Source organism: Molossus molossus, unplaced genomic scaffold (assembly GCF_014108415.1).
Source record: "Molossus molossus isolate mMolMol1 unplaced genomic scaffold, mMolMol1.p scaffold_m16_p_15, whole genome shotgun sequence".
Lineage (NCBI taxonomy): Eukaryota > Metazoa > Chordata > Mammalia > Chiroptera > Molossidae > Molossus > Molossus molossus.
In genome coordinates, this window is record NW_023425350.1 from 30,917,977 (window position 1) to 32,071,409 (window position 1,153,433).

Consider the following 1,153,433-nt stretch of genomic DNA (forward strand, 5'->3'; position numbering starts at 1 on the left):
TGTGTGTGCGCCTGTGTGTGTGCCTGTGTGTGCGCGCCTGTGTGTGGGTGCGCACGTGGTGGGAGACTTATGTGATGTAGACCTGTCCCTTTGCCACTCTGGGTTGCCTGGGTTCTGTCCTCCCCAATGTTCTAAATTGCAGGAGAAATGGCCCTGACAGAACCTCCCGCTGACAGACAGTGTCTTTTGTTACAGGCGGAGGTGTTGATCCTTGTCTAATCAACAGCTTCATTAGGTCTACCGGGATGAAAGAGTCGTTTTGACTTCGGGAGCTAATATTTATAGACAGCCCTCTCCCAGCCCCTGCACTGGAGGTATTAACAACTTGAGGGCTAAATCAAATAAAAATTATAAAACTCATTTCTCCGCTCTACAAAACTCACTGGCAAACTCCGACGGAACTCTCCAGACTGTGAGGTGCCTCATGGGGCAGCCGTGTTCGTGGCCATATTGCCCAGCGTGGATTTTGGCACAGTGGGCACTCGGAAAACATTTGCTGAATTTTGAGAGTGGAAAGTTTGTTTGTTGGCTTTCTTCTCTAGCAGGAATCACTATGGCATTGTGGTTAGGAGCTTGGCGAATGAGTCAGACAGATCTGTAATTAAATCCCAGCGGTCTCACCACTCAGCAGTCCAACCTTGGGCACGTCGTTTACCGTCTCTAGGCCTCAGTTTCCATGACTGTAAAATGGGACAGTAATACCTAACTTACAGAGCTATTACCCTGAGAGCCTGTAGCATAGTCTCTGCACCTAGAAGCACCTTTAGCATTGGCTACTAGTAAAGGTGGAGGTGACAAATATCCCTCGGAGCCTGTATTGCTACAAGGAGGTCTCCTAGGAAGCTTGTAAACTGTCTTGTCCCATAGACTGTTCAGTTTCATTAAGAATGCATTAGGGCCCTGGCTGATTTGGCTCAGCGGCTAGAGCATTGGTCTGTAGACCAGAGAGTCCTCTGTTAGGTTCCCACTAAGGGCACGTACCTCGTTTGCAGTTTGTCCCCTGTCCCAGTTGGGGTCGTGTGGGTGGCAACCACTCGATGTGTCTCTCTCACATCTCTCACATCTCTCTCTTTCTCCCTCTCTCCCTCCCGCTCTATCTGAAGATAAATACAAAAATGTCCTCAGGTCAAGATAAAAAAAAAAAAGAATGCATTAGGGAAATGAAAATCACAACCACAATGAGATACCACTATACCTATTAGGGCAGCTATAAGAAGAAAGAAAAGAAAAAAGAAAAGAAAAGAAAAGAAAAGAAAAGAAAAGAAAAGAAAAGAAAAGAAAAGAAAAGAAAGAGGGAGGGAAGAAAGAAAGAAAGAAAGAAAGAAAGAAAGAAAGAAAGAAAGAAAGAAAGAAAGGAAGAAAGAAGGAAGGAAGGAAGGAGGAAAAAAAAAGGAAGGAAGGAAGGAAGGGAGAGAGAGAAAGAGAAAGAAAAGAAAAGAAAGCAAGTTCTGGCAAAGATGTAGAGAAATCAGGCCCTCAGACACTGCTGAGAGGTATGTTCAGTGCTGTAGCCACCGTGGAAACAGTTTGGTGGCCCTTAAAAAGTCAAACATAGCCCTGGCCAGTTTTGCTCAGTGGTTGCCTGTCAGCCTGTGGACCTAAAGGTTTTGGGTTCAATTCCAGTTAAGGGCATGTACCTGGGTTGCAGGTTCGATCCCCAGCCCCAGTTGGGGTCATGTGGGAGGCAACCAATCAATGTGTCTCTCTCACATTGATGCTTCTCTCCCTCCCTCCCTCCCTCCCTCAAAAAAAAAAAAAAAAAAAAAAAAATTAATGGAAAAGTATCCCCAGGTGAGGATTAAAAAAAAGTTAAACATAAGTTACCATATGATCCAGCAATTCCACTCTTAGATATATACCCCAAAAGAATTGAAAATAGGGACTCAAACAGATACTGTACACCAATGCTCATAACAGCATTATTCACAACAGTCAAAAAGTGGAAACCACCTATATGTCTATCACCTAATAAATGAAAAAACAATATAAGGTAATAGCCACACAGGGGAATAGTATTCAGCCATTAAAAAAATAATTTTTACAACCAACTACGACATAGATGGACCCTAAAAATGTTATGCTGAGTGAAAGACGCCAGACACAAGGCCATAGATTGTATGATTCCATTTACATGAACTCTTCAGATCAGGGAACTCCATAGAGACAGAAAGTACATTGGTGGTTGCTATGGCTTCCCACTTTCCCACACATGGCTGTGGGGTATAGGGAGAGAGAGCTGTGGGTACAGGTTTCTTCTTGGGGTGATGGGAGTGTTTTGGAATGAGACGGTGATGTTGGTTGCACATCACAGTATGTACTAAAGGTCACCGAATGTACTAAAGGTTTCACTTCAGTGAGTATCATATGGTGTGAACATATCTCAGCAACAACAGCGGCACTGGGCCCAGGGTCTCTGCGGACCACTCCCTCCCATGCACCCATGTGTCCGTGCCCTGCAGGAGGCCTTGGCACCAGCACCTTGTCGTCTGAGACCAGGACTGTTTTCAAGGGAAGCTTCTTTAGATGGCACTTTTTCTAACACTTTACAATTTATAGGTTACATTTTAATGTGATCTTTACATCTTACAGCCATGAAGACAGGCATTATCACGGCTGTTACACAGATGTGGACACTGAGATTCAGAAACATGAAGCAACTTGGCAAAGGTCACCCAGCTAATCAGTGGAAGCGTTGGAACTGAACTCAAGCCCTTGAATGCCAACACCCTGTATTGTCCCTGCCGACGATACACGACTTGGCCAACAACACTTGTGGATCTTCACCATGGCGTGCCATTTGGGACAGTCCTGACCTGCCTGTGACTCCCGCCCTCTGCCTCATCCATGTGGGCTGCATTCCCGAGCCCGTCAAGTTCCGGTTCTCCACACTGCAAATCCCGCAGGTCAGAGAGACAGAGCCTCCAAGGGGACCCGAGAAACAGGTCAGTCACCAGTTCCTGTTCCTCCAAGACGAGGCGTTGACCCCTGCACCCGTCACTTACCCACCTGCCCCCTGGGGAGAAGATGCTCCTCACTCTTGCTGCTACCCAAGGGCAGACTGCAAGGATCCCGCTGCTTTGGGCATGAGCTAAGCGTCTCAGACCGCCAGCGGGCAGCAAGGGAGTCCCCGTTTTCAGTTGTTTCTGTTTCCTCTCTGCCCCGTGGAAGTCCCACACCATCTGGAGGAAGGCTTCTCGCACAGCTCAGAGGCTGTTACACACAGAGATGAATCGGGCGTTGGGAGCATACAGTCAGTGGGCCAAGAAGAAAAGGCGGAGGGAGAGTGAGAAGATAGAGAAGGGCTTTCCATTCTAGATTGCGGGGATGGGGAATGAGCAAAGGAGAAAGGGGAAGCCGAGGAGCAGGGTGGAGAACATGCAGGGCGTGTGGAGGGAGTCCTGCGGAGCCCAGCCTGCCTGGAGCGAAGAGATCAGAGATGTGGCCAGACAAGCAGGTGGGAACCAGATTTCAAAGGCTGAGGCCACCAGGCTAAGGCGGGAGGTCACCCGGCAGGCAGGAGGGAGCCATCGGAACTTCGGGACCGGAGACCTGATAGGAGAGTTCACAGAAGTCTCCACAGTATAAATCGTCCATATGGAAAAGCCATTAGGAAGAAAAACACCTGCTCGTGGGCTCAGATGTAGTTCTGTGGGTGGCCACGAGAGGTTGAAATAACCAAGTTAGAGGTTGCCTTGTGGGGACCGGCAACAACGGAGCGTCAAACTTCTGAACAGAAACTAAGGCTGAGGAAAGGTCAGGAAGTCCCAACGCTCTTGTCTTCACTGGCTGCCCCACCACCTCCAGCACAGGTGGATTCAACAGGTGCGAGGGTAACGGCCTCATCACGTCTTCCTGTAGCCACGCCACATCGTTTTGTCTAAGGCTGAAAGTGACCTTGAAGTCGTTGACACTGCCAAGCGCAGCGAAGTTCTGAAGTGACGTCCTTCAGAACTGGTGACAAGCCTCTAAAGACTGGGAAACCCCCTCTATCTCTAGAAACCTCTGGTTTTTTAGAAACTGTTTCTTAGATGAAGTCAAAGGTGACTTCCTGGAGCCCCCACTCATTGACCTCATCCCTGCCCAGGGCCATTCAGAAACACGCCTGCCCACTCTCCCTGGCGCCAGCCCTTCAGCGTCGCAGGGCACCTAGTGTGTACTGAGCACTCGGCGATTCTTCTCATACGACACTGACCTGAAGCTCTGAATTGTCCTGGTCGCTTTGCTCTTTTCTCATTGCTCACATTTCAGAGAAGGAAAAGTTGATGTTCTGTATTTATTCTGAGATACTTCCGAAGTCCCCTTCCATGGACTAGCATTGCATAGAAAACTGTAACATGGGCATGGCTTCATCTCCTCCTCATCCCCGAAGTGCTCCATCTCTCGGCGCAGCTGTGCGTGGACGACAGCGGCAGTGGGGACCTGGCTGCACCCATCAGCTGGGTAGAGCAGGTTCTGGGAGTGAGCCAAGTGTAAGAGCAGAACGTGACATCCGAAGGGCATGGAAACAGTGACCAGTGGCCACCTAGCAGTCATTCCAACAGTGAAGGCCAAGGGGGAGCCCCCTCAGCACAGAGATCACAGGCAGGAATGAGCAACACCCGAGAGCCAGCAAACAGCACTAGGGAAGCTTTGCAGCGAGTAGCCAGCCTCAGGCCCAGGGCCCTGGAGTTAAGGAGGCTGGTGTTCCGGGAAGGCCATCAGTACAAGACACAGGCACAGAGCGCTGAGCTCCAGAGCAGGGCCTGGGTGAGGGGCGTGGTCCTGGCCGGCTCTGACCGCTCGGGAGTGACTCCAAGGGCACTATGTTGAACAAGGTTCTGGCTCCCATCTGTTTGTCCAGCCACATCTCTGCCCTTTTTGCTCCAGGCAGGCTGGGCTCCTCAGGATCCCTCCACACATCTATTCCTTAGTTTCCCATTCCTCCTTTTCTCTCACTCCCTGTCCCAACCATCTGGAATGGAGAATCTCCCTTCTCTCCTCAGCTTCTTCACGACTGGCCTTTTCTTCTTGACCCAGCTGGCTGGATGCCCCGACACCTGGTTCATCTAGATTCGAAGATTCGAAGACTTTGCAGGACAGAGTGTCATGACTGATTACCAAGGTCTCTCCAGGGGTAGGAGGGAAGCGTAGGGGCATGCATGCAGAGTATGTCCTAACTAGTCACAAGGCCAGTTGCTAGAACTGGGGTCAGAATGGGAAGAGCATCAAATGGTACTTGAAGCTGTTGGGCCAGAGCTGCTTCAGCGCCTCCCACAGGAGCACAAGACCTGCAGAGCAGACCGCAGTGTAGCCGAGCCTCTACAGGCGCCAAGGCTGGGAGATAGGAGGGCCTGGACAGCCTTTTAAAAAATTTTTTCTTTATTGTTTTTAGAGAGAGAGGAAAGGAGAGGGAGAGAGAGAGAGAGAGAAACATTGATGAGAAAGAACATCGATTGGCCACCTCCTGCATGCCCCCCACGGCGGATCAGGCCCACAACCTGGGCATGTGCCCTGACCGGAAAATGAACCAGCAACCTCTTGGCGCATGGGTTGATGCTCAACCACTGAGCCACACTAGCCAGGTGGGACAGCCAGTGTTCAGGCCCCAAACAGGAGGCTCTAGCCACGTAAGTCCTCCAAATCCTGCTGATGCTCGACGTTGCTGTTTAGGTGGTAATATTATGCGTTCAGGAAGCATTCTGCAGAAGCAATTTTTACAGTGAACAAAAAGAGGTTTCCATCTGTTTCAGGTAAAAAAAAAAATGGGGACGGGATGGGGAAGGGAGATGAAATGAGGGTGGAAATAGTAACAGAGAGATGGACTTCTGTAATAGTAACTGGCAAAATATTTGAACTTCTTTATGTAAATTTCAAAGTCTCCTATCACTACTTGGAAGGTAGCCCTGCATGTGGAACCTGTAACAGAGACTGGCTGCTTTCCTCTGAATGCCTTTATTGTCAAAAATCCACATTCTTAATGAGGCACAGGAAAGTCAGTGAGGCCACCAGGACGGGCCACTGCGAAGGAGGAGGGTGGAGTGTCCTGAGGTCTTGGGAGCTTGTCAAGATACTTGAGTAGAATTTTATGCAAATCTTATCAGCTCCAAAATCAAATCACAATTATTTAACCCATTATCACTGATCCAGAGTAATACCAGGCACATTATTCTTACCAGCCCTTCCCCTGTCAAAACCAAACCAAACCAAACAAAAAACACAAGTGTTTACTTTTATTATTATGCATCCTGTTATGAACCCACTGTCACTGAACGCACACAGCACCTTTAACTAAAGAAACTAATTGCAAGCCACTTTCAATATCTCTTGTTTTTTAATTTAATGCCCTCGGAGAGATATAATTGGGCTGGAGGGAAGAATTTTCACTGAAGTCATGAATTTGCTATATAAATACAAACAAGAAAGAAAGCTAATACAGTGAGGGAATATGGGATTAATTTTGAAATTGTCTGATTAGTGGATTGCTGCCCATCAATAATTGCCTTATATTTTCCCAAGGCCCTCTCTTTATTAGAGTCTGGCACCGCATCTGCCCACAGTCTGTCAATCAGCCCGTGCAGCTGGGAGGGTCTGCAGAGAGACCACAATTGGAAGCCTGCTGGGGCGCCTTGTTAGACAAAGCAATATATCCCAGACGTGGAAACACTGCCATTGCAACGCGGAGCTCACGTCCCCGCACTCCGTCCTCCCGCGCTGGAGCAGGGCCTCGCTACCACCAGCTCTGATTTTTTTTTTAAGGAAAAGAAAAAAGTTGCAATCGTCTCTTCACGTGTGTTTTGCAGGCCTGGGATCTGCTGGTGTTCCAGGTCACAAACCCTCCCCCCTCCCAGTGGCGGGGTTGCCCAGGAATGTCATTAAGAAGAGCTTTGCAACAGCTGGAATTTCTAAAGCAACATCAGTGTCATAGGGGACAACTACACACGCTTCATACATTTAAAAATTAAGAAAGATAATCAGAAGGGTTACGAGCAAGTGTGCAGATGGTGGGTTTCTAACTTAATTAACGTTTAAAATCTGGAATGTTCCTCTAGCGCCCAGAAACTTCCGTCTACTCTCTCCAGGTCTGATGCTTCCAAGTCCTCAAAGACTTGATAAGAGCGAGATGAGGAGGGTCTGTTGACCAAACTCACCATAAACATCTTTTCAAACCACACACACACACACACACACACACACACACACGGAGTTGCAGCCCCGCTAATGATTTGTTTATGCCATGTCCATTTCCAGAAATATTTATGTCTCTCTATCTTGCCAGCAATCAGTCAAAATATACAAAAATGGATTTGCATGTAAAGATGCTTCTTTTGGAATCAAAATATGATAATAAAACAAAGATGGCTCAGAGCATGTTTTCTGTTTTGTTTTCTTGTCATCTACTATTTTCCTCCTCTGTTTGGTAAACTGAGCGTTTGTTTTCAGTTGGGATTTTGTTCCTGTGAGGTAGGAAACCAGAGGATCGGGAGCCGAGGCCGCGATGGCACCCGGATGGGTGTACGAACCACTGAAGGCAATTTTCTCTGTGTCCAGGTCCCTGCTCTGCCCTGTGGCCAAGAACAGCCTTGGCGCCATCCTCATTCTGCACCGTGGACATCTGTGTCTGCCCCTCGGTGGCAGCCCACTAGGCACTGGGTTCGAGGTCAGAGGACAGAGCTTGGCACCATCTAGTCTTACGTGACAGGCTCCCTCTCTGCTAACCATGGAAACCTCCACATCCATTCCCCTTCCCTCTTTCCACCTGGGTCCCAGTCCTCCCTCCCTCTCTGTTGTGCCTTTCACTCTGAAAGGTTAACAAGAGCAGGGGTCACCCAGCGCTTGGACTGCCCCTGTCACCCCAGGTGAATGCATCAGCCCAGGGCACTGCTGTGGCCTTGCCAATCAGCGGTCCTGGGGCCACTCTGAAAATGTCCGTTTTCTTCTGTTGGGTGGGAATTCAAGTGCTTAGGCACAGCCATGAGGAGAGAGAGAGAGAGAGAGAGTCTGAGTGGAAGCGTTTTTTAAGCTGTTGTCTGGAGCGTTCTGCCAAAGCAAGGGCATTTCACTGTTAATGATGCCAGCGAGCCTTCTACCAGCCGCTGGCGACAGTGGTGCGGATGCAGCTGCCTCGTCTGCTTGCTTCGCCCTGGACACGGGCGCTGCGCACACCAGCGAGCTTCCAGGGACTGGATGCCGCCCCGGGGTGGCAGGGTGTCTTCCCACACCTCTGTTTCTCTTTCCAATCTGACGTTGAACCTCTTCTCACTCCAGCTTGAAGGACATCACAATTTCTCCTCCTTCTGAATGACAAGCCCCAGCAGAGCAAAGCAGCCAGCACAGTCCTCCGCCCGCAGGCCCTATGCTGGCTGTAAGGAGCACCAACCAGTGTTACCTGCGACTCCCTAATGCACCACCCTTCCTCGCTGATCGCATCACCCCCTGAGGAGGGCTCAGTCTCCCACGTGTTTACCTTCTTCCCTCGTCTGCCATCCTCCCCTCCTGCCGGTTAGAAAAGCAATGTTGCCTGTCTCCTAGATGGCCTGCCCGTATCCCCAAACCACAGCACGGCAGATAAGATAAAATAACTGCAACATATTCTCCCCTCTCCCTAAAATAAAATAACCAACTCGGCTCAGACACAAGATGGGAATGGGTACAAGTGGGGCTGAAGCTACTTCTGGGTCCAGAGGCAGATGCCTGCTTGTGAAGGGGCTGAGACAGCCGCTTGCAAACTGGAAACCAGGACCTGGACCACGACGAGACAGATAAGAGCCCAAAGTCACCCTGGGACAGAAGCCTTTGCCACCACTGCAGGACGTGGTTCTGGCCTGGGAGGCCCAGGGGACCAGGTGGAGATGTCCACAGAGCGGTTGGAGCAGAACGGGGGAGTTGAGGGGTGGCGTTCCCCCTCTAAGTGTGGGGGCGCCCCGCGGCTCAGTCCTTGGACTTCTGTCTCCTTCATCTACGCGCACTCCCTAATCCCACCCAGGCCCAGGGCCCCCATGTTATCGAGGTGCTGATGATGCTCATATGTACAGCACAACCTCCTCCTGAGCTCCAGATTCTTGGCTGTCTGATCTGCACCCCGAAGTTCACATGTGCAACACCCCTGGATTCCTGTCCCGGATCAGCTCCGCCCTCCTTTCTCCTCTTCAGCACGTAGCGTGACCTTTCGCCCCACAGCTCAGGCCCCAAACCTGGGAGTCGTTCTGAGTCCCCACTTTCCCTCACATCCCACATGCCACCCCACAGCAAACTCTGGTGTCTGTAGTCAAAAGACGCCCTGAATTGGATGAGTCCTCACCGCCTCCCCAGCCACCAGCTGTGTCCTGAACGGCCACAGTTACTCAGCCCACCTCGCTCCCCCACCCCCCCCCCGCCTGCTCCCCCCCCCCCGCCTGCTCCCCACCCCCGTCTGGCTCCGCCCCCTACCGCCTCCACCCCGCAGCCTCCGCCCCACGGCCTCCGCCCCACGGCCTCCGCCCCACGGCCTCCGCCCCACGGCCTCCGCCCTGCCCCCACCCGCGGCCCCGCCCCGCGGCCCCGCCCCGCGGCCCCCCGCCCCGCGGCCCCCCGCCCCGCGGCCCCCCGCCCCGCGGCCCCCCGCCCCGCGGCCTCCGCCCCGCTCCCACCCGCGGGCTCTGCCCCGCAGCCTCCACCCCGCTCCCACCGGCTGCCTCCGCCCCGTTCCCACCCGTGGCCTCCACACAGCCCCAGATGCTCCGAAGCATGAACCGAAGCCAGTCACGCCCCTCCTCCAGGCCCTCGCCTGGCTCTCCCTGCGCCTAAAACGCTCTCCAAAATCCCCACCGCGGTCCACAACACCCCTTCCTCCGAGCCCTCCTTGGGCTCCACGCGAGGCTTCCTGCTTCCTCTCCTCATCCTTGGAGTTCTCCTGGCTCTTCGCAGGGTTCCCTGCCTCGTTCTCGCTAGCCTCCCCAAACGTCAGCTTCCAGAGAACATCTCCTGCCTCAGTCCCTTCCCCACCGCACCCTTGTCCTCTTCAGCCCTCACCGCCGAGGCCCTGTGCGCTGTGGCTGCTGCCACCGCGGACGTGAGGGCCACGGGAGGGGCTGTCTCCTAGTGCCTGACTGCGCTCGGCACATTGAAGGCACTCGGCAGACATTTGTTAAGTGAGTAAATTAGTGAATGGATAAATAAGTAAACTATACACTACTGCAACATTATTATCCTCATTATGTACACAGTAACTGGCATGAAGTAAATTTTTAAAAACTGGGTTTCTTTGTGGGGAAAATGGTCCCTAAAAGAAAGAAAAATACTAGGGTTGGTGACAGAGCAGCACAGACCTAAAGAGAGCCTCTAGCTCCCTTACGAAAGGACAGCCCAGACGGGAGAGGCCGGAGGGTGTCGCAGGGAGGGGTGGCCCGACCTCCCTCTCCTCTGAACCATGACTACGTCCAGCCCAGCTCGAATTTCTCGAATTTCTCGAAGCAGAGCTGAGACCAGCCTGGATTATTCGAACAAGGCTTCACCCAAGGCCCGGGAAGCTGGAGAAACGACGGTAAATACAATGAGAGGCCCGCAGGAAAGAAGGAAGACAGCGCTTCTGTGGATAGGTCCCCAAGGGCCAGTCTTGCTAACAGGACAGGATGAGCCACTTGGAAAAGACAACGTGAGATGTGGGCAGAAAGAGGTCTGAGAAATGGAGATGGGACTGGGCTCATAGGTTCACTCAATCCCTTCAGCCCTCCTCACCTCTCGTGCGAGAGAGAAGTAGAATCCCAGTGTTGGCAAGCGACCCTCTGAGCGGAGGTGGGAGTTGAAACCAAGGCTTCGCGACTGGAAAGCTGGTGCTTTGGAAACACCTCGTATCTCCAGTCCACCGGCACCCGCTGGACCAACCCCCTACCCCGACTCCAGCTGGGAACGAAAGAACATCACAGGAGCCCACGGACGTCCATGGTCTTAAAAAGTCTGCAAACATGTGCGTCGGCTTGTTTTAAAACAAATGGTATCACCTTGATCCCCCAATGATTCTCACACCAAAATGGGGGACAGGCAGTAAGGGGGTAGGGACCCAGGGGAAGGAGAGCTCTGAGGCAAAGCTGCTCCCTAATGATCAGGCCGAAACCTTGCTGCAAACATGACTGATGATGTGATAAGAGGGAGCCCGTGCAACACTGAATGCAAACCAGGAATTGCGAGGTAACTGATTGCATGCACAGGACCGGGGAATGGACTGCTATGAAGAACACAGTTTCCATTTGCTCGCTTGGAACAGAACAATCTGTAGCATAAAAGGAAAGTCAGATCTGGCAGAGCTCGCTGTGAGCCGCGAGGAGGCCCGAGTGGAGAGAATTCCTAAAGGAGATCCTAACTTAATCAATCACTTGGTTCAGGAGGTAAAAAGCCTCCTTCAGAAATAGATCAAAAGAGTTGTATCAGGCCAGGCGTGCACACACCGTATCAATCTCTGGCCCGAGCGTGCAAGGCTGCAGGCATCACCTCAGAAGCGTGCCCAGAGCCGCCTGGTTCTATTTGTAAGCGCACGGGACGGCCTGAAACCCAGTCCCAGAGCAAGGCGGATGGGGCCGGGCAGTGCGGAGCAGTAGTCAGCACCAAATGAAAATGCTTGCAGATTTATTTTCCTACTCATACCATTCCTGTGGAACATACACTAAATCCATCCTCAAACTGACCAATTAGAGGGGCTCCATCTAAGAGATGGAAAAGGGTCCGAGGCAAGAAAGAAGGCCGGAGCCAGCTTGTGCCAAGGACAGAGGACCTGCCGCTGTGCCTGGCATCTGCTGAACCGAGGCCACTCTCGGTGCCCATCCAGCGCTCCAGATGGGGCCCAGCAGCCAGCCGTTGCTCACCGAACTGTTTGCACATCAAGCAACCAGGTAGATACCTTTTTATTTACAGAAAAGGGAAAAGGGATAAACTGCATCATGTTGTCCATCTTTGTTTTCTCACTTTATATCTGCTCCCTACATCTTGCAGGTATGTCCATATTAATTTCGTTCCCATGAAAGAATTAAACCCTAATGCCCTGAAAAGCCACAGTGTATGTCGGAAATTCGCTTTCCTCCTAAGCACCCAGAAGGGTACTAGTCGGGTACAATCCTTAGAACCTGAAACAGCCACTCAGATCACTTCCTGTTTTCTGGAGTTTGGATGAGGACGCTGGTGAAGAAAGGCTGATGGAGTGTTACGTGGACATTAGGTTGCCCCCTCCCCCATTACAAGCAGCACTGCGATGAATATCCTTGTAACATAACCTGGTGACCTTTGTGAGCAGATCTGCAGGGAAAAACTGGGTTTCTTTCTGGTGCCTTTGCCTAGCACAGTCCAAAAATCTGTATATAGTAGGGACTCAGTAAGTATTTGTTGACATGAATCAATGAAAAAGAATTAGTCCATATCCTGAAATGACAGAGCCACCCGCACCAAAGACCACAACGCAAAATGGTTTCTAATAAAGCGACCAGTGAGACAGCACAAACTGGAAAGACTGCTCTGGGAATCCACACGGAGAGTTGAACCTTGGATGTTTCCCCTTTTCCTACACCTGAACTTCATACAGCATCGCCAAGTTAGAATCGTGTTCTAAGAAGGCAGCGATGGGTAGGTGTGCTCTGCCTTCTGACTGCTAGAGATCAATGGAGGGGAAGAGATACTGCTCAGAACATGCCCCCTCTGCTGGGATTTTTGGGAGATACCTAGGATAACATTTCTTTTTCTTTTTTTTATTCTCACCCGAGGGCATTTTTCCATTTTTTGTTCAGATAGAGTGGGAGGGGGAGAGAGAGAGAGAAACATCGATGTGAAAGGAACACATTGACTGGTTGCCACCCACAATGACCCCAACCAGGGCTGGGGACAAACCGCAACCAAGGTACGTGCTCTTAGCAGGAACTGAACCTGGGTCTCTCTGGACTGTAGGCTAATGCTCTAACTGCTGAGCCAAATCGGCCAGGGCTGTCTCCACATTTCTAAATAATACCCTAATACATTAACTTTTTAATTAAAAATTTTGTGGACATATAAACTTTCCTCACCTAAATTATTTAAAAGTGATTTGGTTTTGTATAGGCGAATATCTAAATTTGGTTTTATATATTATAAATATTAAATATTGTAATTAAGTGTTTCATAATATACTCTTTTCATTTATCCATATTACATGTTATATACTAATTTATTCTGTTACTAGACAAAACTACAGCTCTCTTAAACCTATCCACTTCCTCTCTCCCACTTTTTTTTTATAATTATGTTTTAATTTTTGGTTAAATCAATAGAGTCTACATTTTGTATGACAAGGATAATATTTTTGCAAATATTAAATTACCATATTTTCCCCCTCAAATAATTATTCCCAACATAAAAGCAGGCATATGTTCAACAAAAAGACAAGTACAAGAAATGTTCACAGCAAAATTATTTATAATAGCCTACTAAAACCCATCCAAATGCCCATCAGCAGTACAGTGAATAAATAAATTGTGATATGCTCATATAACTGAGTCCTTTATAACAATGAATGAACTATTGTTACCTGCAACAACATGAATGAATCTCAAAAGCACAATATTGAGCAAAAGAAACCAGACACATTATAGTATATGCGTCCAATTACATAACATACAACAACAGACAAAATAAATATATTCAGTTAGAAATTAGTATAGTGGACACCCTTGAGTGATTCTAAGGAGGCAGGAGGAGGCTCTGAGTGTTGATAATATTCTTCTAGTTCTTAATATGGGCCCTTTTAATATGGGTATATTCATGTTACTTTGTGACATTCAACAGTATGTACACTTAGAATTTTTGTATTTTTCTATGTTTTACTTACATTTAAACTTATTTTTAAAATATCATCATAGAAAAGATATGTATACTTCTTTTATTAAGTGATAAATTTTGACCTGCTAGCTTTTAAAGATTTTGTTATACTTACCACTTCTCCCCACATCTTTTATTCATTTACTTTTTCATAATATCTTGGTTTTGAATATTTACATTCTCTTCCATTTAAAAAAATTGTTTTAGTTTTGGTTCCAATGTTAAATAGATTCAATGCTTACCATCAGATTATTTCACTGTAGTTTTCCCTGTCTTCTTTTAGGTAACTAAAGTGCATGTCTTATTCATCAAAAAGGACAATGAAACAGTACCCCCTCCATGTTCTTGCATGTTTAAAACTACTTGGTGATTGCTATAATATGGTATTAGGGTGATAGTTTGGCTGGGAATAAAATTCTTTCCTGAGCCCTGGCCAGTTTGGCTCAGTGGTTGGAGCGTTGGCCTGTGGACCAGAGAGTTCCGGGTTCGGTTCCCGCTAGGGGCATATACCAAAAAAAAAAAAAAAAAAAAAAATTCTTTCCTGAGAAAATAAAAGAAATATGTTTTATTGTCTTTTAGTCACTCTCAGGTTTGTTTGATTTAACTCCCATTAGATATTCTTTTTGTTTTGTTTTATTTTCTCTGCTTTCCCAAAGAATTCTTCAAGGTTCATTAATTTTATAATTTATTTCTTGATTTATCATTCTGGCTCAATTTTACCTGGCTGTGCTATTTCCATATACAGATTCATACTTTTCTTTTAGTTCAGGGAAAAAATTTTGAAGCATACCTTTAAATATATCTTCTGTCCATCATCCCTTTCACAACCACTCCACATCACTGGTGAAACTCTAATCAAGGCACCCTGACCCCTCAGTAGGGCTTCATGTCTTTTCTTTTTAATACATTTATGTTAAGCTTGAAGTAAGGCATTGGACACAGAGCATTTCGCCTGTGTTGGCATGTTCTGAATTTATTGTAGAGTGAGGCAGCAAAAGAAATGACAAATTTTGTTTATTAACTTTATCCCTTCCCATCCATTACTATTGTCAAGATTGCCTTGCCCTTAAGGGGAGTCTCATGAGAGTATGCAAGTGACAAATTTATGACAAGCTCTGTCTCTTATCTACCTTATCTACACATCCATTAATCTAAAAATTTTAGTATTAATGTGTTTTAAAATGATATATCAATCTGCCACAATTCTCTCTTTCTGAATTCACACTGTTCTTGGTGATAAAGTTTGGAGAATATTCTCATTTAAGACATGGACCATGCTCTGGCCCATCTATCTACATCACTGATTTTCAACTGGTGTGCCACAAAAAAATTTAAAACATGTAATACCTGACTGTTTAGTCAGGGGCTTTGACCTTTTTTCCCTTAGATTGTCAAATAAAAAAATGACAACAGTCAACAATAGCTGTCTGGTGTGAATGCTATATCTTGAACCATAAATATATAGATCGTATAGTAGAATTGCATCTTATTGGTCACATCGCATAATAAGGTTGCATCTAATTAATTAATTCTTGGTATCAGAAATTTTTTTACATAAGTATAGGCACCTGGTTTTTTACAAAGTCACTTTGGAGGAAAAAGGGTAGGTAATTACTATTCTTATTATTTTTTTTTGTAAATCAAACAAAATTATACCTATTTTTTGCCACAGAATTTCAGTAATTCGTTTATGTGACATGAAGTGAGAAAGGTTGAAAACCGCTGATCTATATGATATTGAGGACAAGGAAGTGAAGATTCCCCTCTACTTTCCAATGCTTCCAGCAGATTAACGTTATATCTAGAAATGAAACATACACCTAAATTAGAGTTTTACATTTTCTTGAACATTTATTCAGATTGGCGGGGGAAACATTTTCATTAACTCTTGCCAAATGGTAAAGGGGTGCTATAAGCTAATATTTATTTCTTATTTGTGTATATGTATACTCTATGTAGTTTTTAGATTTATATTATTATATGAAATGTATTTATGCATATTTATTTTTATTTACAGTCGGCCCTCGTTTATCACGGTTAATCAGTTCCATACTCTACCGTGATAAATGAATTTCCACGAAGTAGGATTCTTTATTTATACACAGTCGTCCCTCGCCACGGCGATAGAGTGAAGCCGCGAATGTCCACGCGGGAAGTGGTGAGGGATGACTGTATGTATTTATACAACTTATGTTTTAACAGGAATATTTTATAGGTCCTATTGCAAAGAACACACGAGCAACTATCACTGATAAATTTTTTAGGTGCCCCACTTACTTACGGTCTAATTTAACTTTCCTTTTGCTATTACTTTCCACAAAGTAGTTTAAATCACATTCTTAAAAATAGAACATCTATCAAGAGAATAAAAAGACAAGTCACAGACAGGGAGAAAACATTTGTAGAACATATATCTGATAAAATACTATTATCCAAAATAAACAAAGAACACTGAAAACTCAACAACAAGAAAACAAACAACCCAGTTAAAAAATGGGTCAAAGACCTTAACAGACACCTCACCAAAGATACAGATGATGCCTGGCCGGTGTGGCTCAGTGGATTGAGCATTGTCCCATGCAACTGAGAAGTCAGTCATAAGTTCGATTTCTGGTCAGGGCATGTGCCCAGTTTGTGGGCTCGATCCCCAGTATGGCATGCAGGAGGCAGCTAATCGATGTTTCTCTCTCTCCCTCTCCCTTCCTGTCTAAAGAATCAATTAAAACATATTTAAAAAGAAAACAGATACAGAAGACAAGTAAGCATATGAAAAGATGCCCATTATTTCCATCAGGAACTGCAAATTAAGATGAGATACCACTACACACCCATTCGAATGGCTGAAGTCCAGAGCACCGACTACATGAAATGTGGCCGGGACGTGGAACGGGAACCCTCATTCACTGCTGGTGCAAATAAGAAATGGTACCGCACTTTGGGAGGTAGTTTGGCAGTTTCTTACAAAACTAAGCATGCTCTTACCATGGGATACAACAGTCCTGCTGTTTAGTGTTTACCTAAAGAAATTGAAATCTCATGTCCCCACAAAAACCTGCACAGAGATGTTTATAACGGGTTTACTCATAATTGCCCAAACTTGGAAGCAAGTAAGATGTCTTTCAGTGGGTGAATGGATAAACTGACATATCCAGACAATGGAATATTATCCAGCACCAAAAAGAAATGAACTATTAAGCCATGAATAGTGTGGGGGAACTTATTTGCATATTACTACTTGAAAGAAGCCAGTCTGAAAGGGCTGCACATTGTGTGATTCCAACTCTGTCATATTCTGGGAAAGGTAAAACTCGGGGGACAGTAAAACCATCAGTGGCTGCAGGGATTAGAGGGGAGGAAGAGGTGAACTGGCAGAACACAGAGGCTTTTTTTTCATCCTTACCTGAGGATATTTCCCCATTTTTCTTCAGACAGAGTGGAAGGAAGGGAGGGAGGAAGAGAGAGAGAAACATCAATGTGTCTCTCACATTGATTGGCTGCCTCTGGCACGACCCCGACTAGGGCCGGGAACCAAACCACAACCGCGGTACATGCCCTTGGCCGGAATTGAACCCGCGACTCTTTGGTCCGTGGGTTGATGCTCCAAATGCTGAGCCAAACCAGCCAGGGCAGCACAGAGGCTTTTTAGGTCAGGAAAACGACTCCATGGATCCAGGCTGTAACTTATTTGTCCAAGCCCAAAGAAGGTACAACACCAACAACTATGGACTTCGGGTAATGGTGATGTGTCAGTGTAGGTCCTTCAATGGTGACAAATGTACCCCTCTGGTGGGGGATGTTGATGATGCAGGGAGGGGAGGCATGTGTTGGGGCAGGAGGTGTATAGAAAATCTCTGTACCTTCTGCTCAATTTTGTTGTGAACTTAAAACTGCTCTGGCAAATAAAGTCTATTAAAAAGATGGAACATCTACCTCTGTACAGGTGTGTAGGATAAAATGTTCCCAAAACATAACCTAGAACATAATATCCTGAACTTTACAAAACCAACTTATTCAATTAGGGATAATTCCTCCCCCTCAGATTTTGATGTGCCTTAAGAATAATATCAAACGTATAATTATAAACATGCTCCTTTTCAATCATTAAATTACTAACTTATCTCTATGTAACAAGTATCACGTCAGCTCTGTCCACCAGTCTTGCCTGCCCTAGGAAACTGAAATTCAGCACAATTATTTTGCTCACAAAGGCTGTAGTTTCCAATTTTATGTTGTTCTCTTTGCAAATCTCAGTTTAACTATAGCTATAAAAATGAGATTTCTCTAAAATAATAAGATAATTAATAGTAATTTGGTAAATCTTAGGCTTTTTTTGGGCAAAATTATCATAATTGAGAATGTGGTTGGCTTTAGAGACTAGAAAACAAATTTCTTTGCAAATTGGATGGCTTCTAATTCCTAGGTTTCAACAAAACTGAGGGGAAATATCATCAAGTTATCAGTGCTAGAGCGTTAAAAATATTTTTTGATGATTACTACATGATTTTGGCACATATCTTGAAAGGATTTCCAAGACTCAAGTGACATTTTAAAAAATAAAACTCTTTTGCCCTGGCTGGTTTGGCTCAGTGGTTAGAGTGTCAGCCTGAGGACCAAAGAGTTATAGGTTCGATTCTGGTCAAGGGCACGTACCTTGGTTGCAGTATGGTCCCCAGCCCTGGTTGAGGTCGTGTGGGAGGCAGCCAATTGATGTGTCTCTCTCACACTGATGTCTCTCTCTCTCTCTCTCTCTCTCTCAAGATAAAATGGAAAACTATCCTCAGGTGAGGATTAAAAAATATATATGTATATATACATATATATTTTTTTATATTTAAATATATATTATATATATAAAATAAAACTCCTTGTACCTCCATGTAGCTATTAACACCTATAAAAACTAAAAGTAGGAATAAAATTGATGCTAAGCCTGTCTCATTCTGAAAATAAATTATACTTAAATAGTTACCTGTGGTTACACACGCTACTTGAAAAATGCCTCATCCAATATCATTAAGTGATAATTTTCTAACAAATTTTAAATTTAATCATTATTTATCACAATTTATAAGATCTATTTTAATTGTACACTTCTAATAATTGCAGTAACTCCATCAGAGTAAAAAAAAATGAATATTTATAAGCCTTATGAACATAAGAAATTAAAACTAATTAAATTTTAATTTGTATACTTTTTGCAGAGAAATACGATAGGGTAATCAATAAAAAAATGCTTAAGCATAATGACAATTTATTGGGATATGGAAGAAGTAAAAAGAAAATAGAAGTAAAAAGAAAAAAAGAAATGATGTATAATATTTGACTATTAAAAAGCATAGTCATGTATTTGGTGCACATCAAAGCATCGTGATATTTAGTTGTTGAATTGATTTGCAGAATGTCGTTGTTTTATTTTATTTTTTTAATGTGAATAGGCTCTGTGGTTAAGTTATCTCTCTCATTCCTGATAATGGTAACTTGTTTTCTTCCTGATCATTTTGGGTAGTGGTTTACCCCCCTCAAAGAATCAGTTTTGGTTTCATTGACTTTGTTTTTCTTTTTTTCTATTTAATTGATATTGGCTCTTGTGTATTCTTTTCTTCTGCTTACTTTGGGTTTCATTTGCTCTTTTTTTAGTTTCTTAAGGTGGAAGCTGCAATCATGGACAGGATTGAGGTGAAAGAATCCCAAAGAGAAGGGTGGCACATTTCATACATTTTTGTTTTTAGTAAATTTGCTGATCTTAAATGACCCTGGTGTAAGAAATAAAGCACCAAAGCAGAGCATAGCAGATAAGAACCTGGGAAGCCAATGAGATCTTTCAGCCATCTCTGAGGCTAGGTGACAAAATCAGAGATCAGTAGCTACTAATGAGGAGGAGCCCTTATATACACCTCAGACGATCAAGACTGTGGAAGAGTAACATCATAGCTACATGGCTAAGTTGGAAATAGAACAGTATGCAAAAAAGACTGACATTTAACTTCAAATAAACTCATCCAAGATTGTATTAGAGTGATCTGTCTCTATTCTAACTGCCTGCCAAGTGGCAGGTAAACCTTCTCTGGAAGAAGAAAACATTAGATAGAGCCTCAATTTACATCTACAATTTTCACAAATAATGTCTAGCATTCAATCAAAGAATTACAAGACATGCCAAGAGATAGGACCACCTGACTAAAATAAAAGAATAAAACAGACTTTAGAATAGGCCCACAGATGATACAGATAATACAGACATTGGTGTTATCAGGCATGACTTTAAAATCAATAATAATGAAAAGAGGGAACCAAACTAAAAACCATAAATTGCTGAAATTAAAAATTCAATAGAAATTAAAAACTGAATAGACAGAGAAGAAAAAAGAATTATTAGTTTCATTGAAAGATGGGTTAATAGAAGATATCCAGAGTGAAGCAGAGAGGAAAACAGGAATGCTTCTTGGGTGTGTACGAATGTTAAAACTTATCAAACTGTCCACAAATATGTGCAATTCACTACATGTCAATTATTCCTCAATAAAGGTATATCACTTATAATGGAACAAAAACCAAAGTGGTATCAGATTTATTTTCAGTAAAATCATTTTATAATCTACAATAGAGCAATACTTTCAAAGTTCTCCAAAAAAAGAAAATTACGTTGATTATGGAATTCTATGCACAGCTAAACTAGCAATCAAGGTAGAGAATAGATTAATGCCATTTCAGACATGTAAGTCTCAAAGTATTTACATCCATATACATTTTCTTTAAAAAAAAAAAAACTTAATGTATTCTAGCTAAACAAACAAACAAACAAAACAGTATAAGAAAGGAGACTGAGGCTTCAAGAAAGGGAAACCTGTCTATGAGAGTCACAGTCACACAAAGTCACATAGTGACCCAGGTTGACAGGTAAGTAGCAGACCTAGAAAGCAACAAGCCCCATCTGAACCCCAGAAAGGCTGCTTTCAAGAAGACAGGAGATTTTATCAAAAGGTAGTATGGTGAAGAAGATGGACTTTTTCATGTTATGGTGAATGTAATATTGCATATAACATAATGTATATATAGCATAGATTGGGGGAAAAAAAAGGTAATGAAAGCCTGGAGGGGGCAGTGTGCCGGAACTGTGAAGCAACTAAAACATAGTACGATCTTCTCAGAGTGTAAGAAAGATAATTCATTTGACACGAAACTTGGAACATTCTCCAAGAGTTAGTGACATAGCATTATGTTTCCTTCTCCGAGGCTCCAATAATACTATTTTACTCCACAGTCCACAGTACTTCTACAGTCTGTAATAATTTAACCAATTGTTATTTTTCCAATTATTAGTCAGCTTACAGACCAATTAATTAATCATAACAATGATAATAATGATAAAGCACAGACACTTAATTACAGTTACAGAGAATACAATGCCGTAAATCTCAATGTTGTGAAAAGAATGGACTACTAGCAGATATATTTCTTTCCTTACAAAGTGGTGAATCAAACTATAAATAGTCTAAAGTTGATGAGCAAGAAAGAGATTTAAATATATTAAAGTGAAAACCAACAGAAGAACTAGGTTAATAATACAAGTATTCGTCTTTCATTTTAAGATGAGGAATAAAGAATCGCTGATCCTGTTATGGACTAAATATATGTGTCCCCACCCCCACCACTAATTCATAAGTTGAAACTCCCTGCCCCCAAATGTGAGAAGGTAATTGGGATTAGATGAGGTCATAAGAGTGGGACCTCATGAATCAGAAAGCTTGCTTCCTCTCTGCTCCCCACCATGTGTGGATACAATGAGAAGCTGGCCATCTGCAGCCCAGAAGAAGGCTCTCTCCAGAACCCAACCATACTGGCACCCTGGTCTCACACTTCCAACCTCCAGGACTGTGAGCATACATTTCTGCTGTTTATAAGCCCCTCGGTTTATGATATTTTATTATAACAGCTGGAGCTAAAACAGATCCCATCTGCTTTCTAAAATCAATCAGAAACAACAAGAATAAAAATGGAATAAAACTCCATCTAGGAGGAAGTCAGGCAATACTTATGATCTGAACCTTAGTATTTATAAAAAAAAAAAAAGGGGGGGCTGCCAAGTACAGTGAAAATTAAAACAGAGAAATGAAGCCAAGAGACTATATCCGTGGCTGCAGATTAAGCAGAGACAACAAGGCGCAGTTTTTCACGTTAGTAATATATCCTGAGGAGCAAATGCAACAATTCCTTCTTTGAAAAAGGCTGAGGTTTGCAAACATCCTCAAGAATTCTCCATGACAATTTTCTGAAACTGCAGACACGATATTCCTGCAAGAAAAAATCTGAGAGTAGAGAAACTTAATGGGTGGCATCAAAGCTACCAATTCTAGGCAATAAAAATTTTGTCAAGTCTGAATCCACACTCACTGACAATATGCTCCACTAGACCTTATATATGTGCGGCTTTGTTGTTAGAAGAACCTATTAGTGCAGAGGTTATTCAAAGCCTCTGACATCTCTCGCATTTTCTTTCTCCGCAAACTGGTCCAGAAAGGACTTTGTATTAAAAAATGAGAAAAACCAAAACAGAAACCAGGAATGGTTTCAAAACCCTATACATATATGGAAAATATTGAATTCTGTACTTTGAGTGGGCAAATTATATGTGAATTATATTTCAATGAAGCTTTTAAAAAAGGAACCAAGAGACAAAAGGAAGAAAAGGCAAGAGATAAGAATACAAATTCAGCATATGTACAAAATAAAATTACTGTAGAATAGTTGAAAGTTGTGACAAAATAACTTCTTACAGATTCTAAGAACTTAGTGAAAAAGTGGCTTCCATGAATCAAGAGTTCAAATCGCAGATGCAGGAGTGAAGGGAGAAATGATGAGACAACACAGGTTAACACAAAAGACCTGAGCGAGCCCGGGAAAGATGTAGCAGAGAAAAGTAACGACATATAGAAATGGAAAATGCAGAATAAAATAGATATTGTTCAAAACAAACTTAAGAAATGGAGCACAGGCTTAAGAAAATTGAGCAAAATAAGATAAATGAAAAATCAAATAGAAAAAAAAAAGGAATTTTACAGAATTATAAAAATATATACACGTGGAAGACAGAGAAGGTTGAGTGCATTCAGAAAACACAGAACAATCAAGTACACACAAAAATGTCCCAAGTAAAATTGAGAAAACTCTTCTGAAATAAAATACCAGAATCTACAAATTTCAAAAGGCACACTGTCTTCAAGAAGGGAGAACATGGACTAATCAGCACTAGAACATATCCTAATAGTTACTGAACTTCTCAGATGTGATCACTCAGACAGAAAATCAAATGGCGACTTCATACTGCTTTAAAGCAATATTCAATATTGTAAAATTCCACTGTCTTCAAAATGTTCCGGCATACTATGAACCAAGAATTTTATTTCCAGCCAAAGTACAGTTCAAGCACAGAGGCAATATGTAGATAATTTCAAACATACAAATACCCAAAAAACACAGTTCCTAGGATTCTTTCTTGAAAAAAACTACTAAAAAAAATAGCTTCTTTTAATTGAAAGACAAATAGAGAATGAAAATAATTAAGTGACCAATTCAATAAATTAGAAAAAGAACACAATTATCCTAAGAATGAAAGAAAGGAGATACCATGAAGATAAAAACAGCAAGTAGCCCTGGCTGGTTTGCTCAGTGGTTAGAGAGTTGGCCTGTGAATCAATGAGTTGTGGGTTTGATTCCGGTCAAGGGCATATTCCTTGGTTGTAGTTCATCCCCAGCCCTGGTTGGGGTCATGCAGGAGGCAATCAATTGATGTGTCTCTCTCACATCAATGTTTCTCTCTCTTTCCCCCACTCTATCTGAAGATAAATGGAAAAATATCTTTAGGTGAGGATTAAAAAAAAAAAAAATACTGACCTCCAAAAAGGAAGAAAATACAAATAGGTCAAGAAATTTTCAGAAAATTGTACAAGTGAATTCTATCAACTCTTTAGGGAACACCCTGGCGATGTGGCTCAGGTGGTTGCGTGTTGTCCATGCACTGGGAGTTTGCCACTGGATTCCCGGGGGAGGGCATGCAGGAGACAGCCAATTGATGTTTCTTTCTCATCAGTGTTTTTCTCCCTCTTTCTCCCTCTTCCTTCCTCCATCTCTCTGAAAAAAAAAAAAAATCAATAAAAACACATATTTTAAAAAATTGAAATGAAATGTTTAAGGAACATGTAACTCATATTACTAAAATAGTTGCAGAGTATTAAAAGAAAAGTTTCCAAAATATTTTTATCAATTCAGCATAACATTGACAACAGTCCAATCCCTGAACATTGTAAATAAAATATTGGCCAATAGACTCTAGTAGCACATTAATCAAATATGTGTCATGATTAAGCAAGACTCACACCAAGAATGCAAAGATGGCTCAATATTAAGAAATTTATAATTATTATTTATTTATTATTATTATATTATTTTAGAGAAAGAGGAAGGGAGAGACAGATGGATGCATCAATGTGAGAGAGAAACATTGATCAGCTTCCTCCTGCATGTCCCCTACTAGGGATCGAGCCCCAAACCAGGTCATGTGCCCTGACCATGAATCCAACCAGGACCTCTCAGTCCATGGGATGATGCTCAATCCACTGAGCCACGCTAGCCAGGCAAGAAATCTATTATTATAGTACAACTTAAACATATCAAAAGAGAAATACTACACGAATATTTCTGTTGATTCTAGAAAGGCATCTATTAATAATTCAATAAACCTTTTGATTTAAAAAAAACCCTATAAACAAAATAACAATAGATGAATAGTTTCTTAACATGAAAAGTATACACAAATAATTTCAAAGGCCAGAAACTATAAGGGGAAACACTGAGTCCCATTAAAATCAGAAACACAACAAGAACATACATATTACCAGTATTACTTAATTTTGTATATACTAGCCACTGTCAATGGAGAAGAAAAAGGAAAAATATATAAAATCAGGAAGGGAAGGGAAGAAAATATTACAATTTGTAGAGGCAATGATTTTATGGAAGAAAACACAGGAAAAATCAACTTTAAAAATCCTTATTACCAAGAGTAAGATAAGTTAGTAAGGTGGCTGGTAGATGAGCAGCAACCATGTAGAAAATATGACAGAAATGTCCAATTTGGAAAACCAAGAAATATGATAGAACACCAGAAATACATTTGGGAATGCGTGAGGCTCACATGGAGAAAACGTGGAAATACCATGAAAGGCCATTACAAAATACTTGAATAAATAGTAAGACATTCTTAGTGAAAGAGATAAAATATGATGGTAATCCTCTGCAAATAAATAGATAAATCTAACTTCTCAAGAAAAATACCAATACCATTACTTTGGGAATGAAGCAAGAAAAGAGTAATGATGAGGACGCGCCTACCAGATACTGAAGAGCATTATACACATTAGAGTAATTAAAACTGTTTAGTATCAGCACATGAACAGAAGGATCTGTGGAACAGAATAGATACCCCAGAAAAAAAACACAAATATATATGGGGATTAGTTTCTGATAAAGCTGGCATTTAAGCCAGCAGGGTAAAATGATATATTTAATAAATAGTATTAGGATAAGAGGGTGGCCATCTGGAAAAGATAAAATTGGATTTTCTCTTTCACTTACACTAAATTAAATTCTAGGTAAAATACTTAAAAGAAAAAAATAAACATAAAGGTAACAGAAATAATGTATTTGACTTTACAATAATGTTGATGTTCTTTGTGGCAAAACACTCCAATTATACTATTTTGCATTTCCAAATACTCATTTAGTTTCTTATATCAGACTTACTCGACCATTTAAAAATATTCTCTTTCTTCTTATTCAAATGATTCATATGTCCAATCCCTTCTTTAATTTAAACATATCAAATATATTAAATATACTTATTTTGTAATCTGTATCTAATAATTCCAATATAGAAAGGCTCTGTGGGTCTCATTCAGCTTTGTTTTTCTCCTACTGTCTCTTAGAGTGGCTTGCTATTTCGGTTTCATTTTGGTGATTTGCTTTTAAATTTTTGCCGGTGATATCACATTCCTTGAACTTTTCTGAGAAAATTCTCCTTCAGAGTAGACTTGCATTCCCTTCAGCAGCTGTCAAGGGGGCAGTCATTTTAAACAAAATATTCCTGACCTGAAGATTTGGGGATCATGCCATTAGTATGAAATTAGCAGTGGTAGGCACCATTTTTATTTTTGATAGGTGGTAATTTTTTTCTTCTTTTGTTCTAAGTATGTTCTAACTTTTACTTCTCCTTTGATTCATGGGTTATTTAGAAATATTTTTAAACTTCCAAACACTTGTCATTCTTGTTTCTTGCTACCCCTGATTATGTTGACAGGCATTCTGCACGCGAACCTTTATCATTGCTCCCTGCAGGTCTCTGGCTTCTACTGGCATAACCACTACACACTAGCAATAGCACCGATGTCATCTCTACGCTCAGGAGAGCATGCTTTGTCGGCTTTTTCTTTTCTTTTCTTTTTTTAAAACAGTATGTAGAGACATGTCTAATCCACATCTTACAAAATTATTCCAGAGGAAAATTCATAGACAAAACCTCTTAGCGAGGATATCAGTGATGAATGGAATCACCTGGCTTCACCTGAAACAATAGAGCCCATTGAGTTAGGGCAGTCAAACACGCTTCCTCGGAGGACACAGGATTGATTTGTTTAATTTCTGAAAGGCCATCTGCCCTGGGAAAGGGAAGAAGAATTTTGCATTCTCTTCCATGGTGTGTAACCTCATCCCTGACAGCTGCAGGGACACGTGCACGGGGAAGAATCTCTCCTTCTGCTGCCTCCCCCTCTGCCCTTGCATTCACACACAGCTATGGGATGGCCCGGGATGGCTTTGCTGGCGAGGCCTCAGGCTTTCAAGAGGCTTGCCTTGGGAAAGGCTCTCCTTCCGAGCCCGCTCAAATAACCAGACGAGGCATTTTTCCCATGTAGTCTTCATCCTCGGATTGACCTCAGTTCATCAACAAGTCCTGATGAATGTACCTATCCATGGCTGACTCAGTCAGTGCCTAGTCACACTGACTTAGACATTCCCAGCTCCAGAAGGCAAAATGCAAGACAATAGAGCCAAAATCAAGCCAAATCCAGGCTCTCATGACCTTGTACCTTGATTGCATCTTATCTCCTTGATTTCGATCCCTCTCGCCACCCCAATGCATTTACATGTGTCTGACAGAGCAATTATCCTCAAATATCACTGTACATATTTAAAAGCTGGCCATTCCCTTTTCTCCACCCAAAGTCTTCAGTGGATCTTCTTTCCTTAGAAAATAAGGCACAAACGAAGAGAACAAGGAATGGCGAACAAAGAGGTGAACATGAATTCTATATGTATATGTTTGCTTTAATTTCTTTTGTCAGCTTTTTTAATAGAGATAAAATTATATAAAGTAGTACTTATACCAATGCATTGTTGGGTTTGTGACATGTATAGATGTAAGAATACTATAATTTGATATATGATATAACATAACTCATACATAGAGGGCAAGAGGGAATAGAGTTATATAGGAATAACGTTTCCAAATCTCACTGGGAAAAGTTACTATAAGTCTGAGGTAGGTTCTGGTTAAGATGTATCTGGCAAGCCTAAAGAAACACTAAGAAAATAACTCCAAAGATAAGAAAACTGCAGACCAACATTTGTTATGAATACAGATGCAACAACTCTCAGCAAAATACTATCAAACCAAATCCAATAGCATATAAAAAGAATCATACATTGTACATGTTTGCTTGGACTGCTGTAACAAAGTATCAGTGGGTGGCTTAACAAAAATTTATTGTCTCACACAGTTCTGGATGCTAGAAGTTTGAGGTCAATGTGTTGGCAGGTTGATTCCTTCTGAGGGTACTAAGAAAGAATCTGTTCCAGGCCTCCCTCCCACCTCCGGTAGTTCCTTGGTTTATGGCAGCATAACTCCAATTTTCAGATAACATTCTCCCTGTGTGAGTGTGTATCCAAGTGTCTCCTTTATCACACATATTGGATTAGGGTCCACCTTAATTCATTATGACCTTTCTTTAAGTACTTATATCTGCAATAACCCTACTTGCAAATAAGGTCCCATTCTGAGGTACTGGGGGTTAGAACTTCAACATATAAATTTTTCAAACACACAATTCAACCCATAACATACTAAGTAGAAATTATCCCAGGAATGCAAAGTTGGTTTAACATCTGAAAGTTAATTAATGTAATATACCATATTAATAGAATAAAGGGCAAAACCCACATGATCATCAATATATGCAGAAAAATAATTTGGCAGAATTCAATACCCCTTCATAATAAAACACATTTTTTAAAAAGTAGGAGTAGAAGAAAACTTTCTCAACCTGATAAAGGGCATGTACAAACCCCCACAGCTAAATCATACTTAATGATGAAAGACTGAATACTTTCCCCTTAAGATCGGAAGCAAGATAAGAATATCCACAACTCATCACTTCTATTCAACATTGCACTGAAGGTTCTAGCCAGCAATTAAGCAAGAAAATTAAGGTAAAGGAATTCAGATTGGAAAAAAAAAAAAGTAAAATTGTTTCCATTCCCAGATGGCATAACTTTATACATAAAAAACCTTAAGGAATGCCTGGCCAGTGTAGCTCAGTTGGCCCAGCACCCTCCAATGCACCAACAGGTCACCGGTTTGATTCTCAGTAAGGGCACATGCCAGGGTTTTGGATCAATCCCAGTAGGAGGCGTGCAGTAGGCAGCCAATCAATGATGTTTCTCTCTCATTGATGTTTCTATCTCTCTCTCCCCCTCTCCCTTTCTCTCTTTAAAATCAATGAAGAAAAAATATTTTTTAAAAAAAGTGAATATAAGAAAACAATTCCATTTATAATCACATCAAAAATAATAAAATATTTAGGAATAAATTTAACAAAATAAGTGTAAAACTTAAACTCTGTAAACAACCAAACATTGCTGAAAGATACTAAAGAAGATCTAAATAAATGGAAAGAAATCCCATGTTTATGGACTGGAACACTGCATATTGCTTAGATGGTAACGCTCCCCAAATTGATCTACAGATTCAAGGCAATCCCTATCAAAATCTCATCTGGCTGCTCTGCAGAAATTGAGAAGCTGATCCTAAAACTCACATGCAAGTGCAAGGGATCCAGAACAGCCAAAACAATCTTGAAAAAGAAGAACTGAGTTGGAAGACTCACACAGTTTCAAAAACACTACAAAGCCACAGTACTCAAGACTATGGTACTGGCGTAAATATAGAAATAAAGATCAATGGAATAAAATTTATCTATATATCTATAGAATAGAACACGTAAGTCTACTATCAACTGATTATCGATAAGGGTGCCAGGATACTTAAATGTGGAAAGAATTGTCTTTTGAACAAATAGTTCTGGGCTAACTAGATATCCACATTGAAAAGAATTATTTGGAGCTCTTCCTCACTCCATATACAAATTTACTCAAAATGGATCAAAGACCTAAATGTAAGAGCTAAGATTATTAAACTCATAGAAAAAAAAATATAGATGTAAATCTTCATGACCTGGGATTAGGCAATGGGTTCTTAAATATGACACCAAAATCATAAGCAATAAAGTAAGAAAATAGATAAATTGGATATTATAACAATTAAAAATGTTGTGCTTCAAAGAACATATCGAGAAAGTGAAAAGACAGCCCAAAGAATGGGAGACTAAGTCACATATCTAGAATAAAGAACAACTACAATTTAGAAAAATTACCTAATTAAAAAGTGGTCAGATTCTGAATAGACATTTCTTCAAAGAAGATATACAAATGGCAAATAAGCACACGAAATGATGCTCAGCACTACCATCCATGAGGGAAATGCAAACTAAAACCACACTGTGAAACCACTTGACACCCATGAGGATGGCTATAATAAAAAATACAGATAATAATAAGAGTCGACAAGGATGTGGAAAAATTGTTACCTTCATACATTGCTAGTGAGAATGTAAAATGGTGCAGCCACTTTGGAAAACATTCTGGCATTTTCTCAAAAGGTTAAGCACACAATATCATTTGACCCATCAATTCCACTCCTAACTATATATGCAAGAGAAATGAAAACATATGTCTAGCCATGGCTGGTGTGGCTCAGTTGGTTGAGCATCATGCTGTGCACCGAGGGGTTGCGGTTCAGTTCCCTGTCAGGGCACATGCCTGGATTGTGGGTTTGATCCCTGGTCAGGGTGCATGTGGGAGGAAACCAATTGATGTTCCTCTCTCGTGTCGATGTGTCTCTCTCTCTTTCTCTAAAAAATCAATAAAACATATTTTAAAATACATGTCTACACAAAAACCTGTACATGAATGTTCACAGCAGGATAATTCATAACAGTCAAAAAAAATGGAAGACAGTGCAAATGTCCATCAACTGATAAATGGTTAAAGAAAATGTAGTATACATATAGTAGGTTATTCAGTAACAAGAAGAAATGAAGTATTGATACATGCTACAAATGGATGATCTTTTTGTTGGGGTAATAAAAATGTTCTAAAATTTATTGTGGTGATGGCTGTAGAACTCAATGTACTCAAAACCAATGATTTGTAGCCTTTAAATAGTAAGTTACATTTCAATAAAGCTGTTACCCAAACTAAAACCCAAACAAGAGCAAGGTAAAGTTTCTGGAGGCAAAATTTTTGATTGCAGACTGTTTTCTTTGGTCCTGGCTCCATTCACTGGGGCCAGCAGAATACACTAGTGAAGACTTGGCCGAAGCCCAAAGGAACTCTCATCTGTGCTCTGCCTTGAGCAGTTTAAACAACCCTTTGTCAAATTAGACATACACAGTCTGGTTTGCCTATCCTTTCCTAGGGTTTTTGATGTTTTTATCTTGGGGATAGGGTGGAGCATGGAGGCTATGTTTTCCTCTTTGAAAGACGTGATGGGTTAAGGGCCAATTAATTGTCAGTTTTAGTTTTCTTGGCCCTTGACTCATGTCCATTTTCAACTCCAACAGCTTCCAGTATCAATCACGCAGGAGCCAGACTCTCCGCGAGGCAGGAAGATTGCCCCCCTGCTCTGAATGTCCAACGCTCTTTCTTTCATGGCTATGAGCCTCTGCTCATGTGCTCAGAGGTCTAGGTGGGGGAAGTGTCTAAGGAAACCTTGGGAACAACGAAGAGCTAGAGGGTCTTTAGCACGTAGGTTGCCCAGCGCCGTTACACATGGTGAGGCCAGGGATGCAGAGGGCTGGGGCTGGTTTCCCTGACAGCTGGTGGGGTAGCCTGGGCTAGGGTGGAGTTCCACTGGTACAGAATGAAAGTAGGGGTAACTGGGGTGGGGGAAAGGGAGGGATGGTGGATAAGGTAACCTGTTGAGTTTAGAAGACCCTCAATTCTAATGCTGCAGAGGCTGTACTGGACCTATGAGGCTTCCAGATTCACCCAGCCTCGCTGTGTCGCCCCCACCTCCATCCCCAGCCGGAAGCTCCATAGGAAGCCTGGCTGCCAATCAGGCACTGCTGTTGCAGGAGTTGGGGGGGCGGGGTAAGGTCCAGAATTCAGCATGGCCTCTATCACACCTGTGCAGTGAGTCCAAAGTAGCTCCAGCATGAGGGTCTGACCCAAATGGACCCACACCCTTAGCAGCTGTCCACAGAAGTAATTAAACCTACAAGTATAGGAAATCAATGGCTGGTAGGATGGACTTGGACTAGTAAGAAGCCGGAGGCAGCAGATCAACTTTTCTTCTCTACTTCCCTTCCACTGTCTGAGTCACCACCACTCCGTCTAGTTTCTTGAAGGACAACCTGGTGACTAAAACACTGGCAGTGTTTTCTTAAGAGGCTGCACACACTTTGCTTTCCCACCTTCCTGGGTTCTCTGCCCTTTCCCCTTGCTCTTCTCCCTCTGGGATTATAAACCCAAGAAAACCTGAGTACAGCCTAGGAGGAGGTGGAAAGTCTGTCACAACTGAGAAGCTTTCAGTAGCAGGATTTCATCCATCTGTTACTTTTGCAAAATACTGCAATAAATTGGGAGACATATCTGTCTTAATCACTAGGCTAAAACAGGACTCTCAAAACGCGGTGCTCCGATGACACTGGGCTCGTCCGTTGCTCCCCCTGCTCCCCACTGTGTCTATTAGATTTTTCTGCGAGGATTGAGCTACATAATAACTTCAGACATGTCACATTAGATGAGCTACATAGTGGCGACAAACTCTCTGGTATCTGAGAGGTTTCCCTGTAGTGTTTAGATTTATAGTTCATTTCCTTTCTGTAGGGTTAGAATTTTCTCCTTAAAAATAGTTGGGGGGCATATTATAATTCTTATTTAGATTTTTGATATGAGGTAAAAGGGTAGCAAATGTTTTCTGGGGATAGTTTTTAAATAAATTTCTAAAAAGGTAATTTTTAGTGCTGACAGGATGAGAGTCTGCTTGTCCCGCTCTCCCCCTAAATAATAGCCCAGCCTTCGTGCACAGAATCATCCTCACCATATAAAGTGAGAGGGAAGAAATCTATATCTTTCTTCCTGTGGAACAGACAGCTTTGGCAATGAGCCCAGTCATTCAGGAGTTCTCCATGATCTGTTATTTAAATCCAACTCATTATGACTGATTTTAGGCAGGCAGCCAAAATGAAAAGATTGACTAAATATATCTTTGGTTTTTCCATCCTGTCCCTTCTTTCCATCTCCAATTTTAACACAAGTGCTAATTCTGAGGTCAGGGTTAGATGTATAGACGCCTCGGCAGGAGCATTCCATCAATCCCAGACCAAGCATTCCAGGGGGTCTGGTGGCATCAGAGGAGATGGATGGGATGACACTGTGTTGTGAAGTAGATAGCAGCCAGGTTTAACCCCCAAATGCCCATGATTTTGAACTTCAAATATCCTTTGCTGCAGCTTAAATTCCAACTCCTCTAGGCTACAGACATCCTCGGAAGATTCATATTCATCTTTCATTCCCAGCAGCTGGAATAGGGTCTCAGCGTAGGTGTCGAATAAATGGCTTCTAAATGGAAATTAAGGTCTATGGGCCCGTTTCCTCTATTTTTTCTTGCATTCCAGAACCATGCCCTGTCAATCGCTTCTCAAAGCCCCTTTATGTTTGCTTGTCATTCTTTTAAAATTTTATGTGTATTTAATCCATTTGGAATTTATTTTTGTGCATAGTGTAGCAATATAATTTTACCACTTTTTTTTTTTTTTTTTTTTTTTATCTTCAGATAGAGTGGGAGGGAGAGAGGAAGGAAGAGAGAGAGAGAAACATCGATGTGAGAGAGACACATTGACTGGTTGACCCCAACCGGGGCCAGGGACAGACCGCAACCAAGATACATGTCCTTAGCGGGACCCGAACTCGGGACTCTCTGGTCCGAGGGCCGATGCTCTAACCGCTGAGCCAAACCTGCTAAGGCTAATTTTACCACTTTTAACATACATTAAATTCCTATTGATTTTCAATAGTTTATTCCACTCTTCTGTTAGTCTATTCCTATTAACCAGACTGTTTAAATAATGGCAGCTTTTGGGTATAAGTTAATATTTAGTAGGACAAGTTCCCCTGTACCATCCAAGTAAATTATTCTTTTAAGGTATTGATTTGACTTTTTTCACGTACTATTTTATTCTAAATAATTTTTTTAAAACTTAGTTAAATAAATAAACACACAAAAGCAAAGTCAATTCGAATGATTGGAATTTTGACAAAACTAGGCAATACATAATAATTTTTGGAGAACTGATCTTTCCACAATACCATGTCTTCCAGTCCAGGAACATGGAATACATTAATGCATCCTGCAATTATTTTAACATGATAGTAAAGTTTTATAATGCTTCTTCATATGGATCTTGTACACTGCTTGTTAGGTTATTTCTAGATATTTCTAGTATACTGTAATAAATAGGAACCTTATTCTATTACATTGTCTAACATGATTAAGAAAAACTGTGGATTTTTTTGAACACCTATTTTATATTCAACCATTTTATTGAACTCTTTTACTGGATATTTATTCATCGAATCAATCTACACTTATCGAGTGCCTATCACGTGTAGGCATTTTGCTATGTGGTGGGATACAGTCGGGCACCACACAAATGTCATTAGGAAATACCCTTTGCTGTAGCACCCTCCTCCCCCCATAGCTTTTAGGCGAATGAAGCTTTTGCTTTTCACACATAATGTGAAGTCCAGAGCAGGCAGTTCGGGACTGTTTCAGCGACTCCACAACGCCAGGACGGACTCCGGAACTTTGAACCTGTCCCGCAGGCACTACTGAGAGCTTGTCACTCTCTGAACTCCAGTGCCACAGCGTTCTGTCTGCATTCCAAGGAGGTCAAGGGTCAGGGCAAGAGGAGCATGACAGCCGAGCCTGACCTCCCCTCCCTCTCCAGCTTTCCTGCCCCCATCCCATGCCTCCTGCTCATACTCACTGGCCAGAACTATATCACATAGCCACACCCATGCCCATTAGCGACATTATTGCTCTCCTCAAATCAGAATTCTCTTAGTGAGGAAGAAGGGGAATTCGGAACAGGCATCTAGCAGGACCTATCACAGCAAAATGCCTGCCCTTGAGGAGATGTTCAAAGAATTTCTAGCTCAGTGTCTTGGATTTTCACAATTCAGTCCTTGAGTCCCGTGTCTACTTTGTTTCCTACTCATTTCATGGGTGATCTTCTACAGTCTCAGGTCTGCAAGTATAGTCACATGATGGTGACTACCAACTTACATTTCCAGCCCAGTCCTCTCTCCTGAACTTCAGACAGAAATAGCCAACTGTCTACTTGGCATTTCCACTTGGATGCCTCATGAGAATCTCGATTTAACCTCTTCATAATAAATCCCTTCCCCCAGATTGTCCTCCCACAGCCTTCCTTCCCCATGTCAGCATATACGTTTCACCCTCCTGGTTGTTTAGGCTGAAATCCATCCTAGACTCCTGTCTGTCTCCCACCTTACATCCGATACACCAGGAAATTCGGTTTGGCTCTACCTCCACCTTCCAACTCTATCCCTAATCCCACCACTTCTCACCATTTTCATCATCAACACTCTGGTCCAAGCCACCATTACTGTGTGCCTGCACTTCTGCCGCAATCTCTTCAAATCATCATCCACGCAGATAACCCTCAAACTCAGTTCCCGGACTTCCTTCTCTGCTACTTAGTCCCATGATCAATCATTCCCTACCCTTTGTAATGACTCAAAACTGCAATCCCCAAAAACTGTCATTTCAAAGGCATCCTTTTGACAACTACTCTTTCCCATCCATCATGTCCTCTATTAATCCCCCTCTAACATTCCTCCAAGTCCGTGAGGACCTACAATTTATTAATCGTATACTTTTCACTGCTCCCACACTCCCCGTACACTGTTGCTTTTCTTCTTACTGAGCTAAATTTCCATGGTCAATACTTTCTTTGTCCACATGCCCTCACCTCCCCTGCCCTTCTATATTGTACTCACTTGGCAAACTCCCAAACTCCATCTACCTCTGCACATAACTGGGACTTGTGCCCACACAGCTGAAGTGGCAGAATCTGTAACCACGCTGGACTGGCCCTACATGCCACCGACCACTAACCTGGGGCGAACGGTTAACACTGCCTGGAAATCATACTCTATTTGTCTAAGCTTTTCACTCGCTTCATTTTCTTACCTTTTCCTTTCCTCTCAAACCGCCAACTCTTTCCCCCCTGATCTTTAGTCTCATTTGATGACGCCCCTTTATATTTCAATGAGAAAAATAGAAGCACTCCAAAGAGACCTTTCATGAGCTCCCAACACCACATCTCCCCACCTACATCTGTGCCCTTATATTCGGTATTCTCTCTTGTTGATATGAAGTCTTTATATTCCTATCTTAGACCAATCACCTGTGCACGAGATTCCATCTGATCTCATCCATTCCAGGGTATCACCTCAGCAATTCTTACCTCCTGTATCAAAATGTCCTGTTTTACTGGATCATTTCCATTTGTGTATACCACTTCTTCGGTCTCAAAAAAACAAACTAACAAAAAATTGTCTCTGGATTCCTTTTCCTCCCCCAGCCTCTGTGATATTTCCCTTCCATTACAAACGCCCTAAAAACTGCCTATATTCACCACCTCCAATCTAGCTCCTCCAGCTTCCCTTAACGCCACTCCAACACGCCTCTCTTCCCCACCACTTATCGGAAACAACTCGTATGGTCAGCAAAACATTGATCCTAGTTAGCTTCTGATCACTTTTCACATCTCAATCAAAACCCATTAAAACATTTTCTGACTAGGTCAATCCATCTATTAAATGTTGTCACTATTACATCATTTATCATGGTTGTAATTTTACATTTTATGTGATTCTTTGATTAATGATACTTCTTTCCTCAATAGACTCTAAGCTCCATAAGGGTAGGAATAATGCTGATTTTTCTAAACTTGGGTAAAGAAGGTCCAGAAGAGTGTAAAGATACCAGCTCAAAGGCACATAGTCGATTACTGGTAGAACAGGGACTAGGATTTGTTGAGTATACTGACCTCCGAGCACCATGGTACATCCTGGGGGTTACAAGAATAAGGCGACATGCCCCTCTTCCCCTAGCCTGGGTCTTACAGCATCTCCACCATGTGAGGCCTTTTGCAAGATATATAAATATCAAAACATTATGCTGTACACCTGAAACTAATAAGGTGTCAATTATACCAGAATTTTAAAAAACATTTATTTGAGCCCTGGCCAGTTTGGCTCAGTGGTTAGAGTGTTGGCTCACGGACAGAAGGGTTGAGTGTTCGATTCCAGTCAAGGGCATGTACCTGGGTTGTGGGTTTGATCCCCGGCCCTGGTCGGGGTGGTGCAGAAGGCAGCCAATTGATGTGTCTCTCTCACATTGATGTTTCTCTCTCTGCCTCTCTCTCCCTCTCCCTCCCTTCCACACTCTCTAAAAGTCAATGGAAAAATATCCTCAGGTGAGGATTAAAAAACAAACACAACAACAAATTTAAAAGTGTTTATTTGAAATTACATTGCAGGCTTCAAAAAAACTCTTTAGATGCATATCACTCACTGATGAGAAACCTACAAATCATGAACCAGGAAACACACTGGGAAGAGTGAGTAGGACGATCAACTTGAGGTCGAAACACTAAGATCCACTGTCAGCTGAGGACTAGCAAGAGAAAAAGAGCTTTTCAGAAACAAGTAACCAGACTTGAGTAGTACACCTTTTAAAGAACCTACTGCTTTATCAAGATCTATGTACAGCCGCTGGAAGCTGCATATTTCAAGGATAGCGAACCATCAGGCAGAACCGTCAATAAACACAGCCCAATTTGCCGTTTTGTAAGGGACCACTAAGGTGGTCATATGATTTACTATGCAAAATGGAGCACTTTAGAGATGAAAAGAGGCACTATTAAAAAGTATGCTAGGACAATAAGTGTTTACCAGGACTGTCCAGGCAAAAGAACAGGATCCATCACTGTCTTTAGTGACCATCCTCCACTCATTACACATGGAGAAAACCAGCAACTCATTCAGTCGTGCAAATGACTCCACTGGGCAGACCAACCACAGCAGCCCGAATGGACAAGACCCCAATCCAGAGTGGGCTCCGCTGACATCATTTTTACCCCGGGTGGGCATGCTTATATTTCCCATCACCACTGAATAACAATAAAGTTACTTGCTTTATCTACTTGTTTCTCTTGCCCTTTCCCACATGATCTATATTCAATCTTCCGGAAGGCCATTTCTGTTCCAACCTGGTTTAATTCTCATGCTTGAGAGAATGTTCCCTTCTGTGCTAAGTGAAGTCAAACAGAAAGTCCTCCTTCAAATTTCCAGAGGCTTCCCTCTTCCCCAAAGCAGCTTACATGAAATTTACAGAAGTGTGAGCCACCCCTCCTGCCATCAAATGACGCCCAGGTCGCCCACGGAAACAGCACTGCAGACACCAGATCACTGGCCACAAACTTTATTGAAGTCAGCAATACACATATCCTTCTGAGAAATGTTTTCAGCCATCCACCTGATGGTCACAGACACATCAGAATCGTTTTTATTGATATATTTTTGGTGTGTTTGGCAAGAAAAAAATCACGAATCAATCCAAAAGGCCTGATTTTTAAAAATCTATAAAACAGGAGAGTTAAAACTGCACAATTCAAATAAAAAAGACAATTCCATACAAGTCCAGCAAGGCAAGTTGGCAGTAGAAGTGAAATAATCTCTTATACAAAATGCAAAAGGAGTTAAATGTGAATTACAAAAAATAAAATTTGGTCAGAAAATCATTACTACATAAAGCCACATAAGGATGCCTACTAGTTGTTTTCCTTAAGAGGAAAAGAAATCAAACTATTGGTTTTTTATTTATTCAGAAAAAAATAAAAAGGAAAATACTTCTGATAATAAGTGAATTCTTTCTCACCGGCTATCTAGACGTCACGAACACCTGCCTTATTCTAGCCATTCTGCAGAGGGGAGGAAAGAAAGTGGCCGGCTGTCAGCGGGCCACTCACAGCACCCGAATGAGGTCCAGAGTAATCCTAGATCGGGGGACGTCAATGTTGAGCACCTGGACTTCCACCCTTTCTCCAGGGCCCAGTCCAAGACTCCTTCTCCTCTTCGTTTTAGAAAGTTTTGCTTCCGTTACATTTCGTATGGGAATCAGCCCTACTTTCCCCACTCCGATATCCACAAAAACTCCAAACAAAGTGGCATTCTCAACTTTGCCTGTAAGAATGGTCCCAACCTGCAGATCTTGCAAGCAGACTATGCTTCTCTTGAAATCAGGTTGATCAAAATCTGCAAGGAAACAGGAACAGAGACATTCAGTGTAAACAAGAAGGTACCGTAATCCTAGACACAACACAGATGAGCAAGTGTTTACTACATCTCACTCGTATACCCAGACCCGTACTAAGCATTCAGGGGGACGCGGAAGGAGTTGCAGACACAGGCCTGTCTTGGGAGAAAATGGATCTTAGTGGAGGAATAACATTCACACAGTAGAAACAATTCAAGAAGATTTACTCAAACACTTTCTTCTCCTCAAACACTGTCTTGCTGCTTGTGAACATCAGGACTACACTTAAGAACTGACCCTTACTTTCCTCTTTATGAGGAGGTGATTAGAAATACTTTTGCCCCGTGAATACACAAGGCTAAACCACAAACACTGGGAAAGTGAGACCCTACGAGACAGGAGGTTGGGAGATTTTAACCGGTGCCTGAATCCTTAACCTTTTAAAGGTGGTAGAAAGCACAGTACACCCTCGATTTTGTGGAGCTCAATTTAACAGACTTCGGATTTAATGGACAAAATTTCCAGTCTGTATCTCATATGTGAAAATTAACACCCTGTTAATTTTAAAATGGTTTAAACCAAGATTAGCATATAATTAAATTAAGAGGTTATTTTTTTGTTATTGATTCACTGTTAACAACTTTTAGTGAATAGGCCATATGTTGGGGGAAAAACACTGTAATTTCACTGACATAGACATTACCCATCTACAACTATAGTCTGCATATTTAAATCTAAGAGTCACAAGAGCACACTGCATCGTTCGCGGTAACTGGTTCTGCTGTTGAGTGGTGTGACTTTCTGCAGCAATTTGAATGTGTGCTGATGTTCCCACAGGTGCTGAGCCACGCCCCAGCCATGTGCATTTGTTTACAGGCAGTGACTGGTGAATGCACACATTTACTAGACCTATTCAGTATAAATTTTTTTTTTTAATCCTCACCTGAGGATATTTTTCTATTTATCTTCAGATACAGTGGGAGGGAGAGAGAGGGAGAGAAAGGGAGTGAGAGAGAAACATCCATGTGAGAGTGACACATCTACTGGCTGCCTCCTGTGTGACCTGGATCAGGGCCGGGGACGAACTGCAATCAAGGTACGTGCCCTTGACTGGAATTGAACCTGCGACTCTTTGGTCCATGGGCCAATGCTCTCCCACTGAGCCAAACCGGCCAGGGCTATTCAGTATAAATTTAAAACTACTGTAATACATATGAAAACTTTTCTGTGAAATTGAAGTTTTCATTAATTACACAAACATGTCTACATAAATAAAAACAGGTAAACTAACTAATTTGTCGATTTTTTAACACAGGCATTCAGAAAACCTACTTTATTATGTAACGGACTTTTGGCTTTAACGGACAACCCCTGACCCAAATTAGTCTGTTATAGTGAGGTTTTGCTGTAATTACTGTATATCAACATTTGGTCAAATGTGGAGGAAATTCAAATGTTCTCCTGTTTCACTTCCCTCCACAAATCTGGACCTCAGGAATCCATTTCTACCCATTCTGAATATATTTACCCAATGAGAATTTATGGATTCTTAATGACCTCTGGCTCGGAAACCCAGGTCAGCTAGTACCTAATCTCAATTCATCAAACATGTATTAACTCTTGTTACCCTCCCGGCCAGGCACTGCTGGGTTCCAGGGACAGAGGTGAAGACCGTGGACCTCTCTGCCCAGGTCCCTCCCAGCACTTTCTTGCTCACCCCATGTGCATTTCCCCGTTCACTAACACTGTCCCCAAACGGTGGGCATACAGCATGCCCAGGAATCATTATGGCTCCAGTTAAAACAAAACAACAGCAAAGGTTCTGTGAGGGAGGAGGTTAGAACTAACAGTGTAAATGGGGCTTTTGGATTATCTCTGGATTCCATTTATCCACGCTCTTCTTGGCCCCCTTTCCTGGGATTACTGAATGTTGATTCTAGTAACAAAGAACACATTCTGTGCTTGGATCTCCTTTTCCTAAGACCTCATTTTCCCTCCACCCATTCCATTTCCTTTTCCTCCACAGCTGTTGGCTTTATCCTGATTACTTGTTGAAGCTATCCTTTACATTTGTATTAACAACTGGTCACCTCTCTGTTCCCTTCCCCAGCCCAACCACACTGAAATCAAGATTTTTTACAAATTCACCTTTTTCCTGTAAAACAAAACAAAAGCCCTCTTTAAACCTCAAATCTCATTTTCCCCATAAAATAGGAATATGCTAACACTGGAGCTGATTCTGTAGAATTTCACCTGACGCCGAAGCAGAAACCTACTGAAATGTAATATTACACTGGTCAACGACTGAGTCAAAGTGAAACTAAGTCATTGATCAGGGTCAGAGGCACGATGGTCTCGGAGGCCCCATAGGCATGGTTTTTATGCTTGAAAACTACCCACCCCCCTTTCTTGTAGAGGTGCAGCTGGCAGATTCCCAGGGGATCCTGATCAGCTGCTTAGTCTAGTTTCCATGAAAAAACCCTCAGGAACTACCTGCCATTTCCTGAAGACAGCCTGGGCCACTGGGAAATGAGAAAATACACCATGTACCAGGTACTTTGATCGACAAGGTACCTATTCAGTCCCATCACCAGGCTGCTTATGATGAACCCAATTATGGAAACTAACTAGCAACCAGAGTGTTAACAAAATAGAACTCTCACTGAGAAAACAGAAGACAGGATGAGTATCTGAGAAAAATGAGGCATAAAGAAGGGAAATACTGCTGAGAAAATGAAGAAAAGAGATATAACATAAATACTGTAGTGCAGAAACACCCAAAATACTTTCTGCCTCTTCAAAAATATGACTGTCTGCCTTCCCTGTGGGGGATGGGGATGTTTCAAGAATTAAAATGAAAAGGTCTCAAACATCTTGGAAACTGTGACTTACACTAGGGCATAGGTCAGCTGCAAAGTGTGTTTAAAGAGCCTTATTTGAAATTTCACTTGTCACAATGGTAAAAACTGCAGCAACTGACCAGCTCAGTCCAGAGCCCACGTACACCTGGTTCTGGCTCAACGAGGGGCATCACCAGGGCAGAACCTCTACTTAGCTGTTGGCCATTTAACTGAGCCATATAATGTGGGAGTTGATCTTTGCCCTGAGTCTACAGTGTAACTGTAATAACAGACCAGTCAATACCAAGACCGAAAAACAAAGATGGACAGTGAAGCCCAGTGCGGGTGATTCCTGCAGCCAGAGCCCTCCGCCGACCTTCTAGCGCAATGTTCTAGACACGCCACCCTCCAGTCCCCGTGTGAGAACCACTGCTCTACTTACTATTCCTGCAAAACAACACTTTAGGTGGACCACCCAAAGACTTCTACATTTTTGGCACAGGTCTTAGGGTATGTTTTATTTTACTTTTCTCCAACTTTTAAAAAAAACATGTAATTTCAAACTTACTGAAAAGTTGAGGTAAAAGTACAATGAGTTTGCTGGCTGGGTGTGATTTTAAATTCCCTTAACCCTTTTCAAAGAATCATGTCCAATCACCTCAATACAGCTTAACCCGGAATGAAAAGAGCCAACCCCTAAACATGGTATCATACAACTGGTTATGAGACAAGTGCAGACTCATTCAAATCTCAGGGCTTCCTCTTCAGATCTGCTTGGGAAATTGACACCTCAATTCTTTCTCCTGGGGTCGATGCTCTCAACATCGACGGCGGTCATACTCCCCTCTCCATCTATCTACCCAGGCTGAAAGCAGAGGGCACTTTTAATTAGAAGAAAAAATCAACAGAGATAGCATCTTATTTGTTCGATGCATTCGCTGACACAGAATCCAGGAATTGGAAGGCTGAAACTTAGAAAGAAGATTCACTTTCTAGTTTGTGGACTGAAAACCTGACCTTGGACTTCTGGTTCCTATGAGAGAAGACAGTTTACAAAAGGATGATGGAAGATGCGTGCCTCCATGCATACAGCAGCACACGCATGATGCATGTAGAAAGCAGGCAGGAGACGAGGGATCTGGAGACCGGGCTTCTAGCTTTGGCTTTGGCTACTAACTGCAGTGACTGTGAAGGAAGGTCACCATGCTTTAGTTTTCCCGTGTGTAGAATGGGGAAATGATGTTTTGCCTATGGCACAGGATTGAGGGCCACGGGAGGTAAGGTGAGTAGGCAAATGAAAGGTGCTAGATTATTCAAGTTCAACTGTTTACCTGTTCGAAAGTCAAAGCTTTCAGGCTGGCTGAGACCATCTATGATGACCTGTAAGGTGTGTACTGTTGTTTGTAACCTTTCTGCAATTTTCTCTATTCCTTCCTTTTCAAGGAAAGACTTTATTTTTTGTTGCATTTCAGGCTTCCCAATTTCACACAGTGTTCCTCCAATGAATGATAAAAACCTGCAGGGAAGGAAAAGACCAACACATTAATAATATTAGTTATTTTCCAATTTCCTTATGCAGATCACCCTAAAATTCAGTAATCTCAAATCCATATATTAATCTGTCAGTCTTTATTGAAAATCTACGATGTGTCCCATGATGTAACACATGACCTGTCTTGAAAAAAAAGGGGAAGGGATGGAGATTTAGGTTCTTGTGCTATTTTCCAATGAAGCACCTGCTCAGATCAGCATCGGGAACATTTACAGTGTAATGTCCATCAGAGCTTAGTGTCATATGTATTTCCTACATAAGGATACCTATATTTACCCCATGTTTCCTAACATTTCAGCTAGGAAAACTTATTTGAGTTTGTTATTTTATATCAACACTGAATCGATGATATAAAAACCCAGCACAATACCCAACAAGTACCGGCAGCTTTTGACAAATGAATTACTCTATTCATGTACCAGAGCATTGCTTTTCACTTGGACACCCAACAGTGTGGCTGGTGCAAGCATACGACCAGCTTGATAATTCCCAAGTTCCTCCAACAGTCAAGCCTCACTCACATCGACTAACTGAAATCAAGTACATTAAGTATATTCAGCATCAACAGAAAAGATGGAAGCAAGTAAGACTGCAATTATATAATCTTAAGATGAACAGTATCTTTATAAACTTTATACATTATATAGCTGCAATATTTACAAAATAAAAGTATCTGTCTTTCTCAATTTCCCTTTGATATGGTTACCATTTCCCTTGCTTGGACAGCTACTTCTCAGTTACTTTGATCTTGGAGTTCAGTAATAAGTTAATTAAGAAAAAAAACAATTACAAAGCTAAGATGAATTTCCCTTTGATTTCACCTGAATATTGGGCTGTAACTCACTTTCTTAATATTCCTGGGCTGGGTATTTGTCTACATCAGCAATTTTCAACCTTTTACATCTCATGGCACACATAAACTAATTACTAAAATTCTGCGGTACACCAAAAATACATTATATTTTTTGCCGACCTGACAAAAAAAAGTAGGTATAAATTTCATTCATTCACATCAGACAGCTATTATTATGTTAGCTGTTGTCATTTTGTTTTTTATGGTTTTTTTTTTTGTTAATCCTCACCCAAGGATATTTTTCCATTAATTTCTAGCCAGAGTGGAAGGGGGGGGGGGTGAGAGAGAGAGAGAGAGAGAAACATTGACGTGAGAGACACACTGACTAGTTGCCTCCCACATGACCCCGACGAGGGCCGGGATAGAACCTGCAACCCAGGTATGTGCCCTTGACTGGGAATCGAACCCGAGGCCCTTCTGTCCTCAGGCTGATGCTCTAACCTCTGAGCCAAACTGGTCAGGGGGCTGTTGTCATTTTTAATTTGACAATCTAAAGGAAAAAAGGTCAGTGCCACTGACTAAATAGTCAGGTATTGCCTGTCTTAAAAATTCTTGTGGCACACCAGTTGAAAATTACTGTTCTACATCATTGAGCTTCATTTCCTATGATTAATGGCACTTTGAAAATGTCAACACAGTAATCAGACAGTGACCCTAATGCCCTCAAAGCTCCTCCTCTGAGGATCTCTGGAATACAAGAAGGGAAAAGGGAAGGTTGGATGCTTGTTTAGGATCAGACTGGGATCCATCCCATTTTGCAGGTTGCTGCAAAAGGAATGCTTGTGATTCCCAGTCTTTCTTCGCATTGTTGTGTTGAACCAGAAAAGGCCTCCTCAGTGATAGTCTGGTACTGAGAATCTGATGTTGGGCAGAGTAAGTTCTCTCGTCTCTCATTTAGTTAGTGTGTCTCTTTGGGTTAAATGTGTAACCCTCCTACATTTGCATAGCCATCTTTATTGTTTGTTTCTTTATCGATTTTAGAGAGAGAGAGGAAGAGAGAAGAAGAGAGAGATGGAAACATCCATGAGAGAGAACATTGATGGGCTGTCTCCTGCACGCCCCCTACTGGGGATCAGGCCCACAACCTGGGCATGTGCCCTGACCAGGAATCGAACCAGCAGCCTCTTGGTACATAGGTCGACGCCCAACCACTCAGCCACACTGGCCGGGCTCCATAGCCATATTTTTTTATTGAAAACAGATTATCCAAAATCTAGTTAATTCCCTTGATGATATATTTTGGTTAATGGTCTAGTGAAAGACAAAGGAGTCGGTGCCTGGTCTCTTTTTTCAAAAATGATCTTCCATCCAAACTGGTGGCTAGTGAGATACCCACTATCCGTCTGCGTGTTCATGGCGTCCCCAGCTCACCAGAGAGGCCGCCAGTATCTGCTAGTGCTGATGGATGGGCAGTAGCACATAGGGCCCTGGTGACAGGGAACAGCTGCTGGAGCTTTGACTGATGGGGCAGATGATACATGACAACCTCTGCCCACAGCCAACTTCCTTGCTCAACTTTCTAAATAATACATGTCCTGCTGAGCAGGCTTCCCTGGTATTTACCAGAACATCTTTCAAATCCCCAAGACTTTGGCCTACAGTCAACTGTTAAAGTGCCAAAAAAGTGTATTCATGAGCTGTAAATCTATAACCTTGAGTAGCATTTTATAATTAGTAAAAGTAACTAAATGGCAGAAACTTCCCCAAACACTGTACACGTGTTGGTCTCAATAACAAAAACACTGGCTCAGAAGGCTTAAGGTTGTGTGTGTGTGTAACTAACTGCTACCAAAGTCACTTCCGTATAAAGAATTCCATTTATAGTGGTTGCAGATGTAGAAAAGAAGATTGGTCTGTTTAACCTGAATGCATATTTCATATATTATTTTCATTCTCACACACATAAGCCTGAGGGCACTGGTAATTGAAATCAATAAAAAAAAACGACCAAATTGTGCTCCTGGCTAATGCTTCATATTGATCAAACCTATTTTTAAATGACTATGGAACAAAGTAAAATGCTTTTTAATTGTGAAAACCTTATTAAAGTTACAACAAGGCTGCAGACACAGGAAAAGAGCAAACACAAGGGGAGAGTGACTATAAAGCGAACCAGGAATAGCATTCTGATTGACCTCTAACTGGATTTCAAATACATCTGACTAATAGGACACAATGTTTTGTGTTCAGGAGCCATTCAAACATGTGTTCTTTAAATATTCTAAAAAATTTTATTCTACATATTCTGAATTTTCACCCTACAACTGATTGTGATAAGCAACATTCAATACAAAGTTTCATTTAGAATTAAGCATGTAATTCTCAATACAAAGTACTTTCTGGCTCAAAAGTACACTGTATTTGTCCTGGCCAGTTTGGCTCAGCAGTTAGAGCATCGGTCCTCGGACCAGAGAGTCCCGGGTTTGGTTCCTGCTAAGGGCACGTACCTCGGTTGCAGTTCGTGCCCGTGTGGGTGGCAACCACTTCATGTGTCTCTCTCACGTCGATGTTTTTCTCTCTCTCTTCATCCCTCTCTCCCTCTCTCTCTGTCTGAAGATAAATGCAAAGGTGTCCTCAGGTGAAGATTAAAAAATAAAAATACACTGTGCTTTATGATGCTTGGATACAGAATGTAAGTGGACACATACTGATAAGCATTATGCTAGTGCTTGATAGGTGTTCTCATTTAATCCTGACAACAATCCTAAAAGACAGGTATCACTTCATACCGAAAAGGAAACCTGAGGTTCAGGGAGGTTAAATAATTTGCCCAAGGACACATGGCTATTTTCACTAACTGGAGCAGTGGTTCTCAACCTTCCTAATGCCGTGACCCTTTAATACAGTTCCTCATGTCGTGGTGACCCCCAACCATAAAATTATTTTTGTTCCTACTTCATAACTGCAATTTTGCTACTGTTATGTCTTAGGCGACCCCTGAGAACTGCTGAACTGGAGTTTCATGCCATATCCATCAGTGTGTGTCTGCTGATAACTACAGTTATGTCAAAGATTAAATTGCAATATTTGGTTAAGATATAAAACAAATACGTTTGGTAACATTTCACCAACACAATTTAATGGCAGATTACTTTTAAACATTAGATAATTAACACTGATAAATCCCACAAAGAAATTATTATATAAATGTATTTATGTGGATAATTCTCTCAAAAGTCAGTGAGTTATTAGAGTCACAGTCTCATTTTCTCTACTGTCTCTGGAAGACTTTTCCAGTTTGCTACGGACTGCTGTCTGAGCTGCTGTTTTTATTTAATATGTAATTTTACCCATCTTATTTAAAGTAAGACAGTAGCATAAATGCAACAAATAAGCACATCATGTTCTTTTAGTGTACATCTGCTCAAAGTTAAAGTACAGACTTTGCTACAGAGATCATGGTTGTTTTTCAAACAGAATGCGATAGAACCTAAAATTGCTGACATTTTCAACAGAAACTTGTTACAAATGCCCCCCCAAAACAGAAGTGTTTGTAAGATTTTTCCTGAAGAATAAGAAATTTCCCAAATTCATAATAGTTCAGATAAAGCCATTCAGTTTTATATAATCATTTCCAGCATGGAGAAAAAAATTTAGGAGGCCAGGACTTGGTTCATTACATTAAAGCAACGTGATACCCCACAGAGCACAGAAGAACCATGGTGATGCAACACCATCACTTTATTTTTTTATACTTACCCAAGGACATTTTTTTTGCATTTATCTTCAGACAGAATGGGAGGGAGAGAGGGGGGAAGAGAGAGAGAGAGAGACATTGATGTGAGAGAGATATATCAACTGGCTGCCACCCACACGACCCCAACCAGGGTCGGGGACAAACTGCAACCAAGGTACAAACCCTTAGTGGGAACCGAACCCAGGTCTCTCTGGACTGTGGGGGCCAACGCTCTAACCGCTGAGCCAAACTGGCTAGGACACAACACCATCACTTTAAAAACTACTATTAGCCCATATGTATGGGCCAAACACACAGGATTTATAACTCCACAAAGAACCATGCTGCAAGGGCAAAGATCTTCTACCTATCCATCTACAATTTTCTGTACTTCTTTATTTTTATCCATTAGTTTCACTCAGCTTTAAGGTAATTACGTCAATAAACAAAACATTACATTGCAAGAGCCGTCAGTTAAAAAAAAATAGGTACAGATAAAGCAGGTCATAATATCAAATATGGGTAGTCATTCAATGATATAAAAAAGAGAGCTTATTCTAGGAAAAAATTTGCCATTCTTACCTGTGATTGCAGATTAAGCAGTGGGATGCAAATGAAAATTCAATGAACAGTTTGTTATATTAAAAACCACAGGCACAATATACTTTAAAATCTGCTGCACTTAATATTAAAGACTGACGATAAATTCTAACGTGCTACTTCTTTTACACCATCCACAGGCAGCGGAATTTACACAAGTGAGCAGGTAGCAGTGCACATTTAATTAAAGAGCAAGCTGGTTTGGCCGACCTTTCACCAGTCAAATAGAAGGGGCAGCAATGTGAATTGCACTGTAACCATCATCAATGGACTCTTTCCAAACTTCTAACCTCTTTGTTAAACTGAGACCCTGAACTGGGCCACAATCCTTAAAAATCTTTGCTGGTGTAAAATCCACGAGTAATGGTAAATTCAAATAGAGTGCATTTATGGAGAGGCCCCCCGAACCACCTACTGTGCTGTAGAAGCTGGTAGGTAAGTGAGGATAATATTAAATGGCTTTTCTTAGCACATAAGCAACCACAGAAAGTTACAACAAGTCATTTTTCTCAAGAACTGACAGCTGAGTGGCTTTTGAAAACTTACTGAAGATAAACTTTCAAAAAGTGTAATCCCTTCAGCTCGGCTGGTGTGGCTCAGCAGTTGAGCAACAAACCATGCACCAGGAGGTCACCGGTTTGATTCCCGGTGAGGGCACATACCCAGGTTGTGGGCCAAATCCCCAGTGGGGGGCATGCAGGAGGCGGCCAATCGATGTTCTCTCTCATCGATGTTTCTGTCTCTCTTTCCCTATCCCTTCTTCTCTCTCTAAAATCAACAAAAAAAATTTTTTTAAGTGTAATCCCTTCAAACAGGAGGGTATTCTAAAAGCCCTTACAGCCCTGGCCAGTTTGGCTCAGCGGTTAGAGCATCGGCCCCCACGGTCCAGAGAGACCCGGGTTCGGTTCCCGCTAAGGGCATGTACCTCGGTTGCAGTTTGTCCCCGGCCCTGGTTGGTCGTGTGGGTGGCAGCCACTTGATGTGTCCCTTTCATGTCAATGTTTCTCTCGCTCTCTCTCTTCCTCTCTCTCCCTGCCACTCTATCTGAACAAAAAACGAAAAAGAATCCTCAGGTGAGGATTAAAATTACAGATTAAAATTACAGATTCTTCTCTGAGAGTATAGTTTAAAATGGAATGCAGCTATGTGGGCGGCAGTGGGCATTTTTAGTGTCACTGGCTTGGCACCATTTGAAGACTTTGGGGGCACCTCCTGCATGTAAGAATACAGGAAAAAAACACACAAAAACATGAGAAACTGAAAAGGATAAACTACTGCAGATTAACAAATGCAGTCTGTCTTCCAAAACACTCAGTTTATAAGTATCAGACTGTTACCTGTTTCTAACTTTGGAAGAACTTACTAAATGTTTCCTTGGTTTTGAAAGGTCTGTTATATGTGCATAGAGACTGGACACGTGATACAGTTACATTAGTTGTATGCAGGAGAACATATCCTTAGAAAGCTATTTTATTTTAGCAATTTAGAACGGGGAATTATGTCAATTAAAAGATTTAGGATGATCTCTTTAGAAATAGTTGAAGACACCGCTCATATAGTTACATCAAAGAAAATATCTAAGACTGATGAAATAATAACCAATGTCATGAAGAATAAAAGCACTCATTTTTATGTAGCTTTTCCTATTTCAACTTGCTAGGTATGATAACGGTGTGATTAGAATACAGTAAACCCTCGATTTTGCAGACCTCGATTTAATGGACTTCAAATTTAATGGACAAAATTTCTGGTCCAAATGTCACATGTGAAAATTAACACCCTGTTAATTTTAAAATACTTATAACCAAGATTTGCTTATAATTAAATTACCATTGTTTGTTATTAATTCACTGTAATTTTAAACAAATTTCAGTGAATAGGCCATATGTTGGAAAAAACATTATAGGAATTTCATGGACATAAATAAATATTATATATCCACAACTATAGTCTACATATTTAACTCCAAGAGTCACCGCTGGCTCAGCAAAAGATTAGCACATGATTAGCTAATCACACCATTCGGTAGCAGGGTAACACCTGCTGGCTGAGGTTCCACGTGTGCTAAGCTGAGTGCATTTGTTGACTCGCGGTCACTGGTGAATGCACGCATTTACTAGACCTATTCAGTATAAATTTAAAATTACAGTAATATATACAGAAAACGTTTCTGTGAAATTAAAGTTTTCACACATACTTAATTTTAATTACACAAACATGTCTACATAAGCAAAAATGGGTAAACTAATTTGTCAATTTTTTAACAGTTTTCCGAAAAGCTACTTCATTATATAACGAACTTTCAGCTTTAACGAACACCCCTCACCCGAATTAGTCCATTATATCAAGGGTTTACTGTATAATTAAAATTATCATTAAAAAAATCAAATGTATATACATATATATCCAAATGAGTATGAGTATAAAAATGAGAAGACATCCTGTATTGAAATGCTGTGACTGCTCTAAGGATGTCTAAAATCCTGTTTTAGAAATTGTTGTAAAATAAATTTACATGGAAAATCAGTTTTTTCATATTTTAAAACATCCCCCCCCAAAAAAAGAAACAAAAATACCCCAACCATCCAATATTACTCAGCTTGATCATCCTCTTGACTCATTGAGTCTGGCTGTTTTAAACACACACAACACACATCCTTGAATGATAAAGATTTGCTAAAATCAAGGCTCTTCAAAGGAACGTGACAAAATGCTGAAGCCATTGAGAATAATTTAGAGAAGCAATCCAGCTTTCCTACTTACGTATTTATTTACTTTGAAGAAGACTGTGAACGTTATAACAGAGCCTTTGCCCGGAATGAGCGTACAGTCTAACTGTACACAATGACAGCAGACTGGAATAAATCATCTCTCACTTACATCTGCTCTTTTAGAGGTAGGACTGATTGTACATGGCGGTAAACAGGTATTTGGAAAGTGCTCATAAAGATGATTCCCTTTCATTCTCTCAAAACTGTATTATGGCTGTAGAACTGCAGATAAGGGAATGGAAACTCCAATGAAGTGATCTGTCCAGTTACTCAACTGAGACCACAAAGTCGCAGCTAGGGTGAAGTTGTCACAGATCACATCTTCATTAGCACTCCTTATCCCTTTACTCTGGGGGATTTTCAATGCAGACAAAAGCTTTAGATCCCAAATAAAAAGTTGGCACCCAGGCCCACTGCCTGGGAGCAATTTATTATTTTTAAAACCAAATTCAAAAGGAAAAGATTTGGCTCTGTTTGCGTTACTGAGTAAGAGTTGGACAAAATTAAGTTAGTGGTTTCAAAGGCTGCAGATTCTTCTAACAGTTCAAAAACACTGTTTAGAATTTATATAATTTAATTTACTGGATATAAAGCCATAACGTGTATTAGTGCTTGTGAATATTTGAAAGAAAAGGGCAAATTAAAAGGTACTACTCAAAACATATAGGCCAGTGATGGCGGAGCTAAAATTAAACAGCTCCGACTCTACTAGGGGATAAAGCCCATGTATTAGGGTAAAGGATTTTCTTCCTCAGGAAGCAGCCCTTTTACTATGGATTCTATCCTGTCAAGGAATCCTTCTTTCACAAAGTTGGAAAGTGCTTAACATTTGCCATTTCCATAAATCCCCTGGTTGTTCTCTGAATGGGCAGAGCCATTTTTATTCCATTTAAAGTGAGGTCGAAGTAATTTGCTTATGGTCACAAAGAGAGTAAGAAGACAGGCTAAGATTAAAATCCATAGCCAGACTGGGGACAGGCAGGAAGCAGGGAGGAGGGTGAAATTGGGAGACCAAATCAATGTCCTACTGAGTTTCAGCTCCTGAGCTAAGCCTGGAGGAGAGGAGAGGAGGGGAGGGGACGGGTGGGGAGGGGAGGGGAGGGGAGGGGAAGAAGGCAGACACCTCCAGGACAGAAGAGACTAAGGCAAGCACAGCACTATGGATGGTCTGCAGCTCCCTCCCTCTCTGCTGGGCACTGACAGGCTGGTCCAGACATGGAGGAAAGACACCAGTATTCTCTCCAGGTCCAAGGCCCAGTGCTAATGTTCATTAACAATGTTAAATGACCCAAATTATAGCCAGAACTCATGGCAAACCTCCCCTCCCCCATCCCCAGGAGACCACCAGTCATAAGCCACCCCACCCTCCTTTTCTTTTATGGCTCAGCTTGACTGCCCCTTCTCAATCACAACGAGAATAAGAACAATAATAATTATAGCAACCGCAACAAGCTTACTGTCCCAGGTGTTAACAATTCTATTGATATTAACTCATGTACTCCCATGAGATATGTACTATTATTATCCTTATTTAACAGACAAGGAAACTGAGGTACAGGGAGGTTAAATAACTTTCCCAAATCAAATAGGCATGATTTGAATCCAGGCAGGCTGGCACTATACTGACTCAGGATTCTTAAACTTCCCAGTGCCCTCTATCAGCCTTGCCCGAAACTTCGTGTGGGGTGTGTGTTGGAATGGTGTGACATTTGATATAACAATCAGTTCCTAAAAACCCTGCAGCCTGATAATCTGATTCTCAAGTGGGTAGATTCTTTCATCATTTTTCTGTTTTGTGAAAGAACTTTGGAAAATATGATGAATGGCACTTCCTGGGAATTATAGTAATGTCTGAGTTTCAACTACTAACAACAATAAAAATCCCTTTCAGTAATTTGTCTATTTATCATCTGTAGATTATAGATTTGACCTCTCTTTTATGATGTTTCTTTATGAAAAGGCAATCTAGCCCTGGCTGGTTTGGCGCTGTGGTTGGAGCGTCAGCCCTTAGACCGAAGGGTCCCAGGTTCTATTCCCGATCTAGGGCACGCATATCTGGTTCGATTCCCCAGACCCAGTCAGGGTTGTGTGGGAGGCAGCCAATGGATGTGTCTCTCTCACATTGATGTCTCTCTCTCCTTTCCACTCTTTCAAAAAATCGAGAAAATATCCCCGGGTGAGGATTAACAACAACAACAAAAAGGCAATCTAATATTATAATCATAGCTCCACAGAAGTTAATGTAGATAACTATTGATACCCATTCTAAGACATCACTTATCAAAAGCCAGCAATGATTCTGCCTTAATTCTCATGTCTAAATGCTGCCAACTTTTGTGAGGCAAGTCCAGAAAAATTTAAGATCTTTCAAATTTGCAAATAATTTCTTAGGTCTGTTAACCTAATCTTCATTTATTTCACAGCATTTGTAGTCGGTTTCTTTTCAGGCAAGACTCCCACAAAGAAACATGTTTTTACCATTGCAGAAGTTAGTTGGCATGAAAATGCAGAATAAAGCTGCAGTGAATTTTCAATGCGAGGAGGAGGTGTGCCAGACATACTCAGTAGATTAAATGACTTACCCCTCAGAAAAATTACATGGTCATGGGCCTTCCGGGTCACAGTCGAAACTGTGAATATTAAATCTGTGAATGCCACTGCTCTACTGCGAATGTTTTGTTTTAAAATAAAAACAATCTAAACTTCTTGCATTATAGCTGCTTATTAGCTAGAAAATGTCTTTCCTTGCTGGGCAGAAAGCTAAGGTTGGAAAGAATGTGATTAAAACCTCTGAAAGCAATTCTAAGAGTTCAGTGACTAAATCCCTGAACAGGAATGGGAAAGAAACAGACTGAAATGTGCTCACTCCTCACCCGAGGACATTTTTCTATTTTTTGTTCAGATAGAGTGGGAGGGAGAGAGAGGAAGAGAGAGAAACATCGATGTGAAAGGGACACATCGAGTGGCTGCCACCCACACGACCAACCACGGGGACAAACTGCAACCGAGGTACGTGCCCTTAGCGGGAACCGAACCCGGGTCTCTCTGGACCGCAGGCCGATGCTCTAACCGCTGAGCCAAACCGGCCAGGGCATGCTCACTCCTTAAAGGCCTTCAAAATGGCCCACTAGTCCTATCTGGCTTGACTTCAAGCTGTGTGGCAGAGGGCAAGGGGAGACCTGTAAAGGGCCTCCCTCCCCTGTTGCCCCCAACTGCGCTGAGCCCAAGAGCACCAGTTGGGTCCTTCTATCTCATCACAGAACCCTGTTGGGTTAATTCTACTTTTGTTTTTTGGTGTGTGTGTGTTTTCCCCCTAGTCTTATTGAGATATAATTGACATATAATTTGAGTATAATTCCAAGGTGTACAACATATTGATTTAATACACTAAGGTGATTGCAAAATGATTACCATCATAGCGGTAGCAAACACTGCCATCAGGTCAACTTAATTACCATTTCTGTGCTGAGAACATTTAAGAGCTGCTCACTAACTTTCAAGAGTAGAACAGTATGATCAGCTATAGTCACCATGCTGTACATCAGATCCTCAGAATGTACTCATCTTACAACTCGAAGTCTGTACCCTCTGACCAACTTTTGGTCTTAAAAATCTGACACAAGTTTTTTTGTAAATTAAGAATAAACATTGCTTGGTTTTTGCACAGAAGATCCTTACCTCTCCAAGTAAATATTTTGTTGGGTTATGTGATTACTTCTGTCCCAGACCTGTATTTTAAATGAATAGTTGTTTACTCTCTGAAAACATACTTTCAACATTGATTGTACGGGTCAGTAACAGGTATATCATCAGTAATAAAGGGAGTACCATTAGAATGCAGACACTGACACAAATCATTCCTTGGTATATTTTTACCTAGTCTACGGGAAGGGATTGCATGGCACATTCCTGCTACACAGGATGCTAACCAATTCTAGAAACTAGTCTTTTAAAATTTCTCCCTAAAGGCTGAAATGGAAATAACAATTAAATACTAGCTAATGCTTCATCAAAATGAGTGCCGAGTGACAGTCTTGACATTAAATTTCCTGGCATTTTTCAAGTTGAATCAAGAACATAACAACTTTCAAGCTTAACTATCTGGAGTGAATCAAATTCTTAATGCAGCAGATTCTTTGGGAGCGCGCCAGGCCTCACTGTGACACGTACAAATCAGCATAATCTGCAGCACAAAGCACTACCTCCTGGCACCTTACTCAAGGAAAAGGGGAAACCGGATACTTGCCTTTGGCTCCCTTGATCAACCAGAATGGGAGGACAAAAACAGAAGAGGCATGGGGGAATAGCAACCCTAAATAGTGTCTGGGCTTCATTTGACTCATAATATAACAGTGATTTTACTCCTGGCCCATATTACCCAACACAATGAAACCACTCACTCATGGGGACACCGTGACAATTTCTGGATGATGACAGCAAACGGTAAGTGATCCTCTTTCACAGTCTGTCTCTGTTTTTTAGTCTGTAAAAACTAGGCAGGCTGGGCTCTAAACACAACACTCTGTGGAGGCATGCGTTTCGATGTGGGGAGGTCCCCAAATCCTTTCGATCCACGAGGGATTCCGGAGGAATTACTCACACAGCATGGACAGGCACCAGCGAAAGAATCATCTAGATGTTCTGTCCAGAGTTCAGCTTAGACAATTGCACTGACCTCAGCCAGTTTAGACTACAGAAAAATAGTTAAGCTGAAGTAAAGCTAGGCATTTCATTTTGCTCCTCAACAATTAAAATGGTCAATTCCTGAGTAGTTCCCTTTCCCCAGTGCTCCTCTATGTAGCCATCTTCCCACTTTCTATTTGTTGTTTATTCTTTCATTAAACAAATGTTGCCATCCCAGGCTGTGTTGGGTGCGGGGATAGACTGAACCAGATTCGTAAGGTCCCTGCTTTCTTGGAGCTTACAGCCTACAATTGTAACGAACGTTGAATTGAACTGCCACTAGCCTAGTAAGCCTGGTATGAACATTTCAGGGACAAGGACAACTGGAGAGGCTCACAGCGTTATCTTAACCACAGTAGGCTACTGTGGCATACTTCTTTTTGATCATCCAAGTCTACTATGAATAGGTGGGGTAAAGTGGAGTACTGTGGCCCACAGCAAAATAAGCTTTTTAATTACAAAAATTTAAATCTATCATTCTTTTTCTTGCTTTTATGTAAGATTAGTTGTCTTTTAAGATCTTTGGTCTCTAAGGTCAATTCAATGTTCCCCATATTTTCTTATATTCTTTACGGTTTCATTTTTACTCAATGAATTTTATTGTTGCAATTTTATCCATTATTTAGAATGTGCAAATCACTGTGGTAGGGCCTGAGGAATATAAAAATGAATAGAGCCCTGGCTGGTTTGGCTCAGCAGCAGAGCGTCAGCCCATGGACCAAAGAGTCTCAGGTTTGATTCTGGTCAGGTACATGTACCTCGGTTGTGGTTCGTCCCCGGCCCTGGGTGGGGTTGTGTGGGAGGCAACCAGTCAATGTGTCCCTCTCACATCGATGTTTCTCTCTCTCACCCTTTCTCTTCCTCTCTTTCCCTCCCACTCTATCTGAAGATAAACAGAAAAATATCCTCGGGTGAGGATTAAAAATAAATAAATAGAGGTGATTTATGTCCTCAAGGAACCCTCCAAAACAGGGAGGACAAAACTGAAAAAAATAACCATAATAGAAGGCAATAATTAATAATTAGTAAGTGCCTCTACAAAACACCAAGTTGTTCACAGGAGAAAGCAGTCATTTCCAGACAGGAATATCTCAAAGGTCAAGAGTGACTTCAAGGCTTTTGGAATAAAGAACAGAGAAAAGAGTTGTCATCATCTGAGACAAGGAAAGCCATAGTTGGAGCAAGATTATGGGGAAGACCTGGAGTTCAGTTTAAGGTATGTTAGGTTTGATATGTCAGTTGGATGCACTAATCCACAGTTTAGAAGAGTGGACTGGGCTGAGGATATAAATTTAAGAGTCATGTGCTTATGAAAGTCTTTAAAACCGTGAGACTAGAAGAGGTCATGAGGGGAGTGATCAAAGTTTAGTTCTTTAACTTATTTCATCTCCATTTCCCTCTATTACAATGAGTTTCCACTTCATCCTCCAGTGTCTCTAGCATTCATATTATTTTGCCATTCACACCCACAGTTACTGTCTTTCATGCCTCCCATCCAATCTGTCAGCAAACCGCATTGGCTCTACTTTTAAAATACACCCAGAATCTGACCACTTCTCATCAACTCTTCTGCTGCCATCTTAGTCTCAGTCATCATCATCTTTCACCTAATTACTGCCATTAGTCTAACTGGTCTCCCTGCTACTACTATTGCCCCTTATCACCTATTCTTAACACAGCAGACAACAGAATCCTTTTAATATGTGAATCACAGCACGTCACTCTTCAGCATAAAATCCTGCCATGGCTCCCGAATCACTCAGCATTAAGGTCAAGTCCCTATAACAACCCCCCAATGTCCTTTTGACCTATTTTCCTATTTTTCACTTCCTTGCTCATTCTGCTCTGGCCACACTGGCTTCCTTCCTGTTCCCTGAACATGGCAGCCTGCTCTCACACTGCAGCCTTACACTGTCTGATCCATTTGCCTGGAATGCTCTTCCCCAGATATCTGCCCAGCTAACTCCTTTACTTCCATCAGGACTCTGATGTCGCCTGGTCAATGAGGCCCACCCTGACTGCCCTACTTAAGTTTGCAAGCCCTTATGCACAGCCCTGGTAAATTCTGATACCCCTTCATCTGTTCTTTCTCCTTTTCCCACAGCGCTTATCACCTTTACTACACTATACAACTGATTTACTATGCTGGTTGTGTACTATCTCTGTCCTCGAGAGCAGGGACTTTTTAATGTATCCTGACTGAGGAACAGCATCTGGAACACAGCATGCACCCAGAAGGTAAATGGTCAATAAATAAACGAGTGATTCTGTCAATTCTCGCCCCAGTTAATGCAAAGACAGCAGTGCTATAACCATTCATAATGGGATGAGAGAAAAAGTTCTTGTTTATTTGTCGCCTTGTTTTTGTGTGGAGCTGGTAAGGGGGACTGATGGGAGGAGAAGAAGAGGAAGTTACAAAGAAAGGGATGAAGGGAGGATATGAGTTTTACTTTGAGATATATTGAGTTTGAGTTGCTAAGGTATCCGTGAGAAAGGCCTGGACTACAGATGTTGAAATGTAGGTGGGACTGCCAGGGAAGAGGTGCATGATAATGATGTCATGTGAGTGGGGACAACCACCCACGGGAGCTGCAGTACAAGAGAGGAGACAGCAAAGGTGAAAAGCTTGAGGAATGTCTACAGTTACAGGGCTGGAGAAGAGGGCGCAGAGAAAAGCTGCTGGTGTCAGCTGTGGCAGAGCGAGTGGTTTAGGGGCTGCCACTGGCTCTGACCATCAGGAGACTAGTTGAAAGAGCCCTTTCAGAGGCACAGAAAGGGCAGCAGCCAATCTAAGGGGCTGGTAGAAAGCAAGCAGTGAGAGTTAGAGGCAGGTTACCCTTCTGAGAAGTTTGCTAAGGAAAAGAAGTAGCAATGAGATAGAGGCTCTGGGGAAGTGAAAGGTGGTGCTGCTTTCGGCTTTTAGGGAGTGGAGGAGAGAACACCCCAATGTCTGCAGGACAGAATGCAAGCAGTAAGTGGTGGAGACAGTAAAGACACAAGAGTCACAGGACTTTATAAAGCTAAAAGACTGTACTCATGTAGCGGCCACCACCTTCTCCCCAACTCCCCAAACATTTAGAGGTGAGGCTACCACACAGAGAGACCAAGACAATGCCCAGGCTGAGTGCTCAGCAGCGACCTGTGGGAAGTGAAGGTGGGAAAACAGAATTACGAAATGGAAGGGTCGTTTAGGGAGTATGGGATACAGTGAACAGAGATAAGAAGACCATCTAAGGTAGCTTTGAACTTTCTTAGCAAAGTACTCAGGTAAATGTGAGAAGAAATAAGTAAACAAGATTCAGAACAAAATAGCTTCAAAGGACTATTGAAGGAAAATCTATCTGTAGTAATAGTAGGTTTCTTAATCCCATGTTTCCTTTATACCTTCTATAATATGGATTCTTCAATTACGTTTTGTAAATTGGCATTTCCTAAAGGCCGCGCAGCAGTCTTACGTAGATACAGCTTCTGGCAGAGGGGCACATCTCTGGGATGAGTGTGCCATTCCTGCTCTGTGCCCTACTCCTCCCCTAACATGCCCACTATCAAGCTGCTTATTTTGAAATGAGCACACATCATTCTAAAACACAAAATGAAAGGGAATTCTTTTTAGTGCAAAATTCAGGAAATATAACAGCAGCAGCAAAACAGCATAAAATTGTACACACTCTGTGTGAAGAACCCATTTCCTACAGATCCTTTAATAAAATACATAGGCAACGTTTCCTTTACTGGAGGAGAGAATGTTTTCTCCAGAGGAAGGGCAGAGTCTAATTTCAGCCACGTGATGAGAGAGAAGAATACTCAAAGCTAGCATATTCCAGATACTTGTTTCTTTCTTCTTCTCACTCCTTTTTTCCCCTCAGGAGGCACATGCAAGACAAGTCACAATCCTCTTGTTTTCCTGTGCTGAGCACATACCGTCTTTAAGGGCACAATAGCCTGAATCTGAAGGATCATTAGGATTACATATAAACCAGCTCCAGAACAGCTTTTCAATTGTGACCTAGTTAAAAGCTCAGGTTTTGGAGTGTCATAGATGTGGTTCAAATCTTGGTTCCATCAGCTGAGTTACCTTAGACAACTTACTTTACCCAGATGAGATTCTGCACTATACCTAAAGAAGTGGGACTACCCTGGCTGGTGTGGCTCAGTGGATTGAGCGATTCGATTTGCGGTCAGGGCACATGCCCGGGTTTCTGGCTCCATCCCCAGTAGGGGGCATGCAGGAGACAACCGACAGATGTTTCTCTCTCACATGGATGTTTCTGTATCTGTCTCCCTTCCTCTCTAAAAAAAAAAATCAATAAAAACAAATATATATTTTTAAAAGATGTGGGAATAATAATAGTACCAACCTTACAAGACTGCTATGAGGTTAAAGATGATGCTTCTAAAGTCATTGGTAATTAGGAAGTACTCAATGAATGTTTGCTTTTATTTAACTATTAATTACTCCCCAAACCTGACCTGGGCTGTTTTCCTCTTTCTAACCCTTTAAACATCTCTTTTCCAGTTTCTACTGGTTGACATCCTTAAAGACCTACCCAAATGTCACCTCCTGCATGAAACCTTTTAACACCCTGATCTGGAAATTACCTCTTTCTCCTCTGAACAAACTTTGTGCTTCACCTAAAGAGCACTTACTAATTACTAACCTCTCTTATGATTATTGGTGAGTAAGTTTTACCCTAGTTGGAAACCTCCTTAAGGATATAAATCACCTCCATTCATTTTAATATTCTTCAGGCCCTACCACAGCGCTTCATATATTCTAAGTGATGAATAAAATCATAAACAGTAAAACTCATAGAGTAAAAATAAAACCATAAAGATATGAAAAAAAAAAGGGGATCATTTAATTGATGTTAAGAGGTCAGGGATCTTAAGAGAAGGTCAATTTGCATAAAAGCAATTAAAAGAATAAGTTTACGGCATAAAAATTAAACATTTATATCTCAAAAACATGATAGCATTACAAGCAGATACAAAAACAAACTAGAAAAAAAAAGTTCAGCCCATACAACAAACTGCTTTAACATTTAATAGAAAATCCCCACAGGTAAAAAAAAAAAGTCTCTATAAACAATAAAAATAGTAAAATAAATAAAAGAAAAAAAGAAGAGTTTTTAAAAACGACGTAGGTTACAAAATATCATGATCTCAATTTTCTATAATACGAATGGGAGAGAGAACACCATAAATGAAAAAGTGAAAAGACTTAATGGCTTTAGATTGGGTGTATTTCTGAGAGTGACGTTATGGTTGGGGTGGCATTAAAGTCATTTATGTTCCCACTAGTTTTCTGCTATAACTAAAATTGAAATTTACTGAAATAGAACTGACTTTCACAAGACTGAAGGCAAACCAGTGACGACCTAATATCTTGAACAGCCTTTTCTTCCCTAGGAAGACACTTCTGTAACACTAAAGGAAGTGTGAACTACCTATGTGAGAGATGTCTACACTAAGTATACCTGACAGCCAGAAATAACTTTCAGTTCCAAAGTGGATAATGAGGATGGTAAGCTTAATTAAATAAATTGCCACTTTTGTCTCCAGATTTTAAAGGTCAAGAGTCGAACTCCACGTCGAAGAAATGTCTCATGAAATGGGGCACAAGCACCCTGCTTCTGAGGGACAAGGCTACTCGCAAAGGAAGCAGAGAGAAGTGAAGTCCCTGGTCGGGCTGTGTGCCCCATGTGCAGAGACTGGCTCATGTGAAAACTGGCAGAACAGTCCTGTCCAACAGGAGAAGTGAAAGATTTCCTAGGTTTGAACATTGCTGGTGGCATTGTAAATCAGTATGTTACTTGGCAATGTATAAAGAGTCGCATAAACTTTCAAACCCTTGGCGGAGTGATTTCACTTCTAGGAATCCACCATCGGGATCACTACTACTAGTATACTATTACTATGTTACAGCTCAACCACATGATTAAGCCTTTAAAAAAAAGGAATCTTCAGAAATAAAAAACTGTGCTTATATCAGAAAGCAAATTAAAACATGCATCTTCTCAAACATGTACAAACACTAGAAATACAATCACTATAATAAGAGACCACAATTTTGGTTTTTTAATATTAAAAAACGAGAACCATGCGCTAGAAGACTGAGAACATGACCAGGGTGCCCCCTTCCCCCACTCCTACTCATAGAGCACCGAAGGTCCTGACCATTGCAACAGGCAGGAAAAAGAAATGAAAAGCATGGAGATTTAAAAAAAAAAATGAAGTAAAGATTTTATCTGTTTGCTGACAACTTAACTATTTATATAGGAACACTTAAAAAATCTACAAACATCTATTAGAACTAGTGAGTGAACTGAGCAAGGGTGTAGGATACAAAGACTACAAAGATAAACTGTCTTTTTTTTTTTTGGTTAATCCTCACCTGAGGATATTTTCCCATTGATTTTTAGAGAGAGTAGAAAGGAGGGAGGAAGGGGGACCGAAAGAGACACATTGATTAGATGCCTCCCACACGCACCCCAACCAGGGCTGGGGATCTAACCTGCAACCTGGCCAGGACAAGATCATTGATCTTTTTACTATTAGCACCAAATTTTTAAAATTCCATTTACAATAGTGTTGAAAACCATAAAATACATTTAATAAATTACATGCAAGACCTGCATACTGGAAACTAAAAAACATTGTGGAGAGAAATAAGAACTAAATAATTAGAAAGACATAATGAACTCATAATCAAAAGACTTAATAAATATTAGGAAGACATCAACTGTCCCTAAATTCACCTACAGACTCAATGTAATCCCCATCATAATCCTACCAGATTTTTTTGTTTTGTTTTTTAATGAAAATTGACAATCTTGTTCTAAAATTTATAGAAAAATACAAATCATCTAGAATATTCAGAGTAATATTTAAAAAGAACAAAGTTAAATCATTTATACTATCTGACTTCAAAACTTATCATAAAGACAGTGTGGCACTGACAATGAAACAGCCAATGAAACAGAACAGGGCCAGAAACAGACCCACCCTTAGACAGTCATTTAATTTTCTTTTTTTCCCCCAATTTTCTTTTTCTTTATTGATTTTAGAGAGAGAGGAGGGGAGAGGGAGAGAGAGATAGAAACATCGATGAGAGAGAACATCGATTAGCCAACTCCTGCATGCCCCCCACTGGGGTCGGTCCCACAACCTGGGCATGTGCCCTGACTGGGAATCGAACCAGCGACCTCTTGGTGCATGGATCAATGATCAACCAATAAGCCACACCAGCTGGGCAGTCATTTAATTTTAAACAAAGCAACAGGCAAGTTTTGTTTTGGTTGTTTTTCAAACATGGTGCTGTAATAACAATGTTCCTAATGAAGAATGAAAATGAGCCTTGACCCTACCTCAAATCATACATAAAATGTAATTTCAGATGCATCCCAGACCTAAGTGTAAAAGCTAAACCAATCAGGTTTTTAGATGAAAATACTAAATATATTCATGACTTGAGGTAGGCAACGGTTTCTTACAGAGGACTTAGAAAGCAATAACTACAAAACAATTGCTAAACATCATCAAAATTAAAAACTTCTGCTCATACAAAGACACTGACAAGAAATTAGACAGCCAAGCCCCAAAATAGGACAAAATATTTGTGAAACATAGTCAACAAAGGATTAGCATCTAGAAATATTTTAAAAACTCCCACAACTCAATAATAAAAAGCAAAATGACTCAATTCGAAAATGGCTAAATGATATGAACAGATAGTTCACAAAAGAAGATACACAAATGACTAACAAGCACATGAGAAAGTGCTCATGTCATCAGGGAAGTGCAAATCAAACCCACAAAGAAATACTGCTTATTCTGGTTTTTCTCAGTGGTTAGAGCATTGGCCCACGGACCAAAGAGTCTCGGGTTCAGTTCGGTCAAGGGCATGCACCTCGGTTGCAGTTCGTCCCCAGCCCTGGTCAGGGTCGTGCGGGAGGCAACCAGTCGATGAGTCTCTCTCACATTGATGTTTCCTTCTCTCTCTCTCCCCGTCCCTCACACTCTATCTGAAGATAAATAGAAAAATGTCCTTGAGGAGGGAGTGAGGGAGGGAGGAAGAAAGAAAGAAATACAGTGATACCTCGGTTCTCGAACATAATTCGTTCCAGGAGGACGGTCGAGAACCAAATTGTTCGAGAACCGAAACAATGAAACCCAATAGGAAATAATGGAAACTGGATTAATTCGTTCCAAGCCCCAGAAAATGCCTATTTACTGGCCTAATTTGTATATAATATGTAGAAAAACCTAAGTCTCAACAAGAAATAAAAGTGTACAGTATGTCTAAGGGTTAAATTCAGTGTAAAGCGTGACTCTCTCCACATAGCGTGACTCTCTCTCTGCACTCACACTGATGACGCAAGCAAGGCGCGCTGGGCCGAATGAACGCCATTCGGCTCAACTCGGCTCATCTCGGAAGTTCGAGTTCCAAATAGTTGTTCGGATTCCAAGACAAAAGTTTCTCGAATCTCCTGGTCGAATACCGATTTGGTCGAAAGTCAAGGCGTTCGAGAACCGAGGTATCACTGTACTGCTTACTACACACACACTAGGATGGCTAAATTAAAAAGGCTAACATCAAGTGATACAAAGATACGAAGTAACCAGAACTCTTTTAGCATTATTGGTGGAAGTGTAAAATGGTACAACTACATTGCAGTAAAGTCTAGAAGTTTCTAAGAAAACTAAACATTCTTCTACCTTATGATCCAGCAAATCTTGTCCTAAGTATTTTTCCAAGATAAATGGAAACAAATGTCAATAACAACAGTGGAAGTGGACAAATTTCCTAAGGGGAATACACTGTGGCAGATTCGTGGTATTGTTTACATGAAGTTCTAGATGAGGCAAACTAATCTTTGGCAGGGAAAAATGAGAACATGTGCTTAGCTCTTGGAGGCTGGGGCAGAGATTGTCTGGGAAGAGGTATAAGGGAATGTTTTAGGATGATGGCAATTTTTTTGTTTTTTTTTTAATCTTTTAGCAGTTGGGGTTACATGGATACAAGTATTTATTTGCTAAATCTCAGATAATGTACATTTACAATTTAAGTGTATGTGAATTTTACCTCAAAAGAAAAAAACTGCTGGGGGGAGGGCAGGAGTGGGGAGGGGGATGTCAACGGCGGAATAGGGGAGGGACATCTGTAATACTTTCAACAATAAAGACATATTAAAAAAACTTTACGAATAATAGAATTCTAGTTAATATGCATGCTGAAGTATTAGTTGAAAGTGTATTGATGTCTGAAACTTTCTTTTAAAATACATAAATGAATAAGATAGATTGATGGTCAAATAGATGGACAGTTGAGTAGAAAAACAATATTGGTAATATATTAATGATAAAATCTAGGTGTGGGTATATAGAAATTCTTTGTAAAAAATTTTTTTCAACTTCTCTATATGTTTAAAATTCATAATAAAATGAGAGAAAATCAAGTAGCACTGTTTTCATGTTCATAAAATATTTTTTACTTCTTTTGTTCTATTTTCTAAGTTCTCTATAATGTGCTATTTGGCCTATAATTTTAAACATTTTTAAAAGAAAGGAAACCAATTACATTTTTCAAATATCAGTTACGCAAAAACAAGTTTAAAATCTCATTTAGAGTCAAAGTTAAAATATTCACTATTTTTAGGTCCATAGTCACTTGACTCACTAAATCCTTAAACTATTATTATGTATCAAGTTATTTTTTTGAACTAATAAAAATGTGTTGAACTAATCAAATGTGGTATTAAAAGTTTTTTCTTATAATGCATTACATGAAATGTTCCCTTGTACTCAACTCCAGTCCCCGCCCCCATATCATTCTGTGTTAATGTATGCTCTTTAAAAGCACATCATTTCTTAGACTCTGTAATAACCGAGCAGGGCAATATTTTTTAAGAAATCCGAGAGTTGGCTATTTACTTTCAAAAGGGCTTTATCTTTAGATAAGCATGAGCTTCAAGCCAGGTGCTAGTCATTTGTGTCTTGTTAATTTCCAAAACAAACAGAGGAGAGTGCCATGCAATTTCCATTACACACACTTCACCATTAGTACCAGGGTTTATTGGCTTGACACTGCTCCAGGAATAATGGTTTCATTCCTCACTGAAATAAAATAATGTGCCACATAATTCAGCAATGCGGAACTTCTGAAAAATGTTGTCATGTTAAACATGGTCATATATTTTAAGTCTCCCTATACCAAAACAAAGGCCGTTTGCTGTAAAGAACGTACACTGGGCAAGGAGAATGCTCACATGGGCCTCAGACTTACCGCGCGGCTATGTCATACGACTCCGGGTGAATACAAGTTTGGTCCAGAGGATCTGGCTTCGGTATAACATTCACTGTGGTTTTGCTCTTCTTCTTGCCCTGCTTCTCACTTGTGACCTCAGCACCTGCTGGAGATGTCATGGCAACTCTCTGACTTGAGCCTGCAGATCCAGATTGCTGACTATTGTAAGCATGTGAAACAAGGGGTAGAGGAGATGGTGAGATTGGGTAGAAAAGAAAGAATCTTTCATTAAAAATGTGCTTATTTCTCTGCCATATACAAATAGCAACCAGATCCTGACCATTCACTTCACAGAAATTACCACTTATTTATTTAAACACTGTTAATAGAATTTTTTGTTATTAAAGCCAAAAACATTATTAACTGTATAATTGGCATTCTAGAAGAAAAAAAAAGAAAAATGGAGAGAAATAAATGAGGAAATGGAGAAACAAAAGATGATTTCCCAGAGCAGAAGAAAATTACAAGTTCTCATATTAAAAGAACCTACTGAGTACAAAATAGGATGAATTGCAAAAGACTCATATTTGACCTAGTGTGGAGAAATGTTAGAATATGATTTTATAAATCAAGAGAGGAAAATAAAACAGATTTCTTCAAAAGGAACTAAAATCTGACTGGCATCAATTTTTCATTGACAAAACAGCAGATGCCAGAACACAGTGGTGCAATATCTTAAAAGTTTTTTAAGAGAAAATGATTTGGAATCTAGAATCATATACCTAGCCAAACTAACATTCAAACTAAAATAATTTTCAGACATGTAAGGAATACAGTGCAACCCATATACTATACCCTCTCTGAAAAGAATTTCAGCAAAAACAATGAGTTAAAAAAAATGATAATGTGGGCTACATGAAACAATGTGTACAGAAAGCATAAAAATATATTATGTTAAATATTTTCTCATGAATAATGTCAAAAAGATATAAAAAAGGGCAGTCTGAAACTAAAATCCCAGGTTGTCGCATCATGGGATGCAGAGGACAGGTAGAAGGCTGAGAAGGGACTTGAGGGTCTAGTCTTCTTCAGGACGAGGTTGGAGACTCCAGAGGTCAGTCTAATTAACTTTAAATATAGTCACAAGAAGAATAAAAGATATACAACATGAGATCACTAAGGAGATGGAAAAACAAGAAGAAAACTTGTTAACTGAAAAATCTGATAAACAGCATGCAAGGAAAAGAATAAGAAAGCATGATGAAGAGAAAATATGTAAGATGGAAGATTAAATCCAAACATATCGATAAATATAATAAATCTAAACATATTAATAAATGATTGAGCAAAACCATGAAGTCTATTGGTTTATAAGAGTCAGAAATTAATTGCCATGGAAAGTTTAAAAATAAAAATATACCAATTATATTCTGAAAGGCAAATAGAGCAACATTGATAGCAAATAAAATACATTTCAAAGCAAAACATATTCAATGACATAGCAATAGTCCATTCTGAATAAAGGTATGATCTATGAAGAAGATATAACAGTCATAAATATTCAAGTACTTCATAATCAGTTGAAAAAAATGGAAGGTTTTAAAACAAATGCTCACCAATCAGACAGTAATTAAATTACAGTCTATCCATAAATTAAATACTATGCAGACATTATAAAAAATGAAATAAATCTATATGTAATATTTGGAAAGAGACCCGAAATATATTACTGAGACAAAGCTAGTTTCAAGTGGTTGTATAGAATGATCTCTTCTGTATGCATTTAAAAATAATAAATACATATATACACGCTGATAGAAGTAAACCTTTATTTTTTGAAAGCAATATATAAGAAACTATTTTAAAGTCAGAGGTTGAGGTGCCCTTTACTTTTTATTTCTTTTTTTACTCTGAATTTTCTAACCAACTGTTCAAAAAACAAACTAAAAAACGTGATTATGTTAGCCTCATTTTTTTTTTTTTTCCATTTCTGGTTTCTGGGTTTTGTGGTCAACTTAGAAAGAACGTCCACCACTCCAATGTTTTGCATAACTTACTCATGTTTTCTTCTTGTACTTCTACAGTTTTATTTTTTCTCCACTTAAGTCTATGATCCATCTGGAATTTATCTGAACATAAGGTATGAGGTGGAACTATGGCTTCCCCCATACCTACCAAATTCCTGCCAGTTGTCATAGAAGCACTTACTTGATAATTAATCATTTTACCTACTATTTAAAACATCACTTTTATTATAAAGTAAATTCCATGTATGTGTTGGTGGATTTTGGACTCTATTCTGTTCTATTTCTACATCAAAAACAAACTGTTTAATTAGTATAGCTTTATATTGTATTATACTATCCATTGGGGCTGGTTTTCCCTTAGTCTTTTCCAAAATAAAGATTATTTGTCCATATTACTTTTATTATAATTGTGCCAAAAGAACACACACACACACACACACACACACACACACACATATATATATGAAGGAGGTAGTCCCAAAGTAGCAAATACCTAAAAGCTATTATTTCATAAATGATGTTGAGAAGTTTAACCAATTTCTTTGTTTTTGTTCTAACAGAATTAGAAAGCAAAAATGAGCTCTGAATCAACAGAACTGATAATCAAGGCCTTGCTCAGGTTTCAGTGCCGAGGGCATGGAGAAGCCCAGCCATGTCTAGCACAGCAGCGGGCAATAGGAACTGGCGCCTGCAGTTCTCTGTCTCTTCACCTGTACAATCCCTCCCACTTAGGATGCTCCGATCACACTGCCCTGAGTTTCCTTTTCTGAATACACCAACGCTGGGCCTGCCTTGCACACATGCTGTTTACTTTCCCTTGTGTGCTGGCTCCTTAATTTCATTCAAAATTTGGCTCAAATAACTTTTCAACAAATAACTCATATAAAGCAGTTGTACTGCTCCCCAAGATAGTGTCACATCTCTGTTTTAATTTCTATAACACTTACTACAGCTGAAACTATTTATTTTACTAGTTTATTTACTGTCTGTCTCACACATTAAAATTTAACTCCAAAAAAAGGGGGAATCTGTTCATAGCTGTATTCTCAGAGCCTAGCAAATATTAGACAGTAGACACATGTTACATCTGAAGAAATGAACACATAGACACTCAGGATTTATGCCAGTGAGTAGGATGGGTAACGGTAAGAAAGGAGGTTGATAACAGAACCAAAAGCACACACATCAATAATCACCTGCAGAATTTTCGAATGAAGTCCTGGTTAATTCTGATGAAGCCAGCACACTGCTGGAAAGATTTTGGACCCAGTCCTTTCACTTTCTTCAGCTGTTCTCGGTTGATGAAGGGCCCATTTTTTTCTCGCCATTCAATGATATTTTTGGCTCGGTTGGCGTTGAGTCCTGCAATATGCCTAAAAAAATAAACAAAATGAGAAACAATAGATCCAAGAGTACTGAAAGAAAAGCTCTCGCCCGAAAAGACAATGATACAGAACAGTTGTATCATAAAAAACTGTGATTAATTATATATTGTCATATGTCTCTAAGTTAAATTAACAAAAAAGGGAATTAAATTGAAAGACCAAGGGAAAAATACTTGTCCAAGAGGAGAGAAAGACAACAGAAGGCAAAAAAATGATAAACCAGTAGAACCATCAAGAAGCTGGTATACTGGTTAACACTCGTGCAAGAAAAAAAGACTGTCCCCTGCAATATTTTCACACGATTCATTTTCCTTATATTTCTGAATCAAGTTGTTAATTCTGCCTATTCCTGCTGAGCTTACAAGATGAGTTAACAGCAAAAGTTATAATAGCTACACTTGCATTTACTACCTTATTTTTTCATCAGCCTGTTATTAACGAAAAAGACTATTTTTTTGTCCTCACCCAAGGACATTTTTCCATTTTTTGTTCAGATAGAGTGGGAGGGAGAGAGAGGAAGAGAGAGAGAGAGAAAAATTGACGTGAAAGGGACACATCGAGTGGTTGCCACCGCATGACCCATCCAGGGCCGGGGACAAACTGCAACCGAGGTATGCGCCCCTAGCTGGAACCGAACCCAGGCCTCTCTGGACCGCAGGCTGATGCTCTATCCGCTGAGCCAAACTGGCCAGGGCTGAAAGAGACTAACTATAGAAAGGTACTTATCTATGAATGTCATGATTAGTATAAAAATATGAAAACCATATAACTAGGTAGTTTGCTTGATGTTAATGAAAAGATTACTATTAAGAGAATGTATAGAATTTCATACATAGAATTATGAATGTTTGTAGCTATGGTAGAGAAGCAACACCTTAAATTGTAAGGTATATCTTCTGCTCTGCCCGTTGCAAAGGAAAAAGGTATAGATCTTGTCCAGCATTTTATGCTGTGTCAGCAGACTTAGGTAGCAAATGCAAACTATGAACAAAAAAGCAGCCCTTCCATAACCCCAGAAACAAAAAAGTCAGAATATGTAAGATGTGATTACAGTACCATGAAGATTTTGATATGTGACTTGTGGAATCAAGGTAAAAATGTGGTAACCATATCTTGAACCCTTAGAATTCATCCTTTGGTTACTGCCAATTTTGACAGATACATGCAAGAAACTAAACTAATGAAAAATATCTACTCTCATGTTGTGAGAAACACCTCTTTTCCATGTTAACCTTATTTAAATTCTATTAGTGACACAAATGCACTCACTGTAACCATACGCTCTTTGCTTTAGATTTGCAGTATTAAAAATGATAATGTGAATTCTTACAATTCTTTTCTTAAATGATGTCTTCCCTTCTGACTGATTACCTAAAGCAATGTATGAACTCACAGATTTTCTATACTTGACAACTCTACACACGTGTCCCCTTGTTCTAACTGGATAGCCGGTTAAACTCAAGATTCTGTGATCTTCAACCACAGATTTCTTGTCTCACCTTAGTAAAACTTCTGAACAGATGTTAATATCCACTCCCACAAAGCTGACACATTCTTCTACAACACTGTCCAGTGTTGCCTTCAGCAAAGTCTGGGATACATCGTGCTTAAAAGACAAAAATCAAATATCAATCACAAATAAAGAACATGAACTTCTTGGACTGTTCCATTACTTTGCCTGTATAGCTGGCTGGGACACAGCATAATAAACTTCTTCATTTCTTTTAATCACACTGATAGCAGATGTAATTAAGCTGAACTTAAGGAACCTGTGTTTTTTTTCTCTCTAATTTACTCATACACTTCACTCAAATATACCACCACAGCATTTTTCCCTTTTCCAAAATTCTGTCTACAGCACTGGTTCTCAAACTTTAGCATGCTATCAAAATCACCTGCAGGGCTTGTTCAAACACAGGTTGCTAGGCCCCACATCTAGAGTTTTTGATTCAATAGGTCTAGGGTGTGGCTTGAGAATCTGCATTCTAACAAGCTCCCCAGTAATGCTGTCGCTGCTGGTTCCAGGAACATACTTGGAGACATACCCTCTCATTCACTCACTGCCTTGTAGTGCTATCTTCACTTGCATATGTATTCCCTTAGTTCTTGGTAAGAGAAGAATGCTTACATTATAATAGGAAGCATGTTATCTTCACTTGCATATGTATTCCCTTAGTTCTTCTTAAGAGAAGAATGCTTACATTATAATAGGAAGCAGTACACTAATATTCAGTGAATTTGACAGTACATCAAACTCTCATGTTTCATCAAATTGATGATACTATTGCTTATAAGAAGCACCATTATTTTGTGTATCACTAAGTAAATACACTGCTAATTAACAATGCTACAATGCTTTCCTATTAATTCAATTTTTTATTTTTTAAGTATTAAAAGAGCTCTTTTAGACTTAGACTCTTAGGAAGACAATACAGTAAACAGGGTGCCCAGGTATTGTGATTACATTATTATCACTTAGTAACAGCAGAAGTTTTTGTTTTGAAGACTGAAGGGTACAGGAGTACTATTCAGGCTACAGCTAAAATATTTAAACATAATTTAAAAAATCTAATAAGCAAATATAATCATGAGAAATATAAAGAAGAACTTAAGACTTCACTAAGAATCTGATCACTCTTGAGCTGGATAGTCTTTTCTTTATCTAAATAGATTTGAAGCAACAAAATAAAAAAGGGACATTAAAAAACAACAACAACAACTATCTGAGGAAAGAGAAAATTCTAAGCAAACAGGAAAAACTAAGAGTAATGGTTGGGAGCCATTAGATGAACGACAAACAACTCCACATACTTCAAAGCACGGGAGATGCTTGAGATATCTAAATGAGCAGCAGTCCCCTTAGCAGACAATCTTGGTTGTCTATTCCACCTCTAGCCTCTAACCCGCTTTTCTCCTCCCAAGCAGAAGCCTGACTGTGTTTCACACATTTACCCTACCTCTGTGAGGCCATATGCTTTGAGAAAGTTGGCCCCATCTCCAGCAGATGATAATGACTGGTTAAAATCAGTGGTTTTCAAATTGAAGGTTATGACCAATTAGCGGGTCATAAAGTTAATTTGGTGGCTTGCCACCAGCATAAAAAATATCAAGAAAGAAACAGAATACACCACATAGAGCCATGTTGTATATATCCTTAACAGGCAATGAACAGTGCAATAAATAATGCAGCCAATTAAGATTATCATCCGAAAGGAATACATAAATGGGCCAGAAACGTGTTTTGTTCGCTGATATCTCATTTTATTTTCTGATAGATGATGGTTATTTTGGCCACTGATTGATGGAAAGGTTAAAGAGCAATTTTTCAGAGTTATGAAGCAAAGTATCAAAAAAAAGTATGAGAAATGCATCATCTTTTGGCAAAATGCCGATTCTTTGAACCAAGTTTAGTTACAAACTTTCAGTGTCCTTTTCAGAAAGAATGTTATTGAGCATAACATTTTTCAAATTATTAGCAATTACAACATTTTTTGTTTGTTTTTTGTTAATCCTCATCCAAGAATATTTTCCCATTAATTTTCAGATAGAGAGGGAGGGAGAGAAGGAGGAGGGCGGGGAGAGAGAGAAAGAGAGAGAAACATTGATTGTTTGCCTCAAGCAGGGCTGAAGATTGAATTGCAACCAAGGTACAATCCTTGACCAGAATTAAATCCACGACTCTTTGGTCTGAGGGCTGACACTTAAATCGCTGAGCCAAACTGGCCATGCGTGTTTGTTTGTTTTATAAATCCTCACCCAAAGATGTTTTTTTCCATTGACTTTTTAAATTATTTTTTCTTTATTGATTTTTAGAGAGAGAAGAAAGGAGAGGAAGAGAGAGAAACATCGATGAGAGCGAACATCAACTGGCTGCCTACTTCATGCCTCCCACAGGGGATTGGGCCCACAACCTGGGCATGTGCCCTGACCAAGAATCAAACCAGTGACCTCTTGGTGCATGGGTCAATGCTCAACCACTGAGCCACACCAGCTGAGCCAATTATAACATTTTAAAATGAGGTAGTACAAGATGTCCTTAAAGTAAATCAATTTAAACTTTGAAGAAAAATAATGAGGCAAACTCAACTACCAGATTTGGAAATGTCATTAATGACAGACAAAATTGAGGTAAAATGTTGACTCCAAGCAGCAATCTTTCACTTGTCTTGAGCCACATTTTATTTATTTAAAAAAAATTTTTTTTTTTCCTTTATTGATTTTAAAGAGAGAAAGTGAGAGGGAGAGAGAGATAGAAACACTGATGAGAACATCAATTGGCCTCCTCCTGCATGCCCCCCACTGGGGATGGGGCCCACAGCCTGGGTATGTATCCTGACCAGGAATCGAACCAGTGACCCTTGGTGCATGGGTCGATGCTCAACCACTGAGCCACATCAGCCAGACTTGAGCCACATTTTAAATAGAAAAAAAACATCTATCTATAAGTCTTTAAAATAAGTGTGACATAAAAGTGATTTTACAAGTACAGAAGACAATAAAAATGACAGACTCCAGATGTATTGCTGGTAATAATGTTCTTTTAGGTGTCAGTCTAAAACCTTCAAAATTAAAAACCAAACAAAAACACTTAAAACATCCATACCAGAATGGCTAAAATGAAAAAGATGAAGAAAACCAAGTATTGGTAAGAATGTGAAGAAACTGGACTGCTCAAAATATCAACATGATAAATGAATTTTAGGTCAGATTTGCAAGGCAGTTAGATGGAGGGTTGATTTTGTATGGTAAAAGATAACAACGTAAGACCGAATCAGATATATTTACACAACCTAAAAATGCATTGTTATTCAATATAAATTCAATTAGATAAACTTCAGAGAAATTTTTAAAATGGACAAATTCCTAGAAATGTAGAAAGTGTCAAAACCGACTCAAGAAGAAATAAGAAAATCTGAACAGACCTATACTAAGTAAAGAGATTCAATTACTAATCAAAAATCTCCCAACAAAGTCAAGTCTACAATGAGAGACCTTCAATGAACTCTACCACACATTTAAAGAGGAATTAACACTAGTTCTTCTCAAACTCTTCCAGAAAATAATAGAGAAAGAAACACTTCCTAACTCACTCTATAATGCCAATATAACCCTGATATGAAAGCCAAAGATACCACCAGAAACACACAAACACATACACACACACACACACACACACACACGCACGCACACACACACACTACAGACCAACATTCCTTATGAATATGGATGCAAAAATACTCAACAAAATACTAGTAAACCAAAATCCAGCAGCATATTAAAAGGATTAAACACCATAACATACGTATTGTGCATTCAGTGTATGTGAACTCAAGAACCAGATACACAATTTTTTCTATTGAAAACAATCTCGGCATTTTTAAACTTTTAACTTTGTAATAACCTCAAATGAAGGGAAAAAACTTCTTTTTTTGGTTAATTCTCATCTGAAGATGTTTTCCCATCGATAGATGAAGTGGAAGGGAAGGAGGGAGAAAGAAACATCAACGTGAGAGAGACACATCAATCAGCTCTCCCAGAGCACAACCTCCTGTCTTGACTGGGGGATGAACCTGCAACCCTTTGGTCTGAGGGCCAATGCTCTCCACTGAGCCAAACAAGCCAGGGCTAGGAAAAAAAAACAGACTTAAGAACAGTAAAAGAGCACTGGCTGGTTTGGTTCAGCAGTCAGAGCATCCGCCTGTGGTCCCGAGAGACCAGGGTTCGGCTCCCGCTAAGGGCATGTACCTCAGTTGCAGTTTGTCCCCGGCCCTGGTTGGGTCGTGTGGGTGGCAGCCCCTCGATGTATCCCTTTCACGTCGATGTTTCTCTCTCCCTCCCACTCTATTTGAACAAAACAAAACAAAAGAAAAAGAACAGTAAAAGAATTTCCTTATAGCCTCATTCAAATAAATACTTCAGTGTGTATTTCCAAATACCAAGGACACTGTCTTACATACCACTATATAATAATTAAAATCAGAAAAGTTATCATTAATGTAATATTACCTAATGCACAGCTCATACTCAAATTTCATCAATTGTCCCAATTCTACTTTATAGCATTTCCTTCCCAGTCCAGAATTCAGTCCGTGATCGTACACTGCATTTACTTGTCTTTTCATACTGTGCTAAGGCAGCCTTCAAGATGGTCCCCAATGATCTCCAACTCCTGGTACTTCGGCACTTGTATAATCATCCTGTCTCCTTGAGTCCAGAATTCACTGATGATTCTTGTCCATATCAATTACCACTAAGATTATTTACCACTCAAATGACCAAGTTGTGTGAAAAAGTATTTTCAATCTTGACTCAATGAAAATGTAAAAGAACAGGCTTGATAGTGTACTGCATGTGCTCAGTGTCCTCACGTGTTCCAGACTGGCACAAACTCATAAACAACTTGTACCTACACATTAAATTAAATCTTTCCGAATTCTTGTATTTGAGAGTTAAAATACCTTGTATTTAAATATAAATAAAATAGTGTTTAGCTTTACCACCGATAGTAAGGATGTTTTCAGAAGTTTTATTTTGAATTATGTTTAATTATATAAAGAGTTATATACATATACATATTTATGTGATGGGTATAGCCATGGTATGAAATGTACTTCCTACTGTGTGTCATGATCACAAGTTATGAAAAATAATAATCTAAGCCAATCATGGTGGTCCCATTCCATTTATTCAATTATGGCAAATGAAAAGTATAAATCTGCTGGGGACTTCAGAAAGACTTCACTGCTCTTAAATACAAACCTTTATGAAGAGCTGGTCTTTTCTTCCTTTTAGTCAAGTATGACTCGTGGAATAGGTGAGCACTGCAACCACGTGACTGGGACTACCTTGAGGGTAAGGCTGACTCACTGAGGATGACAAGCGGCACACGTGGAAGACTCTAGTTCTTCATGTACTCTTGAGATTCCGTATTAACCCATTCTGGAGTCACCCTTCCTCTGACCTTCTTGAAATCTTTCCTTAATATTTAATAAATAATAATAAATTTCCTTATTGTTCAAGCTGTTTGGACTTGATGTTTTATGTAATTGAAGTAATCATTTTATCTAGGGGCTCAAAGTCCAGCAGAAAGATGACAATAAGAAGAACTGACAATGATTGTACTATCAAAAAAACCCTTGAGATTTCATTACCAGGCATTGTTATAAGGCTTTAGAGTATCTCATTTAATGCTCACAATTGTACAAAATATGTATATGATTTCATGTAGCATCTTCATATATAAGAATTTATTCTACGGAAACAATAAGACATATATTTAAAAGGTTTGTGTATGTACTGAATCTAAAAATTTACCCAGAGGGGAAAGAGGCAAGTAAATTATAAAACAGACATAACGTGAACTACTATGAATAAGTATAAGTAGGACAAATATTTTACCAAAATACCTTGCAAGTAAAAAAAGGTCCAAGATAACACACTGAGTTGAAATATTTTTTAATTCCTCTAACAGCTACATTCAAGTGAGAAAAAATTTCTGCAAATATTATTGTCATCGATAATCCTGAATTTTGCCTACATTCTTTCCCAACTTTTGCTTAGAAAAGTATTAAGGAGTAACACTATTTTCTAAAAGTAAAAATAGTATATGGTTAGGGGAGAAAATACTGAACCAAAGTTCAGTATTGTCCCCATAATAATGTCTTTGAGATGAAAGCAGATGTACTAATTTTGTCATTCTAAAAACATTTTCTAAGCAACTATTACGTACCAGACACTGTGCTCGTCGTGCCAGATGTTGCAAGTACAGGAAAAGGCATGTGAACTACATGTCTTCAAGAAGCTCAGTTTACACCTGCTGAAAGCTGACATGTGGCACGTCACCCTACTGGCAGTCATAGCATAAGAGATAAGAGGTCTGCATAACCAATGGACATAGACAATGCTGGGGACGGGGAAGCAGGGATGGGGGGGGGGGTGTAGGGAGGAGGGTGTCAATGGGGAAAAAAGGAGTAAGAGAGGAAAAAAAAGAGATAAGAGGACCCCAAGACTGATTCTGCTAATTGTCAAGGACTTGATGGCAGGGAAAATGAATTGTTCTGGTTTTTAAAAGTTACCTAAATGAATTTTTGGGCAAATTATTTGAATTATATAAACAGTCTGTTTTGAATTCAAAGAAATATTGTTTGGGCCATTACATTTTTACCTAAAATTTATGAGATTTTTAAAAAGGAATATAAACAGTAATTTATGCTAGCTTTTGAGGTCAGAAGCCACATTTTATTGTTACTCACCACAGACTTCTGAAGAATTGCTGATCCAAACTGCTCTTCTCTTTTTTTCCCCTAAGCACTAAAATTATCTCACAATTATTATTATTATTATTATTTTTAATCCTCACTGGAGGATGCTTTTTCCATTTTATCCTCAGATACAGTGGGAGGGAAAAGGAGGGGAGAGAGAGAGAGAGAAAGAGAGAGAAACATTGATGTGAGAGAGACACATCAACTGGTTGCCTCCCACACAACCCCGACCAGGGCCAGAGAACAAACTGCAACTGAGGTACGTGCCCTTGGCTGAAATCAAACCTGCGAATCTTTCATCTGCAGGCTGGTGCTCTAATCATTGAGCAAATCTGGCTAGGGGGTCACACTTATTTTTAAAAAGTCCTTCTAACATGAAACATTGTCTATGGACTATAGCTACAGCAACAAAATTTCACAGTGCATATTCCATATTAAACTTTAAATTTATTCCCAAGTGGTTTTCTGATGCACAATTCTTGAGTATTTTCTTTAGCAATTATCATTCACTCATGTCTCTTCCTATTGCCCAAATACAAACTGCAGTTAGAAACTAAAGATATAGCCCTGGCCGGTTTGGCTCAGCGGTTAGAGCGTCGGCCTGCGGTCCAGAGAGACTCGGGTTCGGTTCCCGCTAAGGGCATGTACCTCGGTTGCAGTTTGTCCCCGGCCCTGGTTGGTCGTGCAGGTGGCAGCCACTTGATGTGTTCCTTTCACGTCGATGTTTCTCTTTCTGTCTCTCCCTCCTACTCTATCTGAACAAAAAATGGAAAAATGTCCTTGGGTGAGGATTAAAAAAAGAATAATAAAAAAAAAAAAAAATTAATTAAAAAAAGAAGAAGAAAAGAAACTAAAGATACAAAAAAGATTTACAGGGAAAGCTGATTTCAAATAAAGCAAGTTTATTTCCTCATCCTGCACCTACTTTTCTTTGACGGATACGTGACCATTTAAAAGAGTCATTCAGGACAGTATGTGTTGAATGACCCATGGAAGACAGAACTCAGAAGAACAGGAAACATTTGGGAAAACAGAATATGTGGCTTAATTGTAGTTCCTCCTCCAATTCTTCAAATCCAGTACACAAGAGGTCTTTATAATACTCCCTTTAAAGACCAAGGCAATGTTCAGCACCATAGAAGTACTACTGTATTTAACTGAAAAAAAAAAAAAAGACTTTTGTGTTCTAGCTTAATGGATCACAGGTATTTACATGTAATACCCTGAACAAATATTCTTGAGAAAGATTTTAAAAATATGCCTTCCCAAGCACATTCTTTTTAAAAACAAACATATTTTATACTAGCAGAATGTTTTTATTTTTTTAATATATAAACTATACATTAAATACAATGAGCAACTCATTGTATTATGGGGCTCTGGGATTAAGATTGTAAAGAGCATTAGTCTTTCAACACTGGAGGGGTTTTTCCAGATCTGGAAACAGCCAGTGGTCACAAGATGAAACAAACAAACAAACAAAAAAACCACACACACACACACACACACACCACACACACAACAAAGGAAGAAATTCTCTTGGTAAATTCTCCTCCTCTGATAAAGCATATGAAGGTGTGCCAAAGACTTCTTTATTGCTAATTCAATATTTGAGTACCCAGTTTGCACTAACTTATACTATTTTATGTCAATCAACTTATTCAAGCCAACATGACAAAGATCCCTGGGTATAATGACTGTTTTCTTTGTTCTGCACAAGAAAAATAGAAACTAATTAAAAAAAACCCAACTCCACCCTGACTGCAAGGCTAGAGTCGCCCCCAATTCTCAGAAATGGATCTTCTGGGGGTCTCAAAGAAGTGCCCACAGTTGTTCGGTGAGGTCTCCCTGCCCTGGACGGAGGCCCCATGTTCCCAGGGCACCGTATAGCCTCTGGAATCTGCACGCAGCTCACAAAGCTCCAGCAGCTCTCCTGTGCTCGGACTATTTTGTGCACCTTACCATCTGGTGAGAAACATTTCTGTAAGAAACAAGACTTCTACCATTAGCTCTGACCGAGTAATTGGTACCAGAGTACTTTCCCTACCATAAACAACTATAAAACTGGCAAAATATTTGGCAACTAAGTCTAGATGTTAGACAACAGGTAGTGCAAGACTGTGATTCCAGAGGGAGAGGAAGTACAACTGCCCACAGTCTGTCTGAGGACACTTTGTGGACGGGGGCACAGGGAGGTGGCACAAGCAGAGTACAGCAGTCCTACCGAGCTGGGGGCGCAGGTATGAGTTAGCACTGCTGAAGTGACTGGAATTTTAAGAGTAAGAAGATACCAGAGGGAATGGAGCTTTGAAGAGTGGAACTACAGACATTTGTATGAAACTCAAGTATTTGGTGAAATACTAAGCTGCGGATACCGAGGGCACTAAAACAAGGCTATGTAAGACAAGGCAGAAAACAGCTGTCTGGAAGTTGTGGGTTATATAGAGATACCTGAGATTGCACAGAGCTGGGGTACACAGGATGTTCTACCAGTCACAGTGAGGAGACCTCACTGAACACTCAGATACTCTGTTGATACTCTAGAAAGGCCAGGCCTTAGAAGTGGGGCTATTCTAGTCCTAGAGTAAGGGCGACATCAAGGTTCACTCTTCATGTCGTACATTTTTATGGACTTCGGCATGTATCTGCTCAGTCCCAACAAAGTTCATAAACAGTCTTTGTCCTGATGGGCTCACTGGTATATTTCATCAAACATTTAAGTAGGAAATTACACCAATCTCTTCCAGAAGATAGAACCAGCTTCATTCATAACAGCCAAAACTTAGAAGCAACCAAGATGTTCTCAGTAGGTGAGTGGATAAATAAACTGTGGCACATTAACAGAATATTCTTCAGTGTTAAAAAGAAATGTGCCTTCAAACCATGAAAATATAGGGTGTCATAAAAAATGTATATACAACTTTGAATAATAAAGCCAGTGTTTACTAAAGTACATTTCATTTTCAAAATGTAGTAGAATCTACAGACACTCTGTATACTTTTTTGGGGGATACCCTGTATATGGAGGAACCATAAATACATATTACTATGTGAAATCAGTCAATCTATAAAGGCTGCATATTATATGATTCCAGCTCTATCACATTCTGGGAAAGGCAAAATTATGTAGACAATAAGAAGATCAGTGTTTGCCAGGGGTTAGAGGGGAAGGAGGGAGAAATCAGTGAAGAGAATTTTTAGGGTATTAACTATTCTATATGATACTCTAATGGTAGATATATGCCAAAACCCATAAAAATGACATCAAGAGTGAACCTTAATATAATCTATGGACTTTGGGTGATAATGATGTGTCAATATAGGTTCACTGATTGTAATATTCTGGTGGGAGATGTTGATAGTGGTGGAGATTGTGCTTATGTGGGAGAAAGGGTGGTATGGAGTTCTCTGTCTTTCCACTCAGTATTGTTGTGAATCTAAAAACTGTTCTAAAAGTAAAGGTTTGTAAAAGTTTAAAGTTTATTTTTTAAAAGACAATAATCCTTACAAGATTCAATCTGATCTAATAGTAAACTAACTAACTGCCAGAACAAAATTTAACACTCTTGAAAAGAAGACAACAGAATTTGCACTCTCAGTAACCTAACATCCACAATGTCCACCATACAATAAAAAATAACTGGACATACAAAGAAGCATGCAAATCTGATCCATAACAAAGTGGTAGTTGAGAAGAGTCAGTCAACAGAAATCAACCTAGGATAACCTAGATATTGAAAATAGCAGATAAGACCTTTATTATTTTTTTACTTTTTTAAATCCTGATTCGAAATTTTTTTCATTTATCTTCAGAGTGGGAGGGAAGGAGAGAGAAACATCAATGTAAGAGAGGCACATCAACTGGTTGCCTTCTGCATGACTCCGACCAGGGCCGGGGACCGAACCACAACCGAGGTACGTGCCCTTGACTGGAGCCGAGCCCGCGACTCTGGTTCACAGCCCTACACTCCAGCCACTGAGCCAAACGGGCCCATAGCGCAGGTAAGAACTTTAAAGCAGCTCCGAAATGTCAAGGAAAATCCAGTCATAAATGAAGAGAAGGGAAAGAGCAGCAAAGAAATGAAAGATATAATTTTTTAAAAAAAGGAAATTCTGGACCTGAGAACTGAGTGAAAATTTTACTGGACAGCTTTAACAACAGACTGGAGGTGAGCAGAAGAAAGGGTAGATGAACATGAATAAAGTTCAACAGAAATTATCCTATCTAGACAATAAAGCAGATAGCAGGAAAAAGCAGAGCCGTAGTGACCCAGAGGACAATACTGAAATATCTAAATATGTATAACTGGAGAAGAGAGAATAAGGTAGATAAATAGCTAAAGAAGTACTGTCCCAAATTTCCCAAATATTTTGAAAAATGTAATCTATAGATACAAGAAGCTCAGTAAACTCTAAGAAAGATAAATACAACAACAAAAAAAAAATCCACATGTAGAAATATTATATTCAAGCTACTAGAAAACAAAGATAAAGAGAAAATCGTGAAAGTAGCACAGAGAAAGGCCATATTACATATAGATGAAGAACCATATGAAAAATGGCTAACTTCTTATCAGAAACAACACAGGCCAGGAGACAATTAAATTACATCTTTACAATGCCGCATTATAAAGCAAAAATAAAACTAAAATATACATGTCAATCCAAAATTCTCTTTCAGAGATGAAGAAAAATAAAGGCATTTTCAGGTAAATGAGAAATCATTGCCAGCAGACCTGCACTACAAAAAATGTAGTTAAGGGGAATTCTTCAAGCCAAAGAAAATTGACACCAGATGGTAAATGTGTGTGTGTGTGTTAATTTTACTTAAAAGACATATGACCATTTAAAGGAAAAATTATATACATGAAAACAATCACACAAAGAATGGAGGGTAGTGAGGTGGTAGACTAAAAAGGTAAAAATATAAATTGCAATCTCTAGAATAACCACTAAAAATAATGCAAAGAAGTACAGGTAAAATGTAAAAACTCAAAATTATTTTATTTTCTGCCCAAATAAGGCAGAAAAGGAAGCATAGAGGATCAAAAGGCAGATATGATAGATGGGAAACAAACAGTAAAACAGTAGACCTTAATTCAACCACATTAATGCACTAAGTATTAATGAAATGCTTCAAATTAAAAGGTAAAGATTATAAATCAAGACATAACTATATGCTGTCTACAAGACACACATAGTGACTATAAAAGAAACAAACAGATGGGAAGTAACAAGATGGAAAACATACCATGCGAACATTAAGACTACAAACACTAGAATGGCTATATTAATATCAGACAAGCAAGACTTCAGCACAATGAAGTATCAATGTGTATAGCCTAATTACAGAGCTTTGAAACCCTTGCGCAATTCAACTGCTAAGTGTTTACCTAAGGGAAAATGTTATAGTATGCCCTCCCAAACCTTGTATTAAGACTATTACAGCAGTTTTATTCATTAAAAGTCAGCCTAGGAAGAGTCAGGTGTACATCAATAAGAGAACAAGTTAAAAACGTGGTGTGTTTACATCATGTAATACTATTCTACAAAAAAAAACAAAAAAGAACTACAGATACCTGCAAAAACATGAATGAATCCCACAGACATTAGGCTGAATAACTTGGGTGCAATGAAATACACCTTGTATGGTTTCATTTATGTAAATTTCTAGAATAGACAAAACAAGTGTGAGGTGAAAAAATCGGGACAGTGCTCCCGTGTGTAACCAGGGGCAGGAGTGAACTTCTGGGATGACAGAATCGTTCTACATCTTAAGAGATGTGGGTTATGCATTTGTCAAAACTCATTGTACTGTATCAGTGCCCTTCTATGTATGTAGATTCCACCTAAAAAATTGTAAATAAACAGAAATTCAATTTTGGTTTATTAACTGTTAAGGCAGATAATCATTTTATGAGGGAACAGTGAGGTCCCTAACTACGGCTCACTCACTCTTCATAGCTCTAGAGCAGGTGGCTGGGGTTCAAAAGAGAGACCACTCCTGATTTTTGTTCTTTAGAATCTGATAATAGATGTCTCACATGCTGAACCTAAAAGCTAATTCTTTTCTCCTCAGTCTACAGTCATTGTCAAGTCCAGAATCATTCTCAGCATAACATCAGTAGATTACCTGGGAACTTAGTTATACTAATGCTGCCTTTAAAAGTTTCCCATGATGATTAAAACTTAAAGTATATAACTTCTTTATGAATCGTGAAGCTACAAAATGAGTCTTCTCATATACTATCTTAAGAGACCAGTGTTTAAATTTTAATCTAATCTGCCTTTCATTCTGTCTTCTAGTAGGTGCTCTTATGTCCCCTAGTGGATACAGGTTGATATGCTGGAGGAAGATAGAGGCAATACTGGCTAAGTGAAGGTCCATAAATCTTAAATGCCTGCCTTGCTCACATACTTTTCCAAACTAATGCCTAATTTACCATAAATAAAGAAAAACATTAACACATCTGAACTAGACCACACCAATATACCCTGTGTGTGGTCATGTATAGGGCCTGTGCTAAAACATAATTCCAGACTTATGACATATACATGAACAAATGCATACCAATTAGCTAGGCATTTTGACCCAACATAACACAAAGAAGTTGACATTTCCATTGTAAGTCTCTATCTTTAGAGATTTATAGCTTAGTCATAAAAGTGGACTTTAGAAAAACATAGGGTGCAAAGATTTAGCCACGGGAGAAATTTCCCTTCTAATAAATTAAAAGTAAAACTGTGTGAAGAAATCTGATCTGAAACGGTTCTGTGCATGCATGTGTATATATGAGACAGAGAGAATCTTGTGCACAGAAATTTTGAGTCTTGTGTTTAAATTACTTGGGGGTAGGGGGCAGGGGTTAGGGATAAAAGAGGGTACTAATGCAAATTAAAAAAAAAAAAAGTTTTCCCTCTCCAAATTGTAGAAACAAGGTTCCTTGATAACATTTCTAGTAGTTAAGTTCTAAAGATCCATTGTCACTCCCCAAATTCACATACATATACTCGTATGTGGCCACGCACGCAGCCACATATGAATTGGCAAACAGTCCAATAATATCACAGACAGTCAAATTCTCCCAATTGGAGCTGAGGCTGACACTCCGAGCACGGATCCACATAAGGTGTTTCCACGGATCTGATGCTGTAATAGGGAAGGGGAGGTTCCCTTCTGTTTTCGTGTCCCCCGTCTCCACACGACTATGGCAACAGAAAGCCCAGGAGCAGCTCCACAGGATGTGAAATAATCACTCCACACTTAGCCTCCTGCACTGGTGGGAGTGATGACAGGGCTCTGAAACTGTCCCCCAAACCACTCTTATCCCCATTTCCTATTTTATGTTTATCTGTAGTACTTGCTATCATCTGCTGCACAGGTCTGTTGTGTGTGAGTCAGAAGTCAGGTTGGCGAGTGGGTACATGGGCTTTGGAGGTCAGGAAGGAGACCTGTGGTGAAGCTTCTCAGTGGGAACTGTCTGGTTGAGAACGGGGAACACAGTAAACATCTGAAACCTCGGGAGGGAGGGAGAGCGCAGGCAAAGGATCCAGCAGCACCAAGAAACAGAGGCAGAAATGTGCATCTTACAAGCAGCTACATACATGAAAAACTGAGTATAATTCTTTTGCAGTTGCTATATGCAATTAATTCTGCAATTCATCTTATAAAGGGGCAGGAGGTGGTACCTACCTACTCTTTTTATAAGAAGTGTTGCCTTCAGAATCCTTTTATGTACATTTAGCAATGTTCATTGGATGAGGTGCTTAATCTTTAATGACAGGTAATTTGTAATTAAAATGTCTGTGACAGGGCTGAATTTTCAAGAGAGAATTCATTTGGTGCAGTTGTTATTACCACAGAGGAGCAAAATATAAAGTGTTACAAAGAAGCGATACTAAGCTATCAAAGTTCTTCAAAATTCCTGTACAAGAAAATCCATTTTACAGTAATAACACCAGAAAAGTATTATATTGGATGCTAATAGGTATCTGGAATTTTATAATGCTAACTGAATTCATCCTCACATCTCTGTGGTTGCTATTATTCTCATATTATTAGCATCTCCATTTTTCAGAAGAGGAAACTGAGGCACAGAGAGTTTAAGTTGCCCAAGGTCATACTGCTGCAGTGTAACTGAATACAAAGGGTCAATTTCTTGGGCCCAAGCTTTAAGAAACCATCCTCCCCACCCCCGTTTCTCATAAGTAAAACAGTATCACTTGATCTAGCAATGCAAATTCCAGCCCTCTTGCTTGGGTTGCAAAGAAAAACCATTTACTTTGCCTATTTTCTTTTTTAAAGAAAAGTTTTTGTAACAATCAGGAACACATTTTTTGTTTGCAAGATAGTATTTTCCTTTTTTTTATTTAATCCTCACCTGAGGACATTTTTTTCCATTTTTTGTTCAGATAGAGTGGTAGGGAGGAAGGGAGGGAGGGGAGAGAGGGAGGGGGAGAGAGAGAGAGAGAAAGAGAGAGAGAAAGGGGGAGAGAGAGAAAAAGAGAGAGAGAGAGAAAGAAACATCGACGTGAAAGGGACACATCGAGTGGCTGCCACCCGCACGACCAACCAGGGCCGGGGACAAACTGCAACCGAGGTACATGCCCTTAGCAGGAACCGAACCCGGGTCTCTCTGGACCACAGGCTGACGCTCTAACCACTGAGCAACCGGCCAGGGCCAAGATAGTATTTTCTATTCATTCATAGGGCTTACCAAGACTAAAAGTGTTCTGACAAACTAGATAAGGTTTTTATATTCTGTATCACATTGTTTTTATTACAAATCTTACATAAATGGTAAAGTGTCTATGCAATATCAACAACAACAAAAGACAGGACATTTCTGAAGTAACTACATGGCAACTTGCTTTGACAGGGCACTAGTCTTCTATTGTGAAACTATAATTTACTTTCTCCTGTTCCCGTCACCTCTCATTTTTTCTATCCTGCTGTCACTAAGAAGAATCAATTACAGCACATTATTTGATTTCTGAAAATAATTATATTTTGCACCTGCCCAGCGCAGCCATGAACGGCGTGCCTTTCCTTCTCACAGGAAACATGACTGATGTGGAACGTTTCCACTCCGGGTGGCTCCTCGCGGTGGCAGAAGAGTCAGCGTGGAGGACAGGGCCTAAGTGTACACGTGTCCAAACCAGAGGGAAGGAGCACATCCCTCCCACGGCCAGCGCGCCCTCCTCCTCTGGGTGACTACTAGTTCTGATGAGGTTCCAAATTCAAATTTAAACAAATAATTTTAAAATAACGTAAACAGAAAGATTTTATTATTACTACCCCCTTTGCTGGCAAATGATACAGAAGAAGTAAATGATGCCCGAAGGTCTTCCACTGAAATCTCAAAATTTTAGGACTGAAAACATCTTTCAAGAGAGCATACGGAGTATTACCCTTTAATTCATAGATAAGACAATCTAAATCCAGAGACACTGAATCGAGTGAGTTAGGTCAGTCTTCACGTATTACTGTATCTTCCATCACAAGTAAGAACTATAATTTGAGCTTCCTCAGCTTGGTTTTTCTATAGCCGCATTTCAAAAGAAACACATTTTCCTCTATCTAGCAAACACCTGAAGGCACAAAAGAAGGCGAAGGTGAAAATGACTAACTGAAATGTAGTAGATGAAGTACAATGGTTCCCAAATGTCAGTTTATGACAAAGTTTTCAGTGGTCAATAGCAAAATGAGAAAAAGAACAATGTGAAAGTTTTCCAACAAGATAAATATATGCAATTTAAACAACTGTACTTTATAATTATGATATTCCTATTTCAGTACTAAATAGTCCTTTCCTTTTTCTTTGTGTGGGAAGGAAAAAAATGGGAAATACATCAGTTCTCCATAACCCTACATTAGTTCTCTATGCAGTGTAACCCCAAGGCTAGCAGCTTGAACAACAAACCATTATAAAAAAAAAAATCTCACATAGCTTCTGAGGACCAGGAATCTAGCAGCCGCTTAGCTGGATGGTTCTGGTCCTCATGAGTAGCTCTCATGAGGTCGCATTCAAGCCGTCAGCTGGGGCTGACATCATCCAAACACCTGAATGGGTTGAAGGAACTTTCAAAGATGGCTCACTCATGTCACCATTGCCCAGAGGCCTATTCCTCTCCATATGGGTTTCTCCTAGGCTTGCCACGGCATGAAAGATGGCTTCCCCCTGGTGAGTGATCCAGGAGAAGAAAAACATCCAAGACAGAATCACAATGTCTTTTGCAACTTAATCCCAGAAGTGACATATCATTACTTCTGCCATACTCTTGTCACAAAGACCTATACAATGTGGGAAGGGTCTACACCAGAGTGTTTATACCAAAAAGCAAGAGTTATTGAGGACCATCTTGGAGACTGGCCTCCAGGACCACAGATTTTTCAAAAAATTATTTTACTAGTCCATGACATTAAAAGTCTAGAAACTGTTGTAGCAGAAAGGACATAAAAGATCACTGTTCTAGTTGTAACTAAAATACTAACTAGTGGCAGAGAGGTCACTTATTTGCTAAGATTCAGTTCCTTTAGAAAATAAGGGATTAGGTTTGATGGTCTCTTAAGTATCTTTCACTGCGAATGTACTACAAGTCTGGACCAGTAATGATAGTGATGATGATGGAAAACAGTATGGAGGTTCCTCAAAAAATTAAAGACATATGACCTAGAAATCCCATTTCTGAGTATTTATCCGAAGAAAACAAAAACTCTACTTCAAAAAGATATATGTACCCCTGTGCTCATTAAAGCATTATTTGCAATAGCCAGGATTTGAAAGCAACCTAGGTCTTCATCACACACACACACACACACACACACACGCTCTCTTTCTCTCTCTCTCTCTCTCTCTCTGCCCCTTCTCTCCCTCTCACGCTCCCTTCTTCCCTCCCTCTCCTTCTCCCTCTCATTACTCAGCCATAAAGGAATGAAATCTTGCCATTTGTGACACCATGGATGGACCTAGAAGGTATTATGCTAAGTGAAATAAGTCAGAAGGAAAAAGACAAATACCATATGATTTGACGCAGATGTGGAATCAAAAAACAAAACAAAATAGAGATAGATTCATGGATACAGAAAACACTGATGGTTGCCTGAGAGAAGTTGCGTGGGGGGAAGGGTGAAAAAGATGAAGGGATTAAGAGGTACATACTTCCAGTTACAAAATAAATCACAGGAATGTAATGTGCAGCACAGGGAATATAGTCAATAATAGCATAGTAACTTTGTACGGTGACGAATGGCTACTGGACATCGTTGTAATCACTTTGCAAGGTCTATAAATGTTGAATCACTACAATGTACACCTGAAATTAATGTACTATTGTATGTCAACTATACTTTAATAAAAATAATGTTAAATTAAATTAAACTTATAAAAGAAAGAATGATGCAAAATTTCTCAAAAACTTTGTCAGAGCATGAACACGAAGAACAGAGGGCAAAATAACATTGGCAAATCTGCTCTTCATTTTAGGAACTCAAGGCGAGACAAAAGTCACCTTGGGAATGGTAGACAAAGTTTCCAGTACTTTTCACTAGTACAGAGAAAAAAAGCATTTAAGGTTTCAGGCATTCAAGAGTGACAATCGTCTTTCAGACAGTTGGAAGGGGCTTGAGAAAAACATTTGTTGGAACAAATGGAATGTGCCTTGGCTTCTGTGGTCAAAATTTCTGGGGCTCAGCTGAAACAAGATTCTGGCTTAAGACTTATATGGTTTTCATCACCCTATAAACATTAACATTATTGATGCAGATCTGTCGCTTGAAATATTTTACCCATATCCTCCACTGCTAGGAATTTTCTTCTTACCCATTCATCTCTAGTGACAAATTTGTGGCACTTACAAATTTAAAAGGCTGTCAAAATCTAATAATGAAATCTTGGGGGGAGTCATGTGGGGGCACAGATCAGAAAGAACCAAAATTAATTTCAGAGGATTTACTACATAGGTTAGGGGTCACAATGGGGTGAGTTTCTCTCTACAATGTGAAACTTACAGAAGCAATACCTTCCCAGAAATAAAGAAAAAGTAGAAAAGGAGTCAGTGCTAGCCAGGCCATAGAATGAAGTTAGAACCACATTACAGAAACCAGTGCATAGACAGCAAAAACACCACATTGTCGGTGACTTCCATCCATGCCAGGGCCCATACTTGTTTTAATAATGGCTATTACTAAAAGTCAGACATACTTTTAAACTACTGATAACTCACTAGAAAAAGTTTCCATCTTAACAAGGATTAAATTTAAAGACTTGAGTCCTACAGTTTTTCTCCAGAAAGTGTAACCAAAATGGATAGTTTTAAAAGAAAAAAGGCCAGAGCTGTTTGCCTTGCCTAAGCCTCTGTGATGTGCCTGCTGCTAGAACGTTCAATGGCTAGGGGCACATTTTCCGCAAGGCCTTAGAATTAGGAAGGCAAGTCAGGGGAGGAGGCTGCCTGCTGGTGCATACATGGGGGTGGGGGGGACATGGCTGAGGAGGGACGCGGGAGTCAGGCGTACCCTCTAGAGGCTGTAGCCTGGGAAATGCAGAGACCACATTAGACAAGACTTGGGGCATTAATTCAAAGTCAGACTATACAAGAGCTGCCTCAGAGAGAGGTAAGAGTTAATGCATGAAAGATGAATCCCAGCAGTTTGACATCACACCGAAGGAGGTGGCCTTCAGCACAGGGTGCCATGGAAATAGCCTAGTGCTTAAGACAATCCGAAGAAAGCTGAGCTGGTGAAACCGGGGCACTTCATGACGTGCCCCATGCTGGCACTGCCAGTCCCGAGACTGCAGTCCTCCTTATCATGCCAGGGTGGGCTGGTGGTCCCCCAACCACAAATGCTGAGGTGGCAGAGCAGAAGGGAGACCAAAAGCTCTACCACACCCCTATCTTGAATGCATCTTTCCAGCCCCTACTTATGCCAGGGGAAGGGCTCATCCTTCCTGAAATCTTTAAACCTAAAACCGCATGGCCCACGGATTGGAAATGTGCCTCTCAAGTCTGAGGTCTGGCCCTCTGAAATTCGTGTGTACAGTCCCCAAGTGCACAAGACTAGGAGGCAAAGGGCCCGTGAGTGTGCTGGTCAGGCCATCGTGGCTTGTTCGTTGCACACCACTGTTTGAGCTTCCTAGGGCTGCCGTGACAAATTGCCACAAATTGGGTAGCTTAAAACAGCAGTGATTTATTCTCGCACAGCTGTGGACCGTATAAGTCCCAAACCAGGATGTCTGAAGGTGCTGAGGGAGAATGTGCCCCAAGCCCCTCCTGGCTTCCGGTGCTGCCAGCAAGCCGGTGTTCCTTGGCTTGCGGCTACATCACTCCAATCTCTCATCTTCAACGGTGTTCTTTCTCTGTGTGTCAGTTTTCTCTTCGTAAAGGACACCAGTCATTGGATCAGGGCCCCCTTTATCCAGTGTGACCTCATTTTAACTAACTATATCTACGAAGACCCTATTTCCAAATAAGGCCACATTCTGAGATTCTGGGTTGACATGAATTTGGAGTGGGGGAGACACTCCTCAACCCAGTACACCTCCAAACTCACTACAAGCAGCATCTTAAATGTTTATTCTGCCTCCTTCACCATAAAAAAGATTTCTAGAGCTCTTCACTAAGGAAACTGAGAAGGCCCAGGGGAAAGTCTTCTGAAATGTGGCATGTAGGAATTCCTCCGTTTCAAAATAGCCTTCTCTCCTTGAGACATCACAAGAAAGCAAAGGCTGCTAGGGAAACAAACTCTACCTGCACAGAGCAAAGCTCCATTCGGCTTTGTCATGGTCATTTTCTTGAATAGGAAGAGATCACCATCCTAAGAGATACCAAGACAACAAACAGAAAAACAAATGAACAAATAAAGGAGAAACACAGATAGAGGGAAAATCCCTCTGCTTAGTACTTTTGGAAAATTAAAGAAAGTGCCGCAGCTAAAAACACAAACTAAAAAAGAACATATAGCCCTGGCCAGTTTGGCTCAGCGGTTAGAGCGTCGGCCTGCGGTCCGGAGAGGCCCGGGTTCGGTTCCCGCTAAGGGCATGTACTTCGGTTGCAGTTTGTCCCCGGCCCTGGTTGGTCGTGCGGGTGGCAGCCACTCGATGTGTCCCTTCACATCGATGTTTCTCTCTCTCTCCTTCCTCTCTCTCCCTCCCACTCTATCTGTACAAAAAATGGAAAAAAAAAAAAAAAAAAAAAAAAAAAGAACATATAACATAAAAAGGGAATTAGAGACGGAGAACAATTTTTAGACATTAAAATGATAATAAAAGATTCAAAATAAAATGATTAGAAGATAAAGTTGAGGGCTCCCCTAGAATAACAGCGGCAACAAAAATCAAGACTTCAAAGTTTCAGAAAAGAAAGACAAAGAGGCCATGGCCGGTTTGGCTCAGAAGTTACAGTGTCAGCCGAACCTGTAACCTCTGAGCCTGTAATCTGTAACCTCTATTACAAACTTGGACTGAAGAGTTTAGAGTTTGATTCCCAGTCAAGGGCACATACCTAGGTTGTAGGTTCCTTCCCCGGCCCCGTTTGGCTCTCACATAAATGTTTCTCTCCCTCTCTCTCTCTCTCTCTCTCTCTCTCCCTCCCCCCCTCCCTCCCTTCCTTCCTTCCTCCCTCCCTCCCCTTCCCTCCCTTCTACTCTATCTAAAAAAAATCAATGGAAAAATATCCTCAGGTGAGAATTAACAACAACAAAAAACAAAGAGGTTCCATCTAAGAGGTCCCATGTCTACCTTGGTGGAATTACAAATACACTGCACAGGATATTTTCCCAGAGCAGAAGGACATCTTCAGATGATAAAGAAAACAAGAAGTACCCAGCCCTATGAATGGAAAAAGACAAGCACCTATAACTTCCACAGATGTAAAAAACAGGTCACTCTCAAAGGAATGAAAATAGATCACCATCAACAGCATTGGATGAAAGAAGACAAGAGAATAGATGCAATAAAATCTCTGAGAAAGTGCGGCTCAGTGGTTGGGCATTGACCCATGCACCAAGACGTCGCTGGTTTGATTCCTGGTCAGGGCACATGCCCAGGTTGTGGACCAAATCCCCAGTGGGGGACATGCAGGAGGCGGCCAATAGATATTCTCTCTCTCCCTCTCCCTTCTTCTCTCTCTAAAATCAATAAAGGAAATATTTTTTTTAAATCTGTGAGAAAAAATCATTTTCAACCTAACACTTTAACCCAGAAAAAATTATTATTCATGTGTAAGAGTAAAATGCCTTTTCAACACAAATGTATCTCTCACATACCTCCAAACAGTTATCCTTAGTAAGAGAATTTTAATGCCTTTTCTTTGTTTCTGACTTTCCATATACTACTAGTGTAATCCGTGGTTTGAATTTGCTTAGTGAACACCCTCTCCCTAAAGAGTTTAAAGCAGAAATTACTTCTGTGATTGTCTTCCTTTTCCCATCACTTGTAAATAATTTAAAAATGACACATTACATTTTCTAAATGGGATTCAGATATGAATTAAGAGACTTAACCCTTAGTACAGAGCAAAACATTTATTCCAAGTTCCCAAGGTAAACACCAGTATTTCCTCTCTATATCTTAACACACAATGTATACTTGTAAATTAAAAATAAAATAACATAGTTTATTGTTTAATAAAAGTATAAAGAATAATACCAAAAACCTTTTCTCCTTTCACTTGTGACATGTGTAAACAAAAATGGCAATTGTCACTGAGTTCTCTTCTTCAATAATATAAGCATCATGGTTAAAAACTTTTAGTGATGCTGCCCTGGCCAGTTTGGCTCAGCGGTTAGAGCGTCGGCCTGCGGTCTGGAAAGACCCGGGTTCGGTTCCCGCTAAGGGCACGTACTTCGGTTGCAGTTTGTCCCCGGCCCTGGTTGGTCGTGCGGGTGGCGGCCACTCGATGTGTCCCTTCACGTCGATGTTTCTATCTGTCTCTCCCTTCCTCTCTCTCCCTCCCACTCCATCTGTACAAAAAATGGAAAAATATCCTCGGGTGAGGATAAAAAAAAAAAAAAAACTTTTAGTGATGCTAAAGCATAAACATTACGCAGACAGCTTAACTAGTAAGAGCAAAGACTATGAATCCAAGTAGATTTAGTTTCAAAATCTTGGCTCTACTATTAACAGATTAACTTATTTGAGCTTCAGTTGTTTCACTGACCAAAGAGGGGAATAAAGAGCAACTAACTTGAGAGAATAGTGAAAATTAGATTATATGATTAAGTTTTACTATAAGTCTGGCGCATAAGGGCTCAACAAATGCTACCGGTTACGATCAACATCACCACCACCACCATTATCATCTGCTGGCTGAGGAAAACCCACAAAACAAAAACTGGACTAACCATTCTACTATTGAGAGAAATATTCAGCATTAGGCATAGACATGTACAAATAAAACATTTGCATCTCAGAGGCCAGGAATGAGAGAGAGAGATGGGTAGGGGCTGGAAGTACAACAAAGAGGGTTGTACCTCTCCTCTGGGCATTCAAACTTCAATTATTTAAAAAATTCCAGTGCTCGCCAAGCAAAATCCTGTCGAATATGGCCCGTAGGTAGTAACTGTTTTTCACCTCGTGAACTAGGACCATTTGCAAGGCCCCAAGCTGCCCTGAAATAAATGAGCAAACCAGGATTCCTAGACTCTAATGTGTCACTGATATTTTTCTAGGCTTCTCATTTAATACATCTGTTTCCCCCCCCCCAAAGAATAAAAGTTTCACGTTTTAATTATAGCAAATTAGGGAAGTACATAGATGCATAAAGGAGAGATACACAATCTTATCTCTCAGGGACAACTCCTCTCAACTTTTAGGACTTCTTCCTTTACTTTTCCTAGGCATATTTTTCTTCTGTAATACAATATAGTCTAGCTTTTTAGCTGAATATTTCAAATTCTTAGTTAAGATTCTTTTTCAACTTAATATTAAATGATTATAGACTATTCAAGTATATGGACACATTAGTTAACCCAGTCTTTCTTTTTATTGAACATGTTCCTTTGCTTTCTCGGTTTTTTAATTACTATAGGCAAAACTGTAAGAATGAGTTTATGCCTAAAATTTAAAAATTAACTTGCTTCCTTAGTACACCCCCCCCCAAAGAATTAATTGATTAAAATAAAAAAGGACACGTTAAGGTCCTTGATATATACCAATGATCACTGGGATAGTTCTATCAACTGACATTTCCCCAGCAGAACAGAGAAAGGGATGCCTTTTTGGCTATTTATTCAGCATCTATGGGTCTATAGGTATTTTTAATACATATTTGAAACTAAAATTCCAAAACTGCTGTTTACACATCATTAAAAGAGGGAAAAGAATTTAAACTTTTATGTAAGAAGTGATTCTGATTCTGATATTAATGCCAATATAACTTCAAAGTTATACTATTTTTACTAATAGTGGGTTGTACTGTATTGACTCTCTGAAATCTACATTAATACAAATAGATATGTACAATTTCATGTCAGTGATCAAAGTTATTGCAGAGCAAAACCAGGGTGAGATATTAAAATCCAGGAATATTAAAATGATCATTTCGGCCAGTTTTTCCAACCACCACCAACCCTAAATTCCTGTTTCAGGGCAATAAGAATAAAAAATTAAAATGGTATCTTACAGCAACATTCTCAGAAGGCATACTATACAGCACTAGTTCCCAGCCTACAGGTGCGCCACAGAATGCAAAGTCTATCTCCCTAGGAGTAAAGCAGCACTAACGTGCCGGTGACGTGGATATAAGCTCTATGACCACCCTCAGTCAGCCAGTTCAATTAAACTTGCAGGGGTGTGAGCTGAGGTGAAGACTAGGACTTCATAAAGGTAGTCAGAATCTATGGTGATGCTCTGACCCAGCCCTCTGTCTTCTGATAGGTGAAACCAAGCATCACATAAGATATTGGGGCGGGGGCGGGGGGGGAGGGCTTAAAACCAGAGCTTTACATTTCCCAACAGATAGCATGAGGCCAAAAGAAAAGAAAAACCACAGGCCTAGAATACTAAATTTTCTTCTTCATCTCATGAGACTATAATATAGAAATCAAATACAAGAACAGCTAGGCATTTGAAAAATAAAACATCATTACCACTAGATAATGTTATCAATTGGTGCATTTTTTGAAGCATTAATTATCAGTTAAGTGTAAAAAGAAGATAATGAATTCAAAGTTCCTTAAGGGCAAGATCGTGTATTTTGTGATTCCCATGATTTTTATCACATTGCCCTTGAAATTGGGGACATAATTATTTATTGAGTAAATAAATAAAATTAATAAGCTATATCTGTATTGTATCATATGTAAACGTTTTTCAAAATATTTTCAAACAATGAATGAATCTGTAAGTGTTAACAGCAACATGTTTCTAAACATTTTAGATCTTCTATACTGGAAGCAAACAATTACATTATTCTTAATTTTTTGTGCTCTATAATATATATTGCAAAATAAGTTCTCAATCAGCATCATCTCTTAAAAGGAAGCACTGTCCTAGTCCATTAGATATTCAAGGGAGGGAACAAGAGCATGACTATATATGTCTATTAAAGTAATTATAGAACAGAAAGACGTTGGGATGAATATCCATCAAGTTAGTTTTAGAACACATAAGAAGCATCAGAATTTTAGAGGGGAAAAAAAGGCAAAAGTGCCCTATCTTGGCTGAGTAGCACTATTAAATTCAGATGCAGGGTTCTATTTAGTTTGGACAGGTCCCAGCCACAGAACAAAGTCAGTCTGTCTTAGTACCATAACTGAATTCTACAAGTTAACAGCTTTTCATGAAAAGCTGCCATTTCAAAATGTCAATCAAATCTGAGCATAAGTGGGAACTCCTGCAGAAATAACCAGCTGCAGGTTTGAAAAACATTTTTCACTGAAAGTGGAAACACAAAAGATGTTTGAACGGGATCTCTTTTCATTCCTGTAACAGTAGACGGCCATTTTCACAACATCAAGGACAGAAAACAGAGGACAAAATTGCAAATAATGTCTTGAAAGAGCTATTTGCAGGGGTGATGACTGATTCAAGTTACAAATGACAGAATTATTGGCAAATGGGAACTCATTAATATGAAATTGTTTGTTTCTCATTAACTGATCACAGTCTTAGACTATTCTTTTAATTGCACTTGAATGATTATGCCATACAGAATGAAATGTAGCCTCAAGTTTTGACATTTATTTTCAACCTCTTTAAATAAACTGATGATGGTGTCACTTGATTTTAAAAGGGGGGCAATTCACCAACTATAGTTTATGAACAAATAAAAAAAAAACATCATTTCATTTTTAAGAATGTCAAAGATAATAAAAAATACTAGGCATCAATATTGCATCTTTCTTCCAAGAAAAAGTCCCTTGTAAGCAATGCTATAATAAAGTGAAACTGAATAATAAAGTAGTAAATATGATATACTATAAGCCTTTATATGGAAAGGAGACAAGACTTAAGGAGATGCACATGAAAAAATAACACTCTGCAGAAGGTCTACCACCATGTTACCACACATAAAAGAGCAAAAAGATTAATCAGAAAATAGCTTTTTAAAAATTGTTCACAACTTGAAGAAAGTGATACAACACAAATATTCTCCAAATATTTTCTTTGTGCACCGCACAATTCAACAAATCTATTTTTTTCATTTTTTGGCAGCTGATAGGAGAATTTAAGTTCATAAAAATGATGACTCCTCAACACCAGAATTGTCTGTGCTGAGGAGATGATATCAATGTTGATTTTCTTTTGCAGAAATAAGAGGTAAAATAAAAACTGTAGTTTAAAAGGCACTACCTATACCATAAGGTTCTATTAGAAATTATTTGGTCCCCACAGCTAACCAATTTTTATTTATTTGGAAGATTTAGAGAACCTGTTTGAACCTTGTTTATGTATTTATTATACCCCCAATTGTTGTCACTCAAATATGAAAACAAAAAGGTAGTATTTAGAAATTAGACTCCCCCGCTCACATAAATGCTACAAACTGTTCAAACCAAAAGGTGCTGTAATATGGTAAGGGATAATTCAGGGACACCAAAGTCTGTCTGCTTTTATTTTCCAAAAAAACGATCAATTTCTCTCATTTTCAGAATTTGGACTTTCTCTGTTTTATTGACACAAAACAAACAAATATGTGTCCCAAATGCAGATTCAATTAATTTTAGTAGTTATCTAATTAACATACTTATCGACCCCAAATTGTTATTCTCTGGTTTCACACACCTTTATCTACCTGTGAATTTTGCTTAGGTTCATAATTAACAACAGTAAAGCCTCCACATAAGAACCTAGTAATATTTGTATATAAAATAAAGTAAGCAGATATAATAAAGCTCACTAATCTCCCTTAACCTTTTCAAAAGAGCCACAACTCATGTTTAGCTAATACTAACACCAATCACATTCTCCATTATAAAGAAAAATACTCTTTATCTTAATTTGAGTAAAATAAATGTTTTAATATATATGTGTTTCCCAATACGAACTGGTTAAGCCTTGACACAAGGGTGTGTTTCATTTTATTTTAAGAACTTTTCACTTAGTACTGTAGCACGCATACATCTTCCTAAGAGAATATACGATATTTAGTTCCAAACGCTTTTAAAAATGCTTGTGTTCAAACAGCTGTATAAGGTTGTAGAGATTGTTTAAAAAAAATGGTGATGGGGAGGGTGGGCATGAGTTGGTTTCCAGTTGTCACCCAAAGATAACAGTTACTTTTATTGGGGTATTACAAATGCAAATGGTGAATGTGGTATAAACTGTATACTAGATTTTAGTTGGACTGTCTAAAGCTATCACACAAGGCATTCATCTGCATTCCCTGTTTATGGGAATGAAATATGTAGTCATTTGAAGTCCACAATATGTATACTGTGTTTGTAATAACTGCAGATTTTACAAGCACATTATTCTTTCCATTAGGATTAAAACCTCACCGAATAGCAATTTGTGAAAGAATTCTAGCAGGGCCCGGAGCCCAGAACTCTGACCTCTGATGAGATGCTTGGCAGCAACAAACTCTGGGTCTAGGCAAAACATCTGGTTTGAGTTAGACTTCCTGAAAAAATAGCCTCTGTACTGGGGAAACTGGTATTCACTCAGCTTTGTATATATACTTTGACTGACTTCAACACTGCTATAGAAAAAAAAGAGAAAAAGAAAAGAAAGACTCCACTAGAATGCTTGTCAATCATGATAGACTTCTTGGTGGCCTCTCTAGAATTAAGCTCTCTTATTAGCTAGAACAGTCTTTCTTTCCATATTCATTGAGTATTTTTTTCACGTTATAGTATATAAAATGTACAATAACTTCAACGTGAGTCCAAGTTTGTTATTAGCCAACACAACACATTTCTTCTAAAAATGATAGACTTATATGTAGTAACAATGTTTAATGGGAAGAGGTTCTTCTGAGTTTTTGGCAAATTTGATAAAAGTCACAATTCAAAAATGACTCCCCTGATATAGATATATATACTATAGGAAAATGCTCTGGGTTATTAGGCAGATATGAAACAACAATTTGGGGACATGACATTATTAAAGGTTCTCCTGCCCACTTTCATCTTCTGACTAGTAGGTTTAGTAGGACAAATGTAGAAATTCCTCTACTGCAATTAAATCAAATCAAATCTCTAGTTCATTTGAACCCATCAAAAGGGAACCATTAAATTATTTCACATTCTTATATACAGAAATGGGTAAAAGCAGGCTTACAGTTGTACTACAAATAAATAATACAATAATTAATAAACAATACAAGAATAAACTTTTGCATTCTCACAACTGTAAACCTACTTCTGCCACCCTTGTAAACACAGTCTTAAAGCAGTGTTCTTATACGTTGGACCAAAGATGGCCCACAACGTTGAATGGTGCTACAAAGGAAAAGGGCAACATCCAGGTGAGCTGTGTCTATCACCAGAGGTTAATGTGCGGACCTACCAGAAGCATAAAAGCAGGATAGTCCAATGCAGTATTCCCTACCTTGACTGTGATTTGATTTGAGTTTCTAGTAAAAGCAGAAATATAACCTAATTTATCCCATTGTCAATGTGTAAGATTGAAGTCGTATGGGATAATAACTGGGAGCATGATTCACTTTGAAGGACCTGGGAGAGTTTTGTCAATCTCGGGTGGTGGTAAATTGCCATTTTACCTTTCTATATATCACCTTAATTTAATTATTACCTTTGTGAATAGAAGTGCAAACTCATTTAAATTTAGTCTTTTGAAAGAACAGTGTGGAACGGAATGCAAATTAATAGTTGTACATTTCTTTAGGTAGAAATGTACTTCTCTACCCCAGTGGCACTGCTAATGACTCCACTGAATGCTAGCATGTTATAAAACATCAACATTGTTCTCCAACAGGTATCAGCAGTTCGCACACCCCGTCTTAACGTACTTGAGGGAGCTATTCAGGAATAACTGTGATAATTTATACTCTGCTTATGGATTAAAAGTAAACTCTTATTGACAAACCCAAGCCAGATTCTGCCTGAAGTTCCCAGAAATCCTCACGACACATGTGCACTTGTTTTGTCACACACAGCAGTTTTTAATGCACGTCACAACTATTAATCAGCACATTATAAACCTTGTACTACCTCCACATTATACAATTTTTTGAGAGAACATACATATTCTACAACAAAATCTTGTCATTTCTATTCTAATCAGACTCAAAAAATGTGGAAGAGTAAACATTTTTGCTTCTTCAAGTTCTGTTTCTTGAATCCATAATTTTGATATATTTTAATATAAAATGTTCATTTGCCAGATCTCCCTAAAATCCCATGTAGCTTAAATTCAGCACTTCTTTGCTCCACATCCTTGCAGCCTTATTCTGTACACACACCATGCACACAGCTCTCTACACTCAGCTCACTGTAACATTAAATGTTTCTCTGGAAGATTTTCATTTTGACGAAAAATAAGAGTTAATAAAAGACATGAGAAACGTCTCATTTAAATGTAATCTTATGAGAGAATATATTGCGAAGTAAAATGCAGACTGATACTATTACATTTCTATAGGCATACAGTTCCTTTCTGCCTCATACTGAGGAATACCAAACCTGTTATGGTCGTTTCAGAAAGAAGGCAGAGACATTTTTAAAGCTGTGGACAGACGCATGCAGAGTCATACACATTTATATGCAACCATACTGTAGGTATAGTATATGGTGACAGATTTAGGAATAAAGTTTTTAGAATAATCATTGCCTAGAATGCCTACACAAATTATTTTTGAAAGCCTCTATTCCCTTAAACCTAACTGTATAACAATCTATATTTAAGTCAGAGTATAAACATAAATGTACAGGACTCGACACCTGTAGTTTTTTCATTTTGTCTGATGCTGATAAGGAAGCAGGTCATGATACAGTTCTGAGGGACGCTGAGAAAAACTGTCTGAAGCAAAGGGAAGGGGACTCCTCTGTCATCCTCCTTATGAAAGAAGTAGCAAATAAAACACTGTATTCCTGATGAAACTTTAGAAAGTATGTCGTTCAACCCTGTGCATAGATATCCCAAAAAAAACAAAACAAAAAATGAGCGTAACAATGAATACCAACAAAAAATAACAGTAGTGATTTTGTATTCTAGTAGTACTTTTACACTGGAATTAAACGGCAAATTTTCTTTCCAAAAGGCATAAAGAGCATTTCATGGCTAACCCCCTGCATTTTTGAAAGCTATGGCCACAAAGGCACATTTATAAAATAAGCCCCCACTTGTTAAAACTGTAACATTGCCACCATCACTAGAGTTTCACCTTAGTGACTTAAATAAATATAAATAAAGTAATAAACACTATATGTTTTATAGAGTTCTATGAACCAGGGGGGAAAAATCACCTTACAAAATAACCTCCTGGCAAATGCAAAAGAAAAGCTAACTTTGGTTCGCTCATATTTTCTGAGTTCCCAGAATATAAGAAGCAGCTAGGGGAAATCTAGCTTATTTAACTGAAAGGCTTTTGCTTATTTCACTTTCCACATTAGTCTTTCTGTAAAGAAGGGGGGAAAGTATTTAACAGGAAAGGATGAAAGAATTAGAGAAGAGCAATCAATATAATAAAACATATTTAGACGTTTAAAGCAAAATATATTTCATATTCTATGTTTTATGGTGACCTTGCTAGAAATCTTTCTAAGGTTAGATGCTGAGAAAAGCTCTATGAGAATCCGACAGGATGACCTGCTATCCTAGGTGGTCAAAATGTCCAGCAAGCAAGTTACTCACTTTGCTTTCCTATTAATTAAGTGTTGGTAAAACTCTCCATGCTACTGCTGTCAGGTGGTTGTCATGTAAACGGTTTTATTCAGAACTAACGAATAAAAATTTTAATGGCGAATGTCGTATGAACAGCTTTTTAAAATATATTGTTTCAGACTTGTTAATATACTAATGAAGATTTTGTAAAGTTTGAATATAATTTTCGAGTCATCACCTGGATAATAGAAATAACAACAACACTTATTTTAAATAACTCCAAATTATATACAGTTGAGTAAATTTAATTTGTTTTCATTTAAGGTCTTCTAAAGTTGAGGCCAGCATGCTGAAGAAAAATATTAAACTATCTATAACCCTGTGTCAACATATGATGCTACTGGGAATGGTAAGTGAATTAATTTTCCAAGGAAAATTAATTACTTATGACTTACAGTTGTAAAAGCAAACAACGTAACTCTGGATTAGGGCACATTTAATTTCTGTTTGTAGTAGCGATTAAATTAATTTCATATAATTCATGGTATGTAATGGAAAGCAGAACAAAAATGAAATTCTAGACAATGACTGACACAGAAGAATGTACATATTTATGAAGCTGATCCAAAAATAAAGGTCATGGGCATTAATCACTGGATAATAAAACAATTCTTAATGATTCTATAATAATGAATTTTTAGCACTGTTTTTGAGAAAGCTTCACCAAATAGAAAAGTCGAACACAGATAAACAAAATAAAACTGTAATAATATCCTGTAACATCTCTTAAATTTCCCCCCACCCACCCCAAAAAGTGGCTGGAGTAAGGATTTGCACATCTTTTATTTATAACAATAATTTTTGCCCACATAGAGTTGGGGCAGCCAAAATTAAATATACCATTAAATAAGCTGGGGATGAAGTTCTTAAAATTGCAACTAAATTCTCTTCCCCTGACATCCAAATAATAAAGGGCTTCTAAAATGGATCATCTGTGATTCATTTGACTGAATTATACACCTGGGTACTACTAAGACAACAGATTTGGGCTAACTAATAAAGCCCTAAGAATATATGCACAGCTGGATATATGAAAATATTCATCTTTATACCCCATCACTTCCTACCTGTTCCAATTTAACTCAGTAATCTTTTAATCTTGGATTCCAACTTCACGGTATAGATCATTTGTTAGGATGAAGAATTAAATCTTGCTCTAATGCTCATTGTAATTAAATAGTTTAAAGTAGCTATGTGAAATGTCATTGTCCTGGCATATTAAATACACACACAAAAATCAAAACATTTCATGTTCTGGTAATAATCCTAAGTATACTGTCACTAGCCACCTGGTGAAATCATTGTTAGTCTAATTCCCACTGACATTTGGAATCATTTGGCTATGAGAAAGCAAGCATTTTGACACGTTCTTTCAAAGTAAAATAAAATATTTCTATGACTTATGCTTTTAGAAATAAGTAGATGTGGACTTCTGAAGAAAGATATAGTATGAACACAGGCAAATAATAGAAAAACTATATACATACAAAATATATTTTCCCCTAAAAATTATATTTTTACAAATTTTAAACTAAAGTATTCCCTTTACTAGTCACACCTTTTATTACAAAAAAGCACTTACTGTTCCCATATTACTTTCTCTCTTAAAATATATATTTATGGAGAGAAAAATTATTAATTTATGTAATGCATTTGAGATAAAATTTTAAAATTACTAAGAGTATTCTAAATTCCATTATAATTTTAAACCTATTAAAGGAAGGAGAAATTGTGACATGACTGGAGTTTATGAAAATAAAAATCATGGCACTATGGTCTTCAAACGGAGTTTTCTGAACTAACTATACACTGTGAAAGATTTACTACGGAGAAACTTTTCCACTCCTAGAGAAGCTGTGACTTAAGCATATTAGAAACCATTTTTTCTCTATTTTGAAGAGTAAAACTAAATGAAGCAGTAGGAACCTCCTCTTTCTGACTTGTTTTTCTAAAACACAGGGTTACCCTTATTTCGAAATGGTCCTCACTCAGCATAATCCAGATGGAAAAGGGGTTTGTTTATAAATGTCCTAGATAGGCTCTCTGTAGGATAGGAGGCACATTCAGCTTTTAAAAAGCTACCCAGGAGGCTGAAACATCACCTTGGACTCTCAGAGAACTTAAACTTTATTTTCTTTCATTCTTGGCTTTCACCTCAGCACAGGGTTTTAAGACAGGGAAAAAAGAAAGAAAGAAAGAACAAAAGAATGAAATCATGTCCTTCTGGATCAGCTCTATCCCGCTGCCCACATCAGTGCTGCCTAACTACACGGATGAGAAGAGAACACGGGAAGAAATGAAAGAAAGAAAAGAGATCACAGAACGCTGTTCTGATTGGCCAGAGTCCACAAGACAGGGAAGAGTTACCCTTACACTCCTCCTCAGAAAACACATACAAACAACTCTGCAGTCTCTTCATTTTGAAATGAATTTCAGAAGTCTCTTTAAGAATCTTTCTTTTCTTTCTTTCTTTTTTTTTTTGAGAAAGCGAATTTTAATATGTTTTTAGAGAGAAGAAGAAGGGAGAGAGAGAAACATCGATGCGAGGAAGCTACATCGATCAGCTGCCTCCTGCACGCCCTCCACTGGGGATCAAGCCCGCAACCGGAGTATGTGCCCTGACCAGGAATCAATCGGGACCTCTCAGTCCATGGGACTGCATTCAATCCACTGAGCCACACCGGCTGGGTGGCATCTTTCCTTTAATACAACCCACATTCATATTTCAGTAGAATGACTACAGGGGAATCACTAATTTTTTATCTAAACCATAACGTTTTGGCAAATGTTATACATAACCAACTATAAATCCACAACAAGCCTCAAATACTAGAGTCGGTAACATACGATTAGAAACAGCTTGATTACGGGCAAGGCAAGGCAGGCTGTCAACAAACAAGCAGCTGTTTCATATTGACAACCCATAACTCGACCGTGCATCCCAACAAGCCAAGGGGTGTCTGTTGTTGCCATTGCTTGTTTTTAACTCTTCTCCCCTCTTTACCCCCTATCTCCAAAACACTGGGGTAATTTAAACATCAGATCTGAACCACAACAGAAGAATCAGGTATACAAGGATTACAAGTAAAGCACTATCGACTTACAAAAAATCCTGTAGATAATAACTAACAGAAGTTCAAAGTGTACTTTCCGACACAACTTCCAATGCCTGTCTTTCCCTGTGCAATACGTCCTGTCATTACTGTGGATCCGAGGCAGCTCTGGCGATGGGCCTGTTTCCTCATTCCTGGACTATGACCACAGCAATGCCACCACGCAGATCCTTTTTCTGAAATTTCCCCACAGCTTCTTCCATTTAGAAGGCAATGAACATGCTTAGACCTGCCAGTGTGACCTAAATGACTTGTAAGGTCCCTTGTAACTTGAAAATAAATGATTCAGAAATGCTCATTAAGTTTGATATATGAATAAATAATAGGAATAAATAAAACCCCACCAAAGTAAACAGAATCTATTTGATGGTCCCAACATATGAAATACAATCACTTTCACATTTGTACCTTCAGGCATTTTCAAGTCTTTAAAAATATATATGTAAAAATATGTAAATTTCCTTTTATCACTCAGAAAGTATATAGGTAATATTTTATTTTCCAACAAGCCATGAGGAAGTAAAATTACTTTCCCAGGGTCTCACAGCACATGTAGCTAAACTAAGGTTAAGAACAAGAGCTCTCTCTGGTGCCCTGGGGCTCTGTATTCTTTTTCACTGAACCGCCCTGAAATGAGAAAGAGGCCAGTGAAAATGTCTATGTAATTTCAGTTTAAGACAGTTCCCTAACCATACAGGAGTTTCACCTCTCAGGAAATTTTTGATTAAACACACCCTTAATTGTAACTACCCAACTGCAAGGAAGGGCACATGTCAGTAAACACAGGAATGACTAACCAAGTATTTTAACCTTAAGGAACCCAAATTTACTTTGCAAGCTTAATGATAAACCCAGAGTTTCTTAAAAGAAGATATCTCTCTGTCTCACTCTCAACTACAGCGTTCGATTTTATTTATCTATCTACCTATCTATGTATCCTCACGCAAGGATATTTTTCCATTGATTTTTTTTTTTTTTAGATAGAATGGGAGGGAGGAAGGGAGAAAGAGAGACATCAATGTGAAAGAAACATATCAATTGGTTGCCTCCTGCACAACCCCAAATGGGGTGGGAATCAAATCTGCAACTGAGGTAGGTGCCCTTGACTGGGAATTGAACCCCCAACTCTTTGGTATGCAGGCCGAGGCTCCAACCACTGAACCAAACAGACCAGGGCTATTTATTTATCTTTAATCCTTGCCCTAGGATATGTTTATTGATTGTAGAGAGAGAGAGATTGGGGGCAGGGGGGAGAGGGAGAGGGAGGGAGAGGGAGAGAGAGAGAGAGAGAGAGAGAGAGAGAGAGAGAGCGAGCACCATCAATGTAAGAGAGAAACACTGATCAGTTGCCTCCCACATGCGGGCATCCAACCCACAATCTAGGTATGTGCCCTGATGAGAAATCAAACCCAAAACCTTTTGGTGTATGGAATGGTACTCCAACTAACTGAGCCACCCAGCCAGGACCTATTTTATTTACAAAAACACCCTTCCCATCTGGCAGATCGGACTGGATGTCTTCTGCATTTTGCTGCCACCACTGGGTCTGGGTTCAGTTAATGCTACTCTGGTAGCATGCCCATAAATTTGTTTACTGAAAAATTCATACTGTTGCTTAAATTTATCAACACATATCTGAGTAGGTTTCAAATCGTAAACGAGGGTAGAATCACTTTTTGAAAAGCCGGGTGTACTTCACCCCATATGAAGGGAGGGGCCCTGAGTAAGGGACTAGGGAACAAACTACCTCTTCAAAAAGTAGCTCACAGGAGGTTGGAAGGGAGATGATGAGTGGCACAGAGCAAAAAGGACAACCCAGCAGGAGAAAATGCTAAGGAAGCCGGAAAATGCAGGGCACAACTGGACTTAAGGCATCTCCATTATCCATGCTGTTAAAATAACTTTATGTTCTGCATTGGTGTAAGATGGGCATTTAGGAGGGGAAGAAAGCATAAGAGACTTGTTAAAGCCAATTCCCAATAATAATTTTAAAATCTCATTCTTTTAAAAAGTAAACAAACCATTATGAAGACAAATACACTTTCAACAAATGAAGTGCTAGTTTACATGGTGTCCGACATAATGTCCCTTGGAAATGTTCAAATCATAGTTTTGTTCTACTAGAGAGGATACCTCAAAGTTTGAAAGGCTCAACCAATGTCATTAAAATGAAGTTTTGCCTACAATCCAACTCCTTTTAACATTAAACTTTCACCACAATCTGGGACTGTGGATGATCATTACTAATCACCATCTCAAAGTGGACATTCTCACCAGGACTGACTGCTCACCATGACTGAGGAACAACTTCACCAGGAGTGCCAGAGCCCCCGCCCCATCCCCCTGTTTACATAAACCACAGGCCTCGACCTCCCTCCTCTACCCCATCTTTAAACTACACAAATAATGTTTCTCCTGGCCTTTGCCCACTCTCTGGGGAGGTGCTATGAGGGAATGACATAATTTTTAGAGCAAATTTAGGCTCTGAAGAGAAATGTGGTATGCTACTCCAAAGAAGTAGAGATAAAACATAAAACTGATTGTTATCCTTATTTTCACAGAACCCTAATATTCCAGATATAAAATGCTTTAAAGAATTCTTGTCAATCAAATGCCTGCCTGGTTTCTGAGTCTTTCTGTTTGTAAATGGTTGGTATTTGGGACATTTGGAAAATAAAAGGGGTCTTTCAAAACTATTGCCAGAAAGATGACCTATTTATTTTCCACTCTCTCTACGCAGGTTCACATCACCAGCTGATGCTGGATATGGTGCGACTCCAGAGAAAACCACCATTCTGGGGTCTTCAGGTGGCTGTTTATGAGTACATAACAAGTGCTTTGTACCCTGGTAACTCAGTAGATGGCCAGGTCTGTGATTCCATTCTACAGTGCGTAGATGTCTGTGGCATTACATCCTCACCTCCTCCCATAATCAACTCCCATTTCCAAGCAAACATTTATCAGGGACTATTTTGCATGATACTGATTTTCTTTTCCATTATAGCATCTGGTTATAAATGCATCGTACAAAAGGGAAGAAGAGGTGCCACACTTTTCCATAACTCATATCTGATACCAGGGACTTATCCTCATTGGTTAAGGGTTTGTATATTGATTTATTTTATAGAGTCCTCCTCTGAGGTATGTGTGGGCTGCTTGGAAACCATAAAGATGTTACCCACTTCCCTAATGCCCTAACACATGGATTCTCAGCCCCTCCCCCCTTTTTCCTTCCTTAACTTCCTGGCAAGGACTAAGATCATTCATATTCAGTAAATGACCAAACTAAAATAGATAAAAAAATTCCAAGTTTAAAATTGGACAAAAACATTAGTACAGAAAAAAAAAAAGGAATCATTTTGTAGATAAACTTCATACTCCAGTGTTGAAAGTTAAGGTCCACAAATCAAAAAGTAGTCATTCCTACAGAGCTGGGCTTTTCCACCGCTCTCTCAGTGAATCACGCTGTGGTTAGTTGAAAGTGCTGTTCACATAATAAATTAACCACCTCATTTCCTTCATCACCAAAATATACATAGCACCCTATACAGATTTGTTTTAATAAAAGTAATAAAGCAAGCCCAGAGGTTATGGCTGTTATGACATAATCACACCTCTGAGATTTAAAAACACTCACTTGCACATCATGCCTCAAAAAGTCTCTCCAAGCCCCCTCCAACGAAACCTAACTGCACTCATACCCTCTTGGCCCCATTTATTCCAAATAAATAATGAAACAAAAGCCTTGTATATGTCAGAAGAAAATTCTCCTTCAATTATATATTTGAAAAGAAAATACATCTTTTTTAATATTACACAATAAATAGCTTGGGTAGCCTGATCTTAATTATTAAAGGAAATATATCACCAGTGTTAATAGCGCACAAAGAAGGCAGCCAACTAGCTTACTGTCTCCTCCAAAACCAAAGACATCTCCTCCAGTTAGTTGTTCAAAATGACAACACATGTAGTTCTTTAGTTGGAACTGAGAAACAAACTTCCTTCCATACTAATACAGGCAAATTAACTTTTCTTATCTGTAATGACATTTAAATTTATTGGGAATAACCCAGAAAAGAAATCTCTCATCAATTTTTCCTCAAAACACTTTTCCCCTTAGAATTATTTTCCATGATCACCAGAAAGAAAGACACCGTAACACAACCATACATGGCATATGATAGATTTGGAGGAGGAATGTGTCATGGGTGACCCTACATCAAATTTAACGAGACCAGTCTTCCTGTCTCTGCACCACATTCTACTCGCTTTGCAGGCTGGGTTCATTTCTTACCTAAACTCTAAAAACCTCACAGTTCTTTCTACGGTAACATACATTTTATGCATACTTGTCACTATGATAATGATGATAACTTCCCTTGAACTTAAAATGTAACATTATCTTACAAATAATTAAATGTACCCATGCTATTCTTAAAGACCACAATCAACACCCACCCCAACACACACACAAAAGGGATGAGTTAATCAACAGTTACAAACAATATCAATATCAGATATTCGGAATATAGTTTTTAAATTCTCATAAATGGCCCTCCTAATATTTACGCATTTTATTTCTCTTCCCTAGTACTATAGTTATATAACACAATCTTAAATATTTGAGTTTTCAACATTTCTTTCCAATATTAACATTATTATATTACAATAGTTCACTGCACTGAGTAGAGAATCACACCCACGATTCTCTTTTAGTAAAGCCAAACAGTTACACACACACACACACACACACACACAGTCATCCAAAAATAAAGTTATATTTTTATGAATGCCAGACTTAAACACTTTTGGAATAATCTTATTCCACTATTTTTAGTCTAAAGACTATCCATCCATATACACCAATATCAGACCTAACCAGTACACTAAAAACTTCCTTAAGGCTTTGTGACAAAGATAAAATTATTAAGAACTTCCATAAACTTACATTTCAATAGATAATTTTACTTTAAAAGAAAGATTATATTCCAGTGAGTGCCATTGCAACAAAGATTTTTCTTTGATTAAGATAGTATCACACTCCCTGGATGGTTTTGCTCAGCGGTTAGAGCATCAGCCCATGGACCAATGAGTTGAGGGTTCAATTCCAGCCAAGGGCACATACCTCAGCTGCAGTTTGTCCCTGGCCCTGGTCAGGTTGGGCGGGAGGCAACCAGTTGATGTGGCTCTATCACATCGCTATTTCTGTCTCTCTCTCTAATGATAAACAGAAAAGTATCCTCGGGTGAGGAATAAAAAAAAGAAGGTATCACACTATATTAGTCATAGGTCCCTAGCAATACTGATTTAGTCACAAAGAACATTTCTATGGAAGTGCTCCCTCTGACTTGTCCCTGTAAGAGCTACTTCCATGGAGAACAGAATATGCATTGTGGGGGAGAAAGGAATAGAGAGAGTTGTGCTAAGTTAAAGAACTCAAGTTCTTCTATCAATAACAATCCTTTATTTTCCACAGTAATTTTCACTCCGACTAGATGGGTATTCTAATGCTCTCTGCTGCTAAATTCTCCAACACTTTTCCTGAAAAAAAGATTCATTTAAAAATATACAAATAACATTTCAGGTTTACCCAACAAAAATTGTAAGTGAAAGGTTACAAGATTTTATGGTGTGTTCATAATAGAGTTTAAAAATACAGTAAATAAACAACTATACTGATCATCTACCATTCATTCATTCATTCAGCAAATACCTATCGAGTACCTACTGTGTGCCAGGTCCTGGGAGCTGTGAACACAGAAGTGGAACCACCCTGTCCTCATATACATTCCATTAGAAGAGACAGTAAACAAAAGAATACTATGATTTCAAAAATGTGAAAACTAGCCACAGTTTTTGGGGGAGGGGAGCAGGCTATAAAACAGTTCGCTGTTACTTCACAGAGAAAACTACCCAGAGAGGGGGCAACCCTTCCCACCACTGCCCTCTTTCACCTCTTCCCAGCCACCCAAAACCCCAGGGACTTCTCTCTCTGAACTCTGTCCACTTCCTTCCTCAGGAATTCTGTAGGCAAGCTACAGGTGTCATCTCCAGCATCCAGCTTCTTCTCTCTCCAGCACCTTCAATCTCTCCCTCACTACTTATATCTCCTTCTGATCAACATTTAAATACATTCAAATCCTGACCTCCTTAAAAAACTCTCTTCTTTAAAGACCTGTATACACTTGTCTCTAAATGCTTACCTTTCATTCAGTCCTCAATCTACTTCTATCTGATGTCTGCCCCAACCACCCCAATGAATTATTCTTGTTATGGTCACCATTAACATTTTAAAACTTAAACATGAAAGACACATTTTCAGTTCTTATCCTACCCTTATCCTTGTAGTGTTTTACAATGTTGATTTTTATCTCTTGATTCTCCCATCTTCCTGAGATACTGGCAAATCCTGATTTTTCTCTTACATGACTTAGACTGTAATGTGCATTCAAAACACTTGTTAATATCCTTAAAATCAGATTCTGATTGGACAGGTCTAGGGTAGGGCCCAGGTTTTCAGTAGGGTCTCTGACTACTCCAAATGTAATCCTCAACCAACGGCATTGGTAACACCTGGGAGTTTATTAGACATGCGCGATCTCGTGCCTCGCCTGACTCCAACAGAATCAGAATTTGCACTGGAATAAACCCTGAAGAGTTTGATATGCACAATGAAGCTTGAGATGCATTAGAGACCAGTAGTTCTCAAATCTTAGCCATTAAAATACAGATTACAGTGCCCCACCCCCCAAATTTGTACTCCTCTGGGTCTGGGACGAAAATGCAAGAATGTGTAGTTCTAACAAGTTATCAGAAGATATTGATGCAGTTGGGCCAGCAACCATATTTTAAGAACCAGTGGTTCTCACCCCTGCCTGTACATTAGAATCACCTGCAAAAATTTTAAGTCCATTATGTCCTGGCCCACCCCCAGAACAATTGAACTATAAATCTCTGGGGATGAGGTGTAAGTTAGGATTTCTAAAAGCTCCCTTACTTAATCTTAAAGTTTCAAATTTAGATAATTTAGGAATGTGCTAACAGTGGTGGGGGGGAGCAGGTGAAAAGTATAGTAGGATACACAGGATGAATGCTAGTCATATGATGATACCATCGTTACAACACATACTAACATTCCTTAAGCATCTGTTCTACCCAACTCTGCCCTGTCAATAAGCACCAGAAATATAATCTACACGTTTGAACTATGCCATTTCTCTGAAATAACCATTTTAAATAATGGGAGCAAAACAAATAACATTTAATTCTTAAGATTCACAGAAGAAAAATCAGTATTTTTGAAATTAAAAAAATTTAAAGACAGGGTTAAAAGTATGCATTAAAGAGTATTTGATTTGGTATAAAATAAGGGTCTTCAAGATAAAAATTTGAAAGAATATTATGAAGAGAAGTAAATTTTTTTTTTCTCATTTCCACTGAAAAACGAAAGTGGCTTTATTTTTTTCTGATTATATAAATCCTCATTGTAAAACACACACACACACACACACACACACACACACACACAGAAATTAAATGCAACTAAAAGCCAAAGCTCCTGAGATAAAACACCTTTATCATTTGAGCTAGCATTCCTGCATCTTTTTATATAATTAAGACTTGTTTAACAAAAAGTTATAGAACATAAGGAACACCATGTACCCACCAAACAACTTAAGAAATAAAACATTATAAAAATAGTTGAAAATCCTGGTGTACCCCTTCCAGCTCCCATTCTCCTCCTATTCCATGCCCTACCCAAGGTAACCACTATCTTAAATTCCACTGCTGACTTCTATGTTCTTACCATATATATTAAAATTCATAAATAGTATGTAGTATTATTTTTCATATTTAAAATTTTTATACCATCATGTAATACTGTACAAACAACTTGTTTTCTCTATTAATAGTATATCTTATAAGGTTTATCCATATTAATGTAGGTAGCTCTAACTGGGTCATCTTCACTCCTATGTAATATTCCACTATCTGAGTATACTAGTTTATTTTTCTGTTTTCCATATGATGGACATACTATTTCTGGAGGGGGGTGGGAGTGGGAAGGAGGGGGTCAACGAAGAAAAAAGGGGGATATCTGTAATACGTTCAACAGTAAACAAATTGAAACATTCAGTCTTCTAAAAAAATACTTCAATTAATTTGTTTTACATGTCTTCTTGTGCACATGTGAGAGAATTTTCAAGGCTGTATATATCTGGCAACAGAACAGAATGATTGAGTTGAAGAGTATTCCCACCTCCAACTTGACTAATTGGCAATTGCTCTTTGAAGAGGCTGCACCAGTATAAACTATAAACTTGTGAGATACGGATTCTCAATGCTCTATATGTTGCTAACATCCAAATTGTCAGATTAAGTTTTAATAACCTAAAAGGTTTCCCATCATGGCTTTAATTTGCATTTCCACAATTACTAGTGAGAGTGATAATATTTTTCATATTATTTTTTTTTGTGTCTCCTCTTCTGTCAATTGCCTGTTCATATATATCCCTTGCCTATTTTTCTGTTGAACTGTTTGACTTTTTTTCTCTTGATTTGTTGGAGACCTTTATATATTCTGTATCTTTTATAGGTTCTATGTGTTCAAAATACCTTCTTCCTATCTGTGGATTTTCTATATATTGTTTTCTAACTCAGAGATGTTTTAGATTTTAAACCAGTATAATTTATTAATAATTTCCTTTATGGCAGTACTTTTAATGTCATGTTTTACAATCACCCATGATAACTACATTTTAAACACAGTGAAAATACCTTAAAATTTAAGAAATTCTAACAGTGATTTTTGTGATGTATGAAAGCTAAAAGGTGAACTTAAGTAGAAACTGAAATTGATCTACTTTCATTGTCCAAGTTCAATGACATGCAAAGAGTAATAAGCAAACAAGACAAAAGAAATTACATATTTCATTGTTAGTAATTTAAGGTATTATTGGTAAAAGTTTCTTCAAATCATACATTTTACATTTCTTTTAAAGATAAGTAATGGTGTTATGCTAGAACGTCTGTATACGTGGCTTATTACACTGTCAATGATTTCTAAGAACCTGAGAAAACTAAAGTCAATACTTCAATGTTGGAAGCATAATTCATCTGGAAGTGAAAAAAACACTCAGAATAGAAATGCTAAAACTTTAAGTTTAAGGAACAATTAGCAAATTCTAATACACACGTTTAGTTCATGCTCCTAGTAAAGGTCAATTACTTGTTTTTGTTCAGTTACGGAAATAGTTCAGTTATGGTCACGAATGAACTGCCTGAATTACAAGGCTAAGTTTTGAACTTCATTCATAATATCCAATATGCAAAACAGAGATTCAAGTACTGCCCATATCCTGGGACTTACAGTTAAGGGACAAGATTGTAAAAACATTTTGGCAAGGAACTCACCTATAAGCACAATGCCTGTTTTTTAGGACAATTCTATGTTTCACCTTTGTGTTTTATCTATTTAAAAATATTACTTTAGTATAGGAGCAAAATCCAGTCAAAAGTCATCTAAGTGGATATCCATGAAACAAACTCTTTTCTATATCCTACTGTACAATAACAAATGATTAAAGGATTAAAATGTTTGAAAGAATTTGGGCAAACAATGTAGGACAGATGAGGAACCTATTAACCTTCTACGATCCTAAACTAAAACTGCATTTAATAATTCCTACATGGTAACTACAGTTATAAAACAGATTTTAACAGAGTACTGTCACCACTGAAGAGTTGTTTTGGTTTCTACCCAAAACTGATCCCACACAAGAGGTGGAGGAATAAAACACAAATTGCCACCTTTAAGGTTTTACCATGAAAAATTTCAGTTGGGAAGATGATTTTCCTTTTACAGTGACTCCTCATTATCCAAAATAATGAGGAATAAAGATGGCCTGGATATAGAAAACCCACTAAGGGTTCCAAAACCTCATTTTGGAAAACCATTTAATTCTTTAACATCATCAAATGATTTAACAGAGACGCACAAAAGGAAGAAAGAGAACTGTCTGTCTTCCCTACTTTCCTGTGCGTGCTCATTAACAAATGGAGGTGTTAATGAGCATGAAAGTATCTAAAAATGGTCCAAAGAAGAAAAAAGCAGCAAGTAAATCCAACTTACTTAAGTTGTGCTTTCAGGCTATGACAAGGCCAAGCTAAACCACCATTCCCCATGTCCCAAAGAACTCAACAGAGCCAATCCTGCATCATCTTGCTCTCACCCTGGAGTGTTTTCTTGGGAGTAACACCAAGCCACTTTCCAGCAAAGTCTATAGGGGTCAGTTAGGGATATGTTGTCATTCGACCGCACTGGCTGCCTCTCTCTCCAGAAATAATGACAGGCATGTGTTTTTAAAATCAGCTCTCTCCATTTCTAAGACAAGGATTGGAGTACCGTCTTTAGCATTAGAGCTGTTATTGAACCAAAAGTATTTTAGTTTCTACTGAAATAATATTATAGCTTCTATTATTTCACCTAACTATTTAACATTCTTTCTTTGAACAGCTTTCATTTTTAAAATTAGCAATGTTTGTCCAGCTTCAAAATACATATAAGTATTAATTTTATACTATAAGCATTTAGAGGTCTCAACTGAAAAGAAATTCAGTCCCACTTTGGTTGTACTGAAAGTCTAGTCTATCAAGGCTTAAAATAAAGTGGCCCATTGGCTGGGATATGGAAATGGATATATATTTTATCACAAAGTTTATTCATACATATTCACTGTAGAAAGTATGAAAATAGAAGAAAATAAAAAGCCCTAATCACACCAACAAAGATATAAACATCAATCACTGGCCAGATATTTTTTTCTTCAGTGTAAATGCATATCTATGATTTTAAAACACAAAATGCTTTGATTCTATATCAATAACTCTATTGCAATTTAAAAATATTACATCAAGGATAACTTCTCATGTCATTAAATCCTCCCTAAGCCTTTTTAATGGCTGTATAATACTTCAACTGGTGGATAAAGCATAACTCATTTAACTATTCTTTTATTGCAGCTGCTTCCAGTATTTTGCTACGACAGCAAATTTGTATGTAAATCCTATCAGCAATTCTTATTACTGCCTTAGAAGAGATCCCCAAAGGGAGAACTACCAGGTCCGAGGGATGCATTTCTTAAAAGTGCATTTTGATAGGTATTGACTATTTGCTAAAAATAACCATTTGCACTTCCATTAGCAGTGTATGTGAATGCTCATTTCACTGTTCCCTTCTTACTTGCTCAAATGTTTATTATTTTATTACAATTTTATTCAACTGTTAGGTTGATATAATAATATCCCCTTGTTTAATCTGGTTTTCTTTGAGAAAAATTCATATTTCATCTATGGTACATGGTAATGTCAGGCTCTTTAAATACAGGGGTAGGCAAAAGTAGGTTTACAGTTGTTTATATGGAAAAAGACATGCAGTTATGATCATTGCAATTTTTTATACAATTATAAACTTACGTTTTCCCACCCCTGTATTTTATGTAAATGTTTTATATAAACCCACATATAAATGTGTATAAGTCAACAAGAAAACACCAAAACCTTACTAATAAAATATGTAGTTATCGTATGTACACATACATTTGTAGTAAATAGTTTCCCAATTCATTATCTGACTTCAAATTTATGTGTTAAATGACCTAGCAAATCCACTCTTAGGCATATATCCAAGAGAAATAAAAACATACCTCATAGAAACTTGTACACAGTTGTTCATAGCAGCATTATTCACAATAGCCAAAAAGTGAAAATAACCCAACTGATGAACAGATAAACAAAATGTGGTCTATCCATACAGTGGAATACTATTTGCTCATGAAAATGAATGACATGTTAACATATGCTATAGCATGGAGAAACCCTGAAAACACGCTAAAAAAAGATGCCAGTCGCCAAAGGCCACATACTCTATGATTCCATTTATATGAAATGTCCAGAAGGGATAAATTTGTAGAGACAGAAAGTAGATTAGTAGTTGCCTAGGGTTGGGGAAGGTAGGGTGATGGAGAGTGACTGCTAATGATTTCTTTTGGGGGTGACAAAAATGTTCAAAAATTAGTGCTAAGTTTCACTAACCTATGAATGTACTAAAATCACTAACTTATACACTTTAAGTGGGTGAATTTATGTATGTACATACATGTAGGAATGTAATTATATCTCAATAACGCTATTTTTAAAATGTATGTGGTCTATTAAGATGCCTACAGAGAAGCAAATTTGTCTCTTGCTCTAATTTTTAGGTTTTTAATACTGTGTATTTTTAAAAATTATATTAGATAACATAGAATGCTCAGGATAATTGTATCTTCTTCGAAGACTGTATCTATTAATCTGAATTATCCCTCTTTAACCTGTTTCATGCACTTTGCCTTAAATTCTATTTCATCTGATATTAAATTGCTATGACATTTTTTTTCATTCATGTAGAATATTTTTCTTCAAATTTCTAATATCAAGGTTGCTTTTTTCTCTTTTTAAGTATCTCATGCACATATGCAGCTTAGTGCTACATTTCATTTTTTTAAATCTGAGATTCTATTAATAGGGGAATTTAACCCATTTATACCTTACCTATTATTTGAACTTATTCCTGTCATCCTATATTTTATTTACAATACTTTGTTTTCTTTTCTCTGCCTTTGGTTAGAATAATAAACTTTTTATTTTTCACTCTCATGAGTTCACAATAATTTTTTTTCTCACGACTTCAAAACTACTGCATTTCTATCTTCTGTCACTTGTTCTTACCAACAATAGGACTGATATCAACCTGATTCTTTCCTTTGTAAATAAACTATGTTTGCTTTCAGGAAGCTTTTAGTTAGCTTGTCTTTATTACTAGCATTCTGAAATTTCATAGGTTAACATTTGAGATTTTTTTGTTGTTGTTAATCCTCACCCGAGGATATTTTTCCATTGATTTTTAGACAGAGTGGAAGGGAGGGAGGGGGACAGGGAAAGAGAGAGACAGACAAAAACATCAGTGTGAGAGAGACATGCTGATTGGTTGCCTCCCACACAACCCACAACCCAGGTACATGCCCTTGACCAGAATTGAACCTGTGACCCTTCAGTCCACAGGTGGATACTCTAATCACTGAACCAAACCGGCCGGGGCAGAGTTATTCTTTTATTCGGTACTCATTAGGACTTTGATTTAAAAGACTTGCCTATCTTCAGTTTAGAGAAATTTTCTATTATTTCTGTGATTATAATCCCCTCCATTTTCATTACTTATTTAATCTTCTATTAGATGAATGTTAAAGCTTTAGAATGTCCTCTACATTAAAAGACTTTTTCTCCATGCTTTCCACCTTTTCTTTCTTTCTCCTTCCTCCCTCCCTCCCCTTCTCCCTCTCTCCCTCCCTCCCTTCCTTTTTTAGATAGAGTGGGAGGGGGAGAGAGGTAGAGAGAAACATCGACGTGAAAGGGACACATCAAGTGGCTGCCTCCTGCACAACCCCAACCAGGGCCAGGAACAAACTGCAACCGAGGTACGTGCCCTTAGCAGGAACTGAACCCGGGTCTCTTTGGATCGTGGGCCAACACTCTAACCGCTGAGCCAAACCAGCCAGGGTGCTTTTCACCTTTTCAGTATAAAACTGCATTCTAAAGAATTTCTTAGTTCAGTCTTCCAATTCATTAATTTGCTTTTAGCTGTGTCCACTCTATCTATGTGGGTTTTTTATCTTGACAATCATATTTTTAAATTCTAAGATTGGTCTAATTTCATTCTATCCCATGTTTGTTTTACAAATGCAATATCCTCTCTTGTCCCTCTGTGAATACTAATTGTACTCATTTCAAAGTCTGTTGCCTGTTCATCGGTGCCTCATTTTTCCATCATAAGTTGTCCTCAAATGTTTAGTGATTCTGGGTAGCGAGATCACTGCAGAGATCCTATTTGGCTGTCTGTACATGCTGTACCATCTGCCTCAAGTGATAATGTGGGAACTGTGGGATATGATGCCAGGTAACAGTGTAGGTCAGGCGTTTGTCTTGCCAGGATGAGGCTTGCTGACAATCAAAGGCTTCTTAAGGATCACCCAGCCTCTCTGGCCCCTGTGTTACACTCAGTGCATTAGCTCAGATTCACAGTACACCGAGGAGGGGTTGCTACGAGCCCACTCACTCTATATGTACCTCCTTAGCTAATGCTACAGGCCTCTGCCCACTACTTAAATGTGACTCTGGTTTGAGAACACTATTAATCTATATATTCTGAAGTGTGGTCCACCAGGTTTTATTTTTCCATGGATTCTATTCCTCATGCTTAATATCTTTCAGGAATTCCTAGAATTTCCATCCACTGGTGGGACCCTTTCTTGTTTTCTCAGGCTATCAATTTATGCATATAAGTGTATGTTTAAATAGGTACATCTTTTCTTATGGGATTTGGAGTTGCGGATATGCCAGTGGTGGTGTAGTTAAAGAATATCATGAGCTCAGCCTACCATCTTGATCCCTGTCTCGGTGTCATCATTTGCTAAATAGTCTGTACTCCAATGTTAATGTGGCTATTTCTCTAAATCTCACACTTGCATTTCCAACTCCTATTTAACATCATTTCTTGGATTTCTTACAGGCATCTCAAATTTAACATGTCCAAAACAGAACTCCCGATCTTACCCTTACCCTATCTGCTCTACTCAGGCACCATCCACATACCGGACTCTTCGAGCCAATTCTTAGTGCCTCCTTTCCCTCACTTATTGCCAAGTAATGCCTAGAAAACAGATTTAACTTCTTTCCAATTCTACTGCCATTAACTCTGTCCAAGCCACCATCATCTCTCACCTGGGCTATGTAATAGCCTCCAAACTGGTCCTATTGCTTCTCTTCTTCCCCTCTAAATCATTTTCCCCAGATAGCCAAGGTCAGTGTTTGAAAAGACAAATCAGATCACGTCATTTCCCTGCTTAAAACTCTTCCCATTACTTATCACTGCTGTTGGAACAAAGTCCAAACCTTTTCATGTTAAAAGCTGTCTGTGAATCCAAATCTGGAGACTAGGTCTCTGCTATTTACTTAAAGACTTCTTTGGTGCCAATAGCTTATTAGCTATTAGCTAATGCTTGCCTAGGTTCTGCCTGGGTTCTGTGAGTGTGACTTTCCTTTTCTTTGTCCCACTACCTTGCTGAGGAATTCCATAACTTCATCTTGAATTAATAACTATAATTCCTCTTAACTACAATGCCTATATCATAAAAGTGCTACAGTTGTATTCTTTAGATATTGGGGATTTGTATCTTTAGCTAGATCAGACCCTTCAGTAACTATCGTTCCCAAACTAACAAGTCCAGGTAAAGGTCTGGATGCCTCTGAGTCTAACTTGCTATCAAACGGGACTACTCCCAGTTAAGTACCAAAGTATGACAGCTTACTGCAGGCTTGGCCAGTGTGGCCCTGGGCAGAAATGCTAACTACTCTAGAACACAGCTTCTTTTTCTGTCAAATGAGGGGTAGGGTTGTCTGATTTCCAAGGTCTCTTCCATTTCCAGTAGTCACAGATTCTATGACTTAATATAGTATTTTTTTAAGAAAGTGTAGTACCTATTATTCTAATTCCATGAAAATTATTCAGAGGGTAATATTCTACTTCATGTTTAAGAAGGACATTCATCAAAGGAAAAATATTTCAACTCAAGGTTTCCAGAAACAACTATGGATTCACTTTGCCAAGATTGAGTGCTGTCCTTAAGTGCCAATGATCACAATCTCAAGACCTGCAAACACACAAGCACTATGACTACTATGATTACTACACAGTAACAACAATTGAGAGCTTTCAGCTCATACCAGGTAATGACCAAAAATTAACTATAATAATCACATAGAAATGGAAAACAGAAGGGGAAAAATGTCACTGTAGGTACCACAGGCTTCTCCATGAAAGATCAATAAAGATCAACAGTTCATAATGATTTACATAAAGAGCCAACATACCCCAGCTTCCATAACTCCTCTAGCTTTATGGTGATGTTAAAAGGAGAGGCTCTCCAAATTAAGCTACTAGTCAGATTTAATGTTTTAATAGCTTTCAAATTTGACTACAGTCAATTCTAAGTCTGGATCATAATGATAAATACCAGGGAAGAAAATTCCTTCCTTCCCCATTAACTTATAACTCCTAACTACCTTTCCACAAACTTACAACCTTTGAAAACTGGAATCTATTCTAACTGACACCTAATTACTATGCCAAGTTTGAGTACTGCTCTTTATATTGATGTATTTCATGAATTAAATGATACACATTGCTTTACCTGATACATTCCAACTCCAATGTGTTTCGGCTCAATTTTCACCAGCTCAGCTAATGGATCTTGTACACGCCTTGCTATGGAAACTGAAAACACAGAATCAGAAAACAATTACTTGTGTTAGTTCCCCATGATGCAAGTACTTAATTCCATCCCTCCTTATCCCCTCCCAAACAGACCAACAATTTCACACCAAAAAATGAATGTATAAAGTTTCAGGGCTGATTATGCTTCCAGAACCCTTAGGCATATCTGAGCACAAAGAGTAAAAGGGTTGAACTTTAAATAAATAAAAACACTTAGTCGCTACACTTACACAATTACCTATTCATTCTTTAAACACAAATACAGAATAGTAGAGCATCTCATACTTTAAGGAACAAGTAGACATTTGTTTTACTTTTAAATAATCCTGCATTATTATAAACATGACATACATTTTTATGGCAAATATGCTTGTTAGAAGTGGATCCTGATAATAATGAATAAATGATGAAATCATATCTTATTGCAAACAGAGACCAAGTCTGTTGGCTAGTGAGTACACATGTATTGCCTTGAACATGACTGCAAGATTATCCTGGGAAGTAATCCGAGTCACAACTGCTTGTCTCCAAACACACACACACCTCTAATTACATCTGTTTCTTGATCATCACAATTAATGTTCGAGACTTGAAAGTTAACTTCAAACATTCCTTTACTTGTATCATTTCACTTGGTTATCATTTATTGCCTTTTTTTTTTTTTTTACCAAGATAACAAAATTTCATATTAAATTTAGCTAGAGAAATTTAATATTAATCTTAAGGATACGTCTAAAGGTATATTCCCCCCCCCCCCCACAAGTAGCATAGGTACATTGAGCCTTACATATGAAAAGCTTTTATTTTCTAAACACATAAAAACTAGTCAGTGCCACTTACTCATACAGAAGGCTGGATGAAAAATAAGTTCATTAAGTGAAAATATTATGGCCATCAAAGGAAATCCTTTGGCTGTTTTCAGGTGAAACTATTCAAGGTTGGCCAACAGAAGCCAACTCTTACAAGTGATTACCAGATTCTCCTGTCACTGATGTGTACATCTCGTCAGAAAGATCTACTGTGAACATCAAGTTCACTGCATGGTCATTCAAGACTTTTTCATATATTTTATTATTACTTTTAACATATCGTGACAACAGCAGCTTACAAAGCAAGTTTACAGAGCAATAATCTGCTATCGGACAAACTAGTTCTCCCACAGGAGATGGGGATTCTAAGGCCTACACATACACTTTTCCTATCCAAACTCACAAGTTTAATTAGTGTAAGCATTGCCGGTTAAGGAAAATGGATTCCGCTAATAACTACCATTTATAATTACACAGTGAAAAGAAATGCCACAAGAGAAACACCTGACATTCTCTAAAAGCAAGTATTAGTTCTTTATTCTAGTCTTTATCTATATACGATGCAATAAAAATAACTGAATTCCGACATATACATTTGTTACCAAAATACACTGTTGATTTTAAAACAACAGCAACAACCCACACAGCAAACCAAGTTAAGGACATAGTGGGCATCAGCACATTCACTGTGTAGGAAGGCAGTACTGGAAATTCAATAAAAGGATAGCAATAATAGGTAAATCTCTCAAATCAACCCCTTCAGGAAAACCCACATTATGAAAAAATAAATTTAGAAATTGGGTGGAGCAAATGCATAATTTGATAAAGGTGGTAGATTCCTATATTTCAAAATTTCTAAAATACCCAAAAGGATTTTAAACTATGTTCTAACTGGTTCCCTTCAAAATGGTTTGCTGCTAGTGTCTCCTTTGTTCATCCTAATATCACTAAAGGTAGCAACAATGGATTGGAAGTGATGGTTTCTAGATGACATATTAATTCTACAGTAAGTCCAAAGAGCCTCTGGAATTACAATGTCCCCAACCCTGACATCAATCCTAACATTTCCAGAACTGGTGTTTCCTTTTCAAATGCTGTTCCCTCTATATAGGATAACACCCGAGCCTGGAAGAGATGGGAGGCCAGGAGAGAGAGGGAGGAAGATGAACACAGTGTAAAAGTTTAATTCGGAGAGTAGTATTGTAAGGCTTTGGAGAGAAGATGATGCTGTTTCCCTGCTGCAGGATAACCAAGAAGAGAGTTACGTAATAGACTGTAATAACGAACAGCTGTAGGTTGAGAATTATCAGGCTGACAACAAATTCCTGAAAGTCAGAGATAGATTGGTAGTTCAGGCAAAGGGAGTTTAATAGATTATGGTTAAAATAAAGAGATAAAGAGAGAGTCATGACCCAAAACTTGGAACACGTTCACATTTTGAGACAGAAAAGAGAAGAAACTAATAGAAGAGGCAAAAATGAACGGTGAGGTGCACTGGCCAGTATGGCTTAGTGGTTCGAGTGTCAGCCCATGCACCCAAAGGTCTCAGGTTTGATTCCCAGTCAAGGTCACATACCTGGGCTGCAGGTTCCATCCTCCCCTGGTAGGGCAGGTGCAGAGGCAACCAATTGATGTGTGTCTCTCACATCGTTCTCTATCCTTCTCTCTCCCCCTCTCTTCCACTCTCTGAAATTCAATGGAAAAAATATCCTTGGGTGAGGAATAACAACAAAAGAATGGTGAGGAAAGCATAGCAATAGAAATAAACTGTGCTCTCTAAAAACTCTTATTTTTTAAAATTATCTAAGAATATCAAAGTGAAAAGTTTTATTTATTTTTTTATTATAATTTTTTAATCTTCACCCAAGGATGTTTGTCTATTGATTTCTCAGATAGAGTGGAAGGGAGGGAGAGAAAAACATCAACGTGAAAGACACATCAATTGGTTGCCTCCCGCACAACCCTGACCCGGGGTGGGGATCGAACCTGAGACCCTTCGTTCTTCGCGCTTGGCACTCTAACCTCTGAGCCAAACGGACCAGGGCAAATTTTCTATTTTTAAAGTCCAACACTCACCTCATTTATTCCTTCCCCCTGCCACCAGAGAGCATCAAATATAAGTGAAACCACTGTGCTGTCTTATTTCATTCAACATTCCAAATTAGAAACTTTTTTAGTATAAAGCTTATTAAATTATAGTTTTAATAGTCTTGATAAAAATCTATTATAACCTCTAATTAATAATTACATTTTTGAATTAAAAGCTGACAAATCTGTTGACCTGATATAAATATTCTACATTGTGACTGTGGTGGTGGTGGTGGTTGTGGCTACCCAGATGGTGTACCTATAAAAGAATGAATTTAACTTCATGTAAACTTACTTTTAAATGAAAGATAGCTTTTTTTCTCTGAGGATATCAAGCTTTTCCTTTATTTTTGCTTCTTTCTATAGTCTCCAACCTTCAGCCTTCAGAGTATTTTGGCGCCGGTCCTTAATAGCATAGGTTTCCTCACACAATAGGTGACATTTGTAAGTGCTTCCCTCAAAGGTGACATGTGTCAAGTGTGGGCTTCACTATAGGGTGATTTGGTCACTTCTTTGTGAATTGCCAATCTGGGTTTCTTTGGGTGTTTTCTCTTGTGTTGGTCAGAACCCCTTCGTCTCCTGCATGGAAGATTTAGCTCTCTCTAATGTCTGTACAACAGCATGTAACTATTTTATCCCTTTTTTCTGTAAGTATTCCCTCTCATTTATAACCCGTGTCCTACAGTGTAGAAACCTTTTGCTTAACCCTTTCCAAAGAATAAATCTCTAGTCTTCTGCAAAGGTAAAGGAAGACTATTCAAAATGTGTGGGAATGGGCCCTGGCTGGTTTGGCTCAGCAGTTAGATCCTTGGCGCAGGGACTGAGAGGTTGTGGGTTCATTTCCTGGTCAAAGGCACATTCCTGGGTTGCAGGTTTGATCCCCAGCTCTAGTTGGGGTCATGCAGGAGGCAACCAATAGATGTGTCTCTCCCACATCAATGTTTCTCTCTCTCTCTCTCTCTCTCTCTCTCTGTCTCTCTCCCTCCCTTCCACTCTATCCAAAAAAAATCAGTGGAAAAATATCCTCAAGTGAGGATTAACAACAACAAAAAGAGGGTGGGAATGGAAGGTCTGTTTTATCCTATTGATGTGAAATTCACATAACATAAAATTAATCTTTTTAGGTGTTAATTCAGTCATGTATACGTAAACTTGTGCAAACTACCATCTCTATCAAATTCGAAACCATTTGCATCACCTCAAAAGAACACCCTGTACCCTTGAAGCAGTCCCTCCTCATTCTCCCATCTCCTCAGTCCCTGGCAACCACCAAACAGTTTTCTGTCTCTACAGATTTGCCTATTCTGAACATTTCATATAAATGGAATCATACAATGTGTGACCTTTTGTGTTGGGTTTTTTTCACTTCATATTTTCGGGGCTTATCCATGTGATAGCAATTATCAGTACTTCATTCCTTTTTTATGGCTGAAAACAATATTCCATTACATGAATATACCACATTTTGTTTATCCATTCATTTGCTATGGACATTTGGGTTATTTCCAGCTTTTGGCTATTATGAATGCTGCTGTTGTGAGCATTTGTATACAAGTATTTGGTGAGTACCTGTTTTCAATTCTTTTTGAGTATATGCCTAGTAATAGAATTGCTGAGTTATATGGTATCCCATGTTTAACTTGGTCTAATTGCTTTTTGAACAGACTTTCAATCAATCCTTTTATTTTAGACCTACTCTGTCCTCCCAAAATACTTCTAAATGTGTTTGGTACATTTCCTGAACCTGTGGGGTTTCCATGATCTATTTCAGGTTAGTTCTCTGTGCTGTCTTCATCCTCAAATTTCTCAAGTTGGCTAAATCACTTATTACTCAGCCATCTGCTTTCCAGCTTCAAAAGTAATGTTGCTGTTATCTCCTCTCCCATTTTCTTTGTCCTAGTGAGTTTATGTCTTCATTCTATCAAGTTATTGCCATTTTAATGAGATTTTAGAAGGGAGTAAAGAAATAATAGGAATACTCAATCTTCTACTTTCAATCAGAAATACATAGTAAACATTTTAATACCATCTATCTACTATTCTATCCATCTGATTTAAATGCCTCTCATGTACACTGTATTTATAATGGGGGAATATAAGCACATGTAAGGATAACCTCTGTTTTCAATAAGCTGATAAACTGGTCAAGAAGATATCGTAATAATATGAAGGTCATTTGCTTACATATGTTTAACACTTGTATGGAATTTGAGGTTCTATTACATTCTGATATATTAAAGTTATGGAGAGTTGAAAGGTAAAACCCACACCCACAGGTAGGTCATGTCTCAAATGAAGTATAAAGTCATCCCTGGCATTAATCACTACCAAAGAGTGCTTCAGACTCTTGCTCAGAAAACAGGAATTGAAAAGGAGTGGGCCCTAGAACACCAAGAGTGGAGGCTCTCAGCTTCTTATAATATTTGCCTCCAGGACTAGACTTTGAAGACTAAAAATGTCTAGGTAGATGTTTTGAGTTGATATGGATCAAACACAGTCATTGCCATGTGGACAGAAGCTGAAACAAAGAAGGAAGGTATATCTTCAGTGAATCACAAACTGAAGACACTGCTAGATTTTAAAATCAGAGTAATTAGAACCAGAAACCAATTTCCCTTTCTGTTACTTCCTATTCCAGCGTCCAGTTGGACTGCAGCAATCCTGTCTCACCTGTAATACTATGATAGTATGTAGCCATGCAGGCCAGTGCTGAAGGACACAGAGGTGGGAGGTCTGAGGGACTGCCATCTCCCAAACAAGTTTTTTTCCCAATGCCCTGTTAGAAGATTGCCTTTCAGTGCCAACTAGGGGCTTTTGAAACTTATTTTTTATAAAGAAAAGTGTCATTTTATTACAGAAGTTTACAAACACTGGGCACACACTTACTACCTATACGGCCTCTTTAAGCCCTTTAAGCCTTGGTTTCCTCATCTATAAAGTGGAAATAATAAATGTCTCATAGGGCAATTGAGAGGATTAAATAATCATGGTAATGCATTTACCACAATGTTTCACATATATTAAGTGTTTAAAAAAGATTAGTATTGCCCGGCCTGTGTGGCTCAGTGGTTGAGCATTGACCCATGCACCTAGAGGTCACCAGTTTGATTCCTGGTCAGGGCACATATCCAAGATGTGGGCCAAACCCCCAGTGGGGGGCATGCAGGAGGCAGCCAACCAATGTTCTCTCTCATCGATGTTTCTCTCTCTCTCCCCCCCCTTCCTCGTGCTCTAAAAATCAATACAGAGAAAAAAATTTTAAAAAAAGATTAGTATTAGCTCTCACTATTCATTACTCTAGCTAATCCTCTTTATTATTATTTTTACCATTATTATTTCAAGGCAATTACCAAATAGTATGTGACAAGGAGCCAGAGACCACAATGAGCTGGTGTGATAGGAAAAAGCTTCATGGAGGAAGCAAGATTTTGAGCTGGGAATGAGTTTGAGAAGATGATCATTTTAGATGGGGGCTGTGGAATGAACAATGGAAGAAAAACTACAAGCTCTTTTGGAAATAAGAAAGAAGTTGTTAGCTTTAAATTAATGCAAAAAATGTCAAGTGTATAGATTTCAAGAACAGCCAATGAAATTTGATAAAAATATTTAAGGGGGAAATTCAATAAAAAGTCCATTTCTAACAAAGTATCTTAATTTCTTCATACACAGGATTTTAACTATTCCACATCGCAGAAATTAAAGCAAGATAAGAGAAATTGGTCATTTGGCAAATATTAAGCAATAAACTGAAAGTCTGCACATGTTCATACATTTGATTACACATTTTTTGTTACTACATTACTTTTTGCCAACGAAAAGCCATAATAAGCAATATTTTGTTATAATAATAACAGAGCTTAGAGTATTTTATTACTTTTATGAACTAACATTTAATTTTACTAGAGATGTTTTGAGCTGATTTTTCACTTGCTCTAGAATACTATGCAATGTTCTTTGGTATTCTTCCTCCTTTACCTAATTATAACTATTATTCCAACCACTTTCTAATATGCCTGCCTATTCTTATGCACATATATTCTAAATTCTCTTGGATATTTAAATATTTTGCTTGCTACAAATGTAAATCCAAAATGTCAAAATCACATGCTTTCATGATGGTGCGTAACTTCTTACCTGCACTTCTCAAATTAGGGTCCAGTCCTGGCATCTCTTTGTTAGCTTCAGGGCTGACACTGTAGATGGATGCTCCTGCTTCGCTGACAATACTAAGAAAAAGAGGGGGAATATCACTTTCCAAACTTTTTGTCTGGTCAAAGAAAATAAACAGGTGAGACTAGGTAAGAAAAACACGTTGCGGTGCCGTGGCACTGTGCAGCTCAGTGATTAGAGTGCTGTCCTGCACCCCAAAGGGCTGCAGATTCAATTCCCCACTGGAGCACATACCCAGGTTGTGGGTTCGATTCCTAGTCCAGGCCTATGTGTGAGGCAACCACTTGATGTTTCTCTCTCGCATTGATGTTTCTCTCTCTCTCCCCCCTTCCTCTCTTTCTGGAATCAATAAAAAAAATATGTCCTTGGATGAGGATTAAAAGAAAAAGTTGCAAGGAAAAGTGCTCTCTTTGTATTTCAATGAAACACATAGCATTTGATTTTTCATTACCATAAAGTGATTAAGCAATACTTGTTTTCTTCGCATAAAAAATACACAGATTTTAATCCATAATGAAGTCATTCAGTCATTTTCTGTCACTAGTAACGAGATAGATTATAGATGAACACAAGAGATACTCCCCCATGATGCCAACTAAAAAGTTTTCAGAATATACACAACTTCTCTTGTGTTTATAATCCACTACTGACTGACATTTACAACCGCCTTCTGAATCAGCCGTTCTAAAGCATCTTGGAAAGCACACAAACATGGGTGGAGATGTGCATACGTGAATAAACTGCCACTGCTATTACCGGACTGCACTTAGCCCCACAATGTGAAAAGCCAAAAGATCAAAAGACCACACTTGTTTTCAAGAGGGTTTGAAATCATCTTTTTAGAAATCTTTTGAAATTTTCACCCCATACAGATGTTAAATCATTTCATTTCATCATTTATTTAATTAAAGCATCATACATATTATCCTTTTACTTTTTTGGCTCCAAAAAACACTATTCAAACCACAATGGGAACACTGTCTGCCAGGTGACATTTGATTAGTTGACATTTGTACAGTTTCTCAAACATTTTAAAAATCAGGGGTATTCTTTACAACATGATAGGCAAAGAAACACCATCACCTACCCTAAGTATTCACCATACCTGTAGCTCTCTACCATGTGACCATCTAGGTATGAAGATTTGAAAGCAAACACATATTAGCCCTTAAGACTCTTAGTAACTCTCTCCCTTTCTCTGCACAATATTTACTTCAAGTATGACACACATTTAGTGGTAAACTTTTAATGTACGTATTGTCCCATTGTAACAATTCAACACTGATAAGTAAAACATGAACTAACTTTAGTTTGCTACCCCCTGCCTTTAAAGAGCTCTTGATTGTCCTGGCAGGTTTGGCTCAGCAGTTAGAGCATCAGCCCGTGGACCAAAGAGTCCCGGGTCTGACTCCAGCCAAGGGCACGTACCTCGGTTGCAGTTCGTCCCCGGCCCCGGTTGGGGTCGTGCAGGTGGCAACCAATAGATGTGTCTCTCTCACATCGATGTTTCTCTCTCTCCCTCCCTCCCTCTCTGTCTGAAGATAAATGTAAAAATATCCTCGGGTGAGGATTAAAAATAAATAAATTAAATTAAATTAAATAAATAAAAAAATAATAAAGAACTCTTGACTGAACTTTGACAGTAACTATAAGCCACCGAGACTTGAGAAGATTACTGTGGGGAAGAAGATTTATTAATTAATTTATTTTTTACAACCAAGATCTTCTATCCTAAATTTAATAATAGGAAAAATAAACACTCAGCAACTGCAAAGCAAGGCAACTCATCCTATTCCTCATCAACACTAACCTCATCATACAATAAGCGGTAATTGAGTATATATTATACACAAAGCACAAAGCCAAGCACTTTACAGACATCAACTAATTGTTCCTTTTGCTGGGATTTTTTTTTATTTAACAGATAATTAACGTGCCAAACATCATATAGCTGGTAAGCAACGGAGCTGGACTTGAAGCCCAACTTGCTTGATTCCCGGTCTGAGCCCTCAGCACAAGTAACTTCTGATTAGCTTCACAGCTTCTCATCTAAGATGAAAACCCACATTTCTGTTCTAAACAACACATGTAACATCATCTTAAGAACTACTTTCTTAAACAACAGATACGTAAGAACTAATTTCTCTCTTTTGTCGCCTTCACTTTTGATCAAAAGGTAAAGTCAGTTTTATTTTCTTATATATCTAAAGTAGAGCCTAAAGCATAAAGAAATTAGAATATGTTCTACAATTTCTGAGACTGACTTAAAAATTAAAAGTGATTTCTCTCCAATATAAGATTTAGATTATGCTTATCTTCTACTATATAATGATCAGGGAGGAAATGTAACGTCAAATAAACGGTGAAGTAAAGACAGTTCTCGGTGTGGCATACTGTATGTTAAAGCCAGCATCCGAGCAGTGAGTTTTCAGTTTCATTATAGCAGCATTTCCTAACCTGGGGCCCTGGTAATTCTGGACAGAGAGCGGTGGAATTAATCAAAACGGTATGCAAAATGTCTGTGCGTATGCATTTTTTTCTAGGAGAGGGAGGTATAGTTTTCACTGATTACTTAAAGAAATCCATTACCCCAAAAGGTTAAGAAACACCACCATTCGATAAGAATATTCAATCACCAGCCATAAAAAATTTGGTGTCAAACACAAAACAACAGTCTAACAAAGTTTACTTAAAAACAACAGAGTATCTCAAGTGCAAGTTGGACATATTATTAAGAGAAAAGAATATTTTTTAAAAGCTTCACTACAAATTTATTTTCTTTCCTTGCCAGAAGCCTCCAAAATTACCACTATTGAAGCAAAAGGAACTTAAATGGAAAATAGAAATTCCAATTAACTGTGGCCTTTAGCAGTTGGGTACCTGAGAATTTGCTGGGTGATTCACTGTCTCTTGGAAGTTATATTTCTCAGTAGACTAAGGGAAACTGTTGCGAAGAAAAACACTCAGATAATAAATATTCCTCCAAATACCATACTGCCAGTTCTCTTAAACAGAGGAATACAAAACAGATGTGACACACTGCACCCAAAGATTTTAGATTAACATTAATATTAAGTCAATACAAAATGCAGTAAATTTCATATGCTTTAGTTATTAGATAGCATGGATCCAATAAACAGTTCAGTACTAAGCAGAGATCAGAATGCTTAAATAATCTAAATGAACAGAAAAACCTCAACACTGATTACTTCAATATAAAACATATAACGATCTAAGGAGTGTATGTGGCAAGAATTAAATGAAACAAATCAAGCTGGGAGTGGCGAGGATTTTTTCCAGGAGAAGCCTCTGAGAACAAAAGTTACAATGTCCCCTCCCTTCCTTTTTTCATTTGTATTTAGAGTTCAAAGAGAGACATATTCAGTAGAAAATATGCTCGATTTTATAAGCCACTTTCTGCTTATTGAGAAACTATTTGAAAGTATTCCAATTATCTCTAATTTCCGAGGAAAGCAAAAATAAACTCTGTAAAAAAGTCAGGCATCTAATAATTTAATAAGTTTTATATTTCATAAAACAAATTTCTCTCAGTTGTAAACAAATTAGGCTCATAATCTCAGCAATTGGATTATTTTGTTTATTTTGCCATAAAGCAGGCAAGGCTCTGAGCAGAATTTATTATTTGAAGAGAATGTGACTGATATAGTTGTAACTGAACTAAGATTTTGAGATTATTACACTGCTCCAAAGCCCGTTCAAACTGCTAGTTCAGACAAACATCTAAATAGATACATATGGTATCCCAAATTTTAAATATATGAAAGCACATTTCAGAAGCTACCATTAGACTTACATTTTACTAGACCTATATATTAAGGTGCTAATTCTCTAGAATTAAATTGGTGCTTTTTAAAACATTTAATCGAATTCAGCACTACTGTAGGGTCTTTCTAGGATTTTTTATTTAAAAAAAACAAACTATATACTCATTACATGAAAAGCACGTAAAATATAGATGCATTTACTTTTAAAGTAAATAAACTTTTTTTACAAAAACTGTAGTTAAAAATACAAATTATCTTAAGTAAAATTCATAAATCTGTTCATTTATCAATAAATTTATTTTTAAAAAAGCACGTGTAAACTACAGAATTAATATTTCCACAGCTAGTAAGTCTCTTCTGTTAAGACAGATTGCATGTTGACGAATCTTAAAACCAGGTTTGCAAGTAGTTTTCTTACCATAACTATTCATTCTGACAGTAAGAGAATGGCAATTTCTTTTACCAAATTGAGATGGGGGGAATTCTTTTCATGAGACAGGAAAACTAGCTGTTTGTTTTTTTAAGTTATTGGGCTAATAGTTTTCACATTCATTTACAAGGTTACATGAAGCCTCTGTATGAGTCTCCTTGAAGCCCTCTCCCCACCCCCCAAATAGGAAAAGAGCTTTTCCCCCCCTTATTTTAGAATAAATTACATGCTTCCTTATGTTAACAGGGGAATTTAATTCAAAAGTAACCCACTTAAATAAAAACACACTTATTTAGTAAGATATCAAAAATAAGCGAGGATATATTGCTTAAACCAATAAAAACTGATGTTTTTAATTCTTCACAAAGTATACTAGAATTCCTTGAGCTTTATCCATATCTAGCAGCTTTCTTTTCTTCCTTCTCCCCACTAAAAAATATGTACTCAACATGCATAGAACTACTAAATGCATAGATCATTTCACTAAAGTTTTAAAAATTACTTATCTAAAAAGACCATTCTTCCTTGTTTTCAGATTGAGAACTACGTATTCATATGAAGAGTGGGTTAAATGGCCTACGTTTCTCAGTAAGTAGTAGAAAGTGCTAACAATCTTAACAGACACAGATCTAAATTCTTTACTCTACCTATGAGATAATCTATTCTGAAGTATGAAAGAGTAGCTATTTGTATTTTAGGAATAGTACCAAAAGCTGAACCACCATAAATAAAAGGGGCTCTAGAATTTAATGCTTAGTGAGGCTTGTTTCTAAGAAAATATCAAAACAATTTTAAAGTCTTTTATTTAGTCACAAATTATCATTTCAGGGAATCTCAAGTAAGCAATATTTAGTCACTTTATAAACTAAAGTAATCTGTCGATAAAAAGTATACAGGGAAACAAAACTGTTTACTGCTAAAGATGTTTAAACCAGAATTCTTTTGGATGGTAATTTGAAATCATGGACCAAAAGTCACATAAATATGCATTTTTTCTGAACCTGCTATTTTATTTTTAAGAATTTAAAAATAATTTTAAAATAACAAAAAAATTTAAAGCACTGTACATCATAGCACAGCTCTGAATGAAAGAAACTGAAAACAAAATGCCTATTTTTAAATGTTCGTCACTGTCATTAAAAATTGTCGCAAAACATTAAGAGAAAAAAAAAATGGTTTCAACTACAACTCCAACTTTGGTATTTTAAAAATACAGGTATATACAAAAGAAAAAAAAAAAGGTTATACAATATAATGTTAATAAAACTTAAATATGAGTCAGTCCTTTAATTGAATTCTTGTTTATTTAAATTTTTCTTCAATAACCATGTAATTGTAATCACATGCTTCTTTATGTTAACATAAATTGTAATTTATTTGTAAATAGAAAAAGGTTAAAATTTAAGTTTAAAATGACAACTGTTAATTGGCCAGGAAATCTGATTCACATATGGCCAACATTTTTTCTTTTAAAGTTATTATTTTGAACTTAAATGTGGCAAACACATCATTTGTTAGTAATAAATTCCAAGCATGGCTTCTTGGAGATCTCTAACAATAACATTTTATGATATTGTTATAAGATAAAAGAAAGATGATTAACCAGGAAAGTCAAGAGAAGGTCTCAATTTGTACACACAGGTCAGATAAGAAGCAAATGCATGATGAAAAGTCTTACAAGAAAGTACACATATGCCCGGCCAGTGTGGCTCAGTGGATTGAGCGTCGCCCCATGGACTGAGAGGTCCCGGTTCAATTCCCGGTTAGGGCACATGTCCAGGTTTCAGGCTTGATCCCCAGTAGGGGGCGTGCAGGGGGAAGCTGATGGATGTATCTCTTGCACAGTGATGTTTCTACCTCCCTCTCTCTATATAAAATCAATTTCAAAAATTTAAGAAGGACGTACATATTATGCATCCTTAAGCTGCACTTAGTTCTTGGCCTCTGAATCTACCCCCAAGTCATCCTTCATAATCACCAAGGCATAATCAGTTCACTATTCATAACAAAAAAGATGCGAGGTGATGCAGTAGTATACCAGAAAAGCAGTGTGTGTGAAAAACTCTAAAAGCAAAATATGGTGAAACAGAAAAAGAGAGAAAACATACCACCACAAGATCTCAATGGCATCAAGATCTGACTTCAGGTATGTAACACTAGCACCATCTGGTGGAAGACCGGTTAGAAGCAATTCTCCAATTACCAGTTTAAACAAAAAATTCTAAGCTATCTTTCAACACATGAGCATTTTCCAAAGAAAACAAGTCTAGCAATGGTACAATAATCACGCAAGCCCGGAAGAACTTAACATGTCTACCAAACAGAGGGTGAGTGTATACCCAGACGGACATCCTATCACATCTTAGACACAGAGCAGTATTTCACCAGGACAGAATTCCCTTGGCTGCTTTTCCCTTCAGCGCCTCATACCATATCAGATGAAAAAAATACTTTCCAGCCACAAACTGAAAAGGACAGACACAAATTTACAACTACCAAGAAGAACATTAATTTGGAGTTTGGGGTTCCTCAAAATACCAGCTACCTACTACCTATCATTCTGTGCCATAAACACAACAGTATTCAACGTGAGAATCTGATTCTGCTAATTAGCATCATAGATTTATGTTCAATGATGCTGAGCTGCCACAATGTACCCATAATGTGTCAAAACATTACATTTTAATCACTTTCAATGCTGTCAGTGATGACAGAAACGACGAAATCCCTAGCATTTCTCATGCCACCCCAGGGGAAAGCACATCGAACTGAAGGACAAGGAGGAAGAGCTTGTCTATGGGCAGGTTGAGTCCCTCCAAGGAGGTAGAAGCAACTTCTGACAAAGAATGGAGCCAGCAGCCCTGGCATGTTTGGCTCAGCAGTTAGAGTGTTGGCTCTCAGATTAAAGGGTTGCAGGTTCGATTAGGTCAGGGCACATACTTTGGTTGCAGGTTCGATACCCGGCCCTGGCCAGGGTCATGCAGGAGGCAACTAATCCATGTGTCTCTTTCATCTTGATGTTTTTGTCTCTCTCCCTCCCTCCTCCTTTCCCCTCTCTCTAAAAATCAATGGAAAAAATATCCTCAGGTGAGGATTAACCAAAAAAAAAAAGGAGCCAGCAGAAATTGTCAGTCTCCACTATCCTCCATAGTAAGCAGCCTTTTTATTATTTTTCTCCCTTACCTTCATCTTCTTCTGCTTTCCTTCACCGCCCCCGCCCCATGAAGTTGTTACAAGTACTACGCAATATCACCAAGGGAACTGAAGGAAAAAACGGCACTGGAGCTATCACAAGGCCTGATGCATAAGTGGTGTTCAACTGAGCAAAAGGACAAGCAAGGTCCCCGCTGACTGCGGGACAAGAAAAGTAGGCTTGCGGAGAGGAACCCTCACTAACGGTGCAAGAAGGTAGTGTTTACAGCTGCACTGTAAACATTCCATGCTCACTACGAACAAGACACAAAAGCTAAGAGGGCAGGGAACAAATACTAATCTAATTTTGTAATTAAAATTGTCCTCTAGTCAACATTTTGAAATGTATTGATTTAAAGAACATGATGTCAACCCACCTGCCATACACACACCCCCACACACATCAAAAAGTATGTTTCTCCTGATTCTTGAAGTTAACTCCAAAATTGTCAATTTTTTATGTACTCAATTTTTATTTACTCATATAACAGATTGTCTGTGTCCATTTATTCTATGCAATTCTATTCAAATATAAATCAAGAGTTGTAGAGAATTGTTTTCTTACAAAGGGAAAAGTTTGTTTCATTCACTTTTCTACTCCACCTTTGTTATTTATTTATGTATTTATTTATTTAATTTAGCTTACATATATCTATGGGATTTAACCACTAATAAATATGAAGTATTCATATTTTAGAATGAAACTTACTGCAAAATATTTTATTCCTTTATCCATCAAATAACAGAAATCAGAATTACCAATTTAGAGGACATAATCTTGCTAATAAGTACTCAATAATATAACACTAATTATTAATAGTGTTAAGAACAACAAAAAAAGAAAAGTAACAAAGGGAGACACTGAAAAATAAAACAGAGAGACAGAAACTAAGACATATTTTACCAGCAACTAATAGCCCAGCAATTTCTACCTACAGCTGAATGAAGTTTTTGAAATAACAGTGGTTTGTGCTATATTCCCTAATAGTCTTCTAAATATATTTTTTTATTTTTTTCGGTACATGCCCCTAGCAGGAACCGAACCCAGGACTCTCTGGTCTGCAGGCCGACGCTCCAACCTCTGAGCCAAACCGGCCAGGGCTCTTCTAAATATTTCTGTAGACAACCTCAGGGAACTCGACTACACCTCTACCCCCAGCCTTACCTACCCTCTGCTTTTCTCTGCAGTGAACTCACACCTCTGCAGTCATCACCCCACAGTGAAAGGAGAACCGTCTACACACTTCGTCTAACAGTCACCAAGCAGCAGCCTCCAGTTTGGATCGCCAAGCCCTTTCCTGGGGCAGCCTTAACCTTCAGAATTTCTCTTGGCTATCCAGATTACGCTGGGGTAGGGGGTGTGGGGTGTGGGGGGAAACCCTGAAGGCACATGCCATGCATTAGAGGACTACTCTAAATCAACCCCTTTCCTAATCATGGTTTTAAAGGACACTGAACAGATGGAGGAGAGACTGAGTTGTTCAGCTCAGCCGGCTGCTCCACTTACTTTGTTATCTACGGTCAGATCTTTACTTTTTGGGATCACTACACATTTCTGGCTCTGCTATATTACACTGTGTAAATATTTAGAAGAAATAATTCCTTTCAAGGATCTAAACTTCCACTGTCGTTATGGCAAATGAACCTGTTTATGCTATGTTCGTTAAGTAACAGCAAGCCTAAAAGAACCCAGGAATTTACTAACATGTGGTACACAAACATCACAATCGTGCAGCTTCTCATGGGGACATATCAAGAACATGAAAGGCCAGTTTATTTTTACTCCCACTGCCCTATAATTTTCTTTAACTCTACAACAACAGTCCTTAATTCAAACCTTTCCTACAGCTACAGGAACAGGGTCGACTGCATGTGCATAAACTGTACCAAAAACGATGCCCATCTCCACTTAACTTGCCTTGATTCTAGAGCAGTAGTTCTAAACTTGATTCTGAATCAGAATCTGCTGGAGGTTGTTGAGACAGACTGCTGGCCCCACCACCATTGTTTCTGGTTCACTAGGGCAGAGTTTGTATTTCTAACAAGCTCACTGGTGATGCTGATGCTGCCAGTTCAGGGACCACAGGTTTAATGTTCTGTTGAGGCATGATTTACACTTCATAATATCCACCCGTCTTAAGTGTATAATTCAATGATTTTTGGTAAATGCTGTACAACAATCACCCAAATCCAATTTCAGAACATTTCGTTCCCCAAAGATCCTTTGTGGCCCTCATTCCCACTGCCAGCCCCAGGTATCCACTCATCCACTTCCTGTCTCTATATATTTACCTTTTATTACCTCACATTTCATATAAATGGAATCATGAAATATGTGGTCTCTTCTGTCCAGCTTCTTCACTTAGCATGTTTTTAATATTCATCCATGCTGTAGCATCCGCACTTAATTTTTTACTGCTAAATAGTATTCCACTGTTCTAGATATACCACATTTGTTTATCCATTCACCGGTGAGGGACTTTGGGGTTGATTCCAATTCTCTGGTATTATGAATAATGTTGCTATTAATATTCATTTATAAGTCTTTATGTGGACATGTTTTATTTCTCTGTGTAGACATAATGAATAAGGGTTCTAGTTTGTTCATTTTTAGTTTGTTCATTTTCTTAACAATACTTGTTACTATCTTTTTGACTATAACTATTTGTGCTTGTAAAGTGGTATTGTAATTAATTTACATCTCTTTACTCACTGATGATGCTGAGCATAACTACAATGTATTTGTTGGCCTTTTCTAATCTTCTTTAGTGAAATATCTACTCATATCTTTTGTCCATGTTTCATTGATTTGTCTCCTTATTAATGAATTCTAAGTGTTCTTTATGTATTCTAAATACAAACACTTTACCAGATATAAGATTTGCAAATACTGTCTTCCAATTTTTGGCTTTCATTCTCTTAACGGTCTTTTGGAACACAAAATTTTAAATTTTAATGAAGTCTTTAAAATTTGTTCTAAAGCCTCAAAAATTCCACACACAAAAAATTAAACTCTGGAAAAATGTGACATCTGCATAAGCAATATGTAAATGTTACTCACAGCGTCTGCTTTTCTGCTTTAGCAAAGCCTATCATAACTATCATCCTAAACAAATTTCCTCTTTAGGAGGAAAAGAGAACTTGCCCAAACTGGCTTCAGGTTATGGAATGAAGGAATTCAGCTACAAGTAGGCCTGAGGTGGGAGCACCGGGCGGCACACTGGCACTACAGAGCATGGGCTGCCGAGCCAGCGTTTTCAGAATCATGGACACCATGCTGAAAGACATAAGAAATATGTCTACCTTACAAATTAATGGGAACAAAGATACATGGTTCACCACGGTAGAGATTATAGGAAAGAGCATACTACCTGAAAGATACATTTGATTTGATTATTCTTATCTAACTGTATTCTTCTTCTTCACCTCAGGACCTTTTAGAATCATTCATATACTGGTACAGCCCTTTCTTGGTTGAAATCTATTGTACCTGGAATTAAGAGGAGTCAAAGATGGCAGCTAAGATTCAAGTTTTATCCTGGACCATATTTGCAAATGTATGAAACATACTGTAAGAATATACAGGATAGCCTTAGCCGGTTTGGCTCAGTGGTTGGAGCATCAGCCCACAGACCAAAGAGTCACGGGTTCGGTTCTGGTCAAGGGCACGTACCTTGGTTGCAGTTCGGTCCCTGGCCCTGGTCAGGATCGAGCAGGAAGCAACCAATCAGTGTGTCTCTCCCCTCCCCCTTCCTTCCCTCCCTCTCTATCTGAAGATAAATAGAAAAATATCCTCAGGAGAGAATTAAAAAAAAACAAACCAAAAGACTATACAGGATAAAAGGGAAATCTGTAATACGATCAACAATAAAAAAAAACCAAAAGAATATACAGGATATGTATGATCAGGTAGAAGCACTATTAAGATTATTCATTTCCAAGGTGGAACGCAAAATACTACATGTTACTCTTTGATGATTATCAATATCAAAAAAGCAAATCATAAGATAAAGAAATGTGTATGAACACTAATTCTATAACCATAACCACAGACATGTTCTGTGACTCTATGGAAAAAACTATGATAGGATAGTTAAAAGATGAAGAAAATGATTTAAATTTTCAACAGAAATCCTTCTTTATATAATTCAAGTTGACCTAGAACCCAAAGCAAGAAGCTTTGTTTACTTAAGAACTACCAGGATTCCACTATAAAATGTTTTCAAATATTTATGTTCCAGTTCATGAATCCTGTTGATAACAGAAAAGCCATCAGTCCTCACTGCCTTCCAATTGCTGGAGGTGAATTTTATATTTCCATTAGTCTTGATAAATAACACTACAAGGAACAAGCCTGTTGGCCAATATTCATTCTCCCTTTTCCACTGAGCCACTTAAAGTCACTTAAGTAAGAAGAAGCTGTCCATATGCACGTGAGAGAAGCGGATCAAGTTTCACATGTGACCCAGTCTCAACACAGTCTGGCTCCCAATAAAGTAACGGACCAGGCATCTCACCTACCTTCTTTACATTTTTTTGCAATTAAAAATAATCAGTCACTGGAACATCTCTCCCAAATTATACCAAATTAAGCTATCACCATCTCTGTGATGTTACTCAACTTAGGATCCAAGGTAAAGATCATGATATGACAAACAGAGGAAAGAGTTTCCACAATAGCATCCAACAACTATAATTGATCTAAAAGATTGAAAGGAAAGAATAAGCAAAATAATAATAGTTTTTAGTCCTTCTTTTATACCAAACTTCAAGTCCCTTCCTCAATCAATTAGATAGTTACTAGGGGGAACAAACTCATCAGGTTACTATTTCTCCTGCCCGTTATTTACAAATCAGTCCTCTGGTCCTAGAATACTAAGATGGCTCAGTGGAAAAAGGGAAGCAGCAGCAAAGACCTCAAATAGGAGTTCTTACTCCTGACCATTTAAGATCTGACTGTCATCAGTGTGTGCAGCTACATGGCAAAATGTTCATAACAGAAGCCCATCCTCAAAAATGTGCAATTTCCTTCTGAGATTCTTAATAACAATGAGGAGTAAGAATTAATCCCCAGGCTTCACCATTTATCCAGTGAAATGCAAAAAAATACTCACTGAAACCTTTGCCTATACAAACAGCAAATTAGTATCACACCTAACGGGTACCAAGGACAGTAAGAACACATAAATACATCCAGATCTTCTGCACAAGGCTTGTGTGGCCCTCTCTAAACGAACAGAACTGTACCACTTTGGCAATTCATCCATCTATGAACAAGTGCCCTTAGCCTATTCCTGAGAAAGGGAGGAAGGATCAGTTATATCTGTCTGCAGCTTGTCGGAAAATCCTGACATTTTTCAGCCCGTAAAGGTTCCAAATGGCAGGTGTCGGAACGCCTTAGCCTCACACGTGGCGCTGGAAGGCGGAAGGGCAGCAGCAGCATGTGGTCGCATCAGAGGCACCAGGAGCTGCCCAGAGAGCGTGTTCTGAAAAGAGCAAACCTCAGACTTGCTTAAATCAATCTAGTGCCAAACGCCACAATCAGAACAAAGCTGTGGTGCGAAGATTAGCCGCCAGAAAGACATGCGACTCCAGGCTTTCACCAAGGGGAAAATAGCTGAGTGTGATGGCACCTGTCCATATCCTGTCTGTCCGATAATTTGCTCAAACTAGCTCCTTCAATGCAGAGGAGAAAACAGCCAGATGCTTTGCTTCATCTTAAAAGAGGGTATTATTTTCTCAAAGCCATTTTCAGGTATTCTAAAGGAAATAATATAAATCTCCTACATTTGCCTAATACTTACAGCTTTATGAAAGTGCTTTAAGGTCCGCTAAATCAAATGACCTTTTTATAATAAAGTCAGGGTCATAAGTACGAAAGAGTTAAATGAAATTAGACTGAGATCATCTGAAACCAAGGATTAAAACAAAACAAAAAACCTGGCCTCTAGACTGGTAGGCCAGACTTACTTCTATTTAAATGCCTACTCTCTGCCCACTCCTCTCCTGCCAAGCATCTTTTCACAGGTTTTCCCAATAATAAGAAAGCCTTGGAGCCTTTGAAAGTTGTTTATGAAGTATAAAGGTCAATCAATAAGAATTTTTGTCCCACAGGTTAACATAACATTATAGTTTACTTTTTTCTCCTGATACGAGTCCAAGAAACATGAATGATTTCTGAGGAATACTCAAAGCAGGAGATGCTGGAGAGGCATAAATACAAGTTATTTGTTAAAGGAGGAGCATTCACTATCATGTTATCTGGTTAGATACATCAGAAACTAAACAAACTAGGATTCAATCATATGAGCAGTCCATGATGAATGACATAATCCACCCATGGGAAAGAAAATACAGTAGCATTTAGGTTTTTATACTTTATTGAATATGCAAAGGGATCAGTGGGCCAAAGATGAATACTTCAAAACACTGTATTTCCTCCCATATCTCAAAAGACAAGGCACAAAAAACAGCTAGGACCTTGCTTAGACTCAAGTTAGTAGTATTTTAAAATAATATGCTATCAACGTGAGGACCTTTAGAACCATTTAGAACAAGAATGATGTTCTAATTCTCTCACAAAGAAATGTTTTTTTCTCCTCTACAACATTTTTACTCCCTATGGCAACCCCACTGAAATTTATTTGCCATATACCTGGGCCTATTTCCACACTAAAACAATTCACTGGCATCTACATTATCTTGTCTTGCCTTCTGGGCAACCAGGAAGTACTAGTCTTAACTCTGTGCAGTTGCTCAAGGAACTTCTCATCTTTATATTTTCAAATCTTATTTTAAGGCCAACTAACATATACAGAATAGAAAGGATAAAAGTAAATACCAATTAACACAGACCCACATTCACTTAAGGAGAGTACTCTCACATATAGTCTATATTTTTTAAATCAATGTGTTAAATAAAATTAAATACATTAAAATAAAATCAATATTAAATAAAAGTAAAATTTTAAAATGAATTTCACGTTCACCATTTAGTATGCAGGCTTCCATTTCCATGAAAAAGAGGTTATTTTGATATGATTATTTTCCATGTTTACTGTCTTTTTTCCTACACATTTTGCTAACTTGATTCCAGACTTCCCAGAATATCATTTTTTTCTGCTTCATCCACTGAGAAACTTGTTTTGTTTTTCATAAACATGGATAAAAAGCAATCTGTATTCAGGAGGTCTGAAGTGTTACTGAAAACAAAGCATTATGCTGGTCAAAGAACATCCATTGCTTAAAACCATGAAAATGGTAAGGAGACGCATGAAATGGACATGCTTTGCACTGGAACTGGATTTGCTACATCTTTCAAATGAAATATAAGCAGAAGTAGAATAAACCAGATGAGATATCTCATAATTCTCAACGTCACTGAAAAGAGCCACCAATTTTTCACTCCACAACAAAACAGAGGACAAATTAGGGCACTTAAATGTAAGTTGGCCAATGACACTCACCGAAACAACCTTTTTGATGAAGCCAAAGCACAAAAACCATGCTTTTTAAAATCACTGAACATTCTCCAAAACTTAAAAATAAATCCATATGCAGTCAAATCTCCCTTTAGACCTCTAAAATCTTTCAGTATCTTGCCCAGCCAGGGTGGCTCCAGTGGTTGAGTGTCAACCCATGCACCAAGAGGTTGTCCATTCCATTCCCAGTCAGGACACAGGCCCAGGTTGTGGGCCCAATTCCCAGTGTGGGGCATGTAGGAGGCGGCCAATCGATGTTCTCTCTCATTGATGTTTCTCTCTCTCCCTTCCTCTCTTTCACTCTAAGAAATCAATAAAGAAAAAAAATTAAATTTAAAATCTTTTAATATCTCTTTGGTATCCCTAGCAATTTTAAATCTTGACTGTTGGGCCTTATTTTTTGGTAAATGTATTTTATCTCAACGGTGCTTAATGCTAGGACAAAATCATGGGTGTGTGTGGGAGGATGGGTAGACCCTACAACTAACAAATGAGTAAACATAACCACCTTACCTAATCTTACCTAAAAGTCATGACATCTACCAATCCCTTCATAAAAAAAGTTTTGTGGCCCTGGCCGGTTTGGCTCAGCGGTTAGAGCGTCGGCCTGCGGTCCAGAGAGACCCAGGTTCGGTTCCCGCTAAGGGCACGTAACTCGGTTATAGTTTGTCCCCGGCCCTGGTTGGGTCGTGCGGGTGGCAACCACTCAGTGTGTCCCTTTCAAGTTGATGTTTCTCTCTCTCTCTCTCTCTCTCTCTCTCTCTCTCTCGATGTGACCCTTTCACATCGATGTTCCTCTCTCCCTCCCTCCCTCTCTATCTGAACAACAACAACAAAAAAACGGAAAATGTCCTCAGGTGAGGATGATAAAAAAAAGTTTTGTGACCCAAGTTCTTAATATCCTGTAGATATTTATGCAATTTTAAAAATACAATATACTAAAGAAAGTTAGAAGGTTGTTCAGAGATTTAGTCACAGTGTAACTTAAAGGTATATACCCTTGAAAATGAAAAACAAATATAAAAATAACACAAATTAGAAAAAAACTAAAGCTGTACTCTTGAGATTCCCTAAGGCAAGAAAGGAAAAGAAAGTTATAACTGTCACTTAATATGTACTTAACACCACATGTAAAGAAAATCTGTGATATAATCTGACCCTGAAGAATTTAAACTACAGACTTCCTGATTCCCCATTGCTGGCAATCACCTCCAAAAGTAACTCTGCACGATGGCTGAAAAAAACTTAGAATTATTTTATTTCCCCTAGGTTTGTTTTAAGTATGAAGTCTCCATTCCAAGGTAAATCTTAAATGACTTGAAACTGTTCTGAAAATATATTTTATATCAAAGAGCTCCAATGAATTTTTCCTGTTGATTTCAAGTTTTCTAATTCAAACAAAAGCTAATTATAAGTAAGATGACAATACCTATGGTAATAGCACATCACATGCTTGGAGTCATATTTCAACATCATTTTCATTTGAAAGTTAAAAAAAAAATAGATGTTAAAATACAAACCCAAGTATGTATGTATGTATGTGTGTGTGTGTGTGTGTGTGTATATATATATATGTATATATATATACATATATATTTATGTAACTGACATTTTTATTCTTGGAGGAAAATTGGAAAAATGGTATTTCTTCTTTATGAGCAATTGTAAACACTGAATGGCTAAATGAAATCCATGATTTTACTAAAAATAATATAAAAGTAATTAAAATCATAAGTCTTTAAGAAACAAATTATTTATGATCTCGGGCATTCATACACAATAATAAGAAAGATGTTAGCCTTTTCCCCACATTTAAATTGGAGGGAAGAAGAAAAAGAAAGAAGAGAGAAGGGAAGACAAGGGAAGCAGACAGACACGTTTTCAGGACAGCGAGCAAGTGAGCGCACACATACACATACACGACTGGAGAATTCATTCAAGTATTTTTTCACTAAATTATTTTTCACCAAAATATGTAGGACACACACTAACAATGGCTTGTAAAAAAAAAAGTAACAGAACATAATGAATCGACCCTAAGCAATTTGCTTCTCCAAACCTACCTACCCTAATCTCAGGGGGATATACTGGCAGTAAATGAATGTCTTTTCCTCACCCGGAATAAGTCACTATCATTAGGAGCAAGTTCAAGAGTATCCATTTCTAACCTTACCTAGCAGTGAAAAATCAAAACTTCACTTATTAGACACACACACCTACAGAGGGAGGGAGGGAGGGAGGGAGAGAGAGAGAGAGAGAAACTAAAAATCACTTTTCCTTTTCTTTCAATCTACTTCCCAGACTTAGAAATGACTCTTCTGTCAGCAGACGTTTTACAAACACCCATTTCAGTTCCGAGTTGGCCCTTTAAATATTCCCCAATGTACTTGCTGAAATGCAGGTTTCTAAAATAATTTGTTTTAGAAACAAATTAACATGTATAATTATGTGTACATACTCTATCTTTGCTTCAAGCTTTAATTTCATTTAAAAATGTAAAATTTTCATTATACAACAGCATAAAAAATAACGTATCTGAAAGTAGTATGTTTCACCATCTTCAATGCCAGGGGCACACTTTTTTTTTGGTACATGCCCCTAGTGGGAACTGAACCCGGGACTCTCTGGTCCGCAGGCCAATGCTCCAAGCGCTGAGCCAAACCGGCCAGGGCAGGGGCACACTTTTAAAGCAAATAATACTTCCAAGTTGGAAGATGCAGACTATAACATAATTAAAGAATAAAGAGACATAAAATTTACACATTTTACCTAAATCTGTTGTCCTTATGAAAAGCTGTGTTTTTGTCACAGAAATTAGAATTTACTGCATTAGTCCCCACATTGTTATATATAGGAAAAAGTCTTTCAACGCTATAAAAGTACTTTAGGTGAAACTCCTATGAAAACACCTGCCAAGGAGCTTGAACTATCACATTAAATGGATCACAGGGTGTACAAAGTGCAGCAGACATTCAAAGGCATTCCCTGTACTGAGTTATCACACTCATACAACAGAAGACTTCATTCCAGGAGCATGTCTAAGTCATTTCCCTGAATTGTTTCTTGTCAAATTAAAATGTCAAAAATTATTCTATCAAATGCCGTCCCTAAGGAATCTAGCTCAACCCAAAGAGCAGCTACCAATTAGTAAAGTCGGGTCTCTAAATGGGGGAAAGTTTTTCTTTTTCTATTGATATCTGAAATTAGCAGAGTCTAAAAATGAAAATTTCATCCCAGCAGTTAGTATAAGTGCTACTGATAGCTATAATCACATGCAGGCTACAATTGCTTTCGAAAGGCTTTTCAAGTGAACAAATACAAAGAAAAAAGAGAAACACAAGTATTTTCATGGTGAATGCCTCCCTAGGAGTAAGAGCTATAAAAGCCAAGGTCCGAGATCCAGATATGCATAAGTATGGTGAACCAACGAACCACAGGCACGTGAAATCCCTGCTCACTCTTTCGACAAGGTCAGTGCACCCATCCCTTGGCACAATAACTGATTGAATTTCAGGTTGTAGAAGGTGCTTCGGGAAAATAAAATCCACCACCAATCATTTAATGCTTCTCTACTGGCTTGGATGAGGAAATAAAGTCCTCTAAGAAAAACATTCCCTGTTCCCTTTGCTTTTTTCCAAAAGCTGCACATCACTCTGAGATTGCCTTGTAGGAGACCTGTGCCCTCATTAGCAGTGTTAAGTATCTAGATGTAACAGATGTTCTCTGGCAGCCAATCATACTATATCTTTTTCACCTGAAAGTCCAGATGGATTTATATAGTACAGCATCTGTAATTTGCCCACAGAAGTGACTGTCATGTTCATCTACTGGAAAAAACTACTGATTGTCCATGAACTTCCCCCAAAGTTCTACAACTTGATCTCAAAGAATAGAAATACAGGCAACAGGACAAACAAGCTCACAAAATAAGACTGTTTACATGAGTCGCATACTTAAATTACTTAGGCTTAGAGTTTGGCAAAAATCATTATATGACCTATGGCTACTAAAGTAATCAAATGGTTCATTTTTAACCGTGGCCAGGAGCAGTGTTAAAAACCAAAATCCAATGGTATATCGTCCCACGTACATAGTCCTTCTGCACGTTTCACAAAAAGCCTCTTTGATTTGAATTATCAAACATTTCCAGTGTTGCTGAATTTTAAAGTTTCCATTCCAGATACTAAGTTTCTTGGCTTTGTGGCTCAAGCGATGACAAACAGATGATTTCCTATTCACCCCACTTACCTCATCATCAGTAAGACCGCTAGAACCCAGTCATGTTAAGAATTATTTTCAACAGCCACCTTCAATTACAAATGTTTGACATGATCACAGACTTCCAATGCTAATCCCCGATTAGGTTGAAATACCCACACAAGGGCCCTTTGAGACACACAGCATGGCTATTTTCTTTGCGTTGCCTTATCCTGCAAATGGGCTGAAATACTACATTTGAATCCCTTCCTTCCTCCCTCTCACTGTCATCTATCTCATATGCAAAGCAGCACGGAGACCCACGTTTTCAATTAAAACATTGTTTGTCTAAGTATGCATCTAAACCTGAAGACTGTTTAAGAAGGAAAAGAAAATTTTCATGTAATTGACTCTTATTTCTACAAGTTTTCCACCTATAGAATATACTCCCTTAGTTTAACACATGTATTTGCATGATTGAGTATATTTAATTTCCAGATCCCTACTGTTAACCACAATTCTGGACTTAAAACTTCTAGTCTGGTCTACTCGGGAAAAATCCCCATCACTTAACCCAGTATAAAGAAAACCTGGATCTATAAAGACAGGATAATCCTACCAACATACTAAATTATACTTATCTGTTGAAGATACATTTTTAAACTTCAAAGAATAACACAATTTTCTGGCACACCAAATTCAGCCACTTATACCATGATCATATATCAAAGTCTCTACTATTTCCACGTGACAACCAACTTGTGCTTTGAACAAAAACATGATGATTCTGCTTTATGTGCAGATAAATTCATAAAAATCCACTCTTAACCAGAATTTTCATAAGTCAAATCCCATTTTAAGTGCATTTGAATGCAACAAGAGAGCTTAGTAGCTAAAGGAACTATAAAATAAAATGTTTATAGTGCAAAGAATTCACTGGTAAAGAGACTGACCACGCCTTCCATTAGGAGCTTTTAACTTGGAATTTTCTGTTCAGAATTTGCATAAGTGAACAACACTTTTCATTAAGCCTGTGCCACACCTATGTTAATTGTGGAAACTTGGACTTTCACATTCTACTATGAGAGGAAGGAAAGGTCTGTACCCTTAAACCACATCTAGTTTATATTCCCATGGGAAATGGAAAGTGGTAAAAAGCTCATGCTGAGAAGAACCAAGCAAAATACAATAACCACTTACAAATTACCCTTGCAGCACATCCCCTCAGCTAACAGGAAGCAAAATCAGCAAGGAAGAGGAATCAGGATATGCTACCCCAAAATTGCCACTTTGACAGAATAATTATTTTAAGGTGAAAGAATCTGAGAAACAGAAAGGACTCTCTGACCTCCCTCTTCTGCCCTGAAGGTCTTTTTTTGTTGTTGTTAATCCTCAATGGAGGATATTTTTCCACTGATTTTTAGAGACTGGAAGGGAGGGAGGGAAGGAGGGAGGGAGGGGGGGGGAGAGAGAGAGAGAGAGAGAGAGAGAGAGAGAGAGAGAGAGAGAGAGAGAGAGAGACACCGATGTAAGACACACATTGATTGGTTGGCTCCTGTGCAACCCCAACAAGGACTGGGAATCGTGGGAATCGGACTTGCAACCCAGATATGCGCCCTTGACCAGGAATTGACCTGGTGACCCTTCACTGTGCAGGCCGATGCTCTAACCACTTAACCACACTGGCCAAGCTAAAGCAGGTCTTGTCATTCATGTGAGAGGTATACTCCCTGTACTTGGAGGAAAGGAGCATCCTCAGCTCCGAGGACGGAGGGACGACACAGGCCTTTTCTAAAATTCCCATTTACGAGCTTAGCTCATACCCTTTCTACCCCCTATCACGTTTTGCCACAACTCCCCACTCTTCATCAAACCTAGTACAAAAATGCTCAGGCTTAATCATTTATTTGAGTTGTCACTTCAGTATGAAAGCCCTTGTGTCACGTAAAACCTATATAAAGTAAATCTGTAGCTCTTCTCTGTTTAATGTTCGTGCCCAGCCAAGGACCTTAAGAGAATCAAGGGTAAGTCTTTCCTCCCCTACAAAAGCAATACATTAAGCTCTATCTTCAAACTCTTTCCTTCCTGGTCATGTCACTATCATAACATTTAACCTATTGCTCCTGTAATAGTCATATCTACAGGTTGGCACACCAGAAGTGATAGGAGAGATCTCTTTCTTCCTCCACATTCTTCATCATATAAAACTATGTTAGGTCCTGGCCAGCGTGGCTCAGTTGGTTAGAACATAGTCCTGTATGCCAGAAGGTGGCAGGTTCCATTCCCAGTTGGGGATCACATGGGAGGCAACCAATCAATGTTTCTCTCTCACACTGATATTTCTCTCTCTCTCTCTCTCCCCCCCCTACACCCCTTCCTTTCTTTTAAATCAATTTTTAAAAAAAAACTATGGTAAGTTAAATGTAATCTCTCAGTGATTATTTCCTGTCATCTGCTGAGATTTGAGGCTCAAAAACAGTCTGGGTACTGATGAAAACATGTAAATAGTATGTACTTTAGTTATATAACAAGGGCTAGTTTACCCCCTGAAAGTTTTCTTCCTAGAAAATGCTCCCTTAAAAAAAACACTGAACACTCCTGGCCAGTGTGGCTCAATGGTCAGAGTGTCAGCCTGCAGACCAAGGGTCAAGGGTTCCATTCCCAACCAACCGCATGTACCTGGGTTGCAGGTTTGATCCCCAGCCCAGGTCGGGGTCAAGTGGGAGGCGAACAATCGATGTGTCTCTCTCACATCAATATTTCTCTCTCTTTCCTTCCCTCCCTTTATCCCTCTAAAAATCAATGAAAAAAAATATTCTCAGGTGAGGACTAACAAAAACAACAAAAAATAACAAACAGCTCTGGCTGGTGTGGCTCAGTTGTCAGGGCATCGGCCCATGCACTGAAGGGTAATGGGTTTGATTCCCGGTCAAGAGCACATACCTGGGTTGCTGGTTCTATCCCTGGCCCCAGTCAGGGATTGTGCAGGAGGCAACCAACAAATGTCTCAATGTCTCTCTCTCTCTCTCTCCTCCCTCCCTTTCACTCTCTCTAAAAATCAGTGGGGGGGGGGGATATCCTTGAGTGAAGATTAAAAACAAAACACTGAACAGTTAATAAAATAGTAAATTAGTTTCAACTTAGCACTGACACAAATTTAGTTCATGCCCAATTCTAAAACATTTAATAGCTGAAGAAGATGAAAAATGTTCAAAAGAGGTGTTGCATTGCACTACCTTAATAAGAAACTTGTTGAAAGAGTGTCAGGATCCACCAAGAACAAAATCTGGCTAGCATGATCACTGAGCCTCAGGTCCTTTCTGGAACATGAGGAGTTGGGCTAGATCTTTGAGAGCATTCTGCCTCCAATACTGTATTATGTATAATTCAGAGAAATGCCTTCATGCTAAAACATAGATGAACTAGATTAATCTAAATATAAACTCAGTCTTGTTCAGAAGATTTTTGCTCTTGCCTCCACCATCTCCTAATGAACAATCAAAGGTAAAAAGTAAATTTAATAGTGTTTAAAATAGGCATTTATTCCCTGAAGTTAAACTTTCTGGAAATACTTGCCATATTTAAAAACTAGACAGGTCTGCCCTGGCAGGTTTGGCTCAGCAGTTACAGCGTCAGCCCACGGACCAAAGAGTCTTGGGTTCATTTCCGGTCAAGGGCACATACCTTGGTTGTGGTTCGTCCCCGGCCGAGGTCCTGCAGGAGGCAACCAGTCAACGTGTCTCTTTCACGACGTCAATGTTTCCTTCTCTCTCTCTCACAAACTCTCTCGCTCCCCTTCCCACTCTATCTGAAGATAAATGGAAAAATCTCCTTGGGTGAGGATTAAAATAAATAAATAAATAAAAACTAGACAGGTTTTGAAAAAGCATGTGTGCTGGAAATAGCATGAGGTTTAAAATCAGATAACCTGGATTTGAGTCCCCATTCCACTATGTCTTTCGTCCATATCACCTGCAGTTCAGTTTCCTCACCTGTAAAGGCAAATAAAATGTCCAACAAGGGGTTACTGAAGGCACTCGAGAACCAGTAGTAAACCCATGGAATGTTATTACAAAAGCGTCTGAATTACAGGATTTACTAACATCTACTTTTATCAACCTGTAAGAAAAGTACATCATGATTTAAGTTAGAAATACTACATACTATAAAACAAACTGATTTACAATGTAATAAAAATACTTCCCAAGTAAAACTCCTACAGTTAGTATTTGAAGGCAAGGTTCTGAATTTTTACTGAAGTAACCTTTTTTCTATCCTCACCCGAGGACATTTTTGTATTTATCTTGAGATAGAGCAGGGAGGGAGAGAGAGGGAGAGAGAGAAACATTGATGTGAGAGAAACACATGGAGTGGCTGCCACCCACACAACCCCAACCGGGGCCGGGGAAGAACCCCAACCGGGGCCGGGGAAGAACCACACTGAGGTACATGCCCTTAGCGGGAACCGAACCTGGGCCTCTTAGGTCTGTGGGCTGACACTCCAATTGCTGAGCCAAACCGGCCAGGTTTTTTTTTTTTTTTTTTAAACAAAGGAACAAACTATTTGAAATTCTTACTACGAGTCATTCCCAGTTTATGAAATCACATTCTACAAAGCAGTGACCTACTGACACAGCATATAAGCAGGATAATTTGGTGTGGTGAGGTAACATGCTGGGTAACCAGAATTACTAAGTAATACAGATATAACTTCACAGCAATGGGTATGAATCTCAACAACAACAAAAAAATCAAATGTGAGAAGTAAAATTTATCAGGCAACTCACCTATGAAAGAAAAAGAAAATAGATTACTACTATACATCATTTCCTAAAGTGCAGAAACGTTATTCAGAAACACATCCCAACACAGATAATTTAACTATGACTTGACTTATCTACCTTTCAGGCTAAAATTAGGCAGAAAAAGAATTTTCTTACATGCTTACATAATCCATCACTGAAATAGAAACAAATACACGTCACACTTTGGATCCCTCTCAGCAAGAATAAAATGGAATAAGGGTGTTGGAACTGTCTGAGACCTCTGGCTCCATCATTATGGAAGTCAATAAATAGTCTGAGTCTAGGTTTCCAAAAGAAGTATCAATTTCATCACAGTCTCTCTGGAATAAATGCTTTTCAAAGTGTTCCAATTCTCATTGCAATCACTTTTAAAATTATTAACCACCTCTTTATATCTTCAAGTTTTATAGTTCTAACAATTTTCAAAGCATTTTCAACCTAAAACTCCAAGTCTTAGGTTATGAACAGCTATGACACATAATCTTTATCAAATGTCTTTATTCAGTCCTTGCATCACTGAATGTCACTCTTTAATTTTAAAAGGAATTTGTGCATCTCCTAAGAAAAGATATGCCTGAGCAATATGACTAAGGCACTTGGAGTCTAATAGTGCTTTAAACTCAAGAACAGCAAATTCGGGGAGACTCTGGGCACACGAGTAAGGGGATGAAATTACATCCTACAGGACATAAAGTGTGAAACCACTTCAGAATGAAGAGACTTATTATTAGCTACTGAGTGTTCTTATAGAGTCAGACACTGTTGTGCTACACATGTATTAATTTCTTTAATCTTCACCACAACCTTGTTATTATCTCATATCACAGTAGAGGAAACTGAGGTACAGTGAGATTAGGTAACTTGCTGAAGTTTATAGAATTAGTAAGTGGCAGAGTTATAATATGAACACGAATAGTCTGACTCAAGAGCCCATATTCTTAACCACTATTCTGAGCTATGGAGTAGATTCAGCATAGTACAAATACCTCATTAATCTTCATGCTCCTGAGAGGCAGGTATTATTAATCTCATTTTACTAATTAGAAAGCTGAAGCTCAAAGAAATTAAGAAACTTGCTCCAAGTCAGATGGCTAGCAAGCACAGCAGATGCTCAATCCCGGGGCTGTATGACTCTGAAATCTGTGCTCTTAGACAAGCACTAGACACACCACCTACTAGGGAGGCAGTGACTTCACCACCACAGCCCTCACCCATCTTTCTGATACCTATGACTCCGTGTCTGGTTCTTCTATGCAGCCTGATTCTTAAAAGAAATCTACTGGATATCACAGTAATTATCCATCCACGGCTCCTCCCAACTTTCTTGAGCACTGCTATATGCGATTATTTTGAGCAGAATGAACGGCAGAACAGTATTGTATGGTCATTTCCAAACGAGGCCGACAGCACTTGTCTACCCAGTGGTTTGAGTGGAGTAGGAGAGGGAAGAAAGAACTGAGGGAGGCGGAGGCCCCAGAGCCCCTGTCATGCCTCTCATTACCTTAATCCACAGCACCTTGTTTAGAAACCACAGCCAAGGATGAGGTAGGCAATAATCTTCCACTTTACATTTTTACTACACGCCTGGGGCTTTCTTCAAAATCAACCAAGGAAACATCATCTTTATGTTTTCCGCAGACTATAAAGGCATAGTTTAGAAAATGATAGATCACAGAATAATAACCTAAAATTTCTCTGTATAAAAGACACAGCTGTGTTCAGGCAACTAAATCTCTTTAAACACAAATATCTGATCTGATTAGTTTGTTTACATTAATGAGCTGATTTACAAACTGCCATAGCAGCATTTTTTTAGTTTGTACAACTAAAATGTTTATTTAAATCTCATTTTGCTCAGAGAAATGGGAGTTGTGCTTTCTCTGTGGCTTTCTCAATGTGAACTCCTGAAAATGAAGAAGGTGAAAAAATATGAGGTAAGGACTAGACAGATTTAAAGGAGAGCACTGAAAAAGGAAAGAAAATGTTTCATTTCCTCAGAGACATATAAAAATATCGCCCTGGCCAGTTTGGCTGGGCGATTGAGCATCGGCCTGTGGACCAGAGAGTCAGTCCCGGGTTCAGTTCCTGCTAGGGGCACGTACCACCAAAAAAACTAAACAAACAAACAAACAAACAAATAAAATCAGTTATTCCTGGAACAATAAAGGGAACAACTTTACAATCCTCACCACGCTCCCACACTCAAGGGCCCCCACCTCTACAACGGGGCATCCTTTTGCCCTTACCATCACCTCACCGTACACCCCACCCCTTTCTAACTGAACCTTGGCCTCACTGGGCCAGGAAAAGAAAAGCTTTACAAAGCAAACAAGAAACAAAAAACTCCTCTGGTCTGTTGCACTTCCAAGGGTCCAGAAAGTCGTTTAAGTTGACAAGGTTATCTTTGATTAAGTATACAACTCTCTTTTATTTCTTTAAATATATTCAACATATGTGCACTATATTCTTTATGTGATAATTCCAACAACTGCATGTTTGCTGGTTCAAAAGCAAATGTTGGCCCTGGCCGGTCTGGCTCAGCAGTTAAGAGCGTCGGCCTGCAGACCCGAGAGTCCTGGGTTTGTTCCCATTTAGGGCACGTACCTCAGTTGCAGTTTGTCCCCGGCCCTAGCTGGGGTCGTGTGGGTGGCAACCACTTGATGTGTCTCTCTCACATCAATGTTTCTCTTTCTCTCTTCCTCCCTCTCTCCCTCCTGTTCTATCTGAAGATAAAGGCAAAAACAACGACCTCAGGTGAGGATGAAAAAAAGCAAATTTTGTGATATCTGCTGACTCAGGTATATAGTATGTGATTATTTTTAAATTGCGTGTTCATTTTCCCTGGAATTTTAGCTCTAGAAAATTTTTGATACCTATGTTTAATGTGTTTTTTCTTCCAAGAGGCTAGAATTTGCCTTTGCTACATACCTCAGTGGAGCACTCTCCTAATACTTTCACATGTTAACTCATTTAATCCTTGCAACAAACTCATAAAGTTGCCCTACATGTTAAAAAAAGACATATCTAAAACATGAGACACAGAAAGGACAAAAGTAAAAGAATGGAAAATTACCTCCCAGGCAATTACTAGTGGAAAGAAGTGCTTCCAGTCACAGGGCCGACCCGGGCAGTGCCGGGCAGCGCCAAGCAGGCAGCAGCAGGCTGCGGGCCCGGCGGTCTTCCGCACTCCTGCTGGTGGAGTAGGGTCAGCAGGCTCATATCTGCCCCGCTAGAAATCTGCTTTTACTGAAGAGCATCTGGAAGTACAAACTACTGAAAATGACTCAGGAAGAGTCTGAATAGGCCCATAACAAATAAACATATTGAAGAAGTTAATAAAGAAACTACCCATAAAAAAACTAGGCCTAGATAGCTTTACCACTTAATTCTACCAAACACTTAAAAACAAAGGAACTAATAGCAGTTCCTCAAAAATTCTTCAAAACTTCACAACTCATTCTATAAAGCAAGTATTACCGATACTAAAAGCAGACCAAGACAACACAAGAAAACTACAGACCAAAATCTTTTATGAATATGAATGAAAAATTCTCAACAAAATATTAGCAAGTCAAATCTAGCAGCATATAGGGAATTATGCACTATGACCAAATAAGACATCCCAAGAATGCACGGCTGGTTGCTCATCCAAAAATCAATTAATGTAATATATCAAAACAACGGTATTAAAAAATAAACATTAATATAATCAATCATCTCCAGAGACCGAAAAAACAAAACAAAACAAAACAAAACAAAACTTTTGACAAAATCCAACATCCTTTCAGGATTAAAAAAAATATAAGGATTGGAAGGAAATTTCCTCAACCAGATAATGAGCATGTAAAAAAAACCTCACAGCTAACATCAGATTTAATGGTAAAAACAAACAAACAAACAAAAAAACTGGATATTTTCTCTATGATCAAGAACAAAATAAAGATTCTCTTCTTGTCACTTCTATTCAACATTGTATTACAGATTCTAGCCAATGCAGTAGAAAGTAAATAAATAAATAAGATATCCAGATTGGAAAGGGAGAAGTAAAATTATCTTTTATCTATCACAGATGACATGATCTTATATACAGAATATCCTAAAGCATATACGAAAAAACTGTTAGAACTAACATGTTCAGCAAGGTTGCAAGATAGAAAATAAACTACAAAAATCAGTTATATTTCTTTATAGTTGAAATGAACAATCCAAAAATAAAATAAGAAAATTCCATTTACAGTATAATAAAATACCTAGAAATGAATTTAACAAAGAGAGTGTAAAATTTTTACTTTGAAAACTATAAAACATGGTTGAAAGAAATTAAAAAAGATTTAAATAAATGAAAAGATGTCACATATTCATGGATTGGCAGACTTGATGCTGTTAAAATGGTGATAGCTCCCAAACTGGTCTACTCATTCAGTACAATTCCTATTAGAATCTCAGCTGACTTGTTTGTAGAAATTGACAACCTGTGTCTAAAATTCATATGGAATTGAAAGGGATTCTGAATAATCAAAACAACCTTGAAAAAGAACAAAGTTGAAGACTCATACTTCCTAACTTTAAAACTTACTATAAAGAAATGAAAATCAAGACAGTGTGGTAGTGGCACAAGTGTATACACATAGATCAATGAAATAGAAGTGAAAGTCCAGAGATGAACCCATACTTCTTTGATCAACTGATTTCTACAAGTGTGCCAAGATCATCCAACGAAGAAATAGTTTTTTCAACAAATGCTACTGGGACAACCGAATAGCCACATGCCAAATAATGAAATTGGACTCTTACCTTACACCATACATAAAAATTAACTCAAAATGGATCAAAGACTTGAATATTTTCTATGAGAAAACAAAAAAGTAAATCTTCAAGACCTTGAATTTGGCAAAGAATTTTTACATATGACCCCAAAAGCATGAGCAACAACAAAAAGAAAAATTAGACTTCATCAAAATTTAAAACTTTGTGCTTCAAATGTGATCATCAAGAAAGTAAAAAAAAGCCCTGGCCAGTGTTTCTCAGTGGTTAGAGAGATGGTCCACGCACCAAAGGGTTGCAGCAGGTTCTATTCCCAGTCAAGGGCATGTACCTGGGTTGCAGGTTCAATCCCCGACTTGGCCAGGGCACATTCGGGAGGCAACCAATCAATGTGTCTCTCTCACATAGATGTCTCTTTCCCTCTCTCCTTCCCTTCCTTCCACTCTCTCTAAATATCAACGGGGAAAAAATATCCTTGGGTGATAATTAACGAAAAAAAGAAAGTAAAAAGACAACCCACAGATGGGAGGCAACCAATTGATGTTTCTCATACTGTCATACTGATGTCTCTCTCTCTCTCTCTCTTTCTCCCTTTCTCTCTCTCAAATCAATGAAAACATATCCTCAGGTAAGGATTAAAAAAAAAAAAAAAAACACAACCCATAGAATAGGAAAAAATATTTGCAAACCATCTATCTGATAAGAGACCTTTACCCAGAATTTATGAAGAACTCCTGCAACTCAATAATAAACAGACAAATAATCTAAACACTGAGTAAGGAATCTGAATAGACATTTATCCAAAGAATATATACAGATGGCCAATAGGCATATGAAACGATGCTGGACAGACATCATTAGTTACCAAAGAAATACGACTTCATACCCACTAGGATATCTACAATCAAAAAGTAAAATAAGTGTGGCAAGGAAGTGGAGAGTCAGAACCCTCACATTCTGCTGGTAGGAAAATGATGCTGACACTTTGAAAAATAGTTTGCATTCCTCAACCAATTCAATATATAGTTAGCATAGGAATTTCACTTCTAAGTATATAGCCAAGAGAAATGAATACATATGTCTACATTAAAACTGGACATGAATGTTTATAGCAGCATTGTTCGTAATACACCAAGAGTGGAAATAACCCAAATGTCTATCAACTAATGAATGGATACACAAAATGTGGTATAGCCATACAATGGAATATTATTCAGCCATAAAAGAAATAAAGTTCTGACACACACTACAATATGAATGAGCTTTGAAGACAGTTACAGAAGACCAAGCATGGTATGATTCCATTCAGATGAAATGTTCAGAACAAGGATATCTATGGACAAAAAGGGGATTAGTGGTTGCTTAGGGCTAGGGGAGAGACGAAGGAGTGAGGAAGTAGGGGGCAATAGCTAAGGGATGTGGGGTTTCTTTCTTTTTTTATCCTCACCCGAGACATTTTTCCAATTTTGTTCAGACAAAGTGGGAGGGAGAGAGAGGAAGAGAGAGAGAGAGAGAGAGAAACATCGACGTGAAAGGGACACATCGAGTGGCCACCACCCGCACAACCAACCAGGGCCGGGGACAAACTGCAACTGAGGTACACGCCCTTAGCAGGAACCGAACCCGGGTCTCTCTGGACCGCAGGCCGATGCTCTAACCACTGAGCCAAACCGGCCAGGGCTTCTTTCTTTTTCTTTTTTTAAAAGATTTTTTTAAACTGATTTTTAGAGAGGAAGGGTAAGGGAGAGAAACACTGATGTGAAAGTGGAACATCGATCAGCCGCCTCCTGCATGCCTGCAACCCAGGCATGTGACCTGACCAGGAATCAAGCCAGCAACCTTTCAGTACATGGGACAATGACCCAACTGACCCAAACTGGCCAGGGTAGGTATGAGGTTTCTTTTCTGATGATGTAATGTTTTAAAATTGACATTGTGATTATTACACATATATGTGAGTATACTGAAATTCACTGAACTGTACATTTCAAGTGGATGAATTGTATGATGTGTGAACTATAACTCAATAAAGCTGTTATTTATACAAAAGAAATGAATTAAGACTTTCAAACACAACAAAACTGAAAACAACCCAAATGTCCATCACCTATAAAATAGAAAAATATTGTATAATTATACAATGTAACATTGAAAATTAATAAATCAATTATATATATGTATATGTATATATATATCAAAATGAATGAATCTGTAAAATAATCTCGAGTTTAAAAAAAAGCAACTCACAGAAGAATACATGCAAATAATTCTATTTACATAAAGGAGCCATCATGTAAAATAGCAATGGTAAGGGAATGATGAACACAGTTTACAATAGTGAATATTTCTGCAAGGGGAACGAGATGTGAAGAAGGAGAAACAGGAGACTTCAAAAGTACATTGTTACTACTGTTTTTTTTTTAATCCTCTCCCGAGGACATTTTCCCATTTTTTTTGTTCAGGTAGAGTGGGAGGGAGAGAGAGGAACAGAAAGAGAGAGAGAAACATCGATGTAAAAGGAACACATCGAGTGGCTGCCACCCGCACGACCGACCAGGGCCGGGGACAAACTGCAACCGAGGTACATGCCCCTAGCGGAAACCGAACCCAGGTCTCTCCGGACCGCAGGCTGACGCTCTAACCGCTGAGCCAAACCGGCCAGGGCCATTGTTACTACTGTTAATCACAGGTCAGTAACTATTATTTAAATTATATACTATTTTCTATTTGTATGGTATATTTTTTAATCTTTTTAAATGTATAGATAACATTAAGTTTTAATCTAGAAAGCATACCTTTTTATTTTTTTGTATCCTCCATAGTCCTTATAGAAGTGTTTTGAGCACAGAAGGGTCATATATGTATATAAATATACAAATATAAATATAAACATAAATATAAATACACACACACACACACTCTCACACACGTAATCTCCACATATACATGTGCATGTTGGGGAGAGCATAATTAGTTTTAAATCAATTCAAATTTTGAGTACCAACATAGGCAAAACAATGAACAAGGTACTCTTTTAAAGAGATGACTAACAATGCCCCTATAGTCATAAACAATTATTCAAATAACAGCTACATAAATGGATACAGTATAAAGGCAATATATATATATTTTTTTAATCCTCACCTGAGGACATTTTTCCATTTTTTGTACAGATAGAGTGGGAGGGAGAGAGAGAAAGAGAGAGAGAGGGAAACATCGATGTGAAAGGGACACATCGAGTGGCTGCCACCCACACGACCAACCAGGGCCGGGGACAAACTGCAACCGAGGTACATGCCCTTAGCGGGAACCGAACCAGGGTCTCTCCGGACCGCAGGCGGACGCTCTAACCGCTGAGCCAAACCGGCCAGGGCTAAAGGCAATATTATAAGTGTCATGGTAGAAATACATGGAAAGTTTCATAAGAACACAGAGGAAGACGAGATCAATTCCAACTGCATACCTATCAGAATTTCATGGACTGTGTGACACCTGAGACATACCCTGAAACAGAGATAAGATTGTGATAGGCAAAGGATGAGAAAGGTATTCCAAGGGGAAAAAACAGTATAAACAATAATTATTATCATACATTTAGTCATTATAATAAAAATAGTAGCTGCTAACATTTATTAATTGCATATTATGTGCCAAACACTATTCTAAAATATATGACCCCATTTAATCTTCACCAAAATTCTGTGGTAGATACTATTATTATCCTCACGTTAGTCTGTTTTCTTAACTACAAAAGAGATAGAAGAAAGAAACCCAACATGTTCAAAGAACAAATATTCCAATTTACCTGGCATAAGGAATTACTGATATCAGAAGATACTTCCTATGAGGGGAGGCATTTAAGTGGAATCCACTGAAAACAGGAACCAAAATTTCATTGTAAATAATAGAACACATCAGTGAGAGATTTAAATGAGGAAAACAAAGTACTGAAAATGGATTTATTTTGACTTAAATTTAATTAAAAATTCAGGCTTACATATTATAACTCTGTTAATTCTCACAATGAATACAGAATAAAGTTGATTATATGTATAATTTTTTAAATTGTATGATTCCTCAATCAATGGCATCAACAACATACCGTACAAATATGCAGACTTGCATTATGAAAGCTTGAATGATGAACACCGTATCTTAAGTTGAAATGGGAGTATCAAGAGATTATATTGGAAAAGCAGCTTGAGGTCAGTTCATTAAAAGCTTAAAATTTTAAAGGAAGAAACTGGCCAACAGGAGACATCAGAGGAAAGAAAGAGATAGGAGAAACATTCCAGAGGGAGAACCAACAGCACTTGATGGCAGTTTGAATGGAGTATGGAGGAGAATAAGAAATCAAACATTACCAATTTTGTGGCCAAGGGAATTAATAGCCCATCAACAAAGGAAGGCTTATACAAGAATAAAAACACACAAAAAGAATTAGATTGGGGAGTCAAAGCAGGGAGTTAAGTTCGGTTGAATCTGACAACAAGCCACTGAAATTTGAATCCAGATCTCTGGAGAGAACTTGAAATCAGAAATGTAGACTTAGAACCCACACGGATATAAATGATAAAGCCGCAAAAGTGAATGAAGAAATTACCAAGAAAAAGAAGATATACAGAGAAAACAAATGTAAAGAAGATGTATAGAGAAGACAAAGGAAATGAAGATAATATCTGGAGTATTGTCTAAGTTTAAAAGTAAAGAATAGTTGCAAGGGTACATAGAAAGAATGGTTACCAGAAGCAGAAGAAAGATTATTTAAAAGGGGTGGGAGATATATCAGTATATGACAAGGAATCCAGATGAGATAGAGTGTAGAGGAGGCTACTAAACTGGACATGAAAGGACACTGGATAAGGTTTTACGAATCTTTGACTCCACAGTGCTTAGCACAAACCAAAGTACTCAATAAGTATTTGCTGAATATGAATGAGTTAATGGATTTTGACAGTCAAGGAGAGAGATAATTATCCAATATTACCAGAAGATTCTTGAATATCTTGGTGAAGATTAACATAACTGTGATATTGTAGTAAGACCTCAGGCCTCTAATAGTGAAAGGAAATTTAAATGAAATATTTCACTTCCGTGTAACAACAAAAAAAGGATTCTGTATATACACTAGATTTTGAAGGCAAACTTTTTCCCGAACATATTAAATTCAACAAGACATATACATTTTTAATTTTCCACTACAACAAACCTGTCACTTCTAACTAAGAAAAGTAGCCAGAAGGAAGACAAAGAGAGAAAAAATAAAAAAGATAGCAGTAAGAAACTGAAGAAGAGTAGAAGCAAATTAAACTTGAAAGATCTAAGAATCGTCAAAAGCCCAACATGTTCCTGGCTTTCTTTATCTATGTCTCTTATTTCCTGGCCAAAAGCCATGAAGGACAAAACTGTCAAGTCCCCAAATTTGAAAATTTGAGCGGGGGATCCTAACATCTTTCCAGTCTTTCTTCATCTAAAAAAAATTTATTGAAATAGAAAAAAGATTATTTGGTAGAAATTTTAATTATTACTTTTATCACCAAAGTCTAAACTGCCTAAAAGTAGCATTTTATATTGACAATCAGATACAGAATCTCCCAAAGGGCTTGAGAGCCAGCACCCCACTCCACCCCCACCAATAAAGGACAGAGAGAAGAAAACAAGCTACTGAATTCCTCTTATATAACCTGTGAATTTTAATTCAAAATAAGCCTAGGACCTGGAAGACAAGTAAATCATTCAGTCCTAGAAATTAAAGCATGTGGTTGGAATAAAAGTGAACATCCTGAAAATATTACTTACTATACACTGAAGACGTTACATTGCTTCTTTGCATCTATATATATCCTTCTTCAAAGTCTTAGCATTTTGGCCACACAAACATCTGAATTTTGAACCAGTGACACCTCCAACATATTAGCGTGTAATTTGAAATAGGAAGTGGAATATGACAACAGTAATGATGGCAGCATCATGATTTAAACCATATTATCTGAATTCAAAAATATTGGGAGTTGGGAGGGTAGTCTATCCACTTCTCGTGGTCCCTTATATTCCTAGATACATGAAACATTTTATGTTAAAAGGAAAAATAAAAATGCTTTGAAAAATAGAATTTTTAGGTAAATGGAGTCCTTTGGGAGTTTCTGTATCTGATTGCCAATATAAAGTAACCAAAAGAATCAGTTGAAAAAACACTGATCAGCCCTGGTCGGTTTGGCTCAGCGGTTAGAGTGTTGGCCTGCGGTCCTGAGAGACCCGGGTTTGGTTCCCACTAAGGGTGCGTACCTCCGTTGCAGTTTGTCCCCGGCCCTGGTCGGTTGTGCGGGTGGCAGCCACTCGATGTGTTCCTTTCACATCGATGTTTCTCTCTCTTTCTCTGTTCCTCTCTCTCCCTCCCACTCTACCTGAACAAAAAAAAATGTCCTCGGGTGAGGATTAAAAAAAAAAGAAAAAACACTGATCAACTGCTAAGCTGGTGACTTATTTGCAAGTTTAAACTGCTTATCACTAAGTCACTGACAAACATCACTTATGATCCTTGGCTATGTTGACCCTTATTAATCAAACTTTAGACTAACTTACAGTAAATATGTTTGATTGATTATACAATATTGGGCCAATTCATGTGCTTTAACCATGGTCCTAATTAGGTAGGATACATGAAACCTCAGAACCTTAAAATAATAAAATCAAAGCATGAGTCACTCTGTCAACCAAAGGACTTCATAACTCTCTGCCTCAGGAAAGCTAAAATGGAAGGGTATACGTCTTCCAGCTCTCATTCTATGATGTATTTCCTAATATCCAACTACTCTCCCCACCAGGTCAATCTTCCTAATGTCGGGAGTGAGCCATATATGGTATGGCAATGGCAGCAAGAAGTACTGCGTTTCCTTTATCAACAAATGGGAAAGATGTACCCACCCCTTCCTTAATCACAGACTCAAATACCAAATGAATTGCCTACACAGCTCGTGGCCCACATATACTGGGCTATCTCCCTTCAGGAGACCTCTGTAGATCGTTCTATGTTGACAGCTAGTCTGTCCCAAATAGCTGCTTTCCTTGAAAAGAAAAGGCCATTACCAAACTCCTCTGAGTCCACTGTAGTGTTCATTTCTTATACTTTACAGGCCAGGATTTCAGTTCAATAAATCATCAAGACAAGGTCTAGGTTGAAATTTATTTTCCCGCCATATATGAATAAAAATTACTTAACCATGTAAGTGTAAACAAAATTCCAGAACATCAAGAGAATATGCTATTTTTAAAGCATTTTAATTCTACAAATGCATTTTAACAAATACTAATTATAAGAAAAGTTTTATTACAACAGACTTTAAGGTTATGTTAGTACGTTGAAAATAAAGTATAAACTTGAAAGCAAGTTAATTTCATTCTCTAAAACATTCTGTAATTTCTACTTTTCACAGCTCAGATTGAGAAAATTCTAATGGTAAAGATATTAGGAATAGATCCACAAACCTTGTAATTATCTAAAATGCAAAATGCTTTTAAACTGTATTTTCTTAAGAAGGGAAAAACAGCCAACAAATATTTATGAAACAAAGAAGGAAGCAGAGTTTCAAAACTGAGTTACAAGAAGTTCTAACCTGATACATTCAGCCTAGGAAACAGTCACCTCTAAAACATGTGTTTCCGGGAAAGTAAATATTCCACAATGCATATGGCAAGCCTTCTCTGAGTCCTGTTTCCTTTGTTCTTCTTAAGACTCAGTTTCCCATATGACTATGTTTAAAATTTTTTTCTTAGGTGGTTCAGTAAAGAATAATCAGGCTGTGAAGTTAAAGTGGTTAAACAATCTCCGAATAAGATATTGACATTGCCTTTTATTCTTTCTTTCAGAGATTTGGTGAATTATCTTTGGCAACCCTCTTCAATCTTCTTATAACCAAGAGGAATGTCTCCTCACTCTAACCATAAGCACTGCACTGGACTCAAAACTCCCCAACTCAAAGGAAAACACAAAACAAACATCTTGGGAAGAGCACAGCTGAAAAAACTATGTTCTTAAATTCTCATTTACTCTCTTCTCCGGCTAATTATTGCCTCCCAACCACCACCACCACCACCACCACCACCACCACCACCACCACCACCATAACCACCACCACCATAACCACCACCACCACCACCACCACCATAACCATGCCCCCCACCACCCGTGCCTTGAAACAACTGCTTTAAATTTCTTTTAGTGCAGCAAGCAATAGCTTGTAAAAGGATGCAAACCAGCTGAAACATCTGACAGAGAGTGTTAAATACCAGGGAATTCCTATCAACCATTTTACTTTAAAAGGTACTTTGATGTTGGCTATCTTTCATGTACCTCTTTCATGGCACATTAATAAAGAAAACGAAGCTGAAGTAAATCAAGTCCTAAGGTCACATCTAGAATTACAGCACTGTAGGTACCTGATGAAATACGGATTAATGCTGCATGAGTAGTGAATAAATAAAAGCACCTCTACCCACCAATCAGGCAAGTTTTACAAGTGCTTCTGAACTTTATTCTGCAACTAGACCTGAGACATCTTTAATCCCCCATGCCCCTAAAACCTAATTATCATAATGTGAACCCAAATGTTAGGGTCCCTTCAAAATGCAAGTGCTGTGAAGCGGAAAAGTAATGGGAATTAAGCTGGGTGTAACCTTAGAAATGTACGGATGTGGGGAACTTGAAAGTGCTATTTCAATAAGTTAGGAGAGCATAACACAAAGATTGAGCCACATATAATACACTGGAATCAAAAGATTTGCCCCTAAACACACATACACACACACACATATAAAACACAAATAAGATGTATTCAAAAACTCTTTTTGCAAATATCAAGTTCTGGCCAGAGAATTTTCAAGTCCTATATAACCAAATAAAAAGGATCTCAAAAACAACGGATTCTAGCAATTTTGCATTCTTCTAATGCAATTGAAATGAGAGAGGGAACCATAGTGATTCTGGACAACCCAAACTGTTCTAATATAAAAATACTTCAATGTTTCCCAATAAACAATTAAATACACTTTTAAAGGTTTTGGCCAAAGATGAGAAAAAACAGCAAACTATTTAATGCTAAAGAAAAGAGGAAAATATGAATAAGAAAAGGCCAAAGAGTTAACAATCTCAAAGTAAAACTCATTCCATTAGTAGTCTCTTAATAATGCAGTTTTATCCCTTGCACATCTAATTTATTCTAGGAACTATGATTTTTATAAAAAAGTTAAAATTACAGCTTATAAATACATGCATCCTGTATTCACTACACACCTGTGTTCACTACAACACACAATCAGCATAAATCAAGACTGCACTGGGCCCTAATCCGAGACAGTTAATGTCCCAAATGACCTAAACTACAACCGTAGAATATGGTTGCTAAATTCACCAACTACACCATTTATGAAAAAGTCTATGTATAATTATTTCACCTACCTATTTATAAGCATTAGAACATTTAAAAAGATTCTTTTGTACTCAACTGACATCTGTATGTTTATCTGATATATGCTTTAAGAAATAACAAAATTATGTATATATGAAATTGGTTAACTCCACTCTACTTTTAAGATCATATTAAAACGTTAGTTTGTAGGAGGGTCTAAGACTGCACATACACAAGCTGAGATAGACCAAAAAAATGTAAAATTGTTCAAAATAAGGCGTTGTTTCTTCCATTTCCAAAGGTTATCAAAAACATTCATAAAATCCCAAAGTTCATCAACTGTTACCTTAATGCTGAACATATTGTTTTTTAATTTATATTTTAAGTTCTTTTATAGCAAATACACTTGTCTAAATAGAACATCTGTTTTGGTTATAATACACTGTATCTTTGGCAAGAACTTGTAATAAAACTAACAAAAACAATCAAGAATCTTTATTGGATCTGGCAACAAAAGCAGATTTGTAACCAAAACCTTAAGACGAGAAATGACCATCACTGGGCTCTAGGCCAGTTCTAATCTAAGTCAATAAACAAAGATTTGCAAGAGGGGCAACAGTTAAAGGGGGCTGGAGGGTGGGTTAAGGGAACTCCTGCAGATACTTAAATTGGACTTACGGATACAGAAACACATGGTTTACGAAACTAGTAAAGCATATTTTATTTTGATCAGAAACTGTCAAACTGAATCCAAATCCAAATAATATTTTAAAACCAAACACATACCTATACGCACCATAATTATTCATTTCTTATACCTCCTTTCCAATATGCCTCATTATGGTCTATTTAAATATATATATTTTAAAATATTCTGACTGTTTCAACAAAATGAACATAAATTATATTTATTATAAAACAATTTTATTTTGAAATTTATTTAATGTCACAAACATCCCAGAAAAGAAGTCTTCTAAACAAAGTTCTAGCGTTTATAACAGTCACAGAAAGAGAGAATATCAATCAGTGAAAGGCAACAAAAGCCTAAATCATCACAACACAGTATCTCAAGCCATCACTGTAGACAGAAATGAGACAAAGACTGTATCACCTTAACTTGTTATTAAGCGTAATAATCAAACTGACATCCAAAAAATAATTTAGGCTGTCCCAAGTTCCAAGGCTAATTCATGACCTTCATCATTTCTAGAAACTGCAGATGGAGGAGACAGATGTTTAAACACAAAGAAACTAATTCTACATTCCACATGTAAAACAGAAATCATTGCACGTGTAAGTCAGAAATAAGTAACAGCAACCACAATTTTTCCTCCATATAAAATCATTTTAACTTCACAACATTATAAGCTTTTCATAGCTAGATATATCTTAAGTTGTATAGAAGCTTAATGATTGTTGGGAAGTACATTTCTTTAAACCCAAACAAAAGAAATTATGTCCAGGTGGTTCAGGACATGGGAAGTCTGCTGCCCGTTACTCTGAGAGAATCTTCCTTGGTCAGGTTTCAAGGAGGCCTCAGATATCATCCCATCAAAATCTCTACCAAAAATTCTTTCTAGCATCACAAAAGTTTTTGTTCCTGTTATAGTTCATTTTGTTAGATTAGGCCCAACAATTCAAGTATTCCAAAATATTTTCTAATCCTGATTTTAATAAACCTCAATGTCCAGAAACTTGAAAAGCATGCCTCCAAATCTTGACTAAATTATTGATTAAAATGTTAACTAATACAGTCTGTGGCATGCCCCTAAAACCTCACGCTAGACATCAATCTATTAGATAACTAACATCATTTTGGTAACAACCTAACCAAATCTCTAATTCTATAATTTCTCCATAAAGGTATCAAGAGACTATCAAAAGCTGTGCTAAAATCTAGATGTGTCTACCAGTCTAGTTTTACTAACAAAAATGAAATGGAATAAGACCAAAATGTTTTATTTATAAGAAATGCATGCTGATTTCCAGCGGTTATTTTTCTATTGTTCCTGCCTAACTTAAGTGTTCATAAACCATCCTTTTATAATTTAATAATAATCTTGCCTGATCAAGATTCAACAGTCATTTGCATAATCTATCTTATTTCCCCTTTGGAACATCAAAATAACATCTGCCCATATTTCACAATTTCTCAATTTTATGAACAGTGGTATCAAAATTTTATTCCCAAGTCCATCTAGAACTCCAGAAAATGTTTCATCTGAGCCAGAAGATAAAATAAGAAACAGAAGCTCTCTTATTGGCACCCTATTTTAGTTACATTCAGTTTTCTTTTATTGATACTACTCTATCTTTTTAGTCCCCAAATCATTCTATCTCACAAATCAAAAGAGGAGTTGAACAATTCTACTTTCTCTTAATCACTGTTAGGATGATGCCATTATCTACAAGTGCTGGAATCTCTTTTCTAACTCATTTTTCCCTAAGACAAGTCTTTTATGCTACATTTAGAACTTGGAAGCAGGCAGTTAAAAGAGGGTTGCAGGCCTTAAGCTTTGGTCTTCAGTATATTTTTGGCAAATCGGTGACTTTTCTCTTACACGTATCCGTGGTTACTTATACGTTTTCCAGCTTTGTATATATTCTTTTAAAATGCACACCTGATCAAAAGTTTGCAGCCAGTACATTCAAGCTGATTTACTTTTTACCTCCCAATTTTTTTCTGATTACAAAGACCCTGGAAAGTCAATGTGCTATATTCAAAATACAATGGACTATGTGCATTTAAAATAACATGATTAAATATACAAGGACTAAATCAAATACCAGGTACTAGCAGGCATTTAAAAATTAAGAAAAATGCATGAGTGTAAAATAAAAATTGATCCAAGCTTGGTTTGGCAAAGAATATTTCATGTGCAATGTAATTCACAGCCGTCTTCTAGAAAAAAAAAATAGCATTCATAACAGAATGCTTAAGCAATTTTCTGATATATTTGAATGGGTGTAGACTTAGCAAACCAGACACGCAAACCTTTTTGGTCTTTTTCCTAATGTGATTACCTTACATTACATTCTCTTTTTCTAAGAACTTTGTTACCAAGGGTGCATCTCTGTATTGACCTACTAGAAGCCTTTCCCTTTGTAACAAAATTACAATAAAATTTGGACGTGTATGCCCTGGCTGTTTTGGCTCAGAGGTTACTGTGTCGGTCCACGGATCAAAGGTCTCAGGTTCAATTCCCAGCCGAAGACTGGGAATTGCAGGTTCAATCCCCAGCTCCAGTAGGGGTCGTGTAGGAAGCAACCAATCAATGTCTCTCTCTCACATTGAATTCTTCCCCCTCCATTGGAAAAAAAAAAAAAAAAAACACAATGGAAAAATATCCTTGGGTGAGGATTAACAAAAATAAATAAATAAAAACATTGACATGTATTAATAAACTGTTTGGAAAGTTTTCTTTGACATGAGAAAATTTAATTGAGGAAAAGTCTATCCACTAACTTAACTTTTCCAGAAAAATTTGAAAGGATTGTAGTTTGTAATTAGGATATGTAGCTCACATATCCTAATATGTTCTGAGAACTGTTGCCCTATTCTCTTTCCTTAAAAGGATCTTTTGCAAGTCCAAATGATATTTCTAAGAGCCTCTCAACTTCCCATTAGGGACTCCTGTAATATTATCCCTTAAATTTGCATTTTTAAAGGTTCAAATATGAGATTTCATACAGCAATGTTTGTCAAACTTTTCTGATCATCATTACAATAAGAAATACACTTAATATCACAACCCAGTACACAGTACATGCAAGTAACCTACAAATATTCATTGAACAACATTTAGCCTTACTCTATTTTCTGTCTATTTAACTTTACAAAAAATACTGGTTGGGACCCACTACATTGATTTCACCTTCTACCAGTGAGTTGCAACCTACAATTTGAAAAACATGGCTGTACCGACACATATAAAATGGAAAAATGAGGATGTGGAGGACACGAATCTAGATGATACAGATAAAAAGGGGCATAAATTCATCACAGCTTACTTCAGCTTGGGTGGCTTGCTTAAAATACGTCTCATGTACCATACCACATGAACAGAACTCCAATCACTGAAAGATAAGAATATGTGTTGTGCCTATATTTACCTGAAAATTACACTTCTTGTCAGTCTATCCCTTACCTAGCTTTTAATTCTCTGCATAGAATTTATCATTAATTGACATGGTATCCATAAACACACATTTACCTTATCTGTTTTCCCACTAGATTAACCTTTCAAAAAAGAAGGTACTCTGTCTGCTCACTGCTCTTACTCCCAGCACACAGTGCTGTGCCCACCACAGTCAGGTGCTAACAATACTTGGCTAATTGTAAAGTTCCAAGAGTCTGTTTTGCCAGCATTAGAAATCAGCCAATTTCACTTATGAGGAGAGGGGCAGGAGGGATTCAAAGAGCTGAAAGAGAAATGTTCTTTAAGAGCATTGTCGGAATACTGTGGTATTTCTCCTGTTGTTCCAACATCTCTTGTGGAGGAGTGTGCCGCTCACTCATCCATGCCAAAAGAGGGCTCCCTGGATCAATGCATGAGTGTGACATAAGAAAGGGAATAGATGCATATGAGAGACAGAGACAGAGAGAGACAGAGAGAGACAGAGAGAGACAGAGAGACGGGTGAGAGCTGTACTGAAGATAAGATGCCAATTCCCCTTGGAGAGTAGGTAAGGATGTAAGAACCAAACAGGCTTGCAGGAAGAAGTGTGAGGTACCTTTAAAGGGATTCTGTCCAAGAGGACTGAGTAGCAAAGTGACCCAGACAAGAACAGCCTGCCTGAAGTCTGGCTGTGGGAAAGGAGAATCGTAACTGGTCTAGCCAGAGAAGATATCTGCCAAGTTTCAGGAACAGCAGTTCAAGGACCTGGCTGGGGAACATCTCAGAAAACAAAAACAAAAGTTCTTTAAAAAAAAACAAAAACTTGCCGTGGCCGGTTTGGCTCAGTGGTTGGAGCGTCGGCCTGCAGACCAGAGAGTCCCAGGTTTGGTTCCCACTAGGGGCACATACCAAAAAAATAAATAAATAAAAAATAAAAAACCTCCATGGAAGAATAAATCAGTAATTGCATTTGGGCCACCTAGAGGGCTGTAAACTCAGACTGAAACTAACAGACCTGACATGGGATTTAATTTACATCATGTTTGGAGCTTTGATAACTACACTGGAGAAGATATTTCAACTACTGAAATGAGACTGTTCTAATGACTAAGGTACTGAAAAGACTGAAACCCATTCATTATTTTATCCAGGAATGAAAACTATTCCAAACATGAATTGAATAAGGATCGGGATAGTAAATAAAAAAGTTATTTTCTTCTTACATCTTATTGACTCTACCCTCATTCGATTAAACATTTACACAAAATAAATATTTGTCAAATAAATGAACGCATAAGTAAACAAATACATAGGAATAAATTACATAAAAATATTAATACTATTCTCTGAATGGTAAGATTACAAATTATTTTTATTTTCCCCTTTGTACATTGCTGGATTTTCCAAAATCTCTTTTGAAGATGTTTTCAAATATAAATATATATATTAAATTGCCAGAGAATGACATCATGCACATGTTTCATAGGGATTCATATTCAGAGAAAAGTGAAAGAAACAAGTAATTCTAAATACCAAAGTATAAATTAAAATGATTAAAATTATCACCTTATAATTTTCCCTTATGATTTATGCCTTTGATGTCTGAAAACACCAAATTTTAAAGTAGATTAAAAATAGAAAATCATCATGGCCGGTTTGGCTCAGCGGTTGGAGCATCAGCCTGCAGACCAGAGAGTCCCGGGTTCAGTTCCCGCTTGGGGCGCATAAAAAAAAAATTAGGAAATGAAGTAATGACACTGTTTGCCTGTAATACAGAAGGTTAGCTACCTGGATCAATATTTTATTAAAAACATCTAAAAATTCTAGATATAATACATATGTTTTAAATTTATTTTAATTTTTTTTCTTCATTGATATTAGAGAGAGAGGAAGGGAAAGGGAGAGAGATAGAAACATCGATGAAAGAGAACATTGATTGCCTGCCTCCCGCATGCCCCCCACTGGGGATTGGGCCCACAACCTGGGCATGTGCTCTGACCAGGAATCAAACCGGCGACCTGTTGGTGCATGGGTCGACGCTTAACCACTGAGCAACACCAGCGAGGCTATACATCTTAAATGTATCAGTTAGCAAGAAAGATGCAAGCTAAATAAGGTAAATGTGGAAACCTTTTTATTTTTATTTTTTTATCATCCTCACCCGAGGACATTTTTCTATTTTTTGTTCAGGTAGAATGGGAGGGAGGGAGAGGAACAGAGAGAGAGAGAAACATCGACATGAAAGGGACACATTGAGTGGTCGCCACCCGCACAACCAACCAGGGCTGGGGACAAACTGCAACCGAGGTACATGCCCCCGGCAGGAACTGAACCCGGGTCTCTCCTGACCGCAGGCTGATGCTCCAACTGCTGAGCCAACCGGCCAGGGCTGGAAATCTTTTAAAAAAATTTTTATTTATTGATCTGAGAGAGAAACACTGATTTGTTGTTCCACCTATTTATGCATTTATTGGTTGATTCTTATATATGCCCTGACCAGGAATCAAACCTGCAACCCTGGTGTATTGGGACCATGCTCTAACCAACTGACCAGGGCGAGAACCTTGATTTCTGAAGTCTGGGTTTCACCTGAGGACATATGTTGACTGAGGTGAATTTTATGTTTTATCTTATGGCTCCACAGAGCTTCACAGAACTAGAGGGTGAAGAGAAAATCCAGAGTCCACCTAAGATGGGTATTCATAAAAGATTTCCCCAACTACCCTCACACATACAAAGCTGATATCCCAAAGGGTTAAACATCCAGAATAAGAGTCAAAGAGAAGTAAAGTCACTATCCCCTACCCCCAGGATATTGCAATGAAAATAGATCTTGTCACAGTGGAAATCACTGATGAAAATATGGAACCAGAAGCCATCTCTCTAGTTTGTAGCCTAAATTCACACTACCTTGGAGGTAAAAAAAAAAGCATGCAGAGAATTTAATTTAAGAGATCCCAAACTGGTATTTGTCTGCAAGAGCCTGGCAGAAGCAAATGCAAATCCTCTCTGAAGCAACACACAATCAATACAAGCCTCAATGAATTCTCACAGATAAGTTCCGGGGAAACAAGAAGTTTTCAATAAAAAGTAATTGAACAGAAAAGGAAACAAAACACCACAAAGCAGAACCAGCAGTAAGGACACTCTTGTAAAAATTTTAGATACTAGAGTTATCACATACACTATAAAATACAAAGCTTAGTATGGTTAAACAAATAAAAGATAGGTTTGAAAATATATTCAGGAACAGCAAAAATTATAAAAGTGATCAAGCAGCCCTGGCCAGTTGGTTGGAGCATTGTTCCATACACCAAGAAGTGGCAGGTTCAATTCCCAGTCAGGGCACATGCAGGAGGCAACCGATAGATGTTTGTGTTTCTCTCTCTCTCCCTTCGAAACCCCACACCCTCACTCTCTGAAATCAATATAAAATAATAAAAAAGAATAATCAAGCAGATTTAAAAATATAATCAAGTTTCTAGAAAAAAACTAAATAACTGAAATTAAAAATTAAATGGATGCTTTGTCTTCCTTTTGTGGAATTGTATGAGCACTCTATATGTATTGGAAATTAACCCCTTATCTGATCTATCATTGGCAATTATGCTCTCCCATACAGTGGGTAGCCTTTCCGTTTTGATGATTGTATCTTTTGCTGTGCAGAAGCTTTTGAGTATGATGTCCCATGTGTTCATTTTCTCCTTTGATTCTATTGCCTTAGGTGATGTGTCAGTAAAAATTCTGCTGCGTATGATGTCTGAGATTTTGTTGCCCACAGTCTCCTCTAGGATTTTTATGGATTCATGAGTTACATTTAAGTCTTTTATCCATTTTGAGTTTATTTTGGTGTAGGGTGTAAGTTGATGGTCTAGTTTCATTTTCTGCAAGTAGCTGTCCAATTTTCCCAGCACCATTTATTAAAGAGGCTGTCCTTACTCCACAGTATGCTCTTGCCACTTTGTCAAATATTAATTGAGCATATTGCCTTGGGTCCATTTCTGGGTTCTCTATTCTGTTCCACTGGTCTATATACCTGTTCTTGTGCCAGTACCAGGCTGTTTTGATTACAGTGGCTTTGTAGTATAACCTGAAATCTGGTATTGTGATCCCTCCAACTTTGTTCTTCCTTTTCAAGATTGCTGTGGCTATTCAAGGCCTTTTTTGGTTCCATATGAACTTTTGAAGTAATTGTTCTAATTCTGTGAAGTATGCCGTTGATATTTTGATGGGGATTGCGTTGAATCTATATATTGCTTTGGGTAATATGGACATTTTAATGATGTTAATTCTCCCAATCCATGAACAGGGTATGTGCTTCCACTTTTTTATATCTTGCTCTATTTCTTTTTTCAAAGACCTGTAGTTTTCTGCGAATAGGTCCTTTATTTCTTTGGTTAAGTTTATTCCTAGGTATCTTAATTTTTTTGCCTCAATGGTAAATGGGATTGTTTGCTTAGTTTCTCTTTCTGTGAGTTCATCATTGGTGTATAAGAATGCCATCGATTTCTTGACGTTAATTTTGTATCCTGCTACTTTGCCAAATTTATTTATTAAGTCTAGTAAACTTTTGGTGGAGTCTTTGGGATTTTCTATGTACAGTATCATGTCATCTGCAAATAATGACAATTTCACTTCCTCCTTTCCAATTTGGGTCCCTTTTATTTTTTCTTCCTGTCTGATTGCTGTGGCTAAGACTTCCAGTACTATGTTAAATAGGAGTGGTGAAAGTGGGCATCCTTGCCTTGTTCCAGTTCTTAAGGGAAATGCTTTTAGTTTTTGCTCATTGAGTATGATGTTGGCTGTAGGTCTTTCATATATGGCTTTTATTATGGGCAGAGGAACTAAATAGACACCTCTCCAAACAGGACATACAAATGGCTACGAAACATATGAAGAAATGCTCATCATCACTAATCATCAGAGAGATGCAAATCAAAACAACAATGAGGTATCACCTCACACCTGTCAGAATGGCCGCCATCAACAAATCATCAAACAACAAGTGTTGGCGAGGGTGTGGAGAAAAGGGGACTCTAGTACACTGCTGGTGGGAATGCAGACTGGTGCAGCCACTATGGAAAACAATATGGTGTCACCTCAAAAAATTAAAAATTGATCTTCCATTTGACCCAGTGATCCCACTTCTAGGAATATACCCTAAGAAGCATAAAACACCAATAAGAAAGAATATATGTACCCCCATCTTTGTAGCAGCACTATTTACAATCGCTAAGATCTGGAAACAGCCCAAGTGCCCATCAGTAGACGAATGGATCAAAAAGCTGTGGTACATATACACAATGGAGTACTACGCAGCGGTAAGAAAGAAAGATCTCTTATCCTTTGAGACTACATGGAGGGACCTGGAAAGTATCATCCTAAGTGAAACAAGCCAAACAGAGAAAGACAAATTTCATATGATCTCACTTATTTGTGGAGTATAATGAACATAACAGTTTGAGGAATGGGGTAGTCCCAGAGACACGGAAGTGGGGTACAGACTGACAATCCCCTAAGGAGTGGGGAGGTGGGGGAGGGATGAACCACAGAACTTATACGCATGTATGCATGAACAGTGGACATGGACAACAATCTGGGGAAGGGGCAGGGAGGGGAGAGGGAGGGGGGAATCAGTGGGGGGAAAAAAGGAGAATCATCTGTAACAAAAATTAATCAATAAAAAAAAAAAAAACTAAAAAAAAAAAAAAATTTAAATGGATGAAGCCCAGTCAGTATGGCTCAGTTGGCTGAGCATCATCTCATGTGCCAAGAGGTTGCTGGTTCAATTCTCAGTCAGGGCACGTGCCTAGGTTGCAGGCTCAATCCCAGGTAAGGGGCATGCAGGAGACAGTCAATCAATGTTTCTCTCTCATCAATGTTTCAATCTCTCTCTCCCTCTCCCTTCCTTTCTCTCTTAAGAAAAAAAAAAAAATCAATAAAAACATTTTTAAAATATGTATTTTTTAAAAATTTAAATGAATGGACATCAAATATTCACACTTTAAACTATAGAGTCAACTTAATTCCAATCAAAATCCCAGCTGGCTTATTTGTAGAAAGGCTAATTCTACACCGTATGTGTAAGTGCAAGGGACCTAGAATAGCCAAAACAATTTTGAAAAAAAATAAAATAAAATTGAAAGACTTATACAATCTCATTTCATAACTTGTTAAGCTCTACAAATCAGCACAGAGTGGTATTAAAGATACATAGATTAATATAAAGACATACAAACTAATTAAACAGAACAGACTCCAGAAAAAGATCTGATTGTATGCGGTCAGTTGATTTTCAACAAAGATGCCAAAGCAATTCAATGGGAAAAAGAAAATCATTCAATAAATGGCATTGGAATAATCCATACCCATATGCAAAAGAACGTCATATACTATATAAAAATTAGCTTTAAATGGATTACAGGCCTAAAGTAAAGAGTTAAAACTATAAATTGTCCAAAACAAAACATACAGTAAAATCATAATGACCTTAGTTTTTCCAAACATTACTTCAATAGGACATGAAAAACAAAAACTATATTTAAAAAATAGATCAACTGAACTTCAAAAAATGTTGCTTTTCAAAAGATGTTAAAAAATGGAAAGGCGAGTTACAGACTAGGAGAAATGTTTAAAAAACAGGTATGTGACATAGGACTTGTATTCAGAATAAACACAAAGTACTTATTCAATAACAGGAGGAAAAATAATGTAATTTTTAAGTGGGAAGCATATCTAAACAGATATTTTAATGGCATATAAATATAAGATATATAAATGGCAAAAAAGCAAATGAAGATGCTCAACAGCATTAATTGCTAGGAAATGTATTTAAATTATAATGAGCTATCACTGTACATCCACGAGGATAACTACATTTACATGACCAACCATACCAAGGAGATTGATGAGGATATGAAGAATCTGGAACTCGGATACACTGCAGGTGGGAAGGTAATATGGTACAACCACCTTAGAAAAAAGTTTGGCAGTATCTTAAGTTAAACATATACCTACCATACAACAACAGCCATTCCACTCCTACTTATTTACTCAAGAGAAATGAAAGCAAATGTCCAAGACTGGTACAAGAATGTTCATGCAGCCTTATTTGTCACAGTTCAGACTGGCAACAATCCAAATATCTATCAACAGATAAATGAACAGACTAATTGTAATTTAGCTATATGAAATACTACTCAGTAATAAAAAGAACAAACTACTGATATATGCATCATCATGATAAATCTCAAAATAATGATGCTGAATGAAAGAAGCTAACAAAAGCATACATACAAGTCTAGAAATGTACAGTAATCTATAGTCACAGAAAATAAATCAGAGATTGCCTGGGGGAGGGAGGGGCAGTGAGGGAAGGAAGGAACACAAGGAAATGTGGGGGGGGGATCTGTATGTTCATGATCTTGATTGTGGTGACAGTTTGTTAAAGTATACATATGCCAATCCTTACGAAACGGAAAACTTTAAATATGTGCAGTTTATGTCATCTATCTCTCAGAAACACTGAAAAATTAACAAATAAGGACTTCTAAAAGTGAAAAATTCAACTAAAATTAAAAATTCAATGAATGGGTCTGACAACTAAAGAAAAAGGTAGTGAAGTGGAGAAAAGACCTGAAGAAATCAACCACAAAGCAGCCCGGAGAGGCAAGAAATGAACAAGGAGAGGCTAAAAAGCATGAAGGGAAAAAAGCATGGAGGACAATGTGAAAAGTATGAATATATATGATTAGAATTTCAGAGGGAGATCAGAGAGGAAGAATGGGACAGAGGTAATATTTGAAAAGTAATGGCTGAGATTTTTGAAGATCTAAGATATCATCCTATAGATTCAAGAACACCAATTCAGATTGAATTGTCAGTGACAAATTGGGTGGGGGGGCTTTTCCCTCAGCTCATTACAAATACTATATTAAATATGTCTACAAATAAATATTAAAATGATGGTCAATAAATCTATATTAATAGATTTAAAACTAAAGATACATCAACGGTTGAAAATTACCCACTTTTCAAACAATAGATGATTTCAATATAGTATAATCAAACAAGAGAACTAAGGAAGATAGAGAAGGGAAGGGAGGAAAATAAAAAGGGCAGGAGGGAGGAGAAAAATGGGGAAGAAGAAAGGGAAAAGGGGGAGAAAGGGAGAAAAAGGAAGGGGAGAATTTGGTGACTCTGCTGTTTATAAAATACCACAGTTGGATAATAAAAGCCTTAAGAAAAAAATGGAAAAAATGCACAGTCATCGCTTTTTAAACCTACTCTCAGATTATTACAACTTTCTAATCTCTGTTTCTTTTGTCTAAGCTGATTAAGGCTCTTTGGTGAATTTCTGGTTTCTTAGAGAATAAAGCTTCAAAGCAATCATATAAAAAACTGAGAGGATAAAGAGCTTTTGTAACCTCACAAAGAAAAGTCAGAAGAAGACAAAGAAAATTAGGGAAATAAAAAGTTGAGAGAGGCTTGCACTTAAAAAAAAACAACTTGATATTCTTAAATATGAGAGGTTCATATTTTCTACAAAAACTGGAAATATCAGGAGGAACAATTTAAAGTATATGACTGACTAACCACTATGCTGTACACCTGAAACTAATACAAAATATTAAACGTAAACTGTAACTGACAAAAAATTTTTAATTTTAAAAATATATCTGCTTGATAGTATGTTACAGTTCCAACCATAAAAAAATTAAAAGTTTTAACAGTCTATATTCAAATAATAATACAAAGCCCAAAAGCCATACAAAAAAGTACAGATAAATCTGAGAAAATAAAATTTTAAATTCTATACAAAATAAAGCTTGAATTATAAACATAAAATAGAAAATATTATTTGCATAATTTGCAATAATTATACTAGGTCAATCATTAATATATAAAAATATTTACAAATCATTATGAACAAGATGAAAACCTCCAAAAGAAAACAAAGAATGAGCAAAGGACACAAACAATCCACTTACACATACACAAAGAAATCCAGACATGGCCAATGAACATATAAAAATATATCTGACATCATTAATAATATCAAGTATATGATACATGCTACATAAACACTTTATATATACATATTAACTCATTTTACCTTCAAGATAATTCAATAAGGTAGGTACTATTATTATACCATTTTATGGATGATAAAACTGAAATATACAGAGAGGTTAAGTAATTTGTCCAAGGTCACATAATAGCTAATAAGCAGTGCTGCTGAGATTTCAGCTATGCAATTAAAACAAAGAATGACAGAGCAAAGCAGCACAGTATTAGTACCCAATGCCCCAGGGAAACAAAGGAAGACACTGTAAATGAGAGTATAAATTGGCACAGTCATTTCGAAAGACAACATGGTAATATATTTCAAAAGCTCTAAAAATACGGAGCTTTAAAATTAATGATCAAACAAGCTATAATCCATACAATTCAAGACAGTGGTTATAGAAAAAAGCACACAAGGAGACTAAACGCTAGAAACAAGGCTGTTCATTTTACTCTTCTTCCAACTATATATAGGTTCTGTATGCTTTGGTACATTTTGATATATTTCACAATAAAAAATGCTTTATTTTCTTCCCTTTATCTGAACTTTCATATGTGCTAGTGATATAAATGTTTTTAAGCAACAGAATCCTGAATTAGCCAACATACTGAGAACGGGGGGAAATGTAGTGCGGAAATAATCTAAGTAATAGATCGGGTTTGGCTGTCAAGCAGTTTTCGGTGTAGGAGCAGTGCTAAGGTGCCTCTTCAAACCTGTACTCTACCTCTTCAAACGTATTATAAGAAATAAAAATACGCGCAAACCCTAAGCGCAAGGACATTCACTATACCTTTGTTGAGAATGGTGAAAATTTTAAAAATCCAGCTGTTGAACAACAAAAAATGACTAAAATATAAGAGTATACAACAGGCATACTTCATCTTCTTGTGCATCGCTGATATTACATCATTTACAAAGTGAAGGTTTGCGGTAACACTGACTCAAGGAAGTCTACTGGCCTCATTTTTTCAACAGCATTTCTCATTTTCTGTTTTTGTGTCATGCATTGGTAATTGTCCCAATATTTCAAACTTTTTCATTATTATTATATTTGTCATGGTAACCTGTGATGTTACTATTTCAATAGTTTAGGAATGCCACAAACTGTGCCCATGTAAGATGGCAAACTTAATCTATAAATAATGTGTGTTCTCACTGATCAACTGACTGGCCATTCCCCCATCTTTCTCCTTCTCTTTTGGCCTATTTCCCTCAGACACAATATTAAAATTAGGCTAATTAATAACCTGACAATGGTCTCTAAGTATTCAAGTGAAAGGAAGAGTCCTACATCTCTCACTTTAAATCCAAAGCTAGAAATGATTAAGCATAGTGATGACAGCATGTTGAAAGCTGAGACAGGCCAAAAGCTAGGCCTCTTGCTCAAAGAGTTAGCCAAGTTGTGAATACAAAAGAAGAGTTCTTGAAAGAAATTAAAGTTCTACTCCAGTGAGCATACAAATAATACAAAAGTGAAACAGCCTTATTCTGACATGAAGAAAGTTTTAGTGGTCTGAAGAGAAGATCAAACCAGCCACAACACTCCTTAAGCTAAAGCCTACGCCAGAGCATGGCGCTAACTCTATTCTATGAAGACCGAGAGAGGTAAGATAGCTGCAAAGAAACGTCTGAAGTTCGCAGAATTTGGTTCATGAGATTTATGGAAAGAAGCTGTCTTTATAATATAAACGTGCAAGGTGAAGCAGTAAGTGCTGATGCAGAAGCTGTAGTAAGTTTTCCAGAAGATCTTGCTAAGATAATTCATCAAGGTGGCATACACTTAACAGATTTTCAGTCTAGACAAGCGATTTTCAACCGATGTATCACGAGAATTTTTAAAACATATGATACCTACCTGACTATTTAGTCAGGAACGCTGACCTCTTTTATCTTAGGCCATCAAATTAAAAAATTACAACAGTAAACACAATAGCTGTCTGGTGGGAATGAATCAAAATTATACTTTTTTTGGTCAGCTCAGCAAAAAACATGAGACATTTTTTGGTGTTCCACAGAATTTTAGTAATTAGTTTATGTGTGCCATGAGATAAAAAAGGTTGAAAATTAATGTCTAGACAAAACAACCTTGTACTGTAAAAAGATGCCATCTAGGACTTTCATTGCTAGAGAGGAGAAGCCAAAACCTGGCTTCAAAGCTTCCAAGGACAGGCTGACTCTTTGGTTAGGGTGACTTTAAGTTGAAGCCAATGCTAATTAACCATTCTGAAAATTCTGGGGCCCTTAAGAATCATGTGAATCTACTTTGCCTGTGCTCTATAAATGGAACAAGTCCTGGATGACAGCACAACTGTTTACAACATGGCTTACTGAAAATGTTAAGCCCACTTTTATATGCACTAAGAAAAAAAATTTTGTGTGACTTGCTTTATTGCAGTATTTCCTTTATTGCGGTGGTCTGGAACCACACCTACAATATCTGCAAGGAGTGCCTGTACCTGTAGTAATTTTAAATGACTTTGTAAAGTTCATTTGATGTCATGGGAAGATGATAACAATAAAGGAAGGAAGCATGGGAAGGTTATAAAACAGGAACACTGTGAGCTCCTTTTCACAGTACACACATATGCATGAAAGAAAAAAAATCTAGAAATGTGCTCTAAAATATAAATAACATTTTAGGTATTAGTAAATCCTACCACACACACACACACAATTTTTTTTTTTTTTTTATCCTCACCTGAGGACATTTTTCCATTTTTTTGTTCAGGTAAAGTGGGAGGGAGAGAGAGGAAGAGAGAGAGAGAAACATTGACGTGAAAGGGACACATCAAGCGGCCACCACCCACTTGACCAACCAGGGCCAGGGACAAACCGAAACCAAGGTACATGCCCTTAGCGGGAACTGAACCCGGACAGCAGGCCGACCTTCTAACCGCTGAGCCAAACCGTCCAGGGCACTTATATATATTTTTTAATTGATCTACAATAATAAATAACATTAATATCTTTAAATAAATAATGTTTGTTTGTTTTCAGTTTTAAGGCAAAAGACTTTCGTTAACTTCACTATTAGGCAATTCTACAAATGAGTAAAACTTTTGATGTTCAAGTTATTCCCATTAATTTAGTTTGGAAAAGGTAGGCATGGCTATCTGAGGTCCAGAGGAAAAGTGAGAAAACAACGGCAAATGAAAGCAAAACTGCTCCAGATCTGGGGGCAAGAATGGAGAAATGGGTCATGCTAATCCAAAGCCAGGCAGAAGTTAACTGTATACCTAAAATGAAAGCTTGTGACAACGAGACAAATAAGAAAGAAACTTTGGAAATGCTTTTAATTTGTAACACTTACCTTGGCTCTCAGGTCTGAAGGCCAATGATTCATAGGCCTTAAAACTCTGGGAGAAGAAGGTTAAGTTATCCAGTCCTACTTAGTAGTCTTTAGGTAAACAGAGCCCTCACACAGTGTAAAGCCTGGAAAATCCCATGACACCAAGAAGGCCCTAACTTGCTGCTTCTGTGAGAGGTTTCAGGATACTAAAACTCAAATTTCTGCAAGAGACAGACACTCTACATGGTTCTGCAAAGCTCTTGTGAACAGCAAGAGGTACTTTGGGGGCAAACAAGATGTATATCTCTAAAAAAGAAGGGAGAAAACATCACAGAAGGATCCTAAGAAGTTCCTTTGCCTCACAGAGAAAACAAACATTCCTGACATCCTTACCAGTAAACAACATCCAGTGGTGCAAAGTAATTTTTCATTATCAGGTCAGCGAAGTAAGCTTCTGTTTCCCGGCAGGCAGTTCCATTTCCAATCACCACCGTGCTGCAGCTTCAAGGAAGAAACAGAAGGAGAAACTGGATGAGCTCAAGGTATGCTTCTAACTCAATCAGAAGATGTACAGAATGTACAAATACTACTGTACTCTCAAACATCCAAGCAACTTCTCCACTCTTTCAGAAGGAAGACAGGCATATGTAAAATAAAAATAAAAACACTGCCTCTTCACTTGGGATAGCAGGCAATGGAGAAATATTTTCCTGTCACACACCTCAAAAACAGTCAGCTTTCTTCCCATCTAGAAGGAACCAAATTCAGATGTGGTTAAGTGAATTCTAAGCCATGATAAAGACATTATGACTGAATTATGTGATATGTTGTCAAATAATTAATGAAGCTTCTGACTACTACCACATCTGTTCCTCAGATCCATGAAAAAGAAAAGAAAGAAAAAAGAAGGGAGGGAGGAACAAAATACAGGCCCAAACCGAAAAATTAAATGCTCACTTCGCTCACATTACCACCTTTGTTTGGCGAAGCTGGCAGAGGAAGGGAGGGGGATGTCTCTGGAGTCCCCAGATGTACAGTCTCCAGCAATCTGCCCAGCATTGTTTACATGGTTCCTTCCCTCTCACCAGAGCATTCCTCTTAATCCCTCCCTCCAAAGTAGGGGCTTCAAAGCTGTCTCTGATTGGCTAAGCCACTGAATACTCCCAAGGTTACTTATTTTCATACTTGAAATTCAGCAAAAGCCTCTTTATTTTCTCTGCCTCTTGGAAGCCTTGTCCACAATGCAAGTAAACCACATCAGTATGAAGTATCTGACCTTAGAAAAAAATAAAGAGAATAAGCTAATTTATAAGACATTACAAAACATAACATACCAATGATTTGATTAAGCCAGCTGAAACAGAAAAGGAAACTGGTCTGTCTTTTAAAATGAAGTCTGAATCATTCATATTCACTAAATCAGATTCTTCCCTAAGCACTATGAAGTTCTGGTACAAGGACTCTATTTGCTACACAAAACCATTACTAATGATTAATAATACTTAACATCAGTAATAGTAAAAGCTAACATTTACTAAACATTTACTATATATGACATGGGATATTTTTATTTCTTCTTTAGGTTGTAGATATGTGCATCTCTTTACCTTGTGGAATTTTTTTCAGCTGCATGTTTATGAATTGTGAGCTTTTATGTATGTTATATTTTAGCTGTACATCTATTTTAAAATGTTAGAGTAACTACCTAAAGAACAGAAATAATGATGAGCTAAGTGACCGATTTAGTAAAGTTAGAAAATTAACAATAGAATAATCTCAAAGAGAGTGAAAGATAAAAAATGACAAAGTTAAAAGCATAAATTAATAAAATAAAAATGTTAAACTATAACAGAGAAGATCAATGAAGTAAAATTAAAAATCACTTATCAAGAAAAACTTTTAGCAATACCAATCAAGAAAAAGAAAGAATAGACGATACAAATAATTATATTATAAATAAAAAGGAGATACAACTAGAGATTCAAAACAGATTTAAAAGATACAGAGAGACTATTATAAACAACTTAATGTTAATTTAGATCAAATAATGAAATGGATAAATTCTTGGAAAAGTTTTACTGAACATGTATATGTGTGCGTGTGTGTGTGCGTGCGTGCATGCATAAAATTTAAAAAAGAATCATCCTAGCCTGGCCAGTGTGGTTCAGTGGATTGAGCACTGTTCCACTGACTGAGAGATCCCTGTTCGATTCCCAATCAGGGCACATGCCCAGGTTGCGGGTTTGATCCCCAGTGGGGGGCATGCAGGAGGCAGCTGATCAATGTATCTCTCTCACATAGATGTTTCTATCTCTCTCCCTTCCTCTCTTTCTAAAAAAATCAATAAAAACATATTTTTTAAAAAAAGAATCATCCTATAAGCAACACAAACACAGGAAAAGATAAAAGCCATATGACAGTTCAATTGATGCAGAAAAAGCTGATAAAATATACTTTCTATTTATTGTAAATATGCATAGGATAAAAAGAGGAGGTCCAACAATAAATCTAAAAACCCATGACTCAATCCATAATAAAATAACCCCACAAAACCCAAAGGATGAGCAGGTGGGAACAATGCACTGACAACTACTAAGACCTACATGCATCAGTATTTCTGTGGAGCAAGCAGACAGTATCTCATAAATCTAAGATGGGAAGAATCCCAAAAATGTCAAAAGATACTTCCCTGGAAATTACAACAGGTCTGTTTTTTTGGAACAGGAGCTGAAACTTGTTTTGGGGGGGGGGGGGGGAGGGTTCTTTGCATACTCTAATTTATAGGTCAGTATAAAGGCTACCCAATAAGTTTAGAAAATATTGGAAACTGATCTCTATGAATTCTTCAAAGTATCCTTTTCGACACAAAACACCACACTTAGGAGAAACTGTTGTGAATCATATCCACATTGAGCAAAGTAAGGATATCATGGGGGGAAAAAATGTCTAGGTAAAAGGGAAGAAAGCAAGTAGGAAGCAGATACCAGTAAGTATAAGATTATCTCTATTTACATAGATAGAAGTTGTTTTCCCCGGTAATTTTAGAAAAATGTACAAGTGACATTTCTAGAGATGCATAGCTAGATCCATCCTAAAAGTTGAGGAACACTAATTTGATGTAACATTTATCAACAGAAACTCATATAGAATGATTATTTTTAAAACCAAGAAATAAGAAAGACTAGTATGATGTCCTCACCCACAAAACAGAAAAACTGTAACCAAATATATTAGAATAAAAAAAAGAATTACAGAAAATGAGAATAACATAAATCAGACTTAGAAAACCTCAGAAATGAGATAAGAGAACTCAGGAATGAATTAGATATTAAAGAAAACATTATTTCAGAACTGAAAATCTAAACCAAAAGAAGCACAAGCACAAATGAATGTAACAGTAAATGCCTTAAGAGATATAGAAGGTAAAAATAAAGAAAATTTAAAAGATCAAAAAAAGTTAAAAGGTAAAGAAGTTCAGCATAAAACTGTAACCTGTTTTTTAATAAGTATCAAATGGAAATCCCAAAATCTGAAAACATAGTAACTGAAATAAAAAACTCATGGAAGGATTAATAGCAGGTAAGACAGCAGAACAGAGGATTACCTAACTTAAACCTGATCAAGAGAAAATAAAACAAAAGAATGAAAAAGAGAAGAAAGAGGAAGTTGAAAGGTCTAATATACATGTAATTGGACTTCCAAAGGAGATGCAAGAATCTCTATAAACCCCAAGCAGAATTTATGCCAAAATTTAATATAATAATAATAACATAAGTAAACTTCTGACAACCATAAAGAGAAAATCTTTGCAACTAGAGGAAATAATAAGATTTTTGGCTGACTTTTCAAGAGAAACTGTAGCAGCAAAAATAAGTAAATAAATACAAAAAACAAAAACCCACATCAAATAATATATGGTAACAGATTTGACTATGGGTGGTGAGCACACAATGCAATATACAGATAATGTATCATAGAATTGTGCGCTTGAAACCTATATAATATTATTAATCAATATCACTCCCAACAAATTTAAGAAATTTAAAAATTTTAAATTATTTAACTGAAAAAACACCACGCAATAAAATGAAATGACGTCGTTCAAGTATGCCTATGTTAAGTTCTACACCCAGAAAAAATATCCTTCATAACTAAAGGGCAATCAGAAACTGTTTCAGACAAACAAACACTGAGATGATTTGTCACCAACTGACTCACACAGTGCTGCCTACGGTTTTAGGCAGAAAGACAATGATCTCAAATGAAAACAGAGAAACCTAGAATAAAGTGAAGAGTAATAGAAAGGGTAACTATATGAATAATAGAAAAAAATGTACTGGCCAGAACAATAAAATGTTTTGTGGTATTTAAAATGTATCTAGAATTAAAATGTATCACACAGGCGCCGCCATGGAGGAGTACTACGGCCACTGAGAAGAGGCTGACTTCCACGCGGATGAAGCCCACAACATTGTTAAAGAGTATACCGATGGGGTTTTGGGTAGTGAAGATTATAATCAGAACATCAACCAGTGGACCACAAGCATCATAAACAATCCTTAGCACCTCCGATTAAGTTGGGAAAAGCTTCTACATATACTGTGACCTGTGCAGTGGTCTAGAGGAGTGCGTGTGGCTTTCACACAGCCAACTCATGCTTTTGGGATGCCACATTTGATGGGACCTGTACTGCAAGAAGGGAGAACCAAACCATGAACTGTATCGTCAATGTTTTTGCCATAGCTATTGTCCTATGACAGATTAAAAATGTTTAGCTCAATCATTAACTTAAGAATTTGTCAGTGTATCCTTTTTAAAAAGAGTAAGTTACTTATTAACATGTCAGATGGTTAAGTGTGCAGTATGCTTCAAAGCTATCAACAAAAACTGAGTATTATAAGCAAGCAGTCTCGTAGTAAGTTGGCAAATTAGCTCATATTCTATATATACAGAATCTTTTTTTTTTTACAAAGTATGTTCTTTTTGCTATTGAAGTTATTACTAATACTTTTCTATTTTTAATTATGAGTCATATATAATCACACAAAAGAACATTTGGCGATAAAATATAAAAATCCCTAAACCCACCAGCTGTTATCTTGTGGTCTTACTTCCCTATTGTCTTTTCCTGTGTATCTAGTCTTACATTATTGTAATAATAATAATATATTTATAACTTTGTACTTTAAGAAGTTTTAATTCTACTCTTCATGGAATCATTTTAATAGGAAAAACTTAATGTCAACAAAAAATAAATACAGAAACATGGAATGACATGAAAATACAACCTTATATTTACACCAACTTTTCACTAATGTTATGTACCTGAGGAGACAGGGAAATCAATTCAGGTAATAAAATTCTCTTTCAACTTCAGAGAAGTTAACAGGGATGAATATATGAACAAAAAGCCTTGCAAGGATAAATCTGGAGAAAGTGATAATTAGCTAACACCTCTAACTCTGTATTTCTTCTTGATTGGACTTAGTAGAAAGGAACTGTTCTTTTTTTCTCTCAACTAATAGTGCAGTAGCAACTACTATTAACTTGTTTACATTTTCTGAGAATTGTTAAAACAGTTTTTAACATTTCAAAATCTTGGATTTACATTTGAGGGCAAGTTAAATCTGGTAACTGTGAGTTCCCCTGCTATACAAATGAGTTACAGTGTATGATGAAAACTATCTGACTAACAGCTGCCTTACAATTCACGCGGGCCGACACTCTAACCACTGAGCCAAACTGGCAAAGGCTCATAGTCATTACCTTTATATTACCTTACGCTGCTGGCTTTTGTGCCCTTGAAGCTTATAGTAGTGATCAAAATATCTGTGTAGTTAAGACTCATTTTGAATATTGTTATTGAAGCCTGATCTTAAATGAATAAAAATAAAAAATACCTCATGAACTTGCTTTCTGCTGTTTCTAGTTACAATATAATAAAGAGTATTTTCCTGTGCTGTAAAAATAAAACAAAATGTATCACACATAAATGTATCACAATGAACAGAAGAGATAGGGAGACAGAGTTGTTAAATTCTGAGCTGTTAATCTTCACTATCTCCATTGTGACATGGGGAAGAACATTAATGACAGTAATGTACTGAGGGTTCGGGTCAACAAATAAGATGAATATGAAGTTTGATTCTCTGGTCCCTATGTCCCTGAACATGAGAAAACCATTTTCTAAGACTTGGAAATTAACATTATTTTCAAGTCCTCATGAAATACATGAAGTGGAACGTATGACCAATCACATAACTCTTATATAGCAGCTGAAAAATATGCTTACTGGTAGGAGAAATTATAGCTAGTTTGCAGCCATGTTTGTAGCCAGGATCCACTCCCATCAAAGTGCGCCCTGGAACAGGGCTGGTTAAAAGGAGCTGACGAAGGTTCCGTCCAAACATCATTACTGATTCCTTCTCTGCATCTGATGTTAGTTTGGCTCTTTATATAGAAACAGAAAAAAAAAGAAAAGAGAATGTAATTTTTCATTCACCCAAATTTTCTTCCAGAAAGGAACAGGATTCATTTTATAGTTATTCCTCACAAGAGCAATTATTATAACAAAATTATTTGAGAGAAAACATCATTTACAAAATTAGTGAGTCTATTTTTGCTAACTGCAGTAATACAGTATCACAAATAACTTTGTGGTTATCAAACCTACCAAGTTCATCATACCTACACTCCTTCTCTTTCTGCTCTCCCTTGGGCACAATGTTTGTATGTAGAAATCTCTGTGTATATGAGAGACAGGGTGTATAAAAATTTGGACATATGAACACATAATCAGAATCATAAGTAGCCTCCTCCATCAATACTTAGTTTGACACCTTCTCCTATATATATCTCAGTATTATCTTCTCACTCTATTCCCTTCCCTACATCTACCCCTTTGTTATTCTCAGTGATTTGATATGACCACAGATACTACTACCAGTCTAGAACCATGGCTCATGTAAATAACTTCCCAATTTTATCCAAAGAAGTTATTAAAAATCTAATTTTAAAACTTGTTCTAGGATGGGGTAGGCAGAGAGTAACAAAAGAACTTATATGTATATATGCATAATTCTTGGACACACACCAATCCTTCGTGAAGTCCTTGGGTGGGGCGGCAACTGGATGAAGGAGACCAATGGGGAAAAATGGGGGACATCTGTTACACTCTCAACAACAAAGATAAATTTTAAAAAATAAAACAAATAATAAAATATTAAAAAAAACTTGTTCTAGGATAAAAAAAAAATATGTCTACAATGGACTTAAAGGCAACTGTAAACTAAGTTTTACACCATTCATCTACTTAATAAAACTTAATTTATTATCTCCTGAAATTCATGAGAATTTATAAAAAGTATGTCTTCTCTATTAGACCAGGTTTAAAAAATGCATGCTATTGGCCATAAGAAAATTGAGAGTTCAAAAGCAATTCAATCAATGGGAGGAAAAGAAGAAACATCTGTAACAAAAAAATTAAATTAAAAAACAAAAGCAATTCAAAGCACATTTCATATCAGTTTTGAGGTAGAATTATTTACATAACTGAAGGCACACAGCTAACTAATGTTTGCTTTTCTGGCTTAATTCAGTTCCCTAAGGCTTTTCTCTCATTTTCTCTAACTTTTCAGTCATTCTCCTGCATTGAGCCATGTAACATGAACAGTATCATTATAGATATTTCTAGATCTTCACTTTAACTTTATTTATCGAGCGTTTGTTGTCAGTCATATATAAGACACCATGATCAGCCTGAGAGATACAAGCTGGAAAGACAAGATCCTTATCCTGAGACCCTGTCTAGTGGAAGAAATGGAAAACTAAACATACAAGTATAAAACAATGATAAGTGCTACACTAATGGGAACACACAAAGGGACAGTAAAATTAGGAAGACTTTCTAAAAGAAAGTCTTCTCAGGTGGATCAGGAAGGATCAGCAGCAGAGTAAAACAAAGGTGGGGAGAGTAGACAGAAGACATGGAGAAAAGACCCCAGGCAATGGAAGCAGCTCTTGGCTCGTTACAGAACAGCAAGTAATTTCATGTGCTAAAGTAACAAGAAATACCAAGACATAGGCTGTAGAGGCACAAAGAAACCAGATCACAAAGGGTCTAGAACATTCATCTAAAGAGTTTGCTTATTTCCCTGGAGACAAAGAGGATCCACTAACAGCTTTTAAGTAGAAGAGTATGAAATAACTAGATGGGAATTCTAGGATGGCAATGTGGAATATGTATGGGAAAATATAAGACAGAGATGGACTGTGACCCTAGTATAACAATTCAGACAAAAGTGATGATGTCCTGAACTACCTATCCCCTAGTAACCATGGAGAGAAACAGGAGTCAAAATCCAAAATACAATAAAAGATGGTAAAATAGACAGCACTTGATAACTGATGCCTTGAAGAAAGAGGTAAGTGTGAAAAATGACACATGAATGAATGATCATGACTGTCACAGAAACAAGAAATGCAGAAGTGGACTCTGTATTATATGTAGGCAACTGAACAAAATGCCTGCAGAATAATACAATCTAAATGATCTCATCAAGTCTGGTTGACAACAGTTATGATTAGGTAGTAAAATTACGTTTTTCTCTTTGTTTTACTGATTCTTTCCATTTTTCTACATTAGAACAAATTTCCTTTTAACTAGAGAATTAAAGTAATTTTCTTTTTTTAAAAATCCATTGAGAGTTTTCCCCTTCTGCTGCTGTTCAGGTAATTACAAGTATTTCTATCAAGAGACATCTACAGACAATGTCTGAAAACCAACTCATAGAATGAAATAAGATATATATTTTTAACCACAGGCATTATAGTAAAAAAAGAAGCAAATTGCTCTTGCTTGCCACTAACGGAAGTCAGAGAAGAATTATACATTAAAGAATTCCACACCAAACTGCTTTCATTAACTCTCAATGAAATTATTCTATAAGCAGTAAAACTATACAAATTGAATATATACAAAAATGCCAAAAGTGCCATTAGACATTATATACAACAGGAGAAAACAAGATAAAGGAAATGAAATTTTAAATAAGTTTCTTTTTTTACTTCATTAAGAAGAGAATCCCTTATCTTTAAATTTAATGCCCCAGCACTAAAAAACAAGAGATGTTACTTCATACAGACTTGAAATGAAATAAGATTCCAAAAGAAACAATACGTTTAAGGGAAGTCTGGACTAAAAAGGATGAATCAAGAGAATGAATAACTCTGATGAAGAAGTTGGACAAAGGAACTATGTGTTACTTTTAATAGTACCTCCTCACTCCCTGCTCTAAACACCTCCAAATTCAATGTTCATGTCCAGTAAAAGAAAACCAAACATTAAAAAGGCTGATGTAAATTAGTGAAGTTGAAGAGATGACTAGAATCTGCAGTTCCCAGGTAACCCTTGCTAAAACCTATAAACAAGTGAGAATGAAGAAAACCTATAGCACATATGAAGAAATAAAGAAAACACTGTTTCTAAAGATCGCCTACCCAGACAAAGGCTAGACAGAAGGAAAGAAGGTTTTGCCTCCTGATATTACTTTTCTTTCCATCTCCTCCCCTTAAAACAATTCCACACCTCACCTCTTTTACAGTTATTCTTCTTTGTAACTCTTTGTCCATTGGCCCATCTATATGACCCCTTTAATAATGTTCTAATATTTGCTCATCATTGCTGATAATTATTCATCCAAACAAATCCCATTTAGAGTGAAAAACAGTAATAAATTCATCATGTGCTCCACTGATTCCCTTATGCTTTTTTTTTTTGGCCCTCTTTATCTCTAAAAACTGCTTTCAACTAACTTCTCTATTAACTTACTAGTTTGTTTCTCCCAAGTCAAATCTCTCATCAATAAAACCCTTTGTTTAGCTTCATCGTCAAATTGCAAGACTGGTACTGCAGAACTGGAAAAAGTACGCAGAAAGGAGTCAGGATTTGATAAGTACAACATAATTAAGAGCTGTCTGGGGATCTATGGACGTGAATACCTCTACAGACTGAAATCTAGGCTTAATTATAAGACTCTGTGATTGGGACTCAGTTTTTTGGATTGATTGATGCATCAACAAATATTTACTATATGCTTCAATGGGCCTATTATCACACATAATAACAGTACACAAAATTAAATTAGGCAAGATGCATACCTGAACTCTCTACAGAGGAGAGGATAAATTAGGCGTTTAAAAGAATCATCTATTGAATTGTATAGGATCTTCATTAACTCTGGCCTTGCAAAGCGACGTGGTCTCCACCTGAAAAAAGAAAGAAAAAGCCTGTACTAAAACTGATATACCAATAATAAGACCAGAAAAGGGCTCCTGGAAGAGAAGAGAGGAATGGAACAGAAAAGGGGGAAATAACTTTATTGAAGCCAAAGTAACAATCTGTGAGGAGAGACAATGATGCCTGGAAATTATTAACTATGGCATCTGGAGTTATTTTTTAAAACCTAGTAACCATGGTCACACATAAAACTTGAGAAAAAACCTTTCCCATTCTGGGAAGAGTCTCCAAAACATTAATAATAATGGTAAAAAACCCTTCAAATATAAGAAAGTTACAAACAAACAAACAAACTACTAGAGCACTGCTATGGACTGAATCAGGTTCCCTACAAATTTATATGTTGAAGCCCTAACACACCCCAATGGGATGATATTTGGGGCCTTTGAGTTTAGATGAGTTCATAAGAGCAGGGCCCTCATGATGAGATTAGTGCCCTTATACTGCAAAAAGAAATATCAGAGAGCTCTTTCTCTCCCCCTAACAAGTGAGAGCATAGTAAGAAGGCCACTGTCTGCAAGCCAAGGAGAAAGCCCTCACCAGGAACTGAAAAGCCTGCACCTTGATCTTGAATGTCACAGCCCTATCCTAAGACAAACACTATCCTTCTTTTCTCATTTCTTTATCCCCTCCTTAGAATTAAAGTAAATTGAGCAAAAGAGAAGCCATTTTAACCCTGGTCCCTTGTAACTCTTGAGCAGAACTTATACCATTACTTAAACTGTACTGCTCTCCGGGCAGGTATCTGCATACATGGTAATGAACACAAATGTACAGAACTGATTGTTAGTGGACACTGGAGATAAAGCAGTAGGAAAAATGCAAGCTAAAAGCAACAAAGAAATTCAACTCTACCTTTTCTGTGTTCTCACTCATTTACACGCTCAGGGGTGGGGAACCATTTTTCTGCCAAGGGCCATTTGGATATTTGTAACATCATTCGAGGGCCATATATATTATCAATTTAAAAATAAGCCTGCTAAATTTGGTCAGGCTAATTTGGTTAGGCGTGTGATGTTAGCTGGCATTGATTTCGTGGGCCTTATATGGTCCCGTCCCAGACGTTCCCCACCTGATTTACATCATCTCTGAGCTTGCCCTTCAGTGGTGAATGGTTTCCAATAAACCACTAATAGACCATAGGGATTCTCTCATCTCCCTTAGTTATCTCAGCAAGGAAATTAACTAACTCCCAGTGACAAACGTTTAAGCACTTATAATGCAATACATCAAAATTTATATAATTACAACTAATTGAATCCCTTCCATAAAAGAATATTATTTGAAGAGCATACAGTTTGTTTGTCTTTTAATCTGAATGAAAGTGTTTTCAGGCAGGACACACATCCTTCCTTCCACCCAAATCCCTGCTGCCCCCTACTGCCACTTCTACCTGAAGGCATACGAAATTAAGAGGAATAGGATATAAATTAGACACACATTATTATTATTATTAATTTGGGAAGCCCAATGTTAAAAAAGGCTTCCCAGAAGAAACATCTGAGATGAATTTTTAGCAGATGAGTGGATAAAAAAAGCTATGGCACATTGTGACAGCATAGACAGACCTGGAGAGTATTCCACTAAGTGAAATAAGCCAGTCAGAGAAAGAAAAATACCATTTCACTTATATGTGGAATCTAATGAACAAAATAAACTAACAAAATAGAAACAGACTCATAGATAGAGAAAACAGACTGACAGCTGTCGGGGGGGGGGGAGGTGAAGGAATTAAGGAAAAAGTAAAACAAAACAAAATACCTCATAAACAGCAGCATAAGGCATGGTGATTACCAGAGCGAAAGGAAAGTGGGGGGAGGTAGAGAAAGGTAAAGGGGGAATAAATGATGATGGAAGAAAACTTGACTTGGGGTGGTGAACACATAATATAATATACAGATGCTATATTACAGAATTGTGCCCCTGAAACCTATGTAATTTTATTAACTAATGTCACCCCAATAAATTCAATTTAAAAAATGAATTATGGTTTAGCAAGCAAGACAAAGGAATAAAAGCATTCTGGGAAGAAACCACAGCATATGTAAAAGTTTAGTGGCATGAAAGAGAATAATAAGTTCAAGGAGCTACAAATTGATTAGTACTGCTAGGGCACAAATATCAGGATTTGGGGAACAAGGATGGTTTAGACAGATAAGCTAGAAAATATGGCAGTGACCAGACCATTAAGAGTATTATACACCATGCTATAGAGCTTGGCCAGTTAGGAAAGAGACTATAGTCCTAGATCATGGGACAATATGCTAGGAAGAGAGTCTTTTGAGGCAAGAAGACCCCAATGGAGTGATTTTTTTTTTAAATGTATCTGAGGTCTCCTTGCCTTTTTAAGGCCAAACCAAGGTTTCCCCATTGCTTGTAGGAAAAAAACAGAAACCCTTAATATCGCCTCCCCAATCTCTCTGGAAGCCCCAATAGATTCCCTAAAACCTCAAGATCCAAGATCCTTCTTTGGTGTGACTGCTCTGTCCTTCTCCCACCCCCCACCCCCACCCCGGGAACAGTGCTCTGTGTCTATTTTATACTGGAGGATGCTTCACTTATACCCCTTCACAGTTGAGAAATGTTCAATTGTTACCTCCTAGTCCAAGCTACCACCATGGAACTCTTGGTTCCTTCCAAATAGTTCTCTATGCTGCAGCCAGAACAATCTTTTTAAAATTCAAACTGATCATGACATCCCTCTGTTTACACCCTTTACTGGCTTTCCATCGCCCTTAAGATAAAGAACAAAACCCTTAGCGTGACTAAGAAAGCTAGGTATGATTTGGCCCAACCCAAATCTCAATCCTCATTTCTTGTTGCTTCCTCTCCCTCCTGTCTGTGACCTACATAGGCACCCAGCCCAGACTACATCAAGGTTCCCTGGTACAAATTCTTATGACAGCCTACACCTCTCCTTTGAAACCTCAGCACACTCCTAACCATTTGCTCAATGTCTTCTTCATTCAAGTACATTGTCACCAAAGACAGTCAGTGTATTTATCGGCTCACAGGTGGATCCACATCTAGCACATACCTGAACGGATAAATGCATGGGAGGAGTGGAAGGTGGGAGAAGAGGCACCAAGAGTTAAAAAAAAAGAACAAGAAAATATTCAAGCAACCATCTTCAGTCATCCAAATGTGTTTAAAGGAAAAAATTTCTTGATAATGGCTCTTTAGTTCCAAGAAAAGTATTTTAACTAGCTCTTGTTTTAGTTTTTGAGTTCCCACATATGTATTTCTTCAATTTTCTATATGAAAAGAAACTTCTAGAACATAGCTGAAAATTCTATCACTATACCACAGTGATATATAGTTTTACAGTATAGGTTAAATATTATTACTAGTTATTCAATTAGAGAATAAAATAAAATAGAGATGAGACAAGGAAAATCTACTATATCATTACAGGGAAAACCATTCCTTGACATTTACTTAGTATGAAGATAATAGATTTAAAGCATTAACTAATAATCTCTTAACTATTGAAGACAGACTAACACTGAGTATTATAGTCACAGGAAAATAACCTAGAAGTTGTCCCCAATTTACTATGATCAATTTATTTAAAAAAAATTAGCACAATAAACCCACTACTTTGTAATAATAGATACCATCAAAGGTTACACATTTACATGAAATATAACTGAATACTCTCAAATCTGTGAGAACAGTATTACTCACCATTTTAAAAATAATTAAACTGAGAAAGAAGTTAAGTAACATGCTCATAGTCACAAGGGTAAGAAGCAACATAACTGGAATTCAAACCCAGATATATTCATGTAGAATTTTGCTCTTTCTATGAAACTATCTTTTTTTTTCCTATTTATCTTCAGATAGAGTGGGAGCGAGAGAGAGGTAGAGGGAGAGAGAGAAACATCAATGTGAGAGAGACACATTGACTGGTTGCCTCCCGCATGACCCCGACCAGGGCGGGGGATGAACTGCAACCAGGTATGTGCCCTTGACCAGAATCAAACCTGCAACCCTTTGGTCCGTAGGCTGGCATTCTAACCACTGAGCCAAATTGGCCAGGGCGCTATGAAACTATCGTAAAGTTTCATCATTATCTAAATTCTTAATACAATTTTTAAAATCTAGCATTTCATTTAGGTATTTATTTCTTATTATTTTTAATGGAATTTATTTATCTATAAAGGAAATAAGCATTCATTTAAGAAATGACAAATACACAAAAGAGTATACAATAGAACATTAAAATCTCACACAGAGTTAAGGAGTAGACCATTTATTTCTTTTCAGACATTTTCCTACAAATACATAGAAATATTTTCTTGCCATTAATGAGATCATACTAAAAATACCAATTATAAATTGTCTTTTTAACTTAATATGACATGTTTACATCTCAATTTCAGCTCTATCTCAACTTTTTCAAAATGGCTGCACAGAATTCCAGTGTATGAATATATCATAATTAGCTTAAGCAATTTACCTACTGATACACATTTGAATATTTGCTTTCCTTAATGGTCCTTGGTTTATTATTTGGCCATTCAGCAAGTTGATCACTTATGCAACTGGTTTTTGGCAAACTGGCTTCCAGTGACTTGATGCAAGAACTATGTTGGGTGAGAGAGCTCATTCCCAAAGTACACAGCACTTGTTCTTCTCAAAGAACAATTCATCCAGCTCTTCAAGTAGCATTCCCAGCAATCCCTCTAACCTAAGGTCACACACAACTGGCAAGTGAACATACCCAAAATCTACATCTTCTAACTTGCTGGGCAAGCTACTTTAACTCTTTACATCAGTTTCTCATTGGTCAGATGGCAGCTACAAATCTGTTCTACCAACCAACCTAACTGTTATGAGGATCAAATATATTCTAAAAAGTAAAACTAAAAATTAACTATGCTATACAACCATGTGGTGCTTATTTTATTTTGTAAATATGTTTTCACTGATTTCTTTAGAGAGAGAGGAAGGGAGAGATAGAAACATCGATGTAAGAGAGAAACATCGGCTGCCTCCTGCACTGGGGATCAAGCCCACAACATAGGTACGTGCCCTGAATCAAACTGGGACCCCTCAGTCCAGGAGACGACACTCAATCCCGAGCCACACAGGTCAGGAAAGTGGTGCTTATTTTAAAAGGTTCCCGTCACAAATGAAAAAGCATAATAAAAAGTAAACATTTATTTGGTAATCTCTGAAATACCCAATAAATTTAATGTTTCAATCATCCTTAATATGCAAAATATTTTAGGTAAATTATATACAATACGTGTAGAGATTTAGATTGTAATACCCAATAAATTAAATATATGTTTTAATTATCCCTAACAAAACATTTCAGACATGTTATACATGTTATAGTATGTATTCAATTAATTTTCTCACAAGCGTAAACATGCTCTTTGTAGAAAAAGTATTAAAGTAAAAGCCCCTCTCCCCAGAGACACCACTATTAGTAATTCTTATATACCCCCTCAGTTGTTTCCTATTTAAACAGACACAACATATATACATTTTTTTAATGTAAAGAAGATACTATATCCAATGTCTGTTACTGTTGATTTGTGTTTTTTTTTACATAATGGACATCTTTACGTATTAGTACATATAGATCTCAGTATGGTATTTTAGAAACAAAAGAAAGCAAATTCTATAAAATCTATAAACAGACCTGTTTTGGATGCACCACCTACAGAATTCATTCTTAACTCCATCAGGAATGTTGACCTTGGCTGTCAGTATCTTTAAATTTTCTCCACGGTTAATTGCCAGAATCTGAGTACAAACATATATGGCAAAGATGATGATCCACAAAATATATAAATGATCAGTTTAACCAGTCAACATTTATAAAACAAATCAGGTGGTTACCCAATCTAGAACTATATCAATTTGTTATTCATTTATTTATCAAAAATGTATTAAAAATAATCATTTATTTATACATTTTGTAAGATTTAAAAAAAGTTTGTTCTTTATTGATTTTAGAGAGAGAGAGAGGGAGAGGGAGAGATAGAAACATCGATGAGAGAGAACATCAACTGGCCACCTCCTGCATGACCACCACTGGGGATTGGGCCCACAACCTGGGCATGTGTTCTGACCGGCGACCTCTTGGTACATGGGTCAATGCTTAACTACTGGGTCATACCAGCCAGGCAAGATTTTTTAAAATAAAACAAAAGTACAAAGCCTATGACATTCACCAGAAGAGACTTTGGTTATCTAAAAATCTCATTTCAGATTCAACTAATTGAAAATTAATGATCATCTAGAGATAGAAGGATATACTTTTTATATTTGTGAAAAAAAAAATTGCTAAGATAAATACAGACAAATTCCTGAGTGAAGTATTTAATAACTACTATTAGTTACCATTTATTGAGCCCCTACTAACTGTCAGGCCCATTTAAGTACTTTAAATACATTACATCATTTAATCTTCAAAGCCACCAATGATATATATTATCATCTTCATTTTATATAATTTTCCAAGACGAACTTGTCCCAAATCACAAAGCTAATAAGCAGTGAAGGAGGAATATAAACTCAGATCAGCCTGCCCATGATCTTAAATTAATATATTAAAAGAGCAATTGTTTTAAGACATATTAAAAACTGGCCCTGGCCAGTTTTGCTCAATGGTTAGAACATCGGCCTGCTGACCAAAGAGTCATGGGTTCGATTCCAGTCAAGGGCACTTACCTCCGTTGTGGTTTGATCCCTGACCCTGGTTGGGGTCATGTGGGAGGCAACCAACTGATGTGTCTCTATCACATTGATGTTTTTTTCTCTCTCTCTCTCCCTTCCTTTTTCTCTCTCCCTCTCTCTCATTCTAACTGAAAAATCAATAGAAAAATATCCTCAGGTGAAGATTAGAAAAAAACATATTAAAAACTCTCCTTAAAGAGGAGCAACCAAGCCTGGCCAGTGTGGGTCAGTGGGAGTATTGACCTAAGCACCAAGAGGTCGCCAGTTCGATTCCCAGTCAGGGTTCATGCCCAGGTTGTGGACCCAATCCCCAGTGGGGGGCATGCAGGAGGCGGCCAGTTGATGTTCTCTCTCATCGATGTTTCTCTCTCCTTCTCCCTTCCTCTCTCTTTAAAAATCAATAAAGAAAATATATATATATATAAGAGTAACCAAAACTCAAACAAAAGAAAGGAAATAAAAACAGAAGGAAAAGTAACAAAGTAGAGAATAAAAAAAAACAATAGAAAATATCAACAAAACCAAAAGTTGGTTCTTTGAAATACGAACAAAATTGACAAACCATTCACTACATTGTCCAAGACAAAAAGAAGAAACATTCAATTAGCAAAATCAAGACTGAAAGAAGAGCTATGACTATGGATACTACAAAAATAAAAAGAATCTTAAAGAGTACTACGAACAACTGTATGCCAAATCAGAGCACTTCAAGTGGACACATTCCTAAAAAGATACAAACTGCCAGAACAGAATCAAATAGAAGTGGAAAATCTGAAACAATGCATAACACAACCTGATTTTTTTAAAATAAGGAGATAGTAAGACTTTCCAGATAAACAAAAACTGAGGGAGTCTGTCACCAGTAGACCTACCTACACACCCTACATGAAATGCTACTGAAAGTCCTTCAGACTAAATGACAGGACACTAGACAGAAACCAAAGCCAGACCAGAAAAACAGAACACTGGTAAAGATAGCTATATAGGTAAATATAAAAGCCAATATTGTATTGTATTGTATTTTTGGTTTGTAACATCTTTTTTCTTTTCCTATATGACTTAAAAGCCACATTCCACAATGTAGATAGATACATCCTATGACTACAATTAGGAAAAAATAAACCGAGAAATAAAATTAAAAGACTGAGATATAATAACAATGATTTATATAGCTAAGTGAGAGCTCTCTCACTTAATTCTGAATCAGATATCTCTCATTTGTACTTCACATGAAAAAGATCCAGAATTGAGCTCAAATACAAGCATACTTGCAAGCAGAGTCTGATAAGAAAAGTCACCGGTCAGAAAGTCAAGATACCCGAGGAGTTGTACTGTCAGCTATACTAATAATTCTTAGTGTCACCACTAACTTCTCTGGGTCTTGAGTTCCCCATTAATGAGATGGAAAGGATATAAAAATATTACAAGAATTTATATGAAGAAAAAAGAAAACAGTTGACTTAAAATTCTTTAATTCCTTAATAAGTAGGCAAATCCAAAGTAGTATCATTGTTACTGCTACCATCACCCACAGTTCCCTTATTTACCTGATGATGCTGGATGTTTCTTATGTTGCATGAAAAATTCTGGTAGAGATGAAACTTATCAACATCTTTCTCATTTACTTTCTTTGAGGACACTTTTGCCAGAGATGATTGAATAGAAATATACCTATTTTGGCACCTGTTCAAATACACAAATATTAAAATAAACAAGTAGTTATTAATATATGTTGAAAAGAAACATATTATATGGAATAGGTGAAGAAGAAAGTTAAGCCACTACTGCCCTGGCTGGTGTGGCTCGGTTGGTTGGAACGTTGTCCTGTGCACTGCTCGGGTTCAATTCCCAGTCAGGGCACATACACAGTCTGCAGATTCCATTTAGGTTGGGGCGCGTTACAGGAGGTAACCAATCACATCGATATTTCTCTCTCTCTCTCTCTCTCTCTCCCCCTCTCCCTTCCTTTCTCTATAAAATCAATAAAAACATATCCTCAAGTGAGGATTAAAAAAAGAAAAGTTAAGCCACTACCAAATGAGATATTTTTAAATGATGCCCAACTATAATAATGTTATTGATCCATTAAAAGAGGACTCTTTACCCTGGCCAGTTTTGCTCAGTGGTTAGAGCGTCAGCCCGCAGACTGGAGAGACCCGGGTTTGGTTCCCGCTAAAGGCACATATTCTGGTTGCAGTGTGTCCCTGGCCTTGGTTGGGGTCGTGTGGATGGCAACCAGTTGATGTGTCTCTCTCTCTCTTCCTCCCTTTTTCCCTCCCACTTTATCTGAAGATAGATGTAAAAATGTCCAGGTGAGGATAAAAAAAAAAAAAAAAGAGAGAGAGAGAGAACTCTTTGCCTATTCATGCTAGCATAGGTCCTAAGATCTATTTATGTATCAACCCAATCCTCCCATAAAATGCCTAAATAACTTCGGATACCATCTGCACTTATACAAGAGATCAAAACTATCTACAAGAAAACAGACCAATAACCCTGGTCTAGATATCATCCTTCTCTAACCGCCACCTATCAGAATCAATTACAACTAAAAAGAAAAAAAAGAAGAAAATGTGTCCAAATAGCTTCCAATGACAATGTATGAAATGGAACCAAATTTTTGCAGTAGAATCCCTGTAAAAACAAACTGAAAAACCTGGGCAATTCTACTTCAACTCATTCCTGCTAGAGTCACTGAGAAAACAGTAAAGTTCTCTCCCGGAATTGACATAACCCTGACAAGCTCCAGTAGCCAACTGGCCCATGTCCACCTTCCCTCTGCTCTGCACAGCTCACACAGCTAGAGATCTGGAGAGAGAGGAAGAGCAGACCTCTGGCAGAGCTCCGTCTTCTCGTCTGATACACGGCAGAAAAGGAAGGATAGGAAACATAATAATTAGGTTATACATTAATATCTTGAGGGGGGCTGGGGTGAAGGGATTAAGCGAAAAAGAAAAAGAACTCAGGGACAGGGACAACAGTGCGGTGATTATGGTGGGAAGGGGATGGGTGGAGGCGGAGGAGGATATGGGGGGAATAAATGGTGATGGAAAAAAATTAAATTAAATTAAAAATTAAAAAATAAGTAAAATATTATTTCTAAAAATTTTTCTTTAAAAATAAAAAAGTAAGCCCTGGTTGGTGTGACTCAGTTGGTTGGCACATCATTCTGTACACCAAAAGGTTGCAGGTTCGATTCCCAGTCAGGGCACATACCCAGGTTTCAGGTTTAATCCTCGTCAGGGCACATGTGGGAGGCAGCTGATCAATGTTTCTCTCTCACATTGATGCTTCTCTCTCTCTCTCAAAAAAAAAAAAAAAAATCAATTAAAAAATTAATATCTTTTTTAAAATGTATTTTTGTTAATCCTCACCTGAGGATATTTTTCCATTGATTTTTAGAGAGAATGGAAGGGCGGGAAGAGAGAAACATTGATGTAAGAGAGACACATCCATCGGCTGCCTCCCACACAACCCTGACACAGGCCAGGGATCGAACCTGCAACCCAGGTACATGCCCTTGACCAGTAATCGAACCCGAGATCCTTCAGTCCTTGGGCCGATGCTCTAACCGCTGAGCCAAATAAGACAGGGGTAATATCTTACTTTAATGAGGCATAAAATCCATAAGCCTGAGTAGGGTCTAGATCAAAGGGTTGTTTAAAAACCCTTACAAACTGGGACTATAATACCATGGATAAGCTACTCTCCATTAGCTATAACTCATTTTGAGGTCAGTACTTTTAGCCATAGCTGACATAAAATATTCTCATTAGCCTAATCACTGTTAAACACCAGAAATGAGATATTATAAAATTACGTTTGTGTGTCTCAGTATGTTTAAAAAGCAATGCCACCTACTATAAATGAATATGAATCTCACTCTAGCATATTTTGTGTAATCCAGGGTTTTTTTTGTTTTGTTTTGTTTTATGTTTTTCTTGATTATTGAGAGAGAGAGGAAGGGAGAGAGACAGAAACATGGATGTGAAAGAGAAACATAGATCAACTGCCTCCTGCACACCCCCTACCGGGGATCGAGCCCACAACCTGGGCATGTGCTCTGACCGGGAATTGAACAGAGATCTCTCAGTCCATGGGACGACACTCTATCCACTGAGCGACACCAGTCAGGCAATCCAGTGGTTTTTAAAGTGTTCCTCAAAGCCGTCCACTGAGGTGCTTCAGTGTAAGGAAGATGAGCAGGCAGAGTTTCAGGCTCCCTGCTAAGAATTCAATGAAAGCAACTTTACTTTGATCTGTTTTATATATTCGGGTTCTGCTGTTTGACGAGTTCTGCTACTTAAAAAAAAAATCAGAAAATAAAATTCTTAATGAAGATTGGTCTTAGCACTAACCATGCAGCAGCCCCTTAAGAGCATGAATCCACAAAGCAGAAAACTCTGTAAAAGAGTTACTCACAGTTTCCTTATGAAGTCAAGTGTCTCTCTGTCCTTAGCAATCATGTCTGCTAAAATATGCTGCACTCCTGTTTCAATGTCCTGGAGTGTCGAAAGCCCTTGAGACAAAAAGGGGAGAAAACAAAAGCAAGAACTAAAGATAGGTTTTTAAGTCTATTATTAAGTCACAAATTTATTCCAGTCAAAATAAAACCTTAAATGACAAACTTAAGACAGAAAAGTATCAGCAGTGACCAGCTTCCCTCTCCAACAAAAACAAGTCTCCAGAAGCAATGCTATGGGCTGTCGCATACCACACACCCTGGTGGTGAACCTGCAGCTCTGGCGCCAGTGGCCTGGCCTCATCTCGTCCCACCACTTCCCGGATGTGTGACTATGGGCAAGTTACTTGACCTCTCTGTGCCTCAGTTTCCTATAAAAATGGACCAATAATAGTACCTATCCATGAAGTATTTACAAAGATTAAGCATGGTGCCCTGGCCGGTTTGGCTCAGTGGTTGGAGCATTGGCCCTTGGACTGAAGGGTTGTGGATTCTATTCCAGTCAAGGGCACGGCACATACCTGGGTTGCAGATTTGATTCCTGTTCGGGAGGCAACCAACTGATGTGAGAGACATCGGTGTTTCTCTCTCTCTCCCTCCCTCCTTTCCACTCTCTCTAAAATTCAATGGAAAAAATATCCTTGGGTGAGGATTAACAACAAAAAAACAAACAAACAAAGATTAAGCATGTTATAAAATATATATATATTGAGTCATATCCCAAGGTATAGTATTTCATTCCAGTTACAAAAATTCTCCTTTATAAGTAATTTTATTAATATTCCTATTTTGGCTTATGAGGCATTTATTCATATTTTCAATGACTCATTTGAAAATCTTATAAACACAAAACAGAGTCATAGCTGACCTGACCACCAATGGTACATTACATTCTCCCAAGTGCTTTTGGTTTGCGGGTTTACAGCGGTGCGTCTTGTGCGCTATGGCCCTGAGATAGCTCATGCATACATTGAGCTGGATCATCTGCATTGTTTTCTTTCATTTCTTTTGTCTTTATTCTACTTCCTTTATAGCTTTTTTTTTTTCTTGCATTAAAGCTGGAATTACACAAGCACTGAGTATTACAAGTATGTTTTTCTTTTTTTTTTTTTAATCCTCACCCAAGAATATTTTTTTCCATTTTTTGTTCAGATAGAGTGGGAGGGAGAGAGAGAAAGAGAGAAACATCAGTGTGAAAGGGACACATCGAGTGGTTGTCACCCGCATGACCCAACCAGGGCTGGGGACAAACGCAACCGAGGTACATGCCCTTAGCGGTAACTGAACCAGGGTCTCTCTGGACTGTAGACGGCGCTCTAACCACTGAGCCAAACCGGCCAGGGCACAAGAATGTTTTTCTGAGAGTTCAGTTTTAACAAATAGTAGACAAAGACAAAGAGAAGATGAAGACAGACTTAGGGAGTACTTAACAAGGAAAAAATGTCATTTTGGGTTGTATTATGATAACTACTCTTAACTACTAAAGTAATTACATTTATTTCTTTAAAAAAATTTTTTTAAATTGTCCAGTGAATTCAACAAGAATTATGTTTACATTTTAAGAGAATATTCCTATGAGGGAATTTTCAGGAACAAATTACCTTTGAAAGGTGGAAGACTATACACGTAAAGGACTTAGAATGGCTGTATAGTAAGCAGTCAACAAATGTCTGTTCTCGTGTGCTCTCTCCCTAGATCAGTCTTCACCTAAGAACAAACCTTCACTATGCACTAACTCCTGCAGTTCCAAAGCATCTCACAGCATCGTTACACAAAGTTTAATGCGAACACGGTTAACATGGTGACAAGTCAGTAGTAAATATGGAACCCATACTGAGAAACATTAACAAGAGAACAGAAAGTGGATATTATAGATTTTGCTATTATAACAAAGGCCTCTGAAAAGCCCCCATCATCTGGAAAGAATACAGTTTGCAAACCTGCATAATTAAAGTTATTCAAGAGCTCTAGAGCAATGTGTTGTGAAGTATAGTCTAAGGACCCAAAAATAAATTTATACTAGGTACTTGTTAAAAACACAAATTCTTAGACTGTGGGATTTTTTTATTTTATAGACTATCACAGATGATTCTGATACTCATCAAAATTTAAAAACTACTGCAAGGGCCAGGTGGGTACTGGAAATATTAGGGGAACACTTTGTAAAGTATATGATTGTCTAACCACTGTGCTGTACACCTGAAACTAATACAAAAGAATACTGAATGTAAACTGTGACTGAAAAACAAACACACACTGCTAGGGAGGTGCCTGAGCTACCGCTAGAGCAGTGGTTCTCAACGGGAAGTAGAAATTATCAGTCATCTGGGAAGCTTGTCCTAATTACGTAACCCCTCTCAGTCCAACTAGGGAGAGAAAGGATTGAAAAAGAGTCTTGTATGTTTTGAAAAAGCACCTTCCCCCATAAAAGAGAATTGATCTTTGGGGCTTAATACAACCAAGGATAATAGGAGTGTTCCAAAAGTTTAGCACTTCAGTGAAATCAGGAGGAAGTCCCCAGAACCAGAAATCATATCCCTTTCCTTGAAGTGAAAACTTTCCAGCTGTGGATGCTTCAAACCTCCACAACTGTAACTAAAATTGAAGGGCCAACATTTCTTTTCATTTTATCTGCACTGGGACCACCTCTTCTTAAATACAACAGAACAATCAGATACTCCCCTTGTATACAACATAGGAATATTCTGCATCTTGTATAACATACTCCATTTGTGGCATAGTATATCTTTTTTATTCAGACCAAATTCTTGTTGGTTACTGAATAGTAAAGATGTGTCTCCTATTGGGGTTAAAAACAAACAAACACACACACACACACACACACACACACACACTGAAATATCTGGTTTCTTGAATATATCTTTGAGGAATGATGGAAATGACAAAAATGCTTCTTTAGACAAACAGTAATAAATTGAGGGTGATCATGAGTATGTGTGTAGCATACAGAATGAGGGGACATAAAAAGAGAAAAAACATTCCAGGCAAACTTTAAAAAGCTGTATCTAGCTTGTTTGGAATTAATTATAATTCTTCTACATTTGGGATCAGAAAGAGGGAGCAAAGCCAACAAAACGTCCTGATATATATGCTAGTACTACTGTAACTGCTGGGCCCTGAATAATTCCCATTATCAGAAGTACCACCAAGTATCCATCATCACAGGCAGTCTAGAAGCATCACCATATATGACAATCAAGAGAGATATGGTTATCAAACCTACCCAGTAAGAACTCTGTATGAGTGTGAACTAGGGAAAACTTGTAGCATGGGAGGTAAGAAATAGAAGGAAAGTAAATCAACCATAAGAGAACAATCAAAATAAATAATAAACCTTTATGAATCTAACATTCTGAAAGCTTCAGCATTTGATTTTACTGAAACATACCATGACTGGGCATAGATAGTTCCCACCGTGGCCAATCTTAATACATGGCTATACAGTTTCAGCTACTATTAAATTAATAAATGTTGCAACCAATTAAAAATCCAACTAAAAAATACACATTTATAAACTTAAATTTGAATTTTACTCATTTCAACCCATCTCTATACGCAAATAATACTAATTTGCTTTTTCTTTTGATGACTGTTCTTTTAAAACAGTTATTGAGATGTGTTATTTATATATGAACAGATATATGTATTTTTATTTTCATTGCAAGCTCACATTTGTTGGATTATTTTTTTTAAAAAACCAGGTCATGGTATGCTGTAACTCTATACAGTTTTGTATAAACTATAGATTTTGTTATCAGATACTGCCCCCTAAAGATACTTATGTCTCCTAGCCTAAAGAATCAACAGAAGGCCAAAAGAAAGTAGAATGTAGGAATCACCAGAACATCACTCTCCCCATTAAATCCTACCAGAGTTGAAAAGGCCACTCTTAGTCAACAAGCTTCACTCTGAGGCACTCATTTTGACAATAAAACCAATGTATCTTGACATGTATCAGCTGTCACTTTATTTGGGTTTTTCTTAGAAATAGCTCTGCCCTACTCTCTCCCTCTCTTTCTCTCTCTTGTGCACGCACACACACACAAAAGGATAGGCAAACACATTTCAGAAAAAGACGAAACACTTTCCTTCTGGAGAGCAGAAGTGTGAGAGCAGAACTTCACTTTATACTTCATGTTCGTTGGAACTGTTGAACTTCTTTCTAAGGAGCAGACGTGACTCTATATTTATATACATTTTTAGAAATAAAAGTTTTAAAGCCAATATAAGAGAATCTTTATAATGTGAAGAATCCTTATTATCCTTATAACCTTAGGATGTGGAGGGATTTCTTTAAAAAGAAATCAATTATCTTAAAAGATCAATAAATTGCAAATTTTATATTAACTATAATCTAAGACCTTTTTCTATTTATCAAGATACAGCATGAAGAAAGTGGAAAGGGAAATTACAAACTGGGAGAAAAGATTTGCAACCCAGATAACTAAAGAGTATCTTGAAATGCTTATAAATTAATAAGAAAAAGAGAACAAACACAATTTTAAAAAATGGGCAAAAGTCTAGAACAGGTATTTCATCAAAAGAGGAAAACTGAATGGCTAAACAAGAAGCATATTGGGATTTATTTTGTAAGAATTCCTTGTTCTTTATATGCTATCTTTTTTTTGTACAGTCATTACTTAATGGAAGAAAATTTTTAACATATGCTTTCAAATTTAAAAAGAAACAGGGCTGGGCGTGGTTGGTTTGGCTCAGGGGTTAGAGTGTTGGCCTGCGGACCAAAGAGTCCCAGGTTCGATTCCAGCCAAGGGCACATACCTCGTGCGGGAGGCAACCAGTCAATGTGTCTCTCTCACATCGATGTTTCTCTCTACCTCTCTCTTTCCCTCCCACTCTGTCTGCAGATAAATGTAAAGATAAATGTAAAGGTGAGGATTAGAAAAAAAAAAAAAAGAAAGAAAGAAACAGGGCTGATTTCTTTAAGTAAAGCAGGTACCTTTTACACTGGGTTGAATGTAAGACAGCAGATTGAGGTTCCCTGGATTCTCAAGCAGTGTCCTGGCTGCTTCCTCTAATCCCAACTGCCTTGCTCTCTGGGCTTTGGTGCCTTTGCTCCCAGTTTTATATGGAGCTGACTAGAAAAAAACATCAGAAAACATACCACATCATTCAGTTTTAAAAAGCAAAAGTTAAAATTAGTACACAAAATAGAGGGCATGGTGAGAATGCTAAAGACATCCTATATCTACCCTTCCATCTTCCTTCAGAGATGACGAATTAATACTAACTAGGTAATACCAGCTGCGTGAAGATGGTCGTTCCTTATCTGACTCTTGACATTTTTATATATGCTTAACTTAGTTTTTTATTTGGATTCACTCATCTTAAAACTCAACAAACTGCAAGAACTGTCAGGTCCTCTCAACTCAAGCAGCTCCTCTAAAAGCTCAACACTCAATGCTTCTACTTCTTAATCCACATTCACTCCTCAACCTCTCATTTGGCTTCTCTTTCCACACAGCTTGGAAAAGTGATATCAGAAAGATCCACAACGATCCCCTAGTTACCAAATATACCTTTTTGCTCCTTATCTTGCCAAACCTCTCTGCTACATTTATTTAACTATTAATTGTTACTTCCTTCTAAACCTTTTTCCTACTCTTCCATGGTATTATGATGGAAGATGATGATACTCCTCATACTTTGCTACTCTTTCCATTTCTCCTTCTTAGGCTCTCCCTTTCTCCACCCATGCTTCCAAGGTCTACCTTGACCTGCCTACCACACCAACTCCCCTTGAGTGAAATCTTCCAGTCTCATGGTTTCAAATACCAACTACATGCTGAAGACACTCACAACTCAGCTCAGGATTCTCCCTTAAGCTTCACACTGCTATACCCAAATCTCCTTTCCCCTTTTTGGCTGGGAACTCCTTGAAGACAAGGACTGTGTATTATTCATCTTTGTAAACCCAAGTGCTAAAGCACAAATATGCGTACGATAGTTATTAAATAAAGAATGAAATCTTTTGTTGAATTAAGTAATGATGGCTGATGATTTTAGCTTTTTATTTCCCAGTCTTCTTTAACTAAAAACAGCCCTATAATCAGGTTTACATTAAAGATAAAAAGGGCTCCTTACCACATGTTCTAGTTCTTCAAAAGTTTTACAGTTCAGCAAAGCTCTTAACAAGCATTCAGACATCTTCCCCTCCTTCTTAATTTTCTGAATTGTACTACGAACCTTCTTTGCAACAGCCCTGAAAATAAAAACTTTTGTAATACAAGACCTATATATCAAGACTTTATCTTTGAAGAGCTATCTCCAACTTACAGAAAAGTTGCAGGTAAAGTAAAAAGAACTTTTTTTCCCCTCAGAACCATTTGAGAATAAGTTGTCATCACATGCAAGTATTTTATGTGCATTTTCTAGAAACAAGAATCTTTCTTCTACATAACAATATAATTATCAAAATCAGTTAATTAATGTTAATGTTACTATCATCTAATCCTCAGATTTCAGACTTCAAGTTTCACCAATTGCTTCAGTAATGTCCTTCAGAGTGAATTCAGTTAGGAATCGTGGGTTGCATGGAATTGCCAAGTGTCTGTAGTGTCCTTCAAGCTGAAGCAGTATTTCAGTCTCTTCTTCAATTCAAAGCCTTGATTTAGAAGGCTTGATTTAGGCCACATATTTTGTAGAATGTCCCAAAGTTTGGGTTTTGCTAATGTTTACTCACAATTTGGTTCAGATGGTGTATCTTTAGCAAGAATATCACAGAAGTGATGCTGTGTTCTCACAGCATCTGACGTGACAAATAAGTGTCACAATGACTTTCATTTGTTCCATTACTAATTAACTTTCATCATTTGATTAAGGTAGTACCTCTAGGTGTCTCCGTAATACAGGTGTTCTTTATTTCCTTTGTAATTAAGTGTTTCGTGGTGAGGCACTTTGATGACCTAATTCCATAATAAACTTTCAATTTATTCACTGATTTACTTATATCACTATGGCCTCATGATTTTTTTTATTTTTATTTTTTTAAGTGGTTATAATCTATTGCTATCATTTATTTTAATACTCAAATTTCTCTATATTTGGCCAGAAGTAATCCCTTCAAGCTAGATTCTATGTCCTTTTAACATATCTCCATCATGTTTTGAAAACTTTCTTATTCTCTGGCAAAAGATACTTCAGGCTCATCTTTTACTTTCCCTACCCCAGCCCTGGAATCAGAAGAATGGTGGTACTTAGACACCAACTTATGGGTGACATGTGTACTCACTGCTATTGGGCATCACTGCATTCAACCAAACAGAAAGCGTACTTCTGAATATGCAAACCGAGGGCTTTCCAGATGTGGCCCATAGATGCTTTTGTTTGGCTCTGTCGTCTTCTACACAAAAACCCCTTTGACCAGGTTTTTCTCAGAAACAGGAAGACCCATCAAACTACATATACATAACACTACATATCAGAAATCTGCCGGAGAGGAGTAGAGGCTGGCTGCCCCTCTTAGCCAGGATTGTGATCTCCAGTTCTTATTCCTTATTCCTTACTGTTTGATTATTTAGCCCGGTCCTGGGAGATTTGAATCTGACACCCCTTGATTAGCTAGTCATTTATATTTCTGGGTTGGCTAACTGATTTTCCCTCTCAACGAAACGTAACTCTCCACATATCAGCATTTTAATCTTCCTGGCATTAAAAACTTCAAAAGGGGTGGAAAAGTTAGTGAGCTGCAAGCTCCCCCAAAATCACAGGAAGCTTATTAGGCTTGCTGTAAAAATAAATAAATAAAATCAATGGTAGTATTAGATCCAATTTTAATCAGATTCTTTGTGTAGACTTGAAGAACATATACGTTAACAACATGGCACATAGCATGTAGGAGACATGCAATAAATACATGAATGATGAAGAGTATTCATAAACTTTACTGAATAATACAGAGTCTTACAGTCTATAGTTTCTACATGTGTATTTCTGAGTTATTACAATAAGTACATAGGCATAATATTTCTAAAGGGTACTTTCCATTCTATAACCACACGAAACTTATAATCCCCTGATATAAAATTACCACCCCCTTTAAAAAAAAATAGAAAAAGAAAATATACATATTTCCTACCAAACTCTACACTGCCAAAGAACTTTCCATTTATGGTCTTTATAATATTAAGAGGGCAGTTTTAGCGAGCTGTTGAAGATTTAGACAACACTGTCTTTTTCTGCGTTTCCTGTTGGCAGTCCTAACTTTGCCATTATCACAATCATTTCTGTGAGAGAAGACAAGCTCGTAGGCACAGGATTGCACTGCACACCACCTTCTCGGACACGTGCCCAAGCTATGCATAAACACACCAGCAGAGGGACTCTGTCCACCCCTAAATAAGTAAAAGAGAACTAATTTCCTCTGTCAGAATAGGACTATATCCAGGGAACAATAATGCAAAACAAAACAAAACATGAAATTGTTACAAGATAGTTATTCACTTCCTCACTGTATCTCCTCATTGGTTCACATGCCCCCTTTCCCCTTACACTAGGCTCGTCTCTTCTCAGGTTTCTTACCGTAGCTCCTCCAGGGTTTGTTGAATTTCTCTCAAGTAATCAGCATCAAGGTTATTAATGAGCTCTTTTCGATAACGTACAATGAAGGGAATTGTGTTATCATCATTAAAGAGACGTATGATGTTGGCACAAACCCAAGGTTCGACATTAGTTCTCTCAGATAAAACCTGTAAATTAAGTATACTCAGTGATTTAAAATCATGAAAATTAAACACCTATAATATATAATTTAAAATATAGCATTAAATTATGTTCTCCAGACACTTAGGAACTACTTGCTGTGGTTTTTAAAAAGAAAGAAAGAGAACTACATTAAAAAAAAAAATCATAAAATAATCATTTCACTAATTCAATAAAATACCATTGAAACCATTCTGTAACATTTATATTCTACAGGGCATGAGATATGCACTTTTTATCTCTCAGACTGTCCACAAAGATCAAGGAGTTGGTAACTCGCTGTAATGGCATAAGTGACGAGAAAAGGCACTTTCAGTCATTGCTAATGAGAAAGTACAATGGTATATAACCTCTGAGGGAAGAGCAACCTGACAAAATCTATCAATGTTTACAATACATAAGGCTTCACCCTGGCTGATTCGGCTCAGGGTTAGAGTGTCGGCCCTCAGACCAAAGAATCGTGGGTTGGATTCAGGACAAGGGCACATACCTTGGTTTGCGGTTCATCCCTGACCCTGGTTGGGGTTGTATGGGAGGCAATCAATCAATGTGCCTCTCTCGGGTCGATGTTTCTCTCTCTCTCTCTCTCTCTCTCTCTCTCTCTCCCTCCCTCCCACCCTTTCTGAAGATAAATGGAAACATATCTTCAGATGAGGATTTAAAAAAATAATAATAATACATAAAGGCTTTGATACAGCAATCCTGCTCCTGGGAACTTATCCTGATAATATTTATTCCTCTGGAAGAGGATATTATTTATAGTGATTTCTTTGAAAGAATTATTTCCTGCAGAATAAAAGTTTAAAAAAAACCTAAGTCTACAATGGGGAACTGGTAAATAAATTATGATACGCCCACAGAGCAGAATACCATGCAAAGACTCGTATATGAACTGATAGGAAATGATTAACAAGAAGTGGAAAGATGTCTTACTTTCAGGGAAGATAAATGGTTGGATGAGAGTTAGTTTAGAAAGAGCTATATCTTTTGAATTTTGTATCACACACACACATATTCAAAATAATTAATTGTTTTTTTAAAGTCCACAAGTTTCAGCAAAATGTACATGTAAGCAGAAAAGTTTAGAGAAGTCAGCCTGGAGAAGAAAAAGAATGAAATGCAATTTCAGTAACTCTTCTCAAAACCTAAGCAGATTTTTCAAAGCACAAAAAGCATTAAGTTTTATTAGTATTCCAATCTTGATGTGCAAGATCTGCCAAAAATGGAAGAAAAAAATAATAATAATTACTAAAGAATTATCAACTAGTTAACAAAATCAACTCAATGTATAAAAAAGACTGAATTTCAACACTAGAGATGAAATAAATGGCTGAACTCCAGACACTATTAAGGATACTCTCATTACACTGGGCATCCTAAACCCTGAGGCCTTCATTTGATCACCCATTCTGATGGATTCAAACCAAAACTCTCTGCTAAGGATGCCAACTTCACATCTCCAGCCCTGGCTCTCTTCCACACAAGCTCTGGAATCATTTAGCCAACTACTTGACATAGTCTCTTGAAAATTTAATGGGCAGCTTTTTTGCATTTGCAAAGTGATCTTCCTCTCAAACTTTTCCCGTCTCCAGTTTAACCCTCACTATGTCCATTAAAAAACAACAGTTTAAGCCAAAAAACTAAGTCTTTAACTCTTTTGTCTCCTTCAACGCTTAAATCCACTACATCATAAGAAAGAACTAGGCAACTCTTAATTGTAAAATATTTCTTTAGTAATTACTGTCCTTCATTTCTTCTTCCCAGTATCACAGTCTAGCTCAAGCCTGGATTACAATAGCCTTTAACTGTTACTGTATCCATTCCAATTGCATCTATTCCAATCTCTATAAAGCAACAAGAGTGATCTTTCCGAAATGTATATAGGATCATGTCATTTGACTGGTCAAAACCTTTAAGTGATTTCCCATTACATTTAGAATCCAAACTTCTTACAATGACCCAGAAAACATGGACTTCTCTCTCCAATCTCATCTTATCCAGCCTGGCCCTCATTAAAGGCCAGCCCCAATGGCCATCTCTCAGTTCCTAGAATAAGCCCAACTGCCTCCCTCTTAACAGGCCTTCACGAGGCTGCTCCCTCATTCACAAATGCTTATTTTGCTTAATATCTACCCTGACTCCTCCTACAAATCAAACTCCTTAGTATTTTCTTCCTCAAACCTTGTACCTCTTCTAGTCAACACCATCATCTTCTACCACAGAAACTTCTGAGGATAGTGTGCTGATCTCCTCCAAAAGTACCTCCCCACATGTATGCAACTTGAGAACACTTGACCTCAGCTCCACCTCCACAGCACTTTGTTCAAGTAACCAGTTGTTTTGGAATTAACAACTGTCTAAGGGTGGCCAGAGAGGTTAATCCAGTAATCAAGAAGTTCAAGGTCTGGGCTAGAACTCTGGACCAAGATACAATTTCTTCCTCTGGAGAAAAACAATTTATACATATAGAACCTTGAAGCTGAGGATGGTAGTGCACAGAGAATCATGGAGTGTTTCAGTGTACTCTCCTGTTACATGGTCAATAAATCTCCTTTATTGCTTAAGCTAATTCAATTTGGGTTTTCACTTATTGCAACCAAAAGAACTCCAATCAATGTCCTCAGCATCACTGTGTGTTCTCTATCACAGTCACCTAATTTGTCACCCAAGAAGTAAACTAAACTTCTAAAATGTCTGTTCCTTCCCCTGGAACTCCCTTTCTGCTAATAATCATCTTTTTTCTGAGTCACAGATGAGTGGTTTTGTGTGTGTGTGTGTGTGTGTTCTCTAGACCTGCCATCTAACCTCTCTACATTACTACTGATTATATTTCTAAAACACACATATAATAAGTCCTTTATTTTTTTCTTTTTCTTCTGCTGAACATAAGTTCCAATGACTCTTATCTATCTACTGGTAAAAGTCCAACCACTATAGTATAGTTTTAAAATCCCCTCCCAAGCTTGGTCCCAAACTTCACTGTCATCAAGGAGTTAGCAATCTAGAAGTGAAGATGAAATGTTAATGCAGCCCTGGCCAGTGTGGCTCAGTTGGCTGGAGCATCATTCCATATACTGAAAGGTGCCATGTTCAATTCCCAGTCAGGACACATCTGCAGGTTTCGGGTTCAATCCCTGGTTGGGGTTGTACAGGAAGCAACCAATCAATGTTTCTGCTTCTTTCTCTCTCTCTCTGTTTTTCTCTTACATCGATGTTTCTGCTTCTCTCTCTCTCCCTCCCTCCCTCCATCTCTCTTAAATCAATAAAAAATAGCACTGGACGGTGTGATTCAGTGATAAGAGCGTCGACCTGAGCACCAATGGATCACCAATTTATTTCTTGTCAAGGGCACATACTTGGGTTGCAGGTCCGACTTCTGACCCCGGTTGGGGCATGTGCAGGAAGCAACCAATTGATGTGCCTCTCTCACACTGACATTTCTCTCCCTTAATCTCTCTCTCCCCCTCCCTTCCACTGGTTCTAAAAAACAATCAATGGAAAAAATATCTTCATCGGGTGGGGATTAACATACATACATACAAAAATAAATAAATAAAATCAATAAAAAATATTTCCTCCAGTGAGAATTTTAAAAAATCATTGCCCTGGCTGGTTTGGTTCAGCGGTTAGAGTATTAGCCTGTGGACCAAGGAGTCACAGGTTCAATTTCTAATCAAGGGCATATATCTGGGTTGCAGGTTCAATCCCCAGTTGGAGTTGTGCAAGAGGCAACCAATTGATGTCTGTCTCTCTCTCCCCCTCCCTCCCACTCTCTCTAAAAATCAATGGAAAAATATCCTCGAGTGAGGATTAACTAAAAAAAAAAATCATTAATGCAAATAAGTACAAATAAAATAGCATGGCAGTCAGAATCCAATGGGATAGACAAAAGAAAAGAAGTCACCCCCATATACCCTGAGGGGCAATGCTACTATTATGTGAAATGTTCTCAGACTGTGTTGGGGCAGACAAAAAGGTTGGGAATCACTGTTTAAGTTCAGTTCTTCTGTACCATCCCCAGAGCCAGCAAAAGAAACAGAGAAATCCGGTTTCCCCTGATATAATTATGGTACCTCAAATTGGAAATCAAACAGAATTTTCCTTTAAGAAACTGCCAGGTCTTGTTCATAGTATATTACAACATTGCACTAAGAGTTAAATTTGATGTACTACGGCCAATGACCTAATCACTTGCACTACTTTTATAGAGAAATATAGTCCAAATTCAAAGCAAAACTTAACAATGAACCTTGGAGGGCCCATTCTGCTCGTGTACTCTGTCTACATAGCAAGTGTTCACTAAAATACTTTGGCAGAAACATACCTTGCTTGAGGTCACAGCTCTCAGCTAAAGAGCTGATGACAATAAACTATGACACAAAACAGCAGACCCAGGAAAGGAGCCAGTGGCCAAAGCCTCCAGCAATCAATGACGGAACTGAAAAGAGATCAGAAAACTCTCAGCCCTTCCCTTAGCCAATGACACTCTTATCCTAGTCAAAAAGAAATGAATCAACTGAACTAAAGTACAGGGAAAGACTGCACATACCTGTACCATATCCCAGTTCATTTCCACCTCCTCAACAATATTGTTGGCATTTGCCAGGATAGGCTGGCCCTGAGGACATGATTCGGTCTTCATTTTCTTTAAAGGGGACTGACCAGATGTACAGTCATCTTCATTCTCTTCCTTCTTGCATGCCCCTTCCCACGGGGTGCTTGTGGATGGTGTCTCTGTATTGCTATTTTCACTCTTGAAGCAGCTGGCTTTGCTGGGTTCTCCATCAGTTTTCAGTTTTTTGGTCTTCGGAGCTGAAGGTGACTGAGCTGAATTTTTTCGTTTTGTCTTTGCTGTTTTCAGAGTCTGCGCAGTATCCAATTTATTTTTTCTATCTTCCAAATCAGCATCAGCCAGAGCCACAGCACTATTCTATCAAACCATAAAGAAAACACATGAGAATTAGAAGATAAAAACCAATTACCATGGAATATTACTAAGCAATGAAAAAGAACAAGTTATTCAAAAAATAACTTGGAAGAATCTCCAGATTATGTTGGGTGTGGCAGAAGGGGAATCTCAAAAAGTTACACACTATATTTACATTTATATTTATACTTACATTTATATAAGATTCCTGAACAAATTAGTGGTTGCCAGAGATCAGAAATTGGGGGAAGGGAGAGGATGGAGGAAAGGGAAGGTATGATACGGGGTGGGTGTCATTATAAAAGGGCAGCACTAGGTCCTTGTGGTGATGGAATCACAAGGAGCTGTGTGGTGGACACACAAACCTACACAAGTGATAAAACTTTATAGAACAAAATATACATATACACATACATAAATGAATACAAATAAATTGGGGAAATCTAAATAAGATCAGTGGATTTTATAAACATTAATATCCTATTTTAGTATAGTTTTGAAAGAGGAAATTGGATAAAGGGCACATAATATCTCATTATATTTTTTATAACTGCATGTGAAATTATCTAGAAATAAAAAGTTTCATTTCAAAAAATAACCTATGGATAGGTCTACACATGCCTGAAAAATCAAGATTTAAAACTTGCAATAAAAAAATCAACTCTTTAGAGAAAAGAGTAACACACACTGATAAAACTCAACAGGCTACCCCTGCCACCAATTTATGCAGGATACAGAACAGAAGAAAGTATAACAGCAGAGTAGTGTCAGGCATTTTCCTTAGTAGGATTTTGCAAAGCAGTCCACACATGTCCAGAGACCACCTGATGCACCCCCCTCACAGACATGCCCAAGTGACAGCTCAGGTGTGAAGGAATGAGACCTGGCACTCATCTGAGCACTAAATTATATCCAGACCCTGCCCATATGGAGTTTACAATGTCACAAGCTAGCCTGTTTTCATCTACCTAAGTGATGCAGATGGCACAAACTAGAACAAAAGGACAACTCCCAAACTAAATTCAGACAAAATTCAATTTTCTCTCATATCAAATATTTTCCCAAAATTACTATGGAAAATACTGGGAACTACTACAATAAAGAGCACCACCCCCATCCTAATGCCCACCCACTCCTACCCGAAACTGGAAATGATGTACACGAAATAGGCCTGAGCATTAATTTTCAGCTGAAATATAATGGATAAGAACAGAGAGATAAAAATAGAATGACTCGCAGGTCCACAAGAATTGATAATAACCTGATCAAATGAATTGACATAGTTAAAGAATGTGTGTAATCACATCGAAGTCTTTCAGCCATAGAGAAGCAGAAAAGGAATAACTGTAAAAGCAAATATAACCAGCATTCTTCTAAATAAGGTTCAAGGAAGAGGAAAGCAGAGCAAACAGATTCTGGGTATTTTGGTCCCAATGGGAAGACAACCCTCCAGTGAGATGGACACGTCAGACTACCTTAGATTCATACAATTAAAACATCTGACTATCACTGTGACAAGCATAGTGCCTAGACCACAGTAGGCATTCAATCAGCCCAAATGAATGGATTTATCAAATTCTCCTACTCTGAGTGGATGGTTATCAAGTCAATTTCTGATTACTATTTAATTTTCTATTTACTTCAGCCTCTAAGGACAGACAATGCTAGTTTTAAGAACTGCAAGTTTGCCCTGGCCGGTTTGGCTCAGCAGTTAGAGCGTCCGCCTGCGGTCCGGAAGGCCTGGGTTCGGTTCCCGCTAAGGGCATGTGCCTCGGTTGCAGTTTGTCCCTGTCCCTGGTTGGTCGTGCGGGTGGCAGCCACTCGATGTGTCCCTTTCACATCGATGTTTCCCTCTCTCTCTCTTCCTCTCTCTCCCTCCCACTCTGTCTGTACAAAAAATGGAAAAATGTCCTCGGATGAGGATTAAAAAAAAAGAGAGAGAACTGCAAGTTCTTGTGATGATTAGATCAAAGTATTATTAAACCAGCACTTTGGTTTTAAACATCACCCTTAAGAGCATGGCTGATGTAAAAACACCCATGAGAAATGTATCAGCTCCTGAATGCTAACAAAATCATGTTCCTGACTTAGAAACCCAATTCCATCACTGGCTACCTATGGACCATGAGCAAGCCATTTACTGTCTCCTGCCTTGGCTTTCTCTATAAAATCAAGGTAATAGCAGCACCGGCTCAAGGAGTGGTTATAAAGATTAAGTAAGACCAACCAAGTGCAGGGCTAAGCATGTTGCCTGGTTAATAGTAAGCTCAAGATATTTGCTAACACCGCTGTCATTACCACCACTGCCACCACTAGACCACCTCCTAAGAGAGGGAAAAGAAGTAGGTAAAGAAACTAAGAAAAAATAAATAAAATGACTAAAGGTGGGAGGTTTAAAATTGAGAGGAAAAAAGAAAAGCCAATAATGATAAATTAAGATATCTTCTCTGGAGTCTTCAGTCAAGATTTATCTACTGTTTCTCTCGTTCACAGACCCCTGGGGGACTCTGAGACCCCTCTTTTAGGGGTCTGTCAGGTCAAAGCTATATTCCTAGTAATGGTAAGTCATATGACTTTTTCACAAATGCTGAAACTTTCAAGGACTTGGCAAGAGCAGTGGTAGCAAGCATCAGGGCAGTGCACCAAGCTGTGCCAGCAATCACTGTTCCCTTCACTGCCACTTACCTGCAATAAGACAATGTCAGTTCACTTACGAAAAAAGCAGTAAAAAAAATATTAATTTAAAAATTTTCAATCCTTGAAAACATGCCTTTTTCGTAATGTGCTGAAATCAGTACACATAAAGTACGCCTGCTGTACACCAATGCGCACTGATGTCAACGGCTGTTTTGAGGAAAAGTCCTCGTGCAGCTGGTTGAGTTGTGAGCTGCCCTAGATTCTTTTTCCATAAAACACCACTTTTCCTTGAAAGAATGACTGACAAACTGACATGGGCATCTGTCAAGACTGCCACTTCAAAGAAATACCTGACATTTGGACCAGTAATAAAATTCAGGTTTTAAAATAAAAATTAGAAAATTTGCACCTGCTTCTGTGAGCTGGACAGCTTTCCAGCACTGATGAAATCAGTGGTTACATTAACAAATGTGAATCTTTCACACTGCATGATGAAAGGTACTGTTTAGAAGATATTCATAAATTAGTGAATCAGTATTTTCCAGATGACCAATATGTAATGTTACAAAACCATCCATGAGTAAAAGATCTATTCAAATTATAACACAGACCAATGGATTTTAATGTAACAGTATAAAAAGCTCATTAATATGATTCCAGATACCACAATGAAATAAGGCTTTAAGAAACTCCCAACTACTGAGTTTTGATATAGTATCAAATAAGAATATCCACGATTTTTTGAAAGTCTATTTTTAAATAGCCATATTCCACTTTCCAAATGCCTGGGAAGTATCTGTGTGGAGGCAGCATTTTCTTTATATAATTCATATATTTTCTCAGACATTAAAGAAATTTGCAAAAATGTAAAACAATGTCATTCTTTTCACTATTTTTTGTTGTTGAAAAAATGTATACTTATTTTTCATTAAAAATTATTTGCATTAATATGTAATAGGTTTATTATTTTTAAAATGATCAATATTTTTTAAATTTCTCATTAATTTCTAATACAATAAACATGGACAGATATAACCCACATAAATAATAGTCTCTTGAAGTTCTCAGTACATTTCAAGAATTTATTGAAGGGGCCCAGAGACCAAAAATTTTGAGAAACATGGATCTAAACCATCAAAAATACACGGAAACATCTCTCCATTTTTTGAAGCATCTAACATACTATAGCTTCTTCAGTGTTTAGTTTAATAAGACTCCATGACAATATTTTTCCTCCTTATATTTAACCTGAATCTTTGACGGACTGAATAATCAAAGTTTATCTTCTTTTGCCTTCATGGGTTTTTAAAACCACTCTTCACAAATGGTTATTATGTAGGCTACAACTCAATCCAAGACTTCAAGAAGAATTTGATCATTTTTCTTTTTGCTATCTCTGTAAGTAGGAAACTGTCTAAATCAAAAAGGGGGTCATTATATCTTTACCAGTCGAATCAGTCAGCAGGCCTCAGCCTCCACCCTGCTGTATGCAGTGTGAGCTTGACAGACAACTGCAGAGGAAATGGAGTCAAGGGGAGGCTTCTCAAAAATTAGATGTAAAAGAACATTTTATACTACATAGTAATTGAGCCAATGGAAGAAAAGCTGACAAGAGAAAAGAAGGGGGCGACTGGGGAAGCGGGAAGCTTGAGAAGGCAAGAGGGAAGGAATCCAAAGCCAAGCAATGGGACTGCTCCCTGATAGGAGTGACACGTCCCCCACTATAATAGGATGGTAGTGGGCGCGAAATACCTGCCTCGGCCGTGAACAATGAGAAACTTCCTATATTCTCGAATACACACAAGGCTATGCCATCAGCTGAGAGTGAGAGAAAAGAAATTTAGGAAGTTTGAGAAAAAAAAGTAAAAAAACAAACCTGCTGGAAAAAAATGAGTTTACCGGGTATTTTTGACACGATTTTGAGGTCTGAGATATGAATCTAAAAGAACAAATTAGGTCACTGGTAAGACTGTGCCCAGCCATTCGAGCTCATCAGGGTTTGATCAGCCACGGATCACTGAAGGAAAGAAGGGCAAAAATGGTAAAACCGTTTAATAAAAGTGATTTAAATGACAGATCACGGATCTAAGCTAGATAACGCAGGGCAGCAAAGGGCTGAATCCCAGTGACAGAGGGCTGGAATCAAAAGGTTAGGTTGTGGTTCTCAACCCTGCTGTCCAGAGAAGTCACCTGAGGAGCTTTAAGAAAATACACTATTGATGCCCAGCCCACTCCAGTGTTCTTTCCAGACTGAACTGGCCTGGAAACAGGGTCTAGGGACTGACACCCTTCAAGTTCTCCAAGTGAATCTCATGTGCAGCCAAACTGATGCGAAGTTGTCGCGAGGGTGCAAAACTGTGCAGTGAGGGTAGCTGAACAAGTGAGCAGGAAGAACAGAAGATGGTGGAACAAAAGCAGAATGGCTGACAAAGAAACGGTAGTACAGTTTCTGGTGTTGACCAGATTCAAGTTGAGATCATGAGATGGGATAAATGGAAAGAAAAGGTCACTGGAGATGAGATAAAAAAAACAAAGAACAACGTGGTATTAGAGGGTTCATCCAAGTGGTGGGGAGATCACCGAGAATGATGACGGAAGGGCAGAGCGGAAGACAAGGAGCAGGAGCGAAAGGCTCCAAGGAGTGAAGAGTGGCTAGTGGGCTCATGAATGCCAGCACCATGGAGAGAAAGAGACAGAATAATGATGAATTTTGTCTGTGGTGTTTGCTAAAAACTGACTTTTAAATTACTAGAAGGCACTCTGGCCAGTTTGGCTCAGCAGTTAGAGCATTGGCCTGCGAACCAGAGTCTCAGGTTCAATTCAGGTCAAGGGCATGTACCTGTTCCAGTTCAGACCCCATGGTTGGGGTCATGCGGGAGGTAACCAATCAATGTGTGTCTCTCACATGGATGTTTCTCTCCCCCTCTCCCCAACTCTATCTGAAGATAAATAGAAAAATATCCTTGGGTGAGGATTAAAAAAAAAATTAGCCCTGCCCAGTTTGGCTCAATGGTTAGAGCATTGGCCTGCAGTCCAGAGAGACCCAGGTTCAGTTCCCGCTAAGGGCATGTACCTCAGTTGCAGTTTGTCCCCGGCCCTGGTTGGGTTGTGCGGGTGGCAGCCACTCGATGTGTCCCTTTCACGTCGATGTTTCTCTCTCTCTCTCCCTCCCTCCCACTCTATCTGAGCAAAAAATGGAAAAATGTCCGCAGGTGAGGATAAAAAAAAAAAATTATTAGATGGCTACCAATTCTAGCTCTAACCAAAATAGGGTTTTCAATTATTTTGTTCAGTGGTGGCTACAGCAAAGCAAAATGCCAAACCTAATGAAATGAATCTTACAACATAATCCACGTGGTTTCACCGAGCTATAAAATGTGTGACTTCTGGCACTTTGGAAAGCAATTCTAACCTCCCCTTGACCCAAATGTCTCTTATGTGACTTTCCATTTGAATCCTCTTTCCCTTTAAAAAATATACATATACCAAGCATCACTGACAAAATTAAGACGTCACAAGGGTTGTTAAGATGTACCCCTCTTGAATTAGACTTTAAAACTTAGAGGACAGACATGTGTACATTTTACTCATTTCACTGAAGAGAGGGTTCTTAACTTTTATCAAATTCTCAAAGGGTCTGTAAGCTCTACACAAAGAACCAATGAGCATAATGAAAAACCTCCAAATTCTGCGAAAAAGATGATAAAAGTCAATCCTTTCCCAGCTATAGGTAAAACCTGCTCAACCATCAGAAGTGTGTTCAGGAAAAGCTTTCATCCAAAGATAAAGAAACACAGGTACTGGATAACAGGAGAAAAGACTGATTCAAAAGCCCTACTCAAGGGCACAGCAAGATCTAACAATGTCCCCTCCAACACAAAGTAAATTGTACCTGGAGAGTCAGGCATCCACTGTGTATTAAAAGAATATTATTTTAAATGTACTAGGGGAGCTGTTATTTAAAGGACTACCACAGTGAATAGTTTTGGAAATGCATAATTCTTTTTTACATCTAAGCTGGTGTAGATATAGTGTGCTTACAGCAAGATACACATACATGCCAGTTGATAAATATTTCTTCCCCTCCAACACAATGGATCTGATGGTAAATACTATTAAAACCTATGGCAGAGGACACCACTGCACTGGAGTCATCGTCACCTATCTGCTGTGTCCTAATACACACAAGGAGAAAGTAACCTCCCCAGTTAGGAAGGCACTGCAGTGTCCCTGTAGCCAGCTCAAGCACCTACCAGCACCTCCTTAGCAACCCCGCCTTCCGAGCCATCGCTCATCTGCAGGGTACTCTTCTTCGCCCGGGGCACCCTCTTCGGTTTGGATTCCTTGCAAACAGGTTGCTTAGGGTTTCTGGGGACTTTCTTTTGGGGCTCCCAGGCACAATCTTCCTTATCATCTTCTTCAGAGGCAGATGATCTAGAAATAAATTGACAGAAAAAATCCAGGAAAAATAAAGCCAAATATTAAAGGCAAAAAAACCCCACAACAACCCACAGACATATGCTTCTTGAAAAAGTAAGATAGGAAGTGTTTAATATAAAATAGAGTTATGTGATCACAAGCTGTGAACAGATGTTGCTAAAAACTAAACCAAGAGAGTTAATCAGAGACCAATGTAAAAGTACCCAGATACACTGTAAATCACAGGTCTCTCCATTCGTCTCATCTAACAGACAAATATACACACACATACGCTCAAGACATAGCAAGTCATTTATTACCTTCAGCAATGTCCTGGGGTCATGTCACACCATAGTCAGTAGGAGGTTTTCCATTTTAACAGTGAAAAGCACTTAAATAATTGCCTAAGTGCTAAGTGAATTAATTTAAATTGTATTAAGTTATTCAAACCAATATAAGGAGTGGGAAATGGCTCTAGGAAGCACACTCAATTACATAAAAAGCCAGTACCAAGACCCCTCCCACTGTTTTAATTAACCCCTTTTCCCTTTCACAGAATGGATTTGTTTCCTGATTAGACAGGATCAGGTGTAGCCACAATACTTTTCTAACAACCCAAGAATCAAACTCATAGCAACAGTAGCATATGAACTTGGGTAAAGGAACACCATGCTCCTGTCAACCAGTTATGTTTATTTCCACCCCTAATGTAAAAGGTCAATATTGGTGGAAAGGACAACTACTTCCATCCATCACTCCGTTAGTGAATAGAGGTGTCTGGCTTTTGGAATGGTTTAAGTTCTGACTAGAGGCAAGATCCTGACTGGATGACTGCTTAGCTAAATTATGCTCTAGGAGAGGTCAGATGACAGGTCAAGCCACTGACAGTGTTATCCAAGTGAGTTATCTTTAGAAGCAGATGCTAATTAAAGCCTGAGAGCAGACAAAAATAGATAAATAACACAGAAAATCAACTAACATAGCACAGTAACAGTGGAATTAAAAGGACTGAGATTTAGAAAACCAGGGCCCTGCTCTTCATGCTGTCACCAAACTGAGCTGAATGACTTCTTTCCACCTCAACCTCATCATCTGTCAAGCAGGAATTATTAACTTTATTTCATATAGGAATATTACATGACAGGCACAAAAGTGCTCTCAGACATTACGAAGAAAAAGTTAGTACAGGTATTACTTTATTATACAGGAGGTGGTTCTAAGACAGCTAGCCGACTCATTCCTCATTATTCTAGACCTCCCAGCAACACCTGGCATTCACTCCTCAGAACATACCTTTCACACCTAAGGAACACAGTTCCTCGTTTTCCTCCTACTTCCCCGGCAACTTCTCCTTAGACCCTTTAATTACCTGTCCTCCTCTCCCCTTTTGATGTTGGGAACCTCTGAGACTTAGTCCTCGGCCCTCTGCTCTCTACACTCTTATACCAGATGACCTTATCTCATCCTGTAGCTGAATATACAGGAATCTCAATTTTATGGCTCCAACTTGACCTGAGCTCAAGAGTATGTCCACATTCACGTGATATCTAGCAATCATCTCAGACTTACAAAGCTCAAAACAGATCTGATTTCACCACCCTCACACCTGATCCTCTTTCAGTCTCCCAAATTCCTGTCTTTCCTTCACACCCCAAATCTAATCCATCAACCTATCTCGTCTACTCTATCCTTAAAATACATCCCAAATTAAACCACTTCTCACTACTTTCACTTCTAGGACTCAAGGCTCCTAAAATCATCTCCTTAACTGATCGCTCTGCTTGCATTCTTGCTCGCCTACAGTCTGTTTGCCATCAAGAAACCAGAATGATCTTACGAATATGAACCAGATCACATCATATCCCCGCCCCAACCCTCCAGTGGCTTCCCATCCCACTTCGAATAAAACTCTAACAGCCTGTCACTATATTAGATCCTAATCACTGTCATCTCACTTGCAGTCCCTCTCCACCTTGGTGACTCTGGTCTGGCCACACTGGTCTTGCTATTCCCTGAACACTCCGAGCTCATTCCTGCCTCAGGATCTTCGCACTTGCTGTTCCCTCAACTTGAAACATCCATCCATTCCACAGATCTTCGCAAGCTGCACTCCCAAATCTCATTTAGATCTCTTGCTACTCTCCAAAACAACTTTCCCAGCTACTGTATCCAAAATGTCCTCCACTCCAACCACTCACCACACTCTATCTCTTGCCCTCCTCTATGCTTCTTTACAATATTATTATTGTCTAACATTGATCAGTCATGTTTTCAACAGACTTCTTCAGGGCACCTACTATGGGGCTCTTAAGCAGAAGTTCTCAACTGGGGACAATTTTACCCTCACAGGGAGCATCTGGCAAAGTCTGGAGACATTTTTGATTGTCACAAATGGAGGGCTGCAGTGGGGTGGGGGAATTGGGAAGATGCTAGTGGCATCTAGTAGGTACATACCACAGATGCTGCTCAATATCCTGCAATGCAAAGGACAGTCCCCCCACAGCAAAGAATTATCCAATCAATAGTGCTGAGGTTGAGAAACCTTGCTCCAAAGCAATACAGGGTGTAGCAAAAGTAGGTTTACAGTCGCTCGTATGGAAAATAATACATTAGATCTCACTTATTTGTGGAATATAATGAACATAACAGTCTGAGGAATGGGGAAGTCCCAGAGTCATGGAAGTGGGGTACAGACTGACAACCCCCAGAAGAGGGGGTGGGGGGTAGAGATAAATCACAGAACTTATATGCATGTATATGCATAAACAATGGACATGGACAACAGAGCTGGGGACAGGGCGGGGAGGGAGGGGAAGGGGGTATCAGTGGGGAAAAAAGGAGAAACATCTGTAACAAAAATAAATTAATTAATTAATTTAAAAAAGAAAATAATACAATAATTAATAAATAATATGAGAATAAACTCTTTGTTTCGTGTACTCACAACTATAAACCTACTTTTGCCCCACCCTGTATTAAAAAAACTTCCTGCTTTCATGGAGCTTACATTCTAGTGTAAATATGTTATATTTTTAGTTCATTACTTTCTCCTTGTTTAACAGTACCAATACCTAAACAGAACCTGGGACAAAGCACAAGTTCAATAAATATCTGTTGCATGAATGACTGAAAAAGGCACAGCTTTCTTCAACCCAAATGACTTAAGAAGTTGGTGAAAGAATGCGTTAATTCCCTAAAATGTATATTATTCTCTCACCCCCATAAAAAAAAATATGCTTACAACTCAGAGAAGGAATCAAATTCATCTTTGGACACTGCAGTCTGGACCTTTACTTTTGCTCTACGTGGCAATGATGACATCTGGAAGAAACAGAACATGAAATAAACATGATTTGAATCACTTGAATGACTGAGCACTCATATTTTCTACAAAATCATGTGCCATGCAAAACTAACACTCCCAATAGCTCTGCTGCTAGAAAATGCCATCAGGAAAGAAAATGAGGGTCATTCACAGCCCAAACACTGGTTTCCCCTCTATGTGGCTGCCAATCATAAGAGCAGCTAACACTCTTCCAATGGCTTCAAAAGCCTAATGAGTGTGAGCCATCTTTGGTAAAATGTAAGCTCCTAGTTTTTTTAGAATTATATGCTTGAGTACACTGCAAGTGTTTTGTTGTTTTTTTTAAATCCTCACCCAAGGACATTTTTGCATTTATCTTCAGATAGAGCAGGAGGGAGAGAAGGAGGAAAAAAGAGAGAGAAACATCAATGTGAGGGAGACACATTGACTGGTTGCCACCCACACGACCCCAACAGAGGCTGGGGACAAACTGCAACTGAGGTACGTGTCCTTAGTGGGAACTGAACCCGGGACTCTCTGGTCCGCGAGCCGACGCTCTAACCACTGAGCCAAACCAGCCATGTGTGCAAGTATTTTTGATGGTGTATCAGGGAGCAATTTATAAAGCCCTTTATTAAACTATACACTATATTAAACTATAAGAAATATTTTATCTCTTCTATATCTTCTTACAATATAAAGAAGTCTAACTACACAGTTGATAGTCAAACAACATTGACGGACTGAATAAGCAGCCATATTATTCCTAAAACAAGACAATCCATTCCCTTATAATAAAAGTTTCAATATTTAAATGACAGTCATAAAGCCACTAAATAATATTTACCAAATTCAAAGGCTCAGCCCTAAAAAAAAAAATAAGACAAATAACCAGAGACATCATATGATACAGGAAATAAGCAGATTTACTTTAGCTGATAAGTTACCTAAACAATGTATGTCAAAGCACAAAAACTATATTAGATTAAGACGTACTTAGAACCCTTTAAACAAGTTCTTTAAGCAGTCATGTTATAATACCTCTGTTTCTAACTTCCACTTGGAGGAGAAACAAGTACCTCATAGAAATACCAAACAGCTGTCACAAAAGGGAGCATGTTCTCCCAGCTGCTTTAGTTCAACTTAGCCCAGACACAGCCATAGGGCGGGGGTGCCCAGAAGGAACCAGGGCAGCAAAAGGGAAAGTCTCCGGGAAGCAGAGAGAATAAACTTCTGTCTTTCCCTTCACCCTCTCTTGGGCATTTTATGTTTGTGCAAGTCCTTCTTCCTGAAATGAGTGTTTCTAGATACTAAACATAAAGAAGTGAGTAATCTGTGATTTCTTTGTTATATATATTTTGCCACTATTAAACAAAAGCAGGGGAAGTTAGTGTATGATGGGGTGGCATTTCATACCAGGGCAGAAATGGGTGATTCAGTAAGTGGTATTAAGATAACCAGCTATCCCTCTGAAGGAAAACAAGTGTTTAATTCCTACTGCCACACCATGAACAAAAATATAATCCACACTGACTAGTAATTTTAAATGTACAAAATAAACTACAAAAATACTACATAAAAATAAAGAAGACTATTTTCATAATTTTGAGTGAAGGTGGAGAATAAAGGTTTTCTAAAGCATGACTCAAAATTCCCAAAGCCAAAAAGATTAACAGATTTTACTACATAAATATTAAAATCCCAAATCAGCATTGGGAGTAATTCAAAAATCAAACCATTACTCTGTGGTATCCTCAAAAAAACAAACAAAAAATATCACAGGTCCTGGCCTGTTTGCTCAGTGGTTAGGGCATCAGCCCAAAGACCAAAACGACATAGGTTCAATTCCAGTCAAGGACACGTACATTGGTCGGGGCCCTGGTCAGGGTTGTGTGGGAAGCAACCAATCAATGTTTCTCTCTTTCTCTCTCTCTCCCTCCCACTCTATCTGAAGATAAATGGAAAAATATCCTCAGGTGAGGATTAAAAAAAAAAAAAATCACAGGCAGCAGTACCTGATACCTTGGAACTAAGGGTAAATGTACTAAGGGCTGGACATAAGCTGTCTGAAGAAAAGGAGTATCTAAATGCCCCTCTTCTTCATGCCATTAAACAACTGTCCCAGGAAAAAGTCTGGAGGTGTAATCTCTGGAGAGGGTAAAATAGTCTCCAAACTAGAGGACACTAACGACAGTTGTGGGCATGGGAACCATACAGAATGGCCACTAACCTCAGAGAATCCCTCCTCCCACCCTCCCACACCCCTCCTATTCTTCCACTTAGCTCCCAAAAAAGCAGCCGGTCAGACACTTACCCTTAGGGAGGAGAATGGAAAGGCTCTTCCTGGAGAACCTTAGCATCCAAAGAGTAAAAACCTAAAGGTGTTCCTCAACAAACAGTCCAACCAGATCACCCACTCCCACCACCCCATTCTACATTATACCTGAACTCCGAACATTGCCACATAGATCACCATGCACCAACTCTAACTCCACACTTCAGCCTTAACAGAAATGTGTTTAAAACAAAGACAAACCCTTGGCAAGCTCACAACATTTTGTGAAGACTAAAGAAGACTTCCCTGAAAAAAATATTTCGAAGTGCCCCTTTTAGGATCTCTGGAGGCAATGCTACCATAGAAAGATGACTACAATGTAAACAAGTAAAAATAAAACACAAATTTGAAAAGGTAGGTGAGAAAGGCGAATATGTATGAACACATAGGCCGACTTCAGGAAGATCAGTTTTAGAAAGAGTATATTCAGAAGCTAAGGACCTCGAAATAATTTCTTAAAAACTACCCATGCCAGGTATACTCCCAGGGGTATGCAAACTACAGCTTAAAGACCAATGTTCTTAGGGACTGTTTCTCTACCTCCATTCTCTAACATTCCCTCACTGTGTGCCATAGGATTTGTTAGATTAACCAAAATTTCATCTACTTCCATGGTTTTAAATACCTACATCACCTACTTAACCCAATCCTACCCAAGCCTTTCCCAGCTCAGTAAATGGCACCACCATCCATCTACGCCAGAACCTTTGAAAAATTTTAACAGCTTCATTGAGCTATAGTATAGTTGACATGCAATATAAACTGCACATGCTTAAAGTGTACAAATTTGATGTTTTGACATACGCATACACATTTTCACAGCCAAGATAATGAAAATATCCATCATCCTCCAAAGTTTCATTTGCTAAGTGAAAGCCTTGTACATCCTTTTTCTTTCATCTCCCACATCCAGTCTATTAGTAAGTCACATAAAATTTTCCTCCAAAATAGATCTGAAATCTCTATAATTTCCAGTGAGTTTTTGCTCCCCAGCATGTCTCACCTGGACTAATTAAGAGCCTCTTAACCGGCCTCACTCCTCCCATTCTTGCCCCTACAACCCATTCTCCACATACCAGTCCAAATGATCATTTAGAAAATGCTTTTAAAAACCATTTGATGATTTCCCTTCCTCCCAAGTAGAATCAAATCATATTTTTTACTACTGCTTTCCAAAGTGCCCTGCAGGACTGACCCCCACCTACCTTTCTAACCATATTTACCATTTGCTGTAGCGTCATAGCCATAGTTACCATGTTCTTTCAGTTCCTGTAACAAGCATGGTTGTTTCCCACTTCAAGTTCTCTCTGCCTGGAGTACTCTTCCCCCTGTTCACCAACAGGCTGACTCCTTCTCATCTCTTAGAGCTCAATATTTTAGGCCTAAAATGGGTGTCCTGGAAATAATTTTATAGGACCCCATTTACTTCCTTTATATAGTACTATATAACATAACATAAAATTATCCTTCTTTACTGGCTGCATCTCCCATGCTTAGACGCCATGACGGAAGAAACCACAATAACTGTATTCATTTCTGTATCACACAGAGCTTGGCACTTAATAGTTGCTCTATAACTACTTATTAAATGAATATAAGAATATATTTTTTAAATGGTCTCTATAGAGGAATACTGTATACATTTGTTTTCCCAATCACTATTAGGCAAAATCACACGTGGCACTCGTTGCTTTCTTGAAAAAGTGATGATACAGAAGACCATTCCTATTCTTAGTGGCTTGAAATTTTCCAGTCTACCAAGTTATCTTATGTCTGTGGGCACATGAGCATATTTACCTCAATAACTTGGAAGTTTCTGTGATGTTACTAAGGAGAAAAGCACTAAGCTATAGCAAGTGAAAATGGGGAGAAGGGCACAGAGGAACCTGCATACACACAAATATAAAAATAGGAAAAACCACATCAAACAATTTAAGAAGCAGAGCAGAGGGGAACAACTTTTTCAAGTGGCACCCAAAGAAGTTTCCCTGAGGGTACCACAAGTGCTCTGAATGTCAGCATAGATGCCCAACTGTCTAATACAAAATACTAGCCCTGAGCCTCAGAAATCAGTCTTGCTATCTTCTTTTATGGATGAGATCCAGTGAGGTTAAATGGTTTATTCAAAAGAAAGAGCTATGTGTCAGAAGGACTAGAACCCAGAACACCTGACACCAAGAGGCGGCTTGTTTCCCACTCCACATACGTTATATTAATAACATGCTGTCACGGAGGAGGTTCCAGGAAAGTTGCAGAGTTTCCACTCCTTCCTGTCAACATTTATTCGGAGCCTCCTATATGCCAGGCACACTGCTGAGGACGCAGCTGATTCTGCCATGATCTGATAGTATAAAGGATGCTTCCTCCCCCATCTCCGAAAATCTGGGGCATAAAAACAATCTAGGTTTGCCCGGGCTTTTCTTTGTCTGCCTCGATGCGCTGAGAGCTGCATTTTTTACTAAGAATTACGAGGGATTTTCTGGATGTAAATTGGTAGATACAGACCTCAAACAGTAAAAACTTCTCACTTTTTAAAAAAGGAACGTTATTTCCCAAATGAGCGCTCAGAACTTTTTAAATGGCCCCAAGAATAGCGGAGGCCGGGCGCCGGGTTCACCCGAGCCCGCAGGTACACCGCCAAGGCGGACGCTCAGCTCACCTTCCCGAACCACGTATCCAAAGGCCCGGAATTCTGTGTGTGACCGCATCTTCCGGTTCCCGCCGGAAGTTTTTCAAACACCGGAAGTCCCGCCTCGCTTCTCCCTGACTGGCTGTAAAAACGCTGAGCCCTGAGTAGGGTGGAGCGAAGTTAGACCGAGGCGAGGCTAGAGCCAAGGGTGGGAGCGCTGCTGGCAGGCCTTAGGGACAGGTGCAGAGGTACAGCAATCGCGGACCCGCTTCCCTGGTTCTCTCTCTCTCTCTTAAACTGCTTTACCTTCTTGTCACTACATTATTTGAATTTGCAGTAGAACGATGAAAAACAATCAAGCGTTATTCTTTGTGAAATCAGTTTTTAAATGTCTTTATTTAACTTCCATAGGGTGTTTTTTTAGTGTAGTTCATTATTTCCTAAGCCTCAAGATAGGGTTTTGCTTTAGTGTTATGAAAATATCCAAATTTTCTTATAAGGACTTCTGCAGACTTTAGCCCTATAGTCATTATCTTACTTGGGTCTCTCAGGCAGCTTGGTACACTGTCAAGTAGACCGATTTGGAAACTTCTTTTTTTCAGGGATTTCCTAGTCCCTGTATCTTTAAACCTGTTTCTACTGCCTCCCGCTTCATACCCCATACCAGGTAAGGTACCCAATACAAATTAGGGGTAAATACTCACTAAATTAATTGAGGACAATGCAGATCCCAGTTACCTAAACTTTTTGGGCAAGAATGGAAAAGCCCTGCCCCACTTCATCGTCAGCTTCTTTGAAAGCGCTAATAACTTAGTATCCTGCATGATCCCTCCTCCAGATACCGTGTTCCCAGTTCTTCTCCCACAAAACACAAAAGTAGCTCTAGTTTTTTATTACAATGACTTCCATACCGTAAACCCCATTTTTTTTTTTTTTCACCAATCCAACTTAAAAGCTATAAAGGCCTTCCCAACAATTTTTTCCCTTTGCCTTGAATACGTTTTCTCAAAATCAGTTTTCAGTAGAAATGAAAAATGACTTTTTTTGGTGATGTAGTTTTACCAAACACACTAAACTCTAAACTCATAAAAACAGCCAAAAAAAAATTAGATTGTAAGATTAGGAAAATAAGGCTGTTGTTAGTTTATATTAGAATTTAGCATGCCAAACCCCCATGGATGTGTTTTAAAATGCAGCTTTCTAGGCTAGTGACTCATTTCCAAGGACCCTGAGAACTGAAGAGCTGAGCAAGCTATTAAAATGATCCCTGTGGGCCTTACTACATATAAATTTACCCAAATTAAATATAAATTTCACCAGATAATTTTTGCAATGTGTAGGAAAATAAGATTTATTACATTTCTATTCTTCTATAAGATTCTTGGTTGGTAAGGATCAATTTCTGAGATTGTTTATAGAGATTTTTTTTTTCCTTCTTAATTTGTAGTCTTATATTGCCTTTTGCAATGGTTCCAGGAGGTCTGGAACTGTCTGCTACAATCACTGTCTGCCCCACAATTTCTAGTTCTGAAATAATACTAGAGAACATGTTACAGTCCTGGACTATGGGAAGGGAAACCAGGTTATCATAATGAACAATAGTAATTTACTATTTACTATTCACCTACTTTTGATGTCAAATTGTGCTATACAGGTTTAAGGTAGGGAATAATAAGGGTCAAGGTGAATCAGTATTCTACGAACTCTTTTGAAATAATTCCTGCCCTAAGGAATTTACAAGCATGACGGGGGAATAGATACAATAACAAGAGACAAACTCATACAAGCCCTGGCCAGGTGGCTCAGTTGGTTGGAGCATCATCCTGTGCACCAAAAGATTTCTGGTTTGATTCCTGCTCAGGGCACATACCTAGGTTTTGGGTTTGATCTCCAGTTGGGACACATGAAGGAGACAGCCAATGGATGTTTCCCTCACATCAATGTTTCTCTCTCTCTCCCTTCCTCTTACTCTGAAATCAATAAAAACATATTTTTGGGTAAAGATTTAAAAAAAATAGAGAGAGACAGAGAGACCCATACAAGACAGTCTAGATTCAAAGTTTGGTAGTAGGCTCATTACACAGTGATGATGAGAGTAGGGATTGGCCAGCATAGTGATGGACCTTGACTCCCCTGTCTTCCACCAGTGATGTTTGCCTTTAAACTGGGGCAGAAAAAAAAATAAAGTAAATAATTTAGTAAGGTTTTAGATATCAGACATCTGTGAAAAATAAAGTTGGGACAGGGTCCTATAAAATTAATGTACGTGGTTACCTACTCCAAAGGCAAGTAAGACTATCTAGGAAACACTTTCCTTGGAATTTTACTAGACAGCCACTCCCACTAAAAGCTGTCAAGGGAAATTTGTAATCGCTAAGCATAAACCCAGGCCCCACCACAAAAACTACCTTTTCTCTCTAGGACCTTGTCCCAGCTATTGTTTACCTTTGGATCTTAAGGGGTTAATTCCAAGAAATTCAAGGGTATATCTTAGAATAATCCAGACATACACCTAAGACTATGCAGTAGGGTTTGGGAGTGATGAAAACATGGTTTAGATTTGCTTGGAAGTTATTTGTTTTATTTCTCCAAGCATACAGCTCCTCACATGATATTCATCTGTGTTATCATTTGTATGTTATTGTCCATGTTTTCAAGTCCTTTCCCTATGGGATCCATCTCCCCAGGGAGACTGTAATAATAGTAATGACATATTCATTGATTGTCTACCATGTGCTGGGCACTAACTTAATGCTTTTATAGGTTATTTGTGTATTCCATTCACATGTCAGCTCAATGAGATGTTTCTATTATCCTCTTTTTTCAAATATGTTTTTATTGATGTTTGGAGAGAGAGAGATAGACACATTGATGTGAGAGAGAAACATTGATTGGCTGCCTCCTGCATGCCCCCTACTGGGGTTCCAGCCCACAACCTGGGCATGTGCCATGGCCGGAAATTGAAACAGGACATCTTAGTTCATGAGACGATGCTCAATCCACTGAGCCACAGTGGCTGGGCCTATTATCCTCTTTTTATAAATAACTCCCCCAAAGTCACATCAGCTATGGAACTGCAGATCCAGGATTCAAACCAGTATTCTTAAAGACATTCATATACCACCAACCTGAAGCTAAGGTCTTTTCTTTCTCCATTATGGTGGTTAGTGCAAGACTCTGTATCACTGAGATGTTCAAGAACTGTTGAATCACTAAATACACTGCTTAAACTACTATCTACCCATCTAAAACATAACAAGACTATTTTCCCTAGTGGCTTTAAACTAATTGAACTTCCACAAGAACATAAATTATTATTATTATTTTTTTAATCCTCACCCAGGGATATTTTTCTATTTATCTTCAAATAGAGGGGAGGGAGAGAGCAAGAAACATCAATGTGAGAGGGACACATTGATTGGTTTCCTCCTGCATGACCCTGACCAGGGCCGGGGATGAACCACAACTGAGGTACATGCCCTTGACCAGAATCAAACCCATAACTCTTTGGTCCATGGGCTGAAGCTCTAACCAATGAGGCAAACCAGCCAGGGCAAAATTCTTAATATAGGTGTAACTGTCTGCCCTGAATTTTGCACCCATAAAATTGTAAGATCCTTGGATCTAAGTCTAGGAACTAAGTATTAGTCATTTTGGTCTCTCCTTTTCCAACTTCTTCCTTTACCCACACACTGCCTAATAATACTTGACAGTTATAAGTACTCAGTAAGCCCTGTCAGGGTAGGTCAGTTGGAGCATTGTCCCAACATGTCAAGGTTGCAAGTTCAATCCCCAGTCAGGGCACATACAAAAATCAACCAATGAATGTATAAATAAATGACACAAAATAGATTTCTCTCTCTCTCTCTCTCTCTCTCTCTCTCTCTCTCTCTCTCTCTCTCTCTCTCTCTCCCTCTCTCCCTCCCCTCTATCCCTCCCTTCCTCTCCCTCTAAAATCAATCAATCAATCAATAAACATTTTGTTTAATCAAAATAAAGTGAAATAGTAGACTAAATCCTGGATTGAAGAATGTACCTGGAATAAAGAAAAATCCTTCCTCACACTAGAAAAGTAAGCTAAAGCTCCTACCACACAGAAGGTGGGTTACCATTTTAAAAATCAAGTGCACGTCTGGAAAGTCAAACATTCTGGGGCTTAGAGTTAATCACCTTGCAAAGGCAGAGAGTCTGTTTCAGATCAGAGGGTGCACAAACTGTACTGAGCCCTATTTTATAAAATTCTCATATTAGCCTTGCCCATCCACTTTCCCACTGTCAAAAACTCTCATTCCTAAACACTAAACACTAAAACTCGTTGGCGTCAATGGGCTTATCTCAATAATTCAGCCAGGAACTTAGAGATTTCCTGCAAAATATAAGAGATTGGTAAGTGGAGAAGAGACTGCCTCTGTTTCCCAAATGAGAAAGGGGCTTCTTGTGACGTGAGGAAGAACAGGCCGGTGGATACGTTCCCAAACTTGGCCTGTCCTGTTACTTTTTCAATCTGGCTGGGAGGAGCAGCATCATTCCAAAGTGCTAGTCTAATGCTGAAGACATTGCTAAAGCCCAGAGTAAGTCTGTCTTACGTGTAAAATAAAAAAAGATTCGAGGGATTAAAATCCTGAGTTTTGAATAAATATTGAATGGATCTTGAGGAGGCACCACTGACGCCTGGGAAAATTAATTGTGCAGATTTTTCAAGGAAATGGATGTTCAGCCATCAAAAGAATTACATACATTTAAATGTATCTTATATGAAAATGATAGGACCTACATATTAAACTCGAATATAATTTCACTCTTTAGCTGAAAACTGGAACACAGTGTTTTTCCCACTTACTTTTTATAAATCCTCAAAGTACTTTGTAATGAATGCAATTAAAAGCAAGATGATGAAAAAAATTCAGAATCATAGACAAAATTTGTTTCTAATACATGGCTCACTATCCCACTCATCACTTGCATGGCAAGTTCATTGGCTAAAAGTCAATCAGTTGCATTCATGAGCAGAATTTTCTGCTGGTGAGTTTATCACCCTGGAGTAGTATCCAGGGACCACCTCAGAGACCTAAAATACTCATTAAATAGCCTGAAATCCAAGCACAGAAACCCCCGAGGGCTCATTAGGACCCTACCAGTGGCATGGCTGTTAGGTTGAAGGAAGGGATGAAAGGCAGCACAGTGGGGCCAGATGTATTGTGTTCATCATCACAGGAAGCCATGTCTAGAGACTCTACGCATCATAACTAATACTTTGTAGTACCTTTGGTCCATCTTCCCACTTAATGAGCTGGAACTGTCCTGCAAATGGCTGGCTTGAAACATTCATCCAGAATGCCTGTAGTCAGAATTTTAATACAAGAAGCTTCACATACTAACTGGAATCCAAATTCGGAAAAGCAATGTGTATCAGATTAGCCTATGTCTAAGTGTGTGTGTTGTTGCTTTTGCTTTATGTCTAATTTATTGCGTATAATTGACATAAAGTAAAACTTAACTTTTTTATTCTGACAAACACATACAGTCATGTAACCACCACCACAAGCAAGATATAAAACATTTCTATCACCTTTTAAAAATGTCCTTTGTAGTCAGTCTTCTCCCCCATGCTCAGCCCCTGATGATCACTCATCTCTTCTCTGTCCAGTAATTATACCTTTTCCACTGTCTTATACACAGAATCATACAGTATGTAGCCATTTGAGTCTGTTTCTTTTACTTAGTATAATGCATTTTAGATTAATCCATGTTGTTGCATGTATCACTAGTTTGTTTCTTTTCAGTTTGCATTCCATTGTGTGGACATAGCACAGTTGATCTATTAGCAGTTGATGGATATTTAGTTTTTTTCCCACTTTTTGGCCATCATTAATAATGCTGTTATAGCCCTGGCCGGTTTGGCTCAGCAGATAGAGTGTCGGCCTGCGGTCCTGAGAGACTAGGGTTTGGTTCCCGCTAAGGGCACATACCTCTGTTGCAGTTTGTCCCTGGCCCCGGTTGGGTCGTACGGGAGGCAGCCACTCAAGGTGTCCCTTTCATGTCGATGTCTCTCTCTCTCTCTCTCTCTCTCTCTCTCTCTCTCTCTCTTCTCTCTCCCTCCCACTCTATCTGAACAAAACTGGAAAAATGTCCTTGGGTGAGGATAAAAACAAAACAAAACAATAATGCTGCTATAAACATTTATGAACAAGTTTTTGTGTGAACATATGTTTTCATATCTCTTGGGTAAATAAATACCTATGAACAGGATTGCTGAGTCATATGTTGAGTATTTACTTTTATAAGAAACTACTAAATTGGTTTCCAAAGTGGTTGTACCATTTTGCATTCCCACCAGCAAGGCAGGAGAGATCCAGTTGTTCCATATCCTTGCCAGGGCTTGATTTTGTCACGTTTGTTTGTTTTTTCTTTTTGCCATTGAATTGGTATTTAGGAATATCTCATTAAGGATTTAACTTGCATTCCTTAATGACTAATGTAATGTCTATTTGTCACCCATATATCTCCTTAAGTGAAGTGTCTGTTCAAATATTTTGACACATTTTAACTGGATTTTTGATTGCTGAATTATGAGTGTCCTTCTTATGTTGTGGATACTAGTCCTTGATCAAATATGGCTTCAAGAGGAGTAAGTTATCACAGGCAGCTGCCAGCACAATTTCACACAGAAAAAGGATTCCGTCAAGAGGCTAGCTGACAGATGGTATCAGAACCACCCCTGTTTTTACATACGTGAATTTTCCTGAAACCAACATCACTGCAGACAGAAATCATTCTTTGTGAAAAAAATGACCAAATTTCACAATGAAAGGTGATAAAAGAATGAGCCTAAAGTACATGAATTTATCACCCTAGAGAAATGCGTTAAAATTGAGAAAGTGGCAGCTACAGCTTTAGCAAATACTGTGGACAGTTAGCGAAGACGTCAGGTTCACACAACCTAACTGGGTATTTTGTTTAGGCCGCACCATGATCTTAATGTAACAAAATCCAAATAGTTTACTAAGAAACTCCTGTTGGATCCTGCAAGTCAGAGTTTAACAGAAGGAAGTGTTGCATATGTAAAGGCCTTTAACAGCCTTCTGCCACGAGCTTTGTCAGTAAGGAGACCAGAACTGTAATTCCTGTAACTTTCAGGTCTGTTTCTAGAACTAGCATTAGCTAGTACGTCACAAATTTTAGTGTACAGAAGAACCACTTGCAGAGCTTTTTAAAATGATTATTCCTACCCCTAGCCCCCAAGATACCAATTTAATGAGTTTAAGGTAGTGTCTCCAGGTGTATGAGGACATTACTGAAAGGTCTAATTCTTACTGTGCACTTGATTTAGGAAACTTAGAGGACTGAGCTGTAGAAATATGGTTTCTAAATACAGTGTTTTATGGTGCTTAACCTTAGACTTGCCCTTCTAAAAGGTAGACCAGCTATTCATAGTTTCTGCTAGCCACACCAATTTAGCTTATACTTGTAGATTGTTTAGTATTTGTAAGAAACTTTTGTATGGGGGGGGGGTGTAAAATAACCCTTTGAGGCAGATAGGTGATATATTTATCCCCATTTTAAGATGATGAAAATGAAACTTAGAGAATTTAAGTAATTCACCTAAAATTACAGAATACACTTAAATAAATGTATGACAAATCTCAAGAACTAAAAAGAAGTTATATGAAAAATAGTTACATACCTACTTCAACTAAACCCTTATGCATTAGTTATCTATTGTTACCTAACAAACCACCCAAAAATATTTTTTAATGTTGTAAGTATTTTACATAATCTCCTGGTAAATAAACTGGATTAACTGGATTACAGAGAGACAGAATCTGCATAAGTAAGAGGATGTATTCAAAGGTATACTAAAAATAATGTCCCCAGACTCTTTTATAATATAATAAAAACTTTCAGTTATAAGATATGGAAGTTCTAGAAGTATAATGTACAACATAATGACTATACTTAACAATACTGTATAGAATATCTGGAAGTTACTAAGAGAATAGATCTTAGAAGTTCTCATCACAAGGAAATGTTTTGTTAGTTGCACATTAAATAATAAATTTTACTAAAAGTAAATTTATATAAAAGTAGACCTGTCCTTATTCTAGGAAGTATTGTGCTTATGCCCCCAAATAACAAACCGCTAAAACCTGTTCATTTTACTGCCAGGCCTTCAAGCTTGCTTCACCTTGCACCAGCCTGCCGATGAAAAGGAACCGCAAATGCCAACAGGAGCTGATGGTAGTCACCTTGGAACCTGCTCTTACCCACCCCCAACTGGCATTGGCTTGGATCTCATCTCTGTCAACTTGAAAAGCTCTGGCCCTGGAAATTTTACTTCTATTCTGCACTAAACTCTTTGAGCTGTTCTTGGAAAAGGCCTGATATCTCAGCTTTGCTTTGGTCATCAGTTCCTTGCCACCCAGGACAGCTAGGATTGATTTTGCTTACTTGAGATTTAATATTTGTTTTTTGTGCATATAAGACATTCAGAGTGGTCTGGGAAGTGGCTCTTTGCATTTCTAAATATCATCTTCAACGGGGATGAATTAGCAACACTGTCTTAATGACACGTGTAAGCTGCCAACATCTTACAAGCAGTCATTGCAGTTGGCCCCGGTTCATTTAGCAAACACTGTGTATGAGCGATTGTGGTAACCCAGTTGTTGCCAAGTACATTGGTGACAATTAAAGTGTTTTTCTTTCCAAGATATTCGCCCCCCTCACCTCTCTATATGCTGCTAGTAGGTTCTGCTGGAAAGACTAATAAAAGCAGAGCATCATATATTTGCACCTTGTCTTATAGAACAATCTCATAACTGTTCAGTAGAAATGTCTCATGACAATGAGAGAAGCAGCTATACTAAGCTTAACTTTAACCAACAGAAATCACATTGGTGATTTACAAGTAACAAAAACCTGGGGAGCAAGGGATGATGTCCCTCGGAGCCGGTGCAGGTCCAGGCCACGCTGGACTCTGGGTGAAGAGCGGTGCATGCGCTGACCCGGCCTGCCCTCACGGTGCTCACTGACCATCACGAGGAACAAAAGCAAATCTGAACAAAGTAGCGGTGTCAGAAGACTCATGTCCAGCTGCACTTTTAAAATTTTAATGTATTCTTTTTTTTTAAAATATTTTATCCTCATCTGAGGACACTTTTTTTTGCATTTATCTTCAGATAGAACAGGAGGGAGAGAAGGCAGAAGTGAGAGAGAGAAACATCGATGTGAGAGAGACACATCGACTGGTTGCCACCCACATGACCCCAACTGGGGTCGGGGACAAACTGCAACCAAGGTACATGCCCTTAGCGGGAACTGAACTCGGGACTCTCCGGTCTGTGGGCCGAAGCTCTAGCCACTGAGCAAAACCAGCCAGGGCTAAATTTTAATGTATTCTTCAAATGTGTTTTTTTTTAAATCCTCACCTGAGGATATTTTTCCTTCTATTTTCAGATAGAGTGGGAAGGGGAGAGAGAAAGAGAGACAGAAAGGGAGAGAATCATCCATGTGAGAGAGACACATCAATTGGTTGCCTCCCACATGATCCCAACCAGGGCCGGGAATGAACCACAACCAAGGTACGTGCCCTTGACCGGAATCGAACCTGTGAGTGACTCTTTGGTCCGCAGGCCGATGCTCTAACTGCTGACCCAAACTGGATAGGGCTCAAGTTTTTTTTGTTAACATAGTCATATAATTCCAAATATGAAAAATACAAAAGGGAATGCTGTAGAAATTCTGTTGCCTCTGTTCCCCAGCCATGTAGTACCCTGCCCTATGAGTATTTTACTAGTTTCTTGCATATCCTCCCAGAGAAAATTCTTTGCATATGCAATCAAATGAAACAATATATTTTATCAAACCTAAGATGTCACTGATTGCAAGATTCACCATTATTATATGTATATATTATTTATATATACTATTATAGTATATATAATTATATAGTATTATTATATACATATTATAATATAATTATATTGTTATACTACTACAAAAGAAAAATTTTAAAGCCCTGCCTATTAAACTATGATTTGATATCTATTTATTTTTTTAATCCTCACCCGAGGACATTTTTCCATTTTTTATTCAGACAGAGTGGGAGGAAGAAAGAGCAAGAGAGAGAGAAACATCGACGTGAAAGGGACACATCGAGTGGCTGCCACCCGCACAACCCAACCAGGGCCAGGGACAAAGTGCAACCAAGGTACATGCCCTTAGCAGGAACCGAACCCAGGTCTCTCTGGACCGCAGGCCAACGCTCTAACTGCTGAGCCAAACCGGCCAGGGCTGATTTTATATCTATTGTACAATGGATTCTAATTTGATAAACATCAAAAATAAAAATATCTGTGCATTTTAGAATCAATGAAATATGGTCTGTGTTCTTTTTTTTGAAAGTTTACACAAAAGACAGTAGCCTATGTTCACTTATTCAACAACACATCTTGGAGCTTATTTGATATCAGTACCTAAGGCATTTTCTTCCCCTTTTCAATGCAGGAGAACTGTGAAAAGAGACTTTAGTGAATGTGTGTTGTCAGAAAGTGAAAAGGCAAAGAATAGGACACTCTTTAGAAAAGACGGCGAATAAACGGCGATGACTGGAGAAAGAAACACGATAAACCTTACTTTGCTTTTTTCTTCTCCAAGGATAAAGATCTTCAAAGGAAAGGTTAGGACAAATATGATGAAAAAGGACTCAAGTTTGCCATAAAAAAGCAGTTCTCAACTTTCCTAATGCCACGACCCTTTAATACAGTTCCTCCTGTTGTGGTGACCCCCAACCATAAAATTATTTTCGTTGCTACTTCATAACTGTAATTTTGCTACAGTTATGAATCGCCATTGGAAATATGTGTTTTCCGATGGTCTTAGGTGATCCCTGTGAAAGGGTCATTTGACCCCCAAAGGGATTATGACCCACAGGTTGAGAACTGCTGCCATAAAAGAAAAAAGAAAAAGGAAGATGGTACCTAGACAGTTTACAGAAGTTAAAGTATCCGAGTCTGAACAAATACGAACCACAGCACTAAAACACAGAGTTGTGACAAAAGCCCTCTTGGGAGTGTTTGAGAAATGATGAAGGAAAGAAGAGCAACTGGAGATTGGGGTAAACAATTTTTACAAAAGTGGAACATGTAGATGTTAGGAAATACAGACAAGTCAAGTCTTCCATTTATAACAAGTTTTAAAACACATGATTAAAATGTGGTTTATTAGCACTTAAAAAGTAAAAATGTCATACTTTTTTTTTTTATTTGAAGAAAAAGAGGTGATTAGAAGGAATCAGAATAGGTTGGCCAGAAATGTTATGCCACAGCTAAGTTTTGGCTGGAAGAACTGAGGAGATGGCTGGTTGTTTGGCCAATAAACTAAGTGACTGTAGCTTGTTGACAATCAGTTGATTGTTCCCTTCACCTGTGCTCCAGGTGACACACCATGAAGAACAACAGACATAATGGGGTGCAATGTGGAACTGGATTTATGCCCTGTCTCTGTCACCATCTAATGACCTTGGGCACATCACTTCATTTTGCTTTTCCTTCTCTAAAATAAGGATATTTATTTATTCTTAAATTTGTCTCTATGAATTACATTTTAATTATAATCTGGTTATAACTATATCATATATAACTAACTATATATTATAAATATAATCTGTAGAATTTGGAAGATTTAGAGTTTGTTGATGTAAAAAAAATGTCTGATGTTTTTCTTTTTTTAAAGTAGGGACATTTTATTTTATTAAAAATTTTTTTTTTTTTTATTTTGGAGGGAGAAAGAGGAAGGGAGGAAGAGAGAGAGGAGAGAGAGGGGGAAACTTTGATTAGTTGTTCCACTTGTTCATGCATTCACGGGTTGCTTCTGTATGGCCCTGACCGGGGATCAAACCTGCAAACCTTGGCATATGGGGATGATGCTTGAACCAAAAGTTGTCTCTATGTAAATTTTATGGCATATGACTTATATCTTAATCCAAAAATTAATTTTGAAAGCATTTACAGAAATTTAGTATGAGAGACCAGATTTCATAGTTTAATAAGATGAAAACAAGAACACTGAAATTTTGAGTTGGCTACAAGCACATAATAAATCAACACACTGAAATAACTGCGTGAGAAAGTATGTCATCTTGATTTTTATCAACACTTGTTGAGAATGTACTGAAAATTAGACCAAAATTTTCCAGGATCAGGATCAGGATCATCACAACCCTGTAAGTGGTTACTATCTTCCTTTTATAGAAGAGAAACCTGAGGTTAGGTAAGTTGCCCAAGGGCACTCAACTAGGAAGCAGAGAGCCAGGCTTTGAACCCAGTTTATCCAACTCCAGGGCCTATGTACCAGACCACTGTTTCATACTTGCATCAAGAAAAGATGAAAAGCCAGATCAACAGAGGTGACAGCAAATTGCACTGATGATACTTCATCTTCACCATCATGGCCAGCTTTGAAAACCATACTGATGGTTTTAAATTATGTCCACAAGCTCTTTGATGCTGCTCCCTTCAAAAAGTGAGGCCGAATTTCCCCCGCTGAGTGTGGGCTGTGCCTGGTAGCTGGCTTCTACAGACTAGAACAAGGAGAAGGTGTGATTCTGACATTGAAACATAGTATGGCTTTCCTCTTGCACTCTCTTTTGGATCACTATCTCTTGAGGAGGCAAGCTGCCATGTTCTGAGGACACTCAGAAACCTACGGCAAGGTCTACATATTAGGGAACTAAGGCCTTCAGGAACTGAGGCCTCCTTCCAACAACCAGCAAGATCCCACCAGGCACGTGAATGCTCTTTCTTAGAAGCAGATCCTCCTGTTCCAGTCAAGCCTTCAAATGATCACAGCCTTCAAATGATTGACACTTGATTGTGACCTCATGAGAGACCTAAGCCGTTCTTGGATTCCTGACTCTCTTTCTTTTTGAAATGATGAAAATGTTTTGGAATTACATAGTAGTTATGGTTGCACAGCCTTGTGAGGCTCCTAAAACAATTCACGGCACTGTACATTCAGAAATGGTAAAAGATAATTCACACTTACAGCTTTAAGCAACTGTTTTGAGGTAATTTGTTGTACAGCAAAAGATGACTAATACACACAATTTAAGGGACATTGACAAACCGAAATGTGTCCCAAGAAGGACAGCCAGGAGGGCAGTGGGATCTGAAGCCCTGTCACACTCAGAACGCACTTGATGCAATTTTGTTTGGAGTAGGGAAGTCTGATGAGGATCTGGTTTTTGTGGGCAAGTATCTTCCAGCTGGCTGCATAAGACATCCCTTGTCATGTCCAACTCCTCACCAACAACAATTTGGCATCCATCCACGGACAAAATTGCCTTTGTAGGAGCTGGCACCATACACCGAGAGGCCTGGAAGGAGTCTCACACATCTGTGCACTGGGTAATGGGCATACAGACCTCGCTCCCAGTTGTGGACCCTACAGTGGCCTGTGAACTGGCTCTAGCCCTTCTCGTCCATGGCCTGGGAGCCCGTGGAAAACACTGTCGTAGGCAATCAGCCACAGACGAAAGCTTTTGTGGGTCCGAGTTTCCGGTAGAGACGTTCTAGCATACCCTTGGAAAAAAGAAAAGATTGGACGCATTGGAGAGGTGAGTAAAGACTGGAGGACGTGACTGTTACTTCAAAAGCAAAAACAGAAATGCAAAACTTTAAGGAACATGAAAATCAAGGAAACTTGACACCACCAAAGGATCACAATAATCTTTTAGTAATGATCTCAGCAACGTGGAGATCTTCAGCTTACCTGATAAAAAATTCAAAATAGCTATTTTAAGAAAAATAAACAAAACCAAGAGCTGTTTTTTTAAAGATAAACAAAATTGACAAATTTGCTAGACTAATTAAGATGAAAAGGGAAAAGATTCAAATAAATCAAATCAGAAATGAAAGACATTATTATTGACATCATAGAAATAGAAAGGATCATAAGAGACTACTATTAATAATTATATGCCAGCAAGTTGGACAACCTAGAAGAAATGGATAAATGCCTAGAAACATCAAGACTGAATCATGAAGAAATAGAACATTGGAACAGACCAATAATGAGCAAGGAGATAGAATCAGTAATGAAAAACTTTACAAAAGAGAAAAGCCCAGGAGCAGATGGTTTCCCTGGTGAATTCCAGCAAACATTTAAAGAAGAATTAATACCAATCCTTCTCAAACTTCCAAAAAGTTTAAGAGAAGGGAACACTCCCAAACTCATTTTACGAGCCCAGCATTACCCTCATACCAAAGCCGCATAAGGACCCTGCAAGAAAAGAAATCTACAGGTTTCTCAACAAGATATTAGCAAATCAAATTCAATAACACATTCAAAGGATCATATACCAAGATCAAGTGAGATTCATCTCCGGAATGCAAGAATGGTTCAACACACGAAAATCAATCAACGTGATGCACCACATTAATAGAACGAAAGATAACAAATCATCTGGTTATCTCAATGGATGCAGAAAAATATTTGACAAACCACAACCTCCTTTTATGATAAAAACTCTCTAAATGGATGTAGAAGGAATGTACATATGGGCATATATGACAATCCCACAGCCGGCATTTTACTCAGTGGGGAAAGGTTGAAAGCTTTCCCTCTAAGATCAGGAACAAGACAGAGGTGCCCACTGTCACTGGTCCTGCTCGACACAGTGCTGGCAGTCCTAGCCAGAGCAGAGAGGCAAGAAAAAGAAATAGGTGTCCAAATCAGAAAGGAAGAAGTAAAATTGTCCCTGCGTACATTATAACCTTTTATATAGAATATCCTAAGACTTCACCAAACATTTCTAGAACTAATCAGAGAATTCAGTGAAGTTGCAGGATATAAAACCAACATACAGAATTCAATTGCATTTGTATATGTTACAATAAAATATCTGGAAAAGAAGGAAAGAAAGGAAGGCCCTTCCAGCTTATGAAGGAATGGGCAGACCCTCTTTATGTGGCTCCAAAAGGCAAAGAAAAAAAAAAAAGGTGGAAGTAGGTTTGGATTCTCATTTATGGAGCATTTTTTAATGGTCAAAAGAGACCTACATGAGAAGGTGACCCTTAAGAAGAGTTAACAGAAGGGTCCGAGCTGATGTTTGATGGCACTGTCAGTTGTTGTTATATGTTCCTACATAGGAAAAAAGGATGTCGTCTTAGGGACAGCAAAGGCATTCTCTCTCCACCCCCACCCCAACTCTGTGGTATAGTATCCTGTTTTAGGATACTCATGCAGCTCAGAGTGAACCCCAGCTGTAATTATTGATGTAAATGCATATAGCCCTCCACCACCTCCTCACAGTGCCCTGGGACCATCCAAGGCCCCACTGCAGTTCCAGCCCCCTGCAGCCCACCACCATGCTAGACATGACAACTGTGTCTACCTCACAGGTGCATCAGGACTGCTCCTGGGACTCAGAGGCTGTCATCAACTGCCGGATCAACCTGGAACTGTATGCTTCCTACGTCTGCCTGTCTACGTCTTACTACTTTGACCATGATTATGTGGCTTTAAAGAACTTAGCCAAATACTTTCTTCACCAATCTCATGAGGAGAGGAAACATGATGAGAAATTGATGAAGCTGTAGAATCAAAGAGGTGACCGAATCTTCCTTCATGATATCAAGAAACCGGACCATGACAACAAGGAGCATGGGTTGAAGGCAATGAAGTGTGCATCACACTTGGAAAAAAGTGTGAATCAGTCACTGCTAGAATTGCACAAACTGGTCACTGACAAAAATGACCCCCATTTGTGTGACTTCATTGAGACGCATTTCTTGAACGAGCAGGTGAAATTCGTCAAAGCATTGGGTGACCATGCACAAGATGGGGGCCCCCAATCTGGCATGGCAGAGGATCTGTTTGACCAGCACACCCTGGGAGACAATGAAGAGAGTTAAACCTTGGGCTAGCCTCCCATAGTCACATGGGTGACTTCCCTGGTCACCAAAGCAGTACATACATGTTGAAGTTACCATTACCTTTTCTATAACTTGTAAAAATCATTCACATTTCATTTGTACCATTCCTTCAATCCCCACCTCCCCACAAAAGAGTTGTTCTCTCTGCATCAAACAATAAGCTGCTGGAGTGTAGGATTGCTGAGCAATGAGGTGACTGTGAAGGGACAGCTTCTGCCACCATGAAGCTGCTTTCTGGGATATTGGTTTTAAGCTGTTTATTAAGAAACAAAAGATTCAGAAAGAACCTTTAAACACCACTCCGCCTTGCCCCCACATCCCTTTCCTGCCCAAGAGATTCAGACCAGGAAAAACCTGCTTCAGGAGGGAGATCTTAGGATGCTGCCTTGGCCTAATTTGCAGTCAGTGGTAAACAAGAGGGCTCCAGGCAGGCACCTGTTAGCTGGTAGTGGCTGTGTCCCACCGTTGACCCAGCAAGGGCTTTCCTGCCCTGTGCGCTCCACTGTCAGCTCCCTGTGAACTGCCTATTCTCACTTTCTGAAACCTAATATTCCTCCCCTTCTCCTTTGTCCAAAACTGTCTTATATACCCAATGTTGCCACACTGTGTTTGGAATTTCCTTTCCTTTTTAAAAAAACATTAGGCTTTGAACAAGTGAGAAAGAATATTTTTAAAAATTTTATTTATTAATTTTAAATATTGCTTTGTTGTTCCACTTATTTATGCATTCATTGGTTGCTTCTTGTATGTGCCCTGACCAGAGACTGAACCCACAACCTTGATGTATTGGGACGACACTCAAACCAACTGAGCTACCCGGCCCGGATGTCTTTGGAATGTTCATGGAATGATCATCATGCCTATGTGAGTTCTCCGTGCACATATATGAAACCTTAATTTTCTCCTATTAATCTGTCTCTGTTCATTTGGTTAGTAGCCCAGCTAACATCCTGGTGGGGCAAGGATTTTCACAGTGATCTTATTTACATCTGCACTGGCTTCTAGAGTTTTCAATGTACTTTCGTATACCTTCTCTTCTTTGGCAGGAATGCCTCACCTCTTTTGGATGGATGAAGAGGACACTGAGGCTCAGTGACAATAAGTGATTCACTCTGAATCACACAGCTGGTAACCAGTCAGGCAGGGACCTAGAGCCTGGATCCAATCCATGTTCTAAGAAAAATGTCCCAAGGAAAGTTGAACTGCAGGTAAATAGATCCTGCTGGGCAGTGACCAGAGGTGTTCTGGGTAAACTTCAAAGCTAATCAGAGCAAACGAACCAGTGAAGGAAAGACTAGTTTTAATGCATTTTCCCAGAACAGTTTTCCGGAGAGAGCCTTGCACCTGCCTCTTCCGAACCAAGCTCATTAACCGAAGGAACACATGTGTGGTTGTTTGACTTGAAAACTGGACAATCGGACAGTATCCTGGAAAAGAAAAATTCTCTCCTAAGGGAGATAGGAGGCGGTGAGGAGGAAGCAAGATTTTACCAAACTATGGGTGCAAGAAAGAAGTTGGCGATGATAACCAAGACTATGGGGTGGGGAGTTAAAAGCTTATATTCCTTTTGGCAAGCTTAACCGTTTTCTCTTAAAACCTTAGCTGGTGCTCCTGGGACCTGTGTTATAAGGACTGGAGGAAAGGGCGACTCTGGCTCTGTTCTTTGTTGTGACACCCTGGAAGCTACTGGCCCAGTCAGACAGGGCAAGCCTATCTTTTCCAGGGTGGTGTATCCTGCCGGGGGGGTGGGGTGGTGGTGGACTGGAAGCATGGGAAAGTGGAATAGGGAAAGTCAACAGCACGGCCTCCTTTTACAAATAGACTTTCGGCTCACACCTGTATTGGTCACCAGACCTGGGTTGAAACATGCACCCCAAGCCTGCGGTAGGTAACTATTCTTACCTTTTCATTTCCAAGAGATCAGTGGTCCTTCAGGTCTGCAGTGGGCTATGTTAAAGCTCTGTGTCATTTCATATTCACAGTGGCATTTCTTCCTTAACAGTTAGCCCAGACTCATTTCATCGGAGGGTTGATTGCTTCTTTCCAGGGACGTGGGAGACATTCTGCTGCTGCCTGTGGGAAAGAGCAACAGAAAAGCATGAATCCAATGCTTCCCTCATAGTCTTGAGCCTTTTCTAACAGCCACAGGAGGTAGCAGTTTCTTTTGTAGAAAATATGGGCTTTGGAGCCAAAGAGACTACCTTGAGTCTCTTTTCTAGCACTTACAAACTGTGTGATCACAGGCACGTTATAGGCCCTCTGAGCTTCGGTTTCCCCATATAGAAAACGAGACAGTACTATTACCTACCTCGTGTGACGTTTGTGAAAATTGAAGGAGGTCGAGTATGTAAATACCTAACACAAGACCAGGCTCACGGTACTTGCACAGCAGTCCTTAGTTCCTTTGCCCCAGACCCCGATCTCTAACTCTTTCCCAGTCTCCACCTATTTCAGTCACCTGGCAGAGTTACCTGGGGGAGTGAATCTACCAAACGTGTCCTTTTTCTCGTGGAAACTCGCAGACTGTCAGAGAGAGAGCCTGCTGAGTTGTACTCCAGGAATGAGTAAAGTTTGTCCTGAACAATCTACCAGGCTATTTCAGCTGATTTCCTTGAAGGACAGATGGTCACAATAAGGGGCAACATCATAGCCAGGGCTGGGATGAAATGTGTGACTAGAAAGAGATAAATTCATCTTTGAGTAGGGAACAAGGCACAAGCTAACACCCACTTAGAAAGGCGTACCTTTGTAGAATTGATAAACTTGTCATGACCCGAAGACTTCCTTTTCTGGGTCTTTATTTCATTATAACCCTCAGCAAACTGAGTGTGGCGACTGCAACAAGCTACCATCAACCTGAGTTTTAAAGCACCAGAACTTTTAATCTCTCACAGTTCTGGAGCCCAAGTCTGAAATCAAGGTGTCAACGGGGCTTTCCTCCCCTCCTTGCCCCCTCCAGCTCCTGGAGGTTGTCAGCATTTTTTGGCTTTCTTGGCTTGTGGCCTCACTACTCTGTCTTCTGTCTTCACATCACCTTCTCCTCTGCGTCAGTAGAAAGTGTCAATTATAAAGATACTTGCCATTGAATTTAGGGCCCACCTGGATAATCCAGGATGGTCACCTTATTTCAACATCTTTAACTTAATTATATCTGCAAAGATCCTTTTTGCAATTTAGGTAACTGTCATAGTTCCAAGAATTAGGCTCCAGAGATTAGGATATGGCATATCTTTTAGGGGGACCACCTTGCAACCCACTATACCACCTAAAACCTTTTAGAGAGCTGAACAACTAACTTATGAAAATGTGAATCCAAGTATCACTCCTTCCAGGGGTATTTGCATCATAAATATCTTATAGACCAAAAAGAAAAGGGCAGTGATTGATTCAAAAGGAAAAATAATTACTAATAGTGATATTTCACAGACTACCACAGAACTGGTTCTTTTCAACATTTTCTTCCTGGAAAGCTTCTCTAAAAGAGCCCCCCCCCCCCCCATCACTTCTTACTGAATAGTTTTGTATCGTATGCTCATTCCTAAACTAATCACAGGCCAAGGCAGTGATTTTCAACCAGTGTGTGTGCCACAGAATTATTAAAACATGCAGTACCAGACTATTTAGTCAGGGGCACTGACCTCTTTTCCCTTAGATTGTCAAATAAGAAATGACAACAGCCAACATAATAGCCGTCTGGTGTGAATACATCAAAATTATACCTATTTTATTTTGTCCTATTGGCAAAAAATATATATTTTGGGTGTGCTGCAAAATTTTAGTCATTAGCGTATGTGTGCCATGAGATGACAAGGGTTGAAAATTGTTGGACTCAGGGGGTGCTTTATACTTCCCATAAATGGCCTAGGGCTCTTCCCATAAAAGAGTCTCAGACTGATCTGGCATTCACTCCTGGGGCTGGGGATGTTGGGGTGACCCAGCCTCTGAGGAACACATAACTTCTCCTCAATAGCAGAATACAACAGTGCCAGCAAGGAAGTAGGGGGTCAGTGGATGTTATTGGAAGGCAACCACTAGTGTCTACACTCCATTTGAGCTACCCCTACACCCCCAGCTGTAGGTCTGAGCCCTGCCATGCACACTGCTCCACCCCATGCAATATTCCTAGTTGGGGGCACTTGGCTAGAAGATGCAAAACACTTGATGCTCTGCACATGCTATCCTGATACTTCTGAAATTCAAGAAGGCATTTGAATGAATTGCAACTGGATCCTTCTTTCAATTTTCTTTCAAAAGACACCTACTTGTCATAAGGCAAATAGCCAAACATGTGCACTCATTGTTTATTTATTTATTTATTTTATTTATTTTTTATCCTCACCTGAGGACATTTTTCCTTTTTTTTTTTTTTTTTTGTTCAGATAGATTGGGAGGGAGAGAGGAAGAGAGAGAGAGGGAGAGAAACATCGATGTGAAAGGGACACATTGAGTGACTGCGTCCCACACACACGACCCAACCAGGGCCGGGGACAAACTGCAACCGAGGTACGTGCCCTTAGCGGGAACCAAACCCACGTCTCTCTGGACCACAGGCTGACGCTCTAACCCCTGAGCCAAACCAGCCAGGGCTGTCTGCTCATTATTTAAAAGACACTGAGATTTCAAAGCACCAGGAAGAAATCTTTTTCTTCTCAGAATTCAGAATGTCTTCTTAGAAAATTGTTTAACTATTTAGACATGGGTAATATGGGTTGGCAAGTAATTAGAGTAAGAAAGACTAAGATATCTGCATTTAAATCAGCTTGGAAACTGAAGGAAAATTAGCCAGGTCTGACTCAGCCTAATTTTGAACCTGTGACCTACAGGTAAAGGGTAAACCTTCTCCCTCCAGAGGAAGTGTCAAAAAAGCAGTTTTCATGGAGCAGCCCCAGCCCTTGAGTTAGCCAGGAACTCACCTCTCACTAGCTCTACACTCACGGGTTTATATTTGCATTTGATACTATGCAAGTAATACCCTATGAGATACTGCCTTGGATTGTTCTTGTCTTGTTATTACTCTTGCTTTTCAAGTCTACTTCAACTTCCATCAAAGCACAAAGTAAGCTCTGTGCATCTTACTCACTGAGCAGCAACGATGAGAGTCTGAGGTTAGGCAGTGGAGCACTGGTACTCCATTGGAGTAATGGTACTGCCCTTTGATGTAGCTTATCTTACTCATCCCATTATGCCAGAGACCTTAAACTGGCAGCCTACTGGCATGTCTGGCCTGCAATAATTTTTTTTTAACTTTTTAAATTAGTTGCCTATGTTTCAAACTTCAAAAATAAAAGAAGGAAGTGTTGGATTCAAATATTTATTCTGTCCCGACCACTTTTCCTTTCCTTCCTGGATATCAATTACATACACATCGGGCTGCTTCAAGTTGTTCTATAGCTCAATGATGACCTTTCATTAGAAAGACTTATATCTCTCTGTTTCATTTTGGATAGTTTCTATTGCTACATCTTCAAATTCACTCAGCCTTTTCTTCAACAATGTCAAATTGTCATTAATCTCATCTAATGTGTTTTTATTCTCAGATCTTGACGTTTATATCTCTAGATGTTTGATTTGGGTCTTTTTAATATTGGCTGTTCCTGCTTTACCTTTTGAACATATGGAATTCAGTTACAATAGTTGTTTTAATGCATTTGCCTCTAATTCTAACATCTGTGCCAGTTCTGGATCAGTTTCAACTGATTTTTCTCCTCATTATGGGACATATCATCTGGCTTCTTTGCATACCTGGTAATTTTTTATTGGATGTCAAACATTGTAAAATTTAAATCTTTGCACAATGGAGTTAAACTCTTTGCACAACATCCCTTAAATATTCTTAATCCCTGAGGCACAGTTAAGTTACTTGGAAATAGTTTGATCATCTGGGGTCTTACTTTTTGAAATTCTTAGGCAGAGCTAGAGCAGTGCTCAGTCTGGGGTTAATTATTCCTCGCTATTAAGGCAAGATCTTTCCACGTCCTCTCCCTGATACCCTGTGAATCATGAGGTTTCCCCTCTGGCCAGTGGGAAGATGCACTATTCCTGGCCCTGTAGGGGCACCAGGCACTATTCCCTCTGATCCTTTCCGGTGGTTCTTTGCCAGGCAGGTGGTTTCCCCACATACATGCACTAATCGGTACACAGATGAATACTTGAGGGGTCTTCTTCACATGTTTGGAGTAGCCCCTCCGTCTAGTTATCATTTCCTCGGTACTGTGTCATACAAGCTCTAGCCACGGGGATCTCCTCAGACTGTCAGCTCTACCTCTTGAGCCCAGAAGCCCACCAGGTTCTGTCTGTATCCCCCTCATTGCACCGTGGCCCGGAAATTCTCCCACAGCATCAAGCTGGCCCAATGATAGGGCTCACTTTGTTTTCCACCTCAAAGGACCCATTCTCATTGTTGCCTGACATCCAGCACCTCTTAATCCATCTGAGTTAAAAATGGCCTGGCCAGTGTGGCTCAGTGGATTGAACATCATCCCATAGCCTGAGAGGTCCCTGTTTGATTCCCAGGCAGGGCACATGCCTGGGTTGTGGGCTTGATCCCCAGTAGGGGGTGTGCCGGAGGAAGCCGATGATGGATGTGAGAGATGTTTCTCTCTCTCTCTCTGACATCAATAAAAACATATTTTAAAAAAATGGAAGTCTCTCTCATTCTTTTAAATTTTATTATTTATTTGCATAGCACATAATAAAATGGTACATGTTTAAAATCTATTAAAAATTAAATATATGTAGGTTGGTGCTCCCAGTTCTGGATAAATGGAGTAAGCAACTACAAACCTACACAGAATGCCTGGAGAAGCTATCTGAAGACTGAACATAAATGGTAGCAGACATATGAGGGAAGGAGACATGTGAGGGAATGACCTGGGGGTGAGTCCTCTCTTTCTTCTTTTCCGTACCTCCCAGTCTGGATTCAAACAAAGACCAAATCCCCAAAGTGTATACCAGGAAAGCCTTCTCTTCCTGGTTTGAGGAGCAGGGAGAGGGACCCCTATGGGATACAAAGATTTGAGAAAATCCCCCTGCCATTTTTTAAAACGTTCATTCTTGTCCTAGCCCAAGGGATGCACCAGACACAAACTGCAATTCTATGATCGGTTGATAGCAGCCTAGGTAGTGATGGCATTGGATGCCAGTAGGCACCTAAAACCCAGAGGGAGGGGACTGTTTCTCTTTAGTCATTGGGACATGATCCCCTAAAAATATAGAGAGAACCCCCATTGTTTTTCCCCTCTATATATCCCCTTGCCACTTGGCCCCAGAGGTAGACTTGGTTGCGGAAGTGAATGGCAGAGCAGGGACACTAATGCTCTGGATTTCTCCTCAGAATACCAGGAAGGGGGCCCTTAGAAACCAGAGAGGAGGCAGCTGAGGGAAGAAGTTCCATAGAGTATGTATCAACTCCTAGGCTCACGCCTGAGGTACACATGTATAGATATGGCCCTAAATTCATACCAGAGACGTAGAGAACTGAAATAAAGAGTAGATCCCTCACACACATCCAAGGCTAGTCATTGGGTGGCACTCATGTGGGACAGATCTGACTGAATAGCCCAGGCATTGAACAGGCATTGAAATCACAGCCCACAGAAGGCAAATTAGAGCTTACTCTCTGAACTTAACAGGCTAATTGCCTGTTAAAGCAAATAGACCCTTCCTTTCTCTCTCTAAAGTCAATAAACAAACAAACAAACTAGAGAAACAAAAAACTGATATTTTCCATAAGATTTAAATGAGACACAGAATCTCATAACATGCCAATTCAAATGTTTTGGATATAGTCTCTAAACATGTGAGTGTCTGTATGCTAAAAACTACAAAATGTTTGGGCTGGTGTGGCTCAGTTGGTTGGAGCTTTGTACCATATACCAAGAGGTGATGGGTTCAATTTCCAGTCAGGGCATATACTCAGGTTGGGGGAGTCAATCCCCAGTCGGGGTGCATATGGGAGAAACTAACAGATGGGTCTCTCTCTCTCAAATCTATAAAAAAAAAAAAAATGTGTCCTTGGGTGAAGATTAAAAAATATAAAAATAAAAACTATAAGATACTGATAAAGGAAATCAAAGAAGCCCTAAATAAAGAGAAATACTGTGTTCATAAATTGAAACATTCAAATAGTTAAGTGTTAATTCATTCTAAACTAAGTTTCCAGATTTAGAAAAAACATTACAGGATGTCAAGTTAAATTTGAATTTTAGATGAACAACGAATAATTTTAGTCTAGTTATATCCATACAATATTTGAGATTTTATATGCTAAAAATTTATTCATTTTTTTATCTTAAATTCAAATTTAACTGGGTGTCCTATATATTATCTGGCAATGCTACAGAGCCCACATTGATTTTATGGATTTAATATAATAACAGTCAAAATTCTAGCAAGATTTTTGGTAGATATAGGCAAGATGATTAAAATACACATATGGAAGCCTGGTCAGTTTGGCTCAACGGTTAGAGCATCAGCCCACGAACCGAAGGGGAACGGGTTTGATTCCCAGTCAAGGGCACGTACCCGAGTTGCAGGTTTGATCCCTGGCCCCAGTTGGGGTCATGGGGGAGGCAAGTAATTGATGTATCTCTCTCACATCAATGCTTCTCTCTCTCTCTCCCCCTCCCTCCCTTCCACTCCATCTAGAAATCAATGGAAAAATATCCTCCGGTGAGGATTAACAATACACACACACACACACACACACACACACACACCCCTATGGAAAGGCAAAGGACCTAGAATAACCAAAATAACTTTGAAAGAGAAAAACCAAGCTAGAGTACTCCCACTACTTGATGTTAAAATGCAGCCTTAAACGAGGTAATCAACAACGTGGCCCTGGAAAGCTCAGGCACCCAGAGCAATGGAACAAAGAGTCCGAAACAGGTGCTCACAACTGTCATCCATGGGCTTTTTAACACAGATTATATTTTATTAAGACAAAGTTCACGTAACATAAAATTCACCGTTGTAATCATTTCAAAGTGTATGATTCATGACCAATTGACTTTTGATAAAGGTATGAAGGAAAGTCAATGGAAAATGGATGATCCTTTCAATGAAACAGCTGGACATCTATATGCAAAAAAAAAAAAAAAGAACTTCAGTCTAAACATAAGAGTGTAATTTATAGAAAAATTAACCTCAAATAGGTCATAGATAATGTAAAACCAAAAGTATAGATCTTTTTTCAGTAAAAAATCATAGGAGAAAAAGATTGTGATCTTAAGTTAGGCAAAGAGTTTTTAGATGTGACATTAAACAAACAATCCATTAAAAAATGATAAATTGGACTTCATCAAAATTAAAACTTTTTTCCGCAAAATACATTGTTAAGAGAATTAAAAGACTAGCTATAATCTGGGTGCAAATATTAACAAATCACATATCCAATAAAGGACTTGTATTTAGAATATGTAAATAAATTTCAAAACTCAACAGTAGAAGGGCAACCCAGTTTAAAAAATAGGCAAGAGGTTTGAATAAGCACACCACCAAAGAAGATATAGGGATGGCTGACAAGCACGTGAAAAGATGCTCAGCATCATTAGTCATTATGAAAACACAGATTAACAATCATGATGAAATACCACTACACACCTATTAGAATGACTAAAGTTAAAACAACAAAAAACAAACCCGCCCTGGCCAGTTTGGCTCAGTGGTTGAGCGTCGGCCTGCAGACCAGAGAGTCCCGGGTTCGGTTCCTGCTAGGGTCACGTATCACCAAAAGAAAACAAAAAACAAACAAACAAAAAAACCAAACCCAACTGAAAATGCCAAGTGCTAGTGAGAATGCAGAGAAACTGGGGCTACCATACATTGCTGGTGGCAATGCAAAATGGTACAGACCTCTGAAAACAGTTTGGCAATTTCTTGTAAAGTTAAGTATATATTTACTATATAATTCAGTAATCCCACTCCTGGAGAACCCTTAAGAGGTGAAATCTTATGCTCACACAAAAACCTATACACGAGTGCTTATGGTAGCTTGATTCATAATCACCACAAACTGGGAACACCCGAAATGCCCTTCAGTGAGTGAATGGCTAAGTAAAACAGTACATCTACTCATAGTACAGCATAGTAATCTATGGATTACTACTCAGCAATAAAAGGGAACAAATTCATTATACACTCAACAACATGGATGAAGCTCAATGACATTTTGCTGAGTGAAAATGACAAAAGGTGACATATGGTATGGTTTCATGTATATGACATTCTGGAAAAGGCAACGCTAAGGGCTGGAGACTTGATCAATGATTGCCAGCAGTTAGGTATTGACAGACTGTCACTATCAATACTAAAACAAGAAAATTAGGGGGGGTGGGGGAGTGATGGAACTGTTTTGTATTCTGATTGGGGTGGTGGTAGCATAAATCTATACATGTATTAAAATTCATAGAACTGTACACACATATACACACAAGTACATTTTACATAAAATAAAAAGATGATACATGTGTGCTCAGATGTTTTAAATGTTAAGGATGCACCATCAAAAAAGTTTGGAACTGGCAGAGGCCTCTCATTTTACAGATAAAGAACCGGAGGCCAGAATGGAAAGTCATTTAATCAAGGCCAAAAGAAGTGTAAGCAGATTTTCTTTTAAGAAATCTCTGATGCCTGTCTCTCACCCAGCCCACCCAGCCAGGTTTAATTTGGACTCTGTTTTTCTTTAGGCAGTTTCTAAATTCAGTTTTCTGTGAGAGACAGAATAAAATTATGGTTACATGTGCAAGTCAAAACAAAAGCAGAATGAACGAAAAGATATATGTCCTATTTTACGGAATGTGTGGGTCAGCATGAGCCTGGCTCCTGATGGACTGATGGATGGCTATTAGGAGAAATTGTTTTAAGGATGCTTGAGATTGCAAAACAAACAAATAAATAAACAAACAAATGGTGGACTCTGGACCACTTGTGACTGAATCCGGGCTCTGCTATCTGCTACCAGTAAGACCCGGGGTACACTGCTTAATTTTTTTCCACCTCATTTGCTTCATTTAAAAAGCACCCTAATTGTATGTACTACTAAGAGATTTTAAAAAATCTTACCTACAATTACGGTACTTTCTTATTGTGCATTATAAGATGTTAAAATGTATCTTAGAATTGGAGAAGTATAGTAATATCTACTTCATTACATTGATTTGGTGTTTAAAAGAGTTGTTAAATGTTATTACCTGGCCCTGGCTGGGTAGCTCAGTTGGTTAGAGCATCATCCTGATACACCAAGATTGTGGGTTCAATCCCCAGTCAGGGTACATACAAGAATCAACTGGCAACTGCATGAATGAGTGGAACAACACATCGCTGTTTCTCTCTCTCTAAAAATAAATGAACAAAAATTTTTAAATAAATAAAAATGTTACTTCTTGGCACAGAGTTCTCGACCAATAATTATTAGTTAGCAATTATTATTGTTATTGCTACTACTATTACTACTACTACTATTACTATGTTAAGAAACAAATTGGAACTTGGATTGTGATAGATAGTAAGCGCGCCTCCCTGCACCCTGCCGTCTGCATGCCCTGCCCATTTTGCTGAGTTTCCATGCTCTGGCACAGGCAGACACAGAATGTGTGGATGTCACCAGAGGAGAATGTGGGAAACATTGACCACTTCTCAGTTTCTCTTGCTAGAGAGAAACCACAATGACACGCCACATGTTGTGTTGGCAAGGTCAGTTGTTGCACTGTTCCCATCTTGTGGGGACACTGGTTCCCACGAGCTGAGGGAGTCAGAGTGGGAACTTGAACTAATAGAGCAGTGTGTGTCAACCCTGTGCTGAAGGACAGGGGACAGAAGGCCGTGTCCGGGTTGCTAACTATGGAACGTCAGGCAAGTGGCTCAGTGCCATTTCTGTCTCAATTTCTTCTCTGAGACAGAAATAAATAATTACTACTTTATGGCCACTGAGGGGGTACACATCAATTAAGGTTCCAGTTGGGTTGAATGGCTGGAAAACCCAACCATGGCTGCAAAGGGAAGCTGGTTAGCCACATGATAGAGATAGAATGGATTAAAAAATACTCCTTGGGGATTGAGTACAGTCTATAAAGCAGCGGTTCTCAACCTGGGGGTCGTGATCCCTTTGGGGATCGAATGACCCTTTCACAGGGGTCGCCTAAGACCACCGGAAAACAAAATTACAGTTATGAAGTAGCAATAAAAATAATTTTATGGTTGGGGGTCACCACAACATGAACTGTATTAAAGGGTTGCGGCATTAGGAAGGTTGAGAATCACTGCAAAAGGAATTTCCTGAAAACTACTGTCAGGTACTGTACCTAACTGAAATACAATTTCCATTGTCATTCTATAAGGTAGTTGTTACAAATGCCTTGTTTTGTCAACTAAACCAGGGCCCATTGAGAGGCAGGTAATTTGCCCAAGATCCTACAACTAAGTCCCTGAGTTTCCAAGCTGGATTCCACCCCATAGTGCTCTGTGCCGAAGTGACAGGCAGTGATGCAGGTGATGGAGGAATGATGCTCATCCTTCCTCCCTAAGTGGTTGTTGGGTTTGATGGCAAAAAGTTGAGTGAAACCCAGCTGATGGCAGCTGGTTTGTTTTTTTTCCCCCCCAGGTAAGGAAGCCAAGTATCTGCTGGAATGAGAGGAGTGACCTCGAAGGGAGTCCCAATGTCTCCCACTTCTAATATCTCCCATTCTGGAGGTTTCTTGGCCATTTCTCAACTCTCACCTTGGTTTCAGGAACTCACCCACAGTCCGAATTCAGAGGGTCAGTTTCTGTGGTCCATGTGGAGGCCCCTGACATTCCTTTAACACCTGGACTGCATCTCTTTCAGCTCTGTTTTTCCCGAACCCAGCATGGATGTAACTGGCAAATGGATGGCCTGTTGCTCTAATGCAGTGCGAGGAACGGAATCCTTCACTTTGAGAAGCCTAGTTGTTTTAAAAAAAATGAGAGCAGTTTTTTCATACAGCTGGTATGCCTTTGGCTGCATTTGCTCCTGTTCATGATGGGCATGTGGAGAAAGCCAATGGTCCCATGCCATGTAGTCGGCCCCTTGACCTAGCCTTTGGAGCCAGAGCCTGTGGGGAGCAGAGGATGCCCATGCGTTCAAAGCCACGGATGAACAGGGCTGGGAGCGCTCATGTCCACCAGAGGGCGCTGTCGGCTCGTGGAGCCGGGCTCAGTGGTCATGGGCTTGGCGACGAGGTGCCTTGGCGAAGCTGCCCAGCCGCCCAGTGACTAAATCACTTACAGTACCTGCTTGGGGGGGACATAGTGAGCCAACCATCGTCAAGGAGCTCATCTGGACAAGGAAGGGAAACACTAACAAGATTGGTGACACTCTTATTTCAAAGTGACATCCTTGTGACAAATCTTTATAGAGCCCCAAATTGTAACTACTATGCCCAAGATACTGGAGAGTAAGTATTGAGATGAGTCATACCGTGTCTCCAAATTTAAAAAACTTTCAAAGAAGTGGCAGAGTCAAGACAGGTACCAAATAAGTAGATTTTGGTAAGGGCTGTAAGGAGAAGAGGGGAGGAAGGGGGGGGAGGGGAGCCAGGAAGGAAGACCCTTAGCTTTAGCTAAGGGAGTAAGGACCGGGCGGTGGAGGGTTCAGGCCTTAAAGGAGAGAAGGGTTTTCCACCCTGCATCTTATAATAGTTGCAGCAGATCCTGTGACTTTTAACCAGTTCTGGTTTTACATTGGTTGTAGCAAATAATTGTGATCCGTGACAAAAGATGCCATTCCCTGCCCTGGAGTCTCAGCTCCTTGATCTTAAACGGTAAATAAGAAGTAGCAATGGATTAACCAAATGCCCAGAATGTGTGAGAGATACATAACCTAATCTGAACAGTCAGATTAGTCATCTGCTAATTGATAAACTATCCACAGGGAGTGTGAAGAAACAACTGTCACACATGGTTTAGGTATCATACAACCATATACCAAAAATATATCTAATGGGTGTTAGGAGAGAAGATATAGAGAAATTGAGAAGCAACAAAATCCTTGTTTTAAAGACACATGCCACCAAAACAATTTCAGGAAGAACTCTTATCAATATCATGGTCCCCTGAGAATTGTTTTAACTCCACAATATTATACTGCACTAAGACCAGTTAAATTTGGAACCAACCAATTAAAACAAACCTGGACAATGGATTTACATAAATGTTGTTTCCAATGAATTATTATTATTTTTTGTTTCCAATGAATTAAAATGTACTTGGAGTTATTACCATTAAATGGCATTGCATTGGTTCCAGCATGATAACGTAGAAAAATCAGTAAAATTAAATCAGGAAGTGAGAGAGTTGATTTTAAATCTCTAATGAGTGTTTTGGTTGTTTAAAACCGAAGTGTTTTGGTTTTTCTTGCGTGGCAAGTCAGTTAACTTCTCTAGGTTTCAGTTTCCTCATTTAATGGAGGAATTTAATAATAACAAAGAATACAGACCAGGTGATGGCTCAAATCCTGCAGAGTGTAACAAACAGGTCTCACTTAGTTTTGTTGTATCCAAATGCTTCCTTAGTGCGGACTTGGTTCTGAAGTCACTTGAAGGACCCGTGGGTCCTGTGGGGTTGGACACATCGAGGGAAGGGGGAAGGGAGCACAGGTGGCTGCTAGTTCTGATAATGGGCAGAATTCTCCATGCCATCTGGAGTCGTCTGTATGCAGTGACCTAGGCCATAAACTGTGATCTCTGCAACCTCTAAATTACTGCAGAACTTTGTGACTGTGACATTTATTGGTCATTTGCCCTGTGCTACTTTGAGTTATCTTTCTGCAACAGACATTTGAGGACAGGGTCTATGGCAGTCTTCAGAGCTACTGGCTAAATAGTCCAGGCTCCTCACCCCTGCAGATGGGAGAACTCCCCAGCCCCTTTGTGGTCTTGGGGAGGGAGGCCACATGACCGATGCTAGCTAACAACTAGTGAACAGAAGTGATGGCTAGCACTTCCGGTGGACTACTTAATTGCCTAAGACCCTCAGGAGGTTCTTTTGCTCTCTGCCTGTGACCAGCTATATTCCAGACAGTGACTTTTCTGTTGGCCATTACGCAGGAGTGAGATTGAAGCTGATGTGGGGCAGAGCTCCCAGCTAACTCACCATGGACTTATAACAAGCTTGAGAATAATCTTTGTTATTTTAAGACCTTAGGATTCGGGGACTGTTATTATTACAGCATCATGTCCTGGCCCATCCCAACTAATAAAGGGTCATTTTGTGCCATCATCTTTGTTTCCCCTGTGCTGCAAATGACATGGTGCTCAATACCGAGTGCTAAATAAATGACTGAATTGCCCTTTCTATCACCTCCACTGGTGTAGGAATCTTCCATAGATCTATTTGTCTCCCTAGCACACCTGCCCCAGTGTCCTGGATATGACACGTACTTAGTAAAGACCCATGGATTGATTTATGTACTTAAATGTCCCAAGATGCAGCCCAACCTCCAACATCAGAACCAAGGAAGATGTGGTATGTGATGTCATTTTCTATATGGTGATTGAAAGAGTGGGGCTCAGGGTCAAGGGACATGAGGAAGGAAGGGCACCTGGTCATCTGCTGTCCTCATTCATCTTTAGCTCTATGGTGTTATGTATGATTCCTCCACCTCCTTGCAGGAGTAAGCGAGGCTTGAGTTCTGGGTCATTGTAACAGAGAAGACATGGAGCCAAAGTAAGAAGACATGGCAGGCCAGACAGGAGCCGGTAACAAGAGGGTGGGCCCGGGGTGGGGTTAGAAGCATGACTGGGACTCAGTTAGGAGGCTTAGGGTGGAGCAGGGCCACAAGGACAAATTCTTCAAGGTTTTGTGTCATTGTGCCACTATACTTTCCATCCTATGGCCCAGGTGCTCAATTCTGTTCCATGGAGCATGCATGGAATGCATAACAGATCCTGACCAGGCAGACCTTTGCAGAAGCCATTCACATTCTATAAATGGCAACAACCTGCACAGTAACAAGGACATGAATATTAACACGCTAGTCTAAGGTTCTGGCGCCCCCTCCCTGCTTCCTCTAGCCGATCTAAACAATATCCACAGAGTTTTCACTTTTGGTCAGATAGAGTATAAATCATCTTTAGACTGGATCTTCTGTCTAGCATCCTGTTTGGGGGTGAGACTTTGGCGGGGGCGGGGGGCAGATTACAGAAGAGAAATATATTCATCCCTGCAAAATGGCCTTTTTAAAGTATTAACTCCGGTTCTGCTTTTCCCCACTTTGGCATGATCCAAAAAAAGTTCAAACACATTTGCAGGCTCTACAAGGTCTTATGATCTGGTCCAACCTACCTTACCTCATCTTACTGCCTGCCACATGCCAGGTACACCTGGTCATCTGCTCATCCCAAACAGCCATGCTCTTACCTACCTGTGCTCTGCACACTCTGTTTCCGCTGTTGCCTCCAGTGCCCTTTTCTCCCCTTTTTGCCTCTGGAGGAACTCCTCTCGGAAAGCCTACACCTTCTGGGTGGTGGCTTCCCAGGTGCTCTCCCAGAGGCTGGTGCACCCCTGCATCTGTGGCAGCACGCATCCCACTGCCCTGAGGACTCCTGCTCCTTCAGCCCCTTTTCCCACGAGACTTAATTTTAAAAGGAGAGGAGCACCATCTTGATCATCTTTGCAAAATTTTCTTCCTTTTCTCTTCCCCCTCCCAAAGATCACCAGATGACTAAGCCATAGCTGGAACCCAAAGGGCGTTTTACTCAACGTCTATGCCAGTGGCTGCTCTGTCTTCCAGGGCTATATACAGGGCCGAGAGAAGAATGAAGTAAACAGTAATTATTGATCAGAATTTTACATTCAAAACCTTCCTCCTGCAACTGCTTCTATTTCTTTTCTTTCTTTTTTTTTTTTTATCCTCACCCGAGGACATTTTTCCATTTTTTGTTCAGGTAGAGTGGGAGGGAGAGAGAGGAACAGAGAGAGAGAGATAGAAACATCGATGTGAAAGGGACATATCGAGTGGTCGCCACCCGCACAGCCAGCCAGGGCCGGGGACAAACTGCAACCGAGGTACATGCCCTTAGTGGGAACCGAACCCGGGTCTCTCTGGACCGCAGGCCGATGCTCTAACCGCTGAGCCAAACCGGCCAGGGTTTTTCTTTCTTTTTTTAAAATGTTTTTCTTTATTGATTTTAGAGAGAAAGGAAGGGAGAAGGAGAGAGAGAGAGATAGAAAAACTGATGGGAGAGAACATCTATTGGCTGCCTCCTGCATGCTCCCCACTGGGGATTTAGCCCACAACCTGGGCACGTGCCCTGACCAGAAACTGAACGGGCAACCTCTTGGTGCATGGGTAGATGCTAAAACACTGAGCCACACTGGCCTGGCTTCTTTTTCTTTTCACATGAACTCTGGAGCAGAGAGTTATTTTAGATCCCCCTTCCCTGGTAAATGTAAGGGTTTTCCCCTAAACAGGCTTACACCTGGTATTTCCATGGTGCCCCTAGAGAATACATATTTTCATTCAACCAAGTTTGAGAGTAGGGAGGTGAGACATTTAGAAATAAGGGTGTAAAAAGGCATGAAATTACAATGTTTCATGTAGACTATCAGCATTCTCCCTTTTTATGTAAATATTCATTCAATACAAATCAGGCAGTTTGACCAAGACTTTTAGTTACCCCCCTCTCCCCACAGAAAGATTTATAATTGAAAGGAGAGGTCACGCTGGCATGGGTTGCACCTGAGAATTGCAGAGTGATTATTCACATGTATAACAAACAGTCTTGCTAAGAACTCACCAGGAAGAATAAAATCAATACCTCTATGAATACCTGCTCACTGAGATGGCAACATACCCTATTTATTGTATTTGGGGGTCTTGCCGGGGGGTGGAGTATGATATTATGCAAAAAGTTCATTTCAGCGTGTCTATAATTCTGAACTCATTTCCTGTTAAACATACTGGAGAGGAAGAATTTTGGCCATTGTTTTTCAGTCCCCCTGTTTGCGTGGTAAGAGAGAATTCACCCAGAGAAAGCGTAGGTAGGAAACACTATTTACTTGAAGATCCCTAACTTAATGGAATCCTTGCCTTGCTAGGCTTCCCAGCAGGGCCAGCGCTAAAGTGAGGCAAACGGAGCACTCAAAATTTCAGAGGTGCCAAAAAACTCAGTAATGTAAGTAATATTTTAATACAATATTTAAAATAATTTAAACTTTGGATATGTTCATGCTGGATTTTTATATAAATATTGATTTTTAAAAATATTGCGTTAAATTGTTTATTTTGGTTACTGAGTTTATGGGTACCCATTCAATGTCACCTCTTTGTCAAGTATCTCCCTCATCTCATTCCAGCACTGGCTCTGTTTTCCAAATGCATTTTCAGAAGATCCAGCCCTATTTGCCAGTTGTCTTCATTCACATGCCTCCTGAAGAGGGGTAAATTTTAAAGAATAATAGAATCATAGCAGTAAAAAGCAAGGAGTAAAAAGTTCTGATGTTCAAAGAAATAAAAATTAAACAGCAACGAGATATCACGCTTGTGCTTTGTCAAACTGACAGATTTTCAAATATAATCTCCAGCTGGTGGGAGTGGCCAAGTAAGGCATAACTTTTCATATGTGAACGCTCTCATTTGTCTAAGCCTGCATTTGAGCACCAGCTGCCTCATTCACCAGATTGAGAGTAGGTTTCTCGAACTGACTTGTGAGATCCTGGAGGCAGCGACTCCAAGCTGTAGGAGCAGAGGATCTGCCACAGTCACCCTGGGACTTTTCTGATCATTTTTTGCTACCTGTGTGCTGCACTTAGTATCCTGCTGTTCCAGGGGGCTGTCTCCTTCCCCGCCTTTAACCTTTTTAAGCCACAGGTATTGATAACTTTTTTCCACTGAGAAAAAGTGATCGAGAGGTGGGTTTTAAATTTTGGTCTCCACTATCCAGTCCCACCAGATAAACACTCAGTTTATGACGAATTCTACAAACTCCCTGACTTGACTGGTGAGGGCCGAGCTTTTCTTTTTCCATTTGCACAACCCTCTGCTCGCAGGTTTCGAGATGACCTCTTCCCAACCCAGCCCTTTGGGAGACTCCAGCCTGGGCCGCGCCCCGGGCCTCCGCGCTCTCGGCCCGCCCTCCCAGGTTCGCGTCCCACGGCGCCGGGCCATCCCTCGCGAGGCCGCCTTCCCCGTCCCCGGCTCCTGGCGGAGGAAATTCTTCCCCAGCAGCCCAGGGCTCGCCTCACGTGACCAGCCGCCGCCGCGGCTTCCAGCGAGAGTTTAAAGGTTACGGAGGAAATTAGCACCGACTAGTCACTGGTCCCCCGCAGGGCGCGCCCGGTTTTCCCGCAGCTCGGACCGCTGTTAGCGCGCTGATTAGAGCCATCTCCCCGCAAAGGGCAGACAAGGTCCGGAGTAAATATGAAGCCACTTCGTAGAAAATAAACACACAAACCGAGCCGGGGTTCTACTGAGCTTTCACTTGTCAACAAGTTCTCGAAGCCCGAGAAGTCCAGGGCAGGTCCCAAAGGGGAGAGAAAGCCCCAAAGAAAGGGAAGAGAGAATAAATGCATAAAAACTTAAAGGGAGCCTTGCACGACCCTCGCTGTGCCGCTTGCACCCCGTCACCGCGGGGCCCAGCGTCTGGAGACTGGGTGGCAGACAGGCCGGCCGCCCTCTCCCTCAGCAGCCCCAGGGAGGCAGGGCTGGGGGAGGGTCCCACGTCTTCTCCCACCCGCGGTTCCACAGCATTTGCTGGCCGCAGAGCCCGGAGAAGATGCGCGGCCCGCTCGTCTCCGGCGGGGAGCACAGACCAGTTATCCACAGCATGCAGCACCCGCACCCCGGGCCCCAATGCCGCCACTCCCCGGGGTCCCGCGCGGATCCCTGCATGGCTCCCCCGCCTGCCGCCACGACCCAGGCAGGCTCGCCCGCTCTTCCTCGTCCTCTCCTCGGCTCACTTTTCCCGAATTGCTCCCCCAACCGGCAAAACTTTCTATTTCCCTAAACACAGGAGCGCGCGCGCGCGCGTGCCCGCACACACACACACACACACACACACACACACACTCACTCATTCTGACGTCTTTTGCGCATTTCCTGCATTAGAGGGAGGGAGACGCGCTCGCACACCGACGGAGGGAGAAGGAACCCGGGGGAGAGCGCGCGGGCGGCGAGCGAGCGGCAGCCGAGAGCCGGGACGGGGAGAGCGCGGCGGGCGGGCTGGCGCCGGCGCCCAGGAGGTGGGGCCGCGCCGAGTCGCAGTCCCGGCCCCGCCGCCGCGCTGCGCACCGCCGGGTGCCGGCCTGCGCCCCGAGCCGGAGCAGCGGCCACCCCGACTCCGAGCCCGCGCGGATGTGAGATTCCGGGCTCCTGGCGCCTCCCGATCGCCGACTGCGGCGCGGCGCTGCTTCGCCCAAGAGGCGGCGGCCAGGCTGGCTGTGGGGCTTGTGGATTTTTAAAATTTGGCTCCGAGGAGGACCATTTCCTCTAGACATGCATCCCTCCGGATAGACTGAACATCCCTCGGTCCATCCCCCGCCCCGCGCGGTCAGAGGCGGGCGCTGGGTGTGTGAAGAGGATCCGGGTTGAAATCTGCGCCCCCGGTTCTCGTCTCCGCCCCACCGCCCCCTCGCTCTCCCGGAGTCAAAATTTCCCGGGGATTATGTTTCGGAAAGGTAGGTAAGCGCCGGGCGCGGCGCCCGCTTCCCGCAGCCCGGACCCAGAGAGCCAGCGAGGCGGCGAGACAGCCCCCGCGGCGGGCAGCGGAGCCACCCGCTCCTCTCTTCTGGAGGTGCTGCTGGTGGTAGGGGGGGAGAGACTTGCCTCAAGCGCGGACGTCCCCCAGCTCTCCCCCCCTCCCTGTTTTCCGTTAGGAACCCGGCGAGGAAATACATGCACTCACTGAGAATCGCCCGCGCCAGGGCGCAACGCTACAAGGTGTAGGCAGAGTGTGGGGTGGGGCGAAAGGGGACTCAGGAGTCCCTGTGGCTCGGAGCGCCGGGCGTCGGTTCTTCATCCTGCCCCCGGGGCGGACGGAGTGACCCCGGCCCCCATTCCCCGCCCCGACCATGGTAGTGTTCAATGGCCTTCTTAAGATTAAAATCTGCGAGGCTGTGAGCTTGAAGCCCACAGCCTGGTCGCTGCGCCATGCAGTGGGACTCCGGCCACAGACTTTCCTTCTGGACCCCTACATTGCCCTCAACGTGGACGATTCGCGCATCGGCCAAACGGCCACCAAGCAGAAGACCAACAGCCCGGCCTGGCACGACGAGTTCGTCACCGATGTGTGCAACGGGCGCAAGATCGAGCTGGCCGTCTTCCACGATGCCCCCATCGGCTACGACGACTTCGTGGCCAACTGCACCATCCAGTTTGAGGAGCTACTGCAGAACGGGAGCCGCCACTTCGAGGACTGGGTGAGTCGGGCGCCTCCCAGTCCAGGAGCCCAGCTGTGGAGTCCGGGGTTTCGGTGGTGGTGGAGGAGACTCGCGGCCTCGGCATTGGTAGTAGGGTGCGGGGACTTAACTGTCATCTGGAGTGTATGTGTATACCTAAGTCTCAGTTACCTTGGAGAAGCACACCTGACATTGTAGTTGGGGAGAGGTACGCATTGGGGTAAGGAAGATGAGACTTGGAAAGAGGGTCTGGCTCCCTGCCCCCTTCCTCCCCCCCCTCCCCCCCAGAACAGCGGGTACTACAGGGAACTCGCAGGCTGGGAGAGCCTTGAGTCTCCAGTGCTTGAAGGTTGGCGGAGAACCCCGCGCCTTCTACAGGCGCTGCGTGGTGGGCTGGCTGTGCGTGATTGTGTGTGTGTGGGTTCCTCTGTCCTTGGAGAGACACGTGGAGCCTTACACTGAAGGCTTCTGCAAATCCTGGCTTTGTCCTGCGTAGGGGAGTGAGGAGCTGTTTTATTTTCCCCTCAGGGAGGAAGCTAGCTTGTTTCTATTCTGTTGCCTGGTGGTTAGCTCATCTTCTGACATACATGGAGAAAAATGTGTTCTCCTCTAGGATGTCCCCTCTAGGGTCCAAGAAACATCAGCCCTGCTTGTTTTGCCCAATGCATTGTCCATCCATCCAGAATGAGTGTTGTGTTTTAAAAAATGGTTCTGCTTGTGAGTTATTAGAAATCAGTGCTTTGAAATCTACTTATAGTCTTTCTCTGTTTTGATTTTCAAAATACTGTGTGATGAGATACCATTTCTAAGTTTGAGATTGAGTTAATTGATTACATTGTCAAAATATTAGGGAGTTGGAAATAGGCCTTGTCCATGTACTATTAGCCAAATACATTCAACCTTGGCACCCAGAGAAGTAGGGAGAAGCAACCTTGTTTTAGCTGTTCTTGGAGGGATGGTGTTAAATGAGGAAATAGATTTCTATATTTTTAGACTTGTTACCTGTTTCCACCAAGGGCAGGTGTGGCTCTGGGTATGTATGTTTTCAGCATTCTTTGGTCTACATGAAAAGAAAGGTATCTGCTTCTGGTGAAGAGATGTAGAGAAATCACCTTCTAGTTGTTGAGAACAATTAACTCCATGATTATTCTAGGGTTAGAGGTTATATATGAATCATCTTGGCATACCACCTTACATAGTTTTTCAAGGTGGTGGAGTTTTAGGGGGAAATCAGCTCAGGGCTGGGATGAGGTCTGCCCAAAACCAAGGTTATGGGGCTTGCAAGGAAGCTCCAACACACCACACCAAGTACAACCCTGACTGATTTGTGACTTACACTTTGGGAAGCAGAATGCAGTGCCATTCCCTTCCACCAGTGTCCCTTATCTATGCCTCCCTCCCAACACCAGAGTTCCCACTCATTCCCCATGTCCTTTCCATACATGACTGTTAGTCCTTTTACTCATGAAAGTAGTATGTAGTCTGAGGGGAAGCTGAAGGGATAACTAACTTCAGAGCCCGACTTTAACACTAAAAATGATGGTTTTGAAGTTACTGTTGTTATTTTAGAATAGGAAGGAGAACAAACCTATGAGTATGCTCTGGAGGAGACAGAGCCTTTTGTTGTGTATGCAGACTGGGAGGTTGGACAGGAGGCAGAGAGCTGGAGGATGAACAGCAGGTCTGCTTTTACCCAGAAAACAGATCTTGGTTGGATGGAGAGGTGTCTGAGTGCCTCTGTTATTTTTTTCTGGGGCCCACCCAAACCCTGGGCACATGAGGGCACCGTTCCCACTTCTGAGCTCTTCCAGTGAAGCATGCAGTGGCCGCTAGTCTGCTTGGTTATCATTCTCTCAGCTTCTCAAATTCACGTTGGATTTGGCCCTAGACCAGATCACCTAGTACACAGGCAAGTTTTATCGACAAGGACATTGTGTCCCAGAGAAGCTAAGTAGGTATCCGAGGTAACATGACAGGCAAAGGGGGGGGGGGGGGTTCGGAGGTAAGGCCCATACCTCCTATTGCTCACTGCTTGCCTGGTGGAGAACTGAGCCCCCAGGCCTCCCAGTCTGTTCTCCCTGCAGATACATATGCTGTGCCCCTGAACATTTTTATTGTGCCTGATAATTTAAAGTGCTTTCAAAATCATTATCTCATTATCTCTTTTGCCTTATAGCAAGTGTGAATTAAGTATGACAGGTATTAGACAAATTAAAAATACTCGAGATACAGAAAGGCTAAAGTCATAGGATAATGAATCAAGAAGTGGAGCTGGTTCTTTTTGCTCATCTAGTCTTGTTTTCACTAGAGGAGGCCGTGGCCACTCTGGTTCCTCCAGCCTGAGGGTGGGTGTGCATCAGCAGAGGAGATTGGCCCTTGGAATCAGAGACAAGTTGCACGTGGGCTGGGTAAGGTCACCTTTTCCATTCCTGCCAGCCAGGGCACAACTACAGAATCACACTTTTGGGGAGAATTCCCAGGGCTCAGGCGACACCCTCTCTCAGGTGTGGCTAAGAACGCTGGCCTGAGGTAAGGAGCTGTGGAGGGCATGAAACTGCTTCTCTCACTGCTGGGGAACATTTCATTCAATGGCACAGTGAATTCACGTGTATTCGTAGAGTTCCGGTTTGGTGCTCAGATTCAACCAGGGAAGTTTAGCACTCTAACCCAGAGGTAAAAGAGACCATGAGTGACTTCAAGGGGCTGCCATTTCACTAGGGCAACAATAATAACTAGATACAGGTGGACACTTAAGTAGCAATTAGGTTCTAAAGCAATTAGGAATATTTGAAAGAGTTTGGAAAGGGAGTAGGCTAGGAGAGCTGGAAGATTCTGGAGAGTTCCTGGAAGGAGGCATGCACTGGGTGTGAAATGTGGGTAGCATTTAAAGATGTATTTACAAGGGGAGGCAGTGTTTCATGGGCATGGACACAGCTGGAGTAAAAGCAGAGGATGCCTGTGGTCAGGCTGGAGAAGCATGGCTGAAAGTGAGGGTGCCTTTCAGACAGGAGCAGGCAGGATCACATTTCCTAAATTTAAGACTTATCATCTGGGTACTGCTGGTGCTGTTATTTACTTAATAGTTTTCAAGATTGATTCTTTTACTTTCCACTTGAGCCCCAGTATTAGTGAAATCACAGGTTTGGATACTGTAGTTATCATTTTTCTTCATTCACATTAAAATAAACACATGGCCTCTAAAATAAAAAGAAAAGTTCATCTCAGGTGCCTCTTAAAATCATTCGTGATATGGGGGACACATTTTGGAAACACTAGAGTAGGAGAGAGTTTAGAAAACTGAGGTGGATTTCAAAATGTTTAAAAGCCAGGCTGAGATCATTATTCTCCAAATAATGAGAGACGTATCAGTTTTGATGACAAAGGGGGGTTTTTAAGGGAAAGCTTATTACAGAGACTGGGAAGACTTCACTTGTGCTTTAAGCAGAATCCAATTAAACACTGTTGCAATAGCTTGGTTTTCCAAGAACGAGATAATAACGCTATTCAGACTTAGATGTGCCTAAGAATCACTAAGGATAAGGTGTGAAAAATACAGATCCTCCTGCCCACCTTCAGAGCTTTTCATTCTGTGGTTTAGGATTTTAAGGTCCTCATTTTTAAAAAACTGTCCTCAAAGTTTGGACCAGACCATGCTTTGAGAAACACTGGGCCAGAATAGCTCCAGGTAATTAATGTATCAAGATTTTGTACAGAGATGCTCTGAAATTTTCTAATAGATCTTTGTGAGTCCTAAAGCAGTAATTATCAGCATAACTGTGTACACGAGAAATATGGGGATTCATGTTAGAACCAGAGGCTGGATGGAGGAGCTGTATTTGCATTCAGGACAGACCGTGGGGAGTGGAGTAGATGGCGGAGAGGGTAGATGGAGCACGCAGCTGCCAGCTGGCCGGTCCCCTTCACACTCAGGAGTTTGCTCTGTGGTTTTAGTAGTCTATAGACATCTATATACCGAGCTTTGTTTCCCATCCTCCCACACCCTGGTACCACCCCTGCCTCTGAAGACATCTTTGATTTGGGTCACTCCCTTGCTTCATCCTGTAGAAGAGGTACTCGGGTGCTCATGATACAGTGGTAATGCCAACGTCATCTTTGTTGTTGTTGTTGTTCATTCTCACCCGAGGATATTTTCCCATTGATTTTTAGATAGAGTGGAAGGCAGGGAGGGAGGGAGAGAGAGAGAGAAACATTGATGTGAGAGAGACCCATCTATTGGCTGCCTCCTGTAGGACCCCAACCAGGGCCAGGATGGAACCTGCAAACCAGGCACGTGCCCTTGACTGGGAATCGAACCCAAGACCCTTTGGTCCTCAGGCTGACGTTCTAACGGTTGAGCCAAACCGGCCAGGGCCAAAGTAATCTTTTGAGAGGTGGTTCAGCAGAACACTTAAGGGCAGAGCTCTGGAGCCAGGATGTGTAGGTTTGAATCCCATCAATCACTTTTGTGACCTTGAGTGAACTATTTAACCTGTGCTTCCATTTTTCCCTCTGTAAAAAGTGGATGATAGCAAAAGCACCTAGCTATAATAAAATGAAGTCATTGTGGGTAAAAGGAGTCAATACCTGTAAAGTGTATTGGCCAATGCTTGATCCGTAGTAAGGGCTCAATGAATGCTTTAATGCCTGCGCCTACTATTATGTCCCCTAAACCTCCCATGGGGCTGACCCTAGAGCCGATTCTTTACTGCGATGATTATTCTACAGAACCCCAAGAAGCCAGCTCTACATAGTCTCTGAAGTATTTCGCATCAGTAGGGTCATCTCATTTGACAAGGATTGAGACACTAAAATTTCTGTTTTCGTATTTCCAATCTAGCCCATTGTCAGGGCTCTCAAAATACCCGACCCTGCTCACCCTGGGAGATTGGCCTACACCCTGTTTGCTAAAGTTGGGCTCTGGGGCCGGTTACCCTTTGGCCCCAGAATTCCTTGGGGGAGACTCTTACAGTGCAAAGGCCAAGGAAAGGCCCTTCTTGTTTTAGATGCTAATGCCCTGGGGTGAAGCCTGAGGACACTGGTTGTGATTAAACAAGCCCCTGCTGAGTGTCATCCTGATGGTGACCTGAGCACACCTACTGCCCAGAGCTGCATCTCTATCTTCAGGATTTTTGTAGGGAAATCTTAGAGGATCTGTGAAAATCTCCATCATTATTTCAATAGACTGAGGCGGGCGGCGTCTGGGAAGGGGGTGTGGAAGGACTGAGAATGATCCCTGTGCCCTTGTTATGTACCCAAAGCCTGAATTTGTCCCCCAGCAGCCGAGGTCCCATGGATCTCTTGCTGTTCTACTCCCTCTCGACTCTTAAAACACAAATCTTCTAATGAAATACTGTTCCCTTTGGTACATAAGTGGTTGTTTAACTGTGACCCTAAGGGTTAGTTCTGGCCCCAGCGCTATCACTGCTGAAGGCGTTGGGGCCCCGAAGTGAAAGGGGCTCCTGGGCAGTCAGGCCTGTCTGTCTGCCCTGTTTCTCCTGTGTGTTTCTGACCAGCAGCCAATTTAGAGAGTACGTGAGGCCCTCAGTTCCCTGGCTCCTCCGTGGGCCCCTTCCCTGGAATCTGAGTTCAAACCACAGGATGCTTCTAACACTCACTGGTTGTGTGCCTTTGGGCATGTGACTTAACCTGTTTCTGTAATCTATGATAAACCTATTCATTCATCTCTAATGTGGGAATATAATAGGTCTTACCTCTTAGGGTAGTTGTGAGAAATAAGGGAATCTATGTAAAGCTCTCAGCAAAGGACCAGGCTGTAATGCATTCTAACAACGTTATTAACATTTGAAGAGTTGTGTGTATGTATTCATAATTTTAGAATCTTAAATCAACATAGATCCAGTGAAAGATATTCTTCTCGATTTGAGAATGTATTTACAAGCAAAGTCTCACATAGTCTACAAATAAATTTAATTTAGTTACACTTAACATTACAATTACTTGAAATGAGGTTGTTTTGGGAAGTCTAGGAGTTGTGGCCACTGTAGTCAAAGGTTAATTTATTTATTGAAGCATATGAGTAATTGGAAATAGGGGTATTCAGGAGCTGCTGTTTTGGTTTCACCATACTAATTTCATCTAGTTTCATGGATTTAAATATACTCTCAATGCTGTTGACTCTCAATTCCTAATTCCAGCCCATACCTGCCCTTGAACTTCTGAACTCATACATGTGATTGCCTTCTTGGCATTGCCATTTGATTTTGTAAAGGGCATTGACAACTTAGTTATGTCTGAAACTGTGCACCTGATTTCCCCCTTCCTGATCTAAGCCTCTCCTAGTTTTCCCGTCTGAAGAAATGACAACCCCGTCCTTCCAGTTGTCCGGGCTGGAAACTGTGGGAAGCCATTTTTGACACCTCATATTCAGTCCATCAGCAACATCTGTTGTCTCTACTTTCAAAATGTGTCTCAGATCTGATCATCTTTCTGACACCACTCTGGCCCAAGTCCCTATCGTCTCACATCTGGATTATTTCAACAGCCTCTCCTAACTGGTTCACCCAACTTAGTCAGGTCATGTCCCTCTGCCCGCAGATCCCTCAGGGTAAAAACCCAAGTCCTGGTAATCTACACGGCTCACACGGTCAGGCATCCTGTCAGGAACTCTCTGACCCCATTGCCTATTACTCCTTACCTTGTTCACTCCTCTCCCAAACACACTGACCCGCTGACACCCCTTAAAAATATTCACCACCTTCCTGCCTCAGTCTTTGCACTTGCTAAGTCATCTTTCTAATGTTCCTTTCCCAGATACCCTCATGGCTTAAGTCTTTACCAAATGTTACTTCCACAATGAAGCCTTTTCTGGCAGTCCTTTCTAAAATTTTACCCTCTCCTTGACACCTTACATGCTCCTTTCCTGCTTTATTTTGCTCTTTAGCTCTTATATCTTTTTCTTATTTATCTGTATTGTCTATATCTAACACCAGAATAGGGATTCCATGAATACAGAGGTGTTTGTCCACAGTTGTATTCCTGGCACCCAAAACAGTTTCTGGCACAAGGTTGAATGAACTAATGAATTTCATTACACGGACGTGAATTCCCTGGCACCTACTGTGCTGGATCTCAGGGGGCTTGGTAAAAACAGACGTTGTGTCTGGTATTCTCCTGCCGTCAAGGAGCTTACAGGCTGGTTGGAAACCCAGGAGGTAAGCAGTCTAGTGAATTCCATAAACAGTCTTTCTGTACAGTTGAAAGAAGGAAGAAGAAAAGGATATTTTACTTTATGAAAATCTGTGTGATCCGTGACGACGTTTTGATGAGGGAATGCTGTATTATTCCCCATGTGGCGGTTTCTAAGCTGAAACATCTCCCTCAAGCCTGAGGTTCTAAAAGTAGGAATCATATACCCTCCAGGGGCCCAGGGCCCACGCAGGATGCTGGGATGAGGGGAGAAGGAAAAGGTCCACTGTCCTTCTTTTGCAGAGTTTAAACTAAATTTTAAATTCTCATAAGGGCGTTAGATACAAAACCCCTTGAAGTTGGCAGCAGCAACAAATGAAATTTTAAATTCCAGTGCCTGAACTCTCAGCGTTCACCGAGGCACATGCAGACGAAGCTTCCGGGGGCTTCACTTAGATGAAAAGAACTCCAGAGCAGGCCTTCAGTATTTAACATAAATAAAAGCTACACTTGGCGCAACATTATATTTCTCTGCAAGTTCCTCTGGTTATATACGGGCTTGTTAAGTAATTACAATCTATTATAATGCTAATCAGCAGGACTGCACCTGTTTGAAATATAGTTTCTGGCAGAACCCATGTGAAGTGGCTAAAAGTCTACTGGGAGAACCAAGATGACAGGAACACACCATTGTCATTGCAGCTTCTAAACAGAGTGGAAAACTGCAGAGGGAATTTGATTGAGCTCCGTAATCTCACGTCTGGAAGGGAGAGAGCACAAGCCTAGTACCAAACCCAAGTGCAGAAGGCAGGGTCTCCCTTGCCTCCACCTCCTCCTGCCCCCTCTCTCTCACCTGGAAGTCTCAGAGAGCTAGTTTTTAAGATAGTGGAAAAGTCACCTTTATTTGCCACCAAGGAGTAAACGTGTTGAACTAATGATCTCAAGAAGCAGATCAGAGTAAAAATGTAATCAGGCTCAAGAGAGTTTAGAAAAATCATGGTGGGTGAATCTATAATTCCTTATTGAGGAAAAAAAAATCGTCTTTGATTTTGCATATGTTTTTCCTGAACAGAGTTGCTTGTTTTTCAGACTACAGCATCTTTTGGTGTTGGTTGCCTTTCCCCAGCCAGATGTAAGCATCTGTGAGCAGGAAATATGTCCCTCCCCGCCCCCAAGTGGCTTGCCAATCAGAGTATGAGCCACTCAGGAAATCTGTGTAACCTACTCACTTATCAGTTGGTTGAATAAAAGCCTGCCCCTTCGGGATCTATCTTTTAGAAGCTTAAATAGCCAGAATTCTTTAATCAGACGTGGATTCTGCTCTTCTTAGAAGTTCACCTGGTATAGTCTGAAAAAGAGGTGGTGGATGCCTTTAAAGATTCCAACCAGTGGACAAAGTGATGTATTCACTCATTGTCCCAGCCATGTTTTTATCCATTCAGCAAATATTTATTGAACACCTTATTTGCCAGGCACCATGCCAGGAGCTGATCCCTGCTATCATGGAGTATGTAATTTCATAGGAGACACAATATGAATCCAGGAATGACATAAATATACTGGTGTGCAAACTTACAGCTAAGAAGTAGAGCTCATCACAAGCCTTTCAGAGTTGGGCCCACCTAGACCTCACCTCTTCAGGGTTGGATAATATTTTTTTTCCCCATGAAAAATTTCGAATGGGGAGTCAGGTGACTTCTATTAATTGGTGGTGCTGGACCTTAGATTCCATATGAGTTAGCATAGTCTGATGCTCTCTAAGGACTCTCTTCATAGGGATCCTGACTTGGTTGTCTGCATTTTGGGTCTTGACTTTGCTCAGTCTAGCACTTGATAATATTTCATCTTTATTGTTCTCCATGAAACTAAGTCTTGTCTTCCCTGAGAAAGTGCCAGCTTCTGCTTTTGTTCCTTTCTTACCTTTCTGCATTGTTGTGATCAAAATCACAAAGCAATTTTTGATGCTTGCTTCTTGACCTAGTAGTGTTCAAGACCCACAAAAATACATTTATTTTAAAATGGAGTCCTCTCTCTGGATCACTGAGCCACTAAAAGGAGAGTCTGAAAACTGACAAACAAGCAAGCAGAATTTCTAGAATGCAGGGACTCCGAGTCTATATCTCTACTTTCTGGACTGATGATTATCTAAACCATTTTAGCAGCTCAGAGAATCATCAATCAGCCAGTGAAGCTGGAACATGTTACCGACTAGTGTTTGCCAGAGTATCTTCCCCTTGCTGTGATCAAAGAGGTTGGGAAATGTTACACTTAAATGCACATTAGTATATTAAAGTCTCCAAGATGGCCCGTAGCAAAGGGACTTGTACCTCCCTGTATGTAACCACACATTTCTATGATGAAGATATTATCACAGCCCGGCCTGCGTGGCTCAGTAGATTGAGCATCATCCTATGGATTGAGAGGTCCCGGTTTGATTCCCAGTCAGGGCATGTGTCCTGGTTTCAGGCTGCATCCCCGGTAGGGGGCGTGCAGGAGGCAGCCGATCAATGTTTGTCTCTCACATCGGCTTCTATCTCTCTCTCCCTAAACAATCAATTAAAAAAAGATATTATCACAGAATGCTCGTATTTGTGAAAAAATGATTAGCACCAAAGAACTGTGTTTTGTGGACATGTTTTGAAAAACATAATTACATAAAAGAAGGAATGGACCCTCCTCAAGTGGGCCACCTGGGGATTCAACAGTAACACCTATTTATGAAACAGTGAAGGTGAAGAACTGGGAATTCACAAGAGAGGGCATTCATAAGGGTTCTAACAGTTAGCAAAGGCTCTGGTAGGATTTTGAGCCAGGTCTTTCATAAAATGGAATCCGAATAGACAGGGAAGTGAGCCCCTCTAAATTGGAAGAAGAGCATACAAAATGTTGGACAAGCAGTTTTTTTTTCAGTTGGTTTTATTAACCCTCACCCAAGGACATGCTTATTGATTTTAGGGAGAGGGGAAGAAGGGGGTTGTAGAGAGAGAGAGAGAAACATCAACGTGAGAGAGAAACAGATTGGTTGCCTCTCCTACGTGCCCTGACTGGGGATCAAACCCACAACCTAGGTATGTGCCCTGACCGGGAATCAAATGCACACTTTCTCAGTGCGCAGGACAACGCTCCAACCAACTCAGCCACACAGGTCAGAGCTGGACAAGCAGTTTTAGCATTATGGGTTATGAGGGCAGTCAGCAAACCAATGAGATTAAATTAGGAATGCAATCCAAAAATAATTGCTTCATTGAAAACACACACAAAACAAAACAAAACAAAACAACACAAAAATAACAAGCTATCCAAAGAAAGGGAACTGTGGATAGAATGGATATTCATTTATTAATCTCTTCATCCATCTAGCCAGCCAGCCAGCCACTAGCCAGCCAACCATTCAACAAATATATGTTGAATACTTGCTGTGTTCTATGAATTTTGCTTGGGGCAAAGTGTTGAACACAATCCCTCATGATATACTAAACTTTTGGTTTTCAAGGAAATCTATCCTGAGGGCTAGCCTCAATGTCCCATGCTATATTTCCAGTTAATTTCCTTTTGTTTATTTTTGATAGGATTGATAGAGGGGAAGAATAGCTTTGTAGCATCCTTCATGTAATTGAGTGGTAGCTTGTCCAAATTCATGAATCTTAAAAAAATACTGTGGGTTTGGAGTCAGTCAGTCCTGGGTTGAATTCCAGTTTTATCAGTTTGGGCTGAATGATATTGGGCAAGTTATTTAACTTATCTGTGTCAGTCTCATCCTGATGCTATCTTGTAGAATTATTGTAATAATAGATGAAACATGTAAAAGTGCCTGGCTTCTAGCAAATTCTTAATAAATGGTCATTTATTATCAGCAAATACCTGAAATTAATATTCATTATTAGATACAGGTAAAATTGTGCTTCCATCTGAAGATTTTGTTTAGTAATCACCAGCTGAGGAATTTTGAGCAAAACCTTTACCCATCCCTACTTCCCTCTCTCTCTGAGATAAGCTAGCCACAGGAAACAGGAATTCAGGGTCTGCTGAGTTCCAAGTGTGCAGAACTAGAATGCTACACTTGGCCCTTCTTAGTTGGCCCCTGGGATGGGAGTTTAGATGCACATGAATTACCTGCCCTGGAGCTGGCTTTGGTGCTAGTGCGTTTTTATTTATTTTTAGGGAAAGAGAGAGGGAGAGATAGAACCCTTCCCCCTGCCACACTGGGAATTGAGCCTGCAACCTGGGCATGTGCCCTGACTAGGAATTGAACCAGCGACCTCCTGGTGCATGGGTCGATGCTCAACCACTGAGCCACACTAGTCGGGCCCCCTCTTGCGTGTTTAAAAGCAGAGGCAATGTTGCGTGTTGACCTGAACATCACCTGCATTACCTAATGAGTCTAATGTGGTAACTGAGCTTTGAGGCTTTTTTACACCCATTTTGCTGTGGTCCCCGGGACTTCTTTTTCCTTCCTTGTGTCTCTTACACAAGCCCAGTCCCTGATGTGCTGCTCATTGATTGCACTGTTGTTCCAGCCCAAGTGTCCGCAGCGCACAGAGGTGCTCCATTGAGAGAGCAGGACTTTGCTTTTGACCAGGGCATCAGAATTGCTAAGGAGTAGCAAGAATGGAAGACTAGCCCACCTCCTGAAAAAAAATGCTGTGTGCTCTTGGGATCATCTTTGTCCCTCCGTGGGAAGAGGAGGGAATTTTGCAGTCACTTTAAAATGGAAGGCTTAGCCTCATGTTAAAATAATTCCCCCATTAGCCAAAAGTAGGGAATATGCTTTTTGATCAGGGACCCCTTTTAAGAGCCCCTAGAATAAGGTTTGAAGTTCAGACCACCCATTGGCTTGTTATGTGCCACAGGACCCCGCAGCTCCTCCTGTTTTCCATGGTGACTGTCGGGGCTCTAGTCACGGATAGTGCACCTGGCTGGTTAAAACATGTATTTTTCACTTTGAAAAAGGCTTTCTCACTTAAGTCCAGGTGTCTGAGTACTAATTCATAATGACAGCTTTAGGATTGGCTTTCATTTCTTTATTAGTCTGGTTTCCTGGAATCCAGGAGTCTGTGCAAGAGTTGTGCAATGGCACCCCATACCCTCTGGGGTGCTCAGAGCCAACAGTTGTCTCCTCCCACCCCCAGTGGCTGATGGGACAGAGTCTAGCCTCATCATCCCACCAGACATTCAGGGCCCTGCATGCCCCTCCCTCATTTTCTGATAAGTGGATCCCACCTGGTATGTGCTAGGAGCCTCCTCCACAGGGCTTGTTTCTGTCCTCCACCTGCTTTTTCTCTGTGCTCTGATCCCACATGTTCATAATCCTGACAAACTCTCACTACCCAGTCAGGACCCCTCCTCCATGGGCCATCATTCCTAGAACTCACCTCAGCTCTTCTGGCTCTTGGAATCCTGGTAACATTTGTGATTTGTGTCCTTCATTTAAAATTATTGATGTCTAGTGTTGACGACTGGGTACTCTCTGTCTCTGTACTGCAGGGACAGGAGAGGTCCTGAGAGTGACAACGCATGTCGTTGTGTGCTTACTCCCAGCATGTTGCCTTGCATGCAATGGATGCTAGATTGCTTAAATAAATTTTAACATTAAATTATAGTATTTAATATAATATTTACCTAAATAATAGATGTTCTTTAGGTGTTTGTTCTGGGGTGTTCTCCTTTCTCCCCTTCTTCCCATGACAGAGAAGAATGTAATGTTTTAAATATCACACACCCACAGACATGCACACACATGCATCTGTACTTACTTTAAAAAAGAAAAAGGCAAGGGAGGGTGCGGACATATGGGGAGGACTTTCATCTCTTACTTCAGCATTATTTTTAAAAAGTAGTTAACTACTGTTCAAAGGAGTTTTACACTTATAGAAATGCTTAGCAGGAAGCACAGAGTTCACGTACACCCCCTCCCCAAACACATTTCCCCCTATTATTATATACATACATATTTGACTTTAAAAGTAAGGGTTGGGGGAGATGCAGCTTAGCCGCTGCACATTGAAACAGATGGCATCATGGCATCATGATTAAATGCAAAGCTTTAAGTTGGACGGAGGCGGGTTCTAATTCTAATTCACACCCGAACCAGCAGTGCACGCTTTTGACCAACTGTGTAACCTCTCTGAAGCCTTCATTTCTCCATCGGTAAAACAAGGTCAGTAATATCTGATTGTTTGGAACAAACAATAAAATGCATAGAACGTACTTATAAGAGTTCTTGTCACCGATAAGCACACAAAACATGTTAGCTATATTACTATAATTCTATTGAAAAAATAAACTGTAGATTGTGTGGTTTGGAAAATGATTATGTTTGTTACATTGTCAAAGTCCATTTGATTTGATTCTGTGTGTCTGAGGGTTGCTTGGGGCTGGGGGTTGCTTGTCGTCTGAGGGGCGTGCCTGGGATAGAAGGTAGTTCTCATGGCAATGAGTTACGCAGGAAATGACTGTGGTTTGCCCAGTTTGTATATGCTGTCTGCATTCAACATTTACATATAGGCCAGTATATATTCACAATGCCCTGCGTTCACAGTTTGCTGGTTTATTCTTTATCAATTCAGCTCCACCACTAATGAACGGTGTATGATCTGGGGGAAAAAATTTAACCTCTCTGAACTTCAGTTTCCTCAGTTGTAAAATGGGACTAGTTATATTGACTCTGCTTACCTCACTGCGTTGTGAGACTCATTTAGCATAGCCCTGAAAAATGAAACATGTCATGCAATGCAAGTAGTAATTATGAACCACTTTGGGATTTGGGGAGGAAGATGGCATTTTCATCCAAAGTTTACAGATGGGAAAATAGAGGATAGAAGTTGTCCCCTGGTAGGGACCAGATGGCACTCAGATCTTACTTCCTTAAGTCCCTAATAACACTGAGCAGCATTTGCGTGTCTTAGCCAAACAGTTGGCCCCCCTATCATGTTGTCGGGACTGAAGGTTTAAAATTGATCTTCGAGCTTTGTTTCTAGGAAACTGGAGTCTTAGAAGCCCACCCCCGTGTGCAAGAAAACACATCCCTCTCTGCTTCCTTATCCTTTCTTGGCTCTTAAAATTTTTTTCTTTATCACTGCTTATCATATGACTGTGCACAGACAACTGTAAAGCCAACTATTTTAGGGGGAAAAGGGAGGAAGACAGATAAGACAGTGATTCAGAAACAAGCAGGAAAATGGAGTCATGTGGCTGTTCCCCGTGGGTGGGATGTACAGTAGTTTCGTAGGCTGAGACAGCCTCCTGAGCGCCTGGAGAGTGAATGAGACCCATCTGGGGAATGTGTTTCAAAGCCTATTCCTGTGCTGGGAGAGAATCAGAGCCCAGACGGAGCCTCCTGCACAAGGTTCCCTGGGGCTGTGCTCCCGCCCTCGGGCTAGGGCCCTGCTCTGTGCCTGGGGCCATGCCAGGGCCAGTGGGGGCTCTAAAGGGGAGGTCATGGTACCTGCTCCCTGGAATATCAAAAGGGAGAAAATACCCACTTGAAAAGATTGATCACATCAGTCTCAGAGTGAGAGGTAACTGGGTCCTGTCCTAACCTATTGGTGGAAAAATATAAATTAGTGAAGGTTTTTTTTTTGGGAGACAACTTGGCAGGTAGTATGTGTAAAAAACAAAATATATAGAAACAGGATATAATCAAGATAATGTATATACTGTAATCAATTACATATTGTTATCTACCTACCTACCTACCCATCTACCTACCTCACTAGTACTGTTTAAGATCCAGACAGCAGCTTGATTCTGGTGGTTGACCAGGTGGCCCTGTAGATGCCCACACACTATAAGGCTGCTGTGTGCCTTTGGTAATGGGATTGGGATTTTAGGCAAGAGAGCATAATTTGACCCTTTCCAAATTTAAATTGCTAAAAACTTTTAGAATTCTTCTTGCCCTGGCCAGTGTGGCTCAGTTGGTTGGAGCGTCATCCCATACACCAAAATGTGGCGGGTTTAATTCCCCATCAGGGCACATGTCCAGGTTGCAGGATCAATCCCCAGTCGGGGTGAGTGTAGGAGGCAACTGATCAATGTTTCTCTCTCAGATCAATGTTTCTCTCTCTTCCTCCCTTACTTGCTCTGAAAAAACAAAATCAATAAAAAAAATAAAAAGAATTGTACTCTAGTTTTTGTAGACGATCTACAAAAAGAGGAGAAAGACATGAGAAAAGAGAATACAAGCACATCTTGACTAGTTTTTCAAACTATAGTCAGGATCCATCAGTTGAGGTGGTAAAATCAATTCATTGGATCTCAAACAGCAATTTAAAATATGGAAATAGAATGGAACAACATGAAAATGATCAGAATACATTGCATGCAGTAGGGGTAAATACAGGATGTGGCAAAAGTGAGTTTACAGTTGTGAGTATGCAAAACAGAGTCTATTCTTTTATTATTATTTATTAATTATTGAATTATTTTTCCATATGAACAACTGTAAGCCTACTTTTGCCCCACCCTGTATTGCTTTATAAAGCTTCTGCTTTAGTTTTATTTATACGACTATTACTTATATGATGGTCTTTATTCTTCCTGTGGGTTTCAGTAAAAATAAAAATGTTTGAGAAACATTGACTTAGAACACGAGTTCTAATTTCATGGACTTTTATTGAGTACCAGTAAAATAAATATAAGAAAGTCAAGAAGATACAGGCTTCTCTGCACTCAACAAGCTTCCCATTTGCCTACCCAAACAATTCCATAAAGGCAGATATGTTAAGATTGCCCAGGGAAAAGTTGTTAAAGGCTTTGTGGAGGAGGTGGCTTTTTTTTTTTTTTTTTTATCCTCACCCGAGGACATTTTTGCAGGGAGGGAGAGAGAGGAAGAGAGAGAGAGAGAAACATCGATGTGAAGGGACACATCGAGTGGTTGCCACCCGCACGACCAACCAGGGCCGGGGACAAACTGCAACCGAGGTACATGCCCTTAGCGGGAACCGAACCCGGGTCTCTCTGTACCGCAGGCCGACGCTCTAACTGCTGAGCCAAACTGGCCAGGGTGAGGAGGTGGCTTTTGAGGAATGAGTAGGATAGACTGGTTTCGGAAAACCTGCCCGACTGCTCCTCAGTGAACAAGTCCATAACAATGCAGGCTGCAGAAGTAACCTGATGAACCGAAATACTTAAGTTCTTCAAGAGCCCCCATGTCCAGAAACCCCTGCAAAGAGCGTTCAGTAGCAGAGAGTGGTACATCAGGATTCTTGGGTTGAACCGCCAGAAATTCAAGGTTAGAGACCTTTGATTCATGGTGGGTTTCTCCAGCACTGGCTACATTTCAGTCAGCTCAAGACGGTTTTGGACTTTTTGATCAGGAATGTGAGGCTTTGGAAAATAATGTGTTTTGACCTCATCCCTCATGGGATTGAACAATGTTAAATACATTTATTAAAAAATCTGTAGCTTTTCTCTTGATTCTCTCATTAAACTTATATGGTAGTGAATATATGTTTTACCTCTTAATTTGACATTTGAAAACAACAGACACAGGGAAGCTAAATGATGAGTTGGGAGCAGAGATGAACGAGCATCTGCATCTCTCGGTTTTTAGGACCGAGCTGGTACCTGCACATGTACAGGTATGTGGTCTTCCAAACAGAGTCCAGGAGCCCCAGGGTGTGTGGTCCAGAAGCTACTGATGTCAGTACTGTTATTACACGTAATACCATTATATATTTATATATTTAAACTCTATTCAAAAGGCATCAAATGAATTAAAATTTCTTCCTGCCTTACTCGTTCCCTCCCTTTTATTTTCTCTTTTGCTCTTAGGGATGATCAGGTGGGGAAAGGTCCATGAAACATTTTTCCTCCAGTTGAAAGAATAGAAAAATAGCTATCAACATATTCATTAAATTCTTATGTATAGATGGAAAAATGTAAGAGCTCAGAACTTAAGTGATTTGAACAAAGTAAAAAATTCAGTTCAGACAGAGGAACTATGAGAAAATGGTTTTTCTGATTCCTAGTAAGGTACTTGTATGGCTATACCACTGATCCAACCACCATCCACCTACCACACTGCCATCGTCTCTCGTCATTCATCCATCCTGTTGATTGGTCATAAGTTCATGCCAATACTTTGTGTCCAGAACTTTCACTAAGGCTGATTCTTTATGTTTATGTTTTCGGTCTTCTCTTTAGTTATTGACTGAGGTTGGGGCAGTTGATCAGACCACTTTTTGGGCTGACAGAAGTTGAAACTTGTCTGTTTGGTTAAGATAGCCATTTGTCTGCCTCTCAGGGGTTGGTCTTTACTTGTCAAAGGGATGGTAAAAACCATGATAAGGAATAATTCTTTTTTTTTTTTTTAAAGAAAATATTCCCCTTTTTGCTCCCCTTATTTCCAGAACTCTCTAGAGTGTCAGGATTCATATACTTTGTAATTCAGCTTACTGTAATAGTAAGATCCTTCCTTTTAAGTTGGAGTAGGGTTTCCCAAAATGTGTTTTGCAGAACAAAAGAAGTTAATAGGTCATATACACTCAAAAAAGGAATGCAATAATCATGTAGATTTGGGAACAGTGGATTAGATAAAGCTAAACATTTCTTGCAGGACTTCTCAGAGCCTTTAATATGCTAATTTCCATTAGTCTCCAGTATGGCAATTGAGTGAATAGAGTTCCTGAACACATTTGATTATGCAACACTGTTTTGGGGACAGTGCTTATATCTCTTAAACTGATTTGGGAAGTACTATCTGAGAATCTGGTGCCTACTATTTAAAGCAGATACTACATGTTTAGTTAGGGCTGTTGACCAAGGGAGACTAGTATGTGGCAGGAAAGGATCATTATTATTTTTCTTAATTTTTTTTAACATTAAGGCCAAACCTTGTTTTTAAAAGTAGGATCCCAAGTGTTGTGTATAGGCATTTGACTCTAAAGAAAGGAGAGAAGCTTAGCTGGGCAAATATTTTTATATGAGAATAGGAAGGCAAATCGGGCCCTCATTAGCAGGATTCTGTAAATGCTGTTCTAGTGGTTCCTCCTTGTCTTCAGCCAGTGACATTTATAAAGCAGTAGCAGTGCTAATGGTGTGGTTCATACAGAATACATGGGCTGTGGCCGTGGGCGCCTGGCTCTTCCTCCTTCCTGCGCCAGGTCAGGCTGAATATTAGCTAAGTGCAATTTAATTCTTGCTTCTTCTCGTCAGAAATCATGTGCTACTTGGTTGTTGCTACCAATCAACTCTATTGTAAATGTATACTTTAATATTTCATTCCCTGTGTTTATCAGAAAAGATGGTGAAAAGCTCCTTGCAGAGATCTGAGTGTGATCATTGGGGCTGATTTGCAGCAAAACAACATCACGGAGGTCTAGACTGATTTCAGGTTTTTGCGCCCTTGAGACCCCCCCCCCCCATTGAGCCTGGGGCCCAGTTAGGGTTCTCAGTTCCTCGTTTACAATGATGTATGTCTGTCTATCTATCTATCTATCTATCTATCTATCTATCTATCTATCTATCTATCTATTTATCTATCTATCTATCTATGATATAATATAGTGAGTTATTCAGGTTGCCATTTTAGAAGAGTGATGTAGAGGAAGCAGTCCTTCACCCAGAGGGTGACATCTCTACCTCTGGAATTTTCAGATGTCAGTGACAGGTTAAGATGAGTCTTTTGGTCAAGAGGAATCTTTCAGACCAGGTACTCACTTGTGACCAGGCTGTTACTGAGCCCATGCCCTTTGTCAAGGGCTAGAGGCTTCATGTAAACCTTCCACAGGAGGTCAGGTGGAAGGTTCAGCTCACCTACGTTGAATAAACATATTTCTTGATCACTTCCCATTTGAAAAGCTTGTCTCCCCCTCTGTGAAGGATGAGTGCTTTTCCACTTTAAAGGAAAAACAGGCTATAAATTACTGAGGCATTTTATGGCACTGTCTAAAGCATAGATTGGAAGCCAAGGAAAAATAAAACTCCAGCTTCTTTATGGAAAGTCAAATGCAAAAGAGAGATTACTTCCTGAGAAGAGGGGGCACTGCCCGAGGGCGTGTGGGGCGAGGAGGCTGCAGACACTCCTGGTGCCCTCGAGGAGTCTAGGAAAACTCTGGGCCTCATCCTGATGAACTTGACCTCAAAGTGAAGCGGGCAGCTGAAAGGTTTGTCTGGAAAGTGGTTGAGAGAAGTGATTATTTTTGGTAACAAGATTTTTATGTTTGAATTATGCCTTAATGCATTTCTTAATTTCCATTTGCCCCAGCAAGGCTAAGATTTCCTCATGTCATCCATATACCTGATGCCAATCTGATGCTGGTTAAATGTTGAGGGAAAGGAAGGGGCGAGGTGGGATTTTTCTGAGACTGGCTAGCCAGGGACAAATCCTGGGGACTGGACTTTATCATAAGTTACAAACAGAGCAGTCCAGAACGTTGTATGTTGCAAAACAAAATAGGACCAGCATGAGAAAACCCTTTGTAGACATGCGTGAAGCAGTCTCCTTTCCAGAATATGTTTACTCGGACCAGGAAGGCTCAGGGATCCCCATAGCATCTAACTCAAGCCTTCAGCTCCTCTCAGCTCCCTTTTTCCTACGGTGAATAAACACGATGCTGTTGTTAAGTCTTCGCTTTCATTCAGCCTTACTCAGGAGCACTGGGTTATTGTGACCAGTTTGGGTAAACACAGTCATTTCACTGTGTTATCATTTTAGAATTGGAGTGAATCTAGATGATTCATAACAGTTGCATATAATAAATTCTCCTGCTATTGGCTAATTTTAAACCAGTTGGACAAGTTTAAGGTCCATGTGGTTTGGGGGAAATTCAGTGGTGCGTGTCCTGGTTTGGTTGCTCCTTCTTTCCCTCCAGCCTTGCTCCTTTTCAGCGTGCTGGGCTACTTGGCACGGCGATCTTTCATCGTCTTAGGTGGGGAGGAGGGATGGATGGGGAGGGGCCGGGCCGACCATCATGCAAGAAGGGTTCAGGCCTCTGCTTGTCAGCAGGTACCCCTTAAAATTCCCAGGCATCTTGGGAAGTTGGCCTTCAGCGCAGAGGGCCCAGGCGGGAGGCTACCCTGCCCCAGGAAACCTCCAGCTGCCAGCATGGGGAGGAGAGGGGCAAACTCTAGCAGTGGGAATAAGAGTATCACAGAATTTTGCTTCTTTTGCTCAAAGTCTCTGCCTCCACTCCAGGCTCTGTCGTGAGAAGCTTTAGCCTCTCCGTGTTGATTTTCTGCCTTGGCTCTATAATCATGGTGGTTAATGGATGCTGGCTGTTGATTTTTGTTTTTTCTTTTTTTTGAGAGGTGATTAATTACCAGAGTTGGGAGATCTTCTGGGCCATGGGAAGTTCAGGGAGCCCCAAGATGGCTACACTGGAGGGGGACCATTCCTGGAGTTATTCCAGTCTGAGGAGTGGCCCCTCCTCCCCACTGGCTTCTTCTCCACTAGATGTTCAGCTCTGTTGACAGTTCATCGCTCACCAGGGCAGGTTCCCCCAGCAACCTGCTTTCTGATCATTGTTTGCCTCACAAGGCGGGTGTTAGTGATTGAAGTGTTGCTCTGCGAAAGAGATTTTTAGAAAACCAAAACAAGTGCAATAAAACCATTTAAATCTGTTCCGAAACATTTTAATAATGTCTTAAAAGACACAGAGCCTTTTCCTTACTAACACATGCAGTTCGGAATGCCGCCGATAAGGATCATCTTTTGACGTTAAGAGGCAAAACTAAGTTCAAGGCTGGAGTGTGGCTAGAGAAAAGGGTGTTTCTGTTTGGAATAAATTGTGACCCACACACCGAAGGAAGCCAGGAAGCGACACCCATGCGTGCGGATACCGTGCCTGCCTTTTCCATTCTCCCCCAGACACACACATCACCCTTGTGATGAAAGGTGGTAAGGAAGAGGCTAGTGAAAAGCTCACTGCAGGTTCTCAGGAGGCACGAGTCAAGGCAATACAAGCTCACTCTTCTGTGTCAGTCACTGCTGGTTGTCGAAGGAAGGTGGTATCAACCATCTCCATCCTTTCCTTTTTTCTGTCTAATTTCTAGAGCATTCATGCATTCATTCAACAAGTCTTTAGGGAGCCCCTGCCATGTGCCAGGCATCAAGCTAGGACCTGGGGATATAACAAGGAACATGGTAGATACATACCCTGACATCAGATTACTTATACCTAAATTGGGGGACAAATGAGCAAATGAATAATTTTTACATAGTATGAAAAGTCTGTGATGTATGTCATGGGTGCACTTAAAAGGGGCCCCAACCTAGACATGTGGGGTTAGGGGAGGCTTTGGGGAGAAGGTGACATTTAGCAGAGACCTGAAAGCAGAGACTGGAAATAGTTTAATATGACTGCATTGTGAAGTGGGGTGGTGGGTGGGAATGAGTTGGAGGCTTGGGAAAGAGTAGGATTATTTTTTTGTCAGCTGATGTCATCCTTCCTTCCTTTTTGCCCCTCCCCTCCCCCCATCACCCCTCCTTCCCTCCCTCCCTGTCCCCTCCTTCCCTTTCTGTCTTCCTTTCATCCTTAAGATGTAATCCTGGGGTGTGAGGGGCCACCTCGGGCATTTAGCGCTTTGTGAGTCAGGGCTCTATTCGGAGGTAACGGGAGCCAGTGAAAGCTTTTTAAACTGAGAAACAGCCTGATCAGATTTGAATTTTATCACCTGGGAGAATGGATTAGAGATAGATTTTAAAATTAGGGAACTGTTGTACTTAGCAGGTTAGAGATGCTGGTGACTTGAGGTGGGAAATCAGCAGGGCTGGTGGCGACGGGAGAAGTGAAGCAGGCAGTGGGCTGAATGTAGGGGTGAAGATGGGTTGAATGTTGGGGTGAGGATGGGTTGAATGTAGGGGTGAGGATGGCTAGAATCTAAGATCAATACCAGGTTTCTGACTTGAGCAATGAGGTGCTGTTTACTGACATGGGCAATACAGAGGAACAGGTGTCTTTATGGGTACTGGGGTCCTTGATGGCTGCTATAGATCTGCTTTGGGGAATTCTTTTTTGGAATAGAAAGAGCTGTTTAAGGTGGGGAGCAGTGAGCACAATTGAAAGGTGAATTATGGCCCTGGCCAGTTTGGCTCAGCGGTTAGAGCGTCCACCTGCGGTCCGGAGAGACCGGGTTCGGTTCCCGCTAAGGACATGTACCTCGGTTGCAGTTTGTCCCCGGCTCTGGTTGGTCGTGCGGGTGGCAGCCACTCGATGTGTCCCCTTTCACATCAATGTTTCCCTCTCTCTCTCTTCCTCTCTCTCCCTCCCACTCTGTCTGTACAAAAAATGGAAAAATGTCCTCGGGTGAGGATAAAAAATAAGAAAGGTGAATTATGTGAGGGAAGGTGTGAAGCGATAGTGAGAACCAGAATGAGCACATCAATAGCTTTTCCTGCCTTTTCTCTGCCCCTACAATGCAAATATTAACCTTTAGAAATCTTTGAGAACCTAAACAAGTTGGTGGTTCATCTACTAATCCAAAGGAGAAGCTGTGTTTCTTTGTTGTAACAAGGCAGTTTCTACCTACTTGGATTTCTGTCTTCCTCGTCTAGTTCTTTATGGTTTTCTTGGGTTGTGTGCGTATGTGAGTTCTTCATATTGAAACTTTGGACTTTTTTTTTCTTCACCTTTAATATTCTATCTGTGTTCAAATGTGTTCAGAATATACAACATACAATTGACTCCTAAACAACATGGGTGTTAGCGGCGCCACATTTAACATGTACTCCGTGTATAACAATTGATTCCCCAAAAACTTAACTGCTAATAGCCTATTGTTGACCAGAAGCCTACCGATACCATAGTCAATTAACTTATTTTTGTAAGTTGTATGTATTATTTACTATATTCTTACTATACAGTATGCTACAGAGAAGAAAATGTTATTCATAAAATTATTAGGAGAAAATATATTTACAGTACTGTATTTATTGAAACAAATCTGTGTTATAAGTGGACCCATGCAGTTCAAACCCATGATGTTCAAAGGTCAACTGTAGTTCCTTTGAATTATATAATGCAAAATGTTCTTAAAATGTCTTTCTTTTAAATTATAAAAAGAAACCAAAGTAAAGATTTTTAATTGTACTTTGACATTTGTTACTAGTATGATGTATAATTTCGGTAACGTTAGTGAGGGATCAGGTTTTAGGCATTTCTCCAACGTTGTTACATTCTGCAGGTTGCAAATGTTTGTAACAGCTATCACTAGGTAAAATACGCATGTGCTAGTCAAGGTGACCAGTTGTTTCTAAAGTTCTTTCTAATTTTAAAGGCACAGAATGAACTTGGGTAAATCAGAGTGTTGAAACAAGGTGGGGAAATTTTATAGATGACAAGTTACAAGGCAAAGAAGTCTATATTAATGGAAATTTAGAAGGAACTCTTCTTTCAAGATAATTAAATTATTTACTGGCCCGGCCCGTGTGGCTCAGTGGTTGAGCCATGGCCCATGCACCAAGAGGTCGCCAGTTCGATTCCTAGTCAGGGCACACGCCCAGGTTGTGGGCCCGATCCCTAGTGGGGGGCGTGCAGGAGGTGGAGGCAGCCAGTTGATGTTCTTTCTCATCAATGTTTTCATCTCTCTTTCCCTCTCCCTTCCTTTCTCTCTAAAATCAATAACAAAAAAAAAGTTAAAAAAAATATTTTTATTTATTTATTTTTTACCTTCACCCGAGGACATTTTTTTTGCATTTATCTTCAGATTGAGTGGGAGGGAGAGAGGGAGGAAGAGAGAGAGAAAAACATTGATGTGAGAGAGACACATCAAGTGGTTGCCACCCACATGACTCCAACCGGGGCCGGGGACAAACTGCAATTAAGGTACGTGCCCTTAGCGGGAACCGAAGCCGGAACTCTCTGGTCCATGGGCCTGGTCTGTGGGCCGATGCTCCAACAGCTGAGCCATATTGGCCAGAGCAAAAAATATAAAATGAAATAGAATTATTTACTGCCCAGAAATTTATCCTGGAATTTTCTCTGAGCTTAAGCTCAACCTCAGCAGACCCTGAGATTTCACAAATACATTATATTTTTTAAATTTCAGAAATCATGAGAAGAGGACTGTATCTGTGGGCATTTGTGAAAGTTAATAGAAGTGCAAAGAAAGAGATACATATTTCAATTGTTTTGGTTCTGTTCGCATTCCATTGTCTCATTATCAATGAGGTTCATCCTCGATGAGGCCTGGACAAGTGGAAAGTTTCTCATTTTGAAGTTGAGTTGTTTTTTGAATTGGTTACTCAAAAGAAAGCCTTACATTGGTTTTGAAAGACAAAACATGTCATTGTTCTTTTCACTAATGCCTAACTTCTACATGGCTGACTGGATATTGTTCAAATTTTCCAAAAGAAAAAAAAAAAGAGAGAGAGAGAGAAACACCCTTATTTTGGATCAGAAGCTAGTCATGGAAAATTTCATCCTGAAAGGATAATTTTTCATAAATATGCAAGCAGTAAATGGCAATGTGGCTACAATAGACTCTGCCCTTGGACAGTCTCTTGTTGTAAACACTGAGCTGCAGGCACACATATTAGGTCCAAAAACACAACATAATATTGGAAGCCTAATTATGCATTTCCACTGGGATGGAGACTTTCCCTTTAAGACCCACATTGCCACAGGCTCTTGCTTCGTCTTTATTCCACATTAATTCATACATTTTTACATCATGTCTACTATATGAAAGGTGGTGTTGCTAGAAAAATTCTGCCCTTAGCATTTGCAATCCATTCGGGAAAATAAAGTGCACATATATTACAATCTAAGTCTGTTTGTAATAAGTGCCAAGTATGTGATGCAGACAGGAAGTATTGTAGATCTAAGAAGGTCAAGCTCATGGGTATATGGGCTGTAATAGTCGTGAAGTCCTCTTGGGAGAAGTGGAACTTGAGTGATGGGTTGAGAGATGTGGAAAACTTACACAAAGAAGCGGTGTGGTGAGCTGGTGACACCAAAAGCAGGCAGCCTGGAGCCTGTGAGCTGACTGACTCTGTAGGTGCTCTGACCTTCCTCCATCTGGGCTCCCGCCGGCCAGGACAGAGGGCTGGCTTGGCTCAGCTTTTCCAGGTCTGACCAGAGGACTATGCAACATGAAAGTCAAGTCCGCTTTGAGCAAAGGGCATGAGAAGTCTATTTTCCAAATCTAGGTTGTATCTGTTTCTAGGCTTTTACTGCATACCATGAGACCTGAGAAGAAATTTAGCATCTCTTTGAGTTAATGGAGTTTGGCGATTGTAAACACTGAGAGAGAGGCAAAGAGAAAGAAATCAGAGATGCACAGGTTTGTGTTGGATTCAAGGGTGAGGCTATGGGTTTGAAACGCACCTTCGTAGACTCAACCCTGGCTGTTTTGGAAACAGTAAATCACTAGACAAATCATGAGGGGGTGGTTTGGTATTGGGGCTGTAAACCTGTAGAAGTCGCCAACTTTTTTTGGTTGAAATGGTGAGCACTAGCAATCTTAGGAGGCCTAGTAGTGAGATTTGTTCTTCCCAAGTTAGGAGATTCTAGTACAGTGGTTCTCAACCTTCCTAATGCTGTGACCCTTTAATATAGTTCCTCATGTTGTGGTGACCCCCAACCATAAAATTATTTTTGTTGCTGCTTCATAACTATAATCTTGCTACTGTTATGAATCGCCATCGGAAATATGTGTTTTCTGATGGTCTCAGGCGACCCCTGTGAAAGGGTCGTTCGACTCCCAAAGGGGTCGCGACCCACAGGTTGAGAACTGCTGTTCTAGTATGTGCAGGCTAATGGAATGGCCTCTGTGTGCCCCTCTCTCCCCTATCAGGAGGGAGAATGGAAAGAGAAGATCCTGCTCTTGATATCTCAAATTTAAACTAATATATGGTAGGGGTGCTTGCCCTGGCCCTGTAGGCTCATACCTGCTCCTTTGATAGTCGTATGGTGCCCACGGTTACACATGAAAGTTTACATGGGCTGTTTACATGCTCAGGACATGGAGAACCAAACTGGGAAAGTAAGATAAAAACAAGCTGATAAAGCTTAGCCCATTTCTGCCATTAGAACAGAACTTACACACTCTCAGGTAGATACGTACATACGTACCTGAGGCATCTTGATGTTGAATGATGGTAGAAAACCCTTTTAAAAATGTACATATTATAGAGACTTTCCAGCAGCTTGTACATCTCAGCTTGTGAAAATAAATAAGATGTGGTTGTCTCAAGGTGCTTATAATGAAAACCAGACTAATACACATAAAACAATTAGAGTGTTGTCTTAGACACTTAAAGTTCTTATTTGTTCTTCATTCAACAGTCATTTATTCACTATCTACTGTGTGTCCAGGCACTGTGTTAGAGATTTTAAAACTCTAGTATCTTAGGTATTACAACCTATAAATGTCATTTAAAGACTGTTTTCTTTTTATGTTCCCTGTAGCCATTCTTCATTTGTCTCAGAATAGGAAGTCATTGTGACTGAGTATCCGGGGGAATGTAGTTATCCTAAACTCTAGCCAGATGCTTTTTAAATTGCCCTTTGGAAATTGGTTCTGTTATATTTATCTATAAGCCAAGTCATGAACTTTTTAGAGTGAGTGCCAGGTAGGAATTCATGCAGCTAAATTGGGTTTTCGTGCTGATACCGGTGATCAATGCCCCATTTGACTCCTTGAGCAGTTTCATCGGGGTCAGTATGGACCAGAATTTACTAGATCTGTTGGTTTTCCCTTTCTTGGTCTGTGGGTGAGATGAGTTCCACCGCAACCTAGGCTCATGTCTTGGTGACACAATTGCCACGCCCACCTGAGTGGACATGGATAGGTAATGCCCGTGGGAATGAATGCAAACACCGAGGACCAGGGGAGGACCTGCATTTAAAGCAGCAAACTGGCTTGGTTCCCCTGAGCGAATACAGTCAGCAGTCACTAGTCCTGCAACGTGTACTGTCGTAGTCACTCACTGGCACGTGTTACCCCCGGTCTTGGGTTATTAATAAGCTTCACATGCTTTTTTGCCTCCCAGCTTCATGCTCCAGCAGTGTGGATTCAGGGGGTCCACCCCATTCAAATTCTTTACCAGTGCGCTCTATGGGGAGCACACTTGATTTTTGTTTTAATTCTGTAATGTGATGGGTGTTTGATTTATTAAAATATAAGTATTGTTTATTCAAACAATTATACGTTGACTAAGTGACCTTGCTTTTTAAAAACGGATTTATTGAGGCATCGTTGACATACGATGAACTACATGTGTTGCAGGCAGTTCGCTAAGTTTGGACTTGATAACTTGATTTCTTATTCTTTTTTTTTGTCTCAAATAAACAGTGAGCACTGATTTTGTGTCAGCTTGCCTCTCTGAGAGTGTGAGGCAGGGCTCTGGAAGTGGCACTGAGTGACAGCAAGGGCAGGGCTCCCAGATGCCTTCCAGGGGGGGTTCCCCGCCGTGCTGAGTGCAGCCCTCTTGGCACGCAGTAGGCACGTGATAAACTCTGGTCCCTGGAGGTCATGTGTGTGTACTTGTCAGTCTTCACTTCTGTGCCCTTTACAAAAGGAATATTTTACATCTTTTCTTTGTTTGTTAGCAGGATAGTTTTTAAATTTATTTTTTCTAGCATTATTGAGGTGTAATTGATGAATAAAAACGTATAGCGTTTTAAAGCGTACAACATGATGAATAGATACACGGAAACATTGTGAAATGATTATCACAAGTTAGTTAATTAACATATCTGTGACCTCGCATAGTTACCTTTTTTTTTTTTAATGGAGGCTAGGTTATCACAGCCTCAGCAATTTAGGGCATTTTATCTTCGTGACAAATCCAGCAATGACTTGACTTTCCCGAGTGAAGGGCTACGGGCTGGCCAAGGGTTGGTGGGAAGATTCAGTTAGCAAAGTAACTTGATATGCATGTCGCTGCAGAACCTTCTCTCTGGTCCCTCTTCGATTTTCATAAGGGCTGAGCACGTCCTGTGAGGTCGTTCCGTGCCAGGGCAGGCCAGCTGAATTTTAATTGACTTTAATTAGCACCTCCATGAACTGTAACAATCCCGCCTCCCCACCCCACCCCCAGTCAGCCCGCCATTAGGAAAGGTGAGACATCTTTCTTTGGCATCATCAAAGACGCAAAACTGTATCAGGCTCAGTCTCTGCAAGTCCTGCCTTTCTCAGGAATAGGGAGGAAGTGAGATGCGGGAAGGAACACCTGCAGGCAAGTTGATGGAAGTGTTCACTCTAAATCCAACTGTGGCTCAGTGCAGCAGGAAGCAGATGTGTAAGGTCTTGCTCGCAAGTACTTTCGACTGTAGTTGAAAAGAGTGAAAGATGGGGCGTAATCAAGTCTTACTGTTTCATGGGAGCTGGGCAAATGTTTCTGGGGAGCAATATTTATGGCCATTCTGGGAGGCATCTTGTTACCTTGAACAAGTTGTTAGAGCTGAAACTGGGTATGGACGCCAAAAAAATAAAGTTTAAAAAAAGCAAACAGTGCCCTGGCTGTTTGGCTCCGCGGTTAGAGCATCAGTCCATGGACCAAAGAGTCTTGGGTTTGATTCTGGTCAAGGGTCTGGTTGTGGCTTGGTCCCTGGTCCTGGTTGGGGTTTTATGGGAGGCAACCAGTTGATGTGTCTCTCTCACATTGATGTTTCTCTCTCTCTCTCCCTCCTCTCTCCCTCTCCTTCTCTCCTTCTCACTCTATCTGAAGGTAAATGGAAAAATATCCTCGGGTGAGAATTAAAAAACAAACAAAAACAAAACAGTTTACAGACAGCCTTGAGGGCTCCTCCCTTTCTCTGCCACACTCAACTGGGATCTAATGTCTGCTTTTCATAGTGGATGCCCCTGCGCTAGACATGTGTTTTCCATTGATGGGCAGCTAAATTTGCAGCCAATTATCAATCATTTGTGGTGTTAGGGGGACAGAAATAATGTGGGAAGCTACATGCACAAGTCAACCCAAGGCTTCATTAGTCAGAAGTTTCAGTCTTGCCATCGCAGACCACAGACAATTTCAGAGTACAGCTGGCTTGGTGTAGGGGGTCTGGGGGTGGGTGGGAGTCAGAAGTTAGGCAAGAGCTGGACAAAATTATAAAGTTAAGTGGGACTCTCTTCATTCCCCTCCTCTCCAGTCAGCAATGGGCTGGTCTTTTTCTAGCTCATTGAAGCTTGCCCTCTTCAATCAGCCATTTTAGACCCTTGTATGACCATGAGTCACTGGGGTCCCTTATTCAGGACATTTGCCTTTTGAGTCTGGGTCTCCTTGGTGAACTTAAAGGCCTTGGGTTCTGGTGACGGAATGAATCACATGGGGATGAGGAACAGGCAGGCGTGATTCTGAGATGACAGTAGGAAGAGAAGGCCTGCTCCTGGGTCCTCAGTAAAGCACCCCGGTGTACTTCTGCCTGGGTTTTCAAAGATCTGAGCTGGGCCCACAGCAGGAAATACATTCTGCCCCGCGACACAGGGCGAACACAGGAGGGGTAATGGAACAATAATTACTCTAACTGTGAGAAGCACCTGGTCCATTCTAATAAACTATTATTTAATCTTAAAAAGTGTTTATTGGACCTGCTAAATTGATTTCCCAACCCACAAGAGGCATGTGAGGTCCAGGGCCAGGCTGAGCTGCTGGCTTGGGTGTCCTGTATCAGGACACCTAGTCATGGGACTGGTGGGGGCTGAACCTCGACTTATTTCTCTCACCAAGTGGGCACCCAGACTTGCCCATGGTCATGGATGGTCCATGTGCCCAAGGCATGTATGAATGGGCTTGTGTGCCCCTACCTGGCACCATTTTATAATTTATAAATAAGATCTGTGTGGCTGGTAGTGTCCTGTCAATAGGCACCAACTGTGCAGGTAGAAAGTCACAGGTGAGGAGAGGCTAGATCCAGGGTGAGAAAGGATGCCCTCCATGGCTTTGGCACTGGTTAGAATCTGTTCCCAGCTTTTCCCTCATGTTCCCTATGCTTTGTAGGAAAGATGAGGAGGTGCTGAACCTAGACCAGGAGAAAAGGGCCTGTGGAATCTAAACACACCTGGATAACCAAGATTTGTCTGAAGGGCAGAGCTGAATCTGTCTCAGTGGAAAATTTAGGAAAGAGCACTAAGGAAAAAAAAGAAATGTAATAAAAAGTAAAAATAAATAATCAATTCAACAAATGTTTTTATAGTCACCATGGATTACACTAATATCTTTGTGAAAAAAAGGTGAGACTTGCCCATCTACATGAATGCCCTCATTTGAATTCTGAAATTTTTTCTTCACTTCTGGTTAGTCACTGAGCATACATCTCCTGAAAGAAAGAGAGTTGACTGCTGTTATTCAAATAATGACCATTGTACCAGGAGGGAGTATCAGGGAGTTAATTACAGTTAAAACAATTGCCAGGTTTCCTTGGGTAAGAAAAAGTTTTCCTTTCCCTATGTGCTTCTGATAACATCATGTAAAGCACAGAAGACTGACTGGCATTTTTTTGTGTGTGTGTCACTCAGAATTCCTCATTCAGCAACTATTTACTGAATGTCCACGGTGTCCCCTGATGCTGACCGAGTAGGTAGTAGGTGTGAAGTAGGCCTGACAGGTCTTTGCCCTCAGGGTAAAGTGTTGAGAGGAAGGGAAGGCTTGCTAATGTGCAAGCACCGGAAAGGGCCCTGAGACGCCCTTCATGGTGATCAGTATGGGTTCCAGTCAGTATGTAACAATTAGGATTAGGTGTGTCTACATAGGACAAAAACCCTAAATTAACAGTGGCTTTATTTTCTCAAGAGTAAGAAGTCTTGATCAGAGCTGATAGGGTGTTCCATCAAGCTGTCAGGCACCCGGGCTCCATCCAGCTTTCCTTTCCATCAACCTTAGAGCGTGGCCCTCATTCACATGGTCCAAGATGGCTGCCAGAGCTCCGGCTATCACATATTCATTCCTGGAGAAAGGGGAGAAGAAGGGCATACTTTCTTCCTTTTAAGGAAGGATTGGAAATATAGTCTTTATTCTTGATAGTCCTGTGCACAGCTAAAATTCAGGAGGTTTATTACTAAGGAATAAGGGGAGAATGGATATTGAGGTAGGCAACTAGCAGTATTTCCCTAAATATGGGGTGCAGTGGTGTGGGGGAGCTTTGTCAACGGGGTGAGATGTAACTCAGGCTTTCATGGACTTGGTAGTGTTTGGATGAGACCAGCTAATACCATGTACACTGTGGACTAGACTCCTCTGCTGTGGCAGATGTGCCTGTAATGGAGCTTGTGAAGTCCGCTGTAGCAGCTTATTTGCTACCTATGCATCGACAGAACCCTGACCACCCAGTTCTTCGAGGCAAATTATACAGATTAGCAAGTTTGGGTTATTATTGTTATTTCAAAGTTTAAGTAGGGGAGAGTTTGCAGGAAAAATATAGGGAATCACACAGAAGTTTTTAGAATGGGACCTCAGTCCCTTGCTTTGTATTTGTCACCCATGAAACACACACCTGGCCCTGTGGAGCAGAGCAGATAAAGGGGAGAAGGCAGAAGGCAGCAGAAACCCAGAGGGCCCTAGCGGGGGAGTGCTGTAGGAGGGCCCTAGAGAAAAGATTTTTCAGCTTCCTAATTCTCCTGCTTCTGTGTCACCTAGATCTCCCTCCAAGTAGAAATTGGCAGTTTGATTTTCTCCCCTTTTCTCTTCCTCTAAGGGTTTTCAGAATACAGAGCTAGCAGAATTACATGGGTTGTTAGGGGTCATGCTGCCAACAAAATAAGGCTGTCTCCTACCACTACCTTTATTAACTTATGTTCTGTAGGTACTAGCTGATGCACTGGGACCAGAGAAATAGAGAAAACTGAAGTACACACGTGGAAAGCAAGAGGCGGCTATCGTTATGTGCATTTGATTTGCTTACATCCTACATAATATGCTATTTATTACCAACAACAAGGGAGCACAGTAAGGTGGCTTGGCATGAAATAACAGATACATGTAGCTTTAGAGAAAAAACAACCAGGTAGAAAATAGAATGGAAGCAAAGTCTCCCTTATAGTAAGAATAAGTGAGAACAATGAAGATGAACTGGCTCTCCCAGATCACGTATATTGAAGTAGTATTGTGCGAATGCGTAAACAGACAGAAAGATCGATAGTGCAGAACAGAATCCAGAACTAGATGCCGATATGTACAGAAACTTTGTCTTTAGGTGAAGATGGCATTTTGTGTCTGTAAGGAAATGACAGATTATTCAAAAATAGCTTGGGACAACTGGGTTGCCATCTGGAAAAACAAAAATTGGATCCATACCTCATTTCTTATGCCAACATAAAAGACAGATGGATCAAAAATTTAAATATTAAAAGTAGTAGACGAAAACAGAGAAATTCTAAGTCTTGTTTTAGCACAGTCTTCCTAGGTATAACACAAAACCTGGAAATTATACATAAAAAAGATTCATATATTAAATTTTATAAAACTAAAAAAACCAGGCCTCATGGAGCCTAGGTCCCTGACATTTTTATGGACCATCAAAAAAAGTCCAAACAAGAAAGAATGAATTGAGATTCACAATAAGAACCAAAGGATGAATATCGTTAATTTATAAAGAGCTCTAATAAATTAATAAAAGAACAACAATATAATGGAAACATGGGGAAAGACAAGAACAGATTATTGACTAAAAAAATATAAATGACTCTTAAACATATACAAAGATATTCAACCAACAATAAGCTATTTTTAAAACTATCAGAATAGTAAATATAGAAAAAGTGATCATTGAGAGTAGTGGGAACCAGGCATTTATGCATAATGGAAGCCTGAATTGGAATGCAGATGGGGATTTTGATAATCTTTATTCTTATGAAAAATACATATACCCATTAACTCAAAAATTCCATTTCCAGAAATGTCCCTCAGAGGTGTGTAAAGACATGTAGGAGAATATTTGTGGCAGCATCTCAATGTCTTCGTTCCTCTGTTTCCTTTTGCTCAACTGGGAGGTGGAAATAATGATTCTAGTTTCCGGACACCTGAAATGGCTGGTGTAAGAGAGTATCTTAGAAACCAGCGAGGCTGCCTCAAAGAAGGAGAAAGGTCACCTCTAAATTTAGGACAGTGTTCTGGTGTTTTAGAAAATGAAGAGTCCTAATTATAAAGCAATTGTCCTGTGCTTTGAATGCAAGGGCAAGGGCAGCCCAGCTGTGCTGGGGTCTGTCTACTTCTCTGCTCTGGCACCAAGTTGGAGGCACTTGGAAAGACTTTGGAGGCACGTGTGATGGGGGTGGCTGGTGGCCTGTTTTGGCACGGATGGAGCACCTGGTTGATGCTCCCCTCACCACTTGGGTGCATCCAGCCTGGCATTCTGTCATGCGTCATGGGCGAAGCTCCCCTAGTACTATCTTCTTGGGTCCCAGCAGGTGGGACGTATCAGATTTGACATTACTTTCACACCAACATTATTTTGACTCAGACAATGATGCAACCTGCTACACCGCCCTGCAGTGTAATTATAGGTAAGAAAATTGCTAAGGGAGGTCCCTGAGCAGTTGGAGGCCAGAGGGAAATATTTTCAAGTAATTAATGGGTGGTCAGGTAAAAAAAAAAATTAACATAAAAAAAAAAAAGGAAAGCCCTAGAGTAAGATGTGTGAGACTAGTATTTGTCCAGAAAAGGGAATATACTAGAAGAAGGTAAGCTGAGATTCACAGATGTTCAAACTTTGGTTTTAAGCTCTTTTTATTTATTTATTTTTTATCCTCACTCGAAGATATTTTTTGCATTTATCTTCAGATAGAGCAGGAGGGAGAGAGGGGGCAAGAGAGAGAGAAACATCTATGTGAGTGAGACATATTGAGTGGTTGCCACCCACATGACCCCAACCAGGGCCAGAGACAAACTACAACCGAGGTACGGGCCCTTAGGGGGAACCGAACCCGGGACTCTCTGGTCCGTGGGCCGACGCTCTAACCACTGAGCAAAACTGGCTAGGGCTTAAGCTCTTTAAAAAAATCATTTCAAAAATACCATGTTAGATTTCCTTGTTTTTGTTTTTGTTTTAACCCCCTTAACCCAAAATAAGGCCTAAGAAAATAACCATTCTGGGAGTTTATAAACAGCCAAGGCTAGAATTTAGCAAAATGAAGGGAATTTAACTTGGATGAATACATTATGCATAAGAAATAGAGGATCGGTCTGGGCTTTGCTAATGGCAAATGCTTAAACCACCAAATGATTGTGGTAATTTTGTGGGTTACTTGAAACAGACCAAGCATTTAGAATCTCCCTCACTTATAAAACACTTCAGGTATTGCATTGGTTAAGTCAAGAAAAAATGAGGCATGGGGAACAGGATTTCAAATTAAGCTACCTATCTGAGTTGGAAGAATATATTCTGACTTGTTATGATAATTTTATAAATTGTACCTATAGCAAAAGCATCTTGGGCCTTGGGTTAAGGGCATTAGCTAAAGAGACTGGCATTTCAGAAGGCTTCTGAAATGCCTGTAGGAGCCACAATTAATTGGTTGAGCATCAGCAACATGAGAGGGTTGGTGCTGACCTTTTGGGAGCTCATGTTTCAAAGCAGATAGCACTGATGTGGCCAGAACGGAAGAACACGAGGAAAAATGAACAGAATGTTGCAGGCACGAACGAGCCATAAGCGTGCTCTGTTTAAAGCAAACCTCATCAAAGAAAAGCAGGGTTAAAGAAACCTAATAAGTTAGGGATCATTTCTTTGCTTTGCATGTGCTTTTCCTTTAAGCACAACTCTTGTAGCACATTGGGAATAGAATTTGATTTACAAAAACAAAAATCTAGATCATGAATTTCTTGTTTCAAGCATGTAACATAAATGAAATAAAGACTAGTGACGCCTCATTTAACTGGGGAGTGGATTTCAGGTAACCTTGGGCAACCAGAGCCTGACTGTGAATAAGGAAATACTGTAGGGGAGCAAAAGGAACGGAACTGAAGGGCCAGCCACCCTCAGGCCATTCTCCAGACCTGTTTCCTCCTTGGTATTCGACAGTTTTAAGGTATCTCTCCTTGTTAAAAATTAAACATGTAATCTATTCTTTATTTGTGCAAACATTTATACATCTTATAATGCTAAAAGAAGATTTAATAAACATGCATTGTAAGGAATTCAAACAGTAAAAAGGTAGATGGTGAAAAGCTAGCCTTCTTCTATGTCAGACTCCCAGTTCCGTCTCCAGAGGCAGCCACTAGCCAAGTTCCTTGTATATTCTTCCGGAAGTACGCTATATGCATATCATAAATACACCTTTCGAAAATGAGTGGGATAAATGTCATACACACTGTTTTTACTTAACACTTTTGGAAATTATCATCATTGGCTCATATTGATTTACCTTCTTCTGAACGATTACAGTGAAGTAATTCATGTTCAGTAATTAATTTAATGTTTGTCGATGCATAGTTTATTTTCATAGATCTTCTCTTCAGTTACCTACAGCTCTAAATTTCTCTGACTTTCACATGTTGGTTAAAAATATATCTGAGGAAGAAAAAAAATTGTTGTTACAAATCACACGTGCCGAGCCTCTTGGGAGACAAAAGCCCACACGTTACCAGCCCTTGACCACAGTCACGTGTGAAGTAAGGTGTCAGCAGAGGCAGGAGGTGGAGGAGGGACACCCCTGGCACTGGCTCAGGCTCCTTGCAATGTCCACTTCACAGACGTGAGAACTGTTGCTGCTGATGGCTGGGTTCCTGGTCAAAGGTTAAATCAGATTTGAGACAAAGATACACTGCCTTTCAAAACAATGTATACATGGTAGAGATTTTTTTCATTTAAGAATGTTAAATAGTTTGGAGTTGCAGAAGAACCCCTCAGAGACAGGGCTGAGCACATGAGGTGGGAGCTGGAAATAAGGGAGCTAATAGAATTAGGGAGGTCGAGGGTACAAGAGACTTTCCCTCTGTGCCTAATGATCAAGCCACGAGACTTGGAGCGGGGGACAGTGGAGTAAGGACTGCCTGGCTGCTCCTGGAGCCGAGGAGCAATTTGGAATAGTGACCTAGGCCCGAGGCAAGTGAAGCACATACGTTAGGGGGGCAACTATGGAGGGACCCATTCATTTTGGAAAGAATTTTATGTTTAATATCTACCAGAAAACTCCAAAGTAGTCATCACGGGTAAAACCTGAACTTGGTTCTCTTCATTCTCTGATGGCAAGTATTAGTGTTCTTTAACGTCACATACATGGCGAGCATCAAGTTCTAGGGCTGAGGATCTGAAGGCCGGAATCTGCCCGGGTGGGGCCTCTGGAACCAGGGAGCATGCGCGTCAGTGGCCGGGGGTGGGGGTGTGGGTGTCCTTCCCGACGTGCACGGGGAAGAATGGGCCACTTGCATGATTGTGGCAGGAATGGTAATTTTGCCACCCCGCCCTCCACGTCTTTTTCTCACAGGAACAGGGCTGGGTAACCTGCCGCTGCTCTGCTGGGTCTCTAGAGACTGTGGATTTTTTCTGTGACTCATGAGTATTATTGATGACCACCATGCTGGTGGAGACAGACAGACAGACAGAGTGACACAGGCTCAGAGCGTCTCCCCTCTTTCCATTCAGAGGTTTTTCTGGAATGCCCTTAACATGTTTGTTCAAGAAAGAGAAATGAGAAAAACTCACTCTTTGGCTAATTCAGCTGCCTTCTCTCCAGCCTGTTCATTCTGAAAGACATTTGGTTCAAGTGTCCACTTGGTTGAGTTGAAAGCATTTCGGGGTCAGCATTGACATCCTCATAATTGTGCCCTGCTTCTCTCTGGGTGTGAGGAGAAACACTGTCTATATCAGCCTCCTCTCCCCACACCCCTTTTGATGAATCTAGTTTCTGTTGGCTGGTCCTAGCTTCGTGTAACAGGGCTCTGTGCTAATGAGTACAAGGTCACAGCTTTGCACACGGGAAGCCCCGCTGTCCTTGGGAGGACACCTGCCGGCCTGGCCAGCTGCTTTGCCAATGTTCCCACGAGGTATTGGGAGGCCAGGTGAGGGGGTACAGGTGGCTTAAACTCAGCCCATCTCTTTCTCTATCTGAACACAAATCATAGATCTGAGGTTCTAGTGACTGTGGGTCAGTCTGCGTGTCTTAGGAAGTGATGGTTTAAGGATAATTATAATTCGAGTCTAAGGGATTAATTAAAAAAAAGTCTGCACTCATGGCAGAAGTTCCTTGACATGCATGGTTCATTTTTGTTCATGAATTCACCAAGAAGTTAATGAGTTTCAAGGACTCTGCGAGTCCACAAAGAGGAATTAAGACACAGTTTCCACCTGTCTTAGTTTCCTAGGGCTGTCATAACAAAATACCACAAACGGGTGGTTTACAACAACAGAAATGTATTCTCTCACAGTTATGGAAGCTATAAGTCTGAAGTCAAGGTGTTGGCCGGGCCATGCTCCCTCTGAAACTTCTAGGAGAACCCTTCCTTGTCTCTTTCAGCTTCTGGGAGTCCCAGGCGTTTCTTGGCTTGTGTCAGCAGAACTCCGGCTCTGGCTCTGTCTTTACATGGCTGCATTCCCTCTCTCTCTCCGTCTTCTCCTCTTCTTATAAGGACAAGCAGTCATTGGATAGAGGGCCCATCCTAATGACCTCATCTCAACATCATTATATATGCAATGGCCCTGTTTCCAAAAATGTTCACATTTGCAGGTGTCGGAGGTTAGGACTTCAACATATCTTTTTGGAGGACAAGGTTCAACTCATAATACCATGTGTCCTCAGGAAGCTTCCAATCAGTGGGGTAAACTAATGGAAAAGGATGGCAAAGTCAGTGCTGAAGACACACACACACACACACACACACACACACACACCTCAATCAGCACTAAACACACGTCTGTGATATGATGCAGAATTGATAAGTTTATAAAGGCTCTGTGGAGGAATTTGTCTTGGCAGGTAGCCTTGAAGGATGGGTGGATTTAACTTACAGAGAAGTGGGCAGTGGAGGGCGTTTCAAGCTGAGTATGAGCAAAGTTATGAAAGCACACTTGACCACACCTGGAAAGAAAGATACTTCTGGTAGAAATGTGAGGGAAGGATTGAGATCTGGAGACTGCCAGCCAGTTGAGTGATTCTGCAGGAGGCCAGGGCAGCTCAGGAAGGTCTCAACTTGGAAATGGTGGTGGGATGAGAAGTCAGGGACAGATCCTGAGGAATGGGGCAGGGATAGGGGAGGTGATGGGAGGTGGCAATGAATGGGGAGGGGGGAGGGTTCGAGGAGAGCTGACCCTCGGATTTCAGGTGTTGACTGGGAGGATGGTGATGCCTTTAGACAGGATGGAGGGCTCAGGCGGAAAGCAAATTTGAAGGAAGATAATGAGTTTTCTTGTAAATATGTTGAGTTTGAGAGCATAGGTGCCCAACAAAAAGAGGAGAGCTCGAGATTGGCAGTGTGGAGGAGAGGTCCGGGTTGGAGGCAAGAATGCCGGTGTGATAGCTGAAATCGTGGGAGTAGATGTGGTGGCCTAGAAAGAGAGTAGACAGAGGCAGAAGAGAAGCAAGGGAAGGCCCAAGCCTTGGGGAATGCCCAGGGCATGGACAAGGGGAGGAGGTAGCTCAGGTCATAAGGCAAGGGCGGAGAGTTGAGAGGAGACAGACAGCACCAGGGGGCCTGCATCCTTCCTTGAGTTGGGGAGAGAAGAATGAAAAGTAAGGAGACTGTCAGATATGACAGTTGATGTTCTTTCTGAGAAGCCGATTGCAAGAAAACTCTCTCTGAAATGATCGAAGCAGATCTCAAATTGCAAGAGGTCGAGATGAGTGGGTGACGGAAGGGAGACAGTGAGGGCAGACGCTCACTCTTGAAGAGTTTGGCAGGGAGAAGAGGGAAGGAATGGTAACCCGAGGAAGCAGAGTCGAGAAGGAATTTTTAGTTAATCAGGAGAGTGGAAAAGAGAGGAAGATGATTTAATGAACTGATTTCTAGGAAAGGTGGGAGGCTCTGAGATTGGTAGCAGGGACAGAGGGAGAAGTTTAATGGAGACTCGAGGGAATCTTGAGAATAGTATAAGGGAGTCATTGTGTGAATGACGTGGAGAGTTTTAATCCATTAGGGTCAGTTTGGTGGTGGGCTTCACATCCCTTCCTAAAGACTGGAGATGAACTAGGTGAGCTGTGTGGACACAGGGTTTTGTGATTATTAACCTCTGCTTTACCCTACTAACGTGGGGATTGAAGGCTCCCTCCCAGCGCCAATAGCTTCCCCGTAGATTGGCTGGATTTTTCATTTTATGGTGTTTCTAAAGCTCTAACATCCCAGATAGGCTTTTTGCCCCCAAACTAGAGCCAAGTGAACGTCTCATCTGGGAAACAAAAGTGCTATAGGAGCCTGACCTGGAAATGACTGTTTTCCTCTGTCACTACCCAGGAGGACAACTATGCTTTCCCCTCATCCCTACCTATTTCTAGATCAGAATGTGTGGGTTGGAATCTGGATCTAAGGAGCGGGGCTGGAGAGTAAGGAGGGGTCAGGAAGCCTGGCATGTGTAACCTCGACCGTTTGCCTTGCTTATTGGCCACCAGAGACAACAGTGTGTCCAGCCTCGTGCTAAGTGCTAACAGATAGAAGAGTGTTGGGTTTCCTGCCTTCAAGGAACTTACATGGGACTTGGAGCCTGAGCTACACCGATGGGGGAGACAAGAGTTCCCTGGGAAATACAGATGTGCTCGTTTTGTGGTTCAGAAAGGAGAGGCAAGTTTGGCAATGGCTAGAGTGGTTGAGAAAGGCTGTGTGGAAGACCAGAGTGGGACTTTGATGACAGGCAGGTTACATAGATAGGTAAGAAATGCAATATTATCTCGGGTCGATGGCCAATATGCAGGGACAAACACGGCGTATCTGTGAGAAACGAGGAGACCGCCAGGCCGGAAGGAGGTCATTGTATTTGGGAGTGACTTGTGACCAGGTGAACCTGGTTTGTGGAGGGCTTTGAATCCAAGGCTGAAGAGTGTGGACTTTTCCCTGAGTGACTGGGAGCTACTGGAAGTTATAGAAAAGGTCACACGAGGAAGTCGGTGTTTTGGAAAGATAATTGTTTCTTCTTTCGACTTTAGTTTGGCAGTGAGGAGCTAATGGCCTCATGCAAGATCTGTTGGCTGCGTTCCCTCCCCTGGTGGAGCTCACAAGAAGGCAGTTCTTCCTTCCTGTTTATCCTTGTTCTGTCAGGAAACTTCCCCCAGGAGCCTGGGTTTATTCCTCCAAACCATGCAGAACACAGGTTCCTATAGAGCTTGAGGGGAAACACCTGTTTTTCAGATTGTCTCTTCTTCTCTTTCCCCTCACATCGGTCACTTGGCCTTAGCCCCTGTGGATCTGGATACCACTCCTCTGCGCACCCTCCCAGTCCCCACAACGATTTCAGCGAAGCCATCACCACCACCCACGGAAGAGAACCCAGGCCCACACTGGAGGTGGAGCGGCCGACTTCACTCTAGCTTTTCTTTTCTTTGCTTCAGGGAAATGACATTCGTGTGAGATAAATACACTGCCACTTGACAAGATAACTGCCCATCACAGAGCTCCTGGGGAAACCCGAAAATAACCATAGAACATGTGCCATGCTGCTGGGCGCAAGGGCTTGTGGGGAAGGGGGTGGGGAGCAGAGAAAAGAAACAGATTTTCATGTCAGCCTGACAAGAGTTTATTAGACACATCAGTGGTTAAAATAATGACTTTTAAAAAAAAAATTATGAAAGAGGCGTTCTGGGGCTGTTAAATAACAGCTGCAATTCCTTGCAATGGATTTTCTGGGGCCCCAAAGAGACACCTTGTTTGTCCAGATCCCTGAGGGAATTTTGGCAGGAGGCAGGAAACGCACACATTCTTTCCTTGCCCTCGGACTTCGCATTTCAGTTGGGCTTTGTGGGTCTTTGCTCTCTCGTTGGCTTCCCCAGTTTCTCCGTTTCCTGTAATGGGTTTGCTGTTGTCCCCTGTCTTCTTACAGCCATTAGGGGAGAATCCTAGGGCCACATGGTGGATGAAGGTGCCACTTGGCATCATTTTTTCATTTCCTTTGAAAAATTTAGGCCCTTCTGAAATAAGCAAAAGGCACGGCAGGGAGCTGCCGAGACAGTGGGGTAAGTGGAGACGTGGGGACCTGGACCTCAGTTTTCCCACCCAGCTGGAATTCTCTCACAGGGAGCCCAGAATGCTGATTGTTCCACACCGTGTGGCCCCTTCTTCCAGCTTGAGGCTTTTCATTTTATTTCTGACTCATCACAGAGCCTAAAGAAGGGGAAACACCCTGACTGCAGGTGAGGACCAGGAAGTGATTGTTCAGGACACTGTTTGGTCACGAGCTGATCATGTGACCCCTTCCTCCTCCCACCCAATCACAGATCCCCTGTTCTCCCCCTGGGACCTTGAATCCTACTTCCTTTTTATTCTAGGCCTTCTTTCATCCTTGGCTTCCGTACCTACCAAAAGGACCATGTTTGGTCTGGAGCTAAAGGCAAATCCTTGTCTGATGGCTTTCCCGTTCGTGCCCATGGTGGAAGGAGGATTATCCTCTGAGATTAAAGGATTTGCTCCAGTACTCAGGAAGATGCCTCCAAATGAAATGAAATGGAAGTCTCTGGTGTGCTGGGGAGGGCCCGGGGGGTGGGGTGGGTGTGCTCCGCTCTGCTGGCTTTGCCCTGTTCTCTGGCCACCGAACATTCAGCTTGGCTCTGGTCCTGAGCGGTTTTGTTTTTTTGAACTCCGGAGAACTGTGGTCTGGCTGACACTGTTACCCTTCCTGCCAGCCAGTGTTGCTCTGATCTTCTATTGGTCTTGGCCAAACTTTGGGTGAAAATCCATTTTCTTCTTTATCTAGCCAAGGCAGATAAGGACGTTTGCTGTCAAAAACCAAACCAAACCGAGCTAGAGGGGAATCAGCAACCAGGACTCCCTGCCCCCTACAAACGAGGTTGGAGGGATGAGCAGAGAACAGGCTTCTGCTCTTTGTCCAGTGTGGACTGGTTGGCACCATGTGGGTGGCATCTCCAGCCCCCGTTTCCACACCAGCCCTGCCTACCTCACCCTTGGGTGGCTCCACACAGGTGCCACCCTCACCTGGATGCCGGCGATCCACCCGCCTCCGTTCCCGAGAGCTGAGTAGAAGTGGCGCCCTGTTTCAGAGCCCCGTCCTTCCCTCGAGGGCCCCACTCCTGGACCGAATGGTCCGACCAGCTCAGCTCACCGCCCCAGTTCCCAGCTAACTGTTTTTTCATGAATCAGCACCCATGTATTTCTGCAGGTACTCAGACTTTGTCCCCACGTTCGTTAATGGTGTGTGTATTTGATTTTTACAGTGAAAGAAATTGGGAACGTTGGAAAACTCTTGAGCTTGTTTTTCCCAGCCAGAGTAAATGAAGAGTAGCCTTTGGTCAGAAGACAGAGACCCGTTTCCAGTGAGCTTCCGGCCTGTGTCGTCTCCCTTGGACTTATTTTCAGTTTCCAGGCAGCTACAGTCGGAGTGGCCATCAGTCGGTGCTGGGTCCTTCTCCACAGACGCTCCGCCGGGTACCACGGACACGTGTGATACCTGGCTGCGCCGTGCAGCCCGCACCCCTGGTGTGGGCCAACTCCTGGCAAGTGGCTAACACAGGATTTTGTGTACTATTATTTTCTTTATAGATTTACATTCAAGTACCCAGATTACTGGTAGGTGAATTTGGTGAAATCTTTTCTTACCAGAATGCCAGATTGTATTTGGAGTCTTATTTTGCTCAAGGTCATGTAATCTGGCTTGATATCAGATATAACTGTGCAGTTGGGGGTGCGAGTGAAGGGAAGGGGCTGTTTGGAGGGAGTCCCCCTGTCCCCTCGGCGAGGGGCTATGGCTCCCTGGGGGTGGGGAGCGGTGAGGGGATTGATTTTACCTCACCTCTCTGCTCATGGTGTGGAGCTCCAATAAACAGCAAGGTGATGGCCGTCCCAGATATGTGCAATTCAGCAGCTGTTGCGAACTACCGTGAACGCAAATAACATTAGAAAGGAAGAGAGAAAGGAAGAGGCCAGAGAGGAAGAGAAGGGGAGGCAGGTCTGTAGTGTAAGCAGGAAGCAACAGGGATGAGATGCAGTTTTCAAATCCGAGTTCGTCTCTGGGCATGATGGCAAACACATGTGTCCTCGGCACTCATCTGGAAAAATAGCCAACCTGAGGAAGCCGAGGGTGACCAAGGGCATCCCTGTGGACGAGGCTTGTCGTTTCTTAGTGTGGTGGTGTGTGCCGAGGTGAGCAGAATAGGCAGCAGACAGAGATGTACGTGTGCTTACACCCCTTTTGAGAGAATGAACATCCATGAACTTAAAAATTTACCGTTAGTATTAGGTTATAATTTATGTGTTGTCGTGGGAGTGGCAACAAATGACTCCTTGTCAGCTAATTACAAGACCCATTATAAACCGGCCCCTGGTTTTATCTTTTTTCGCTCTATCTATTTCTGTTTTTACTGGACATCCAACACCGCAGGGAGTAGTGGTAGTTTGTTGTTCCCGTAACATATTTTTGTTTTCCTGCTCCGACAAGCTCTGCCTCACGCAGCCTCCCCCCCGGTCTCCCTGTCCTTTGCGGGCAGAGAGTACTTCCCGCAGTCCCCAGGGATGTGCTGCACCAGAGCCCTTCACACACCTCTGTTGGGGTGTTTACTCCAGTGCCTTCTCATTATTGGATTTTTTTGTCTGTGTCTTTCAGAGTTTAGATGCTAGAATACAGGAACAAGATGGGCTTTCTTCCCTCCCCACCTCTTGTCAACTCCAGCGGCTCAGATTGTCCCATTGGTACCCTAAGAACTCAGTCAGGGTTGTTTGAGTGCAGGGGTGAGTGGGTTGTACTGTGTTACAATGTGAGGAAGTGGAGGATGGCCAGATGGCCTTTTTTGGTGGTACCACAAGAACCCTGTGGTTGAGGAGCTGCTGGTGGGGGGTGGGGGGATCCCTGGGTCCCTGTGGGTGTGGCTCTACTGTCCTTATCTATACAGCTGTGGTGACTGTTGTTGATCCAAAGGAAGCCTGCCCTGTTTCTATGCGCTTCGAGGATTTCAGAAGCAGGCTGTGTGTGTGGTGTACAGGGTTGGGTAGGGTGTTAAAGGTACGAAATGACTCCTCAGAAGGTAGTGGCTTTGACAAGACTGTGTGGTTGTTGCCAGCTGACGAGGAAGGTGAGACGGAGAAGCCCCTCTTAGGGCCTTGGAAAGCTCTAGGCGGATGTCGCCTCTCCTGTCTGGTGGGAGAGGTCACCAGTGTCCCACACCGATGAGCGCTGGGTGCAGTGGGGGTGGGGCTGTGCAGTTGAGGGGGTAGCCCGCTGGTGAAATGAAATGTTCTGGTTCTCAGTGATTGCCAGGCCTAGGCTGGGCTGGGCAGGGGATGCAGCAGCTGGGCCCGGCCGTGGAAGGCGTGGGTCACAAGGTTAATGACTACACGTGACTAACGAGGCTGCTTGGGGCTGAGGATGAAATGATCACCTGAATTTTCCTGCTAAGTAGCAGAGGACTAACCTCTGAGTCAGGGGCTTTGCTAAGAGCAAAGTAGAGAGGCCCTCACCCTCCAGGGACTTGCAGTCGGATGGCGTAGAGGGACATCTACCCAGTAATCCCCAAACAGATGGACAATGGCAAAGGTGGTGAGAGCAACGAGGGGGAGATGGTGTGGTGAGACTCTGCAGTAGGGAGTTTTTGACCTGGTCTGAGAGGTCAGGGAAGGCTCCTTGGGGTCAGGATGCTTGAGCTGAGATGTCAAGGAGGGAGAGAAGAGATCTGAAGAGGGAACTGTAGGAGAAGCCTAGTACTGTCGTTTTTTGTTTTTTGTTATGTAATGGATTTCTTCAAGATATTCAAGTCTATGCTTCTGTTTGCCTGAGGATAATCTAGGAAATGAAATTGAACTTTGCTTTGACTAGGACTTTGTAGAAACTTGAGGTCATCACTGCCTCTCATAGGTGGGTGTTATGCATTGACTTATGTCCCCTAAAAAGATATGTTGAAGTCCTAACCCACAGTACCTCAGAATATGACCTTATTTGGAATAGGGTCTTTGCAGATGTAATACACTTACGATGAGGTCATTGGGGTAGACTCCAAACTGGTATGATTGGTATACTCATATCAAGAGGATACTTGGACTTAAAGACAGACCCAGGGAGAAGGTGGCCAGAGGAGGATGCAGGCAGGGCTTGGAATCCTGCTGCTACAAGACAGCGAGTGCCTGGGGCTGTCAGCGCTGGAAAGATCCTATCGTAGAGGCTTTGGAGGGGACGCGACCCTGCCAACACCTTTTCTCAGACTTCTAGCCTCTAGAACTGCGAGAACAAATTTGTTGTGATAAGCCACCCAATTTGTGGTTCTTCGTCATGGCAGACATAGGAAAGTAAAAGAGTGAGGAAGGGAAGACAATGAAGGGTTGTGTTGAAGATGAAAGATAATAGATGTCCAGTGAACAGTAACTAATGTTATCTTTCTGGATGGAAAACAGGGATAGGTTCCATTTTGTTTTTTGGGTTGTGCTAATGTGTGTGTGTGTGTGTGTGTGCGTGCGTGAGTGTGTTTAGACAGAATGGGAGGGAGGGAGGGAGAGAGAGAAACATCCATACGAGAGAGACACATTCATTGGTTGCCTTTCCTATGACCCTGACCTGGGGCCAGGGAGTGAACCCAGGTACTAACCTCTGAGCCAAACCAGCCAGGGCTGTTTTCTTGTTTTTGTTTTTGAAAAAAACTGGAAGTACTCAAAGGTTAAATTAGGTTGCCTTATATGTATACAACACTGGCAGCTGCTGTTCCCCACGTGAAAAGAAAATGCCCCTCTCAGTCCACGGATGGTGAGGTCTTCAGCCCTTTATCAGAGGACAGAGCTTTGAAACTCTGGTGCCCTGGAAGGTGGGTCACAGTGACCCACAGACACACGAATGGGTAAATAACTGATGCCCAGATCCCCTTGGGGGGCAGATTTGTGCAGAGCTTACCAGGGCAGTAAGGCCTGCCGTGTGGAAGAGGCGTTCCGGGAGGAATAACACAGTGCAGAAAGCAGGTTGGCCCACCGCATGCGTTAACCGAGGCGTGGCTTCAGGTGAAAGCAGAAGTTGGCTCGTTGGTCCAGGCTGCTCATCATTCCTATTTGAATTCTAGGCTGATAGATGCCTGTCTTTTACATTGGTGTTTTAGAAAACATCAGGGCTCTTAGAGATATTGACACATCTAGATTAATGTCTCCCTTCTTCCCTTAGTATCTAAAATTTAGGAATAGCCAGCACCAAGCAAATACAAGGATGAGTAAACGTAACTGGGGGGTCTGTGGAGTCACCCCTGAAGACGGATGCAGAGATCAAGCTGGTTTAGTTGCTGGTGAGGAGGCTTTGGTGTCAGGTGGCCGGGGGTACAGCTCTTGGGCATAGGATTTGCCTTTTCTCATGGTCAGTTACCACATCTGTAAGCTCGGAATGGTCATACCTGTCGCTACAAGCAGTTCTTGTAGTGAGAATCAGATGAGGAAGCGTCTGTAAGTTGTCTCGTTGCTTGTTAGATATGTTCATCCTGAACTATGGGCTTTATGCCTCCCGAAGGCTGATCTTAAGATCTAGATATTTTTCCTCTCTATTTTTTTCTAGCTTTATTGAGGTAGGATCGACAAAAATTGTACATATTTAGGTTGTACAATGTAATGATTTGATATCCATATGCATTATAAAATGATTACCATAATCAAGTTAATTAACACAGCCATCACCATTTTTATGGTGAGAACACTTAAGAGCTACTCTCTTAGCAAATATCAAGTTTACAATACAGTGTTACTGTCACCATGCTGTACATCAGATCCCCAGAACTTCCTCATCTTATAACTCAAAGTTTGTGCCCTTTGACCAACACCTCCAGCAACCACCTTTCTTCTCTCTGATTCTATGAGTGACTTTTTTAGATTCTGTATATGAGTGAGATCATATAGTATTTGTCTTCCTGTGTCTGATTTATTTCACTTAGCCTAATATCTTCCTGGTTCATCATGTTGTTACAAATGGAAGGATTTCCTTCTATTTTATGGTCAAATAGTATCCATTGTACGTATAGCACATTTAAAAAAATCCATTCGTCTGTTGGTGGACATTTAGGTTGTTTCCATACTCGGCTGTTTCAAGCATCTGGGTCTGTACTTGGTCCCGTAAAAACTTGTTGAATAACTGTTGAATGAGACTCAGCCCATGTTCTGCAACAGTAGTATCCAAATGATGACTTCTTTCAGTAGCAGGGATTCCCCTCCTCTTTTCTTTTTCAAGATAAAGCTCTAGGGGAACTCCAGCACATATAGTAAATTTTAGAGGAACTTGTCTTGGTGAAAGCAGGACAAAGCTTGCCTCTTTCTGTCCCCACTTTTCCCCTTGATCAGACAATAGCCCAGAAGGAGCATTTGAATACCCTACACCAAGAGTGAAAAGACTGAAAACTCTACTGGAATTGGAAGGAATTTCTGCTTTTTGGGGGTGGGGGGGAGTCAGTTCTTATTCTTAATTAAAAATCTCCAGCTTATCTGTCCTTCGTAAGGGTGGGACATGTGGGGCCTCAGCTTGTGTGTGATTCTTTGTTGCCCCCCTGGTGACTGTTCAGTGTCCCCGACCTGAGTTAGAGTCCCCGTGGCCATTTCCTTCCCTCTTACAGTTTACTCTGTAGCCCGTAAACAACTTGATCAGAAGCTCCTGGAGGGGAGAGGCACCTCGCTGGCAGTCGCCAGAGCACCTCCCGTTGGAAGGGCGAACGAAGGCCTTTTGTTTATGGAACTGATTCTTCTTTGGATTTGCTTTAGTTCTCCTAAATAGAAAGCTCCACTTGTTCCTGTAAAGATTCTTTCCTAGAACATTCATTTTGTTTAGTTTTATAAAAGACAATAATTGGGCTTCTGTCACATTCTTTGGAAAGCTGTCTTCAACGATGCAGCCTGTTCCCTCGCAACAAAACCTTCATATTCTTTCATCCATATGTTCACAGAAGATAAAGCTAAACTACCTTTATTTATAGTACAAGTATTAAAATGACAAATATGTCTCCAAATATCAAATGATTGGAATAGTGCAGATTTAAATCCCACCAAGGTTAGGAGGCACTATTACTGACAGCATTATTATTTCATCCATTCGTCCGTCCATCCATCCATCCATCCATCCATCCATCCATCCATCCATCCATCCATCCAGCATTTACTTGGTACAGGCCCAGAGACATATCTGCATAGAAAAGGGCCAAGGAAGTCATGGCAGGGATCAACCTACAGTATTTGAGACAATTAGCATTTAACTTCCATTAAATTTGTTCATTCTTTTTAGGGTTAAATACAGAAAATAAAAGCCCTATATTGCTTTTGTTAGCAAATCCAAAAGTGACTTCCCTGTGTAAAATGTGACTTGGGGTCTTTGATTTCTCCTCTGCCTGGCGTTCTGGTGCAGTGACGTGGCCTTTTTCAGAAGACCAACTTGGTTCCCAAACCAACCCTGCCAGTTACCATCCAGGTTTCTCCTCTACCTTTGCTGGAACATGGGCATCACAGTGCCAGTCCTGCAGAAGTGATGCGAGAATGTAATGCCCCCTGTGGTGTCAGGCATGTGTGGAAGCTCAGTAAATGTCAGCCTTTTCCTCCTCCCTGTAATTTGTGAAGATTACAAACGAAGTAACAACAGAGTATTAAGAAAACTTGAAAATCCAGGGCGGGACAAAAATACTTTTACAGTTGTGAGGACACGAAGCAGAGTTTGTTCTTGTATTACGTGTTCACTATTGTATTATTTTCCGTATGAACAACTATAGATCTAGTTTTGCCAAACCCTGTATAGTTCAGTGCCATATTTTAAGATTCTGTTGTATCTCCTATACTTACCATTATGGGGCTGTAAAATGTGACTTAGGAAGACTGGGGAGCAGTGACCTTATCCACTACTCAGCGATTTTCAACCCCTTTCATCCCATGGCACAGATGCACTAATTACTAAAATTCTGCGGCAGACCAAAAGATATAGTATATTTTTTTGCCAATCTGACAAAAAAAAAAAAAAAAGTATAATTTTGATTTATTCATACCGGATGGCTATTGTTGTGTTGGCTGCTGTCATTTTTTAATTTGACAGTCTAAGGGAAAAGAGGTCAGTGCCCCTGACCAAATAGTCAGGTATTGCATGTCTTAAAAATTCTTGTGGCACACCAGTTGAACATCACTGCACTAATGTATAGTGTACAGATACTAAGTTTGCACACCTGACGAGTTATTCTTGGCCCCTCTTAAGCTCCCATTTTGCCGTCTATTGGATGGGAGCTTAGAAGTTCCCGACTGTCCCCAGCGCAGCTGTGTGGTACGGATGAGCCAATGGAGTGAAGTCTTTTGAGAAGTATAAAGCTTACAAATACCGGGGACTCGCTATCATCACTCTTTGGGTACGTCCAAATTAAATGTCAGCTCCTCGCTCAGTATTGTTTTCGGAGGCGTATCTTTTTACTCCACGTTGATTGCAGACTTCGTCTCCAGCTCTGTGGGGCTTGGCTCTGTGCAGCTCTAGGGACCTGAACTATTGTTGCACTCTTAGGACATAATTTTATGTGGGGAGAAGCAGCAACCTTGATTTCACCTGCTTATAATTCTAGTTGCAGAAAAATTTGGCTCAGTCTTTCCAAAATAAACTCACCTTTGGGTTGAGTCCAGGAGTGGAAAATTTTAGCTGGAAACAATGGCTTGTCAGAAAACACCGGAGCGGCGACAAACTGGGACATGCGTACCCATCACAGAAGGCTGCATGTAACCACCACACTGTCCCCTGCCCTCCCCGAGTATAGGTTATGGGCTCAGTGGCAGGAGGGAGGCAGGAAAAATCTTAGGAATTGTCTGTTTTTTTCCACTGCCAGACAAACCTCAGGGCTTTGGCCTCTGGAGTGATGGGTGGGCTTTGCTTTCATTTTATGGGCTTGCTAGCATTTCACTGTGTAATTATTCTTCTTAGCTGAATGTCCTTTGACATGATGGTAGTATAGGTAGCTTTATCTGACATAATTCCTATAATCCATGAATGTTAAAAGAAGGTGCTTATTTTCAGATCAAATGCTGCTGATCTGATTAAGCTTCCTGTCTTACCTTGGAGCCGAGGATAATAGTTTGTCCAGGGCCGTGGCTGGTGGAATCCAGGGGCCTTTTGAAGCTGGTTCTGAGCCTGGGTACTGAGCTTTGATAACCATCAGATGCACCAGGGTAGACGAAAGCTTTGGAGTTTGTGTCTGGCTTTCTGTCCTATTCATCTGTTGCACAGGCCGTGCTAGCAAACAAAGAGCTCTCTGGCCTTCTTTGAATTTTCCATTGTTCGAGGACTAGAAACCATTTCTACCAGGGATTTCACCGGGCCGGAAGCATGTCCAGGTAAAAGCATGGGGGGTGGGTAGGATGAGAAGGGATGGACGCTCTGGGGGGAAGGATTGAGTTGATGCTGGCGTAGAAATGCCACAGGGCTCGTGGCGAGGATACTGCTTAACAGCTGCTGTCTTAGTTGGCGAGAGAAGGAGGCTATGAAGTGAAATATTACACAGAATAGCCCTAGACTCCCACTGGAAAACTTTTCCTTCCCGCTTCTAACAGAACCAGTAAATTTGCACCATGGTAGTGAGGACAGCAGGCTGTGAACATGCCCTGTTTTTCTTCATTCTCACCTTCCCCTTCTTTGTCCTGCGTTCTCCATGCCCTGGTTTCGGCCTCATCCTGCGGTTCTGCTGGGTCAGAGGGTGTGAAGCAGGATCTGGCAGCCAGACTGCAGTCAGGCACCCGGGAACCTGCACTCAGCCCCTGCCGGGCTGCACGGCATCCAGATTGATCTTTGCTCCTGCTTCTGCTTTGAGTTTCGTTTGCAGGTGACCCGTCTCTGCTGTCTCAGCCCCGCAGTGTCTTCTCTCCTGTTCATCCCGAGGTACAGTTTTGTACTGGCTGCAGGACAGGTTGGCCCTACCCCCAGCGAATTCAGTTTCAGCAGAAAGAAAATGGGAACCCCTGTCTTCCATGAGAGACTCTGAGAACACTGTAGGTGATTCATAGGTCGGAAATTTGATCATCGATAGCAAGAAGTACCCTTTATTTGCACTGTGTCTTTAGTTACTGAGTGATTTCCCATTCTGTACTCCTGTGAGAAGGACACTGGGGTGCAGGGTGGTTAAGTAATACACTGAAGATCCCAGACCGAAGACGCGATGATAGACACAAACCTGTTTTGCCTTTTACAGGTCAGTGGGAAATTGAATCGTTTTTGACTTCTACTTGGGAACTAGCTAATTCCGCCCCCCTAGGACTGGGGTCCAGGCCAATTGTATTCTGTGGTTTTGGACTGTGTACCCCTCCCAGGCCTACGGACACCACATCTGTGTCCAGTGGAGCCTCTGATGAGCAGTGGAAGTCCCTCGGATCCGTTTGTTATTTCACACGCACATATTCCTTGGTTAGAGTGTGTGTCCCAGAACACACCAGACTGGGTCTGGCACAGGCCTGGGCCCAGCGCCCATCCTTAAGTGTGGAGGCTGCTGCATGGCTTCCACGCGTCAAGACGGAGCCCCGCCGACTGCTATTGTTATCAAACGTCTGAATTTGCTGGAGAGGCAGGAAGGGTGAGTGGATAATAACACCTTATATTCCCGTACAAAGCATTCTACTTTCTAGAACCATTTAAACGTTGATTATCTCATTCTTACTTCAGAACAGCCTTTATTATCTCCATCTGACAGATGGGGAGAAAATGGAGACACAGAATGTGTCACTTGCTCAAGGTCACAGAGCAAATGAATAGCTGTCTTTGCTTCTTGCCCTTTCCCCCATGTTGGCCCCTTTGGGGGGAAGCCTTTCTCTGTCTCCTGAAGTCAAGGGTGTTTGTTCCCTTCCAGGACTTTCCCTGGGTCCCTGCTTTTGAAACGCTGCAGTGGGGAAGAGAAAATGTTTCTTCTGTGGCTTCTCATATCTGTGGGACACAGTTCGTGATGACTATGAAATAAAATGGAAACGGCTCCTGCTTCCTGTCCGCACAGATGACCTGAGAGTCTGCCTCTGATGTGAGAGCCGGGCCTGGAGCGGGGTGGCCCTGGCTGTCCCCTTCTTGGTTCCTCCTGCAGAGCTGAGAAGGGGTCCTGGGAATCCCAGGTGCAATGCTCCAATTCGTCAAGCTACGGTCTTCCTGCCATAAGCTTCATGCCTGGCACACCTGCAGGGCCCGTTCATCCCCTCCCCCTACTCAGTAAACGTGTGTGTGTGTGTGTGTGGGGGGGCTACTCTGTGACAGGCCATGTGCCAGGGAGGCTGGGGATGCCGCAGGGAGACACTGCACAGTTCTTGTCCTCAGTGAGTTCCCAGCCTGGTACAAGTCTGTCCCTGTCACTCCTCCCTGCATGTCATAGCTTGGACATCGAGGGCCATCAGATTCCCTTTCATGTCTGCCTGGGCAGAGCAAGTCATTGACTTAAGCTGGGGCTCCCGGCCAGGATCACCAAGTGCCACAGGGCACAGCTGTGAGGTCAGTACAGCAGAAAGGCCTCTGTGCCCACCAAAGCCTATTTCTTCTAATTCCGACTAACAGCCGGAGTACACCTCTCAGCCTCCCTTATGGCCAGGGCTGGCCATGCGCTGAACTCTGGCCAAAGGAAGGCAGATGGAAGGGATAAAAGTGCCCCTTCAGGAATAGCCCCCGACAAACCCCATGGGCAGATGCCATGCGCCCGCCCCTTCCACTGGTTTGACGCAGGCGGTTGTCATCTTGGGGCCCGTGGGTGGCAGATGGCAGAGTACAAGGGCTCTTCAAATCTCTGCTTAGAGGACAGCCACTCCTGTGTGGATGGGGGCACATAGTTTGAACTGCGATTGAACTGAGCTACTGAGATTTGGGAATTTACCTATTTTCTTAATTTGCTGGTTTCAGGGACAGAAACACTGGCTGGAGTCAGGAGCAAGGAGTCAGTCTGGATGTGACAAGTGACTGTGGAACTTCTTGGGCTGCTTTTTTTGGACTAGTGCCCAGACCTGGAGCCACTTCTGGGTGTGAAAATGTAAGGCGAGGTCCCCCCCAGTCCCCACTTCCGAAAGAGGGAATTGGGCCCGAGGCCTCTCAGGCCTGCCAGGGCTTGGCGGCAGGTGCTGGCCAGCAGCGGGCTGGGGCTAGCGCACCAGGAGGCCGAGCAGGCCGGGCGGCGGCCGCTTCAGCCAGCTGAGACCTGGACGCTGGGCGCTCCGCCTCCCTGGGCGCGACCAGAGGCCTGTGTGGTGTAAGGCGGCCCAGCTCCAGCAGCTCTTGGTTCTTGCTCCATCCTCTACACCAGCCAGCGACGCGACCATGCACAAGGCCGTCCTCTGTCCCCCAGCATGATTCTTTTCCTGCTCAGTGGGCTGGGTGTGGACTAGACGATTTCAGACATTTGAGTGTGAATTTTGAAAACTTTAGCATAGGCTCTGTCCCAGGAGTTTCTAGAGCTCCTGCCCCAGATTCTAAGGCCCTGGCCCTCCTCTGTACAGTTGTTGTGGCCTGTTGTGGAATAACACTCTCCTTTTACTGTGACACGAAATCAGTAACTTAAAAAAATCCAAACTCTTCTTTGAAAGAAATAGAAACCTCTCATCCCAGCCCCCACCTCTGTGAACATCGATTGTATGGTCTCCTCCACCATCAGACATCGCTGTCTCCTGTTTCCTCCAGCCCATTTTTCTTATTTAATAAACACATACACAGCCCTGTCCTTAGAGCTTTCTATATATTAACTCATGTAATCCCCACAACAACCTGATGCGGTGGGAACTGCCATTATCCCCATAAGACAAGCGAGACAACTGAGGCCTAGAGAGACGAAGGGACATACCCAGGCTCCCAGTAGGTGAGTGGGCAGGCTGGAATTTGAACCCAGGAAGTCTGGCTTTGAAGCCCACCCCTTGACCACTGTGATACACAGCCTCTCCTAAGTGTTCCTTCAAGGTCCATGCACCCTCCAGAGCCGCTAACACGTCCTCCTGGGGGTGTGCCCTCCTGCTTCAGAATCTCTGCCCTAGGTGGTCTGGGCTCAGCTGAACCTTGGTGAATTTATTTTTTAGCTCTCTTTTCTTCTGTAAAATGTCCTGCCTGCTTTCCTCCTTATGAAGTCTGTCCGTAGACTAAGGACTCCATGATCAGGCCCCAGGCCAGGGCTCTCAGTCCTGAGACCAGGCAGGAGAAGGCTCTGGACACTGTGGCTCCAGCATGGCCCAGAGTGTGCCCGGGGCCTGGGGAGCTGCTGTCACAGGGATTTACAGCTGTTACTCACTGACATCTAGTTTTGCCAGGACTCATCAGCGAAGACTGGGCCCGGCTGAGATACTGTTGTTCGCCATCGCCTGTTCTCAGGGCTGAGGCCTGCCGACCCTCACCCTCAAGGGATAGGAGTGTTTTATTGCTTGGCCAACAGGGCCTGATTGGTCTGCCAGACTGAGCCAGGGGTCCTGGGATAGAGGGGCACTTGCCTTCTCTCTTCTCTGCTTAACCTTGGGTGGGAAAATCCCACCTGCTCGTCTGCCCCTCTTTGTGTTCAGCCTTCCCTCCAGGCTGCTGCTCCCTCCTGCGCCCTCCCTCTGTTTTGCATGCTTTTAGGTTGAAGGGAGTATGGGAACAGTTAAGAGCACAATTTTTGTAGTCCTACAGACCAGGGTTCCATTGGCAACTCTGCTGCTTGGGCAAAGTAGCTGCCCTCTCCATGTCCCAGTTTCCATATCTGCAGAACAGGCACAAAGAGAGTGCCCAGCTCATAGAATTAGTGTGAGGACCGAAGTAATACGCGGCGGCTGTGAGGCACTTAGCACAGTGCTGGGATGTAACAAGTTAAGAGGCCATGGGCGTCATGACCAAGAACAGGGACTGGGGCCAAACTGCCTGGATGCAAATTACAGCTCCATTACTTAGCCCTTGTGTGACCTGGTGTAAGTTACTTAACCTTTCTGCGCCTCAATGTCTTCATCTGTAAAATGAGGATAATAAAAGTCCTTGTTTCACAGAATTGTTATAAGGATTAAATGGGTTCGTATTTGTAAAGCACTTAGAACAATGCCTGACACCTAGCAAACGCTGTCTAAGTATTTGTTAAATGATATACATATGTACTCAATATATGTTGGCCATTATTTTTATTAATTTTTGTCATTATTATTGATAACTTTCTCATAATCGTCCTAAAGAAGGCAGGACAAATACTGTTACTCACTCTGCTGGTAAAAGGTTAAGTGATAGGAGCAGACCCCCTGTCCAGCCCCCCTCTGTCACTTGCCTGAACGATTACACCTTCTCACTGGCCTCTGTGCCCCCAGGTTCTCCTGTTAACCTCTTTCCAGCCAACCTACTGGCTGATCCATCCTCCTGACACCTAAACCTGATCATGTCATTTGCCTGTTCAATGCCCTTGATGGAAGTGTGTCTCCTTGTTGGGAAGTCTCCCCTCCAAGGCAAGGCCCATGGGCTCTTTGGCCAGTGGGTCCTGGCTGATCCGACCCAACCTTTACAGCCCTTCATGCTCTGTCACACCTCCAGGCATGCTTTCCTATGCCTGGAATGGTCCTTCACTTTTCCTCTCTCCAGCCCTCCTGCAAGTTTCAGCTCAGATGCCCCTCTTCTTTCCTCTCACAGAATGGAGCTGGGCTGTCCTCTGGACTCCCAGCCGCATGGCTGTGGAATTCCACTGTGTGTGTACAGGCTTGTCTAAGAGACACTGAGCTCCCCCAGTGCACCTCCTTCTCCTTGAGGGACATCATTTGTCTTTGTATTTACCCCACATGCCGACCTCTGCCACGTGGTAAATGCTGGATAGTTTCGAATGGACGGATCATGAGGAGAACCGCACACCATTGCCTTGCATCTCCAGTGCATGTTACGACTGATCTTAAAGCCCCCACACCTTTGCACTTTCCTAGTCCTGGTCTGCGCTGACCTGCGTTCTTCAGTAAGCCGGCTCATCTCTCGGGCCTCAGTTTCTCTACCTGTGAGAGATTTGCAGTCACTCTCATCCCAAAGATCTCATAGAGGTGAGGTGGGTGCTTGTTGAAGAATGCGTTTGGAATGGTGTGTTGGACACACAGAAGGCATCATTCCCCCAAAGGGGAGGGCACCAACCTTAAGTTGTTCTCTTTTAATTGTACCAAGTAGGAATTTAAAAAATAATTTTACTATTATAATTATTTTATAAACAGAGTATTTTAATTCGGCGATTGAATGAGCACTTGTTGAGAGCTGGCATGACCCAAACACTGGGCTAAGTAGTGGCTGTTTAATGGCAGACGAGACAGGCATGGCCTCTGTTCTCATGAGACTTGGAGTTGGGTGGGGTATTACCACGAACCAAATCATCAAACAAGTGCTCGTTGTAAGAAGGGCTCTGAAGAAAAGCAAGGGGATGAGATTAAGGTGAGGAGAGGTGGCTTGCCTTTCATGGGCAAGGCCTCTCTTGGGAGTGTTGCAGGCAGAGGAAACTGTATGTGCAAAGGCCCTGAGGTTGGATAGGACTCAGGGTGCTCAAGATAGAAAAGAAAAGGTAGGACAGGCATATCTCAGTATAAAGGATGGCTCTTTAAATACAGTCAGTTTTATGCAGAGCTCACAACAAAGTCTGCCTTATGTCCTCCTCCCTCCCTCCCTGCCTCGTCTTACTGTGGCCTAGTAAAAGGTTTTCTTGGCTCAGCACTGTTAAGCCTGATAAAGAGGTCATGTCCTTTCCATGTGAGGAGTGGAGATCATGTGGGGAGAGCATGGGGAGGGGTCAAGGTTAGACTTGGTGGATGTCTTCACTGACTCCGGGGATGGGCCTCCAGCCTGTGGAGCCTGTCCTGGAAGCTCTTGGTGTTCTTGGAGTCTGATCTGCGTCCCTCAGAAGCCAGGCAGACCCGAGGCACTGGCCGCTGGCCCGAGAGTATGAATAACTGTCACGTCCTGAGTAGGCCGGCGCAGCCCCACGGTCTGGGTGTTTGGGCGAGTGGACAGCCGCAGGGCGGCTCACCTCTTGGCCTCAGGGTTTCCAGCATTTGCAGGTTCCTCCCAGGCTTTGTTGTTTTCCCTGAAACAGGCTGGAATTGTTCCCTGGCAGAAAACAAGACTGGCTTTTCCTCAGGCAAACCACTCAAAGCCTTGAATGGAATGAATAACTCGTTCACTCACTTAACAAATATTTTCAGTGCAGCTGTAGGTGGCACCATCAGATGTCCCTGCTCTGCACTTTGTCATCTTTTGCCAGAGACTGTCCCGGGGTATTGGTTTTGCCACCTGTGCCAGGCGGAAGCTCTTGGTGGGGGAGGCTTCTCTTCTTGTCTTCTTACCCCCTCAGCATCCAGTGCCCCTTGACCCGCCCGCCCAGGTGCTAGTGAATCTTAAATTATGTCGCTGACATTTGGAGCCTCGGGGAATCGGTTCAAGACATCGGCTGGGTTTCTCTCTGACCAATTTTGGCTCTCCCTCTCAGAGAAGTCTTTCCCCTCCCGCCTTCCTCCTCACTGTCCCCCATTGTCATGGGGCTGCTGAGGAATAAGGGACCCCTGCCATCTCTGCCACAGTCTTGGCTTCTGGAATTTTCTGTGTCAGTTTACGGTCTCCATAAGCACAGCCTACCGTATTCTGAGGAGTCGAATCCCTTTCAGAAAGAACGCCTGCAGGCGAAGGGATGAAGAAGGGTCACGGGAGGGGCGGGAGGAGTCTCTGTGAGTGGACTCAGAGCCTCGGCCTCACCTGCACCAGCTCGGGCCTCAGCCTGGGAGCAAGCTGTTGTCGCCATCCTGCAGAGCCGGAGCCCGGACCGTGGGACGGGACCCACCTTGCCCAAGGTCACCTGCTGCTCGGTGGTGGACCAGGGTGGGCCCAGGGCTGTGGACGCCACGCCGTGGGGCCTCAGTTCCTGTGCTGAGCTGAGCGCTCTCACTGGTTGTGGGGACGCCATGGCTTCGGGTGGGGGTTGCTCTTTCTTCTCAGCGTGGCCCAGGTCCCCTTGTGTCTCCTCGCTTCTATCTCTTGGCTGCTGGCTCAGTTTTTCTTCCTTCTTGCCATCTCGCCTCACCACATAAACGGCCTCTCTCTGGTGACTCGGTTATTTCTTCTTGCTTCTATTTCGGGGCAGGATGGGGTCTGGTGGTTTGGGGCAGGTTGGGCAGTGTTAGTGGATGGCACACCGGAGTCCACAAAGTCCTCGTTATTGCCGGTCCTCCCTTTCTGCACCCCGTCCCACACGCCTCTCACCTCCAAACGCCCCGGAGCCCCTCCCGCCTGCGCCAAGGCCCAGAGGTCTCTCCTCCCTGCGCTGTGCCCCACATTCTCAGCTCGGTCCGCCTGTTGAGATCCTGTTTTAGTGTGTAACCTAGAAAGTGCCTTTTTTTTTTAATCTTCACCCGAGGACATTGTTTTCCATTTTTTGTTCAGATAGAATGGGAGGGAGGGAGAGAGAGAGAGAAACATCGACGTGAAAGGGACACATCGAGTGGCTGCCTCCCACACCATCCAACCAGGGCCGGGGACAAACTGCAACCGAGGTACGTGCCCTTAGCAGGAACCGAACCCGGGTCTCTCTGGACCGCAGACCGACGCTCTAACCGCTGAGCAAACCAGCCAGGGCAGAAAGTGCCTTTTGAAGCCTGAAAACCCTTTCCCTCCCTTCTTTCTCTGGGCTCATGTCTTCTTCGCCTTCGGTTGCCACACAAGGGCCCACGCAGAAGGAGCATCCTTGGAGAGAGAGCTTTCTTCAGCTTTCAAAGGTCAAGGCTGACGCCTTGGTGATATTCTAGCTGCTCCAGTCCGTTCAAGGTCCCTGAGTGGAAGATGGAGCTCCCACTGTGACTGCCTCCAAGCAGGGGCCGCTGACAAGGATGATGTAACTGCTGAGAGGAAGGAGGAGCTTAATCCTCTCATTTGCCGCCTAGAGTGCAGCCTCCCTGGCTTCCAGGTTGTTGGTGTGTGTGTCTCACTGAACAGGAAGAAGAGCTGGGGGCCTGTGAGTTGAGGAAACCAGCCACTTTGGAATCTCTATCCTCTGTCCATCAATCAGTCAGCCCTCTACCTACCTTTTCATCATCCATCTTTTTCTATGTATTTATCTACACGTGGATCTGAGTGTAAACACAGACACATACATATTTTGGAGCATTTGCTTGCATAAGGAAACCTACTCTGTTTATACTTTTGGGTTCTCCCTGAAGCCTCATGCTCTGTGCATATCTGCAGGTCCCACAGAGCACACTGTCCCTTCCGTCAGGGCTCTTGTATCTTCCCGTCAGGAAGAGGGTCCCGAGGTTCTTTCCTAACAGCTTGTGTTTTTAACGGGGATGATGCCATTCAGCCCACTGACGTCGTCTCTGGCTGACATCCACACTTTTGCTTTGCCCCTGTGATGGGGACTCCTGGGGGTAAAGAGGCAGCTGAGGGGCCAGTACCACTGGCCTGGCTACCTCCATCAGCTGGTCATTACTTTTTGAGCAAATGAGGGTCATACTGTGCAAATGGCCTCATGTGGTGGTTAACTAAGTGGGCCGACATCTGGGCAGAGGATGCCCAGTGTCCCAGGTTCACTCTCTGGGTGACTGGACTTTGTGCCCTGCCCCAGGCTGTATCTCTGGTGGGCATTAAAGGAAGGGCTCCTTTTGTGAGCAGAGATGGGCACCCTGGGGAGGCTAATGGCTGGCTGGCAATATTCCTTCCAGGGTGGTATTCATTATTTTGGTCACTTTTCCAAGATTCTCAGGCTTGCAGACCAAGACCATGGGTTTATAAGGTTTCCACCCCCAGCTCCATTGGCATTTTGGGCCAGTTAATACGTTGTTGTAGGGGCTGTCCTGGCCTTGTAGGGTGATTAGAGCATCTTTGGATTTTACCCACTAGATGCCCATAGCACCTCCTCCATAGTTGTGAAGATTAACAATGTCTCCAGACATTACCAAGTGCTCCCTACAGGACAAAACAGCCCTCGTTGAGCACCACTAGGCTAGAACATGAGAGAGACTCCAGCCCTTTGGGGACAGCGAACAGTACCCAAGTGCTTGCAATTAATTCATAAAGTCAGCGTGCCGGTTCATCAAGTTACTAGGAGACTGGGTGTTATGCCAACCGGGATTCTAGGTTCAGCTCGCCATCCCGTTCGAGGTCTGGAGGCAGGTCTGCAGAAAGCCCACCTCTAGTGCTGCCATCAGAGACAGGAAAACGAGTTCATTGATTTCGTAGTTTACTCTGGGGTTCTAAGGAACTGAGGGCTGTTAATGGTTGTTCCATAAAGAAAGGGTCCTATGGTCAAAGGTGTTTGGGAAACATTGAATTAAAAGTTAAACAGGTTTTTTGTTTGTTTGTTTGTTTTAGAGTTTATCAGAGCCTTTAATATGCTAATGTGGGCTATAACTTTGCAGTCTAAAGTTTGGAAAACTTGTTTATTAGCAGCAGATGGAGAAGGCCTGAGGCATCCATCTCACCGTAGGGTACTGTCACCTGTGGGCAGTGCTGGGCTGGGGCACTGACTTTGGATGTTGGGACTTCCCTGTTCCTTGGGTCTCTTTGCTAGTTCTTCTCTCCTCCTAACCCCCTCCAGTCCCACCTCAGCCTCTGGCCGTTTTGAGATTATGTTAATGTGTATACTCTGATTGAGATCGAGTCTAAGGCCTTGGCTTATATTTGCACTGATTCATTATTGTGTTGATCTTAGCATTTTGTTGACAGAGAGGGCAAACTATATTTCTAATTTTAAAGTTTTTTTCTTAAGGAGGATATCATTGGAGAACCGAGTGCTGACATCCCTTTAGCTTATATCCTCAGGGAGTCCTGTGCACCATGGAAAACACTGGGCATCAGCCTATCTTCATTTCAGCCAGTTCATTCCCACTCCCGGGAAGGTAGTGGTAGGCAGTGGGCTCATGGACGATGTGTACTGAGTGGCTGGCTGGCCGGATGAACTGATGGTGGGTCACATTTGAAAGACAGCATCAGGGTTTTGTTTAACAAATATTTCAAGGTGTGGTACACCCCAAACGTATGTGCATGATACCTCACATGTAGCTGTTCAACACACATAGCGTGTGGACATGGGTGGGAAGAAATTTCTTGCCTTCTCCTTTGCAGTCTCGGTCAAACAAAACCCTGACTCCCCAGGAAGCAATGAAGACACTCAGACTGAGTTCACACAGGGCTTGTTTGCTGGAGTCCCTTTCGGAGCTCATAGTCCAAGGCAGTGGAATCTGAATTCACACGGAAATAGCCTTCCTTGGCTGCTTCCTGTCTCTCGCTGATGGATCTGTGGGCTGCCTGCCAGAGAGAGCAGGTGAGAGAGAGAGGCTGGAGGGGTCGGAGAAGTGAGGAAGTGTCCAGGTGAAGGAGACAGGCCCCCAGAGCCGGGAGCAGCCGCTTGCCCTCCGCTCTGGAGTTGAGATGAAGCGAAGTGGATGCGTTATCATTTCTGTCTATTGGTTGGTGAGAGAACGACCTGGAGGTTGGAGGAGCTGGCATTCCTCCCAGGGATCTGAGGAGACCATGGACACCCTCTGGGAACCACTTGGGGAGAAACACTGGGGATCCTCTTATATGAGTGAGTGAGAGGTACAATATGAGGTACCAAGATACTGAGGTAATAAAATTCATGTCTGGGATAGACACCTGTGGCGTTTGAGTGAATGGATTCTTAGTTATGTCCCTGCCCGCTAAATGCCAATAATTCCTGCTCACCAAAAGCCAGTAGCCCTCTTTTCCCAGACTCATTTCTGGATGTCCCCCTAAGAGGGCATATGTCCCCTGGTGAGACCCAAACTTTAGGAAATTGATTCCTACTTCATCCATCCATCCATCCATCCATCCATCCATCCATCCATCCATCCATCTAAGTGCAGGTGATAGTTAAGGTCATCTCTGCGTATCATGGCAACGTAGCTGTCTCCTGCACGCCAGCATCATGCTTTGTGCTCAAGATTATTATAGCGGTTTGGTCTCGGAAGAATCATGAACTAGGTGCTGTTAGAAGAGCAGGTTTCTGCCTACTCTGTGTTTTAGAAACGAGGAAACTGAGGCTCTGTAACTTGCCTCAGATCAGCTGGCTAGTTAAGAGGCAGAGCAGGGATTCATTTTTACAGCTCCATGTTGGCTTAGGGGAAACAAGACACACCCACAGGAAAAGTTAAATAACAACAGAAGTTACATAACTCAGGACACTAATGCAGTGGATGTCACAGGGCAGTGTCTGATGCAATGCTAGGTGGCATAGAAGAACTAATCGCCAGGGGAGGTCAGAGGATCCTGTTCTCAGAGGGCTGAGTCCTCAGAAAGACTTGGGGGAGGAGGCGGAGCTTGACCCAGATCCTGAGGGTAAGGTCTGATGGGCAGAAAGCTGCAGGGTTGCTCAGATGTAGTTTCTTAAGAAACACAGAGGGGCTGTGAGCATCTTTCCTTCCTACGAACTAGTAGTTCTCAAACTTTTGAGTCTCTAGAGCAAAATTTAATTTATTGAAAGTTACATATTTAAAAATGATTGAAGACTCCAGAAAGTTTTGGTGCATGTGGGCCATATCGCTCAATATTTACCACATTAGAATGAAAACCGATGCATTTTAAAATTAACAACAAAAAAATAAACCAATTACATGTTAACATAAGAGCATATTTTTGTGGAATGTGATTACATTTTCCAAAACAGAGATCTTAGAAGCATGGCATTGTTTTACAGTGCTGCAAATCTCTTTAATGTCTGGCTTAATAGAAGTCAGCTGGATTCTTCTATCTGCTTCTGCCTTCAGTCTGTTGCCATATCGCATGTCATACAGCCCCTGGAAACCTCACGGTACCCTCCTGAGAGTGTGAGAGTGACAGAGATCCCCCAAAAGTGTTTGCATTATTATGAAAATAATTTTGCCCTTGCAGACCAACGGAAAAGGTCTCAGGGACCCCAGGGGTCCCCGGACCACACTTTGGGAAACATTGCCGTTTCCCATGAGAGCTTAAACATGGACAGAAGAAGGTGCTGCGCTTGGGACGCCGGTGTTGGTGGGTCTCCCTTGGGAGCGGGAAGGAGGAGGAAAGCAGGTGAGACGCCATCCCTTCGCTTCCTCCAAGGGTCCTGTGGTCGGTCTGAGTCTGAGGGGACTAGCCAGGTGGGATTCAGTGGCGGTGCCGGTGTGGGCCCGTTTCCATATTGCGTGCTAACCTCACCGTGTGTGCGTGACGAAGGCGCCCCGTGGCTCTCCTCCGCAACGCAGGAGTGCATCGCTGGAGGTTAGAAGAGAAGGTCCTGAGTTTACTCTCCATTTCCTGCCGCGGGAACCCGGTGGAGTGGGAGAGGCCACTTCTGCCCTCTCTGCGCTTTCGGGCCACATGGTTTACACATGTGGTTCTTCAGCCCTGGAGATTCTTGGAAGAAAAGCTGAGAATCCTCCCTGTTAAAATATGCAATGGGGAAAGGGAGGCCCCGTGAGCCCAGAATCCAGTTCACATGTGTTTCCAAGGCCATAATTAGAGGTGCCTGGAATGAGCCCCAGGAATCTTCCAAAGCCTGAGGTTTAAGTGTTAATTTTCAACACAGATGTGCTTCTGGGCTTCTGGGCTCTGGGTTAAGTGCGTGCCGCTTGTTGCTGTTCGGTGGGAAGGTACTGTCCTCTTTCTAACCAGTTTGCCCTGCCGTCGGTCACCACGCACCATTCGCTCTGCCCACTGTGGACTTTCTGCTACTCAGGAGAGCTCACTGGTTTCGAGTTGAACATTCCAACATATGTTCTTTTAATTTCTTCATGCTGTGATGACATGGCGCTTGTTCTGATACTCTTTAGGAGAACCTGCTTTTAGTTCTTGTTTTTAAGCAGCTAAAACGGTTTCGAATGTCCAGTTAGCACTGTCTGGCTTCAGAATCTGAACAGGGTGCTGGGGTCTTCTCTGCACAGTTTTGATCGTCAGGATCTATTTTTCTTATACAAGACGTTGCTGGTTTCAGGAATCAGGTGTGTCCTGGGAGCTTGTGGCTTCTGACACTCTGGCCTTGTGCTTCCAGCCCCCCTGTTTACCCAGGTGACAGAGAGAGCCTGGTAGGGGGGCTGCAGGTAGCGAAAGGGGATTGGAACGGATCCAGGGCTGGCCTCGCCGGTTGTTAGCTGGGTGGCCTTGCCCAGGCCACTTCACCTCTCTGAGCCTCACTTTCCTCGTGGGAAACAAGAGTGAGTATGTATGTGAAGGCTTAGGATTGTCGAGCTCTATTCAGTTTGAGATTTGGCCTTGGTACTCTCATTAATAGACTAGCTGTTCAGTGAGCAAATTTTCTAGGTAAAGGTGTATAGTACTGTCCCTTATCTGCCCAAGGTGAAGTTCATTATATGTGACTGGCTGTAGTTAATCTTTATGAGGCCAGTGGTGTGGGCTTCTCCTGAAAAGAAAATTGTGTGGACACTAACCATGGTGTAATTACCTGGTGAGGCCCCAGGCATTTATTCAGTGGGAGCCAAGTGCCAGATGATACGGGAGACACAATAACACCCTTTGGAAGTCCTTTCATGAGAATGAAATGTGTATTGAGGACAGAAAGCAAGCAGTGGTAGAATGTTCTATATGTCCAGTGAGTGCAGAATACTGAATGTGAATGTGTCTCCCTAATGGGAGAGACGGGTGGGATGCAGTATTGTCATTATCCAGGAGAAGGGGGGGCTCAAACTCCACCTTAAAGGATAAGAGGATTTGGATCGGGAGGGCGGGCATTCCCAGAAGCTTAGAGGACTCGACCAGGCTTTTATGTAGCACCTGCCATTCTGCTCCGATGTGCTGGCTGTCATTTGAGCCCTGATGACACTGGTTTCTAACCACTGCAGTGGCTTTGCCTCTTGGTTCCACATTTGGGGCATGTATTTTCACATTGTGCAGAACTCTGGGGAGCCGAGAAGGACCCTGTCGAGGCTGAAGCCCTCACTTGGTTTAAACTAGGCTGTGGGTGGTGGTCTTGTGTAAGCACTACACGTCGCTCTGTGTTTCTGTATTTTTAAAAGAGTGACTTCAGTCCTTTCTGGAAGCCTTTTGTAGCTCATCAAGGGGTAAGACAACAGGTGAGAAATTATTTTATATAAATTAAAGGTACTATTGGTTTTGACCTGAAAGGGCGAAGAATCAAGGTGAGAGCAAGGAGAAATTTCTCCCTCCTGATTTTAGGGGAAACTTTTAAAATAAAGACCTGAATTGTCTGCCTGGTACCAAATGGCCAGAAAGTTTGCTGTAGTCTGGTCTAGCAAACCAAAGAATAACAACATGAGCAATGCCAGCTGTGGTTAACCACCCCTTTCCCCACCAGCACCCTGCCCCCAACACTCCCACACCCAACACGCTCTTCACAGGATCCTGTTGAACATGTAGCCTCCTTTGATGGTGTCGAATGTGCTACTGGGTGTCATTTTATATTACAGTTTTAATGCCCACATGGCATTTTAGTCTTTACCTCTTAGTCACAGACTTCTAGAACATCCAAGCTGGAAGGAATCTTAATTATAAGCCCTTTGTTTTATGAATGAGGAACTGAAAACCCAGTTTGTCCGATTCAAGTCCAAGTCTCTTTTCACCAGTTCATCTTTTTTTTTTTTTTTTAATATCTGAAAAAATAATAACAAAAACTGCCACTTACAGGAGCCCCATACGAAGTGCTTTTCACACATCATGTCATTTATTTCTTGTAGCGACTATCTGGGGAGGTATTATTATCATCTCTTCTTTAAGGCTAGAGAAGTTGAGGAATGGGGTTAGTCGGATGTTACTAGGTAATGGTACGGAGATTTGAACTCAGCATACAGTGACTCCAATGCACTCATGCTTAACCATTGGGTTATGCTGCACTGTGTTTCCCAAGTTAGGTTTTCTTTCTGCTCTCATTTTTTCCCCCACATTCACCCCCCACCCCCATTAGGGACCTCACTCTTCTACTATGGTACAAAGGTAGGATTTTGACCATGGCCACCATGATGACTCAGAAGCCTGGACTCCTTTCCTTGGAGCCTTTTCAGCGGTTCAGAACCTTCATCCTGAGGACGTAAAAGGGTTGATACCTGCTCACTGATACCGGGAGTCCTTGGCTGGTTGATGCAGGCATTTAGGGCAGTGGAGAGCATACTGTAGTCCCTTCTTGCACTGGCTTCTGAGAGTCTGCATAAGAGAGGGTAGAGAAAAAATAGATGGAAGACTCCATGAAACTCATCCCCAACTCAATCACATGTCCTCTCGGGAGGGGTCCATTGCATCATCTTCGTCGTCAGAAGGGTTGTGTTTGTGTGGTTGTGGTAGCTAGTTGAGGGCTTCTGTCTGCAGCCCCCACTGTCTGCACCTGCATCTCCTCCTTTCATTGTCGTTTCTTTCCCTTCTCCCCTTCCTGGATCAGTGGCCTGAAGGGTGGTACTCAGACCTTGTGAGACTGTGATCGCTGACCCCTGGTTATGTGAAGTCTCACACAGCACTGACGGGATCTGCATGCTCACACGTGCAGCTGCTTTTGAATCTGTAGTAGAGACTCTGGGCCAGAGGCTTCAGCCTCCTGGAGGCTTAGTTTCTAAGTGTGAGCAGAAAATATTCCAAAAGACGTGGTGCTCTCATTGATCGGCCTGCGAGCTGACTCTGCCGTAGGCCAGAGCGGGGGCTGGGTGCTCTCGTCATCCTTTGCAGGGGAAAGACTGGTACCTTCATCTTGCCCCAAGGGGAGCAGACTTGGCCATGGCTTCAGAACCCATCAAACTGGAGGCAGGGTTCTAGACCCATCTAGAGTCTTATGAGAGAAACAGAGAGCTGTGGAGCAGATCTTAGGGTCATGGGAATATTTTGCATTCTCGGGAATATTTTGCGTTCTTTAAAAGGATATAGGGTCATAATTGTATAATTCACCAACACTGACAAGAATGCAAGAATGGATGCTTTTGAGTGCCTTCGTTCGCCCTGGGTTAGAAAAGAGGAAGACAAGTGAAAACCACACATCAGAAGAACTGCGCTGGGTTACAGTCAGGTTGCCAAGGACGCTGAGCCTGAAGGGCCGTTGCGGGCTTAACAGGGCACAACATTTCTAACTGTCAAGAGCCTTCACTGCTGCCAGTTTGTTTTCTGTCTCTTCAGAGACACTTCTCTCCAGGAACCGTTTCCATCAGAAAAAAAGACGTTAACTCTGTGTGTCTGCCCAACAGATCATGGCAGACAGAGAGCTGTTATTGTAAAATGTTTTAACAATACATTCTTACATTCGTGGAGCATGAAAATGATATTCCCCAGCACTGCCTAAAAGAGGACCAAGTCCCACTGGTTTGAAATGACACAGGGGGGCCGTTAATGAACATTTTGAGGTGCAGGAAATAGGGCTGTGAGAAATATGGAAGCGGGGCGCTTTCAAACCAGGGAGAATTCTCAAGCAGAAAGCAACTGCAAGGGGCAGGCTAGGGGCTGGGAAGAAGGTGGGTTTCAGGGCCTGTTCACGACCGTGATGGGTTAGCACTCGCCTTTGCTTAATGACAGCCACTGTCCGCGGAGCAAGGGCTCGGGTTTCCTGTGGTTTGAGGATGGAGATAACGTGCTGAAGAGTTTGCTTGCCTTTCACAGCTCAGTTCCCTGGGGGCAGAGTGTTCGCTCTGGGCAGCCTCATTCCCTATGCTTCCTGGCAGTATTTTAGGACCACCAGTTCTTTGGCTTCTGGGGTCTGCTATATCAGTGTGTGGCCTGGGCAAGATGCTCGAGGGGATGGGGAGGTGGAGTATCCTTAGAGTCACGAACATCTATCTGGAGATGTTTCATTCACTGAATCTCTTCCCTTGATGTTTTTTTTCTTATTGCGGTGAGAACAGTTGACATGAGATCTACCCTCGTCACGAATTTTTCAGTGTACAATCAGTCTTGTGAACTCCAGGTTATGTGGTGCAGCAGGTCTCTAGAACTTTCTCAACTTGCACGATTGAAACTCTGTACCCACTGAACGGAAGTCCCCATCGCCCCTGGCAACCACCGTTCGGCTTTCTGTTTCTCTGGGTTTGGCTGTTTTAGAGACCTCCCCTAAGTGAAATCTACAGAGTTGTTCTTCCGTGACTGGCTTATTTCACTTCGCATACTGTCTTCCTGGGATATCATTGTCCCATATGGCAGGATTTCCTTCTTTGTATGTATGCAACACTTTCTTCATCCGTTCATCTGTTGATGGACGTTTGGGCTGCTTCCATACCTAGCTTTTGGGAGTAATTAAGTTTTCCTTCCTTAGTTCTCACATTCACTTCATAGATGAAAGAAATAGACTCAGACAGATAGTCTTGGTCATGACGATGGGGTAAATGAGAGCCCTAAGCCTACAGATCAAGGTCTTCTGAACTCCTGGATTTTTCTACCATCGCAGGTGCCATCTGTGATGCCGGTGAAACATTAGGGATGATCTTTCACTCCACGGAAGGCCTGTCCTGCCTTCCCCCACAGCCCCTGAAATCCCACCTTCAGAAAGTCTTTCTTGTAACTTAAACCTTTTTATGACTAGGTTAAAGTACACATGTTCTGGGGAAGGACCACACGGTCTTATAAGTCATTTGAACATCCTTGTAAACGAAATTTATAAGAGCTCTAGCTAGGGAAGACTCTCACGGGAGGGAAGGAGAGAAGATGGGGCCCTGGACCACCCAGGGTGGACAGAGGCCCCACGTGGGGAGGTGGAGGATGGACGTGTCTCAGGAATCCAGTTTTTCCATGGCTGAGCCCCAAATGTCTTTACAATTCTTTTTTTTTTTTTTGTATATGCCCCTAGCGGGAACCGAACCCGGGACTCTCTGGTCTGCAGGCCAACGCTCCAACTCCTGAGCCAAACCGGCCAGGGCCCAAATGTCTTTATAAGTACATTTCACCCAGGCTCTTATGTTAAAATCTTTGGCTGTTTTGAGGTTCTTTGTATGCTGGTATCAACTCAAAAGACAACTTTATGTTTCAGAGTACCTGTCATTCAGCCAATGCAATGTGTCACCCCCTGTGAATGTGGTCAGTGTTGGAAGTGAGCGAGTATCTGTGGAAGAGCCGGCTTCATGGAGCAGCTACGGAGTCAGGCAGAGGGGACATGGGTGCCCCGGCCTGCGCACTCCACCTTCCTGGGAGCACCAGGACTTTGGGCCTGGGTCTCTCGTGCACGTCAAATGATCCCTGATCCACAGTGTTGTGGTGGATGGTGCGGTGCGCAGACACCCAACAAACCTGAAGCGTCTTTCCCCCCAACTGCTGGCAGTGGAGACAGGCGACAGCTCAGTCACAGCAGTCCCTCTGCTCCAGGCTATTGCCCAAGGTCCTGCCCCTCCCTGGGAGGAGCCTGGACAGAGTGACTGACTGGCTTATGGGGAGTGAAAGGCCTCATCCCTGGGACATAGCTGCCCTTAGGACTGGCTGGGACCTTTGAGGCTGCATTACAGTCCAGCTTCTCCCTCCGCCCCATCCTGCTTCCTTCTCCCTCTGTGGGGCTTGGGGCCGAGAGTAGGACCCAGCGAACTCCTGCACACATCTTCATCTCAGAGCCCCGCTCCAGGAGCCCCGCCTGGGTTCCGAGGCGAGGCCCAGCGGGCCCTAGTGGAAGCCGTGGCCTGTGATATGGCAGGTCCCTCGGAGCCACAGGGACAGGCCTGAGTGCAACGCTGTGGTCCGTCACCCCTGTGGGATGCTTTGGGGTCAGGGTCCAGGCTGTCTGCCGTCTCTCTTACCACTAGAGGTTTACATCTTTGATTAAACCTTGTCCTCCTTCCTGTAGCCTGTCTGCATTCCTCAGAGACCGGCACCTCAATGCGCACAACGAGCGCAGAGCCGGCCGGTCCCTAAGAAGGGCGGGCCGACGAAGCTGTCAGACATGGAGACAGTGCGGTTTGGGCTGAAGGCATAGAATGCGGACTGGACTTTGCAGTCAGCTCCCCTCTCTGTGAAGTGAGTTAGAATGGTGCCCCTCTCAGAGGGCTGCTTGGCAGATTTAGTGAAATAGTAACTCGGAAGCAATTACAGGGTGCCTGGCCCGGACCTGTGTAAGCGTTGGTTCTTAGCATATGAATAGGAAGGACCAGGAGCTCAGGGCAGATGAGAAGTGGCAGAAAAGTAAAGTGTCAGAGCACTAGAGAGAAAATAACTCTTAACACCTGAACAGTGTGTGTGTGTTGTCCAGAGGAGGACATGGGAATGAGTGAGGAAGGCGGCGAGGATCCTGTCCTGGGAGGCGAGGCAAGAGATGCTACTCAGGGCCAGGGCTGGATTTTGGAGTGTGGGGGCGGGAGTGGAGAAGGGAACTAATGCTAATCACCTACTGGGTGCTAGGTGCTTGCTAAGCCCGTTCATATATTGTCCCATTTATTCCTTACCATGTTCGCTTTACACAGAGGTGCTTTTATTCCTGTTTCATTGGTGGGAAACTGAGGCGAGAGATTAGGTTGCTCTCCCAAGGTCAGAGAGCTGTTGCATGATAGGCAGAGTTGGAAGGCAGGTCTGTGTGACAACAGGAGCATGGGAAGAAATCAGTTGCTTATAGATAAACCAATCTGTTAGGCAAATAAGACAGAGAAGCTGCCTCCTCCAGGAAGCCTTCCCTGAGTCCCTGTGCCCTGGAGTCCGCCCCTTGCTCTGACTGCTCTGACACTGTCTGCATCTCCATCGGCTCTAAGGCTCCTCTCACTTTCTGACAGGTGTGTGGCTACCTGTGGGGCCATCGTCACTTCTGTTACACAACCAAGTTTCCAGAGAACGGAAAAGGCTGAGCCTCTTCCTCCACTGCCCTGTGCATTGCTTTTCCCCAGGTGTCTTCCAGCAGGTGTGCGGGAAGTTTTAAGGAAAGGACGAACGAGTAGGGACACGAGACTAGGGTGACACATGACTGGGTCCTGCAGCCACAGGTGCTTTAGAAATCCGATGGAGATAAGAATCATTTGGGGGAAGGGTGGTCAGGGGAGACTTCCCTGAGGAGGTGAGGCCCAAACCCAGATCTTGGAGAATGGGAACATCTGGGGGTCAGGTGAGGCAGAGGGAAGAGGGGCACAGTCATTCTGAAGGAGAGCTGACTTCTTCAGGGCGACAGACAGCCGCCAGTCATGTGTGTCTCCCCTCTTGTGTGCTGTCAGTGCCAAGCCTGGTGACCAGTGTCCTTCCAGAAGCACAGGGTGCTGGACGGTTCCTAAGGGAGTGCGGATATGCCAGCCTTGCCAACATGAGACCAAACGCTCCTCCTACGCAGCTGTCTTCAAAATGAAATCCTGATGGGAGGTGGGTGAGCAGGCAAGCATGAATTACCCCTGGCCCACGTCTTGGCTCACTTACAGGCTGCTGCTTGCTCGAGCTCTCTCTCCTCTCTGAGATAATTCAGGAACTCCCCAACACTCCTCATGGCATGGTCCCCGACCCGCCCTGCCTGAGCCTGGCAGAATCAAAGCCTGCCAGTCCTGGAACATTTCATGCCCTTCCTTGGAACACTCACACATGTGTAACTTGTCCAACCTTCACACGTGTGGGCCGGGAGGCAGGGCAGGAAGCAGTGTGTCCATCCACACGCTAGAGACCGAGGTCCAAAGTGGAGGGTGATTTGCCCAAGGCCCATGGCTCCTCGGCTGCCTGGAAGAGCTCCCTGGTTCTCTCTGACCTCTTGGCTTCTCTTCTGCCTCTTTCGTGATTGTCTCTTCTTTCATCCCTGACATGTAGGTGTTCCCAGTGTCTGCCATTACTGAGTCCTCTTTCCCCCTGAAGCCACAGGATACATAGAAAGTCAAGATTGGAAGAGTCATATCCAACCAGATGACCTCTGCTGATTCTTCCCACCATCCTCTCTGGGAGGTTCTCCATGCTCTGCTTGGAGACCCCATCTGCCCCTCGGTCTTCCTCTCTTGCTCTGGGTCCCAAGACTTACCCTGTCCGCCAAGTTGTTTGCCTTTCCAAATACTTCTTGGACAACTCAACCTGGACATTTCTCCAGCATCTCAAAGTCAGAAAATCCAGAATGAACTTAACATCCCTCCCCTCCCCTTAGCTTCCCATCCTGACCATAACAAACCTCCATTCTTTCTGTCTCCTTTCTGGCACCCTTTGCATCATGCGCTTCCCACTCAGTAACTTCTTGCATGTCCTGTGGAAGCCTCCTGTCTGCCACCCTGGTGTGGCGCCTGTCACTCTGCTGGACTGCTGTTTCCTCCCGCCTGGCCCCTTCGCTGCTAGTCTTGCTCACCTTCGCGTTCCGCCTACACGCCATTACCAGATTTATAGTTTTAATTATGTTCATTAAAATCATTAATAAATGCAGTTTTAATTATGTTATTTTCCTGCTCAAATCTTTGAGGGTTTTCTCTTTGCTTTGGAATTAAATAACAACTGCTTGCCTAGCAACTTAACTCTTCCACCGTATTTACTCAGTTTTTCTGACTCAATTCCTTCCTACCTGTTGATAAACTACACCTTAGCCAAAGGGCTGATTTACTGTTTTCCCAATAAGCTGAGCATTTCCTCCTTCTGTGCCATTCATGGCTTCTGCCCTGCCTCCCCCTAAATGCCCTTCCTTCTTCAGTGTTGGAAGTCCCACCTGTTCTCCAATAACATGTCTTCGGGGATTTCTGATTTTCCCAAGCAGATGTGTTTTGTCTTTCTTTTGAATTGCCTTTATGACAGAAACAATATTTTATTAACCCTTACATAACCCTAAGTCCTAGCCTTATACCTTGTTCTCCGTAAGTATTGGCTGAACTGTACTGGATTTGAGCACCTTGGGAAGAGCTAGCATGAGTCTCTAAGGAGGCCTAACTGATGCTGAGAAATTTTAGATGTTGGTTGTCATATGAGGCATAACAAATGCTTTGCCTCTGGCCTTAGGGCTACTGGAAAGTAAGATGTGAGAGCTCTTAAAGGTGCAGGGTTAGGAGTCATGTTTCTAGAGTCTGAAATAGATGAATTGTAGCATCATACATCTGTGTAATCTACATGGTCTTGTCATAGTTGTTATTTTATGAACTTCCCAACACCTCAGAGCAATGAGGTTGTCTCTGTATTGTTTTTTTTTGTTAAGCAAATGAAAAGACTGTATCTGTTCATGTACTGTCCTGGAGGAGACAGAAAAAAGGCGGTCAGGGTGCTGGTAGGGTGTCATCATGTTGCTGTCTTTGTCCCGCCAGGATGTTGTCTTCTGGCTGGCTCTGTGCATAGACCCGTTCTTCCCATGTGGTGGCAGAAATGACCACTAGCAGCTCCGGGCTTACATTCAACTATTAACCTTTTAGGAACCCACAGAATGATAAGCGAAGGTGTCTTTCCTAATAGCTTCTGCGGAAGTCACTGCAAGGGTCTATCTTTGCGTTCATCATTGCAGCCCAAGAGATGTGGTGCTCTGATTGGCTGGCTCTGGGCCTCGTTGGACAGTGAAGGAACTGACAAGCATCAGAAAGGCTAAGTGACTTACTCAAGATCACACAACACACTGGTACATGCCTTCTGACCAAGTTCATGTCCTTTGAATTACCCAAAGTTGTTTCTGGACAGTCAATGTCCTGTGTGTCTGTGTGCTGGCCCTTTGCAGTTTGGAAGCAGCCCTGGGCCCAGTTACGAACGTGGCGGATTGAATCTTTCGAGTTCCCCTTTTCCTTTTTCTGGACCCTTAGGGCCTCGGCTAATTCCCAGTTCCTTTTTCTGCCCATCCTCTTTAAAAACATCCAGTCATCGAGCTCAAAGTCTTATGATAAGTGAAAGAAGCCAGACTCAAAAGGCTACATACTGCACAATCCCTTGTATCGGATATTCTTGAAAAAGCAGGTTTGGAAAACTTGCCAGGAGTGGGGTAAGGCTAGGGGACTGACGGCAAGGGGCACGAGGCAATTTTTTTAACTAGTTTATGCTGGTATTTATACGACTGTATATATCTGTCCAAATTCGCAGAACTGTACACTAAAAAGGGTGAATTTTATGGCATGTAAATTATACCTTAATAAAAGCAACAACAAAACCCTCAGGTCGTAGACCCTGTTCCGGCCCGAGTGACCGTGGGATTTGCATTGTAAAGACCATCAAAACACTAGGTTGCGACAGGCTGAGTAGTTTTGAGAGACCACCATCGTCTAACATCAAGAATGAGAAGCCACAAGGGATTACAGTCATTCAAAAATAGTTACTCTCATCCCTGGGCAGTGGTTAGGTTGTCCCTGGGCTGAGCGAATCTTCCTCTCCTCTGACCTGGAGCCGTGCACCTGCTGCTCCCCTTCTGTGGGCCGAGTCAGGGGTGAGGGCCTCCTAGGGAATGGGGACTGGGATGGGTGCAGCTGGCTTAGGGTGGAGCATGAGGTGACAGGCTGACCGGTTGGGAAGAGAGTGGGAAAATAGGACCATTCACAGTATTTAACATCAACCTCCTTATCTCCCTACCCCAGCTCCTCCAGCCGGGCCCCATGCATTCTTTAGGACCCGTTGGGATGCCAGCCCCCCCCCTCCCCCATGTAGCTTTTCTGTCCTTGGCTCAGGATTCCCTCAGAGGGACTGTCTTTTTCATGCAGTCTCCACGCTCCCAATCCCCTGACACGCCTCCCCAGTCACTTCTCGCTCATCTCATCACCGTCTGGGCAGTTTTGCTTTTCCATTCCAGTCTGCTTACTCACTTCTGCATCCCCCAGGGTTGTGATTCTTCTTGCCCCATCCGAGGTCCACCTGGCTTCACCTCAGACCACAGTTGTTCAAAGGTGCAGCACGACAAGGAGACATTATATACCACACACAGTGCACAGCGGTTTCTGCAGTTGGAGTCGCCTTCTGCTCAGTGAAGTCCTCGACCGACAGGCAAATAATAAATACTTTCAGTTGTAGATACATATCACATTTTCTGATTTAAAACATTTGATAAATATATATATATATATGAGCTGCAGCTCTGTTGGTTGGAGTATTGTCCTGTACACTGAAAAGTCGAGGGTTCAATTCCTAATCTGGCGGGGTCCATATGGGAGGCAACTGATCGATGTCTCTCTCTCTCTCTGTCTCTCTCTCTGTCTCTCCCGTCTTCTCTCTCTAAAATCAATAAAAAATATCCTCAGGTGAGGATTAAGACACATATATGCTGCAAGCATTTTAATTTTTTTCTGAAATAAGTCTCTTGAAAAAAAAAATGTTGCTCGCCAGTTAGTAGGACTAAAATCTGGGGAGCTCTGTGGTGGAGTTAAGGCCTTAGGAAGCTGGTCTCCGCAATCCCAAGTGGAATTGCTTCTCTCCGTGCCTGTAGGAGGAGCCTTTGATTATGGGAGCTGGCTCGTGCTGAGCTGCAGGTAAGACCTGGGCTCAGGTAGACTGCGTGTGTTCAGCATGTAGAGGATATTTTCAATGAGTTGGAAAATCAGATTGAACCACATACCTCGCTGTAATAAAGCTCCTGGGAAACATTTCGTGGCGGTGGTTTATGGTTTGCTTTTAGCACACACAGGTCTGACTCTTTCTGCCTTTAAGCTGCACAGAAACACCTAATCAGTTGTACGGAGTGAGACAGGGTCTTGAGACCACTGGGGATGAATATCAGAGTCTGGCTGGGCAGATAGTGCCAGGAGAATAGTGCCTGGCTTTGGCAGAGAGAGGGCAAGGGGTCCTTTGGGGAAGTCAGCACTGGTTGAAGGAGGCAGATCTTGGCAGATCTTGGCAGCAGATGGGCATGTGCATGTTTTGGGGCCGTGCCTGGACTGGACGGCCTTGCTGACATGCTGTGGGCTGTGGTCTCGAAGGGCAGGTTCAGAGGGAGCTCAGAGCCAACGCAGCCTGTGCTGGATTACCCTGGGAAGGCTGCCAGTTCCGTAGCCACGGCTGCCAGAGAAATGCAACAGGGCTCCACTCCTGCACGGGCTCTCGGGGGGCCTCGGGGAGGGGCTGTGGGATGCAAGGTCTCCCTGTGTAGCCCCTGTAATGCTTGTCACCTGCCCAGCCTCTCTGGGCACTGCCATGTGTGCTGGGCTGTAGCGATGGTGGAAAGACAGGCTGTGGTCAGATGGCAGAGGACTTGTGTGTGCCTGCTTCCAGGTGCTCTCTCCCTCTTCCCAGGATAGAAGCAGTCTTTCTCACCAGCTATGCCCTAAGGCTGTGATAGATGCGGGCTAGTCTCCCGGACCTGCCTCCTTAAAAGAGGTGTAGACTCAGGTGCTGCAGGGGGGTCTGAGGCAGGGAGGTGACAGCCAGCTGGCATCTGGGAGCACAGACAAGGCTCTCCTGGTCTCGGAAAGGCATTCTTAGATTTGATTATCCAGGAAAGGGAGCAGGGGACAACAGCCTGTACATACGCTTTCCCCCTTATCCACACTGGCCAGGTTCATCCTCCAAGAGTCGGAATAAACAGTCAGCCAAGGACTGCATGGAAGTCTCTCTCCTCTCCTGCTTTTCCCACCCCTCACGGATAGAGGTCTAGCAGCCTTCCAGGCTACACTGATGCTTTTCTGCCTTTGAAGTTGCTCTGGGGAAAGGAACCCGGAGAAGCTGATGTCGGAAGTTAGCTCATCCCTTCCCACTGAGCCAGCTCTGGTTTATCTTTCAGATCCTGCCCTGCCTGGCTACATCTGTGTGTGTTTACTTACTCCTCACATCCGTATTGTGGGTGTGGGTATCCCCCCGCCCCCTGCTTCTTTTCAAAACCCCGCCCTGAGCATGAGGTTTCTTGGTTCTGTTTAGTCCAAATAGTTTGAGCCAATACACCCACATTAGCCAACTCTGCAGAGAGCTTGATTCGGCACTGGTCCCTACAGATGTTCTCTCAGCTTCTGAGCCATCAAAATAGGAAGCCGGCTTGGCCAGAGACGGCCCAAGTGCCAGAATGACCTCATTGCCGGGCCTTGGTGAAGGGTGCGGAGACCTGAATGTACAGGAAGGAGCCTGACTCTTGGGAGCTGAGTTGATTGTGGATATGGCTGTTGTTTTTTTAGATGATAGTGCATCTCATGGATGACGTATGGGAAAGAGGCAGATAGCCCTGGGTTCAAATACCGACCCATCACAAGCTGGAAAACCTTGGGTAACTTGCTTAATGTTTCTGAGCTTAGTTTTCTCATCTGTAAGATGGGAATAATAATAACAGCTGAGTTGTTTGATATGAGAGACAATTGAGACAATATGCATAAGGACACAGCTCAGGACTGGGAACGTAAGAGACTCTCAGTCAAGGGTCGTTAGCGAGTGTTATTAGTACTGTCTAGCAAGTGGGAAGCCTGCAGTTTTGCTTTCCAAAAAAATTCCTAGAGTAAGCACTGTTTTTCTCTCCATTCTGGCCACACGTTAGAATCGTATGAAGTGATTTTAAAAAATGCACTTGCCTGATGTTTCAGTTCCGGCGATGCTGGTTTGGGAGTCTCGTGTGGTGTCCTAGGATCTGTCTTTCGCCGTTCTCCAGGTGAGCCTGATGGGCTTCTGGTTGAACCCAGAGGAATGGATTGCCCTGAGTAGAACAGTAGACATGCTGTGGGGTGCCGTGTGGGGAGGGGTGCAGAGGAGAGGTTTGTAGGGTAAGGAGGGCCACTTTCTGGGGATTCTGAGATTAATCACATCTTGTCATTGTCCCTGACTTGCTACTGGGGGTCCTGGAGACCACTGCATTCTGCATGTTTACCCCCTTCCTGCAGCGGTGGATGGTGATGGGGGGTGGGGGTGGAGCTGGGACACAGCCCTGGTACACAGATGCCCCTTGTCTCCTTGTGCTCGGTTGGACGAGCCTGGGGCACCTCCCCCTGCAGTGACCCCAGAACTTGTTCCTGGAATCACAGTCTCCGAGGCTTCCTTTCGCCATCTGCTCGGGTGTGTTAGCTTTCTCATCCCGGCTCTAAACAACTTATCTGACCTCTGTACCTTGCTGTAATTTGAGGAAGATCTCTAATTTAAATGGAAAGATGTGGAAGTTTTGCTTTTCTGTGTGTATAGCCTGTACAGATAACAACTCCCAAATGGAAGTGGGTATGGCATTAAATTTTTAAAAATCTCACTTATAATCCTAGTCACTTTTGTTTCTGGTGGTTAAGGGGATGCCTGGGGGTTGGAGATTTGACTCTGACCAGCCTTTTCAGTTTGTCTCCTAGGGAGACCATGGATGTAGACCAGCCCCCTAGGGTGTCCCTGGTATCTGAACATTGGTGAGATGTGGACGCCAGAACAATATTAGGGTTCTTTCTGAGAATCAGAGTTCCAGTATCTGTATTCCAGTTTGTTTGGCATGTAATATGGTATTTTCCACTTTGTCTCAATTCTCTCTAGCCCTGTGTCACTGTGCTATTTTAAATGGGTGGCCCAAGAGGCCACTATAGACAAGTCACAAGCCTGTGGACTGTTACCATACTGAGCTGTCCATCATCATGTGCCCGCACTTGGTAGATAAAAGAAATCAGGCAGCAGAATTGAAGGAAATTAGGCAGCAATCCTATGCCTGTCTCCTTTCTGAGAATTTCTCTTTCCCTTCCCCGCCCTCTTTCTCTCTTTCAGCTTTTCTTTGTATGTTTAGGGAAAACTACCAGCTATATCCAGTTTCATGGCCTCCCATATACTGATGGTTGTTAAATTTTTACTTGTGTCCAAACCTCTCCTTTAAGACTTGTATATCCACCTGCCTGCATACCTAATAGTCTTCTCACACTTCATTTGACCAAACCTGAGCTCCCGGTTTTCCTCCCCAAATCTGCTCCTTCTGCAGTCTGTCCCGTCCTCAGTGCCAAGGAGAGTGAGTGCCTGGCACATAGTGTCAATAAATATTTATAGAATGAAGAATGAGGAAATAAAGAGTTCATACTTTTCTGCTTGGAGTCAGGAGTGGACCCATTCCCAGCTCTGCAGCTCGTGAGACGTGAGCCACCAGACGAGTTGCTCTCTCCCCACCTCAGTTTCTACCCCACGAAGATGTTATAAAGTTACTTGATCTTCATGGGCGGTACCGGGATACATTGGGAGAATGTGCTGTATGAGTACATTATATTGCAACCTTTCCAGAGCACCCAGGGTCCGCCTCGTCCTGCAGCATCACATGTGTATTTCACCCAGCTTTTATTTAAGTCTGCTCTCCACTCCTTCCTGTCTACAAAAATGATTTCTCAGCACGCTCCTTTTCTCTGAGGAGACAGACTTCCCCATTGTCCAGGAGCATGTCATCACATTCCTGCTCCACATCTCTCCCCGTCCCAGGCCTGGAATGCCCTCCTCCATCTCCCAAGCCCTTGCCGACTCTTCCTACCTTTCAGGGCCTCAGCTCCCACGGCCTCCCCCATGTCCCCCGACTTCGCAGCTGCACTGAGTACTCGCTTCTCTGATTTCTCCAGTCCCGACCCACACTGGGTCGTACCTGCCTCACCGTGCGTGCAGTGCGTCTACCTCGTTTCCTCCGAGACTGTAGCCTCTTGAGGCCTGGACATTTGTTTCTCTTTCTCTTTCCCCCCTGTAGTGTGTAGTATGAAATAACTGTGTACCTTTCTTTGTCAATTTTTAAAAAGATTATGGTATATACACATATTATAAAATGTATCGTTTTCACCATTTTTTGTATAAATATATATTTTTTATTTCAAGTACAGTTTACATTCAGTATTATTTTGTGTTAGTTTCAGGTGTAAATCATAGGGGTTAGACAGTCATATACTTTGCAAAGCGTTCTCCCCCGATATTTCCAGTACCCACCTGGCACCGTACACAGTTGTTAGAGTATTATTGACTGTATTCCCTATTCTGTACTTTACATCCCCATGACTATTTTGTAACAACTGATCTGTACTTTCCAATTTCTTCAGCTTTCCATCTGCACCACTTTTTTTTTTTTTTAATCCTTACCCGAAGACATTTTTCTATTTATCTTCAGATAGAGTGGGAGGAAAAGAGAGGGAGAGAAAGGGAGAGAGAAAAAAACATCAACGTGAGAGGGACACATCGATTGGATGCCTCCTGCATGACCCCGACCAGGGCCGGGGACAAACCGCAACCGAGGTGTGTGCCCTTGGCCAGAATCAAACCTGAGACTCATTGGTCCATGGCCGATGCTCTACCCCTGAGCCACACCGGCCAGAGCCATCTTCACCATTTTTAAGTGCACAGATAGTGGTGTTAAATGCATTCACATTGTTGAGCAACCATCACCACCATCTGTCTCCAGAACTTTCCATCTCATAAAACTGAAACTCCGTCTCCATTAAACGCTACCTCTCCATTCCCTGTATCCCCAGCCCCGGGTGACCACCATTCTATTTTTTGTTTCTGTGATTTTTGACTACCTAAGTATCTCTTGTAAGTGGAATCACACCGTATTTGTCTTTATGTCTGGCTTATTTCACTTAGCATGATATCCTCCAGGCTCACCCATGTTGGAGCATGTGTCAGAATTTCCTTCCTTTTTAAGGCTGAATAGTGTTCCACTGTCTGTATATATTACATTTAGTTCATCCATTCATCCATCAGAGGACACTTGGAATGCTTCTTTCTACCTTTTGGCTGTTGTGAATAATGCTGTTTTGAACATGGGTGAATACATGTCTCCTAGAGACCCGGCTTTTAATCCTTCTGTGTTTAAACCCAGACTCAGAGTTTCTGGAATATATGGTAATTCTGTTTGAACTTTTTGAGGAACCACCATACTGTTTTCCATAGTGACTGTACCGCTTTCCTTTCAGCATGCACAATGTTTCCATTTCTCCACATCCTTGCTAACACTTTATTTATTTATTTATTTATTTATTTATTTATTTATTTGCATTTTTCTAATGATTGTTAGGGATATTGAGCATCTTTTCATGTCCTCATTAGCCATTTGTATATCTTCTTTGGAGAAATGTCTGTTCAAGTAGCCCTTTGCCCATTTTTCTAATCAGGTGTTTTTTTAATTGTTGAGCTGTAAGAGTTCTTTATATATTCTGGCTACTAACCCCTTATCAGATATCTGATTTATATCAACAGGATACTTTTGGTAGGTTATTCACTGCTAACCACTGACTGTCATAGGAGTTTGCACCTAAAGGTCCTGGAAGGCCAGCCGGCAGGTACTTTGAAAGAAGTTTTTTAAATCTGGGGCTATAGGCCAGGCGTTTTCATACTCAACCTCATGCGAAACTCACAACAGCCCTGTAAGGTCTGCGGTATTACTTTCTTTTCTCAGATGAAGACACCGAGGCTCAGAGAAGTCAGATCATTTGTTCAGAGCCCTTGGCCTTGTAAATGGCAGAGCCAGGGTGTGACGCCAGCACCGCGTCCCCCGCGTCCCCTGTGCCTTGAGCTGCGAGTGAGAGCCAGCAGGCTTCACACATGTGTTGCTCATCACCCTCTTTCCCTGGATTTCATTAAAGAAACCCCAGTGCCTGGCAGGCAGGCCGCTGCCAGCACCCCTGACTCTGCAGAATGTGATCCCTCCCCGCGTTAGCGTCTCCGCGGTGTGACTCAGACACCTGGTGCTCCTCGACCAGCCTTCATCTGGAGGGCCCACACCCTGGCTTTTCCATCTGTCATCTGCATTGTCCTGTTTCTAGCTCGGGGCTTCTCAGAGATGCTCACATGCATGAATCAATTGGATTCAACAGGAAGTTCGGCAGGGCAGGCCAGGCATTGCGCCAGGCTGGGGGAGGGAGGACGGTTCTGCTCCGCAGAAGTAGATGCTCCAGGGCACATGCGTGTGGAGAGCAGGGGAGGTGCTGTGCCTTTGAAAGCTGAGTGATCGGTGCAGTGCAGACTGTCTGGGCTCCGAAACACGGAGGGAGCAGGGCACATGCGTGTGGAGAGCAGGGGATGTCCTGTGTCTTCGAAAGCTGAGTGATCGGTGCAGTGCAGACTGTCTGGGTTCTGAAACATGGAGGGAGCAGGGCACATGCATGTGGAGAGCAGGAGATGTCCTGTGCCTTCGAAAGCTGAGTGATCGGTGCAGTGCAGACTGTCTGGGTTCTGAAACACAGAGGGAGCAGGTGTTTTTTTTAATCCTCACCTGAGGATATTTTTCCATTTATCATTAGATAGAGTGGGAAGGAGGGAGAAAGAAGGAGAGAAAGAGACACATCGACTGGTTGCCTCCCACATGACCCAATCAAGACCAGGATCGAACGGCAACCGAGGTACGTGCTCTTGACTGGATCAAACCCGGGACTCAGTGGTCCACAGGCCACCACTCTAACTGCTGAGCCAAATGGGCCAGGGCGGGAACAGGTTTGTTTTTTTTTATCCTCACCCGAGGACATTTCTGCATTTATCTTCAGATAGAGCGGGAGGGAGAGAGGGAGAAAGAGAGAGAGAGAGAGAGAAGCATCGATGTGAGAGAGACACATCGAGCAGTTGCCACCCACACAACCCCAACTGGGGCCGGGGACAAATTGCCACTGAGGTACATGCCCTTAGCGGGAACCGAACCCAGGACTCTCTGGTGTGAGGGCCGACGCTCTAACCGCTGAGCCAAACCGGCCAGGGCGGGAACAGGTTTTTAATGTGATCTTGAACCATGTTCCCTGACCCACTGTGGGTGTGTGCTCAGAAAAGCAAACCTGTTCACATCAGGCTGAACCAACATACTCAGGAAGGAAATATGCTACAAACAAATGGTACAGAGTGGTCGAAAGCTAAGAGATGCCATCTTTGGAGCGTGCATTTTTTCTGTCTTACTAGGCCTCGGTTTCATTGGGATTAAATGTCTGTCACCGAGTATCGTTGACACGTGGCTTGCAGCTCACGGATGCGGTCCTGCTGAAGGACCCAGACCAACCCCTTGGAAGCACTCCCAGCATAAACTAAGGGAAGTCGTCATGAGAGGGCCTCACCAGCCTCAAAGAGGGACTCCACAGTTCTAGATATGGAACAACATTTATAAGATGTGAATTGCATATCTTAGCACTTATAAAATAATAACCCATGCCCTGGCCAGCTTGGCTCAGTGGTTACAGCGTCGGCCCACGAACCGAAGGCTGCAGGTTTGATTCCTGGTCAAGGGAATGTACCTGGGTTGCAGGTTCAATCCGGGTCCCAGTCAGGGTCGTTTGGGAGACAACCAATTGATGTGTCTCTCTCACATCCCTGTTTCTCTCTCTTTCCCCTCCTCCCTCCCTTCCACTGTATCTAAAATTTAATGGAAACATATCCTCGGGTGAGGATTAACAACAATAAAAAATACAAATAAAACAATAACCCACATAATGAGCATTTAACAAGTAAGTGTTTATGAACACGATTTCATTTCATTTTTGTAAAAGTCCTGTGAAGTATAGGTATTATAATTAGTGAGACTAAATGAATGGACTGACACAGTGGTAGATATGGAGCATGATTCTGCTTCGTTTCTAGAGTCTTTGCTTTCAGGCGTTGCACTAAACCACCTCTTTATCACATGTGCTACCGGGAGCTAGGACATTGGTTGAAAAAAAGAAAAAGTTAATATAAATGCCTTGTACCTTTGAGCACACTTAGCATTCTTTCTGAGATATTTGTAGGGGCCAAGGACCATGCGAAAAGGTGAGGACTATTTTGAGGAGAACACCTATTCTGTAGTAAAGAAGACCATACTGGTCTGAGGTCTGAGTTCTTTCAGTATGGCTGATTTTTCTAGGCTCCTAAGTCCAAGTACTGAATAATATATCAACTTCAACAATTCCCTTGTCCCCAAACCCTTGTTAGGGTTTTTAAGAATTGTGATAAAATACACACAACATAAAGTGTGCCTTTAGTGACGTTTAGGACATTCGCAGTTTTGTGCGACCATCACTGCATCTAGTTCCAGGATAATTTCATCACCCCGAAAGGAAGCCCTGTCTCCATTTAGCAGCCATTCCCCATTCCTCACTCCTCCAGCTCCTGGCACACATCACTGCTTTCTGATCCAATAGATGTGCCTACCCCGGATAGTTCGTATAATTGGAAACATGCAATACTTGTGTGTGTTCTGTTAATTATACCACGCATGGTTTCTGCTTTCCCTCCGAACATCTGTAGCCCTGCTGCCCTAGCGGGGAGCTGTGTCCCAGAGTGGGTACAGCCTTGGGATCAGAGAGACCAAGCTGGACAAGTGATGAGCCAGTTGAGGTTGTTGGAGGGTTAGGTGAAATGATGTAGAGCTTCTTATTCTTGACCTTGGGCAAGTTATCGAACACTTCTTTGCCTTAGTGTCCCTTCCCTGCATCATGGAGATTGGAAGTATGTGAACAGTGTTTGTCTATGGGAATCGCTCAGTATTAGTGTCACACAACCGGTTTGCTGGCATGAGTTTGACCAGGCCCTGTATCATTCACCGGCCTAGGAATGAAGGCCCCTCGGTAGCCCCTCTGCCCTCAGAGCCAGTCTGCATGTTGTCGCCGGAGGGGCGCTAATCACTCACTCTATCTCAGGAAACCTCTGCTACTCTGCTACCCAGAGGGGAGAGTGTTCCAGTTCCTTAACTTTGCATTGAATGCCCGCTGCATCTTGCTTCTTTTCTTTTTCTAGTTTGTCTTCCCATCCTATTCCCCATGAACCCGTCCCAGCCGCTGCTCTGGACCACCCTCAGTTCAACGGCCCCTGGGCGTTCCAGCCTCTGTGCCTGTGCTCCCGCTCTTCCACTCGTCATCATCTGACAAAGCTGTGCTCGTTTCTTTCCCACCGACCGTTGTGTTCATCCATCATAATAGTAGACACATCACAGGTTGTTCTGAGGATTATCTGACATGGTACATGACTGAGATGAGGCATGGTACATAATAATATTAATTGAGATAAAAGCACACCTGCGTGGAGATATCAGGTAATTGTTCAGGATGTGTTAGTTATCTCCCTAGCATATCATTATATCATTCTATTAAGGCTATTTGTCCACACCTGCTTTCCCAACTCCACGTGAATTTCTCGAGAATAGGGCCATGTCTTATCATGTTTACATCCCCGCTTGTGCCTAGAGAGGACCCTGCAGATAGGGTTCCCATAATCATTTATTACGTTAAATTAAAATGAGAGAGCTCCTTGGTTATTCCCTCCCCCTGTTTCTGTTAGGGGGAGAAGTCTGAGCCAGTTGGTGGAATAGGCCCAGTTTGTTTGCCTTGACCTGCCGGGATCCCCAAACCCCCTCGGAGCTCAGTGTGCCATGTTGCCAAACCATCTCCCGGCGACCCTGGCACAGGCCTGCCCCAGTCGGGCTGCCTTCTGTGCTTTAGGCCTTTCTCTCCTTCCTCCCACACTTCAAAACTTACCCATTCCGTGTCCTGTAATTGTCCACGACTGTGGTAGGTAAATGGCTGATTCGTCTGACACTGATTGATGCCAACTTGCTGCAGAGGGGCCGACAGTGCTGCAGACTAATCGTGAGACCCCCCGCAAATTCCTTCATCATTCTCACCCCAAACTGCTTTCAGATGCAGTTCCTGGAGATCGCTGCCCTTCCTGGGCCTCCTGGCTGTATCTGCTCCCCTGTCTATGCTGCCTTCCCGCCTCCCACACCCACCCAGGGGCCCGCCTCCCCTCGCCCACCTTTGCTGGACGGAGTCAGCACTGGGACTCCGGGAAGCTGGGTTTTTCTTTCCCGTTCGCACTCACTGGTTGTGAGACATTAGGACAATGCCATCCCCTCTAAGCCTAAGTTTCCTCCCCTATAAATCTGGGGATGGGTCTTGGGATCTCTGATATTCTGCTAGAATGATCTGTGATTTTATGAATTAAACATTGAAGCAGAGACTTGTTTTCCTGCTATGTCCCTCCCCCTGCCCCCAGCCCGCACCTCCTCTCTGCACCTGCAGGCATATTATCTTCTGTCCATGCAGGCAGACAGTCTGGTCACCCTGACCCAGGTGCCTCCCCCACCCCCTCAGTGTGCCTGGAGAAGCCGCCAGCCAGCCCGATGCTGTCGGTGGAGTTTGCCGGGTGGTTGGGATTTGGTGGGTTATGTAATCCATTTACGATCCGTTTTAATGGCTGCGCGTCCTTTGAAGTACAGATGGGGCGCCTGCTGTTTATGGGCTTTCTGGAGCATGGACGTCGGGGGAGGGTCCTCTGGGTTTATGGGGCTTCCCAGTGCCCATGAATTTAGTGGGGCTGTGTCATTTTGTTCTCTCCCCAACCAGCTTTCTGGGCAGGGCTGTGGGTGTAGAGTGGAGTTTGTCTGAGCACAGTGCACCCATGTTTACACCTCTGCTGTGTACAGCAGGCTCAGGGTGCTGCCGGGATCACCCAGCACCTCGGGTTAATGAGCCTCAGACTGACCGAAGGCTTGTTGCAGCACAGGTGGCTGGGCCCTACCTTAGAGTCTCTCACTGAAATAAGTCTGGAGTGAAGTCTGACATTTTGCATTTCTTCTTCTTCTTTTAAAAATATGTTTTTATTGATTTTTTAAAGAAAGAGGAAGGGAGAGAGAGGTAGTAACATTGATGTGGGAGAGAAACACCCATCGGCTGCCTCCTGCTCGCCCCCTACTGGGGATGGAGCCTGAAACCTGAGCATGTGCGCTGGCCGGGAATCGAGCCTGACCTCTCAGTCCAGGGGACGACCCTCAATCTACTGGCCACACCGGCTGGGGGAAACTTTACATCCCTTAAGTACTAAACCAAAGTGAGACTGAAACATTTCTGGCCATGTTTTTAGGTAAAAATTAGTCTTCTGTACTCCAGTCTGTTGAAAAAAAATAATTGTATATCTTAACACTGATAGTCATAATTATGACTATTGATTGATTGTGGTTGGCTGTCATTCGGGATCTCCGAGATCACCCAGGCTGCTTGAGTGTTTAGTTTGCATTTTACGTTTTCCGACTTCTCCTCTGAGGGCAGGCTGACTCCCGCACTGGCTGGTATGCCCGCCGCGTATTTCTCTGCCTAGAGCTTTAACGTTTTTTTCTTATTGAAATGTTCACACCTACAGAAGTAGAGCGAGTAGAACAATAAACTCCCATATACCCAACATGTAGATTTTTAACATTTTTGCTTCATTTTGCAGAAGTATTCTAAAGCCAATTCCAGACATCATGACATTCCCTTCCCAAATATTTCCGACCGCATCTCTAGAAACTAAAGCCAGTCCTTGCACAACCACCAGGCCATCATCACAACTCACAAATCCAACAGTAATGCCTAGTATCATGAGACACAAACCATATTCAGATCCCCCCAGCTGTCAAAAAAGTTTCCAGTTGAATCAGCAGGCAAACAAGGTCTATGGCTGCCTGACCTTTGACAGTGAGGTGCCTTTCCCTTTGAATCTGCTATTTTGGGAGCAGGAGATCTGCAGTGAGCTGGGGACAGGCGGTCGCTGCTGGTTACGCAGAGCCGATGGAGCGCCCCCATCAGAGGGAGAGCAGGGTCTGAGTGCTGGTCTGTGAGGAGAGCACCATTCTGGTGCGAGGTGAGACACATCTCTGTTGTCTGCACAGATACTTTCACTTGCTTCTCTTTGCTTTAATCTGCAGAGGTAAGGAGACCAGGTGTGTGGCTTCTAGATCAGAGGGTTGCTTTCATGTGGGAGTAGGTATCTGTTAGAGTATGTTCACAGAGCAGCGAAGTTGCCCCGGGTTGGAAAAGGAGTTCTGGGCCCCGAGGACTCGTGGCTGTGAGTGTTTGGGAGTGTCTGAGATGTGTTTTATTCTCCACGGGCTTTCGTGTCTCCCTCGGTTAGAGATCCAGCCTTCATCCAGGCTTTGCAGAGGGAAATCTTCCTTCAAGCTCCAGGCTCTGAGAACACACACACACCTAGTCCCCTTGGGTGGCCTGGTTTCCTGCCTGAAGTATGAGAAATAAATATTGATGCACTGTCCCTGGCCCCCTCACAGCCCTGCCTCCATGCTCATCCTTCACGTGGGTGTTTCAAACGTGTCACAGGCTTCTAATTTAACGTTCCCATCCCAATCAGAGGTCCCTTGCTGCCATTTAAATGCCACGGTGTACCCGTGGCTGGGGCTGACGTGGATTGGAAAGCAAAGCTGTCCCACGTCACGCACATCGGCTGCAAGGCCAGATGGCCCAAGACGCGGTGCTGAGAGGGGCTGCCAACGTGAAGCTGGGTGAGGGTGCAGTCACGAGGCTGCCGGGAGGGGAGGACTTTTCTGGACAGGGACCTGACTGTCAGGGGCTTCTGGGGGGTTTCGATCACTCGTTCAAGGTGGAGAGCATCAACAGTACGTATGGAGATGCCTTGAGTGACCCAGCCCGGAGGCCCTGGGGAGAGGGCAGAGTGCTGGGCTACCTGCCTGATTCCAGCCCGGCCGTTCCCTGTGCTGCCTCCCTGAGCCCTGGCAGCCCGCTCTGTGCACCGGTTGTGGTCCCCAGCGTGCTCCAGCAGGGCATGGACGATGGACTATTAAGGGCTATCACCTTGTCCTTATCTCTCTCTGGACGGGAAGGTCCTCACTGGTGATGTGGAACACCTTGCTGTTTGGCACACAATGGCACTTAGTAAATATGCAGCAAACACAGGGTGGGGCAAAAGTCAGCCTATAGCTGTGAGTACGTGACAGGGCTTATTCTTGTCTTATTATTTATTCATTATTGTTTTCCGTACAAACAACTGTGAGCCTACTTTTGCCCCACCCTGCATATTAGTGCAGCCCAGGAAATGGAGGGAAGGGAGGTGTCTTTGTGGTGAATTAGGTTACGCACCCCACGCCGAAGCAGATCTGAGCTGGTCCTGAATGTCACCGTCCACCTAACCTGCCCGAGAGCTGGGGCTTCCTTCCGAAGAGGCTGTGCACAGCTGCTGTTGTGCTGAGAAACCTCCTCAGCCTCCCGCACCTCCCCTTTGCCTGCCTGGCCAACCCCCACTATGCTTAGCTCAGATTTGTCATGGCAATTACCAGGCCATTTAGAGATCTTTTAGTTTTACCCATGTCTTATCCTTGCTCTAGACTTCATGGTGTATGAGGGCAGGGTTTACCTTTCTCTTTCCCTCCCTGTTGGCCCGGCACTGTGGTTTACACAGACCGGCAGGGACGAGAATCACCGCCCAGTGAGGTGCGCGCTGCTGGTTGTTAAGCGCCAAAGGAACGGCTCAGACAGTCATCAGGAGAACCTTCCTGAAGGAAGTTGGAACTATTTGGCATGCAGAGAAATGGGCAAGGTGGAGAGGAGGAGGAGAGGGCAAGGAAGAGGAAGGAAGGGGGCAGTTTTGGTGTTGGGAAGATCTGAAGAGACTTTGAACCTGCACTGCTGGGTGTAACGAAAGGAGTGGCTCATTAGTTTGGAACCTCTGGCTTCTGGGTGTTCACTAGACACACAGTGAACTTCCAAGAGCTATATAGACTGGCCACAGGGAGTGGTGGCCACAAAATTCTTAAAACATGATGCTCACTCCGGTTCCTGCTGAGGGGGTGAGTCTAGTTAAGGCAGAGACAAACATTTGCTTATCAGATGGAAATCCACCCTATTTTCTGAGTTCTTGGACTTCAAAAGAACATGTCCCCAAACACCAGATAATGGAGGAGGGGGGAAGAACAAGATTAAGGGGCTCCCTCCTGCAGGCTCTGGTGGCTTAGCTGGACAAGAAACACTGGGGTGGGTTGGAGAAGATGAAAAAGAGCAAAGTTTCAGAATTAGGAAAGTGGTTATTATACAGTTGCTTTGGAAAATAGTTTGGCAGTTCCTTGAAAAACTAAACATAAGCCTACCATGTGATCCAGCCATTCCACTCCTAGGTATTTACTGAAGATAAAGGAAAGCATATGTCCATGCCAAGTCTCAGACATGAATGTTCATAGCAGCTTTATCTGTAATAGCCAAAAACTGAAAGAACACAAATGTCCATCAAGAGATGAGTGGGTAAACATATTGTGGTATATCCATACAATGGAAAACTATTTAGCAATAAAGGAGAATGAATAGATGAATCTCAAAATAATTATGCTGAGTGAAAAAAAAACATACTATATCAAAAAATAAACACACTATATGACTCCATCTGGAGTGACTGGAAGTAAAACAGTGGTTGCCCTGGGATGGAGGTTGAGGGAAAGGGGCAGGAGGGGGAGAATACAAAGACGTTTGAGGAAACTTTTGGGGCTGAAGAATATGTTCATTCTCTTGATTATAGTGATGATTTTACAGGTGCATATGTATGTCCAAACTTATCAAAATTTATACTCATTAAATGTGTGCAGTTTATTGTCTGTTAATTATACCTCAATAAAGCTGTTAAAACAAATTAAAGTGGTGATTGAGTGATTCAAAGCAGTTCAGTTAAACAAGCCATTATTACACACTTACTACCTTTCCATCCCTGAACGACAATGAATACATTTCAACAGAAATGAAAGAAGAAGAAAATGGACAACCTCAAGGAGCTTAAGATGGCAAGGAAGAGCCACTGTTAAAACCGAACACGATCAAGGCACACCTTGATGAAAGGATCTGCTTTTGAGTATTGGTCAGAGAGAGCTCCAGCGGGTGTTGGATTGGCGATGGAATTCCCTGAGAGTAGAGAATGTAAGAGCAGGGAGGTGCCAAAGGAGCAGGCCTAGAAGATGGAATCTACAAGTTGGATCTTGATAAAAGGGGGAGTCCGGTGCAGGGAAGGCCGAGGGTGCGATGTGAGAAGGGCTAACATCAGAAGCTAAGGCTGAATGCGCTGGTGGTTGAGGGCATGGGGGATGGATTCAGACTGCCTGGCTGTGTCCTGGCTGTAGCACTTAGACATTGGGCAGTCTTTGGACAAATTACCTTACTTCTCTGTTCCTCACTGTTCTCACCTGTAAAATGGGAGTAGTAATAGTCCATACCTCCTAGGGTTGTAATGAACATTAAAAGAGTTAATACAGGGTGGGACAAAAGTAGGTTTACAGCTGTGAGTAGGCAAAACAGTTTATTCTTGTATTTATTTATTTATTTTTTATTTAATTAATTTATTTTTGTTACAGATGTTTCTCCTTATTATTATTATTACTTTTGTTAATCCTCACCAAGGATATTTTTTCCATTGACTTTTAGAGAAAGTGGAAGGGAGGGGGAGAGAGGAACATCGATGTGAGAGAGACACATTGGTTGCTTGTGGGCACGTGCCCCAACACTGGCCAGGGATCAAACCTGCAGCCCAGGTATGTGCCCTTGACTGGGAATCGAACCTGTGACCCTTTGGTGTTCAAGCCAATCCTCTAACCACTTAGCAATACCAGCAAGGGCTATCTCTTAATTATTATATTATTTTCCATGTGAACAACTGTAAACTTACTTTTGCCCCACCCTGTATATGAAAAGTATTTAGAACAATGCCTGGCATAAACTAAGTGCTCAATAAATGTTATTGCTGATGCCATTATTGTCATTATTATTATTTATCTACTACTGGGCAGAACCTGGAATGCCAGGATCGTCAGGTACAAGACACGGTACAGCAGTGAGGCTCTGTTACCAAGATCTGCTCCTAGATTGTCCTTCCTCAGGGCCTTTGCACTTGTCAGGACAACTCTGCTTGGAAAACTATTCCTTAAGATGTCCTCTGGTACTTTTTAGTACCTCCCATAAAAATCTAACCACAGCCTGGCCGGTGTGGCTCAGTGGTTGAGCATCGGACCCATGCACCAAGAGGTCGCCGGTTTGATTCCCGGTCAAGGCATGTGCCCAGGTTGTGGGCCAAATCCCCAGTGGGGGGCCTACAGGAGGCAGCCAGTCAATATTCTCTCTCATCAATGTTTCTATCTCCCTCTCCCTCTCCCTTACTTTCTCTTTAAAAAACAAACAAACAAAAAAATCTAACCACAGTCACACAGGATTAAAAGAATGTCAGGTGCTTGGTAGCTTCTGATGTCCCTGTCATCTCTCCCATGTAGCAGGTCTCTGCTCATATGTCACCCCATCAGAGAGGCCTCAGCTGACCACACCATACTGAAAGTAGCATAGATATGTATCTATTTATTTGCTTAATTTCCTCCGCCTACTAGCATGTAAACTCCATAGAGACTGTGTTTTGTCTACCACTGTATCCTCTGAGCCTGAGCACTTCCTGGAATGTAGTAGATGCTCAGTGAATGTTTGTTGACTGAAAGACTCATCAAGCTGTGTCCTGGGATGAATCACTTAGGGTCTTCAGGCCTCAGTCCCCTCACCTGTAAATTGTGGAGTTTGTGCACCGAGTAAGTCCTACAACCTGAAAGCGATGTGGTCCTCTGGGGAGCCTGGTGTGGTGTCTTGAACAGGGAGCACTGTGACAGAGGGACTGTGGAGAGCACGTTAGAGCTATAAGATAAGGAGGGGTAGGGCAAGAAAGCTTCCAGGGAAAGGAGGGGAGGGAGGACAGTGGCCATGGCCAGCAGGGCCACACTGACATGCAGAAATGTAAATCACCTCTTTCTGTTGTTGAGTTAGTGCCCTGATGGGCAAGGACTTGAACACCTGCTCGTACCGGGGCCTGTGCTCAGTATTAGAAATTATCGGAGGAGACACTCCTTCCTGCCCACAGGTACTCTGGTCTAGGCCAGTGTTGCTGAACCACCTCCCCACCTTTTTATAACCCCTTGTTTTGAAGATATCATCCACCCACCATGCAATTCACTCTTTTAAAATGTACAGTTTGGTGGTTCTTGCTATATCCGCAGAGGTGTGCAAACAACACCTCCATCAATTTTTAGAACATCTTTATCACTTCAAAAAGGACCCCCATACCTGTTAGCGATCACGCCCCATTTCCCTCTCTTCCATCCCCTGGCAATCACTGATCTGCTTTCTGTTTCTTTGGATTTGCCTGTTCTGGACATTTCACACACACGGAATCATACGTCGGTGGCCCTTTCCGTCTGGCTCACTGAGTATACTGTGTTCGAAGCTTATCCATGTGGTAACCTGTCTGGTTAAATAATCCTGCATTGTTTGGATATAACACATTCTGTTTGTCGGTTCAGCAGTTGGTGAACATCTGAGTTGTTTGCACTCTTGGGCCACTATGAACCACACTGCTAGGAGCATTTGTATACACGTTTTTGCTCCCCTCCTTTTTTTTTTTTTGAAGCTTATACTTTTTGAGACTTAAGCATGTCCTACCCCCCACACGCTCTTTGAAATTACAAAGGGAATTCTGCTATTTAAACGTAGTTTTGAATATGCCGTTCCAAACCCCCCTCTCCAGCCCATGCCCTGCATTTGAGAACCCCTGCTCTAGACACATGCAGGGAACGAGTATGCAGGAGCAAGGCAGTGCTGGGAAATGCTGAGTGAGTGGTATGCGGGGCCATCAGTTAGCACGTCCTTCGTTGTTCTGTTTGGAGCCGACTCCAGGCCCTGTGCACCAGGAGTGCATTAGGCTGAGGGGGCGTGGGGGCCGGGAGAGGAGCTGACACATGTGTCCGAAGAGGAGCCAGGCAGATGGCTCTGGTGTGTCCGTGTCTCTGCAGGGCCCGGAAGGAGCCCAGGTCAGCTGGTGCTGCTGCGGGTCCACGCTGCTCAGCCCCGGGGAGGCTGGGCCTCCGCCCTCACACCTGCACTCCTGCGGGAAGCAGGGGCGTCGGCGGCTGGGAGACGCCTGTTGTTCCTCAAGTTCAGTAATTAGCACCATCTCTTTAAGGGCAGACCTCCTCTCAGCTCTAATCTGAAATGTCAGTTATTACACTTGTTTAAGTATAGAAGCGCCTCGTGCGCTCTCGGAGTAAGACGGAAATAGCTAGGCAGTGTGGGTGAGTAATCTGCACGCACTCCCAGCCACCATCCTTGCAGGGCCGAGGAGTGCAGGCTGCAGGCGGGCCCTTGGAGCTGTGGGGAGGGCCGGCGGGAGTCTGGGGCAAGTCCTGGGCTAAGTTGCTTGCAGTTTCTCCACTGAGCGATCTGCCCAGCAGCCGATCTTCTTTCCCGAATGTGTGGCTGTGGTGAGGTTTTATGGGAAGTAGTAAAAAGCACAGGACGCAGCCCTTGAGTCTAACCTTAGGCTCAATGAGGGGAGCAACACTGTGCACAGGTGAGAGGATACATTCGGAAGCACTGCATGGAAGGGGCTGTCAGAGCTGTTACAGTTGGGGGAGGCAGGGTCACTGTGGGCTGGGGCAGTCAGGGAAGACTTCCGGGAGGAGGCAGCATGTGAAACAGTGAAGATATTAGAATGTTTTGCTTTTACTTGATTCTCAACCTGCCTTTGTCTTGTAAGGATGGAAGCACCTTCTACGAGAAGGTTAAGAAACATAAATAGAAAATTGAGGCCACACATGGAAAGAAATTGGCTAATCGAGTGGCTCTGACTGAGCACTGCGTTTGGTTTTGAACTTATTGGCATCCAGGACATGAAAACCAGGTTAATTACACAGCTCTCTTGATCAGAAAAGGAAAAAAAAACCCAAAAAACAATCTACCAGCTCTTGACAGGAGGCAAAATTCTTCCTGGCACATTTTTCTAAAATCATTTTCTCATGTAGGAGTTTGCACAAAGGACACAGGGGCATAATGGGCATTGGTTCATTGGCAGCAAAACCTTTGTAAAGGGGGAGGATCGAACACCAAGCTGTGACATGTTGAAGGTAATTGGGCCGGTGGCTAAACTGGCAAGATCCAGTTCTGTGGCTTATAGGGACTCGGACTGGATGCAAAATGAACTCAGAATCATTCGCTAGAAGAGTAGATGGAGGAGAAATCCCTGAAGGAGCCCTCCTGGGGGAAATGCAGAGGCACGCCTTCTTGGCCCGGATGAGATGATCCCCCGGAAGGATGCACCTGCTCCCGCTCTGGGTTCCCACCCTGCAACGTGTAATTACCCTGTCTGGGTATCAGATTGGGTGCTGAATGTTCTGGCGGCCAAGGGCACAAAAGGAAACCCACGTCTGGTTCCAGAGCCAGAGCTGGTCTCATCTTTATCCCCAGGACCCCTTAGTCAATTGAGGCCTTAATCACCTGCTCTTGTCCCTGGCAGATTCTCAAGCAGTTTGAAGTCTAGAAAGGGCAATTTCACGAATAAATAAATCCAAGATCTGAAAAGATGACGTGCTGGAAGGTGGCTTTGCAACTATTCCCACTATCAGTAACTGCCATCTGTTGAGTATATTCTTGCCCCAAGCACTTTACCTACATTGTATTTACGTCCTCCTCACACTTCCCGAAGTACCTGCTGTTATTATCTCCCCTTTGTCGGAGGGACTGGGGCTTGTGCACATTTGGGATCGCTCTTCAGCCTCCAGTCTGAGGACGATTCCCGCTGGCCTCACGACTGCGTCTTGGCTCCCCATGGAATCTGTGGCCATGGGCCTCTCCCTCCCCTCTCCCCGCCGTCTCTCTGGCTTGCCCTGGGCCCTCCTGCAAGTCCTCAGCCTTTTGTATGAGATCACTTTCCTATCTGATCTCAAAGGCTCTTCTGGGCCTCACGCTGCCATATTCTGTCTCCAGAGTCATACCCTTTGTCACCCTTTCTGCTTGAGCCAGGGCCGTCTGCATCCATCAGTCCTTTCCAAGACTCATAAAAGCAGAGTCCAGGTCTCTGTTTTTAAAGCCTGTGTTTCCTTCAGGACCTCCCAGCAAGTTCCTGCTACCCATCAGGGAGAAACTGCAGATCAGGGATCGATGCAGAGGGCTCAAGCCCGGCTCACGTTCCCATTCCACTCCCGCCGCTGGGTGGCCTGGTCGGCGCGCCACTCGGCCACTCTCCAGGGGACGGCTGCCACAGGCCACTGTCATTTTATCATATCAAAAATATTTTAAAAGTACAGTAAGATTTTCACTCTCACCAGTGGAGGAAGAGGAAAGCATGTGGTCGAGCTCTCTTACTTCTGAAGGAGTTGGGATGCTGGCTACCTTTGTACTAAGTGTGCATGTATTCCTTTGGGAAGTGATTGTGTATCTGGGGATACTGCCAAATTGGTCCCACTGTGTTGGGAAAGCGGGTGACCAGCTGAATAAGTCTTGGATTTATGCCGAAATTCCTGCCTTTGTCCCTGCTCAGTGTCTCTTTTGCTCCCATCTGAACTTTGTCACTGGGAATGGGATGACATGATCTGGGTGGCCTCCGACACATACTTCCAGAGTCTCAGGAGGCAGCTCCTCTCAGAACACCAGAGCTCTTCTGTACTCTTAGAAGCTTCTGAGGGACAGTATTTTCAATGGGATCAGCTTGGCCTCTTACATTCGGCTCTCTCTGGAGGCACTGGCCTGGGAAGGCAAAGAAGGTGGATGTCTAGTAGATACATGGTGAGGTCTCCCCTGCACCCATAAACCTGAGATTGTGCTGACACCCTCACTTCTTCCTTCAACAAAATAGCTACCATTCATGAGTGCTCATGAAGTGCTTTTGGTGTATGACCTGTTTAATCCACACAGCAACCTCACAAATACCTATTAGCCCATTTTACAGATGAGGAAGTAGCAGGACCAGGATGGGAACCCCCGGGACTGTGGGAAACCCTCAGGCTGTAAGGCCCAGAGAGGTGGAAGCTTGTCCTGGGAGAAAGCCCTGCCTCCCTGGGGTGGTCCTTCTTTGGCCCCTGTGGATCCGTGTGCTTTGGCTTGGGCCCGTGGATGGGAGAGATGTTTTCTCCTCCGATAAGGAACCCTTGCAGCACAAAAGAGCAGAGACCTGTCTGGTGGAAGATTGAGCCCGAGCTTATGCCAAAGGGCAGGGCTGAAAGGATTTCATGACATTCCTCATCTCTATTGTTGGAACCTAGACCTAGTGCTACAAAGCCAAGTGCAGGAAATGTCAAGGTTTTGGTCATATCTCCTTTTTCTCTCCTCAAGTCTTCTTAAGATGACCTCAGCCCTCATTGATTCTCCTCTTCTCTGAAAGTCTCAGCATTTGGATTCTGCAATATCCAATCTAGGGATGATTCTCCATCTCCCTTGGTAGCACCCTACTGCTTCAGCTGTCAGGGGCCTCTGGTCTATTTTTCTACCCACTTGCCCAGACTCGGTGAGCCCTACAGTGAGAAAAGACCTAAGAAATCATGTAGCTCAATCTCCTCATTTTAGTGGTGAGGAGAGGGGCCAGCAATAGGGTCTCTTTCATGGCGGAAGGAAAAGTTATACAACCTTGTTGAAAGAATTCCAAACTGTAGTAAACAGATTGAGAGCCTAGTGTATTGTTTGTTTTGGTGGATGCTTTGCTATGTGCGTGGTCTCCATTTAGATCTGAAATCCTCTTACTTAACTCCATTCTCTGCCTATACTTCCATGTTGCTTATGTTTTAGGCTGGTTCTGATTTTTAGTATCAGATCACAGAGTCTCAGAACTAGAAGGCAGCTTTGTGGTCATGAAGTGCCATCCCTTCAGAACAATTGCTTTAGATTATTGTTTAAATCATTCTCAAGAAATGCTTATGGGCACCCGCTATTGGGCTAAAGTCAGTGCTCAGTGATGAAATCACAGGAGTTCTTGTTCTTGGTGAATCTTTGGGGGACCCAAGAGTACACACCAAGAATAGTCATCTTTAATGTATCTGTTTTTTTAAATACTGATTTTCTTATTTTGAATTTCTTAAGGCAAAGCTCATTTGTATGAATGTCGGTAGGTAAAACTGTCGACCCACTTATGTTACGATTGTATAATACAAGCTGGGTGAAATTCTAATTGACTTGAGGAAATTCAAACATATGTTTTACTAAGAGCTTATAAACGAAGGCAGACGATTTTAGTTCAAAGAAAGAAATGATTATGGTTGACAAGTAAAGCCTATATAGGACCCATTTAAGGAATAATTAAGTAATTAATTTATCTGCAAACTGGTTTCTGTTGCAGCCAGGGTTCAGTCTTTAGGCATGACCAGATGTGTACGTGGGCATGACAGTTAATACTTGCAAATGTGTGTAGTATGACAGTCATGGCCAGGGACATTCAGATCTGAGGTTGAGTACAAGAGGTGGGTGACAGCAGATTTCAACTCTCCAAATGTCTCTTTATCCATTTCCTGTTTACTGTAAAAGTTGAGAAAAATTCAACCATTCATTTAAACACACCTAGAAATAAATTTAAATTATTACTTCCGTGCCTGAGGTTAAAGTTAAGGGGTTACTATTATCTTTGGAGTGGAAAGAAATTGCCATCTGTTCTGTTGGAGATGAATTAGACTATGTTAAAAAAATAAGCATTAAAATAATATATCAGAAATATTTATAATTCCTCCCTTTATTCTTTGTGCTCTTGCTTTTCTATCTTGCAAAACGCTTTGACTTGAATGTCTTAGAAACAGTGACCTTTGGCATCTCTTGGATCCCTCTTTGCCATGAGGAGCAAATGTACGGAAGAACCTAGATCCCCACTTGAGTTACAAGCCTTCCTCCCCATGGCCTTGGACTGGGGCAGGTCTAGAGGCCAGGCCCTCAAAACCCACCTGTCAACAAAGACTTTGTTCTCTGCAAATCTTCAAGACCAGATGAAGGAAATGCTTGTCGCTTAGTATGTTCTTAATCTATGTACGGCTTTCAGAGAAATTTAGCCATGTGCTTCTAATTAATTTTTACTTAATTCTTCAGTTTTTTCTTTTTTGTTTTTTAAGAAGATGAAGAAGTCACATGACAAGTAAGCCTGGAAATTAAACTTTCTGGAGAAGCTGTATTGACAACAAAAACAGTGTTTATTGAAAGGTGCAACTAATGGCCAAGCCTTATTGCATAGCCAGGTTGGGTTCTCAGATGTTACTTGTGGATGGAATTCGGAGGAGAGGCTTCATCTGAACTCCCAGTGCATCAAAGCTACAGGGTAACCAGCTCCAAAGTAGCCTCATTTTCAAACTCTACTCCTTCCCTACAGATTCACTATGATGTGTAACAGTACCTTTTGTGGTTTGTGTCCAAGGGTCTTCATTCAGCACCAAGTATTTCTCTGCACACTGCATTAATCCCTGTCTACTTTTTTTCTTGTTCCTCCCCTTCTCCCTTTCATTTGGGGGAAATGTCTTATGAAAAGAGGTCAAGTATCTTGGCTGAAGTTTTGATGGTGCTGGAAATAGAACTCTGGACCATTGACCCCCACACCCCAGGCCCAAAGATGAGACCACCCATGAGGATCCTGGCTGTCCCCAGAGCTGCTTCCCAGAACTGTGCTCTTGGCAGATTCTGCCTTTTAGAACACAGAACATTACTTCATGGAAGGGGATTTTCCCTTTTTCCCTGCCGCCTCCCCCTTTCTCCCACCTCCAGCCAGAAGAGCTAATCTTGATCAAGTTTGGGAAGATGGAATTACATTAGGTAAATGGCTAGCTGAGAGAACGAAGGACGTTGTTGCAATGAACTTGTAAGCCCAGAAGTCGGTTCCAACCTGAGTCCCCCTCAACCACTATCTCCAGGCAGCACATAGGAAACTTAGATACTGGAGACGGGAGAGATTCTTCCAGAACTCTGGCACGCATAGCAGTTCTTTGGGGTTTTGGCAGGTACCCAAGTTTATCTGTGCTCGTGGGGATTTGCAGTGTTGAGCTGCAGTGGGTGGAAGGGTGTAGGTCTGCGGGCTTCATAGTCAATGAAGTTTCCTGCTCATCTGAAAACTGCAGGTCAAGATAATCAACTGGAGAAAGAAAAGAAGAGGTTGGTTATTTATATGAAGAGCTTATACCAATGTCCTATTTACTTTTTGGTTTGTCTAGATCTCTATTGATTCTGAAGGAAGAATCACCTGAGAGGTCAATCTAGCACTTTCTCACTCGAGTAGAGAGAAAGCCCTGTGGTCACAAGCAGGTTGGTTCTACTCTCTTCTTCTTCTCCAGCCTGCAGACCTTCTATTTTACTTTGAGTAAGTTCTGAGATGTTTCTGGAGAATTAATGAAGACGCAGAGAAGAGGTAGTGAAAAAAGTTTGATAAACAAATCACAGTAAGATGCACACAAAAAAGCCTGAGGTATAATTGTTGAACCCACAGTAATAGATCTTAATGGTGGAATTTCAGCCCCTCAGAGGAGCTAATGGATGGGGCTGGTTTTTGGGTAGGGCCAGTAGCATTTCCTGAGCCTCCTGAATCACAGTGCTTAGGTGTCTCTTCCATTTACATCCAGGTTCCTAACGATGGGAACAAAGAAAAGGTTGACTTTCTGTGAGTAAATTTAAGAAAATGGCATGGCCCTGGCACAGGTTGGTCTTTACATTGGCCTCCCATGGCGATGGATGTTGTACTTTGAAGGGCTCTGTAAAAATAAGGTACAGGCAACTGTCTTCTCAAATGTTCTCCTTCTGGAAGGAAGGTAGAGAGGAGCTAGGCCCACCTCCTAACTCAATATATTGATACTCTTTGTGATTTTTTTTTTTAAAAGGAACCAGAAAGTAAAAAGTCTGCACAACAATTGTACTTTTCATCAACCCCTAACAGTCATTTTTAAGTACTTTCAGGATGTGGGACACTGTTGGTGTCTGAATTCTGTATGGTCTCAGCATCCTTGTTTTGTGCATCTGAAGGTCTTGATCTTCCTGCCTCTCCTTATTCTGAGGGCGTTTAAGTGAAGAGAGAGTATGTAACCCCCCAAGTTCATATTGCAGAGAGAGTTTATGCACGAAGACTCCGGGAGAGCCTTAGCAATACTGAAGGTTTTATGTGCAGAAGAATTTCATAATCCAGCACTCGATCTCCTGGGTAATACTTTTCCTCTAATCATTTCCTCAGGCTCTATTAAGGATCAAAGAAACAGCCTTACAAAAAATGTGCCTTCTCTCTCAGCGGAACTTCTGTTGACCTGCTGTCCATCTGGGATGGGTACCCACTGGGAAGGATCCATGAGTATATCCCTTTCCTGGATGGTTTTACTAGAGGAAAACTGAAGGCTTAATTTTAGAATTTAAGGACATCTCTGGTCCCTGTCTTGAAGGTGTCATGGGTGTTTGCCTCCCAGAGCAGGGTGAACTAGGAACACCAAGGGATAGAACACATTTTGTGGGAATAGTGCAGTCATGTGAAAAGAGAAAATTTTAGCTTGATACCAAGCAGAGGAGTTAAAACCTTGAGAGCTGAGTCTCCAGAAGCTTCCTAGAGAGCGGCTATGCCTTGGCAGTGGTCCCAGTGCCTGGTGAGAGGCAAAAATACCGTCCAGGCCTTGTGGATGGTCACTGAAACCCAGATGTCTCAGACCATGGAGAAGCAATTCTGAGATGGCCGAGCTTCTCACACCTTTTTCATGCACATGTTTTCTGGTCAGTAGACACGACCTCTGAGGAACTTTGACAGTTTTGTTAGTGGAAAGTCAAAACAATAAAGGCAGTTCCATTGCTAAATGTGCATATTGTGGGAGTACTTTTTCCTTGGCCCGGTCCTGGCCTGGCTCCAGTTATCTACAGAGCCGTCTGAGTCACTCCAAATGACACGAACTAGGTGTCAGTCCCAGGGGGATGGGTTTTGGAAAGGACAGTTTAGAACCATATCACATTTGGTTCCTTGGGTCCCTTTCATGGCACTTCCTAATGAGGTTGAGAAACGAAAAGCATTTTGGTGTTTCCTTCCACTAAAATGTTAAGTAGCAGGGAGGAGAGGGGAGAGTCAGAAGGGGGCAGTCAGGGCTGGGAGATAACATCAGAGAGTTCTTTTTCCTTCTTACCTGGGTCCCCATGGGAATAGCGGGCCAATGAAGTGGGTGGGAAAATGGATGTTGAGCAGCTGTGCCGTCTTCCCTCTGGGTCCTTCACATACCAGGTGAAGGAAAACCTACCTCTACCTCTAGTAATGTGTCCCTTCTTGGACTATCTACAGCAATATTTTGGAATATCTACCATGCAGTTTAACACACATTTTACCTCTTTTTATTGATTTCTGTTTCTTATATCCAAATGGTGTGTGTCCACTTAGCAATAGGTTCCTGGTGGCCTGGAGCTGATCGGACATCTTTCTGTGTCCACTCTGCCAGGACAGGACTTAGCCACAGATATGTATTGATCATCTGATTGTTCTGCTGCTGGCACATTCATCTCATCCAACCCTGGTTTCAGTGTTTGGCAGATTCTGGGCAATCTTGGCAGCAGAGCCAGGGGGCAAGGTTTCAGTGATTTGTTCCCATTTATCGGCGAACTGAGCAATCAATCCAAATTTAAAACTCTCTAATCAGATTAGCTCATTTTTAATCATCTGGAGTCTGGCTGCGTTTCTTCTGTGCAGGAGCCTGCAAGGCCCAACTGTTGCACTGACTTCCTTTGTACACTCTTGACGAAGGTCTTTTCATCCTCGCCCACCTTGTGCCTTAAAAACTGTGAGTCAAGCTGCGTTTCAAGGGGATTTTTTTTTCTCCTTCCTCCTCACGGGTACTTTTTAGTTGCCATTTTCTCTTCCACCCCTTTTGTGAGGTTTTATGGCCTCACAGTCAGGCTGCCTCCCCTTTGGCAGGACTGGGAGGAGTGTGCACATGTACATGTACGTCTGCATTTGTGTATGTGTGTGTACCAAAGCACTTGTACATGTGTGTATATGTGTGTACACATGTGTGGAGTCTGTGTGTGTATCTGTGTGTTGTACGTGTACACACAGCCATGCACAATTGCTGGTGAGGAGCCTTGAATGATGTATTTGAGTAGGATCTCAGGCCCCAACAAAAATATAACCTTTTTTTTCATCCAGAGACTAGTTTAAAATTTGTTCAGCCTGTGATACAGAATTGTGGCAGGATTCTGTTTCCTGAGTTTGGAACTTATTTTTCTCTTTTATGGGCTCTTTAGCCAGTTTGCTTTTAGCATGAAATCTGTACTCAGTGATCAGGCATTTTGGTGTGCTTTGCTACGTGGGGCCTCCCCTGGGGTCTGGGATCAATCCGATATAGATTAGCCTGTGGATGTTTAGCCTTTGCTAAATGTGTACTTGTCTCCGGATCCTCAAGCTCCAGCACCCAGAATAAAGCTGGAGGGGGAGGATAGGCAGACAGAGCATGTACAGTCCCAAGATCCATGGTTCCTTGCTCTTGCCAGGCTGCCTCAGGCACACGCACCGCACAAGCTCAGTCGCTCAGTCACGCACGCCCACGTTCCTGGGTGCCCAGGTAAATGCTCATGCACGACTTCCTCAGAGGGTTTGCAGTTCTGCAAGAGGTAGGTTTCCAAAATGCTCTCCCTCCCTTGTGCCTGCAGCTCTCCTATCCTCTCTCTGAGGTGGTTCTTGTAGAGGGGGGCAGGCATTGGCTTGGGAATGAGCTTCACCCCACTTTCAGGGACTGCTGCCTCGGTGGTGGGCAATGATCTTCTGTCACCCCCTCCAGGAATTGCTTCCCTTCCTCGGGGTCAAGTGCTGTGCAGTCAGGCGTGAGCTGGAATTACCATCCAGATGCATCGGGAGGGTGGAAATCCTGCTTCCTCTGGAAAACAACACTGGCTGTGGCTTCTTATTGTCAGACCTGTTGCTTTTCTGTTTCCAAAGTCTGAGTATTGCCCAAGTGTTTCACATTCACGTAGGCCGCGGTGTCTGAGTTACAGTCTCTTCCCCGTAGACCACGGTGTCTGAGTTACAGTCTCGTCCGCGTAGGCCGCGGTGTCTGAGTTACAGTCTCGTCCGCGTAGGCCGCGGTGTCTGAGTTACAGTCTCGTCCGCGTAGGCCGCGGTGTCTGAGTTACAGTCTCGTCCGCGTAGGCCGCGGTGTCTGAGTTACAGTCTCGTCCGTGTAGGCCGCGGTGTCTGAGTTACAGTCTCGTCCGCGTAGACCGCGGTGTCTGAGTTACAGTCTCGTCCGCGTAGGCCGCGGTGTCTGAGTTACAGTCATGTCCGCGTAGGCCGTGGTGTCTGAGTTACAGTCACGTCCGCGTAGGCCGCGGTGTCTAAGTTACAGTCACGTCTGCGTAGGCCGCAGTGTGAGTTACAGTCTTGTCCGCCTAGGCCGTGGTGTCTGAGTTACTGTCACGTAGACCGCGGCGTCTGAGCTGTAGTCACATTTCGGCGGAGTGCAGCAGTTGGGATGTATAATGAGACATCAGCTGAATGGCGTCCCTTCTGCAATGCTGCTGGGCTCGGCCCAGTAGGAGGTGCTGTTTTCCCAGCCAGCCGAGGATGGCTTTAGCTTCATACCTTCACAGGAGGACCAGGCTGGCACAGCCGTGGTCCCACCCCCACACCCACAAGCACACCCTGTGATTTAGGCAGGCCACAGTTATGGGTGTCTTCACTGCATAGGTGGATGATGAAATTGAGTCAGTGACAAGCTCAGGGGCCGAGATGCCAGCTCTCTGACCGCACCCTTGCTCTTGACCTGTAGGTCAGAGGACTGGCCCCATCCGCAGAAAATTATTTCTTCCTTCCTAAAAATCCAGGCTGCTTCTTGCTATGCGGAGACAATGAAATCCTTCACCAAAGGTGAAAAAGACCAACCAAATCAAAACAAACAAGGGCTTCTTTTTTTTACACTTTTCTTAGGAAGTCATTAAGGAATTATTGAGCTGATTAATGTGGGTGGAAAATATTTAAGTTTGGTCATTGTTTGGGCTGGCCAGTTTGAGGGCATTAGGGATGGATTCTTAGGAAGCTCTGTGCTGTTCTCTCCAGGGGTCCCCTTAGCTCTGAAGTGCTTCAGGCCTGAATCAGCTGCCCCCCAATTCAGTGAAGATGAGGCCTCAGTGTTTGGGTGGCCTGTTGGTGACTAGGGAGCAGGGTGCGGGAGAGGCTGGTCATTTCAGACTTACCCAGGCTGTGTTGGCAAAGGTGGAGGTGACTTAGGGGATTTGGAGGCTGAAGGGGAAACCCAGGGGAGGGCTCAGGAAGAGGCAGAGGGAGAGGAGCGCAGACCCCCCATCAGGGGTGGCTTGCGTTAAGCGGATCCCTTTTCTGGCAGATGCTGCCAGCAGAGGGCTGGGAAGAGCTTCAGACAGCTAATGAGAGGTTCCCTCTCTCTGGGCTGCCACCTCCCTCCCCAGGGAGATGGGGAACCTGGTGGCCGCAGGGTGACCTCTCCCTGCAGTGGCCGGCTCCTCCGAGGCCTAAGCACAGGGCAGCTTGTGCTCTGCAGCCCAGGTTTTTCCTCCTCCTGAGAGTCGCCCTCTGACATGCACTAAATCCTGGCCATCTTCCCCTTCCTCCTCTTTGTCTCTTCTCAGAACTTTTGTTCCGGTTTCACTGTTGCCTCAGACACAAGGGAAATGGAGTGGCTCTTGGGGTGATTCTGAAAGCGTGTGTTGTGGGGAGTTGCCCAGGACCAGTGTCAGGCAGGCTGTGCCCCTTCCTCCTCTGATGCTCTCAGTCCATTTCTGCATCCTCACCCTGGAAACCTTTCCCTGGGGTCCCAAGCATTGCACCAGCTGCTCAGCAGAGAGGAGGAGTGTGGAGCTAGGACCGTGGATGTAACTCCAGCTTCCTGGCTGGCATCTCAGTTGTCATGAGGACCAAACCACAGGCCCCTACCCTCTGAAAGCACATGGTAGATGGGCGGAGCGGTTGGAAGGACCCGGTGGCCTCTCCTCAAACTATTTCATTCTCCCAGTGGCTCTTGGAAATGTGATTGTCCCCATTTGACAGAAGGAGAAACTGAGGCTTGGAGAGATTGAATGACTTGTTCAGCAGGTTAAGCAGGTCGTTTGGGTAGTAGAGTCAGAATTAGCACCCACACATGCGGGAGCCTAGTTTAGTGCCTCTTCATAAAGCTGCCTGGTCTGGGCTCTCTGGGGCACCCCAGGCTTAGGAGAGAGAGGCTCTTCCCTCGGTGAGGTGCAGCCTGTGCTGGACCAACGTGCTTGGGAGGGTTAAGTACGTAGCACGAGGTTGTTGACTGATGAAATGCGAGCTGAGCATCTGCAGGATGCTTGGCACCATTTGGAATCAAGTCGTGGGTTCTGAGGACCAGACTCGAGTGGGGAAGGCGATCAAGGAGGGTGTTTCGGGAAGGGGGCGCGAGCCGAAGGAGGTGGCTCCCCCTCTTGCGTGGAAAGGCGCTGAGAAGCGAGACGTGAGCAGCGCCGCGCGGGCCGAGACTGGCTGCACTGGCACCCTGTTGCACGCCCGTGTGCTAGGCGTCGGGAACCAAGCCCACCTGATCGGAGTGGCTGGGTGAGGGGTCTGGGCTGGTATGACCGGCAAGGCCTCTGAAAGAGGGGGACACTGTCGTTCCAGAGAAGGAAAGAGCCCTGCCCAACCGTCTCCCTGGGCTCCTCTGTCCTTTCCCTTGGGGTTTCCTTGGGAACTGCCTGCATGGACTCTGTGAGGACTTTTCTGAGCAGGAACCCCTCAGGGGGGCTCTCTCAGGACCCCGAGTCCGAGAACATCCCCTTTGGCTCCTATGATCGCAGCCTCCGCTTCTGCCCTCGTGGACGAGCAGCCGAGGGGCCGTGTCCCTGCTGCCACAGTGCTCCCTGGAGACGGGCACCAGGCTGCAGGAGGGTGAGCGACGAGGGAGTGACGGCAGGGGACCCCCGGATCCAGGCTTGCTCCTGGCCAGCGGTGTGACTGAGGTGGAGATGACAGCAATAGGCACCCCTCGTGGGGCCTGGCCTGGTGCTCAGCACGTTCCAGACCCCAGCTCATCATCACAGCAGCTGTACGGAGGAGGCATTCGTTACCCTGCGTGTGCGAGGAGGAAACGGAAGCCCACGGAGCTCATGGGCACTGGGGGGTGGCAGAGTCGGGCTCCACGTCTTCCTGACTCAGACCCTGTGCTAGGACTCGGGCCCCCGCCTCTCCTTAGTGCTCCCAGGCCTTGCTTTTTCCCTGTAAGATTAAGCCTTGACTGGACTGACTGCTTGGGCCCCTGTTGGCACCAGCACTCTCGAATTTTACAGAGGGCGTGTGCCCAAGTGAGCAAAGGCTTTGGGGAATGATGGTGCTTCGGCAATGATGGGGAGGAAGAGACCCAAGTTGCTGAGCCCCCGCCAGCCCGCTGTAGCCTCGAGCTGGTTTCTCGGTTGCCTTCTCCCCTGGTGCCCTGGAGCTCGCTGGCCCTCGGGGAGCACCCTGGGGGAGCCTGGGCTGTTGTGCCCAGAGCCGCGGGTCCCTGGAGAGGAGAAGGTACCTGGGGCAGAATGCCCGAGGCGCCCCTTGCTGGCTGGCTGGGTCCGTAGCACCTCCTGCTGAGCGCTGCTCAGGGTCAGAGCTGGCTCCGCTGTCCCCACAGCAGCTGCTCGCAGCCACATCAGGTCACAGATGGAAACCGCCTGCTGGGCCCCAGAGCCCTTCCCTCGGCTCTGCTGCCGCCCACTGGGGGCCCGCCAGTGCTGCCTGACTTGGGGGCCTCTCTGGGAGGGGCAACGGGCTGGAGGAAGCCAGGGATGTGCCCTGGCTGGGCGCCTCGGGGTGTCCCCCTTTGCGGACAGGGCCTGTGACTGGCTCGCAGCATCAGGGTGTCCTCTCTCTCAGCAGGTGCTTCCAGAGCCACGGGGAGGTGACGGGCTCTGGCCTTGCGGGTGGCTCGCCCGGCCACCTGCAGAGTCCAGCCTGCCCTGTGGAGGGGCTCCCTGAGTGTGTGTTAAACCGAGCTGCAGACAGGACTGGCTGGGCCTCCGCGGGGCCGTAAAGACAGCCTTGGCGTGGCGTCGGGAGCTGAGTGCCACTTTTCTTTCTCTTCACTGATCCCCCATCTCTCCGGTCTTCTTTCCATTGTCTCACTGTACTGTACCCCACCTCCCTTCATGGTCATCTGCCTTGGGGAGAGCTGAAGGTTAGGAGTGAGGCATGGGTTTTGCGTGGCCCTACAGAGCAGGGCAAGATGAGGCGTGGCCTGCCACCAAGGGGTGTCCCGAAGCTGCAGGCCCCTGGAGACACACTGCCTTGGCCTCTGGGACCATCTGCCCTTTATCCCTGCCTCCTGGCAGATGAATCGGGTCAGGACGTCCAGTCCCCCTGACTCTGCCTCCCTTCCGGAGGGCCTGCCCAGCTGGGTACCCCGGAGCCTGTGCCCCCTCTCCGAGAGCCTGTGAGCTCTGGCCCTGCGCCCCCACTCCTGAGGCCGTCCTCAGTCCAGGGCATCAGGCTGGCACGGGCACAGCGACTGGGTCCCAGCAGGGTGTGGTGAAGGAAGTTGTTTTCATTAATGGTAAACAGGATAGTCAGACAACAATAACAGTGTGGACGCTTCTCAGTTATTTACAAGTGGATTCGTCCGCCTTCTGGATGATCCCCAGCTTTCTCCCAGGTGGGCTTGGCGACCAAGGCCGTTAGCAGTGAGACAGGAGCCAAGATTTACTGAGACTGCGCTGTGTGCCAGGCATAGTTATGGCAGGTGCGTCACTCACGTTTGTTCATGTCACTGTCCCCCAACCTCGTCTGTCCATCTTTTCCATCCTGTTTGCTCACGAGGAACTAAGCCTCATGGACTTTAAACAAGTCTCGCCTGACCACATGGTTAAAAAGTGACCCAGACAAGCTCCTGACGGCTCTGTCTTTCTCGAGGGGTTGCCGTCTTCCTGCTCTGTAAGCGTGTTGGTGTGTGTGTGCACATGCGTGTGTGTATGTGCGGGCAGACACGCAGACAGATGGCCTCCACGCAGAGCCCCACGCTCCCCTCACGCAGTGCATGTGGAACATGAGGCTCCTGAATCCCCCACCGGCAAGTGTCTTCATATTGCTGAGTTTCGGGGCATTTAAAATCAAAGTGGCCCCAGACATTTCCATAGAGTTGTTTTCCACTTATTTTCATATCTGCCTGGACTATGGAAAGGGGGTGCTGAAACTATTGGAACTATTACCGATTGGGAAATTAAGGGTCAAAGAAGGAAACAGATGCAGAGCCTGCCCCTTCTCTGCATTGGCACCGCCCTTTCTGAGCCTCCGCAGCCCTGTCTCCTGCCAGGTGATTGCTGTGGCCTCCTCTTTCTTTGTTTATGCTCACCCTGTGATATTTCCCATTGGTTTTTAGAAAGTGTGGAAGGGAGGGAGGAAGAGAGAGACAGACAGACAGGCAGACATCGATGCAAGAGAGACACATCAATTGGTTGCCTCCCTCATGACCCCAGGGCCGAGGATCAAACGTGTAACCCAGGAATGTTCCCTTGCCTGGAAATCCAACTCGTGACCCTTTGGTCCGCGGGCTGAGGCTCTAACCGCTGAGCCAAACGGGCAGTGGCCTCCTGATGGGCCTCTCTGCATCCATCCTTGCCGCCTCCTCGCTGTCCCCGCCAACGTGATCTTCAGCTGGTGTTATTCCTATGCCTGGAATCTCACGAGGAGTCCTCATCATGGGTGAAAACCGAAGTCCTTATAGCAGCCCACAAGAGCCTGCATGGTCTGCACCCAGTCCGCCTCTCTGAGTTCCTTTTGTGTTTCTCTCCCTACTCATTCCACTGGTCTTCTTGCTGCTCCCGGAACAGACAAGGCACTTGCCTGGCTTGGCACTGGCCATTCTCTATGCCTGGGTGACTTCTGACATGTGAACCTCTCCCTTTGAGTCTTTGCTCCAATGACCCCATAATGAGGCATGACTTGCATGTCACCTTCCCCCACCCCGATCCTCCTTACCCTGCTCCATCTGTTCTTTTTTTTTTTTACCCTCACCCGAGAACATTTTTTCATTTTTTTGTTCAGGTAGAGTGGAAGGGAGAGAGGGGAACACAGAGAGAGAGAGAGAGAGAAAGAAAGAGAGAGAGAGAGAGAGAGAGAGAGAGAGAGAGAGAAATCGATGTGAAAGGGACACATCGAGTAGCCGCCACCCGCACGACCAACCAGGGCTGGGGACAGACCGCAACCGAGGCACGTGTCCCTAGCGGGAACCGAACCCGGGTCTCCCTGGACCACAGGCCGATGCTCCAACCACTGAGCCACACCGGCCAGGGCTCCATCTGTTCTTTAGTCCAGAGTACTTATCACATTCTAAAATATAAAGTTTACTTTATGTACAGCTAGCATGTAGGCTGTACAAGGACAGTGATAGTTGCCCTCTCTTCTGTTCACCACACATCCCAAGAACCTGGAACAGTGCCTAGCACATAGTAGGCACTTCAGTAAATGTTTGATGAATGAATGAAATCACAGATCAGCTCAGCGAGGGACTCATGACTAGAACCTAGTGTTTTACTCCCAAGATAAGTATTCCCTCCAAGTGTGTTGTGTTAGAAGAAAACAGTTTTATTTTTGGCGATAAATCAAAACTTAACCTGAGCACAGAGAGCAGAAGGTGAGTACCAGGTGTACCGTGCATGAAATATGGGCCAGGTCCTGTGCATATATTATCTCATGCTGTCTGCATCTTTCCCAGGAGCAGAGTGAGACTCAAAGAAGATAAATGACGTGCCCATGGCCCCAGCCACTCAGATCGAGCTGGGTTGAGCCTCGGGTCTGTGTGGCCTTGGAGGAAACAACACTGATAACCTAGCTGTTCGCTCCTCCTGGGCCTGCCAGCTGTGTGGGGAACCAGGCTTGATGCTGAGCTCGCCTCCTCTGGGTGTTGTTCCTCTACCCAGTATCATGTGGGCTGGCCCTTCCTCCTTTCCTGTGAGGTTTTGGGTGGCATGACCACATCCCTATGAGCACTCACTAGCCAGGTTCTGGCGCTTGCCCGTGTTTCAGCCAGAGTAAGCCAGGAGGTTGTCAAAAGGCAACTTCTGGGGTTGGCCGCTCACTAACGGGCACTACTGTGGCCCACTGCTCTCCAGTCAAGCCTGGTTGTTGGTTCCCTGGAAGGAGCCTGCAGGGGGCATGATCAAGACCAACTTGCTATTCTCAGCCTCCTACACGCTCCTCCCAATCCTTCGAGCTGCTGGGAACCAACGTGAAACCAGTTGGGAAGACCCCCGAGTGAGCGTACACCCGTACATTCCAGAGGGGCTCATTGTCCAGATCGTGTTGGGGGCCAAGAAGAGTCAGTGAGAGGTGAATTCATTCTTTTTACTCCAGGAGTTTCTGTTCTGCTCCTGGAGATCAGAACACTGCATAGAATTACTAACATTTCAAATCCACACAGCGGGAACAAACATAGCCCGTGAGCTGTGTGCTATGGATGTTCCCTCAGTTGGTATTTTGGAAATGAATAGACTGTATACATATAATTAAGGTGTTCTTTAAAATCCAGAGAGAGAAGTGTGGACAGTATGGCAAACTGAAGGTTGGTCTTCATGTAGGGCGAGGGACACCGCCCGGCGACAGGGCTTGTCACAGGTGTAACATCATCTTTGAATATGAAGGACCAGGATACATCAAGTGAGGCCCTGGGTTAGGGTGGCTCATATCATTAGTGGTAGATGCCCATTCTGCCCACATTGGCCAGGAAAAACCCTCCCGTTGGCGACTAAGAGGGAAATGATTAGGAACAGTGAGCACACCTTTCAGAACATTGGGTTCCAATGAAGTGAAGGTTTTGGAAGTTTCCATGGAGACAGGAAGGCTTTACTTAAGCTTTGTGGGGTCATGTAGGGGCGTTTCTCATCCATGCCTGCTCTCAGATCCCAGGGGCCCCAAGCTGCTTCACTTCCCTCGGCCGTGGGCCCGCGTGGGCTAGAGGGAGAGTCAGCAGGGTTGTAGCAGAGCCCAGCAGGACTGACTGGTTCCTCCGCAGCCCTTGGATTTCATGTACTACTGGAGTGTACAGTTCTAATTCTGTCTTCCGAGATATGAATTAGACAACGAATCAGCGCCTGGCGTGTGGCTGAATGGAGCTTCTGAGAAGAGACCATCTGATGGAGACCCTACTCCTCCTACAGGCCTAGTTCAACCTCCCGACCCAGCGCCTTCTCTTAGGAGACATTCTTTCTTGACCGTCCAGCCCATCATACTCCTCACTTCCCGAGCCATGCCTTTGGCATTTTCCTCGAGGTCAGGGATCAGACGTCATCATCTCAGCCCGCTACACGCTTTGGCACTTGTTCTTGCACATGCTCAGTAAACCAGTGGGTTTGAGAGGAACGGAATCTGCTACTGCCCACCGAAGGGAATCAATAACCAGGGACTTGCAGATGGAGGGACCGTGATTTTTCTCAGGGCGTCCTGATATACTGACCACGCCTAGGTTCTGATCCACATAATCCTGGAGGCTTTTCCTCAGGAGACTTGACCCTTAGCTTCAGCACCCAGCTCGGTACTTTGCAGTAGGTGGTCCATTTGCAAACTTATTGCTTATCCTCCAGACCTGCCTGTGAGAACTGTTAATACAGATGATCTAATCAAAACCACACATGAGGCTTTAATGATGCTACTCTGCTGCTGCTCCCCCACTGCACTCGGATTCTGTTTAAAGAAGCCCGATTGTTTGCCCAGGGCCTCGGAGAGAGCTGCTGGAGGCCGGCCTCCCGCGGCTGGCTGTCCCCACTGGCCTTTTTTCATCGATGACGTCAGTTCTTTTCTGGACCAGAGCTCTCCAAGCAAACCCCTCCTGAGATTCTGATAGAGGATCTCGTGTATGCAAGATCCCAGCCTTAGTATGAACATTTTTATTTTATTGACAGACTCAGGAGCCCCTAGGAGCAGCGTGGACCAGTGAGAAGAACGCAGGGTCTCGAGACGGGAAGGGGCATCGGGGCTCCTGGGTGCTGCGTGTTTACTTGATCTGGGCATGGACAGACAGGTGCCATCACTGTGTGCAAATTCAGGGAGCACGTGGTCAGGGGCAGAGGAGGGCGGGGGAGGGCGGCGGAGGGAGGAGCACTGGCGGCTCAAGGCTCCATCCACTTTTTAGCGCAGATAATTAGGTTCATTAGAATTCGTCTTGAGATGCTTCAGAATCACATAATTTGTGTGCTATCAAAGTCCTTTTATACGTGTCAGGTATTAAATAATAAGCTACACGAGGGTATAGAAAAAAGATCCTTCAGGTTCTGTCGTCAAACGGACAAGGGTTTGAATCTTGTCTGCCACTTACCGGCTGTGTGGGTGCTGGATGAATAACACAAGCGCCCCAGATCTCGGTTTGTCCTTCTGCAAAATGGGGGCTGCAGTCCACAACGAATAATTCAGGTGACATGTGGGGTATTATTAAAAGCAAAGCCTAGTGTGTTATGAGAGCATAAAGAGGTGGGACCAAAGCCAGTGGAGAGGGGTGGGTGGGAGCGGGGCAGTCAGGGAGAAGCCTGGAGAAGGTAACGTCTGGGCTGTGCTGCTGGAAGGCTGGTTTTTAGCAAAGTCAGCGCCTGGATCCGTGTCTCCTCATCGTCCGGCACCGCAGCACATTGTACGACCCACCCTCTTCCACCTTCGGTCTTCCTAGATTTTGCCAATGAAAGAAATGGAGGCCAGGAGATACTGTGACTTGCTCAGGCCCCTCAGCCGATGAGCAGCAGCCCTGGGACTAGAGAACAGACACGTTTGCTCCTGTCGTGATAAGACCCTTCCAGAGCTTTGCGTGCTTGGTGCTCAGTCTCACTGACAGGTCTGTGCCACAAGTACGATGATTATTCCTTGTTTACAGACCAGGGAACTTCTGCCCGAGTGGTGAAGGAGTCCCCTCGAGAGCGTACAGTCCAGGGTAGAGGGGATTCAAACCCAGTCTCCCTGCAGAGCCCCCACACCTGGGCTTGCAGTGTTTCTGCCGAGCTGTGGCATTTTTCCTGCCCTCATGGAGCTGTGGTCTTTTTGGAGAGAAAAGATCATAATATGACACAGATGAGGAATCCCAGCTGAGTGCAGGGTCGGCGTTGGGAGTAAGCCAGTTCATCTCTTGGGCTTCATTTTTTTCACTGGCAACCGTGAGGGAGAGGAAGGTGTGTTATGTAATGTTTTCCGAAGTCCACTGGATGGTAGGTGGAGTTCAGACGGGTTGCCGATGACCCTGGCCCTGGGCAGAGGATCAGACTTTGGCCTGGGGCAGTGGGGAGGGAGTCAGTGTGAGGTTTTGGGCACCGGGACATGAAGAAGAAAGTATTGCTTTAGGCAGGTGGAACCTGGAAGGCTTTTATCTTCCAATTACATTTCTTGGAGACTGACCCCCCGAGAGGACATGCCTGGTGGCGTAGGTCCACAGAGTCTGCCTGTAGGAGCCCGTGATAGGGGACTCATTGCATTGGTCGCACTTACATCTCTTTCCAGATGAGGAAGGTTGAGACATAGTTTGGACTTCTAGCAAGTTCTCAGTCCTGACAGCGTCCTCTCTTTGAGATGTTATCTCCACTTCCACTCAACACCCCCTCTACCCACCCACCCCATTTATTCCCAACATTTCTTCCCATCCCCTACAGAGGGACCTAGGGATCCTGGACGGGATTTCATAATCGGTATCACTGGATGTTCTTCTAAGTCTGAGCATTATCTCAAGTTAACCTTTATTTCAGTATCATGGGGGAAATTCCTCTAGATGTTCTTTGTGTCAATCTCAGAAGAAAAATGGGAGAGAGGACATCTGTAATACTTTCAACAATAAAATAAATAAATAATAGAAAGAAAAATGTTTGTTTTCTCCTGCTAAGGGCCCTCCCCTCAATTTGCATAATGGCAAGAAAACAACACTGCCACCTAGTGGGAGTCCAGAGTGTGACCTTCAGAGCTCCTCCTCCTGACCCCACTACAGTATTTCTGTGATTAATATTTAAACTAACGAGCAGTTCTGAGTGCAGTGTTCTTCCCACTGTATGACTCTAACTGGATTTTCAGGTCCCTTTCCATTCTCTTAAAAGTTGCAGTTGCAAGTGTCTGCGGCTGTTTGGAGTACCCTACACAGAAGCTTTGAAACAGTGCAGGGCCCTCTACTTCCTTTCCCTTGACTAATTCTTACAGCAGTCTAATGGAGCAGGCGCCTGAATCTCCACTGACCCGAGGAAATCAGGGTCAGAACGGTTAAATGATTGGTCACTGTTTTGAGCGCCTAGCACATACCCAAACCATGCAGTAGCCGTGGGTAGTATGTGGATGATGGCCTCTTGCCTCCAGAAGAGTGCTATCCAGCCACGATGCACAGTGTGGCCAGGTCCTGGCCATCTTGCAGAGGCGGGAGACCTTTGTGCCCTGAAGCAGTGCAGCAGGATGGCCGGATGGAAGAGGTGTGTCTGGGGCTGGGATTGGAAGGTTGCGTGGGAGGGCAGCATTTGGGAGGTGAAGGCACAGAGGGCGCAGGAATGGGCAAGGGCAGGTTGCTGGTCCAGAGCTGGGCCTGGTGTCCCGGATGAAGGTCCAGGATACAAAGCCCTTGAGAGCCAAGTTGGGGCTCAGGGAGTCACCATATTTCCCCCATGGGACACTTGTTAATTGAGAAATAACACATGCTTGATGGAAGAATCTGGAATAGTGCAGAAGGGCACAGAGGTGTCTCCCTCCTGTCCTGCCCTCCACCAGAAAACGGGATTGGTGGTTAAAAGTTTGGTTTAGATGCTTCTAGAAGATTTCCTATGCCTGTACAATTAAATAGATAAGCATGTCCGTTCACAGATATATAAACCTATGTGCATGTATATATATATAAACAAATATATGTATAATCAGTTATTTTAAACAGGATTATTTTTAAAGTACTTTATAATTTTCTTGTCATAAAAAAACTAAAAAAATATTAACATCATCTTTTAGCTTTTAAAAAACCTCTCACTGTTGAAAATTTTAAACATATATAAAGAGAGACTAGTATAATAAATGCATTCTCCCAACTTCAACATGTGTCAATACATGTCCATTCTTGCTTCTTGCCACCCCTCTCTGTAGGGTCCCTCCAACTGGATTATTTTAAAGAAAGTTCAAGATATCATACAACTTATCTGTAAATATGTTTGCATTTCTCTCAAAAGATTAGAAAACTTGAACAAAATATATATAACCACGATACCATTATCACAGAAAAAAGCATGAATTCCATTATATTATCAAATATCTAGTCAGTGTTCACATTTTTCCAGTTGTCATATAAACGTTCTTTTAATAGCTAACGTGTTTGATTCATGATTCAGATCAGGTCCATATCACTGCATCTGGTTGATGTTTCTGAGTCTCTTTCCATTCCGAGACGTCTGCTCTTGCCCTTTCTTTTGTCTGTGTTTGTCCATTTGTTGGAGAAACTAGTCCTCTGTCCTGTAAAGTTTCCCACGTTCTGGATTCTGCTGATTGGATCCCGTGGTGTCTTTGAAGGTGTTCCCCTGTCCCTATATTTCTTGTCAGGGGGTGGTTAGTTCTAGGGACTTGAGCAGAATCAGATTTGATTTCTTAGCAAACAGGGTGGAGCTCCTAGGCAGAGGAACCAAGTGACCAAAGGCAGGAGTCGTGGCTTCTGGAAAGGGGACACTTCACTGGCCTCCCCAAGCAGTCCCTTGGATTTGCAGGTGGGAGACATAGAGGGTGCACCTCAAACCTCCTTGAGGTTGACTTCAGGGAAGCTTAGTTGCTGGGAGGTCTCATCTTATCTCACCTTCCGTGGGGGCCTCTGGGACTATCTGATCCCGCCATCTGGTCGGCTGGAGCTGGTGGGCTGGAGCTGGCCGGCAACTGGCTCTCACAGCAAGAGCTTAGTCCTCTTGTGGGTTTGCACTGGCTTTCTTCCCTTCTTCCCATAAGTCATATATCTTCATTTAAAAAAAAACCCATAAAAATGCCTTTCTTTCCTCTTCTCGGCCAGTTTATCCAGTTGACATGGCCGAGCCACTAACAGCTTAACTGTCTCAGTTCAGAGCTGGGAAAAATGTGCACAGTGTTTGCAGAAATCGCTGGTGCTATTGAAATGCTTTACACATTATATCACAAACTCCGGCAGAAGAATCACTTAATCTAGACATTAAATGACTAGTTCTGAGTCCTGCTTCTCACCCCATCCCCAGAAGCCCATCTTCAGACTCATTTTTCTTATATGGTCATTCCCAGTTTTTCAATACCTTTGATTCGCCTCCTTTCCCCCGATCGTGGGAATACTTTGCATTTTTTAAAGACATTTTGGTTGCTATTTTCTATGAATCAAAGACCTGGGAAACAAACTGCTAACACAGGGCTTCCATGCTGACATGACATCAGAGCAGCTGAAGTTGGTAATTTAATTTGCTGTGTACTCTTCTCTCAGTAAAATGTATGCTTCTCTTTCGGTCTCCTGAAATATTAAAAACGGTTTCTCGTTACTTTTCTGAGCTCCTAGGAGTCTGGGGTACCACAGGGTGGGGTTCCTTCTCATCAACCTCCTTGCTTAGGGGAACCACAGAAGATAACCTGGCCCAGGGTTCTGCCTAATCCATCCCCTCTGCATTTCCTTCACTTAAAAAAAAACTGCTAGTTAAATCCTAGACACATTACATTATTTCTCAGAATCAGTAGGTAATCAGTGGAGGTGAAGTTTGAGCCTGGTCTTTGGTTATGTCTGTTTGAGCTTTATCGAAATCCTTTTTATTTCTTAAGATTTCTGCACAGAAGTTAAGTCCATAATAAGTGGCATCCTTCATATATGCAGGCTGTGAATTGGGGATGATTCCTCCTTGATCTGCTGTAATAGACTCTTTTTAGCTGATTAGAAGGAGGAATACTTTCTTGACGGAGCTACCAATGTCTCACCAGGTCTCTTTCTGTCTTTCTGACTCGGCCCAACAAGGACTCACAGGCTCAGCCACCTCCTTCCTGGGAATCTGTGTTGATTTTGGAGACTGTATTATTTACGTTCTTTTGTGGAAGAAGTGTGTTATAAAGAAACCAACCCCAGACAGACTTGTGTTTAAATTCTGAGTCCCTACCTGGTACAAGGTGGTGTTTGAGTCACTTAGATTATGATTGAGTCACTTAGATATGATCCTCAGTTTCTTTGTCTTTAAAATGGCCTGACAGTCCCTTCCCCAAGACTGGGGTGGCCACTCCAGACGCACGGCTCCAGCCCTTGGCACATACCACATGCTTAATGAATGGTTGTCACTGGTACCTGGAGAGGCAGAGTGACTCTGGCCTATAGGAAAGGGGGGATGAGAGACCTAAGGTGGACGGCCAGTGTTTTCTGGGTAACGTATGCTTTTGTTTGACCCTTAGATTTGGGAAAGATGGTTGTTTTTTATGAACTACTCACTTTTCTTCCTCACAAGCTATAAACTGAGTTGAGATAATCAGCTCTTTGTCATAGAGTATCTGGAGTGTTTTTTTGGTTGATTGATTATATATACATATATATTTACGTGCACACGTGCGTGCACGCGTGTGCACACACACACGGGGTAAACTCAGCAAACCTCTGCCCTGGTTGGTATATGCTTTCTATCAAGTCATCAGTCATGGTTTCCTCGCGTTTGAACCCAAAAAGCAAACTGGGTCGGAAACAGTTCATAAAAACCATCCCCCCTATTGACCTACTCAGGTACTTCCTCTTTATCATTCTATTACTTTTTACTTCCTCTTTATTATTCTATTACTTTTTACTTCCTCTTTATCATTCTATTACTTTTTACTTCCTCTTTATTATTCTATTACTTTTGTCCTAGTGAGGTTTGCTCTTACAATTTCAAGATAATCAATGTCTTTTCCTGCGCCTTCCCAGTCCAAACTGGATCCCACATGTAAACAGCTGTGAGCTGGCCCCGCCGCCAGGTGCGCTCCCCGGCTGGCGCTGGGCAGCTGGGGCCTTGGGCAGGCTTGGGCTGTTTATTTTCAACTGCAGCTCCAAGTGCTGGAATGACTTCTCCCTCCTCTACCCAGGCCACCTCAAACCCCCTCTGTGCCGGGGTGTGGGGGACAAATCCTCGGGGTTTGCATTGGTTGTGAGAATGCCAGTTCTCTGGGCACCATCCTGCTGCTTTTACTGTCCTGTGTTAGCCTTTTTATTGAAAAAAATGTTTTACATCACCACCTACATGTGTGCACACATACACCCCTACCCACCCGAGGCTGCACCCCGAAGTTGAGCTTCCAGGAACAGAAAAACACCCCATGTGAAGTTATAAGGATAATAGGACAGGTCCCAGGTCAGGGGCTGTGGTTTCCCCTCCTGGGGGTTCAGCTGTTCCTTACTGGAAATTCTGTCTGCATTTTGCTTTAGTTCACATTCGCCTCTGGTTGTATCGAAGTGGTTCTCTTCCTGTTTAATCTCACCTCCAGTGAGAGAGATGGAATTAGCTAGAACACGAGGTGGGCTCCACATGCCGGCCAGGACACCCTTTCCCTCAGCCTCCTAGATGTGGGGGTGTTCAGTATCGCACCCTGTTTCCTGTTCAAGGCGGTGCTTCTGTTGCTGTGGCCCGTGAACCGGCAGCGTTAGAACCTTCCAGGAGCTGGGGAGTGTGCAAATCCTGGAGCCCCACTCCCGCCTTCAGTCTGAACCGCGAGCGGCGGGGCCCCGGATCTGTGACGGGCAAGTCCCAGAAACAGGGTTGGCCTGTAGATTAAATGTCATCACGGAAGATAATGCTGCTGCCTCCACTCATTTCTTTCTTTCCCTTCAAGGCTGTGACCTTGAACCTTGTCAGGCTCCACACTCCGGGAAGCCTTTGTTTCATTTCAGTCACACACGCTCATCTCACGTAGCTGTCTGTCCAGGGTCTTTCCACCGGTGCCGAGGTGACTCTGTGCCTGTCCTCCAGGAGCCTGGGGACTAGCTGAAGGGAGAAGGTGTGCTCATGTTGAAGGATAAGTGCCAACTGAAGGCCAGGCAGGCTCAGCGCACACGTGTAGCGTATACTCGATTGTGGGGGAAGGGAGAGGAATGGTCTCGCGTGAGTCCTGAGAAGGGTGGCGGAGGGTGGGAGGGAGCAGCCCCGTGGGCGAGGGGCACTGTGGGTGAGGGGGGCTCCTGGCTAACCAAGGGAGGAGGGGAAGCGGGCTGGCTGTGAAGGTCTGAGAGTCTTGGAGACCTTAAAAGCTAATCAGCTTAGTTGGGATTTAGGGGAGAAAACTTGGCAAATCGAGGCTATAAGCAGCATCCTGTCGGATTTACAGTCAAATACTGTTTCCTAATTTGGTGTCTTCTCCTTTCATTAGTCCGGGGTGGCCCAAAGTCTACAATTCTCATTCCATTGGGAGGGTCTGACGACGACTAGAGGTAAAGTCGGGCCCTCCATAAGTTAAAAAAACAAACAACTTTTATTATGAAAACTTTCAAACAGATACAAAAGGATAACATCATCATAACTTTTATGTAACAAGGGAGAAGCTATCCCCAGAGCCAATGTTATGAAGATCAAGAACAGAAAAACACTAATCTGTGGAGACAGAAATCAAAGTGGTGGTTGCTCTGGGTGGGGAGAGGCTGGCTGGGAAGGGCAGGAGACACGTTTCTGAGGTAATGAGAACGTTCTTTGTCACCGTGGAGGCGTTGGTGGCTTGGTGTATACATTTGTCAAACTTAGCAAACTGTGTACTGGAGATCTGGGTATTGCACTGTATATAATTCTACCTCCCAAAATAGTTCTTTCTCTTCCTTTCCCCCTAACTTTCTCTCAGTTCTTTGATCATATCAAGGAGAAACTCTCAAGTTGGAGCCAGAGTATCAACAGAGTCTCTTTAATACTTAGCTCCTTTTTTAAGAACAAAAGCAAAAGGGTCTGGCTGGTGTGGCTCAGTGGTTGAGTGTTGACCATGCACCAAGAGGTTGCCGGTTTGATTCCTGGTCAGGATACATGCCCAGGTTGTGGGCCAAGTCCCCAGTGGGGGGCATGCAGGAGGCAGCCAATCAGTGTTCTCGCTCATTGATGTTTTTGTCTCTCTCTTCTTCTCACTTCCTCTCTCTCTAAAATCAATAAAGGGAAAAAAAATTTTTTTAAATCCAAAAAGCAGAAGGTTTCAGAAGAATATTATTTTGTTTTTGATGCATTAAAAATAATAATATTTATGGCCACTAATACTAGCTTTCCTAAGTAGCATTATATCTTTTTCATCAAAAGTAAAACTGTTTGAGAAGAAGAGATGCAGGTGTAAGCAGACGGAGTCTAAGGTGTTGTGTGAGTGGTGGGCGTGAGAAGCCGTGGAGGGGGTGCTGCTTCGGGGCACCCCGTGGGACAGATGAGCAGGGTCGCGTTGAGAACTTCCTCACTCGGAGTCTCTCGCACAGGACTCGTCGAGCTCAGCTCTGTCTTCTGAACTCAGGGTGCAGTTCCCGTCCGTGTGGGCTAGGGGCGATCAGGCAGGCCCAGGAAGCAGAGCAGATGTGACCGGTTCCCCAGAAGCAAAACTCTGACCTTCACACGCAGCACAGGTGACTGGGAGGCCGGCCGTGCTGTTGGAACGACAGGAACAGGGTCACAGGTGGCCTTGGACCTTCCTTACTCAGCCGTTGCTGCAGCCCAGTACCTTCTAGGCTCCGCTGCAGGAACAGTGACAGCCAAGCTGCCTTGGTGCTGCCCAGAGCTGAGTCTCACAGCCCTGCCAGGTCATCCTGGGGCTGAGGATGCTCTTCTCTCCGGGGACTCGCGGCCTTGCGTAGACACATGATGGAGATGGTTCTGAAATAAATAATGTACAGGGAACATCAGTTGCAGTCCTCCAGTGGCTTATTTATGCCCTGTTTTGTTCCTTGCCCTCTGGTGTCCAGGGAGCCTATGCTGTCCAGGTCACCTGCCCAGGGTCTTCCTGGATCCATGGTCTGGCCAGACCGGAGAAGACACCCCTAGTCTCCAGGAGGAGTTCAGGTGACAGTTGCTGTTGAACCATCTCAACCACGGAATTCCTAGAAAACTGGATCATCTGTGAAGTTGGACTCCCTACCCTACTTTCCATTTCTGTCTGCCCTCCTCCGTGTCTTTCTGGTGGCTGCTAGTATCTTCTTTCGGCCATGTATCCTTAGGTTCTATCTCATGTGGCCTAATTCACTGTGACAAGGCACGGTAGACCCTAAGGGGCCAGGTCCCTCTCCCAGGGTCAGGACAGGCCTCCAGGGCACAAACAGGGTTATCTCAGGCACTGGGGGTTCAGGGGGGAAAGCAGAGTGTTTTGTGTGAGGTCAGAGGTGGAGGCCAGGTGGCAAGTGTCCAAGTTCATGATCAGATAACAAGTAAATGTTCCTAGGAGTTTCCCATGTGCTGAATGGGCTCCAGGTACTTTGTATGTACGATTTTCCAACAACCCCATAAGGCAGCCAGAGTCGTTACCCCTGCTTGACAGGCGTGGAAACTGAGGGCTCAGACAGCTTAAGTCACGTGCACAAAAATCTCCAGGTAAAAGTATAGCCAGGAGTCAGACCCAGACTGTCTGTCCCAGAGCCTCACAGGTGACCCTGAAGCCAGTTTCGCAAACTCATCCGGATTCCCCAGGTGCTTCCGTGAGGAACTAGGATCCCATGGGTCTGGGAATCAGCACATCAAATAGTGACCCTACGGGAATTCCCCCTGCTGGCAGGTCAGGGAAGCTCTGCCCCAGGCTGTGGAAGCGAGGTGCTCCCCCACCCCGGCTGGGAGGAGCCCGCTGTGGGTGTAGGCTTTGCTGGGAACATGCTGGCAGCAGCCTCCTGACCTCAGTTTATGTTAGCTCAACAGAACCGAGCCCTAGGGGCTGCAGCAAAACGGGGCCCAGCTACAGGAGGCCAGTTAGCAGACTTATATGGTTTGGGGGATGGATTTGGGGAACAAATAGAAACCCTATTAGAATAAAACATAATGGAGATGGAATAGCAGCAGGGGGCTCCACACTCGTCACCTACACTGGGCAAAGCTGGCCACAGAGCCTGCAAGTGGCTTGGGGGAGGGGACGTTCACTTGAAGGCCAAGTAGGTTCTTTCCCATGGCTTCCTGACCAGGTGTTTCATGGGACTTTGATGGGAGGGAGGGGTAACAAGAGTAGGAGCTACCAAGAGCCCTTTAACCAGGGTTGTCTCATTTTATCTTTGCAATGTATTTGGGTTTCATACAAGATTTCATCTGGAGAAGGAGAAACTTTGAAAACAATGGCTTTACTGTATAAACAAAGGAAACCTGACAAATTGCTTAAGTATTTGGGATTCAGGTTATTATTCATCCCAGAGTTTTCTGAGCAAGGAATCGCAGGCTTAGAGACCCCGTGCAGTGGAGATATAACTAGGGGGGGGCCCACCCAGAGCGATTGGATCCTACCTGCCAGGTAGGATTCCCATGGCCCTTAGCTGGGCCTGCTCTTAGGTTTTCAGTGAGAGCACAGAGTTGGTCCGTGCCCTGGTGCCAGAGACCCAGAGGGTCAGGATCGTCCACTATTTCTCAGACCTCTCTGTCTCCTGACTCTGACAGGGACAGGGATTTCTTCCGGGTCAGGCTGAGACTTTTCCTGCTAAAGTGTCTCGTACAGAAGCCTGTGGCTACCTGGGATCCTCAGGAAATGAGTCATTCAGGGCGGCTGCAATTGCCAAGTAGCTAAAGATTCACCCCTTTAATTGCACTTGCTTTTTCTTATTACTATTTTTGACTGAACTCATCATATATATTTCAGCTTCCGTAGGTAACATGATGAACCTCATTGAACTTGTTCTGAGAGACTCTGGACTATTCTTAGGATTATTGGTGAAATGGTACCTTGAGGTCCACATAGTGCCTTTATTGAAGATCCTTAACTTTAAGGTTGTTTTGTGCAGTCTCCACTTATTTCCCTTTTTCTGTCTCTTTCCTGTTAGCAGTCAGTTCTCACTGCAGTCAGGGGACCTGCTTCTAATAGTCTTTCTCCTCTTTTTTACCCGCCCCGCTATGACTTCTCATTTGCTTGACTCTGGCTTAGGAACCAGATAAATGATCTTGTTTGAACAGCATATGAACTGGAATGAAACAAGCTCTGCATGAGGACCCGGGGGACACTCAGCCCGAAAGGGATGCAGGTGGACATCGTGACATCAAGCTTAATTGCTCATCCAGATGCCTTTATTACTTACTTCCTATTTAAGTAGGCGAACTATTGCTGTCCTTTGGATTTTTAGATCTGAAAAAATAGATGAAGATACATTTTCCGCATTCTTCCTCTTCATAGGTTTAAAGATACGCTGATCAGAGAAGCACATTGACTTAGACCAGTGGTCCTCAACCCTGGCTGAATTTTGAAATAATATTCAGATGCCAAGATCAGCCCCATTTCAGGCCAAGTAAGTCAATCTTTGGGGGGAGTCCCAGGCATTGATATTTTTACAAGTCTCCTTGAGATTCTAATGTGACAAGGTTGAGAACCACTGATTTAGGCTCTTTCAAAACTGCTGTGGCGAAGACCTGTGTCCTTTAAGCCAGGGAGGGTTTGAAAACACCCTTCCAGGACTTTCCAAGGAGCAGCCAGGGTTGGGAACCCCTGTTTTAAGATATTTTGCCTACAAAATTATTGCCTGTAAGTCTGTATTTTCTGAGAGGCTCGAAAATCTTTTTTCATGTAGCCGTGTTTTCCTGGAGATGGTGACAACCTTTGTCTTTCGCGTCACAAGTGTATGCCCAGGTGGTAGCACTTGTCCGTTGTCCATGCTGGTGTGACATGAAGGAAAGAACTGTGATCCAGCACCTGGGACACCACATTGTCTTTGATCATGAGCGTGGACATCCTGAGAGCAGCCAAGAGCACCAGGGGCTCACTATGTGTTTGTGGAAGGATCCGTTTTTGTGCCGCTGCCTGGACGGACAGTGCTGTGTCACCAGCTCCGTTACGCACATTTGTATTTGCAGAAGTGCTCGTCCACACAAACGAGAGCATTGTCCTCCAGCCTTCAGACTACATGTGCAGCTGAACAAGGGACGCTGAAGAGCTGAATTAATGCAACAGAATTCTCCGGTGTTACATGAAAGTGGCGGTGTAGACGGAGATGCAGGAGCAAGGATCATGTGAATACGGGTCGAGGGGGCCAGAATGTGAGAAAACCTGCAGGATGCGCCGAGAAAACACACACACACACACATGTGTTCCAGTCTCACTGTTTTAGATTCTCAAATCCACGATTAGGGCCTGTGATATATTTAGCCTTGTTATCAGTGCATAGAGCAGGTTTTCAAGGCTTGTAGGATGTATCTATTAAAATAACCTATGTGACTGAGTAGCTGCTCACTATAACATTTTTGTTCCACTGAAATACAATGAGAGGAAATGGGGCTCCAGGAAATGGCCATTATATCAGGGGATCCAAAGCAGCCCTGGGCCACTCCAGTATTTACACACATTCTGGCCATTGTGCTTGCAACCTTGGGTAACCCTCCACTTTTTTGGCTCCTTTTTAATCTTCTGCCGACTTTGAAGGTTATCACACTTGAGGAGGGATGTACCGAGCTCTGGGCATTGTGGAAATTGATTTGTGAATGTTCTTTGTATCTCTTTCTGTGCCTTCCTTGGAAGTTTTCAAGGTTGTTGATTCTCTCGCGAAGCATCTGACAGCAGAACTCTGTGGTCGGATGGTGGTGGTGGTGGAGAGGGGGGGGGGGGACCTCTCTGGGAGACCCCAGGCCTATACTGGATTTAAGACCTCTATAAAGGCATCTCAGCCTCCTTTTGTGTATGCCCCCTCCCCCTTGTATCTTTTGTAGTCTACGGCTCACACTTGGATGAGAAAGGGGAGGTTTCTGAATTGGCTTACAGAGATTCCTCTGACTTATCGTGAGGCCGGGGGAGGGGAGTTGGTCCAGGGGCCTATGCTCTGCTGACCCTCCCCCCATTCCTACCGGATCAATTATGTCCATGTTAGATATTGAGCTTTCTGTGAAAGTGGATCCTAATACTCAAAGATTGAAATCCACTGCTTCGAAGAACAGCACACCGAGCTGGAGAAGACCCTGGGGATTGTAGTCCAGCTCTGGCTTTGGACGAGGGAAGGCCACAGCTGAGCAGGTGGAGCCCCAGTCCAGAGCCCTTGCCCCTCAGCCCCCTGTGCCCCCGAGATCTCACTGCCTTCTTTCAGGCACCCCTCGGGCGAATGGCATCCACACTACGCTGTATTTCTATAACCCCCCATTTTCTTTCCATAGCCTTCCTTTCTTGAAGAATGCAATCGATTAATTGATCTTGAGTAACCAAATAGAAGCCCAATTGCTACGTGCTGAATTAAATTCTGATAGCTTATTGGACTCCAGAATCTTCATGGGTAGCTATGCAAAGCAGTTGCACTTGCCTTAAAGACAGGCTTTGCTTGAAGTGGGTTAGTGAGCTCACACCTGCCCTTGCTGATGCTTCAGCAGCCCCGAGGCTCAGATGCTCACTGCCAACGGCAGAGCATGGTGGTTCAGAGCACAGACTCGGACCCCGGCTGTCTGGCTGGGTCTCAGCTTTCTCCTCCGTGAAATAAGGGTAATGAGGCCTGTGCCACCGGGTGTTGTAAATGACCTCATGCCTGCGGGTTCTTGGTGGACACCTATTAGGCACTCAGTAAATTTTAAGTGTTATGGTCAGTAGCTACTTCCCATCGCTATCGTTAACAACAGGCTAGGCAAACTATCCCTCCTGCCACCCCTTCAGTTCTCTTTCGCTTGTTCTGCCGGCTGTAAGACACCAAGAAGAGGGTGGCTGAGTGTGGTTGTGGTGCCTGACTCCCCAAGATCATGTCCCACCCCCACCACTCACCGATGCGTGACCTTGGGCAACTGACGTAACCTCTCGGTCCCTAGGTTTCCTCACTTGTAAAATGGAGTTAAGAACAGTTTCTTGCTCTAAGAACTGTTTCTAGGATAGAATGCAATTAAATATATGTAAGTATAAATATGTATATAAAACATTAATATACGCATTCCATCCTAAACACTGATAAATGGTAGGTGGTATGATGAATTTACTCTTCCTTGTTCCAGAAGAGATTTACACAGGCACAGAGAGGTGTTCACCACACAGCATGGGAGGCTCTGATGACTGTGAGAAAGTGGCGACGGATCCCTCCTATTTGTTGAATCCGGGCGAGTGGTGAAGACATCAGGCTCTGAATGCCGCTTGTTCTCAGTCTTTCCTGGGCTTCTCTTCCCTCCCACTTGTTCCCTTTCTCCCCCTGCTAACCTGTGTCTGTGTTTGGCTAGACCGTTCAGGGTGAGGGAGGCAAGCTGAGAGAGGAAGAGAGAAGAAATTATACCTGGACTCCTCCGAGTGCCCTGCTCGTGGGAGGCCCCGAGAGCTCACAGGCATTCTGTCCCTTGTTTCTCTGCAGTGGGAAATCCTGGTCGATCCAGGTTGTCTTCCAGCAGCAGTGAGGCTTGTGTCAGAAAGCAGCTCTAAGGGCAGCCTCTCCTGCTGATCTTCCCTCTGACGCTCCAGCTTTTACTTCTGCATAAGCTATGCGGGCAGTCAGCCAGCTCTGCACGTGGGGTTCTGTTTCCGAAGCCCTGCTCCACACCAGCCACTGTGCTCGATGGAGGCCACCAGGAACCATCAACAGCAGCAACAGTTGCTTAAATTGCTCCACAGATGTGTTTGGAACCAGCACCTGGGCTCCGCCGAAACCTGTGCAGTTGCCCGTGAAGGAGAAGGACAGGGTCTCACACTGACTCGTGAACAGTCTTGCTAAACAGGCCAAAAGGACACTGAATTGTGACTGTGCAAATTGTTGGGTTTGTTTGTTTTATTTTTGCTTGCCTCAGATTAGTTCTGGTTATTGGTACATTAACAGAAACTAATGGATTTAGATCAAGTCCACGCAGTCCCACATCCCCACGCACAAATCCCAGTGAGCAGAAGATTCTGATCGTCCCTGAAACATTACCTCATTCCTGTGGGCCACAGCCCAGGGACCCGGCTGGTGGCCCGGGGACCCCGCTGGCGACCCAGGAGACGCAGATGTCAGCTGGCTGCAAATGGGACTGTTGAGCAGTCAATGCGGACCGCTTTCCCAGGAGTGCGGCGTCATTGATTTATGAATTATGGCCCTTTTAAACTCTCTGCTTGCCTCCTCGGATATCGACGTTTTAAAAAGCGATTGCTCATGTGGATCCTTTACAAGAAACACATGCACACGGCCCCAGATTGGCTCTCATGTCAGAATAAATGGAGTGGCGCACTCTGGGCTGAGGCTTCCTCTGAATGATGAATTATTCAGGGAGAGGTTTTTGTTTTTGAAAATGGTAAATGCATTGGCAGGATAGACAGGAAGGAATTACACTCCGCGTTGGGTTCTTATCTTTTCTAGAGAGGAGTTGGCCGTCCTGAATGAAGCGAGCAGCTCTTTCTTCCCCACTCATGCCTTATTCTAGCACAGACCTACATGCAAACCTATCTGTGGTTCCGAGCGCCTGGGGAGGAACGAGGCATCGCTGTTGCTAGAGACCTGAGAGCACGAGACAGCCCAGCAGCACGGTCCCTGGTGGGGGGTGTGTGTGTGTGGCTGGCTTCCGCCCTTTTCCTCCTGAGGGTCTGACTTCCTGTGTTCCTCAGGCAGGACCAGTCGTGGATGCTCGAAGTGCTAACCTTCTCCAGTTTTAATTATTTGAAATCATAATCGTACCTGTATTCACAACGTATTGCTCACCTGCCCTGTGCTTGGTTACTGCTCAATAGTCCAGTGTCTCCCTCAGTTCTCATGGTGCCTGACGGGGGAGGGGCTGTGACTGCCCCATTTCTTTAAAAAAATATTTTCTTTCGTTTTTGATCGTAGAGAGAAAGGAGAGGGAGAGAGAAACATCGATGAGCAAGAACATCGATTGGCCGCCTCCTGCATGCCCCTCACTGGGGATCGGGCCCACAACCTGGACATGTGCCCTGACCGGGAACCGAACCAGTGACCTCTTGGTGCACGGGTCGACACTCAACCACTGAGCCACACCAGCTGGGCCCCCATTTCTTTTTTAACAGGGGAAGAAATGGAACCTCAAAGAAGTACATTTCCAGATCGCAGAGAGCAGAATGGTTCAGGCGCAGTTTTTATCGTTGGTTTGTTGTCATCGTTTTCCAAATTCTGTTCTTTACTCCCTATGCCCCCCACCCTTCCCTGTGTGGAGATCGCTACTGCCAGGTCCAGGGACCCATTCCGCCTTCCTGAAGAGTCCAGGCCAGCACCTCTTCCGCTCCTCCGCATGGCTGCTTTGTCCCCCTCAATCCCTAACACTCCACCACTTGCAGTTCGCTCAGCCTGTGGTCCGCTGCTGGGCCCTCGGGTTCCCTGCTCGGCCTGAAGCTCCCAGTCAGCTGCTTCGACACCACACACACTGGCTGCCCGGGCTCTGATCCCTCATCAGGGGCTTCCTGGGGATCCGCCACTCTGCTCCTGGCCCCTCCTTCAGTGCCTGCCAGCCCTACCCAGGTGGCCGGAGCAGAGCAGAGCTGGACAAGGCATCGCCCTCTGAGCTTTTGTGCACTGCAGGTTTCTGCCGCCTTTTTAGCCGGACCCCCACTGAGACATGACGGTGCCTTCAGAGTGCTCCTATTAGGAAGAAGTCCCAGCGTTCAGAAAAGTTGAAAAGGATAGAAAAGTAAACACAGCTTATTTTCTCTAAGGAATTCTCCCATCCTCCCTCTCCCTTCACTCTAGTCTTACTTGCATTTCTTTGAATAGTTATTCACACTTCTGTGCCTTTGCCTGTACTGTTCCTTCAGTGTGGAATGTCCTTCCCTGTTCTACTTGCCTAACTCTGCGAAATCTTTGACTTCTCCAGGATCCCCAATGCCTGTCCTGGGTTAGTCGTCCCTCTTTGATGTTCATAAAATGTCCAGGCATAGTTAGTGCCATGTGGTGGTGGATACCACAGCTCTGAAGCTAGATTCAAATCCTAGCTCTTCCTAGGTGAGACCTTGGGCAACTACTTAACTCTCTGTACCTCGATTTCCTTATGTGGAAACAGGCAATAACAATAATTTCTACTTCTTAGGGTGTAATGAGCATTAAGTGAATTAACATATGTTATGCACTGAGAACAATGCCTGGTACATAGTAAGCGCCACGTATCTAAAGGCTGGCTATTACTGATGTTTTCTGATAGCATTTAATATTTACCAAACTGAAATGATCAGTAAACTTGAACTTGAGAGGAGGCACTGTCTTAGCTAGACTTGGGCAGTTGAATCCCAAGCAAGTCGACTTAACCTTTCTGGCCTCAGCTTCTCCATCTGCTAAATGGGGTTACTACACTATCTACTTCATTGGGTAGCTAGGGAGATAAAATGAGTCAGTAGGCAAAAGTGCTGAGTATGTCATGGTCAATAAGGGTGGGCCATCGTTATTAGCTATTGCACATTTCTACCAGGGCTCTGGTCAAGGACTGTAGAGACAGGAAGAACTTAATAGGTCATGAGGCTTTTTAACTTGACAAAGATAGCAAAAAAAGTTTAAAAGTCATTCAAGGTCACACAGCTCTATTTGTGACTTATTTGATATACAACAATTCAAGAGAGTATGTGCCCAGTAGAGTCCAACATATTTCGGACAACGCAGACTTGAGAGGAGGTAGAGAATGATGCTTTCTGTGTAGTGGGTGATATTTTCAAAGACCTCTGTGTATCAGGTCAGTGGGTATTATTAGTCTTACTGTCCACGTGGAGAAACTGCACCCAAACCCATTTTAGCTGAATTCACACAACTGGTCACTTGCGGAGTTCAGGGTCTAGGTCACCTCACTCCATCTGCCACATGACGGTCTTCACTGAGCCAAAGACGGCTTTGGAATGGGGGAGGAGAGGAAGCCACAAATCCCCAAGTCTTACTCCACTTACTCAGCTCTCCCTGATTAAAGTGACTGCACATCCTGGTTTTCCTAGGACGGTCCCAGTTAACACCTGTGGACTCAGAGCACACCTGTTCGCTCTCTCAGTGCCCTTTCCGGAGCTTGGGGGCCACGCTTGATGCTTTAATTTGAAACCTTCCAGCAGGTGTCTTGTGGGCACAGAGCTGAGGTCATTGCTCACCTCAGTTTAATCACTGTGTACACCAGGGGAGCCACTCAGAGGGGTGGAGCCCCTCAGAAAGACGGCCAGCGGTTACCCAGGCCCTGCGCCCGGTCTGCGGAGAGGGTCTCACGTGCTGGGGCAGTGGTGCTTTGGAATGATGGCTGGAACTCCACACACTGGGAGGGACAGCATTGCACCTCAGCCCTGTGTTTTGTTCCAAGCCCCATCTTTCTGAGTTGGGACCACCTTGGCCTCTTTGGTGTTGCACTTTTAGTGTAAGTGCTGCTATACTCTACCTTAGTAGAGGGGAGGGGCCCAGGTCTCCTCCTGGGCTCTGGCATTCAGCTGATTCTAGCTGGAAGGAGAAGCGAACTGCCAAGACAGCAAAACCACGCGCTGGGCTTACTGAGCCCCTTGATTTGCCAGGAACCAGGAATGCGAGTTTGTTTCCATTTCCTCATTTTCTATTCCTGTGAAGAATTCTTGGGAATGCTCACTGTGATAAATCCAGGGGCTGGCTCCTTGGTGTCGTGGTTAAGGCTAAGTTTAATAAGGTTTCCAGGAGGCATAGCCTTGGAGATGTGGGCTCAGTTCCAGGCCACCGCAATAAAGTGAGTGTCACAGCAAAACGAGGTGTAATCTTTTTGCTCGTGGAGGGTCCTGTCTTCATATTGTAAAAAAGTGCAGTACCTGTGAAGCACAATAAATCAAAGGCGCAATAAAATGAGACAAGCCTGTTCTTTCTCCCAGCTTGATCTCAAGGAGCACAGCAAAGTCATTTGCGCAAATGAAGATAATAGCCGAAACCCCTTTTCCCTTGGATTAGGCTAAATGGGATTATAAAAGGCAGATAGGAAAAATGAAAAATAAAGAGTTATAGAATAAAAAAGAGGAATTTACACTCTGGAGCATATAATATGAGCTAGGTTTTATTATGTCCATTTTACAGATGTGGGTATCGAGGCTCCCAAAAGTATAGTCATTCAGCTAGTAAGTAGCAGAGCTGTGATTTGAACTTGGAAGTTCAAGTTTACCACTGAAACACACTGCTTCCTGCTTGGGCTCATACACGTGCTTGCCCCCAACATTTATAGGACCTGGTGTAGGGACTAATGGAGATCTGTGTACCATGTGTCTAAATATTGGAGTGTTATAAGTCAAACAAACTGACTGTTAAGTAAAATATGTTCTAGCCTTCCAGTCTGACAAATATACCTTTAGAATGACCACATTTAAAAATGTAAAAAGCTAGAGTTTTATGATTGAAAGTCAGCAAAATATCAAGTTCAGGTTACCCATTTCCAGGGAATATTTTTCTTGCTAAATTTCATTGTTTTGATCAATAATTAAGTCTTGAATCTTGATTAAATCAAGAGTTTGTAATATTCTGCTTTAAATTGTGTGTAGGCCACGTTCAACAGAAATCTCTTCTTCATTGTTTTCAGTTTTTAAAAATGTAAGCATTTTCCTTCATTACTGATTTTCATTTTCTTTGTCAATTTTTTTTCTGAGCTCCACTTTCTTTCCTGTTTCTATGGTGATATCAATTTATACTGATTCTCAGTGACCTAAAGAATAACACAATAAAATATAATTATTGACTGTATACAAAATCAATATATTTTATCAAATATGTAAATTGCAATTAAGTATCAAAATTGAAACAATGAATTGATGTTTTCAAAAAATTTGTTTTTCTTTGAAAACATTTAAAATTATCCTGTGAAATTGAAAGGCAAAACGTCAATATAATTAACGATATTAAATTTTTAAGTAAAAATTATGGAAAAAGTTTTAATTCAACTTTTGAAAAATTAATTAAATCTTATTAAAAGTTTTTAAAAAGTAAAACAATCCACAATTTCAGGATTCTAATCAGTGTAGTTGCTCATATACAGAGTCAGTATCACCTTCCATTTGCTATGTCTAACCTTGAGTTGATACACATGTCAGAGTAATATGAGTTGACATTGCAAAATGTCCCCAGCTGCCATGGGCCACCACTAATGCCACACAAACTCATGAGCATCTCTGGAACCACGATTTGGAGTATAAAGAGAAGGAAGAAAGGGATCCTTTGGCTCACTGAGAAATACACAAGGCTGTTGGCTATGCCAAGACTCAGTTGCATTCATTCATGCCATCTTTAAAGGAAGAATCGTGCAAGTTAATTAATTTGCTGCTTCTCTTACCTAAGCACTGAGATCACTCAAGCCTCCTTACACTTCAAAGCTGGGTCTGTCTCCACTGCCTGAAGCAGCACAACCCACGCATCTCCCTGGCACTTGGATGCAGTTGGCTTTGGCTTTGAGCACCTAGGCCACGAGATATGGGGCCCGAATGACATTCGTAGGAGAGTGCGTGTCTAGGGTAATGGGTCATGCTCGGTCTGTGCTGTGTACCAGCCCTTAGAAACAGAAATACCATATATTTTTAAATAAATGAAACTTCTGTGTGTGTGTTGTGATATGCAGGGCTCCTAAGGCCCAGGGCCCAGGGCCGGACTTCTCATGCTCAGATCTATAGATGGTATCGCTCACAATTTGCTTTGTCTAGGGGACAGACTCGGTTTCTCCTTGCTGAGGTGGTGGAGGGGGTATTTATCAGAATCTGGGCCCAGGCAGGACCAGGGCCGCCCCACACAGGCAGGATCAGGAGTTGGAGTCATGTCCCCAGGCTGCAGCCTCGTGGAGGAAGTCCTTAGCATCTGGATGTCTGGACTTCTCTCTCACAAGGTGCGGAGGGCCTCGATTGGAGACTGTTCCCATGCTATGTCCTGAGGCGAGGAGGGTCAGGGATGGGGTAGTGCCCTCCAGGCTGGCCAAGTGGGGAGGGATTTACCCCTAGTTCTCTGGGCTGTATAACACCGAGGAGATGGAAATCAGAGTTTCAGGAGTGGGCTGGGAGAGGGGGTGCAGGAGAGCCAAGACTGGGGGTGTGTTACAGTGAAGGTATGATGCTGTGCTGTAAACTCCGCGTAGTCCGGCCACAGCCTGCTGGGTAGGGTGCACATTTTCAAGAGCCAGGAAGGAACAGGATGGACAAGGCTCAGCAGGATAGGATATAAACTCTGAGAACGTGGGGATCTGCAGCCGGACTCACATCGCCCGGGCTGGAGCACTGCCCTAAATCACCACCTAGGCTGGCCACCCCAGACAGCAGTCAGGTCACCTGTGTCATTGGCTGTGTCCTCAGGCCAGACCTGCAGCACCAAGCAGGTGCCAAGGGAGGTTTTAATAAGCAGTTGGCCACTGAGTCTGGCAGTAGGCTGTGAGAACTCAGTTTTGGACTTGGGTTCAAGGGCAGCACCATTCCCCAGATGAACTAAGGACTGGAGAGAGGGAGAAAGGAGAGCCACAATCCTGGCAGAACTGGGTTGCTAGGCAGGGAATCAAGTCCATACCTTAAGCCTACGGGGGAGTTCAACTACGGAGTTGGAAGCAGAACAAAATAAAACTCCCATCATTAAAACTGAGGAAGTTGGAGCAGAACTAGCAGTAAAGCTGGCTTCTCTCTTTCTTGCTTGCTTTTACAAATATTCATGAATTATCTCCTATGTAGCATGTACTGTGCTAGGCACTTACACACAAGTATGAATGAGCCATAGTCCCAGATCCACTCTTACCAGGTGATTAAAACTCACCACAAGAAATAGTCAAAAGAGATTATTGCAATACACTGAGACCAGTGCAGCCTAAAGAAATGCCTCTCTGACCTGTATCAGGATAGGTTCCTTAGCGAGTCTCAGAAGACAGGTAAGAGTTAGCCAGTAAAGGGCGTTCCAGGCTGGGGAACGGTGCGGGCAAAGGCCGGGAGACAGACGAGTGGCAGACAGTTGGAGTGGTCTAGGCAGTAGACTAGATGAGGTTCGATGGGGGGCGGTGAGAAGTGAGTCTGGAGAAGGGTCAGCCACACTTGGGGTTTGCCAGGCTCAGGCGTCCCCCCTTGACTCACAGGCCATGATGGGAGCTCGGGGTGGCCATTGTTAGTGCCTCGTTAGAGACTGGATTTTAAAATGATTTCTCAGGGATGCGTTTAGGGAAGAGAAAACCAGAGGAGGGAAACCAGTCAATGGCTGTCTACGAATCCAAGTAAAAGGTGGCGAGGATGGGACCTGGGGCTGTGTTCACCGAAATAGGGAGGATGGAGAAGTATCTAAGAGGCAGAATCCACAGGACTTAGTGATTGATGAGTGTTGACGGTGAGAGAGAGAGAGGAGTTAAGAATACTTCCCAGGTTTCCGGCTCTGGCGAAATACAAGATAGTGGGGATGGGAGGAGGTGCAGTTTGGGAGCTGGAGGAGAGGGCTCCGTGGAAGGCCTGTGGGGGCACAGCGAGAGGATGGGTTCTGTGGGAAAGGAGATAGATGGAGGTCCCAGAGAGGATGTCCTTCCCTCGTGTCTGCCGGTGTCTGAGGGTGGTGACCAGAACTGGTGGGAAACTGAGTCAGAGTTACCGCTTGGCTGCTTGTGCTAGTCCTGTGCCTGGGGCCAGTATTACCTCTCCTTTCCCTTCCTGCAAACGGTGGGAAATAATACCTACCATCTATCGGGAGTGGGGTTTAAAGCAATACTGTATTTCTTCTTCTCTTTTTTTTTTTTTGTGGATTTATTTTTTTAATACTGTATTTCACTGGCCTTTTATGTGTTAACATCTATGAATTTCAGATACATATTACAAAGGTAGCCTATTATACTTTAATTAGAAGCATTTTTTCTTAATGAGAGATGAAATAATGGTCCATCTTAAAAGTGATAGTGTCTTAGATGAGATGAACTGCTGTAATTAATGTCTTTTGGAAATCTTAATAGAGTAAGACAATTACAAGGTTTTCGACAGCCTGCTTCCCCCTGAAGATGCGGCTGTCTTCTGGCTTACTCTTCACAGCAAACAAATTGAAATGTATGAAGGCATAATTCTAAACAAATGGAACAAACCCTCCAGGGAAGCTGGGACACGTTAGAATGCTCCGCTCAGCCCCTCGTCTCGCAGCAGACTCGACAGATCTCTAACAGAAAGGTCCGAACGCACGTGGGCCTTCCCGTGGTGCCGCCACAGGGATGCAGAGATCCTCAGCCTTCAGCGTGGATTCAGACCACTGGACAAGAGAAGCGTAAACACGCAGAACACATACTCTATCTAGATCTGGTAGGGGTGACAGTTCTTCTAGGATAATTTTCACTATTAACTTTTTAGCCCCTGTTTGAGAACATAACTAGACGGTGCCTTTGTTTCTCACCTGTTGATGGACGGCGGCTCAAGGGTCCTGTGGACTCCAACCAAACTGGACGGGGACCAGTTGACTCATTTTATGAAAGGTATTGCAAAGTGTGGTTGGGTGGACATAGGTGCATATTTTTTTAAGTAAAAGCAAAAATATGTCTAGAAAGTAGAACTTGAATTCTAAGCAATGTGCCAAGGTGATTTTAAAGAAATTCTGATTTTAAAATGTCGCAGATAGTGGTGGATTTTAGGGGAATTGTTTGACCACCACAGGCCTGGAGAAGAAGGACACTGTTTATTTGCAAGACAACAGGATCTGGTCTCTGTCCAGGTGTTTGAATGGTACCAGGTGATGTGGTCATTTAGCTGTGATCACTTTGCACCACAGAATGAGATATTTGGAATTAAATCCCAGGATAAGAAGGCTGGACAGTGCTTTGGGGTCTGGATGGGATTATAGGAGCTGAGACTAACCCGGAATAGTCAGACTTCCAGTGCCAACAGTCAAGTTCTCCCTGGGGTTTTACCACATGGGCAGTCACAGCTGCCTTTAGGCATGGGCTGCCACCTCATTAGAGATAGAGGGAAGGGCTTGCTTGAGTCCCTTTGTCCCCGCTTGTCACATTGGATTTAGGAGAGTGGTCATGGGAGGCTTTTAACTTGAGTGCTGGCTCGGCCACTGTGGGCTCTGCTCTATTTAGGCCAAAGGAATAAATGTTTAGTAAATTGTTTCTGAAATGTTTTAGAAACAGAGTGCTTTCCCCCAAAATATTGTATACACTGTAAATTTAGTTAATTTTAAACAATGTACTATGCTTTTTTTTTTTTGGTAGGGAGTAGTCCCTTCGAGTAGTCTGTCTAAACTTGCAGACTCTGTAGACAGAATATTGTTTAAATAGGCCAAGCTAGAAGTCAGGCTTCCTGGGTTCTCCTCCTCACCCACCCCGGCAGAGAGACTTTGGCCACACATCTGAGCCCAGCCTCAGAGCCACTGTCCCCCTCCCTGGACCAGGGCGCCTGGGCTGTGACCGATTCACTTCGGTCCCCACGCCACAGCGTTGTGTCTCGCCTGCTGTGAGTGCTCAGCGCACAAGCCCATGTGAGCTCTGTGAAGACGCCAGGGCCAGAAGCAAACTGCTGCAGAGTAGCCAAGGCGGAGAGCTGTCAGGAAAAGGCGCGGATGGCTCTCAGCCCAGCCAAGCGGCAGCAGTACCTGGAGCAGCTTTGAAAAATATGAATGCCTGTTTGGTACTTTCTGTTTTAGATTCTACATGTGAGTGAAATCATACGGTTTTTGCCCTTTTATGTCCTACTTTTTTCACTTAGCATGATGCTCTCAAGATCCATCCAGTGTTGTTGCCAATGACAAAATTTCATCTTTTCCCTGGCCGAGTAGTATTCCATTGTGTGTGTGCGTGTATGTATGTATATGTGTGTATATATCTATCACATTTTAAAATCCATTCATCTGTCAATGAACACTTAGGCTGCTTCCATATCTTGGCCATTGTAAATAATGCTGGGTGGACCTAGGGGTGCATATCTCTTCACGGATTAGTGTTTTTATATTTTTTCGAGGGAAATACCCAGGAATTGCTGGATCATATGGTACATCTAGTCTTAATTTTTAAAGGAACCTCCATGTGTTTTCCATAGTGACTGTACCAGTTTACATCCCTACCGTGCACGGAGGTTCCCTTTTCTCCACATCCTTGCAAACACTGTTGTTTTTCATCTTTTAGATGATAGCCATTCCAATATGTGAGAAGTGATATATTGTGGTTTTGATTTGTCTTTCCCTAATAGGTAATCATGCTTCAAGTGAACTAATATAGACAAACTCGGCTATAGAACAAAAGGGGGAGGGGAATTGGGTAACAGGGTTCAAATATATACGGTAAAGGAAGAAAACTAGACTTTTCTGAGCACTTACTGTATGTTCACAGTTCTACTGCTTAAATGCTTTGTAGAATTTGTTTAGATATGTGTTCACAAAGAAGAAGAAAATGCAAAGGGCAAGTCAGAGACCCAATAATTAGAATAGCTAAGTCATAAATCTCTTTCCCCTTCTCAGATATGTTCTGTGCATTAGTGTATCCAATCTTTATGGGAACCCAACGCGTTAGACACTATTTTTACAATCCCTGTTTTATAGGTGAGAAAACAGAGGCCCAGAGAGTGTAACCTGCCTAAAATCCAACAGCTGGGTTCAATCCCAGTCTAGCGTCATGGTTGTATGCTCTTAACCACTCCACATAGGGCCTCTTAAGGCCTTCAGAGCCTGGTGAGGGATAATCACACAATTGGAGATGAGTCCTCGCTTTCTTGGCTGGGTTTGGTGCCCTTTCTCGGTGCTCGTGCCCACTCAGACAGCGCGCCGTGGTGGTGTTTGCGTGCGTCTGCTCCGTCCTGGTCGGCCTCCGTGGGCCGCGACTTCCGGAGGTGAAGAGTGGCTCTTACAAGCGCCCACCCTGGCGGTGGAAGATCCTCTGAGAACCTGCGCTCACCGAGAGCTGTGCCAAGGAGTTGCCTGCATTCCCATCGATCCTATCACAGATCTCCTGTTTCATGCAGAGAGAAATGCCCTTTAGAGAGGCCAAGAAACATGCCCAAGGTCACACAGCCATCCAGCACGTCTGTGTCCATGCTGTTGAGCTCCCACGTCCAACTCAGTGAATGTTTGCCTCATTGAGCTCAAGGGCTACAGGTTGTGATGCAGGCTTTTAGCAGCCGGGAGATTGAAGGAGATGAGACTGGGGCCCTCATCCCAAACTTCAAGGGCCAAGTTCTTCACCCACAAGTACGTCATTGAGAAGGTAGAGTCTAGAAGGGTTTGCTCTGAGGATTCTGGCCAGTATATCAACTAAAGGAGCCCATGTGTGTGGGAAAGCTTGTGGACTGAAGGGTACCCTACAGGTGTGCAGCGTTGTCATTCCAGTTGATGTCAGCAGCACTGCCCCCCCCCCGCCACCCCTCCCGGCTCACGCTCACCTTCACGTCCTGCTCCCCCATGAGCAGTGGGTGCAGGAGGCACTGGCTTCCCCGAACAGGACTCAGGAAGCCCAGCTCTCGTCTTCCCAATTCACTCACTTATTCACTTACCAAAATTATGGTAAGATGCACGTGACGTCAAACTGGCCGTCTTCACCATTTCTGAGCACACAGTTCAGTGGCATGAAGTACATTGGTCACCAGCTATCTCCACGACTCTTTCTGTCATCCCCAACCGAAACTAGATAGCCAGGAAGCAAGTCTCCCTCCCGTTCCCCCTGGTCCCTGGCAGCGACCATTCTACCTCTGTGTCTGCGGGTTTGAATACTGTGGGTACCGTCTGTAAGTGGAATCATACAGTGTTTGTCCTTTTCAACTGGCTTATTCTACTGGGATCACTCGAGTCTTTCCCCTCAGTTGTTTTCAGCTCGCCTGCAGGCGTGGGAGGGCCTGGGGCGGGGGAGCCAGTGCCCGTGGCCGGCGCGGCCGTGCGTGGGACCTGAGAGAGGAGGGCTGGGAGAGCTGTCGCCCAGGGGCCCGTGAAGGAGCGCGGGGCTTGTCACTCAACTTTCGAGAGGGTTCCAAAGCTGGGTCCTGAAGGACGTTTTGTCCAGAGTGCCGCTGCAGACAGTCCTCCCTGAGACAGACAAGGCTGGGCTCCCAGCAGGTCTGGGAGAGAGAGGACCGGCTGCATGTCTGGCAGGAGCCAGGGAGCAGGTGGACCTGGGTTTCGAATGCTGGCTCTGTCTTCCACTAGATGTGATCTTGAGCAAGCCCCTCAACTGGTCTCTGCTTTTTCATCTGTAAAGTGGGGATGGCAGTCCCTACCTTGCATTGTCGTTCTGAAAGTGCAACATACATAAAGTCTTAGGCCCTGTGGCTTACACAACGTAGGCACAAATAGCGACAAGAGAACCATCAAAGATGGGTGTTCACGCTCAGCCTTTTCAGAGGTGAAATCTGCACAGAGGGTTTTCTCGTCTCTGCTGATGGCCCAGATTCATGGTGGCCAGTTTCTCTTAAAATCACAGCGTTTCACACAGAGATGAGAAGAGGAATATGAATAAAGGTGGTAGGTAGGGGTTGATGTCCACTGATCCTGTCTGCAGAAAACCAGGGGGACAGGAACGGCATCTTCTCATACAGAAAAGAACAGGGTGTAATTTAACCAGCCCCACTCCCGTATCATCTCTCCCTGGGGAAAGACCCTGGAGCTCCCAGCTGCTCGGCATCCATGGCCCTCTGTAGTCTAGCCCAGTGGTTCTCAAAGCTGGTCCCTGGACCAGCAGTATCAGCATCACCTGGGAACTTGCTAGAAATGCAGGTTCTAAGGCCCCCACTGTAGACCCACCGAATCAGAAACGCTGGGGGTGGAGCCCAGCAAGCCTCTGATTGCACACTCAATTTTGAGAATGATTGCTCCAGCGTGTCCCCCCACCCCAGTTCTGCTTTCTCCCCCCTGCTGCTTGACACAAACTCTGCTCCAGCCGGACTGGTTTCCCTCGGAAGACTACAAGGGCCATTTCTACCCTCACTCCCTTGCTGCGCCACTCCCTGCACGTGGAATGTTCCATCCCTTACCTCCCTGAGAACTTACCCATCCTCCAGGGCTGCCCGAAGAACTCAGCTCACCTGGACTCTCCGGACACGCCAGCCAGCCCATAGGAATCACTCCCTCTCTGATCCTCGGTAGCCCTTAGAGTCTGACCCACTCACTGCTCAGTTTAATTGCCAGTTAACTGCTCTGGAGCTTGGCCTGCTCCTGAAGCTAGAGCCGAAGGTGGCTGGCTGGCAAGGAACAGGCCTCCCAGTGCCCCCTTTTCCCTCCAACGCTCAGTGTGTGTTTTACCATTTTGAGCACCCATGGTAGACACTCAAAATATACCTACCCAATCACTTGACATCTGCAGGCTTGGGAGCTAGAGAAAACAAACTGTAGACAATCGTCAGGGGGACACTGTACCTGTCATCTTGTTGGTGCATCACGATCAACACTAACCTCCCCATGAAACTGTTACTCCCTGCATGCCGCCTTTTCGCATCACTAGGGGAAACGCAACAGGTGTTGCTGGAGTGCTGATTAAACAATTACCACCCCTCCCTGGCTTCCTGTTTGTGTGGAGTCTGGCGAACACCAAAGCCACCAGTCCTGCCAGCCCTTCCCTCTGCCACGAGCTGGTGGCCAGGACTGGAGCCCCGACGGCTAGGCGGTGGGGTGAGTGGGAGAGTTGTCTCTGCACCTGGCCCTGCTGAATGAAGATGCTCGGAGGCTGCAGAGACTGTGTTGTTCTCGGCAGAAAGAAGTATGTAGTTTTAAAGCTGGAAATCATCTGGCCCAGTCTAGGTGCTTGGCTCAGTCACACAGCTAATTAGGAGAGAGCTGAGGGGACCCTGGCTTCCCTGATTCCGAGCTTAGTGCTCATTCTCCAGCTGTACCTGGATTGGCGTGCACCGAACTACAGCTTGTCCCCTACCCACTGCCTGGCCAATTCTTCTAAATCACTGACTACTATACGCAGCCCAGTGCGTCCAGAATCTAGCACCTGGTAGTACTCATCTATCCGGTGACTTCTTTCCTGTGTGATCGATGTGGCTATGAGACTGTGAGGGGACTCCTCGAAGAGAGGAACTTGGCCTGGGGACGTGCTGGACTGATGGGACGGCTGAGAGCCCTTCTGGTCTGAAGCTCTGCGGGCCTTCACACAGGTCCCCGTAGCTTGCCCTGAATGAGCTGGGCTGGAACCTGGGCACTTGGAAACCTTGTACTGATTTGTCATCCCAGAGCTGGAATGGTGATTAAATGTCACTCATAACTATTTCTGATACTAATGAACACTGAGAATGTGACCTTGAGAAGTATTTTAAGTAAGGGCTCGAGGGCGGAGGTGGAAGCGGCATAATTGATTATGATTTCTGCCAGGAAGTCTAAAGGAGAGTTTGCAGCTGCGTAAAGATGAAATCACTGCATCTTCTATTAGTCAAACTTTCTCTTGAAACTGGTTTCAGCCTCAGGTTTAACTGGAACAGAAAACCCGAATCACAGCGACTTAACCAAGATAGGCATGTTTTCTTGCACCTGAAAGTCTGGGTGAGGTCAAGGTGGGCATGGCGCTCCAGTCTCAGGGACCCCAGCTCCTTTAGCTCGGTGGTCTCAGTCTCAGTGTCTAAGACACGGCGTCAGTGTTCCAGACAGCAGGGTAGAGAAAAGGATTATGAAAAGATAATTTTTTGAAAAGGTAAAATCATGACTGTCATAGAAATGTAAAATAAACACATCATAAAGATTTTATTTGCCTTCGTGAATGAGGGGACTAGTAAGATGCTAGAGCTGGCTCCAAGGCGGGCTCAAAGCAGACACGCACTTAGAGGCCACCAAGAATGTGGCAGGGAACCTATGACTAGACGGACAGCTGGTCACCTTGGCCTCCGCGGGCCAGCGCTCGCCCCTTTCCAAGGGGCCCTCATCCTGAGCAGTCCTTACCCCTCCCAGGGTTGTAAATAGCTCAGAGACAACCCCAGCCTGATGTAACACAGAAGTGTGCTCTAGACAGGACCCCGGTAATTTTTTTGTCCGTCTCACCGTTTTTTTCCTGACGAGATAAAGATGAAGCAAGTGAAGGGAGGACATCTGCTTTCTCTTAAGGAAAGTTCCAAAAAATGGCCACATCTGCATTTGCTTACATCCCATGGCCAGAGCCGAGTCACGTGGCCGCACCTAGCTGCAAGGGCGTTGGGAACTGGTCTTCCTGGAATTCTCTTGTGTTCGAGAAGGGGCACACGGACCGAGGGGAGCACCAGAGCCTCTGCCTTAGCCATCCTCTGTGGTTATTGCAACATTGTTCTTGATAGCAAACCATTAGAGGCGACCAGAATTCCCTCAGACAACTGTGGCACCTCCCTCGGACAGACTAGTATGTGGGCATTAAAAGACGGAGACCGCAGCGTGAGTACCGGCGTAAAAACCTCCAAGGTAGAGTGTTCGGTGGAAAAGCACGTGCAGAAGGCTGTGTGTAACAGACAGCTGTTGAGTTGAAAAAAGTATATGGACGTGCTTGTGAACACACAGATGCTCTGACAGGGAGAAGAGAAAGGAGTAGCAGTTTCTGGGTGACTGAGGGCCAGAGGAAAAAAGGAGACTGACTTTTCATTATCATTGTTTTGGGTACTATCTGAATTTATACTGTGTTCCTGTATAATCTATTGTTAATAAAATAAAAGTTACCATATGGCTCTATAGGAAATGGGAGCTGGTCTGAGGCTGGGGAGGAGGTAAGGTTCCTAGACTGTTACAACAGGTTGCCCAAGTGGAAGAAGTGGGAGGCTTGGAGAAGAAGAAGGATGAACCCCTAGAATAAAACACGCTTGATAGGGAATCATTTAGCTGCGTATCCTTTTGATTCTTGAATTTTGAACCACCTGGATTTAATCTTATTTAAAAATCTAAATACTATTTTTAAATACTAAGTGAAAATGTAAAAATATAGTAGCTACCACAGATGTTCACACTTCTGTATAGTCTCTCTTATATATTTATATATCTGTATCTATCATACCTATGTCTCTATGTATTCCTGTCTAGGGGATTCCACTGTAGGGAAATCTCCTGGCACTATTTGTAGCTATCTCTTCTCAGTGGGAAGAAGAGTGAACCAAGAGTTAAGAAGGCTGGGTTGTAGCCTTAGCCTCCGTCCTGGTGAGCTGTGTGACTTTGGGTGAGCCATTCCACCTCTCTGGAGAGATCCTGCCTCCGTAAAACAGGCTGACATACACTTGTTACACTTACCTTATAGGAACATTCTCAGGATTTGTATTGGGGGGGGAGGTGATCTGTCAGCACTTATGAAAAATGTAAAGCATAATTCAAATGCAAAGATTATTATTACCCACTGAGAGAGAGGAAGCCACAGCGCTCAGATCTCACGCTGGAAACTCTGTCTTAGGCAGCAGAAAGGCTGTTTGAAACAGGAAGCCTAAAGGGTGAACTATGGAGGCCGCAGCCAGGAAACCCCTACTTACGGAGCACGGAGCATGTCGAGCCCCACGCCGAGGACAGCGGTGTGGGGGTTGGGTGTGTAGGGCGGTGACAAGGGGAGGTGGGGGCAGTAGAGTGTGACGGCAGAGAGCATACACTCCATTAGTGCTGGCTCCTTTTCCCATCTGCTGGGTGACCTCGGGCTGGTGACTTGGCCTCCCTGTGCCTCAGTGTCCTCTTCTGTACAATGGGAGCAACATCAGTACCCACCTCATAGGCTTGTTGTGAGGATGGACGAATGAATAGATTTAAACACTTATAACAACAATGCCTGGCACATGGGAATCCTGTGAAGGGATGATAGTAAGTGTACTATTGACTGTAAAGCACCCAGCACAGGGCCAGGAGCCCAGAGAGGCGGTCTCGAGGTAGGAGAGGTGGTTTGAATAGAAGCACATGCGTGATCAGCATTGTTCTCTGCTCTTGCACAACTCACAAGGCTCAGGTGAAACCACACAGCACCAACAAAATAATGGTGTACAGGGTGAATAAGCGTCGGGCCGTGTTGGAGGGAGAAAGCCTTGGCAGGCTAACAAGTGCCTGAAGGAGAGTTTTTAGCTGGGTTGTGAGCAACACGAAGGGCAATTAGAAGAAAATGACTTAGAAATTCCATTTCTGGCGTTTCCTGGCCCCACTAGCAGCCCAGGAATGGGCCTTATTTGGGATGGAGTTAATAAGTTTTTGGCATCTGGTTCCAGGCCCCGAACTTCAGGGAATTTGGCATTATCTCATCCAGTGCACTGATCACCAGCCAGGAAGACATTACACCTTCCTGAGGCACTTACTAAGGCGACTCAGAAGCACGGCTGCCTCCGAGGGCCTGGGACGGGCTCGCAGGCGTCTCTCTGCCAGGCCTTGCTGGCTAGCCACCGGTCATTCTGTCAGAAGGCCTTGGAGTGACCCCTGGCTGCATGAGCAGGGCAGGGCTGCGGGGTCAATGGCCGGCGCAGATGACTCTTACTGCAGAGTCTTTCTGGGAAGCAGATGCAGGTGCTAATGACAGGGCTGTCCCCAAGCAGAGAGGTGAGGGAGGGGGCAGCTTTGTCTTCCCATTTCCTTACAGACGTGTGCCCAGCTCCCTGGCTTAACACCACGCAGGGCATGAAGGGACCTCAGGAGCCTTTTCACAGACCCAGGGAGGTGCAAGGGGTCACATGGAGACTGAGAGGCGGGCTAAGCCAGACCCAGATCTCGGGTCGCCAGAGTCCTGGTCTGGGAGGCCACACAGGATAGTGAGGGTGCAAAGCAGGCAGAGCTGGGTCCCAACTGTGGCTGTCACAAGTTTTCCCTTGTAAAACGGAAATGACCCTCCAGGGCAACGGTTCTAAACCTGTGGGTCGTGACCCCTTTGGGGTCGAACGACCCTTTCACAGGGGTCGCCTAAGACACAACAGTAGCAAAATTACAGTTATGAAGTAATAACGAAAATAATTTGATGGTTGGGGGTCACCACAACATGAGGAACTGTATCAGAGGGTCGCGGGTTAGGAAGGTTGAGAACCACTGCTCCAGGGTGTATGTCAGAGATGACTGACTGAGTGTGCCGTGCCTACCGTGGCCCAGGAGCGTGTGCTCCAGGGTGTCTGCGTCGGTTCCCGCCTGCTTGGGCATCGGTACAGCTGAGCTGAGCTGGGTATCTGTGAAGCCCAACCCTCCGAGAGCATGTGCGGTTAATTAAGAAATTAGCCTCGTTTATGTGTGTCCAACATGCGTCATATACCCGGACAATTCCCCCGGGAGCAGAGCCCCCAGAGTGGCAGGTGATCAGGAAAGGCTCCTCCTCAACCCCTCCCCAGAAATCTACTTTGAGGAAACACTGAGATTTGGGTAGCTGGATTTCATTTGGAGTGGCGAAGAAGGAAATCACCCCCACCCCCAGCGGTGGGGATGATGCCTGTGGTGACCAGGGACCTGAGCGTGACTTTGATGCCACGCTGAGAAGAATCATGAAGCCAGAGCTGGAAATGTCACCTTGATGGGTTCGATCCGATTCAGCTGGCCAGGAATGATGCAGAGCCCTTTCCCCACAGGACCTTAGATCTGAGTGACCGGTGGCTCGGTCCCTTGCCCTGCCGAGGCTGTCAGGGGACTCCACAGAAGTTGAAGCAAAGGGGGAGGCAGCCTTTTCCAGGCTGCAGCTGGAGGTCAGAGCCCTGCCTCTGTCCAGATCTCGTTTCATTCCTGGCACCACTGCTGGGGTCCGAGCTCCGCCCTCCTCCAGTGGGATTTGAGGAATCTTTCATGCTGAAAACCGGGAAGGGAAATAAAACTCATGGACCAAATATGTATGTGGACAAAGAGGGATGGATAAGCCCACATTACTGCCAGTTTGAAAGGAAATGAGCAGCCCCAATGCTCCAGGGATCCAAGCTCCGAGGTGAGAGCCAGGCATCATGATTCTTTCAAGGCCTCAGGCGCATTCAGGAGGTGGTTTAGGTGCCAAGAATATTCGGTGCAACAGAGTTGCTGAAATGTCCCAGCCCTGGATAACGTCTTGCAGGCGCTTTATACTCTCTGGGGGGAAGGGGGAGGGGGACCTTCCTAGCACCTCAGCCACCAGCTGAATTGTCCAGATGGGCCCTTAGGGGGAGAAGAGCGCCAAGAAGGGGCTTGGGATGCCATCCCACATCCTAGGCATCCCAGGCTTGGAGGCCCTGGCAGTGTGACTTCCCCCAAATTGAACTAACAAAGGCACTGGATTGGGTGCTAAGTTCCTTTTGGCTCTAAAGCTCCCTGCTCCCAGCTCCTGGTTTGAGCCGGTTCCAGTTGCACTCATTCGGAGCAGGGGAGCCAAACTCCCCGTTCCCTCCCTGTGTCATGTACTCGTGCCCCCAACCCCCCCAGGAGAATTACCCTGTGGCATAATTTAGTTCCCAAGCCAGAGCCTCATTACCATTTAAGAAGGCACTAATCTCATAAGAGGATTATACAGGAAATTTGATATAGCAGCTTTTCCCTTCTTTCTTTGCTCTCTCTTTGGTGGTTCAGGGTCAAGAATATGCTTTACAATTTTTTTTTACAGTGTTAGGTAAGAAATGCGTTTGGTAAAGTGTTGGTCTGGAGCCAAAAGAAAGCAGTGCTGTTTGAGCTGTGCCCATAGCAGGCCGGCTGTGGTTCTGGGCCTTCTGAATCCTTCTCCTGAGTTAGGCGGAGCCTTCTGAGACTGCCCAGCAGGTCCGTTCTCTCCCTTGACCTTATCTTACAGGCTCCTGTCCTTACTTGGCATTTCATTGTCTCCTCCCCACTCTCCAACCCTGGGTACTTTGCCTTTCCTTCCTGGGTTCCGTCCATCCCACACAGTGAAGGCTAGTGCCTGGAAGTCCCTCCTGGTCAGCGCTGGAGGGGGAGGAGGCCTAAGTGAACGTCTCCCAGGCCACTGGACATACCAGGTGTTTTCAGCCAGAGTCTCCACCCTCCATGCGGGGAGAGCATTTGAGTGATAGAATATTCCAGTAAGTGGGCTACTTTAGCTTCTTTATAAGGAAGAGCTAGGGCATGTTGTCGGGGAGTGACTCGGGGCTGGAGTGGACGGCCCCCACTGCGGGCAGCTCCGGCCATCAGAACCAGGGGCTCTGGCTGTGCTTCTGCCGCTGTCCAGCGAGATGATCTTGAGTACAGCAGCCTCAAGTGGCAGTTTTTTGCATCTGAAAAATTGGAGCGATGGTATCCGTCCCCCCTGTCCAGTGCCATCACTGGGGTGGTGGTCGTGAAGGCCAGCGGTGGAGCGTTCATGAACCTGATGTTTAAAGCAAGACGCCCCGTGTGGATGCGCTCTCATCGAACCACTTCTCTCGGTCTGTGAGCAGCACAGAAAGACCTGGTTTTATTTAGATTTTGCATTGATATGTTGTATCCATTCATCTGTTCACTTATCGCCACTACTAAAGGTCCTGCTACTGTGGTTGCTGGGCACTGCGGGTTGGAGGTTTGACCTGTGGCTTTCCCCAGGGAGCATGTGCTTTATCTTCTTTTCAATGAATCTTCCCCTTGTTCTCAGATTCCTGCCATTTTATTATTATAAATATTTTTAAGACTTTGTTTTCAGAACGCTCTTGCTTTTCTTTCTGCCCTATCTTCCACCTGCTCCTGCCCTGGTCCTCCCATGGTGCACTGCACCCCCTGCACCCCCACACGTCAGACTGCCCCTTCCCTGCCTTCCAGTTGCCCCCCTTACGTCTGGATCCACCCTTCTTGCCCTGTTAGAGGGGGCACTGGCCCAAGGCATGAATGAGGGGGGAGGTTTGATTGCTTTCAGAGGTGCTGCGCTTTTAAAGAGAATGTTTTAAGAACTAAATAATAATGCTGTGTGGTGTTGATGAAGATGTAAGCGTTTCTTCATGTGCTGCAAGTGGGAGTGACTGAGGAAATCTTTCTGCAGGACAAGAGGACAAAAAATCAACAACTTTCAAAATACGCATTTCTCTTGACCCAGCAATTCCAGTTCTAGGCAAGAATGATAATAGATGCGTATAAAATGTGTTCTTTTTAGTGTTGTTTAAAATAGCAAAAAACTGGCAAATATCCCCAATAGGCGTGTGTTGTGGGTACGAAAAAATCACCAAATAATTGATTAAAATTAATTGATTTTAAATAATTGATTAAAATTTGCTTCATCATGCCCTACCGGTGCGGCACAGCGGTTGAGCGTTGACCCATGCACCAAGAGGTCGCCAGTTTAATTCCTGGTCAGGGCACATGCCCAGGTTGTGGGCTTGATCCCCAGTGGGGGACATGCAGGAGGCAGCTGGTTGATGTTTTCTCTCATCTATGTTTCTATCTTTCTCTTTCTCTCTCCCTCTCCTTTCCTCTCTCTCTAAAAGCAATAAAGAAAATTAATTTTTTAAAAAAATTTGCTGCCCTGGCCAGTTTGGCTCAGCGGTTAGAGCGTCGGCCTGCGGTCCGGAGAGACCCGGGTTCGGTTCCCGCTAAGGGCATGTACCTCGGTTGCAGTTTGTCCCCGGCCCTGGTTGGTCGTGCGGGTGGCAGCCACTCGATGTGTCCCTTCACGTCGATGTTTCTCTCTCTCTCTTTCTCCCTTCCTTTCTCTTCCTCCCACTCTATCTGTACAAAAAATGGAAAAATATCCTCGGGTGAGGATAAAAAAAAAAAAAAAATTGCTTCATCACTGCTGTGGACAACTATGCAATCATGATAACAGAAAAACATAGTGAATAAAATGTTAAGACTTCAAAAATGTATCAAGTGACAAAATGTGCAGGTCATATTATTATGTTTGGTTTGATGTTGTAATGGTTAAGTGGACTCTGCCTGGGTTTGAACCCAGGCTCTGCCACTTACAAGCTGTGTGACCTTAGGTACGTTTCTCAAGTTCTCTGAGTTTCAGTTTCCTCATCTGTAAAATGAAGGATAACAATCTCAGGGATGATTGAGAGGATTAAATAATTAAAAACATGTAAAGTGCTTAGACTAGTACCGGGCACATAATAACTTTTAAATACCTGTTACCTACTGTTATCATTAGAAAATTATTTATACATACGTATGCACACACACACAAACATATGAAAGGCTGGAAGGAATGTATTGCAGATTATCTTAAGGAAGTGATGTTTTTCTAAATTGTTTCTCTTTTCCACAATTACTACTGTGAACTTTTATAATAACAGTATTACTAAAAATCCATAGGGGCCTAGAAAGTGGGGGGAAAAGATTGTTCTGTATGGAAATGACTCAAATGACAAAGTCAGCAGTGGGGGGGGGGGGAAGAGAGAGAGAGTGTGTGTGTTGGGGACCCCTCTATACCACTAGATGCAACCTTTTCCTTTTAAATAAAAGCAGTAGCTGATTTCTGAATGAATATTACAGTGTACATGTAACAGGGCTTTACAGTTTGCCAAGTACCAACTTTCAAATATCTTATCTTTTAAAAACCTCAAGCAACCCTCAATCTCTGTCAACATTGTTGCTCAACTGGGCTTAGTGCCCTGTGTGATGCCACCCTGTTAATAAAGGGGGAGCCAGGAATGGAGTGCTGTGTTTTACGGCCAGGGTGGTGCTCCCCACCGGCCTGGGGGAGCCCGGAGCAGGAGCAGCGAGGACTGCCTCCTGCTCTTAGGGTTCTGGGCAAGAAGAGGCGGGGTTCATCCTGCTGTGGTAGGAATCAGACGAGGCTCAGTCTCCCGGGAGTGTCTCCTTTAACCCTGGAGTCCTGCAAAGTTTAAAGAGGAGAAAAGAAGGTGACACAGTTAGAATTTGGTGACTTTCTCCCTTTCAGCGCAATAGGAAATTCAGAATCATTTTGCATTATCGGTCCATAAGGTAAAATTAATTATCTGTCACATAGAAACTTAAGTTCTGTTTTCGTTTTTTGGCATTCATAGGACGTGTTTTTGTTACATCAAAGTGTTCATTCCAAATATTTGGGATCGAAGGCATAAACAAAAAACAACCCCGAGACTCTCCATCCTCGATTTGAGAGTTGACTTTCATCTGAGCCATAAGGATAACATTTATGAGATCAATACCCCACAGGAAGTTTTAGCAGAGAAAGAATAAACTAGCCTGGGTCTCAGTCATCGTAACAGATGTTTGCTTAGGAAGAACAGGACTCTGGTGGGCAAGTCTCAGAAACTATGTTATTAAACGAGAACATCTAAAGAGTTCATCTGAAATTTTGGGATTCAACTGTTCATCCTCAGTTTTTTCCATCTGCTTATCTCCTTCCCCACCAGCTCTTTGAGCTGATGGTTTGAATTCAGAAGAACAGAAACCTCAAATGAGCCTGCAGCTTTGGCAGAGGGTGATCACCGCAGTTTTAATACCAGGAGGTGAAGACCTGTTTTTGATCTTTTAATGCCCTGCTTTCTCCTTTGCCCCGCTTCACCACTCACCACGCATGTTTCCAAAACATGGGTAATGATAAAAACCTGTGTAAACATTCTTGAGTTTGCCACCAAGTGTATCCAGTAGCTTGCAAGAATCTGGGGTGTTTGCTGAGGAGAGAGAGCAAGTAAGAACAGGTCAGTGTGACGATGGCTTGAATGCTTGAGTGGATGTTTCATGTTTGAAATGTGGGAGGCGGAAAAGGAGGTAGCAAGGCAAAAGGATTTGCAGTGTAGTCTCCTGAAACAGGAAGATCTGTGTTTCGGGTAAGACACTTGCTCTCCCGCCTGAACACAGGAGGTAATATGATAACCGTGGTGATGATGATGATAAATATTTACTGTCAGGCACAGTGTCTATGCATTTTATATTAATTAACAACAACAACCCTATGTTGTTACTCCCAGTTTTCAGGTTGAGAATGAGGCAGGAATGGAGTCACTGACTTGCCCAAAGCCACACTGCTATTAAGTGGAGCCAGAGCCCAGGACGTCGGGCTCCCCAGTCCACTTTCTGCACTCTGTGGTGTGGCTTTTCCTTGTCTAAGAACTCAGTGCTCAGAATACCGCCCCTCCTCTGGGGCGTTCAGGGGGAACACCACGCTTATGAGTCAAGGTCTGTAGTGTGGGTCCCAGAGGACACGTTACAGGCGTGGCGCTGAGTGGCCGTCCTGTTTCTCCAAGCCTGGTTTCAGGGCTGATTCTCTTCTTCCAGCTCGCTCTGTGCCGGGCTGGCTGGGTACTAGCATATGGTTTTTCATGTGACCGGGGATGAGCGTCCAGGTGATGGAAAGGTCGCACACACACAGTGCAGACGGGATGTGGGAGGTTGGAGGCCAGAGGCCAGAACAGATCTGGATGACACCGTACGGCAAGCTGGTTTGTGAAATTGTTCACCTCAGAGCCTTGAGAGGCACCGATAAAAGCTTTGAAGCCCATGGTGGCGCACTGGGAAGTGTGGAATGTATCTAGGGTCGTAATTCATTCTTCCTATAACGTCTCAGACACGGTTCTGTGAGTGAACGAAGAACAATGGTGAGACTGCAGGGCAGCAGCACAAGGAAATAATTGCATCAAGATGGGTTTGGGCTGACTGTCTCCATCGTCTAGGTGTCTGGGGTGGCCATCTCTTTGAAAAGTGCCGGGGAGTTGAACGGGGGTTGGAAGTGATGACGGGTCTAGGAATGCAGATGGAACTTGGGTGATGTCCTTTTACAGGACTGAAATGAGCTCAGCAGCAACATGAAGGAGGATGTTGGAAGGGGTTTGAACTGAAGGAGTGACTCGTCCATGGGCTTCTCCAGCTGAATGTAATGGGGACATCATGGAGCTTCAGTTTTTCTTGGTGTTACTAACACGCAAGAGAGAAGAGTCACTGAGCACGTTTCGAGTGCCGGCATCGTTCCCTGTGCTCTCGCTGGGGAGAGGGCACTCCCCGGGATGGGCACGAGTAAACGCTGCACACCTGCCTTGGAGGGGTCCCCGTATGAGAGGGGGAGCAGATTTCAGGTGGACGGAGGCCTGAATGTTTATGTACATTTTATTTGGACTTGGGGGGGGGGCGGTTGCAGGGGAAAACTGTGCCAAGGAAGGGAGGGTGGAAGGAGAGAGGCCTGGTGTAGTAGGAGGGCAATATGGCCGAAGCATAAGGGGGTGGGAGAAAAGTTGGAAATTCCAGTTGAGGCTGAGTTGAGGAGTGTTAAATGCCAGCAAGAGAAGCTGTGGCTTGTGGCAGTCGGGATGACAGACTTGGAGATTTTTACTGGGTATTTGGAAATGAGGTGCCTAGGGGGCCTTTTGTCCTTCAGTCTTGATTCAGGACCCAAATGCCCACAGCAAGCTGCTTTCTCTTCATTTGTTGTGTTCTTGGCTGTTCCGAGCACCCTGTTTTGTGCATGGTTATTGAGGTTTCCTGCCCTGTGGTGGTTTATAGTCGAGGAGTTGAGGCTCTGAGACGTGGCCCTGGATCATTTGGGCAGAGAGCCAAGGCAAGAAACTTGACCTTCATGCTCTTCCCCCCCGTGACTGGCAGCTGGGGCCCTGTGAGGGCCTAGCTCTCGGGCACTCACCTCCCGAGAGCTTGTTTAGGTCTGGTGACAGATCATCTTCTGCGAGATTGCATGGAGCCAGCACCTCTGAGCCTCAGGGCACGAAGCTGGGGGGTTGTGCTCTGTGTTCAAAACTCCCAAAGGTAGTTTGGGTTCGTGCACTGCTTTCAACCTCTCTTGCCTGATGGTACCTCACAGGCTGGAGGCACACTACCTTTGGTAATACTCAGAAACTGGTTGATTGATGGGAAGGTGATGGAGTACTGAAAAAATATCGTTTATGTCTAGAGTCACTTCCCTCGACATTGGACGCTTAGACGATGAAGGAATTACCGGTACTAACGGGAGAGAGGGAGCATCGGCCTGGACGGGAGCAGGCAGGAAGTGCTCATCGGACAGCTCCTACGTGCTGGGCCTTTGCAAAGTTCTGGGAACTGGGGGACAGGGGAGAAGAGGGAATGTCAGTTTGGTAATATCCCTGAAGAACTACCTGGGGACCAGTAATGTGAGAGAGAAGAGTGTTCCTGATCGCCTAAATGGTGCTCAAACAAGTGGCTCAGGTGGAGAAGGCCCGGGGAGATGCCAGAAGGCAGGGGCCCGGAAGGAGTGCGGTTGAGCCCAGTGACAGGTTGGCTTGGAGACTGGCACCTGTGGGAGTCCTTGGGCAGGAGGGTGGCTAGGTGAGCCTGGCTGCAGCGAGGGGCGTTTGCAGTGGAGGTAACATATGGGAGGGACACAGGACAGCGTAGAGGACGTGGGGCTGTGTTGAAGAACTGAATGGCACCCCGTGGACAGAGGGACGTTTTGGGGAAAGAGAGCTCGTGATGATGTTTGTATCGTACACCAGTCCGTTGGATTTCTGCATGTTGGGCGGATCAGTGCTGAGGAGGATAAGAATAAAGAAAGATGTAGGAGCTGTGAGGCCGATTCTATGAGGGCTGGCATCGGGTGGGGAAGGGACCAAGGGGTAGGCACAGCCGCTTATGAAGAAGGACCGAGGGGCTCAGTGACTGACCAGATGTGAGGGGCAGATGTGAGGGGCTCCTCGTGAAGGCCTGGGGGCACGGGCTGCAGAAGGTTCTGGCGCCTGTCCGGCACTCTCTCTTTTCCCAGGTTCTTTGTATACATCTCTCAGAGTTATTGCGCAAAGTCAGCCTCCATCAGCATTGTGTGTCAAATGTGTGCGTGTACAAAGGCGCCCAGAGACAGGGAAGCGCATGTTCCTGTCCCCTCCCGAGGGGAGAAAGGTAATTTTGTAGTTTGGGAAAGGCCTGTGGTGTTGTAAGAGCATTTGGTTTCCAGAGAATGAAACCTGAGCCGACCCCGAGGGAAGTGCGGTGGCTCCTGGGAATAATTAGAAAGCAGCCCAAATGGTGCACCTCCAGCAGCCCCATGAGCGAGGGGGGCCTGGGGGACACCCAGCCTGCCCCGCTGTGGGTGACTTTGTTGTAACTGGAAGTGAAGGGTAAGTGCCAGCGATGCCCACCTCTGCACGGTTACCTTCTTCCTTTGTTGCATGTTGGAATCCCTGTAAGGACTCCAGGCAATAGAGAGCTTTGCGCTTTCAGCCTGGTTAACCCAGAAGCCTTGGCAGTTGTGGTGGTAAGGGTGCATTCGGGGACGGGGCGCCGCGGGGCAGGAGGTGTGAAGCTGTCACTCACCGAATGAGTTGCATAATCCAGGTTAATTTGTTTCTCACAAGACTGACTTCTCTTTTCTCTTAGTTGGGAGTGTTTGCTTTTTAACCTTCTCTCTGCAAGGAGAGTTGCTTTTTAACTCTTTTATTTTGGCAGTGACTCCCTTATGCAGAACAGTCACTACTCTATCCTCCTCAAAGGTCCTGTGACCCATATGTAATGGCCCAAACAAAACATAACACGAGATAAGTGAAGTCTGTCTCTAGTCCTCCGATCAGGATAGTCTCTTCCCTCTGACACCTGTTACCCTCACCCCCACCCCAGTTGCCCAGGTGCCTTGCTAGGTCTGGGGAGACAAAGGTGAATGGGACCCTGTCCCGGAAGAGCCCAGCTTTCCCTAAGGTTTTTCCTTTTTCTTGTCAAGCCCTGTGCCCCAGAAGACTGGCAAGTAGTGAAGTGGCTCAGCTAGCACGCTGAGCACTGGCCAGGTGAATTCCCAGGGCTGTGGTTCTTAAGTCTTGAGAAGTTGGCACAGACAGCCACGTCCTTCCCACTGCCTCAGACTGTACACCCGGGGCTTCCCGGTTTATCAGAAGTAATTTGATTCTTTGCCCTTTCTGGACAAAAAGAAAGTGGAATTTCTTGGACACTGTTTCACACCAAGTGGCTGAGCTGTTGAATTCATTTTCTCAGACAGGCTATTGGAAGCTTTGGGTCCCACTCATTTGGGAAACCTGTGATTCACTGATTGGCTACTGAATCAAAGGATCAGAGTAACTTGACCTGTGAGAAGCAAGCGGCGGATTTTCTCATATTTGACTCGTTGGGTGCCAGGGTATGTGTTACTCTCCAGGGAGAATCACCCACGGGGATCAAGTCCGGGGGAAGAGCAGAGGGGGCGCCCTCAGTGGTCCAGGCAGCAGCCCTCCCACAGCTGCTCGGTTTGGGTGCCCTGTGCAGTCTTCTGAGGGTGGCATCTTTCCTCTGCCCGGGACAGGGGGTTTAGGTTTTCATACTTGACTCTGGCTGCATTTTGTTTACTTCCCAGGTTGTTCCCTGGGCCAGTTCCACCTCTGGGGGCACGCCCAGCTCCCGCCGGCAGCCACAGACGCATCGCGACGTGTGCGCTCTGGGCAGCTGCCTCCGCTCCTGGGCTGGTGATGCCATCTTAGGGGCCCCGGCTCCCAGGATGTGTGGGGCCAGGGGGTCTGGCTCAGGGGCGTGGCCGAGCTCTGCACTCACAGGGCATGCTCACTGGATGGCCGGCTTTCCTGGCACTGCTGGGAGGCGGACAGGCGGGGCTGCCACACCTCGGTCCCTGCAGAGTGCTGACTTCGCCCATCTGGCTTCCTCCAGGGGCACAGCTGCGCAAGGCCCTGGAAGTTTACTGGGCTTGGTGGCGGTGAGGTCACCTGAGGCAATCAAAGGGAATCAGGGGTAATTTGCAGGCTTCAGCAGGACAGTCATATTGTTAACACAATTAGTTCCATTAATTCTCTCTAATCCTCTAAGGTAAACAGATAGACTTTGAAGTCAGGGAAAACATCTTTATGAAGAAAGGAAAGGGTGAAGTGATCGACTCCCTTTCTCTCCAAGGCACTTATCACTGTGAATCTCGAACAAAACATGAAAAACGATCACCACCTACTGTGTGCAAGAGAGGGTCAGGAAAAGGCTGGGGAGTCTCTTCAGCGTCACTCCAAAGAGGCTCCAGGGGACAGCTGTGCCTTGGGTTATTTGTCCCTTTGTTCCCAGCAAGGTATCTGTTAGATGGGTTGGGCAGGAGGTGGGAAGGGTGGGGACTAAATGAAGACCCTGCTCCCCAGCTGAGGTCTGTAAGAAAAGCCTGGATTAGCCACGGACATCAATCCACTGGGAAACTGAAGCTGTCCACCTCTTCCCTCCCCCTCCCTTCTCCTCTTCCCCTTCTTTATGTCTTAGTGTGGGAAATCTCAAACATATAAAGAAGGAGAGTCAAATAATGACCCCCATGTATCTTCCACCCGGTTTTTTTTTGTTTTGTTTTTTTAATCCTCACCCGAGGACATTTTTCAGTATTTTTTGTTGAGATAGAGTGGGAAGGAGAGAGAGAGAGAGAGAGAGAGAGAGAGAGAGAGAGAGAGAGAGAGAGAGAGAAACATCGATGTGAAAGGGACACATCGAGTGGCTGCCACCCACACGACCCAACCAGGGCCGGGGACAAACTGCAACCAAGGTACATGCCCTTAGCGGGAACCGAACCCGGGTCTCTCCGGACCATAGGCCGACTCTCTAACCGCTGAGCCAAACCGGCCAGGGCTTCTACCCGGTTTTAACAGCTTTGACCAACACCCGATTTTCCAGTTGGTATTCATTGATCACCCCTTGCCTCTATGAGGATTTTCTTCTCTGTTGTGTTGTTGCTCATCTGTCTGTTAATGAAGGAGCTCCCAGGATTTCTGGTGGAGATTTCGTATCTCTTCTTTCTCTTCCTTAGAAATCAGTGGGCCAGCGATGTAGGCCGATGTGGGGGTTACTGAGCTGAGGGCGTGCATCCAGGGCAGGAGAACTGGACTGGGGAGGGGGGGGAGGGAGGCCTGGGAAGGCAGCAGGCCTGGGTCCATTGGTGGGCTGCTGCACGTCTGTGTTTTTAGTTTTAACTCCTTACATGGCTGCTTGTCTTCAGCACACCCGCCCCCCAGGAGCGTGTTCATCCACAGGAATGAGCACAGGGCTGATCACTTCTGTAACGGCAGCTAGTTAGCGTCCTCTCTGTCACTGGGCCTCTGTTCCGAGTCCTCTCACCCCTGTCCTGTGTCTGCCTTGGGACACATGAAGTTGCACCTGTGGGGACCCTGTGGTTCTGCAGCCCCAGGGGGCCCCTTGGTGGGGGCTCAGGCACCAGCCTCTCATTCCAGCATTTTCCTGCAACAGGTCTAGGTCTTGAGGTGCCCACTGCAGCCCCCCACCAATGCCCCCGACAGGATTTTTTAAATCCTTACCCGAGGGTATTTTCTATTTATCTTCAGATAGATTGGGAGGGAAGGAGGGAGGGATACAGAGAGAGAGAGAAAGAGAGAGAGAGAGAAACATCTATGTGAGAGAGACACATCAGTTGGTTGCCTCCTGCACGACCCCGACCAGGGCTGGGGCCCAAACCGCAACCGAGGTACATGCCCTTGACCAGAATTGAACCTGTGACTCTTTGGTCTATGGAACCAACACTCTGACCACTGAGCCAAACCGGCCAGGGCCTGGAAGAATTTTGGAGGTGAGGTATTAGTGATCAGGGAGGGACACTCAGTCTATTCGAGCAGCAGCAGCAGGCAAACAGGCTTCTCAGAAACAGGAAATGCCTTCATGCTAACTTTAAGCATTATTTCAGTTTTTCTACATATTTTTTCCTCATCACAATAAACCCCACCTTGTAACAAGTGCAATGAGTTAGTTCAGGTTTAATAAAACTACGTTTTGTGTGTGTGTGTGTGTGTGTGTGTGCGCGCGCGCGTGTGTGGCGGGGGCAGAGGGAGGGGTGTTTTTGTCATCTCTTTTGAACATATATAAAAAGCTAAAACAATGCATGGCTTTTATAAACCACACGTCTGTGCTGAGTGTGTGTGTTTGGTGGTGGTGGTTTGGAGGGAGGAAGGAGAGAAGTCAAGGTGGACCCCACACATGGGGTAGAGGTCAGGCCTCTGTGTCGAGGTCTTTTTGGATGTCTGGACAGGTCTCTCCTCACCTCCCCAATCTCTGTGTGTTCGAAGGGCCCCTGGGGTCATTTCTCAGCCTGTCAGTCTCATGGCTCAGACTATAGATCCCCAGCCCTTATCCAAAACACCTAGGGCCAGATTTGATCAATTCAGACTTTTTGATTCTAGAAGGTGAATATAATATATATTCTGTGCATTATATAACAGCCCCAGCAGATTCTGGGGCAAACCCTCATGATGAAACAAATCAATATTTCTAAAACCCAGTTGTATAAATATCCACACTAAATGGAAAAAGTATAGATAATAAAGAGCCTTTGTGTCAGACTGGGTCAGGGTTTGTTGCCAAATGATTTTGATCCAAACTTCAAAAAGAGATCCAGTTTTTGGAGTTTTTTTGGATGTCAGGGATTTTGGATGCGTACCATTTATTTGCTGACATATACCAACATCAGACCTTAAGCTTGGACCTTTCCCCTGAACTTCACGTTCATAGAGCCACGTGTCCTTGGCTGCCTCGAGCTGTCTCCAGAGGAGCCTGTCCACACGCTGCTCCTGGTGCCCACACCCCTCTGCTCCGCCCTGACTCCTGCTGGGCCAAGGGCAGCTTCTTTGTTTTGCTTGGGCCTCCAGCCTCCGCCAGCCTTGAGCCCTCTCTGTATCTCATGCTCTGCATCTAATCCATCAGCAAACCTTTTGGCTCTACCTTTGAAACATCTTCAGAATCTGACCCCTTCTCATCAGCTCTTCCACTCCTAACCCTTCCTAGCCACCAGCATCGCTCACCTGGGTTATTATGATAGCCGCTAACTTTCCTGGATCGCTGCGACAGCCTCCTCAGTGGCCTTCCTGCTTCCTCGTGTGTGCCTAAGGCTTATTCTCTGCGCAGCAGCCAGCGTGAGCCTTTCAAAGTGTCAGACACAGCATGTCACTGCCCCCTCTCCAACTCTCCTCTGGTTCCTCATCTCAGACAGAGCCCCAGCCAAGTATTGACCTGAGTGCACTCCACCTCTGACCTCACCTCCCACTGCTCCTCCCCTCCCTCTGCTCCGCTCAGCCACCACATCCCTACTCCTGGCTCAGGCCACGCCCTCTCCCACCTCCCAGCCCCTGCACTGCTCTTCCCTCTGTCTGTCAGTGCACCGTTTACCCTCCCAGGAACCCGCGAGGCTGGCTCCTTTGAGTATCAAATGAATAGATAAATTAATGCACAGTCACCAAACCCAAATTTTGAAATCCTGCCTTTTTGCAACTAAGGCATGAGATGCTCTAAATGAAAACCAGCGAAAGGTTCAACACATTAGAAACGATCCATTAACGAGAGCTAGCTTCTAGTTACATCTGCTCTGGGCAGTCAACAAAGCCTGGGCTCTTACAAGGATAGATTGGAAAGTTTTAAACTTTATTTTCCTTTGATGTCTTTGAAAGGCCAAGGACTTTCTTTGTGCTTGGGTAGTGGTTTCTTCTGTTTATGTTAAGCCCTGCCTCCCTTAATCAAGTAATGGTTGTAGACGGCCTTAAACTGTCGTTGAAAAGTAGATGTGAGTTCACAGGATCCCTTTTATTCCCTTTTAAACAGACAGTTTTCAGATGTCCTTTGCTCTGTGCTTCAGGAAGTATCTTCCCTCCTCGTTCAGATGCTAGGATGGGTTTCAGCACATGTATGTCTGACTTCTGAGTCCGGGGGCCTTAGCCTGCTCGTTTCGCAAGGCCTGGGCTTCAGCTGTGAGTCAGTCACTCAGATGCCTGAGCAGATTGCTTAATCTGTGTACTGTGCCTCAGATTCTTTACCTGGGAACCAGAGGATCGAGCTACGTAATGTTTTTCAAGCAATACCAAATCTATTGTTTGGTTTTTAAAATCACAAAGTATAGTAGAAAGTAGAAGTACAAAGTTTAGAAAACCATGGATATGCACAAAGAAAAAAATCTCACATTCTGCTCCCCAATTTGTGTATGTACCTACCTACCGCCCATTCACATTGTAGGTTTACAAAAGGGGGTTATTGACTACAGAGTCCTTTAGAAATGCCCTCCACTTAATGTCATAGTTTGAACATATTTCCAAGTCAATAAATATAATTGTACAAGATTTCTTCCCCCTCTGTGGCATGCTAGCTAATGATTTGAATGTGCCACAATTTATTGAAATAGTTGGGCAATTAGTTTCTAAGTTTATACTCTTTAAAAATGCTGTCATGATCATCCTTGTATTTAAATCATTTTTGCACATGTGTGAGTTGGGATCAACTCCCAGAAACAGAATTGGTAGGTCAAAGGATTTTTGCTGTATAATGTGAAACCACTCTCTACAAATCCTGTGCCAACTTACACTTCATCAACAGTGTGTTGGGGTGCCTGTCTCTCCCCCCGCTTACCAGCGCTGGATAATATCATCTCAGATGACATGTTTTTGGATTTTCCATTCAAGGTAGTCTTGGAGCAAATGTCTGTTTCTTTGTCTACTCAAGACCCAATCTAAGTAACAGCAAAGGAAAGAAGGGGGCGGGGGATGAACGCTGTAACAACCAAGTAAGCAGAAAGACGCCATCGTTCAGCTATTTCAGTGCGTTTCTGGGGACATAAGGAGAGGTCAGGGTGGCAACTGATGGAACAGAGTAGAGGTACTGAAGAGCCCAGCACGTGTGCAGAGGAACTGGAGCCTGGCCGAGAGCCTGCTGTCCTACAGAACCCTAGAGGAGCTCCGGGTTCAGAGACTAGAATTGTGAACCTCAAGGATCAGGAGCGAGATACACAGCTGAGAACATGTGACGATCTGAAGGCCTGCATGTGGAACTGTGTACTCCCCTTCCTCCGAAGGCCCTGGAGCCAGATCCTAGTTCCAGTGTGAAAAATTGGAAGGCTCTTTTAAAGAGAAATAGTCTAATGTTTTGGGGAGGACTAGCAAGGCTGGTGTGGGGGTGCTCTGCTATAATGACCGGCTCCTACTCTCTAACCCAGTGATTTTCAACCTTTTTTTAAATCTCAAGCAACATATAAACTAATTAGTAAAATTGTGCTTCACATCAAAAAAAAATTTTTTTTTGCCGATCTGACAAGAAAAATAGGTATAATTTTGATTCATTCACACTGGACAGCTATTGTTGTGTTGGCTGTTGTCATTTTTTAATTTGACAATCTATGGGGAAAGAAGTCAGTGCCCCTGACTAAATAGTCAGGTACTGTATGTTTTAAAAATTCTTGTGGTACACCGGTTGAAAATCGCTGCTCTAACCCTAAGACAGATGGGCTGGTATCTGCAGAAATATGTTGCATCCATAAACCAAAACTTTAAAAAAGAAAAAGATGCTATGAGAAAGGATGCATAGAAAGTATGAAGGCATTTCTGAAACTCAACCTATTGTCAGAAATAAAAGTTCAGTGAAAGGGTTGTAAAGGAAATCTCCTAGAATATGGACTAAAAAAATGAAAGAATGGAAATATATATAACAAATAGTAAGAGACCTAGAAATCACTTCTATCGATCCAACATCTGAGTAATAGAGTTTCACAGAGAAAATGGAGAGAGGCCAATAGCAAAGAACAAATAGAAGAGTATCCCTTACAAGTTGTTTTATTCAGCACAATGAATTAAAAAAACAAACAAACAACAAAACAAAATACCCAGAGACATATCATTGTGAAATATCAGAACACAGGATAAAAATTCCTAAAAGTTCCAGAGAGTCAAAACAAAACTAAGTCATCTACTAAGCAACAGAAGGCAGGCTGACATCAGAGTTTATTGACAATATTTATGTTAGAAGAAAGTTCTGATAATGACTTTTTTAAACCTAGACTTCTATATCCAGCCAAACTATCAATCATGTGTGAGAGGACAGGCATGCAAGGTCTTAGAAAGCTGCCTTTCTACCCACTTTTAATCAACATTTCAATCGGAATGGACTTTACTGACAAAAACAAGGGAGTAACCCAGAACAAGGAAGATGATGGATTCCAGCATCAGCAGCTGCACCTAGCAGAGAAGTGACAAGAAGTGACAATACTTCAGCGATGCAGCAGACCAGAGAGCAGTCAGTCAAGCTTAGGGAGCAGAGCATAGTGAGGTCTCCAGAAGGGCTAACCCTGAGCGAAAAGGACCCTGGGAAAGAGCGAAGATCTAAGGAAGGCAATTGGTAGAGTGAAAAAATTCCATTTGAATTTGATACTAGTTATTTTCTCCATTGTGTGGGTCTTGGGTTGTCACAATAGGCCCATGGAAAAGAAAGCATCTATAATACCATTTACAAAGTCATAATAATAAACACTGTTAATTAGTTTTCAGATTTTAGAACCAGTGTATATACAAAATGTGGAACTCAGCTATGGATAGAGTACAACACTGATACGCTGTCAGTTCATAGTCTAACTGGAAAGATGGGGGTGTTGCGGGAGAGGCAGGCAGAGGATGGGAGGACTGGAAGCACTAATGTCCTCTACTTAGAACATGGAGGGTCAGGGGATACTCTCTACCGTTCATGGAACAAGACATTGATATTTTGGATTGTTCTTTTGAAGTTGTAGAGAATAACAGAGAAGGAACTGAGAATTGTGATGTATGATTACTTTATGGAGGGGGAAAGTGGAGGGAGGTGGTGAATGAACTAAATCTTCATCTATCACATCAGCAAGGTGAGAGAGAATGTCTAAAATAAGAAATAAGGAAATTAAGCTGTGGACTTTTTATTTAGGGACATGGCAGTGGCCACCAGGAAAATCTAAATAGAAATGATTAAAATTGGCTCCCTCTGGGGAATCATGGGGCAGGGGACTGTTGCTTCTCATGTAAGTTCACATGTGGTCTTTTATTTTTTGAAACTGAACATATTATCATACTTAGTTTTGTTTGTATTTTAATAAGCAAATAGCACAGAAATACATAATATAAAAACAACTTTGGCTAATTTTATAGGCAAAATAAAAGAAAAAAATCAGAAAATCAGTCTTTAATTTTATTTCTTTGCTTTTTTGAAGTAAATGATTTTGAAATTGATTATGATTGTGATTTTGAAATTGATTATGATTCTGAAATTTCATGCTACTATGATTTTTATAAAAGTGTTCTTTTTCGCCCTGGCCGGTTTGGCTCAGGGGTTGGAGCGTCAGCCTGCGGACCAGAGAGTCCCAGGTTTGGTTCCCGCTAGGGGCACGTACCAAAAAAAAAAAAAAAGAAAGTGTTCTTTTTCTCATACAACATAGTCCCAAAAATATATGATAGAAGTAGTGGCACACAGGACTTGACATACATAAAAATCACCATGCAGCAGTCTCCCCCGCGGGGCATGTATTCCGCACAGTCGGATACCCTGCAGTCTGTTTGTGTCTCATTGTCTGAGCCTTCTAACTGTTCTGCTGTGATTTGGTGTGCCTTCAACCAAGAGCTTCAGGAGGACAGTGAAGGAGTTTTACTTTCTTCTTCTTCTTTTATTTCTTTATAAAAATTATTAAAATTTTTTTTTCTCTTTATTGATTTTAGAGAGAGAGGAAGGGAGAAGGAGAGAGAGATAAAAACATCGATGAGAAAGAACATCGATTGGCCATCTCTTGCATGCTCTGCACTGGGTGGGGATCGGGCCCACAACCTGGGCATGTGACCTGACTGGGAATCGAACCGGCGACCTCGTATGGGTCGATGCTCAACCAGTGAACCACACCAGCCGGGCTCTTCTTCATCTTTTAAAATAAGAGTTTATTTGAGCCAAACTGATGGCATATTCTGGGGAACAAGATCTCAAACCCTCCTGAGAATAACAGGTTTTAAATTTTTATTTTTAATTTTTTCAATTACAAGTGACATTAAGTATTATTTCGTATTAGTTTTTGGTGTATAGCATAGTGGTTAGACAGTAATATACTTTACAAAATGTTTGCCCTGATATTTCTAGTACCCACCTGGTAGCATACACGGTTTTACAATGTTATTGACTAGATGATTGTTCTTGTGTCCAAGAAGCAGCTTTGTCATAGTGCACACAGTGTGAGCTCCTTGAACAACTCACAACGTGTTCTTTCCACACCATGTCCTTGAGTTTATGCATTTGCTGGACAGCCTGCCAGGCCCCAAGGTAACAGGACTTTGGGTTCAGCATTGGGGAGCCCTGGTTTAATCCAGGCTCCTCTTCAAGCTACGGGAATGTGGGCAAGTTACTTAAATCCCAAAGCCTCAGTTTTCTCATCCCTAAAATGGTTAAGGATACTGCCTCCCTCACCCAGAGAACACATGTAAAGTGCTTGGTGAAGGGTGTTCATTGGGGTTGTGACTATTATTAAGAACAAAATAAGTCTCTCTTCTTGAGGAGCTCCAAGTGATGAATAACACTTACCATGTCTAGATTTTGAAGGGAGTCAGGAACTGAGTATCTTCGTGAGCAGCCATTAATGGAAGGTCCTGCAAGGCTGTAATAAATCAGAGACAGCAAAGTTCCTGGTCTGAAGATACTTTTTCTGGTTCACACCCCTGAGCTCCTCTGTTCCACGTGGGTCCATTCAGTTTCACTTGGCGTCTCTAGTGATTACCTGCTTTGTGCCCAGCCATCGATCGGGAACTGCAGAACTCCCAAAAGGAGCACATGGCTCTGCCCTGCAGGTGCGCACTGTCTGGACAGGAAATGACAATAATGACCAGACAGCTTACATCTATAGGAAGCTAGCTGTGTGCCAGGCATAGCTCCAAGTGCTTAAATTAAACCATCTCATTTTTTAAAAAAAATTCTTACCCGAGTATATTTTTCCATTAATTTTCAGATAGAGTGGATGGGAGAAAGTGAGGGAGGGAGAGGGGGAGAGAGAGAGAGAGAGAGAGAGAGAGCGAGGGGGAGAGAGAGAGAAACATTGATGTGAGAGAGACACATTGATTGGTTGCCTCCCACACAGCCCCAACCAGGGCCGGGATCGAACCACAACCGAGGTACATGCCCTTGACCGGGGATTGAACCCGCAACTCTGGTCTGAGGGCCGACGCTGTAACCACAGAGCCAAACCGGCCAGAGCTAAACCATCTCATGTAATCCTCCTAACACTGTGAGGCAGGTGCCACTGACATTCCCCATGTATAGATGAGGAAATCAAAGCAAGGGCCACCCACCTTGTCACAGGCGGAGCTGGGATTTGAACCTAAGTAGGCTAGCTTCAGAGCCCTGAACCTTAGTCACTGCAATGTATTGGCTTAAAGAAATAGGAAACGTAGAATAAAACATATACATACAAACACACCCAGTGAGCGAGACCACTGCAAAGCAAAGTGCCAAGAGCAGATTGGCAGTGGGTATTTCTCACTTCACAGCACTGGCGGCAAGTGGCTGCATTTCTGCAGTTTGCACTCGCCGCCTCCTCCTAGGTGGGATACACAGTCATGCACTCTCATTTCCCTGAAAGGAGATAGAAGAAGTATCCTGTGACCGGGCGATGCTTTGCAAACCATCACACACCCTCAGTCTGAGGTGTGGCACCTCTGGGTGTTTTCTCAGCTGGGAAAGCACTTGTACACAGTATGTGTTTCAGCCGCCCCTCATCACAGGCAGCCGGTCTCTGGGTCTGTTTCTGAGCCCGTTGAACAGAAGAAGCAGGTTTACTCCATTTGTGGCCTGCGGAGAGCTGAGATCTGTGACACAGGCCTCCTGCCAGCCAACTGGACTTTCCCATGGAGATGATGGCTCCGACTGGTTCCTGTGACCTGGCTTCGGGGGATGGGGAGGTTCTGTGTCAGCCAGTTTGGAGGATGTGTCTGCTAACTGAAGCAAGCTGCTCTCTGGGGGATTGGGAGTTAGAAATAGCTAGCAAAATAACAAAACAAAAAAACCAGGCATTGACTTACATTTTGTTACACGCTAACTCAAGAACATAACATTAAAAAAATCAAATGGTCTGAAAAAGTATAAAGAATAAGCCCCTTTTCTGATTTCTGGTTGCCCAATCCTGAGACAACCCCTGTTTCCTATTGACTAAGACCCCTAGAGATGATGTCTATGGAACAAGTATGCGAAAGAGAGAGTGTGTGTACACCCATGTACACACCCATTGTATTCACACGATGACCTCGTGTAGTAGATGCATTGCCTCTTACCTCCACCACTTACCCTATCCCAGAGACTGTCCATTGAGATATTTTCTTTCTCTTTGTAGGGCTTGCTTAGTGATCTACCAAATGTGCCATGATTTATTTACGCAGTGCCCTCTTCACGGATATTTAGGATCTTAAGGTCATTCAAAGCCATCCCAGAGCATTTGGTCTAATTAATTGTCTTGTTTTGTATACGAGGAAATTATGATCTACACACAATAAGACAGATTTAAATAATTCCGCAGGATCTCAAACCTACATATTGGATGTGTTTTTTTTTTTTGCTATTATTGTATTTTGATCACAGAAGCCAGGAGAAGGTAGCCGTGCCTGTGAGTGTGTTTTGCACATGGGGGTGGGTGTGTAAATGTGCGCCTACACAGGGAGGTGTACCTTCTGTTGTGTGACAGATGTATTCTTGAGAAACTCTGAATGAATCCTTTACTTTTAAAAAATGGAATATGAAATTTTAATTGCCCTGAGGGTGGGAAGATGATTTGTTATTTAAAGGAAAATTGTGGGGCAATCCTTATGTGAAATGATGGCAATTTTTTCCTTTTTCAAAAACGACTTCATTGAGGTATAATTTACATGCAGAAAAGTGCATCTATTTTAAGAGTGTGGCTTGATGTGGTTTGACAAAGGTATACATTCATGTAGCCACCATCCAGTCAACACATAGGACACTTCCATCTCCCCCCAAAGTTCCTCTGGACCTCTTTGTTGTTGTAGTTTCTTATTTTTCATAGGGCGCATACTTTAGTGTTGTAAAATACAATCCCGGCAGAATCATTCACTGATCCTCTGTGCCTCTTTGCTTTCAGTTCCCACCTCCACCTGCAGGAGGTCACCGATATGCTTTTTGTCATTATAGGTTTATTTTGCCTATTCCAGAACATCATAGACGTGGTATCTGTTTCTGTTGCGTGTATCAGCAGTTCATTCTTTATTGCTGTGTCATATGGATGCAGCTTGATTTGCATATTCAGTTACCTGTTGTTGGATGTTTGGGTTGTCTTCAGTATATAGCTGTTAAGAATGAAGCTGCTGCCCTGGCCGGTTTGGCTCAGCGGTTAGAGCGTCGGCCTGCGGTCTGGAGAGACCCGGGTTCGGTTCCCGCTAAGGGCATGTACCTTGGTTGCAGTTTGTCCCCGGCCCTGGTTGGTCGTGCGGGTGGCAGCCACTCGATGTGTCCCTTCACGTCGATGTTTCTCACTCTCTCTCCCTTCCTCTCTCTCCCTCCCATTCTATCTGTACCAAAAATGGAAAAAATATCCTCGGGTGAAGATAAAAAAAAAAAAAGAATGAAGCTGCTAAAAACATTTGTGTATAGGTGGATGGCTTCCCAAGTCAATCATCTTTATAATTCAGTTGTGGAGATTTAGTTTCAAATCAGGCTATCCATCCATTGAACCAATTTGTCTAAATATGTATTGAATTCTTCCCGGGTGCTGGACAGAAGCGCTGTACACTAAAGCCTGAATAATATTTTGGCACTGCCGTGAGAGAAAAAGAAACAATTTTTCCCTTATTTTATGAAAGTCAGTGCTATTGGAAGCCTGTTATAAGAGTGGAACCTTAAAAGATTTATTTACATGTGCCACCTCTGCTTTTCACCCAGTTACTGCACTCTACCAGTAGGGCTGGGAGCAAACTCCTCCTCCAAGGAAGAGTCTTGAATTTAACTTCAAAATCTGCACCCAGTAGCTGCCCATGTAGTGCCTTCACGTGTTTTGTTTTCCAAAAGCAGAAGCTGGCAGGATGCCTGCTGCATGGACTCCTGCTCTGTCCAGCCTGCCTCTCCATGCCAGGCACCTCTGGTGACTGTAGCGTGCCCAAGGAGCCTCCAGGGGAGAATGGCCAGCAGCAGAGGGGTGCAGGACTTGGGCGGCGGGGAAAGGAGCTCGGAGTCTTCTCTCCTCTTCTCCCTTGTACCTCCTCTTTCCTCACTCCCCACCCTTCCCCAAGTAAAAAAGAAATAGTCTGTTGTTTAAGACTTAACTGGAACAATGTGAGCAGTGTAAGTCTCTCTTCCTCCTCCTCCTCCTTTCTGGATCTATCTTTTTCTGACCCACTCCCTACTTTGGCTTCTTTCTAGGCCCGTGTGTCTGACAACAGATGGAAAAGGAAGTGAAACTCAGACTGGGCATGTGTGACCTCTGCGGGCTGTTGTGTTGCCTCGAGGTCCCAGTGAAAGCTGAGCGTATGGTTAAGAGGAAGCTTGACTGTGAATTTTTGACCTCCTTTGCCTCGAACTCGATCATACCCAAAACAGGCATGTAGATTCCCCACAGGGACACGCCACAGTAACACTTACGCCAGCTGCTCAGTGTTGCAACCTTGGGGGGTGCTGGCCCAGTGGTCGGGGTTCCCCTTGGGCAGTTGTGCTGTGGTTGCAGAAGTACTGGACTGAGTTAGGAGTTGAGAGTGCCTCTCACCTCCTAGCTGCCCCAGCTCAGGGGACTCATTCAGTTGAATGGTGCCCCCTGGAGCAGGGCCGTGGTGTGCTGTCAGTAGTCACGCTGTGTTGGCTGGTTATCTTCCTTAACCTCAGTGTTCTCATACATAGAGTGGTGCTAGTAATACTTGTTATCTTACAGGAATTCATAAAATAATGCGTGAAAGGCCTTGTGAATGGTCAGACACCACCCCCCAAAAAGTGCCTATGAGTCTGCTTTTCAGAGATTTCTTTTTCATGGGTCTGTAGATGGTCTGGGCTCTTTCCCCATTGCCTGTTCTTAACTCAGATGAGCGGAGCTCTGTGTATGCCCAGACCTTCCCCAGGGCTGGAGGGCAGGCTGGGGGAGGCATTGTTCGGCCCTAAACCGACCTGGTGGGAAGCCAGTCAGTCGCACCTGAGAAGGAGGAGGAGGAGGAGGAGGAGGAGGAGGAGGAGGAGGAGGAGGAGCCCGCAGAGGCTTAGAGGAAGGAGAACCACAGGGCTGGGTTGTCCCGAAGGCTTCGTGCACCAGGCAGGGCTGGAGTCAGGAGTTCCATCAAGGTCATCTCTCCTGCGTGCTCTGGGCCCTGGGTGGGAATCCAGCTTAAAGCGCTCAAAACCCTAGTGTTTCCACTGAAAAGCAGGGAATACTACTGGCTTCACAGGATAGTAAATGAACTAATGCTGGTAAAGCACCGGACACAGTGTCTGAGGCCTAGTAGGAGCTCAGTCCACACATGGTCACCCTCCCCTCCTCTTCTCAGGAGCAGCTCCTGGCCCTCTGATGGCCAGGGATAGAGCCTTTCCAGCCCCCGGGACTGCACACAAAACCTCCACCTGATTCTTTATTTGATATTCACGACAGCACTGTAAAGTCATTAGGTGTCCTGGAATAGCATGTAACAATATTAACTTTGGGCAAGAAAGAGCCTTTCTGTTGTTGTTGGGGGAAAGTTTGATAGAGTGGAAAGAACACTGGCCCAAGAGGCAGATTTGAAGACTGGATTTTTTTTATAACAACAGCACCAACAATTACTGAGTATTTCATGCCAGGTCTCATGCTAAACACGTTACCTAGTTATCTCAGTGAGCATCATGACAGCCCAAATGACACAAGACCTGTTATTAACTCCATTTCATGGAGGAGCATTCTGGGGCGCAGAGAGGGTGGTTGCTTGCTTCAGGCCCCAAAGCCAGGAAGTTCACGCTCCACGAGCCGAGGGTCTCTGGAGTGCCAAGTGCTTTGCATGTATGTCTCATGGAGTTTTCAGAGCAAAGCATTTCACAGATGAAGTGATTGAGGCCAAGGCTCAGGGAGAGTAAATAATTGCCCGAGTTGGTAAGTGACATAACTGGGATCAGCCCTGGTCTGACCCCAAAGACTGTGTCTCCCCCACTGTTCTACTGCCTTACTTCCGGCCTCAGCTGGAGTCTGAAAGAGAATCACAGTCAAGGGAACAGAGAGAGTAGCTGGGAAGACTCATCAAGTAAAGGTATGAGGTTCAAGGAGATTTGATAAATAGGGTTGCATCAGGGAGAATTGGGAGGGACCCGGAGGGCAGAAGAAGGTGCTTAGAACTAACCCTGGCATGGGTTGGGAGGAGGGAGGAGACCTTCTTTTATGTAGTGCCAGCTGCCTGGTGGCGATGCCCGCCGACAGCTTGCAGGGGCTGCTTGGGGCTGGGCACCTACATCGCTTCGTTGTCTGGGCCTCATAATTGTGAGCAGAATCTGTGGTTAAACCCGTTTGGCCACGAAGTTGCACCGCACTTCCACCACCTTGTGTGTCTGATAGGCCGCAGTCACCCACGGTGAGGTCGCCACAGCCCCGACGGAGTTCCAGGGCCCTGTCGGCCGCCTGGGGCCCGGCCAGCGCTCTGCGGCCATCTGCCCAGCCTGCAGAGCTCTCTGTTGCTCTTGGCATGTTTAATAGCTTAATTTCTATTTCTCCGTTTGGAAGTGCAGCTCCTCGGCTGCACGGACGCCGCCGTGGGTGCTAAAGCGGTTTCTGATTGCTATCTTGAATGTTAATATCCTAATACATTTTATCGTCAATGACCTGTCCCCCCTGTCACAAGTTCTCATTCCCCTTTTGCAAAGATAGGCACACTGCCTGCCTTCGGATCGGCCTCAAAGCCCATCCATTCCGCTTGCTGCTTCCTCCCTGCGTTTCACAGATAGCATTGTAGTTCGCCAGTGAAGTCCACAGTTGTGGGAAATCTCTGACTTAGAGGATATGAGAAAGCATTTCATTTTGCCGGAGGGGTTTAATAGGGATGATCTAATCTCTAAAAGGCATACATTATTTGAATTCCATGCTTTTGGACAAGGGGGCCCCTGGTATTTTTGAAATGGGGCAGGGACGGGATCCTGCTTTGGCTCTGATCCGCAGACCGCTGTTGGTTTTCCCGTTTGTAATTCAGTGCAGGGGCCGGGTGGGGAGGGTGGGGGCTGGGTAGGAGTGGTGAGGGTGCTGGAGAACCTCTTCTTTACTCAAGGCTGAAATCACAGACAGAAGGGGTGGGGACAGTCATCTCAGGGCGTCTCCAGTTTGTCATTCGGCTCCCATCTGGGTATCAGTCTCGAGGTCCCGGGTAAATGGCTCCTGTGGAGCGATCTGAGAGCCCCAGCACCCCTCGCCCCCGCCCCACCCCCCTGCCACACCCTTCCCTGACGGAGCACCTGAGCTGCCACCAAGCGCCTCTCCTAGGAGGCGTTGACGACCCTGTTGATGAAAGTGAATTTTGAGGGAAACCTTGAGCATTCTCAACCATGAGAGGCCACGAGTGGGAATGAAGTGGGGCTCGTGGACGGCTTGGGAACCTGGGCTGTGGGTGGACTGAGACTGGGGGCGGGAGCTGGGGCGTGTCAGTCCAAGCTGAGCGGTTTACCTCTCGGGGAACGTGTGCTGCTCGGGGCACGACGGCCTCATTTCCCTCTCACCTCATTTGAATGTCTCTCTGATAGCTACCGCCACCTGCCTGCCTTCCCACCAGGGCAGGACCCGTGGAGGCTCAGATGGTCCCAGAACAGGCCCTGGAAGTTCTGAGCCTAGAGCCTTTCCCCAGTCCCTCACAGGTGCATTGGGGATCTCCTGACAAGCAGACATTGACCTAAGCAGTAGGGATGCAAATGTGTTTCTCTGCCCTGTCTAGCAGAGGGGATAGGCATGGACCATGGAGGGCAGTTGAATAGGAACCGTGGTTAAGATGTGCATGTGTACTGTGGGAACGCACGTGAGCAATAACTACGCCTTATTGGGGCTATCTGGGAGGACTTCAGAGAGGAGGTGATAATCGACCTTGACCTTAAAGGAGGAGGACGCATTCACCAGAAGGACCTTTCCTAAGTCGCACGTGCTAAGTGTTAGCCTGCTCTTTGCAGGAGACAGTGAAAAAGAGAAGGAGGGGCGGTAGTTCCAGCCGGCAGGAAATTCACAGCTTGTCGGGGAGACAAGCCTGGCACATATAAGCCAATTAAAGACCTACGGAGAAAGATGGGATTATGGGGGCGGGGGTAGGCAACTGGGAGCCTTTGGTGACCCTGGGTTTCCAGAGTCAGTACTCTGTCACGGAGGACACAGTTTCTGTAAGGATAGCTCAGACCTTGCAAAGATATGTCAACTACCAAGAGGCCCTGCCCCTCTGACTTTTCTTCCCTCTTATGATCTCATCAGCCGGGCTCTGTATTGAGTATAGTTAGCTGGGTTTGGAGGTGGGGAGAGGAAGTGCGGGGGAGTGGAGAAGGTCAATGGTAAAGACTTGAGCAATAGTGCCTCTCTCTTTACAACGCGGGTAGCATCTGGAGTTTGCAAAAACGCCTGTGCCAACACACAGCCTGAGCTGGGGGCCCCTCAGTCTCGCACAGACACCGTGGGCGTTCCTAGCCTTTGCCTATGTGCGGACTTCCACTCTGAACGCCTTCCCTCTCTCACCTTCACGGAGTCTCCCAGACGCCCCTCCGCATTGATCTCAGGCTCGCCAGATCCTGGCGATTCTCTGTCCCTCATCAGTAAGCTGGGCTCAGCGGGTTCTCTGATTCTGAACTCCCCAGCGAGACTGCAAACGCTCTGCGAGCAGGAGCGGCGTCTCATGCTCCTTAGTCCCTCCGTGAGCGGTCTGTACAGTGTGAAGGACGTAGTCTCTACACAGTTCGGACAGAATCTCAGCACTGCCACCCCTTTGGAACGTGGAGTACAGTGTCCTTACCTGTACAGTGGGGTAGCACAGAGTTTCTCAACCCCGACACTGTTGGCTCTGTGGGCTGGGTCAGTCTTTGTTGTGAGGACTGTCCTGTGTGCTGTAGAAGTTTGGTCGCGTCCCTGGCCTCTGCCTCGTGCGTGCTGGTAGCAGGACTCCCTCCCCAGTCCTGGCCGTCAAAAATGTCTCCTGGTATTTTTATGTCCCCCAAATGGTCCCAGTGTCAAGTGTCCCTTGTACAGCGAATCCCTTCCAGGGAGAACCTCTGGGATGACCTACCTGTTGGGTATGCATCAGACCTAGAACGGCACCCAGACACCATGGGCAGTCTGTAACTGGCTTCTCCCGCCCTTGTTCCCAGTTTGCCGGGCACTCGACACTTTGCAGGTGGATGCACTGAATGGAGCTGTGACTCTAGGCTTTAGCAACTTGGGGTAGAACTACCATGGAACTCTTGGGTTGTCCCCACAATGTACTAACAGAGCCATTGTCATTTTCTTAATTGCAGATTGATCTGGAGCCAGAAGGCAGAGTGTATGTGATCATCGATCTTTCGGGGTCGTCGGGTGAAGGTAGGAGAGAGTGATCTCAGCCTTGTTCTCTTCCACTGGCCCTTCGTCTTCCGGGCTCTCCCTTCCCTCCTTGACTGGGACATTTACAGTGACATTTAATTAATTGGCACATTTTAAAGGAAGAGGTTATTTTGAAGATGATTATGCCTGTGTACCAAAAGAGACCAGCCATCTGTTAACTTTGATGGAGCAGAGGGAGGCTTTGCGACTTAGCAAGTGAGGCCAATAAAACAGGCGTATCTGTGCGCTGGTGCACCAGGCAGCTTGGGGGGTGCCCGAGGCTCCCAGGGGGTTTGTGTGTGTGGTGGGAAGGAAGTAAAACCAGTTGGTCTAACGGTATTCAGAAATAAAACAAATTAGGTGTCACATTTCAGAATCTTATTTCTGTAGAGTTTTTATAGAAGTGTGACTTTTTTTTTTAACCCGTTCCTTATGCTGGGGAAAGCCCTGCTCTTAGATAGTGGGGTGAGGGACCGTCTGCCCCCACTGGCTGATTACACAGGGTGGAGATGTTCTCAGATAGTTGGATTTTTCTTTCTTCTTTTTACACCCTCCTGTGGGTTCTGTCTGTGGCCCCTTCGTACCGTTCAGAGCTTGTAGGTTGGAGAGGACCGAGCAGTCAGGGTAAAAGGAAGACCAGACAGTAAAACCTTGGCCACACAGGAACGGGGAGCTGATGGCTGACTTGGGTTCTAGGCAGGTTGGGAATTAAGACTGAATTTAGTTATCGGGACCATCTTTCTTCTCGTCTCTGTGGGCAGGGGGATGGAATAGTTGGTTTTAGCATCGGAAAGATTGGAAGACCGAGGCTGGTTCCTCTTGGCACTGAGCACAAATGGGGTTTAGGGCCTGTGGCCCAAAGGGAAGGAAAAAGCTCGTTTAGGTCCTGACTGGTAGACTTGGGCCTTTTACAGCATCTCCCCTGAGAACTGGGGATTGCAAGCACAAAGTCACAACCCCACACGGCCTCCCCTACTTCAGGGAGACAGCTTTCGTCCAAGGTTCAGTAATGGGAGGAAAGATTCTGTGAGCAGATTCCGGAGCTGGTCAATGGTGCCTGTGGCGTGGCGCCTGACGACTTCCGCGGGCCGATCCAGTCACCCACTTTCAGCAGGCGTTCAGGATAGTTTGTAACTACGTGCATGGGGGCTCACCACAGACTTTGGTTCTCTTTTCACCACAGTTATTTGGCATGGGTTTGAAACTTTAAACATCCTTCGGAAGTTGGTCTCTCACATTTTCTGCCCTTTGTTACAGTTACATTTGGTGTTTCCCACTCTGCTTCTCCACAGTCGGCTCTCAACAGCCCAGCACAGAATCTGTTGTAGAAGATTTGGGGACTCAGCAATATTTAGTGTGACATGTTTAAGATGTACAAAGGGGCCTAAAGAATGATAAAGCGGGCACCAGTATGCCCACCACCCAGGTTAAGAAGTCAAGTACCCAATAAGGTGAAGCCTTGCATTGCTTTGAACAAAACGTGGTTCCCAAGCCCAGCAGACATAAAGATACATCTTTTCCATCCATGGCTGGGAATGTGCATATGCAGAGGGCTGACTTGAATTATATGGGAATTTTTATTTTAATTCTCACCCAAGGATACTTTTCCATTTATCTTCAGATAGAGTAGGAGGGAGAGAGGGACGGGGGAGGGGAAAGAGAGAGAGAGAGACAGAGACAGAGACAGAGACAGAGACAGAGAGACAGAGAGAGACCGGAATTGAACCTGCGACTCTTTGGTCCATGGGCCGTTGCCCTAACTGCTGAGCCAAACCGGCCAGGGCTATGTGGGGATTTTTTGACTACACAAGTGGTTGGTGCCCCTGACCCTTTTTGTTCAAGGGTCAACTATACAGATACACGTCGTTTTATTGCACGTTGCTTCATTGTGCTCCACAGATGTTGCCTTTTTTTTTTTTCTTTTTTAAACAAATTGAAGGAAGGACCCTCCACCAGCAAAAAGATTACAGCTCACTTTATTGAGATGGTCTGAAGCAAATTCAAGATACCTCCGAGGTATGCCTGTATAGAGTGGTCTCCTAATTCTAGACACTGGTGAAAAATTTGATGAACAAAATCCATCCACTTTCTTCCTTACACAATCAATATGGAATGAGATAATTAATTAAATATGTATTTCCTGTGCCAAGGTGCTGGGCAACCAATGAGAGGCTGGGATTTTATTTTTTCTTTAAAAAGATTAATGACTTGCAAAATGATAGAAGATGTCCTTTTTTTCTGCATTAGATGGAAAGAATATGAACAAATGAGTGAATCGATAAATTGCTTTTCTTCTTGCTTCTATGACTTTTTGTATGTGAATGGCCAACACAATTTTTATTGCGCTGAATTCTTAGTCTACTTTAAAAAAAATCTCTTTTGCTCTGGCTGGTTTGGCTCAGCGGTTAGAGCGTTGGCCTGTGGTCCAGAGAGACCCGGGTTCGGTTCCCGCTAAGGGCACTTACCTCAGTTGCAGTTTGTCCCCGGCCCTGGTTGGTCATGCAGGTGGCAGACACTCGATGTGTCCCTTTCACATCGATGTTTCTCTCTCTCTCTCTTCCTCTCGCTCCCTCCCACTCTATCTGAACAAAAAATGGAAAAATGTCCTCGGGTGAGGATAAAAATAAAAATCTCTTTTATCTAAAAAAAAAAAAAGGAGTTTATTTCAGAATGCTGACCCATGCCAGATTCTGTCAAGTGCTGGCTTGTGTTGCTCTGGAGAAAAGAGAAACCTTTCTGTCTTCTTTCCTTGCTGTTGGTGGATTTGGGATTCTTTCCGGTGGCAGGAAGGGCTTCCCGCAAGCTCTTCCCGGAAGCTGGTCTTGTGCTCTGTGTTCCACGTCGTTGTCCCAGACCTGCTGCTGGGACTCTGAGGACTCTGGTCCAGGGGCCGCTTGGTTTTCGGAAGGGTTGGGAGGGCGAGGAGAGGAGCGAAGGATGAGTCGCCGGCACATTGTTACCTACACTGCACGAGAAGGGTCCAGTGTGAACACGGCTGTCACAGCTGGTCCGTGGGCAGATTCTTGTCTAAGTCCCTTTCTTTAGTGAGAATTCCCGACTCTGTATTCCACAAAAGGAAGAAAAGAGTTGAAAGGAAGCAGAGCTGATGTTTTCACCACTCTGTTATTCTGCCATCAAGCATCCCTTCAGGGGCTCTGGTCCTGGTGCATCAAGGAAGAAACATATCTTCACAGAATTTGCAATGAACTTTACGACACGTGCCAGTACCGAAGAGCTGAGAGAAAGGTGTGGGGGTGAGGTGGTGTGAGTACACCCCCTTCTCTTAGGACGTGCCAAAGGGTCCTTCCTCTGGCTAACACACCGTGGAGAGCCTGGCTGCTGACGTCTGCTGGAGCTGGAGCTAATGTGATTTCGAACCGTCTAATAACATTGCACTGCTCGCATGTCCTGTGCAGTTCGCCATAATGGGATTTGACCCGTGTGTGCTTTGTCTAAACCAGGCAACCCAGCCCCAGATGGAAGGGGTCAGGCTGGATGACAGTTAAGGTCATTTCCGGTCATGTGATTTTGTCCTTCGGTGTAATTTGAATAGACGTCTATCCGAGCTCAAGGCCAAGGGCTGGCTAATATCTGTGGCAGGTAGAAGGGGTTGAAAGAAAGGGCCTCTGTTGGCAGCTACTGTGTGAGGCACTTTCTCTACATCGTCCCAAGTAGCAAACCCTCTTGGAATGCTCGTGTGTGACCCTCCAGTCTCGGGTGCCTCTTAGTGTTTTGCTTTTATCGTCAATAAGAACCATATGGCTCCTGGTAAACAAGGCAATAGAGGCTCACGAGAGACTTAAGTCGGAGCATGATCAGCCCAGGTACCAGAAGCATAAACAGCCAGGTAGTTCTCAAATGAGCCAACTCTTGCCTCCTGCTGTGCATTATGTTAGTATTTCTTCCCTTTTTGTGACATAACTTGTATATTATTTCCACCCTTTATAATAATAGGACAATGCACCCTGATAGGCAGGCTCCCAAAGGAGGGGCGATCAGTCTGACCTGGGGTTTTCTAGGTGTTTCTTTTTTTCTTTTATCCTCACCCGAGGATATTTTTCCATTTTTTGTACAGATAGAGTGGGAGGGAGAGAGAGGAAGGGAGAGAGAGAGAGAGAAACATCGACGTGAAGGGACACATCGAGTGGCTGCCACCCGCACGACCAACCAGGGCCGGGGACAAACCGCATCCGAAGTACATGCCCTTAGCGGGAACCGAACCTGGGTCTCTCCGGACCGCAGGCCGACGCTCTAACCACTGAGCCAAACTGGCCAGGGCTTCTAGGTGTTTCTTGACCTGCCTTCCACCTAGGTGTAGTGCTCACCTGGGAGAGTTCTTCAGAGTCTAAACCAACAGAAAACAAGAAGTAGGCCTTACTGGTATGTTCAGATCACCAAACTGTTTCTCCAATGAGATGAAGAAGATGCAAAATAATTTGAATGAATTTTACGACACACACATCACGAATAATGCCGTCAGTCAGGTTGGGGAGAGAGTGCACGTTGTGGAAGCAGAAGGCGAGGAGCAGGGGGCAGGATCCACCCCTCCCCCTCTTCTTGCAGCCACGGGCAAGAGAAAGCATCGGCCTCCTCTCTGGAACCGGCAGCAGGTAGAGTGGGAGAGCATCGGAGTCCACGAATCTGGATTTAAATCCTAGCTCCAGGGCTTACTGGTGCAGAGCTTCAGATTTCTCAGCCACGAATGGGGATAATAATACCTCGGAGAGGCATGGTGTACGATAGGGCCGCTATAAGAACAGTGCCTGGGCACAGTGCCCTCATATACAGGAGATGCTCAGTAAATGCCCAAAGGTCCTGGAGACCCGAGGGCAGGGAGGCAGGGATAGCTGTAACCCGGTGCCCATGAAGGAGTGGCAGGTTCAGAGAAGCAGAGAAATGGTTTGAGGGCAGCTTTCTGACTCTGGGTGTGCCTGCTAAGGGTCCAAGAGCAGAGCAAGGTGACAGAAGGGTGATACAGACCGATACATCGGCAGGGCTCTGATTGCTGTCTGCACTGTCTGAACATGCCACAGTACTGCCCCATTCTCTCTCCCTCTGGCTCTCCCCTCCTTCCATCCCTCGCTTTCTTCCCCATCCTTCCCCTTCCCCCAGCGAGGTATTTCCCAGAATACACTCTCTAGCTTGTTTGTGTCCTGTGGCCCATAATGTCAGAAACTTCTCCTTGTCAGAGCCTGGGCTTTGGCTTCTCTGCTGGGTGCAGACAGCACATGTGTTCCCCATACTCTCCCTGGCCCTGGGTAAAACCCTTCGTCTATGCGAAGACTGTTATTAAATTTCTCTTCTTCAGGCTGAATCAATCAAACCCCTTAACCTTTCTGAAGGGGTAGTTTAGAAATCTCAACTCATCTGTACGGCTCTCTTTTGAACCTTTCAAATGGCACAGACAGACATGATCAAACCAGCTTTGCTCCATTCTGAAATGATAATGTGTGTAGATCAAGTGCCTGACAGTGTGACCTCCGTGTGGGAGGCGGTGGCATTCAGAGGTCAAGTGATGTGCCTGAGGCCACAAGGTTGATTGCCTGGCTGTGTTGGGTCCAGTCCCCAGGCTGGGATCCAGTGCCCTGCTCTGCACCATGGCCCAATGATGAGTGTGCTAACATGGCAAAGACTTCCTGCTCCTTTTTTATTCTTTCATTTTTAAATGTTAGTTCTTTTCTCTAGCAAGCTTTTTACAGAACTATAAAGCTAAAGTTATTAGCTCTCAACCCAAAGGTGACTCAGAGAGTCTCATTCATAAATAAGCAGACCTCGTTTTCACTCTCTTGGCAATGAAAATGCTGTTGGTCCCAGTTCAGGGACGGCAGCTCCTTCTCAGGCTCTCTGTAAGGGGGATGCGTAAGGAAGTATTGGTCTGCAGCTAGACCTGCCCCAACTCCCTGCTGCTTAGTCATCTTTCTTACATGTGCCCATGGCAAGCGCTGGAGAGCTGCCTTCAGGATTAAACTGGATGGGGAGGACTTCTGGAGACTCCGCCTCAGCCAGTGGGCAGTTTCTATCTAGATAACATCTCCCAGATCCCAGGGTCCCACTGAAGCATCAGTTGATAATTTTACCTTTTCCTTTAGAATCTCCATTATTGAAGCCACTGCCTTCTGGTCATCCGCTTGTGAGAAAGAACCACTTATTGAAATGAACAAGAGTCGCCCATGCACTTTAATCAATGTGCCCAGCTTGGTGCTTGTCCTGGGAGTAGGAAATGGGAAATGGGAGGGAAGTGGAAAATGAGAGGTGGGATTCACGAGAAGGCGTGGCCTCGCCTTCAGAAGCTTGCCCTTGGATTAGGGATCCAGAATGTGCAGGACGAACGCACTAGAGAACAATGCAAGGCAGTGTCACGTTAAGTGCTCAGTTGGGTGTTACCAAGAGTTCTTTAAACGGGAATACATTGGGGCTGGAATAACTCAGGAAAACTTCAAGGAAGAAGCAGGGCTTGGGCTGAAAAGGAAGAGAGAGGTAGACTGGATTGACGGGGAAGACGTTGGGAGGCCATTCAGAGCAGAGGGGATCATGTCATCACTGTCGAAGACAGCTTTGACACTCTTATTTTTAGATAAGGCTGGATAGACATGATACACGAGAGAGATGCCATTTGTATTCTCTAGGAGCTTTCAAACAAAGCCAGTCCGCAGTGTTGCAGACAGAAATTGTCATGCTATGCTAACAAGAAAATGAAATGTCTTAAACGATTAAGCCGTGTTTGAAGGGAGAGCAGTTTCTCTGGGTGTGTTTTCATGGTCAAGGCCTCCCATCCACCTTGGCCCCAAAGAAGGAGGGATGTTCTAGGTCAAGTGTGGTCAAGTGTGGGACTTAGAGTAGAGCACGTGTTATAAGTATGGGACGTAGGTGATCAGAAGGTCATGCCCAGGTACAGACCATCCCTTGGTGGTCTTTTTCACAGTCTCTCTTTTCTCCCGTAGCAACCCCATGGAACCACTCTACCACCTCAGCATTCTCTCCATCCAGCCTTTCCAGCTAGGGCCCTGGCACGAAGCCCCGATACTCCCACTCTTTCTCTTTTCAAGTTCTGTTCAGTCTCTAATGAGAAACATTGCTTGTGAGGTCAGAGAGAGTCTTCACCTTCCCAAACAGCAGACTTCAAAGTCAGATGCCAGCCCCGAGATGCTGATAGGTCTCCCTCCGGTGTGGTGCCTTCGGCAATGACATCCTGGTCTGGCTCACCCCACAGGCTCCCCAGACATGAATGGACATGTGGGGTTCTCCAGGAGCATATGGAGAGAGACAGCCTTGGTGCTTGATAAGAGTGAAAATAACAAAATCCAGATGTTCAAAAACATTGATCTTGCAAAGTATACCCCACATTTCCACTCTCCCCCCGCCCCTCCAGCATGACTGGTTGCTGCTGATCCTCAGACTCAGGCTGTGGGTCCCTAGTCTCCAGATTTTTGGCTTCATCTTGTCCTGATGAGATAAATGTGTGTTCCTAGAAGTGACCATATGCACCAGATGTGACCGGAGGAGTCAGCTTAAAAGCAATGAGCACCAAACCCCATCAAGGGGTTTATAATGTCACAAAGAGACAATGCTAAAATGCTAGATGAGAAATAAGCCAAGAAATCCTCATTTCCTTCCAAACAGGCTCTAGATGTCCAGCAGTTCCTCTGAAATGAATCATCCATGGTTAACAACACCAAATGGCAACCATTAGCGGAGGAAAGACAATCAAATCCTGAGTGTTTGGAGAGCAGAGCTCTTTAGGATCACTCCTCAAGCCCCCGTCCCCTGCCATTACGGAAGAGTAAATGTGTATTTGCTGTTGTCTTGTGTGCCTGTTCTACTGATGAAGTAATTGAGGAAGGAATAGTCATGTTGCAGAAATAAACATATAGAAAGTGTGGGTTTATAATAGATCCTTAGTCAAGAAGTGAGCCCTGTTTCCTGGCATGGCTTCCAATTCAGTCTCAGTTGTCTTGCTATATATCATTTCTGTGTCTTTTCAAGAAGATCGTTTTGGGAAATTCATGTTTGCAGCTCAGATCATACTGGGTCAAAGTGGCCTGTAATTTAATCATTTACCGTTGTTGATATCCTCGTGATTTGGCTTAAAACAAAAGGGCATTTCCATTCATCTAACCTGATTTAGAGAGTTGTCTTTTAGGACCAATTACTTTATTCTTTTATCCAGTTGAAATTGGCCTGTGTTGACAGTCTTATTGATTTTCCTTATTACCCAGCTTTGTTGAAACATTCAATTTTCACAATCAAGTGCATTCACCATCGTATTCGTGCTGCCAACACGGGGGCTTTTATCTTCCTCCTTTGCTGTAAACCGTTGGTGTGAGGTTGAGGGGCCCGTGAAAGTGTGTGCATTTGCCTATGCACACACAATTGAGAATGAATGTCTCTGAATCACCTGTTCTGTCTCTTCTTCAGCCTCATTTTCTTCATTGGAAACATCGCTTATTTGCTTGTCTGAGATATACTGGAAGTATAGAGCTAATGAGCATGGTGTGTGCTGTCACGTAGCTGTGCCCTTACAGAACGCAGTAGACCAGTAAACACAACACAGTGATGGGTTTCAGCTGTTGGTAGAACAAGGTGCAGTGGGACCACCGAGGGGGCTCTCCCTGGAGTAGGGAGTCTATAACTGTCGTCCATCAACACGTCCCTGGGTCCTCGTCTGTTCCCCTCGGCAGCCCTGAAAGGCAGATAACAACAGGTAACCCCTTTCCTTCGGTGAGGAGACAGAGCCACTGTCCACTGCAGATACGTCCGACTAGAAGATAAAATAAAGGCAGACTAGAACTGAATTTACCAAATTTGAACTTTTCAGAAATACCCCTGATATGTATATTCATTTATTCAACATATAGCGATTGGGCATCTATGCCAGTTACTCTTTTCAGTGCCGAGGGCACAGAAGCAAACAATAGAAACAGAAATCTCTGCCCTGTGGGCCATCCGTTCTAGTGGACGTGCCGGGGTGTGTAGGGTTCCCGGCAGGCGTGCATAACACACCGTGGATGAGTGTTTTTCTGCGGAAGGGAAAGGGTGAATTTAGAAAGGAAGGAACCTCTATTGTCAATGCCTGTAGTCTTGTTTTTCTTTCCCATGTATGTGTGTGAGCTAGTAAAACAATTACTTAGAAATTTTGAAAAAAATTTAATTAGGTGGGAATGTGACCGTTCCCGTACACACAGTGACAGTGACTTGCTCGTGGCCAGAGGCTGTGGCAGACTCCAGAAGAGCTTGTCAGAGAGGAATAACCCATCAAATCCACAGAATCACACAGCTCATGACAGAGAACTCTAAGAATAACGCTCCACAGTGCTCCACAGACGCCTTGAATTTGTAATGGGACATGCAGAAATTAGGGACTGTGCCTGTCACTCAGGACTGAATGCTCCCATATGGAGAGGCAGGTAGCCAGGTAGCTGGACTCCCCCGAGTGGGTGCTGCGTGGATGGTGCATGAAGAGCATTTATTCCGGGGACCCGCTTGCCTCTGAGTGCCTAGGCCTGCCGCTGCGAGGGTCACATCTGTCCGGGTGGACCGTCCCACGGTGGTGTTCACTGGCACCGTTTGGGTCCCGCTGCGACTTGTCCCAAGCTTGGTCATCTCCACAGAACGAGTGGCTTCGCCAGCTGGGGTACCTTCTGCCCAGCTAAGCAGGGCAAACCAGCTGCCAGTGGGCTCTTCCTACTCTCCAGGTGCTCAGTGCCTGTTTCTGACATTGAATTTAATCGTGACTAGTTCAGTAGCCTCTATACTTTTAGTCCTTTTGGAGTTTTCAGGAAGAGTGAACTCAGGGGAAGTTAAGTTCACTTTCAGGTGTGTACCTATATGTTATTGGGACTAAGATTTTGTAGACACCTGCATTGTAGTTCCTGCTCCTCAATTAGCTAATTGCTTGGTTTACTGATTAATTGAGCAAATATATACTAAGAATCTGTTGTGCGCCAGGCACCATGCTAAGAGATGGAGGAACACAGATGAAAAAGACGAGGCCCTGCCCCCTAGGAGATCCCAAGCTAGGACATGTCAGCAACAAGTCATCTACGTCACTTGGGCCTCAGTGGCTTCCTCTGCACACGGAGAGGGTGTGGGACTAAGGAGCCCTTCTCGCTTTCTAATTGAGTCACACACAAGAGGAGTGTGCACACAGACACCTGGAAGGGGGAAATGGGAGAGAACAACATTTTTAAACAGAAGTCTCTGTTTAAGCGTAAATGAATCTGCCAGGCAGGTTTTAATGTCCTGTTCTACTGATGGGGAAAATGAGGCTTAAAGAGTTGAAGGCTGTGAACCACCTAGGATCCTGTGAAAATGCAGAATCTTACTCAGTGGGCTGGGCGGGGCCTGAGACTCTGCATTTCTCACCAGCCGCCGGGAGATGCCCTGCTGCTGGTCCCTGGCCAGCACTTTGAATAGCAAGAGCCTACAGAGCTGGTATTTCCCTCGAACCCGAACCGTGCTGAGCAGCACCAGTTTCTACTTGGTTGCAAATTGAGAGGGAAATCTAATGATTTCTCCCTTCCCCAAATTCCAGCCATTTAGTTCATCTCAAAGTCAGTACCTTTGGATCCTTTTCTGTTTAGTATCTTTTGCTTCCCCAGTCTCCTTGCTTCTGGGAAAGGGGTTGAGAAGGTACTCGGTCTTACGGAGGGCGGGCAAGGCCCAGGCCTCGGTTTTCCAGTCCCGACTTGAATTGTCCGCAGAAGGTCAGAATGGATAGCAGTAATAATGTTTTTCAGCGAGGAGAACAAGAACCTACTTAAACTAGGAAGACAGAAAAGCAACCAGTCAGGATATTGGATTTTTTGTTTTTGTGTTTATTTTTCTATAAATACCCTCAAGTATTGAGTGGTGCTTAAATTTGATCACACTGTGCTAATTTTCTCCTGGTTCCTAGGACTTTAATTAAAATAACTCACCCAGGGACCTTGCTAGAACTTACCTGTGTGTGATCCTCCTCTGAGTGGGCAAGTTGCACCTGCTTTTAGCGACTGGGGACATGCAGAGGGAGTTTAGGACGAGGTGCTGGGTACACAGGAGGGGCAGACTTTTTACTTGTTGGATACATGAATGCACGGCTAAATGAAATAACAGGGAAAAGTGTCGCTTTGAGAGGAAACTCTTAAGATGAACAAGGTGTTTGGCCTGACTTTGCTTTGCATAAGCAGGCGTCTCACGTTCCAGTGCACATACGGCCAGTTTCACGGGTGTGCGTGGGCCTGGATGTTTAAGCTTTATGTGTGCCTGGTACTCAGAGCCTCCCCACATGCCAAGTCTCCAGTTATAATGCCCTGTCCCTTCTCTGTTTATTCAGCTACTTCTTTACTCCTTCAGAATTTGATTGCAAGTTTGCCTCCTCCTGGGGCCTTCTCACATTGGCCCGCCCGCCCCCGCCTGCCGGCCATGACACTGTATCTGTTCCGTAATCTCCTGTCTTTTCGTGCAGTCACGTTCTCATATATTTATATTGTACCTATAGCTAGAGTCCTGGTTGTACCCTGCCCATCCCCCACAGGCCATTCAAGGGCAGAGGTTTCTGTAAAATGGGCGCAGAGCTGAGAGCTGGCCCAGCACCTGCGAGGCCGCTGGCTGGCTCACTACCTAGCACTGCTGAGCCGGGAGCACTGTCCTGCGGTTAAGGTTGCACAAAGCCGGACTGGGAACGAAGGCCGTCTCTGAACTTGGACCAAGCCCCTGGGAGCCTTGATTACTGCAGGGCCTCGCTAGTGCTGGGTACAAGGCTCCAGGTAGTAACACCGCATCCAGTATTAAATAGTTCATTGGTGAGGTGTAATGGAAGTAACCCCCCTTTTAAATCAGAAGCTTGGATTCTGTTCCTGGCCCTGCTACTAACCAGCCAATTGAAGGTGAACAAATCATTGGGTGCTTCTAGCCCTCATCTGGACTGTATTGACAGCCTCTGAAGATGCTTTGATTCGGTGAATGCTCAGCCTTTCAGATGCTCAGAGTGAAGACTGTCTGAACACAGCTGTAAGTCAATGAGGTTTCCTAGTCTCTGCTTATACGTACAACAGGGGGCCAGACTCAGCCATCCTCAGCACAGGATCCGCAGTACTGGGTGGGACATGGTAGGTATTTGAAGAGCTTAAAATGTGACCAAGTAAAAGAGGGAGAGGACGTATCCTGTGGCCCTTAGGGCGGTTCTAGGACCACAGGAGGAGCAGTTAATAGGGAGGCAGCTTTAAGCTTAGTTTAGTATATGGAACAAGCCTCTGATAGACAGAGCTCATTAGAAGTTTAATACATTTGAACAGTAGGTAGGGAGAGCTCCATCTCTGGGGGTAAACAAACAGAGACTGTTTTAAATTATTATAGAAAAGATTCTTCTAATGATCCGAAGATCTAAATATTTGTAACAGACAACTTCCATCAGTATACAAATGGAGGATAATAAGGCAAATGTTTATTTCATTTACAATGTTTTATTAAAAAAATCCAAGGCCCAGATTGTAAAAAAGGTAGAAAAGAGTGTATGAAATAATGGGAAGAAGGACTAAGTTGCATCTTAGCATGTAGTTACAGAATAGTTATATTTCTTGAAATTCAGGCAGAAATGGAAATGTTAAAACTTGCATCTGTGTCCAAAGAACGAGGGACGGTCTTGTTTGAATGGACCCTAAATGTGAGCCACTCTTGTGAAGACTGAGTGGTGACATCCTTTGTAATATCAGCGTTAAACCTCTCTCATGTGGGTATGCAGGTGGGTTCACTCGAAGAATGTCCATCAGTGTGTGTCTGCGAAGAGGCCCACGTTGGGGGGAAGAAGGCAGGCTCCCGATTTTAGGGGAGACAGTTTTGTCATGCTGTCCATGCCGGCATGAGGGGAGGGTTTTCTCCTCAAACTTAGGAAACTTTGCACAGGAGCTACAGAAATAGGAAGTAACAGGGTGAGGTAGGGCACCAGGAAGGTGGTCGACTCCTCCCCCTCACATTGACCTACCTTTTGTCTGATGCTTGAAATAGTATCTTCAGAGTTTTCACATTAATGGTGGTTGAAGCTCTTAATGCTTATCAAAGAGCTAACTGTTCCCTCAAAAACAAAAACAAAAAGGGACCAACCCTTTCAGAGAGATGGAAACCTAAGCCTGACTTGACTCTCCTGGTGCCCAAAGGGCCAGCAGCTAGGTTTGTAGGCAGGCCCCCCCTTCACCTGGTGCTTTCTGAAAGCTGTCTGAAGGTCAAAGGCATGGACTTCGAATGACTGAATTAAATGCTATAATGCAGGATTTGATTCCCAGAGATCTAAAATGTTATGAACTCACCAATTATGTCGGGCTGTTTAGACACTGTCTTTGGTGATAGTTCCAGCATCTTTCCCCCACGTTGTCCTCCGGGCAGCCTGTCCGTCTGCCGAAGTGCTGGGAGGGCTCAGCAGCCCCCTGAGCACCCCTCACAGATTTACTGCATTAGACTCTATTCTCAGAAGTGGAAACACAGCATCTTACCACAAGGGCCCATGTTTTCATCCCCCCCCTTACTCATCCTTTTTGTTTAGCAAAAAGGGGCAGGAGGCAATACAGTATTCAGACCCTTGCACAGACCCTTACTTGAGACTAACTCTGTAAAGTCAAGGGCGGTGTCTGCTTTGGTCTCTGCTGTGCCTTCATGGTCTAAGACAGTGCAGGATGCGCAGTGAGGAGGGCATGTTTGATCCATGAATTAATGAGCGGCTGCTGTCCAGGTAAGGGTGGCGAAGGTGTGTTGGTGGCTTGGCAAGCAGACAGCTCTGCTGTGGCATGTTATGGCCAGCTCATGGCTGAGCATCCATGTGTGTTGTTTAGAGGCTAAACATATGAAAGTCAGGAACCGCCTGTAATAGGTGGGTTTGAGGTCACCAGGGTTGTTAGCAGAGCAGCTGGAGCCTGGAAGACAGACTTCACCTGCTTAATTACAGATGTCCACTAGCGACTCGACCTCTCCCTGGCTGTAATTACAGCCCTGGTATCCACTACACTGCCAGGCCAACTACAAACACCTAGCTCTGCCTGCACAGGGAACATTTTGCTCTTATTTTTATTCTTTTCAAACATAAATCAAACCAGGGTCCTTTTGACTTAGCAGTTACTTCCTATATGGCATGAGGCCTTCCCTGGGTTTCCTTGTCTTAGAAAACAAACAAACGATCATTTCTTCGACTTCGGAAAGAAATATCCTCTGTGATTTGTTTCCCTTGAATCAACCTGTCCTTTGGGATTGATTTAAACCGGCCTTACTCTCCCTCCCTTCCACTGTTTTTAATGTGAAATTATATCATTATTTGTCATGAGTCATATGTACCTATGATCCTGATTCAGAACAACAACAAAAAAAACACATTTCTGGTGCCTTTGCAGCCCTCTGGGCCCCTCCGCTGGTCTTGTCTTCATCCTTTCTTCCCCAAAGGTAACTATACTATTCTGAATTTTATGTTATTTCCTTGAATTTCTTTGTGATTTTACCATCTATATGTATTTTTTTTAGTATATATCATTTTGCTTTCACCTACTTCTTAGCTTTATTTAAATAGTCTCATCAATTCATGCAACATTATACTTTTAAGATTCATCCATATTAATGTGTGGCTGTGGTTTCTTTCATTTTTATGGCTGTCTATTATTCCATTACATTACTATATCAAAATTTACTTACCTGTTCTCCTATTTATAAACATCCGGGTGGTTTTCAAGTTTTTACTGTTATAGACAATACTGTATCCTGGGACACACATCTATCGTTTCTTTAGGTTGTTGACTTAGTTGTGGAACTGATGGTCCAATATGTATGTGTATGTTCAACTTAACTAGGTAATGATAAACTGTTTCCCAAAGTGACTGTACCATCTGATGCTCCCTGTACAGACATACTTGCAATTTCCAAATGCTTTATACCTTCGTGCGTACTTGGTATTATAAGACTTTTAAGTTTCTACCAGTATGATGGGTGATATGTCAGTATAGTTCTAATTTGTATTTCTCTGGTTATTAATAATACTGATAATCTTTTCATGTATCTACAGGTGTTTGATCTTTCCTGAAAAAATATATGTTCATTCCTTTTATGCACTTTTCTATTATGCTTTTGTCTACAGAGGCAGTTAGGTTTGTTGCAAATAGCTTCCCCTAATTTGTGGCTAATATTTTCATTTTCTGTGTGGTCATCTAATAAACAGACATTGAAGGAATGAAACTTGTGGGCCTTGAACAGATCATTTCACCTGTTTGAGCTTCTGTTTCTGCTCAACTAAGTGCGCACACTGGTGCATCCCCTACAGACTCAGCGGCGCGGGATGGCAAGGTGGCCGGTGGGCACGAAGGACAGATATAAAGTCTAATTTTCTTCCTACGTTCTCATACTGCCTCCATTTTTACACTATAACATACTTTCTGGGGATATTTTGTTGTTGTTGAGCTGCCAATTTTATTATGCTGGGTACCTTTTGAAGTTATTTATTTGTTCACTTATTATCTGTTTGTCTCTCTAGGATGTAAGCGCCAGGAGGCAAGCATCCTTGCATAGAAAAATCATTTTACCATGGCATTCCTGGCAGCTTGGAATGGTTCCTGGTACAGAGCAGATGGTCAATAAATATTTGTTCAGTGAGTGACTGAACCAATGGTGTTAGTAGTAGTTATGATATCATTGCTATGTAAGCATCCAAATGCTGTATTTAGGATTTGCTTCCTGTTCAGAAAACTTTCAAACTTATGTAGTATATTGTTCAGTGTATCCCTGGCTTTTTCCTTTCCAGAAAGGGCGGGTGGGGCCAGAGGGAGGGAACTGTGCCCTTGGGATCTGAGAGTTGAGGTTTTAGACTTGTAGCCGGGGCCCCTGATGGGCTGGCACTCCTCGGAGGGCCGATTTCGAGGGTGAGACCAGAATTTCCCAGGCTATTTTCTTTGCCCTTCTGGATGGTTGTTTTCAAGTTCTGCTTTTTCAAACTTCCTTGGCTTTTGCTTTGTTGCTATAGACACCGGACCTTGTAGTTAGGGGGACATGTGTGTGCACGTGAGTGCAGGGGGAGGGGGTGTTGTGGAAGTGGGGAGAACCAGAGCTGGGTGGGGGCTATGGATTCAGAGCGAGTGAGGACAGCAGGAAGATGGTCACCACAGAAGTCTCCATGACGTCCCTGCCCACTTCGGAGGTCTCTCTCTTCAGAGAGCTTTTGATTGCGCTCGGTGCACACTTGGAGAACAGGCCTGCCTTTGTAGATCCGCGGGGCTTCCCTGGCGCCCATCCAGCCCTTCAGTGGAACATCTGGGAGGCCTCAGGCCCCTCCTCGTGGCAAAGCCTCTGAGCCCTAGAGACAGAGATCAATGACCTCTTCTTGGCTGCTCCTTAACCCGTGTCCCAGACAAGTGTTTTTCTGGGAACCAGTGAGGAACGCAGGCTTTTGATGCCAAGGCTCATGTGCTGTTGTAGTGAGACTTTCACTTTTGATAAAAGGGTGGGGCAGAGAAGGGTCTGGGGAGAGAGAGCAGTGGGAATTTGGCTTTTCAGGAAACCAGAGCCCAAGTGGAAAGCCCTGCCTCCTCCTCACAGCTCACGGGTTTTCCTGCTGCGGAGACAGCAGGCCCGAGCTGTGGCCTGATGTTAATGCTCCTTCCTGCAGGGGCTAATGGTAGCGCAGGGTGTAAGGCTAGAGACCAATTTCCTTCTGACCCCCACGGGCAATCCTCACAACCCCTGGGAGATCATTTTGAAAAAGGGCAAGGTGATTTTTTTATGCACATAATTTATCACACAATGGGTTGTGCTGAAGACAGCAAAAGAATTGATGATGCAAAATGGATTGGCCATGTAATTACCTGCTCTGCAGTAATGCTTTGTAACCCATGTGTTAGGTTCCACATTTAATATGTATCATAAAAATGCATGTACTTGCAATAGAGAAAATATAGAAAGAATAGAAATTCCCTTAACCCACTCATTACCTTCAATGTCATTGAAATAAAAGTTGTTTCCCTCTTACCTCTTTCTTGTACTGGTAGGTACTCGGTAAGTGCCAGCAGAGGGGTTGGTAGGAACATAACTGGAGTTTCCCTCGACCTAGACATTTTGCTGCGAGTTTATCCCACTGGCAAACCTGCAGAAGTCACGCACACAGCAATTGCCAGATGTGAAACAGAAAGTTCTGGAAACAAGCAAAATGCCTGTGACTAAGGGGCATTTTGTACCTCCCTCAAAGGAATAATAAGCAAGTATTACACATCTTTAGGCTTATTTTTATGTATTAATGAGGAAAGATGTTAAAAAAAGGTGTTTGCATAGGAAAAGTAAGTTGGAATAGTATATGGAGTATGATCCCATTCATGCAAAAGAAACACACACACACATCAGACACACACACACACACACACACACACACACACACACACACGTTTACCTCTGAAGAGTGGGGAGGGGGACCAAAGAACTTGAGCTTTCCCCCGTATCCTTTGAAGTCACTGACATTTTTGTCTTGAGCTTGTACTTAAAAGTTGTTCGTTGGAATTTCTCATTATGCGGCCTCCTCGCAGCCATACCCGCCTCCTCTCTCCTCCCCAATCTGATCCTTCCTCCCCCTGCCAGGTCTCACCGTCTCAGTAGCGCGCCTGGACCCTCTGCGGGGCAGCTCGGCCTCCTTTCTTTTTTTTTTTTTTTTTTTTATCCTCACCTGAGGACATTTTTCCATTTTTTGTACAGATAGAGTGGGAGGGAGAGAGAGAGGAAGAGAGAGAGAGAGAGAAACATCGATGTGAAAGGGACACATCGAGTGGCTGCCACCGCACGACCAACCAGGGCCGGGGACAAACTGCAACTGAAGTACGTGCCCTTAGCGGGAACCGAACCCGGGTCTCTCTGGACCGCAGGCCGACGCTCTAACCGCTGAGCCAAACCGGCCAGGGCTCGGCCTCCTTTCTGAAGCCCCACAGAACTCCCTGGTCAGACACCTTAGTATCTCAGGCCTGCCTTAGGTTCTCTGCCTGGGGGCACCTGTTCTTCAGCGACCGTCAGGAGGGAGCACAGTACTGTGTCAGGAAGGTAGCAAGGTGCAGCCTGCGGGCTGGGGTCTCCGCCTGGCCCTTCAGACTTGCAGCCCAGTCCTAAGGGCGGCAGTCCTGGGAAACCTGTTTCCTCCTCACTCTCCAGGTGGTATGAACAAGGGTGGATGCCCAGTGCTTTGGATACTGCCCGGACTCAGACAGGAAGCTTACTACTCAAGTCAGTTCTATTCTATTCTGGCCCCAAGGCTGTGTGAGTGGGCGCGTGTGCACTGATGCTCGCCAGCCCTCGCTTCCACACTCGTGTGCACTCACAATCCCCCGTGCAGCGTGCTCCTGGGCTGCACCGGCGCTGCACAGGGGACTGTGCAGGGACCCTCCTGCTCCGGATCCAGGCATCTGGCTGAGCACCACTGTGAAAAACAGAGCCTTCCTGGTTTTCTCTTCTCCTTGGCGCCTTCAGGCTCTGCAGCCCCTCCCCCCAGCGGACTGGGCCCTGCTGGAGGAGACAGGCAGCAGGGGGAATAGTGCTGTGATTGGAGGGGCTGTGGTCCTGAGGAAGAGGGCAGCCAGACTCTTTGTCCCCTGGATGTGTGGTTCCTGGAAGGTGGGTATACAGAACTTGGCTCTCTATTTCCTGGCATCTCATGTGCATTCAGCCGACTGGATGTTTTGTTTGTAGGAACTTACCTCTTTAGGAAAATGGAGGGTCTCAGGGTCACACACTGTATCTTCTATATAACGTGGCCCTTGGTAGTTCCCATATAAAGAAAGGAAACCTCGACTGCATCCTCACAGAGCTTCCGGTTTAGTGCTGCAGACAGGCTTGTCCGAAACACAACTACCAGGTAGACGAACTCCTGCAAAGAAAGGCCCCAAATCTGCTCCACCGTGAGCCTCTCAGGGCTGCAGGGGTGCCTGCCTGCCCTCCTTCCCTCTTGTTGAGTGAGCTCTGCCAACTCGAGGTGCACGGATGCCTCACGCAGCTCCCCTCTGAAGGAGTTCACGGTTTATAGCAGGAAAAGGCACACAGCAGAGTCGGTGCAGCACGGGGTCCCTGCCGGAAGCGCTCCTTGCTCAGGATGCGCCGAGGTTTACGGATGGGCTGGCCAGCTCTGCCCGGCCTGGAACAGGTGTGGAAGCAGAGACGGGTCCCCCTGAGTGGAAGGTGACAAGTGGCCGTGGATGCAGGCTTCCTCTGGATGTGTAGCAGATGGGCTCTAGAGGGGGAGCCATAAAGACGGGCCTGGTGTGTGGAAGGCCGTGTGGCATCCTGTTGGGCCAGAGCTGGGCCAGTAGGAAGACCATCAGGGTTTGAAGATTGACCCTGTCTCTGGCCTACCTAGACTAGCCCCTCACTTTTCCAGATGGCAATGTGCTCACTAGTGGAATGGCAACAATGAAACTGCCCTTGCTTTGGCCACCTTTTTAGAGGAATCCGAGTCTCTGGCATTTAGCTGGTGAAGAGCAAGCAGGGAGTTGGCATGGGGTGTGCTGCATTCGGCCCCCCGCCTGCTTTCGCACCTGCAGGGGAATCCTCAGCACCAGACCCCTTGGCCTAGAGGCCTTGAAGACTCCAACGTTGTGTGCAACATTTCCTGTATGTTCTGGGCACACATTTTAAGGGTACAAGGTCTATAGCCTTGTCCCAGTTCTCAGAGGAATGGAAGACCTCACAAAACCTAACAAAAACTGCTCTGGAGAATGGGCTTGGGTCCTACCAGCCACCCTGGCGGAATCTTTCTTCTTGTCCCCCCCCCCCCCCATTTTTAGGAATGAAAAGCATGACACAATAAACTCATCTAAACAATTACTTTTCACTTGAAAGCAATGTAAAATGTTGTAATAGAAATATTCCCAAAATGTAAACTGGTTGCCTTCTCAAGGAGAATGTGCTGAACACAGCCATGGGGTTTAATATCTTAAATATGTTTATAAACATCAGCTATTGGCCCGGCCTTTTCTAAGGACCCCAGGTTGCTTCTCTGTTTTTAGTGACTCCTCACTACTCCTAGTTGCTTTTCCTACGTCATGGATCATAAGGAAAGATCTTAATTTATGTACAGTTATTTGCAGGGAGCCTGAGGATAGCGTCAGCTCCTCCAGTGAAGGAAGGTGCAGTTCGGTCCGTCCGCGTGGGTCTCCGCTCGCTCTGCAGCTCAGGAGTCTTGAACTGCATCGGCATCACCAGGAGGGCTGGTTAAAGTGCGCATCCAGCTTGCTGGCCCCGCCCCCAGAGTTTCTGATCTGGTCTGGGGTGAGGCCCAAGAATTGGTATTTCTAACACATTTCCAGGTAATCTGATGCCACTGGTCAGTAGACCCCTTTTTGAGAACCACTGTTTTAAAGTATTTCTCAAACTTTAAAGTTCACGTAAGTCATTTGGGAACCTTGTTAAAATGCAAATTCTGATGTAGAAGTTCTCGGGGGAGCCCAGGAGTCTGCTTTTCTCGCCAGCTCCCAGGTGGTAGTGATGATGTTAGGCTGTGGAACATGCTTTAGAAAGACTTCAAAGCGGTGGTTCTTCATGCCGAGTACATGTTAGAATCACAGGAAGAACATGTAGAAGCATGGAGGAGGAGGAGGGAAAGGAAAAGTTCCTGTTCCTAAACAGATACGTCCAGATCTCTGGGGTTGGAGCCTGGGCACAGGTCTGGCTCCCCAGGTGATGGGCTGTGCACTCAGCATTGAGAATTTTGTTCTCAAGGTTGTGAACTTGCTGAAAGTCTATCTGTTCTCTAATTAAATGGAGTGTTGCAGTATCGAATAGTTGATTGATCATTGCTCTCCGACAGTGGTTTCACATCTGAATCATCTGCAAAGCTTTAAAAGATATTGATACCTGGATGAAGTACTATGCCTGGGATCTGCTTCAAAATAACATGGCTGGGGGAGAAATGGGTGAGGGTATTGATCTGTGCTGTCCAATATGTAGCCAGCCACCTGTGGCTATTTAAATTGAAATGAATTAAAAAAAAAACCAGTGCTCACTAATGACCTGTGGCTAGCAGCTACCATATTGGACAGCACATATATGGACTTTGGGGGTGAAGCCCAGGCATCAGTGTGGTTCTGGCAGCTCCCCACGTGATTCCAAGATTCAGCCTGGGCTGACACCCACTGGGCAGCTGAAATGGTGGGTTGAAGAATATTCCCAGCCAGCTGGGTTCCTGCCCCGTGAGGCCTTCGTCCCGTGTTTGGTGCCTGTTTTTCTTTTTTCTTCTCCTCTGGTCAATGAGGAGGGAGATACTTGTCCTGCTTTTCTCTCATGCCACGTAGTGAAATCCTGAGAGAAAAACAGTTGAAAAGTCTTTGAAAAATGTCAAGCACTGAATATACCTCAGAGGTTTGCTTTTCCTGGGACAGCAAGACCTTGGAGTAGGGTTACCAGATGTCACAAATAAAGACACAGGAGGCCCAGTTCAGTTTGGATTTTAGCGGAACTACACATATAAAGAAGCCTGTAGTAAAAGCATGTTCCAGGCACTATTTGGAAGATGCAGATACTGAACATTGCATTTCCCTGGCAGCCCTGTGTTGGAGTCTCTCTCCCCACCGTGGCTGTGGCTGCACACTCACTTGGCTACCTGGGCGCAGGGACTTTCTGTTAACTGTCATTGCGAAGGAAGGCATTTCCAGACCTCTGACTTGAGATCAGGACAACTAAAGAGTTGCAGAGTTTGTTTTTAAAATCTAATGGTGCCCGGCTGGTGTGGCTCAGTGGTTGAGCATTGACCCATGCACCAAGGGGTCACCAGTTCGATTTCCAGTCAGGGCACATGCCCAGGTTGTGGGCCCGATCCCCAGTAGGGGACATGCAGGAGGTGGTCAATCAGTGTTCTCTCTCATCGATGTTTCTATCTCTCTCACTCCCGCTCCTTTCCTCTCTCTCTGAAATCAATAAAGAAAAAATAAATTTAAAAAAATTAAGTAATTTATTAAAAATGCAAAAACAAAGTCTCTAGATCTTTGAGGATAACCTGGGTGGGGACCCACAGCGCTTAGGAGGAACAGGTTTCCCAGAAGATGGTAAGTGAATTCCCTGTCCCCAGAAACACCAGAGCAAACAGTGGGGCCTGGCTGTCAGCACTGTGGTGGAAGGGATTCTGGGAGGGTGGCATGCTCCAGGGACCCCTAAATGCTTCTTGTCTTTAAAGATTCTGGGTTATGGCACTGGCTGGTGTTGCTCAGTGATGAGAGCATCAACTCTTCAAACATGAAGGGTCACAGGTTTGATTCCTGGTCAAGGGCACATACCTGGGTTGCAGGTTTGATTTCTGGCCCCTGTCGGGGTGCATGCGGGAGGCATCCAGTCGATGTCTCTCTCACATCGATGTTTCTCTCTCCCCATCTCTTCCATTCTAAAGTTCAATGGAAAAAATATCCTTGGGCAAGGATTAACAGCAACAACAAAAAGACTTGGGGGTATTTTGTTCCTTTCAGAGGGACTGTGGTTGGATGTGGAATGGTAACTCAGGTACCTCAGTTATCCACAGAGATGGAAAATGACCCTCCCTCCCCCACCCCATTTGGCTGGCCTGTTGTCCCTGGTGAGGAAAATCTCATTTGTGTATGGCTCTGGCTTTGGGGACAGATGGAAAGTCCAGCGGGTTCACACACGCACCTGCAGCTGGGGCCCCGGATCTTTGTCTGAAGGTGCATTTAAATGGATGAAACCCTTGACCTGTTGGAGATTAAAATTCTCTATGAGACCTGTGGTTAGATAATCCAGCACCGAGGAAGAACTATAAATAATTGCTCAGTTGCTTTGTGCCTCTTCTTTTGATAGAAATGAAAACTTGTTTTCTCAGCAGCAAGAGCAATAAAAACATCTTCAGAGCAGGAGAGGTTTTTTTCCTGACTCCTTGAGAGCAGATGATTTAGAGGCGTCTCTATAGGAGCTTAAATGGAATTCAGGTAAACAGCTGAAGGGTTTACATGGGATTACGTTTTTTTAAAAGCCATCCTAGGAGGTATTTTTCTTTGCAGAGGTGAGTGTGCAAAGCAGCAGCTCTGGAAGCCGAGTGAGTGGTGAGGATCGAGGAAAGTCCAGCCCCGTGCCCTCCTGGGACAGTGCCCTAGAGATGGGAGAAGGGCCTCTTTCACACACACGGAGTCATCCCCTTAGATGCTGAGATGGTTGCTGTCTGGGTCTGGTGACCAGGTGCAGAAAAGGTAACCAGAGGACCTGGAACCAGCCAGGCCAGTGGTGTATGGAGCACCTACCTTGTGCCAGGCACTGGGGCTGTAATGTGGATGAAGCACAAAAATGTCTGCCTTCATGGCACTTACTTTCTGGTGGGGGACACAGACCACAGACAAGCTAAGTAATAGCTTGTGACATAATTATCATTGCTAAGAAGAAAAGAAATTAAGCAGGAAAGGGGGATATGAATTGTAAGGGTTGGGGACTCTGAGATGTTAGGGGGTCAGGGAGACCTTTGGGTAAAGTCCTGAGGGACACGAAGGAGGGAACCCTGCAGGAATACAGGATAAACATCGGGGACAGAGAAAACAGCAAGTGCAAAGGCCCAGCATGCAAGGACACCAGTGAGACCGGAGCAGAGACGATGAGGGAGAGGCAGCAGGAGCCAGCTCCTGCAGGGCTTTGCCCTGAAGGGAGGGTGGGGGCTGTGGGAGGGTCCTGGGCAGCAGAGGGGCTTGATGTGGGTTTGAACAGGATCATTCTGGCCACTGTGAGAGTGGACAGCAGAGGGGAAGGGCCACTGCCACATCCAGGATCAGGATGACGGCAGGTCAGACGTTAGATTGGGGATATATTTGAACAGATCAGTGGAGGCTTATATGGACCTGTTGGAAGTGAGTTATGAGGTAAAGAGAGAAAATAAATATGACTCAGATTTTGGTCTGAGCAACTGGTAGGATGGAGTTGCTGATACGAGAGAGACTGCAGGGCTTGGGCTATTGTGGAGCTGCCTTTTGGTCACGTTCAATTAGAGATGTCTGTGAGATACTGAGGGCAGATGTCAAGTAGGTAGCTGTTGTGGGTACCTGGGGTTAGAAGGGTCCTTAGGTTAGAAGGGTTGCCTGGTTCAAACTTGTCATCTTCTCAATGACATAGGAGTGAAGTGTTCTACCCAGAGTTATACCTTGAGTCAGATGCAAAATCTGGACTAGAGCCCAGGTCTGCCAAGGCCTACCCAGATCACCTTGGTGCAGTGTTTGACTAGAGCTGTGAAACTGGCCGCCGTTGCGGGGAGTCTGTCTGGACAGCAGGAGTGGGCTCACACACGTGTCCCCTGCCGTAATGTGGCACACTTTCGGCTCTCCCAACGAAACCCTTCGAGCCCAGGAACTGCTTGCTATGGGTGGTGAAGAGAGGAGATTACAAGTTGACAGGAAGCATTTGGAAACTCACGACAACTTGACTTTGCCACAGCATCCAAGAGCAACATCGGTGGCCTCCTCTTGTTGGACAGGGTATGGACAAGTGTGGATGTTGTTCATGTCACGTGGTGACTCGTTTGTGGTATGAGCTGCGTGTTAGTCATGTGTAATAGAACTGTGTGTTAGATTGCAAATAAAATAAATAAATAAAAACCACAAGTCCTTCTCTGCAGATAGTTTGAAAAGCACAGCCCCGGCACGACGCCTTCTGAGGAAAACACAGTAAATACGGAAAACACAGTAAATACGTAAGACGCAGAATCTTGTACTCCTTTTCCTGTTATCAGAGATTCAGGTCGCGCCTTTTGCCAGATGATGAAGTCAGCAGTTTCCTTTTCCCCCTGGAGCATCTTAACTTCCTTCTTCCTCTTCCTGGAGGTCTTGTGATTCCCCCGCCCCGTCTCCCTGGAGACAACATGTCTCTCAGCTCAGTGTCAATCTTCCCTGACAGCTGTTCTCCCACAACTCCCACCTGTCTTAGAGTGAGCCCAGATGTGTGTACTAGGGGGTGTCTGTAACACAAAAACTGAGTCTCATCTTGACATTTCAGGGAAGGAGGTATCTTTGGCTTTAGTCTTGAGGGAGGCAGTGAGCTATTGTAGAAAGAATAGTTTGGGAAGAAGATAGACCTTGGACAAATGCCATTGTTAAACCCTTCTGAGTCTTAACTCTTCCCTCCCTGTAAAGTGGAGCATCTCACAGCTGTGCTGGCGGGCTTCGATGAAACAGGGGTATAAGGTGTCTAGTAGTGGAACTGGCACTAAAGAGACTGCCAACAAGAATTCTATCAAGTCATACCATGTGGGGCACTCCCCACTTATGGATCCAGACATGCCCTAAGCTTTCATCTCTCAAACTCCTCATTCTGAGATCTTGGGGTGGTCCCTTCTCTCCCTGTCCCTCCCTTCCCTGTCTGTGGGCTTTTATGGTCAATGTGCTAGATCTCAAGTTGCTGGAAAGGCCACCCTGTGGAGTGTTCGCTGACAACTCCAATGGCTTCATTCCTGCTGGTGACGGAAGGAGAAGGCCCTGGGGGCTTCTGTGATTGCCTTGGCTTGCCCTGAACTTGTACCTGTCCTTCCCCTCCCCCCTGCTCTCTTGGAGGCTGAATGAGGGAGAGGGTTCCTCAGCCCGGAGTGGTTGCCCGCTCTCGAGTAGGCCCTTCTTATAGCCGGGCAAGGCCTTCTAGAGCTGTCTTTCCAACTCGTCACTTACCATGGAGCCGGTGGCCAGCCGCCACTCTTGGGAGGCTCCCTGCCTTCCTCCTTCTAACTCTGACTTGGCCTTTGGAAGAATCACATTGGGCGCCCCACTTGTTGTACATTAAAGTGCCATTTAAGTAACGCCTGTCTTCAGGTTCTAAATTCCTTGTGATTAATATGCAGCTGGTGGCTTATTGTTCCACGGTTCACAGAGAGAGGATTTCTGCTTTCTGCTGGCGCCAAGTCTCAGAGAGTTCAGAATATGCCACCGAACAGACCGCAACGGGGGATATTTGGGACTTAGGTGCCTCATTCTATTTTTCTATTTTAATTTGAGGGTATAACTTACATCTATTTGGTCTATGTTTCAAGCAGGTAAGAGTGGCCTGTTTGTCTTATTCCAGTAAGAGAAAACAGATACAAATATAAATATATGAATTATAAAATAGGTATAATGTGTGTATATATTCATATATACATGTATGTACACACATATATATTTATTTTATAATTGATTTAAAGGGACCCATGAAAACCAGGTGCACCTGTTTGGGGATTTTCAAAGAGGTGCCTCTGGTCTCCACGTGCCCCCGCAGATGCTGCTGCAAGATTGAGCATGTGGGTGGTGCGAGCACACGGGACTGAGGCACACAGGCGCTCAGGGAGCTCCTGGGGCGGCGGGGGGAGGGGGGGAGGGCAGAAATGGTACAGCAGAGTCTGGGAGGAAAGAATAGCGAAATAGAGATTTCCTTGTCCATTAATAAAGAAAGGTATACATTTGAGCCCAAGGTCCCACCAGCAGTATTGTGGTGAAATTCTCACAGCATAACTGATTTCCGTCTTGATTAGCATTTTCATCTACTTCCCCAATTCGCTGTGATTTAAAGCCTGCAGATTCAGTGTCCACAACTGCATCGAAGACTCTGCAGGTGGGGGACCATTTCTGGTGCTGCGTGCTGAGGAGGATGTTGACGCACCAGAGCTCAGCTCCGGAGGGATCAGGAGAAGGGGCTGGGGGCTCCGATGGGGAGAGCTGATGGAAGAGGCTCTCTGCACGTATCAGCCCCCAGGCAGTCGTCTCCATGGGAAGGGTGGTTATGCGCATGAGGGATTAATTTTGATCTGTATCCATCAGGGAAACAGAAAGGACCAGTGGCTCAAGATAAAGATTTCCCACTGTTTAACTGGCTGCTTTATGGACATGGTGAGCTCCGCTCCCTCTAAGTGTTCATAAAGATGTTGGTTGACCTTCGACCTAAAACCTGGGAGGTTGGACTAAATGAGTTTGTAAACTCATCACAGATGCTTTAGAAAATGAATGACCTCATATCTCTTCTTAGCTAAGGGTGCTGAGTCTTTTGTATTTACCACTGTGCTAGGCAGATACCCAGTCCTCAGGAAATGCTAAATAAATAACTGTTTATTATTTAATAGTATAGTGGACATATTTTAGAATTTCAAAATTAACCCAATTTCTGAAGAGTCTGGTAACAATGGTTGGAATAACTTTCTAGGGGTTCTGAAAATCTACTTCTGCTTCACAGATTCTGGGTTCTTCATCTGGAGAGTGAGGAATAAGAATCCATACTTCTCTGACATCACTGAATAGGTGGGGTAATGAAAAAAGTGATAGTGCACTGGCTGGTGTGGCTCAGTTGGTTGGAGTATCATCCCGTACACTGAAAGATTACGGGTTCAATTCCCAGTCAGGGCACATACCCAGGTTGTGGGTTTGATCTCCAGTTGAGGGGTGTATGGGAGACAACTGATTGGTGTTTCTCTTTCACATTGATGTTTATTTCTCTCCCTCCCTCTTAGTCCCTCTCTCTCTAACATCAATAAAAACATATCCTCCGGTGAGGATTAAATGAAAGAGAAGTGACAGCGGCTCTGAAATCCACAGTGGTCTAACAGGTGTCCTCACTTCCAATCCCCTTCTTGTTTCATCTTCTGCAGTCTTGCCTGAGTGGTTTCAAATTCACATCTCATCAAATCACTCTCCAGTTTAATATCCTTCAGCAGTTCCCCATTCTCTGCAAAATATAAATTCAAATTCCTTTCTCAGACTACACCTGGCCCCTGTGTTTCTTTCCAGGTCATCTCCAGCTTGTCCTCGCCTCAAAGTTCACACTAGAGGCACATTATTTCCCAAATGGACCGAGTTGCTCCTTATTATTTGTGCTTAGTCTATTGTATTACAACTTGATGTCATAGATGGTGTCTCTTGTACCTCTTCCAATATTTTTTGACCATTTGGGATAAATTCTGATTCCTTTTTTGTCTGCCCCTGAGTGGACTGGCCACACCGACCCCTTCATACTTGATTCAGGCTGTATTTCCTTTTACTCTCTATACCTCGCCACACCGACTTGCTATTTCTACTTTCCCACTCCTAAGCCTTTGCAGAGGTTATTCCTTCTTCATGGAAAGAAAGCTATTCTCGGCCAAGTTGACAGTTCATCATTTCAGTTTGGCAATCTTTGTATTTTAACTAGAGTATCTGGTCCACTTATATTTAATGAGATTACTGATATGTTTGGGCTTAAATGTAATGTTTTGCTTTATTCTTTCTATATGTGCCCATGTCTATTTTTCTCCCCTTACTTCTTTTGGACTGATTTGTTAAAAATCATTTGTTTTCCTTATTTACTAGTTTGGAAGATTGCATTCTCTTTTTGTTTTTAAACATATTTATGCTTACTGATCAAATTTTAAAGTTAATCAAATGATTACCCTCTTTCTGGATAATACAAGGAACTTAGAATAATTAATTATGTTTACTTTCCCCATGTTCATCTTATATGCTATTGTTGATGAAAATTTTATTTAAAGGAAACTCTGCCTTAAAAACATTATAATTATTGTGTTATGCAGCCAGTATTTATGTTGATATAGCCACATATTTACCACTTTGCTTGTCCCTCATTCTCTCTTACACTTCAGACTTACCATTTGGGATCATGTACTTCTGCCTAAAATACATTTTGGTGTGCTCATGGCAAACTCTTTTTCTGAAATATTTTTCAGTAAGCTTAATTCTTGATTTTATTTTCTGGTATAGAATTCTATGTAGGGATTTATTTTCTTTGAGCACATTAAACGTGTCTTTCTATTACCTTGCATTGTTGTCATTGAGAAGCCTCCTATCAGTTTGTCACTCTTTTGAAGGTAATATATTTTTGTTTTGTTTTTCAGGATCTCTAAGATTTTTTCTGCTTGTCTTTGATGGTGCACATTCTCATAGTAATGAGTCTATGAGGCTTTTCAATTTACATATTGTTATTTTTCAAAAGTTCTGGAAAATTAGCAGCCATTGTCTCTTCAGATACTATCTCTACCCCATCCTTTTTCCTGTGTCTGGAATCCTGATTAAACTTACTTGGTTTTCTCACTCTCCCTTCTGTACCTTCTGTCCTCTCTTATGTATTTTCCATCTTCTTGTCTTACCATGGAACAGTAGATAATTTCTTCCAACCTTTTAAGACTTTCTCCAGCTGTGTCTAATTTGATATTAAATTCTTCTTGAGTTTTTAAAATTTGCTATTGTATTTTTAATTTCTTTTTGGTTCTTTAAAAAATCTTCTAGGTCACTACGTTTTCTATGCCTAAAAGATATTTTCAAACTTGTTTTTTTTTTTTAATCTTTTGACATTTTAAGCATGGTTTATAGTTTGATAATTCCAATACTTGAAGTTTTTGTAGCTTTATTTTATGTATTTTCTGCTAGTTCTTGCTCATGGTGCCTTGTTTCCTTGTAGACTTAGTTATCATTGGTTCATTGTGCTGAAATTTTTGTTTGTAACCTATTATGAAGGTGGCTTCCTCCAGTGTTTGCTTCTGCTGGGTGCCTGGTATCCAGAACCACTGTAAGTCAAGTTTAGGGCTGGAGTCTCTTACCTAGTCTTTCCAGGATGTTATTCTGTCTTAGTCCCTTTGAGCTGCTATAACAGAACACCACAGACTGGGTGTCTATGTGTAAACAAGAGAAATTTACTTCTTCTAGTTCTGGAGGCTAGAAGTCCAAGATCAAGACAAGATTCCATGTCTGGCAATGACTCTCTTCCTGGTTCGCATTGTGTCCAAACATGATGGAAGGATAACGGGAACTCTCTGGGGTATCTTTTTAAAGAACTCGAATCCCATTCATGAGGGGTACACCTTCATGACCTAATCACTTTTCAAAGGCCCCACTTCCTAATACCATCACATTGGTTGTTAGGATTTAAAATGAATCCTGGGGGACACAAACATTCAGTCTATAGCAGTCTCTCAAGTTATAAATCTATACAAGAATTTATTTGTAGTTCACTCTTATGCCAAGTCTTGGGCCCTTTTGTGTCCTACTATACTGAGAGCAGGGTCTCTCATTTGGACCTCTTCTTTGGGCAGGACTTGATATTTAAAAATAAAAAAAAAAATTTAAATTAAAGTTTACATTCAATATTATGATGTATTAGTTTTAGATGTACAGCAAAGTGGTTAGAAAATTATACCTAACAGAGTGGTCCCCCTGATACTTTAAGTACCCACCTGGCCCCATACATAGTTATCATGATATTATTCGCCATATTCCCTATGCTGTAAACTATATCTCTGTGACTGTTCTATTACTGCCAATTTGTACTGCTTAATCCCTTCTCTGTTTGACTTATTTCACTTAGCAGAATACCCTCTAGGTCCATCCATTCTGTTGCAAAAGATAAGATTTCATCCCTCTTTTTTTTAATCCTCAGGCAAGGATATGTTTTTATTGATTTTAGAGGGAAAGGAAGGGAGAGGGAGGGTGGGGGGGGGGGAGAGAGAGAGAGAGAGAGAGAGAGAGAGAGAATATTGATCGGTTGTCTCCCATAGGCACCCCAGCTGGGGATTGAACCTGCAACCTAGGTATGTGCTCTGACTGGGAATCATACCCACAGTCTTTTGGTATAGGGGACAACGCTTCAACTAACTGACCCACTGGACCAAAGCAAAATTTCATTCTTTTTTATAGCCAAGTAGTATTCCATTGTGTATGTACCACAGATTTTTTTATCCACTCAACTATTGATAGGCATTTGGGTTGCTTCCATATCTTGGGTATTGTAAACAATATTGCAATGAATATAGGGGTGCATATATTTCAAATTACTATTTTGTGTTTATTTGGATATACTTTTCTAAGTGGAATTGCTGGGTCATAAGGCAGTTTCATTTTTTATTTTTTGAGCAACCTCCACACTGTTTTTCATAGTGGTTGTACCAATTTGCATTCCCATCCACAGTACAATAGGATTTCCTTTTCTCCACATCCTTGCAATACTTGTTGTGTCTTGATTTATATATGATAGCCCTTCTGACAGGTGTGAGGTGGTATCTCATTGTGGATTTGATTTGCATTTCCCTGATAATTATTGATGTTGAGCAACTTTTCGTGTCTATTGGTCATCTGTATATCTTCCTTGGAGAAATGTGTATTCAGGTCTTCTGCCCACTTTTTAATTGAGTTATTTGTTTTTCTGGTGTTAAGTCATCTAAGTCCTTTATACATTTTGGATACGAACCCCTTATCAGAGGTGTTATTGGTGAATGTCTTCTTTCATTCAGTAGGTTTCTTTGTTTTGTTGGTTTCCTTTGCTGTGCAAAACCTTTTTAGTTTCACATTGTCCCATTGTTTATTTTTATTTTTTTGGTTGTTAGTTTTAATGGTACAGTTGGCTTTAGTAATCTAGTGTACATTTACTAGAAACTGGAGGTCTCACTTTGAATGTCACTTCTTCAGAGACTTGGCTGAACCCAGTCTTAACTAGGTCTCCTTGTTATAAACTAGCATAACTCTATTTTTCCTTCATGACATTTATCTCAATTGAATTTTGTTTATTTTCATGATAGAAAAACCTGTTTGCTGTCTAGATAGCTATGTGAGAGCAGGGAGTGTATATAAAATAGGAGCTAGCACAGTGGCTAGTTCCTAGTACACACACAATAAATATCTGGTCTCTAGAAAAATGAATGTAGGTACTGGCTAGATGCAAAGGACTAGGGTGGTTTGAATTCAGTTCTGTGAAGGAGTACTATTTGTCACATTTTCACAGATTAATAAGTAAGAACCAGACATTAAGGGTTCAGAACAGTTCTCTCAAGATTTTAGGGTGCACTTACCTTCAGGAACTGCAGCTGGCATCTTACTGTGCCCACCTTCTCTGCCCTGTGCAGTATCTGTTGGAAGAAGTAGAACCACGATATTAAGGCGATCCATATATAGAACATGCTGTGTTTCAGTTTTGTCGTGTACATGCTGAAAAACAAAGGATGAGGCAAACGTGGCAATCTAGGCGTACACATTAAAAAATATCTAGCGGAACACATTTTAAATCTACAGACTTTCCAGGCCTCACTACTGTTTTTTGATAATACATATGTAACACCAATGACCTTTAACTACCCAAGTCAGAAATTTATGACTATAATCATTTTTACTGGAATTTAAAAGTCATTGTATTCACAGTGCTTTGTAGGTTCTCAGTGAATGTGCATTAAATAGTTATAATGAATAATAATAGCCAACTCTTATGTAGTGCTGCTGCATCCCAAGAATTATTTTAGCCATGTAATATATGTTAATTCATTTAATTATCTCAACAACGCCGTGTTGTGGACGCTGCCATTATACCTATTTTTACAGATGAAGAAACTGAGGCCCATTGTGAGAGAATAACCGGAGGACATACAGTAAGAGGCAGAGCCAAGACTTGAACACAGCCCTTCCGGCTCTGATGTCTGTGTTCTTCGTCTTACACTCTGCTATTGCATGACATGAGAATGAAGGAGAAGGGGCTTTTCTGAAGCTACCCAGGGCTGCATGCAATTGTGCAGGTTAACCAGAGACTGGAAGCTCAGAGGTAGCTCGAGGACCTGTGGACGTATGGAGCTCTGTGCATTGTTCTACCATAGCCTCAGTAGAGATGTTTCTCTGTCTTTATTGCACTGATGAGTTATTTCCAAAGAGCTGATGTGTCGTGTCTGACTGGCTAAGGGAAAAGGTGTTTCTATGAAAAGACAAGAAAAAAAATTAACCAAACATAAGCAAATATATTTTTTTAAGTTTAGAGCTGAAATTGCTCTATTATAGCTATTTCTCCTCTTTGGCGACTTGTCTCACTTCCTCACGCTTTGGTGGTGATGTAACTAGTGCTATCTGGAGGGCAGGTTCTGAATTTCAGGATAAAGCTGTCCTGTTGGAACACCTCCTCGTGGGAGCTGTGAAGAGACCCACGTGGGTCAGTGCAACACCCAGGCCCTAACGATCTCATCCGCTCAGTGGTCTGAGGCAGCGGCTTTGGGGGTTGCTCACTGGATTAGTTATTGTGTGGTGTTGAGTCCCCTTACAGTCAGTGGGATTGAAGAACACAAAGATGTCTTGGGGACTTGCATTCAGCAACTCCAGGGAAAATGATGTTAGAGGAACGATTATTGCAGAACAAATAGGTGTTGATTGGCTCTCTCCCAGATGCTTTTCCTTACTTGGATTTTGGGTGGGCATTTTTCTTTATTGATTTATCAAACAAATTGGCCTATTTCTCAGTGACTCCCTGACCCTGGGGACCTGTCCACAAATGGAGGAGAAGGATAAAGAGGTAAATGAAGGGGATGGGCATGCCCTGTGAGCTGGGATTTATGACTCCGCCTGCCCCTTTGCGCATGCACTGAACTTTCCTTTTTAAATCTTCATGTGGTATATCTAAGTCTGCTGACTCCAGGGTAGCTCTGGCTTCTGTCATTGTCTCTGGCTGGACGAACCTATGTGGAGGCAAGCGGGCTCCATGCGGGACTTGAAAGTTGTTGAGAAAGCTGGCCACCCCTTGGAAATGTCAAGGAAATTGCCGTTGCTTTACCTGGCAAAGCTGGACTGAAACCACGCTCCACAGCAGTGTGTGGTGATGACCAGTCACTGCCAAAATACTTCACTCTCTGGGCCTTCAATATTAGTGGGGGAAAGTCCTCACATGGGTTCAATGCCACGTTTTGGTACTGTGTTCAAGTCCCCAGCCAGCCACGTGGGTGCTCATTGCATGTGCTCGCTGCGTTTTAACCCTGCCATTTCGGGGGCCTCCTGAAACGGATTGCTCATGAAAAGAACCAAGTGTGGAGTGTGATTCTGCAGAGATGACCTGGTCATTGAGTCGGCATTGATCGAAAGCTGCAGCGCAACTGTGGAGCAGCCTAGAGAGAACGCTGGCCCTGCAGGGAGGACTCCGGCTGGCCCCGTGGTGCGGGGGAGTGTCAGAGCTCAGTAGCCACCAGGTGGCAAATGCCCTGAGGGAGCCGGGCCTGGTCTCTGGAAGGCACTGCCTCTGGTGAGCTCCCTGTGCCGTAGGGCAGCCGGCAGAGCAGAGCTGCCTCTCTCTGCCTTCGTCATCCTGATGGACTCCTCCTGGCTCACTTGTGTGGTGTGCAGCGGTGTGGGGTGGGAGGAGGTAAGTGCTGTGCTTCTCACGCTCACGTAGTTATCCCAGTGCAGCTCGGAGAGGGCGCTCTCGCGACTGCCACTCTACCATCTGGCAGGAAGGGTGTGGGTCCGCTCCTCAGGGAGGCACTGTGCTCCTTCCCTGTGGCATTGGAGGAAGGAAGGCAGGGCTGGCATGTCCATTTCTGCACAACCACTGTGGGAAGGGGCATGGCTTAGGCACAGGCAAGGGAGTAGGCGGGAGACAGCCCCCTCTCCCCAGCCCGGAGAGATGCTCTGGCTTTGGGGCAGGTCCTGGGAATCTTGCCTTGGAAGTTGCTTCCCTAATTGTCAATGCTCTGCAGGCTGAGGTTATTTGTTGTGGTTGTTTTGTTTCCTACAGAGCAGCTTGGGATTGATGAGACTGTTTTTTTGGTGAAGTCCTTGAGAGTGGGTGGCTCTGTGGACATGTCAGTGGCCTTCATCCCCAGCACAGTTTCTAGAATGCCGGTTTTGTGAATTGTCACGAACCAAGACTCTTGTGGACATCTCGGGGGCCTGCCACCAACACTGTATTGGGCGGAGGGGAACGTCTGGCGAGGCAGCCTGGAATAGCAGCCAGGAAGCAGAGGGAGCGGGTCCTGGGTCCAAGTCCCGTCTCTGTCACCGGGCAAGTTCCTTGACCTCGCTGAGTTCAGTTTCCTCTTTGGTAGAGAGGATACTATTTACTCATTTGTTAAAAGGATGCCTATGATTTTACTGATGAGTAAACCAAGACCCAGAAGTGACCTGCCCAAGGTTCACAGTATGAAGACAGGTTGGCAGTGAGGAAGGAGGCCTGGGTTCAAGATCAGGTCCCCCCTCTATGTCCCTGTGGCCCAAGCAGGACATTTGGCCTCCAGAGCCTCCGTTCCGGTCTAGGTGAAATGGGAGAAGCCACTGTCTCAGGAGTGTCTTGTCTGGATGCCTGTGGCAGTGTTACAGGAATAAGGGAGGCAGGCGCCGCCTTGTGAACTGGACGGAGCTTTAGAGCTGCAAAACATTCCCACCTTTACAGCTTCTTGGCCAAAGCTCCTTCACGTTCCTGGCCGGTGGGCTCCAGAAGTGATTTTTTAAAATGTTTTTATGGCTAGTGTTTCTAAGGATAAAAGTCATACTTACGGTAAAAATTCAACTAGGACCGAAGGGTGTAGAGTCAGCATGAAAGACGCCCCTCCCCCAATCGGTTCCATTCTCCAGAGATGACTTCTGTTCCCCTCTTGTGTAACCTTCCCGAAACTGTCTGCACACATGGGCACACGCAGACATAAACTCACAAAAGCAAATAAGCTGCATGGACTCTTTCATAAACGGGACATCATTTTTTTCACCAGGAGCCCCCACGACGCGGACTCAGGGAGTGTCCAGGATTGCGGTGGTTAGAAGCTGTGCCCTGGCCAGCGGCTGCGCTTCCCTCTCGGTGCCCCTGCCTGTGAAGCAAATGTCGAAAGCGGTGCCTAGCGGCGCGGCGCTGGCAGTATTATCTCTCTTGCACTTGGCAGAATCTCTCCTCAAAAAGAATTATGTTGTTAATACTGTGGTTTTCCACTGCTCCACCAGTTCCATTTAATCCCACCATGTGACTTCCAAATAAAATGATGTGTGTGTCTGGAGGGAGGGGACCTGATAAAGCTTCCCTTTCTGTTAGATCCCAGAGCATGCGGCCAAGCTCTCTTCCGAAGGCCCTGCTCAAAGCCCTTCTGCCGGGACTTTTGTATCTGCAGCTCACTCTCCTGTCCTTGGAGGAGGCTGTTGCCTGGAATCGGGGTGAGAGAGTGGTTCTGTGCATTTCTAAATGTGTCTCCCTCCACACAGACGAGCCCAGCCAACTTCATGCACAAAAGCACTTAGTCTATATGCATGCATCTACCCCTTTGACTGCACTTGGCCTGGCTGTTCAGGCAGTGCGTAGTCATACCATAACCCAATTTCTTTGCCTGTTGTTGACAACAAATGAGGTTTAGTTCTCTAGTTAAAGCAAACACGTCCAACAGCCTAGAGCGCATATTTTGGGGTTAGAGCAACTGCTATGATTTCATGTTGCAGTGTGAAAGGGTTTCTCTTATGGTTAAAGAAAAAAAAAAAATCCACAGATTTGTGGGTTTTGGTGCTTTGATATTTATGTTGATATTTTCCCAGAATGTGATGTGTAAGGCAATTTAAAGAGTTTAACCTTCTTTTAAATGCACTGGGGAGCCTTAAAGGAATCCTGTGGAGTTGTGTGTTTTGTTTTAATGAAGGTTTTTTTGGTCATGTAAAATCTGAAAATCAGGTATGGAGGGGATGAAGAGGGGCACACACCTCCTCAGGGCCTGGATGCTCCCCTTGGGACTCCTGATCAGTGGCCTCCCATTCCTGCTCCTTCTCCCCCTCCTCTACCTTCTTTTTCTCCTCCTCCTCCTTCTTCACCACCTTCTCCTCCTCCTCCTCTTCCTCCTCCTCCTCTTCCTCCTCCTCCTCTACCTTCTCTTCCTTCTCCTCCTCTTCCTCCTCCTCCTTCTTTTCCTCCTCCTCTTCCACCTTCTCTTCCTCCTCCTCCTTCTTCTTCACCACCTTCTCCTCCTCCTCTTCCTCCTCCTCCTCCACCTCCTCCTCCTCCTCCTCCACCTTCTCTTCCTCCACCTCCTCCTCCTCCTCCACCTTCTCTTCCACCTTCTCTTCCTCCTCCTCCTCTTCCTCCTCCTCCTCCACCTTCTCTTCCTCCTCCACCTTCTCTTCCTCCTCCACCTTCTCTTCCTCCTCCTTCTCTTCCTCCTCTACCTCCTCTTCCTCCTCCTCCTCCACCTTCTCTTCCTCCTCCACCTTCTCTTCCTCTTCCTTCTCTTCCTCCTCTTCCTCCTCCTCCTCTTCCTTCTCCTCCTCCACCTTCTCTTCCTCCTTCTTCTCTTCCTCCTCCTTCTCTTCCTCCTCCTTCTCTTCCTCCTCTTCCTCCTCCTTCTCTTCCTCCTCCTCCTCTTCCTCCTCCTCCTCCACCTTCTCTTCCTCCTCCACCTTCTCTTCCTCTTCCTTCTCTTCCTCCTCTTCCTCCTCCTCCTCTTCCTTCTCCTCCTCCACCTTCTCTTCCTCCACCTTCTCTTCTTCCTCCTTCTCTTCCTCCTCTTCCTTCTCCTCCTCCTCCTCTTCCTCCTCCTCCTCCACCTTCTCTTCCTCCTCCACCTTCTCTTCCTCCTCCACCTTCTCTTCCTCCTCCTCCTTTTCCTCCTCCTCCTTCACCTTCTCTTCCTCCTCCTCCTTTTCCTCCTCCTCCTCCACTTTCTCTTCCTCCTCCTCCTCTTCCACCTTCTTTTCCTCCTCCTCCTCCTCCTCCTCCTCCTCCTCCTCCACCACCACCACCACCTTCTTTTCCTCCTCTTCACCAAGAGGGCTGTCTGGGCCTCTTGCTACCAACAGAGCTCTTCCTGGCAGGTGTAACCCCTGCCTGCCTGGCCCGTGGGCTCTGGGCCCCACAAGCTTGGTGACTTCTCCTCTGGGCCCTGGAATGCATGGGGAGTTCACTGCAGCATTGTCCTCAGTCAAGGGAACTCTGGCTGCTGGTGACTCTCATTCCCCTCCTGTCACTTGTCCCGATTTCTAGCCGAGTCCCCCGCTGCAAGCTGAGAGCTCTGAGCTCCTTCCCCTTGGTCAGGTACTGCCTGCTTTCCTGTCTGTCAGACTGTTTCTTCCTGAGAACCCCGCCATGTGGCTGCCTGTTATCTTAGAGCAGCACTTTGAGATTGTGTCAAGAGGATTAGTTTCAAGGGGACATGGCGTTTTGAGGCTGGCAGTGAAACCAACCTGCCATACTGATTTCCTGCTGTGTCAAAACTGAAGAAGCAGGAGTGATGCTTCCTTAAAAACAAACAACAGCAGCAACAAAAACCCAGAACTATGTCTGTCCAGGAAATATTCCAGCCATCTTGTGGGATAGCACAGCAAAGACAAGTGACATGAAGACAATGACCTTGCAGTGAGTCTTGACTGTTGAAGTGAAATAATTTAAAAACAAACTTTGCGGTGCTCAGCTCTGATCTAAAGGAAGCATTGCACTTTGACTGCTCTGATTTTAGTTTTATTTTTGTTTATTTGTTTTTAAATTTATTTTTTATTGTTGAAAGTATTACAGAGTTCCCCTCCTTTCCCCCATTGACCCCCTCCTCCCTGCTCCCACCCTCCTCCTGCTTTTCCTAACCTAATGCCCCTGTCGATTGGTTGTGCATATAATTCATTATATCCATATAAGTTCTTTGGTTTATCTCTTCCCTCCCTTACTACCCCCATCTCTCTGAGGTTTGTCAGTCTGTTCTCTACTTCCATGGCTCTGGATCTCTTTTGATCGACAGCTTATTTTGTTCATAATGTTCCATAAATAAATGAGATAATATGGTACTAGTCTTTCTCTGACTGGCTTATTTCACTTAGCATAATACTCTACAGGTCCCTCCATGTCATCTCAAAGGAGAAGAAATCTTTCTTTCTTACAGCTGCATAGTACTCCATTGTGCACATGTACCACATCTTTTTTATCAACTCATCTACTAATGGACACTCGGGTTGTTTCCAGATCTTAGCTATTGTAAATAGTGCTGCTATGAACATAGAGGTGCATATATTCTTTCTGATTGGTACTTCAGGCTTCTTAGGATATATTCCTAGAAGTGGAATCACTGGGTCAAATGGCAGTTCCATTTTTAATTTTTTGAGGAATCACCATATAGTTTTCCATAGTGGCTGCACCACTCTGCATTCCAACCAGCAGTGCACTAGAGTCCCCTTTTCTCCACATCCTTGCCAGCACTTGTTTGATGATTTGTTGATGGCCACCATTCTGGCAGGTGTGAAGTGATATCTCATAGTCTTTTTAGTGTGCGTCTCTCTGATGATTGGAGATGTTGAGCATTTTTTCATATGTCTCCTGGCCATTTGTATGTCTCGTTTGGAGAGGTGTCTATTCAGGTCCTCTGCCCATTTTTAAATTGGATTGTTTGTCTTCTTTTTGTTGAGTTGTATGAGTACTCTATATGTTTTAGGTATTAACCCCTTATCTGATGTATTGTTGGCAAATATGTTCTCCCAGAGAGTGGGTTCCCTTTTCATTTTGATACTAGGTTTTCTTGTGGTGCAGAAGCGTTTTAGTTTGATGTACTCCCATTTATTAATTATTTTCTTTTGTTTCTCTTGCCCTAGGTGATGTATCAGTGAAAATTCCACTATGTAAGATGTCTGAGATTTTCCTGCCTACATTTTCTTCTAGGATTTTTATGGTTTCATGAGTTACATTTAAGACTTTTATCCATTTTGAGTTTATTTTTGTGTATGGTGTAAGTTGGTGGTCTAGTTTCTGTCCAATTTTCATGTAGCTGTCCAATTTTCCCAACACCATTTATTGAAGAGACTGTCTTTTCTTCATTGTATGCTCTTGCCTCCTTTGTCGAATATTAATTGCACACAATGTCTTGGGTTGATTTCTGGGTTCTCTGTTCTGTTCCATTGATCTATATACCTGTTCTTGTGCCAGTACCAGGCTGTTTTGATGACAATAACTTTGTAGTATAACTTGATATCTGGTATTGTGATCCCTCCCACTGTGTTCTTCTTTTTCAAAATTGCTGTGACTATTTCAGGTATTTTTTGGTTCTATGTAAACTTTTGGAGTATTTTTTCTAGATCTGTGAAATATGCCATCAGTACTTTAATAGAGATTGCATTGAATCTGTAGATTGCTTTGAGTAGTATAAACATTTTAATGATGTTTATTCTTACAATCCATGAACATGGTATATGTGTTCACTTTTTTTATATCTTCTTCTATATCTTTTTTCAATGTCCTGTAGTTTTCTGAGAACAGGTCTTTTACCTCCTTTCTTAAGTTTATTCCTAGGTATCTTATTTTTTTTGTTGCAATGGTAAATGGTTTCTTTTTTTTTTTTTTTAGTTTCCCTTTGTATGTGTGTGTTCATTAGAATGCTTTGATTTTATATTACTCTTGTAAAACTTTGTCTCTCAATGTCAATGTGCTGAAAAGTACAAGTGTTAAAATTTTGGAAAATATTTTTCTTGTCTTGGTTATGATTCCTGTATGCTAATAATATTAATTCATAGTATAAATGTCATTCTTTAATAGAATACTCTTTTCTTCCCCCAAAGGCCTTTCAAGTCTCCTGTCTTCTTTCCTGTCTTCCAGTGAGATGGATGATGTCACTCTCCCTACCTGAAAGAACAGTGACAAGGGCTGGAATTATAACTCGGGCATATTATTTCTTCCTATAAGCTCTGCTGATTGGGTTTTGCATGGTTTCTACCTCTAATTGCTTCTAACATGCAGTTGCATCGTTACTGTTTTGGCATCATCCCTGCTTGGGAGGCAGGCATCTATGTTGACTTAACCTGGGGTGCATGCTTGCTTGCAGAAAGTCAGCTTTGGAGGTTTCTAGCCTTTTGGATGCAGTCAGCCATATAGGAGGTTTCCTGCATGGATGGAACATAGACAGTGACTTTATTTGGAATTCCACAACCATCAAGGGGAGACTGAGAGGTTAGATCATCCTTTCTGGAACACAGCTTGCCTTGGAGTGTTGGCCAAGTTTCAGTCACAAAGGAGGGATTCACTATAGCAAACTTAGGGAGGAAGAGATTTGTTGTTGGGAATTCAATGGCTTGAAAAATTATGAAGAGTCCTGAAGACACAGGTCTCTAGGTGGAAGCTTCAGGAATGAGTGTCCCAAAGCCAAACTAAAGAACTGGACCAGAAATGAAGCTGCTACCTCTTTCACAACCATGAAGCAGCTCTCCAGAACCATACTGGGAGAGGCATAATCGAGGGGCTCCCATGATCAGAATGATGTCACACTGCTATGATCATACAAGCAAAAAGGTGTCCTGGTCTTGCTTCCTGACCCCGTGAAGCTGGCACCTAGAAACTAACACCTTGGCTAAAACTAGAAGAACCAGGTGCCTCCTGGACTTTGCTCTGAGCAAAAGGCAGCTAAAGTGTGCATGTATCTCCATATGGGGATACAACGGCAGAAGTGTGGTCTCTGCCTCACTTTTGCTTCCCAGATTTCACACAGGTATGTCTGATCAGCCAAATCTAACTCGTATCTGGAACTTTGGCTGGAAGAGATCTGGGAGATGTGGTTTTAGCTTTCCATCCTCTTCAGGGCAGGTGGCCACACCAGGAGGAAGGTAGAATGTATGTTGAAAACCAGTCTTCTTTGTGACTGTTAAGCTATAGCTACAACATCCTGGGGTGCGGGGCTTCTAGAGAGCTCTATTTTCACTGGATGTTATCAGAGGAAATGATATGTTAAAAAATTGTCTTAATTACGGTCTTTACTATGCTAAAGTGTGCGTGTATCTCCATATGGGGATACAGCAGGCAAAGGTTCCTCAAACTTATTTGGCCATAGGAAAACCCCATGTTAAAAGATGCAGAAGTCGAGTTTCCCAACATTCGTGAGAAATGCTATTTCAAAGAGGAAGCCAGGGATTACCTTGGAGAAAAGGTTTGTTTTATTTCCAGAGAATTGACTATTTTAAGAGCTTTGATCAGGAACTTTTACCATCACAATGATAGGATTTCTTCCGGCAAGGATGGCACTCTGTCCTTCAAGGAGAACCAAAAGGAGGAGATCCCCTCCTCACCACCAGAGAGATGAGCCTATGTGGACACCGGGGATTCTCTTAGGAGACCAGACAGCCGGAGAGTCTTCCTTAGGGTCCTCTAAGGAGAGAGCCTGGTAGTCACTGGTAGAAGTTACAACACTAATAAAGCTTTCATCAATGGTAGAACACATATCATGTGTGTTGATCTGTTATAGAAGCGCATGGTATTGCAGGAAAGGAACTGCATTAGGAATAGCTCAAGGAAAGTAAGGGAAGCTGGGTAGAGAGCTGAGTTGCTGGTGAGGGTGTCCTGGGCGGAGGAGGGAATGGTGGGGTGTGAGTGCAGGAGACCTCTGTGAGCGACAGCTGCAGCTGAGCACACTCGAACTGCACGAGGGCAGGGGAAGGCGGCCCCCGGCATAGAGGGATTTGCATCCAGGAGGGCAAAGCCCCAGAGATGGTGATGAGAATTGGACAGCAGTACATGTAGTCAATCAGTAAGCAACTTCCAAAAATCAGATGATGCAGAAGAGAGTGGAAGACACCCTCAGAGATGAATTTATATCTTACAGTGCATCTCTCATTGATTTGAATTTTCTGCCTTTAACATCCAACAAAGACTTTGTGGCATGTTTGTGGCATTTCAAGCACATCCTTTTGGAAGCATTGAAACAGGGCACTGGCTGTTTGAGAAAGCACTCAAATCTGAGTGTACACCTCTGCTTTTTATTTTTATTAAAGATTTTTTTTATTGATTTCCAGAGAGAGAAGAAGGGAGAAGGAGAGAGAGAAATATTGATGTGAGAGCAAAATTTCGATCAGCTGCCTCCTGCATGCCCCTGTTTGGGATCCAGCCCGAAACCCAGGCATGTGCCCTGACCAGGAATCAAACTGGCACCTCCTCGTGCACAGGATGACGCCGAGCCAACTGAGTCACACCCACCAAGGCACACCTCTGTTTCTTAACACAAGGATTCCTATAGGAAGTGAGTCAGACACGCTTCAGTAGGTGTATCTGCAGCCTGTCCAGGAACTGGGAAATGGGAATTATAAGATTAAATTAGTTTGCTGAAAGGGGAGTTATTTCTGCAGTGATGAACATGTTACTGACTCCCTTAAGTTTTTTTTTAATTTTTTTTATTTCTCACCCGAGGATATTTTTCCATTTATCATTAGATAGAGTGGGAGGGAGGGAGGGAGGGAGGGGGGGGGAGAGAGAGAGAGAGAGAGAGAGAGAAACATTGATGTGATAGAGACACACTGACTGGTTGCCTCCCAAACGACCCGACCAGGGCCGGGGATGAACTGCAACAGAGGTACGTGCCCTTGACCGGAATAGAACCCGCGACTCATTGCTCCGCGGGCCGGCGCTCTACCGCTGAGCCAAACCAGCCAGGGCTGACTCTCTTAAGTTTTCACATGTTCTGATTTACTGACCCCAAAGTTATGGGATAGACAAAGTTTGCCATGCATACAAATGTGTTTCATGGTGTCAGCCACTCTTCCACTTGCCTTCACGAGCAGAGTGGGTCGAATGTGGAAATGGCGTGAGCTGCATGGCAGAGAGCATCATCCCTTCCCCGTCTCTGCTCTTTGGGCTCAAACCCCTCAGTGGTGATTCCCTATTGAAGCACCTTTTCCCACTGTGAAAAGCACTTTAGTAAGTGGAGTTTTTGCATTATTACTAAATCTTGGCTTTTCCTAAAAACATGTAGCTCAGGGCTTACTAGGTCCAGAGTAATTGTTACCACACAGTTAGCAGAGATTTCAACCCCCTTTCCATTTATGCTTAGACTCTCAAGGATAGTCATTTAATTTGACATCATTTAATCTTTTTCTTTTAAATTATTCTCACTCGAGGACATTTTTCCATTTTTTGTTCAGACAGAGCGGGACGGGGGGAGAGAGAGAGAGAGAGAGAGAAACATCAATGTGGAAGGGACACATCGAGTGGCTGCCACCTGCACGACCAACCAGGGCTGGAGACAAACTGCAACCGAAGTACATGCCCTTAGCGGGAACCGAACCCAGGTCTCTCTGGACCACAGTCCAATGCTCTAACCGCTGAGCCAAACCGGCCAGGGCAACATTATTTAATCTTTAAAAGTATTTATTGCGGAATATTTTAATATCAAAAGTAAACAGTATACTAAATCCCCAGGTGTCAATTGCTAGCTTAAGCATTATCTACTTAGGCATGGCCAGTCTTGTTTCATCTATACTTGTAACCATTTCCTCTCCCCCCGAATATATAATGAAACAAAAATGATCATTAAAATATATTTTTAGTGTTACGCTATTCCTGTTCTTCCTCTACCGTATTTCTTAATGCTTTTACACAGTTTTCTAAATATTGCAGCAATAGGACTTTTAACTCGTGCGACGACGGGCTTTTCAGATGTTTGCCTAGAATAGCAGGTGACACTCAGAGCACACTGCAGGTACATACAGAGTGCCTGCCCTGCCCACGGTGCTGTGCTGGGTGTGGGATGGGTCAGGTGGTGTGAGGGGGTGGGGTGGGCAGGCGGAGGAGCTGTCAGCCTGTGTTCTCATGCCGCTTGCGGTCTAGTTAGTCCCCGGAACACTGGCCAACGAGGTGAAGACAGGTTAGGTGCCCGGTGAGCCTCTCTGTTTGAACATGCAGTGAGCCTCTCTGTTCAGCAGAGCAAGAGGCTGTGTGGTCTGGGCGTCTGGGGACAAAGGCTTTGAGGAGGGCACGGAGCATGGATTGGATTGGATATTTTTATCCCTGTGATTCTGCCTAAAGGAATTTGTTGGGGGCCCGTTGGGTAACTACGGAATCGCCAGCCTGGAGTGTGGCTGGAGGACCACCCTCGGCCAGACCACAGGAAGTGCAGCCCGAGTTGTGCCACAGAAGCTCACTGGCCCAATCACACCCCTGGGGCTGGCCATCCCCGCTGGCTGCCTTCTCCAGGATTGAATCCTAGACCGTCCCTCTGTCCTTAGCACCCTTGGAGTTTCCGAATCCCAGCGGGAGCCTCTGAGTGGTGGAGGTAGGTCACACACCTGAGCAGTGGCTGCCAGGAGGAGGAGAAGTGAGGTCTGGCTCCTTCGACTTCTCCAGAAGACATGGGGCCCTGCCTTTCCTCGAGAAGCATGGGCCGGGGGGTTCTCCTCGGGTAGGAAGCGGTGTAGATGCCAGGCACTCGAAAGGTAATAAGTATCTACTCTGAACATGATCGTCATCATCTGGGACTGCTTCCTCTCCGTTGTTCTCAGCACAGTCACCAGGCCTTCATTTTCCTTAAAAAAGCCACTTGCATCTTTGGGCTCCTGTTTTTCCATTCCCATGGCAACCGCGAGAGCCCAGGTGCCCCAGCGCGGCTCCTGAGCATTATTGCTGCTTGCAGTCGCTCCCGCTCCGGTCCTCCCCACACGGCGATGCTGCCCCACCACGACAGCATCTCCCATACCCTCCTGCTGCCTGGAAAATCAAGGCCAGCTCCTTACATCGGGGCTGCCTTCCGCAGTCGCCATCTGGTCTCCATATTTAGCCTGGTCTGTCATTCCAGAAACCCTCCTCTCTGGCTAAGCAGGTCCCCATACACACTGATACCTTCCAGCTCCGTGCTTTGCTCAGTGATAGCTCTGTCGCAGAAGGCCTTCCCCTCCGCTCCCTCCTGCCAAAATCCCTGTTCCCCTTGGGCTCTGCTGAACTCCCCAGAGACAGGTGACTACTTCCTTTCGGCTCCTACGGCACGCGTGTGCATTGCCCACCGGGCCTTTCACTGGGCCTTTCACTTAGACTGATGGACTCCGTGGCCTGCATGCTGCAGGCTCCGTGTTTCTCGGGTGCACCTTCGCAGTACTGGTGCAGGGGAGCTCCCTAGACGTTTGATGCTTGTGTGTGTGTAGAAGGAGCAATGGGGGCGTGGGGGATTAGACACAGGGAAGGCCCAATGAAAATGCAGAAGGAGAAATGCATTGTCCTCAGTTGAGGTCAGGTGAGCCCACGTGGGAGGGGAGTGTGGCAAGATGGGGTGGTTAAGTGTTTTCCGTATAAAGCAGATGGAGACACTTTGGTTGTATGCTCCTGAGTGTACTTTGAGTGCCCACCTGGTTTAAAGGGATGCTCTGGAGGTGGCCCACAGTTAAGCAGCAAGGTTTCCCAGAGACTCCAGTGTGTGTCTGTATAAATAGAAATAAGGGTGGCATGTCCTTGAGCAACATTGGCTGCTAATGGGATGTGGATTTATCCACACACACTGGGGCCGGTGGACTGTCCTCACAGCGTGCACTTGGATATAGAACTTCGATATGAATCCTTATGCTTTTTGCAGAAATGAGTAAGTCAGTGCCGTGTCTCTGGGGTTGCTGCTGACTGACGACTTCTCAAGGGAAACACCCCCAGTGGCTCAGGGAATCACTGTGAAAGTCAGCCCGGAACTCCTGCCCACTCTCTCATTACGCTCATTCGGCTGTTCAGGGACGAGTTGAAACGGGCCCCCAATTCGGGCTGACTCTCTGTGTCCCTCACTGAATCCTCAAGGCCATGTCCGCAGCGCAGTTCAAGTAGGGAGAGTGAGGGGAGAGAGTTGGGGAGGGTTGGGCACCTGGAGAGTGTTCAGCTGGGCAGTTTCGTGGAGACGAGAGAGGTGACTCACTTCTTTAGAGACCTTGTAGAGAGTTGGTTATAGAAGGGAATGACCCTTGAAAGTGACCGCTGTCCAGTGGGGTCCGTGTGCAGGGGACTCCCAGGAAAGGTCATCCATCAGGATCAGCCTCTCTCCCTCGTCACAGCCTGATGCATGTCCTTCTGCTCAAGGCCTCCCCGGTGCCCACCACAGGGGCCGCCCTTGTTCGGACACTCAGCAGCCCACTGCAGACACTCACTTAAGTTGCGGGTTCTTTTTCTATTAAGCACCAAGTTCCCCAGCTAGGCTGGAGACCCAAGCCTGGGGCTGGTTTGTTCTTTGCACCGCCAAGGACTCTTGGCTGGGTGCCAAGCAGCAGGTGGGAGGCCACTGGAGGGACGGGGGCTCTAGAGCTGTCATCCTGCCTCTCTTGCTTCCAGGGAAGGACTTCTAGCCTCTCCAAGTCTGCTCACTTGTAAAATAGATACAGATGCATCTCAGACTCGGGAGGGGAGTATGTGCTAAGCCCAGACGGGCGGCACGCAGCCAGCACTGTCTGGATGACCACCCCTCCGACACCCTGCAGCGCATACATGTTGTCACATGGGATTGGTACACAGCAGCTGTTCTGTACACTCATGTCTGCTGATTAACGGTGATGAGAATTGTGGTATCGGTTTCCGAAGGTCTGCTTTCGAGCTCTGACTTTAGCCTGCAGGCTCTCAGAACTGGAACCGCCTTGGGGGAGCCTAGAATGTGTCTTCTTCGGGCTGATTAAGGAAACAGGTTGTCCGAGCAACAAATATCTGGTTGATGCCAGGTAGATATCTTGAGAGGAAGCTGAGTGTCCAATAAAGGGGACAATAGAAATTGATAGAGTGAGTTTAGGATAAGGGGGAAATAGATTGAGTACTTGGGAGTTAACACTGAAGCATCTCCTAAGGTGAGGCAGCCTACAGGGTTGGGGAGGGCCGACTTCTGTGAGTTTCTCAGTGTCTGAGCCAGTGTTTCCTTAACCCTGGAATGGGGGTAAAAATGCCATTTCATGAGGCTGATGTGAAGATGGGATCTGAACAGTGTATGAGGAACACCCTCTGTGTTGTCTGGCTTACAACAGTTCCCTTCTACTTCCCCCTAAGATAGAAAAAAACGATCACTTTTAAAGTGTGGCTCAGTTGGTTGATCATCGTCCCATGCATCAAGAGGTTGCCAGTTCGATTCTTGGTCAGGGCCCAGGCCCAGGCTGTGGGCTCAATCCCCAATAGGGGACGTGCAGGAGGCAGCCAATGGATGTTTTGCTCTCACATCAATGTTTTTTTCTCTCCTCCATTCCTCTCTAAAAGCAAAATCAATAAAAAATATTTTAAAAACCAGCCCTGGCTGGTTTGGCTCAGCGGTTAAAGCATCGGCCCACAGACCAGAGTCTTGGGTTCAGTTCCGCTAAGGGCATGTACCTTGGTTGCGGTTTGTCTCCGGCCCTGGTTGGGGTTGTGTAGGTGGCAACCAGTCAGTGTGTCTCCTCTCTCTCTCTCTTCCGCCCTCTCTCCCTCCCGCTCTATCTGAAGATAAATGCAAAAATGCCCTTGGGTGAGGATTAAAAAAAAAAAGTGAGCTCATCAGTGTCATCAAGCTGGATAAACTCAGGACGTAGGCAGACGGAGATGCTCAGTGAGGGCGTTAGTGGTAAGGGTTTGGCCCCATGTTCAGGAGAATGTCTGCCGAGGAGTAAAATTCCTTTCCCCCAGGAGAAAGGGTACAGATTGGGTGCATCATCACCAGTCAGTGTCTGTCCTAGTCTGTGTCTTTCACTCATGATCACTACCAATGGCAGGTGAGCCCCTCTGGAACCTACCCAGCTGCAGTAAAAGCAGCTCTCCAGCCACTGGAGCCTGAGCCCTGTGATGCAGACTTTGAGGCGTTTCAGTGAAAAAAGGGAGACTTTCTCTGTCACCCAGGGAAGGTAGGCCTGGCTGTCCCTGTGTGCCCTCAGGTCACTGGACCCTGACTGCAGGGTCATGTGGTGCAGCGACCAAGGCAGGATCGCCATGTGGTGATTTTAAAAGGAAGGAGTGTAGGCCACCAGGAAAAGCCTGATTCATTCATTCATTTGCATTTCCGAGTTTATGCAAAGTGGTCATGTTTTATTCATCATCTGGTAGAAGTCACTCTATGCCTATGCAGGGTAGATGATAGCAGCTGAGTTAAATTTCACCAGGCCTTTGTGCTCAGGCAGGGGAGAGGCGTGGTTCCCACCCAGGGCCTGGGGAGAGCAAGAAGGTCTGGGCAGGGTGGGGAGGTGCTCTGGGGCCACGAGGGTGGGCCTCTGACACAGAAGGGAGGGGCACGGGCAGGGGCTGCCAGAGAGCTGTGTTGGGCTGCGCTGAGGCCCCCTTGTGAATGTGAAGCCCTGGGGTACAGAAGGGCACTGCCAGAAGAGTCCCAGAGCTTTATGATGGCTGTCCTGGAGGTGCCTGGGCCGGGGCAGTCATCCACAGAGGGGTGCTTGTGACCTTGATGTTGCCCCGGCCTGGGGTAAGGAGGTCCGGGTTCTGCTGCTCTCATGTTCAGTCTGGCTCTGATACCTCCTCCGAGTCACTCACCCTCTGTAAGGTACATGCCTCTGCAGGCTGGTGAAGCGTGGCAGCCATCCCAACCCCTCCTACAGGGGTTTGCACAGGCCCCGAGGGAAGGCATTTGAAAGTCATGGGCTTTACCTGACCCTGGCCGAGAAGAGTTCAAGAACGTCTTTGCTCCACTCTGTCTCCTGGAAGTCTCATCTCCCAGTCCTCCAAGGGTGCTATGACCACCTAAATGCCTGTGTTCTCCTGTCAGCTTTATTTTTTTGTATTTCCCTTCCCTGGCCTTTTATATATTGGATTTATACATTTGAATCAAGAAATTGGCCCTTTTTTAGTAACAGCATAATGTACATATTTTCCTCACAAGTCAAAAGGCAATTTTGACTTATACACTTATCAAAGTAGTGAAGTCCACAAGTGCTTTTATTTGAATGGGCTATAGAGCAAATATGCACAATTGGTAAATAATCCTGACATAAATATACACGTGTCCGTAAGTAACCAGAGGTGACCGCCTGTGGCCCAGAGCTTCACTGCAGCCTGTAAGTCAAGGATGTTTGGGAAAAGAAAGACCATTAGTAACTGGATTTGTGGTATCATTAAATGTAATATGTCCTGTGAAATAGCTAAAATTATATTAAACACTCAAATAATTTAGAGAACCTTTCACTCTTTAGTTCTGTAGAAGTATAGGCATTAATTTCTGTTTTGTCCATCTGCCCGTTCATCCATCCATCCGTCCATTCATCCATCCATCCATGCAAGCATATAACCTCGGCCAGCATTCCCCAGACTGCATCTCAGGGAAGCGACACGTACCTTTGGACTTCTGGTAGGACACTGGTGTTCCTCGGGTCACGGCTTGGTGGCAGCTCTTCAGGGCAGTGTGTTGGTGGGTCTGATGACTCAAGTCCCTTCTTTTTGGTCAGGCTGCCCATCTTGGTTCATGCTAACAGAAATAAGTCCTTTGATAGTTTTTATTTTACATTTTCACATTAAAAACTTGAGAAGAGTTTATATAGGTCAGAGGGATGAACGAATGGCTAGTGTTACAGAATATAATACAACTGAGGATCTCTAGGGGGAGAGGCGCTTTTGTTACACTAACTGCCAGTGTCTGGAGGTGCGCCAGATGATGATGCCAATGTCTGGAGGTGTGCCAGATGATGATGCCAATGTCCGGAGGTGCACCGGAACGGGGTGCCAGTGTCTGGAGGTGCGCAGGAAGGGGGTGCCAGTGTCCGGAGGTGCGCCGGAAGGGGGTGCCAGTGTCCGGAGGTGCTCTGGAAGGGGGTGCCAGTGTCCGGAGGTGCGCCGGAAGGGGGTGCCAGTGTCCGGAGGTGCGCCGGAAGGGGGTGCCAGTGTCCGGAGGTGCTTCGGAAGGGGGTGCCAGTGTCTGGAGGTGCGCCGGAAGGGGGTGCCATTGTCCGGAGGTGCGCCGGAAGGGGGTGCCAGTGTCCGGAGGTGCGCCGGAAGGGGGTACCATGTTTCCACAGCTGCATTTGGTGAATTGCATGGCAGAGATGATCTTTGCCTCTTTCCCTGGTCTGTCTGGCTGAAGTAAGAGGGATCAAGGCCAGTTTGATGGAGCCTTAGATGGAGGGACGTCACAATGTGGTGAATGATTTAAGAGAGACAGTTCTTGAGCCACCCAAATATATCTTTATTGGTCTGCCAGAAACTCTTATCACTAGAGATTTGATTCTTTGAGTTAAGAGTTGGCTTTTGCTATGGCCAGGTGGCTCAGTGGGTTGGAGTGTTGTCCTGTACACCAAAAGGTTGCAGGTTCGATTGCCAGTCAAGACACATACCTAGGTTGCAGGTTTGATCCCTGGTTGGGGCATGTACAGGAGGCATCCCGTCGATGTTTCTCTCTCACATCCATGTTTCTTGCTCTCTATCTCCCCTTTCTCTCTACAGTCAATTAAAAAACATGTCCTCAGGCAAGTATTACCAAAAAGAAAGAGAATTGGCTTTTAATACTAACCACTGCTGACCAGGTATGGTGAGAAGGACACCCTGATAAACTGCTGGGAGAAAATAGAAGTGCCCCGATCTTCGATATGATTGGGTAACATGTATGACAGTCATTTCAGAAGTATGTACCCAGCAGTCCCACCTCTTCCAGTTCGTGCTTATGACATGCTGGGCAAGCACAAGAAGGGCACCCGGCAGCCACTCACTGTGGCCTCATCAGCGAGAGAGACCACTCATAATGGCCTATATCTCTTTTTATTTTATTTTATTTCTCGTCCTCACCAGAGGACATTTTTGCATTTATCTTCAGATAGAGCGGGAGGGAGAGAGAGAGAGAAACACTGATGTGAGAGAGACACATTGAATGGTTGCCACCCACACGACCCCAACCAGGGCCAGGGACAAACTGCAACCAAGGTACGTGCCCTTAGCGGGAACCGAACCCGGGTCTCTCTGGTCCGCAGGCCGATGCTCTAACCACTGAGCCAAACCAGCCAGGGCTGGCCTACATCTCTTTTTAAAAAAGGATTGGTTAAATATAGTTTGGTATGCTTATGCAGTAAAATACTGTGAAACTATTCCAAATATTGCTGTCATATTTATCTTTAAGGACTTGAAATAATATCCAGTATTACTGAATGACAAAAAGCAGATTCCAAGTAATATGAGCTCATTTTTGTAAGAAAAATAAACACACGCAAATAGAAAACATGAAAATTTATACATTAAAATGATAAAATTAGTTATCTCTGAATGAGAATATGAGTAATTTTGCTTAAAATTTTAATAAAGGAAGCACACATTAATGGTATAAAAATAAATAAAATTTTTTAAAGTAACCTTTCTTAAAGTATAAAAACTCCCTAAGTGATAGAAAACTGTATTAGGTACTTATCACTGCATAATAAATTACCCCCAAACTTAGCTGCTTTACAATAAACATATATTAGCTCCCCATTTTTGTGGGTTAGGATTCAGGAGAAGCTTAGCCTTCTTGCTCTGGCTTGGGGACTCTCATGGGGCTGCAGTAAGTCTTCTGATTGGTACTGCAGTCATCTGAAGGCTTCGCTGGGACTGGAGGATCCTCTTCCAAAATGATGCTCTCACATGGCTGTTGGAAGTCGGCCTCAGCTCCCAGCCGCGTGAGTCTATCTAAAGAGCTGCTTGAGTGTCCTCACAACATGGCCGCTGGCTTCCTGCAGAGAGTGATCAAGAGCGAGCGGAGATGAAGCCACAGTGACTCTTAGGACCTAGTTTCTGAAATCACATATCACTTCTGTTTCATTAGAGGAAGTCACTAAGGCCATCCGACACATGAAGGGAAGGGAAATAAGCTCCATTTCTTGAAGAGAGGAGTATGAAAGAATTTTTGGACATACTTTTAAATAAGCACGCACACGTGAACTCATTTGCCATCATTGAATCCATCAGTGTGATTAGGATCTATCCCCGGAGAACAGTCTTTCCTCCAAGTGGGTAATTGGGAACAGTCCTAAAGGATGAGAGTTTGGATCTTGAGATTAACATATGCTTGGGTAATATTTAAAGAACAGGAAGCCACTGAAAGAGGACTGGGTTTTGGGAATCTGGAGACGTGGCTGTACAACATTCTGCTCTCATACCATTGGCTAAGTCAGGTTTCCCCTTGGTTTTCTCATCAGTAACGCTGGGGGTCAAATACACGAATGCCCTTGCAAGCCCTCCGTAAACTGTAAAGCAATATAGGAAGCTGGCTGTTGCTATCATTATTACCCCTGCTGTTGTTATTATCGGACGGGAACCAGTGTGGGAGACCGGGAGGAGTGGACATAGAGATGAACTAGGAAGCAGAGAGAGGGAATTGAGAACTATTCTGGTCAGATGAGTATCTCCTGGGGCTGGCTGTGCAGCAGGGAGGGAGAAGGCCCATCTCCCCATCAGCTCACCTGAGGCCATGGCAGTTACCGGGTTTCTGTGGAGGACTGCTGTCTTGGGTATTTAGAAAACACTACAGCCTAGTCCACGGAAAAAGGCAACAGCCAGCGTGGAATGTGCCAGGAAGGCAACATTCACTTCTGTCACCAGAGAGTTCCCAGTCTTTTCAGATGGGCCATCCATTCATGTATTGTTTCAGGAAATATATATTCATTCCCAGCTGGGTGTCAAGCGGGGGAGATCCAGTTAACTAGACCACACCTTTCCCCTGCAGCCTCCAAATCCAGCAGGAAATGCTCAGGTGCACACATCTTGAGTGGAAGGCTGAGCCTTGGCTGGTGGCCTTGTTCCCCAAGCCTGGGGTTGAGTTTCAGGAAATAGTTTTCTCAGATGGCCTTATTCTCTCAGAGGTCACATAGCTCTGAAAATTTTATGTCTTTGGAAATTAAACCTTTCCCCTCCACTGATGTTTATAGGCTCTTAGAGTGTTGGGCAAAGATAAAGCCAGGCAATTGCATTCAGATGGCTGTAATTTCCACTCCTCCCTCCTTCCAAGTCTTAAGGGCCAACACCACACTGTTTCCAAAGGGCCGTTCATGCCGGGCCTGTCGTCAGTGCTGCGGAGCAGCTCCCGCTGGGGTCCCACGGCAGGTCCCGCGGCTGTGGGCAGGGGCTCTTTGCAGAAAAGACTGACACGGGTGTGGGGGGAAAGCTACCCGCACTTGGTTCTCTTTTCTTTTACTTCTATTTCTAGTGTGAGGTGACTCTAACTCTATAGAAATCTCTTGTGCTGTTAGCCCAGGCTGGACTGTACAACATAAATTATTTTCAGTTAGCTGTTCTTGACCTCTGCCTGTGCTTTGGGTAGTAAACAAAGTCATGTTCAAAGTTTCTTCTCATCAGATCCATTAATCTGTAGCAGACACAAGTGAGAACTGTTGCTTCAGAGAAATTCAATTGGTAAAAAAAAAAGAAAGAAAGAAAGAAAAGAGCAAGTGTTGATGAAGATATGGAGAAATTAGGACCCTGTGTATTGCTGGTGGGTAGAGAAAATGATGTAGCCACTCTGGAAAGCAGTAAGGCAGGTGTTGCCTCAACAAATTAAGCATAGAATTACCATATGATTCAGAAACTCGTCTGCTGGGTATATACCCCAAAGAACTGAAGCGGGGACTAGAGCACATATTTGCACACCAGTGTTCAGAGCAGCATTATTTCTGACAGCCAAAAGGTGGAAACAACTCAACTGTCCGTTGATAGATGACCGAATTAACAAAATGTGGTATAGACTTAGAATGGGACTCTAGTTAGCCTTATAAAAGAATGAAATGCTGATATAACACGGATGAACCTTGAGGACATTATGCTAAGTGAAATAAGCCAGACACAAAGGCTCAAATCTTGTATGATTCCACTTATCTGAGGTCCTAGAGTAGTCAAGCTCATAGAGCCAGAGAGCAGAATGGTGGTTGCCAGGGGCTGGGGGGAGAAGGGACTGGGGAGTTCGTGTTTAGTGACTCCAAAGTTTCAGATTGGGAAGATTAACTGTGATGAAAATGTGACATGAACCTCTCACAGACACCAGAGAGGTGTTACTGGACAGCCCCCTGAATCAGAGAGAGTGGGCTGTCCCCAACCTCAATCCTTGTCTTCTCATATAAAAATTTATATAAGAGAATCTAGATAATATTTGCGTTCTGTTCAGTGAATGTGTTAAAACAGTAATGCGAGTGAATTTATTAAAACATTAAAGCACACACAGTTATTAATGAAACAAAGCACGCAAACCTATGCATCTGGCTTATGAAACACAGACGGGCTCTCGGCTAATCTGAAGAGCAAGTAGGGTGGACAGTTTCTGTCTTATATACCCTTCCGTCTATAAGTTGGTTTTTTTTTAAGTTTCTTTGCTGGCTATCCTGGTACAGGTTAACTCTGAAAGTCTCCCCTGTTCTTTGTTATAGCTTTCCCACAATGTATGGGAGGTACCTGGCAATTAAGCCCCGACTCCTGGCCTTTTTTTTGTTTATACTCTTCTTCCAGCCTCCTCCCTCCTGTCCTAACAACTTCAGGATGATTTGCACTAAGTGGTCTCTGATTCCTCCTCCCCTCCTCTCCTGCATTCTTCTGTGAGAAGGAGAGGTTTTAACCTTGTTCCCGCGATGAGGCCCTGCTACAAAGCCTTTTTGCTTTATTTAACTTTTCTGCCTCAGTTTCCCTAATTCTCTTGTTCCAGTATTTTCCTAGCATTTCATTGTCCTACAACAAAACACATTCTGGAGGTGGTGGTGACCGTTGCACGAGTATGCATGACTCAGTGCCATTGAACCGCACACTTAAAATGGTCCATTTATGCAATACGTGTGATCACAATCAGATTTAAAAATGTTGCATGTAATTAGTCTACAAATATATGCTGCCAGGCCCTGATCTAGCACGTGGGGATCCAGCATTGAGCCAGGCCGGGGCATGACCGCAAGGAGATCTTGAGATTATTTCCTGCTCATCGGGGATGGACAATAAATATTCAACAACGAGGAAGGCAATGCAGGTGCTAGAAGGACTTTGAGAAAGGTAAAGCCCGGTAGTTAATGTGACAGAGAAATGTCTGCATTTGGAGGGGGGGGTGTAGCTGGGATGGCCTGAAGGGACTCTGGAGCCTTGGCATCTGGGCTAAGCCCCGAACAATGAGAAATTATTTGATCCATCACACCTTACTGAATATCTCTGGGTTCCATTTTCTCTGAAATCTCATTGATTTCTGAGCTATAGAAATTGCTACAAAATCCAAAACACGAATTGGGCTTGCAAACCAACAGTGCCTGTGGGTTGATTGCTCGAGGATTGGAAGGGGGACAAGCAAGGCACCACAGTTTAGAATGTTAAAACCTCTCTTACCGAACCCCAGATGCTCAGACTGGCATGTTTTCACCCAGGAAATGTAGTAGCCAGTTTACATATTTTTCAGTTCAGTTTTTTAGGAACTGAATCCAATAAAGTTTGCTATGAGCCTTCTTAGAAAGACTGTTGTGCCTTTTAGAAAATAATAGATTTTTAAAAATCAGTTGATTACTGATACTTTTATCACTCGTCTGTTGTTCAGAGGAAGATCAGTCTAGTTCACCTTGGAAACCCAGGCTGTTGATTTAAAGCTTTGAGGGTGGAATTTGAAGATTTTTTTTAAATGATTGACCCGAGATGGAAAGAACTCTGCCTCTGGGCTGGTGAAGGTGGACACCGCTGATCTGTACAGCACGTTTAGGCTCCCTTTATGTATTTTAGAGACTTCCCTTTTGTTGCCCAGATTTCCCTTTTTCAGTCAGTGTCTCGGGGTAGAAGGTGAGCGCTCCCTGAAGACCTTGGAAAGGCAGTTGAATCGTTCAGGTGTGCATTACCTGGGCCTTGATTTGTGGTGGAGCACACAGCAAAATGTCTAAAAGCCCCAAACTCCATCCAGGCACATCAGGTAGAGGGGACAGTGACTTCCGAGTTTGGGAGTGGTCATTTTGCTGTCTGTTCTTTTTCATAGGAATACACAGCCATCTCTGCCTTAGGGTAGTGGAAGGGTATTTCCCAGGACAGAAGAATTGAAATCATGAATTTCTAGGCTGTCAATCCCATCATCGTTGGGAATTTTGATTTATAAACTAATTGGGGAGTTATTTCAGCTTCATGAAACCCTCTGGCCCTCTGGGGTCTTCCTCACTTCCACTGGGCAGGGGCAGAGTTGGGGTTTCTGCCAGGGGTGTAGTAACTGATGTAAGGGTACAGTGCATGGCCAAGAAGACAACTCCAAGATTAGTCTTTTGTCTTTTGTATACGTGAGAGATGTCAGCTCGTGGCTCTTGTAGAGAAACCATAGTTTCTGAAATTGGCAATAATTGGAACACAGGTACATGAACAGACGTCATTCTGTCATCAACATTGACCAAGGGCCTACGGGACGCCCAGCCCTCTTGCATTAGGTGGCTGTGGTTAAGCAGGAAAATTCTTATCTCTAAGTAGCTGCAAGTCTTGTTGAAGAGTCAAAATATATAGAAATGAAAGGGTTGAAAAACAATATCAAACAATGGTTGGGGATGAGGCGAAATCTTCCTCTTGACTCTTTAGTTTAATAAAATTGATACAAACTAGATTAATAAGAGAAAAACCAATTTAATACATGTGCGTGGGAGGATCACAATATGATGCTCAGATCATAAAATGAGGTTCAAAGAAATTATTCAATCAGCTACATTTTTATACTTTTTAGACAAGAAAACAGTAAAGTTGTGAGAAATTGACAGGAAAAAGAAAATTAGTGCTTATCAGAAAGGAATCTCTCAGTGGTTGACCATCGATCCACGCACCAAGAGGTCACTGGTTCCAATCCTGGTCAGGGCACATGCCCAGGCTGTGGGCCCAATTCCCAGTGGGGGGCATGCAGGAGGCGGCCAGTCGATGTTCTCTCTCATCGATGTTTCTATCTCTCTCTCCCTCCCTTCCTTTCTCTCTAAAATCAATAAAGAAAAAAAAGTTTAGAAGGGAATCTCATCACGGTTTCAGTATTCATTAATGAGGAGTCCAAACAAAGTAGTAAGTTAGAAAAGAGGAGTAAGATTTGATTAAACAAACTTTTCAGCTCTGAGTTAACTCTGGTGATAAGGGGTGTTGCCCAGGTGTGGGGAGGACACCTTTACCATGGGATTTTACTTTTTGCATTCAAGGAGGCGAGGGAGGACCAAGGTGCCCTTTTGGCACTGGCTATGGCCAGTAACTATAATTCAAAGCAATCAGCATGCCATTATGGGATATTTTGGGGCAGCCTGTCTTGGGCCCTGACAGAGTCTAATCAGGATATTTCGAGTAATGTCCTGAGGGCTCAGGATGTGTGAACCCGTGTGCTGGGAACCAGGCTGGGAATGGTGCCCTGGGAATAGTTGCTGAATGAAAGGTCAGAGACACACAGGAGGTGGTGAGTGTGGGCTGGAGAGGTCAGGAGGTCAGGAAGGCCTCAGGGAACAGGCAGAGCTTGGGTAAGACCTCGAAGGAAGATCATGACCAAACAGGTCTAGGAGTAGGGCTAGAAAGACTGTGATGAACCTAGAAGAACCCCAGACCTAAACCAGGGGTGGACAGAAATATTAACTCCAGGGTGAGTTGTGTTTGAGAAACATTTATCTGAAGTGTCCTCTGTAGGGTTAACAAGTATTAGATGGGCAAAGCGGAGGCCAGTGGGCTTTGTGGTCAAATAAGTTTGGAAAAGGCAACTAAGTGTTTCCTGCTGCGCGACCCCTCAGGCCTTGCATGTGCTGATGCTCGGGCGACTTTCCTAGATGGTGCATCCAGCGTGCAGTTTCCTGCCTGCTCAACCCCAGCACCGTGATTTGTTTTCCAGGAGGTTTCTGCAGGAGTAGAGTTCCAAAGAGCATAATTGAATTGAGGAAATGCTAGCCTAAATAATTTTATTTCGGTGTGTTTTAGTGCAAGTCACTAGCAATAGAGTCGTGTTTTCAGTGGCCCGAGAGCCCGGGGGATTGACTGGAAGGAAGTTAGAGGGACTTTATTTAAAGAAACCAGTGAATAAGCGGTCCTCCAAGGATGCCCAACCTGGAGCGAAATGCTCTGGGGCCATCTTAGTTCAGAGGTTATTTCTCAATAACAGACACATAATGTGTGCTTTCCACAAAATATTGTTTTTGCTAATGTCATTCCTTTTCTTCTCTTCAAATATTGGGAAGGGTTTTATATCAGCATCACGGTCTCACCACTGGGACAGAGCCTGGGTCGCTGGGGCCGGGGCTGGGAGTGAAGGTGACGTTCAAAGGGCTGGCAGGATTGGGGTTGTCAGATAAAATACAGGATGCCAGTTACATCTGAATTTCAGATCAGCTCTGAGTAACTGTTCTGTATATCTACGTCCCAAATGTTGTCTGGGACACACACAGGCACGTGCACGCACTCACACATGCGCAATACATTGTTTATCTGAAGTTGAAATTTAACTGGGCATCTTGTATTTTTATTTTCTAAATCTGGTATCCTCCCCCAGCATGCTTGGGGGAGCCTAGACACAAGGACCAGAAAATGACTTAAAATGTACTGGCAAGGCTAACACAGCTGTGTTCGAACTTCTCAGGAGCCCAGGCCCTTCCACCTGGGACATAGGTGACCGTACCCTCAAGCTCCCTCCCCCCTCCTGTGCTCCTCAGTTCTGGAGAGCTGGTAAGTGAGAGGCTGTAGCCTGGAAGGTATTTTATTTGATTCACACACTTTTACAAACAAAAGAGCCAAACCTTGCCCCCCTCCCCCCAGTGCCCTGAGATTTTCAACTTCTCGTGAAAATGCAGAAAGCTCAGCTTCGTAGAAAGAGGTCGGTTGTATCTGAACCTAGAAGTCCTGAAGCCAAAAGAAGTACAAATTCCCTGCGTGCAGTGGTTGGGGCAGGGGTGCATCCAGTGTCCGTCTAGGGTGAGCCTCAGTGGCGGGTGGCGGGTGGGGTGAAGATAAGGTTACTTAACATTCTCACTCCCTATTTTGGGGATTTTATTTATTTATTTATTTTTATCCTCACCCGAGGACATTTTTCTATTTTTTGTTCAGATAGAGCGGGAGGGAGAGAGAGAGAGAAACATCGACGTGAAGGGACACATCGAGTGGCTGCCACCCGCACGACCAACCAGGGCCGGGGACAAACTGCAACGGAGGTACGTGCCCTTAGCGGGAACCGAACCCGGGTCTCTCTGTACCGCAGGCCGACGCTCCAACCTCTGAGCCAAACCGGCCAGGGCTATTTTGGGGATTTTAAATGTGATTGAGGACCCTGGATTATCTCACATGTAAAGATGCAGTAGTGGTCTAATGTATCTTTATTCTGACCCTAGATGAGGTGGGAGTGGGGAAGGGAGACCAGCTTCATCGGGCTGCTGGGGACTCTGCGTGTCCCCTTCCCTGTCGAGGAGGGAAGCGTCTCAGCTCCACATCGGTGATGATCGGTGATGATCATCGGAGCTTGCCAGCTGGCTCTGCTCAGGGGCAGCATCAGGAGGAGAGAGACTCAAACTAATCTCTGGGAAAGGTCTCCTGGGACCTGCTGGGTGGCTGGACTACCCGTCCCAGCTACCCTCTTCTCGATCCTTGCCTCCTCTCTCTGCCCCAGAAGCCCACCTTTCCACAGCCCTTTGCGGGACATGCTTCTGACAGCAGGAACTTAGGAGTGGGGTGGGGACAGCCCCCGTGCTCAGGTTGACCCTGGGGGAGGAGTCAGGGGGACACTGGGGACCTGGGCAGTGGAGGCCGTGTTTGAGGGCGTGGAGCTTCTGCTGACCTTTGTAGAGACGTTCCAAGCTGCCTCCCAGGGTATTGTGACACACAGGATCACCGACTATCACCAACGTTAATCACACCACTGGTCTTGCTGTATCCTATGGCAACAGCAGCTCCTTGTTAATTCAGTGATGCTGGGGGCAAGCAATATTACAGGCGACTTCACAGTGGCTGGGGAAAATCTAAGGGCATGAGCATCCTTGATTTATGGCCAAGCCCCGGGCACCTCTTTGCTTGCTTTCCGACATCCCTGCCCCCAGTTTTGGAATTTGGTAGTGAGAGGAGAGGGACGCTCCATAAAATGTTATTCCAGAGGTGAAGCTGAACCCTGAATAATGAGTCCATTAGATTCCACAATCAATACCCAGCTTCTAAACATTATGTATATTGATGAGCTGATTGCTAGGAGACTAGCGCTGAGGGAATTGGAATCCATTTTGCTGGGGCCAAATTGGTTGTTGATGGGCCATAGTAGACTGTGACTTTAATAATCAGCTAAAAGCATCCTGCAGTCTAGTAAAACACAGCTTCCGCGTGTCAGAGCCCCGTGTGCTTTCCCCAAAGCCAGGCCGAGCAGGGCTGTCACTGGGCCCTGCAGCATGGCCCCGTGGCTCCTCCCATGGGACAGATGGACTGGCCAGGGCCCCAGCTGAAGCCCCTGCTGGTGCTGGGTGAACAGAGAGAGACAGGCAGGGAGGGGGGGCAAGGGGGTAAAACTGCACGTGTGCATCGAAGGGCCCCTGAGGCCTGGCTCTGGTCCCTTGCAGCCCAAGAACACACACATGACCTGAACTGCTTACCCAGCTCCGTTCTCATCTTCACAGAGTCATCAACAGGGTGAGACATGGTTCCCACAGTGGGAAATAGTTTCCTTTAGGGTCTTTAGTTCAAGAGGCTCAGTGGGAGGAGGGCTCTGTTGGTATGCAGTGTGTGTATATCTGTGTGTGCATGTGTGCAGGGATGGGGGTCAAGGGGAGGGCTGCTTTTGGTAGAGCACCTCGATCTTTCTGTCCCCCCACCCCCAGGCCAGGTATGGAGCAAACATGCTTTCTGGTAGCACGCTGGAATCCAGTATGAATTCTCCTGCTAATTAGCTGGGCCAAAGCCAGTCAGATGGTCTCATAGGGCGAGTGGCAGAGTCTCAAGCACCAGGTGTGCTGGGTACCTACGCTCACTTGGGCTGCTGCTGGGCATGCACGTGCCGGGTCCAAGAGTCTAGCGCTGCTCACAGGGCATGGGTGGCTCTGACTGGCCAGGACCCCAGGGCCAGATTGCTGCCAAGGTTCTGAGAACAGGTTTCGGGAGGCAGGAAGTTGAAGGTAATTAGGTTAATTAAACCCCTACAGATTCCCAGCTGCAGAATTGCTCTGACATACTTTGAGGATTAAAAATATGTGCATTTACTAAAACAAAGCTGAACTGCCTGCAATGAAACCAGGTGAGCCCTGTCTACCTGTGGTGCCCTGCACAGCACTGCGCTGTCATTTGGGCGGCAGAAAGGCAAAGGGGGTCCTTTGTTCTTGCTGAGCGAGCGCAGCCTGGCTGGTGCGATACTGGGTGTCCTGGGTCGTCCTTCCACTTTATCCTCCGCTGGCTCTGTGGCGGGCAGCTGCCTCTGCCTCTGCCTCGGCAGGGTGACACGCTCCTCCACGTGTTCCCTGGTCAGCGGGCAGCAGGAACGGAGGCCTTGGTCTGTTGCTGCTCCGCACCCTGTCAGATGGCAGCTCTGGGTGTCAGCGTCCCAGCAGCTTCTGAGATGCCTGGCTGTGTGCAGCCCGGCTGAGGCCGGGGGCCAGCACTGCCTGGAACTCCTGTTTGATTCTCAGAACCTCTCAGGCACTTGGTCCCACCCTCCCTGGGCTGGGGCCATGCTTTGCAGGGTGCCTGCCTGTGGTTCTTCTCTATGAGGGCCGGCGTCCCTGCGTTCCTGCTGCTTAGCCCCGGCCCAGAGAACCGGCCAGGGGCCCTGGGTGAGTGCAGGGGTCACAGACGGCACTCACCCCACTGCCGGCATCGGGCTGGGTGGTGCCCCGTCGCTCCAGAACCAGGCAGGGGAGGTGTACGTGGTGAAGCTGCAGGAAAGTCGGGTGGGGGTTAAACTGTTAAAGGTTGAAAGGCTCGAAGTGACTGGTCAGCAGTGGAGGAGAGAACCTGGGGAGAAAATCAAGCTTTCAGGCCACGGAGCCTCGAACTGCGTGAGCGGGTTTTAAGTGGACTGGTCCTTGGCAAAGGGAGAAGTAAATCAGCCCCCTGTTGGGCGACTTTCAGGAATTAGCCGCAGGCAGTTGGATATTGAGGAAACATTTGAATGGACCAGATTGTGTTTGGGTTCAGAGGCCAGGGGCGGTTTCGAGGCCCTTCTGTGTTTTCTGAAGAGCTCAGGGGGAACTCTCCTGTGGAATTAGGAAACCATCAGACCAGACTGGGCTTGTCCCTGACGGGGAGGTGACGCGCCGGAGCGTTTCCCGCAGTCTTCACCAGTCATCCTGTTAGGATGTCCATGCCGGAGGCAGCCGGGAGGGGTCGCTGGCCCCTGACAGGGGCGCTGTTTGCCCCCAGAGCCAGGCTCCGCGGCTTGGTGCTCCGTGGACTGTTCTGTCCCGGGGACGCGGCAGCAGTTGGGGGCATGGGGGAGGCCAAGGCCACCTGGGGCCTGGCCCTGGAGCTCTGCCCAGCTTCACAGCACCACTGCCACCTGGGCGACTGTGAGCACACTCGGACTCTCTGGGTCCCTGGCTTCCTCCGAAATGGCATCCTACTGGTACCTGCTTCCCAGCCTCGTGCCGGAGAGATGGCAACGTCTGCCAAGTGCTGAGAACAGCGCCTGCGCCTAAATAAATAAAACACCGTGTCCAGGTGACCTCTCAGGTCCTTCTCAGTTTTCACTGCCTCTGGTGCTGTTTCCTGTAGTCCTCTCCGGCCCTGCAAGGTGGGGAGGGCCATCGCTGCCCTGCTTTGGAGACAGGGAAGCACAAGAAAGGTGTGGAGATATTTTCAGGAGCAGGTGGCTGGCTGGTGGGTGAGTGGAGCCGGAGCCCCAGAGCGCTGAGCACCCGCCTCTGCCACCTCGGAGGGGGAAGGGAGCACATGCGTCCTGCGCCCGCCTGTCTCCCCGGGTTCCCTCTGCTTTTCTCCGTTTCCCAGTCGTGGCGTTGACCAAATGGGCCGCTCCCCAGGCGTGGGATGCAGACAAATAGGCAGATGATAACTCCGCGGCACTAGGAAGGAACAAGTGCCGAAGAGCACCAGGCCCTGGTCCGGGGAGGAGGAGGCACTGCAGCCCAGGCACTGCCCAGCCAGACAGGGTGGGGCAGGGCTCCAGGGACTGGGCTCCAGGGCCCGTGTGCAGCCTGCTCCCAAGTGCTAAGGAAATGTGACTGGAAGTGACCACTCCAGCCTCTCACGTTCTCCAGATAAAGGCCTAGTGGACTGGAAAGGTTCATTTCCCACAGCGCCAGAGGGGGCGAGGCCACAGGTTGACCTGGGTAGAGAGGAGGCGGACGCTGTCCTCTGAAGGGGCCAATCTAGCCTATTGGCTTCTTGCTGAAAACTGGCACACCCTGGGTGGCCATCCTGCTCCTTACACAGTGATCAGGATTCAGAGGCTGCCATAACCAATCAGGACCAGGGCAAGTGGGATACATTCACCAAATACCCCACCAAGGAGTCCTCACTCACCCCTAACTCTTGGGCACCAGAGCAGTGCTTCTCAGACTTGACCTGCACAGGAGTCGCCTGGGCATCATGATACAGTGCAGGTTCTCACTGAGCGGGTCAGCTGACGGCGGTAGATGCTGCACCCCTCCCCAGCGCCCAGTCTTGCTGATGTTGCTGTCCATGGACCCTGTCTGGGTAGTGAGGTCAGAGGGTATCCTGGCACGGCCTGCATGCCTTCCCATCAAGAGCCTCACTCCTTGTGCGCTGGCTTTATTTCCCTTCTCACGCCCACAGGTTTCTCAACACCATCCAGAGGGGAACGAGACCGTGTGAGGCTATTAAAGGTCCCACTGGGGCAAAGTGGAGGTCCTGTCTGAGGGCATTGCTGCCGTGTCCCTGTGAGAGAAGGGTTCTCCTCCAGGGTGGGCAGAACCCCGGAGAGAGGGGAGCAGGCGGGCTGTGTGACGGGCAAATTTGTACCTCCTTCCGCAGAGCCCTGCAGTCATGGGCTCAGGCAGCTTTCTACTTAGCACTCCGATTTCTGTGTCTAATCAATTGGCCACTCTTTGTGCAACATAAAAATGCATGACTGAGTTTTGACCTTGAAGCCAGCCAGCCACGCAGGCTTCCGTCTTTCACCGTCTCTTTGAACTTGGAAAAAGGTTAGGGAAGAAACACAGCAAGCCGTTTTGCTAAAATAAGGTTGTCATTAGTAGTGCGACTTCTTTGCATTAAACCGTGCATGTGTTAATACTATGACAACAGTGCCGCTTTCTTCCACTTGTGGATTATATTATGTTTTACAAGGTACTTTCACAATCATGATCTTATTTGATACTCAAACTGCCATTATGAGATGAAGGATTGCCGTCCCCAGGAAACAGGCTGAGAATCGTTTCCGAGCCTGCCCACGGTCACAGGGCAGTGGGTAACAGAACTGAGTGCACACACATTCTTAGTAGAGAGGATAGTGACAGTTCAGTAGACTTGCTGGTCCTACGGGTCATAATCGACCCCATCTGAGCATCGTGATTTCATACCAAGGAAGAGTCTGAAAGTATGGCCAGCCTATCACAGGGTGCTCGGCTGTTCCTGCACCGATACCGACTGTGTTGTTTCTAAAGCACGTAGCTGAGAATTCTCTAACGTTTAAAACAGTGTTAAAATAGCAGATAAAGCGAACAAAATAAGCACAGACAAGCAAATAAAACCATAGGGAAATAATCTAGAAAATGTGTTTTAAATCATTCAGTCTCTCTCTGCTTAATTTTCCTGGCTAGGTTAACATTCCACGGAGAACCTTGTAGAAAGCCATCCAGGCCGGAGTCAGTCACGCAGTGCTTGTTGGACTCGTTCCTGGCACGTCCCCTCCAAGTCCCCATACCTGTCTCCTGCCTTCCGGCAGAGATTCCAAGCCACTGCCCGTGACAAGGTGGGACAAACATGTGGCCAACCACAACTTAATTTCCCCCACATCTTCTTCAGGCTCTCATGCCACATGCCGCTTAGGGTTGCCATGGCAACGATCTACTGCCTTCTCCCTCAAATAGAACCAGAATCACACTTGTGCCTGTATGCAGGGAGAGGTGACGGAGCAGCACTTCTGTCCACAGCCCCTCCAGGAAACTCGCCCCCAGGTGAGTGGCCAGGAATGTGCGAGCAGGTCACCTAAACTTGCTTTATAAGGTGCTTTAACAAAGAACACAGCACAACGAAACACCTAGGAATAATCACGTGCAAGTTCCACTTGTAGTTAATGATTCTAGGAATGTCATGCCTACGTTGCCGTTTTAAAAAAAATGTCACAACTGGAGCCTCACCATAAGGTGGCGGTTCTGGAGTCCCGAGAGCTGTGTGCAGAGCTCCAGGCTGGGAGTCACTGGGGACGGGGAGGCGGCGGCGGCACGGAGTCGGGACAGGCACCCTGCCCGAAGCATCTGCCATCTGGGGAGACAGTCCTAGACCCCGTGTGCTTCCTCTCCTCTCACGCTGCCCTGGGTTCAAGCTCGTGGGAAGGGGAACCGGGAGAGCCTTCCACAGAGGCAGGCCGTGGTTCGGATTCTAACTCTCCCACTTGTGAGCTCGGGACCTTTGGGAGAGTTTCTTAATATCTCAGAGCCTCCACTTAGACTTTTTCAGGAAGGTGATTATGAGCAGGGAATGAAGTCATGTGGGTTGTCTGGCACACAGCAGGGGCTCAGCAAATACTAGTCCCCTTCCCCTTGCTCTTCCCACCTATGTGAGGAGGGCGGGGCAGTGGTGGATGGGATCCCGAGAAAAGAAGGTTCGGGGGGTGGGGGGGGCACCGCCAAGGCTGAGGGGCTGGAGCTGCAGTCCTGGGTGCTGGGAAGGGGCGCACTGCATTCTCTGCAGTGGGCCATGCGCAGGAAGGCCCGTGGAGGCGAGTGCACGCCCGGGGAGCCCAGTGAAGGTCACGGGTACACAGGAGAGGAGTGGGAGGTAGGAAGCAGGGCATGAAGGGATGCCGATTACAAACTGAACGTTTCCAGGGGTGGAGTTGTGGGTGACTGCCCCGAGCAGCCCCCTCTGTGTGCCGTTGTTCTAGCTTGAGCAGAGGTTTGGGCTTCCTGCCTCAGTATCCCAGGAGATCCTGACCACTGCTGTTCCAGCCTCAAGGGGTTTTCTGTGCACATTTCCTCCGACTGAAATGGAGGGAAAATGCAGATATGGGTTATTTAAAACAAACAGCTGGATCTTTTTCCTGTAAACACCCCTCCAGCCCCACCACTACGCAACCCCCCCACCATTCCTCAAAACACGGTCACCAAGGAGATGGGGGGGGAGGGCTGGTGAGCGCTTTGCCTTTTCAAAGAGGCGCAGGGTTCGGCGTATGGAACATGGCAGTGTCGGGTCAACAAGTCCCAAATGTGGCCCGAGACAGCTGTGACTTCATTTCCGGGGAGGCCCTGCCCCTGGGCTGAATGTGGACCCATTCCCCTAAACCCTGAGACCAGAGGAGAAGTCGGTTTTAAAGAATATTCTTCATAAACGCGGCCTGGAGGCCGCAGGATGGGTTGTCCATCTCTGTCCGCCCACTTTCTGAGTGTTAGGAGTCCTCCAGGCCAAAGGACAACGAGTCTGCTAACGTGGTGTGGCTTCGGGGCCTGGAGACACTGCCGTGGTCCGTGGTCGTGGGCAGGGGAGTTGGCAGAGAAACCAGAGAACAGTGGAGAATGTTCAGTTTGCCTTGGACTGGACAGTATCGCCCAAGGCTTTTAGTACGTGTTGAAGGGAGTGAGTGTGTTTGGGGGCTTTCTCCCTTCCCTCGAGTGGCCCTTCCCCCGGGGGGCATGTTGGTCAGAGCAATAAGAAAAATACCGGTAATAAAAGCAAGCATTTTCCAGTGTACTGTCACAATTTTATTGGCTCTTTATAACACTGAAAGATAGGTGGGGAAGGTGTGATCCTCTGTAATCCATGAGATGAGGGTAAGTGTCCTGCCTGAGGCCACACAGCTAGTCAGTGACAGCGGGAGGCCCTGTGGCTCTCGCCTCCCCAGCTGCAGGGCCGTGGCACTGCCCTCCGAGTGTGCCCGGTACAGGGAGGGGCGAGGAAAGAGAGAAGAAGCAAATCCCAGCCGGCACCTCCCATCACTCTGGGCCTGCTCTGCCTTCAGTTGGTGGAGGAGGGGCACTTTGTCTTGGGACTGCTGATTCCTTCATGTGGGCTGGATTCTGCCGCGTGCTGCAGGGCCCGACTGTGGAGGCTGGAGGCTCACAGCCCAGCCTTTGTCAGGGGAAGGCATCTGACAGCTCCCGACAGTGTTGATAACTCAGGAGGCGGCAGGAGTGTCCCGGGGGACAGTGACAGACGGGCTTTGCAGGTGGCATGGAGTGACCTCAGAGATGCACCTTAGAAGCATATCTCATCAGAAATCAGCACTGAATCAACCAGGACCTGTTCTTGGTTCAGCCAGGTGGAACTTGAAGTCTCCTAATACTGAGCAAATTCAAAAGACAACGCTTTGAAGAGAAGAGTCTGTGGGATGGAGGGTCTGGAACTGACGAATGGACTGACTTAGCTCAGCTATCTGGAAGGGGGCCCAAATATACATTTGCAGCCTTCTGTCTGGAAGCCTCGTGGGGGCACCAACCACACCAGAGCCCAGGATGAGTGTCCTGATGACATTCAAGCCCACACCTCATTTGGCCACTCTGGGGACACAGCAGTAACATGATGACATTATTGAAATGTATGGAGCCACTTACCATAATGAGGGAGCTGGACAAGTCTTCTCGGCATATGTGTCTTCTCTAATCCCCAGATTATAGAGATGACAGCTTGTGAACACTCTGTATAAGGAGAGGGCTCGGGCAGACACCAAGTGGAGCCCTGGACTCTGGGGTTCCTGGGATGAAGAGATTCTCATTTTAGGGTTGCTTGAAGTCTCTAAGGTCCGTCCTAATCTCTCCAGTCCCTACTTTCAGGCTGAAAGACCTACGTCAGCATCAACAGGCCATTTTTTTTTCTGTCCACCTGTCCATATACCCATAACTCAATTGGACACTCTAATATATTTAGCACAATCTGGGTTTCTGGGATATAACCTGCAGACGTTCCTGCCGTGCAGGTGTTTCATGTGTAGTCAGGGAGCGGGGCCAGATGTGCAAGCAGATGTGTTATAGTGAATTACAGTGTGTACCTCTCATCCTTGATAATTCCAGGATTGTCCTGATAATGCTGGCCTGCCATAACTTGCGTTCCTCGCCCTCAGATCTTAGAAAAGCAAGGACCCCCCCCACACCCACCTCTCCCTCTCTCCCTCTCTCTGAATTCTCTCTGTGGGGAAAAGCCACTAATAGTGCCAAGATCTGCGAGTGGATGCGGTTCCCTCTGCATGGGCAGCAAAGTGTAATTCACATTCTGGTCCCTGAAATAACTTATTGGTGACTTAAATTACAAATATGCCTATGGCATCATGTGAAGTGCTCTGAGGACATTAGGGAATTCACTGCATAATTGTTAGGGAGATGATAAATCCACAGGGGAAGTAAAAAAATAACGACACCAGCCAGGTTGAGGGTGAGTGTCATAAAGCCTTAAATAGCTAATAAGATGGGTGCATGGTAGGTCCAGGACTGAATACAGAACATAAGAGGAGGTGACAAGTTCTGCTTGGACATGTGAAGTTGGATATGTCTTGGGGACGTCGTGTCCAGAGAGCTGGTGGCTTTCTGGATCTGGAGCTTGGAGGTTTGTTCTGTGCTGTAGATCCGGCTTTGGGGATTGTCACCATTTGGAGAATCCTGGTGTTGGGATGGTCAAGGAAGTGTGTGTGGAGAGAACCTTTTGGAAAGCCCAGCCAAGGACAGAGCCCGAGGATGCCCCAGTTGCATGGAACCGGCAGAGGAAGAACCACAAAGCACATGGAGGACTGGCTAGAGGAGCAGGAGGAAGACCTCGGGGTGGAGGCTGGTCCCCAAACCAAAGGGCCTCTTAAGAGCCGAGGAGTAGTCAGCAGTGCCAGGTGCTCAAGAGCAAGGAAGCGAGAACTGAGCAGCAGCACCTGTGTTTCCTGGTGTCCTTGGGCAGAGGCCAGTGTGCACTGAATTGACTAGAAAGAAGGGCCAGTGAAGGAGTGGAAAAGGGTAGGGGGACCCCACTTTCAGGACTGTAAGGGGAGGAGAGAGCATGGGTGAGAGCTTCCAATATTGCCGCAGAAGGTGGGGGTTGTTATTTTGTTGACAGAGGAGACTGAGCTCAGAGAGGTGAAATAACCTGCCCTTTTCCACCTTACCATTATAAAAGAAACTCCCAGACCCACCCCAATAAAAGGTTATTAAAAATGTTTTCCAAAGGTATTGCAAATAGAAAATGGCAGAACACATGTTCAAGTCCCAATATACGTGGCTACAAAGTCTGGTAAATGGGCATCACCAGGGACCTCATTAGGAATGCAGATTCTCAGACCCTAGACCTACTGAGAATCTGCATATCAATAAGGTCCCGGCAATACACATGCACGTTCGAGTGTGAGAGGCACTGCTCTGTGCTTCCCTACACTGTTTATACTCATCTAGGTATCAGGTAAGGAGGAGCTGAATTAGCAGGTTGACAGAAAAGCAGAGAAATAAGTGGGAACGACATGCAACCTCCTTCTTTCTCTGAGAGGCTGGAGACATCGGCATGTCCTCGGCTGACCTTGAAGAGCTCACCTTCACAGGGAAGGTTATCCACTGGCCCCCCAGCCCTCCCACCACACTGGGGTCATAGTAGACTCCTTCACCATAGGATGATGGGGCACATTGGGCTCTGGACCAGTTTTGCTACATTTTTAATTAACAGCCATTTTCTTCAAATAATCATTCAGATGCAAAGGCTGGAAACACCTTTCAATCACTAGCATAATTAAGCTGCATGGATTAGTCTGATCTTCGCTGCCTCCCCTGAGCTCTCCAAGGGAAGATAACTAATGTGCGTGCAGGTTTGCTTCTAAAGGATTCGGCAGCTGCCTGCCCACCTGAGGTGTTTTTTAAAGTACAGCAACCTCCTCTTTGAACACTTTTTGAATAAATTCTGGCTTCAGGGTGCTGCTGGGTCCCTTCTCATCGGTACCTAAAACAACCAAACCACATATGTGCAGAATTGCCAAGAGAATCTAAACCATGGTCCCCCTTTTCCCTGTAGGAATGCTCTCTTTTCTCACCTTTACTTTCTGTTTCTTGGGTCCTTGGAGGTTGTGTAGTTCAGTATTTCCCAAAGTGATCCATCAATTGGTTGCAAAATGAATTTAGTGAGTCTCAACCAACTTTAAAAAAATATGTACAAGATGGGACAGAAAACATCCCAGGGTGCCATGCAGTAGGGGCAGCAGTAGCTTCGTGACACTCACATCAGTTATGTAACTATGTGTGTATCCTGAGTTTCCATGTAAAAATGTTTTCCATATTATGGGTTGTGGTAAAAAAGTATGAGCACAGCTAATCCTTGTATTGAGTCATGGAGTGTGTGTGTGTGTGTGTGTGTGTGTGTGTGTGTGTGTGTTTTAAATACCTGCTTCCAGGCCAGTGTCCACCCAGGGGTTCAGTCATCTGTATAGGACAGCATTCCCAGAGATTCCAACCATCCACCAAGTGTAAGATCTGCTGGTCTGGTTCGAACTCCTGCCCTAAAGAAGACGTTGTTTCTGGCAGATGAGGATCAAGCCTCTGGGTGCCAGCATTCTGTCCCTGCTCACACCAGGCATCGGCACGAGGAGCAGAACAGCACGCAGCCCGTGCCTGTGCGATGCTCCTTCTTATTAGAAACTTCTCCTGGGGGCTGATCCAAGCCCTGCTTGCTGGCAGCTCCCCTCTCGCGGGCTTTGGGCAGTCCCCTGGAGCTCTGTGGAGTAAATCTGTCATGTCCTCCACACTGATAGCCCTCCAGAAACTAAAAAGCAGCTTTTGTTTTCTCCTAAAGCTTCCCCCCCGCCCCCAAGCTAAGCAATTCCAGGGTCTTTAATCATCCTTCATCGGTTATAGTGGGACAGTCTTCCTCATCCGACTGTAGCATCTCTGAAGGACTCTTTTGTCAAAAGAGAACACAGTTCACTAAAGACAGTGGAAACAACACCGGGTGCAAGGGGTTCTGTCCGGCCAGTGCTGGCGATGTGACCCTGGACAAGCCACCCCATCTCTGACCTTGGCGTCCTCTTTGTGAAGGGAGGCTGCTTGGCTGCGTGACCCACTTTCCAGAGTCCTGGTTTTAGTATTAACTGGGAGGAGGAAGGTGTATGGCTCTCAACAGCAGATATTATTCCCGTTTTCATGTTAAAGTCAATGAGCCATAATCACATTAGGAATTTTTAAGAGTCCATAGGGTCTCTCATGGATGGCAAATTAATCAAGTGTTGCTTTTATGGGCTGGGCATACACGGGAAGGAATGAATACCATGCATAGCTGTCCAGGAGCACCCAGCTCTCGGTACTCCACGGGCAGACCTGATGGAGAACCCTTTCTTGGTCTTCCCCCCTCGAATTTCTATTTTCCCTTATAAGCAGCCACTGGGGAAAAAAAGTATCCTTTTGCTAGAATTTACTATAGTGTGTTTTAGATGAAAGGGATTTTTGTTCTTTCCCTCCACCTGAAGTTTTGTGCGAAATGTAAAATAATGGAGGAGCAGGGCATGCCGTTCTTTCAGCCCTATGACTTTTTGTGTTTCAATTTTTTTTTTTTTTTTTTTAGGATTTTTGAAAGTGTTTGGCCAGTACATCTGTTGTTAGCCTCCAAACACATCTTTAAGATCCATGGCATGGATCTGCAAGAAGAAAGCTTTTAACTATTAATAAGATTGGGAACTCACTGTTTTGTAGGAATGTTTAGAGTTCACAGAACCCCAAAGAGCGTGGCCCTTCATCATTTGAGAGTTAGGATCCCGGGAGCCTTTCTAGGAGCAAGTACTTAACCTGGAGTGAGCAAGGAGCACGTGAAAGGGGGCAGAGCCTCCTGGAGATGGATGTTGGGGTTCAGTTCTCCCCAACGTCTTTTCCAAAGCCACGCAGTCTTTCCACGTGAGCGGGTTAGCTCAGCAGAGGTCAGTGCCGGTGGGGCCACGTCAATGCCTGGTTTTGGTGTGACTCTGCCACGTGTGTCCTTGGTCTCAGCGAAGTGGCCAGGGATGTGGGGGACTAAAGACACCTGAGGGAACTCAGAAGGGCATGTCCCCCCTGTGGTGACTTCTATAGCATCTACCTACACCCTGTCTCTCAGACAGTGATGTCATCAGTCAGAAAAATTAGGACCATTTTCCGAATTTATCTGAATTTGCCACTTTCCTGTGAAAAGATGGCAGAGCCCGGAGAGTTTAGGGTGGTCCTGGGGCTCGTGGGAGAGAGGCTCATGCTGAGGAGGGACTCTGTGGACCCGGAGCAGGACTCCGCTGGTACCTGGTGGGTTTCGTGTTGGTCGTTGCTGTCACTGTTCATTTTTCTATTCAAGGTATCTAGGACGTGGTGTTCTTATGGCAGGAGAGAGCAATGGTTTGCTTCTCTCCACACTGAGGAAATCTATTGCTTGACAAAGGCAAGTCCACAGGAATAATGTTCTATTTGGAAATTTTTGCTTCCTCTCCCATTGAGTATTTCTTTGGCCATATATAGAATCTTCGGTGCTCTGATGTCTCTGGGCTGTAGTTCTGAAAGAGCATGCATCCCCAGGAAAACTTACCACTGCGGGGAACCTCACCTGCGGAAAGGGTGCATGTCCTCCCCACCACGGGTGGGGAGCTTGTAAGGTGGGCTTAAACTTTATCTCTTTGTTTTTTTTGTTTGTTTGTTTGTTTGTTTGTTTTTTATCCTCACCCGAGGACATTTTTCCAATTTTTGTACAGATAGAGTGGGAGGGAGAGAGAGGGAGAGAGAGAGAGGGAAACATCGACGTGAAAGGGACACATGGCTGCCACCCGCACGACCAACCGGGGCCGGGGACAAACTGCAACCGAGGTACGTGCCCTTAGCGGGAACCGAACCCGGGTCTCTCCGGACCGCAGGCCAACTCTCTAACCGCTGAGCCAAACTGGCCAGGACTATCTCTTTGTTTTTTAATGATGTTTTTATTGACTTTAGAGAGAGAAAGATCGATGTGAGAAAGATTGATCGGCTGCCTCCTGTACACGCCCTGACCAGGGATTGGACCCGGAACCTGAGTTTGAGCCCTGACTGTAATCGAACCGGGACGTTTCGGTGTGTGGGACGACGCTCCTGCTAACTGAGACACAGCCGCCAGGGTGGTAGCGTTCCCTCTTAACATCTAACAGTGCTTCACTCAACTTTTCAAAATTGTAACTCAGTCACTGATTTTTACTTTAGCTCTTGATCATTGTACCAAACAGTATTATCAACAATACACATTTGAAATTAAGCCTCTACCAGTCAACTCGCCGTAAGCAAGGACGGTGGGGAAGGGCAGGCCAGGGTCACCAAGCGCCGGACTCGATGAAGAGTCAAGGCAAAGGTAGCTGTTGCTCTTGGGGGTTGTGCATGCGAACACACACACTCAGATGACAACCACAAAAGAGCACGCAGCATTAAAGACCAGAAAGGTTTCAGACAATAAGTGCCGTGGGAGGAGAGAAAAATCACCATTTAAATCATTTTTAGGTTTCTATAGTTTCTTTAAAGCCAGATGATTCAAATTCAGCCCAAATCCCTGACGCTTTCATGGCTGTGTACAGTAAACCAATCTGCCCACCAGCTGGGAACTAAAGGCTCAGAGAGGACTTCTCTTTCATGGGCCAGATTTCCTGTGGCTTGCGTCCTCTGCGGTGGGGCTGGGAGGACTGGGCTGGGCGTAGGGGGCAGCGGGGGGGGGGGGGTGTGTGTGTGTGCAGGTCTCAGCCTGTCCCCCAGTTTGCTGTGCGGAAGCCCGGAGGACAGACTGTGCTACACAGGACACTGCAGCGGCTGGGCTCCCACAACTCCTCTCGGTGCCCGAGTTCTGTTCCCCTTTCTTGTCCGGCCGTCCTTGTCTTCAGGTGCTTCCTTTGTAAATAGAAATGCGGGAGGGGCAGAACTGAAAAGGAAACAGGCAAGATCTGTGGTGGAAAGGAACACACACACACACACACACACACACACACGTGCGTGCACACACACGCGCACGCACATACATACAGACATACATATACACATACACACATGCACACACACATACATATACACATACACACACACACACATACACACGTACACACACACGAAGGAAATAACTCATGATACTAAATGTTGTGTTTGGATAGCAGAGTTCTTTCCACATCTGTTTAATTTCCCAGGTGTTCTTTAATAATCTTTTTTTTTAATCCTCACCCGAGGACATTTTTGCATTTATCTTCAGATAGAGCAGGAGGGAGGGAGGAAGAGAGAGAGAGAAACATCGACGTGAGAGAGACACATTGACTGGCTGCCACCCACACGACCCCAACCGGGACCAGGGACAAACTGCAACTGAGGTACGTGCTCTTAGTGGGAACCGAACCCGGGACTCTCTGGTCTGCGGGCCCACGCTCGAACCGCTGAGCCAAACCGGCCAGGGCTAATAATCTTACATAGTATTTATGATGAAAGCAATATAAAAAGGTAGATTCAAGAGGTGTCAGAGGCAGATGAAAACAAACGTGTGAAACGGGGTCGCTGTGGGCTCGGCACGGGGGAGGCCTGTGTGGTCAGAAACGGGGGCCCGGCTGGAGGTGCAGGGAGAGACAAGCATGAGCGACTCCAGGGTCCCCCAGGCATGGATGCGGGAAGAGCTGGCAGGGTATGGCAGTGGCCAGGGTGTCACAGCCGGGACCCACAGCCACCCAGAGAGTGTGACAGAACAGTTAGGCCAGAAGCCAACCCATTTTGACTTGGTAGGAAGGTTTATGTAAATCAGGGTTGTTTTACGGAAACAGATGGTTTCATTTTAGTTTATTTGAAAACAAGAGAACCTTGCGGGTGGGAAGACAGAGGGGAGGTGGATGGAGAAGAGACAGAGACCTCGGCTCACGGGATGATGTAGTACAGACAACCTGTCAAGAGAAGGCGAGCAGCCAGCCAGTCCTTAGCATCAGTTAACCTTAGAAGACCAGGTGCGGGCAGGCTGAGCTGCATCCGCCAGCGCTGGCTTGGCCCCAGGGATCCTCTTCCTTTCCAAAGCATGTGGTCCCCACGCTGCTTGGCGGGGGAACCGCAGGAAAGCAGTGCACGTCAAGGTGTTTGTCTTCCACCCCAGTCCCACTCGATTTGCTGCCGTTCCACTGCGGTAGGTGTTCATGCCTTGTTTTGGCCTGAATTTGGGAGAGAGCCCGTGCCTCTCCTCCTGCACCTCTCTTCCCTGTGGTGAGCCAGCACCCATGGGTGCTCAGTGCCGTTTGGCCCATGCTTTGGAGAAGACCGAGAACACCATGATGGGGAAGGGGGCCAGGAGGCAGAGGCCATGGCACAGTGAGGAGGGCAGCCCAGGAGCACGCAGGTTGTTGCTGGGAATCACCTCTCCTCTTTTAAACCTGGGCTGCCTGTGGCTGGAGGTGGGGCTGGGGAAAAGCGCCGTGTGACCTGGGGACATTGGCCACCAGGTGCACGGGCTCTGTTCTGACAAAGGAAAGCAGAAGGAAAGTTAGGACCTCTCTAAAGAGGTAAACAAACGTGTGTGAGTCTTTGCTGCTCAGGCACGGGTGCCAGTGTCCATTAGGTGTGGAAGGAAGTGCGGACGCAAGAACCGGCTTCCCTCTTCCTGGCCCTGCTAATGGCCGAGTGACCTTGGGCGGCCATCAGACCTTCTCAGGCAGTTTCCACAGGAGTGCATGACGTGCCCAGTGGTGCAAACCCCACCCCCCATCATCTTACTCTCTGCAGCCCCGGGGCTAGTAGGGCACAGACTGGTACCCCACTGACGGGTAAGGACACAGCTTTACTCTCTGAGGTCCAGTCGAGGTCTGAACAACCTCACAGTCAAGTTCCCCTTTGACATGACAAAAGCACTGTTCCCAAGGTCGTGTGGAGAAAAGTAAGGTGACCCTGGGTGAGGGTAAACTTTCTAAGATGAAGGAGTGTACACGAACGCTGCAGCTCTAGGTTTTCTAATCTGTCCATTCGATAATGAACCAGATGTGGGGATGGATGGGGGCAGCTGCTTTGGAGAGCGGGCTGGCAGTTCCTCAAACAGTTAAATGTCGAGTTACCATATGACCCAGCAGTTCTACCCCTAGGTAGACTCCCAAGAGAAGTGAAGACAGATGTCCACACAGAAACTTGTACATGCGTGTTCACAGGAGAATTATTCACAATAGCCAAAAAGCAGAGACAACCCAAGTGTCCACCAGCTATTGAACAGATCAATAAAATGTGGGCTAGCTGTGCAAGGGAATATTACTGAGCCAGAAAAAGAAGTGAAGTATGGATAACATGCACCACCTGGATGAACCTTGGAAACATTGTAGTGAGTAAATGAAGCAGGCATTGAAGACCACGTGTTGCAGGTTTCCATTCACACGAAGTGTCTAGAATAGGGAAATCTGAAGTGACAGAGTAGATTGGTGGTTGCCTAGGACTGTGGGTGGGGAGTTAGAGGATTAGAGGGGCAATAGCAAAAGGATAGAGGTTTCCTTTTGAGGTGATGAAAGTATTCTAAAATTCACTGTGGTGCACATATCTGTGACTATACTAAAGAACACTGAATTGTACAGGTTAATGAGTGAATTTATAGTATGGGAATTAGGTCTCAATAAAATTGTTTTATTCGGTCAACCAATTGTCGCCCCCTCTCCTCTCCCTCCCCTCCTCCTCCCCCTTCACCCAGGCACAGGCCTGCGGTTCAGGTATTTCCAACAAGCAGCCAGGGCTCAGCTCATCCCTGCTGCAGTGAGCTGGGCTGACGAAGTGAGGGCCGCGAGCTCTGGGAGACACAATGGGGGACAAGGGTGTCTGTCTGGCAGTGGCCCTGCCCCCAAAATGTACCTGAAAATATTGTGACAAAACAGGAATACATTGATTGGGCAGAGGTCTTCCATGAACCCAAAGAGCTGAAAGAATATGGGCCAAATAAAGGTGTCGGGGAAGGCGGGGTATCTCACACGACGGTGCCCCCAGCACAACTCCTGGGGTTTGGAGGACACTTGGCCCAGGGCAAATGTGGCCTGAGACCTGCTGAAACTCCCACGGCCTCCGAGAGAAGCTGGCCAAGGAGTGTAGAAAATGGCAGTGAAGAAGGTACAGTGCACAAAGGGCGTCGACAAGGCCTTCTGGAAAGAAAAGGTGGCCTGGACGGAGCGCTTACTCTGGGCCACGCACTGCTTTGTAGGCGCTGCGTGTAATAGCCTGTTGGTCCCTCACATCAAGCCAGCCAGTCATTTGCTACCATTGTCCCTATTTTCCAGATCGAGAAACGCAGGCACACAGTTAGTTGGGTCGCGGGCCCAGGGCTACACAGCTAGTAAGTAGTGGTGCCAGGGTAAACGGACAGGGTGGTCCTGGCGGCCAGAACCGCTGGGCCCATCGTCTCGGGCTGGGAGCAGCTTCATGTAGTTGCTCTGTGTGCCGATCCAACATTCTCGTTGTGCACAGTAGCCAGCTGCGCGCAGGCGGAGTTAGATGATGCGGCTGGGCCACAGCGAGACCTGTGCGGAGGAGGACCCCGGGTTGTCTTCACTTGGTGTCTCCTCTTGCGGGGTGCCTGCTGGCTCCCGGGAGAGGCTCCGTACGTACTGCCTGGGACTGAATTGACTTGGATGTATAATAAAAGGAGGTGGTTAACTGATTTCTAGACCGCTTTTGATATTTGGTATTTCGACATTTGGTAGGGATAGAATTGTAATTATAAGTAATATGTATCCATGTGCTCTTTACGTCGGGAAAATGGACGAAGGTTTAGATGAGATTACAGGTGGGCAGGTGCTCTGAAATGTCAAAATCAAAACTTTTCTGCATGGGGCATTCTTTGTCCGTGGGACTTGATTTTCTTAAGTGTACCTCCTGGTGTGAACACGTGTGCTGATGGTGCCGTGTTCCTCTGGGAGACCAAGGTGAGAGATCTGGGGTGGAGAGGGCAGAGGGTCTGTTGACACCAATTTGAGATGGTCTCTGACTCTGGGGACTGCTGTAGCCTGGATGGTTGAAATCCATAGAATTGTTCCAGACACAGATGTTAAGCCTACAGCTCCTACAAAGGAGCTGTCTGTCCCCCAAGGACCGCTCTGGATTAATGGGATTGGTTTTCCTGTGCTTCCTATTGCCCAGCTTTCGGGGAGAGGTTTGTAAACCGAGCAGAAGGGGGAGAAGGACTCCCGTTTCAGTTCCTGTTTCCTGTGGCCTGGCCATGTCCCCATCTGCGGGTCACGTGGCCGCGTGCATTGGTCTCTGGCCGTCCAGTTTGGCGCTTTCTTGGGGCAGATACCTTGATGTGTCCTCGTATCGATACTGTAGCCCCACAGAGAGACAAAACTTCCTCCAGACACTCGTCTCCTCATCTGTTCTCCACTAGAACCCAGAGGTGAGCAGGGCCAGAACTCTCATCCCTCGTTTATAGATGAGGCCTGGGAAGGACTTTTTCACGGTTCCAGAGCTGGTTAGTGGGAGTCTGTTCTCCCGCCGGGGTCCGAGGTCCGGGATCATGACATGCTCTCTGATCCTATATTTTTGTTTCTATTCTTTCCAGCTATGGGAAAGCTTGAGTTCCGTGAACATCTGTCTAACAGTGGTTCCACAAACCCCCGTTCCCTGTCCTGTTGTGTTCAGTGGGAAAGAGCTGGACTAGAGTCCCCCAAAGTCTTTGTACTGGCTGAGCTCTAACTGATTGTGAGAACTTCCTAACGCCAAATCCCCTTGTACCCGCAAGGGGTGTAGAGTCTAGAGAGGGAGACAGAGGAGGATGACGGTAAGTGCTAGGAAGTGCTTCAAGCTCCCTGGAGGGGATTAATTCCTCTCTGGAATTATAGCCTATTTGAATTTCTCCTGTAACTTCTGAACAACCTGCCACCCACTCCCTTCCCACTGTTTGTCTTTATGAAACCCTTCCTCCTGGGCTGCCCTCACCCTAAGCCCATGTGGCTGGTCTCTGCCCACAGTGCCTCCAGCTCAGACCAGTGTTCACCAGCAGGTGAGAGCCGCCCTTTAATAGAGACACACAGCTTGTGTTGCTAAGCAGCTGGCTTTTGGTTGCCTGGAGATGATCGTGGAGTTGAGACCACACGGTGAAAACGTGTGTATCTCACCCAGCACCCGGATGTGCGTGAACACCTAAGAACACCAAACCTTTGTCTGGCAGCTCTGATTCTATGGTAATTCCCTGCAGCTGGAGAATATATCCTTCACATATTAGTCGTGGGGAATAATAGCTGCACAAAGATCATGTTCCGAGATCCCCAGGCTCACAGGGATTGGCAATTCTTTCTTTGGGATCTAAGGGGAGAGAATACCACATACCTTCCGTAAAGCAGGATAAAGGAAAGAAACAGAAACTGTGCCTTTGTGTTTGTAACGGAGGGGAGGGAAACGGTGCTTTAACGTTTCCCTCGGAGTGTTTGTTCCTATGGGGAGAAATACTGAGAGGATGGGCCTCGCTCAGCGGAGAGCATTTCAGACCATCCCTGGGGCACTGAAGGCCTTTAGGAAATGCAGAAATTAGAGGCTCCTGGACCCCCGAGCGGCTGCTGTGCCACCTTTACCTCTTCTTGAGGCTGACAGCTTTCAGGTCTGGCGTTAGGGGTGCTGGATACTTTGGGAGGATTTCATCAGTCATCCCACCACACGTGTGATTGTGTGCCCAGAACGGTGCCAGGGGGGCTTGCTGCCAGCCAGCTCCTTGAGGCTCACAGTGGGGGCTGGGGAAGAGATGTCGGGGGCCGTTGGTAGGATCCGTGACTCAGGCCCGTACGTTGTAATTTTGAGACCGGCCTTTGAGGCAGAGCAGAGCCCAGGGACATCTCCCATTTCCATCACCAGCCAAGTGTGTTTGTCTCCTTCGCTGTGCTCTCAGCCCTGTTTCAGACGCGGTGGCAGATACAGACGTCGACGACACGTGGTGTCTGCCCCCGGACCAGGTGCACACGTGGAATGATGTATGCTGGTGTATACTGAGGTGCTGACTTCTGTAGCACAGCTCGCAAGGCAGGAACGCAGAGCTGGCTCTCCCTGGGGCTTCAGGGGCTGGGAAGGCTCCAGGGGAGGTGGGCTGGAGCTGGCCTTGGAGGAAGGATTTCTGTGAGCGGAGGGTGGGGGCAAGAGGGAGAAAAGCCCAGGCCGGAAGAGCCTTTTTAGCAAAGGTGGAGTGGTTGGAGTGAGCTCGGAATGCAGCAGGAACGTGTGGGAACCACGCGCGCCAGAGCTCAGTGTTCTGGGCGCAGCAGGCAATGCTGGGAGAATGGTTTGCTGGAGGTTTTCAGAAGAGGGGCACGAATAAATCAACACTTAAACACGAGTTTGTATGTCCCAGGCTCCTTGATTCCCAGGAAACAAATGGACCCAACCCCCTGAGCCACATTCTCCCTTCTCCTGTGACTTATGTCTGCCACGACCATCCACAGGGGCTCTCCTTGTGGGAGGGAAATGCGCAGTAGCGTTGCCTCTTCATCCTTGGCCTGGCCCTTTCGTTGCTAAGTCACTCGTTTCTTGACCATTGTAACAAAGGGAAACAAACATACTTTTGCTTGGGGAGAGGTAAAACAAATACATCTACTGCCAGAAGAAAAGTCCCAATGCCAAATGGGAGGCTTTCTTTACCAGGCCAGCTGTTTTTGAAGAAAAGGAAGATGAAGGACAGAAAGCAAGGGGATACTAAGAAAACAGTGGTTGTTGCGGGGGTTGAAAGGGAGTGTTCCTCACGTTGCGGGTGTTCTGTGGAGACAGGAGAGCAGAGAGGGTGGGCGGCAGCCTCCCGCCCAGCCTGGATCCAGACTCTGCCACTTCCTAGAAGTGGGACCGTGGGCTAGTTATTTAACTCACCAGGGAAAATCCTAGTATCCACCTCCCTGCCCCCTCAGGTTGTTGCAGTGCTGAAAAGGCTGTATGCACGTAAAGTGTTTGGAACAGTACTTGGCCAATAATATGTATTCAGTAAATGGTACCTAGAGATACTATTATATTACTGGCGTCAGACACAGTGTGGCGAGAAATGAATGTTTTGATCTGTGCTGGTCGTCACAGTGCCACAGAAAGAGATTGATGGGAGAAGCGAGGCTGAATGCGGAACTTGGAACTTGGAACTTGGAACTTGGAACGAGGGCGGATACAGTGGAGGACGCAGGCCAGTTACTGAAGCCAGGCCTGGGCTGTGCAGAAACCAGCAGGGCCCTGGCTGCCGCAGGCTCGTGAGCCAGCTGGCTTGTGGCCAGCTCCGCCTACAGAGGACAAGACACCATGAGGGCCCATGGCAGCCCCGGCTGAGCTGCCAAGAGTTCTCGAGTAGGCTCAGTGAGGGGAAACTGAGGAACGCTGAAGGGGAGTAGGGCAGATGACGCTGGCTGGGCAGGGTGTTTTAAAGGTGTCCAACCCTGCCTCGAGGGTAAGCTTGCTCAAGTCTTAAAGTAGAGAACTATCTGGAGCCTCATATTGGGCAAGCCGAGCTTGAGGACTAGTTTTTAAGATGTCCAGTTTCTCACTTTTGAGACGCACGACTTGTATCCAAGGGGGAGGGTTTTCCCCCTTCCTTTCTTACAGGCCCTATGTGCTAGCAGATTGCCCTGGTACTCACTTCACCTGACCTCTCCCAGCATCCTGCATTTTTATTATTACTATTATGAGCAGGTATTTGCCTTGTACCGAAGACACGCCAGCTCAGCAGGGGGCCCACTGGAGGCGGGAAGCTGGGGGAGTGTCCAGGGTGGTCCGGCTTCGCTTAGACTGAGGATACACCGAGATCTGTGATGATGAGGGAAAACTTCGGCAGACTTCCAGGAGCAGGTGGGCCTGGCACAAGGCCTTCGAGATTTTCCATAAGCAGACCGAATGACGGGGTTGATAAGCCTGGCCCTGATGCAAGGGTTCCCCAGGGGTGGGGTTCAGTAGGGGAATCAAGACTAATATAGGTGGTTGGAACCCACTGAGAGAATTCAGTGGGGCAGAATATTAGAAGCCTCAATCCCACCCACTTTTGTTTGGGAGTTTCTAGAAGAAAATTGTGCCAGTTTCTCCTACATCTCAGGAAACTGGGGACTTGGATCTCACAGGCTTGTGCGGTATAAATAACTCAGAAATGTTGAGAAATGACAAGGTTGGCAGGCATGACTTTTCAGTCTGTTGCTCAGCAGCTGACTGAGTTTGCTGGGGCTCACAGTGATACGCGTGGAAACTTGGCTGGACAATTTTGAATTCTCCTTCCTCTTGGGCCCTGGCCAAGGGCATGTGGGGCAGAGGGGTTATCATGCCTTGTTTCAGGGCAACTGCCATACATAGCCACTTTCTTCAGAGAAAAGCCTGACACAAATCATGTCCATTACACAGCAGTCAGGAAGGAGCTGGTGGATTCAGTGAGTTACAGGAGTGTCCACGTCCTAAGGACCCTTTGTGTGTGACGATGATGGTGACGAAGGCGGGGGTGGTTGCTGCTGCAGTGATGTTGGTGACAGCAATGGTGGTGGCAGTGGCAATGAACGTGATGATGGTGGTGATGTGATGGTGATAGCGACCGTTATGATAACAGTTATGGAGGGGATAGTGATAGTATCACGATGATGAGTGGTAGTCATGATGGTGGTTATGATTATGGAGGTAGTTGCGGTGATGACAGTGGTGGTGGAGGAGATGGTGGTGAAGAAGAGGAAACCTTAAATTATTGGCAGATTACATAGCTCTTTTATACAGGTCATCTCATTTGACCATAGAGCAAAACCATGTGGTAGACAGAGCAGGTGTTGTTATGTCTAGTTGAGATGCTGAGATTGAGAGGATTTGTAAGCCAGCGTTTTTGTTTTTGTTTTTAAATTGTACCACTGTGTCTCCTGTTGTGAGGATCAAATGCGGGGCGTGGACAGTCATGGCCAGGCGTGCTCAGACAGACGGGGGCTCTGTGGCCAGGCACCAGCCAGGGCTTCCGGAAATAGAATTCTTTGAGTTCTTGATGTATTCTGGATACAAATAACTTATGAAATGTATGATTTATAAATATTTTCTCCCGATCTGTGGCTCACTTTGTTTTTTCTGTCAGAGCATGAGTTTTTAATTTTGATGAAATCAAGTTTATCAGTTTGGAGGGTTGTTGTTTTTTTTAATGGATCGTGTTTAGTTGTCCTAAGAACTCTGTGCCCACACCAAGATCTTAGAGTTTCTCTATGATTTCTGCTAAAAGTTCTGTAGCGTAGCTCTGGGATTTAGGTTTATAATCCGTTTTGGGATAATTGGTACGTATAACGTGAGGTGAGGTTCCAAGTCCAGCTCTGTGTACGTGGATGTTCAATGACTGCAGCACCGATTACTGAAGAGACTCCCCTCTCCCCTGGAAGGGTCTGGGCCCCTTTGCTGATCACTGATGAACTAGAAATACAGTGATGTTTTCTGGACTCTCACATCTATTTCGTTGTTCTATACGCCCACCTTTGCATCAGTACCACACGGTCGTGATAACTGTGGCTTTAGTAAGTTTTGAAATTTGGTATTATGAGTCTGCCAAATTTTTTCTATTTATTTTCAAAATTATTTGGACTATTCTAGGTCCTTTGTTGTCATATGCATCTCAGAATCTGCTTGTTAGTTTCTACAAAAATAAAGGCCTTTGTGGATTTTGGTAAGGACTGATTTCGGTTTAAAGATCAATTATTAAAATGTGCTATCTTGTTAATATTGAATCTTTCAGTCCATGAACATGGAATTTCTCTCCATTTATCTAGATCTCCCTTAATTCTTCTCAGCAGTGTTTTATAGTTTTGTGTTTTTTTGTTTTTTTTAATCCTTACCAGAGGATATTTTCCCCTTAGTCTTCAGATAGAGTGGGAGGGAGGGGAAGAGAGGGAAACATGAGAGGGACACATCGACTGGTTGCCTCCCACATGACCCCAACCAGGGCTGGGCGTGAACCGCAGCTGAGGTACATGCCCTTGACCGGAATCAAACCCAACTCTTTGGTTCATGGGCTGATGCTCTAACCACTGAGCAAACAAGCCAGGGCATTTTATAGTTTTTGATGTACATGTCTTGTGTACTATTTGTTAAATCTATTCTTAAGTATTTTATTCTTTTTGATGCTATTGTGAATTAAATTTTTTTGAATTTCATTTCCAAGGTTTTCTTTGCTAGTAAATAGAAATACTATTTCTATATATTTATAAATATATGACATTTCAATGATTCTAAATTATAGTATTTCTCTAAATATATTTCTATGGAATGTCTTTCAATTGATTTTTAAAAAATACGTTTATGTTGATTTTTAGATAGAGGGAGAGAGGAAGAGAGAGATAGAAACACCGACTGGCTGCTCCTGCAGGTCCCTCCTAGGGATCGATCGAGCCCACAACCTGGGCACATGCCATGCCCAGGAATTGCACCTGTGACCTCTTGCTGTATGAATGATGCTTAACCAACTGAGCCACACCAGCCGGGCTCACATGACTTTTATATATGAATCTTGTAGCCTGCAACCTTGCTAAAGTAGTTGATTAGTTGTAAAGTTTTTGAGACTTTCTACATGAAGGATAATGTGATCTGAAAATAAAGGCAATAAAACTTCTTCAGTAATCCAGAGGCCTGTCATTTCTTTTTCTCTCTTTTTCCCCCTCCCCTTATTGCATTGACTGAAATCTCTAAGACAGTGCTGAATAAAAGTGGCAAAAGCAGGCCCCTGATATTGGGAGGAAAGCATGCAGTCTCGCCACTAAGCATTATGTTAGATACGGGTGTTTCATGGATTCTGTTGGTAAGATGAATGAAAGTCACTCCTAGTCTTCATTTTTGAGTGTTTTTTCTTTTGTTTTAAATCACAAATGGATCTTGAGTTTGTCAAATGCTTTATCTACACCTACGGAGATGACTGTTGTTTCTGTCATTGAATCTATTATGAGATATTATTACATCCATTGCTTTGGGTATTAAGCCAGCCTTATATTACTGAGATAACACCCACTTGGTGATGGCATATAATTCTTTTTATTTATAGCTGATTTTGGTTTTTACACTTAATTTACTTAGACTAAAAAAAACAAAAACTGTTAGCCGCTGATCTCTCTGTATCTATGAGCTTTGTCTGTTTATTTAAAAAATTTTTTTTTAGATTCCATATATAAGAGAGGTCATATGGTATTTGTCTTTCTCTGTCTAACTTATTTCATTTGGCATAATGTCTTTAAGGTCCATCCATTTTGCTGCAAATGGCCAGATTTCATTATTTTTTATAGCTGAATAAATATTTCATTGTGTATATATATATACTACAATTTTTTTATCCACTCATTCGTCAATGAACACAGGTTGTTTTTATATCTAGGCTATAAATAATGCTGCAGTGAACATGGAGGTTCATATATCTTTTTGAGTTAGTGGGGTTTTTTTGTTTTTTTTTTCATATCCAAAAGTGGAATTGCTGGATCATATGGTAGTTTTATTTTAAATTTTTGAGGAACCTCCTTACTATTTTTCATAATGGCTGCACCAATTTACATCCCTGCTAACAGTACACAAGGGTTCTCTTTTCTTCATATCCTTGGTAACACTTGTTATTTTAGTTGTTTTTTTTATAATAACCATTCTAACCGGTGTGAGATGATATCTTATTATAGCTTTGCTGCATTTCCCTGATGATTAATGAAGTAGAGCACCTTTTCATGTACCTTTCGGCCGTCTGTATGTCCTCTTTGGAGAAATATCTATTTGGGGGGGGAGGGGGGGTTGTTTTACTGTTGAGTTGCATGAGTTTTAAAAATATATTTTGGATATTAGCCCTTTATTATGTATATGATTGCAACTATTTTCCCACTCAGTAGGTTGCCTTTTCATTTGGTCGATAGCTTCCCTTCCTGTGCAGAAGCCTTTTAGTTTGATGTAGTTCCATTTGTTTATTTTTGCTTTGGCTTTGGCTTTTGGTGTAAGATTTTTAAAAATTGCCAAAATGTATGTCAAGGAGTTTACCACCTATGTTTTCTTCTAGGAGTTCTATAGTTTCAGGTCTTACATTCAAATCTTTAATCCACTTTGAGTTGATTTTTGTGTAAGACAGTTGTTCAGATTCACTCTTTTGCATGTGGCTGTGCAAGTTTTTCAATACCACTTATTGAAGAGAATGTCTCTTTCTTCTAAACTCAAGAACAAAATAAGGACGCTCACTCTTACCACTTTTATTTAAGAGTATTAAAGGTCTTAGCTCAAGTAATTAGGCAAGAAAAAATAAATAAAAGACATCCAAATTGGAAAGAAAGAAGTATTTACATATGGATGTATATGTATATGTATATATGGATATATATATATATATATATCCATAAAGATTCAATGTAAAAAATAGTTAGATCCAATAAACAAATTCAGTAAAGTTGTAGGATACAAAATCAATACCAAAAAATCTGCTGTGTTTCTATACCCACAGACGATCAGAAAGAGAAATTAAGAAATGGAAATAGAAATTGAGCTTATAAATGTGGGCTGAAAGTAGACACAGGGATAGTCAAGGGTGTTAGAACGTGTGTGTGTGCCTGTGTGGAGGGGGATGTTATTAGAGAAAAGGCATATTGAAAGGTAAAGATATAATATGTGAACTAACAAATTTAGTAGGATGTTCCTGAGTTTGGAGCCCAGAGAAGGGAAGGAAATTAATATTTGTTTATCTCAACATGCCAGGCCCTGTGCTTTTAACACACATATATGTATATTTTAAATGTGTGTTCTTATATACATAATCTAATTTAATCATCACAACCTCCTAGAAGCAGGTTTTATTATCACAGTTGAAAACAGATGCATAAACAGAATATATACCTCCCTCAAGGTCACCTAGTGAAGTCACATGAACCGAGGCCTGCCTGACCCAAAGGCCATCACTTTCTACAGCACCCCTTTAGGGCCTAACCAGGACGCGGGCATGCTAGGCAGTGGTCCAAAGCCATGCAGCCTGGAGTATGTTACACAGTTCTGCAGCTCCGCCTGAGGAGCATTGGAGAAGGGGCTTCATCTCTAGAATTCAAATCAGCAGTAGGTCCTATTTGTCTCACAGAGGCTGGTACTCTCTACTGCAGTGGATTTGAATATTGGTCTTCCCATTAAATTGGTGAACAGCTAACTTCTGATGAGTGCTGAGGAAAAATTCAATTTTATTTTTCTTAGCTCGAGGAAGACTTTTCCATAGTGACTTTGGGTAGTCTTTGAAACATCCAAGGCTTCATTCGGTGTGCCTGCCGTGGGAACTGTTGCCTGCTGCGTGGAGGAGGAAGAGGATGAACGGACTGAAGGGTCCCAGGGTCCGTGGCTTTGCCTTCGATGAGCCCAGGGGAAGGGTGTCTTTGTTTTGGACTCCAAGGTAGTACCCCTCTTAGGTAGCATTACACTCCTCAACTTCTGGGGGTCCCTCTCCCCTCCCTGCATGCCCTGCTAGGCCCTGGTTCTGGAGGAACTTGTTGCACCTTGTGACCCCCGAGAGGAGGTGGCCTACGGTGCCCTCCACATCTTTTACTTGGGGAGTGTAATCATCAATCATGGTTCAGACTCATAACAATAATGCTTTACATTTGGATGCAATGTTATACGTTCCTGGACACATTCGCTATTCCATTTTAGTCTGTGCAAGCCTGTATATAGAAGTGATAATAGATATTTTAAACATAGGGTTGCTGACCCCGAGAGAGGTGAAGTGTCTTCCCTAGAACAGCAGGAGCTGATGACAGGGACGGGGCTAGGGTGCGAGTTCTCATTCCTAGTTCATGCTTTTTGCTGCCTCCCATTGACAGTGCTGATGAGCATTTCTTTTTTTCCCCCTAGAAAGGCTGCAATCTGTGTAGTAAAGGCACAAACCGGCATTAGACAGGGCTGCTCTGAAGGAGCCCCTGGAGCTTTTTGTGCCTGAGATCGGCCACCTCTGCAGCCTCAGCGGCGGCCGGGCCTCTCTGCACGCTTGGCTCCACCTGTCCGTCATGCTTCCTGCCTTCCCGAGCTCGTGGGTGGAGCAGCCCTTGCCTCGCGCTGTGCAGTTCAGTTTGGAATTGTGCGTTCTTTCTGCTTTCCCCTTTTAGAAGGGATAGATTTAGCTCTGGCATACCAAATACAAACCCTCACTTCATCTCGAGAGCTCTTTCCATCCACCCCTCCTCGGGCAGGCTATTTACAGACTTGTCATCCACCACGCGGGTCAATCTACCCCTGCAATGAAAGGAAGGAGCGGCCCCGAGCCAACAAATTCGGGCAGATGAGCCTTATATAACACGTGCTAAAAATATGCAGCTAATTGGAATGGAAAAGCGAGAAATGAGTTGTGCTTAAGCCTTAATCTGAGACACAAAGAATGACAGGGAAGCGATGTCTCCCGGCGGAAGATGTCCATGTATAAATAATATTATACTCGTGTGCACACTCTCCATTTTGTGGCTTTTTAACCATGTTGAATTCCCACCCACCCTCCCGTGGGACTGAGTTCGGGCAGCAGAAACCAAGACTAAAAGAGAATCAAGGAAAAGATGTAGAAAGCCGCTGTTCCTTACGGCGGAATGAGAGTGTCCAGGGCCCTGGCCAGATGTTGGGACGGCAAAGAAAGCTCCCACTTCCGACTCCTTCCACATCCAAACACCTGGAGGACTCCCATTATCAAAGGGTTCTTTCTGCCCGGGAAATTATTTAACTTTAAGGATTTTTCTAAAAACGGAAGGGAATACTGTCTTCTTCCGGCTCCATCGCTACCTGCCAACCCCAACCCCAGGACCTTACTCCATCAATCATGTCCTTTCCTTCTCTGCATCTTTCTTTGCTTTTTCTCCTGGCTTCTTCCTCTCTGCCCACACATGCCCAGTCCTCCCTTTGGAGTCACACTGTGTGTGGTTAATGTTGAGTGTCTGCATTTCCTGCAGCGCAGGGCCTGGCATAACCCAGTGCCCAGCTAATGCCTGGTCCAAGGTGAGCGCCAAGTGCCTGTTGAATAAATGAGTCATTCAGTGACTCTCTGAGTGAACACACTGAAGGGGGCATGGTATGGTTTCTGAAGAATACAGTGAGAGGTGAGCCCTGCTTAGTGTTCAGCTCGGATGCTGGTCTCCTTTGGCACATCCAGCTGGCTTATCAGTCACCCAATTACTGTTTGTGTGACACCCCCCAGTGAGGACACGAGGACTCTAAAGAAGCTGAACAGGATGTCATGGAGTGAATTAGAAATCAAGGAAGATTAGCTTCAGTGTTTGAAAAGCACATGGGTTGATAAGAGATTTGGAGATGACCTGGTACTACTGATCCGTTATTTAAAAAATTTTTTTTTCCCTTTATTGCTTTTTAGAGAGAGAGGAAGGGAGAGGGAGAGAGAGATAGAAACATCAATGAGAGAGAACATCGATTGGCCTGCACACCCTACACACCCCCCACTGGGGATCCGGCCGACAACTTGGGCATGTGCCTTGACCCGGAATCAAACTGACTTCTTGGTGCATGGGTCAACTCTAAACAACTGAGACACACCAGCTGGGCCTGATCAGTTATTTTTAAATGTTTTTTTTTTATTAATTTTAGGGAAAGAGGAAGGGAGATGGAGAGAGAGAGAAATATCTATGTGAGAGAGAAACATCGATTGGTTGCCTCCCAATGCGTACAACTGGGGATCAAACCTGCAACTTGGGTATGTGCCCTGACCAGGAATCAAACCAGTGACCTTTTGGTGCATGGGACAATGCTCAGCCAACTGAGCCACACCAGCCAGGGTTCTCCTGAGTAGTTTAATTTTATTATTATTTTGGGTGGTACGTGCCCCTAGCAGGAACCAAACCCGGGATTCTCTGGTCTGCAGGCCGACACTCAACCGCTGAGCCAAACTGGCCAGGGCTGCTTTGTTTTTGGTTCTCCTGATTAGTTTTAAAATGAGGAAGTGACGGCTTACAGGTGTTCAGAAAATCTGACCAACATGACGTGGTTAGTTAGTGGCAGATGCAGGACAATGCCTCCTAGCTCATGTTAGATGCTCAGTGACTCTCACAGATGTAGAGCACGTCTTCAGAACCCACGTTTAGAGCCCTTCCTAGACACCTCCCTGCACTTACAAGGGAGAAAGGGACCGTCCACTGATCCGCTGATCCATGATGCAGGGCAGCCCCACACAGGTAACTGCCCACCTTCCCGTTTGCATGGCTGTATTTCATCTGTGGGGGGCATGGCGGTTGCAGTCACTCCACACTGAACCGTTTTCTCACGGTTGGGAATATATGTATCACCATCACTCACATGGTTTAGTCCACCGAGAATCCACTTAATGCACCTGTTGTTTATATGTCTTTATCTGACTCAAAAATCTGTGGCTACCTACACCTGAGTCACAGGGATGAGAGGGCAGCCCCACAATTTTCCATTGCTGGGGTGTCCTCGGCAGCTCTGCTTCATTCTTCTTCTGGCTTGGGGTTCAGGTCTTCCTTAGAGTCTGGGAGACAGTCCAGTGTGCTCCCAATAAATGCCCCCTGTGTGCTGAGCCTGCTTCTTTTAGCCTCTGTACTTGCAGTCGAGAGAACTTGAACTGATCTAAAGCAGGAAGAAAGCAGAGCCCAGTTCTTCAGGTGGGAGAACAAAGCTTAGAGCGGGGAGGTCCGTGGCCCCGCGTCTCACAGGAAGAGCAGGGCAGAATTGACCTGGATCTCAGTCTTTGGACTCTCTGTCCAACACCCACTGTCACTTCCGAGGATCACAGCAGGGCTGAGAGCTCCCAGCGCCCACCCCCGCCTCCAGCAGGAGGAGGCTCGAAGTAGGTGTTGAGTTAGAGAAAGGAAGGGGACTTGATGGGAGGGAGACCTGGGGAAGAGGCTTGTAACAGTTAAGTGTGGCATCGAGTACATACGTGTGCTTAGAAATGTGTAATGCTTTTTATAACCAACTCCTGCCCAACTGGGGTATCAAGTTATTCATGAGTTATGGAGCTTAATCAAGGCCTGAGTTATAAAGTTAATAAAGAAGAGGCATCTGGCTTATGAAAAAAACCTGGTAGCTGTAAAAGGGATTCCTGGTGACAGATCATAAAGACATGAGGGGCAACGTCCCAGGATCCGGCTTCAGAAAGATGGGAGATGAAGCACGGAGGAGGACCCAGATTCCGCTTCCTGCCTTCCCTTCTCTTTGGGTCAGAAGTGTACACGGGGTTTAGGCTGTGTGCCACTGGCCACGTTATTGTGCCCTGATCCCCCATTTCCTCAACTTTATCTCATAGTTTATTTCATCCTCACACCAATCCTATGAGGTCACTGATATCCGGCCAGGGACATTAGATGCCTTGCCCAAGATGTGCCATGCTTCAAAACCCAAGCTCTGTGTTTATTATAAAATTTCCCCTGGACAGATATTTTAGTATTTCTAAGTCTCTGCATTAGGTGATAATGCATTTAATGTATGATAGCATTGTCGTATAATTCTAGTATTATGCTATATTGTGCATGTGTGCATGTGTGTATAATTTGAGTCTTACGACATGCTGGCCCTGTGCTAGGTTCTGATTTATACTTTAGGAGTTTCACCAGAGTACCTGCTTTCAGGGAGCTCAGAGTTTCGGGAAACACTCATCGAACAGTTAAATAACAAAACAAGGCACCATGTGATTAGATGCCAAGATGAATGACCAGGTGGTAAATGCTCTAACAATCCCTTCTGGTGCCATCAGCTTCTTGACCTAAATGTTCCCACTCTCGACGACTCCCTGATGGTGAATTACTCTCTAGATGAAGCTGCATCTATTATTTTGCTTCACCGATGTTCCATTATTGCTTCAGTTGTCCACAGTCTTGCGTCTTAAATATTCCATAATTGAATACGTCATTATATGCAGTGCTGCATATGACTGATTTTGTTCTTCTAGGTCCACTTTTTAAAATTAAAGTGCCATATGCACAGAATAACGCATAGTTCACAAGTGTACAAAGTGAATACACCATGTGCTCTGCAGTCAGGTGAAGAACTGGAACCTGACCACCCCCCCTCCGTGTTACTCTCTTGTCATTATCTCCCTCCTCCCGCCGTCTTCACCTCTAAGAGCAAAGAATAATTTTACTTGGTTTTGAACTTGGTTGGCCCATGTGTTTGCATGTGGATTGTGCGTCCTCATTGCTGCAGAACAGCCCATTGTGGGAATGCGTGTATCCCTTCTATCATGGACATGTAGTTGTCTCCGCGTAGGGCTGGTGCAAATAACGCCGCTGTGAACATTCTAGCACACGTCTGGTGAACAAATGCACACATGGATGTTGTGTGCGAGCCTGGGAATGGGGCTGCGGAGTCACGAGGGCGCAGCTGTTCAGCGTTCGTGGGTAGTGTTCCAGAACGGCGGGCAGACTCCCACTCCCACCAGCGGGGCGCCCGAGTTCCAGTTGCTCCTCAACCTGCCGACACTTGGTGTTGATCATCTCGTTTCCTCTTTCAGCTGTTCTGGTGGATGTGTTTCAGCATGATCTTTTTCTTATTGTGGTAACAGTCAAACTCACCATTTTTAAGTGTATAGTTCACTGGCATTAAGTACATTCACATTGTTGCATGATCATCACCTCCATCTATCTCTGGAATATTTTTTGTTTTTCAAGAATGTAGCTCTGTACCCATTAAACACAAACTGCCCATTTCCCTTCCCCTCACCCCTGGCAGCCACCATTCTACTTTCTGTCTCTATGAGTTTGACTACTCCAAATACCTCATAGAAGTAGACTGGTACAGTATTTGTCCTTTTGCAACTGGCTTGTTTCACTTAGGATAATATATTTGAGTCTCCCCATGTTATATCAGGTATCAGAATTTCCTTCCTTTTTAAGGCTGAATAGTATTCCAGTGTGTATGTGGTGTGTGTGTGTGTGTGTGTGTGTGTGTATCACATTCTGTCTGTCCATTCACCCTTTGATTTTATTCTGATTTTAATTCGCATTTGTTTGGTAACTTTGCATTTCTCTTGAGCACTTTTTATATGATTATTGGTTATTTAGATGTCTTTTTTATTTTAGAAGTGTCTGCTCAAGTCTTTTGTTCATTTTTCTATTGGGTTGTCTGCCTTTTTCTTATTGATTTGTAGGACATCTTTCTATATTCCAGGTATGAGTCTTTGTTGAATATATGAATTGCAAGTACCTTCTAATCTGTGCTTTGCCTTTCACGTCTTAAGAACATATTTGGATAAATGAGAGTTCTTAATGAGTGTAGTCAAATGTATTCATATTTTTTGTTTATGGTTAGCAGTTTTTGTGTTCTAATTAAGGGAAATGCTGCCTGCCCGAAGGTCATGAGGATATTCACCAATCTTTTCTTCCAAAAACTTGATTGTTTTACTCTTCACCTAATGTGACTGCCTTTTCAATTGGGAGTCATTTTTTTAAAAATGACTAAGTAAACTGGGTTGCTTGCATTGCACACCTAGGATTTGGGCAGCACTGTAGTGAAACCACATCAACTTGGGCCAGTTGTAACAGGGTCCGGTGATGTGGGTGCAGGCGCGCCTTGCTTGAGCTTCATATTTGTTTTTCTAAAGAATTGCATGTAAAGTATATCTAAATTTGGCCATGTTCTAAATGCCAACTCTGACTTTTCAGACATTTCCACCAAAGTGTAGGGGCGGTTCTCTTAACCTGTTTCTCTGCTTTACTGACTTTGTAAATGAACTCTGTCTCCGGTTCCCTCTGCCTGATGCCCAAGTGCGCCTGAAGGCTTTCGGTTACAGTGTAGCAACCAGCTCTCTGCACACCGTGCCCTTCTGTCCCGTAGCTGTGGTTGTGTGCTGATCAAAAGTCACTTGTGTTTACTGTTCTTATTTGTCATTACATAATTTTTATTTAATCTCATGAGCATGAAAATAAAAAGTTTCTATGAAAACTAAGTCGAATGTGTTGGAAAGAGTTAATGATGAGTTGCTAATAAAATTGCTGTTGAATTATATGTGAGAGAAAAAAAAATCCTGGGGGAGGGTTGGATAATAAAGCTCTAAGAAGATTCCAAATTTGGACTGTTTCATAAATATCTTTAGGTTTTTGCTCCACTATAGAGAAATGTCGATCAGAAACAACCGTAGGCGGTCTGGAAGAGAGAGTGCAGGAAGAAAAGGCCTCGGCCTTACGTTACGGGCCAGTGGGTATATATATTTGTGTTCAGATGGATGTTTTAAGTTGTAATATATGCTGTTAACAATTTTAAAGTATATTTGTCTTATTTTTGCATGATGCTCTGTTTTAATTGACTTTTTATTAAGTAAATAAAAAGTTTATTCATCACAAAGAAAAGAGTAGAGGGAAATGAACTCCCTTCCCCCAGCTGGCCTCATGCTAGAAACTTCTTTGTAGTACTATTTTGTCTTAAAAAAAAAAATATATATATATATATATATATATATGTGTGTGTGTGTGTGTGTGTGTGTGTTTGTATTACATATGTGTGTATTATTATATATGTATTATATATGTGTGTATGTATATATGCATTATATATGTGTGTATTATTATATATGCATTATATGTGTGTGTGTATATATATGTACTATATATATGTGTGTGAAGTAAATGTATTACATATACTTCAAATTTTGCATTCTGCTTCATGTTTAAAAGCAAAATAAAAATGTTTTTCATTTCTGAAATCTCCCCCCCCCCCCCCCAAAATAAATAGTTCACAGCCTACTGAATTCTGGGATAGAGTTTGGTGATTTAAATCACCCTCTAATTTATCTGCGGGATCAGTGCTGGAGGGAGCCCTCCCGATCGCTGAGGTGGGCCCACCCGTGCCCTGGAGCCAGAGCCCAGGCTTCCTGCGCCTTGCCGAGCGTGTCTGGAGATGACGGGAGTTGGGGCGGCTCGTCTGTCCCCTGTGTGCACGTGGTCTACGTGGCGGCGCAGGTGCAGCCTGTGGGTGTGGGAGACCGTCCGTCCCAGAAGCCAGCCTGCTCTGTTCCGGGGCCTGCTGCCCTGCATCTCGGGCTGGTTTCCTCACCCAAGCTGAGAGGCACTGGGAGTGAGATGCCTACGTGCCAAGGACACCAAGGTGACACGGGGAAGAACAGGCCGTAACACCCACCCCAGCCTGCTGTCCTCCAAGGCCTCCTTTGGGGGTATTCAGTTGCTCCCCTGGTGGCAGGTGAGGAGGCTGTTTTATTTGTAAATTGTGTTCATTCATTAAATTGGCCTCCACCCCTCCCTGTCCGCACCCCAACCCCCCAAACCCTATGTAATAAGAGTAACCAGTGCCCCAGGCCATGATGCTGGGAAAATGCTTGGAAAGTGAGGGGAAAACCTTTAGGGCTGGCACCCACGGAGTTCTGAAACACCCAAGGCAGATCAGCCTGAGTCACTGCCCTGGTGGCAGTGGGCCAAGCAGCGAATCGCCTCTCTGCCTACCGCGTCCTGCTCCAACGCCTTTTCCTACATTACTGGGAAGGCCTCACGGAGCCAGATCCAAGGCGTTGACTCGCGCGCCCCCGTGTGGCCCCGGTGGGGGACGCGTTTAGAAACTGCAACCAGGTTTTTCTTAAACCAAGCAAGGCTGGAGAATGAAGTTGACAGCCTGCAGTCCCTGCACCCACCCTTAAAAAAAGCAGATATTTTGCGTGATGTTTGATTTCTTACTGCTATTATTTCTTTATAAAATTCTGATTTTTATTGTTGTTATTACTTAACCATTAATCAACCTAAGGCCTCATTCAACTTCACTTGTGAAGCATGGTTTTGGGGGCCCACGGATTTTCTGTGGGTGTAGGGTATGCCCCCTGCCAGTTTTGGGAAAATTCTTCTAACCCACAGCCACTTACAGGTGTGTTTTATTAAAAGGGGCAGGGACACAAACTGTCGCTCTGCCTGTCCTGCTTATACTTTTAGGCTACAAGCAGCAGGCATTTGCCAAACACCTGCTGGGGCTGTGCGCTGAATCTCCAGCGTCTGGACCAGGGCCCGGTATGGATGCGAGGCTGCCCATGCTTGTATTTGAACTCCACAGGTGCTCAGACTTCTACTATAGGTCCTCGGGCCGTGATCGCCAGAGAGGAGGTATGCTCCCTAGAGGATGAGCAGGGTGACCTCCTTAGAGAAGAAAAGACTTGATTTCTATCCATATAGTTTTTAATCTACTCCTTTAAAAAATCTCCTTTGTCTGTAGTTTCATAATTGTGCATAAATAAGAATACCTGATCAGGGGTTGTAGCAGATGCTGTTGGGGCCCCAGCAATAGCTATATCCCCTGGTTCCTGCTGAGGTCCCCCACAGAACACCCCTGTGACTTCCTGTGTCTCTGCCTGAGTGTGACCCAAGCCACAGTGTTACGGGATGGAGGCTGAAATTGGATGGGCCTCATGTTTTAGGTGTTTTTTATTTTATTTTATTTTTGTTACAGATGTTTCTCCTCCCCCCCCCACGCCATTGACGCCCTCCTCCTGAACCCCCCCCCCCCCGCATTGTTGTCTATGCCCCTGGTAACACATACATGCATATAAGTTCTTTGGTTTATCGGATAACTCCTCTTAGGCATCTGTCATCATTCCATTAACAGCTACCATTATTAAGTACCTACTATGTGCCTGATGCTCTATCGTGATTACATTCTAGGTCACACTAACTCTGCAAGGCAGATGTTATTATCCCTTAGTTTTGAGATGAGGAAACGGAGGCTCAGCAAATGGCCACGGGGATCTGGGAGCAGAACACAGGTCTGTGTCCCCAGGTCCTCTCACCCACTCCCTGGTTGCTCCACAGTGAGAGCGAGCTCTACTTCATTCGCCGCTGATGGCGCTCAGAAGGCCAAACCCCCAAACCTCAGTTGTCCCTCTTCCCTACCACCTCTTCCCTCTGCCCTCCTCCCATTTCTCTTGCACCCCCAGGAGCCAGTGTGCCCCAGAAACAGAGCTGTAACTTCCCACATAGCAGTCTGCTGCTCAGAAGAGAACAGGAGCGCCCCCTCCTCGGGGCAGGCTGAGGGGTGACTTCTAGCCCCTTGGAGGTTTTACAAATGGAGGGGCCACTGTCCACGCCTGGGCTGAGGAGGTGCTTCTAGTGATTCAGTGCATCTGGTGGGCTGTTGAGACTAGGGGGCTGTCTGCTTTGCCCTCCAAGAGAGGACACAGTTGAGAGCGGAAGGGAGTACTATTCATAATCACTTTGGAAAAGTAGGTGAAACCTAGGACTCTCTTGGGCGAATCAGAACCGACACGCTCCCTACCTCCTCTGTAAATGTCCCCGGATTCCCACCATGCTTCCCTGAGTGACTTTGGGGCCCCTCCAACATTCACTGCCTGCCTTCTCACCCACCAGCCCCTTGTGGCAGCGGTTTATTCCGTCAGCGCACGTTTTCTGGCCTCCAACTTGCATTCTCTCCTAACTTTTGCCTAAATGTTGCCTTTTCCTGATGAATTGACTCTAACTAGTATCATGCCTGATTCAGCAACTTTCAGGACAAAAGGAACAAACGTACACATTTGCTGGAACCGAGAAAGCATATATTTACATCATTGGGCCCATTTTTGTTCTCTCTCATTTACAAGTCTCTTAAACATTGGCCGTATTTGTGATCTATCAGACTGTAAACCCCTGCGGGCAGAGGCTGGGTCCTCACCCAGTCAGGCGCGGTGGGCACCTCACGCTGACTCTCTGGCCCGGTTAGCTCTGCCCTTGTCAGTTCTGTGGCTGAGTCAGCACTCAGGAATCCAGTGCAGTGGGCCAGTTCCCCGCTGGCTCTGACCTCATCCAACCCCACTGTCCCAGTGAAGTCGAGTTCAGAGTGCACCGCCAGAGTGGAGGGGGTGTGGGACTGTCACTCTTTGAGTCATTTCTTCTCTTGGAAAATGTAAAAACACAAACACAGACCTCTGCACATTATACTCTAACGAGCCCCATCTATAGTCACTGCGAGTCTGCAGCAAAATCACAGGTATAGACGTGTTTGGGGAAAGAGAAATTTGATACGAGTGTGAAATGTTATTAATTAAACAGCTTAAGAGTTTATCTTGGTAGCACCCCAGTAGTGATAGACAAGAGACAGGCTGGTGCCCAGCTGGTGTGGCTCAGTGGATTGAGCGCAGTCCCATGGACTGAGGTCCTGGTCCGATTACCGATCAGGGCGCGTGCCCAGGTTGCAGGCTTGGTCCCTGGTTGGGGCGTGCAGGAGGCCGCTGATTGATGTTTCTCACTCACATGGATGTTTCTCTCTCTCTCTAAAAATTCAATAAAAACATATTAAGAAAAAACAAAACAAAAGAAGAGACAGGCTGGTATAAAACCAGCACCACCACCTTCCTCGGGGGTCACCGTTTCATCTCCTGGTCAGCCCTACTCATGTCAGGGGGTGGGGCCTGGGAGCTGACCTTTCTGCTGCCCTGTCATTGTATTGCCTTCTCCGGCAGAGCAGAGTCTGGGCACTCTCTCTCACTAGATCACCAGGGCTTTCAAAGACACGTTCCCAAGTCCATGCCAGGAACAGAAAATGCAACGAATTAAAAAATGTTTTACTTAAGTGATTCTAGCAGCAGTTAGCTAATGCACTTTGAAGGCACACTCGGAAATTGTTGCGGGAATCTGCTGTGGTTGCTGAGAGGTGGTGTGACCCAGCGGCTGGCCGTGAACTGCCAGCAGGTACATTCAGGAAGCCTGGGGACACACCCCACCCCAGATAATCTCCGGGCCTCCTGGCTCGGTTGAGCCTGTTTTAGAACTCACGTCTGCATCTTCCTGGTGCTTCCTGTGTCCCGCACTCATTGGCTCCTAGAAATTGGCATCAGCAATGCATATTGGAGGTTGTCCTCATGTGCAAGCAGGGTGTGTGTGTGTGTGTGTGTCTGTCTGTCTGGGAGGGGGTGAGAGCCCTGATGGGTGCCATTGTGGTTCAGGGGAGTGGTCTCCAAAGGGAACCTGCAGAGCCCACGCGAGGCGAGATGAGGATACGGGAAAGAAGCAATAGACCTTCCATTTGTTACTTATTTTCTCACCTGAGAAACAAGAGAGTGATTTCATTTTAATATGTAGTATATGGACTGGTAGTAGTTCATATTTATCGTTTATAAAAAATTAACCTGCACATCAAAACGTTTTTACTGGTATTTGCTGTCAAGGGTGTTCGAAGACCTCTGGCTTAGTTAGTCTGATTAGGTCCGTGTCGATCAGAGTGAGGGCGGCAGCGGTCACTGTGTCCCGGGCATGTCATGCACCTGGGCGTACACACTCATGCGCTCACTCCTGCTGTACACACAGCATGCATTCGTACACTGTCACGTGCTCACACACTCACTGGTACTGACTCCACATCACTCCACACAGGCTACACCCACCTTCACTCCCACCCTCTCTGTCCTCTCTCGTCACATGCTGCACCTTTTGCTGGATAATCTACAATGGCTGAAAAACATCTAGACGCCTATTCCTAGCTGAACAGAGGACTTGTGTGGTAACTCAAAGCAGGGACACACGCTCGCCCGCCAGAAGAGGAAGTAGTATGTCACCCCCTTGCGGAGCACGAGCAACCCCTTGCTGCCTGACTCGGCCCGTCCTATGGCTGCGGTCAGACCTGAGCCACAGGAAGTCAGCCGATGGTATGTGCATACCGCAGCTGAGGCACGTCCAACCAGCGTTGGGTGGCCCGTGTCGTCATCTGTAGACAGTTGACCTGGGGCCGTCATCTGTAGACCAGTTGACCTGGAAAGACGTGGTCTCCAGCCGTCAGACACTGATCGAGAGAGCATGCAGGTCTGGGTCAAACTAGGCACTGACAGTATTCATGCGGTGCTGGACTCTGCAGGGCCGAGGAGGGAGGGCCAGGAGGGAGTGGGGCTTTGGGCGGACTTGGAGGAAGGAGCAGGATTTCAGCAGGGCCATGAAGGATGGATAATTGAATTTAAAAAGAAGAGGAAAGGGAAGATTCAGCCATCACAGTTCTATCTGTCAAGGGACCGAGGACCCACCCAGCTAAAGTCACTGACTCTGAAGTGAGAAGCGGGTAGTGGCCTGCTCCTTAGATGGTTCGAGCACGCACTGGAGGAGCCTAGAGGGATGCTCCTGCTGGAAAGTTGTTGACCTGGATAAACCTTAAGGTACACTTGCACCCTGGGATTGTATGATGACATGACAGCCTTTCCCAGCTGGCTCTAGGAAGAAATCTATGCATTCCACTTTATGTAAGTTATTCCTCAATTAAAAATAATACCCTCAAGTGACCTCACTTATAAATCCTTGGACATTTAGGTTGGTGAGCTTACCATAAACCTGACTAGCACTGAACTTGGGGAGGTTGTTTGCTGGGATACAAACCCTTGTTTCTAGGGAGCTCTAGCTCGTTCACACTGCTCAACACCGGAGACCCAGGCGAGAGGCTGCGGGAAGTTCTGGGTGGGCTCCATCTTTCCAAATAGCTATCAAAGCAAACTCATGGAAAACTAACCTGGTCGCTATTCTGAAAGTGTTACTTCTTCTTAAGGCATGGTCCATGGAGTGAGCACTCTTGCTTAGAAAGAGATATGTAGGTGCCAGACATTAAAAACAAGTATTATTTTTACTTCTTGTGTTCATGTGAAGCAGGTCTGATAAGATACTGATTCTATTTCTACCTGTTAAGTGTGGACAGAATGAATCACTGTGCTAGTTAAGTTCCAAAGACACTAATTAAAGAAACATTTCTGGCCAAAGACAGTCCTTATCTGGATGCAGCTTGAGATGCCTGGGAAAAATGTACAGGTGGACCAGGACAATAACATCATTTGGTTGGTGACTTCGAAACTGTACAGGTGAGCAAAAGATAACAGTATAGGTGATAGTCCCATTCTAGAATCCATGTAGATGACATCAATGAGCAAGTCCCTTGTATTCTTTTGTATGTGTCACGTCCGAAGAAACACGCAGCCATTGTGATGTGCACGGTCCCCGTGGCTGGTGGGCGGGGGGCAGCGGGCACTGGCACAGGGTGTGTGCTTAGTACATTACACTGGTCTCATGATGAGGCCCTCATGACCTCCCAGGAAGGATAAGAACGTGAGTAGAATAGCAATTTCCCTTCTCCCTGTGTTTTGTTACATAAGCACCCTGTTTTTTTGATTCTGCAATTAACTCTCGGGCAAGTCATTTAACCTCTTTGAAATTCCGTTTTCTCTCCCAACAATCAAATGCATTATGAAACATTGTATGCATTACAGTGCACGCCTAATTGAATGAGCGTATCCGCATCTGCAGACATGAGTTTTAATTGAGCATGATTGGGAAGGTGAACGCGGACGGGCTCGCAGGGAGGCACCGGCAGCGGACGGGCTCACAGGGAGGCGCCGGCAGCGTCCGGAACGGCCAGGCTGCCCGGCCTCCTCTGCGGCGCCCGCCGCCCAGGCGGCTGCCCTGCGTTTCCTTTCTTCATAAAACTGCCCAAAGTGCCCCAAAGTGCCACGCGGAGACACCGGGCCGTTAGTTATCACTTCTTCCAGCTCTTCGACTGTTACAGTGTTTTCTAAATGGACGGCTCATTGTCACCAAAGACCAGGGTTTCGTCCTGTGGGCTGGGATGTGTCAGTGAAGATTCGGGAGGACCGAAGAGCTCATTTTAGGTAATTTTCAACTTTTGAATATTGTAGGAGGTAAATTCTTTTGTTAAAGGACATAATTCAGTTTACCAGAATCTGACTAACTCATTATTGCTCCATCTTCAAAAAGGATTTTGTACTCAACGTGCACAAAGCACTTGGCTGGCCTACGGAAGATTCAAAGGACCGTCAGCAGCTCGGCCTGGAGGCAGGAACTGAGTAACATCGTTACAGTACAGGGCACGTGTGCGCGAAGAGGGGTCAGGCCGAGGCCCACGGGAGTGCCCGTGAGCCCCCTCCCAGGGCTTGCGAGGGGCTTCCCAGGAGGACGGGCATTTGAACTGGGCCTTGCAGGTTAGTTAGAATTTGGACACAAGATGAGAACTAGTTTTTCTACAAAGTCTTCAGAATCACAGAGATGAGAATTTTGTCTTTCCAGATCCCTTTTATTTTTCTCCCTAAATGTTTTGCAGTCCCACTGTCCCAGATGCCTTTGAGGAGGACAGAGGGAAACGGAGCTTTCCCCAGACACCAGGACACGACGTGTCAGCTGAGTTGTGCTCTCTTGTCGTAAACCCAGCCTCCCTGCCTGCTTTCCGGTGTCTTTGTCCAGAGTCCCGGTTTGCAGAATGCACCAGACAGCTGCAGGGGAGGCTGTGTCTGTGCTAAGTAAACAAGGGAGACTTGGGAGTCACCATGTGGTGAAACTGCCCTGTCTAGACCATCCACGAGGATTGTTGACGTTGCAAGAGCCAGAAAAGACACAGAAAAGGCTTGGTCCACTCACAGTTTTATGGTTTGGAGACTGAGGCACTGAGCTGTGATGTCCTCAAAGACAGATCATGGGGTGATGAGGGAGTCGGGTGGGGAAGAGTCGAGGTGTGATGGTTCATGCCAGTGCTCGAGCCCCACGGGGCCACTCCATGCAGCATCTTGCTCAGATTCATTGATACCGCAGCTTTCAAGAACGGATCACTGACCTGGTGACTCAGTTTACCTCTCCATCCTGCTTCACTGCTCTATCCACTCCATTCCGACTTGGGACGCCGCTTTTGTTCCACACCCTGTGGATCGCCTGGGGTTCCAGCCTGCAGGGAGGGGTTCCTGTCTTCCCAGCGGGTGTTCCTATGTGTGAGTCTGCGCGGAAGTCTCTGAGCACATAAGAGACAGCCCGAGGTAGAGGGGTAGCTACACTGGTTTATACATTTGTCAAAACTCATCTATCTGTAGCTTGGCCAGTGTGGCTCAGTGGTTGAACGTCGACCCATGTACCAAGAGGTCACCGGTTCAATTCCCAGTCAGGGCACATGCCCAGGATGTGGGCCCGATCCCCAGTGGGGAGCATGCAGGAGATGGCCAATTGATGTTCTCTCTCATCAATGTTTCTTACCTTTTTCTCTCTCTTCCTTCCTCCCTAAAATCAATAACGAAAAAAAAAACTCCTCTACTTGTACACTTAAAATCTATGCATTTCACTTTACGTAAATTAATCCTCAACTGAAAAAATGTACCCTCTAGTGACCTCACTTATAAATCCTTGGGCATTTAGGTTGGTGCGTTCCACCCACGCCGCAAACCACTTTGTGATCGATGCAGAGGAGGCCCTCAGTCAAGTGGAGACACTTGTCGTCTTGGTCCCATGCCTTGTCGTACCCTTCTCTCCAGTCACGGTTCTTCCGTTTCCTGCTCCTCTTCCAGGCTCCCCTTCCCTGAGCCTTCCGCTGCCTCAGGTTCTTCCCATGAGGCCGGAAATGACCGACACACTCATGCACCAAGCTGAGGACATGTTCCGGGTAGATTTCAGTCTTTCGAGGAGGATCTGAGAGGGCCGCACGGCAACAGAAACCACAGCTGGCACATTCTGCATCTTTCCACACCTGCCCTGCAGCTGTGTGGTCATTCTGTCACGTACTGTGCGCCAGGCTCGGTGCTCAGCGCTTTCCAATACTACGTTTAATAGTACTGTTGTCCTTGCAGATCTCTTCAAGAGAGGTTGTGTGACTGTTCTGCTGGTAAGAGCCAGAGTTAGATCCAAGTGTGGGAACCCAAAGCCAGGGCTCTTTGCCTTTTCTATACAGCCTGTTGAGAGGCAAGAATGACTTGCTAATGGTGGAATGTTGGGTACCGGCGGGGGAGAACATTCGGTGAGGGGCTTCTCCATCTTCTGCAGTGAGACCAATAAAGGGCCACTTATGCCAGTGTGTGAGGCCAGCACTGGATGGCAGTGATGATAAACCAAAACATGGAGTGGATTCAGTAATCTGCGTGCATCAGTTGTCTCATGTTTATTCATGGCCGGGATGGATTATGAACCCTCCCCGGGTTTAAGATGTTGGCTGAATACCAAGCGGGGGCACTAGAGTTAGCAAGAGAGCTGGAGGAGCCCAGCTTCTTTTCAATCCCTGCCCAGCGCTGGGCTGCAGGCTCACAAACGCTCACTGAGACCCTTCGTGGCTGTGAGTCATGCTCGGCCAACTTTGACTAACCGTGCACCAAGGCCACTTGGTCTGTTTGCCTTTCCATTTGTTTTCTGGTTTACTTCACAGGAATCTATTTTTCATTTAAATTTTATGGAAATGAAATGAGCTATAAATGACCTGAGTCAGGACCTTGGAACATGCTGGCTCAGCTTTCCCCAGGATTTTCAGGGAAAAGTGGGTCTAGCTGAAACATCTGTCCAAAGGAGAGAGGAGAGGTCCTGGAACACAGCTGTCTAATCCCAAAGCCATCTGCCCTCTAGCTTTTGTTCAAAGGTCAGTAATGGTGAGTGGTGTGGGAAATCACCCTGCCAGCCCTCTGTCCCTTAATCTTCTTGAGATCTATGCTGGTGCCCTGGGAAATAGCCAGGGGGAAGTTCCTGTTGCAGTGCCGTGAGCAGATGAACTGAAGGTCAGTGGAGACACATTGTGCTAAAGGTACCGCATGATTTGCTGCGTTAATCTCCCCCTGCCTGACTGCCTGGGGTTTCCGGACAGTACGTCTGGATTAAGGTGTGTGTGACCTCACTTCTGATCAGTTCAGGATGCTACCTCAACGCAAACTTGAGCTATCACCACTCTCCAAAGGTCCCCACCCCTGCGCACCGTGGGGTGTAGGTTGCCTTGTCTTGGCCGCAGCCAGGAGCTGTCTGATGTGGGTGCAGCAAGCTGTCGCTGCCACCCTCGCAACTGCAGACGTTGGCTTGGGAGTCAGACTAGGGTTCAGAGCCTACTTGGTCACTTTCTGTTCTGTCATTGTTTGGCCTCTTTAAGTCCTAATTTTCTCGTCTGTAAACTTAGGGTGATAATGTTCCTTCCTTGTAAGTGGTTGTGAGGACTAATGAGATGATATGTTCAACCACCTATCACCATGCTTGGTGCACAGCAAAGAGTCCTCCGTACCTGTTGTTGCAATGATCATGGATTTTCTTCCTCCCTCTTAGCCCTGTGAGTAGCGTGGCTTTTGTAACCCTCAGCTCCTGTTAAGGTTCATTTTATAGGACTCAGAGGACAGCATGTCTCAGCCCTGCCAGCCCTGGACCTTCTCTGGCTTTAGGCCCCTGGTTGAGTAGCCTGGCTCTGCCTTGGGAGACACTGACCCCACAGTGAGGCCCATGCCCTGGTCTCCTGCTCAGGGTCCTAGGGCTTTCCGTGTGCCTGGGTCTGCTCTTGACCTCAGTCCTACACTTGGGCTTCACTTCCATGGCTGGATCTCCCTGGGCAGCTGGTCACCTATAGGTGACTTCTCTGTCCTGCACTCTCCTTCCCAACACCCACCTGTCCAGCTGCCTCCTGCTTGTGCTAGAAACCCTCCCATGCTTCCCTTTCTTCCTCCCAGACCGCACCAGTTGTCAGCTCTGCCCCCTAGAGACTTCTGGTCCCTGGATCCCAGCCTCTCCCATCTGGCCTATCCTACCTACCAGCCAAGTCCCAATTATGACCCAGTTGACTTCGACTCTATGAGACCTTTAGCTCCCCTAAGATCACCTTTCAACCACCCAAAGTAATTCTTGTCAGAATAGAGTAGAAGGAAAACTCTCCAAGCATCTTTCCACCACTATGTAAAAATAGTACCACATAACTAAAGTATGGTATATCCACTCAGTGGAATATTATTCAGCAATGAAAAAGAAACAAGGTACTGATACATGCTACAACATGGATGAACCTTGAAAACATTATGCTAAGTGAAAGAAGCCAGACACAAAAGGCTACGTATTGTATGGTTCCATTACATGACATGTACTGACTAGGAAAACCCATAGAGTCAGAAAGTGATTGCCAGGGGCTGGGAGGAAGGGAACTGGGGGATGCCTGCTGAAGGGTGCAGGGCTTTCTTTTCAGGGTAGGGGTGGGGTGGGGGGATGAAATGTTCTAAAATTGACTGTGGAAATGGTTGCACAATTCTGAATATACTAAAAACCATGATGTTACACTTTAAATGGACCAATTGTATGATATGTGGATGGTATCTCAAAAAAAGCTGTTACCAAAACTAAGGTAGTTAAGGAATAAATGTATGAAAATGCTAAAGAAACATTTAAAATACTATTTATAATAATACATGCCAACAAAGCTATTTTAATTGTTACATCCCTTCTGATTTTCAGCTGCCAGAAGGGATCTTTTTATGGGGTTTTAGTGCGCTATCACTTTTGGCCTACATTTGTGCGTTTTGTTACACATTCTTTATAACTATCGCTTGTAGTCTGTCAGTGTGATGTTTTGCCCAATTATTTTCTAATTGATAGGACTTCAGGTCTGCAGGTCTGTTGCAGTGTTGGCTATTACTACAGACAGCATTTCCACAGAACTAAAATATTTCTGTAGGGTTATTTCTATGGAGTGGGACTACCCAGTCACAATTTCTTACAGTGAAATTTATGTTGCTTTTCTAGCCTGCTTTACCCAGTAAGTTTGGAGATGTAAATACGGTTTAGAAGAAGGTGGAAGTCGGAGAACAATGCACGTGCGGGGTCAGCAGCGTCCTCTTTGCACGGTGATGAAACTCCCCCTCCCACCTCTTCCTAGACTGTGCTTGAGTGCTGCTCACATGTAAATGTCTACTGTCTACATGTTAGACACTAGCTGATAACTACGGCTGTGGGGAACAATTAATCGATATATTACATTTGTTTTAAAGTTGTGCTGTTCAAGACAACCGCGTAAGAGTGTTCACATGTCATGTCTCCAAATTCAGTGGATTGAGGTTAAGTCTTTGCTATACGCTAACGTGGCACATTCTAGCAAGTGTTCATTGGCACGTGGACACACAGAACCTTTAAAAAATGTTGAGAATATTTCAAAAACAGGTGAAAAAGCAAGAATAATCTAATTCACCCCAGTTAGGAAATCTAAGAATTTAATATTTGCTTTGGATCTTTTTCACTGTCTTTTGTTAAAGAAGTAAAACATCAGACACAGTGGCAGTCCCCCTGCGGGAGGGTTTCTGCTCGTGTTTGTTTTTGTTTTTAGTGTGTGTGTTTATAAGTCTTTGTTGTGTGAATTTGATTCTGAATAAATGGTATCCTACTGTACATATTTCTTTTATAACTTTTTAAGGGAACATTATCTTTTAAAGATTTGTCTCTGTTGATATAGAGCTGGTTCATTCAATTGAACTGCTAGATGATGTTACTTGTATGACAGTATCACACTTTTTATCCATTCATTGCTGGTGGACATAGAGGTTGTCTTCAGTTTTCACTACCACAGTGTTCCAGTGCACATCTCTCTGTGTCTTCTCCGGTGGATGTGTTCAAATCTCTCTAGGATATTTACATAGGAAGCAACTGCTAGGTTATAGGATATGCAATATCATCAGCTCAGTTCATTGATGCCAGATTCTTCTTCTCTTTTTTAATCCTCGCCTGAGGATATGTTTTTATTGATTTTATCTTTTTTTTTTAAATATGTTTTTATTGATTTTAGAGAGAGAGGAATGTAGAGGGAAAGAAAGAGAAAATAACATTGATGTGAGAGAGAAACATTGAGATTTAAATTGGAAATGCATCGATTTTTGAATTATTGATTTTTTAAAATAATTATAGATCGATTCAGGTTTTTAATTTCTTCCCAAGTTAAATATTTTTTAAAGCTAAATACTTGTCTAAAATAAATCCTTTGAAAATATGTCCCTAGTTGGTATCTTGGAGAATATAACAAAAGTGGTTTTTATGCAAACTACATTTTTGACCAAAGGCTGAAACTATCTTTAGCTTAGTTGTTTGTTTGTTTGCCATTAATAAAAATTAACATATTCACCAAAAATTACATACTTAAATAGTAGGCAGACAAACAGAGCATGCTTTATAGATCAGGTAATTGATCACCCTGTAATGGACATCAGCCTCTCTCTGCTCTTTAGATGAGTGCATTTGATTTTTACCTTTTCTTATCAGAAGCTCTTCCTTACAATTTGCTGGCAGAATTTCAGTTACACTCACTGCAAATTAATTTTTTTCTGCTTCTTCCTTTCTGATTTTGAGGGTAGCTGATAGTTGTCCCAGCACATTTGCATGGGGAACTCTGGGTGAGGGGAAAATAAATAGCTTTCAAGATCAATCACCAGGGTTTACTCTCGACTCTGCCCCAGTTTCCCCAGAGACCACCAGATGCCTGGCTGGATGATGCCCAGGCCAAGTGTCCAATAAGTAATGTGTTAAAGACATCACTGCAGGCACATGGAGGGCGGAGAGAGATGGATACTCCGGGGCGGGATGCAGATCAGCCTGGTGTCTGCGGTTTCCACTCCTGTTGGCTCAAGGTGAGAAGTGTTTAGGGCCGAGGCATAGCAGCTGGAGGACAAGTGGGAGGGTCGTTGTTCCTTGAGTACCTCTGAGAACCCAACACCTCAATGAAATGCCCTCAGCTACCAGGTTCATTTCTTTGACCTGTCATTGGCTAGTGGGTGGCCCCAGATTTTCTCTCTGGGACCACATTCGCTTGGCCATCACGACAGCAAACAGTGTCTTTGCATTTGTTCTGGCAGAGTCTAACCCTGGTCACGATTGTGAGTTGTTTGCTAATACTCTCCACATCTTAGTCCTCACCCAGCACCCGGGCGATGGCGCTAAACCAGGGTTCTTCACACACTGAGGCTGTCCGGTGCTGTGCGGGCGGCACCAGGTCCTGGGGACTGATCGAAACAACAGCTTTTGCAGCCTCAGCAGTGGCATGGAAGAGTGTTCAGGAGCCTGGGGGCACCAGCAGCCAGGTCACAACCTCTGCTCTACACAACTTCTCCCCAAGGCAGGGACAGTCAGTCCTCAGGAACAGCGTAGACTGTCCAGTAAGCAATTTTCTAGTCTAGCTGTCTCCCCAGGTCTGTCCTTCTACCTTGCAAGTCCTTGGGCTTCCACAAGTCCCCCTTAACCCTGACTTCCTCACTGAAATTGGGTGATATTTGTGAGTCCGTGATTGCCACACCTGTGCCGAGCCTCCTCTGGGCCCAGAAGACTAGATTTCTTGGGACCACACTTTGATGTTAGCCCCAAGATTTGTACTTTGCTGCCTTTAGGTGAAAAGGTCTTGCTGTCACCAGGGGCAGGCTAGACCAGGCAGCACCGAACACCGTGGGGGCCCTGAGCACACGCCGCCGTGGCCGAGCACTCTGGTTGCGGGGCGCAGGCTACACAACCACACACAGTGCACTTGGTCCGCTCACACCTTGCCCTCTGAGCTTGTGCTGAACTGGATGAAAGCACCATAGGGTGCTTTTAGGACTGTAGGACTTGACAACCTCACATGAGCTAGAGTCTCTCCAAAGAACCCTAAATCCTGGAACGCCAGAGCTGAAAAGGACATTAGAATCTTAGTTGGTTAGAGCATCGTCCCAATATGCTGTTGTGTGCGTTCGATCCCCGGTCAGGGCACATGCAAGAAACAACCAATGAGTCCATAAATATGTGGAACAGCAAATTGATCTCTCTCTCTCTCTCTCTCTCTCTCTCTCTGTCTCAAAAAAAATCAATGGTAATTTTGTAAAAGGACGTTAGAAACCACGTAGTCCAACATTTTCATCACACAGATAACTGAAGCCCAGGAAAGGAAAGGGACCCACCCAAGAGCACACACTCAGGTGAGCAGGAGAAGCTCAGCCCCCAGCTCACAGTGATTATGCTCATTTCGTGACACCACGCAGCTCCTGGGCCCTGTGAACATATACATGTCATTGCTGTTCGGTACAAGTGGCTCAGCACACAGAAGCACAGTAACATTTAAACCAATAAAACACCCTCCTTTGCTGAAAGTATTCAGCATGAACTACAGAATTTATTATAATTTGCCCCAGAACTCCTTGTTAAGAGTTCAAATTAAGAGAATATAAAACAACCTCTATTTTACATTGAAATTGCTGTGCTTAAATTTAGGCTTAACAAACAGTTGAATTAAGGTATAATTATTAGCATTTCCCCAAAATGTAGGCACTCTTCAAAAGTGCTCACCACACGGCTCTTTATATAGCACTTAATGTACCTTTAAAATTGGGTTTGATTGATGGCAGTTTCCATTGACGTGCCACTTTCTAAGAACATACCTTTTGTGGAAAGGGGAGACCCCTAAAGGATCTTTGTTTAAGCTGTGCTACATAACACCACTCTTCTGTTAAACAACCAGTCCCTGCTCTCAAGGAGTTTATAAACTAAGAAAACACAAAACACAGTAGCCAAAGAAAACTTTAGATTACAGTCTGAGAATTTGTTTTGCACAGTAGGCTGGGTTCACCCCCCAAAACCAATTGCATGGACAGGAAGGTCAAGCCAGCTGCCTTTTTGACGTTATACTAAGTGGTGTTTGTGATCATGAAATTTCAATAATTGATAGCTCCAATAAAAGTCCTTGACCAGTTCTCCACCTTTAGCATGTGCATTAGATCAGCTGGAGCCCAGCTCTGGAGCCTCTGCCTGTCCCTCATTGTCACAGGGCCGGACACATGCTCCTTTAGCACCCTGCTGATGCTGACAGGGCACACCTGGAAAATCTCAGCTCAGGACTTGAAAACACACAGCCACCCCTTAATTTTATTTGGGGACAGCTGAGACCAAGGCAAGAGAAATGGCTTACTCAAGGGTCACAGAGCTGATTAGTGTCAGAACCAAGATCTTATCTGGGAGTCTATTATCAGACTCCCAGTCGAGAGTACTTTTCATGTGTTTAAACATCCAGTCCGCTCTTTCTTGTTCTTCTCCTCTCCCTGAATACCAACTTATTTTCCTTCTCCGTCTTCTCTCCCCCTTGGAATACCTCCCCTGGCATACCTATTTCTGAGTCATGCCCCCAAAACACTGAACTCAAACACTTCAATGTCACTGGCAACTGCTGAGTCAGAAGCCTCGGCTCCGTCAGTGCCGCTGTCCCTCTGTGCCTCTCCTGATTTTTAATCGCGCCACCACCCACCTTTCCATCAGTGCTTCCCAATCCCGGCTGCACATTATTACCCCCCAGTGAACTTTAAAGCAATACCAGTGCCTGGGCCCCGCCCCCAGAGATCGTGATTCAGTTGTCTGTGGGGGCCAGGGCACTGGCATATTTCACTGTTCTCCAGGTGAGTCTAATTGAGAGCTAGTGTTTTTTGTTGTTGTTGGTTTTTATTCATTTGTTTTTGTTACAGAAGTTTCTCCTTTTTCACCCATTGACTCCCTCCTCCCCATCCCCCCTGCCTTATCCCCAGCTTTGTTGTCTATGTCCATGGGTTATTCATGTATGCATATAAATTCTGTGGTTTATCTCTCTCCCCCACCCCCCCTCCTCTGAGGTTTGTCAGTCTGTACCTCACCTCTATGTCTCTGGGTCAGTTTTATTCAGCACTTTGTTTAGTTCATTATATTCCACAAATAAATGAGATCATGTGATATTTGTCTTTCTCTGCTTGGCTTGTTTCACTTAGCATAATACTCTCCAGGTCCCTCCATGTCATCTCAAAGGATAAGAGATCTTTCTTTCTTACAGCTGTGTAGTACTCCATTGTGTGTATGTACCACTGCTTTTTTATCCATTCGTCTACTGATGGACACTTGGGTTGTTTCCAGGTCTTAGCTATTGGAAATAGTGTTGCTATGAACATAGGGGTACATATATTCTTTCTGATTGGTGTTTAGGCTTCTTAGGGTATATTTCTAGAAGGAGATCACTGGGTCAAATGGCAGTTCAATTTTTAACTTTTTGAGGTAACACCATAGTGTTTTCCATAGTGGCTGCACCAGTCTGCATTCCCACCAGCAGTGCACTAGAGTCCTCTTTTCTCCACACCCTCGCCAACACTTGTTGTTTGATGATTTGTTGATGGCAGCCATTCCGACAGGTGTGAGGTGATACCTCATAGTTGTTTTAATTTGCATCTCTCTGATAATTAGTGACACTGAGCATTTTTTCATATGTCTCTTGGCCATTTGAGAGCTAGTGTTTTCATGCAATATTCTAATTCTTCTATAATATTTTCTTTTCTTTATTGATTTTAGAGAGAGAGGAAGGGAGAGGGAGAGGGAGATAGAAACATCGATTAGAGAGAACATTGATTGGCTGCCTCCTGCATGCCCTCCACTAGGGACTGGGCCCATGACCTGGACATGTGCCCTGACCCAAAATCGAACCAGCGACCTCTTGGTGCATGGGTTGACACTCAACCACTGAGCCACACCGGCAGGGTAGTTCTAATTATTTTCATATATCTGCTGATCCTAACTTACTGGCTGATGTGGGCGAAGCACAGAGAGGGTCAAGTTTTCAGGGAGGTGAATGGATTCACCTAAGGCATACATGCGGCACCACCCCTCCCCCCAGGTCTTACCTCGTGCCTTTGCCTTTAAAAAAAAACAAGACACAGAGAAATGCCATTTTCTTTAGCTGCTGGTTTTTGGAGTACAGGACAACAAATCCCCTGGCTGTGAAAATGCCTCATTGCCAGGTGGGGGGCAGGGAAAGTAAGGACACAGACTTCTCTTGGGCCAAGTTTACCAGTGGTTCTCAATGTTGACTTTTGGCTAAAATCACCAGGGAAGCTAAAACTCCCCCAGGAGGGATGTTCCCTGACCATTGAAATGATGTCTCTGAGGATGAGGCCAAGGTTAAAGCTCTGTTGTGAAACAGGGAGAGAGGCTCAAGGTCTCCCCAGGAGAGCAGAGGAAGAAGGTAATCATACACATGGGCCTCTCCCCATTTCCCAGGTGGTGAAACCCCCAAATGACCATTTGAGCTGCTGAGAGGAGAGCAGGGTGTCCGGCCTGCAGCCCCCTCGCGGGGGGTGAACTGTGCCTCCCAGCTGGGCTGGGTCCCTGCACAGCAGGTGCTCTGGGTGGGGACCTGGATGCCAGCCTCCTGTTAAGTGCTGTGGTCCCCTTTGAACCCACATGTCCTCACACAGCCACTCCCTGTCCCTGTCCTCCGTTGCTGAGCTGCTTCCCAGCCCGTCACCTGTTCACAGGAGGTGCTTCCAGGCTGGCCCAGCCTTGCTCCTGGAAGCTCGTTTCAGAGACGCAGGAGATGCTGGGCGGCACGCTCCCCGGACACCTGGAGGCAGCTCTGAAGTTGCCTCGGGAGGCTGCCTTGGCGGATGGGCAGTTTAGAGGACGGAAGTCTCTGTTGCTCCTCTTTTCTCGGGGGCTCCTTGTCTCTCAGTAGATCATTCTCATGATCCGGAGGCCCCCCGGGTAGGTGGTTTAGAGCTGTCAGTGGTACTTAGCATCCTGTGCTTTAATGAGTCTGCAGGGGATTGATACCATCTGATGTTTGAGAACCACTAGACTAGTGGTTTCGTTTTTTAAAAAAAATTTTTTTCTTTATTGGTTTTTCAGAGAGAGGAAGGGAGAGGGAGAGAGAGATAGAAACATCGATGAGAGAGAACATCGACTGACCACCTCCTGCATGCCCCTCAATGAGGATTGGGCCCACAACCTGGGCATGTATCCTGGCTGGGAATCGAACTGGCAACCTCTTGGTGCATGGGTTGACGCTCAACCACTGAGCCACACCAGCCGGACAGTGGTTTTGTTTTAAACTCACAGGGATACTGGCATTTGCATGTCTATTTTATTTGTCTGCCAGAGGATAATATCTGAACTCACATCTTAAGCTATAACTAGAACATGAGTGGGCCTTGGCAAAATGGTCAGTTTGGACAATGCTCTCCTCCCCCTTTAAAGAGGGCCATAGGGGTGCGTAGGGTCTTCCAGTGATTCCGGGCAGGGAAGGAAACAGATCTCAAACTCATCCCCACATGCATCTCTGTGATCTTATCGGAGGGGTCTTTATATCCAAACCAAATGAAGACTGATGGTTTTCTTATTAAAACTTCAACAGAGTCAAAAGAGTTTAATAACAAAAAATTTCTAAAGAAAAATAATTTCTTTTGTGATCATATAATTCCTTATAAATACTTCATTTTCCATTTATACTTTACTGTAAAATAACAAATAATAAAATGTAACATGAGACTCAGAATACAATGGCAATAACCCAGAATGATGTTCTTGCATTGCTGTTCTGTGGGATTAAAAGGCGAATTCAATTGGCCTAATTTAAACACAAGCATGTATGAACACAGGACACATCATAGGGGGTGCATATTAACTCAAGATGCTTGGCCAAAGACATCTAGAAGAAGAAGAAATGTATAGAATTTGTTTGGTTATTGTTAAAAAATAAGAATAAAAAAATAACCCAACCTGCATTTCAGTCCAAACCTCATTTTAATGTACTATCATGAAAAGAGTCTCACACATAGAAACAATTACATATTATTTATGAAGAAATGCATGTCCTCCCTGACTAGTATGTGTCCTTTAGGGATTATTAAATTGTTTAGAACGGTGGATGAGTTTTATTTTGTGTAAAGACATTTTAATCACCTTGTATGTAAGGAAAAAATTCACAAAGATTTTTAGCTATAAGTGGATGCGTTTAATACCACATTGCTTCTTTTACCAACTATTGTCACTATTCAGTATTTCATTCAATTAATTATGGCAAGAACTAGGCAATGGGAGTATCGGGGTGAGGTTGGGGACAAGGACTCAAAAGAAATCTCAAGGGCTTCTTTTTTCCCTAAAGTAGATGAAAAAACAGTACGAACACCACGCTGAGCACTCAGAAAGTGTACATGACGTGTTTAATGAATGGACATCAAATTGAATAGTAAAAACTCCAAGTGCCGTGATTGTTCAAAGAAGAGGCAATCCCTGTGGACTGCTCTGGTTAGGAAAGGCTTCATGGAAGAAGTATATCTTAATTTTATTAAAGGATGGGAAATATTTAGATTTGGGGTTTGGAGAGAACTGTGTTGTAGGGAGGAGGACTGATGTCATTAGGAGCTTTGGGCCAGGAATGAAGGTGACTTCTGTGAGGGGTCATCAGGAGCTCAACCTGATTCGGGTGCTGAGAGGAAGAATGAAAAGCCTTTGGATTGAAGGTAGAGCCGGACAGCAGAGGGACCAGGTTTGTTCCAGATGCCCAGCTGTCTCTGGACTCACGTTCACAGTCTCCTCACTTGAGTTCTCCACTGTAGGCTGTTTGAATGCTTTACACAGATGTTCATTCTAAATTTCCCTCAAGGCGGTTCTTTGTAGCAGCTCAGGACACAGGACTGAGGATGTAGTAGGCCCTCCCTAATTCCTTTTTTCCCTTTCTAAAATAAAATGAAGGCAAAATTTAATACAGTAAAAGATCACCCTATTTAGCATACATTTCTGCCAGTTTCAACAAATGTGTGCAGTCATGTAACCCCCGCCATGATCAGAATATAGAATACTGTGGTTCCGTTGTGCCCCAGATTCTCTCGTTCTCTTTCCCTTCCAGAGCCAAACCTTTCCCTCTCCTCCGGAAACCACTGACCCCTTCTCGGTACCTATAGTTTAGCCTTTTTCAGAATGTCATTTGGATGGAGCTATACAGTATGTTGTGTTTGGCTTCTTTTCACTTAGCGTGGTACATTTGAGATTCATCATGTTATTGATTGTATCAGTCATTCATTCCTTCTTGACACTGAGTAGAATTTCACTGTATGGATGTACAACAATTTGTTTATCCGTTCCCCAGTTGAGGGACATTTGGGTTGTTTCTGGTTTTCGTTGATTATAAATAAAGCTCTTATAGATATTTACATATAGGTTTTTGTGTAATATAACTTTTTATTTCATTTGGGTAAATACCTGTGAATGGCATTGCTGGGATGTGTATGGTGAGTGTGTTTTTGATTTTTATGGAACTGCAAACTCTTTTCCAAGTGGTGAAACCATTTTCTTTTCCCACCAGCAAGGTATGAAAATTCCAGTTACTTTTCATCCTCATCAGCATTTCACATTTTTATGTTTTATTATAATTATTTTAAAGTTAGTCATCCTAACAGGTATGTAGTGCTTTCACTATGGGGCTTTAATTTTCATTTTCTTAACACTAATGTTTAGCATCTTTTCATGTGCTTAATTGACATCCATATATCTTTTTTGATGAGATGTCTTTCAGATCATTAGCTCATTTTTAAATTGGGTTGTTTCTTTATTATTGAGGTTTGAGAGTTCTTTATATATTCTAGACATAAATGCCTTACCAGATGTGTAATTTGCAAATATTTTTCTCACTTGGGGACTTGCCTTTTTATTCTCTTAACAATGTCTTTTGAACAGAAGTTATTAATTTTGATGAAGTTCAGTTTTTCAATCTTTTATTTTACAAATTATGCTTTTGATGTCATATCTAATAAATCTTTACCTAACTATAAGGTCACAAAGACTTTTGCTTATGTTTTCCTCCAGGTGTTTTGTTGTTTTAGGCTTTATATTTTTGTCTATCATCTATTTTGAGTCTTTGTTTTTTAATCTCCACTTATCCCTTCAAAATTTCTTTTGTGGTAATAGAGTCTATTTTTATACAAGGTGCAAGGTGCTTATTTTTTGCCTCTAGCTATCCAATTGTTGCAGCACTGTTTGTTGAAAAGACTATAATTCCTCCATTGAATTGTCTTTCCATCTTTGTTGAAAATCGTTTGAACATGTATGCGCAGACTAATCTCTGGGCTCTACTCTGGTCCCTTGATGCACTTGTCTCCCTGTATTTTGTTGTAATGGTGAAAGTGATGGTCTTTTTAGCTTTCTACATTCTGAGCAGGGCCCTGGTTAGTTCCTTTTGAATAAATAAGTGTATCACTTCTAGATGATTCAGGTAAGGTGGCTAATGTGGTCTAGACAATTCTCAAAACGTGGTCCCAGACCAGGAGCATTATCATCACCTGTAAACTTGTTAAAAGTGAAATTCCCAGCCACTTCCCGAATCTGCTCTGGGATGGGGTCCGGGGGTGTTTTAGTAAGTCCTCCCGGTAATTCCGATGCTTGTGAAGTTTGAGAATCACTATTATTTTAAGCAGGTAAAGACCTCAGAATTTAGGTCATTTAGAAGAAAATAGTGATGGGATTATGTTAATGGACTCGATCTAGGTTCCTCTGTGTTCTAATTCAGATTTGATAAGGCACTGTGTCCATTGTCTGTTTGAAAGAGAGAAGATGCTCCCCCTCCTCCGTACAGCCTTGAAAACATTTTTCTGAACTCTCTTAGCCATCACACCCCGACAGGAAATGAGATTTTCCCTTGAGAAATGAGAAGCCATTTCTGATATCCAGGGAGGTTTTCAAGCTAGACATCAACTTCGGAGAGAGCCAAGTCAGGGGTCTAATGGGTGTACATTTCAGGTTAATAGGTTGAGAATAGCCAGCAGTTCTTGTTAATGACTGGTCAAGTTTCAGGTCATCCTCACTCCGCAATCATCCGGAATTCTCTTGAGCTGAAAATCAGGGTATAAGCTTTTAAAAAGCTCCAAGCTTCCGCAGTGCCGGAGGGAAATCCTCGCCTGTTCTTCCCAAGGAGAGTGAGAACTCCTTTCGCAGATGGCTGGGGCCGGCTGCGGGCGCAGGCAGGGCAGCTGACGCGGAGGGAGCAGGCCTCCGCCAGCACTGCGCTCCTTCCTCAGGAAGATGGTTTAGAGAACGAAAGAGAGAGTGTCATATCTTTTCTTGTTGTTAACCCTCCCCCAAGGATATTTTCCCATTGATTTTTAGAGACAATGGAAAGGAGGGAGAGAGGGAAAGTGAGAGAGGGAGAGAGACATCAATGTGAGAGAGATACATTGATTGGTTGCCTCTCGAACAACCCGGACCTGGGACCCAAGGATGTGCCCTTAACTGGAATTGAACCCGTGACCCTTTGGTCTGTGGCCAACACTCTAACTGCTGAACCAAACCGGCCAGGGCTAGTGTTATATCTTTATTTTAGTTCTTATACCATACACACACACACATACACCCCCCCCACACACACACACTTAATTGTAATTTTCCAGTAATAGATTTGATTTGGGCCTTTGCTAACTGCTCTGTTTGGAGAAAAAGGATATGTGTTTTTAAAAACAAAACAAAACAGTGTCCGGCCTGTGTGGCTCAGTGGTTGAGCGTCAACCCATGCACCAAGAGGTCGCCGGTTTGAATCCCAGTCAGGTTGTGGGCCCGATCCCCAATGAGGGGCATGCAGGAGGCGGCCAATCGATGTTCTTTCTCATCGATGTTTTTGTCTCTCTTTCCCTCTCACTTCCTGTCTCTCTATAATCAGTAAAGGAAAAAAATATTAAAAAAACAAAAACAGTGTTATTAAACTTCCATCTTTGTCGCCTCAGGCTTGAGGAGGGGCCTGGCCGGGGAAGAGCCTAGACGTTTCCTTCATGGCGAGGTGTTCCTGCCAGACACACGGTGGCTCAGTCAGGTTTAGGGAAGGTTTTGATCTGAAACTTTCTTCCCTGCTCGGCTCAAGCAGACAAAAACTTTCTGTTCCGGAGACGGTTGTCTAGGTGACGATTGTATTTGCTCCTGTGCCCTCCCTCCCATCTCCCGCCTCAGAGTTCACAGGAAAAGGCCGGAATCAGAAGACGTGGTCTGAAAGTAGGGGCGCTGTCCCTCTGTCGCCCCTGTGTTCCCCGGCCCGTGGGTTGTGGTAGGAAAGTGAGTTGTCTCTGTGAGTGTGTGTTTTCTGTTCCTTTTCCAGCAGTCTGGTTTCCAGAACAACTTTGAGGACTCATCAAACCGCATGTTCACTTGAAAGAAATAGCCCTCTCCCCTTCCAGTCTGGCAATGATTTTTCTCCAAGTTTTTTCTTTGACACCATTTGAGAAGGAAATGTCATTTTTTAAAAGTCCATGAACCACCTGTGAGAGAAATACGAGCACCATGCTCAAATTGTCTCAAGTGTTTTTCCCAGGTTCTGGATGAGATGAAAAGGGAAAAATGATATCCTTTCCATACTCTTTAACATGTGCTGTTGGGTGGGGAGACCGTGAATTTTGGAGCCAGATACCTCGGTATGAAATCAGGTTTTTGCACTTAATATCCGCGTGCCCTTGGGCAAGTCACTCCGAGGTTCTCAGCCCAGTTTCCGGGTCTGCATGGTGGAGACATCAATGCCAATCTGGTAGGGTCCTTCAGAGAAGTAGAGAAAAGTATGTTCTAATCACATGTTATACAGTAAATGGTGATTATTATTTTTATTATTCGATTTTTTAAAAAAACCGATCTTGGTTTTGCTTGAGATAGCCAAGTACCCATTCGCTTTTGACTGTAACATTTCCAAAATGTGTCTCCTGCCACCGCTCTCCCTGCAGGTCCTGCACCCCTTCATGCCCCACAATGTTCCTGTTTTCCCAGCACAACCACTCCAGAAAGGATCTGCGATTCATCCACGCTAAACTCATAATGGCCCTCCCGGGGGATCTGGGTTTTAACAGGGTTGAAAGCCTCAAGCTTAAAGGCTAAAGCTAACACCATGGAACCGAAAGCGACAGGGATCAACCTGGTTTTTAGGACACTGGTGTCTTTGATGTCCCGGCTCTCACAAGCCAGGTCGGCCTAACTCACTTTTACATATCACAGGGATCCATGTGACTGCGATTCTGATATGACCCGTCCTGTCAATATTTATTCTTCCTTTCTCTCTCTCTACAGGCAGGATTAATGTGTAACACAGCAGAGGCGCAGTACCTAGCACCTAGGAGGCACTCAGTAAATATTTATTGAGGGAAAGAATTATTCTCACAGTTAAAAACCGCTCCTTCCAATGTCTACCCTACATCTCTCCTGTTTGGTTTATCTATTTTCTCTTGAATTAGATACCTATTGTTGGGTAACCAATCACTCCAAATTTAGCAGCTGAAGACAATAATGAGTATATATTATCTCATACAGTTTATGTTGGTCAGGAATTCAGCAGCTTTAGCTGGATGGTTCTGGCCCATGGTCCCTCGTGAGGTTGTAGTTGGGATGTTGGCCATGCTGTGTTCAGTGGAAGACTCGCCTGGGGCCAGAGGATCCATTTCCATCATGGCCAACACACACGGCTCACGAGTCAGTGTTGACTTGGCAGGAGGCCCAGTCTGCCGCCCGATGTAGCCCCCCACAGGGTTGCTTGAGCATCCTGGTGTCATGGCAGCTGGCTTTCTCCAGACTGAGTGATCCCAGAGAGAGCAAGGTGGAAGACGCAATGTCTCTTCTGACCCAGCCCCAGAAGTTACACTCTGTCATTTCTGCAAAATCCTTTTGGTTACACAAGTCAGCAGGTCATCTCTATGTCTTGTAAGCGTTTACACAAAAGTGTGACTACCAGGAGTCAGGGGTCACTGGGGATCATCTTGGAAATTGGATACCATACCCCTCATTCCACCCTTTCTTATTTCTCCCAGAAACTGAAATTCCTTTTTGTCTCTTTCCTTTAGATGGACTTCAGTTCTCTCTTCTTAGGCATCTCATGAGCTCTTGGGGATAGCCAGACTTGCTTGCACTTCAGAGACGTGGAGCGAGGTGCTTTGGCCAGGGGCAGTGCTAATCTGTCTCTGGATTCTTGAGACTGTTGGTAGACCTTGACTTCAGCTTAACCTTTGCTGCCTAATCTACTTACTGCTCTAGCCAAGACCTACTGAAAGAGCAGGCAGGTAACCTCACTGTATGATGGGTCCCGATTTCTGGGTTAGGAAAATGCTACCTTGTGTATGTAAAGTCACAACTCCTGGGCTGCCCTGAGGTTTTAAGGTACAGGATGGGAGTTGGGTAATGTTGAGTCATAACTACTTCTTCTCCAGGACCCTAGTGACTAAGAATGTATATCTTCAAGAAGTTGGCTGATATTTCTTCAGGGCAGGGCCTATGGCCAGCCATTTTTTTTCCCCTCTGGACAAAGATAACTTATTTGGGGAACTTGATCTCCACTTGTACTTTATTAGCACTAAGATCTGAGCTAACTGGATCTTCCTTAAGAATCTGTGGCCTCAGACTATTTTCTTAGGTTCATCAACATTGGGGAAAAAGGAGTTTTCTCCCTTCTGTTCCCCTTGGCAGTTTCGCCTTCACTGCCTGGGAGTTTATAGCTATGCAGTCCCAAGTGTGGCCACGTCTCTTGTTTTGCAGAGCTGTTGGAAACATATTTTTCTCCTCACATGGCGAGTGTTCTTTCCCCAGCATTCTCGTATCACCGTGGAAGACAGCTCGGGAGCAGATAGCAGTTTCTAAGCCCCAAGAAGCAGTGACTGGGAAGTCATGAGGTTTCCCACACTGCAGTGTCCCTGGCTGAGGAGAGGTGCCAGCATCCGGGGGGGTGGGGGGGAGTGGGACACACATTGGGGGCGGGGGGAGAGGTCAGAGCAGAGGTTGGATTATGGGATGTTTTCAGTTATTAATAAAAACATGCCCTGGCCAGTTTGGCTCAGCGGTTGGAGCGTTGGCCTGCGGTCTGGAGAGCTGGGTTCGGTTCCCGCTAATGGCTTGTGCCTCGGTTGCAGTTTGTCCCTGGCCCTGGTTGGGTCGTGTGGGTGGCGACCGCTCGATGTGTCCCTTTCACGTTGATGTTTTTCTCTCTGTCTCTCCCTCCCACTCTATCTGAACAAAAAAAATCAAAAAATGTCCTTTGGTGAGGATAAAAACAAAACAAAAAAACAAATAATAAAAACATTACTGCTTTTGACCTCCTTATCCCTGTCTTCACGTGCAGAGTTTTGGTCCCAGTCTCAATGGAACAGAATCTTATAAGAAAAGTTTAATTTAAGCGGGTTTTGATGACAAGAGAGTAGATATAAATTGCGCAAGAGCTCTGGCCAGTATAGGTGTTTGTGTAGAAAGCCTTGGGCTTGCTCACCTGTGCTAATCTTCCGAGGGAACGGCCATCCCCCAGCCCCTGCCCTGGAGACTAGTGGCCTGGTTACTGGGAGGGGGCTGGGAGGAGGGGAGCTCACCTCTTGGACACACAGACCAGAGCCCTGGGGAGTGTGTGTTATTTAAGGCAAGTCTACCTGCTTCCTGGGAAGGTGTGGAGTTCATTTAGCCAGCTGCCGGCATGGGCTTTGTGACTCAATAATCATCTTTCTTCATCTCCTTTGTCTTACCGTTCTTTCATTGTCTTGTATTTTCTTCTTTTATAACCTTCTGATTACCGGAAACTCTCCTTTCCCAGGGGTTCTTTTAAGAAAGACCCACCTGGTCAGCCTCATGGAACCCTGCTCAGGACTCCAGTGCTCTGGGATAGGCTAGGGTTTTTCTTTTAAAAATTTAACTTTGAAAACATTAGTGAGGGCTCAAAACTGCCTTCACAAAGAAGCTGGGGAAACCGAAAAGTTAGTTCATTGTGGTATTTGGGGACATCATGCAGGCACTTAGTTTTGAGAAGCTGAGTAGAGCTCGGGGCAGGTGGGTGGAGGCCACTTGGGCATTAGAGGGTATGAGCTTAGCTGCTCGGCTCGAATCTTCCTGACCTCTGCCTGCTGCTGGCTGGATAATGTGAGGTGGCTGATGTCTGCTGCGCTGGATAGGTGTGGGGTTTCCAATAGATACCCCTAACCCTAACCCCAACCCCAACCCCTACCCCCAATCCCTAACTCCTACCCTAACCCAACCCCAACCCCTACCCCCAACCCCTAACTCCTACCCTAACCCCAACCCCTAACTCCTACCCTAACCCAACCCCAACCCCTACCCCCAACCCCTAACTAACCCAATCCCAACCCCTACCCCCAACCCCTAACTCCTACCCTAACCTCAACCCCACCCTGCCCCCAACCCCTAACTCCTACCCCAACCCCAACCCCACCCCTTTTAGCTTAGAAACCTGTAGCATTGAAAGGCTTATTACATCCTGTGGCTTCTCTTTGATCCTGTAAATCTTTCACCTTTTACTAGAGATTTCCTTGGAGAGGAACAATTCTGAGTTTTTACCTAATTTTTTGAGGCCTTGCACTCATAGGGCTTATAAAAAAAATTTCTACAGAAAGGCTCGTTATGTATTTGAGTGGGATGTCGGCCCTCACTTGGCATTGACACTGGTCTCCCTCAGGCATTTTGTACCGCAGCGCAGCGTTCTAGAGGCACAAACAGGGGACAGAACCCGGCCTCATGGACACGAGCTCTACAGGGCCCAGGTGCCCAGGAATTCAGCAGCAGCTCAGTTTCCTGTGATATGGATCACAGGCCCATCACAGGCACCAGCAGGGACTCCGGCCCCGCCCCTGGCGGGTGCCCCACTTGGCTGGTTTCCTGGGCTGTGGATGCTCTTTGAGCTTTTAGCAGGCCTGCCTGGAGGGTTTCTGCTCTGTGGTTTCCTTCTGGCAAGTGGTGACTTTTCCCGGGTACCAGCGGCATGCAGGAACATTTCAGTGGCTCCCGCATGTCATTTTGAATGGATGGGGGAGGGAATGAGTGAATGAGTGCAGATGGGTGGGAGGCAAGCCGACTTCCTGCTTAAGTGAATCCCTGCTCTCCAGTGGTTTCCGTGTCCACATGTGCTTTGCACCAGAGCGTGGCGTGGTGCGGTTGGGGGTTGCCCTCCACTCTCCCCCTTGGACTCTTCCTCGTTGGTCATCCCCATGTCCAGCCATCACTGCATCTTCCCTCAGTTTACACTAGGGGTGCCCTCCCAACCTTATCCGTGCCTGATTTTTTCACGTCTTTTTTTTTTTTTCCTATAAAGCACAAAACTAGCTTAAGTGTTGCTTTAATAAGTGGACAGAGCACAAGCAACGCCATGAACACAGCACAGACCATTCAGAACTGAGGCAGAGGGAGAAGAGAGCAGCTCACGAGAAATCTGAGATGCCGCTCTGGATATGCCCCCAGTGCCTGCCATCGGGTCACACACTCGGAGTAACACACGCAGACAGCCCCAAGCCCCCCGGCAGCCATCGGATCCACCGAGGGCTCTCTGGGAAGATACAGATAGCGGGGATAATCTCGCTCGGGGAGTTCATCGCTGTTTCCTCTTTCCTGTTTTGAACCGAATTTCTCTTTAATGTATTGTGTGAGTACAGCATGTGGAACATATCCTTTGGCATCGCATAAATATTTACTCACTAGTTAAAGCTGTCATGAGGCATTTGTTTCTCTTGAACATATTATATAACCTGTTTTCCTCGTGGCAAAATAAAAGGCACTGTGTCTTTGGTTTTCTGCACCTAGTTTCATTATTTTTCTTTTATTTGATCTTGATTTTTTTCCCCTACCAATAAGGCCATAAAAATCAAACCAGAGAATCATTAGGGGGAATTGAACTCCTCGGAGACGGAGTGGAGAGGTCCCGGGTCGCCTGTCGGAGCCACCCCAGTCACTGTTGTCTGGACTGTGGAGGTGGTTCCCTGTCCTAGGGAAGCCTGTCTCTTAAGGACCAAATCTAGAATAGCTGAGAATAGTAACAGAGGACGGCCATGGTCCATCCTTTGTGGCCCAGCTCTGTGCCCAGGACAGTGCCTGGCCTCCAGTATCCACATAGTAAACATTTTTGCATGAACAGTTTAGTTTATACCCTATAGAAATCCTCAATGTATATTTTTGCTTATGTTGTTTGAGTATATCTATCCTTTTCTCTTTATTTTATGCAAATCCAAACTATACATGTTTCTTGGTTTTCTTTTTTTTTTTTTTATCCTCACCCGAGGATATTTTTCCATTTTTTGTACAGATAGAGTGGGAGGGAGAGAGAGGAAGGGAGAGAGAGAGAGAAACATTGACGTGAAGAGACACATCGAGTGGCTGCCACCCGCACGACCATCCAGGGCCGGGGACAAACTGCAACCGAAGTACGTGCCCTTAGCGGGAACCGAACCCGGGCCTCTCCGGACCACAGGCCGACGCTCTAACCGCTGAGCCAAACTGGCCAGGGCTGTTTCTTGGTTTTCTTTGTCCATTTATTGTTTCTTGGTTGATTTAGCATATCTGCTTTTTTAAGCCACTGAATTAAATTCCATGATGTGGGTGTACCATGAATCAGGAAGTCCCCTTTAGCCTTTCTTCTAAATCTTGAAGAGAGCCAGGGCTGACATGGGGAGACGCAGGCAAACAGCAGCGGAAGGTGACTCCCATACGTGGGACCCAGGCTGTTCTGCTGTCCTCGGGAGGCTTGAATGGGTGAGCCTGGGTGGGAACTCTGGAACTGACGTTTACTGTTTGTTAGCTGTGTGACCTTCAACAAATTCATTATTTAACTTCTTGGAACCTTGATTTCTTTGTCTGTAAGTTGAGAATAACACCACCTCATGGCTTTAGAGGATGTGTATAAGTTGCTTACAGATCTCATGTGTATGTAATAATACTTCATGGGTATATAATAGCACCTCATATATATCTAATAATATCTCATGAATATGCAGTAACACCTCATGGGTATGCAGTCATACATTTGCATATGTAATAATACCTCATGTATATGCAACAGAACCTCGTAAGTATGTACTAGTACCTCATGTATATGGAACAGTACCTTATGTGTATGGAACAGAGCCTCATGTGTATGGAATAGTACTTCATGGATGTAAGATGCTTATAATGGTGCTCACTGCATGGCAGGGGCCCCATAAATGCTAGCTGCTATTTTTCAGCTTCTGAAAAATATCCAAGGTTTGAGTGCTATTTAGACGAAAATACCAGGGTGATGGACTTGTTTTCTTTGTATTGTGAAATTACCTGCCTTGAGGACTGATTCATTATTTGCTTGGGTTAGCCTTCTGCGGAGGTCCCCAGCCTTTTCTCAACCCAGTCACGCTTCCTGCGGCGTTTGTCCTGGAGCTGTCGGAGTTCCTTGCCCGGCCCAGCCTTCTTGGCCGTGTTCCAGGTCTGAAGACGGAGTCTGTTTTTCCAAAACCCCTAATGGATGGGCTGGAGGGAGATAATGCTGACTCTCTTTTTCACTCCCAGCGGCAGGTGTGGAACATCTGGAGGCAGCTGGACCCCAGCAGGGTGGACACCAAGGGGTATCAGTAGGTTTTGCAGGGTGGGGGAGAGACTGTTTCGCTCTTCCTCGGTAATGAGGTGTCATGTTGCGTAGGGAGAGAGAAGGAAGCGAACCAGCTTGGGCTCTAGGCAGAACCATTATATTACCCCCTCTCGACAGATAAAAAACAGAGGCTCAAAGAGATCAAATGACTTGTTTGAGGATATAACACAAATCTGGGGCAAAGGCCGTCTCCTAACACCTAGTTCAACTATACTGGCAGAAAGAGGTCAAAAGAGGGAGGTCAGCAAAAATAAAGATCCCACAGCATACTTGCTGAAGGGAAGGGCCCTGTGTGCCCTGAACATTAAGGGCAGGTGACCAGCCTGCTGTGAGGCATGACAACGGTGCCCAGAGGTCATGCGTATTGGTCCGTCTCGTCCAGGGTGTTGGGCAAGGTTGATGCTTGGGTTTGGCAGTCTTGCTACACAGACCCTGGAAGGAAGTGCTGACATCCAGGAGTTCATAAGTCTGGGCCTACTAGAAACTCCCTGGTGGATATTCCTAACCCAAAAGAACCCCGAGAACACAGAGATTAAGGGTGCCGTTGACCTCATGTGTTCAGTCTGTCTCCTTGGCTCTCTCTGTGCAGGAGATGAGGCAGGGTGAGGGAGGTGACGGCAGAGTAGTGAGTCCTTCAGTAATTAGACTGGCCAGAAAAGGTGGTGTCAGGTTTGGGCCTGGGGCTGCCACTCCCTGAGCCTGTGAGTGCTCCCCGGTCTAGTCTGAGAAGTCTGCCCGGGGAAAAGGGCCCAGGAGAGGTTAGGTCCACAGAACACTAACTGCGAGGTGTGGCTTCTTTCTGCTGCCCCTGCCACCTGCATGCAGCCTGTCATGGATTCTTCTGAGCACTGGGGCTGTAAGATACTCGTGGGTGTAAAAGCTCCTAGGAGTTTGAAGTTTATAGATGAATCTGACCAAGAGGAACCTGTGCCTGGAAAGTTGTTGGAGACTGGGGTTACTGAGGACTTCGTAGCTGCTTCAGACCATGTCTCTGCATGGTATTTCCTCACCATTGTTAAATTACCCTCCATATAATGTAATTTATTAGCCCATTCTCCTAACGTTAGGCAATGAAGTTGCTTCTATTTGTTGGCCAGTATAGACACGCAATCGGGGAAACGTCAATAAGGTGTAAGTGTGCAGCTTTCTGTGTCTGTTTAATTATTGACTTCGGGTAAATTCCTAAGGAGTCGCCAAGTCAAAGGCGATGTCTGTCTTTGCTGCGTTTGCTTGAAGTGGAGCATTGCTGTCAGAAAATGTTCTCACGTGGCCTGTAGCCGTGAATGAATAGCCCAGTGTCACAGAGGCCTTCCCATTAGCGGATAATACATTTCAAAACAAATTTGTTTCTTTAGTAGGTATTAAATGGTAAGTTGTTGGTATATTAAAACTGCTCTGCTTTGCGTTTGAGAAATTTCCAATAGGTGAATATTTTATATTTTTCCTTCTATATATGGTATGTTCCTGTCATTTACAGTTATCTGTAGGGGTCTTGGTGTATTTACTTGAACTTGTTGATACATAGATCTCTCTGGTGTTCTTGCCATTTAACTGGGAACTAATTGGGAGAAAATTAACAAATCCAGATTGGGAAACATTCCTTAAGACAATCTCCTCGACGTTTCATAAATGTGTCATACAGAGGAAAAAAGTCAAGAAAACCATTCCAGATTAAGGCAACTAAAGAGACATAGCGACTAAATGTCAGCATGAGCTCTGATTAGCTCCTGGATTAAAAATGTTAAGACAACAACTATAAAGGATGTTCTGGGGACAATTGGAGCAATTTGAAAATGAACTATAAAATTTCTTGACTCTGATAGTGTGGTTGTGGAGGAGAATGTCTTTGTTCTTAGGAGATAAAGGCTGATGTGTTTAGGAGTAAATTATAACTATGTCTGAGACTTCCAAAAGGCTCAACAAAACTATATATGTTTATGTATTATCTATATTATTAATACAATTATAATATAATCATGTTGAAATATTAATTATAATTATAATATATAATACTGTGTTCATCATAAAACATTAATCTAATATTATACTGTTATATAATTTAATTTTTCATTATATATTAATTGATATCTTATACACACATACATTTATAAATCAATTGTATCACGTTCATACTACTGTGAATTCTGTCACACACACACACACATGCACGCACGCGCACACACACACCACACATGACCCCCCCCCCCCCGTGGGACCGCACTATAACAGAGACCCTGCACAGCAGTGGGGATTCCGAAGAGACCAGTTTCTATTGGTGATTCCAGGCCCCAGCAGTGTCCTTCTCTGGGGCTGAGGACCCCGTGGCTTCCCTCCTCCTGTGGTCCAGGCTGTTCGTTCTGTGCGTGTGGGCGATGGCCAGGCCCTTGGCTCCCCTGGGCAGAGGGGTGCGGTATTGGGGATATTTTCACAGCCAGGGGCCCTACCTCTCCTCTCCTGTTGCCTGTCCTGCTGCTTTGTCCATGGAGGGGGTGGGGGGCGTGGGACCCCCGTTTCCTCATTGGAAACATGAAGCTTACTTGTGTCTTTCTTTCCTGTAGCCTTCTGTTTTCCCACATCTTTGATGTAAAACCTGACTTAATAGGTAGTGTCGATGGGCAGGAGCAAACAGAACCCTTTGGGGAAGTTCAATCAGACCCTGACTTAGCAGGAGTTATCCTTGGCTGTCTGTCTCGCCTTCCCCAAGGACCCTTCCCCCCAGGTGTCAGTGCACTTCTCCAAGAGGTCTTTCAAAGTAAATAGAGTTAAAGTAATTGGTTGCAGTATTTACCTATTAAATCGATGTAAACTCGGTTTAGAACATTTGGTTGCTGATCACCTCTGTAAACATTGAGAAGTGAGGCTGCCAGGGATGACCGTACCTCCCCTACAGTGTGCTCCTTGGGGGAAACCAGCTTGCACACATCACCATTTTAACTGAAAATATAATTTTCCAGAATCAAAATAACTAATAAATATGAGGGATTTATAAATGAAATTGCATCTTAAATGTATTCAGGGGCTGGCTACTGTTTAGATATATTCCGTGGTGAATCCTTCTGTGAAAGAATGGAAGCATGCTCTTTTACAAAGAGGATTCCCGTCCCCTCGCCTGTGATGCCCAGGACAGGGTGTTTGGTTTGATCTGTATAGATCAGGTTCGTAGCAAGTAAGGGCTACTGCATAGATCTGTTTTTTGTTTTTTTTTAATCACCACGTTTATTTTCCAGCTTAAAAAATAGACTATTCTAAATATAGTGAAAAGTGGGAAGCTGAAATGAAAATCATCTATGACTGCACAATTGAGTGATGATTGCCATATTTCTGTATGTGCATGTGTGTGCATGCACACATGTGTGTTTCAATATCTCTGTGTTAAAACAGAGCTGGGTCTTCGTGTGAGAATTTGCTCAGCTGGCCTCGGCCCCTGGGCTGTGGCAGGACAGAAGGTGGTGGGTTTCCACACCCAGGAGGTAGTCAGTGTCAGAGGCTCTCTGAGCCCATAAGCACCAGTTGGAAGTGGACGTGGGCAGGCGGGGGGCCGGGAAGCAGGGGTGCAAGCAGACCCGCGCCTGGGTCATCCTAATCTGCTGAGGATGCAGCCTCCCGGTGCCCCGCCCTCCTGTGTGCGCCGAGGCTGCCTGCGCCTGGAACCCCACTGCCCACGCACTCCTGGCTCGCCTTTCTCCAGCTTCAGTGTTACCCCTCGCCGCCCGTCCTCCCTCGGGACTGGCAGACGCCTTTGGAGTGACGCCGTTTGGCTCCCGCATGTGATCTCCACTTCAGGGAATCTTAGTTTCCGAGAGGTCCGAGCAGGGCAATGCTTTCCCCCGGGATTCACTGTTATGGCGGGATGAGTGGGGTAGGGGGTCTCAGGGGACACGGAGCTTTCCCAGTGAGTCTTAAGCTGTGCCATGCAGGCAGCCTTCTGGGGCCTGCACTAGTGCTAGGAGCCTGGCAGGGCACCCAGAGCCTGCCGCCCTGCCCTCAGAGAAGCCACAGGCAGCTAGCCTCTTCCATAATGAGAGCCGTCAGAGGAGGGCTTGGGCCGTGCTGTAGGGAGAGCGGGCTGCCCCTGAGCAGCGAAACACTGGCTGCCCCCTGCTCTCTGGGTTGGAGTCTGGGCCCCGCCACGTCATAGCTGCACTAACAAGAACAGGTTACTTAAACTCTCCATTCCTCAGTTTACACACCTGCAAAATGGAGTTAACAGCAGTACCTTCAAGGAGGGTTATTGCGGAGATTCAGTGAGTTACTCCCTGTAATGCATGTAACGCACTGTACAGAGCAGGTTTGGATACGTGCTAGCTGCTAGCGTCACCGTCTTACTCAGCTCAGATGCTGTAACAAATACCACAGGCTGGGTGGCTTACGCAGCAGAAACGCCTCTCTCCCGGTTCCGGAGGCTGGAAGTCCGAGACCCAGATGCCAGCATGATTGGCTTCCGGTGAGGGCCCTCTTCCTGACTTGTAGACAGCTACCCTAGAAACTGGCTGCTTTCAGGGCTTCATACTTCCCTGTCCTTCTGACCCTCGGGAAAGGCTCTTTGTTGTTGTAGTCTGGCTTCTCTGAGCCAGATGGCAGGGTTCGGAGAGAAGTCACACCACTGACGACGCCGCGCCCCATGGGGTGGGCACCATCACCCCTGTTCACAGACGGTGATGCCCACCGAGGCTCAGGGCACACTGGCTGTGCGAGATCACACTGCTCAGAGGTCGCAGGGAGATTCGAACCTGAGCCTTCTGACCCCACACCCGCACTGTGGGCAGCTGCTGGGGGAGGATCGAGCAGCCACGCCTGGAGCAGACCTGGGAGAGGGTGGATACTGAGGGTGCAGCTGGTGTTGGGAATGGCACAGACGGGGCCTTCCCCCAGCCCGTCCCTGCAGCAGTAAAGGCTGCCCCCCAGGTCCCTTCCCACTTCCAGGCACCCAAGGATGGAGTAGTTGGCCCGCAGGAGGTCGCTTTCACGGTGCGCTAACTCAGACTGTTTTCTTTTCTGCTCTTGTCCTCCCCAGCCCCTAAGGACAATGAAGAGCGCGTGTTCAGGGAGCGCATGCGGCCCAGGAAGCGGCAGGGGGCCGTCAGGCGCAGGGTCCACCAGGTCAACGGCCACAAGTTCATGGCCACCTACCTGCGGCAGCCCACCTACTGCTCCCACTGCAGAGACTTCATCTGGTAAGGCCTCTCCAGAGCCTCCAGTGCTGCCTTCTCTGGGGCGAGAAGTGGGGGGCTGTGAACTGTGTGTAACAAGTGCTGATGTGCTTTGTTTCTTTGTTTAATTGCAGAAGACTTTCCTGGAAAGCTGAGTGAGTGTTTGGTGCTTGGGAGAATAAATGGTCCCTGGTGACTTTATACTTAGGATCATACCATATATCACATTTAAGGAGTTAAGATTTTATAACCAACAATTGTATTATGAGTGTGGTTTCTTTACAAAGAACCCTTATCCATAGACAAACTGAATTATTTACAAGTAAAATAATAAGAATCTGGGATTTGTTTTAAAAAATAAGGTGGAAGGAGGCAGGGAGGGGCTAGGGGTAGAGAAGAAACAGGACCAGCCATGTATTGATCATTGTTGGAGCTGGGTGATGGGTCCATAAGGGTCCATCTCCCTACTTTTGTATACATTTGAATTTTTCCATAATAAAGTTAATACTCGATTGCCAATATTGCTAATACAAAGCAGTTCTTAGTAACTGTTATAACACTAGTGCTGCTGGGATGCTGAGATTTCGGAGTGAAAGAGTAGTGTTGGCTGGAGTGCTCAGGGAAGACTTCTTGGAGGAGGTGGCATTTCTCCTTTCATGATCACTAGGATTTTGATAGATAAGAGATAGGTAGGTAGTAGGCCTGTTTGGGAGGTCAAGAAAGATACGGAGCACTGGCCTTGGGGATCAGAGGGGGATTTGTTGTTGTTGTTGTTGTTGTTGTTGTTGTTAATCCTCACCCAAGGATATATTTCCATTGATTTTTAAAGAGAGTGGAAGGGAGGGAGGGAGAGAGAAAGAGAGAGAGAAACATCAATGTGAGAGAGACACATCAATTGGTTGCCTCCTGCGTGAGCCTGACTAGGACTGGGGATCCAACCTGCAACCCAGGTATGTGCCCTTGACCAGAATTGAATCTGCGACCCTTCAGTCTGTTGGCCGATGCTCTAACTGCTGAGCCAAACTGGCCAGGGCTGGAGGGGGACTTTTAATGAATACCTACCACCTGCCGGATTCCTGGCATTGGAAACATTTAATTAAATCTTCCTGGTCTCCTATGAGCTAGGTATTATGAACCTCATTCCACTAACAACAGTGTTGAGGCTCAGAAATTAAAACAAAACTAGTCTGCAGTCCTCCAGCTGGGAAGTGTCAGAGGTCGGATTCCACCCCTGGTCAGCACAACTGAAAGCTCATGGTTTTCCTGAAATCAGACCAGCCTTTCTGGCAACCTCTCTGAGCTCTTTGAAGCCCCTGGGGTTTGCCAGCGCACTCGGATCCGGTGAGGAAGAGGGACTGAGGCCAAATTGCAGCATGAACCCAGCGGGAAACCTTTGAATTGCACTCGGGAGGATGCCGTGGATTCCCAGAGTGGCCAGGAGTGGCTCGTGTCCTCGTGGTGTTCCAGGATCTGTCACTGAGGCTGGCATGGAGTTCTGAGTGACACAGCTCAGAACACTCAACCCGACTGCAGCAGAAACAGCACCCACTCCCACCCACAGACGGGTCTCATTCCCAGGGCTGACTCAGCCCTCTGACTTCCATTTTCTGTCTTTTGTTCATGAATTGTGGGTTTGGAGGGACTAGGCTCTGAACGCAGAGTCTTACAGATTCAGGTCTCCTCTGAGCCACGGCGAACACCGCTGAGCCCTGGGCTTCCTGAGGTGTAGCCGAATGACTTCTGGCTCCTCCCGCCAGGCCGGGCGTTTTGGGGCGCTCCCTGACCAGTTGTTGTTGGGGTACTGAGGCCAGGGCTCAGGCCAGGTTGACTGACCCTAAACTGGCCCCAGGAGACTCTTTTTGGCCATGAAAGGAACTTCTAATGTTGGCCTTCACCCAAATGGTACATCGAACTCCCAGTCCTGGCCACAGACTAACCTATAATTGCCCGCTCTGGACGCCAGCGATGTGCCCACCAGCTGCAGCCAGACTGCCCACGAGGAGGGGCACGTGGGACTCCGGGCCTGCAGAGAGCACGCAGGCCACAGAACGGCTTTCCAGAGCACTGCTGGTCCCACCGGAGGGGCTGTTTGTGTAGGAACCAAGCCCGGACACTGACCAAACCTTGCAGTCCCTCCCGGCTCTGGGGCTGCCCTCTGTGGCCTTCGGAAGGAGTCGCATTAGGACAGCCCGTGCGTGGGGGTGAAATCACACTGCGAGGTAGACTCCAGTGTACGGGTTGCTTTGTGGGTGGACCAAAACGGGGTGGCTTTGTGCGGTTTATGACCTACTAAAATGACTTAAAGGGTGTATTCTTCTTTTCAGGGGTGTCATAGGAAAGCAGGGATACCAATGTCAAGGTAAGAGGGGCTGCGTGAACTAAGTCCCTGGGGCCCACGGGCCACCGATCACTAACGCTGCTGACGCTCACAGCGGGTGCGCTGGGTTGGATTCCGTTTAGCGGCTCCACAGAGCATCCGCTAATGCTCCCTCTTGGAGAAGCGGGACCCTGTCTTCTCCGTCACTGCCTGGCCATTACTTGCACATATGCAGATGGGAGTAGTTATTTGGGGTACCTTGTAGGTACCCCGATCTCCAGGTGTCCCAGGGTCTGGCCAGTTTGCTGGTAACACTCCCATCTCTCCTAGTGAGACGCATGCTTCAGTGAGAGGCCCCTTGGAGCCCACTGGGCGCTGTGCCCGGTTCTGTGTGTCCGTCAGCTCCCGTCCTCTCGCTCCCTGGGGAAGCTCCCTCGCCGCTTGTTTGACTCGGTACCACCCGTGGTCCTTGCCGCTTCTCTGTTTTGTCTCGACTGTGGAATCATTAGCTGTTCCACATTTAAAACTCACTGAAAGTTACTGAAGCTCCTGTTTGCAGTTAATTGACTGCAAATGCAAGGTTAAGTTGTCCAGAACTGGAGGGTAGATCAGTGATGTGGTTGAGTGGAGACTTCTCTGTGGTGTGACCTGGGAGATCATTCCATCTCCTCACGGAGCCACTGGTCCGCTGGGGTCTCAGCCCTGGGACTCGAGTGGGTTCCGTGGATGGTGCTGTGTGTGCAAACAGTTGCTGACCTCTCCATCCCCTCGCCGCCCACGCTGCTCCCCGACACTGAGGACAGAGCTCGGGCCACTTCTTGCGGAGTGAGTCAGTTAGATGGAAATGTTTAGGTTTGGCATGGACGGGCACAGTCAGATGGAAAGGTGCAGAACGTCTGTCCACAAAGCATGCCTTCCCCGCTGGGTCCTCCCTGCCACCCCGGCCAGCTCGGACACGGTCCCGAGTGGAGCACAGGTGGTTGGTTCCCACGCCCTTGGTAGTGCTTCGTGGAGGGGAAACTGTCCCTGACTTTAGCCTACAGAAGCAAGAAACCTGGTCAGTTCTGGAACCAGAGTGAACTGCGGTGCCTCTGGGTGGAGCCGGTTCACTCTTCTCCAGAGCACGGCTTGGCTCTGCGGGCAGAGGGCTTTGAAACGGCTGCACAGGGCTTCCCGTGGGAGCTGCGTGAAGACCCGGGCGGGGCACGGCTCCCCGGTCCCTTCGCCGTGGCCTGCCGGAGCCCCGTGGAGCCTCGTCCCCACTCATCCTCAGCCCCGTTCTTGCCGTTTGCAGTGTGCACGTGCGTGGTCCACAAGCGATGCCACGAGCTCATCATCACGAAGTGCGCTGGGTTGAAGAAACAGGAAACGCCCGACGAGGTAAATATTTCCACCGCGGAGCTCTGGGCTTTCTTTACTGCCGCGGCTGCCCTCACTACCTCCTCTGTGGTCCCGAGAAGGCATGCTTCTCTCTCTGAGATCCCATTGCGTTCTCCCTCGTGCTGGTCAGAACTCCAGGGAGCCGTCCACAGCCTTCCGGTGTGAGGCCGGTCCACAGGAGGAGCGTGGCTCGGAGTCCGGCTTACGTCTGCGGGCACTGTGCCGGGGCCGTGTGATCCCAGAGCTAGAGCCCACAAGGAAATGCGTAGCCTTCACGCCATTATCTCACCAGAACAGTGCAGCAGCTCGCTGACGTGTCAGTGCCTCCACACCGCTCATGGACAATGAGAGAGACACGACGTAGAAGCAGGAACCTTATCTTTATGAGGTGATGGGGGAATGGAGTGGGATTAGCAAACCCAAGACATTCTCAGGAGGTGGAAATCACCTCCGAGGTAACAATAGCCGACATTCACGGGGTACTTATATGCCCCGATGTAAGCACTTTATCACATCTCACTGAACCCCATAACAACCCTAATGTGACTGATGTTATTGTCATCGTCATTCCACAAGCAGAGGGAGGCCAAGTGGTCCATTCCAGAGCCTGAGCCCTCAACCGCTGCACTGTTGTCTCCTGATCTTACAAACTAGCGTCAGATTGACTACTGGGCCATTGCTAAGGGTAAAGAAGCAAGAAAAATTCCATGGCAAAGCTAGCTTTCTCCTGACTGGCTGTTGGAGAGAAGGGGGTGATGGTCAGTATCGGCATCATCTGCATTCACAGTGGTTGATGTCGAAGCCATGTTTAAATTCTCGGTGAAATAAATACTGCAGAATTATAGATTGTTAGAATTGCAGGGGGCGGGGGGTATCAGAGACAGCATCCCTGGATAGGCTTATAATCAGGTGGATTTGTGATTTGGCTTCCAAAAAGAGTGACTTTCAGAGACTGATCTGCTTCTTAAAATAATCCGACCAGATGACAGCTTGCCATCCAAAGCATTTTCCATGTTCACCTCCTTTTGCTTTCCCCCCGTCTCTGGAAGGCAGTAAGGAACAACCCTGAGACTGAGCCTTCCCTGTGGGCTCACAGCCCAGAACACCGAAGTTCTTTGCAGGGTTTCTGCTGTCAGGGGTGACATGACAGGTCACCACCATCTGAGTCTCCTCACTCCTGTCTAGGATCATGACCCAAAGTATGTTGTCACCCTTATTACTTTTCCAAATAAATGAAAGAAACAGATGGCTTGCTTGCTGTCCAGCTCTATTCCTTCCCCCGGACCTTCCGCTGAGCATGCAGTGAGCACTCCCGGTGTGCCCTGTGCCACGGAAATGAAGGAAGAGGATTCCTGCCCCTGACCGCTCAGGCTTCGTCAGCTGTGAGCCTCTGCGGGTTTCTCGGGCTCTTTCAGGCCCCCTTCACGGGAAGAGTCCTGCAGGCGCCCCCGACATGTAGGTTGGAGGGCTGAACTGCACAGAACACAGTTCTTTGGTCTTTCCTGGCATATTGAGCAGTGAAAAGAAGTTGCTAGTGAGCTGTGTTCGCACACATGGCGTGTGTCCCAAGGGAGAGAAATGGCCAGGGATTGGGGAAGGAGGCTTTGCGTTTCTGAGCTCGTCCGGTGCTCCCGAGGCCAGTCTCTTAGTGCCGGTGTCTCCCTGGGCCATCGGGGCGCTGGATGTGCTCTCTGCTGGGTGCACCACTGCTGGGGACCACCTTTGAGTTTATTCTTTCATGCATCCACCTGCAGTGTTATGTACGTGCACACACACCTCACAGATACATACACGCCCCAAACACGTCGCTCTAAGGACCAGTGTCTAATGTCTTCCTATGCAAGGCGCTGTGCCAACAGGCTCCTTGGGACTTCTGCTCCGTGAGCACTTGGCCAGTTCACTCACCCTGCCGTGTGTGTGTGTGTGTGTGTGTGTGTGTGTGTGTGCATGTGTGCGCTCGTGCACTTACGACTCATACCCTCCCTCTACTTTCCAGATGCCCTGACCATGGAGTGCTCTCTGTCACTTTCTGTCCTTTCTTTCCTTCTCTCTTGAATTGTTCAGTTCTGTCTTTCTGCCCTTTTGGTCCTCCCTGTGTCCTCTCTGTTGGTGTCAGTCGCCCCTCTGTTTCCGAGCCCCCTCAGGCGGAGTGGTGTGTGCACACGCGTGCGGCCTTGTGTCTGTTTCGCAGTCGCTCGGATTCTGCCGTGCTCCTGTGTGCTCCGTCCTCCTCCCCTCACCATTCCCTGGTGCCTTAGAGTCCTCAGTGGGCACAGCCGAGGGGCGCACAGCTCTCCCGCCCCACACTGAGCTCCCTCGTCACCTGGGACTCCCCCTTCGCCTTCGTCTGCCATCCACGTCCCCTGGAGGCCACTCTGGCGACACCACAAGTCTGTTCCCGGTGTAGGTCCACTGCATCGTGCGCATTTGCGGGAAGACGGTGGGCTCCGTGGGCTCCGTGGGCTCCATGGGCTCCGAGGGCCTGTGCCGAGCGGGCGGACGCAGAGTTGCAGTGACTGTATTCACCACCAGGCGCCCCTAAGCTGCGGGTCTGAGGAGGGCTAATCACTCTCGTTGTCAGTACATCTGGGAATCTCATCCTGGGGCGAGACCCTAGTTGGTAGCCCCTCCGTCTCAAGCAGGGGTCAGTAAAATTCTGGTCCAATGGATGGGTTGGCCATTCCTTGTCACTGGGTCACAGGGAACTCATTATGAAGTCGAGTGACCTCGAGTGTGTCACTCGAGGGTGCATGCAACCTGTCTTTGTGTTTGTGTTCAAGTCCCCATCGACACCCATGTCCATGTCGGCGTTCCGCTCTCACCCCCTCAGTCCCCCTCGGCCTTTCATGCCCAGCCAGCAGGGAGCCGAGGACAGCTTCTCTGCTGCTTTTCACTTCCCGGCTCCCAGAGCAGCAGGTCTGTGGGGGTCTCCAGTGATGGTCCCCTGCCCAGGTAGAGAGGGGCCGGGTTCCTGTGGCTGCTGCACTAGAGACCAAGTGAGAGCAGCTCGGGGGGGGGGGGGGCACGAAGATGCAGAGGCAGACCACGCTGATGACCCCCAGCTCTGTGGAACACATACCGGTCCCCACTTCTTCCACCCCGGGGTCTCCTCGACCCCACAACCTGTGCCATTAGGTGGGATAGGGGTACTGTCATCATTTGCCAGATAAGGAATCTGAAGCTGTAAGAAGTCAGAAAACTGACCTGAGACCTCATTGGTGGCTCGTGGCAGACCCAGGCCTACAGACGCCTGGACTCCTCTTCCCCGCCCCTCCCGTCACCCTGCCACCGTCTCTTCACTCCTTTTAAATAATCGGCTAGTGACAGCATAGTGGTTCAAGGGCCTGGGCTCTGAATTTAGATGCATGGGCCTCGAATCGTGGCTCTGCCCCTCATCAGCGTGTGGGCACATTTCTTAATCTCCCACATCCTGACTTCCTCACCGTGCACTCGGACTAACTGTGGTGCCTGCGCTGTAGCGTGGTGGTGAGGTTACTGAGCTGGTGGTGCTGGCCTGTGACACCTTAGCACCCTTAGTGTCCACCCTGTACTAGCCGTCTTCACCACAATTACTGTGTCCTAACCGACAGCCCGCAGGTTCCACAGCTGGACTGGGTTTTCAGGGTGTTTAGAGAATTCCATGTCCACCAAATGACTGCCTCAGCAAGGCTTCCATGCACAAGCAGTCCTGCAAACACACGAAACACCTCCTCGGGCCAAAGTGCGTGTGCTGTGTGCCCTGAGGGGTTGAGGCCCAGAGTCCTGGAGGGGACTGCATGGGGGAGCAGGCCAGACAGAGTGGCAGAAAAGGGGTTGAGGGCATCATGAGCAAAGGCCCTGGGGCAGGAGGGAGGCTTTCTTCATCTCCTTTCTCAGGGCAGCTTTCGGAGCCACGTTAGGGCCTTCCACCCGCAGTGACCGTGATTTCTGGAAAGAAGTTCTGTAGAAGGTCCAGCAATTAGCCCTCCGGGGTGCACAGGAGCTTGGCCCTGACCCTGTGTTTTGCCATCCCTGCAGGTGGGCTCCCAGCGGTTCAGCGTCAACATGCCCCACAAGTTCAGTATCCACAACTACAAGGTCCCCACCTTCTGCGACCACTGTGGGTCCCTGCTGTGGGGCCTCTTGCGGCAGGGTCTGCAGTGCAAAGGTAAGGAGCTCCATGCCCTATCTCTGTCCCCCCTGCACCTTGTTGTCTCTTCTTTTTAAAAATCTGTCTATTCTCAGAGCCTCAAAAGCAAGTCCCAGGTTTGGCGGGAGGACTGAGCTTCTGTTAAGCCCCCATTTGTTAAACAGTCTGTGCAGACGCCAGCCGAGGAAACTCCACGAGGGACTGTGGGAGGAAGGCATGACCTCCTCTTTTAAGATAGTTAACAAGCTGGGGAGACAAGACGAGTCGATAAAAGCACAGAGATAATTTAAGGAAAAGATTCTTTGGAGCAGAAGAGAACAAATGTTTTTTTCATTTAGGCACTGAAATAAGCAGTTACAATCTACGGTTCAGAGCCTTCTCTTTCTTGGAAGGAGCCGGGCTAGAACACTCACATAAGACATTTTATTGATGCCTCATAGACTCATGATGTGGGTGATAGTGTCCCCCTGCCCTGGTGAGGGAACTGAGGCTCAGAGACTAAGTGACTTGATCATGTCGCCCAGCTTGTTAGGCACAAGTAGGGTTTGTTTGACCTTTGCCTCTTGAGTCTGGGGCTCCTTCCTGTTTCCTGCTGACCCACCCTGAATTGTCTTCTGCTCAGATGGGTGTGCCAAGTGACGTGGGGAATAGTGTGTTATCTGGGACGGTGGGAACATACTCCAGGGGCCTGAATAGAGTGTCCAGTTTCACAAGCTGGTCCAGTCCACTCACAGAGTTGGACAACCATGAACTATTAGGAATATGGCATGGCCATTCTTTAAAAACAGTATTTTATTATTTGTATTGAATATAGTGTTAATACATTCCCATTGTGGAAAAGTTAGAAAAACAGGTAAAGTATAAGAAGGAAAACCCAGGCCATGAACAAATTGGTCGTTGAAAGAATCCCAGTGGAAAATTGTCGGGATTGGAAATAGGCAGTGGGAATACAGAGGAGGCGAATGACTAAGGATTCTGAGCAGGGATTGACGGGATGCGGTGGCCAGGTCTAGCTCGGAGGACGGGTACCATTTGCCGAGACCTGGAGTGCAGGAGAGGCCATGGGGCTGGAGGCAAGCATGGTGGAGTTGAATTGGGGACATGTTACCTAGACAGGCCTGTGGGAAGTTCACATGGAGCTGTCCAAGTTCTGGACATTCTCACTGAAATTCAGGGGAGAGGTGTGGACTGAGCATTTCGATTTGGGATTTATCGATGTCTGAGAAGCAGTTAAAGCTATAGAGTAGAGGCCATCCCCAGGAGAAGTCCCTTGGGTGTGAAAAGAGAAGCTAGCACCTTGGCAACCTTGGGTTGCCAGCATCTAAGGATGAGCCTGCAAAAGCAATAAGGAAAGACCTCAGAGGCGGAGGGAAGTATGGAGAAATGGCATTGTGGAGGCCAAGAGAGTAGAGAGAATTTTATTTTTTTTATTTTATTATTTTATTTTTTATTCTCACCCAAGGACATTTTTCCATTTTTTGTTCAGATAAAGTGGGAGGGAGAGAGAGAGAGAAAGAAACATCGACGTGAAAGGGACACATCGAGTGGCTGCCACCCACATGATCAACCAGGGCCGGGGACAAACTGCAACCGAGGCACGTGCCCTTAGCGGGAACCGAACCCGGGTCTCTCTGGACCACAGGCTGACGCTCTAACCGCTGAGCCAAACCGGCCAGGGCGAGTAGAGAGTATTTTAAAAATCAAGAAGGAAGCAATGGGCAGTGCCAAGGGCTTCCGAGCGGTTATTTAAGATAAAAAGTGAAACATGGGGTTGGATTTATCAACAAAGAGGTCACTAGTGACTTCAGTAGGATCTGTCTTGGTGGGAGGGTGGAGACAGAAGCCCAAATGCAGAGGCTGAATAGAGGCTGGATGGTGTAGTGTGTTCAGAATGTCATATGTAACTAGGAGAAAGACAATGGAAAGGGAGAGATTATGAGCCAGGAGGGAGAGGGGACTATTGATACTGCAGGGGTAAGGGGTGGGGGTTTGAGGGGAAGATGGGGGCCCTCCCCACAGATGGAGGGAAAGCCTCAGAGGCATCCTGGGTACAGATCCCTTTGCTGTGTCCGGGATAGGAGCCCAGGAGGAGGCGAGGGGCAAAGTGATCATTGACGTTCTTCCTCCGTTGAGGGCATTGTGATGAGAGGTCCCCTCTTTTCTGAAATAAATCCTTTTTGAAGTTGAGGTGAGAAGAAGGCGTGAGGAGGGGGGTGGAGGCTGGAGATGGCCACGGTGGGAACCGAGGGCGATCTGACCGAGGACAGGAGGAAGAGCCGACTGTTGGCCGTCGATGTCCTGTGCGGGCTCCCAGACACTCAGTCTCCCTTTCTAGTGTTCTAGCACCAACCCTGAAGGAAACAGAGCCTTCCAGAGTCCTGTTAGACATGAAATGGCATTAAAACAAAGGAAGAGTAAGAAAGTAACGGAGCAGGAATTGTGAATATTTTCAGCAGAGGCGTGCTGAATTTTTGGAGAGTTGAATAGAGTTGCTGGGGAGCACGGAGCCTGCTTTGGATGGAACTCAGATGAGGCCATGTCTGGGTTTTAGTAAATATATTAATTATTGATCTACCTAGGGAAATCAAATGATGATATCATCATCGCATAAATATTGATATTTTAAGAAAGCAACCCAGACACCCGGACATGGCTGCTCGGTTGTGGTCCCTCGATGACCCAGGAAGAAAACAGGGTTCCGAGACGGTGTCTTCAGCGGTTTGGCAGGAAATACTCTCAGCCTGCTCAAGGACAGAGTGGGAGACGGAGGCTGCCTAGACAGGGGCCTGTCGACCGAGCACAGGGGAGGGTGAGGACGTCCGGCCATGTGGGGACAGGAAGGCAAAAGCTATTCAGAGTTTAGGGCCCCAGCAAAAGTTCACAGATCTTCCCTCGTGTTCTGCTACCCTGATCTGGCTATTTCCCCTTGCTCTTTGCCTGCTCCTGTGACCCTCCCACTCTGCCCCTCGCCTCAGTACACTCTGGTCTTCACAGCAGTTTTAGGTTCACAGCAGAAGGTGCAGAGATTTTGCAGATTGTCCTGTCTTCACATACACTGACCTCCCCGTCGTCAACATCCCCCACCACAGTGCAACATCCGCACAGTGTAACATCCCCACCACAGTGCTACATCCCCACCACAGTGCTACATCCCCACCACAGTGCTACATCCCCACCACAGAGCTGCATCCCCACCACAGTGCTGCATCCCCACCACAGAGCTGCATCCCCACCACAGAGCTGCATCCCACCACAGAGCTGCATCCCCACCACAGAGCTGCATCCCCACCACAGGGCTGCATCCCCACCACAGGGCTGCATCCCCACCACAGGGCTGCATCCCCACCACAGAGCTGCATCCCCACCACAGGGCTGCATCCCCACCACAGAGCTGCATCCCCACCACAGTGCTGCATCCCCACCACAGAGCTGCATCCCCACCACAGTGCTACATCCCCACCACAGAGCTGCATCCCCACCACAGTGCTGCATCCCCACCACAGAGCTGCATCCCACCACAGAGCTGCATCCCCACCACAGAGCTGCATCCCCACCACAGGGCTGCATCCCCACCACAGGGCTGCATCCCCACCACAGAGCTGCATCCCACCACAGAGCTGCATCCCCACCACAGAGCTGCATCCCCACCACAGAGCTGCATCCCCACCACAGGGCTGCATCCCCACCACAGGGCTGCATCCCCACCACAGAGCTGCATCCCACCACAGAGCTGCATCCCCACCACAGAGCTGCATCCCACCACAGAGCTGCATCCCCACCACAGGGCTGCATCCCCACCACAGGGCTGCATCCCCACCACAGAGCTGCATCCCCACCACAGGGCTGCATCCCCACCACAGGGCTACATCCCCACCACAGAGCTGCATCCCCACCACAGTGCTGCATCCCCACCACAGAGCTGCATCCCCACCACAGAGCTGCATCCCACCACAGAGCTGCATCCCCACCACAGAGCTGCATCCCCACCACAGGGCTGCATCCCCACCACAGGGCTGCATCCCCACCACAGAGCTGCATCCCACCCCAGAGCTGCATCCCCACCACAGAGCTGCATCCCCACCACAGAGCTGCATCCCCACCACAGGGCTGCATCCCCACCACAGGGCTGCATCCCCACCACAGAGCTGCATCCCACCACAGAGCTGCATCCCCACCACAGAGCTGCATCCCACCACAGAGCTGCATCCCCACCACAGGGCTGCATCCCCACCACAGGGCTGCATCCCCACCACAGAGCTGCATCCCCACCACAGAGCTGCATCCCACCACAGAGCTGCATCCCCACCACAGGGCTGCATCCCCACCACAGAGCTGCATCCCCACCACAGGGCTGCATCCCCACCACAGGGCTGCATCCCCACCACAGGGCTGCATCCCCACCACAGAGCTGCATCCCCACCACAGAGCTGCATCCCACCACAGAGCTGCATCCCCACCACAGGGCTGCATCCCCACCACAGAGCTGCATCCCCACCACAGGGCTGCATCCCCACCACAGGGCTGCATCCCCACCACAGAGCTGCATCCCGACCACAGGGCTACATCCCCACCACAGTGCTGCATCCCCACCACAGAGCTGCATCCCCACCACAGGGCTGCATCCCCACCACAGGGCTACATCCCCACCACAGGGCTGCATCCCCACCACAGAGCTGCATCCCCCCCACAGGGCTACATCCCCACCACAGGGCTGCATCCCCACCACAGAGCTGCATCCCCACCACAGGGCTGCATCCCCACCACAGAGCTACATCCCGACCACAGAGCTACATCCCCACCACAGGGCTGCATCCCCACCACAGGGCTACATCCCCACCACAGGGCTGCATCCCCACCACAGAGCTGCATCCCCACCACAGGGCTGCATCCCCACCACAGAGCTACATCCCGACCACAGAGCTACATCCCCACCACAGGGCTGCATCCCCACCACAGAGCTGCATCCCCACCACAGGGCTGCATCCCGACCACAGGGCTGCATCCCGACCACAGGGCTGCATCCCCACCACAGGGCTGCATCCCCACCACAGGGCTGCATCCCCACCACAGGGCTGCTGCATCCCCACCACAGGGCTGCATCCCCCCACAGTGCTGCATCCCCCCCACAGGGCTGCATCCCCCCCACAGGGCTGCATCCCCCCCACAGGGCTGCATCCCCACCACAGGGCTGCATCCCCACCACAGTGCTGCATCCCCCCCACAGAGCTGCATCCCCACAGGGCAAGACCCCACCACAGGGCTACATCCCCATAGTGCTACATCCCCACAGTGCTACATCCCCACAGTGCTACATCTATGCCAATCCCTGAACCTACATTGACACGTTGTAACCATCCAATGTTCATAGTTTGCCTAGGGCTCACCATCCTTGCGCACTCAGTGTGTTTTGACAAATGTATAGCGGTGTGTTTCCACCTTTGTAACATCTCACACAGAGCAGTGTCACTGTCCCCAGGTCCCTTGCACTTACTCCTCTCTTTTAGTCCTTTCTCAACTTCAAGTCTTGTTGCCCCTATAGATGTCTCACCTGTGGAGGGTCATGAGCAGAAGAGCCCAGCGGGGCCCCTCTTGCCCGGGTCTAAGAAAAGTAAATCAAGACTCGGTGACCCCTCATGCACGGCAGGCCAGCGGCAGGTTTAGTCAGTGTTTTATCTGAGCAGTGCGTGCTGGGGAGCAGGCAGCTGGCCAGTCATCGTCTCTGGGACGCTTTGAAGGATATTTTCAGTGTGATCAGGACTCCGGATCCCTGTCTGGTGGCACTCAATGCCCAGTGTGACCCTGTGGAGCTGCCTCTCGACCCTCCCTTTCTCATCTTCTTCACTCAGTCCTTCTGCCAACTTCCCTTACACACGTACACACGTACACACTTTCCTGGCCACAACGGTCTGTCCTCTGTCTCCAAGAATGGCATGGCTGACTCTAACCTGTTGTGAAGTCAAACCCTTGCCCTGGCTCACCCTGAAGGGCCACCTCGCCCTAACCTAAGACATCTCTGCAGGCGCACGACTGCCCCTCTCCTCAGGCGTGGCCTGTCCTTCCCAGACCTTGTCTGCGTGCTGTGGAAGACTTCCCCGCAGCCCGACCCTCCTCATTGCAATCCTAGCTTTGATCTTAGCTGTGAGAAGGGTGGGAATGTGGAAACCAAGGTGCAGGCCGGTGTGCCCGAGCCCCTGACTGTCCTGCCCACCACCCAGCACACAGTGTGAGCTCAGCGAATGTGTGTTAACAAATTGGGTGGTGGTAGAACAGGGATCCTCCTTTCCAAAGAGCCGAGCCAGGTGGCTCTGTTTCTTGCCAGCGCAGTTCATCCCTGCAAAATCAGCTGAAAATGGACAGTAAGAGGCAGCCTGGAAAGAGACGCCTCCGGACAGCCTAGGGCTGTGCGTGGCAGCCCAGCAACAGTGATGGGTGAGAGGCTGGGAACCGAGATGGTCTGTTCCGCCCACATTGCTGTCAGTGAAGCTCAGGTTTCCTTCGGTTCCAGCGGCCCACCCACTTCTTCTACTGGTCTGCAGCCTCCGGGTGTCACCCTCCTGCTTCCAGAAGCCCCACTGTAGCTGCCTGGATTAGCTCCAGGTCCCCATCCCCAGACCACTGGCTCTCTTGTTTCTAGACTTTTAAAAAGCACTTTCAAAATCAGTTTCACGTCGTCCATTTTAACGGACATGTCATTGGGATTCTTTTTACATATTAAGACAATGACACAGCTCGTCCAGGGAAATGACAGTTTTTTTTTTTTGTTTGTTTGTTTTTTAATCCTCATCCGAGGACATTTTTCCATTTTTTGTACAGACAGAGTGGGAGAGAGAGGAAGAGAGAGAGAGAGGGAAACATTGATGTGAAAGGGACACATCGAGTGGCTGCCACCCGTACAACCAACCAGGGCCGGGGACAAACTGCAACCGAGGCACATGCCCTTAGCGGGAACCGAACCCAGGTCTCCCCGGACCGCAGGCGGATGCTCTAACCGCTGAGCAAAACCGGCCAGGGCGAAATGACAGTTTTTTTAAAATAAAAATCGAAGTCTTCAAAGACCATTTTTATTTTGCTGACCTGACAACCCAAGTTGTTTTGTTAGGATGGAAAGGTCCAGATTTTCAACACCAGAGGGCGCCAGTGGTTAAATTATGTACAGAAGCTGCCCTCTTAAGACAGCATCTCAATTCCCTCCTTTCTGTTGCTTAATGGAAAAAAAGAATAGGACATTCATGAGGTGAGCAGGTGCTGGCGAAGTGAACTGAGTGTCAGAGAGTAGCTGTTGCTAAGGGCAGTAGGACAGAGAAGTCGGGACAGTGCTGTTGCCCGCAGTGCATGATGGGCCTGGAGTTTCAGAATCATCAATAACACTCAGTAATGGAGTCGGCGCCTCCTTGTGCGTCTATATTCTCTGAGAGAGCCCCTTCCAGCGCACCCCCGCGCCCACACCTCCGCCTGTGGTCTGTAGGTGCCATGCTCCAGGGCTCAGTTGAAGTCTTCAGGCCTGGGTTGGGGGCCTGGAGGCGTATCTGAGCTGGGCCTCCCTCCAGGTCGGTGACCAGGCTGTGCACGCCAGCAGGTCTGGTTCATTCCAGAAGCGTGTGTGCGCGACGGACTAATTTTAGAGCCGTTTTAGATTCACAGCAAAATTGAAGGGAAGGCATAGAAATTTCCTATTATACTCCCAGCCCCCCACACACAGCCCCCCCATGCTCCCCACTAGAATGGTGCAGTTGTTACAGCTGGTGAACCTACACCGACACTTCATTGTCACTGAGTTTACATTAGGGGTCACTCCTGGTGGTGTACATTCTGTGGGTTTGGACAATGTATGACGACATGCATCCATCATCCCAGTATTACACAGAGTAGCTTCACTGCCCTGGAAATCTTCTGTGCTCTGCCTGTCTGTCCTCCAACCCCCAGCAATCACTGACCTGTTTATTGTCTCCATAGATGTACTTTTCCAGAATGTCATATGATTGGAATCATAGAATATATAATATACATTGGTTTCTTTCACTTAGTAATATGCATTTAAAGTTCTCTCGTCTTTTCATGGTTTAATGGCTGAGTTATATTTAGTGCGGAGTAATATTCCATTGTATAAATGTACCCTAGTTTATTTACCTATTCCCCTCCTGAAGGACATCGAGGTTGCTTACAAGTTTGGGCAATTACGAATAGAACTGCTGTAAACACCCATGCGCGGGTTTTTGTGTGGAAATACGTTTTCAGCTCATTTGGGTGAGTACCAGGAGTGTGACTGCTGGATTGTATGCTGAGAGTATATTAGTTTTATATGAAACTCCAAACTGTCTTCCAAAGTGGCTGCCCCATTTCCATCCCCCCGCACTGAAGGGAGTTCCTGCTGCTCCACATCTTCTCCAGCGTTGGAGGTGTCCGTTTGGGGATGCTGGCCATTCTAATGGGTGTGTAGTGGTATGTTGTTGTAATTTGCAATTTCCTAATGACACGTGATGTTGTACATCTTATATGCTTTGTGGCACCTGTATTTTCTTCGGTGAGGCTTCTGCTCAGGTCTTGAGCCTATTTTTTAATTGGCTTGTTTATTTTCTTATTGTTGACTTTTAAGAGTTCTTTGCCTATTGTGGATAAACACTTCCTTATCAGCATTAAGTATGATGTTAGTTGTAGGTTTTCGTAGATGTTCAAGTTGTAGAAGTTCCCCTCTATTTCTTGGCTGCTGAGAGTTTATTATAAACGGGTGTTGGATTTTATCAAATGCTTTTTTTCTGTATCTATTGATAGGATTATGTGATTTTCATCTTTTGCCTGTTGGTATGATGCAGTATGTTTAATTGATTTTTAAATGTTGAACTAGCCTTGTGTAACTAGGACAAATCCCATTTGGTCATGATGTCTATTTTTTTTATACATTGTTGGATTCAATTTGCTAAGACTTTGTTGAGGGTTTTTACATGTTAATTAATGAGAGATATTGGTCTATTGTTGTCTTTTCTTGTAATGTCTTTGTTGGTTTTGGTATGAAGGTAATGATGGCCTTATAAAAAATTAGGAAATATTCTCTCTGATTTCATCTTCTAGAATATATTGTGGAGAATTGGGACAATTTCTTTCTTAAATGTTTGGTAGAATTTACCAGTAAACCCATCTGTACCTGATGCTATCTGTTTTGGAAAGCTATTAATTATTGATTAAGTTTCTGTGATAGATATGGGCCTTTCACATTGTCTGTTTCTTGTGTGAGTTTTGGCAGATTCTGTCTTTCTTTTTTTTTTTTATCCTCACCCGAGGATATTTTTCCATTTTTTGTACAGATAGAGTGGGAGGGAGAGAGAGGAAGAGAGAGAGAGAGAGAAACATCGATGTGAAAGGACACATCGAGTGGCTGCCACCCGCACGATCAACCAGGGCCGGGGACAAACTGCAACCGAAGTACATGCCCTTAGCGGGAACCGAACCTGGGTCTCTCCGGACCGCAGGCCGACGCTCTAACCACTGAGCCAAACCGGCCAGGGCCAGAGTCTGTCTTTCAAAGATGCTTTTGCTATATCCTGCTAATAATGATAAGTTGTATTTTTATTTTCAATCAGTTCAAAATATTTAAAAATTTCTCTGGAGTTTTCCTCCTTGACCCATGTGTTATTCAGCAGTGTGTTATTTTTTTATATTGACTTCAGAGAGAGAATAAAGGAGAGAGAAATAAGAAACATCAAATTGTTGTTGCACTTATTTGAGCATTCGATGATTGATTCTTGTATGTGCCCTGTCTGGGGATTGAATCCGAAACTTGACATGTCAGGATGATGCGCCAACCAGGGCTAGCAGTATGTTATTTAATTTCCAGGTATTTGGGGGGGACTTTTCAAATATTTTTCTGTTACTGATTCCTAATTTAATTCCACTCTGATCTTAGAACAAACATTGTTTTATTTCTATTCTTTTAAATTTGTTAAGGTGTGTTTTATGGCTCAGAATATGATGTCATGGTAAATTTTCCATGTGAAGTTGAGATGAATGTGAATTCTGCTCTTGTTGGACGAAGTAGTCAGTAGATATAGTAATCAATTATATCTGATTGATTGATGGTGCTACTGACTTCAATGGTGTCTTTTCTGATTTTCTGCCTCTTGGATCTGTTTATTTCTAATAGAGGGGTGTTGAAGTCTCCAATAATAATAATAAATTCATATTTTTCTTGTCTAGTTTTTCTTCCTGTATTTTGGTGATCTCTTTTTAGGTGCATATACATTAAAAATTTAACATCTTGGAGAATTGGTCCCTTTATCATTATGTAATACCCTCTGTTATCCCTTATAACTTTCCTTGCTCTGAAGCCTCTGGTTCTGAAATTAATAGAACTGTGCCTGCTTGTTTTCAATTAGTGTTAGCATGGCAGGTCTTTCTTCATACCTTTAACTTTAATCTGTATATGTCTTATAATTCAGGTGCATTTCTTATAGATAACATACTTGAGTCTTTATAAAAAAAACATTTTTATTGATTTTTTTTTTTAGAGAGAAAGGGAGGGAGAGGGAGAGGGAGAGAGAGAGAGGGAGAGAGAGGGAGAGAGAGAGAAACGTCAATGTGAGAGTAGAACATCAATCAGCTGCCTCCCACGTGCCCCCCGCTGGGGATGGAGCAACCCTGAGATGTGCTCCGACCAGGAATCCAACCGGGACCTCTCAGTCCACGGGACAGCGCTCAGTTCACTAAGCCACAATGGCCAGGCAAGAAAAAAAATGATTTTATTTTAATGTCAATTATTCCTTCTTTGATACTCTTCCTTTCTTGATGTAGATCTGAATTTCTGACCTACATTGTTTTCCTTGTCTCTGAAGAACTTCTTCTAACATTTCTTGCAGAGCAGATCTACTGGCTACGAATTCCCTCCATTTCCATCTGGGAAAGTCTTTATTTCTCCTTCCCTTTTGAAAGATAATTTCACAGGGCACAAAATTCGATGTTGTTTTCTCTCTAAGTGCTTTACATATTTCACTGCACCCTCTTCTTGCTTGCATGGTTTCTCAGAAGTCAGGGGTCATTGTGATTGTGGCTCCTCTGTAGGTAGGGTGTTATTTCCTTCCTGCGTCTGGTGTGATTGTTTTTCTTTATTGTTGATTTTCTGCATCCTTATCTGATATGCCTGGGTGTTGTTTTTTGTTTTTGTTTTTGTCATTTTTCCTGTTTTGTGTTCTCTGAAATTCCTGGGTCTGTGGTTTGATGTCTGACATTAACTCAAGGACATTCTCAGTCATTTTTACTTCAGATATTTCTTCTGTTCCTTTGTCTCTTTCTTCTGTTCCTTTGTCCCCTTTCTTCTCCTTCTAGTATTCCCATAACATATATGTTAAACCTTTTGTAGTTGTCCACAGTTAGTAGGCACTCTGTTCCTTTTCTTCAGTCTTTTGTCTCTTTTCTGTTTGGAGGCTCCTACTGACATACCTCCAAGTCCAGACATTCTTCCCTCAGCTCTGTCCGTCCCACCACTGAGCTCACCAGTGACATTCTTCGTATCTGCTCCGGTGCCTTGCTCTCTAGCATTTCCTTTCGATTCATTCGTAGAATTTCAGTCTCTGCCTACATTGCCCGTCTGTTCTTACCTGCTGTGTACTTCATTGATCAGAGCCTTAGCGTATTAATTGTAGTTCTTTCAGTAAATTGCTAGTCTGATCATTCCAGCATCCCTGCCATGTCTGGTTCTGGTTTTGACACTTGATCTGTCTCTTCAAACCACATTTTTTGCTTTTTCAGTATGCTTTGTAATTTTTTCCTGATAGCTGGGCCTGGTGTGCTGGTTAGTAGGAACCACAGTAAACAGGCCTTTAGTGGTGTGGTGGTGGGTGTGGAGGGGAGGGCCTGCGGTCCTGTGATTAGATCTGTCTTTCAGTGAGCCTGCGCCTCTGGCTGTGAAGTTCGTAAGTTCGGGTTTTTCTGCCCTCTTACGTGGAACAGGATGCTAAAACAGGCTGGCGGTGGGTGTTTTTCTTCCCCAGGTCATTTAGGATCTGATAAAATGATAATAATTTAGGCTCTAGGGTGCCCTGGAGTATTTCAAATGGTTCCTTTTTCCCTCCTTCTGCCAGAAGCAGGGAAATATTTCCCCCCAATATTCACTATGAGAAGCTGGTCGAACTCCTAGAAGTACAACTCACACAAGTATGGGGCCCCTGTGACCAGGTCTGCCTAGAGTTTTGGACCCTCAGACTTGTCCTCTCTGCGACTACAGCAATTTGATCATTTCCATTCAGATTTTCCTACCCCGACACTGTGTGGTTCCCACGGAGGTGCTGGGGCATTTCCGTTCTGATTCACTACAGTCGCCCGGCTCTTCCATTTTGGGGGTGGCGCTTTGCCCTGGGACCTTACTTCTCTGATAAATCCAAGAAGAGTTGTTCCTTTTTCAGCTTGTTCAGCTTTTTACTTGTTGGGACAGAGTGACTGCTTGCAAGCCCCTTATACGCTGGACTGGACACCAGAGCAGTTTGTTTTCCCTTTGATGTCCCATCCCAAGGGGAACTGAGCCCTGTGGGCGAGGGAAGACGTCCCAGCATGGCCTTTGTTCCACTGACACTGCACCTCATTCAATCTCCGCATTTTCAGATGAGCATCTTTTTTTTATTTATCCTCACCCGAGGACATTTTTGCATTCATCTTCAGATAAAGTGGGAGGGAGAGAGGGAGGAAGAGAGAGAAACATCGATGTGAGACAGATACATCAAATGGTTGCCACCCACGCGACCCCAAATGGGGCTGGGGACAAAATGCAATCGAAGTGCCCTTAGCGGGAACTGAACCCGGGACGCTCTGGTCCACAGGCCAATGCTCTAACCTCTGAGCCAAACTGGCCAGGGCCAGATGAGCATCTTCATAGGCTCTATTTGGGTGCATTCCTCTGGGTAGTATTCCCACCTTTCAGCAGAGTGACAGAATGAACTACACATGTGACCCCTTTGGGTTCACAATCCAAATGAACGTTGCTTACGATAAACCAGGTGAGCTCTTCTACAGAGTGTTCTGTTCCCTGAAAGGAGATTGAAATGTGATGTTTATTTAATTGATAAACAGTAGTTGTCTGTGTATGGCAGCCTGATGGATGACTTTAGTTCTGCGTGATGGGGTGATGGGTGATTTTTATTGTTCTCCTTACACCTTTCCACATGTCCTAAATCCTAGCAAGTGAACACGTAGTCCTGGGGCAGCGGCAGAGCCCAGGCCGTGTCGGCCGTGCGCGCGGTGACCTCTCCTCTCTGTGTCTCCCGCAGTGTGCAAGATGAATGTCCACCGGCGCTGCGAGAGCAACGTGGCCCCCAACTGCGGGGTGGACGCCCGAGGGATCGCCAAAGTGCTGGCGGACCTTGGCGTCACACCCGACAAAATCACCAACAGCGGCCAGAGGAGGAAAAAGGTAACGGGCCCCTGGTGCTTCTGGAGTTCTTTGTGGACTGCTGGGTTTGAGACACGGCACTCAGAACAGCACATGCTTCGAAGGAAGGAAAGGGAGGCCAGGCAGGGAACATGGGCGTCTCCTCCCGTTCCAGGAGTGGGAGCCCAGGAGGGGGCCACGCCACCTCAAATGTCACGTTTCTCCGGGGGACGTGAACTTTGGGATGAGGACTTTGGAATGTGCTCGAGGAAGAGCAGGGCAGCTCTAGACAAGGAACTAGACTTACCTGCCCGCAGAACTGGTATGAAGGTGATGTCCGTGTGTTACCTTTGCCTCGCTATCACTGTGACGAGGATGGAGGGATGACGAGCGGGAACCACATTCCTTCCTAGGGAGCAAGCCAAGAAGGTCTGGGACGGTGCCGGCACAGCGCCCGGGGCATGTTGTTAATGCCCCATCACATGAAACATCTGGGCTTGTCTTCATAGACCCAAGCCCTGTCTCTAGCCATGTGACATTCTGAATGTCAGTAGGAAGAGGTCCGTTTGCTAAAATGTTGTTTCAGTAAATCAGAAGGAAAGGAAGATGAGAATAGAGCTAAAGGTATGCACAGCATTTTGCTTGAAGGCCCTTCTGATCCTTGGCCGCTGTCTTTGAAAAAGTAAGTTATGACAAAATCCGAACCAGTTAACTGGACAAGAAGTCCTGGTGGAGGTGGGCGGGCAGTGCCCTCGTGGCCGAGTGTCAGGCCTCTCGAGCTTTTACTGGAAAGGCAAGTCTAGCTCTGGGTGCCTCTACAGTCCCGACTCCTAAATGTTTCTCCTAAATTTTGCCGTAAAATACCTTCTGAAGGGCTGTGTGTTTCCCTTCTCATTTTAGAAGCTGCCCACGCCTTTTCTCTGGTGCCTCTCAGAAGAGCCTTCTCCCTTGAATGGGAAGGTGTGGATTGTTTTCATCTCCTTAAAGTGCCTCTTCTCTACCTTCCCAGTCAACAAAGCTGTTTGGCAAGGGTTGCAGAAATGAAGTCTCTTTTTCTGGTTCACTGTGAGATTCTGTGCTGCCGGTGGCTCTGTTCAGCTCTATACACCCCATTGGTCGGAACAGGACCTAAGTTATTGACCCAGGGCATCGAAATCGCAGGCAGAAGGCCAGCACCCATGAGTGCTAGGGCCCCCCGGCGAGGCGGGTTGTGCAAACACCTTGAGATAACAGTGCCGGCCACACACACACATCGATGAGCCCTAGAGAGCCCTTTTCAGAAGACGTGGTTATTTTTCCTCGCTTGAAGTAAACTGAGACAGATTCTTTACTGTCATGAAGCATTTAGAAGAGAACTCAGTACCTGCCCTCTCCCCCATATTTACATGGGCGTAATGTCAGTCGCCAGGCATCATCTGTCATCCTAGGTTTAGGGAACCTGGTGGTAAGAAGCCAACATGGAGAAATTCAGGAAGAAGAAGAATAAGAGACTAAGGGAGTTCAGTTCTGGATTTTTTTTTTTTTTAATCTTCACCCGAGGATATTTTTCTTCAGATAGAGTGGGAGGGAGGGAGAGAAAGGCAGGGAGGGAGAGAGAGAGATAAACATCAACTGGTTTCCTCCCGCACGACCCCAACCAGGGCCGGGGATGAACCACAACTGAGGTATGTGCGTGCCCTTGGCCGGAATCAAACCCAGGACTCGTTGGTCTGCAGGCCAATGCTCTAACCGCTGAGCAGAACCGGCCAGGGCCAGTCCTGGTATTCTTATTAGCACAATGCTTCTGATGCAAAAGCTGGAAAAAGCCAAGTGAACTAAGTAGAAACTCAAGTTTGTATGAGATGATGGGAGACAGGTGCCCATGGTCAGAGCTAAAAGGGCTTCTTTGCAGGAGTGTCAGGTTTGCTGGATGTGACAACAAAGATTCTGTCTCAGTTTACTTCTAGCAAGGAAAAAAAAAAAGAAAAAGAAACACCATGTCTCTGAAAATGGCTCTCTCCAGAGCTCATCGATGTGTGTGTCCAGCATCGCCCTCACAGGGGTTTGCATAACCCGCCTCTCCAGGGGGCCCTAGCGCTCTTGGGTGCTGCAGTTTTTGTTCCCTTCCTATTTCCCCTTGCAAGCAGTCAGTTCATCGTCCAGAAAGGACGTTGCGAACAGCTGGTAGACCGAGAGGAAAAAGGAACAGGAATACTTGTGGTCTCTTAGTCCACACATCTGATTTAATGGGAACTTAAAATGGATATGCCGACATTTGCGTAGAAGCTAGAGTTCATGGCGAGTGTTCTGTTCGACTTCGCCAACAAACACCGATACATCTGAAAGTATTTACTGAGCATCTATTAGGTGTATCATTTTGTGTAAGTCACCAGGGACAATACCAGCACCACACTGCAAAAAACCTGTATCTACCTGAGCGGAGAGCCCACACGATATACACATACAGGTATTATTAACTAACACTGAACATAATAACGGGTACATGCCAAACTGGTGTTGAGACCGTGCTTTGGAGGAGGTGACTTGGCGTTGCTTGGACTGGCGAGGGAGGGTTCATGGAGGAGGGTATGCTTGAGCTTTGCTTAAAAGGGTCAGTTGTGTTTGGACAGAATAGAAATTGAACAAACTGAAGTCTCTTGTTTTCTCCTCTTTAATTGGCAAATGAAACCTCGAGACTGTGCTTTCAGACAATCAATTCAGCAGGTGTCCCTTTGTGCTGGGTGTGGGGTCTTAAAGCTTTACCTCAGGGAAACTCGCCACCCTCCCTTCTGATGCCTCTCTCTCCTCTTCCCCCCTCCTAGCTCCTTGCTGGCGCCGAGTCCCCGCAGCCTGCATCTGGAAGCTCACCCTCCGAGGAAGATCGGTCCAAGTCAGCACCCACCTCCCCTTGTGACCAGGGTGAGACCCTCGGATTTGCTTCTGTGCCTCAGAGCTTGGTCATTGGAAGTTCTGAGGAGCTGAACGCCTACCCCAGAATGGCTTCGCGTTAGCCAAAGCAGCCAGTGGCTCTGGAAAGTCTTTCGACAGTTTCCCTGTCGACTCATCAGCTGCTCTTCCCCTCGACAAGGCGTTCCTGAGGGCAGGGCACTAAATGCCTGTCTGCCTTAAATCCCTTCCAGCCGGGGCAGGAGAGGGGGCGCTCGTGACGCTGTGGTTCTTTCTTCTCCCTGGTTCCGAGTGCCGGCCCTGGAGAGGGCGGGTGTTCAGCCCCTTCTCTCACCGTGTCTGCCCCTAGCCTGTAAGCGTCGCTCAGTTGAGTCTGGTTTCCTTCCTCCTGACTCTACCCATCCCACCCAAGACCTGAGATCAGGGCAAGGGCCCAGGGATGGGTGAGGGAGGACCTCTCCCGTCCTGGCCAGGGTGCGTGGGTGGGGCTAAGACGGAGCTGGGGAAGAGATTGCAAGAGTGGGCAGGAAGTCGGCTCTGGGCCTCAGTCCTCTGTCAACCTCAGCATAGGCTGTCTCCTTCACCACTGGGATAAGCCTAGAGTGATCGGAGGTTTCTAACTGTGCAGGCAGAGTGGTGAGGCTGAGGAGGGACTTAGACATTTCCAACCTACCCCTCTGGGGACCAGAGCCCGTGGTCTGGGAGGGAGTGTGAATCATCAGAGCAGGACTGGTCATTGCATCGCAGCGTCTAGACTGTCTAGCCCCTTTTGTACTCACTGTTCGAATGTTATGCTCACACCTGCTCTGTGCTGTGCTCCTTTGCTGTCCCCATGTTACAGGTGGGAGGTGGAAGGTCAGAGACTTGAGAAGCTTTGTCCAAAGATCAGGATCTAAGCCAGTGGTAAGGGTGAGACCAGGCCCCTCCTGGCTTAGGGACCCCAGTCTCAGAATCTGTGCCATCAGACCCCCTTGCAGCTCATCGCTGTGACCAGCTCTCCTGACCCAGGAGCCAATAGCACAGCCACGGGAGCAGCGTGCCCACCTGGGCCACATCGCTGTGCTGCTCTGGGTAACTTTCTGCACATTTGGACTGTGTATCATTGCGAAGAGGCTGGAACCATCTGTGAGTGGTCTGCGGAGGTGCTGGGACCTCCAGATGAGCAGGGTCCTGGACCAGTGTGGGCATTTTCATGTCTCCCTGTTTATGCCGAGGCCTCCTTTGAGAACTTCAGCAGATGGGGTCCTGCGGTCAAGAGACCCCATATAAGATAGGAGTGGTACAGTCAGGTTTCTAGGCTGGTCCCTGCCAGTGTGCTGTCCAGCCTCTCGGGGCCTCTGTCCACGGTCAGTGCAGATGCCAGTATCACCCAGCAGTGACATCAGCACAGATGAATGTGAACCCTCTTGGCCAGACGTGGCATTATTACAAAACAGAAACAACACACAGACTCTTTTTCCTCCATTGTGAAAACACAGAGACACCTTCTCCAAGCTTGTGTCCCTACACACCCAGGTTTTACCTTCCAGGATCCATTTAGTAACTTGCCTGGGAAACGGAGACTTGTTGCTCTCTGCTGAGACTAGAAATTATACTTAACAGTATGTGATAGGGAGCTGCTGATTTGGTGCGGGGTTACTGTAGGCTCAGAAGCTCTCCTCCCCCCTCCCATTCCCAGGGGAGCCAAACCCCAGATCTACAGAAGATCTCCAGGCCCCTTGAGTGAGCTCTCGTGGGCCTCTGTCTTCTGAAAAGACGCTGAAGACCTCTGCATGTCAAGCAGCATCTGAGCACTCGTGCCTGATTCTGCTCGCCAAGGGTGAAGGGTCTGCGTTCCCCTCATAATCCCAGCTTTATTCACGAGTGTCTTATAGTTGGATTATGCTCAAGGTGCCCATTTCTGCACAGAAGAATGTTTGTCTTGGTGAATTAATAGTGAATAGTAAAGCTTCCTCAAAGAGGAAAGGTCAAAGGATCATCCAGCGTTATCACCCCCAGGGAGCTCTCGTCACCCAGTCTGCGCCCCCCAGCCTCACCATTGTGAACTTGGATTGAGGAATCCCTGCCCCCTCGGATCTCCTTGGCATTTGCAGCATGCCGCTTTCGGGAAGCAGTGCTTTAGTTAACGATAAGCTCCTTGCACATGTTGTTAAATAAACTTCCATGAGATGGGTGTTTGGAGTAAATCCAGCAGCAAAGCCATGTAAAGTCCTTTAGAAGGTGAAATAATTTTATCACCGAGATGACTGTGATGACAATTCTCAATGTGTCTTACCCTAATCTTCAAAGGAGACTTGAAGGTTATCCGTTGCCTTTGGAACTCTGCGAAGTTACAGAGAAGGCGGGGCTTCCTGCACTAACCAAGAATAATTGGATAGGCTACTCGCCAAAGGGGCTTTCGGAGAGGTGGCCGGGGCCCAGTCCAAGCCGATGGAGTCGGTTGGCAGGCTGTGCCCTCCTCTTTGCCTGCCTCGGCCCAGCCGCATGTTAGGTGCCAATGAAAGTGTGTGGCACAAATGAAGGGACATAAAGGAATAGCACACTGGATCTGTTGCTATGAAGAGCCAACGGAGGGTGGCAAGCCCAGCGGGGGAGGGGGTTCTGAATCTGAGTCCTTGTAGGAAGGCTTGCAAGGTGTGCACTAATGCATTCTCTTGTCTCCCTTGGCACTAGAAATAAAAGAACTTGAAAACAACATCCGGAAGGCCTTGTCATTTGATATCCGAGGGGAGGAGCACAGAGCGGCGGCGGCCACAGACGGCCAGCTGGCGAGCCCCGGGGAGAACGGCGAAGTCCGGCAAGGCCAGGCCAAGCGCTTGGGCCTGGATGAGTTCAACTTCATCAAAGTGTTGGGCAAGGGCAGCTTTGGCAAGGTCTGTGGCCTGTGGGGGCAGAACTGCTGATTCCCTCCACCCTGCGGCCTCGGCCCCCTCATTCGTTTGATGTAAAGGTTAAGCAACTAAACCTTCAGCCTGGTCTTGTTATATTTCCCTCCTTATTGAGTAGAAGTGGCCTGAGGGCAAGCACAGGAGTCCAGCTTCTGCTGGTAACTGGCTCTGGGACGTGAGTGTGGGCATTTTACCTCTTTGGGGTTCAGAGTAGCCCACTTGTCAAGGGGGGACAGGAACCAAGTGGCCTGGTGGGTGGAAAGCACTCTGAGAAGTTTAGATTGCTTTACATGTGCTCTGCCTTCCCTTATTGTCATAATAATGACAATACACTTCTTCCCTCCTTCAGAGTCATCTGAGCTTCTGGTTTTCATTCATTGCAAAGACTTTGAAAATGGACTCCAGAACTCCACAGATCTTAGCCTGTGAAACTGTGGAAGTTAACTATTATGTGACCGACTTTTCTGGCACTTGCTAAATCTTTTGTTTAACCTCTGTTGTGGCAAAAGAGTGGGGATAATCACCTCCTATCTTGGATCGGGGTCCTCTGCCCTTGGTGCCAGCCTCCCTGTCCTCTCCCCGCAGAGACGGACACGCGTGTGGGACGTAGATGCAGAGGGTGCTCAAATAAAGCATCCGTGGCGATCAGCTGCCACTCTGAAGGTGGGGTGAGATGGAAACATAAGTCCTGTTCACTTCAGAAAACAGTAGGGAAGAGCAGGAGGCTAGGGAGCTGGTTAACATGTCGGCTGTGATCGCTGCTATTCGGCCCCTCAGCTATTGACAAAGCCGTGCCTGGGAGTGGATGGGCATGGTGTGTTGAGGACCTCCGGACCAGAGGCCCTGCCGTGGGACCCAGCACCTGCCTTTGGGAGCTCCTGGGGGTCACACACCCTCACGTGTCAGCCTGTGGGTCAGAAGGCTTGCTGAGCGACAGAGCCACTGTCCTCCAAGAGACGCCCCCAGGGTCCAGGGCCTGGTTCCTGGCCCTTCTCACCTGCCCCATCTCAGTCTGAGATCAACGCTGCAGGAAGCTGGATCTACTTACATGGCAAAGGCTGAGTAATCACATTCTTCAGAGATTGGCTAGAGGAGGAGCAGACCCCAGTCCTCCGGCAGGCTTCCCTGTGAGCAGGATTCCCGGGAAACCAGCAGCCTCCCCGTCTCCAGGTTACACGTGGTGCATATGGGCAGGCGGGGGGCTTTGATGACTCTGAAGCATTGAGGTTGCTCCTTAGGAAGAGTCACAGAGCGAGCCCGTTGGAAAGCGTTTGCAACCGAAGGTGTTCAAGTTCATATCTTGAATCCCCTCGCTGGGCTTCATTTCGTTCCAGTGACTTACTCTGGAGCTGTGCTGAGGGGTCAGTTACTGAATGGGAGATGGGCTTGTCACATTTGTAGGGAAATGAGTTCCAAACTATCAAATGATTTTAAAAAATTTAAGAAATAGAACTGTTAATTTGTTCTCTGGAGAAGGAATCACACTCCCAGCTTTACAGCAATAGGAGAAACCACAAAGGTAAACAAGGACAGACTCAACTACATACGGGTAAAGCAGCCTATTTATTAAGAAAAAAGCAACAGAAAATTATAAAACAAATTCGGAAAAACCTTTGCAGAAAGTAAAGTAATATAAAATGGTAGATGACTAGACAGAGGAAACAGATGAATAGTTCACACAAAAGAAATTTAATCAGAAAACAAATATTTAAGAAGTTTCATTGCAAGTTTAAAAAGCATTGAGGCAACATCTCACGCCCATCACATGAACAAAATCGCTTTTAAAGTGGAAGCACCCAGTGTCGGTGAATTGCCATGAAACTAAAGCACGCCTCCACCGCGAGTGGCAGATTATATTGTAGATCCTATTTGAAAATCCGTTAGGAATGTGCAAATGCTTAACCCCGTAATCCACTTCTAACACTTTCTATCTTGAGGATATTCAAAAGAAAGAAAAAAATTATATATACAAAAATATTCTTTGCAATTTTTTTTTTAATCCTCACCTGAGCATAGTTTTTGTCCCATTTATCTTTAGATAGAGTGGGAGGGAGAGAGAGAGAGAAACACTGACGTGAGAGGGACACACGACCCCAATCAGGGCCGGGGACAAACTGCAACTGAGGTCCATGCTCTTGACCGGAATTGAACCCATGGCTCTTTGATCTGCGGGCCAACCCTCTAACCCCTGAGCCAAACTGGCCAGAGCTTCTTGGCAATATTTATGTGGTACTTAATAATTACAAGTAACTCAAGTATCTAATAGGAGGTAAAAGTTTAAATAAATTGTAATATATTGAATTATCAGAAACCACAGTAATGATGAAGACTGTAGAAAATGCTTATGAAATACTGTTCGGTTAAACAAGTGCTGTGCTCTATCTGCTATACTCCCATTGCATGTATGACAAGTACATGTGGACGTATGAACAGTTACTGAGCAGACCTGCACTGAACTTTTCTTTGCCTGGACACTGTGTTAGAGATTAAAATGGCAGTAGCTGTACTGAGATGGGTAGATTTTCTAAACATTTTTTAAAAATGTTTACTATTTAAAATGATAGAAAAAAAGGAGTCCATTTTTAAGCACGCGATATTGGCTCGTGTTTCTCCTTTTGATTCCTCACCGGTGTGTACTGACGGGTGGTTTTGATCGCGTGCAGGTCATGTTGGCGGAGCTCAAAGGCAAAGATGAAGTATATGCTGTGAAGGTCTTAAAGAAGGACGTCATCCTGCAGGATGATGACGTGGACTGCACCATGACAGAGAAGAGGATTTTGGCTCTCGCGCGGAAACACCCGTACCTAACCCAACTCTATTGCTGCTTCCAAACCAAGGTATGTTTAGGAAGAAGCTGGTGGGTCGCCATCTCGAGCAGCACTGGGGGTCATATGGTATCATGGCCATCAGATGAAAAAAATCAATTCCAGACCCTCTACATTCTTTCTCGAAACCTTGTCAAGTGGAATGGATTTTACCCTTGAAAAGATCAGGGTGTGTTTGAACAGCATCCTCTTGTTTAAAGGCATGGCCTTTTCCATTCAAGGTTATACTTGTAAGGGGATGAGAGTGGCAGAACTCTGCAGACGTATGTGGACAAAGCCAAATGACAAACCCAGTGTTTGCTCCTTGGAGAAACCAACAGGCATGGTTAGTCCTTGCTCTGCTCATAACTTACTATCGCTAAATCACGAAAGCTCTGTGTTGTTTTCAGTCCAATGAAAAAGAGTAAGGCCACCCTGACTGCTCCTAACTTACACAATGTCATTTGAGGTAAAGGATGTAAACGAGTGCTTAAAATGCCATAGTGAAATACAAACCGTCCCGGCATCTTTACCATGTAGGAACCTGGTAACCAGCAGGTGGCAGTAAAGAAACAAAGATAATCTGTAACTACCTTACGGAGTCTGATCTCTGCTTGCGTCCTTACTTATTCTGAGTAAGGAAGAGAAATGCCAACATTCTTTATGAAGCTCTTATTACCTCTTTTTTGTTGTTGTTAGAAAAAAAATAGTTGAAGACTTTTAGGGTGTCTTACGCATTTATAGTCCTTGGCTTCTTGAAAACGTGAAGGTAACCTTACCTGAAACTCTTACCTGTGTCCGTTTGGAGCCCAGACAGTGAATGGTGCCATCATGGGCAGGCGATTCCTGCCCCTTGGTGCGCCGTCACCTCCATGTCATTGCGAATGCCAGTCTTTCCACTTAGAATTCGACAGTCACTCATTTGGTCATTTGGCAGATTTTCAGTTAATTATATTTTATCTGAATCATTCCCTCGTGCCAGCTGCTGGCGATACATTGGTGAGAGAGGCACCATCCCTGACACAGGGAATTTAGTCTGTTTGGCAGTTTCCCAAAGGGTATTTCTCCGAACACTCCTCACCTGGGAAACTCTAAGAATGAAAGCCTCTGTGGCCTGTAGTTTGGAGTGCTGCAATCTTGACCTCCCCTGGAGTATCTCAATATGCATTTGTTTATTAAAGTCCCTGAGGAGACCTGCAGTGGGGGTGGGGCTACTTTTATTTAATCTACTATTTCCCAATTATTCGATCCCGGACTCTGCCCCAGCATTCCACACTGAAAACCACATCTAATGGAGTTTTTCCTATCCCTCTGGCTCCTCAGGAGAATAAGAAATACCGTCAGAAAGTCTAGAAATCCCTTTTCTGGACAAGTACAGGACTTACATTTGCTCCCCTTGTTCTGGGTGTCTGCTCCGTAAGGCCTGAGGTCTGTGATCTGCGCACGTGTCTCTATTTCACATGCAGAGCCTGGCGTGATAATACAGGCTCCATCTCAAGTCAGCTTTCTTGTCTCCCCTTGAGCATAATTGATGAGAAATGTGTCCAATATTTCTTCATCTCCCATGGTGCTTATCACAGGGCCTCACACCTGGTAGGTGTTCACTGTCAGAATCAGGAGGTTGAAATATTTTCCAAAATAATTCATTCTACTGTTTGCACCAATATGAAAATCAGATTTCAGAGAAGGGGAAGTCTTTTGCCCATAGATGCACCGTGTTAGCCCAGTTGGACTAAACCATCTGGTGTGTGGGACTCCCAGTCCAGTGGGGCCTTTCTCCAGTATCACCTTGCTACTCTTCTGTGCCTGCAGCAGTGTCCCCTCTGTGGGAAACCCTCTTCCCCTGTCCCTAGCAGGTGGCCATCCTCTCCCTGTCGGAGGTGCTTTCCTGGGCAGGGATCCACACTAGCATTCTTTCTGTGGACACATTGCTGAGAGACTCAACATCCCAGGAGGGGTCCAGTCTAGATGTGGCCCCCGTGAGACCTTGGGGACTCCCTAGAGGCAGCCCCCCACTCCTCGGGGAGTGCGTGGGGAGTGAGAATGGATTCCTCAGCCAGCGGTGTTCTCCTCAGCATCGGAGAACATCCAAGCCGACCCTCCTCACTCGGTGGCAGCTTTCGGAGCACAGAATGGCGTTGAAGGACACCAGGGGTTTCCTCCCTGTTCCCCAAACCGACGTGGAGATCGGGGTCTGGGTGGCTGGACGGTGAGGCTGGGGAGAGACTTTTCTCTGTGGTTCAGAGATGTGCTAACTCTTCCTCAAGCCACTGTCTGGCAGCCACAGTCATGGGAGCAGCCCCGCCCTGTCTGCCCCACGCCACCGTCGGTCGGTGGAACACAGCTCACCTCACTTCTACACACAGGCGTATGCGGATCTGGTTTTCCCAAAGCAAATCGTATTTAACCTCACCAAAGAACCTTTACTTACTAATGAAAGGGATCTTGCGAAGAGTCATTTTATAATCCTCCAACTGAATTTTAGAAATGGTGACTTTTTTATTTTATGACCACCAATAGTCATGGTTTCAAAGAGTAGCTGTTACTCACCTGACTCTGAGGTAAGTGCTAGAGGTGGGGTTTCAGCAAAGAGGAAGACGATTCTCAAGGAAAGGGGTCTATTCAGGAAGGAAGGGGGAGGTGATACTAATTTCCCTAAGCAAACAGAGCAGCACACAGCATTGCAGAGTTGTGTTCTGGGTGGGGTGCTCAAAACTTGGGGGACTCGGAGGAGAGGGTGCTCGTCAGTGTCTGGAGAGGGGAAGGAACTCCAGCCAGGCTCTGGAGAGTGGGCAGGATTGGGGTGGGAATGGGAACTGGGTTAAATGGCCCCCGTTCAATCCTGCTTCAGTTTCCTTTTCCTGAAAAGAAAGGACCGTTCGTCTGAGCCACCATAAACCTGGTTTCCACCGAGACTTCGTGCATGATTAAGGAACACAGGACCTGATTGCCATCCTAGTAAGGTGTCTTGACTTCTTGTTGAATTTAGACACACAGAGCATCAACACATGTTAAGTCAGGTTTACTTACGTGTAGATGAGCCTTTGTTTGTCATTCTGTAGGACCAAAGCCGCCCCTATGGAAACATTCCTGACAGATTGCACACAGCGTCTGGTCACGACGCGTGCTGACCGCACTTGAGATGCGTGAGGTGCGGGTCCCGGGTCTGGTAGCGTGACTGATGGCAGTGATTGTGCAGACCCGTGACATCCATCCTGAAGTCAGGTCACGGGTTAGTTCTGGTCACTGCAGTCCACTGAATGACCAAGTTACAGCTAAAGAGTGGTTTGGCCTTTTCTGCACGGAGCTCACCTGCCCCTGGCTCGTTGTACTCCGATCGTTCCCTGTGGGATCTGGAAGGAAAGGGGCCAGTGACATGGTAGCTTCCCTCTAGTGAGGAAGGGCAGACAGGCCAGTAAATTAAGTGAATAATATTAATTTGAATCAAATTTAAGCCAGCGTGTGACTTGCATTTCCACTATGCTGTGTGCTCTTTGGGTGCCAGCGTAAGCTGGAACAACTAGGGAAAGCTACAAAATTGTATTTAATTAACTATCAAATGTGTGGGATGAAAGGGGATAAGGGACTTCTGACTCCAGCCATGACGGAGCAGTTTCATTTCCCTTGGGTTCCCTCTCTTACAACTAGAAAACCCTGGGCTTAATTCTCATTTCATAAAGGCATTGTGCTCATCAAGATTGACATAGCCATACAAATTACAGAAACTGTGCTACCTGTCGGTGTGCATGAGAAACTAAAATGTTCATATTTAACTCGGCCAAATGATTTAATGAATGGTGTTAAAGTAACAGTAGTGTTTACTATTTCCATAGACACAATAATCGTTTCTTGGTTTGGAAAAAAAGGTAGGGCCTGTAATTATTTCAATGAGTGTACACATATTTATTGAGCATCTATTATATGTCAGATACTGTTAGGTTCTGGGGCTACAAAGCCCCCAAGCTACCAACTCTAAACTTATGGAGGTTACTATCTAGTGGGGAGAAAGACACACAAAGAATGATATTCTGTAGCATGGTAGTCCTTCTAATGGGGCCATTTCGGTGATTCTTTTGAAGCTCTGCAAAAGGTGGTTTGGAAGTCTTCCTGGAAGAGGAGGAATCTAGCCTGAACCTTGAAGCATGGGTAGCATGTTAGCATATGGGAGAGGATAAAGGCAAAGAGATGGCTGATGAGGCCTAGAGCTTATCCCCAAATGTCATTTTCATTATTATTTTTCAAAAGCTAGAACCCCCAACTCATTCTGTGTCTTGCTTCTTCCAAGGAAATGACAGTGGCTGAACAATAAGGAAGGAGAGGAAGAAAGGGAGGGTATTTGCAAAGTAAGGAAATTCCTGCATCTGTAAGATCAGATGCTGACTGGTAGATAAGGGAGGGTAACTATGAGGCTGTTTCATCACTGGGCTGGACATTCAGCTCGACTCTGAACGTTGCGGGCTTGGTGAATCAGGCCTTCGGGGGGAGAGTGACCTCAGGAATTGCTCCTTCTGGGTTCCGTTCTCCTGGGGCTAGGAGAGCCACTGAGTTTGTGTTGTTTTTGTTCTTATAGTTACAGGAAATACAATTCTCAGGCGTTTTTAAGTTCTGTGTATGATCTCCATTGTAAAGTCATCTCTTCCAACTGGATCCCACAAAACCTGACTTGAATAAGTCCGTCTATGACTTTTCCTCTTGAATGTTAATCTCTCCCCAGTCGTGCTCACCCCCACACTCTGGCATTTCCCGCGGGCCTGGGAAGCACTGCTCGGAGGGCTCTGCTGAGTGAGCCGCTGCAGGAAGTGGAGGGCGAGCTCCTGGAGAACCTCCCTGGCCAGCCCCCCTCGCTGCCCTGGGGGAAAAGCAGGATGGAAAAATCCTTAAAAAGCAACTGGAGACATTTTTCAAATGAGTTTAGTAGTCGGTAGGAGCGTGGGGTAAGAACTGCTGAGAAGGACTGTTCTCAGCTCAGGAAAGCCTGCTGTTTCAAGGAACCCTGATGTGCATGTTGACCATTGACTCTGAAGAGCAGCAAACAGGAAAGAAACACACACACACACACAAAGTAAAAAATCTTTGGTAGATTTTTGTCTTAAAAAAAGAGTTGCTTGTGTCAAATTAAATCTAAAACAGCCAGGAAAGCAACTGAAGGAAGTGTGGGTCTCTTTCCTCTGCACACACCGCCTGAGGCAGCAATGTCCGAGGGGCTGGAGGGGTCTTGTTGGATTTGGTGACTGTCTCACAGGAGCAAATTGAGATGTTCGACACCAAGAGTTGTCTGTGGGCCCGGCAGCCACCTGGGAATCAATGTGATTGCCAATAATAGGTTTCGAATCAAGGTAGCCTCGGTGATTTTTAACAGACTTCAGAGAAATGAGCTCCGTGGTACAGGTGCACGCTTAGCGTTGGCAGAAGCAACCGTGAGAGGGGTCAGACCCCAGCAAACTCCATCTCCTTAGTCCCGAAGATCATTCTTGCCGGAGAGTGTGGGCTGGCCAACAATGCCATTTCTATTAATCAGCCAATGAAATGACATCCTCAGTGAGGGTCACAGTGTACAAATCACTGCAGGGCGTGACAGGACGTTTATGCTAGGGCCTCTGTCAAATTTGTGGGTTATAAAGTTGATTCACTTGAGGACAGATGGTCTGAGGGCTGCGAGGACTGGCGGGGAATGAGAGAGAGTGGAGGTGGAGAGTTGTCTATGTGCAGACAGGTCAGGGGTGCCCAAGTCAGTCAGAGAGAATAGATCATGGTTTTCATAATCAAGCAAAGCTTCATGGAGGAGGAGGCGGACCAGGTCAGGAAGCATTCTGTGTGATGAAAAACCGCTGTGGAGTTATTGAATGCTCTCATGCCCCCAGGGCAGAGGTCTACCTGTTGGCTCTTAATCTAGGGTCCGGCTGCCTTATATACTTTCTTTGCCTCTAAGGAAACCTTGAATTAGAACAGGACAGTTGCCTTTTAAAAGTGCCTTCACTTACTCAGCCATCCCCCCTTTTCCTAATGATGTCTCGGTGAGGCAAGGATGTGGCCCCCTTTCAGGATGAGACGACAGGCCCAGCTAAGTCTCCCAACCTGTTTGTGACAGCGCCAGGATCAAAATCCCGGCAGGACAGAATTTTGTCTCCAACCCCTCCCTCCTGTCCAGATTCTCTATTCACATGTCCTTACTTCCAAGGTCCACCCCCCAGTTCCCCTTCACTGTCACACATGGGTTTTACTCACACTCAGTAAGACTTGAACTAAACAAAGTGAATGCCCCGTACGCTGGTGAGAGAAGTAGGATCTGTCGGCCTGTTTCTGTGAGAGCAAGAGAGAAGGGAGGAGAGAGGGGCAGGGGCACAAGAATTAGATCCAAAATGGGCTGGCGCAGGACAAGGCCCTCACACTTGTCCTAAGTTATCATTTACTGAGCACCTACTATGTACTGCGCCACGGGCGTCATGGGACAACATGCTTCCTGCCGAGGGATGGAGTGAACTAGGTAGTATTTCCTGGTCTCACAGGAATGTGTTTATTGCTCCACATGTGTATTGCCGGCCTCTGTCTAGTGCCCAGAAATCATTGCTTTGTTCTCCTTCAGAAACTGTTGGCCTTGGCTTTTAAACAATAATAATATTTAATTTTTTATCACAAAGAGTACTTGTTAATTAATTGTAACAAAACTTAGCAAAATTCAGAAAGGACACTAAGAATGATTCTCTAATGACTATTGGCATTTTGATGTGTGTAATTCCAGTTCAGGAACCCATCTGTTCACACATATATATTTATAAAATTGGTAGCATACTCCTCCTCCATGAAGCTGTTTCACGAAGTGATACATATTGTAACTGCTCTTGTCACAGTATTCTTCGGCCAAATGATTTCTAGGTTTCTACAATACCCGAGGGCTTCGTGTAGCGAAGTCCTGCGTTTAGGGGCTGCAGGTCGCCCGTCAGCCCCTCGCTGCCCGGGCAGGAGGTGAACCACAGCGTGCTGTCCGGCGTGGCCCGATGATGGCATTGGCCTCTGTGCTACAGAACCACCTCATTCCCTTTGTGGTTCTCTTCCTATAACATAAACTTGAAGAATCTGACACTGACCTATTTCCTAGGTCAGTCATATGAACACAATTTAAATTCCTTTGACATTATGTCTGTTTGTCTTGTAGATGTGTTGTTCACCAGTAAGGTGTATAGTTACTCATTCTCCTAAACTACTCGCTGCTTCTTCTAAGCCGTAGCCTTTGAATGAGGCTCTGTGGACACGCCCCAGGAGTTCCCCTCTGCACTGTGCACACACACACTCCTGCACACACAGGCCCTGCGTGTGCCGTGCGAGAGGACGTCCACGCTCCTCCCGCTCCGCTCGGAGAAACGCCACTGCAGTGGCTTCACATATTAGTGTTCCAAGTAGAAAAGCGTTTGAAGAAGGGATTTCATTGTAGAAAACAAACAACAACAAAAGTTGAAAACCACCTGCAACTTCTGCTGAGAGGTTGGAGTAAGTCTGAAGGTTTCTGACCACCCGAGTGTGATCAGGCATCGTTTCCTGAGACTTGCCACTGCGCATGCCTGTCGTTAACGCGGGCATCTTCCTGAGACTCCAGTGGAGACGGAATTTCGGAAGCAGCGTTCTCGGAGAACGCTGTCTCTCATTTGCTTGGATCACTCATGGAAGTACCTGTAGGAAACAAAACCTAAAAGCATGTGCTTAATGAAACCACTCTGGCTCACTGAGGAAGGTTTTTCATCGTAGAAAGAGAGCTAGAGATAGAGAACATGCGACTGGGGTGTGACACTTCTCTGGTAATGAGCCTGAGAATCTGCCCTGTGCCAGAACCTCGTTAATGCCCTCGGGAGTTAACGGGACTGGGACTCGTGTGTTCAATGGAAGACGACGATATGTGTCAAACAGTAACTTAGAATAAAGGTAGTATGTGGTAAAGAGGGAGAGACTTAGTGAGCACTTAGTATGTGGCACGCCTTGTGCAAGAACTAATTTTGTAAATCGTACACAGTCCCGGAGGGTATCGGTATTGCCATTTCTCTGGCCAGGTGAAGAAACCGAGACTCCGGAGGGCTTAGCAAGTTGGCCAGGGTCACAAGTTTAGTTTAGTGGTAGAGCTGGGATCCTGCCCAACAATCCCTGCCCTTGCCTCCTGGGGGAGAGAAGGACCACTGTGGAGGAGCAGTGTGATCTGAGGGGAGTCACTGGGTGGAGGGTGAGGAGCAGGGCACAGCACGTTTCAGGGAGGGAGGAGTTTGCAGAAAGAAACCCCTAATTTAAGGAGAGTAATGACATGTCCTGCTGAAATAGGCGCCCATTGGGAGAGCGTGAGAAAGACAACCTCCTGAGATTCTGCCTAAGCTGCGGAGTTCTCACAATGCCAGGAAAGGAGTCTGGACTTACTCTGGAAGGAAAGGATCCCTTGAAGGTGCTGCAGGAAGTGATGACATAGACGATGTGGCGGCTCTGTGAGGTGTGGGTTAAAGGGGAAAACACAGAGCAGAGCTGGTGAGGAGGCCGTTTCAGTAACTCACAAGTCCAGAGGCAGCGGAAGGACATCTGAAGGCAGAATCGTCAGGGGCCATTCCGTTTCCCCTCTGCTTCTGGGAAGGCTGGCCCCGGAGAAGAATGTGGAGTGCTCCACTTAACGCTCCGGACAGTACTGATTGTGTAACCCTGGGCTGATGAGAAACAAGAACTTAGATTGTGCCAGTTGGGTTATATGACCTATATACTTCTAAGGTGTCATTGCCCACAGTTCAATGGGTACATAAAGGTCAAGTTTAAATAAAAAGTTTCATCTTGAAATCTAAAACCAGAGGTCCAAGTTATCTAACCCTTTCACCAAACAAAGCCAGGTTCCTCATTGGTTGGCGTCAGACCTCCCAGATCCCCACCCAATGCCATCTATTAGATTTCAGGATTTACCTTTTCTTTTTTTCAATGTGTTTATTTTTAGATTCATGCTGAATTTTGATAGTGGACTGATGTTGTTTTACACCTGGGCTCTTCTATCAGGTCTGTTGAGATCATTCAGCTTAAGCAGTGGGCTTTTTCATATAACCTGAACTTTTTCCCCAGTGGTCTCAGACAACCCTGCTGGCCCTCAGTTCTTTGACTTTGAAGATCTTGCCAGGTGGTGGGTATATCCCACTTGGCTACTCATGTTCCCGTGTGCCATATTGATTTGTAGTTAACACAGGATCCAGGACAGGGCACCAGGGGCCGAGGAACGGCCCTGATGTTCGCTCTGAGACAGTTCTCTGGGCATCGATTTCTTTGCTCCTAATTAAAGCAGGGGAGAACACAGAGCAGGGACCTAGATGACAGGGTCTATAAGATCCCTAAATCTGAGGCTGAAGACCTGTGAAAACGCAGCTCCTTGGGACCATCACAGACCTGTTTCCATGCACGAGTGAACAGCGTTTCTGTCTGGCGTTCCTTCTGCCAAGGTCAGCGCAGTGAATGTCCCACCGTGGTCAAAGCCTTCACGTCCACAAGGCTGTTGTTCTGCATCAGGGTTCCAAATGCAAACACACCTTCAGCGATCTACCAGGATCGTTTTATTAAAGTGTACTAGCTGGGCTACTCATCACCTCCCATTTCAGGGCCCTCCTTGGCTCAATGATAATAATAAGAGCAAATATTCATGTGTACTTATTATATGCCAGGTTTAATTGTAAGCATTTTACACGTATTAACTCATTTAATCTTCACATCAGACCTCAGAGGCAGAATCATTATCCCCAAAGAGAGGTCTCACGGCTAGAAGAGGCAGATCCTGGATTCAAACCCAGGTACAGTGCCCCCCCCCCCCCATCTTCAGGGACTACATCCCAACTCCCCAGCAGATACCTCAAACCACGGATAGTACAAACCCTGTATATACTATGTTTTTCCTATTCGTACATACCTATGAGAAAGTTTAATTTTTAAATTAGGCACAGTAAGAGAGTAACAACAATAATAATCAAATAGAACAATTATAACAATATACTGTAATAAGAGTTATACGAATGTGGTCTCTCCCTCTCTCAAAATATCTTACTGCACCATTCACCCTTCTTGTGATGAAGGAGGAGATAAATGACTACTTGATGAGGTGGAACGAGGTGAATGCCCTGGGCATGGTGACACAGTGTGAGGCCACTACAACGGTGCCACGAGCCCGGCAGAGGGATTCTGCACCCGGCGGTCTGATAACCCCAGCGGCTACTAAGTGACTAACAGGAGGGCAAAGTCTCCAGGGTGGATACTCTAGACAAAGGGATGATTCATGTCTTGCCCGAGATGGAGCAGGAAGGCATCGGGCTTTATCATGTTACTCAGAATGGTGCGCGATTTAAAACTTAGGAATTTTTTTATTTCTGGAATTTTCCTTTTAATATTTTCATCCCATGGTTGACAATGGGTAACTGAAACTCCTGATAGAGAAACCATGGATTGGGGGGGGGGGGGGGCTACCGTAGTCAGCTTCCAGGATCTTCGTTTTGTTTGAGAGTAGGCTCCTGAGGATGATGAGCTGGCGGGAGACCACGGTGTGTATAAAATGGCTGTTGGTTGACTTACGTATAGTGGGGGACCAGGCTACTATGTCTGTTACCCAGGGCACCCTGGGGTAACTCTTTGGGAGCAGTGTTTTTGGCAGTCTGAGTTGCATCGGGAAAGTAATAAAAGGAAAAACGGCCCCTCCTCTTCCTGTTAGGAGAACTTTTCTGGCAGAGGCCACAGGAAGTGGGAACAGCCACCTTTGACCCTGTCAGAGCATTTTATTTTTACTGTGACATTGCAGGGGCAGTCCGAGGAGGGAACATGGGCAAGACGAAGTCTCTTGCTGGAGCCCTGTGGTGTGGCAGGAGGTACAAATTGGCTCCTTTGTTGGGTCAGTCTGATGTTCACTGTCACTCATCAGCAGTATGTAATCCATTTTATCGGGGAACTGCACCCCCTTTCCCACCCTGGCTCTACGGCCTGGTTTGGGTCTGACCCACCAGCAGTTACACGGTGGCAGTGGAGTTGGTGGCCTTCCTCAGCCCTCCGACAGGAGTGTGGATGGGAGGTGCCGCGAGTGGGGGGGTGGGGAAAAGGATGTCTTTGTTCTCGGTGTTTCTTCATCGTGTATCTAACCCACACCTCGTTTTGTTTTGTTGTTCTGGTAACAGCTTAAACCCAACTTCCTTTATCAAGCCCTAATTTATGAAGATTTTCTAGATTCCCTAATGTTAACACTAAAACACACAGACAACCAAATGAAACAGTGCCATAGAGCTGAAACACGTCCATAGTCTAATGCACCCAGAGTTGGGTTCCTTTGGGAAGATTTATTAGAGATATGAGATGTGTTGCTTAATGTAATAACTTGGAAGTAAACGTCACAAAGAAGTATAAGTAGGTTCACTAGGAGAAAACTTAAAAGTAAAATCTGACCTTTAAAAATACATACATGTAGGTGTGATTGTTCGCCTTAGAAAAGCTAACTTCTTTTATGAAATATTTACAAAAGAATTCACTGGGAAACACCTTGGCTGGTAAGAGCCACGCGGACTGCAGGTGCAGTGGCTGAGGAGTGGAGGTACTGGGCAGAGGCATCACTCAGGGAAGTAGTACCAGGGGACGACGACGCGTGGGACCCGAACCGGCAGTCAGGGAGGACAGGTTCTGCTCAGTGTATATTAGACAGTCGGGATTTTTTCAAGACCTGATATGTCTTCAGCTCAGTACCAGATATGCCAGGGATAGAAAAAGGATACACTCTTTGTCCAAAGAATGTCTAATCTGTCTAGGGAGCTCAGACGGGCACAGGTGAACCAGAAAAAGAAGTATGATTTTGTGTAAAAATGAGTGGTACAGAAATTGTCTTAGGCAGTCAGAGTAAGACAAGATATGAGTGGGCTTGAGCAGCAGGCATACTGCTACAAATGGGAGGGACATTCTCCTCTCACACATGAAGGCCTTTGTCACAGGAGTGAGAACCGTGGGTGGCGAGCACAGTGGTAGAGCCCGTTTGAATCGCTGGGATGGGCTCTGCAGTCATGACATTATGTAAAAAGGAACAAACCCTTGAGACAGATGTAGATGTTCATGTAGTTCAGATCCTCCCATCCAGCTGCCTGCCCACTGTTGATCTGTAGCTTTAAAGCACATTAATCTTAGAGGGGAAAAATCAGCTCATCACCATGGGAACTGGAGAGAGCCTGTTGTCCCGGGCACTGGGTAAACACAGGAAGTCAATATCTGTGGATGCCACAGGCAGAAACAAACTGGGTCCTTCCCAAAACTTTAAGTGATAGTTTCTTCCAGCTCAAACACTGTGATTCCTGTACCTCTGTATCTCCAGAACAGTGGGTTTGTTTAGCGCTTTGAGCTGCTTGTCAGTTCCTGAACCTTGAAGACTCAAACTTGAGCATAAACTGTAGACGCTCGGATGTTCCTTCCTCTGCTGTAGAAGATGGTACTAACAGTTTGCAGGATTGTGAGAGTAAAAAGCCTATATGATACAAATAGGCATTTTTGTGGGAGGGAAAATACAAGTTTAGAGAGTTGTGTTTGTTTTGATACTATACAAGTTGTTCAAGGGTTAAGGTAAAGATGTGAGACTTAAAATCCCAGTGTTATGAAAAGGGATGTTTAGACAGCACAGGTAGAGAAGGACAAGAATAGGAAGGACTGTGAGCACCTGAACAAGCCGAGAAACATAGAAGACTGTGCACAACATTACGAATAACACGATGCTTGTGCCCTGGCCGGTGTGGCTCAGTTGAGTGGCATGTCATCCTGTGCACCCAAAGAAAGGTGACGGGTTCCATTCCCGGTCAGGGCACATTCCCAGGTTGCGGGTTCAGTCCCTGGTTGGGGCACATACAGGAAGAAACTGATCAATGTTTCTCTCTCTCCTTCCCTCCCTGTCTCTGGAATCAATTTTGAAAAATTAAAAAAGAAAAGAAAATGATGGTGAGTGGGAATGTCTCTTTTTGGAAGATGGTATAATTTGGAAGGGCTGACTATATTTCTTTGATCTTTAAATCCACCAACAATGTCACTTTGATGTAAGGAAGTGATATTTGAATTGAAAAGGCAAGAAACCGGCCACGGCTACCTAAATGTGGCCGTTCGCACCCAAGGGGACAGAATGAATCAGTGCAGTTGCTGTGTCGTGCTATTTTAAGGAGAATGCTTGAAGGACTTTTTAAAAGGACACTTTAAAAAGAAAAAGTGATACCCCCTTAAGTATTAAGACCTCAACCACAAGAACTGGTGATTAAAAAGGAGAGTACACAGATAGAAGATTAAGTCCCAGAAAGATACATGCAGCAATTTATTGTTTAGAGATAAACACGTTGGTGATTAAAAAGAAAAACAGGACAGTGTTCACCAGGAAGGTCTATATGATGATTATCCTCAGCCCAGGTGGGGAGGGGCCGGGGGAGGGGAGGGGGTGCCATCAGGATCAGAGTGGTTTAAGGAGCTTCGGAGGAACAGTGATTGTCTCCTATTTGTCAAGATGTGTCATGTCTGAAAGAGAGTTTGATTTATTGGATTATTCTTTAAAATATGTATGTAGGCTGCCCGGCCAGTGTGGTTCACTGGTTGAGCATCGACCCATGCACCAGGAGGTCACCGATTTGATTCCCAGTCAGGGCAATGCCCAGGTTGTGGGCCTGATCCCCAGTGGGGGCATGCAGGAGGTGGCCGATTGATGTTCTCTCTCATCGGTGTTTCTGTCGCTCTCTCTCTCCCCCTCTTCCTTCCTCTCTCTAGAAAATTAATAAAGAAAAAAAATTTTTTAAATAAAAATAAAATATGTATTTTATATACTCTCTTGTAGGTATACTTTATAATAAAAAAAGAGGGGAGGAGAATAAGACCATGAATGTATCCAAACTGCCACAGATGTGTATTAGTGTTTTAAATGATACCCTCATAGACAGTTCTCACTGTAGTAGACACTGGGCGTGGGGACGGTATCTGCATCTCATTACTGTGCCATGGAAGTCTTGATTTTCCTGTTGTCTTTGGCAGTGAGGTCTGTCTCAAGGACAGGAAGTGTGGCAATTGGTCACACGGTCTGTTTAGCTGGAGGATAAAGCAGAGCCCCCATCTCCTGACCTGAGACCAAGGCTGAAATCTAAGGGTTATCCACAGAAAAGCTGGCCCACCGTCAGCCCCCCGGTGTCTCCGCTTCAGGCTGAAGGTCCTTAGGGAGCCACCAGCCCAGCCTCACCCTTACAGTCTGCAGCTGCCCCTAGGGGGACATCTTCCCTGATTCCCACACCTTGGGTGCTTCTCACCATTGGTAAAGCCATGTTCTACAGCCCAGATGAGGTAGTCAATCATTTCATTTGGCAATTTATATGAAAACCATAGACATGTTTCCATTTTCCATCTTCAAAATTATGAATTAATTCTGCTTTTAAGCTGTCTAGGTACGAACATGTCCTTTTGAGATTCTGACACCTCTATCCTCTGCCGGGGACGTGTCCCCTGTGCTGCCCTCACCCATAACCGCCGTGGTTGAAGACAGCTTTCCTTGCCACCGTCACCAGCAGCAAAGGTGATGGCCTGTAGAATGTTTTCTAGAAGCCAAAAATCATAGCAGCTGACATTTTTACCGCACTTCACATACATTTTAAAACCTTTTTACATATGGCGATTAGTAAAACCCTTGCATGGCTCTGCGAGGTCGGCCTCCTGGGACAGGGGGAGGAGAATGCTTTCTGCATGTCACACAGCCAGTAAGGGGTGGGACTGAGAACCGAACCCAGGCAGCCTCTCCTGACTTGGTCCTAGTGCTCACTCCTCCGCTGTGCTGCCTCAGAATGTGCCAACGACGTGACAAGTGGGATTTACCACACCTCTGATAGTTTTCTTATCCCCCCATTTTAGCGATAAGCATACTGAGGTTCGAAATTTCATTCCACTGAGGGTTGAACAGAGGGAGGCCTGAAAGTGGCTTGGAGATGGGACCAGTGAAGGTCTCATGTGTCCCTGACTTCTTTATCCCCCTCTTCACACCACCCCCTCTGCATCTGACCCCCCAAGGAATGAAAAATCCTCCCAGGGTGTTTGGCTTCTGGGACGGGAGGAAGGAGCGGATCCCGGAGCGAGAGCATGAGCAAGCCTGTTCATGCATGCTAATTGCTTAAACATCGTGGAAAGGAGTTTGTCTTATTATGGGTTTTTTGTGGGAAAGCTTTTCATACAATGCTGGCTGACTCCTGAGCTTTAAAGTAAACAACTACATCATTTTGTACAGAGAGTCAGGAAAAAGGAAACTGTAAGAAAATATCAACCTCCTCCAGCTCTCTCTCTCTCTTTTTAATAGAAGGGAGGAAATGATGTTTAGCAGGATTTGCTGGGGTCCTTGTAACAGAAGGCTCCATGCATAATGGCCCCTTCTCAAGGTGCATATTTGATTAAATGTTTCCTATACTATTTTCTTCTCAGCATCCTCGCTGTGATAGAAGGAGGAAAGTCTACCCACAAAACATGCTAGAAGATTCTATAAACCCACTAGAAAGTTAAGGTACTTCTCACCAGGGAGTGATGGAAAGTCTTCACTTGCAAAACTGCTGGGTGGCTGGGTGGCACGACCAGGTTGACAGTTTCTGTGGTCCTCACATCCTGGGATGGAACATGTTCACTTCTGTCTCTGTTGTCTGAGAACACAGACATTGTGGTAGGCATCTCCCTTTCACTTGGAGAAGACAGCACCGGAGAACCTTCCAGATAAGGATACACTCAGAAACATAGCCGACTTGCTGAGAAAACACCAGCCCCCCAGCCATAAATCTTGTCTAACATCTGCATCTTTTCAACCCACACCAAGGACCCTCTGGAGGACCTTCTTGGTGGCCCCATCAGATGCATGCTTGTCCTGTCATCTCATCCCTCAGCACAGCAGCACTTAGCTGTGGGGTAGGAAGCAGGGGAGACAAGGAGGACAGAAGAAGCAGTCATCAGGATCACCTGCTGTCTTCTCTGACCACGCAGCTGCTCTGAGGATTCTAAGTGCTGTCCGTCTCCACCATCGGTGTTACTTCTGAAAAACGATGGCTTCTTTCAGAGGTGACTGGGGAGAGGTGTAAAATGTAAGGATGCTGCCTTTAGGATTGCTGAGATTAATGTCTCCTAGGGTTGCTGTTATAGTAACACTTTCCTATAGAAAATTGTAACTAAATTGTAACTAAATTGTAACAATTGCCAAAAAAAGGATTATCCACTCAAACGACTTTGCCCCTTCCCCCTCCCAACCCACCACCTGTTTCTCTAGTCCCAAATGAGGTGGGATAGCCCCATCTTCCTTATACAGCTCCTTGTGAGGGATGTAGCAAGCTCCTTGTGAGTAGGGATGAATATTGAATGGACTTCCCTTAAGTACTATTTTGGGTAGCAACAGGAGCAACAGATTGTAGTGGGCCAGCCATTCTGATGTTGATTTGGAGTGAGTCGCTCATGGAAGTTTTACAAATAGACCAAGAGGGCTTGCCCACTTTACCACCCTATTCGGGACTTTGGGCACTGCCCATGACCTATAAAATAAAATGTCCTTTGTCAGATCTCAGCCTGCTGTCTTCCGACTCCCTGCCCGAGTTCTAGATGTGCTGTGCTCGTCCTGCCTCTTCCCTTTGCCTGGGTGACGCAGCCACGTCCCTGATTACCCAGCTCTCCCACCACCCCTCACACCCCGCCTCTTCTGCGCACCCTTCGGTTCACCTGAACCCTTGAGTGGTTATTAGTTACTCTTCTCACTTGGCAACCAGCATATGCAACCCGACTCTCTGTTAGATTTATGTGCACAAATGACTTATCTCCCCAAACCAGCAATAATCACCCAAAGGCCAATGCAAACGTCTACCTTTTGTGCTGTGTGTGTGTGTGTGTGTGTGTGTGTAGGAAAAGCCCACTGACCCAGAGTAGGTGCTCAGTAAGTGTACCCAGTGGTGCAATGGTGGTGAAGACCGGTGTGATCACACCAGCAGGAATCACTTTGGGAATTGCTGTCAGCCGATCATCACTCTCCCTCTTTCGGCGGCTGTGGAATCCTGAACAGGACCCTGGACTGTTCTGTTCACGTGCGCCCCCCAGCCCGTGGGAATGGGTTGCGATTAGCATGGCAGAGACTCCCCGTAGACAAACTCATCTCACCGCTCCTGAGGATCAGGGTATCTCATTTTGAACAGGCATTTCATTTCAGAGACTGATTGCTTTGTCTGTTGTTTTTGTTTGTGTTTCTTTTTAACTACCGGCAAATATTAAGGGCACGAACCTTGGTTTCCTCCTGCACAGAGGAGAAGCGACCTGCTGGCTCAGGGCTGCCGTGAGAATTCAGGGAGAACTGAGCCCCGGCACAGTGCCCGGGGCGGCGCACGCGCACTCTGACTGCCTTCAGTCCCTGCGCAACATCGCCTCCCTCGGCCTTCACCGACCTGCGAGATAAGCGGACGGTAGTACATTGTCCTTAGTGGATGAGGAAACAGGCACAGGTCAGTGAGGGGACTTGCCCAGGAGCCCGTGATTCACGATCCATGCCCACTCCGGTGCCGCTGCTCCTGGCCACATTCATTTTAGGGGTGACGGGGAGAGAGGGCAGGCTGCTGCCCGAGAAACTCCTGTCCCTCTCTTAAAAAGGGCATGCGTTTGTTAGCCGAAATTGCCCTCATGGTGGTCAGGCCGCACCACCCCCCCTTCCAGAACCTTCTCCTCTGCTTGCCTCTAGTGGTAGGATTTATTAAAGGTTAACTTGTATTTTTCTTGCATCCCACTTACCCAGAAAGTTCTGGGATGACTTGAGAGTTTTTATTGGCTAGGCTGAAAAAACCCAGGCAGCGATGGTGTGCTGGTGCTGGGGGTCAGATGGGCGAAGCAAGCGGTAATTTAGACAAGTCTGGTAACCCTAGAAGCCCTGATCGCAGGCTGAGAGAAAGGGCTGGGGCGTTGTAATCCTCCCCATCATCCCCTCGCTAAGAGTGACTCTCTGATTAGTCATGGGTAAAGTCTCTCTTCCAAGGTGTGTGCTTGAGGGGACATTAATGACATTTCATGTTTCTCGGCTGAGATTTCCACATCTGTGGCCTGCCAGTGTTTTCGGCTGTGAGAAAGGAACCCTTTGCCAAGAATTCACCATGTACTGGAAACAGGAAAGTATGGAAAATGAAGTAGTTATCATCAGTGCCGCTTCTAAAGGTCAAGGTTTCATTTATAGAACTGGAGCCATCCAGCTGGAGGAGAGAGGCCCATTCTCGTCTGCGATCGGTGTGAAAGGTGCCGCAGCCTGGGTCAGATGGCCTCCACTCGTGTGCAGTGGCAAGAAATCAGGTAGTATTTACAAAGCCCAGTCACTTCTGGGAGGATGAGACAGGAGAAAAGGTGAACCAAACATTAGTTATGGACTTAGGCGTATCGTTTTATCTGCAGCAATGACAAGACATCGCTACATCAGCATTTGGGGAGCAAGAGAGGGGTCAGGCGCCATGGCTCCTCATTTTCACTAGGCATGGTGGTGGAAAGTCCTCCGGAAGTGGGAGGTTTCCTTGGTCCGCACAGCAGAGCCCCACACCTGTCTCCTGATCCCTGTCAGACATGGGTCCTGCTGAGTGGATGATTGCATTGTCCCTCGTGGCGGGGTTCACAGACACTAGTGTGCATTGCGACTCTCAGGGAGCTGGTTGAACAGCAGATATGGGTCCCACCCCTGGAGATTCTAGTTCAGTAGGACCCACGATTTGCATGTTTTCAGTGCAGGACAGTCCCCCTGTGAAGCACTGCCTGATAGTGGCAGCGCCACCTGCTGTGGGAGAGAGCTGGCTTCACGGCCAATCAGCAAGTGACGGCTCTGCGCACTCTCCACAGCCCACTGGGATTATGAAACCTCACGTGCCGTGAGCCTTATCCTCATGAAGCGTGTGTATGAAACGGAGTGGGCAGGGCAGGGTTGGACAGAATCAGGTGGTGGACTGCTGGGGGAGTTCCAGGAGGGCCCACTGGGCATGGGAGGTGGGCTCTAGCTAAGCCTGGAGGACTGCAGGATGTGCACTGATGACCCAGGGAGACAGAGGGCATTTCTGATGGGGGGCACCAGTATGAGGGCAGCCTCGAGCTTGCTGTTTCACCAGCCTGACAGCATAGATCTCAGTTTGGGGAAGGTCATAGGCCCCATAGGCACTGGCCAAGTCTCCCTGGAATCTGGTGTTTACTTTAATGACCCTGGACTGGGCACCAAGACTGGGCATGGCCCAGCCCAGCATCAGAAGGCGAGGCCTTAGCCCAGACCATGCTGCAGATGGCAAACTCCACTCGGGCTTTTAGAGAATTTGCTCTGAAATAAAGGGTGTCCTTGGAGCACCAACAACTGTGACCTGTGGGGGCTCAGAACCTCAGTATTTATACCTTGATGCTGCTTGTAAAGTGTGTTCCAACTTTTCGATGCACCCACTTTTATATGATCCTTAGGTGGAAGTTCAGGGACTACCACCTTATTTAATGGGTAAGAACACAGGTGGGGTGTTCTTGAAATCCCATGGTGATAGAGGTGGAAGTGAGTCTCCTGTGCTGGCCCGCTGACCCTCAGCTGATCTTTTTTTCCTGCCACCACATAGGAAGAAAAATTTGCAAGGATTTTAGAGTCCATTTTAGGGTTCTGTGTCTGGGGGAAAAAAAGCCCTGGCTGGGTAGCTCAGTTGGTTAGAGTGTCATCCCAATACACCAAGGTCGATCCCCGGTCAGAGCATATATAAGAATCAACCAACGAATGCATGAATATGTGGAAGAAGAAATTGATGTCTTTCTGTCTGTCTGTCTGTCTCTGTCTCTCTTTCTCTCTAACCCCTCTCTTCCTTCTTCTCTCTAAAATCAATTTTTAAAAAAAAAGAATGTCTTGTCGCCCGGTCAGTGTGGCTCACTGTTTGAGGGTTGACCCATGCACCAAGAGGTCACTGGTTCGATTCCTGGTCAGGGCACATGCCCAGGTTGTGGGCCTGATCCCCAGTAGGGGGCATGCAGGAGGCGGCCAGTCGATGTTCTCTCTCATCGATGTTTCTATCTCTCTCTCTCTCTCTGTAAAAATCAGTAAAGAAAAAAAAAGAATGTCCTCCCCTGTTGACCTTGAAGAGTCATCTAAAATATCTCTTTCTTTGCAGATAGCTGTGTGATCTGTGACCCACCCCCAAAACAAGTCTCATTTCTTCTTCCTTTAATCCTCCTAGGACTTTGCTACTCTGTGGTACCATACCCTTATGCTTCTTTAGATGGTAGTTACGTCTGTGACAGTGTTTCCCACAAACTAGACTCTAAAAGGAGGTGAGGAATCAGGTGGTACTCATTCATGCTTTTCTTTTTCATCCGCTTTGGCCCTTAGGCGGAGGGGCCTAGTAGGAGATAACGCTGAATGCAGAGGTAGACGCTGTTTTCAGAGGGTCCCGGATGGCGATGAGAAACCTGTGAAAAATCACTAGAAACTTGGCTGTCCCACGTCCCGTCCCACCAAACAGGCAGCTTGGCCCAGGCCAGTTCAGATGCCAGCTCTTGCAAGCTCCCCAGACCCTGCCAGGCCCAGGCCCAGCACCCTGCCTCGGGTTCACCCTGTCCATCGGTGACTCAGACTTTCCTGTATCCCTTCCAGTGATGACTATCGCTGTGCCGGGGGCTCAGACCGGGCCCCTCCCTGCCCAGGCACCCTCCCCGGATGTAACTCCCTGAGGTCTGCAGGAATTCTCCTGCCGTCTTGCTGGAACCGCTGGAAATCCACAGGCAGGGGGTGGGCAGCTGTTCTTACGAAAAGGATTGCTCAGATTCTGGACTAAAAAGGCGTGTGAGGGCCGAAGATAAGGATCCTCAACAACAAGTCGGGCGTCTGCGAGCCCTAAGACTTGCTCACCCCTTCCTTCCACGTGGGATTGCCCGGGTGTGAGGAATGCGGGGGCATGGCTGCCGCACACATGGCCAAAGGGATTACCTGCTGCTGCCGTTGGGTTTGGAGAGAGTTCCAATGTCCCGCAGGCTGATGCTTACACCTCCAGCTTGGTGACACTATAGCTGAGGATTGTTTTACTTGACATTTTTTAAAAGAGAGAGAAAACTACCCAAGCCATTATTCAGCCACGTAATAATACTTTTGAAAGAAATAACCACAGCTCTCAAACCTCACTCCTGTGGGCAGGATGTTGTAAAGCTATTGTTTCTTTGTAGACCACCCTTCAACCTACAGAACCTGGCCTGGGTTACGGCCAGGTTACGGGGAGTGTTAAAAGGCATTTGGGAGTTGGAGAGAAAGTCTTAGAGATGGCGTCTGAGCTCCAGCAAACAGGAAATGATCACTGACTTCAGAACCAGACACACGTGTTTCCTATATGTTGAGGGCTGGTTGACTTTGGGCAAATTATTGAAACTTTGTTTTCTCATCTTAAAAAATAAATGGGGCAGGTGTTAGCTAACTCTATGGTAGTAATCGCTTTGCATTATGTAAGTGTATCAAATCAACATATTGTACGCCTTAGACTTACACCGCGTTGTATGTCAGTCATAGCTCAGGAAAGCTGGGCGTTTGGGGACAGGGTGATGACAACTGTCTCTGGAGATATTGCAGGGTTTGGATATGATGCTGTATGTAAGGTGCCTCTCACTTGAGACCAGTTGGGTGTGGTACTGAATGGCTGGAGGCCCTTCCTCTATATTTACCTTCTTTATAAGCCAATTATACTCTTGGTATAATTTTGAGAAGGAAATTCAAGAGGCCACATAGCATCTAAAATTCTTTTTAGAAAACATACTGCCAGCAATTGCCAAATGACTGCAGTTCCCAGACAAGGGAGCAAATGTCAGGTCTTGGCAAAGTGGGCTGGGGAATTTCTGAGTATGATACTTGAATAAAGAAATCTAAACTAGGGAGAGAAACGTTTCGCCAGATCTTATCATTGTACAACGAAGACTCACATAAAAACTGTTTGTCCCGCCACATGTTTACTTACCAGTGGGCAGGATATCTCACGGGCCAAAAGTTCAAGCTCCTGTGAGCTCCCAAGTGATGTGTGAACTTAAAATGAACCAGCTTCAGAAGAGGCTCAAAAAACGCTTTGACCCACAAATTCTCCTGCCTCCCCAACATTTCCCCACGCTTGCCACGGTCCTTGGTGATGGGATGTTAACCATCCAGAAAGATGAAACGAAGGCTTAGTGATAACTTCCCTCCTGGGTGCGTACACTCTCACACACAGCACTTTTCCAGATATTTCCTTGTGAGTAACCTTCTTGTTCCATTACATCAAGCGTCCAGGCTCAGCCCACTTCGTAATGATAAACACAACTCCTCGACCAGCTCCAAACAGTGGAATGACAGGAATAGATTATTTATTTTGACTTTTTTTAAAATGCTGATTTACTTCAAATTTTTGTACTGTTTTCTGTAGCAACTATGAATATCTTCAAGTCAGGAACTAGATCTTACTAGTCAACATCTGAAGGGCCAGCACAGTTCCTGGCTTCTGGTTCATATTCAGAAAGTCTTTCAAGTGCAGTTTGTCTAGTTCCCGAAGCCTCTCAGATCTACTGTTTAGTGTGGTGGTGAGATCCTGGCCTTGGTTTATTTCCACTTCTTTGTTAACTGGCTGTGTGATTTTGCTCAAGCAACTTCTTCAGTTTCTTTCTCCGCAAAATGAACAGAAGAGTAATTAACAAGGAAAATGTTGAGAATCAAATGAGTGGTTATAACATAAAGTCTTTAGTAAGCCCTATGACATAGAATATGCTGTGACCGTTACTATATTCTCTTCCAGTTCACCATCTCTGGGTCTCCTGCCCCCTGCCCAGTGACAGTAGTTCCCAGGGGCTTGGAAACCAGCTCTCAGTGCCGACACCATTTTCTTTTCACAATGGCCTTTGACCTGTCAGAGCTTCAAGTCCCCACACTGATGCTCCAAAAAGCTGTTGCTAAATAAACCTCAGCCTAGGCTATCCTTTTATCTCTACTGACCAAGTTTTTCTGGCTGTATATTGGTTCGTATCATTAAAAACAAATCAACGAACACACACAAAAACTTTGCTCCCAAGGTATAAGTTGGATCTCTGGATCAACTTAGTCTTTCTTTTCCAGAAGCCTGCTGTAGCTAATATTCTTTAAAGTATCATTCATCTTATTTATTGTTTATTCAAGAAATAGTTAAGCCCGCCAGTGTGGCTCAGTGGTTGAGCATCTACCCATGCACCAAGAGGTCACCAGTTCAATTCCCGGTCAGGGCACATGCCGAGGTTGTGGGCCCGACCCCAGTGGGGGGTGTGCAGGAGGGGCCAATGGATGTTCTCTTTCATCAATGTTTCCCTCTCCCTCTCTCCCTCTCCCTTCCTCTCTCTCTAAAATAATTTTTTTTTAAAGTTAAAAAAAGAGAAAGAAATAGTTCAGGGTGACAATATTGGCATTCAGAATCAGGCTCCCTTGTTTAGGCCCAAGTCTGTGCTTGCAGTTTCCTCTATGGCTCACGTTCGCCACTGGTCTAGGAGGAAGCTGTCAGGGCCCCACCACCACCTGCGCTCGCTGGGTTCCTGGCGGGTCTCCGTGGCGTCCTAGATTATTCATCCTCTACTTGAGTCTACTGTGGCCGTGCCTCTGGGCTGCCGTGCCCACGACCCGTGCTGTTTCCAGAGCTGCCATCTGTCCCTACTGAGGGCAGACGTTTGATAGCTCAGAAGATTCTGACTTCTCAGCTATGTCTGGGAAGCTCCCTGAAGGCAGGTTCTATGTTTTGTGCGTTTTTTTGAATTCTCCGAGCCAAACACAGTGTCAGGCTCATGGTGGGAACCCGGGGAATAGGAACTGCATTGAACTGAACTGGGCCTCTAGGGGTGGCTGGATTGTAGCTGAAGCTCGGCAGAGCTCGGCATTCCAGGGGGAGGCCTCCGCACGAGGAGGACACAGGACGGCAGCGGAATTACGTGCACGCGTCCCTGGAGGACGGACGGCGGGCAGCGTGCTCGGGATAGAGCAGTGCTGTCTACTCTGGCTTCAGCTTAGATCACCGGGGCTACTTTAAAAACATGCCCCCTGTCCTGGCCGGGTCGGCTCAGCGCTTCGGGCCTCTGGACCGAAGGGTTGTGGGTTCGATTTCTGGTCAAGGGCTTGTACCTGGGTTGCAGGTTTGATTTCTGACCCTGGTGGTTGGGGTCCTGCAGAAGGCAACCAATTAACATTTCTCTCTCATATTTGATGTCTCTCTCTCTTTCCCTCCCTCCCTCCCACTATATCTAAAAGTCAATGGAAAAATATTCTTAGGTGAGGATTAATGAGAAAACATACCCACTCCTGGCCTCACCCTAGTTCAGTTGGAACTGGGGCCTGGGGAGGGTTCTGGGGATGGGCTGGGAACCACCGACTTAGGAGTTACAGGGTAACTTTACAGAATGTAGTGAGAGTCCCACATCAGGAGCCTAAGTCTTCCGAGCTGGAATTTAGAATTCTAGAGTGAACTTAGACAGAATGGGATAAAAATCTATGAAAGAAATCTGTTTGTGACACAGAATTAACGATGAAGACTAATAACAATGGGGGTGGGTGATGCTGAAGACTTACTAAGACTTCACTACCCGGACTTGTCTTTAATCGTAACCCCCGCACTCTGGAAACTGTTGATTTCTCGAATGCTTGCAAACTGACGAATCTCTATTTTACACATAGTTCACACTTCACCCTGTATCTAGGTCACAGCAAAAGCTGCCATATGTACCAGGAATGAGAAGGTAAGTTAATTAGGGCACTGTTTATATCTCCAGTGATCAAAATAAATCATTCAGTTTAACCATCGTATCCTGATGTTCTGGAAAATCATTTCTGTTCATGAATGACACAAGGTGTTCATTTCATAAGTAGGTTTGTGTTTCATGGGTCTAGGACACAGTCTTAAGTATTTCTCATATTGGTACCAGTAATTAAGCCACAGAACTTTGACAAATAATTACTCTTGATCATAGAATACAGGGTATGCCCATGTTCTGTGCCAGAATTTTAAAGCGGTATTCAAACAAAACAAAATGCTTCCCATGGAGGGATTGGTTCATTAGTCTTTCCTTATCTGATGCTTGGGCTTTCATCAAGGCATATACCCTTACAGAGCACACATATCCCCATGGGAACACATGGGGTTTTAAAGAAAGAAAATCACATGTGCATATTTCTCTCTACACCTGTCCAAACTCAGGTACACCCATGCAGCTTCTAGAAGAAAGGCAGAAATATTCACGTGCAGAAAGTTGTAGCCGTTGCAAGAACTCTGAGGGTCTTGGCACAGCCTTGAACAGGCTCCACCAGTATCAGCCTGAGTAACCACGAAGGCAGTGACTTTGGGTTTGTTTACCAAACTAACTGGCAAGTCACAAATAATAGCTTTGTGCTTACTGTGGAATGAGCAACATAGTACTGAAATGCTTCCTTGTGAAGACCTTTCCCTGAACATCATGACAAAGTATAGATCAGTTTACGTTACATTGTTTAGTGAAATTTAAAATTCTTTGAGCTGGAGGAATTAACCCTAAAACGCCACAGCACTGCTAACAGTTTGATATGAAAAAGCCAGGGTCCATTTTTGCATGTCAGCTTGAATTCTCTCATTTTCTATCCTAAGGACATTATATAAGCTTTCCTTTTCTGGGGTTGACTTTTAGCTGTCACAATATATGACTTCTGTATCACAGGTTATAATACCATTTGCTATGACAGTCCCTTTTCCAGGAAGCCCGTTTTTATTTTCTGTTGTATTTTTTTATATATGTGAGTTGTAGCTAGACTCCAAAAGCTGACTACTGGGAATACCAGCCAGTTAATGTTAACGTGATTGAATAGTACGCTAATGTGAAAAGGAAAAGCGAACATGTATGCAGTAGCAGTTTACTGCAGACCAGTACCCGTGTGGCTCTCAGCAAAGAGGTGGCTTCCACTGTGAACCCACATTCCAGCTCTGAGAGTTCCCCTTCCTATTCCGTTTTTCTTCCCCAACATCCTAGTCCCCCCCCCCCCCCAAATAATGTTGCCCTTTTTTATTCTTACTAAGGTGAGGGAAAAAGTTTTTCCCATTTGTTTACTGCCTGGATCAGTTGGAGTTTTTCTAAAGGAACATTGGTAAGAAGAGAAAATAAACAGAAGTAAACAGGAGAGGTCAGAGTGCAAGATTCTGTTCCAAATTTAAATAAGGTCTAACTGCGGAGAGTGGCCCGCCCAGCTGAAGACGCACGTGTGCCAACTGTGGTTCTCTCCCCGCTGCCTCTGGAGAACCAGGGCCGACTCCCGCCCGCTTTAAAGATTATGGTAGCTCCCTCTGGTCCTTCTATTTAATTACAACCAAGGGCGTGAGTCCTGGGCAATCTACTGTTAGCTAACTAATGGGAGAAAACTATCCCCCAGGCCTTCCCCACAGACGTCTTCTATCCATCTTATACCATACCAGAGGCGAGGGCCAGGGGCTCACTCCCCGACGCCCAGCTGTAGAGACACAGTTCTTCCAGGTTAACCAGTACTTTTACCCAGCCTGGCTCTGGGCTTCTCCACGGACATGCTTATTCACAGACCCCGTCCCGGTCAGCACTTTAACTTTCAGACATCACTATACTAACACGGTTGTTTTGTGTGTAGCATTTTTAATAGAAGAACATAGTCAAGTTTCACCAACACTATTGACCTCTGTAGCTCCTGCCTTTTCAAGCCGTTTTAGAGTCGTGGTGGTTTCCTGAGAGACCCTCTCTGTTTTATAACTTTATGCGAAACTCACCAGGTAGCTTCCCATCCAAATTAAACATGTGACGTGGGAAAACTTTGTGGGGCCTTCAGAAAAACAGTTTTTGAAAGGTGTTCTGTAAATATGGGATTATTACTGTGCTTTGTGCCAAAATCATGTTAAATAAAACAGTTTCCGATCTGTACTTTTACTGACCCAAAGCCCTCTTTCATCACAATTATATCCTTAATCTGTTCTAGGATCATTGCCATAATCTTATCACTCTAATTATAGCCCCCAAAAATGCAAAATATGTTATATAACTAAGAGCTTGTTTGGACTTCTTATAGACATGCTTATAAGGCAAGAAAAACAACGTTCAGTCCAACAGGGAAGGGTAAGAGTCATACGTGTGGTAATTATTCTAATTTGGCTTTTTGAAAAAGTAATATTAGAAACAACCAGTTGGTACCTTTTGTAATATATTACATTAATTTTTTTTACCTTTATTGTTGAACGTATTGCAGACTCCCCTCTTTTTACCCCCATTGACCCTCTCCTTCCCTCTCCCGCCCCCCTCCTGCCTTCCCCACACTATTGTCTGTGTCCATTCGTTCTGCATATATGCATATAAGTTCTTTGGTTTATCTCTTCCTGTCCCCCACCCTCGTTCCCTTTGAGGTTTGTCAGTCTAACAACCAATTTGTACTTCTTAATCCCTTCACCCTTTTTGACCCCCTCCCATCTGGCAACCAACCAGACATTCTCTGTATCTATGAGTCTGTTTATGTTCTGCTTGTTTCTTTTGTTTGTAGATTCAATTGTTGATAGATATGTATTTGTTGCCATTTTATTGTTCTTTTTTTTTTTTTTATCCTCACCTGAGGACATTTTTTTTATTTTTTGTTCAGATAGAGTGGGAGGAAGAGAGAAAGAGAGAAACATCGATGTGAAAGGGACACATCAAGTGGTTGCCACCCCCACAACCCAACCAGGGCCGGGGACAAACTGCAACTGAGGTACATGCCCTAAACAGGAACCAAACCTGGGTCTCTCTGGACCGCAGGCCAGTGCTCTAACCGCTGAGCCAAACTGGCCAGGGCTGTTCATATTTTTTGTTGTTCTTCTTCTTCAAGAAGACCCTTCAACATTTCATATAATACTGGTTTGGTGGTGATGAACTCCTTTAGCTTTTTCTTGTCTAGGAAACTCTTTATATGTCCATGGATTCTAAATTATAGCATTGCAGGATAGAGTAATCTTGGTTGTACATCCTTGCTTTTTATCACTTTGAGTATTTCTTGCCACTCCCTCTGGCCTGCAAAGTTTCTTTTGAGAAATCAGCTCACAGTCTTATGGGAGCTCCCTTGTAGGTAACTAACTGCTTTTTGCTTGCTGCTTTTAAGATTCTTTCTTTGTCTTTAACCTTTTGCATTTTGATGATGATGTGTCTTGGTGTGGGCCTCTTTGGGTTCATCTTGTTTGAGACTCTGTACGTTTCCTGGACTTATATGTCTGTTTCCTTCACCAAGTTATGGAAGTTTTCTGTCACTATTTTTCAAATATGTTTTCAATTTCTTGCTCTCTCTCTTCTTCTTCGGCACCTACATGATGCGAATGTTGGTACATTTGAAGTTGTCCCAGAGGCTCCTTATACTATCCTCATTTTTTTGGATTTTTCTTTCTGCTGTTCTGATTGGGTGTTTTTGCTTCCTTGTATTCCAAATTGATGATTGTTTCTTGGCTTTACCTACTCTACTATTGATTCCCTGTAAATTATTCTTGGTGCATGGGTCAACGCTCAACCAGTGAGCCACACCGGCCAGTCTGTAAATTATTCTTTATTTTGGTTAATGCATCCTTTATTTCTGACTGGTCCTTTATAATGCTCTTGAGGCCCTCACTAAGTTCATTGAGAATCCTTATAAGCAGTGTTTTGAACTCTGTATCTGTTAGATTGCTTATCTCCATTTTATTTAGTTATTTTCCTGGAGTTTTGTTATGTTCTTTCATTTGGGACATGTTTCTTTGTCTCCTCATTTTGACTGCCTTCTTTTGTTTGTTTCTATGTATTAGGTAGAGCTGCTATGTCTCCTAGGCTTGGTATGGAGGCCTATTGTAGTAGGTGTCCTGTCAGGTCCAGTGGCACAGCCTCCCTGATCACTCCAGCTGGGCACTTGAGGTGCATCCCCTTCTTGGACTGAACACCCTTCTGTTGTAATTGAGTCTTGATTGCTGCTGGCACATCAATGGGAGGGATGCATTCAGAATGATCAGCTGCAAAGACTGGCTGACCTCTGATTACCTTGGAGGATCAGTTATGCAGCACACAGAGCAAAACTTACTTCAGTAGGGCTCTGGTACCCACTGTGTCCACTCCCTGAGTGTGTTGCTTGTGGAGGTGGTTGGGTGGTGATGCTTCAGTGTGGTCTAATGCTGTCCACTAGGTGTGCTGGCTCTGGTGCAAGGTCAGCCACTGCCTGTGTTCTACCCAAGGCCACCAGGCATAAGCTACAGAGCAATCTACAGATGGCTGGTTCTTGTGCTGGGCTTTGGAGGTGCCCAGGCAAAACCAAGCTGTGAACCAAGGCTGGCTGCTTCTAGTGCCAGGCCTGGGGCCACTTAGAGAGAGGTGTGGGGCTTGCTGAGGCCAGATGCTGCTTGTTTGAGAGAATTTAGGAAAATCTGAAGCAGGAGCCAAGACAGGCCAATCCTATGGTAAAACCTTTGGAAACAGCTTGAGTGGGCCTGAAAGTTGGGTAGAGTAGGGCCTCAGGGAATCACCAGGGAGGGACAAACTGTGAGCCAGGTTACTGGTGTCCCAGATATGGCACCGGTCTGCTTGCCCTGTGCAGGGAAGGGCTCACCAAAGGAACAATGGCCTCCACCAGCTCTTCAGTCCCAGAGAAAGCTGCCTCTCCATCTCTCTCCCCAGTGCCAAATAACTCAGTTCTTCCCCATATGTCTCTGGTGCCTTTGAAGCTGCCTCCATCATGCTGGAACCTGGAAGGAGCAAGTCCAAGTAAGTTCATGTGCTGGCCCTTTAAGATGAACTGCCTGGGACTCAGCAGCCTCAGCCTCCCTCAGCCTTAGTTCCCTCTGGTTTTTACAAACAGAAGTTATGGGGACTTCTATTCCTGGCACTGGAACCCTGAGCTGGGGGCCTGATTTGGGACAGGGACACCTCACTCCTCAGGGAGGACCTTCACATCTGTGGTATCCTCCTGATTTTTATCCACCACATGTGGGTGTGAGACCAGCCGGTCTGTGCCTCTGCCTCTCCTACCAGTCTCAATGTGGCTTCTTTACTTCTGTAGTTGAAGGACTTCCATTCAGCTCGATTTCAGGCAGTTCTGAATGATGGTTGTTTTGTAGTTTAGTTGTAATTTTCATGTGGTTGTGGGAGAAGGCAAATACTATGTTTACCTACCCACCATTTTGACCAGAAGCCCCTACATTAAGAATTTTTTATTCAGATGGCAGTTACACAGAGTACACAGTTCTCAGTGTACTCCCAGAGAAGTATGGGTCTGAAGGCAATTGTTGTCCATAAGGTGTTATGGTAAGCAATGAAAAGATCCACCAAACTTCTTCATGATCAGTAAAAATCCAGTGAGTCACTGGTGGTGTGTATGGGTGGTGGGAATGTATTGGAGGTGGGGAGCATAAGGAAGAATTTTTGGCAACTGAGATGATCTCTCAGAGAAAGTAAGGTAAGAGAGGGCTTCTGTTACTTCTGATTATTCCCCTGCATCTCCATTATAAAACTTCAAGTGAAGGAATTGGAAAGGAATTTCTATTTCTGTGTACATGAATCATTGTAGCACTTCTCAGTATCAGTATGTCTGAAAATGTGGGTGTTTTTATGAGCAAAGTAGTAGCTTTTATGTAGGAGTCTCATTTATTGTCATGGCAACCATCTCTAAGCAGATGCAGAATTCTGAAGGAGGAAGACTTTTCTACATAGAGTGTGGGCCCATTGGCTAGAGTGTTGTGAACATAGCAGCAATGGGTGACATCTTGGACTCTGTCCTCATTAGGGTTTCAGACCAGCCACCTTGGATATGAGGACAAAGTACACTTCTAATCCTGGTCACCAATTATGCACATTAAATTTAATTCTATATAATAAATATAGACTGGAGGCTCTCCAAAACCTCTGTCTAGAGACTACAAATATAAGAGAAGAATAACTTGCTGCTTAGTGATACAAGTATTTGTTGAATGACTGACTGAATGAATGAATGAGAAAGGGGAAAAGTCTGGGCTTGGTTCTTAAGACACGTATATTCTTGCATAGCAAGGAAGATTTAACTATATGAAATAATTAAAGGGTACTTTAATTCCCAATTATATAACACCATTTGTTAGAAAAAAAGGGGTATCAATGGAACCTAGGATAGTTAGGGAAGGCATTCATTCATCAGGGAGGTAGAATGTCAACATTTGAATTCTTGCAGATGAGCAGTGGGGGAACACTACAGGCCAGGGATCAGTGTGAATAAGGTCTTGATAGCAGAGGTAAGCAGAGAGAGAGGGGCAGAATGGTGGGGTAGGGCCAGGGATAGGGAGGACAATGAGGACTTTCACCTAACCAGAGGAGGAGGCAGGAAGAAGCATTTGGGTAGGGAGGTTGGGACTAGTTGATGGAAGGATGAAGTTGCCACTTTGAGAAAAAGCTGCCTCATTGGATGGCATGGGGCAAAGCAGGAAAGTACTTGGTCCACGATTTTCCTCGAGCTGGAGGAGCAAGTGTGAATCTATCAGTGGGTCTAAAACTTCATCTCTGACTCAAAATATACTTTAAAACAAAGTCCATAACAAGAGACAAAGAAAGACTTTGCATAATACTAAAAGGATCAACTCAACAAGAGGATTTAAGACTTGTAAACATATATGCACCCAACATAGGAGCACCTAAATATATAAAGAAGATCTTAGTGGACATAAAGGGAAACATTTATAGCAATACAATCATAGTAGGGGATTTTAACACCACATTGACATCAATGAATAGATCTTCTGGACAAAAATTCAACAAGGCAATAGTGAGCTTAAGTGACACACTGGACCAGATGGATTTAATTGATATTTACAGAACATTTTATTCTAAAGCAGCAGGATGTACATTCTTTTCAAGTGCATGTGGAGCATTCTCTTAATAAATTTAGGATTGAAGTCATATCAAGCATCTTCTCTTACCATAATGGTATGAAACTAGAAATCAATTACAATGAAAAAATTGAAAAACATTCAAACACATGGAGGTTAAATAACATGTTACTAAGCAATGAATGGGTCAACAATGAGATAAAGGAAGAAATTAAAAGTTATCTTGACAAATGAAAATGAACACATGACAACCCAAAATCTGTGGAACACAACAAAAGCAGTCCTAAGAGGGAAATTCATAGTATTACAAGGTTGGCACAATATCTGCAAATCAATAAATGTGATACACCACATAAACAAAATGAAAGATAAAAATCACATGACCATATCAATTCATTCAGAAAAAGCATTTTATAAAATCCAGCACCCAATCCTTTGGCCGGTTAGCTCGGTTGGTCAGAGCTTGGTGCTAATAAAATCCAGCACCCAACCCTGACCGGTGTGGCTCAGTTGTTTGGGCATTGTCCCTTGCACCAAGAGGTTGCTGGTTCAATTCCAGATCAAGGGCAAATGCCCAGGTTGCAGACTCAATCCCTGGTGGGAAGCATGCTGCAGGCAGCCAGTTGATGTTGCACTCTCGCATTGATGTTTTTCTCTCCCTCTCCCTCTCCCTTTCTCTCTTTCTAAAAATCAATAACTATTAAAAAATAAAATCCAGCACCCATTTATTATAAAAAAAATCTCAGCAAAGTGGGTCTAAAGGGAACATATAATAAAATCCATGTATGACAGACCCACAGCCAACATCATATTCAATGGGCAAAAGTTACAAGTATTTTCCTTAAGATCAGGAACAAGAGATGTCTGCTTTCACCACTCTTATTCAACATTGTACTGAAAGTTCTAGCCACAGCAGTCAGAGAAGAAGAAGAAATAAAAGGCATCCAAATTGGAAAGGAAGAAGTAAAATTGTCATTATTTGTACATAACATAATACTATATATAGAAAACCCTAAAGACTTCATCAAAAAACTACTAAAACTAAAAAATGAATTGAGTAAATTAGCATGATACAAAGTTAATATTCAGAAATCAGTGGCATTTTTATACACCAATAATGAACTATCAGAAAGAGAAAATAAGTGGGAGGGGGGTTGGGGGAATGGGTGAAAAAGGTGAAGGGATTAAGAAGTACAAATTCATTGCTAGACTGACAAACCTCAAAGGGAAAGGGGTTGGGGGGGGGGGGAAATAAACCAAAGAATTTATATGCATAACCAATAGTCACAGAGTGGAGAGGAGGGCGTCAATGGGGGGGGAAATGGGGAACATCTGTAATACATTCTGCATTCAACAATAAGGAATTTTTTAAAAATGTAAAAAGAAAAGAAAAGAAAGAGAAAATAAGAAAACAATCCCATTTACCATTTCAACAACAATCAAAACAAGGTACCTAGGAATAAATTTAAGCAAGGAGATAAAATTATACTGAAGAAAGAAATTGAGGACAATGCTAATAAGTGGAAGCATATACCATGTTCATAGATAGGAATAATTAACATAATTAAAATTTCCATACTACCCAAAGCAATGTATATTCCTAAAGCAATGCAATTCCTATTAAAATACCGATAGCATATTCTGGGAATATATTCTAAGAAAACTGAAACACTGATTTGAAAGGATATATGCACCCCTACCTTCATTGCAGTGTTATGTACAATAGCCAAGATTTGGAAGCAGCCCAAGTGCCCATCAGTAGATGATTGGATAAAAAAGCTGTAGTACATCTCGGTTGCAGTTTTTCCCTGGCCCTGGTTGGTCGTGCGGGTGGCAGCCACTCGATGTGTCCCTTTCACATCAATGTTTCTCTCTCTCTCTCTTCCTCTCTCCCCCTCCCACTCTACCTGAACAAAAAATGGAAAAATGTCCTCGGGTGAGGATAAAGAAAAAAGCTGTGGTACATATACACAATAGAATACTACTCAACTGTAAAAAAGAAGAAAATCTTACATTTTGATAGCATGGATGGACCTGGAGAGTATAATGCTAAGTGAAATAAGCCAGTCAGAGAAAGACAAATATCATATGTGGAATCTAATGAACACAATAAACTAACAAACAAAATAGAAACAGATTCAAAGATACAGAGAACAGACTGAGAGCAGAGGGGAGGGGAGTTGGGGGAATGGGTGAAAATGGTGAATGAATTAAGAAAAAACAAAGACAACAGTAGGGTGATTGCCAGAGGGGAAGGGGGGGGTGTAAGAGAGCAAAAGGGAGGATACATGGTGGTGGAAAGAGACTGGACTTTGGGTGGTGAGTACACAGTGCAGTGTGCAAATGATGTGTTACCGAGTTGTACACTTGAAACCTGTATGGTTTTATTAACCAATGTCACCCCAATACATTCCATTAAAAATATAGTCCCCCCAAATAAATAAAACTATATTTCTGACTGAGTAGTGGCCCCACAGTTATGCATATTGGAGGGTATATGTCAACACAATGGCTGTGTCATTCCCACGCAGTAGTCCTAGTGTCTTTCCTTACGAAACGCTTGGGCCAGTGGTTATCAGTTTTCCATCTAGCATCACGGAAGGCCAGTAGTGGCCTTAGTTGAGCTCACAAGGTGGTTTGGGGCTTTCATTCAAGTGTGACAACCTAATTTTTGTCTAAAGACATCCCGTACAATCTGTACTGTTGTATTTAGCTGTGACGTGATCCCATTTCTGTGCCAATGCTCAGAATTTTCTCTTCATGCATTTACTCTTGAGTTGAGAGGGTTGCTGATTTAGCATGCTGTTGTTCAATCTAGGGTTTGCATCTTTTAACATTGTCAGCGCAAAGTCCTGTGGACACCTAGGATGCCCAAAGCTCCTGACAGTAGTTAGGATGTCGTAGGGTCACCACACAAAGCTTTTATTCATGCTAATTTAATTATAGGCGGTTGGCAAATATAAACTAGGGCAAGTGAGCTGTGGACCTGCTCGGTGCTCAAGGATTCTCAGCTCCTCCCTGCCTGTCCAATCTCCTCAGGAGCAGGGCACCACTGGGATGCTAATATATGTTAAATCATGAGCTTGTACCTTATTATTTTAGTGTTACTTTATTGTATGTGTTATGTATTTGTACATAACTCACAATTTATTTTACAGAGCAGTATACACAGAACCATGTATCCTGTACTCTGCAGGCGAGTTAAAGCAGCCTTTTTCAAACTCCAGGTTGTGTTTGACTAGAGGGTCATGAAATTCATTTAGTGTGTCTCCATGAACATTTTTATTTTATGAAATAGGGCAGGATAAAAAACATGAGTCCACCTATATTTTCTACATGTAACAGAGATAACAGTTATATTGGGAAACCTTGTATTCATACGTGTGAGTGTGTGTGTGTGTGTGTGTGTAGAAAATATTGGTGTAATGTCATATATTCTGTCCTTGGATATGTGAATAAGTTGGCCGTGTATGTGTCTGCACATATATACTTACTGATCATCAGCACTGTGTGGTGGTGTTGTTGTTGTTGTTGTTGTTATTTAAAAAGAAAAACTGATTTAAGTCTGGCTGGTGTGGCTCAGTGGTTGAGCATCGACCCATGCACCAAGAGGTCGCCGGTTCGATTTCCAGCCAGAACACATGCCCAGGTTGTGGGCCCAATACCCAGTGGGGGTAATGCAGGAGGCAGCCAATCGATGTTCTCTCTCATAGATGTTTCTGTCTCTCCCTCTCCCTTTCTCTCTCTCTGAAATCAATAAAGGAAAAAAATTAAAAAACAAAACTGATTTAAAGGATGTTCAAAGCAATGCTGGCCGTATTCTTTGCCATGTGATTTTGACTGACATGCTGACTTCTCCCACTCCTGTCCAAGATGGGCTATCGCTGCACTCACTGGTTTGCAGAGACGTTTAGGCTAGGAACAGGAGGGACTTACTTCTCAGGCTCTGACAAGCAGGGTCTGCATGTTGGTTTCATTCCTTCTCTCTTTTTCCTCTGGAGTGTCAAGGATGTCCACTCTACTCTAGAAAGTGGAATGTGAGACTAAAGGTCTTAAACTATATGTAGTATGGGGTTCTGACAGAGGGAACTAAGTCAGCAGGTGAGAGACCAAAATAGCATCTCTAGAGGGTAAGATGGTATCTGACGGTGAATGAAATGCCTCCCCATCTTCTGGAGATATCAGTGACCCCACTCACCCAGCAAGCTATGGCTGGGTTTCATCACCAGCGGAAGACCTGGGGTGAAAGCCATGGGGCAGACCCAGTTTCTAAAGGGTCAGCGTCCATCCCTTGTTCTGAGCAAACAGCTGCTCAAAGGTTGGCCAAGCAGCCAGTTTCTGTGCCTAGCCTGCACTGGTGTGGCTCTGCGGCTTGTTCCACTTCTGGGCTACCGTGGTCATTTTTCTAGCAACATTTGCTGACACATAGCTCCACGAGGCAGTCTTTTTCAGAAAATGGCCCAGAGAACATTTGCTTCACATCAAAATCACCTGATGAAGTGGAATCTCTGGGCTGATTCCCAGGTGATTTTAACTAGTCTTCCAAGGGGTTCTTCTGTACAGTAAAATTTGAGAATTTCAGCTTTAGGGTTTCTTTGATATACATATTACATTGAAAGATGGAAAAACTTAAGTATGTAGGGTGTATTATTTTAGAATGAAAAAAAAAGGCTTAATTTGGGTTTTCTTCTGGGTCAGGGTTTTTACATAGCTGGTTGAAAACGCAAAAGGTTTGGGGGGAGGGATTCAACTGTTTGTCTGTAGAAGCTACAGTGTAGCATTGCCCTTGGGGCCTCCACCTTGAGCAAGACTCCTTCAGGAATCCTCTTAGAAATACCATCTTGTAAACAAGGACTTGGACGGGATTCAAGAGGTGTTTAAGAAATCCTGTGGCTTTTTGTTTTCCTGGAGATCCAGCCTTTCTGGCCACATTCATCCCTAGTGAGAGACGTTTCATTGCATGAATCAGGCCAGTTGACAGCCAAGGGCTCTCACTGACCTATGCCACTTGTCTGATAACTCTTTGCTAAGCTGTTTCCTAAACACTCATTGGAAAGAGTACAATAATATATTTTTTTAATTTAAATCATTTTATTTTTTAATTACAGTTGACATGCAGTATTATATTAGTTTCAGGTAGACACCCCAGTGATTACATAACTTACTAAGTGATCATCCTGATAAATCTAGTACCCTTCTGACACCATATAGTTATTAGAATATTATTGACTGCATTCTCTGTGCTGTACTTTGCATCCCCATGACTATTCCATAAGAACCAGTTTGTACTTCTTAATCCCTTCGCCTATTTCACCCACTCCTCCATTCCCCCTCCCATCTGGCAACCATCAAAATGTTCTCTATATCTATGAATCTGTTTCTGTTCTGCTTGTGTGTTTATTCTGTGTCTTTTTAAGAGTCGTTTCTTGATAGATATGTATTTGTTGCCATTTTATTGTTTATATTTTTTTCTCTCCTCCTCCTCCTCTTCTTCCTCAAAGAAGACCCTTTAATATTTCATGTAATTCTGATTTGGTGGTGATGAACTCCTTTAACTTTCCTTGTCTGGGAAGCTCTTTATATGTCCTTCAATTCTAAATGATAGCTTTGCTGGATAGAGTAATTTTGATCATAGGTCCTTGCTTTTTATCACTTTTTTCTACCAATCCCTTCTGACCTGCAAAGTTTCTATTGAGAAATCAGCTCACAGTCTTATGGGAGCACCCTTGTAGGTAACTAATAGCTATTCTCTTGCTGCTTTTAAGATGCTCTCTTTGTCTTTAACATTTTGCATTTTAATTATGATGTTTCTTGGTGTGGGCCTCTTTGGGCTCATCTTGTTTGGAACTCTGTGCACTTCCTGGACTTGTATGTCTGTTTCCTTCACCAGGTTAGGAAACTTGTCATCATTTTTTCAAATAGGTTTTCAGTTGTTTTGCTCTCTCTCTTCTCATTTCACACCCCCATGATGTGAATGTTGGTATACTTGAAGTTGTTTCAGAGGCTCCTTATATTATCTTTCTGTTTTTGGATTATTATTATTATTTTTTTCTGTTCTAATTGGTGTTTTTTACTTCCTTATATTCCAAATCACTGATTTAATTTTTGGCTTCATCTACTCTACTGTTGATTCCTTGTAAATTATTCATTTTGGTTAGTGTATTCTTCATTTCTGACTGGTTCTTTTTTATGGTTTCCATGTCCTTTTTTATGCAGTTGGAGTTCTCTCTATGTTCAACTACTCTTTCCTAAGTTCATTGAGCATCCTTATAACCAGTGTTTTGAACTCTGCATCTAGTAGATCGCTTGTCTCTGTTTTATTTAGTGCTTTTCCTGGAATTTTGTTCTGTTCTTTCATTTTGGATATGTTTCCTTGTCTCCTGATTTTGGTAGCCTCCCTGTGTTTGCAGATCTGCAATTACAGTACTCCTTGGCTGGGTAGAGTAGCCTAATGTAGTAGGTGTCCTGTAGAGTCCAGTGGCCCAGCTTCCGCAATCATCCAAGCTAGGCACTCCATTTGTGCCAACCCGTCCCCATGTGGACTGTGTACACCCTCCTGCTGTAGTTGAGCCTTGACTATTGTTGGCACCTCAATGGGAGGGATTTACTCCTGGGTCAGTCCATTGCAAGGACTGGCTGCAACAACCGCCCTCTGTGGAGGATCAGCTTTGCAGGGACTGCACAAAGCAGGACTTGCTTCCGTGGGGCTCTGGTGCTGAGCTTGCCCCTTGAGTGTGTCGCTGTGCAGATGGTGGGTGGTGGGGTGGTGTTCCGACATGGTCAAAAACTGCCCTCCAGATGCTCTGACTCTGGGGCCTCCCAGGAGGTACACGCCAAGGTCTTCTGTCGCCTGTGTTCTACCCAGGGCCACCTGGCTTCAGCTACGAAGCTACCTGCAGCTAGTTGATACGGGTACTAGACTTGGAGGGGTCCAGGAGAGGCTAAGCTGCAGACCATGACAGGCTGCTGCTAGTGCTGGGCCTGGGGCCACTTAGTGAGAGGTACGGGGCATGCTAAGGGCAGATGCTTCTTGTTTGAGAGATTTTAGGGAAGTCTGAAGCATGAGCCAAGACAGGCCATTTGTGTGGAAAAGGCACTAAAACCAGTTTGGATGGGCTGGCAAGTTTGGTTGGGTGGGTGTCAGGGAAATGTGGGGCAAATAATGATAGTCAGGTTGATGGAGACCCAGATATAACACCCACCTGCTGGCTCTATGCGGGGAGGGCTCATCAAAGGAACAGTGGCCTCTACTAGAACTTTTGACTGGGAGAGAGCTGCCCGCCCAGCTCTTACCCTGATGCCAGTCACTTCAATTTCTCCTCGTATGTCCCTGGTGCCTTTCAAGGTGCTGTTCCAGCACTGGAGCTCAGAAAGTCAGAGTAAGCCCATGAGTGGGCCCTTTAAGAGGAACTGCCTGGGACTCCAACGGCCCTTCATCTCACTCAGACTCAATTCCCGCTGGTTTACAGCCAGAAGTTATGGGAACTTCTCTTCACAGCACTAGAACACTAGGCTTGGGGACCTGGTGTAGGTCTGGGACCCCTCACTCCTCCCCTCACTCCTCAGTGGGGACCCCCACAGCCAAGCTATCCCTCCTGATTTTCTCCACCACACATGAGTGTGAGACCAGCCCTTTCCTTGTCTCTGTCCCTTCTACCAGTCTCGATACAGCTTTTTCTTTAATTCCCTAGTCATAGGACTTTTATTCAGCTAGATTTCAGGCAGTTCTGAATCATGGCTATTCTGTAGTTGAGTTGTAATTTTGATACGACTGTGGGAGGAGGCGTATACCACATTTACCTACACTGCCATCTCGACCAGAAGTTCATAAGAATACAAAAATCTGATCTTTAGTTGATCGAGAAAACCCCAGGCACTTGAACTTGACAACATCTCATTAGGGGTTGATACATGCAGCTGATATCTGGTGTTGCAGGTGCTCTTTTACAGGGCAAGGAAGGCATGTGGCTGGAACAAGAAAAAGCAAGACACGTATCACGGAAAATGTTGTTCTGGGAGGTCAACATGCCCTTTGTCCGCCCAGCAGGCCACCAAGTTCGTAGTGCCATGTGTTTAACACAAGGAGGGAATTAGTTGGCGCATCCTGGGTGGCTTGCTGAGTTACAGATCACCATGAATTTTAAGCCATTATTCCTATTTTAGATGTTAAACATTTGAGACGCTGAGCATGTCAAAACACTGAAGCGGATCAGGACAGACTTGACAATGTCGGCTGTGTCACTTGTTCAGAGCTAATCGAAGAAGTTCCGTTTCTACCCTCCTCTTATTTGTTTACTTAATCAACTCGTTTATTTTTTTTTTATTTTTTTTTTTTTTATCCTCACCCGAGGACATTTTTCCATTTTTTGTACAGATAGAGCGGGAGCGGGAGGGAGAGAGAGGAAGGGAGAGAGAGAGAGAGAGAAACATCGATGTGAAGGGACACATCGAGTGGTTGCCACCCGCACGACCAACCAGGGCCGGGGACAAACTGCAACCGAAGTACGTGCCCTTAGCGGGAACCGAACCCGGGTCTCTGCGGATCGCAGGCCGACGCTCTAACCGCTGAGCCAAACCGGCCAGGGCCAACTCGTTTATTTTTTAGTGAGCTGGTTGAATGACTCAAAAGTGAAAAGTTGGGGAAAAGTTTTTTAAGAGAGAAGACATTTTGCCCTAAAAAAATCTTTTATCAAAGCATTTTTTTGATTACTGACCTTTGACCTGCATACAGGATATTTTCTGTCATGTACCAAGCAAATCCTGGACAACTGAACTTGATTTTGAAGTGCAGTTGCAGCAATACGAGGTGATACATATTATATGGGTAGATCATTTCCGTGTAAACAGTGCGTTAAAAATTATAACGCCGACATACATGTTAGCTGTTATCAACAGTCACAAAGTCAATGTCTTTTAATTTAATTCATATATTTCTGCTCAGTGGCAAGAACTCCGCAGATAAGCCCCCCTGTCCACCACTGTGAGGTTTAGTGACTTACATAAGGGCACCTGGGGAAACCGAGGGGGATTCAGTTCTATTGTCTGTTCTTCTGATGACTATAAGGCTGTAGGGCAACTACATGGTGATCCCTTTGAGCCTCAGTTCCCTCATCTGTGAAATGGGGACAACACTTCTTCTCTACTGTATTCACAGAACTGTCCTTGGACTTAAAGGGCAGCATTTTGAAAAGTCCTAAGAGTATTAGTAAAATGGAAAAGTCCACCATGTGTTCTTTATGTATTTTGTATTTTCTCATTGATTTCCGTCTTCCAGGAATTCCTCACCTTTAAGGGACCCATGTGGGGTTCACTGCACTCACTATCCCACCAGCACCCCTCTGCCGGCACCTCCCACCAAGCATGTGGCTTTCTGGGCAAGGGTCTGGGTCCCCACACACAGCGCTGGGGCAGGTTTGCCCAGGGTAGAGATCAGTCTACTTGTCTTGGTCCCATTTTTTCCTAACACTTGGCCTTTCTCCAGGGAGAGACAGGCAGCAGCTGGAAGTGATTTGCTCTGCATGGGGGTTTTGGTGGTGCTGAAGGAAACCTGTGTCTGATGGGCGAGCTATTCCTCTAGGTAGGAAACATTTTGGGCTTTTAATACAAAAAGGCCTGGTCAGCGAAGTCCGAGCCTTCTCCTCGTGGGGAAATTCTGCTCATCCTGCAAGACGCGTGACTCCTGCTATCGTCTCCTTCCCAGAGAGAATGCACTCTCCCCTTGCTCTTCCCCACAGCACAAATCACAGTGTAATAGTTGGGCCTGGGTCACATGACTCTACGTGGTCCTGATGCCTGACCTTTACAGGAGGAATTCAGTAGAGGCTCTTAAAGCAGTTTAATTGTCTCTTTCCTGCATCTAGTCCCAAGGCTTCCTCGAGTCCCCTCTGGAGATGCACTTGACCTTTATTGTCAGAGTTGGAAGGGCAGGAGTACAAGACATGGCCCTTCTTTCCCCTTTTGGACTGAGCTTAGGGTGGGACTTTCTGAACTTTGACTTACTGAGTGGTCTCTAGGGGCCTCAGGGTTTCTGCTTAGGAGCATCCCAACCCGTCACTAGTTGCAGAATGGGTCTGGAGTATGGTGGGAGCTCCCCACCCCTGGCTTTATGCGTCCCTGGTTTCTTTTGATCCTAAAAATCCTTTCAGCCTCTGCCGACTTAAGGTGGTTTGAGACAGGGAGAGATGGAACAGCATGCACCAGATTGGTGCAAAGCCCTGATACATGTTGCAATTGAATGTGAGCCCAGACCAGAGTCCAGATCTTGGGGAGCCAAGCTGGTTTAAGCCTGAATTATTCCTGAGAAGTACCCTGGTCAAGGCCAAGCATCAGCACGTTTTATACTCACTGCAGGGAGTGCCTTCTGGTTTCCTTGTAGCTACGAAAAACAACTCTCACTTGATTCCATGTGTCACCAAGGGTGGAGGGAACTCAGCTTTTCTGCTGTGAACTGTTGTTAAGTGCTACCTGCTCTAGAAAGCCTGGCTTGGTTTCCCCTGTTGGCTTCCCTCTGCCCAAGTCCTGCACTTAGCTCTTCGGGACATACCCCTTCATGTGCCATGATTGATCCCCTGTGGTTTATATTTCCCGTCATGACTTGGACCCTTGGGCAAAGACCGGGTCCTTCTGCTACTGCATGCTCTGAGAGGTGGCTACGGCACGCTCACCGCGGCCAGTGCTGAAGGCGGAGGGAAGACCCGAGCCCCTACCTGAGGAGGCAGCTTGCGGCCCTTGCCATCTTGGAGGCTTGGCGTTTCCTGCACTGACCTACTACTGCTCCCGCTGCCTGTTCACGGGGGTGGCTTCGGTGAGCTGTCGCCCGAGATGCACCTTCCCAAATCTGTCAAGTCACTTCCCTTACATCATGTTTACCTTTCACAAGGAGGCAAGCTTAACAAAGGCAGCCCTGCCACCAAGACTCTGCACTGGTCATTTCTCATAAGCCCTTGTGATTGGAGAGTTTGTGAAATGTAAGTCAACACTCTTCCTACTAATCCCCTAGGCAGCCGTGAGAAGCTGCCCGAGCTGCCCCTGCTTGCCCGCCCTGGGCACACCTAGGCACGGGTGTTCTGCACCTTAGACGGTGTCTGATTTCTCTGATCACCTCGGAGTTTAATGGCTTTCAACCACGTGGGTTGTAATGGAGAGGAAACATTACTTCTAGCCTTTTGGTTTCCTTTCCTGCCTCCCCTACCTCCCCTCTCCCCTTACCCCTCCCTAGTGAGCTGAATGGATTATAAAATGTTAGGTGTGACCTTGGGGATTGCGCAGGAACAAAGATTTGGTTTCCCCTCCTTCCTGCTCCCACAGCACTGGCCTTTTGATGAAGTTCCAGAGGTAATCAGGGGCAATTTCAGGACACTGTCACCATGGAACAAACATGACCTGCTAGAGCTTTGAGTGTTTTTATTTTTCAGTCATGTCCTGGGAGTGACTTGGGGGCAAGCTGGTACATTTTGAATGTGTCTTCTCCCATTTCTCTTCCCTTTTGTCAAAGCCTCACTGTTTCCCAGAATAGAACAATGACAAAAACCCCAGTGACCTGCTCCATGCCCACCATGGGCATGGGGAAAGAAGCATGCCCTATGCCATCTCTTGAGAAGCCCCACGAAGGCTCAACTCTCAGTGATTCTATTCTCCCCAACTTGGTCCACATATTCAACCAATTCCTATTAAAATCCCAGCAAGCTTCTTTGTAGACATCGACAACCTGATCTTAAAATATATACAGAAATCCCGAGGACTCAGAATAGCCAGAGGAATGTTGAAAAAGAACAAAGTCGGGGTGTGCATACTTCCCGATTTCAAAACTTTCTGTAAAGCTACAGTAATCAAAACAGTGTGGTACCAGCATAAGGGTGGACCTCTAGATCAATGGAACAGAGTCAGAGTCCAGGAATAAACCCTTTATGGTCCATTGATTTTCAGCAAGAGTGACGAGATCATTCAATGTGAGCAAGGATGGTTCTTTCAACAAACGGCAGACACTTAGATCCCTCTCCCACACCACATACTAAAATCAGCTCTGTGGATTACAGACCTGAATGTGAGCTCATCACACAACTGCCCTGAAGTTGCAGGGGTGAGCGTGTGAAGGCTGGGAGGGCTGGCAGGGGAGGGGGAGCGGGAGTGTAAGATTACCACCTTGTCAAGAACCTCAGTGATTTCAAAGAAATAACTGGATATGAGAGAGAAAAACAAAACAGAACAGCAGAAGCATGGTGAGAAACCCTGGTCTGAGGAGGGAACATCCTTCTTTCGCTGATTGGACTCCCCTAGTCATTTGCAGCCTAAGAAATTTAGACCTAATAAGGGACCCTACTGTGGTATAAGGGGGCTTACTTTTTAACATAAAACAGCTACTTCTTATTTTAAATTCCCCTTTGGGTAGCTCTCTCCACTCTCACAGCCTCCTGGTGAGCTGGGAAAAGAGTTCTATCACCTCCCGGTTAGCTAACACTTATTTCATGCTTGTTCTGCGCCCGGTTCTGCTCCCAGCACTTAACAAATGACTCACTCGCTAAATTATCGCAACAGCACCAGGAGGTGGGGACTGTGATCACTCCCATCGTACAGTTGAGGAGATTGAGGCACATGTAGTTGTGTGACTTGCAGCTAATAAGATGGAGAGTTGGGGTACAAATTCAGGCAGCCTGGCTGGAGAGAGCCCTGTGACTCCTCACCACACCCAGTACTGCCTCTTATCAAGTGAGCTGATCGCTGAGGAAGCTCCAGTGCAGGACACTGGGCGGTTGTTCAAGGTTGTACAGCAAGTTCCTTGTCACTTCATCTGGTGTTTCCGTACTCACCAGCGCCTGCCCACTAAGGACGCATGTCCGCATGTGTAAGATGGTAGGTAGAGAAGAATTGTAGGAAAACAAAATGTCTTCAGTCCTGAGAGCATCTCCTGCCCAAATTTTACAGTCTGCAATTTCAACCATGCACTGAATCCCAGGGTTCAAAGTCTTCCCTTAGAAGTTGCCTAGTTCGGTCTCTCCATCTGAGCTAAGGTTCATCCAGAGCTGTTATATAGCTTCTGCATGTGCATTTTCTGCAAGAGGAAGCTCACTCGCCACCTTGTGACTGCCAGTTATTTGATAGTCCTGCGAGGTAGAAAATGCTGTTTAGAGCCCTAGTTGGCATTGGTTTGCTGTGACTTCCATTCTCAAGCCTGGTTCTGCTCTCTGGAGCAGTGCTCAGGAAGTCTAATTTTTACAATCCAGTCTTTATAGTTAAAAGCAGGGCTCAGGCCCTGGTGGTTTTGCTCAGCGGTTAGAGCGTTGGCCTGCAGACCAGAGTCGCGAGTTCGATTCCAGCCGAGGGCACGTACCTCAGTTGCAGTTTGTCCCCAGCCCCGGTCGGGGTCCTACAGGAGGCAACCAGTTGATATGTCTCTCTCACATTGGTGTTTCTCTCTCTCTCTCTCTCTCCCCCTTCCTCCCACTCTATTTGAAAATAAATGGAAAAATACCCTTGGGTGAGGATTTTTTTAAAAAGCAGAACTCAGGAGCCTAATCTCCTGAGTCTGAACCCTGGCTCTGCCACAAACACACTCTGTCCCTGCGACCTCAGTTTCCTCGCCTGTGAAATGCAAACAAGCTGCTTGGAGGATGCATCAGCAGGCCACGTTGTAGGAGCTCAGTAGCTGGTCACTGTTTCCATATTTGGAAACAGTAATTATATTCTGTCTTAATCTTTTTGACATTGGTATTCCTGGTTCTTTATTGTTTTACTGGATCTAGTGACTTGCAGGCCCATCACTGTCAGGTCTTTCTCCTGGGTGTCCTTTAATCGTCAAATATCTGTATCAAAAGATAGAAGCCGGAGCTGAGCTGGTCCTCCCTTGACCGCCTGCCCACACCCATTGCGAGCTCCGCGCGGTAACTGTCAGCTGGGATCGGTGTGTCCTGGTGAGGCCTACTGCTAAAGCTGCCGATGCGGTTCCCGGGAGGGGCTGTGTGGCACTTGTCCCAAATCCTCTCGTCTTTCCTTCTCTAAAGATGTGTTGGCAAAGACAGAAACTGGTAGCCGTGAATGAATTTTGGTGTTTCCAGATTTTAGGTCTTTTCCTCTTAAATCATCATTGCTATTCATTAAGAGTTATGCTATGCATTATGAGTAACTATCTCTTTATCTAAAAATACATATTGGAAACCAGTCGCGTCTGGAGGTAGATGGTGCCCTCACCGCAATGCCCGTGCAGGGGGCAGAGGCAGGGCTGCCGTTGCCTTGTCCCCTTCTAAAAGATAGCTTTGACACTTTTTCATGGCGGAATGCGTGGCTTTAGTGACAGTGAGGCGTGGTTCTCGTACAATGAGAGACCCGAGGACGTGACACAGGCGAAAGCACTCCGGCTCGGACTGAAGCGGGGACTGGGGAGTGTTCTGATTCCTACGGCTCCACAAGAGGTCACCCCAGAACTGCCCGGCTCGGCTGCGGGCTCTGGCTCAGGCGTCGGGCAGTGGTCTGAACAGTGGGGGCTGAGCAGCTGGGAGCTGGCCGGGCCTCTCTTTCCCCAGGAGTCTCAGCGCCTGTCTGGGTGGTCTCCGCTTGGGCTGACTGGGGCTTCCTCATAGCAAGGTGACCTCGGGGCAGCCAGACCGCTCACGCGGTGACTGAGACTTCATGAGAATCTTCCCTGAGTGACTGCCTGCACTGTCCTCTGTGATTTAACCTCGAGAGCCCCAAGGCGTCTCTGCTGCCCCCAGGCCCTCCCAGGCTCAAGGGGCCGTGGAATGAGAAATGCTGTTGCAATGACCTGGAAAATAATCTTCCTGCCAATTCCTCATGATATAGGGCTATTTATTTTTTATTTATTTTTAATCCTCACCCGAGGATACTTTTCTCCTCCTCATCAGAGAGAGTGGGAGAGAGGGAGGGAGGGAGAAAGAGAGAGAGAGAAACATTGACATGAGAGAGACACACTGACTGGCTGCCTCCCACACTACCTGACCAGGACCAGGGACGAACAGCAACCGAGGTACATGCTTCTGACCAGAATCCTCAGGCCGATGCTCTAACCACTGAGCCAAACCGGCCAGGGCCCCATATAGGACTCTTTAAAACATAGTTGATAGCCCTGGCTGGTTTGGTTCAGCGGTCAGAGTGTCGGCTACAGACTGATGAGTAAAGGGTTTGATTCCAGTCAAGGGCACGTACCTCAGTTGCAGTTTGTCCCCGGCCCTGGTTGGGATCATGTGGGAGGCAACCAGTTGACGTGTCTCTCACACATCGATGTTTCCCTGTCTCTCCTTCCCACTCTGTCTGAATAAAAATGGAAAGACTATCCTCAAGTGAGGATTATAAATAAATAAAACATAGTTGATAAACTGATTGCTATAAAGTGTTAGAAAGAGAGTGAAATTTGGCATAAGAAAACAAAGATTCTCTCTTCAAACTCTTCTTTTGTTTGCTGAGTGGCTGAGCTCTGCAGCCTTGTGTTTTGTTGTTATGTTTGGGTTGGTGATTTTTACTCAAGCGTTCAGGAGTTCAGCTTGTTCCTCCACAAAAATGGAGATTTAGGTATAGCCACCTGGTCTCCCTGGTGGCCGTTGTGAGCATCCGAAGGGCAAGCACTGGTGGGAAGAGCCAAGTATGAACATGTCTGCAAGGATTGTTCACAGTGGTCCTTCTTACACCAGCAGACACAGAGGCAGGGGGCCCCTGGGTGGGCAGTTGACAGGTGAAAAGCCAAGGTTAGATTTAGACCTCAAGAGTTACCGTCTAACCCGGTTCCCTATCCTCTGCTCCCTGCTTGCCCTCACTTTTCAGTTTGCAACTGCCAAATAAGGGCGGAATTCATGCCACTCTTGGTGCTTTGCACTTCGTGTTGGAAGGAAGTGCAGAAACCATCTCGTCTAAGTCCTGTGAGGTGAGGCGCAGCTACTGGGGAGCAGGTGACTGTGGCTCTGTCGTCTGACAGGACACAAGCGCCCGGGGCTAAGTGGCAGGTCAGGACAAGCGGAGGTCAGCTGTCTCTGGCCGCTGGAAAGCTGAGACAGAACTGGCCGGGGGCCAGGTGCTCATTGTGTGGGGATGGAATGAAATGTTTCCAAAGGAACTGGCTCATTGTTCAAGATGCTAAATATTTATTTGATCAAACCAAACTTCAGCTGAAGAAGCCAAAGAGTCTGGATTTTAAATCCCACAAATCTGGCCTGGAGGGAGCAGGCAGTGGGGAAGGGGAGGTGAGTGGTGTTTCTAGTCAGAAGATTGTGGCAAAGATGTCACTGCAGAACACGCTGTGCGTGTCACCTGGGGAGAGGGGGGCTGGATTTGGGCTCCCTCCACAGCAGGACAGACCCAGGTGCTTCCAGTTTTCCAGATGTTCTGAAAGGTTCACCAAGTGCCATGGTTTTAGTCACATTGAATAACCCCTTGTACTATTGCTTAAAATGACACCTTTAAGTGGAATAAAATAGTATTAAAGCCCATTTGCCTGCATTATCATTGTTTTCCTTTGGCCAGTAAAGTTCTCTTCTGCAACTTCTTGAGTCCAGTGGCCTCAGCTCATATCTTGCTTCTGCAGGGATCAGTGATTTTGCTACTGTTTCCAAGCACATGTGGGAGACATTCCATCATTTTGGTTATTCCTTACATGCCTGTGCATCTTAAGGGTCTCCAAACCCATGTCTGGTTGGAGTCATCTGCTCATCACTTGTCATGTGCTAATTTAGACGATATCTGAATTATTTTTTAAATAAACAACAATTCAAGAAATGTTGAATATGTTAGAGATTAGCCAGCAAGAGTATTTTGTTATTACTAATTTGACATTTCCTTATTGCTGTGTGCTCAGGGTCATGTGTTTGCACTCTTACCACATATATGGCAAACGTGAAAATCAAACAAAATGAAAAACTTTAAAAGGACTAAAGAAAAAAGAGGCATCACATTAACTGAACACGAATTATTCTGTATTTCTATTCAAGAACAGCAGAGCACATTTTGGCTTTGAATTGTATGCTCCTAAGTGTTGGGAGAAGTAGTTTTGCTGTATATCTTTTCCCTAAAGATACAGTTTCAGTTTAGGAATGCAGTTTCAGGCCCCAAACCGAAGTTGAGAAGCATGACTGAGGAAGCAAGTTCATGTATAATCACCACACATAAGGTCAGGCAGCCTTTCTCGTCCACGGGCACTGCCTGGACAGTCCACGGACCTGCACCACTTGAGAGAAGACTCCAGGGTTTCATCACACCCGCCGTAAATGAGACTTCACGTAGGCAAAGCAGTGGAGGGTTACGGCTCAGAGCTGCATTGCCCAGGGCGGCCCACATACTTGCTGAGAAAGAGGCAACCTTCAGAGGGACATGAACCAGACCAGAGAAGGCAGACAGTACCCACTTGCACTTGCCTCTCTGGTGCTGCTGAGTCACAGTGGCCAGTGGGAACGGGGCTCGGGAAGAGCTAGCTCTGCGTGCCTCTGAGATGCTCGCCCTGTTCTCATGCAAGGCTCCTGCGTCTGCGTGTGCGGCCCAGTCAGTAAAGATCCTCTCTCTAATCTTGTCCATCTTAGAGTCAAATTTTATTTTTTAAATTGTGTCCTATTCATTCTTATTTTTTCCTTTAGTTTATTTAGCATCATTCTCTCTGGGTTGTTGTTATTCTACTGAGGCCAGTATCCTAAAGCAGTGGTTTGAGGCTGTTTATAGTAATGGAATCCTTCCTCAAAATGAACTTATTGAGCAGATCGCTCTGTGAAATTATAAAGGGGAATTCCCTTTCATTCAAGTGAGCTGGAGGACCTGGCTCCCTGGCGGCTGGCTCCCAGTGCACCTCGTGGCCATCTGTGATTCCTGGGGGAACATCAGGACCCCAATTGGCATTCCCCTTGCTTTCCCGAGCATGCTGTCCGCATCGGGCTTGTATTCGGGCATAAACTAGATAACTTCTGGCTCTTTTTACTCTGTATTAAGCACTATGTCAGATGCGGATGATGTCAAAATGAACCAGATGGGCATGGCCCCTATCTTCTTGCTGAGGAGAGGGTTTTAGAAGTTTAGGAGCAAAGTCGGCCCCAGTGCATGGGCTAATTTGTGTGTTCTGGTGACAGGTCACTTCTGCCCCTGCCAGGGTATTCCCTGGGTGGATGTGTCTTACCTGACCTAGTGTGTCTCTCATGTGAAGCATCCCCCTTAGGAAGCCATGCGCAGCCCAGAAAGTCCTGCTGAGATTCTAAAACTCTCTCTGGGAATTAGGGACTGGACACAGACTATGCAGACTAAGGTAAATGGGAAAGTTAGACAGGTGATGGCTGAGGTTCTTTGCAATGTAGTAACTTTTTTGTTCTATTTTGGGTTAACCACCCCTCATCTCTACTCATATTCTTTTAACTAGGAGTTGAAGGATAAAAACTCAGCCTATTAATGTAGATTTTCCTACATTTAAAACAATAGCACACACATCTTCAAGCATGTCTCTATTTTACTAAGTGTATTCTTGGAAAAAATCACATCAGAAAGCAGAATGGGGGAAAAGCTAGTCATTTCTTTCTCTACAATTCAGTTAAGTGGTTTGCAGTTAACTGCCTTTGCCACTAGAGGGTGATCATAGTTGGAAAGGTAGAGCTGAGAGGGTCAATATAGACCCAGTGGCTATCAATGAAACAACTGGTTATTATGTTTGATTGACCCAGGGCCAGAAACAGCAGGTGAAAACCTAAAATGCTTTAGGCTGAGATAAATGAGGAAATTTGTATATTTAAGGAAAAGAAATTTTGGAATTTCCCCCATTTCCAGCTTTGCAATATATTTTTTATAAGCAAGATCTTAAAGTTAAGCAGAAAAAAAGGGACAAAAAGTCAGGGGCAGAGCTGTTCTTCTCTTTTAAAAATAGATACATAGAAGCATGTGTTTGTTTCTACTGGGTGTTTTTGTTTTACTTCTAAACTGAGAACAGCTGAAATAATTTCTGAATTGTTCTGGACTTCTGAGCAGAGTCCCAGACAGTTCTTGTGGTCTGGGCCCTCAAAAACCCACCTGATGAGGGATGAAGCCCATCTTTGAATAAGCTATTTGAGGCCATGTGACGCAGCCCATTTGTTTGTTTTCCCCTGCATTTGAAATTGAAGTGGAGCTCGCTCCCAGGACCGAGTGCTGCCACTGTGACCATCTTGAAAGGGGCTGAAAGGAACTGCAGTGTATTCCCAACAAAGCCTCATCTCTGTTCTCTCTGCTGTAATAATCCTTGCTAGGGACTCCTCTCCTGCTAAATTAGAGTAGCATTCCCCTCAATTAGCAAACTAATTGAAGATGTGCACTATTAAATTTCCTGCGAAGAGGGTGGAGGATTCATTTCTGATGCCTTTACAGAATCCAGGTTCCTCTCTGAGCTCCAAGAGTTGTGACTATGATGAGGTTTGATTCTTCAGATCCTTCGTTTCCTCATTTTTGCTATATATAAGAATGTTTAACTGCCTTTTAAATATAGTCTTATTTCTTTGACACCTCAAAATCATGTGAATATATTTACAAACGAAGTTCACATGCATTTCATTTAATGATGTGTTTCTTACTACTGACTAATCAGGCAACTCCAAATTAATTAGATTTTCTTGCACTGATAGTTTCTTTAAAAAATGGCATTGAGTGACAATGGAAAGAACAGTCTTGGCAACAAAGGTTTAATCCATAGCCCAAGGGATTCAGATTATCATCAGCAGCCTACACCAGAAGCAGTTTACTGAATGCTATCTCTTTTCCAGATTAGATAGAAAGAAGAATTAGGGAGATGCAAGGAAACATTTTCTAAGGCTGGTTGTACTCTGATCAAGATGACAGTACAAACTGTGGGAATCGAAAGGTGCCTTGGTGGTGTAAAACAGGCAGCGTGACAATTTACTACAGGAGGCAGAGTTACAGTGACGGAGTTTTTTCTGATTCTCCTGGGCTCTCTCATTGGGCTCCTTTGTATGGTAGAATTTTGCTATTTTATGCTTACTCTTCTCTCTTTGCTTGTGGAAGTCCCGGTTCTGTGATCTGTGAATACATCTCCCTTTGCATGTGATTAAGGAGGAGGAAGGGGATGGGGGGGGGGGGGGCACCACTGTTACCAACAGTGAGCTTGAGTTTTACAGATGTTGCTCTTCATTTTTAACCAGAACATGAAGGAGAAAGTGTTGACTGACTTGCAAGACCACGCTCTCAAGTTATTTGACCCTTGCACATTCTTGACTTTTTGAAATATTTTATTTAAATTCCTAGAGTGCATGATGATAATTCTCCAAGCTTCTTCTATTCAGGCAGGTAAAGGAATGAAGATTGGTGTAATTCCTAGTTTATTTAATCTAAAAGCCTGTTTGCTACGGGAAGAGAAAAGGGGATGAAACTGTTCAAAACCTTGAAAGAATACTGCTTATCCAAAGGGCAGGAAATATGTCTGTGGGTGAACTCATTCCTCCAGAACTCTCATTGAGAAACAGTGTTTGGGGTTTGTTATAGTTTTTAATGTGCTCTTGAAACCGTGTATTTCCCAACAAGTGAAAGCAAAGACTTTATTTCATGCAAAGACTTTCCCTGACTCTACAGACCTTCTATCTCACTGATCCACTTAACCTTCGCAGGCAGAAAAAGAACACAGCTATTTTGGTAAATGATTTGTTTTTCCCATCAGAATAGCCAAATATGATTTGTGTGTAAGGACCACAGTTCAGAGAAGATCTGCTATAACTACTTTTCAGATTTTAGCAGAAACCTTGTTACTTCCCATTCTAGAACCAGATACTTCTGACAGGTCTTTGCTTTATATTAATGATCAAGATATGATGTCACTAGAGGTCAGAAATATATGCCAGAGAGAGAGAGAGAGAGAGAGAGAGAGAGAGAGAGAGAGAGAGAGAGAGGAAGAGAGGAAGAGAGAAGAAAGAAAGAAAGAAAGAAAGAAAGAAAGAAAGAAAGAAAGAAAGAAAGAAAGAAAGAAAGAAAGAAAGAAAGAAGAAAATTTAAATATTTCCCGATTGGAGGATTAGCCTAAAATATCTTGATTCGATTTTCAAGCCATAAATGATCACAGGTGCTTTGAGTCATGTTACCAATTCCGGGAAAGTGTTTGCGCAAGTTTAGAAAATAGAGCAGACCAGTTGGTTCTTGCTTAAACTGATGCATTGTCTCCTGGGAAGCGGAGGAACCTTTGCCTACCTCATAGGGCTTGTAAAATGCTGCTCTTTAATTCGTCTGAACTGTCTCTTCTGAGACTGGCTGCTGCCCTTCTCCCCCTGCCCACCCCGTGCCATTTGCAAAGACCCCACGGTGGCAGCCCTCCCGAGATGACTGTGTCTTAGACATTCCACGGGGCCGCATGCCCGGAGCTCCCCAGCCATGTTAACGGGTCATTTCCCCTGAGAGACTACAGGAGCAGCAGGCTGTGCCCTAGAAGGATGGGAAGGGGTGAGGGCTTCAGGGTCCTGCGTGGGGGAGTAAGACAGCCCTGTGCAGTCAATACTGGGCGAAGGGGACGCATTTATAAACTTCTTCCCTTGTGTCGTGTTGTTTCCCGTTTCCAGCAGCACACCCATGTGAGTGTGAAGCCACCCCAAAGGCAACGTTGAAGTCCCAAGAGTCACCCACCTTTATTTAAGTCTTGCCTTTCTTCCCACCTTTCTTTGCCCCCCAAGTTATGAGTGGAAATAGATACGCAGAATTTGAATTAGGGCTACAACTGTAGATTGCATCTCGATTTTTCCAGTCTCTGGGGAAGCGGGTAGGGAGCCATCGACTCCAATGAGAGATCCTAGACTTCTGTTCCTTTAACAAGTTTATATTACCTCGTACATTTCACCCAAGTAAATGGTGAAAATAAGTCATTTCTGGTGCTTGGGGCACAGCCTGTGGACTGATCTGTCGGTATCTTGTATATGTTCCGTGTGGATGAGCAGAGCGGGGGAGAAGCTTCTCACTGTGCTGTTAGGCTATAGGCAACTGTTGTCACTGGCTGACCCTGGGTTGTGAGTACGTGGGACTTGTCCAGGCTGCACACAGAGGAGGTGGAAACCAGTTGGTTCTGTGCTGAGGTCTGCCTTTGGGTTGGTGGGGAGCTCTTGCTAATTATTCTTTTGTCAAGCTTCTGTTTTAACCAAGTTGGCAGAGTTTTATCTTATCCAAACAGAGACACACAGCACGAGAAAACTCATTTGGGCAATTAGGATTGGTGGTAAATCTGAATTATATGGAAGACGTTCAAAAAGAAGACGTTGCGTTACTTCTGTGCGTGGACAGGCATTAGGAGGGCTGACAAGTTGTGGCCAGGAAAGTTCCTCAGAATCTCCCACTATAAAAAGAGAAAGGTAATTTTAATTAGCACATTTGCTAAATAGATGGGTGCCGTGCTGTCGATGTGCTTATACATTTGTGCTCTTTAATTAGTTACAGATGTTCATGTGTTTAAATTGGCTGTTAAGTGGCCAAGCAATGCATTTCTTTAAAAAATAAATTTTCAATGTGCTCCTCGTCAAGATATCACAGTATCCTATTTGAACCAATGCCAGATGGATTAAGTGCGCTGTATAGTGAGTCCTTGTCATCAAAATAACTGGGGCCAAACAGTTTGCTTCAAGAGGAAAGAGTGGTCCGAAGGCGGCGGCTCCGAGCCCTGAGAGACAAGCCTGAGGCGGCCTGGGCGAGGCAGGGGAGGGGGCGCCCATCGGCCAGGCCGTGAGTGTGGTCCTCTTGCCGACTGCTTATCTCTTCTGCGTGATCAGTGCATTTTCAGATTTAGGCCCAGACTACATGGTACAAAATGAAACACCAAGTATAATTTCAAGCCTAGACGCTTCTTGGAGTTCTGGGAGAAAGACAGAGAATGAGCAGTTCACGTGCTGGAGGCATCCCCGCCTCGCATCCTCAGGTGACTGCCACAGGCCTGTGGGCACGTACGGAATGGATGCACCAGCCTTCCAGTTAGTGCGGTCGAGTCAGGGAACCCGGGGTTGCGGGTTTGCCCATCTTATGAAACCGATTCCCTTCATAGTAGTTACTCAGTTCGCCTCCTACTTGGCAAACCAAGAATCTGACACAAAGTAGAAGAATAGTAAAAGTCATGTGAACCTGGGGATATATCCCTTTCCAGACATTTGTTTAGCATTTCCTGGCACTTGATTGTTTGTAGGTCAGTATTGCAAAAGAATACGCATTTTTAACATAATACTGTGGTTGAAATTAGAGTTTCCTCAGCAGCTCACTGGTTATTTTACGAATTAGGGGATTAGTCAGAAGACCATTGAAGCATCTTTTGTTTTCATTGTTCATGAGAGACTTTGGTGGTTTGCCTGTACTTTTACATAATTGGTGAGTAGATTCCCATTGTGAGATTTTTAAGAGAAGGGTCATGGATGGTATAAACCTTAGCTAATCTAGATCTAGGATGAAGAGAAGTAGTCCAGTTAAGTGAGCTGCATAAGTAATCAGCCTACTGATTTTATAAACCCTGAGTTTCTGAGCATGCCTGCTCTGTTGGGTTCAGTACAGGGATTTAGAGAGAGGCCTCGGGGCCTCTCTGGGAACCAAGCCCCTAAAGCAGTGTTGAATTGGGTTGTCTAAAGTAATGGCGCTCACCCACCTTGGCAATCCAAACAATCTTAGCTGAGCAAAACCAAAATGATATTAAATGTATTGACAGATAAGTGTAATTAGTTAATAATTATTGATTGATTGATATATATGCAAGGTGTAATTCCCGCTCTCAAGGACTGAGAAAAGCCCAGCTGAAGAAGTAGTTAAGTAACCTTCTGAGCCTTAACCATGGTATAAGGTTATAATGTATAGGATACGGTTAATCATCACATGGGTGGTTGAAGTGCTACTGTGACAAGAAGAGTTCTCTAAATGCTGTCTTCGTGGGAAAAGGCGTCACCGAAGAGGAGGACCTGGGAAGAGGAACAGGGGCTTGCAGCAGAGGTGCCGGGATGGTTCGGAAGGGACCAAGAGCAAGGGTGGCTGCGATCCGAAAAGAAATCCAACTCAAGCAGGAAGTAGTGAGAATGACTGCGGGAGGTTCTAAGCTGAACTACTCAAAGTCTAACCTTTCGCAGCATTGCACCACCTGACAGCTTGTTAGAAATGCTGAATCTCAGGTCCCATCCTCGTCCTCCAGACTCAGAATTTGGAGGGATGGGGTCCAGGATCTGTGTGGTTTTTTTAAGTCTCCAGTTGCTTCTTTATGCATAGTAACGGTTTGAAAAGCGTGACTACTGATAATTTGGTCTTTGTTCCAAATGACAAAGAAGATGCTTTGGAGGCTCTTGAGTGGAGATGTGCATGTTCTTTCGTGAGCTGACAACCCAGGGCATTCGGGAAAATGACTTTTACATGGAAGCCTCTTCAGTATTCTCACTTACTGTGTTTGCCATCTGCAAGAGGAGATCTATTCAGATGGCCAATCATCTAACTGTTGAAGCTAAAGTCATATAACTGTTCTTTGATGTGTTTTCTCAAGGCTGAGGCTAAGTGTTGTCTGGGTCATGGTGTGGTATTCATCTATGGTATATTTTTATAAGTAGGGATTTTTTTTAAGTGTGTGCTTTGCAAAAAGTATTTAAATCAGCAACAATAACAAATGCCTATATGATGCTTTATAGTTTAAAATATTCTCATTCATATGTTTTTTGACCATTTAAAAAATCATTTCCTACTATTTTTTAATCAGTTTATTTATCTGATATTTATCAGGAAATTCCAATTTCTATATTACATAGTTACTATGGACTCTTGTAAACTGGTATACCTTCTCAATGGGAAACATTTCCCAAACTATATCATTGTATAATTATTAATACCAATGGAATTACTATTATGATAAAATTAGTACATATTTTTAAGTCTTGGTAAAAAAGAATTTTAAGTATTATTTTAGTTTTACTTGGTGAGTTTGGTATAATAATGCCTTCAGGACTCTAAGAAGTTTGGACTGCTGTTCCCATTTTACATAGCCCCAGATTGGCTGCTGTTGGTCAGTTCTAGCAATCACTATACCTTTGTTTCCCACCTTACTGCTCCAATAAGCAAGAAAGAATGGCATTTTCTTCAGGTTAAAATCCTGACCCTAACTTTGTTTGCAGTATCACAAGTGTTGTCCTTGGCCATGGACTTGAGTGGTGTCACCTTCTCTTGTGGATCACAAAGTTCTTCACATCAGTGTGTCCCTCCCCAACTTAGAGGACTTTTTATTCCTTATAATCACAGACGTGGCCCAGATGTTGGAGTTTGCCAGAACGGGAACCATAGAAAAGAAATGACATTGTATTTACCTTGACTCTAGAGAAGGCAAGGATCCCAGAGAGAACAGATCCCTGTCATGCTCCTTCAAAAAACAGCAGTTTTTGTCGTAGAGATTCAAAACCATCTCCATAAATATAGCCTGAGCAAAGGCTTAATGTGCAGACCTGAACACATGGTCTTGAATCTTAGCCCCAAGCACCTTTATTTTTGGTGCATAAAATGTGAGCTCTGTTGTCAGCTTTATTGAACGATGCTGAAGGTGGATCTTGACATAATGGAAAGAGGCCTGGATTTGGGACAAACCAACCTGGGTTGGCTGTATTGTTCAGCCACTTCGTGGCCTTGGGCAAGTCAATTCCTTCTCTGAGCCTCTGTTTCTTTATGGAAAGTGCAGACATTAACACCTGCTTTCAAGATTCTTGCATCAGTGGGAAAGTAGCTCATAATTCACATGTAGTCGGTACTCAATAAATAATAGCCATTATTCATGTCCTCTTGTTAATTGTCTCACATGAGCCTTAGATGATAATTTCCCAAGAAAAACAAAAAGTCCAAGATGGGATGATTTGCTGCAGACGGCTAGGTGTCCTCTCTGTTCCTTAGGAATACCGAATGCTTCTCTATCCTTATGCTTCCGTGGTTTTCCTGCGCCTGGAACTCCCACCCTTACTCATTTTGATGCCCTCCTCCTTTAAGTCCCAGCTCTTCCATGGAGCTTTTCATTATTTTATCACAAATCCACAAATAATAAAATGCCATCCAGTCGTGTTAACTCTTATTTCAATGGAATGTCTCATTCCTCCAACTCGATGATAGCCGTTTTGGTTGTAGCCTCTATAAATACAGACTAACGGGCCGATCCGACAATTGTTCTTCATCAGCCCACCACATTCAGCACCAGATGGAGGCTGCGAATGACAAATTAGAATTAATATTTCCCCGAGCAGTTTTTTGTTGTTGTTTTGTTTTTGGCCAGATACCTACAATTAAGGATAATCTATTTTAATTCTCCATAAGTAGCTACTATTGAATCCAGTTTTACAGCTGGGGAAACCAACTCCTTTTTGGCCAAGTTCACATAGCCAGTAAGTAGGTGAGCCAGGAGTTGAACGCAGGCAGCCCAGGGGCAGTGGCTGAGTTTGGACTACGCAGGTGAGGACATGTATGGAGACAGCTATCAGAACATTCAAAAACACTTGTGACAGAGCACCACAGAGATTGAGTCAAGTCATGAACTGTTTCAGTTGAAGTTCTCAAGCTCCCAAGTCCTTTTTCATGGCGTTAACAGGTCTGTTTAGATCATGGGTTTCTACATTTCGAGAAACCAGCTGCCTGGCCGAGTTGTTGGCCCTGGGTTCATGTCAGAGAGGCAACTTTGTCTACATCACTACCTCCCCAGGTTGTTGAGAACAAAAGGTCTGTGGACAGATTAAACACAGGCTGTTTTTGTTCTGCCTCTGCAAGCGCCTATACCTGCTTAACTCAGACCGCAGGGCGTTGATTGGAGTCTGTGCTCATAGATTTTCATAAAACAACACGTGCTGGAATCTAACAGTGTCTTACAACAGCATGGTCGCGATTAAACAGTTCCTCAGAGAGGACCCTGTGCTGTTACCCCAAATATTTATAAGTTTATCTCACCACACTGCACGGCGTTCAGAGTAAACCTGGGCAGAAGTATGGAGATCAAAGCATTTAATAATCAAAAAATGTCCTTTCATGCTCTATCAGTCATCGAATGAAAGTGTTAGTGAAGTGGTATGGAAATCCTCTCGGCATGCAGCAGCCCCCAGCCAGGCCACTTAAGATTTAAAACAATGTGATCTGGTGTTCAGAATCCACAGGATTGGGTTGTATCCATACATTAGTGTATTACTTCCGAGTTGCCAATTTCCCCAGATTAGTACGTTTTCATGTTGGCTTTATGAAAGGAGTCAGAACATGAAAGGGGATTTAGCACAGTGGTGATGTCAACCACACTTTCTCGCCATCACCGAGTGGTTTATTTGGTTTGGGGCAGCCATGCATATGAATCCAATAACGTGTCTGTAGGAGTAAAAGTCAAGCCGAGTATGACTGATAGAAAGAAAAAGACAAGAAATACAGTGACGTGGCGAAAGCACAGCTCTCTAGCCATGGTGGTTGCAAAGGCATGGCGAGCGCAGTATCAGCGGCACAGGAAATGCTTCATCACGGCATCACCGGAATGGCTTGCATGAGCCCAGCATTGTGTTCAGCATTGTAGGGGCGCAGCCAGGCGCAGGAGACATGGCCCTGTCACTCTGGACAGACTTCCTGCCATGGAAAGCCATGGTTTCCCTGAGTGCTCACCTTGTCCGTCATAGTGCTGGGAGGAAGGAAGTCTAGAAACCACTGGCCCAGGAATTTACACTCTGGTTGGGTTTATCAACACACGGAATTTTCACAAAAGGGTGTAGAACAAACTGCAATGAAGTCACCACACCTTCATGTCAGGAGGCGCCTGAGTGGTTGCCTAGTGTAGTTGCTCCCAAACCTCAGTGCTCATTAGGAACTCCCTGAGAAATTTAAAACTAAATGAACATTCCCAGGGCCCATCCCAGAGACAAAAGTTCTGATAGAGGGGCCTGGAAATCTGTGGGCTTTAAATGCCCCCAAGGGATCGGCTCAGCCAGCTGACCTGGCTCGTTCCCTCGAAGAACAAAGAGGGTTTCTGTTAACCCCACCATGGGGTTATCCAGCCGAGGCCGGCGACCTGAACGGAAGGAACTCACTGCAGAAGAAAGCAGTGGAATCGAATGCTGGACTCAGGGCTGGAGTTCTTAGAAGTCTTTTCTAGACTGTAATAAGAGGGCCTCACTGTATCTTCCACCTGTTGGTTATCGTTGAGTCCTTTGTAGTAACAGATTGAATTTACCGTTGTGCTAATCCTTCAACTGATCCCAATTTGGCAATCTTCAGATGTTTCAAGAGAGCTCCTCTTTAGTTCGTTCTTTGTTTGGTAGTTCGTTCATTCATTCATTCATTCATTCATTCATTCATTCAGTTGGGACTGTCAGGTCCTTTAAGAGTGGATTTATTGAGCCTGATCATTGCCACTTCCTTCAGCTGCTCCTCATAGGTCTCAGCTTCTCCTCATCCCCCCCCCCCCCCCTTGCCTTCCTCTGGATGAACTCTAGTTTGTCAGTGTCAAATACGGTGCCCAGAATCCGACACCACACTGACCATGCGTTCGGACCAGTAGTCCAACAGACGCTGCAGGACGGTCACTACCCGTGTCCTGCTTCCACTATAACCAAGGGCCCAAACTGATGCAGACAGAAAGCTTCGTAGCCAGTCAGGAAGGGAAAAGGTCAGGTGAGCCAGGTCCTAGTGAATGAGCAAACTTTGGAATGAAAGAGAGTTGTCATCCTTCTAGTATTCCAGATAGAGAAATAAAGTTTCATTGACTACCGGGAAATTGCTGCACAGACCACAGTATGCGTGTATTACCTGATCTGCGGGCTAAACAAAGACTTTCACCGCATCATTGTTGCTTATGTGTAGGACCAGCTCTGACTGCTATATCGAGCCTTAGGGGTACAAGGAAGCAGCTTTCCTTCTTCTCTGTGTGGTGTGATCAGCATAAATATTTCCATCGAAAACAGGTTGTTTTCTTCCCACACTTGAAGGGAAATATTAATATGTGTTCTCCATTTAGGGTTAGCTACATGCTATTTGCTTACCTTTAAAACTGTCACTAGAACCTTTGCATATTCTTTGGAAAGAACCCAAAAGGTAAGAAAAGAACTATTGTGATGTTGACAGCTGGTTGTAAAGTGAACAGTTAACTAGTCAGTTGTCATGTGTACACAAGATGGAAAACGTTTTCCTTGATTGCTTTCCCTTGAAGAGATGCGTCATTTTAACATTAATGTGGGTACAGTCTAATGCCCTGTTTGGATAGCAGGATTTCTTTCTAAATAAGCAAGCAGACAAAGAAACAAAAAGCAAAGAGCAAACAATAGCAGCCGCAGTAACTTGGTTCAGGGGTTGACCTGACGCAAGACTGTAGGCTTTACTAAGAGTAGGCACATGAGCCCCTGCGAACCACACCTGGAGCATGGCCGCCGTGGGTACTGTTTTCTGTCTCAGGCACAGCAGATAATAAGGTGACGCCAGCTCCATGGGCTGCTGCAGTCCTAGGTGGAGTCCATCTCTAGCTTCTGAGCCGGAAACCAGAGAGACGCAGTTCTTTCTTGAGCAGCACATGCACTGAGCCCAGACAAAATGGGATACACAAGAAAGGGGTGTCCTGAGTCCCCGCTGTTTTCCTGCGGGGGACACAGGAAGGCACATGTGTGGGAAACAACCAGTTTGATGCAGTCACACGCTGGATTGGGAGGAACAGCCTGAGCTCGTGGGGAGAGTGTTGGGAAGGGAAAGGCTGTCATGTGGCCTGGGCTTGGTCGGGGAGATAGGATTAAAACAAGAGTACTTTATCCCTGTGCTCAAACACACAAGGAGCATGGAGGGGGTAGAAGACGGCAAAGGGGGATAAATAGTGATGGAAGGAGTCTTGACTTGGTGTAGTAAACACACAATACAATATACAGATGATGTCGAATTGTATAGCTGAAACCCGGATAATTTATTCATCACTGTCACCCCAGGAAATTCAATGAAAAAGAAAAACATGCCCTAGCTGGTTTGGCTCAGCGTCGGCCTGCGGTCCAGAGAGACCCGGGTTTGGTTCCCGCTAAGGGCACGTACCTCGGTTGTAGTTTGTTCCCGGCCCTGGTTGGTCATGCGGGTCCCTTCACGTCGATGTTTCTCTCTCTTTCTCGTCCTCTCTCTCCCTCCCACTCTATCTGAACAAAAAAAAAAAAATTGAAAAAAATGTCCTCGGGTGAGGATTAAAAAAAACACACACAAGGAATACTACGTAGGTCCTTAGCTTTGGCATCAAACAGCTGACTCCTGGTGACAGTGGGCTCTAGTGAGCAACCAGTGTTTTCTTTCTGTTTAAATTATCTCTTGGTGTCAGCAAGGACAGATTGGGCCTCTGTCACTATCTGGCCCAGAGTCTGCAGCCCAGATGCTAGGTGGGCCACAGGCACACCACAGAGCTTGGAACCTCTGCGAGAGAAGCAGGCTGGTAAGTCGCACAGATGAGGGAGCGGCCAGCAAGGTTCCTGACACCTTGCAGCCTTCCTGGAGTCCAGGTAGCAGCCAGGGGCAGCGGACAGTAGCCAGATGCCATGCGCCAGGAGTGGCACTTGACAGAGAAAGCAGCCAATGAGTGAAATCAAAGGAAGCAGGTACTATGAGGTGACCCTGAGGTAGCAGACATTGACGCCATGATGACGCAGTGTGTAACAAGGCATGCAGTGATGATGCAGAGAACCACTGTGCTTTTATTGGACACGTTCCCCATCTAAACCCTCTTGGTTCTGTCATTTTCAAAGTGGAAACCAAGGAGAAGTCATTATTCTTACTTAACTTTAGATGCTGCTCTTATTCACGGTAGGAGATCACTCTGGTGGTCAGCATTGTCGAGATGCAGCCTATTGGGGGCTATTCCACAGGTACTGTCACACCATGTGATGGAAACTTCGTAAAATGTTGGCCCCTAGAAGAAAGTTCCCTGTTGTACTGAACCAGAAGTCTTCCCTTTCCCCTTTGATGATGTCATGCCCGGACCAAAGTATGTGGGGCAGGTTGGCAGTATATTGTAATGAAGAGGAAGGGTTGCTTGTTCTTTTTCAAAGATAAGACATTTGGGACCGTGGAAACAGGGAAGAGACAGAATAACTTCAGGCTACCCTTTTCCAATCCATCTTGAACTCTGATTCTAGAGCAGTTTTTCTCAGCATCAGCTTTCGTGATGCCATTTTCAACTCAAATGGTTTCTAGAGTTGTTTACTTTCTACCTGTTTTCAGAATCACCCCCCCTACACACACACACACACACACACACTGCTACCCAGTCTGTCTCCTTCCTGCCTATATCCAGAGTTACCCACCCTGCTCTTCCCCACACAGTGTTCATGTTTGCTTCCTGCAGGGCTGTACTTCCAACCTGCCAGGCCTCCTCCCCCCTCCTTCCTCCTCGCAGTGTTCAAGACCTTATTCAAGTGTGATCTTTCCCCTCATTCAGACTTGTTTCACCCAATTGCTGCAGTAATGGCCAATTCCATCAATACCAATTGTATTATGAAAAATAAAATATAGAAAGGGTTTTTATATGACTGTTTCTTACAGTGATCATCTGTGAGTGGTAAGGCCCAATGACAGACCGTTATTCTTAGTGGGGCTAAGAAGCTATGACCCGGATACATAGGGGCCACAGTCCCATTTGACACCGGAGAGTTGAGCATTTTGTGATGTTTCTGTGGTTTCCTGTCTTCAATTCCTAGCTCCTGGAAACCAAAGCCATGGCTCACATCGTCTTCCATGTCCTTCAAGCGCCTACCCTGGGCTGGGTACCCAGGACAGACCTGGCGTGCTGATGGGTTAAATGGTGTACACACGCAGGGGAAGAGGCGATGTGACAGAGCGGAGGGTGAGGACCGCGGACGGCACGTGGGAGCAGCGGTTCAGCCCGTCACTGACACGTCAGAGGCGGACTGTGCCAAGCCCAGTGTTTTGTTGGGCACTCATGTGAAATGGACTCGAAAGCGATACAATCTTCACACGTATAAACAGCTAACAGTGATGGAGAGTGTGTCCAAACAAACCCACTTGGCAGGACGCGCAGTGCCGCGGAGAGGAAGCCTCTGCGGCCCGTGCACCTTGAAGGGTGAACAGGGCGCCCGCTGTTCCCTGCGGGCAGGAAAGGTTGGCGCTCTGGGAACACGAAGCCCAGCGGGAACCTCGGCCACGGCGCGGCCCTGCCGGCGTCTAGGTCATTATTAGCCATTCTCACCTTCAGTGGCCATGACATAAAATCTCTTATCTGATTTTATTATTTTACTTGGTATCACAAGACCGTAACTTTTTAGATATTCAGGTGAGATTAAGGGAGGAGGAGGTGGAATAAGCTTTTAAAATCTTTGAATAACTCAGAAAATATATTTGCTTACTTTACCAGGAAGCTGGTGTTTTCTTTTGTTTTCTTTTCCCCTGATGCCAAGGAGGGATTAACGAGTAGCCGCTGGGTTTGCCAGCTTTCTTTTGATTTCACTTTATGTAATTAGGCAGTTCCCAGAATGACTTGAGGTTCTCACCCTGCATCAAAACATGCTTCTCAGATGTGTTAGGCGTGGAGGTCAGAAACAACCCCGACTCGCTGAATGGAGGGAGGGGAAGTGAAACACGTACTTGCTTTAGGACATTCCTGACTATGTAAAAAGGGCTGATTATGCTTTGGGGCCATGCATATCGAGCTGTGTTGAGTAGAAAGTAGGTTAAAACTAAGTTTTAAATGGGCTCAAGTTAGCCCTGGCTGGTGTGGCTCGGTGGGTTGGAGCATCATCCCATACACCAAAATGTTGCGTGTTTGATTTCTGTTAGGGCACATACCCAGGTTGCAGGTTCGATCCCTGCCTTGGGGGGTGTAGGAGGTACCAACAGATGTTTCACTCTCACATGGATGTTTCTCTCTCTCTCTCTCTCTCTCTCTCGTTCTCTCTATCTCTCTCTCGTTCTCCTTTCTTCTCTCTCTAAAATCAATAAAAAAAATTTTAATGGGCTCAAATTAGAATAATTAAAAATGAGCTTAACAACAGAAATAACATGGAGAAAACAACTCTGGTTGACTGCTGAATTTCCAGCATCCCCTAGAGCCTCCCCCGTGGTGAGTGTTTAATCACTCATGCATTCAACAAAGACGTGCTAGGTGCCTACTGTGTGCCAGGGTCAGTCCAGTTGCTGAGCACACAGTAGGAATCCACACTGACAAAAATCTCTCCTTCATGATGTTTGCACGGAGTGATGTCGGATGAGCAGATTTTTACTGAGTGCCTCCCTCAGGATGGAGTGGAGGTCATGGAGGGAGGATGAGATGCATTCCTCAAGGAACTGCGCATCTTACAAGGAAGTGAAGACATCCCTCCACAAAACATGAGTGCTGTTCAAAGTGTAACTGAGTAGTGGGTGCTAACACAGACAGACCCCATGAGGGTGCAGTGGTCAGATGGGCACCGTCCCCAGATTCTGCAGGCAGGGGGCTCACTGCAGCAGGCTGACTCGTCTTGAACTCCCTAAGCTGTAAGAACTTGCAGATACAAATATCAGAACACCCTTTGCTTCCTTTTCTCTCTTATAGCTCCCTAACCTTGTGTATTCTTCTATCCACACAATGCTTGTTTTTAAAGGAAATTATAGCAGTTTTTCTCTGGGGTTAGGCTAATTCCCTTAAAGAACAAAAGAATTACCCACAGGTCCTGCCTTCATTAATTATACAGACTACTGCGGTAGAAACACATAAACCAATTAGATAACTAAAACGTCCATTGTGCTGAAGGCTACAGTGGAGAACACAGCACATATTAGGGGGATTCCACCTTTTCAGGGAAGCCAAGGACAGCTTCCTAGAAGCAAAGATGGCTGCACTTAAATCTGGGGGATGAGGAGGGATTAACCAGGTGAAGGGAGAGGAGAAACATCACAACTGGAGGGAACAGCATGAGCAAAGGCCCTGTGGTAGGAGGCAGTTTGCTACTGGGGCAGAGGGAACAGGAGACAGCTGGAAGTGAGACGATTCGAGCGGTAGGTAGGGCTAGACCATATGGGCTGCATGGCGTATTAAGGAGCTTTCTATTTATTCCAACAGGAAGTCTTTAAAAGAATTAATCAGTAGAATGAGGGGAGGAGAGGGATGGGTTACAACCAGAATTTCATTTCAGCAGGGTACTCTGCCTGTAGTGTGATCAGCATTTGGTGGGGGGGGACTGGAGTCAATATAGGGAGCATTAATAAAGGCACTTGCAAGAATCTAGACAAGAGATAATTGCTTGGGCCAAAATGGTGGTCATGAAGGTGGCAGAGATGGGAAGAAGTAGACAAATATATCAGGTACAAAACAGTAAATACAAAGATACAGTAGGTAAATGCAACAGGACTTGGTGATGGATGTAAGGGATGCGGGAGAGGGAGGTATTGAGATTGACTATACGGTTTCTGACTTGTACAACTGGCTGAATGGGGAAGCCCTGTCCTGAGACAGTCACCCTGGATGGGGACCAGTTTGCTGAGGGAAGATCATGAAGTCAGTTTCGAATATGTTGGGTTTGAGTGCCTTTGAGGCACCTAGAGGGAGTTTCAGAAATGCAGTTGGATAAACAGGTGTGCAGCTTGGAGGGGGAGATTGAGGTGAAGGTGGACATTTGTGAGTTCTCTGAGTCAAGGTGCTTTGAACACTGGGTGTGGATGACATCACTCAGTGAGTACGAAGTGAGCAAAGGGAAGGGTCTAGAACCCAGCCACGTGGGATTCCATGTGCCTGGGGAGAGAAGCCTAGAAGAGGAAGCAGAAAGAACCTGGCCAGAAACACAGGGAGGAAAACCAGCCTGAAGGCCAAGGGAAGCGAGTGCTTATTGGAAGAGATGGTGATCAGGGGAACACACTCGCTGCTGATAGGACAGGAAAAACAAAGACTTGCTAATGATAATAATAACAGCTGTCATACCATCAGAAACAATAGTAATGGACAATCTGTGTGGAGCACCAATTATGAGCCAGGCATCTGAACGTATAATTTAATCCTACTAAGTCTGTATGGCAGGTCCTTCTGTCATCCTCATTTTTACAGAGGAGAAAACTGAGCCAGAGAGATGAAGTCATTTGCCTGAGGTCACTCAGCCACTAAGTGATGAAATCAGGGAGTGAGCTCGCTCTCTCTCTCTCAGCCCCTTTTCTTAAACGCTGTGTCCAGTGTTGGAAGAAAAAAGGCAGCAAGGGAGGGTTGGTTTTTTCAAACACAGCCAAGGAAATACTTCATGGTCGCTGAAGCCCAAGTCCAGGTTGGTGACCCCGGTGGAATGGTGTTGCAGTGGCTATGTCTGATGGTGGCTCAGCAGCACCAGGGAAGCGTTGAATACAGGACACAGCTGTGCCCGCCGTGTGCAAGGCTTTCTGCAGCTGCTCCAGGGCAGCGCGTCTCCAAACTGGGGTCTCCGGACCAGCAGCATCAACATCGCCCAGGAACTAGGCGGTGAAGATTCTCAGGCTCCTTCCCAATCCTCTGAATCAGAAGTAGAACCAGGAATCCATGTTCTAACAAACCTCTGCGTGGTTCTGATGCACACGTTTAGGAATCCTTGTTCTTGGGGATCTTTGAAAAGAAAGAGAAAAAGGAAAACTTGAATAACAATCCACATGTGTCACAGATGCAAAACACCTGGGCAGAAACCGGATGGAAGAGTCAGTGGTTCTCAGCCCTGGCTGCTCATTGGAATCATGGGGAGCTTTGCAAAGTCCTGACACCGGAGTCCTCCCCTCTGGCTTCACTGGGCTGGGGTTGTCCTGAGTATTCACCTTTTGAAATGAGGATTTGAATGGGGAATGGACGATGGAATGATTGGTCAGCAAGGTAGCCTCTGTACTTCTGAGTACAAAATTGTACTCTGGGGAGAGGGCGAGGCAGGTCTGGAAGGGGAAGGGCAGGGCAAATGGAAGAGAAGCTAGGCCGTGGGCCCTTTGTGGATACCAGGGAAGTCTGGAGAATGCTGGAGACTGGTGCGGGAGGAGGCAGTCTGAATCTGTAACAAGTCTTAGCAATGGGCTTATTTTCAGAGCTACCAATAATAAAACCGATGTGCTACCGATTTCATGAATGAAGAAGTATCATTGTGATTTTTCACTCAGTCTTAATGGGAATGAGTCTATGATTTTGGATTGAAAACAATCTGCTGACATTCATTCCCCCGGGAGCTTCGTTTAGGACTCTGTATGTTAAGAAGGTACTCTGCTCCCCTGACCTCTCAAACATTACCGTTTCCCCTTTGTTCCATGAACCTTCCACCCCAGCTGACCTGCTCAGTTCACTGGTCCCTAAACATTCCCACATCCGGGCATTTGTTCATGTCTCCCTCACCTTCTCCTTCTCTCTGGGCCTCGCGCCATCTGAAATCCTCCAGGGCCCCACGGTTCAGAGAGCGGCCCCTTCTTCTAAGCCTTTCAGCACCCAGTGTCTTTAAGGCACTCTGCTCCTACGTTGTTTTTATCCTTCTGCCCACTTTCCATCTCCACCCTGGACAGTGATGGCTTCTAATCATTTCCTCCTGCCTCGCATAGCACCCCACCTGCCACGGGCTTGAAAAATAGTAGTCAAGAAACTGCATAAAACTGAATTCCAGTCCATCGTTGTCCCCCATTGTCATGGACTGTGAATAAGGAGGCACCCCGCACCCTGTGCATGAGCAGTGACTGTGGTTTGGCTGTTCCGAAAGCTGAGCGGAAATATCAGAAGGAACATCGTCCAGAGTGAAAAGTAGCCCTTATGGGAGGGGGTCTTACAGTCTCATTAGTCTATGCTACTTTGTATCACTTTCATAGACCTGCCCTAACAAATTACCACAAGCTTGGTGGCTTAAAACAATAGAAATCTATTCTCTCACAGTTCTGGAGACCGGAGTCTGCAACCAGTGTCACTGGGTCAACAAAACACGGTGTCGGCTAGGCCATGCTCCCTCCAGAGGCCCTGCGAGAGTCTTTTCTTGTCTCTGCCAGCTTCTGGTGGCGGCCGCCTTCCTTGGCTTGTGGCCGCATCACTCCAGTCTCTACCTCCTGGTCACATTGCCTTCTCCTCTCTTCTCAAATCTCCCTCTTATGAGGACATTTGTGATTGCATTTAAGGCCCACCCTGGTGATCCAGGATAATTTCCCATCTCAAGATCCTTAGTGTGTCATCTGCTAAGTCCTATTCTTGCCATCAAAGGGAATGTTCACATGTTCAGGGGTTAGGATGTGGATATTATTCAACCTACCACACATGTAAAGGTAACTGTGCCCTGGCCAGGTAGCTCAGTTGGTTAGAGCATCATTCTGATACGTCAAGGCACATACAAGAAGCAACCAATGAATACATCAGTAAGTGGAGCAGCAAATTGATGTTTCTCTCTCTCTAAAAATAAAGAAATTTTAAAAGAAAGGTTCCTGGGGCCTCCAGACCTGTCCAAGGCCATACTTCAAGGTTGTGATAAGAATGAGACAAAGACCTAGGTGTCCTCTGTGTCAGCTTTGGGCAGCTTCCACTTAACCAAGCCGATGCCCATAACAGTAATACAGAGAAAGACCCTCATTGTAAAGTAACACCTCAGACCCTCATTTGTGTATTCACCCCGGATTGCGTGGATTGCGTGTGTGCTTCCAGGATCCGGCCGCCTCGCACCTTCTGCACCCGTGACTCCCGGCTCCGTTACGTGGGGCTCCCAGGATGCGAGCCTGTGTGGGCTGGGCAGTGGGACCAGCTAAATGACATCTTCTCTCCTTTCAGGACCGCCTCTTCTTCGTCATGGAGTATGTAAACGGTGGGGACCTCATGTTCCAGATCCAGCGCTCCCGAAAATTCGATGAGCCCCGTTCCCGGTTCTATGCCGCGGAGGTGACGTCGGCCCTCATGTTCCTCCACCAGCATGGGGTCATCTACAGGTAGCCCTTCTTTCCTCCTCTCTTGCCTGAAAGTGAAAAGATAAAGAATTCTCCAGACACTTGAACTGACTTTGGCTCCTGCCCAGCTGGTCTCTTAGTAACCCGCCTTAGATGAGTTGTTTTAATTTGCTTGCAGAGGACATTGGGGGACGAGGCTGTTTATCACTGTGAATGTTGATATTTGAATAGCCCCAGGAGACTCACTGCTTGTGCCAGTTATGATTGAAAGCCCAAGAACGACATTTTAAAGGCCTGGCGCCCAACGACCTTGGGGTGACCTTCGTTTCTTTCTCTCCCCACCCTCTTCCTTCAACATCAGGGCATTCTCTTTACTTTTTCCTTCTGTGCCATGAACTTCCTCCCCTTCCCAACCTCTTGCCACTTCCTGAGTTTGTTTGGCTTAGTTGTCTCCAGCAGATAGAATCAGAGAAGGAGGAGTTGCTTAGGGGGTCTCAGGGTTTATGGTCCCGGCCCAGGAGGGGAAGGGAGCTAGACAATATCCAACAGGAAGTGACTCTCTGCAGATCATCTAGTCCCTTATTCCTGCCCTGTCCCATTCCAAATAAACACTAGGCCCAAGCGCATGTGCATGCGCGTGCACACACACACACACACACTCTCACACACATTTTCCAGTAAGGCAGCAGGACTGTTTACGCAGGCTCTTCTGTGAGGTCAGGAATTCTGGGAGGAGTAAATATTTATAATTAGCAACAAGGCACTAAAGTTCCTTAAGTTCTTTCAGTGACTGTCAATTTCTTGGTTTTCGCTTTCTCCTTTTTTTTTTTTTTTTTTTGGTATGTGTCCCTAGCAGGAACCGAACCCAGGATTCTCTGGTCCGTAGGCCGACGCTCCAACCGCTGAGCCAAACCGGCCAGGGCTCTTTTTGTTTTTTTAATTGGGTAGAAGATTAACTGGCTTGGTTCATCCCAGAACCTGGTCCCTCACAAGAACTTGACTGGGGAGTAACACCCCCCCTCTTGGGAGCAGTGTGCCCTGACTAAATGTTCTTAAAGGGCTTCTGACCAACCCCTACCCCAGATTCACTTCCTACTGACATCTTTTAGCTCCCTAAAAGATGTGTCTCTCTGCTCACAAATACTCCTTTAAAAAAAAATCACTTGATCAGGTCAACCTACCCAGGATACTCTCTTCAATGAACTCAAAGTCAGATGATTAGAGACCTTAATTTCATCTGCAAACTCCCTTTCCTTTGCCCTACAGTGTTACATAATCACAATAGTGATGTCCCATCACCTTTCCCACATTCCTTTGGTTAGAGGTAAGTCACACTTTCTGCCAAACTCAAGAGGAGGGGATTATGGGATTATGCCAGAGTGTGTCACAGGAGGTCACCTTCGCTTTTGTCTGCTACAGCTCAATGCACCTTTCTCTTCTCACTTCCCACAATACCTTGTTTTGAAGCCAGGTTCTTAGCTTTCTCAAACTCATCTGCCAACTCCCAGCTTTCCTGTGCTTATGTCCTTCCTTTCTGCCCTCTCTGTCCAGCCCAGAGCCTCATGCAGCTCTGCCTGCCTGCACCAGGACTGGTCCCCACGCCAGAGCAAGTCTCTCCACCCCCCACACTTTTATTTCAATTTGAGGCTGTCATGGCTGAAACCACTGTTCACCTTATGCTCGGGTTAGGCCTCCATGTGGATCCTTCACTAAGCGGCAAACTCTGTCAAGGGCCATTTCTTCTTCATTTATTTTAACCCCTTAATTTTTTTTTTTTTTTTTTTTTTGAGAGAGAGAGAGAGAAGCATCCACGTGAGAAGGAAACATTGATGGGTTGCCTCCTGCATGCCCTTTACTGGGGATTGAGCCCACAGTCAGGGCATGTACCCCAATGGGGAACCTAACGCACCACCCCTGAGCCACCCTGGCCAGGGCTAACCCCTCAATCTTTTTATTTTACGTGCTCTTCTTGTCTTGCACAGAGTAGATAGTTAACAAATGACCATTGGCTTCAATTAGATTGAAACCCTAATCTCTGCCCCCAAAGCATTTACAAGCTAGTTGGAGATATAGGAGTTAGCTATGTGAAAAGCTCACCCATACTACAAGGCAGTGTGTTGTTAGGTGCCATGGCATGAGGAGTTGTCCTTCTTTGAGGTGGTATCCCCATACCTTCCATATTAGAGTGGGTATAGTCATCCACAACTTACTAGCAAGGATTCGGAGACTCGCCTTAAATGATTTCCCCAAGGCCGCGCTTGGTAAGTGACAGGCTTGGGAAGTGTAACTGACAGGTTGATCAACAAGCTAATGCTCTTCACCATGCTGCTTGTTACCCTGCCTTTTCAAGTCCAAGTCCAACTCTTTAGCTTGTCATTCCAGGTATTCTAGGACTTGACTTCCCTTTACATTTCTAGTTTTCTTCTCCTTTCCATTTTCCTAAATGAATGTGTCCCTCTCACCACACCTATGAACACTTTCGCTCTATAGACGTCTGTGAACCACACATTCTCGAGATCTCTCCCCTCTCCTTCCCACCTCCCTGACTGGTGTCCTCCGTCTCTATGATCACCTGGCCTGGCTCCTTCTCCCCTCCAGCCTCCATGCTCCGAGTGCTCGCTTCCTCGGGGCCTCCGTCTTGCTTTGTTCTTACCCTAAAGATTCTCCCTGAGCCATTCCAACATCGGCATGCCTTCAGTGACTCCTGTGTGCCAGTGATTCCCGGGGCATGATGGCCAACCCCTAGTTGTCTCTAGAACCCTAAACAAGACCTTTTTCTTGAATGTCTCTCAAGACTTGACCTTCAAGGCCTTCTTCCTTCTTCCCTGGCTAGTTTGCAATTGTTTGTAAACTTGACTCACTGCTGCTTGGTTTTCTGCCCGTCTATCTATCTATCTATCTATCTATCTATCTATCTATCATCCATCCATCCATCTCCCTTGTTGCCCAGTAGTCTTTCAAAGCACAGGCTGTGTTCCATGTTCCCCTTCTTTGCATCCTACAACTCTTATAAGATAAAGCACTGTCCCCTTTGCTGGCTCTCAGACTCCCGCACTCCCCGGCCCTGGGGCTGCGGTGCACAGCTCTGTGGCTCAGGCCCAGGAATGAAGAGCTCAGGCACTGAGGGGGAGGTGGGGCCCGCTCTGCTCTGTGGCTGGCTTCTGCCCGAGGAAAGAGTGCATTTTCTACCCAGAGGAGAGGCCTTTCTGGGTTTCTAACAAAGACACAGTGTGTGCTGATGGGCCCCGGTGCACCAGCAGTCCCTTTACCACCCCTCCCCGTGCACTCCACCCTCCAGGGGTTCCAGGTTATTTGCCATTCTCCCCCCAATACCATTGTCTTTCATTGTTCTGAGCCTTTATGTCCCCATTGTCTGGATTCCCCTTGCTCCTAATCTGTCTTAATCCGTGAGTAGCCCCCAATTCACAGTCCTGGCCGGGCTGCCTCAAAGTTCCTGGTCTAAAACATACGTGGATTCCGCCCTGACTGGTGTGACTCCATTGGTTGGAGCATCATCCCATACACCAGAAGGTGGTGGGTTTGATTCCTGGTCAGGTCATATACCTAGGTTGCGGGTTCTATCCTCAGTCAGGGAGCACGTGGGAGGCAACCAGTCGATATTTCTCTCTCTCCCTTTCTCTCTCTAAAATCAATTTTAAAATATGTTGATTCCATAATACTGGGGGAGGGGGAATAGATAAGGATATAGGTGAGGAAAGAGTTGATGACTGCTGATATTGGGTGATGGGTACATGCAGGCTCACTATTCTACTTTTGGTATGTTTTTGTTTTTTGGTTTTTTTGGTTGCGTGCCCCTAGCGGGAACTAAACCCGGGACTCTCTGGTCCACAGGCCGATGCTCCAACCGCTGAGCCAAACTGGCCAGGGCTACTTTTGGTATGTTTTGAATTTGCCATAATAATAATAATAATAATAATAATAATAATCTTTTAAAAAAGATAGTGATTCCAAGCTAACAGTCCTAGAGCTTTAGGTCTGGTATGGGTTTCAGAACTCTGTATTTTTTAAAGCGTTCCTCACATGATTTAGGGACCACAGGTCTAGAAAAATGCCCTTCTGCCTTCAGACTGTCAGGTGCCCCTGCTCTGTGAAGCCTTCTCTGACCACCCAGCCTGTCATGGGGATCATACCTTCCCTGAGTGACATAACATCTCTCTTACCAGGCATCTTGCAGGTGCCCTTTGCTGACCTTGTACTTGAGGTACCCGTTCTGTGACTGAGAACGTCAGACTTGAGTGCTCACCTAGTTTGCCTAGGACAGGACCCTGCTTGTACTAGGTGTTCACTACATACTTGTTCTTTTAGTCTATAACTCCAGAGCTTTCCAGTCCATTGGGTTGTTACGTCATAGGTGTATACTTCTTGAAAGTCTGTGTTGGAAGCATTCCTAACATGCAACACATGTTTTGGTTTGTTTTTTTCTTGACCCTAAAAGGCCCCCATTCCTTCATACCTCTCCTTTTATACATTAATGAGAACCAGGTGATCTGCTTCCCGTGATGCTTTGCTTTAAGCTGTCAGCAAAAAGCTTTCTGGGGGAGTTGGTCTGCAGCGGCCGGAGAGGCAGTGAGTGTGTCCTACTGGCTGGTCCGAAGCCCAGGCAGAGACCACGTGTCGTGTGATACAGGGCTTTATTTGGAAGATTGGCAAAGCCAGTTATTGGAGGAGAACTTCATTGCCGAAGTTGAGATAGAATTTTCCAGCCTTCCAGCCTTCCTGCCGGAATTTACACAAACCAATTAGCGACTAATTGGCCAGTGTTGAACGAAGGGAAGAAGGCACTCCTCTGGCTGGTGGCTCACACTTGTAGGAGAGCCCGGTCTGACAGGCTCGGCCCCTCTCCTCTGGTCCCTCTGTGCGCCAGGCTCCCCGCAGCACAGAGCGGGTCTCCGTGTCCCTTCCCAGCGTTCCTGGGACTGCTCTGTGGAGAGAGGCATTAGCTGGCTGAGAGTGGAGGTTTCGAAGGGCTGGCCTTCTTTCCCAAGTGGATTCAGGGAACTGTCTCCTCCTCCACAGCATGCTTAGTGCTTGTGCATTTTCCTCTGAGCTGCTCCGCAGCAGCAGCTGATGCCCTAAGAGCACTCCTGTGTCCACGTGACATGGAAAGGGAGGTTGTGTGACCTGCCCCAGACAGAGGGCAGCCAGGGGCCCTGGGAGGAGAACAAGGCTTGACAGACAGGAATGTATCTCCTTATTCTTTCACGACCCAGAAGCGAGGAGCACCACCGCAGGGGGTGGTGGAGCGTGGCCTCTGCCACGCTGGCCCGGTGTCTCAGCATTTTATGCCTCAGTGATCTCATCTGTAAAGTGGAAGTAATTGTTGTCCCTGTCTCATGAGGTTGTAGGGATTTAGTGAGGTGCTAGGTCTAAATAATTTTGAATAGTGCTTGCCACGCTGTAAGTCCTCAGTAAAGGTTAGCTACTGTTACTGTATCTTGAGTTGACTTTTATTAAGATGTATTGAAAGAACATTGGAGATTTTTTTAATCCAGCCCATGCTTCAAAAGGGAATCCTGGAATTGCAGAAAAAGTGAATTCCTTCCTTCCTCCTTATAAAATTAAACTTCTTTAAAATATATACCTATATTTTATGTTGTCGTAGGAAAGATAAAAATGTAAGCAGGAGGAAAGGTGTGAAGTCAGTTTTCTCTTTATCAGCCTCGTAGCTCCCCACGGTAAAACAGTTGAACAGTTTCTAGAAAATCCAAGAAATCTTGTGGAGAAGAAGCGACTGGCTTCCCCTTGAGAAGCTCAGAGAGTGGCTGCCTGTGTCCGTGTGGCGGCTGAAGGTGGCGGCTGGAAGTCAGGCTGTGGGGGCAGAGGCCACGGTCGGAAAGCATGTGGGAAACGACAAGCTCCTTTATTTCTGTAGAGCATTGCTAGGGATCAACATCCGTCCCTTGGAGCAGTACAAGCGGGTCTTTACCCAGCAGAGGAGGAACTTGTACGTCATAAAGCTCTCCTGTTCCTTGACTTCTCCCAGACTCTCCACCCTGATGGAGCCCTCAGTGCCACCGTCTGCCCCGGGAGCCCGTGTGTGCCGGGTGCCCGAATTGGGTGGCCAGTGGGGAGACCAGAGGAAACAGGGGGTGTCTCTGCTCTGGCCCAGTTCACTCTGTACTCGAGAGGTGCTTAGGAAAGGCTTTCCGTGTTTATGATGATGTTTATAAAAAGTCAAATAAGAATTAAGAGCAGGAAACAAAGATATAATCAAATCTCAGAGCATCTGATAAACCTGAGTCTTAAATGTCTTGTTCTCTCCAGGTCTGGGGGACAAAGCCCAGAAGGTGGGGTTTAGAGGGCGTTTCCCTTGAAAACGTTGAGACATTGAGGTCTCTGGCAGGGCCCTCCCAGCCGGCCTCCCTGGAACATGCACGTGAAGTTTTGATGTACACTGCAGTCTTGGCCTCCTGCCAGTCGGAGGCAGTGTGCCTGCCTCGGTCTCTGGAGTCATCTCCTACCATTGGCACAGTGGGCATTTCCTGACTCGATGGAGTGTGCAGTTAAGTCCTGTGTTAATACGTGGACGGTCTAATATTTAGAGTCTCATCTTCTTTCAACACATTTTCAATTAATCCAATGCTAACACGAAACAGGGGAGGGGGAGGAATTGGGGTGATGCCGTTTCTCTTCCCAGTTTTCTAGGACCTGGCCCTTAGAAGGTCACTTAGAGCTCCTGGGGGTCTCTTACCCCACAGAGCATTGTTCTCAGCTGTTGGAATTTCCCTACCCATAGAAAATGATATGTATTTTTATTTTATTATTATTAGTTTTAAATATACTAACTTTATTTTCCTCTTCTTATAGTACACACCCAGTATCACATCTGGTAAGAATTCTTATTTTTTTTCCATCTTCTCCAGAAGTAGAAGATGGTTTTTAATATAAAACCCCTCCAGATCGAAGGGCTGAGCGTGTAATGGGAGAATACAGCTGCCAGGGCAAGCGTCTCGAGTGTGAATGTTAGACCAGTGAGGGCCTCAGACAAGCTGATCAATTTTATAGATGGAACTTGGGAACCAGACCTGGGCAGTGACGCGCCCAAGTTTACACAGCGAGGTGTTATAAAATTCAGATGTTATTTTAATCAAAGATGTACATATAGATAAGTCCGACTGCTCTACCAGGTGTTTAAAGAAATAAAAAGCTGTTTTCTGCCCTCTCTACCCCACCGCCAACTTCCCCTTTTACAGAGACAACCACTTTCAATTCTTTTAGGTGACACTTTGGGTATGGACCTATGTGTTTCTAAATAACATGCATTTATTGTTCCTTTTTTAAAACTTTATTTTAGGCATTATCTAGCGACTTTCCACTATGAAAGTAAGAATTTGGTTCTCAATAGGGTTTATTGTAATTTTTTAAATGAATATACATTATTTATTTTGTTAATTCTCACCCAAGGATATTTTTTCATTAATTTTTATAGAGTGGAAGGGTGGTAGGGAGAGAGAGAGAGAAACATTGATATGAGAGAGACACATCAATTGGCTGCCTCTCTGGGGCTGAGGATCGAACCTGCAACCCAGGTATGTGCTCTTAACTGGAATTAAACCAGCAACCCTTTGGTCTGTGGGCCAACACTCAAATTGCTGAGCCAAACCAGCCAGGGCCATTGTATACATTATTATGACTGTGAAATAGTACTTGAAACTAAGCTGTTGGTAAGTTTTAATTACTTTTCCTTCCCTATAAAATTTCTTTGTTTTCCCCATAGATAAGAAATATCTATTGGTTTTCTATATGGTTATTATAACTTCAACTCAGACTCTATAGATTGTCCATGACTCCCTTCAGGATGTTTAGGTGCCACAGGTCTTCTATGATTTTATATTCCTGGATGAATTCCTCCCAAAGCCTTCTAAATGGCTCCAGTCTGAATGGTTGTCCTCCATGCCTGCTGCAAGGCTCTAACCCTGGGCTCCCTGCACTGGTCCTAGCACTTCCTCTCGCCTCTGTCTATGTGGAAACTCCTGTCTTTTCTATTCCATGTCTCCTCTTTCTTGATAGACTCCCTTGATGTAGTAAAGCAACACAAGCAGTTTTCTGAGAAACAGTATAGGAAGTAAATCTTTGAGACCTCCCTTTTATATCTAAAATCATCTTTATCTTACTCTGAAACTTGCCAGAGAGTTTGGCTGGGTATAGAATTCTAGATTAAAAACTATTATTCCTCAAAATTTAGTAGTGTTCTATTTCCTTCTCACTTCCAGTGTTGCTATTTAGAAGTCTAAAAATATTTTGACTCTTGATTCTTTGTAAGGACCTATTCCTTTTGTAATGAAAGCTTGTTAATTACTTAATAATGTGGGATAGGCCTATTTTCATCCATTGCACTGGGCCTTGGAAAAACCTTTTCAATTTAGAAAGTCGTTTTCTTTGGTTCTGGAAAATGTTTATTTAAGGATTCCTTCTCTTCTTTTTTCTCTTTCTGGAACTATCATTCGGATGTTGTATTAGTTAATTAGTTAATTAATTAATTAGTTCACAGTAAACTAGTCTGGGTGACCACTTAGTTGGGGAACCTTGGGCATCAGTATTTTTGGACCTTTCCTCTGAGAGTGCTCAGATTACCCTGGGAAAACATTTCAAGTCCTGCCTGAAGAGAGAGGGCTTGGCAGCCAATATCATGGGAGCCAAATGAGGGAGGAGGGTGGGAGGGCCCAGCTCCCAGCATACACGTGTCCATTTAATTTTCCTGTTTTCAGTTCTTCCCCCTGGTGCCCGTCCTCTCTCCCTGTTCTACCCTGAGCCTGGAGAGAGAGACCCTCTGTTTCTTTTCTCTAGAGAGTAAACCCCTGGGGGAAGGGAAGGGGCTGTGCAAAGTAAACAAGAAAATCTAGTTTATAATTGCTGTTCTACCAAATATCTTCATTTCGTCTCTCCCCACATCACCATTACCTCCAGAGATAACTGTTGCTACAAATTCCTGAGCTTTGGTAAGGCAGAAGGTGGGAGATACTGTAGTATAAATTTCATTGTTCTTAACTTTTGCCATTGCTGGTTTAGGATACAGCTCTTGTGGGGGTCTACTAAGTCATGTATCACTCATCCCTTTGCTTACCAGCTTCCAGGTTTGTGTTGCTATTGTTTCTTCTCTTGGTCTCTTCATCTTTGTGTATTTAAGCCTTTGTGTATAATTTTGGGAAGAAAAGAAAAATAGTTGTGAGTATTCAAGCTATCCTCTATCCAGAAGTCAACAATAATAATAATAACAACAACAACAACAACAACAACCACAGCAGTAGTAACAATAACGATAGCAAGATACTTATCTAGCCTTCGTTACAAGCAAGACACAACTCTGAGCACTTTGTGATTCATTTAATCATTGCAACAACTCTGTTTGGTAGATCCTGCTATTACCCATGGGATTTATGCTCTTTCCAAAAAAAGGATATCCTGCCCAATCCCATCCCATTGCTGCCACTGTCAGGTCACCCTGTCCTGTTGCTGCCAGCTGCGGTTTTGCGTGGGAAGGAAAGTTCTATGCTGGAGACAGCACTGAGTTTGAAGTCAGAGAACTGGGGTGGAATCCTGGGCCTGCCTCATCTTTGTTGTGTTTGGGGGGGGGGGGCAGAATACTTAAACTGTTTGAAATGTAGTTTCCTTATTGTACCATGGGAATTAAAACATAAACCTCCCTGTACTATTTTGAGAATTACATGAGAAAACAGTTGCAGAAGTGCCAAGTGTAATTCTTGGTACCTAGGAGCTCCATAAGTATTGGTTGGATGACTGGGAAGCATAGGGGATGGAGTCAGAGGATGTTATGGCTGAATTGTATCCTCTCCAAATTCATATGTTGAAGTCCTAATCCCCAGTACCTTAAAATATAACTATATTGAGAGATAGGGTCTTTAAAGAGGTAAAAGGTAAAATAAGATCATGTGCGTGGGCCCTCAACTGATATGACTGGTGTCCTTATACGGAGAAGAGATTAGGACACAAAACATACAGACGAGTGACCATGTAAAGACACTGGGGGAAGAGCCATCTGCAAACCAAAGAGAGAGGCCTCAAATGAAACCAGTCCTGCCAATACCACGATGTGGAACTTCTAAACTCCAAAACTGTGAGAAAGTAAACTTTTTTGGTAGTTTGTTACGGCAGCAAACTAATATAGAGGATCCAGGTTCAAAGCACAGCATTACCACTTGCTAGTGGTATAACTCTGGGAAAATGACTTACTCTCTCTGAGCACAGTTTCCTCATCTGTAAAATGGAGCTGATAATAGATACTAAATAAAATAAGATGCCCAGGCCTGCAGTTTGGGCACACATTATAAGCTAATGGACATAGAAGGGCCCTGGAAAGTTGTTTGGGGCCCAGCTGGGCCTGGGGAAAGTATAGACATACCAGCATGATGGCAGTACAGCCACACCCCTGTCTGGGGGAACAGAGTGGTGGACAGTTGAGGTTGTGTCTCCTATGCAGGTCAAAAGCCCATCTAAGGCAGGGCCCAGATTCCAGAGAAGGGAGCCTCTCCCTGGCAGTATTCCAATACCATGAGCACTTGGAGACCCTGGGACAGGATAAGTACTGATGAACGTATATGGCAGTCACCATTGGGCTGGGTCAGCTGACAGATGTGCTTGTAGTGAACAGCTGCAAAGTCTGACTTGGTGCCTCAGCCTCCCTGTTGGGCTCCCTTTGTATCTGTCCATCCTCATGAGTACCTGACCCTCACCACCTGGTCCCTACATGACCTGATTCAGCAAATAAGCTGACTTTAGAAATGTGCATTTTGGTAATGAGAGTCATCCTCCCTCTTACCCGGGAGACTCTCCAGCACTCCCTGTCTACAGTTGTGGAGAAGTGGGAGCTGCAGGACCTGTCATCAGGAAGCCTGGAGATGCGGCAGCCCTCAGCCCACCTCCTGATGCTGGACACAGTACCCGTATATCCAGGGGAGCCAAATGGAGTCTATGGGGAACCCCTGATCCTGGTATTCCCATGTCCTTTTCACAGCTCCGGGTGGCTGACACTTTGGAGGGGCCAGCCAGGCCCATGTTTGGAATGATGGCTATCCAAAGTAACACTAGGCGAGGTTGCTTTTGCCAGAAAACCTTTCTTGATTTTCTCCAATTAGATGTGGTATCTCTGAGTAAGAATTAACAACAACAACAACAACAAAAATTGATAGGGATGATGATAGGGAAAAGATAGAGTGCCAGGGAACCACATAGCAGAGTCTCCCCCATTGGCCAAGATGACACAGGGGAAAGCTCTTACACCAAGGGGGCCAAAAGCTAGAAATATGAATGGACAGAACCCAAGCATGCCGAAAGACAGCAAGATAACTGGATAGATAAAAGGCCCTTCCCTCCTTATCCCTATAAGAACCCCAGGCTTGAGCAGCAAGGTGAAATGGTCTTTGAGATAGGAGTTCACCATTCTCCAGGTCATCTGGCATCTGAATAAACCTCTTTCCTTTTACACAAGCCAGTCTCATGAAGTCGGCTTTTATTGGGGCAGGCAGCTAAACCTGCATTTTTCCAGTTACACCAAGGAGACCTTTTAGGGTAAGTAGGAGTTGGCCAGAGTAAAAGGACATGGGAGAGTGTGCCAAGGAGTGAGAACAGGATGTGCAAAATCTTGGGGTGAGGGGAAGTCAGGGTCTATGGGTCTAAAGAATTTCTACATGCCTGGAATCCAAAGCACAAAGGGAGGCCTGAACAAGGATTGAGGAAGGCCAGAGACCTAATCCCAAGGCACCATAGAATGACTGTCAAAAGTAATGTCAGCTCAAACTGACATAATCTTATATGTGAGAACTGTGGAAGTGGGGCCTACTATTTAATAGAATATCAGAAGTGGAAGAAAACTTGGGGGTCAGCTACTCCATTTCCATCTTCTATAAATGAATAAACTGAAACTCAGAGAAGTTGCCCAAGGTCATTCAGTTTCTTGGTGACACAAGCAGAACCATGAGTTGGGCTCTGGTGTGTTTTGCTAATGTATGTTGATGGACTGGCTCTGAACCAGCAGAAACACCAGATGTATTGCTGATTTCCATGGTGTAAAGATCCCCACCACACCCCCCATTGGCCAGTGTCAAGCTACCCACGTTTAACATTCAGCTCACAAAATTCCTGAAAATGTAGCAATCTGATTGGTGCCAACTACTGTACACCAAAGGGAAAGCCGATTGTGCACATCTTTTCCCAACTCCGTGATCAGTAGCATCTTATTGGTAGTTTTCAATCAGTCTTAGTGGGAAGTATTTATGCCATGGGAATCAGAAAATGCTACAGATCAAGGTTTGTACTACCTGGAGAGGTATAGTTAAACATTTATCAATATACCTCTGTAAAACTGAATCTTAGATTAATTTGAGTACTGCTGTTCAGAACAATGATATCCTAGTTGATTTTCTGCCTGCTTGATGTCTCACTGAAAGAGGGCATTTGTCCATTTCTCCTTTTAGTTCAAAAAGTTGTTTTTTTTTTCTAAGAGCTTTACTGAGATACAATTCATATACCATACAATTTACTCATTGAAGGTATAAAATCAGTGGATTTTAGTATATTCACACAGTTGTGCAACCATTACCACAATCAAATTTAAAACATTTTTGTCACCCCCCCTCAAAAGAAACTGTTCCTTTTAAACATTATTCCTCAATCTTTCCATCATCATCCCCCAATTTTCTCACCCTCACACCACCAGCCCTAGACAGCTTATCTACCTTTCATTATAGTTTTGCCTGTTCTGGACATTTCATTTAAATGGGTCATTTCATTTAAATACACCATGTAGCCTGTTGTGTCTGGCTTCTTTCACATAGCATAATGTTTTGGGGGTTCATTCGTGTTGTAGCATGTATCAGTACTTCATTCCTTTTTATGGCTGAATAATATTTCAATGTATGGATATACCACATTTTGTTTATTCATTCATTAGTTGATGGACATTTGGGTTGTGCACCTGCTGCTATAGATATTAGTATCCAAGTTTTTGAGTGGACATACATTTTCATTTATCTTGATTATATACCTGGAAGTGGAATTACTGGATCAAATTGTAACTATGTTTAACTTATTGAGGAACTGCCAAACTGTTTTCCAAAGTGGCTACACCATTTTACATTCCCACCAGCAACATAATGAAGGTTTCAGTTTCTCCATGTCCTTATCAATACTTGTAATTATCTGGAGATATATATATATATATATATCCATCCCAGTGGATGTGAATGCATACCCCATTGTGGTTGTGAGTTTTATCAGTTTTTGCCTCTATTTGATGCTCTGTTATTAGGTGCATTGCCATTTTGGATTTTTGGGTCATTTTGAAGAATTGACCCCTTTATTATCATGATTTACCTCTTTATTCCTGATAATTTTTCTTGTTGTGACATCTGCTTTGTCTGAAATTAATATGCATAAACCATCTTTCTTTTCATTAGTGTGAGCATGGCATTTCTTTCTCTGTCTCTTTATTTTTAATTTGTCTGAATTTTTATATTTAAAGTAGGTGTCTTGTAGACAGCATGTAGTTGGGTCTTGTTTGTTGTTGTCTAAATTCACTCTGACAATCTGTCTTTAACTGGTATATTTAGACCATTCACATGTAAAGTGATTTTTTATGTAGTTGGACTAATATCTACTATCTTTGCTACTCTTTTCTGTTCATTACATTTGTCCTTTATTTCTTTTCCCTCCCTCTTTTTCTGTTGCTTGCTTACTTAAAAGAAAAATTGCTTATTTTAATTGTCAGATGCATCTTACCTGCCAAAGTGTTAAAATGTGAAAAGTGTATCCTAGAATCCGTGAAACATGGTCATAGCACCCCTCTCCAGAGAGGTTGTGGGACTTAAATAGGACCATGCATCAAAGTACTTAGCACAGTATTTGGTTTGGCAGCAAGCGCTAGATATTAACCATTACCGTAATTACTGTATTAGTTCTGCCCAGTTACTTTATGGACCTCACAGCTAATTTACACACCCCAATTTCATCACTGTATCACAGCTGAGGATAATTATTCTAAATACCTAGCAATGTAGTTCTGGACTGGGTTTTGTTTTGTTTTGTTTTGTTATTTATTGCAAGTATGTTCTCTTAGTCTGTTTGCACTCCAGTCCACAGTTAAATTCAGAACTCTGAGGTCAGATAACCCTGTGTTTGAATTTCAGACTTTTCACTTACAGATATAAAACTAACCTTGGGGAAGTTCCTTAACCTTTCTGAGTCTCAGTTTCCTTACCTGTAAAATGTTTGTATCAATGCCTTCATCATAGAATGAGGTCAGGACCTAGCAGGAACCCAGATCAGGTATGTTATTATTGTTATCAGCTGTCTCATTATATCTCTTTTTCTAAACAAGATGCTGTGTGTGCAGCTCAGTCTCCCTTTTTGAGCTGGAAACTCTAGGCAGAAGTACTTTGGAGCTGGTGAAGGCAGAGGGTGTGTAGAATTTAAATAGTAGCAGGGGAAATGCCTTAAACTATAGGGATACATTTCTCCAGGTAGACTTGGAGGCAAGAGACGGGGTAGGATGCCTCTGGTGGCGAGGCATTAATCTCAGTCCAGGCTGTCATGCTGATGGTGCTTTGTCTTTGCAGTTTTGTCCTCAAGATTATTCTAGATAACTGCTAGTTATTCATTTTCTTTTAGTTCCTCGTTTATTTTTCTCTCATGTTGTTGTTTATTGAACCTGCAGTTTTGGTTTAATGGGAATGAATCACTGCCTCTCTCTTCACTCTCCAGACACAGTTTTAATGTCTGAGCAACTACCAGGCTGGGCCTTTGGACCCAGATGGGCAGGGAGAATTACATTCACAGAAGAATCCCGTGGTGCGTGACTGGCTGTGTTTCCAAGGTGGCAGGTGTGTCGAACAGCATAGAACTAAACATGTACAGAGCTGGCCTGCTCTAAGAGGACATGTCTGCATGTCTTAATTGTCTATGGTCAGGGGCTTTGATCATGATCTTTCTGTGGGCTTCAACCTTCCCAGAGGCTGGACGTCACCTGGCCAACGTGGCTGGAAATAATATTGCCCTTCTGGAGTCCAAGGCTTCTTAAAGAATCCAAAACTCTTTCTCTCAAGAGAGCCCTCTTACCATGCATGATTCAGTGAGAATTCTGAGATATACTGACATGAGATTAAAAATGATGGTAAATTAGAGTAATTGTCCGGGTGACTTAAGCCAAGAAAAGTGCAGGACTTGGAGAAGTAGGGTTTGAGGCCTTAATAATATATATTTAGGTATCCCTTTTCCCAAAATTATATGCTATAGAAGATCCTAGGAAGCCTTGTTTTGTCAGCCTGGACTACAGCAGAAATGCAGGGACAGTTCCACGAAGACACCCAGCCTGTCTTGAGTGGCGCCCTCCCCATGAATCATGTGACTGAGAATTTTCTATCTGATGCTCCTCCTTGGCCATAGTGCAGTTCAAGCTTCAGCCCTAGGCACTGGGGGCGGGGGGGCGGGGGTTATACTTTCACAAAGTGGCAGAGAAATATTATTTCATAAGTTATCAATTATCCAAGGCAGAACAAAAATTCCAAGTTTAGCCTGTCACCATGAACTCTCATCACCTGACCTTGTGAGCGTCTGCAGACAGGGCCTGCTCCCAGACACTGCTTTCCACCCTCTCCAGGTTTCCGTGAGTTAGTAGAAGTGATGGTTATTGCTGAGAGTCTGAAAACCTAACTGATTTTTTGTACAAAGTAATGCATATCTCAAATCCCCGGTGAAAAATGCCTACCCACCTCACTAAAGAGATTGGCTAGCCTTAACAAAAAAAAGCCCACCCATTCTGTCTTGTCCAGAGATTTAAGCCACTGAACATACACCTGGAAAAATGAGCTGAGGGGTATAAAAACCCAGAAGTCTGCTTCTCTACAGATTCCACAGCATTCTCCAGTGGGGACCCTTTATTGTCTAAGGGCGCATTTGTGTGCGTACAACACAGTGTCTGGCCATTGATTGGAGACACAAGTTTGCATGCGTAAGGCCAGATTATGGAGCTATCTGTATTTGCATGGGTACTTGCTTCAAAGCTACCAAGTTCTTTTTGTGTATTTGTCTTGAGTTATAAATCAGTATTTTCAATGGAAGCAAGATTCAGAGCTATAATGAGGACCTGCTTGGAATCAGACACAGGCTTCTTTACCCCTCTGTAATTAGCACCCCATCACAGAAGGTACCCTGGGGAGCGTAGCTCAGAGAGAGTTTTTCCATCATTTGCCACCTTTTCTTTTCTCTTTGTATATGACTCTTCATCTTTTTCCCCCCCCCCCCCAATATAAAACAAACTAAATTCCTTACTTTTAGGAAGCAAAGGCCTGAAATTACAGAGGAAAATATCTTGCTTTATAGTGTTACAGCGCAAGAAGATTGGGGTGAGATTTCCCCAAAAGGTATTGAATGACATTTGCCCAATGGCTTATGGGATTTCAGAGTGTAGGTAGGGATGTAGTGCTTGCTCCTTCTCAAAATGTTTCACTTTTGTTAGTCTTGTCTCCCCAGCTAAACTTGTTAGCCCTTGGTTAGGAACCATTACCTCTCCTCCTCTCAGGTCCTCCAAGGTGCCCCGTACAGGGCTGTGTACAAGGTAAATCTGCCTCAGGGAGAATATGCCTGTGTGGCATGTGGGCAGTTTCCTCAGATGGAGAAAGTCAAATGGGAGTTTGCTTTTTAGAACTTCTCAGAGAGCAGTGTGCACACATGGGCATGAGCCACTTTGCAACTACAACCCATAGGAGAAGCCTCAGGACTCTGATCTAAGACATCCCTATGGATGAGTAATAAGCAGTTTGTTAACTGTAACCTGGATGCTTCCACTCTAGTGTCAAATACAATAAGATGATGAAGAAAAATGTGAAGGGAGATTGGAGAGCTGGTAGGGGTAACCTGGTACTATTGACATCTTAGAACAATTATGAAGGGAAAAGGCTAGGTTACCCTGAGTACATGTTCCTTCTCCAACCCCCTCCATCTGCCCTTGACCAAGACCAAGAGGCCATTTAATTGATGAGATTTGGTCTATGCTCATATCATTACTAATCCCTTAGCCTTCATGTGCTTACTAGCCAACTTCATGGTCTATGTGCTTGTCCATCTTCACTTTCTATGTGGTTGGCCAGGGACAATAATTTTAAAATCACAAATAATGCTTTTTCTGAGAAGAAGTCAGTTAAAAAAAATAAACAAACAAAAAAACTCCTTGAAAGCCAGGCTAGAGAAATGGGAGGGTTAAAAACATGCTAGACTGAAATTAGGAGAAGGAGAAAGAGGAGCTGATGAGAATGTATGTACCGAAGTGGTTAGGTTTGGAGACAGGAAAACCAACCTCGGAGAGCAGAAAGACATTTCATTTGGATTTAACAAATTTGGGGGTGGTTTTTCTTGCTATTGTTTAAAGGGAAGCCAGTGGTACAGAAAATTATAGGTCAAATTTTATATAAGAAGAAACACGAAACAAAGGATTTTATCTTTAGTAGCTGAGAACCCATTTAATGTTTGAAGTGCCGTAGGGGAAATCAACCGAATTGACTATCCCAAGTGCCGTAGAGTCCTGTTGAATTAGCTCTTCCAGAAAGCATGGCCGGGCACAGGAGGCAGGGAGTTTCTCAATCCTGCTATAAGGAAATGGACTGACTTTTTTTCTAAGCAAACATACCAGAGTTTATACAGCCAAATAAGTATCTGTCCTCTCCTTTAAAAGAGTCCTCCCGGGAGACTTTATTCTCAGGACAAAAGTACTGCTTTTACTCTGGATATTTGTATACTCCTCTCTGGATTTTCCTTTGAGTGGTGTCTAGTAGTCCTCCATTGGGGGTAAATCTGATTTTTAAAATAATTTTATTAAAAAAAAAAAAGTGTGCTTATATATACTGGAAAAACCCTGATTTTTCTCAGTGACTTTGAAATGATGGGTTCTGAAAGAAATTCTACATGAGACCCCGAAAGCAGGTGGGCAGAAGCCACAGCCTCAGTACTTTCCACAGCAATTTCCAGGGAGCCTGACACGCAGCAGCCTGGCTGGTGACTGCACACCTGTGAGCCAGACACACCTGGGGTGGCTGGGATCCTGGCTCTAGCTAACCAGTTCTTTTCCCCTATTGACCTTCAATTTCCTCATTTTGAAAAGGCCTACCTTATATGGTTAATATTAGTATTAAATAATGTAATGCTTGAAAAACACATAGGAAGGGTTTAGTAGTTGTTTGTTATTACTATTCTCCTATAATATCTTAATGTAGAGCCAGGTATGTGGTAGGTAATCACTTAATATTGCTTGACTGGTCACAAGGTTGCTGCTAAGATGTCAGGTTTTGACTTGAATATAGACCTGTGTTTGAAAGATTAGGGTCACCTGAGGTAACTGCAGAAGGACAAGGAAAACATCTCTAATCCTTAATCTTGTAAAACAACTCCAGAATGGCATTTGTTTACCTCAAAGTAAATAATAGTTGATGAAATTGACCGTTAAATCAAACAATGGAACTAATATGAACAATAAGAAAAAATGTTAAGTAGCAGGGATAATTGAAGAATAAACTGTCAGAGAGTCAAGTGACCCTGTAGGTACAACGTAGAGGAAAACATCCTGAATGATCACCTTAGGACAGGGCGGGGAGTTGTCAGCTGGAGAAACTGCTCGGTGGCCTCGTCATTGAACACTATGAAGCAATCTGTTTAACTTGGGCATGAGAGGCATCACCAAGAAGAAAACCTACCCGAAAGTCCTCAAACAAAGAAGAGTGGGCACTTGCGTAGTTGTGGGACAGGGTGGAGAAAGAGTAAATACCCAAGATCGGTCAAAGATGTCGTCACCTTTTTAGAATGATCTCAAATTGGTACAGAAGGTTTTCACAGCTTTGCAAAGGGTTTGAATGTGAAACTAGATACTGGCAACGGTGGAAACAGTATGTTGACTGCAAAATCGAGGGTTATAAGCAAGATATTAAAAATCTTAGTGGAGACACAGTAGAGTACACCTTTCATGGAAAGTCTTGAAGGAACAAAAAAGAGGAGTGGAGATGGTACGATTTGATGATAACTGCAAAATGATTGACCTCAGTAAGGAGGCTCCTAATGTTCTCTTGTCATCACAAAAGACAAAGCAGGAAGACATGGACTTAAAGCCAAAGACATAGAAAGGGAGGCTTAAGGAAGAAGATCTTTTTGCTCTTGATGGGGATAAAACATAAGAACGAGGATCCCTTGTGATGGACAAGAGTAGCTATGGGACCTGGATGTTTAGGCATTTGTCCTGTCCAAAGGTAGTCCTGAGCATTGACCCCAGGGAACTTCTGAGAAAAGGGATATTTGACCCAAGACTCTCTCATTAGAACAACTTGATTGAATCTCATCCTGGGATAGGTGGAGCAAAAGTTCCTTCTTAGGATGCTGGGAACTAAATGGGTGGGATGCTGGGGGGCCAGGGGAGGACGGTCAGGGGCTTGGCCCCTGGAGAAGGAGGGCAGCAAAGGGCTCGTGGAGATTTTCCTTTCATTGGATCCTTGGAACCATGGAGCCGACCCAATAAAATTAGCAGAGAGCTAAGTAGGCAGATTTGTGGGTTTGGAGGCATAATTAGTCCTGTTTTTCTCTAGTCTTGACCTAACTAGAGTTCACTGGGTATGTAATGGAAAAAAAACAACCAGCTTGATATAAAAATACAGGAAATGCCTGCAATCACTGCTGATTACAGTAGCAGCTTTCCTTCTGTTATTTTTGTGAAAGAGGAAAAAAAAAAAAAACAGGGTTTGTTAGGTTTGCTTTGGTTTTTCTTTTTCTTTTTACTTTTTTTTTTCCCCTTTCCTAAATGGTAGAAACAATTTGACCTGTTCCTTTTAGAGCGTTCAGTACTGGAGCTGAATGATGTCACTTAATTTTTATAAATAGGGGGTGGGGGTCAGAAGACATTCAATTCTTATCATAAATAAAATTCCTGTAAGTATAAAATGTATTCAAATGGTTCTAAATATGGTTTATTAGCCCCCGAGGGGGGGCACTTGTATTTTTTTTAATTCCTCCAGTTACTAATGGCTCTGTGCTGAACAGGATGAGTTTTTAGCATCATGCCTCATTTTGCATTAGTTTAGGAGAGGTAATACTGTTTCCACCCATTTCTTAGAAACTATTATTACCTCTTAGTAAATGAAGACATTCCTACAAGACCTTCTAAACCAATGGATTAATGACATGCAATGTTCCAGCAGCAGAGAGAGCTAGATTCTCACCAACCCAGAGCTGGCAAGAAACACCCCAGCCTGCTAGTGGAATTCATTTAGCATGTCTTAATCCTGGCTTTGGGATTCTCATTTTCTTTGCTGGAATTTGGGTAGAGCAGGTGACATCTGTAATCACAATGTGTCGTAAAATGCCACCTGGGAATTTGTTGGAGCCTCCTGGCTTTCAGTTGGGGGTTCCCTGGGAGTTTGCAAATGGGAGGCCTGGCCCCTTGGGCACTGCCCCGGAGCCGCTGCGCTCTGCCTGCAGCAAGAGGTTCCTTGTTTCTGAGGTTCCAGGAGGTGTTGTCTTCTGGACAATAGACTTGGAAACTCAGTTCCCCAGCATGGAACCCAGGCACGAGAGAGAGAGAGAGAGAGAGAGAGAGAGAGAGAGAGAGAGAGAGAGAGAGAGAAGGAAGGGAGGAAGGGAGGAAAGAAAGAGAGAGAGAGAGAGAGAGGGAGGGAGGGAGGGAAGGAGGGAAGGAGGGAGGGAGGGAGGAAGGAAGGAAGAAAGAAAGAGAAAAGAAGAGAAGAAAAAAGAAGAGAGAGGAGAGGAGAGGAAAAGAGGAAAGAGAAAAAAAAGAAAGAAAATGGTTCTTAAGCGGCAACACTGTTCACAGGAAAAAGTGCTGAATCAGAACATTGTATCAGCCATAGTTTCTTCACCTCTCCGGTGAGATAGGACCAGGTGATTCTTGATGTTCTTCCAGCACAGTGGTTCTCAACTAGTGGTGATTTTACCCAGGAGACACTTTTGGTTGTCCCAACGTGGGAGGGGGAACTCTGCTGGCATCTAGCGGGTGGGGGACAAGGGTGCTGCCACACACCCTCAATGTACAGGACAGCTCCCCACCACAAATTGTCAACCCAAGACGATAGTATCGCTGAGGCTGAACAACCCTGCCTTAGCTCTAAAGTTCTGTCATCATGCAACTGTACAGGCTTGGAGAGGCCGTGAGTTCATAGGTGTTCTTTGGCTGTTGAGGTTATGCAGCCTAGGTGAAATACAGCCAGAATTGCAATGTTTTCAGACTCTGAAGGAATCGGATCAAGATGGCAAAGTTTTTTTTAACTGCCTTGAAGATCGGGGAAGGCAGAAAGGAGAGACTTCCATCTGTCATTTCTTTTTCTTCAACTTCTCAGACTATATTGAACTTTCTTTCAAAGAATACCACCCATGTTTGAAAAACCAGAGGGTTGTTTTTTTTTTTCTGTAAATATTAAATCGAGAAAGATTTCATGTATTCATACTATAAAAACTGGAATAGTATAATATTATCCCCTCGTATTAATGTGTTGATACCAGTTCCCCCCCCACCGTGGCCCTTATGAGTGTTTAACACAAACATGAGGCAGGATCCCTTTCAACTGCTTGGATCCATTCCCAAGTTAAAACCACTTCTCCCCAGATAAATTTTATTTCAAACAAAACTATTTATAAAGAAAGTAATTTTACCATCACAACTCGATCTAACCAGAGCACCTTAACATCACCCCACCTTTTCATCATCTTTTATGGGAAGGTTTATGTCAGTAAAGGTTTGGAGTTCTGGGGATTAAAAGGATTAAGAATACACAGGTAGACAGTCTTCATTTCCACCACAGTGCACCCATCGTAAAGTAGACGTTGCGTTTTTATGGCCTCTAGGGACCAGACTGCCTTGAATGTTTTATCGCATGAGATCAGTCTGAGGCGACACCAGCCTCATGCCCCGAGACGGGCTCCACCCTGCACACTAGAGAAGTCACCTGGTTCTGCTCTCTCTGAAACCACGGTGCCCAGTGCATTCTTCTAGTATCTTTGCCACCCAGGGGTGGGACCTACCAACACCTGCCCAGTCTGTACAGCACAGCAAGCGGGCTCTGAGATGGTATAGCCGCCTGTGGGGAGTTTACTGCATCTGGCAGAGGGGGGGGGGGGGGGGGCTTGCAAGAGATGGCTAGAAAGTGTTGACCAACTTCTCGATAGGAAATTCTGGGCTGAAGGTCAAGCTGACCAATGTTAGTACAAGGTTCATATAGCACTGGGCATTGAGCACATGTTCATAGGCACATGTGGATTGAAAAAAGACCAACATGCCATCTCTGAACACACCCCCATGGCTTTCTACACCTAAATATATACCAAAAATGGCACTCATAGATGCCTCTGTACAGGTGCTAGGACCTGGTCTGGAGGAAAATAGTACTGTTTTTTTGGGGGGTTTTTTTCTAGCTAGTCGGCTCACTCATTGAACAAGCCTCCTCTGAATTAGGTGTGTGTAACTTCAAAGGAGCAAAGGAGTCCATGGGAAAATCATTTATACCTGCCCCCATTTTTTTTCTTTTCCCCCCCATTTTTTTGCCCTCCTTCTCTCTCTCTCTCATCATCATCATCCTTCCATCCCTTCTTATTTCTTTTTATCTCAATGAGGGATAATAGGCATACAATAAAGTCCTCAGTTCTTCGATGTCAACAGAGTTTTACATGCACACACCAGGTGTTCCAGGTAAGATACAGACTATTTCTAGCCCCCAGCAGACTCTCCTGTGCGTCCACTCGGCACCAACCCACCCCCAGAGGTAACCACCATTCTGACACATACATATGTTTTACATTGAGGTCTCTGGAAATGACCTTACTGTGAAATGCCCTACGTAGCCCTTATTGTCACCCTCTGCTTTTGCCCAGGTCTGGTTTGACATGTGAAGCTCCCTACTTTGAGAATTATTAATAATGACCGAGTGGTTCAATTGTGCCTGGCAACAAGTGTTTTTCCTATATTCTCTCATTTAACTCCCAGGAACACTGCCTGTGAGGTAGATAGTATTGTCACCATTATAAAGATGAAGAGACTGCGACATCAGGTTGTAGTACAAAGCAGAGGTGTCCATGCCCAGGAAGGAGGGGAGCAGCATTGGAATGGGGTTCCGCTAGGAGTCTGTTTTCATTAGCTCTGTGCCAACAAGCATTTGCTTCCATTCTACTCACAAGAGCTGGCAAAGCCAAATTGTTTTTCATATAAAACTGAGTTCAGTCCTCCCGAGTAAAGTTTGAGGAAAGATTCTAGAAAACGACAGGACCAGCTTGCCCTTGGTCATTGTGGCGAGAGTTACTGCCCACAGTCATGGAGCCGAAACCTCTCTGGGATGTATGTTTAAACTTTAAGAAGAACGTTTACTCAAGTTCACTAGCAAAAATGTGCAAATACAAGGAAAGGAAAAGCCTTACAAAGGAAAACACTTGAGTTCCCCACCCCCACCCCCTTTTTGTCTACACACTGTTGAAAGGAAACTCAGAGTAAAAAGATAAGCAAGTCAACACACTTGAATGTTTTCAGCTATTACCTCCAATTGTGGGACAGTTACTGGGAAGAAGTAAGACTGAAATAAGGTGCAATGAGATAATGAGGATAAAAGAATTTGGGAGAAATCAAAAGTATTACCCAAAAGCAAGGAATTCCTTTTCCTGGGGAATGAATGGTTTCACCTGCTTACTCTCAGAATCCTGAAGAATTCTCTTCTGTGTCACAGAGATCAAAAGCAAATGTAATGATTTTTGTTACAGTGTATCTTATTCCTTCTTGACCCTCTTTAGGTGTTTGATGGTAAGGATTGTTGCCTTTCCAAGCACAAAAAATTAAGTTACCAATGATAAGTGAAGAAAACAAATGTTTTATGAAGTATATACTGACTGAAGGGGAAGCCAACTCAAGACGTTGCTGAATTCAAGCAACTGATAGTTGCCAAGTGATTTCACCAAGCCATCCTCGTTTGAAAAGTGGTTTTGAAATGTTTGCTTGTTAATGAAGAGATGCTAGTGTCAAGCAGTTTACATTCTAATCTAAATGGTGTTGCTGCCTCCTGAGACTCATAAGGAATATGAATAGATAACCATCTTAGAATTTCTCTGTAAATAATCATTTAATCTAATTAATTGGTGTTAATATAATGAAGCCTATTCTCCTGTACGAAAACTTGTTTGATCAACGCCCTTGGCACTGCCCTATAACTTTGTGTTCATGCCTGCATTGGAGATCCCTACTTACGTTTAAAAATGCCCATGTAACTCCATGGCCCTGCCTTTATGACAGGCTTCTGGGTAGAGGGAAGAGATCATATTCTTGGTACCCAACACTGTATTCATTGCTCTGCCTTTGGCAAACTACGAACTCCTTAAGGACTGGGAACAAGTCATATGTCCCTCTGGTCTTCCACTGCACCTAGCAAAGGTCTTCACATAGTGTGAGGAGTGGCAGGAATGTTTGTGTTGCATGTTGATGTAATGTCAGGTGGCCCTAAACAAAAATAATTCTCCACTTAATTGGTAAATGTGTTGAGTCTTAAAAAGAACTTTTTTTACACACAGTTGTATCTTTTCTGCAAAAAGGGATGTCTGACTTGGACTATCTCATTGGAGCACAAATAAGACTCTCTGGTAATTATTTGCAATGGCGCCATGCCTGCCTTAGCCACCAATTGCCCAATACTTTCTCTCTGTAGCAGTTTCTCAAGTTCTTCATTGCCATGCTTAATCACATATATGTGATGTAGAGAATTAGAATTTAATTGATTTAGCATTGTGTTTCTTTCAATATTAGTGGAAATGTTTTTGGAAAGAGTACTTGGGAAAATGAGTTGATCTGCAGAACTCAGTAATCCAAATTCTGGTAGAAAGGAAAATCAGGCACAGTCCCCATGATGAGGCTGACAAAGAGGATTATTTGGTTTCTAATACAGGTTTTATGGAGCCTGTCTATGAAACCTTTTGTAAGCTGAAATGGTAGAAAACAAAAAAGCAGTTACCTTAGGACATATCTAGCTAATGGATGCACAAAATAAATCGAGATAAAGTTCATATATCACAGACATATTTCAAAGCCTGGCAGCTGATGCGGAGATACCGAGCGTGATGCCCAGGGAAGGCACCGGCGGTTCCTCTGACGGCCCGGGGTGCGTGCTGCGTCTCAAGCTCACGCCAAACAGGTGCTGAGCGCTATTTCGCTTTTACCCTTTTTTGTAAAAGCAAAAATTCTCTTTGAATTTTCTTTCATTATTAGAAACAAGAACTAATGTAGGACTTTCATAAAGGCGAAGAGGCGTAAAGTGAGTTTTGAAAGGCAGGGGATATGATACCTGTATACTGTGCTCCTCTGGAAGATTTTTCGGAACCAGCTGATAAGTGAAAATAACAGTGACTTTTGGGGGACATTTTAGGTACAATGACTGGGTTTTTAATAAATTCTGAGTTTATGGGAATCAATGTATCTGGAAAAGAGGACTCATATATATGCTATAAAGAGGGGAAGGGGTCAGCTTTCTGGATGCGGTTCATTGTATATCATCAGGAGGGAAATGAATTACTCATTGACTTCAGCTAGCCAAATATAACTAACTGATGGAGTTTTTTTATTTTTCAGTGTCTGAATAATTCTTTTCTCCTAAGTTCACACATGCCAATAAATACAGACATAAAAATAAAAAAATAATAATAAAAAAAAACATTTAAATACAGAGACACTTAGTAGGAACATAAGTAAGGACCCTCTGAGAAAAAACAGATGTTCAGCCTATGACAGTGAGTCATTCCTAATTCACATTAGGATTAAATAAGCATGAAAATCCAAGTCCATTCCTTACATGATTACTGCCATAACAAAATGGAGTGCGAATCAAAATAGGATTGTGTGTGTCTTCATTGCGCCTAAGTGAAGTACCTGTTTAAAATGATTAAAAATTATTTAAGGCAAGCTAATCTGTGCAAACAGCACGGCAGATGTAAGCAGCGGGGTTGGGGCTGCCAAGCCAGCGCACTAATAGCCCGACAGGTTGGTTCTTGTAGAGTGGGTACAGGCAGTGTTGTTTTATCAGATTGGCATCCAAGCTGTGGCACAGGCAACACTGAGTTTCCAGAAGAAAATTATTTAATGCATCTTTCTTTAGTAAGTACTCAAAGTGCCTGCGGTCATGGAAGCTGACCCCCCAGCCCACAGAGAACTCTCTGGGTCTCCCCTCCCAGCCTGTGTTCATCCTTAGTCAGCCACCAGGTATTCAGTAGGTGCCTACTATGTCCTGGGTACTATGCAGGGTCCTGTGGGAATAAGTGGTGAACTTGACTCAGTCCTGCTCCCTGTCCTTCGTCCCCACTCTGTGGACTTCATTGCCTAGTGGGAAAGACAGACAAATAAATAAACATTCACATTGTCATGAATACTATGGCAGGGACGGTCCAGGTGCCTTGGGACCCCTTAGGAGGGGCACTGAACCTGACTGGGGGAGCCCATGGAGCTTCTTGGAGGAAGTGATGGCAGCAGGCCAGTGAAGGGGGTGCTGGGGAGGAAGAGTGTTGCAGGTAGAGAGAACAGTGTCTACAAAAGCCCCAGTGTGCACACTGACTATATATACCTTTGAGTTGACATTTATTAATACTTAAATATGTGTTTCCCGTTTTAATACCAGATTCCAAACTTTTTCCTGGGAGCAATTCTTTCTTAACATTCTTGGGTCTCCCCCACAGAACCTAGCACAGAATCTGGTACATGGTAAGACTCCGACAAAGGTGCTTTCTCTTCCCTCTCTCCTGGAGCATCCACCTGGGAGGAACACTGCTTCCGGGCGCTGGCTGGGAGAGAGGGGCAGAGGGGGGGCAGCAGGCTCGGACCAGGGAGAGGGGCACCACCTAGGAGACGGGGGAGGGGGGAGGCTCCAGATGGTGAAATCACACCTCGCTATTTACGGTTTTCTTTTTAAAATTTGTTTCAGTTACAGTGGACATTCAATATTATATTGGTGCATAACATACTGGTTAGATATTTATATAACTTACAAAGTGATCTCCCGATAAATCTAGTACCACCTGGAACCATACATCGTTATTACAATATTATTGACTGTATTCCCTATGGGGTACTTTACATCCCTGTGACTATTTTATAACTACCAATTTGTACTTTTCAATAATATATATGTTTTTATTGATTTTTTTAGAGAGGAAGGGAGAGAGAGATAGAAACATCGATCAGCTGCCTCCTGCATGGCCCCCATGGGGGATCGAGCACAAAACCCAGGCATGTGCCCTGACCTGGAATCAAACAGGGACCTCTCAGTCCATGGGACAATACTCTATCCACTGAGCTACACTGTCCAGGCCAATTTGTACTCCGTATAATATCTCCACCTTTTTCACCTAGCCCCCAACCCCCCCCCCCCCCCCCGCATCTGGCAACCTTCAAAATGTTTTCTGTTTTGATTGTTTATTTTGTGTTTTAGATTCCACGTGTAAGTGAAGTCATATGGTATTTGTCTTTCTCTGTTTGACTTATTTCACTTAGCTTAATATCCCATCTGTTTTGTTGCAAATGGTAAGATTTCATTCTTTTTTATGCCGAGTAATATTCCATTGTATATATGTGCCATGTTCTTTATCTAATCGTCTAGCGACAGACACTTAGGTTGCTTCCATATCTTGGCTGTTATATATGAAATGTCTTTATTTGTCTCTTGTCTTATGATAGCCTTTGTTTGAAAGTCAGTTTTGTCTGATATTAGTACTGCTACCCCAGGTTGTTTTTAAATTTCCATTTCCATGGAGTATCTTTATCCATCTGCATGTGTCTTTGGATCTAAAGTGAGTCTCTTGTGGGCAGCATGTGGATGGCTCTTGTTTTCTTCTCCATTCAGTCATACTGTGTCTTTTGATTGGAACATTTACTCCATTTGCATTTAAAGTAATTATTGAACCCAGCTAGTGTGGCTCAGTGGTTGAGCATCGACCCATGCACCAAGAGGTCCCTGGTTCGATTCCTGGTCAGGGCACATGCCCAGGTTGTGGGCCAAATCCCCAGTGGAGAGCATGCAGGAGATAGCCAATCAATGTTTCTCTCTCTCTCTCCCTCTCTCTTCCTCTCTCTCTAAAATCAATAAAGAAAAAAAAAAATGTTTACGTAATTATTGATAGGTGTGTAGTTATTGCCATTTTATTATGCATATTTTGATTCTTTTTCCCTCCTTCATAAAGAAGTCCCTTTAACATGTCTTTTAGTACTGGTTTGGTGCTGATGAACTCCTTTAGCTTTTTCTTATCTGGGAATTTACGGCTTTCTTAAGGCCCAGCATTAATAGACTTATCCCCCACGAGCTCCTCTGAAATATGGGTGTTGTTGTTGGCTTGAAAAATGAGAATCAGTTGTGCTATTTTAAGCCTCCAGACCCTTACCCTGGGAGGTGAGGGGCAAAGTATGGAAATAGAAAGGCTTGAGGTCTAGAAAGCCTGCCCATTTGGGCCTTCCCAGTTAGCTCTGCAGCTTCAGTTTCGATTCTTTATTTGCTTCCACATTTGTTCAGTACAAAACCATTGATCCTTGCCCTTAAGCAATTCGTCATTGATACTTTTTTTGCATGGCGCTTCAACCCTGGGTTCTTAGAATCCTTTTAAAACATTCATTGTCCCTTGAAATGATTCCTCCAGGTTTTAATAATATGTTCTATGTTTTCTCTTGTTTTGAAGTTGAAGTAGAAATACCTATTAGACTTTTAGCTTCTGGACGTTCATGGGCCATGTCCACATACACTGAGTGGCTACTGTCTGCCCCAGCCTTCTCTTAGAGCATGGAGGCCTCATGCGTTTGGCGTTGCTGGTTCTGCTGCCCTTGACTGCTGCTCACAGTACTGGCCTGGCTGTCAGCCAGGCTGTGTGTGAGTTGGTGATCAATAGGTACCTGTGAATGTGTGCTGGCCGGTAGGGCCTCTCCACTCTCAAAACACACTGACCAGGATCCTGAGGTCGAAGTCTGTAAGCCTTTGACGGGGAGTGGCTGTCGTCAGGGTCAGCCTGCTACCACTGATGTGCAAGGAGTTTAGACTTTCCAGGGCCTAGGGGTTCAGTCAGGGGTCTTGGCAGGAAGCCAAGTTCTGCCTAACTTGCACAGAAAAGGGATTTGCTGAACAGAGATGGGCAGGTCACAGATGCAATGTGCAAGTTGAAAAATAAACAGGAAATGGGCAGGGACCAAGAAGGCTGGACACAGCCATGCCTCTCATACATGACCAAGGGACAACACAGCCTGCTCAGCTCAGTCCCTGCACCTTCATGCCCCTGCTTCAGAAGTCACAGGCAGTATCAAAATGGCCAGGACTGGGTGGCTGATGTCCTTCTACAACGCGCACACTGAGGGACCCTCCCCACCTGTCCATGACAGTCTGCTGCAGGGGGAAGTGAAGGTGAAATCAGAGCAGCAAGAGGGCAGCCACCGATCTGCAACTCCTCTTTCTATTTCCTCTTTCTGGTTTCCCCTTCTGGTGGTTGTTTGCCATTGTGTTCCTTCCTTGTGGTCACTTGTAATGTGGTCAGTCTGAAAAAACAACAGGCATTCAAATCTATTTATGTGGCAGAAAGTCATTTTGTTGTAGGTGAGGGAGGAGTCTGAGACCAGTGGTTGGAAGGATCAAGTCTGGAAACTGCTCACGGAGGGGAACTATTTGTCAAGCATCCAGTCTGTGCCGGGAACTGTAATCAGTTCTTCACATATTATCTCATTTAAGCATCACAGTAAGCCTTTGAAAGGAGTATCGTTATCCCTGTTTCACAGGTAAGGAAGCCAAGGCTCGGGGAGATTCAGACATCATTAATAAGTCAGAGCCAGAGAAATCTTCAAACTTGTGTCTGTGGGTCTCTTGCTGCATCTCTGGCATCCCAGCCTCACTTATCCTCAAGTGGCCTCACAGAGGGTCCGTTTTGGTATATGATCCCTAATCTTTATGTCCCTGATCTTGAACCAGTTGTCCCTGGTCTCTGGTTGGCCATTAAAAATAAGACTGATAAGCCCTGGCCGGTTTGGCTCAGCGGTTAGAGCGTCGGCCTGTGGTCCGGAGAGACCCGGGTTCGGTTCCCGCTAGGGGCACATACCTCGGTTGCAGTTTGTCCCCGGCCCTGGTTGGTTGTGCGGGTGGCAGCCGCTCGATGTGTCCCTTCACGTCGATGTTTCTCTCTCTCTCTCTCTTCCTCTCTCTCCCTCCCTCTCTATCTGAACAAAAAATGTCCTCGGGTGAGGATAAAATAAAAAAATAAAAAAAATAAGACTGATAAGCCAATGAAATGTCATTATGGAGATGTTAAGACTGGATGACCACACACCTCCAGCCCTTCTGGGATGGAAATGTGGGTGGTTCTGCAGTGAGACCACCAGAGCAGAACCAGGCAGTCAGTATTCACTGTCCTCTCCTGGGACCCGGCTAGCACTGGGGCAGGCACTATGGACCCGAGGAGAATATAGTCCACGTGGCAGATGTGGGTCCTTCTTCCAGGAGCCACAGCTCCTCAGGAACTCCTTCAGTGCCAATTGTCTTCACCACCCAGCTTAGACCCACGTGGAAGGTGTGGTCAGGAGGGCCCTCCACAAGGTACAGATCTTGATTCCCCACCCCTACACCAGCGGTGGACTTCTGGGCAAGATAGTAACCCTCTCTATATATCAGCTTTGTCATCTATAAAGTGGGTGACAGTAGTACCCATTTCAGAGAGTTTCTGCAAGAATTAAATGAGATCATCCACGTGAGGTGCACTGGTCAGTACTACCTAAGCGCTATCATTGAGCACAGTGGCTTCATGGTTTTCTCTGTTTCACCTGTGGATGGCAGAAGCCAACTCTTAGAATTCTGTCTCTTGCAAGTCATCTCACGAAGGCCAGGGGCACTTAGTAGGTGCTCATTGGAAGAGAAACAAAGACACAGACCAGAGTTAATCCCAGCCTAAATGTTTGTAGCACTTGCCTTCCTTAACATGTTACTTATTGTTGTTAACTGATGGTCTCTTTCCACGCTAGAATGGAAGCTCCATTAGGGCAGGGAATTGGTTCCTTCTATGCCAAGGACAGTACGTGTCACAACAGTAGTTGCTTAGTAAATATCTGGATGCATGAATGAATGGCGTTTCCAATGAAAGGGAAACTAGCTGACTAGGAACTACAGGCAGCCTCTGAGCCCTGGAGCTGACCGTCCCACTGTCCCATGGGATGCCAGCCGGCCTTGGGTTCTTCTTGGAGGCCACCCACAGGAAGCCGCCTGTGCCTGTCTCTAGCCCCAGCTCCAGCCAGCTCACCTGCAGGGCCCAGGGCAGAGCTTTTCAGATTGGCAGCTGCTTCGTGTGATGTTGTAAGACTCACTGGGAATTGCTGCCATTTGGATTTATGGTTTTAATTGTTTTACAGTTTATACTTGTGCCCTGCAGTGATTTTCCATTAAATCAGAACATTTATGTTTGAGAAAAGAGCACGTATGGTTGTGGGTATGTATATCTTAACAGCTAATCTCTGGCAATAAAATCTCCTTGACAGTCATCAGCAGATTAGGAAATTGACATTTGTTTAATTAACCTCCATTTGAGGCTGTTAGCACATGAAAATAGTGATTTTTTTTAGCCTGAAAAGATGACAGAGTCTACATTCATATACTCTAAGGCTTCAAGAGTGATTTTTGTTGTTTCTATCTCTGTTAGCATAAAGCAGTAGATAAAAATATATTGCAAATAATATATAATGAATAATATATAACATATAATGAATAACAATATATAATGAGTAATATATAATGCATGTAATAAAACATATAATATGATTAATATACTATAAAGACATATATACAGAGATGCCGAGAGTTATGTAGCCTAGGCACATCCTCACAGCACATGTGAACCACCTTTTTAGTTTTCATTCAAGTTTCAGTTTATGCCAAAGCACTTGCTAAAATAAATTCATAGATCATGATTTCTTTATTTCAGAATAGACTTTATGGAGGACTTGTTTGTCACAGATCTGAACCACCAACCAATTGCACATTCCTGTGTTTAATTGGGTCAAACCACTTGCTTTCTGGCTGAGAACACCATCTCTCACAGACCTTGTCACTGTCTGTACTTGGTTGGACTCATTCGCTTGGCCAGCTGGCTTACACCACACACTGACTTCCTTAAAGTCCAAATTAAAATGTGTACTTAACACAGGTAGCAATTGCTGCTTGTCGTGGGCTCTCAGGAATAGTAAAGCTATAAATGCTAAATCTCAGGGTGCTTTGTGCTCTGTGTATACATCCTCATGCCCTCAGTATATTTCCAGGACCTAGTTGTAATTGAAAGAGACTTTGTTTAGAAGCTGGTTACCACTTTTTCCCACAGTAGAAATGGGTCAACCTTCAGTACCTCCCTCCATTGAACATAACTGACTACTATTTCATCCACCCCTATGCCCAAACCACCTCACCTGCTCTAGTGTGAGGATAAAATGCAGCCAGCGATTTCCAGCTAAGTCAGGGAATGAACAGCACTCTGAATTTAAGCTAAATAACATTAAGAAAAAAAATCCCAATCCTGACTCAAGAATGGCCCTGCCCATTAACTGTTGGACTTGCTCAGAGACCAGTTCTAGCCCTCTCCTCTCTTCATGCTAGATCCTCTTCTCAGAAATTCTCACCCACGCTCATTAGTTCTCCAGCTCAAACCTTCATATATGGCCCCCTGCTCAGCATGTCCAGTTAGAAGTCTGCAAGGCACCTCGGGCTCAGAACGTGCAATTTGGACTACTAGTAGGCCCCTGCCCTCATGCCAATACCTGGGCCTCCCTGGTACACAGGGAGTACCCAGTTAAGAGTCATCAAGTGGAACGTGGAGGCTGTCTTAAGCTCCAGTTCTTGATTTTGTCAACTCTTCCAGAAGGTGTCGGCCCGGATGGAAAACAGGATGCTCCTAACTTGCCTGACGCTCGCGAACCCGTCTTCTCCCCATTTCTGAGCGCAGGCCCGAGCCCACAGACGCACGTGCGGGCGTGAACACAGCCCGGCCCCGGGCGCACGTAGGCGTGTGCACACACGCGTGCGCGCGTCCACGTTTCTGATTAGCTGGAAAGCTCCACACGGTCTCAGAGCAAATACCTTCACTGGCCAAATTAAACAAATACACATGTAAGACTTCTTTTTTTAAGAATAATAAAATCTGTTCTCTGTCCCCTCGGAGGTCAGCCCGTTTCAGCCTCCCGGCCTTGCACGAGGCCTCTGACGTCCTCCGTAACTCGGGTGACCCCCACTTCACAGGAAGACGTGCTTCCGCGACATCCCCCGCCTCGCGTGGAGCCCCGTTCGTGTTCCGTCCGCTCGGTCCGGGCGCCGTGCCCTGCGCGGTGCCGACCACGGTGCCAGCCCGCGGCCCGGCAGGCTGCGCAGGGAAGACGTGCACCGTCCCGGCGGGGGTCCTGACCCAGGGCTCAGCCGGACACCTGGCCGGAGCGCGCTCCCGGGCGGGCCTGCGCCTGCGCCTGCGCGGGGCTCGCGGTCCGCTTCCGGGGCCCCAGGCACGCCCCCGCAAAGGTTACTCCTGGGCCTGCGGCCGGAGAGGCCCTCTCTGCGATGACAGATTGCTGGCTGGGTTTCTAGCTACAAATCACTGGCCCAAAAAAGGCGAGACCGGCAGCCCTTGCCTTCTAAGGGCAATGGTGGTGTCCTGCTGGTCCCTCTGGTATAGAACTTCCCGCCCCAAATATTGTTGTCTCATCTCCACTGCTCCCTCCAGACCCCTCCTTGAGGACAGGGACTGTCTTCTCCCCCAGTCTGCCCAAGGCCTAGCGCGAAAACAGACTCCGTGGGCACTCAGTAAGTGCTGTGGAACATCACATAGGAGGGCCAGGTAGGCAATGCATGAGTAGTTATCATCGTGCCATTCACTAGACGGTCATTCAAATGGGCTTCATACAGAATCTGCCCATTATCTTATGCAGACATTCAATGGACATTGAGTGTCCGGCACTTTGCAGGGCTCTGGAGACCAAGCTGTGAACGTGAAGTCGCAGCCCCTGCCTCATGGAGCTCACCGAGGAAAACTCAAGGAAGTAAACAAAGTAACTACGAACTATGACCACCACTGCAAAGGAAATGACCAAGGTGACTGAGACTAAAGTGAGGGGCTGGGACGTGGCAAAGGTCTCAAGGCAGAGCAGTGCTTGGTGAGCTTGAACTGCTGGAGACCCCGGTGACTGACTGGAGGAGGATGGTGGTACCAAATGATGGGGAGAGGAGGACCCCCGGGCGCCAGAGTGAGGCGCTTGAGTTCCAGCCTGACTGCCAGGCAAGCTGCAGGAAGTTAGCAAAAGGGTCTTCCCGAGTGTGATGGGAGAAGGGATCAGAACTTTCGAGAGAACATCAGATTTAGCTGCCTTGGGTGGTTTGGGCCTTCGGTGTTTTAATAGTTCCATATGTTATCTGAAAATGTTTGTTCAGGCCATCTGGCTGCCTGGGACCATGATCCACAAATCAGCTCTTGACTCACTCATTCATTCCTTTATCCATTTGCCCAGCAGGTATTGAGAAGCTAGGGGGCATCAGGCACTGGGGGGTTCAGGCCCTGCCCTCGTGACCGTTGTGGACGATAGATGCTCATACTGAGGTTTGTGCCAGGACATCGAGGCAGGAGACACCCTCACACATCTGGGAAACCACACCCCCAAAGTCCCACAGGCCCCAGGTTTAGACAGTGAGGGGCTGTGGTGAGGTATGAGACTAAAGGCCAGGCTGTTGGAGACCACAAAGGCCTAGTCCATTCAGGAAGCATGTCCACGGGGCCTCATGAAGAATGTGAGCAGGGAGAGCTGCCCCTGGTTTACATGGCGTGTGAAACGTCTGCTGGGCAAAGGTTTGCTCCGAAGTGGAAAGGGAAACATTTGGTGCGCGGCAGCCAGGATTGCAAGTTCAAGTTTCATGGACTCCAGCTGCCTTCGCTTCCCAGGATCTTAGACGAAAAGGGTCCTTGGGGATTAACTCATCCAGTCATCTTATCTCATATTTGAGGGCAGTAAAACTCAGAGAAGCAGCTTGCTTAAGGTCACCACTGTCCTTAGCCCCAGTCTGAACACTGAAACCCAAATAGCCATTTTGAGGTGCGAGTTGATTAATAGCCTGGAGAGGAATGGGGGCACTAGGTTTAGTGTCATGACAGGCAGGGCAGCCCACACCACTTGCTGGGGACACAAGTCAGGGCCTATTTCCCATCAGTGGAGGCCAGGATATTATCCATGCGTATTGAGGACAAGAATTTGCTTTCAGTGCTGTGAATGAAATAAGTAATTGGGCAACCGTGCAATCAGATAAGTTATTCTGCCATGATTCCAAGTTTCAAAGTCCAGGTACAGTCAGTCCCAGGCTATTTCTTTTGGCTGTGAATGGGCATGCTGTTTCACACCTCAGGTTTCTAGCTGTCATTGTAGTAGCTGAAGGTCTGCTGTCTTCAGACAAAGGGTCATCTGTTTGGTCAAAATAGCATTATCTAGCTATTCAGTTACATCTTATAACCATGTTGCCATGAGTCAAAAACAACCATCACTCCAACTGCATCAACTGTGTTCTCAATCCCACAAAAGGGCAGGAGTGTGGATATAATTTTTTTTTTTCTCCTCAAACAACAGAGCAAAGTGGTTAAGAGCATGGGAGTTGATGTCAGGCAGAGCCAACTCTGTCATTCACCACCTGTGTGTCCTGGACCAAGTAGATAACCCTGCCGATCTTTAATGGAGAGGATACTAGTCCACCAGACTCGTAGGCTATTTGTGAGATAAAATGAGATAAATCATGTAAATGACTTAACACTGAGCCTGACATGCAAAAACATTTGGGGGAAAAAAGCAGTAGTTATTTTGCCCCTAAATGATTGAGCTGTTGAAAGGCTTGGAGGAGTTTCCTACAGATTGACCCACTGAAATATGACCACTGACTCTCAGGTGTCAGCACTGCAATGGGGAATTTTGAAATCAGTTACCTTGGCTCTGAAGCAAAGTATGCTTTTCTGTTTGATAGAGAGGCATGAGGTGCATCTTCCTAGGCTTCTCGATTGCCGTCCTGTCTGGCCTGGGTGGGACTCGCGTGACCTGGCATTCCTGGGAGAGGTTGCAAAGAAAGCCTAATGGATGGAGGATGCCAACCAATCACCAACATGTGCCACAAATTTGCGGGGAGTCTGACTATATTGAAGGGGAACATTATCTTCCTCTTGAATATGTTGTTAAATTGATGAAGGTGTTTGGCAGCATCTACCAGAAGAGCCTGTATTCCCATCTGATTAACCACAACCGTTCACAAGTCTCCACTATTTGTCCCAAAACAAGCAGAGTTTCTTCATAACCTCCCCTAGGGCCTGTTCTCTGGTGATCCAAATACTTGGCATCTGCAAAGTAATATTTCTAAGTAATCTTTTATCTTTAAGTAAATGGAAGAATTTGCTGTCGTAAATGTGGCACTCCGGCCTGGGCACTGTGGACGCAGCGTGCCGGAGGAGCTGAGCGTGCGGAGAGCCCGAGCATCAAGAGTGGAGTGAAGATGGGATTCGGGTCTCTTCCTTTAGGGCAAGCTTTCAAATCAGGCAGAAACACTTTTCTTTTCCAAATTTTTCTTATGTATGAAGGCTGCCATGCGTGCTGATCCTTTGCTCAGTGCTGTGTGGTTTCCAGAGAAGAGTTCCCTGGCCCTTATTCTTGGGAGTCTGTCATCAAATTTGGAAGATAAAAGTTTATAAATGAGAAAGGGTGAATTCTCAGATGGGACATGGAGGTGCTGTGTTAAGCAAACAGGACTCCACCTAACTTGGGCAGTTCAGGTCCCCATTTACCTCTGTGAGCTGTGTGCCCCACGTTCTTTATCTACATGGTGTGGATGATGGTACCCCGCCATGACCGCTGTGGGCGGTAGAGGAGATGCAGGGAGTGATAGCGCACGGTGAACCCCGGAGCAGAGACAGATTAAAGCTGTGAACCACAGCGGCTCCCATGGCTGCAGAGAGGCCCGGCCTGCAGCCTGGCCAGCCCAGGTCCCGAGAAGTGTGCGAGGATCTGGAGGCTGTCACATCCGTCCTGATTAGCAACACCTGTGCAGCCCTCCTCCTCCTCCTCCTCCCTCCCCTGCTGTGCTTTCTTCCCTGGGGCACTTGGTGTCCCCTTGAGGTGGCATTCCCTAGGCCCAGAGGAAAGGAATCCCTGATATTCCCACTGGGCCAGAATGAAAGTCTGTGTGTCTGTCTCTGTCTCTGTCATTTAAGTATCATTCACAACTTTGTCCCATATGTTACAGTTGACGTTCCTGTTTTTCACCCCACAGTGTCTGTCTCGGTGGCTTATACAGTAGAAGGTAATAAATATTTTTAAATGGTTGTTAGGATCTATGACTTGCCCTCACAAGGGATGTGTATTTTAAGAGATGTCTGTTGAAGGTTGCTGGAGAGGGCAGAATTTCTGCGGTAACTACCATGTATCAGACACTGTGCTAGGCTCTCACCTCTGCTGTATCATTCAGTGATGGCAAGATTATCCCCACGTTACAGATAAGGAAACTGAGTCCCAAAGACAGTTTGGACCAGCCCAACACCCAGCTTGAAAGTAGCAGAGCTATGATCCAGTGTCAGAACTCCTTCACTTCCTATCTGAACATCAGGAAGAGAGAAGTTGGGGGAGCTGCCCAGCATTTCAGGTGATAACATGTAGGCCCCGCAACCATTATACATGAGCTGGACACCGAACCAGAGGTGCAGATAACCATGGGGGGTGCGACTCTTAGAAGCCAAAATTATCCACGTTTCTATAGATATCAACGGTTGACTATTGTTACAGTAAAAGTCTAATTGGCCCTACCACTGCTCCCCAGTATGAGACCATTTTCCCACCCCACAGAAACCCATTTTAGGGTCTTTGCTTTTCCTCAGACCTTTTCCCTTTCCCACCTTAATGATAAAGGAGCACAGTCAGTCTTAGAAAATAAGCTTTTTTTCCTTCATAAAACTAACTGCTAGGTCTTTTTTTTACCCCCTTAAAGTTTTTTTTTTTTTTTTTAATTCTCACTCGAGGATATTTTCCATTTATCTTCAGACAGGGAGGGAGGGAAAAAAGAGAGAGAGAGAGAGAAAGGGAGAGAAACATTGATGTGAGAGAGACACATCGACTGGTTGCCTCCTGCACGACCCAGACCAGGGCTAGGGATGAACCACCGAGGTACATGCCCTTGACCGGAATCAAACCCGGGACTCATTGGTCTGTGGGCTGACGCTCTAACTGCTGAGCCAAACCAGCCAGGGCATTTTTTTGTTTGTTTTGTTTTGTTTTTTTAATTGAATTTTTAGAGAGAGAGAAGGGAGAAAGAGATAGAAACATCAATGTGAAAGAGAAACATCAATCAGCTGCCTCCCACACACCCCTCATTGAGGATTGAGCCTGCAACCCAGGCATGTGCCCTGACTGGGAATCGAACTGGGACCTCTCAGTCCATGGGACGATCCTTAATCCACTGAGCCACACTGGCCAGGCTCCCTTCAGGTTTTATAGATACATTGTTTGGGAAATGTCCTCTCTTACTGTCTTTTGAGTTTCTGGAAGAGCTCTGTGCTCCTACCCCAGGGGAGCCTTGGTTATACCATGCGGCCTCTAAATCAATTCTTCCCTGTCAGCGACAGCGACCTCTTGGTCTCTGCATTCCCCTTCTCACCACGAGGCCTTCCTTTCCCAGCCCGAAGGAGTCTGGGTCCAATCAGCAGACAGAGATTTCCAACTCATGGTTTTTCCATTTGATCTGAAAGTTGGTCATGGACAGTCATATGGGGTCAGCCCAACTGTCTCTTACCAGCCAGGCAACCTTGTGACTTACCTTTTCTGAGCCTCAGTTTCCTTATACATGTCAAATGTTAGCAGAGATGGGGTGGTTTGGATTGCTGTCTCCCAGGGATAAAATGGCAGGGGAGGCCTGACCGGTGTGGCTCGGTGGATTGAGCATCGTCCCATGAACCAGGAGGTTGTCGGTCCAATTCCCGGTCAGGGCACACGCCCAAGTTATAGGCTCGATCCCCAGTAAGAGGCATGTAGGAAGCAGCCGATTGATGTTTCTCTTTCATCAATGTTTCTGTCTCTCTCTCCCTCTCCCTTCTTCTCTCTGAAATCAATAAAAACATGTTAAAAAAAAGAACCAAAAACGGGAGACTCCATGCAAATCTACTCTTTCCTAATAGCTAGATCATCACTCCCAAATCCCTGCTTGGCTTAATGATCAGGACCAGACTATCTCGGAGCCTCAATCACTGCTTCAGACTTAGATTAAGGTAGTAGTTGTCCACCAGAGGCCCTGCAGAGGACATTTGGCAATGTCTAGGGACATTTTCAGGTCTCATAACTGGGGGTGGGGGTGCTGATAGCATCTAATGCATAGAGGTCGGGTATACAGTACTAGTTAACATCCTGCAGTGCACAGAACAGCCCATAACAGAATTATGCAGCCCCTAATGTCAGTCCTGCTCCAGTGTGCCAAGGCTGAGAAACCCTGGACTCGAAGGACTCTGCGTGACCTGCTCCTTCCCCTCTTCCCCACAGTCCACATGTTCCTCTGGCAGCTGGGGTGGAGGGCGGCTCCATGGGCGTTCTCACAAGTCCTCATTCTGGTGGAGAATACAGTAAGGTAGCCTTCAATCTGGGTGCCAAGCTGGCCGTCTTCCCCCCACCACCACCACATCAGGGACTGCCAAAGATGTTTGCTATCACCATTACTACTTATCACTGGTCTTAAATTTCTAGTCTACACAATCAGACAAAAGAAACAAGAAATAGAAAGACTGCAAAGGAGGAGGTAAAATGATCACTAATTATAGGTGATCTGGGAAGTCCAGGAGAATCAACTGGAAAATGCCTCTATAAAAATAACTCTCAGCCCTGGCCAGTTTGGCTCAGTGGTTGGAGTGTCGGCCTGTGGACCAGAGAGTCCCGGGTTTGGTTCCCACTAGGGGCCACGTACTCAAAAAAAATTTTTTTAATAAATAAATAAATAAAGCTCAGTCCAGTGGCAGGGCAGAGAATGAGAAGCAGAATTCAACAGATTGTATATACATAGACAACAAAATCAAAGATAACATAGAAGAAAATACCCCATTTACAATAAGAATTTAAAATATAAAATAATAACTTGGATTATTTAAAGTGGATTCAGTTGCAATTAATATATAAACCCAAACAGTAGTGCTTTCAATAAAATATAAGTTTATTTATTTTTTATATGAACATTATCTGGAGGTGGCATTCCACTGAGCATCCCTGGGGCCTGGTCAAAGGAGCATATGCTAGGACTCCAGGCATTATATCTGCATCCATGCAGCAGGGGAGAAGAAGGAAAGAAAATGAAGAGCAAGGCTCTTCCTGTGAAGGAGACTGTCACAGGTCTGATTGGCTAGAATTTGGTCACAGAACCACACCCAGCTCTGGGAGAGGCTTTGCATTCTGGTTGGGATCTGCTTTGCTATGTGCATGGCTTTAAAGAAACTCACCAAGGAAAAAAGTGAGAATGGATGTTGAGACAGCCAGCAGGCTGCCATAAAATGTAACAAGACATGTACACGATCTATATGAGAGAACTTTAAAATCCTCCTAAAGGACACAGGCTTGAACATATAGACAAACAATATTATTGGATAGGAAGACTCAACGTCATAAATATATCAATTTTTCCTGAGTTAACTATAACTTTAAAAATGTTGCCAATAAAATCACCACCAGGATATTTTTTACACTAAACAGGCGATTCTAAAGTTTATAGTGAAAAATAAACAAGCAAGAGTAGACAGTAATTTTGAAAGAAGAAGAATAATAAGACCAGCCCTACTGGATGTTAAAACATAAAACTATAACAAGTTAAAAAATGTGGCATAGATCAATATTATAGAGTGAAAAGTACAGAAATAAATCCAAATACATGCAGGAATCTAGCATCAGTATTTGATAAAGGCGGTATTTCAGTCAGTGAGGAAAAGACATGAACTAGTCAGCATATGGAATTGGGACAACTCACCAAATGCTTGGAAAAAAAGAGTTGGACCTATACTTCACGTTTTTTATTGAGACAAATTCAAATACATCAAAGACAAGTTTATAAAATGAAAGCATCAAAGTAGTAGGAGAAACCTTGGGAGGATGCTTTTATAACTTTGAAATGTGTAAGCCCTTTCAAATTAAGATTTAAAATCCAAAAACCGCCCTGGCCAGTTTGGCTCAGCGGTTAGAGTGTCGGCCTGCGGTCCGGAGAGACCCGGGTTCGGTTCCCGCTAAGGGCACGTATTTCGGTTGCAGTTTGTCCCCGGCCCTGGTTGGTCATGTGGGTGGCAGCCACTCGATGTGTCTCTTCACGTCCATATTTCTCTCTCTCTCTTCCTTCCTCTCTCTCCCTCCCACTCTATCTGTACAAAAAATGGAAAAATATCCTCGGGTGAGGATAAAAAAAAAAAAAAAAAATCCAAAAACCATAAAAATAAAACATCAATTCATTTACATAAAAATAATATTAGCATGGCAAAACCACTGCAAATAATGTCATAAGTATGTGTTACCCTGGCCAGCAGCTCAGTTGGTTAGAGTGTCGTCCCAATACGCCAAGGGTTCATTCCAGTCAGGGCACATGTAAGAATCAAACAAGGAATGCGTAAATAAATGGAATAACAAATTTATGTTCCTCTCTCTCTCCTCCCTTTTCCCCTTTTCTAGCTCTAAAATCAATTAAGAAAAAGTAAATTTCAAAAACAGTAAACTAGGACAAATACAATTTTTAGCCCACACCAAGTTCCCTAATCTAAAAAGAACGCCAATAAAAATCAATAAAAAACAAATAACCACAAAAGGAAAATGGACAACAAACAGTTCACAGAAGAAAAAAACAACAACAGATCAGTTTAATACATGAAAAATGCTCAAACGTAGAGAGAAACGTAAGCCTAGATTGAGATACTATCAGACTACCAGGAACTTGATAACATACCGTGTTGACAAGCAGGCACTATCACAAACTGCCGATGGAAGTGTGATTGGTCAGCCTCTAAGGAGGGTAGTTTGGCAACATCCATTGACATCCACGTCTTTGTACAGTCAGATTCAGAAATTTCTTTTCTAGGAAATGTGTATAGTTACCTTCATATATGCAAGGTGTCACGGCAGCCCTGTTTGCAATAGCATAGTATTGGAAGTATCTTACATGTCCCCTAGTAAATATGATGGAGTATTGTGCAGCCATAAAAAAGGATCAGGAAGTTCTTTATGTGCCAGGACAGAACAATCTCTACTGTATCTTAAGTGGAAAAGGAAAGGTATAAGCGAGTGTGTATGGTAAGCTCCATTCAGCTAAAAGGGGGTACATGAGTATGGCAAACCTCATTTAATTGCATTTCACAGATACTGTGTTTCTTACAAATTGGAGTTTGTGGCAACCCTGTGTTGGGCAAGTCTATTACTGCCATTTTTCCAACAGCATTTGCTCAGATAGTGTCTCTGTTTCAGGTATTGGTAATTTTCATAATATTCCAAACTTCCTTATTATAGTTCTTATGGTGATCTGGGATCAGTAATCTTTTATGTTACTTGGGGAAAGACCCTCCAGCAGCAAATATGACACGAAGGTTCAGATGATAGTTAGCATTTTTTAGTAATAAAGTTATTAAATCAAGGTGTGTACATTTTTTTTTTTAGACATACTACTATTGCATACTTAATAGACTACAGGGTAGTGTAAATGTAACTTTTATATTCACTGGGAAACCAGGAAATTTGTGTGACTCACTTTATTGTGGTCTGGAACCAAACCCGCAATATCTCCAAGGCATGCCTGTATAGTCACATTTTCTCATTTATGTATGAAGTGTGAGCATAGAGGATGTACAGAGGTTAAGTACAAAGCAGTTGTCTTCCAGGGGAGAAAGGAGTGTCTGAGGAACAGACGCAGGAGGGAGAGTATATACTGTATGCCCTTTTATACTTTGGATTTTATAAATATATGAATGTACTACCTATAGAAAAAATTAAATGGAACTATTAATAGATAAACAATATGCAAAAGCTAGCCATAGGCTTGTATATAGGGAAAAGGATTTTGCTGAACTTTTCCCCACTATTAAAAAAATGACCCCACTCCTTAGAAATGTCCCCAGTCCTCAAAAGCGCCCTGGCCTTGTGTTTGAGAACCGAGTGGACAGGGGTTCGTATCTAAGCAGAAGTCCTTTGCAAAGCTGTCAGTGAACAAGTTGGACGAGTACCTACCCTGTCCCCGGCCATGACCTGAGCGCCGTGGGAACTTAAGAAGGAGAGAAGCCCTCTCAGCCTGCCCTGCAAGCTGGCCCTCGGAGCGGCCCAGCTGCAAGCATTTGCTCCCGACCACCCTTCTCAGGGAGACTGAGAGGCCCCCAGGGAGGAGGCAGCGCCTAACGCCCACAGGTGGAAAAAGGTGGGGCAGGGATAGGAAGTAGAGTCTGGGGTCCTGGGCAGCTGTGCTGGGCAGGGGAAGGGAAGGGGACCAAGAGGGGACACAGCCCTCGGCCAGCTGCACAACAAGCAGAATTGCCACCTTGTTGCAGCAGCCCTGTCCCCTACCCCCTGGGCTTTTCCTCCAGGTTTTTCTGTCTGAGCAGTCATGGTCCTGGGCTTCCCTGAGCTCTCCCGTCTCCTGGCATCCCACTCAGGAACTCACTGAGAGCTCAGGACCAGACACATTTGGGCCCAGTGGCATCAGTATTTTTCTTTTTAAAGAGACTGAAGACCACCCTAGAGGAGTAAGGGAGGCCTTTCTGGCCCCCAGGGGTCTTTCAACCTTCACTAATCTTCCTGTCACATAAGTCACTGTCTCTTCCATGGGACTTAGTTTCGTGTGGGGAGTTAGAGCTTTTGAGAAATACAGACAGCAGGGTCCCTGAGGAAGTGACTAGTGGCAGGATGTCAGGCATCAGCAGAAGAAACTTTTTGGCCTGGGACCTCCCTTCATCGCAGCAGGGGGCAGCTGAGGTGGCTGTTCTCCCAGGGAGATGGGGACAGGAAGCAAAGGGATGGCCTGCATCTGGCCCAGGGCAGGCAAAGAAGAGCAGGAGGTGGAGAAGACAGCCCACCTTCTCTTGCGCTGAGTAGAGCCCTGAGCTGAGGGAAATGCTGAGTCTCAGTTTTCAGAACAAGGGCAAGGTTCAGGTTGGTGTGGAATCTTCTGAATCTATTCCATTCATACAAATTAGAACTAGTCCTTTCTGTGACATAATGAAGGCTTTAAAAGAGAGTGCTCTGAGCGTGGCATGTGGGGTACTTAAAAAGCTGGGGCTGGTGGCTGGCACTGAAAGAGGGGTAGCACACAGAGGCAAGGACACCAGGTCCTGGCTCCAGCAACGCCCTGTCACCTTACAGACACCACTTACCTTCTTCTGGCTTCTGTTATTTCTGCCACAGTAACAGCTGAGTGTGCACTTCCTAACTCTCAGCGTTGTTCAGAACATGAATGTAGTTTGTAGACCTTGGTGCTTGCTACATGTTGTTATTGTTACTATTATGATGAGTGTTACCATGGTGATCATTATGCCTGCACTTGGGTCTTGGAAAGTCAACTGTAGATTTAGAGTGTGAAGGTGTCATAACTCACTGGGCCTATAGGTCCTCCTCTCAAGGACTCCAGCATTTGCTGGTGGGCAGACAGGACACCTGGTTCCCTCTAGCTCAGTTTCCTCATGAAGGGTATAACAGTACTTAAGCCCTGCTACTTTCCACACTGGAGCAAGCCTAGGAGCAGGAATATGTCTGGTCCAACTTGACAGATAAGTAACAGCAGCAAGGTGACTTGACCAGGACCAGGGCACAGCAGTGATTAAAACACAGGCCTCCTGTGCTGGAGCCAAGCTGGTATTCACTGCTCTCCACCCCCCCCCCCCCCACACACACACACACAGAGCTGAGCCTTGACCACACACATGGCCGGGGGGGGGGGGGGGGGCGGGTCAGAAACCCCAGTCACAGGGACTGGGCTGGTCGGGCTCACTTTTCTTTCTGCAGTTCATGAGCATTTGCTTAGAGCAGCACATTTTAGTGCTCTTTCCTCAAGAAGTCCCAGCTGTAAGTGGAAATGGGCCAGGGGTGCAAGGCAGGCAGGCCCCAAATGCTTCCTGCCCCACCTTTGCACTCAGGCCTGGATTCCTGATAGGGGAAGAGTTCAAGTCCAGACGCCAACAGGCTTGGGAGAAAGGCCCCTCTTGCTCTGTGTGTAGGAGAATGGGCCTTCTTTGCTAGACCCTGCCCCTACCCCAGAGTAGCTCCTGAAGAAGTCCCGGGGTGGGGAGGACCTCCACTCAAGAGTCTAGGTCCTTCTATGAGACAGGTCTGGGGTTTGCAGACTTGCTTGGTAGGGAATTCTTCTCCAGAGCTCCAGATTTAATACAAGGTCTCACACAGACCCCCAAATAAAAGTAACACAGGCCATGAGGGAGCTGCACTGGTTGATCCAGCTGCCACGGCGGTCCTCACTCATGCACAGAGCTACCTGGGATCTAGAGGTCCTGGTATTGCAACCAGTGTGTCTTCCTTCCTGCCCCAGACCCTTCCCCCACTCAGCCCACTTGCTCCTGAAAGACTTACCTTGCAAATACACAGTGCACATGCAGGCCGGGCTCCCCCTGCCCATGGCATGAGTGTCAAACCCCTCTTCCCGGTACCTGACACACTTTGTGGGTGGCTTCAACATGCCTATCTTGCTTCACCATTCACTGGGACCCAGTTCTCTGGTCTCTTCACTACCTTTTGCATCTAGTGTATTGGCCTTCCCCTCCCTCCCACCTTTTCTCTTTCTAAACTTTCCCATCCATGTCTATCCAAGCTCCTCTTGAAAGTCAGTGTTTCCTGGAAGCCCTCCTGCCTGCACCAACCATCACTGGCCTCCCCCGGAAACACAACAGCTCGCATTGCTGGTGCTCTATAAAGTAGCACCTGATTCTTATGTGGTTTTGGTCCTCCAGGTGATCCTTATGGTTAACTCACAAAGGAAGGGGCATACGTTGCTTCTTTCTCTCATATCAGGGTCTAAATAATATGCATTTCAGCACATACAATAGCTCAATTAATAGCTTCTCCCTTTATTACACTACATTTGTCCTCAGGTTGCAGAAGCTCCTCCCTCATGTTGGGGAGAATGGAGACTCCATTGGGGGTTGGCCATTGTAGGTGGAAGATCTGAACTCCAACTCAAGAAGAACATATTGGGATGAGTGCAGCATTAACCATGTGGTTCTGGCCCATCTTGCAGGGATTTGAAACTGGACAATATCCTTCTGGATGCAGAAGGTCACTGCAAGCTGGCTGACTTTGGGATGTGCAAGGAAGGGATTCTGAATGGTGTGACAACGACCACATTCTGTGGGACTCCTGACTACATCGCTCCCGAGGTAAGACCCTGTGCAAAGGGCCACCACCTCCTGCTGCCACAGCTGAGCCAGGGCTTCATCCCCATTGACTGGGGTCACCTGGTGGTGCTGGGGGAAGGCTCTGGAAAACCAGAATGGATTCCAGGGAAGAAGGAGGAAAGGTTTTCTGATTTCTCCATAAAGAAGTGGCGTTGATGGGGAAGATAATAAGTGAGCTGCAAGTAACAGGCCATTCCCCAAATCTGGGCAAGTCCTCCTAAATAGTTCTCTTTTATTCTTCCAATCCAGAACTACCAGTGGAACTAAGACCAAGAGAAACTTTTATTTACTTGTATCATTGTTTTTACTTCTCATCAGAATAGAGGAGCACCATTGATAAAGGCAGAAATGAACTTAATCAGCTATAACTTGCCTACCAGAAGACCAGGAGTAGTTCCCATTTCCAGAGTCGTGGTGATTCTCCATAGGGGGCACACAGGATGGAGGAGGAGGAGAGGGAGCTTAACTGCCTCATTATAAATGGAGACCAGAGATGTTTGTTTTGGGCCTCACCCATGGGTTGCCTTTTGTGAAAGTTGTTTAGATGTTTTGTTCATCATGAAGTGTTTGTTTGCCTTGAGTTTCTCCAGGTCAAGCTTGCCAAACTGAGAGATACCTAGTGTGATATGATTCAGATTTAATACATAGCCTATCATACATTCTTAATAAAAATGGTCTTGAGGGTTGAGATGCGGGGAAGATGAGAAGGAACCAGTCCTCATTAAGCATTGCCCAGGGTGGATAGGTGTGTGTTAGCACATTCAGATTTCCTTTCTTTTCAGTGGGCATTGTTTGAGCACCTGCTAGACACAAAGCAATGTGGGGATAAAGAATTGACTGGGACAATGGTCGCTCTCCTAAAAGAACTTTTGGTCTAGAGGGAGTGACAGGTAAGTAAACAACTAATTAAGTAGAATCAGTAGGTACTGAAACACAAGATGGTATCCTCAGGGATCAGGGAAGGCTTCTTGGAGCACCTGGTGAATGATTTGAGTTGTAAAGAATTAGCAGGATTTCCTTTGGTGGTAGGGATGGGGAACATTCCTGAAAACAATAGGGAGGACTGAGTGGGGGTGGGCAGGGAGGAGGCTCAGTCTCCCCGGCTGGGAATCCTTTAGGCAGGAGCTGTGTTTCTAATCTGGGTACTTCCCGGATTCAGCACATAAATCTGGCTCTTAGTAATGGTTTGTTGAATGAATAAATGAATGAGAACTTGGGACACTCCAACATGAGCAAAGACAAAGGGATGAGAACATTCTTGGCCTTTATTGTTTTGAAGATTTTTTATTGATTTTTAGAGAGAGAGGGAGAGAGAGAAACATCGAGGTGAGAGGGAAACTGACCAGCTCCTCCTGCATGCCCCCTTCCGGGGATCAAGCCTGAAATCCAGGCAAGTGCCCTGAACACCAGGAATCAAACCAATAACCCTTCAGTACACAGGAAGTCACCCAACCAACCAATCCACACGAGCTAAGGTGGCCTTTTTAAAGAAAGAAAAACAGTGTAGCTAGAACAGAGGATTTTTTAGTGCTCTTAGCAATGGACGAGATTAAAAAAGGACCAAGGAAGATGGCCTTTATTATGTAGGATCTGTGGACCCACCAAGGGCTTCCTCGTAGACGTAATAAGACCTGTCCTGGGAAGTGTGCATCAGGGCAGAGGGAGCAGGGAGAACAGTCGACAGGCTTTTCACAGACCCAATGAGACATGAGGAGGCCTGGGGAGGGTCAGAGAAGTGGGGATCAAATAATAGGTAAATTCTCATTAAAACCCATATCTTCTAAGAGATCTGAAGAGTAGACATTTCAGTCAGTCTCTACCAGTGTGATTCCTTCGCAGGAATAGTAGGAACTTAACCTTCAAGGAGAAATCAGTGAAAGCCAAGACTCTCAACTAGGACCTGCTTGTTCAGCATCTTCCTCATTTTTCCCTCCTCATCAGAATGCTTGGTTCCAGTCCCTCTGAGTTGATGCCGGAGTCAAAGTGTTGACAGTCCAGTGCAGTAGTTAAGGACCCAGCCCAAGACAAACATTCACTTCATGATGAACAAAACACCCACACAACCGTCACGAAAGCCAATCCATTGGCAAGACTCACAATGAACAACTCTGATCTCTGCGAAGAGGCCCAGACAGTCTTCCTTCCCGTTCTACACGTGTGCCCACTAGGCAGAGTCACCACTACACCTGAAATGCCAACAACCCCTGGTCTTATGTCAGCAAATTACAGCTGATAAAGATATCGCTGCTTTCATCAAGGGCTATGGGGAAGGTTAAGTGGAAGGATGCCTCTGAAGCACTCAGCACAGTGCCCGGTCCACAGCAGGCACCGGGCAATCAGTGGGCTCCCCCGTGACCACTGCTGCTGGGTTCTGCAGCAGAGGGAAAGCACAGACCTGGGAGTGAGGTCCTAGGCCAGACTTGACCTTCATGTGACCTTGATGAAGTCATAGAACGTTTTTTACCCTCAGGTTCTTCACCTTTCAAATGGGAATAACAATTCCTGCCCTACCCACCTCATCAAGCCGTTGCGAGACTATAATGAGATTAAAGCATGGAGATGAGTATGCTTCAGAAGGCATAAGCCTCTGTTCACAGAGGAGGGGTTGTGAGATGCCAGGCTGACCTGAACCAAGGCACCTTCTGAGGCACTAGCTCTGCACCAGGGCTTCTCTTCCCGCCATGCGCCCTTAGCTAACACCCTGGCACCCCCCCGCTTTCTCTGTGGCCAGCCCTGGGTGATGCCTGGTGTTGGAAGGCCCAGTGTCTGCCCTTCTCCTCTCCCTCAGCTCTGACCCACTCAGGGAGTTGGCTGCGGCACCGGGCGCCTTCCCGTGGCATGTGAAGCCCTGCCCTTCTCGCCAGCCCCATCGAGACAAGCCGATTAGAAGCAGATAATTAGGGCCAAGCCTAAAAGGAATTTTACAAAAGCTGCCACCCAAATAGGGACGCTCTGGAAGAGGGGAAGGGAGGGCAGGGCCACTTTGTGGTTCCCACAGCACCATCCTGTCTGAGCATACACAGGCCACCTGAAGCCACCTCCTCACCACCTGCTGAGACAGAGAACTCAGCTGTGCCACCTCCTGGAGGCGGAGGGTAGCGTCCTGAGCACCGAGGCCCCTGAGCCCAGGAGAGAGGAGTCCGCCCAGAGGGCACACGCAGTGGGCACTGTGGCAGTCAGTCTCCTGAGCAATAGAACTAGGCTGGTTATGGGGCTCAAAAGAATGCCAGTGCCCCTACCACCTGCTTACTTATAGATGCCCTAGGGCGGGGGTAGGGAACCTTTTCTCTGCCAAGGGCCATTTAGATATTTATAACATCATTCGAGGGCCATACAAAATTACCAACTTAAAAATCAGCCTGCTGTATGTGGTCAGATACTCAGTTAACGCACCCTAACATGCTGGTGGAACTGCTTCTCCCTGGTGAGGCGGGTGATGGTAGCTGCTATTGATTTCGCAGGCCTTGTGCGGCCGCGGACCGGACATCCCCTCCCCCTGCCCTAGAGACAACTGACCATGAAAAAATAACTAAAATCATGGCAGTATGTGGGAGGTGCCTGAAGATCTCAGGGACAGGTAAGGGTCTTAGGGTAGAAGAGAGGCAGGAGATCCGAAAAAGCTTCCTGGAGGAGGTGGGTGATCATCAAGACCTTGAAGGACAGAAACGGGTGGTCCTGTAGTGAGACAGGTTGGGCTGCTGGCTCTTTCAAGGTGGAGAGAGGCTCCGGCTTTGACTTTGGAACAGAGCAGCTTACTGGCTCCAAGGGACAATAGAGGGTATAACAGATAACCACGTGCTGGCCCCTGGCTAAGACACCAGAGGTACTCACCGAACACATTACCAGCTCCAAATAATTTGCAGTTGGATAGATTTGCTTATATTCCTTTTCATTCTAACTTCAAACGATTCCTAGAGCATGTTTTTACTATTTTCAAAATCCTTCTACCCCAGTCTTTTTATTTATTCCCAAGCAATCTGCAATCTCCAGAAGGGGGTTTAAAGTCCATCACAGAAAGCCCGTATATACACCAGGGTTCAGCCTTCTATTTCCTGGCCGTCTTGAAATCTGAGAACGGAGCTGGAACCTTGTTCTCAAACAAGGTTTCTGTCTGAGGTGTCCTGCAAACTGCAGTGATTAGACACGCCTTTGCCTTTTGGGTCACCTCAAATAAAAGGAAGGGGGCCCTGGGCTTTATAGGGGCGGGAAATCAGGGATTCATCCGCGCGTTATGGAAGTCACGAGAAACGCGGGAGATGGGTCTTTCCTGGGACTATGCGAGAGCAGCGTGGTCCTTTGTGGGTAGAACACAGAAGAGTGGGGACACTAACCATCGTTTCTTCTCCAAGAGCCCAGGGCTCAGGTAAGTCAGCAGCGTCGCCGCTGGAAGAAGACTCCGTGCTGCCCGAGTGGGCGGTCACAGCTTGCTTGTGTCTCTCAGTCTGCACCTTGCTCTCTGACCCTGATTTTAATGTCAAAAATATGCATTTTTTAATAACTTGGCTATAAAGACAAGTCAGAAACTTCATCTTACCCCTGCTGGAGGACAGACTGTAGGTACTGACTTTGGAGAGTTGGCAGTTGACTCCTAACACAGTGCCTCCCAAACTCGGTTTTTGCTGAATTTGCTGCTGTAGACCCTGACTCGATGTAACACGGGGCCCCGCTCTGAGGAGGAGCCAGCTGGAAACGGGGGCACCGTTCTGCCCACGGGTGCTGGTGGCACAGGCGTGGCTGCGGGCTGAGTCTCTGCGGGGCTCTGACGTTGCCCGTGTCCTGAACAGATCCTGCAGGAGTTGGAGTACGGCCCCTCGGTAGACTGGTGGGCCCTGGGGGTGCTGATGTACGAGATGATGGCGGGGCAGCCCCCCTTTGAAGCTGACAACGAGGACGACCTGTTTGAGTCCATCCTCCATGACGACGTGCTCTACCCCGTCTGGCTCAGCAAGGAGGCTGTCAGCATCCTGAAAGCTGTGAGTGGTCGCCCCGCACCCGAATTTCTGTTCCCTGGCCTTCCAACCATCCCTGTTCTTCTCACTCAGTCCCTGTCTCCTCCCTGCCTGCCCACGCCCCTTCCGCCCTTCCTCTCCGCCCCCCTCTGCCCCCGCGGATGGAAGGCATGGCCCTGGGAGTCAGGGGGCTGCTGAGAGCGGCCGGGAGGGATTGCTCTTCTTGTGGGAAAAGTGCGGGGTGTCCGTGTGTTTGTGTTTCCTGAGGGGAGCTCTGTGCCCCTCGGTGTCCTCCAGGGAGTGCTTCAGTGGAGCAAAACCGAGCCACACTGTGCTGGTACCACTCCCGCTGCCTGGGCTGGGGCTGGGCCCTCCTCACACCTCCACAGTGGCCGGTGACAGGGAAGAGAGAGCAGGAGGAGGGAAGGCACTGTGCCCCTGTGTCCACAAGGGCATCGCTGTGGCTGAAGCGCTGACCAGAAAAGAAGTGTCCACGCGAGATCCACGCAGCCATGCTGAATTCAGACACGTGACAGAGAGACTGTCCCCGTCCCTCACGTGGGAAAACACTTAGTGCTTGCTCAAGGCAGCCATTTCTACCCAGAAGACATGTATACTAAGGCAGAAAGTGGTTACCTGTCGCCTGGGGACAGCAGTGGAAGCTGAGGTGCAGGGAAGCTAAGCAGACCTGCAGGGCCACCCCGCCAGGCTGAGGCAGGACCATGGTGACAGCCCAGGAACCTTGACGTCAGTGCTACTGGCTACTTTCACCCGTCAGAATGCCCCAAAGTCCAGTAGTTGGCATTCCACATTTGCAAAATGTGCCACATCCAAGTGCCCTCTCTACCATGATTTCCTTTCCTTGTTCCTTCCGTCATCCCCCAATATTTACCTGGTTACATGTATTTACAAAGAAATTTTATACGGCTGTCATAAATGGAAAATCAGTATCATCTGCTGTAACTAACTACATAATTCATCCTATGAAAATGTTAAAAAGATCTCAAAGGACCTTGTGTCTGGGGGACACCTAGCATATTTAGGAAAATACCACACCAGAACATGTTACCTTTTGCTCTCATTGGTTTTTTCCTTCCTCTCTCCCTCACCTCATTCTTTCCCTTCCATTAATTAATTTAGTTAATATTGAACAACTATTCATCAAGTGCTTCCAGTGTGCCAGGCACTGTCTAGAGGCTAAGTGTCGGTGACTGTGATGGCCATGGGCCCTTCCAGCAGAGCTTCCAGCCCAGCAGGGGAAGGTGGGCAACACAGAAAATCCACCCATACGTGGTCACAAGATCGGTGAAAGAAGCAAATGCAGTATGTTTACAACACATACTTATTGCGCATCTGGTATGTGGCAGTCCCTGTGCCAGGTGCTGGCTAAGGAAACGCACACAGCACCCAAAGCAGCCAGAACACCAGCCCCGCGGAGCTGGTCACTCACCCCAGGCTCTGAACACCAGCCCGACACACCTGCCTGTCAGCCTCCCTGCCAGCACCCCAGCTGCGCCCTTTCGTTTTGGATGACCCAGAGCAGTGTCAATGTCCGGAGATATTTTTAGTTGTCACAGCTTGGAGCTGGGGTGCTCCTGGCATTAGTGGGCGGAGGTTAGGAATGCTGCCAAACACCGCACAATACACAGGACGGTCCCTGCGACCAAGATGCATCCGGTCCAAAATGTCATTAGTGCAGAGGTTGAGAAACTTTGACCTACAGACATTCAGAAGCTAGAGAGCGAGCCTGTGAGGCCAGGTGGAGAGGCCGAAGTCTCAGAGAAGGCGTCTTCCTTGGGAGAAGAGCCTGTGGCTGAGCTTCCTGAGGTGGTAAGACCTGTGCTTATCCATAGCCCGGAGCGCCCCCTCCCAACATGGGCGGACAGGAAGGGCTGAGGAAGCAGGGAGCAGCCTTCCACTCCCTTGGCCTTGGAACACGTCACTTCCTCACATTGTCGCTTGATTCTAGGGCCAGGCCGGTTTTCCATGATTCTGGCCACTGAGCGTCTCTGAGGGCTGCCGCCTGTGTGAGGTGCAAACCCTGGAGAAGCCATTGCATCACATCACAGCACAGCCCCGCCTGGCCCCGGCGCCCTGAGCCCGGCACTCGGCCCCTACAGTCACCGCAGTGTAGTGAGTGCGCAGAGGAGCCGGCACCCAGGTGCTGGGAGCCCAGGGCTGATTCCTCCATCATAGAGCTCACCGAGGAGATGCGTAGACACATGATAACTTAAATCAACAAGGAGCATGAGGTCCCAGGTCTCCACAGAGGAGGCAGCATTTTGACTGGCCCTTAGAGGATGCATTGGCACTGAAGAAGGGCATCCAGCCAGAGGGAAAAGGATGCAGGACGCCAACAAGATAGACTGGGTTCAGACCAAGGAGTTTCTGTGTGCCAACTAAGGGGTGTGGGCTCTAAGGGGTGATAGGAAGTCATCAGAGGTGTCTGAGCAGGAGTGACCTCTGCTGACTTTGAGTAGAAAGATGAAGTGTGTTGGTGCCATTCCTAACTCACATCTACCCACCACCCCTTGATTCTTTGATCCGTGGCTCTGGCCACTCCAGTAGTGTTTGGTCTGTGCCCATGTACTTTGGTTTCATGGTCACCAGGCAAGAGATGGTAGGAAGCTCTCCCAATCTATCTTGCTGATGAAGCCTGAAATTCTACCATTATAAATGTATTCCTTTGGCTTATAGTTTGTCCTCTTAAGTCCCCTTGTTTACTGACTCAGCCTTCACCCTCCGAAGTGTAATACTTGGTCTCGACCACCGCACACACACCCCTACCTTTATTTGGGTGGCTATCAGAAATGTTTCCACCCTGGCCGGTTTGGCTCAGCGGTTAAAGCGTCGGCCTGCGGTCTGGAGAGACCCGGGTTCGGTTCCCGCTAAGGGCATGTACCTCGGTTGCAGTTTGTCCCTGGCCCTGGTTGGTCGTGCGGGTGGCAGCCACTCAATGTGTCCCTTTCACGTCGATGTTTCTCTCTCTCTCTCTCCCTCCTGCTCTATCTGAACAAAGAATGAAAAAGTGTTCTCGGGTGAGGATAAAAAAAAAAAAAAGAAATGTTTCCACCTACTAACACTGATTTTTTTTTAAGGTTATATTGTTACATAGCTAAATTAATATTTGCCATCAGGACTGACTCATTTAATAGGAATAAGTTCTCCTGGGTATGGGGTGGGGGGTGGTTCATAAGACACCAGCCAAAAAATGTAAAACCCATCAATGTGGTTTTTATGGACAAGTTGAGAAGCAACATATTTTTCTCTTCTTTCATTTTGTTTTTTGTCTTCTGATCTACTTGTATATTTTGTGCTAGAGATTACAAATTCAAATCTTTAGAAAGTGGGAGGACCCAGGTCCAGAAAAGGGAAAGGGTCAGGGGGTGCCTTTGATCATTTACTTTCACGTGAATATCTAACCCTCTTTTCATACCTCACGAAGGACTGCTGACCTCTCAGTGTGAGTGGGTTTCTCAGACTCAGTCTCCCTGAGGAGAAAAGAATCTGAGGGGGATCAGGAACTTAGTAAGAGCCTGAGTTTCTAATCCCAACTTGGTACCTTGCTGCTATTTGACCTTGGCCAAGTTAATTAACTTCTCTGAGCCTTAACTACCTCACTTATAAAATAGGGATAATAATAGTAGCTCAAAGGGTTGCATTTGGCCAAAATGAATTTACACACACACACACACACACACACAGAGTTCAGAACGGTGGTTGGTGCATAGTAAGTTCTATATGAGTTAACAGATACCCCAAAGGGCGAAGACCCTAAAAGTTCAGGAAACCGGCTAGCGAGGGGATACTGCAGATGCTGCCTTGGCTGACTTGTCTTCCCCCTGCAGCCTGTGCCTGGCGGGCCTTTGTCACTAATTCTCTGTCCTCATCCCCACAGTTTATGACCAAGAACCCCCACAAGCGCCTGGGCTGTGTGGCGGCACAGAATGGTGAGGACGCCATCAAGCAGCACCCGTTCTTCAAGGAGATCGACTGGGTGCTCCTGGAGCAGAAGAAGATCAAGCCACCCTTCAAACCTCGAATTGTAAGTAGGGCCCAGGGTCCTCCCACACCGTGGGCTGGGCCTGGGTACCGTGCGTGGGGAGATGATCTGGGACACATCTCACAACCAAAATGAGGAGGGCACGAGGTAACCAAGACGCTCCCTCAGAGAGCCTCTGCCCCCTAAGAGTTCCCTGTAGGAAATACGCAGCCTACAGCCGTGACCACGAGATGATTTACATGGGACACAGAAGCACATGCTTACTTTAACGGAGATTTACTGGTTTATTTTGATCAAAGCTTACTAATGGTACTAGTTCTCCATGTATGGTAGCAATATAAGGTTTCTTTATAAATACAGGTTTTTTTTAATGAGTCCATTTAAAGAAAAATATGAACTTAATAATAGTCACAGTCATTATGTGGAACTAGCCCAGAGCATGAAATTGTGACTCAGTGACTGACATTTGAGGACTGTCCCAGGGGAACCCCAGGGGGAGCCGATCTCTAAGAGGCCAGTTCCTTAGGCCCATCAGAGATCTGTCCCCTCTGTCCCGCTGTCCTTCTGACTTCACTCCAGCCTCAGCACACACGTCCTTCCGGGTTCTTAGGCCTGTGAGGGCGATGCCAGCGAAGGGGTGCAGTGAAGGGTGTTTGAAGCTCAGAGGTTAGAAAGAGGAATCGAACTGTTGAGTCTGGGCTTGACTCAGATTGAAGACCGTGTCCTGGCAGTGACCTGCTGGAAGGGGACAGGGTTGGTACTCCTTTCCTTAAAGTTAGCACGCGTGCCCGCGTGTTGGGGGGGACGAAGTCTTCATGCTGTTGGCTTTTAGCGTGATGAAGCTGACATGTGGGTAGCCACGCTGGCTGGTTACTGGAGTGGAGAAGGGTGTATAACAGAATTTACTGGCAGAAGCCCCACCAGCCCCCAGTCACCCCGCACTGTCCGGTGACCCCTCCTTCCTCACTGCCGGGCACACAGCAACCCTCCTGTGCTTGCGGGTCCTCAGAGAGGAATTCCATCCTAGTCCCGAAGGTTTTCTGAGGAGCAATACCGACACGCTGCGCTTCTCAGAAGTGTTCCATTGGGGGGGGGGGGTGACTCTCAGCCGAAGGGCGTGGTGCAGGCCTCAGCCGGACTCCAGAGCACGGCGGGGTGACTGTCCCTAGCCACCCAGCCCTGCCCCCATTCTTCGTTTGCTTTCTTCTTTGCTTTCATGGTTTTCACTGGCTAGCACACAGCTTGGAACAGGCGAGGTTTGGGGTCGCCTCCTTCCTGGCGAGCACCACGCCCACCCCTGCCCATCACCCCAGGACCCGGGCCTCTGTGCCAGCCCATGCTGCCCGTGCCAGCCTGCTGAAGGCCGCCTCCTCCAGGGTCTGTGCAGGCGGTCCAAGGACAAGATGAACTGTACCCCCGACCAACGAGGGGAAGCAGGAACCAAAGACCAAGCAGAGGAGGAGGAGGAACTAGAATCTTGTTCTGAGGGTGACAGGCTAATTTAGGTGTACTCCAAGTGAATCAACCCAGATAAAATTGGGAAGTAAGCTTAGTAAAGAATTCAGGCCCATTCAGGCCGATACAAGGTCAAGGGCTGATCAGCCGGCGCAGGTCTACAAAATGAGTTAAACCTCAGTTTGAACTTCAGGTCAGCAAAATGGCTGGAAGGTAAGCTGGAAGGCTGGGGCAGGGCTGGAGGAGCGCCCTCCTGCGGCATGCAGGGGAGAGGACAGGCCCCCGGGACCGTCAGCGAGGGGTGTGAAGGGCAGAGAGGGCCTGGGGTAGGGCAGCGGCCGGACAGGTCTTTGTGAGAGGCCACACGGAAGCAAGCAGTTAGGGGACCTTTCACCAGGAAAAGCACAAGGACATTTCCCAGTGTGGACTCATGGGGAAGAGTCTCGCACTGACGGAAGAGGTGGCAAACGAGCCGCTCCAGCTGAGAACAGTGTTCCGAGATGTCAGGAGGCTGAGACGCTCCGGTCCCCAAAGCCCTTCCAAAGCCCTAGCAGTACAGGGGTTCCTCACAGGGCGTCCACCCTCTGGCCTGAACTCGGAGCCAAATGAAAGGACAGATGTAGGAGGAGTGACCTTCGGATCATGCCTGGCATCCCCAGGGTGAGGGAAGGGGTGGAGAACAGGCATGAGGCTTCTGTGGGCCTGAGAGATGGCCAAGGAACCAGACACGCAGGCAAGGGCAAGAGGGAGGAATGAACCAGGCACCGAGCACCCGACCCAATCCCGTGGCCTGCAGGCCTCACCTGGCCCAGACAGGCAGCAATTCCCGTAAAGCTGTCCCTGGCCAGGAGTGCAGGTGGTCCTGTGGGCAGAGGTGTGAGGGAGCCCATGGGTACCAGCAATAGACGTACATCCCTGGGTCAGGAGGTTGGGACCACCTGGGGGTCAGGTGGGACCCCCATCTCCACCTGGAGCCCAAGGGACCTATGCTTTCCTTCCTTGGACCCCCAGAGAACCCCCACCGGGAAGCAGAGGGCAAACTCGAGCATGCTTCCTTCGCTGAGGGCTCAGGTAGGCTCCGAGGCCTTGCCAACGCCCAAGAGGATGGCCATGAGCTAGGGCAGGGGCTGCCCAGGAGCTCCCATCAATTTCAAAGTGCCTTAGCCTTCCTGAAGCCTGGTTCCATCCTGCCTTAGAAATCATCTTCTACGCACGTTCCTACCCACCCCCCTGGACCGCTAGAGTTACCCTCACCACTTGGGGGTCAGGAGAGAGGATGTTGATTCCGTTGATTCGAATTCGGGTTGGAGGAGACAATGAGAACATCTGAAGGAAGGATACAAAGGGAAACTTACATTGTGTGACGAGGCGTTTCTGATCACATTTCGAGCTGAGTAATGTTGATCCTTACCAAGTTCTCAGCAACAGGTCTTTAAAGACAAGCTGTTCAAATATCTGACCCCATTAAATCCTTCAGACTAGAAATATCTCTTTGGAGAAATATCAACATTGGGAAAGAAGGTAATAGCCCTCCTCCGGTTAGCAGGTTGCAGAGGTGTTCCAGATCGCCCCTAAACTGAAGCTCTCTCTGGTCCAGGTTAGTGGCACCACCCTGAGGCGCCTCGGGCTTGTGTAGAGCAGAAGTGAATTTTAAGTTGAATGAAAGCCCACCGCAGTGCTGACTATACTGTACTCCACCTCTCCGAAATCTGCAAGACAATGTGAAAACTCACTTAAGGTTTTTACAAGCCCCATCGCCTCTAACCGACTCAGGGCAGCCCTGGGGTGTGGGTACTGCCTGGTTCAGAAGCCCGTGAGGATGTCTGTGTCCATAGCAGGATTAGCCGTACCCTCAGGCAAGACAGATATTTGGCCATTAGAGAGACACTGGAACCATCTTCTGTTCCCGGGCAGGGCTTTCTGTCACACGACAGGCCTTGGGTGCCATGTGACTTGAGGACCATCCGGTGCCCTCCAGGATTGCTGGGAGGGAATAGAAGGACAGCTGGTTTGGAGGCTGGCATGGGGAAGGCGTAGCCAGGATAGCAGGTTGCAAGCAGCCAGGGACAGAGTGAGGTTCTTGGATCTTGGGGACGGACTTTAAGTCAAAGGAAAGACACTGTGAGGAGGGAGGGACACGTCTGAGCAAACGACACCCGCCTTGCAATTTGGCGGTGGCCTTAAGGAGACACGGTGCATGTGTTTTCGCAGACAAGGACACCGGGTGCACAGACGCCCCTGAGCTGGGCAGGCTGAAACTCCCCAGGGCACCCGCTCAAGGGCATGGGGCCTGTGAGGGAGCATCTAGGTCTCTTCTGTCCTGGGCCAGCTCCACTTGTCCCTCCCCATGCCCACGGACACCCTACCCAGCGCCGCCAATCCTGGAAACCTGCTGGATTGCCACTGTCCTACTACCCAGCTGGCCACACTGCCTCGGGTGGGGCGTCTGTCTGACTCAGGAAGGAACTGGCTTTGCCTGGTGATAGGTGGTGGAGGTGAGGTCAAGGTCAAGTCATCCAGTCTAGGACTTAAGAGCCAAGATGTAGTGGTGTATTTTTCCAGAGCTCCTACCCATCCCCACTCCCACAATTTGGTTGGATCCCCTCCTTGGCAGAACGTTCTGGTGGGCACAGTGCATCTGTACTCTGCCCAGGCGGGCACAGCTGGAGGCCGGGGTCCCTGGATCACCCCACCAGGGCTGAGGATATGGCAGGAAAACAGCTCCCAGACCTGATCCCAGTCCCCTCCCCAGGCCTCCCCCTCTGAAGACAGCACAGAGGAGATTGTCCAGATCCACAGCTGGAATTTGGCCTCTGGTCAGGTTCTATCACATACCTCCACTGGCTGCTGTCCCCTCCAGGCCTTTGGCTTCTTGAGATGTTTGCTAAAGGGAGATATCTGCTCCCTGGCGCCTGAGCCTCCCGTCTAACCCCTGCCCTGATTCCCCAGCTGTCACTAGGTCCCTGGGTTTCCTGCCTTCAGGTTTATTTATGCTCCTTGCACCGGCCCCCACCCCAGAGCACGTTCGGTGGCCCCTGTTTCCATGGGGAGACTCTCCTCTCACGTATCCTCGCCCCTGCCCTGGACACTCTCCCGCCTCTGCTTCACTCTTCCCTCCTTCCACCTACACACTCAACTCGTTTGCACAAGCAGTGTGCCATCAACACCAAACCGAAGGCTCGGTGCTCCCAGGCACTCTCCGCAGTGTTCTGGGGTGGCCGGCTTCAGTGGTGGCAGGCACCCCCGCCGTGGAGGTGCAGGGGGAAGCCAGCAGGGCTGGAGCCCAGGGCTTTGATGCTGGAAAACATCTCCAAGGAGAGAATGCATTGGTCTGTCCCCCTGGGGATTCGGATCCCAGCTGATGGCATCGTCTAGTTACCAGGAAAAGTCGCACATTCAGCTTGGGTGTTCCCGGCGGGTTTGCCCTGAGAGGGCAGAAGTGTATGTCGGGTGCTTGAAGGCATCATCTGACCTTGCAGACCTTGAAGCTGTTTGTTCACTCCTCGCTTCCCTCCTGGATACTCCTCCTTACTCTTCTCCCGCCCCCCAAATAAGCATTAAGCTCTGAGATTATGGCTCCCAGGACTTTGGCCCCGAAATGGGGAGAAGCCAGCAGAGGAGAGAGAACCTGCGTCCCCAGAAACCTAGCCATCCTCAGTGAAAGCCAAGGGCAATGCTGGCCAAGTAAACTTCTCTTTGTATACGTGTTCTCTCTTTTCAAGTTTGCTTCAGTGTGAATGTCCCTCTTTAAGGTAAGGCCTCCAGAGTGGGGCATCTCTCCAGGTAGGTGAGCCCGCAGGCCTGGTGACATGGAGGCCCCTCTCAACCTCATGATCCGTTGTCATTAGCCATCCACACTGCATGGCGGCGCCCGAGGGAGGCCTTTCCTGCATGCTCCTGCATGACCGGGCTGTGCTGGGAGAAAACCGGGAAGTGGGCTTGAGACCCTCACACCCTCACCAACTTAGTGGCCCGAGGAGGAGCCTGCCGAACAGACAGCCCCTTCCCCCACAGTCAGCCCACTTGCCCAAGGACCACCTGGTGGCGTGGACCACAAAGACAGAGCCTCGGCGATCATTAGAGGCTGACTTCATCATCCACCTGGAAGAGCAGAGGCAAGGCCCAGACAAGTCCTGCAGCCGTCAGTGAGGACATACTTCCGGACTGCCCGTGCTGTCGTGACAGTCCTTAGCATCCAGGCTGCAAGGTCCCTCAGAGACCTAGGACTCTGGTGCCGGGCTGGAAGTTGTGGGAAAAGCCCAGGGACCTGTTTTGGTAGTTGGCCCAGGTGGCGGCATGATACTGTGGGTGTGGTACCGGCATTGACCTCAGAGAGACTGGGGTTCAATACAATGGTGGTCACAGGAGAGCCATGTGAACCCGCTCATTCACTTCAACCCCAGACATCTGGCCTCCTTGAGCCCCCCGACCTCCTTACCTATAAAATGGGGATGAGACTACCCGCTCACAGAATCATGAACAGGATTACATAGAAGCCCAAGATACTTTGCTCACTGTAGGTTCCCAGTACATTTTAGTTCCTCTCTCTGTTCACCATCCCCACCCAGCCTGTGAAAGCCCCTGTTCCTCTCGTCCCGAGACTCCCAGAATCAACACAAGGACTGCGGGAGGGGGTGTGAGGTTTGGAGGCTGGGCGATAGAATCCCATGCAGCCTGGTTTCAGCGTGGGCTACAGGCACTTGAGAGTCTCTGAAGCTCAGTCTGCTGATCCGTAGACGGAATAGCAGCATCCACCATACCAGATCGCTGTGAGGAGTAAATCCCTAATTGTGTGAACTGATTAGGACGGTGTTTGAGGTACAGCGAGCATTGGGATGCTGATAGTGGTGCAGACAGTGGGGTCTATTTAGGGGAGGCTGGACTGACCATATTCCTGTTCCAAAGGTGTGGAGGGGCCTGGAGTTCAGATGAGAGATGGCACCATGCGGTCAGGGAAGAAGCCATCACAGACAGAAGGGCATCTGAAGACGGGGAAAAAACACACGGTTCAGACTCTGCCAGAGAGCCCGCTGGGGCTTAATCTGGGCTGGGGGAGCACGAGGAGAAGGGAGGCGATGCGATACTGTGGGTGACTCACCCCAAACACCAGAATTTTCCCCCTCTTTGCAACTTTGGAAAAGCACCCCAACTTCTCATACGACCTGCCCCTCTTTGTTCTGTGAACTTGCTCAGCACCTTGCTTCACTGCCGGTTCCCAAGTATTTCCAAGCTAAGCAGCCTCAGGGGGCATTTTGACAGAGATTTCTCCACCTGAGAATTCTTTTTGCGGGAGCACTCCTGCAGCCTCGGGCGAGGGGGGCTGCCGCACCTCACTTTGGTTCTCCTCTCCCCCATCATGCGGGAGGGGGTAGGAATTTGAGCCCTGGGCCGGGCATTTCTATGAGCCCCAGAGGTTTCATTCATGACTTAATAGCTGTTAGGTTGGGATTTGCCTTCCTGGGTTCATCAAACAGGTGTATATTGAATGGAATCTCTTCCCTGCTCCAGTGGCACTTGAGGTAACACCTGCCCGGGCCCGTGGGGCCTCCGGGGCTGTGCCTGGAGGAAGGAGGGAGGAGAGGAGCAGTCCGGAAGGTTCTCTAGAACAGCTGGATCTTGGCAGAGAAAACCAGGAAGGGTAGGAAGAGAGGTCTGCCTGGGAAAAGGCTCAGAAAGCAGGACAGGACTAGGATCGGCTCTTTGAACAGGTACTTATTGAGGCTGTAATCTGTGCTCTCTGTGAGCCTTGGGGGGAGTCAACATAGGAAAAAAGATTCCCCTACTGTCACCTTAACGTTACCACTGTGAGGAGTTCAGGTGGCAGGAGGAGATGCTATGACATAAATACTTGAGGAATACTAGACAATAGGGTAGATGCAGGACTTGACTTTGGGAGGGGAGTCTTGGGGTTTGATAGAGGATGGAGGGAAAGAGATGATGTGAGGAAGACAGGTGGGAGGCAGGGCCTCTGTGTGTCCTGGGAGACTCTTTCCACCTGTGGCCTGTAGCAGGTCCTGTCCAGGCAGGGCCACTTGAACAGTACTCTCCTGCTTGTCCCTGCAGAGGAGGCGGAAGGGTGGCCCGGGAGCTGGGGGTGGAGGGGCAGTGGTCAGAGGCTGAGTGATGTGCAGCAGAGGAGAAGCAGAAGGGGCATTAACCTTCCCCATGGAGGGGCTCAGGCCTCTAGCCCTGACACCGGAATCTGCTCTTTGCAGGCACCAGGGACATTCTGATTGGGTTCCCCTGCCCACCCAGCCACCAAGTCCAGGACCCTGATTCTTCAGGGTACATCTGTCATGGAGGAAAAGAGCTCTTGGACACCCAGTTTTGCACAGGGGGGATGGTGCCCTGTTTACTCCCCATGATGTGTGCTGGGGTAGCCCACGATTACAGTTGGATTTGGCCTAAACTTGACACTTAAGTGTTATGTTAGAGTTCTGGGGTTTGACAAACACACCTTAGGTTTGTGAAGATTCGTTAAGGTACACGTCAACCTCAGCCTCTTCAAAGAAGACCTGGCCCATGAGCCTGCAGCCACTGACCCTCCGTGTTCTTCTGGCTGCTTCTTGCTGGGATCTACGGCAGTCGAAAGGGGTTTTCTTGGAGTATGGAACTTGGATGTCAATGGAGTAGATCAGGTGTGTGAGCCCAGCTAGGCATGGAGGAGGGTAGGGAATGGCCAGGACAGTGAAATATGTTTATTACCTTAAGTAGAGAGATGGGACGATAAGCCAGAGTCGGGCTTATCAACTGAGATGACTTACAAAATAAACCAGACCTTGACTTGGGACATCAGGCAGGCTCCTCCTCCCTCCCCCCTGCCACCACTGCTGGCCTGTCAGCTAGTGTTTAAAAATAACAGGGTCTTCCTGGAAAGGCACGGTGGATTTAGGCCACGGGGACCCAGGTACCTGGGACATGGGTGTTCCACCTCAGCTTCTGAATACAGCCACCCCGAACATGGGATTCCAGAATTCAGCCCCAGCTGGGTCCCAGGAAGTGAGTTCAGAGGAAAATGCTGGACAGAGCCGGTCCTTGCTGTTAACATCTGTGAGGCCCTGAGCAAGACCGTGAGTTCTCTGTGCCCTTCCTGTAAAATGAGACCTTACACAGTCCCCAAGACTTGTCCCAGGCACAGCCACTCCATTTAAACATGCCCCATGAGGACAGGGCTTTGAAGATTCTAAAAATCAACAGTATTATAATAAAATTTACATCGAATAAAATGTATTCATTTCAAGGGTACATTTTGACGCGTTTTAACAAATGGATACACCCATGTAACCGCGAGCGCAGTGAATAGGTAGGACGTGTCCCGCTCCCAGAAGAGTTCCCAGAGCCCTTTGCCTCGGGCAGTCGCTCGCCTGCTTTCTGTCACGGGAGCAGAGACGGTTCTTTCTAGAGTTCCACACATACGGAGCTGTGTAGCCTGCACGCTTTTGTGTCTGGCTTCTTTTATTCAGCATCATGTGTTTGAGATTTGAGAACTATATGTTTAACTTTTTATTATGGAAAATTTCAAATATGTACCAAAGTAGAGAGATTCGCCACGTGTCCATCACCCACATCAATTAGCAAGATCTGGTTAACCTGTAGGGGAGGACTGTGTAATCTGGCATATTCACAGCTGCGTCCTCAGCAGCAGCTCCTGGCACACGGGGAGTCCACTGTATACTTGTGGAATAAATGACTTGTGTAGGTCTTTCCAGAGGTTTCTCTCTTAGCTCCATCTCTAAATTCCCTTCTCACCGCTTCCAGTGCATGCCTGGGAACCGGGGGGCGATCCGATCCTGCATTAGGAAACCTAAAATTGTTGAATGGTAAAAGGAGGTGGGTGACCTCATCTTGACTTGAGAGGCATATAGTAGAGTGTTTACAGTTCCTGTTTCAAATCCAGCAAGCAGCAATAATGAATCCTGGGCCAGAAGAACTGATCTCTATCTAGGACATTTTCATAAATAAGGAGCGAAAAGATTAGGGAGATTAGTGAGTGGAGGAACGGGACTTTTGCCAGGACCAGATTGGAAAGTTTTTTGGGTACCTGTATTTATCCCTGGAGAGCTCAACCCAATAGTTGTCAATAATAACACTGCTTTGAAGAGCAGATGATGAATGAGAAAGGGCCCGTGGTTAGAAGCAGAGTGGGGCCAGGCTTGCCCTGGGCGCCGACCCGCGTTCAGCTGGAGCCGGCTCCCGAGGCAGCGCCGGGCACGGGTCCTGCCGGGGCACGTCCGCTGCGTGGGGCCGCGCGTCGCAGAGCCTGGCTCAGGAGCTCAGGCCCCGGGCAAGCCGTGGCAAGCAGGGCACTGTCTCCTCCTGAGGCTTTGTGTTCCTGGATATCCACACTGTGTTTCCATACTTCTTCAGTTCCAGGCACCACTACTGGGTGCCCCTTATCCGACTTTGGGGTCTAGCCAACGGTAGGTTGTAAAATCAGTGTAGTGGGCCAGGTACAGGAAAACTTCCTGAGGGACAGGATGGGATGCGACGGAGTAGAATGTTAGACCGGAACCTGGACCGCATCGCGGACAGTGGAGGCAGAGGGGAGCTTGCTGAATCTTTTCTCGAGGTGGCGGCACGAGGGGCCATGCACTAGGTCATATAGAAAATGTATCTCTTACTGTTGTCTGTAATGAAACGTCTTGAAGGGTGAGGCCTCTCTTCACCGGAGGCCTAAGAAATGACCCAGAGGCGCCCGGCGCAGGTCGGTGCCTCGGGCACGGTGAGGACCGCAGGGCAGGGTGCAGTTGTTTGTTTGTGTCTTTGTTACACAGCAACTGCACTGCTGGCAGCAGCCAGTCAGCCCTTTGCACACAGGACACATTGGCGCCTCGGGCAGGAGGCAGGACGGCACACGCCAGGGACAAGGGCCTCGGGGTCAGAACGAGCTGCATTCATTCTTGGCCGTGCCTCCGGCTGGCAGGCACCTTGGGCAAGCTGTTTCCTAATCTTAACCGTGGGGGTGGGGGCCTCCCAGTAGGGTTGTATGTGAGGTCAAATGAGTCAGACAGGTACAGCACTTAGGACGGGTGAGCTTCGTTATATTTTCCACATGAAGAAACTGAGGCTGTGCCGAGCACTGTGCTGAGGCTAGAAACACAAAACAGATGCGGAGCAGAACCAGCCTCCAGCCTGGTGGACAAAAGGGCGATGGAGGAAGTGCCAGGAAAGACAGGCATGGGGAGACGAGGTGCATGAGGGGCACCAGCCTGGCTGGAGGTGGTTCCCCAGGAAGGAGCATTCCTTTCCCACACAGCAGCCGGGGACCCTCCTGGTTGGGGGCCCGGGGCTGGTTTCCGAGCTCCTTTGCTGCATTTCAGAGGCAAATGGGCCCTCCTTGGCTCGCATACCTAGTCTTGGAGGGTGGTGAGCTCACCTGTGTGACAAAAGCATTGCCCTCTGCCATCCCCTGGGGACTCAGAGGGTCTATTTAATTAACGAGCTGGCCAGGCGGGGCTGTGGCCTGGGCACTGGCAGCAGAGGGAGAGGCAGGCCCTGAGCCCCTGCCTGCCTCACGGGCCGGTTCATGGGCGCTGACAGACGTCTAGGCCATTTCTCAATTCCTTACCGAATGTCATCAAGGGCCGCCGTTCACCGTACAGGTGATGAGGACTCATCCTTGGCCACGGGACCCACAATGCCTCTTGTCTGGAATGCATGCTGTGTACTCTTGTTACAGATTTTAGAGTCAAATAGGCCCCGGCACAGGCGGTGTGCCGGGAAGGTTTGAGGAAGCAGGAAGAATGCCTCCTTCCCCAGCAGGAACGAAGAACAGTGTCTGTGGATCTAAAGCTGCGGTGCCTGGCTTCACCCGGTCTTAAAGGGCCGCTCTGGGAAGAGCCTTTGGTGCACTGACCCCACCATCGCCACCGGGACGCTTGAGCCTTCCTGCTAATCCTGTAACCAAGGGCCAGAGGGAGCCCCCGTGCTGCCCCCACCGCCCCGTCTGTGGGCTGAGGATCTAAGCACAGGGGACATTTCAGGCCCTGAGAATGTTTCTCGGGGCGTTCCCCTCCTTGTGGGTTCCTCAGAGAGAGGTATTGCAGCGCTGAGGATTCAGGTTTGTTTGAGGGGAGACTGAAATCTGTGGCTCTTCGCAGTGAACCCCCCCGCTGCGCACTGGGCGCACGTACCAGGCTCGAGGAGCCGGGCCCACTGTCCAGGGCGGCCTTCGGGCCAGGTCCACCCACTGCCCCTTTTTGTGCAGCCCTCGGACTATGCTTTTCCGGTTTCTTCAGTGGTTGAAGAGAACCTTGTGTGACACACGAGGCTCGACCATAGTGTCCACAAAGTGAGTTCGACTGGAACACAGCCATGCTTGCTCATATCCATCTTGGGCGCGGCTGCGCTTGGGCCATGGCCGCAGAGTGGGGTCCTTGTGGCAGAGCCCCTGTGGGCTGCAGGGCCGAACATATTGACTGTCTGGCCACACAGGAAATCCGCGGCCTCTGCTCTGGAGGAGGACCAGGCTAAGAAGGCCGTGCCGGAGTCCTTTCCTCTTACTCACGAGCGAGCCAGGGAATCAGAGGTAGAAGCGGCTTTGAAAGCCACCTTGACAAGCTCCCCCTTTGCCAAGGGCCGGCGAGGACCGGGTTCCCGGAGTCTCTGAGGGCAGTTTCCAGGCGGTTGAGTCTTGGGTTCTCCTTTCAAGCTCTGTAGGTTCCTAAATGGGCACTGCTTTCCAGACGACCTTCGGGGAGTTGCCCCGCCGTTCTGTGTAAAAAGCATCATAACCAGGGTTTGAGGTTTGGTAACTTCTTCCTCCCGATGGGGATCCCGCCCTCCCCCCTAGCGCAGGTCCGGAGGGCTGGGTCTACAGACCCCGATAGACGGCTCGTCCACAGACACATTGTGGCGGCTGCGCTCCTTGGGTCACTGGAGTATTTGCCAGGTGTGAACCTGGGGCTCGTGTTTGCTAATCAGAGTTTCCAGCATTTTGACAGAGTTCAGCTGTGGTTGTCTATTCAGAATGCTGGTGGTCTGGGGGACGCGGTCCATTTTTAGCTGTATCCGTGTATGCAGACTGCCTCAGGGGAGGACAGTGTCCCCTGAGAAGTGGTTGGGACAGGAGGCAGCAGACCTGACTGTGGGGAGGGGACACTCCAAAGCCTGCCTGGGGCTTGGTGGCTCTCCACAGAGGCCTGACTCTCCTGTGGACCAGCGGATGGCCGGAACCAAGTGCTTCCCATCTTTAAACACCACAAGGCGAATCCTTTGTGCTTAAAAAGCAAAGGTGTCTTGATTTTCTTCTCCCCAAAAAGGTAGAAGCAACACAACAAATAGAGTGGAGGTCACAGCTGGAGCCCTGTGCAACCCGTTCAGCCAGGCTGTGTTTAAAAATGAGGAGATCTCACATGAGTCTGATGTCCTCCTCCTGACCAAGCGGAGAACCTGCCTGTGAATGTCACAGTCCCTCCCAGAGTGTGCTGGTGGGACTGGAGTCGCTGTGGAGTCGTAGGGGGCAGGGTAAAGGGTCCGAGCCTGACCCTGTCGTGCACACTAACTTTACATGCATCCCAACAGCGAGGTGGGCGGCGTGCCCGTCAGATGTTAGGACGCACAAGCCGAAGGATGTAGCAGATACGTGGGTGTCAGAATTAAAATGACATCTGCATAGCACCTGAGAGTGCAAAGGAGCTTTACTTAGAGGCTCTCACATAACCTTTGGCAATCTAGGCATATTTATGATCCCCACTTTTTTGGCAAATAAACTGAGATTCAGAGAGGGAAATTATAGAATCATTATTTATGGTGCTCCTGACAGGCTAGAGATAAATAGCAAAATAAAAAGAAATCGAGGTGAAATAGAAAGGATCACATTTGGATTTGAAAAGTCAATTTCAGAAAGTTATGGTAAGTCTGAGTTTTCTTTACTTTTTTTTTTCCTGGTACATGCCTTTAGCGGGAACCAAACCCAGGTCTCTCTGGACCGCAGGCTGACGCTCTAACTGCTGAGCCAAACCGGCCAGGGCTGTCTGCGTTTTCTAAGGGTGCCACAGCATGGTACCACAAACGAGGGTATTGTCTCTCGCTTCTGGAGGCTAGCTGTCCGAGCCCGGGGGTCCGCTGGGCTGTGCACCCTCCAACGCCTGCAGGGGAGGAGTCCTTTCTTTGCCACGTGAGCTCCTGGTAGCCCCAGATGTTCCTTGGCTGGTGGCAGTGCCACACTCTCCGTGGCTCTTCACATGACCTTCCCCCTGAGCACGTCTGTCTCTGTGTCCACATGGCCCCTTCTTATAAGGTCACCAGGCACACTAGGTTAGAGCCCACCCTAGTGACTTCTTCTTAATTTTTTTTTTTTTTAATCCTCACCTGAGGACATTTTTCCATTTTTGTTCAGGTAGAGCAGGAGGGAGAGAGAGGAAGAGAAAGAGAGAGAAACATCGATGTGAAAGAGACACATGGACTGGCTGCCTCCCACACGACCCCAACCGGGGCCGGGGACAAACTGCAACCGAGGTACGTGCCCTTAGCAGGAACCGAACCCGGGTCTCTCTGGACCACAGGCCGACGCTCCAATCGCTGAGCCAAAGTGGCCAGAGCGACTTCATCTTAATTTGATGACATCTGCAAAGACCTTATTTCCAAATCAGGTCCCATTCTGAGGTACTGGGAGTTAGGGTTTTAACATATCTACTTGGGAGACACAATTCAACCTATAGCAAGGTTACAGTGGATTGGTGAAACTGTGATTTATCACAGCTACTTAGGAGATGATAAAACATTGATGCTATCTTAAACAGTGGTTTAATTTGAGGGTTCCCACCAAGTAGAGGGTTATGCCACTGAACATGTTGCTGAGACCAGAGTCGAGAATGGATCCGGCGGCTTTGACCGCCACAGTCTAAGGGGATGGATGGAAGACAGCAGGGACCACAGACAGCAGGGGCAAGACAGGGGCTGCCCACGGCCCGTGGGCAGCCTGGGGCCACGTGGACTCTCTATGTGTTGCCCTGTTCTCTATAAAGAAAGCCCAAAAGTATGACCAGTACTTGGTGAAGAAAATTAAAAGGAGGTGTGGGGGATGGAGGACTATGTTTAGAGACATTTCTGGGTAAATGATAGTTAACTTGAAATTCTGTTTCAACCCAACATTCCAGCCAGGCAAGACACTATGGAGCCAAGCTGCAGTTAACTGATGTTTCGCAAGCATTCTCATTGTTGAAATTCTTGCCTTTTCGTTTAGAATATGTTAACGCAGAAAATTGAGCTTAGATGAGACTACTGACATTTCAAAGCTAGGAGGAACTTTGAGTTTGATTGTTACAGTGAATAAAATTATTTTGAGCAAATGAATATTAGGCGTCTGGTGTGTGTCCTGCTTGGAATGAGGTGCCCTGGGGGAGGAGAGAGGGCATTAGGACACACTGGACTACTAGAAGAAGGGAGGAATGAGGTGCCCTGGGGGAGGAGAGAGGGCATTAGGACGCACTAGACTACTAGAAGAAGGGAGGAATGAGGTGCCCTGGGGGAGGAGAGAGGGCATTAGGACGCACTAGACTACTAGAAGAAGGGAGGAATGAGGTGCGCGGGGGAGGAGAGAGGGCATTAGGACACACTAGACTACTAGAAGAAGGGAGGAATGAGGTGCCCTGGGGGAGGAGAGAGGGCATTAGGACGCACTAGACTACTAGAAGAAGGGAGGAATGAGGTGCCCTGGGGGAGGAGAGAGGGCATTAGGACGCACTAGACTACTAGAAGAAGGGAGGAATGAGGTGCCCTGGGGGAGAAGAGAGGGCATTAGGACGCACTAGACTACTAGAAGAAGGGAGGAATGAGGTGCGCGGGGGAGGAGAGAGGGCATTAGGACGCACTAGACTACTAGAAGAAGGGAGGAATGCAGGACCCAGGAAGAGCCACGGGAACGGGGAGAGGGTGTGTCAAGGAAGACTTGCTTGGGGACTTGGAACCTGACATGGTACCTCGAGGAAAGTTGGCATTTTGGAGACCACGTGGGCACGGCACGTCTGCCCAGTGCTGGTCACAGTCATGGGCAGGGCACCCCTGGCTTACAGTCACTCTACCTACCTATGTTCTTGCGGTCATGCCAGGCAGAGGTGAAGAGGTGGGCAGGGACCAGCAAGGCAGCCACATGAAATCCGGCCCCAGGACCAGCCTGTAGTCAGGGAGTGTCCTCAGCGCTTTCGACAGTTATCTGTTGATCTCCTGATGACCGAATGGAGACTGGAGCAGGTATCCGCTCTGAGGGCTGTGTTATGGCTTCAGGACGGGGAGCGCTGTGTGAGAACTGGTCAGCCATGGAGGGCGCAAGCGCCGAGGCCGCCTGCGCGGGTCTGTGTGGGCTCCACACGCTGCCACCCCCGGCCGGGTCCCCAGGGCTCAGTGGCCTCGGAGTGATTCCTAAGACAAGCTCAGTGCCTTTGCTGCCCAGAGGCAGTTTCTCAGAAGGATCTGGAGGACTATAACTTTGTCTCCATAATTCTCCCCCAGTGCAGACCCCAGAAATGTGCCCTTTTATCAAGGTTACCCTAGACCTTATCTCTGAAGGGAATAGGAATGCCATTTTCCCTTTAGTCCAACTACAAGGATTAGGGACATACCCACCAAGTCCTAAACTCCCCTGACCCCATCCGTCTTAATGCAATTTCCCCAAGCCCTGGTTGAGCCTGTTTCCGTCCTGTACCAACAGTCGGGGAACCCCAGTACCCAAGTACTGCTGCCGGGAGAGGGCACTCCGTTAGCCAGGCGCAGGCCTGCCGTCTCTCGGGGCCCTGTGAGGCTGCCGCGGTCTGGGCGGCCCCCACCTATACCTCCCCAGTGGAAGACCCCCCCTCCGGCAGGTCGGCTGCCACTGGTTCTGAACCCACATCACTTTGCTGGCTCTGGATAAAGTAGCAGCAAGAGAGGTGCAGTCGTTCGTGCATTTCTGGTTGATACTGACTGCGCGCTCACTGTGTGCCAGCGTCACGCTGCGCGGGGATGGAATGGAGAGTTTGGCCAGCCCCTGCCACTAAGGAGCTCGCAGACTCGTTGAGAAGACATCCAGTGTGCTGAGTGCCGTCTTAAGGTTTGGGAGAGATAATGGACATCCAGGGACGCCTTCCTGAAGGAAGGGCATCTAAGCTGAGACAGGAAAAGTAGGCAGAAGTCAGCTCAGTGACGAGGACACAGGGCCAAAGGCAGGGAGGAGAGGGGTCCCAGGCAGAAGGCTAGCTGTGCAGAGGCTTGGAGGCAGGAGCACGCCATTGAGTCCCGTCACTTCGTGGTAGATGAAGCTGGGAAGGTGGGCAAGGACGAGAGCCTGGAGGGCCTTGGAAGTGTGTGTGTGTGTGTGTGTGTGTGAGAGAGAGAGAGAGAGAGAGAGAGAGAGAGAGAACCCGGGGCTTTCCCCAGGAGCGGTGAGGCGCTGTTGGAAGAACCTGTCACTGGAGGAAGCCCTGCGTGTTCAGGACGCCCCAGCTCAGCACTAGTTAGGATTTGGAGGCGTGCAGAGAAATGTAAGACTGAGCCCCTGCCTCCGAGAAGCTCGTGGCACTGATGGGCAGAGCGCGTGGACTGTCGGTAACAGCCACGCTCTGCACGGTGCCTGCCCAGGGCACACAAGTGCTGAGGCTCGAGAGTAGAAACTCACGTTTATTGGGTGCCTGTCACATATTGGGGTCTGCACTGAGGCACCTAACATTTGGCATCTCATTTAGACCTCAAGGCACCTGCGTTCTACTGATGAAAAGACCAAGGCTCGAAGAGTGACCACACAGTGTCGTACAACCAGGAAGGGACAGTGCAGGGATGAGAGGTCACCGGTGCTCTTTCTCCTACTCTGTGCAGTTTCCCCTCCGTGTGGGCCGAGGGCTGGGGGGCTTCATGGAGGAGGTGAGGTCTGAAGAGTTAGAAGGTTGTTGACCGTGTCCCGGTGTCACCTCGAAGGCTGTGCCATGTGGGCTGCGTCTGGCTTAGGCATTAGGGGGCATTTGGGATGACCAGGGAGACAGGGCGTGGCTCTGGGAGTTTGCCCCCTGGAAGCTTGGAGTCAAGTCTTGTGCCTGAGAGGGAGGCAGCAGCTTTTCAAAGAATAAGGTCAGCGAGCGAAGGCTCGAATCCCCAGCCCTCCTCCCGTTTGAGGATGGTCTGCCGCGTGCACGCTATGAAAAGGCAGCGGTGTTTCCCAGAGATAACTGCTTTGGGAAACTTCCCAAGTCTCTAAGGTTAATAATCAGGAATTGCCCCGGGTGGGGTGCTGGCTATTGGAATTAGAAGTGAGTGACTGACATGCACCTAACATGTCCCAGGAGAACAGGCCTGGGCCAGGCTGCATATGGGGTGGACAAGCCAGATGCGTCTTCCTGTCCAGCTCTTGAAGAGGGCACACTCGCTCAGATACCACTGGGGATTCAGAGACCTGGGAAGCCCGGAGCTGAGTGAAGGGTCCCCAAGCAGCCTGCAGTGCTCTGAGCATGCACTCCTAGCGGTGTGGACAGAGCCTGACTCCCGGCACACAGTCAGCGACTGTGGGACTCAGACAGCACATGGAGTCGAGCTCCGTCCCCATGCTCAGTGGGCCTCAGGACAAAAGCCCGTTTCCATGACAAATGGATGGCAGTGCCCGAGAGCTGAGGCACAGACAAGTAGATGCACAGGGAGAGCCAGGGCCAGAGCACTTGCAGATCCCCCGAGGTTCAGTGCGCACTACTCATTGGGGACCAGTGAGCGGGGGGGCAAAGGGGGTCCTGCCCCCGAACATGCAGGAGAGCTGGGCACGGCCCACTCTTGGGGATGTTACACTGAGTCTTTCTCCTGCCCTATCTCCTGGCCTGTCTTCTTAACCCAACTCCTGCCCCTCCAATCCACCAGTCCCCTTTGCCCCCCTGTCCCCACTGATGATGCCCCATGGCTGTCTTTTGGGATAATCCTCAGTGCTTCCCAAGTCACCCCCACCTTCTCCCCATCCCACTCCTCCTCCTGGACTCATTTCACCCCGCATCGCAGGCCCGCACTCTGCATCCCTCCCCAGCCAGAGTGCACCCTTCCCTCCTTCGATAGAGATCTTCAGGGGAGACGTCCCCACGCTTTCCCCCAGGCCCTGGCCCTCCCGTGTCCGATATGCGTCACTGTGGTTCCTCTCTGAGTCCGTCTCCCTGGAGGGCCCCCCTTGTCCTCCCTCTCTGTACGCACGCACGAGGTGGAAAGCAGAGAGTCCCCTTGCCCGGGGCCAGCCCTCCTGACAGACACTAAGCCACTAGGCTCTCCCGTTTCCAGGGCGGCACGTGCTTTCCTCCGCTGCAGGTCCGTCTCTGCTCCTCCGGTTTTCTGTGTCTCCCTCTGTCCCCCTCCAAGGCCTCTGAGACCTCCCTGCTGTGCAGCTCAAGCCCAGGGAGAAGATGCCAAGCCGCATGGATGGGTTCTGGAAGATGATCTCACCCCTGCTCCGTGCTGTCCATCTGATTCTGATTCCCGTCTGGGACAGTTCGGAAAAAGACTCCCCCGCTGAGCTCGCCCCGTCCACATTACGTCTTCTCTCCTCGACCCGCAGCCCCGTGCCGCCGTCCTGGCCTGCTGGCAAGCGTTTCTGGCTTTGTTTTAGCCTGGCGGCTTTACCTAAACATCTTCTGATTGAATTTGGCCCTTGCTGTGTCTTCCCAGTTCTCCAGTGTCCAGCTTTTCAGACATTCCACCCCACGGGAGGCATCACACTGGGACCCGGCTTTGAGTCTGGCTCAGCTCTTAACTAGTTGGGTGACTGGCAAATCACCAAACCTCTGCAAACTATGGTTTCCTCCTCTGTGCAGTAAGGATAATAATACCCTGTTCCAGGGACCCAATGAGCCAATGACTGTGACGGTGCTTTGTAAACTGTAGAGCAGCTCTTCCCGAGCCTGGGTCTGCGGAACTCGGCTTCGGGAGAAATATCAATAAGCCATTCAGGAAAGTGTCAGGGTCAGGTTTGAGGAAGCCCGGCCTGGACAGCGTGACCCGGGTTTCTTGACTCTAGGATACATCAGAGCCTTTCATTTGCCAAGGTGCGTGGCAAATCTCCAAGAGCAGGGTACAAAGTAAAACTTTATCTCAAAGCCCCTTTTTCACAGACTGCTTACTAACGTCTTTTAAGTTACGGGTTTCCACGGATCATAGCCCCTATTAATATTATTCCTCCTACAAATAATAATGGTAATCTTTGCAAAAGTTGTATTCCGTCTTCCAGGTCACTAATCCTGGGTAACACCAGTTCACGTGTGTCTGAAAAAGTATTGCTGGAACCCCTACAATCTTCTCAGCTTGTGCTGCGGGCTGTGGGGGCCGGGAGCCGGGTGTTGACGGCACTGCTGTCGGACTCCACTCTGACCTCCCGCCATCCTCACGCTGGGCTCTGCCCCAGGCAGCTTGGCAACCCACTGTCCTGTGTACACCTTTCCTGTTCCTGCCCCCTGCGTTTGTCCCATCTTTCTTCCTGACCAGGTGCCTTTCTCCCATCTCTTCCAACACGATTATAACTTAGTCTTCAAGTCTCAGTCAGTCCCCCACTTCTCCATGTAAGATTTTCCTGACCTTTGCAGACCGGTCCAGCAGAAATACTGGTTCCCAGCTCAACTGGAAGCCCTTAGAGACAGAGCGCATTATAGACACTGCCTGATTTTTTCCTCAAAGCAGGATTGATTTGCCATAAGCCCTACTTTGGGAGCTCGAGCCTCCAGCTGGGGGGTCCTTCTGATTGGGGCAGTCAGGGGTGGGTTTATTTGCATGTTCAGTTACTCAGTACACGGTTGTTGCTGGGAAACCAAGGTTGAATAAAACAAGGCCCCTGCCTTTAAAGAACTCTTGGTCAAGACAAAGCCATCAACAATTCATTGCAAGCGAGAGTGTTGCGTGTACTAGTAGCAATACTATGAGAGCACAAAATAGGGTTCATGGTGAGAGCAGATAAGGACCAAGGCAGGGTTCCCAGAAGACATTCCACCCCTGCCCATTTGCCTGCCACCAGGAGAATGTCATACGGACCCGACCCGGCAGGGCTGTGGGGTCTACCTATAGGGGAGGAAGAGCACTGGAGACCTTGTGGGAGGGGCTTTGCGTTGGTTCCCTGGGCCACAGGGAGGGAGATCTCGAAGCCGGAGGGTCAGGGCAGGTGCTGGAAGGAGGAGTTGAGATGGGAGCTGTGCATCCCACTCTCTCAGACACACGCACATGCACACGCACAGTCTGTGGGAATCCCACTTCCCTGCTTTTCCATCATACCCTCACTCCTTCTTCCTTCTCACCTGAACTCATTTTTCCCTCGCCATGCCCTCTGTCACCTCCTGGTCCTGGGGCCATCCATCGTGACCTCATCGAACAGCTCTGTCTGCTCTCAGTAGCTAGTGGCCTGCTTTGGCAAGAGGCTGGTCAGCGCGATGCCCACTCCCGGCGGGGGGTCCTGGGGAGGAAGGTCAGCCTGGAGTCAGTGCTTTCTCTTTTCTTCTCACAGAAAACCAAAAGAGACGTCAATAACTTTGACCAAGACTTTACGCGGGAAGAGCCAGTCCTCACGCTTGTGGATGAAGCGATTGTGAAGCAGATCAACCAGGAAGAATTCAAAGGCTTCTCCTACTTTGGTGAAGACCTGATGCCCTGAGAGGCCCCTCCAGGTGGAGTTTGGTGATGCTGCAGGAAGGGGTGCTGAGAGGATTGCTGTTTTCCAGAGGCTCAGAAGGTTTTGAACTACTTCTCCCTAGAGCCCCGGTCCCTGTCCACTCTATTTATTGCATTCCCGTAGCCCAGGCCAGCTCCGCCCTCCTGCCTGGTGACCAGCAGGCCCTCTCGGTTCTTGGCTCACCGGTAAAGGGGCATCGTGTTGGGTCAGCAGTCAGCTAGACACGTGGCTGTGTTGGGTTTGTTGGCAAGCCTGTTTCCACTTCTCGGGGCTCCTGGCAGTGAAGCAACTTCAGTTCTTTTATTGCGAAGAAAAATTTTAAAAGGAAACAAGAAGACTCAGGCTTTGCTATTGGACACAGAGTCCCAGCAACTCTTGCTTCTCATCCCTGTAGCCCCCGCCTGCCATCCTCTGCCCTCTGTCCAGGAGAAGAGGCTGTACTTCTGCAGCACAAGGCTGGGCACCCGGAGGCGTGCCTGCGGAGGAGGGAGACTGGGAGATGCACGGGTTGGCGACCTGTGTTGGTTTGTCTGGAATGGTTAATTCTTGCTTGCCTTGGTTTTGGCTTGGGGGCATGCCAAAGTGGTGGAAGCATGTATCTCATGGAAGAAATCACTCTTTTTGAAAAAGAAATTTGATTTTGAACTCTATTAACATTTGAAAATATATCCTCAAATTTGCTAATTGGCCAAGAGATATAAATTTCAGTATTAACACAGGTTGATATTAAAGGGCTAATATGCAACGAGAAACCAGTTGTCCAGGATGTATGCTCTTCACACATCAGTGGAGCTGGGAGCTGTGGGAACTGAGGGGGAAGTAAATGAGCACCAGTCCTCATTGCCGAAGTTCTGCCCCAACACCGAGGCCACTGCGATGGCCAGACCCTGGGCTTCTGGCGAAACGCGGCTCCCATCTCTTTTCAGTCTCAGCCCAAGCTCCCAGTATAAATTCTATTTATTTTCCGCAGCGGTGTGTTCTTTTTGCGCACTTCTACAAAATGGTCGTACTACTGTGTCGTGATTTTTAAACATTAAACATGGAAAGTTGAATATGAAATATCTGCTTTTGCAACAAGCAGACTGAGGTTAAACAAAGGGTGTCAAGAGACTGAAAAGCAACTTGCTTGAAAGCTGACCATGTGGCCAGGCGGACTCAGAGGTGTGTTTCTGTGTGACCTGTAAAGGCGACCCACGTGGACACTATTTAATGGATGCAACTTACCTCCTGCAGATATGCTAACAGTGTTACAGTGTTACAGTCTTTGATTCCCAAGGGTTCTCTGTGGCTTTGTGTATATGTTTCCCGGAGGTCATTTGATTATCTATTTTCCTGAACTGATTTAGCCAGGAATGGAATCCATTCCAACTGTTGCACGTGGATTTCCCAGCTGCCCCTAAATATATATACATGTGAGTGGCAAAGTGCACTAATGGAGCTTTTTGCCTTTTGTACATTTGAGATCTCTGTATATAGTGTTTGTTGCAAGGCCTGTGGAATTAATTCATTGAATTTAGAGGTATCAACTGCTGCATGTTCAGGCATATTAGAAAAGTTTAGTCTATGAAAGAATAATTCTAATAATGTCCAGGTGCAATACTCTGTATGTGTATTGGTTCAAGTTACCGAGAGATAAGGTGTGTTTGTTTCTTGGGGTGGGGGGGTGGGGGGACTCCTTCGTATTGTTAATTTCATTTTGGTTTGTTTTAAAAGATGTAAACATATATTAAGCTATGTTAAATCTCACATATAGTTCTCCTGTGCTCTATTATGTCCTGATAGAGAGGGGGAAGAGAAAGGAATGTTTTTGATGGTGGTGACTAAGCATGGACAGAGACTGGCTCGGGCCCAGAGGGAGCTGGTGTCCATATTTGCACCTGGCTGGTCATAGCCTTTGTTACTAATGGTGACATTCAATTCTCTTTTGTTTTTATTTTTTAAAAACTCAGGTGTAATTATTATCTGTTCTTATGATAATTTCAAATATTATGCTCTGTCAGTCTGTGTGTTTGGCATACTGGTGAAGTGATGAAGAACAGTAGATTAATTTAATTTATCTTCGGTAACTTGACGTACTGGGGAAAGACTATCTTCTGGAGTTGAGTACAAGCACAGAAACATCTTCATGGTGGCATCATCTCATTTTTTAGGAAGACATGACAATACTGCCCATCATGCTCATGCATCACTACTGCTCTCTCTTTCTCCTCTGCTTTCTTCACCATGATGAACTTCGAACACCAAGCACGCCCCAACCGCAATGCCAAAGGGCCTCGTCCAAGGCTTGGTGGTGTTCCCATGTCGGCGGGGTTGGGCCCTTCCAACAGGGCAACTGGCATTTTTGCTGGGAAGTCAAATAATAATACATTCCACCCAGCAGCTCCGGGCAGTCAGTCAATAGGTTGCCTGGCCCAGAGAGCCCCTGCAACACCCAAAGCTCCACGCTTGCTTGGACACCTCCCTCCTGGGGCTGGAGCTGATCAAGTGCTCGCACTGGCGGATTCAAGTCCCCACGTAGTCTGTAGAAAATAGCTTGTGTGTTCCTTGAGTATTCATTGTTTCATTTTAGTTTTCACGAGAGTTTGGAAGCGGACACACTGTTACATTTCTGATGATTTCTAATCTTTCCAGCTGTCTGTCTGTCTCTCTCTCTCTCTCTCTCTCTCTCTCTCTTTAAGAAAAATAAAATGGAGTGTAAAAAAAAAGTCAAAAAATATATGAAGGATTGCTGTCCTGTGTTCTCTCATTATGGAAGTGAGAAAATTTGTGAAGTAGAAACATAATTTTCTCCTCCAAGGGTGAAAAAACAACATCAATGCATTCTTGCTTTAAAAAGAAAAAAAAAAAAAGAAGGCTAAAAATATTACCTCTTTTTAAATTATGTGCAAAATAATTCTGGCTAAATAGAAAATATATTCAATTTTAGGGTTTTGGGTTTTTTGTTTTTGCTTTTGTTTTTTTGTATTGTGATGCTTTATTTGTACATTTTTTTTCCTTTCTGGATGTAATTTTAATCTCTTGCCATTCATTAGTGTTATTTCATTGTAAACATTATTGTGCCAAATGTACTGTATTCAAAAGGATGTGAATGTGTATTGTTTCAGAACCTAATAAACACAGTGATGTTAAATCTTATTTCTCAGTCGCAGTGAACATTTTATCTCCCTTGTGAGAGGCAAGGTGGCACCGATGAAGCTTTTTGCCTTTTGTGCATTAGAGATTCCCAAATTTGAAAACCTAGACATAGTTTCAGCTTTCCCCTGTCCTTTGAAGATGCACAAAGGATGCCAATAGTCTTGTCTGCTCCCCGTGCCCACCCAGCCTCACCTCTGTGCTTCTGGGACTGCCAGCCAGAGGGACGCAGGGGGCCTGAGTGGACCAGATGCGGCACTGGGCTGTCTTGGCACGGGCTGCTTGGGTGTGCTGGGGCACGGGCAAAGCAGGCAGCACCGTCTTTGTCTTCTCGAGAAGCAAATGCTGGATCTCCTTGCAACCAATGCCCAGTTGAGCCTCTTCAGGACTCAATCTCTGACCTGCTACTCAGAACTTCAGGCCCTTGGAGTCCAAGAAACCCCCTAGTCTGCAAACACCTTGCAGGCTGGGCAAGGGGTGCAGGCTGGCCAGTGGGGCTTCATGCTAATCTGTTGCCCACCTCTCCTGCCCAGCCTCTGAGTTCCTCCTCTCCTGCCAGCCCCGCATGTTGGGCTGGTCCTACAAGATTCCGCCTTTTCTCCTTCCAGCATGGATTCTTCAAAGTATGCTTTTGAAACGAGTATACTTGAGTTCACCAGAAACTTCAATGAATCAAAACTCCCTGTTCCTTAAGAGTTATGGGAATGATTATAGTTTTACTATGTGTCGTTCTAAGAGGAGGGGATGACCTCAGTGGCAGCCCACACACCACTTCTCACAAGCCTGCCAGTGGCTGGTATGTATATCACCCTGCAGAACTCTCCTTTCGCGGGCTTCCCCTCCCGGCAGTGTTGCCTGCCGACCTCAAGGCAGGAGCCTGGGCCTTAGATCACCACAAGACGAAGGGTGTATTTATCACGTATGTTCCTCCATGACCAGGCAGCCGTTTCTAGGTAAATGACCACCCCAGGAGAAGCCTGCTTCCCATCAGTGTATCAGTCTTACTATGAATTTAAATAAAAATCAGAAGAAACAAATTAAAAGGAGCTGTTCTACCAAGGCCAGAAGACATCTCCAGGCATCTCACTGAGCGAAATATGACTGGTCTACACCCCCATCACCTAGTGGCCCAGAAGAGACAGCTCCAAAGTCCTGGAGATGCGAGAACACATCCTCCCGAATCCATGTGCTCCACACATCCCACTGACGACATAAGAAAGGCCAGCTGCTCATTAGCATCTCTAGCTTGGAACTTCTCGCCCACCTCAACCATGTTCGGGCACTGGCAGGTCTGTGCCCGGGAAGCCCTGGGGACTAGGACCTGGCGAGGGTTAGATGCTGCTTTAGGAAAACTGTCTGTGTGGCTGTGCCCCTGAACGGAGGCCCAACAGATCTCTCGCAGAGGGCACCCATGGGGTAATCGCCCCTTCTTTATTTCCTGTGCCCGAGCAGAGTCCGGTGCGTGGGCTACCGACAGACTGAACATCCCCGTGTGATAAAATACCCAGGAGGCATGTGCCATCACAGTCCTTGCAGTGGCAAAGGGCTGGATTGGAGAGAAGGCTTAGAAGCCACATGATGAATTCTGTTTTTCACTTGAAAGTACTTTAGCCTAGATAATGATGCTACATCCATGGTATGTTAGTTTTAAGCTACACCTGAAGGCTGACCATCTGTCCCCATCAGGAGTACACCCTCCAGGGATGAACAGCTAATTGAATACATAGACATTGTTTACTCAGAAGGCCGCTGCAAGAGCGTCAGCTCTTTTATCTGCATCGACACCTGGAGGCGTTATTATTAGCATAAAGAATTCTAGGAAAGGATTTCCTCAAGGAAAATGGTGGCGTGTTCATTAGCATCAAGGATGTCAGAAAGGTGATATTAATGGTGTTCGAGATAAGTGGATTGGCACAGATAAATCTCATTTGAAAAACACACAGGATATAAGAACCTAAAGTCTTCAACTTCCCCAGTCATCAGAGAAATGCAAATTAAATCAAACCACATCACCACATCACACCCACCGGAATGACTAAATCAAAAAGGCAGACACAACAAGTTTTACTAAGGATCTGGAACCATCAGAACTTGCAGTGTTTCTGGTTGGAGTATAAACTAGTACAATCACTTTGAGAAACTGGGCCAGTAGGTACCAAAGTCAAATGTGCAGACCTTGGACTCAACAGAAAAATCTATCCACCGCAGAATGGGTCAATGTGGAATAGTCCTGCAACAGATCACTGTGTTTCCAGGAGAATGAATGATTTACAACTACACACAGCAGCAGATGAATCTCACAATGTAACATTGTAACATTGCGTTTAAGAATCCAGGCTCAAAGGAGAACAGGCTGGAGGATTCCATTTCTATCAAGTGTAAAAGCAGATGATCTATGCTGCTAGAAACCAGGCCAGTTGCCTTTTGGGGGGAGGAGAGGTGGTGACTAGGAGTGCACACCCAAGGACTTTTGGGGTGCTGACTTTGATTTCTGAGCTGGGACCTGGCAAAACGGTATATTTACGCTGTGATAATTCATTGAGCTGTACCATTACGATATGTGCACATCTCAATGACAAATTACTCAAAAAACCTAGGATGATTTTTGTCTCTCACCCCTGGGGATGGCACCCTAGGCTGATCTGCAAACTGCCCGTCTCGTTGCTTCTTGGAGGTGTCTTAGTCGCCTGAGTCCCACAGACAGCCGGATCCTGCGGCTGGAACAGGGTGGCACTGGCCTGGAGGACCTTTCTCACGAGACACTCGCATAAACACCCAGACCGACCACAGCCGGAACTCCATGACCTCAGAATGTCCACAGACTCTTCTGTGCCTGCCTGCGAATGAAACGTCTGTGTGTGTGTCAGAACGTGGTCTGTGAAGCTGTTAGGGAGTAGCCAAGTCTCCCCCACTCACGGCTACTGAGATCTACCAAGAAGAACGCCCAGCCTTGGCTCAGGGAGTCTGCAGCGAGCGGTTTGGCGTCAGCTCCTCCACCTTGGGCAGGTAACTGTACCTTGCCCAACCTGTTGCCACTTTTGTCAAACGGTGCTAATAAGCCCTACTACTTCCATGGCCTGTTGTGAAATGTCAGAGATGGGCTTCCACAGCGGTGTCTAGTACTGTTGCTGTTATTTCTCTTCCCTTGACGAGAGCGCAGCCCGAGTCCAGGGAAGGGTGGCTTGGTCACCTGACACCCTCACCCCACCAGTGAAGGACCCTCTGTGGGGCAGGAAGGGAGCACAAGCAGTGGGGGCCAGGTCCTGGCCCTCAGGGAACTTAAACCCAGCAGGATATGAGACAGGTCCGATGCAGACAAGAGGGACGATGACAACCTGCAGATGATGCCAGGGAAGTCAGAAGAAGGGGTTAGGTTTGTGCGATCCTGGCAGCCTTCCTGGAGGAGGCAGCGGTCAGAGGGCACTGAAGGATGAGGTGGATATGGGTAGACAAAGGGCAGATTCTCCACTGGCAGTGGTGTGGACGGCTGAAGGGCGTGAGTCCCAGCGCAGCGCTACAGTAGTCTTCAGTCTCGTTTTCCGCATGAGGTTGTCAGGGTCACGGCAATCCTTCGAAGTGGTTTGATTGTGTCTCTCAGAGAGCCCAGCACAGACCTTCGATAAAGGCGCCCTGTCTTTGTGTGTGATGGGAGAGTTCATTTCTCTGCCCGGGGCAGGTCCATGCCATCTGAGGGTTGAGATCAGGTCCACCTCAGTTCCCCACCTGTCAGGTCAGCAGTCACAATCCTGGCCCCCGATCAGGCCTGCCGCCCCTGGAGCAGGCAGCCACCCATCAGCTGTAGGACAGGCTCCGGGAAGGCCCCTCTGCGCACCAGTCAGGAGATCCCGCCGTCCCTGCTTCCCTCTTAGGGTGCTGGTCATTTACGTTTGACATGTGTTATCTTCTCTGCTCCAGATACTGTGCTAAGCACTTCACACAGGTAATTTATTAAAACCTCACAAATATCACACGAAGTAAACAGAATCCCATTTTATAAACGAAGAGACAGAGGCTCAAAAGTTATAGAACTTATTTTGTTCTTACAACTCCATGAAAATGCCGTCTGCTCTGGCGAGAAAACCAAATTGTCAGATTCTCAGACCAGTGACAGTTTGGGTCCAGAAAGGACAGAAAGTATTTACATATAGAACAGATGACACAAAGCGATTCACTCTCTCATTTATTCCGCAAATTTATTCCACAAATGTTCATAGAGTTCCTACCCTGTGCCAGCCATTTATCTGGACATCAGTAAACAAAACTGACTAAAACACGTGCCCTTACGGAACTTACACAGGAGCAGGTGTTGACAAATAACAAGAATAAATATGACCATTAAGTGAATCATACAACGCGTTAGAAGATCCAGGCTGCCCCAACCCTAGAAGCAAGAGTACAAATGGGGGTCCAAACCTTAGGGCTAGACTTCTTTTTTAAAGTTATACATCAAACTGTGGTTAAAAAATATGTGTTCTAGCCCCACCCCTTGACAAAGACACTCTCATAACAACCTGGAAGGCCAGGGCTGAATTTAGGGAGTGAGAGGAGAGAATGAGGGAGGAGAGACTCTAAGGGAGGAGAAAGACTGGGACAGAGGAGCCAGCAGGGGCCAGGGAGAGGCTACTTACCAGGAGTTGAGCTGTAGGCCTGTCCTGGGGGGATGAGTCAGCTGACCAGGCCTCCAGCAATTTCAGCTCAGCAGGTGAAATCAGAGTAAGGGCTGGACTGGATGATGCCTCCCCACCCTCTCTTGCACCCCCCCCCCCCCACACACACACACACGCACACACCTGAGCTAAGGCCAGGTCCTCTCCAGATCTCAGCCCTACCACCCGGTGCGATCAAAGGGCCCTGTCCCTTGCCAGTACCTCCTTAACTTTGCGGCCCATGCTGATGTCTTTCCTTAAACGGGCCTGCTTCAAACTGCATCCGTCGCAGCCGCCACGCATGGGGTGTTAATCTGCGTCTTCTGTGGATGTGGGGGGGGGTGGGGGGTGGTCAGCAGCAGCAGTAGCTAGCAGGTTATGTCGGCAGAAGTGGCACTGGCCATATTGGTGTGGGAACATGCGCCTCTGTTCTCTCTCCCGGGTCCCCTTTCCCCCTGTGCTCCGTTGGAGGGAAGGAGGCCGACCTCCAAGGGGCCCGCCCCAGGCTGCAGGGCACTGTTACCTGGGAGGGGTAATGAGGCTTCCCATTGAGAAATGAGGGCTCCGAGTCTTGATGGACTCAGAAAATTGCTCAAGCCAATGTCAGCCCCTGGGACACAAGCCTGAGATTTGAATCTGCGTCTAGTTGGCACCAAAGACCCGGTTCTTCCCACTGGGCTCCTGGTCCCTGTCCCAACACAGGTCCTGCTCGCTTTTGTTTTCTCTTTCCAGAGAATTTCACCTCCACTGAAACGATATGATTGCTGGATGGAACCAGACTTACGCTGCTCTTCCTAAGGCTTGACTAAAACGCAGCCAGGACACAGGGCAAAGGCTTCTGGGGGTTCCTTCCCCTGCCCCACGCTTTGCCCGCGCCCCCTCCAGCACGGCCCTGAGCACTGGTCCGCAAGCCCAGCAAAGCCCGCATCCTCCACCCTCAGCTCCTCCTCCCACCACCAAAAAAAGAAACCATCCCTATGGACTATTCTAAGCAGGAAGCTGAATTTTCAACTCACTGGAAAACAGGAAATGCCTCCAAGGGTCTGAAGTCGTTCAGTCACTGCTCCTCTCACGGGCCCGTGTCGCAGGCCAGCTGCTAGGACAGCCCTAGAAGCTAAGGTGCCCTGCGCTCCAGCCCTCAGATGCGATCCTCGGTGCTGCTCATGAGCCCCCTCTGCTCCCGGGGCTGGCCCTGATTCTCCTTGGGCACTAGACATTCTGGATTAGGCAAGAAAGTTTGGGATGCTGTGCGAAGCAGCTGATTATCTTTGCGAGGAGCAAATACTGACCACCCCAACCAGTGGCTAACCTCCCACCCCAACCAGATTGAACTCTAACCCCATCAGAGATGGGCGGACCCCCAACAAAGCATGACTTCCTAGCCCCTTCCTATGGTTGGCTTCCCCATCTTTCTACAGACTGACCCTCTAACCTTGACCTTGTCAGAAACTAACCTTCAATACTAACCACAGCATAGCTTTCTAACCCTGGCCACAGACCAAACTCAGATACTTCCCAGCCCCCTCATCCATTCATAACCACTGATTGAGCTTCTACTGAGTGCCAAGTGCTGAGAGCCCAGCACAGCCCTCATGAACCCAACAGCCTTGGGGAGGAGACTGGTCCCACACATGAAGCTCTAATCAGATTATAAGAGGAATGGAGGGGAGAAGGGGAACAGGAACCTTGACGGAAGCCTCTAACTTGCTGGATGACCTTGAGTGGGTCACATCACCTCACACGTTCCTCTGCAGTGCAGCCATGTGCCCAGGTGGTTTCTGATGTTCCGATCATCAGGGGCACATGCCAGTGGTAGAAGCCTGACGTGGTCTAGGATGTGAGGCATCATCGCCGGGGTGGATGTTACTCTTGGGAGCGGGAAAGTCAAGCTTGTGAGGATGTAAGTGATCAGGCAGTTTCACTTCTGGGTGGTCCATGGGGGTTCAAGGAATCCCTTTCATTTGAACATTGGTTTCCTGTTTCCACCCAAGGCGGTGAGGCCCTGACTGGATACCATTGATTTTTCTTTCTGCCTCAGTTTTTCCATCTGTAAAGAGGGCTGTAACACCAGACATTCCTGAATGGCTTTGGGCCTGGATGAACATGTGGTAATCAGACAGAAGACCTTTCACTGATGGGAAGACAATGTTGTGTAAGTGTTGATTGCAAAGGCAGAGGAAATGGGATGGTTTGTGATTAAGACAACCCAAGGCCCAGCATAAGAGCTGCAAGGTTACAGTGTGATTCCCCAGAGAGCACCAGGATGGGGGTGTGTGGAGTGTGGATTGGCTCTGGAGGGAACAGACCACCTCCTGAAACCTTGCCCCATCCTGCCATTAACGCAACTAATAAGTAAGTCCTATATTATGTGCACACTGCCTACAAGTCCACGGCAGGGAGCAGCAACTTCCTGCACAGGCATTGCCTTGCCCCTCGTCTACACCCAAGGAGAGGGGACTACACAGGGTGTAAACATCAGGAGGTGGGGACCGTTGGAGACATTTCAGAGGCTGCCTATCATGGGGGATCCCAGAGGCCCTCTCTTTTCCAACTGCATATCTCTGATACTGGGTTTTCTTTGTAAACTTCACCCAAAACGCCTCATAAGAGAGTTTTTGCAGGAGCCTATGTAAGAATCCAGCTTTCCCAATTAAGCTGCACATTAAAGAGATTTGCAGAAATGGCAAACAATGCCACTATTGTCAGTAGCTATCACCCACCGAAATAAAAACTCTTTGGGGTCCTTATAGTTTTGAGTATAAAAGGGTTCTGAGATCAAAAGGCCTGAGAACTGGAAGTCTAGAAAGGTGGAGTTAAGATACTGCCCAAGGAGGGCTTCCCTGGGTGGAGGTGAGCTGGGGGGTTGGGCTTGGGGACACACCTGTGAGAAGCCTCACAGCAGCTAAACATCAGAGGCCTGCATGCCCGGGGAGAGATGCTAAAACAGCAAGTGAGAAGAAAGGTTCGCGGTCTGTCTTTCACTTACTTCACAGTTTTGCACACAGAGAATCTCTTACTGCTTGCCTTTTCTGCATCTGTGTGCATACAGGTTCACCATGCCCACGTATTAGTTGGCACAAGTATATGTGTGCATGTGCGTGTCCCAGCCTATCTGGGCAAGCACATGAAAAAGTTGCGTGTGTGCATATATGTGTGCACATGAGTCTGTTTAAGCACGGGTTTGCAGAGCCTCTGGGGGTGGGCAGGGCCTGGCCGGCAGGTCCAGGGGCACCTGTGAAAGGGAGGTGGTAGAGGAATGGGTGGCGGTGACCACCAGCAGGGCTGTGTGTCCCTGAAATCCCCTCTGCCCTCGGCCTCTGCTCTCAGCATGGCTCTCAAATATTTTCATCTGCTATGGGAACTTCCTGTTCAGCTTCCTGTTGTTCTTGGACTTTTCTTTTTTAGTGGGTTTTTTTTTTTTTAAGGTTGTAATTCTTTAATCTGCCTTTTTATTTTGCCCGGAGAGGCACTGTGGTCCCCAGACACCTCTGGGAGAGGGAGAAAATATCCTGCCAGAGCAGATCAGGTCCTTGGCCGGAGCTGGATTGAGTGCCAGGAACTGAGTACCAGGAATAAACTCCTCTTTCCATTAATATAAACGAGGCCTTTAAAACGCCAGTTTATTCTGTGGATGTTCAGTGTGAGGAGCAGCGGGTGGGGGGATAGAGGCCTGAAGGGGGGCAGAATATGCCACCTCCTGAGCCTCCGCGTCATTATGAGCTGGTCATTTTGGAACAGTGCGGGCACAGGAGTGGCTCCAGAAGCAGAGTAGGGTCACCTGTTTTCATTTCCATTTGTTCGTGAAATCTTCAGGTGGAAGGGTGTCTCCCTCTCTGTACTACGAAGAGACGACCAGAGACGGGTTTTTCTCACCTGAGAGACTTTTCTGCACAGCAGAGAAAACTTTGCTTTTCATATATTTCCTTTGCTCGCCTTCCCATGAATTGCCTCCTCCTGGCAGGGGCCCCAGACCCCTTCCCTTTCCTTAGCTCAGGATAATGGCTAAGACTGACCTGTCTGGCCTCCTTCTGCATCTTTGTGGGGCTTCTATGTGTGTGTCTATAGTTAAAATTGTTTTTCTCCCTCCTGTTAATATGTCTTATGTCAATGCAATTCTTTGACCAGCTATAGAACCTAGAAGAATAGAAGGAAAAGTATGTCCTCCCCTACAGGCCTCGGGGCAGATATTTCTGGGGCTCAGGGAGGGCCTGGCTAGGGCTGTGCCCCAGGTTTGCCGGGTTCAGTGACATCATTTCTGTCCTTTTGCCTTTCCTGCTGCTTCTGAAGCTAACAGAGAATTCAGACAGTGGCTACAGCCCACACAGCTCAGCCCAGCAAGGCCCCCAGCTTCACCCCATTGGCCAGTCCTCTTCCCCCAAATGCAGGGTCCTCTGCACAGACATGCCCGTGTCCCTGCTGTTCCTCTGCCTATGCCCTTCATTTCCCCGCCAACCTCCACTGCATCAGATTCTTCCAAGTTGCACTAAAAGGCTCTGGGAGGCCTTCCCTGCATTCCCGGGCCACGGGGGAGCGTTGTCCACAATGTCTCATCCCACCACCTGTAGCCGGCCCAGGGGTAGAGGCCTCCGTGTTTCTGTGCCCTCAGGATTTCCCGTGTGCTCTAGCAGCCCTCAGCTGCCTGCAGGCCCTCCCGGCCCCCTTCTGCAGGGCAGTGCCTGGGTTCTGAACCTACTCCCATTTCTCCCCACTTCCCTGCTAGATGCTTCCAGAGGCTGGTTTTCTCACTGTCACTCGCTAGGGCTGGGACTAGCTCACTTCCTCCTACTGAATGAGGATTTTGTTGTTGTCGACGTTGTATGCTCTCCCATTGCATTGATATGACAAACTCATCCACCTTCACCAGATAATAGCTGGTGTGCTCTCCCCCCACCCCCGCCCCCAAAGGGATCTGTATCTCAGCTAGAGATAAAAACTAACCCGGAGGAACAAATCTCTGACGGTGGCTTTTCAGACACCCTGGAGGAGCAGGGGTGGAGGGTGTGCAGGGGAGCTGCTGTCCACCCCGTTAAGGCAGAGCCCAGCTGCCTGCCTACAAAGGCAAACCGTCTCCTCCAGCTGTTGGGGGGGTGGTCCGCCAGGACCTAGGGCAGGGCCAGCACCCACCGCATTCGCATTCAGGGTTTGGGAGGGCCTGCCTTCCCCAGCTCTAGCCTGAGGGGTTCTCCTCGAAACTAATGTTATGCAACTGACTGAAACTATTACGCTGGGTTTAGCCCAAGCCAGCAGCATTCTCGGAATCTAGTTTATGAGCAAGGATAAGAGGACAGGACACCACTTGCTGGTTAGACCATCTCCTCTAGACCTGACCTCTGCCCGACACCTTTGCCCCCCAGAGGCTGAAGGGTGCAGTTTGGGTACCCCTCTAGGGAGTTCTCCTTCCTCCCTTACTGCCCCCTTCCACAAACATCCCTCAGGACCACTGAAGGAATTTCCCCCAAAGCAGCTCATCTTCCACCTTCACTTCTATTTCCAAAGTCCTCCTTATTCCAGGCCCCCAAAGCCCCCAGCCAGGGACTCAGCACGGGAGTCTCTACTCCCCGAAGCGGAGCTCCCTGCGTTGACCGGTCTGCCTCTCAGCCGTTTGCCCTTGCTTGCGGATTTAAGAAGAGCTGACTTCAGTTTGTTCAGCTTTTTACTTGCTGCTGGGATTGAGTAGCCATTTCCAGACTCCTTATACGTAGAACTGGAAACTAGAAGTTGGACTCTCTCATTCTAAAAGTTTTTTTTATATAGATGAGGCATTTGCAAGGCTCACAAATCAAAAGGTATAAAGTGTTATGTAATGAAATTTCCCTTCTGATAATAGCGTACAAAGTATCTCCAGCCTTCCCTCCTGCTGAGAATAGCTAAAAAAGCAAAGCATAATATTTTTTTAAAAAAATTTTAGGAGCATGAGAGAACTTGCCAAGTGCTGAGGAGTTCCTGGGGGACAAGGAGAACCTGGAGCGCTCTGGGCCACTCTGGGCCGCGCTGGGCCACGCTGGGCCACGCTAGGCCACGCTGGGCCGCGCTGGGCCACGCTGGGCCACTCTGGGCCGCTCTGGGCCGTGCTTGCCATGAATCATGCACCTGGGCAGGCAGCAGACCTGAAGCCCACTTGAACTCCCAGGGGCCTCGTGGAGCTGGGACAAAGTCAGAGCCAAGAGCTCACCAGAAGTAGACGTTCTGGTTGAATACTCCACACCGCATCTTCAGGGTAAACCAGAAACAAATCAGCTTTAGCCCCGCTGTGCAGCCCTCTTCCCTGCTGCCGGTCTCGGGTGTCTCTAGTCTTTCATTTGGCTCATGGCGGTCCTAGACAGGAGAAACGTTCGTGGGCCTGGCAGAAGCAAGCAAAGACCCGCTGCAGAGGAAGATAACATTATTCTAGGTATAAAACTGTCCCTCAAAATAATTTTTAGATACAGTCTGCCAGTCTTTAATCAAAAATAATCAGGCACACAAGGAAACAAGGACTGAAAACTTAGAGAAACAACAGACAACAGAAATAGACCACCCACCTCAAGGAGTTAGAAAAAGAACAGCAAATTTACCCCCTCAAAAAGGAGAAGGGAGGAAGAATAAAGATCAGAACAAGAATTAACAAAATAAAAAACAATCAATCAAAAGATAGGAATTACGAAGGTACAAGTGGCTCTTTGGAAAGACTAATAAAGTTGATAAACCTCTAGCTAGACCAATCAAGAATAAAAGAAAGAAAGCATACTTAACAAACATCATAAACTTAAAAGGCCACATAATTACATTTTCTACAGATATCATCAAGACGATAAAGTGATATTATGAAAATTTTGTCAATACATTTGAAAATCATATGAAATAAATTCCTAGAAAACATACCATTTAAATTGTCACAAGAAAAATAGAAATCCTAAACAATCATAGAATTATAAAGTAAAATTGAATGAGCAGTCTAAAATCTTTCCACAGAGGAAACTCCAAACTGAGGATGTCACTGGTGAGTTCTACCTAACATCAAAGGAATAAAGGATTGCAGTCCTACACAAACCTGTATAAAACAGGGAAAAAAGTATATACTCCCTATTTTATTTTATGAGACTAACAAAATCTTGATATCAAAATAAGTCACACATTATTGGAAGGAGAACCTTATAGGCCCGTCTCTCTCAAGAAATACAGAGGCAAACGTCCTGCATATATAAATAAATATATAAGATAAATATCAAGCAAGTTGGGTTTTATTTATAACATGAGTTGGGTTTTACACAGTTTCTCAGCCTGGACACTGTTGACATTTGGGGCTGAATAATTTTTGTGGGGGGACTATCGTGTCCATTGCAGGATGTCTAGCAGCATCATTGGCCTGAGGTCCCTGGACACTAGTAGCACCACCTCTCCCATCTGCGACAAGCAAAAATGTCTCCAGACATGACCAAATGTCCCCTGAGGAACTGCCCCTGGTGGAGAACCACTGATTCATATGATGAGATAAATTAATATAATTTACATATTACTAATTATAAACCAAAACTCACAAAATAATTTTAAGAGGCAGATAAGGGGCAGCAAAGACATAGACATGATCTCCCTTCTTTTTTTTTATTTTAACAAGAAGAGATGTATGGGTTCAGGTAGTTGGGAGCCTAGGGGGGTGATATTAACATCAGCAATGGCTATATGTCAAGCCTCCAGCAGTGTCAACAAGACACTGCCTCTCGCTGGCTCTGCTTTGTCTACTGACTTCGTTCTTCAGCAGGCTCCCTCCGCGCCTTGGGATGGCCACCAGCAGCTCCTGGCTTTCACCTTCTGTGCACTGGGTAATAATTCGCTATGTGATAGTTCTAACAAAAGCCTGATGATGAGTCTTATTGATCACGTCTGGCTCATTTTTTCAGCTGGGGTCAGAGGAGGGAGCAAACCTGTCCAACCCCACCTTCATGATTTCCCAGAGGAGAAGAGAGACTCTTTCACTAGAAGTAGAAATGCCAAACAAGCAAAACAACAGATCTCTAGTGAAGAGAAACATTTCAGATTTTTCTCCAATGAATGAGTGCTACATAGTTTATATGGCCATGCGTTCAGGAGTGATTTAGCTGAATGGTTCTGGGTTCTGGCTCTGAGTTTTTCATGAGGTTCAGCTGGAAGTTAGTCAGGGCTGCAGTTTTCTGAAGGCTTGACTCTAGCTGGAGAATATGTTTCCCAAGTGGCTTGCTCGTATGACTGTCAAGGCTGTGCTCTTGTTAGCGGACAGTTTCAGTTCCCCACCACGTGAGCCTCTCCATAGGATGGCTTTAGTGACTACTTGAGATGACAGCTCGCGTTCCCCAAGCAAGTGATCCAAGAGACCAAGGAAATGTCTGTTAGGACTCGTTTTGGATATCATCCGTCTACAACATCCAACTGGTCACACAAGTCACCCCTTTCAATATTGAATGCAACTACACCAGGAATAAATAATAGGAGATGAAGATCCCTGGGAAGGGGCAAAAACAGTCAAAGAAATAATAGAAAAAAAAAATCACTAGATGAGAAACTCGTGAGATTCTAGACTAAAGGGCTCTTTAAATTTCTAGCAAAATGGATTAAAATAAATGCTCTCTAATGCATATTATGAAATTTCAGAACATTGAAAATCAGAGAGAAAATTTCACAAGATTCTGGGAAAAAAGAAAAAAGATGTCACATGCAAACATTTATAATCAGAAAACTTCATAATTCTCAAAGGCAAGTTTGTAAGATGGTATAACAAAGCAGTGCGTTTATGCAGTACACAGATCATGTATCATAGAGATGTACACTTGAAACCTATATAATCTTATAAACCAATGTTACCCCAATACATTTAACTTAAAAATTAAAGACAATGTGAACAAATTGTGTCATATAGTAGAAGAATTCTGCATTCCATATAAATAATAAAAGATAAGTCTTCAGAAAAAACAAATACATAAAATTCTGATGAAAAACCTATTTTTAAACATAGACATATATACCCAAGACAAACCATCCATCAAGTTTTGATGTAGAATAGAGACAATTTTAGCTATTCAAGGTAAGAAAATTGTCTCCCACACCCCCTTTCTCAGAAACTTTGGGAAAACAGAAGGTCCAGGAAACAAGGGACTCAATACAAGGAAGAGAATAAGGAAGTCCCCGAAACGACGGAGAAAGGAATTCCAAGGACAGCAGCTGTGTGCCAAGTGCAGAGGGCAAAGAGAACAGGCTTGAGCAGGTCAGAAGAGTCAGGAGATTGTTCCGTGAGAAGGTTACATTGACAGGACGCCTAATGCGTTTGAACCTGAGAGATTCACACCCCTGGGAGAGAGTTTGAAATTGAATCACTGAGGAGGTCGTCAAAAAGTAAGATAATGGAAAAATAAAACAGGCATTAATTCCAGTCAAAACAAAACACTGTGCAGGAAAGGTGAAACAATAAAAGTTTACCATACGTCTCAGCTGGAACTGGGACTTACAAAGTCACAGAAAATGTAAATAGTGATGTAACTAAATTGTGATATCACTGTGTTGGTGGGACAGAGGACTAAAGTGTGCATGTATGTGAGGGGGCGGGCTAGGGGTTCAGAGAGCTAACTCCTGATTTTCCATAGTGGGAGCTCAATAGGTAATATCTAGAACTGAAAAACTCAATAACTAGCAGTATAAGCCTGTTGCTTAGAGATGTGGAGGTACCCACCAAATGAACCCACTCCAGTTGTTGAAATGGGTTGCCCGTGGGGAGCAGCAATTAGTGGAGGATATGGAGATAGAGGTGCTAATTTTCATAATAAGCCTGTGTAACTAGTGTAACCTTCCAACTATGTTCATGTAAATTTAATCAGAACAAAGTAGATGGAGAGGATTCTGAGAATATGGCGAAGTACGGAGCACCAGGGCTTTGAGTCTGATGTGACTGTTTCGGAACTCCGGAGTCTGTCGAAGGCAGCAGCTTCCGGGGAGAGGCCTGAACGAGACATACCTTGCTATTAATTTCAGTCAAGTTCGGCTCTCAGCACTGCTGCAGCCACCCCTCGCCCGCCCCAGCCCCCAGCCCCACGCAGGCAGCTGAGCACACATATTCCAGGAGCAGCTTGCATGAAGCTTGCAGAAACCAGGTGGGCAAAAGGGACCCTGTTCTTGACATAGTAAGTAAGGACCTGCGCTCTGGTAGCTGACCGCTGTTTCTGATCAGAGGTGCAAACACAGACGTGGGTGGTCACTGTTGCATCTCCTCTAGCTGCAGTGACTTCCAGGGAACTTAAAGGGTTGATGTCCTTTTATTCCTCCTTTTAATTTTCTCTTCTCCCCCTCTTTGGAGCCACACATTAAAGACTAGGGTATTCAAAAGCAACTGCATATAGAGGGAAGTCAGGGGGAGACCACACATGCCCGGGAAAGGTACAGGCTCAGAAAAGACCTGAGAAGACCTTAAGTTTACACCGCAGGCAGATCCATGGCACAGAGACAGCCTACAATTAAAAACAAAAAAACAAACCCAAACAAAAAAAATAATAATAATTAAAAAACAGCAAACCCTGGAGAAGAGTGAGAATCTGATTTCTAGAGTTATCACATTATTAGATGCAAATGTCCAGTTTTCTTTTTATTTATTTATTTATTTGTTTGTTTATATTAATTTATTTTTGTTACAGATGTTTCTCCTTTTTCCCCCAGGCACCCTCCTCCGGGTCCTGCCCCCCCACCCCCCAAGCTTTGTTGTCTGTGTCCATTGGTTATGCATATGTCCAGTTTGCAACAAAAAATCATGGGGCATATGAAAAAAACAGGAAGGTTTGGCCCATTCAAAGGAATAATTAAACCGACAGAAACTGCCCCTGAAAAAGACCTGATAACTGATCTACTAGACAAAGGCTTAAAACAATCAACTTAAAGATACTTAAAGAGCTCTGGCTGGTTTGGCTCAGCAGTTAGAGCTTCAGCCCATGGACCAGAGGGGTCACAGGTTCAATTCCTGGTCAAGGGCAGCAGAATTCCTGGTTAAGGACACATACCTGGGTTAGAGGTTCAGTCCCTGCCCCGTCAGGGTCCTGTGGGAGGTATGTTTTTCTCTCTCCCTCCCTCCCTCCCTTCCACTTTGTCTAAAAATCAATGGAAAAATATCCTCAGGTGAGGATTAGCAACAACAACAAAAAGATACTTAAAGAATCAAAGGAATATGTGACGTCAATGTGACGTCAAGGAAACTATGTATTAACAAAATGGAAATATCAGTAAAGACATAGAAAACTTAAAAAATCGTGTGTGTGTTTTTTTTCCATTTGGACTTCAGTGCTGTTCTTGAGATGGGCTCAGTCCTAGTCTTAGGGTACAAAAGGCTTGGGACACGGTATTGGGACATAGGATCGGGTTTATCTCAGTGTATAGGGGCCTTACAGCATGAGAAGTCTTGGCAGGCTTGTCTTGAGGTACCTGTGCCTGGGTCCCCACCCATAGAACTGCTGCCAGCGGTCCTGGGAGATGGGTCACATGCGCATGAAGTTGCAGAAGCCACCAGAGAACATGCTCCCATCTGTACTGCCAATAGCATGGCTCCCAAGAGTCGGGGACAGGAGACAGCCGGCCTGCCCTCAACCAGCGGTTGCTGGATTCTCCCACTGCCCGCTCTGCATCCACCTTGCACCAGAACTTGACATAGACGGTGCCCGGGGGTTGTTGCTGAACTTCCTCAGCTTTTGTTTATCTGGGAATGCATTGATTTCTTCCTCACTTTTGAAGGGCAGTTTTGTCCAATATAGGATCCTTGGTGGACAATGGGGATGGAAAACCCCCTTAATATTCAGAGATAAATACATTAAAAAGAGAAAAAAGGTAAGACCAAGGGAAAAATAGGCAAAGAATATGAATAGGCATTACAGAAAAAAGAAAAACAGTTATCAGTAAACACACGAAGGAATGCTCCATATCATTCATAATTAAACAAATGCAAATCAAAGTGGCCTCATGCCAATTTTAGCATATTAACACAGAATGGAATAATTTAATATTCATCTTCAGCAAAGGTAGGGACAGATTAGCAGGTAGGTGGGGGTAGACTTCATTGAAGGCCAACTTGGAAATACCTAGGAAAATGTGTAAAGCACCTGCTCTTTGACTAAGCAGCCCCTCTCCTGGGATTTTATCCTACACATATATCCACAAGTATGCAGTCTATGTTCAAAGGCATTCACTGGAAATAACACCAATGCCTACATATGTGTTGCCAGATAAATAATGATGCATCCTTCTCATGGTGTCTTGGTCTCTTTGGACTGCTATAACAGAACACCACAGACTGGATGTGGCTTATAAACAACAGAACATTTTCCCTCACAGTTCTGGAAGCTGGGAAATTCAAGGCCAAGGTACCAGCAGATTTAGTACCTGGTAAGAGCCTGCTTCCTGGTTCATAGACAGCTGTGAGGACCCACATTTCTTTTTTTTTTTTTTTTAATTGTTTATTTATTTATTTTTTTTTTTGAAATTTTTTTAATTTATTTATTTTTTTGTTACAGATATTTTACCTTTTTACCCCATTGGCACCCCCCACCCCACCCCCCCTCCACCCTGTCCCCGGCTTAGTTGTCCATGTCCATTGGTCATGCATACATGCATATAAGTTCTGTGGTTTATCTCTTCCCACCCACCCCCACCCCCCATCCCCTCTTCTGAGGGATGTCAGTCTGTGCCCCACTTCCATGTGTCTGGGTCTACTGTATTCCTCAGACTGTTATGTTCATTATATTCCGTATATAAGTGAGATCATGTGGTATTTGTCCTTCTCTGCTTGGCTTCTTTCACTTAGGATAATACTTTCCAGGTCCCTCCATGTCGTCTCAAAGGATAAGAGATCTTTCTTTCTTACCACTGCATAGTATTCCATTGTGTATATGTACCACAGCTTTTTTTGATCCATTCGTCTACTGGTGGACACTTGGGCTGTTTCCAGATCTTAGCTATTGTAAATAGTGCTGCTATGAACATGGGGGTACATATATTCTTCCTGATTGGTGTTTCAGGCTTCCTAGGGTATATTCCCAGCAGTGGGATCACTGGGTCAAATGGAAGTTCAATTTTTAATTTTTTGAGGTAGCACCATATTGTTTTCCATAGCGGCTGCACCAGTCTGCATTCCCACCAGCAGTGTATTAGAGTCCCCTTTTCTCCACACCCTCGCCAACACTTGTTGTTTGATGATTTGTTGATGGCGGCCATTCTGACAGGTGTGAGGTGATACCTCATTGTTGTTTTAATTTGCATCTCTCTGATGATTAGTGATGTTGAGCATTTCTTCATATGGAGGACCCACATTTCTGAGTCCTCAAGGGTGGGAGGGCTGAGAGAACGCTCTGGGATTCATGAGGGCACTGATCCCATTTATGAAGACCTGATCACCTAACACAGGCCCCCCTCCTAATACCATCACCTTGGTGATCAGGTTCAACCTATGAATTTTGAGGTGACAAAACATTTCAATCTATAGCACATGGAATACTCTGTACCACTAAGAAGAGAGGATGTTCTGGGTGTGCTCATATCAAAGAGAGGATAAGATATTCAAAGTTCAAAAAGTTCCTAGCAGTATTTATAGTGAGTCCACTTGTGTGACAGATGGAGAAAAGTAGTCCTTGCCCTGATCTGGGACCTACTTGATGGTCATTAGAAAGCACTCAGCTGCTTTCTTCAATGTAAGCTACAAAACTAAACAACGATTATAATTCAAAACAAAATACAAAAATTCAGTTGATAATGAGGTTCACTTGGCTGTAGAGGTCATGTATCGTCTTGACTTTACATTTTTGTCTGATTTACAGTAGCTTTGTTGCTCTCATTCATCAACTTAATCATGATTAAATGTAATCAATTTGAACTTATAAAAAATTCATATAACATTCTGCTTTCAGAAATTTTGTATGTTTTACTTACTGGGCATTCTTTAAAAAAAACAAAAAACAAAACAAAACAAGGAGCTTTCTTTAAAAAGTATATACTTCTATAGCTTCAAAAAAACCTAGAAAATAATAGCACTGTTTCTTTTCCCAGCTGGCCTGTGAGTTTCCAGACCCAGTAAGACCTCAGCAGATTTGTTCTGGACTAGAATTCAGGAGACCTGGATGCCAGTCCTGGCTCAGCTGTTCACTAGCTGGATGACCTTGAGTAAGTCCTTGAGCTTTTCTTAGTACTTTTTCTCAGCTGTCGAAGAGGTACAGTACTTTCTACTTCATGGGGTCATTTTGAGGAGCAAACAAGGTAATAATATACAGTTTAAGTGTGTCATCTGTCAAGGCTATGCCAATGAATAGCTTTGATTTTGATAATGAAGAGGATCTCCTTAGAAGTTAGACATTTCTGTTTTCTGGTTTTCCCAGAGGGGAGGCAAGCCGGGGTGCTTATTCAACAAACTCTGAGTGCCTTCCTGGCCCAGCCACTATGCCAGGGACCGGTGATCCAGTTCAACATGATGCTGTCCTTGCTCTCAGAGAATTTAGTTTGGTTGGAGAAGCAGCCAATGACTGCAGTAAAATGCAAGAAGTGCAGCTATGAACCAAGAGAGGTGAGACCCAAAGGAGTATCTCAAGTCGGGAAGGCGACACTGAAAAGGTGACGTTTGGATTGAGTCTTAAAGCATGTGTTAGAATTTGGCAGGTGGACAATCAGCCAAATGCCTGGTCGAACCCAGGTAGTGCCCAACCTTGGCCCAACGTCTCACCTATCTTTATCAAACGTCACCTGTGCTGTGTTGCTATGGGAAACTCGCTTCAGCTGCCTGTCCTACTGAAAAATATTTGTGAAAAGATGTTAACAGGTTAGGTGTATTTCCCTCCCAGGAAGATATGCATTTGGGTCCAGAAAGTGATACAGGTCCCTACACACAAAGGAATCCTAACAACGTTTTAGTTTTACACCTTCCAGGAGGAAAAGTAACTAAGTACTTTCTATGGGCGACCAACTGGTGCCAGATCATTACAAGTGATACTTGTCTCCATTGTCACAACAACCTTATTTCTTCTCATATTACAGGGGAGGAAAGAGAGGACCTGAATCGCCCGGCTAGTTAGTACCAGAATCAAATTCAAACTCAGGCCCCGATCTTGTGAGGTTGGACCCTCAGAAATGGGCAGAAAAGGAGCATTAGAACTTGGGGGCTGTGCCAGGGACCCCAGCGAGGTTTCCTGACCCCTGCTCCAGTTGAAGCTGTTACCTTGACATGGAGGTCAAATCCCGGACAGGCAGTGGGGGAGATATTTTGGGGTAGGGCTGTCTCTCTGGTGCTTCTCAAATCTCATCTTGGGAAGCAGCTGCCCACTGGGCCTGGGTGTCAGGGCTGCACTGGCTGAGCCTGGGACCCTGCTGCTCTGGAAAGCTATTGGGAAGGAGATACCTCTCTCTGGTTGTCTGCACCATGAGGTGGGCTGGATGCTGTCCACCGGAGTCTGTTCCAGGTTAACTCTTCCTGCCCTTGTCCAAGGAAGTGACAGGGACACTGAAGAGGAATGAGCTCCCTTGGCTTGGACAGCATCTGGGGTAATAGAGAATAGCTCCCTCTTTCACAGACTGCTTGGAGTTGTGCACGTGGCCCCTCTGGGGGTTCCCAGAGCTTGAACAATGGTTGGCCAGGGTGAAGTCACGTCCAGATACACTGCCCCCCACCCCCCGTTCCTCATAAGCGCTCCTTAAAACCCACCGCGTCCTTTCTTTCTCTGTCCACCTGTGTCTCCTGGTCTCTGTGTATCCCTGCGTATCTGTACTGGCCTTCCCTTCCTCCCTCCCTGTTCCTCTCTCCCTCTGCCCTTCTCCCTCCAGCGTTCCCGCTCACCCCCCCCCCCCGCCCCCCACTTCTCTTTCTGTCCTCAGTCCTTATTTCCCGGCTCTCACTGTGCCAGCCTCGGGGCAGACCTTCACACATTTAAAATGCAGTTTCTTTACTGAAGAGATTCTTTAATCATTTCTGTTAAACAGTAGGCAAGTAGCAGTTTAATGCCAAGAAAGAGCAAAGTCATCTTAATTTAACTTTTTTTTTTCAGCCATTGGCCTGTGGCTGGAGCAAAAATAGGTCTCCTGCTTCTGTTGCACACACTGCCCTACCCAGGCTGCAAGCCAGCCCAGTTGGCAGATGCACCGCGGGGGCAGAATGCTGTTACCCAACCCAGGGGTGGTGCCAGCGCGCTGAGCCCAGTCCGGCCTCCTGGCCGAAGCTGTGGATCACCGTGAGGCCTGAGGGGGCCTCGACTCCTGCCCACATGGCCCATGGCTGTGGCTGCTACTGGTTAGCTGCTTCCTCGCCTTCCCCAGTGGGCTGCCCCGGGGGTTCAGGTGGAGCCCAGCCCCCTCTCAGCTTGTCATGCCCAGTGACACACCACAACCCAGGCTAAGCTGTCGGGTCCGCACCCAGCCCAGTACCATTAAGTTTATCGGACTAACATCTGAATGGGCATTTAGTTACATAATGTCTTTACCTCATAACAACCTACTAGAGGAGCTTTTATTGAGTCTTTATAGTGACCAAACTGAGGGTAAGTTGTGGTTAAGTTGTCCATTTAGGACTTTGGAATTCTTTGCCCAAATAGTCCCTAACCAGGTTCCCAGCCTGTGGACTACACACACTTAATTCTAGACCCAAGGGTGCTCTGGGGCAGACATTTACCAGGTGTGGGTGGACCGTGCACTGCAGGCGGGATGTGCCCACACGTGAGCGTGAGGTCCTCCGCAGCACAGGGTATCGCTGGGGGTCGGAGAAGAGGAGAGTGGGCTGGGGGCCGAAGACGGGGCCCTCTGCATGGGAACGACCACATTTCAATTTCAATTTAAAGCTTTGAGTTGTAAGAATGAAATGTGAGCCTGGCCTTCTAGGTCACTGTGAATGTGTATTTCTGAAGTTTGGAGGATAGAATATATTTTACTTAATAGTTTGTTAACTCGGTTTTTAACTTGGAAAAATTGAGACTTCTGTTCATTGGGCTGCCACGAGACTTATGGGGTCGGGGCCCAAATATGATGGAGGTGGGTCTGTTAATACCTCAGGTGTTTGTTGGCAGCTGGGATGTTGTCTTTTGTGAAGTTCCTGTTCTAGTCTCTTGCCAGTTTTTTATTGGTCATCTCATTCCCATTCAGATGTCTGTGCCTCACCCCTTGGGAATGAACCTACTTATCTTGATCCAAGAGCAGGGACAGAGTTCCAGATAGTGTCAGCTATGGCTTCATTTCAACCCACCCAAGAGGTTGGTCATGCTGTGTGGTTGAAAGCTTTCTCACTGTGCCTGCCATTTTTCTATGTCCGAACCCAATCCCTCCTGATCCCCACTTGAATGTCTTAGGAGGTCCTGCAACTCAACCCATTCTCTGTCCTAAACCTGTTCCTCGTCATGGTTTCTGCACCCAGGAGTCTAACTATTTCCTCTCATTCCCTATTTCCCATCTGGTCTATTTTACCTCCTTAAGGATGCTGAAGTCCATTCATGTCTTTCCACCCCACAACACCACCCAGTTGTACTTCAAGTCCTCTCTGCGGGGCAAGGGAGAGGCGCTCTGCTCTATCCCATTGTCCCACCCTCTGCCAGAGGGTCTTCCCAAACAGCTAAACCAACTTCCAAGTGCCCCACCCCCCATAAGCTAGAACTCCAGCTTCTGAGCCTGCCCTTCACGGTGCTTGCTGCGTTCTGAGTTAGTTACAAAGACCAGGCTGCCTCCTGTGGCCAAGCCGGGGTGCGCAGACACCTGGCAGCACGCCTCGGCCACGTAGCTAGACTTCTGGCAAAAGCTGGGAAAAGCCACCAAGAACGACCAAGGTGGACAGCAGGGTCAGGGCTCCCGAGGCTGGGGCTCGGTTTAGAGGTGCAGACCTGGCCAGCTCATTACTTCCTGAGCACTTGAACTCTGCTTGTCTCAGAAGGACACACCTCTTTCTCTTCTTCCTCTGCCCTTTTTCTTCTGTTCTCACCACCAGCTAAATGCCTTTCTCTCTCTCTCTGATTTTAACACACACACCCCACCCACCCCCAGGGAAAGAATCTATTGATCCACTGAGTCGCAATATTTCTTGGGTAGAGTGTTCTTGCTCGGCCACCTTGGAGCAGGTGCCCAGCCTCATTCAATCACCTGACAGCAGGGAGGTCGAGTCACAGGGTGAGCTGGTCTCCTCATCCTGGTGGGTGGGCGGGCCCTCTAAGGCCTGGCCTGCCTTGTTCACCAACAGGACCCAGACCCACTGTCCCCAGAGGCTTAGCTATTTAAGAACTCACACCGCAGTTCCCACCTTGTCGTCCTTGCTGTATGCTGGGACCCTCACCAGCCACACTCAGCTTTCAGGACTCATCCGTGCTACCAGCCCCCTTCCCCTCCCACAACGCCCTCTCTAAACCCCTCCAGCTATAATGAATGCCTCATTCTGGGCCCCTCTGGTTATTTGCTAATAATATCTTGTTAGCACTAATTTACTCCTTTATTAGTGAGCGTTGTTACCTGTCTATCTCCCTAATTAGGTTGCAAACATTGGGAAAATGGAAACTGTTTTACCCATCTTTGCATACAGGCCAAGTGCCTACTGCAGAGCATTGCAGAGAATAACCATTCAGTTAAATACTTTGTTAGATAAAGAAATAAATATTCTTTAAAAAAAAATTTTTTTTCTTTATTGATTTTAGAGAGAGAGAGGAAGGAAGAGGAAGAGACAGAAACATTGATGAAAGAGAACATCGACTGGCCGCCTCCTGCATGCCCAGCACTGGGGATTCAGCCCACAGCCTGGGCATGTGCTCCGACCAGGAATCGAACCAGCAGCCTCTTGGTGCATGAGTCAACGCTCAACCACTGAGCCACACTGGCCGGGCAAGAAATGAATAAATGATCTGGATAAACCAGCAAAGCAGATTATTCCAAAATTATTTCTCTTCTCCTAAGAAATCTTATCAATTTTTTAACACCAAGAATAGATTTTAAAACCCTGAGAGATCAAAGACACCCTCTAGCTCATCCTGCACCAACCAGTTCCTCCTCCACCAGCTCTGGGCTTCTTCCCTCTCTCCCAGTGGGCAGCCTGTGGTGGGGGCAGCATGGGCCACCCAGGAACCTGTGTGGTCATGGCTTCTTCATGGATGGCCCGCCAGGGCAGCCTGGGATGTGGCTGGACTGCTGGGTGGGAGGGGTAGGCGGCTCCAGCGTGCTCTCCCTCACGTCCTTGAAGCTTCCCCCGTCCTCTGACTCAGCTCCAGCATCTCAATTCATGGATGAATGCCCTGGTCCTAGACAGAGAGCTGATTCAGCCCTGCAGGGTTTCTGGAGGGCTCCCAGGAGGGGGAGGCCCGGGAAATGGCTAGGGGACAGTGTAGTTGGAGTGATGGCCAGTTCACTCCAGCTGCAGCTCAGGGCACGTTCTTCTCCACTCCCACCCCCACCCACATTCTTCTGGTGCCCTCCACAGTACCCAGCTCTATGGGGCAAGTAGGAGACTCGAACATACCTTAGGGCTCAGCTGCTAGTATCCTACGCCCCTTTACCCTATGCCAGTCACCTAAACCCACATCTGGTTTCAGTGTGTACATGAGTGGGAGCAAGGATGCACACTCCTGACAGCAGATGCTGATGAAGCATTGATATCATTTGATAAGTAAACATCAGTAAAATGCAGACATCAGTTTGATAACTTTTGACAATGTGGGTGCAGCCACTCTTCAAGTTATAAAATATTCCCTTCTCCCCAGAAAGTTCCCTCACACCCTTTTCCACTCAACCCTCTCCCCTTTCAACCACTGTTTGATTTAATCACCTTAGAGCAGCTTCTACATCTGCAGCAGAGGAGACATCACCAGACCCTGTGCCGGTGACTGCCTTGCAGCACCCCGTTCTGAAGCGGAGGGGCCTCCCTCCTCCCAGCCCCTCGTAGCACCCCACCCGCACCTGCTCCAGGTGCTGCAGGCCAGGCCAGCGGGAGCAACAGGCAGTGTAGGGAACAAACGCTGGACTTGGAGTCAGAGGATCTGGAGAGGGCCCTGGGTTTACAGGATGTGACGGGCAAGGTACTCCATCTTTGGGAATCTCGGGCTCCTTCGCCCCACCACCCCGAACTGCCGGGAGGAATAAAGCCAGTTTTGCAGTCAGCTTTATAGAGTCAGGGCATCAATCAGTGAATTATTTAACTCAAATAGCTAACATTTACTGAAATTTTCTTGGGTGCTAGGCATCATGCTAACAACTTCCTTTAACCCTCAAGTAAGGGGGTGGGTACTATTATTTATTCCCATTCTACAAAGAAGAAAATTGAGGCTAAGAGGAGTTAATGGATGGCCCCAAGCCAAGCAGGACATAATAGAATTGGTATCTGACCGTTGGCAGCCACTCTGGCTCACACCCTTGACCCACGTTTGCATTCTTCCTCCCAGATTTAATTGACAAAAGTGATTGATAGCTGAGAGCAGCTAGTAAACAAAGATGTGCAAATGCTACTTTTTATCATTTCTATCAGCAGGTTTTGGGAGCCAGGGAATTGAATGACACACCACACGGGCGTAACCCCCTGGTTGGTCTGTCCTAATTAATTTCAGAATCATAGCCGCTGCTATGATTAGACCCATAGACTATTGCATTTCATCTGCAGAGACAGAAAGTCCTTCTTAATATCTAAGTTCAGTCTTGCCTATGTAGTATAGCCAACATGCAGCTCTCTCCTGGCCTTGTGTAAATTACAATGTGCATGAGAATGCTAATCCGCTTTCCGCCCTGCAGGGCACCCCAAGTGCGCAGGCCTGCGGGAGCTGGTTTCCACAGTCCCCTCCAGCCCTAAGCATGTAAGCCCTAGGGCTTCTCTGGGGCAGAGGAATAGGCAGGCAGGAGAGAGGAGTCAGAGAGGGTCTGAGCTGCTCGTCTTCTGTCCCTCTCAGCTCCCACAGTGGCCCGTGTCTGGCTCCTTTCATCTGAGAACCCTCTGCCTACCACGGATGTCACCCTATGTCCTTGTAGCATTTCTGCAAGGCTTGTCAAGGGAGGGATTGGGAGATAGGAGAGCAGAGGGTCTGGCCAAGTCCCCTGGGAGAAATGCATTGCCTTCGGGAGTTTAGCGCCGAGGTCTGCTAGCCCACTGCTTGACCTCGGCTGGGCCAGGGCCCATCTTTCTCCCCTGTCGATGAAGAGAATGTCACTGACCCTAGCGGTGCTCAGAGCCTCAGATGATACCAAGATGGGAAAGGACTTGGCACAGCAGAAGCTGAAGTTCAGCCCAGGGAATTGTTCGAGGCACACTGAGATGCAGAGAAAAGCCCAGACTCACCTAGGGGAGCTCAGGACCAAGGGCCCGGCTTGCTGACCACTGGAGTAAGTGCCCCATGGAGCCCTCTATGACAGAGCATGGGCCAGAAGGACACAGTCAACCCACCCCACCCCACCCCCAACCGCAGTGCTATGCTGTGTGCAATCCTCTACGGGCCTGTTTGCACGCTCCTGTCCTCTGTGTTCGCGTGTGCTGGGGGGGGGGAATAGCCCAGAGGGATCTGTTCCACAGCGTGGCTCTCTGGGCCTCTCTGTGCTTGTGTCCTGCTGCATGGGCTCGGGTTGTGTGTCTACATCTGTGCCTATGTCCACACTGTGGAACATCTGGTTTTTATAAAGTGCTCTATAATTTATTGTGTCTTAAATAGAAGCAGGGCACCTTAGTCTCTAGGCATCTGGAGACACAATGATTGTGTTGGTTGTGGAGTGTGGGTGGGTGTCTGCAGGCTCTAGCCACCCGTGGGCCCCATTTCTCAGCACAGATGTCTTGGCCTGGCATTGAAGGTCCTCCATGCCTGGCACACATAAGACTCTCTGACACACTGTCCCCTCTCTCTGGGCACAGACAAGAGAGACTGCTATTTCCTAGCCATGTGACTTTGAACTTGGCCCTTTGCCTCTGAGCTTCAGAATTCTCTCAAATGAAAACTGAGTTGGGAAAGTTGTTTGCAAATGATAAAGCATGACACACATGTGGGGGATTTTCCCTGGATTTTGGGTTCAGAGCCCGCTCTGTGCCTTTCCTCCTCTGTCTCTATGTCCCCACTCCCTGAATACCCTCCCCTCCTCCGAATAGTGGATCTCTGCCCGTGCTCCCCGGCTCTGCTCCCCTCTGCCTGCAACTCCCCCTCTCTGCCCCTGCTTCTGTGGGGATCCTGTTTGTATGTCTGTGTGTGTGTTGTGCAGGCCTCTGGGTGGGTTATATAGGCACTTGGGTCTGCCCTCTCAAAATACCTTGAACTCATTCAGGAAATATTTATTGAGCACCTGCTACATGCTGGGCATAGTGCTGGGTACTGGGGAGTCAGCCATGAACAAGGTAGATGTGGGGCCATCACTAGTCCACTGGGCATCTGTGCAAACTGGAAAAAGGTACCCCTACCAGGTGCAGTCCTTGGGTGCATGGCTTGATGAATAAATGATGCTTTTGCACAAAGGAATAAGAGCCTTTTCCTTCTGGCAGACACAGCCCCAAAGGAAGGTCCACAGCTTGGGAGGGGGAGGTGGGAGCTGGACTTCAGCCCCACTCACCTCCCTTGGCTAAGTCAGGCACCCTTGTGCTCTGAAAAAAACACACATCTCAAGACAGCCCTGGCCAGTTTGGCTCAGTGGTTAGAGTGTCGGCCTGCGGTCCGGAGAGACCCGGGTTCGGTTCCCGCTAAGGGCGCGTACCTCGGTTGCAGTTTGTCCCCGGCCCTAGTTGGTCGTGCGGGTGGCAGCCACTCGATGTGTCCCTTCACGTCGATGTTTCTCTCTCTCTCTCCCTTCCTCTCTCTCCCTCCCACTCTATCTGAACAAAAAATAGAAAAATATCCTTGGGTGAGGATAAAAAACAAGACAGCAGCCCAGGGAGGCTCCTACCTACCCGTGGAGGTAGCGCTCAAGCTCTGTGCACCTCTGTACTGCCTGTGTTCCTCAGCCCGTGTGGAAGACAGATGTCATGTGGACCTCTGTGCACATGCCCTGCCTCTGGTGCACCTCTCTGTACCCATGTCCAGGAAGAGGGGTACCTATATGTGGCCATCAGTGTACGTGTGTGTACCCACAGCCATTTCCTCGCCACCCTGCATCTCCTGGGCAGCTTTCTCTGCTTCCCTAATTGTTCACGTTCCCCAGCCAGACCCCATGCTCCGTGAAGTGTTTCCTCAGCACAACAGGATGGAGTTGAGCTGTAGGAGCAAGTGAACCAGCATCGGGCCCAGCTCTCCTTCTGCTTCTGCTCTTGAAGGAAGGCCTGGGAATGGGACAGGGCAAAGGGCATAGGTCTTCTGCAGAGAACGTAGGTTCCCTCTGCCTGGGAAACTCTGGGCGACCCCACCAGGTCCCTAACCGCTCTTGAACTCATACCCATGCAGAACATGATGACTTGCTTGTTCTTTGCTGAATAGGACTTGCCCAGTCTTGCCCCTACCTTGCTCAGGCTGTTCTCTTGTGGCCTGGCCTCCCATCCTCAAGATGGAGCCACCTCTGCCATAAATGGTGGGCACCAGCCTGCCGGGCACCAGCATGGTGGAAGCATGGATGGCACACATCGTGGACCTTGGTGTGTATGTGTGTACTATATACACAATCTCATTTAATTCTCCCAGCGATGTACTGAAATAGGTATTATTAACACCTCAGTTTTCACGACAAGGAAACCAAGGTCCAGAAATGTCTAAGCATTTGCCCAAGGCCACCCTGCCTTACTAGCCGACTGAGCCCATTGGGATTGGACTCCATTCCGCCTGCTTCCCGGGGTCCTACCCTCAGAACCAGCCCGTGGCCACTCCCCTGCTCTGAGCTCCTGGCATCCTACGGTGTGTGGCCATCCGGACTCGCGCCCTCGCTGTAGTCTTAAAAATATGTTCTTCTAAAACATAGTACCTCGCTCCCCGACTAAATTGTATGTTTCTGAGGGTAGGGTCTGTCTTTCATCCCTTTCTTTTCCCAGACCCTCCGGCCTACAAATGAGGATGATGCTGATGATGAATGCCCACCCGCCCCCCAGCTGCAAGGTCGTGGTAATGACTTTGTGTGGTCTCAGCTCAGACACTGACTGGAGGTGTCTCTTGTAGGAGAGTTCCCTGGTTTGGGAGCAGGAACGCGAAAGCCGCATGGCCCTCTGGCCTGACTATCCCAAAGGGCTTCTGCAGCTCTGAGGACAGGGACAGAAAGAGCAGCTCCCCCTCCCTCTGGAGCCGGAGCTGCACTCTGGCCAACCCTTCACCTCTGACCCCCTGCCCTCCCTCCCCGCCCCCCGGGCCTGGGCTCTGCAGGCCTGGGTGGAGAGGAAATGGGAAGGAGGAGGACTTCCCCGTCCCCTCTGCCGCTTTGATACAGAACTATGTGGCCCTTCCAGTATGTTCAGAAATCCCATTCCCACAGAGACCTTGACCGAGTGGAGCTGACCCCTGAAGCCAGCCTGGCCAAATGGCCTGGGTCCGGGAGTCACCTTGGAGGAGCCTGACAGCAGCCTCAGGGTCTGGGCTAGGCGGTGGCTGTGGCCTTGTTCTCTGCAGCTGCTCCCGTCACCCAGGACGGAGCAAGCGCCGGCGGCATTGTGGGGGCAATCTCTGAGATGCATGGCCTGCCCCACGGACAGAGGAGCTGAACACACGCAGTCTGCTCACGCAGGAAGGGGGTAATACATTCAGAAAGAGGGCTGAATGCCAGCCGTGCTGTCTTAATCAGGAGGGACGAGCATGTGGGTTGGAGGGTCTGAGTCTGCAATGCAGAGAGAGGGCGCGGGGTTGGCGGGTGCAGAGCCGGGAAGGTTAGTTATCTTTGCAGGGAGGGGCAGCGTGGTGGCGGTGATACACACTCCGGTCCATAACTCAGGGCTTGACCTCCCTCAACAGTGCAGAGAGCACAGTGCAGTGAACACCCTGTGACACCTCAGCCCCCACTCAAGACAGACTGGACTTGCACTAGCGGTGCGGCCACTTGCTCGACGTGCAGATGTGGGACAGTTGCTTCACTGCTCTGGGGCTCCGAGTCCTCATCCAGAGAGCCGAGATGGTCACTCTTACCTCTGAAGGTTGTTCACTTTTGGTTTCATTATTCTTTGGAGTGAGATGGTCCTCTCCAGAGACACTTCCACTCTCTCCCTGATTTGAATAAGGTGGAGAATGGTACTGTTTACATTCCCTGACTTCTAGCTCTCAAAAAGTATGTATTCCCACGAGCTTTGCCCAGTGTAGTGTGAGCCGAGGCGAGCAGAGATGGCCTTTGGAATCTTCGGGCCTCCCTAGAGACACAAACACTGGCTCTGGGGAGTCAGCGCTGTGCCTTGTGTCTGAGGAAGTGAGGACTAGACAGCAGGGCTGCGGCAGCTCATGGGTGGGAGGGTGACAGGGACCGGATGAGCCAGGACACAGTTGCTGGAGAAGCTGACACTTTTGATTAGTTCAGATTTTCAATCATGCTTCATGTGAGTAGTTTTTCTGCCTTTCTTTTGATTTTTGGATGTTAGTATATTAGTATAGTTAGCTATCTATTGCTGCCCAGCAAACTATGCCAAAACATAGTGGCCTAAAACAACAGGTATTTATTATCTCGCAGTTCCTGTGGGTGGGAATTCTGGAGTGGCCGAGCTGGATGGTTCTGGCTCTGGGTCTCTCACGTTAGCAGGGGCTGCCCTGTAATCCGGCTCCTAGCCGGAGGCCTCCGTTCCTCGCCATGTGTGATGTTTGAGCGTGGTAGTTGGCTTCACCCCCAGTGAACTGTCCAAGGAGGAATCTGCACTGTCAGTTATGACTTAGTCTGACGTCACACATCATCACTGTTTCTGTCCATGAAAAAATAGTCACTGGGTACAGCCCACACTTCAGGGAAGGGGAATTAGAATTCACTTGTGGAAGGAAGGAATAGCATAGAATTTGTGAAAATATTTTAAAACCATCACAGTTACGGACATTTTTTTCTTTTTACAAGGAAAATTTAAAACATGCAAAAGCAGAGAAAATAGTATACCAGTGATGAACTATTATGAGCACAGGCCAAGGGTATCTTTAGCAGCTTCATTGAGGTGTAAATGATATAGGATAAGTGGCACACATTTGAAGTACACAATTCAGCCCAGCCAGCATGGCTCAGTGGTTGAGTGTCATCAACCCATGCACTAAGAGGTTGCCGGTTCAATTCCCAGTCAGCGCACATGCCCAGGTTGTGGGCCTGATGCCCAGTTGGGGCATGCAGGAGGTGGCCAGTCGATGTTCTCTCTCATCGATGTTTCTATCTCTCTCTCCCTCTCCCTTCCTCTCTCTCTAAAAATCAATTTTAAAAATAAATTAAATAAATCAATAAAGAAAAAAAAGTGCACAATGCAGTAAGTTTTGACTTATGTTTATACTCATGAAACAGTCACCACAATCAAGATAACAAGCATATCTATCACCACTGTAAATTTCCTTGTGTCCCTTTGCATTCTATTCCTGACCTCCCACCCCACTTCACCCCATCCCCAGGCAACCCCTGATTTGTTTCCTGACATTGTAAAATAGTTTACATTTTCTAAAACATTATATAAATGAAATTATACAGTATGTGCTCTCTTTTGTTGGATTCTTTCACTGGGCTTGTTTTGAGATTCATCTGTGTTGTCCTGTGTATCAATAGTTCATTCCTTTTTATTGCTGAGTAGTATTTCATTGTAGAGACATACTACGGATTCCAAAATGGCGGTGGAGTGAATGGAAGCTACACAGACCGTCTCCCAGGACCAAACTGGAATTACAACTAAAATAAAGACAAATCGTTGGGAAAAAGCAACAGAAAAGCCGCTTGCGAGGACCATGTAACCAGGAACACTGACTCAATCTTGGTAGGATTGCGGAGGTGCCAGACGGGGGCAGGGAGCCCACAGACAGCAGCTCGGCAGTGGCCTTAGCTCTCAGCAGCGCCCTCTAGTCACACTCCCAGGCGGCCCCACAGCACAGAGCCGGACAGAGGCTAAAATAGCCACAGCCACTCACCTTGGGCTCCAGCAGAGGGAGGGTGGACTGGACTGGAACTGTGTGGGGACACTCGGGATTAGTAGGGCGCTCAGAGCTTTTGCTGATTTGCAGCCACACAGGACAGTGGTCATCTTACTCCTTCCCAGGGCTCTGGGGAGAGATGGTGGCCCCTCCCTCGGAGATTCAACCCCACCCTGTGGGCCATTGAAATGTAAATTGAGGCTCATTAACAACCAGCATCTGCCCCACCCTCAGGAAATCTCCTTACGCTGAGCATCTGAGGGAGTTTTTCATTCAACTGAGAACCCAAGGCTCTTCAAGTAACCACGACTAATAGCCCCCAGGCAAAAAGCTAGAGAATAACTGAATCATTCCTGGGCTTGCAACTCTGCCCAGGAAGGTAAGACTTGACAGTGGTGTTAACGTGGGTCCTCCCACACTCATCCAAACCCAGGAGAGGGAGCCACAAATAGCAGAATTCCAACACCCACAGGGATAATTTGGCAGGCTCCAAAGCCCACTGTGACAGCCAAAGCGGTGAAACAAAGAAACAAATGCCAAATGAAAGAACAAGAGACCTCTACCGAAGATGAGATAAATGAGGAGCAGTTAAGCAAGTTAACAGAGCTAGAATTCAGAGCCATGATCTTAAAGAAGCCCAACAGCATGAGTAAGGACATCAACACCATGAGTAAAGACATAGAAATGTTGAAAATCAACCAATTGGAAATTAAAAACCACCAAGAAGAAATCAAGTAAGACATATAAGAAATAAAGAACACATTGGAAGGTCTAAACAGTAGAGTAGAGGAAGCTGAGGACCGGATCAGTGAATTAGAAGACAAGGTGGAAATAATCAACCAATCAGAAAACCAAAAGGAAAAACAATTAAAAAACAGGAAAACTGCTTAAGAGAACTGTGGGACAACTGAAAATTGTCATAGGAGTCCCCAAAGAAGAAGAAAATGAGCAAGGGTTAGAGAATATATTTGAAGAAATAGTGACAGAAGACTTCCCTAATTTGGTGAAGGAAGAAGGCATTCAAGTTCAAGAAGCACAGAGAGCCCCAAGTAAGAAGAACTCAAACAGGCCCACACCAAGACACATAGTAATTAAAATGCCAAAAATTAAAGTCAAGGAGAGAATCCTAAAAGCAGCAAGAGATAAGCAACAGGCTACCTACAAAGGAACCCCCATAAGGCTCTCAGCTAACTCCTCAATAGAAACACTACAGGCCAGAAGAAAATGGCATGAGGTAATCAAGGTCATGAAAAACAAGGATCTGAATCCAAGACTACTCTACCCAGTAAGGTTATCATTCTAAATAGAAGGTCAAATAATCAGCTTCCCAGACAAAAAAAGGCTAAGGGAATACATTAGCAACAAACCAGCACTGCAAGAAATGTTAAAAATGGAATGCTGTAATTAGTAGAAGAAATAGGAAGAAAAATATAACCGCACTAAACAAAAATGGCAATAAATAAGTACGTATCAATAATCACCTTAAATGTAAATGGATTGAATGCTCCCATAAAAAGACACAGAGTAGCTGATTGGATAAGAAAGTATGACTCATCTATATGTTGTTTACAAGACACCCACCTCACAACAAAAGACTCACATAGGTCGAAAGTGAAGGGATGGAAAAAAATCTTCCAATCAAACGGAAAGGATAAAAAGCTGGGGTAGCAATACTCGTATCTGATAAAATAGATTTCAAAATGAAGGCTATAACTAGAGACAAAGAAGGCCACTACATAATATTGACAGGATCTATCCAACAGGAAGATATAACCTTGATAAACATATATGCACCCAATATAGGAACACCAAAATATATTTAAAATGTTCTGGAGGACTTCAAAGGAGAAATCGATAGCAATACAATCATATCAGGGGACTTCAACACCCTGTTGACATCACTGGATAGATCCTCTAGAGAAAAAATTAGCAAGGAAACAGAAACTCTAAATGAAACACTAGACTAAATGGATTTAATGGATATCTACAGAGAATTACACCCCAGAACTAGAGAATTCACATTCTTCTCAAGTGCACATGGGACATTCTCAAAGATAGACCACATGTTAGGACATAAACTAAGTCTCTACAAGTTTAAGAAGATTGAAATCACATCAAGCATCTTCTCAGATCACAATGGCATGAAACTAGAAATCAATTGCAACGAGAACATACAAAGACATTTGAACACATGGAGGCTAAATAGCATGTTATTAAACAATGAATGGGTTACCGAGGAGATCAAGGAAGAAATTAAAAACTTCCTGGAGACATACTACGATGTGTTTATCCCATTCACCTCTTGATGGACATTCGCATTGTTCCCAGTTTGGGGCTGTTACAAATAAAGCTGCTGGAACATTCATGTGCACCTCTTTGTGTAGACATCTGATTTCATTTCTCTTGCACAAACAGCTAGCAGTGCAATGGCTGAGTAGTACGATAAGGTATGTTTAACTTTTTAGAAAGCTGCCAAAGCTTTTTGTACTATTTTACATTCCCACCAGCAGTATATGAGAGTTTGTTGTTCCACATTGTCACTGACACTTGATATGATCAGTCTTTTTAATTTTAGGCACACTAAAATTAGTAGTGGCATTTCATTGTGGTTTTGACTTGCTTTTCACTAAGGCTAATGAAGTTTAACATCTTTTTCATGTGCTTATTTGCTGTTCTTATGTTGTCTTTGGTAGACATTTTTTTGCCCATTTTTTTATTGGGTTATCTGTTTAGTTCTTACAGAGTTTGGAGGGTTCTGCATATATTCTGGACAAAAGTTCTGTCTCAGAAATGTGATTTGCAAATATGTTCTAGTCTGTGGCTTATCTTTTCATGTTCTTAAATGTCTTTTGTGGAGAAGTTCTTAATTTTAATGAAGTCTAATTTACTCCATGCCCTTTTTTAAAAAATTCCTTTTTAAATAAAAGAGATCATGTTTTTGGTGTCGTATCTTAGCAATCATTGCCAAACTTAGGGTCATAAAGACTTTCTCCTATGCTTTCTTCTAGAACTTCTATAAATTTCAGATTTTACATAAAGGTTTATGAGCTATTTAGATTTAAAATTTTTATATGAATGAAAGTTTTTTTTTTTGGTATGTATATATCCAGTTTTTCCAGCACCATTTGTTGAAAAAAAAACAAACTGTATTTTCTCTACCTTTGTAAAAAAACAATTGGCCACATGTCTGTGGATTTATTTCTGGACTCTATACTGTCTCCACTATCTACCTTTAAACCAATATATACTATTAATGACTATAGTTTTATAGTAAGGTTTTTTAAATTGAGATATAATTCACATATCATAATATTAGTCACATTTAAAGAATACAAGTCAGTGGGTTTCATGAATTCACGAAGTTGTGCAGCTCTGACCAGTATCTAATCCCAGAACAGTTCCACCAGCCCAGGAAGAGCCAGTACCTGTAGTGGTCACTCTCCATCCTCCACATCACCCCGCAGGCCCCTGGCAACCCTGATCTACTTCTGCCGGTATAAAAATACATCTAATGACATGGCCTTTCCTCACCACTAACCTTTCTTTCCTTCCTTATTTTAAAAATGTTACCTATTAGTGACTTTATAAAAATGATGTCATGCTACTTGTAATTTGAGGGAGGACTTATTTTTTTCACTTGCTATTGTATCGCTGAGTTTTATTCATATTGTTGTCTATCACTGCAGTTTCGCTTAAACCCTGTGTGGGAATATACCACAGTATAAGCCTCCACTCTCTGTCGATGGGCATTTGGGTTGTTTCCAGGTTTGTGCTATTGTGAATAGTGCTGCGATGAATACTCTTGCACATGTTTCCTGAGTACATGTGAGTGAGTGAAAATCTGGGGCATAGGTTATGTTAATTTCGACTTCAGGAAATAACGCAAGGCTGGTGGTGTTTTTTTTTCTTTTCCAAAACGGTCCCGCCACGGTACTCCCACTGGCTGTGCGAGAGATGGTGGAGCTGTGGCTGCACGTACTCCCCAACTTGGTATTGTCAGACTTTTTTTAAAATGTGCCAATTGAATGGGAGTGAAATGCTGTTTTATTATGTCCTGCCTTGTGCTCTCCTGATCGCCAACCATGTCAAACATCTTTTCATATGTTTACTGGCCATGTGTGCTTCCTTCTGTGAAATCCCTGTTCATGTCTCCAGATTATCTTTCTGTTGGTTTGATTGGCCCAGTCTTTTTATTTTAAATGGTTATATACGGAGATGAATATATTCTTGATGCTAATCCTTGTCAGATGTGTGTATTGAAAATATCTTCTCCTGATGCATAACTTGTCTTTTAACTCTCTTTAGGTGGTCTCATGAAAAGAACAAAAATTCTTAATGTCAAGTTTATTCATCTTTTGTATGTTACCCAATGCTTTTTCTGTTCAAAGACATGCTTCCCAATCCCACGGTATAAAAGATAATCACATATGTTTTCTCCTTAAGGGTTTTTATATTTGTTCTTTAATTCACATCAAGTTATGAAGAAAGGATCTGATTTAATCTATTCTGATTGGGATACCATTTTTTCCAGTTTTATTTATTGACTAATCTTCTTTCTCCTTGGTCGACTACATGACCTCTCACATATACCAGAGTCCCGTGCTACATGAATCTCTGAACTGCACAGTTATTCTCTACTGTCTGACCCATAATAGCTTCAAGATAAATCCTGATATCCAGTAAGGTAATTCCCCTGCCTGATCATCTTCTTCAGAAGTACCCTGACTATTCTTAGCCCTGTAGTTTTTCAAATACATTTTAAAATATTTTCTCAAGTCACCCCCCCACCTCAAATCTCCTACTGGGTATTCAGTGGAACTACATTTAATATATAGATTAGATTGGGAAGAACTGACATCTTTATGATAATCAGCTTTCCTGTTCATAAATATAGTATTTTTTCATTTATTTATAGTTTTTAGATATCTCTTAATACCATCCCTCTCTGGTCTTCACTATGTTTTGTTAGACTTATTCCTGCGTATTTAATATTCTTTAATGCTATTGTAAATGATACCTCCTTTTCTGTTGCATTTTCTAGTCATTTGCTGCTAGTATAGAGAAATGCAACTGACTTTTGAATATTGATTTTCTATCCAGGAAGCGTATAGAACTTTCTAGGCCTTTAAATGTTTTCTCTTTAATAGTCCTCGTTCCATTGCACTTTATATAGGTGTGAGCCTTTCCACATTCTTCCTCTTTGGCACTCGGTGAGTCCCTTCAATCTCAGGCTGCAGGTTGCTCAGTATTTTTTTTTTTTCCAGTACAATAATTATTTTTATAAATATTAGCTCCATTTAAATAATTAATTTATTTTAAAATTTATTCTTCGGTTTACTCTTTTCATCACCATTCATCTTCCGCCTCCACCTCTTCCACTCCCCGCAATCTCCACACTTCTGTCCATGAGTTCTCGCCCTTTTTATCCTTTTTTGCTCAATTCCTCCTCCACGACCCCCTTTTTTAATTTTAGGAAATATGTCTCTATTCTTTTATAAAATATTTTCTCCATTTTTATTTTTTCTCTTTCTGTTAACTTCTAGTCCAGATATTAGCATTTCCACCTCTAAAATCTGTATCTCCTAACTTTCTTTGCATATTTCTATTTCTTTTTTTGTGTAGGAGTTTTTTCAATTTAATTTTTGGTTTACGAGTTTATGTCTCCGTTGTAACCATCCTGTTATCTATTCATCCATTGCAGTGATTTTCAACTGGTGTGTTGCAAGAATTTTTAAAATATGCAATACCTGACTATTTACTTAAGGGCACTGACTTATTTTCCCATAGGTTGTCAAAATAATGACAACACAGCCAACACAACAATAGCCTTCAGATGTAATGCCCTGTCTTGAACCATAAATATTATTAGGTCATATAATAGAGTTGCATCTTATTGGTCACATCGCATAATAAGGTTGCCTCTGATTGGTTAATTCTTGGTAACAGAAAGTCTTAAAAACAAGTATAGGCATCTGATTTTTTAAAAAGTCACTTTGGAGCAAAAAAAGGCAGGTAATTACTATTATTATTTTTTTCATAAATCAATCAAAATTATGTCAATTTTTTGTCAGATTGGCAAAAAATATATATTTTTTGGTGTGCCACAGAATTCTAGTAATTAGTTTGTGTGTGCCATGAGAAGAAAAAGGTTGAAAACTATTAAACTATTGTGTTCTTCATTTTAAACAGTAAATGTTCATAATTAATTTAAGGAGGAGTAGTGCTCCTTAAAGATGAAATCTTACCTTTGCATGCAAATCTTAGTTCCCTTAGTCACTCACCTGGCTGAAGGCAGGTGGTTTCCCATTGGGCTTCGGGTTTCTTAACTTTACTCATTTAGGCATTAATCAGTTATAAATGAATCAGGAGGCTTTGGCTAGAAATAAAGGATAACAATTTATTCAAGAGTCTTAGGGTTTGCAAAAGAGAAACACAACTCGGCAATACCTAGCGTGTTCCAAATAGAAAGAAAAGCTTGATAATTTTATATTAAAAAGTACATTTTTGAGAAGAATCAGTTCTACAGTTTTAGCCTCTGGGTTGGTCCTAGATGGTCATCTTTCAGGTGTCCGGTTGTTTGGATAATGGATGTCAGCTAGTTGGACATGTGACCATTGTTTCCTAAGTCCTTCAGGGGGTATTCAGAGGGCTCCCTGAATAGGATGTATATATTTACATACACATCTCCAGGCATAACTGAAGAGTTTGAAGTTTAAGATCCCAGGCTAGTTAAATCAGGAGTTGAATTGTTTCCCCATACCTAAGCCTACTTGATCTTAGTAATTAGCAGCTTGACTATAGTGACTCCATTTCTTCACTCTTTCCTCATAGGAGAAAGGAGAATTTATTATAGCCTCAGCCGCTACCTTCTTCCTAGCTCCCCTTCAAGGAGAATTACTAATCCAAATGCTTAGGCTGAGAACCGCAGATTTGGCCCCATGGAGAAGGGAGTGGAAGTGCTGTGCATGAACAAGCCATATGCACCCTCTTGTCTTTCTGCATCCAGCTAGATAGACAAGGTGACTTAGTAAATGAGGCCTTGTCTTACTCTACAAACCTGGCCATATTACTCCCCTCTCCTTGACTTCCTCTGTTCAGCCCCAGTCAAAAGGAGAGCTCACAGTCTTTGGATTTGGGCCAGGGGGAAGTAGGAAGTTTTATTCAGCTTAAAGTCTAAGGTTCATGCTTCAACCCAGCTTTTGTTCAAGATCTGCACTTGTTCAGCTAGTAAATGTAATTGCGATTCTTGTTCGGCTCTTTCCAATGGAAACTTTCTGGGGCTGAGAGGAAGAGAGAAGGAATGATAAACAGGTCAGGTGTCTGACTTTGTAGGATTCCTGACCACAGTGCATCAGATGCCAATAACACCTCTTCCTCCTTGATGGTCAAGGTTGACCAGCCACTCCGTGAACTGTCTCATGCCCTATCATTGTACTCTTCTGGCCATTTCACCTTAGTCTCTGATGCTCTTGACACATTGGTCCTTCTTGAGTGTCCCCAACATTTAGCATGGTGCCTGGCAATATATATATATATATATTCACCTCCAGTTCTCATTTCCTGGGTATAACTCCAAGAAGCTAAGTAATTTACCAAAGTCACACAGATCTGGGATTGACATCAGGTTGGCCTGATTCCCAGTCCCTTCTCCTCTTCATGAGGCAAGGCAGGGAGTCGCTTTCCCTGGCATGGCCTCATGTGCATCCAGACAGGAGAGTTTGGGCTCGCCAAAATGATATGCCCTGGTGCTGATAGCTTGCTTGTCTCATCCACTTACTTGTCATCTATCTTCCTTACTAGCAGAGATACTGTGGGCATAGTTCTTATTAAATTAAGCATGGGATGAAATCATTTATTTATCATCTTTTACCTGTCCATTTCCCCAGGGTAGTTCTTTATTAAGTGATTTCTCACATTTTCCGAATGACTCAGTTACTTTGATGGGTGGTGTGCCAGGAGAAGATGGAGGGAGGAGAGAGACAGAGACAGAGAGAGCTAATAAAGGCTGAGTGTGGTTGGAAAGGAGAGCTCAGGATCTGAGGCACGAGGGTAGAGAGAGTACCTAAAGCCTACAGGAATGCCCTCTGCTCCTGGAAGAGGCGGGAGCGACTCCAAATGCCTTCACAAGGTATTCCCTTTCTGAACTACTCGCTTTTAAGTGCCGATTTCCCCCCAGAGAAAAAGCAGCTGTTCTTTTCTGGGGCAGGAGGACCTCCGGGAAGAAGGCAGGTCCTGTGTTCCCAGAGGCCTGGAAAGCAAGTTGGAAAATTCTAGAAAGGAGAGAAAAGTTGGAGCTAACACCAGAGGCCAGATTTCATCCAGAGTATAGTGTTGAGGCCTGGGCCCCTGTGAGGGAGAAAACCTCCCTAGAATGGAATTTGACATAGAAGAACCAAAAAATTGACCAAGGTCTTATTACCACTGCTAACAAGACTCTGAGAAACTCCACAGTAACAGTGAGGAGAATTTGCCGAGAGGAGAGGCAGTTGGACTGGGAGCCAAGCTGCTGGGCTGGCTGTTACTTTGCTCCCTGGCCTTGAAGCTCCAATGGAGGTGTTCATTTGATTGCTCTCTCAGGCTTCAAACCCTAGGTCGGATCTTCTGCCTGGGCCTGAGCTTCCTGATGATGCTCTCTGGACCACTACCACCAACCTGACCACCAAGAATATCCATCACACCACTGTGTATGGATCATATATACAGGGTTCATGAGTCTCAGACTCTGCCCTGCACCTCAGTGTAGACAAAACACTTTCTTATACACCTCAGAACTAGGAGTAGGCTGACCACCTGAGTAACCTGATAAAATTGAGATCATTGGCTTTGGAACAGGACACCTGCTCCCTAATACCAGCTTCCTATGTGAACCTTATTCAAGTCACTAACCTTTCTGGGCTTCAACTGTAAAATGAGAAGAATAATACTTACCCTTCCTACCACATGGGGTTGAGAGACTTGAATGGAATATGCCTTTGAAGGAGCTTGCAAGAATATATAGTTCACCTGCAGAGCAAGGTGTGATGATCAATACTGACATTAGTATACAGCTGTGAAGAAGAGATTCTAATATCTCAAAAGAACAGACACCCAATTTTATGAATGAAGAGGTATTTTTCTTGGATGAAGTTAAAAATACATTATTTCCTTTAAAGAAAAGATTCATTTCAGACCAGCCATACAGAAACTGACCCAACTGGGAATCCTGGGTGCTGCCATGCCACACCCTGAGAGATTCCCATTAGGAGGTTCAGCAGGCTTGGTGCCACATGACACATCTTTTGGCTACAGCTACAAAGGTAAGGAATACGTGTGGGCAACCCTAGGCTGGCAAGATAGTATGCATGTAATCTCTGCCCCTTCCCCCCAAGGGGTGTGCTACCCTGGGTGCTAACGGCGTGATCCACAATGCCTGTAGGTCCATTTCCCATCCTTAAAAATCTTACCTCTAGCCCTGGCCAGTTTGGCTCAGCAGTTAGAGTGTGGGCCTGCAGACCAGAGTTGCAAGTTCGATTCTGGTTTCTCTCTCTCCCTCCCTCCTACTCTTTCTGAAGATAAATAGAAAAATATCCTTGGGTCAGAATTAAAAAAAAAAAAAAAATCTTTCTTCTAATCCACAACCCTATCATCCATGGCCTCATTCTTCTACTTCATTTTATTGCAAAGCTACTCAAAAGAGTTGCCGAAACTTGCTGTCTCCTGTAAGGAGGAGCTCTTTTCCTCTCCTTATATTTTATTTTATTTTTTAAATCCTCACCCGAGGACTTTTTTGCATTTATCATCAGATAGAGTGGGAGGGAGAGAGGGAGGAAGAGAGAGAGAGAAACATCGATGTGAGAGAGACACATGGACTGGTTCCCACCCACACAGCCCCAACTGGGGCCGGGGACAAACCACAACCGAGGTATGTGCCCTTAGTGGGAACTGAACCTGGGACTCTCTGGTCCGCAGGCCAACGCTCTAACTGCTGAGCCAAACCAGCCAGGGCCTCTCCTTATATTTTAAATTCATTCAAGTTAGATTTCTGCCTTCATCCCTCCACTTGAAGGATCCATCCATGGCCATCATGTTGCAAAATTGATAGTCGATTTTCAGTGCCCATCTTCTTCTACATCCCAGCAGCTTTTGGAACAATTGATCCCTCTCTTCCTTGAGACATTTCTTCTTTAGATGTCCAAGACCATTCTTTCTCGGTTCTCCTTCAACTTCACTGGCTGTGCCTTCTTGATCTTTGTTTTTGCACAATCCACTTCATTTTCTCGATCTTTGAGTGTTGATGGGCCCCAACGTTCAATCTTCTGCTCTTCTCTTATTCATCCATACTTGCTCTCTAGTTGAGCTCACCCAGTCCCATATTCAACCATAAATACACTGATAATCCCAAATGTATACTTGAGTCCAGAACTTTCCCTAAATGCCACTCATGTATTCAATTTCCATTAGGATTGTCCACTTGGATATCAAACTAAACACGTTCAAAACCAAACTGCTGACATCCCCTATCCCTTCCTCCCCAGTATTTCCCTATTTTTGTTCTTCTAATTACTCAAACTGAAAACATTATGGTGATCCTTGATTCTGTTCTCTCTCTCATTCGCTAACTGCAATCCATCAGCAACTCTTGTCAGCTCTACCTGTGACCATTTGTACACCAGCCTGGCCCGAGTCCCCCTCATCTCACCTGGAGATCCGTAGTAGCCTCCTCGCTGCTCTCCGTGCTCCATCCCTGCCCCCTCCTTCACTCACGGCAGCCAGAGTGGTGCTTTTAGCACACAAAAGTAGATCATGTTATGCATATGTCAAAATCCTTAGGATATACAACAGGAAGAATGAGCACTATCATAAACTATGGACTTTAGTTAATAATAACGTCCCAGTCCTGTTTCATCAGTTGTAACAAATGTTCTATGCTAATATAAGATGTAAATAATAGAGGGAACTTGGGGAAGGTGTGTGTAGAAACTCTGTACTTCACAATCAGGTTCCCAGTGACCTCGTCGCCCTCCCCCAATACAGACAGCAGGCACCCGTCTCTACCTTCCCAACCGCTGGAGAGCTCTTCCCCGGGTCTCCTTGGTTCCCTCCCGTGCTGTCCTCAGCTCTCACCTTGGTGTCCGCCTTGTCAGAGAAGCCCCCCTTGCTGCTCTGCGAAACACAGCACCCCCGCTCACTCCCTTTTCCTTTATGATGCTTTATTCTTCTCTGCGTGTAACTCGATCTGACATGTAACATACGTGTGTGTGTGATTTTTTTGTCTTTCTCCACTAAAATGTAAATATCACAGTCACAGGAACTTTGTGTATTTTGCCTAATGCTGTATCTTTGGTGCCTAGAAAAGAACCTGGTACAAAGTAAACTTTTAATAAATGTTGTTGAATTAATGACTTAGAAAGTGATTGGAACCATTTAGTCTTTCCTGGGAGTCTGCTCTGGAAAGGCCCCGCAGGTCAGTACAGTCAGAGGACTGTTGCGGTCACCGCAGTGATGGAGTGTGACAGAAAAGGCTTCAGAGTTTGCTGCTAAGGGGATGGCTGAAGGACCATGTCACTACAGCTGTGTTGTTTTCTAAACAATCAGATATGTTCCAACTGGTGGTTCAGGCTCCCTGAGGCTTGGCTGTTTAGTGCATCTGAGGCTGTTTCCTATTAGTTATTTTTTTAAAAATCTAAACACGTTTCCTCTATTTGCAAACAGGAGGCCCTAACTCATACAGAGAGGCATAGAACCATCCTTGTGTTAAGTTTGGAAATTCTATATTATGTTTAAAATTAATTACCTGCTTGTTTTCTTGACTAACCTCAACTTGTATTAGATTTCAGGGTGTCAAAAACAAAAGATGATGATATTGTCTCAGAATGTTTGATGTTATAAATAACATCTCTTGAAATAAGTCTTTCTTGCCTGGCTGGTGTGGCTCAGTGGTTGAGTATCTACCAATGCACCAAGAGGTCAGCAATTCAATTCCTAGTCAGGGCACATGCCTAGTTTGTGGGCTCGATCCCCAATGGAGGGCATGCAGGAGGCAGCCAGTCAATGTTCTCTCTCATCAATGTCTCTCTCTGTCCCTCTCTCTTCCTCTCTCTCCAGAATCAATAAGAAACATTATTTTTAAAGAAAGAAAGAAAGAAGTATTTCTTTGCATCTCTGATTATTTCCTTTGGCCGCTTCCTAAAGGTAGAATAACTGGGTTTTATGTTCAAGTATAAGATAAGGTTTTCTTTTTCTTTATCCTAAATTATTCCTTAGAAAAGAGGGAATCACTCATTATTAAGTGCTTATGAATGCTTTTATTAGCAGTAATATTACAAGATAGTGACTTAATATTTATATACCTTCTAATGTGAACTCTAGTACCCATATCTGTCACCCTACAAAGTGATAACAATATCCTTGACATATTAATGTCCCCTGTGCTGTGCACTACATCCACGTGGCTTATTTATTTTATAACTGCAAGTTTGTACCTCTTATCCCCTTTCACTTTCTCCACCCATTCCCTCACTCCCCTCCCATCTGAAAACCACCAGTTTGTTCTCTGTATCGATGAGTCTGTTTCTCTTTAGTTTTGTTTGTTCATTTGCTTGTTTGGTTTTTTTTTTTAGATTTCACATACAAGTGAAATCAGATGGTATTTGTCTTTCTCTGACTTATGTCACTTAGCATAATACCCTCTAGGTCCATCCAGAGCAACACTCTTTAAATTGCCTTATTTATTTATTTATTTATTTATTTATTTATTTATTTATTTATTTAAATTAATTTATTTTTGTTACAGATGTTTCTCCTTTTTAACGGCAAAGAGCTGTAGGAAGAAGATACATACACTCAGGGCTTCTCAACCCTGGCAGGAATCTTAAGGGTGGTTAAAAAACTGAAGATCGGGTCCTACCTGAGACCAATCATGTCAGAATTTGGGGTGATGGTATTGGGCATTTCCCAGCTGTTTTTGTGTGCAGCTAAGGCTGGAAGTCCCTGTCCCTGAAATGACCTCAATCCTGCTCATGTATATTTGTAAAAGTCACTGCTCACAGCCAGTGTCCAAGGAGCTAAAGAAATTTAACTCGGATTTTGTCATTATTCTCAGGACTGTGACTTCCTTCTCTTCTTATCAATCCATTCTCAGGAAACTGACAAGCTTAGTCAAACTGAGGTGTCAATGACTGATCATAGCCATGTGTTAGCCTTTTGACAGGACAGCCCTTGCCCTAAACACGGGGAGCCGCGGGGGCCTTCTGCATCCACGCCCCTTTCCCTTCTACCCCTCTGGCGGCCTCCCCCAAGGCCTGTCTGGATTCGTGAGAAGGGCTTTAGGGCTTCCAACAGTAAAAATAAGACATTACAGGGCCACAACCAGCTCTGGGCCCGTGAGCAGCACAGTGTCCCTTTAATTTGCTGCTGGAATTGGGCAGCTTCTGAGATCAGGACCTTTTGAAATATTTATCTGCTTGTTATTTATCTGGGCAGGCTGTAGAGGAGAGGAGAGGTCCTGGGAACTATGCCCAGAGCCAGAGAGCACAGGGAAAACTTTGCTAAATTTGTTTTAATAACTTTTACTGTACATTTTTATTATAAAAGTAACAAATGCTTACCAGAGAAAACTTGGAATATGCAAAAAAGTATAGCGAAGAAGACAAATCATCCGTAATCTCACAACCCAGAGTTAGCCAATGTTAAGAGTTTGGCGTGTTTCCATACAGACCTCATGGAAGCACACACACATGCACTGTACATAATTATATACAGTGTTGCATCCTGCCCTTTTTCCTTTAACATTATATCATGAGCATATTTCTATGTCATTGGAAGTTCCTTTAAACACAATTTGGAATGGCTCCATAGCATTCCATCACTGGCTATCTTACAATTTATTGAACTCATTTCCTATTCTTGGATATTTAGGTTATTTCCGAGTTTTCATTTTAATAAAGAATAATGAGGCTAGCATCCATCTGCAAATCTGCTCACATTGCTCCTAACATTTAGTTTATTCTTTGACCAGAAAGTCAACATGCTATATAGAAAAGCACACTTTTTCTTATATGTATTTTTAATTATTGAGGCAAAATTTCCGTAACATAAAATTTACCATGTTAACCCTTTTAAAGTATGCAATTCAGTGACTTTTAGTACATGTATAATGTTGTGCAACCATTATCCCTAATTCCAGAACATTCCATCACTCCATATCCCTCTCCTGAATGTTTATAACCATAATCTGCCTTCTGCCCTTATGGACTAACACACACTGTTCTTGTACTCAGGAATACCACAATTCAAACCCTGATTCACCTGCTGACGAGACTTGTGACTACAGGGATGTTACTGAGCCTTCTTCAGCCTCAGAGTTCTCATATGTAAAAACTGAGTTCTGCCCTGGCCGGTTTGGCTCAGCGGTTAGAGCGTCGGCACGCAGACCAGAGAGTCCCAGGTTTAGTTCCCTAGGGGCACGTACCTCGGTTGCAGTTTGTCCCCGGCCCCTGTTGGGGTTGTGTGGGTGGCAACCAGTCGATGTGTCTCTCAAACATTAATGTTTCTCTCTCTCTCTTCCTTTCTCTCTCCCTCCCACTCTATCTGAAGATAAATGCAAAAATGTCCTCTGGTGAGGATAAAATAAATAAATAAATAAATAAAAACTGAGTTCTCGGCAACTTAAATGAGATACAATATGGGAAAACTCGTGGCCCATATTAGACACTCAATAATTTTAAAAATAAAAATATTACAGTTGAAATGGGCTTTTTGGAAATAATGTAATAACAATCTTCTCACAGAGGAAACTGAGGTCTAGTGGGCAAAAGTAGCTGGGGTCTTCCCCCTGTAGCTGAACTGGAGCTTACATCTACACTAGTCTGCAGGCGCATTTTGGACCGGCCGTGCTCTGCTTTCTGTGAAAACGACAGTCCTCACTTCTGATGGCTATGGACAGCTTGCCAGCAGCTTTGGGGGCCCCCAGGGATTCCGGCGCACCTGGCATGGGAACCCAGGCGTCTGGTTACTGCTGTACCGTTGTCTCTTTTTGTGCTCCCCAAACACCTGCAGGGGTGCTAAATAAACCATAGATTACTCAAAATATCATTCCACAGATGGCTTATTAGTTACAAAGGGAAAAAGGTAACTTTACAATGGAGAAACCAGTAGAAGCCACCTTAACCATGTGGTCAAGTTTGGTGTCACCAATAAGGGGACAAACTGACGTGCTTTCTGATGTGATGCACTGAGAAGGACACAGAGTCATCTATGCGGTGTTTGTGCCAACAATGTCTGACCTACTCTAGAGGATACATGATCAGACACATCCAGAGACAATCTCCAAACGACTGGCCTGGGGCTCTTCTCGACAGTCAATGTCTCGACAGTCAAGGACAAAGAAGGCAGGGACCTGTTAAAGATTAAAGGACCCTAGAGATGTGTGAGTCTGGATTAGGTCATGAATTAAACAAAGAAAGAGTTACAAAGGAAATTATTGTGACAACTGGGGAAGTTTGAATATGGACCATATATGAGTTAATATTGTATCATGTTTAGTTTCTTAAACGTGGCAATCATATTCTGGTTATGTAGGAATACATTCTGTTCTTAGGAGATACATACTGAAGTATTTAGGGGTGAAGGATGATATGTTTGCAATTTACTCTCATTTAGTGGGAAAGAAAATCTGTGTAGAAAGAGGAAACAAAGCAAATGTGGTAAAATGATAACAATAGGGGAGTCTAGGTGAAATTGGAATATGGGTATTCATGTTACTCTTTCAAATTCTCTAGATTTGAAATTTTTCAGCACAATAAAGTTAGGAAAAATAAAGTTAAAAATAATTTATTCTAGCCTATAGAAACATACTACATAAAGTTTTCAGCGTTTAAAATTTTTTTGAACCAGTATTTAAACATTGAGGAATTTTACTTAACATCAAATTTTCCATTTCTTTTAGAAAATGATCAAATCTGGTCACATTACTCCCACATTTTCGACAGTACAGCAATTGGTGCTGTTGAGTGGTCTGATTTAAAGGGCCCCCTCTCCAAGGATGCATACCAAGGCTCTTACATTCACTGGTATTGACCAGGAAAACCTTGATTATGGAGAATTTGCCCATCAAACTCTATATGGGGAAGGAAGGGTTCTGGATCAGAAATGTACAGAATGGGTTGAGTTGCCAGCATAGTCAAACCAGGAGACCCCTCATAGCACAACTGCGGTACTCCTTCCAGGCAGGGGGTTCACTGAGGATGGGGGCTGAGCCACCTCCTTCAGGGCCCCCTCAGGGTGCCATCTTCACCAGATGAGGGACTTACATGAGACCAGGGACCACAGGCTTCTGTCTTGATGTTATTTCCAGAGAAAGGTGTTTGCTAGGGCACACAGCCTTAAGAACAGGCACTCAAATAATATTTTAGGAATCTCAACCACACCAACATCCTTAATGACCACTCCTAACAAAATATATTGCTGAGAAGCCTGTGAGCTATTGGTGGCCAACCCATCACCAAAGTGCCCATCGTCTTGGCCAACCAATCACAGATCAAAGCAGGCTGAGGCAAGGGCAATGCTTCTTGTCTTCACTGAAGATTATGACACTTAATTGGCTAAAATAAATCTAATTAGGAGGCACATATACATGCCCCACATGACATCATCATAATAGGATAATGTCCTTGACACTGGGGGAAGAGAAAAAAAATTCCAATTCTGGTTTCAGCTTTACCACTGACTCACTCAACAATGTTGGGTGAGGTACTTAGCTCATCTGAGCCATCGCTTGCTTCATCAATCAATAGGAGATGATTGTTTCTGTCTTGCTTATATTCACAGGGATATTGTGATGAGAGAATAATACATAGGAAGGTTTTGAAAAATACTTTAAAATACTGAATGCTATTGATTTACTGTTTGGGAAATACACAGGGTGAGGCAAAAGTAGTTCTACAGCTCTTCACATGAAAAATAATACAATAATTAATAACGAATAATACAAGAATGAACCATTTCATGTACCCACAACTGTAAACCTACTTCTGCCCCACTCTGTATTGTAAATTTTTTCTCCAAGAGACATCTTCCCAACTTCAAATTCATCTACAGTGATACCTCGGTTCTCGAACGCCTTGACTTTCGACCAAATCGGTATTCGACCAGGAGATTCGAGAAACTTTTGTCTTGGAATCCGAACAAATATTTGGAACTCGAACTTCCGAGATGAGCCGAGTTGAGCCGAATGGCGTTCATTCGGCCCAGCGCGCCTTGCTTGCGTCATCAGTGTGAGTGCAGAGAGAGAGTCACGCTTTGTGGAGAGAGTCACGCTTTACACTGAATTTAACCCTTAGACATACTGTACACTTTTATTTCTTGTTGAGACTTATGTTTTTCTACATATTATATACAAATTAGGCCAGTAAATAGGCATTTTCTGGGGCTTGGAACGAATTAATCCAGTTTCCATTATTTCCTATTGGGTTTCATTGCTTCGGTTCTCGAACAATTTGGTTCTCGACCGTCCTCCTGGAACGAATTATGTTCGAGAACCGAGGTATCACTGTAGTCTGTCTTATTTGTTTGTTTTTGCCATTATCTCGCCTTTCTCCAAACTTTCCCTCACTTCATCCTGGAGTTCCTAAAGCTTTCAGGGATCGCTTTCCTTGAAGACCCTAACCCAAAACAGACAGATGAGGCATGGACACTCGAACCTCCGGACCTCTGCAGGAGTAGGACGGGCCTTGCCTGTCTCTCTAGCCTACGGCATGGCCCTGGACCTGGCACCAAGTAAGAGGATAGTGTGTTTGTTGATTGAATGACTGACTGACTCAGGGATGTGGGGGTCCTGCCTGAGCTGGGGAAGGAAGGCAGCAGGACAGGAGCCAGCAACCAGAAGGAAGGGTCTGGATTCAGAGCTGAAGGAGACAAAGGCCTTCTTCTTTGTTGCGCTGGGAGCCTCTGGTTTGGACAGCCTGCTCCTCCCACACGAGGTGGCCTGGAGCCAGCCGGGCAGTCCAGAACGGGTTAATAATGGTCTGAGTCAGGCATGGTGCAGAAACCCCACACTTCCCCTGCAGTACTGATAGGGGGGCCTCCAAAACCACCGCTCTTGGATTCACTGGTAGAATGGAAAAAATCTTCTTAAATCTGCCTATTTTCACTCTTTGGGTTTGTTTTAAATTTCTTCAGGATGAGAAAGATGCGGACAGGAAAGAAAAGCCCCCAAGCCTTCAAGGTACTCCAGTGACAAGAAAAGAGACAAGAAACTTATGAGACAACAAGTCTCATAGGCAGGCAGCGGGCTGGGGGAAGCACCAGGCACCAAGGGCTCTCGAGAAGGCAGCTTAGCCCAGCCAGGGGCCGAGGCGGCTTCCTAGCGCCGGGGAGAAGGGGAGAAGGGCTTTAGACAGGGGTTGTTTGAAATCAGCTTTTTAAAGAACCATCTTCTTTTGCATGTGTGTAAGCACACACTTGTGGTAAGAAGTTTTTCTTTTAAGTTGTTACTTCTAAATCCTAATCTTAAGTGTTTCAAGACAAGTAAAGAGTTGGGAGGATAGAGCAGGAAAATGCTAGCCATGCGGGCATGCATGCAGAATTGCAAAATCAGCTCTTTTCTCCTCTGGTAATTATAGTTCCCTCCTCCGTCTCCCTCGCTCTGATGTGATCTGGCTCTTAGGCAATCCTATAGCCCCTATTCTGCTTGTGACCTGTGACATGAAGCCCTTTCTTCCAGTATGTTACTTCAACTAGTCAACATGAGTTTGTTTGCTGAGGAACCTCTGTGTGCCAGGCACTGGTATAGAGGCTGAGCTACCTCATGAACACAACAGATAAAATTGATGCCACATAGGGCTTATAGTCTAGTGGGAAGAGTCAGATGCATAAAGAAATAAAACATCCTATATTAATAACATATGTCAGGTGGTGATAGATACAATGGGAAACACAAAGTAGGAAAGGAGATTAGGTAATGTCTGTGTGTGGAGGACGAGGAGGGGACAGACGGGGTCATCTCACTAAGGAGAGGTTTGAGAAAGCCCCAAGGAGGTTGAGGAGTGAGCCATGAGTTGATCTGGAGTAAGAGTGGTCCAGGCAAACGCAATTACAAGTGCAAAGCCACCAAAGCCAGAGACTGCCAGCAGGAACAGTGGGGGCCAGGGTGGCTGGAGTGGAGTGGGGTGGGGGCATTAGTGGGAGATGAGGTCAGAGGGGCCATCGGGAACCACATCATGCAGCACCTCAAAGTCTTTTGTTAGAATATTGACTTTTATTGTTTTTAGTGGGGCCTTGACATGACTTCACTCCATTTTAACGGGTTCACTTGTGTTGAGAAGAGATTGTAGGGGACGTGAGGATAGATGACAGCAGTTTGGACCAAAGTGGTTGTGTTGGAGCAGGTGAGACGTGGTCAGCTTCTGGATATGTTCCAAAGCAAAGCCTGTAAGTCTTGCTGATGAATTGAACATGGATATAAAAGAAAGAATGAAGTTGAGGGTGACTCCAAGGCTTTAGGACTGAGCAACTTGAAGGATGGGGTCATTAAGTGAGGGGAAAGACAAGAAGGGCTGGTGGGGCTGGGGAAGAACAGAACTATGGCTTTGGACATTTTGAGTTTCAGATATCTGTAAGTCACAAGTGGAGATGTCAGGTAGGCCGTTGGATATGAGAGAGCAATTTGGGAAAGTAGTCCAGGCTAGAGACATAAATTTGAGAGTCATCAAATTTACATTCTTTGTGTTGGGTAGGTCCATCAGGGCAAAAACTATTGTCTTAATTATCTTTGGACCCAACTCAACCTAGGAGTAGCTTGCCATCCATCGTGGAGACTTAGTGAATATTTATAGAATACATGGATTTATCTTTCTGTAAAAATAAAGCCAGGATTAATTGAGTTGTGAAAACAATGGCAGCGCCCCCCCCCCCTTGTTATGCATAGATAATAGCCAAAACCCAAGATCTAGAATGAGCTGATCGAGACACGAGTCCTAGTTCTGCTGCCGATAACTGAGTAACCTGGGCAAGTTATTAAGCTCTCCAAACCAGTTTCCTCATGTAAAGTGAGAGCGACCTTAGTGGCTACCTCACAGGGCGACTATGAAGGTTAAAGGGGATCATGAGTATGAAACATACAAGGTGAGAGCTAGTTGTGAGGATCAAGGGGTTGGTCAAGACAAGATTCTGCACCTCAGGCTTATTGCTGTCTTCTTGTTCACCTGTGGGACTTGGAGTAGGTAGCCCCAAGCTGGGACCAGAATGCAGTGGCCAGATAGTCCTCCCTGCTCGAGAGCCAGTCTACACCATCAGTCCCTCACTGCAGCCCATGCCACCCACCATCTGCCCAGGCACTTGTCTGGACCACCGCAGCCCGAGCCCGGCGGTCCCTCCTCACCTCCTCCAGCGATGGCTTCCAAAGCGCCAATGGTTTATCTACTAGCAGGGAAAATCTAGGAAATACTGGAGCACCTACTCATTAACTTTTCATCTTAGGGAATGAATAAATAAAAGATTCTCAACATCAGTCATTAGGGATATACAAATTAAAGCCAAAATCAGATACCACCTCACACACATAAGAATTTAAAAAAAAAATTATAAATATCCATAATCTTGATATTACTGAGTGCTGATAAAAATTTGGAGCAATTGGAATTTTCAGATATTTCTGGTGAGAATGCAAATGGTGTAGCCTCTTTGGAAAAACGGTCGGCAGTCCATTAAAAAGTTAAATATCCACTCACCATACATGACCCAGCAGCACTTCTCCCACGTATTTACTTAAGAGAGACAAAGACTTATGTTCACACAAAAACCTCTGCATGGATGCCTGTGGCATCTTTATTCACAATTGTCCCAAACTGGAGACAACCCACATGTCCTGCACTGATAAATGAACAAACTATGTGTATAGATAGATAGATAGACAGATAGATAGATAGATAGATAGATAGATAGATAGATAGATAGATAGATAGATATACACATATATATACATATATATAGGATAGAATACTGCTCAGCAATTAAAAGGAAAAAAGTATTGATTTCAACAATATAGATGAATCTTAAATGTATTTTATAAGTGAAAAAAAGCCAGAACCTATAGGCTCTACATTGTATGACTGTTTCCATGACATTCCAGAAAGGCAAGCAGTAGGGGCAGAGAGCAGATCAGTGGTTGCCAGAGGCTGGGAGGAGCTGATGACCGAATCAGCGAGAGGGAATTTGGAGGTGATGGGATTGTTCTGTATCATGTGTTTGTGGCGGTCAATACACTGGTCTATGCATTTTTCAAAACCCACAGAACTGAACATAATAGAAAGTGAATTTTATAGTAAGTTAAGAAATAACCAACCAGGATGTGGGGTGAACTTAAAATAGAATACAAATTGTAACAAATAAACTTAACTGTATTACACGTGGATGTCATCACCAAACTGAAGGGGTTGGGGAAGAAAAGAACTAGCCTACCTATTTTGGAAAACAGTATTTTTACTGGCTCTTGTAAGGCTGATGAAAACATGAACTGTACACAAATCATGTGATTAGTAAACTTGTTTCTCACAGGGGTATGCATTAGCCATTCTGAAGATGGATATGCTTGGGTTGAACAAATAAGTAAATTTATTATATAATAAAGGGAGCTAGATTTCTCACTGTCAGAGAAAGAACTTATAGATAAAAGCAGGGGAGGCCAGGATGAACTCTGTGGTGTTGGATTGGATTCAGAGGTATCAGCATGAACTCTTTTGTTTGTTTGTTTTTGTGGTACAATACACATAACATAACATTTATCATTTTAACCATGTTAAGTGTAAAATTCAGTGGCATTTAGTACATTCAAAATGTCGTGCAACCATAACCACTCTCCATTTCCAGAACTTTTTGTTCATCCCAAACAGAAGCCCTGTACCCATGAAATTATAATTCCCTATTTCCCCCTCCCTCCAGTCCCTATTAACCTCTGTTCTGCTCTCTGTCTCTATGGATAATTCATGTAAAAGGAATCATACAGTATTTGTACTTCTGTATCTGGCTTATTTCACTTAGCATAATACTTTCCAAGTTGCAGCAGGTGTTAGAATTTCATTTTTTTTTTTAAATATGTCTTTATTGGTTTTTTGGAGAGAGAGGAAGAGAGAGAGAGAGATAGAAACATCGATGTGAGAGAGGAACATGGATCGGCTGCCTCCTGCACGCTCCCTATTGGGGATCGAACCCGCAACCTGGGCATGTGCCCTGACCAGGAATCAAACCCGGACATCTCAGTCAATGGGATGATGCTCACAGTCCACTGAACCACACCTGCTGAGCAAGGATTTCATTTCTTTTCAAGGCTGAATAATATTATTCCATTGTATGTAGACACCACATTTTGTTTATGATAGTCTCAAAAATATGAAAACGTGTATGTCTATGTATTAGCATATATACATGTGTTTCCTCTGCTGAGAAGACCTAGAAGCACTGACACTTCACTAGCAATGAGCACCCCTAGCACTCACGTCTTGGTTTATGAACACCAGTCTCGCCCGGCCCATGTGGCTCACTGGCTGGGCATCGACCCATGCACCAAGAGGTCGCAGGTTTGATGCCTGGTCAGGGCACATGCCCAGGTTGTGGGCCAAATCCCCAGTGGGGGGCATGCAGGAGGCAGCCAGTCAATGTTCTCTCTCATCGAAGTTTCTCTCTCTCTCTCCCTTCCTCTCTCTCTAAAATCGATAGAGAAAAAATATGTTAAAGATAAAATAACTAAGTACCATTCTCCAGTAAAAGGGACCAGGGCTCTTCGGAGAAGGTTGGTCCAGGCCTGGGGCAGGGAAAATAGAGCTGAGCCTGGAGCACCTTGTGGAGCCCGAGCTTGAGGAAGTGCTTTTAAAGGCTGCAGCGTGTTAAAAAGACACAGAAGCCAACACGAAAGAGGCCCTAATAGTCAAAGCTAGAACGATTTGAGGAATTACATAAATAATAATAGTAATAACAATCGTAGATTATAAACACATCACTATATCCATAAATTTATACTGATGTAAAGAAATAACTGAATAAATAAATGGAAATGAGAGAACAGCTCCTCCTTTCAGAATAATTTCAAGTAGTAAATGTAGAGAGAATGAAGGAAATATAAAAATAACCATTAGACCACCACAGTAATAATTCTGCAGGCAAGGTCCACACTGATGCTAAAATTAGTGGGCAAAAGTTGAAGGAGAATGTGGACATTTGCCTAATTGCAAACTACCTCACCCAAGATATTTATCATTTATAAAGGGAAGAAGTAGCTTGACAGTGGGAGCCTAGCAAATGCCCCCTTTCCCAGGTGATCAAAGTGGACATCACCTGTAGCACATCACCTGTAGCAAGACATGTGGCCATCCTGACGACTCGGCTATGATACACTGAGGGGAGCACATTGGCTCTGTGTTTTTCTTGCAAAAAATTGTAAAACTACAATCTAAACATCAGAAAGCCTCACATAAATTCAAATCACGGGAAATTTTACAAAAGGTCACAGTCACGAAAGGCAAGGAGACAGAAACAATCACAGATTGGACCAGGAGACAAAGGCAACATGATAACTGAATGATGGGGGATTCTGAACTAGATCCCGGAACAGAGAATGCATGTTAGTGGGAAAGCAGTGAAAATCTAAATAAAACTTCTAGTTCAGTTAATAGTATTGTACCCATGTTATCATCTCGGTTCTGCTAGTTGTCCTGTGATTATGTAAGATATTAACATTAGGAGAAACTGGGAGAAAGGTGTTTGGGAACTCTACTATTTTTGCAAATTTTTTATAAGTCTACAAGTTTTTCAAAGTAAAAAGTTTATAAAAAGGACTAAAAGCTTTACTGCTCTCTATATGTTTTAAAATACACAATGTGTTGAGTGTAGGGATGTATGTGTATTAATTTATAAATTAACAATGATAGATACATTGGTGCTGTGTGTGCAAACCTATTTAACTGATGGGAGCTCATAGTCAACAGCTTTGGAGACCACTGTCCTTCAGCATGAGCAAAACGTACTACAGATACCTGGACTAGTCCATCTCATAGAGAGGAGTAGATGGTGGTTGCCAGGGCTCGGGGAGCAGGGAATGGGGAGGTAGGATTTAATGCGTACAGAGTTTCTATTATGCAGATAAAAAGAGTCCTGGAAGGTGGTGATGGTTGCACAGTATATATGAGCTTAATGCTACCAAACTGTACACTGAAAAATGGTCAAGATGGTCAATTTGATGTTATGTGTATTTAACCATGATTCAAAACAAAACAAAAGGACTGCAGAGTTTATCACGCGATTCTGCACTCTCACCTTTACGTATTTGTTGCAGGTTAGACTTTTCTTCCCAACCTCGCTCCAAGTGATCGGGGTCTGGAACGCAGCTTGTTTTTTGAGACAGGACTGGGTATTAGTTCATGCTTAATCCACAGATAGGGATCGGCACGAGACGGAAAAGGTCAGAGTGCAGAAAGAAAAATTCTGTTGACTTGGGGGAAACTATTAACAAGGTTTCATTGAAGGTTATCTTAATCTCCCAGAGACAAGACAAGCCTTTCCTCAGATCTCGGAGGCCTGGTTACTGGAGGCTCGGGGGTAACCTGGAGATGCATGCCTCCATCTTTCTCCCCCACCCTCCTGAGGGGTGGGTTCCGGTTATATGCATTGCTTGGTTGGGTGAGATCTTCCTATGGGATTTATGCATGAAGCCATCTGTAGAGGCAACACTGTGGTAATAAACAAATCTAAATCTCAGTGGTCTAAAACATCAGACGTTTCTTTCTTACTGATTCTCTGCATCTACCAGGTTGGCTGGGGCTCTTCTCTGCCGTGGTCCCTCTGGGGTTCAGGATGTTGCGCAGCCACCATCGGGAACACTGTGGTGCTGGGGTGCTGGCTCTTGCAGCCTTGGCCTGGGACTGACCCAGGTCACTTACGCTCACATTTCATTGTCTAAAGCATGTCGGATGGCCCAGCATGACTTAGAATAGATGGGACATTGTTGTCCTGCAGGGAGAGCACTGCCTCTTGAGGAACAGTAATGCAGCCCCTGAGCCAGCCCAACACACTCTAGAAGGAAGAGATTTGGGAACTGGAGAGAACTCCACCCACCCCCTTCACCCCCTATACCCTTCCCCACTGAAAGAATCTTAAATGCCTCTACCTTCTGCAGGGGAGGCCGCAAAGCCCAATTAGGGGAATTTGGGGTCTAGAGGCCTTTGTTGGTCCCCTCCATGCCTGTCCATTTCCTATTCCATTTCCACACTCCGGCTGGGTCTGCCCAGATGGCTGAGAAGGCCCCGCCCTGAGACAGACTCATGGTCACTGATGAGGAGCATGCGGGCTGCCCACAGGGGCCACTGTGTGACTCACTGGCTTCCCAGAAGCTCCTCGGCAGACTGTCATTGGTGATGCCCCAGCCTGTTTTCCCCTCTGCCCCTACTGGGAATCCGAGGATGCAATCCTGGAAGATGAGAAGAAATCTGATCGCTTATCTACATGTTAAAGGGCAATAGCACTAGTGTTTTTTCTTTCTCTGGCTTCCTTCTTTCTTTTTTTTTTTTTTTTTTACTAATCTAACATATTCTGAGCAACAGAGAACGAAGGAGAGCTGTGGAGGAATGCAGTGTACATCTGTATGTGTGCCTAATTTCTGTGATTTAGCTAGATTTCACTTTAAACTAAATTATCATATTACTCATTCTCTATAAAATTTTCTATAGCATTCTTAAAATAGCCAGTTCCCATTGTGCATTTAAAATACTAAATTGTTTCGCAAAAATCTGATTTATACCCAACTTTTTGGGAGCATTGTTCCTTTATAAAGCAAAGCTTGACTGAGCTGATGTTTCTCAGCAAATTCCTAGAATCACAGACAATATGGAAATGGAGCGTCTTGGATACAACAATTGGTATATTTGTGACTCACCCAAACTTACTTCCTTTTTGGGATGGGGGATTTCTGGGAGGAAACAGATTCATTCATTTGTCCAACAAATATTTGTTTTGTTGAGTGGCTTCTAAGAGCTGAACACTTGGATAAGTACTGTACAAGATGCAAGGAAAGATTATGATCACATTGCCCCCTGCTAAGAGTTTACAGTGTGACTATTTCATCATATTTCACTTGCATGACATTCTTGAGGTGTCTTCCTGCTCCAAGACCAGATGAGGAAACTGCTCCGAGACCCAGAGAGGTCAGGCTCTGGCCACACCATCCACAGCCAGGCCCCGGCTGGAACCTCCTCGTGTTTAACTTCAGACTTTATTCCACCAGACAAATCCCTCAGCAGATGGAAGATGCTGATGCTTCAAACAAACCCTGCCCGTCCCTCCTGGCACAGCTCCCCCCACCAACCCTGCGGCCTCTCCGGACCCAGGCCTGGCCCCAAGGATGGCAAATCAATCTGACACGTAGAGTGTCCAAGCTCGGGCTTTTCTATTTGCTCAAGTTAATCTTTTGTTATTGTTCAGCATTAATATCTTATTCAGTCAGGTGGACTGTAATTGGCCTGCGAGTGTGGCAGGGATAATGGCTTTGCAGTACAGAGCACGAGCATGTTCTGGGGACAGAGGCCAGCACTTTGGTTTGCCCGGGTGCAGTGGCAGTGACCAGAGTCTAGAGCAGGTGGAAAGGGACTGGTGTGACTGAGAAAGGTTTCTGGAAAAGGCTGGTGCCTTCTCTGGGGTGAAAGCATTCGTTGCCCCAGAGGGCAGACAATTCTAAGACCCGTAAGGGGAACACTCATAAGAAACTTCTGCAAACCTGAGCTGCCAAGGGGTGGGAAGACAACCTGAACCCCCAGAGGCTGCTCATGTTAGAGCGCCGAGAGAGGTGCAGGGGCCGGTGCGGCCGGGCCGAGGTGCAGGGTGGCAAGCGGGCTGACTTGGGACTTACGTGAGATTGCTGTTTCTCTCCCTGAGGGATGATTGTCTAAACATAAACACCCCTGAATTTATACTTCGGGATTTTTTTTAACCCTTACCTGAGGACATGCTTAGAGAGAGGAGGGGTGAGATGGAGGGGAGACATTGATGTGAGAGAGACATCAATGTCCTTACTCTGCAACTGGGGATCAAACCTGCAACCCAGGTATGTGCCCTGACTGGGACTCGAACCGGCAACCTTTTGGTGCATGGGATGATGCTCAGCCAACTGAGCCTCAACTGAACCACTCTGGCTGGGCTATCGTTTGGGATTTTAAGAGATGATTTAAAGAGCACAACCCCCTCCCTCTGGACAGGATGTCATTTAAGCTCCATCTTATGCTTCCATGCTTTTCTGCTCACTGGGGCTCCCTTCATCTGCCCGCCTTCATTATGTCCCCCTGCAGAACATCGCTCCCCCTCCCTTTTTGCATGCATAGCTCAATTCCAGACAGCACACTGTGACTGATCTGGTTGGGGAGGGAGCAGGCAGGATCTTGTGTTTGCTGTGCGCCCAGACCTCAGCAGGTGCCCGTCGCACTGGGCGCCCGCACAGGCCTGCAGGATCGAATCGAGTGCTCCTTCCCTGCCCCCACCAGCAGCCCTGCTGTCTTCCCTCAGTGACTCCTTTCCAGCTCCCCCAGCCAATTCCTAAGCCGGTTCTTTCCTCGGAAATCAATTACTAAATGGGAGGTGGCTTCTTCCCACTCTTGTGGTTTCCAAGAGGAGGGACTTTTCTGTACCCTCCTGGCTGCTTGCTCACAGAGAGGAGCTGTGTTAACTGAGTGAAGAGTTTGGGAGGGGAGCGGGGCCCAGTCAGGTACAAAAGGTGACATTTTATCTCTATCTGCTGAGTCTGTATTTCAGAACTTGGGTGGGGAAAACATAATGACCCTTCAAACCCCAACAGATCCAGAAAGAAACCACAGAGGCATTTTTAAAAACCGCCTTTGGCCCTGGCCAGTTTGGCTCAGCGGTTAGAGCGTCGGCCTGCGGTCCGGAGAGACCCGGGTTCGGTTCCCGCTAAGGGCACATACTTCGGTTGCAGTTTGTCCCCGGCCCTGGGTGGTCGTGCGGGTGGCAGCCACTCGATGTGTCCCTTCACGTCGATGTTTCTCTCTCTCTCCCTTCCTCTCTCTCCCTCCCATTCTATCTGTACAAAAAATGGAAAAATATCCTCGGGTGAGGATAAAAAAAAAAAAAAAACTGCCTTTGCTCCAGAGGCACACTGTAAACTGGGTGTCCAGGGCCTGGCGCCTCTGTTACCGAGTAGCGGTTCCGGTTTCTAAATTCATTTGCTGTTGCTCTCTCTCCCTGGGGCCTCCCGACAGGTATGGATGCCAGGCTGGGTCCCAGGAACTGAGCTGCAGAGTGCCCAGCTCAGTGTCATTATCCAGAGTCGAAATGAGTCCTCGGGCAGCCCAGATGCGACATGGCTCACTCACTGTGCCCACAGTCTACTGAAGGAAGTCTCAGGGCGGAGGTGGAGGGAGGAGAGGGAGGAGCCAGCAGGGAACTGGACCAGATTCCGGGTGAGGCAGGAAGGATGATGAGGCGTCTCAGGAAGAGAGCTAGGATCCCCCCACCCCTACCCAGCACTCATTCTTCCATTGTAACCAGAAGCCCTACCCCAGGCAGCCCTCTCCCTGGAGATCGGAAACCCTGGCCAACACCTCCTGTTCACAAAAACATTCCCTATCGCTGCATTTTGTGCCCAACTCCTGACATGGGAATATATGAAGGGCCATTGAAATAAAATCAAATATGTATTTTAAGGATTTTAGGTCAGACTATGCTGTCCTTTTTCTGAATTAAATGTAGAAGATTCCTTAGCCTTCCATTGCCCAGAGGAGTTGCTACTTGACAACTTTCATGGAGCAACAATTGGATGAATATTCCTGGAAAGAGGTCCTGAAATTTCTGAGCCCAATGTGGGCCCCCAATTAAACAATTATAAGAGGTCACTCAATCTTCAACCAATTCTATAACCCAGCTGAGCAGGACATAAACAGCTCTGGGTAATTTTACAGCTCAGTTAATGCCAGCGGTAATTTCCATGGCTAGTGGACTGGACATTTATCAATCTATAAAGAATAGCTCTGTCAGGCAAACCTAACCAATCCTTCTCTGCTGTGTGAGAAGTATTTCAGGATACTTTGGGATTTCAAAGTCCTCTTAGGAACATCATTCACATTGCACAGACCTGTTCAGTCAGAGTCAGCAGCCTGTGGGAGGAACCAGGGCATTTAGCCTCGAGAAAGAAAGACTCAGTCTGTAAATATGGGAGAGAGGCCTTGTGAATAAGGGCCGGACAAACTATGTACATCTCAGAGAGAACAGTGTTCAGTGGATGGAGATGGTGAGCTTCCTGCCACTGGGGAAGTTCAAAAGGACACCGCACATGCATCAGTTAGGGGATATTTAAGTCACCAGTGAGGGCTGGCTCCCATGACACTTCCCACCAGTTATGGACTTAATGTTTGTGTCTCCCAAAATCCATATGTCAAAGCCCTCGCTTTCGATGTGATTGTATAAGGAGATGGGACCTTTGGGAGGTAATTAAGTTTAGTTGAGGTCATGAGGGTGGAGCCCTTAGGAAAGGGTTAGTGCCTCTGTAAGAAGAGGAGGGAGAGATACTAGAGCTTCCTCTCTCCACCATGAAGTGAGAAGCTAGCTGGCAACAAGCCAGAAGGTGGCCCACACCAAGAATTGAATCGGCCAACACCCTGATTTTAGATTTCCCAGCTTCCAGAATTATGAGAAACAACTGTTTGTTGTTGAAGCTGCCCACGTTTTGCTTTTGTTTTTTGCAACTGCACCTGACTAAGACACCATCAAAGGGTCATTGATTCATGGAGGTAAAAGAGGCAGCCCCGAGTCTACACCCGTCTTCTGGGACCCTGAGAAGCCCAGAACATTGTAAAAAAGAAAGATTTCTCCCTTGTCTGTCACAAAAGCAGGAAAAAAACTTTCTGTGATTTATACTTTCATTGGATGGTGATAAACAGGAATCTGCAAAATGTTCATGTGTTTTCCTGGGACCTGGAGGGTGTTATGTAGGGGTGCTGACTTTCATTGTATCTCATGAGTCCATGAACATTTTCATTAATATCACTCAGAAATTACAGTAACATAGACCTGAGTTACCAGATGATAATATTGGCTCCACACCTCCTTCCAGAGATCACCTCACCTATGGATTTCCTTTCAGCCAACTCATTCACCCTCACACGGCAACAACTAAGGTGTAGCTCAGAAGCAGAAAATAAAATGTGCAGGGAGCCAAAGAAGTGGGCCTGGCCTTTATGTGGGAAGAGCAGGTGGCACTTTGAGTGGTAAGACTACACAGACCCTCAGAGACTGCCTTTGCCCTCCCAGTTCCCCACCTACCCACAGTTTGAACCCCCACAAATCTCTTCTGCCCACAAAACTGTCATGATGCCTTGGTCTCCCAGTTGGTTAAACAGCAGCACCAAGGATGTTCATTAATTCAGTAAACCTCAAGAGTTATCATGGGGGGAAAAATGAACCTTGTCACTTTTCCCTGTGTATATTTTATTTTAATCTCAAGACATTTTAAAATTACAGAAAAGTGAAAACAATAATATAATCAGCATCCACATTTTCACTACCTAAAATTCAAGCTACAATTTTTTCACCTTTGCTTCCAATCATTTTGTTTTGTAAGAAATAAACATCTGGACACGCTGAATGCCCTGTATTCATGCCCTAATCCTAATCTTACATTTTTGTTAGTTTTTATAGCTTTCTATTTGTCTAGAAAATTTAATAAATGCAATGTAATTCTAAAATCACAAATGGGAACCAGGACCCCATGATATTTTCTGTGCTTCAGCCCTGTTTAAGGGGTCTCTGAGGTCCAGGAGACAGCTGTCACACACTGGAGGGGTGCTCCAGAGGATCCCATGTCCTTTCTCCTTCTCTGGGTAAGAGGAGGCCAGAGAGTAGGGGCCACTTCCTAGAAAACCCCGCCCAGGCTTCCTTGACCGCACTGTCTTCCTGTGAGCCATTGTGCCCAAGTCCGGCCCAGCATTGAGGGGAGGGTTTCCGGCACCCACAGCCAGGCAGCCTGGCAGGCCAGTCCCGCCTGCCCCAGAAAGCACTGGATTCTCCAAGTGGCACGTTCACCTCCTGTTGTGCCAAATGCCCCACTGGACAGAGAGGGGGCAGTTTGTGGCACCACACTGGGGTTCAAACCAGGCCTTTCGTGGTTTGCAGTGGAAACCCGGTACACAAACTTCTTGGCTCCTTCCTTCCTTCCTTCATTCCCCTAATCATTCCAGCACTTCGTATCCCAAGCTCTGTGTGGGATACTGGAATTGCAAATACAGTTTCTGCATTTATTCATTCATTCGCTCATTCCTTCCTTCCACAAATAGTTACTGAGCCTCTGTGTGTGCCAGGCACTGTTCTAGGTGCTGTGGATGAAGGCAAGGAACAAAACACATGGAGATCTTTGCTTCCTGGAGCTCCCATTTTAGTAGAGAGACGTGAATCGTACACATAGTAAATATGTTATACAGCAGATGGTAAGTCTAACAAGCCCTCCCTCTCCCTTCAAGATTCTGTTCAACATCACGTCCTCCATGAAGCCTTTGTTCACTTGCCCCTGAATGTTCTAGCCCCAAGCTCTGCTTACATGATGCCTGGCACAGACCTTGACTGGCAAGTGTGTGGCTGCATTGCACTGATGTGTTGACGTGTCCAAGGCCCAATGGGGCTGTGGCCCTGTCTCCCTCACCTCTGTATCCCCAGCATCCAGCACCTTCCTGGCACAGAGCAGGTGTTCAGTAAAGACATGTCGACTGTGCCTAGTGCTTTGGTCCCTGAAAGGGCCCTGGGGGCCTGAGTCCGGCAGTCTCTTGTCTACCCTTGGTTCTTTAACAGACTGTATTCCCAGGACACGGATTTCCTGTGGCACAGAGAAAGGCCTTCATTTTAACCACAGAAAATGGCTGGCTCAAGGGGCATTGTTGTATGTGAGAACTGGAGAGGCTGCCCTTTTCCCGGGCTCCGCCCTGGCCCTGAGTGCTAGCCCGTGGCTGGCTACACAACTCTGGAAACCTGGTGAGGAAAGGGCTTCCTTTCCCTTCCTGGGGACTCCGAGCACTGCCGGGGTTAGTGGCAGGCAGAGTGCAGTGAGCTGGCTGGCCAGCCCCCACTCGGCCCCCAAGGCCTGCCCAGTCTTCCCTTAAAGTCTCTGTCCTTGCCCTGGCCGGTTTGGCTCAGCCGTTGGAGCGTCCACCTGCGGTCCAGAGAGACCCGGGTTCGGTTCCCGCTAAGGGCAGTACCTCGGTTGCAGTTTGTCCCCGGCCCCTGGTTGGTCGTGCGGGTGGCAGCCACTCGATGTGTCCTTTTCACGTTGATGTTCCCCTCTCTCTCTCTCTCCTCCTCTCTCTCCCTCCCACTCTATCTGTACAAAAAAAAAAAAGGAAAAATGTCCTCGGGTGAGGATAAAAAATAAAAAAAAAGTCTCTGTCCTTTACTTCCCATTCCCACTCCCACACCTAATCCACGCCCCTGGCTTCGCGCTGGGATTGTCTCCTGGCTTCCTGCCTCGTCTCCACCCGCTAACAGTTTCTACCCTCTCCTGACATCTCCTCAATGTCAGAATCATCTTCCAAAACTTCTCTCCTGGGTTCATTCCTTATACCTGCCTTCTTGGCCCGGGTGTTCTGCCAGTTCTAGACTTGGAGGCAGAAAGAGAAGAAAGGCATCTCCCACTTACAAGGAAGCTCACTTCTCGCTCCTTCGCTCTATGCAAACTTTACCTCCCTAGCTGTCATCCCTGAGAAGAAGCCTTCTGAGCGGAGGGAAGCAGGTGTCCTCCCTGTTCCTTTGTCCCTGGTCAGCAAGGCTGCCCGGAGCTCCTGCCAGCACCCTGTCCAGAAGGAAGAGCTGTGGGAAGGAGCTAACAGACCCACTGGGAAGACAAATGTTACTCAATGGAAGGAGAGTGAAATAGTGCCAACAGTGCATAGAGCTCAGAACGGGAAAGGTGGGTGTGGGGAAAAGGGAAAGGGAGGGATGATCTTGCATCTACTGAATACCTGTTGTGAGTCAGGCACTGTGCTAGCCTCACTCATATCATTAAGCTAATCTAATCTTCTCCACAGTCTTGGGGGAGAATTGTCATTCGTTGCATTCCCAACACAGAAGTTTATTTCCTCTCACACCCTTTCTCCATGATTGTTTTTCCTTTTTTTTCCCCTTTCTGGTCATAAACTAATGAGAACATTCATTATAGACATGTTATAAGAAAATAATATGAAAGTGCAAGGAAGAAAAGAAAGATCATCTATAATCTCACAGCAAAGATAAAACAATTATTAACACTTATATGTGTATATTCCAGGTTTTAAAATTCATTTTAAACATATGCAATATCACAGTGTATAATCAGCTATCTATTCTCCTTTTAGAAATGCTCTGGCTGATTTGACTCAGCATTTAGAGTGCCGGTTTGTGGACAAAAGAGTCACAGGTTCAATTCCCGGTCAAGGGCACATACCTGGGTTGCAGGTTCTATCCCCAGCCCTGGTCAGGGTCATGAGGGAGGTAACCAATTGATATGTTCTCTCACACAAATGTTTTTCTCTGTCACCTTCCCTCCCTTCCACTCTATTTGAAAGATCAATGGGAAAATATCCTCAGGCGAAGATTAACAACAACAACAACAAAAATGGACCTTTATGACAAAAATATTTTCATGTCATTAAAAATTCTTAAAAAGCATAGGCAGTGACTTCACAGTGCCCCATTATGTAGGTATACAACTCATTTCTTAAATGTTCCCCAGCTGATGAACATCTGTTTTTCAGGATCCTTTGAAATTATAAATAATGGTTCAATAACATCTTTGTACCAACATCTTTCTCTGAATTTCAGATTATTTTTTAAGATAGTTTAAAAGAAGTGGAGTTATGAGGTCAAAGGGTATAATTGTGATTTTAAATAGTAGTTTTATTTTCTGGTTTTAAAAGTAACAGTTGTTGCCTGGCCAGTGTGGCTCAGTGGTTGAGCATCGACCCATGCACCAAGAGGTCTCCGGTTCAATTCCCGGTCACAGCACATGCCCAAATCATGGGCCAAATCCCCAGTGAGGGGTATGCAGGAGGCAGCCAATCAATGTGTTATCTCTCTCCCTTCTTCTCTCTCTAAAATCAATAAAGAAAAAAATTTAAAGAAAATTAAAAATAAAGTAACAATTGTTTATTGTGAAAATTTTAATACACATAAAAAAAGAAAATATCATCTATAACCTTTCAAATTATTATTATTAACATTTTGGGGTGTTTATTTCTCAGTCCTTTTGCCAATGATACACATATTTAAGTGTAAATAAATATAGCTGCATAAAAGTGGTATTATACAACATATACAATGCTATATCCTATTTATCAGCAAGCATTGTATTATAATCATTATGCCACTAATTCTCTTTGAAAACATTACTTTTAATAGCAAGGTAATTCTACTTTAAGAATATAAATTTGTGTCTTTTTACTCATTGCCATTTAGATTTTCATTTCCAAATTTTTCTATTAGCAACTCTGTTATGAATATCTCAACATCTGTGAATGTTAATCTTTGACCTCATCTCTGATTATATCCTTAAAACATATTCCTAGAAGTGGAATTACTAGGTCAAAATGTAAAAGCATTGTGCAAGCATAGGTTCATATTGCCAAATTATTTTCAAAAAACATTTTGATTAACCTGATAGAGAGTGACCATCTTACCATACCCTTGAAATACTGCTTATTATAAATTAAAACTATAATCGCTTTCATTAGCAAAATGTGCTTCATTTCTCTACTTTTCACTTTTATTATTAAGATTAAACATGCTTTGAAATGTTTATTAGCTACTGGTAGTTCATTTTTTGAAATTATCTGTTCATGACTCCAATCCACTTATTGTTTTTGTTTTAGTGTATTGTTGTTTTAGATAAACTCTTTATACTTTAAGCATATTAACCCCATGCCTATCATATTAATTCTTGAAGAATTTTCCAAATAAAGAAGAAAATATCTCTATTTTTTACAGACAAATAAACCAAGAATCAATGATGAAAGAGAATTGTCCAAGGCCATCCTACTAGTAAGTGGTCTAGCTGGAATTTAAGCCCAGGTCTTACTAGCTTCAGAACTCTTGATCAGAAAGAGAAATAAACACCAAAAAGAAGAAATGATAACAGTATCTGTAGAAGCCTTAGTGGTGGGACTTGAGTATGTTCTGTAGGATGACTAGAATAAGTAAGCTGTTGGAGGGACTGGGGACATTTATGGAAGAGGAAGAAGAAAAAGTGCTGGGGGACTTGGAAACCAGGAAGGAACCTGGCCTGGTGCCAGCTCGAATCTTCTGAAACAGTGCCTCCAATTTAGGAACATGCTCATAGCATCCCTCATCCCTTCATAACCCTTCAGAGATCTGCCTCCATCATTTACTCATAGCCTTTCCAAATGTGTGTGTAGTAGCACAGGCTTCGGTTTGTCCTTATTTGTATGTTCCCTAGGCCGAGAGGTTCCTTGTTATTTCTTGCACAGATATTTAGGCAAAGGAGGGACCCTGGAGGCAACATCCTCAGCAGAGTCTAGAATCTGAGGATTACCTACGTAATCAAAGACCTGAACATACAGAGCACGGGAAAACATTTTAATAAAACACAAAATGTTTGCTTTCCTTTTATTATCTCTTAGTTAGAGCATACCAATTGCATAGCGAAAATATGACCTTTTAACAGAGAAAGAACCAAACTCTAATTTTGCATCGGCTTGCTTTTTACATTTAAATTCACTTATTTAATCCAATTCATTTTAATCTTATTTAGCTTGACCACATCTAAAATTTTCTTTCTCAAGATTCCTTTTTAACAAACTTTACAACTTTCCATGATACTTTCAGTTTGTCTCTTCTTACTTATTCGGAAATAACCAACCTATTTTAGGACAAACAACTTTCTTTCAATCCCTCAAAAAATGCATTTTTACATCTTATACTTTTTTTTTTCTTACTGAAAACACACATTATTTCCTTGTATTCAAAGTGTTTCCCTTGTTATTTCTATTAGCTACAATTACATATATTCATTAACAGATCCAAATTTATATTTTAGTTTACCTATAATAAGAATTAAAAGTAGGTAATCTGGGACTTATTTATCAATTAAAATCTTGGTATTTTATCTTATTTGGAAATAATATGGGTTGTCAATGACTGTTCATTATTTAGTTCAGCTAGCAAAATTTTAGATTTTCAAGTGATAACAGATTTCAGGAAACTACTTTTGTACACATAAAATATAATTATTGCTAAAGAGTTTACCTAAAAAATACCTTTCTTTCCTACTTACATTTATTTGATTTATTAGCTCTTAACAATTATTTAGATTACATATAAAAATTTTATCATACTGAGTTTTTCTTGCTGATAAATTTTGCAACAGAGATAATATGAACTTATTTGACTAAAAAATCCAGGTAGCAGGCTAGCCAGGGTTTCTTCAGACACACAGCACCTGGGTTCCAAAAGCAGCAAGAGAAACACAGTCCCAATGCTCGAGTTCTTCTCAAGGCTGCTTGCAACACTTTGCTAATACCCTATTGGTTAAAGCAAAACACATGGAAAAATAAAAATAAAAAAACCAGGAAAACAAAGTATCATGCTTAAAACTGATAACTATAAAGACATGCCTATTTGAACCAAACCAAACTCAAACTAACTTTAATATCAAATATTTTCCCAGATCACCTGATTCTGAAAATCATTTGTATTAGTGTGTATTATATTTTTGAAAATTTTTATATAAGCACTTACTTCCTTTAAGCCAATTAAACAGAGCTTTTTACAAACCAATTCTAATAATATCCTTCAGGGATAGACATACATACACATATATAGAAACACAAACAGAAGCCTAATAGGTTCAAAGTTAGCCATGAGGAGTTCTGGTCAAGATGGCAGAGTAAGTGAAACTGTGCTTGCCTCCTCCCATGATTACATCAAAATTACAGCTAAATTATAGAACAATCACCCTTGAGAACCACCTGAAGAGCCAGTTCAACAGAACTCCTGAAACTAAGGATATAAAGAAAAAGCCACCTGGAGATCAGTAGGTGAGGCAGAGATGCAAAATGAGCTGGTCCCATATCCACATGTGGTGGGTAAGAATCGAGAGGGTTATCTCAGCCACAGAGGCCCCCCTTGAGGAGCAAGGAGTCCCAACCGCACGCTGGACTCCCCAGCCTGGACCACCAATGCAAGGAAGAGAAGACCTCACAACAGCTGGCTGTGAAAATCTGTGGAAATTCCATCCAAGTAAGACAGAGGGCTCCTTGGCATCCTCTTAAAGGTCCTGGGCACAGACTTACTCACTAATGTACTTGCTCACTCTGAACTCCAAAGCTGGGCAGCAGATTGAAAAGTGCCAGGGATGCCCAGCCGGTGTAGCTCAGTGGTTGAGTGTCGATCCATGCACCAAGAAGTCGCAGGTTTGATTTCTGGTCAGGGTACGTGCCCAGGTTGTAGGCCCAATCCCCAGTGGGGGGCATGCAGGAGGCGGCCAATTGATGTTCTCTCTCATTGATGTTTCTATCTATCTCTCTCTCTCCCTTCCTCCCTCTCCAAAAATCAATAAAGAAAAGAAAAGTGCCAGGAACACAGGGGGAGAAACTAAACTGTCTGGCTTCATAGTGGGTGCTGGAGAGGCACCCTGGCCGCCATTTTGTTTCTTTGCCGAGCCCTCCTTCCACAGACATGGCAGCAAGGTGACATTCTTCCTTTGCTGAGCCACCCCCAACCCAGCCCACTGGCGCAGGCAGGTGCCAAATCTGAGTCTCTATCAAACTCACCTCACCCTGGTGATTCCCCGAGAACCCGCTCCACCAACCAGCACACAGGCTGAACGTCTTTCAGCAACTGCTACTCTCAAGCAGCTGCCTGTGGCCCATGCCGTGGGCTTCCCTAAAATCTCTGAAAGGGTCACAAATCCAAACCAATCAGTGGCTGGCCTCAGCATCCCTGTACCTCTTGCCAAGCAGCTCCCAGCCCAGCATGACTGGCAGCCGGCCTTGGTGTGCAGCCAGGTCTTGCCTAGGTGCCTCCAAGCCCAGCACTGGCAGATACCACCTGATGATTGCCAGGTGGGAGAGGGTTTGGGGAGCTAGATGAAAAAGATGAAGGGATTAAGAAGTACAAATTGGCAGCTACAAAATAGTTACGGGATGAAAAGTACAGCCTAGGGAATATAGGCAATAATATTATAAATACTATGTATGGTGTCAGGGGTACTAGACTTATCAGGGAGAGCACTTCATAAGTTATATAACTGTCTAACCACTATGCTACACACCTGAAAATAATATAATATGGAATGTCAACTGTAACTGAAAAGTTAAAAATAAAAGTTCAGCCATGAGGTAGGTACAATAAGGCATAAGAAAACTCCACTAATTTACAGCAGTTGGGTAAGTTTAGTTTAGTTGTTCAAATGGCTAAGGTTTTTTTCTTATTGCTATTTGTGGAGAAGATGGTTTAGATTGTTTCTTGGAGCCAGAGTAGCAGTTTGTACTTTAAAGACCCTCATTTCCTAAGTCTTTCCCCTTCAGTCTTAGGAATTGAGGATGGTAAAGATTTGTGTGTTTTGAACGGCTTCTAGAGTTACATTTCTGGTTTCACAAAGATTTATAAGACAAGGACAATTACTCTCAACCCTCCCCCCCCCCCCAAATTGGGTTTTAACTTAGTGACATCATAGGTTGATCTACCCACTCAACTATATCATTCCTAATTTTTTTCTTTCCCTTTGGGTACATAGTTTTATTTTAGCTCAGGGGAGAAGGTTTTATTCTTTTAAAAAAATTCTCTTAGGCTTTGAATCTTTAGCCTAAGTTTCTAATTTTTTTTAAAAAGTTATTAAATCCTTTCAAATATTTTGTCAGGTTTCAAGTGGGAGCAACAGTAAAAAAATTTTAAAGCACCTGCTCAGATGGCCAAAGTTTCTTTTAGGATTCTTTTAGAGCTGATTATTTTTTAAAGTCATTTTGTCTTTTAGAAGCTTCTGCATATTAATCAAAGAATGCTTTCCACTGTCCCCTAGGGGTTTGGTATGTTGTCTTTGAGGGGTGGCCCTTGAGGTGGACTTAAAACAAAGGTTTTCCTGAATGGTCATTAGAGTTTTAAATTATTGGGCTAAGTTGATGCATTTTATTAAAAAGGCACAAAATGTTTGTATATATAATTAGAGTTCCTGAGGAAGAAACTTTTTGGGAACTTTTATTAGAGGATAAAGGTCCTGTGTTAAAGACAAATTCCCCTGAAAACTGTCATGGCTAGACAAAAGGGCGAGATGTTAAGGCTATCTTTAAATCATTTAGCTTTTGAAAGGTTTCTAAATATAAATTTAAAATGCTTCCCGTTCCGCATGTTTAACATTTCCAAGATTATCTAATTGTGCATGTAAATATACTAATTTTGGAATTTCAAAAGGTTCCTGAAGTGGCCACGGTAAATCCAGATTGTTTTTTGTATCAGAAGTCCATCAAGACAAATTTGTAGCGGACGATGGGCAGTAAATCCAGCAGGCATCCCAGAATGGTGTTGTCCCTCCCAAACAGAGTTAGAAAGAGGATACCCCGTCACAAAAACCAGCATCAGTGAACCCAAATAAAAGATCTCAACCTCAACTGCATGAGAGAGGTCCCGGACTCACCACGGCAACCCCAGAGCACGAGGGCTTGGAGCCAAGGTGGAACCAGAACCGAAGCACAGTGTTCTTTAGATTCTCCTGCCCTGGTGTCTTAAATGTCAACCTAGCACTAAAGAGTCAGGAGGCTCTGGCTAGAAATAAGGGGCAAATATTTATTCAAGGGTCTGAGGATTTGCTAATGGGAAATTCAACTAGGCAATAACCAGGGTGTTGTGAAGAAGAAAGGAAAGCCAATAGTTCCGACAGGAACATGGACATTCTTGAGAGTCCCGCATTCTTAGCCCCTGGATTGGTCCAAGATGGTAATTTTCTAGATGTTCAGTGGTCTGGATAATGTTAGGCAATGTGGACATGTGGACATTCTTTCCTGAATTCTTCATTCTTGCCTAAGTCCTTCAGAAGGTTATCTATAGGAATGTGTATACCTCCAGGCAGTGATGCATGACAGAAAAGCTCAAAGGTTTAAGTTCCCAGAACAATTAGAGCAAGAGTAGAATTTTTTTTGTTCATATCTTAGACTACTTGATTTTAGTAACTTGGCAGCTTGACTATAGTGACTCCATTTTGTTTCTTCACTTTTTCTTCAAGCATGAACAAGACAAAGTCCCTGACCCCACCAAGCAGATGTTCTGACAGTGGAGACAAGAAACAAACATGAGTCCAGAGAGCAAAACCCTGGGAAGACCCAGGGATGGGTGAGAAGGAGGAGGCTGTGAAGACCCAGAGCAAGAGAAGGGGCGGCACAAGAAAGGCCTGCAGATGGGCAAACGCCCGCAGCGCAGCACGGGAGGTGGGCAGAGGAGGAGCTCGGAGAAGGAGTAGCAGCAGCACCAGGTAAGGCACCTGGAATGTACTCTGCCTCCAATGAGAAGCCATGGGACATACGATATCAACAGGGGAGTGACAGGATCTCATTTGAGATTTAAAAGATGACTCTGGCTGCTGTGTAGAGAATAGTCTGTAGCAGTGACAAGAGAAAATCAAACAAAACCAAACAATGGGGTAAGAGATAGGAGCCCTGGATTCCCCAATACGCCGTGTGTGATCTTAGATATGTCCCGTAGTGTCCTGTGTTATCTGTCTTTAAAATGCTGGTGGTCAGGTCTGTGCTCTTTATGTCACAGAGACAGGGTGGCAATCAGAGCTAGACCAATTTAAAAGTTACTTTGAAAGAACAAAGGGCTAAACAAAAGCCAAGGCGATGGTATCTTCTTGGCCCCTCGGTATATTAAACACTCACTAACTTCCACTGATTACGTGGGATCTGTATAATAACAACTTGAGTTACTTTTCTACGTGAACACGCTGGCTTCTGAGACTTGACTCATCGCTGGCTAGCTGATTTGGTTAATGAGGCCAAGCAACTGAGTGACCCCAGTGCCAGCCAGGCCCTTTCCCTCCCGATCCCAAGCTGATCAGCCGGCTCCCAATCGGATGTCACTGATCACACCAGCCCCACTGTGTTGCGGCACCGAGGGAGCGGTCCTTCCCCACCCAGAGGCGCCCTGTGCCCCGTGCGGGAGCAGAGCTGGGACTGCAGCTTCGGGCCGGCAGAGTCGCTTCACTTCTCGTCCGAGGCCATTTCCTCTCAGGCGGCTGCGGACGAGAAGGACGAGAACCTTGTCCTGGTTTCCTCACAGGGAGATGTGGGATCCACAGAACCCCCGGGGGCCGATTGGCTTGCTAGCTGTGTTGCTGCTGCTGCTGAGAAAACAGCTCCTGTCGTCAGCGGATTGGGAAGAAGGCGGGAGACACATGTCGCCCTGCACCCAGCCCCAGCCTGCAGGTTGAATTCCAACAGAAGAGAAATTCTCTGAAAGCACATGTGCACAAAGCAAAACACCAAACAAAAGCCAGACAAACAACAAAGTAAGAAGCCAGACTCCACTCACATGGACACTCTGGATGGTATTTAGGTGAGTTTTAGCCTAAGCGCTGTATATGTGTTAAAGCTCACTTAATCCCCACATAATCCCTCCAAGTAGGTGCCATCGACCGATATCCAGGGAAGGTAATAGATTTATCCAAGGACATCAGATGTGTTCCCGAGCTGGCTGGCCCAGGTCAGCCTGGTCCCAAGGCCTTGTGCCCTCCAGGCCTCAGGCTTACAGTCCTGAAGCCGTCAACACGCTCTCCTGCATTCTTCCCGTGAAGGCCCGGGCTCCAGACGTCCTGGGAACCCCTCAGGCCAGAGATGACTGAGGACAAGCTTAGACCTCTTGGGGCTGGTTTGTCCTTCAATCAGTCCTCCCAAAGACAAATAAGCACTCACCCAGCAAATATTATCTGAGGGCCTGGGCGAGAAGTCTGGCAGGGGAGGAAGAAGTGTCCAGGCTGGAGACTAACTCAAGAGCAGCACACAGCCACATCGATGCCAGCGCCGTAGGGGGAGGCAGGGCCTGTGGATGCAGAAAGTGCAGAGGGTGATGCCAGGGGCTCAGCTGCCACCATGGCAGAGCCAGAGAGCTGGCTGCTTCCCTTCCCTTCCCAGGGCTGGGGCACAGCGCCCTGGGTCCCTCTGGTTCATAGAAGAAGGCCAGGGCAGGGCCCCGGGAGTGCCAAGGACAGCCTGTACCCACACGTCAGGCTGGCCAGGTGACACTGGCCCCACCGTCCACTTTCCTTACAGAGCCATCCACTCAGCACTGCCGGTCCCGGCGGATGACTGGCTGGGTGACAGGCCGCCCGGGGCCTGGGTGCAGGAACTGTGTTAGGAGAAGGGATTTCCTGCTATGTGGGGGAGGCCCCTGGGGAAAGGGAGAAATGTGTGGGAAGGACAGATTCCTGTGGAAAGACTGTGGGGCCAGTGTGGTGCCCCCGGATGTGAGCGCCTCTGAGGTGACAAGGTGGCAGGGTGTGGGGCTCGCTGCTTTGAGGTCTGCCTTGAGACTGCTGGCAGGGAGGGAAGCAGAAGAACCTGCCCTTCCTGTACGGTGGGCCTCCCTCCCTCTCTCTCAACACTATTTTAAAAATGTAACCAGAGGCTTAGCTTGTCCCACCCATGTGTTCAGGGAGAAGGGGAGGAAGTTTACCTAAACAGTCCTACCTTCCGGGTGGCACGGGAAAAGTGCCCCCACCCGCAGCAGGCCAATGTAGCAATGGCAGAGAGCAGGGGACAGAGGTCCTTCCTGACTCTTAAAAAAGTGTCTCTTCATTTTAATATACACTGATTTAAAATGATCTCAAATAAAAATTAAGTTTTGAATATACAGAATTGGTATTAACTTAGTGTGCAAGACTTAGTTTTTCTAGTCCATTCTGAGACTGTTCTATCTTGCTAATGCTCTCCCCATTGGAGATCCACAGGTATAAGAAACTATGATACTGATAGGATATTAACACATTTGTATTGTAGTTTATAGTGTTTCTGGGCATGGCAGATCCCATCTCTAAGTCTGTGAAGCAGGAGTTATTAGTATTCCCGTCTTGCAGATGAGGAAGACATTGACTCAGAGATGTTGAATGGATATCATAAGAAGTGGATATCATAACCTGGGCTCCAGGCTTCAGACTCCAAGCCCCATCCAACGGGCTCTACAGCACCTTCCTATATAGAAACCCCTGGGCCCAAAGGAGAAAAGGGGAACCTTTAAACCTCCTCCTCCAGCTTCACCCCAATCTGGAGCACCTAAGCTCACACAGACCTGGTTCCGTTGGCTCAAGCCCTTATCATTATATAGGGCTTTAGACTTTTCCTATCTCATGTCTTACTTAATTTTTCACCTTGTAAGAAAGATAGGTTTCCTTTAATTGGGAAAAAAAATAAATGGAGGAAGAAATGGAAAATGGAATTTGTTCCTGACACCTTCTCTCCACCTCTCTCTGCCACACCTCTCCAGGATTTGTGGTTCCCACGCCTTCCCAGCACCACCCCCGAGGCCTAGCATGGTGCTGGGTTCCTTGGCACTTGCCTGAGTGACTTCCAGCCACAGAAGCTGGCTGGAGCACGACCCCCCCCCCTCCCCACACACACACACATGCACATCTTTCCCTACAGCTCTTCATGAGCAGTCCAGCCAGGTTTGCAGACAGGAGCCTCATCGGTTCTGCTCTCTCTAATGCAGAGCCTCATGGAAATGACCTTCTTATTCCCGTGATCATCATGGTTGGGGAAAGTCTGGTCATTGAAAAGCTCAAAGTCAGAAGAAACTTCTGTAGCAAATATTCACTGGGAGAGAGGAATGGGCAAAGGGGAAAGAAGAAATGAAGAGGAGAAAAAGAAGAAAAGAAAGGGGCACAGAGAGCAGGTGGAGGGCAGGACTCCCCAAGGGCAAGAATTGAGTAGAAACCTGCAGAGCTGGGGATTCGCCCTAGGTCCAGTATTCCCATCTTCAGGGATCTCCTCATGCCTACACCTAAATACCCCTGAGATGGACTGTGGGGCAGAGTTTGATTGGCCTTTGATGCCATCGCACATCCCCAAGGTGTGATGACCTCCACAGCCACCCATCTATACTTCCAGGGCCACATATAGAGACCAGTGTCCCCTCCAATTGGCTCCTTGCTTAGAAGGGGCATACTCAGGAGAGTCTAGAATCCACAGAATTTTTCCCTGATGCAAATGATTATTGTGCAAAATTTCAGTATAAAGAAAGCATGAAGGTTTTATAAAAACTGGGCTGAACAAGAAAGATAAACTGTTCTGGTGAAAGACTGAGCCAAAGGCTGCCCAGGTCAAGGACATCTGTGCTCTGTTCCACAGATGCTCCTACAGTCTGCAGAGAAATACTCACCAGTATACTTTGGTGTCATTACTGCCCTGATGGCCACCTAATTATTGGGAACAAAAATGTGGTGGGAAAGCTGGAGTATCATGGCTGAAAGACGAGGGTCACAGTCCATTCCTCACCAGCACAGGTGGCACTGCCATCCTCAAAATGCACTGGCAAGCACTAATTCAGGTGTTCTAAGTGCTAAGCAAAGCCAGTAACAGCTGATAACCTCAGATGGACAATAATAACTAAACTTCCTCAAAGTATCTTTTGTGTTGCTTCTCTATACCTGTCCCTTGCTTTGAGAGTTATGAGAGAGGACTTAGGCCCTACCCTCAGCACCGAATGCTCTTCTGCTCCTTCTCTGACTAGCAAGCTCCTGGTCACCTTCAAGATCCAGTAAAAAAGTCACCTCTTCTGGATGCTCTCCCTAATATCTCCCACCCCTAACCAGGCAGACAGAATCTTTCTCCATTGTGAACCCCTAGGAAAACTGGGTTTTAACTTCTGAGGTGTGGTATTTTATCTGTTTACAAGTTTACCTCCAACAGTAGACGGTGAGCTTTAAAGATTAGGGCTTTGTCTTATTTGATCTTTCTAAGCTGAGTTTCAACCACATTGATGATGTGGACACTCAATAAATGCGGAGGAATGAAAGAATGAGTGAATGGAAATAATTAAAGTTTAGAATACACGCAGTCAAAGGGGATGATGCATGCCTCAAGTGCAATGGAATTTGGAAAGTTGCACTTTATAAACTCACTCATTTTATTAGTTCAAAAATGCACTATCTACTCCTAACGGGAAAAGTTAGCTTGGAATTGTCTGTGGGTCTTTCCAGTCTGACTGTGGCCTCAGTTATTAAACCTTGGGCACACTTCGCTCTGTAACACTCTCATGTACAATGAACTCTGGGTTCTCTGCCTTAGGGTCAGCTGTTTAGAGCTTTACCACTGGCATGTTTTTAGGTCAGAAGGCATCTCTCTACCATAAATTACTGTCTGGTCAGGATCCCTTTCATTTAGCCCAAGGTAGAATAATTAGGAGGACTAATCTGCTATGATGTAAAACTAACCAACTATGGTTGAGCATGCCAAGACCCATTGTCTAAAGGCTTTGAAATGTCTGGGCCTCCTCTTCTTTTGATTGGGGTAGATCATTGAACACACTGGTCACAGCTAGTCTTGCAACCCCAGCATTCATGCACCAGAGACTACAACCCTTTTGAAAGCAACCAAGAGAAAATCCTCAAAGTTAAAAATCTTAAGTATGTACAGGTACATTTTCAGCATTGTATCTCTGGCTTTCTTCAGAGGAGGAAAGACAAAGATATGCCCTTGAAAGAAATGAAAAGTTTAAAATGAGGTCTGCCCTGGCCAGTTTGGCTCAGCGGTTAGAGCATCGGCCTGCGGTCCAAAGAGACCTGGGTTTGGTTCCTGCTAAGGGCACGTGCCTCGGTTGCAGTTTGTCTCCAGCCCTGGTTGGGTTGTGTGAGTGGCAACCACTCGATGTGTCCCTTTCACATCAATGTTTCTCTCTCTCTCTCTCTCTCTCTCTCTCTCTTCCTCTCTCTCCCTCCCATTCTAGCTGACCAGCTGAACAAAAAAATGTCCTCAGGTGAGGATAAAAAGATAAATAAATAAAATGAGGTCTGTGTGAGAACTTATTTCTTGGCTTGGCACCTGGGTAGGCACATGTGCATATATGTTTATGTCTGTATGAACAAGTGTATTTTGGGTATGTTAATGTGTGCTTTAGGAGTTGCCCCTGAAACTCTCCCCTCTAACACCAACACTACAGAAGGACCCAACTTCGGTTCCCAGATTGATGCATATAGAAACAGCATTTACACAGCCATGGAAATCTAAAGAGGCCAACATTTTCCTCATTCTTGGTATATTGATACATTTCAAAATCAAACTTCTTCAGTATACAGATCCCCTGAGTGCCACGTAACCATCTTCTCAATTAACTTAGGTCCAAAGCCCCAGTTGTCTTGCTATCTCATATCACTTTTTGAATCTGCAGGGGTTTTGTGGGGAAGCGTGATGATGACTTGGGGTGGGGGGCATGTCTGAGTCTGTGAGGCCCTTCCCTCCCATTTTCCTTTTCACTTCTATTCATTTAAATCTGAGATTTAAGCCTGGAGAATGACCGATGTGACTACGATCTTCTGTCACTACCTAAGCTCCCCTGAGGTCATTGCTGGGTGCTCTGTTGTCTGCCACAGGAGTGGTTGGAGGCTAGTTAGAGAACCATTCTAAATGAGGTGATCAAAAGAAGGCAAAACAAGAAGATGTTGGAGACCAACTTCTGCCAAGTCCAACTTTAGCAGAACATCTGCCTAGACAAGATGCCCAGAGTGGTTAGTTTCCCATGTAGAAAATGGGAGCCCTGAGGACACAGTTTATGGCCTGACCCTAAGCAGTCCACAGATGGCCTCACATCTCTACCAGCATAGGCTATGGGGGCAGAGATCACCACTGCATTCAATGAAGCAGAGTATTCAAATGTCAGAGCTTAAAGGAACTCTAAGAACCCAGCCTTCTCTCTTTAAATGAAAGGAAACTGAGGCCCAGAGAAAGATACTATGTTGTTTAAGAAATTCACACCTGTCTCATTGATCTTGATGTTACCACTGCCTAGCAGATTACCTGGCTTATAGGGGGCATTCAACAGATGCTGACCAAGTAAATACAGTATATGAATGAATGAATGAATGAATGAATGAATGAATGAATGAATATATCAGACACGATTCTAAGCTTCAAGAAACAGAAATGATCTCTAGCTAATATGAGAAGACATGATTCATTAATAAAGGTTCTGGGTCTCTCACAAGATCTCTGGGAGGGCTGGAGAGCCAGACTCAGAGGTTCAGCAACCAGGAATAAAGCCCCAATTTGGAGCCAAGAGAATACCATCATTGCCACTGCAGATGACTGTAGTTTGCACAACCAACTCATCAATTCATGATTCTGGCTGCTGATGCACCCACTTTGCAAGGTGCCTGTTTCCCTCAATCACTAGATCCAAAGCCTGGGCAGATGTATCTGATTCAAAGAACCTGGGTTCATGTGCATACCCAGATTTCCAGGGAGGCTGAGAGTGTCAGGAATTTTTACTTTCTGTAGTGAAAGCAAGGCTTTGTTTCATAATGTGAGTGAGGAACTCCCCAAACATAGAAAGATGCTAAGGTCTAGATGTTAAGGGTCTAAGAAGAAAGAAAGGTGCCCATTACCATGAATGCATTAAGAAATGCATGGTGCAAGATGTTAGTACATTGTGCATTTGGCTGACTCTTGCAGCAAGATGTCCCTCCCTTTTGCAGTTTCCCCATCATTTATTTCGGGAGTCCCTGAAACATTTTTCTGTCTGTAGCTGTCATTTGTTTCCTAATCTTCCACAGCACTTCCTGTGATGTCCATAGTTAAGGCCTCCTTCAAAACTGGGTCAGTATCCTTGCCACTGCCTCCTGGGCCCATCTTTTTTTTACTTTTCTGAGCCATTTCTTGAGTCCCTTCCAATGAGTCACCAGCATTGCTGTGGCTTCTGACATCATCCACATGCACAGACTTGAAAGGGCCCAAAGGCCCCTGAAATAGTTATGTTGAACAAGTAGGATTTGTACAATCCAATTAGAAAGCAACATTATTATTTTCTCCCATTAAACTTTTAAGTAGACTATTTGATGGATTATTGCATTCCCACTTTGCATAAAACCTCATTTAGGTCCCAAGAATTTTCTAATCGCTCTTAAATAATAAAAAATAGACATTCCTTTGCTCATATTTAATAAAAGTCTGAGTCTGGTATAATAATGAAAACTCTAAGCTTCATCCCATATTAAAGCTCTGTCTTCCCCAGCTCAGACCTCCTTCAGCCTGTGTGGATAGGAGGAGAGATGGTATCTGTTACTTGCAACTTAGAATCTTGATGGATACATTCATTTGTTTATACATTCATATATGCATACATTCATTTAGTCAGCATTTACTGAGTGACCATTTTATGCCAGGTGCCCTGCTAGGCCTTAAAGATCCTAAGATATTTCCTCACCTAGCACCTCTGCTCCTATCCCCTTAATAGATTAGCTAAGGAGTCAGAAAGGTTTGTTGTTTTTGTTGTTATTGTTTTGCTAGCATGGGTGTAATTTCTCTCTGGTTTTCTCTGGCCATGGCAGCTGTTTCCCTCTTTGGTGTCTTAGTAGGTTCTTTGAATATTGTCCTGTTGGTCCCTCCAACTGCAGCCCTTGTGTCTCCAGAAGGACCTCCTTCAGCTGGAAGATCACTTTTGATCTCCCTCCAATGGCACCCCCACCTTCTTCTGCTGAGATCTATTTGAAGAAGCTCACATGGAAGAATCCTTTTTAAAGTCCTAGATGGGTATGCCTCCAGTGGATACCCATCTGTTCTGCAGACATTGTGTGTTGTACTAGATCTTGTGATGCTTCCTAGATCACTCTTCGGGCATGAAGGACATACTCCGCCCCTTCAACTGCTGTTGTCAGAGATCTCACCCCATCCCCAAGGGTAGCCTAACGTCATGGGACCTCAATTGAAACTGAGCTAGAAAAAGTGCCATTTTAACCAATGTTAAAGGCCGAAGCCACACTATAGGAGTGGGAAGGGTATCTCTGCCCCCACTCTGTGTCATCCTTAGTAATCTAGGCTCCAGGCCCAATGTCATCATTTTTAGTGACAGTAGCACCTTCTTTTCTTTTGTGCCCCTTTCTCTCTAAGGTGGGGTTGATATGTCCTTCCTATTGGCCATTCCTCTCACATGTGAAATATTCCAACATGCCAGAGATTTCACCCACCAGCCTGGCAGACAAGCCAGTCCAGGTGAGGCTGTTCTGGGTCCTAGCAATGGACATGGCTGGGACTGTAGCTTTTTCTGCTTTTTCAATCACTCACTCCACCTTTCCACCCACCACCACCAAATTCTTGCAACATCTGTTGTTTAAACTATATGATTTTTCTCTCAATTTTTATGTTTTAAAAAAATTAAGAATCTATAAATTACATATATATAAATTTAAAAAATAGTTTTGGAATCATTACTATCTTAAAAGATGCTTGTTGATTTCAGAAGCCTTAAAAAGTAAGTAAGTGTCTATGTCACAGTCTGGGAAATGCAGTGTGTATACAACTGGACTTTTTCCTCCTGGAAGGAAAGGGACCACTGGCTTTCTTTCCCAGCAGATGAATGCCTCCTAGTCTCCCCGAAGCAGCACAGCACAGTGGCCATGGACCAATGGCTCCTTCACTATTAGTTGAATGACAGAATGATAAACATACAAGACCTTTAATGGACCAAAATCTCATCCCTAGATCTAAAAATGGAAGACATTAGTCTCTATGTTACTAATAATCCAGATACAAGGGGTAGAAGGAACTGTGATTCTTTAAAACTGGATCCTTACCAGTAGGGAAAAAACAAAAAACGCTCGACCCTTTTCTTAATAAAAATCACAGAGCTCTTTTTGAAAGATGACAAATTCTGGATTTGTGACATCAAAAATCACAACATTTAATGGTAGCTACAGCATATGTCTGTGTGAAATATCCCACAGCTTTGGCCTGAAGCCAAACACAGGGGATATGGTTTCCCGTCCTGGAATTCAGTGACTGTGAGTGTGAAGATAGATTTTGGGAAGTCACAATTTAAGAGTTGGTTTTGTTTAGAGGGAGTAACATGCAAGTGTAAAAGAAGGGGTGACTCAGTGAAAACAACAGAAGAGGAACCACGGCCTCTGCCAGATTGTCCTTTCCTCCACCTCTGCTCCCTAGCCTGCATGCTCTCTCCAGCCCAAAACCAACTCAACGTCCAGACCAGGGCCAGATGGGTAATCCTGGAGATAACACACTTGGTAGGACCAGGACTAGTGCAGGAACTGCATGAGAGTCCTCTTTCTTACCCCAGGAGCTTCTCTTGCTTCAGTGCACTGAAAGTTGTAAAACACTAAAGAAACAGCCCAGCCTTCTAAGATCTCTTCTGCTGTTAGATCCCACCCATTCCAGCCTATTTCCAACCACATTCTGAACCATGTTAATGGGATTATTGGGGCGCTCTTTCTTCCACCTGTCCACTTCATCCCAGGTATCTTCCAAGTTGTAAACTCCTTATCTCTATCCTACCCTTCTAAGGGTGTGCTCTATATGGAGGGGAAGCTAGAGACCCAGTCTTGTTCTTTGTTAACACAAGTGGGTGTTTCCCTGCTGCCATGGCCTTTGTTGCCAAGCAGTCCAGTCTACAGTTGGGAGACAGGTGGAGAGATTTGCTGGGAGGTGTGGAGTTCATTCTCATTTTAAGCAGCCTAGGAGGTTTGCTTAGTGGTGCCCTCTGCTGCCCTCTGTGGCCAAAACATCAATGTCTCTGGAGAGACACTCTAAATCCTGGGATCCTGCTCTCCACCCATCATCTTTGAAAGCGGTTCTCCTTTAGTCTCTGTGGGTTTCAAAAAGTAAAATGGGACACTCTAGCTTCAAGCTTTTGTCTGGTTTATACTTCCAGCTCCTTCCTGCAAAATTTGTTGAACCGAATCCTGGAAGAAATTTTAAGAGGTCACTGGGCTCCTCGGCTCTGCTCTAAGCAAGGCTGGGTCCAATACTTCTGGGAATCATACAGGCTCTTGGTGACTCTCCAGATACTGCCAAACTCCCAGACTTCAAAGTTACTCACTGGGATTTCCACAAAATCTGTCTAATTGTTTATCTTAGCTTGGAGACCTTTCACTTAGACGGACAGGCTGGCCATGGGGAAGGAGCTATGCTATATTAATATGGCTGAAATGTTCTTCAGTGATCTTTTACCTTTCTTTCTTTTTTAAACATCTAAAATGCTACTTTAATAAGCTCAATCCTGCTGAAATGTTCTGGAAGGGTTGGAGGTGTTGCTTTGTGACTTGTAAGCACATCCCAGGACTCAGGGGTTTCTCCTTGCTCTGGCAGTGAATAGCTCTGGGCACCTGGGAGCCAGCAAAGAGCCTGCTTCTTCTCGCACTCCAGTCCCAAGTGAGATGAGTAAGCTTAGCGCCGATTAAGAGAGAACCATGTCTTACCAATTTGAATTCCTCACTGAAATAAATATGTGTCCATTAAGACTGGCTGGCTGGAGAAACCCAGTATAAAATCACTTCATTCCTGGACCAACCACCCCCAAGAAATGGCTCCCTAGAGAAATCTGCAATTTTTGTTTGAATCCTTTCACTGCCACACCCGACATTTGATTTTAAAGTCTGTGTGCTCAGCGCTCATTGGCTCCAGGAAAATGAGAAAATGTGCTTGAACCCCAATTCTTCGCAGGTTTTTTCATGTCTCCCTAATTCTGCTTTCCAAAGGCCCCTGAAAGGTATTCCTGCTTCTCTTACCATGTGCAAGGGGAAATACTTGTTTATTTTGTATTTTGGTGGTGACACAAAAATATACCTCCAAAATTCCACTTAAGTAGATTATTTTTCTTGATATTTAATTTTTTATTGTGGTAAAAATGCATAGCATTAAATTTACCATTTTTAAGTGTACAGTTAAATAGTTAAATGTACTCGCATTGTTGTGCAACAGATCTCTAGAACTTTTTTATCTTGCCAAACTGAAAGTCTATAGCCATCAAACACTTATTCCCACTCCTTCCCCTGTGCCCCCTCCGCCCCTGGTAACCACCTTTCTACTTTGTTTCTATGAATGACTACCTTAGATACTTCATATGAGTGGAATCTTCTGGTGGTGAGGCTAAGGGGGAAAAGGTACAGCCAAGTATGAGGTCTCAGGGAGGACCAGTTCCCTGGCTCCGCTCCCCTCCCCTCCCCTCCCCTCCCCTCCCCTCTCCTCCCCTCCCCTCCTCTTCTCCTCTTCACACCTGTGAAGCCTGTGGGCCTGTCAGAGATTAAGAGCCTCCTGGTCCCTTCCTGGGATATCCCTGCTGGATCCCGGAATCCAGGAAGGGAATGAGGTGGGATTCTGGGGAGAGTAGCTGAGCACAGAGCAGGGGCGCAGGGGCGTGTTGAAGGCAGCATTTAAAGCGCAGATGGAATCTCTGAGCGCTGATCTTCCCCTTAGCTCTCTGATCTCCCCACACCTAACACTTGCAGCCTTCACGTTCCTGGGCTTCAATCGGACTCTGGAGACACGTTGGGCAGGCCTGAGATCTCGTGATTGGAGGACTCGGTGTCAACTCTTTTCCCAACACTGGGAAGCCAGACTCACTTGTCCGATTCTGAACTGGCCAGGTGGCCAGGTCTGGGGAGTAGGGTGTGGCAGGCCAGACAGTTCAGAGGCCCTCTTCTCCCTCATCCCAGTCAAAGCCAGTATCCCTCCCAGCACAACTCCGCAAGCAACCAAAGCGCCAGCTGAGGGAAGGAAAGAACAGGCGCAGCCCTACCACAATTTCATTGCACGGTTTCCCTCAGACCGGACAGGAGCAGGTGATCGGTTTCCCTCTTTTTCCAAAAGGCAAAATCAGGGCGTTCTGCCGAAAGGAGCGCATCGCCCCGGCCCGCGGAGCAGCCACCGGGGCCTTCAGAGTTATTCCCACCCGGCCCTAGGGTCTACGCAGCGGGGCCTGGGATCGCGGAGCCGCTCCGCCAAGCGCGGCAGTGTGCAGGACCCGGTCGCAAGGACACGGCAGGGGTGGGCGGACACCAGCGCAGAGGAGCATCCCCAGAGACCGACTTGTTGCTGTCCCTTAGTCCACATAAACTGCGCCTAAATGGCGCGGAATCCCACCTTGCTACCTGCCAACCTCATAAACAACTACGGCAGTTGCGAAGGGAGGAGGCGGGGTGGGCGGGCCCCACGGAACAGGGCGTTCGGGTATGGGGCGGGCCGCGGTCGGGGCAGAGCTGCAGCGGCGCCTCTCCATTGGCCAGGACAAGTGGGCCGTCGGCGCTCGCGGCGCGGGCGGGGGCGGGGCCTCCTGGCGCGCGCCCGCCCCGCCCCCTGCGCCCTCACTCCGCGTGCCCTCCCCCGCGTGGGCTGCCAGAGTTTTTAACGTGAGCAGGCAGTCCAGGGAATCAGACGTTCGGGAGTGGCCTGGCGCACTGCTCCAGCGTCCGCTGCGCTACCGCCAGCTCTCCTGAGCGGGCCGTACAATCCTCGGCAGTGTCCTGAGACTGTATGGTCATCTCAGCCGCCGCGGCCGCCCGCCCCGGATTCTACTAACTGTGGTCGTCGGAGCCACTTTTTCTTTCTTTCATTTTTTCAACACCCAGGAATTCGAGGAAAGAAGGAATTTGGTCCTCTTCTCGCTGCCCTCTTTCTGGCATTTGACAGCCTCCTCCCACTCCTTTCCTTGACCCCGCCTCCCGGTGCAGGTTCCTCCCTGTCACCTTTCTCCACCCCCTTTCCCCGCACCTAACCAGCCGCCCGCAAACTTCCACCTGACTTGTGTGCGGCTCCTGGCCTGCGAGCACTTAGGACTTTTAACACTGGACGGAACCTCAGAGAGGGAGGAAGGGCCACAGCAACGGCAGCGGCTGCAGCCCCCACAGGCTGGGAAGCCCAAGTGCTCGGCGTCTCAAAGGACCGCGGCAACAATGACAGCTGACAAGGAGAAGAAAAGGTAAAGGGGCGTCGGAGCGGGCTAGAGAGCTCGTCCAGGGGTGGCCTCGCGGCGCCGGCGCGGCCGACAGCAGCTGGGAGAGGAGTGCAAAGAGGTCTTTGAGACCCGATGGTAGATTTGGAAAGTTTTTTGGAGTGTGGGAGGGGGAAGCAGGTGCTCGCTCTGGGGACAGGGCGCTGCAGCTTCGCAGTGGAGAGTTCTGTGGCCCGAGGATTCGGGGACCTGAGCGTGCCAGGAGGCCAGGAGGCCGAGAGAGATGGCCCTGCGGGGTCGGAGGCGCTCCCGCGGTATCTTCCAAAATCTCCCCCGTCCCTACCCCAAACTCCCGCGACAGCAGGTTGAAATGTTTTTCCTAGGTTGGTTTAACTTAGGTCAGCTTTCGACTTTAAGTCTCGCATGCAGGGCAGCATCCACTCCGGACCCTTTGGGTCCTTCCAAATGAGTTGTTATGTCCTCTCTGAGCCCCAAACTGGCGAGGGGTCGGAGGCGGAACGCTGCCCTGAGACGCGGCGGCACGGAGGGGCCAAGGTGCAGCATAGGGCCCCCACTTAGGGTCTACAGATCCCACCGAAGCTTGGAGAAACCCCCTTTCTGATCCCTCCCGCACCTTGACTCTGCGGGAGAGTGGGTAGTGAAACCTGTTCCCTCGCCCGGGCAGGTGTCTTGCTCTGTGGCGAGGTGATGGAGACACAGGGAGCTCCCGGCAGGTCCCGGGGTTTCTCTCCCAAGAGGACGGAGAAGGGCAGCAGCGATCTGCCTGCTGCCTGCCGCGCAAGCCTCTAAGCACTGGGCGAGAGGCAACTCCGGCCAACTCTCGCTGCCCTCCCGCCCCCTCTCGGCCGCTCCCCGCTGGCGCTGTCCCTGCTAGGGTGAGAGCGCACCTCGCTGCCGCCAGACGTGGGTACCGCTTTGCTTCCCGCAATCGTGCTGCTGGCTGCCTGACCCTCACTTCTATCCCCACCGGCGCTGCCCCGGCGGGCTGAAACTTTCGGCTCCGAGCTCGGCGGCAGTGTGGCAGGGCTGGGGTTCAGGGAACTGGAATTGAATGCACCGCAGGTTGAACGACCTGAGCTTCAGATATCAGCTGCTGGGCAGCGGTGAGGAGGTTCGGAGATGGGGGACCGCAGAGGAGGGGGTGACTGGCCTCGAGCCCCCCCTCCCCCCCAAGAGCTCAAGTGCCTATGTTGATTTGCTCTTGTTCTGACTTCCACTGCGAGATCGGAGCCAGAAATCGTGTATCCTCTGGTCGAAAGCGGCGGTTCCCATCTCGCGGCACAGATAAGGATTTGATAAAAGGGAGTGAAATGCACCCGTTCTGGACTGGCGCCTGGCCGCTCCGTTCTCTGATCGCTGGGGGGGAGGGGACTGAGCCCGGCTCCCTGGAACCTACCGCTGTTCCCCCTCCCAAGTTACTGTGGCGCCCCCAGGCCTGAGAAGGGTGAAGGAGCTTTGGCCCGACCACCCTTGGTCCTCAGACCGAGCCCCCTGGGGCCTTGGAGCAGCCCTGGAAATCAGTGTCTGAAGGGCACCGAAGCAGGGAGCAGAGTTTAAAATCCCACACATTTTGTAAAACCAGTGTAGCCTGCATCATAATACCAATAATAATGATGAAACAATTTTTAAAAACACAACAGAGTTGTAGTCCGCTCCTGTGAGCGCACGCTCCGGCCCCAGAGCGGCCGAGGGAAGTTACTGTACATTTACAACCCTGATGCCTATGAGTGAATGTCGCAATCACAGAGGTGCGGCATGAAGTTTAATCTTGACAGATGTGTGAAGTGTTAGCTTCCCCTGAGCTGCTCAGTGCCGGCTCTTTGCTATTATGTGTATTAATCATTGCAAGAAACTTGGAAACAGTGGGAAATGATTTCAACATACCTGGCCGGAGTGCCTCCTTCGTTCAAGATAGAGGGGGCAAGTTGCAAGAGGGCAGGAAAAATTGGGGGTAATCAGACTCTGAATTATTCCTGAGAGCTGTGAGTTTAAGAACCACTGCCAGAATTGCCCGCGAGTTGCCTAGGAGGCCGCTGTCGGTGCTACAGTGCCCAGTGTGACTGCCTTTTGCGACTTGCTTTGATTTTTGGGTCCTCGATCGGCAGGGCAAACAGCATATCCCTCACCATCAAGAGTCCCTTAAATGGTTGTCCAATTCCTGTTGGGCTAGTTGTTTAGAGACATATTTACTTTTTGTGTCTGGCTCTGTTAGCTAGGAACGAATACAATGAAAGTTAAAGTTAGTGTGACCTGTAAGTGGCTGTCCTTAGCTTTCCTGCAGGGGCTGGCAAGTGCAATGTGCTGCCTGCCAAGGGGGCTCTCAGATGATGATTCTGCACGAGTTCCTATGAGTTTTTATTCTGTTGGTTCAGCAGAGCCATTTCTTACCCCAAATTCAAGATGCATGGATACTTACAAAAAGTGGTTAGGATCATTTTGTTCCAAAATGTTCGTGTGTCGATGGATATGTTAATGTTTAATAATAAAGAGTTTGCTTTCTAAGAGTTGGCTGGCTGGCTGGCCTTGATAGAAGGTATCAAAGTGCACTCTTTGGGTGGTAGTGGCATTCTCGTTGATATCAGAGAGGGTCAGATACTGAAGCTGGGTAAGGGTGCTGCGCTCACCTTTCTGCGCTGTATGTCAGGAGTGCAGTGGAGGCCTCATTAATCAAGGTTCTGATTCCACGAAGAGCTGGAAAGTGTCGGGGTGACTAACCTCCTGATAAGACAATTTCTGAATCCCTTCCCTGGGAGAGAAACCAGTCTGGAAGGTTTTAGGTACTTAGAGATTGGAAAGTGGTTCAAGTAAATGTACGTGAGATCCTTGGATAATCAGGTATCAAAGTCCATTCCCAAAGCTAAAGGGAACTCGGAACACCTTCTCCGGTGAAGGCTTCTATCACTTAGTGCTGTGCCAGTGGTGGAAGGAGTCAGAGACATCTGGATTAGAAGTTTTCAGACGATCTGGCCGAAGTTGTTCCTCTGCTAAAATAAAACCCAAGTCCGTCTTTTTCTAACACTGAAGGCGGAAATATTGCTGGACAGTTTTTCTCAATTTACATATATTTTCTATAAATATTCCTTCAACATTTGATTTGTTGCTGTTGCATAACCGGAATTCAGGGATAAAGAACTGATGTAACACAGCGGTTCAGGTATTTAACATTTAGTTCATGCAGCTTTCATGAAGTTCAAAAGAATGCCGTGGCTACAGGTTTTTTCAGTGTCGCCGATGGGAGCTTAGAATTGTCTTATAAGGGACTGTGCAAATCATGTAGGCATACGTTTTCCTTTCTGGATAAGGAAACTGAGACCCAGAGAGGTTAAGTGACCTCCAGTCACAAGGAAAGTTAGCTCTGGTAAGAGTCAGAACCCTCGTTCATTACTTCTAGTTAAGTAGGTCTTTTCCTGTTGTTGGCAAAATAGTACCTCCTGAAGTGCCTCTAGACAGTTCCAAAGGATTACGTGCACCACCCCCACCCCCACCCCCATCCCAAACTGAGCCTTATAGAGAAGAGACTCGCTTTGTTAGATTATAAAAGATGTCAGGCTCACCAGGAATGGTTCTGTTTGCTCTCTACTCCTACTCTGAATAAAATACTGAAGAGGAGACTAAGAAATAGGGGGTGTTGTTCTTGTCTTCAAATTGCTTAGTTTGGTGGGGGATGGAGGGAAGACATACAGGGAAGTTTAATTAATAATATATTGCCCTGGCCAGTTTGGCTCAGCAGTCAGAGCATCGATTCCCCTCAGGGGCATGTACTTTGGTTGGGGTTCAGTCCCTGTCCCCAGCCCTGGGGGTCCTGCGAGAGGCTGCCAATCGATATGTCTCTCTCACATCCATGTCTCTCTCTGTTTCTCTTTCCCTCCCTCCCTCCCTCCCTCTCACTCTATCTGAAGATAAATGGGAAAATATCCTCAGGTGAGGATTTAAATATATATATATATATATATATATATATATATATATATATATATGTAGGCTGGCAGCTTACAAGTGACTTTTCTGTTGGGATCAAATCTTTCGAAGCTAAAGATAAGCTCTCAGTAGCGTTTCAGGGAGTAGTAACCACACACACAAGCACACATGATTAATAAAAACGAGTGTGTGTGTTTAGGGGTGGGAGAGTTGGTTCATAATTTTCCCTGTAATCACCCAGGGTAGGTGCTGACCACCAGCATAGAGATCAGCTCTGAGGGCAGATCAAATTCGGGTAGTCAGTGTCAGGGACAATGAGAGTAAGAAAAACTGGAGGGTTCAAGAGTATTCCTTATCATGTACTTGGACACCATAGTCAGAAAGCCTCCAATGATGAATGTTTGCTGTTCTCTACACGCTTGCTTTGGGCACAGAAGGAGACATCTTACAGGGCTCCCCTAGTGATAGGGCTCGAGGTTCTGGTCCCACTGAGGATAACAGTGGAAGCCACTATAACTCCAGGGAGGCCAAGGGAGAGGAAGCTTCTTAAGTTGGATTTTGTGAATGGGGTTCAGGGGATAGCCTGTGAACCTTTGAAATTCCAAACAAGATATTATATATATAAGCACCCCCCTGCCAAAGGAAGTCTGTTCAGTTCTCAATAGCCTTTCCAAGCCTTTCCAATCTGGAAAACGCAAGCTCTGGCTCTTAAGTCTCTGACCCAGAGACGGCCTTACATTTCAGCGTCCTTCTGTTTGTCCCAAACAAGTCCATTGCTTCACTGCCAGTGTCTCTCCATGTCTTGGAGGTGGGAGTGGGGTTGGTGTGTGCTTCTAGTAAAGGTCCTGTGGTGCAACTTAATCTAACCTGTACCCCATGTCTGCCCTTAGCCCTGCACGGTTATTTGGAGGTAATTTTATGCACTAGGAATACATGTGTGTGTCCTAGTAGAAATTCTACACACAATAGGACAAAACAAAAAAAAAAAACCTGCACACTTAGTCTTATTTGTATAGGCACTGTCCTTAGAACTTTACATGGATTAACTTTTTTAATCCTAATAACAACCTTGAGAGATAAGCCCTGTTGCTATCCCCATTTCACTGATGGGAAAACAGGTATAAAAAGGTGAATTGCCAAAGGTCAAATTGGTAGTATGGGCGGAGCTAGGATTTGAGCAGGGTAAAATGCTTCCAGAGTCTGTACTCTTAACCAGTGATGCATACTGCCTTACATTTTTAAGATATCTATAAAGTATTTATTACATTTCTGGGTCATGGTAAGTACTCCATAAATGATAACTGCTTTTGTTGTTGGATTTCTAATCATTATAATTACTTTTCCCTTTTGTGACTCACCACTTGCATTGAACCTCACACTCAGAAAGGTACTGGAGATCTGAAGGGTGCACTTGGCAGTCCTGGCAATTCTTACTTTTCGTGGGTTTCCCTCAACTCTGGCAGGAGGCAGTTCTTTCTTGCCCTTAAGAAGTTCAAAGCTTTCCACCTCCCACCCTTCACCGGTGGCAAGACTTCAATAATACCTTAGCCTTCGGACTCCATTGTGCAGAAGAACCTGTTAGAAGTCTTCCTCTGTGGCTTCTGAAGAGCCATCTCCAAATCAAGATGCACAAGACTTCCTCTGGCTCTTTTGATCTTTTGAAATTGCAAGCACAGGAAGGAAAGAATGGATAGGGGAATAAAGACTAGCTGTGGCCGTTGCAATAATAATGTTGCATTTCTGCAGAGCCCTTTCTCTCGTGAGCTCTGCGCTTTGACAGTCCCACTGGCCTCTGCACCGTGAACTGGAAGCCTTCTTGAGTTTTTGCAGTGCTGTACAACAACTGCACCACACGTGTGACACAGAGAGAAGCAGGCCATGTCGGCAGTTGCACAGCACCGTGTGTGTGGTAGTTGTCATGCACGGTGCATGCCACTCACAGCTCTGTGTTTTCTAGTAGGGGTTGGGTGTAATCTGGTGCCAGTTGTCTGGTCCTGGGAATGATCTGAGAGCGTGAAGTCCAGGAGCATGCAGGGCCTTGAAGATCTCTGGAGCTGAGGAAACAGGTGTGGGATGGACTGGAATGTTATCTGCTTCTAAGTGGCCCTGGTTTTCTGTCTAATTTCTCAAGAAAGACTGGTTTGCTTGATGCCTTAGGCTGTTTCTAGAGGCCGCTGTACATCAGCAAAGTTCTTATTATGTGACATGACCACCAGAAACATTGCTTGTTCCCAGGAGGCACGTTCCCCACCCCACCCCCTTCCCCTTAAATGGAAAAATTCTTCAGTTTTAAAGTTACAAGTAACTTCTGTGCAAGATAATGACTCTGGGAAACAGTTCCTTTTCTCACGTGGAAAGATATTTCAGAAAGGGTGGTTTGCCCACAAAGCCATGGAAGCAGATTGTTATGACTCTCTTCTTGTATTCCTCCAACAACTCCCCCCAGTGCACTTCCTCTCTGTGGCACCCTCCAATAAAACATTCAAACCTGAGAGGTTAGTGCTAGGAATCATAACGGATTCGGGATTTTATTATGTCAGGCTGGGTGATAAAACACAAGGGGAAAATGACTCCATTATGCTGCACTCGTGATTGCGATGCGGGAGGTGAACCCCCACTACCACGTTGGCTGCCCACAAGTGCTGGGGGTACAGCCAGTATTACAGTCTTTTTAGAGATGAACCGACTCTATACTAGTTTTAGTTGACTCGGTCTTATTTTCAGTCTGAAGTGACCTGTGACCGTGCGGAGTCAGTGGTTTGCTATGAATAAGAGGACATGGGCTCAGTCAGAGACAGTTCAGAAGCATTTTATAAATTCTTTAAAATACATCAATGACAGTGTATAATTATTTTTTGGTAGTAGTCATCTAAATCAATGTGCTCTGTGCCCAGCCAAATGGACAGTGCTCTCTCGGTGTCTCTTGATGTTATATTTATACTAACAAATAGGCATATTTTACTCTTGATAAAATAATTTTCAGCCCAGGCCAGTTTGGCGCAGTGGTTAGAGCATGGGCCCGCAGACCAGAGGGGCCCGGGTTCGGTTCCCGCTAAGGGCACGTACCTTGGTTGCGGTTTGACCCCAGTTGGGGGTCATGTGGGTGGCAACCACTCAATGTGTCTCTCTCACATCAATGTTTCTCTCTTTTCTCCCTCCTGCTAAAAATAAATGAATGAATAAATAAATAAATAAATAAATTTTTATATTGTCACCACTTGGTATAAGGTTTGCCTTGACTACGTCTTGGTAAGGGGCAGAGGGAAGGAAAGGCAGTACATTATCCTCATTTGGGGGAGGTTGGGCTGCTGAAAAAACCGTGCCATCTGCAATGAAATGTCATATCGGCCCCTGGTGTCGCTGGTGAGGCTGGGCCCACGTGCATCTCCCTGGGCTCCTGTGACAAGGTAGTGAAGAGGCCAGAGCACAAAGGGGATGACTCAAACTTTAATACTAACTATTCTCATTACTAATGAGTAATGACAGCAAATATTTACAGGCCTCCTTCCTACCTTTATGACTTCCTGTTGCTGAAGCACTTTGGAGTATTGAGAAAGACTGTCCTGGAAAAACACGTCATACGCAGTTGCAGAAAGAGCAGCTCTGAGCACACACACAAAATCGGTTGCCTGGTTCTGTTTATGACTTTTAAGTGCAAACAACAAAAAATTATGCTTGTGACACACGGTGTCTCGTGATATTTTTAGAGAGTATTCCAGAAATAACAAGACCGTGCAAGTTAGTAAAGTAAAATGTTGAGTTAAAGCACAGATCATCTGATGAGCACTCAGTTAGGAACATATGACCTCTATATTATTTTTCTGAATGAAAACAATGTTGCTTACTGGTGAAAAAGAGGATGTGTAAAATACGTCATGTGGGGAATTCAGGGAGTTAGAAGAATATCATTTACTTTACAGAGACTCTAGAAGAAATCTTGATAATGCTCATTTCCTTTTATTTGGTTTGAAAAGCAACACAGTGAAATTGCTTTCTTCAGTCAGTGTCTGTAAACCACTGTACCCTTGCCTCTCTCCTGTGTTTCCAAGAGTTCTCAGATGCTATTTTAGAATGGCAACATTTACTCCAGCACTGGCCAAGGTTGATGAAGCTAATTTTGGTGCCCAGGGTAAAGGGACAGAGAAGCCATCCACGATGCCAGAAGGAGTTTTTGGTGCCTGGGTTTGGAGCAGTGTGGTGTTACCGGACACACCACATTTCACCTTTAGAACCTTTATTTGTGTGCTTGCACAACAGATGTTTACCCAGATATTAAGATAAGAAAAGTATGAAGGTCACATTTCACTGGTGACAAGAGAGCTTCTATAAATGTAACCATATCACCATGCAGCAGGAGTCTGTCCTTTATTCTATACCAGGGGCTTAGCGGAATTAATGGTGGGAGGGGCATGGGAGCCAGCCGAGGTCCTTCCCAGATTTTTGGCTTTCTTGCCTTCATTGTAGATGTCCTGGCTAACCTGGCGTGCCCCTTCCATTTCATGAGGCCCTTTGGGGTGGTCAAGAAGTGAGGGGAGAATACAAGTGCACTCTCTGTCCTCCCCAATCCCTGAGTCTCCTGGCGATCCATGGACACTCATGTCCTGTGCCCTTTCCTGCTATCTGACCAACTAGGAAGCATCGCGGCTGCTAAATGAACTTTCCTAGCCCCTCAGAAGAGGTTTGCATGGTGCAGAGACTGCTCCTGTTTTAGGCCTATTTTAGGCAGGGTTGTCATGTCTTCAAAGCACAGAGTCTTCAGGGTAGGAAAGGGGTGTCTTTTGTGGATTTGAGTGTTTCTCTTCAAGATCTTCAAGGATTAGCTAGACACACTCAGAGCCTGAATGAGGACGTGGAGCTTTGGTCCAGTTTCTTCCGCAAGGGCAGTCTACAGGGCAGTGGGAATTCATCTCACTGACAAGAAGGGACCCCACCCAGCTCTCTCACCCCACTCACCATCACCCAACATGCCTCCTGAGCTCCAAATATGCATACCTCCCCCCTCTGCCCCAAGGCCTGTTCACCCTGTATCACAGGACTCATTCCCGCCTCTGTCCCCTCACCCTAGTCCCTCCATCCTGGGTGCTCCTTTCCTCGACTTCTCCTCAAATATCTCCCACTTTCCTATTGTGAGCCCAAGTTCCCCAGTTCCTACAAACCCTGCTGTAGTAATTCCCACGCTGGCGCCTCCCCCTCCGCTGGTCTCTGACTCTTGGTTATGTTTGCCAAAGAGCCTGCCTGATTATATTTCCTTGTTATCCAATGACATTTTATGTGTTCTTGTCTTTCCAACAAGATCACATGTTGCTCAAGAGCAAGGATGTCTAACTTTCTGATGTACCCTGTAATACCTTGCATATTTTGAGTCCCTAAAATCATAATTTAAAAAAAATTATAGAATTGTTCTGTTGTGATCCCTTGGGTTTTTGGAAGTCTTGCCTCTTGGGCTCTGTTGTTTTCATTCATGTAAAATTGAGCTCTTTACTCATTTTGCTTTAAAAGGAAAGAAAAAGGAAAAGAAAAATCAGGGGACCGCAGCAGGTCTTATTGATACATGGTTTTGCACCAGAGGCAAACGTCAGGCTGGTATTTTGCCAATGCTTTGCTTCAGCAATGCCCAGTGCATCAAGGCAAGGAGCAGCCAAACAAAGTGCTCCAGCATCATCTCAGAGTTTTAAAAAGCCAGGCAGGAAAGTGTGTGTGGTAGATTCCTTGCTCTCAGCTCAGAAACCATCTTCCCTGGGAAACCCTCGCGGATTAGCAGCGCATTGGTACCCCTGTATGTATGTGGTCTCCAGTCTGTATTTTATTATTTACATGATGCTTTTACAACTTGCTTTTGCTGAGTGTGTGTTACCTGTGTATCTGTCCCTGATTACCCCTAGGTGGTAAACCCTCCAAGAGCTGGGGCCTAGTCATCTTTTTCTGTTTTTTGGTTTTTTTCTTCCCATAGCACCCAGAAGAGAGGCCTGCATTTAGGTGCCCAGTAATTGTGTATAGGCTCAGTAGTTCTGTGTCAGAAACTTTGGGAGCTACGTGTAGAGGGTTAGAGGCACAGACAGAAACCTTTGCTCAGATCAACTTACCCATCCTCCTGATCACCCACCGTGCATGTAGTAAGTTTGTGGAGATGTTGGCTTCATCACTGTGTGTAAACATTTGTAGGTTACCTATCAAATTCAGGGGCCACGCCATGCAGTGAGGTTACAAAGAGGCATTAGATGGACCCCCTGCCCTCAGGAGGCTTATAGTCTAGTCGGAGAGTCAGAAGTTCCTATAATTATTTTCTTAAAACATCACAAGATGGTTTTATTAGTGGATGCCCTAGGCCCATCTTTAAGATGCTGCTATCTTGTTAGGCAGTCAAAACTATCTCAGGTAAAACATTAAGCAAACAGTAGAAGATTGGTAGTAATTAAGTGAGAGTGAATAAGGGTAAATAGATCTTGCGTGTTGTGAATAGGTCAGCATGGATTAGAGGGAGGTTTAATGGAGGAGCATTAAGATCTAGGTCTTGAAGACGAGATGGAATTTCGATAGATAGGTGGGTTTGGGCATTCGGGTTGGGGTGAACGGCTTGAGTCAGACGAGGAGGCAAGAATACACAGGGCGTCCAGGCGAGTGCTGCGGAGCAGCTCCTTCCTGCACTCAATCTGGAGCTCTGGTAATGATAGGGAGATAAGGACCAGGCCTGGGCTGGTGTTGGGAAGTTAAGGGACAGTCCTCCCTGAGTCATGTGGTGATGAAATTTTTGGGCCACCTTGGGGCCGTGGGAGAGTGCATGCCTCTCTTAGGGCTCAGTGGAACCTGAGGGAGCTGCTCAGGGCACCTCCATTATCTTCCAAATAGGATCCTGGCTCTGGGGTGAGCACCAAGGAGTGGTTGGAGAAGGCCGTGGTTTTTCTCTGTGAGAAGGACCTCAAAGGCTGAAAATGTCCCCCTCTTTCCCTTAGGAAATAACTCACCTGGAATGTATATCCCAGGAGCATTTTCAGGTGAGTTATTTCCTAAGGGAATATATATATATTTTGAGCCCCCCCCCCCCCCAGGGCAATGGTTGTCTCCCAGTGTCCAGAGGGGAAGCCGGAGGGAGACAGCTTACCATACTCTCACATACTGTCCAAAAGGCTCTGGGGAGGGTCGCAGTGACCCTCCTCCCATGTTCTCATTTTGATGGTAAAGTCTTTGTCCCCTTGAGCATTTGCTCAGGACTTTCATTCTATCCCTCTTGCCCTTTCTCACTCCAGATTCCAGGTTTTTTAATCTGATCACTGCAGAAAGATAGGACAGGCTGCTCTTCAACACTTCCCTATTTTTAGGGGGGAGGCTAATCCAAGTCAGACCACCCCTTTTGCCATCTCTACCAATAGCTGCTTGCTGCATGCCCCGGCTGGAGTACAGCAGCCGAGCTGACCTTGGCCTTCTCCTTTCCTGCGATGTGCCACACCATTCCCTAGAGCCCGAGCTCTGGAGTTTTGGGCCAGATGCCGCAAGAAGAGAAAGAAAAAGGAGCCATCTTTCTGGAGTCACCTAGGTAGGACAGCTGGGGCTTGTTTCCTCCCCCAACATGTCTAACCTTTCCCCTGGAGGTATTTAGAAGCTCTTAAGGTCATGGCTGGACACTTGCAGGCAGGGTCTTGGCCAGAGATCCCAAATCACTGGAGAAGATCCCATACCAGCAAAGGCCAAGCGAGTCACTTGAGTGCACCCTGTCCGGTGGTACTTCGAGGGAGACTGCAGCCCCTGAATGCTTGGCTTGGAATTTAATCTCATCATGACAACTAAGTGCATCATCTCATTCCTTTTCCATCCCCTCCATAATCAGTAAATGGTTGTAGAAATGGGAAGCTGCTGCCCAGCCCAGGCAGAACTGTTTTATTCAGTGGTATGTTCAGTAATCATTTAAATACTTACTCGTGCAAGATGCTGAACATTGCACCTGAACCCAGGGAGCCTCTGGAGCCGGGTGGAAGGAGCCCTCCTCCTGCAGGATTTCAGGGGGCGAAGAGCTGTAAAGCCCGTGCAGCCCAGCGCAGACACAGAGCTGTCTGGGGCCTTAGGCATTCCCCAGGAAGCTGATTCTGGGTTGTCCTAAGAAACCTGTAGGCTAGAAAGTAATGTTCACTTGAATCTAGCCAAAGTTAGACATTTGAGTATAGCATCTACATTCCCACAGCTGCAGACAGGCCTCAGGAAGGCAAAGGAAGGTGTCCTAACCAAGCTGATCTGTGACTACATGGTTAAGGTATGAAACCCATAAATTTGCCATGTTTTTTTATTTTCCTTTCCAAAGTAAAGATTCCATTTGAAACTTCTAACTTTGTACCTGCTGAACTAGCAAACTGTCTTCCCTGCCTGGATCAGTGAGGTGATGGGACCTAGGCACATTTGGGGGTGGTATGCTCACCACAGCTGCTGGCTGGCATTGGGCCTTGGGAGCCTGAGATGACTGTGAGTATCGATCCCTTCTTTTCTGAGCCATTCATTTGAGCACATTAGAAACCATTTCCCATATTCAGATCAAAATAAGCCCTGTGATTCTGAGCCACCCGTAGTCCTTCTGTGGATCCAAATATTACAAGGGTAATGATGACAGCTTAATTCTCCTTGAGTTAGATCTTCCGGGCCAAGGCAAAGTACATGTTTATTTCGGAAAAAGACAAACTTTCACCCACTTGAATTCCTCCAAAATTAGTGTCAGGGGCTGACCACAAGAGTTCCGTATTTCTTAGCCTTTGTTTTGCCAAACAGATTATAGATGCTCCCGGGGACACCTTCTTTGGGTCCCTGGTGAAGCCTGCATGCATGTGAGATTCAGAGGAGCTCTGAAAGGCTCCTCTAGATCCCTTTCTGCCTCGTGCGACCTAGAACAGGTCACTAACCTCCCTGTGTTTCCCATTGTAACTGGGAGTTAAACACACTAACTGCTTTCTGAGAGGACTATTATGGGGTTGAAATTAGCTCGAGTTTCAATAAAACCGTGCATTTAAAAAGTATACTTTTAAAATCTTTTTGCAACCATTATCTTACTAGGAAGACCTTTGAAACGTTTAAAGTGCAGACCATTAAGGCGCCATTATTAATAAGCACAGCAATATAATCATTTGGCCCATGGTTACCTGTTGGAGTGATTCGTCCACAGCTGGGAGTCTTAGGAGAATCTAAAAGGAGATGCTTGTCCTCAGGCCTTTAAATCCCACCCCTGTCCCCCATTCCCACCCCCTGGCTGAGCTTTTCAGGATTATGGGCTCTTTCCAATAGTGATTTCAGGGTATGAGTTATATTTTTCCCGCACTCTGAGATTCAAGGAAACCTCTCAGCACCAAGAGACGGAGGAACCCTCCAGAAGCCTGGAAAACGGTCTGACTGGAGGTGCCCCTTCCACACCTGGCTCTTCTCCCCTCACCTGTGAGGGTAGAGGGTCCTGCCGGCTGCCATCCCGCCGTGAGTGGGAATTTACCCTTTGATTTAGCAACCCCAAATCTCTAGACCAAAAGCGCCACTTGTCACTTTAGATCTGACATGCAAGACGTCATTGGGGCCTTCCTAAGTGCCGGACCCAAGGTTTTGAAAGGTCGGACAGCTTATCGGTAGATCTAGAAATGGGGGTGTGCCAATGCCTAGAAGATGCCTGGGCCTGCAGGAGTCACTAGAAGTGGAAAGAGGCTTCGGTTGGGAAGGGCCTGGCTCTGCTACACAGTGACCATGAGACTTGGCAGGTCACGCAACTCTGGCCTCAGATCCATCACCTGTGGCACCCCTGATAACTCTTGTCCTTGGTCTTGCCCTTCTCTCAGCCCTACCCCGAGTCCAGCCAGCTGACTTGAGCCTTAGGTTTGAGCTTCAATACAACCTCCTCAGGGAAGCCTTTCTAGACTTCTCTCAGTTAACCTCCATGCCTCCATCTCTGTTCTCTCTCTCTTTTTTTCTATACAACACTCCCCGCATGCTCTAACGTATCTGTCTGCTTACTGTCTGTCGCGTCCCTCTAGTTTGTAAGCTCCCCGAGGGCAGGGACTGTGCCGAGTTGCTCACCGCCATGTGCTGTGTGTCCAGGGCACTGCTGAACACGTATCTATGTGATGCTCCTTAAATGTAGGTGAAGTGAAGTATGAATCCAGGGTTGCTGGGTCTTTGTCTTCAACTCGGCATTATCATTTCTTACATTTGTTCAGCGTTTGTTTTTGCCAAAGCTCAGAATGTCCATGAAAGGATTTGTCACTCTCATCACACGGATGAAACAGCCGAGGCACCAGAAGGGGATCCCAAAGCCAGAGCGTGGCAGAACCCATGTCAGAGATCGCCGGCCCCAGCTTCTTTCCACCGGCCGGTGCCTTCTCTCCAGGCACCTTGTTTTTCTGTCATGGTGATGTTATTGTTTGTCTTATTTGGCAACCTGTTTACGCCAGAGGAGCAGGAACCATTGTGTGTTGGTGGCGTCTGGAAATACACAACAGAGTCCCAGGAGAATGGCGCTGTCGGTCCTTACCACAATCAGCAGTTGTCAGCCAGGGGTAGTGCCTGGGTGGGTGTCACTTCCTACGTGGCCGGGCTGCATGTTGAAACACCACTGTCTGCTCCTCACAGTGGCAGAGGGGAGTAGGGCCCCAGGACCACAGACCCACTTCCGCCCGGTACCATCTATCCCACCATACACACCTAGGCCCTTTCTGCTCGGGAAATGCCGTGTTTATATGTCCAGTCTTGGAATTCCTGTGGCCTGGGGGAAAGCAAAGAGGAGTGTTAACCAGCTCGGTGACTTCTGGGCTTCATTTCTCCATCATTAAAATGGGCCAGTAGGTGGGGACCAGACAAGATAAACTCAAACATCCCTTCTAGGTTTCCAATTCCATTGTGGAATAAAGTCGAAGTGGATCCTGGTTCTGGCTCCTGTTTCCAGCTGCTTCCTTAGGCAAGGAAGATGGGAGGTTAAAGGTGATCAGTGGGGGTTTGGAGGAAGCCTCTCTAATTCCCTTGTGACCCCCCCCCCCCAAGAGGAGGTTCTGTTACAGTGGAGAAGGGCAGAGCCTTAGAAGTCACTACTGGGCATGGCATGATGCCAGAGAGGGGGTCTGGGTCCACTTCCACAACAGTGGGACCACCCTTCAGAAGGAAGAGGGTTGAGGTGGGACAGAGTGCCCTGCCCAGGGATTTCTACAAGGGGAGCAGCTGTGTTATCAGGAGGGGCAGTGTCGTCTCCTAATGCCAGGGAAGGAGGAGGCGGGCTGCCGGGGTGAGTGAGAGCACCCTTAACTAGGAACCCCAGTTCCCAGCTCTGACGCCACGCGGCAGCCTTCATGTGCTCATTCTCACCTTCGGTTTCCACCTCTGTCAGCTGCGCTGATCTCTGCCTTGCCAGTCGGTTTGGGGCTTGGGAAACACAAACTGCTACAAAAGAGGGGATGATTACTGCTATGATTTGCATACACATGTATATGTATGTATGTGTGTATAAGTGAGCATATCTGGAGTGCTCAGGGTTGATACTGACGTGGGATGATTGACACAATCTTGACACATACCTGAAAGTACTATGTCCTTTGATCTGAGGCAGGAGGGAGAAAGAACTGATTTAGGAAGCCTGGAGGGGAACAGACTTGAAAATTACTGAATGGAGTTACGCTGCTTTGGGAGAGAGGGGGAGTGTTTTGTGGGACAGAGGTGAGTCAGTGCATGACTGTTGGGGAGTCACCTTGAAATTGTGCCAAAAAAGTAGAAATATTGGGAGTTGGGTTTATCTGCCTTTCATCAGGTACATCAAGTTCTGGATGGCTTCCCACTGGCCAGAGACCTGAGGTGGACGGCTCTCCCTTGCCCTGGGAAGGCTTTCTGCTGGCTTCGGCCCCGCTGAGCAAAGTCCTCTTGTTCACTGGAGTTCACACAGACTCTTTGCCAGGCCTGCCCAGAATCCTGTCTCCTCTGACTTCCTGTGCTCTTGCATAATATTTCCTTGCTTCTTGAATGCCTGTCCCCAGTGTGAGGGCAGCTCACTGACGCTGCTGGACAGGGAGCAGGATGTGGAGGGAGGACAGGGATGTGCAAATGTCACCCAGGGGTGCGCTTGGCCCTGTGGATGGAGGGCAGGAGGGACAGGGCTCCCCAAATTGCTTGGCAGAAGATTTTGACATAAAGGCAGTTAGGGAGACTGAGCAAGCACATATACATACCAATCCCAGTAAGTTATCTTTCCTGTAAAACTATTTTTCAAGTAGCTAAGTTGTTTTCTTCTAAATATAAAAAATATACGTTCTCTGTAAAAAAAAAAAAAAAAAAAAAATCACAGTACAGGAAGGCATCTAGATAAAAATAAAAATCACCAAAATTCCACCATCCAGAAGTAGCCACTGTTAACACTTTGGTGAACATACTTCTTACTATATAATAAATAGGGGTATGTAATTACAGAATATTATTATAGTATATACTGCTGTGAAAATGCATTTTCTATATAGCAGTATGTCAGAATTGTTTCTGACTATTGAGGCACATAGATTTAATATCGCTGTATCGGGTTCTACACACAGATGTATTATAATGCAACCCCTGTTCGTTGACGTGTCCAGGCTCAGAAAACAAGCTCTAACCAGCCTGAAGATTATTTTCAAACCTGAAAACAGCATCTCTTCTATATGCTGGATCAATGTGTTGGTTAGCTCTGGTGTCCCAGAAGTAACTACAGATGAAAAGGTTTTGTGCCCAGGTAGGCCTTCCTGTGGGCTTAGAACAATCCACGTGGCTGCAGAGAGCAGGCTGCGGCCACCAGGCCGTCAGGGCTGGGCTGGGGCTGTCATGTAGCCCATGTGTCTGCTTGGAGCAAGAAGCCATCAGCTGGGAGAACGAGTTTTTCTTCAGTGGCATGGCTGTGCCCAAGGTTTTAAATAAACTCCATTTGAAATTTTAATTGGTGATTGTCCTCCTGAAATTTTGTGACATAATCCATATCTTTTAAGAGGTTCCCTTTCTTCTTTACACAGTAGTGTATTGACTATACTGAAAACTTCAATGCATATTCAGTATCATTCACATTTGTTACAGTTGGAAGGTCTAAAACAATTTTTTTTAGCTGAAATAGATGCTATCAACATGGTGTTTCTGTCCCATCCCTGAAAGCTATATCTTTTTAAGCGTTGTGAGGAGTTTCTTCCCTTCCGCTGACTGCGGTTGGAGGTGGGGCCTAAATGTAAAGTAAACTTAAACATAAAGATGACTCCTATGCATTTGGGAGTCAGGAGTCTAGAGCATCTGCTTGTTTTCTTTGAATCATTTTTAAGTTGGATTGGAAATTTCTTTGATTTAATCAGGAGTTTCAGTATGAGGCTAGGGCTCATGGCTTGTGGTTGGAAATTGCTTGTTAGGGTTACTTTTGTTTCCGGGAGCTGTTTCAGACTTTTTTTCTAAGTCAAAATCATGGTAATGCCAGGCAGTTTAAACATATTCATTTAAAAGCTCTCAGGCATCATTTAAAACAAAAATTTGCAACAGATTTGAGCATCAATAGAATCCAAGTATTTTACCCCATTTTGCTTATCTCCAGGGAAATAGTCTGTTATGACAATTTGCATAATTATAGTTGCTCCTTCAATTTATTCACCCAGGACTCCTTTTTCTAGAATTACTGGCCAGACTGTTATTACATGAAATTCTTGACTGTATTCCTGAGGAATTGGGAAGGGGATAAGAGTTAGAGAGAGGAAATAATATAATCTTTGCCTGCTTTACAACGTTTTCCGCATGTTGGCCTTTAGCAAGTTGATTCTGTAATTGCTCCCTTTCTTGGTCATTACCTGATTTTGGTGGGGTCTTTGCTATGGGTGCACATTTGGGAAGTGGGGAGGGACAAGACTGAACTGGTCCTCAGAATTATGAAATAGGACCTTGTTGAAATTGATACTTCTGGACAAATAACGTGCAGCAGCTGTTGGCATGGCAACCCCTACGTGGAAAAGCGCACGCCGCTGGCAGATGACTTTTGCAGTACTCAGTGTTAATCTGATAAATGGCTTTTTTAATAGTAGTTTGTGGGCTAATGGAAAGGTCGAAGCAAACCTTCATTAACAGGAAGAGGGATGAGGATTTTGAAGTCAGCGAGTGCACACACTGGAACCACAGACGCTCGGAGCGTGGCAAGCCGAGCAATCGCCAGCACTGTTTGTCTTGAAAGGGTGTAGCTGCCATTATCACTTTAGATTTCAAGCGTGGAGAGGTTTGGGAGACCTTTTACTTAAGACACGTCGTTTGTGTGATAGTTTAGGGTTGCATTGCGGTGTTACAGTGGCGGTGGTGGGGTGAAGGCGGTTAACTGTTTTTTTTTCATTGTGGTAAAATATATATGACATAAAATTTACCATTTTAACCACGTTAAGTGTACAATTCAGTGGCATTGAGTACATTCACGTTGTTGCACAGCCGGCAGCACCGTTCATCTCAAGAGCTTTTTCATCATCCGGAATTGAAAAGTCTATGTTCGTCAAACACCTCCCTAGTAACCGCTATTCTGCTCGATGAATTTGACAGTTCCAGGTATATCTCATATAACTGGACTCACACAGCATTTGACTTTTTGTGCCTGGCTGATTTCACTCGGTATAATGTTTTCAAATGTTATTCACTTAGCATTGTCAGAATTTCATTCCTTTTTTTTTTTTTTTTTTTATCCTCACCCGAGGACATTTTTTCCATTTTTTGTTCAGGTAGAGTGGGAGGGAGAGAGAGGAACAGAGAGAGAGAGAGAGAAACATGGATGTGAAAGGGACACATCGAGTGGCTACCACCCGCACAACCGACCAGGGCCGGGGACAAACTGCAACCGAGGTACATGCCCTTAGCGGGAACCGAACCGGGTCTCTCAGGACCGCAGGCCGACGCTCTAACCGCTGAGCCAAACCGGCCAGGGCTCATTCCTTTTTAATGCTGAATATATTCTATTGTATGGACATACCACATCTTGTTGATCTATGTAAATGAACGTTTGGGTTGTTTCTACCTTTAGCTATTGTGAATAATGCTGCTAGGAGCTGGGTATACAGATATATGTTTGAATCTCTGCTTTCGGTTGTTTGGGGTATATACCTAGAAGTGGAGTGGCTGGATCATACGGTAATTCTGTGTTTAATTTTATTGAGGGACCACCATAGTGTCTTCCACAACAGCTATACCATTTTACATACCCACCAGCCTCGCACAAGGGTTTCACTTTCTTCACATCCTCACTAACACGCGTTATTTTCTATTTCTTCTTTTAAAGCCATCCTCGAGGATATGAAGTGATAGTTCAGTGTGGTTCTAATTTGCATATCCCTAATGATTAGCAGCGTGTTTGCCTTTATAAATTATTGCCACAATGGCCTGTGTGGGAATGGAAGCCACTGCTCCATTGTTTATACCTGGAAGGTAAATGAGACTATCAATGCAGTGATGTTTATTGGGAGTAGAAGGTGGAAAGGAGAGAGGCACCATGTGATGATTATATACAGCACAGGAATCTGGGGGACCTGTTTTCAAAGTGTGTCCTATGGAGCAAGTGAAACTATTTTAAAATAGAGGCTGAAGTAACAGCAGCTCTTTGGGTGAGCTTGAACTAAGTAAGCCTGCTGTGGGCTGGGCTTGTCCTGTATAATCCTTCCTGCTTCAGCTTGATATGTGGGCATGAGTGTCACTCTTCCCTGAGAATAATCATTGTTGCCATAGGCTACAGAAGGCTGAGCCCATCCTCTTTCCTCTCCCTGGGGAGGAAATCCCCCAGACGTCTTGCCAAGGGTTTTCTTAGGTCTTTACCCCACTATCTAATTTCACCACCTGAAACAATATATACACCCCCTCCTCTTCCCCACCCCCTTAGCTCTTATGTTGGCTGCTTGTATTTTGATAAGAAAAGGAAAGAACTTAGAACTAACTGAGCACTTTGCTAGTCACCATATAGCAGATGAAAACATGGCTTCTGTCTTCAAAATAAGGACTGGAGGACCTGTAATTTACTATGTGACTCTTTTTTTTTTTTTTTTTTTTGTACAGACAGAGTGGGAGGGAGAGAGAGAAAGAGAGAGAGAGGGAAACATCGATGTGAAAGGGACACATCGAGTGGCTGCCACCCGCACGACCAACCAGGGCCGGGGACAAACTGCAACCGATGTACGTGCCCCTAGCGGGAACCGAACCCGGGTCTCTCCGGACCGCAGGTGGACACTCTAACCGCTGAGCCAAACCGGCCAGGGCTACTATGTGACTCTTTACAGCGGGAGTGCCAAACGCTAGCACGCATCAGAACCACCTGGAGGAGTGGTTACAATTTAGGGTGCCGGGCCCCATTCCCAGAGTTCCTCATTCAGGAGGTCTGGGTAGAGCTGGAGAATTTGCCTCTCTAACACGTTTCCAGGTGGTGCTGACACTGCTGGTCTGGGAACCACGCTTTGAGAACCTGTGCTTCACATCCATCCTGTGAAATAGATATTATTCCCATTTATCGGATCTGAGTTGTCGAGAGGCCAAATGACTTGCCTCACATCATCTAGACAGAGTGCCAAGGCCCAGATTTGAAGCTGGAGGTCCTCACTCCAGACCCTCTGCTGTTTCCATTATATCAGGAGTGGTAGGTACACAGCCCTGGAGCATCCTTCATCTAGTCCACGCTGGGATAATAGTGTTAATCAACCACAGCACCTCTAAGCCCAGAAGCAGCCTTGGTGTTCTTCAGACACGGCCCCCAACAGCCATACCTACCCATCAGCGGGGGCTGAAATTAGTTATACCTACACCAGTGAATATAGCCTCTAAAACAGAGACATTAGCAAAAAGAAACCTAGTAACATCTAAAAAGAGCCCTTGCCTGATCTCCACTGTGCTCTGCTTAGGAGGGAAGTGGCTGATGGATTGGGAGCTGCAGGAAGCATCGCTGTCCCGTGGTGCTGGGACCTCATGGCTCATCTATCGAGTCTTCATTCAGCACCCAGGCAAGACAGGATCCTCGGCCAGGAATCCTTACCCTTAAAAAGTTTAAAATCTAGATGACACTTATAAGGAGAGTTCTTTTAAAGCTGCCATAATTTGTCTAATTTATCTCTGCTATATTTTATTCAAAAGTTACGAGCCATTATTTGGCACTAAGTTCAGTGATGGATATAAAATAGTGCTCAATACATGTTAACAAAAATAAACAGGAAGTAGGTGCCAAAGACAACTGTGTCCACACTTGACGAGGTCTTTTATCAAATGGACAGGAGGAATAAGTAAGATGGAACAGCGATAACACCTTGCACTTATATGGCACTTCTGAATTCCAAAGGCACCTCATTCAGATCTGAATTGGGCACCTAATGGGGTTGAGGGGAAGACTGGAGCTGAGGTCATGTACCAACCTTGAAAAGAGCATCATTAGAGAAGGTGTATGTTGGAGGGGGTTGGAATGTAACCCTGAGAACAGACTGGTCCAAGGCTGTCTCTGGCCAAACCAGGATTCAGTTACAGGGAGCATTTGGGTTTCTTACCTTGAAGAGCCTTCCTTGGTTTTGCCTTGTTGATTGTTTTGAGAGGGAAGTCCATGGTACTTGACCATCCCTACTGGACCCCCTTTGTATAGAAAATTTAACTTTCTCTGCACATTCTTCATGCCCAAAATTCTGTATGAGCATGCTCATAGTCATGCTATCTTTTATTTTGTTAAATAAGACCTCCTGTGTAACCTAATTGGCAAAAGGAGGAAGGAAACTCCATCCAATGATATATCCTGAGATAAGAAATCTTTCCAAAACACCACACGGGCCTTTGATGAAGCCATTTATGAGGTTGAAAGTCAATCTCATGCAGACATACAATGGTGACTCAATTGGCCATTGACCATAGCCATGCAGGTCAAAGGAAATAGATCAATAAATACAGATTATTTAATGGTTAAGAACTTGAACATAGGACCTCTAAAGAAAATAAAAAGAGGTTCCTTCATGGTGTCTCCTGACCTGGCTGAATAGTATATATGCTTTGACAAGTCCCTCTCGGTTTGGGAATAGATGTTGGGAACCCAAGAAGAGGACACACATCACCTCTGCTGCCCACTTTGACTATGATGATGCCTGGTGGTAGGCAAGACTGGGGTTGGTTAGAATGAAAAATGGTCATCTTTGGGCAGCTTCTGGGTGCCAGGGTTTTTCCGCATTAAGTTTTAAAGCCATGTATTAAAAGCAGCTACGTAAGTGGGAAACTAACAGCACCTTATAAAAGGTTTTACAGGAGAGGCAGAGTCCTCTGTTTGGAGCCCGTTTTGTTAAATGTCAGGGTGGGGAAATCCAAAACTGGTTAATGTTTCTGCTGTGCACTGAAACCAATTTGACTGGAGCCAATCACACAGCGAGCAAGAGCGGACTTCTATCCTACCTGGTGTGGGTACTGACTAGTGTTGGATTGGGAAGTGCCCCATTGACAGAGAAGTTGTTTTATGTTTAGGTATATTCTGTAGCTCATTTACCATTGAAAGAGAAGAAAACCTATCCAGTGTATCCGTAGGGTGGACTGGACCTTTCCAGAGGGAGCAGAGAACTCCCCTGAGGACAGGTCCCTGGGAGAAGTGTAGTTCCTACCAGAAGGCACAGAGAAGGCAGCTCCCTTGGACTTGGATGAGCCATTGTTCTCCTGTGGGCAGTGGTTCTGGGTGTTCTAGGTCAGAGTCTTGGATGATAAATAGTTCAAAGAACTCATTATTGTATTGAATTAGAATATTAATGTCTTTTAAAATTCTTTTACATAGCCCGGCCAGTGTGGCTCAATGACTGAGCGCTGACCCACGCACCAAGAGGTCGCCCGTTCAATTCCCGGTCAGGGCACATGCCCAGGTTGTGGGCCCGATCCCCAGTAGGGGGCATGCAGGAGGCGGCCAATTAATGTTCTCTGTCATCGATGTTTCCATCTCTCTCTCCCTCTCCCTTCCTCTCTCTCTAAAGTCAATAAAGAAAAAAAAATTTTTTAAAGAATGAAAAAATTATTTTTGTTATATTTGCGGGGGGTAGGGAGGAGGCGCTGTTTTGCCCCATCTATTGGAGGTGGGAGAGGAGCATGTGAAATAGAGCATAAGAAGCAAAAACATACTGCTCACATGGGTGTTTCCTGGGAGCTGGGGGACTGGGAGAGACATTTAGGGTGTGCTTCCCTTGTGATAAAAGCCCCAGTAGTCTCGGGGTAAGAATGTCCTGTAAGCAAGTGAAGAATGACGTGATTTGCTCTGGTGGTGACCTCCTGGTAGTTCAGCTGAGATTCAAGGTGAATCAGATCAATAGAGGGTAATTATACAGTAGCTGGTCAGCTTTCCTATTGCTCAATAGGAGAATTCTGGCCTTTAGGCCCGTGGTGTCAGACAGATGTGGGAGGGGGAGTTTCATAACCGGGTTCCCGCCATCTGCTGCAGAGAAACTCCATCGACATGTGCACCTTCACATCCGGGAAGTTCTATGTATGTTTGTCCACAGCTACTGCCTGGATGAAAAATTTGGTGGAAAAGTCGAAATTCTATTACCATGATGTTTTTTTCAGAATCCATGGTAGGGGTGTTTGCTTTTAAAACTAGGACACAAAATATGGAAGAAACAGAAAACAGCCATCTACAAAGTTAGTGAAAGCCCCTCACCTCCACCTGCTTTAAACCCTGAAGAGAGAAAATAGCTGAGCTGGAGCGATTACTTCCTGCAACAAAACTGTAATTATGGGGCCCGGTCAGTCTTCATAAGAGGCAGCCTGGAATAGCATGGGTGCTATTTTGAATATTTGCGAAAAGGGTGACATTCAAGGTGAAATGGAGATGACTGTGCTGTTGGCATTGGGCGGTTCCCTCCAGGCATCAGCGCCCCTGGGGACAGCCCAGTTCCTCTCCTGTGTAGGTTTGGGACACCCTGGAATCAGGTCGTCTCCCACCAGCAGGGATCAACTTATGCTCCTGTGAGAAGCTAGGGGTGGGGGTGGGGAGGGTGATGAATCTGCTTTTTACTTAACTTCCAGTCCCACCGACTAATATCAGGGGAAATCAGACTTTTTGGAGTGGTTTAAGTGTGGGGGCCAGGATGGAGTCTTCTGTGCAGAGTGAACAAATAAGGAAATACAAACCATGCATAGGCTAGAGAAAAGAGCAGGATCACCTGCCTGTGAGGTGAACCTCCCATATGATTTCATGGTTGTGCAAGAGTTGGGCAACATTCGGCCAGGGTGGAGAGGCCTTGGCAAAGGCATCTGTGCTCCCAGTAGATTCCTATCTCCCCCACGGGGAAAACAAATACAGGCAAACCTCGTTTTATTGTGCTTCACTTTATTGCACCCCACTGATACTGTATTTTGTACAAATTGAAGGCAAGACCCTCCACCAGCAAAAGATTACAATTCACTTTCTTGTGATACTTGCCTTATTGCTGGGGTCCCGAACCAAACCCACAATATCTCTCAAGTATGCCTGCATTGAAAGTTCTGCACGGCATTTTAGGAGGAAGAAATGGACTTACCTAGCCTAGCATGCATGCTTGCTTGCTTGCTTGCTTGCTTGCTTGCTTTCATTCATTTATTTTTATCCTCATCCGAGGACATTTTTCCATTTTTTGTTCAGATAGAGTGGGAGGGAGAGAGAGGAAGGGAGAGAGAGAAACATCGACGTGAAAGGGACATATCAGGTGGCTGCCTCCTGCACAACCAGGGCCAGGGACAACCTGCAACTGAGGTATGTGCCCCTAGCGGGAACCGAACCTGGGTCTCTCTGGACTGCACGCCAACGCTCTAACCGCTGAGCCAAACCGGCCAGGGCTATTTGTATCTTTCTAGAGTTTTATTCAACAAGGGGAGGCACTGGGCTGAAGACCCCAGGGGATTACAGGAAAATCAGATGCCTAACAACGACAGTCCAGCGGGGGCTGGGACAGGGGAAGAGAAGCAAGCAGGTGACCATAGTCAAGGCAGGAGAGGGCAAATCCCATGAAAGGGAAGGGGGAACGTGGTCTAGGGAGAGCTGAAGAGGAGAAATGGGATAGAGTGGTGGCAAGATAGGCCCTGGAGCCAGATAGCCTGGGTTCAAGTCCTGATCGGTTGCTTATTAGCTGAGGCATCTTGGATCAGTTACTTAGACACTCTGTACCTCTCTGTTTTCTAAACTACAAAATGCCAGTCATTATAGTACCTAGGTCAGAGGGAGTGTCTTAAGGCTCATAAAGTTGGTCTCAGCTCCAAGACCAGAAAGGAGGAGCTGTGCTGACCTTGAGTTAGTGACTGACCACCTCATGGACCCCGTTTCCTCGTCTATACGTGAAAGGGACAGGGTTGGACTGGATAAATGCTAACATTTTGCTTATTCTAAAATGCTGTTATTTTGTGACTGAGTACATATTAAGTTCCTGCTGGGTGCCCAGTACTGTGCTGAGAGGGAAAGAGAAAGTAGAATATGTGGTCCCAGCCCTCAGGAAGCTGTAATCTAAGTGAGGAGAGGCCATTACTGTTCAGGAGATTAATAAAGAATGAAAGGATATTAGAGATTAAAACTTGGTTGTAAGGTGGTAAGAGAATAGGAATAGAGAGCTTGGAGTGGGCCAGATTAGTCAGGAGATTTGATAGCAACTATAAATCCAATATATAGAATCACAAAGACCATAGACAGTCGCGCAGACTTGTTGACCAAATCCCAGAATTCTGAAATTGCATTAATTTTTGAGTTGAATTGTGGAAAAGCGACAGTTACCTTTTTAGGATTTAAATGGGGCAAGATCTATAAAACTCCTTACCCAAAGCAGTAGTATGGCTTGAAACTGTATAGAGGCTTACACTGTTTTTTCATGGATTCTTGGATGATTATTCCAGTAGAACATAGTGTCGGGCACTGCCAGACAAAACAATTCATCTGTTGAATGACTAGTGGAAAAACCCAGTGCTCTGCAAGCTTCAGCTTTGAACAGCCTGGAGCATTCTGGTGATGTTCTCAGCCCCTCCTCTAGAGGGCAGCACACAGAGGCAGCCTGTAGAGCCCTCCAGCCATAGCTTTTTTTTAAAAAAGAGGTAGAGGGAGAGAAAGAGAGAGATGTGGGAGTGAAGCATGGATCAGTTGCCTCCCACACATGCCACAAATGGGGATTGCACCCGCAACCTGGTTATGTACCCTGACTGGGAATCAACCCCTGGACCTTTCAGGGTATGGGACGATGCTCCAACTCCAGCCATCTGAGCCAGCCACCCAGGGCCAGCCCCAGCTTCATTAGAGTTCAGTGTTCTGCCTCATGCCTCCTAAGCCCTCCTTATCAAGAGGACTTCTCCTGCTCCCTAAGGTTTTCCCACCTTAGGGACTGCAGGGCCTCTCTTCCCAGAAATGTGTGAATTTAGATTTTGAGGAAACCTGGTAAGAGCCTCAAACTCCTTCTGCCACCTGATTATCCCATAGTTCCTCAAGGTAGTTATGCAGATTGAGCCATTAGCGACCCTGGCCCACACAAGTGACAAGAGACTTAACAATATTTGGCAGAGACTGCTATATGCTGGAAGAGGGGTGTAGGCAGTGAGGTCACCCCAGCCTGGCAACTGAGGACACCTCCTGCAAGGGGTGAGCCGAGGCTTGAGTGGGCCTTGAAGAGTGAGGCCAGGTCAGCCAGTACCCTTCACACTACCCCTCACTAACCAGTCACCACGCAGGTCTGGTACTTTATTCCAGGGGCAAGAATGAGATGGAAGTGACAGACGAGGCACAGGCATGAACTCCCTGGCCTCAACCCGTAACTGAGAATTCCCAGCATCACCTAGCAGTCACCGTGGCCTGGCTTGACAGGCCAGTTCGTGCCATCCTGGCTGCAGCTGAGCAGACCACAAACCCTCACAGAGCTCTCTGCTGGGTCTTCTTCACAGTGGAGAACCCAGAAATCTTGCCCTGGCTGGTTTGCCTCAGTGCTTGGCGCATCAGTCCAAGGACCGAAAGGTCTCATGTTTGATCCCTGGCCCTGGTCAGGGTCGTAAGGGAGGCAACCAATCAATGTCTCTGTCTCACACACTGATGTTTCTCTCTCTCTCTCTCTCTCTCTCTCTCTCTCTCTCTCTCTCTCTCTCTCTCCCTCCCTCCCCCTTCCTCTCTTTCACTCTATCTAAAAAAAGTCAATGGAAAAATATTCTCAGGTGAGTATTAACAAAAAACAAACAAAGAAATAAGCAAACAAAAGAAACCCAGACATCCTGGTCATACTTGCCAATACATTTTATTTAATATAGCACCCTCTGTGAAGGTACGAGTACATCTCATATTTGCCATCAGAACACACCATCACATAAGCACCCACACAGGCAGGGAGGCCAGATGGGGTCATGGAGGTTCAGAAGGGTGAAGGGGTGCAGTGACTTGCCATTATAACCTTCTGGGAAAGTCAGAGATGAAGAACGGTCAGAATCCGAGTCTGCTTCCCAGGCCAGTATTCTAAGCACCTTTCTTCTCTCCCAGAGTGTACCCTTGTCTCATTCCCCCTCACCCTCCTTTGCTTTCATTAAAAAAAAAAAAAAAAAAAAAGTTATTTTTTTCCCCTAATAAGCAAGATGGAATCAAACTTTGCAACCTTCAAATGTATGAAATAAACATTGTTCCTAATGAGTCTCTGGGAAAGTGCTCACCTTTGAACTTGGCCAAGGCTTATGGAAGAAAGAAAAAGTCTTAAGAACTTGATAGAGTGTTAGAGCTTCCTGGATTTTTTAAGTCGAGTTACATATTACATTTCTTTTCCTTAATAAGGTCAGTTCTAGAAATCCTTCCGGGATGATTAGACCATGTCCAAAAGTGGAGCCCTATGGCTGGCTGCTGACGCTAGGCAACAGCAGGGTAGGAGGTGCCCTTTCTAGGCTGCTCCTGGGACTCAGCTCTGTTCTCCCCATCCTTGCAGGCAGGAGAGGAGCATGTGAGCTCCCCTGGTGTGAGGTAAGGGGAGACCCAGAAAAGAGCGGAAGATGCTCGAGGGAAGCGGGCAGCTAACAGGTAACAGGACGCAGGAACCTAGATCAGGTCTCTTTCCTGGAGACCTTGCTTGTTCATATGCTCATCCCTGTGTCTTTTTCTAAGGAATAATAAGAAAAGCAAAATTTCTTAAAAAAAAAAAAAAACTTTCCTGAATATAAAGTACCACTGGCTATATGCGTAGCCTCGGCTTGCCTCATGGGGAAGATTACACATTTTCACTTCCCTAGTCATCTGTTCCTCCCCGCCAGGAAGTTCACCTAGGTATCAGGATGAATCATTCACGGAACGACTTCCATCCAACGAAGAATGGGTAACTGCTGATATTCTGATTGAGGCCCCAGGACATTTGTGGCTGCCCTGTGTTGGTTGTAACACGGAGAAGAACCAGTAATATTTTGTTACCCTTTTCTTGAAACTTTTCTTCCAAGTTTTCATCTTGATGCTTTTACTAATTAAAAGTCCAGCTCTGTGCCTCCCCACCCCTGTGATGGCATGAACCTCCCCAGGTACTCCTGTTCCCACAGGGGTCTCAGGGAAAAGGCTTATGAGGTCCAGAAACGTGGATGATCGTGTCTGGGCTGTTACTACTTCATGGTAGAGGCTGCCTTGCTCTTCGCTCCGATCCCTACACACTCAGCCAGGCGCACAGAGATGTTTAGTACACGGACTCATGTCCATGCCCCTTATCCTTTAAAATAAGCCATCCTGCAAAGACCAGGTTCCCTGGTGGCCTTGGGGTTTGTCGAAGGTTCTCTAGAATTGGCAACTTAGCTGTGACCTCAGAAGTCTTGGCTCTGGCAAGGCAAGGTCTTTGCGCTAAAATAGGCTCAGTGCCCATGGAGATAATCACCTCTTGTAATATCCGCACAATCATCTCATTGTCAAAGCACAAGGAATGCAAAAATAGAAGAAATGCCACAACAGGGTTCCCCATGGTTCAGCTCACCCAGTATTCTGCTCCTGGCTGAGGGCACCTTGGGACACCTCAGGAGGGCCGGTCCCAGCCGTTGTTCTGGAGGTCAGCCCCAAGTGGTAAGGCCTGTGCTCCTAGACCCTGAGCCGAGAGCCGCTTTAGCAGGTCTCGCGTGCCTGGTGCCCCCCACCCCTTGGGTGACAGCAGGCTCTGTGTCCCTAGAGCACTTGTTCCTGATTTCTGCAGCAATAGCTTCAACTTGGCCAATTGCATGGCATGTGGCAGGCACGGTTCTAAGAAGGCAACACGTACACATCAGTGATTCCTCCAAGAGCTCTAGCATGCAGGGATTTTCACAGTCCCTGTTGGCGGGACACTGAGGTTTAGAAAAACCTAAGCAACTGGCCCTGGGTCACAGAGGCAGGGTCAGAACCCCTGAGCCCAGGCAGTCCATCCGGCCCCGTGTCCTGGTCTGCTTGTCTGTCTCCAGCTCCAAGCAGTCAGCTCTGCGAGGGCAGAGACCTGTCTTTCCGTCTGTATCCCCAGTGCCTGGCACAGAGTCGACACTCAGTAAACGCCGAATGAATGAAAGCTAAGGCTCACCAAACGGAAGCACCAGATGGGATATTAATTCCAGAGAGCCTCGCTTCTTGCAAAAATGTTAAAATGCAAAGGGGTACTTGCTCTTTCAGCTCAATCATGGCTTTTCAGAACTTCCTCTCAGTGTCACAGAGCTGTGGGATGGGGCCGACTGCAGTGGTATAGGACAGAGTCATCGCAGCCTTTGAGGCCATGAGAAATCAATGACTCCAAAGCCACATCTAGCATCAGAGAAACAATTAGGAGAAAGAGCTAAGCAGGGCACGGGAAAGAGCATTTCCGAGTTGATTCTGGAGGAATGAGCCTTTTGCTCGTACACCCTGGCAGCGGGACTTGGAGTGTCCGCCGTGCGGCTGGAAGACAACTGACGAGAGCCGCTGGGGTTGCACAACCACTTCCGCTCAGGTCTCCCCACACTCGGGCTTATCTCGTAAATCGTTTCATCGAACACGGGGCGGTCTCTGAGGCTTCAGGGACTTTAGGGCTTTTTCCTAAAGTCTTAAAGTCTTTCTCTGCTGCTGACTCATATGTTAATTATTGCTTTGCACAAAGTAGAATTAACGTTGCGACCGCCTGCCTGGATACTATACAAGTGTTCATCTGCTGGGTGGACCTGAGCACGCAGGACAGCCGTCGTGGGACACGGTCCCTTCCCGAGCCGTCTGCACAGCGAGCAGCAGAAGCACAGAGACCGACCTTTGCTTCCGAGTCGCCAGGGAAAAGGCTGCTAGGGGTGCTCTGGAAGCAGAGGGCTACCTGCCCAGGGTTAATTGACCAAAATCTCTTGGAAAGTGTGACCAAGAGTTTCAGTTTGCTGTCACCGTCAGCATTAATGGACGGAACTGGCGTTTTAAAGCAAAAATATCAACTTGTTTTCCCTTTGACTGCTGGGCTGGATAATGAAGTAAAAATGACATTATCTCTAATAAAAGTGATTTGCAGAAATCACTGATAGAATCTCAGTAGCAGAGATTTGCCATTAGCAGTTTAGCCAGATAAGGGGAGCAGCTGGGTTCTATTAACGCCTCCTGGTCTGGCATGTGTGTGGGGAGGTAGGATTGAGGTTTGGGGACTACATGTTTAAACACTGAACTTTGGACTAACGGAGAGTGTTTATTCCAAAGTGGATCATTCTCGAACCCCACTTACTGACTTTACGGTTGTCATTAGGTTTTTAATTTGTCTGGCGTTTTCCTTCGGATTTTTGTGTTTAGTGGCTTTTTTTTTTTTTTTTTTTGGCTCATTTTCTCACCTCCATGTTACATCACCAAAGGGTGCAACCCTGGCCAAGCCCTGGCAGAAACCTGATTCCAAGAAGGGCACCTACACATGTGATGTGAGGGCGATGGGTGGTTTTGGGCAACAGATTATTCTGTTGTGTCAGGAGGTGGGATCAGAGGCAGCGATCTCCTGGTCTCATCCTCAGGAGCGTGGGGGAGGCGGCCGCCCCTGTCCAGGCTTGTTCACAGTGTCAGTGAAAGCTGACTGAGCACCCCTGCCATAGGGCAGCTGGCACAGCCAGCAACTTCTGTATGAAAACACCCGTAGGGAATGGGGATCAGCTTCCTGGGGCCAGTGAGGAGTCACCGGATGTTAAGTAACCTAGCGATGAGGGCACCGCTGCCCTCCTCTGTACTAACCCGCTTCTGTGGTGCTTTTCTCTGGAAAGCACCGCAGCCATTCAACTCTGCAGCCTGTGTCCAGCAGCTGGGGGTCACGGCTGCTCTAGCCGTCACTCCAGCCCTCCATACTGTATCTGAAAGAGCTGGACAAAACCGTCATTGTCGGGGTGAGGCACAGTACTGGGCTCTGAGATACATAAAAAAGTTGACATTTTGCCTGTGCCCTCAGAGAAGAAGAGGAATATTGAGGTGATGCTACCTTGCAGTTAAGTGTTTGGGTCGAGTCTCCAGGTGCTCAGGGCAGGGTGGGAGGGGAGATCAGTGTGGGCTGGGTGGGGTGATCAGGGAAACCTCTATGCAGGTGGTGGGCTATGATGACTCTGAAAGCATGGGTTTGGATGGAGGACAGGAAGGATCGCATTTCCAGCGAGGGGATGATACCTGGGTGGCGGAGGGGGTGCTGAGTGGTAGGTGTCGGTGCAGTGTAGGCTGACCAGAGCAGGTGGGGTCCTGCCGGCTGTGGGAGCTGGGGTTGGAAAGCAGGGTGGGGGCTGGCAGACCTCAGGGGCATCTAGAGGTTGGACTTCATCATGAGGGCAGTAGGAAGCCACTCCCATTTTCAAATACGAGTGACATGCTGAAATAGTTTGGGGGGAGGGGGTGGGCATGGTAAGTTGCTCCTCTCCCTGAGTTCTTACTGGAATTGTATTCTATTTGATCAGCCGTCAAGGAGGCCAGGGGCAAAGGGAAACAGCCGGAAGACTGGGGCTAAAGTCTTTGAAAATAAACAAAACACTACTGGAGCCAGAGGAGGCCTATGCCCTTGGTTCAGTTTGCTTTTCATCCCACGGGTAGCGTTGATGAGTTACTGTTCAGCAAGAATGCCTTGCCGAGGTCTCTGTGGGCTGCACTGGCGCTCCAGCCCGTGGTGGCCCAAGGGTTGCTGCCATATTTAGAGCTCCCAGCGAAGGAACTTGTTTCCCCGGACTCTGTCGCCAAGCAAGAGGGCTGCTCATACTTGCTGTACAGTCGGCAAAGGCTCCACCAGCAGAGGAGGGATCCCAGCTGGGTTCTGCCCTGCCCATCACCTTGCACATCAGCCACTAATTAATCAATGGCATAGGCGGTTATCAGATCATCAGACTTCATCCGCCCGTCCTTTGGTTGTTGAAGGCCTGTGTCTGTGCTTGGCACCTGTGGATACTCACTGGTGTTTGTTGACTGGATTTATTCTCCCTACTCTGACTTTTCCTGTCTTGCACCCTGCCCTCCAGCCTGTCTCCTGGCCACTGGTACCAGCAGCATCTCTGTCCTTCTCATGGCTCCTGCCCTCCCCATTGCCTCCCCTACCTGTTCCTTCTTCGAACCCACCTCCAGCACGAGCGCTCCTCTTTCCCCACGTTGTCCAGCTTTGCAGACTTCTCCTCTGAACTACCATTGCATCACCGACCCCAGGCCAGGCCTTCAGAACTTAACTCTCCACTTCTCTGCAACCTCCCTGAGGTCAGGCATAGTTGTTCCATGTCTCATTCCATGACTTACAGCCCAGCACATGCAGAGGTATTCATAAATATTTGTCGAATGAGTAGAGAGAAAAAGCTTTTGCTTGGGGGCGGGGAGGAAGCACAGCCCTGTCTCCCACATAGCTCCATAGTATCACTTGAGAGTGTGATGGTAACTTGGGGAAGGCTTTTTGGCATTTCCCGTGGCTTTCAATGCCTCCCCCACAGAGGAATGGGATGTAGCTTCCGAAGTGGGCATGAGCATCCCATGTCCCGTCGCAGCATGACAGCAGATGTGGGAGAAAGCCCAGGCTTTCCCTGCGGCTGTGCAAGGGCTCCCACGACTCCGGGCATGTGCCCATGTGGACAGGCTGGCAATCAGCCTTCGAAAGGAAGCCCAGGAGGGAAACAGTCTCCGAGACTCTCTCTGGCTCCTTTCTCCGTCCTTTCCCCTTTCCTTTGCTTTCTCTCTTCTTTTTGTAAATAAGGAGAAGAGAAGGGATTATGGGATGCGGGCGGGACAGCCAGTGATCCTGTGCTCCCCACCCCCTTCTCTTGCATTTGGAAATACTTTAAATACCAGGCACCAGAAGTTCTGGCGTCAAATTGGGATCAGTAAGGCAGATCCTAGGGTATTTCTCTGTTGGCCTATGATTAACTGCCAATCCGGTCCAGGTCCTGATGAAAAGATGAAACAAATGTTACTTCCTTTGAAATTAAAGTGTTTGAAATAAGGAACAGAGAACTGACCCTTAAAATCATATTCAGTACTTAAAAAGAGCTCTTCCTGACAACTGCCTATTCCAGTTATGGCTTTTTAATTTTTTTCACCCAGAATGTCTGATGACACTGCCAGGGGAATTTCAGCCCCCTCCTTCCTGAATATGCCCAGCACTGGCCCCCGAGGCGGCCCAGTTCTGTTTTCTCATGACACGATGATTATTTTTGGCATTGCACATACTTTCTCTAATGTTATTATCCCCCTCCCAGCCCCCCACCTTGGTTGCCTTTTAAGAAGCAATCATTTCGGCAACTCTGCATAAATCAGGGGGTTAGTTTTAGTTCAGCGTGTGAAGGGGGCAGTAGGAGAAAGGAGGACCCCCACTTCTGCCTCCTTGCAGCGCCCAGCCCCAGTCTGGTGCAAACGCAGAGGTCCTCTCTCCCCTGGCTCATGAAAGAGCTCGCTTTCTCTGGGCTCCGTGCTCACCATTCATCCCCTCCGCCAGCAAGGCTTCGGGGGCTATCTAGAGGTGACGCTGGGGGCTGCACCTCAGGGACGGCATCTTAATGACTTGACTTGGCGGGTGTTAGAACAGCCCCATTCAGAGTGAGTTCACTCCCTGTGCAGTTGGCTCGCTCAGCCTCTGTCCATAGATGTTCCCTTGTTCGTGGTGCATGAGGAAATGGAGATTTCCAAGTGGGAAGCAGCCTTCCCAGTGCGTTAACTCTTCGCTGAAGGGAAGAGGTGCGGCAGGGAACACACCGCGAAGCTGGCCCGGCTGCAGCTCCCGGGAGAGCAGCAAGGCCCCTGGGCTGGGGATGGAGGCCAAGGCAGCTGGGATCACTTTTTCTTTCCTCCCCAAGGGGGAAAGGAGAAGAGTAAAGGATACACTTGAATTGTCCTTACAACCAATTAGCAAATATTTACCCAGTTTGCCTGCCCTGGCCCAAGTCCCCATGACGGAGGCACAGAAGATGTTGTGTTTGTGCCCTGTGCCCCCAGGCACCGAGCTGCTCACACCCAGCTGTAGTAGCGGGAGGCTCGCTTAGAAAAGCCAGCAAGACAGGGCGGCCTTTACTGAGGGCAACCGAGTGATCTGGGCAGGAAGCGCCTTGGAGAAGAAAGGGAGGGTGGCCAGGGAAGCTTCTGGGGGAAGTAGAGCTTGAACTGGCCCTGATGATGGAGTTTTAAGAAATAAGAAAGGATGAGATGATAGAGGTGGGGAAGATGTGAAGGAGGAGACATCAAGGGTGGGTTAGTGATACCCATACGGAAATATAAAACGAGAGTGAGTCTTCCTGGCAGAAGAGACCTGGCTTGTCAAACTGTAGGGGACTTTGAATAAAGACAGCATGAGGGGAGCACTAGCCCTGCCAGAGGTTGGCATCTGCATTGGGTCCTTGGTCTTGAGATCTTGAGTCCCTGGGTCTCTTTCTACTCAAACTGTGGTCACAGACCAGTCGAATTAGTGCCCACCATCTGAGGGGTTGTTAGAAATGCTGACCCTCAGGCCCCAGCCCAGACCTACTGAGTCAGAAACTGCATTGTAACAAGATGCTGGGTGATTTGTGTGCACAAAGTCAGAGACGTGCTGACTGAGCACGGGCACTTGTCAGCGGCTCTAGTTCAGTCCCAGACTTGATTCCGAGTTGAGCGCACACACACACACACACACACACACACACGAGCGTCTTTGAGTGTCTTACACTATGGCCCTTCCCAAATGGAAACCTTTTATTCTGATTAAGAGTTAGAATAGAATTCTTATGAAACATCTAGAACAGTGAGTGACTTTGAGGAATCCATAGAATTCATTCAAGTCGTTTTTACCCAGTGTCTTCAATGTGTACCACCCTGTACGACTTATGCTTTAGAGGACACCAAAAGAACAGAGGACAGGCCCTTCCCTCAAGGATGTGTGCCCCAGTGGGGGAGACAGAAGCTATGAGAGTGGAATGAACAGACAGCAGCATAGGGCTGGACCGTGCAGTGTGGAATCTCTGGAGCAGGGTGCAGAGACGTCAGCAGAGGTGAGGTCTTCCTGGACAAAAAATGGTCTGTGGGAAGTCCTGAAAGATGAGTGCAATTTAGACAGCCAAGGTGTGTGTACAGTCGTCCTGGGGAAGAGTATGTCCCCCAGGAAGGATGGGAGGCGGGAAAGGGCAGCAGCTACATCTTTGGGGCTACATGGGCAGTAAACTGCTCCCCACTTGCTGCAGAGAGACTGCTTGCTTCATGCAGGGGAACCCGGTTTACATCTCGGGCACTTTCTTCTTTATCCTTCTGCTGGGCAGTTTCTTTGTCAGTGCTCTTAGCTGAAGGCCGTGTTGTAGGAGCAGGACGACTGTACACACACGGCTCGAGCCGTATACCACCGATTGTGTTGTTGGAGGGTTGCTGGACCCAAAGGAAGGAGGCTGCTGATAGGCAGAAGCCCTAAAGACGAACCCTCAATCAGACCTGGTCACAGCTTGGGTGTGGGGAAATAGCCCAGAGAGGTGGCACCAAGGAAACAGTCCAGTGAGAATGACTTAACCCAAGGTGGCTGTGGATTCTGCCAGCAAAATAAGAACATTTAAAAAAAAAAAGACCGGCATCTCCAAGCAGAGAAAAATATTCCCCTGGGTCTGCTTAGTCAACTGAGGGCTGACCTAGGGCAAGAGGGTGACCAGGATATGTCCTTTGCTGCTTCCCAGATCAAGAGCTCATCAAGTAGTGTCCTTAGAGGGCTTCACCCCCGATAAACCTTTTGACCCTGCAAGAGGGACCTGCCTGTGAGCATTTTGAGAAAAGTTGCCCAATTTCCATCAGGAATATTGGATTTGGGGTCAGAGGATAGGTGTGAGTGCTGGCTCCATCGCTGGGTGACAGTGGGTATGTCACTAACATCCTTGGGTCTGTTTCCTCGTGTATAAAATAGGGATGGACCGTACCTCCCTCGAGACTGTTTCAGGATTAAATCAGAGGCAGTGTGACGTGTTCTTTATTCCTCTGCAGGTATTGCATGTGGTTCTTTGTTTTTGGGGTTTTTTTTGTTTTTGTTTTTATCCTCACCCGAGGATATTTTTGCATTTATCTTCAGATAGAGCAGGAGGAAGAGAGAGAGAAACATCAATGTGAGAGAGATGAGACACATTGACTGGTCACCACCCACATGACCCCAACCGGGGCCAGGGACAAACTGCAACCAAGGTACGTGCCCTTAGTGGGAACCAAACCCAGGACTCTCTGGTCCCCGGGCCGACACTCTAACCACTGAGCCAAACTGGCCAGGGCTTGCATGTGGTTCTTATCGCTGCTCTGACTTGCTGGGGTTCAGGGGCCCCTCAGCTGGAGTGTGCACAGTGGAGGGTTGGGCAGTAGCAGGTGTCAGAGGCCGGAGAGAACAATGGAGAGACAGGCAAATGCCCACTGTGGCTGCTTGCTCTCCTCCCTTCCCGTGGGTGCAGAGGCCACCGAGTCCGCTCTGCTGTCAGTGCACTGGGTAGGACGAGATTGAGAGAGATGGCAAGACACTGCTGTCACAGTGCGGGCTGAGGCCCTGCTGAACTCCAGGGGTAGCCACCTTCGCAGAGCCGGGTTTTCTCATTTCAGTAGCTGGTCATCTCTGTTCAGATGCTGTAACCTGGATACGGCCCGAGGGAGAAAGGACGCCTATGGGAGCTGGGACTGGGCAGCGGAAGTTGCTGAGGTGGTGTGCACGCCCCGAGGGCTTTCCTGTCCCCGACACCTCTGCATGGCCACCTCCAGGGCTCCACGCTCAGTAACGCAGCCACGGTCCTGAAGGTGCGGGTGTTGTCAAAGCTGCTCCTCAGCTTTCCAGGGATCACTGAGGAAGCTGCGGGCAGCTGGCAGCAAGCTGGATACTTGTCATCTTTCATTATAAAAAGTAAATTAAAACGCAACACCTGATGGAAAGGTAGACATCATAGCGTTATCTATGTCAGCTAGGAATTAGAGACCATATCTGAACAACAGTCGAGTGTGTGGCAATCCACCCACACAGCTCATTATTGCTGGCTGTTATAAATGTGTTTAAAGAATTCTTTAAAATGTGATAAAATGTTAAGTAAAAAGCCATACACCCAATGGGATTTCAAATTTTTTCTTTATACCTTTCCGTATTTTCACAGTTGCCCATTTAAATATGCATTAACCTTATGTCCAGCATAACCTTTTTATAAAAAGAAAATGATCTGTTAAGATGAACTAGGCTGTGAGATGGTAAGGCGTGCTGGTTGGCAGCGGCCTTCTGCTTGTGTGTCCTTGAAAGAGAGCCCAGCAATTCTGCTCCAACTCCACACGTTCCCATTACCTGTCTGAGCCTCAGTTCTCCTCGTCTCTAAAACGGGAATCGTGATAACTGCTCTTGCTATCCTTCTGGGTAAGATTCACAGATTTACTTACAAAGTGCTTTATAATGACTGATACACATTTAAAGTGGTAGTACCCATTAATATGTTGAATCAAGAGAACCCTGCTAATGCTTGGGCTTGGTGAAGCTAAACGTAGAGACAGTTTGTCACTGTTACTCCGGTACATGCATGGCTTCTCCCAGCTGGGCTGGGGACTGCACCTGTCCTCCGATTATATGAGGAGCTGGGTTATCTGGAGCCCCAGATGGACTGTACCTATGGGGCTGCTCAGTAATTGGATCTGCTGCTTTCTTCTCCGAGGCTGCCTGGAGCAGAGAAGGCTACCAGATAAGCATCTCCAGCGGGCCCCAAGCACAATGGACCATTAGAGGGCCATGTTGGGTGGGCCTCAGACATTACTGTCAGCTCTGAATGTAGTCCAGGCCCTCTCTGAGGGGCACAGGCCATCAGAGTGAGTCAGGGTGCTGGGCTTGGCCCCAGAGCGGGGGAGGTTGGGAGGTTGAGGTATGAGGCACTTTTAGGATTCCTCCTTCAGGGAAGGGGCGAGTGAAACCATCCATTCCTGTTTTAGCCTCTCCAGCCCTCAGCTCCTCTCCATATCTCCTCTTTAGGGCTTTCGACATACTGGTCTATAGTATTATTATCTCCCAGTTGGGCTGCGGTGTCTCTCAGGGAGAGACCATGCCCCTCACCAGTGTGTGGACTGAAGTGTATCGATGCCTTTTCTCCCTCGTCCAGGCTGGTCTGATCTGCCCATTTCCTCCTGAATTTGCTAATTTGATTTCTTCTGTTTTGACTGGCCTATGCTGATGCCTTTGCTCCCCTTTATAATATAGACTCCCCTAGTAACCACTAGTGCCTTCGGACAGCCATCAGAATGGCCCCGGAAAGTTGGTTTCCAGTACTCCGCCCTGGCCTAAAACATGTTCGCCAGTCCTTTCCAGTCGCCTGCGGAACCAAAGCCATTCTTTCCGAACCCTTCAGCCGCGGCTAGGCCTTATCTCTGAGGGCACATTTCATTCTTTCTAACAACAAATTCCACCCGCAGCCAAGTCTGGCGACTGAATGGGGTGGGGAATGGGACGATATTGTTTGGGGTTTGGAATGCAGCAGGGCTGATGAAGTGTGGTGACGGACTTTCCCGTATAGCCCTGAAACTAATTCCCAGAAGACCTCCCCGGGTCCTCAGCACAGTGACCTCTCCGCAGGAGTGAAGTCTGCATTCCCCCCAAGGCGGCTGTTGGGAGGGGCAGCTGCCTTTTACGTGGCATTTATTCAAATCTCTGCCTCCTCATTTTTGCCTCTCTCTGTCAGTTATAACATCTGGTGCAGTGACAGTCACATGAGCTCCAAGATAAATAACTGGATTTTTGGTGGTGACTCCAACTTTGCTGGCCTCAGTGAATGTGGACATAGTGCATTTTAGAGGGAAGGAGTGTGGTTGATTTAAGAAGCAGGCTGGGTGTCAGTCCTCCAAAGACGTGGTCACCGGATCAAAAACCTGTGGTTGAAGGAGCCCTCCAGGTGATTCTGCTGTAGACTAAAGTTGCAAGCCACTGCTAAGCAAAAACAGGACCAAAAACACTGCATATTTTAATGGAGGATCCTATGAAGTTGTTTAAGAAACACACCTAGCCCCGGTACTCAGTCAATATCAGTTTCCTTTGCCTTGCACCAAAAACAAAAGTTGTGTGTTGTGTGTATCTGTGGAGGGGCTTTTTATTTTAAAGCTGACTGCTTTGCAACAGAGTTTCTCAGCCCTGGTTGCACTGGAGAATCACATGGGAAACTTTAGACCCCTGATGCTCAGGCTGCCCCCCAGACCTGTCACATGGGAATCTCTGGGTGATTCCACAAAGGACCCAGGCATCAATTTTTAATGTTCCTCTGAGGATTCCAGTGAGTAGCCAAGATTGAGAAGCGCTGGCTTTGGTTCTTCTTGGTGTGCAAGCCAGCCACCTGTCCTGCTCTCTGGGACCTGAGCCGGTGTGTTCCTCCCCCAGGCAGCCTTTGTGCAGCAGCCACACAGCCTTACTGAGGGGTCGTGAGAGCGCCTCCTAATTGCAGTTGACTGCATCTCCTCCATTCCCAGCTCCTGCACATTGGTACCTGCTTAGAATTGCACCACCAGCCAATAGACTTGTCTAAGATGGTTTCATTAGCTCCAGCCTCACCCCCTGACCTGTAATCTATCTGCTTCTAAGTTGGCTAGCCTTAGAGGTAAGGGACATATGGTTTTGATACCCTGATGGCCGACAGGCACTACATGTGGGGTCTGGATCACACTGAGCATCAGGAGACTATAGCTAATGAGGCAACCGACCCCACTGGTGCAGCTGGTGACATCTGGAGGCCCCACCCAGCTGTGTTCATCTGGAAGTCCAAAGCCAGGATCATCTTGCCCAACAGTTGATAATGGTTCCATCCTAGAGCAATGACCCAAAAGTTAAGATAGCAAAGCTCTGGACCGAGAGGTTTTTCCTGGTTGGATTATAGTAAGTACTGGAGCTTTAGGACAGTCCATTTTGTTGCCTTTTGTCTGGTGGCTTGGTCCTTAAGTGGTTACTTACCTTAGTTGGGATCCAACGTTTCAGTTTCCAACTTGGAGGGACTTCAGTATAAATTTTTATATATTAAGATGTCAAAACAATAGCCAGAAACTGCTTGTTCTCCACCTGCAGCACGGAGAGACACATGTGCCGGCTGGAACCGCAGTTTTCATGGAGCACTGTGGAGTCACTTCTGATAACTCTGCCCCAGCCCAGCCCTGCAGTGATGGAGGCAGCCTCCTGCTAAGCCCGCAGTACTGAGTCCCCCTTTTTCCTGCTCGCACCCCATTTGAACTCCAATATTGGTTTTTAATCCTACTGCTTAAGTCTAGGTCTTTTCCCCAGGTGAGTGGGTGCTCATTTAAGGACAGAGTCTCCCTCCACCCCCCACGGAACCTTTATGTCACTGTCTCTTTTCATATCTTAACCCTCCTCTTCCTCCTGTCCTATACATGAATCCAGTTTGTGGGAAAGAATCTAACACAGCACTGTGCGTGTCGAAGGTATAAAATAAGAAACCATTTCCTTGCTGCCAATGGAGAAAACTTTGATCCTGGAGACTCAGAAGAACTAGGTTGGAGACAATATCTAATTTAACAAGTTCCTTAATCCCTCTAAATCTTCCCCCCTTCATGTATTAAAGGGGGATAACAGTTCCTGTCTTTCAGGGTTGTTGTGAGACTCACATAAGATAACACATGTAGGGGGGGAAAGGTGTTCTCTGAACCCTGCAAACACCACAAAGGGGTTGTTATTTGTCCTTCGCGGAGCCTTCCCTGACTTTGTTCACTCACACCAGCTTCTTTCTTATCTTAACCACTTATAGTGCTTATTGTTTGTACTTATTACTGTAGTTAATAAAATGCTTCAGGTGGTCCATTCCCTAACTCGACTGCATTCTCCTTGAAAGCAGGGAATGCACACCTTGTCCACCCTACAGTTCCGCCGGGTCCAGCACACAGCCCAGTAAACCCCTCTGCGTCTGCGTGCGGGCCAGTGACCCCGGGCTGGGCTTACGCTGTGTGTTTGTAGACAGAATATCGTGTAGGACCACCTGTGGTCACAGGAGGGCCACCAAGAAAGACAGGAGCAGGAACTTTGTCGAAAGAGTAATGTGGAGTAAGAAGTAAATGTCTGAGGCTTTTCTGATGATTTGGAAAACTTAGGATAGAATATCTTTTTACAGGAAAGCAGAGCATTCTAACATGCCGTGTCTAGAATTGTCCTTTAAAAACTTCTGGTCTATTGCCTTTCATTCTAGAGTCCATCTAGGGAGAGAACAAAAAGCCTGAGTATTTTAGGAAACAAAGCCTCACTGCCTGAAGAAGGTTCAGGAACGTGACACATGGAACTGGTCGAGATCAGCCTGATCGCAAATCTGCCTGCAGCCCCGAGACAGCATTGACTTGGCAATGAAGAACAGCTGGTGTGGCCAAAGTCTGAACGTGACTAATACTCATATTGGCCGGATAATAGAATCATTATTATCTGTCATGATGGTTTTCATTTGTGGAGAGCTTTCTAGTACAGGCGTACCTCAGAAATATCATGGGTCAGTTTCAGGACACCGCAAAAAAGTGAGTCTGAATCTTGTGAAGGATCTTGCCTTCAATTTGTAAAAAAAAAAAAAAAAAAGCAACATCTGTGAAACGCAATAAAGCAAAGCAAAATACAGCAAGGTAGACCTGTACTAACAACCCTTCTACACTCATCTCATTTGATCTTTACAAATAAGGCATGAAATCTCTCCCATTTTACAGATGAGCCTATCAGGACACAAAGAATGTGGGTTTTTAAATCCAAATCAGAGAGCTAGATAGTTTGTGGCCAACATATTAAAATATCAGTCCTCCTAACTTCCAGTCCCCTGTTCTATTTGCTAAGAGACCAACCCTGTGATGAATTGTGTGAGGAAGTAGACTGTATATGAATCAGCTGGGCTTAGGTTGGGGGTGGGGGTGGGGTCTCACCTTCACACTTGGTGTTAATTGTTCTTCAGTGTTGCTAATTAAATCATGGCAATGTTGCACATTTTCATCTGTTCTTCCAAGAGTCAACATTAGACAGATATCTCTGGGATGTGTCATGTTTAAGTAGCTAATTTAATTAAAGTCATGTCTGTCCCAGAGTGCAATTATAAAAAAAAAAAAAGCAGGTAAAATGGAGTATATGACATTTAAACCAAGAGGCTGCATGACATTCTCAATCTTTTCTTCTTCTAAATGTTAAGATGTTGCTGTTTCTTTATTTCTTGCTAAAGCCTCTACCTCCTACCATTAAACAGTGAGAAGAGTATTGGCCTAGGAAGAGGTGGGGTCTAGCCCTAGCTCTGCCACTAATCATCTGGGTGGCTCTTGGTATGTCACTTCACTAGGCCGGGCCTCAGTCCAGATCTGTGAAATGGGGACAGCAGCGACGCCTGTCTTGCCCATCTTACATGTAGTTTGTGAGGGTGGAATTAGACAGGGACCCATGTGTCTCAGGATTCATAAGTGCCCGCTCACTGACAGTTTCCAAGGGCATATGCAGTCATTTGCTTTGTGGTCATGGGCAAGTTGCAGTCGTGTTCGAACCACAGTTTCTACATGTGTAAACTGTGCTCACAATACCCACCATACTGTGTTGTTACGAGGATTATAATGAGGCAGTACACGGAAGGTACTTGGTGCAGCGTCAGGCACAAAAGTAGGGGTCAATGAATATTTGTGGGTCAGGGAAACATGTCAAACGCCATTCATTGCCAGACAGAGGCCAGCTGTGGACTGCCTTTTCCCTTCTGCTTCTCTTCTGCTCTGTCTGCCCTTCCACTCGAAGGAAGGGGTCATGGCAAAGGGAAGCTTCATGCAGGCAGATGTTGGCATCAATGTCACAGTCTGTTCTGGGGATCCTTTCCACCCCAGGGTGGCTTCTCTAGATGCCCCCAATGACTACTCATATGTTGATGTTGCTTTTGTCCAGGTGGGCAAGGGTTGGTGTTGAAGTTGGATCCCAGCATCTTCAGGGTGCTGGCTTTCATAACATATGGGTGTGATGTGTACAGTCTTAGTGTCCTGTCCCCTTCCCAGCCTTATTTCCTGTGCCAAAATGCCTGCAAGCCTTGCAGAGCTGCTTTGCTCCACAGAGCTCAGGATTAACCTGCAAGTGGAAGAAACTAACATATAAACTGTCACTGAAGGGCTGGTGCGAAAGAAACCTGCTCGTGAGAGCAGATCCAAGAGGGCTGCGCCGGGTGGGGTGCAAGGGAGAGATTTCTGGGGATTGGAAGTCGAGGAGGGTGAGGAGCAGGGTTAGGTAAAGGAAACATAAAAGAGAGATAGGACAAGAAAAAAAGTTGCACCCACTTTATGGTTTTTCTGAAGGTTCTTCTTGACCATCAACAGCTATTGGACCATCTTCCTACAGTCTGAGCAAATGGTGCTTAATCCATCGAGGGAGCTGGATAGTCTGTTTTTTAAAATGAAACGTGTTGTAAAGTAAACAGTGCCTCTGCTCCAGATCGTGAAGGGTTTGAAAGACACATCGACATCCATGAATCCCAAAATACGGGTATCGAGATAAAAGGCTACAAAGCCACGCGAGAGGAACAGCAGCTCCTGGAAATCCCAGAAGGGAGGATAGAGAGAGTGAGCTGGAGCTGGTTGGATGAGGCCTTCACAGTCATATGCTTTGGACACTTTAAAAAACAACAACTTGTTTACTAACCAGGCAATACAGATTATAAAAACATAAAATATAGATAAGCATGAAGGGAAAAAAGTCCCCTATAACCTCACCAATCTAAAACTGCTAACAGTTTTGTGTATAGAGAGACAAGACAAGCATCCGTGGTTAAGGCCTGGATTCTGGGCCCACCTGCCTGGTGCAAAGCCCCACTTCCCCATTTACCTGCCGAGAAGCTACAGATAAACTGGCCTCTATGGACCATTTCCTCATCTGTAAATTAGAGATGATGACGACTTCCAGGGTAGTTGTAAGAATAAAAGAAGCTAACATAGTAGTGCTTAAAACAGTGCCTGGAATATACTATAAATGACAGCTGTAAGAACAGTAGTTATTATTTTATTATATTTCTATACTTGTTCTAATATGATATATAAAAACTATTATATATTTCTATGAAAACCGGATTGCACTGTACACTTTTGTAATGTTTTTACTCTCGTGGTCATCTTTTCATGGACAGATGTGTTATTAATATTAGTTAATGCTGATCTCTTCCAGTTGGGAGGGCCTGGTGCTAATGATTTTACATAAATCATCATACTTCAGGCTCACAGTAACTCTGTGGGGTATAAGAACTATTATGCCCATATTACAGATGAGAAAACTGAGGCTAAGTGGTCTAAATCATTTGAGTATATAGAGTTGGCAATGGAGAAGTTAGAATTTCACAGCACAAACACCCACGAGCACAGAGCTGGCGATAGAAAGCAGGTGTGTGGCTCAGACGACAGGTGTGAGCCTGTATTGGTCCGGTGTCAGAGATTGGTTGTACCAGGGATTGGAGGCCCTCGGGATATCTTGATCAGGGGTGTGATAGAATGACAGTGATGTTTTAGGGACTAACCCTTTCTCTCTCAATCTAGGAGTAGCTCGGAGAGGAGGAAGGAGAAGTCCAGGGATGCAGCGAGGTGCCGGAGAAGCAAGGAGACGGAGGTCTTCTATGAGCTGGCCCACGAGCTGCCGCTGCCCCACAGCGTGAGCTCCCACCTGGACAAGGCCTCCATCATGCGCCTGGCTATCAGCTTCCTGCGAACACACAGGCTCCTGTCCTCAGGTGAGGCTGGCAGACTCCCCAGCAGTTAGAAGGCCCCTGGGAGCATCTCCCCACCCAGGCACTCTCACTGCAAGACTTCCACCCACAGAAACACCATCCTTCGTGCTTTATTCCTTCATGGTACACATCTGTCTTCCCGCAGTGCCCTTTACAGTGAATGCAGCCATGAGGCGAAGGGCAAGAAGGACCAAGGAAACGCATGGGCCCCTGGAAGCCAGGGAAGAGGGAAGGGCTGGGAGAGCAAAGCAGCTTTGCTGGCCTCTCAGTGCCTTTCCGCCTGGCCAGGTGACCACGCTCCACCCTAGGCCGAGTCCGGAGGGGGTTTCGGTGCCCATCGTCAGCCACCTTCTCCGAAAGGGCAGAGGTGTGCCCCTACGATCGTTCCCTCTTACTAGCCAGCGTGCCAGGCAGATTATCTGGTGTGCCTGCTCTTGATTCCCTCCACTGTAAGAGAGGGTTCAAGCACTTCTTGCACGGGGTCTGTGAGGATCACCCTAGCCAGCGTGCCAGGCAGATTATCTGGTGTGCCTGCTCTTGATTCCCTCCACTGTAAGAGAGGGTTCAAGCACTTCTTGCACGGGGTCTGTGAGGATCCCGAGACGGCTGCTGTCTGTGAGGCTCCCACGCAGCCTCGTTCGCTCACAGCGGGGAGCCTGAGGGACAACAGCCTCCCCCGAAGCCGCTCGTCCTCACCCGCCCGGCGTCTCTGCAGGCCTCAGGTTCACAAAGCCTTTCTTTGCTCAGAGTTGACGTTCTCCATAAAGCCATTTCCCGTTAGTCCTGACCAGGGAGAGGTGGCCTGAGTCTCGGGTCCTCGGCGGCAGTCCCGTCCAGCCTGTCAGTGTAAGCAAACGGGTGGTGGGCAGCGTCCTTCCTCGCCTGCGGGCTGCTCCAGGCGGGCAGCGTCCCGGGCGGTGAGCGTGAGGGGCGGGCAGGGCAGGGGGTTCTGTTGCGGTCGGTTTGCAGTTTTCCTGAGGGAGCCGGGGGGCTGGAGCCGGTGGTTCTGCCATCCTGTTATGAAGTGGCTATTCTGGGAAAGAAAGCCTGAGCTAAGGGGATCCAGCGCGGCTGGGAGGCCGGACCGGCATGTGCTATTCTGGGCCCTGGAGCACAGGAAGGATATGGGGACAGACTTTCAGAAAAGAGGATGACAGCTCCGTGGGCCCGAGGGTTGGAGGGCTAGCCCTGTGCTGCAAGTCTAAAGACTCTTGGAAAAGTACGGACAGGAGAGGGGAACCACAGGCAAGGACATGTCCTACAAAATACCTTCAGAGAAACAGCGCAAAGCAGTGGGACTCGGTGCGCTACACGCTACAGAGAGAGAGCACAGTGGGCCGGGGCGTAAGAAGGGCCTGGGGATGCCGTCCGTCTCAGGGAACATGTGCGCCTCTCTCGTCTAAGGAGGCTCGTCGTCCCGGACAGGTGAGGCAGTGTCTGGTAGTGTTGGAATCACCGTCACACATACTCAGAGTAGGCAGTGGGGGATTTCATGACTAGGTGAAGACCCTTCCTGACACCCAGAAACATCTTAACTTCCTGCTAATGGTACTTGAAATTCTGCTCTTAGATATTAATTTCTTTGGGCTAATCATTGCTTCATTCCCTCGCCACCCCTATTCCACCACCAACAAAGAGCCCCAGAAGGGGTAATGCATTAGGTCCGGACACCTCCCTGAATTTGGACTTGTAGAATGTTTCATAGATGATGAAACACGAAGCACAGAAAAGCTAAGACCAGTGTGGCTCAGTGGATTGAGCGTCATCCCATGGTCTGAGAGGTCCTGGTTTGATTCCCAGTCAGAGCACATGACAGGGTTGTGGGCTCGATCCCCAGTAGGGGGTGTGCAGGAGGCGGCCAATTCATGTTTCTCTCTCACATCAGTGTTTCTCTCTCTCTCTCTCTCTCTCCCTTCCTCTCTCTCTAAAAAAGTCAATAAGAACATTTTTAAAAGAAAGAAAGAAAAGCTAAGGTTGCCCAAAGCCACACATTTAGCACACGGTGAATCTGCACCTGAAATTCAAATTCGTTTTGAATCTTGGTCCATGAGGAAGACAGACACCGGAGGGCAGACGCGTTCTGCAAACCTGGTCAGGTGAAGGTGTTTACAAGGGCTGGTGTGTGGAAGAGGAGGCGAAAGGCCGGGAGCCAAAGTTCAGTGGAGACTCCTCGGGCTGACCCTGAGCAGTGGGGCGGGCAGGCGGTCCTCACACGTTCGGGGGGTGTTTCTGACCTTTGTCTTGGTGCCTGGTCTTGTTTTCCATGTTCTCCCACACATAAGCCTATTTGTGGGTCAGAGGTTGACTTTGGGAGGACTGTAGTCAGAGGCTGGGCGTCTGAGCACGTTTTGCATATGTGCTGGTGTGGACCCCTGTGTGCCAGACATGCCGAGGGAGACAGGAGCAGAGTGGCCACAGTGAGACCTCACACATCTCCACTCGGGAGCTGTTGCAAGTTCTGGGTGCAAACTGCCTCCCCTCTGGCTGGGTGGCCCCAGACCAACCAGAGTCCTCAATATGTCTGCTCTGGTCCTCTCTGTCCCACAGTAAGAAATGACAGAAAAGGATACAGAGCCATCCAGGTGTCCTTGAAGGAGCAGTTCTCATAAAACAAGTGTCACCCAGGGGAGGAGGAGCTAGATGGCACTCAGCATCCTCTTTCTCTACCCTCCCTTCCAGGCTCCCGCCACACTCCCCTCACCCAGCTGTTGATACTGTTTCCAGGAATTGGGAGGGGCTGGGGGGGGGGGGACAGGATCTTTTTCTTTTCTAGTCATGTTTTGCTTTTTCAACACATGTGTTTCAATGAAAAGGAGTAAGGACTTGTGGGCAGACAGACCTGCATTGGAACCTCAGTCCAGCTACCTCCTTTCTCTGCAACCTGAGAAGATCTCTTGACCGTCTGACCTTGACTTTCCTCATCTGCACGAAGGGGACAGAGTACTTGCTAAGCAATGCTGTTGGAGGGTTGAGATCATGGATATAAGAGCCCTTATCCTCTTGCCTACCGCATATTAGGCTCTCACAAGTGATAGCTCAGAAAGCAAAATTACTATGAACAAGTAAATTGATTAATAAGTATATTTAATTTGTATATATATAATTTATAATTGATATATATATATATTATAGTATACTATCCTCTTACCTGTCTTTCAGCGATTTCTGTCCAAACGCAGTTGCCAAGCTTTCCCAGGTCAAAATAGATTCGTTATCGAAACGTTGCTGACGACGGTGAGCGCTGATGTGGGTTCATTTTATAATAGGAAATGGCTGGTTGCATACCTCAGAGTTCAAAAGGCTAAAAAAGACCAGGTTTTGCTTTAGAAAAGTTTCTTCTTTACTTAGTAACACGCTTCCCTTTGATTTTCACAGTAGGCTGTTCTGTGTGGGAATGTTGGAGAGGAAACCTCGGCGCTCAGAAATCCAGGCTAGGAGTCTGGGCTGCCGAGAGAGATTTGTATCACAGGAAGCAAATTGAAACAATAGCTTTATGATATTAGCTTCCACGCTGGGCCGAGAACAGAACACACTCTGACGGGAACATCGGTGGAAATACCACTTGATTGTCTTAAATCTTCTTTCAAGACGAGGGTGACTTCTGCACCCGAAGGGCACTGAACAACAGTAAATATGCAACATTGGCTTTTCACCATCACACGGATTTTCGACTTCACCACACTGGTTTGTGGTGAAATCAAATTCATTTTACGTGAGAGCTGGAGCTGAATGTGAAGCAAAGTTTCTAAAGTGAAACGTCAGCTTGATTATTGATTCATTAGCATTTGCTTGCTAAAGACATCAGCCTTGATAAGAGATGATGACTTCCTGATCTTTAGACTATTAAGGGACAGATATTAAAATGTGGGACAAGTAACTTTACCGTGATCTGTTCATGCAAGAAAAGTGGAACCAAAGGGGGAATTTGTGGAGGCAGATGTGGTTTCGGGTGCCCTCTTATCACCTCCAGACTTCTTTTCCTAGGCTTGCACCCCCTACTTTTTTCCTGTCCCACCCCTTGCCTCATTCACCCTTCAAACCAAGACCTTTTTCTGTCCTGTTTGGAAAGGAGCTGATAAGCTGATTCATGCTAGGATGTTAATGTCTAAGAGTAGCTAATGTGTAATCTCTTCTAGAGATACTGACCTTGTTCAGATCATTTCCTTAAGACTTAAACCAAAGAAGGATCTGGTCAATCAGTAGGTGTTCGCTAACACCAGTCCTGTGCTAGAGCTGATGAAAGTCAATACAGAGAGGTAAGGTAGGATGGTAAGTTATGTAAAGAACAAAGGAATGAATCTCTAAGAGTGGACTTTCAAGGCCCTTTGGGAGGCCAGAAAGATCGAGTAAAACCAGTACTTTCTGCCAAAGATGTGAGGGTAGCCCAAGCCCACTCCCTGTAACAGTAGAGTTTAAAAGTATGGCTAATGACCCAGGAAGCGATCAAAACACAATTTCCTTGTGGCAGACTGAGACTGCTCTCTCAGTCAGTACACCCAGGAGTCAGGGCGTCTGTGCCCCGGGAGAGCTAGAGGAGAGGCACTGGTTTAAAAGGACAGCCCTTGCAATGGTAGCTACGTGGTGACTGTCTGCCCAGCACACCTGGACCAGAACGGGTTTAAGAGTAGTCAAAGCAGTGGTGGAGCCTCCCGGAGTAGGAAACAAAGAGGAAGACACCCTGGTGGACTGAAAACAGATTCTAAGCAGCAGCAGCAGCAGCACCTGTGACAGCCTGGTCTCAGAGACCTGGCCAGGAGAATCTGCCCTCCACCCTGCCCACTCACCCCAGACGCCCAGCTCCTGCTGCCCACGGGGTCCTGCCCCACACGGGCGGTGCTCCCTGAAGGAAATGAGCGGTGCTCCGGAAAAAGTGCTCCGAAACCTCAGCCCGCGCACATCCTGGCTGTAGGGAGTCATCAAAGCCTGTTTACAGGGGCTATTTTTAGCATTAAAGAATCGTCTTGTTCTCCCTGAGCTGAGCAGGGCTGAGCAGGCTTCAGCTCAGCAAAGTGCCTCGGATTTTGGTGACCAGCCCCTCTTCTTGGGGGTCAGACTCTGAAGCAAGAACTGATACCGAGAACCCAAGGCAATTTGAAGACCCCCCTGGGCAGTTCACTGAGCACCTACTGTGGTGCTCTTTACCGGGCACCGAGGTCTTCTCCCTGTTGTGTGACCTGACAGGAGTGGATCGCCGACTTTACACCCCTGTGCAGTCCTGGAGGGACAGGGCTGCCCTTAGCTCTCCATATCCTCGTGCGCCCTAGGACGGGACTGAGCAGAGAGGCCTGATTTCCTCCTTTGTGACTCGAACAGGGCAGACACTACATGGTAGGAGCATAATAACTGCACGGTTGATTTCTCATGTGCCTAACACGGAGCTGGAGATTGATGGCCCTTAGGGAAGACACGACGCTCACAGCAGAGAGCAGGAAACAGGCAGTGAAGTCTTCAGTGGGGCTGGTGCGCAGGACCCCTGGCCCTTGCATGAAGGTCTGCCTCTCCCCCGCAGATTTCCCCCTCAGCCCCAAGCTGGCAGGGAGCTGGCCGGGTGCCTTCAGTAGCCCCCAGGAGAATAAGCAGGTGCTACGGGAGCAAACAGTTCCACAGAGGAAGGAGGCCCGGCTGTCCCAGGGTCCCCAGGGGCCCGCCTGCTGGCTTCCTGGTGCTCCAGCCATTGTGACTTCAGTTCCAAGACGTTCTGTTTCCACTGGTGGCCCCCCGAGCGCCCCTCTCCCTCCCCCAGAAGCCAGCTGCTGTAGCCAACTTCGCCACCTCCTGGAAGCAAGTGTACTGGCATGGATGGAAACCAGTCTGGCTGTGTTGGAACTGTTAAAAACAGGAAATTTTAAGCAGAACTATTTCCTCTGGGCCTAGTTAACCCAAATAAGGTTGTCTTGGGATTACTCCAGATTTTGAAGTCAGTGTTGCCACTGAGATCAAAGAAATGAAAGAGAAAAAAACCTCCTTCAGCGGCCAGAAATCACAGGGCTGGCCTCTGCTGTCTGGGGACGGTGGTCACCTATCTGGTGTGATGTAAACGGTGCTGAAAACCTCTCCTCACCCATCCCGAAATAGGTCACCACCTGCCAAAATAGGGTGATTTTCCCAGCATCAGGGTCACTCCTAGGGCCTTGAATTATGGTGGTAATTCTCAGTCTGTGGTCCTAGGGCCAGCAGCCTCAATATCACCTGGGAACTTCCTAGAAAAAGACTCTCAGCCCCCACTCAAGACCTACTGGATCAGGAAATCAGGGGGTGGGGGTGTGACTTGTACAGTCCTGCAGGACTCCACAGTTAGAGGGGTCCTGGGCCTGGTTTAATTTTTCAACACAAGGTCCCACATTTTTACTTTATACTGGGCCTCCCAAATTATATAGCAGTCCTGGGCCCAGAAACCCTGTTTTAGCAAGCCCTCTAGAGGATTCTGTATGTGCTGAAAGTTGAAAGTCCTGAGCTGGGTCATTGTCTCTCCAAAAGCCTCTGTTTAAATGCAGATGTTAAATGGCAGTTCAATTTTTAACTTTTTGAGAAAACACCATACTGTTCCCCACAGCGGCTGCACCAGTCTGCATTCCCACCAGCAGTGCACTAGGGTCCCCTTTTCTCTACACCCTCGCCAACACTTGTTGTTGGATGATTTGTTGATGGCGGCCATTCTGGCAGGTGTGAGGTGATACCTCATAGTCATTTTAATTGGCATCTCTCTGATGACTAGTGACGTTGAGCATATTTTTGTATGTCTCTTGGCCATTTGTATGTCCTGTTTGGAGAGGTGTCTATTTAGGTCCTCTGCCCATTTTTTAATTGGGTTCTTTGTCTCCCTTTTGTTGAGTTGTATGAGCACTCTATATATTTTGGAGATTAACCCCTTATCTGATGTATAATTGGAAATTATGCTTTCCCTTATAATGGGTTCTCTTTCCACTTTGATGCTTGTTTCTTTTGCTGTACAGAAGCTTTTTAATTTGATGTAGTCTCATGTATTGAAAGAATATATGTACTCCTATGTTCATAGCAGCACTATTTACATTTGCTAAGATCAGGAAACAGCCCAAGTGTCCATCAGTAGATGAGTGGATAAAAAAGCTGTGGTACATGTACACAATGGAATACTATGCAGCTGTAAGAAAGAACGATCTTTTATCCTTTGAGACAACATGGAAGGACCTGGAAAGAATTATACTAAGTGAAATAAGCTAATCAGAGAAAAACAAGTATCACATGATCTCATGTATTTGTGAAATATAATAAACAAAATAAGGTGATGAAAAAAATAGATATAGAAGTAGGGTTCAGACTGACAAACTTCAGAGAAGGGGATGGGGGTGGGGGGAGATAAACCAAATATCTTATGCATATAAGCATAACCAGTGGACATAAACAACAATGCTGGGGGTGGGGTGGGGGGATGGGCGGAGGGTGTCCAAGTAAGCAGAGGTCGTGTATGGGTATGTGTGTGGTATAAGGCCATTCCCAGATGGTCTCCCTCCCATAGGCTAGCCTTCTGCACCAGAGTGTGGAGAGGAAAGAATTTCTCTCTTTTTGTTCCACGATTTTAGCAAAACAAAAGGAAAGCCACCAGGATACTACTCTGTACAGCCCAACTCTTGACTCCACAGGCTGGCCTGTCCCCAGATGGGCCTGTTCTATTCCTCTGCAGAAACAGCAGCATGTATGACTCTGGCACATTTGCTGATCGTGTGTGTTCATCCTGTGCCCCCTGTTTGGGCATGCAGCAGACACTTAGGTGGTTGGCAGGGTGCATTTCCAGAAAAGTCCACTGAGGCCTTTGTGCCATCCATGGCAGATTCCTGCCTATGCCAGCCACATCTGTGTTAACACCCATTCATGCAAGACATTCAACCCCCTCTCTGTCCAGTTTGCTCTGAAAATGAGTCTGAAGCTGAGGCTGACCAGCAGATGGACAACCTGTACCTGAAGGCCTTGGAGGGTTTCATTGCCGTGGTGACCCAAGACGGTGACATGATCTTTCTGTCGGAGAACATCAGCAAGTTCATGGGACTCACACAGGTGACCACCCTCCTCTGGCTCTTTCAAAAAGGGAAAATGTTTCTATTTGGGGGTATAAATTAGTGGAGGGTTCTGATCACATCTCTCCTGACCCCTCCTTACATGTACCCACCCTGCCCACTCTCTGATCCCAGACCACAGCCTCAGGACACTCCCCGGCACTGGGTTTGGCATTGCTGATGGCTGTTCTGGTAGACAGCTCTGCTCGTTAGGTTAACAGGCCAGCCCTTGGGAATCAAGTCTCTGACACCAATGGCAGTCTTGTCACCTCGTCGGTCTGTGAACCTAACACTGAATTGGGAATATGAGAAAAACTGATTCAGTCCCTTCCCTGTTTCCAAATCTAGAAGGGGGCTGAGCTTCCTCTTAGAATATTCTACTCCAACGTTAGGAATAATGAAGTCCAACCTTGTTTTTGAAACAGGTGGAGCTAACAGGACACAGTATCTTTGACTTTACTCATCCCTGTGACCATGATGAGATCCGTGAGAACCTGAGTTTCAAAGATGGTAACGTATTCTCTATTGTATGTTTCCTTCCTTTGTGTGCCACCTGGGAGGGGATCTGTATTCCCTTGTAGATGGTGTAAGAGAGATGGCTCCTGAGTATCATGACCCAGAAGCTGACGAGCCTGTGAGATGGGTTTGAGGGCACCGAAAGGACCTAGTACTCAGAAACATCCTCGGCCCTGCAGGGCGCCCGACACCACACTATTGGGGCACTCCTTTGGGTTCAGACAGTGTCCCCAGGAGGTTTCATCACCTGGAGTCCAACCAAATATGACACCCAAACCAGTAAACTCATCTGTAGCAAAGTGTGCATGGGAACTGTTGCCGCTGTCTATTGCTAGGTAACAAGCCACCCAAAATGTAATGGTTTCAGTGATCACCCTGCCACCTCTCACAGTTCGTGGGTTCCGTGAGCAGTTGTTTGCTCCATGTCCCATCAGCTAGCTGCCATCATCCGGGGCTGGACTAGGGGGGATGGGCGAGATGGCTCACCCACACCTCTGGGACAGTGTGGCTGTGGGCATCTGTCTCACCCCACGGAGTCTCGGAGCCTCTCTCTCTCCACCAGGGTCTCCAAGGTAGCTGGCCTTCTTCCATGGCAGCTCAGGGCTCCCTGAAGTGCAAAAGTGGACGCTGCCAGGCCTTCCCAGGGCTGTGCTGAAGCTGACACAGCATCACGCTGCCCCATTCTGTTGGGTAGAGCGAGTTACAGTCTAGCCCTGGTCAGCGTGTGGGGAACTACACGGGCAGTGAATATCAGGAGGCTGGCTCATTGGGGCCACCTTTGGACATTAGCTACCCCTGGAGCCAAAGACTAAATCTGGTCCCCTGTGGAGACACAGGACAGGTAGTTTTTGAGGGAGAAGAAATTTAAAAGGTCTAGTATACTGCACCCTACCTGTGGGACATCCAGTAAATGCTGGTGGGAGGAGGGCCCATACAAGCAGAAAGCACTTGGCAATAACAGTTGGAGTTGCTGCTTTATCTCATATATAAACGGGGACATTCAAGCAAATATATGAATGGAGATATTCTCAAGAGGACTGAGGCTTTGGACAGAAGGGGGACTCAGTGACTTTCAATGTCCCTTCTAATCCTGACATTGATCACTGCCCTGAACAGATTCTGCCCACGTCTAAACAGCCCCTGTAACATCTCACCTGTCACTGACATGATGCATGCTTGCCAACCTGCATAACAGGCAGGGTGCTAAGCTTGCAGGGTTTGGCTGTTGTTACCGTACACACTGTTAAAGCAGACATTTCGTTGGCCCACATGCACCCTTGTTACAGACTGAGCTTGCAGCCCGGGCCCACTGACTCCCATACGGCCCCTCTGCTCTCCACGGAGGCCTCGGACCACCTCGCTCCTGGAGCACAGTCTGGAGAGCACGCCATGGGCTCTTTAGTATCTTATCTGAGCTGCCGAGAAAGTCCTGTCTGCTACTCTGGGGAAGGGGCTGCCAGACTTTTGATCCCTTTCTAAAGCAGGTGTTTGAAGCCTGACAAAACCAAAGCCTCTTACCTCTTCTCTGCTCCAGAAACCTTTTCGTCCTTGGGTTCTCAGTCTCAGTTCAATCACTGACCCTCGTCTCAGTCCGACCATGTGACCTGACCCAAGTCACTTCATTGCTCGGTTCCTTGGAGTCTTTCTTTTCAAATTGACAGCACTGAACCAGGCAAAGTCTAGGACCTTCCGGCTCTCCAGTGCCATGATTCACAGCACGACCCTGGTCTATTTATCGGAGTAAACTTTAGGTCTCTTGGTCCATGTATCAAGGACTTGGGATCAGACTCAACAAATCAGCAAGCAGATCCGTATTGAAGGTGCCGACCTGAGTGAACTAATCTGGAGGCAGCGGGTTAATGTGAGCACCTGGAGGAAGATAAGACCAGGAGGCAGATTGTGAAGGCCAGGCGGAGGGCCTCGAACTTTATCCTGTAGACAGAGGGGAGCTGTTGGCGGTTTTTGAGCAGGGGTGGAGTAATCTGATTGGAGCTATGTTCAGAAAGATTAATCAAATGACAGAATGGCAAGAATCCAGAGGCCAACAAGTTAGGCGGCCATGACAGTCATAACCCAGGCTACAGCCACACTCATCTCCAATGCGAGCTGGTCCTGGTGGTGGGTCCAGGGCCCAAGACACAGGACTATCTTGTGATATGCCAACCCCACCTATGAAAATTAAAATTGCAAGAAACATTATTAGGTATGGAAGGCATGGTTTTATTATCATGATGGAGGAATATTTTTTCTTAAAAAAAAAACAACAATCCCCCGGTTCTGTCCATTACTTAGTGGGCTTTCCTAGGGATGTCTAAGATAGATTGAAAGGTGACACGATTCACTGACACAAAGATCTTTGGGGATAGGACCGTCAAATAAATACAGCCCTCTGCAGGTAGGGGCAGAGGCTGCTGGCCGTGCCTGGAGGGAGGGGTGTGAGCATCTGAAACAAGGCTCTAGGTTGTTTTCAGATGCTGGGCAGGGGCAGGCGTGTGCCTTGGGAGACCCAGGTGGGGATGGTGGCTTAGGCAGCATTTAGACTTGGACGAGGGGACTCAGCTGGCACTTACTGCATTTATCACTTTGTTTTGCAGAAAGTGGAGAAAGTTCTGAAGGGGCAGGCTACTTGGAGACTGTAAGGAAGGAAGCTATTTGTTTGTCTTGGTGATTTATTTAATTCTGGCTGAGAAAGGATATCCATGTTGAGTTCATTCTCAGAATGGACTTGCTCACCAAATCCCAGGAGATTTGTACCAGAAGTCTGTCTCAAGCTTGACATATGTCACGTTAGGGAGAAAGCTGATGGCACACTATCCCAAATGCAGCCACCACTGGTTGAAACCAGGGCAGGGTTCAAGTTCCCGTGGGACGGGAATGCGGAAAGGACAGGAGCATCTGAGGGACATTTCTAAGCTGAGAGGCTTACGCCTTGGAGCACTGGTGGTCTTACCTAGACTGTCCCTTGGAAGTCCTCCTAGGGAAGCTGGACCTGCCCCAGCAGAGATTTGCTGAGATGGTGGCTAATGGTCACTCCTTGCCTCGCTGCTCCGAAGGGAGCACCAACCACGTGCAATGAGAGAACAGCGTCACCCCCTACGCCGCAGGGTTAGATCCAGGTGGGGGCAAGCTGGCGATGGACAGCCCCCGTCCACAGGCCAGGTGGGGCCCGGCATGCACAGCAGCTGCAGTGCCGGGAGGCGGATTTGTGGGAAACACGAACACCCGCACAGGCAGCACTGCAGCTGGGCCCCTCTTCTGTATGTAAATGAAAACGAAATTCAGCGGGTTCTCTCCACCCTTCCTCCCCAGGCTCTGGATATGGGAAGAAAAGCAAAGACATGTCCACGGACCGGGACTTCTTCATGAGGATGAAGTGCACTGTCACCAACAGAGGCCGCACCGTCAACCTCAAGTCAGCCACCTGGAAGGTAGGGCGACACCAGGCATGGGTTGGAGCCCCAGGTGTGCCCCGCCCGCTGCTCGCAGCCCGCGTGTGACCCCCGTGCTGCTCTCCAGGTCTTGCACTGCACCGGCCAGGTGAAGGTCTACAACAACTGCCCCCCTCACGGTGCTCTCTGCGGCTACAAGGAGCCCCTGCTGTCCTGCCTCATCATCATGTGTGAGCCCATCCAGCACCCGTCCCACATGGAAATCCCCCTGGACAGCAAGACCTTCCTGAGCCGCCACAGCATGGACATGAAGTTCACCTACTGCGATGACAAGTAGGGTCCTGGGGTGTGTGCTGTGTGTGTGTGTCTTACGCGTGTGTGTGTGTGTTAGCTGTGCCTGGGATAAAGGTATGGGTGTGGGGTACACACGTGGGTGGTATTGCTGGGTGCAAGCTTGTGGGCCTGTGTTGCCGTTTCGGTCCATGCACACAGCTAAGGGATTCCTGATACCTTCTTTAGCTGCTCCCCACTGATGCGGCGTCAGGTCTGAGTGCAGAGCTGTTCTGGTGTGTGGCTCTGTTGTCACTGTTGATCGTTGTGATGCGTGCGTCCCTCCACCTACATGTCAGGCTCCTGAGGAAACTTCCAAGCCTGTCTGCTTCGCCAGGAGATGCGTGGCAGGAGATGTCCATCAGCACTTCCAATGTGGACGCCAGCTGGGGGCTCGGGCTCCGGCCGGGGACACTGCCCCACGCTGCCTGGTGTACATGCCTTCTCTTCCACAGCCGAGCCCTTCCCTCGGTCTCTCCTCCTGTGTCACCTCTGTTCTGGCTACTGCCCAACCTCATTTTGAAGGCTTTTCTGCGAGGAGACCTAAGTGACACTCTAACCCCAAAGCCAGGCCCAACTGGGAATTCTCTTTGATTAAGCACATCGACTCTGGGATGAAATGGCCCAGATCCAAATCCAGTAGGAAACACTTGGGGCTTGGTCGCTCTATTCACGTTGTCAGGAGAGTACCTAAGACTGCACGTGCGCATCGTGGAGCCCCAGGCTTAGCTCGGGGGGATGCTGGAACAGGTGGAGAGGCTGGGTGTTGAGGGAGGCCTGGGAGAGGGTGTTCAAGCCGCATGGGAGTCCCGCTGGCCCCAGTGCCTCACCTCTGCCCCATGTGCGCCCTGGCCTAGGGGGAATCAGAAACCAGGAGGAAGACAGGGGAGACTAGATGGCCATGAGCAATGACCACCATCAAGAAGAAAGGAGCAGCGACTGGCCTGGGCAGGCCTGCGTCATGTGGATGCACCATTCATACTGATCGGTGCAGAGGTGCCCGCAGGGATCTCTCAAGCCACCTCAGCTTTCTGAAGCAGCCAGAGTCACCATTTCTCCCCAGAATCAGTTTCCGTGGTAACTCTTCACCACTAGGGTTTCTCAGCAAACCCTGACATCTTAGCTACCACTCCAGGGCAATTGAAGAATGTTTGTGACAGTATCCTTGAGTCCTTCCTGTCCCCCAGTTCTGACCACCGTGGTGCCAGGACTCAGGGCTCTTGGGGGCAGTGGGTGTGATGTAAGGAGAAAGAAGTGCTCTAACTCAGGGAGAAAGTGTCACAGATGAAGACGTTTGCCCTGGAACTGACGCCAGCATTAATGACAGGTGTTGGTACCGTTACTGCTGTAATGACCATGATGATTAGAGGGAAGACTGCTCCAAAGGCAGGCACCAGAGAAATCCGTGTGTGGGGCAGGTTCTTTATCAGATGCAGTCTTTGTATTCAAATGAACATTGTTGGCAGAAGACAGTTTTGTCAAGTGCACCCCCCGGTGTAGTCTCCCGAGGTGACGAGGGAACCCCCGCCCCCCACTGCAGAGCCCCGTCTGGCTTCAGAGGGAGCTGGTGCCCAGTGCGTCGGCCCCACAGCTGGGGAGCAGCTACCGTGCTGTGGACAGGGAAGGCTGTGTGTGGCCCGTGAGGGCAGCGCCCCTCTGTGTCCCCCACACGCACGGGGAGAGCCCTCCTGTCCAAGAGAATAACTTGTCATTCCTAGGTCACAGAAAAGGGGAATTTTTTTTTTTAAGCTTAGGACTGTTGTTACAGTGAAGGAAATAATCCTCTGGAAAGGGTAATTCGAAGTTATTCTTTATTCATTATCTTGTTTTGAATGCGTTTCAGGTCATTTCCTAAAAGCAACCGACCTTTGGATAAAAGAGGAGGAAAAAACCATGAGGAACTGGGGGCTGGAGTGGTGGAGAGGAAGGGGGCGCAGAGGGGGCGAGTCTACTGTCACTGGAGCGGTTCGGGCTGGCGGGTGGAGTCGCGCCCGGAGGGAATCTGGAGCAGGGTGTGTGAGTCGGGGGAGCGGGGGACACTGCGGGGTTCTGCTGGGCACACTGCACCGAAGCAAACCTTGTCTTTCCCGAAGCCTAGTCCATGGCCCGCACTCTGAACCAGAGGGGCCAGGAGATGGGAGCAGAGGTGTCTGGAGGCAGCGTGCTGCACTACACAGCAGGTGTGGCCACCGAAAGCAGATTAGTTAACAAGGGCACAGACATGGCTTAGGCCATTTATAAAGTGACTGTTTTAAGTCCTTAATCTCTAAGTGTTATTTCTGGATTGCTTTGATGAGGACTAGTATTTTTTAGTTTTCGTAGCTTGTTTTATTTTCAGTTTGTATTGGGATGGGGAAAAAAACATATTCAGTCTCATATTCTCTCTCTCTCTCTCTCTCTCTCTCTCTCTCTCTCTCTCTCTCTCCTCTCTCTCATATTCTCCTTAATAACTTTCTGAGATCAATGTTTCAAAAACCAGCCCTTGCATATGGTAGCTAATTGGGGGAAGGAGGATTTCCATTTTAATCATGGAATTCACTGGATTTAATAACATCTCACACACATGAAGGACTATGACTTCCCACAAAGGGAATTATTTTGCAGTAAGGAAAATTAGAATCTGATGAAAACGTAAGGCAATAGAATCCACAAAATCACTTTTCAGATCATTTGGTACTTTTTCTTAGATGCATTGAGATCACAGACATAATCAACAAATAAAAAAAGGGTCATGGAGAAATAAAGAAGGGAGAACTGAGAGGAAGAAGGGGAGAGAAATAAGAAAGAAAGAGGACTTGAATCATGTGCTTAACTCTCAGGTTTCCAAAATCAGTCAACCAGAAATCACCTGACACATCGGAAACGTGACATTGAGAGAAGGGATGCAGATGGGCCATAGACACGTGCCCCGGTCCTTTGAATAAGGGGTCTGGGACTATATCAAGTCCTGTATGAATTATGTGGAACACAGTAAACTTTTCGAAAGTGAATTCTGTAACAATGTATATGTTAATCCCATTTATGTGTATATGGCCGACTGCTCTAGACTGGGAAAGTCAGGTTGAGTAACAAGATCAAGGAAGAAGAATGTCCCAGTTATTAGTGTAATTGATGATCTCATCTTCATTTATAGTGTTTCCTAAAATACTGAGCGACCAATTAATGAACTCATATTTACTGATCATCTGCTCTGCATGTAACCCTGCACCACAGACTTTTATGTTAAAGAAGTAAAAGAGATTGTTCCTGATCCCACAGAGTTTAGTTTGCTACAGGAGAAACTTAATGAAACAGTGAACTGGACAAAATAGAGCATTCCATTCACCCAAAAGGAAGATAAACTGCTTCCCAAGTAGTCAAACTTGAAAATGGGGTGCTTCTTCAATTCAGGTGGAGGTGCCATCTAGTGGCGAAAGAGAATAACTGTGAAGGAAGCCAAGCCGTCAAGGAGGGCACAGCAAAAATCTACATTTTACATTAATTCCACTGTAATTCTTGTCAGTTTTATGAGTCTTCCTGTACCTTAGAAGTAAATTATGGGGATATGATCAGTATTTCTGGGGGTAGGCATCAAAATTACAGTAAAAATGTGAAATTAACAAAGAGGGTTATGTAAATCTTTATAGGCAAAGAATTTGAGGGCAATTCTGTTTTGTTATTAAATTAAGGCAGCACAGTGCATAATAATATGAGGCTTAACAAGTTCAATAAGTTAAGATGCCTGCATTTCAAATTCTGTGGATCAAATTTATGACTTTTTTAATACAAAGAAGTGAGAATAGCAAAGATGATAATAGAATAATACAGAGAATGTCAATGAAGAAAAGTATAAAGAGCCATGAGTTATAAAATAGATACACATCAAAACACCTGGAAGGCTGCTGACTCAGGCAGATTAATAGTAAAAAATTATATACTTTCATGCATATTAAAATGCATTTAATAGTTTTGTTTTGTTTTCCTTTTTTTAGAGGATGGGTAGCACCTTCAAATTCAAGGTGATCTTTCAGATTAATCCATCACATGTAATGTTTTTAGTTTAATATATAGTCTATTCTAAATATTTTGCCTATTCTCTAATTACCCTTTCTCTACACATCTTATGCAAGAGGATATGATGCTGTTTCTTTAAATCCCTGAGTTAGGAGAAACTTTAAATGCTCCCATTGTGCACCTGTGCCTCCTGCAAATGCCCGCGCCTGAGGTCAGCCGCAGAGTCTGAGCATATCTATGAGAAATGCTTACATACTGTCCTGCTCAATCTAGTCTTGAGACCCTCCCCGAAAGGGGCAGCTCTACAGATTCTCTTTGGAATTTATATCAACGTTTACTAGACCTCATAATTCAAAAGGTATTCTTTCTCCATGATCCGGTTCTCTCCTGCTCCAGTTTAAGGCAAACGTCCTCCACCTGTGTGTGCGTTCCCAGGCAGTTAGGGGCAGCCATGGCAGTTGGTGGCACTCAGAGCAGGGTCAATCCAGGACTGAGCCGGGGCGACCTTCCTGTGAATAAGTGAACCCGGCCCTTAACACCTCGCACAGGATGGGAGCTGATTACCCATGAACCATCCAGCTGGTTGCACAGATTTCACATAATCGTGTAATATTTGAGGAAAGCGCAAGGTTAAACGTGCCAAACAAACGAAATCTAGATGAAAGCATATTAAAACGGAAGACACTGAAATCTGAGTTAGTGATAGTCTGGATATTAGGAAATGCAGTTTCAAAGCTGATATACCATCTAAAAACCAAAATGAGGCGAATCAGGTGTCACCTAGGAGAGGCCATCGCCAGAGGGTGAGTGGAAGGAAAGAAAGCAGACTTTAATAGAAGTGTGATTTATTAGCAAATGCATTCTTTGGAAAACACATAGGTGGTTAGAAAGTACTTAAAACTTTTATCCTCTTTTTTCCCCTCTCCTGAGGACATTTTGCGTTTATCTTCAGATAGAGCGGGAGGGAGAGAGGGATGATGAGAGAGAGACATCAATGTGTCACATCGACTGGCTGCCATCCACACGGGGACAAACTGCAACCTTAGCAGGAACCGAACCCGGGACTCTCTGGTCTGTGGTCCAATGTTCCAACCGCTGAGCCAAACCGGCCAGGGCTTTTTATCCTCTTTAACAGTTTAAATACCCTAACCCATCTTGCTTACTCAGCAAATCCTTTACTCCTGTGGGGAACAGGGGTAAAAACTGCAGCCAGACCTCCTCTGACTCCAGGCAGTGGCTTCTGAAGTCAGGGACTTGCTGTGCCCCACAGGGACTGGCACTTGGCGGGGCCACTGGGAAGAGGAGCAGCCCCCTCAGTCCCGCCCGGATTCCTCCTGCCTCTCGAGTGACCACCCTGACACGGCAGCCGAGAGAGTCGTTTCTTCCCAGCTCTGGGTCACAGGCCGCCCGTGTGAAGAGAGCCTCTGACCACTTGTAGGGTAAAGAACCCCTGCAGGGCAGCATTGCGAAGGCAGCTCTGACTCAAATCCAGCCCCTGGTGGTCTAATCGCAGCATTTAACAAGTGTTTTTCCTCTGTGTTCTCGTGTCCTTCCTTCTTCCTGGGTCTCCTGTGGCTGCCAATGTCTACATCTCCTTCCCCATCTCATTCCTGCTCTGTTTCTTCTTCCGCTTTATTATTAAAGAGTGATCTCTGTTCTCATTTCTGAAATCTGGTGGGTTGAGCCCTTTTACATTTCCTTCTCTGAAAACAGAACAGCCCTACTGAGTCTACTTTTTAAATTTATGGGTGACTCCAAGCTGATTTTCCCCCCAGTGAGTCAAAGGCTGTTAATTAAAAAGAAAGAAAAAAAGTGTCCCTGCCGCCGGTGGAGAGAGCAGATGAAACTGTGTTATCACAGCCCAGCTCCGGAGGCTTCTCGGGGCCCAGGGAAATGAGCAGGGAAGGCCCCTGGGCCGCTGTAGCTGACCCTATAAACAAGCTGGTTCGTTAACCTCCCCTGGCGTCTGCACGCCTGCGGAGGGAGGCGAATGACCATTAGCTTGAAGTCAGGGTTTCCTGGCTTTGTGCAGCCCGACAACTTGAATGCAGTGTGCGCATTTCCCAGTTTTTACAGTCTGTTTAAAGGAATAAAGGAGGAGACATTAAATATTTATTTTAGTTGACAAGATAAATGAAGGCTGCTACTGGGAAGATAGCTGGCAGTTCTGAAATTGAGGATTGTTTGTCCACTTCCCAAACATGCCCATTGTGTGCCTCTGAATGGATGGCACATTAATTACATTAAACATTTTATTATGACGCTGATGGTAACAAACATTTGCTTTGAACATTTTAATTTAAAGATTCTAATCTTGAAAGAACATTGGAGCTCTTCAGGGAGTGGAATCAAATCCGTCCCAGAATAGCCTCAGTTTTGAGAGTCTCCCTAAAATGCTAGACCTGTCTGGGAAAAGCAGCAGCTCACCAGGCAAATCTGGGAGCCTGTGGAGTCAGCCCGTTGTCGGCAGGGCCCCCCAGTACAATCCCGATTCCCAGGTGAGGCTAGAAAGGCACTGGACCCAACAGAAGAGATTTGGTGTAGAAAAGGAAGGGCCAGCGCTGTTCTGCTGTCTCCTTGCTCTCCAGTCTCCCCCTCGGCCAAGGTGCCACTGGGCACCAGCCCCGGATCAGGGTGCGAGGAACATGTCCATTGCTGACAACTTCCGAGACTGTCTGCTCAAGGCCGAGTGAGGGGCATATCCTCCTGGTCTGAGACCAGCTGGCTGGTGCAAGTGAGCTCCTGGAATCTCACTGGAGAAATCTCCACTGGGCTGAATCAGCTGAGCCCTAAGCTTCTCAGCCTCTCGGGCTGTCCCTTGTTTGACAAAGGCTTTATCCCCAAGTCTCACCTCGGCGAGGACTTGCCTCTTCTCTGCCCACACTGGCAGCAGACACACCTTCCAGGATGAAGGGCGGGTTGAGTAGCATGAGGGTTCCTGCCGAGGGCTGTGTGCGCACCAGCACGCATTGAGGCAGTGTGTCGTGTTCTAGAAGGAAAAGTAGAGAATTGGTGCCGATTCCGTAGCAGTGCTGGGACAGACAGGGCTGATGGTACCTCACGTCCTAAAAGAGAATTACCCCCTTATCAGCTACTCAAGTACATGCCCATGTAGGGGAGAAGAGGGTCCCTGAGTTCAGGGGTTGACAGCCTAGGTGGGATGCGGAGAGACAAATACGTAGCTCTGTGGCGTTAGGGCCTCCACGAGGAGACCCTGGAGAGGGCGCCACGGAGAGGTCGAGGCCTTGAGCTGCAGGTAGAGAAGGGGCGGGGGGAGCAGGCATCAAGGTCCTGCAGCAAGAATGAGTTCGCCAGGTGTGGGGAGCTGTGCAGAGAGGGGTCCCCCAAGGCAGAGGGTACAAGATAATGCTGACGGTTACTTGAAAATAAAATTGCTTAGGAGATGGAGACTAGATTCTGGAGGGACTTGGAAGTTAGGCAGAGTTTATTTACTCCTGATATAGTTGGAAATAGGGACATCTGCAGATGCTTAAATAGGGGAGTGGGAGGATGGAGCTAATTTTTATGATGATTTATTCTGAGAGAGGTATGCAAACCCCTTCGGCGGGGAGGAGCAGAAACACGGCTTCTGTTTTCCTCTTCATATTATTTTTTGTTTTGTTTTAAATTTTTTTCTTTATTGATTTTTAGAGAGAGAAGAAGGGAGAGGGAGAGGGAAACATTGATGAGAGAGAACATCGATTGGCTACCTCCTGTATGCTCCCCCCGCCCCCAGGGATTGGGCCCAAACCTGGGCATGTGCCCTGACCGGGAATCGAACTGGCGACCTCTTGGTGCATGGGTGGATGCTTAACCACGGAGCCATACCGGCTGGGCAGTCCTCTTCATATTATTAATCTCCAACATAGATGATAAATGATAAGCCAGACCTAAAAGCCATGCATTCTGAAATAGGGCTTGGAATGATGAGAACAGCATCACTTCTAACCTGTGACAGGCCACGTTAATGAGGCAATGCGCGCATTAGAATAAAATGTGTGAGATAACAAAGATTACAAAAAAATCTTTAGGTGTGATGTGGGGATGTGGCTAGTTTGGTGGTTCTTGGGCAGGGCTGGTTTATTTTAACCACTCCAGCACAAAGGGTCCTTGGAGTGTTAGTGATTCTTCATGGTTCTCCATACTTGCCTTTTCTCAACCACCTTCCATCAAAAACAGACCTTACAGGAGGAGGCAGGGCACAGTTAGGACAGCCAGTCCCTGTCGCTTCAGAGCTGCTCTTGTTGGAGAATGCAACAAGGAGACCTGTTTCTCTGGCTATGACTTTATATTTCCTCCTCTCAGTACCTCCTGCCCTCCTTCCTTACCTTGAGATAGGGAAAAGGAGAAGCACCCATGGAAGGCAGACCCCACGTCCAAAAGGAATCTGAGGTCACCGGGCAGGACATGAGAAGCACCCACTGGAGTGGACCTTTAAGCACAGCTGGGATTCTCCTGCCCCCAGTTCTTCTTCACTCTGGTTCACGCACCAACAAAGGTCATCTCCATGCTTTCCCCACTGGGGGCCACATAATTTTCACTTCTCGTTTATATCACCCTCTACTAGAATGAGCACGATCTAGTAATCAGGAGGCCCAGCTTTTCATTCTTGCTCTGTCCCTGGACACGTGTGGAATCAGCAAATTGTCTGTGGCCCCTGGATCTCTACTCCGTCATCTGCAGAAATGAGGGGGTGGAGAGCCCTCATTGGTTGCTGGAGACTAGGCACATGTGTGTGTTAGGGAGTCCCCTGAGCATCTGCTTTTCCTTTCCTCCCCAAATATGACTTCAGGAAGGGCAGGAGTGGAGGTTGGGTGGCCCAACAGCTCAGGTTGACCGTTTTTTGTGTGCGTGAATGGTGTGACCAGGAAGCCAGTAGTGTTTTCATCTGCATGTGTGAATTTGGTTTACCTTTTGTACTGAGCTCCTTGAGCCCCTGCCCACATTCATCTAGTTTCTCTTCCCCACATGCTTTTTTTTTTTTTTTTTTTTTTAATTCAGAATCAAAGATCTGATTGGTTACCACCCAGAGGAGCTGCTGGGCCGTTCAGCCTATGAGTTCTACCATGCACTGGACTCCGAGAACATGACCAAAAGTCACCAGAACTGTAAGTTCCTGGAGTGCCCTGTGTGGCTCCCTGTGTCTGTGGATCTGTGGAGTTGGCCTTGAGTGGCGCGGCTGGTGGGATAGGAGAGGATGCCGTCACTTCCCTCACCGAGCACTGTCTCCTGCAGCAGAAAGACTCACACCCTTAGGGCAGTTAGAGAACAAAGCTGCCCCCAGCCTATGTGACACCTGCATGCAAATTAGAACAAGGGCCCTTCCTGCAGGGGGACACACCCACATCAAGCCATTCAGTTTGGAGAGAAAAGGTGGGCTGAACCTCAGCCTCCACTGGGCGCCCCTGCAGACCGAGTCCTCAGTCTGCACAGCCCTGCAGAGGGTGACAGCACAGCCTGGAACCACCTTGGGCTGAGTGCTGTAGGAACAAGTACATCCATTCGGAGAAGAGGAGGGCTGGGGGAGTTCAGGAGATGACAGGACCCAGGGATGAGGGAGGGAGGTTGAGGTGGGTCTTGTGTGCCCTGCCCACCAGGGTGGGTGTGATCCAGCCCCAGCCTGCCCCACTTTGAAAACTGTAGGATGTGGTTTCAGCCTTCACCTTGGGTTCCCCATGCTCTTCTGGTCTGTGAGTGTCCCTGGCCCTTCCCTCCCATAGACGTGAAATTGGGGGAAGTCCAGCTTTGCTCATCAGCCAAGGGTGAGGTCAAAGCAGAGGACAAACATAAAAGTTTCTGGGAATTCTTGGTGGACAGTCTTATACTTTCTCTTCTGGGTAGGAAAGTAGAGGAAAGAAACTACTGTCCAAGGGAACAAAACTGAGGACTTCCACAGGCATGTAAGAAGGATTTTTTTTTTACCTTCTCAGAAAAGCTTTGATTCATAAAAATGAGCTGAGATAAACATTTGTCACATCAGTTTTCTGCTGACTCTAGGGAAAATATGGTCCTTTTTATTGAATCTGTATATTTAAGCATTAGGCACACTTAAAGGTAATTCACAGCCCAAATGGAAATCATAGCTTCCTTCTTCCCCGGGCAAGGTGCTCTGAGCCCCGAGGCCTGAGCCCAGAAACCTGTGCCCGCAGGCCTGCACCGGCCAGCAAGCCCAAATCTGGCAAAGGAAATCTGCGTGGGTTAGAAATTTGGTTAATACTGGCTGCAAAAAAAAAAAAAAAATCAATCTCAATCTCTCCCCCTCCCCCCTCCCTCCCTCTCAATGGGTTCGTGCAAATACAGCTGCACCCGGCCCACACTCACGCTGTGAAACAGCTGGAGGCCCAGGTGTGAGGCTGGTTCACACTGACACACCAGCATCCCGACCTTCCGCACGTATGTCTTAGCCTGTGAACATTCACCGCTGAAATTGCTGGGGAAGCTCAGCCCTCAAACCAGATTCAGATAATTGAAAGCCATCATTTCCAAATGGATTAGTAATTTATACATTGTTCTCAGAGGGGAGGGTTGGGGGGTGGTTTCTCTTTGTTGTGTGAGGACATTATGTGCTCTTAGGAAAACAAGATTAAAGGTCATAAAAAGCCTATCTACCAAGTAGCAGACCCCTCACCAAGGCTGGCATTAATGAGCAGATGATTAGAAGGCAGGCGTAATTATATTCTACTGACAGAGCAGGCCCTCGCCTGCAATCGCTAGAAATGCAGTTAAAACCTTTGCTTGCTGCACTGTTTAATCAAGAATAAGAGCTCTGAATTTTGTCTGCATTAAGAACCGTCTAAATAAGTTAACTCTCGTCACTTGAAATTGTGCAAGAATCATTTTGCTGCAGCAGGGGAGCCTTCGTGGCTCAGCTAAGGTGAAATCAGGGAGGACAGAAGTTATGTCTTCCGTCAAAGAGCCCGTGATGGTTCAGGATGGGGATCAGCAAACTCAGTGTTCCCAGAGGATGGTGGCTTAGGAGAGTGCTGGACACGGAGGCCCAAGGAGGCCCAAGACCACACCTAGTCCAGACTGAGTCGCTTTTGTCCCAGGTGATGTTAAGCAGGTCACAATCCTTCTGGCCTTAGTTTCCTCATATTAAAAGATGATCTCTATCTTCCCTATAACACAGGATTTTTTAAAAAAGACTAGGATGATACAAGCACTTTGGAAAATAATTTGGCAGCTTATAAAGTCAGTGTATATTTAGCATATGACCCAGCCATTACACCTCTAGATACACCCATGAGAAATGAAAAGTATGTCCATACAAAGATTTGTACACAAATGTTTATAGCTACTGTATTCATAATAACTGAACACTGAAAACAACTCACACATCCGTTGACAGGTGAATGGATAAACTAATTATGGTGCATCCATACAATGGAACACTGCTCAGTAATGAAAAGGAACAAACCCCAAATATCTGCAACAGTATGAGGAATCTTCTTTGCTGAGTGCAAAGAAGCCAGACCCAAAAGAGTCCATACTCGTGTATGATTCCACTTATATGAAAGTAGAGAATATTTCAATATTTCATGGCAGAAAACACATCAGGGGTTGCCTGGGACCAGGGAGGGGAATGGGGATTGACTGTCAAGAGGCACAAAGATTTTTTTTGATTAGGGGGATGATGGGAAAGTCACCATGCCTGTGATTGTGGTGATAATTACAAGAGTGTGTACATTTGTCAAAACTCATTGAACTGTATGCTTAAATGGGTGCATTTTTTAAATTAAAGGTGAATTAAACCTCACTGAAGTAGATTTTATACAAAAACAAGCTTAGACTAGGAGTCTTTCATTTGGGCTATAATCTTGTCTACTGTTTCCACTGAGGGGGCCTTTTAGCAAATCACTCAATAGTTCCAAGTTTTAGTTTCTTCGGATATAAAACAGGAATAGTAATAGATACCCATGGTGTTGCTCTATCCTAAACCAGGTGATGATGAGACTAAAAATCCTTACTGAGACTTTATGTGCCAGGCAGTGTTATAATTGCTTGCAGAAATGAATTCCTCTTATGAGATAGTTTTAAACACTGTAGAGCACTGTACACATGCAAGTTATGGTAGTTCCTGCACCTTGGAGGTGCTTGTTACGTTTTTGAAGAGGGTAACATTGCCAAGAGAAACTTAAAGGTAAAGGACGACAAGCAGCATGTGGGAACCAAGCTTCTGTCCTCAAGCACACGGGGTGGTGAGTGGGGAGGGCCCCCCGTTTCCCAGAGAATCTGGATAATTTCCCACAGGCCCTTCCAGCATTATCTCTGTCATGCCCTGTAGATGTAGCGGGGCCTGGGCCCTATTTTATGAGTAACTTCGGGAAAGAGGTAGCTTTTCCTATATAGCACTCATCAGTGACATTCAGTCCGCATTCTTGTACCTAATAAGGCAGATCCGGCCCTCAGTACAAACAGTTGTGGTAACAAATAATAATTATCATTACTATTATTTTATCATGCCCCCTTTTGCAGGTGAGGTAACCAAAACCGAGAGAGATTGTTCTTTTCCCAAAGTCCCCATGCTAGCAAGATTTCCCAATCCCTCCACCATGCCTCTTTCCAATTACCTGTGATTTGGGGGTTTCTGGAGAATGAATTCCCAAGGAATAAAAGTAATTGGGCAGTTCAGAAAACTACCAGAAATTCTAACATGAGTAGACTTCTATTTAAAGGGATTTACTCATTCCTTTTTAGTGGAGCAGACAGAACATTCTGGAGTGGGGAAGAGAAGAGCCTGGGATGTGGGACCCCTTCCCCAATGCCTTTATGCAGCAAACACAAATGTTAAATGAACATTTAGAACAGTCTGATTGGAAAGAAGTCATAACAGGGCAGCCTAGCCGGGCAGCTGGGGAGGAGGAGCGGGGAGGACTTCCCATGATTTGAAGAGGCTGAGTGTAAGTTGCTGGGGGTCCAGCCCTTCTTCAGCCCAGCCCCTTACCCCTGCCTTTGCTATGGGGCACAAACCTTGTGTGGCCCTGCGGTGGCACTGACAGGTGACCTGGATACATGAAGGATATCATTTCTTTAAAAACTGCATTTCTTCACGAGCTTAGTATTGGTGGCCGGTCTGCTACAAAGGGCTGCCCTGAGGACAAGCTTTGTCCACGCTGCTTGCAAGCACCCACCCCAAGCTGGGGCACTGGACAGAGGCTCCCCTGGTACCCCTGCGGAGCTTCCCGTCACTGAGCTCTGGGGATAAAGTAGGGCAGAACAAGTGGGTGAGTGGACTTAGCAGGGGATTGACAACAGGCCATTTCCTCGCATGGACAGCCTGGGGCAAGTTGTTTCACGCCTTGGGCCCTCCTTTCCCTGTGTTTAACATGAAGGGTGAGATGATCTCTAAACTCCAGTCTTAGGGTCTGGTGCCTAGATCTGTCCCCCCCACCACCACCACCCAGATTGCAGATTGCCCTCCAGTGAGGTCTCTACCCCCCACCTCCCTGACCTCAGCTCCCTTTCTCCTCCCCCAGTGTGCACCAAGGGTCAGGTGGTGAGTGGCCAGTACCGGATGCTGGCAAAGCATGGCGGCTACGTGTGGCTGGAGACGCAGGGGACGGTCATCTACAACCCTCGCAATCTGCAGCCCCAGTGCATCATGTGTGTGAACTATGTCCTGAGGTGAGTGTGAGGGCCGGTGGGGGATGGGTGTGTGAGGTGCCCGAGCTCCCTGGACTGAGGATGGCAGGCCCAGGGAACCCCTCCGAAGGCTCTCTGTGAGCTCTCTGCAGAGCTGATCCTGTGACCCAGAGCACGTCTGTGGATGTCTCAGGAACAAGGCCCCTTGGGATTTATCCTTTCCCTGGTCTGTCATCTATATCATGCCTCTGACCCACGTGGGGAGGCAGACAGAACAAAGTCACCACTTGATAAGTATTTTTTTGAATGAGGAAAAACTCATGTGTTTTGAGAAAAAATGATGTAACACCTTCACACCTGTAGCGCCTGGGAAGAAAGCTGGGTAGTCATTTCTACAGTGAAACCCATGTGCACTGCATAGTGTTTGATCATAAAAGAGCATCCCAGGCAGATTCGTAGCCCAAGGGCACTCTCTGGACCGCAGGCCGCCGCTTTAACCGCTGAGCCAAACTGGCCAGGGCCCAAGGGCACCCTCCATGTTGCCACCTCAACTCCAAACTTCCATTGTGTGGCTCTTTACAAAATGACGACCCAGTGTCCGCAAGCATGTGTCTGACTGAGAGGCTTGGCCATCAGGGTTTCCCTGTGTCTGGGGAGCAAAAGGATTTTGCTAGAAAATGTGGGAGTCTGAAGTGCCCTCTTGTCCCCCCAGTGAGATTGAGAAGAATGATGTGGTCTTCTCCATGGACCAGACAGAATCCCTGTTCAAGCCACACCTGGTGGCCATGAAGGGCATCTTTGACAACAGTGGCGAGGTGGCTGTGTCTGAGAAGAGCCAGTTCCTGTTCACCAAGCTGAAGGAGGAGCCGGAGGAGCTGGCCCAGCTGGCCCCCACTGCGGGAGACGTCATCATCTCCCTGGATTTCGGTGGGTGCTGCTCAGCCGAGCTGCGGGTTGTCACACCCTCTCGCAGTGGGGGAGGTTTTCACCGTAACGGCCTCCGTGGCTACAGCTTTTCCTTAACCAGAGACACTCCTGTTCCTTCCATGAGTCTCATTAATCACTTAGTGGCCAGACTCCGTGCTGGGCACAGAACGCACGCGCGGCCCCAGAGTAAGAGTGCCCTACGCTGACCTTGCTCAGTGTGGGGTGGGGCTTATGAGGACCCCCGCTGAGGGGTCATGGCTGCACCCCCTGCTCTGAGGCCACGGTCACTGTTCCACAGAGAGGGCGGAGTGCTCAACTGAAGTCATGTTTAGAGAAGTAACTCCAGAGACATGCATGGAGAAAAGACCCGGCCCAGGTTGAGCTCCCACAGGCACTACTCCTTTAGCGTGCGCCCGGCCCGGGATGTGAGTCCGTGCAGCCGCAGCGTGTTTTCAGGCCCTCCCCGCTCCCATGCTGGAAGCACCTTGATGTAACAGGGCCCTTCGTCCCCCGTGTGGGGCCCACAGCCTCACCGTGGCGGCTGCAGGCAGAGCTCCCCTGCTTGCCCTGGACCCGGGCCTCTGAGCGGTGGTCCTGGAGGCCACGTGAGGACAGCAGCTCCGGAGACGCACAGAGCAGTCCTGGGATGGGGCGTCTCATGGCCTCCGTCGTGCGTGTACCGAGGCGGACTGCCCAGCTCTCCCCTCAGCCTTCTCGTCCGCACCCTGCATGGCTCTTCGAGGAGGGCAGCCCTAGTACATGTAGTCTCTGAAAACCAAATGCTCCGGCCAGGAAGGTGTCTTGAAAGGGAGCTGTACACTGAGCAGAGCCCAGTTAAAGGCCCCTTTGTCAAGCTAAGCAACAGCGCGTCTTTGAGGGCCCAGCCCCAGGCATGATTCCAGACCCTGTGGGGGTTTCTGGTACATCCTTGGGGCTCTTTCTCTGCCCTGGGGGATAGCCCAACGATTGTGGGTGTTAACCAGACAGACCCTTGTGTCCACAGAGAACCAGAACTTTGAGGAGTCATCAGCCTATGGCAAAACCATCCTGGCCCCCAACCAGCCGTGGGCTGAGGATTTGCGGGGCCACATTGCCCAGAGCGAGGCCGGGAGCCTGCCCGCCTTCACCATGCCACAGGCGGCCACCCCGGGGAACACCAGCCCCAGTGCCACCAGCAGCAGCTGCTGCTCCACGGTGAGCCCCCCTGGAGGGAGGCCACGGAGGGGTGGGCTCCTCCTTCTGGCCACTGCTGGATGGCTGGTCAGTCTGAACAGAAATACTGCCCTCCTCCTACTCACGTTATCCTAGCGTCCCCTGCAGAGGTGGTGACATGCCTGCCAGGTATGTGAGCTGTGCTTGCTGTCAGAGTCATCCCCACCCATCTGCATGACCAGTTCCCGGAAGGCAGGGGCTCAGTTACAGTTTTGAACCCCAGCGCTGGCCCTGCTCGGGGCAGAGAGCGGCACAGTCTCCAGAGCCCCGCGGGCACGGCCTTTATCCCGTGCTCAGGACAGGCTCCTTGCATGAGGAGGCGGTTCACACGGCTCTTGGGAAGTGGCCCCTCCGCAAGTACCTGTTTGGTGGAATAGGGTTGATCTATGGGCCCAAGAATGTATCTCTCTTTCTACCTTGGACTTTGGGGAGACCAGTGTCATACTCTTGACAGTCACTCTCCTTCCTGGCCCCCAGCCCAGAAGCCCTGAAGACTACTACACGGCTCTGAGTGATGATCTGAAGATGGAGGTGATTGAGAAGCTCTTTGCCATGGATACAGAGGCGAAGGACCAGTGCAGCACCCAGGTAGGCGGCCAGGGAGAAGAGTGGGTGGGGTGCCATGCCTGCCAGCCGCGGTGGTGAAGGCTCAAGTCTGGTCGTGCAGCCTCACCCCTTTGTGGCAGAGACCAGTGGAGAGGCGAGGCCCAGACCAGGGTTCCTAACTGGGTGAGGGCGCCAAGACGTCGAGCCTGTGGAGGTCCCTGCGGCCACTTCCGCCCTCTGCTTTACCCCAGTCAAACCCCGCTCTTCTGCCTGGAACTCTCACCTTATTGATCTACTCGCTGAGCTACTTTTCTTAGTTCACATGAAAACCCAAACTATGCCCGAACCTTTCTTTAAGGAAGCCCAGCCTTTAAACAGTACATCCAGAATGAAAGTCCAGTTTATAAGCAAACTCCCTTCACAAACGTAATCATTTTAGGAGCCTTTGACATACTATTTCTTTTCAATGCACTTAAGAATGGTATTTGACTCGAGGATTTTCATTCACACTAACTTTTCAGGAAAGCATTTCTTACAGGCCAGCTGCTCTTGCAGAAACTGTGTCAACAGGGCCGAGGTGGTGGGTGGGGACATTTCACGACACCCAAAGGAAAATGGTCAATTTCCATTTGTCTTGGTCCGTTATTCGTGCAGATTTCCGCCCTGCCCCTCAGCTTGTGTCTGTCCTGCCACTTTTCCTGCTCCTCCCTCCACTCTCTACCCTCCCTCCTTTGAACTCCAGTGGGACTTATTACTTGGTACTTAATTATAACGGTCTGCTTCTGTCTTTAGCCACTTTGTTTAGTTGTGATCATTAATACGTTAAGTGGTGCACCCCCTCCCCCCAGGGAGGGTGTCATTTTCTAAAGGTAGAAACTTTTTTCTGCATCTGCTTGTGGGCTTTCCCTGGAAGCCCAGCATGATACTCGGAACCTAAGGGGCCATCTCTGAGGGCCTGCAGATTAGAATGAGAGTCACTCCCAGGCTGTCTGTCTCTGAGCAGTCCACAGCTGTACCCGTGCCGAGGGCCGGGGCTCCTGGGAAAGGGGACACAGCTGCCCTGGGCTCTTCAGGAGCCACTGTGTGCAGCACCAGCCTACATGTCCCGAGGATGGGGACGGGGCAGTCACTGCGGGCCAGAGTGGCAGGGATGGCTTCGTGGAAGAGGCGGGCGTGGCAGGCAGAGTGGAGAGCATTTTGGATTGGGTGGGCAAGGACACCAGTGTGGTGCAGAGGGATGTCCAAGTGGAGCATGGAGATGTGTGGCCCAGGCTGAAGAAGGGACAAACAGCCTGGACAGTCTGGGAGGCGGAGTTTCCTTCTGGTGGGTGACAGGGAGCCAGTAAAGGTGCTGGAGCGGGGGAGGGCCGCGGTCAAGCCGTGCCCAAGATGACCACGCGTGGCAGGGAAGGGGGCGGCTGAGATGGAATAGTGTGCAGTGGCCCCAACTGCTGAACTTGGCCTGTGCTCTGTATCTCCTCAGCTGGACTTCAACGAGCTGGACTTGGAGACCCTGGCGCCCTACATCCCCATGGATGGGGAGGACTTCCAGCTGAGTCCCATCTGCCCCGAGGAGAAGCTCCTGCCCGAGAGCCCTCAGTTCATCCCTCAGCACTGCTTCAGTACCATGTCGAACATCTTCCAGCCTCTGGCCCCTGGGGCTTCCCACGGCCCCTTCTTCCCGGACAAGTATCAGCAGCAGCTGGAAAGCAGGACCATAGAGCCCGAGCACCAGCCCATGTCCTCCATCTTTTTCGACGGTGGAAGCAAAGTGTCCCTGCCATCGTGCTGTGGCCAGGCCAGCATCCCTCTCTCTTCTTTGGGGGGAAGATTCAACACACAGTGGCCCCCTGATCCACCATTGCATTTGAGGCCCATGAAGTGGTCTGTTCGCGATCAGCATGCTGGGGCCTTGGGGGCATCACCATTGGGGCCCCCCGTCACTTCGCCCCATCTCTCCATGTTCAAGAGGTAAGTGGCAGTGACCCCTGGCAGCTTCAGCAAAAGCTGTGCTGAAAGGGAGGGAGCAGATGGACACACCCTAGGGGGAGATCTGGGGCCCAGAAACGCTTCCTGCCCATCACCAACTCCCGCTCCACGGTGGCCAAGCCTCCAGTGAACCCTTTCCTGAAGGCCCAGAGCTTAGGCTGTGGGGTCACCCCACGTCTGTGAGGGCTCGAGTGAGAATGGAGGGGACCAAGAAAGGCTGAGGACAGAAGGGAGAGATGTAGCTTGTCTAGGCCTTGAACACCAATGTCTCTCATGAGAACACCCCTAGAGTGACCTGCTCTAGTTCCTTAGCTGAGCCACAGAACACAGCTATCTGAGGGATGATTTTCTGTTCCCTCAGGGAGCCCTGTTTGGCAGCCCAGCATGGCCTTCCCAGTCTCCCAGCAGGCCCCATTTCAACCAGCTGGGCTGAGGCACGCACTTGAGAGAGCAGCCTCCCATCCCGAGTGGGCGCGGTGCCGGCAGGGCAAGGTGGAGGCCAACCCTTGTCAAGATTGCTTCACCTGCCCGGGCCAGTTTGGTTCAGTGGTTAGAGCGACGGCCTGCGGTCCAGAGAGACCCGGGTTCGGCTCCCGCTAAGGGCATGTAACTCGGTTGCAGTTTGTCCCCGGCCCTGGATGGGTCATGCAGGTGGCAGCCACTCGATGTGCCCCTTTCATGTCGATGTTTCTCTCTCTCTCTTCCTCTCCCTCCCTCCCACTCTATCTGAACAAAAAGTGGAAAAAAGTCCTCAGGTGAGGATTTAAAAAAAAAAAAAAAGATTGCTTCACCTAGCCTGGGAGGCCGCCCACCCAGGAGGGGCGCAGAGGAGGGAGGCAGAGGAGACAGAGGCAGGGCAGCAGCTCAGCCCCGAGGCCCACCCCCTTCCTCTGAGGCCCCGAGTTTAGGCGAAGGCACGGGGTGGCGTGGGGTCCAGACTCCCTCACGGTCCGCTCTCTTGGACTTGGCAGGTCTGCCGACGGCTTCAGGCCTCAGGGCCCAGACAGGATGAGCCGGGCCATGGTAGCCCTGTCCAACAAGCTGAAGCTGAAGCGACAGCTGGAGCACGACGAGCAAGCCTTCCCAGACATGAGTGGGGTGAGCCATCCCTGACGGGCGCCGCCTGGGGCCGGCTGGGCGGGGAATCCGAGCTGAGAGCAGAGATCCAGGCTGGCAGGAAGCTCTCATCCTCGTGAGGCTCAGTGTGCCAGCCAGGGGCAGCAGGGGGGGCTTTCAGAGAGAGGGCACACCAGCCCTGTTCCGGGCACAGCTGTTCTGAGCCCACCTCACCCCGACTCAGTTTGAGGACCTGGTTCTGTGGCCCTCTCTCCTCTACATCTGCCCCTCCCAACCCAGGGGGACCCTCCAGGAAGCGGCCCTTCGCATCTGATGTGGAAAAGGATGAAGAGTCTCAGGGGCTGCGGGAACTGCCCTCCGATGCCCGACAAGCAGCCGAGTGCGAACGTCCCCAGTGGTGAGCAGCAGGCCTGGCCCCGGGGAGTGGGGTGGGGTGTTTGCAGGTGGCAGGGCTGGAGGCTCACTCACTCACCCCTACCTACCTTACCACCTACCTTCCCCTTTCACTCAAATGACACCCTCAGAAACCTCTGGGCTTCAAGGCCCGGGGGGTTGGCGTCTTCACGGTCTCTCCCCTCCCCCAGGTGGCTCTGCCCTCACTCTCTGACATTGGTCTTTCAGGTGAGTTCACCCAAAATCCCATGAGCGGCCAGAGTCAGCCTCTGAGACACCTGCCGCCACCGGAGCCGCCATCGGCCATGAGCCCGGAGGAGAACGCGGAGGGCGGCTTCCCCGCGCAGTGCTGCGCTTTTCCGTACCAGGACTACGGCCTGCCCGCGGCTCCCAAGGCGGAAGGTGGGCACGCAGGGACTGGAGCCGCTGCCAGGGTCCGGTGTGGGTGGGAGGGGCCGTCACAAGGCGGCAGGTCTCAGCTCAGTACCAGGGTGAACTTGCTGCCATGAAAGGCCGCTACCTTGAGAGGGGTGAGCCCTCCTCCCCAAAAGAATTGCAGCAGGGGCTGAAAGGCCATCTGTCTATGGAGCTTTAGAAAGAACCTTCCAGAAATCAGGTGACATCCAGGGCTCTTTTGATCCAAAGAGTGCTCAAGCCTGTGTTTTATTCAGTTCTTCATGTTCCTGAATTGCCTAATGGCCCATTGACCTACTTGGGCATCACTGTGAGTTCAGATGGGAGCTGAGGACATGTATGGAGACATGCTGCTGGGGGGAGGGGCTCTGGAAAGGTCACCCTGCTGCACCTTCTGGAGGGTTAGTCACCTTGTACCTGCCTTCTATCCTGGACCTCATTAGTCTGTTCCCACCTTGTGAAACATAGATGCCATGCCCAAAAGGGTGCATGAACACAGTTCGAAGTTGTGGTGGAACATACCAGACCCTGCCCTAGCAGAGGGCAGTTTCTCCAGCAGTATGGCCTGGGGCAACCTGCTGTCCAGTGCCTTGGAATCCAGGCTTTGGAGGACAGCCCTGGGCTTAGATTCCAGCTGTGCTCCTTCCCAGGGGGAGGACAGAGCAAGCCGCCCTCTAAGTGAGAGGTTTGCATTCAAAGTGCTGAGTTCTGGTCTATTTTGTATTCAGTAAATAATAACCAGCATTGTTATTCCTGCTGTGAGCCCACAAGTTTCCTTGAACCTTAGAAATCAGTATGTGGGGATTCTGACAGTACATAAAAGAAGTGGAATTAGAAAGGGATAGTGTGAGTACCCACGGCTACTGTGGGAGTTTGGAGGGGCGTGAGACTGAGGGGGGAGGGGGCTGTGGGCTGTGGGAAGGGGCTGAGGGGGGAGGCCTTGGGAAGGGGGCCCTGCACATAAGCCAAGGGAAAGTGGACCCCACATAAAGGGACCCAATGGAGAGCTTCCAGGCTGTCCGTCAGGTTCCTGGGCCTCCTTCCAAGGAAGTGGGGTCTGGGTGCTGTGAGAGTCCCCTCTGCTCCTCCCTGCAGTGTGTATGTACACACACGTGTCTGTGCACCTGTCTGTGTGTGGCACCTATGCTCACAGATGTGTGTGCAGGAAGCAGCTGGTTCAGAATGCCCTCTCCCCACTGGGGCTGTCCTCCCTGCTGCCAGTGCACGGTGACACTGTGTCCCAGGCCAAGAAGGCTTCATGGGGCTCCAAGATCTCCCCTAAGCGCTGCCCTTGCTGCTGTCTGCACCATGCACTCTCTCTTCCCTGGGGCTCAGCACCCCACCCAGTGAGATGGGTCCACCCTTTGAGTATAGAGCAGGTCACTCAGGTAAGACATTGAAGAAACAGAGTCAATTTAGGGCTGCCCCACCCATACCCCCCGAGTCACAAAAACCAAAAATGCCTCCTGCTTGCTCAGGTGCCCTTCTCATCCCTGCTAGCGTCCTATGGAACACAGCCTCTTCCAAATGTTTGCTTTCATTTCAAAAGTTCGGTACCAACCACTCTTTCAGATATGGCGAGCCAGCTGCTCGGGCCGTCGTTTGAGCCCTACCTGCTGCCCGAATTGACCAGATATGACTGTGAGGTGAACGTTCCTGTGCCAGGAAGCTCCACGCTCCTGCAAGGAGGGGACCTTCTCCGAGCCCTGGACCAGGCCACCTGAGCTGGAGCCTCCGCCAGGGCAGGCACCCCGCCGCGCCATCCTGCCGGCTTCACTCTCTACATCTATTTTGGCAACTAGGTATTTCTAACACCAACACACTTTTTACAAGATGTACTTACCTGGCAAACTTGCCCAGGTTACCAAGTAATGGCCTTTTTCTGAAGATGCTCACTTTATGATCCATAGTTTTCAAATACACACTTGTTTCACCTGCTGTGTTTTACTCTGTCAATGAAAATGTTCTTAAATTTTGTAAGATTTTTCCCCCCACTTCAATTACTTCTAATTTATATTATTCCTAGGCCTCTCTTTCATGCACACTCGGTAGTCCTACTAACAAGTTTGGTGTCTGATTTCTACTGTAAGGGACGCTTTGGCTTCGCTGAACTCAAATGATGTTGTTGTTGCCAAAGAGAAACAAAATAATTTTGCTTTCCAAGCTTGCTCTGTGGCTCGCCTCCCACAGCCCTTTTCCTTTCTTTTTTAAAACGAATCAGCATATTGTAAATTTCAGCCTTTTTTTAAAGCCAGATCTTTGCTCTCATTTTGATGACTTTTGGGGAAATAAAGGAAATGTGAAGGGTGAACTCCAGTGTATGCGCTTGTCTGTGACGGCTGCAGTGGCTTTTCCTAGACTGTTCGGTGTTCCCCACATTCGTGGATTGTTTTTTAATTCTTCTTCTTCAAAACCACAAGTTTTCTTTTCTTAGATTTCTATCTGGGCTAAGAGTTTATCATATATATGGGTACTTTGTAATATCTGAAAACTCAGAAACGGAATGGAAGCCTCACAAAATCACTTTAGGATCTTTCTGGAGCTGCCCCTCCTGACCCGCGGACACGCGGAGGGCGGCGCTCCCACGGCCGCCGGACACCGCTCCAGGTTCCGCCCGCTGGCCTCTGCGGGGGCGCCGCGGCGGGCCCAGCACCCACGGAGCGCGCCGTGGCGAGGGAGCACTGCGCGCTGCCTTTTCCTCGTGCTCCGCGTGTATCGTGTATGTATGTATATATTATTGTTGCTGCCAAGAGGGTCTGACGGCGCATCTGAGGCAAGGACGTGCTTTCACTGTCCCTGGTCTTACTGCTGGCCTGCAGGTGCACTGAGCTGTGTGGCTCTGACGGGCTGTCTCGTGGCACATGTGGATGTTTCCGGAACCACTGTGCGATGGTTTAGGCAGGAATCCAGGAAAGAAAGGAAGGATTCAGAAAGGTGGGAGTGACCCAGTCCCTGTCTTCCCAGCTTACCACCTGGAGCAGGACTGAGAGAGGATGCAGAAAGGGGGGCAGCTGGTCCTGACCAGCCCCAGCCCGGTGCCCCCGCTGGCAAGCAGCAGGCAGACCTGGGGGCAGCCCCCGCCTCAGGCCCTCCCCCAGGTCTGTGTGTCACTTGAAGTGACTTGTATAGGTAGGAAGCACTGGAAATAGAGAGGTCTCAGAGCACTTTAACTCACTGGGTAAGAGGGATGATACCTTCAGTTTTTAAATACCAATCACATAGAACCTATCTGTCATGGGTACAATGAAGAAGTTGCTAGAAACACACACCTTAAGCACAACAGGCCAAGAATTAGGTAAGCTTGGATGGACTCACTGCCAAAAACAAAATTTAGATCATTTCTCTCACATAACCTAGATTCCTTTTGAAATTTGTTCAGTGTGTTTGCCCAAATCATACCTAAGCACCCCAGCTTCGTTCCCCACACGGCGACCGAGCCCGCAGGGCCACGGCCACGCCGCTGGGGTCAAGTCCTGCGTGTGTGTCTCGGCATCGAGGGTGTTCCAACCTTACAGTTTTACTAAAACACTCTGAAAAGTATTCCGAGCTTCACTATTAACTTCACCTATCGATGTAATGATTTCCTGTACATTATTATTTTGTTGAATTCCTACTGACAACATTATTACTGTATGGGAGCTTAACTTTATAAGGAAATGTATTTTGACACTGATATCTTATTAAAGTATTCTGATTCTACCACTGCTGCTGCCTCTTGTTTCCTGGGGATTCGTCACGGGTCACCCTGATGTAAAGCAAAGCATTAAATAGTGGCCGAGAACGACATTGACATTGATCCTCAGGGGACAGCTGAGGCCAACGGACAGGAAGAGGGGTGAAGGAAGAGAGACTAACATTAATACTTGTCAACTGCTGAGACTGGAAGCCACGTCACACCACCCACATTCTGTCTGCCACAGGGCCCTTCTCGTACCAGTGGGGACCCAGGGAAAAGCTACGCGGGCCTGTGTGCTGACCACACTGTGAGAAGGGAACGCTGGGCTCCGGCAGGCGGAAAGGACGCCAGTTCGAAAGGCTTGAGAGTGGGGACTTCCCAGGCGGAATGGGAATGGGAAGGGAGGGAAAACAACTCAGCCAGAGACAGAACAGTGAACGCTCCGACGTGGGCACGACGGGTTCCCTAACTAAAATTTTACTTTTCCAATCAGGACCTGCTTATGAACAGAGCTGTCTCCATGGTGTGACTGGGGGCTGGGGGGCAGCCTGCTGGCTGCCACCTCTGTTCACCGTCACGTACTTTGTTGCCTAGCAGTTCAGTGCACACGGTGTGATCTCCCACTTACCTCGTTAGCTCTCCTGGCCCGCAAGCAGAGCGACCCAGTGAGCGCCATTCCCAGATGGGACAGTCACATCAAGTGGCTCCCACCAGCCACCCTACGAACGGGAGAAATGAAATGTAAGCCCAGTCGTAGCCATGCTTCTCCCCTCTCACACCGAGAAGAAACAACACTCCCCGTATCCCTGTCGTCAGTCCACCCCCCCACCCCCCGCTCCCGTCACAGGGAAACCCCTGAAAGAGCTGTGGGTTGCTCTGGTCTCTCCGCCCCGACCCCAGCCAGCTCGTTCCTCCGGCCACTCCCATCAAGCTACTGTCCTCAGCTCTCCACCAGAACTTCTCCGGTCAAGGTCAATGATAATCTCCATGTTGCCCAACCCCAGAGCCAATGTTTCCCCTTATCTGGCTCCTCGGTGACTTCTACCAGCACGTACATGGCCCAGGGCTCATTCTTAAGATGCTACTCTTTATGCCCTTATCTCAGAGGCATATTCCATCCAGTCTCCCAGGAATTCAGCACAGGTTACCGACTGTCGATGCGCAAATGTGTATCGTCAGCCTTAATCCTGGGAGGTAGGGGCTGTTACCATGCTCCTTTCCCACGAAGGCAGACACAGTCCCTCAGACGTGAAGGGGTGTCCCCAGTGTTATAGAACTAGAAGCCTCAGAGCCAGGGTCTGAATCTGGGTCTGTCTGACTCTGTTTTCATTGCCAAATACATCATTCCCGTCTTTATTACTTTAACATTTAGATCTTCTTCTGGTTCTTTCGCTTACTCTGCTCATCTCCTCTCTTCCCAAACTTGGTGCCGGGACCTTTGGAGTGGACTTTGTGAGCTCTGCCCAGCTCCCATTCCCTTTGCCTGCCATCTCAGACTTCCTGAAAACCTCCGCCTCCCCGAAGCTGCTCTGTGGCGGACGCATCTCAGCCAGGCCTTCGACAGCGGGGGCCTCTGGGCACAGGCAGCTTCGGGACTCAGACGTGGATGGGCACCATCCCAGAACCCAACAACTTCAGAGGGCTGTGGGTCTACAAAACATCCTCGGGCAAGGTCATTAGCCGTCACCACCTGAAGACTGTGATAGTGCCCTTCGGGCCCTGGGGGTAGAGGCAGCTCCGAGTCCTTGCAAGGTGGGTGGGGGAGTGCACCAAGGCCCTTTTCCCGCTGGACTGATGGGCTACAGGAGCTTGGCCTCTAGAAGCATTCAAGCCCCAAGATAAGCTCTCCCTGCTTCCTTCGTGTTTTGTCTCAGGTAATCCAGTGAAGACGAACTTAAATGCTCCTGATTTCATATTGCACTTTTCAAAATGCAGGTGGCTCAGGAGTAGGTATGGCCTGTGTGACCTGCATGGCCAGGTGTGCAGGGACAGGCAGGGCCCCTGTGTAGAATTAACGCTCATCCAGCCACTGGGGGGCTTCTCCTGACTTGAGAGATGTTCTCCCGGCAGGCAAGTTCCAGCAAGGTGACACCTGCCCAGCTCCTGCCTTGGTTGGTAGCCTCCAGATGAGAAGTGTCTCCAGGAGGGGGACCCAGGCCCAGAGCTGAGGAAGGAGGCAGCCCCACCTGGTGGAGAAGGCCAGCTCTGGCTGCCTCTGGTCTACACGGGGCAAAATTCACCCTCTCCTGAAGCATGGTCTCTGATGCACATTTCAAACCGGGGTGGGGCTTGACCTGTGGGTTTCACTAGAGACAGAACGCAGACCTATGTCCTTCACAACGCAAGACTCAACCATCCACAGCCTGCTCTCCTCAGCCCTTGCCCATCCTCTGCTTTCTGTGAGAAAGGACTTATACCAGGAGGCTTGTGTAAGAGTGATTAGGTCACCTGGCTCTTCTACTCTCGAGACAGGGGCGACCCCAGTAAGACGGGCTGCGTGCATTTTTCCAGATTGCCTCCAAGTGCTGAAAAGGAGCCGGCACACGCCTACTCCTAAGCCACCTGCGTTTTGAAAAGTAAAATACGAAATCTGGAGCATCTGAGTCAGCCTCCACTGGATTACCTGAGACAAAGCCTGGAGGAAGCAGAGAGGAGAGAAAGGATGTAGCCCCAGCCCATTATTTAATTTGTCAATCTCATTTTGGAAATGCGGGGCCCAAGGCCCAGGGAGGCTAAGTCGACTCGCCTAGTCACACAGTGAGGGGTGGCAGGGCTGGGCAGGCCCCGGGCCAGCATCAAGGGACCAAGGCCAAATGCACTGTCAGTGAAGGGGCCAGTGTCCTAGCCCGACGCGTGTCCTCTGCCCGTGACGGCCGTTCTCAGTTCCTCAAGCAGCCTGCAGGCCGCCCCGCAGCTCTCCCGTCCCCGCCCCCACCTCACCTGTCCCCAGCCTCTTCCTTGTCTCTTCCTCAAGGCACTTTCAGTCCCTCCCAAACGGTCATGCTCAATGGTCACCCTCATTTCTTCAAAATGTCCCTCTGAACTCAGTGGGCCCTGTGGGAACTGTTTGGCCTCTCTGTGGCCTTTGTGAAGTCTAAATCAGTTCCTTCACTTCTAGATTGTACTTTCCCTGGCTTCCCAGGACCCAGGAGAACAGGGATTTGACGTACAGTGGACCTTGAACAACATGGGGATTAGAGGTGCCAGACACTGGCACATTTGAAAATCCCCATGTAACTGAAGTCAGATCTTTGCAAATGCAGATTCCCAACTGTGAATCAAAAATACACACTCCCCTAGCTACGCACTTTTTTAAAATGATACTTATTTGGTGAAGTCATGATCTCTCTCTCCAAGAGCTCACCAGCCAGTGGAGTAAACAAAACAGAAGTAACTCTGAGCAGCTCAGACCCCTTGAGATGGTGCCTAATAGTGAGGCCTGCGGCCCACTTTCCCAGGTAGTCCCAGGCTCAGACACTGTGGTCATGTCCCCAGGTCTGCTCTAAACATGGGCCAAGGACCCTCATCTTGGGTTCAGAAAGAATGAAACTTATAAATGCAATGAGCCCTTGGTTGTCTTAGAGCGGACTCAGGGTCCTGCAGAAGTTCAGAGGAGGCCAGGAGAGATCAACCTGGGCCTCCAGAGGAGAGAAACGCCCAACCAGAGCGGGAGGAAGAGGACTGGAGAGGGGGAGTGGGGGGAGCAGGGGTGATCATCCCAGGAGAAGTGGACACTGGGGACAAAAGCCCAAGGTCAGACTTGGCAGCTCATGCAGGACAGCCTGGGGAGCAAGAGGACAGGGAGCAGACTGAGAGGGCAGTGGGGCAGCCTGGTCACTCACAGCACAGGCCTGGAGTCAGACAGCCCCGGATTCAGACCCTGGCTCTGAGGCTTCTAGTTCTATACACTGGGGACGCCCCTTCACGTCTGAGGGACTGTGTCTGCCTTCGTGGGAAAGGAGCATGGTAACAGCCCCTACCTCCCAGGGTTAAGGCTGACGATACACATTTGCGCATCGACAGTCGGTAACCTGTGCTGAATTCCTGGGAGACTGGATGGAATATGCCTCTGAGATAAGGGCACACACAAAGGGTAGCATCTTAAGAATGAGCCCTGGGCCATGTACGTGCTAGTAGAAGTCACCGAGGAGCCAGATAAGGGGAAACATTGGCTCTGGGGTTGGGCAACATGGAGATTATCATTGACCTTGACCGGAGAAGTTCTGGTGGAGAGCTGAGGACAGTAGCTTGATGGGAGTGGCCGGAGGAACGAGCCGGCTGGGGTCGGGGCGGAGAGACCAGAGCAACCCACAGCTCTTTCAGGGGTTTCCCTGTGACGGGAGCAGGGGGGGGGGGTGGACTGACGACAGGGATACGGGGTGTGTTGTTTCTTTTAAACACTGAATGAACTTTTATTTTAGAATAAAGTCAAAGTCACAGAAAAGGTGCAAGAACAGCAGAGAGTCTCTGCTCCCAGTTCTCTCCATTGCTAACATTACCGCGGCACATAGTAGTGGTCGCCAGAGGAGAGGGGTTTGAGGGGGAGCTGAAGGGGATCAGAGGCATAGATTTCCAGTCGTAAAATCCGTAAGTCACAGGGGTACAGCCTAGGAATGATAGTCCATAGTATAATAACTCTGTACCGTGACAGATGGTTATTAGACTTACTAAGGTGATCACTTTGTTGGGTATATAATGTTGAATAACTAGTACGCCTGAAGCTAATCTAGTACTATATAGTAACTTTATTTTATTAATTTTTTAAAGCAAATTTTGCAATATCAGTGGTAGCTGAAATAACATGGAGGAGAAGGTCTCAGGCAGCAGGGGAGGCAGAATAGTCAGGTTGGCAAGTGGTGTTACAATGACACTGAGCAGGTAGAGGGAAGAGAGATGATGGAAGCTGAAGTCCCTGAAGGAGGAGTGACCAGAGGCCAAGACTGACAGCTGTGAGTGGGAGAAAGGGAGAAGAGGAGGTTTGGAAGCAGCATGGAGAAGCTGAACGACCCACCCCCTCCACCTCCGGACCTGCCTGACACCTGCCTGCAGGAGACAGGACTGGCCCCTCCCTGAGGTCTGCAGGGAGCAGGGGTCCTCAGCAGAATGGGCTCCAGTTAAAAAAGAAGGTGAAGGCACGTTGAGAAAAGAAGGGAGGGTCTAGGAAGTGGCTGATGTCAAAGCTCCGGAGCGCGCAGGGGAATCTGAAGGCTGGGCAGGGGTGCAAGATGGGAGTGAATGAACTGTCCAAGGACAAAGGCCAGGTTGACAGATGACCTGGAAGCCTCGGTCTGCCCCTGGTGACTGATGTAGAGAGAAGGGAAGAGATGGAGTGTCATCCTGAGGAGCTCTTAGAGCAGCAGTTCTCAACCTGTGGGTCGCGACCCCTTTGGGGATCGAGAGACTCTTTCACAGAGGTCGCCTAAGGCCATTGGAAGACACGTATTTCTTTTTTTTTTTTTAATCCTCACCTGAGGGTATTTTTCCATTTTTTGTACAGATAGAATGGGAGGGAGAGAGAGGAAGGGAGAGAGAGAGAGAAACATCGATGTGAAGGGACACATCGAGTGGCTGCCATCCGCACGACCAACCAGGGCCGGGGACAAACTGCAACTGAAGTACATGCCCTTAGCGGGAACCGAACCCGGGTCTCTCTGGACCACAGGCCGACACTCTAACCGCTGAGCCAAACTGGCCAGGGCAGAAGACACGTATTTCTGATGGTCTTAGGAACCGAGACACCGCTCCTCTATCCGTCTCCAGGCGGGTCCGCCCACATGCAGATACCCCCACATGCAACATGAGGAACTGTATTAAAGGGTCGCAGCATTGGGAAGGTTGAGAACCACTGTCTTAGAGGTTCTAACCAGAGGCTGGGGGCGTGGCAGGAGGTATCACAGCTCCTCTGCCACATCTGTGTGACTCTAGGCCCTCCTAACATCCGACAGCACCTGGGGTATCATACAAGTGCACTCCTTGAATGTAAGGAAGGGTGGCCACCTTCTAAGACACATGTGAGGGTGGCCAGGGGGCTCTCCCTCTCTGCCTGCCAGAATCTGAGTTTTAAACCCTGTGGGTGGGCCCCGAACAGTGTGGCTCAGTTGGTTGACTCGTCATCCCATACACCGAAGAGTTACTGGTTTGATTCCTGGTTGAAATGCGTACAAGAGGCAACCAATTGATGTTTCGCTCTCACATTGTACATTGATATTTCTCTCTCTCTCTCTAAAAAAGAAGCCAATAAACATATCCTTGAGTGAGGATTAAAAGAAACACCCGGTGGGTGGGCCCAGCATTTGCAAGAACGAAGGGAGACGGCTGCAGTTGGAGGACCCGCTGGCCTGAAACAAGGGGATGTTTTCCCGTCCTCGTTAGCCTGGCTGAGGCGTGGGCAGCTGAGCCAGGAACACTGACGATTTGACTCTGGATGAGAGAGGACTCAGACTGGGGTGGTTGGCCGCAACCCCAATATATTATGTCTCTCTCTGGGCACTGTACTTTCATAGACATACGGCTAAACGGGAATTTCATCAAAGAAGGTGACTAAAATGGTGATGAGACTTGCAATCGTGTCACAACAACTGGCTGCAGAAGCTGAGACAGTTTGTCCAGGAAGAGGCAAGCCTGGGGGAGCTCAAAAGCCCACCCTCAAACATCTACAAAAGCACAGTGTGGAGAGTTAGTTCCGGTGGCCCCACAGGTCAGCCCTGGTTCTGCGGTTTCAGAAAGCAGAGCTCTGCTCCAGGCAAGTAGCTGAGCAGGAAACCTCAGTCCACCCCACTGCGGCGTGCCTGCATTCAATACGCAAGGGAGGAAGAGCTGGCCCCCACCACCGAAGAAAGCTCTTTTGAAGATGATGCCATAGAAACATGCCTAGCAAAGATAAAGAAAAGCTATAACTTCACATCTTTGCTCAGATCTTTGTGTGGAGAAGCCTGGCCACCAGACACAGATGACCCATGGAAACCAGGACATGCAGAGAGAAACTGGCACTATCCCTTCAGTGGCATCTTCTGCATGAGCAGAACAGTACAAATTCTGCTGAATTTAGGCTTTAAACATGTTTCCTTACTATGTATTCATACTGCATGGTCACTAACAATTGCTGCTTCTCGTTGGGAGACACTGCGGAGCCACATCTGAAGTCAGTGAGCAAAGTGAAACCACCTCAGAACCCTCAGAGAACGTGTGACCAGGCTGGAAACGACACCCCACCCTCGGCCAGCCCAGCACAGCCAGTTGTCTTCCAGTGTCGAACAGCGGTGCTTTCTTCAGATGAGCACCAGGTGAATGAAGCAGTTGGCTTACAAAGAGGGACCATGTTTTAAAGAAAAGGCAGGTCTTTAAACACAACTCTACCCAGCACAACAGGGTGCTCACACCTTGACGGGTGTGATGATGGACGCCCCGAGGAAACACTGGACCCACACCTCCTTTCTCCTCCTATCAGGATATTTGGTCGTATCCTGGAGTGGTCAGTGGGCACAGCTACCCACAGTCAGGGGCACATCCAGATTCTGAGGGACCTATTAATTTTATGTACCTTTGACATGATGTCATAAAAATGGCACTTTACCTCTGTGGTTCTTCATCCCCAAAACCTATAACACCAATCTAACCACAGGAAAGACATGAGACTAATCCAAATTAAGGAACATTCTATGAAATACCTCACCAGTATTGCTCAAAACTGTGAAAGTAATCAAACACAAGTAAACCTGACTGATTATCACAGCCACGAGGAGCCTAAAGAGACTCTGGAAACAGCCCAAATGTCCATCAGTAGACGAGTGGATAAAAAAGCTGTGGTACATATACACAATGGAACACTATGCAGCTGTAAGAGAGAGAGATCTCTCATCCTTTGAGATGACATGGAGGAGTATGGAGAGTGTTATGTTAAGTGAAATAAGCCAGTCAGAGAAAGAAGACAAGTATCATTATCTCACTTACATGTAGAATCTAATGAACAAATTAAACTAATGAACAAAATAGATCCAGAGACATGGAAGTAGGGAACAGACTGACAAACCTAGAGGGAAGGGGGGCAGGGGGGTGGAAAGAGATAAACCAAAGAACTTCTATGCATACGTGCATAACCAATGGACACAGAAACAGTGTGGTGAAGGTGGAGGGGTGAAGTGAGAAGGAGGGTGTCAATAGGGGGAAAAAGGAGGGGCATCTGTAATACTTTCAACAATAAAGATACATTTTTTTAAAGAAAAAAAAAATCACCGTTGTTAAAAATAAAAGAGATGATTAAATATTAGGCAAAAACAGAGGAGATTTTAATAAAGTATTTAATAAAGGACTTAGTTAATAATGATGTATCAGTATTGGTTTATTAAATATAAAAAAATATAGCATAGTAGTGTAAGATGTTAATAATAGGGAATGTGGGCACAAGGTAAATGGTAATTCCCTGTACTATCTTTGCAATTTTTTGCAAGCCAAAAACTATTCTAAAAAAGTAAAGTTTAACTTAATAAAAGATAATGTCAGATAAAAACAAAGAAATGCAGGAGGGAATGAAGAAACAAAGAAAAGGATCGGTAAATGGGTAAATTAAATCTAAGTGAATATGGACTGTTAAGACAATAATATATTAGAGGGTTAAATGTGAAATTAATGTAAATGTAAACAACAGTACCAAAGGTGGAAAGGGGTAAATGGCATTACATGGCTTTTAGTCTTTACATTGTCTAGAAGTGGTAAATGAACTAATTTATATTAGACTTTAATAAGTCAAGGTAATCAGTAGAGTGATCACTAGAAAAATAATGCATAAAATATATGTAACTAACAAGCTAATAGAGCAGGGAAATGGAATCTTTAAAAAACACATGATTATTCCAAAGGAGGGTAAAAGAGGAGAGAAAATGAACATAGACTAAATGGGACAAATAGCAAATAAATAATATGATACTAGATTTAAATCTAAACTTATTAGTAATTACATTAAATATAAATGGGTTAAACATTTCAATTAAGTGAAAAATGTCAGACTGGGTTAAAAAATAAATAGAAGCTGCTTACCAGATATATCCCTTCTAAATATGACTACAGAAAGGAGAAGGTAAAAGGACGAAAAAGCTATACAAACACTAAATTAAAAATGCCAGTGTAGCTTACTAATATCAGATAGGCAGACTTTAAAAAAGAAGTATTACTAAAATAGAGAGGAATATTATAAAAAGTCTCAATGCAACAGGAAGATATTATAATTCTATATTTGTATGCACCTAATAAGCCTCAGAAATCAATACTACTACAAGGAAAAATAGAAAACCCATAATGATAGAAGACTTTAATACATGTCTCTCAGTGACTGACAAAACAAGCAGGAAAAAAGTAAATAAGAATCAAGAAAGTGAAAAGATGACCCACGAAATGGGAGAAAATATTTGTAAATCATTTATCTGATAAGGGAGTAAGATCCAGAATATATAAAAGATACTTACCACTCAACTATTAAAAGGAAAACAACCCAATTAAAAATGGGCAAAATATTTTAGACATTTCTCCAAAGAAGATATACAAATGACCAATAAACAGATAAAAGGACACTTTAGGGAAATGCAAATAAAAACCACAATAAGGTACCATTTCAAATACCACGAAATGGCTGAAATCCAAAAGATGAACAATAACAAGTAGTGGTGAGGATGTAGAAAAACTGTAACTCTCATACATTTCTAGTAGGAATGTAACATGGTACTGCCCTTCGGAAAACAGTCTGGAAAGGGTTTCTTTTTGAGGTGATGAAATGTTCTGGAATTTGATAGTGGTGATGGATGCACAATTTTGTTAAATATTAAAAACCACTGAATTGTAAAGTTTAAAAGGGTGAATATTATGGTATGTGAATTATATCTCAATAAAATAAGAGATTGAAGTACTCAGTTAAGAAATAAGACCTAACTGACATATGTAGAATCCTGTGCCCAATGACTACAAAACAGATATTCTTTTAAGTGCACATGGGGAATGTACTAAAATTAGCCATGTACTAGGCCATAGTATTAGTACTGAGCAAGCCTTAACACATTTCAAAGGTTTAAAATGACTCACAGTTTACTCCCTGACCACAGTGAAATTAAACTAGAAGTCAGTAACCAAATGCAAGTTTAAGAATCTCAAGGTGTCCAGCTGGTATGGCTCAGTGGTTGAGCGTCTACCCATGCACCAAGAGGTCCCTGGTTTGATTTCCAATCAGGACACGTGCTCAGGTTGTGGGCCACATCCAAGGTGTTGAATTTAAGTGATACACTTCTAAATTAGCCATGGGTCAAAAAATGTCACATTGGAAATTAGAACATACTTTAAATATTAATAAAAGCAATATATTGAAGCTTCTGTGATTCATTTAAAGCCATGCTTAAAGGGGAATTTATAACTTTTAATGGATATAACAGGAAAGAGGATGAAAACCAATGATAAAAGTATTTATACCAAAAAATTAGAAAACAAACAGAAAAATTAAACCTAGTAGAAAAAAGAAATAAGGAAATGATAAATATGAGAGGAAAACATAATGAAGTAGAAAACAAATGCAAAATAGAGAAAAAATCAACAAAGCTAAAGTTAGTTCTTTGAAAGAGTAATAAAATTGATAAACACCTTGCATATAGCAGGAAAAAGTGAGTAGCCACAAATTACTAAGATCAAAAACTAAAATTAAAGATTATCAGAGAATATTAGAAACAACTTTATGCCATTGAACTAGGTGAAATACACTCTCTGAAAAATCAAAGTTAAGACTGACACAAGAAGAAATAGAAAATATGAATTCCATTATTTATTTGAAAAATTAAATCCTTAAATAAAGCTTCCCCACTAAGAAAACTAGTCCCAGATGGCTTCACCATTAAACTCTCCAAAATGTTTAAGGAAAATCACTTTCTCAAACATATTTAACGAATAGATCAAAAAGGAATGCTCTGAACTCATTTATGAGGCCAACATACCCTTGATACCAAAGCCTGACAGGCATTTAACAAGAAAAAAAAAATTTACTGGAGGCCAATTTCTCTCACAGGCATATATTCAAATATCTTCAACAAAATATTAATATAAAGCTAATTTAACACTGAACAGTTGACCAATGTAATTTACTATATTAACAGAGTAAAGATTTAAAAAAAAACAATACATGCAGAAAAGATAGTTGATAAAATTTGAAAAGCATTATTAAAAAACAACTCTTGCCCTGGCCGGTTTTGCTCAGCGGTTAGAGCGTCAGCCTGCGGTCCAGAGAGAACCGGGTTCGGTTCCCACTAAGGGCACGTACCTCAATTGCAGTTTGTCCCAGGCCCTGGTTGGTCGTGCAAGTGGTAACCACTCAATGTGTCCCTTTCACATAGATGTTTCTCTCTCTCTCTCTCTCTTCCTCTCTCTCCCTCCCACTCTATCTGAACAAAAAATGGAAAAAATGTCCTCAGGTGAGGATAAAAAAAAAAAAAAAAAAAAAAAACCAACTCTTAGTACACTAGTAGTACACTAGTAATAGAGTAACTTCTTCAATCTGAAAAGGGCATTTATTAAAAACTTGCAACAAACATTATACTTAATTAATGTAAAATTAATACTATACTAATATAAGTTTCCAACTATTATCATTTCTATTCAAAGTTACACTAGAGGACCTAGCCAGTGAAATAAAACAAGAAAAATAAATTAATGGCATGAGGATTACAACAGGAAAAAACTGCCATTATTTACAGTCTACATGATAGTGTACATAAACAGTCTTTTCAATAAATGTAATGAATCAATAGGAAAATGCAAAAGGGTCTTCAGATAAACCATTAAGGTTTATTAGTGAGTTTAGCAAGATTGCTGAATTCAAAGACACAAAAATCAACTGTATTTTTATATACTAACATCAAATAACTGAAAAGTCACATTTTCAAATGATAATAAGTACTGATTTCAATCTAAAAATAAATAAAACAATCTAAGAACAGGTCTAAAGATGTGCAAGAGTGCTAAATATAAAACTTCAAACAATATTGAGACAAAAATACCAAGAAAAATGAAGGGCTATCCATTTTCATTGGTTGAAAAAGTCAACATGTCTAAGATTTCAATTCTTCTCAAATTTAGCTATATATTAAATGCAATCCCAATCAGAATACTATAGTTCAGTTTGTGTGTATAAATGTGTTTCTAGTCTGACAAACATATTCTGAAATGTATGTGAAAATTCTAAGAGCCAAGAGTATCCAAAACAATACTGAAGAACAAAGTTGGAGGACTTATATTACTCTATTAAAATTTACTTTTAAATCACAAACATTATGATAGTGTGGTGTTCCATAAGGATAGACAAATGACAAGCCCAATAAAACAAAAGACACAATCCAGAAATTGACCCACTCATATATGGACTCTCACTCTGGGTCAGGGGTAACACTGCAGAGCAAAAGGAAAGAATGTTCTTTTCAATAAATGTACCAAGTCAATGGGATCTGGGAAAAAATTTAACCTTGGCTCCTACTTCATACCAAACATAAAATTTCCAGATGAACTAGAGATCTAAATGTGAATGATAATGTTAATGATAATCTGCCAAGACTTTTTAAACATGAAAAGGCAATCCACAGCATGGGAGACAGTATCTGCAATATTTACATCCGAGAAAAAAGCTATTTCCGGGATAACTCAAATCAATTTAAAAACCAATAGAAAAATGAATCAAAGACTTGAATAGATATTTCACAAAAGTTTTAATGGCCAATAAAAATATAAAATGGAACTCAGCCCAGTTGCTGTGGTTCAGTGGTGAGCATTGACCTGTGAACCAAGAGGTCACTGGTTCGATTCCTGGTCAGGGCACATGCCTAGGAGGAGGGCTTGATTCCCAGTAGGGGGCATGCAGGAGGCAGCCAATTGATGTTTTTTTCTCACTGATGTTTCTATCTCTCGCCCTCTCCCTTCCTCTCTCTCTAAAAATCATTCTAAATAAATAATTTTTTTTTTTAAATAGAGCTCAAACTCAGTCATCACCAGGAAAACAAAAGTTAAAACCACAATGAGAAACCACTTACACACCCACCAAATGGCTCAAGCTGAAAAACTGTCCACCAAGTCCTGAAGAGGACATAAAGCAGCTGGAGCTCTCACACAGTACTGGGGGGAGTGTAAATAGGTACAGCCACTTAGGGAAGCGGAACATCAGTACTCTCTTACCCAGCTATTCTATTCACAGAAATACCCAAGAGAAATGGGTGCATTTGTCCTGCAAGACAGGTGTAAGAACATACACAGCAGCGTTATTTCCAATGGCCTCAGACTAAAAATAACCCAAAATCTATCACCAGTAGAATGAACAAATAAGTTGTGGTGTATTAAAAAAGAAAAAAAAAAGAATATGCTGCAGCAACGAAAAAGAAATGAACTATTGTTACATTAAGACCACAGATGAATTCATAAATGCTGAGAGTTAAAAACCAGAGCAATGGATTGCAAACGATATCATTCCATGTGTAAGTTTAGTACAGGCAAAACTAGCCTGTGGTATCACAAGTCAGATACTGATCACCTTTGGGCAGAATGGTGAACAGTGAGGAAAAAAGTAGGGGGGCTTCCAGGTTACTGTTAACTATTCTCTTTCTGACCCAGAAGGTAGAGACATAGATATGTTTCACTTTGGAGAAATTCATCCAAATACACATTTAAGATTTGTGTGCTTATCTGCATAAATTCTATATCTCAATAAAATGTTATCAACTGGAAAAAACTTCCGTAAGTATTATTAGTGCATATGGGGAAACGGGCATACTATGTTGTGGGTAGAAGTATAAATTGTAAATATATTTGAAAGGCAATTTGGTCATGTTTATGCAAACTGAAATGCCACATATATCTTTTTTAGTTTACTGGTTTTTTACAGTTATACTTCCCCATGTGCGCACAAACACACGCACAAGGATATTCACCGCAGCATTATGCTCACAGCTAAATGCCGGGGGCAGAGGACTGTTTGAATAAATTATGGGGCAGCTATACAATAGCATTCCAGTGTTAAAAACAAACAAACCAATGTTGAACCAATGTGGCCCAAATCCTCAAGCCTCTTCTGTGTTTACTGACACTGGAACGTCCCTTGAAGGACACACCAGGAACAAGCAATGGTGGCAGCCTCTGTGACTAGGCACCAGGAGAAGAGCCACGAGGGTGGGAGGAGAATCGCCCTGCTGTACCTTTTCCATTTCGGACCATGTCAGAGGACACATTCATTCATTCATTCAAACAGCGTCAGGCTGGTATACAGGAGTGAAAGGACCCTAGGATGCCAGACAAGGGCAGGTTTCAGGGGCCACCCGGTCCAACCCCTCGTTACGCAGGAGGAGACTGAGGCACCCATGCTCCACATCCTTCAGGATGTAAAAAATACATTATTGGGGAGACACCAACATCTTCCACCTGTGCGCAGATGAAGCTGTCAGGCAGCAACCAAGCCCTAGGAAATGTGTACAGGAGAAGCGGGCCATCTGGGGGAGGGTGCAGGTGACAGAGCGGGCAGAGGAGGCAATCACCAAGGGCCCTGCGTGGCATCCTGGGCAGACCGAAGGTGGGGGAAACCACCACCAACATTCTCCTGCTCCAAAGCTGGCTGACTGACCAGTCTCTCTTTTTAGTTGAATCTTAGTTTCCACATCCATCCATCCCTTCAATCCAGCCAGCCAGCCAGCCAGCCATCAGTCTTTACCCATGCCTAGTAGGCACTAGGCTGTGGCCCAGCATAAGGAATATAGCCATAAACACGACCCTTGCAGAGCTTATGAGTTATAGCACATACTGGCCCAGTTCACAGGTAAACTGGGGTGGTCTATCAATATGACCACTGACAAAGCTTTTTTAAAATGTTCTGTTGTAGTTTAGTGAAATGTGAATGTAGCACTGAAGCACATTTTCATTCTCTGTGCTCATTTGATATACATATTTCCAATTTCCTCCCCAATTTGTTGTGGTATAATTGAAGTACAATAAATTGCACACATGGAAAGTACGCAAGTTGGTCTGTTTTGACATACATTTACAAAACCATCATCAAAGTAGCCAATGTTTCCATCACCCCCAAACATTTTTTTCTCCTTCTTTCTATCCCCTTCTATCCAGGCAACCGCTAATCTAGAGAAAGTCTTTTTGGAAATAAAGTCTGCTATGACTTTGCTCTGTTCCTAAGAGGGCAGAGGTGAGGGAGAATAAAGAAATGTCAGGAATGAGGGAGTGTGGAGAGAGCACAGGACAATAGAATTCAGAGAAATGGAATTATGAGAACAGTGTTTTGGTATTTCACCCTCAGCAAACCTAAAAGAAAGGTATAATTACCCTCCTTTTATGAATACGGACGTCAGCCTCAGAGTGGTTAAAGAGCCGGCCTAAGGTCACCCCAGCTGCAAGCAGCACAGCTGGGACCCAGGTGGCCTGGTCCCATCGCCCACACATCAGCTGAGTGCTTTCCCTCCTGCCCCGACCCCCACCAGAACTGGCTGAATCTCCGAGGGCCTCAGCTGAGCCCCAGGCGTGGCCTGCCCTGTGTGCACAGAGCCCAGCTCTGTGTCCTATGGGACCCCCTCCCTTTGTCAAGAAGAGAGTTAGCAGGGCTCAGGGGCTGAGAACACGAATGTCCCAACTAACCTGTGGCCTGGCCAGATCTGGGGATCTGAGGCTGTGACCAAGAAGCCTCACCCTCTGCAGGGGCACTTCCCAGGGACATCCCCAAGCTTCAACACTCGAATAGGTCTCATGCTAGGGGTATTTTAATGTCAACTAAAACCAACAGAGTGACACACATGCACACACACACACACACTACATGTTTTGCTTTAAAAAAAATTACAAAATAATATGTAAATGCTTTATTCTCTCCCTGCCCCTCACTTATCATCTGGGATCTGAGGGTCAAGCAGGGGCGGAGGGGTGGTGAGGAAGTCAAGGGTGGAGTGTGGGGATCAAGGTAGGGGGATGAGGTAGGGATGAGATGGCTGAGAGAGGGACATAGTACTTGATAATTTAAATAGCCAATGATTTTACATTTGGACACATCCATACCAAACCACTATATCCAGGTGGCTGCAAGAATGTTCCAAGCCCCCTCTGCGCTTCAGCTCCACAGGAAGTGTGCGGTAGAGGTTGCAAGAAGCATCTGGGAACAAATACATTTGAAGAGGGAAGGCTTCCGGGGTAAAAACCCACAACGCCAAAGCTCACAGACCTCAGTTCCTTCTGGGGTGTGCATCCCACTTGATGGGACAAACCAAAGGGAAGACTCGTGGCCAGAATCTAGAGTGGCTGATGTTAGCACTACTAGACATCACGGGGGACGGACACCCAGGGTGCGCACACTGATTCCTGACTTGGTTTCCTCCTCTGCACAAAGAGCATGATGATCCTCAGCTCTTGAGTCTCAGTGAGGACCATGTGTGAGCAGCACCCAGTGCACACAGGCACTCATTCACTGGGGGGCCCTGGCTGCCCCACTGCCACCCTCGGCAGCACCCCTGAAGCATAGGCTGTCAGAATGAGGGAAGCTTCTGGGTGCTCTGGAAACTGCGTTGGCCTCAAAGTGCCCTGCCTGACCCCTGACTCAGTTGTGGTTTCAGAATGAATACTCTGTATGTGGACTCCTTGATTTCAGTCATATGGGGTCAGGATGGCCCCTAGTTCTGCATCTGGATTCCTTGCAACTCTTTGCGAAACTGGGGAGAGGGCTGCTGCAAAAGCAGAGGGATGTCCCAGTCCAAGGCTGGTCGGTTTCCTGCCCCCAGCCCCACGTCCTCTTCCCTCTGTCCTCCTGCTGGCTGGCAAAATCTGACCACCAAGCCTCCTTCTCCCAAACCAGAGAGAAGCAGAAAACCAGAGCCCTTCCCAGATCGGCTGGCTCCTTGGGGCTCCTGAGAGTCAACCAAGAGCCGACCATGTACACAGTCGTGGGCAAGGGAGAGGAACGCTTCAAACAGAAGAAGTGTGTGGGGGTGGGCAAGGCTGCTTGGAAGAAGCAAGTCACTCTTTGGTTTTTATTTAATAAATATGTAGTAGACACCCACCAAGTGCTGAGCACTGTGGGCAACGGGGATGTGGAATGAACAGAATATGGTCTTGGACCTCCAGAGGCTCACAGGAGAAAGCACATGACAGACACTATGACAAGGAGGAGGAGTCCCAGCACAGAAGGGGAATCGACAAACTGGGCCTGGCGAGGTTGGGGGTGGGGACGGGGGCCTTCATGCACGGCGGTGCCCACACGGGTCCTAAAGTGTGCTGTGGTGGCCGGGCACAGGTTCCAGAGCTGGCTGCGAGGGTGTACCCAGCTCTGTCAGTCACTAGTTCTACGAGCTTGGTCACTGACCCCTCTGTGCCTCAGTTTCCTCATTCTATAAATGGCATATACTTTAAAGGTTGTTGAAAAGAGTGAATGCATTGATACCTGTAGACACGTACAGAACAGTGTCGGCTACTAGATTCTGTATTTGGTAATTCTACTGTCTCGAAGGAGAAGCAGGCATTTAGTTGAGAGGAGGAGCCAGGGAAGGTGCTCCAGGCAGTGGGAACAGCAGGAGCAGGCAGGGAAGTGAGCGGCGCTGTGGCTCAGCATGGTCGCTGCCTGGGGGCACATGGTGACACGCGCCGAAAAGAGAGACAAAGGCCTGATGTGGCCAGGCTGTGTGCACCACGGACGGTGGGCTGGTCCTGTGACTGACTGAGGAGGACTGGAGGCTCGTGCAGGATCCGACTGGGGGGCGATCACAAGGCGGCCAGGCTGGAAGAAGTGAGACTGGAGAGCCCAGCGGGCAGCGACTGCGATGGAAGCGGGATGACGGGGTCCTAACCAACAGTGGCAGCAAGAGCGGGGGAGGGGGGGCCGTTGAGACCTGGAGGGGCCTGGATGCAGGATGAGGGACAGGCCAGAGTCCAGGATGACTGGGTCATCTTAGTGAGGGCCAGGAAGACTGAGCAGAGAGGGTTTGGAGGGGTGGGCGGGTAAGGAAGAGAAATAACAAATAGGATCTGGGTGCTGATCTGGGAGCTTTACAGAAATTATTCCCTTTAAATCTCACACTGCCTCAGAGAAGAGTGCTGTTACAATCCTCATTTCCAGCTGAGAGCCCAGGCTTAGAGTAAGCGAACACGTGCACCCCGGCCTGGTGTGGTTCTGAGCACCTGCGTAGGAACCCTGCTCCACGCTGACCTGCCCCAGGCGCCAGCCCAGGGGCTACTGCTTAGCAGAAGCGAGGGGCAGTTAGAGCTGTGGAGGGATGAGCTCGCCAGAGTGGATGGGAGCGAAAAGGGAGAAAGGCAAGGGCTGAATGCGGAGAGAGGGGCTCAGACATGTCCGGTCCTGGGGAGAAGTCCAGCAGCCAGGAAGCTCCCCTGGAGGATCCAGAAGGCACCCTGCGTTCCCTCCTCTCCAGCCTGCTTGGGGGCACCCGGCCCTGGGACTGGCCTCTTGCCCTTGGGTCCTCCCCACAGCCCAGAGAGAACAAGGCAGACAGCCTCTTCCAGAGCCTGGTGGCAGTTACATGACCTCCCGCAGCTGGTGAGCCAGCGTGCTTTACCCTCTGCCCCAGGCATTGGGAGGGGAGGGCAGAAGGGACTAGGCTCAGCTTCTGAAGACAAAACTAGGTACTCTGAGCGGAAGTATGACAACGCCAACCCACTCGGGGCTGTTGCGAGCCCCAGCTTTGCCTCCCGGTCCATGCAGACAGGGCTGAAATTCTGTTGACTAAACTTCTCAATGTGTTTGCCTCAGCCTCAACAGCCACTGCCCAGAACCCGTTTGGCTGTGTCACTGGCACAGGTGAGCTCTCTCTCTCTCTGACTCAAACACACACTGCTCCGTCCCCAGGAACCAGCTCCCTGAGTCACCCCAGTTCCAGCCAAACTCACCTGATTTCTCTCGACACCTCAACCATTCATCCAGCTAAGAGCTGTCAGTTAAGAGGAGCCTTGCCTGGTTCACTAATTCACAGAGTGAACTTCATAAATGACCTGGGGGGGGGGGGGTGTTCCCAGTCCTGAGGTGTCCACAGCACTTTCGTCTTGGGGAAAAGGAGAGGACAGGAAAGCAGGGGGAGTAAGACCCAAAGGAGGGGGGCATTGCCCTGCCCTTGACTGACACCCTCCTCCACTCTGTGTCCAATTACAAAAAGTGCCAAAGTTTGGTGCTACAGTGGAGACAGAAAGAGTGAAAATATACACAGAGAAGTGGGGATCATGTTACATAGAACGTGTGTCCTCAAAGGGACTTTGAAGATCATTCATTAGCCCAGCCCTCTCATTTACAGATGAAGAACTATTTGTCCTATGACTAGCTAGGGACATAGTGCAGGGCCTTCGATGTCCACTCAATTCCTACTTTACACAGACTCCGGACAAGGACTGGAAGAGGCTAATTTGCCCATGGACCCAACCCTACATCTGCTTCGGAGACTCCCCTGAGCTCACACCCCATCCTCTTCCTCAGGGCTCTGTGTCCCTGTTCCCCTCCTCTCCAAATGTAAGGGTAACTGTCAGCCCCACATGTTACCAACAGTGGCATCTGTGGCAGAGAACTAGAAAGATCTGGACTTGCCCAGGTTGCTAGAGTCGATAGGACACTGGGAAAAAACGTTACTGTGACATCTAGACAGAGTGGGCACTTTCCCGTCCCTTTACAAATACCCTGAACAACCCATGAATGTCCCAGGAGCACCTGCTTTGTGCCCAGCCCTGGCGGACCAGGAAATCACACACTTGGGCAGCTCATTTCTCCAAGTTCCTTTTTCTGCCAGACACAAAAATGAACAGCCCAAAGTGGGCAGGAAGAAATAAACCCAAGCGTTCTCATGCTCTTGATTTAAAACATAAAAATAAAAGAAATATGCCCACTGTGCAAATAAACAGAGTAATTCTACTTCCCAGCCAAATATTGATATTTCCTTTAAAATTTGGGCTAAAATATCCACACTTGGGCAGGGAGATATGTGTGGTTTGGGCCAAAAGCTGTTCTAAGTCATATAGAGCCATTAAAACTATGATTTTTCAAACAAAAGTTACAGATTTAGAGTGACTTTCTGAGCCCAGAGTTATTTTGACATTTCAGAAAACAAATCATGAGACCAACGCTTCACCACATTATGTTGACAACAGTGTCCAAAATAGTTGTACTATCTTTAGTGTTATTTTAATTGATTTATAACTATATAATTTATAATTAAGCAAGTAATGTTTAATTATTTACATCTCTATATATTTAGTGTTTTTAAACAGCTGTATAGACATAGAAGAATGGACCAGTTATTGTCACGCGTATGGCAGATAATGTCAAGTGCCCTTTCCTGGAATTCTCCCTAACTGAATGTCGACTGTATTCATCTCCCAAAAAGCTTGTGATCTGAATCAGGTAGACCACGCTGAAGGAAAGGTGACATGGCACAGGTCCCACAGCTTTTAAAGCTGTCAGTTAAATAACCCAGATGGCCTCCTTCTTCAGTCATGGCCAGCAGCTCAGCCCAAGACGCTAACTGATTCCAGTCCAGAATCACATGCCCCCATTTTTAATACTCTTGGCCTGACTCCCCTTCAAGTTGTGACGATGCTTTCTAAGTGGCAAAGCTGTGCCTGGACCCTGCCTGCACTTCTTGTTAAACATTGGACCAAGAAGCCCCAACTTCAAATTCATTGCAGAAAAACCGGTATTCGTTTTAGAAGCATTACTCAGCTCACTTGAGTGAGCTGAGGGGGTAGATAGGTGCCTTCTCTAAAAGGGACAAGGTGGCCCTGGCCAGTTTGGCTCAGCGGTTAGAGCATTGACCTGCGGTCCAGAGAGACCCGGGTTTGGTTCCCACCAAGGACGTGTACCTCGGTTGCAGTTTGTCCCCGACCCTGGTTGGGTCGTGCGGGTGGCAACCACTCGATGTGTCCCTTTCACATCAACGTTTCTTTCCCCCCCTCCCCCTCCCACTCTATCTGAATAAAAAGGACAAGGTGTCACCAGCTAGAATTGCCTATAGAGATGATAAAGGCAGGAAAGACTGGATCCCAACATTCTGAGCACCTCTTAAATAGCTTGGGGGCAAGACCTCTTCTCAAGGTAACATCGTATTTACTAGCAAGAAAATAGGAGCCAATTGGAAAATAGTTTGAGTTGTGCAAAATTAATAGCAGTTGACCTTGATTTGTAAAGCTGCATATTAATGGAGATCTGACCTTAGAAAGCTACTGGAGGCAAGTCAATTCCAGAGACCCTCTGAGTTCCTATACATAGAAAGGCAGTACAGCATTGTGCTCAGGCCAAACTGTAATTTGAATTTCAGCTCTGTCCCCTAACTGTGCCACCCTGGGCATGTAATTTACCTCCCCTTTTCTTTATAAAATGCGCAGAATAATGGTACTTATCACATAGGGTTGTTTTAAGGATAGAATTACATTTATATGAACAAAGATCCTAAGATAATCAGTAGCACAAAGAAATCACTCCATGCTGTTACATGGTCAAATCTATTGATCCTTCACCAGCCTATAAGTTCCAGAGGGCAAGAATTCTCATATGGTCTGCTCAGTGCCGTATTCCCAGTATCTAGACCAGAGCCTACTGCACAGTAGGCAGTCAACACTAAATGAATGTAATGGCACAGTAAGAAGTCCAATATGGATTTATTGTACCTACAGTTTTAGAAGCAATGAGAATTTCCAAATAGGCTTTAGCTCAAATTACTGTAGTTTTTTTTAAAGAGTATTGTGCTAAGCTTGGGACAATTCATTGTAGGAAGTAGGAAGGCGATATTCACTGAGTTCAAAAGAGAGTTGAGCTTCTTATTCTGAGCAGGATAGAGTAATATGGACTAGATTTACATTCCCAGCATCATCAACAACAACAAAAACTGGGGGGAAAACCAGTTTACTGACTTTGAGTATTAGGCAATGCGGTCAGGGATCCCTAGGTGATGAGAAACAAACAAAAGGCGCACCATTATTGCCCCACTTATGCTGGAGAGCAGTGGCAGGCCACAGTGGGGGATGGGGAAGCCAGCAGAGTCTGGCAGTCTCTTTGAGTTGAGGAGACAGAAATGGAGTCTGGGGAGTCCAAGGAAGCTTGAGTTCTCAGGGCAGGGTAGTGGAGAAGAGAGAGCTGCACAAGGGAAGGGAGAGGGAACACCCAGAGATCTGCAGAGGGTCCCCTTTGGGTAATCAGCTGGGAAGTAATCAATGCATTCATTTGAGAAAATTACCTGAAGCTGGGAAAACAGTACTCAAAAAGAGGTGGGTAAATCCTTGGTGCTCACACAGTGTTAGGAGCCATTTGTATTCCCATGAGCCTTATTAGAAGACATCCTAACTCATCACCTCTCAGGTAGACTATCCTAGACAAAAGGTTATCATGTCTCCTCCTAACTTAAAACAAGCCTCAAGAGTATCAAACTATTTCTAAATGAATTAATTGCATCTCAGAACAAAATGTAAGGATATTTATAGAAATACAAGAAGATCCAGCATCCAAAAGGTAAAACTCATAATGTCTGGCATTAATAAAAATTACCAGGCATCCAAAGTAGCAGGAAAATATAACTCATATGGGGGAGGGTAATCAATCAATAGAAACATATATGAAAATAATACAAATAATAAAATTAGTAGATAAAACTAATATGAAAATAATTAGTATAACTATATTCCAGCCCTGGCCAGTTTGGCTCAGCGGTTGAGCATTGGCCTGCGGACCAGAGAGTCCTGGGTTCGGTTCCTGCTAGGGGCACATAACACACACACACACACAAAATAAAATAAAATTAAATTAAATTAAATTTTTAAAAAACTATATTCCATATGTTCAGGAAAGTAGAGAAAAGATTGACTACATTAAGTAGAGACTTGGAAAATGGAACAGAAGACCCAAATCAAACTCTAAAAATAAAAACTTCAATATCTGAAATAAAATAAACACTGGATAGGATTAACAAGCAGATATTGTCAAAGATTTGTGAGCTTGAAGACACAGTGATAGAAAGTACTCAAATGAAACAGAAAAAGAAAAACAGAGCATCAGTAAACTGAGTGAACAAAATCCATTAACTGGAGAGGTGGGAAAAGACAGAAAAACTATTTGAAGTACATGGCCAAAACTTTCCCAATATGATGCAAACCAGAAGTCCAAAGATATGGAAAGCTCAACAAACCCCAAGCAAAAGAAAAAGAAAGAACACTACACCAAAGAGCATTGTAATTAAATGACATAAAACTAGAATGATAGAGAAAATCTTCAACTCAGGCAAAAAAAAAAAAGATATATAAAGAGTAACAAGCATAACAATTACATCATAATTTTCACCAGAAACCATACCAGCTAGAAATGAGTGGAATAATTTAATATCTTTAAAATACAAAAGAAAAAAACTTGTCAACCTAGTGATCTAGATCCAATGGAAATTTTTCAAAAGCAAGTACAAAATAATTTCTCAGATTACAAAAGCTGAAAAAAACAATCAACAGCAGATCTGCATTACAAAAAAAAAGTTAAATGAAGTATTTTAGGCAAAAGGAAAATATACTAAATACATAAAGAAATAAAGAAAGAATATGTGGGTGAATATTTAAAGGTTTATCTTATGTTTAAAACATAATTAAATATCTAAAGCAAAAATATTAGTAATGTGTTCTGAGGCATATGACATATGTAGAGCTAAAATGTCTGACAACAGACCAGAAGTCAGAAGGAAGGAAATGCAACTATTGTAAGTTATTTATATCATAGCACTGAAAGGCTTTTATTAGAAAAGAGGAAATGTCTGAACTCAGTGATCTCAGCTTAAAAATTAGAAAAAAGAGAAAAAATTAAGCCCAAGTAAATAGAATAAAAAAGAATAAGAAAGATAAGAGCAAAAATCAGTAAAATAAGAAAAACAAAAACAAAAGTAAAAAATCAATGTAACCAAAAGCTGGTTCTTAGAGATGAATAGAATTGATAATTTTTTTTTTGTTTATTGACTTTAGAGAGAGGAAGGAAGAGGAAGAGAGAGCTAGAAACACCGATGAAAGAAAACACTGACTGGCTGCCTCCTGCATGCCCCCCACTGGGGATTTGGCCCACAACCTGGGCATGTGCCCTGACTGGGAATAGAACTGGTGACCTCTTGGTGCATGGGTCGACACTCAACCACTGAGCCTCACCGGCCAGGTAAATTGATAAATTCTTAGCCAAATAAATCAAAATCAAATGACCATATCTGTATGGATTGATTTATGGAATCTATTTTGTTCCACTGATCTATTATTTTTTTTACCTTTACACTAGATGTAACATGCACAAAAGGTAATTCTGATTCTTCATCTAGGAATCTAGATAAAGATTAAATGTGAGAATTATAAATAGTTTTTAATAAAAAATTAATGTTTTAAATAATAAAATAGTCAATGTTTCAGGTTTATTTACATAATTTTTATCTAAAATTTTGATAGTTCAAGTATAGTTTGTATTTTGCTTTTATTTTTAGTAGATAATTTAGCACAGTTTAGAATAAATAACTTGAAACATATGAAATAATTTTTATTTTTAATAACTAATTTATTTTGATAATTATCAAATTTTATATATTTGAACACTTGTATTTCATTTGAAGACATTTAGTATTTTAATGCTAAATCTTTGAACATGTGTAGGAATGTAGATCATGCTAGAAATAAAAACTAACTAAAATTGGTACAGCCACTGTGGAAAACAATATAGAGTTTCCTCAAAAATTAAAAATAGAACTACCATAAGACCCAGCAATTCTATGTTCATTGCAGCATTATTTACAATAGCCAAGATATGAAATCAACTTCAGTGTCCATTCATAGATGAATAAAGAAGATGTGGTGTATATATAACGGAATATTACTCAGCCATAAAAAAGAATGAAATGTTACTATTTGCAACAACATGGATGGATCTAGAAAGTAATATGCTAAGTGAAATGAGTCAGACAGAGAAAGACAAATATCATGTGATTTCACTTATATGTGGAATCTAAAAAACAAAAATATGTGGAATCTAGTGAACAAAACAAACAAACTAAATAGAAACAGACTCATAGATACAGAAAAGAGCCTGACAGCTCTTAGAGGGATGGGGATTGGGAGGCTGGGTGAAAAAGGTGAAGTGATTAAACAAAACAAAAAAAAATCTCATAGACATGGACAATAGTATGGTGATTACTAGAGGGGAAGAGGGGTGGGGAGTAGAAGAGGGTAAAGGGGAAGTAAATGCTGATGAAAGGAGACTTGACTTTGGGTGGTAAGCACATAACACAATATACAGATGATGCATGATAGAATTGTACACCTGAAACCTATATAATTTTATTAACCATTGTCACCCCAATAAATTCAATAAAAAATTTTTAAAAATAAACTAACAAAACAGAAACTCATAGCTACAGAGAACAAATTGATGGTTGCCAGATGGAAGGGGGGTAGGGAGAATGGGTGAAAAAGGTAAAAGTGATTAAACACAAATTGCCAGTTATAAAAACAGTCACAGGGATGTGAAGTACAGCAAAGGGTATACAGTTAATAATACCGTAAGAACTATGTATGATATCAGATGGATGCCTGACTTATCAGGGTGATCACTTTATAAGGTATATAAATATCTAATCACTATGTTGTATACCTGAAACATATAATATTGTATGTCAACTGTAATTGGAAAATAAATTATTTTTTAAATAGCTAATTAAAACTCAGGAAAGAAAAAATAATAGAAAAATATTCAAAGGGATGATCTACTTAAGTTTCTAAATAATGGAGCAATTAAAGTAAGCAGACTTCTATTAAGCATGACCCAAAACAGAATTTTAGAAAAAGACATTAGAATATCTTTACTTAACAAAGCCTTAATTTTTGAACAAAACAATAAAAACAAGTATTCTTGTGAACTCTAGAAGCAGGAAAACATCAGATGAAACTTTTGCAATTTCATAATAAAGATTTGACAGCTATTCAAAACAATGACAATGAAAATAACTTATCTAATTCACAATTCAGAAGCAACAAATTAAACTCGAGTCTTCCCATTTTAAAAAATTGTATTCATAAATAGCTTTATTGTGCTCATTGGACAATGATCCTACAAAATGGCTCCCACATCCTCCGCAGCAAGTGAATACTTTTCACAAAATACAATCTGATGTAAACTAATGTTTAGAATTTTCCACTGGACAAACATGGAAGAAGATTTAACACTCTTCTCAACACCAAAGTTTTTAGAGAAAATGATTTTTTTTTTTTAATCCTCACCAGAGGATATGTTTCTATTGAACTGTTTAGAGAGAAAGGAACAGAGAAAGAGCTAAAGAGAGAAACATTGATCCATCGGTTTCCTACCCATAAGCACCCCAGGGGTAGGGAGTATGGGGGTGACGCTCCAACCAACTGACCCAGACGGCCAGGGCGAGAAAACTTTTTTTTTTTTATCCTCACCCCAAGACACTTTTCCATTTTTTGTTCAGATAGAGTGGGAGGGAGAGAGAGAGAAACATCGACGTGAAGGGACACATCGAGTGGCTGCCTCCTGCAAGACCCCAACCAGGGCCGGGGACAAACTGCAACCGAGGTACGTGCCCTTAGCGGGAACCGAACCGGGCCTCTCTGGACTGCAGGCCGACGCTCCAACCGCTGAGCCAAACCAGCCAGCGTGAGAAAACAATTTTTTAAAGTAAAAAAAAAGAAAATCTGCATGAGAAATATGCAATAAAGTGGCATTCCAATAAGATAAGAGAAAACTGAAACAAGGGAACAAAAACAATTGCATGAGTATAAAGCAGAGGATTCACATAGAAATAAGCCCCCATCTAATTTTTATAATCTGTCTTCGGACAAGTATAATTCAAACTATAGTCTTGACTGAAGGAAATTTGAAAAAAAAAAAAAAAAATGAGCAACAAACGCTGCCCTTCTCTCCTGGCCGTGGGTGAGCACTGCAAGAACGAGAGGAGGCCGCACGGCCGCCGCCCCGGCCCGGCCTCCAAAAGGGGCCAACGTGGGCGAGACCGGATCCGCTCCAGGCAGCATCGCTACCCGCAATGCGACAACGACCAGACAAATGTACACGACACGCGTGCCTTACGTGGAAAGGGCGATTCCGGGGGAAGCCGCTGTCGTGGCGCTGTCGGCTGGCCCTCGGCTCCAGTCCAGCACCGGGGCGCATGACCGCCAGCCCTGGACGACCGCACCGCCAGCCCCGCGTCTGCCCCGCCGGACGGCCGCGCCGCCAACATGGTTGTGGGCCAGCGCAGGCGGGTGGAGACTATCACGGAGTCCCACCAGGTGTTCCTGGTGAAGAACACCAAGGACACTTGGATTTGCATGAATGACATGTTCGGGCGTGTCCTGCACAACTTCCGCCGACGTCCTCCCAGCCAGGCCCTCGTACTGTTTCCTCTTCCCTCCGCTTCCGAGTGCTATGCGCACACTTCCAGATGCTCCAAAACTCACACACAAACGAGCACGGCTGCCGTGGGAGTGGGCGTAGTGCGCTGCTGCTACCTAGGTATCGTGCACGATGTTTGGACGCGAGGTGAGTTGCATGTGATGGAAGTTTGTGTTGTACCAGCGCATGCCTTGGGAGGACTTTAAAAAATAAAATAAAAAAATTTTGCATTATCTATTGACAAGTTGCTCTGGTAACCCCAAAGAAGTGAAGGAGAAAGTGTGTGCCTCACCGCCCAGATACTGATTTGTTCAGATGTTTCAATGTCTCGTGATATAATAAAACTACAAAAACATTTTTAACAACAACAAAAAAGAACACTATAGAGATCCAGATATTGCTCTAACTTTTCCTTTAACTGACTTGATTTAAAGACTTACTTAATAAAATCAAAATATTTTGTTGTAAGTCTACAGTAACAATAGTTTATGTTATGCAACCCCATTATATCATTTGTACTTGTATGTAAAATTCTTGATTCATTTCCAAATTGATTAATGCTTTAAGTATCTGGCGATTTCAGTTCCTACTGCTTGAGCAAAGTTTCTCTAATTAAAATTAATTTTAAAAATTAAGAACTACAAAGATTCAAAAATGTCTAATTTTGTATTACTGTCAAACACAAATTATGTGAAAGCTTGATCGTAAGCTCTTTATTGACTTCTGTAGTTTAATAAGTGTTATTTGCAGATAATATAATTGTGTACATAAAAAATCCAAAGGTATCTACAGATATATTATCACAATTGATATGTGAATTAGGCAAGATTGCTGCCACAAAGTCAATAAAAAACGTTTCAGTTATATTTCTGCATACATTTAAACAAGAAACAAAATGAAAAATTTTAAATAACATTTACAATAGCAAAAAGAAATATCAAATATTTAGGACCTAACCTAACATTTGTAAAACTTTCACATGGAAGTATATAAAACCTTAAGGAAAATTAAAGATGAAAAAAAAAAAAATGAGAGGCTTTACCATACTCAAGGATTGGAAGACAATATTTTTAAAGATATTATTTCTCCCCATATTGATCTATAAAGTCAATGCAATCCCGCCCTGGCCGGTTTGGCTCAGCGGTTGGAGCGTCGGCCTGCGGTACAGAGAGACCCGGGTTCGGTTCCCACTAAGGGCATGTACCTCTATTGCAGTTTGTCCCCGGCCCTGGTTGGTCCTGCGGGTGGCAGCCACTCGATGTGTCCCTTCACATCGATGTTTCTCTCTCTCTCTCTTCCTCTCTCTCCCTCCCATTCTATCTGAAGAAAAAAATGGAAAAATGTCCTCGGGTGAGGATTAAAAAAATATATATATATGATAGAGTCAATGCAATCCCATTCGAAGTGCCAATAGCCTTGCAGCAAGTACAGACATCTCTTTCTAGAAGTTAGGCTATGTGGAGAGGTGAAAAATAAGGGTAAGAGCTAGAATTGGTCATGGGATCAAAGAAGGATTTATTTTTAAGATGGGAGAGACTCAAATATGCTTACAAAAAATGAGGAATGGTTGATGATTGGTGCAAGACGATCCAAGCCAGGTGGAAAGAATGGCTTTAGAAAGAAAGGGAAACACCACATTAACAGCAGTCACAGACCGAAAGAAAAGGTGGGTGTAAATATAGGTTGGTTTGTAGATTGGTATGAAAATTGAAGAGGGTTTCCAACTGATAACTTCCATTTTCTTAGTAATATGGAGATACAGAGGAGCAAAATAGAAGTTTGCAAAAATGAAGTTTTCAGGTAGTCCTTGTGGAATGTGAGGAAGTGAGTTGATGAGAGAAACACAGTGCAACTTCTGACTAGTCCTGAGTGGATTTGAAATTGGAAAGTATGAATGTATAAGGACAGCTGACAGTAAGACTGATGCAGGATGGGGTTCTGGGATATTGGCAAGAGTGATCCTGAAATGACAGATGATGGTATCTAAGCTAGATAAGAAAGGACATGAAGAATGGGGGTGCTGATGAGTTGGGTGATAGAAAAGGGATCTATGGAAAGTGGATGTCCCAAGGAAAATCACCTCTTCATCTTTCTCATCTAACTCTATACCTTTAGTTTATCTCACTCAGAGGCAATTGGGATCTTTTTTTTTTTTTTTTTGATCCTCACCTGAGGATATTTTCTATTTATCTTCAGATAGAGTGGGAGGGAAGGGGAGAGAGAGAGATAAACATGACCTAAGAGGGACACATCAACTGGTTGCCTCCCGCACGACCTTGACCAGAGCCAGGATGAACCGCAACTGAGGTATGTGCCCTTGACTGGAATCAAACCCATTACTCATTGGTCCCTGAACCGACGCTCTAACCGCTGAGCCAAACTGGCCAGGGTGCAATTGGGATCTTGAAGTGATGTAATGAACACAGCCAGGAATAGAAATGTCACCTCAAGAACACTCAGTCCTATCAATTAGGATACTTCAGCTGCAAACAGTAGAAAACCTTGATGGGGAAAAAAAATGCCTTAAAATAAGAAGATCACATAGATCAAAGTGCAGTACTGGGTTATTCAGAGGCCCAAGGATGCCATTGAGGACCAGGTAGGTCCTCTATATACCTCTGCTCTGCTATCTTATTCTCAAATGCCCTCTCCTAGTGGGACCAGGTGACTGTGTCTTGTTCAGATGTTTATAGTGCCTCATACATACAGTAGGTTCTTCAAGTGACCTTGTAGAATGAGTGAGTGAGTGAGTGAGTGAGTGAGTGAGTGAGTGAGTGAGTGACTTTATTTCCTGGTTTTTCTAAAGTAGAAAAGTCCTGACAAAGATTTTTTTGTTTTTGTTGTTGTTAATCCTCACCCAAGGATATTTTTTCCATTGGTTTTTTTAGATAGAGTGGAAGGGAGGAAGAGAGAGAGCGAGAAACACCAATTGGTTGCCTCCTACATGACCCCAACCAGGGCCAAGGATTGAAATTGCAACCCAGGTACATACCATTGACTGGGAATCAAACTCACAACCCTTAAGCCAATGTTCTAACTACTGAACCAAACTGGCCAGGCCCAATCCAAAATAAGAATTTTAATACCAGACTTGGCTCAGGAACCCCTGAATGCTGTGATGAGAACTCCCTCTGAGAACTGTCTAAATTTGGGCCAACCACTGTCCTGCAGTTATGGGTCAGAAGGGAGCTTGGGAAGGTGCCAGATGACTTGCTTCAAGTAGATGTCCTCCAGCCCTTAAGCTCAAGTCTCCCTTTTATGAGTCTACCTTTGGTTTTTGTGGCTCTTAGAAAAGATATAATAAAAAACAAAAAGCATGGTTGCCAAAGTACAGTATCAATGGTTCATAAGATGACAACAAAAGCTCAAGAAGGGAACAAAGATGAACTAATGGTGAGGAAGGGAACAAAACCAGAAGCAGAGAGAGGGTTCAAACCAACGTAATAAATGCCCTTAGCCTGGCAATTCCATGGGATGTTGTCTGCATAAATAGGAAACCTATGAAGGTCACGAAACCTTTTTAGAAATGAACCCCAAGTGTAGAGGCCATGGAATTATGGGAGCTGGTGGGGGTGCACCACTGACATCCTCTGCCCTTTCAACTCTTTAGCTATCCAATATCAATTTAATGTGACCCACTTGTAATTTAAAAAATTTTAACAACCACATCCCCAAAAGTAAAACAAAAAAAGGTGAAATAAATTTTAATGTTTTCTTTAACCCAATATGCCAAAATATCATTTCAACATGTAATAAAAATGTTCAAACTATTAGCAAGGTGTTTTACATTTATTTTTTATACTCTTTAAAATTCAGTGTATATCTTACACTTACAGCACATCTCAATTTAAATTAGTCATATGTCAAGTGCTCAGTAGCCAAATGGACAGCCCATATCTAAACAATGTGAAATTTGGGGTGCATGGGTTCATATCTTCAGAGCCAGACACTGTTCTAGATTCTGGAGATAAAGCATGAATAAAGTAAGAAAGACCCCTTTGCTCATGATATTGACATTCTTGTAAGAGACACAGGATACGAACAGATTTCTTCTTAAGCTTGTTTCAGATGGTGGCAAGTGCTGTGCAGATGGGAAAACAGGGTAACGTGGTAGAAAGCAACTGGAGTAAACAAGGTGGAACATCAGATAAAACAGTCAGGTGGTCAGAGGGACTCTCTGAGAAGGTAAAGTTTGAGCACAGATCAGAAAAACAAGGAGGAGCCAGTCAAGTGAAGACGTGAAGGTGAAGCATTCCAGATCACATGAGGACTGAGTGCAAATGCCCCAAGGTCAGCATGAGCTTGTCTGGGCTTGAGGAGCAGAAAGAAGGCCAATGTGCCAGGTCTGTGGTCATGAAGGAAACAGTGATGAAGAGAATTCAGAGAGACCAGCAGCTACCAGATCACGGAGGGTGGTGGCTCTCAACTCTGGCTGCACTGTAGAATCAACTCTATAGCTTCTAGAAAATATTCATGCCCAGTCTCCCATCTCCTCACACTGAGACTCTGACTTGATTGGTCTGTGGAAAGCCCAGGTATCAATATTTCTAAAAAGTATTCCAGGTGATTTAAAGGACAGGTAGGATTTAGAATCTCTGAGGTACAGAGTTGCGGACCCCAATAGAGAGTTTGCATTTATTCAAAATACAGTGGGAAGGCATCGAAGGGTATAAGGAAAGGTATGACATGATCTGATTTACCTTTCAGGGGCTGAGATGACAGCAGAAGCCAGGGCACTAGTAGGAGCCTGTTGGAGAGAAGGTCCAGGGAATCAGGATGTACAATGGATGTAGGGCTGACCAGACTTGCTGATGGAGGAAGCATTCAGAATGAAGGAAAGAGGAACCCTCAGAGGCCTAGACTCACTAGCAGCACCAGGCATGTACTGAGGACCTGCTGTGTGCAGGGCTGACCCTCTGGGGTCCCAGCGACAGCAAAAGCAAAGCCACCAGCATAATGAAAAGAGAATCATTTGTCATAATAACTCACAGTTGGGGGCTGGCAGTGGGTGTTCCTCAGAAAGGTGGCATTTACTTTGAACATCTGTATTAAATTTGCGAGGTGGACCTACTTGGCAAGCTTTCCTCATTCTCCCTTGAAATCCAATCCACGTGGGCGAAGGCCCCGAGGGACTTCATCCTAGCATGTGGGTCCATCTATTCCCCCAATCCCTGCAAGCTTTATGGCCCTGTCCCTGCTGCGGTCGAGCAGCTGATCCATGCTGGACCAATAAGGAGCGCTGTCACGGAGACTGACAGCCGGGAGGCCGCCATGCTTAGAGCCACTTGGAGGTCTCAGCTGCCACATTTCCCCCATGGGGAGTGAGACCACTGCGCAGATGCCCAGAAAGCAGCAGAGGAAAGCCTTCTAGGCCGTCCAGTCCGGTTTCCAGCAGTTTCTGAGGACCAGCAGTGTGCTTACCCTTCCTGAGTGGTAGTGACCCTTAATGAGATGAAATCCATACAACATAAAACTAACAACTTAAAAGTGCACTATTTAGTGGCATTTAGCACCTTCTCAATGTTGTGCAATCACCACCTCTATCTTATTCTGAAACATTCCTCATCCCCAGAGAAACCCCTTGCCCATTAAGCAGACACTCCCACCACACTCCACCACCCCTAGTAACCACTAACCTACTTTCTGTCTATGGGTTTACCTAGAAATGGAGTCATACAACATGTGACTTTTGCCCCTGGCTTCTTTAACTTAGCATAATGTCTTCAAGGTTCATCCATGTTGTAGCATGTAACAGAATTTATTTCCTTCTTGTGGCTGAATATTCCACAAACACAATTATTTGTATATACCCCATTGTGTTTATCCATTCCTCCACTGATGGACATTTGAGTTGTTTCCACCTGTTAGCTATTGTGATTAGTGCTGCTATGAACATGCGCAGACAGTTTTTATTTGAGCCTCTGTTTTCAATTTGGGGGGCTGTATAACTACGAGTGGAATTGCTGGGTCACATGGAATTTCTTTCAACTTTGTGAGGAATCACCAATGGTAGTGTTTTATTTTTGCTTAAAGTTGTATATATTTTATTTCTGTCACTTTAATCAAGAAGAGTCCTGCTATTATGGGCTCAAATCAGCTTTCTGGTCCACTCAGCAACCCATCAATTCCATCACAAATACCTGGACTCAAACACCCCCAACAGCAGCAGCAGGACAGGGGGCTGGCTTGTCCTTTCGCCTTGTCCTGACTTTACCTGTGCCCCGCCCTACCTGTCCTCCTTTACTCCCCACTGCTTGCTCCTAGCACCCTCCTGCTCCCCTGGGTGCTAGCTCAGCTCCTCCCAGTCTCCACTGACACACCTGTACCCACCACCTCCTCATCTTCCCTACCTTGATAGTGCGTGTAGCCCACCCTATGTCCTCCTCATAAAGCCTTCTCCCCATGACCCCACAGCCCCCGAACTCCCGTCCTCCTGCGTATACCCACAGCCTTTATTACAGGTTCCACCTAGGTCGGCCTTCAGTTTTGTCATTTCTACCTACTGCTCCCGTCATTTCAAGTGTCTGCAGTCTCTGCCTCCTTTTGCTCTGATGGCCCCCATAGCCTCCAGCAAGGTAGGCGCCAAGGGCAGTAACCTCTCTGGTGCAATAAACCCCCACCTCCCCGGGGAATACAGATCTCCTGTGTGATCAAGGTCAATTCCTTCCCCTCTCCAGGCTTTTAACAACACAGATGGCATTTTTCAGTGACGTTCTCACAGGCAGAGGCATTTGGAGCATCCAAAGCAGTAAAGATCAATGTCAGTTAATGGTTTTGAGCAAAACAACCCTTGTAAGGATTGTTAGGCTAATTTTACAAATGAGGACATGGGACTGAGAGATTAAGAAAGTACCTACGGTCAACCTATCAGTACTAATGCCGGGTTTTGACCCAGACCAGCCTGACTCCAAGTCTAGACCCCTTTCATGAACCTGAAATTGAATTGAAACTGCAACATGTTAGACTAGAAAACAATTAACTAATTAACATTGTACCTTATGCTAGAGACTGGTGGAATTCTTTTGAAAAGCAAGTTGGCAATAAATACCATTCCTACCACTTGACCATGATGAATTTATTCTTAGGATATCAATTTCATAATATATAAGTACATCGAGTACTGATTTTTGCATTATTTGTAGTAGCAATAAATTGGGAGTAATGTCAAAATCCAAATTATAGGGGAATGGTTAAGAAAATTGTGGTGTTAAGTCAGCAATATTATCCAGCAATGGTTCTCTACCAGGTATAATTTGTCCCACTTCCCACCCCCAGTGGACATTTGGCAGTGTCTGGAGAGATGTTCTGTTGTCCCAGTGGAGGGAGAGGTGGGTTCTGTTGGCATCTAATGGAGAGAAGCCAGAGATGCTGCTAAACATTCCACAATGCATAGGACAGGCCCCAAAATGTCAACGGTGCTGGCGCTGAGTTACCCTGTTATATAGAAACTAAGTATTATTAATATGAAGACTTTTTTTTTTTATCCTCACCCAAGGACACTTTTTGATATTTTGTTCAGATAGAGTGGGAGGGGGAGAGAGAGAAAAACATTGACATGAAAGGGACACATTTACTGGTCGCTACCCACACGACCCAACCAGGGCTGGGGACAAACTGCAACCGAGGTACATGTCCTTAGTGGGAACTGAACCTGGGTCTCTCCGGACCATAGGCCGATGCTCTAACTGCTGAGTCAAACCAACCAGGGCAATATGAAGACTTTATTATTTAATGTTCATAGAAAAAGTAGAATTCTAAATTTGGGGTACACTGTGATTTCAACCATGGAAAACTATCTTGCATATGAGGGAACATTAGATGAAAACATGGAAAACCAAAATAAATAAATAAATAAAAATACATTGGTGGAAATAGAGATAAATTTTATTCTTTAAAAAGTTTTCTTTAATGATATTTTTTTTATACTAAACAAAAATTGGAAAAATCTGAAGCGAAACTAGCTGCGGGTATGATTTGCAACTGTTATTGTCCAGCTCAAACACTGTTTATGGTACATTTTTATGATTAATAAATACTTTGGGGAAGGGGGAATGCAATTGTTTTTGACAAAAGGTATGTGAACAGAAGTAAAACTAGTTTACACAAGAAAGGAATGTATTTGTACGGTGACTTTGAAAATCGGATTTGACCTCAGGTCAGATGGCTCTGAGAGTTCAAACCAGGGTATCTTCAACCTACAGGTATGTTCTGTGATTTCTCTTCCTCCCTGAAACCGCCGTCACACACCCGTCTCCAAGTGCAGCCTCACCCTCTGCCCAGAGCCTCCTTGCACAGAGGGGGGATAGAAAAGACGGCTTAACATCATTTCGAGCGCCCAGCTATGAGTCCAGAAAAGAGAAAACAATCTCAGCTTCCTTAGAGAAGATCGCAAGGAGGGTTTCTAATGGCTGTGTCACATTTATCCATTGGTCCAACTGCTATGGTTGAATGCTGTTGATAGAAAGTAGGACCAGAACTGGCAGGAAAGAGCACTGGCCAGACAAAAAAAAAAAAAGTCCACTATCCTCATGAATTGGCAAACCATGCAGTGACACAAACACAGGAGTGAGGTATGAAAACAGAACCCAAAATGTTTGGGGTTTCATGTTATCAAAAAATAGTAAGATATTTTGGTGGATTGCTTTCTTCCTACAACAAAAGAGATAGGCTCGTAGAATCATAGAGCTGAAAGGGGTCTTACAGAGAATGTCTTGATCAACTATCTCATTTTTGGAAGTCAACAGCATCCTAGTCCTGGGCCCTAAATACCTGGAAGAGAAGAGCCCATCCTTGTCATCTAGGTCAGCCTCCCATGGCAAGATGGGACACAAGGATGGACTTCGGCCTTCCAGGCTTTTCACTGAGCCAGATCCCAGAAAGGATGGACCCAGTGAGTGAACTAAAGGAAGTATTTTTTAAAGCAATAGCTTTCAAAACTTTTTTTGACAGCAACTTAACAAAAAACACCTTTTAGACTATGATTCTGTATACATACAACATATACACATATAAATGAGACAAACATTTGATGAAATGTATCCTTATTACATATGATGGAGTCTGATACTGTTTACTTCATTTTATTTTATTTCTTTTAAAAAATATATTTTTGATGACTCATTACATTGATTTCAAGTCAAGACCCACTAATGATTTGAGACTAGCATTTGGAACATACATTAAGAGAGGCTTAACATGTATTTTTTTTTATCCTTACCTGAGGACATTTTTTTTTTGCTTTTTGTTCAGATAGAGAGGGAGGGAGGGAGGGAAGGAGGGAGAGATGGAGGGTGAGGGGGGGGAGGGAGGGAGAGGGAGAGAGAGAGAGAGAGAGAGAGAGAGCGAGAAACGTCAATGTGAAAGGGACACATCAAGTGGTCGCCACCCACACAACCCAACAAGGGTCGGGGACAAACTGCAACCAAGGTACATGCCCTTAGCGGGAACCGAACCCGGGTCTCTCTGGACCGCAAGCTGATGCTCTAACTGCTGAGCCAAACTGGCCAGGGCTTAACATGTATTATTAACAAGGCTCCCTTAGCCCTAACTGTGGGTGGTCCTTGAAGTTTCTACCATCAGACTCACCATTAGGGATTGGGGCATCTAAATATCGTAATCTATAGAGATAGATTATGAAAAGCTACGGAATGCTCTTCTGTAGGACCAGGTGGAAAACTGTAAGAGTGATACTAGTAGCATTACCTGGAAAAGGAAAATGCTGCTGGGGCTGAGCATGACCAGTCAATTAGAAAAACTGAAAGAAATGCAGACATTCAGTCATTCATTTAAGAGCTGTCTGAGTTTCTGTTTCCTTGTTATAAAATAGAGCTAAAGTTGTTGTATGCCATAAAACGACTGTACCTAGATACGAGCACACATTGCCTATGTGATGCTCCCAGCAGGACCAGGCATCTACTATGATAAAATGTTCATTGTTCCCAATTCTTGGCTCCCTTCCTTGGAAGATGATTGCACATCCACCATTCCCTTGTGCTTTCCTGTGGGTGGGGTTCACATCCCTGCCCATGTCAGCCTTGGCCACATAACTTGCTTGGAACAATAGGAATGGAAATAATAGAGAAAAGGCCTTAGAGTCCATGCGAGTTTTTCCAGTTCTCTAGCTCTCTCCTTCAGCCATGATTCGTCTCCAGCCAGGGCTTCCCCTTCAGCAGGGATCCCACATGAGAACACACATGGAGCAGAGCCACAGCTAGCATAGCATGTTCATGACACAGAAACAAATCTATGTTTTAGAAGCCACTAGGGTTTGGGGGCTACTTGTGACAGCAGCAAGACTGATTACTAGAGACCCATAAACAGAAGGAGATGCAGAAGGAATAGAGGAGGGGCAATGCAGAGCAACAGGAGAGGAGGAGACATTTTTGAGTACCTGTCGGTGCTTAGGATCATGTTGATGTCCGTGAGAAATATAAGACCAAGGTTAGGATAGATGTGCTGCATCTAGGAGTTTACATCTTAGCTGGAGTACAGCCATGGACAAATAACATGGCCTAGGCACAAGGACAGCGGGGTCTAAGGGCCAAGCGTGCTCCAAACCTAAGGCTGCAGTAATTGCACTTGTGGAGGAATGACTCTTAGTGGTGTGGAGAGAAGTTAAAGGACTTAGATGAGTCCCCAAGGACATGTAGCACCCAGGAGGCTGCTGTAGGCTGAGCCAAGGGCACTGAGCACAGCATGAGGACATCTCAAGGGCCGAGTCCATGGCTGAGGAAGACATTCTCAGTTTGAGGAGTCCATGACTTCTCTGAGGGGTCATGGCAAGTAATCTCTACCTCTTCACCAGGGTTGTATAGCGCTCACCAGCCTATCTGTCTCTTTACTAGGCGGAATAAAGACAACTAACCAGAGACCTCCAGACATGAGCAGAGCCACAGAGATGCATGAATTCTGGAGGCTCTGCCACACGAGGGTCTGGGGTGTGTTCTGAGCAGCTGCTGGTCCCCTCAGAGGTGAGGCAGACTGGTGGGCGGGGGGGGGGGGGTTGACTAAGGGTGTGCTTGGTTTCTGCTATGACTGCAGTCATCTGCCCAGTATGATGGCATTTCTAGTCAGTGGCCCAGACTCATTTCTGGAACATCTCCACGATTTCCTGAGAAGCTGAAGCTGTGGCCTGGGTGTATTGCCTGTGAGAGTTAGAAGATAATTTTGCAGAACTGAGATGTAAACAGACGCTGATCTGTGTTCTTTAAAGATAATGCCTGTCCTTTGCTCTTTCCTCGGGAATTTTCTACATACCATGCTGACCTTCATCAAAGAGGAGGCTTTTACAAATTCAAACTTGCCCTGACCTGCTCAGAAAGGGATTTGTGCCAGTTACAAATATCCATACAGTATAATTAGTGTTTGGTTTCCATAAGAATATTGTGCTGAAGGGAAAACAAAGTCGGCAAAACCAATAAAGCAAGGAGTAAGATACAATGCTAGGTAGAGAGAAGACCACAGCTTTGAAGAAGACCACATGCTTCCCGGGGCAAATGCAGAGGGTAATATTGGTTAAAAGTTTCTTGGTTTCTGAAAGGCAGCAACAGGTACCCAGGTAAAGCACAGGTGTACTGGTACTGCAACCAGAGAGAATTTCCTCCCTGCCCCAATGTAGTGTATTGAATTCTACCTTCATTGATGACCCACAGTGAATACACTGCAGGTTTCAAGGGGCTATTCTTCAATACAGACTAATGGTACAAGTCAAAGTTCAATTCATCAGAATGAATTATTTGAAAAACCAGGACAATGCAGTCCAAGTCTGCAATCATCTGATGGTATCCTTTGACCCAAGGATAATATTTCGAATATAAAGAAGCAGATGGATGGCTTATCCTTCAAATAATCCTCCAAGAATATTATTTATTAAAAATAAGTTTCTGCCCTGGCTGGTTTGGCTCAGCAGTTAGAGCATCAGATTGCGGACCAAAGAGTCACAGGTTTGATTCCAGTCAAGGGCACGTAACCTGGGTTGCAGGTTCAATCCCCGGCCCTGGTCAGGGTCATGCAGGAGGCAACCAATAGATGTGTCTCTCTCACATCGATATTTCTCTCTCTCCCTCCCTCCCTCCCCCTTCCCCTTCCCCAACTCTATCTGAAAGTAAATGGAAAAATATCCTCCAGTGAGGATTTAAAAAAAAGTTTCTGATAAGACTAAAGGCTCCAAAGTTTGAAGTTATACTATCAAGAAAAAGCTTGAGGTTCTGATAATCTCTTGTTTCTGTCCAAGGAAGACAGGATATACTTTGGCCATAAGCCATGCGTAGGATAGGGCCAATGTCCTCTTTTGCCAAGTTAAGGAGCCTAATTAGGATTGGAGCCAACATGAAAATCCACTGAACCTCTACATAGAAGGGGGCCAAAAGGAGCAGCAAAGTTTCCCGCAGGAGTTAATTTTGCATCAGTGGCAAAGTCCCAAAAGCTATGTGTCATAGAGACCAGTCACTGCATGTTAACCTAGAAAATGGTCAATGCTACCATTACCGATTGCCCACTAAGACCACAAAACATTTAACAAAGTGTCAGGTCATTGAGAATCTTACTTCCAGTTCACAGATAGAAACACTGCATAGCCTGGCTGATGTGGCTCAGTGGACTGAGCATCCTCCCATGGACTGAGAGGTCTGTTTTGATTCCCATTCAGGGCACATGCCCAGGCTGCATCCCCAGTAAGGGGCATGCAGGAGGTAGCTAATGGGTGTTTCTATCTCTCTGTCTCTCCCTTCCTCTCTCTAAAAAAAAAATCAGTAAAAACATATTCAAAAAACAAAAAATACTGCATAGCCTAAACAAAACAAGCTATACACAATTATCTTTACAAGTCACAGAATGAGAGTGATAGTGTAAGAAAGGGGAAGAGAATATCCATGTTTTAAAAAAAAAGGTTTGGATATCACTATGAATTATTGTCTTAAAATAGATGCTTGTCAGTGTTTTTTGTTTGTTTGCTTGGTTTTGTATTTTGGCTCTAGGTTTGGAGGAGGCTTAGGTGCAACTTTCTTCGGTCATCCTGAATCTGGGTTCATCCAACACCAGCTGCCTCCACCATGCCACCAAAGCTCAGCCCCAGTGAGGTCAAAGTCATATGCCTGAGGTGCACAGATGGAAAAGTCCCTGGCCCCCAAGATCAGCTCCCCGGGCTTATCTCCAAAAAAGGTTGGTGATGACATCGCCAAAGCAAACAGTGATCGGAAAGGTCTGAGGATTACAGTAAAACTGACTATTCAGAACAGACAGGCCCAGAGTGCGGTAGTACCTTCTGCCTCTGCCCTGATCATCAAAGCCCTCAAAGAACCACCATGAGACCAAAAGAAGCAAAAAAATACAAAACACATTAAGCACAGTGGAACCATCACTTGTGACGAGACTGTTAACATTGCTTGACAGATGCGGCACCGATCTTTGGCTAGAGAACTCTCTGGAACCATAGAGAGATCCCGGGGACTGCCCCGTCTGCGGGCTGCAATGTCAATGGCTGCCACCCTCAACACATCATAGATGACATCAACTGTGGTGCAGCGGAATGCCCCGCTAATTGAGAATGACAAAGGAAAGATTTCAATATTAAAGATTATCTGACAACCAAAAATAAAGAGGTAGATAGATAGATGATACTTGTCCCCACAGAGCCTTCTGATGACGGGAAAAGAAAGTTCAAAGGGACTCTCATTTGTTTTTCCCCTCAGCTCCACTGTCTACACCAGTTCACCCAATCAACCCTCAAAGCCTAGTTCATTTTTTCCTTCCCACACAAGCGTTATACTGAGTCTGGCCTTTCCAAACCACCACTGGCAACATCGATTGAATTGATTGATCATATATCGTTTAAGTCGAGGAGGCGAGTCCTGATCCCAAGAAACTATGACATTGTCCCCATCAGAAATCCCAACCCTTGACAGCCAACCTGGACTAATCCCACAGGGGAGCAAAGTTTCTCCTGTTATTCATCTGGAACAATAAGTTTGGAACACAATTCAAATTAACCCTAAGTGCCTTACGAGAGAAGGATTTGTTTATACACCTTGATTCCGCACGGCACCTGGAGGAGCACTGCACACCCGGTAGTTCACAGATTGCTATAATTTGGTGAGTACTTACCGTATTACATGTGTTGTACTTACAGCTTTACATAATTTATTTCATGCATACATTTTGTCAGTCATTCTAGCAATTCTCCTAAAAAGGTGTTATCCCCATTTTAAGGAAGGGAAACAGAGGCTCTGGCAAACCCATGGACTCATCCAGGACAGTGTAGCTAATAGGAAGCAGACTGGATTTTTATCCCAAGACTGCCTGATGCTAAGGCCTAAGCTCTTCCCACTGCACCATGTTGTCTCCCTAAAAGCCCTTCATGAAAGCTTCTGTTGAACCAATGATGGAAGTAATGGGTGGGCAAACCTTGGCTCAGTATCACATAAACCTTCTAACAGTTACGAAGTCCAGCAATAAAATAGACCATGAGGTAGTAAATAATTAGCACAGAAACGACATTCTGTTGTAATAAAATACAGGGATTGCTACTCGGCTTGCAAAGCTGGACTAGATTATCTCAGTGTCTGAAATCTAAAACAAAGACAAAGTCAGATCCTGACAAATGAGGCCAAAGCTGAATTTTAGGCATATATCTCGCTGTGTTTTAGGAGACACAGAGATGAAAAAGACATAATTCCAGAAATGGGGGAAGGGTTATAATTTAGCTTGGTATTAAACAAAAACAGGATTTCAGAAAATGAGAGTGGGAAAGAGTTGAATATTATGCCTAGTGCCCAATAAAGGGAACAGGATATTTAAAAACAGAGTGGTAAGAAAAGCATAGAAAATATTTAGGTAACATCATGAAAGTAGTGGGAGAGAAGCATAGAATGGTAAACTGAGGCCAGATTCTAGAGAACTTTGAGTGACTAAGGGATCTGGGTTCTAGTTGATGACACTTAGGAGTCACTGAGACTTTGGAACAAGTGAATTATTTATTCATGGCTGCGGCTTAAATAAAGTCATGTGAATCCTCAGTAAAATAGTAACAAATAAAATCCTACAATGAATAAAAAGAATTGCATACCAAGATCAAGTAGAATCTTTTCCAGGTATGCAAAGCTAGTTCAACATTCAAAAATCAATCAATGTAATCCACAACATCAGTAAGCTAATGATAAAAGTATATGATCATATTAATTGATTCAGAAAAACATTTGACAACAACCCAACATTCAATTCATGGTAAAAATTCTTACCAAACTAGGAATAAAGGATAACTTTATCAACTTGATAAAGAATATCTACAAAAAAAAAGGACAGATAACATCATATTTAATGGTGAGAAGTGAATGACTTTCCCCCTAAGATCAGGAATGAGGCAAAGATATTAACTCTCACCATTCCTTTTTACAATCATACTGGAAGTCCTAGCTGCTAAAATATGACAAAAAAAGGGGGCGGGGGAGGAAGAAATAAAACTGTCTTCATTCACAGATGACAAGGTTGCCTATGTAAGTAGATAAACACGGCACCCAATATTGGAGGGACCCTTACTAGTTTGGCAGCATAAATTTGAACCAAGAGTGAAACTGATTTCTTAAGCTCATGCGAGAGTACAAAACTGCCAGAGCTCCCATAAAAAAGCACAAACCAATCAACAAGCAAACAATGCCAAACTCCCAATTTATAATTTTTTTTATTGATTTTAAAGAGAGAGGAAGGAAAAGAGACAAATACACCGATTGGCCACCTCTTACATGCCCCACACTGGGGATCGAACCCACAACCCTGGCATGTGCCCTGACAAGGAATTGAACCAACAACCTCTTGGTGCATGGGTTGATGCTCAATCCCTGAGCCACACCACCCAGGCCAAATTCCCAGTGAAGCAGCAAACTTGAGCTGAGTTGATATGGATGCTAAGGCACTTAGATGAAAAGTGAGGAATTTCCCTAAATGTCAGATATCAAGTCATCTTTTCTGTTTAGGCCAACTCAGAAGTACTCTCCCTCTCCTCCACCCCAGAAATCAAATTCTGTTCTGGAGGGTAGGGCATGATGTGATAGCTGTGCACGAACAAGCTGCTTTATAATGGCAATATATTTATTTCATCTTCTTCCAGGCTCAACCCAAGAAATTAGGATAACACTAGAAACAAAAATGACCATAATCCAATCCAATAGTTTCATATTTCTGGGATGGTTTCCAAAGTGAATGTATGCCTCTATAACTATCAAACCGGAACAGAAGGCTTTAGATCAATTCAATCAGAATGTAGCTGAGTACTGACAATGTGTAAGACTCAACAGAAACAAAAGGAAGTTTAAGACAAATATAGTGAGATGGAAGACAAAAAAGAAGAAGTTTTAGCATCAGATGGACCAGCCTAAGTCTGAGTCTTGCACTGTTACCCCAACCATGTGACAAGCAAGGTCTCTTCTTTTTTTTTCTTTAAATCCTCACCCAAGGATATATTTCCATTCATCTTCAGATAGAGCGGGAGGGAGGAAGGAAGGGAGAGGGGAAGAAATATCAATGTGAGAGAGACACATTGATTGGTTGCCTCCGGCATGACCCCGACCAGGGCTAGGGTCGAACTGCAACCAAGGTACGTGCCCTTGACCTGAATTGAGCCTGTGACTCTTTGGTCCATGGACCGACACTCTAACTGCTGAGCCAAATTGGCCAGGGCAACAAGCAAGTTTCTTAATCTCTCTGAGCCATCAGTTTTCTCACCTTTGCAATGAAAATGATGATAATACCTATCTAATGCTGTGAACATGAAATGTAAAATCACACATGAACTTGGTTGGCTGCACGTGGCTAAACAACATTGGGTTTGCCTATCCAGTTGGTAAGGTAGAGCCTACAGGGGAGAGCATCAAGTGTTCCTAGCAGATGAGAGGCAGAGACAGTACAAACAAGGGATGCGCAATTTCAGTTGAATCTTAAAGGATTCAGAGTAGAATTTAGATAGGGAAGAAGGGAAAGTTGCTGGCATAAAGGAGGCACCCAAAAATAATTATTGAACAAGTAAACAAATACACAACAAACACGGAGAAACAAATGAACATATTGGAATGTCCAAGATATATTCTAGAAGAAGTGAGTAGACCCAAGATTAAAATTAAAGATGGCCCCTGACTCTGCAGAAGTTTTGTTTTAAATGAGTTTTCTCCCTATGGGTGCCCATGTGAACAGTCAGGCATTTTCTAGAGATGGGCACTTCTGTTCCCCTGGCCCGAGAGAGGCCGCATGTCTGTAGAAACCACACTGTGGCTGGTTTGACCCCCTGGTACTGCACTATCTCTCTGACCTATCTGTGACCTGTATATTTGAGTAAAAACATTTCCTGTAGCCCCAGTGGGATGAGACAGCTCTTACACCTGCCGACATATTTAGACCCATGCATTGTCTCAATGACCACTGTTCTCCTTTGATAACAACCTAGATTGCTAAAGTCAGCTTCCTTTACAAACCACAGTGCAAAAGATTCTCATGGGGGGAAAAGGTGCCTAGGCATCTTCTGACTTTGCTACTTGTATTTTTAAAATGAATCTTTTAAGTAAAAATAATGATCAGAGGGACAAAGAGGTTTGGGGGTTGGGGGGTAGGTACAAAGGTAGAGTCTAAGAGGAGGCAAGGAAGAGAGGTAGAGGCAGCAGAAATTGATGGAAAGAACCCTAAATATTTGGGCCCTGCTTTAGGGCTTGTCATTAATCTCTCTATGATCTTAGGCTGGTCACTTACCTTCTCTGGGCATTCGTTTTGTCGTATGAACATCAGGAGGTTGATGGAAGTGACCTCTAAGAAAGACTCTAGAAGCTCTTACTTTCTAGAACTGCAAATAAGAGATCCTGTGTTCTGTTCTGGGGAGAGGTGAGTGAAGCCAACTCTTCTTTTGTTATGCTTCTTTATCTGTTCTCTCCCCCCACAACCCCTAATGACTCAGAAAAGTAACTGTCCCCATGAAGAACTAAATGAAGACCCAATAAAGAACTAAAGTTGGGTGAAATTACTAGGTTTGTTTTTTTCTGTTTGTTACTCTCACTGTCCCACAAATAAGAAAAAAAAAATCACTGCAGGAAGGTTTTTTCTACCCCCCGAGGCTTAAGTGGGATTGATTGCCAAGTCCTAATCCCAGAAACGTTGCTATGGGTATCACAGTTTTGCTAGATGTTGACATACGTATGGGCCTTTGTCTGGAGGAGACACATTAGAATGACAAGGGTCTGATTGACAAAGGTCAAAGAGTAGGAATAAGGGCATTTAGGCTGGAAAGGAGCAGACTCGAGAGAAGCATGATGATGGCCACAACCACCTGAAAGGTGGGCAGAGAGGTCGGGTTCGTTTGGTGTTGCTCCACAGGGCGGAACTCAGGACACCAGAGAAAGCTCCGGGGGAGGCAGATGATGTCACCATTGGAAGAAGAGCTTACCCACAAGCAAAGCATTTTAGGGTATCTCATGGGGATAGTGACCTCCCCACGCCAGGAAGTGTTCTAGGCCCAAAGCTCCATGCCCTTCTGCCAGGAGACCTCAGAGAATATGCACTCAGCAGGGCGAGGGGTCGAGGGTCCTTCCCAGGGCTCTGATTCTACGATTCTACCACCGACTTGACTGGAGCTCAGCAAATCTTGTTCACCTTGCTTTCTAGCTGGTGTTTTTTTAAATTTTTTTAACTTGCCTAAATTTTTGCAAACTGAATCCTGTGCTATCTAACTATATTAATTGCTTTTCCATCAGTATTCAAGGGGGAAGACATCCCCAGGCTTTTGGTTTAAAGTTCTCTAATTTTCACCTCCTCTCCCAATCAGAAGTCCCACCAATGTGATCAGGAATAAAACATTTTAGATGCAATTGAGCTCATTAGTTAAAGGTTTCATAAAGCCAATTATCCCTTTGCAGGGTGAAAAATGTTTAAGTTTGGATTTTTCTGTTTGGAGTAACATAGAGAGTTTCCCACCCTTCTCGTGCTGGACAGAGAAGAATAAATGCAGCCGCTGACAGCCAACCTAACACGGGATAGTGGAGGGGATTCAGAACAAACCACAGCACCCAGGAGAACACACCACCTCAAGTGCCATCCTGGGAGGCAGAAGGACAGCTGCCTATGACCCACTCTTGTACTAGTTTCAAGTGTCTTTGTCCACTTCTAGAATCCTTAGTTTAGCTTTTCTTAAAGTGTTCCCTAATTCGTACCTAAGACATTCCTCTTCAAGAGAGCATTCAATTTAACATGGCTGTGCTGTCTATAAACAGAACCCACCTGGCTCTCCTGTGTCAGAGGGACCTGTCATTAAACCCTGAACTGCTCACGCAGTGCCATATTATGCAGCCCTGAGCAAAGTCTCAGATCCATGAAACAAGGCATGATGATGCCAAGGCAAGGTGAAAAAAAACTGCACATTGCAGGGTTATCACTCTACCAAATACACACGCATATGTACATGACATCAAAAGGGAACGTCTACAGTTCAAATGACTTGGGAGACTTATTTGAAGGGCAGGTTCTCCCTCTTCTCTCTCTCCCAAATTAAATGTTTTATTATTCGTATAAATAAATAAACAACTCATATCAACAAACATTACCCTATTTTTCCAGCATCTTTTGAAAGCCAGTTTCTTTCCCCCAAAACATACTCACGTGTACACTGGAGCTGATTTGATTAATCTGACTTTTATTTGAAGTTGCCACAGCCTTCACTGTGAAGCTACAAACATGGGAGAAACCTCGTAAAGAAAACAGTAACGAGCCTCGTGCTTCCTTTTCTCAGCCACGGCAAGTTCTAAACCCCTCACTACAGGAAGAGGCCTGCCTGCGGGGGGATGGACACCGATAGCAACACCCATCCCAGCATGCCGGCGCGCAACCTCTGCAGGCTGAGCTCAGCCTTCCTCTGGGGATAGCTGGTGCTCTGTTGCTCACTCAAGGCTTACACCCCACAGACCCCGGGGCAGAGGCATGGACCCCAGCTCTCTCCCTGGAATGGGACTGTGAACTCCCATGTGCTCAGCAGATTTCTCCTGCTGGGGGAGGGGGGGTTCAGGTTCCCTAGATGCCATCCTTCCAGTGTCCTTGGTTCTTACAAATGAATATACGGCCTTAGAAGGACTTTGAAAGAGGACCCTCTGCCCACAGCGTTCCTGAGTTATTGCCACACTAACAAACATTCCCCACAGTCTGACGTTTAGGAGGGACCCCTCCCACTTCTGAAAGCTAGAGGACTTTCTCCTGTCACTTCAGGGTTACAAGGCCAGAGCACCCCTCGCTCCCGTCTCCCTGGAGAGAACAGTGCCCGGGGCACTGGACTACTCCTCCTGATGTCCCCTCTGCACAGTGATGCCAAAGGATGTGTCCAGATGGAGATGCACAGACTTTTCTAGTCCCTTAAATTCTAACTCTAGACATAAATCATATTCATGATTTCATTCACCTAGCTTATAAATCAGGTCCATTTTACTGGAGGTGTTGAACATTTCATAACATGAGAAGTCACCCTGTGTTAGCTGAACAGAGCCTCAGCTGGTATTTGCCTCTGATAGCGGTTCCACCTGCACTCAGTTTCAGAGTGGTCCTTTCCCCGACTCCAGCCCCCGCTGGCCCTGCCTCTGCACGTGCCTGAGCGCTTCCTCTGTGGGCCGTTCTCCAACGCTCCATCTGTCTCTTCGATTCTCCTCTAATTAGCCCTGGCTCCTCCACCGGACTGGAAGCTCCTGCTAGGAGGGCCTGGAACCAAGGCCAGGGACCCGGTGCCGGATAGGGGCACATAACTGGTGTTCGCTAACCAGGGACTTACGGACTTAAACTTGCAACAGGCATCTCCAAACACCCTGAGTAGCCCTTAATAATCCAACAGGAATGCCATCCATGAGCTTGTCTGTAACACTCAAATCCAATAATTTCTCATACAAATTCTCCCGGGTATTTGCTTCTGGAATGTGGATGGCAGGCATATTCCCCTTTGCCAAACTGCCCATGATACCTATAATACAGACGGAGTCCTCTAACTAGAGAGGCACGTTAGACGTTTAGGTAACAGAAGCTGTTAATACATACTGGGCCATATTAAGGCACTGCTGGTCCTGCCTCTCCCCCCCCTGCCTCCTGGCACCTGCTCCATGGGGGACCTCGCCACCCCAGAGGCACCCCCTCTGGAAGCCCATCTGCAAGTCTCCCCATTCACCCCAGTGTCTCCACAGCTCCTGTCTCTCTAATTGCCAGTGTCCTCTGGAGTCTTCCTCTGGGCCTCCTCTTCCAGTCATGGCCCTATTTTCCTCAGGTGACTGAGGTGAGAACGCTTCGCAGTCTCCCTCCATCTGCCAGCCACTGACCCTCTAGGTGCTAGGAGGTCCATACGCTGCTTCTCCACTATTCAAGCGGGACACACTACGGGGCCCTAACTTCAAATTGTTCAAGTTCCAGGGAACACTGCCCCGTGTGCCTTGCACTCGAGGCTCCCGCTCAGCTCTGAAAGCCCTTCCTGGGCAGAGGCAGAGACCCAGGGTGTGCATCCCCAAGTCACCGCGTTGACTCAGCCCCTCATGTGCCCCGGAGGGTCCCTCACAACACGAGCACCTGGGTTTGCCCACAGCTGAGGGCTAGTGAAGGCACACACTCGACCCCTCCCCACACCCGAAAAGCATGTCGAATCTGGTGACTTCGTTTTTAACATCTCCAGATACTCAGTCCTTGGAAATCTTCCATCTGCCTCTCAGCTCAGGAGGACAGACCTTTCCCCTCAAGCACTGGGCATTCGTGGGAAGGAATTTTCCTTTTCGTGAAACTTGAAAACCATTTTAATTGCAGAAAACATGCGCAAAATAGCCCGCACAGGGGAACACCCTGGGCCGCACAGAAGCCGGCACACTCACTGGGGAACAGCAGAGTGAACACCTGCACACGGCCAGGAAACAGGATCCCAGTAGGACATACACATACTCAGTTGACTGTATTTAATATTTAGGTTCTTTTTGGGTGAGGAAAAAGAGGTAGTTTGTGTCAAGGAATCTGTTCATTTCATCTAAGTTGTGAAACTTACTCTCATAAATTTGGTCATAATATCCCCTTATTCCCCTCATCATAATGATAACACCTCTTTCACGTCTGATATTGGTCATCTGTGCTTTCTTTTTTTAATAAGTCTGACAAAGGGTTTATCATTTTTCTTGATCTTCTCACAGAGCCATTTCTCTATTGTGTTTATTTTCTTTTTCTTTCTTCTTTTTTTTTTTTTTTTTTTCTGATTTCCTGTCTCGCCTTTATAGTCTCCCTTCTACTTGCATTTTGGATTTTATTTGCTCATCTTATTCTGCTCTCTTAAGGTGAAAGCTGAGGTCATTGATTGGAGGCCTCCTTTTCTAATGTAGGATTTTAGCACTACAACTGCCTCTAAGTGCTATTTAGTGGCATTACATACATTTTGAAATCCTGTGCTTTCATGTCCATTCATAAAATGGAATATTTAATATCTCTTGTTATGTCTTTTTCAACCCACGTGTTATTTAGAAGTGTGTTATGTAGTTCCAAACATTTGAGGGTTTTTCAGATATTCCTTTATTGATTTCTAATTTAATTCCATTGATGTCAGAGAATATACTTTGTATGACTTGAGTCCTTTTCAATATACTGAGAACTGCCTTTGGCCCAGAATATGTTGTCTTGGTAAATTTTCTGTGTATGTGTGACAAAAATGTACGTCCTGCTGTTGTTGGGTAGAATGTTCTATAAATTATCAGGTCATGTTGATTGATAATATTGTTCAAATCTTCTATATCCTTATTAATTTTCTACTTGTTCTATCAGTGACTAAGGAAGGGAGGTGTTGAAATTATTAACTAGAATTGTGGATTTTTCCATTCTTCCTTGCAGTTCTATAAATTTGTGCTTCATATATTTTGAAGTTATTTTATTAGGTGCATAAATGTTTAGAGCTATTTTTCTTAATGATTGATAATTGTATCATTAAAAATGACTCTCTATCCCCATTAATATTTATTATTCTGAAATCTACTGTTTGATTAATATAGCTACTATAGTTAGTGTATCTTTTTCATCCCTTTAAACCTATTCACATTTTATATTTTAAATCTTTATATTCAAAATGGGTTTCTTGTAGGCAGCATGTAGTTGGGCTTTGCTTTTTAAATCCAATCTAAAAATCTCTGCCTTTTTGAGTGCTTACATAATGTCCACTTAATGTGAAAAACTTGAAGATAACTTAGATAAAATGGATAAGACACAAACTAGCTTTTTTTTTTCCACTCAAAATTGTTTGACGAACTTTCTTTAACATTTCCTATCGTGTAGGTCTGCTGGTGCTGAATTTTTTCAGCTTCTTTTTAGATGAAATTTCTCTGTTTTTGAAGGAGATTGTTACTGGGTGAAGAATTCTATGTTGACTATTTTTTAATCCCATACTTTTAAGATGTTACTCCACTGTTTTCTCACATTGTTTCCCATGGGAATTATCCCTCTTACCTTTGTTCCTTTGTCTTTCTTCCCTGGTTGCCTGGTTCATTTTCTCTCTATCATACATCTTAAGCAATTTTTTTTTTTTCATCCTCACCCAAGGACATTTTTTCTATTTTTTGTTCAGATAGAGCGGGAGGGAGAGAGAGGAACAGAGAGAGAAACATCGATATGAAGGGACACATCGAGTGGCTGCCACCCGCACAACCAACCAGGGCCAGGGACAAACTACAACCGAGGTACGTGCCCTTAGCAGGAACCGAACCCAGGTCTCTCTGTACCGCAGGCCGACGCTCCAACCGCTGAGCCAAACCGGCCAGGGCTTAAGCAATTTTATTATAATGTGTATTGGCTTAGTTTTTTTCATATTTCTTTCACTTGGGTTTGTAGAGTTTCTGTTGATTTATAGTTTCTATCAAATTTGGACATTTTTAAGCCATAATTTCTTTAAAGTTTTTTGTTGTTGTTCCTTGTTCTCTCCTCTCTTTTGAGATACTAAATGCATATATAAATGACTACTTGAAGTTGTCCCACAGGTCACTGATGCTGTCTACATTTTTTCAGTCTTTTCACGCTCATTTTGAATAGTTTCCATTATTATCTCAAGTTTATTCATCTTTTTTCTGTAATTTATAATGTGCCATTAATTCCATCTAGTGTATTTTTCATTTCAGGCATTATAGTTTTTACCTCTAGTAGTTCAGTTTAGGTCATATAAATGTCTTTCATGTCTCTAACATGTTCTCTATCTTTTTGAACATATGTGATTATAGTCATAATAATTGTTTAATTTTGTTTACTAATTCTCTCATCTATGTCATTTCTTGGCCAGTTTCCTTTCTCCCACGCTCGCTTGCGTGCGCGCGCGCTCTCTCCCTCTCTCTCTCTCTCCCTCTCTCTCTCTTTCTTTCTTTGCATTCCTGGGAATTTTTTATTGGATGTGAGACATTGTAAATTTTGTCTTGTTGGATGCTGAATATTTTTGTATTCCTATAAATATTTTTAGGTTTTCTCAGTTGTTCTCAGATAGTTGTTTGGAAATGCCGATCCTTTCAGGCCCTCATTTTATACACTGAACAGCCTTCAGTCAAGGGTTAATTTCCCCCATTACCAAGGGAAGACCTTGCTGAGTTACTCTAACCCAAACCCTGTAAATTACGAGATGTCCAGTCTGGTTATTGTGATTAAGTACTATTTTTAACTGTGTGTGATCTCTGGTGACCATTCCATCTGATCCTTTCCGGTAGTTTTTCCCCAGGTAGTTTTCTCACGTTTGCTCTGATCAGTACTCAACAGAACACTTGAGGGCGGCCCTCTACAGAGCTCTGGAATTCTGTGTGCCGTTCTCTCCTCTCCTCTCTTCTATTCTGAGAAGTCTAGCCATCTTGGCTTCCCCAGATTCCTAGTTCCATCTCTTTAACTCAAGGAGACAGCATCTGAGTTCCCCATCCCTGACCACAGCCTGAAATGTTTCTCCAGTCAGTAAACCCGAGAAATTATAGGAATCACTCATTTTGTTTCCTTGCAGGGATTCCTGACCTTTGTTACCTGATGTCCAAAATCTTGACACTATTTCACAGACATTTAAAAAGTGAAATATAGGCCCTGGCCACTTTGGCTCAGCGGTTAGAGCGTCTGCCCACAGACCAAAGAGTCTCAGGTTCGATTCTGGTCAAGGGCACGTACCTCGGTTATGGTTCAGTCCTCGGCCCTGGTTGGGGTTGTGCAGGTGGCAACCAATTGATGTTTCTCTCTCTCTCTCTCTCTTTCTCTCCCTCTCTCCCTCCCTCCCTCCCACTCTGTCTGGAAATAAATGGAAGAATATCCTTGGGTGAGGATTTTTTTTAAAAAGTGAAAAGTAGGAGTCGGGGGATAGTTATCTGCTCCTAAATCCAATGATAAAATTAAAAGAAATGACAAAATTATTTTGCAAGGGTATAAAGGGCCAGGAGGAAAATACATTCAAATACCTAAGTCAAAGAAATGCCAACGTTAAAGGAGTGGCAGAGTTTGTTGTAATCTTGGTGAGGTAATAGACCGTCACAAAAATTCGGCGATGTGTAAGTTGACACTGAATGTAGAAGAATGGCTTCACAGCGCCCACCTAGAGGCCAGAGGCCCGAGCCCGCTCCAGGGTCTTGGGCAAGCATCAAGCCCGTGGCCAGGTCATCTTGGGCAGGTATGAGGCCCTGTTTTCCTCTGGTCAATGAGAAACTTGGAACATGGTATCAGAAGCCCCAAGCCACTAAGTTGAAATGATATAATTGTTTTCTTATCTGATAAGTGCCTTTCTAACCATAGGAGATTTTAAAGTATAAAAATGATTAAATAAATCAAATCTGTATTAAAGGGAAAATTTTACATTTAGGAATACTTTGTCTAAATTAATATTCAAGTCCATAAATATTTAAGAGCATTTGTTAGATTATCTAACAAATTACACTTGTAATTCTAATAAAAAATGTGTGCTAATTTTTTTTTATATTTTTTATTTTTTAGAGAGAGAAAAGGAGAAGGAGAGAGAGAGAGAGAAACATCGATGAGAGAGAACATCAATTGGCCACCTCCTGCTTGCCCCCCACTGGGATTGGGCCCACAACCTGGGCATGTGCCCTAACCAGGAATTGAACCAGCAACCTCTTGGTGCATAGGTCAGTGCTCAACCACTGAGCCACACCAGCTAGGCAAATGTGTGCTACTTTTAGACATATGGTTTAAGTTGAAAACTCTAAAGTGATTTCTTAAGTATATGCGAGATACTTGAGTTACCATATTTATGTTTAATTATATTTTATTTTATTTATTTATTTTTTTAATCTTAACCAGGAGATAGTTTTCCATCCATCTTCAGATAGAGGAAGGGAGGGAGAGAGAAGGAGGGAAAGAGAGAGAGAAACATCAATGTGAGAGGAAGACATTGACTGGCTGCCTCCCACACAACCCTGACCGGGGATGAATCACAACTGAGGTATGTGCCCTTGACTGGAATTGAACCCACGACTCATTGGTCCACAGGCCAATGCTCTAACCGCTGAGCTAAACCAGCCAGGGCTAATTTAATATATTTTTAATTTTTTTTTCAAGTATTATATAAATCAGAAGATAATATTGATTAATCAGAACTTCGGAGCACTTAACAATGGAATATATTAAATTTTAAAGGCAGTTTGAATATTTTAGGGGAAATTATAATAGTCTCCCTTCAATAAGATTCTAAATATTCACTGGATTGAAAAAAAGAATTATGAAACTGGCAGGTTAAACTTAAAAACTCAAGGGAAAACTAGAGAATCTCTACCTAAAATGTTAATATACATTTTGAAACAAAATCAGACTTTGAATAATCGTGTGTGTGCCAGTGCTCCTCCCCCGCCACCCATACCAAAGAGCATATATTGAAAAAACACTCCAGCCTTCCCAAAGCAGTGCGAAACCCATTGCTGTAAGCTGTTGGCAGTCACTGAAGGGTTTTCATGAGACTAATGGTAGCTAACCCTGATTGAATGTATCAACCAATGACCGTTGGCACCAATTCAAGGCCCTCTCAGCTAGACAGCTCTGCTCCCAAATGGTCTCCTCTGCTCTGTACTTTGCACTGTGCTGATATGCTCCACTCTGCATTGTTCTGGTGTTTCAGCTCATCCAGGGAGACACAGTTTTCATTCTTCCCTGGGAAGAGCAAGTGCACTCTCCAAACCAGAAGACTTATTTCAACAGTAGTCCCTGATTGGTGCTGGCTTATTTCAACAGAAGTCCCTGATTGGTCCATCTTTATGCAAATAAGGGCTCTGAATCCTTGTACTTTAGTCAAAAGGGCACTGTCCTGATTGGTCTGAACAGGGACACTCTGATTAGTCAGAGCTGGGCAGCTCTGATTGGATGGAGAAAGCCTCAATCCTATTGGTTGAAAAGTATTCCAGGAAACCTTTAATAAGGGCTAGCTTGCCAGCAGAAACACATTGCAGTTGGGCAGTTTAGCACAGAAAATCTTCTGCAAACTGTAGTTTGTTTTTTTTTTTAGCCCAGTTAGCCACCAGGAACCCTTCTTAGGTGTCCTTCCCCCTGCCCCCAGCCCCCACCCAGGGTTCACAACAGCTATCTCTGTACCAGGCAGGCATCAGGCACAGCTCTTTACAGATTTACTCACTGAACTGTCAGATAACCCTCTAAAGTAGATATTATTTTTAGTCCTAGTTTTACCAGCAAGGCAACTAAAATTCACAGCCAGGAAGTGGTAGAACTGGGGTTCAAACCCAGGCCTCTTAGTCCAGGTCTCAACCACTATGCCATGTGTGGCGCGATCCCTTCATGTTTTGCCTGCCTGGCTTGCAAAGTATATTTCAACAAAAGCACAGAGGACGGGTCTGTAAGAAGACAGTCAGGGAGGCCAGCTGGGAGATGGTGTCCTCATGTAAGCAGCAGGTAACAGGGACATGAGCCAGGACTGTGTTCCTGAAGTTGGAGAAGAGGACAGGTTTTAGAGGAAAGTACCCATTGGGCTAAGAGAGAAGATGGCCCTAGGTTACTGTGAGGAGTTGGACGGTGGCACTGGGGAGAACAGTGGGGGTAGAGTGGAGAGAACACAAGGATTGTATGTGAAGTACCTGTGAAAGTCAGCAAACTGCTGGATGTGTGTTCTGAAGGTTAGGACAAGGAGAGGGATAAAAAAAATTGGGGAGGTGCCCTGGCCAGTTTGGCTCAGCGGTTGAGCGTCAGCCTGCGGACCAGAGAATCCCGGGTTCAGTTCCGCTGGGGGCACGTACCACTAAAAACAAACAAACAAACAAAAAATTGGGGAGGTAAAACATTTATTAACACAATGATATGAAAAGAATATTGTTAATCCAATTCAACTCATAGCTAGCTTTTGGCCAAAGGTATGGTTTGGTTTGGTTTTTGTTTGCTAATTTTTACAGATCTAAGTCTCTAAGGGCTAACATGGAATCCATGTGTGAACTAGAACTTCCTTTTACAATCATCCTCAAAGAGAAAGCTTTGTAGCCCATTGTATCAGAAAAGCCAGCAATTCTTGCTGATTCCGGGGGCCAAACTGAGCATTCCCGAACCAACTGTGGCCAATGCCTGCCCCGTGCAGGGGGATACCCGAGAGTATAAACATGGCACCTTCCTCGAAGGGGCTGCCAGCATCCTCCTGCCCCTGGCATTCAAATATCTGCTAACCACCAGCAGGCAACAGGGGTCAGTCTAATATGTATTAATGAGTCCTGAAGTCGCTTTTATAATTTAGCATCTGGTCTTGCCTTGAAGTTGCCAGGTTCTAGAAACTTTGTTATTTCTTCTTTTGTTCACTTGCATCATCAAAGGGATAAAACATATAATCAGTTTTCCATTGTTTGAACAGAACCCATTACAGTTGCTGAGAAGTGGTAATTGAGTTTATCAAATATAATTACCTCCACTCAACCCACCTTCTCTTCAGTTTGCCTCTCTCCATCAGGAAGAACTAACTCCGCCTTTCACAAAGGACACTTGCATATTTGAATGGCTTCCCAGGAGTCTTTGAGTGGCATATAATTACATTTAATTTAATTTTTTTGACATTAGTCCCCAAGGCTTTGATCCAAAGTCTGTATTATACTGATATAAGGAAAATAAAGCTCCACCTAAAATTAAATATTTGCTTTTGCGTACAGTTTGCTGTTCATTGTACAACTGATCATCTGGTGGAGTCTTTGGTTTTCAGCAGCCTCTTCTGGGCTTGGCACCTTTTCCAGGTTCTTGTGTTTCCCCATCAGTTGTCAGGTCATCAGGAGCCCGAGCACACTTAGGTTTCAGGGACACTTTCAGACCCCAAGGCCCCAGGAGATGGAAATCTAACATCTCTCTCGTGTTCCATGTAAGAGGCAGACCATCCTGACCTTGAATTTAGGGGAGGGGGTGTTCATGTTGAAATACACATTGATGGGGGGTGGAATAAAGCTCTCATGAATTTGTTTCAGGTAAAGTACCCAACTAAGTCAAGATCTGGCCAACTCTGCAGTTTAAAACCAACATTTATTAAATACTTGCAACACGAGAGTACACTATACCTGTTCTTAAGGACCTAACAATATTGCAAAAGAAACACTGAAAAAGGTTGGTAGTAGCAAGAGGCCAGATGAAATACAGGCTGTCATAGAGGTTCAAAATTATGCAGAGAAACCTCAGAAAGGAGAAAAAATTTATCAGACTATTCCTCTTCAGCTTTGGGGCAAAACCCCTTCTCTTCAGTGACTAAGCCAATCATCACATGGTCTCTGACCCAGCATTATCACTATTCTTTAGGGACTGCCTGGATTCTCAGACTTCCTTTCACCCAATTCCTGGAATCATCTTGGGGGAATTTTGCATTCATGTTAACTAATATCTAACATCTCAGTCTCAAGGTCTTTAACATTTTCAGCTCAGTGACCTTTACCTCCTTCCTACTTTGAAGTCTCACGCTCAATTCTCCACAACCTCTGATTCCTTCAGCTCTCACTTGGGTCCTCTCCCTACACCTACATCTGACCTCACCTTGACCTCTGAGCTCTTGACTACCTGGTTCTCCATATGTATCAGCATGTACTGACTCCCCTTCCGTCCCAGCTAGCCAAGGTCATAGTGTTTCACTTCAACTGTTCTTTTGAAAACCACCTCAGCTTTATTATCTGCTTGTCTTTCTGTCAGATCTATCCCCTAATCCTGAATTTATCTAAATATCCACCTTCTGTCCCAGGGTTACCCTTAGGACTGCTGGCAAAAATCTCACCACATTGAAGAATGGTGCCCCACAAATTTACAGCGTCAGCTCCACCCTCATCGCTCTCAGCAACTCCACAATTTCTCCCGCTCGCCTCAGGGTCTCTTCTAACTTTTATGTTTTTCCTCCTTCCCAACTCGACTACCTTCTCTCTTAGTTGAACCTCATTCTTATTTTACAAAAATATAAATTAAAACCTCTCAACTTCCCGCTCCTTCCTCAGCACTACATCTGCCCTCAACATTGCTCCTCCTCAGAGGAAAAGGCGACCCAGGTGTTCAGATGCATCCGGCATCATCGATCCCCTCGAGGACCTGGCTCCCCCAGGACCGGTTTCCCTTCCGTGATTGTCCCCCTGCGGATCCCACTGGCTTCTTCCTGTGATGCTGACGCTGTTGACCACTGTGTCTCCCTTGACCCTCTTTCCTCCTCTCGTCGTCATTTCGTATCTCCGGCTGCTCCTCCCTGCTGCCTGCAGGTCTCTCCTCCTGTGAGGAGCGATGGTCTTCCCGGCGCTGTCCTCAGTCCTCCCTGGTCTTCACCTTCCCATAAACAAGGCCATCCAGTCAAGGTTTCCAGTGCCACCCGAACACTGACTGATCTAAAATGTTACCTTCAGAAAGACCCAGGTCTCTGTGTGTGTCTCCGTGTGTGTGTGTCTCTCAAGGGTCAGGACTATATAATCATCTGGTTACCAGAAAATCTGAGATTCACTGTGTCCATCCCTGCTCCTCTCCCCGAGTTCCCTTTCTCAGTGAGCACCATGTGCAGAGTTGTCCAAGCCAGAAACCTGGGCATGGTCCTCGATCACGCCTTCTCTCTGACCCTCCAGATCGGATCAATCACCTGGTGTCTTGAACTGCCATCATAGGCTGCTGACAGTCCCTGCTTCTAAACGTACCCCTCCAGCCCATCCTCCACACTGTCTCGGTGTGGTCACTCAGGCAGGTTGCTTCCTTGCCTCTCAACTACCTACAGGGGAAAATGTCAACCCCCTCCCGGGACAGAGGTGCCGGGCCCTTCCTATAGGTCCCACTCCCCAGTCTGATGTTACCGAGTTCAGGCTGTCTGCCCTGAACATGCCCTGCCTCTGTGCCTCCGGCCTCCGTGCGTGCTTGTCCCTCTGTCCTTCCCCTGCCTATCTGTCTTTAGGCATCTTGTTTCTCTGAAGCTCATGTGTAACATCTTCCTTGTCTGATCCCTCCAGGCAACCCAAAGCATTCCGCTCATTCTCCAGCCCTGTTCTGTACATGCCTCCACCATGGCAATTATCTTGTTCTCCTGTAATTATAATAAGCCCTCCCTACTGACCTTCTTTGATGGTTCTGTGGGTCAAGTGATGATGGGGGAAAGAGCTTGGTAAACAGTAAAACCTCCAACAGATGACAGTCACCCACCAAGGGAGGCAGGAGCCCAACAGTGAGAGATACAAGGAAACAAACAATTACAATACAATGCAATGAGATTATTACTATCGTGGAGCCATAGAGGTGGACATTAAGGCTCAGAGAACTTCAAGCTTCAACAAGGAGCAAAAAGATTTCAATTTAAATATCCTGGTATCTTAGGAGTATCAGTCAGGGTTCAAGTGCAGGAAACAGAATCCACTCATTTTTATTAAACAAAAATTCTGGGGTGATGACTGCTACATAGTTACCAGGAGAAGCAGTTCTAGTTCTTAAAATCAAATTAGCCCAGATTTCTGAGAAGTGATATCTAGAGATTTTGTGTTCTCTCATTTGATACTAACTGTCCTTGATTGCCAGCAAAGATACAAAGTCACTGCACTGTAGAGAGTCAATAAATAAAGGCATAGTTCAGGCTGAAAAATAATTCTGTGACTTAAGGAGCTGGTGCTTACGGATCACGGAAAGAGCGGGAGGAGGAGGCTCTAGGCTGGGCCATCAGAAGTGCCAATCAGAACCCTGACACCCAACTCACCCACTCGGCGAGCTGCCACCTCTGTCCCAGTCAGGGTGGCAGAGAAGCAAAGTCCAACACACAGAACCATGGAAATCAAGAACACAACCCCAAGACTCCAGCCCCAGGATCAGGGAGGCTCTCCCACCCCCCACGTGCCATGACGCCCACGGAGCCAGTGGCTGCCCATCGAGTCCCAGCGTGCAGCCAGAGTCACACTGGTTGTCCGCAAGAGCCAGTGCAGCAGGCCGACCCCCTCCATAGCCACCTCCAGATATTGTATTAGTGCATCTAATGGTGAAACCTACTCTAGAGTCCCAGGGACAGGGTATGCGGGAAATGCCGTAGTTAACTTCCCAGCCTCTCAAGTACAGGAAAACACACAGGAGGAGTTTGAAGTGGATGCCAAGTGCCGGTCCGAAGCATCCAGCCCACTGCACAAAGAGAAGTGCATGAAGGGACACATCTTACTACGGGAAAGGTCCTCTCAGGGGACACAGAGTTTGTTCACTTGTTTGTTGCTTATGTGCTTTAGAGCAAAGAGCTGAAGGACATTTCAGTTGCCGGCAGGAAGATCAAGGTTTTCGTTATACGAAGTGCTGAAAAGTTTCTCCTGTGGCACATTCCACAGCGGGGGTTACATGATGTTACAGCACAGTGTCTTCACCCGAGGCAGAAGGGACGCTGCTGCTTAAAGTGACTCTTGCTAAAATGCAAAGACATAACGTGAACATGGAATTGGGGACCTCACTTGTCCCCCGTCTGCCATTAGAGTCTGATCTTTAGGTCGGCCCCTTTCAAACTGCTCCGCGGAGCCTGCAGGTTCGAGGAGAAGCCTGGGATTCTGTGTCCCTCTGCACAACAGCTGGAGTGTTATCTATGGCATCTCAAGTCCACGCAAAATTCCCTTTGAGAAAGGGGCTTAATTGCTGTTAAAATTAGTCTTTCACCGTCTTTCGCAAAACCAGCTTTGGGAGGATCCAAGCTCTGAGCAACGTGAGGTCTGACACTGGCCCACAAGCCCACAGTTCTGCTCAGCTGGTCAAGACTGATTCAAACATTCTGAGGGGCCTGAGACAGCCGATTTTGCGGTGGCCTTTTCCAGATGACAAAGTCTGCGCATCTTTCTCCACCATTGCCCATATAACCCAGGTCCGGGTTGGGACAGTAACACACAATAAGTCGCAGAACAACAGGGTACAAAAGGAGCTAGAAGGTCCTCCAGCCGGGACTCTAATTTCACAGGTGAGAAAACGGAGGCCTGGGGGAAGAAGGGACTGGTTAACCTCAGAGCTGGGCCTCCCTCCTCCCCTGGCTCCTTCTTGTGGCTCCGGCCGGTTCTATACTTAATTCACGTCTTGCCTGCTTCTGCGACTTCCTGAGAATCAAAATGCACACCTCACAATGCTAGCAGCGTTCTCCTGGGGGCTGCTGAGCATTTACCAGACATTAGTGATGCCAACAAAACCACAGCAAATAAATGTCTCCTTCAATCCTCCAAGCAGCTGTCTGCAAGGACCTGAACTGGAGGAACAAAGGCCTCCTGCTGCCCTGTGTTTTTCCCAGAAAATGATCTACTATCATCGTCGTTTTTCTCCCCATTCTTAGACAGAACTCCGGGTCTTCACTCCCCAGACCGAGCCTGTGGCTGAGATTTCTCCCTATCCGGCACAAACAACCGAGGCCTGGCCTTGCAGGGAGAGAAACACGAGCCTCTAGGGAGGTGAAGCCTCGCCGTAGGCAGGCATCTTTCTGCCTTGGTCAACATTAGATCTCATCAGAGAGCCGGGCCAGCTGATTGGTCGCTGGAGGCCGAGTCAAGACGCAGGACAGGGTGAAGAGCACATCTACAGAGATAAGACCCAGAGGAGTCCTATCAACCAGTCCTGTCCACCGTGGGCCTCTGCTGTCCTTGTCGCCTGTCGCTGCTGCTATCTGGCCGAATGAACCCAGTCGCCTCGGCTGAGATCCCCATCAAGCTGAGCCTTCTCCAGCAGGTTTTGCCTCTACGGCCTTGCCCGTTTCTTCCATAGTATCACCATCCTCCTAGTCTCCGGGGCCTGCCTCAGCTGAGTCCTGTTGATTCCTCCACATAATGGCTTTCATATCTGTCCCCTGAGTGCCATCTTGGTCTCCCACACCAGTCTCTGACCCAGAACTTACAACAGTCTCCCAACTGGGCCCCCCCCCATCTCTCCAACCCTGTCTCACACACACAGCCACACTACTCTCCCGCTGCTCTGTATGTGATCCGTGCTCACGAATGTGCAATGCTCCCCCAGAGGAATGAGCCAGACCTCAACACGCTCCGTAGCTGGGCCTCACACCAAGGTTCCAGATTCGTATCCCCATTATGCACACACTTGCATGTGTATGAAGTACACACACACACACACACACACACACACACACACAGCTTTCGACTAAGCCAGAATGATGTACTCACTATCCCTACAATATGTTCTATGGATTCCTGTCATTGTGCCATTGTTCCCACCATTTCCCCACCTGGCACCCCTCCCCCATACTGTGCACCTGTCTAAATCCCTCTCATCCTCGTGACCTCCCTTGTGCCTTCACCTCCTAGGCCCACGGAGAGCCCTGTCTGTCTTGAACGCACACCCATTTATCACCTGCACCATCTCTATGAACGCGGCCTGCCGACACCTGGCAGGTTAGCGCACAGATTACTATCCCCATTTTTCAGGAGCGGAAACTGTGCCCAAAGAGCGGAAAGCTCTCCGCCAAGTTTGCACAGCAATGGGCAGTTCAGCAGAACTAGCCCTGGGCCCGGCCCAGCCCGTCCTCGCTCACTACCCAGAGGCTGGAAGGAGTTGGGGAGAAGGGGCCGAGGCCGGTGGCGGACATGTCATTCGCTCACGCTCCAAAGACCCTGAGGAGAAGCAGTGAGTAATGGGCAGCTGCCCAGTCATCCAGGAAAAAACAGGGCAAGCTCCTGGTTAAGGAAGCACCCGCACAGCTACTGCCAGCCAGACCTGGGCAGAGGAGGGGCAGCTTCACACAAGCCCGCTGCTCCGTGGTAGAAACACTAGGGGGCAGTGTTTCTGGTGTCCTGGGAGGTCGGAGGAAGCAACTGCCATCTTTGCATATTTCTGTTATCACACTGACTTGGGGGAGTTGGACACCACTTGTCAGACTGTGTAGGAAACACAGTACCCAGACCTTCGAAACAGGGCGCCTTTGTCCGCAGCTGACGCCCTGGCCCGGAGCCCAGCTCAGCTTCAGGGGAGGATTTAGGTCAGCAAGAAATTGGGGGTGGGATGGCTGCAGCCTTAAAATCTGGTTTAGCACAGCAGTAGCAAAATGTTTCCCTCTTCTGCAGTCCCCGATGCCCCGGCGCAGGGAGCAGGGGGTGGCTGGCCTTGCTCAGTAACTATATGACTTAGGGGAGGAAATCCTGGTAGGCCTCGTTAGCCCTGCAAAAGAGCTATTTGGCAACTTCCCACCCTCCTGGGAAGTCCCCAGGCCACTCTGGCAGCCCAGCCCTCCTTCCAGGCAGCTCCAGCGGGAAGCCTCTCTTACCTCTTCCCAGTGTGCAGGCTCCTGCAAAGAGGGGCTGGCGGGAAGGAAGCTTCCAGCCCGGGAGGTGGCCACAGAGCTGGAGTGAATTTCAACGCAAATGCGCTCCAAGAGACAAAAAAGAGGTTGTCTGAGTCACGGAGAGGCCGAGGGCTGTGCGAGCTCTATACTGAGTTCACGTCCCCACGTTTCAAGAACTGTACTCAAAGCGGGGTTAATGAGGCGCAGCCGCTTCCTGGCCTGCTGTCACACGGTCCCTCTAAACAACCTTTCCAGAAGGCTGCTTTTCACAGGGATCAGCCAGAGAACCAACTTCCAAGGCCAGGGCTCTCCATCCATGCGCATTTATAGGGTTAGCTAACAGGTTTCAGGTTTGTGCCCCTCTGATGAAAAGGGGTCACCTGCGAGGGCTTGGCTGCAGCGCGATGCTTTCCCACGGGCCTCGCCCGCCATCTTGTGGACGAATGCGGTACTGCTTCCAGGGAGCGGCTGCTCCCTGGGCCGAGGCTACAAAAATTATTCTTAAATACCGAGAAACCAGAACAGGCATACCTCAGAGGTAGTGCAGGCTCCGTTCCAGAACACAGCAATAAAGCGAGTCTCACAATAAAGTGTCGTAACCTTTTTGCTTGTGGAGGGTCTTGCCTTCAGTTTGTAAAACTCGCACCATCTGTGACGCTCATTAAAGCAGATTGTAACACACGAGCTATGCCTGTAATAAATTTCACTTTCTACAGCAAAGATGCATGCTTTGGTGTTGGGTTTTTCATCATTTCCAGTGTGTCCTGCCTCACTCATCACTCAACGAGCATGTGCTTGGGCACCTACTATGTGCTAGATGTCCTGCTGGGTCCTGGAGTAGAGATGAATCAGGCAGCCCCGTCCAAAATAATAAGAATAATAATAAAGTTTACAAAGAAACAGAAGCCTGAAGTCCAGAGGTCCGGAAACATGTGAGGCAATGGTCCATTTCCATGTGTAGGGCCACGAGGGGTATACCGCGTGCTGCAAGGCCCCACAAGAGGAAGTCAGCCTGGGGGAGAGGAGAAAGGGTCCCTGGGAACAGAGAAGGTGACATCTGACTGACGCAAGCAGCCCAACGGGAGGGCGGAGAAGGTTCAGCTAAGTGTTGTCCAATGGAAAGCTCTGACCACTTCTCTCACACTCCTCTCCCTGGTGGTCAGCAACTCCCTGAGGGGAACACTGGTCACTGGGAACTGAGACAAGGGGAGGAGTTGAAGGGTTATGGGATCTTCTTGAAGATGACGTGGGGGCTGGCTTTAGGGCCACTGGCTCAGGCTGCGGACAGTAAGTACTGTGGCCAAGAGAAAATAAAACACTAGACTTCAAAGCAAAAGAAACCTGATCTCGACTCCGCTACTTAACAACTGTGTGACCTAGGTAAATGACCTAACCTCTCGGCGCAGCAGTGTTCTCACCACAAATCAGGGTGATAATAACAACCACCCTGTAAATGAGGCAACGCACGCAGAGCCCAGCCCAAGGCCTCGCACACACCAGCCCCATGAGCGACTGGCTGTGGGGGTGTCAGGGTGTGAGGCCAACGTCCTAGTGTGGTTCGTCTGCAGAGCTGTGTCACCTGTTCCCAGAGGCCCCCCTACACCTCACAGGTGTCTTCAAAATAGGTTATCACACACTGCACGGGACATACTTATACTAAAACATTATTTGTTGTTTATCTGAACTCAAATTTGGCTGGTCCCCTGTATTTTTAGCTGCTAAACCTGGCAGCCTTAATTCTAATCCCGGGTTGGGGGTGTGACCCAAGGAGCCCAGAGAGATGATGGTTTGGGCTGTCATGGAAGCCTCTCGAAGCCACAGGGAACTCAGGCAGCTTCTGCAGGTCAAAGCTTCATTTTGACTCACCATCTAATAGTGCTCCCAGCACCACTCGGGCAGGTTCCCTGGGAGTTCTGTCGGAAACTAGTTCTCAGGGCAGAAAGCACAGAGCCTGGAGGCGAAATGATTCTAGATCAAATACAGTTGGAAATCGCACTAACAAAAGTCCCCGGTTCCGTCACCTCTCAGACCTTCAATCTGCCGGCTGGACTGGCGATTCCAGCAGGGGGTATGGTGTAGAGCACTTCCCCGACCGACACGGCCCTGGAAACCTGACCTTCACGTACACCCCTTAGGATGGGCTTTCAGAAATGACCCCTGAAAGCAAAGCCACCTGTAAACGGCAGGCAGGACGCAAGTGCTAACACAGTCCCCGTGAGGGATGAAAGCAGCCTCTTAGCCAGCCAGCAGAGCCAGCTAGCCATGGCCCACCTGTGGGGTTTATTTTAAATCCTCACCTGAGGATATTTTTCCATTTATCTTCGGAGAGAGTGGGAAGGAGAGAGAGGGAGAGAGGGAGAGAGCGAGAAACATCGAGGTGAGAGGGACACATCAACTGGTTGCCTCCCTCACAACCCCAACCAGGGCTGGGAACCAACTGCAACCAAGGTACGTGCCCTTGACGGGAATCAAACCTGAGACTCCTTGGTCTGCAGGCCGATGCTCTAACCGCTGAGCCAAACCGGCCAGGGCCCACCTGTGGGTTTTAAGGAGGGTACCACTATAAGTGCTTGGATTGTAAGCAGAAGGGTGTTCATCATCTTGTGGAGCAATGAGGGGTCCTGAGAAGCTTTCCCCAACTCCCAGCCATCTCTCCCATCATTCTGCCTCTGCATCTAAGATTCCATCTTGTGGGTGTAGAGGCCTTGACACTAGTCCAGCTGCAAATATGCCTGGGAAGAGGGGCTTGTTGGGCCATCGGCGCCACCAGACGTGGTGTGGTTCAGCAGCCGGGAGCCCTCTCTGGTAGCAGCCCCAGTGGCAGCCTTGTGTCCCGGCATGGAGTGACCTGAGACCCCGAGCAGGTGCACAAGCTGAGGGAAGGAGCAGGCCTGGCTGCCGGAGGGGAGCGGGGCCCTGCTGGGGCAGGCAGAGGAGATACCTTGGCTCTTTCAGAGTTTACCGAGCTCAGGTCTTACACAGAATCTCCTACAAAGCTAAACCCAGGCCCGAAATGACAGCCCTCACATACAGCTAGAGGTGCGGAACCCTCCCCCATCATTTCAGCCAGCTGGGGACACTTCCATCTGTCCTGGAGCCTCTAGTCACCTGTGTGATTGCATCGCATTTTCAGACTGGGGCCACCCTGCTCTAACCTGGCCCCCAGCTCCAGGACCTGGGTGCTTACTCTTATCTCCTCACCTTATTCTCTCAGCTCTCAATTATTTTCAATCCTCACCCGAGGATATGTTTGTTTGTTTATTTTTCTTTAAAATCCTCACCTGAGGATATTTTTCCATTTATCTTCAGATAGAGTGGGAGGGAGGGAGAGACAGAGAGAGAGAGAGAGAGAGAGAGAGAGAGAGAGAGAGAGAGAGAGAGGCATCAATATGAAAGAGACACATTGATTGGTTGCCTCCCACATGACCCCAAACCACAAATGAGGAACATGCCCTTGACCGGAATCGAATCTGTGACTCTTTGGTCCGAGGGCGGATGCTCTAACCGCTAAGCCAAACCGGCCAGGGCTGTTTATTGATTTTTTGGAGAGGAAGTGGAGGGAGAGAGAGAGAGAATTTGATTCCCTGCGAGACCCTTCCCTCCTCCTGTCTTAATTTTCTGCTTGTCATTCCACTTTGGGCCCCCCAGACATATAACCCTGTACCCCTTCAAACATCGGGGATCCTACCCCACGCCCCAGGACAAACCCAGCTGTTTGCTGTCACAGCTCTCCTGCCTGCTGGAGGGAGCCTCCGGGGACCCCGCTCCTCCTGCCTGCTGGGCCTGCTGCTGACTGCTTCCCCTCGATGTCCCAGGCGCTGAGTGCCCCTCCAGTGGCCCCTTCCACCGTGGGTCTCATTCTCGTGGTTCTGTCTGGGCTCGGCGCCCAGGCATTTTTGTTGGTGACATGTCCCTCCCCACCCCCACAAGCCAGCTCTGCACTTGGGTTCCGCCAGTCATTCTCTTGGGCTGGAACCCCTCCCAAGGATCTTGTGGGTTTAGCTTTTCTGGGGTGACCTTCTGATAATTCTGCAAATGTCCAGGAGCAGGAGACGTTCTCCCGGGCTGGAAGCCTCCTAGTAAGGACAAACTGGACCATCAGAGGGCAGTATTGGCCAACGCGCGCTTCACAGAATTGAGGTCGCCTTCCTAAGGCTCGGGGGAAGGAGAATGGACCAGCACAGCGTTCTTTGTGGGAGTATGTCTTTTTATGTAAACTTACATGAGATGAAAAAGGGGTGTCATATAAAACATTCAGTGATGCTTTTCTGTGGACAACAGCGCTGACCAAACCCACGGCTGGAAAGCACACGTACAGGCCAGCGGGCAAACGCGCCGCCGGCCCCCAAGCCCACGTGCTGTGAGGCAGAAACAGTGGTAACAGGCCTGTGTGGACTGAGCAGCCTTTACTGCCCAGCTTTTCACATGCAGAAGCTGCGCCCCTGCAGGTTTCAGGGACTTGCCAAGGTCTTGGCTTAGCTAAGACAGAGCTGGGGCCAGGACCCCGGGACCTGTCCCTGGGGCACAGCGGTTCCCATGGCACTGCGCTAGGCGGCCCCTCTGATGCCAGGTGAGCTCGGCAGAAGTGGTTCCTGACAGCCACTGGGGCCCTGGCTGCGGTCTCCAAGGTCACCTCCCAGCTCTGAAAGTCAGCCTGCAGCAGGCCCTTCACTGGAATGTTCCTCCCGACAGGAGCTCCATCAGAGCGCAGGCACCTGCATGCAGGCGCTCTGAGGTCACCACAGGTGGGCTTTGTTTAACACGCCCAGCACAGGAGTGGCTGTGGGAATTACATGAATTATAGACTGGGAGAAAGCATCTTTAGGAAATTACGCACAAAATTCCTTTAAAGAGCAAAGTTCCTGCATCTATCACTCTACTTCCCAAAATAGAGTTAAACTTAGGAGGCTTTGACGTACACCTAGCTTTGTGGGAATGCATCTACTGCCAATTCACCCACAGTAAAGCAGAGGGATCAAACAAGGCAAGTGCTTAGGAGGTGGGGTCTCTGCTTCTGCTTGGGGTGTGTGAAGACAGAAGGCGCAGCTCCCTGATCCTCTGGTCTGCCTGCCTCTGTCACACTCACGGGCGGAAGGGAGCCACAGCCTATCCTGGGCCGTTGGCTAACCCAGCCCTTTACTGGCGTCTACTGGGAGAAAGGCTACCCTAAACTGGCAGGGCCGAGGGGTAGGGAGACGATGTGTAGGTTGGATGTGGCCCATCCTAAACTTCCTTCACCCACACGGAGCAAAGCTCTCTCAGCCAGACACCATTTTCAACTTCTAATTGAAAATGTAATATGTGCGCATTGTTTTTTTAAAGTCAAAGGGTACAAAGTGCTGTTTAGTGCTATATAGTCCCTCCCACCCCAAACCCCCAAACCCTTTTATGTCCTATGAGCCATTCTTATGTCTCTCCGGGCATATTGGAGGCATGCATATACAGGTGTAATATGTTTTCATATAGTAGCACACTCGGAGCACGGGTTTTGCTTTCCCACTGAATATTTTGGAGAGCATTCCATATTTGCATGACTGCATCTACCTACTTGGATGTTTTCTTTAAGCTTATGCTTTTTAAAATCTGCATACTATTCTTGATATGGATACAGCACTAATTATTTAATCATATCCCTTCTGGCAGCAAGTTACATTTTTTCCAGTCTTTTTGCTATTATAAACAGTGTTGTAATAAACATCTATGTACATACTGCCTTCTTTCTTTTTTTTGAGGTAGCAAATCATCCCACCTCTTAAAGTTGGAGCCCCAGAAACCACCTTCATGGTCTGGTGTTTAAAAAAACAACAACAACAAAAAAACAGGAAATGGGGCGGAAAACCTGCATTCCAGTCCTGACGCCCTTTGCACTCAGACACCAGTCACTTCATCTCTCTGTATGACTCAGGCTCCCTGCTTGCCAGGCAGCAATAATTATACCTGCTTTAAATGACCTCACAAGGGCATTCTGGGAATCAAATGAGATCATGTACACGAAAGCTGTGCTAATATACAAGTCTCTCCTCTGGTTATTTGCTAAAGCTACGATTGACGTGTTGCTCTATGAATGTGCCCACAATCTTCAACATGGTGCCTGCTGCACCCAGTGCCCCTCCTAAGGGAAACTGACCCCGCAAACGCAGCTCCTTCTCACGGACAACCCCGGGCTGCTGCGCACCAGACTATGTCCCTGCTTCCCCATCTTTCCACTTCACCGCCAACGGACCGGGCTGGGCACCTTCCCAATCAGTAGGCTGCCCAGTGGCTAGGACAAAACACTCTGCCCAGATAGAGGCAAGCCAGGTCGTTCTGATTCTTGCCCTTGGAACGGTCTACTAGGAAACAGAGAGTTAGGACAAACCCAACACAGAATGCAGTCGGGGCCATGAAGGGCCTGAGAAGCTGAAGTTACAAGTAAGCTGAAACTGGGAGGTAGCAGAAATCCCACATACCCTGCAGCAATGAGGTAGGAAAATGTCAGGGAGGATGTCTGTGAGAAATGAGAGAATACAGAGCAGCAGAAACACCAGAACCAGCTGGGCTGTCACCTTGACAAAGTACATGAAGGTGTACCAGCTCTGGCTGCTGAATCCAGCACAGTCCCCAGTCACCCAAGTCCTTGTCCTGTCTCCGCTGTTCTCCCATGTGGCCTTACTATAATGTCCCTTTCTCTGTGCTCGGCGGAGGAAGTGGGGGCTCCTTCCATGCTGCCAGATGTGCCAACCCAACCCAAGGCTCATGAGACCTACCTCCCCAGCTTCCTGCCGAGGCCCCTAAAGGGCAGGTGTGTGGGGATTCCACCTTGGGACAGGGGAAATGAGAATCCTAAAGTCCATTTTGCATTAGATTATATTACTTCGCTTAATGAATAAATGCAGTTTTGTAGAGGTCCACCACCTAGGGAAGGGGCAGGGTGGAGGAGGGCAAAGAGCGGAAATGGAGAGGCAAATGAATAATGATTATCAGGCAAGACTGCTCATGCAGGTCCTTCCCTCTTGCCCAAATCCCACCCACCCTTCATGTCGCCTCATCCAACAAACTTTCCCTAGCTGCTCCAACCAAATCAGAACTGATCTTCTTGACTAAGATGTCAGATTGCCTTTTGGACCTCAACTCTTCATAATGTCTCATAGTCACGCTTTTTGACCTAGGTTCTTGCAATTCCTCCCACTAAAGGAGCAGAGTACTTTTCACTATCCTCTGACTTTGGCTTTGGCCATACAAACATCTGGTATTGTTGGCCAAAAGTGATGGCATGTCAGTTCCAAGACCTCTTGTGCTACTTCCATTGTAATGAAAAAAGCATGCTCAGGCTAGCCCACTGTTCCCAAGAAGAGGACAAGGGACATGTGGAACAAAGCTGCCTTGGCCAAGCCCGATAGGTGAGCCCAGCCAAGCTCAGCCAACTCTTAGCTGTCCCAGCTAAATAAATGCATATTGCTGTATGCCACTGAGATCTTATTGTTGTTTGATAAGCAGCTGCCATACCTATCCACAGCACTTACAGTACATTTCTATACGTGGGGATTAGAACAGCAGCTCATTATTTCTTTGTTTCTTTGAGCAGGTTAAAATTGCCAGATTTAGTGACTAAAAATACAGGCTCCAGTTACATTTGAATTTCAGATAAACAATGAATAATTTTGGTATGAGTGTGTCCCGTGAAATTTTTAGAATGTATGCATACTAAAAATTATTTATCTAAAATTCACATTTCATTGGACATCTTATATTTATCTGGCACATACTCCTAGTGCATGAGACAGGATTAACATCTTACACAATAGTGGTGAGACAGTTCCCATGATCACCATCATAGTGCTGGGAGAGAAAAGTCGTGGTTCAGATAAAGATTTTCAAGAAGGTAGATCTCGAGCACTTTATTCTCTCCAGTGATAAACCCACCCCTTATAATAATGATATGCTGTTTGGCATTCACTTAGCCCCTGCATAGGCAGGTCGTGGGCAAATACACATCTTATTCTTATATCAGTGTTGTGATGCAGGGGAGTAGCTACTCTCTCTGAGTAGCTACTAGAGAGAGTAGCAAAGCTAGAATCCGAAAGCAGCCCTTTCTCTTTCCATAATACAACCCTGCCTCCAACTACCGAAATCTTTGATGTCATTTCCACAAAGCTGAAGACAGCAAAGTGCATTCCCCAGCCTCCTAATCTCTTTGCTGGTCCCCCGCAATCCATTCTATGAATAACGGGTTATATGAATTCACTACAGCTGTCGTAACCAAGTACCACAGACTAGGTGACTTCAACAACAGAAATTATGTTCTCAAGTTCTGGAGGTTAGGCATCCAAGGCGTCAGCAGGATCAGGTCCTCCCGAAGGCTGTGAGGGAAGAATCTGTCACGGCCTGTGGTGGTTAATGTGTCAGTTTGACTGGGCCATGGAATGTCTGAAATCTGGTGAAGCATTATTTCTGGGTGTGTCTGTGGGGGTGTTTCTGGAAGAAATTAGCATTTGAATTGGTGGGCTGAGTAAAGCAGATTGTCCTACACCGTGTGGATGGCCATCATCTAACTCTGAGGGCTCACGGGGAAGGGGGGGGGGGAATGCTTTTTTATGCTCTTGAGGTCCTCACTAAGTTCCTTGAAGTTTTCACGAAGTTTCTTGAAAGTCCCACTAAATTCCTTGAGCATCCAAAAGGACCAGTCAGAAATGAAGGATGCACTAACTGAAATAAAGAATGATTTACAGGGAATCAATAGTAGAGTACGTGAAGCCAAGAAGCAAACCATTGATTTGGAATATAAGGAAGCAAAAAAACAAACAAACACCCAATCAGAACAGCAGAAAGAGAGAAGAATTTTTTAAAATGAGGATAGTGTAAGGAGTCACTGGGACAACTTCAAGCATAACAACATACACATCTTGGGGGTGCCAGAAGGAGAAGATGGAGAGCAAGAAATTGAAAACCTATTTGAAAAAATGACAGAAAACTTCCCTAACTTGGTGAGGGAAATAGACATACAAGTCCAGGAAGCAGAGAGTCCCAAACAAGATTAACCCAAAGAGGTCCACACCAAGACACATCATCATTAAAATGCGAAAGGTTAAAGACAGAGAGAATCTTAAAAGCAACAAGAGCCCTGGCCGGTTTGGCTCAGCGGTTGGAGCGTCCACTTGCGGTCCAGAGAGACCCGGGTTCGGTTCCCGCTAAGGGCATGTACCTCGGTTGCAGTTTGTCCCCGGCCCTGGTTGGTCGCGCGGGTGGCAGCCACTCGATGTGTCTCTTTCACATCGATGTTTCCCTCTCTCTCTCTTCCTCTCTCTCCCTCCCACTCTAACTGTACAAAAAATGGAAAAATGTCCTCAGGTGAGGATAAAAAAATAAATAAATAAATAAAATAAAAGCAACAAGAGAAAAGCAGTTAGTTATCTACAAGGGAGCTCCCATAAGGCTGTCAGTCGATTTCTCAAAAGAAACTGCAGGCCAGAAGGGAGTGGCAAGAAATATTCAAAGTGATGAAAAGCAACGATCTACAACCAAGATTACTCTATCTTGCAAAGCTATCATTTAGAATCAACGGCCATGTAGTTTCCCAGACAAGAAAAAGCTAAAGAAGTTCATTACCACCAAAAGAGTGTTATATGAAATGTTGTCGGGTCTTCTAGAAAAAGGAGAAGAAAAATATGAACAATAAAATGTCAATAAATACGTATTTATTAACAATTGAATCTATAAACAAAATGTATAAAGAGAACAGAAACAGACTTATAGACACAGAGAACTATTTTTGGTTGCCAGATGGGGACGTTGAGGGGTTGGGTGAAAAAGGTGAAGGAATTAAGAAGTACAAATTGGTTGTCAGACTGATGAACTTCAAAGGGAAGGGATGGGAACGGGATGAGATAAACCAAAGAACTTATGCATAGATGCATAACCAATAGACACAGACAACAGTGTGGGGAAGGCAGGAGGGGGGCAGGAGTGGGGAGGAGGGGGTCAATGGATGAAAAAAGGAGGAACATCTGTAATACATCCAACAATAAAGATAAGTTTAAGAAGAAAGAAAAGAAAGGTAGAGATCTACGGGAAAACAAACAAACAAAAAACAAAAGCAGTGGAGGAAAGCTGGATTGGTTCTCTCTGCCTAACTGCTTGAGCTAAATATTGGTCTGCTCCTGGCCTTGGACTGAGACTTATCCCAGCAGCACTCCTGGTTATTAGGCCTTTGGACTCAGATTGGCTTTCCCGGGTCTCCCACTTATAGATGGCAGAACGTGCCCTTTCTCAGCCTCCAGAATCATGTGAGCTAATTCCTTATAATAAAGCGTATATGTAACACATACACACATGTCTATCTATCCTACTGGTTCTGTTTCTCTGGAGAACCCTGACTCCTACAAAGCCTCTCTTCTTGGTTTGCAGATGGCTGTCCTCTCTCCCTTATCTTCACGTCATTCTCCTCTGTGCATGTCTGTGTCCAGGTTCCCTCTTCTTATGAGGACTCCAGTCATACCGGATTAGAACCTGCCTTAATGACCTTATTTTAACTTAATCGCCTCTGTAAAGACCCTATCTCCAAAGAAGGTCACATTCTAAGGTACTGAAGTTAAGACTTCAATATATGAGTTTAGGGGTGGGGGCACAATTCAGCCCATAACAGGATTTGTGGAGTTATGACTCATCTACATACAGTCTGTGTTTAAAAGAGGACCTCAGGGGAGTAGATTTCAAATGATGAAATTCTGGATTTCAAGTGCTGTGATTCTTGTTGTCCCTAGGGGAGGCTAAAGCCCATCCTGCAGTTCTTAATAACAGGACCTCAAAGGTGTTACACCCTCTGCCAAAGGGACCCTAGCAACTGGTAGAATGTGGGTTATTATGAGGACAGGGGATTGTGATGGTGGCCAGGCTATGGAATCTGGTGAGGCCAAATGTTAGTCCCTCAAAAGATGTCCTTTGGCCCCAGTTGGCAGCATTTTGGTTTTCAGGATGACAACAGAGAACAGGGAGATCATGGAAGCCCGGGGGGCAGGAGAAAGCTGCCCGACCGTCCCCAAGATAGTGCCTGATGACCCCATGTCTGAAGGGAAGTCCAGGGCTGCTTTGGTAAGGGGGTGCCTCATCTCACTGCCCCAGCCTGGCACCCCAGGGGGAGGGAGAGGGCTGTGGAGACATGTGGTAGGAGCTGAGCGCTGGGGGACTCCAGAGGCTGCTAAGAAGAGCAGGTGATGTGCACCCCATCCTCACAGCTGCGTCCAGCTATACCCAGGGGCCAGGGGCCAGGAGCCCTGCGTGAGACTGTGAAGCCACCTGAAGCTGACTTAGGTCTTTCCCATCTATGTCCCCATTTGGGACTCTTTCCTCTCTCTGTGTATGGAATCCAGCTCTTCCATAGCCCTTTTGTTGGTTCCCATGTATTTAGCTTCTCTCAACAGAGACCCTGGGTTTTCTTCCTCCCACAGTAGCCCCCAGAGGACGGGGTGCCTAGCTATTCTCAAAGGTAGGTGGAGTCGGGGGTAGGGAAGTTATCTCCATGGTGATGTGAAAATCACCAGGAAGAGAGCCTTCTGCCCCAACTCCCCAACTCCTCAACGCCTCCTCGTTCAGCTTTCGGGCTTCCTTCCTGTCTGTCTGCTTGCTCTCTCCTTCTTCTTAACTCAGGTCCTGACAGCTCCGTGTGAGAGCATTTCCAGTAAGAACTCAGCCAGATCTTTACAACTCAGAGCAAGCGCTCTTTCAAACACTGCAGTTCATTGTGGCCTGGGGCTCAGGAGTGCCCTGGGGTGGGCTGGGGGGCAGCCCCATACTGATTCCTCACCACCCCTGGTCCTTCCTCTTCCCCACCTCAGGAGGCAGAGTGCCCTAAACCAGACTCTTCCTACAACAACCTGGAGGAGACAGCAACTCGTGAAGACAGAGGCTGCTCAGGGTCTCCTAAGTTGCTGTCCCCCAAGGCTGGCCCCACCACCAAGGGCCAGGCGGGTGATGGACCTGAACTCGCAGAGAGGCTCCTGGCCCCAGGGACCCCAGGAACCCCAGGAACCGAGCGCGTTGCTGAGATGGAGCTGGAGAAGGCACGCATGGAGTTTGAGCTCACGCGCCTCAAGTACCTGCACCAGGAGAATGAGCGGCAGCGGCAGCACGAGGAGGTGATGGAGCAGCTGCAGCAGCAGGCGGCGCCCCGCCTGGTAGGTGACGTGAAAGGGGGGAGTCCACAGGTTTTGCCTGAAGGCCAGGGGCTGACTCCAGGGTGAGGGGGCTTCGTCCCTGAAGCCCACCCTAGCTGCTGTACTGCTGCCTCCTGCCCCAGGTCCAGGGCGGGGCGCTCGCTGCTTTAGAGCCTTCATGCTAAGCTGAGAATTGACCCCGGAAGGGGCCCCACCTTGTCCACCCACTTGCCCCTGGCTTTCCTTCTCAGGGGAAAGTCTTCAACATTTCCTCCATGACTGGATTTCCACCACTCTCCATTCCTCTCTTCATCTCTTTTAAGATGAAGATCCAGAACCCCCACAGCAGTCTGGCCAGAGGACTTTAATAAAACCATCACCTCCCCTGATTAGGGCTGCATTTGCTCTGTCGGATCACTCTGCCTTGTTGTCAACTAAAGCTTGGACATCTTTGGCAAGAAATGGACCATTCCCCTCTAATCTGTACTAAGTAGGAATGAGAACACCTACTTGCGATTAAATGGGATGTAAAGTGCTTAGCACTATGACGGGGCCATCACTAGCACTAAATAATGAAAGCTGTTATTGTTTAAAGCAGTGTCCTCTGGGCTTTAAAATCAGACAGTTAAAATTCTGGCTCTACCACGTATAAACCACGTGACATTGGGCAAGTTACTAATCGTCTTGGAGCCTGGGTTTGCTCATCCATAAGGTAGTACCTACCTCATAGGGTCATTGTGAGGATTAAATGAGGGAATGCATGTAAGGCACAATGCAGTGAGCCTGGCACATTAGGTAAGCACTCAATAAATGTTAGCTATTACCATTTTTATGTACTCATGCAATTCACTTCTTGACCCAAATGCAACAGCTCACGTTCATCGTTTTTCAATTTTATTGGAATATAATGTATGAGCTATGCTTCCCAGCTCTGACTCATCCTCAGTTCTCAGAAACTTGTCTTCTGTCTTCATCCAAGTCATTGCTATAACTGTTAGGGGAGGGTATGACCTAAAGGGAATACCACTAAAAGATCTCCCTACAGGTTCCATTAATCTCCACCCTTGTGTTACGTTTTATCCAGCTCACATTTCTCTACTTTGTCCAAAAAACTATCTTGAGACACACGGTCAAATGGTTTCCTGGAATTAAGATATTACACTACCTATAGCGTGTCCCCAATTTTTTTTTTTTTTTAAGAAAATGGGTTTGGTTTTGCATGATTTGTTCTCAAAGAATACATGCTGGCTTCTTAGCAATTATCTTTTTTTTTTTCTTACAAAATACCTCCTTAATTGTACACTAAATGCTTTTGCTAAGCCAAGTCAAGCTAATTGAATGAGGATTTTCAGAATCTCAACACCCCTCCCCACCCTGTTTTGTTTTGTTTTGTTTAATCTAGAAAATATTTGCCTGTCTCTAAGATTCTGGCACATTTCCTGATATTTTTGACATCTCACAAATAAGTTCCATTTCCAAACTTGTGGTTTTATTCTCAGTATCCTGGGATAAAATTTGTTTTAAGTTGAAGCCTGAAACTATTGAAAGCAGGTATATATGGTACTCTGCCTTTAGTTGGTATATCCTATTAACTATATATGTATTTCCCCTTTATATATATATTTTAGAGAGGGGGGAGGGAGAGAGAAATAGAAACCTCGATGAGAGAGAACATCGATTGGCTGCCTCCTGCATGCCGCCCTTTGGAAACTGGGCCCACAACCTGGGTATGTGACTTGACCAGGAATCGAACCGGTGACCTCTTGGTGCATGGGTTGATGCTCAACCACTGAGCCACACCAGTCAGGCTTCCCCTTTTTAGTTTAAAAATCTTTCTCTTTGCTGGATGAGGTGGGAATGCTTGGTGTAGAGTTCTACCTGCTTTCTGACTTCTACTTGAAAGATAGACCATTGAAAGTGCTTTTAAAAGTTTTCACAAATGCATGTTTTGTTATCAAAATCAAAATATCACCCATTAGCATTTCAGACGGAAAACACATGCAGACTACAAAGGTGGCAGGAAGTTAGTCCGCGGACCCAGCACCAGAGGGAGTCTCCAGACAGATGTCAGATCTGCCCAGCCCGCCCAGCCCACTAGGACGCTGTTGCTCCCTCCGCTCTCCAGCCTTGCTCCTCTCTCTAGAGTGGGCACCACTAGAGTGGTCTCCTTCCCCTCCTGTGCTTTCATTGCCCTCGCAGTTTCTGTAGTGGTTCAGCAAGGCTGTGTCCAAAACCCGAGTCAGTCTCCAGGAATAGTTTGCGAAAGTGTTCTGCAGAAAGGTGGAGAGCGGACTCGATAGTTAAACTTTCCACTCTCTCGTTATCCGGGTGGATGGGTGGGTAGGTAAATTTCATTGTATTGAAAGATACCTCTGCGAGTGTGTTTCTAGCTAGTTAAGGAAATCACAGTCCCTGCCATCTGTCCGCTTACAAAAAATGTGGCACGATTTTAAAAGATATTTTAAAGAATAAACCATGGCTGGTATCTTAACTACAGATCAAAATATTGTATCAGCTTTTGCCTTACTTATATGTCGATGTTAAAATGGGCTCTGTCAAACCTCAAGTGTACAGATCCCGGAAAAGCACAGCACAGGCAGACTCAGCCAGACAACTCAAGCTGCTTTCCCCCAGCCAAGACTCTGAGGGTTTGGGGAGGCCCCTCCACCCATCTCCCATCACCTGCCCACAGGAAAGACCAAACCCCGGCTGAAGGACACAGACTGCCCCCATGTGACATGGGCCAAGACCAAGAGAGTCAGAAACTGTCACTTGGGCCCAAGAGACACCCTGTCATTGTGCTAGTGTCCAGAGAACGTGCTACTGTCCTGTGTCACGGGAAACCTCAGGGAGCATGCTGAGCGCTGGCCCCCAGGTCTGGGCTCTCGGGGACAGAGGAGACGGCCTCCCTGTGTGACTCAGGCTGAAACAGCAGAGAGGAAGGCCTGTGGCAGGAGAGCTAAGAGCAGGCTCAAGAAGTAAAGCCCGTGAGTGCCCTCTATGTGCCAGTGACCTTGCTAGAACGTTCTTATTTCTTGCCTCTCCCTCCTTGCCGTCTGCGAGGTAGGCACTGCGACCTTCCCTCAGAGGTGAGGAGGACGACCCGCCAGAGGTCACATCCAGAAAGGCACGAGAACAGGATCGCAGCCCAGCTCTGCCTGCTGCCCATGCCCTGGCTTTGCCAGCTCCACTCTCTTCTTTCCCCCACAGTTCTCGGGAGGCTTCCAGGACCTCCTGCACCCCCAGAACCAGTTTGCCATGTTCCTGTACTGCTTCATCTTTATACACATAATCTATGTCACCAAGGAGATGATCTTCTTTCTCTTCTCCAAGCACTACCTGTTCTGCATCGCGGCCATTTTGCTCTGTTTGATTAAAACTCTATGGTCATACTTCTAAGTGCCTTTGTTCTCTCCATCACTGGGACCCTCCATGCTAGAGCGTTACTGGGACATGACCCAAGTGAGCCCGAGCCGCCCTGCTCCTCCCTCCCTGGCGTCTCCTGCCCGGACAGGGTGCCTCCCTGCAATCAGAACTTGACCTTAGAAATGGCTCGCTGTCAGCCTTTTCCACCTTAGTGCGAGCGACCTGCTCAGGCCTTGCACTGAGCCTGAGTTCTCATTGGGGGTGAAGATGCTCTCTCTGCTTAGAGGACGATTTCACGAGTTAGCAGGTCAGGGAGCCATGTTTAGAAAGCCTTTCCAGAATCAGAAATCACACCACGACCCGGCTGGCTCCAGATCTGTCGCATCTACTCATTTTCATAGACCTCTGAGGGCTGGGGAGCCGTGGTAGGCTTAGGGGTAGGCCCTCCAAAGGTGTCAATGTCTCGGTCCTCAGACCTGTGGCTGTGTCACCTTACATGGCAAAGAGACTTCGAGGTGTGATCGAATGAAGGACTTTGAAATGGGCAGATGATCCTGGGTTGTCCAGGTGAGTCCTTATAAGAGGGAGACTGGAAGGTGAGGATCGAAGAGGCGGTGTGACCACAGAAGCAGAGTTGGAGTGATGTGGGTACACGAGCCAAGGGCTGCAGGCGGCCCCTAGATGCTAGGAAAGGCAAGAAAATGGGTTCGCTCCTAGAACCTTCAGAAAGAATGCAGCCCTTCCCACCCGTCTCAGACGTCTGACCTCCAGAACTGTAAGAGAGTATACTGGAGTTGCCTAAGCTGCTAAGTTTGTAGCCATGTGTTGTAGCAGCAACACTAACACAGGAAACTGATACAGGACCGAGGACTCCCCAAGCTCTTTCCAGCTCTGCAAACCTGTCGGCAGCATCAGCAGGCCGCTGGCAAGAGTCCATTTAGTACTGGGCCTGAGCAGGACTGTGCAGTCAGTCATGCAGGCTTGGAGCCTGCCCTCGGGCCACATACAGTTCAAGAAGAGATGCTGAAGCTCCAGGGAGCCCAGGACAGGCCTACCGGTTTGACGAAGGATGTCCCTATCACTGAGCAGTGCACGCCTGGGGGAGGCAGGGTAGCAAAATCTGGGCAGCATCCTGGGGAAGGAGCAATTGAAAATGGCTGAAAGGGCCCAGAGCAGGTCAGCAACTCAGCAACTGCTCTAGTGGAAAAGTGGGAGGAGCAAAAAAAAACAAAACAGGCCACACAGCTCAACCATCCAATCAGAGAGAGAGAGAGAACAGCAAATAAACAGTTGTCCACAATAGAGTTGCACACACCTCCCTCCACCCCCATAAACAGGCAACCACAACCTAAAAGGATGGACTCAACACTAGAGGGCTTGCAGGAGGCACACAATGAAGCTGCTGGGTGCGTGTGTTACAAGGAAAAGAACTTCAATTCCCCCATCGCAAGCGCCCACCCCACCCCTTCTCTATCACACACACCCCTAGCCCACTGTCAGCTGCACTGACCCCACCAGCCCGGCTCAGGAAAGATGGCTGGCCGGCTGTCTAAGGTAAAGGAAACCTCAGGGATAAAGCAGGAAACTGAATGAGACTGGACAGCTGTGCAATCAATCAAGTCTTTAGGAACCCCTCCCCTTCCCAGGCGCACGGCTCTGCCTTAACAGGGACAAAAGAGTAAGTTTCTGTCTTGGGCTCTGAGTGATGCTTGGTGAAAACACACGAAAAAAAGACGACCTCCCCAGGATTCAATGTCTGTACCTATTATCCTGCCACCTAAGTCGACGGTGGTTCTCATCTTCCGCTCAGCTCCATGCATCCACCCCGTTTATAGCTCCAGTGACAGGTTACTTGGAAGTAATAAAGCCATCATTTCTCATTAAATGCTCAGTGATAGGGTTTTTGCTATGGGTCACTTCTCACAACCATCTTATTTGATCTGAGTTTCTGGGGTGGGCAAAAGAAGGAGATCAGGATATTAAACAAACAAACAAAAAAAATGAAGGCCCAGATATTTACCGTGTTATAGCAGATGGAATTAGGAGTTTGTGAAAAATACCAAGTGCTATCAGGTCATGGAGTCCATCACCTGTTGCCAGGTAAAACTGAGCTTTAATACATCCATTTTCCTTACAAATCTTCAGAGAACGACTTAGTTAACTCTCTTCAGCAGTTCAGTTAGCACCTCGTTTCACCCCTTAGCAATGAGCATGAAATTGCCCCTCTACGCCTCCTACTGTAATTGAAGACTGGTCAGCATCCTAATATCTTTCCTCTGGGAAAATAAGAACAGCTCAGGGTTACTCCTCAAACTTGGTACAGGTCTCCCAGTTCAAGTGCGAAGCAGAAAATCATAAGGGAGAGAGACAAAGGGAGAGAGAGATTCAAAGCATAGGGAAAAGGCACAGCTGAAAGGTTACCAAGCAGGCAATAAGTCAACACATAAACACTTCTTGAGCACCTCCAGTGTGCCAGGCACTCCACTAAATGCTTTCTGATGACTATCTTCACCAAAACCCTGGGAGATAGAAATGATATCCCCTTTTCACAGATGAGGATACTGAGGCTCAGAGAGGTTACGTGACAGACCCAAATCATCTTAGATCTCAAGCCTGACTCCAAAGTACGTGATCTCTCTACACTACCATGCTCCCAAGAACCTGCCTTAGAGGGGCTCACAGCCTTGCTGGGGAGATGAGGCCAAACACGTGAAAAGGAAAAGATGCTACCAGTCAGTGGTGAAGGAGATCAAGGAAGGAGAGGTCCCTGGAGCCCAGGGAGATGGGGAGTCTTCTCAAAAGAGTAGCCCACAAGGGCAGGTAAGCTCGGGACAGGTGGAAAGGGGGAAGGAAAACTCACGTGAACTGAGTTTAGGATGGGAGTGTATAAGCTATATTCAGGAGAAAGAGAAGGCTCATCCTTGCTCCAGTGAATGGTGTAATGGGTAACAGGCCTGGAAAATTAACTTGGGGTCAAATTTATAGTCCCGAAGTTTGGTCTGAGAAATATGAACTCAATCCTTTGGGAAATACAGAATCTCTGAAAATTGTAGCATGAGATAGTGACTCCCTTCAAAACGGGAAAGCCCCCTTTCCTCCCTCTCTCAGGGGACCATGTTCTTGCCTTAAGCTTCTCTTCCCATTTCCAACGGGAACATTCTTCCTAAGGTTCTGTGTGTGAGGATTGCATTCAGCTGTAACAGAAACCCAGCCACAGTGGCTTCACAAAATGAAGGTTTATGTTTTTCACATACTAAGAAGTCCCAGGTATGGCAGTCCATGACTGATGAGACTGCTCTAGGAAGTCACAGAGGACCCAGGCTTCTTTTTGCTCTACCATCCTTAGCACACAGCTTTTATCCTCCTCACCCCCTGGCTTTCAGCCTCATGATCTCACGATGGCTGCTGCAGCTCCAGGTATCAGGTGCACAACACCAAGTCAGAAGAGGAGGGGAAAAGAAAAGGGACCACCTTTTAAAAGCTTTTCAGAAAGACCCATCTAGACACTTCTGCTCACATTTCATTGCCCAGACTGGTTATGTTGCTCCTCCTAGCTGCAGGGCATCTGAGGTGGTAAGGTTTTTATTTTCCTGGACACTGTTGCAAAATTGAACAAAATTAGGATTCTGATATGGGGGAGGGAGGGTGGATATTGAATAAGCGACTGTGTCTACCATACACTGCTATTTTAGGCCCAGCTCCCACTCCCTTCCCGGGGGTTGAGCCAGAGTCCTGGTGGAGGGACAACTGGGTGGAGCACAGCTGTAGCCAATCTGGGCCTGGCCCACTTCTGTCTTCAGGCTCATTCACATACCACAGTAGAAAGGTCATGGTTCCATGGCTGGAACAGCTCTGCCTTCATCCTCCTGACCTCTGCTTGAGGCCCCATGACCTTCCACAACTGGGGCAGCCGCCTTGCCTGGGGACTTAGAAGGGCATGCCGCACTCTGCTGGGCACCTTCAGCAGAGATGCAAGAGGAGGCAAGCTTGCCCCTAGATTCTCCCCTTCCTGAGTCCCAGATCCCACAGAATGAAGCCCAGTGCCCCAGACATCGCGACATCTAGCCTGCAGCCCACTCACCCCGAGCTGCCGAAGACAGAGCCACACACTACACTCAGCTTCCGCCCAAACGGTCAAGCACTCATAGCCAAATTTCAGGCAGGCTTAGGGAGAGATGGAAGTGTCTTTCCTGCTCCCCATCTGAATCTCATGGTTAGCAACCCAGAGCTCAAGGACAAGACTAGAGTCCTGGAGACCCTGAAGTCCACAGGAGGGAAGAGGGAGCAGGCCACTTCCAAAGACCACTTCCCTGCCGTGAGCGTTTCTAATCCCACCCTAGCAGATGGCTGCAGCACATCGATGAAGCTTTCCAAGCTTCATTTGGGTGATCTGCAAGTTATCTAGACTCTAACTCAGTTTTTAAAAATATTTTAAAGAACCAAAGCCTAGGGTTGGATTTAATGGACATGTGATGGTGTCCAGGGGTGTTGAAAGTGCCTCATTGGTTATCCCAGGCAGCCGCATCACAAAACCTAAATCCTTGCTACTCAACACGCAGTCTGAGGACCAGCCTAAACCGCATTGCCTGGGGCATCTTAGTCTGGGAAGCTCTCTGCTTTCAGTGAAGTGACTCAGTTCTACCTATGCCTTGTGAAGACATTGCAACTGGCCTCGAGGCTCTGAGGGAGGGAGGTTTCAGGTATGGAGGCAAGATGGGCAGGAGAGAGAGGAACTGAGCATGTAGCCCTGGAAGGACTGTGGGAGCCCCCGGGGGCTGCGCATACAGCCTCCCTCTGTACTCTGCCGCAGTCCTTGCTCTGGGATTCTAAGGAACCAAATTATTTTTTTCAACACTCCAGGATTCACCAGAAACTTCCGGAATCCCCCCAAGCCTGTCCCTGCTTCTGTCTTTTTTGATCCGCCTCTGATGTGTGTAGCTTTGGGAAAATCTTGCTAATATACCTTCATTTATTATTTAAAGGCTGCCACTGTTCCTTCAGGAAGGTTAAGCATGATTAAAAGATGGGATTTTTCCACAGGGCACAGCAGAAAAGCTGTGGCTCCCACATTTTAAGCTGTTTTGGCCAAGCCTTGTTGCATAATTTAAAGTCTGTGACTTATTTAGACTTAATTAGCCAAAGAGCAGCAGCTGCAGGTTCATTAGTCGGTATTTATTAAGCACCCTCAGAGGGCTTGGTCGGCTTTTAGGAGCAAAGTGAAGAATCAGCTTCAGACTTGCAAATTTCCTACACTTAAGTAGGAAGGGTTAGGGATGTGTCAGGAGGGAGGCAGTATTGTTCCTCAAGGGGAACAAAGGGGTGGCATCAAAGGGCCTGGGGTCATGGGACCAACCCCACAAAGGACCTTCTCAGCCCGGGTGGTCATGTTACCACAGCACAGGGCTGTGGTGACAGGTGAGCGTTAAGGGGGTGCAAGCTCATGGTACGCGTGGAGCTATCCAAACGACATGTGTTAGTAATAGACGCGCAGGGAAGGTGCAGGGACTGTCCACTGGATATCAAGAGTCGGGAGAAGCGGAGAGGACCGGTTCCAGGATTGGTGAGGCCCCGTGCAAAAGGACAATGCAGCCCTGGCCGATTTGGCTCAGCGGTTAGAGCGTCTGCCTGCGGTCCTGAGAGACCTGGGTTCGGTTCCCGCTGGGGGCGCGTACCTCGGTTGCAGTTTGTCCCCGGCCCTAGTCGGTTGTGCGGGTGGCAGCCACTCGATGTGTCCCTTCACGTCGATGTTTCTCTCTCTCTGTTCCTCTCTCTCCCTCGCACTCTACCTGAACAAAAAATGGAAAAATATCCTCGGGTGAGGATAAAAAAAAAAAAAAGGACAATGCAGGAACACAAAAATATTAGGAACTTTGAGGCGGCGACAGCAGAGCCCGAAACCAAATGTGGCCTCCCTGAATGCAGGGGTCCTCTCAGCTTGGGCATCCCCCCAGAGCGTGGGGCCTGGTGCCACTGTTCTGGTGGTCCACCCGTGAGGCCAGCCCTGCGGGTATATGAAGGAGACCCCTTGAGGTAAGGGGTCTTGGTGGGGCCTCTGAAATCCCACTCTGAGAGACTGTGTCCTTGGACATCCCATCCATCAGCAGGAAGGAGGGAGCAAGAGCTGTGCATTTTGAAAAGGGGTGGGGACCGCTGGCGTGGGCCCAGGGCTGAAGGATGCTGAGGCCCCGGTTCACCCATGGAAGGAGCATCTTACAGGGCAGGAGGCACCTCTCTGCGTGCAGGTCACACGGTGGGCTTGCAGCTGCTAATCAGAGGGCTAATTAACAGAAGCTGCAAACTCTCCCACTCCTCAGAGGTTCCCCTCCCTCCTGGCTTCTGCCCCTTACCCTATTCAGCTGATCATTTTGCTCTGGGCTAGAAAATCCAAAAATAGAAGAATAAAGCTCAACTTGTACCCCCATGAGCCTCATTTGTATCAAATGACACAGTCACTTTGCCTCAAACTTTTCATCAAAGGGGCCTTTGTAAGGTCCTGGGACAGAAGGCCTGCCTTGGAAGCCTGCTACCAGAAAGCTGGGCAGAAGGTGCTGAGCAAGGCAACTTTTAGCTGAGGGGGTGGGGGGTAGGGTGGGGGTCTTCCTTCCATGAACAGATCTTCTCCCCGCACCCAGCTCTGGCTTCAGCCAGGAGACTCCAGAGCAGTTAATAGTGTGGCTGCCGGCACGCCCCAGTGGTGGGCTCCATCAGGGCCTGAGGAATAAATGAATGAACAAGCCAAAGAACAAAAGGATGCAATAGGCAACCTGGGCACGCTCTGTGAGGCTCCCTGGAGAGGGAGAAGGGAGTACAACACCTCCTGTATATTCTGCCTGTCCGATGCTCTTGACGTCTCCTCATTTTGTCCCATGCCCGCCCCCATCGCACCCCATCCCATGCCATCCCGAGAAGGAGCACTAGTACCACCCTCACTTTGCAGCTGAGAAAGCAGACCCAGGTTCAGGAGTTGCCTGAGCTTCCTCAGCAGGAAGGTGGCTGAGACCAGGTATGGCAAGGAGCTGACAGTTGATTTAAAGAAAACAAAGAAATCCGTCTTGCCTATTTGAGTGTGTGGCTAAAGATTCAGAGCTGCTTTAATAACATATATGAAGTGTACTGTTACTGTATTTCAGATGGTACTTGGCAGCCCCACTGTGTGTCTCTCTATGTGTACACCAAGTGGCAGCACATTCAAAAATGTGTGATTTAAAAAACTTACCCTTGTATTCTACCCATTCTCTCACTGCCTCCCACCAAAAGCTGCGGAGGAAAATGCCTTTCAGAGGCACAAGGATGCAAGTCCTTACTCCCTGGCCCAACCTGTTTCATATTCCTGCCATTTTCTTGAGAAGTACGCAGGAGATCCATGCTCAGCCCTAAAGAGCTTCCACTGGACCTCACCCAACATCCTCTACTCTGCCCCTCAAGTCAGGTAAGTGGGTGTGTAGCTGGTCCTCCCTCTTGAATCAGCCATACCTCGCTCTCTCTCTGGAGACCAGGGAACTAGGGCAGGGATTAAAAAAGAAGAGGAAGGTGGTTGGACCCAGAGAGAAAGTTTACAGTTCACACTCACTGACTTCCATTTCTGGGCAATTTCTGTCTGCTCACATCAACAAAGGCCCTGGAATCAGAGCTGCCCAGTGGGCTCCTAGAACATGAAGAGCTTCGATTGGAAGGCTCTGCGAGCAGAGTCAAGGGGGGAAAGCTCACCTGCCCTCAGATACCAAGCTAACTTCAGGTCACTGCCCTAAGCAAACCACACACTGCAGGACAATCCCGATTCTCCAGACAGATGGGTTAGGGCAGGGCTCAGAAACTGGGGTGCCGGGAGGGCCCAGATGGGGCAGGTAGCCCGCAGGAAAGGAAGAGCCCATGTGAACGCAGCAGCCCCATTGTGCCCATGTGGGGACGCAGGCCTCCTGTACAGTTTCCAAGGGCAGTCATGAACCGAATCTTTTTCTGTGATACCTGCTGATTTTTAAACTGCTGGTTCAGGTCCCTTAGCCACTCTCTGGACCTATGAAAAGTCTGTGGGCCCACTGGCTGACCATCTCTGAACTTGAGATATGATTTCCCTTATGATAGAGTCTCTTTCATTCAGAGACCTGCTGGGGTTTCTTTAAACACAACACACTCCTAGTACAAAAATAGAATGTGATTCACTCTAACCCAGGGTTTAAGCACAGGAGCAGCAGTAAGGGACTCTCCTCTTCACAAAGTGCCTCACCTTGAGGTGTTTCAAGAGACAGACAGACCTCTTAATGCATTTCAAATCGGACTAGAGTGGCAGAAACCTAATTTTCATATACAACTTCTTGAAGAAAGATGGGGATTTGGCTCGAGCCTGGACGGGGATTAAAGAGGGGGCCTGGAAGCACAGAAATGGGGAGGAAGAGTGTGTTGGGGTGGAGGGCAGAGCTGGGTGCCAAACTGGGTGACGTAGAGAGAGGCTGGCAACAGCTCTCTGAAGTTGGTCGGACAGAGCAGTGGGGCCTGGGGACCAGAAACAGCCAGAGAGAACAGGAGGAGGAAGCATCATTAGTTGCCATAGTGACAAAGGAATAAGGAAGGAGGGGGAGAAAGAGTGAGGGGGAATCTCCTAGAAGAGCTACTTTGTGCTGCTGTCTACAACCAGCTCTCGCCTCTTCACCAGGCACCTTCTCTATGACTCCCTGCCCCTCTGATACCTCCCCAACCTGACTTGGCTCATCCCTGGCATGCATAAATTACTATGAAATTATATCAAGGATATTTAGATCCTAAACATGGGTGGGTTGGATAGGTACCTACTTACTGTGCCTCAGGGTCTCAAAAGGCCTCTTAAATTCAAAACTATTTTCTCCAGCCCTACCCAGTGTGCCTCAGTTGGTTGGGTGTCATCCCCTGCACAGAAAGGTTGCCAGTTCGATTCCCGGTCAGGTTACATATTCTGATTTCAGGCTCAATCCCTCTTAGGGGGCTGCCCAGCAATGTTTCACTTCTCATTGATATTTCTTTCTCTCTCTCTCTCTAAAAATCAATTTTAAAATCTTAACAAAAATTCTTTCCTCCAGTGTTCCACCATAAAGCCTATAATTCTACCATTAGGGCAAAATTACTTAAACTAAGGATTTGTTCATGTTCAATTGCAAACCATCATTAGGGAGGGTAATATCTTGAATATCAATTTCTAGAATCTAATGAGAAATTAGTTTATCACACGTAGCAAGGATGTCAGCTGCAGCCTAGGAAAGGCTGTTGCTTGGGTTCAGGCATATCTGAACATGGGTGATAAACTGGTAGGGCAGACCCAGACAGGCCAGGCCATAGGAGGGTTCCCGTGACATCTGTTGGATATGACCAGCATTCATTTTCCCTTGATTTTCTTTTGAGGAACTCCTTGCTCCTCAATCTCAGTCCATGAGGTCCAGGTGGGCTGACTTCCCAGTCAAGAGTGGGCCCAGGACCCAGACCTGACCAACTGGAACATTTCATCTCTTGGCCAAAGTACTTGATTCTTCTGTCATCACATGGTCCAACCCTGACCAATGAGTCTCAGAACTAGGACATTTCTGGAACTCTTGGGAAAGTAAACTGTCTTTCCACTGGGTGCTAAGCTGATAGAACGTAAGTCCCTGCTGCTGGTGGCCATCTTGTCCCCTTGGTGATAGCCTGCCCGAGAATAAAACCAGTAGAGAGAAAAGCAGAGCCACGAAAAGATGAAAACACAGTTAGGGAGGGGAGGAGGAGGGGAGAGAGAAAGTGAGCCCTGTTGTCATGACTGGAGCCCCTGGACCCACCTGGAAATAAGAGACACCCTAAAGCTTTCAGTTGCTATTCACTTTGGTTTGGGTTTCTGTCCCTTGGAACCAAGAGTTCTAAATCATGCGAGGGCTTTCCCATTTGGCTAAAGAGAGAGAATTATATGAGCTGGAACCTGGGCTCAGCAATGGCTAATCGAGGAGGTATCATGGCATCTGCTCCCAGCCTGTCCTATGAAGGAGGTTGTAGGGAAGACACTAAACAAGGGTGTTTGGGAGACATGGGGAGAAGTGGAGTTCTCTCATGTGCCCCTCAGCAGGAAAGGGAGCCATGTCCCCACCTCCTGAGGGAAAACAGCCCTGTCCTGGCACCATGAGGGGTGGAGGCATTGATGACAGTGCCAAGGCCAAATGGCAGCATGGCTTGACTGAGAGGGGACACCCAGTGGGAAACTCCACAGACAAGCATGTGCCATGAACGACCAACATTACTGTCAACCAACATTACTGAGGACGCTCAGAAGAGGGTCCATGGAAAAACCATGAAAGGTCTGGAAACAACCCCAATGTCCATCAGCTGATGAGTGGATAACTAAAATGAGGAATATCCATACAGTGGAATATTATTTGGCAATAAAAAGGAATGATGCACTGGGATATACGCTTCAACATAGAGGAACCTTGAAAACATAAAGTGGAAGAAGCCAGTCTCAAAGGACCACATATTGTACTATTCCTTTCATGTGAAATGTCCAGAAGAGTCAAATGTATAGACAGGAAGTAGATTAGCGGTTGCCTAGGGCTGGAGGGATTGGGAGGGTTTCCTTTGGGATGATAAAATGTTCTAAAATTGATTGTGGTGATAGTTCCACAAGTCTGAATATGCTAAAAGCCATTGGATTGTACACTTTACAGAGGTGAATAAATGATGGGTATATGAATTATATCTCTTTACAAAGAGGCCCTTGACGTTCCTGGGGGCCAGGGTGGGGGTCGGTCTCCCGAAGGCCCAGGGCAAATCATGGAGCTGCTGCTACTCTGGGATGAAGCTCTGCCCTTTGATCTGAGAAGAAGGAAATCGTGCTGGGCTGGCACTTTAGGAGGGCCCACTCTGAATCTGCTCTGGCCTCTCCCTTCCTCTCCGATAAGGAGCCTGTGAGGCCAAGTGGATGTGAGCAGCATGCTTACACCTTTTCCCAGACTCTGAGGATACAGGACCCAGGAACTCCCTGCCCAAAAGATCCCAAACTTGTTTCCAGAGCCTGCAGGCCTCTTCCCCGCCCCAGGGTAGACGGAATTGGTGGTGAGCATCCAAGAGGTGTGATTGGAACTTGAATATGTAGGCTGGAATGTCCTTATCGGCCCCTCAAAGGGGAGGTGGAGCTGGGGGAGAGAAGGAAGGGTCAGGCCATGTGTCATGAGTATAGGGTCAGAGGAGGTCTGGGGCCAGCTCTCCCCACAATGACCATGTTCCAGCATCGTGATGTAAGGAGTATGGAAATTCTCAATTCAATTTGACCTTCTAGATCATTATGAAGATGTATTTTTTCAAGATAGGAGGCTAGAACATTGAACATTTTGTTAGCTAGCTTTAAAGTTACAAGATATTTAAGCCCTGGCTGGTTTGGCTCAGCAATTAGAGTGTTGGCCTGTGAACCGGAGATTCTCAGGTTCAATTCCCAGTCAAGGGCATGAACCTCAGTTGCAGGTTTGATCCCTGGCCCCAGTAGGGGTTGTGCGGGAGGCAACCAACCATGTGTCTATTTCACATTGGTGTTTCTCTCTCTCCCTCTCCCTTCCTCCCACTCTATCTAAAAATCAATGGGAAATATCCTAGGGTGAGGATTTAAAAAAAAAAGATATTTAAACACATGGTTTGTGGACCTCCATTGTCCTTTTGCTCTGGACCCCCACAAACAGAAACATCTGACCTGCTGGGAGATGCTGCATTTAAGAGAAAAATCTATCAGAGCTTTTTTTTCTAATGAATCCTTGTGTGGGGTTTTCCCAGGCTGCATTTACGGATTTAGGAAACACAGTTCATGGATTCCTTGCTCCAGGCTAAAGAGAAAGCTGACACATGCCTGCCCACAACCTTGAAGTTTAATGATTTCTCTCAACATGTTCTCAGCTGAGCCCAGGGCTTAGGCATGTAATGAGGTGTGGCTAAAAACCAGGGTGGTTGTATAAGACATACTAAGGAATTTTGTGTCTGTCTGGCTCTCTTGTTTTGTTAAGATATAATGTAATAGATTCCAATTGGCAAGAAATTCTAGCAGAAGCTCATGACAAAGCTCTGAGAGCATCTTCTACATCTTCCTGACAGCCTAAAGCCCTGGGGGATCCGGTACTAGTGCCCTTGAGGGATCTGCAGGACGCATGGTCTCTGTCCTCCAAGAATCCACCATCTGGTTGAGGATGTAACACTGACACTGAAGTCATTAAAACACATTGTGGGGAAAAAAAAACCCACAATATCATTTAAGGTGTGACATAAAGTCTTTTCAAGACTAGAGATCATCTTGTTCAGAGTTTCTCACAGCACTACTGACACTTTGGGCCAGATAATTCTTTACTAGAGGGGTGGGGATGGGCGCTGTCCTGTGCACTATAGGATGGCTGACAGCACCTCTGGCTTCTCCCCATTAGATACCAGTATCAGGCTCCCTGCCCTAGTTGTGACAACAAAAAATGTCTCCAGACACTGCCAATTATCCTCTGGGGATCAAAATTGCTCCTTGCTGAGCACTATTGCTCTAGTGCAACCTCCCCCCATTTCCAGTGTAATTAATGTACATAGACTGACAGTCCTGCAGGAAGGGGGAGATGACTGCGGGGGTGGGGAGCCTGGTAAGGACGCGGCACCTGAACTGGGCCACCAAGCATGGGTAAGATTGGCTAATCCAGCTAGAAGGCCAACACTCCAGATAGGGGAAACAGTGCCCTCAAAGGCAGAGAGGCTGGAACCAGAAGTGTACCCGACATGGTCAGGCCACTGTGCAGTGCCCAGCTGAGGGGACGGGTGGGAGCTGAAATGCAGCCCACCTTCCCTGGCCAAGCCATGCTCCATGCAGTGGGCTGTGTCTGTCCAGAGGAAAAGGAGTCTTTTTCTTAGTACAAAGGTGTCTTGTGCTCCCTACCTCATAGACTCATGGTGCTGGATCTGCTCAGAGGAGACCTTTTTCTAATGACACAAAGGCACGCAGAGGCCAGCCAAGGCCCCACAAATAAACATGTCTTGGGACGAAGAAGACAGGCCAGCAAAGGAGCCAGCACTGTGTCAGGATCTGATGAAGTCTCTAGCTTTCTCCGGCCCTCATTGGCCCCACTATGTTCCTTTCCACTCTGACCGGTCTATGGGCACCCCACCCTGCCCTGCAGAGACCCCCACGTGGAAGAATGAGAAGGAAGTTCATTCAAGAGCTCAAAGCAGGTTGAACCAAAAGGAGGAGGGCTCTGAGAGAAGGGTCTGGATCAGGGGACAGCATCCGGTGTACCTGGGGTTCAGATTATTGTTGCCCTGTCCCCTCAGCAGAAAGGCCCTACAGAGAGATGGTCACCCTCAGGAAAGTCACCTCTGCCTAGAGCACTTTCCCTCCTACAAATAGACCTTCAGAACCTATGGGAACCCTTACCCCATTATTTTCCCTTCCTTTGCTCATCGATCCAGCAATAAGCCAGATCAAACTAAGGTACAGATGCTCTTGGGGATACATGAAGACAATCCAAAGGGTATATATTTGGTGCGGATCTTTTCAAGAGCCTCACCCAGCCCTCCACTCCCACAAGCACTCTCCCGTGCAGGTGTCCTGCCTGCCCATGGGCACCAGGGTTGGTGCGGGTTCTCTCACATACCTCTGCGCTCGTGATCACCTTCCTCCCCCTTCCCAAAGGCACACTCCTTACTCATCCCAACTCTTACCATGATGTGAGGGGAGAACGTACAGTGTCACAAAGGTACAATCTAAATCCTGGTATCCATTTTGAAAAATACAAGGGACTAACGACTGGGCAAATCTACTAGCTTCCAATCCTCTGCTTTAATTCCAAATGAAGGAGACTCTATTCTACTTGCCAACTGATAGATGTCTAATGATCCACGCATGTGATATTTGGCATACAACTCAGAAGGAGTTTATAAAACTGAGTGACATTGCTGTTACAAAACTCCTTACATGCCTTTGTACTTGTGTATGTGGAAACATTTCTGAGCTCAGCTTCTTGTGTCTATTTAAAACAAACAAAAAACAGAAATAGAATGCTGAACCCTGACCCTTTCTATCAATGAGTAATAGTCACCCAAGAATACATGAACTAATTAGTGTGTGTGGGGGGAGGATAGCTTTATCTCATTAAGAGATGCATTTCCAATTAAGTTTTATTTTTTATGCTTCCTTAGTATCTATTAAGATTTCTAATAGCATTTATTTTGATTAATTGTGTACTTAGTCATCATGGTACAAATCCAGACAAAATATTCTCTAACATTTAGAGTCTATGGTCACAGGTTACAAATAATGGTTACAAATAAATTCATTTTATATATACAGATTTTTGGAGAGAAGTATGATAGGGTGATACACAAAAGACATTCAATTATAAAAATATGTTAGAATAAATTCTGTTGGGGAAGTAGAATGAAAATATAAATTCAAGGAGAAAAAAACAAAGATAAATTTTTTTCCACATTTAAGGAAGAACTTCATGTATTTTTTAAAAGGTTGATAGTGGGTATCCAATCGCTATGAAATTTCATTTAGAAACATTTTTCAGGGTACTAAAACAGTTTTATTTTAAAATGTCAATATTTGAATATATCTGAAAGCATACCCTATGTAAGTATGTATACTATGAAAACTTTTTTTTTTTTTTTAATCCTCACTCGAGGACATTAATCTTCAGATAGAGTGCGAGGGAGAGAGGAAGGAAGAGGGAGAGGGAAACATTGATGTGAGAGAGACACATCAAATGGTTGCCATCCACACAACCCCAACCAGGCTGGGGACAAACTGCAACCGAGACACATGCCCTTAGTGCGAACCGAACCCGGGACTCTCGGGTCCCCAGGCTGACACTCTAACCGCTGAGCAAAACTGCCAGGGCTATGAAAACTTTTTGAATGTTTGCTTCTAAAAATATGCAAACAGGTACATAAATTTTCAAAATTCTTTTAGGAGTTTTCAAGAAAAACGTTTCGAGCACCAGGGTCCCAGAGTCTGGCCCTTGCTTGCCAGAGGAGTGTGTCTACTAGGAAGGCAAAAGCAACAGCTCTGAAAAGTCCCTAAATCTTGGGAGACCAGTGGGCACCCTCAGAGGGAGAGGAGGACTCTCACTGATGTCCAGTTGGTGAAACATGGGCCAAGGAGCTCCCCCTTCATCCTATCAATACTTTCCTCTGGTCTTTTTTGTTTTCTTGTTTTATTTTCAGCTTTCCTCCAACATCCCACGGTCTCCACTACAGACGCCCCCATGTTCAGGTCTGTGTGAAACCTCTTCTGCATTTTCCCAAGTTGCCAAAATGCCTCCTTTCTTCTGGAAGCTTTCTGGGCCCACAGCGCCCCCCACCCCCACCCCGGCCTCGTGGCAGTCGAATACCCATTTTACCGCCGGCACCCATTGTTTCCTCTCGTTCCCTGTTGCTTTGGGCTAGTCCTCACTCCCCAGCTAGGCCATAAGTTTTTTCATCTGTGTCTCCAAGTGTCTTTCCTCAGCAGTGAGAAAGATGTAGGTAGTACGAACTAAGCGAGATTGAATTTGCAGAGTCTGCCCCAAGCCTGGCCTGCAGCCAGAACCGGGCACCCGTGGCGTTCAGCAAATACTTGCTAATCGTGCAGATACATTTGCTCCCTGGCCAGTGAGCACAGAAGTCAGGGCCTTCTAGCGGCCCCCTTCTCCTTCGCGCAGGAAATCAAGGGCGGTCACTTCATCCCCAGGTCTCCTGTAGGTAACTTGCTAACAGAGTGATGAAAACGCCCTCCCGCTCCGGCTGCCCCCGCTGGGTCGGCTCCGGGGCGGGGGCGGGGAACCCGGAGCTATGAGGTCATGCTCGGGTCACGTGACTGCTGCCGCATCTGTCATCTGTGGTACAATTACTGAGACGGGGCTTGTGACATTCACACTAGTATCTCTGCCTCCTCCCTCTCCCGGGCGCTGGCCTCTTTCACACCAAGGGACCGTCTCAAAAGTCTAGGACCCTGACGGATATGGTTCCAAATGCTATAACTTAAGGTCTGTGAAAGAAAGATAGAAGAGAGAAGAAGTCCAAGATTGCACTTCTTACTGCTGCAGCTTGAAAACCATGCTTAAACCCTGGCTCTTTAAAATCTTTTCTGCCAATGCAATTTGGCATATGTATTAAAGAGTCTTTTAAAGATCATCATACTCTTTAACCCATTAATTCCAACTCTAGGATGCCTGCCTTTGGGAAAAATCCAAACTGGAACAAAGGTTTAGGTACACAAAATTCACTGCCTTGTTTTTGAAAAATATATATGATGAAATTGACTAGAATACGGTATAAAAGAGCAATATAATATTGAGCGGTTATTATAAACGGTAATTTCCAAGAATATTTCATGATATGGAAAATGCATGAAAAAAATGGCCGTAGGGAATATTTGTTGAGCATTTACTTATGTTCCAGATATTTCGCTAAATGCTTTTTGTGGATTGAATTTTACAACCTTAGAAGACAGATAATATTATTATCCTTCTAAAAACTATGGCCTAGAGAAGGAACTTCCCTGGGATTAGCTAGCTAATTAAGTATGAAAATTGAGGTTTGGAGTTTATTCAAAGGGTTCAGCTGAGTAAGTGGCAGAGGTAGGATTTGAAGTCAGAGCATCTGAATCTAGAGTCCAGTCTCTTAACTGAAATGCTCGCCAGTGCCTGCCACAATAGTAACTAGCAGAAATCCGGATGCAACACTACATATACACCATAGGTCAATAATGCGTATTCACATTTGTGCCCCTACACACAACATATGCAAGGAAAAAATGTAAAAATAGACTCTGCATTTCCATGATGGTATCCTCCAGTGGTACAATTACCAGTGAGTTAAATTTTCTTTATACTATTCTGGATCTTTACATTTTTCTACAGTGTGTGTATAATCATTTATCAAGTTGACAAAATGTTACATACAGATAAATTCCACTAAAAAGCCATGTGCCCATTACAGTATTATTTATTATAACAAAAGCTTGAAGCTCGAATGTCGATTACTGTTTGAATGGTTCAATAAATTATAAAACATAATAGGTGCAATAATTTTTGAGTATTGAAAAGGAAGGTAACCAAGTAATATCACAATGTGAAAGATCAAGGTGTAAAAGGTAGGCATATTATGCATAATTATTTGAGGATGTCACTATGACATCTGAAAGACTACAGAAAATGGTAACTGTATCAGGATGGTAAAATTATATGTGATTTTTAAAAACTTTTTTGAGTCTGGCTGGTGTGGCTCAGTGGTTGAGCATCGACCCATGCACCAAGAGGTCGCCAGTTCAATTCCCAGTCAGGGCACATGCCCAGATTATGGGTCAGATCCCCAGTGGGGAGCATGCAGAAGGCAGCCAATCAATGACCTCTCTCATCGATGTTTCTATCTCTCTCTCCTTCTCACTTCCTCTCTCTCTAAACTTAATAAAGAAAAAAAGAAAAAAAACTTCTTTGAACTTCTATAATGTTTTTCTATTTCTTGTATAATAATAAAAATATTTTCATTGAGTTAGGTTCAGTAATCAAAATTAACATGAAACTCATGGGAATCTGTTTTGCCTTTCTGTTTTATCTCATTTTATTGCCAAAACACCCCAATGAGAATAGGCTTTTTTTCCTCCCATTTTACTGCTAAGAAAGTTAAGGAAATGAGAAGGTAAGTTTCTTGGAGTAAACTAGCAAATGAAGGCAAACCTGGGCCTAGAATCGCCCACCCCAGGACTCTGGCCCATAAACCACAGCTATCCCTATGTAAAGGGCTGCATGGTGCTGCCTGAAGAGTACAGGATACTGTTATTAAGACTCCAGACTCTGAGACCCCAGTGTGGATTCTCTCCAGTGGGTGAGAGCCTGGAAGCAGGAAGCATGCTGATTTATTATCTTTTTCTTCAGAGTGGGCATGCCTACGGCTTTCTTCATCTACCCTCCAAACCCGTCCGCTCACACCCACACACACAGCCTGCCTTGTCCCCAAAACAGGGTCCCAGGAAACATGCTTTGCCCTTGGATAAAGAGAAGGTCAGTAGATTTTAAGTTTATTCTCCCCACTCCCTTTAGGGTCCAGTCCTGCTCACAGCCCTTATAAGAGGAAGTGGGACTCACAGGCCAGCATATGTTAAAGGCCATTTGCAAACCAGGTGGGCACCAGAGGAGCAGGCCTGAAAAGAGGTCAGAAGATGTCAAGGGTCAACATCAGTGGGTGAAGCCAGTAGTGGCGAGCTGGGAAGCTGAGGCATCCCAGAGAACTTGGTCATCAGGCCCTGGTCCCTCACTTAACAGATGAAGTGTGACCTGCAAGGGTCACACAACAGCCAGAGAGAGCAGGAGGAAGTCCGATCCCAAGCCCCAGAGAAATCAGTCAGGCCAGGCTATGACTCCAGAGAACCAGGCTCCATCATCTGTTTAACATCTAGTGCCATCCCCACTTACCAGATCTTTCTGTTCTCATGGGGCCAGAGCTAGTACCCTATCTCCAATTCCACCCCACTTGGGGATCAAGTGACCCCATAATTCAAGGTGAAAAAAAATCTGGGAAATCACCATCAAGGGAGCAGCTCCCTCTCCAGGGAAATAAGCCCCAACTCCAAAGCGCATGAAACAAATCGATGGGCTGAGTCCAAGGGTGTGTCCAAGTCCCAAAATTCCAGAGCCAGGTTGGGAAAGGTTCCTGGAGGCAGGAGGATTCGAGAAGAGGCAGGACTTGAGTGGACCAGAAAAAGGGACTTGCTGTGAAGAACTAAAAGAAACCAAAAGATTCCATAGTTATGATAATGTCACAAAAAGTTAAGAAGGGGAGCTAAGCCTAGGTTCACCAATCCCAGTGGTACGGTGGGCCCCTAATAAGGAAAGAGGGAAGTGGCAGTGCTTGTATGGGGTGATTTTTGTAATTAGTGCATTTATTTACACTAATTGTGTTTGCTCCCACCTTGGCATGGAAACCATAGAATACCTGAATGTTAGCAGTTCCTGCTACTGAAGATAAAGTGAAGTTAATGGCACTTTCTATAAGAAAAGGGATATCATCGGCCCCAAGTGCTATTTACAGGGGGCTCTTTAGATGGGGGAGTATTACCTATAAAGAGACCTGTTCATTGGTCTCAGCTGGTTGATGATTGGCTGATTTGCTTTGCTATTTCCGTAGGTCAGTATGGATTCCTTTGTGCCAAGAAGAAGGGTTAGTGCTGTCATGGGGGCCTAACAGAGAAACTTGTACATTTTACACAGTAAAATGAGGTCGTGCCCATTTTTTTAAATTGAATTTTATAGAGAGAGGAAGGGAGAGGGAGAGAGAGATAGAAACATCGATGAGAGAGAACATCAATTGGCCGCCTCCTGCATGCCCCCCACTGGGGATCTGGCTCAAAACCTGGGCATGTGCCCTGACCAGGAATCGAACTGGCCACCTCTTGGTGCATGGATTGATGCTCAACCACTGAGCCACACCAGCTGGGCAGGTCGTGCCCATTTCATGCTTCAGGGGCTCAGGGGCTTTCCATTGCACATAATAAATCTAAGTTCCTCGAGTGGCATCCACAAGACCCTGTATGAGCTGGCCCCGCCCCTTCCCTCTCCCCTTGCCTTGCTCAGTGAAGCCCCACTGGCCTCCTCTGTGCTCCTCAACTGGCATAGCTTTTTCTGCCTTAATTTCTGGCTCCTTCTGCTCAGAATGTCCTTCCCTTCTGCCCACTCCCACCCTCCTCCTCTGCCGGTTGCATGGCCGGCGCCTCCTCAGGCATTAGGTACACGAGGCCCTACTCGAGCAAGAGTCAGGGAAGGCCTCACTGCCTGTAGCCCTCGGCTTCTCCATAGCACTGAGATAAACCCCAAATCACCGGTTGTCTATGTGTTCTCGGGGATCCAGCTAAGGCCATGCATTTGCTAACATATCTGACCTGCAGGGAGCCAAAGTTCTGGAACTTCTTCTATACAGTAAGTTTTTCATAAAATGAATGATAACAACACGGTCTTTTCAGGTTTTTTCTTTATAGTCCCAGGTGTCTTAGTTGATTATGACCATGGACTGTGTCCTTGCTTCCTCTGAGCTTCAGATTCAAATGAACCTTTGGCTCTCAAGAGACCTTCAAGTTTTAAACATTCTGGAACCTCCAGGACAGTGGTTCTCAACCTTCCTAATGCCGCGACCCTTTAATACAGTTCCTCATGTTGTGGTGACCCCCAACCATAAAATTATTTTCATTGCTACTTCATAACTGTCATTTTGCTACTGTTATGAATCGCCATCAGAAATACGTGTTTTCCGCTGGTCTTAGGCGATCCCTGGGAAAGGGTCGGTCGGCCCCTAAAGGGGTAGTGACCCATGGGCTGAGAACTGCTGCTCTAGGATGTGAATCCACCCACATTTGTAGCCACCAGGATGAGTTAAACCTCACCCTCTATGGGCTCATCTCCCAGGGACAGAAGAATGTGCTCAATTCCGTCTTCCCAAGGGTGTGTGGAGGGTGTGGTGAATGGGCCAAGGGTCTGCCAGGACTGTCTCTCAGAGTTGGATTCTTTTGCTGTGTCGCAGAGAGAAGCAAAGTAGCCTGCTTCCCCGCGAAAGGGCTGCTGTCCTGCAGGAAAAGCCACTGGGTGCGCTGGGAGACTGTGCGGGAAAGCTTTGGGTGCTGAGAGAGAGTGAGGTTTATCATGCTTTAGAACAGTTTAGAAAGGCGGGGGTGGGAGGACTCGATCCTTTCCCGGTACTGTCAATAACAGGCATGATTTCAGGATGAGGTAATGACTTGGAAGAGTACAGGGACAGAAACCGAGGAAAGCATAGGAAGGGGCAGACTTGGACAATGTCCCCTGGAGAGCTCAGTGAGGGACTGCACTTGCTCCCCAGAGGTGTGGGGGGTTATGATGGACCCAGAGTAGATCTGCTGATCCACTTTTGGGGGCCCTGGGACCCCAGAGATAGAGAGGAAGTCCTGTGGCATTTTCTTTCTGCTGCTCTCCGCTCTCCCTGCCATCTCTGAGGATCCAGCCTGTGCTTAAAGCATCCCCTTTGTTTCTGGCTCTCCAGGCAGCTCAAAATCAGAACTAACTCTATTCTCTCCCTCCACCATGTTTCTCCTGCCAACAGGATTCCTGGGGTGGAGGCCTCAGGGAGGGGCAGGGCCTGGCTGCCTGCGTTTTCAGATCCCCCCAGCCCTCCCCCAGCAGGGAGCGAGCCTACTGAAGCAGCCTCGCCCTAAGGAGGCACAGCCTCTGTCTGCATCAGCAGCAAACAGCTTCCCTTGCACCTCAAGAGGAAGTGTTAATGAGAAATGCAGTGGGGAAGGGCTGGGCCCGGCCCGTTGTAACAGTTTGCTCCTTTTGGCTCACAGGGTTGAAGAGTATTAAAGGAGGAAGGCGCCTTCTTGAGGATAGGACAGTTAACGCTAATAAAGAATGCCTGTGCACTTGTACCAGTCAAATAACAGAGTGCCACCGCGGGCACTTCTAAGGCGGGACTCCCACAAGAGTGCAGCTGTCAGAATGGGGACAGGCAGTCCACCCCATGGGTCAAGGGTAGTGTTGGGGGCTACAGAAAGATAAGGGCTAAGGTTTGCCTCCTGTGGCTGAGGCCCCTAAGAATGACCCAGCCCCTAACTTTGCACCCAGTTGCAAAGCAAAGCTCCTCCCCCATGTATCTCTGAGGGAGGGAAAGATGCAATATAGCCCCAGGTTTGCCCAGGGGGTAACCAAGCCCTGATGAGGTGAGGCAGGGGTACCCTGGGGCACCGTCCTGCTTGAGTTAAGCCTTTGCCCATCCACAACCTTCCCCTGTGAGCAGTAAAGAAGGATTTCTTGTCAAGCACTATCCCTCGACTGCAGTGCAGGCCTCCATTGTCCCTAGCCCTGCCCCATCTCACATCCTTGCCCCTTTCTGTGGCACAACCCACAGGCTGAAGAGGAGAGAGACTCTGGAGGCCTCGGGTCAGAAACCAGAGCCAGGCAGGAAAGAATAACATAGCAACCATGAATGTCTGTTCAGAACCACCATGTGCACACCCAACGTCAGCACTGAAATAACAAGGCTGCAGGGAATGCGAAGAAGGAAGAACAAACATTGTCCCTGCCCACGTGGAGCTGAGTCTGGGAAGGTGGGACAAGCCCTGGCCAGTGTAGCTCAGTTGGTTGGAGCATCGTCATCCGTATACCAAAAGGTTGTGGGTTTGATCCCAGGTGGGGAATGTACAGAAAGCAACCAATCGATGTTTCTCTCTCCCATTGATGCTTCTCTCTCTCTCTCTCTCTCTCTCTCTCTCTCTCTCAATTCAATAAGCATATCTTCAGGTGAGGATTAAAAAAGTAAATGAAATAATAAAAAGGTGGGAGCAGTAGACAAAGCTGCTACCAGTAAATAAAGGCAATGCAGGAAAGTATTCAGTGGGAGTGACTGTCCTTGCAGCCAGGACTGTGGGACAGTGGGGTTTGGTTGGTCACCAGTTTTTGTTTTGCTGAGGGGACATCATGAGAGAGGAGACCGGAACCCATGGGTTGAGAGGACCAAGGAAGAGAAGGCTGAGGAAAAAGAGAGAGTATCTGGCAGCTTTGGAAGAGAGAAAATTTGAGGAAAACAGAGAGACTTTTAAATGGGATTTAACAGAAATTTTGACCCACAGGCACTAAACCTTTCATGAAACCTACCTGACTATCAATATTTTGAAGTGAATGAATGTCAGGGCCCAGCAGTGGATTGCGGTCAGCTCAGAGGGCCGGAGCTGGGGTGGGCCAGTGGGGTCCCGGCACTCCTGGGTTACAGCAGGAGGTTCGGTCGGGGTTCCCAGAAGGGGCAGCGGCTGGGGGCTGGGGCTGGGTCAGCTGGGAAGGGACTGCTTTGCGGGGCCTGGAAAGAAGGCTCGGAGAGAAGGCGGAAGGCTCCGAGAGTAGGGGGACCCTGATAAGAAAAAATTGTAAGATGGTGTGAAACCGATGGGGAAGCCTCAAGTCCTGGACAAGTGAAAGGATTTATTCAGGTGGGAGGAAGGGGAGCACAGGTCACGAATTCTAATCTCTTTCCGTCTGTGTGTCAGTGAATTTGACTGGCCTCACAAAAGAGCTGGGTAGATTATTTTTTTAATTTTTTTTTTTTTTATCCTCACCTGAGAACATTTTTTTATTTTTTGTTCAGAAAGAGTGGGAGGGAGAGAGAGAGAAAGAGAGAGAGAGAGAGAGAGAAACATCGAGGTGAAAGGGACACATCGAGTGGCTGCCACCTGCATGACCCAACCAGGGCCAGGGACAAACTGCAACCGAGGTACGTGCCCTTAGCAGGAACCGAACCCGGGTCTCTCTGGACCGCAGGCCGATGCTCTAACTGCTGAGCCAAACCAACCAGGGCAGCTGGGTAGATTATTTATCATCTCTCACTTAGGCTGATAGGTTGCCCCTGACAGGGCTTCTACCTCCAGTCTCTCCTTCCCTCCAATGTGTCTTCCACATACAGTGACATTAAAATCATCTTTGAAAAGTCCAGTTCCCATGGTTTCATTCCTATCTAAAATCCTTCAATGACCATTTATCACTTCCCCACCTCTCCCCCCACCACCACCGGAATTAGGCAAACTCCTAAGCAGGGCATGCAGCCCCATGCATCAGGCTCCATCCACCTTCCCAGCCTCATCCATGGTCACTTCCCCCACCCCTCACACTCATCACAATGAACTACACATAGTTCCTCTAACACCACTTGCCTTGTCACACCTCAGGGTCTTTGCATATACTTTCCTCCCTTTTCCTGGAGTATTTTCCCCACCTCCATTGCTAACACCCCAGAGCCTTCTGTGACCCTCTCTTCCCGTTACCATAGTCCCACAGGACCTTGTATATAGCACTAGGCTGGCCCTTCCATGTTGTATCATTACCATGATCCTCATGTGTTTATGTGTCTGTGACTAGTGAAAGGGCAGGACCAGATCGCATTCCTTGTCACCCAGCACCTGGCACAGCGCCTAGCTCATTGTTGGCATTCAGAAAACGTTTACTGAGTGACAGAATTTGTAACCCAAAAGGGCCTACATAGAAGATACCTTTTGGGGACTCTGTCTAGCTGACAAAGACCCCCTTTTTTCTAAAAACTGCCCCCAAACACTAAGTGGATCATAGGTGGACATCTGACCTGAGCTGGGCCCAGTGGACTCTCAGGAAAGTGGAATTAACTCCAAGAGAAGCAAATTTGTTTCTGGAACCACAACATGTGGACTTGGGAATGTGAACTTTGTGAGACATGCTTACTCCATTTAAACTGGAGCGTAGAGAAAGTGACTCCTTAGAGAAAGAAAAGGAAGCAGCCAGATAGAATTTCAGATGGCGTTCTGACTTCCAAGTCCAGCCCTCTCCTGAGACCATGTTGGAGTCCTGTCCTTAGGTTCTGGGAGACACCCTGTTTAGCAATAACCGGTCCCCAGATTTGTGTTTGGGCTTCACAGGATTTCTGTTCCTTATACAATCCTTACCGCAGAAGCCAACCTTTGCCCTGGGAGAAGTTATGGGGCTTTTTCTCTTCAGAAAACTTTGATTTTAATGTGTACATTACACTGGGGCATAGATTAGCCTCTAAGTCACCACGGCCGTGCAGAACTGGCCAGTGATGTGCAGGGCCCACTGGGAAAGGAAAACGTGGTACCTTTGTTCAGCAAGTGCAAGGAAAGTTACTAAACTATAAAGCTTTGTGCTTTTCTCTACAGTGTCTCTTTTGATTTGTCATGGCATGTATTTGCTGTGTAATGTCTAAGTAAATAAAAATTTTAAATCATGAGCATGAATTGTATTATTTATCTTTGTATTGTGCAATGCCCATATGGAGAAGCACCAAAATTACAGTCTGCATTTCTTGACTCTTCTCAGAATATTCATCAAGAGGTAACCCCAAGTCTCCTGAGCTGTTTGATGGCGAACTCCGTCAGGCACAGGGATACTTCACAGGGCAAGCGCAGACCCTCACAGGGTCCCTGAAGTTCCCACCCTGAGACTCAGGCCCAGCAAGCCTGACCACCATCGTGTCCTCTTTCCACAGATGTATGTGCTGAGTCCTGGCTGCGGTCAGGGAAGTCCAGCCAGGCAGCTCCCACTATAGCAGTCTGGCTGACCTAACCCACGGCAGACAAGTGAACCCAGGGTCTTTAAACCTCCGCACCTGGATGTGCTCAGTGTCTGGTGGGTGATGTGCTCACCCTCACTGAGTCACCTGCTGTATGTGCCACGGAGCCGCCAGCCAGGCAGATGGCCACTATTATTATGCCTAGTCATAAGACCCTGTAGAGTATGTACACCTCACCCTGACCCTCCCTCCATGCACACCAGGCCCTCGCCAGGGGCAGAGGGCAGCAATGTTCCCTGGGTGAAGGAGGAGAAAAGTGGGGCCCAGGGAGCTGGGAAGTAGTGGCCAAGAACCCATCCCAGGAGGTGAGGAGGCTTTGGGAGTTGGCACCATGTGTGAGCCAAGGCTCCAAGCCATTGGAGCGTGCTCCAAAGTCCCCTGGGGCTTCCCTTACTAAACATATTCAAAGATAAAATTAAGAATTTCCAGGCAGTGGCTACAGAGCATTAAACCCCAAGCTCCAAGCCCTCTGAGCACGGAACCCTGTGTGACTGCACTGACTACAATGCCCATGGAGTTGACCCGTAGACACAAGGAAGATCTCTAAATCTCTTTCAGCAACAGAAGTACAGGAAGTTGAAACAAAAGAAGAAAAACACACTTCACATACATATCAAAGAAATTTAGAGCACTCAGACTCATAAGCCAAACATACCACTCACATCTCAGCTTGAGGATGAGCTAAGAACACACGTCTCGTCTTCACTCCCTCCAACCCAGACTGCAGAACTGCCCAGAAGCTGTGGTGTGTATGGATGAACTGGACTTAGATCTCTAAGCATTCAGTCAGGCTTTATTTCACGGTATAATGCCATTAGCCACTCAAAGGGTATTTCTTGAGAGAACGGAGAATAGTATCAGAGCAACAAAGAGGAGGAAACATGACTAGTTAGTTTCCTTTGCCTTAATGACTTATGCTTTTATGGCTCAGCAATTCAACATGAGCTTCATTTCCCAGAGGTTTATATTAAAAACTTCCTGTTGGGATTGGCTCCAAATAAGGCCTTTCGTATTTCTGGCATCTTTTGCTGGGCTAAGAGATCCAGTCGACTCTCTAGGGTATTGGAAACCTTTATTCTCTGATTGCCGCTGTAGACCTCCACACCTCCCGCTGCATTCATCGCCAGGTGCACGTCTCGGTCAACTTGGACTTTCACATGTTTTTGAGAGACGGTCATGTATTCAGGGATGGCTTTTTGCACTGCAGCCTCAACCAGGAGATGGTCCTGTGGCCTGCAGCGTACAATCATCACTGGCTCCAGCAGTCGGAACAGAGCCTGTAACACCAGTTTATACAACAGCTCCTGGTAGACTTCTGGGTCTGCCACAATCCTGGTGAGCCTCAGCTTCACATCACTCAGCAACTCTGAAACGAGGTCATTTCGGGCTTTCAGGACATTCAGCCTTGCCTGATTCCTCATGGTGGACATCTGGATTTTCTTCTGCTGCTCTATCTGCTTTTCCTTTTTCTCATAATACTCCATGATCTTCAGTCGTTGGGTTTGCACAAGGCGTCCCTTCTCAATGTTGAATTCTTCCTCAGCCTTGGCATCTATTTGTTCTGCCTTCTCAATGGCTTCCTGCTCAATGAAAGCCATCATGTGTTTAATCCGCTTCTGCACATCGACGTCATTCAGGGCCATGGCTGCTCCTGGAAAGGGACAGCTGGCAGACCCTCTGGTTCCTTTGATTACGGCAGAGTTTCAGGAGAGGCTCCAGAGTTCCACTTCCTTAGCTGTGGAGTGTGTAGGGGGAGGAGGGAGAGAGTCAGCGCCCAAAGGGGAGGATCCTGGAGACCATCTATCCACTGCTCCTTTCACAGATGAGGAAACTGAGACCCGGAGAGGGAAAGGACCTATCTGAGGTCATACCTTAGAGGAAGAAAGACTTGAACCTCGGTTCCTAGAGTTCTCTCTTTACTACACTCACCACCTTTTGTCATGAGTAATAATGAGACAATTCGGGCAGACCTGGCCCAGAAGTTTTCTAGTCAGTTATGGTTCAATACTCAGGAAACCATTACTGATACCATGGAAATAAAAATAATTATATAATAAAGAGACTATTATGAACAATTATATGCCAACAAATTGGAAAACCTAGAATAAATGGATTAATTCCTAGAAACATACAATCTACCAAGACTGAATCATGAAGAAATAGAAAACCTGAACATATCTATAACTAGTAAGGAGATTAAATCAGTAATTAAAAACCTTTCAACAAACAAAAGCCCAGGACCAGATGGCTTTCTCGGAGAATTCTACCAAAAATTAAAATTAAAAACTAATGCCAATCCCTGTCAAACTCTACCCCCCAACCCTGCCCCCCAAAAAGTGAAGAGGAGGAAATGCTTCCAAATATATTTTTCTGAGGGCTACATTACCTTAACGTCAAAGCCAGACAAATACACTACATGAAAACTATAAGACAATATCCCTGATGAACATAGATGTGAAAGTTCTCAACAAAATATTTGCAAACCATATATTTGATAAGGGATTAATATCCAAAGTATATAAGAAACTCCTACAACTAAACAACAACAACAACAAAATTAAGGAATAGACATTTACCCAAAGAACACATACAAATTCTCAAAAGTTATATGAGAAAATGCTCAATATCACTAATCATCAGGAAACTGAAAATCAAAACCACAATGATATAGCACCTGACATTTGTTAGGATGGCCATTATCTCCCCCTACGCCCTGAAAAAAAGCAGGAAAAAAATGTGTTGGGGGAGGATGTGGAGAAATTGAAACTCTTGTGCAATATTGGTGGGAATGTAAAATAGTGTAGCAGCTATGGAAAACAGCATGGAGGTTCCTTAAAAATAGAAACTACCATATGAAACTACCAGCAATCCCAATTCTAGGTATTTATCCCAAAGAATTGAAAATAGGACCTCAAAGAGTTATTTGCCACCCTCCCCCATGCTCGTTGCACTTTATTCACAAAAGCTAAGAGGTGGAAACAACCTAAGTGACATTGAGAGTTAAATGGACAAAGAAAATGTTGTATATACATACAATGGGATATTATTTTGCCTTAAAATATGACAAGGATATCCTGTCACATGCTACATCATGGATGAACCTTGACATTATGCTGAGTGAAATAAGCCAGTCACAGGACAAATACTGCATGATTCCACTTACATGAGGTATCTAAAGCAGACAAATTCACAAAAGCAGAAAATAGAATGGTAGTTGCCAAGGGCAAAGGGGAGGGGAAGTTGGGGAGTTGATGTCAATGGGTAGAGAGTTTTAGTCATGCAAGATGAAAATGTTCTGGAGATTTGACGTTCAACAATGTGCATACAGTTTACAATACTAACAATATTGTACTGTAACTTAAAAATTTTTTAAGAGGGTAGATTTAATGTTATGTGTTTTTTAACATAATAATAATAATAATTAAAAAAATGGAATGCTGTCCCAGAAAGATGTACCACTCACCAAGCTTGGTGGGAAATGACCCAGTGATGGTGACAAAGACCAAGACTTTGGGTTCAGCCTTACAAGCTGCTATTGGAAACTAAAAAGAAAATTCCTCCATTAATGTAGGATGCAATTTTTTAAAAATTGCACTTCTCTAAATGGGGCAAAACATTTTCTGCTCCTAAATAAGACAGGTAAATTAAATGGGTAGGGGAAAAAAAAGCCTGGGTAACCCTGCTGGTCACCACCTTTGGGAGCCACTGTCAATGAGAGCAGAGAGTCGGAGATCCAGGAAGCCCCAGGTTATGTGTGTCGGAGAAAACATGTACCAGATGAACCCTTACCAGTCCACTGCCAAGGGCCAGCTTTTGCTCTGGCGCCTGGAGTCTGCAGGCGGAATGTGGAACTTGGAACACACACTGGAACCTGGCACTGTTTCCTCCTTCTTTCTGCAGATGACCCTCGCAGTCTGCCCAGGCAGCTTAATCCAAAGATCCAGGCTGTCACTGGGGAAGGCTGGCCAAGTCTGCAAGAGGAGGCCAAGAGGGATTTCCTTGGCACACAGGCCATGCCGGGGGCTCCTCTTACATGCTCAGAATCTCAATTAATTTGGCACATGGTGGGCTTCAAGTCTGGGGTGGGCTTACCATAACCAAGCCATCAGAAATGGATACGTGTGTGAACCAGGCAGGCCAGTTTATTAATTCACTAATGAAAAATACAGCTGTCCCGTTGGCAGATCCTAGTCTTTTTCCCTGTATGTGACTCACATAGGAAGGTGATCCAAAAGCGGTTTAATGAGAAACCAGAGCAAGCAAAAATTGCCAGCTGGTCTTTAAGAGGGCCACACCCACCACAAGGGTTGGCCCGCTCTAGCAGTGAGGAGGACATCCTTTCCAGGCCTGGACCCGGCTGACCCGGGCAGCGCAGGCTTCCATGGGATGGGCTCTGAAATTCAGATCCTAGTGCTGCCCAAAGTTTTGTATGACTTTGGTAAAGCGGCTCACCCCTTGAAGCCTCAGTTTCCTCATCTGTATAATGGAAACAATAGCATCCCCGTCATAGGATTATTGTGAAGATGAAACAGAAGAAATAACTGTTTAGCATAATCCTAGGCATATAGTTAATATCATTACTACTGTGCTACGATTACTACCGTTATCGTCTCTGCTCTGCTTCAGGCCTCCTTCCTCCTCACAGTCACTGTGTACACAGAGTACCCGTAACTGATTTGGTTTCCACTCCCTGAAGTAAGTGGAAACACAGCCAAGTCTTGCCTCCTTGTATTAAACTTAGTAGCCCTGCCCAGAGTTTGGGAAGCTCCCAGCATGTCATGCCATCTTCACCCACAGTCTCAGGTGGCCAGCCACATCCTTGGTGACGGTGGGTGAAGTCCCCGGTTTCCAGGGCTCCGGGGCTTGGGTGGAAGACCTCATAGGCTATCACCCGTCACCGTCCTGAATTTCAGTCCTGAGTTCTCCTGCCCCCTCCCGTACTCTCATTTCTCAACAGCTGATGGGTGCAGGAACTGCAGGCAGCTGCAAGGTAGGCAGGGTTAAAACCCAGGATTGAGCAGGTGTCTCTGCAGGCATGCGGGTGCCTGTGTAATGTGTCTGGCAGATGTAACTTTTAGTCTGTCTGGGATGGGGATTATGAGGCCACATGGGCCGGTGGCTTGAGCAAAACAACAAAACAAACCGAGAAATGTGAATCCCACATGTCTGCTCTTGCCTGAGAGCCCATAGCCCTCCATTCCAATGAGGCAGGCTTATGCTAAAAGTGGCATCCACCATGACCATGTTGGGGGCGGGCGGCAGCATCTAGGGCTCTTTAAGACAGCCTTATCCTGTAAACTATTCAGTACTAGGGTCTTTTCATTGCCCCCCAACCACACCAGGCTCCACCCCACCCAACAGCTTCTGCTCATACCATTCTCTCAGCTAAAATGCTCTTCTCTGCATCTCTCCATTTACCTAAATCCCACCTCTATTTTCAGGCCCAGTTTGAACCCCGCCAACTCCTTGACCTCTGGACTCCTCCTCAAAGTAATGACAGCATGGTTATTTCTCAGATACAATTCAGAGCTGGGTTCAGTCTTATTTTTTCAGTGACTTTGCTTCTTCCAGGAAATTCCTTGAAGACGAGAATCTCCTTCACTAGCAGGGGTGCAGAGAGGCATGGGTTAAAAATGAATTGCTAAGATTACGAGCTGAGGAAGGAGCCCTGGCCAGTTTGGCTCAGCAGTTAGAGCGTCAACCCGCAGACCAGAGAGACCCGGGTTCGGTTCCCACTAAGGACATGTACCTCGGTTGCAGTTTGTCCCCGGCCCTGGTTGGTCGTGTCGGTGGCAACCAGTTGAAGTGTCTTTCTCACATCAATGTTCCTCTCTCTCTCTTCCCCCTTTCTCCCTTCCACTCTATCTGAAGATAAATGCAAAAATGTCCCCGGGTAAGGATAAGAAAAAAAAAAAGAGCTGAGAAAGGTGCAGGACTTTCTTTTTTCTCTTTTTTTAAATTGTGAAATATAATATAATATAATATAATATAATATAATATAATATAATATAATATATATGTAAAACTGTATAGAGCTTAAATGTATGGCTTAATGACTTATTATGATATACAAATATCCTGCAACCACTGCTCAGGTCAAGAAATAGAACATTGCCAGCGCCCTAGAAGCCCCACCTTATGACATGGGGAAGACATTTCAAAACTGATGATTTTGTATTTGTGGGCCTTGGAGAGTCTTTAGAGGAAGTGTGAGCTTGGAAATCTCTCTTCATTAGCCCTCACCCTCGCCGAGTGAGCCCGTGTCAGCCCTGGAGAAGAAAGTGTGAATCCACAGCACCACTGAGAGAGAGCAGGGACTGGCAGAAATTCCTGGTGGGCAAAACACGTCTGTAAGTCTGGAGCCCTGCCCAGACCCTGAAGCAACTGGTCTTCATTCCAGCTAGGATTTGTAAGCAAGTCTAAGAGCAGGCGTCTGGGTGTGGGCTCCCTACCCCTGGCCAAAAGACAGGCAGCCCAACCTGGGCCTCCAGACACTTAGAGATTGCATAGTGAGGAAAAGAAGGAGTTTCCAGAGCCTGGAGCATGAGGCAACTTGCAAAGCCCAGGAAGTGGGTGAGGACATATGGAGGAACACTGACTCCTTTGGGGGATTTCAAATGCTAAATATGTGGGAAGGGGGCATCCCCTTTTTTGTCTCTCAACAAATGCTTGATGACCAGATATGATGTGCCAAGCACTATGTGGGCACTGCAGCTAGAGGAGAGAACAAGTCACACACCAGCCCTGCCTCTCCAGCCCACAGTGTATTGTGGGGAGGAACCGGTGAGCAGATAATCACTTGACAGTGTGGGGTGTTAGGAACCAGTGGTTTCAAGGAAGTTAAGTGAATGCAGGGATCACTTCTAAGTCCCCTTCCAAGTTCATCATGGTCTCTTACAATGCATTGCTCTACAGACAGGAAACCGTATGGTAGGAGATTTGAGACACACCAACGGTGACAACAGACGCCTTAACTTGGAGGCAAGTCACCTGGCAAAAGTAGCAAGTTGGTAGCATTCATTAAGGAGAATTTATCCAAACAGACAAGAATCGATGGAGTCTTTATGGGTACCTGACTCTATGCAATCCCTTAGGGTTCCCGGAGAGAACCTTGGTTCAGAAATGTGGAAAGGTATTTGGCATCCAAAATAGGATGGGCCAAGAGCCAGGAAAGAACACGGGGTGAGTGGCTGCAGGCTTCAGCTGAAGGAGTGGTCCTGGGAGCAAGGGATCAATCCGGGAGGGAGGAGTAAAGATGGGCATCGAAGGACTGATCATTTCGGTAAGTGAGAGACTGTTTAGATGGGGAGGATGCTGGGAGCCACGGCATCGTGGTGGGGATGTGTAGGAGGTCTGGGTGCGGAGAACAGATTGGTTTGGTGGCAACAAGCAGGGCTGCAGCGGCAGTGGGAGTGAGCAGTGTCCAGAGAGACGGTGTTCAGCTGGGGAAGGTCTGAAATGTCAGACTGAGAATAGGGCATTAGGCAAAGGAAACCCATCAAAGGCTGCTGAGCAGGGCTGGAATTTGGCCAAACCTGGGTTTAGGAAGATTAGCAGAGGCAGGAGAGTCTGGCTATAAGCCAAATGCCAGGTTGAGACTGTGTATGGATGAGGGCTTGGACAGGAACACAAAGACGGAGCTTGGGGGTGGAAGGAGACGTGGTACAGAGCCAGCTGGCAGGTTTGATGAGTCAGGGTCAGGCCCTGGCAGCCCACTGCAGCTCAGAGCCAGCAGCTCAGTGCAGGGTGAGGATGTAGGAAAGCAGGGACTATGCACCCTGCTGCCTCCGGAGCAAGCTGAGGGAGAACAGTATGAGCCAGAGAGCGTATTTGGTCTGGAAGTAAATGGAGATACCCAGAGAGAAAATCAAGAGTGCCCAGAAAGCTTCATTTCTTTTTCAGTGTTGATCAGTAAGTGATAAAATAAAATTGTATTCCAAGAACTCCACCCGCAGTTGCAAGGCAGGCTTTGGTCAGGGCAGGAGAAAGCTAATGCTTGCAGGAGCCAGAACCAGGAAGGGTAAGAAACATTTCTCCTCAAATAATTTATATTAAGAATTCACACTCTGCCCTGGCTGACGTGGCTCAGTGGGTTGGAGCAGTGTCCCGTCCACCAGAAGGTCATGGGTTTGATTCCCGGTCAGGGCACATACCTAGGCTGTGGGTTCGATCCCCCTGTTGGTGCACATATGGGGGGCAACAGATTGCTGTCTTTCTCTCCCATCGATGCTTCTCTCTCTCTCTCCCTTCCTCCCTCTCTGTTCGCTTTTCAGTCCTGATGTCACTTATAGGCTGGGCAATCTGGATAAAGGCTCGAAATTCAGATAAAGACACAAAGACTCATCTGTAAAATAAAGATGTTAATGAGGAATTCCACGGCCCTCTCGATGAAGCCGTGAAAACTAAATGATGTAAGGAGAGAATAAGCTTTGTGAAGTGCTAGGTAAACGTCAGATGCCATTCACAAAATACTCTGCCCCGCGCCCTGCCCTTCTGAGAACCACAGTTCTCGAGCTGCCTGTGGGAGACAGGTCCAGGCCAGAGCCCAGGAAGCCTCCAGAAGGCTGAGAATAGGTATGAGGTCAGCAAGGAGCCCCAGGACAAGCCTCCGGCCTGTGAGCTGTGGACAGTAGCCTCTGCAGGAGTGCAGATGCTCTGCTCGCTCAGCAACACACAGCCCTCAGCTATTGTGCTATTGTCTCTATTTTGTTGTATCCTTTAAAAAAATGATGACATTTATTTTGCCTGGCATTTGTGGCAATAGTGGATGAACTTGTTCTTTATGAGGCTTATTTATAAACTTTGTTGGGGGGACATCTAGAGTTACTTTTACTCTAGGGCTAATTTAGCCCTTCTGCAAAGGCATAATATTTCTGGAGTTTCTACTGAATCCTCTGGACATTCTACGAGGTCTTTTCCTATTGGCTGGTAGAAACTCAAACATCTCCCAGCTCTGTGTGAGCCCCTGGGAACCAAGCAGATCATGTTCCCTGGCAGCTCTTTGCCTAGCAATGTGGAGTTTCACTCTATGAATGTACAGCAGCACACTCAAGAGGATCAGGCTGCTACACTCCCTCCACTCTGGTACTCTATGTTGAAAAGTCTCCTTACCTATGTTCTCAGTTCAGCCAAGTCACTGTATTGTGGTCTAGTCTAGTTCCCCTTCACTAGGCTACAATTCAGAAAGTACTTCCAGCAGAAAGTTGGGGTGATGGTAGAGCCTGCCTCACTTGTTCTCTTCTTTTAGGAATCACAGTCCTGTGCTATATGCTGTCCACTCTCCAGAAACAGTGGTTTCATATATTTTGTGCAATTTCCAAGTTATTAGAAAGGTATTGCAGGTTGAATGAGTCCCCCCAAATCTATGTTAAAACCTAAAGCCCAAATTGTTGGTATCAGTAGATGGGCCCTTCCAGAGGTGAACAGGTCACCAGGGCAGAGCCTTCATGATGGGATTAGTGCCCTTATAAAGAGTTTGGACAGAGCTCCCTAATCCCTTCTACCATGTGAGGTCACAATAAGAAGTCTGAAACCCAGAAGAGGGCCCTCACCAAACCACACCACTGCTACACTGATCCCAGACTTCCAGCTCCCAGAAACATACGAAATACATTTATGTTGTTCATAAGCTACCCAGTCTGTAGTATATTGCTATGGCAGCCAGAATAGACTAAGACAGAAGGTAGGTATAGTACCAGTTACTTGGGTACGGTAGAAATGTGAACCTCTACACGAAGCACAATCAATATTATAGTTCCCAATTAAGTACAAACCAGTTCCCCTCCACCACTAATCCTGCACTCTGTCTACCCTAGATGGCTCTCCATTCCCAAGAAGTTGTGTGCTGTTCCTTCTTGCCCTGGTGTGGGGCTGTCTTCCCCGGGCACTCTTATGGTACTCTTACCAGGCTCTTAAAGCCCAGGCAAATGACACCCTTCTGCAAATCCTTCCCCAGCACACACAGAGCTAGCTAGGTACTAACAGCCTCCCCTGCACTTCCAGAAGCCTGTTCTTTATCCTCTACCACAGCACTCATCACATTATAGACTAATTATCTATTTGCTCATCAGTTCCTTTCTGCCTCCCCCTCCAGCAATTGTAGCTTTCCAGCTCTTTGTCCCCTGCCCAGGAATAAAGCCTGGCATCTAGTAAATGCCAATAAATGCTTGTTAAATGACATACTGGATGAATCAACGAAGAGTAGGAACTACAGGAAAAAGAGAAGGCTAAGTAGAGATTTCACTGTTCTCACACAGATGATTGTGTATTTTGACACACACAGCTGACACAAAAGAAGAAAAGTAAGCACAGAGCATATGGGATGCTTGGAAACAAAGTTGATATCTGTCTCTCAAATCCCTGACATTTGAGAACTGGTTTTGTTGTTGTTTTTATCACTTGAGGCATTATCCTCTTGCCCATAGGAAAGTGAGGTTTCTGTTAAGATCTGTTTGGTCCTTCCAGCTAACCCATCTGTGGGCTGACCTGGGGCATCTAGGATAATTCTTCCCTCCCACTCCACATAGACACTAGTGGAATCAGCCCAGAGGTCTAAGTATTTTTGGCAGTCAGTTTTGGCTTTTCCATGGGCCAAAGGGATGAGGTCACCATCACCAATGAAGTCACCTCTGCATGATTCATCTGACATCAGTTCCCCACGTGAAGCGCTCTGACATTTTCAGAGCTTCTTCCAGACCATCCAGAACTGGGAGTCCCTGACATTTTTCAAGGTTCTGGAGCTGATCCTCCCGCTCCCTGGATCCCTAGTAAATATCTGCCCCAATAAGAACTGGGAGGCCGGAGTCATGAACTGGGGAAGTCCCCCTCCTCCTGTCCTGGGGCAGAGCTTGTCAACTCTTATAAAGGCTGTCCCTATGTCTCCAGCAGCTGCTTCTTCTCTTGTCCCAAAGCTGTCACCAGGAGCTCTCAGGACACATTCTGAAGCACCTTCAAGGGTGAGACCTGATCTCATTCTTAGGGATGCACTCACATTTAGAGATGAGAAAGCTGAGGCCAGAGAAGTGGGCCTCTAACTAGAATCAGAGCTGGGACCAAATGAACTCTCTTGGCTGAGTACACTCCATTAGCTCCTGATAGAACTTCCTTTCAGAATACTAGTCCCAGCAAATGCTGCATGAAGAAATGGCCCTATAGGCAAAGGGAGCAAGTTCTCCTTTCTTTCCCTCTAAGTGGCAGAAAGTGGCCTTGGACCAAGATCTGATTTCAATGCTGCCTTTCTTGTCATTCATACAAAGTATCTTCCAGATTCATTGCACAATCTAAACAGTGAGCAATGCAGATGCCCACCCACACTTAGATGCATTTGGAGGAGTCAGGTGAGATCTTGAGGTGATTCCATTAGGAACTATCAATAATCCAGGAAGTCCTCCTGGGACAATGGAAATCAGATTTGGGGTTTCAGAGTTGAGGCCTCAGAAGTGAGGAACGGGGACATAACAATGAGCATTTCCCAAAGTGAAATGTCCTTGAATAATGGCATTAGCTGGAAGCCTTTGGTATAACCGCTTCACCTCTCCAGGTCTGTTTGCTTACCTACAGCCTAAGGGAGTCTAAGGAAGATGGTCCAGTTGACCTCTAAACTGCCTCTCAACACAGCATTTTCTAATCTTGTGAATCAATGAAAGGAAGTGGTTTATCTCATATCAGCAGAGGGTGGGGTGCAGTGTCAGGGTGGAGTGTACCCAGCCTCCTCCATCTCTCTCTCTCAGTGTCTAATGTTCAAAGCAACACTATTGGTAGGTGAATGGGACCTGGGCAGCCAGGTGTTTCCAAGCTTTGCCCAGACAGAAGGAAAGGGGTTGCTACCTGGATCACAGGCCAAGTCTTGGGGCACCCTAGTGCATCGCTCCTCGGGGATCACAACCTAACACCTTCGAGGGGCACTGGGGACTGCACGGGGGCCTCAGAGAGTGTCTCCTCCAGGGGGAACAAAGGTACATTTGTGGCATCCACAGCCATCGGTGTCTCCCTTTTCTGGCTGGTTGTGGAGTGCTTCAGTGATTCAAGATGCTGTAACTCCCTTAGTCATCAGTTTCATAGTAAAGGATTCAAGTTTCTGCTGTGAATGGTATGGGTGGTTGTGGGAAGGGGGCCCAAGCAATTAGCCAGGAGTCCCTACTTTCCAACCCAGAGACCAGCCCCCCCCTCCCCCATCACTCCACGCACCTTTAAAAAAAATTTTTTTTAACCCTCCTGGTTTTTCTTCCTTCCCGATTTCTAGTTCCGTTGTGCGCTTAGAGGTCGATGGATCCTGCCTTCTGGGTGGAGTTTAAATATATATGTATAATTTTGCATGACTATTGCGTCATCGTTGGAGCCGTCGTAGTTCCCCAAGAGGCCTCCTCGTCTTCTTCCAGCACTGGGGCCTTTGGACGCTTCGGGGCGCTGCGGACACTTTCGCGAAGAGCCCTCGGCTCCTCCCAAGCGCTTCCCTCACGGCCCCCTCCCCCAGCCTCACCTTTCTCCCCTCCCTCCTCCTCGGCTCCTCCTCCTCGGCTCCTCGCCGCTGCCCTCGCGGGGAGTCGAGCTAGGGCAAGCCGGCAGGGCCCGGCGGCGGCCGCGGGCGGGGCGCAGGAACCGGCTGGCGGGCGCGGGCGGGCGACCCGCACTCGGGGGAGGCGCCTCGGCCCGCCCTCCTCCAGGGCCGAGCGCGGAGGGGGCCCGGACCCGCGCGGGGCGGGGATAGACGCCTGGCCCCTCCCCTCTCTACCCTCCCCAAAGTTGCGGTCTCCCCGGGGCCGGACAGTCTTATGATCCAGCGGATCCTCCCGGGGAGGCCGGGCCGGAGAGAGCGTGCGGGTGCCGAGCGGCTGGGGCATCGATCGGGCGCGGCGACCGGGGCCCGGGCAGGGATCCGAGCAGTGACCGAGGCGGCGGCAGCGCCCCGGCCCCGCCGCCCCCTCCCCTTGGGCGGGGGGAGCCGCTGCATGGGGCCGGGGGGACGGCCCTGCTGCGCGGAGCGGCTGCGGCGGCGGACCCCCCAGGCGGGCTGGGGTTGAGCCCGGTGCCGGGGCGGGGGCTCCGGGGGGACCATGCCCGGAGGCCGGCCGGCCGCAGCATGGCTCACGGGCCCGGCGCGCTGATGCTCAAGTGTGTGGTGGTCGGCGACGGGGCGGTGGGCAAGACGTGCCTACTCATGAGCTATGCCAACGACGCTTTCCCGGAGGAGTACGTGCCCACCGTCTTCGACCACTACGCAGGTAAGCCTCGGAACGGCCAGCCAAGGGGCTGCTCGCGGCCCGGGAACTTTGGAGCAACTTTCGCGGAGCCCCCTCGCCGCCTCCCCTGAGCGCTCCCTCCCCTCCCCCGCCGCACCCTCCGCGGGCGGCCCGCCCCACCTCCAGGCTTTGCCTCGGACCAGCCCCTTGGCGGGCCGATTGGACCCCTCTTCCTGCCCCCACTTACCTACCCCCGCACCCAGTGCCCGCACCCGCACTTCCCAACCCTCTTGGCATCCTGGGCCGACCTCCTTGACCTTCCTAACAACCGCCTCCCTACTGCCCCAAGCCCCCCGGGAAACATTTGGGGGACCGTCGGGAGGGATGAGGCTATGTGCGGGACTTGGAAGAAGGGAGTGGGCTGTAGCTGGGGGATACATTGCACCCCGACCTTACGCCACTTCATAGTGAGCCGGGCACAAGGGAAAAGGGGTGACATCTCATGCCTCCAGCTGGATTGGGAGTGGAAGGTCCTGGTGGGGAGCGAAACTGCCCCAGAGTCTAAGTAATTGTGAGCTTCTCTCCCCACCCCCACTTCTGCCCCTGCAGTCAGCGTCACCGTAGGGGGCAAGCAGTACCTCTTGGGACTCTATGACACGGCCGGACAGGTGAGTGTCTTGGCCGCTGGCCTACATCCCCTTCCTTTTCTAGATTCTGGGTGCTTGCGAAGGGCCCTTGGAAACTGAGGTGGCCAAGGAGGGAGGGCGTGTATGCGAGGGGTTGCTCTGCATGAAGTCTTTATTTTTTCAAGTTAGCAAATTAGGAAAAGGTTTTTAAAAAAACGCAACAAACCCCAGACCAGTCCACCCCACCCCATGTGAACAACCTGGGCTGTGAAAGTTTTTGCCTGTCTGCCTTCTGTATGGTGCCTGGCGTGTGGGTCCCAACTCCTGTTGCGAAGTGCCAGCGGCCAGTTGTGAAGCGCCCTTATGGCCAGGTCTCCCCCTCGCAGCCTCTGTCTGGTCCCTCATTGGTGAATGGTCTGCCTGCCTGAGGAGCCTGATTGGTGGAAAATGGCATCATCTAATATGATGGGAAGGCTTTGGTCCTGGTTATGTTTATTACAACATCACTGCACTCTGGGACTGGAGTCCCTGAAAACATAATTTGTGTTGTTACCGGGGGACCACAGGGAAAAAAGAAAAGAAACAACAACCATTTAGCCACTCCCTGGGGCTGGGAGGGGCTGGAAGGGTTAGGAGTTCAGTATGAATCTTGGGAGAAGGGCTTTATTTATTTATTTTCCCTAAGAAGGCCAGGTGACTGGCTTTTTTTCTGGGAGAGATTATTGTGCAGAAAGAAAATGCACTCTTCTCCCGGCAGCCTCTGACCATTATTTGCAAATTAGAGGTGCTCCCGAAAGGTTAAGGTCTCTTCTCTCTTCCTCCATCCCAGCTCCACCCTCTTCCCAATCCACTTTTGCTGTGGGACTAGATTGTACGATGAAGTTTTGTAGAATCCGGCCCTGTGATTAGATCTGGAGACTCCTGAAGAGGGTTGGGAAGAAGTTTCCACATGTCATGCAGACTTGGGTCCTTGAGGACATGTGAGCAGCTGAGGGGCTTAGTGAGTGTCTTTGGGGAATGTCCAGTAGTAGCTTTCTTATCTGTAAAATGAGTCTGGTACATACTAGGTAGGAGCTCAATAAAGGGGAGCTGTTCTTGGTGGCTTTTCTAGTTTTTTATTTCAGAATTGTGGTACCAGGCTTTCTGAAAAATGCCTTGTTCAGGGGGTTCCTTGATGTGACCTCTGTTTTCTAAACTGTTAAGTTGAAGGAACATCAGAGAATTGAGAAACTGTTGCAATGAGGGGTACTGAGACTTTCCCCTTTCTCCAAACTGACCCAAGTCAGTACAACCAGTTCTGGGCCCCTTTTGGTTGCCTGCCTTATAGTTATTCCTTCTAGCTATCAGAATGCACGGAGACCAACTTTTTGACCAACTTTTAAGAAGCGCAGTGGACTTTTTATTTTATCCTCACCTGAGGACATTTTTGCATTTATCTTCAGATAGAGCAGGAGGGAGAAAGGGAGGAAGAGAGAGAGAGAGAAACATTGATGTGAGAGAGACACATTGACTGGTTGCCACCCACATGACCCCAACCAGGGCTGGGGACAAACTGCAACCGAGGTGCCCTTAGTGGGAACCGAACCCTGGTCTCTCTGGTCCTCAAGCCAACACTCTAACCACTGAGCCAAACCGGCCAGGGCAGCACAGTTGACTTTTAAACATCAGGTTGAAATTAATGGTTGAAAGGAGACAGGGTTTAAAATACAGTCTCTATTTTTAACTTCTGTCACTACCCCTTCTTTTTTTTCTTCTTTACTTGTCACCATGACCAGTTTTTGACCACAAGCTCTATCCAGCAGGACATGTATATGTCAGAGCTGTTCTGAGAACATTCAAACCCAACTGATATTTACTGAGTTTCTTCTGTATATCAGGCATGGTGTGACCACATGCAAATATTATTATATTTTCTCCACAAAACAACCTTATGCGATAGGAGCTATTCCATTTTTGCAGATGAGGGAATGGGCTCAGAGAGGCGAGGTTGTTGACCTAAGATCACAGCTACTGAGAGGTATTGCTGGGTTTAGGACATGGATCTGAATCTGCCCTGCTTGGAGGTGGTTATGTGCACAGAAAGCCATGGGAGGTGCTGAGATACCACCTGGGTTGATGAAATTGCTTTTGTGTCTGTAGACATGGTATTTGGAATCTTCGCAGACATTCTCTGAGTGGGGGTTGTATGCCATCTTTACAGAGTAGAGAACACAGATCCCACTCACAAAACCAGGGCTTTCCATATGTCATCATAATTGCTGTTTCCCATGGAGATTGTAAGATATATACCACGTGGGATCAACCTATTAGTAAGGTTCAAATATTACTGTTTTTGCCCAGTGGTGGGACACCTCCTCTATTGGCCAAGATTTTGTTTCTCCCAATGTCTAAGTCTTTTGTTTTGGGATCAAAGTTAGTCATAATTCATCTTTTAGCACCTAAGGATATATTATTAATAAGCAATCTTAGCAAAGTCATCATCAGTGAGATTAAATGGCAAGTGCCTACTGTGTACCTAGCACTGTGCTAAGCTCCTAGCACAGCAAAAGAATACATTTATGATAGGGGTCTGCCATGGCTGATGACAGCATAGGGGGAAGTGTCTGGATCAGATGCCTGTTTATGCATGCTATGTGGGCGATTTCTGAGTTGTATTTGGCCATTAAGACCCCATGCCTCTATGAATAGGTATCAGATTAATCTTACGATAACAGTAGTGATAAACACATGCACACACACATGAACATTTTTAAGGTTGATGGGCAGTAGAGGAAAGCCCATGGGCTTTGAAACCAAACAGGTTGGGGCTTAGATCTCTCCCTTGCTCAACTAGTCATGTGATTCTGGCTAAGTTATTTTCCTTCTTTGTGATCTAGTAAAAATGTAGATAATTAGACTCTATACTGCAGTGTTTTAGGCCAGCTTATATTGTTTAATGTGTGCTGTTCTTCATTTATAGTAAATATATAATATATTATGACAAATTATCGTGTTCCACCCTGGGAGTTTTGGGGGCAGGGGGGGGTGTCACAGGTGGAAGAGGACAGTGCATTAGTGCATTATGCCTGGAGTTGATAGCAACTCCACTAGGACTCCAGATCCTATACTGTTCTCAGCAGAGGTGTGGAGCCAGCTTTGCACTTTATGGTTCCCACATTCTCCATCATGGACCCATGGACACAGTCCAGTGCTCCCTGCTCGAAGTGCTCTATTGTGTCATATACTTTACTTTCAGAATCAGAGCCTGCATCCTCAGTGATGTAAAAGAAACTCGTGGATAAACTAAGAGTTCAGTGTATGTAGAATCTGAGAAACAAAGGGGGTGTATAGGTTTCAGTTGATTCTACTTTGGAAGGCAATGTGGGATGAGGAGGAAGCTCACAGCACTGGAAAGCAGTTATTTTTTCCAAAAACTTCCCTCATGCACATGGGCACTCATTATATTTGAATAACAGCAACACTACCCTCCTCTGGTTGAAATTTCTAGTCTATGTGCTTATTCTTCTTGGTCTCTGACCCCAGTGAAGTTTAAAGCCATAGGCACACATTTGCCCAATTTATGTATCAGGGAACTCAAGAGATGACAGGCAGACCTCGTTTCGTTGTGCTTTGCGTTATTATGCTTCACAGATGTTGCACATTTTTCAAATGGAAGGCAAGACATTGCAGGCTTCTTCCCCCATCACCTTCTGCTGCTATTGGGAGAGAATAAGGGTGGGGGGAGGAAGACATAGTGAATGTGAATGTGTTGGCCAGTGTTAGTCCCCATCACATGCTCTGCCTGGGAACATCCCTCAACATCCTCACACACTAGCATTACTGCCGAAGGGAAGCCCCTCTCTTGGCCAAGCCCTCGGGTGGACCAGGAGCAGCTGACATTTTGACGGCCAAGCATTTTGGAGTGGAAGTTGAGGGCAGTGCCTTCCTCCTCACTGGTGCCTTGTGCAGGGGTCTGGCTTCCGGCCTGGGCCTCTGTGCAGCTTCTCCTTTCTTGCTCAGCTCTCAGGACTTCAGCGTAGGCTCTCCAGCAGCCCCTCTGTCTGCTCGGGGAGGGGCTGGAGAGGCGAGACTTCCCTCCCGCCTCTGCACTGTTTGGAAGCACATGGAAGTGGGAAGAGCTCTTGCTCTCTGTGCAGATGAGCGGTGGGGACCTGCCTGGCAAGCTGCTCCTGAGCTGCTGGCTCCAGGCTGATTCCTTAATCCTTGGCAGGAAGGCAGAACTTGATACCCAGAAGAGAGAGAACTGGTGCCCAGTTTATCCCAAGTCCTGGAATACCCACACTCCGGAGGGTGTGTTAGGGGTGAGTTTGGGTTCCCTAGAGTTCCAGATTTAGACACTGCCTCTGTGTGTGAAAGTCCATATGTGTGCTTTTAGGCGTGCTGTTGCTATGTCTGTTAACTTAAAGGCACACAAGTTCAAGGGCACATACATGAGAGCTATAAATACTCCTAATTCAGATGTCCCTTGGGTTGCTTTTTTAGTGACAAGTGAGATCTGTTTTTCATTTGATACAGCCCAGCAGCTGTGGCTGCCCTGCAAGCCCTCCGGACGCCCAGGGAAGCACTTCCCCTGCAGAAGGGAATCTCCACGGGAGGCAGCCGCAGAATTCCCCTTGCCCTGCCTACTGCACTTCATGGGGCAGCACCCAGGGGCCCTGTATAATGGGAAGGGGGGAGAAGGGGAAGGGGAAGGCCAGGGCAGGCTCCTCCCATCCTCCGGCAGCGTTCCTTACACTACCTTCCCAGGTAGAGGTAGACTTTACCCAGATGAGGAAATGGAGAGTGAGTGGGCTATGGAAAGTAGACAGAGATGTGATTAGGAAAAAAGTTTTCTTTACTTTGGAGGGGGCGTGCAGGGAACATCCATAGCGCTTAGGAAGTTCCCACTTGCCACGAGGTCCCTGCAGCCCCACATTACATCCATGAGGGCCCAGGGAGCAGAGTTTAGGAGGAGCCACAGGCTTCCTTCCAGACACCAGCTGCAACAGGTGAGATGCTGGCACTAAGCATCCTGGTTTCCCTTAGTAACCTACTGTAGATTTGTCATCTGTGCATTTTGCTAACCTTTTTGGAAGCTATTTATATCTCCAGCCTGCACCACGTCACATGGAATGCTGGCTTCCTCCTCTGTGCTGGGAAGGTGGACGGCCTTTGTTGACTCCAGAGCCTTACAGTGACTGAATGCCCTGTTTCCCTCTCTTGGGACGTGATGTGGGTTTGGGATGTGCCAACTCAGATAGGCACATGGGGTGGGGGCAGTCCCCATCAGCTCTGATGGGTTCCTTTTTGTGCCTTAGACGGGCCCATCCCCTTCCTAACTCTGATCCATCTGGCTTCTCCAGTTCTGTCATGAGTTGCTGAGGTTTGGTGACATTTATGTTCTGGGAACCGAAGTTTTCCAACAGGTCTCAGGACTGGGTGTTACAGGTGTGCTGCTGGATGTGGGGTAGTGTGCAGCCCCCAGGGCTGAGCCTGTGTTTCCCTTATCTGTGTGCGGCAGGATGTCATCAGAAAGGTGGGAAGCATGGCTTTAAAGCTCATGGGTCATGTCAATGGGGGGAAAGGAGAAACATCTGTAACAAAATAAATAAATAAATAAATAAATAAATAAATAAATAAATAAATAAACAAACTAACTCACTCATGGGTCAGAGGCCTAATGGCGAGCTGGGTTTTGGCAGGTTTGTTGTGGAATTTGGGGTTTCAGGAGATGAGACCTAATGGTATTAACAGGAAACAAAACAAAGCAGCTCTCCAGAGGGTATCAGTTTCCATCAGTGACACGTGTGTTGGCAGCAGCAGGACCTACCAAGAGGCCTCAGATGCAGAATAGCAGTACTGCAAGGAGGAGACGGGAGAAGCAGTTACAGAAACAAAACCAAGGAACACACACGTCTTTTTCAAAAACTAAAATTCCCTTTCACTCGGAGGGGCTTGGCTCTGCCCTAATTTGACATGCTAGGGTCAAGGAGCAGCGTTCCTTTCCCTCAGCAGTCCGCTCTTCCTCTTTTGGTTTTGGGCAGGCAGCTGCTTTGCATGAGGAACCGAGGGGACACCCAGCTAGGGAGGCCGCATGGGGTGGCAGGATGGCCATGGCTGGGTCATCGGAGTGTCCCCCGATAGAGATCTCCCAGATCCAGTTCCTGCCAGCACCCCCTGGGCCGGTTCTTGCTCTCTAAGGTGCGGAGAGACCACTGTGTCTGTTTTCCTCCGTGTTCCAGCACTTGGCCCAGAACCTGGTGCATGGAAGGCATACATCACATATTCCTTAGAATAGGTTGATTCTCATTTGGCTGTCAAATTCTTTTTGGTACAATGTAACCAAAGACTAAGGTTATAGCCATTAGAGAATAGCTTCAGGCACAACCCTTCTTCTACTTCCAGCAGAAGTCTCCAAGGTTAGGAGTGACGGTGTGGAGGTGGGCGGCAGGACATCAGTTTTATCCTCACCCAGAGTCTGGGGCGTAGTGGACACCAGTGGGCCCAACCCCCAGAGCTGTCTGTCAGGCTCAGGCCTTTGCATCTTCTGCGACACCTCCGTCGCACATCTCCCCAGGAGGAGGCAGCGTGGCGGCGAAAGTGTGGGTGTTAGATTCTCTAGATCAACTTTGGTCCTTTGTAACTGAGACTGTCAGCCAGCCAGCTTGCCGCTGTGAGTCCCCCTCCTCCCTGTAGACAGGAGAATATGTCTGCTTTGCGGGTTGCTGTGAGGGTTAGAGATGAGGTGTAGTTGCCCTTTGGCCCGGTGCTCAGCCTGTGATTACTGAGAGTGGTGGCCCAGACAGCCTGGGAGGCTCCACAGCAGTTCATTTCAGTTGGTGTGGATTTGCTCTGTGTTCCGATCTTTTGTGGAGAAGAAAGTTGCAGAGAGGTCCACCTATGCAACTGGGAAAGCTACCCCGAGTGCTGCACGGTCCCAACTAGGAAGAGGTGGTAAGGGTGAGCTTTTGGGGAGATCTAGGCTTTCAGGAAGAGATGGGAAGTGGGAGAGTAACCTGGTTACCTCTGTGGTAACTTGTGCCAGGGCCCACTTCCCATCAAGGAGCTTGACCTCTCAAGACCTCGATCGAAACTCAGCGCTTCTCGGCTCCCAGATAACAGGTTTTCTCAGGCTCAGGCAGCTGGGTGGGGCCTGGGACAGACAGTCTGGGCTCAGGTTGTCCCCTCTGACTTGAGCAGTCCAACCTCAGTCGATTAACCCATGGCCCTTCCATCCCACCCGCTGTGTGGTGAACACACAATCTCTTTTCTCTGTATCATGAAGAGAAAGCTTGGGAAGCACTGGACTAAATGAGGCCGTCCCCGACAGAGGGTCATGGGAGCTCAGATTCTGGCTAGGCTGGAGCAGGGGGGGGAGTGCAGGCAGGGGGTGTCCCAAATGTGTCTTTTGATGGATCTCAGATCCCTGCTGTCAGTGTCGACATGTGGAGTTGGGTTGATAACTAAATTATGGAGTTTTTCACCCAGTAACTGACAACTTAGTAATTAGGAGATATTAATCTGGTGCTTTGTTGCTTGTTGATTTTAATAGAAAGAACAAAAAGTGGGGGAAGGGGCCTTTATTGTTGTTGTTTCTTTTCAAGAGGCTGGTGGGAGTAGTGAACCAGCCCATCCCCAGACTGGCCTGCCTTTCCTGGGCTCAGGGTAGAATTTGGGTTTTAACAGTGACACACTGGTCATCCAGTCACATTTTACAGATTGCAAAGCATGTTGCACTTGAGGCTTCTCACCTGCTCCAGAAGTCAAGTGGTTAGCAAGTGGTTGCCTCGTTTTGTAGGTTTTATGAGGCGAAGTGACTTGCTCCAGGCTACACAGCTGGTAAAAGGCAGCACCAAGATTATTGGGCGGGCCGTCCAGCTCAAGTCCAGGGTTCTCTAAGTTAAATCACACACACTAAGCCCTTGACAGTGTTAGGTGTCTCCTTTAAGTAATTTTTTATATGTTTTTATTGATTTTTAGAGAGAAAGGAAGGGGGAGAGAGAGAGGGAGACACATCAATGTGAGAAACATCAATCAGCTGCCTCCTGCACGTCCCCTACAGGGGATCGAGCCTGCAACCGGGCATGTGCCCCGACTGGGAATCAAACTGGGACCTCTCAGTCCATGGGATGACGCACAATCCACTGAGCCACACCAGCTGGCTTAAGCGTCTCCTTTAATGGTATATATTCTGTTGTTGAGTATTTCATGTGAGAAGTACATTGCTTTTCTAGACAGAAGGGTTGGCGGGACGGTGTCTATAGACGAATAGTAGGGGCTGCTGCTAAAATGGCTCTGGAAAAATGCTCCCTACCTGGGAAGTTAAGGGTATTTGGTCAGTTTGTCCATTAACCTCGACTCTTGCTTAAAAAGAGACGTGCCCGGGTGGCCACGTTGCTGCTGAGGGTGTGGGAGGGGCTCGCTGCCATTTGTGTGCGGGTGCGATCTCTTCCAGCAAGGAGGGCCTGGGACTCTTCTGTGTTGACATGAGCCGACTCTCCTGGGGCTGAGGAGGCAGGGTCCCCTTCCTGCCCCTTTGATCTCTCACCCCTGCTCTGCCTGCCAGCCTTCACTTGACGTGAGCTTGCTGTTTGGGGGCTGCCGAGCAGGGCAGCTTAGGCCTGCAAATGACAGGTGTCTTTTCTGTCCCAAGCAGCTGCCCCAAACCTTTCTTTTCTCCAAGAGTTTTCTCATTTAGGTGAAAACCGCCGTTTCAAATCTGTTTGCCTCTCTTAATTTGAATATGCCCTGGATACACCCCAAACATTTTCTGTCACCTGCTACTCCTTTCACTTGCCTTCCTGGGCTGTCCCCATTGGCACCACCTCTGCGTGAGCTCTCGTATCTTCCCGCCTGGGCTTGCTGTCAGGACCAGATGAAAACATTCATGCAGTCAGTCCGCAAACATTCCCCGAGTACCAAACCTAGGCTGAGACCTGTGCCAGCGGCAGGGCTTACAAGATCGGTCAGGCACAGGCCCTGCCCCCAGGAGCTCACAGGGCAGTGAAGGAGCCAACAGTGAGTGATGGGAGGGGAGTGGGTGCCTGTTCTTTGAGGTCACAAAGAGGCTATTTCTGTCCTTCCAAGGAGATGAACTGCTCCTAAGAGTTAAGCTGACCAAGGGGTTCTCCAGGTTGATTTTTGATGGAGAAAGTTGCCCAGTTTGGCTTCTTCTGACATGTACTAGATGCCTAAGGATTTGAATTACTGTCCTGGTTCTCAGATGTGCAATTCAGACCAACATGTATCTCCAGTGAACTTGTTAGGAATCTGAATTCTGAGGCTCCACCCCAGACCTGAATCAGAAACTTCAGGACATCTCTGTTATAATGAGCTCCCCAGGCGATTCTGATGCAGCCAGAAATGTCAGAGCTATAGAGGGAGTTAGTGAATATTTGTGTACTTGTGTAGCTCCTCTTAGCAAACTACCTTCCCTCCTCCAACACACACACACACACACACACACACACACACACCCATGCACCCTCACCATGCACACTGTCCCTGGAGCGCATGATTTATTCATTTTTAACCCCTGCCCCACCAAACACACCTCCTTTCCAGGTCTTTGCACATGGCTGTGACTCTCCAGTTCACGTTGCAGTGAATTGAAGCATTCAGGGGCCGGTGCTGCCTTCCTAGTTCTGGTGGAGATGGGGCCGAGGCACTCTCAGGAAAAACAGAAGCAGAACTTTCTCAGCCTCCCTTGCTTCACTGGTATGCTGTCGGTCCAGGGCCGTGTACATGGTAGGCTCCATGGGTATTCTTCGAGGAGCCATTTTCTCTGCTTACATGAAGCAGCAAGGCAGATTGGGACTGTTCACTATAGTTGAGGTTAGCACCTGGGTGCTGACAGGCCTGCCCCTGAAGAGGATGCCAGTGTGGTTTGTGCTCAATTAGTTCCAAAGCAACAGATGGGCAGTGAGGTCCTTTTGTGTTAAAACTCCCCAAGCAGATCACCAGGAAAGGTTGGAGGAAGGCAGTTACTCAGACACCCATCTTGGCAATAATTACTTCTCTGGCTGACCCAGGCTTTCTGTGTAAATGTCTTCCTCCTCCATTCCTCTGTTCTACACACACACACACACACACACACACACACCACTTTAAAATTCTTTCTTCCTTCCTCTCTCTTGCTCCCTCGCTGTCTTCCAAACTGTTCCAGTGTAGAAAAGCCATCTTCTTTCAAATGGCATAATGGTTGGTATTACAAATGAGTTGGCTCAAACTATGCTCCCTCTAAGAGCCACTACCGAGAAAGAGCATTTAATTCTGATTGTCCAGTTCAATTAAAACTCCATTTACCCCAGCTTAATTTTCAAAGGTCTGTCCTTCCTAGCAAGCTGGTCCAGGGCTCACTTTTACTACCTTAAGGTGTTTCTAGTGGGCTCTTTGGTCCTGAGGGGGGTGGGGAAGGGGCTTTGTCTGGCAGGAGGTAGCTTCCAGTCTTCATCCAGCTGCAGAAAGTGAAAGTGAGAAGATCCTTTTGAGGCTGAAGTATCCTGTGCCCTCCTCAGTGACTCCAGCCCTCTTGGGGTTGAACCCCTTCTTTCAGTTTCAACTGAACAAATCGTCTGCTGGCTATAGTCTAGCATTTGTTTTTAATCTTCACCCAAGGATATTTTTCCATTTTTCTTCAGATAGAGTGGGAGGGAGGTAGAGAGAGGGAGAGAGAGAGAAACATCAGTGCAAGAGAGACACATCGACTGGTTGCCTCCCGCATGATCCCAACCAGAGCAGGGGATGAACTGCAACCGAAGTATGTGCTCTTGACTGGAATTGAACCCATGACTCATTGGTCTACAGGCCGACGCTCTACCACTGAGCCAAAGCAGCCAGGGTGTAGCATTTGGTTTATTCACATGTAAGTATTTGCTCAGCACCTAGATGGTAATGTGGCACATAGCACTCAGCACAAGTTTTGGGGGTCCCAGTAAGAAACCAGGTTTGTGTTGGATTTAGGAGAATCTGTCAGAAAAATTATTATGGAAAGAACCTTTCCCATGGCTGTACAACACCTCCATGTTGGCTTTCTTATCAGCTCACTTTGAAGGGAATTCTGATCTGGCTGCATGTTACTGAAGGTCTTTAAAATCAGGTTATAGCCTTGGCCAGGTGGCTCAGTTGGTTAGAGTGTCATCCCATTATGCCAAGGTTGCAGGTTTGATCTTATTTAGGGCACATACAAGAATTAACCAGTGAATAAGAGGAACAACAAATCGATATCCTCCCCCTCCCTTTCATTTCTCTCTCTAAAAATCAATCAATAAATTAAAAAAAATAAAGTCAGGTTATAGGTGGTCGTTTCAATGCATTGCTTGTTTAAACTCAATGGAACTCACTTCTTAACTCACGGAGCCTGTTACTGAAAGGCCAGCTCGCTTTGGATAAAATATTGGCCAGGGTACGTATTGTTTTCTAGCAAGTCTGGCTCTTAGGGTTCCTTCAGTGTATTTGATGGCAGGTGTCCCTCCAGGGTGTCCTGTGGCCCTGTGTTGGAAGCAGAGAATGGGCTGACTGCTCAGCTGTGCCTTGATAGAAGGGGAGACCTGAATGCTGCCTGCTGCCTGACCAGCCGTGCCAAATAGGCCAGTGTTAATGAAGAAAGTGATTACTCAGAATTCCTGGTGGACCAAACCACTTGTATAAGTTTATTCCTCTTTCCTATTTTAAAAATCGACATATAACTCACGTTCAGTGGATTTTGTATATTCACAAAGTTGTACAACCATCAGCACTATTTAATTCCAGAACATCACCCCCTAAAGAAACCCTGTTAGCAGCCACTCTCTGTTCTCCTTTCCCTCCAACCCCTGGCAACCACCAGTCTACTTTTTGTCTCTCTGGATTTGCCTGTTCTGGACATTTCATATAAATGGAATCATAGAATATGTATCCTTTTGGGTCCGGCTTCTTTCACTTAGCATACTGTCTCCAAGGTTCACTGTGGTGTAGAATGTATCATACTTCGTTTCTTTTTATGGCTGAATAATCCTTGTCTTTCCTTTTTATTTATTTTTTGTCAGTCTTTAGTACGTGGGCATTTTGCCCCAGGCTCTGGGAACCATTTTCCAGGTTGTGAGGCAGAGAGTGAGGTTCTGCTGGTCATGTGCATTTGGTGTAGTTTTCACCCTGGCCATGGGTAGGGGTGGGGGTGGTCTCCCCTCTCCCCTTCCATTGTTCTTGTTTTCTCTTTGCCTCTGTTCATACCCTCCCCTACCTCCATCCCCATCCTTATGGCTTTATTCATCAAATACATGAGTATCTGTTAAACACCGGGAGGTAAGTGAGGAACATTAAGATTCATTAGAAAGGGTTCTTTCCCTGTAGGAGTCGAGAGTCCAGTGGTAGGGGAAGACATGTACAGATGACCAAAATGCAAGTAGGAAATGAGACATGCCATGAGCAGGTGAAAAGGGGAAGTGTGAGGCATGTCATGAAGGTGCCCAGCGCCTCACAGATTGGCAGGGTCTCAGTGGGCCGTCTAGATTCAGAAACACGATTTGTAGAGACCCTCACAGAACATTTGGTCCACAGGTATGGTCTGTGTTGATTCATCAGAGATCTAGATATAAATGAGGTTGCCAAAGGATTAATTTACCATGTGGTCTTGGTGGGAAAATGGACACAAGACATATAGCTCACAGAAGAAGAAAAGCCAATAGCCAGTGAACATACTATGTGCGAAGACGTGCAAATAAAAACTTTTTTTTCCACCTATTACATTGGACAAGATAGAAAAAAATTGTTACCCGGGAGTCAGGGAAGTAGATGCTCTGTGCACCATTATTGGAAGTAAAAAGGGACACAAACCATTTGGAATTCTTTTAATGTTCTGAGACTCAATTTCAGTGTGTTGTGGTGGGGATGTTCCCTACCCCTACAACAATCAAACACCAGCAGGGTTGTCTGAGAATTCAACTCAATTCTGACGCTACCTACCCGGAGACAGCTTCAGATTCCACAGGCTAAGGGTTCGGTCCCCCAAGACTGTCCCTACCACCCCCCCACTCCTCCCACTTCAGACAGTCTGGAGCCCAGGTTGTTGACCTGTGCTTCTGACGAACCAGTCACAGAGTGGAGGTTCCAAGGACCCCCTCCAGCTCAGATTGCCAATGGCAAGTCCAGGTTGTTACTGTACTTCTGACCAACAGGCTCTAAGTCAGGGTTTCCCATGATTCCCTCCTCGAGGCATTCAGTTAATTTGCTAGAGCAGCTCCCAGAACTCAGAGAAACATGCTACTGACTGGATCACATGGGTGAAGGGACAGCAGCTGTAGGGCCAGGCCTGTGGGGATGGGCACAGAGCTTTCATGTCCCCTCTGAGCCGGTCACTCTCCCAGCACCCCTCGGCACCAACCCTGTCTCCAAACACTGTCCTTTGGGGTTCGTGTGGAGGCTTCATTGCACAGGCACGACTGAGTAAATCATCGGCCTTTGGATATTGATTCAACTGCAGCCCCTGAGGATGTGGGACTTCAGTTCCAACACTCTAATCACATCCTTGGGTCTCTTGGAATGGCCCCCATCCTTAGGTGGGGTCCAAAGGTCAACTCATTAACATAACAAGAGATACCTTTATGCTGTCATCACTTAGGAAATTCCAAGGATCTTAGGAGCCCCACCCCAGAAAAGGGGAATCAAGATCAAATACGTATTTCTTATAAACCACAGTATCACAGAAGTTGATTTGGCAAACACCCTTAAATTTTTTAATGATCCATGTCTTTGAATTTATGCTGAAACATTTAGAGTACATAAATATTTACATAAAATGATATTCTTTACAGCAACATTTATAATAGTGATAAATTATAAACACATTACTGCATAGTAAAAAGGAATTTGTTAAATGATGGGATGTGTATTAGAATAATCACAGCTATTAAAAACTACTTTCGACAAATATTTAAAGATACATGAAAAGGCTAATGATGTAAGTGTGAAAAAAGTAGGAATCAAAACTATATAAAGCATGATCACAACTTTGAAGAATGTGCATGTGTATAATGTGCAAGGAAAAAATCAGAGCAAAATTGTCAAAATGTTAAAATGGTTAGCTCTAGGTGGTGATATCGAATGTTTTTAGTAATTTACTTCTTTATACTTTATTCTATTTTCCTCCAATTTTTAAAAAATATCCTTTTATTTCTATTAAAGTTATGCATGCAGATGACTTCAGGAGTCAACAATTTTATAATATCCTATTATGGAGAAACAAGAGATCCCTCTCTACTTCCCCTGCAGTAAAGCTATTTCCCACACCCCGGAGGTGACTACTTTCAGTTCTTAGCTGTTTATTTTGGTAAAAAAAAAGTCTTCTGTGACTTTAAGCCACCATGATGAAGCTTTAGCCCTTTCACCCGTATCTTTCACTTCCCATCCTCTCTTCCCAGTAGCTGTACTGTGATTTGATCACTGGTCAGTGGTTATATATTTTGCCTTTTGCTGCCATTTTTTTTTTTAATTATTCTTTTCATGCGACCCAACATATAGGTATTCGACCGATTTCTTCTTGGAGGCACCCTTCCCGAGCCAGACCTGCTCCGGTGTGGGCTGGTTGCCTCTAGCCTGTCCCGATCGTCATCCTGGGATGTCCCTTCTTCGTAAACGGGATTCCCTTTAGCTCTGTCCCTTACATAAGATCCCTAGTTACGACGTTTTTTTATGTCTTCTTGATTTATTCCCTCATTTTGGTAGAGCATATGTTTTACTAATTTCCTGAGGAAAGTTGCATTGTAGGCAAAACTTTTTGACACCTAGTATGTTTGAAAACGTTTTTATTCTTTCATACCTAATTGACAGTTTGAAAATAGATTGAAAATCATCTTTTTTTTTGCCAGAACTTTGAAGAAAAAAGTCTCCATTGTCTTCTAGCTTCAGTTTATGCTGTTAAAGGTCTGGTGCCAGTGTGATCCTTGATCCTGCCTGGAAACTCTTAGGATCTGCCATTTCTTCCTCCTGCACATTCACAAGCAGGGGCTTTGGGGTGGCCGCTGGCTGTTATGGACCCTTTCCGTCTGAAACTCATGCTTTCAGTTCTGGGAAATTTTCTTGGTTTATTTCTCTGATTTCTTCACTTCCAGTTAATGTCTTCTGTTACAGTGGAACTCGCAGTATTTAGATTTCTGTTACAGTGGAACTCGCAGTATTTAGATGTTGCAATTCTTGGGGTGGTTCTCTAATTTTCTTATACAGGGTAGGGCAAAAGTAGGTTTACAGTTGTGAGTAAGTTGTAATTCATGAATAATAATACAAGAATGAACTCTGTTCCATGTACTCACAACTGTAAACCTACTTCTGCCACATCCTGTGTGTACTCTGCGCCATTCTGCTGTTTTCGCAGGAGTTCCTCGATTTTATCATCTACCCTTTCTGTTTTGTTTTGGGTTTTTTTGGTATATTTTATTTTTAATTTTCAAGAGGCTTTTCCTGCTCTCTGGATGTTTCTGTTTTTTCTCTAGCATCTTCTAAGTTTGGTTTTCACTTGCTTTTTGATTGAATGTCTTCTCTAATTTCTCTGAAGATGTTTTTGAAGTTTATGTTTCCCTGCGTAGTCTCTCATTTTGATCTTTGTCTTTCATGGCGTTTCCTCGAGTGTCTGCTGGTCTTTATGAGAATGTCACTGGAGCATGTGGGAAGCGTGGTGTATGTGTGGGGCTGGCTGACGCTGGGCTTGACCGTACATAGGGCTTTCTCAACCTCAGCACCATTGATATTTTGGGCTGGATAATTCTTTGTTGTGGGGCTGGCCCGTGCATTGTAGAATGGTTAGCAGCATCCCTGGCTTCTTCCCACCCGAGTCATGACAATCAAAAATATCTCCAACCACTGCGGGATGTCCCCCTGGGGAACATCACCCCTCACTCCTTCAATTGATAACCACTGCTCTAGGGTGATCTGTCTGGGCCTTTCCTTGGGGAGCTATCATGTCAAACTTTGATCTTTCCTCTTGGACCAGAAAAGAATCTTCCACTCTCCTGCCTGCGGGTTTCCTGCTGGGCTGCCCGCGTTCGTGAGCAGAGGAAGCAGGGTAATGGTCTCAGTTTTCATGTCCCTTGGCCAGGGCCTTATGTCCTCCACCCAGGGAACCCTCGGCTTTACTCTTTCCAGAGAATCAGTGTCCTCTGCCTTTCATCAGGGTTTCATCATATGGGTGTTTACCACCATCATATGGGTGTTAATGCAGAAAGGGATCTGGAATTAAACTGTTTCCTAAGCCAGCTGTCAGTTACCCCTCTTGTGTGTGGCTCTACCCTCAACCCAACTGGAGAACACAGCTTGTTCCCACACCTTTGGGGGAGCTGCTGTGCGGAAGGAGGTGCGTCTTAGCTTTCCCCTCTCTTTCCTGGCCCAGGATGTGGCTGCCCGGGTCTGCTGAATCACTTCCAATGTGTTCGTTGCCTTCCAGCTTCTAAAATCTTGTTGCTGTGTCTCCTTTCCTGTTTGCTCTGTCCTGTGACTTTGTGCTTTTTTCTTTTCTTTTGATTACTGTACCTGTTAAGAGAACTTTGGAAAGATCAGAGACAAGTGCATGTGTTCAATAAGCCAAGATTTAACTGAGGTGTTCCTCAATTTTATTTATTTTATATATATATATTAGAAAACACAAATATGAAGAACAAAGTGACAGGGATGGATATTCTTTCCAGTGCCTGTTATACTGTGTGCTTTTCCTTAGCATCAAAGTACCCCCCAAAAATGAATGCAAAAGAAGCTTGTTTGGAATTTAGGCCTTGGAGCAAAAGGAGTTAGAAGTCTTGGAGGAGATTTGTATTTTTCCTGGGTCCTGAAACCTTGTGTTGAACTTTCCATTCCATGAGAGCACAGCTCTCTAGTGACCAGGACGTGTGTATCCCTGTGCCAGTTCAGCGTCTTAACCATTGGGCAGAGCTGGATGGACACTAATATTCTAGTTATGCAAATTCTCCTTTGCTAGACTCTGTGTAGAGTCTGTACAGACCATGATTTTATAGTTAACATTTTTCATACAGGCCAAAACACACTCTATTAGGTCACAGCTTTCTTTAAAAAATTTTTTTTGTTAATCCTCACCCATTTTTTTCCCATTGATTTTTACATATAGTGGAAGGGAAGAGGGGAGGGAAGGAGAGAAGAGAAAGAAACATTGATGTGAGAGACACACATCGATTGATTGCCTCCTGCATGACCCCTACCAGGGCTGGGGATCGAACCTGCAACCCAGATACATGCCCTTGACTGGGAATCAAACCCCGAGACCCTTTGGTCCAAGGGCCAACGCTCTAACTGCTGAGCCAAACTGGTCAGGGCGGTGACAGCTTTCTTTAGTTACACTTTAGTTACCTTGATTAGATTTGGGTGTTTTCATGTCTCAGTCATCTCAGTATGACTCACACTGTAGATGACTAATAAGTACTGTGGTTTGATTTTCATTTAATTCTCAAAATGTAGCCTTATGTCACATTATTAGGGTATCTTGCTGTAGGTCTCCTGTTCTTATTAGCTATACCTACAGGTAGCAAGGACACTGGTAGGCTGGAAGGAGCACTTTCAGCTCTGGGGATGGTGGGGGAAGGTACGGACAGTTTTCCTAGCGAACGAGATGGCATGTGTGTATGAGTTTGGGATAGGGAGGGGGCCCAGGGAGGACAGGATATTTCACGCCGCACTTTCTAGTCCTCAAAGGAGGACATTCTTTCCCCTCTGAGTTCCCATGGTATTTAGCATAGTGTTTCTTGTCATTAATCTTGTGCCTGCATTAGAGGTCTTCTCAAATGGACCTGCTTACCCCGTTTCATCATAACAATGACCTTATGAGGTAGGAGATACTATCCTACCCCTTCCCCTTCGTTTTTGTTTTTTCTATCCTCACCTGAGGACAGTTTTGCATTTATCTTCAGATAGAGCAGGAGGGAGCGAAGGGGGGAATAAAGAGAGAGAAACATCAACATGAAAGAGACACATCGAGTGGTTGCCTCCCACACAACCCCAACTGGGGCCAGGGACAAACCGCAACCAAGGTGCGTGCCCTTAGCAGGAACCGAATCCAGGACTTTCTGGTCTGCAGACTGATGCTCTAAAGGCTGAGCTACACTGGCCAGGGCTCCCCTCCACTTCTTAATGTATGAGAAAACAGACTCAGAGGTTCTGAAAGGACCTGTACCGCTGCCACGCACAGCCCATGAGAGGCAACACTGGACCATGGGCACATAACACAGACTCAATAAAGGAGTCGACGTGACAGACTCACCTTAGTGGGTTGCACCGGGCAGGCCTAGGAGCTGGAACCTTGCAGGTTCCTGTGCAGTTTGACCAGATCATAGGGTCCATGTCTCAGAGTTTGAAAACGCCTTCTGCCCTCATCCTGACCAGTCCCACTGTTCCAGCGATAGTTTTGCCACCATTTCGCCTCGTGCCCTGGGCTCAGCGCTGCCCGCATTGTCCCAGAGAGCAGGATGACAGCACCTGTCCCAGCGCTGCCTCCAAGGGTTTTATGAGGACACAGAAAAGAGAATGGACACTTGGAACCCCTGGAATGACCTTTATTTGGTGCTTTTGTTATAAAATGTTGTTGTCGCCAGTTTCCTCATCCGCCCGTAGTGCTGCTTCTCTTGTTTTTGTTGCCCTGGATCTTAATTCACTTCGTGAATGTCTGTCTCCCTAACCAGGTTCTTTGCAGTGGGAAGTCCCCTCCTGCACTGGCTGAGCTTCTCAGAACACAGGATGCTGGTGCAGGCGTGTGTCTCATTAACACTGTCCAGTCAGCCACTGAAAACGGCCCGTAGCTGTGTGCAAGAGTGAGCCAGGGCTTGGTGGCCACATCCAAGTCTTGACTCTTAAACTTCCGAGGTCTCATTAATCATCGTTTTTTGTTGTTGTTGTTGTTTGTTTGGTTGGTTTTTATGTTTTATTGATTTTTTTGAGAGAGAGAGAGGAAGAGGAAGGGAGAGAGAGAAACATTGATCGGCTGCCTCCTGCATGCCCCCTACTGGGGATCGAGCCCGCAACCTGCAGGTATGTGCCCTGATCGGGAATTGAACCTGCAGCCTCTTGGTGCATTGGACGATGTTCAACCACTGAGCCACACCAGCTGGGCCACTGTTGTTTTTTTTAAATACACATTTGAGGTATATTGGTTTAGTCATGTTCAGTATTTTAATAAAATACCTGACTTCAGTCCTTGCCTGCCATGTAAACATAAGCACTTAGTAAGCCAGCAAAATTTCTGTGATTTTCACAGTCGATTTTACCCTCAATCTTCATTTTCCACCCATTTCTCTGTCCTACATCTGCTGAAACTCACTGGAGGAGAACTGTTGGGTGTGGTTATAAGTTAGCAGCCGTCATTATGTTAAGTGCCTTTCATACCTTAGCTCATTTAACCTCCAAACAGCTGAAGGAGGACAATGTATTAGTAATTCCTTTGACAGATAAGGGAAACAGAAGAGACAAGGCAACACAACTAGTAAGCCTGTAATTCAAAGATGCAAGAGGTCTGTGTCCAAACCTGTGATCTACTGCCTGGTTAAAACAAAGGGGCCTGGAGAGCTCTAAGTTAGTTGTTAGAACTGTCTTCCTGCCTCACTTCTGCCAGCCTCTCCTGTGACTTTGGGCAAGTGCTGAGCTTCTTCGAGCCTCAATTTCCTCATCAGGAAAGTGGGAGCTGCCCTATTTCATAGGCAAGTGGTGCAGATTCAGTGGGGTAGTTGGGGTTCGTGTGAAAGCAGGAGAAGGGTACTCTGCTCGGAGCTGTGATGTGATGTGATTACTTGTTCTAGGCCTGGGGGGCTCTGTTGGGAGCCTCCTGCAGCACAAGAAGGCCCGAGCTGGCGGGAGGAGATGAAGCGATGCAGAGCAGGCAGAGGGAGATAACACATACACGAAGGAGGAGCTGAGCTCAAGTGCTCAACCACGGGGAAGCTGCCACGGGATTATTGCAGGTCCTGAGGAGTTGCTGTGTTGGGTTCTGCAGGGTATTCCTGCTGTGTCCCTCACCTCTGCATTTCAGAGAAATCTCGGTTATTGTGTGTGTGTGTGTGTGTGCGCGCGCGCGCGCATGTGTGTGAGTACTTGCAAGATTCCAGCTTTGCACGCTATGGACCTGTATTTTTCTTAAATTCAGGTGAAATTTACCCAACATAAAATGAATCATTTTAAAATGTACAATTCAGTGGCATTTAGTACATTCACAATGTTGTATAGCTTACACCTCGGTCGAGTTCTAAAACATTTTCATCACCGCAACAGAAACTGTTTTTTGAAGAGCCTGTGAAAGCGTATTTGTAAACTGCGTTAGGTCATCCTGATTTTGCCTGCCTGCCAAGAAGCCTTCCTCGTCCTCAGGTCACAGATTTCACTGTATATTTGGCCAAGGAGTGTGGTTTAAGTACTAGGATTCCAAATGGGTTTGTCAGTCATGGTTTAACTCCTCCATGCAGCTTGGCTGCCTCAACTGGGCATGGAGAAAACCAGCATTTCAGGCTTAATCGGGGTGTAGTTCCTGGGGTCTTCTTTTACAGCTTGGCCTCTTGTCTTGTATTAAAGGCCAATGATACACTTTAGTCTTCATAAGCCTCTTCCCCAGTCTCAAAGGCAGAGAAGGGCAGGCATAGTTCACAGATGAGGAGAAGGGTGTTTCCTTTGAATTTGGCCCATCTGTTACTTATAGTTCTGTGTTGGCTGTTCCCCTCCCCGCCCCCAGCCTTGCCCCCACCATGGGAAGCCCAGCTGACTTGCATTCACAATGCTCAAGGTTCCTCTGTAGCCCAAGTGTTGGAAAGGGTGAGAGGGCTGTTCCTGTGGAAGTGTGAGGCCTGGTTATTATATGTGCCTCCCTCTAAATAGATAGTCCTGAGTAGTATGTACTCCACTGTGAAACAGGGACCACAGCAATGGCTGATGAAGAGGGAGTCCCTGAACAGTCCTCATGAGCTGCAGAGGTAGGGCCCAGTGAATGGCAACTATATACTGAAGGAGAGAGGGAGAGAAAGCAGAGGAATAGCAGAAGGAGAAAAAGGGGTGAATGAAGAGACACCTTGGATAGTCTAGGGAATATTCATTCTGATTGGACTACTTAGGTCACATGCCCATCTTAGAACCAATGACTTTGGCCATGGGGTGGGGAATGAAACTCCATGATTGACTTAATCCAACCAGGAATTCTTTTCGCTAAATATGGGATCAGGGTCCCCAGGGGCATGTGTCTGGATCAAGGAGTGGTGGATCCTGAACAAAGTCAGTTTTGGGAAGAAGAAGGAAATAGGAGAAGGATGCTCAGTAGACAGTGAACAATATCCCTCATACCTAGATAAAGTGTCAAGACAATGAATAAGCCCTGGCCAGGTAGCTTCATTGGATAGAGCGTTGTCTTGATAAACTAAGGTTGTGGGTTCAATCCATGGTCAGGGCACATTCAAGAAGCAACCATGAGTGCATAAATAAGTGGAACAAGAAATCGATGTTTCTCTCTCTCCTCTCTCTTTTTCTCTCAAATCAATTTTTTTAAAAGAAAGAAAAAAAGACAAGAATAAAAGGGAGTGGTGAAAAATAATAACAGAAACTGAAATGCTGAAAATGTGCCCAGTGCAGGCTCTCCTCTTTAGAATCCCGTTACTCAGGCTGGTGGGTGGTGAGTGCACCATAGAAGAGCCCTGATCACAGGAGGCAGTTTGATTCTTGGCTGAATGTAGTGATGGCAACCTGAGAAATTAGCCTGTTACTAGAGAAGTCAGATACTTGATTCACTTTCTCCAGCTTTGTAGCTGGTGCAGGAGGTGCAGGCCAGCACTGTGCAAGCCACCTGTGATCTGGCTACAGTTGACCTTTCTGATTTCACCTTCCCACATGCTACCTCGTTCACTCAGCAAGAATTTAGTAAGCAGTTACTATAAACCAGGCTTGGAAGAATAGTCCCCTGCTGTCAGGGAGTCCTGTGGAGATTGCAAATAAGAAAAGAGGCAATCCTATTACAGTGTAAGAGGGAATTGACAGGAAAAGTCCGGAATGCTACAGAAGTACTTAGTGACTGTTAACCTGAATGGAAGATTTGTCGGATGAAAAGATTTCTAGGCCAAAGCCTGAAAGATGAGGAGAAGCTCCTAGGTAATGAAGTGGAGAGGGAGAGGCCGATGAGACTCCCTGGGCAGCTGATGGGTTTGATGTGTGTTTGGGGTGGAGCCTGATTGAGTGGTGATATCTTTTACTGAGATGGTGAACACAGGACGAGTGCAGATTTGAGGGGGAATAAATGAGTTTAGTCCAGAAATGTTGAATTTGAGATGCTTCTGGTGTAGCCAGAAAGAGGCGTCTGGAGCTGGGGTCTGGGACTCGAGGCAGAAAGCTCCTCCAGACATACTTTTCTGACAGTTTTCTCAACATCTCAGGCTTAACATGTCCAAAGTTGGCCTCTTGAATCTTCCCCCTAATGCTTCTCCACCCTCAGTCTTCCTCATGCCCCTGTAGAAGACATTATCCATGTAGCTGCACTAACTCAACCCCGGACTATTTCAGAGACGTTCCTGACCTCTAGCCACACATCCAGCCCATCCCTCAAGCCTGAATTTACTTCCAGAACATATCTAGGATCCACTATTTCTTTAGCTGTCAACTGCTACCACTCAGTCCAAGCCACTGTCTTCTCTCACCTGAGTTACTGTAATGCTCTCGCTCTGTACTCCTGCCCACCTCCGAATCACTCTCCACAAAGCAGCCTGAATTGCCTTTAAAAAAACAACAACAAATCACATGACTCCCTTTTCTCAACTTTTTAGTGACTTCCCATTGCAGTAGGCTCTGATGATACAGGGCGGCTAGCTCTCCAGCCCCTCTCACCCTGGCCTTTTCCCAGCTTCTGCCAGGGCTTTTCTGCCTCAGGGCTGTTGCACACACTGTCCTGTATCTGGCTCCCTAAACCCTCCCTCAGATCGCAGGTTAGATGCCATCCCTCAGACATCATCCTAGTGATTCTCTCTCCTAGTACCTGGCTCTTTTCCTTCATTGCACGTATCTCAGTTTGCATTTATAGTCTTTTTTTGTCTCAATTTGTTGAATGCCTAGCTCAGGGCCTCAACCAACTCAAACTCATCCCTCCTTTTATAACAAATGCATCTCCTTTAGTTATCCTTAAATGAAATCTACAGGTAATATAACCTCTATACACATAATTTTATTTATTTATTTATTTATTTTTTATTTTTTGGTATGTGCCCCTAGCGGGAACCGAACAGACTCTCTGGTCTGCAGGCCAATGCTTCCAACCACTGAGCCAAACCGGCCAGGGCAATAATTTTAAATCAGTATAACATCCTAGCAGTAATATGAAGGAGAAATAAAACAAAAGTGATTCATCATAAAAATATTTATTTCAGTATTACATTTCTAAGTTCTCAGAGCTGAGTTCTCGAGAAATCATAATGAAATAATCAGGTGCCTACACCTAGAGGTAGAATTACCATGAATATAATAGCTACAAATGTTGACGAAAGTAGTTGTGGTTTATTGGTGATTCAGATATTGCCATTGGTGTGAAATTTTCTACAGTGGTAAGCAACTCCTATAATGTTTGGAACAAAATAAAGTACAGTCTATTTTTCTCCTTCAATTTGCACTGAAACTACCGTCCCAGAAAATTTATTAAACCATGCAAAAAATACTTTGTGCTTTTATGTGCACCAGAGTTAGATCCTAGACTCAGGTAATTATAAAAGAATTTTCCATGTTCATCAATGCCAGGCAGTACACTCACCAGTCACACACACAGGTTATGTAGCACCCTGGCTCCCTGAACAACAATAAGGTTACCATATAAATACCACTTCATTAAAAATTGAACTTCATTTGACCAAGTGATCCTACTTCTAGGACTATATCCTAAGAAGCCTGAAACACCAATCAGAAAGAATGTATGTACCCCTATGTTCATAGCAGCACTATTTACAATTGCTAAGATCTGGAAACAGCCCAAGTGCCCATCAGTAGATGAGTGGATAAAAAAGCTGTGGTACATGTATACAATGGAACACTATGCAGCTGTAAGAAAGAAAGATCTCTTATCCTTTGAGATGACATGGAGGGACCTGGAGAGTATTATGCTAAACAAAATAAGCCAATCAGAGAAAGACAAATACTACATGATCTCAATTATTTGCGAAATATAATGAACAAAAGAAGCTGATGAATAAAATGGACCCAGAGACATAGATAGGAATATGGTTCAGACCTGACAAACCTCAGGGGAGGGGAGCAGGGCGGGGGGCATGTGAGATAAACTAAAGAACATATATGCATAACCAATGGACATAGACAACAATGCTGGAGGGCGTCTAGAGGGGAAAAGGAGAAACGTGTGTAACAAAAATAAATAAATACCATTTCACAACTGAACTGAAGATTATGAAAAAAAAACACAAAAGCCAAATATTTGAAAAGTTTTTCAGAAACACCTCTTATTTTCAAAATACCTCTTAGGAATTTATAGCACTTTAAAAATTTTCTTTTTCCTCCTTCATTCATGTTGACAATCAAAAACACCTCCCCCCCCTTTCCAGAACAGCCCCGGACAGACGCAGTAGCACTGTCCTGGCTGAGAGGCCCTGGTCCCTCCTGTCACTCTGTGACCTCCGTAAGGGCAGGGCCCTGTCTGGCTTTCACAAGAGCGTTCACAGTGCTCAGCCTTGAGCTGGCAGATACTTGTTAGAATAAATGAATGAAGGAAGGCGTACCATCAACATGAATTTGTGCCAAGAAAGTTAGAAAAGGAATAGACTGTGTGGAAGCATGACCTGACATTTACCTTCTCTCTGCATGCCTTAGGCAGCTGACCTCTGTTTTAGTGAAAGAACTTGTCACTATAGCTCCAGACAGTGTAGAATTTCAATTCTAAATCCTTTACGAGGGAAGTCGTCTCACCATGCACAAAAGAAACTGCACTGGCTCCAAAGTTGTGGTTTGTCTTTTTTTGGAAAGTCAGGCTTGTCTGTTGAAGAGCTCAAAACACTTGACCAGCTCTCTCATTTATCTTAATATGTGCATGCTATATTTATCCTCCCCTTGCAGATGGGGAACTACAGCTTGCCTGAGGGCCATATTTAGCAAAGTCTTGATCCTCTGCCTTGTGGGGTCAGCTTAGATAAAACAGAATCCTAAAGCTTGATTTTTTACCCAGTTGGTTAAATCTCCTCCCACATTAAATCTGTTACTAGGGCTGCTCACCAGGGTAGGAAGTTTTCTTTTGCGCATTTTTAACCATGTAATGTGGTGATCTAGTTCAGCCCCTGCTTTTAGAGGAGAGGAAGTGCTAGTCAGACTGACACCGTTGGACAGGGGCGGGGCCTGTGCTCTGGTGGATTGTCTTTCTGCTGTAGCACATTTCAACTGTCCTTTTCCTCCTGCTAGCCTAGTCAGGGGTTATGATCAGTCAGGCATCGGAAAGAAGATAGTGATGGGAAAGAAGCCAGAGATCTAGTTCACTAGCTCCTAAATAACTAGTAAATCAATTGGGAGCCTGGCTTATTATAAATCAAAATATAGGAAGATAACAGTTACTGAAACTTAGAAGCTAAACTTTCAGTTTCAAGAATTCTTTTACTAAGAGGCAATCAGGCGAGTGATGTGTATAAATACCATTTCACAACTGAACTGAAGATGAAAAAACAAGCCAAATGTTTGAAAAGTTTTTGAAAAATAGTTACCTCTTAGGAATGTATAGCACTTAAAAAAGTTCTTTTTCCTCTCTGAATTTTCTGTAGTTCAGCAGTAGTAGGAGGTATAGGCAAATTCAATAAACTCATCACTGATGTATTTTGAACCAAACTTATCAAAATGCTCCCCAGAGGAACCCAACACAGCTTCTGTGAAAAACGCAATTATTGTTAAGGGGGTGAAAAGTGATATTTTTATTTCACAGAGTTAAATAGAAAATGGAACTCAAAGTGACAGAAAGGATTACACAGAGGAAATAATGTTTCATAGACTTCTTTACCAAGAATTATTGTAGGAATGTTTAAAATTTATATTAGATTTGTGAGAAAACATTTTTCATCTTCAGAAGCTAGCTTCAGCCCATGTGGCCTCTTGACTGCCGTACAGCACCCTTTGGGGGTTTCAGAGTTTCAAGAGCCATGCCTGATACCTATTTTGGGCTTCTCACAAGAAACAGATGCTTCAGAGGGAAATCACTACTGTGTGCTTGGGAAGTGGCAGAGTTGCTCCTTCATATACCACAAGCCACCAGTTGTCAGGGATATTCTTCCTTGTCTTACATTTTATGTGTCTCAAAGTAGTTAGAAGCTGTTTTATTATTTTTTATTTTTTATCCACACCCGAGGACATTTTTTCCATTTTTTGTTCAGATAGAGTGGGAGGGAGGGAGAGGGAGAGAGAGAGAGAGAGAGAAACATCGACCTGAAAGGGACACATCGAGTGGCTACCACCCTCACGACCCAACCAGGACTGGGGACAGACTGCAACCGAGGTACATTCCCTTAGCAGGAACCGAACCCGGGTCTCTCTGGACCGCAGGTCGACGCTGTAACCGCTGAGCCAAACCAGCCAGGGCAGTTAGAAGCTGTTTTAAACTTTAGAAGTCTGGGGCTTGTCTGTTAAATAATTATTCACTTGTGGTCCCTAGTTTATCTTTCAAGGTTGTTTTAGGAAAACTTTTGTAAGTTTTGATAAATGACTGTCTCTTAAAGTAGAATGCTGGATTATTTGGGAGTATAATATGTTCTTATAGCACTTTATATTCTTTAAAGCATTTGTCACTGATATTCTCCCATTTTACAGAGAAACTAAGCCTCTAAGAAGTAAGTGACTTGACCAAGGCCACATTGCTAGTAAGTCATATATGCGCCATCCTCTCCGTTCTTTAAGGCCACCTCCTCTAAGAAGTTTTTTAGCATCCCCTAATTACCACTCTTGGTATTTACCACATTCTGACTTGTCATATAGTGTTCACATACATTCGTCTCCGTTACCATGAACTCCCTAAGAGCAGGGATTCCTTAAATGTTTGTGTGTCTCTCCACCTGTCGGATTCGCCCTCCTCCACGCTAACCTTATGCATGCTCCCACACCAGCACTGCAATTTCTTTTTCACTTCCAGGCTGTGGCTTTGAGGTCTGCAAAGCTCTACTGAGGTGCACAAGCACATAGCGGGTTCTGTATTGCTAACTTGAGCTCTTTGCCTGATTTTTAACATACAGATATCTTATGACAGAGCTTTGCAAATGTTTATATGGTGTTATATAAATCATATATGATCAGAATCTTGTCCTTTCTTCATTCCCTAATGATTGCACATCACACTATTTTGGACACATAGTAGGTGCTTATTAACTTTTTTTTTTTTTTTTAATTAAGCATTTATATATTCCCCTGCCCAGTTTACACTTTTCTCTCTCCCATTATTGTGTGTGACTATCTTTATATATATATATGTCTTGAACTCCCAGCTAAACTATAAGCTCCAGAGAGAACAGTTATTTCTTATACTTATGTCTGTGTATCCTTGGAACATCTTCCATGCAGCACGGCCTCGATAAATCTTTGCTCGTTGATGTTAAGTGACAGTGTGTGATGCCAGTTAACAAAGCGTGGGAGGGCCTGTACTATCCAGTGTGAGTGGTTTTGCTTAAAATTCATGTTTTGGATTTGTATTAAATGGGCATACGCATGCTAAAAAATAATATGTATTTTAAAGAGAATTCACTAAAGTAGGAGGTAGCACCAGGTCCACATGAAGAGGGCAAAGGGCGTTTAGAAATAGGGAGGGTCCTGGCCCTGCTGGCTGAGCTGTGCCCAGGAAGGGTCTCCCACCTGATGGTCTCGTGCTACCGTCCTGTCACCCCTGGAGGCCTTTCGCCTCCTCTCAGAGCACTTTCATTCGGTCTCTTTGTGTCTGTGGATCCTTGTCAGGTTGTAAGTGTGTGATCTTTTTCAAGGGTTAAGGTTGTCATCATCGCAGATCAAAGACTCTTGACAAGAGCAGAGAGCTTAATCACTAAGCTATCGGAAGACACTTTAAAAAAGTGGCTACTTCTGGCACTTAGCCAGTTGGTCAGAAACAAGCTTTGACTTCGCAGTCCAGTAATCCTACTGATCAAACTCATGACTGTTTTTCGTGGTTTTGATGAAAGACCGTTGTCTTTTATATGGTTTTCTCTACTCCCGAGAAAGTTCCATTTACCTTGCTGAAATGTCTAAAAACCTACCTTTTTTTAAAGAACTAAAATATAATTGACTTGTTAATTAAGAGGACACTAGAGAGTTGGCTTTGAGAAGTCTGGACTTTGATAAGTGGCTATTTAAAATTAAGGCCAGTTGCTCCACATTTAACTTTCTTTGTATTTCCAAACTTAAACTCTCTATATAGCTGGGGATGAAACTTATTTATCCCCAGATCCAGAGCTTCACATAAGCTCACTCCAGATACTGCACAGTGGATGTAAACGATTTCCTAGGATGCAGGGTACAGTATTCATAGGGGACAATTTCTTTTTTTAATGTGCTGTCTATTATTAGACTTCTAATTACTTAGGCTGGATGGAAGCAGAAAGGTCTCATTCTTATAATAACTGCCAATTATTTAGTTGGAGATTACAGGCAGAAGGAGTTCATTTTAGGTAGTTCAGACTTAAGAGGTAACATTTATTTTTAAGGAGTTCTAAACATACTTGTCTTTGTTTCGATTTTTTTCTTTATAACCCAAATCCTTCACATTTTAATTGTTTCAACAAGATCTGCAATTTAACTGGTATCTAGAAATGATTGATTTCTTTCCTTTGTGCCCACGTGTCTCTCACTGAGGAGAGTCAGTCTTCACTGTGGTTATGAAAGCAATCCATACAGCACGTATATCCTGTAGACTGTTGTTGTTAGGCATAGCTAGAGAATTTTGCATTCACTTTGTTTTTATTGTTTGCAATACCCTTCGAGAGAAAGAGTGCACATTCTTTTTCCCTGATGAGGTAACCTTGCTTAAAAGGTAAATATCCTTTAAAAATCTCATTTGGTTTTCTTAGAAATATATAAACATCTTGAGGGTTACATTTTAAATAGCCTTAAGGCTTTTGAGTTCCCAAGTGACTAATTAGTACAGTAATAATATTCTCTTTTATTAATCTGAAAATTATATTGCCCTCAAGAAACCTCAGTTTGATTTGTGTGTTTTGATGGCTAGTGTAGAAAATTTTATTTCTCATTAAAGGGATTTCTTCTCTGTGGTTGGAGAGAGGTGCGAAACCAGGACTGGTGTGGGACTGCTGGGGCCTGCATGGATTTACAGAAGAACAGAAGAATCAGTTTCCTGTGGGTTGAAGAATTTATGGGAAAGCATTAGAGTTTTTTATGTGCCTGGCACAATACTGAGGGATTTAGTTGCATTATTTCATTTATTCCTCATAATCCTATGAGATAGTAGTCCCATTTCTAATTCTGTGAAAATTGGAGATCTAAATAAGGGTGAGGAGAGATTTTTTTTCCTTTATTGATTTTAGAGAGATGAAGGGAGGGGGAGAGAGAAAGAAATATTGATGAGAGAGAACATCGATTGGCCGCCTCCTGCATGCCCCCCACTGGGGATCGGACCCACAACCTGGGCATGTGCCCTGACCAGGAATAGAACTGGCGACTTCTTGGTGCATGGGTCGATGCTCAACCACTGAGCCACACCGGCCGGACTAAGGAGAGATTTTTAACAAGAGCGCCCCATTCCCTGACCTTTCTCTCAGGAATGTAGAGTTGCTGGGTAAATGCTAAAATTAAATGTTGTCACTTTTTTTTCTCCTATTGACATGCAATTTGAAATAGGCAGCTGAGTACAGAAAGTATATTTAATGCACCCAGTCGTACTACTTAATTCTCAAACTGATTTTTAAAGACATATTCTAGTTTTAATAAGAGTCCTCAGATGGTAACTGGCTGGGGTACAATATGTTTCATACCCATATTACTTGATTTCTTCATTAATTTCTTAATAGCAGAACACTACTTTATTCAGAACCAATTAGAAGCTTCTACTTTAAAAAACAAAGGGTAGAGAAGATTGGGGATGGCTTCTCTCTTCCTGTTTAGTAATAGCCAACACCTGACACGTCTCTCGGTGCTCCTGGCTCCGGATGGAGGGTGTGCCCTTTAGAAGCATCGCAGAGAAACAGAAGGGTTAACTCCAGAGTCAGGACTTTGAGACGTTAATATGCTTGAGTAGAACATTACACTAAGAAAAATATTAGAAGATGACACGCAAGGGAAATTGTTCCACAAGGGAAATACTGTTGCTGAAACTCTGAGTGGACGATGTTCTTAATACTTGTTCCTTTAGTTCCACACTCACTGCAGTTCTGAAAGGAAGTGGGTCATTGAAGAAGGGCGGTGGCCTAGGCCCAGTATTAACTTTCCTTGAAACCAGGTGAGAGGCTGGTCACCACAGAAATAGAGGCTTAACTGTGTTCACTCACTAGACTGTAGATAAGAATTTTGTGTCATAGAAAATAGTCTAAGCAAAACAGGATCTTCACTGCCTTTTGTGACAGATGCTAAAAGCTGTCAATGGTACAAGCCTTCTGTGGAATACAAAGCAGCAGTGTAGAAGTACATGGTCGTCTAAGTGTCCTGGCCTGGAAGGGTCTCCAGGACGCACTGCAGGGGCAGAACACCATGGATCGCATGCTCTCGCCCTGGTGCAGGTGTTTGAATGTGTCCAGTTGTAGATCTATACACGCAGAGAAAACGACCTGGAGTGATACGGGAGAAGACAGCAATTCAGGAAGGGAATGCAAATTGGAGAGGAAAGGGTTTTTTGTGAATTTTCTCTGTATCTTCTGTCTTTAAATTTTCACACACACACACTCTTCCTCCCTCTTTCCCTCCTGCTCTGTCTGAAGGCAATACACACACATACATATATATATTTTAATCCTTTTCCACCTATCTTCAGATGGGGGTGGGGAGGGGTGGGGGGAAAGAGAGAGAGAAAAAGAAAGAGAAAGAGAAACATCGACATGTGACACACCAATTGGTTGCTTCCCACACAACTCTGACTAGGGCTGGGAACCAAACCGAAACCAAGGCGTGTGCCTCTGACTGGAATTGAACCCACAACTCTGTGGTCCACAAGCTTACACTCTAAGCACTGAGCCAAACTGGCCAGGGCAGTAAAAACATATTTAAAAACAAAACAAAACACCCATATAAATAGAGAAAGCAAAGACTTAAGGTCTCAGCGGAGATGTGTGGTAGGTAAGGCATAGGTTCTATAGTAAAACTGCCAGGGTTTGAATCTCATCTCTTTCACTCATTGGCTATACATTCCTACACAAGTTATTTAACCTCTGCGCCTCAGTTTACTCAAATGGAAAGCAGACATGATGATACTTATGTTATCATGTGGTTGTTATGAGAATTAAATCAGTAGTACTTGGGAGAGTATATAGCTCAGTACCTGACACGGTAAACTTCCAGCGTATGTTAGTTACTATAAACGATAACACTTGGACTGCATCTAGCTTTAGTCAGTTCTTGGTGCAAACTTTTCAGTGAAAAGTGTTTCCAGCGACAGCTTTAGGAATCACAGTTTTCTCCAGGTGTCATTGTAGTTGTCAATGATCTTGTCATATTTTTACCCCACTGGTGTTCAGAACTTCAAAAGGAAAAATAAAAACAAATGGGATTATCTTGTTTTATGCAGAGTGCTATACATTTCACTTGCAGAATACTCCAGACTTTGCATTTTTGTCATGTTACTCAAATGCACCTATTATTAGTAAGCTAAAGAAATAGAAACGGAAATAATGAGGTTTTTCTTCCTTCCTTAGGAAGACTATGATCGGCTGAGGCCTTTATCTTACCCCATGACTGATGTCTTCCTTATATGCTTCTCTGTGGTGAATCCAGCCTCGTTTCAGAACGTGAAAGAGGAGTGGGTGCCAGAACTTAAGGAATACGCACCGAATGTCCCCTTTTTATTGATAGGAACTCAGGTATGTCTGCTCTGATCTTACCCATTCAAGAACACTCCCTGGCCTGTCTTGTGGTGTTGCCCTCAGACACACGGTCCTGAGGTTTAGCAAATGATACATGTATTTAAGCCCAGTTGTAAATTATAATAAATTCTATCACATGTTTTGGGAAAAGTGCTGAAAGAAAGCAATTATATTAGTTGGTTTTAAAAATTAAGTTCCTTTGTTTAATCTTACTGGTATGTGGGAGTTAGTGGGACTGCATGCTTTGATTCCTCTTTAAAGACTTGTAACTGTCATGGGACATTATTGACCTTTCTTAATTAGATTGATCTCCGAGATGACCCCAAAACTTTAGCAAGACTGAACGATATGAAAGAAAAACCTATATGTGTGGAACAAGGACAGAAACTAGCAAAAGAGGTAATGGAACCTTTATAGAATTTCTAAATAAGTATAAGAGCAGTTAAAGTAATACTACTGGCTAACATTTATTGTGCACTTACTATATGCCAGGCAGTGTGCTGAGTGCTTGCTTTGTATTATCTCATCTATCTTCGCACCGACTCTGAGGTAGGTCTGACCATTCCCAGTTTTGTAGAACAGAAGACGGAGGCGTGGCGATGTCAGGTAACTTGTAAGGCCTGGCCCAGAGCCCAGACTCTTTCACCACCACCAGTATTTTCCTAATGAGTCAGGTGCAGAAAGAGGCATCAGAAAAAGGTGCTGGTCTTTAAGTCTTCCTTACTCGCTTAAATATGTGTAGAGTGCCAAACCAGGCTCTGTCTCCGTTCACACTCGTGGAGTGGGTAGTGGATGGCACGGGGCGAAGGTTAAATCTGCAGTTAATAATTGTGGCTGTGTTTGAGAAGAAATGAGTTGAATTTTCTTCCAATCTTTTTATGAAAGATAGAAAATAAAAGTATTCTAAAAAAATATATAACTGTGATGCGCATAATACCTTTTAACTGATATTTTCTCTCACCCCAAAGCTAGCTTACTTTTTTCTCCATTGGGCCCTAACATTATTGGATTCTATTTTTTAGATGTGACTTTAATAGGACTTTGGTGGAAACAGATTCTAATAAGGTCCTTTAGAATGTACTATCAGGAGGCAGAAGAAAGCAAGAAAACTTTTGGGAGGACAGTTTTTCCCAAAGCAAAAGATGAATAGCTTCACTAACAAATCACTTCAGAAAGTCCATATATGAGATTTTGTGATCTTGGGGAGAGAAGGAAATTTCTAAATGTCATAAAGGTAAAAGTCATAAATGAAAATATTGATGATTTAACCACATAAAAATTTAATACATCCAATGCCAGAAATAAAATTAGAAGTCTCATAACAAACTTGACACGTATGGCAGAAAAATGGGTTAATATTCTTAGTATACAGGCACCCCTTGCGTATGAATTCATCAGAAAAAGATATATATTCTCAATAGAAAAATGGGCTAAGAACATCAATGGAAAATTCACCAAAAAATGCCGATTTCCATTGAAGATACAAAATATGTTCAAACTCCTTAGTAGTTGAATATAAGTTCAATTTCCACCTATAAAGTTAGCAAAAAAAAAAAGAAAAGAAAAGAAAAAACAAGAGAAAGAGAGAGAGAGAAATGAATGATAACAGCCCCTTTCCCAGGGGTGCAAGGAAATGGGCACTCTGCTGCACTGTTGGTTCCTTCATGAAATACTTCCACTTGGCTCCCTCAAACGCCCTCTTTGGTTTTCCTCCCCTTGTAAGAGTGTCCTGATATATGCAAGTCACGCACACTTTTGATCAAGCAATTCCATATGTAGGGATTTATCCTAAGAAAATTATTTGGATGTGCTTAGAGATGGCTACAGAGTTGCTGCATTATTTATAAAGGCAAAGAATAAAAACTCTGCATCTATTAAAATTTTATACTAATATATCCATGGAGATGTTCAAATTTATTATGTAGTTTAAGAAAAAAAAAAGTGGTCGCAAAACAATATGATCCTGTTTTTAGGCCTCTCAGCAGCATTTGGCACAGTTGGTTCCTTCATGAAATACTTTCACTTGGCTCCCTTAAACGCCCTCTTTGGTTTTCCTCCCGTCGGCCTTTCCTGTCTCATTTCCCTGTCTCGGAACGATGGAGGGCCCAGGGGTCAGTTCAGCTTCTTGGACATCTTTTCTTCTGTAGCCACACTCGTTCTCGAGGCCCAGGTGACCTTCTCTCAGTCTTGTGGTGTGAACAGTCTTCTGCTGAAGGTTCTCAAATTTCTGTCTCCAGCCTGGACCCCTTCCCTGAACCCTAGACTTGGTTATCCAGCCATTCACCCGACAAGTCCATCTTGGTGGCTAAGCACCTCCAAATTAACATGTTCTAAACAATTCCTAATTTTATCCTCCAAGCCTGTCCTTCCAGTTTCTCAGGTCAAAAAACCTTGAAGTCACACTTGACCTTGCTGTTTTTATATGATCTAGCCAACCCAGTAGGAAAACATATTGCTCTACCTTCATAATTTATCCAGAATCCAAATGCTCCCCACCAGCCCCTCCTCTGTCAGTCAGGGCCAGGCCCCTCCCCTCTGGCCTGGATTACTGGGACAGTCCCTAGCTCACCTTTCCTCGTGTGTCTGCCTCGTGTTAACCTGTGCTCAGTACGACATCCCCAGTGAGTTGTAAAATATAAGCTTCGTTAGGTCACTGGTCTGCTCAGCATCCTCCAGCGGCTCCCGGGTCACGCAGGGTCAAGGCCAGTCCTCACCGTGGCCCCTGCTTCCTCTTCCCCTCCCTCAGGCACGTGAGCTCCTTACTGTTCCCGTCTTCTACCTCAGGCCTGGGAACTTTTGCTGCTCCCTCTGCCTGGAATGTTCTTCCCTCTGGAAACTTCATTCTTTCACTCCTTTCAAATCTCTGCTTAAATATTCCTGTCAGTGAGACCTTGCCTGACCTTGCCCCCACCCCTTACCTATCTATCTCACGTTTCCATTTTTCTGCAGACCATACCTTGTTCTCTGACATTCTACCTCTACGTTTATTAGTTCATGGTCTCCCTCTAAAGTGTAAACTTCACAAGGAGAGACTTTTGTTCCTTGCTGTATTCTGTCATTTGTCAAATTAAAGTGCTCAGTACATTTTCGGTGAATGAATGAACAGGTCCGCTCTCAGAGTAGAAGCCAAAGTCTTTAGAGTGGCCTCAAGGCCACCTCGCCGACCTCATCCGGTGCCATTCCACGCTCAGTCTCCCGCCACTCTGGCTTCTTTACTGTTCCTGCAGCGCTCCGAGCCAGCTCCTGCAGCAGGGCCTTTGCACCTGGGCCTTGTCTGCCTCGAGGTTCTCCCAGGTATCCCTCACGACTTCACCTTGAGAGCTTTCCCTGACCACCACTGCCCTCTGCTCTCCCCATCTTCCTCACTGTGCTTGCTTTTTCTCCAAGCGTGTACCACCGTCCCTCCTTTTTCTGCCCCTCCTCCAGAACTTAAGCAAATGTAAGCCTCACACAGCAAGGGCTTTGCCCGATTGTTCAGTTCATTGACATTATCCCCAGCACCTAAAGCAGTGCTTGGTATATGGTAGGTACCCAGTAAATATTTGATGACTTTTTCACAAAAATAGTCTGAAAGGATATATACTAGTAATTTAACAGCTATCTCTGGGTATTATGATGATTTCATTCCTTTTGCATAGCTGCATTTTATAGTGTTCCTTATAATGGTGTCTTTGTGTCATACCAGTTGTATAAAAAGATTTTGTGTTTGTGATTTTTTCCCTCCCTCCCAGATAGGAGCGTGCTGCTACGTGGAATGTTCAGCTCTAACCCAGAAGGGTTTGAAGACTGTTTTTGATGAGGCTATCATAGCCATTTTAACTCCAAAGAAACACACAGTAAAAAAAAGAATAGGATCAAGATGTATAAACTGTTGTTTGATTACGTGAGAAACATCTTCAGTGGCCAAGGAAACTGTTCATTTCTCTCTAAGAAAGCAAATGAAATGCTACAGCTCTACCCAGACCTCTTATAAATACTGAAGCAGTTTAAAACTTGAAAGAAAAAACAACAACCTTGTCCTCAGAATTCTATCAAGTTCATGAAGAATGTTTCTTACAGGTCCAAGAAGCAGCAAGCAGCATCTGAAGCCACAATCTATTATAAATACTTTATTTCAACTAGAAGGTACAATCTCTCAGGGGTTTCATAGTTTAAAAAGCTACAATCACATCATGTAACTACATAAAAACCAGTGCTGTAAATGGGACTGCCTGGCTTAGACCATGTACATTTCTGCACAGTCCTTATGAAATCTGCACAAAAACTCTTCCTGTGTTCCAGTTAATTGTTCTTGTATGTAAGTTGCTTTCTGTTCCAGTATATCCAGAGTGGCGAAATAGCAAGGCCAGCCACGTAGCCACAGGTCGCTCCAAGCGTACAGGAGATGGGCCATACCTGAGAAGAGAATGTAGGAGATCAAAAGAGAACAAATGTTTTATTATTACTTGAGCACAAGTTAAGTATAACCTAAATATTTCTATATTAAAGCTTAATACGCTTTCTTAAAGAATGCCAAAAGTATAATAAGGTCATACTACATTCATCATGAACACTAAAAATGTACACATTTTAGTTCACGTGCATTCAGCTGTAACAAAGCTTCTGGCGACTGTAGATTTAGTTTGATGCTCCCCAAACTGCATGAGAGACATGCTAAAATTACAGATTAAAATTTTGGGTCAGACTTTGCCATAATCTTGGACTCAATTTAGCTCTCTGAAGTTGGTAATTTTGTTTGTAATGTCCACACTGACTTGTATATCAAATGAAATGAGAAGGATGTATGATGACCAAGCCACAAGAAACTTTAACTTGTGTTAAAAAGACCTAGAATTCAATCATGTTGCATGGAATTTATAACAAAGCAATTGTTTCCATTATAAAACTGATGTCACCTTTCAGATACAGGTATTGGAATCAGCAGAAGTTACAGAACCACAACTTAAGTCAAACACCTAGATTGTAAGTTAAACAAAAGACTGGCTTCCTGTACCCACTTCCCCCAGCCACAATCACACCAAGCCAGAAGTAAATAGTGTTGATTTATTCCATTCACAAGCAGTACATATTGGTCCCTAAGTGAAAGGCCCTGTTTAGAAAACACTTGTTCCTGTTATCTGTGAAGCTTATTTGGTATACTAGAGCCATTTCTAATCTTTCTCTGGGGTCACAGACCGTAGAACTATGTTAGAGGTGAACCACCTTCATTTCCAGTTCTGGTATCTAATTAAGGTTTCTTGTTGGGTCTGCTGTGGATCTGCCTTATTCCACACGCCATGCAACAGACAACAGTGTCAGACCAGGTTTCAGTGTGAACACACCAGTGCAGTTCGGAGAAGCATAATCTAATCTGTACATTCCCTGCCCCGCCCCCTTTCCTACATTTAAACTTGCTGTGGCCTAAATTATGATCTTATGTCTTTGATGAGCTCCTGTTAATTTCCATGACTTGAGCTTACAGCTATGTCTATTGCACAGATTGGATATGGAACACTAAACTTTTATACTTGAAAATGACAGCCTTAAATACTCATACCAGTCACAAATCTAGAATGGACTGTCTTGTATGTGAGCTTTATAGAGATTTTTTTAAAACATAAGCATCACCTTCCCCATTGAAGAGTGGAGAGTCTACTAGATAACTAGTCAGGAGCTTTCTCTAAACTGGACAGTGGATATCTTCTTTCTTCCAAGAAGCGGTTCAGATTGGGTACCATGGCCTTATGTATGCTCCAATGGAATCTTATGTAAGTTCTCCTTTAATCGTGGTGTGCTATTTTTAGATAGACTTGAAAGGAATTGTATAAACCAAGTAGTATATCAGCTAAGTTGTCCAACATGTGGTATAAAGGAATTAAGACAGTCAAGTATTATACATTTCTAACATGTCTTTGGGGATTTGGTGGAAATTCATTTTTTTCTCAAATTCACATCTCTGAAACTCTTCACACTTGGTTTTACCAGCCAATGAAAGTTAGCATCTAGAATTTGTCCTACCCTCAGAGAAATGGACTAGGAATCTGGAAACACAGCTCTGGTATTACCTGTTTCATGAATGGGCCTCAGTTTCTCATCTATAATATGGAAGACAGAACAGATGATCTCCAGTGTCACTTCCATTTATCAGCTCTTATGATTCTCTTCTTTTTCACAATAATCATGGCTGGGCATTACCATTTTAGTTTCACATTCTTAAGATGGTAAAAATCCTGTACATAGATTATTAGAACTCTAAGCAAGATGATTGCATCATCTGAACCGGAGGTGCCTTAGGTACTCTATTGACCTTGATGGGGTTTGGAGTTTCCCATTGCTTATTAAGAGCCTTTTCACTGCTTTGGTTCTTTACTATTTCTTTTTGCAGAGTCCTTCTTGCCACTTTAACCAAAAACCAAAGATTTGTTTTCTATTCATACGCAGATTGTAGAAAATTGCCTTATTTTCAGATTCCCGGCTTCATTAAAGGCTTAAATCTCAAAATAAATTCACTGGAACAACGAGTTCAAAGTAGTGAGATATCTGGGAGATAAAGTACTTCAAAAATACCTATTGACACGAATGTTGCTAGTGAGTGCAAATACACTGCTTCAAATAAGGTCATGTATGAATGAACTTAAACTGATAGTTAATGTTTTTTATATGTAATCAGTTCTGAAGTTCTTAAAAGTAATTTTAGAGGCCCCTGAAATCTTATTTAACACTTTGCTAACTTATACCCTCATTCTATCTCTAGAGGTACATTGTAGGTTAGCCCACTTTGAATGATCATATTTCCAATAAATAGAGCCTGAATTATGGTTTTTATTGTGAATTATCTTAGTTACTTGAGACACTGCTTCCATCTTATTTTCAATTATTAATTTTAAGTACCAAATTAAATTCTGGTTTGTTGGTTGTTGCTTTTTAAGTGATTGTTACTTTAACAGTGCCCCATCTTAACACATGGGGTTACAAATAAAATAACATGCATAGTTTACTATCTATGTAAAGCATTGAACTTCTTACCTTAGTAGTTTTTATTTACTACCCTGTGTAAACATGTGGGATAATACTCTTGCCTGTGTTTCTCGTGCTGTAAGTCTCCTCATCATGGGCCAAGTGTAAGCGTCTGCACTTTGTTAGAAAGCATGCTGTCTGAGAGTAGGGAGAATAATAATCCCGTGGGAATCCCAGTGAAATTCCAATTTGGGTCACTTAATTCTATTTTAATCATTTTGTAATTTCATTGTGGCTCTTTGTTTCTAAATACATACATACACTCACACACACACATTCTTTAAACAGCTGCTGTACTTGACCTCCAGTGGAATGCCAAAAATGAAATAAATATTGGTTAAAAAGATTTGTCTAATGAGGGGTTAAGAATTCTTGGAACACTTTCTAAATGTCTCAAACAATCCATGCCGTCAGCAAAGGAAAATGTTGGACTGGCTTTGAGACTGTCTCCTAGTGATGGATTGGGCTTTCCCAAGTCGTCCTTAATTGTAACAGTCACTTTTTAAAGGGACTTTATTCATACAAGGGTAACTTCCCTGATTTTTGTAGGCCGAGACAGGGAATGCCTAAACGAGTAGTTGAAGGAAGTTGGGGGAAGTGGCCCACTAATAATTTTTCCTCAAGTAATTTCTCACTAACCTTATAATTGTTCTAAAAAATTAAAACCTATACTGTGGCAACAGAATTCATATTGACTTGTCAAACAATTCTAGCTTAATCATGTATTTTCATAATTAGATCTTGAAATTTACATTTAAAACTATTGTCTCACGTACAGAGATGTTTCTATTTAACATTCTTCATGCCTAAATGATTAAAAAACAAACAAGAACACATGGTATCATCCATTGAACAGACGACTCAACTGCATTGCTACAAACATTTCTCCAAATTGTAGTAATCCGAGATAGCTATGTAGAACTATTTTGTTTTAAGAAAAATAGAAAACTCAAAGACATTCATGTAAAGGAAGTCATTTACAAGTCTGCCACCAAAACAACAGCCATCTTTTTATCCAAGCTTTATAAATTAAAATTTAAAAAATCACAAAATAGAATAAAAATCCCCCTCTTGCATAACAAAAGATAATACAAAGTAGATAAAATTAACTTTCATGGGGGTGAGGGGTATAGATAAATGGTGATGGGGAAAAAATAAAGGAAAAAGAAAAACATTTTTAAAAAATGAACAGTTACACCATGGGAAGAAAGTCTCTTAGCGTACTATTATCCTTTATACCAAATGACTCATATTTTTCATCACTTAAAAAAGATCAGCCCTGGCTGGTTTGGCTCAGCGGTTGGAGCATCAACCTGCGGACTAGTGCGTCCTGGGCTCGGTTCCTGCTAGGGGCACGTACCAAAAAAAAAAAAAAAAAAAATCAGTGTTCTCTTAAAGTAATCAACTTTAACAAAGTCCTAAATAGTATAGGTTCTGGGTACATGGTACCTGGAAATAAATTATTTTTCTCTCAGAAATAAAACAATTTCATCCTTATAAGCTAAAAAAACTTAATAATATCATTATAACTCTGTATTTACTCTGTTAAACAAATTGATATTTCTGGTTGAAAGGCATTTGAACATTACATAAGCTTATTTCCACCTGAAAACCACACTGTTCTCTTCTGATCAAGCATTACTGTAGAACTGCTTACATTTTTAGGAAAGAAAAATGTACTAATATATCTATGTATTGTTCGATATTTTTCAAAGCATGTTCTGAGTAGTACAAAATAGGGATTAAGAACACTGATTTTTGTATTAGACTGGATAAGTCTTGGCTCTGTCATTTGTTAAATGTGTGACTCTGGTCAAGTCACCTAACCTTTGTGTGCCTTGGTTTCTCATCTGCAAAATGAGGATCATAAAACTCACCTCCTGGGGTTGCTGTAATGACTGAATGAGAGAATGCACTCTGCGGAACTTCCAACCACACCTGTATCAGTATCTGGCACACAGTACAAGTGACCAATATGTGTGAGCTATCCTTGATGATAATCTTTTAGTTCGTATTCCTAGTGGGTACATACAGGGTGGGGCAAAAATAGGTTTATAAGAATAAACTTTCATGTACTCACCGCTATAAACCTACCTTTGCCCCACCCTGTATAAGTTATTACAAAATAAAGACCACCATTCCCCAAATCTCTACAGCTGAGATTTCTAAAGCTGCTCCTATTTAAAAAAGAAAAAGTCCTGCCCAAATTTTAAGTACTTTGAAAATAATTTTTAAAAACTATAACAGAATTCATGTTTCCTTGTCAAACACTATCCATATATGTTATATATATAAAGTGCATATAATTTCAGGGGTTCACAGACCTCTGGAGCCCAGCTTATGGACTCCTGGTTAAGAATCCCATCACTCTAACAAGTATTTTTATGAACTGTTCTAGTTCATAACATTTACATTTTTGGTTTCCTCATTTTAAGGATCATTTTCAATGATGTAGATGGCATTTGTTTGTTGTGTGATTTGAGAGTAAACAATTTTAATACATTTTACTTAATTATAAAATGTACAATATTATGTAAGTCCCTTGAGTATATATTAAGTGCAAATACATTTTTAACCTCATAATGTTGACATCCATGTGTTTTTGATACTCTAAAAGCTAGTTTGGCATGTCACTGACTATGACAGTGTATACGCTGTTGCAGATTTCCTAAAACGATGATCAAGTATTTATTAGATAATCATGAATATATAATTATATAATTATAATTTTTGTTGAAATTAGTTAAAAATACTCACAGAAAGTTTTGAAATAATTATACAAAAACATTAGGCTACTTCTTAAAATACTTCATATTTTACTTGGGAGCTTTACTTTGCTTTTCCGGGAAGAAGCATGGGACGGGCCTGAGAATGACGACTTCACGAGACAGGTCAGCCACTTACTGGCTGTATGGCCCTGGCCAGGTCACTGATCATCTGAGCCTCAATTTCTCAATGTGCACGCAGCACAGGAATAATAGCGCCTCTTGTACTTAAAACATGGAGCTATTGTATTAAATGAAACAGTATTTTTAAATTATGAAAATTGTACCATGCATTGGTATCATTTTGTATATTACATGTTATAACTTGAGAAAGTAAACTTATATGATCACTAATGTAAGTATTTCTTAGGTAACTGACACTGCTAGTACTGACTAGAACAAATAAAATGGTTCATGAGAGTGTTATACCCTGCTGTAGGAACTATTCCCTTGCCCTTGTACTATAAATCATATTTAATACCTGGTATTCTTCATATGAAATGTCTGAGCAGTATCAAGTTTATAAGAGAATACACACTGCATTGTATTAACCATATGCAGCCTCCCCTCAGAAACAGAAGGGGATTCTTGCTCCTAGCTGTTTTCATAATTTTACGAAGCATAAGTACAGAAATTGGTTCTAAACCAATCCCTGGTAGACATTAGTGTCATTCTTAAGAGTCCCATGTGAATGACTCTGTTCATTCATAACTATGTATTGAGCCTCTACTATAAACCAAGCAGTTAAGGTACAAACTAAGATAATTTAATTTGGGATACATTTTAATAAATTTGTAAAAGTATGTGCTGCAATATAATTATAATTTTTGGAGAGATATATGCCATCACAGATATCATGGGGAACCACTCTATCTGCAGAACACTTGGAACAACTAGAACACTTGGCACAACTCAACAACCATTGGGATTACTGGCTCTTTCAGATAAAAGAGGAAGATAAAACCTAGGCAACCAGTTCTAAATTTCTCACAAGCTACTTTTTAATATGTTTTTGTTTATTGTGCTTATCACAAACTTGCATTTGCATGACAGAATTCATTTTTCACAGTCTGTTGACATTGTTTCTACTGGTTTTAAATGACCATTTATATTTTACTCTGAATTTGGTTGTAAGTGATGTGTTTGTCCAGATGTTCTTAAAGCAAATGCTAGTCTGAAGTAGGAGTACATGTGCAGATGACCTACATCTGGACACATTTCTCTAGTTGTAAATCTACACTGATCGTGTATACTCTACCACTCTCCTGTGCCTAACAGTACATGGGAAGAGCTGTCTGTGGTGAGATATGTAATCTCCAGTATGGAATTTCTTGTCAAAGTGATACTAAATGGTTCTTGCCAAGATCACGCAAATCAGTTCATTTGGCCAGCACTATTCTCTCACATTGCAAATCCTGCTAGCAGAGCACTGTCAACATGACTACCTTACAATGAACCCACCTTTTAAATCCAAAACCATTTTCTGTCAATTAAGTATAATAGTTCTTTTTTTCCCCATGCTTGGAACATAATCATATTCATATAAATATTTTATTTTGGTTTGTTGAAAACCTTTGGTAACAGAGATACCAAGTAACTGAAAAATAGGCTACTCTTCAATAAATCTTAGCTTTATCCCTCACTCTAGCATTATTTATAGGAGTTGATTTAGTTATAATCCTTATGATCTCTAGCTTCAATTTATGAAAAAAGTATCTGTGGCTTCTGTGACTTTAGAAACAAATATATGTTTCCCAAATATTAAAATTTTAACCTGAGAAAACCAAAAGGATTTTTAAATATAACAATACTTCATTAATCTGGTATCTGATGGGAATAAGCACAAATATAAAACAATTTTAAATTGTTTTAAAGAAAAATCTCAATTTTGCTTTTTAAGAAATAAGTATGCTCAGGAGAGATTTGATTATCTGATTTAATTCTATTTTGGAGATAGTCGCATTAAAGTCCAAAGTTTTAAAGGCACTTATTAAGTGGTTGGATATTTGATAATTTTTATTTTCTTCTTTATAATTATTAACATTGCTTACATTTTCTAAATTAATGTACACTTTGTAATCAGAAAAAAAATTCTCTTTATGTTGGAAGAAGGGAAAATATATTTTGTTTATTTGTTAATCCTCACCCAAGGACATTTTCCACTGATTTTTAGGTAGAGTGGAAAGGAGGGCGAGAGAGAAACATCGATGTAAGAGAGACACATCGATTGGTTGCCTCCTGCATGGTGATCAGAACTGCAACCCAGTCCGGCCTGTATGGCTCAGTGGTTGAGCGTCAACCCATGCACCAAGAGGTCGCTGGTTTGATTCCTGGCCAGGACACATGCCCAGGTTGTGGGCCCAATCCCCACATGTAGGAGACGGCCAATCAATGTTCTTTCTCATTGATGTTTCTCTCTCTCATTTTCCCTTCCTCTCTCTCTCTAAAATCAATAAAGGAAAAAAAAAACCTGCAACCCAGGTATGTGCCCCTGACTGGGAATTGAGTCTGTGCATCGACACTCTAACCTCTGAGCCAAACCAGCCAGGGCAAGAAAATATATTTTTTAATACCACAATTCCATTTGGGGGAAATAATCTTTTTTTTTTTTTTTTTTTTGGTATGTGCCCCTAGCGGGAACAGAACCCAGGACTCTGGTCTGCAGGCCGATGCTCCAACTGCTGAACCAAACTGGCCAGGGCTGGGGAAGTTAAGAAAATAATTGGAAAAATCTGTGAAGATACAGAGTCAAAGATATTTATGATATAGCACTATTTATAATAGTAAAATATTGGCAATAACCTAAATGATCAATAGTGAATTTATTAAATAAATTTTGGAGTAACTATATAATGGCATACTACTAAGCCATTAAAAATTAAGAATGATATATGCATTACTAGCTCAGTGAACTTGAAAATATTACACATCTTCTTGGTACCAGTTTCCTCATCTGTAAAATGGGGATAAAAAGAACACCTATCTCATAGTGCTTTGCCTAGCTTATTTAGCTATATCCTATTGTGCTAGGAAATGAAACACCTGATGTTAATGAGCTTCCATCTCTATCGTGTACCCCTTTTAAAAACCTACTTTGCTACATGCTTTTAAAAAATATTTCAAGATCAACATTCAATTTGGCCATCAATCACATTAACAAAAATATAACTCTAAAGTCACAAAGGCAATGAATATCTAAGTTAAAAATAGGAAATTCCTACCAGGCCAGTGTGGCTCAGTGGATTGAGTGTTGTCCTATGGACTGAGAGGTCCTGGTTTGATTCCCGGTCGGGGCACATGCCCAAGTTGCGGGCTCGATTCCCGGCGGGTGGGGGTGCAGGAGGCAGTTGATCAATGTTTCTCTCTCTAAAAAAAAATCAATAAAAACATTTAAAACAATTTTTTAAACAGGGAATTCCTGCAACTTCTGGCCTGTTTTTAAAAAAGTCCTATACATAGCCACAAACTAAGCTTGTTTATTCACTATATAGGAAAGACAGTGCTGGAAGAAAGAGGCAGGATGGTCTGGACCCTGTGCCACTGAGACAGGCTCCAATAAGAAATCGCCTGGACTGCAGTGAGAGAGGGAACTGGCATCCTACTTAATTGAACAACAAAACAATTTATATATATAAATATAGATATGTACACGTTAGTTAGCATCATCAGTTTTATTACTTACAAACATTTATTTTGTTGCTCTAAGTAGCTGAAACCAACCTGCCATGGTCTTTCCCAATCAAGTGGAATAGGAAAGGCTCCAAACCATGTTCCTACAAAACTAGAAATTGTAGTGATCTGGAGACTATTCTCCCAAATGGATGTCACTCTGCAAAACACAAATAGGTAAATCATTGGTGGTATATATCTTAGCTTCTGCAGAATCAAACAGAAGCACAAATTAACACTATGCATACATATTCTGTTCATTTAAAATAGGCACCTCAAACTGACATATATTTACCATGAACTATTAACAATTGGGAAGAAATGCGTGTTTCAGCTGGGAAGCTAACATATGCAAACAGTAAGTCAGACCGTTTGAAAGAGCATTTGCAGTGAAATCTAAGTCTTCCTCCTGCCCTTATCATCATTACTAGTTCCTTTTCCCAGAAGCAACTGATATTACCAACTTATTACATATATCCTTCCAGAAAGATTTTATGCGTGCACAGATTTTTTCTAGTATGATATATGTGTATATACACACAGATGTTTATATCCTTCAAAACAAAACTCAGAGCATCATGATATAAACCCAGTTTTGCTGTTGTTTTCCCTTAACAGTTATAATAGCATTCCATCGTATGGACGGAGCTTCATTTACTCAACAGGTCCTTATGGCACATTTTGTTTAAACAAATCAACTCTATTTGGTGGAGGGTTAGACAACAAGAACAAAATATTTCAAAAGATTCAGTGATTTTTCCTACCATTTTTATTTATTAAGTGTAACCGTAGAAAGACAAAACTCAGCCATTCTCTTAGTAGGTCTTGATTTCAGCCTGCTGTGTGGAACATGGTTACAGCAGAATAAAACCCACCACAATGCAGCAAGTGGGGTCCAAATATTCAATTGTTTAAAGTGCAGGATTATTATGAAGTTTATGAAAAGCAGTTTCTTTCAACTAGTGTGATATAAGGGAAAAAATATGTTTTGTTAGATTTCTTTCACTAAAATTAAGCCAATTATTACACCAAAATGTATACTAAATTAGTCCCAAATGACGAGTCAGTTCATAAACCAATCCATCTCATTATTCCCCTTCCCTCACCTACACAAGATAAGAGCTTTAGCTTGTTCCTATTGAAAATTGGGCTGGGAGAAGGCTGGGGCCAATCATATATGGAAATCTGTTACTTGATGGTCTTTACTGTACTGTATTTTATGTAACACCTACAAATGCAAGTCAGTTTCTTCACCTAGCGTTCTACAGAACAGAGTATCTGTTCCAAGCTTGGAAATAAACCGGTGAGTTGAATGTAAAAAGAACTGTACTGTTCAGGCAATTTAAAGGACTTTCTTGGGTAACTTGACTATATGTGGCTGCCAAATGTTGACTAGCCGGCGCTTAACACGCAACTCCTCCACGTTGCGATACATAGAGTGATATGCTAGAGACACAAGTCTGGTAGAAGTTGAGAGCAGTTTCATTTCTGCTGGGAAGAGTTGACTTTTTTCATTTTATGGAAGAGAAGAAAGGTTTGCTGCATTTGGTAGGATGGGCAGCATTTGGTCTTGAACTGGAGAAAGAGTTGCATTGCAGGTAAAAAGAATGTATGTAAAACTGGTTGAGGCTGAGTGGAAAAATGAGAAATAAGACTGGAAAAGTAGGTTAGAGTTAGAATTTTTTTAAAATAATAGCTTTATTGAGTATGGTAAAAATCTTTTAGCCATATAATTCACTCATTTAAAGTACACAATTCAACGTTTTTAAAGTATAGTTGGAGTTGTGCAGCCATCACCCCCAAATAAAACTACCCATTAGAAGTAACTTCCCATTACTCCTTTCCCCGAGTCCTGAGCGACCATTAATCTACTTTCCATCTCCATGGATTTGCCTATTCTGAACATTTCATATAAATAGAATCATGTAATATGTGGTCTCTTGTGACTGTTTCTCTCACATAGCATGTTTTCAAGGTTCATCTATTTTATAGCATTTAAAAATACGTTTTTATTGCCAAATATTTTGTTGTAGGGCTATACATTTTATTTTTTTCCAAGCATCAGTAGATAGACATTTGAGTTGTTTGGCTGTTTGCATAATGCTACTATAAACATTCTTTTACAGTTTTTGTGTGGACATGTGTTCTCATTTTTCTTGGGTATATACTAAGAGATAGACTTGCTTGGTTATATGATACCGCTGTTTAACTTTCTGAGGAAGTACCAGTGTTTTCCAAAGCAGCTGAGCCATTTTTTATTCCCACCAGCAGTGTATGAGGGTTCCAATTTATCCACATCCTTGCTAACACATTATTATTGATTATAACCTTAGTGGGTGTGAAGTGTTATCTCACTGTGGTAGATTTAGGGTAAGGATTTTAGAAAAGCTTTAAAAGTCAAACTAACGGAACCACTGAAGGTTTTAACTCCAAGTAGTAATACAATCATAGTTTTGTTTCAATAAGATGTACATACATGTCTTATCTAATGTCTAAGCTCCAGCTTCCTTGGACTAAGGCGCAAGATCCATGTCTTCACATTTTTTCATTGTTACCGCATGCTTGTGGCCATCTATAATTATTAAGATTAAAAAGTGCCAACATCCACGAGGCTGTCCTCTATTTTGTTTGCTGTAGCCAAGAGTGTTTATGATCTTACATATAATAAATGCATAAAAACTGAAACCAAGACCTAGCTTAATAGAAAAACTCTGTAGCCTGTCTTTTTTAAATTAAAAATTCATATTTATCAAAATAATACCTTTAAAGTAAAATATAACAATTAGACCATTAAGAAAAATCCCTCCTGTGACAGACTTTCAACTCTTCATTGTTCCTTCTGTGCACCTCAAATTTAAAAGAACATACGTTAAGTATGGATTTTTAAAGATTTAGTTACTTTCTGTTTTCTAATGGAAGAAGAGGTTTTAGCATTCTTGACCCACAAGACTCCCATCCCCACATTCATATTTCTGACTCATCACACCTCTGCTCTCGGCTGCATCCCTACCTAGCACTGGATGTACAGTATTATGGTTATGAGAACAGTCATCACGGCTGAGCCACACAGTAAACCACAACTGTATTTCCTTCCTTACAGTACATATAACTTTTAATTTTCCTTGGGTGTTAAGAACTGTCCTTCCCCCCCCCCCCCCATTTGCTTACGTACCTGCCACCAAATCATCCTTAAATATTCCACAGAAACAAAGCATCACTTCTAAATGCTGGCTTGTGCTCTCTCACTTTCTTCTGTGGAGACACCTCCCCCGCTCTAGGGGACTGGCTGCCCTCAGCCTGCGGCACAGCTGCTGTCCTACACCATCATCTTGTGAATCCCCTTTGTCTCTCAGTGATTGAGTCTCCTGTTTTCTAGGTTGCAAGACTTCCTCCTCTTTTTTTTTTTTAAAGCACCTCACCTCTTCCAATAGATTCCTGAGAAAGGGTACATGGGAAATAGATTTTAAAGATACTTTACATCTAAAATGACTATAATTGTTGGAAATCATTTGCCTCGGAATTTTGAAGGCATTGCTCCAACTGTTTTGATTCCTGCCCGAGAAGTTCAAAGCCATTGTGTTCCCTGGTCTTGTGTGGATAACATGTTTTCCCCACCAGCTCCCTCTCTGGGACCCTCTAGAATCATCTATTACTGGTTATCTAAAATATCACAACAGTGTGTCCTGAAGTGGGCGTCTTTTCATCCATTATACTGGAAACACATGGGCCTTCTTAATCTACAATCTCAGGTCTTAAAAATTTCTTTTATTTAAACACTTGCTTTTTTGCCCAGATCCCTTAATAAATTTGTTTTCCTCACTCTTTTTTTTTTTTGTGGAAATACTATAATATTGAATTAGTCCTCTGGTTTTCTTACCTTTTCATTTCCTATATTTTTGTTTTTTATCTTACTAAGGGATATTTTCAACTTTGTCTCTACTTCTTTTGAATTTTTTTCTATCATAATTTTCATTAGCAAGAGCTTTGTTGGTTTCTGAATATTCTTTTTGACTGCCCCCTGTTCATGTTTTATAAATGTAAAAAATATACATTATCTTCTGGACTTTATTTTACTTTTGTTTCCACTTTCCTTTTTTGTTGTTTTCATTTCTGGAATTCTCTAAAATGAATTCCAGTGATTCTTCAATTCTTTCTTTTTATCCTCACCCGAGGACATTTTTTCATTTTTTTGTTCAGGTAGAGTGGGAGGGAGAGAGAAACATCGATGTGAAAGGGACACATCGAGTGGCTGCCACCCGCATGACCCAACCAGGGCCAGGGACAAACTGCAACCAAGGTACGTGCCCTTAGCGGGAACCGAACCCGGGTCTCTCTGGACTGCAGACCGACACTCTAACCACTGAGCCAAACTGGCCAGGGCTGATTCTTCAATTCTTATTCTGCTTAGAATACTACATATGATATGTCCAGAAGAGACAAATCTACAGAGACAAAGTATTTTAGCAGTCCCCTGGGCTAGGGGTGAGGTGGGAGAGAAGGGTAGGAATGGAAGATGACTGCTAATACGCATGGTTTCTTTTAGGGGTGATGAAATGTTCTCAATTAGACTGAGGTCATGGTTACAAAACTGTCTACACTAAAAACCATTGACTTGTACATTTTAAAGGGATGAATTTTATGGTATGAAGTTATACCTCAATAAAAAAAAAAACACTAAACAGTTGACTGAATGTTCACTGTGCAGGATTCAACTGGTAGGCTTCACTGTAGCAGGATTTTGGTAGGAACTCTGCCTTTTGAAGATGCCCCTTCCCTCCTCCCCCCACCCCCCACCATGTCCATATCTGTAGGCTTTTGTTTAGTACCATTTTCCCCAGAAATATTTCAATATTCTGCCCAGATGGTATAAGCCTGGCAGTCAGTATTCTGGGCTGAGCAGGTGAAAATAACTAGGCATAAGGTGAGAACTCACTGTTCATTATGTTGAATTTCATTTTATCTTTATTCCCTGAAGAGGTTGTAACAAATAGGGTAAGGATTTGGGGATAGCCATAGTGGTTGGGTACAAGTATACTTTTTCCATCTTCCCTTTCCCCCACTGTATAATTTATATTGCTTATATAATTTTTTTTATAAATGTTATTAATAAAGAAATAAATATATTCTATTCTGTAACCGGAATTCATTCCATTATTTTCTTGATTATTTTCTTGAGGCCCTTAATATACAAACTGAATAGTTCCTTCATTTGGAGAAACTGCCTTCTACCTTTTCTTTGAATTATTTCTTGTTTTGCATCTTAGGTGCACTAATTCATCTTAAGTTTATCTCCTTTGTCTGTTCCCTATATTATCATTTCTTCTTGAATTGCTTTATTCTTCCCTAGCCTCTCCATACCCCTCGTTCATTTTGATTAGCTCAAACCTTTCCTCCATGCTAGACCTTGATTTTCTAGTTTGTCTATTTTTCTAACTTATGCTCTATAATGGTATGGTTTGGAATCTCAATTTATTTAATTAATTTGGAATCTCCTCCACCTCATTTAGTTTCATTATCTCATCTTGGAGCTCTCATTTTACTGAATCCATATCCTTAATACCATTTTTTCTGTGGTAAACTTATGTGGTATTTTTTGTTTTTGTTCCCTGAGCAGTATTTTCTTCTAAGCTGGATTCTTTGCCTTCTGCATGCCTTCTTCCAGTGTTTTTAGGGTTGCCATGCCATTTCTTTTCATCTTGCTCACACTTCACTTGGGGAGCAGGCTGCCCACACCACCTATCTGCTCAGATACAAGGAGTGAATTATCTTTAAAGCTGTCATTCCATCTTAACTGGCACCAACTCTTCTTGTCTTGAAGCTGCATTTTGAGGATTGTATGTTATTTTCTATCCAGTTTTCTGTAACACGGAGGAGGAGAGAATGGAGGTAGGGAAGGGAAATGCTATCTCTACAGTTTAATCAGTAATACTCAGGTGAAATTTAACAAATGATGGTTCCATAAATCAAAGTTTTCAAATTTTTTGACCAAGGCTCTTGCATCCCATTAGAAATCAGATGAAGCTACTGTAGCACAGTCTACCTCCCTATGACAGATCCCACTAGGCAGCAGCCCTGGTAGATTGATAAAAAGTAAATAGCCCTGCCCTGGCCGGGTGGCTCAGTTCATTGGAGCGCTGGCCTGTACACCAAAAGGTTTTTGGTTAGATTTCCAGTCAGGTACATACCTAGGTTGCAGGTCTGATCCCCAGCCAGGGTGCATACAGGAGGCAACCAATCAGTTTCTCTCTCTCTCTCCCTTCCTCTCTCTCTCAAATCCATTTAAAAGAGAACAACGTATCCTTGGGTGAGGATTAGGAAAAAAAAAAGTAAGCAGCCTTGATGGGGATTCAGGGAAACCATCACTCTTAGGGAGGGGTGTGTGTGTACCTATTCTTCAAATTAGAACTTTAGTTTGGCAGTATCTATCAACTTTTTTTTTTTTCTTTTTTTAAACATATATTTTTATTGATTTTTTTATAAAGAGAGGGAGACAGAAACATCAATGTGAGAGAGAAACATCCATTGGCTGCCTCCTGCACACCCCCTACTGGGGATTGAGCTCAAAACCCAGGCATGTGCCCTGACCAGGTATGGAACCAGGATCTCTCAGTCCATGGTATGATGCTGAATTCACTGAACCACACTGGCCAGGCTTCTTTTTTCTAAATCTTTATTGTTGAAAGTATCTATCAACTTCTTTTAATCTAGGAATTCTATTCCAGAAATCTAGTCTACAGAAACCACTGTATAAGTATGCAATATTAGATGGTACAAAGATGTTCCTACAATATCATTTATAATCATAAAAAAGTGATAATAACCTTCAACAGTAAACTAGTTATATGACTCATGGAATACTTGTAATACTGACTAACTCCCCAACGTTCATCTCATCCCTGATGATTACACTAATTAAATAATGGGAATCCCATTCTCCTTCCCAATGATTAGTTTAGGAAAACTCAAGGATGAGAGCTGCTGGCATCCCACTACCAGCCCAAGGATGAGAGCCAGGAGCATCAGTGAAGCACAGCCACACCTTGACTATCTGTATCTAGAACCACACAATCTATTGTGTGAGACAATCAGTTTCCTTATTGTTCAAACCACGATAAAGTGGTTTTCTATTACTTATAGATTAAGATATACTAAGAATACTATGCAAGAATAGGTAGATTATACACACATATAGTTAAAGACATCTCTAATAAGTGACAAAAAGCAAGTTATAAAAGCAGTGACTAGTGTAACCATTTTTGTTTTTAAATTACATATATGTTATATGCATAGACAAAATTAGAGTATATAAAATCTGTTAGTAATAGCTGCTTCTTTGATAGGATTATAAGGATCTTTGACTTTCTATATTTTTCTATTATTTAAATTTTTACAATATATGTCTCCTGTAATAAACAATTAGGATCAAAAGAAATAAAAAATAAATTCCACTAATCTATAGCAGCATTAACATTGGTTTATTTTTATTTTATAAGTTTCCATAATAAAGTCATCTGAATTCTATGGTTATTGGCTAATTTTTTCATAGTTAAGGAATGTATACACATAGTCAACAGGGCTATGAATTAGAATAAATGGCTCACCTTTCTGTGAACAGTGAGCAATATTACAGATCAATTTTCACATCAATGAGCTCCAAGTAACTGTCCATACTGACGCCACTGAAATTCATTACATCATATATTAATTGAAATAAATAGAAGACTTTGAATGCCTACTATGTGCCAAACACTGTATCAGGTTCCTGAGGTTCACAGTAAACAGTGTGGCTTAGACTCATCAAAACAGTGGTCCTTTAGATGGTGTTGATCTTTTTAAATGTTCATCTTTTCATCTAAAACAGAGACATCACACAACTCCTCCTAGTGGCTACAGATATTTTACAGAATTCTTATATAAACTGTCAGTTTAGCCACTGAAGGAGGATTAAAACCAATCCCTCTTTGTCACTAAATTTTCGTGTCCACATTAAAGCCAAATTACCTAATTTTTTTATATGTACACATTTTCCATTGTTCATATCACTTTACTCTTAATGTTCACAGTGGTTTTTCCAATATAAAATCCACTTCAACACAAAGATGACCAAAAGAGGCCTGTTGTTTTTGTCTACACAAATAGGTTTTACTAACTGTCTTGACTGTGGTAAAATAACCACAGATTCAGGAACCTATCTAGAAGTTCAATTTTTTCATTTCAGCAAAAGTGATCAAATTCTCACTTAAACATTTACCTAAAAGCATAAAAGAACTAAGTCAAAAAGCAAACTTCAATGAGAAATATAGGTTTAAGGTAGTGAGATTATTATTTTACTTTAGAAGTCTATGAGTGAAAAAAAACCCCACAATAATTATAATATAAAGGCAACAAACAATAAAAATAGTACAAATTAAATACATTTATTCTATAACAAGTATACCAAAAAGTTGGCAGAACTTTTTAAGAAACCAAATGACTCTTCTACCTTCAAGTCTCTTTAAAATAGCATTTTAAAAAAATTTGGAATAACTTTACATTTACTTTAAGGGGAAGTCTTATTAAAATAGTGTCATTTAATTATGTATTCAATCTCAATAATAGCCCAAGGTCCTTTACTCTTGGGATATAATTCCAACACAGTTCTCACAATTAAAGCTTTTGTGTTCCTCAGTCTTCAACTGATTATCATCTATTCAATTTAAACATGCAATCCTTATTAAAAATTAGAATGCAATCCTTATTTCAGTTATAAAAAGGAACTTAGTACTGACACATGCTACAACATGCTGAACCTTGAAAACATTAAGCTGTGAAAGGAAGCCAGTCACAAAAGGTCACATATTACATGACTTCATTTTTATGACGTGTCCAGAATAGGTAAATCTATAGAGACAGTAAATAGATTAGTGGTTGCCTAGGGCTGGGGAAGAGAAAGTGATAGCAAAAGGGTATAGAGTTTCTTTTTGAGATGATGAAAATGTTCTAAAATTGATTGTGGTGACTGCTGCATACATCTGTGAATACACTAAAACCCGCTGAATTGTATACTTTAAATAAGCAAAGTATACTATATTTTAATTGTATCTCAATACTGTTTAAAAAGCTCATCTCGCCCTGACCAGTTTGGCTCAGCGGTTAAAGCGTCGGCCTGCGGTCCGGAGAGACCCGGGTTCGGTTCCCGCTAAGGGCACGTACTTCGGTTGCAGTTTGTCCCCGGCCCTGGTTGGTCGTGCGGGTGGCAGCCACTCGATGTGTCCCTTCACGTCGATGTTTCTCTCTCTCTCTCCCTCCCACTCTATCTGTACAAAAAATGGAAAAAATATCCTCGGGTGAGGATAAAAAAAAAAAAAAAAAAAAAAAGCTCATCTCCCAGTTACCTCAGTTCCCCTCCTGTGTACCAGCTACACCCTCCACATCTGGTTTAACTTCTGTCAGATTTCCACAACCCTCCTTTACCACTTTATAATAACTTACAAGAGGCAACCCTTCTCACACCTACTTCCAAATGCAAAGTTCGTTTTTTTCCAAGGAAAAGTGCTATATTACTTATAATATTTATGTATTTCTTCACATATCTAACATGTATAAAACTGCCCTACCATTTTTATTAAGTTCCTGCCTTCCTTTATGTTTTTATTGTCCAAGTTTGCAGAGATTTTTAGGACTGCATATGCCATAGAATAGCAGAACTAACTGTAGAAGCAAATGTCTCCCCCAAATATACTATTATCAGAAACAGAATTCAAAGCTGGATATATTATTAATCCTAAACCAATAAGTTTCAACCAGTTTTCACTGTTTAAAATTTTCAAACTAAAATGCTAAAAGAAATGAATGCCATTTGGGATACTGTGGTAACGATGTGGGAAAAAGTTTTTAATAATTACACTTTGTTTTCTAGAGAATTTATGAGCACTCGATGGTTCTAATGAGGGAACAAAGAGTGTTCATTTAGCAAAGAAAAGATAATTTATGGAGCCTCGCTGCTCATCAGGCATCCTCTCCTCCTTGGACTGTTCCCTTCCAAATCACACAAAAATACCATGTTCATTTCAGTTTCTATGGTTTCCATTCCCCCAGCATGAGGTGTCTTTCCCCATCCCCTCAGTCTCACCAAATCTCATACTCCTGATCCAAGTCCTTTACAGAACACCCCACCTCCAGCTCATTCTTCAGTGATTTCCTCCCTTCTGAGCTCCTCCAGTTATTATTGTCTGATTTACACAGTTTTAGCCTCACGCTGTTTGCTCGTTTCATTCTTGTATCTTGAACATCCAAGCTCCTCAGGGAAAGAAGTATGGCTAACACTTCAGAACACACACACACAAAGAATTCTCACAGAGCTTCACAACATGGAAGAGTAAGAGCTCAAGGGTTTTTGCTGCTAGGTGATAAACAGGACAAAATTAGGGGCACCAAGCAACTTTCTAGTTTTATTAATTATGACTCAACCATTTCTGATACAAATCATCTCAATGACTTTCAAGAAGCTAAAATGTTAATGCTGAAAATATTTATGGCTGCTAAGGAAATAAAATCCTGTAAAACTTGCACTCAGATGTCATATCATGAAAAGAGGCTCCATAAGAAATGGTAGTTGTGACACCAAACATTTTTAGATTGTGGACCCCAATTCTACATAAGATGTATGGAAGCAGTTTTATCTGTCGCATTTTATCACTATGACCAATTACCCCTGAGGAGTGGTTTCAAAACCTTCCTTTGGTAGCAGAAACCTTTTTTCAAACAAAAGGCTAAGTGGAGCCCTGGCCGGTTTGGCTCAGCAGTTAGAGCAACCGGATCAGAGTCCCGGCTTCGGCTTCGGTTCCTGCTAAGGGCAGGTACCTCAGTTGCAGTTTGTCCCTGGTCCAGATGGGGTCATGTGTGTGGTGGCCAGTTGATGTGTCTCTGTCACATCAATGTTTCTCTCTCTTTCTTCCCCCCTCTCTCCGTCCTGCTCTATCTGAATATAAATGCAAAAATGTCCTCAGGTGAGGATAAAAAAAAAAAAAGGCTATGTGGAATTCTACCATATGGAAAAATGCAGAGCTGATCTCATTAAAGTAGAGGGAGGGGCCTGCAGTTCTGCCTGTTTGGATCCCCCTCAAGTGCATATAATTCCTTCCCTCTCTCCAGTCCCCAAAAACAGTGGGCCCTTATGGCATCTCTGAGAACCATCAGAACTGAGGAACAATCAGCTAGCTGCCATGAATATAAAAACACATTAATTTTTAAAAATATTCAAACATCACTAAAATATAAAATTAAAACTTACCCATTTCTACTGAAAACTCTTAGCCATGCTTTGATGTTTGGTCCTAACAAACACAAACAAGGTATAGTAGTAAAAGTAGACAAAATCACTGCAAATAAAAATGTTTCTAACACCAACCTAGAAAACAAAACAAAACACTGCATTAATTTTTTTAAAAAGTATAAAGGGGCACATATACACATACATAATCTTTGTTACTTAAGTAGATTTAATGTAAAAATATTTTCTTGTACTTTACTTTGAAAGGTAACGAGTCCTACCAACATGATGACTATAGCATATGTAAGCTATAAAACAATCCAGCAAATATCTGGCTTTAATGATAGAGTTCAGAAGTGTTAAATACCCTATGATCCATTCTGTCCAAAGCAAAAAAAACCATTTCTAGATAATTAACTTTCTTCCTCAATATTCTCTGGAACTTTCTCTGTAACCAGTGGTTCAACTTCAGCTTATATCAGAGCCACTTAGAAAACCGATTAAAGATTGGGGGACCCCACCTCTAAAGTTTCTGACTGACTGAGGCCCCAGAATTTGCATTTCAATAAAATACTGATGCTGGTTTAGCAGTATTGGTCTAGACATTCATTCTACTCTAAAATGGATTAGACAGAAATGTCCATTTACCATTACAAAGGTCTTGCCTTCCCTTCTCTAGAAAAGAGTTAACTGTTAATTTAGTGTGTATATATAAAAACCTATGTATAATTATATATATAACTATACACATATCTATATTCATGTGTATATATAAATCACTAATTTCACCACAATCATTAATCACTGCCAAACTCAAGTTTCCCAAACTATAATGAACGTTATATAAGAAATATTCATGGATTTACTTTTCATTAATTTATAAAATTGATCAATTTTGAAAAAGTTGACTTAAATTTTACCTTGAAACTATAAACATTAGTTTATTAAGTATTTAAATACAGGAATCTATTGACTTTTCTTAAGAAAACAAATTCTTTTTTCAAGCACTTCAGAATCACATTTACTAAGAACTGATATGCTAATACTACCTAACTTACTGTATCACTATACTTAGTTCCCTTAGAGCAGCGGTTCTCAACTGCAGCGGTTCTCAACTTTTCACAGGGGTCACCTAAGACAACAGTAGCAAAATTACAGTTATGAAGTAGCAACAAAAATAATTTTATGGTTGGGGGCCACCACATGAAGGGTATTAAAGGGTCGCGGCACTAGGAAGGTTGAGAACCACTGCCTTAGAGGCTCTAAGGGTCACAGATTTACGGGTATAGTATAGTTTCTCACCTACCTCCACCCCCACCCTCCCCATGCAACTGTGTAATAGAAGGCTAGGTAATAGAAGCATCTGATAAATTAAGTTATTCCGGTTTTTAAAATAATAACACTGCTAAAGGCAATGATGTCCATGATCCAATAATCAAACACACCACAGTCTTTCTCTAATCATCAACAGAATTAGCCCTTTGTTTAGTAAACAAGTGTTTGAAAATAAAATTGCTTTAAAGTAGAAATTTCAGACTTACTCTATTAATGGTGCTCCATATAGAACAAAAATTACATGAAAGACAAAACAAGACATAAGAAAGTAGATACAGCATTTCAAAAATCTGGTTACCTAGAAAAAAAAAAAAAGAAGAATTTAAAGACTCAAGAGAATGCCTAAAGGGCAGTGCATGTTTCCATTTTATTTACAAACATAACTTATTCCCATGTGTGAACAGTTGCCTATTCTCTGGATTTGGGTGTCCTGAAGTCAGATCATGTCTTGTGCAGTCAGGTGCAGCCCTCAATACAGCCCTGTAAAAAAGGTTACAAGGCAAGTATCCGCCCCCCCCCCCCTCTTATTCTACCCACCAGACTAGCACTATAGTTAAAAAGCATTTCTGTTTCACCCAGCTGGCATGGCTCAGTGGTTGAGCATCGACCCATGCACCAAGAGGTGGCTGGTTCGATTCCCATTCAGGGCACATGCCCAAGTTGTGGGCCAGATCCCCAGTGGGGAGCATGCAGGAGGCGGCCAATTGATGTTCTCTCTCATCAATGTTTCTCTCTCTCTCTCTCTCTCTTCCTCTCCCTTCCTCTCTCTCTAAAATCAATAAAGGAAAAAAAAAGCATTTCTGTTTCTATTGTATGTATTGAGCTATGTTGTTAATCAGTATTTATGAACTATTGACCAATAACAGACAGCTAGAATACAAGAAAACACAAACACAGTCCTTATTATGTGATGATACATAAAATATTTTGCTATATTTTTCACTGAAGACACCTTAATTCCACAATTAATGCACAGCAAGAATCTATCAAATGTTGTGGGAAGCCTTCCAGCAAGTAACAGGTTACCAACTTGGAAAAAAAAAAAACCAAACAGGTTCTCTTTAGTCACTTGTAAATAATCCAATTGAGTAACTGACTAATGCTTTATTTTTCCAATAAAAGAAATCTACCTCTGCCAGGCTGATGTGGCTCACTGGTTGAGCATCGACCCACGCACTAAGAAGTCGTCAGTGAGGGCACAGACAACCCAGGTTGTGGGCCTAATCCCCAGTGGGGGGGGCATGCAAGAGGCGGCCCATCGATGTTCTCTCTCATCGATGTTTCTCTCTCTTTCCCTTCCTTTCTCTAAAATCAATAAAGAAAAAAAATTATATAAAAAAACACTACCTCTATCTAGAAATCAGTTATTAAGAAATGAGCCTTACCTTGTATGATAATGAACTTCTTTTAGTGGATGCATTTGGTTTCACCACTAAATATGATACTAGATTGACAGCAGTTACCAAGACAGAACAGATGCACAACCACGTCAGATGTGTTTCCAATATTGAGAAGTTCTCCAAGAAGAATGATGGAATGAAGATGCTTAGGATAATTGAGAATATGCATAAAAGATGGGTATAAAGTAGTCTCTTGATATCAGTATTTTTCATGGTGTTTTCTTGAGTGGCTGTCTAATGCAAAACAAATTAAGAAGAGCATATGCAATAATGATTTTTTTTCACTGTTCTAAGTGTTCCAACACCTAAGAATAAGTTATGAACCAAAGTCAATTTTCTGTTAGTTTCAAAGTACAGGAAGATGCATATGTGTAAATGCACATGTAGACTAATATGGTAAACAGCGCTCAGAGCTGAAAAATTTTCTAATTTCTTAAATATGTGTGACTTGATTCTGCAAAAGGGTCATGTACTAGGACCAATTAAGCGATTCCTTTTCCTTTTTTTTTTTTTTTGCTAAAATCAGAAAATAAACTGTATAGGTTAATGATCTGCCCCTGTTGGAAATATAACCATATGCATTCTAGAACCCCCTGAATACACTTTGGGTAAATTGCTGGCATTTTTTACCATTGTGGATCCTTGTTTAATATCACAGTTCACATTTTCTAACAAATGTCAAGTGACACCAAGTGCACATTTGTATAAAACGGTGGCCAGTGTAATCAAGAGAGTTCAAAAACATTTTACTAAACTAAGGAATCCCAGCACTCCAGAAATACCAAAATGACAATGCTTGTTACAGGTGCTAGATGCCAATAAAAAGTAGAGCACAAATGGAAGGGGGGAAATAATTTACTCTTTCTATATAACACACACACACACACACACACACACAATCTTTATAAATTACCTAGCAGAGAGCTTATACATAGCACTAATGCTAAGTAAGGATCTTATTCATTTAAGGTAATAGTCCATATGTAACTGTGGTTATTCTAGAACATATATATGTTATACATACACACAGAGGGGTCTCCCTCTAGCACAAAAGGGTGAGCTCATGCCTTCTTGTAACAGATCTCCTTTAATTGGCACTACATTTTTCAAAGGCAAATGTTTTACTAAGAAAACAAGTAAAACAGGTTAGGTCCCAAGCTCCCACGTGCTAAACTCATTTATTTCAAATAAAGACACACACTAGAGGGTCAAGAAGAGTAGAATGGCAAGCAGGGAGAAAAGAAAAAATCTCAGAGGTCTTTTTCTCAGCTGAGGGGCGAGGAAGCAGATCTGCAATACAGCGTCTCAACAGACATTCCTTTGCATATTTTTTGGGGGGGCCATTCTCAGAATCCCAACTGACGAGCAGATTTCGATGTAATAAGAGTACTGAATTAACGAATGAACGAAAGAATGAATGAAAGAACGAGGGACCAAACAAACAAAGGAGAATGGGTCAAGTGTTTGCCCCTCTTGAGATACTAGCCCTGTGTTAGGCCCTGACGACCGAGCTTAAGAGGACACCCGTCAGACGCCCCTAGGGGGCTGCGGCTCTGGCATCCGCAGTCTGACCTGACCCAGGTCCGCAGACATTGTGGGGTGACAGGCCCTCCTGAGCGGCTCCGAAGGAGACATCACGGGAATCGCTGGGCCTTTCTCTGCAGCCCCACCGTAAACTGGGTCGCTCGGAACTCTGCCCAAGCCTCAGCCGGCCGCAGTGAGGACAGCGGGGCACGGGCTGGGTGGCAAATCAAAAAGTACAGGCGTGGAGACCAAGGGAAACCGAGAGACACAAAGTCAGAGAGCCGGTCCATTAGAGCAGCTCCTGGGTCACGCGGGAAGAGTGGCGTGGGCAGGCCGGGTGCACGGAGGATAGTGGTCATTTCGGCAGTTGGGAGGGGTTGCTTGCACCCCCGGAGGCTCGCGTGCCGGTCAGCTCAGCTGGGCTTACCTAACTCTCCCGCCCGCAGAAGGGAAGGGGAAGCTAATACCTCCCACCATCAGGTGCTACTCGCCCCTCGAACCTTCGCGCAGGCGCAGGCGTATGGGGCGGAGACCCTAGGCCATACAGCCAATCATAGAAGTGGAGGGGCGGGCAAAGGAAACAGCCCGCCTTCCCGCTCGTGTTTAGTCTTCCCTGGGCTTTCCAGGTGTAAGATAGGCAGGCGGAGGGGCCGGAAGTGGATTTTTTTTTAACCCGGAAGGGGTATCTTTCTCTGGCTGTGTTGATGTTTTTAAGCTGCTGCTGCGACTGAAGGACCCAACGCAGAAGGATGGTGTGCGAAAAATGTGAGTTAAGCGGCGCTTCTGCGGAAGAAGGAGGGTAGGAGAACCTAACTGGAGTTCCCCGAGAACTTTTCCTTTGCTTTTTTATTTTTGTTCGGCCACAGATCTCTGATTCAAACCTCTGCCCTTCTATCTGTCCTTTGACCATTCCTGCCCCTCCCTGACGACTGTATTATCCTATATGTTTTACATTCCGGGTGGTCTCAGTTTTTGCACCTCTTCGTCTACTTGTGTTGTTTCCCCCAAAACCAGAATATCATCCCGTACAGCTTCTTGACTGGCTCCCTCTCCCCACAGACCCTAAAGGCTGTAATGGATCTTAAAAGTCATTTCTACATTTGCGAGATTTAAGCAAATAAAAATAACGACGCCAAGTTAAATTTGAATTTCAGGTTAACAACGAGTGTAAGTATATTCCATACAGTATTTATGACTTGGTTCTGTTTGCTGCTCCTTCCTACTGTAAGGAATGCTTTGTCCCGAAGCACTTACTTTTAGGACATTATTATTTTTTTAAGTATTCGTTGTGTATCTGAAACTTAAAGTTCACTGGGCATCCTGTATTTTATCTGACAACCTGAAGTCAGTATCTCACCAATGGCTTCGGCGTTTTTTTTCGTGAATACCTACGTATTGAGGCAAGGTGGCAGGAGATTCTCACCACCTTCAAAGCAGTCTGTAGATTTTACTGGCTTTTAGAAGAGTCTTTCCTCTTAATAGTTGCCATCCAGTGATATCTTATGATTTTTTAACTCACAAAACTATGTTTAAAAATTGTCATATGCCCAGTTCTCTTTTTCCCCAAGCTAGACATATCTGGCTCTTCTGTGACAATGTTTCAAGTCCTTTTATCTTGATTACTGTGTAATTAACATAATCCATTTTGTTTATATACCCCCAGTGTATAAAATTTTGAACACAGACAGCCATGAGTTTCAAAAACAGATCTTATGCCCTGGCCAGTTTGGCTCAGCGGTTAGAGCGTTGGCCTGCGGTCCGGAGAGACCCGGGTTCGGTTCCCGCTAAGCGGACGTACTTCGGTTGCAGTTTGTCCCCGGCCCTGGTCGGTTGTGCGGGTGGCAGCCACTCGATGTGTCCCTTCACGTCGATGTTTCTCTCTCTCTCTCCCTCCCACTCTATCTGTACAAAAAATGGAAAAATATCCTCGGGTGAGGATAAAAAAACAAAAAACAAAAACAGATCTTATATTAAGTGAAAGAATGGCCGTGGACAAGTTACTTTAATAAATTCTAAGTGTGCAGAGAATTCTTTGGGGTTTCTACATTTGGAGTCTGGCATTCAGGATCACCTTCCACAATAAGGCCTCAGCTTATCTTTCTAACTTCATTTTCACTAACCCTTATCCTTTTCACATTTTGGCCAAACCGAACAATTTTGCATGCCCATGTGCACTGAACTTTCCATACCTTTCCTCAGGATGTGCCCTTTTTCTATCTAGTTTGTCTTCCTCCTTCCTCCTCTTTCTTCACAGTCCCATTGCCAAATACCCTTTCTGTTGCCATTGCCACAGAGCTTTCCTGGTTTTCCCTAGCTGAGGTTGTTTCTTTCTCCATGGAATTTCTCCTAGTATATTAGCTCTTAAATTATTTTAGCTCTCAATTATTATACTTTTAATTTTACAGGTTATATTTTAGTTGAGTGGTTCTTAACTTTTGTGGTTTTTTTGGTTCTCTGAACCCTTTGAAAATCTGATGAAAGCTATAGACTCTTACTAGATCATCTTTCCAATCATTAAATACAGTGCAAATGTCACAGGGAAGGAAAAGAAACCCTTTCACTATTCAAGGTCTATGGCACCAAAGAAGTGATTTCTAGATTTTACAATGGATAAACTAAATGTAGACCCTTATTTTTAAGTTCTGCTTTGAGTCTGAGAAATAAAATGATTGTGCTTTAGCCAAATTTTTATTGTTTTACTAATAAATAATTGTTTTCTATTAAGTAATGTCTTAACCTGGCTATTAAATGAGGATTTTTGAAAATTTGTAGACTCTTACTAGAGTTTATAAATAAAGGTGTGTATACAATTTCATCTAGTTCACCTATCTCCTAAGGTCCACCCATAAAACCCTAGTTAAGGACTACTGTTAGAGAAATCAGAAAGCTCCTAGAAATTTAGAATTTTATCTAACTCCTCAGGTTTTTTTCTCTGTATTTTGTATGATGCCTATACATGGTATAAATGGTTTATAGATGTTTAGTAAATATTTATGGAATGAACAGATTTATAAGATTTATTTAAAGTACAGAGGAAGCCTATTATACTACAAATTTTACTAAGAGTCAGTTAGCTATCCATTACCCACAGTTAATACCTTAAGTCTAAGTTCCCTGGCCCTGACCCCAGCATGAACAGGCCCCTACTATATGACTGTTGATACCATTGTGAACTTTGGCACAATATAGTGTATTTATTAGATAGGAAATACTAATTCCCTTTACTTTTACTATCTTGTTATACCAGGTGAAAAGAAACTTGGTACTGTCATCACTCCAGATACATGGAAAGATGGTGCAAGGAATACCACAGGTATTTTTCCTTTTAGAACACAGAAGTTGGATCAAATACTTCCTATGAATAATGTTTTAGCTTTTAGATCATTATAAAGTAAAATATGATGTGTACAAAATATGTCATCTATTAAACATTAAATTATGTTGGATCCATCAACAATTTAATGTCTTATTTGGTTCTCTCAGTTACATGTTGGGGTTCCTAATTTGGTAGGCAACAGATAATAAAATGATTAAATGATTTTCAAGCAATGAGTATGTCATAGTAATTGATTTGATTAGCTTAATTACAGTTGGTATCTGATTCCCCTCTTCTCACCTGATTTTTGTATTCTTAAATCATTTCAATGTTTTCACCTTCTTAATAAATTTTTTTTGCTATAAAATAACTATTACAGACTAGCCAATATCACCTTCCTAATCATTAAATATAGTGCAAATGTCAAAGGGAAGGAAAAGAAACACTTTCCTTCAAGGTCTATGACACCAAAGAAGTGATTTCTAGATTTTACAATGAATAAATTAAATGTAGAACCATTTATAAATTCCTATTTTGAGTCTGAGAAATAAAATGATTGTGTTTTATCTAAATTGTTACTGTTTTACTAATAAATATTTGTTTTCTATTAAGTAATGTCTTAAGAACCTGACTATTAAGTGAGGATTTTTGAAAATTTTGATACAGCCTTATCTATTGGTAGGAGGTCAAAAAATGAACTTTTTTATTGTTTAATGCTAGATATATATATTATCTATGAAATGTGTAGCAATAACTCACTGAAATATATGTATGTTTCGATATAGAAAGTGGTGGAAGAAAGCTGAATGAAAATAAAGCTTTGACCTCAAAAAAAGCAAGGTAGGTATAAGAGTAGCTATAGAGCAATAATATGTAAAATTACTGCTCTTTTTAAAAAAATATGTTTTCATTGATTTTTAGAGAGAGAGGAAGGGAGAGAGAAAAAGAGATAAAAACATCAATGAGACAGAATCCAATGGGCTTGCCTCCTGCATACCCTCCACTGGAGGTTGAACCCAAACCCAGGCATATGCCCTGACTGGGAATCGAACCGGCGACCTCTTGATGCATGGGTCAATGCTTAACCACTGAACCACACCAGCCGAGCAAAAATTACTACTTTTTTTAACATTAACCTTGCTGAAGTGGATTTGGTGTGCATCATTCTATTGTAATAAAACAGGTAGTTCCCACCATGCAAAACCAAGTTATCTCTTATAACCTGCTGGTTTCACCGTGTTCTTCCTCACTGTATCAGTATATGAAGATAATAGTGCTAATTTCACCAGAAAACGTAACTTCTATTTTTTTCTAGTTCTCAATTATTCTGCAAATCAGAGGCAACAGAGAAATGTGGAAAGAGCATAAGTTCTGGAGTCAGACCTCAGTTTGAATCTAGACTCTGTCACTGTCTATCTCTGTGACCTTACACAAGTTAAGCTGGTTGCTTTACTTTTCCTATGAGAATGGGGGTAAAAATGTCTCCCGCCTTAAAAACAGTTCTTGACACCATGCTTTATTATATTCAGTCTTAAAAACCCCATGAACCCTTGCTACTGCCACCCCATTTCCATGCTTCCCTTCACAGCGGAGGTGATTTTTCTCAGTGTCCTTGCTTCATTCTCTCCTTCAGCCATTCTTGTCAGGCCTTTATCCCAACCACACCCCTGAAACTGCTCTTGCCAAGATCACAGTGACCTTTGAAACTGATGTCTACTTCTTTGCTCACTTTGAACAAATCTTTTCTTTTTGGAACCCTTTATTCTTTTGGCTCTGGGATATCACACTCTTCTTTCCTCCCAGTTCACTGGCTGTTTCTTCTCAGGCAAATGCCCCTGGACTCAATCCTAGACTTTTTTTTTTCCTTCTTTTTATAAATTTATAGTTTCTCCTCATTGACTTGAGTCTAATGGTTTCAAGTTCAAACTATGTGTTAATGACTCCCAAACGTATCTCTCTAGTTCTGACTTCTCTGAGCTCTAAACATAGATCCAGCTGTCTACTTGACTCACCCTATTGGATGTCTAAGGTGGCCTTTCCCTTTCAGTCTTCTGATCGTAGTTTTCTCATTGCATCACTGTCCAGTCCAGGTGTACAAGCCTAAAAGCTAGAATTCCTTACTGGCTCCCTCCTTTTCCTCACTTCCCATACCCATCAGCAAGTTCTTTGGTTCTGCTACCAAAATACAACCTGAATCCACCTGCTTTTGTTCATCTCACTGCTACTACCACGTTCCAAACCACGGTCACTTAATAACTTTTATCTCCCTGCTTCCTCTCTATTTCTCTATAGTTGTCTTATAGTGTAGTAAGCAGACCGGCCCTTTAAAGGACATGTAACTTCTTTGCTCAAAACCTCCATTGGTTTTCTTTTTATGTTGAATAAAATCCAAGCCCCTACTATATTCTTACAAGGTCCACCATGATCTGGCCCCACCCACCTCTCTGACTTCCTGTGGTAGCAACCCCTGCCTCAGATATGCCAAGCCCACTCCCGCTGGAAGGGGTTCTGCTTACTGCTCCCTTCGAGAGCTCACCCCTCAGAACTTATATAGCTGCCTCCTTCTTGTTACTTGAGTCTTGGCTGAAATGTTATATCCTCAGAGAGAGTCCCTAACCAGCATCTAAACTTATGTCATCCCTCCTTCCCCTCATGTATGCCACCGTATCCTGTTATATTTTTCTCTACAACATGTATTACTATCCGGAAAATGTGTTTGTTTCATTACTTATTGTCCATCTCCTCTCACTAGAATGTCATCGTGATGAGGACAGAGGCTTTGTCTGTCAAGTTCATCTTTGGTATTTAAAACAGTAGTAGGCACTCAGTATATATTTACTAAATAAATAAATACCTGTTTGATAACATCATCTCAAGGATTAGAACTAATAATAAAAATAAAGCTTTTACTATATCCGGTGCCCAGCACATAAATAGCACAATAGACTTAATTTTTTAAGTGATAAGCAGTGTTGCCCTGGCTGGTTTGCTCAGTGGTTGGAGCGTCGGCCCGCAGAGCAGAGAGTCCCGGGTTTGGTTCCTGCTAAGGGCATGTACCTCGGTTGTAATTTGTCCCTGGCCCCAGTTGGGATCGTGTGGGTGGCAAGCAGTTGATGTGTTTGTCTCACATTGATGTCTCTCTCTCTCTTCCTCCCTCTCTCCTTCCCGCTCTATCTTTAGATAAATGCAAAAATATCCTTGGGTGAGAATAAAAAAAAAAAAAAAAGTGAGTGATAAGCAGTGTCATACTAAGTATTATTGACTGACTTACTGCTGTCTTCTAAGACCATTTGGTTATTATTGACTAAGTTGTTATTTGTACAGATTATAGAATTTAGATACTTCTAGTTCCTTTATGCTCCCAAATTTACTCTGATATCATTAAAAAGTAGCTATTACTTTTGAATTCTCTAAATCTTTCACTTTGGAAAGAAAAGGCTCTGCCAATTGTAAAGATTTCAGAGATGTTAAAATATACATCTTAGAAGGAGAAAATAGGGTTTTAAGAAAAAGTAATCTCCAGACATACAGGTTGAAACAAATTGAGTACATGAAAAAGAATAGTGCCTACCTTCTCTTGTGGGGTGTAAAGTGACGTTGTTTTGTACTTGAGTCACTATAAGGTGGCATTTTTATTTAGTAGGATCTTTTTTTTCCCCCTCACACGAGGACATTTCTGCATAGAGCAAGAGGGAGAGAGAGAGGAAGAGAGAGAAACATCAATGTGAGAGAGACATATCGACTGGTTGCCACCCACACAACCCCAACCGGGGCCAGGGACAAACTGCAACCGAGGTACATGCCCTTAGCAGGAACCGAACCCACATCTCTCTGGACCGTGGGTTGACACTCTAACCGCTAAGCCAAACCGGCCAGGGCAGTACGATCTTTTTTATCCGAAGAGATCAGGTCATTGAAGACATCAGTGAAAGTAGGCAATCTTTAAAAATCCATATACTTTTTTTTTTTTAATTAAAGCACATAACTATATACACTCAACAGTCATTTGGTATCCAGACAAAGCTGTTTGAATATGAGTTCTTTATCATTTTCTTCATATAATTCATAACCAGAATATATATTTCCAGTAGCTTTAAAATGGAGCAAAAACTGACAGCTGCAAAGTGTCAAATCCTCCTACTTACGATTTTCCCCCAATTTTTAACAACCGTCTTACCCACCTGGCTGGTTTGGCTCAGTTGTTAAAGTGTTGGCCCGCTGACTGAAGAATTGCAGGTTTGATTCCCATTCAAGGGCATGTACCTGGGTTGCAGGTTCGATCTCCAATCCCCATTTCGGGTCATGTGGGAGGCAACCAATCAATGTGTCTCTCACATTGATGTTTCTTTCTCTTTCTCTCTCTCTCTCTCCCTCCCATCCTCCCTCTCTGCCTTCCACTCTGTCTGAAAAATCAATGGAAAAATACCCTCGGGTGAGGATTAACAAAAATAAATTGATTAATTAATTAATTGTCTTACCCATACTAAATCAATAGTAGGGTTTTTTTTTTATTATTAATTTCTTAAAATATCTTTATTGATTTTAGAGAGAGAGGAAGGGAGGAGGAGAGAGAGAGAAACATCAATGAGAGAGAACATCTATTGGCCACCTCCTGCATGCTCCCCACTTGGGGTTTGGCCCACAATGTGGGCTTGTGCCCTGATTGAGAATTGAACTGGCAACCTCTAGGTGCATGGGTGAATGCCCAGCCAGTGAGCCACACCGGCCAGACATCGATGGTAGTTTTAGTTTTAATGATTCACACATAACTAGTCATCCTAAAGCATTCACTTGTTTTTTAATGGAATCAATCACACCTTTTGCATTCACATTTTATCAGTTTCCGTAATATTTATATCAAACAAATAGATTGACAAATACATTGATTATAAACAGGTTTGGGATTAAGTACCACTGGCTATAAACATCCAGCTTGCATGGAAGAGGCAGAGGCGTGCAGGCGTTTTATAGAGTAGCCCGCTGGAAGTGTGCTGTGCCTATCAGTTGTAGAGTTTGATAGAGGAAATGGGGAACATGGATTAACCCATTTGTTGCTTAAGTGAGGTTATTTAAGAGTGTTGCTACGGTATCATACATCTTTCTTTTTTTAAAAAAAAAATCTCTAGATTCGATCCATATGGAAAGAATAAGTTCTCCACTTGCAGAATTTGCAAAAGTTCTGTGCACCAGCCAGGTTCTAATTACTGCCAGGGCTGTGCCTACAAAAAGGGTAAGTTTAATACCATTTTTTCATGCATATCATTCCTATTTGGTACTGATTTGGAGTAGCCTTTATAAATTCTATTACAATCATGTCCTTTTTTTTTTCCTAAGGCAAAATAGAACTTGTTCATTGTTAAAAGTGTAAATTTTCTTTTTCTCTTTTCTGATGTTGTAAAATTATGGTTTTAGCTTCAGGGTTGACTTAAATTAACCAAATCATGGGTATTAGATATTTGTTGGTATTATTGTTATTGTGATTTGACGCTCACATGTTTTCTTTTGTTTTAGGCATCTGTGCAATGTGTGGGAAAAAGGTTTTGGATACCAAAAACTACAAGCAAACGTCCGTCTAGATGTATTTATGAAGTTTCTGGCTGTCTGTATGATTTTGCTTTCTGCTTCAAATTTTCAAGGCATATCAGAGATGTTCAAGTTACAAAATAACATGTTCTAAGACAATTAAGTTTAAACCTGGGAAGTTGATTCATTCTTTTGCTCTTTAGAAATTCTGAATAGCAACAATGTTACTAGTTTGCCTTACAGACATCTTATTGAGGCAAATTTAACAACAAAAATATTGTCCCCGTTCTGTATGCACTTTTTATTTAATGTTATTCATATAATTCTTATCTTTTTCCTCTACCTTACTTATATATGTTGCAAAAGTGAAAAGGGGATTATTGATGCTCAGAACTTGGCATCAGACTTAGAATTTTCCCCTCATTTCCTTGTTGGTTGTCTAGTTCTTAGAATAAGCAGTCCCTTAATTAATTGCAGCTTCACAGGGTATTTATCTGTGACCGTTATTGCTAAATGGTTCCTTAGAAGTTAGCCCAGACCCAAATCAAATACAAGTGGTATTTGTGATTTTAAAAATTTGTTCTTGAAGCCATAGTGCTAATACCTTTCATAGGAGAATAAGAACAGAAAGGGCACTCCATATGTATCCAAATGGATACACTGGATTTTAGTAAAATACACGCTACACACATGACTGAATTCACACTACTAATGAGCCAGGAGAACAGTGTTCATTATGATGATGTATAATGGAAATGAATCACCACTCTTTGGGAAAGCTCTTTGAAAAGCAAAAATGAAACTATTTTAATTCCCCTTACCACCCCCTGCAAAAGAAATAAATAGAACAAAGCAAACGTTTTGATTCTTAAAATACATATATGTACCTTCAAAGAAATATTTTTTAAAATGCCACCTTTAGAGGTTTAGGACTTCTACTTTTTAAACAAACCTACAGCCTGATAGGGGAGACCAAAAAAGTATGCCCCATTGCCAAGTACAGTATGTATAAATACTTATCACTATAAAATGTGTAGAATAGATAACCTAATGATATACATAGTATAGATATTGCATTTTTATTTTAAAATTATTATGGAAAATAAAGTTTTAAATGTTTAATTTACAAGTTTTTTAAACCGTTCCTGGGATATGTTACTAATATCTAGAAAGATCACAAGGATACTGTAAAATATAATACAATAGCTGTGAAGGCAGGAAGTATCTTCTCATGCTTTAATCAATCTTGGACTTTTAGTTAAAATCAACAAAAGGGACTCATAATAGGCCCAGTTAGAGAGCTGTCCAGATACATTAATGGTTGGGTTGGCCAACTTTGGAAGAGGTACATTTCTCAGGTATTAACTGGAATCTCGACTTCCACAACTCACATTTCATATTTATGCCCTGATTAGCCTCCTTCCATAAATGATCCAGTGGCCAGACTCAAGTTCTCCTATCAAGATTTTTGTTAGTGTTAAACCTGACATCAGAATATAAGTATTATATCATTATTACTTGATTGCTGCCAAATGGTGATTTTCTAATTATATCATTCCTTGTACACTTATTAGTTGGCATTATTGTAAGAAAAAGCTTTTTCTTTTTATCACTTATGTTAATATGAACTCATGGATTCCTTTTTTATTCAGTCTGTTATTCTCATTTGTTTTGATGTCAAATTATCCTGGCTTTGGCCAGTGGGAAACCTTTCAAGCTGGCCCCTGGGTCTTTTTGGCATACTCTTAGCATTTTTTGAGAAATTCTTTATTTTCCAGCACAAGTGTTCCAAGTTTATCTTACTGTTTTGTTTTTTTTTGTTTTTTTTTTCTTTTCTCACTCAGCCCTAGAATCAGTCACTTCTCCAAAGATCCCTAGTTTCTTTTAGTGGAGAGTGGTGTTTAGAATCTAAGATCTGGGCCTGCTGGGATGTCATTGCCTCTAGACCTCTTCAACAGAAAGAGCACGAAAACATATATATATATTAAAAATTAAAAGTTTTATTGATATCTCCAATTCCAATATAACCCCACAGGATTCTTCCTTGCCTTTCCCCATTACATATTTGTGTCTTCTTCTACAGTAAGAACCTTTGCTCCCAACATCATCAATATAATTACTCATTTTTCATATTGGTCATGTATTTTGTAATTAAATATAATTTTAAGTTTAAAAAAAAAACTCTAGGTAGGCCCACAGGAGTATGCGAATGTCCTTCATCAGTCTGTTGTCACAGAAAAAACATGGAAACTTCTGTACATATGCTGCCTTCCAGATAAATTTGGCAAATGAACAAATAGTACTAAATACTTTTTAAAATTCATGTACCATTTATTGGACCTTTACTTTGTTCTCATCCCTAGTTAGACTACTGTTCTTGGTTCTAAAAATTTTGCTTATAAGCAAGAAATTGATAAGCACCCATCAAATTAATGTAAAATTGTAAAAGTAAGGTGTGACAATAGGAACAAGGAAAATACATTGAAAGAATAATGACTAAAGAGAAGCTGGTTCAAAAGCAACAATTCTGGTAAAACAAACAAACTAGGAACAAGGTTAAGGTGGTACTAGGAAAAATGGAAGCAAAGGAAAATTTAGAAAGACCTGATAATAGAAGATTTGACAATATCTGTTAACTAAATTTGGGGGAATGAGAAGTTGAGTCCAAGTGGGTCTCATTTAAATGTGGTAATAGTGCGTTTCTCCACCAGATGGCAATGGTGTTCTTTCTTGGTTTTTCATCTCGCTAAAAGATTTACTGTTTTAGCAACTTGAAGATCAAATAGAAGGGGGAAATGGGGGACCTCTGTAATAATGTCAGTAATTTTCAAAAAAGATTAAATAGCCCTGGCCAGTTTGGCTCAGCAGTTAGAGTGTCGGCCCGCGGACGAGAGAGTCCCAGATTCTGTTCCCGCTGCAGCTGTTCTCAACCTGTGGGTCGTGACCCCTTTGGGGGTCAAATGACCCTTTCATTGGGGTCGCCTAAGACATAACAGTAGCAAAATTACAGTTATGAAGTAGCAATGAAAATAATTTTATGGTTGGGGTCACCACAACATGAGGAACTGTATTAAAGGGTCACGGCATTAGGAAGGTTGAGAACCACTGCACTAAGGGCATGTACCTCGGTTGCAGTTTGTCCCCGGTTGGGGTTTTGTGGGTGGCAGCCAGTCGATGTGTCTCTCTCACATTGATGTTTCTCTCTTTTTCTCTCCCTCCTGCTCTATCTGAAGATAAATGCAAAAAAAAAAAAAAAAAAAAAAAGGTTAAATAGATGGACTTAAGTTTCCAGCAACATTGTGAACAAGCTAACCAGAGAAACTTACCATACAACAACAAAAATCCTGGAAAATATTTACATATTTACATATGTATGTAATTATAAAATTTATGTATGTAATTTTAAATTATGTATATAATTAAACTGGTAAGAAAAAAAGTAATGATGATCCTTAGAAGCCAGAAACAAAGGGAAAGTGCAGAGTCGAAGGGTAAATTAACACCGAAGCCAGTGGTTCCCTTCAGGAGTGTCTGCCAGTCCCCCAGGTCTGAAGCCTTATTTTATTTTAGTTTTTTGTTAATCCTCACCCAAGGATTTTTTTTTTCCATTGATTTTTAGATAGAGTGGAAGGGAGGGAGGGAGAGAGAAACATCTATGTGAGAGAGACATATCAATTGGTTGCCCCCCACATGACCTCAGTCAGGGCCAGGGATGGAACCTGCAACCCAGGTACATGCCCTTGACCAGGAATCAAACCCTTGACCCTTCAGTCTGTGGGCTGATCCTCTAACCGCTGAGCCAAACCAGCCAGAGCTGAAGCCTTTTTTTAAAGGGCATCACATGCATGGAAGACAAAGCCATGGGCTTGAGCTAGGTGGGAAGTTTGTTAGATCAGAGACGTGCATAAAGCAGAGCCCTGCAAGGCAACAGTTTCAGAATTTTAACATATATTTATCTGCACTTTGATTTCTTCTTTAATGTTTCTCATATTTGCTCTACTGTTTTCTCCCTTGTTATTTTTTTTGACCCATTTGAGAATATATTGCAGACATCATATTCTTCACCCTTTAATACCACATCTGTACTTCATAAGAACAAGCATATTCAGTACATTTGTCAAATTCAGGAACTTAGCATTGACAGCAATACCCTCATCTACAGTCCTTCTTCCCATTCCATTTGTTGTTCAATTGCTGTGGGTTTGTTTTTTAATCTAGTCTGGGATCATATGTTACTTTATTGTGACTTTAATCTGGAACACTTCTTTAGCCTCTCTTTGTCTTTTGCAGTATCATGGTATTTAAAGAATATAGAGTAAAGTGTAGAACATAGTGCCAGTATACACATAAAGACAGTAGGAATACTTTGTATCTTGGCCTTAGCCCTGGGAAGACCCAGGGGGAGGGGCGGGGAATGAAAATCTCTTAGAGACCTCACACAAAGATCCAAAAACAAATGTGTACATATGAAACAAAATGAGACATGAAAGGTAGAGGAAAAGGGTCTCCCATACCATCCAAAGTTTAAGAACAGATATAATTTTTGTCATAATCTTATAAAAATAAAAAAAAATTAGACATTTTTAGGAGAGCAAGAGCATTTACAGCCAACAGATGCTCACTAGAGGGCATTTTCAGAAAGCATATCAGGGAGAAGGAAATGAGCTCAAAAGGAAGATAGAAAATGTAAGAAAGAAGAGTTCCAGAAAATGGTAAATACTCTACTTTCTAGTACTTCAGGTATTACTAACTCCACAAATTTGAGATTATCATATCAATGTTTGTCTACAGTTACCTATACACAGGGGTGGGCAAAAGTAGGTTTACAGTTCATGTGGAAAAATAAACTCATGTACTAACAACTGTAAACCTACTTTTGCCTGCCCCTGTATTTGAAAAGTGTTAGATGAAATAGTGTCCTATGAAAATAATAGGGGTTTAAATTGACTCAAGAAGAAGTTTAAAATCTGAAAGGACCTATCTATAATCATTAAATAAAATTTTTATGTTATTTATTGATTCTTTTAGAGAGGAAGGGAGAGAGAGAGAAAAACATCCATGAAAGAGAGAAGCATCAACATTGAACAGCTGCCTCCTGCACGTCCTCCACTGGGGATCGAGCCCACAACCCAGGCAAGGGCCCTGAATGGGAATGGAGCCAGCGACCTCTTGATGCATAGGTCAGTGCTCAACCACTAAGCCACACCAGCTGGGCTCATTAAATACATTTTATCAGGAGTTAAACACCAGATTGGGATAGTTTTATAGGTGAGTTGTGCCAAAATTATAATAACAAGTGCTTCCAAACTTACACAATTTTTTCAAGCAATAGGAAAAATGAGACTATTCCTCAATTCACTTATAAGGCTAGTATAAGTTGCCCAAACCAGGCAAGTACTGTAAAGGAAAATTATAGGGCATTATCAATCGTGAGCAAAGATGGAGATACTAGAAATATTAGAAAATGAATCCAGTACTGCATAACAATATTATTTTGTGACTTATGTGGATTAATCCCAGGAATGCAAGATTGGCCAACATTAGAAAAAGCTATTAATTTAATACCCACATTAACAAATTAGTGAAAAACACCATTTTAAAAAAAAATCCAACAACCAATTGTAATAAAAACTGTTAGGATAGAAATTCCTTAACCTAGCAAAGGGTAACATCAAAAAGCCCACAGCAAATACATCAAGTGTTAAATGCATTGGCTTTAAAATCAGTAACAAGACAAAAATGCCCACTCTTACCACTTCTATTCAACATACTGGAGATCCTAGCCAGTGCAATAAAACAAGACAAAGGAGGGAAAAGTGTAAAGATCAGAAGGAAGAAACAACTGTCGTTATTTGCCACAGTCCAGCATTTTGTGGATTCCAAAAGAATCCATGGCAAATTATTAGGATGAATAAACTTAGTTTATCCAACTTACCACAAAGAAGATCAATACACAAAAGTAAAATGCACTTCTCCCTAACAGCAAAAACAGAAAACGTAATTTAAAAATATACTCTATGTAAAAGCAACCAAAAAGACAAGAATGTAACCAAAGGTGTCCAAGTCCTTTACATAGAAAGTTATAAATGTTTACTGACCAAGATAGAACTCAACAAGCTGATTGTAAAATTTTATATGGAAGGGCAAAGGGCCAAAAGCATAACTTTTAAAGGATAAGTTGGAGGGACTTGCTGTACCAAGGATAAGTGTGTATTGTAAAATGGAGGTATTAAGACAGTATGGTACCTAACAGGACAGAAACGGAGAGGCCAGGTGTAGGTGAATACATTCGTGGAAAGGTGGCAAAGGACACAGGTGGCATTGTAAACCAGTGGGGAAATTCCTCAGTGAATCAAACTGGATCCCTAAACACAAAAGTCAAGTCCAGGACTTCGATGTGAAAGGCAGTCCTGCTTTGCTGTTGTCCAATATCAAAAAACAGTTTTCGAAAATTTGCACAGTTTCTAGTTCAGAGCAGAAAGTTCCCCAGCTGTCCATCATGGTCATAAGTGGAAGTCAGGCACAGCTTTTTAGAGTTTTCTTCCTACAGTCTTTTTTCTCCATGTGCCTTTTATCTGTTTGTCTAGATCTCTGTCTTCCTTGTTAGAAGTTTTCTTCAGCTGTCTGGTCATTTTGTTTTGTTTTCTGCTCACTCTTAATAGAGTAGAGAGACTATTGGAAACTCTGTTTATGTTAGTGGGCAAGTTGACCGGGAGTTTCATGTAAGGCAGTTTATCACCAGTGACACCACTGACATTTGGGATCTGACAGTGCTTTGTCGTGGGAGGCTCTTCTTGTGCACTGCAGGGTATTTAGCAGCATCCCTGGCCTCTGCCCACTAGACACACTAGGTTCCAGTAGCACTCCTCGAGTTTGTGACAATCAGAAATGTCTCCAGACACTGTCATATGCCTCTAGGTGAGAATCACGGATGTAGGACAATCTATCGGGCTCTTTGTGGGGTGGACTCTTGAAGTCAGTGTCTTTAGCTATTTCCTCTTGAGATGATCATTTGCTCCACAAAGTAGTTCTCCAGTTTCTCTTGCCTGCAGGATGAAGTGGAGGGGGAAAGCAGGGAGCCTTAGCATTCGATGTACATGCATTCATTCCTGTTCTAAATACCTCACCCTCGCCCTCACCTGTGCCTGGGGGTCCTCCAATCCAGAAACCATCGAGTTTCCCGGTCTCTGGAGCCTAAACCTCCAGATTTTGGCCAGAGTGTGGGAGGGACAATCAAACATTGATGTGGTGTGGGGGGAGGAGCGAAATCTAGGAATCCACCTGACCCTTAAACAGCCTTTATTCAACTTCTCAGTTCACCCCACTTCCAGAGATGCCATCAATCCTGAGTCTTTGGAGGATCCTGGAGTACATACTGAATTTGTTTTTTATCTTAATGTGAGTTTACAATTTGGTCTTTCAAGTGTGCCAAGACCAATACCATTTGTCTGTCTGCTTGCTACCTTCCAAAAATGTGGTTCCTTTGGGATCCTTCTTATCCTTAGGATCTTTGCCAACCCCCTCACCCCTGGCAATAACTTTAATATAGTTTTATTGGGGAGGATGAGAAGGATAGAAATTAGATGTGAGTTTTGTTCTGCTGTCTTGATCCAGAAGCTTCAATTTCATGTATTTTTGATAGTTCCACCATGTTTCTGATGGTCACCAGACATTGACTCTTCAGAATGTGGACTGTCAGAGATAGCCTTCATTTCCTCTCACTGTACTCTTTCCCTTGATAATATTATGACTACATTTTGACCCAGGGAGGAGATGTTCTAATCAAGAGGAGAAATAGTGGGGACAAAAATAAGCAAAACATGGAAGAATGAAGAGTAACATTAACAGAGGATATGGCAGATTGACCTGGTTGAAATGGAAACTTATGTTGAAGGGTCATGAGAGATAAGAACACAACAGATAGATAAGGTGGGATCAGATTTAAAAAACTAAAATATTGGTTTTAAGAGATCAGACTGGATCCAGGAGGAAATAGGAAAGCATTGTGGACTTTTCATCTGAGAAGCGATTTGGTGAAAGTAGGTTTTATGAAATTAATCTAACAGCTCTGACAACAGATGGATAAGAACGGGAAGGAATAGAGGCAAAGGAGCTTTCTAGGAGACTGTGGCTGAAGTCCAGGTAAGAATGATCATGTACTAGGCCGTAGCAGGAGGGATGGGAGAGGACGATTGTAAAGTCACTGACAAGGAAAATTTGATTGTATTTGTTACCACCAGCTGTTGTAGAAGTGAAATAGATCACAGTTGAACCTATAGAATCTTACCTTCTGGATGACAGATCTAAAACACGTCAAACAGAATGTTGGTTGTGGCAAGTAATATGCCTAGTAAAGTACCACGTGATTCAGTTATTGAGAAAAAAACAATCAAGGCAACTCAAGAAAAGGGAAAGGGAAGCCATTGTAAATCCAGTGTTGTCGTTGGAATATAAGGATTCCTGAACAACAACCAGCCTTGGATCGTGGAACTGGAAAGACAGTGAAACACTTTCTCTGTTTTGCTTCTGCTTTTTTAGGGAGCACATTCTATCCAAGGCCTACATGACCTTTCTGGCTACATCTCTGCCACCAACTGCATCTTCCCTTGAATCTTTCAGTGTAAAGTCATGAAAGAAAATTAGAGCCCAGCTCCACCTTTCAGGTCAGGGTGCAAGTTACTGAGCAGCCAGCTGTGGCAGAGGATGGGTTGTGGAGGGAGTGGTTACACAGTGATGTCCATTCAGCAGCAACCATAAATATGACAGGAAAGTTGACCTGCCCAATTCCAAAGGGAACAGCTGTTTTAATGAATCTGAGTTAGAAAAACTGGGACTTCCCGGTGTACAGTCTTATCTTTGGTGGCTAGTGTCAGATGCAGAATCCCCATGCTATGTCACAAAGCCACTGTGAGGAAGAGCTAACTGTGTCAAGACTATGAGACTGGCCTAGTGTGCTTATTCCATCTATGTTGGTAGTTTGTACCCCATGCTAACAACTCCTGAAGTCAGCCTGCAAGTCCTCTGGCTTTGACAGCATCAAACAGTCCTCGTCCAGCCTTCCTTTGTAATGGTTATAGATGAAGGGTCGTTTGTTTGCCAGTGGACCAATGCACCTTCACTACACAAGCCCACAGAAATTGGTCTGCTGCGGAGCTTCTAAGAACTCATAATTTTTCCAAAGAACTTATAATTTTTATAATACCTGTGCAGTTGTTTAAGGGTCAGTAAACTATGGCCCACAGACCAGTCCCCTATTTTTGTATATGAAGTTTTTTGGGACATAGCCAAAGCATTCAGTAACAGATTGTCTGTGGTTGCTTTGGTGTATAATGGCAGAGTTGCAAAGCCTGAAATATTTACTATGTGGCCCTTTAAGAAAAAGTTTGCTAACCCATGTTCTAGATAGCTCTAAAAATGATCAGCATTTTTTTTTTAAAAAAAACCTTGTGTTGATATAAAAGGTTAATGGCTGCACAGTAGTGGTACAATGTTTTCCCAGGTATTTTCATTGTTTCTTAATTCCTTAATCACTTAATGGATTCAATTGAGGGCAAGAAGTCATGCAGACATCTCTAAAGATTGTATTACTGGCACAAGCTAAAGCATATATTAGTCTACATTGATAACTAAACTATTAAGTAATTTGATCTAGATGTTTGTTTACAGTTTAACCCAAATGTCTTTAATTTGTTCTGGATATTTACCCAAGGATTATACCTTCTTGCTACATTCACTCAAGAATAATAGTATGTACTTTATATCCTGTGTGATCTGGAATGTTGGGGCCTTTCTTCAAGTGCACCTTTGATTTATTTCCATGACATAGAGTTGGCCTTTTGGCAAAGTGGTTGAGGTTCCCCAAACAGGACATTAATTTTCACTCTTCACAATGGAAGAAACATAATCCTATTTCATGATTTCGTGAGCCAAAGAACCTCCTACCTTCTCACAGTATCCTTTAAAAATAAATAAACTAATTGTTAATTTGGTTTCTTTGTGGATTATTTGCAACAAACTTGTATTTTCAAGGAGCTCACCCCATATTCAGGTGAGCATACTCAGCTAAGGCAGCCCACTTGGAACCTTTGCCAAGAGTTTAATGATAAAAACACATTGCTTGCTAAAGCTCTAATTTAGCACTTTGGTGTCTCCTGCGTGGTTTTGCCAACAAACTCTTCATTGCCTTATATATAAGGTCTTTTAAGTCCTCTGTCACTCTCTCCGGGAAGCAAGGGGGAGAGACTTTGTGGCTTTTGCACTGTGAAGTACCCTCCACCCCCATGTTCCTCCTCTAGGCTCCCGATTCAAATAGCACAAGTTGAGAAACACGGAAATAGAAACTTCTTGCCTAGACATGCAGCAGTTAGCTCTTTGAATGAGAAAAACGTGTTCATAATTACCAAATTTGAAATGTACAGCCATCATTGCTACTGGAAATGTGGAGCTGGTTCAGAGCCGGATCAGCTGCTCCCTGATCCCTCTCCCACTTAAGAGGTATCTAGCCAGTAGCCTGCCTGGCTTGTCAGAGCTTGTCCTGTCCTGGAGTCCTGGTGTTGCTTCTCTCAAGTTCCATCCATTCCTTCTGGTCCTACCCAGGAAGCCTTCTCTGACACCTCAAGACTTAGCTGGGTGTCCTGCCTCAGTGTCCCCGTGCAACCTGCCTTTTCCCCATCGTTGAGATCACTCCTTCATCTGTCTTTGCATAGGCTTCTCCCTCCTCCAACTGGACTGTAAGATCCTTAAATCCAGAGATCATGTCTTTTTTTGTTCAACAAGATTAAAATAGGGTTACTTGTTCCCCAGAATATAGCCCCACATAGAAATTCAATGGTTTTTAATGAAAGAATAAGTGAGTGAATGAAGGGACTTTAGATCTGCCTGGAGTGGGGGGAGCGGGCACTTTGGAGGTAGAGGTAGCTGCCTTTCTAACAGCCCCAGGGACAGGGAAGTTCCAGAGAGGACCCGCGCGAGAGAAGAGCCTCAGGGTGGTGCCTGGCAGTGTGCAGTTGTCTCCCCTTGTCCCATCCTTCCTGTCCCGACACCCCAGTCTGACTTGCTGAAGAGCCTCCATAACCCAGATGGAGCTTTCATTGCTCATGAATCCTTAAAGACCTTTATCTCAGCGTTGTGTCTAAAAGTCACTTAGCTCCAGATGCCACGCTGCAGAAAATGCCGAGAGCATATAGGGAAACTGTACCCATGCTGGGGTCTTGTTTTAACTATTCTACAGAAGTTCCATTTTTGCTCAGTGTCTAATTTCATTTGGGGCTCACTTCCTCTTTTGCAGTCCCACGTTTACCCTCCTTCTTCCACCTCATTCAGGAGCTAGCCTTATCTCAGAGGTGGGATATGAGAGCAAGAGACAGAGGAATAAAGTGTCTTCCTGGCTTTTTGTTTTAGAAGCTGCCCTTAAGAGAAAGGAGGAGGAGGAGGAGGGAGAGGGGGAGGAGAAAGGGAAGAAATGAGCAGCATAGACAAAATGGTTGGAAGAAAAGATCATTAGAGTAGAAAAAAGTCCCTATTCCTGGGGAGGGGGGAATGGAATAAATTCGTGGGAAAATACCAAGGGCAGAGATGTTGCTAGGTCCTGTGCACTACTCTGCAGGTTCACCCTTGGAAGGTGGTACAATCCCAGATGCTTTTGTGCGGTCTAAGAATAGAAAAGGCATGGTTTTTGCATCCTCAATAGAGCCCTAGGAAGGTTACAAGACCTCAGAGAAGAAATGGGTGCATGTTAGGTTCCCACTGAAGTGGCTTAGAAGACTTGCCGTTTTCCATGCCCCAGTGAGACCTGGAAGCATGTCTCCTTGTGCCCAAGAGGACACTAGAGAAATGGAGGGTGCTCCTGGACCTGAAGAAGTCAAGCAAACAGAGTGAAGGATGAGCCAGTAAAACCAGTGTGGAAGGGTGATGTCCTTGAGGACCAGATTCCTCACTCCCTCACCTCCCCTCCCCTACTGCATACCTTGGCACCTCATAAGCCCCTCCCAGAAATGAGACAAATCTTAGGGAAATGGGAGGCTGAAATCAAGTTCACTGAGATCAAGTTTCTGACAATGCAAAGAAATGGAAGCTTAAAATAAAAATTAGGTTATATTTTGCCCGCCTGGTATGGCTCAGTGGTTGAGCATCAGCTCGTGCACCAAGAGGTTGCTGGTTCAGTTCCCAGTCAGGACACATGCCCAGGTTGTGGGCCAAATCCCCAGTGGGGGGCATGCAGGAGGCGGCCAATAGATATTCTCTCTCATCGATGTTTCTATCTCTCTCTCCCTCTCCTTTCCTCTCTCTCTAAAATTAATCAAGAAAAAAAATTTTTGTTAATTAAAAAAATTAGGTTATATTTCTTTATATAAATTTGTGGGCTAAGAAATGTATCCACAGCTTATAGCTTATATTCCAGGATGACATTTCTTATAGAGGAACAGTGCTCAACCAGCCGCTTGAATGTCTTCCTAACTAGTGGTAAGATTCTAGAAACCAAATGGTGATAAACTACCCAATATATATCATGAAAGTGGAGCCAATAACTGGGAGGAAAAATCTCTCCTGACACAGAAGGCATCTGCATTCCCTGAGCCAAGAATGAAGTCAAATGATGACAAGAGTGAACACTGCGTTTGGACATCAAAAAAAATGTTTTTTCTTAAACTCAAGCATGATATTAGCTTTACTTTTAGTATCAGTTGATTAAGAAAATACATAACAAAAAGCTAAGATATATTCAGCAACATTGTAAGTTAATTTCTTTTTTCATCACAACATGTATGCATATTTGGGAAGTAATCCATATGAATGAGCACATTTTTCATCCAGTCTGCAGTCAGAACATCACATGGGTTTGCAGATCCCTTGAGGTACACAGCTCCCAGGGGTCTGAGGTCCACAAGTTAGGATCTGCTGGGCCAATTAATTTGAAATTGGTCTTAGTTGGAAAATCCAATTCGTAGGGTGGCAATGTCTCGCATAAATACTGCTTTCGGTATTCCAGTCTGTGGGCTCTGGCAGAAGTAATAGTTTGCTGCCAAACAGATCACTCCTTTTTGTTGGCAAAGTCTTCATACCAGCTGAATCACAGCTTGCTTTTCACTTCGCGTAACACCTTGCAACATCGCAAAATATTTGCTGAAGTTGGTGAAGGGCGGCTGCAGAGGAAGTAAACCCCACGGAGGCCCGCCTCACTCCCACCCGCCAGCACCTTCCGCGCAGACCCACAGCCGCTGCGGAACTCTGGCTGCTCCAGACTAGGACAGTTTTTGGCACCACAGCCTGGAGCGAGAATGGAAGCAAAGGAAACATGAGGGAGCTTTGCAGGTGCCAGTAGGTAATATTGTCACTTTGCAGAACTGAATTTATAAATGACTTCATGAAGGTGAATTGCTATGGAAACCAGCCTTCGCAACTTTTATGTAAGTAAGGATAGTGTGGGCCATTTATATTTGGCTGTATGTAATCCGGGTTTAAGGACTACCTAACTACCCATGCTCCAACTCCTAGTTAACTCATGTAATGCTAGACCGGGAAGGAACCGTAGCAATTACCTACTTCCAATTCCCAGGTTTATAGATGGGGGACCGAGACTCACAGAGGGTCGCCACACAGCTACCGCGTGTCAGACCTGAGCCCGGGTTTCCTCACCTAGTTTTCTATGCTCTTTGCTTCATGCCGTGCTGCCTTTCCGAATGGATTCAACGTCTGTGAGGGACCACAGTTAGGCATCGGGCCGCCATCACTTCTTACTGAGATGTTAAATCGAGTCTTGTTTACATGCTGGTGTCTAAGTATACAGCTTTCTCCATCAGAGTTACCATGGATTCCACATTCAAACTCCCCTTTACCTAGAGTGACGGGTGGAAGGACAGCGTGGGGAGGTGGGGAGTCATCTGAGACTTGATCATGGTTCCGTCGTAAACCATACGTGGTTGAGCAGTTTTCAAAGAATCAGAATGTACCAACATCGTTTGGAACATAAGGTAAACTTACTTTAGTGATTCAAAAAAAATATCCTTTAGGATTTTTCAAGCCTCGGTTTTTGAAGAATGCTCCCCATTGCATAAATGCATGCAGTTGTCCGGGTGAGCGCGTTCTTCGCCAGAGCACAGAACAGCTCACTGTTAGGACCCCCACAGGTTCTTGTAGAGAGGAAGGGCAGACGCTTAGAGTACGTAGCACTGTCCTTTTAAAACCAAATCAATCCCAAGTTATAACTAAACAGTAAAATTAAAGAATGTTTTAGAGTATTATATTGTTGAGGTAACATGAATACAGATACTTAGTCTCCCAAAGTCTTTCATGTGTGAGAATCACCTGGGGGTCTTGTCTAAATGCTGATTCTGGTTCAGGAACTCTGAGATGAGACCCGCGATTCTGCATTTCTAACAAGCTCTCAGGCGCTGTTGATGCCACTGACCCTCGGTCCACACCTTCAGTCGAAGGGGACTAGTTTACCTGCCATCTCCCTAAATGTATTTTCCGTGAAGGTCAACCCTGGCTTTCACATCTGTGACCACCCCAGCTGGTCTCTGAAGTCCTAGTCCTCTTGGGTGCTGCTGTGTATGTCTTACATCTGCAGCCGGACTGTAAGCCCATCTACATCCGCTCAGCCCTGCGTGTGCAACTATGGATTGACTGATAAATTGAAGATTATTTCCTCCTCACTCAGAATGCTACGACCTAACTCATCAGTGAGCTCAAGACTTAAATGTCTGGTCTAAGACCCACTAAATCTATTGTGCCCATCATCCCCCCCGCCTCCTCCACAAATGGACTTTTTAGAAATCTGTGGCTGTGTGAACAGTTCTAACTGGGTATGTGATAATCGAGGGGAATGCTGTGTAAAGTGTATGATTGTCTAACCACTAAACTGTACACCTGAAATCAACACAAAAATGGGAAGAAAACAACAACAATAATTAGCTGTGAGGGGGAGAGGAGGGGACCTGTGACAGCAGGAAGCATGCTTATTGGTAACATTAGGTGACTACGGTGGAAGCAGTGGGGTACACTGGAAAGAACACAGATTTGGAAGCAAACAGACCCAGGTTCAGAGCCTCATACACTACAAGTTGGGTATTCTTCAGAAAAGTTACTTAAAATGACTAGAAATGTATTTCTTCATCTGTAAATGGGATACTTTCTCCTGTGCTTGTCGTAAGAACTATAGAAAATGCATTGTAAATTTCCTATCAAGGTGCTCAATAAGAGATAGATGTTATAATATCAGCAGCATCGCTTCTTATTGGAAATTGAGTCCCTTGGAGAAGCTCACTGTCGTTTACATGCAGGACCTGAGCTCCATCTAGTGGTCTGCCACAGCCTAAGCTTCCTTACAGAACTGTCTCCCCCCAGCACATACCTTTGATGGTCATTTCATTGGCTGATTGATTGACTGATTTCACTCAACTAGCATTTATTGAATGCCTCCTGTGTGCCAAGCACTGATTTGGCTGCTGAAGCTGCAACAGTGAACAAGGTAGACATGGTCCCTGCCTTTAGGGAGTAATGGGGCAGGCAGGAAAGATAAAAATTAAATAATTTCCCAAGTACATTTTGAATTCAGATTCTAAAACTCAGTCTAAAGGAGGAGTACTGGATCCTGTGAGTTTGTAGTCAGGCTTCCCCAGAGAAGTGACTTTGAAGGTAAGAGGAAGTTGGCCAAGAGACCGCAGCAGGCATGCCTCAGCCTCCCAGCAGCAGCCCTCCGGAGACCTCGACTCGGTTTAGGATCAGGATCCTGCCAGCCCGTCAGGCACTCCCGTCTTCAACCGCGGCCTCTTTCATCAGGCATCTAGTGTCTGTCACACACCCCTCTATGAAGTCCCAGTGCACACCTCATCGCTGATCCCAGAGTGTCCTTTTACAGACAGTGTTCAGAGACGTTAAGTAACTTACACAAAATGGCCTGACAAAGACAGGATTCACACCCAGGTCTTTCTGCCTTTAGTTTGTGTTCTTTCTTTTACTCGTACTGTCTCCCCAAGTGCAAGCCCAGATCTCTTTATTCTGTTGCTTGCATTTGGCTGAAAGGAAACCATTAGCAGAAGTGTTTGGGGAGAATGAAAATGTGAAGGGAAAATAATAGCTTCTTGGGTCATCTGTGCAGGCAGAGGAAACTGCTGACGTGGCTGGTTATGCTCCATCCATGTGTGTTAGAAAAGTGGCCCCGAGCTCTCCTCCCTCCGGAAATAAAGCCTCCCTAATAACATTCATTATGCTCTAGTGACTTAGAATGTGATGCAGTTGTTGCTAACTTGCAGTGTTTTGAGGGATCCTTTGGAGAAGACAGGTTATTCGAGGGAGATCTATAGGAAGAGGCAAGGATTACCAAGCACCATGAACAAAACTTACTGGGTCAGAAAATGGCTGTAGGCCAGTGCAATGGGTAGGGTGACCAACTGTCCTGGTTTGCACAGGGCTGAGAGATTTCCCAAAGCACAGGACTTTCAGCTTTAAAACTGGAACATTCCTGGGCAAACCATGATGGTTGGAAATCCTAGAAATGGATCAGGCTAATAGGACTGATGTACCCAAGGACGTGAAGCTGCAGCAGCTTTGAAACCTGGGGTCCATTTGGGGGCTTGGTCATAGACTAAGACAGAATAGGTGGGACAATGTGAGATACCTTCCTGCTGAGTCGCTGGATTACTGTTCCGGCTCCTGCCCTAGGACCTCAGGGCAGAACTGGTTGGCCTCAGGTCTGAGGGAGGTCTTGGGTAGAGGACAGATAGGACAGCAGAGTCTGGCTGGTCTGTGCCTTAGTTTCCTCATCTGTAAAATGGGATAAACAGATCCTACCTCCAAAGAATCCATGTGAACTATATGAGTTAATAGGTGTAAACCCAGAAGAATACCTAGTGTCACCATTAATTTTGAGGAAGAGAAACTTGCGTGTCACTGGGGACCGACCACCTTCTATACCTGTTTCCCTGCCTTTTTAAAGTGAAAATCAAAAGCTCTGCAAAGCTTTCAGAAGAAACAGAATAGGACACACTCAGGAAGGAAATGGAGAGTGGCGAGGAATGGGTGCTTTGGAATCAAACCATGTGGGTTACGTCCAGCTCTGCCACTCAGATGTTCATCTATTACTCAGCAAACACACACAGGCCAGGAACTGCCGAGCACTGGACACATAGCAGCTCATTCGAGCCTCATGGCAATCTCGCCAGGTGTGTGTTTTATTATTTGTCCCATTTACAGATGAGGAGACCAAGGCACAGAGAAGTGGTAACTTGCTCAGCTCACACAAGGAGCCAGAACCATGGACAAGTTTGTGGACGTCCCTGTTCCCCCTAGAAAAGAAGGGATATCAATTATGATTCCTTCCTCAGAGGGTTGCCATGTGGATTAGATAAGATAAGCTATATAAAGCACACAGTAAGTGCTGGATGCTTAAACACAAAGTACCTTCCTTAATTGGAATGACAATGCATGTATTATTGCTATAATTATCAAAGATATAACTGGCAGTTTAAGGAAATGGCCAAATGGTAAAGAGTAAAAGGCGGGGGCAGAGCAGGTACATAGAACACCCTGAACCTAAGGACCGGGGGACAGGCCTAAAGATCCCTTGTGCATGAGAGACCTCGTAGGCCGTGGGGAGAAGTAATGAAGAGGACTTTAAGGATGGACCATTAGTCCCCAAACTCCAGGCTTTACTTTTCTGAACTGAGAGAGACAATAAAGAAGCCCTTGCCCCCAGAAAGAAGTCCTCAGAAGCCCCGGATAGGAAAGTTAAGGTACCTGGGCTGGGGTTGTGAGGTTGCAGCCTGTTCTCCCTCCTGCTGTAGAGAAGAGCCCGGGCAGGACCAGGCCCGCTCATGTTCCAGATCTCCACCACGACCATCTTCCTGCCATGGACTCTCTGGCTTCCTCCTTTAGACTCTCATCTCTGACTCACTAAACTCAGCCCTCTTCCTTCTCTCGCTCTGATTTATTGTGCCCTCTGGTTCCGGCACAGCACATTATTTTCCGTGCCCTAGGCGGAGGGACCTTGAGGGCAAAGAGGATTGGCCAGGGGCAGGCAAGGTGAGAGGAGTCTCCCTCGTAAGAGATGTGGTCATGGTACAGAGAGCTCTAGACTCCTGGCCATGTCCTAGGAAGTCACCGCAAGGTCCTCACCAGAGGGGCGTTAAGCTCCCCTTTGGAAACAGTAAGAGTTGTAAGCAGCAGAAAGAGAACAAGAACATCTCTGCAGGGCGAGTCACAGGAGCAGCAAACGTTGAACACTGGCTGTCCAGCCAAGCCACAGTCCCTTTCCTCCTCTCTCAGCTCTTAAAAAGTGGCCGGAGCTGTGGTCTCAGGCTCAGGTAACCATTCCAGGCTGTACTGCTGCGCCTTGGGATGGATTCTTCATCTCTCCTAAGCCCTTTCGGGTAGATGACTGGGTTGAAAGGTACTTGATTTTCATTTCTATTTCTCCCCTGGATGCTGCGCTCTTCAAATCATTGACATCTAGGATTAGCAAATTCCATTTCTCCCCTGTGAGAGGACGCTGCACCCCGCTGTGGCCAGTGCCTCGGGGCCCCTTGTCTGAGTGGAGGAATTGGATTGATGGCTGCAGCCACCTTGCTTTCCTGGGCCTGGGGTTGTGGGTGGGATGCTGCCGAGTGGAGCCACCCTGTGGCAGAGTGGAACACAACCGGGAGAGTCCCCTGCAATGGTAAGGAGGAGGTTGTGGGAGGAAAGGATCACTTGGGAACCCTGGTGGTCAGAGGCCATTGGGTTGCTTCTCAAGAACTGATGTTTTCTGGGAAACTCTGCTAAAGTCACCATGTGTCTCTAAGGTTCTGCTAAGAAAGCTTCCAAGAAGAGACTGGAGTTGGGCTGAAGGGTGAGTCACTCACATTGTGCATCCAGGTCTGCGTTTCTGCTCCAAGTGAGTCTTCAGTCCAGCTCACATTTTAGTAACTTTCCCAGCAGTGTTGTTTGCTTCCACAGATCCTGTAGGACATGGAATGATAATGAAATCTTTGTGCTTCCTGTTGCTGTTATGAAAAGACCAGATTAATATTTTTATGGCACTTTTGTTTTTGTTTTAATGTATGCTGTATGTGAAAATAACTATTAATGCAAATCAAATAGTCTGCTTCCCATGGCCAAGCATCTCTGACAGAGGAGCTGTAAGAAGAAGCATCATACATAAAACAGTTTGCAGAATCATTAATTGGGTGGCTGGGATATGAAGCTGGCAAACCCCTCTCTGCCCATGCCGCCAAAGACTGACCCGTTGGGCATGTCGTTCCTTAGCTCCTGGTACTGCAGAGGGAGGTGTCTCTCCTTGGCCTGCACTCCCAGGCAGCCCCCACCTTGTTGACGCTTCCATTCCTGCCCTGGGGACTGATGTGAGTGCCCCGCTCGCTGCCCTCCTGGGATTTGTGGGCTGCTCCGTCGTCACTGGCCGCCTTGCTCAATCCAACTCCCACAGTGTTCCGAGTCGTCACCAGGGAAGGGAGCGTCCTTAGTCATCTCTTGCGGTCACTGCCATCTCCCCGTCCCTCTCTGAGGCCTCTCCTCCTTTAGCACATTTCTCTTTTTAACTGTGAAGGGAGTCTCTCTGCCCTTCCATCTGGAGGCCTTTTCTGCTCTGTGAATCCACATCCACCCCACCCCTCCGCCCTGCTCCCAGGGTCCTTCCCACCGTACCTGTCACAGTGCCACCGACTTATCCGGGCTGGCTAGGGCACTTCTGTTTACATTTCATTACAGCATGGATTTGAGGTGAGCCTGTCAATGAAATAAGTGTGAACTTATTTTATTTTTGTCTACTGAGTTTAAAGGGCAGGGAGGAGAAAATCATAGCGAGGGAAGGAAAAGGGAACTAGCCTGGGAGTGCCCACGACATGGCTCACACCCGTGAACTCACTCATCCTCCCGGTGCTCTGGGGAGGTTCCTTCACCCCATTCTACAGAGGAAGAAACCAGAGTAAATAACTTGCACAAAGTACCGGGGCTGGTAGACGGAGAAGCCTGCTACTAATTTGCTTTCACTTTGTGTAAAAATTAATGAACATTTCCTGGATGATTCAATCGTTGAAAAGAGAAAGGACTCATGAAGGGTGCTATCGAATGAGCTGTGTGACCTGGGGCAAGTCAATGAAGTTCTCTGGGCTGTAGGTTGAACATCTATAAAATCAGGGACCTGCCATCTAAGAGCTTCTGACCCAGTTGTTAATTACCCTTGTTCTCAAAGAAGGCTTCCTCCCGCCCAGCCCAAACCTCTCGAGAGGCCACATCACACTAACCGGAAGTAAGTGGTTAGTACTCCCAGAATATTAATCTGGAGCCCATCAGGATACCCCGTCCTTCTAGCAGCGGCCAGCAGTTGTACAGCCAGGCTCATTCTCCTAAACCAGGACCTGCGAGTGGGCAGAAAGATGGGAAAACTCAGGGAGTGCTAAAGGGTTTCTGCAGCACCTTGATTTCTCCATCACTACTCCTCCACACCTTCTGCCCCAGCAACCGGAGCCTGTGCGCCTCGACCTGCCATCCTTCCCTCTGCAGCCTGTGTGCCCCTACCACTGGCTGCCAGCACCACCGGAAGGGCCCACGCCCACCATGCTTCATCCCTGGGCAGGCCCAGCCAAGACAAACAGACCGGACTTGCATGGCCTCCCCTGCACCCCGGGACAGTGCTGCCTGTGTGTGTGGGGGAAATGAGATGATATTTATGAGAAACAATAAAATCTGCAGCAGCATGTGCACCTTGAAATTCTAGAAGCCATGAACTAGAAAGCCACTTCGTGACTCCCTGTGCAATCTGTACTCACCTAGCCTAGGGAGGCGGGAGGATCGCACACGTATACATGCACACATACACATATACATAGGTATATATAGGCATGTATGTATACTGACTGTCTCTTGGGGATTTGCTAAGTGTCTCATATTAAGCATCAACAGCCCTAGGAAACTGTACTTATGAACTCTTAATTCCATTAGAGTTTGCCAGCATTCCAGAGTCAAGGCAAGACTTTTAAATAGCTGTGGACTAGATTCTGAGCTCGGAGCACAGACAGACAAAGGCGCCAGGGAAGCTGAGTTGAGGAGGTAACTCCTGCTCCTCTAACCGTCCCTGTCCCTCTCTACTTCCCAGCCCCCAGCCCACCCTCCAATACACACACACACCAAACAAGTATTAAGTCCCAGAATGAGCAACAGGGTATAGGACAGAGGTTGAAGCTGTGTGTGTGTAGCTGTGCCCAGTACTTGATCTGGGGATGACCACCACAGGCAGTGTTATAATACTTTCAGTCAAGTTTTCTTTGGCACCTGCCAAAGCTGCACCTCACAGCTTACCGTCTTTGTTCCCAGCCCAGCCCGCTTCGGGCAGCCATCCAAGCTGCTCTGTGCTGGTCAACTAAATGTATAGAACACTCCTCCGCTCGGCACTGTGCTGAGGGATACGGAGTCATCTGGCACCAGGTCTGCTGCAAGCACTGTGACCTTGGGCTTCTCAAGTGACTGTTCTTGCTCCACCTTAGAGAAACTAAAATGGTGCAAGAGAGATGATGAGGGACTCATGCTCAAATGAAAAGCCTAGGCTTCTTATCAAGACTGACAAACAAACCCATATCTGTATGTTTTAAGTTAAAATAAAACATTTAAAGCTGGTGTTTTATTTTCTTATGGACTCTAACCAACTTTTTCAAGTAACTGATCAACAATAGTCCCAATTACATTTGATAATAACTTCTATAATATCTTAATTCTTATATGTGTTAATGTCCACGATTGGGAAGGGTTTAAGAAGACACTGTGTGAGAGCCAAAGGGAGGCCATCCCGGAGGGGCGGGGCTTGGGGCAGGGGTTGAGCCAGGCTGATTGACATAAGGAAGGCCCAGGCTAGGGAAGGACAGGGGCCCGGACCTGTGCCTGGACAGAGGGCCAGGGTCCGGGTCAGGGAGCAGATCGGGTTGGCTAAAGGACAGGAACTTGTGAGAGTAAACAATAGCACAGAATTGTATAGGTGGAATAGGGAAGAGGAAATAATTTTTATTATGCACATGTATCACATGATTTCACATATTATATATAATTTTACTTAATCCTAAAATCCCTGGGAGTAGGTAGGGCTGGGGTTCCTCAGACTCTACTAGGGTTCATTAAAAAAGCTAATTTACTTGTTTAATCTCCACCAGCTAGTTAGTGGTAAAACCTAGATTCTAATCTTCTTTCTGTCCCCATATCCAAAGATTGCCTTTTCATTTGACCTCTCCTACCTAGTTACTACCAGGTTAACTTCCTAAAAATATGCTATGAAATGGATTATATATGCAAATGACTATAAATATATGTATTGTTAAAGAAGAATAAAATAAGCACTTGTGAACCCACCACCCAACTTAAGTAATAGAGTATTACCAATATTATTGAGATCCCCATTCACCCTTCCCTTCCCGGCCCCAGAGCTAACCGCAATCCTAAAATGTATGCCAGTAATTCCTTTGTCCCTTAGAATTTCACCACAGGCGTTTGCAGTGTAATTTCTACTTGCCCCTCCACATCCATTCTCATCTTCTCCCTTCTGCCCTGGGCCCCCGCGGGCTCCCTGGATCCCTGGCTTCCTGATGGGTTTGGCCAAGTGAAGCAGTGGCAGGAGGTCTGAGGCCGAGGAGGGCGAGGTCAGGGTGTTTGCTCCCGGGCCCCCTCCCTGCTGGGCCGCCCACCACAAGCCGGCTGCTACCCTCTGCCGAAGGCAGGCCGCTCCTCCACACGGCTAGTCCCTCTCTCTCCTGGTCCTCCGGGCTGAGGGCAGTAAAGCTTCCTGGCTGCTTTGTTAGCTCTATTCTTTGTTGGTTTCCCAAACTTAGTGTTTCTCAATCTTTTTTTTTTTTTTCATTATCATGTCCCACTAAGTAGCCTTTTCAGATTTTTTCCCTAATCATCTTCCCTACCATGAAATTTCAATACCACAGACATACTATACTGCATATCTGTTTATGTAGTATACGCCTCTTCTGTGCTTTGTCTGTGGAAAGAGTATGTTTTGCCCCAAGAACCAATGTTCACCCCCTTGGGATGACACTGCCCTCACTGAGAACACACGCCCTGGTCAAGTCCCCTAATTCGCCATCATAACCACCCAGTCGGTGTATGCCGTCTTTCTCGCCAGAGCACTGACTAACACATGTCTGTGTCCCTGACACTATATTTTTTTAGTTTTTCTGGGTTTTGACCTTTACATAAATGGAACAACACAGGGTACTTTTTCTTGTCTCGCTTTTCTCACTCAGTATTGTTTGGTGAGGCTCCTCTGTACTAGTGTGTGCATCCACTGTTCGTTTTCACTGCTGTAGAGCACTGAGTCAACATGGCAAAGTGTACGTGTTCACATAATGTTGATGGGCATTTGGGTTGGTTATTCTGAACCTGTGGCATGAAACATTCCCAGGTGTGGATATGGATGTGGATAGAGAGTCCAGGGTACATGCTGAGATGTGAATAGCTGGGCTGTAGGGTGTGCCTATCTTGCCCCTTATCAGGAAATGCCAACTTGTTTTCCTATCCCTGTACTACCTGATACTCACACTGATAAAGCATGAGAGTTCTGGTTTCTCCACATTCTTTGCAGCATTTGTTATTGTGAGACTTTAAATTTTTTTGCCGACCTGATGGGTATGAAATAGGTATCTCACTGCAAAACAAATGGAACGTTGAGCATCTTTTCTCTTGTTTCTTGGCCATTTGCGTGTCCTTTCTGTGGATGCCTGTTTATGTATTTTGTGTATTTTTCTATTGGGGTGTTTCTCTTTATTTTTGATTCTCTAGTGTCCTTCATATATTCTGGACACTAATCCTTTACCAGTTACATATGTCACAAATATTTTTCCTAAACTGGGTTGCCTTCTTGCTCTCTTTAAGGTGAATTCTGCTGAATAAAAGTTTAAATTTTGATGTAGAAAATGTATTAATTATCTCCTTTATGGTGTGTGCCTTTTGTGACTTATTTGAGAAACTCTTTCCTGTCCTGAGTTAATAAAGCTATTCTGTAGTTTCTTTTAAAATATTTTTAAAAAATTATCCTTTTCACATTTAAATTCTTATTCCACCAGAAACTATTTTTGGTACATAGCAGGGATCCATTTTTTTTCTCCCATATTAATTGAAACCAATTTTCCAGACCCTCACCTTCCTTGTCTACCTTTCATCCGTTCTCTGTTGGGGGCAGGCAGAAGGGAGGGGTGAGCAGGTAGAGGGTATTTTGGAACAGACTGCCTGAAGCAACCTCCACAGAGGCCGTGTGAACAAAACTTGGCCCCTTGCTCCGGGCAGGAAGTCCACGGTCTCAGATGCCAAGTATTGGCATCAGGGGTTTTCCAACAAGAAGGCAGTGCCTCAAATCCTTTGTGGAGCAAGAGGCATTATAAATAGATCTATAATTTTTTTAACTAGAAGGCAACAGGCTTAGCACAGCTATTCTTCCCTTTTGGTTCTCCTCCCTGCACGGCTTTGCCTATTATATCCCTGCTACCAGGCAGACCCACCTGCCGCGTAGCCAATCCGCTGCAGCAGCCTCGGGAGAGGCAGGATGGAAACTGGCTTCTATTACGACTCCAGATTGTGACCTTGCTTGTGGAAAAGAGTAGATCTTCCTATCGTATCTCTGGCTAATTGGGCAGGAGGTAGGGGAGACAAGAATTTATTATACAATTTGCCACCTGCTGACTAGAACACTAATGTATCCATTTTGGAGGCAGGCTCTGATTTTAGTGACAGGCTGAGGAGAAAAAGGACATAGGCTGGGTTTCTGGGACGTGTAGTGAAGACCTGCTCATGCAGCTTTTAACTATAAGATCAGAAGACTGGTAATTTATGGGTGGCCAAGTTATATGTGGCTGGAGGTGTGTGTGTGTGTGAGAGAGAGAGATTAATTTCATCTCTCCTAACAGATCTGAAGGGGTTTGAGCACGCAGGGAATTAGAAATGACTTAGCCCAGTGCTTCTTGAATTTTGTTGTCCATCAGAATCACCTGGAGGCTTGCTGAAGCACAGATTGCTCGGTCCTACTCCGGGTGGGGCCTGAGAATTTGCATTTCTCATAGCTTACCAAGTGATGCTGCTGAGAACCACTGATGTAGGCCAACCTCCTGATGTCACAGATGAGGACCCGGAAGCCCAACAGTTAGTGAAAGTACACATCCAAGGGCCCACAACTGGTTATTGGCTAAAGTCAGACTAGAACAGAGGTTCCTGACTCCTAATCTGGTGCTTTTCCCACCACGTCAGGCTGGTGCGTGGCCAGAGTGCCTGGGAGGTGCTATTCTAATAATAAACATGCTCTCCTTTATGGCTGAAGATTACCAGCCTCTCCATTGTTTCCTCTTCCTCTGCCCTCCCGAGTCCAGCGTCACTGGCCCTGCTGGCTCACTACATAAATAGCTCAGTCCAGCCCACTCACCCCATTATCCAGTGGGACTTAAAATCAGGTCCTGTTCCCACAGACAGGTGTCCACTCCCAAAGGCCTAGTGCCCACTTTACTCCCTTCATATCCTTGCTGGTACATGATCTGGTGATCTGGGGCCTCTTCAGTGACTACTGGTCATGCTTATTGGCCAAGTTATAGCGCTTTCTACATGTGTGTTCACCAGAGCTTTGACCCTGGTGTCTGACATTTATCCTGCCTACCACTTAAGTCCCCTTCAGAGGCTGGAGCTCCACTCTGAATGACCATCCAGTGGTGGGGAACCATGCTCCCGCTGGTCCCATTCCTGGGCTGGAGTGTTGGCCTACACCCTAACCTGGTGGCTGGGACCTGCAGCCCATGGGCAAACCTCCTACATGGTGTCTGCCCACCCAGAGGCTTTCTGAGCATTGATTGCCTCCTGAATTCTTTAAGGCTGCACTCTGGCTGCCAAATTGGAAACTCCAGGCTTGACCTGGTAAGAAATCAAAGCTGAGAGTTTCATGGCCCTGAGATGCTTGCAGACCCATCACGCATCTCCAGAGCCAATGTCTGCATTGGATCAGTTCCCCGGCCCTATATCACGCTAATCACATTCCTTCATTTGCCCAGTGAGATCCAGTACAGAGATGTGAAAGAAGGCAAGCACGTCCAGTTTTACCCCAGCATGGGGAAGGGTACACCGACCCATCCACATAGTACCTTAGAGGCCCCTTTCCGTATGATGGCGATGCTCTAAAGGCATGGTCTGAAATGAGACAAAAAATTGGTTAAAGTATTCTGCAAAAAGAACTGCTAGATACTGGAGGTGAGGGCGCAAATACATAGAGGGTCCTGGAGAACACGGGAGTCGTGTGAATGACGAAACAGGAGGCGGGGACCTAGTGGAAACGTGGTCAATAAGAGATTCCCTAGGTGGTGTGGACTTCTGCTGTTCGTTTTTAATTTGTCAACTGTGAGACAATATGACCTCCTCCTTGCTCCAAATCTTGATACACCTGCACAGCTTTATGGTGGTGACATGGGGAGCAAGAGAGCAGGACAATGTACAAAAGTATGGCCTGCGCCACTCACTCTGCTGACTCATGCGTAGTTAGCAGCAGTATATCTGGGTTCTAGGCTGTCGTCTCCTAGTTCCAGGTGCAACACCAGAGCGGCTAGAAGTGGGGTGAGAGAAGCAGGGAGGAGTGCCTGACCCAGACACGACCGCCAGGGGGGACGACGCAGGCGAGTGGAGGCTTCAAAGGCAACTGATGGTGCAGGTTATTCTGGGATTCCGGGTCACTACACTCAACTATTTGGGCGAACTAGCATGATCTGAGACACACTCGATTCTTTCTTTGGGATACAGTTAACTTGGAATCTGTGCTCCCTTAGACAGGGATTTGGGGAAAATTATCTTTTCCTTGTCAATGAAGAAACAAATCAGAAATAGAGACAAGATGGTAGGAAAAATGTTTAGTCTTTGTAAAGAAACAATTTAGTGCCAGGCCAATGTGTCTCAGTAGTTGAGCATCGATCCATGCACCAAGAGGTCGCCGGTTCGATTCCTGGTCAGGGCCCATGCCCAGGTTGTAGGCCCGATCCCCAGTGGGGGGCATGCAGGAGGCAGCCAATCGATGTTCTCTCTCATCAATGTTTCTATCTCTCTCTATGCCTTCCTCTCTCTAAAATCAATAAAGAAAAAATATTTTTTTAAAAAAAGGAACAATTTAGTAATTCTTCCATTCGAACTAAGTGTTTATTGCCCTATGAAAAATAATTTGCAATATACATGCATTGATAGTTTACAGGGGCTTATGGGTTTAGAGAAAAAAATGTTTTAAATCCTCAGTCCATTTTTTATCATTTGGTTTGAGGAAAGTTCCAAACCTCTTCCCAACCACGTTCTCCTCTTTATTTTTCCCACACAGCCCTTTTACGGTGAGGAGATGATATGGAGAGCCAGGCTGCCATTTTTCAAAGGCTCCCCAAAGCATCCTGGGATGGGACAAGTTTTCTTTCTCCTCTCCAAATAAGTGTCAGTCATCAGGGCTAGTAGATGGGCAGGTTGTTGCAGTGGGAATAGAAAGAGAGGAAAGGAGGAAGTTCTTGCTGAGACCGTTCCCTTTCTTGTATTTGTTCCTAGTCCAAGAGCTGCTGGAAAGTGTCTCTCGGAGCACACCTTGGTCCTTTTCCTGAGAAGGCCAAACTTGGAAGTGACTAGCAGGTCTAATTGTGCCTCTGTGGAATCTGAATTCTGGAAGGAGACAAAGAGAGGTCTGGAGGCCTCTGACTGGAGAACCTGATGAATTAAATCCAAGCCTCAAACAGTCCAAAAAGCTGTCAGGGTGCCTGGGCAATGTGGAGCTGATCTGGACAATGCAATCCAGATGGTTCGCCTTCCTTGCTTGGGTTTGGGACCAGTTGGACTCCCGGGAGGTCTCCCAAGGTAGACCCCCAGAGAGCTCAGGGCAACTGTCCAGTGGGAGGACCAGGCTCAGGACGACTGTGGCAGGCTCAGAACTGGAGGAAGGGCCCCCTCCTTTGTGTGGAGCATCTGGATATCATTTTTCAGGCCATTAAAAACACTAACTCTACTTTGCTAAATACAGCCAGTTTACTTAAAAAAACAAAAACAAAACAAAACACTCAGGGGACAATTCCAGGCCAAGCAGTTGCCCCCAAACGGATCCGAATAATTTCAGGCTATTCTATATGGTGAATTCAGCTCAGATAAGCGCTCCAGCATTATATAATAGGTGTACAATCACCAGCCTCACAAGCCCCGGCATTGCCCTTGTGCAAAACATACAAGACAGATGCAGAAGATTTCTTCCACGTTCAAGACTTTCCGACTAGTCACAGAAAATACGCATGAGACAGAGAGAAGGGCAGGGACAGGGAGCGAACAGAGAGAAGGAGCAGACGAGGGGTGAGCCAGCCGCCTGGCAGTTCCCGGAGGACTCCGTGGTCTGTGAATTAGCTTTGTCTATGACTGAACTTCTTTACTGTGAAGAAAAGGCTCATTTGCCTGTGGTCTTGTTGCAACCAGGTGTTTGGATGGTAATCTGAGGCCAGTCAGCTAGCAGCAGCCCCTTCTCCAAGAAGCCTGGGGAGGAGACAGGAGGTGAAGAGTGTGTTTCTGCCTGATCAGTGTCCAAGGCTGGATGGAAGAGAACCAGTCCCTGCTCTGAGGAAATCCTGGCAAACACGATAGCAGGTCCCACTGCTGGGGAGCTTGGAGCTTACTAGAAAAGAATTATCACAGAGCAGCATGCGCTAAACAATTCCAAAGGAAAGGTGTCCATAAATATTGAGTCGACACAGTGCAGGAGTGAACAGAAAAGGCTGGGGTTATTTGGAAGAAGAGCTGCAGAAACAGAATACCAGTAGTCAGCACGAAGGAAGTGCAGGGACAGGCCCTGCAGAGACATTCCAGCGTCGACTCAGTCGCTGTTGGAACTGTGCTTTACTGAAACTATTTCGGACACATTTCTGGAAGGTAAGTATCAGAAAATTAAGATCTTATACATCCAATTAATCCCCCAAAGTGGCCTTATTGGAGAAACAGAAATGTTACAGATAGATAGATAGATAGATAGATAGATAGATAGATAGATATAGATGTATATCTCCCAACTTTCTGACCTACTTCTGATGCTAAAACACGCTTCCTAAAATTTTCAGCATAATCCACTCTGGGAGAAAATAATAACATTCATTGCATAAATCTACTGTAAATATATAACATGATACAAAGCAAGCTATGACTCATCAAATACATAAATCTAATACAAGGCAAACTTCTGGGGACATGTCTGTATGCTCCTCACTACTTTATCTTACTATGTCCTCCAGAGTCAGACAAGAGGATCCCTGTTATTCAGAGACTTGTTTGACCCTGGTCCTCCTGGATGTGTTGGCATGCAGATCTACAGCCTGAGGCTCAGACCCTAGCCTGCCTTGACAGGGCCTTTCTGGGCGGCCAAACAACACCCTGCCGCGTTCCGCGTTCCGAGGCGTTGACAGTTCATGTTGATGGCGCTCTCTCGCAGCTCCGCAGCTCCGCTGTGAAATGCCAGCCCTGTTCTGTGCTGTCTTTTTGGAGTCATACCTCAGGCCCAACCTTTATCTCCATTTACGAAACTAGGACATTGACAGACTCTCAAATGCCATAAAAGACAATTTTCTGAAACTCATCTGTCTTGTGGTAGCTGACACACATCATGAGCACCAGCCGATCCTTCCAGAATAATATTGATGCAGGTGACAGGCACACAAGGAAATGAGAGGTATTTTTACCTCCAGATTTAAATGAGTGTGTTTCATACTGTTTCCCAGACCCAGAGACTTATGAGAACTTCCCGGGACTGAGGGTTTCTTGCTCACTTGACTTTTAAGAGAAACTTCCTCAAGGGTCCAGGCAAGTGTTGCTCCAGTTCTATACATGGAGCAATGTTAGTTCCCATCCTGTCCACACCTGGTAACCAGCAGCACTGCTTCTCGGCATGATGTCAGGTCCTTTCCCCTTACAGTTGGACCTCTCCCTTTGAGACTCGTGCTAGTCAAGGACGGGTTGAAGGAGGATTTTCCTGCTCAGAGACCCCTGAGGCGTGCCCAAATCGGCTTGCCTAAGGAACAGAAGCAGCAGATGCAGGGCACCTCTGCCCAGCTCCTATTTCGTGGCCACCCAGCCCTCATTTCCTTATGAGTCCATAAGCTCAACTTGAGATGGAGGCTCCAGTGTTTACTTAGGAGGAAGATGCCTGCGGAACTACTCCATGATGAACACGGGAGTCCTTGAAGCCCTGCTCTACAGGGGTCTGGTCGAGATTTTCTAGAATAACTCATTGCACTGTGGGAAATGAGCTCATCTGGTCATGGACCTGACAGATGGCAATGACTCTGGTCAGGAGTGCCAAGGAAAACTCCCCAGAATACTGCTGCTCCTCCCTGCAGCTTTGGTGGCAGTGCCACATGGATGGGTCTGCCCCCCTGTAGCCTTCAGATACCCACAGAGTGTAAGCACCAAAAGGAGCCGCGTTCCCTGAGACCTGCATAGGGAATGTCTTGGTGGGCATCTGACCTGATTTGAGTCAGCAGCGGAGAACCCATCAAACCAAATATCACTGGGGCTGTTCTTAGACTCTGACCTGATAGAGTCCACTCAGGGGCCTAAGGGCTGAGGAAAGTTGGCTGAAAACAGCAAGACGCATCCAAGAAGCAGGATGGAGGCACACCCATCCTGCCCTGGTGGATGACTGCCAAAGCAGATTGGCTCCAGAGAAGTTACTGGCAAAGAAAAGGATGCCTCTCTCTGCTCTGCATCAGAAACCTGTGCATGGGTCATGAGCTGCTGGAGCAAGGACACGGTGTAGAATTGGAAGGACACCAGGAGGCTTTTGCAATCTGATGATATTCCTGAGGCTCAATGAATTCTTCCATCTGATCTCCGTCTTCCAGAAGGCTTCCTCCCCTTCTCTCAGGTGTGGTGATAGACATTTCATTTGATATGGAGCAGCTATTTCCACACAGTCTGTCCACGCCTCCATTAAAGAGAATTTGTCGGATTCTTGGTTGGCCTAAGAATCTGGGCTTTCCCCACCTCCCCAGCTTCTTTCACTTGTGAGACATGAAATTACCCTCCAATAAGTATTTTAGGAAGAAGGTACACAGATTTGTTGTTACCGAGAGTATCTAAATTTACTTTTATCCACAGCAATTTGTGTTAGGGGGAAAGGCACAGCAGTTTTTCTTTTCCAAAAGTTTTCCTTCTCATTGTTCATTTCACCCTTGTAACTCTCAGAACCACCTAGGGGACTAGACAAATGACCTCCCTTTGACAGCTCAAAACAGCGCAGCCCACGGTGACTTGTTTGAAGGAGCCAAAGAATTGGTGAAAAACTGATGTCTGGCCTCCTGATTCCTATTCTAGGGTTCTTGCTACCAGGCTTCCTTATTCCATTTATTCAGTGTAGTAACTAAAATGAAAAAGTGCCTACTACATGCCATGGAAGAAACAGGTTTCTGGTCTTCTTTCCCACAGCCCACCCACACGAACCATCTGTCCAGCCACACAAAAATAGCTGGTGTTTTCAGCCTCTGCACCTTTGCTCCTGCCATGTGACTTGTTTGAACTGCCTTCCTCCAATTCTCTGCTTTAATGAAACTTCATCATCCTTTAAGCCTAAGCTCAACTGTCCTCTCTTATATTTCTCTCCTGATTACTGTGGCAGGAAGTAATTTCTTGCTGGGGATGAAGTTAATTTTAAAAAGGCAACTTTGATGCCACGATATACTGCTTTGGATTATAATACTTTGCAGGTGAATTTTTATCTCCCCAAGTAAACTGTGAGTCTAAAGGAAGCAGAAACTGTTTCACACATCTTAGTGTTCCCCAGAGTCTTGCATATAACAGAAGCTAGATATTTATCAAATGAGCAGACATGGGGAAGTTCAGTAGCTTCTCTAAAATTTTGCAGTACTTGGATTTTAATTCAGAACTCCAGAATCTCATCTCCATGTACTTTCCACCAAGTCATACTGAAAACAATGCAGTTCCCTCTATGATTAGCCTCTTTGTAGGTAAAAAAAATAGTTAGAAATAGGCTTTTTCATGTAGTTCGAACTAATACAATGCATATTGAGTTGTTCAGAAATAACAATAGTTTACATGGTTGGGCTTGAAAGACTGTGCTGTTGGCTAGCATGAAATGAGGAGCCCTTTCCCAAAGATGCCTCCTCCTTTCATTAACATGAATTGATTCTCACCATGAGTCAGTGTAATAATAAAGGATGGTGGTTATTAAGGTGCCTTCATGGACCAAAGAGGAGAATCAGAGAGTGACCCAGTGTTATCTTCCTTCAGTCATCCATGCACTATTTCCATAAGCACCTAGTACACACACTGTCTGCCCACATGGAGCTAGATGTTATGGATACAGAACTAACACAAAATATCTTCGTGGAATGTCAATCTGGTGACTACCTATGGCTACTGCTATAGTACTCTTTCTTTGAGTTGAAGTAAGGGTGGAACTCCAGGCATAATTATGTACATGACACGTATATTCAATCTGTGTACTGAATCAATAAGTATACTGAAATGGAATGAAACAGATATTATTACACTTACTAGGACCCTTTCAGGAAGTGTCTTGGGATGAGAGACTCCTAAGGGAGTTGCTCAAGTAACAGCAGAGGTTCACTCACCTGCCTTCAAAGAGGGGTAGAGTATGGTTGATGACAGAGGTCTTCTGCTGAGCAGAGGGTACAAATTTGGGTCAGAACTACATTGTTCAAGCCAATGGAAGAGAGACTGAGCCTGTCCTCTTTCCCCTGCGGTTCTCAGGCTGTCATTAAATAAATATTAACCACATATTTAAAGATTATGGGTTTGAAGCAGTACCAAATTGGCCTATTAAGGCAGCTGTCTGTCATGGTCTAGGCTTGTTTACCTATGTCATTTTACTTATCAAAGGTAATGGACCATTTCTTGGGCAGTAGCAGAAGTCACAGTGGAACTCAGGCGTCTTAACCCACAGTATTACACCTTAACATCCCATTGCTATTAGCAATTCATTCATTTTGTTTATTTATTGATGACAATTATCTGCCTTGCTAAAATGACTTCCTCATCCAAATTAAATATTTGGATAATATTTGTATATTAAGTCAACAACATCAGTTTTCTGAAGGCCATACCTCTCTCCAGTACAAGAAGGATTCAACAAATCAAGCAAAGACCAATTGCCGACTTTCTACTATGTACTGTGCTGGGACCTGGATGTCACAGTCGGTAGATCTAGTATGGCTCATTCAGAAGACTATTCTGATAGACAAACCAAGAAATGTTTTTTGTAGAAGGATAAAAATAATCATAATACATCACCTTTACAAAGTATAGATATATCCTAAACAGCTCTAGCTCCCTGAGTTCTCTATCTATGCAGTTACCTAAATTCCTATAGCATTTATTTTGTTCATGTCTCTAGCACTTGTTGGTATGACAAACTTACAATTAAAAGAGTAAAGTAAAATTTCCTCTTACATGTCCTAAAATCATTTCTTTCAAAGTTCAGGTATTCCTTCTCCCCGTTAGTTTTAGTATTGAATAATCTGGTGACCTGACTACACAGTATATAAACTTCACATTTTCATAAAATGTATTCATGTTTTTGTTCAGCCTTCTTTCCAAAGTGCTTTAACCACTGAAGTAAACCACCAGTCCTTCATTTCCGAGGCTTTTCTGGAACTGTTCCAGTTCTTCATGTTTGTATTGATGTGCATATGGTTTCCAGAAGAGCAGGTGATAAGCACGCAAGGTGTAGACTACCATGATTCCATATATATCCAGGTTGATGTCTACATAATTCTTTAATAATAAACAGGTCAGTATTTTCCACACACACTTGTCATCAATCAGTGTTTTGATCCAAACACTTCCTTGCTGTATGAACTTCCTTACTGCAAAAACAAGCAAACCAAACAGTCCTGCTGTAGCAAATACCTGTCTAGGACATTCCTTTAAAACTCCTCACCTGCTGCAGCCTCTTCCCTGATTTTGGTTTTCTATACACACTTAAGTACTTATCTACGTGCTCAAAAAACCAAAAACACATATCCCCTCTTTCCTTCTGCAAAATACCAAACAACAAGCCCTCTCCTATTTCCTATACAGTACACTTCATTTTCTCTTTAATTCTTTCTACTCCCTCACTGAGATCCCTGTTCACTTCTGGCCTCTAGGGGTTCTTTCTCATCTTTTTATTCACAGGGTAAATGTTAAAAACACAACAAAAAGAAAAGACTTCTCATTCTCCAGCTAATGTGTAGCCAATGCAGTGAGGAGCAAATAGGTCTCTTAAGCCAAATAAGTTTTAGCAATTAACAGTATCTTCTGTGCATGGAACTTAAAAATACAGTGTTTGATACTTCATACTTTACAAATGCCAATTAGGAAACTTTCATTTAGGTAATAATTAGCTGCTCTAAAACTAGACTCCAACGTTGTGGAGTCTAATTTTAAAGTAGTTAATATTTTTCATGGGTAGATGGGAATCATGTAATGGATTGACAAATGAATGGAACAGATGGGTTTTAAGTTGTTAGGAGGTAATAATCCCTTTGAGACCTTCGAGATAGTCTGTGGGATAGTATTCTGTAGAATTAATATAACTATGACAGCAATCTAGATTTAAATAAATGAATTAGCTCTAGACACTGATGTTTTTAAAGGCTTAATTGGAATATTTTTAAAAAGGTAGAACTGTGCCCTGGCCAGTTTGGCTCAGCGGTTAGAGCATCGGCCTGTGGTCCGGAGAGACCCGGGTTCGGTTCCCGCTAAGGGCACGTACTTCGGTTGCAGTTTGTCTCCGGCCCTGGTTGGTCATGCGGGTGGCAGCCACTCGATGTGTCCCTTCACATCGATGTTTCTCTCTCTCTCTCTCCCTTCCTCTCTCTCCCTCCCATTCTATCTGTACAAAAAATGGAAAAATATCCTCGGGTGAGGATAAAAAAAAAAAAAGGTAGAACTGTACTCATTCATTCAGGAAACACTTTTTTTTTTTTTTAAATAAGCAGATGAAAATTGGTAGTATAGGTGCTTCACTGTGTCTTTGCTCTTTCCCTGCTTTATCCATTCTAAGTAATTTTAGTTTAAAGAATCATCATTGGCCTTAAAACTCCCCCAAAGAAAGCCTCTACTGAGTTTTCTAGTGACACGTTCAATGACAGAAGTTCTGCATGAAGATGTAGATGAATCTTCACCTTTACATGATCAGGTCACTGAGTAGGAGGCATCATATTTTGGTGAATTGGGAGTGAACATAAAATTCACAGGGATAAATGTTGACCCACGCTTAAAGAAGGAGATTGCTGAGTTGAATGTTTTAAAATACATAATTAGTCGATGACTAGGTACTCTTCCATACATCAGTATGGAAAGATTTGTCAAATACAGAATGTTTTATTTTTCTACCTTAAATATCTGTAGTTGACTAGACAATTCTACGTGAGTTGCTAATTTTAGAGGCATCTGACTCATTTTCACAGTAAAGACATAAGCTAAATATGAGGCCAAAAAAAGTTAGGTTTTTTGTTTGTTTATTTGTTTTTTGAGAACCTAACTAAAAGTCCCTATCAGAAGCTGCCTGTTGTTAATGAGAAGACTTTTGAAATAGAAGAATATAATAAAAACCAACTGTCCTTCCCAGCTGATTTAATTTTTGGAGAAAGCTGAAAAAACAGACATGTGACCTGAGGTTTGAGAGATACCCAAATAAATTCCTCCAACATATTTATATTCAAACTTGACCCTGCAGACATCTTCAACTTCTGCTACAAAGATGCTGTGGCTAATGGAAGGATTCATACACATCTTCCTCCTGAATGGGCCTCTGAAAGTCAGCATGTTCCCCATCCTCCAGCTTTGTTAATTATCTCAGAGCAGCCATAAACAGAATGTAAAGGTTCTACAATTGTAAGATCCCACCAGCTCTTATTTACACAGCTCTTTGATACTTATTCACACACTTTGGGTTCAGAATGAAAATGCATAGGATGCAAAGCCTCTTCCTAGAACATTCACTATTTTCCTTGTGCTGTTTAGGAATAGGAGTCTATTTATGTAAAGCAAATGTCCACACGAAGCACATCATCCTCCAGGTAGTTTGGCAATATCTACTCGATTTTTAAATTAGGAGGGAAGATAGAAGGGGTGGTAGCATAGCTTTGAATCTCCCCAGATCCTCTCATGAAAACAAAGTAACCAGATGGTACAACTAAAAACCCCTTGGAATATTTACAGAAAAAGCTAGGTGACAAAGTATCTCCATGAACTTCAAAATACAAGCAAAACGGGGTAGACACAAGACCTGCGTGTGTTATCAGCTTTTATGTAGAAAGCAGCAAGGAACAGTGTTTCCAGATGATTTGAGAACAGGAAAGCTAAAAAACAGCCAGTGGGTATTCGCTGGAGGAATTTTGCCCTCCACAGTGGGCAAGTGCATGGAGCTCACAGTGTGAGAAACTAAAGGGGCTGGAGCTGTGTATGTCCAATGCATTCTTGAGACTGTGAGCCAGGGCATCTCTCCAGAACAGGGCCACCCACCCAGAGGAGAAACTGTAGGTGGAAGCACCAAAATTGAGCAGGACTAACACAACAGAGACAAAAGAAAAGAAATCCCAGATAAAAATGGGGAGAACGACAGAGTCAGAAAATCCCAGAGAGCCAGCCACCTTGTTTTTGAACACTTCACAAACATAATAGAAGAGGGCACTCTTGTGGAGTCAGCTTTTCTAACTCCTCAACCATGCCTTTTAACTAAACCATACCTCCTAAAAGTTCAGAAAAACTAGTTTTACATAGAAATGAACAAAAGAAAAGGATAGAGGTCAAATTCTGTACAAACATTAGAGAAAAGAGAATACGTAGAAGAATAACATTCCTACAATGAAATTACTCTAGTAAGGCAAGACCTCAAACAAGATGAAAACTACCCTACCATTCAAAATGAAGTGAAAGACATTAGGAAAGTTACACATGAAAGGATAACATAAATAAAAATTAAAACAGTATCAGAAATGAGGAAGCAAAGTTGAAAGAAGAATTAGAAGTAAAAGAAAAACTTATTTCAGAATTAAAAATGAAATTACAAGGAGCACAAAAGCAAATAAAGACAATCATGCTTTAAAATAAATATAAAGTAAAAAGGAGGGGAAAACTATAAGATCTGTATAAAATGAAGAAAGAAATAAAAAGGTCGCAGAGAAAGTGACCAATATTGACAGTATGCAAAGAAGATCCAACATACAATAGGGAGTCCCTAAAAAACAAACCCAATACAAGGGGCAAGAACAAATATTTCTTTTAAAATAATCAATAAATTTTCCTGAAATTAAAAAATATATACATATAGAAAAAGCATACCGTGTACCTGAGAATATTGATTCAGAATAATGAACCAAGACATATTCTAATAATATTACTAAATTTAAAGAAAAAGAAAAAATCCTTTGGGCATATAGTTTTTTAAAGACAGTATAATAAGGAAAAGATAATTAGATTAGCATCAGATGTTTCAACAATAAAACTTATGTCTGAAGAAACTGGAGTAACATTTAAGATTCATAACTAAATGTGAGTGGAGAATTTTTATATTCAGAAAAACAGACTTTCAGGTACAAAGAACACAAAGTGTTATCAGCATGTAAGAACTGAAGGAATATTGTTCCTGTAAACTCTTCCTATGTAGCTACTGGAAAATGAGCTTCAGAGTGACTCACGCCACATCAGTAGGAAGATCTGTGAGGGTTAAAATATAGAACTACTTGTACAATCAGGATAAAGTGAGGGAGATAAGGGAGCACATATTGTATGCAATGGCTATGTCCTCAGACAATGTAGATAAAGTACAAATTACTTTTTTTTAATTCTCACCTGAGGATATTCTTCCATTTATCTTCAGAGTGGGAGGGAGAGAGAGAAACATTGATGTGACAGAGACACATTGATTGGTTGTCTCCCGCACGTCTCTGACCAGGGCTAGGGAGCGAACTGCAGCCGAGGTACATGCCCCTGACTGGAATCGAACCTGCGACTCTTTGGTCCACAGGCTGACACTCTAACTGCTGAGCCAAACCTGCCAGGGCTAGAAATTACTTTTGAAAAAATAGACGCAAATTAGTGTGCAAATGAAAAAATGTAACTCTTAGCAATCATGTTGGTTATGGTGGTACTAATATTGTTCTGAGTCTATTGTTTTTCTAAGCCTATGGTTCTAAATTTGAATTAGAAGTATCAAAATAAACTCATCATGTGTTTTATTTTTTTTTTAATATACAGATACTTCCTAGCTCTGTCCGCTGAAAAGGCCTAGAAACCATGACTAACACAGAAGTGATGAACATACTTAGTGCCTATATTGTAGTTTTGAAATACAATTTCCTACTAAAAGAAACCAGGGCTGATTGGAGAAATAACAGACTCCAGGTCTGGGGCATGAGATGTACAAGATGAGCCTAGAATATCTTGTCATATAAGATAGCAAGGAAGCTACAAAACAACTAGGGTCATGTCAAAAGGATTCAAGTGCCAATGGAAGAGGCTCTCTTTGGCCAAAGTTATAGCAATGATTTGAGACTCATAAAATATGAACAATACATGAGTTCATGTTAACTAAAAAAAAAATGCCTCATTTGTAGGATGACGGGAAACATTTGTTATCTTGAAGACTGGTAAATAAAGGAAAAGAAGCAAGCATTTACTTTGCCTTTTCTGAAAATCTGAATTGTACCACCCATTAAACAAATGATAGATGGGAGGGAGTATCTTTTTATAGAAATATCGCAGCTAATAAATGAAAAATAAATAACTGAATTAGAATATTTTACAGCCCATAATAAATTAATGGATGTAGGCATTGGGCATCGATATATCTAAAGTCACAGAGACCTAATGTACCACTCATTCTCCTGCCAAAGGTGAGACTCAAAACCTAAGTCTCATTAAGCCTGCAAATCCAGTTGCCAGTTTGCAGAAAATATGAAGTGCAGGGAAACATGCTAAATTGCACCAAGAATACACAACTAGCACCATCCAGACTGCAGAAAACTCTACAGGTCAAATGCCTTGGGTTCTTTAACAGAGAAATTGTATGGAAAATAAAAGTTTGACCCAGTCGGTGTGGATCAGTGGTTGAGCTTTGACCCATGGACCAAGAGGTCACCAGTTTGATTCCTGGTCAGAGCACATACCTGGGTTGTGGGCTTGATCCCCAGTAGGGAGCGTGCAGGAGGCAGCCGATCAATATTTCTCTCTCATAGATGTTTCTCTCTCTTCCTCTCCCTTCCTCTCTCTCTAAAGAATCAATAAAACCTTTTTTTTAAGCCATGTTTTCCACAAGGCTAATGCTCAGATTCTTAATCTCTTAAAAAAAGAAAGAAAAGGAAAGTTTGGAGGGGGAAACTATAAACTTAAAGACATTTAAAAGACATATCAAAGTTTTTAAAAACTGGACACACCTAAACTATAGTGTTCAGGGATGGCACTTGGCTCATAAAACCTCAAAAATTAGAAGGAAGTGATTTCTATAAAAGTCAGTATCGTGGGCCCTGGTTGGTTTGGCTCAGCTGTTTCAGTGTCGGCCCTTGGACCAAAGAGTCTCGGGTTCGATTCCGGTCAAGGGCAGTACTTTGGTTGCAGTTCATCTCCAGCCCTGGTCGGGGTCAAACGGGAGGCAACCAGTGGATGTGTCTCTCTCATGTTGATGTTTCTCTCTCTCTCCCTCTCTCTCTCTCCTTCTCTCTCTCTCCCACCCCTCTCTCCCACTCTATCTGAAAATAAATGGAAAAATATCCTCAGGTGAGGATTTAAAAAAAAAAAAAAAAAAAAAGCCAGTATAGTGGTTACTTTCAGGGAAGGAAAAGCAGTTGTGATCACCATAGAGCACATGAAAACCTTCTGATATGGATGACCAAGTTCTGTTTCTTGGTTGGGGTGAAGGTTAAAAGTATGCTTACTGTATAACAATCCACTAAGCTCAGCATTTTTTTTTTGTTTGGTTGGTTGGTTGTCTGTATTTTTGCTTTATTTCATAATAAAAAGTGGCTTTAAAATTTTTTGCCCTGGCCAGTTTGGTTCAACGGTTAGAGTGTCGGCCTGCGGTCCAGAGAGACCCAGGTTCGGTTCCCGCTAAGGGCACGTACCTCGGTTGCAATTTGTCCCCGGCCCTGGTTGGTCGTGCGGGTGGCAGCCACTCGATGTGTCCCTTTCACATCGATGTTTCTCTCTCTCTCTCTCTCTTCCTCTCTCTCCCTCCCACTCTACCTTAACAAAACATAGAAAAATGTCCTCGGGTGAGGATAAAAAAAAAATTTTTTTAATACATATAATCTTTGGCCTAGAAATTCCACTGCTAGCCTATAAAATCAATTCATTAAAATAGGCAAAGATATAAGTATAGATATGTTCACTGCACCACTGTTTGTAATTGCTAAAAAGTTGGGGCAGTGGTGGAAATGTCTTTTAGGTGGGGATTCATTGAATAAATCATGGTACATCATTCGTTTGGAATATTATACAGCCAAGAAAAATGAGATAGTGCTATATCTCAGACATATAAGTGAAAAAAAGCAAGATGTAGAATAACATGATGATGATCTCATATGTATATACACATGCACATACATTGTATTTGCATTGAAAATACTTCTCAATAAAATATCCCAAATGAGAAAACGTGAAGGCCAGTAAAGGACCAGTGCAGTAAAAGTATGACAGGATGGCTAGCAAAAGTAAACCCTTGGTAAATTCAACCCCAAGAAAGCAGATTTCCTACTGTGCACAAGATTTGTTTAGGCTTAGTTTTAATAAATAATAAGGAGGCACAAATTAAACTAAAGGTCATCTTACCACCAATGGTTCCTTAGAGTCTTCAGAGTATGGTAATTCAACTTAAACTTGGAGCCCCGGTGCTGTTGGGTGGACAGAAAATTCAGCTTCGGTCAGTCTGAAGCATCTTGTACACTCACAGGGCTCTGGCAGGGACCGGGCATCTTAAGAAGCACAAGAACACCTGGAGGATCTTCCTATCATTACTCCACAAGGGCATGTCCCAATCTGCATGATCCCTTTGGGTTCGCTCCTCTGCTATTTTCTAGAAAAGAGGGACTCTGGCAAAGACACAGCCTCCCTGGGGCATGCATAACGGGTACTGCCAAGAACCAGAACGACATCCTTGCTGCTCTGGGAGGACAGATCTTTACAGTGTGGGGAACATGGCTCTCCTCCAACCATAACTCTCTTAGATGGGTTTATTCGGAACTAAAGCCTGGAAGTTCAGCCATAAGTCTCTCCTGAGGCAAAGACACAGAACCAGTTAGAATGGGAGAGGGAAAGGGAGACTACAGAGAGAGAACAGAAATCAGTATTTCTTAAAAGCTTTTCTCACCAAATTACTTTTATTATAATGTTAAGGAAACTGACACATGGGCGTAAAGACCAAAAGCATACAACTAGTTACAGAGTTGACTCTTTCTTCTATAGCACAGTGTCTCTTGTTTTTTTGTTTTTTTTTTCATCCCTAATTTCCAACCTCTGTTCTATTCTAAATTTCCCATGTTAATTGGCATGTATGTTTCTGCACCTAGAGTTTTAGACATATTTGGAAACTTCTTTTAAACATGTTGATCCACTCAGGGCTGAATTATTCGTGACAGCAAGAATAGCTCCACCCTGGGTCATATCCAGCAGGAAGAGGGGTTCAGGGATAAATCACCTTGTGTTCCACTCTTCCTGGTTCTTAATATTTTCACACAAGAGAAATCAGTTTCCTGCGAGTGCACAGGCCCCATAAGGCCCTCCTATGGGTGTCTATGGAGGAAAAGTCCCATGGGTCCAGCTACCCTCCACTGACATGCTTAAGATGACCTTGGGGAGCCTGATCCTGCCTGTGGCAATGATGTATGTGGTCTGGATGATAGAGAAGAGGCAGGTGAATGAGCTATATGTATGTAGTTGTCTTTGATCTTTTTTAGTGACAGCTGCAAGACCATGTCCTTTTCCTACAGCCTCTGAGACTCACTGTTGACCTGCATCTGGGTAGAAAAGGGAATAGGGAGTGGTATTATATCTAATTTTGAGAATAATCATTACTGTATCAGTGTTCAAAGACATGTCCCAGTGGGCAGCATAGGAACGCGCAGGATTGTCTAGCTATCTTATACATTATAGGCACGGTCTAACACTAGCTTGTATTCTTTCTTCTAATAATAAATTGCAAGAGAACAGGATGTAGTGCTGTGTTTTATAATTCAGACAAACAATACAGGTATCAGCTAACATGGTTTGACATGCTTTTTTTTAAAAGCCAATCTGGCAGAAAAGCATTGGATGTTGCATTGGCCCTTCCAACATTTTTCTGCCCAGTACATTAATCAGCAGCAACATAGCCAAGAGACCACGTTCCTGCACTGTGGCCTAAGGAGGTCTATGGCTGTGAATGGGTTGACTGGGAACAGTTATATCATTTGAGTTCTAATTAATGCTGAAGTCATTGCTAAATAATGACTACCAGTGTCAGTTTCCACAAATCATTCAGTGGGTGAATGAGAACCAAGTTAAACTTGGGCCTGTGAACACAGATTTTTCTTGCAGTGGAAGCAGAGGTATGGAGATGGTAGGCAAGGGGAGAGAAAAACAAGATCTGATAAGACGCAAACAGAAAACAACAGGCAGTTTGGTTCTTCATGGTACCTTGGGCACTTGCCTTCCTCATTCTGTTGCCTTCTGTCTCTGCACACCCCATCTCTCTGCAGGTCACTCCCTTCTATCACCTTGGCTCCCTCCTTGCAGATTCTCAGGACTAGCTAGATGAAGTTACTGCCTACTCAAATTATTTAACCCTCCCCTTTCTCAAGGCTTTTCTACCCCAATTCTCCAACTCCCCTCAATTCTTCCCAATTACTTGTTTCTAGCAAAGTACATTCTATATCATGCCCCTTGTGTCTTTCTCTGTGTCTCTTTTTTAAATCACTTCCATGTCCAAGTATTCGCATGCATGGGAAGATAACATTCTTCTACTTAGGTTAGATGACCTTTCAAAATATTTAATGTATTTCCACTAACCCTGAACACAGAATAGGTAGGATATAAGAGTTACAAGAATGTTTTGGAAAATATCAAACTTAAATCATGTTTGTGATTCGTTGAGGCATATCTAACCAATTAATGGGGAAACATTTTTCAAGTTTTAAGGAAGCTCCAGTTGCTTTGGTGCCAGCAACCTCTAATGTTGCTTCTTGACAGCTTTCTACTTGGTAGAAGGTACTTCCTAAAGATGCACTTTTGTGAAGTCAGAACCAGCATAAACTGAGCCAAATTATGATTAAAATTCTTGCTGGCTGCTCCTTTTGCCAGTATAGTTCTGTGTTTCCACTTGTTGGAAATAGATCTGCCTGTCAATGTCTGAGAACACCAGTACCTTTTTGAAATTACACACACACAATGTTCCACTTCAAGAATGCCAGCATTTATCATTTTTAAGTTTCAAACTTTCAAGAAATGGACCCAATTGAACTTCTCTACATCTTAAAGTAGAAATGGTAATATTATATGGATTGGCCATAATGTTATTTCTGCTTTCAAAGATGAGGTCCTTCTAATTTTATGCCTCTATATCCATCACAAGCTAATTCATTCCTCAACTTCCAACTATTTTCTTTTTTGTCCCAGATACATTGAATGATTGCAACAATGCATACATTTACAGACGTTTGAGTTGAAATGAAATGTTTCAAAACCCAGGTAGACATAAACTATAATTTATTAATGCGAGGAAAAACACTCTTAGTTGAAACATCTCTTACAGGAAAAGTTTTAAATATTCTAGATATGACATAGATTTATGGGGTGTGATTTTACAAGTAGAAAAAGCATTTTGGTGAAAACGCCTTTTTTGTAGGTAAAATAAAAAATCACAAGGGTAACTAGATGAAGCTCTGTGGAAATCATCTGCTAACTAAATTGAGCAAATGAAATCCGTTAATATTTAAAAACAAAACATGCATGTTTATTATTTAGTTTCTGGTACTGAGTTCTTTTTATTTTCCTACAGAGTTGTTGGTGGGATCTTTTAATTTGAAAACTTGCTTTTTTAACATAGGTTGTCAATAACTTGAGCCTAATAATATGGTAGAAATGGCACTAGATTAGGAACCTTAGGGCCCGGGTGTCATTTTCACTCTGCTACTCACCAGGTTTGTCATTTTGTTTCTGTACTTTGGACTTCCATCTTCTCCTCTGTTCAACAGGAATAAATACCTGATCTTCTTGCCTCTTAATGTTGTTATGAGGATCAAATAAGGTCTTAATTGTTAAATCACTTTGAAACTGAAGTGTGAGGATGGTGGGCCAGGCATTCTACTCAGTATCACCTCAGCCCTCCTCTCAGATTACATTGCCTCAAATGCATTATTTAGGAAGAGCACGAACTTGAATGTCATGTGGAGTCCTTGTTGACACTGCAGATGTTGGTTAATTTTAGATTCTAAAAGAACAAAAGAACAGAAGCACAACCAAGCAAATTATCCTCTTTAGCCTTTTCTTCGAAATCTCCTATTATACGAATACCAAACTAAAAATGGCAGGCTAAATATTATAGAAAATTATATCATTTGAAGCATTGAAATTCTGTATACCCAAGCCCTTTTGCAGAACATGAGTTCGTTCCCTCCAACGCACTTTGCCAACGAATTGAATGCTAAGAGATTAATTATGATTATAAGGACCAAGTAAAAGGATTTTAACCTCCAACTTTAACTTCAAATACCACAGAGCCAGGGAAATGTAAAAGTCTCAGAAGTCACAAAAAAGATAAGCAATCCATTTTGGTGGTCATTGTCTCTCTTGAACTAGTTAAAAACTGAACTAAGCTCAGCTAGCCCTGGGCTCCATTCTGAAAATCTGTATTGCAAGTGGGGACTTCTTTGCAGAACAGGTGTGACAGACACGCACACGCTGATGACAACTGCTTTTACAGCCTCGTCAGTTTGGGAAGACCTGTCCTGCTCACGTGTGCCATCTGTAAGACATCCCTTTACATCTGGTCAAATCCAACTTCCTGCTTACACATGTGAAAACACAAGAGGTGTTTTTGTAAAATATGTAGATGGCATCTGTCATTCTATGTCTTGTTTGCATACCATCCACTAACAAAAACTATCCTGAAATAATTTTTGTGCCTTAAAATTATTTATATATATAAATTATAAGTAATATATTTATATTATATGAATTTTACAAATATCAAATATTACATAATCAATATTATATAAAATAAATACATGGCTTCATATGTGTATGAAGCCATAAAACAAAGAATAGTTTATATCAGAACATATCCATTAGATTACATGAAGCAGTTTAAATATGGTCCTGTTGATATTCTGAGCCTAGATTTTTAATAACATTTTCCAGAAAATAATCTTGTCTCAAAATTGCTCACTAAGTCTTAGTGCCGTAAGACAATACCACTCTAATTAGGAATAATTCTCAAACAAAAATGTTTCATCTATAAGAGATACTTGTTTCTCTAAAAAAGGTAAAAATTGCAAAAGATATTCCAACCTATATTTTGGAAATTTGGTAGCTACTATATGATATGATATTTCAAAATGTGCTCTCCTATGGATTAGAAATGTTAAAAGTAATTCCAAGGGTAGATTTTTATGACACCACTTATTATGGATGCAGTCTAGGCTGATTATTTTAGTATTAAGTATACTATTAATCACCTCCCTATCTTGCCCATATGCTACCTCTGTTAGCACAAAAGGCCGAATAAGACAGGTGTAACTTGATTCTATGTCACATAGTTCTCTCAAATTGGAACACAACTTTAACGCCCCCAAAATATTTTCCCATATGAAGGACTTTGGATTACTGAGGATGATTATAGGCATGAACCAGAAATGGATTCAAACAACTTGAATTCACTGCTGAAACTGAACTGGAACTGACCCCCAAAATAAATTGGCTTAATTCCCTGTAAGAGAATATGAATCAGGTTGCCATCTGTTCCTTTCCTTCTTTAACACCACCAGTGGGCTGGGTTAAACATATAACTGGAGGAGTCCTTGGGGGAAGGGGAAGAGAACTCCGGGTTGGTATGTAGACAGGTATGTTGCAGTGGTAGAGTCACCCCAAGAAGAGAGGAGTCTGGGAATTATCTGGGGGAAATATTGCAATTTGTCCAACCATGGGAACAACATGAGTTTAATTTGCCTAATTTTGTTTGAAGATATTACATCAACTAAAGCTCTTTTGCTTGCCAGAGATGAAAAATGTAATCTAAACTAGCTTAATCAAAAGGTAAATTTATCACCTCATGTAACTGAATAATTTAGAGTTTCTGGTTCAGGTGAAGCCTGATACATGGCTCAAACAGTGTGACCCAGGACCTGATTTCTTTCTTTCCCTTTCTCTATTCAGCATCTTCAGTATCGGCTCCATTCTCGGGCAAGATCTCTCCTTGTGTAGCCGACATGGATGCAAAGAACTCCAGGGACTACTTGCCTCTAGGTTCAAATCCAGAGCAACTTTTCCAGTAGGTCTAGGATGGATTACTGGGAATAAGATATACTAGATGAGGGAGACCAAGGTCACATG

General features: G+C 44.8%; 8 protein-coding genes, 1 non-coding gene and 2 pseudogenes across 15 annotated transcripts; 8 read left to right on the top strand and 3 right to left on the bottom strand.

The window, feature by feature from the left end:
• Positions 1 to 37,942: 37,942 nt before the first annotated feature.
• Positions 37,943 to 233,340, bottom strand: SRBD1 (S1 RNA binding domain 1). Of its 2 annotated transcripts, XM_036262838.1 has the most exons (21): positions 233,322 to 233,339; positions 228,265 to 228,344; positions 224,858 to 225,038; positions 217,590 to 217,970; positions 212,861 to 213,027; positions 210,425 to 210,542; positions 209,280 to 209,418; positions 204,262 to 204,358; positions 201,387 to 201,522; positions 198,800 to 198,903; positions 193,005 to 193,112; positions 189,139 to 189,296; positions 184,032 to 184,122; positions 183,240 to 183,347; positions 128,279 to 128,370; positions 121,165 to 121,247; positions 70,720 to 70,826; positions 69,032 to 69,208; positions 65,848 to 66,027; positions 42,759 to 42,943; positions 37,943 to 38,586 (listed from the first exon to the last, which is right to left on the bottom strand). In XM_036262838.1, exons 2-21 carry the CDS (start codon positions 228,342 to 228,344, stop codon positions 38,297 to 38,299), a joined length of 2,982 nt encoding a protein of 993 aa, XP_036118731.1. In that variant the 5' UTR covers positions 233,322 to 233,339; the 3' UTR covers positions 37,943 to 38,296. The 2 variants fall into 2 exon arrangements, with proteins under 2 accessions (XP_036118731.1, XP_036118732.1); XM_036262839.1 differs by lacking the exon at positions 198,800 to 198,903 and having other exon boundaries at positions 38,073 to 38,586; positions 193,005 to 193,013; positions 201,511 to 201,522; positions 233,322 to 233,340.
• On the top strand, positions 187,257 to 187,603 carry LOC118630755 (annotated as a pseudogene).
• Positions 233,341 to 269,566: 36,226 nt separating the features above from the next.
• Positions 269,567 to 753,057, top strand: PRKCE (protein kinase C epsilon). 3 transcript variants are annotated; one of them, XM_036262554.1, is made up of 17 exons: positions 269,567 to 269,854; positions 270,053 to 270,595; positions 443,363 to 443,426; positions 574,398 to 574,557; positions 576,858 to 576,892; positions 578,145 to 578,230; positions 582,248 to 582,377; positions 595,607 to 595,749; positions 596,608 to 596,667; positions 598,509 to 598,605; positions 601,267 to 601,466; positions 604,145 to 604,318; positions 673,679 to 673,833; positions 720,060 to 720,198; positions 725,001 to 725,189; positions 729,064 to 729,210; positions 750,044 to 751,844. In XM_036262554.1, the coding sequence occupies exons 2-17, from the start codon at positions 270,248 to 270,250 to the stop codon at positions 750,188 to 750,190; spliced, it is 2,274 nt and encodes a 757-aa protein (XP_036118447.1). In that variant the 5' UTR covers positions 269,567 to 269,854; positions 270,053 to 270,247; the 3' UTR covers positions 750,191 to 751,844. The 3 variants fall into 3 exon arrangements, with proteins under 3 accessions (XP_036118447.1, XP_036118448.1, XP_036118449.1); XM_036262556.1 differs by lacking the exons at positions 269,567 to 269,854; positions 750,044 to 751,844 and adding an exon at positions 734,346 to 734,367 and having other exon boundaries at positions 269,910 to 270,595; XM_036262555.1 differs by lacking the exon at positions 596,608 to 596,667 and having other exon boundaries at positions 269,567 to 270,595; positions 750,044 to 753,057.
• Positions 566,255 to 566,369, top strand: LOC118631335. Its single transcript, XR_004959806.1, has one exon. It is a non-coding gene; the product is annotated as a U5 spliceosomal RNA (small nuclear RNA).
• An 85,187-nt stretch (positions 753,058 to 838,244) lies between the features above and the next one.
• Positions 838,245 to 919,777, top strand: EPAS1 (endothelial PAS domain protein 1). Its single transcript, XM_036262959.1, has 16 exons — positions 838,245 to 838,796; positions 883,504 to 883,694; positions 891,571 to 891,722; positions 892,147 to 892,231; positions 895,547 to 895,665; positions 895,754 to 895,959; positions 904,951 to 905,057; positions 909,426 to 909,573; positions 910,244 to 910,458; positions 911,462 to 911,652; positions 912,148 to 912,258; positions 913,700 to 914,187; positions 915,177 to 915,303; positions 915,562 to 915,679; positions 915,904 to 916,077; positions 917,662 to 919,777. The coding sequence occupies exons 1-16, from the start codon at positions 838,771 to 838,773 to the stop codon at positions 917,811 to 917,813; spliced, it is 2,610 nt and encodes an 869-aa protein (XP_036118852.1). The 5' UTR covers positions 838,245 to 838,770; the 3' UTR covers positions 917,814 to 919,777.
• Positions 919,778 to 960,142: 40,365 nt separating this feature from the next.
• Positions 960,143 to 960,697, top strand: LOC118630804 (annotated as a pseudogene).
• Positions 960,698 to 993,777: 33,080 nt separating this feature from the next.
• TMEM247 (transmembrane protein 247) lies at positions 993,778 to 998,354 on the top strand. Its single transcript, XM_036262256.1, has 3 exons — positions 993,778 to 993,894; positions 994,638 to 994,976; positions 998,166 to 998,354. The coding sequence occupies exons 1-3, from the start codon at positions 993,778 to 993,780 to the stop codon at positions 998,352 to 998,354; spliced, it is 645 nt and encodes a 214-aa protein (XP_036118149.1).
• A 25,976-nt stretch (positions 998,355 to 1,024,330) lies between these two features.
• On the bottom strand, positions 1,024,331 to 1,025,074 carry ATP6V1E2 (ATPase H+ transporting V1 subunit E2). The gene has a single exon (XM_036263296.1). The coding sequence runs from the start codon at positions 1,025,009 to 1,025,011 to the stop codon at positions 1,024,331 to 1,024,333; it is 681 nt and encodes a 226-aa protein (XP_036119189.1). The 5' UTR covers positions 1,025,012 to 1,025,074.
• An 11,269-nt stretch (positions 1,025,075 to 1,036,343) lies between these two features.
• RHOQ (ras homolog family member Q) lies at positions 1,036,344 to 1,074,204 on the top strand. 2 transcript variants are annotated; one of them, XM_036262552.1, is made up of 5 exons: positions 1,036,344 to 1,036,588; positions 1,037,156 to 1,037,214; positions 1,068,942 to 1,069,106; positions 1,069,413 to 1,069,508; positions 1,072,841 to 1,074,204. In XM_036262552.1, exons 1-5 carry the CDS (start codon positions 1,036,447 to 1,036,449, stop codon positions 1,072,994 to 1,072,996), a joined length of 618 nt encoding a protein of 205 aa, XP_036118445.1. In that variant the 5' UTR covers positions 1,036,344 to 1,036,446; the 3' UTR covers positions 1,072,997 to 1,074,204. The 2 variants fall into 2 exon arrangements, with proteins under 2 accessions (XP_036118445.1, XP_036118446.1); XM_036262553.1 differs by having other exon boundaries at positions 1,036,431 to 1,036,588; positions 1,072,845 to 1,072,990.
• On the bottom strand, positions 1,073,196 to 1,098,566 carry PIGF (phosphatidylinositol glycan anchor biosynthesis class F). 3 transcript variants are annotated; one of them, XM_036262549.1, is made up of 6 exons: positions 1,098,477 to 1,098,566; positions 1,096,511 to 1,096,759; positions 1,095,332 to 1,095,423; positions 1,093,812 to 1,093,928; positions 1,082,591 to 1,082,699; positions 1,073,196 to 1,073,504 (listed from the first exon to the last, which is right to left on the bottom strand). In XM_036262549.1, exons 2-6 carry the CDS (start codon positions 1,096,736 to 1,096,738, stop codon positions 1,073,391 to 1,073,393), a joined length of 660 nt encoding a protein of 219 aa, XP_036118442.1. In that variant the 5' UTR covers positions 1,096,739 to 1,096,759; positions 1,098,477 to 1,098,566; the 3' UTR covers positions 1,073,196 to 1,073,390. The 3 variants fall into 3 exon arrangements, with proteins under 3 accessions (XP_036118442.1, XP_036118443.1, XP_036118444.1); XM_036262550.1 differs by having other exon boundaries at positions 1,073,372 to 1,073,504; positions 1,098,517 to 1,098,559; XM_036262551.1 differs by lacking the exon at positions 1,073,196 to 1,073,504 and adding an exon at positions 1,077,989 to 1,078,122 and having other exon boundaries at positions 1,098,477 to 1,098,550.
• Positions 1,098,567 to 1,098,728: 162 nt separating this feature from the next.
• On the top strand, positions 1,098,729 to 1,107,980 carry CRIPT (CXXC repeat containing interactor of PDZ3 domain). The gene is made up of 5 exons (XM_036263531.1): positions 1,098,729 to 1,098,814; positions 1,101,297 to 1,101,362; positions 1,102,151 to 1,102,205; positions 1,106,492 to 1,106,595; positions 1,106,877 to 1,107,980. Exons 1-5 carry the CDS (start codon positions 1,098,799 to 1,098,801, stop codon positions 1,106,939 to 1,106,941), a joined length of 306 nt encoding a protein of 101 aa, XP_036119424.1. The 5' UTR covers positions 1,098,729 to 1,098,798; the 3' UTR covers positions 1,106,942 to 1,107,980.
• Positions 1,107,981 to 1,153,433: the final 45,453 nt, after the last annotated feature.

Coding starts and splice junctions, on each gene's coding strand:
- SRBD1 (XM_036262838.1), bottom strand. CDS start 228,344: ATGTCATCATTGCCACGTAGAGCAAAAGTAAAGGTCCAGACTGCAGTG. Junction 225,039..228,264: donor TTTGATTCCTTCTCTGAGTT/GTAAGCATATTT, acceptor ATTTATTTCTAG/ATCATCTGCCTCTGAAGAAG. Junction 70,827..121,164: donor TTGGAGTTGGAATGTATCAG/GTAAAGCAATGT, acceptor TTGTCTTTTAAG/CACGATGTATCCCAGACTTT.
- PRKCE (XM_036262554.1), top strand. CDS start 270,248: ATGGTAGTGTTCAATGGCCTTCTTAAGATTAAAATCTGCGAGGCTGTG. Junction 574,558..576,857: donor CACTGCAGAGACTTCATCTG/GTAAGGCCTCTC, acceptor TCTTCTTTTCAG/GGGTGTCATAGGAAAGCAGG. Junction 596,668..598,508: donor CTTCTCCCTTGAATGGGAAG/GTGTGGATTGTT, acceptor CCCCCCTCCTAG/CTCCTTGCTGGCGCCGAGTC.
- EPAS1 (XM_036262959.1), top strand. CDS start 838,771: ATGACAGCTGACAAGGAGAAGAAAAG. Junction 891,723..892,146: donor AGTTCATGGGACTCACACAG/GTGACCACCCTC, acceptor TTTTTGAAACAG/GTGGAGCTAACAGGACACAG. Junction 915,680..915,903: donor GAGTGCGAACGTCCCCAGTG/GTGAGCAGCAGG, acceptor TTGGTCTTTCAG/GTGAGTTCACCCAAAATCCC.
- TMEM247 (XM_036262256.1), top strand. CDS start 993,778: ATGACAACAGAGAACAGGGAGATCATGGAAGCCCGGGGGGCAGGAGAA. Junction 993,895..994,637: donor GGAAGTCCAGGGCTGCTTTG/GTAAGGGGGTGC, acceptor TCCCCACCTCAG/GAGGCAGAGTGCCCTAAACC. Junction 994,977..998,165: donor AGCAGGCGGCGCCCCGCCTG/GTAGGTGACGTG, acceptor TTTCCCCCACAG/TTCTCGGGAGGCTTCCAGGA.
- ATP6V1E2 (XM_036263296.1), bottom strand. CDS start 1,025,011: ATGGCCCTGAATGACGTCGATGTGCAGAAGCGGATTAAACACATGATG.
- RHOQ (XM_036262552.1), top strand. CDS start 1,036,447: ATGGCTCACGGGCCCGGCGCGCTGATGCTCAAGTGTGTGGTGGTCGGC. Junction 1,069,107..1,069,412: donor TTTTATTGATAGGAACTCAG/GTATGTCTGCTC, acceptor TTTCTTAATTAG/ATTGATCTCCGAGATGACCC. Junction 1,069,509..1,072,840: donor GACAGAAACTAGCAAAAGAG/GTAATGGAACCT, acceptor CCTCCCTCCCAG/ATAGGAGCGTGCTGCTACGT.
- PIGF (XM_036262549.1), bottom strand. CDS start 1,096,738: ATGAAAAATACTGATATCAAGAGACTACTTTATACCCATCTTTTATGC. Junction 1,095,424..1,096,510: donor GAAGTTCATTATCATACAAG/GTAAGGCTCATT, acceptor TTTTTTTTCTAG/GTAACCAGATTTTTGAAATG. Junction 1,093,929..1,095,331: donor TATGGAGCACCATTAATAGA/GTAAGTCTGAAA, acceptor TTTGTTTTCTAG/GTTGGTGTTAGAAACATTTT.
- CRIPT (XM_036263531.1), top strand. Junction 1,101,363..1,102,150: donor TGGTGCAAGGAATACCACAG/GTATTTTTCCTT, acceptor GTTTCGATATAG/AAAGTGGTGGAAGAAAGCTG. Junction 1,102,206..1,106,491: donor TTGACCTCAAAAAAAGCAAG/GTAGGTATAAGA, acceptor AAAAATCTCTAG/ATTCGATCCATATGGAAAGA.